This window comes from Hemitrygon akajei, chromosome 20 (assembly GCF_048418815.1).
Source record: "Hemitrygon akajei chromosome 20, sHemAka1.3, whole genome shotgun sequence".
NCBI classification, from domain to species: Eukaryota; Metazoa; Chordata; class Chondrichthyes; order Myliobatiformes; family Dasyatidae; genus Hemitrygon; species Hemitrygon akajei.
In genome coordinates this window covers 5,449,978-6,603,410 of record NC_133143.1, presented here as the reverse complement: position 1 = coordinate 6,603,410, position 1,153,433 = coordinate 5,449,978, and the positions used below count along the sequence as shown (strand labels likewise).

The 1,153,433-nt window shown below is 46.2% G+C and overlaps 1 protein-coding gene across 1 annotated transcript; it reads left to right on the top strand.

Moving 5' to 3' along the window:
• Window positions 1–405,728: 405,728 nt before the first annotated feature.
• LOC140714004 (rab effector MyRIP-like) lies at window positions 405,729–1,112,624 on the top strand. The gene is made up of 18 exons (XM_073024678.1): window positions 405,729–405,914; window positions 453,829–453,973; window positions 589,540–589,761; window positions 795,657–795,793; window positions 801,273–801,344; window positions 812,179–812,276; window positions 815,962–816,042; window positions 831,219–831,353; window positions 1,002,115–1,002,265; window positions 1,011,964–1,012,616; window positions 1,052,476–1,052,559; window positions 1,052,992–1,053,240; window positions 1,067,154–1,067,336; window positions 1,074,645–1,074,827; window positions 1,092,341–1,092,502; window positions 1,102,800–1,102,901; window positions 1,102,997–1,103,057; window positions 1,112,294–1,112,624. Exons 2-18 carry the CDS (start codon window positions 453,864–453,866, stop codon window positions 1,112,443–1,112,445), a joined length of 2,835 nt encoding a protein of 944 aa, XP_072880779.1. The 5' UTR covers window positions 405,729–405,914; window positions 453,829–453,863; the 3' UTR covers window positions 1,112,446–1,112,624.
• The last annotated feature ends 40,809 nt before the right edge of the window (window positions 1,112,625–1,153,433 follow it).

Below are 1,153,433 nucleotides of genomic sequence, written 5' to 3'. Positions count from 1 at the left end.
CTCACTGACTGTGTTCCTGTGTAAATCCTCACTGACTGTGTTCCTGTGTAAATCGTCACTGACTGTGTTCCTGTGTAAATCCTCACTGGGTGTGTTCCTGTGTAAACCCTCACTGGGTGTGTTCCTGTGTAAATCCACACTGGTTGTGTTCCTGTGTAAATCCTCACTGACTGTGTTCCTGTGTAAATCCTCACTGACTGTGTTCCTATGTAAATCCTCACTGGTTGTGTTCCTGTGTAAATCCTCACTGGGTGTGTTCCTGTGTAAATCCACACTGACTGTGTTCCTGTGTAAATCCTCACTGACTGTGTTCCTGTGTAAATCCTCACTGACTGTGTTCCTGTGTAAATCGTCACTGACTGTGTTCCTGTGTAAATCCTCACTGGGTGTGTTCCTGTGTAAATCCTCACTGACTGTGTTCCTGTGTAAATCCTCACTGGGTGTGTTCCTGTGTAAATCCTCACTGGGTGTGTTCCTGTGTAAATCCTCACTGACTGTGTCCCTGTGTAAATCCTCACTGGGTGTGTTCCTGTGTAAATCCTCACTGACTGTGTTCCTGTGTAAATCCTCACTGGGTGTGTTCCTGTGTAAATCCTCACTGACTGTGTTCCTGTGTAAATCCTCACTGACTGTGTTCCTGTGTAAATCCTCACTGGGTGTGTTCCTGTGTAAATCCTCACTGGGTGTGTTCCTGTGTAAACCCTCACTGGGTGTGTTCCTGTGTAAATCCTCACTGAGTGTGTTCCTGTGTAAATCCTCACTGACTGTGTTCCTGTGTAAATCCTCACTGAGTGTGTTCCTGTGTAAATCCTCACTGGGTGTGTTCCTGTGTAAATCCTCACTGACTGTGTTCCTGTGTAAATCCTCACTGACTGTGTCCCTGTGTAAATCCTCACTGACTGTGTTCCTGTGTAAATCCTCACTGACTGTGTTCCTGTGTAAATCCTCACTGAGTGTGTTCCTGTGTAAATCCTCACTGACTGTGTTCCTGTGTAAATCCTCACTGACTGTGTTCCTGTGTAAATCCTCACTGACTGTGTCCCTGTGTAAATCCTCACTGGGTGTATTCCTGTGTAAATCCACACTGACTGTGTTCCTGTGTAAATCCTCACTGAGTGTGTCCCTGTGTAAATCCTCACTGAGTGTGTTCCGGTGTAAATCCTCACTGAGTGTGTTCCTGTGTAAATCCTCACTGAGTGTGTCCCTGTGTAAATCCTCACTGGGTGTGTTCCTGTGTAAATCCTCACTGACTGTGTTCCTGTGTAAATCCTCACTGAGTGTGTCCCTGTGTAAATCCTCACTGAGTGTGTCCCTGTGTAAATCCTCACTGAGTGTGTTCCTGTGTAAATCCTCACTGACTGTGTTCCTGTGTAAATCCTCACTGAGTGTGTTCCTGTGTAAATCCTCACTGACTGTATTCCTGTGTAAATCCTCACTGACTGTGTCCCTGTGTAAATCCTCACTGGGTGTGTTCCTGTGTAAATCCACACTGACTGTGTTCCTGTGTAAATCCTCACTGAGTGTGTCCCTGTGTAAATCCTCACTGGGTGTGTTCCTGTGTAAATCCACACTGACTGTGTTCCTGTGTAAATCCTCACTGAGTGTGTCCCTGTGTAAATCCTCACTGAGTGTGTCCCTATATAAATCCTCACTGAGTGTGTTCCTGTGTAAATCCTCACTGACTGTGTTCCTGTGTCAATCCTCACTGAGTGTGTTCCTGTGTAAATCCTCACTGACTGTGTTCCTGTGTAAATCCTCACTGACTGTGTCCCTGTGTAAATCCTCACTGGGTGTGTTCCTGTGTAAATCCACACTGACTGTGTTCCTGTGTAAATCCTCACTGACTGTGTTCCTGTGTCAATCCTCACTGACTGTGTTCCTGTGTAAATCCTCACTGGGTGTGTTCCTATGTAAATCCTCACTGGTTGTGTTCCTGTGTAAATCCTCACTGTGTTCCTGTGTAAATCCACACTGAGTGTGTTCCTCTGTAAATCCACACTGACTGTGTTCCTGTGTAAATCCACACTGAGTGTGTTCCTGTGTAAACCCTCACTGGGTGTGTTCCTGTGTAAATCCACACTGGTTGTGTTCCTGTGTAAATCCTCACTGGGTGTGTTCCTGTGTAAATCTTCACTGGTTGTGTTCCTGTGTAAATCCTCACTGGGTGTGTTCCTGTGTAAATCCTCACTGAGTGTGTTCCTGTGTAAATCCTCACTGAGTGTGTTCCTGTGTAAATCCACACTGACTGTGTTCCTGTGTAAATCGTCACTGACTGTGTTCCTGTGTAAATCCTCACTGAGTGTGTTCCTGTGTAAATCCTCACTGAGTGTGTTCCTGTGTAAATCCACACTGACTGTGTTCCTGTGTAAATCATCACTGAGTGTGTTCCTGTGTAAATCCTCACTGACTGTGTTCCTGTGTCAATCCTCACTGAGTGTGTTCCTATGTAAATCCTCACTGGTTGTGTTCCTGTGTAAATCCTCACTGTGTTCCTGTGTAAATCCACACTGAGTGTGTTCCTGTGTAAATCCACACTGACTGTGTTCCTGTGTAAATCCACACTGAGTGTGTTCCTGTGTAAATCCTCACTGGGTGTGTTCCTGTGTAAACCCTCACTGGGTGTGTTCCTGTGTAAATCCACACTGGTTGTGTTCCTGTGTAAATCCTCACTGACTGTGTTCCTGTGTAAATCCTCACTGACTGTGTTCCTATGTAAATCCTCACTGGTTGTGTTCCTGTGTAAATCCTCACTGGGTGTGTTCCTGTGTAAATCCACACTGACTGTGTTCCTGTGTAAATCCTCACTGACTGTGTTCCTGTGTAAATCCTCACTGACTGTGTTCCTGTGTAAATCGTCACTGACTGTGTTCCTGTGTAAATCCTCACTGGGTGTGTTCCTGTGTAAACCCTCACTGGGTGTGTTCCTGTGTAAATCCACACTGGTTGTGTTCCTGTGTAAATCCTCACTGGGTGTGTTCCTGTGTAAATCTTCACTGGTTGTGTTCCTGTGTAAATCCTCACTGGGTGTGTTCCTGTGTAAATCCTCACTGAGTGTGTTCCTGTGTAAATCCTCACTGAGTGTGTTCCTGTGTAAATCCACACTGACTGTGTTCCTGTGTAAATCATCACTGAGTGTGTTCCTGTGTAAATCCTCACTGACTGTGTTCCTGTGTCAATCCTCACTGAGTGTGTTCCTATGTAAATCCTCACTGGTTGTGTTCCTGTGTAAATCCTCACTGTGTTCCTGTGTAAATCCACACTGAGTGTGTTCCTGTGTAAATCCACACTGACTGTGTTCCTGTGTAAATCCACACTGAGTGTGTTCCTGTGTAAATCCTCACTGGGTGTGTTCCTGTGTAAACCCTCACTGGGTGTGTTCCTGTGTAAATCCACACTGGTTGTGTTCCTGTGTAAATCCTCACTGACTGTGTTCCTGTGTAAATCCTCACTGACTGTGTTCCTATGTAAATCCTCACTGGTTGTGTTCCTGTGTAAATCCACACTGACTGTGTTCCTGTGTAAATCCACACTGACTGTGTTCCTGTGTAAATCCTCACTGACTGTGTTCCTGTGTAAATCCTCACTGACTGTGTTCCTGTGTAAATCGTCACTGACTGTGTTCCTGTGTAAATCCTCACTGGGTGTGTTCCTGTGTAAACCCTCACTGGGTGTGTTCCTGTGTAAATCCACACTGGTTGTGTTCCTGTGTAAATCCTCACTGACTGTGTTCCTGTGTAAATCCTCACTGGGTGTGTTCCTGTGTAAATCCTCACTGGGTGTGTTCCTGTGTAAACCCTCACTGGGTGTGTTCCTGTGTAAATCCTCACTGAGTGTGTTCCTGTGTAAATCCTCACTGACTGTGTTCCTGTGTAAATCCTCACTGAGTGTGTTCCTGTGTAAATCCTCACTGGGTGTGTTCCTGTGTAAATCCTCACTGACTGTGTTCCTGTGTAAATCCTCACTGACTGTGTCCCTGTGTAAATCCTCACTGACTGTGTTCCTGTGTAAATCCTCACTGACTGTGTTCCTGTGTAAATCCTCACTGAGTGTGTTCCTGTGTAAATCCTCACTGACTGTGTTCCTGTGTAAATCCTCACTGACTGTGTTCCTGTGTAAATCCTCACTGACTGTGTCCCTGTGTAAATCCTCACTGGGTGTATTCCTGTGTAAATCCACACTGACTGTGTTCCTGTGTAAATCCTCACTGAGTGTGTCCCTGTGTAAATCCTCACTGAGTGTGTTCCGGTGTAAATCCTCACTGAGTGTGTTCCTGTGTAAATCCTCACTGAGTGTGTCCCTGTGTAAATCCTCACTGGGTGTGTTCCTGTGTAAATCCTCACTGACTGTGTTCCTGTGTAAATCCTCACTGAGTGTGTCCCTGTGTAAATCCTCACTGAGTGTGTCCCTGTGTAAATCCTCACTGAGTGTGTTCCTGTGTAAATCCTCACTGACTGTGTTCCTGTGTAAATCCTCACTGAGTGTGTTCCTGTGTAAATCCTCACTGACTGTATTCCTGTGTAAATCCTCACTGACTGTGTCCCTGTGTAAATCCTCACTGGGTGTGTTCCTGTGTAAATCCACACTGACTGTGTTCCTGTGTAAATCCTCACTGAGTGTGTCCCTGTGTAAATCCTCACTGGGTGTGTTCCTGTGTAAATCCACACTGACTGTGTTCCTGTGTAAATCCTCACTGAGTGTGTCCCTGTGTAAATCCTCACTGAGTGTGTCCCTATATAAATCCTCACTGAGTGTGTTCCTGTGTAAATCCTCACTGACTGTGTTCCTGTGTCAATCCTCACTGAGTGTGTTCCTGTGTAAATCCTCACTGACTGTGTTCCTGTGTAAATCCTCACTGACTGTGTCCCTGTGTAAATCCTCACTGGGTGTGTTCCTGTGTAAATCCACACTGACTGTGTTCCTGTGTAAATCCTCACTGACTGTGTTCCTGTGTCAATCCTCACTGACTGTGTTCCTGTGTAAATCCTCACTGGGTGTGTTCCTATGTAAATCCTCACTGGTTGTGTTCCTGTGTAAATCCTCACTGTGTTCCTGTGTAAATCCACACTGAGTGTGTTCCTCTGTAAATCCACACTGACTGTGTTCCTGTGTAAATCCACACTGAGTGTGTTCCTGTGTAAGCCCTCACTGGGTGTGTTCCTGTGTAAATCCACACTGGTTGTGTTCCTGTGTAAATCCTCACTGGGTGTGTTCCTGTGTAAATCTTCACTGGTTGTGTTCCTGTGTAAATCCTCACTGGGTGTGTTCCTGTGTAAATCCTCACTGAGTGTGTTCCTGTGTAAATCCTCACTGAGTGTGTTCCTGTGTAAATCCACACTGACTGTGTTCCTGTGTAAATCGTCACTGACTGTGTTCCTGTGTAAATCCTCACTGAGTGTGTTCCTGTGTAAATCCTCACTGAGTGTGTTCCTGTGTAAATCCACACTGACTGTGTTCCTGTGTAAATCATCACTGAGTGTGTTCCTGTGTAAATCCTCACTGACTGTGTTCCTGTGTCAATCCTCACTGAGTGTGTTCCTATGTAAATCCTCACTGGTTGTGTTCCTGTGTAAATCCTCACTGTGTTCCTGTGTAAATCCACACTGAGTGTGTTCCTGTGTAAATCCACACTGACTGTGTTCCTGTGTAAATCCACACTGAGTGTGTTCCTGTGTAAATCCTCACTGGGTGTGTTCCTGTGTAAACCCTCACTGGGTGTGTTCCTGTGTAAATCCACACTGGTTGTGTTCCTGTGTAAATCCTCACTGACTGTGTTCCTGTGTAAATCCTCACTGACTGTGTTCCTATGTAAATCCTCACTGGTTGTGTTCCTGTGTAAATCCTCACTGGGTGTGTTCCTGTGTAAATCCACACTGACTGTGTTCCTGTGTAAATCCTCACTGACTGTGTTCCTGTGTAAATCCTCACTGACTGTGTTCCTGTGTAAATCGTCACTGACTGTGTTCCTGTGTAAATCCTCACTGGGTGTGTTCCTGTGTAAACCCTCACTGGGTGTGTTCCTGTGTAAATCCACACTGGTTGTGTTCCTGTGTAAATCCTCACTGGGTGTGTTCCTGTGTAAATCTTCACTGGTTGTGTTCCTGTGTAAATCCTCACTGGGTGTGTTCCTGTGTAAATCCTCACTGAGTGTGTTCCTGTGTAAATCCTCACTGAGTGTGTTCCTGTGTAAATCCACACTGACTGTGTTCCTGTGTAAATCATCACTGAGTGTGTTCCTGTGTAAATCCTCACTGACTGTGTTCCTGTGTCAATCCTCACTGAGTGTGTTCCTATGTAAATCCTCACTGGTTGTGTTCCTGTGTAAATCCTCACTGTGTTCCTGTGTAAATCCACACTGAGTGTGTTCCTGTGTAAATCCACACTGACTGTGTTCCTGTGTAAATCCACACTGAGTGTGTTCCTGTGTAAATCCTCACTGGGTGTGTTCCTGTGTAAACCCTCACTGGGTGTGTTCCTGTGTAAATCCACACTGGTTGTGTTCCTGTGTAAATCCTCACTGACTGTGTTCCTGTGTAAATCCTCACTGACTGTGTTCCTATGTAAATCCTCACTGGTTGTGTTCCTGTGTAAATCCACACTGACTGTGTTCCTGTGTAAATCCACACTGACTGTGTTCCTGTGTAAATCCTCACTGACTGTGTTCCTGTGTAAATCCTCACTGACTGTGTTCCTGTGTAAATCGTCACTGACTGTGTTCCTGTGTAAATCCTCACTGGGTGTGTTCCTGTGTAAACCCTCACTGGGTGTGTTCCTGTGTAAATCCACACTGGTTGTGTTCCTGTGTAAATCCTCACTGACTGTGTTCCTGTGTAAATCCTCACTGACTGTGTTCCTATGTAAATCCTCACTGGTTGTGTTCCTGTGTAAATCCTCACTGGGTGTGTTCCTGTGTAAATCCACACTGACTGTGTTCCTGTGTAAATCCTCACTGACTGTGTTCCTGTGTAAATCCTCACTGACTGTGTTCCTGTGTAAATCGTCACTGACTGTGTTCCTGTGTAAATCCTCACTGGGTGTGTTCCTGTGTAAATCCTCACTGACTGTGTTCCTGTGTAAATCCTCACTGGGTGTGTTCCTGTGTAAATCCTCACTGGGTGTGTTCCTGTGTAAATCCTCACTGACTGTGTCCCTGTGTAAATCCTCACTGGGTGTGTTCCTGTGTAAATCCTCACTGACTGTGTTCCTGTGTAAATCCTCACTGGGTGTGTTCCTGTGTAAATCCTCACTGACTGTGTTCCTGTGTAAATCCTCACTGGGTGTGTTCCTGTGTAAATCCTCACTGGGTGTGTTCCTGTGTAAACCCTCACTGGGTGTGTTCCTGTGTAAATCCTCACTGAGTGTGTTCCTGTGTAAATCCTCACTGACTGTGTTCCTGTGTAAATCCTCACTGAGTGTGTTCCTGTGTAAATCCTCACTGGGTGTGTTCCTGTGTAAATCCTCACTGACTGTGTTCCTGTGTAAATCCTCACTGACTGTGTCCCTGTGTAAATCCTCACTGACTGTGTTCCTGTGTAAATCCTCACTGACTGTGTTCCTGTGTAAATCCTCACTGAGTGTGTTCCTGTGTAAATCCTCACTGACTGTGTTCCTGTGTAAATCCTCACTGAGTGTGTCCCTGTGTAAATCCTCACTGGGTGTGTTCCTGTGTAAATCCACACTGACTGTGTTCCTGTGTAAATCCTCACTGAGTGTGTCCCTGTGGAAATCCTCACTGAGTGTGTTCCGGTGTAAATCCTCACTGAGTGTGTTCCTGTGTAAATCCTCACTGAGTGTGTCCCTGTGTAAATCCTCACTGGGTGTGTTCCTGTGTAAATCCTCACTGACTGTGTTCCTGTGTAAATCCTCACTGAGTGTGTCCCTGTGTAAATCCTCACTGAGTGTGTCCCTGTGTAAATCCTCACTGAGTGTGTTCCTGTGTAAATCCTCACTGACTGTGTTCCTGTGTAAATCCTCACTGAGTGTGTTCCTGTGTAAATCCTCACTGACTGTGTTCCTGTGTAAATCCTCACTGACTGTGTCCCTGTGTAAATCCTCACTGGGTGTGTTCCTGTGTAAATCCACACTGACTGTGTTCCTGTGTAAATCCTCACTGAGTGTGTCCCTGTGTAAATCCTCACTGGGTGTGTTCCTGTGTAAATCCACACTGACTGTGTTCCTGTGTAAATCCTCACTGAGTGTGTCCCTGTGTAAATCCTCACTGAGTGTGTCCCTGTGTAAATCCTCACTGAGTGTGTTCCTGTGTAAATCCTCACTGACTGTGTTCCTGTGTCAATCCTCACTGAGTGTGTTCCTGTGTAAATCCTCACTGACTGTGTTCCTGTGTAAATCCTCACTGACTGTGTCCCTGTGTAAATCCTCACTGGGTGTGTTCCTGTGTAAATCCACACTGACTGTGTTCCTGTGTAAATCCTCACTGAGTGTGTCCCTGTGTAAATCCTCACTGGGTGTGTTCCTGTGTAAATCCACACTGACTGTGTTCCTGTGTAAATCCTCACTGAGTGTGTCCCTGTGTAAATCCTCACTGAGTGTGTTCCTATGTAAATCCACACTGACTGTGTTCCTGTGTAAATCCTCACTGAGTGTGTCCCTGTGTAAATCCTCACTGAGTGTGTCCCTGTGTAAATCCTCACTGGGTGTGTTCCTGTGTAAATCCAAACTGACTGTGTTCCTGTGTAAATCCTCACTGAGTGTGTCCCTGTGTAAATCCTCACTGGGTGTGTTCCTGTGTAAATCCACACTGACTGTGTTCCTGTGTAAATCCTCACTGAGTGTGTCCCTGTGTAAATCCTCACTGAGTGTGTCCCTGTGTAAATCCTCACTGAGTGTGTTCCTGTGTAAATCCTCACTGACTGTGTTCCTGTGTAAATCCTCACTGAGTGTGTTCCTGTGTAAATCCTCACTGACTGTGTTCCTGTGTAAATCCTCACTGACTGTGTCCCTGTGTAAATCCTCACTGGGTGTGTTCCTGTGTAAATCCACACTGACTGTGTTCCTGTGTAAATCCTCACTGAGTGTGTCCCTGTGTAAATCCTCACTGGGTGTGTTCCTGTGTAAATCCACACTGACTGTGTTCCTGTGTAAATCCTCACTGAGTGTGTTCCTGTGTAAATCCACACTGACTGTGTTCCTGTGTAAATCCTCACTGAGTGTGTCCCTGTGTAAATCCTCACTGGGTGTGTTCCTGTGTAAATCCACACTGACTGTGTTCCTGTGTAAATCCTCACTGAATGTGTCCCTGTGTAAATCCTCACTGAGTGTGTCCCTGTGTAAATCCTCACTGAGTGTGTTCCTGTGTAAATCCTCACTGACTGTGTTCCTGTGTCAATCCTCACTGAGTGTGTTCTTGTGTAAATCCTCACTGACTGTGTTCCTGTGTAAATCCTCACTGACTCTGTCCCTGTGTAAATCCTCACTGGGTGTGTTCCTGTGTAAATCCACACTGACTGTGTTCCTGTGTAAATCCTCACTGAGTGTGTCCCTGTGTAAATCCTCACTGGGTGTGTTCCTGTGTAAATCCACACTGACTGTGTTCCTGTGTAAATCCTCACTGAGTGTGTCCCTGTGTAAATCCTCACTGAGTGTGTTCCTATGTAAATCCACACTGAGTGTGTTCCTGTGTAAATCCTCACTGAGTGTGTCCCTGTGTAAATCTTCACTGAGTGTGTCCCTGTGTAAATCCTCACTGGGTGTGTTCCTGTGTAAATCCACACTGACTGTGTTCCTGTGTAAATCCTCACTGAGTGTGTCCCTGTGTAAATCCTCACTGGGTGTGTTCCTGTGTAAATCCACACTGACTGTGTTCCTGTGTAAATCCTCACTGAGTGTGTCCCTGTGTAAATCCTCACTGAGTGTGTTCCTGTGTAAATCCTCACTGACTGTGTTCCTGTGTCAATCCTCACTGAGTGTGTTCCTGTGTAAATCCTCACTGACTGTGTTCCTGTGTAAATCCTCACTGACTCTGACCCTGTGTAAATCCTCACTGGGTGTGTTCCTGTGTAAATCCTCACTGACTGTGTTCCTGTGTCAATCCTCACTGACTGTGTTCCTGTGTAAATCCTCACTGGGTGTGTCCCTGTGTAAATCCTCACTGGGTGTGTTCCTGTGTAAATCCACACTGACTGTGTTCCTGTGTAAATCCACACTGACTGTGTTCCTGTGTAAATCCTCACTGACTGTGTTCCTGTGTAAATCCTCACTGACTGTGTTCCTGTGTAAATCGTCACTGACTGTGTTCCTGTGTAAATCCTCACTGGGTGTGTTCCTGTGTAAACCCTCACTGGGTGTGTTCCTGTGTAAATCCACACTGGTTGTGTTCCTGTGTAAATCCTCACTGGGTGTGTTCCTGTGTAAATCTTCACTGGTTGTGTTCCTGTGTAAATCCTCACTGGGTGTGTTCCTGTGTAAATCCTCACTGAGTGTGTTCCTGTGTAAATCCTCACTGAGTGTGTTCCTGTGTAAATCCACACTGACTGTGTTCCTGTGTAAATCATCACTGAGTGTGTTCCTGTGTAAATCCTCACTGACTGTGTTCCTGTGTCAATCCTCACTGAGTGTGTTCCTATGTAAATCCTCACTGGTTGTGTTCCTGTGTAAATCCTCACTGTGTTCCTGTGTAAATCCACACTGAGTGTGTTCCTGTGTAAATCCACACTGACTGTGTTCCTGTGTAAATCCACACTGAGTGTGTTCCTGTGTAAATCCTCACTGGGTGTGTTCCTGTGTAAACCCTCACTGGGTGTGTTCCTGTGTAAATCCACACTGGTTGTGTTCCTGTGTAAATCCTCACTGACTGTGTTCCTGTGTAAATCCTCACTGACTGTGTTCCTATGTAAACCCTCACTGGGTGTGTTCCTGTGTAAATCCACACTGGTTGTGTTCCTGTGTAAATCCTCACTGACTGTGTTCCTGTGTAAATCCTCACTGACTGTGTTCCTATGTAAATCCTCACTGGTTGTGTTCCTGTGTAAATCCTCACTGGGTGTGTTCCTGTGTAAATCCACATTGACTGTGTTCCTGTGTAAATCCTCACTGACTGTGTTCCTGTGTAAATCCTCACTGACTGTGTTCCTGTGTAAATCGTCACTGACTGTGTTCCTGTGTAAATCCTCACTGGGTGTGTTCCTGTGTAAACCCTCACTGGGTGTGTTCCTGTGTAAATCCACACTGGTTGTGTTCCTGTGTAAATCCTCACTGACTGTGTTCCTGTGTAAATCCTCACTGACTGTGTTCCTATGTAAATCCTCACTGGTTGTGTTCCTGTGTAAATCCTCACTGGGTGTGTTCCTGTGTAAATCCACACTGACTGTGTTCCTGTGTAAATCCTCACTGACTGTGTTCCTGTGTAAATCCTCACTGACTGTGTTCCTGTGTAAATCGTCACTGACTGTGTTCCTGTGTAAATCCTCACTGGGTGTGTTCCTGTGTAAATCCTCACTGACTGTGTTCCTGTGTAAATCCTCACTGGGTGTGTTCCTGTGTAAATCCTCACTGGGTGTGTTCCTGTGTAAATCCTCACTGACTGTGTCCCTGTGTAAATCCTCACTGGGTGTGTTCCTGTGTAAATCCTCACTGACTGTGTTCCTGTGTAAATCCTCACTGGGTGTGTTCCTGTGTAAATCCTCACTGACTGTGTTCCTGTGTAAATCCTCACTGGGTGTGTTCCTGTGTAAATCCTCACTGGGTGTGTTCCTGTGTAAACCCTCACTGGGTGTGTTCCTGTGTAAATCCTCACTGAGTGTGTTCCTGTGTAAATCCTCACTGACTGTGTTCCTGTGTAAATCCTCACTGAGTGTGTTCCTGTGTAAATCCTCACTGGGTGTGTTCCTGTGTAAATCCTCACTGACTGTGTTCCTGTGTAAATCCTCACTGACTGTGTCCCTGTGTAAATCCTCACTGACTGTGTTCCTGTGTAAATCCTCACTGACTGTGTTCCTGTGTAAATCCTCACTGAGTGTGTTCCTGTGTAAATCCTCACTGACTGTGTTCCTGTGTAAATCCTCACTGAGTGTGTCCCTGTGTAAATCCTCACTGGGTGTGTTCCTGTGTAAATCCACACTGACTGTGTTCCTGTGTAAATCCTCACTGAGTGTGTCCCTGTGGAAATCCTCACTGAGTGTGTTCCGGTGTAAATCCTCACTGAGTGTGTTCCTGTGTAAATCCTCACTGAGTGTGTCCCTGTGTAAATCCTCACTGGGTGTGTTCCTGTGTAAATCCTCACTGACTGTGTTCCTGTGTAAATCCTCACTGAGTGTGTCCCTGTGTAAATCCTCACTGAGTGTGTCCCTGTGTAAATCCTCACTGAGTGTGTTCCTGTGTAAATCCTCACTGACTGTGTTCCTGTGTAAATCCTCACTGAGTGTGTTCCTGTGTAAATCCTCACTGACTGTGTTCCTGTGTAAATCCTCACTGACTGTGTCCCTGTGTAAATCCTCACTGGGTGTGTTCCTGTGTAAATCCACACTGACTGTGTTCCTGTGTAAATCCTCACTGAGTGTGTCCCTGTGTAAATCCTCACTGGGTGTGTTCCTGTGTAAATCCACACTGACTGTGTTCCTGTGTAAATCCTCACTGAGTGTGTCCCTGTGTAAATCCTCACTGAGTGTGTCCCTGTGTAAATCCTCACTGAGTGTGTTCCTGTGTAAATCCTCACTGACTGTGTTCCTGTGTCAATCCTCACTGAGTGTGTTCCTGTGTAAATCCTCACTGACTGTGTTCCTGTGTAAATCCTCACTGACTGTGTCCCTGTGTAAATCCTCACTGGGTGTGTTCCTGTGTAAATCCACACTGACTGTGTTCCTGTGTAAATCCTCACTGAGTGTGTCCCTGTGTAAATCCTCACTGGGTGTGTTCCTGTGTAAATCCACACTGACTGTGTTCCTGTGTAAATCCTCACTGAGTGTGTCCCTGTGTAAATCCTCACTGAGTGTGTTCCTATGTAAATCCACACTGACTGTGTTCCTGTGTAAATCCTCACTGAGTGTGTCCCTGTGTAAATCCTCACTGAGTGTGTCCCTGTGTAAATCCTCACTGGGTGTGTTCCTGTGTAAATCCAAACTGACTGTGTTCCTGTATAAATCCTCACTGAGTGTGTCCCTGTGTAAATCCTCACTGGGTGTGTTCCTGTGTAAATCCACACTGACTGTGTTCCTGTGTAAATCCTCACTGAGTGTGTCCCTGTGTAAATCCTCACTGAGTGTGTCCCTGTGTAAATCCTCACTGAGTGTGTTCCTGTGTAAATCCTCACTGACTGTGTTCCTGTGTAAATCCTCACTGAGTGTGTTCCTGTGTAAATCCTCACTGACTGTGTTCCTGTGTAAATCCTCACTGACTGTGTCCCTGTGTAAATCCTCACTGGGTGTGTTCCTGTGTAAATCCACACTGACTGTGTTCCTGTGTAAATCCTCACTGAGTGTGTCCCTGTGTAAATCCTCACTGGGTGTGTTCCTGTGTAAATCCACACTGACTGTGTTCCTGTGTAAATCCTCACTGAGTGTGTTCCTGTGTAAATCCACACTGACTGTGTTCCTGTGTAAATCCTCACTGAGTGTGTCCCTGTGTAAATCCTCACTGGGTGTGTTCCTGTGTAAATCCACACTGACTGTGTTCCTGTGTAAATCCTCACTGAATGTGTCCCTGTGTAAATCCTCACTGAGTGTGTCCCTGTGTAAATCCTCACTGAGTGTGTTCCTGTGTAAATCCTCACTGACTGTGTTCCTGTGTCAATCCTCACTGAGTGTGTTCTTGTGTAAATCCTCACTGACTGTGTTCCTGTGTAAATCCTCACTGACTCTGTCCCTGTGTAAATCCTCACTGGGTGTGTTCCTGTGTAAATCCACACTGACTGTGTTCCTGTGTAAATCCTCACTGAGTGTGTCCCTGTGTAAATCCTCACTGGGTGTGTTCCTGTGTAAATCCACACTGACTGTGTTCCTGTGTAAATCCTCACTGAGTGTGTCCCTGTGTAAATCCTCACTGAGTGTGTTCCTATGTAAATCCACACTGAGTGTGTTCCTGTGTAAATCCTCACTGAGTGTGTCCCTGTGTAAATCTTCACTGAGTGTGTCCCTGTGTAAATCCTCACTGGGTGTGTTCCTGTGTAAATCCACACTGACTGTGTTCCTGTGTAAATCCTCACTGAGTGTGTCCCTGTGTAAATCCTCACTGGGTGTGTTCCTGTGTAAATCCACACTGACTGTGTTCCTGTGTAAATCCTCACTGAGTGTGTCCCTGTGTAAATCCTCACTGAGTGTGTTCCTGTGTAAATCCTCACTGACTGTGTTCCTGTGTCAATCCTCACTGAGTGTGTTCCTGTGTAAATCCTCACTGACTGTGTTCCTGTGTAAATCCTCACTGACTCTGACCCTGTGTAAATCCTCACTGGGTGTGTTCCTGTGTAAATCCACACTGACTGTGTTCCTGTGTAAATCCTCACTGAGTGTGTCCCTGTGTAAATCCTCACTGGGTGTGTTCCTGTGTAAATCCACACTGACTGTGTTCCTGTGTAAATCCTCACTGAGTGTGTCCCTGTGTAAATCCTCACTGAGTGTGTTCCTATGTAAATCCACACTGAGTGTGTTCCTGTGTAAATCCTCACTGAGTGTGTCCCTGTGTAAATCTTCACTGAGTGTGTCCCTGTGTAAATCCTCACTGGGTGTGTTCCTGTGTAAATCCACACTGACTGTGTTCCTGTGTAAATCCTCACTGAGTGTGTCCCTGTGTAAATCCTCACTGGGTGTGTTCCTGTGTAAATCCACACTGACTGTGTTCCTGTGTAAATCCTCACTGAGTGTGTCCCTGTGTAAATCCTCACTGAGTGTGTCCCTGTGTAAATCCTCACTGAGTGTGTTCCTGTGTAAATCCTCACTGACTGTGTTCCTGTGTAAATCCTCACTGAGTGTGTTCCTGTGTAAATCCTCACTGACTGTGTTCCTGTGTAAATCCTCACTGACTGTGTCCCTGTGTAAATCCTCACTGGGTGTGTTCCTGTGTAAATCCACACTGACTGTGTTCCTGTGTAAATCCTCACTGAGTGTGTCCCTGTGTAAATCCTCACTGGGTGTGTTCCTGTGTAAATCCACACTGACTGTGTTCCTGTGTAAATCCTCACTGAGTGTGTCCCTGTGTAAATCCTCACTGAGTGTGTTCCTATGTAAATCCACACTGAGTGTGTTCCTGTGTAAATCCTCACTGAGTGTGTCCCTGTGTAAATCCTCACTGAGTGTGTCCCTGTGTAAATCCTCACTGGGTGTGTTCCTGTGTAAATCCTCACTGACTGTGTTCCTGTGTAAATCCTCACTGGGTGTGTTCCTGTGTAAACCCTCACTGACAGTGTTCCTGTGTAAATCCTCACTGAGTGTGTTCCTGTGTAAATCCACACTGAGTGTGTTCCTGTGTAAATCCACACTGACTGTGTTCCTATCTAAATCCTCACTGGGTGTGTTCCTGTGTAAATCCTCACTGGGTGTGTTCCTGTGTAAATCCACACTGAGTGTGTTCCTGTGTAAATCCTTACTGAGTGTGTTCCTGTGTAAATCCTCACTGACTGTGTTCCTGTGTAAATCCTCACTGAGTGTGTTCCTGTGTAAATCCTCACTGACTGTGTTCCTGTTTAAATCCTCACTGACTGTGTTCCTGTGTAAATCCTCACTGACTGTGTCCCTGTGTAAATCCTCACTGGGTGTGTTCCTGTGTAAATCCACACTGACTGTGTTCCTGTGTAAATCCTCACTGAGTGTGTCCCTGTGTAAATCCTCACTGAGTGTGTTCCGGTGTAAATCCTCACTGAGTGTGTTCCTGTGTAAATCCTCACTGAGTGTGTCCCTGTGTAAATCCTCACTGGGTGTGTTCCTGTATAATCCTCACTGACTGTGTTCCTGTGTAAATCCTCACTGAGTGTGTCCCTGTGTAAATCCTCACTGAGTGTGTCCCTGTGTAAATCCTCACTGAGTGTGTTCCTGTGTAAATCCTCACTGACTGTGTTCCTGTGTAAATCCTCACTGAGTGTGTTCCTGTGTAAATCCTCACTGACTGTGTTCCTGTGTAAATCCTCACTGACTGTGTCCCTGTGTAAATCCTCACTGGGTGTGTTCCTGTGTAAATCCACACTGACTGTGTTCCTGTGTAAATCCTCACTGAGTGTGTCCCTGTGTAAATCCTCACTGGGTGTGTTCCTGTGTAAATCCACACTGACTGTGTTCCTGTGTAAATCCTCACTGAGTGTGTCCCTGTGTAAATCCTCACTGAGTGTGTCCCTGTGTAAATCCTCACTGAGTGTGTTCCTGTGTAAATCCTCACTGACTGTGTTCCTGTGTCAATCCTCACTGAGTGTGTTCCTGTGTAAATCCTCACTGACTGTGTTCCTGTGTAAATCCTCACTGACTGTGTCCCTGTGTTAATCCTCACTGGGTGTGTTCCTGTGTAAATCCACACTGACTGTGTTCCTGTGTAAATCCTCACTGAGTGTGTCCCTGTGTAAATCCTCACTGGGTGTGTTCCTGTGTAAATCCACACTGACTGTGTTCCTGTGTAAATCCTCACTGAGTGTGTCCCTGTGTAAATCCTCACTGAGTGTGTTCCTATGTAAATCCACACTGAGTGTGTTCCTGTGTAAATCCTCACTGAGTGTGTCCCTGTGTAAATCCTCACTGAGTGTGTCCCTGTGTAAATCCTCACTGGGTGTGTTCCTGTGTAAATCCACACTGACTGTGTTCCTGTGTAAATCCTCACTGAGTGTGTCCCTGTGTAAATCCTCACTGGGTGTGTTCCTGTGTAAATCCACACTGACTGTGTTCCTGTGTAAATCCTCACTGAGTGTGTCCCTGTATAAATCCTCACTGAGTGTGTCCCTGTGTAAATCCTCACTGAGTGTGTTCCTGTGTAAATCCTCACTGACTGTGTTCCTGTGTAAATCCACACTGAGTGTGTTCCTGTGTAAATCCTCACTGACTGTGTTCCTGTGTAAATCCTCACTGACTGTGTCCCTGTGTAAATCCTCACTGGGTGTGTTCCTGTGTAAATCCACACTGACTGTGTTCCTGTGTAAATCCTCACTGAGTGTGTCCCTGTGTAAATCCTCACTGGGTGTGTTCCTGTGTAAATCCACACTGACTGTGTTCCTGTGTAAATCCTCACTGAGTGTGTTCCTGTGTAAATCCACACTGACTGTGTTCCTGTGTAAATCCTCACTGAGTGTGTCCCTGTGTAAATCCTCACTGGGTGTGTTCCTGTGTAAATCCACACTGACTGTGTTCCTGTGTAAATCCTCACTGAGTGTGTCCCTGTGTAAATCCTCACTGAGTGTGTCCCTGTGTAAATCCTCACTGAGTGTGTTCCTCTGTAAATCCTCACTGACTGTGTTCCTGTGTCAATCCTCACTGAGTGTGTTCCTGTGTAAATCCTCACTGACTGTGTTCCTGTGTAAATCCTCACTGAGTGTGTCCCTGTGTAAATCCTCACTGAGTGTGTCCCTGTGTAAATCCTCACTGAGTGTGTTCCTGTGTAAATCCTCACTGACTGTGTTCCTGTGTCAATCCTCACTGAGTGTGTTCTTGTGTAAATCCTCACTGACTGTGTTCCTGTGTAAATCCTCACTGACTCTGTCCCTGTGTAAATCCTCACTGGGTGTGTTCCTGTGTAAATCCACACTGACTGTGTTCCTGTGTAAATCCTCACTGAGTGTGTCCCTGTGTAAATCCTCACTGGGTGTGTTCCTGTGTAAATCCACACTGACTGTGTTCCTGTGTAAATCCTCACTGAGTGTGTCCCTGTGTAAATCCTCACTGAGTGTGTTCCTATGTAAATCCACACTGAGTGTGTTCCTGTGTAAATCCTCACTGAGTGTGTCCCTGTGTAAATCTTCACTGAGTGTGTCCCTGTGTAAATCCTCACTGGGTGTGTTCCTGTGTAAATCCACACTGACTGTGTTCCTGTGTAAATCCTCACTGAGTGTGTCCCTGTGTAAATCCTCACTGGGTGTGTTCCTGTGTAAATCCACACTGACTGTGTTCCTGTGTAAATCCTCACTGAGTGTGTCCCTGTGTAAATCCTCACTGAGTGTGTTCCTGTGTAAATCCTCACTGACTGTGTTCCTGTGTCAATCCTCACTGAGTGTGTTCCTGTGTAAATCCTCACTGACTGTGTTCCTGTGTAAATCCTCACTGACTCTGACCCTGTGTAAATCCTCACTGGGTGTGTTCCTGTGTAAATCCACACTGACTGTGTTCCTGTGTAAATCCTCACTGAGTGTGTCCCTGTGTAAATCCTCACTGGGTGTGTTCCTGTGTAAATCCACACTGACTGTGTTCCTGTGTAAATCCTCACTGAGTGTGTCCCTGTGTAAATCCTCACTGAGTGTGTTCCTATGTAAATCCACACTGAGTGTGTTCCTGTGTAAATCCTCACTGAGTGTGTCCCTGTGTAAATCTTCACTGAGTGTGTCCCTGTGTAAATCCTCACTGGGTGTGTTCCTGTGTAAATCCACACTGACTGTGTTCCTGTGTAAATCCTCACTGAGTGTGTCCCTGTGTAAATCCTCACTGGGTGTGTTCCTGTGTAAATCCACACTGACTGTGTTCCTGTGTAAATCCTCACTGAGTGTGTCCCTGTGTAAATCCTCACTGAGTGTGTCCCTGTGTAAATCCTCACTGAGTGTGTTCCTGTGTAAATCCTCACTGACTGTGTTCCTGTGTAAATCCTCACTGAGTGTGTTCCTGTGTAAATCCTCACTGACTGTGTTCCTGTGTAAATCCTCACTGACTGTGTCCCTGTGTAAATACTCACTGGGTGTGTTCCTGTGTAAATCCACACTGACTGTGTTCCTGTGTAAATCCTCACTGAGTGTGTCCCTGTGTAAATCCTCACTGGGTGTGTTCCTGTGTAAATCCACACTGACTGTGTTCCTGTGTAAATCCTCACTGAGTGTGTCCCTGTGTAAATCCTCACTGAGTGTGTTCCTATGTAAATCCACACTGAGTGTGTTCCTGTGTAAATCCTCACTGAGTGTGTCCCTGTGTAAATCCTCACTGAGTGTGTCCCTGTGTAAATCCTCACTGGGTGTGTTCCTGTGTAAATCCTCACTGACTGTGTTCCTGTGTAAATCCTCACTGGGTGTGTTCCTGTGTAAACCCTCACTGACAGTGTTCCTGTGTAAATCCTCACTGAGTGTGTTCCTGTGTAAATCCACACTGAGTGTGTTCCTGTGTAAATCCACACTGACTGTGTTCCTATCTAAATCCTCACTGGGTGTGTTCCTGTGTAAATCCTCACTGGGTGTGTTCCTGTGTAAATCCACACTGAGTGTGTTCCTGTGTAAATCCTTACTGAGTGTGTTCCTGTGTAAATCCTCACTGACTGTGTTCCTGTGTAAATCCTCACTGAGTGTGTTCCTGTGTAAATCCTCACTGACTGTGTTCCTGTTTAAATCCTCACTGACTGTGTTCCTGTGTAAATCCTCACTGACTGTGTCCCTGTGTAAATCCTCACTGGGTGTGTTCCTGTGTAAATCCACACTGACTGTGTTCCTGTGTAAATCCTCACTGAGTGTGTCCCTGTGTAAATCCTCACTGAGTGTGTTCCGGTGTAAATCCTCACTGAGTGTGTTCCTGTGTAAATCCTCACTGAGTGTGTCCCTGTGTAAATCCTCACTGGGTGTGTTCCTGTATAATCCTCACTGACTGTGTTCCTGTGTAAATCCTCACTGAGTGTGTCCCTGTGTAAATCCTCACTGAGTGTGTCCCTGTGTAAATCCTCACTGAGTGTGTTCCTGTGTAAATCCTCACTGACTGTGTTCCTGTGTAAATCCTCACTGAGTGTGTTCCTGTGTAAATCCTCACTGACTGTGTTCCTGTGTAAATCCTCACTGACTGTGTCCCTGTGTAAATCCTCACTGGGTGTGTTCCTGTGTAAATCCACACTGACTGTGTTCCTGTGTAAATCCTCACTGAGTGTGTCCCTGTGTAAATCCTCACTGGGTGTGTTCCTGTGTAAATCCACACTGACTGTGTTCCTGTGTAAATCCTCACTGAGTGTGTCCCTGTGTAAATCCTCACTGAGTGTGTCCCTGTGTAAATCCTCACTGAGTGTGTTCCTGTGTAAATCCTCACTGACTGTGTTCCTGTGTCAATCCTCACTGAGTGTGTTCCTGTGTAAATCCTCACTGACTGTGTTCCTGTGTAAATCCTCACTGACTGTGTCCCTGTGTTAATCCTCACTGGGTGTGTTCCTGTGTAAATCCACACTGACTGTGTTCCTGTGTAAATCCTCACTGAGTGTGTCCCTGTGTAAATCCTCACTGGGTGTGTTCCTGTGTAAATCCACACTGACTGTGTTCCTGTGTAAATCCTCACTGAGTGTGTCCCTGTGTAAATCCTCACTGAGTGTGTTCCTATGTAAATCCACACTGAGTGTGTTCCTGTGTAAATCCTCACTGAGTGTGTCCCTGTGTAAATCCTCACTGAGTGTGTCCCTGTGTAAATCCTCACTGGGTGTGTTCCTGTGTAAATCCACACTGACTGTGTTCCTGTGTAAATCCTCACTGAGTGTGTCCCTGTGTAAATCCTCACTGGGTGTGTTCCTGTGTAAATCCACACTGACTGTGTTCCTGTGTAAATCCTCACTGAGTGTGTCCCTGTGTAAATCCTCACTGAGTGTGTCCCTGTGTAAATCCTCACTGAGTGTGTTCCTGTGTAAATCCTCACTGACTGTGTTCCTGTGTAAATCCACACTGAGTGTGTTCCTGTGTAAATCCTCACTGACTGTGTTCCTGTGTAAATCCTCACTGACTGTGTCCCTGTGTAAATCCTCACTGGGTGTGTTCCTGTGTAAATCCACACTGACTGTGTTCCTGTGTAAATCCTCACTGAGTGTGTCCCTGTGTAAATCCTCACTGGGTGTGTTCCTGTGTAAATCCACACTGACTGTGTTCCTGTGTAAATCCTCACTGAGTGTGTTCCTGTGTAAATCCACACTGACTGTGTTCCTGTGTAAATCCTCACTGAGTGTGTCCCTGTGTAAATCCTCACTGGGTGTGTTCCTGTGTAAATCCACACTGACTGTGTTCCTGTGTAAATCCTCACTGAGTGTGTCCCTGTGTAAATCCTCACTGAGTGTGTCCCTGTGTAAATCCTCACTGAGTGTGTTCCTCTGTAAATCCTCACTGACTGTGTTCCTGTGTCAATCCTCACTGAGTGTGTTCCTGTGTAAATCCTCACTGACTGTGTTCCTGTGTAAATCCTCACTGACTGTGTCCCTGTGTAAATCCACACTGGGTGTGTTCCTGTGTAAATCCACACTGACTGTGTTCCTGTGTAAATCCTCACTGAGTGTGTCCCTGTGTAAATCCTCACTGGGTGTGTTCCTGTGTAAATCCACACTGACTGTGTTCCTGTGTAAATCCTCACTGACTGTGTTCCTGTGTAAATCCTCACTGGGAGTGTTCCTGTGTCAATCCACACTGACTGTGTTCCTGTGTCAATCCTCACTGACTGTGTTCCTGTGTAAATCCTCACTGGGTGTGTTCCTGTGTCAATCCTCACTGACTGTGTTCCTGTGTAAATCCTCACTGGGTGTGTTCCTGTGTAAATCCTCACTGGGTGTGTTCCTGTGTCAATCCTCACTGACTGTGTTCCTGTGTCAATCCTCACTGACTGTGTTCCTGTGTAAATCCTCACTGGGTGTGTTCCTGTGTCAATCCTCACTGAGTGTGTTCCTGTGTCAATCCTCACTGACTGTGTTCCTGTGTAAATCCTCACTGGGTGTGTTCCTGTGTCAATCCTCACTGACTGTGTTCCTGTGTAAATCCTCACTGACTGTGTTCCTGTGTAAATCCTCACTGGTGTGTCCCTGTGTAAATCCTCACTGGGTGTGTTCCTGTGTAAATCCTCACTGACTGAGTTCCTGTGTAAATCCTCACTGACTGTGTTCCTGTGTAAATCCTCCCTGACTGTGTTCCTGTGTAAATCCTCACTGACTGTGTCCCTGTGTAAATCTTCACTGGGTGTGTTCCTGTGTAAATCCACACTGACTGTGTTCCTGTGTAAATCCTCACTGAGTGTGTCCCTGTGTAAATCCTCACTGAGTGTGTTCCTATGTAAATCCACACTGAGTGTGTTCCTGTGTAAATCCTCACTGAGTGTGTCCCTGTGTAAATCCTCACTGAGTGTGTCCCTGTGTAAATCCTCACTGGGTGTGTTCCTGTGTAAATCCTCACTGACTGTGTTCCTGTGTAAATCCTCACTGGGTGTGTTCCTGTGTAAACCCTCACTGACAGTGTTCCTGTGTAAATCCTCACTGAGTGTGTTCCTGTGTAAATCCACACTGAGTGTGTTCCTGTGTAAATCCACACTGACTGTGTTCCTATCTAAATCCTCACTGGGTGTGTTCCTGTGTAAATCCTCACTGGGTGTGTTCCTGTGTAAATCCACACTGAGTGTGTTCCTGTGTAAATCCTTACTGAGTGTGTTCCTGTGTAAATCCTCACTGACTGTGTTCCTGTGTAAATCCTCACTGAGTGTGTTCCTGTGTAAATCCACACTGACTGTGTTCCTGTGTAAACCCTCACTGAGTGTGTTCCTGTGTAAATCCTCACTGTGTGTGTCCCTGTGTAAATCCACACTGACTGTGTTCATGTGTAAACCCTCACTGAGTGTGTTCCTGTGTAAACCCTCACTGAGTGTGTTCCTGTGTAAATCTTCACTGAGTGTGTTCCATTGTAAATCCTCACCGTGTGTGTCCCTGTGTAAATCCACACTGGGTGTGTTCGTGTGCAAATCCACACTGACTGTGTTCCTGTGTAAACCCTCATTGGGTGTGTTCCTGTGTAAATCCTCACTGGGTGTGTTACTGTGTAAATCCACAGTGACTGTGATCCTGTGTAAACCCTCACTGAGTGTGTTCCTGTGTAAATCCTCACTGACTGTGTTCCTGTGTAAATCCACACTGAGTGTGTTCCTATGTAAATCCTCACTGACTGTGTTCCTATCTAAATCCTCACTGGGTGTGTACCTGTGTAAATCCTCACTGGGTGTGTTCCTGTGTAAATCCACACTGAGTGTGTTCCTGTGTAAATCCTTACTGAGTGTGTTCCTGTGTAAATCCTCACTGACTGTGTTCCTGTGTAAATCCTCACTGACTGTGTTCCTGTGTCAATCCTCACTGACTGTGTTCCTGTGTAAATCCTCACTGGGAGTGTTCCTGTGTCAATCCACACTGACTGTGTTCCTGTGTCAATCCTCACTGACTGTGTTCCTGTGTAAATCCTCACTGGGTGTGTTCCTGTGTAAATCCTCACTGGGTGTGTTCCTGTGTCAATCCTCACTGACTGTGTTCCTGTGTCAATCCTCACTGACTGTGTTCCTGTGTAAATCCTCACTGGGTGTGTTCCTGTGTCAATCCTCACTGAGTGTGTTCCTGTGTCAATCCTCACTGACTGTGTTCCTGTGTAAATCCTCACTGGGTGTGTTCCTGTGTCAATCCTCACTGACTGTGTTCCTGTGTCAATCCTCACTGACTGTGTTCCTGTGTAAATCCTCACTGGTGTGTCCCTGTGTAAATCCTCACTGGGTGTGTTCCTGTGTAAATCCTCACTGACTGAGTTCCTGTGTAAATCCTCACTGACTGTGTTCCTGTGTAAATCCTCCCTGACTGTGTTCCTGTGTAAATCCTCACTGACTGTGTCCCTGTGTAAATCTTCACTGGGTGTGTTCCTGTGTAAATCCACACTGACTGTGTTCCTGTGTAAATCCTCACTGAGTGTGTCCCTGTGTAAATCCTCACTGAGTGTATTCCTATGTAAATCCACACTGAGTGTGTTCCTGTGTAAATCCTCACTGAGTGTGTCCCTGTGTAAATCCTCACTGAGTGTGTCCCTGTGTAAATCCTCACTGGGTGTGTTCCTGTGTAAATCCTCACTGACTGTGTTCCTGTGTAAATCCTCACTGGGTGTGTTCCTGTGTAAACCCTCACTGACAGTGTTCCTGTGTAAATCCTCACTGAGTGTGTTCCTGTGTAAATCCTCACTGGGTGTGTTCCTGTGTAAATCCACACTGAGTGTGTTCCTGTGTAAATCCTTACTGAGTGTGTTCCTGTGTAAATCCTCACTGACTGTGTTCCTGTGTAAATCCTCACTGAGTGTGTTCCTGTGTAAATCCACACTGACTGTGTTCCTGTGTAAACCCTCACTGAGTGTGTTCCTGTGTAAATCCTCACTGTGTGTGTCCCTGTGTAAATCCACACTGACTGTGTTCCTGTGTAAACCCTCACTGAGTGTGTTCCTGTGTAAACCCTCACTGAGTGTGTTCCTGTGTAAATCTTCACTGAGTGTGTTCCTTTGTAAATCCTCACTGTGTGTGTCCCTGTGTAAATCCACACTCGTTGTGTTCGTGTGTAAATCCACACTGACTGTGTTCCTGTGTAAACCCTCACTGGGTGTGTTCCTGTGTAAATCCTCACTGGGTGTGTTACTGTGTAAATCCACACTGACTGTGATCCTGTGTAAACCCTCACTGAGTGTGTTCCTGTGTAAATCCTCACTGACTGTGTTCCTGTGTAAATCCACACTGAGTGTGTTCCTATGTAAATCCTCACTGACTGTGTTCCTATCTAAATCCTCACTGGGTGTGTTCCTGTGTAAATCCTCACTGGGTGTGTTCCTGTGTAAATCCACACTGAGTGTGTTCCTGTGTAAATCCTTACTGAGTGTGTTCCTGTGTAAATCCTCACTGACTGTGTTCCTGTGTAAATCCTCACTGACTGTGTTCCTGTGTCAATCCTCACTGACTGTGTTCCTGTGTAAATCCTCACTGGGAGTGTTCCTGTGTCAATCCACACTGACTGTGTTCCTGTGTCAATCCTCACTGACTGTGTTCCTGTGTAAATCCTCACTGGGTGTGTTCCTGTGTAAATCCTCACTGGGTGTGTTCCTGTGTCAATCCTCACTGACTGTGTTCCTGTGTCAATCCTCACTGACTGTGTACCTGTGTAAATCCTCACTGGGTGTGTTCCTGTGTCAATCCTCACTGAGTGTGTTCCTGTGTCAATCCTCACTGACTGTGTTCCTGTGTAAATCCTCACTGGGTGTGTTCCTGTGTCAATCCTCACTGACTGTGTTCCTGTGTCAATCCTCACTGACTGTGTTCCTGTGTAAATCCTCACTGGTGTGTCCCTGTGTAAATCCTCACTGGGTGTGTTCCTGTGTAAATCCTCACTGAGTGTGTTCCTGTGTAAATCCTCACTGACTGTGTTCCTGTGTAAATCCTCACTGACTGTGTTCCTGTGTAAATCCTCACTGGGTGTGTTCCTGTGTAAACCCTCACTGGGTGTGTTCCTGTGTAAATCCTCACTGGGTGTGTTCCTGTGTAAATCCTCACTGATTGTGTTCCTGTGTAAATCCTCACTGGGTGTGTTCCTGTGTAAATCCTCACTGACTGTGTTCCTGTGTAAATCCTCACTGGGTGTGTTCCTGTGTAAATCCTCACTGACTGTGTCCCTGTGTAAATCCTCACTGGGTGTGTTCCTGTGTAAATCCACACTGACTGTGTTCCTGTGTAAATCCACACTGACTGTGTTCCTGTGTAAATCCTCACTGACTGTGTTCCTGTGTAAATCCTCACTGACTCTGTTCCTGTGTCAATCCTCACTGGGTGTGTTCCTGTGTAAATCCTCACTGACTGTGTTCCTGTGTAAATCCTCACTGACTGTGTTCCTGTGTAAATCGTCACTGACTGTGTTCCTATGTAAATCCTCACTGGGTGTGTTCCTGTGTAAATCCTTACTGAGTGTGTTCCTGTGTAAATCCTCACTGACTGTGTTCCTGTGTAAATCCTCACTGACTGTGTCCCTGTGTAAATCCTCACTGGGTGTGTTCCTGTGTAAATCCACACTGACTGTGTTCCTGTGTAAATCCACACTGACTGTGTTCCTTTGTAAATCCTCACTGACTGTGTTCCTGTGTAAATCCTCACTGACTGTGTTCCTGTGTAAATCCTCACTGACTGTGTTCCTGTGTCAATCCTCACTGGGTGTGTTCCTGTGTAAATCCTCACTGAATGTGTTCCTGTGTCAATCCTCACTGGGTGTGTTCCTGTGTAAATCCTCACTGAGTGTGTTCCTGTGTAAATCCTCACTGATTGTGTTCCTGTGTAAATCCTCACTGACTGTGTACCTGTGTAAATCGTCACTGACTGTGTTCCTATGTAAATCCTCACTGAGTGTGTTCCTGTGTAAATCCTCACTGACTGTGTTCCTGTGTAAATCCTCACTGAGTGTGTTCCTGTGTAAATCCTCACTGACTGTGTTCCTGTGTAAATCCTCACTGAGTGTGTTCCTGTGTAAATCCTCACTGGGTGTGTTCCTGTGTAAATCCTCACTGAGTGTGTTCCTGTGTAAATCCTCACTGACTGTGTTACTGTGTAAATCGTCACTGACTGTGTTCCTATGTAAATCCTCACTGGTTGTGTTCCTGTGTAAATCCACACTGACTGTGTTCCTGTGTAATTCCTCACTGACTGTGTTCCTGTGTAAATCCTTACTGAGTGTGTTCCTGTGTAAATCCTCACTGACTGTGTTCCTGTGTAAATCGTCACTGACTGTGTTCCTGTGTAAATCCTCACTGGGTGTGTTCCTGTGTAAATCCTCACTTACTGTGTTCCTGTGTAAATCCTCACTGAGTGTGTCCCTGTGTAAATCCTCACTGAGTGTGTCCCTGTGTAAATCCTCACTGAGTGTGTTCCTGTGTAAATCCTCACTGACTGTGTTCCTGTGTAAATCCTCACTGAGTGTGTTCCTGTGTAAATCCTCACTGACTGTGTTCCTGTGTAAATCCTCACTGAGTGTGTCCCTGTGTAAATCCTCATTGAGTGTGTCCCTGTGTAAATCCTCACTGACTGTGTTCCTGTGTAAATCCTCACTGAGTGTGTTCCTGTGTAAATCCCAACTGAGTGTGTTCCTGTGTAAATCCTCACTGGGTGTGTTCCTGTGTAAATCCTCACTGAGTGTGTTCCTGTGTAAATCCTCACTGGGTGTGTTCCTGTGTAAATCCTCACTGACTGTGTTCCTGTGTAAATCCTCACTGACTGTGTTCCTGTGTAAATCGTCACTGACTGTGTTCCTATGTAAATCCTCACTGGGTGTGTTCCTGTGTAAATCCTTACTGAGTGTGTTCCTGTGTCAATCCTCACTGACTGTGTTCCTGTGTAAATCCTCACTGGGTGTGTTCCTGTGTCAATCCTCACTGAGTGTGTTCCTGTGTCAATCCTCACTGACTGTGTTCCTGTGTAAATCCTCACTGGGTGTGTTCCTGTGTCAATCCTCACTGACTGTGTTCCTGTGTCAATCCTCACTGACTGTGTTCCTGTGTAAATCCTCACTGGTGTGTCCCTGTGTAAATCCTCACTGGGTGTGTTCCTGTGTAAATCCTCACTGACTGTGTTCCTGTGTAAATCCTCACTGACTGTGTTCCTGTGTAAATCCTCACTGGGTGTGTTCCTGTGTCAATCCTCACTGAGTGTGTTCCTGTGTCAATCCTCACTGACTGTGTTCCTGTGTAAATCCTCACTGGGTGTGTTCCTGTGTCAATCCTCACTGACTGTGTTCCTGTGTCAATCCTCACTGACTGTGTTCCTGTGTAAATCCTCACTGGTGTGTCCCTGTGTAAATCCTCACTGGGTGTGTTCCTGTGTAAATCCTCACTGACTGTGTTCCTGTGTAAATCCTCACTGACTCTGTTCCTGTGTAAATCCTCCCTGACTGTGTTCCTGTGTAAATCCTCACTGACTGTGTCCCTGTGTAAATCTTCACTGGGTGTGTTCCTGTGTAAATCCACACTGACTGTGTTCCTGTGTAAATCCTCACTGAGTGTGTCCCTGTGTAAATCCTCACTGAGTGTATTCCTATGTAAATCCACACTGAGTGTGTTCCTGTGTAAATCCTCACTGAGTGTGTCCCTGTGTAAATCCTCACTGAGTGTGTCCCTGTGTAAATCCTCACTGGGTGTGTTCCTGTGTAAATCCTCACTGACTGTGTTCCTGTGTAAATCCTCACTGGGTGTGTTCCTGTGTAAACCCTCACTGACAGTGTTCCTGTGTAAATCCTCACTGAGTGTGTTCCTGTGTAAATCCTCACTGGGTGTGTTCCTGTATAAATCCACACTGAGTGTGTTCCTGTGTAAATCCTTACTGAGTGTGTTCCTGTGTAAATCCTCACTGACTGTGTTCCTGTGTAAATCCTCACTGAGTGTGTTCCTGTGTAAATCCTCACTGTGTGTGTCCCTGTGTAAATCCACACTGACTGTGTTCCTGTGTAAACCCTCACTGAGTGTGTTCCTGTGTAAACCCTCACTGAGTGTGTTCCTGTGTAAATCTTCACTGAGTGTGTTCCTTTGTAAATCCTCACTGTGTGTGTCCCTGTGTAAATCCACACTGGGTGTGTTCGTGTGTAAATCCACACTGACTGTGTTCCTGTGTAAACCCTCACTGGGTGTGTTCCTGTGTAAATCCTCACTGGGTGTGTTACTGTGTAAATCCACACTGACTGTGATCCTGTGTAAACCCTCACTGAGTGTGTTCCTGTGTAAATCCTCACTGACTGTGTTCCTGTGTAAATCCACACTGAGTGTGTTCCTATGTAAATCCTCACTGACTGTGTTCCTATCTAAATCCTCACTGGGTGTGTTCCTGTGTAAATCCTCACTGGGTGTGTTCCTGTGTAAATCCACACTGAGTGTGTTCCTGTGTAAATCCTTACTGAGTGTGTTCCTGTGTAAATCCTCACTGACTGTGTTCCTGTGTAAATCCTCACTGACTGTGTTCCTGTGTCAATCCTCACTGACTGTGTTCCTGTGTAAATCCTCACTGGGAGTGTTCCTGTGTCAATCCACACTGACTGTGTTCCTGTGTCAATCCTCACTGACTGTGTTCCTGTGTAAATCCTCACTGGGTGTGTTCCTGTGTAAATCCTCACTGGGTGTGTTCCTGTGTCAATCCTCACTGACTGTGTTCCTGTGTCAATCCTCACTGACTGTGTTCCTGTGTAAATCCTCACTGGGTGTGTTCCTGTGTCAATCCTCACTGAGTGTGTTCCTGTGTCAATCCTCACTGACTGTGTTCCTGTGTAAATCCTCACTGGGTGTGTTCCTGTGTCAATCCTCACTGACTGTGTTCCTGTGTCAATCCTCACTGACTGTGTTCCTGTGTAAATCCTCACTGGTGTGTCCCTGTGTAAATCCTCACTGGGTGTGTTCCTGTGTAAATCCTCACTGAGTGTGTTCCTGTGTAAATCTTCACTGACTGTGTTCCTGTGTAAATCCTCACTGACTGTGTTCCTGTGTAAATCCTCACTGGGTGTGTTCCTGTGTAAACCCTCACTGGGTGTGTTCCTGTGTAAATCCTCACTGGGTGTGTTCCTGTGTAAATCCTCACTGATTGTGTTCCTGTGTAAATCCTCACTGGGTGTGTTCCTGTGTAAATCCTCACTGACTGTGTTCCTGTGTAAATCCTCACTGGGTGTGTTCCTGTGTAAATCCTCACTGACTGTGTCCCTGTGTAAATCCTCACTGGGTGTGTTCCTGTGTAAATCCACACTGACTGTGTTCCTGTGTAAATCCACACTGACTGTGTTCCTGTGTAAATCCTCACTGACTGTGTTCCTGTGTAAATCCTCACTGACTCTGTTCCTGTGTCAATCCTCACTGGGTGTGTTCCTGTGTAAATCCTCACTGACTGTGTTCCTGTGTAAATCCTCACTGACTGTGTTCCTGTGTAAATCGTCACTGACTGTGTTCCTATGTAAATCCTCACTGGGTGTGTTCCTGTGTAAATCCTTACTGAGTGTGTTCCTGTGTAAATCCTCACTGACTGTGTTCCTGTGTAAATCCTCACTGACTGTGTCCCTGTGTAAATCCTCACTGGGTGTGTTCCTGTGTAAATCCACACTGACTGTGTTCCTGTGTAAATCCACAGTGACTGTGTTCCTTTGTAAATCCTCACTGACTGTGTTCCTGTGTAAATCCTCACTGACTGTGTTCCTGTGTAAATCCTCACTGACTGTGTTCCTGTGTCAATCCTCACTGGGTGTGTTCCTGTGTAAATCCTCACTGAGTGTGTTCCTGTGTCAATCCTCGCTGGGTGTGTTCCTGTGTAAATCCTCACTGAGTGTGTTCCTGTGTAAATCCTCACTGATTGTGTTCCTGTGTAAATCCTCACTGACTGTGTACCTGTGTAAATCGTCACTGACTGTGTTCCTATGTAAATCCTCACTGAGTGTGTTCCTGTGTAAATCCTCACTGACTGTGTTCCTGTGTAAATCCTCACTGAGTGTGTTCCTGTGTAAATCCTCACTGACTGTGTTCCTGTGTAAATCCTCACTGAGTGTGTTCCTGTGTAAATCCTCACTGGGTGTGTTCCTGTGTAAATCCTCACTGAGTGTGTTCCTGTGTAAATCCTCACTGACTGTGTTCCTGTGTAAATCGTCACTGACTGTGTTCCTATGTAAATCCTCACTGGTTGTGTTCCTGTGTAAATCCACACTGACTGTGTTCCTGTGTAATTCCTCACTGACTGTGTTCCTGTGTAAATCCTTACTGAGTGTGTTCCTGTGTAAATCCTCACTGACTGTGTTCCTGTGTAAATCGTCACTGACTGTGTTCCTGTGTAAATCCTCACTGGGTGTGTTCCTGTGTAAATCCTCACTTACTGTGTTCCTGTGTAAATCCTCACTGAGTGTGTCCCTGTGTAAATCCTCACTGAGTGTGTCCCTGTGTAAATCCTCACTGAGTGTGTTCCTGTGTAAATCCTCACTGACTGTGTTCCTGTGTAAATCCTCACTGAGTGTGTTCCTGTGTAAATCCTCACTGACTGTGTTCCTGTGTAAATCCTCACTGAGTGTGTCCCTGTGTAAATCCTCATTGAGTGTGTCCCTGTGTAAATCCTCACTGACTGTGTTCCTGTGTAAATCCTCACTGAGTGTGTTCCTGTGTAAATCCTCACTGAGTGTGTTCCTGTGTAAATCCTCACTGGGTGTGTTCCTGTGTAAATCCTCACTGACTGTGTTCCTGTGTAAATCCTCACTGACTGTGTTCCTGTGTAAATCGTCAATGACTGTGTTCCTATGTAAATCCTCACTGGGTGTGTTCCTGTGTAAATCCACACTGACTGTGTTCCTGTGTAAACCCTCACTGGGTGTGTTCCTGTGTAAATCCTCACTGGGTGTGTTACTGTGTAAATCCACACTGACTGTGATCCTGTGTAAACCCTCACTGAGTGTGTTCCTGTGTAAATCCTCACTGACTGTGTTCCTGTGTAAATCCACTCTGAGTGTGTTCCTATGTAAATCCTCACTGACTGTGTTCCTATCTAAATCCTCACTGGGTGTGTTCCTGTGTAAATCCTCACTGGGTGTGTTCCTGTGTAAATCCACACTGAGTGTGTTCCTGTGTAAATCCTTACTGAGTGTGTTCCTGTGTAAATCCTCACTGACTGTGTTCCTGTGTAAATCCTCACTGACTGTGTTCCTGTGTCAATCCTCACTGACTGTGTTCCTGTGTAAATCCTCACTGGGAGTGTTCCTGTGTCAATCCACACTGACTGTGTTCCTGTGTCAATCCTCACTGACTGTGTTCCTGTGTAAATCCTCACTGGGTGTGTTCCTGTGTAAATCCTCACTGGGTGTGTTCCTGTGTCAATCCTCACTGACTGTGTTCCTGTGTCAATCCTCACTGACTGTGTTCCTGTGTAAATCCTCACTGGGTGTGTTCCTGTGTCAATCCTCACTGAGTGTGTTCCTGTGTCAATCCTCTGACTGTGTTCCTGTGTAAATCCTCACTGGGTGTGTTCCTGTGTCAATCCTCACTGACTGTGTTCCTGTGTCAATCCTCACTGACTGTGTTCCTGTGTAAATCCTCACTGGTGTGTCCCTGTGTAAATCCTCACTGAGTGTGTTCCTGTGTAAATCCTCACTGACTGTGTTCCTGTGTAAATCCTCACTGGGTGTGTTCCTGTGTAAACCCTCACTGGGTGTGTTCCTGTGTAAATCCTCACTGGGTGTGTTCCTGTGTAAATCCTCACTGATTGTGTTCCTGTGTAAATCCTCACTGGGTGTGTTCCTGTGTAAATCCTCACTGACTGTGTTCCTGTGTAAATCCTCACTGGGTGTGTTCCTGTGTAAATCCTCACTGACTGTGTCCCTGTGTAAATCCTCACTGGGTGTGTTCCTGTGTAAATCCACACTGACTGTGTTCCTGTGTAAATCCACACTGACTGTGTTCCTGTGTAAATCCTCACTGACTGTGTTCCTGTGTAAATCCTCACTGACTCTGTTCCTGTGTCAATCCTCACTGGGTGTGTTCCTGTGTAAATCCTCACTGACTGTGTTCCTGTGTAAATCCTCACTGACTGTGTTCCTGTGTAAATCGTCACTGACTGTGTTCCTATGTAAATCCTCACTGGGTGTGTTCCTGTGTAAATCCTTACTGAGTGTGTTCCTGTGTAAATCCTCACTGACTGTGTTCCTGTGTAAATCCTCACTGACTGTGTCCCTGTGTAAATCCTCACTGGATGTGTTCCTGTGTAAATCCACACTGACTGTGTTCCTGTGTAAATCCACACTGACTGTGTTCCTTTGTAAATCCTCACTGACTGTGTTCCTGTGTAAATCCTCACTGACTGTGTTCCTGTGTAAATCCTCACTGACTGTGTTCCTGTGTCAATCCTCACTGGGTGTGTTCCTGTGTAAATCCTCACTGAGTGTGTTCCTGTGTCAATCCTCACTGGGTGTGTTCCTGTTTAAATCCTCACTGAGTGTGTTCCTGTGTAAATCCTCACTGATTGTGTTCCTGTGTAAATCCACACTGACTGTGTTCCTGTGTAATTCCTCACTGACTGTGTTCCTGTGTAAATCCTTACTGAGTGTGTTCCTGTGTAAATCCTCACTGACTGTGTTCCTGTGTAAATCGTCACTGACTGTGTTCCTGTGTAAATCCTCACTGGGTGTGTTCCTGTGTAAATCCTCACTTACTGTGTTCCTGTGTAAATCCTCACTGAGTGTGTCCCTGTGTAAATCCTCACTGAGTGTGTTCCTGTGTAAATCCTCACTGACTGTGTTCCTGTGTAAATCCTCACTGAGTGTGTTCCTGTGTAAATCCTCACTGACTGTGTCCCTGTGTAAATCCTCATTGAGTGTGTCCCTGTGTAAATCCTCACTGACTGTGTTCCTGTGTAAATCCTCACTGAGTGTGTTCCTGTGTAAATCCTCACTGAGTGTGTTCCTGTGTAAATCCTCACTGGGTGTGTTCCTGTGTAAATCCTCACTGACTGTGTTCCTGTGTAAATCCTCACTGACTGTGTTCCTGTGTAAATCGTCACTGACTGTGTTCCTATGTAAATCCTCACTGGGTGTGTTCCTGTGTAAATCCTTACTGAGTGTGTTCCTGTGTAAATCCTCACTGACTGTGTTCCTGTGTAAATCGTCACTGACTGTGTTCCTGTGTAAATCCTCACTGGGTGTGTTCCTGTGTATATCCTCAATGACTGTGTTCCTGTGTAAATCCTCACTGAGTGTGTCCCTGTGTAAATCCTCACTGGGTGTGTTCCTGTGTAAATCCTTACTGAGTGTGTTCCTGTGTAAATCCTCACTGACTGTGTTCCTGTGTAAATCCTCACTGACTGTGTCCCTGTGTAAATCCTCACTGGATGTGTTCCTGTGTAAATCCACACTGACTGTGTTCCTGTGTAAATCCACACTGACTGTGTTCCTTTGTAAATCCTCACTGACTGTGTTCCTGTGTAAATCCTCACTGACTGTGTTCCTGTGTAAATCCTCACTGACTGTGTTCCTGTGTCAATCCTCACTGGGTGTGTTCCTGTGTAAATCCTCACTGAGTGTGTTCCTGTGTCAATCCTCACTGGGTGTGTTCCTGTGTAAATCCTCACTGAGTGTGTTCCTGTGTAAATCCTCACTGATTGTGTTCCTGTGTAAATCCTCACTGACTGTGTACCTGTGTAAATCGTCACTGACTGTGTTCCTATGTAAATCCTCACTGAGTGTGTTCCTGTGTAAATCCTCACTGACTGTGTTCCTGTGTAAATCCTCACTGAGTGTGTTCCTGTGTAAATCCTCACTGACTGTGTTCCTGTGTAAATCCTCACTGAGTGTGTTCCTGTGTAAATCCTCACTGGGTGTGTTCCTGTGTAAATCCTCACTGAGTGTGTTCCTGTGTAAATCCTCACTGACTGTGTTCCTGTGTAAATCGTCACTGACTGTGTTCCTATGTAAATCCTCACTGGTTGTGTTCCTGTGTAAATCCACACTGACTGTGTTCCTGTGTAATTCCTCACTGACTGTGTTCCTGTGTAAATCCTTACTGAGTGTGTTCCTGTGTAAATCCTCACCGACTGTGTTCCTGTGTAAATCGTCACTGACTGTGTTCCTGTGTAAATCCTCACTGGGTGTGTTCCTGTGTAAATCCTCACTTACTGTGTTCCTGTGTAAATCCTCACTGAGTGTGTCCCTGTGTAAATCCTCACTGAGTGTGTTCCTGTGTAAATCCTCACTGACTGTGTTCCTGTGTAAATCCTCACTGAGTGTGTTCCTGTGTAAATCCTCACTGACTGTGTCCCTGTGTAAATCCTCATTGAGTGTGTCCCTGTGTAAATCCTCACTGACTGTGTTCCTGTGTAAATCCTCACTGAGTGTGTTCCTGTGTAAATCCTCACTGAGTGTGTTCCTGTGTAAATCCTCACTGGGTGTGTTCCTGTGTAAATCCTCACTGACTGTGTTCCTGTGTAAATCCTCACTGACTGTGTTCCTGTGTAAATCGTCACTGACTGTGTTCCTATGTAAATCCTCACTGGGTGTGTTCCTGTGTAAATCCTTACTGAGTGTGTTCCTGTGTAAATCCTCACTGACTGTGTTCCTGTGTAAATCGTCACTGACTGTGTTCCTGTGTAAATCCTCACTGGGTGTGTTCCTGTGTATATCCTCAATGACTGTGTTCCTGTGTAAATCCTCACTGAGTGTGTCCCTGTGTAAATCCTCACTGAGTGTGTCCCTGTGTAAATCCTCACTGAGTGTGTTCCTGTGTAAATCCTCACTGACTGAGTTCCTGTGTAAATCCTCACTGACTGTGTTCCTGTGTAAATCCTCCCTGACTGTGTTCCTGTGTAAATCCTCACTGACTGTGTCCCTGTGTAAATCTTCACTGGGTGTGTTCCTGTGTAAATCCACACTGACTGTGTTCCTGTGTAAATCCTCACTGAGTGTGTTCCTGTGTAAATCCTCACTGAGTGTGTCCCTGTGTAAATCCTCACTGAGTGTGTCCCTGTGTAAATCCTCACTGAGTGTGTTCCTGTGTAAATCCTCACTGACTGTGTCCCTGTGTAAATCTTCACTGGGTGTGTTCCTGTGTAAATCCACACTGACTGTGTTCCTGTGTAAATCCTCACTGAGTGTGTTCCTGTGTAAATCCTCACTGAGTGTCCCTGTGTAAATCCTCACTGAGTGTGTCCCTGTGTAAATCCTCACTGAGTGTGTTCCTGTGTAAATCCTCACTGACTGTGTTCCTGTGTCAATCCTCACTGAGTGTGTTCCTGTGTAAATCCTCACTGACTGTGTTCCTGTGTAAATCCTCACTGACTGTGTCCCTGTGTAAATCCTCACTGGGTGTGTTCCTGTGTAAATCCACACTGACTGTGTTCCTGTGTAAATCCTCACTGAGTGTGTCCCTGTGTAAATCCTCACTGGGTGTGTTCCTGTGTAAAGCAACACTGACTGTGTTCCTGTGTAAATCCTCACTGAGTGTGTTCCTATGTAAATCCACACTGAGTGTGTTCCTGTGTAAATCCTCACTGAGTGTGTCCTTGTGTAAATCCTCACTGAGTGTGTCCCTGTGTAAATCCTCACTGGGTGTGTTCCTGTGTAAATCCACACTGACTGTGTTCCTGTGTAAATCCTCACTGAGTGTGTCCCTGTGTAAATCCTCACTGAGTGTGTTCCTATGTAAATCCACACTGACTGTGTTCCTGTGTAAATCCTCACTGAGTGTGTCCCTGTGTAAATCCTCACTGAGTGTGTCCCTGTGTAAATCCTCACTGGGTGTGTTCCTGTGTAAATACTCACTGACTGTGTTCCTGTGTAAATCCTCACTGGGTGTGTTCCTGTGTAAACCCTCACTGACTGTGTTCCTGTGTAAATCCACACTGACTGTGTTCCTATCTAAATCCTCACTGGGTGTGTTCCTGTGTAAATCCTCACTGGGTGTGTTCCTGTGTAAATCCTTACTGAGTGTGTTCCTGTGTAAATCCTCACTGACTGTGTTCTTGTGTAAATCCTCACTGAGTGTGTTCCTGTGTAAATCCACACTGACTGTGTTCCTGTGTAAACCCTCACTGACTGTGTTCCTGTGTAAATCCTCACTGTGTGTGTCCCTGTGTAAATCCACACTGACTGTGTTCCTGTGTAAACCCTCACTGAGTGTGTTCCTGTGTAAATCTTCACTGAGTGTGTTCCTTTGTAAATCCTCACTGTGTGTGTCCCTGTGTAAATCCACACTGGGTGTGTTCCTGTGTAAATCCTCACTGAGTGTGTTCCTGTGTAAATCCTCACTGACTGAGTTCCTGTGTAAATCCTCACTGACTGTGTTCCTGTGTAAATCCTCCCTGACTGTGTTCCTGTGTAAATCCTCACTGACTGTGTCCCTGTGTAAATCTTCACTGGGTGTGTTCCTGTGTAAATCCACACTGACTGTGTTCCTGTGTAAATCCTCACTGAGTGTGTTCCTGTGTAAATCCTCACTGGGTGTGTTCCTGTGTAAATCCACACTGACTGTGTTCCTGTGTAAATCCTCACTGAGTGTGTCCCTGTGTAAATCCTCACTGAGTGTGTCCCTGTGTAAATCCTCACTGAGTGTGTTCCTGTGTAAATCCTCACTGACTGTGTTCCTGTGTCAATCCTCACTGAGTGTGTTCCTGTGTAAATCCTCACTGACTGTGTTCCTGTGTAAATCCTCACTGACTGTGTCCCTGTGTAAATCCTCACTGGGTGTGTTCCTGTGTAAATCCACACTGACTGTGTTCCTGTGTAAATCCTCACTGAGTGTGTCCCTGTGTAAATCCTCACTGGGTGTGTTCCTGTGTAAAGCAACACTGACTGTGTTCCTGTGTAAATCCTCACTGAGTGTGTCCCTGTGTAAATCCTCACTGAGTGTGTTCCTATGTAAATCCACACTGAGTGTGTTCCTGTGTAAATCCTCACTGAGTATGTCCTTGTGTAAATCCTCACTGAGTGTGTCCCTGTGTAAATCCTCACTGGGTGTGTTCCTGTGTAAATCCACACTGACTGTGTTCCTGTGTAAATCCTCACTGAGTGTGTCCCTGTGTAAATCCTCACTGAGTGTGTTCCTATGTAAATCCACACTGACTGTGTTCCTGTGTAAATCCTCACTGAGTGTGTCCCTGTGTAAATCCTCACTGAGTGTGTCCCTGTGTAAATCCTCACTGGGTGTGTTCCTGTGTAAATACTCACTGACTGTGTTCCTGTGTAAATCCTCACTGGGTGTGTTCCTGTGTAAACCCTCACTGACTGTGTTCCTGTGTAAATCCACACTGACTGTGTTCCTATCTAAATCCTCACTGGGTGTGTTCCTGTGTAAATCCTCACTGGGTGTGTTACTGTGTAAATCCACACTGAGTGTGTTCCTGTGTAAATCCTTACTGAGTGTGTTCCTGTGTAAATCCTCACTGACTGTGTTCCTGTGTAAATCCTCACTGAGTGTGTTCCTGTGTAAATCCACACTGACTGTGTTCCTGTGTAAACCCTCACTGAGTGTGTTCCTGTGTAAATCCTCACTGTGTGTGTCCCTGTGTAAATCCACACTGACGGTGTTCCTGTGTAAACCCTCACTGAGAGTGTTCCTGTGTAAATCTTCACTGAGTGTGTTCCTTTGTAAATCCTCACTGTGTGTGTCCCTGTGTAAATCCACACTGGGTGTGTTCATGTGTAAATCCACACTGACTGTGTTCCTGTGTAAACCCTCACTGGGTGTGTTCCTGTGTAAATCCTCACTGGGTGTATTCCTGTGTAAATCCACACTGACTGTGATCCTGTGTAAACCCTCACTGAGTGTGTTCCTGTGTAAATCCTCACTGACTGTGTTCCTGTGTAAATCCTCACTGAGTGTGTTCCTATGTAAATCCTCACTGACTCTGTTCCTATCTAATTCCTCACTGGGTGTGTTCCTGTGTAAATCCTCACTGGGTGTGTTCCTGTGTAATCCCTCACTGGGTGTGTTCCTGTGTAAATCCTCACTGGGTGTGTTCCTGTGTAAATCCTCACTGATTGTGTTCCTGTGTAAATCCTCACTGGGTGTGTTCCTGTGTAAATCCTCACTGACTGTGTTCCTGTGTAAATCCTCACTGGGTGTGTTCCTGTGTAAATCCTCACTGACTGTGTCCCTGTGTAAATCCTCACTGGGTGTGTTCCTGTGTAAATCCACACTGACTGTGTTCCTGTGTAAATCCACACTGACTGTGTTCCTGTGTAAATCCACACTGACTGTGTTCATGTGTAAATCCTCACTGACTCTGTTCCTGTGTCAATCCTCACTGGGTGTGTTCCTGTGTAAATCCTCACTGACTGTGTTCCTGTGTAAATCCTCACTGACTGTGTTCCTGTGTAAATCGTCACTGACTGTGTTCCTATGTAAATCCTCACTGGGTGTGTTCCTGTGTAAATCCTTACTGAGTGTGTTCCTGTGTAAATCCTCACTGACTGTGTTCCTGTGTAAATCCTCACTGACTGTGTCCCTGTGTAAATCCTCACTGGGTGTGTTCCTGTGTAAATCCACACTGACTGTGTTCCTGTGTAAATCCACACTGACTGTGTTCCTTTGTAAATCCTCACTGACTGTGTTCCTGTGTAAATCCTCACTGACTGTGTTCCTGTGTAAATCCTCACTGACTGTGTTCCTGTGTCAATCCTCACTGGGTGTGTTCCTGTGTAAATCCTCACTGAGTGTGTTCCTGTGTCAATCATCACTGGGTGTGTTGCTGTGTAAATCCTCACTGAGTGTGTTCCTGTGTAAATCCTCACTGACTGTGTTCCTGTGTAAATCCTCACTGGGTGTGTTCCTGTGTAAATCCTCACTGAGTGTGTTCCTGTGTAAATCCTCACTGACTGTGTTCCTGTGTAAATCCTTACTGAGTGTGTTCCTGTGTAAATCCTCACTGACTGTGGTCCTGTGTAAATCGTCATTGACTGTGTTCCTGTGTAAATTCTCACTGGGTGTGTTCCTGTGTAAATCCTCACTGACTGTGTTCCTGTGTAAATCCTCACTGAGTGTGTCCCTGTGTAAATCCTCACTGAGTGTGTCCCTGTGTAAATCCTCACTGAGTGTGTTCCTGTGTAAATCCTCACTGAGTGTGTTCCTGTGTAAATCCTCACTGACTGTGTTCCTGTGTAAATCCTCACTGAGTGTGTCCCTGTGTAAATCCTCACTGAGTGTGTCCCTGTGTAAATCCTCACTGAGTGTGTTCCTGTGTAAATCCTCACTGAGTGTGTTCCTGTGTAAATCCTCACTGACTGTGTTCCTGTGTAAATCCTCACTGAGTGTGTCCCTGTGTAAATCCTCACTGAGTGTGTCCCTGTGTAAATCCTCACTGACTGTGTTCCTGTGTAAATCCTCACTGGGTGTGTTCCTGTGTAAATCCTCACTGACTGTGTCCCTGTGTAAATCCTCACTGGGTGTGTTCCTGTGTAAATCCACACTGACTGTGTTCCTGTGTAAATCCACACTGACTGTGTTCCTGTGTAAATCCTCACTGACTGTGTTCCTGTGTAAATCCTCACTGACTCTGTTCCTGTGTCAATCCTCACTGGGTGTGTTCCTGTGTAAATCCTCACTGACTGTGTTCCTGTGTAAATCCTCACTGACTGTGTTCCTGTGTAAATCGTCACTGACTGTGTTCCTATGTAAATCCTCACTGGGTGTGTTCCTGTGTAAATCCTTACTGAGTGTGTTCCTGTGTAAATCCTCACTGACTGTGTTCCTGTGTAAATCCTCACTGACTGTGTCCCTGTGTAAATCCTCACTGGGTGTGTTCCTGTGTAAATCCACACTGACTGTGTTCCTGTGTAAATCCACACTGACTGTGTTCCTTTGTAAATCCTCACTGACTGTGTTCCTGTGTAAATCCTCACTGACTGTGTTCCTGTGTAAATCCTCACTGACTGTGTTCCTGTGTCAATCCTCACTGGGTGTGTTCCTGTGTAAATCCTCACTGAGTGTGTTCCTGTGTCAATCCTCACTGGGTGTGTTCCTGTGTAAATCCTCACTGAGTGTGTTCCTGTGTAAATCCTCACTGATTGTGTTCCTGTGTAAATCCTCACTGACTGTGTTCCTGTGTAAATCGTCACTGACTGTGTTCCTATGTAAATCCTCACTGAGTGTGTTCCTGTGTAAACCCTCACTGACTGTGTTCCTGTGTAAATCCTCACTGAGTGTGTTCCTGTGTAAATCCTCACTGACTGTGTTCCTGTGTAAATCCTCACTGAGTGTGTTCCTGTGTAAATCCTCACTGGGTGTGTTCCTGTGTAAATCCTCACTGAGTGTGTTCCTGTGTAAATCCTCACTGACTGTGTTCCTGTGTAAATCGTCACTGACTGTGTTCCTATGTAAATCCTCACTGGTTGTGTTCCTGTGTAAATCCACACTGACTGTGTTCCTGTGTAATTCCTCACTGACTGTGTTCCTGTGTAAATCCTTACTGAGTGTGTTCCTGTGTAAATCCTCACTGACTGTGTTCCTGTGTAAATCGTCACTGACTGTGTTCCTGTGTAAATCCTCACTGTGTGTGTTCCTGTGTAAATCCTCACTTACTGTGTTCCTGTGTAAATCCTCACCTAGTGTGTCCCTGTGTAAATCCTCACTGAGTGTGTCCCTGTGTAAATCCTCACTGAGTGTGTTCCTGTGTAAATCCTCACTGACTGTGTTCCTGTGTAAATCCTCACTGAGTGTGTTCCTGTGTAAATCCTCACTGACTGTGTTCCTGTGTAAATCCTCACTGAGTGTGTCCCTGTGTAAATCCTCATTGAGTGTGTCCCTGTGTAAATCCTCACTGACTGTGTTCCTGTGTAAATCCTCACTGAGTGTGTTCCTGTGTAAATCCTCACTGAGTGTGTTCCTGTGTAAATCCTCACTGGGTGTGTTCCTGTGTAAATCCTCACTGACTGTGTTCCTGTGTAAATCCTCACTGACTGTGTTCCTGTGTAAATCGTCACTGACTGTGTTCCTATGTAAATCCTCACTGGGTGTGTTCCTGTGTAAATCCTTACTGAGTGTGTTCCTGTGTAAATCCTCACTGACTGTGTTCCTGTGTAAATCGTCACTGACTGTGTTCCTGTGTAAATCCTCACTGGGTGTGTTCCTGTGTATATCCTCAATGACTGTGTTCCTGTGTAAATCCTCACTGAGTGTGTCCCTGTGTAAATCCTCACTGAGTGTGTCCCTGTGTAAATCCTCACTGAGTGTGTTCCTGTGTAAATCCTCACTGACTGAGTTCCTGTGTAAATCCTCACTGACTGTGTTCCTGTGTAAATCCTCCCTGACTGTGTTCCTGTGTAAATCCTCACTGACTGTGTCCCTGTGTAAATCTTCACTGGGTGTGTTCCTGTGTAAATCCACACTGACTGTGTTCCTGTGTAAATCCTCACTGAGTGTGTTCCTGTGTAAATCCTCACTGGGTGTGTTCCTGTGTAAATCCACACTGACTGTGTTCCTGTGTAAATCCTCACTGAGTGTGTCCCTGTGTAAATCCTCACTGAGTGTGTCCCTGTGTAAATCCTCACTGAGTGTGTTCCTGTGTAAATCCTCACTGACTGTGTTCCTGTGTCAATCCTCACTGAGTGTGTTCCTGTGTAAATCCTCACTGACTGTGTTCCTGTGTAAATCCTCACTGACTGTCTCCCTGTGTAAATCCTCACTGGGTGTGTTCCTGTGTAAATCCACACTGACTGTGTTCCTTTGTAAATCCTCACTGAGTGTGTCCCTGTGTAAATCCTCACTGGGTGTGTTCCTGTGTAAAGCAACACTGACTGTGTTCCTGTGTAAATCCTCACTGAGTGTGTCCCTGTGTAAATCCTCACTGAGTGTGTTCCTATGTAAATCCACACTGAGTGTGTTCCTGTGTAAATCCTCACTGAGTGTGTCCCTGTGTAAATCCTCACTGGGTGTGTTCCTGTGTAAATCCACACTGACTGTGTTCCTGTGTAAATCCTCACTGAGTGTGTCCCTGTGTAAATCCTCACTGAGTGTGTTCCTATGTAAATCCACACTGACTGTGTTCCTGTGTAAATCCTCACTGAGTGTGTCCCTGTGTAAATCCTCACTGAGTGTGTCCCTGTGTAAATCCTCACTGGGTGTGTTCCTGTGTAAATACTCACTGACTGTGTTCCTGTGTAAATCCTCACTGGGTGTGTTCCTGTGTAAACCCTCACTGACTGTGTTCCTGTGTAAATCCACACTGACTGTGTTCCTATCTAAATCCTCACTGGGTGTGTTCCTGTGTAAATCCTCACTGGGTGTGTTACTGTGTAAATCCACACTGAGTGTGTTCCTGTGTAAATCCTTACTGAGTGTGTTCCTGTGTAAATCCTCACTGACTGTGTTCCTGTGTAAATCCTCACTGAGTGTGTTCCTGTGTAAATCCACACTGACTGTGTTCCTGTGTAAACCCTCACTGAGTGTGTTCCTGTGTAAATCCTCACTGTGTGTGTCCCTGTGTAAATCCACACTGACTGTGTTCCTGTGTAAACCCTCACTGAGTGTGTTCCTGTGTAAATCTTCACTGAGTGTGTTCCTTTGTAAATCCTCACTGTGTGTGTCCCTGTGTAAATCCACACTGGGTGTGTTCATGTGTAAATCCACACTGACTGTGTTCCTGTGTAAACCCTCACTGGGTGTGTTCCTGTGTAAATCCTCAATGGGTGTATTCCTGTGTAAATCCACACTGACTGTGATCCTGTGTAAACCCTCACTGAGTGTGTTCCTGTTTAAATCCTCACTGACTGTGTTCCTGTGTAAATCCTCACTGAGTGTGTTCCTGTGTAAATCCACACTGAGTGTGTTCCTATGTAAATCCTCACTGACTCTGTTCCTATCTAATTCCTCACTGGGTGTGTTCCTGTGTAAATCCTCACTGGGTGTGTTCCTGTGTAATCCCTCACTGGGTGTGTTCCTGTGTAAATCCTCACTGGGTGTGTTCCTGTGTAAATCCTCACTGATTGTGTTCCTGTGTAAATCCTCACTGGGTGTGTTCCTGTGTAAATCCTCACTGACTGTGTTCCTGTGTAAATCCTCACTGGGTGTGTTCCTGTGTAAATCCTCACTGACTGTGTCCCTGTGTAAATCCTCACTGGGTGTGTTCCTGTGTAAATCCACACTGACTGTGTTCCTGTGTAAATCCACACTGACTGTGTTCCTGTGTAAATCCACACTGACTGTGTTCATGTGTAAATCCTCACTGACTCTGTTCCTGTGTCAATCCTCACTGGGTGTGTTCCTGTGTAAATCCTCACTGACTGTGTTCCTGTGTAAATCCTCACTGACTGTGTTCCTGTGTAAATCGTCACTGACTGTGTTCCTATGTAAATCCTCACTGGGTGTGTTCCTGTGTAAATCCTTACTGAGTGTGTTCCTGTGTAAATCCTCACTGACTGTGTTCCTGTGTAAATCCTCACTGACTGTGTCCCTGTGTAAATCCTCACTGGGTGTGTTCCTGTGTAAATCCACACTGACTGTGTTCCTGTGTAAATCCACACTGACTGTGTTCCTTTGTAAATCCTCACTGACTGTGTTCCTGTGTAAATCCTCACTGACTGTGTTCCTGTGTAAATCCTCACTGACTGTGTTCCTGTGTCAATCATCACTGGGTGTGTTCCTGTGTAAATCCTCACTGAGTGTGTTCCTGTGTCAATCATCACTGGGTGTGTTGCTGTGTAAATCCTCACTGAGTGTGTTCCTGTGTAAATCCTCACTGACTGTGTTCCTGTGTAAATCCTCACTGACTGTGTTCCTGTGTAAATCGTCACTGACTGTGTTCCTATGTAAATCCTCACTGAGTGTGTTCCTGTGTAAATCCTCACTGACTGTGTTCCTGTGTAAATCCTCACTGAGTGTGTTCCTGTGTAAATCCTCACTGACTGTGTTCCTGTGTAAATCCTCACTGAGTGTGTTCCTGTGTAAATCCTCACTGGGTGTGTTCCTGTGTAAATCCTCACTGAGTGTGTTCCTGTGTAAATCCTCACTGACTGTGTTCCTGTGTAAATCGTCACTGACTGTGTTCCTATGTAAATCCTCACTGGTTGTGTTCCTGTGTAAATCCACACTGACTGTGTTCCTGTGTAAATCCTCACTGACTGTGTTCCTGTGTAAATCCTTACTGAGTGTGTTCCTGTGTAAATCCTCACTGACTGTGTTCCTGTGTAAATCGTCATTGACTGTGTTCCTGTGTAAATTCTCACTGGGTGTGTTCCTGTGTAAATCCTCACTGACTGTGTTCCTGTGTAAATCCTCACTGAGTGTGTCCCTGTGTAAATCCTCACTGAGTGTGTTCCTCTGTAAATCCTCACTGACTGTGTTCCTGTGTCAATCCTCACTGAGTGTGTTCCTGTGTAAATCCTCACTGACTGTGTTCCTGTGTAAATCCTCACTGACTGTGTCCCTGTGTAAATCCACACTGGGTGTGTTCCTGTGTAAATCCACACTGACTGTGTTCCTGTGTAAATCCTCACTGAGTGTGTCCCTGTGTAAATCCTCACTGGGTGTGTTCCTGTGTAAATCCACACTGACTGTGTTCCTGTGTAAATCCTCACTGACTGTGTTCCTGTGTAAATCCTCACTGGGAGTGTTCCTGTGTCAATCCACACTGACTGTGTTCCTGTGTCAATCCTCACTGACTGTGTTCCTGTGTAAATCCTCACTGGGTGTGTTCCTGTGTCAATCCTCACTGACTGTGTTCCTGTGTAAATCCTCACTGGGTGTGTTCCTGTGTAAATCCTCACTGGGTGTGTTCCTGTGTCAATCCTCACTGACTGTGTTCCTGTGTCAATCCTCACTGACTGTGTTCCTGTGTAAATCCTCACTGGGTGTGTTCCTGTGTCAATCCTCACTGAGTGTGTTCCTGTGTCAATCCTCACTGACTGTGTTCCTGTGTAAATCCTCACTGGGTGTGTTCCTGTGTCAATCCTCACTGACTGTGTTCCTGTGTAAATCCTCACTGACTGTGTTCCTGTGTAAATCCTCACTGGTGTGTCCCTGTGTAAATCCTCACTGGGTGTGTTCCTGTGTAAATCCTCACTGACTGAGTTCCTGTGTAAATCCTCACTGACTGTGTTCCTGTGTAAATCCTCCCTGACTGTGTTCCTGTGTAAATCCTCACTGACTGTGTCCCTGTGTAAATCTTCACTGGGTGTGTTCCTGTGTAAATCCACACTGACTGTGTTCCTGTGTAAATCCTCACTGAGTGTGTCCCTGTGTAAATCCTCACTGAGTGTGTTCCTATGTAAATCCACACTGAGTGTGTTCCTGTGTAAATCCTCACTGAGTGTGTCCCTGTGTAAATCCTCACTGAGTGTGTCCCTGTGTAAATCCTCACTGGGTGTGTTCCTGTGTAAATCCTCACTGACTGTGTTCCTGTGTAAATCCTCACTGGGTGTGTTCCTGTGTAAACCCTCACTGACAGTGTTCCTGTGTAAATCCTCACTGAGTGTGTTCCTGTGTAAATCCACACTGAGTGTGTTCCTGTGTAAATCCACACTGACTGTGTTCCTATCTAAATCCTCACTGGGTGTGTTCCTGTGTAAATCCTCACTGGGTGTGTTCCTGTGTAAATCCACACTGAGTGTGTTCCTGTGTAAATCCTTACTGAGTGTGTTCCTGTGTAAATCCTCACTGACTGTGTTCCTGTGTAAATCCTCACTGAGTGTGTTCCTGTGTAAATCCACACTGACTGTGTTCCTGTGTAAACCCTCACTGAGTGTGTTCCTGTGTAAATCCTCACTGTGTGTGTCCCTGTGTAAATCCACACTGACTGTGTTCATGTGTAAACCCTCACTGAGTGTGTTCCTGTGTAAACCCTCACTGAGTGTGTTCCTGTGTAAATCTTCACTGAGTGTGTTCCATTGTAAATCCTCACCGTGTGTGTCCCTGTGTAAATCCACACTGGGTGTGTTCGTGTGCAAATCCACACTGACTGTGTTCCTGTGTAAACCCTCATTGGGTGTGTTCCTGTGTAAATCCTCACTGGGTGTGTTACTGTGTAAATCCACACTGACTGTGATCCTGTGTAAACCCTCACTGAGTGTGTTCCTGTGTAAATCCTCACTGACTGTGTTCCTGTGTAAATCCACACTGAGTGTGTTCCTATGTAAATCCTCACTGACTGTGTTCCTATCTAAATCCTCACTGGGTGTGTACCTGTGTAAATCCTCACTGGGTGTGTTCCTGTGTAAATCCACACTGAGTGTGTTCCTGTGTAAATCCTTACTGAGTGTGTTCCTGTGTAAATCCTCACTGACTGTGTTCCTGTGTAAATCCTCACTGACTGTGTTCCTGTGTCAATCCTCACTGACTGTGTTCCTGTGTAAATCCTCACTGGGAGTGTTCCTGTGTCAATCCACACTGACTGTGTTCCTGTGTCAATCCTCACTGACTGTGTTCCTGTGTAAATCCTCACTGGGTGTGTTCCTGTGTAAATCCTCACTGGGTGTGTTCCTGTGTCAATCCTCACTGACTGTGTTCCTGTGTCAATCCTCACTGACTGTGTTCCTGTGTAAATCCTCACTGGGTGTGTTCCTGTGTCAATCCTCACTGAGTGTGTTCCTGTGTCAATCCTCACTGACTGTGTTCCTGTGTAAATCCTCACTGGGTGTGTTCCTGTGTCAATCCTCACTGACTGTGTTCCTGTGTCAATCCTCACTGACTGTGTTCCTGTGTAAATCCTAACTGGTGTGTCCCTGTGTAAATCCTCACTGGGTGTGTTCCTGTGTAAATCCTCACTGACTGAGTTCCTGTGTAAATCCTCACTGACTGTGTTCCTGTGTAAATCCTCCCTGACTGTGTTCCTGTGTAAATCCTCACTGACTGTGTCCCTGTGTAAATCTTCACTGGGTGTGTTCCTGTGTAAATCCACACTGACTGTGTTCCTGTGTAAATCCTCACTGAGTGTGTCCCTGTGTAAATCCTCACTGAGTGTATTCCTATGTAAATCCACACTGAGTGTGTTCCTGTGTAAATCCTCACTGAGTGTGTCCCTGTGTAAATCCTCACTGAGTGTGTCCCTGTGTAAATCCTCACTGGGTGTGTTCCTGTGTAAATCCTCACTGACTGTGTTCCTGTGTAAATCCTCACTGGGTGTGTTCCTGTGTAAACCCTCACTGACAGTGTTCCTGTGTAAATCCTCACTGAGTGTGTTCCTGTGTAAATCCTCACTGGGTGTGTTCCTGTGTAAATCCACACTGAGTGTGTTCCTGTGTAAATCCTTACTGAGTGTGTTCCTGTGTAAATCCTCACTGACTGTGTTCCTGTGTAAATCCTCACTGAGTGTGTTCCTGTGTAAATCCACACTGACTGTGTTCCTGTGTAAACCCTCACTGAGTGTGTTCCTGTGTAAATCCTCACTGTGTGTGTCCCTGTGTAAATCCACACTGACTGTGTTCCTGTGTAAACCCTCACTGAGTGTGTTCCTGTGTAAACCCTCACTGAGTGTGTTCCTGTGTAAATCTTCACTGAGTGTGTTCCTTTGTAAATCCTCACTGTGTGTGTCCCTGTGTAAATCCACACTGGGTGTGTTCGTGTGTAAATCCACACTGACTGTGTTCCTGTGTAAACCCTCACTGGGTGTGTTCCTGTGTAAATCCTCACTGGGTGTGTTACTGTGTAAATCCACACTGACTGTGATCCTGTGTAAACCCTCACTGAGTGTGTTCCTGTGTAAATCCTCACTGACTGTGTTCCTGTGTAAATCCACACTGAGTGTGTTCCTATGTAAATCCTCACTGACTGTGTTCCTATCTAAATCCTCACTGGGTGTGTTCCTGTGTAAATCCTCACTGGGTGTGTTCCTGTGTAAATCCACACTGAGTGTGTTCCTGTGTAAATCCTTACTGAGTGTGTTCCTGTGTAAATCCTCACTGACTGTGTTCCTGTGTAAATCCTCACTGACTGTGTTCCTGTGTCAATCCTCACTGACTGTGTTCCTGTGTAAATCCTCACTGGGAGTGTTCCTGTGTCAATCCACACTGACTGTGTTCCTGTGTCAATCCTCACTGACTGTGTTCCTGTGTAAATCCTCACTGGGTGTGTTCCTGTGTAAATCCTCACTGGGTGTGTTCCTGTGTCAATCCTCACTGACTGTGTTCCTGTGTCAATCCTCACTGACTGTGTACCTGTGTAAATCCTCACTGGGTGTGTTCCTGTGTCAATCCTCACTGAGTGTGTTCCTGTGTCAATCCTCACTGACTGTGTTCCTGTGTAAATCCTCACTGGGTGTGTTCCTGTGTCAATCCTCACTGACTGTGTTCCTGTGTCAATCCTCACTGACTGTGTTCCTGTGTAAATCCTCACTGGTGTGTCCCTGTGTAAATCCTCACTGGGTGTGTTCCTGTGTAAATCCTCACTGAGTGTGTTCCTGTGTAAATCCTCACTGACTGTGTTCCTGTGTAAATCCTCACTGACTGTGTTCCTGTGTAAATCCTCACTGGGTGTGTTCCTGTGTAAACCCTCACTGGGTGTGTTCCTGTGTAAATCCTCACTGGGTGTGTTCCTGTGTAAATCCTCACTGATTGTGTTCCTGTGTAAATCCTCACTGGGTGTGTTCCTGTGTAAATCCTCACTGACTGTGTTCCTGTGTAAATCCTCACTGGGTGTGTTCCTGTGTAAATCCTCACTGACTGTGTCCCTGTGTAAATCCTCACTGGGTGTGTTCCTGTGTAAATCCACACTGACTGTGTTCCTGTGTAAATCCACACTGACTGTGTTCCTGTGTAAATCCTCACTGACTGTGTTCCTGTGTAAATCCTCACTGACTCTGTTCCTGTGTCAATCCTCACTGGGTGTGTTCCTGTGTAAATCCTCACTGACTGTGTTCCTGTGTAAATCCTCACTGACTGTGTTCCTGTGTAAATCGTCACTGACTGTGTTCCTATGTAAATCCTCACTGGGTGTGTTCCTGTGTAAATCCTTACTGAGTGTGTTCCTGTGTAAATCCTCACTGACTGTGTTCCTGTGTAAATCCTCACTGACTGTGTCCCTGTGTAAATCCTCACTGGGTGTGTTCCTGTGTAAATCCACACTGACTGTGTTCCTGTGTAAATCCACACTGACTGTGTTCCTTTGTAAATCCTCACTGACTGTGTTCCTGTGTAAATCCTCACTGACTGTGTTCCTGTGTAAATCCTCACTGACTGTGTTCCTGTGTCAATCCTCACTGGGTGTGTTCCTGTGTAAATCCTCACTGAATGTGTTCCTGTGTCAATCCTCACTGGGTGTGTTCCTGTGTAAATCCTCACTGAGTGTGTTCCTGTGTAAATCCTCACTGATTGTGTTCCTGTGTAAATCCTCACTGACTGTGTACCTGTGTAAATCGTCACTGACTGTGTTCCTATGTAAATCCTCACTGAGTGTGTTCCTGTGTAAATCCTCACTGACTGTGTTCCTGTGTAAATCCTCACTGAGTGTGTTCCTGTGTAAATCCTCACTGACTGTGTTCCTGTGTAAATCCTCACTGAGTGTGTTCCTGTGTAAATCCTCACTGGGTGTGTTCCTGTGTAAATCCTCACTGAGTGTGTTCCTGTGTAAATCCTCACTGACTGTGTTACTGTGTAAATCGTCACTGACTGTGTTCCTATGTAAATCCTCACTGGTTGTGTTCCTGTGTAAATCCACACTGACTGTGTTCCTGTGTAATTCCTCACTGACTGTGTTCCTGTGTAAATCCTTACTGAGTGTGTTCCTGTGTAAATCCTCACTGACTGTGTTCCTGTGTAAATCGTCACTGACTGTGTTCCTGTGTAAATCCTCACTGGGTGTGTTCCTGTGTAAATCCTCACTTACTGTGTTCCTGTGTAAATCCTCACTGAGTGTGTCCCTGTGTAAATCCTCACTGAGTGTGTCCCTGTGTAAATCCTCACTGAGTGTGTTCCTGTGTAAATCCTCACTGACTGTGTTCCTGTGTAAATCCTCACTGAGTGTGTTCCTGTGTAAATCCTCACTGACTGTGTTCCTGTGTAAATCCTCACTGAGTGTGTCCCTGTGTAAATCCTCATTGAGTGTGTCCCTGTGTAAATCCTCACTGACTGTGTTCCTGTGTAAATCCTCACTGAGTGTGTTCCTGTGTAAATCCCAACTGAGTGTGTTCCTGTGTAAATCCTCACTGGGTGTGTTCCTGTGTAAATCCTCACTGAGTGTGTTCCTGTGTAAATCCTCACTGGGTGTGTTCCTGTGTAAATCCTCACTGACTGTGTTCCCTTGTAAATCCTCACTGACTGTGTTCCTGTGTAAATCGTCACTGACTGTGTTCCTATGTAAATCCTCACTGGGTGTGTTCCTGTGTAAATCCTTACTGAGTGTGTTCCTGTGTCAATCCTCACTGACTGTGTTCCTGTGTAAATCCTCACTGGGTGTGTTCCTGTGTCAATCCTCACTGAGTGTGTTCCTGTGTCAATCCTCACTGACTGTGTTCCTGTGTAAATCCTCACTGGGTGTGTTCCTGTGTCAATCCTCACTGACTGTGTTCCTGTGTCAATCCTCACTGACTGTGTTCCTGTGTAAATCCTCACTGGTGTGTCCCTGTGTAAATCCTCACTGGGTGTGTTCCTGTGTAAATCCTCACTGACTGTGTTCCTGTGTAAATCCTCACTGACTGTGTTCCTGTGTAAATCCTCACTGGGTGTGTTCCTGTGTCAATCCTCACTGAGTGTGTTCCTGTGTCAATCCTCACTGACTGTGTTCCTGTGTAAATCCTCACTGGGTGTGTTCCTGTGTCAATCCTCACTGACTGTGTTCCTGTGTCAATCCTCACTGACTGTGTTCCTGTGTAAATCCTCACTGGTGTGTCCCTGTGTAAATCCTCACTGGGTGTGTTCCTGTGTAAATCCTCACTGACTGTGTTCCTGTGTAAATCCTCACTGACTCTGTTCCTGTGTAAATCCTCCCTGACTGTGTTCCTGTGTAAATCCTCACTGACTGTGTCCCTGTGTAAATCTTCACTGGGTGTGTTCCTGTGTAAATCCACACTGACTGTGTTCCTGTGTAAATCCTCACTGAGTGTGTCCCTGTGTAAATCCTCACTGAGTGTATTCCTATGTAAATCCACACTGAGTGTGTTCCTGTGTAAATCCTCACTGAGTGTGTCCCTGTGTAAATCCTCACTGAGTGTGTCCCTGTGTAAATCCTCACTGGGTGTGTTCCTGTGTAAATCCTCACTGACTGTGTTCCTGTGTAAATCCTCACTGGGTGTGTTCCTGTGTAAACCCTCACTGACAGTGTTCCTGTGTAAATCCTCACTGAGTGTGTTCCTGTGTAAATCCTCACTGGGTGTGTTCCTGTGTAAATCCACACTGAGTGTGTTCCTGTGTAAATCCTTACTGAGTGTGTTCCTGTGTAAATCCTCACTGACTGTGTTCCTGTGTAAATCCTCACTGAGTGTGTTCCTGTGTAAATCCTCACTGTGTGTGTCCCTGTGTAAATCCACACTGACTGTGTTCCTGTGTAAACCCTCACTGAGTGTGTTCCTGTGTAAACCCTCACTGAGTGTGTTCCTGTGTAAATCTTCACTGAGTGTGTTCCTTTGTAAATCCTCACTGTGTGTCTCCCTGTGTAAATCCACACTGGGTGTGTTCGTGTGTAAATCCACACTGACTGTGTTCCTGTGTAAACCCTCACTGGGTGTGTTCCTGTGTAAATCCTCACTGGGTGTGTTACTGTGTAAATCCACACTGACTGTGATCCTGTGTAAACCCTCACTGAGTGTGTTCCTGTGTAAATCCTCACTGACTGTGTTCCTGTGTAAATCCACACTGAGTGTGTTCCTATGTAAATCCTCACTGACTGTGTTCCTATCTAAATCCTCACTGGGTGTGTTCCTGTGTAAATCCTCACTGGGTGTGTTCCTGTGTAAATCCACACTGAGTGTGTTCCTGTGTAAATCCTTACTGAGTGTGTTCCTGTGTAAATCCTCACTGACTGTGTTCCTGTGTAAATCCTCACTGACTGTGTTCCTGTGTCAATCCTCACTGACTGTGTTCCTGTGTAAATCCTCACTGGGAGTGTTCCTGTGTCAATCCACACTGACTGTGTTCCTGTGTCAATCCTCACTGACTGTGTTCCTGTGTAAATCCTCACTGGGTGTGTTCCTGTGTAAATCCTCACTGGGTGTGTTCCTGTGTCAATCCTCACTGACTGTGTTCCTGTGTCAATCCTCACTGACTGTGTTCCTGTGTAAATCCTCACTGGGTGTGTTCCTGTGTCAATCCTCACTGAGTGTGTTCCTGTGTCAATCCTCACTGACTGTGTTCCTGTGTAAATCCTCACTGGGTGTGTTCCTGTGTCAATCCTCACTGACTGTGTTCCTGTGTCAATCCTCACTGACTGTGTTCCTGTGTAAATCCTCACTGGTGTGTCCCTGTGTAAATCCTCACTGGGTGTGTTCCTGTGTAAATCCTCACTGAGTGTGTTCCTGTGTAAATCCTCACTGACTGTGTTCCTGTGTAAATCCTCACTGACTGTGTTCCTGTGTAAATCCTCACTGGGTGTGTTCCTGTGTAAACCCTCACTGGGTGTGTTCCTGTGTAAATCCTCACTGGGTGTGTTCCTGTGTAAATCCTCACTGATTGTGTTCCTGTGTAAATCCTCACTGGGTGTGTTCCTGTGTAAATCCTCACTGACTGTGTTCCTGTGTAAATCCTCACTGGGTGTGTTCCTGTGTAAATCCTCACTGACTGTGTCCCTGTGTAAATCCTCACTGGGTGTGTTCCTGTGTAAATCCACACTGACTGTGTTCCTGTGTAAATCCACACTGACTGTGTTCCTGTGTAAATCCTCACTGACTGTGTTCCTGTGTAAATCCTCACTGACTCTGTTCCTGTGTCAATCCTCACTGGGTGTGTTCCTGTGTAAATCCTCACTGACTGTGTTCCTGTGTAAATCCTCACTGACTGTGTTCCTGTGTAAATCGTCACTGACTGTGTTCCTATGTAAATCCTCACTGGGTGTGTTCCTGTGTAAATCCTTACTGAGTGTGTTCCTGTGTAAATCCTCACTGACTGTGTTCCTGTGTAAATCCTCACTGACTGTGTCCCTGTGTAAATCCTCACTGGGTGTGTTCCTGTGTAAATCCACACTGACTGTGTTCCTGTGTAAATCCACACTGACTGTGTTCCTTTGTAAATCCTCACTGACTGTGTTCCTGTGTAAATCCTCACTGACTGTGTTCCTGTGTAAATCCTCACTGACTGTGTTCCTGTGTCAATCCTCACTGGGTGTGTTCCTGTGTAAATCCTCACTGAGTGTGTTCCTGTGTCAATCCTCGCTGGGTGTGTTCCTGTGTAAATCCTCACTGAGTGTGTTCCTGTGTAAATCCTCACTGATTGTGTTCCTGTGTAAATCCTCACTGACTGTGTACCTGTGTAAATCGTCACTGACTGTGTTCCTATGTAAATCCTCACTGAGTGTGTTCCTGTGTAAATCCTCACTGACTGTGTTCCTGTGTAAATCCTCACTGAGTGTGTTCCTGTGTAAATCCTCACTGACTGTGTTCCTGTGTAAATCCTCACTGAGTGTGTTCCTGTGTAAATCCTCACTGGGTGTGTTCCTGTGTAAATCCTCACTGAGTGTGTTCCTGTGTAAATCCTCACTGACTGTGTTCCTGTGTAAATCGTCACTGACTGTGTTCCTATGTAAATCCTCACTGGTTGTGTTCCTGTGTAAATCCACACTGACTGTGTTCCTGTGTAATTCCTCACTGACTGTGTTCCTGTGTAAATCCTTACTGAGTGTGTTCCTGTGTAAATCCTCACTGACTGTGTTCCTGTGTAAATCGTCACTGACTGTGTTCCTGTGTAAATCCTCACTGGGTGTGTTCCTGTGTAAATCCTCACTTACTGTGTTCCTGTGTAAATCCTCACTGAGTGTGTCCCTGTGTAAATCCTCACTGAGTGTGTCCCTGTGTAAATCCTCACTGAGTGTGTTCCTGTGTAAATCCTCACTGACTGTGTTCCTGTGTAAATCCTCACTGAGTGTGTTCCTGTGTAAATCCTCACTGACTGTGTTCCTGTGTAAATCCTCACTGAGTGTGTCCCTGTGTAAATCCTCATTGAGTGTGTCCCTGTGTAAATCCTCACTGACTGTGTTCCTGTGTAAATCCTCACTGAGTGTGTTCCTGTGTAAATCCTCACTGAGTGTGTTCCTGTGTAAATCCTCACTGGGTGTGTTCCTGTGTAAATCCTCACTGACTGTGTTCCTGTGTAAATCCTCACTGACTGTGTTCCTGTGTAAATCGTCAATGACTGTGTTCCTATGTAAATCCTCACTGGGTGTGTTCCTGTGTAAATCCACACTGACTGTGTTCCTGTGTAAACCCTCACTGGGTGTGTTCCTGTGTAAATCCTCACTGGGTGTGTTACTGTGTAAATCCACACTGACTGTGATCCTGTGTAAACCCTCACTGAGTGTGTTCCTGTGTAAATCCTCACTGACTGTGTTCCTGTGTAAATCCACTCTGAGTGTGTTCCTATGTAAATCCTCACTGACTGTGTTCCTATCTAAATCCTCACTGGGTGTGTTCCTGTGTAAATCCTCACTGGGTGTGTTCCTGTGTAAATCCACACTGAGTGTGTTCCTGTGTAAATCCTTACTGAGTGTGTTCCTGTGTAAATCCTCACTGACTGTGTTCCTGTGTAAATCCTCACTGACTGTGTTCCTGTGTCAATCCTCACTGACTGTGTTCCTGTGTAAATCCTCACTGGGAGTGTTCCTGTGTCAATCCACACTGACTGTGTTCCTGTGTCAATCCTCACTGACTGTGTTCCTGTGTAAATCCTCACTGGGTGTGTTCCTGTGTAAATCCTCACTGGGTGTGTTCCTGTGTCAATCCTCACTGACTGTGTTCCTGTGTCAATCCTCACTGACTGTGTTCCTGTGTAAATCCTCACTGGGTGTGTTCCTGTGTCAATCCTCACTGAGTGTGTTCCTGTGTCAATCCTCTGACTGTGTTCCTGTGTAAATCCTCACTGGGTGTGTTCCTGTGTCAATCCTCACTGACTGTGTTCCTGTGTCAATCCTCACTGACTGTGTTCCTGTGTAAATCCTCACTGGTGTGTCCCTGTGTAAATCCTCACTGAGTGTGTTCCTGTGTAAATCCTCACTGACTGTGTTCCTGTGTAAATCCTCACTGGGTGTGTTCCTGTGTAAACCCTCACTGGGTGTGTTCCTGTGTAAATCCTCACTGGGTGTGTTCCTGTGTAAATCCTCACTGATTGTGTTCCTGTGTAAATCCTCACTGGGTGTGTTCCTGTGTAAATCCTCACTGACTGTGTTCCTGTGTAAATCCTCACTGGGTGTGTTCCTGTGTAAATCCTCACTGACTGTGTCCCTGTGTAAATCCTCACTGGGTGTGTTCCTGTGTAAATCCACACTGACTGTGTTCCTGTGTAAATCCTCACTGACTGTGTTCCTGTGTAAATCCTCACTGACTCTGTTCCTGTGTCAATCCTCACTGGGTGTGTTCCTGTGTAAATCCTCACTGACTGTGTTCCTGTGTAAATCCTCACTGACTGTGTTCCTGTGTAAATCGTCACTGACTGTGTTCCTATGTAAATCCTCACTGGGTGTGTTCCTGTGTAAATCCTTACTGAGTGTGTTCCTGTGTAAATCCTCACTGACTGTGTTCCTGTGTAAATCCTCACTGACTGTGTCCCTGTGTAAATCCTCACTGGATGTGTTCCTGTGTAAATCCACACTGACTGTGTTCCTGTGTAAATCCACACTGACTGTGTTCCTTTGTAAATCCTCACTGACTGTGTTCCTGTGTAAATCCTCACTGACTGTGTTCCTGTGTAAATCCTCACTGACTGTGTTCCTGTGTCAATCCTCACTGGGTGTGTTCCTGTGTAAATCCTCACTGAGTGTGTTCCTGTGTCAATCCTCACTGGGTGTGTTCCTGTTTAAATCCTCACTGAGTGTGTTCCTGTGTAAATCCTCACTGATTGTGTTCCTGTGTAAATCCTCACTGACTGTGTACCTGTGTAAATCGTCACTGACTGTGTTCCTATGTAAATCCTCACTGAGTGTGTTCCTGTGTAAATCCTCACTGACTGTGTTCCTGTGTAAATCCTCACTGAGTGTGTTCCTGTGTAAATCCTCACTGACTGTGTTCCTGTGTAAATCCTCACTGAGTGTGTTCCTGTGTAAATCCTCACTGGGTGTGTTCCTGTGTAAATCCTCACTGACTGTGTTCCTGTGTAAATCGTCACTGACTGTGTTCCTATGTAAATCCTCACTGGTTGTGTTCCTGTGTAAATCCACACTGACTGTGTTCCTGTGTAATTCCTCACTGACTGTGTTCCTGTGTAAATCCTTACTGAGTGTGTTCCTGTGTAAATCCTCACTGACTGTGTTCCTGTGTAAATCGTCACTGACTGTGTTCCTGTGTAAATCCTCACTGGGTGTGTTCCTGTGTAAATCCTCACTTACTGTGTTCCTGTGTAAATCCTCACTGAGTGTGTCCCTGTGTAAATCCTCACTGAGTGTGTTCCTGTGTAAATCCTCACTGACTGTGTTCCTGTGTAAATCCTCACTGAGTGTGTTCCTGTGTAAATCCTCACTGACTGTGTCCCTGTGTAAATCCTCATTGAGTGTGTCCCTGTGTAAATCCTCACTGACTGTGTTCCTGTGTAAATCCTCACTGAGTGTGTTCCTGTGTAAATCCTCACTGAGTGTGTTCCTGTGTAAATCCTCACTGGGTGTGTTCCTGTGTAAATCCTCACTGACTGTGTTCCTGTGTAAATCCTCACTGACTGTGTTCCTGTGTAAATCGTCACTGACTGTGTTCCTATGTAAATCCTCACTGGGTGTGTTCCTGTGTAAATCCTTACTGAGTGTGTTCCTGTGTAAATCCTCACTGACTGTGTTCCTGTGTAAATCGTCACTGACTGTGTTCCTGTGTAAATCCTCACTGGGTGTGTTCCTGTGTATATCCTCAATGACTGTGTTCCTGTGTAAATCCTCACTGAGTGTGTCCCTGTGTAAATCCTCACTGGGTGTGTTCCTGTGTAAATCCTTACTGAGTGTGTTCCTGTGTAAATCCTCACTGACTGTGTTCCTGTGTAAATCCTCACTGACTGTGTCCCTGTGTAAATCCTCACTGGATGTGTTCCTGTGTAAATCCACACTGACTGTGTTCCTGTGTAAATCCACACTGACTGTGTTCCTTTGTAAATCCTCACTGACTGTGTTCCTGTGTAAATCCTCACTGACTGTGTTCCTGTGTAAATCCTCACTGACTGTGTTCCTGTGTCAATCCTCACTGGGTGTGTTCCTGTGTAAATCCTCACTGAGTGTGTTCCTGTGTCAATCCTCACTGGGTGTGTTCCTGTGTAAATCCTCACTGAGTGTGTTCCTGTGTAAATCCTCACTGATTGTGTTCCTGTGTAAATCCTCACTGACTGTGTACCTGTGTAAATCGTCACTGACTGTGTTCCTATGTAAATCCTCACTGAGTGTGTTCCTGTGTAAATCCTCACTGACTGTGTTCCTGTGTAAATCCTCACTGAGTGTGTTCCTGTGTAAATCCTCACTGACTGTGTTCCTGTGTAAATCCTCACTGAGTGTGTTCCTGTGTAAATCCTCACTGGGTGTGTTCCTGTGTAAATCCTCACTGAGTGTGTTCCTGTGTAAATCCTCACTGACTGTGTTCCTGTGTAAATCGTCACTGACTGTGTTCCTATGTAAATCCTCACTGGTTGTGTTCCTGTGTAAATCCACACTGACTGTGTTCCTGTGTAATTCCTCACTGACTGTGTTCCTGTGTAAATCCTTACTGAGTGTGTTCCTGTGTAAATCCTCACTGACTGTGTTCCTGTGTAAATCGTCACTGACTGTGTTCCTGTGTAAATCCTCACTGGGTGTGTTCCTGTGTAAATCCTCACTTACTGTGTTCCTGTGTAAATCCTCACTGAGTGTGTCCCTGTGTAAATCCTCACTGAGTGTGTTCCTGTGTAAATCCTCACTGACTGTGTTCCTGTGTAAATCCTCACTGAGTGTGTTCCTGTGTAAATCCTCACTGACTGTGTCCCTGTGTAAATCCTCATTGAGTGTGTCCCTGTGTAAATCCTCACTGACTGTGTTCCTGTGTAAATCCTCACTGAGTGTGTTCCTGTGTAAATCCTCACTGAGTGTGTTCCTGTGTAAATCCTCACTGGGTGTGTTCCTGTGTAAATCCTCACTGACTGTGTTCCTGTGTAAATCCTCACTGACTGTGTTCCTGTGTAAATCGTCACTGACTGTGTTCCTATGTAAATCCTCACTGGGTGTGTTCCTGTGTAAATCCTTACTGAGTGTGTTCCTGTGTAAATCCTCACTGACTGTGTTCCTGTGTAAATCGTCACTGACTGTGTTCCTGTGTAAATCCTCACTGGGTGTGTTCCTGTGTATATCCTCAATGACTGTGTTCCTGTGTAAATCCTCACTGAGTGTGTCCCTGTGTAAATCCTCACTGAGTGTGTCCCTGTGTAAATCCTCACTGAGTGTGTTCCTGTGTAAATCCTCACTGACTGAGTTCCTGTGTAAATCCTCACTGACTGTGTTCCTGTGTAAATCCTCCCTGACTGTGTTCCTGTGTAAATCCTCACTGACTGTGTCCCTGTGTAAATCTTCACTGGGTGTGTTCCTGTGTAAATCCACACTGACTGTGTTCCTGTGTAAATCCTCACTGAGTGTGTTCCTGTGTAAATCCTCACTGAGTGTGTCCCTGTGTAAATCCTCACTGAGTGTGTCCCTGTGTAAATCCTCACTGAGTGTGTTCCTGTGTAAATCCTCACTGACTGTGTCCCTGTGTAAATCTTCACTGGGTGTGTTCCTGTGTAAATCCACACTGACTGTGTTCCTGTGTAAATCCTCACTGAGTGTGTTCCTGTGTAAATCCTCACTGAGTGTCCCTGTGTAAATCCTCACTGAGTGTGTCCCTGTGTAAATCCTCACTGAGTGTGTTCCTGTGTAAATCCTCACTGACTGTGTTCCTGTGTCAATCCTCACTGAGTGTGTTCCTGTGTAAATCCTCACTGACTGTGTTCCTGTGTAAATCCTCACTGACTGTGTCCCTGTGTAAATCCTCACTGGGTGTGTTCCTGTGTAAATCCACACTGACTGTGTTCCTGTGTAAATCCTCACTGAGTGTGTCCCTGTGTAAATCCTCACTGGGTGTGTTCCTGTGTAAAGCAACACTGACTGTGTTCCTGTGTAAATCCTCACTGAGTGTGTTCCTATGTAAATCCACACTGAGTGTGTTCCTGTGTAAATCCTCACTGAGTGTGTCCTTGTGTAAATCCTCACTGAGTGTGTCCCTGTGTAAATCCTCACTGGGTGTGTTCCTGTGTAAATCCACACTGACTGTGTTCCTGTGTAAATCCTCACTGAGTGTGTCCCTGTGTAAATCCTCACTGAGTGTGTTCCTATGTAAATCCACACTGACTGTGTTCCTGTGTAAATCCTCACTGAGTGTGTCCCTGTGTAAATCCTCACTGAGTGTGTCCCTGTGTAAATCCTCACTGGGTGTGTTCCTGTGTAAATACTCACTGACTGTGTTCCTGTGTAAATCCTCACTGGGTGTGTTCCTGTGTAAACCCTCACTGACTGTGTTCCTGTGTAAATCCACACTGACTGTGTTCCTATCTAAATCCTCACTGGGTGTGTTCCTGTGTAAATCCTCACTGGGTGTGTTCCTGTGTAAATCCTTACTGAGTGTGTTCCTGTGTAAATCCTCACTGACTGTGTTCTTGTGTAAATCCTCACTGGGTGTGTTCCTGTGTAAATCCACACTGACTGTGTTCCTGTGTAAACCCTCACTGACTGTGTTCCTGTGTAAATCCTCACTGTGTGTGTCCCTGTGTAAATCCACACTGACTGTGTTCCTGTGTAAACCCTCACTGAGTGTGTTCCTGTGTAAATCTTCACTGAGTGTGTTCCTTTGTAAATCCTCACTGTGTGTGTCCCTGTGTAAATCCACACTGGGTGTGTTCCTGTGTAAATCCTCACTGAGTGTGTTCCTGTGTAAATCCTCACTGACTGAGTTCCTGTGTAAATCCTCACTGACTGTGTTCCTGTGTAAATCCTCCCTGACTGTGTTCCTGTGTAAATCCTCACTGACTGTGTCCCTGTGTAAATCTTCACTGGGTGTGTTCCTGTGTAAATCCACACTGACTGTGTTCCTGTGTAAATCCTCACTGAGTGTGTTCCTGTGTAAATCCTCACTGGGTGTGTTCCTGTGTAAATCCACACTGACTGTGTTCCTGTGTAAATCCTCACTGAGTGTGTCCCTGTGTAAATCCTCACTGAGTGTGTCCCTGTGTAAATCCTCACTGAGTGTGTTCCTGTGTAAATCCTCACTGACTGTGTTCCTGTGTCAATCCTCACTGAGTGTGTTCCTGTGTAAATCCTCACTGACTGTGTTCCTGTGTAAATCCTCACTGACTGTGTCCCTGTGTAAATCCTCACTGGGTGTGTTCCTGTGTAAATCCACACTGACTGTGTTCCTGTGTAAATCCTCACTGAGTGTGTCCCTGTGTAAATCCTCACTGGGTGTGTTCCTGTGTAAAGCAACACTGACTGTGTTCCTGTGTAAATCCTCACTGAGTGTGTCCCTGTGTAAATCCTCACTGAGTGTGTTCCTATGTAAATCCACACTGAGTGTGTTCCTGTGTAAATCCTCACTGAGTATGTCCTTGTGTAAATCCTCACTGAGTGTGTCCCTGTGTAAATCCTCACTGGGTGTGTTCCTGTGTAAATCCACACTGACTGTGTTCCTGTGTAAATCCTCACTGAGTGTGTCCCTGTGTAAATCCTCACTGAGTGTGTTCCTATGTAAATCCACACTGACTGTGTTCCTGTGTAAATCCTCACTGAGTGTGTCCCTGTGTAAATCCTCACTGAGTGTGTCCCTGTGTAAATCCTCACTGGGTGTGTTCCTGTGTAAATACTCACTGACTGTGTTCCTGTGTAAATCCTCACTGGGTGTGTTCCTGTGTAAACCCTCACTGACTGTGTTCCTGTGTAAATCCACACTGACTGTGTTCCTATCTAAATCCTCACTGGGTGTGTTCCTGTGTAAATCCTCACTGGGTGTGTTACTGTGTAAATCCACACTGAGTGTGTTCCTGTGTAAATCCTTACTGAGTGTGTTCCTGTGTAAATCCTCACTGACTGTGTTCCTGTGTAAATCCTCACTGAGTGTGTTCCTGTGTAAATCCACACTGACTGTGTTCCTGTGTAAACCCTCACTGAGTGTGTTCCTGTGTAAATCCTCACTGTGTGTGTCCCTGTGTAAATCCACACTGACGGTGTTCCTGTGTAAACCCTCACTGAGAGTGTTCCTGTGTAAATCTTCACTGAGTGTGTTCCTTTGTAAATCCTCACTGTGTGTGTCCCTGTGTAAATCCACACTGGGTGTGTTCATGTGTAAATCCACACTGACTGTGTTCCTGTGTAAACCCTCACTGGGTGTGTTCCTGTGTAAATCCTCACTGGGTGTATTCCTGTGTAAATCCACACTGACTGTGATCCTGTGTAAACCCTCACTGAGTGTGTTCCTGTGTAAATCCTCACTGACTGTGTTCCTGTGTAAATCCTCACTGAGTGTGTTCCTATGTAAATCCTCACTGACTCTGTTCCTATCTAATTCCTCACTGGGTGTGTTCCTGTGTAAATCCTCACTGGGTGTGTTCCTGTGTAATCCCTCACTGGGTGTGTTCCTGTGTAAATCCTCACTGGGTGTGTTCCTGTGTAAATCCTCACTGATTGTGTTCCTGTGTAAATCCTCACTGGGTGTGTTCCTGTGTAAATCCTCACTGACTGTGTTCCTGTGTAAATCCTCACTGGGTGTGTTCCTGTGTAAATCCTCACTGACTGTGTCCCTGTGTAAATCCTCACTGGGTGTGTTCCTGTGTAAATCCACACTGACTGTGTTCCTGTGTAAATCCACACTGACTGTGTTCCTGTGTAAATCCACACTGACTGTGTTCATGTGTAAATCCTCACTGACTCTGTTCCTGTGTCAATCCTCACTGGGTGTGTTCCTGTGTAAATCCTCACTGACTGTGTTCCTGTGTAAATCCTCACTGACTGTGTTCCTGTGTAAATCGTCACTGACTGTGTTCCTATGTAAATCCTCACTGGGTGTGTTCCTGTGTAAATCCTTACTGAGTGTGTTCCTGTGTAAATCCTCACTGACTGTGTTCCTGTGTAAATCCTCACTGACTGTGTCCCTGTGTAAATCCTCACTGGGTGTGTTCCTGTGTAAATCCACACTGACTGTGTTCCAGTGTAAATCCACACTGACTGTGTTCCTTTGTAAATCCTCACTGACTGTGTTCCTGTGTAAATCCTCACTGACTGTGTTCCTGTGTAAATCCTCACTGACTGTGTTCCTGTGTCAATCCTCACTGGGTGTGTTCCTGTGTAAATCCTCACTGAGTGTGTTCCTGTGTCAATCATCACTGGGTGTGTTGCTGTGTAAATCCTCACTGAGTGTGTTCCTGTGTAAATCCTCACTGACTGTGTTCCTGTGTAAATCCTCACTGACTGTGTTCCTGTGTAAATCGTCACTGACTGTGTTCCTATGTAAATCCTCACTGAGTGTGTTCCTGTGTAAATCCTCACTGACTGTGTTCCTGTGTAAATCCTCACTGAGTGTGTTCCTGTGTAAATCCTCACTGACTGTGTTCCTGTGTAAATCCTCACTGGGTGTGTTCCTGTGTAAATCCTCACTGAGTGTGTTCCTGTGTAAATCCTCACTGACTGTGTTCCTGTGTAAATCCTTACTGAGTGTGTTCCTGTGTAAATCCTCACTGACTGTGGTCCTGTGTAAATCGTCATTGACTGTGTTCCTGTGTAAATTCTCACTGGGTGTGTTCCTGTGTAAATCCTCACTGACTGTGTTCCTGTGTAAATCCTCACTGAGTGTGTCCCTGTGTAAATCCTCACTGAGTGTGTCCCTGTGTAAATCCTCACTGAGTGTGTTCCTGTGTAAATCCTCACTGAGTGTGTTCCTGTGTAAATCCTCACTGACTGTGTTCCTGTGTAAATCCTCACTGAGTGTGTCCCTGTGTAAATCCTCACTGAGTGTGTCCCTGTGTAAATCCTCACTGAGTGTGTTCCTGTGTAAATCCTCACTGAGTGTGTTCCTGTGTAAATCCTCACTGACTGTGTTCCTGTGTAAATCCTCACTGAGTGTGTCCCTGTGTAAATCCTCACTGAGTGTGTCCCTGTGTAAATCCTCACTGACTGTGTTCCTGTGTAAATCCTCACTGGGTGTGTTCCTGTGTAAATCCTCACTGACTGTGTCCCTGTGTAAATCCTCACTGGGTGTGTTCCTGTGTAAATCCACACTGACTGTGTTCCTGTGTAAATCCACACTGACTGTGTTCCTGTGTAAATCCTCACTGACTGTGTTCCTGTGTAAATCCTCACTGACTCTGTTCCTGTGTCAATCCTCACTGGGTGTGTTCCTGTGTAAATCCTCACTGACTGTGTTCCTGTGTAAATCCTCACTGACTGTGTTCCTGTGTAAATCGTCACTGACTGTGTTCCTATGTAAATCCTCACTGGGTGTGTTCCTGTGTAAATCCTTACTGAGTGTGTTCCTGTGTAAATCCTCACTGACTGTGTTCCTGTGTAAATCCTCACTGACTGTGTCCCTGTGTAAATCCTCACTGGGTGTGTTCCTGTGTAAATCCACACTGACTGTGTTCCTGTGTAAATCCACACTGACTGTGTTCCTTTGTAAATCCTCACTGACTGTGTTCCTGTGTAAATCCTCACTGACTGTGTTCCTGTGTAAATCCTCACTGACTGTGTTCCTGTGTCAATCCTCACTGGGTGTGTTCCTGTGTAAATCCTCACTGAGTGTGTTCCTGTGTCAATCCTCACTGGGTGTGTTCCTGTGTAAATCCTCACTGAGTGTGTTCCTGTGTAAATCCTCACTGATTGTGTTCCTGTGTAAATCCTCACTGACTGTGTTCCTGTGTAAATCGTCACTGACTGTGTTCCTATGTAAATCCTCACTGAGTGTGTTCCTGTGTAAATCCTCACTGAGTGTGTTCCTGTGTAAATCCTCACTGACTGTGTTCCTGTGTAAATCCTCACTGAGTGTGTTCCTGTGTAAATCCTCACTGACTGTGTTCCTGTGTAAATCCTCACTGAGTGTGTCCCTGTGTAAATCCTCATTGAGTGTGTCCCTGTGTAAATCCTCACTGACTGTGTTCCTGTGTAAATCCTCACTGACTGTGTTCCTGTGTAAATCCTCACTGAGTGTGTTCCTGTGTAAATCCTCACTGGGTGTGTTCCTGTGTAAATCCTCACTGAGTGTGTTCCTGTGTAAATCCTCACTGACTGTGTTCCTGTGTAAATCGTCACTGACTGTGTTCCTATGTAAATCCTCACTGGTTGTGTTCCTGTGTAAATCCACACTGACTGTGTTCCTGTGTAATTCCTCACTGACTGTGTTCCTGTGTAAATCCTTACTGAGTGTGTTCCTGTGTAAATCCTCACTGACTGTGTTCCTGTGTAAATCGTCACTGACTGTGTTCCTGTGTAAATCCTCACTGTGTGTGTTCCTGTGTAAATCCTCACTTACTGTGTTCCTGTGTAAATCCTCACTGAGTGTGTCCCTGTGTAAATCCTCACTGAGTGTGTCCCTGTGTAAATCCTCACTGAGTGTGTTCCTGTGTAAATCCTCACTGACTGTGTTCCTGTGTAAATCCTCACTGAGTGTGTTCCTGTGTAAATCCTCACTGACTGTGTTCCTGTGTAAATCCTCACTGAGTGTGTCCCTGTGTAAATCCTCATTGAGTGTGTCCCTGTGTAAATCCTCACTGACTGTGTTCCTGTGTAAATCCTCACTGAGTGTGTTCCTGTGTAAATCCTCACTGAGTGTGTTCCTGTGTAAATCCTCACTGGGTGTGTTCCTGTGTAAATCCTCACTGACTGTGTTCCTGTGTAAATCCTCACTGACTGTGTTCCTGTGTAAATCGTCACTGACTGTGTTCCTATGTAAATCCTCACTGGGTGTGTTCCTGTGTAAATCCTTACTGAGTGTGTTCCTGTGTAAATCCTCACTGACTGTGTTCCTGTGTAAATCGTCACTGACTGTGTTCCTGTGTAAATCCTCACTGGGTGTGTTCCTGTGTATATCCTCAATGACTGTGTTCCTGTGTAAATCCTCACTGAGTGTGTCCCTGTGTAAATCCTCACTGAGTGTGTCCCTGTGTAAATCCTCATCTGAGTGTGTTCCTGTGTAAATCCTCACTGACTGAGTTCCTGTGTAAATCCTCACTGACTGTGTTCCTGTGTAAATCCTCCCTGACTGTGTTCCTGTGTAAATCCTCACTGACTGTGTCCCTGTGTAAATCTTCACTGGGTGTGTTCCTGTGTAAATCCACACTGACTGTGTTCCTGTGTAAATCCTCACTGAGTGTGTTCCTGTGTAAATCCTCACTGGGTGTGTTCCTGTGTAAATCCACACTGACTGTGTTCCTGTGTAAATCCTCACTGAGTGTGTCCCTGTGTAAATCCTCACTGAGTGTGTCCCTGTGTAAATCCTCACTGAGTGTGTTCCTGTGTAAATCCTCACTGACTGTGTTCCTGTGTCAATCCTCACTGAGTGTGTTCCTGTGTAAATCCTCACTGACTGTGTTCCTGTGTAAATCCTCACTGACTGTCTCCCTGTGTAAATCCTCACTGGGTGTGTTCCTGTGTAAATCCACACTGACTGTGTTCCTTTGTAAATCCTCACTGAGTGTGTCCCTGTGTAAATCCTCACTGGGTGTGTTCCTGTGTAAAGCAACACTGACTGTGTTCCTGTGTAAATCCTCACTGAGTGTGTCCCTGTGTAAATCCTCACTGAGTGTGTTCCTATGTAAATCCACACTGAGTGTGTTCCTGTGTAAATCCTCACTGAGTGTGTCCCTGTGTAAATCCTCACTGGGTGTGTTCCTGTGTAAATCCACACTGACTGTGTTCCTGTGTAAATCCTCACTGAGTGTGTCCCTGTGTAAATCCTCACTGAGTGTGTTCCTATGTAAATCCACACTGACTGTGTTCCTGTGTAAATCCTCACTGAGTGTGTCCCTGTGTAAATCCTCACTGAGTGTGTCCCTGTGTAAATCCTCACTGGGTGTGTTCCTGTGTAAATACTCACTGACTGTGTTCCTGTGTAAATCCTCACTGGGTGTGTTCCTGTGTAAACCCTCACTGACTGTGTTCCTGTGTAAATCCACACTGACTGTGTTCCTATCTAAATCCTCACTGGGTGTGTTCCTGTGTAAATCCTCACTGGGTGTGTTACTGTGTAAATCCACACTGAGTGTGTTCCTGTGTAAATCCTTACTGAGTGTGTTCCTGTGTAAATCCTCACTGACTGTGTTCCTGTGTAAATCCTCACTGAGTGTGTTCCTGTGTAAATCCACACTGACTGTGTTCCTGTGTAAACCCTCACTGAGTGTGTTCCTGTGTAAATCCTCACTGTGTGTGTCCCTGTGTAAATCCACACTGACTGTGTTCCTGTGTAAACCCTCACTGAGTGTGTTCCTGTGTAAATCTTCACTGAGTGTGTTCCTTTGTAAATCCTCACTGTGTGTGTCCCTGTGTAAATCCACACTGGGTGTGTTCATGTGTAAATCCACACTGACTGTGTTCCTGTGTAAACCCTCACTGGGTGTGTTCCTGTGTAAATCCTCAATGGGTGTATTCCTGTGTAAATCCACACTGACTGTGATCCTGTGTAAACCCTCACTGAGTGTGTTCCTGTTTAAATCCTCACTGACTGTGTTCCTGTGTAAATCCTCACTGAGTGTGTTCCTGTGTAAATCCACACTGAGTGTGTTCCTATGTAAATCCTCACTGACTCTGTTCCTATCTAATTCCTCACTGGGTGTGTTCCTGTGTAAATCCTCACTGGGTGTGTTCCTGTGTAATCCCTCACTGGGTGTGTTCCTGTGTAAATCCTCACTGGGTGTGTTCCTGTGTAAATCCTCACTGATTGTGTTCCTGTGTAAATCCTCACTGGGTGTGTTCCTGTGTAAATCCTCACTGACTGTGTTCCTGTGTAAATCCTCACTGGGTGTGTTCCTGTGTAAATCCTCACTGACTGTGTCCCTGTGTAAATCCTCACTGGGTGTGTTCCTGTGTAAATCCACACTGACTGTGTTCCTGTGTAAATCCACACTGACTGTGTTCCTGTGTAAATCCACACTGACTGTGTTCATGTGTAAATCCTCACTGACTCTGTTCCTGTGTCAATCCTCACTGGGTGTGTTCCTGTGTAAATCCTCACTGACTGTGTTCCTGTGTAAATCCTCACTGACTGTGTTCCTGTGTAAATCGTCACTGACTGTGTTCCTATGTAAATCCTCACTGGGTGTGTTCCTGTGTAAATCCTTACTGAGTGTGTTCCTGTGTAAATCCTCACTGACTGTGTTCCTGTGTAAATCCTCACTGACTGTGTCCCTGTGTAAATCCTCACTGGGTGTGTTCCTGTGTAAATCCACACTGACTGTGTTCCTGTGTAAATCCACACTGACTGTGTTCCTTTGTAAATCCTCACTGACTGTGTTCCTGTGTAAATCCTCACTGACTGTGTTCCTGTGTAAATCCTCACTGACTGTGTTCCTGTGTCAATCATCACTGGGTGTGTTCCTGTGTAAATCCTCACTGAGTGTGTTCCTGTGTCAATCATCACTGGGTGTGTTGCTGTGTAAATCCTCACTGAGTGTGTTCCTGTGTAAATCCTCACTGACTGTGTTCCTGTGTAAATCCTCACTGACTGTGTTCCTGTGTAAATCGTCACTGACTGTGTTCCTATGTAAATCCTCACTGAGTGTGTTCCTGTGTAAATCCTCACTGACTGTGTTCCTGTGTAAATCCTCACTGAGTGTGTTCCTGTGTAAATCCTCACTGACTGTGTTCCTGTGTAAATCCTCACTGAGTGTGTTCCTGTGTAAATCCTCACTGGGTGTGTTCCTGTGTAAATCCTCACTGAGTGTGTTCCTGTGTAAATCCTCACTGACTGTGTTCCTGTGTAAATCGTCACTGACTGTGTTCCTATGTAAATCCTCACTGGTTGTGTTCCTGTGTAAATCCACACTGACTGTGTTCCTGTGTAAATCCTCACTGACTGTGTTCCTGTGTAAATCCTTACTGAGTGTGTTCCTGTGTAAATCCTCACTGACTGTGTTCCTGTGTAAATCGTCATTGACTGTGTTCCTGTGTAAATTCTCACTGGGTGTGTTCCTGTGTAAATCCTCACTGACTGTGTTCCTGTGTAAATCCTCACTGAGTGTGTCCCTGTGTAAATCCTCACTGAGTGTGTTCCTGTGTCAGTCCTCACTGGGTGTGTTCCTGTGTAAATCCTCACTGAGTGTGTTCCTGTGTAAATCCTCACTGATTGTGTTCCTGTGTAAATCCTCACTGACTGTGTTCCTGTGTAAATCGTCACTGACTGTGTTCCTATGTAAATCCTCACTGAGTGTGTTCCTGTGTAAATCCTCACTGACTGTGTTCCTGTGTAAATCCTCACTGAGTGTGTTCCTGTGTAAATCCTCACTGACTGTGTTCCTGTGTAAATCCTCACTGAGTGTGTTCCTGTGTAAATCCTCACTGGGTGTGTTCCTGTGTAAATCCTCACTGAGTGTGTTCCTGTGTAAATCTTCACTGACTGTGTTCCTGTGTAAATCGTCACTGACTGTGTTCCTATGTAAATCCTCACTGGTTGTGTTCCTGTGTAAATCCACACTGACTGTGTTCCTGTGTAATTCCTCACTGACTGTGTTCCTGTGTAAATCCTTACTGAGTGTGTTCCTGTGTAAATCCTCACTGACTGTGTTCCTGTGTAAATCGTCACTGACTGTGTTCCTGTGTAAATCCTCACTGGGTGTGTTCCTGTGTAAATCCTCACTTACTGTGTTCCTGTGTAAATCCTCACTGAGTGTGTCCCTGTGTAAATCCTCACTGAGTGTGTCCCTGTGTAAATCCTCACTGAGTGTGTTCCTGTGTAAATCCTCACTGACTGTGTTCCTGTGTAAATCCTCACTGAGTGTGTTCCTGTGTAAATCCTCACTGACTGTGTTCCTGTGTAAATCCTCACTGAGTGTGTCCCTGTGTAAATCCTCATTGAGTGTGTCCCTGTGTAAATCCTCACTGACTGTGTTCCTGTGTAAATCCTCACTGAGTGTGTTCCTGTGTAAATCCTCACTGAGTGTGTTCCTGTGTAAATCCTCACTGGGTGTGTTCCTGTGTAAATCCTCACTGACTGTGTTCCTGTGTAAATCCTCACTGACTGTGTTCCTGTGTAAATCGTCACTGACTGTGTTCCTATGTAAATCCTCACTGGGTGTGTTCCTGTGTAAATCCTTACTGAGTGTGTTCCTGTGTAAATCCTCACTGACTGTGTTCCTGTGTAAATCCTCACTGAGTGTGTTCCTGTGTAAATCCTCACTGACTGTGTTCCTGTGTAAATCCTCACTGACTGTGTTCCTGTGTAAATCGTCACTGACTGTGTTCCTATGTAAATCCTCACTGAGTGTGTTCCTGTGTAAATCCTCACTGACTGTGTTCCTGTGTAAATCCTCACTGAGTGTGTTCCTGTGTAAATCCTCACTGACTGTGTTCCTGTGTAAATCCTCACTGAGTGTGTTCCTGTGTAAATCCTCACTGGGTGTGTTCCTGTGTAAATCCTCACTGAGTGTGTTCCTGTGTAAATCCTCACTGACTGTGTTCCTGTGTAAATCGTCACTGACTGTGTTCCTATGTAAATCCTCACTGGTTGTGTTCCTGTGTAAATCCACACTGACTGTGTTCCTGTGTAAATCCTCACTGACTGTGTTCCTGTGTAAATCCTTACTGAGTGTGTTCCTGTGTAAATCCTCACTGACTGTGTTCCTGTGTAAATCGTCATTGACTGTGTTCCTGTGTAAATTCTCACTGGGTGTGTTCCTGTGTAAATCCTCACTGGCTGTGTTCCTGTGTAAATCCTCACTGAGTGTGTCCCTGTGTAAATCCTCACTGAGTGTGTTCCTGTGTCAGTCCTCACTGGGTGTGTTCCTGTGTAAATCCTCACTGAGTGTGTTCCTGTGTAAATCCTCACTGATTGTGTTCCTGTGTAAATCCTCACTGACTGTGTTCCTGTGTAAATCGTCACTGACTGTGTTCCTATGTAAATCCTCACTGAGTGTGTTCCTGTGTAAATCCTCACTGACTGTGTTCCTGTGTAAATCCTCACTGAGTGTGTTCCTGTGTAAATCCTCACTGACTGTGTTCCTGTGTAAATCCTCACTGAGTGTGTTCCTGTGTAAATCCTCACTGGGTGTGTTCCTGTGTAAATCCTCACTGAGTGTGTTCCTGTGTAAATCCTCACTGACTGTGTTCCTGTGTAAATCGTCACTGACTGTGTTCCTATGTAAATCCTCACTGGTTGTGTTCCTGTGTAAATCCACACTGACTGTGTTCCTGTGTAATTCCTCACTGACTGTGTTCCTGTGTAAATCCTTACTGAGTGTGTTCCTGTGTAAATCCTCACTGACTGTGTTCCTGTGTAAATCGTCACTGACTGTGTTCCTGTGTAAATCCTCACTGGGTGTGTTCCTGTGTAAATCCTCACTTACTGTGTTCCTGTGTAAATCCTCACTGAGTGTGTCCCTGTGTAAATCCTCACTGACTGTGTTCCTGTGTAAATCCTCACTGGGTGTGTTCCTGTGTATATCCTCAATGACTGTGTTCCTGTGTAAATCCTCACTGAGTGTGTCCCTGTGTAAATCCTCACTGAGTGTGTTCCTGTGTAAATCCTCACTGACTGTGTTCCTGTGTAAATCCTCACTGAGTGTGTTCCTGTGTAAATCCTCACTGACTGTGTTCCTGTGTAAATCCTCACTGAGTGTGTTCCTGTGTAAATCCTCACTGGGTGTGTTCCTGTGTAAATCCTCACTGAGTGTGTTCCTGTGTAAATCCTCACTGACTGTGTTCCTGTGTAAATCGTCACTGACTGTGTTCCTATGTAAATCCTCACTGGTTGTGTTCCTGTGTAAATCCACACTGACTGTGTTCCTGTGTAATTCCTCACTGACTGTGTTCCTGTGTAAATCCTTACTGAGTGTGTTCCTGTGTAAATCCTCACTGACTGTGTTCCTGTGTAAATCGTCACTGACTGTGTTCCTGTGTAAATCCTCACTGGGTGTGTTCCTGTGTAAATCCTCACTTACTGTGTTCCTGTGTAAATCCTCACTGAGTGTGTCCCTGTGTAAATCCTCACTGACTGTGTTCCTGTGTAAATCCTCACTGGGTGTGTTCCTGTGTATATCCTCAATGACTGTGTTCCTGTGTAAATCCTCACTGAGTGTGTCCCTGTGTAAATCCTCACTGAGTGTGTCCCTGTGTAAATCCTCATCTGAGTGTGTTCCTGTGTAAATCCTCACTGACTGAGTTCCTGTGTAAATCCTCACTGACTGTGTTCCTGTGTAAATCCTCCCTGACTGTGTTCCTGTGTAAATCCTCACTGACTGTGTCCCTGTGTAAATCTTCACTGGGTGTGTTCCTGTGTAAATCCACACTGACTGTGTTCCTGTGTAAATCCTCACTGAGTGTGTTCCTGTGTAAATCCTCACTGGGTGTGTTCCTGTGTAAATCCACACTGACTGTGTTCCTGTGTAAATCCTCACTGAGTGTGTCCCTGTGTAAATCCTCACTGAGTGTGTCCCTGTGTAAATCCTCACTGAGTGTGTTCCTGTGTAAATCCTCACTGACTGTGTTCCTGTGTCAATCCTCACTGAGTGTGTTCCTGTGTAAATCCTCACTGACTGTGTTCCTGTGTAAATCCTCACTGACTGTCTCCCTGTGTAAATCCTCACTGGGTGTGTTCCTGTGTAAATCCACACTGACTGTGTTCCTTTGTAAATCCTCACTGAGTGTGTCCCTGTGTAAATCCTCACTGGGTGTGTTCCTGTGTAAAGCAACACTGACTGTGTTCCTGTGTAAATCCTCACTGAGTGTGTCCCTGTGTAAATCCTCACTGAGTGTGTTCCTATGTAAATCCACACTGAGTGTGTTCCTGTGTAAATCGTCACTGACTGTGTCCCTGTGTAAATCCTCACTGGGTGTGTTCCTGTGTAAATCCACACTGACTGTGTTCCTGTGTAAATCCTCACTGAGTGTGTCCCTGTGTAAATCCTCACTGAGTGTGTTCCTATGTAAATCCACACTGACTGTGTTCCTGTGTAAATCCTCACTGAGTGTGTCCCTGTGTAAATCCTCACTGAGTGTGTCCCTGTGTAAATCCTCACTGGGTGTGTTCCTGTGTAAATACTCACTGACTGTGTTCCTGTGTAAATCCTCACTGGGTGTGTTCCTGTGTAAACCCTCACTGACTGTGTTCCTGTGTAAATCCACACTGACTGTGTTCCTATCTAAATCCTCACTGGGTGTGTTCCTGTGTAAATCCTCACTGGGTGTGTTACTGTGTAAATCCACACTGAGTGTGTTCCTGTGTAAATCCTTACTGAGTGTGTTCCTGTGTAAATCCTCACTGACTGTGTTCCTGTGTAAATCCTCACTGAGTGTGTTCCTGTGTAAATCCACACTGACTGTGTTCCTGTGTAAACCCTCACTGAGTGTGTTCCTGTGTAAATCCTCACTGTGTGTGTCCCTGTGTAAATCCACACTGACTGTGTTCCTGTGTAAACCCTCACTGAGTGTGTTCCTGTGTAAATCTTCACTGAGTGTGTTCCTTTGTAAATCCTCACTGTGTGTGTCCCTGTGTAAATCCACACTGGGTGTGTTCATGTGTAAATCCACACTGACTGTGTTCCTGTGTAAACCCTCACTGGGTGTGTTCCTGTGTAAATCCTCAATGGGTGTATTCCTGTGTAAATCCACACTGACTGTGATCCTGTGTAAACCCTCACTGAGTGTGTTCCTGTTTAAATCCTCACTGACTGTGTTCCTGTGTAAATCCTCACTGAGTGTGTTCCTGTGTAAATCCACACTGAGTGTGTTCCTATGTAAATCCTCACTGACTCTGTTCCTATCTAATTCCTCACTGGGTGTGTTCCTGTGTAAATCCTCACTGGGTGTGTTCCTGTGTAATCCCTCACTGGGTGTGTTCCTGTGTAAATCCTCACTGGGTGTGTTCCTGTGTAAATCCTCACTGATTGTGTTCCTGTGTAAATCCTCACTGGGTGTGTTCCTGTGTAAATCCTCACTGACTGTGTTCCTGTGTAAATCCTCACTGGGTGTGTTCCTGTGTAAATCCTCACTGACTGTGTCCCTGTGTAAATCCTCACTGGGTGTGTTCCTGTGTAAATCCACACTGACTGTGTTCCTGTGTAAATCCACACTGACTGTGTTCCTGTGTAAATCCACACTGACTGTGTTCATGTGTAAATCCTCACTGACTCTGTTCCTGTGTCAATCCTCACTGGGTGTGTTCCTGTGTAAATCCTCACTGACTGTGTTCCTGTGTAAATCCTCACTGACTGTGTTCCTGTGTAAATCGTCACTGACTGTGTTCCTATGTAAATCCTCACTGGGTGTGTTCCTGTGTAAATCCTTACTGAGTGTGTTCCTGTGTAAATCCTCACTGACTGTGTTCCTGTGTAAATCCTCACTGACTGTGTCCCTGTGTAAATCCTCACTGGGTGTGTTCCTGTGTAAATCCACACTGACTGTGTTCCTGTGTAAATCCACACTGACTGTGTTCCTTTGTAAATCCTCACTGACTGTGTTCCTGTGTAAATCCTCACTGACTGTGTTCCTGTGTAAATCCTCACTGGGTGTGTTCCTGTGTATATCCTCAATGACTGTGTTCCTGTGTAAATCCTCACTGAGTGTGTCCCTGTGTAAATCCTCACTGAGTGTGTTCCTGTGTAAATCCTCACTGACTGTGTTCCTGTGTAAATCCTCACTGAGTGTGTTCCTGTGTAAATCCTCACTGACTGTGTTCCTGTGTAAATCCTCACTGAGTGTGTTCCTGTGTAAATCCTCACTGGGTGTGTTCCTGTGTAAATCCTCACTGAGTGTGTTCCTGTGTAAATCCTCACTGACTGTGTTCCTGTGTAAATCGTCACTGACTGTGTTCCTATGTAAATCCTCACTGGTTGTGTTCCTGTGTAAATCCACACTGACTGTGTTCCTGTGTAATTCCTCACTGACTGTGTTCCTGTGTAAATCCTTACTGAGTGTGTTCCTGTGTAAATCCTCACTGACTGTGTTCCTGTGTAAATCGTCACTGACTGTGTTCCTGTGTAAATCCTCACTGGGTGTGTTCCTGTGTAAATCCTCACTTACTGTGTTCCTGTGTAAATCCTCACTGAGTGTGTCCCTGTGTAAATCCTCACTGACTGTGTTCCTGTGTAAATCCTCACTGGGTGTGTTCCTGTGTATATCCTCAATGACTGTGTTCCTGTGTAAATCCTCACTGAGTGTGTCCCTGTGTAAATCCTCACTGAGTGTGTCCCTGTGTAAATCCTCATCTGAGTGTGTTCCTGTGTAAATCCTCACTGACTGAGTTCCTGTGTAAATCCTCACTGACTGTGTTCCTGTGTAAATCCTCCCTGACTGTGTTCCTGTGTAAATCCTCACTGACTGTGTCCCTGTGTAAATCTTCACTGGGTGTGTTCCTGTGTAAATCCACACTGACTGTGTTCCTGTGTAAATCCTCACTGAGTGTGTTCCTGTGTAAATCCTCACTGGGTGTGTTCCTGTGTAAATCCACACTGACTGTGTTCCTGTGTAAATCCTCACTGAGTGTGTCCCTGTGTAAATCCTCACTGAGTGTGTCCCTGTGTAAATCCTCACTGAGTGTGTTCCTGTGTAAATCCTCACTGACTGTGTTCCTGTGTCAATCCTCACTGAGTGTGTTCCTGTGTAAATCCTCACTGACTGTGTTCCTGTGTAAATCCTCACTGACTGTCTCCCTGTGTAAATCCTCACTGGGTGTGTTCCTGTGTAAATCCACACTGACTGTGTTCCTTTGTAAATCCTCACTGAGTGTGTCCCTGTGTAAATCCTCACTGGGTGTGTTCCTGTGTAAAGCAACACTGACTGTGTTCCTGTGTAAATCCTCACTGAGTGTGTCCCTGTGTAAATCCTCACTGAGTGTGTTCCTATGTAAATCCACACTGAGTGTGTTCCTGTGTAAATCGTCACTGACTGTGTCCCTGTGTAAATCCTCACTGGGTGTGTTCCTGTGTAAATCCACACTGACTGTGTTCCTGTGTAAATCCTCACTGAGTGTGTCCCTGTGTAAATCCTCACTGAGTGTGTTCCTATGTAAATCCACACTGACTGTGTTCCTGTGTAAATCCTCACTGAGTGTGTCCCTGTGTAAATCCTCACTGAGTGTGTCCCTGTGTAAATCCTCACTGGGTGTGTTCCTGTGTAAATACTCACTGACTGTGTTCCTGTGTAAATCCTCACTGGGTGTGTTCCTGTGTAAACCCTCACTGACTGTGTTCCTGTGTAAATCCACACTGACTGTGTTCCTATCTAAATCCTCACTGGGTGTGTTCCTGTGTAAATCCTCACTGGGTGTGTTACTGTGTAAATCCACACTGAGTGTGTTCCTGTGTAAATCCTTACTGAGTGTGTTCCTGTGTAAATCCTCACTGACTGTGTTCCTGTGTAAATCCTCACTGAGTGTGTTCCTGTGTAAATCCACACTGAGTGTGTTCCTGTGTAAACCCTCACTGAGTGTGTTCCTGTGTAAATCCTCACTGTGTGTGTCCCTGTGTAAATCCACACTGACTGTGTTCCTGTGTAAACCCTCACTGAGTGTGTTCCTGTGTAAATCTTCACTGAGTGTGTTCCTTTGTAAATCCTCACTGTGTGTGTCCCTGTGTAAATCCACACTGGGTGTGTTCATGTGTAAATCCACACTGACTGTGTTCCTGTGTAAACCCTCACTGGGTGTGTTCCTGTGTAAATCCTCAATGGGTGTATTCCTGTGTAAATCCACACTGACTGTGATCCTGTGTAAACCCTCACTGAGTGTGTTCCTGTTTAAATCCTCACTGACTGTGTTCCTGTGTAAATCCTCACTGAGTGTGTTCCTGTGTAAATCCACACTGAGTGTGTTCCTATGTAAATCCTCACTGACTCTGTTCCTATCTAATTCCTCACTGGGTGTGTTCCTGTGTAAATCCTCACTGGGTGTGTTCCTGTGTAATCCCTCACTGGGTGTGTTCCTGTGTAAATCCTCACTGGGTGTGTTCCTGTGTAAATCCTCACTGATTGTGTTCCTGTGTAAATCCTCACTGGGTGTGTTCCTGTGTAAATCCTCACTGACTGTGTTCCTGTGTAAATCCTCACTGGGTGTGTTCCTGTGTAAATCCTCACTGACTGTGTCCCTGTGTAAATCCTCACTGGGTGTGTTCCTGTGTAAATCCACACTGACTGTGTTCCTGTGTAAATCCACACTGACTGTGTTCCTGTGTAAATCCACACTGACTGTGTTCATGTGTAAATCCTCACTGACTCTGTTCCTGTGTCAATCCTCACTGGGTGTGTTCCTGTGTAAATCCTCACTGACTGTGTTCCTGTGTAAATCCTCACTGACTGTGTTCCTGTGTAAATCGTCACTGACTGTGTTCCTATGTAAATCCTCACTGGGTGTGTTCCTGTGTAAATCCTTACTGAGTGTGTTCCTGTGTAAATCCTCACTGACTGTGTTCCTGTGTAAATCCTCACTGACTGTGTCCCTGTGTAAATCCTCACTGGGTGTGTTCCTGTGTAAATCCACACTGACTGTGTTCCTGTGTAAATCCACACTGACTGTGTTCCTTTGTAAATCCTCACTGACTGTGTTCCTGTGTAAATCCTCACTGACTGTGTTCCTGTGTAAATCCTCACTGACTGTGTTCCTGTGTCAATCATCACTGGGTGTGTTCCTGTGTAAATCCTCACTGAGTGTGTTCCTGTGTCAATCATCACTGGGTGTGTTGCTGTGTAAATCCTCACTGACTGTGTTCCTATGTAAATCCTCACTGAGTGTGTTCCTGTGTAAATCCTCACTGACTGTGTTCCTGTGTAAATCCTCACTGAGTGTGTTCCTGTGTAAATCCTCACTGACTGTGTTCCTGTGTAAATCCTCACTGAGTGTGTTCCTGTGTAAATCCTCACTGGGTGTGTTCCTGTGTAAATCCTCACTGAGTGTGTTCCTGTGTAAATCCTCACTGACTGTGTTCCTGTGTAAATCGTCACTGACTGTGTTCCTATGTAAATCCTCACTGGTTGTGTTCCTGTGTAAATCCACACTGACTGTGTTCCTGTGTAAATCCTCACTGACTGTGTTCCTGTGTAAATCCTTACTGAGTGTGTTCCTGTGTAAATCCTCACTGACTGTGTTCCTGTGTAAATCGTCATTGACTGTGTTCCTGTGTAAATTCTCACTGGGTGTGTTCCTGTGTAAATCCTCACTGACTGTGTTCCTGTGTAAATCCTCACTGAGTGTGTCCCTGTGTAAATCCTCACTGAGTGTGTTCCTGTGTCAGTCCTCACTGGGTGTGTTCCTGTGTAAATCCTCACTGAGTGTGTTCCTGTGTAAATCCTCACTGATTGTGTTCCTGTGTAAATCCTCACTGACTGTGTTCCTGTGTAAATCGTCACTGACTGTGTTCCTATGTAAATCCTCACTGAGTGTGTTCCTGTGTAAATCCTCACTGACTGTGTTCCTGTGTAAATCCTCACTGAGTGTGTTCCTGTGTAAATCCTCACTGACTGTGTTCCTGTGTAAATCCTCACTGAGTGTGTTCCTGTGTAAATCCTCACTGGGTGTGTTCCTGTGTAAATCCTCACTGAGTGTGTTCCTGTGTAAATCCTCACTGACTGTGTTCCTGTGTAAATCGTCACTGACTGTGTTCCTATGTAAATCCTCACTGGTTGTGTTCCTGTGTAAATCCACACTGACTGTGTTCCTGTGTAATTCCTCACTGACTGTGTTCCTGTGTAAATCCTTACTGAGTGTGTTCCTGTGTAAATCCTCACTGACTGTGTTCCTGTGTAAATCGTCACTGACTGTGTTCCTGTGTAAATCCTCACCGGGTGTGTTCCTGTGTAAATCCTCACTTACTGTGTTCCTGTGTAAATCCTCACTGAGTGTGTCCCTGTGTAAATCCTCACTGACTGTGTTCCTGTGTAAATCCTCACTGGGTGTGTTCCTGTGTATATCCTCAATGACTGTGTTCCTGTGTAAATCCTCACTGAGTGTGTCCCTGTGTAAATCCTCACTGAGTGTGTTCCTGTGTAAATCCTCACTGACTGTGTTCCTGTGTAAATCCTCACTGAGTGTGTTCCTGTGTAAATCCTCACTGACTGTGTTCCTGTGTAAATCCTCACTGAGTGTGTTCCTGTGTAAATCCTCACTGGGTGTGTTCCTGTGTAAATCCTCACTGAGTGTGTTCCTGTGTAAATCCTCACTGACTGTGTTCCTGTGTAAATCGTCACTGACTGTGTTCCTATGTAAATCCTCACTGGTTGTGTTCCTGTGTAAATCCACACTGACTGTGTTCCTGTGTAATTCCTCACTGACTGTGTTCCTGTGTAAATCCTTACTGAGTGTGTTCCTGTGTAAATCCTCACTGACTGTGTTCCTGTGTAAATCGTCACTGACTGTGTTCCTGTGTAAATCCTCACTGGGTGTGTTCCTGTGTAAATCCTCACTTACTGTGTTCCTGTGTAAATCCTCACTGAGTGTGTCCCTGTGTAAATCCTCACTGACTGTGTTCCTGTGTAAATCCTCACTGGGTGTGTTCCTGTGTATATCCTCAATGACTGTGTTCCTGTGTAAATCCTCACTGAGTGTGTCCCTGTGTAAATCCTCACTGAGTGTGTCCCTGTGTAAATCCTCATCTGAGTGTGTTCCTGTGTAAATCCTCACTGACTGAGTTCCTGTGTAAATCCTCACTGACTGTGTTCCTGTGTAAATCCTCCCTGACTGTGTTCCTGTGTAAATCCTCACTGACTGTGTCCCTGTGTAAATCTTCACTGGGTGTGTTCCTGTGTAAATCCACACTGACTGTGTTCCTGTGTAAATCCTCACTGAGTGTGTTCCTGTGTAAATCCTCACTGGGTGTGTTCCTGTGTAAATCCACACTGACTGTGTTCCTGTGTAAATCCTCACTGAGTGTGTCCCTGTGTAAATCCTCACTGAGTGTGTCCCTGTGTAAATCCTCACTGAGTGTGTTCCTGTGTAAATCCTCACTGACTGTGTTCCTGTGTCAATCCTCACTGAGTGTGTTCCTGTGTAAATCCTCACTGACTGTGTTCCTGTGTAAATCCTCACTGACTGTCTCCCTGTGTAAATCCTCACTGGGTGTGTTCCTGTGTAAATCCACACTGACTGTGTTCCTTTGTAAATCCTCACTGAGTGTGTCCCTGTGTAAATCCTCACTGGGTGTGTTCCTGTGTAAAGCAACACTGACTGTGTTCCTGTGTAAATCCTCACTGAGTGTGTCCCTGTGTAAATCCTCACTGAGTGTGTTCCTATGTAAATCCACACTGAGTGTGTTCCTGTGTAAATCGTCACTGACTGTGTCCCTGTGTAAATCCTCACTGGGTGTGTTCCTGTGTAAATCCACACTGACTGTGTTCCTGTGTAAATCCTCACTGAGTGTGTCCCTGTGTAAATCCTCACTGAGTGTGTTCCTATGTAAATCCACACTGACTGTGTTCCTGTGTAAATCCTCACTGAGTGTGTCCCTGTGTAAATCCTCACTGAGTGTGTCCCTGTGTAAATCCTCACTGGGTGTGTTCCTGTGTAAATACTCACTGACTGTGTTCCTGTGTAAATCCTCACTGGGTGTGTTCCTGTGTAAACCCTCACTGACTGTGTTCCTGTGTAAATCCACACTGACTGTGTTCCTATCTAAATCCTCACTGGGTGTGTTCCTGTGTAAATCCTCACTGGGTGTGTTACTGTGTAAATCCACACTGAGTGTGTTCCTGTGTAAATCCTTACTGAGTGTGTTCCTGTGTAAATCCTCACTGACTGTGTTCCTGTGTAAATCCTCACTGAGTGTGTTCCTGTGTAAATCCACACTGACTGTGTTCCTGTGTAAACCCTCACTGAGTGTGTTCCTGTGTAAATCCTCACTGTGTGTGTCCCTGTGTAAATCCACACTGACTGTGTTCCTGTGTAAACCCTCACTGAGTGTGTTCCTGTGTAAATCTTCACTGAGTGTGTTCCTTTGTAAATCCTCACTGTGTGTGTCCCTGTGTAAATCCACACTGGGTGTGTTCATGTGTAAATCCACACTGACTGTGTTCCTGTGTAAACCCTCACTGGGTGTGTTCCTGTGTAAATCCTCAATGGGTGTATTCCTGTGTAAATCCACACTGACTGTGATCCTGTGTAAACCCTCACTGAGTGTGTTCCTGTTTAAATCCTCACTGACTGTGTTCCTGTGTAAATCCTCACTGAGTGTGTTCCTGTGTAAATCCACACTGAGTGTGTTCCTATGTAAATCCTCACTGACTCTGTTCCTATCTAATTCCTCACTGGGTGTGTTCCTGTGTAAATCCTCACTGGGTGTGTTCCTGTGTAATCCCTCACTGGGTGTGTTCCTGTGTAAATCCTCACTGGGTGTGTTCCTGTGTAAATCCTCACTGATTGTGTTCCTGTGTAAATCCTCACTGGGTGTGTTCCTGTGTAAATCCTCACTGACTGTGTTCCTGTGTAAATCCTCACTGGGTGTGTTCCTGTGTAAATCCTCACTGACTGTGTCCCTGTGTAAATCCTCACTGGGTGTGTTCCTGTGTAAATCCACACTGACTGTGTTCCTGTGTAAATCCACACTGACTGTGTTCCTGTGTAAATCCACACTGACTGTGTTCATGTGTAAATCCTCACTGACTCTGTTCCTGTGTCAATCCTCACTGGGTGTGTTCCTGTGTAAATCCTCACTGACTGTGTTCCTGTGTAAATCCTCACTGACTGTGTTCCTGTGTAAATCGTCACTGACTGTGTTCCTATGTAAATCCTCACTGGGTGTGTTCCTGTGTAAATCCTTACTGAGTGTGTTCCTGTGTAAATCCTCACTGACTGTGTTCCTGTGTAAATCCTCACTGACTGTGTCCCTGTGTAAATCCTCACTGGGTGTGTTCCTGTGTAAATCCACACTGACTGTGTTCCTGTGTAAATCCACACTGACTGTGTTCCTTTGTAAATCCTCACTGACTGTGTTCCTGTGTAAATCCTCACTGACTGTGTTCCTGTGTAAATCCTCACTGACTGTGTTCCTGTGTCAATCATCACTGGGTGTGTTCCTGTGTAAATCCTCACTGAGTGTGTTCCTGTGTCAATCATCACTGGGTGTGTTGCTGTGTAAATCCTCACTGAGTGTGTTCCTGTGTAAATCCTCACTGACTGTGTTCCTGTGTAAATCCTCACTGACTGTGTTCCTGTGTAAATCGTCACTGACTGTGTTCCTATGTAAATCCTCACTGAGTGTGTTCCTGTGTAAATCCTCACTGACTGTGTTCCTGTGTAAATCCTCACTGAGTGTGTTCCTGTGTAAATCCTCACTGACTGTGTTCCTGTGTAAATCCTCACTGAGTGTGTTCCTGTGTAAATCCTCACTGGGTGTGTTCCTGTGTAAATCCTCACTGAGTGTGTTCCTGTGTAAATCCTCACTGACTGTGTTCCTGTGTAAATCGTCACTGACTGTGTTCCTATGTAAATCCTCACTGGTTGTGTTCCTGTGTAAATCCACACTGACTGTGTTCCTGTGTAAATCCTCACTGACTGTGTTCCTGTGTAAATCCTTACTGAGTGTGTTCCTGTGTAAATCCTCACTGACTGTGTTCCTGTGTAAATCGTCATTGACTGTGTTCCTGTGTAAATTCTCACTGGGTGTGTTCCTGTGTAAATCCTCACTGACTGTGTTCCTGTGTAAATCCTCACTGAGTGTGTCCCTGTGTAAATCCTCACTGAGTGTGTTCCTGTGTCAGTCCTCACTGGGTGTGTTCCTGTGTAAATCCTCACTGAGTGTGTTCCTGTGTAAATCCTCACTGATTGTGTTCCTGTGTAAATCCTCACTGACTGTGTTCCTGTGTAAATCGTCACTGACTGTGTTCCTATGTAAATCCTCACTGAGTGTGTTCCTGTGTAAATCCTCACTGACTGTGTTCCTGTGTAAATCCTCACTGAGTGTGTTCCTGTGTAAATCCTCACTGACTGTGTTCCTGTGTAAATCCTCACTGAGTGTGTTCCTGTGTAAATCCTCACTGGGTGTGTTCCTGTGTAAATCCTCACTGAGTGTGTTCCTGTGTAAATCCTCACTGACTGTGTTCCTGTGTAAATCGTCACTGACTGTGTTCCTATGTAAATCCTCACTGGTTGTGTTCCTGTGTAAATCCACACTGACTGTGTTCCTGTGTAATTCCTCACTGACTGTGTTCCTGTGTAAATCCTTACTGAGTGTGTTCCTGTGTAAATCCTCACTGACTGTGTTCCTGTGTAAATCGTCACTGACTGTGTTCCTGTGTAAATCCTCACTGGGTGTGTTCCTGTGTAAATCCTCACTTACTGTGTTCCTGTGTAAATCCTCACTGAGTGTGTCCCTGTGTAAATCCTCACTGAGTGTGTCCCTGTGTAAATCCTCACTGAGTGTGTTCCTGTGTAAATCCTCACTGACTGTGTTCCTGTGTAAATCCTCACTGAGTGTGTTCCTGTGTAAATCCTCACTGACTGTGTTCCTGTGTAAATCCTCACTGAGTGTGTCCCTGTGTAAATCCTCATTGAGTGTGTCCCTGTGTAAATCCTCACTGACTGTGTTCCTGTGTAAATCCTCACTGAGTGTGTTCCTGTGTAAATCCTCACTGAGTGTGTTCCTGTGTAAATCCTCACTGGGTGTGTTCCTGTGTAAATCCTCACTGACTGTGTTCCTGTGTAAATCCTCACTGACTGTGTTCCTGTGTAAATCGTCACTGACTGTGTTCCTATGTAAATCCTCACTGGGTGTGTTCCTGTGTAAATCCTTACTGAGTGTGTTCCTGTGTAAATCCTCACTGACTGTGTTCCTGTGTAAATCCTCACTGAGTGTGTTCCTGTGTAAATCCTCACTGACTGTGTTCCTGTGTAAATCCTCACTGACTGTGTTCCTGTGTAAATCGTCACTGACTGTGTTCCTATGTAAATCCTCACTGAGTGTGTTCCTGTGTAAATCCTCACTGACTGTGTTCCTGTGTAAATCCTCACTGAGTGTGTTCCTGTGTAAATCCTCACTGACTGTGTTCCTGTGTAAATCCTCACTGAGTGTGTTCCTGTGTAAATCCTCACTGGGTGTGTTCCTGTGTAAATCCTCACTGAGTGTGTTCCTGTGTAAATCCTCACTGACTGTGTTCCTGTGTAAATCGTCACTGACTGTGTTCCTATGTAAATCCTCACTGGTTGTGTTCCTGTGTAAATCCACACTGACTGTGTTCCTGTGTAAATCCTCACTGACTGTGTTCCTGTGTAAATCCTTACTGAGTGTGTTCCTGTGTAAATCCTCACTGACTGTGTTCCTGTGTAAATCGTCATTGACTGTGTTCCTGTGTAAATTCTCACTGGGTGTGTTCCTGTGTAAATCCTCACTGACTGTGTTCCTGTGTAAATCCTCACTGAGTGTGTCCCTGTGTAAATCCTCACTGAGTGTGTTCCTGTGTCAGTCCTCACTGGGTGTGTTCCTGTGTAAATCCTCACTGAGTGTGTTCCTGTGTAAATCCTGACTGATTGTGTTCCTGTGTAAATCCTCACTGACTGTGTTCCTGTGTAAATCGTCACTGACTGTGTTCCTATGTAAATCCTCACTGAGTGTGTTCCTGTGTAAATCCTCACTGACTGTGTTCCTGTGTAAATCCTCACTGAGTGTGTACCTGTGTAAATCCTCACTGACTGTGTTCCTGTGTAAATCCTCACTGAGTGTGTTCCTGTGTAAATCCTCACTGGGTGTGTTCCTGTGTAAATCCTCACTGAGTGTGTTCCTGTGTAAATCCTCACTGACTGTGTTCCTGTGTAAATCGTCACTGACTGTGTTCCTATGTAAATCCTCACTGGTTGTGTTCCTGTGTAAATCCACACTGACTGTGTTCCTGTGTAATTCCTCACTGACTGTGTTCCTGTGTAAATCCTTACTGAGTGTGTTCCTGTGTAAATCCTCACTGACTGTGTTCCTGTGTAAATCGTCACTGACTGTGTTCCTGTGTAAATCCTCACTGGGTGTGTTCCTGTGTAAATCCTCACTTACTGTGTTCCTGTGTAAATCCTCACTGAGTGTGTCCCTGTGTAAATCCTCACTGAGTGTGTCCCTGTGTAAATCCTCACTGAGTGTGTTCCTGTGTAAATCCTCACTGACTGTGTTCCTGTGTAAAGCCTCACTGAGTGTGTTCCTGTGTAAATCCTCACTGACTGTGTTCCTGTGTAAATCCTCACTGAGTGTGTCCCTGTGTAAATCCTCATTGAGTGTGTCCCTGTGTAAATCCTCACTGACTGTGTTCCTGTGTAAATCCTCACTGAGTGTGTTCCTGTGTAAATCCTCACTGAGTGTGTTCCTGTGTAAATCCTCACTGGGTGTGTTCCTGTGTAAATCCTCACTGACTGTGTTCCTGTGTAAATCCTCACTGACTGTGTTCCTGTGTAAATCGTCACTGACTGTGTTCCTATGTAAATCCTCACTGGGTGTGTTCCTGTGTAAATCCTTACTGAGTGTGTTCCTGTGTAAATCCTCACTGACTGTGTTCCTGTGTAAATCGTCACTGACTGTGTTCCTGTGTAAATCCTCACTGGGTGTGTTCCTGTGTATATCCTCAATGACTGTGTTCCTGTGTAAATCCTCACTGAGTGTGTCCCTGTGTAAATCCTCACTGAGTGTGTCCCTGTGTAAATCCTCACTGAGTGTGTTCCTGTGTAAATCCTCACTGACTGAGTTCCTGTGTAAATCCTCACTGACTGTGTTCCTGTGTAAATCCTCCCTGACTGTGTTCCTGTGTAAATCCTCACTGACTGTGTCCCTGTGTAAATCTTCACTGGGTGTGTTCCTGTGTAAATCCACACTGACTGTGTTCCTGTGTAAATCCTCACTGAGTGTGTTCCTGTGTAAATCCTCACTCGGTGTGTTCCTGTGTAAATCCACACTGACTGTGTTCCTGTGTAAATCCTCACTGAGTGTGTCCCTGTGTAAATCCTCACTGAGTGTGTCCCTGTGTAAATCCTCACTGAGTGTGTTCCTGTGTAAATCCTCACTGACTGTGTTCCTGTGTCAATCCTCACTGAGTGTGTTCCTGTGTAAATCCTCACTGACTGTGTTCCTGTGTAAATCCTCACTGACAGTGTCCCTGTGTAAATCCTCACTGGGTGTGTTCCTGTGTAAATCCACACTGACTGTGTTCCTTTGTAAATCCTCACTGAGTGTGTCCCTGTGTAAATCCTCACTGGGTGTGTTCCTGTGTAAAGCAACACTGACTGTGTCCCTGTGTAAATCCTCACTGAGTGTGTCCCTGTGTAAATCCTCACTGAGTGTGTTCCTGTGTAAATCCTCACTGACTGTGTTCCTGTGTAAATCCTCACTGAGTGTGTTCCTGTGTAAATCCTCACTGACTGTGTTCCTGTGTAAATCCTCACTGAGTGTGTCCCTGTGTAAATCCTCATTGAGTGTGTCCCTGTGTAAATCCTCACTGACTGTGTTCCTGTGTAAATCCTCACTGAGTGTGTTCCTGTGTAAATCCTCACTGAGTGTGTTCCTGTGTAAATCCTCACTGGGTGTGTTCCTGTGTAAATCCTCACTGACTGTGTTCCTGTGTAAATCCTCACTGACTGTGTTCCTGTGTAAATCGTCACTGACTGTGTTCCTATGTAAATCCTCACTGGGTGTGTTCCTGTGTAAATCCTTACTGAGTGTGTTCCTGTGTAAATCCTCACTGACTGTGTTCCTGTGTAAATCGTCACTGACTGTGTTCCTGTGTAAATCCTCACTGGGTGTGTTCCTGTGTATATCCTCAATGACTGTGTTCCTGTGTAAATCCTCACTGAGTGTGTCCCTGTGTAAATCCTCACTGAGTGTGTCCCTGTGTAAATCCTCACTGAGTGTGTTCCTGTGTAAATCCTCACTGACTGAGTTCCTGTGTAAATCCTCACTGACTGTGTTCCTGTGTAAATCCTCCCTGACTGTGTTCCTGTGTAAATCCTCACTGACTGTGTCCCTGTGTAAATCTTCACTGGGTGTGTTCCTGTGTAAATCCACACTGACTGTGTTCCTGTGTAAATCCTCACTGAGTGTGTTCCTGTGTAAATCCTCACTCGGTGTGTTCCTGTGTAAATCCACACTGACTGTGTTCCTGTGTAAATCCTCACTGAGTGTGTCCCTGTGTAAATCCTCACTGAGTGTGTCCCTGTGTAAATCCTCACTGAGTGTGTTCCTGTGTAAATCCTCACTGACTGTGTTCCTGTGTCAATCCTCACTGAGTGTGTTCCTGTGTAAATCCTCACTGACTGTGTTCCTGTGTAAATCCTCACTGACAGTGTCCCTGTGTAAATCCTCACTGGGTGTGTTCCTGTGTAAATCCACACTGACTGTGTTCCTTTGTAAATCCTCACTGAGTGTGTCCCTGTGTAAATCCTCACTGGGTGTGTTCCTGTGTAAAGCAACACTGACTGTGTTCCTGTGTAAATCCTCACTGAGTGTGTCCCTGTGTAAATCCTCACTGAGTGTGTTCCTATGTAAATCCACACTGAGTGTGTTCCTGTGTAAATCCTCACTGAGTGTGTCCCTGTGTAAATCCTCACTGGGTGTGTTCCTGTGTAAATCCACACTGACTGTGTTCCTGTGTAAATCCTCACTGAGTGTGTCCCTGTGTAAATCCTCACTGAGTGTGTTCCTATGTAAATCCACACTGACTGTGTTCCTGTGTAAATCCTCACTGAGTGTGTCCCTGTGTAAATCCTCACTGAGTGTGTCCCTGTGTAAATCCTCACTGGGTGTGTTCCTGTGTAAATACTCACTGACTGTGTTCCTGTGTAAATCCTCACTGGGTGTGTTCCCGTGTAAACCCTCACTGACTGTGTTCCTGTGTAAATCCACACTGACTGTGTTCCTATCTAAATCCTCACTGGGTGTGTTCCTGTGTAAATCCTCACTGGGTGTGTTACTGTGTAAATCCACACTGAGTGTGTTCCTGTGTAAATCCTTACTGAGTGTGTTCCTGTGTAAATCCTCACTGACTGTGTTCCTGTGTAAATCCTCACTGAGTGTGTTCCTGTGTAAATCCACACTGACTGTGTTCCTGTGTAAACCCTCACTGAGTGTGTTCCTGTGTAAATCCTCACTGTGTGTGTCCCTGTGTAAATCCACACTGACTGTGTTCCTGTGTAAACCCTCACTGAGTGTGTTCCTGTGTAAATCTTCACTGAGTGTGTTCCTTTGTAAATCCTCACTGTGTGTGTCCATGTGTAAATCCACACTGGGTGTGTTCATGTGTAAATCCACACTGACTGTGTTCCTGTGTAAACCCTCACTGGGTGTGTTCCTGTGTAAATCCTCAATGGGTGTATTCCTGTGTAAATCCACACTGACTGTGATCCTGTGTAAACCCTCACTGAGTGTGTTCCTGTTTAAATCCTCACTGACTGTGTTCCTGTGTAAATCCTCACTGAGTGTGTTCCTGTGTAAATCCACACTGAGTGTGTTCCTATGTAAATCCTCACTGACTCTGTTCCTATCTAATTCCTCACTGGGTGTGTTCCTGTGTAAATCCTCACTGGGTGTGTTCCTGTGTAATCCCTCACTGGGTGTGTTCCTGTGTAAATCCTCACTGGGTGTGTTCCTGTGTAAATCCTCACTGATTGTGTTCCTGTGTAAATCCTCACTGGGTGTGTTCCTGTGTAAATCCTCACTGACTGTGTTCCTGTGTAAATCCTCACTGGGTGTGTTCCTGTGTAAATCCTCACTGACTGTGTCCCTGTGTAAATCCTCACTGGGTGTGTTCCTGTGTAAATCCACACTGACTGTGTTCCTGTGTAAATCCACACTGACTGTGTTCCTGTGTAAATCCACACTGACTGTGTTCATGTGTAAATCCTCACTGACTCTGTTCCTGTGTCAATCCTCACTGGGTGTGTTCCTGTGTAAATCCTCACTGACTGTGTTCCTGTGTAAATCCTCACTGACTGTGTTCCTGTGTAAATCGTCACTGACTGTGTTCCTATGTAAATCCTCACTGGGTGTGTTCCTGTGTAAATCCTTACTGAGTGTGTTCCTGTGTAAATCCTCACTGACTGTGTTCCTGTGTAAATCCTCACTGACTGTGTCCCTGTGTAAATCCTCACTGGGTGTGTTCCTGTGTAAATCCACACTGACTGTGTTCCTGTGTAAATCCACACTGACTGTGTTCCTTTGTAAATCCTCACTGACTGTGTTCCTGTGTAAATCCTCACTGACTGTGTTCCTGTGTAAATCCTCACTGACTGTGTTCCTGTGTCAATCATCACTGGGTGTGTTCCTGTGTAAATCCTCACTGAGTGTGTTCCTGTGTCAATCATCACTGGGTGTGTTGCTGTGTAAATCCTCACTGAGTGTGTTCCTGTGTAAATCCTCACTGACTGTGTTCCTGTGTAAATCCTCACTGACTGTGTTCCTGTGTAAATCGTCACTGACTGTGTTCCTATGTAAATCCTCACTGAGTGTGTTCCTGTGTAAATCCTCACTGACTGTGTTCCTGTGTAAATCCTCAACGAGTGTGTTCCTGTGTAAATCCTCACTGACTGTGTTCCTGTGTAAATCCTCACTGAGTGTGTTCCTGTGTAAATCCTCACTGGGTGTGTTCCTGTGTAAATCCTCACTGAGTGTGTTCCTGTGTAAATCCTCACTGACTGTGTTCCTGTGTAAATCGTCACTGACTGTGTTCCTATGTAAATCCTCACAGGTTGTGTTCCTGTGTAAATCCACACTGACTGTGTTCCTGTGTAAAACCTCACTGACTGTGTTCCTGTGTAAATCCTTACTGAGTGTGTTCCTGTGTAAATCCTCACTGACTGTGTTCCTGTGTAAATCGTCATTGACTGTGTTCCTGTGTAAATTCTCACTGGGTGTGTTCCTGTGTAAATCCTCACTGACTGTGTTCCTGTGTAAATCCTCACTGAGTGTGTCCCTGTGTAAATCCTCACTGAGTGTGTCCCTGTGTAAATCCTCACTGAGTGTGTTCCTGTGTAAATCCTCACTGAGTGTGTTCCTGTGTAAATCCTCACTGACTGTGTTCCTGTGTAAATCCTCACTGAGTGTGTCCCTGTGTAAATCCTCACTGAGTGTGTCCCTGTGTAAATCCTCACTGACTGTGTTCCTGTGTAAATCCTCACTGGGTGTGTTCCTGTGTAAATCCTCACTGGGTGTGTTCCTGTGTAAATCCTCACTGACTGTGTCCCTGTGTAAATCCTCACTGGGTGTGTTCCTGTGTAAATCCACACTGACTGTGTTCCTGTGTAAATCCACACTGACTGTGTTCCTGTGTAAATCCTCACTGACTGTGTTCCTGTGTAAATCCTCACTGACTCTGTTCCTGTGTCAATCCTCACTGGGTGTGTTCCTGTGTAAATCCTCACTGACTGTGTTCCTGTGTAAATCCTCACTGACTGTGTTCCTGTGTAAATCGTCACTGACTGTGTTCCTATGTAAATCCTCACTGGGTGTGTTCCTGTGTAAATCCTTACTGAGTGTGTTCCTGTGTAAATCCTCACTGACTGTGTTCCTGTGTAAATCCTCACTGACTGTGTCCCTGTGTAAATCCTCACTGGGTGTGTTCCTGTGTAAATCCACACTGACTGTGTTCCTGTGTAAATCCACACTGACTGTGTTCCTTTGTAAATCCTCACTGACTGTGTTCCTGTGTAAATCCTCACTGACTGTGTTCCTGTGTAAATCCTCACTGACTGTGTTCCTGTGTAAATCCTCACTGAGTGTGTTCCTGTGTAAATCCTCACTGGGTGTGTTCCTGTGTAAATCCTCACTGAGTGTGTTCCTGTGTAAATCCTCACTGACTGTGTTCCTGTGTAAATCGTCACTGACTGTGTTCCTATGTAAATCCTCACTGGTTGTGTTCCTGTGTAAATCCACACTGACTGTGTTCCTGTGTAAATCCTCACTGACTGTGTTCCTGTGTAAATCCTTACTGAGTGTGTTCCTGTGTAAATCCTCACTGACTGTGTTCCTGTGTAAATCGTCATTGACTGTGTTCCTGTGTAAATTCTCACTGGGTGTGTTCCTGTGTAAATCCTCACTGACTGTGTTCCTGTGTAAATCCTCACTGAGTGTGTCCCTGTGTAAATCCTCACTGAGTGTGTCCCTGTGTAAATCCTCACTGAGTGTGTTCCTGTGTAAATCCTCACTGAGTGTGTTCCTGTGTAAATCCTCACTGACTGTGTTCCTGTGTAAATCCTCACTGAGTGTGTCCCTGTGTAAATCCTCACTGAGTGTGTCCCTGTGTAAATCCTCACTGACTGTGTTCCTGTGTAAATCCTCACTGGGTGTGTTCCTGTGTAAATCCTCACTGGGTGTGTTCCTGTGTAAATCCTCACTGACTGTGTCCCTGTGTAAATCCTCACTGGGTGTGTTCCTGTGTAAATCCACACTGACTGTGTTCCTGTGTAAATCCACACTGACTGTGTTCCTGTGTAAATCCTCACTGACTGTGTTCCTGTGTAAATCCTCACTGACTCTGTTCCTGTGTCAATCCTCACTGGGTGTGTTCCTGTGTAAATCCTCACTGACTGTGTTCCTGTGTAAATCCTCACTGACTGTGTTCCTGTGTAAATCGTCACTGACTGTGTTCCTATGTAAATCCTCACTGGGTGTGTTCCTGTGTAAATCCTTACTGAGTGTGTTCCTGTGTAAATCCTCACTGACTGTGTTCCTGTGTAAATCCTCACTGACTGTGTCCCTGTGTAAATCCTCACTGGGTGTGTTCCTGTGTAAATCCACACTGACTGTGTTCCTGTGTAAATCCACACTGACTGTGTTCCTTTGTAAATCCTCACTGACTGTGTTCCTGTGTAAATCCTCACTGACTGTGTTCCTGTGTAAATCCTCACTGACTGTGTTCCTGTGTCAATCCTCACTGGGTGTGTTCCTGTGTAAATCCTCACTGAGTGTGTTCCTGTGTCAATCCTCACTGGGTGTGTTCCTGTGTAAATCCTCACTGAGTGTGTTCCTGTGTAAATCCTCACTGATTGTGTTCCTGTGTAAATCCTCACTGACTGTGTTCCTGTGTAAATCGTCACTGACTGTGTTCCTATGTAAATCCTCACTGAGTGTGTTCCTGTGTAAATCCTCACTGACTGTGTTCCTGTGTAAATCCTCACAGAGTGTGTTCCTGTGTAAATCCTCACTGACTGTGTTCCTGTGTAAATCCTCACTGAGTGTGTTCCTGTGTAAATCCTCACTGGGTGTGTTCCTGTGTAAATCCTCACTGAGTGTGTTCCTGTGTAAATCCTCACTGACTGTGTTCCTGTGTAAATCGTCACTGACTGTGTTCCTATGTAAATCCTCACTGGTTGTGTTCCTGTGTAAATCCACACTGACTGTGTTCCTGTGTAATTCCTCACTGACTGTGTTCCTGTGTAAATCCTTACTGAGTGTGTTCCTGTGTAAATCCTCACTGACTGTGTTCCTGTGTAAATCGTCACTGACTGTGTTCCTGTGTAAATCCTCACTGGGTGTGTTCCTGTGTAAATCCTCACTTACTGTGTTCCTGTGTAAATCCTCACTGAGTGTGTCCCTGTGTAAATCCTCACTGAGTGTGTCCCTGTGTAAATCCTCACTGAGTGTGTTCCTGTGTAAATCCTCACTGACTGTGTTCCTGTGTAAATCCTCACTGAGTGTGTTCCTGTGTAAATCCTCACTGACTGTGTTCCTGTGTAAATCCTCACTGAGTGTGTCCCTGTGTAAATCCTCATTGAGTGTGTCCCTGTGTAAATCCTCACTGACTGTGTTCCTGTGTAAATCCTCACTGAGTGTGTTCCTGTGTAAATCCTCACTGACTGTGTTCCTGTGTAAATCGTCACTGACTGTGTTCCTATGTAAATCCTCACTGGGTGTGTTCCTGTGTAAATCCTTACTGAGTGTGTTCCTGTGTAAATCCTCACTGACTGTGTTCCTGTGTAAATCGTCACTGACTGTGTTCCTGTGTAAATCCTCACTGGGTGTGTTCCTGTGTATATCCTCAATGACTGTGTTCCTGTGTAAATCCTCACTGAGTGTGTCCCTGTGTAAATCCTCACTGAGTGTGTCCCTGTGTAAATCCTCACTGAGTGTGTTCCTGTGTAAATCCTCACTGACTGAGTTCCTGTGTAAATCCTCACTGACTGTGTTCCTGTGTAAATCCTCCCTGACTGTGTTCCTGTGTAAATCCTCACTGACTGTGTCCCTGTGTAAATCTTCACTGGGTGTGTTCCTGTGTAAATCCACACTGACTGTGTTCCTGTGTAAATCCTCACTGAGTGTGTTCCTGTGTAAATCCTCACTGGGTGTGTTCCTGTGTAAATCCACACTGACTGTGTTCCTGTGTAAATCCTCACTGAGTGTGTCCCTGTGTAAATCCTCACTGAGTGTGTCCCTGTGTAAATCCTCACTGAGTGTGTTCCTGTGTAAATCCTCACTGACTGTGTTCCTGTGTCAATCCTCACTGAGTGTGTTCCTGTGCAAATCCTCACTGACTGTGTTCCTGTGTAAATCCTCACTGACTGTGTCCCTGTGTAAATCCTCACTGGGTGTGTTCCTGTGTAAATCCACACTGACTGTGTTCCTGTGTAAATCCTCACTGAGTGTGTCCCTGTGTAAATCCTCACTGGGTGTGTTCCTGTGTAAAGCAACACTGACTGTGTTCCTGTGTAAATCCTCACTGAGTGTGTCCCTGTGTAAATCCTCACTGAGTGTGTTCCTATGTAAATCCACACTGAGTGTGTTCCTGTGTAAATCCTCACTGAGTGTGTCCTTGTGTAAATCCTCACTGAGTGTGTCCCTGTGTAAATCCTCACTGGGTGTGTTCCTGTGTAAATCCACACTGACTGTGTTCCTGTGTAAATCCTCACTGAGTGTGTCCCTGTGTAAATCCTCACTGAGTGTGTTCCTATGTAAATCCACACTGACTGTGTTCCTGTGTAAATCCTCACTGAGTGTGTCCCTGTGTAAATCCTCACTCAGTGTGTCCCTGTGTAAATCCTCACTGGGTGTGTTCCTGTGTAAATACTCACTGACTGTGTTCCTGTGTAAATCCTCACTGGGTGTGTTCCTGTGTAAACCCTCACTGACTGTGTTCCTGTGTAAATCCACACTGACTGTGTTCCTATCTAAATCCTCACTGGGTGTGTTCCTGTGTAAATCCTCACTGGGTGTGTTACTGTGTAAATCCACACTGAGTGTGTTCCTGTGTAAATCCTTACTGAGTGTGTTCCTGTGTAAATCCTCACTGACTGTGTTCCTGTGTAAATCCTCACTGAGTGTGTTCCTGTGTAAATCCACACTGACTGTGTTCCTGTGTAAACCCTCACTGAGTGTGTTCCTGTGTAAATCCTCACTGTGTGTGTCCCTGTGTAAATCCACACTGACTGTGTTCCTGTGTAAACCCTCACTGAGTGTGTTCCTGTGTAAATCTTCACTGAGTGTGTTCCTTTGTAAATCCTCACTGTGTGTGTCCCTGTGTAAATCCACACTGGGTGTGTTCATGTGTAAATCCACACTGACTGTGTTCCTGTGTAAACCCTCACTGGGTGTGTTCCTGTGTAAATCCTCACTGGGTGTATTCTTGTGTAAATCCACACTGACTGTGATCCTGTGTAAACCCTCACTGAGTGTGTTCCTGTGTAAATCCTCACTGACTGTGTTCCTGTGTAAATCCTCACTGAGTGTGTCCCTGTGTAAATCCTCACTGGGTGTGTTCCTGTGTAAATCCACACTGACTGTGTTCCTGTGTAAATCCACACTGACTGTGTTCCTTTGTAAATCCTCACTGACTGTGTTCCTGTGTAAATCCTCACTGAGTGTGTCCCTGTGTAAATCCTCACTGAGTGTGTCCCTGTGTAAATCCTCACTGAGTGTGTTCCTGTGTAAATCCTCACTGACTGTGTTCCTGTGTCAATCCTCACTGAGTGTGTTCCTGTGCAAATCCTCACTGACTGTGTTCCTGTGTAAATCCTCACTGACTGTGTTCCTGTGTAAATCCTCACTGGGTGTGTTCCTGTGTATATCCTCAATGACTGTGTTCCTGTGTAAATCCTCACTGAGTGTGTCCCTGTGTAAATCCTCACTGAGTGTGTCCCTGTGTAAATCCTCACTGAGTGTGTTCCTGTGTAAATCCTCACTGACTGAGTTCCTGTGTAAATCCTCACTGACTGTGTTCCTGTGTAAATCCTCCCTGACTGTGTTCCTGTGTAAATCCTCACTGACTGTGTCCCTGTGTAAATCTTCACTGGGTGTGTTCCTGTGTAAATCCACACTGACTGTGTTCCTGTGTAAATCCTCACTGAGTGTGTTCCTGTGTAAATCCTCACTGGGTGTGTTCCTGTGTAAATCCACACTGACTGTGTTCCTGTGTAAATCCTCACTGAGTGTGTCCCTGTGTAAATCCTCACTGAGTGTGTCCCTGTGTAAATCCTCACTGAGTGTGTTCCTGTGTAAATCCTCACTGACTGTGTTCCTGTGTCAATCCTCACTGAGTGTGTTCCTGTGCAAATCCTCACTGACTGTGTTCCTGTGTAAATCCTCACTGACTGTGTCCCTGTGTAAATCCTCACTGGGTGTGTTCCTGTGTAAATCCACACTGACTGTGTTCCTGTGTAAATCCTCACTGAGTGTGTCCCTGTGTAAATCCTCACTGGGTGTGTTCCTGTGTAAAGCAACACTGACTGTGTTCCTGTGTAAATCCTCACTGAGTGTGTCCCTGTGTAAATCCTCACTGAGTGTGTTCCTATGTAAATCCACACTGAGTGTGTTCCTGTGTAAATCCTCACTGAGTGTGTCCTTGTGTAAATCCTCACTGAGTGTGTCCCTGTGTAAATCCTCACTGGGTGTGTTCCTGTGTAAATCCACACTGACTGTGTTCCTGTGTAAATCCTCACTGAGTGTGTCCCTGTGTAAATCCTCACTGAGTGTGTTCCTATGTAAATCCACACTGACTGTGTTCCTGTGTAAATCCTCACTGAGTGTGTCCCTGTGTAAATCCTCACTCAGTGTGTCCCTGTGTAAATCCTCACTGGGTGTGTTCCTGTGTAAATACTCACTGACTGTGTTCCTGTGTAAATCCTCACTGGGTGTGTTCCTGTGTAAACCCTCACTGACTGTGTTCCTGTGTAAATCCACACTGACTGTGTTCCTATCTAAATCCTCACTGGGTGTGTTCCTGTGTAAATCCTCACTGGGTGTGTTACTGTGTAAATCCACACTGAGTGTGTTCCTGTGTAAATCCTTACTGAGTGTGTTCCTGTGTAAATCCTCACTGACTGTGTTCCTGTGTAAATCCTCACTGAGTGTGTTCCTGTGTAAATCCACACTGACTGTGTTCCTGTGTAAACCCTCACTGAGTGTGTTCCTGTGTAAATCCTCACTGTGTGTGTCCCTGTGTAAATCCACACTGACTGTGTTCCTGTGTAAACCCTCACTGAGTGTGTTCCTGTGTAAATCTTCACTGAGTGTGTTCCTTTGTAAATCCTCACTGTGTGTGTCCCTGTGTAAATCCACACTGGGTGTGTTCATGTGTAAATCCACACTGACTGTGTTCCTGTGTAAACCCTCACTGGGTGTGTTCCTGTGTAAATCCTCACTGGGTGTATTCTTGTGTAAATCCACACTGACTGTGATCCTGTGTAAACCCTCACTGAGTGTGTTCCTGTGTAAATCCTCACTGACTGTGTTCCTGTGTAAATCCTCACTGAGTGTGTTCCTGTGTAAATCCACACTGAGTGTGTTCCTATGTAAATCCTCACTGACTGTGTTCCTATCTAATTCCTCACTGGGTGTGTTCCTGTGTAAATCCTCACTGGGTGTGTTCCTGTGTAAACCCTCACTGGGTGTGTTCCTGTGTAAATCCTCACTGGGTGTGTTCCTGTGTAAATCCTCACTGATTGTGTTCCTGTGTAAATCCTCACTGGGTGTGTTCCTGTGTAAATCCTCACTGACTGTGTTCCTGTGTAAATCCTCACTGGGTGTGTTCCTGTGTAAATCCTCACTGACTGTGTCCCTGTGTAAATCCTCACTGGGTGTGTTCCTGTGTAAATCCACACTGACTGTGTTCCTGTGTAAATCCACACTGACTGTGTTCCTGTGTAAATCCTCACTGACTCTGTTCCTGTGTCAATCCTCACTGGGTGTGTTCCTGTGTAAATCCTCACTGACTGTGTTCCTGTGTAAATCCTCACTGACTGTGTTCCTGTGTAAATCGTCACTGACTGTGTTCCTATGTAAATCCTCACTGGGTGTGTTCCTGTGTAAATCCTTACTGAGTGTGTTCCTGTGTAAATCCTCACTGACTGTGTTCCTGTGTAAATCCTCACTGACTGTGTCCCTGTGTAAATCCTCACTGGGTGTGTTCCTGTGTAAATCCACACTGACTGTGTTCCTGTGTAAATCCACACTGACTGTGTTCCTTTGTAAATCCTCACTGACTGTGTTCCTGTGTAAATCCTCACTGACTGTGTTCCTGTGTAAATCCTCACTGACTGTGTTCCTGTGTCAATCCTCACTGGGTGTGTTCCTGTGTAAATCCTCACTGAGTGTGTTCCTGTGTCAATCCTCACTGGGTGTGTTGCTGTGAAAATCCTCACTGAGTGTGTTCCTGTGTAAATCCTCACTGACTGTGTTCCTGTGTAAATCCTCACTGACTGTGTTCCTGTGTAAATCGTCACTGACTGTGTTCCTATGTAAATCCTCACTGAGTGTGTTCCTGTGTAAATCCTCACTGACTGTGTTCCTGTGTAAATCCTCACTGAGTGTGTTCCTGTGTAAATCCTCACTGACTGTGTTCCTGTGTAAATCCTCACTGAGTGTGTTCCTGTGTAAATCCTCACTGGGTGTGTTCCTGTGTAAATCCTCACTGAGTGTGTTCCTGTGTAAATCCTCACTGACTGCGTTCCTGTGTAAATCGTCACTGACTGTGTTCCTATGTAAATCCTCACTGGTTGTGTTCCTGTGTAAATCCACACTGACTGTGTTCCTGTGTAAATCCTCACTGACTGTGTTCCTGTGTAAATCCTTACTGAGTGTGTTCCTGTGTAAATCCTCACTGACTGTGTTCCTGTGTAAATCGTCACTGACTGTGTTCCTGTGTAAATTGTCACTGGGTGTGTTCCTGTGTAAATCCTCACTGACTGTGTTCCTGTGTAAATCCTCACTGAGTGTGTCCCTGTGTAAATCCTCACTGAGTGTGTCCCTGTGTAAATCCTCACTGAGTGTGTTCCTGTGTAAATCCTCACTGACTGTGTTCCTGTGTAAATCCTCACTGAGTGTGTTCCTGTGTAAATCCTCACTGACTGTGTTCCTGTGTAAATCCTCACTGAGTGTGTCCCTGTGTAAATCCTCACTGAGTGTGTCCCTGTGTAAATCCTCACTGACTGTGTTCCTGTGTAAATCCTCACTGAGTGTGTTCCTGTGTAAATCCTCACTGACAGTGTTCCTGTGTAAATCCTCACTGAGTGTGTTCCTGTGTAAATCCTCACTGGGTGTGTTCCTGTGTAAATCCTCACTGACTGTGTTCCTGTGTAAATCCTCACTGAGTGTGTTCCTGTGTAAATCCACACTGACTGTGTTCCTGTGTAAACCCTCACAGTGTGTGTCCCTGTGTAAATCCTCACTGTGTGTGTCCCTGTGTAAATCCACACTGACTGTGTTCCTGTGTAAACCCTCACTGGGTGTGTTCCTGTGTAAATCCTCACTGGGTGTATTCCTGTGTAAATCCACACTGACTGTGATCCTGTGTAAACCCTCACTGAGTGTGTTCCTGTGTAAATCCTCACTGACTGTGTTCCTGTGTAAATCCTCACTGAGTGTGTCCCTGTGTAAATCCTCACTGAGTGTGTCCCTGTGTAAATCCTCACTGAGTGTGTTCCTGTGTAAATCCTCACTGACTGTGTTCCTGTGTAAATCCTCACTGAGTGTGTTCCTGTGTAAATCCTCACTGACTGTGTTCCTGTGTAAATCCTCACTGAGTGTGTCCCTGTGTAAATCCTCACTGAGTGTGTCCCTGTGTAAATACTCACTGACTGTGTTCCTGTGTAAATCCTCACTGAGTGTGTTCCTGTGTAAATCCTCACTGACAGTGTTCCTGTGTAAAGCCTCACTGAGTGTGTTCCTGTGTAAATCCTCACTGGGTGTGTTCCTGTGTAAATCCTCACTGACTGTGTTCCTGTGTAAATCCTCACTGAGTGTGTTCCTGTGTAAATCCACACTGACTGTGTTCCTGTGTAAACCCTCACTGTGTGTGTCCCTGTGTAAATCCACACTGGGTGTGTTCGTGTGTAAATCCACACTGACTGTGTTCCTGTGTAAACCCTCACTGGGTGTGTTCCTGTGTAAATCCTCACTGGGTGTATTCCTGTGTAAATCCACACTGACTGTGATCCTGTGTAAACCCTCACTGAGTGTGTTCCTGTGTAAATCCTCACTGACTGTGTTCCTGTGTAAATCCTCACTGAGTGTGTTCCTGTGTAAATCCACACTGAGTGTGTTCCTATGTAAATCCTCACTGACTGTGTTCCTATCTAAATCCTCACTGGGTGTGTTCCTGTGTAAATCCTCACTGGGTGTGTTCCTGTGTAAACCCTCACTGGGTGTGTTCCTGTGTAAATCCTCACTGGGTGTGTTCCTGTGTAAATCCTCACTGATTGTGTTCCTGTGTAAATCCTCACTGGGTGTGTTCCTGTGTAAATACTCACTGACTGTGTTCCTGTGTAAATCCTCACTGGGTGTGTTCCTGTGTAAATCCTCACTGACTGTGTCCATGTGTAAATCCTCACTGGGTGTGTTCCTGTGTAAATCCACACTGACTGTGTTCCTGTGTAAATCCACACTGACTGTGTTCCTGTGTAAATCCTCACTGACTCTGTTCCTGTGTCAATCCTCACTGGGTGTGTTCCTGTGTAAATCCTCACTGACTGTGTTCCTGTGTAAATCCTCACTGACTGTGTTCCTGTGTAAATCGTCACTGACTGTGTTCCTATGTAAATCCTCACTGGGTGTGTTCCTGTGTAAATCCTTACTGAGTGTGTTCCTGTGTAAATCCTCACTGACTGTGTTCCTGTGTAAATCCTCACTGACTGTGTCCCTGTGTAAATCCTCACTGGGTGTGTTCCTGTGTAAATCCACACTGACTGTGTTCCTGTGTAAATCCACAATGACTGTGTTCCTTTGTAAATCCTCACTGACAGTGTTCCTGTGTAAATCCTCACTGACTGTGTTCCTGTGTAAATCCTCTCTGACTGTGTTCCTTTGTAAATCCTCACTGACTGTGTTCCTGTGTAAATCCTCACTGACTGTGTTCCTGTGTAAATCCTCACTGACTGTGTTCCTGTGTCATTCCTCACTGGGTGTGTTCCTGTGTAAATCCTCACTGACTGTGTTCCTGTGTCAATCCTCACTAGGTGTGTTGCTGTGAAAATCCTCACTGAGTGTGTTCCTGTGTAAATCCTCACTGACTGTGTTCCTGTGTAAATCCTCACTGACTGTGTTCCTGTGTAAATCGTCACTGACTGTGTTCCTATGTAAATCCTCACTGAGTGTGTTCCTGTGTAAATCCTCACTGACTGTGTTCCTGTGTAAATCCTCACTGAGTGTGTTCCTGTGTAAATCCTCACTGACTGTGTTCCTGTGTAAATCCTCACTGAGTGTGTTCCTGTGTAAATCCTCACTGCGTGTGTTCCTGTGTAAATCCTCACTGAGTGTGTTCCTGTGTAAATCCTCACTGACTGCGTTCCTGTGTAAATCGTCACTGACTGTGTTCCTATGTAAATCCTCACTGGTTGTGTTCCTGTGTAAATCCACACTGACTGTGTTCCTGTGTAAATCCTCACTGACTGTGTTCCTGTGTAAATCCTTACTGAGTGTGTTCCTGTGTAAATCCTCACTGACTGTGTTCCTGTGTAAATCATCACTGACTGTGTTCCTGTGTAAATTCTCACTGGGTGTGTTCCTGTGTAAATCCTCACTGACTGTGTTCCTGTGTAAATCCTCACTGAGTGTGTCCCTGTGTAAATCCTCACTGAGTGTGTCCCTGTGTAAATCCTCACTGAGTGTGTTCCTGTGTAAATCCTCACTGACTGTGTTCCTGTGTAAATCCTCACTGAGTGTGTTCCTGTGTAAATCCTCACTGACTGTGTTCCTGTGTAAATCCTCACTGAGTGTGTCCCTGTGTAAATCCTCACTGAGTGTGTCCCTGTGTAAATCCTCACTGACTGTGTTCCTGTGTAAATCCTCACTGAGTGTGTTCCTGTGTAAATCCTCACTGACAGTGTTCCTGTGTAAATCCTCACTGAGTGTGTTCCTGTGTAAATCCTCACTGGGTGTGTTCCTGTGTAAATCCTCACTGACTGTGTTCCTGTGTAAATCCTCACTGAGTGTGTTCCTGTGTAAATCCACACTGACTGTGTTCCTGTGTAAACCCTCACTGTGTGTGTCCCTGTGTAAATCCTCACTGTGTGTGTCCCTGTGTAAATCCACACTGACTGTGTTCCTGTGTAAACCCTCACTGGGTGTGTTCCTGTGTAAATCCTCACTGGGTGTATTCCTGTGTAAATCCACACTGACTGTGATCCTGTGTAAACCCTCACTGAGTGTGTTCCTGTGTAAATCCTCACTGACTGTGTTCCTGTGTAAATCCTCACTGAGTGTGTCCCTGTGTAAATCCTCACTGAGTGTGTCCCTGTGTAAATCCTCACTGAGTGTGTTCCTGTGTAAATCCTCACTGACTGTGTTCCTGTGTAAATCCTCACTGAGTGTGTTCCTGTGTAAATCCTCACTGACTGTGTTCCTGTGTAAATCCTCACTGAGTGTGTCCCTGTGTAAATCCTCACTGAGTGTGTCCCTGTGTAAATACTCACTGACTGTCTTCCTGTGTAAATCCTCACTGAGTGTGTTCCTGTGTAAATCCTCACTGACAGTGTTCCTGTGTAAATCCTCACTGAGTGTGTTCCTGTGTAAATCCTCACTGACTGTGTTCCTGTGTAAATCCTCACTGGGTGTGTTCCTGTGTAAACCCTCACTGACTGTGTTCCTGTGTAAATCCACACTGACTGTGTTCCTATCTAAATCCTCACTGGGTGTGTTCCTGTGTAAATCCTCACTGGGTGTGTTACTGTGTAAATCCACACTGAGTGTGTTCCTGTGTAAATCCTTACTGAGTGTGTTCCTGTGTAAATCCTCACTGACTGTGTTCCTGTGTAAATCCTCACTGAGTGTGTTCCTGTGTAAATCCACACTGACTGTGTTCCTGTGTAAACCCCCACTGAGTGTGTTCCTGTGTAAATCCTCACTGTGTGTGTCCCTGTGTAAATCCACACTGACTGTGTTCCTGTGTAAACCCTCACTGAGTGTGTTCCTGTGTAAATCTTCACTGAGTGTGTTCCTTTGTAAATCCTCACTGTGTGTGTCCCTGTGTAAATCCACACTGGGTGTGTTCATGTGTAAATCCACACTGACTGTGTTCCTGTGTAAACCCTCACTGGGTGTGTTCCTGTGTAAATCCTCACTGGGTGTATTCCTGTGTAAATCCACACTGACTGTGATCCTGTGTAAACCCTCACTGAGTGTGTTCCTGTTTAAATCCTCACTGACTGTGTTCCTGTGTAAATCCTCACTGAGTGTGTTCCTGTGTAAATCCACACTGAGTGTGTTCCTATGTAAATCCTCACTGACTCTGTTCCTATCTAATTCCTCACTGGGTGTGTTCCTGTGTAAATCCTCACTGGGTGTGTTCCTGTGTAATCCCTCACTGGGTGTGTTCCTGTGTAAATCCTCACTGGGTGTGTTCCTGTGTAAATCCTCACTGATTGTGTTCCTGTGTAAATCCTCACTGGGTGTGTTCCTGTGTAAATCCTCACTGACTGTGTTCCTGTGTAAATCCTCACTGGGTGTGTTCCTGTGTAAATCCTCACTGACTGTGTCCCTGTGTAAATCCTCACTGGGTGTGTTCCTGTGTAAATCCACACTGACTGTGTTCCTGTGTAAATCCACACTGACTGTGTTCCTGTGTAAATCCACACTGACTGTGTTCATGTGTAAATCCTCACTGACTCTGTTCCTGTGTCAATCCTCACTGGGTGTGTTCCTGTGTAAATCCTCACTGACTGTGTTCCTGTGTAAATCCTCACTGACTGTGTTCCTGTGTAAATCGTCACTGACTGTGTTCCTATGTAAATCCTCACTGGGTGTGTTCCTGTGTAAATCCTTACTGAGTGTGTTCCTGTGTAAATCCTCACTGACTGTGTTCCTGTGTAAATCCTCACTGACTGGGTCCCTGTGTAAATCCTCACTGGGTGTGTTCCTGTGTAAATCCACACTGACTGTGTTCCTGTGTAAATCCACACTGACTGTGTTCCTTTGTAAATCCTCACTGACTGTGTTCCTGTGTAAATCCTCACTGACTGTGTTCCTGTGTAAATCCTCACTGACTGTGTTCCTGTGTCAATCCTCACTGGGTGTGTTCCTGTGTAAATCCTCACTGAGTGTGTTCCTGTGTCAATCATCACTGGGTGTGTTGCTGTGTAAATCCTCACTGAGTGTGTTCCTGTGTAAATCCTCACTGACTGTGTTCCTGTGTAAATCGTCACTGACTGTGTTCCTATGTAAATCCTCACTGAGTGTGTTCCTGTGTAAATCCTCACTGACTGTGTTCCTGTGTAAATCCTCACTGAGTGTGTTCCTGTGTAAATCCTCACTGACTGTGTTCCTGTGTAAATCCTCACTGAGTGTGTTCCTGTGTAAATCCTCACTGGGTGTGTTCCTGTGTAAATCCTCACTGAGTGTGTTCCTGTGTAAATCCTCACTGACTGTGTTCCTGTGTAAATCGTCACTGACTGTGTTCCTATGTAAATCCTCACTGGTTGTGTTCCTGTGTAAATCCACACTGACTGTGTTCCTGTGTAAATCCTCACTGACTGTGTTCCTGTGTAAATCCTTACTGAGTGTGTTCCTGTGTAAATCCTCACTGACTGTGTTCCTGTGTAAATCGTCATTGACTGTGTTCCTGTGTAAATTCTCACTGGGTGTGTTCCTGTGTAAATCCTCACTGACTGTGTTCCTGTGTAAATCCTCACTGAGTGTGTCCCTGTGTAAATCCTCACTGAGTGTGTCCCTGTGTAAATCCTCACTGAGTGTGTTCCTGTGTAAATCCTCACTGAGTGTGTTCCTGTGTAAATCCTCACTGACTGTGTTCCTGTGTAAATCCTCACTGAGTGTGTCCCTGTGTAAATCCTCACTGAGTGTGTCCCTGTGTAAATCCTCACTGACTGTGTTCCTGTGTAAATCCTCACTGGGTGTGTTCCTGTGTAAATCCTCACTGACTGTGTCCCTGTGTAAATCCTCACTGGGTGTGTTCCTGTGTAAATCCACACTGACTGTGTTCCTGTGTAAATCCACACTGACTGTGTTCCTGTGTAAATCCTCACTGACTGTGTTCCTGTGTAAATCCTCACTGACTCTGTTCCTGTGTCAATCCTCACTGGGTGTGTTCCTGTGTAAATCCTCACTCACTGTGTTCCTGTGTAAATCCTCACTGACTGTGTTCCTGTGTAAATCGTCACTGACTGTGTTCCTATGTAAATCCTCACTGGGTGTGTTCCTGTGTAAATCCTTACTGAGTGTGTTCCTGTGTAAATCCTCACTGACTGTGTTCCTGTGTAAATCCTCACTGACTGTGTCCCTGTGTAAATCCTCACTGGGTGTGTTCCTGTGTAAATCCACACTGACTGTGTTCCTGTGTAAATCCACACTGACTGTGTTCCTTTGTAAATCCTCACTGACTGTGTTCCTGTGTAAATCCTCACTGACTGTGTTCCTGTGTAAATCCTCACTGACTGTGTTCCTGTGTCAATCCTCACTGGGTGTGTTCCTGTGTAAATCCTCACTGAGTGTGTTCCTGTGTCAATCCTCACTGGGTGTGTTCCTGTGTAAATCCTCACTGAGTGTGTTCCTGTGTAAATCCTCACTGATTGTGTTCCTGTGTAAATCCTCACTGACTGTGTTCCTGTGTAAATCGTCACTGACTGTGTTCCTATGTAAATCCTCACTGAGTGTGTTCCTGTGTAAATCCTCACTGACTGTGTTCCTGTGTAAATCCTCACTGAGTGTGTTCCTGTGTAAATCCTCACTGACTGTGTTCCTGTGTAAATCCTCACTGAGTGTGTTCCTGTGTAAATCCTCACTGGGTGTGTTCCTGTGTAAATCCTCACTGAGTGTGTTCCTGTGTAAATCCTCACTGACTGTGTTCCTGTGTAAATCGTCACTGACTGTGTTCCTATGTAAATCCTCACTGGTTGTGTTCCTGTGTAAATCCACACTGACTGTGTTCCTGTGTAATTCCTCACTGACTGTGTTCCTGTGTAAATCCTTACTGAGTGTGTTCCTGTGTAAATCCTCACTGACTGTGTTCCTGTGTAAATCGTCACTGACTGTGTTCCTGTGTAAATCCTCACTGGGTGTGTTCCTGTGTAAATCCTCACTTACTGTGTTCCTGTGTAAATCCTCACTGAGTGTGTCCCTGTGTAAATCCTCACTGAGTGTGTCCCTGTGTAAATCCTCACTGAGTGTGTTCCTGTGTAAATCCTCACTGAGTGTGTTCCTGTGTAAATCCTCACTGACTGTGTTCCTGTGTAAATCCTCACTGAGTGTGTCCCTGTGTAAATCCTCATTGAGTGTGTCCCTGTGTAAATCCTCACTGACTGTGTTCCTGTGTAAATCCTCACTGAGTGTGTTCCTGTGTAAATCCTCACTGAGTGTGTTCCTGTGTAAATCCTCACTGGGTGTGTTCCTGTGTAAATCCTCACTGACTGTGTTCCTGTGTAAATCCTCACTGACTGTGTTCCTGTGTAAATCGTCACTGACTGTGTTCCTATGTAAATCCTCACTGGGTGTGTTCCTGTGTAAATCCTTACTGAGTGTGTTCCTGTGTAAATCCTCACTGACTGTGTTCCTGTGTAAATCGTCACTGACTGTGTTCCTGTGTAAATCCTCACTGGGTGTGTTCCTGTGTATATCCTCAATGACTGTGTTCCTGTGTAAATCCTCACTGAGTGTGTCCCTGTGTAAATCCTCACTGAGTGTGTCCCTGTGTAAATCCTCACTGAGTGTGTTCCTGTGTAAATCCTCACTGACTGAGTTCCTGTGTAAATCCTCACTGACTGTGTTCCTGTGTAAATCCTCCCTGACTGTGTTCCTGTGTAAATCCTCACTGACTGTGTCCCTGTGTAAATCTTCACTGGGTGTGTTCCTGTGTAAATCCACACTGACTGTGTTCCTGTGTAAATCCTCACTGAGTGTGTTCCTGTGTAAATCCTCACTGGGTGTGTTCCTGTGTAAATCCACACTGACTGTGTTCCTGTGTAAATCCTCACTGAGTGTGTCCCTGTGTAAATCCTCACTGAGTGTGTCCCTGTGTAAATCCTCACTGAGTGTGTTCCTGTGTAAATCCTCACTGACTGTGTTCCTGTGTCAATCCTCACTGAGTGTGTTCCTGTGCAAATCCTCACTGACTGTGTTCCTGTGTAAATCCTCACTGACTGTGTCCCTGTGTAAATCCTCACTGGGTGTGTTCCTGTGTAAATCCACACTGACTGTGTTCCTGTGTAAATCCTCACTGAGTGTGTCCCTGTGTAAATCCTCACTGGGTGTGTTCCTGTGTAAAGCAACACTGACTGTGTTCCTGTGTAAATCCTCACTGAGTGTGTCCCTGTGTAAATCCTCACTGAGTGTGTTCCTATGTAAATCCACACTGAGTGTGTTCCTGTGTAAATCCTCACTGAGTGTGTCCTTGTGTAAATCCTCACTGAGTGTGTCCCTGTGTAAATCCTCACTGGGTGTGTTCCTGTGTAAATCCACACTGACTGTGTTCCTGTGTAAATCCTCACTGAGTGTGTCCCTGTGTAAATCCTCACTGAGTGTGTTCCTATGTAAATCCACACTGACTGTGTTCCTGTGTAAATCCTCACTGAGTGTGTCCCTGTGTAAATCCTCACTGAGTGTGTCCCTGTGTAAATCCTCACTGGGTGTGTTCCTGTGTAAATACTCACTGACTGTGTTCCTGTGTAAATCCTCACTGGGTGTGTTCCCGTGTAAACCCTCACTGACTGTGTTCCTGTGTAAATCCACACTGACTGTGTTCCTATCTAAATCCTCACTGGGTGTGTTCCTGTGTAAATCCTCACTGGGTGTGTTACTGTGTAAATCCACACTGAGTGTGTTCCTGTGTAAATCCTTACTGAGTGTGTTCCTGTGTAAATCCTCACTGACTGTGTTCCTGTGTAAATCCTCACTGAGTGTGTTCCTGTGTAAATCCACACTGACTGTGTTCCTGTGTAAACCCTCACTGAGTGTGTTCCTGTGTAAATCCTCACTGTGTGTGTCCCTGTGTAAATCCACACTGACTGTGTTCCTGTGTAAACCCTCACTGAGTGTGTTCCTGTGTAAATCTTCACTGAGTGTGTTCCTTTGTAAATCCTCACTGTGTGTGTCCCTGTGTAAATCCACACTGGGTGTGTTCATGTGTAAATCCACACTGACTGTGTTCCTGTGTAAACCCTCACTGGGTGTGTTCCTGTGTAAATCCTCACTGGGTGTATTCCTGTGTAAATCCACACTGACTGTGATCCTGTGTAAACCCTCACTGAGTGTGTTCCTGTGTAAATCCTCACTGACTGTGTTCCTGTGTAAATCCTCACTGAGTGTGTTCCTGTGTAAATCCACACTGAGTGTGTTCCTATGTAAATCCTCACTGACTGTGTTCCTATCTAATTCCTCACTGGGTATGTTCCTCTGTAAATCCTCACTGGGTGTGTTCCTGTGTAAACCCTCACTGGGTGTGTTCCTGTGTAAATCCTCACTGGGTGTGTTCCTGTGTAAATCCTCACTGATTGTGTTCCTGTGTAAATCCTCACTGGGTGTGTTCCTGTGTAAATCCTCACTGACTGTGTTCCTGTGTAAATCCTCACTGGGTGTGTTCCTGTGTAAATCCTCACTGACTGTGTCCCTGTGTAAATCCTCACTGGGTGTGTTCCTGTGTAAATCCACACTGACTGTGTTCCTGTGTAAATCCACACTGACTGTGTTCCTGTGTAAATCCTCACTGACTCTGTTCCTGTGTCAATCCTCACTGGGTGTGTTCCTGTGTAAATCCTCACTGACTGTGTTCCTGTGTAAATCCTCACTGACTGTGTTCCTGTGTAAATCGTCACTGACTGTGTTCCTATGTAAATCCTCACTGGGTGTGTTCCTGTGTAAATCCTTACTGAGTGTGTTCCTGTGTAAATCCTCACTGACTGTGTTCCTGTGTAAATCCTCACTGACTGTGTCCCTGTGTAAATCCTCACTGGGTGTGTTCCTGTGTAAATCCACACTGACTGTGTTCCTGTGTAAATCCACACTGACAGTGTTCCTTTGTAAATCCTCACTGACTGTGTTCCTGTGTAAATCCTCACTGACTGTGTTCCTGTGTAAATCCTCACTGACTGTGTTCCTGTGTCAATCCTCACTGGGTGTGTTCCTGTGTAAATCCTCACTGAGTGTGTTCCTGTGTCAATCCTCACTGGGTGTGTTGCTGTGAAAATCCTCACTGAGTGTGTTCCTGTGTAAATCCTCACTGACTGTGTTCCTGTGTAAATCCTCACTGACTGTGTTCCTGTGTAAATCGTCACTGACTGTGTTCCTATGTAAATCCTCACTGAGTGTGTTCCTGTGTAAATCCTCACTGACTGTGTTCCTGTGTAAATCCTCACTGAGTGTGTTCCTGTGTAAATCCTCACTGACTGTGTTCCTGTGTAAATCCTCACTGAGTGTGTTCCTGTGTAAATCCTCACTGGGTGTGTTCCTGTGTAAATCCTCACTGAGTGTGTTCCTGTGTAAATCCTCACTGACTGCGTTCCTGTGTAAATCGTCACTGACTGTGTTCCTATGTAAATCCTCACTGGTTGTGTTCCTGTGTAAATCCACACTGACTGTGTTCCTGTGTAAATCCTCACTGACTGTGTTCCTGTGTAAATCCTTACTGAGTGTGTTCCTGTGTAAATCCTCACTGACTGTGTTCCTGTGTAAATCGTCACTGACTGTGTTCCTGTGTAAATTCTCACTGGGTGTGTTCCTGTGTAAATCCTCACTGACTGTGTTCCTGTGTAAATCCTCACTGAGTGTGTCCCTGTGTAAATCCTCACTGAGTGTGTCCCTGTGTAAATCCTCACTGAGTGTGTTCCTGTGTAAATCCTCACTGACTGTGTTCCTGTGTAAATCCTCACTGAGTGTGTTCCTGTGTAAATCCTCACTGACTGTGTTCCTGTGTAAATCCTCACTGAGTGTGTCCCTGTGTAAATCCTCACTGAGTGTGTCCCTGTGTAAATCCTCACTGACTGTGTTCCTGTGTAAATCCTCACTGAGTGTGTTCCTGTGTAAATCCTCACTGACAGTGTTCCTGTGTAAATCCTCACTGAGTGTGTTCCTGTGTAAATCCTCACTGGGTGTGTTCCTGTGTAAATCCTCACTGACTGTGTTCCTGTGTAAATCCTCACTGAGTGTGTTCCTGTGTAAATCCACACTGACTGTGTTCCTGTGTAAACCATCACTGTGTGTGTCCCTGTGTAAATCCTCACTGTGTGTGTCCCTGTGTAAATCCACACTGACTGTGTTCCTGTGTAAACCCTCACTGGGTGTGTTCCTGTGTAAATCCTCACTGGGTGTATTCCTGTGTAAATCCACACTGACTGTGATCCTGTGTAAACCCTCACTGAGTGTGTTCCTGTGTAAATCCTCACTGACTGTGTTCCTGTGTAAATCCTCACTGAGTGTGTCCCTGTGTAAATCCTCACTGAGTGTGTCCCTGTGTAAATCCTCACTGAGTGTGTTCCTGTGTAAATCCTCACTGACTGTGTTCCTGTGTAAATCCTCACTGAGTGTGTTCCTGTGTAAATCCTCACTGACTGTGTTCCTGTGTAAATCCTCACTGAGTGTGTCCCTGTGTAAATCCTCACTGGGTGTGTCCCTGTGTAAATACTCACTGACTGTGTTCCTGTGTAAATCCTCACTGAGTGTGTTCCTGTGTAAATCCTCACTGACAGTGTTCCTGTGTAAATCCTCACTGAGTGTGTTCCTGTGTAAATCCTCACTGGGTGTGTTCCTGTGTAAATCCTCACTGACTGTGTTCCTGTGTAAATCCTCACTGAGTGTGTTCCTGTGTAAATCCACACTGACTGTGTTCCTGTGTAAACCCTCACTGTGTGTGTCCCTGTGTAAATCCACACTGGGTGTGTTCGTGTGTAAATCCACACTGACTGTGTTCCTGTGTAAACCCTCACTGGGTGTGTTCCTGTGTAAATCCTCACTGGGTGTATTCCTGTGTAAATCCACACTGACTGTGATCCTGTGTAAACCCTCACTGAGTGTGTTCCTGTGTAAATCCTCACTGAATGTGTTCCTGTGTAAATCCTCACTGAGTGTGTTCCTGTGTAAATCCACACTGAGTGTGTTCCTATGTAAATCCTCACTGACTGTGTTCCTATCTAAATCCTCACTGGGTGTGTTCCTGTGTAAATCCTCACTGGGTGTGTTCCTGTGTAAACCCTCACTGGGTGTGTTCCTGTGTAAATCCTCACTGGGTGTGTTCCTGTGTAAATCCTCACTGATTGTGTTCCTGTGTAAATCCTCACTGGGTGTGTTCCTGTGTAAATCCTCACTGACTGTGTTCCTGTGTAAATCCTCACTGGGTGTGTTCCTGTGTAAATCCTCACTGACTGTGTCCCTGTGTAAATCCTCACTGGGTGTGTTCCTGTGTAAATCCACACTGACTGTGTTCCTGTGTAAATCCACACTGACTGTGTTCCTGTGTAAATCCTCACTGACTCTGTTCCTGTGTCAATCCTCACTGGGTGTGTTCCTGTGTAAATCCTCACTGACTGTGTTCCTGTGTAAATCCTCACTGACTGTGTTCCTGTGTAAATCGTCACTGACTGTGTTCCTATGTAAATCCTCACTGGGTGTGTTCCTGTGTAAATCCTTACTGAGTGTGTTCCTGTGTAAATCCTCACTGACTGTGTTCCTGTGTAAATCCTCACTGACTGTGTCCCTGTGTAAATCCTCACTGGGTGTGTTCCTGTGTAAATCCACACTGACTGTGTTCCTGTGTAAATCCACAATGACTGTGTTCCTTTGTAAATCCTCACTGACAGTGTTCCTGTGTAAATCCTCACTGACTGTGTTCCTGTGTAAATCCTCTCTGACTGTGTTCCTTTGTAAATCCTCACTGACTGTGTTCCTGTGTAAATCCTCACTGACTGTGTTCCTGTGTAAATCCTCACTGACTGTGTTCCTGTGTCAATCCTCACTGGGTGTGTTCCTGTGTAAATCCTCACTGACTGTGTTCCTGTGTCAATCCTCACTGGGTGTGATGCTGTGAAAATCCTCACTGAGTGTGTTCCTGTGTAAATCCTCACTGACTGTGTTCCTGTGTAAATCCTCACTGACTGTGTTCCTGTGTAAATCGTCACTGACTGTGTTCCTATGTAAATCCTCACTGAGTGTGTTCCTGTGTAAATCCTCACTGACTGTGTTCCTGTGTAAATCCTCACTGAGTGTGTTCCTGTGTAAATCCTCACTGACTGTGTTCCTGTGTAAATCCTCACTGAGTGTGTTCCTGTGTAAATCCTCACTGGGTGTGTTCCTGTGTAAATCCTCACTGAGTGTGTTCCTGTGTAAATCCTCACTGACTGCGTTCCTGTGTAAATCGTCACTGACTGTGTTCCTATGTAAATCCTCACTGGTTGTGTTCCTGTGTAAATCCACACTGACTGTGTTCCTGTGTAAATCCTCACTGACTGTGTTCCTGTGTAAATCCTTACTGAGTGTGTTCCTGTGTAAATCCTCACTGACTGTGTTCCTGTGTAAATCGTCACTGACTGTGTTCCTGTGTAAATTCTCACTGGGTGTGTTCCTGTGTAAATCCTCACTGACTGTGTTCCTGTGTAAATCCTCACTGAGTGTGTCCCTGTGTAAATCCTCACTGAGTGTGTCCCTGTGTAAATCCTCACTGAGTGTGTTCCTGTGTAAATCCTCACTGACTGTGCTCCTGTGTAAATCCTCACTGAGTGTGTTCCTGTGTAAATCCTCACTGACTGTGTTCCTGTGTAAATCCTCACTGAGTGTGTCCCTGTGTAAATCCTCACTGAGTGTGTCCCTGTGTAAATCCTCACTGACTGTGTTCCTGTGTAAATCCTCACTGAGTGTGTTCCTGTGTAAATCCTCACTGACAGTGTTCCTGTGTAAATCCTCACTGAGTGTGTTCCTGTGTAAATCCTCACTGGGTGTGTTCCTGTGTAAATCCTCACTGACTGTGTTCCTGTGTAAATCCTCACTGAGTGTGTTCCTGTGTAAATCCACACTGACTGTGTTCCTGTGTAAACCCTCACTGTGTGTGTCCCTGTGTAAATCCTCACTGTGTGTGTCCCTGTGTAAATCCACACTGACTGTGTTCCTGTGTAAACCCTCACTGGGTGTGTTCCTGTGTAAATCCTCACTGGGTGTATTCCTGTGTAAATCCACACTGACTGTGATCCTGTGTAAACCCTCACTGAGTGTGTTCCTGTGTAAATCCTCACTGACTGTGTTCCTGTGTAAATCCTCACTGAGTGTGTCCCTGTGTAAATCCTCACTGAGTGTGTCCCTGTGTAAATCCTCACTGAGTGTGTTCCTGTGTAAATCCTCACTGACTGTGTTCCTGTGTAAATCCTCACTGAGTGTGTTCCTGTGTAAATCCTCACTGACTGTGTTCCTGTGTAAATCCTCACTGAGTGTGTCCCTGTGTAAATCCTCACTGAGTGTGTCCCTGTGTAAATACTCACTGACTGTCTTCCTGTGTAAATCCTCACTGAGTGTGTTCCTGTGTAAATCCTCACTGACAGTGTTCCTGTGTAAATCCTCACTGAGTGTGTTCCTGTGTAAATCCTCACTGGGTGTGTTCCGGTGTAAATCCTCACTGACTGTGTTCCTGTGTAAATCCTCACTGAGTGTGTTCCTGTGTAAATCCACACTGACTGTGTTCCTGTGTAAACCCTCACTGTGTGTGTCCCTGTGTAAATCCACACTGGGTGTGTTCGTGTGTAAATCCACACTGACTGTGTTCCTGTGTAAACCCTCACTGGGTGTGTTCCTGTGTAAATCCTCACTGGGTTTGTTCCTGTGTAAACCCTCACTGGGTGTGTTCCTGTGTAAATCCTCACTGCGTATGTTCCTGTGTAAATCCTCACTGATTGTGTTCCTGTGTAAATCCTCACTGGGTGTGTTCCTGTGTAAATTCTCACTGACTGTGTTCCTGTGTAAATTCTCACTGGGTGTGTTCCTGTGTAAATCCTCACTGACTGTGTCCCTGTGTAAATCCTCACTGGGTGTGTTCCTGTGTAAATCCACACTGACTGTGTTCCTGTGTAAATCCACACTGACTGTGTTCCTGTGTAAATCCACACTGACTGTGTTCCTGTGTAAATCCTCACTGACTCTGTTCCTGTGTCAATCCTCACTGGGTGTGTTCCTGTGTAAATCCTCACTGACTGTGTTCCTGTGTAAATCCTCACTGACTGTGTTCCTGTGTAAATCGTCACTGACTGTGTTCCTATGTAAATCCTCACTGGGTGTGTTCCTGTGTAAATCCTTACTGAGTGTGTTCCTGTGTAAATCCTCACTGACTGTGTTCCTGTGTAAATCCTCACTGACTGTGTCCCTGTGTAAATCCTCACTGGGTGTGTTCCTGTGTAAATCCACACTGACTGTGTTCCTGTGTAAATCCACACTGACTGTGTTCCTTTGTAAATCCTCACTGACAGTGTTCCTGTGTAAATCCTCACGGACTGTGTTCCTGTGTAAATCCTCACTGACTGTGTTCCTGTGTCAATCCTCACTGGGTGTGTTCCTGTGTAAATCCTCACTGAGTGTGTTCCTGTGTCAATCCTCACTGGGTGTGTTGCTGTGTAAATCCTCACTGAATGTGTTCCTGTGTAAATCTTCACTGACTGTGTTCCTGTGTAAATCCTCACTGACTGTGTTCCTGTGTAAATCGTCACTGACTGTGTTCCTATGTAAATCCTCACTGAGTGTGTTCCTGTGTAAATCCTACTGACTGTGTTCCTGTGTAAATCCTCACTGAGTGTGTTCCTGTGTAAATCCTCACTGACTGTGTTCCTGTGTAAATCCTCACTGAGTGTGTTCCTGTGTAAATCGTCACTGGGTGTGTTCCTGTGTAAATCCTCACTGAGTGTGTTCCTGTGTAAATCCTCACTGACTGTGTTCCTGTGTAAATCGTCACTGACTGTGTTCCTATGTAAATCCTCACTGGTTGTGTTCCTGTGTAAATCCACACTGACTGTGTTCCTGTGTAAATCCTCACTGACTGTGTTCCTGTGCAAATCCTTACTGAGTGTGTTCCTGTGTAAATCCTCACTGACTGTGTTCCTGTGTAAATCGTCACTGACTGTGTTCCTGTGTAAATTCTCACTGGGTGTGTTCCTGTGTAAATCCTCACTGACTGTGTTCCTGTGTAAATCCTCACTGAGTGTGTCCCTGTGTAAATCCTCACTGAGTGTGTCCCTGTGTAAATCCTCACTGAGTGTGTTCCTGTGTAAATCCTCACTGACTGTGTTCCTGTGTAAATCCTCACTGAGTGTGTTCCTGTGTAAATCCTCACTGAGTGTGTCCCTGTGTAAATCCTCACTGAGTGTGTCCCTGTGTACATCCTCACTGACTGTGTTCCTGTGTAAATCCTCACTGAGTGTGTTCCTGTGTAAATCCTCACTGACAGTGTTCCTGTGTAAATCCTCACTGAGTGTGTTCCTGTGTAAATCCTCACTGGGTGTGTTATGTGTAAATCCTCACTGACTGTGTTCCTGTGTAAATCCTCACTGACTGTGTTCCTGTGTAAATCGTCACTGACTGTGTTCCTATGTAAATCCTCACTGGGTGTGTTCCTGTGTAAATCCTTACTGAGTGTGTTCCTGTGTAAATCCTCACTGACTGTGTTCCTGTGTAAATCGTCACTGACTGTGTTCCTGTGTAAATCCTCACTGGGTGTGTTCCTGTGTAAATCCTCACTGACTGTGTTCCTGTGTAAATCCTCCCTGAGTGTGTCCCTGTGTAAATCCTCACTGAGTGTGTCCCTGTGTAAATCCTCACTGAGTGTGTTCCTGTGTAAATCCTCACTGACTGTGTTCCTGTGTAAATCCTCACTGAGTGTGTTCCTGTGTAAATCCTCCCTGACTGTGTTCCTGTGTAAATCCTCACTGACTGTGTCCCTGTGTAAATCTTCACTGGGTGTGTTCCTGTGTAAATCCACACTGACTGTGTTCCTGTGTAAATCCTCACTGAGTGTGTCCCTGTGTAAATCCTCACTGGATGTGTTCCTGTGTAAATCCACACTGACTGTGTTCCTGTGTAAATCCTCACTGAGTGTGTCCCTGTGTAAATCCTCACTGAGTGTGTCCCTGTGTAAATCCTCACTGAGTGTGTTCCTGTGTAAATCCTCACTGACTGTGTTCCTGTGTCAATCCTCACTGAGTGTTTTCCTGTGTAAATCCTCACTGACTGTGTTCCTGTGTAAATCCTCACTGACTGTGTCCCTGTGTAAATCCTCACTGGGTGTGTTCCTGTGTAAATCCACACTGACTGTGTTCCTGTGTAAATCCTCACTGAGTGTGTCCCTGTGTAAATCCTCACTGGGTGTGTTCATGTGTAAATCCACACTGACTGTGTTCCTGTGTAAATCCTCACTGAGTGTGTCCCTGTGTAAATCCTCACTGAGTGTGTTCCTATGTAAATCCACACTGAGTGTGTTCCTGTGTAAATCCTCACTGAGTGTGTCCCTGTGTATATCCTCACTGAGTGTGTCCCTGTGTAAATCCTCACTGGGTGTATTCCTGTGTAAATCCACACTGACTGTGTTCCTGTGTAAATCCTCACTGAGTGTGTCCCTGTGTAAATCCTCACTGGGTGTGTTCCTGTGTAAATCAACACTGACTGTGTTCCTGTGTAAATCCTCACTGAGTGTGTCCCTGTGTAAATCCTCACTGAGTGTGTCCCTGTGTAAATTCTCACTGAGTGTGTTCCTGTGTAAATCCTCACTGACTGTGTTCCTGTGTAAATCCTCACTGAGTGTGTTCCTGTGTAAATCCTCACTGGGTGTGTTCCTGTGTATATCCACACTGACTGTGTTCCTGTGTAAATCCTCACTGAGTGTGTCCCTGTGTAAATCCTCACTGAGTGTGTTCCTATGTAAATCCACACTGAGTGTGTTCCTGTGTAAATCCTCACTGAGTGTGTCCCTGTGTAAATCCTCACTGAGTGTGTCCCTGTGTAAATCCTCACTGGGTGTGTTCCTGTGAAAATCCTCACTGACTGTGTTCCTGTGTAAATCCTCACTGGGTGTGTTCCTGTGTAAACCCTCACTGACTGTGTTCCTGTGTAAATCCACACTGACTGTGTTCCTATCTAAATCCTCACTGGGTGTGTTCCTGTGTAACTCCTCACTGGGTGTGTTACTGTGTAAATCCACACTGAGTGTGTTCCTGTGTAAATCCTTACTGAGTGTGTTCCTGTGTAAATCCTCACTGACTGTGTTCCTGTGTAAATCCTCACTGAGTGTGTCCCTGTGTACATCCTCACTGACTGTGTTCCTGTGTAAATCCTCACTGAGTGTGTTCCTGTGTAAATCCTCACTGACAGTGTTCCTGTGTAAATCCTCACTGAGTGTGTTCCTGTGTAAATCCTCACTGGGTGTGTTATGTGTAAATCCTCACTGACTGTGTTCCTGTGTAAATCCTCACTGACTGTGTTCCTGTGTAAATCGTCACTGACTGTGTTCCTATGTAAATCCTCACTGGGTGTGTTCCTGTGTAAATCCTTACTGAGTGTGTTCCTGTGTAAATCCTCACTGACTGTGTTCCTGTGTAAATCGTCACTGACTGTGTTCCTGTGTAAATCCTCACTGGGTGTGTTCCTGTGTAAATCCTCACTGACTGTGTTCCTGTGTAAATCCTCACTGAGTGTGTCCCTGTGTAAATCCTCACTGAGTGTGTCCCTGTGTAAATCCTCACTGAGTGTGTTCCTGTGTAAATCCTCACTGACTGTGTTCCTGTGTAAATCCTCACTGAGTGTGTTCCTGTGTAAATCCTCCCTGACTGTGTTCCTGTGTAAATCCTCACTGACTGTGTCCCTGTGTAAATCTTCACTGGGTGTGTTCCTGTGTAAATCCACACTGACTGTGTTCCTGTGTAAATCCTCACTGGGTGTGTTCCTGTGTAAACCCTCACTGACTGTGTTCCTGTGTAAATCCACACTGACTGTGTTCCTATCTAAATCCTCACTGGGTGTGTTCCTGTGTAACTCCTCACTGGGTGTGTTACTGTGTAAATCCACACTGAGTGTGTTCCTGTGTAAATCCTTACTGAGTGTGTTCCTGTGTAAATCCTCACTGACTGTGTTCCTGTGTAAATCCTCACTGAGTGTGTTCCTGTGTAAATCCACACTGACTGTGTTCCTGTGTAAACCCTCACTGAGTGTGTTCCTGTGTAAATCCTCACTGTGTGTGTCCCTGTGTAAATCCACACTGGGTGTGTTCGTGTGTAAGTCCACACTGACTGTGTTCCTGTGTAAACGATCACTGGGTGTGTTCCTGTGTAAATCCTCACTGGGTGTATTCCTGTGTAAATCCACACTGACTGTGATCCTGTGTAAACCCTCACTGAGTGTGTTCCTGTGTAAATCCTCACTGACTGTGTTCCTGTGTAAATCCTCACTGAGTGTGTTCCTGTGTTAATCCACACTGAGTGTGTTCCTATGTAAATCCTCACTGACTGTGTTCCTATCTAAATCCTCACTGGGTGTGTTCCTGCGTAAATCCTCACTGGGTGTGTTCCTGTGTAAATCCACACTGAGTGTGTTCCTGTGTAAATCCTTACTGAGTGTGTTCCTGTGTAAATCCTCACTGACTGTGTTCCTGTGTAAATCCTCACTGACTGTGTTCCTGTGTCAATCCTCACTGACTGTGTTCCTGTGTAAATCCTCACTGGGTGTGTTCCTGTGTCAATCCTCACTGACTGTGTTCCTGTGTCAATCCTCACTGACTGTGTTCCTGTGTAAATCCTCACTGGGTGTGTTCCTGTGTAAATCCTCACTGGGTGTGTTCCTGTGTCAATCCTCACTGACTGTGTTCCTGTGTCAATCCTCACTGACTGTGTTCCTGTGTAAATCCTCACTGGCTGTGTTCCTGTGTCAATCCTCACTGAGTGTGTTCCTGTGTCAATCCTCACTGACTGTGTTCCTGTGTAAATCCTCACTGGGTGTGTTCCTGTGTCAATCCTCACTGACTGTGTTCCTGTGTCAATCCTCACTGACTGTGTTCCTGTGTAAATCCTCACTGGGTGTGTCCCTGTGTAAATCCTCACTGGGTGTGTTCCTGTGTAAATCCTCACTGAGTGTGTTCCTGTGTAAATCCTCACTGACTGTGTTCCTGTGTAAATCCTCACTGACTGTGTTCCTGTGTAAATCCTCACTGGGTGTGTTCCTGTGTAAACCCTCACTGGGTGTGTTCCTGTGTAAATCCTCACTGGGTGTGTTCCTGTGTAAATCCTCCCTGACTGTGTTCCTGTGTAAATCCTCACTGGGTGTGTTCCTGTGTAAATCCTCACTGACTGTGTTCCTGTGTAAATCCTCACTGGGTGTGTTCCTGTGTAAATCCACACTGACTGTGTTCCTGTGTAAATCCACACTGACTGTGTTCCTGTGTAAATCCTCACTGACTGTGTTCCTGTGTAAATCCTCACTGACTGTGTTCCAGTGTCAATCCTCACTGAGTGTGTTCCTGTGTAAATCCTCACTGGGTGTGTTCCTGTGTAAATCCTCACTGACTGTGTTCCTGTGTAAATCCTCACTGACTGTGTTCCAGTGTCAATCCTCACTGAATGTGTTCCAGTGTCAATCCTCACTGAGTGTGTTCCTGTGTAAATCCTCACTGGGTGTGTTCCTGTGTAAATCCTCACTGACTGTGTTCCTGTGTAAATCCTCACTGACTGTGTTCCTGTGTAAATCGTCACTGACTGTGTTCCTATGTAAATCCTCACTGGGTGTGTTCCTGTGTAAATCCTTACTGAGTGTGTTCCTGTGTAAATCCTCACTGACTGTGTTCCTGTGTAAATCCTCACTGACTGTGTCCCTGTGTAAATCCTCACTGGGTGTGTTCCTGTGTAAATCCACACTGACTGTGTTCCTGTGTAAATCCACACTGACTGTGTTCCTTTGTAAATCCTCACTGACTGTGTTCCTGTGTAAATCTTCACTGACTGTGTTCCTGTGTAAATCCTCACTGACTGTGTTCCTGTGTCAATCCTCACTGGGTGTGTTCCTGTGTAAATCCTCACTGACTGTGTTCCTGTGTAAATCCTCACTGACTGTGTTCCTGTGTAAATCGTCACTGACTGTGTTCCTATGTAAATCCTCACTGGGTGTGTTCCTGTGTAAATCCTTACTGAGTGTGTTCCTGTGTAAATCCTCACTGACTGTGTTCCTGTGTAAATCGTCACTGACTGTGTTCCTGTGTAAATCCTCACTGGGTGTGTTCCTGTGTAAATCCTCACTGACTGTGTTCCTGTGTAAATCCTCACTGGGTGAGTTCCTGTGTAAATCCTCACTGACTGTGTTCCTGTGTAAATCCTCACTGACTGTGTTCCTATGTAAATACTCACTGGTTGTGTTCCTGTGTAAATCCTCACTGGGTGTGTTCCTGTGTAAATCCACACTGACTGTGTTCCTGTGTAAATCCACACTGACTGTGTTCCTGTGTAAATCCACACTGGGTGTGTTCCTGTGTAAACCCTCACTGGGTGTGTTCCTGTGTAAATCCTCACTGACTGTGTTCATGTGTAAATCCTCACTGACTGTGTTCCTGTGTAAATCCTCACTGAGTGTGTTCCTGTGTAAATCCTCACTGGGTGTGTTCCTGTGTAAATCCTCACTGAGTGTGTTCCTGTGTAAATCCTCACTGACTGTGTTCCTGTGTAAATCCTCACTGAGTGTGTTCCTGTGTAAATCGTCACTGACTGTGTTCCTATGTAAATCCTCACTGGGTGTGTTCCTGTGTAAATCCTTACTGAGTGTGTTCATGTGTAAATCCTCACTGACTGTGTTCCTGTGTAAATCCTCACTGACTGTGTTCCTGTGTAAATCCTCACTGGGTGTGTTCCTGTGTAAATCCTCACTGACTGTGTTCCTGTGTAAATCCTCACTGACTGTGTTCCTGTGTAAATCCTCACTGACTGTGTTCCTGTGTAAATCCTCACTGGGTGTGTTCCTGTGTAAATTCTCACTGAGTGTGTTCCTGTGTAAATCCTCACTGACTGTGTTCCTGTGTAAATCCACACTGACTGTGTTCCTGTGTAAATCCACACTGACTGTGTTCCTTTGTAAATCCTCACTGACTGTGTTCCTGTGTAAATCCTCACTGACTGTGTTCCTGTGTAAATCCTCACTGACTGTGTTCCTGTGTAAATCGTCACTGACTGTGTTCCTATGTAAATCCTCACTGGGTGTGTTCCTGTGTAAATCCTTACTGAGTGTGTTCCTGTGTAAATCCTCACTGACTGTGTTCCTGTGTAAATCCTCACTGACTGTGTCCCTGTGTAAATCCTCACTGGGTGTGTTCCTGTGTAAATCCACACTGACTGTGTTCCTGTGTAAACCCTCACTGGGTGTGTTCCTGTGTAAATCCTCACTGGGTGTATTCCTGTGTGAATCCACACTGACTGTGATCCTGTGTAAACCCTCACTGAGTGTGTTCCTGTGTAAATCCTCACTGACTGTGTTCCTGTGTAAATCCTCACTGAGTGTGTCCCTGTGTAAATCCTCACTGAGTGTGTCCCTGTGTAAATCCTCACTGAGTGTGTTCCTGTGTAAATCCTCACTGACTGTGTTCCTGTGCAAATCCTCACTGAGTGTGTTCCTGTGTAAATCCTCACTGACTGTGTTCCTGTGTAAATCCTCACTGAGTGTGTCCCTGTGTAAATCCTCACTGAGTGTGTCCCTGTGTAAATACTCACTGAGTGTGTTCCTGTGTAAATCCTCACTGGGTGTGTTCCTGTGTAAATCCTCACTGACAGTGTTCCTGTGTAAATCCTCACTGAGTGTGTTCCTGTGTAAATCCTCACTGGGTGTGTTCCTGTGTAAATCCTCACTGACTGTGTTCCTGTGTAAATCCTCACTGAGTGTGTTCCTGTGTAAATCCACACTGACTGTGTTCCTGTGTAAACCCTCACTGTGTGTGTCCCTGTGTAAATCCACACTGGGTGTGTTCGTGTGTAAATCCACACTGACTGTGTTCCTGTGTAAACCCTCACTGGGTGTGTTCCTGTGTAAATCCTCACTGGGTGTATTCCTGTGTAAATCCACACTGACTGTGATCCTGTGTAAACCCTCACTGAGTGTGTTCCTGTGTAAATCCTCACTGACTGTGTTCCTGTGTAAATCCTCACTGAGTGTGTTCCTGTGTAAATCCACACTGAGTGTGTTCCTATGTAAATCCTCACTGACTGTGTTCCTATCTAAATCCTCACTGGGTGTGTTCCTGTGTAAATCCTCACTGGGTGATTTCCTGTGTAAACCCTCACTGGGTGTGTTCCTGTGTAAATCCTCACTGGGTGTGTTCCTGTGTAAATCCTCACTGATTGTGTTCCTGTGTAAATCCTCACTGGGTGTGTTCCTGTGTAAATCCTCACTGACTGTGTTCCTGTGTAAATCCTCACTGACTGTGTTCCTGTGTAAATCGTCACTGACTGTGTTCCTATGTAAATCCTCACTGGGTGTGTTCCTGTGTAAATCCTTACTGAGTGTGTTCCTGTGTAAATCCTCACTGACTGTGTTCCTGTGTAAATCGTCACTGACTGTGTTCCTGTGTAAATCCTCACTGGGTGTGTTCCTGTGTAAATCCTCACTGACTGTGTTCCTGTGTAAATCCTCACTGGGTGAGTTCCTGTGTAAATCCTCACTGACTGTGTTCCTGTGTAAATCCTCACTGACTGTGTTCCTATGTAAATACTCACTGGTTGTGTTCCTGTGTAAATCCTCACTGGGTGTGTTCCTGTGTAAATCCACACTGACTGTGTTCCTGTGTAAATCCACACTGACTGTGTTCCTGTGTAAATCCACACTGGGTGTGTTCCTGTGTAAACCCTCACTGGGTGTGTTCCTGTGTAAATCCTCACTGACTGTGTTCATGTGTAAATCCTCACTGACTGTGTTCCTGTGTAAATCCTCACTGAGTGTGTTCCTGTGTAAATCCTCACTGGGTGTGTTCCTGTGTAAATCCTCACTGAGTGTGTTCCTGTGTAAATCCTCACTGACTGTGTTCCTGTGTAAATCCTCACTGAGTGTGTTCCTGTGTAAATCGTCACTGACTGTGTTCCTATGTAAATCCTCACTGGGTGTGTTCCTGTGTAAATCCTTACTGAGTGTGTTCATGTGTAAATCCTCACTGACTGTGTTCCTGTGTAAATCCTCACTGACTGTGTTCCTGTGTAAATCCTCACTGGGTGTGTTCCTGTGTAAATCCTCACTGACTGTGTTCCTGTGTAAATCCTCACTGACTGTGTTCCTGTGTAAATCCTCACTGACTGTGTTCCTGTGTAAATCCTCACTGGGTGTGTTCCTGTGTAAATTCTCACTGAGTGTGTTCCTGTGTAAATCCTCACTGACTGTGTTCCTGTGTAAATCCACACTGACTGTGTTCCTGTGTAAATCCACACTGACTGTGTTCCTTTGTAAATCCTCACTGACTGTGTTCCTGTGTAAATCCTCACTGACTGTGTTCCTGTGTAAATCCTCACTGACTGTGTTCCTGTGTAAATCGTCACTGACTGTGTTCCTATGTAAATCCTCACTGGGTGTGTTCCTGTGTAAATCCTTACTGAGTGTGTTCCTGTGTAAATCCTCACTGACTGTGTTCCTGTGTAAATCCTCACTGACTGTGTCCCTGTGTAAATCCTCACTGGGTGTGTTCCTGTGTAAATCCACACTGACTGTGTTCCTGTGTAAACCCTCACTGGGTGTGTTCCTGTGTAAATCCTCACTGGGTGTATTCCTGTGTGAATCCACACTGACTGTGATCCTGTGTAAACCCTCACTGAGTGTGTTCCTGTGTAAATCCTCACTGACTGTGTTCCTGTGTAAATCCTCACTGAGTGTGTCCCTGTGTAAATCCTCACTGAGTGTGTCCCTGTGTAAATCCTCACTGAGTGTGTTCCTGTGTAAATCCTCACTGACTGTGTTCCTGTGCAAATCCTCACTGAGTGTGTTCCTGTGTAAATCCTCACTGACTGTGTTCCTGTGTAAATCCTCACTGAGTGTGTCCCTGTGTAAATCCTCACTGAGTGTGTCCCTGTGTAAATACTCACTGAGTGTGTTCCTGTGTAAATCCTCACTGGGTGTGTTCCTGTGTAAATCCTCACTGACAGTGTTCCTGTGTAAATCCTCACTGAGTGTGTTCCTGTGTAAATCCTCACTGGGTGTGTTCCTGTGTAAATCCTCACTGACTGTGTTCCTGTGTAAATCCTCACTGAGTGTGTTCCTGTGTAAATCCACACTGACTGTGTTCCTGTGTAAACCCTCACTGTGTGTGTCCCTGTGTAAATCCACACTGGGTGTGTTCGTGTGTAAATCCACACTGACTGTGTTCCTGTGTAAACCCTCACTGGGTGTGTTCCTGTGTAAATCCTCACTGGGTGTATTCCTGTGTAAATCCACACTGACTGTGATCCTGTGTAAACCCTCACTGAGTGTGTTCCTGTGTAAATCCTCACTGACTGTGTTCCTGTGTAAATCCTCACTGAGTGTGTTCCTGTGTAAATCCACACTGAGTGTGTTCCTATGTAAATCCTCACTGACTGTGTTCCTATCTAAATCCTCACTGGGTGTGTTCCTGTGTAAATCCTCACTGGGTGTGTTCCTGTGTAAACCCTCACTGGGTGTGTTCCTGTGTAAATCCTCACTGGGTGTGTTCCTGTGTAAATCCTCACTGATTGTGTTCCTGTGTAAATCCTCACTGGGTGTGTTCCTGTGTAAATCCTCACTGACTGTGTTCCTGTGTAAATCCTCACTGGGTGTGTTCCTGTGTAAATCCTCACTGACTGTGTCCCTGTGTAAATCCTCACTGGGTGTGTTCCTGTGTAAATCCACACTGACTGTGTTCCTGTGTAAATCCACACTGACTGTGTTCCTGTGTAAATCCTCACTGACTCTGTTCCTGTGTCAATCCTCACTGGGTGTGTTCCTGTGTAAATCCTCACTGACTGTGTTCCTGTGTAAATCCTCACTGACTGTGTTCCTGTGTAAATCGTCACTGACTGTGTTCCTATGTAAATCCTCACTGGGTGTGTTCCTGTGTAAATCCTTACTGAGTGTGTTCCTGTGTAAATCCTCACTGACTGTGTTCCTGTGTAAATCCTCACTGACTGTGTCCCTGTGTAAATCCTCACTGGGTGTGTTCCTGTGTAAATACACAGACTGTGTTCCTGTGTAAATCCACACTGACTGTGTTCCTTTGTAAATCCTCACTGACTGTGTTCCTGTGTAAATCCTCACTGACTGTGTTCCTGTGTAAATCCTCACTGACTGTGTTCCTGTGTCAATCCTCACTGGGTGTGTTCCTGTGTAAATCCTCACTGAGTGTGTTCCTGTGTCAATCCTCACTGGGTGTGTTGCTGTGTAAATCCTCACTGAGTGTGTTCCTGTGTAAATCCTCACTGACTGTGTTCCTGTGTAAATCGTCACTGACTGTGTTCCTATGTAAATCCTCACTGAGTGTGTTCCTGTGTAAATCCTCACTGACTGTGTTCCTGTGTAAATCCTCACTGAGTGTGTTCCTGTGTAAATCCTCACTGACTGTGTTCCTGTGTAAATCCTCACTGAGTGTGTTCCTGTGTAAATCCTCACTGGGTGTGTTCCTGTGTAAATCCTCACTGAGTGTGTTCCTGTGTAAATCCTCACTGACTGTGTTCCTGTGTAAATCGTCACTGACTGTGTTCCTATGTAAATCCTCACTGGTTGTGTTCCTGTGTAAATCCACACTGACTGTGTTCCTGTGTAAATCCTCACTGACTGTGTTCCTGTGTAAATCCTTACTGAGTGTGTTCCTGTGTAAATCCTCACTGACTGTGTTCCTGTGTAAATCGTCACTGACTGTGTTCCTGTGTAAATTCTCACTGGGTGTGTTCCTGTGTAAATCCTCACTGACTGTGTTCCTGTGTAAATCCTCACTGAGTGTGTCCCTGTGTAAATCCTCACTGAGTGTGTCCCTGTGTAAATCCTCACTGAGTGTGTTCCTGTGTAAATCCTCACTGACTGTGTTCCTGTGTAAATCCTCACTGAGTGTGTTCCTGTGTAAATCCTCACTGACTGTGTTCCTGTGTAAATCCTCACTGAGTGTGTCCCTGTTTAAATCCTCACTGAGTGTGTCCCTGTGTAAATCCTCACTGACTGTGTTCCTGTGTAAATCCTCACTGAGTGTGTTCCTGTGTAAATCCTCACTGACAGTGTTCCTGTGTAAATCCTCACTGAGTGTGTTCCTGTGTAAATCCTCACTGGGTGTGTTCCTGTGTAAATCCTCACTGACTGTGTTCCTGTGTAAATCCTCACTGACTGTGTTCCTGTGTAAATCGTCACTGACTGTGTTCCTATGTAAATCCTCACTGGGTGTGTTCCTGTGTAAATCCTTACTGAGTGTGTTCCTGTGTAAATCCTCACTGACTGTGTTCCTGTGTAAATCGTCACTGACTGTGTTCCTGTGTAAATCCTCACTGGGTGTGTTCCTGTGTAAATCCTCACTGACTGTGTTCCTGTGTAAATCCTCACTGAGTGTGTCCCTGTGTAAATCCTCACTGAGTGTGTCCCTGTGTAAATCCTCACTGAGTGTGTTCCTGTGTAAATCCTCACTGACTGTGTTCCTGTGTAAATCCTCACTGAGTGTGTTCCTGTGTAAATCCTCCCTGACTGTGTTCCTGTGTAAATCCTCACTGACTGTGTCCCTGTGTAAATCTTCACTGGGTGTGTTCCTGTGTAAATCCACACTGACTGTGTTCCTGTGTAAATCCTCACTGAGTGTGTCCCTGTGTAAATCCTCACTGGATGTGTTCCTGTGTAAATCCACACTGACTGTGTTCCTGTGTAAATCCTCACTGAGTGGGTCCCTGTGTAAATCCTCACTGAGTGTGTCCCTGTGTAAATCCTCACTGAGTGTGTTCCTGTGTAAATCCTCACTGACTGTGTTCCTGTGTCAATCCTCACTGAGTGTTTTCCTGTGTAAATCCTCACTGACTGTGTTCCTGTGTAAATCCTCACTGACTGTGTCCCTGTGTAAATCCTCACTGGGTGTGTTCCTGTGTAAATCCACACTGACTGTGTTCCTGTGTAAATCCTCACTGAGTGTGTCCCTGTTTAAATCCTCACTGGGTGTGTTCCTGTGTAAATCCACACTGACTGTGTTCCTGTGTAAATCCTCACTGAGTGTGTCCCTGTGTAAATCCTCACTGAGTGTGTTCCTATGTAAATCCACACTGAGTGTGTTCCTGTGTAAATCCTCACTGAGTGTGTTCCTATGTAAATCCTCACTGACTGTGTTCCTATCTAAATCCTCACTGGGTGTGTTCCTGTGTAAATCCTCACTGGGTGTGTTCCTGTGTAAATCCACACTGAGTGTGTTCCTGTGTAAATCCTTACTGAGTGTGTTCCTGTGTAAATCCCCACTGACTGTGTTCCTGTGTAAATCCTCACTGACTGTGTTCCTGTGTAAATCCTCACTGACTGTGTTCCTGTGTCAATCCTCACTGACTGTGTTCCTGTGTAAATCCTCACTGGGTGTGTTCCTGTGTCAATCCTCACTGACTGTGTTCCTGTGTCAATCCTCACTGACTGTGTTCCTGTGTAAATCCTCACTGGGTGTGTTCCTGTGTAAATCCTCACTGGGTGTGTTCCTGTGTCAATCCTCACTGACTGTGTTCCTGTGTCAATCCTCACTGACTGTGTTCCTGTGTAAATCCTCACTGGCTGTGTTCCTGTGTCAATCCTCACTGAGTGTGTTCCTGTGTCAATCCTCACTGACTGTGTTCCTGTGTAAATCCTCACTGGGTGTGTTCCTGTGTCAATCCTCACTGACTGTGTTCCTGTGTCAATCCTCACTGACTGTGTTCCTGTGTAAATCCTCACTGGGTGTGTCCCTGTGTAAATCCTCACTGGGTGTGTTCCTGTGTAAATCCTCACTGAGTGTGTTCCTGTGTAAATCCTCACTGACTGTGTTCCTGTGTAAATCCTCACTGACTGTGTTCCTGTGTAAATCCTCACTGGGTGTGTTCCTGTGTAAACCCTCACTGGGTGTGTTCCTGTGTAAATCCTCACTGGGTGTGTTCCTGTGTAAATCCTCACTGACTGTGTTCCTGTGTAAATCCTCACTGGGTGTGTTCCTGTGTAAATCCTCACTGACTGTGTTCCTGTGTAAATCCACACTGACTGTGTTCCTGTGTAAATCCTCACTGACTGTGTTCCTGTGTAAATCCTCACTGACTGTGTTCCAGTGTCAATCCTCACTGAGTGTGTTCCTGTGTAAATCCTCACTGGGTGTGTTCCTGTGTAAATCCTCACTGACTGTGTTCCTGTGTAAATCCTCACTGACTGTGTTCCAGTGTCAATCCTCACTGACTGTGTTCCAGTGTCAATCCTCACTGAGTGTGTTCCTGTGTAAATCCTCATTGGGTGTGTTCCTGTGTAAATCCTCACTGACTGTGTTCCTGTGTAAATCCTCACTGACTGTGTTCCTGTGTAAATCGTCACTGACTGTGTTCCTATGTAAATCCTCACTGGGTGTGTTCCTGTGAAAATCCTTACTGAGTGTGTTCCTGTGTAAATCCTCACTGACTGTATTCCTGTGTAAATCCTCACTGACTGTGTCCCTGTGTAAATCCTCACTGGGTGTGTTCCTGTGTAAATCCACACTGACTGTGTTCCTGTGTAAATCCACACTGACTGTGTTCCTTTGTAAATCCTCACTGACTGTGTTCCTGTGTAAATCTTCACTGACTGTGTTCCTGTGTAAATCCTCACTGACTGTGTTCCTGTGTAAATCCTCACTGGGTGTGTTCCTGTGTAAATCCACACTGACTGTGTTCCTGTGTAAATCCACACTGACTGTGTTCCTGTGTAAATCCTCACTGACTGTGTTCCTGTGTAAATCCTCACTGACTGTGTTCCAGTGTCAATCCTCACTGAGTGTGTTCCTGTGTAAATCCTCACTGGGTGTGTTCCTGTGTAAATCCTCACTGACTGTGTTCCTGTGTAAATCCTCACTGACTGTGTTCCAGTGTCAATCCTCACTGACTGTGTTCCAGTGTCAATCCTCACTGAGTGTGTTCCTGTGTAAATCCTCATTGGGTGTGTTCCTGTGTAAATCCTCACTGACTGTGTTCCTGTGTAAATCCTCACTGACTGTGTTCCTGTGTAAATCGTCACTGACTGTGTTCCTATGTAAATCCTCACTGGGTGTGTTCCTGTGAAAATCCTTACTGAGTGTGTTCCTGTGTAAATCCTCACTGACTGTATTCCTGTGTAAATCCTCACTGACTGTGTCCCTGTGTAAATCCTCACTGGGTGTGTTCCTGTGTAAATCCACACTGACTGTGTTCCTGTGTAAATCCACACTGACTGTGTTCCTTTGTAAATCCTCACTGACTGTGTTCCTGTGTAAATCTTCACTGACTGTGTTCCTGTGTAAATCCTCACTGACTGTGTTCCTGTGTCAATCCTCACTGGGTGTGTTCCTGTGTAAATCCTCACTGACTGTGTTCCTGTGTAAATCCACACTGACTGTGTTCCTGTGTAAATCCACACTGGGTGTGTTCCTGTGTAAACCCTCACTGGGTGTGTTCCTTTGTAAATCCTCACTGACTGTGTTCCTGTGTAAATCCTCACTGACTGTGTTCCTGTGTAAATCCTCACTGAGTGTGTTCCTGTGTAAATCCTCACTGGGTGTGTTCCTGTGTAAATCCTCACTGAGTGTGTTCCTGTGTAAATCCTCACTGACTGTGTTCCTGTGTAAATCCTCACTGAGTGTGTTCCTGTGTAAATCGTCACTGACTGTGTTCCTATGTAAATCCTCACTGGGTGTGTTCCTGTGTAAATCCTTACTGAGTGTGTTCCTGTGTAAATCCTCACTGACTGTGTTCCTGTGTAAATCCTCACTGACTGTGTTCCTGTGTAAATCCTCACTGGGTGTGTTCCTGTGTAAATCCTCACTGACTGTGTTCCTGTGTAAATCCTCACTGACTGTGTTCCTGTGTAAATCCTCACTGGGTGTGTTCCTGTGTAAGTTCTCACTGAATGTGTTCCTGTGTAAATCCTCACTGACTGTGTTCCTGTGTAAATCCACACTGACTGTGTTCCTGTGTAAATCCACACTGACTGTGTTCCTTTGTAAATCCTCACTGACTGTGTTCCTGTGTAAATCCTCACTGACTGTGTTCCTGTGTAAATCCTCACTGACTGTGTTCCTGTGTAAATCGTCACTGACTGTGTTCCTATGTAAATCCTCACTGGGTGTGTTCCTGTGTAAATCCTTACTGAGTGTGTTCCTGTGTAAATCCTCACTGACTGTGTTCCTGTGTAAATCCTCACTGACTGTGTCCCTGTGTAAATCCTCACTGGGTGTGTTCCTGTGTAAATCCACACTGATTGTGTTCCTGTGTAAATCCACACTGACTGTGTTCCTTTGTAAATCCTCACTGACTGTGTTGCTGTGTAAATCTTCACTGACTGTGTTCCTGTGTAAATCCTCACTGACTGTGTTCCTGTGTCAATCCTCACTGGGTGTGTTCCTGTGTAAATCCTCACTGACTGTGTTCCTGTGTAAATCCTTACTGAGTGTGTTCCTGTGTAAATCCTCACTGACTGTGTTCCTGTGTAAATCCTCACTGACTGTGTTCCTGTGTAAATCCTCACTGGGTGTGTTCCTGTGTAAATCCTCACTGACTGTGTTCCTGTGTAAATCCTCACTGGGTGTGTTCCTGTGTAAATCCTCACTGACTGTGTTCCTGTGTAAATCCTCACTGACTGTGTTCCTATGTAAATACTCACTGGTTGTGTTCCTGTGTAAATCCTCACTGGGTGTGTTCCTGTGTAAATCCACACTGACTGTGTTCCTGTGTAAATCCACACTGACTGTGTTCCTGTGTAAATCCACACTGGGTGTGTTCCTGTGTAAACCCTCACTGGGTGTGTTCCTGTGTAAATCCTCACTGACTGTGTTCCTGTGTAAATCCTCACTGACTGTGTTCCTGTGTAAATCCTAACTGAGTGTGTTCCTGTGTAAATCCTCACTGGGTGTGTTGCTGTGTAAATCCTCACTGAGTGTGTTCCTGTGTAAATCCTCACTGACTGTGTTCCTGTGTAAATCCTCACTGAGTGTGTTCCTGTGTAAATCGTCACTGACTGTGTTCCTATGTAAATCCTCACTGGGTGTGTTCCTGTGTAAATCCTTACTGAGTGTGTTCCTGTGTAAATCCTCACTGACTGTGTTCCTGTGTAAATCCTCACTGACTGTGTTCCTGTGTAAATCCTCACTGGGTGTGTTCCTGTGTAAATTCTCACTGACTGTGTTCCTGTGTAAATCCTCACTGACTGTGTTCCTGTGTAAATCGTCACTGACTGTGTTCCTATGTAAATCCTCACTGGGTGTGTTCCTGTGTAAATCCTTACTGAGTGTGTTCCTGTGTAAATCCTCACTGACTGTGTTCCTGTGTAAATCCTCACTGACTGTGTCCATGTGTAAATCCTCACTGGGTGTGTTCCTGTGTAAATCCACACTGACTGTGTTCCTGTGTAAATCCACACTGACTGTGTTCCTTTGTAAATCCTCACTGACTGTGTTCCTGTGTAAATCTTCACTGACTGTGTTCCTGTGTAAATCCTCACTGACTGTGTTCCTGTGTCAATCCTCACTGGGTGTGTTCCTGTGTAAATCCTCACTGACTGTGTTCCTGTGTAAATCCTCACTGACTGTGTTCCTGTGTAAATCGTCACTGACTGTGTTCCTATGTAAATCCTCACTGGGTGTGTTCCTGTGTAAATCCTTACTGAGTGTGTTCCTGTGTAAATCCTCACTGACTGTGTTCCTGTGTAAATCGTCACTGACTGTGTTCCTGTGTAAATCCTCACTGGGTGTGTTCCTGTGTAAATCCTCACTGACTGTGTTCCTGTGTAAATCCTCACTGGGTGAGTTCCTGTGTAAATCCTCACTGACTGTGTTCCTGTGTAAATCCTCACTGACTGTGTTCCTATGTAAATACTCACTGGTTGTGTTCCTGTGTAAATCCTCACTGGGTGTGTTCCTGTGTAAATCCACACTGACTGTGTTCCTGTGTAAATCCACACTGACTGTGTTCCTGTGTAAATCCACACTGGGTGTGTTCCTGTGTAAACCCTCACTGGGTGTGTTCCTGTGTAAATCCTCACTGACTGTGTTCCTGTGTAAATCCTCACTGACTGTGTTCCTGTGTAAATCCTCACTGAGTGTGTTCCTGTGTAAATCGTCACTGACTGTGTTCCTATGTAAATCCTCACTGGGTGTGTTCCTGTGTAAATCCTTACTGAGTGTGTTCCTGTGTAAATCCTCACTGACTGTGTTCCTGTGTAAATCCTCACTGACTGTGTTCCTGTGTAAATCCTCACTGGGTGTGTTCCTGTGTAAATTCTCACTGACTGTGTTCCTGTGTAAATCCTCACTGACTGTGTTCCTGTGTAAATCCTCACTGACTGTGTTCCTGTGTAAATCCTCACTGGGTGTGTTCCTGTGTAAATTCTCACTGAGTGTGTTCCTGTGTAAATCCTCACTGACTGTGTTCCTGTGTAAATCCACACAGACTGTGTTCCTGTGTAAATCCACACTGACTGTGTTCCTTTGTAAATCCTCACTGACTGTGTTCCTGTGTAAATCCTCACTGACTGTGTTCCTGTGTAAATCCTCACTGACTGTGTTCCTGTGTAAATCGTCACTGACTGTGTTCCTATGTAAATCCTCACTGGGTGTGTTCCTGTGTAAATCCTTACTGAGTGTGTTCCTGTGTAAATCCTCACTGACTGTGTTCCTGTGTAAATCCTCACTGACTGTGTCCCTGTGTAAATCCTCACTGGGTGTGTTCCTGTGTAAATCCACACTGATTGTGTTCCTGTGTAAATCCACACTGACTGTGTTCCTTTGTAAATCCTCACTGACTGTGTTCCTGTGTAAATCTTCACTGACTGTGTTCCTGTGTAAATCCTCACTGAGTGTGTTCCTGTGTCAATCCTCACTGGGTGTGTTCCTGTGTAAATCCTCACTGACTGTGTTCCTGTGTAAATCCTCACTGACTGTGTTCCTGTGTAAATCGTCACTGACTGTGTTCCTATGTAAATCCTCACTGGGTGTGTTCCTGTGTAAATCCTCACTGACTGTGTTCCTGTGTAAATCGTCACTGACTGTGTTCCTGTGTAAATCCTCACTGGGTGTGTTCCTGTGTAAATCCTCACTGACTGTGTTCCTGTGTAAATCCTCACTGGGTGTGTTCCTGTGTAAATCCTCACTGACTGTGTTCCTGTGTAAATCCTCAATGACTGTGTTCCTATGTAAATACTCACTGGTTGTGTTCCTGTGTAAATCCTCACTGGGTGTGTTCCTGTGTAAATCCACACTGACCGTGTTCCTGTGTAAATCCACACTGACTGTGTTCCTGTGTAAATCCACACTGGGTGTGTTCCTGTGTAAACCCTCACTGGGTGTGTTCCTGTGTAAATCCTCACTGACTGTGTTCCTGTGTAAATCCTCACTGACTGTGTTCCTGTGTAAATCCTCACTGAGTGTGTTCCTGTGTAAATCCTCACTGGGTGTGTTCCTGTGTAAATCCTCACTGAGTGTGTTCCTGTGTAAATCCTCACTGACTGTGTTCCTGTGTAAATCCTCACTGAGTGTGTTCCTGTGTAAATCGTCACTGACTGTGTTCCTATGTAAATCCTCACTGGGTGTGTTCCTGTGTAAATCCTTACTGAGTGTTTTCCTGTGTAAATCCTCACTGACTGTGTTCCTGTGTAAATCCTCACTGACTGTGTTCCTGTGTAAATCCTCACTGGGTGTGTTCCTGTGTAAATTCTCACTGACTGTGTTCCTGTGTAAATCCTCACTGACTGTGTTCCTGTGTAAATCCTCACTGACTGTGTTCCTGTGTAAATCCTCACTGACTGTGTTCCTGTGTAAATCCTCACTGGGTGTGTTCCTGTGTAAATTCTCACTGAGTGTGTTCCTGTGTAAATCCTCACTGACTGTGTTCCTGTGTAAATCCACACTGACTGTGTTCCTGTGTAAATCCACACTGACTGTGTTCCTTTGTAAATCCTCACTGACTGTGTTCCTGTGTAAATCCTCACTGACTGTGTTCCTGTGTAAATCCTCACTGACTGTGTTCCTGTGTCAATCCTCACTGGGTGTGTTCCTGTGTAAATCCTCACTGAGTGTGTTCCTGTGTCAATCCTCACTCGGTGTGTTCCTGTGTAAATCCTCACTGACTGTGTTCCTGTGTAAATCCTCACTGACTGTGTTCCTGTGTAAATCGTCACTGACTGTGTTCCTATGTAAATCCTCACTGAGTGTGTTCCTGTGTAAATCCTCACTGACTGTGTTCCTGTGTAAATCCTCACTGAGTGTGTTCCTGTGTAAATCCTCACTGACTGTGTTCCTGTGTAAATCCTCACTGAGTGTGTTCCTGTGTAAATCCTCACTGGGTGTGTTCCTGTGTAAATCCTCACTGAGTGTGTTCCTGTGTAAATCCTCACTGACTGTGTTCCTGTGTAAATCGTCACTGACTGTGTTCCTATGTAAATCCTCACTGGTTGTGTTCCTGTGTAAATCCACACTGACTGTGTTCCTGTGTAAATCCTCACTGACTGTGTTCCTGTGTAAATCCTTACTGAGTGTGTTCCTGTGTAAATCCTCACTGACTGTGTTCCTGTGTAAATCGTCACTGACTGTGTTCCTGTGTAAATCCTCACTGGGTGTGTTCCTGTGTAAATCCTCACTGACTGTGTTCCTGTGTAAATCCTCACTGAGTGTGTCCCTGTGTAAATCCTCACTGAGTGTGTCCCTGTGTAAATCCTCACTGAGTGTGTTCCTGTGTAAATCCTCACTGACTGTGTTCCTGTGTAAATCCTCACTGAGTGTGTTCCTGTGTAAATCCTCACTGACTGTGTTCCTGTGTAAATCCTCACTGAGTGTGTCCCTGTGTAAATCCTCACTGAGTGTGTCCCTGTGTAAATCCTCACTGACTGTGTTCCTGTGTAAATCCTCACTGAGTGTGTTCCTGTGTAAATCCTCACTGACTGTGTTCCTGTGTAAATCCTCACTGAGTGTGTTCCTGTGTAAATCCTCACTGGGTGTGTTCCTGTGTAAATCCTCACTGACTGTGTTCCTGTGTAAATCCTCACTGACTGTGTTCCTGTGTAAATCGTCACTGACTGTGTTCCTATGTAAATCCTCACTGGGTGTGTTCCTGTGTAAATCCTTACTGAGTGTGTTCCTGTGTAAATCCTCACTGACTGTGTTCCTGTGTAAATCGTCACTGACTGTGTTCCTGTGTAAATCCTCACTGGGTGTGTTCCTGTGTAAATCCTCACTGACTGTGTTCCTGTGTAAATCCTCACTGAGTGTGTCCCTGTGTAAATCCTCACTGAGTGTGTCCCTGTGTAAATCCTCACTGAGTGTGTTCCTGTGTAAATCCTCACTGACTGTGTTCCTGTGTAAATCCTCACTGAGTGTGTTCCTGTGTAAATCCTCCCTGACTGTGTTCCTGTGTAAATCCTCACTGACTGTGTCCCTGTGTAAATCTTCACTGGGTGTGTTCCTGAGTAAATCCACACTGACTGTGTTCCTGTGTAAATCCTCACTGAGTGTGTCCCTGTGTAAATCCTCACTGGGTGTGTTCCTGTGTAAATCCACACTGACTGTGTTCCTGTGTAAATCCTCACTGAGTGTGTCCCTGTGTAAATCCTCACTGAGTGTGTCCCTGTGTAAATCCTCACTGAGTGTGTTCCTGTGTAAATCCTCACTGACTGTGTTCCTGTGTCAATCCTCACTGAGTGTGTTCATGTGTAAATCCTCACTGACTGTGTTCCTGTGTAAATCCTCACTGACTGTGTCCCTGTGTAAATCCTCACTGGGTGTGTTCCTGTGTAAATCCACACTGACTGTGTTCCTGTGTAAATCCTCACTGAGTGTGTCCCTGTGTAAATCCTCACTGGGTGTGTTCCTGTGTAAATCCACACTGACTGTGTTCCTGTGTAAATCCTCACTGAGTGTGTCCCTGTGTAAATCCTCACTGAGTGTGTTCCTATGTAAATCCACACTGAGTGTGTTCCTGTGTAAATCCTCACTGAGTGTGTCCCTGTGTAAATCCTCACTGAGTGTGTCCCTGTGTAAATCCTCACTGGGTGTGTTCCTGTGTAAATCCACACTGACTGTGTTCCTGTGTAAATCCTCACTGAGTGTGTCCCTGTGTAAATCCTCACTGGGTGTGTTCCTGTGTAAATCCACACTGACTGTGTTCCTGTGTAAATCCTCACTGAGTGTGTCCCTGTGTAAATCCTCACTGAGTGTGTCCCTGTGTAAATCCTCACTGAGTGTGTTCCTGTGTAAATCCTCACTGACTGTGTTCCTGTGTAAATCCTCACTGAGTGTGTTCCTGTGTAAATCCTCACTGGGTGTGTTCCTGTGTATATCCACACTGACTGTGTTCCTGTGTAAATCCTCACTGAGTGTGTCCCTGTGTAAATCCTCACTGAGTGTGTTCCTAAGTAAATCCACACTGAGTGTGTTCCTGTGTAAATCCTCACTGAGTGTGTCCCTGTGTAAATCCTCACTGAGTGTGTCCCTGTGTAAATCCTCTCTGGGTGTGTTCCTGTGTAAATCCTCACTGACTGTGTTCCTGTGTAAATCCTCACTGGGTGTGTTCCTGTGTAAACCCTCACTGACTGTGTTCCTGTGTAAATCCACACTGACTGTGTTCCTATCTAAATCCTCACTGGGTGTGTTCCTGTGTAAATCCTCACTGGGTGTGTTACTGTGTAAATCCACACTGAGTGTGTTCCTGTGTAAATCCTTACTGAGTGTGTTCCTGTGTAAATCCTCACTGACTGTGTTCCTGTGTAAATCCTCACTGAGTGTGTTCCTGTGTAAATCCACACTGACTGTGTTCCTGTGTAAACCCTCACTGAGTGTGTTCCTGTGTAAATCCTCACTGTGTGTGTCCCTGTGTAAATCCACACTGACTGTGTTCGTGTGTAAACCCTCACTGAGTGTGTTCCTGTGTAAATCTTCACTGAGTGTGTTCCTTTGTAAATCCTCACTGTGTGTGTCCCTGTGTAAATCCACACTGGGTGTGTTCGTGTGTAAATCCACACTGACTGTGTTCCTGTGTAAACCCTCACTGGGTGTGTTCCTGTGTAAATCCTCACTGGGTGTATTCCTGTGTAAATCCACACTGACTGTGATCCTGTGTAAACCCTCACTGAGTGTGTTCCTGTGTAAATCCTCACTGACTGTGTTCCTGTGTAAATCCTTACTGAGTGTGTTCCTGTGTAAATCCTCACTGACTGTGTTCCTGTTTAAATCGTCACTGACTGTGTTCCTGTGTAAATCCTCACTGGGTGTGTTCCTGTGTAAATCCTCTCTGACTGTGTTCCTGTGTAAATCCTCACTGAGTGTGTCCCTGTGTAAATCCTCACTGAGTGTGTCCCTGTGTAAATCCTCACTGAGTGTGTTCCTGTGTAAATCCTCACTGACTGTGTTCCTGTGTAAATCCTCACTGAGTGTGTTCCTGTGTAAATCCTCCCTGACTGTGTTCCTGTGTAAATCCTCACTGACTGTGTCCCTGTGTAAATCTTCACTGGGTGTGTTCCTGTGTAAATCCACACTGACTGTGTTCCTGTGTAAATCCTCACTGAGTGTGTCCCTGTGTAAATCCTCACTGGGTGTGTTCCTGTGTAAATCCACACTGACTGTGTTCCTGTGTAAATCCTCACTGAGTGTGTCCCTGTGTAAATCCTCACTGAGTGTGTCCCTGTGTAAATCCTCACTGAGTGTGTTCCTGTGTAAATCCTCACTGACTGTGTTCCTGTGTCAATCCTCACTGAGTGTGTTCCTGTGTAAATCCTCACTGACTGTGTTCCTGTGTAAATCCTCACTGACTGTGTCCCTGTGTAAATCCTCACTGGGTGTGTTCCTGTGTAAATCCACACTGACTGTGTTCCTGTGTAAATCCTCACTGAGTGTGTCCCTGTGTAAATCCTCACTGGGTGTGTTCCTGTGTAAATCCACACTGACTGTGTTCCTGTGTAAATCCTCACTGAGTGTGTCCCTGTGTAAATCCTCACTGAGTGTGTTCCTGTGTAAATCCTCACTGACTGTGTCCCTGTGTAAATCCTCACTGGGTGTGTTCCTGTGTAAATCCACACTGATTGTGTTCCTGTGTAAATCCACACTGACTGTGTTCCTTTGTAAATCCTCACTGACTGTGTTCCTGTGTAAATCTTCACTGACTGTGTTCCTGTGTAAATCCTCACTGACTGTGTTCCTGTGTCAATCCTCACTGGGTGTGTTCCTGTGTAAATCCTCACTGACTGTGTTCCTGTGTAAATCCTCACTGACTGTGTTCCTGTGTAAATCGTCACTGACTGTGTTCCTATGTAAATCCTCACTGGGTGTGTTCCTGTGTAAATCCTCACTGACTGTGTTCCTGTGTAAATCGTCACTGACTGTGTTCCTGTGTAAATCCTCACTGGGTGTGTTCCTGTGTAAATCCTCACTGACTGTGTTCCTGTGTAAATCCTCACTGGGTGTGTTCCTGTGTAAATCCTCACTGACTGTGTTCCTGTGTAAATCCTCACTGACTGTGTTCCTATGTAAATACTCACTGGTTGTGTTCCTGTGTAAATCCTCACTGGGTGTGTTCCTGTGTAAATCCACACTGACTGTGTTCCTGTGTAAATCCACACTGACTGTGTTCCTGTGTAAATCCACACTGGGTGTGTTCCTGTGTAAACCCTCACTGGGTGTGTTCCTGTGTAAATCCTCACTGACTGTGTTCCTGTGTAAATCCTCACTGACTGTGTTCCTGTGTAAATCCTCACTGAGTGTGTTCCTGTGTAAATCCTCACTGGGTGTGTTCCTGTGTAAATCCTCACTGAGTGTGTTCCTGTGTAAATCCTCACTGACTGTGTTCCTGTGTAAATCCTCACTGAGTGTGTTCCTGTGTAAATCGTCACTGACTGTGTTCCTATGTAAATCCTCACTGGGTGTGTTCCTGTGTAAATCCTTACTGAGTGTTTTCCTGTGTAAATCCTCACTGACTGTGTTCCTGTGTAAATCCTCACTGACTGTGTTCCTGTGTAAATCCTCACTGGGTGTGTTCCTGTGTAAATTCTCACTGACTGTGTTCCTGTGTAAATCCTCACTGACTGTGTTCCTGTGTAAATCCTCACTGACTGTGTTCCTGTGTAAATCCTCACTGACTGTGTTCCTGTGTAAATCCTCACTGGGTGTGTTCCTGTGTAAATTCTCACTGAGTGTGTTCCTGTGTAAATCCTCACTGACTGTGTTCCTGTGTAAATCCACACTGACTGTGTTCCTGTGTAAATCCACACTGACTGTGTTCCTTTGTAAATCCTCACTGACTGTGTTCCTGTGTAAATCCTCACTGACTGTGTTCCTGTGTAAATCCTCACTGACTGTGTTCCTGTGTCAATCCTCACTGGGTGTGTTCCTGTGTAAATCCTCACTGAGTGTGTTCCTGTGTCAATCCTCACTCGGTGTGTTCCTGTGTAAATCCTCACTGACTGTGTTCCTGTGTAAATCCTCACTGACTGTGTTCCTGTGTAAATCGTCACTGACTGTGTTCCTATGTAAATCCTCACTGAGTGTGTTCCTGTGTAAATCCTCACTGACTGTGTTCCTGTGTAAATCCTCACTGAGTGTGTTCCTGTGTAAATCCTCACTGACTGTGTTCCTGTGTAAATCCTCACTGAGTGTGTTCCTGTGTAAATCCTCACTGGGTGTGTTCCTGTGTAAATCCTCACTGAGTGTGTTCCTGTGTAAATCCTCACTGACTGTGTTCCTGTGTAAATCGTCACTGACTGTGTTCCTATGTAAATCCTCACTGGTTGTGTTCCTGTGTAAATCCACACTGACTGTGTTCCTGTGTAAATCCTCACTGACTGTGTTCCTGTGTAAATCCTTACTGAGTGTGTTCCTGTGTAAATCCTCACTGACTGTGTTCCTGTGTAAATCGTCACTGACTGTGTTCCTGTGTAAATCCTCACTGGGTGTGTTCCTGTGTAAATCCTCACTGACTGTGTTCCTGTGTAAATCCTCACTGACTGTGTTCCTGTGTAAATCCTCACTGAGTGTGTCCCTGTGTAAATCCTCACTGAGTGTGTCCCTGTGTAAATCCTCACTGAGTGTGTTCCTGTGTAAATCCTCACTGACTGTGTTCCTGTGTAAATCCTCACTGAGTGTGTTCCTGTGTAAATCCTCACTGACTGTGTTCCTGTGTAAATCCTCACTGAGTGTGTCCCTGTGTAAATCCTCACTGACTGTGTTCCTGTGTAAATCCTCACTGAGTGTGTTCCTGTGTAAATCCTCACTGACTGTGTTCCTGTGTAAATCCTCACTGAGTGTGTTCCTGTGTAAATCCTCACTGGGTGTGTTCCTGTGTAAATCCTCACTGACTGTGTTCCTGTGTAAATCCTCACTGACTGTGTTCCTGTGTAAATCGTCACTGACTGTGTTCCTATGTAAATCCTCACTGACTGTGTTCCTGTGTAAATCGTCACTGACTGTGTTCCTGTGTAAATCCTCACTGGGTGTGTTCCTGTGTAAATCCTCACTGACTGTGTTCCTGTGTAAATCCTCACTGAGTGTGTCCCTGTGTAAATCCTCACTGAGTGTGACCCTGTCTAAATCCTCACTGAGTGTGTTCCTGTGTAAATCCTCACTGACTGTGTTCCTGTGTAAATCCTCACTGAGTGTGTTCCTGTGTAAATCCTCCCTGACTGTGTTCCTGTGTAAATCCTCACTGACTGTGTCCCTGTGTAAATCTTCACTGGGTGTGTTCCTGAGTAAATCCACACTGACTGTGTTCCTGTGTAAATCCTCACTGAGTGTGTCCCTGTGTAAATCCTCACTGGGTGTGTTCCTGTGTAAATCCACACTGACTGTGTTCCTGTGTAAATCCTCACTGAGTGTGTCCCTGTGTAAATCCTCACTGAGTGTGTCCCTGTGTAAATCCTCACTGAGTGTGTTCCTGTGTAAATCCTCACTGACTGTGTTCCTGTGTCAATCCTCACTGAGTGTGTTCATGTGTAAATCCTCACTGACTGTGTTCCTGTGTAAATCCTCACTGACTGTGTCCCTGTGTAAATCCTCACTGGGTGTGTTCCTGTGTAAATCCACACTGACTGTGTTCCTGTGTAAATCCTCACTGAGTGTGTCCCTGTGTAAATCCTCACTGGGTGTGTTCCTGTGTAAATCCACACTGACTGTGTTCCTGTGTAAATCCTCACTGAGTGTGTCCCTGTGTAAATCCTCACTGAGTGTGTTCCTATGTAAATCCACACTGAGTGTGTTCCTGTGTAAATCCTCACTGAGTGTGTCCCTGTGTAAATCCTCACTGAGTGTGTCCCTGTGTAAATCCTCACTGGGTGTGTTCCTGTGTAAATCCACACTGACTGTGTTCCTGTGTAAATCCTCACTGAGTGTGTCCCTGTGTAAATCCTCACTGGGTGTGTTCCTGTGTAAATCCACACTGACTGTGTTCCTGTGTAAATCCTCACTGAGTGTGTCCCTGTGTAAATCCTCACTGAGTGTGTCCCTGTGTAAATCCTCACTGAGTGTGTTCCTGTGTAAATCCTCACTGACTGTGTTCCTGTGTAAATCCTCACTGAGTGTGATCCTGTGTAAATCCTCACTGGGTGTGTTCCTGTGTATATCCACACTGACTGTGTTCCTGTGTAAATCCTCACTGAGTGTGTCCCTGTGTAAATCCTCACTGAGTGTGTTCCTATGTAAATCCACACTGAGTGTGTTCCTGTGTAAATCCTCACTGAGTGTGTCCCTATGTAAATCCTCACTGAGTGTGTCCCTGTGTAAATCCTCTCTGGGTGTGTTCCTGTGTAAATCCTCACTGACTGTGTTCCTGTGTAAATCCTCACTGGGTGTGTTCCTGTGTAAACCCTCACTGACTGTGTTCCTGTGTAAATCCACACTGACTGTGTTCCTATCTAAATCCTCACTGGGTGTGTTCCTGTGTAAATCCTCACTGGGTGTGTTACTGTGTAAATCCACACTGAGTGTGTTCCTGTGTAAATCCTTACTGAGTGTGTTCCTGTGTAAATCCTCACTGACTGTGTTCCTGTGTAAATCCTCACTGAGTGTGTTCCTGTGTAAATCCACACTGACTGTGTTCCTGTGTAAACCCTCACTGAGTGTGTTCCTGTGTAAATCCTCACTGTGTGTGTCCCTGTGTAAATCCACACTGACTGTGTTCGTGTGTAAACCCTCACTGAGTGTGTTCCTGTGTAAATCTTCACTGAGTGTGTTCCTTTGTAAATCCTCACTGTGTGTGTCCCTGTGTAAATCCACACTGGGTGTGTTCGTGTGTAAATCCACACTGACTGTGTTCCTGTGTAAACCCTCACTGGGTGTGTTCCTGTGTAAATCCTCACTGGGTGTATTCCTGTGTAAATCCACACTGACTGTGATCCTGTGTAAACCCTCACTGAGTGTGTTCCTGTGTAAATCCTCACTGACTGTGTTCCTGTGTAAATCCTTACTGAGTGTGTTCCTGTGTAAATCCTCACTGACTGTGTTCCTGTTTAAATCGTCACTGACTGTGTTCCTGTGTAAATCCTCACTGGGTGTGTTCCTGTGTAAATCCTCACTGACTGTGTTCCTGTGTAAATCCTCACTGAGTGTGTCCCTGTGTAAATCCTCACTGAGTGTGTCCCTGTGTAAATCCTCACTGAGTGTGTTCCTGTGTAAATCCTCACTGACTGTGTTCCTGTGTAAATCCTCACTGAGTGTGTTCCTGTGTAAATCCTCCCTGACTGTGTTCCTGTGTAAATCCTCACTGACTGTGTCCCTGTGTAAATCTTCACTGGGTGTGTTCCTGTGTAAATCCACACTGACTGTGTTCCTGTGTAAATCCTCACTGAGTGTGTCCCTGTGTAAATCCTCACTGGGTGTGTTCCTGTGTAAATCCACACTGACTGTGTTCCTGTGTAAATCCTCACTGAGTGTGTCCCTGTGTAAATCCTCACTGAGTGTGTCCCTGTGTAAATCCTCACTGAGTGTGTTCCTGTGTAAATCCTCACTGACTGTGTTCCTGTGTCAATCCTCACTGAGTGTGTTCCTGTGTAAATCCTCACTGACTGTGTTCCTGTGTAAATCCTCACTGACTGTGTCCCTGTGTAAATCCTCACTGGGTGTGTTCCTGTGTAAATCCACACTGACTGTGTTCCTGTGTAAATCCTCACTGAGTGTGTCCCTGTGTAAATCCTCACTGGGTGTGTTCCTGTGTAAATCCACACTGACTGTGTTCCTGTGTAAATCCTCACTGAGTGTGTCCCTGTGTAAATCCTCACTGAGTGTGTTCCTATGTAAATCCACACTGAGTGTGTTCCTGTGTAAATCCTCACTGAGTGTGTCCCTGTGTAAATCCTCACTGAGTATGTCCCTGTGTAAATCCTCACTGGGTGTGTTCCTGTGTAAATCCACACTGACTGTGTTCCTGTGTAAATCCTCACTGAGTGTGTCCCTGTGTAAATCCTCACTGGGTGTGTTCCTGTGTAAATCCACACTGACTGTGTTCCTGTGTAAATCCTCACTGAGTGTGTCCCTGTGTAAATCCTCACTGAGTGTGTCCCTGTGTAAATCCTCACTGAGTGTGTTCCTGTGTAAATCCTCACTGACTGTGTTCCTGTGTAAATCCTCACTGAGTGTGTTCCTGTGTAAATCCTCACTGGGTGTGTTCCTGTGTATATCCACACTGACTGTGTTCCTGTGTAAATCCTCACTGAGTGTGTCCCTGTGTAAATCCTCACTGAGTGTGTTCCTATGTAAATCCACACTGAGTGTGTTCCTGTGTAAATCCTCACTGAGTGTGTCCCTGTGTAAATCCTCACTGGGTGTGTTCCTGTGTAAATCCTCACTGACTGTGTTCCTGTGTAAATCCTCACTGGGTGTTTTCCTGTGTAAACCCTCACTGACTGTGTTCCTGTGTAAATCCACACTGACTGTGTTCCTATCTAAATCCTCACTGGGTGTGTTCCTGTGTAAATCCTCACTGGGTGTGTTACTGTGTAAATCCACACTGAGTGTGTTCCTGTGTAAATCCTTACTGAGTGTGTTCCTGTGTAAATCCTCACTGACTGTGTTCCTGTGTAAATCCTCACTGAGTGTGTTCCTGTGTAAATCCACACTGACTGTGTTCCTGTGTAAACCCTCACTGAGTGTGTTCCTGTGTAAATCCTCACTGTGTGTGTCCCTGTGTAAATCCACACTGACTGTGTTCGTGTGTAAACCCTCACTGAGTGTGTTCCTGTGTAAATCTTCACTGAGTGTGTTCCTTTGTAAATCCTCACTGTGTGTGTCCCTGTGTAAATCCACACTGGGTGTGTTCGTGTGTAAATCCACACTGACTGTGTTCCTGTGTAAACCCTCACTGGGTGTGTTCCTGTGTAAATCCTCACTGGGTGTATTCCTGTCTAAATCCACACTGACTGTGATCCTGTGTAAACCCTCACTGAGTGTGTTCCTGTGTAAATCCTCACTGACTGTGTTCCTGTGTAAATCCTCACTGAGTGTGTTCCTGTGTAAATCCACACTGAGTGTGTTCCTATGTAAATCCTCACTGACTGTGTTCCTATCTAAATCCTCACTGGGTGTGTTCCTGTGTAAATCCTCACTGGGTGTGTTCCTGTGTAAATCCACACTGAGTGTGTTCCTGTGTAAATCCTTACTGAGTGTGTTCCTGTGTAAATCCTCACTGACTGTGTTCCTGTGTAAATCCTCACTGACTGTGTTCCTGTGTCAATCCTCACTGACTGTGTTCCTGTGTAAATCCTCACTGGGTGTGTTCCTGTGTCAATCCTCACTGACTGTGTTCCTGTGTCAATCCTCACTGACTGTGTTCCTGTGTAAATCCTCACTGGGTGTGTTCCTGTGTAAATCCTCACTGGGTGTGTTCCTGTGTCAATCCTCACTGACTGTGTTCCTGTGTCAATCCTCACTGACTGTGTTCCTGTGTAAATCCTCACTGGCTGTGTTCCTGTGTCAATCCTCACTGAGTGTGTTCCTGTGTCAATCCTCACTGACTGTGTTCCTGTGTAAATCCTCACTGGGTGTGTTCCTGTGTCAATCCTCACTGACTGTGTTCCTGTGTCAATCCTCACTGACTGTGTTCCTGTGTAAATCCTCACTGGGTGTGTCCCTGTGTAAATCCTCACTGGGTGTGTTCCTGTGTAAATCCTGACTGAGTGTGTTCCTGTGTAAATCCTCACTGACTGTGTTCCTGTGTAAATCCTCACTGACTGTGTTCCTGTGTAAATCCTCACTGGGTGTGTTCCTGTGTAAACCCTCACTGGGTGTGTTCCTGTGTAAATCCTCACTGGGTGTGTTCCTGTGTAAATCCTCACTGACTGTGTTCCTGTGTAAATCCTCACTGGGTGTGTTCCTGTGTAAATCCTCACTGACTGTGTTCCTGTGTAAATCCTCACTGGGTGTGTTCCTGTGTAAATCCACACTGACTGTGTTCCTGTGTAAATCCACACTGACTGTGTTCCTTTGTAAATCCTCACTGGGTGTGTTCCTGTGTAAATCCTCACTGACTGTGTTCCTGTGTAAATCCACACTGACTGTGTTCCTGTGTAAATCCTCACTGACTGTGTTCCTGTGTAAATCCTCACTGACTGTGTTCCAGTGTCAATCCTCACTGAGTGTGTTCCTGTGTAAATCCTCACTGGGTGTGTTCCTGTGTAAATCCTCACTGACTGTGTTCCTGTGTAAATCCTCACTGACTGTGTTCCAGTGTCAATCCTCACTGACTGTGTTCCAGTGTCAATCCTCACTGAGTGTGTTCCTGTGTAAATCCTCACTGGGTGTGTTCCTGTGTAAATCCTCACTGACTGTGTTCCTGTGTAAATCCTCACTGACTGTGTTCCTGTGTAAATCGTCACTGACTGTGTTCCTATGTAAATCCTCACTGGGTGTGTTCCTGTGTAAATCCTTACTGAGTGTGTTCCTGTGTAAATCCTCACTGACTGTGTTCCTGTGTAAATCCTCACTGACTGTGTCCCTGTGTAAATCCTCACTGGGTGTGTTCCTGTGTAAATCCACACTGACTGTGTTCCTGTGTAAATCCACACTGACTGTGTTCCTTTGTAAATCCTCACTGACTGTGTTCCTGTGTAAATCTTCACTGACTGTGTTCCTGTGTAAATCCTCACTGACTGTGTTCCTGTGTCAATCCTCACTGGGTGTGTTCCTGTGTAAATCCTCACTGACTGTGTTCCTGTGTAAATCCTCACTGACTGTGTTCCTGTGTAAATCGTCACTGACTGTGTTCCTATGTAAATCCTCACTGGGTGTGTTCCTGTGTAAATCCTTACTGAGTGTGTTCCTGTGTAAATCCTCACTGACTGTGTTCCTGTGTAAATCGTCACTGACTGTGTTCCTGTGTAAATCCTCACTGGGTGTGTTCCTGTGTAAATCCTCACTGACTGTGTTCCTGTGTAAATCCTCACTGGGTGTGTTCCTGTGTAAATCCTCACTGACTGTGTTCCTGTGTAAATCCTCACTGACTGTGTTCCTATGTAAATACTCACTGGTTGTGTTCCTGTGTAAATCCTCACTGGGTGTGATCCTGTGTAAATCCACACTGACTGTGTTCCTGTGTAAATCCACACTGACTGTGTTCCTGTGTAAATCCACACTGGGTGTGTTCCTGTGTAAACCCTCACTGGGTGTGTTCCTGTGTAAATCCTCACTGACTGTGTTCCTGTGTAAATCCTCACTGACTGTGTTCCTGTGTAAATCCTCACTGAGTGTGTTCCTGTGTAAATCCTCACTGGGTGTGTTCCTGTGTAAATCTCACTGAGTGTGTTCCTGTGTAAATCCTCACTGACTGTGTTCCTGTGTAAATCCTCACTGAGTGTGTTCCTGTGTAAATCGTCACTGACTGTGTTCCTATGTAAATCCTCACTGGGTGTGTTCCTGTGTAAATCCTTACTGAGTGTGTTCCTGTGTAAATCCTCACTGACTGTGTTCCTGTGTAAATCCTCACTGACTGTGTTCCTGTGTAAATCCTCACTGGGTGTGTTCCTGTGTAAATTCTCACTGACTGTGTTCCTGTGTAAATCCTCACTGACTGTGTTCCTGTGTAAATCCTCACTGACTGTGTTCCTGTGTAAATCCTCACTGACTGTGTTCCTGTGTAAATCCTCACTGGGTGTGTTCCTGTGTAAATTCTCACTGAGTGTGTTCCTGTGTAAATCCTCACTGACTGTGTTCCTGTGTAAATCCTCACTGACTGTGTTCCTGTGTAAATCCTCACTGACTGTGTTCCTATGTAAATCCTCACTGGTTGTGTTCCTGTGTAAATCCTCACTGGGTGTGTTCCTGTGTAAATCCACACTGACTGTGTTCCTGTGTAAATCCACACTGACTGTGTTCCTGTGTAAATCCACACTGGGTGTGTTCCTGTGTAAACCCTCACTGGGTGTGTTCCTGTGTAAATCCTCACTGAGTGTGTTCCTGTGTAAATCCTCACTGACTGTGTTCCTATGTAAATCCACACTGGGTGTGTTCCTGTGTAAACCCTCACTGGGTGTGTTCCTGTGTAAATCCTCACTGGGTGTGTTCCTGTGTAAATCCACACTGACTGTGTTCCTGTGTAAATCCTCACTGGGTGTGTTCCTGTGTAAATCGTCACTGACTGTGTTCCTGTGTAAATCCACACTGACTGTGTTCCTGTGTAAATCCTCACTGACTGTGTTCCTATGTAAATCCTCACTGGGTGTGTTCCTGTGTAAATCCACACTGACTGTGTTCCTGTGTCAATCCACACTGACTGTGTTCCTGTGTAAATCCTCACTGGGTGTGTTCCTGTGTAAATCCTCACTGACTGTGTTCCTGTGTAAATCCACACTGAATGTGTTCCTGTGTAAATCCTCACTGACTGTGTTCCTGTGTAAATCCACACTGGGTGTGTTCCTATGTAAATCCTCACTGGGTGTGTTCCTGTGTAAATCCACACTGAGTGTGCTCCTGGGTAAATCCACACTTACAGTGTTCATGTGTAGATCATCACTGTGTACCTGTGTAAATTATCACTGTATTCCTGTGTCATTCCTCACTGACTGTGTCCTTGTGTAAATCCTCACTGTGTCCCAGTGTAAATCTTCTCTGGGAGTGTTCCTGTGAAAATCCTCACTGACTGAATCCCTGTGTAGATCCTCTCTGACTGTGTCCCAGTGTAGATTCTCACTGAGTATATTCCTGTATAAATTTTCACTGAATGTGTTCCTGTGTAAATCCTCACTGGGTGTGTTCCTGTGTAAATCTGCACTGACTGTGCCCCCGTGTAGATTCTCACTGAGTATGTCCCTGTATAAATCCTCACTGAGTGTGGTTCTGTGTAAATCCACACTGAGTGTGTTCCTGTGTAAATCCTCATTGTGATTGTTCCTGTGTAAATCCGCACTGAGCATGTTCCTGCATAAATCTTCACTGACTCTATCCCTGTTTATATCCTCTCTAACTGTGTCTCGGTGTAGATTCTCACTGAGTATGTTCCTGTACAAATCCACACTGAGTGTGTCCCTGTGTAAATCCTCACTGAGTGTGTTCCTATGTAAATCCACACTGAGTGTGTTCCTGTGTAAATCCTCACTGAGTGTGTCCCTGTGTAAATCCTCACTGAGTGTGTCCCTGTGTAAATCCTCACTGGGTGTGTTCCTGTGTAAATCCTCACTGACTGTGTTCCTGTGTAAATCCTCACTGGGTGTGTTCCTGTGTAAACCCTCACTGACTGTGTTCCTGTGTAAATCCACACTGACTGTGTTCCTATCTAAATCCTCACTGGGTGTGTTCCTGTGTAAATCCTCACTGGGTGTGTTACTGTGTAAATCCACACTGAGTGTGTTCCTGTGTAAATCCTTACTGAGTGTGTTCCTGTGTAAATCCTCACTGACTGTGTTCCTGTGTAAATCCTCACTGGGTGTGTTCCTGTGTAAATCCACACTGACTGTGTTCCTGTGTAAACCCTCACTGAGTGTGTTCCTGTGTAAATCCTCACTGTGTGTGTCCCTGTGTAAATCCACACTGACTGTGTTCGTGTGTAAACCCTCACTGAGTGTGTTCCTGTGTAAATCTTCACTGAGTGTGTTCCTTTGTAAATCCTCACTGTGTGTGTCCCTGTGTAAATCCACACTGGGTGTGTTCGTGTGTAAATCCACACTGACTGTGTTCCTGTGTAAACCCTCACTGGGTGTGTTCCTGTGTAAATCCTCACTGGGTGTATTCCTGTGTAAATCCACACTGACTCTGATCCTGTGTAAACCCTCACTGAGTGTGTTCCTGTGTAAATCCTCACTGACTGTGTTCCTGTGTAAATCCTCACTGAGTGTGTTCCTGTGTAAATCCACACTGAGTGTGTTCCTATGTAAATCCTCACTGACTGTGTTCCTATCTAAATCCTCACTGGGTGTGTTCCTGTGTAAATCCTCACTGGGTGTGTTCCTGTGTAAATCCACACTGAGTGTGTTCCTGTGTAAATCCTTACTGAGTGTGTTCCTGTGTAAATCCTCACTGACTGTGTTCCTGTGTAAATCCTCACTGACTGTGTTCCTGTGTAAATCCTCACTGACTGTGTTCCTGTGTCAATCCTCACTGACTGTGTTCCTGTGTAAATCCTCACTGGGTGTGTTCCTGTGTCAATCCTCACTGACTGTGTTCCTGTGTCAATCCTCACTGACTGTGTTCCTGTGTAAATCCTCACTGGGTGTGTTCCTGTGTAAATCCTCACTGGGTGTGTTCCTGTGTCAATCCTCACTGACTGTGTTCCTGTGTCAATCCTCACTGACTGTGTTCCTGTGTAAATCCTCACTGGCTGTGTTCCTGTGTCAATCCTCACTGAGTGTGTTCCTGTGTCAATCCTCACTGACTGTGTTCCTGTGTAAATCCTCACTGGGTGTGTTCCTGTGTCAATCCTCACTGACTGTGTTCCTGTGTCAATCCTCACTGACTGTGTTCCTGTGTAAATCCTCACTGGGTGTGTCCCTGTGTAAATCCTCACTGGGTGTGTTCCTGTGTAAATCCTCACTGAGTGTGTTCCTGTGTAAATCCTCACTGACTGTGTTCCTGTGTAAATCCTCACTGACTGTGTTCCTGTGTAAATCCTCACTGGGTGTGTTCCTGTGTAAACCCTCACTGGGTGTGTTCCTGTGTAAATCCTCACTGGGTGTGTTCCTGTGTAAATCCTCACTGACTGTGTTCCTGTGTAAATCCTCACTGGGTGTGTTCCTGTGTAAATCCTCACTGACTGTGTTCCTGTGTAAATCCTCACTGGGTGTGTTCCTGTGTAAATCCACACTGACTGTGTTCCTGTGTAAATCCACACTGACTGTGTTCCTTTGTAAATCCTCACTGGGTGTGTTCCTGTGTAAATCCTCACTGACTGTGTTCCTGTGTAAATCCACACTGACTGTGTTCCTGTGTAAATCCTCACTGACTGTGTTCCTGTGTAAATCCTCACTGACTGTGTTCCAGTGTCAATCCTCACTGAGTGTGTTCCTGTGTAAATCCTCACTGGGTGTGTTCCTGTGTAAATCCTCACTGACTGTGTTCCTGTGTAAATCCTCACTGACTGTGTTCCTGTGTCAATCCTCACTGACTGTGTTCCAGTGTCAATCCTCACTGAGTGTGTTCCTGTGTAAATCCTCACTGGGTGTGTTCCTGTGTAAATCCTCACTGACTGTGTTCCTGTGTAAATCCTCACTGACTGTGTTCCTGTGTAAATCGTCACTGACTGTGTTCCTATGTAAATCCTCACTGGGTGTGTTCCTGTGTAAATCCTTACTGAGTGTGTTCCTGTGTAAATCCTCACTGACTGTGTTCCTGTGTAAATCCTCACTGACTGTGTCCCTGTGTAAATCCTCACTGGGTGTGTTCCTGTGTAAATCCACACTGACTGTGTTCCTGTGTAAATCCACACTGACTGTGTTCCTTTGTAAATCCTCACTGACTGTGTTCCTGTGTAAATCTTCACTGACTGTGTTCCTGTGTAAATCCTCACTGACTGTGTTCCTGTGTCAATCCTCACTGGGTGTGTTCCTGTGTAAATCCTCACTGACTGTGTTCCTGTGTAAATCCTCACTGACTGTGTTCCTGTGTAAATCGTCACTGACTGTGTTCCTATGTAAATCCTCACTGGGTGTGTTCCTGTGTAAATCCTTACTGAGTGTGTTCCTGTGTAAATCCTCACTGACTGTGTTACTGTGTAAATCGTCACTGACTGTGTTCCTGTGTAAATCCTCACTGGGTGTGTTCCTGTGTAAATCCTCACTGACTGTGTTCCTGTGTAAATCCTCACTGGGTGTGTTCCTGTGTAAATCCTCACTGACTGTGTTCCTGTGTAAATCCTCACTGACTGTGTTCCTATGTAAATACTCACTGGTTGTGTTCCTGTGTAAATCCTCACTGGGTGTGTTCCTGTGTAAATCCACACTGACTGTGTTCCTGTGTAAATCCACACTGACTGTGTTCCTGTGTAAATCCACACTGGGTGTGTTCCTGTGTAAACCCTCACTGGGTGTGTTCCTGTGTAAATCCTCACTGACTGTGTTCCTGTGTAAATCCTCACTGACTGTGTTCCTGTGTAAATCCTCACTGAGTGTGTTCCTGTGTAAATCCTCACTGGGTGTGTTCCTGTGTAAATCTCACTGAGTGTGTTCCTGTGTAAATCCTCACTGACTGTGTTCCTGTGTAAATCCTCACTGAGTGTGTTCCTGTGTAAATCGTCACTGACTGTGTTCCTATGTAAATCCTCACTGGGTGTGTTCCTGTGTAAATCCTTACTGAGTGTGTTCCTGTGTAAATCCTCACTGACTGTGTTCCTGTGTAAATCCTCACTGACTGTGTTCCTGTGTAAATCCTCACTGGGTGTGTTCCTGTGTAAATTCTCACTGACTGTGTTCCTGTGTAAATCCTCACTGACTGTGTTCCTGTGTAAATCCTCACTGACTGTGTTCCTGTGTAAATCCTCACTGACTGTGTTCCTGTGTAAATCCTCACTGGGTGTGTTCCTGTGTAAATTCTCACTGAGTGTGTTCCTGTGTAAATCCTCACTGACTGTGTTCCTGTGTAAATCCTCACTGACTGTGTTCCTATGTAAATCCTCACTGGTTGTGTTCCTGTGTAAATCCTCACTGGGTGTGTTCCTGTGTAAATCCACACTGACTGTGTTCCTGTGTAAATCCACACTGACTGTGTTCCTGTGTAAATCCACACTGGGTGTGTTCCTGTGTAAACCCTCACTGGGTGTGTTCCTGTGTAAATCCTCACTGAGTGTGTTCCTGTGTAAATCCTCACTGACTGTGTTCCTATGTAAATCCACACTGGGTGTGTTCCTGTGTAAACCCTCACTGGGTGTGTTCCTGTGTAAATCCTCACTGGGTGTGTTCCTGTGTAAATCCACACTGACTGTGTTCCTGTGTAAATCCTCACTGGGTGTGTTCCTGTGTAAATCGTCACTGACTGTGCTCCTGTGTAAATCCACACTGACTGTGTTCTTGTGTAAATCCTCACTGACTGTGTTCCTATGTAAATCCTCACTGGGTGTGTTCCTGTGTAAATCCACACTGACTGTGTTCCTGTGTCAATCCACACTGACTGTGTTCCTGTGTAAATCCTCACTGGGTGTGTTCCTGTGTAAATCCTCACTGACTGTGTTCCTGTGTAAATCCACACTGAATGTGTTCCTGTGTAAATCCTCACTGACTGTGTTCCTGTGTAAATCCACACTGGGTGTGTTCCTATGTAAATCCTCACTGGGTGTGTTCCTGTGTAAATCCACACTGAGTGTGTTCCTGTGTAAATTGTCACTGAGTGTGCTCCTGGGTAAATCCACACTTACAGTGTTCATGTGTAGATCATCACTGTGTACCTGTGTAAATTATCACTGTATTCCTGTGTCATTCCTCACTGACTGTGTCCTTGTGTAAATCCTCACTGTGTCCCAGTGTAAATCTTCTCTGGGAGTGTTCCTGTGAAAATCCTCACTGACTGAATCCCTGTGTAGATCCTCTCTGACTGTGTCCCAGTGTAGATTCTCACTGAGTATATTCCTGTATAAATCTTCACTGAATGTGTTCCTGTGTAAATCCTCACTGGGTGTGTTCCTGTGTAAATCTGCACTGACTGTGCCCCCGTGTAGATTCTCACTGAGTATGTCCCTGTATAAATCCTCACTGAGTGTGGTTCTGTGTAAATCCACACTGACTGTGTTCCTGTGTAAATCCTCATTGTGATTGTTCCTGTGTAAATCCGCACTGAGCATGTTCCTGCATAAATCTTCACTGACTCTATCCCTGTTTATATCCTCTCTAACTGTGTCTCGGTGTAGATTCTCACTGAGTATGTTCCTGTACAAATCCACACTGGGTGTGTTCCTGTGTAAATCATCACTGACTGTGTTCCTGTGTAAATCCTCACTGGGTGTGTTCCTGTGTAAATCCTCACTGAGTGTGTTCCTGTGTAAATCCTCACTGGGTGTGTTCCTGTGTAAATCCTCACTGACTGTGTTCCTGTGTAAATCCTCACTGGGTGTGTTCCTGTGTAAATCCACACTGGGTGTGTTCCTGTGTAAATCCTCACTGGCTGTGTTCCTGTGTAAATCCGTTCTTAGTGTGTTCATGTGTAGATCATCACTGTGTATCTGTGTAAATTATCACTGTATTCCTGTATAAATCGTCACTGGTAGTGTCCCTGTGTAAATCTCACTGGGGTGTGTCTCTATAAATCCTCACTGGATCTTGTTCTGGTCTACACCCTTTTAGACACTGTAAATTTTTGCATCTTCTCCACTTGTTCAGTCAATTCGTTCCATGTTTCTGTCACTATTTTGTGGAAAATATACACATTAAATCTTTCACACACTAGTCCTCATTGAGGGTCCCACAGTAGGATGTGAAAGCGGTTTCAAGTTCCTTGGTGTCAGAGTAGTCCATAATGAGATATAGGCTCAGAATTAGACCTTTCAGCCGATTGAATCTGTTTCTCCATTCCATTGTTACCTCTATCAACCCCATTCTCCTGCCTTTTCCCATAATCTTTGATCCCTTTCTGAGGAACTGCCAATCAAACTCTGCTTTAAATACAGATTCACCACCCTCCTTTTTCTGTTCTGCTTGCTTGTCTCTCTACTCTGAGGCTGATCTCTTGGCTTTGACTTCCCCATTATTGGGAACATCCTTGCCCCGTCCATTCTGTCCTGGCTTTTCAATATTCAACTAGTTTCAATCTGATTCCCCCCTTTTTTCTAATCTCCAGCGAGTAGAGGCCCAGAGCCATCAAACACTCCTTATACATTAACCCTTTAATTCCCAGAGTCATTCTCGTGAACCTCCTCTGGATCCTCTTCAATGCCAGCATATCTTTTTTTAGATAAGAAGCCTAAAACTGCTGTCAATATTCCGTGTGGTCAGACCAATGCCTTAGTATTACATCCTTGCCTTTATATTCCAGTCCTCTCGACATGAATGCTAATGTTGCATTTGCCTTCCTCACCACAGACTCAACCTGTAAATTAACCTTTCGGGAATCCTGCACTAGGACTCCCAAGACCCTTTGCAACTTTAATTTCTTTCCCTACACTATATCCATCTGTCACGGCCTTGCCCATTTCCCCAATCTGTATCGGTCCTTCTGCAGACCCCCAGGCCTTGTCAGCACCACTTGCCCCTTCACCTTTCTTCGCATCATGTGCAAACTTGGCCACAAACCCATCAGACAAGTTTTGAAGACCTTTGATATAATGCTGGAGTTACAAGCATGACAACATTTATATTTAGTTATGTATTTGAAGAGACGTGGTTTGTCTCCAAAGACTCAAAGCTTCGCCAGAGCTCCAGCAGGGAGCGTTGTAACTGGTTGGGTCACCATCTGGTCCGGAGGGTGAGAAAAAGCTGCAGAATGAGACAGACTCAGTCAGTCCATCAGGGGCACTAGCCCCCCAGCACTGAGGGCATTTTCAAAAGGACTTGCCACAAAAAGAGCTGTGTCCTCATTTATGGAACCTCATCACTGAGGACTGCCCTTTTCTCATCACTACCATCAGGAAGGAGGTACAGGAGCCCGAAGGAACACACTCAGTGTTTTAGGAACAGCTTCTTCCCCTCCACCATCAGGGTTATGAATGGACAATGAACCCATGAACACTATCTTTCTCTTACTTTGCACGACAGTATGTATTTAATTTCTATATATGTCAGTAAACTCCAGGTAATTGGGCCATTAGTTAATCAGGACAGTTGCTTATTTAGGGCAACCCTTAAAAAACAAAAACAAATTGAGTAAATAGCAATGAATCCATTCATTTATTGCAAAAATATGTCAGTTAATTAGGGCAGGGGACTGTTGCTGTACAGTTCCTCATTAGATTTGGTTGCATACAAATTGTTTGTTTGTTAGACACTACACCAGGCTTAGAGCAAACAGCCTTTAAGTTGCGTCAGTTGCTTGTTTTTCTGTTCAAAAAGAGTGATATTTGTCACTATAAATTGTTGAGAAATAAGCATTAAGACAATTCAGAACTGTTTTGATCACTGAGGTTTCAGCAGTCATATCCTGCAGTATTCTTCTGTCATTTCTGTCATTACATGTAACACTGCCTCGTCTCTCACAGTCATATCCTGTGGTACTGTTCTGTTCGCTCAGTCATTCCTGTGACCGTGTCCAGTCCTCCCTCTCATTCCTGTGACCGTGTCCAGTCCTCCCTCTCGTTCCTGTGACCGGGTCCAGTCCTCCCTCTCGTTCCTGTGAACGTGTCCAGTCCTCCCTCTCATTCCTGTGACCGGGTCCAGTCCTCCCTCTCATTCCTGTGACCGTGTCCAGTCCTCCCTCTCATTCCTGTGACCAGGTCCAGTCCTCCCTCTCATTCCTGTGACCGGGTCCAGTCCTCCCTGTCATTACCTGTAACACTGTCCTTTCTCTCCCTGTCACTGTCTGTAACACTGTCCCTTTTCTCCCAGTCATTGTCTATAACGCAATCCCTTCTCTCCCAGTCACTGTCTGGAACACTGTCCCTTCTCTCCCTGTCACTGTCTGTAACACTGTCAATTCTCTCCCAGTCACTGTCTATAACACAGTCCCTTCTCTCCCTGTCACTGTCTGTAACACTGTCCCTTCTCTCCCTGTCACTGTCTATAACACAGTCCCTTCTCTCCCAGTCACTGTCTGTAACACAGTCCCTTCTCTCCCAGTCACTGTCTATAACACTGTCAATTCTCTCCCAGTCACTGTATGTAACACTCTCCCTTCTCTCCCTGTCACTGTCTGATACACTGTCAATTCTCTCCCAGTCACTGTCTATAACACTGTCCCTTCTCTCCCAGTCACTGTCTACAACACTGTCAATTCTCTCCCAGTCACTGTCTATAACACAGTCCCTTCTCTCCCTGTCACTGTCTGATACACTGTCAATTCTCTCCCAGTCACTGTCTGTAACACTGCCCCTTCTCTCCCAGTCACTGTCTGGAACACTGTCCCTTCTCTCCCAGTCACTGTCTGTAACACTGTCCCTTCTCTCCCAGTCACTGTCTATAACACTGTCAATTCTCTCCCTGTCACTGTCAGAGACACTGACCCTTCTCTCCCTGTCACTGTCTGTAACACTGTCCCTTCTCTCCCAGTCACTATCTGATACACTGCCCCTTCTCTCCCAGTCACTGTCTGGAACACTGTCCCTTCTCTCCCAGTCACTGTCTATAACACAGTCCCTTCTCTCCCTGTCACTGTCTGATAACCTGTCCCTTCTCTCCCTGTCACTGTCTGTAACACTGTCCCTTCTCTCCCAGTCACTGTCTGTAACACTGTCCCTTCTCTCCCAGTCACTGTCTATAACACAGTCCCTTCTCTCCCTGTCACTGTCTGATAACCTGTCCCTTCTCTCCCAGTCACTGTCTATAACACTGTCCCTTCTCTCCCTGTCACTGTCTGATAACCTGTCCCTTCTCTCCCAGTCACTGTCTATAACACAGTCCCTTCTCTCCCTGTCACTGTCTGATAACCTGTCCCTTCTCTCCCAGTCACTGTCTATAACACTGTCCCTTCTCTCCCTGTCACTGTCTGATAACCTGCCCCTTCTCTCCCAGTCACTGTCTATAACACTGTCCCTTCTCTCCCAGTCACTGTCTGTAACACTGTCCCTTCTCTCCCAGTCACTGTCTATAACACTGTCAATTCTCTCCCTGTCACTGTCTGATACACTGTCCCTTCTCTCCCTGTTACTGTCTGTAACACTGTCCCTTCTCTCCCAGTCACTATCTGATACACTGCCCCTTCTCTCCCAGTCACTGTCTGGAACACTGTCCCTTCTCTCCCAGTCACTGTCTATAACACAGTCCCTTCTCTTCCTGTCACTGTCTGATAACCTGTCCCTTCTCTCCCTGTCACTGTCTGTAACACTGTCCCTTCTCTCCCAGTCACTGTCTATAACACAGTCCCTTCTCTCCCTGTCACTGTCTGATAACCTGTCCCTTCTCTTGCAGTCACTGTCTATAACACTGTCCCTTCTCCCCCTGTCACTGTCTGATAACCTGTCCCTTCTCTCCCAGTCACTGTCTATAACACAGTCCCTTCTCACCCTGTCACTGTCTGTAACACTGTCCCTTCTCTCCCAGTCACTGTCTATAACACTGTCCCTTCTCTCCCAGTCACTGTCTGTAACACTGTCCCTTCTCTCCCTGTCACTGTCTATAACACTGTCCCTTCTCTCCCAGTCACTGTCTGATAACCTGTCCCTTCTCTCCCTGTCACTGTCTGTAACACTGTCCCTTCTCTCCCTGTCACTGTCTGATAACCTGTCCCTTCTCTCCCTGTCACTGTCTGTAACACTGTCCCTTCTCTCCCTGTCACTGTCTGTAACACTGTCCCTTCTCTCCCAGTCACTGTCTATAACACAGTCCCTTCTCACCCTGTCACTGTCTGTAACACTGTCCCTTCTCTCCCAGTCACTGTCTATAACACTGTCCCTTCTCTCCCAGTCACTGTCTGTAACACTGTCACTTCTCTCCCTGTCACTGTCTATAACACTGTCCCTTCTCTCCCAGTCACTGTCTGTAACACTGTCCCTTCTCTCCCTGTCACTGTCTGATAACCTGTCCCTTCTCTCCCTGTCACTGTCTGTAACACTGTCCATTCTCTCCCTGTCACTGTCTGATAACCTGTCCCTTCTCTCCCTGTCACTGTCTGTAACACTGTCCCTTCTCTCCCTGTCACTGTCTGTAACACTGTCCCTTCTCTCCCAGTCACTGTCTATAACACTGTCCCTTCTCTCCCAGTCACTGTCTGTAACACTGTCCCTTCTCTCCCTGTCACTGTCTATAACACTGTCCCTTCTCTCCCAGTCACTGTCTGTAACACTGTCCCTTCTCTCCCTGTCACTGTCTGATAACCTGTCCCTTCTCTCCCTGTCACTGTCTGTAACACTGTCCCTTCTCTCCCTGTCACTGTCTGATAACCTGTCCCTTCTCTCCCTGTCACTGTCTGTAACACTGTCCCTTCTCTCCCTGTCACTGTCTGATAACCTGTCCCTTCTCTCCCTGTCACTGTCTGTAACACTGTCCCTTCTCTCCCTGTCACTGTCTGTAACACTGTCCCTTCTCTCCCAGTCACTGTCTATAACACAGTCCCTTCTCACCCTGTCACTGTCTGTAACACTGTCCCTTCTCTCCCTGTCACTGTCTGTAACACTGTCCCTTCTCTCCCAGTCACTGTCTATAACACAGTCCCTTCTCACCCTGTCACTGTCTGTAACACTGTCCCTTCTCTCCCAGTCACTGTCTATAACACTGTCCCTTCTCTCCCAGTCACTGTCTGTAACACTGTCCCTTCTCTCCCTGTCACTGTCTATAACACTGTCCCTTCTCTCCCAGTCACTGTCTGTAACACTGTCCCTTCTCTCCCTGTCACTGTCTGATAACCTGTCCCTTCTCTCCCTGACACTGTCTGTAACACTGTCCCTTCTCTCCCTGTCACTGTCTGATAACCTGTCCCTTCTCTCCCTGTCACTGTCTGTAACACTGTCCCTTCTCTCCCTGTCACTGTCTGTAACACTGTCCCTTCTCTCCCAGTCACTGTCTATAACACAGTCCCTTCTCACCCTGTCACTGTCTGTAACACTGTCCATTCTCTCCCAGTCACTGTCTATAACACTGTCCCTTCTCTCCCAGTCACTGTCTGTAACACTGTCCCTTCTCTCCCTGTCACTGTCTATAACACTGTCCCTTCTCTCCCAGTCACTGTCTGTAACACTGTCCCTTCTCTCCCTGTCACTGTCTGATAACCTGTCCCTTCTCTCCCTGTCACTGTCTGTAACACTGTCCCTTCTCTCCCTGTCACTGTCTGATAACCTGTCCCTTCTCTCCCTGTCACTGTCTGTAACACTGTCCCTTCTCTCCCTGTCACTGTCTGTAACACTGTCCCTTCTCTCCCAGTCACTGTCTATAACACAGTCCCTTCTCACCCTGTCACTGTCTGTAACACTGTCCCTTCTCTCCCTGTCACTGTCTATAACACTGTCCCTTCTCTCCCAGTCACTGTCTGTAACACTGTCCCTTCTCTCCCTGTCACTGTCTGATAACCTGTCCCTTCTCTCCCTGTCACTGTCTGTAACACTGTCCCTTCTCTCCCAGTCACTGTCTATAACACAGTCCCTTCTCACCCTGTCACTGTCTGTAACACTGTCCCTTCTCTCCCAGTCACTGTCTATAACACTGTCCCTTCTCTCCCAGGCACTGTCTGTAACACTGTCCCTTCTCTCCCTGTCACTGTCTATAACACTGTCCCTTCTCTCCCAGTCACTGTCTGTAACACTGTCCCTTCTCTCCCTGTCACTGTCTGATAACCTGTCCCTTCTCTCCCTGTCACTGTCTGTAACACTGTCCCTACTCTCCCTGTCACTGTCTGATAACCTGTCCCTTCTCTCCCTGTCACTGTCTGTAACACTGTCCCTTCTCTCCCAGTCACTGTCTGTAACACTGTCCCTTCTCTCCCAGTCACTGTCTATAACACAGTCCCTTCTCACCCTGTCACTGTCTGTAACACTGTCCCTTCTCTCCCAGTCACTGTCTGTAACACTGTCCCTTCTCTCCCAGTCACTGTCTATAACACTGTCAATTCTCTCCCTGTCACTGTCTGATACACTGTCCCTTCTCTCCCTGTCACTGTCTGTAACACTGTCCCTTCTCTCCCAGTCACTATCTGATACACTGCCCCTTCTCTCCCAGTCACTGTCTGGAACACTGTCCCTTCTCTCCCAGTCACTGTCTATAACACAGTCCCTTCTCTTCCTGTCACTGTCTGATAACCTGTCCCTTCTCTCCCTGTCACTGTCTGTAACACTGTCCCTTCTCTCCCAGTCACTGTCTATAACACAGTCCCTTCTCTCCCTGTCACTGTCTGATAACCTGTCCCTTCTCTCCCAGTCACTGTCTATAACACAGTCCCTTCTCACCCTGTCACTGTCTGTAACACTGTCCCTTCTCTCCCAGTCACTGTCTATAACACTGTCCCTTCTCTCCCAGTCACTGTCTGTAACACTGTCCCTTCTCTCCCTGTCACTGTCTATAACACTGTCCCTTCTCTCCCAGTCACTGTCTGTAACACTGTCCCTTCTCTCCCTGTCACTGTCTGATAACCTGTCCCTTCTCTCCCTGTCACTGTCTGTAACACTGTCCCTTCTCTCCCTGTCACTGTCTGATAACCTGTCCCTTCTCTCCCTGTCACTGTCTGTAACACTGTCCCTTCTCTCCCTGTCACTGTCTGTAACACTGTCCCTTCTCTCCCAGTCACTGTCTATAACACAGTCCCTTCTCACCCTGTCACTGTCTGTAACACTGTCCCTTCTCTCCAAGTCACTGTCTATAACACTGTCCCTTCTCTCCCAGTCACTGTCTGTAACACTGTCACTTCTCTCCCTGTCACTGTCTATAACACTGTCCCTTCTCTCCCAGTCACTGTCTGTAACACTGTCCCTTCTCTCCCTGTCACTGTCTGATAACCTGTCCCTTCTCTCCCTGTCACTGTCTGTAACACTGTCCCTTCTCTCCCTGTCACTGTCTGATAACCTGTCCCTTCTCTCCCTGTCACTGTCTGTAACACTGTCCCTTCTCTCCCTGTCACTGTCTGTAACACTGTCCCTTCTCTCCCAGTCACTGTCTATAACACTGTCCCTTCTCTCCCAGTCACTGTCTGTAACACTGTCCCTTCTCTCCCTGTCACTGTCTATAACACTGTCCCTTCTCTCCCAGTCACTGTATGTAACACTGTCCCTTCTCTCCCTGTCACTGTCTGATAACCTGTCCCTTCTCTCCCTGTCACTGTCTGTAACACTGTCCCTTCTCTCCCTGTCACTGTCTGTAACACTGTCCCTTCTCTCCCTGTCACTGTCTGATAACCTGTCCCTTCTCTCCCTGTCACTGTCTGTAACACTGTCCCTTCTCTCCCTGTCACTGTCTGATAACCTGTCCCTTCTCTCCCTGTCACTGTCTGTAACACTGTCCCTTCTCTCCCTGTCACTGTCTGTAACACTGTCCCTTCTCTCCCAGTCACTGTCTATAACACAGTCCCTTCTCACCCTGTCACTGTCTGTAACACTGTCCCTTCTCTCCCTGTCACTGTCTATAACACTGTCCCTTCTCTCCCAGTCACTGTCTGTAACACTGTCCCTTCTCTCCCTGTCACTGTCTGATAACCTGTCCCTTCTCTCCCTGTCACTGTCTGTAACACTGTCCCTTCTCTCCCAGTCACTGTCTATAACACAGTCCCTTCTCACCCTGTCACTGTCTGTAACACTGTCCCTTCTCTCCCAGTCACTGTCTATAACACTGTCCCTTCTCTCCCAGGCACTGTCTGTAACACTGTCCCTTCTCTCCCTGTCACTGTCTATAACACTGTCCCTTCTCTCCCAGTCACTGTCTGTAACACTGTCCCTTCTCTCCCTGTCACTGTCTGATAACCTGTCCCTTCTCTCCCTGTCACTGTCTGTAACACTGTCCCTACTCTCCCTGTCACTGTCTGATAACCTGTCCCTTCTCTCCCTGTCACTGTCTGTAACACTGTCCCTTCTCTCCCTGTCACTGTCTGTAACACTGTCCCTTCTCTCCCAGTCACTGTCTATAACACAGTCCCTTCTCACCCTGTCACTGTCTGTAACACTGTCCATTCTCTCCCAGTCACTGTCTATAACACTGTCCCTTCTCTCCCAGTCACTGTCTGTAACACTGTCCCTTCTCTCCCTGTCACTGTCTATAACACTGTCCCTTCTCTCCCAGTCACTGTCTGTAACACTGTCCCTTCTCTCCCTGTCACTGTCTGATAACCTGTCCCTTCTCTCCCTGTCACTGTCTGTAACACTGTCCCTTCTCTCCCTGTCACTGTCTGATAACCTGTCCCTTCTCTCCCTGTCACTGTCTGTAACACTGTCCCTTCTCTCCCTGTCACTGTCTGTAACACTGTCCCTTCTCTCCCAGTCACTGTCTATAACACAGTCCCTTCTCACCCTGTCACTGTCTGTAACACTGTCCCTTCTCTCCCTGTCACTGTCTATAACACTGTCCCTTCTCTCCCAGTCACTGTCTGTAACACTGTCCCTTCTCTCCCTGTCACTGTCTGATAACCTGTCCCTTCTCTCCCTGTCACTGTCTGTAACACTGTCCCTTCTCTCCCAGTCACTGTCTATAACACAGTCCCTTCTCACCCTGTCACTGTCTGTAACACTGTCCCTTCTCTCCCAGTCACTGTCTATAACACTGTCCCTTCTCTCCCAGGCACTGTCTGTAACACTGTCCCTTCTCTCCCTGTCACTGTCTATAACACTGTCCCTTCTCTCCCAGTCACTGTCTGTAACACTGTCCCTTCTCTCCCTGTCACTGTCTGATAACCTGTCCCTTCTCTCCCTGTCACTGTCTGTAACACTGTCCCTACTCTCCCTGTCACTGTCTGATAACCTGTCCCTTCTCTCCCTGTCACTGTCTGTAACACTGTCCCTTCTCTCCCAGTCACTGTCTGTAACACTGTCCCTTCTCTCCCAGTCACTGTCTATAACACAGTCCCTTCTCACCCTGTCACTGTCTGTAACACTGTCCCTTCTCTCCCAGTCACTGTCTGTAACACTGTCCCTTCTCTCCCAGTCACTGTCTATAACACTGTCAATTCTCTCCCTGTCACTGTCTGATACACTGTCCCTTCTCTCCCTGTCACTGTCTGTAACACTGTCCCTTCTCTCCCAGTCACTATCTGATACACTGCCCCTTCTCTCCCAGTCACTGTCTGGAACACTGTCCCTTCTCTCCCAGTCACTGTCTATAACACAGTCCCTTCTCTTCCTGTCACTGTCTGATAACCTGTCCCTTCTCTCCCTGTCACTGTTTGTAACACTGTCCCTTCTCTCCCAGTCACTGTCTATAACACAGTCCCTTCTCTCCCTGTCACTGTCTGATAACCTGTCCCTTCTCTCCCAGTCACTGTCTATAACACAGTCCCTTCTCACCCTGTCACTGTCTGTAACACTGTCCCTTCTCTCCCAGTCACTGTCTATAACACTGTCCCTTCTCTCCCAGTCACTGTCTGTAACACTGTCCCTTCTCTCCCTGTCACTGTCTATAACACTGTCCCTTCTCTCCCAGTCACTGTCTGTAACACTGTCCCTTCTCTCCCTGTCACTGTCTGATAACCTGTCCCTTCTCTCCCTGTCACTGTCTGTAACACTGTCCCTTCTCTCCCTGTCACTGTCTGATAACCTGTCCCTTCTCTCCCTGTCACTGTCTGTAACACTGTCCCTTCTCTCCCTGTCACTGTCTGTAACACTGTCCCTTCTCTCCCAGTCACTGTCTATAACACAGTCCCTTCTCACCCTGTCACTGTCTGTAACACTGTCCCTTCTCTCCAAGTCACTGTCTATAACACTGTCCCTTCTCTCCCAGTCACTGTCTGTAACACTGTCACTTCTCTCCCTGTCACTGTCTATAACACTGTCCCTTCTCTCCCAGTCACTGTCTGTAACACTGTCCCTTCTCTCCCTGTCACTGTCTGATAACCTGTCCCTTCTCTCCCTGTCACTGTCTGTAACACTGTCCCTTCTCTCCCTGTCACTGTCTGATAACCTGTCCCTTCTCTCCCTGTCACTGTCTGTAACACTGTCCCTTCTCTCCCTGTCACTGTCTGTAACACTGTCCCTTCTCTCCCAGTCACTGTCTATAACACTGTCCCTTCTCTCCCAGTCACTGTCTGTAACACTGTCCCTTCTCTCCCTGTCACTGTCTATAACACTGTCCCTTCTCTCCCAGTCACTGTATGTAACACTGTCCCTTCTCTCCCTGTCACTGTCTGATAACCTGTCCCTTCTCTCCCTGTCACTGTCTGTAACACTGTCCCTTCTCTCCCTGTCACTGTCTGTAACACTGTCCCTTCTCTCCCTGTCACTGTCTGATAACCTGTCCCTTCTCTCCCTGTCACTGTCTGTAACACTGTCCCTTCTCTCCCTGTCACTGTCTGATAACCTGTCCCTTCTCTCCCTGTCACTGTCTGTAACACTGTCCCTTCTCTCCCTGTCACTGTCTGTAACACTGTCCCTTCTCTCCCAGTCACTGTCTATAACACAGTCCCTTCTCACCCTGTCACTGTCTGTAACACTGTCCCTTCTCTCCCTGTCACTGTCTATAACACTGTCCCTTCTCTCCCAGTCACTGTCTGTAACACTGTCCCTTCTCTCCCTGTCACTGTCTGATAACCTGTCCCTTCTCTCCCTGTCACTGTCTGTAACACTGTCCCTTCTCTCCCAGTCACTGTCTATAACACAGTCCCTTCTCACCCTGTCACTGTCTGTAACACTGTCCCTTCTCTCCCAGTCACTGTCTATAACACTGTCCCTTCTCTCCCAGGCACTGTCTGTAACACTGTCCCTTCTCTCCCTGTCACTGTCTATAACACTGTCCCTTCTCTCCCAGTCACTGTCTGTAACACTGTCCCTTCTCTCCCTGTCACTGTCTGATAACCTGTCCCTTCTCTCCCTGTCACTGTCTGTAACACTGTCCCTACTCTCCCTGTCACTGTCTGATAACCTGTCCCTTCTCTCCCTGTCACTGTCTGTAACACTGTCCCTTCTCTCCCAGTCACTGTCTGTAACACTGTCCCTTCTCTCCCAGTCACTGTCTATAACACAGTCCCTTCTCACCCTGTCACTGTCTGTAACACTGTCCCTTCTCTCCCAGTCACTGTCTGTAACACTGTCCCTTCTCTCCCAGTCACTGTCTATAACACTGTCAATTCTCTCCCTGTCACTGTCTGATACACTGTCCCTTCTCTCCCTGTCACTGTCTGTAACACTGTCCCTTCTCTCCCAGTCACTATCTGATACACTGCCCCTTCTCTCCCAGTCACTGTCTGGAACACTGTCCCTTCTCTCCCAGTCACTGTCTATAACACAGTCCCTTCTCTTCCTGTCACTGTCTGATAACCTGTCCCTTCTCTCCCTGTCACTGTCTGTAACACTGTCCCTTCTCTCCCAGTCACTGTCTATAACACAGTCCCTTCTCTCCCTGTCACTGTCTGATAACCTGTCCCTTCTCTCCCAGTCACTGTCTATAACACAGTCCCTTCTCACCCTGTCACTGTCTGTAACACTGTCCCTTCTCTCCCAGTCACTGTCTATAACACTGTCCCTTCTCTCCCAGTCACTGTCTGTAACACTGTCCCTTCTCTCCCTGTCACTGTCTATAACACTGTCCCTTCTCTCCCAGTCACTGTCTGTAACACTGTCCCTTCTCTCCCTGTCACTGTCTGATAACCTGTCCCTTCTCTCCCTGTCACTGTCTGTAACACTGTCCCTTCTCTCCCTGTCACTGTCTGATAACCTGTCCCTTCTCTCCCTGTCACTGTCTGTAACACTGTCCCTTCTCTCCCTGTCACTGTCTGTAACACTGTCCCTTCTCTCCCAGTCACTGTCTATAACACAGTCACTTCTCACCCTGTCACTGTCTGTAACACTGTCCCTTCTCTCCAAGTCACTGTCTATAACACTGTCCCTTCTCTCCCAGTCACTGTCTGTAACACTGTCACTTCTCTCCCTGTCACTGTCTATAACACTGTCCCTTCTCTCCCAGTCACTGTCTGTAACACTGTCCCTTCTCTCCCTGTCACTGTCTGATAACCTGTCCCTTCTCTCCCTGTCACTGTCTGTAACACTGTCCCTTCTCTCCCTGTCACTGTCTGATAACCTGTCCCTTCTCTCCCTGTCACTGTCTGTAACACTGTCCCTTCTCTCCCTGTCACTGTCTGTAACACTGTCCCTTCTCTCCCAGTCACTGTCTATAACACTGTCCCTTCTCTCCCAGTCACTGTCTGTAACACTGTCCCTTCTCTCCCTGTCACTGTCTATAACACTGTCCCTTCTCTCCCAGTCACTGTATGTAACACTGTCCCTTCTCTCCCTGTCACTGTCTGATAACCTGTCCCTTCTCTCCCTGTCACTGTCTGTAACACTGTCCCTTCTCTCCCTGTCACTGTCTGATAACCTGTCCCTTCTCTCCCTGTCACTGTCTGTAACACTGTCCCTTCTCTCCCTGTCACTGTCTGATAACCTGTCCCTTCTCTCCCTGTCACTGTCTGTAACACTGTCCCTTCTCTCCCTGTCACTGTCTGTAACACTGTCCCTTCTCTCCCAGTCACTGTCTATAACACAGTCCCTTCTCACCCTGTCACTGTCTGTAACACTGTCCCTTCTCTCCCTGTCACTGTCTGTAACACTGTCCCTTCTCTCCCAGTCACTGTCTATAACACAGTCCCTTCTCACCCTGTCACTGTCTGTAACACTGTCCCTTCTCTCCCAGTCACTGTCTATAACACTGTCCCTTCTCTCCCAGTCACTGTCTGTAACACTGTCCCTTCTCTCCCTGTCACTGTCTATAACACTGTCCCTTCTCTCCCAGTCACTGTCTGTAACACTGTCCCTTCTCTCCCTGTCACTGTCTGATAACCTGTCCCTTCTCTCCCTGACACTGTCTGTAACACTGTCCCTTCTCTCCCTGTCACTGTCTGATAACCTGTCCCTTCTCTCCCTGTCACTGTCTGTAACACTGTCCCTTCTCTCCCTGTCACTGTCTGTAACACTGTCCCTTCTCTCCCAGTCACTGTCTATAACACAGTCCCTTCTCACCCTGTCACTGTCTGTAACACTGTCCATTCTCTCCCAGTCACTGTCTATAACACTGTCCCTTCTCTCCCAGTCACTGTCTGTAACACTGTCCCTTCTCTCCCTGTCACTGTCTATAACACTGTCCCTTCTCTCCCAGTCACTGTCTGTAACACTGTCCCTTCCCTCCCTGTCACTGTCTGATAACCTGTCCCTTCTCTCCCTGTCACTGTCTGTAACACTGTCCCTTCTCACCCTGTCACTGTCTGATAACCTGTCCCTTCTCTCCCTGTCACTGTCTGTAACACTGTCCCTTCTCTCCCTGTCACTGTCTGTAACACTGTCCCTTCTCTCCCAGTCACTGTCTATAACACAGTCCCTTCTCACCCTGTCACTGTCTGTAACACTGTCCCTTCTCTCCCTGTCACTGTCTATAACACTGTCCCTTCTCTCCCAGTCACTGTCTGTAACACTGTCCCTTCTCTCCCTGTCACTGTCTGATAACCTGTCCCTTCTCTCCCTGTCACTGTCTGTAACACTGTCCCTTCTCTCCCAGTCACTGTCTATAACACAGTCCCTTCTCACCCTGTCACTGTCTGTAACACTGTCCCTTCTCTCCCAGTCACTGTCTATAACACTGTCCCTTCTCTCCCAGGCACTGTCTGTAACACTGTCCCTTCTCTCCCTGTCACTGTCTATAACACTGTCCCTTCTCTCCCAGTCACTGTCTGTAACACTGTCCCTTCTCTCCCTGTCACTGTCTGATAACCTGTCCCTTCTCTCCCTGTCACTGTCTGTAACACTGTCCCTACTCTCCCTGTCACTGTCTGATAACCTGTCCCTTCTCTCCCTGTCACTGTCTGTAACACTGTCCCTTCTCTCCCAGTCACTGTCTGTAACACTGTCCCTTCTCTCCCAGTCACTGTCTATAACACAGTCCCTTCTCACCCTGTCACTGTCTGTAACACTGTCCCTTCTCTCCCTGTCACTGTCTATAACACTGTCCCTTCTCTCCCAGTCACTGTCTGTAACACTGTCCCTTCTCTCCCTGTCACTGTCTGATAACCTGTCCCTTCTCTCCCTGTCACTGTCTGTAACACTGTCCCTTCTCTCCCTGTCACTGTCTGTAACACAGACCCTTCTCTCCCTGTCACTGTCTGAAACACTGTCCCTTCTCTCCCAGTCACTGTCTGGAACACTGTCCCTTCTCTCCCTGTCACTGTCTGTAACACTGTCAATTCTCTCCCAGTCACTGTCTGTAACACTGTCCCTTCTCTCCCAGTCATTGTCTATAACACAATCCCTTCTCTCCCAGTCACTGTCTGGAACACTGTCCCTTCTCTCCCTGTCACTGTCTGTAACACTGTCCCTTCTCTCCCAGTCACTGTCTATAACACAGTCCCTTCTCACCCTGTCACTGTCTGTAACACTGTCCCTTCTCTCCCTGTCACTGTCTATAACACTGTCCCTTCTCTCCCAGTCACTGTCTGTAACACTGTCCCTTCTCTCCCTGTCACTGTCTGATAACCTGTCCCTTCTCTCCCTGTCACTGTCTGTAACACTGTCCCTTCTCTCCCAGTCACTGTCTATAACACAGTCCCTTCTCACCCTGTCACTGTCTGTAACACTGTCCCTTCTCTCCCAGTCACTGTCTATAACACTGTCCCTTCTCTCCCAGGCACTGTCTGTAACACTGTCCCTTCTCTCCCTGTCACTGTCTATAACACTGTCCCTTCTCTCCCAGTCACTGTCTGTAACACTGTCCCTTCTCTCCCTGTCACTGTCTGATAACCTGTCCCTTCTCTCCCTGTCACTGTCTGTAACACTGTCCCTACTCTCCCTGTCACTGTCTGATAACCTGTCCCTTCTCTCCCTGTCACTGTCTGTAACACTGTCCCTTCTCTCCCAGTCACTGTCTGTAACACTGTCCCTTCTCTCCCAGTCACTGTCTATAACACAGTCCCTTCTCACCCTGTCACTGTCTGTAACACTGTCCCTTCTCTCCCTGTCACTGTCTATAACACTGTCCCTTCTCTCCCAGTCACTGTCTGTAACACTGTCCCTTCTCTCCCTGTCACTGTCTGATAACCTGTCCCTTCTCTCCCTGTCACTGTCTGTAACACTGTCCCTTCTCTCCCTGTCACTGTCTGTAACACAGACCCTTCTCTCCCTGTCACTGTCTGAAACACTGTCCCTTCTCTCCCAGTCACTGTCTGGAACACTGTCCCTTCTCTCCCTGTCACTGTCTGTAACACTGTCAATTCTCTCCCAGTCACTGTCTGTAACACTGTCCCTTCTCTCCCAGTCATTGTCTATAACACAATCCCTTCTCTCCCAGTCACTGTCTGGAACACTGTCCCTTCTCTCCCTGTCACTGTCTGTAACACTGTCAATTCTCTCCCAGTCACTGTCTATAACACAGTCCCTTCTCTCCCTGTCACTGTCTGTAACACTGTCAATTCTCTCCCTGTCACTGTCTATAACACAATCCCTTCTCTCCCAGTCATTGTCTATAACACAATCCCTTCTCTCCCAGTCACTGTCTGGAACACTGTCCCTTCTCTCCCTGTCACTGTCTGTAACACTGTCAATTCTCTCCCAGTCACTGTCTGTAACACAGTCCCTTCTCTCCCTGTCACTGTCTGTAACACTGTCCCTTCTCTCCCTGTCACTGTCTATAACACAGTCCCTTCTCTCCCAGTCACTGTCTGTAACACAGTCCCTTCTCTCCCAGTCACTGTCTATAACACTGTCAATTCTCTCCCAGTCACTGTCTGTAACACTCTCCCTTCTCTCCCTGTCACTGTCTGATACACTGTCAATTCTCTCCCAGTCACTGTCTATAACACTGTCCCTTCTCTCCCAGTCACTGTCTACAACACTGTCAATTCTCTCCCAGTCACTGTCTATAACACAGTCCCTTCTCTCCCTGTCACTGTCTGATACACTGTCAATTCTCCCCCAGTCACTGTCTGTAACATTGTCCCTACTCTCCCAGTCACTGCCTATAACACTGTCCCTTCTCTCTCAGTCACTGTCTGTAACACTGTCCCAACTCTCCCAGTCACTGTCTATAACACAGTCCCTTCTCTCCCTGTCACTGTCTGTAACACTGTCCCTTCTCTCCCTGTCACTGTCTGTAACACTGTCCCTTCTCTCCCAGTCACTGTCTACAACACTGTCAATTCTCTCCCAGTCACTGTCTGTAACACTGTCCCTTCTCTCCCAGTCACTATCTGATACACTGCCCCTTCTCTCCCAGTCACTGTCTGGAACACTGTCCCTTCTCTCCCAGTCACTGTCTATAACACAGTCCCTTCTCTCCCTGTCACTGTCTGATAACCTGTCCCTTCTCTCCCTGTCACTGTCTGTAACACTGTCCCTTCTCTCCCAGTCACGGTCTGTAACACTGTCCCTTCTCTCCCAGTCACTGTCTATAACACAGTCCCTTCTCTCCCTGTCACTGTCTGATAACCTGTCCCTTCTCTCCCAGTCACTGTCTATAACACTGTCCCTTCTCTCCCTGTCACTGTCTGATAACCTGTCCCTTCTCTCCCTGTCACTGTCTGATAACCTGTCCCTTCTCTCCCTGTCACTGTCTGTAACACTGTCCCTTCTCTCCCTGTCACTGTCTGATAACCTGTCCCTTCTCTCCCTGTCACTGTCTGTAACACTGTCCCTTCTCTCCCTGTCACTGTCTGTAACACTGTCCCTTCTCTCCCAGTCAATGTCTATAAAACAGTCCCTTCTCACCCTGTCACTGTCTGTAACACTGTCCCTTCTCTCCCTGTCACTGTCTATAACACTGTCCCTTCTCTCCCAGTCACTGTCTGTAACACTGTCCCTTCTCTCCCTGTCACTGTCTGATACACTGTCCCTTCTCTCCCTGTCACTGTCTGTAACACTGTCCCTTCTCTCCCAGTCACTATCTGATACACTGCCCCTTCTCTCCCAGTCACTGTCTGGAACACTGTCCCTTCTCTCCCAGTCACTGTCTATAACACAGTCCCTTCTCTCCCAGTCACTGTCTGTAACACTGTCCCTTCTCTCCCTGTCACTGTCTATAACACTGTCCCTTCTCTCCCAGTCACTGTCTGTAACACTGTCCCTTCTCTCCCTGTCACTGTCTGATAACCTGTCCCTTCTCTCCCTGTCACTGTCTGTAACACTGTCCCTTCTCTCCCTGTCACTGTCTGATAACCTGTCCCTTCTCTCCCTGTCACTGTCTGTAACACTGTCCCTTCTCTCCCTGTCACTGTCTGTAACACTGTCCCTTCTCTCCCAGTCACTGTCTATAACACAGTCCCTTCTCACCCTGTCACTGTCTGTAACACTGTCCCTTCTCTCCAAGTCACTGTCTATAACACTGTCCCTTCTCTCCCAGTCACTGTCTGTAACACTGTCACTTCTCTCCCTGTCACTGTCTATAACACTGTCCCTTCTCTCCCAGTCACTGTCTGTAACACTGTCCCTTCTCTCCCTGTCACTGTCTGATAACCTGTCCCTTCTCTCCCTGTCACTGTCTGTAACACTGTCCCTTCTCTCCCTGTCACTGTCTGATAACCTGTCCCTTCTCTCCCTGTCACTGTCTGTAACACTGTCCCTTCTCTCCCTGTCACTGTCTGTAACACTGTCCCTTCTCTCCCAGTCACTGTCTATAACACTGTCCCTTCTCTCCCAGTCACTGTCTGTAACACTGTCCCTTCTCTCCCTGTCACTGTCTATAACACTGTCCCTTCTCTCCCAGTCACTGTCTGTAACACTGTCCCTTCTCTCCCTGTCACTGTCTGATAACCTGTCCCTTCTCTCCCTGTCACTGTCTGTAACACTGTCCCTTCTCTCCCTGTCACTGTCTGATAACCTGTCCCTTCTCTCCCTGTCACTGTCTGTAACACTGTCCCTTCTCTCCCTGTCACTGTCTGATAACCTGTCCCTTCTCTCCCTGTCACTGTCTGTAACACTGTCCCTTCTCTCCCTGTCACTGTCTGTAACACTGTCCCTTCTCTCCCAGTCACTGTCTATAACACAGTCCCTTCTCACCCTGTCACTGTCTGTAACACTGTCCCTTCTCTCCCTGTCACTGTCTGTAACACTGTCCCTTCTCTCCCAGTCACTGTCTATAACACAGTCCCTTCTCACCCTGTCACTGTCTGTAACACTGTCCCTTCTCTCCCAGTCACTGTCTATAACACTGTCCCTTCTCTCCCAGTCACTGTCTGTAACACTGTCCCTTCTCTCCCTGTCACTGTCTATAACACTGTCCCTTCTCTCCCAGTCACTGTCTGTAACACTGTCCCTTCTCTCCCTGTCACTGTCTGATAACCTGTCCCTTCTCTCCCTGACACTGTCTGTAACACTGTCCCTTCTCTCCCTGTCACTGTCTGATAACCTGTCCCTTCTCTCCCTGTCACTGTCTGTAACACTGTCCCTTCTCTCCCTGTCACTGTCTGTAACACTGTCCCTTCTCTCCCAGTCACTGTCTATAACACAGTCCCTTCTCACCCTGTCACTGTCTGTAACACTGTCCATTCTCTCCCAGTCACTGTCTATAACACTGTCCCTTCTCTCCCAGTCACTGTCTGTAACACTGTCCCTTCTCTCCCTGTCACTGTCTATAACACTGTCCCTTCTCTCCCAGTCACTGTCTGTAACACTGTCCCTTCTCTCCCGGTCACTGTCTGATAACCTGTCCCTTCTCTCCCTGTCACTGTCTGTAACACTGTCCCTTCTCTCCCTGTCACTGTCTGATAACCTGTCCCTTCTCTCCCTGTCACTGTCTGTAACACTGTCCCTTCTCTCCCTGTCACTGTCTGTAACACTGTCCCTTCTCTCCCAGTCACTGTCTATAACACAGTCCCTTCTCACCCTGTCACTGTCTGTAACACTGTCCCTTCTCTCCCTGTCACTGTCTATAACACTGTCCCTTCTCTCCCAGTCACTGTCTGTAACACTGTCCCTTCTCTCCCTGTCACTGTCTGATAACCTGTCCCTTCTCTCCCTGTCACTGTCTGTAACACTGTCCCTTCTCTCCCAGTCACTGTCTATAACACAGTCCCTTCTCACCCTGTCACTGTCTGTAACACTGTCCCTTCTCTCCCAGTCACTGTCTATAACACTGTCCCTTCTCTCCCAGGCACTGTCTGTAACACTGTCCCTTCTCTCCCTGTCACTGTCTATAACACTGTCCCTTCTCTCCCAGTCACTGTCTGTAACACTGTCCCTTCTCTCCCTGTCACTGTCTGATAACCTGTCCCTTCTCTCCCTGTCACTGTCTGTAACACTGTCCCTACTCTCCCTGTCACTGTCTGATAACCTGTCCCTTCTCTCCCTGTCACTGTCTGTAACACTGTCCCTTCTCTCCCAGTCACTGTCTGTAACACTGTCCCTTCTCTCCCAGTCACTGTCTATAGCACAGTCCCTTCTCACCCTGTCACTGTCTGTAACACTGTCCCTTCTCTCCCTGTCACTGTCTATAACACTGTCCCTTCTCTCCCAGTCACTGTCTGTAACACTGTCCCTTCTCTCCCTGTCACTGTCTGATAACCTGTCCCTTCTCTCCCTGTCACTGTCTGTAACACTGTCCCTTCTCTCCCTGTCACTGTCTGTAACACAGACCCTTCTCTCCCTGTCACTGTCTGAAACACTGTCCCTTCTCTCCCAGTCACTGTCTGGAACACTGTCCCTTCTCTCCCTGTCACTGTCTGTAACACTGTCAATTCTCTCCCAGTCACTGTCTGTAACACTGTCCCTTCTCTCCCAGTCATTGTCTATAACACAATCCCTTCTCTCCCAGTCACTGTCTGGAACACTGTCCCTTCTCTCCCTGTCACTGTCTGTAACACTGTCAATTCTCTCCCAGTCACTGTCTATAACACAGTCCCTTCTCTCCCAGTCACTGTCTGTAACACTGTCAATTCTCTCCCTGTCACTGTCTATAACACAATCCCTTCTCTCCCAGTCATTGTCTATAACACAATCCCTTCTCTCCCAGTCACTGTCTGGAACACTGTCCCTTCTCTCCCTGTCACTGTCTGTAACACTGTCAATTCTCTCCCAGTCACTGTCTGTAACACAGTCCCTTCTCTCCCTGTCACTGTCTGTAACACTGTCCCTTCTCTCCCTGTCACTGTCTATAACACAGTCCCTTCTCTCCCAGTCACTGTCTGTAACACAGTCCCTTCTCTCCCAGTCACTGTCTATAACACTGTCAATTCTCTCCCAGTCACTGTCTGTAACACTCTCCCTTCTCTCCCTGTCACTGTCTGATACACTGTCAATTCTCTCCCAGTCACTGTCTATAACACTGTCCCTTCTCTCCCAGTCACTGTCTACAACACTGTCAATTCTCTCCCAGTCACTGTCTATAACACAGTCCCTTCTCTCCCTGTCACTGTCTGATACACTGTCAATTCTCCCCCAGTCACTGTCTGTAACATTGTCCCTACTCTCCCAGTCACTGCGTATAACACTGTCCCTTCTCTCCCAGTCACTGTCTGTAACACTGTCCCAACTCTCCCAGTCACTGTCTATAACACAGTCCCTTCTCTCCCTGTCACTGTCTGTAACACTGTCCCTTCTCTCCCTGTCACTGTCTGTAACACTGTCCCTTCTCTCCCAGTCACTGTCTACAACACTGTCAATTCTCTCCCAGTCACTGTCTGTAACACTGTCCCTTCTCTCCCAGTCACTATCTGATACACTGCCCCTTCTCTCCCAGTCACTGTCTGGAACACTGTCCCTTCTCTCCCAGTCACTGTCTGTAACACTGTCCCTTCTCTCCCTGTCACTGTCTATAACACTGTCCCTTCTCTACCAGTCACTGTCTGTAACACTGTCCCTTCTCTCCCTGTCACTGTCTGATAACCTGTCCCTTCTCTCCCTGACACTGTCTGTAACACTGTCCCTTCTCTCCCTGTCACTGTCTGATAACCTGTCCCTTCTCTCCCTGTCACTGTCTGTAACACTGTCCCTTCTCTCCCTGTCACTGTCTGTAACCATGTCCCTTCTCTCCCAGTCACTGTCTATAACACAGTCCCTTCTCACCCTGTCACTGTCTGTAACACTGTCCATTCTCTCCCAGTCACTGTCTATAACAAAGTCCCTTCTCTCCCAGTCACTGTCTATAACACTGTCAATTCTCTCCCAGTCACTGTCTGTAACACTCTCCCTTCTCTCCCTGTCACTGTCTGATACACTGTCAATTCTCTCCCAGTCACTGTCTATAACACTGTCCCTTCTCTCCCAGTCACTGTCTACAACACTGTCAATTCTCTCCCAGTCACTGTCTATAACACAGTCCCTTCTCTCCCTGTCACTGTCTGATACACTGTCAATTCTCCCCCAGTCACTGTCTGTAACATTGTCCCTACTCTCCCAGTCACTGCCTATAACAGTCCCTTCTCTCCCAGTCACTGTCTGTAACACTGTCCCAACTCTCCCAGTCACTGTCTATAACACAGTCCCTTCTCTCCCTGTCACTGTCTGTAACACTGTCCCTTCTCTCCCTGTCACTGTCTGTAACACTGTCCCTTCTCTCCCAGTCACTGTCTACAACACTGTCAATTCTCTCCCAGTCACTGTCTGTAACACTGTCCCTTCTCTCCCAGTCACTATCTGATACACTGCCCCTTCTCTCCCAGTCACTGTCTGGAACACTGTCCCTTCTCTCCCAGTCACTGTCTATAACACAGTCCCTTCTCTCCCTGTCACTGTCTGATAACCTGTCCCTTCTCTCCCTGTCACTGTCTGTAACACTGTCCCTTCTCTCCCAGTCACGGTCTGTAACACTGTCCCTTCTCTCCCAGTCACTGTCTATAACACAGTCCCTTCTCTCCCTGTCACTGTCTGATAACCTGTCCCTTCTCTCCCAGTCACTGTCTATAACACTGTCCCTTCTCTCCCTGTCACTGTCTGATAACCTGTCCCTTCTCTCCCTGTCACTGTCTGATAACCTGTCCCTTCTCTCCCTGTCACTGTCTGTAACACTGTCCCTTCTCTCCCTGTCACTGTCTGATAACCTGTCCCTTCTCTCCCTGTCACTGTCTGTAACACTGTCCCTTCTCTCCCTGTCACTGTCTGTAACACTGTCCCTTCTCTCCCAGTCAATGTCTATAAAACAGTCCCTTCTCACCCTGTCACTGTCTGTAACACTGTCCCTTCTCTCCCTGTCACTGTCTATAACACTGTCCCTTCTCTCCCAGTCACTGTCTGTAACACTGTCCCTTCTCTCCCTGTCACTGTCTATAACACTGTCCCTTCTCTCCCAGTCACTGTCTGTAACACTGTCCCTTCTCTCCCTGTCACTGTCTGATAACCTGTCCCTTCTCTCCCTGTCACTGTCTGTAACACTGTCCCTTCTCTCCCTGTCACTGTCTGATAACCTGTCCCTTCTCTCCCTGTCACTGTCTGTAACACTGTCCCTTCTCTCCCAGTCACTGTCTATAACACAGTCCCTTCTCACCCTGTCACTGTCTGTAACACTGTCCCTTCTCTCCCTGTCACTGTCTGTAACCATGTCCCTTCTCTCCCAGTCACTGTCTATAACACAGTCCCTTCTCACCCTGTCACTGTCTGTAACACTGTCCATTCTCTCCCAGTCACTGTCTATAACACTGTCCCTTCTCTCCCAGTCACTGTCTGTAACACTGTCCCTTCTCTCCCTGTCACTGTCTATAACACTGTCCCTTCTCTCCCAGTCACTGTCTGTAACACTGTCCCTTCTCTCCCTGTCACTGTCTGATAACCTGTCCCTTCTCTCCCTGTCACTGTCTGTAACACTTTCCCTTCTCTCCCTGTCACTGTCTGATAACCTGTCCCTTCTCTCCCTGTCACTGTCTGTAACACTGTCCCTTCTCTCCCTGTCACTGTCTGTAACACTGTCCCTTCTCTCCCAGTCACTGTCTATAACACAGTCCCTTCTCACCCTGTCACTGTCTGTAACACTGTCCCTTCTCTCCCTGTCACTGTCTATAACACTGTCCCTTCTCTCCCAGTCACTGTCTGTAACACTGTCCCTTCTCTCCCTGTCACTGTCTGATAACCTGTCCCTTCTCTCCCTGTCACTGTCTGTAACACTGTCCCTTCTCTCCCAGTCACTGTCTATAACACAGTCCCTTCTCACCCTGTCACTGTCTGTAACACTGTCCATTCTCTCCCAGTCACTGTCTATAACACTGTCCCTTCTCTCCCAGTCACTGTCTGTAACACTGTCCCTTCTCTCCCTGTCACTGTCTATAACACTGTCCCTTCTCTCCCAGTCACTGTCTGTAACACTGTCCCTTCTCTCCCTGTCATTGTCTGATAACCTGTCCCTTCTCTCCCTGTCACTGTCTGTAACACTGTCCCTTCTCTCCCTGTCACTGTCTGCTAACCTGTCCCTTCTCTCCCTGTCACTGTCTGTAACACTGTCCCTTCTCTCCCTGTCACTGTCTGTAACACTGTCCCTTCTCTCCCAGTCACTGTCTATAACACAGTCCCTTCTCACCCTGTCACTGTCTGTAACACTGTCCCTTCTCTCCCTGTCACTGTCTATAACACTGTCCCTTCTCTCCCAGTCACTGTCTGTAACACTGTCCCTTCTCTCCCTGTCACTGTCTGATAACCTGTCCCTTCTCTCCCTGTCACTGTCTGTAAAACTGTCCCTTCTCTCCCAGTCACTGTCTATAACACAGTCCCTTCTCACCCTGTCACTGTCTGTAACACTGTCCCTTCTCTCCCAGTCACTGTCTATAACACTGTCCCTTCTCTCCCAGGCACTGTCTGTAACACTGTCCCTTCTCTCCCTGTCACTGTCTATAACACTGTCCCTTCTCTCCCAGTCACTGTCTGTAACACTGTCCCTTCTCTCCCTGTCACTGTCTGATAACCTGTCCCTTCTCTCCCTGTCACTGTCTGTAACACTGTCCCTACTCTCCCTGTCACTGTCTGATAACCTGTCCCTTCTCTCCCTGTCACTGTCTGTAACACTGTCCCTTCTCTCCCAGTCACTGTCTGTAACACTGTCCCTTCTCTCCCAGTCACTGTCTATAACACAGTCCCTTCTCACCCTGTCACTGTCTGTAACACTGTCCCTTCTCTCCCTATCACTGTCTATAACACTGTCCCTTCTCTCCCAGTCACTGTCTGTAACACTGTCCCTTCTCTCCCTGTCACTGTCTGATAACCTGTCCCTTCTCTCCCTGTCAATGTCTGTAACACTGTCCCTTCTCTCCCTGTCACTGTCTGTAACACAGACCCTTCTCTCCCTGTCACTGTCTGAAACACTGTCCCTTCTCTCCCAGTCACTGTCTGGAACACTGTCCCTTCTCTCCCTGTCACTGTCTGTAACACTGTCAATTCTCTCCCAGTCACTGTCTGTAACACTGTCCCTTCTCTCCCAGTCATTGTCTATAACACAATCCCTTCTCTCCCAGTCACTGTCTGGAACATTGTCCCTTCTCTCCCTGTCACTGTCTGTAACACTGTCAATTCTCTCCCAGTCACTGTCTATAACACAGTCCCTTCTCTCCCTGTCACTGTCTGTAACACTGTCAATTCTCTCCCTGTCACTGTCTATAACACAATCCCTTCTCTCCCAGTCATTGTCTATAACACAATCCCTTCTCTCCCAGTCACTGTCTGGAACACTGTCCCTTCTCTCCCTGTCAATGTCTGTAACACTGTCAATTCTCTCCCAGTCACTGTCTGTAACACAGTCCCTTCTCTCCCTGTCACTGTCTGTAACACTGTCCCTTCTCTCCCTGTCACTGTATATAACACAGTCCCTTCTCTCCCAGTCACTGTCTGTAACACAGTCCCTTCTCTCCCAGTCACTGTCTATAACACTGTCAATTCTCTCCCAGTCACTGTATGTAACACTCTCCCTTCTCTCCCTGTCACTGTCTGATACACTGTCAATTCTCTCCCAGTCACTGTCTGTAACACAGTCCCTTCTCTCCCTGTCACTGTCTGTAACACTGTCCCTTCTCTCCCTGTCACTGTCTATAACACAGTCCCTTCTCTCCCAGTCACTGTCTGTAACACAGTCCCTTCTCTCCCAGTCACTGTCTATAACACTGTCAATTCTCTCCCAGTCACTGTATGTAACACTCTCCCTTCTCTCCCTGTCACTGTCTGATACACTGTCAATTCTCTCCCAGTCACTGTCTATAACACTGTCCCTTCTCTCCCTGTCACTGTCTACAACACTGTCAATTCTCTCCCAGTCACTGTCTATAACACAGTCCCTTCTCTCCCTGTCACTGTCTGATACACTGTCAATTCTCCCCCAGTCACTGTCTGTAACATTGTCCCTACTCTCCCAGTCACTGCCTATAACACTGTCCCTTCTCTCCCAGTCACTGTCTGTAACACTGTCCCAACTCTCCCAGTCACTGTCTATAACACAGTCCCTTCTCTCCCTGTCACTGTCTGTAACACTGTCCCTTCTCTCCCTGTCACTGTCTGTAACACTGTCCCTTCTCTCCCAGTCACTGTCTGTAACACTGTCCCTTCTCTCCCAGTCACTGTCTATAACACAGTCCCTTCTCACCCTGTCACTGTCTGTAACACTGTCCCTTCTCTCCCAGTCACTGTCTATAACACTGTCCCTTCTCTCCCAGGCACTGTCTGTAACACTGTCCCTTCTCTCCCTGTCACTGTCTATAACACTGTCCCTTCTCTCCCAGTCACTGTCTGTAACACTGTCCCTTCTCTCCCTGTCACTGTCTGATAACCTGTCCCTTCTCTCCCTGTCACTGTCTGTAACACTGTCCCTACTCTCCCTGTCACTGTCTGATAACCTGTCCCTTCTCTCCCTGTCACTGTCTGTAACACTGTCCCTTCTCTCCCAGTCACTGTCTGTAACACTGTCCCTTCTCTCCCAGTCACTGTCTATAACACAGTCCCTTCTCACCCTGTCACTGTCTGTAACACTGTCCCTTCTCTCCCTGTCACTGTCTATAACACTGTCCCTTCTCTCCCAGTCACTGTCTGTAACACAGTCCCTTCTCTCCCAGTCACTGTCTGTAACACTCTCCCTTCTCTCCCTGTCACTGTCTGATACACTGTCAATTCTCTCCCAGTCACTGTCTATAACACTGTCAATTCTCTCCCAGTCACTGTCTGTAACACTGTCCCTTCTCTCCCAGTCACTATCTGATACACTGCCCCTTCTCTCCCAGTCACTGTCTGGAACACTGTCCCTTCTCTCCCAGTCACTGTCTATAACACAGTCCCTTCTCTCCCTGTCACTGTCTGATAACCTGTTCCTTCTCTCCCTGTCACTGTCTGTAACACTGTCCCTTCTCTCCCAGTCACGGTCTGTAACACTGTCCCTTCTCTCCCAGTCACTGTCTATAACACTGTCCCTTCTCTCCCTGTCACTGTCTGTAACACTGTCAATTCTCTCCCAGTCACTGTCTATAAGACAGTCCCTTCTCTCCCTGTCACTGTCTGTAACACTGTCCCTTCTCTCCCTGTCACTGTCTGTAACCATGTCCCTTCTCTCCCAGTCACTGTCTATAACACAGTCCCTTCTCACCCTGTCACTGTCTGTAACACTGTCCATTCTCTCCCAGTCACTGTCTATAACACTGTCCCTTCTCTCCCAGTCACTGTCTGTAACACTGTCCCTTCTCTCCCTGTCACTGTCTATAACACTGTCCCTTCTCTCCCAGTCACTGTCTGTAACACTGTCCCTTCTCTCCCTGTCACTGTCTGATAACCTGTCCCTTCTCTCCCTGTCACTGTCTGTAACACTGTCCCTTCTCTCCCTGTCACTGTCTGATAACCTGTCCCTTCTCTCCCTGTCACTGTCTGTAACACTGTCCCTTCTCTCCCTGTCACTGTCTGTAACACTGTCCCTTCTCTCCCAGTCACTGTCTATAACACAGTCCCTTCTCACCCTGTCACTGTCTGTAACACTGTCCCTTCTCTCCCTGTCACTGTCTATAACACTGTCCCTTCTCTCCCAGTCACTGTCTGTAACACTGTCCCTTCTCTCCCTGTCACTGTCTGATAACCTGTCCCTTCTCTCCCTGTCACTGTCTGTAACACTGTCCCTTCTCTCCCAGTCACTGTCTATAACACAGTCCCTTCTCACCCTGTCACTGTCTGTAACACTGTCCATTCTCTCCCAGTCACTGTCTATAACACTGTCCCTTCTCTCCCAGTCACTGTCTGTAACACTGTCCCTTCTCTCCCTGTCACTGTCTATAACACTGTCCCTTCTCTCCCAGTCACTGTCTGTAACACTGTCCCTTCTCTCCCTGTCACTGTCTGATAACCTGTCCCTTCTCTCCCTGTCACTGTCTGTAACACTGTCCCTTCTCTCCCTGTCACTGTCTGCTAACCTGTCCCTTCTCTCCCTGTCACTGTCTGTAACACTGTCCCTTCTCTCCCTGTCACTGTCTGTAACACTGTCCCTTCTCTCCCAGTCACTGTCTATAACACAGTCCCTTCTCACCCTGTCACTGTCTGTAACACTGTCCCTTCTCTCCCTGTCACTGTCTATAACACTGTCCCTTCTCTCCCAGTCACTGTCTGTAACACTGTCCCTTCTCTCCCTGTCACTGTCTGATAACCTGTCCCTTCTCTCCCTGTCACTGTCTGTAAAACTGTCCCTTCTCTCCCAGTCACTGTCTATAACACAGTCCCTTCTCACCCTGTCACTGTCTGTAACACTGTCCCTTCTCTCCCAGTCACTGTCTATAACACTGTCCCTTCTCTCCCAGGCACTGTCTGTAACACTGTCCCTTCTCTCCCTGTCACTGTCTATAACACTGTCCCTTCTCTCCCAGTCACTGTCTGTAACACTGTCCCTTCTCTCCCTGTCACTGTCTGATAACCTGTCCCTTCTCTCCCTGTCACTGTCTGTAACACTGTCCCTACTCTCCCTGTCACTGTCTGATAACCTGTCCCTTCTCTCCCTGTCACTGTCTGTAACACTGTCCCTTATCTCCCAGTCACTGTCTGTAACACTGTCCCTTCTCTCCCAGTCACTGTCTATAACACAGTCCCTTCTCACCCTGTCACTGTCTGTAACACTGTCCCTTCTCTCCCTATCACTGTCTATAACACTGTCCCTTCTCTCCCAGTCACTGTCTGTAACACTGTCCCTTCTCTCCCTGTCACTGTCTGATAACCTGTCCCTTCTCTCCCTGTCAATGTCTGTAACACTGTCCCTTCTCTCCCTGTCACTGTCTGTAACACAGACCCTTCTCTCCCTGTCACTGTCTGAAACACTGTCCCTTCTCTCCCAGTCACTGTCTGGAACACTGTCCCTTCTCTCCCTGTCACTGTCTGTAACACTGTCAATTCTCTCCCAGTCACTGTCTGTAACACTGTCCCTTCTCTCCCAGTCATTGTCTACAACACAATCCCTTCTCTCCCAGTCACTGTCTGGAACACTGTCCCTTCTCTCCCTGTCACTGTCTGTAACACTGTCAATTCTCTCCCAGTCACTGTCTATAACACAGTCCCTTCTCTCCCTGTCACTGTCTGTAACACTGTCAATTCTCTCCCTGTCACTGTCTATAACACAATCCCTTCTCTCCCAGTCATTGTCTATAACACAATCCCTTCTCTCCCAGTCACTGTCTGGAACACTGTCCCTTCTCTCCCTGTCACTGTCTGTAACACTGTCAATTCTCTCCCAGTCACTGTCTGTAACACAGTCCCTTCTCTCCCTGTCACTGTCTGTAACACTGTCCCTTCTCTCCCTGTCACTGTCTATAACACAGTCCCTTCTCTCCCAGTCACTGTCTGTAACACAGTCCCTTCTCTCCCAGTCACTGTCTATAACACTGTCAATTCTCTCCCAGTCACTGTATGTAACACTCTCCCTTCTCTCCCTGTCACTGTCTGATACACTGTCAATTCTCTCCCAGTCACTGTCTGTAACACAGTCCCTTCTCTCCCTGTCACTGTCTGTAACACTGTCCCTTCTCTCCCTGTCACTGTCTATAACACAGTCCCTTCTCTCCCAGTCACTGTCTGTAACACAGTCCCTTCTCTCCCAGTCACTGTCTATAACACTGTCAATTCTCTCCCAGTCACTGTATGTAACACTCTCCCTTCTCTCCCTGTCACTGTCTGATACACTGTCAATTCTCTCCCAGTCACTGTCTATAACACTGTCCCTTCTCTCCCTGTCACTGTCTACAACACTGTCAATTCTCTCCCAGTCACTGTCTATAACACAGTCCCTTCTCTCCCTGTCACTGTCTGATACACTGTCAATTCTCCCCCAGTCACTGTCTGTAACATTGTCCCTACTCTCCCAGTCACTGCCTATAACACTGTCCCTTCTCTCCCAGTCACTGTCTGTAACACTGTCCCAACTCTCCCAGTCACTGTCTATAACACAGTCCCTTCTCTCCCTGTCACTGTCTGTAACACTGTCCCTTCTCTCCCTGTCACTGTCTGTAACACTGTCCCTTCTCTCCCAGTCACTGTCTGTAACACTGTCCCTTCTCTCCCAGTCACTGTCTATAACACAGTCCCTTCTCACCCTGTCACTGTCTGTAACACTGTCCCTTCTCTCCCAGTCACTGTCTATAACACTGTCCCTTCTCTCCCAGGCACTGTCTGTAACACTGTCCCTTCTCTCCCTGTCACTGTCTATAACACTGTCCCTTCTCTCCCAGTCACTGTCTGTAACACTGTCCCTTCTCCCCCTGTCACTGTCTGATAACCTGTCCCTTCTCTCCCTGTCACTGTCTGTAACACTGTCCCTACTCTCCCTGTCACTGTCTGATAACCTGTCCCTTCTCTCCCTGTCACTGTCTGTAACACTGTCCCTTCTCTCCCAGTCACTGTCTGTAACACTGTCCCTTCTCTCCCAGTCACTGTCTATAACACAGTCCCTTCTCACCCTGTCACTGTCTGTAACACTGTCCCTTCTCTCCCTGTCACTGTCTATAACACTGTCCCTTCTCTCCCAGTCACTGTCTGTAACACAGTCCCTTCTCTCCCAGTCACTGTCTGTAACACTCTCCCTTCTCTCCCTGTCACTGTCTGATACACTGTCAATTCTCTCCCAGTCACTGTCTATAACACTGTCAATTCTCTCCCAGTCACTGTCTGTAACACTGTCCCTTCTCTCCCAGTCACTATCTGATACACTGCCCCTTCTCTCCCAGTCACTGTCTGGAACACTGTCCCTTCTCTCCCAGTCACTGTCTATAACACAGTCCCTTCTCTCCCTGTCACTGTCTGATAACCTGTCCCTTCTCTCCCTGTCACTGTCTATAACACTGTCCCTTCTCTCCCTGTCACTGTCTGATAACCTGTCCCTTCTCTCCCTGTCACTGTCTGATAACCTGTCCCTTCTCTCCCTGTCACTGTCTGTAACACTGTCCCTTCTCTCCCTGTCACTGTCTGATAACCTGTCCCTTCTCTCCCTGTCACTGTCTGTAACACTGTCCCTTCTCTCCCTGTCACTGTCTGTAACACTGTCCCTTCTCTCCCAGTCAATGTCTATAAAACAGTCCCTTCTCACCCTGTCACTGTCTGTAACACTGTCCCTTCTCTCCCTGTCACTGTCTATAACACTGTCCATTCTCTCCCAGTCACTGTCTGTAACACTGTCCCTTCTCTCCCTGTCACTGTCTATAACACTGTCCCTTCTCTCCCAGTCACTGTCTGTAAGACTGTCCCTTCTCTCCCTGTCACTGTCTGATAACCTGTCCCTTCTCTCCCTGTCACTGTCTGTAACACTGTCCCTTCTCTCCCTGTCACTGTCTGATAACCTGTCCCTTCTCTCCCTGTCACTGTCTGTAACACTGTCCCTTCTCTCCCTGTCACTGTCTATAACACAATCCCTTCTCTCCCAGTCATTGTCTATAACACAATCCGTTCTCTCCCAGTCACTGTCTAGAACACTGTCCCTTCTCTCCCTGTCACTGTCTGTAACACTGTCAATTCTCTCCCAGTCACTGTCTATAAGACAGTCCCTTCTCTCCCTGTCACTGTCTGTAACACTGTCTCTTCTCTCCCTGTCACTGTCTGTAACCATGTCCCTTCTCTCCCAGTCACTGTCTATAACACAGTCCCTTCTCACCCTGTCACTGTCTGTAACACTGTCCATTCTCTCCCAGTCACTGTCTATAACACTGTCCCTTCTCTCCCAGTCACTGTCTGTAACACTGTCCCTTCTCTCCCTGTCACTGTCTATAACACTGTCCCTTCTCTCCCAGTCACTGTCTGTAACACTGTCCCTTCTCTCCCTGTCACTGTCTGATAACCTGTCCCTTCTCTCCCTGTCACTGTCTGTAACACTGTCCCTTCTCTCCCTGTCACTGTCTGATAACCTGTCCCTTCTCTCCCTGTCACTGTCTGTAACACTGTCCCTTCTCTCCCTGTCACTGTCTGTAACACTGTCCCTTCTCTCCCAGTCACTGTCTATAACACAGTCCCTTCTCACCCTGTCACTGTCTGTAACACTGTCCCTTCTCTCCCTGTCACTGTCTATAACACTGTCCCTTCTCTCCCAGTCACTGTCTGTAACACTGTCCCTTCTCTCCCTGTCACTGTCTGATAACCTGTCCCTTCCCTCCCTGTCACTGTCTGTAACACTGTCCCTTCTCTCCCAGTCACTGTCTATAACACAGTCCCTTCTCACCCTGTCACTGTCTGTAACACTGTCCCTTCTCTCCCAGTCACTGTCTATAACACTGTCCCTTCTCTCCCAGGCACTGTCTGTAACACTGTCCCTTCTCTCCCTGTCACTGTCTATAACACTGTCCCTTCTCTCCCAGTCACTGTCTGTAACACTGTCCCTTCTCTCCCTGTCACTGTCTGATAACCTGTCCCTTCTCTCCCTGTCACTGTCTGTAACAACGACCCTACTCTCCCTGTCACTGTCTGATAACCTGTCCCTTCTCTCCCTGTCACTGTCTGTAACACTGTCCCTTCTCTCCCAGTCACTGTCTGTAACACTGTCCCTTCTCTCCCAGTCACTGTCTATAACACAGTCCCTTCTCACCCTGTCACTGTCTGTAACACTGTCCTTTCTCTCCCTGTCACTGTCTATAACACTGTCCCTTCTCTCCCAGTCACTGTCTGTAACACAGTCCCTTCTCTCCCAGTCACTGTCTGTAACACTCTCCCTTCTCTCCCTGTCACTGTCTGATACACTGTCAATTCTCTCCCAGTCACTGTCTATAACACTGTCCCTTCTCTCCCAGTCACTGTCTACAACACTGTCAATTCTCTCCCAGTCACTGTCTATAACACAGTCCCTTCTCTCCCTGTCAATGTCTGATACACTGTCAATTCTCCTCCAGTCACGGTCTGTAACACTGTCCCTACTCTCCCAGTCACTGCCTATAACACTGTCCCTTCTCTCCCAGTCACTGTCTGTAACACTGTCCCTACTCTCCCAGTCACTGTCTATAACACAGTCCCTTCTCTCCCTGTCTCTGTCTGTAACACTGTCCCTTCTCTCCCTGTCACTGTCTGTAACACTGTCCCTACTCTCCCAGTCACTGTCTATAACACTGTCCCTTCTCTCCCAGTCACTGTCTACAACACTGTCAATTCTCTCCCTGTCACTGTCTGTAACACTGTCCCTTCTCTCCCTGTCACTATCTGATACACGGCCCCTTCTCTCCCAGTCACTGTCTGGAACACTGTCCCTTCTCTCCCAGTCACTGTCTATAACACAGTCCCTTCTCTCCCTGTCACTGTCTGATAACCTGTCCCTTCTCTCCCTGTCACTGTCTGTAACACTGTCCCTTCTCTCCCAGTCACTGTCTGTAACACTGTCCCTTCTCTCCCAGTCACTGTCTATAACACAGTCCCTTCTCTCCCTGTCACTGTCTGATAACCTGTCCCTTCTCTCCCAGTCACTGTCTATAACACTGTCCCTTCTCTCCCTGTCACTGTCTGATAACCTGTCCCTTCTCTCCCAGTCACTGTCTATAACACAGTCCCTTCTCTCCCTGTCACTGTCTGATAACCTGTCCCTTCTCTCCCAGTCACTGTCTATAACACAGTCCCTTCTCTCCCTGTCACTGTCTGATAACCTGTCCCTTCTCTCCCAGTCACTGTCTATAACACTGTCCCTTCTCTCCCAGTCACTGTCTGTAACACTGTCCCTACTCAACCTGTCACTGTCTGTAACACTGTCCCTTCTCTCCCAGTCACTGTCTATAACACTGTCCCTTCTCTCCCAGTCACTGTCTGTAACACTGTCCCTTCTCTCCCTGTCACTGTCTATAACACTGTCCCTTCTCTCCCAGTCACTGTCTGTAACACTGTCCGTTCTCTCCCTGTCACTGTCTGATAACCTGTCCCTTCTCTCCCTGTCACTGTCTGTAACACTGTCCCTTCTCTCCCTGTCACTGTCTGATAACCTGTCCCTTCTCTCCCTGTCACTGTCTGTAACACTGTCCCTTCTCTCCCTGTCACTGTCTGTAACACTGTCCCTTCTCTCCCAGTCACTGTCTATAACACAGTCCCTTCTCACCCTGTCACTGTCTGTAACACTGTCCCTTCTCTCCCTGTCACTGTCTATAACACTGTCCCTTCTCTCCCAGTCACTGTCTGTAACACTGTCCCTTCTCTCCCTGTCACTGTCTGATAACCTGTCCCTTCTCTCCCTGTCACTGTCTGTAACACTGTCCCTTCTCTCCCAGTCACTGTCTATAACACAGTCCCTTCTCACCCTGTCACTGTCTGTAACACTGTCCCTTCTCTCCCAGTCACTGTCTGTAACACTGTCCCTTCTCTCCCTGTCACTGTCTGATAACCTGTCACTTCTCTCCCTGTCACTGTCTGTAACACTGTCCCTTCTCTCCCTGTCACTGTCTGATAACCTGTCCCTTCTCTCCCTGTCACTGTCTGTAACACTGTCCCTTCTCTCCCTGTCACTGTCTGATAACCTGTCCCTTCTCTCCCTGTCACTGTCTGTAACACTGTCCATTCTCTCCCTGTCACTGTCTGATAACCTGTCTCTTCTCTCCCAGTCACTGTCTATAACACTGTCCCTTCTCTCCCAGTCACTGTCTGTAACACTGTCCCTTCTCTCCCAGTCACTGTCTATAACACAGTCCCTTCTCTCCCTGTCACTGTCTGATAACCTGTCCCTTCTCTCCCAGTCACTGTCTATAACACTGTCCCTTCTCTCCCTGTCACTGTCTGGAACACTGTCCCTTCTCTCCCAGTCACTGTCTATAACACAGTCCCTTCTCTCCCTGTCACTGTCTCATAACCTGTCCCTTATCTCCCAGTCACTGTCTATAACACAGTCCCATCTCTCCCTGTCACTGTCTGATAACCTGTCCCTTCTCTCCCAGTCACTGTCTATAACACTGTCCCTTCTCTCCCAGTCACTGTCTGTAACACTGTCCCTTCTCACCCTGTCACTGTCTGTAACACTGTCCCTTCTCTCACAGTCACTGTCTATAACACTGTCCCTTCTCTCCCAGTCACTGTCTGTAACACTGTCCCTTCTCTCCCAGTCACTGTCTATAACACAGTCCCTTCTCACCCTGTCACTGTCTGTAACACTGTACCTTCTCTCCCAGTCACTGTCTATAACACTGTCCCTTCTCTCCCAGTCACGGTCTGTAACACTGTCCCTTCTCTCCCTGTCACTGTCTATAACACTGTCCCTTCTCTCCCAGTCACTGTCTGTAACACTGTCCCTTCTCTCCCTGTCACTGTCTGATAACCTGTCCCTTCTCTCCCTGTCACTGTCTGTAACACTGTCCCTTCTCTCCCTGTCACTGTCTGATAACCTGTCCCTTCTCTCCCTGTCACTGTCTGTAACACTGTCCCTTCTCTCCCTGTCACTGTCTGTAACACTGTCCCTTCTCTCCCAGTCACTGTCTATAACACAGTCCCTTCTCACCCTGTCACTGTCTGTAACACTGTCCCTTCTCTCCCAGTCACTGTCTATAACACAGTCCCTTCTCACCCTGTCACTGTCTGTAACACTGTCCCTTCTCTCCCAGTCACTGTCTATAACACTGTCCCTTCTCTCCCAGTCACTGTCTGTAACACTGTCCCTTCTCTCCCTGTCACTGTCTATAACACTGTCCCTTCTCTCCCAGTCACTGTCTGTAACACTGTCCCTTCTCTCCCTGTCACTGTCTGATAACCTGTCCCTTCTCTCCCGGTCACTGTCTGTAACACTGTCCCTTTTCTCCCTGTCGCTGTCTGTAACACTGTCCCTTCTCTCCCAGTCACTGTCTATAACACAGTCCCTTCTCACCCTGTCACTGTCTGTAACACTGTCCCTTCTCTCCCAGTCACTGTCTATAACACTGTCCCTTCTCTCCCAGTCACTGTCTGTAACACTGTCCCTTCTCTCTCTGTCACTGTCTGTAACACTGTCCCTTCTCTCCCTGTCACTGTCTGTAACACAGTCCCTTCTCTCCCTGTCACTGTCTGTAACACTGTCCCTTCTCTCCCAGTCACTGTCTGGAACACTGTCCCTTCTCTCCCTGTCACTGTCTGTAACACTGTCAATTCTCTCCCAGTCACTGTCTATAACACAATCCCTTCTCTCCCAGTCATTGTCTATAACACAATCCCTTCTCTCCCAGTCACTCTCTGGAACACTGTCCCTTCTCTCCCTGTCACTGTCTGTAACACTGTCAATTCTCTCCCAGTCACTGTCTATAACACAGTCCCTTCTCTCCCTGTCACTGTCTGTAACACTGTCCCTTCTCTCCCTGTCACTGTCTATAACAATGTCCCTTCTCTCCCAGTCACTGTCTGTAACACAGTCCCTTCTCTCCCTGTCACTGTCTATAACACTGTCAATTCTCTCCCAGTCACTGTCTGTAACACTCTCCCTTCTCTCCCTGTCACTGTCTGATACACTGTCAATTCTCTCCCAGTCACTGTCTATAACACTGTCCCTTCTCTCCCAGTCACTGTCTACAACACTGTCAATTCTCTCCCAGTCACTGTCTATAACACAGTCCCTTCTCTCCCTGTCACTGTCTGATACACTGTCAATTCTCTCCCAGTCACTGTTTGTAACACTGTCCCTACTCTCCCAGTCACTGCCTATAACACTGTCCCTTCTCTCCCAGTCACTGTCTGTAACACTGTCCCTTCTCTCCCAGTCACTGTCTATAACACTGTCAATTCTCTTCCTGTCACTGTCTGATACACTGTCAATTCTCTCCCTGTCACTGTCTGTAACACTGTCCCTTCTCTCCCAGTCACTATCTGATACACTGCCCCTTCTCTCCCAGTCACTGTCTGGAACACTGTCCCTTCTCTCCCAGTCACTGTGTATAACACAGTCCCTTCTCTCCCTGTCACTGTCTGATAACCTGTCCCTTCTCTCCCTGTCACTGTCTGTAACACTGTCCCATCTCTCCCAGTCACTGTCTGTAACACTGTCCCTTCTCTCCCAGTCACTGTCTATAACACAGTCCCTTCTCTCCCTGTCACTGTCTGATAACCTGTCCCTTCTCTCCCAGTCACTGTCTATAACACTGTCCCTTCTCTCCCTGTCACTGTCTGATAACCTGTCCCTTCTCTCCCAGTCACTGTCTATAACACAGTCCCTTCTCTCCCTGTCACTGTCTGATAACCTGTCCCTTCTCTCCCAGTCACTGTCTATAACACAGTCCCTTCTCTCCCAGTCACTGTCTGATAACCTGTCCCTTCTCTCCCAGTCACTGTCTATAACACTGTCCCTTCTCTCCCAGTCACTGTCTGTAACACTGTCCCTTCTCACCCTGTCACTGTCTGTAACACTGTCAGTTCTCTCCCAGTCACTGTCTATAACACTGTCCCTTCTCTCCCAGTCACTGTCTGTAACACTGTCCCTTCTCTCCCAGTCACTGTCTGTAACAATGTCCCTTCTCTCCCAGTCACTGTCTATAACACTGTCCCTTCTCTCCCTGTCACTGTCTATAACACTGTCCCTTCTCTCCCTGTCACTGTCTATAACACAGTCCCTTCTCTCCCAGTCACTGTCTGTAACACAGTCCCTTCTCTCCCAGTCACTGTCTATAACACTGTCAATTCTCTCCCAGTCACTGTCTGTAACACTCTCCCTTCTCTCCCTGTCACTGTCTGATACACCGTCAATTCTCTCCCAGTCACTGTCTATAACACTGTCCCTTCTCTCCCAGTCACTGTCTACAACACTGTCAATTCTCTCCCAGTCACTGTCTATAACACAGTCCCTTCTCTCCCTGTCACTGTCTGATACACTGTCAATTCTCTCCCAGTCACTGTCTGTAACACTGTCCCTACTCTCCCAGTCACTGCCTATAACACTGTCCCTTCTCTCCCAGTCACTGTCTGTAACACTGTCCCTTCTCTCCCAGTCACTGTCTATAACACTGTCAATTCTCTTCCTGTCACTGTCTGATACACTGTCAATTCTCTCCCTGTCACTGTCTGTAACACTGTCCCTTCACTCCCAGTCACTATCTGATACACTGCCCCTTCTCTCCCAGTCACTGTCTGGAACACTGTCCCTTCTCTCCCAGTCACTGTCTATAACACAGTCCCTTCTCTCCCTGTCACTGTCTGATAACCTGTCCCTTCTCTCCCTGTCACTGTCTGTAACACTGTCCCTTCTCTCCCAGTCACTGTCTGTAACACTGTCCCTTCTCTCCCAGTCACTGTCTATAACACAGTCCCTTCTCTCCCTGTCACTGTCTGATAACCTGTCCCTTCTCTCCCAGTCACTGTCTATAACACAGTCCCTTCTCTCCCTGTCACTGTCTGTAACACTGTCCCTTCTCTCCCTGTCACTGTCTATAACACAGTCCCTTCTCTCCCAGTCACTGTCTGTAACACAGTCCCTTCTCTCCCAGTCACTGTCTGATACACTGTCAATTCTCTCCCAGTCACTGTCTATAACACTGTCCCTTCTCTCCCAGTCACTGTCTAAAACACTGTCAATTCTCTCCCAGTCACTGTCTATAACACAGTCCCTTCTCTCCCTGTCACTGTCTGATACACTGTCAATTCTCTCCCAGTCACTGTCTGTAACACTCTCCCTTCTCTCCCAGTCACTGTCTGTAACACTGTCCCTTCTCTCCCAGTCAATGTCTATAACACTGTCAATTCTCTCCCTGTCACTGTCTGATACACTGTCAATTCTCTCCCTGTCACTGTCTGTAACACTCTCCCTTCTCTCCCAGTCACTATCTGATACACTGCCCCTTCTCTCCCAGTCACTGTCTGGAACACTGTCCCTTCTCTCCCAGTCACTGTCTATAACACAGTCCCTTCTCTCCCTGTCACTGTCTGATAACCTGTCCCTTCTCTCCCTGTCACTGTCTGTAACACTGTCCCTTCTCTCCCAGTCACTGTCTGTAACACTGTCCCTTCTCTCCCAGTCACTGTCTATAACACAGTCCCTTCTCTCCCTGTCACTGTCTGATAACCTGTCCCTTCTCTCCCAGTCACTGTCTATAACACTATCCCTCTCTCCCTGTCACTGTCTGATAACCTGTCCCATCTCTCCCAGTCACTGTCTATAACACAGTCCCTTCTCTCCCTGTCACTGTCTGATAACCTGTCCCTTCTCTCCCAGTCACTGTCTATAACACAGTCCCTTCTCTCCCGGTCACTGTCTGATAACCTGTCCCTTCTCTCCCAGTCACTGTCTATAACACTGTCCCTTCTCTCCCAGTCACTGTCTGTAACACTGTCCCTTCTCACCCTGTCACTGTCTGTAACACTGTCCCTTCTCTCCCAGTCACTGTCTATAACACTGTCCCTTCTCTCCCAGTCACTGTCTGTAACACTGTCCCTTCTCTCCATGTCACTGCCTATAACACTGTCAATTCTCTCCCTGTCACTGTCTGATACACTGTCCCTTCTCTCCCTGTCACTGTCTGTAACACTGTCCCTTCTCTCCCAGTCACTATCTGATACACTACCCCTTATCTCCCAGTCACTGTCTGGAACACTGTCCCTTCTCTCCCAGTCACTGTCTATAACACTGTCCCTTCTCTCCCAGTCACTGTCTATAACACTGTCAATACTCTCCCTGTCACTGTCTGATAACCTGTCCCTTCTCTCCCTGTCACTGTCTGTAACACTGTCCCTTCTCTCCCAGTCACTGTCTGTAACACTGTCCCTTCTCTCCCAGTCACTGTCTATAACACAGTCCCTTCTGTCCCTGTCACTGTCTGATAACCTGTCCCTTCTCTCCCAGTCACTGTCTATAACACTGTCCCTTCTCTCCCTGTCACTGTCTGATAACCTGTCCCTTCTCTCCCAGTCACTCTCTATAACACAGTCCCTTCTCACCCTGTCACTGTCTGTAACACTGTCCCTTCTCTCCCAGTCACTGTCTATAACACTGTCCCTTCTCTCCCAGTCACTGTCTGTAACACTGTCCCTTCTCTCCCTGTCACTGTCTATAACACTGTCCCTTCTCTCCCAGTTACTGTCTGTAACACTGTACCTTCTCTCCCTGTCACTGTCTGATAACCTGTCCCTTCTCTCCCTGTCACTGTCTGTAACACTGTCCCTTCTCTCCCTGTCACTGTCTGATAACCTGTCCCTTCTCTCCCTGTCACTGTCTATAACACTGTCCCTTCTCTCCCAGTCACTGTCTGTAACACTGTCCCTTCTCTCCCAGTCACTGTCTATAACACAGTCCCTTCTCTCCCTGTCACTGTCTGTAACACTGTCCCTTCTCTCCCTGTCACTGTCTGTAACACTGTCCCTTCTCTCCCTGACACTGTCTATAACACAGTCCCTTCTCACCCTGTCACTGTCTGTAACACTGTCCCTTCTCTCCCAGTCACTGTCTATAACACTGTCCCTTCTCTCCCAGTCACTGTCTGTAACACGGTCCCTTCTCTCCCAGTCACTGTCTATAACACTGTCCCTTCTCTCCCAGTCACTGTCTGTAACACTGTCCCTTCTCTCCCTGTCACTGTCTGTAACACTGTCCCTTCTCTCCCAGTCACTGTCTGTAACACTGTCCCTTCTCTCCCTGTCACTGTCTATAACACAGTCCCTTCTCTCCCAGTCACTGTCTTTAACACAGTCCCTTCTCTCCCATTCACTGTCTATAACACTGTCAATTCTCTCCCTGTCACTGTCTGATACACTGTCAATTCTCTCCCAGTCACTGTCTATAACACTGTCCCTTCTCTCCCAGTCACTGTCTGTAACACTGTCCCTTCTCTCCCAGTCACTGTCTACAACACTGTCAATTCTCTCCCAGTCACTGTCTATAGCACTGTCCCTTCTCTCCCAGTCACTGTCTGTAACACTGTCCCTACTCTCCCAGTCACTGTCTATAACACAGTCCCTTCTCTCCCTGTCACTGTCTGTAACACTGTCCCTTCTCTCCCTGTCACTGTCTGTAACACTGTCCCTACTCTCCCAGTCACTGTCTGTAACACTGTCCCTTCTCTCCCTGTCACTGTCTGGAACACTGTCCCTTCTCTCCCAGTCACTGTCTATAACACAGTCCCTTCTCTCCCTGTCACTGTCTGACAACCTGTCCCTTCTCTCCCTGTCACTGTCTGTAACACTGTCCCTTCTCTCCCAGTCACTGTCTGTAACACTGTCCCTTCTCTCCCAGTCACTGTCTATAACACAGTCCCTTCTCTCCCTGTCACTGTCTGATAACCTGTCCCTTCTCTCCCAGTCACTGTCTATAACACTGTCCCTTCTCTCCCTGTCACTGTCTGATAACCTGTCCCTTCTCTCCCAGTCACTGTCTATAACACAGTCCCTTCTCTCCCTGTCACTGTCTGATAACCTGTCCCTTCTCTCCCAGTCACTGTCTATAACACAGTCCCTTCTCTCCCTGTCACTGTCTGATAACCTGTCCCTTCTCTCCCAGTTACTGTCTATAACACTGTCCCTTCTCTCCCAGTCACTGTCTATAACACAGTCCCTTCTCACCCTGTCACTGTCTGTAACACTGTCCCTTCTCTCCCAGTCACTGTCTATAACACTGTCCCTTCTCTCCCATTCACTGTCTGTAACACTGTCCCTTCTCTCCCTGTCACTGTCTATAACACTGTCCCTTCTCTACCAGTCACTGTCTGTCACACTGTCCCTTCTCTCCCTGTCACTGTCTGATAACCTGTCCCTTCTCTCCCTGTCACTGTCTGTAACACTGTCCCTTCTCTCCCTGTCACTGTCTGTAACACAGTCCCTTCTCTCCCTGTCACTGTCTATAACACTGTCCCTTCTCTCCCAGTCACTGTCTGTAACACTGTCCCTTCTCTCCCAGTCACTGTCTATAACACTGTCCCTTCTCTCCCTGTCACTGTCTATAACACTGTCCCTTCTCTCCCTGTCACTGTCTATAACACAGTCCCTTCTCTCCCAGTCACTGTCTGTAACACAGTCCCTTCTCTCCCAGTCACTGTCTATAACACTGTCAATTCTCTCCCAGTCACTGTCTGTAACACTCTCCCTTCTCTCCCTGTCACTGTCTGATACACCGTCAATTATCTCCCAGTCACTGTCTATAACACTGTCCCTTCTCTCCCAGTCACTGTCTACAACACTGTCAATTCTCTCCCAGTCACTGTCTATAACACAGTCCCTTCTCTCCCAGTCACTCTCTGGAACACTGTCCCTTCTCTCCCTGTCACTGTCTGTAACACTGTCAATTCTCTCCCAGTCACTGTCTATAACACTGTCAATTCTCTCCCAGTCACTGTCTGTAACACTCTCCCTTCTCTCCCTGTCACTGTCTGATACACTGTCAATTCTCTCCCAGTCACTGTTTGTAACACTGTCCCTACTCTCCCAGTCACTGCCTATAACACTGTCCCTTCTCTCCCAGTCACTGTCTGTAACACTGTCCCTTCTCTCCCAGTCACTGTCTATAACACTGTCAATTCTCTTCCTGTCACTGTCTGATACACTGTCAATTCTCTCCCTGTCACTGTCTGTAACACTGTCCCTTCTCTCCCAGTCACTATCTGATACACTGCCCCTTCTCTCCCAGTCACTGTCTGGAACACTGTCCGTTCTCTCCCAGTCACTGTCTATAACACAGTCCCTTCTCTCCCTGTCACTGTCTGATAACCTGTCCCTTCTCTCCCTGTCACTGTCTGTAACACTGTCCCATCTCTCCCAGTCACTGTCTGTAACACTGTCCCTTCTCTCCCAGTCACTGTCTATAACACAGTCCCTTCTCTCCCTGTCACTGTCTGATAACCTGTCCCTTCTCTCCCAGTCACAGTCTATAACACTGTCCCTTCTCTCCCTGTCACTGTCTGATAACCTGTCCCTTCTCTCCCAGTCACTGTCTATAACACAGTCCCTTCTCTCCCTGTCACTGTCTGATAACCTGTCCCTTCTCTCCCAGTCACTGTCTATAACACAGTCCCTTCTCTCCCAGTCACTGTCTGATAACCTGTCCCTTCTCTCCCAGTCACTGTCTATAACACTGTCCCTTCTCTCCCAGTCACTGTCTGTAACACTGTCCCTTCTCACCCTGTCACTGTCTGTAACACTGTCAGTTCTCTCCAAGTCACTGTCTATAACACTGTCCCTTCTCTCCCACTCACTGTCTGTAACACTGTCCCTTCTCTCCCAGTCACTGTCTATAACACAGTCCCTTCTCACCCTGTCACTGTCTGTAACACTGTCCCTTCTCTCCCAGTCACTGTCTATAACACTGTCCCTTCTCTCCCAGTCATTGTCTGTAACACTGTCCCTTCTCCCCCTGTCACTGTCTATAACACTGTCCCTACTCTCCCAGTCACTGTCTGTAACACTGTCCCTTCTCTCCCTGTCACTGTCTGATAACCTGTCCCTTCTCTCCCTGTCATTGTCTGATAACCTGTCCCTTCTCTCCCAGTCACTGTCTGTAACACTGTCAATTCTCTCCCAGTCACTGTCTGTAACACTGTCCCTTCTCTACCAGTCATTGTCTATAACACAATCCCTTCTCTCCCAGTCACTGTCTGGAACACTGTCCCTTCTCTCCCTGTCACTGTCTGTAACACTGTCAATTCTCTCCCAGTCACTGTCTATAACACAGTCCCTTCTCTCCCTGTCACTGTCTGTAACACTGTCAATTCTCTCCCTGTCACTGTCTATAACACAATCCCTTCTCTCCCAGTCATTGTCTATAACACAATCCCTTCTCTCCCAGTCACTGTCTGGAACACTGTCCCTTCTCTCCCAGTCACTGTCTATAACACTGTCGCTTCTCTCCCAGTCACTGTCTGTAACACTGTCCCTTCTCTCCCTGTCACTGTCTATAACACTGTCCCTTCTCTCCCAGTCACTGTCTGTAACACTGTCCCTTCTCTCCCAGTCACTGTCTATAACACAGTCCCTTCTCTCCCTGTCACTGTCTGATAACCTGTCCCTTCTCTCCCAGTCACTGTCTATAACACTGTCCCTTCTCTCCCTGTCACTGTCTGATAACCTGTCCCTTCTCTCCAAGTCACTGTCTATAACACAGTCCCTTCTCTCCCTGTCACTGTCTGATAACCTGTCCCTTCTCTCCCAGTCACTGTCTATAACACAGTCCCTTCTCTCCCAGTCACTGTCTGATAACCTGTCCCTTCTCTCCCAGTTACTGTCTATAACACTGTCCCTTCTCTCCCAGTCACTGTCTATAACACAGTCCCTTCTCACCCTGTCACTGTCTGTAACACTGTCCCTTCTCTCCCAGTCACTGTCTATAACACTGTCCCTTCTCTCCCAGTCACTGTCTGTAACACTGTCCCTTCTCTCCCTTTCACTGTCTATAACACTGTCCCTTCTCTCCCAGTCACTGTCTGTCACACTGTCCCTTCTCTCCCTGTCACTGTCTGATAACCTGTCCCTTCTCTCCCTGTCACTGTCTGTAACACTGTCCCTTCTCTCCCTGTCACTGTCTGTAACACAGTCCCTTCTCTCCCTGTCACTGTCTATAACACTGTCCCTTCTCTCCCAGTCACTGTCTGTAACAATGTCCCTTCTCTCCCAGTCACTGTCTATAACACTGTCCCTTCTCTCCCTGTCACTGTCTATAACACTGTCCCTTCTCTCCCTGTCACTGTCTATAACACAGTCCCTTCTCTCCCAGTCACTGTCTGTAACACAGTCCCTTCTCTCCCAGTCACTGTCTATAACACTGTCAATTCTCTCCCAGTCACTGTCTGTAACACTCTCCCTTCTCTCCCTGTCACTGTCTGATACACCGTCAATTCTCTCCCAGTCACTGTCTATAACACTGTCCCTTCTCTCCCAGTCACTGTCTACAACACTGTCAATTCTCTCCCAGTCACTGTCTATAACACAGTCCCTTCTCTCCCTGTCACTGTCTGATACACTGTCAATTCTCTCCCAGTCACTGTCTGTAACACTGTCCCTACTCTCCCAGTCACTGCCTATAACACTGTCCCTTCTCTCCCAGTCACTGTCTGTAACACTGTCCCTTCTCTCCCAGTCACTGTCTATAACACTGTCAATTCTCTTCCTTTCACTGTCTGATACACTGTCAATTCTCTCCCTGTCACTGTCTGTAACACTGTCCCTTCTCTCCCAGTCACTATCTGATACACTGCCCCTTCTCTCCCAGTCACTGTCTGGAACACTGTCCCTTCTCTCCCAGTCACTGTCTATAACACAGTCCCTTCTCTCCCTGTCACTGTCTGATAACCTGTCCCTTCTCTCCCTGTCACTGTCTGTAACACTGTCCCTTCTCTCCCAGTCACTGTCTGTAACACTGTCCCTTCTCTCCCAGTCACTGTCTATAACACAGTCCCTTCTCTCCCTGTCACTGTCTGATAACCTGTCCCTTCTCTCCCAGTCACTGTCTATAACACAGTCCCTTCTCTCCCTGTCACTGTCTGTAACACTGTCCCTTCTCTCCCTGTCACTGTCTATAACACAGTCCCTTCTCTCCCAGTCACTGTCTGTAACACAGTCCCTTCTCTCCCAGTCACTGTCTGATACACTGTCAATTCTCTCCCAGTCACTGTCTATAACACTGTCCCTTCTCTCCCAGTCACTGTCTAAAACACTGTCAATTCTCTCCCAGTCACTGTCTATAACACAGTCCCTTCTCTCCCTGTCACTGTCTGATACACTGTCAATTCTCTCCCAGTCACTGTCTGTAACACTCTCCCTTCTCTCCCAGTCACTGTCTGTAACACTGTCCCTTCTCTCCCAGTCAATGTCTATAACACTGTCAATTCTCTCCCTGTCACTGTCTGATACACTGTCAATTCTCTCCCTGTCACTGTCTGTAACACTGTCCCTTCTCTCCCAGTCACTATCTGATACACTGCCCCTTCTCTCCCAGTCACTGTCTGGAACACTGTCCCTTCTCTCCCAGTCACTGTCTATAACACAGTCCCTTCTCTCCCTGTCACTGTCTGATAACCTGTCCCTTCTCTCCCTGTCACTGTCTGTAACACTGTCCCTTCTCTCCCAGTCACTGTCTGTAACACTGTCCCTTCTCTCCCAGTCACTGTCTATAACACAGTCCCTTCTCTCCCTGTCACTGTCTGATAACCTGTCCCTTCTCTCCCAGTCACTGTCTATAACACTATCCCTCTCTCCCTGTCACTGTCTGATAACCTGTCCCATCTCTCCCAGTCACTGTCTATAACACAGTCCCTTCTCTCCCTGTCACTGTCTGATAACCTGTCCCTTCTCTCCCAGTCACTGTCTATAACACAGACCCTTCTCTCCCGGTCACTGTCTGATAACCTGTCCCTTCTCTCCCAGTCACTGTCTATAACACTGTCCCTTCTCTCCCAGTCACTGTCTGTAACACTGTCCCTTCTCACCCTGTCACTGTCTGTAACACTGTCCCCTTCTCTCCCAGTCACTGTCTATAACACTGTCCCTTCTCTCCATGTCACTGTCTATAACACTGTCAATTCTCTCCCTGTCACTGTCTGATACACTGTCCCTTCTCTCCCTGTCACTGTCTGTAACACTGTCCCTTCTCTCCCAGTCACTATCTGATACACTGCCCCTTATCTCCCAGTCACTGTCTGGAACACTGTCCCTTCTCTCCCAGTCACTGTCTATAACACTGTCCCTTCTCTCCCAGTCACTGTCTATAACACTGTCAATACTCTCCCTGTCACTGTCTGATACACTGTCCCTTCTCTCCCTGTCACTGTCTGTAACACTGTCCCTTCTCTCCCAGTCACTATCTGATACACTGCCCCTTCTCTCCCAGTCACTGTCTGGAACACTGTTCCTTCTCTCCCAGTCACTGTCTATAACACAGTCCCTTCTCTCCCTGTCACTGTCTGATAACCTGTCCCTTCTCTCCCTGTCACTGTCTGTAACACTGTCCCTTCTCTCCCAGTCACTGTCTGTAACACTGTCCCTTCTCTCCCAGTCACTGTCTATAACACAGTCCCTTCTGTCCCTGTCACTGTCTGATAACCTGTCCCTTCTCTCCCAGTCACTGTCTATAACACTGTCCCTTCTCTCCCTGTCACTGTCTGATAACCTGTCCCTTCTCTCCCAGTTACTGTCTATAACACAGTCCCTTCTCACCCTGTCACTGTCTGTAACACTGTCCCTTCTCTCCCAGTCACTGTCTGTAACACTGTCCCTTCTCTCCCTGTCACTGTCTATAACACTGTCCCTTCTCTCCCAGTTACTGTCTGTAACACTGTACCTTCTCTCCCTGTCACTGTCTGATAACCTGTCCCTTCTCTCCCTGTCACTGTCTGTAACACTGTCCCTTCTCTCCCTGTCACTGTCTGATAACCTGTCCCTTCTCTCCCTGTCACTGTCTATAACACTGTCCCTTCTCTCCCAGTCACTGTCTGTAACACTGTCCCTTCTCTCCCAGTCACTGTCTATAACACAGTCCCTTCTCTCCCTGTCACTGTCTGTAACACTGTCCCTTCTCTCCCTGTCACTGTCTGTAACACTGTCCCTTCTCTCCCTGACACTGTCTATAACACTGTCCCTTCTCACCCTGTCACTGTCTGTAACACTGTCCCTTCTCTCCCAGTCACTGTCTATAACACTGTCCCTTCTCTCCCAGTCACTGTCTGTAACACTGTCCCTTCTCTCCCAGTCACTGTCTATAACACTGTCCCTTCTCTCCCAGTCACTGTCTGTAACACTGTCCCTTCTCTCCCTGTCACTGTCTGTAACACTGTCCCTTCTCTCCCAGTCACTGTCTGTAACACTGTCCCTTCTCTCCCTGTCACTGTCTATAACACAGTCCCTTCTCTCCCAGTCACTGTCTTTAACACAGTCCCTTCTCTCCCATTCACTGTCTATAACACTGTCAATTCTCTCCCTGTCACTGTCTGATACACTGTCAATTCTCTCCCAGTCACTGTCTATAACACTGTCCCTTCTCTCCCAGTCACTGTCTGTAACACTGTCCCTTCTCTCCCAGTCACTGTCTACAACACTGTCAATTCTCTCCCAGTCACTGTCTATAGCACTGTCCCTTCTCTCCCAGTCACTGTCTGTAACACTGTCCCTACTCTCCCAGTCACTGTCTATAACACAGTCCCTTCTCTCCCTGTCACTGTCTGTAACACTGTCCCTTCTCTCCCTGTCACTGTCTGTAACACTGTCCCTACTCTCCCAGTCACTGTCTGTAACACTGTCCCTTCTCTCCCTGTCACTGTCTGGAACACTGTCCCTTCTCTCCCAGTCACTGTCTATAACACAGTCCCTTCTCTCCCTGTCACTGTCTGACAACCTGTCCCTTCTCTCCCTGTCACTGTCTGTAACACTGTCCCTTCTCTCCCAGTCACTGTCTGTAACACTGTCCCTTCTCTCCCAGTCACTGTCTATAACACAGTCCCTTCTCTCCCTGTCACTGTCTGATAACCTGTCCCTTCTCTCCCAGTCACTGTCTATAACACTGTCCCTTCTCTCCCTGTCACTGTCTGATAACCTGTCCCTTCTCTCCCAGTCACTGTCTATAACACAGTCCCTTCTCTCCCTGTCACTGTCTGATAACCTGTCCCTTCTCTCCCAGTCACTGTCTATAACACAGTCCCTTCTCTCCCTGTCACTGTCTGATAACCTGTCCCTTCTCTCCCAGTTACTGTCTATAACACTGTCCCTTCTCTCCCAGTCACTGTCTATAACACAGTCCCTTCTCACCCTGTCACTGTCTGTAACACTGTCCCTTCTCTCCCAGTCACTGTCTATAACACTGTCCCTTCTCTCCCAGTCACTGTCTGTAACACTGTCCCTTCTCTCCCTGTCACTGTCTATAACACTGTCCCTTCTCTCCCAGTCACTGTCTGTCACACTGTCCCTTCTCTCCCTGTCACTGTCTGATAACCTGTCCCTTCTCTCCCTGTCACTGTCTGTAACACTGTCCCTTCTCTCCCTGTCACTGTCTGTAACACAGTCCCTTCTCTCCCTGTCACTGTCTATAACACTGTCCCTTCTCTCCCAGTCACTGTCTGTAACACTGTCCCTTCTCTCCCAGTCACTGTCTATAACACTGTCCCTTCTCTCCCTGTCACTGTCTATAACACTGTCCCTTCTCTCCCTGTCACTGTCTATAACACAGTCCCTTCTCTCCCAGTCACTGTCTGTAACACAGTCCCTTCTCTCCCAGTCACTGTCTATAACACTGTCAATTCTCTCCCAGTCACTGTCTGTAACACTCTCCCTTCTCTCCCTGTCACTGTCTGATACACCGTCAATTCTCTCCCAGTCACTGTCTATAACACTGTCCCTTCTCTCCCAGTCACTGTCTACAACACTGTCAATTCTCTCCCAGTCACTGTCTATAACACAGTCCCTTCTCTCCCTGTCACTGTCTGATACACTGTCAATTCTCTCCCAGTCACTGTCTGTAACACTGTCCCTACTCTCCCAGTCACTGCCTATAACACTGTCCCTTCTCTCCCAGTCACTGTCTGTAACACTGTCCCTTCTCTCCCAGTCACTGTCTATAACACTGTCAATTCTCTTCCTGTCACTGTCTGATACACTGTCAATTCTCTCCCTGTCACTGTCTGTAACACTGTCCCTTCTCTCCCAGTCACTATCTGATACACTGCCCCTTCTCTCCCAGTCACTGTCTGGAACACTGTCCCTTCTCTCCCAGTCACCGTCTATAACACAGTCCCTTCTCTCCCTGTCACTGTCTGATAACCTGTCCCTTCTCTCCCTGTCACTGTCTGTAACACTGTCCCTTCTCTCCCAGTCACTGTCTGTAACACTGTCCCTTCTCTCCCAGTCACTGTCTATAACACAGTCCCTTCTCTCCCTGTCACTGTCTGATAACCTGTCCCTTCTCTCCCAGTCACTGTCTATAACACTGTCCCTTCTCTCCCTGTCACTGTCTGATAACCTGTCCCTTCTCTCCCAGTCACTGTCTATAACACAGTCCCTTCTCTCCCTGTCACTGTCTGATAACCTGTCCCTTCTCTCCCAGTCACTGTCTATAACACAGTCCCTTCTCTCCCTGTCACTGTCTGATAACCTGTCCCTTCTCTCCCAGTCACTGTCTATAACACTGTCCCTTCTCTCCCAGTCACTGTCTGTAACACTGTCCCTTCTCACCCTGTCACTGTCTGTAACACTGTCCCTTCTCTCCCAGTCACTGTCTATAACACTGTCCCTTCTCTCCCAGTCACTGTCTGTAACACTGTCCCTTCTCTCCCAGTCACTGTCTAGAACACAGTCCCTTCTCACCCTGTCACTGTCTGTAACACTGTCCCTTCTCTCCCAGTCACTGTCTATAACACTGTCCCTTCTCTCCCTGTCACTGTCTGATAACCTGTCCCTTCTCTCCCAGTCACTGTCTATAACACTGTCCCTTCTCTCCCTGTCACTGTCTGATAACCTGTCCCTTCTCTCCCAGTCACTGTCTATAACACAGTCCCTTCTCTCCCTGTCACTGTCTGATAACCTGTCCCTTCTCTCCCAGTCACTGTCTATAACACAGTCCCTTCTCTCCCTGTCACTGTCTGATAACCTGTCCCTTCTCTCCCAGTTACTGTCTATAACACTGTCCCTTCTCTCCCAGTCACTGTCTATAACACAGTCCCTTCTCACCCTGTCACTGTCTGTAACACTGTCCCTTCTCTCCCAGTCACTGTCTATAACACTGTCCCTTCTCTCCCAGTCACTGTCTGTAACACTGTCCCTTCTCTCCCTGTCACTGTCTATAACACTGTCCCTTCTCTCCCAGTCACTGTCTGTCACACTGTCCCTTCTCTCCCTGTCACTGTCTGATAACCTGTCCCTTCTCTCCCTGTCACTGTCTGTAACACTGTCCCTTCTCTCCCTGTCACTGTCTGTAACACAGTCCCTTCTCTCCCTGTCACTGTCTATAACACTGTCCCTTCTCTCCCAGTCACTGTCTGTAACACTGTCCCTTCTCTCCCAGTCACTGTCTATAACACTGTCCCTTCTCTCCCTGTCACTGTCTATAACACAGTCCCTTCTCTCCCAGTCACTGTCTGTAACACAGTCCCTTCTCTCCCAGTCACTGTCTATAACACTGTCAATTCTCTCCCAGTCACTGTCTGTAACACTCTCCCTTCTCTCCCTGTCACTGTCTGATACACCGTCAATTCTCTCCCAGTCACTGTCTATAACACTGTCCCTTCTCTCCCAGTCACTGTCTACAACACTGTCAATTCTCTCCCAGTCACTGTCTATAACACAGTCCCTTCTCTCCCTGTCACTGTCTGATACACTGTCAATTCTCTCCCAGTCACTGTCTGTAACACTGTCCCTACTCTCCCAGTCACTGCCTATAACACTGTCCCTTCTCTCCCAGTCACTGTCTGTAACACTGTCCCTTCTCTCCCAGTCACTGTCTATAACACTGTCAATTCTCTTCCTGTCACTGTCTGATACACTGTCAATTCTCTCCCTGTCACTGTCTGTAACACTGTCCCTTCTCTCCCAGTCACTATCTGATACACTGCCCCTTCTCTCCCAGTCACTGTCTGGAACACTGTCCCTTCTCTCCCAGTCACCGTCTATAACACAGTCCCTTCTCTCCCTGTCACTGTCTGATAACCTGTCCCTTCTCTCCCTGTCACTGTCTGTAACACTGTCCCTTCTCTCCCAGTCACTGTCTGTAACACTGTCCCTTCTCTCCCAGTCACTGTCTATAACACAGTCCCTTCTCTCCCTGTCACTGTCTGATAACCTGTCCCTTCTCTCCCAGTCACTGTCTATAACACTGTCCCTTCTCTCCCTGTCACTGTCTGATAACCTGTCCCTTCTCTCCCAGTCACTGTCTATAACACAGTCCCTTCTCTCCCTGTCACTGTCTGATAACCTGTCCCTTCTCTCCCAGTCACTGTCTATAACACAGTCCCTTCTCTCCCTGTCACTGTCTGATAACCTGTCCCTTCTCTCCCAGTCACTGTCTATAACACTGTCCCTTCTCTCCCAGTCACTGTCTGTAACACTGTCCCTTCTCACCCTGTCACTGTCTGTAACACTGTCCCTTCTCTCCCAGTCACTGTCTATAACACTGTCCCTTCTCTCCCAGTCACTGTCTGTAACACTGTCCCTTCTCTCCCAGTCACTGTCTAGAACACAGTCCCTTCTCACCCTGTCACTGTCTGTAACACTGTCCCTTCTCTCCCAGTCACTGTCTATAACACTGTCCCTTCTCTCCCAGTCACTGTCTGTAACACTGTCCCTTCTCCCCCTGTCACTGTCTATAACACTGTCCCTTCTCTCCCAGTCACTGTCTGTAACACTGTCCCTTCTCTCCATGTCACTGTCTGATAACCTGTCCCTTCTCTCCCTGTCACTGTCTGTAACACTGTCCCTTCTCTCCCTGTCACTGTCTGATAACCTGTCCCTTCTCTCCCTGTCACTGTCTGTAACACTGTCCCTTCTCTCCCTGTCACTGTCTGTAACACTGTCCCTTCTCTCCCAGTCACTGTCTATAACACAGTCCCTTCTCACCCTGTCACTGTCTGTAACACTGTCCCTTCTCTCCCTGTCACTGTCTATAACACTGTCCCTTCTCTCCCAGTCACTGTCTGTAACGCTGTCCCTTCTCTCCCTGTCACTGTCTGATAACCTGTCCCTTCTCTCCCTGTCACTGTCTGTAACACTGTCCCTTCTCTCCCTGTCACTGTCTGTAACACTGTCCCTTCTCTCCCAGTCATTGTCTATAACACAATCCCTTCTCTCCCAGTCACTGTCTGGAACACTGTCCCTTCTCTCCCTGTCACTGTCTGTAACACTGTCAATTCTCTCCCAGTCACTGTCTATAACACAGTCCCTTCTCTCCCTGTCACTGTCTGTAACACTGTCCCTTCTCTCCCTGTCACTGTCTATAACACAGTCCCTTCTCTCCCAGTCACTGTCTGTAACACAGTCCCTTCTCTCCCAGTCACTGTCTGATACACTGTCAATTCTCTGCCAGTCACTGTCTATAACACTGTCAATTCTCTCCCAGTCACTGTCTGTAACACTGTCCCTACTCTCCCAGTCACTGCCTATAACACTGTCCCTTCTCTCCCAGTCACTCTCTACAACACTGTCAATTCTCTCCCTGTCACTGTCTGATACACTGTCAATTCTCTCCCTGTCACTGTCTGTAACACTGTCCCTTCTCTCCCAGTCACTGTCTATAACACTGTCCCTTCTCTCCCAGTCACTGTCTGTAACACTGTCCCTTCTCCCCCTGTCACTGTCTATAACACTGTCCCTTCTCTCCCAGTCACTGTCTGTAACACTGTCCCTTCTCTCCCTGTCACTGTCTGATAACCTGTCCCTTCTCTCCCTGTCACTGTCTGTAACACTGTCCCTTCTCTCCCTGTCACTGTCTGATAACCTGTCCCTTCTCTCCCTGTCACTGTCTGTAACACTGTCCCTTCTCTCCCTGTCACTGTCTGTAACACTGTCCCTTCTCTCCCAGTCACTGTCTATAACACAGTCCCTTCTCACCCTGTCACTGTCTGTAACACTGTCCCTTCTCTCCCTGTCACTGTCTATAACACTGTCCCTTCTCTCCCAGTCACTGTCTGTAACGCTGTCCCTTCTCTCCCTGTCACTGTCTGATAACCTGTCCCTTCTCTCCCTGTCACTGTCTGTAACACTGTCCCTTCTCTCCCTGTCACTGTCTGTAACACTGTCCCTTCTCTCCCAGTCATTGTCTATAACACAATCCCTTCTCTCCCAGTCACTGTCTGGAACACTGTCCCTTCTCTCCCTGTCACTGTCTGTAACACTGTCAATTCTCTCCCAGTCACTGTCTATAACACAGTCCCTTCTCTCCCTGTCACTGTCTGTAACACTGTCCCTTCTCTCCCTGTCACTGTCTATAACACAGTCCCTTCTCTCCCAGTCACTGTCTGTAACACAGTCCCTTCTCTCCCAGTCACTGTCTGATACACTGTCAATTCTCTCCCTGTCACTGTCTGATACACTGTCAATTCTCTCCCTGTCACTGTCTGTAACACTGTCCCTTCTCTCCCAGTCACTATCTGATACACTGCCCCTTCTCTCCCAGTCACTGTCTGGAACACTGTCCCTTCTCTCCCAGTCACTGTCTATAACACAGTCCCTTCTCTCCCTGTCACTGTCTGATAACCTGTCCCTTCTCTCCCTGTCACTGTCTGTAACACTGTCCCTTCTCTCCCAGTCACTGTCTGTAACACTGTCCCTTCTCTCCCAGTCACTGTCTATAACACAGTCCCTTCTCTCCCTGTCACTGTCTGATAACCTGTCCCTTCTCTCCCAGTCACTGTCTATAACACTGTCCCTTCTCTCCCTGTCACTGTCTGATAACCTGTCCCTTCTCTCCCAGTCACTGTCTATAACACAGTCCCTTCTCTCCCTGTCACTGTCTGATAACCTGTCCCTTCTCTCCCAGTCACTGTCTATAACACAGTCCCTTCTCTCCCTGACACTGTCTGATAACCTGTCCCTTCTCTCCCAGTCACTGTCTATAACACTGTCCCTTCTCTCCCAGTCACTGTCTGTAACACTGTCCCTTCTCACCCTGTCACTGTCTGTAACACTGTCCCTTCTCTCCCAGTCACTGGCTATAACACTGTCCCTTCTCTCCCAGTCACTGTCTGTAACACTGTCCCTTCTCTCCCTGTCACTGTCTATAACACTGTCAATTCTCTCCCTGTCACTGTCTGATACACTGTCCCTCCTCTCCCTGTCACTGTCTGTAACACTGTCCCTTCTCTCCCAGTCACTATCTGATACACTGCCCCTTCTCTCCCAGTCACTGTCTGGAACACTGTCCCTTCTCTCCCAGTCACTGTCTATAACACTGTCCCTTCTCTGCCAGTCACTGTCTATAACACTGTCAATACTCTCCCTGTCACTGTCTGATACACTGTCCCTTCTCTCCCTGTCACTGTCTGTAACACTGTCCCTTCTCTCCCTGTCACTGTCTGATAACCTGTCCCTTCTCTCCCAGTCACTGTCTATAACACAGTCCCTTCTCACCCTGTCACTGTCTGTAACACTGTCCCTTCTCTCCCAGTCACTGTCTGTAACACTGTCCCTTCTCTCCCAGTCACTGTATATAACACAGTCCCTTCTCTCCCTGTCACTGTCTGATAACCTGTCCCTTCTCTCCCAGTCACTGTCTATAACACTGTCCCTTCTCTCCCTGTCACTGTCTGATAACCTGACCCTTCTCTCCCAGTCACTGTCTATAACACAGTCCCTTCTCACCCTGTCACTGTCTGTAACACTGTCCCTTCTCTCCCAGTCACTGTCTATAACACTGTCGCTTCTCTCCCAGTCACTGTCTGTAACACTGTCCCTTCTCTCCCTGTCACTGTCTATAACACTGTCCCTTCTCTCCCAGTCACTGTCTGTAACACTGTCCCTTCTCTCCCAGTCACTGTCTATAACACAGTCCCTTCTCTCCCTGTCACTGTCGGATAACCTGTCCCTTCTCTCCCAGTCATTGTCTATAACACTGTCCCTTCTCTCCCTGTCACTGTCTGATAACCTGTCCCTTCTCTCCCAGTCACTGTCTATAACACAGTCCCTTCTCTCCCTGTCACTGTCTGATAACCTGTCCCTTCTCTCCCAGTCACTGTCTATAACACAGTCCCTTCTCTCCCTGTCACTGTCTGATAACCTGTCCCTTCTCTCCCAGTTACTGTCTATAACACTGTCCCTTCTCTCCCAGTCACTGTCTATAACACAGTCCCTTCTCACCCTGTCACTGTCTGTAACACTGTCCCTTCTCTCCCAGTCACTGTCTATAACACTGTCCCTTCTCTCCCAGTCACTGTCTGTAACACTGTCCCTTCTCTCCCTGTCACTGTCTATAACACTGTCCCTTCTCTCCCAGTCACTGTCTGTCACACTGTCCCTTCTCTCCCTGTCACTGTCTGATAACCTGTCCCTTCTCTCCCTGTCACTGTCTGTAACACTGTCCCTTCTCTCCCTGTCACTGTCTGTAACACAGTCCCTTCTCTCCCTGTCACTGTCTATAACACTGTCCCTTCTCTCCCAGTCACTGTCTGTAACACTGTCCCTTCTCTCCCAGTCACTGTCTATAACACTGTCCCTTCTCTCCCTGTCACTGTCTATAACACTGTCCCTTCTCTCCCTGTCACTGTCTATAACACAGTCCCTTCTCTCCCAGTCACTGTCTGTAACACTCTCCCTTCTCTCCCTGTCACTGTCTGATACACTGTCAATTCTCTCCCAGTCACTGTCTATAACACTGTCCCTTCTCTCCCAGTCACTGTCTACAACACTGTCAATTCTCTCCCAGTCACTGTCTATAACACAGTCCCTTCTCTCCCTGTCACTGTCTGATACACTGTCAATTCTCTCCCAGTCACTGTCTGTAACACTGTCCCTACTCTCCCAGTCTCTATCTGATACACTGCCCCTTCTCTCCCAGTCACTGTCTGGAACACTGTCCCTTCTCTCCCAGTCACTGTCTATAACACAGTCCCTTCTCTCCCTGTCACTGTCTGATAACCTGTCCCTTCTCTCCCTGTCACTGTCTGTAACACTGTCCCTTCTCTTCCAGTCACTGTCTATAACACAGTCCCTTCTCTCCCTGTCACTGTCTGATAACCTGTCCCTTCTCTCCCAGTCACTGTCTATAACACTGTCCCTTCTCTCCCTGTCACTGTCTGATAACCTGTCCCTTCTCTCCCAGTCACTGTCTATAACACAGTCCCTTCTCTCCCTGTCACTGTCTGATAACCTGTCCCTTCTCTCCCTGTCACTGTCTGTAACACTGTCCCTTCTGTTCCAGTCACTGTCTATAACACAGTCCCTTCTCTCCATGTCACTGTCTGATAACCTGTCCCTTCTCTCCCAATCACTGTCTATAACACTGTCCCTTCTCTCCCTGTCACTGTCTGATAACCTGTCCCTTCTCTCCCAGTCAATGTCTATAACACAGTCCCTTCTCTCCCTGTCACTGTCTGATAACCTGTCCCTTCTCTCCCAGTCACTGTCTATAACACAGTCCCTTCTCACCCTGTCACTGTCTGTAACACTGTCCCTTCTCTCCCAGTCACTGTCTATAACACTGTCCCTTCTCTCCCAGTCACTGTCTGTAACACTGTCCCTTCTCCCCCTGTCACTGTCTATAACACTGTCCCTTCTCTCCCAGTCACTGTCTGTAACACTGTCCCTTCTCTCCCTGTCACTGTCTGATAACCTGTCCCTTCTCTCCCTGTCACTGTCTGTAACACTGTCCCTTCTCTCCCTGTCACTGTCTGATAACCTGTCCCTTCTCTCCCTGTCACTGTCTGTAACACTGTCCCTTCTCTCCCTGTCACTGTCTGTAACACTGTCCCTTCTCTCCCAGTCACTGTCTATAACACAGTCCCTTCTCACCCTGTCACTGTCTGTAACACTGTCCCTTCTCTCCCTGTCACTGTCTATAACACTGTCCCTTCTCTCCCAGTCACTGTCTGTAACGCTGTCCCTTCTCTCCCTGTCACTGTCTGATAACCTGTCCCTTCTCTCCCTGTCACTGTCTGTAACACTGTCCCTTCTCTCCCTGTCACTGACTGTAACACTGTCCCTTCTCTCCCAGTCATTGTCTATAACACAATCCCTTCTCTCCCAGTCACTGTCTGGAACACTGTCCCTTCTCTCCCTGTCACTGTCTGTAACACTGTCAATTCTCTCCCAGTCACTGTCTATAACACAGTCCCTTCTCTCCCTGTCACTGTCTGTAACACTGTCCCTTCTCTCCCTGTCACTGTCTATAACACAGTCCCTTCTCTCCCAGTCACTGTCTGTAACACAGTCCCTTCTCTCCCAGTCACTGTCTGATACACTGTCAATTCTCTCCCAGTCACTGTCTATAACACTGTCAATTCTCTCCCAGTCACTGTCTGTAACACTGTCCCTACTCTCCCAGTCACTGCCTATAACACTGTCCCTTCTCTCCCAGTCACTGTCTATAACACTGTCCCTTCTCTCCCAGTCACTGTCTATAACACAGTCCCTTCTCACCCTGTCACTGTCTGTAACACTGTCCCTTCTCTCCCAGTCACTGTCTATAACACTGTCCCTTCTCTCCCAGTCACTGTCTGTAACACTGTCCCTTCTCTCCCTGTCACTGTCTATAACACTGTCCCTTCTCTCCCAGTCACTGTCTGTCACACTGTCCCTTCTCTCCCTGTCACTGTCTGATAACCTGTCCCTTCTCTCCCTGTCACTGTCTGTAACACTGTCCCTTCTCTCCCTGTCACTGTCTGTAACACAGTCCCTTCTCTCCCTGTCACTGTCTATAACACTGTCCCTTCTCTCCCAGTCACTGTCTGTAACACTGTCCCTTCTCTCCCAGTCACTGTCTATAACACTGTCCCTTCTCTCCCTGTCACTGTCTATAACACTGTCCCTTCTCTCCCTGTCACTGTCTATAACACAGTCCCTTCTCTCCCAGTCACTGTCTGTAACACTCTCCCTTCTCTCCCTGTCACTGTCTGATACACTGTCAATTCTCTCCCAGTCACTGTCTATAACACTGTCCCTTCTCTCCCAGTCACTGTCTACAACACTGTCAATTCTCTCCCAGTCACTGTCTATAACACAGTCCCTTCTCTCCCTGTCACTGTCTGATACACTGTCAATTCTCTCCCAGTCACTGTCTGTAACACTGTCCCTACTCTCCCAGTCACTATCTGATACACTGCCCCTTCTCTCCCAGTCACTGTCTGGAACACTGTCCCTTCTCTCCCAGTCACTGTCTATAACACAGTCCCTTCTCTCCCTGTCACTGTCTGATAACCTGTCCCTTCTCTCCCTGTCACTGTCTGTAACACTGTCCCTTCTCTTCCAGTCACTGTCTATAACACAGTCCCTTCTCTCCCTGTCACTGTCTGATAACCTGTCCCTTCTCTCCCAGTCACTGTCTATAACACTGTCCCTTCTCTCCCTGTCACTGTCTGATAACCTGTCCCTTCTCTCCCAGTCACTGTCTATAACACAGTCCCTTCTCTCCCTGTCACTGTCTGATAACCTGTCCCTTCTCTCCCTGTCACTGTCTGTAACACTGTCCCTTCTCTTCCAGTCACTGTCTATAACACAGTCCCTTCTCTCCCTGTCACTGTCTGATAACCTGTCCCTTCTCTCCCAATCACTGTCTATAACACTGTCCCTTCTCTCCCTGTCACTGTCTGATAACCTGTCCCTTCTCTCCCAGTCAATGTCTATAACACAGTCCCTTCTCTCCCTGTCACTGTCTGATAACCTGTCCCTTCTCTCCCAGTCACTGTCTATAACACAGTCCCTTCTCACCCTGTCACTGTCTGTAACACTGTCCCTTCTCTCCCAGTCACTGTCTATAACACTGTCCCTTCTCTCCCAGTCACTGTCTGTAACACTGTCCCTTCTCCCCCTGTCACTGTCTATAACACTGTCCCTTCTCTCCCAGTCACTGTCTGTAACACTGTCCCTTCTCTCCCTGTCACTGTCTGATAACCTGTCCCTTCTCTCCCTGTCACTGTCTGTAACACTGTCCCTTCTCTCCCTGTCACTGTCTGATAACCTGTCCCTTCTCTCCCTGTCACTGTCTGTAACACTGTCCCTTCTCTCCCTGTCACTGTCTGTAACACTGTCCCTTCTCTCCCAGTCACTGTCTATAACACAGTCCCTTCTCACCCTGTCACTGTCTGTAACACTGTCCCTTCTCTCCCTGTCACTGTCTATAACACTGTCCCTTCTCTCCCAGTCACTGTCTGTAACGCTGTCCCTTCTCTCCCTGTCACTGTCTGATAACCTGTCCCTTCTCTCCCTGTCACTGTCTGTAACACTGTCCCTTCTCTCCCTGTCACTGACTGTAACACTGTCCCTTCTCTCCCAGTCATTGTCTATAACACAATCCCTTCTCTCCCAGTCACTGTCTGGAACACTGTCCCTTCTCTCCCTGTCACTGTCTGTAACACTGTCAATTCTCTCCCAGTCACTGTCTATAACACAGTCCCTTCTCTCCCTGTCACTGTCTGTAACACTGTCCCTTCTCTCCCTGTCACTGTCTATAACACAGTCCCTTCTCTCCCAGTCACTGTCTGTAACACAGTCCCTTCTCTCCCAGTCACTGTCTGATACACTGTCAATTCTCTCCCAGTCACTGTCTATAACACTGTCAATTCTCTCCCAGTCACTGTCTGTAACACTGTCCCTACTCTCCCAGTCATTGCCTATAACACTGTCCCTTCTCTCCCAGTCACTGTCTGTAACACTGTCCCTTCTCTCCCAGTCACTGTCTACAACACTGTCAATTCTCTCCCTGTCACTGTCTGATACACTGTCAATTCTCTCCCTGTCACTGTCTGTAACACTGTCCCTTCTCTCCCAGTCACTATCTGATACACTGCCCCTTCTCTCCCAGTCACTGTCTGGAACACTGTCCCTTCTCTCCCAGTCACTGTCTATAACACAGTCCCTTCTCTCCCTGTCACTGTCTGATAACCTGTCCCTTCTCTCCCTGTCACTGTCTGTAACACTGTCCCTTCTCTCCCAGTCACTGTCTGTAACACTGTCCCTTCTCTCCCAGTCACTGTCTATAACACAGTCCCTTCTCTCCCTGTCACTGTCTATAACACTGTCCCTTCTCTCCCAGTCACTGTCTGTCACACTGTCCCTTCTCTCCCTGTCACTGTCTGATAACCTGTCCCTTCTCTCCCTGTCACTGTCTGTAACACTGTCCCTTCTCTCCCTGTCACTGTCTGTAACACAGTCCCTTCTCTCCCTGTCACTGTCTATAACACTGTCCCTTCTCTCCCAGTCACTGTCTGTAACACTGTCCCTTCTCTCCCAGTCACTGTCTATAACACTGTCCCTTCTCTCCCTGTCACTGTCTATAACACTGTCCCTTCTCTCCCTGTCACTGTCTATAACACAGTCCCTTCTCTCCCAGTCACTGTCTGTAACACTCTCCCTTCTCTCCCTGTCACTGTCTGATACACTGTCAATTCTCTCCCAGTCACTGTCTATAACACTGTCCCTTCTCTCCCAGTCACTGTCTACAACACTGTCAATTCTCTCCCAGTCACTGTCTATAACACAGTCCCTTCTCTCCCTGTCACTGTCTGATACACTGTCAATTCTCTCCCAGTCACTGTCTGTAACACTGTCCCTACTCTCCCAGTCACTATCTGATACACTGCCCCTTCTCTCCCAGTCACTGTCTGGAACACTGTCCCTTCTCTCCCAGTCACTGTCTATAACACAGTCCCTTCTCTCCCTGTCACTGTCTGATAACCTGTCCCTTCTCTCCCTGTCACTGTCTGTAACACTGTCCCTTCTCTTCCAGTCACTGTCTATAACACAGTCCCTTCTCTCCCTGTCACTGTCTGATAACCTGTCCCTTCTCTCCCAGTCACTGTCTATAACACTGTCCCTTCTCTCCCTGTCACTGTCTGATAACCTGTCCCTTCTCTCCCAGTCACTGTCTATAACACAGTCCCTTCTCTCCCTGTCACTGTCTGATAACCTGTCCCTTCTCTCCCTGTCACTGTCTGTAACACTGTCCCTTCTCTTCCAGTCACTGTCTATAACACAGTCCCTTCTCTCCCTGTCACTGTCTGATAACCTGTCCCTTCTCTCCCAATCACTGTCTATAACACTGTCCCTTCTCTCCCTGTCACTGTCTGATAACCTGTCCCTTCTCTCCCAGTCAATGTCTATAACACAGTCCCTTCTCTCCCTGTCACTGTCTGATAACCTGTCCCTTCTCTCCCAGTCACTGTCTATAACACAGTCCCTTCTCACCCTGTCACTGTCTGTAACACTGTCCCTTCTCTCCCAGTCACTGTCTATAACACTGTCCCTTCTCTCCCAGTCACTGTCTGTAACACTGTCCCTTCTCCCCCTGTCACTGTCTATAACACTGTCCCTTCTCTCCCAGTCACTGTCTGTAACACTGTCCCTTCTCTCCCTGTCACTGTCTGATAACCTGTCCCTTCTCTCCCTGTCACTGTCTGTAACACTGTCCCTTCTCTCCCTGTCACTGTCTGATAACCTGTCCCTTCTCTCCCTGTCACTGTCTGTAACACTGTCCCTTCTCTCCCTGTCACTGTCTGTAACACTGTCCCTTCTCTCCCAGTCACTGTCTATAACACAGTCCCTTCTCACCCTGTCACTGTCTGTAACACTGTCCCTTCTCTCCCTGTCACTGTCTATAACACTGTCCCTTCTCTCCCAGTCACTGTCTGTAACGCTGTCCCTTCTCTCCCTGTCACTGTCTGATAACCTGTCCCTTCTCTCCCTGTCACTGTCTGTAACACTGTCCCTTCTCTCCCTGTCACTGACTGTAACACTGTCCCTTCTCTCCCAGTCATTGTCTATAACACAATCCCTTCTCTCCCAGTCACTGTCTGGAACACTGTCCCTTCTCTCCCTGTCACTGTCTGTAACACTGTCAATTCTCTCCCAGTCACTGTCTATAACACAGTCCCTTCTCTCCCTGTCACTGTCTGTAACACTGTCCCTTCTCTCCCTGTCACTGTCTATAACACAGTCCCTTCTCTCCCAGTCACTGTCTGTAACACAGTCCCTTCTCTCCCAGTCACTGTCTGATACACTGTCAATTCTCTCCCAGTCACTGTCTATAACACTGTCAATTCTCTCCCAGTCACTGTCTGTAACACTGTCCCTACTCTCCCAGTCACTGCCTATAACACTGTCCCTTCTCTCCCAGTCACTGTCTGTAACACTGTCCCTTCTCTCCCAGTCACTGTCTACAACACTGTCAATTCTCTCCCTGTCACTGTCTGATACACTGTCAATTCTCTCCCTGTCACTGTCTGTAACACTGTCCCTTCTCTCCCAGTCACTATCTGATACACTGCCCCTTCTCTCCCAGTCACTGTCTGGAACACTGTCCCTTCTCTCCCAGTCACTGTCTATAACACAGTCCCTTCTCTCCCTGTCACTGTCTGATAACCTGTCCCTTCTCTCCCTGTCACTGTCTGTAACACTGTCCCTTCTCTCCCAGTCACTGTCTGTAACACTGTCCCTTCTCTCCCAGTCACTGTCTATAACACAGTCCCTTCTCTCCCTGTCACTGTCTGATAACCTGTCCCTTCTCTCCCAGTCACTGTCTATAACACTGTCCCTTCTCTCCCTGTCACTGTCTGATAACCTGTCCCTTCTCTCCCAGTCACTGTCTATAACACAGTCCCTTCTCTCCCTGTCACTGTCTGATAACCTGTCCCTTCTCTCCCAGTCACTGTCTATAACACAGTCCCTTCTGTCCCTGTCACTGTCTGATAACCTGTCCCTTCTCTCCCAGTCACTGTCTATAACACTGTCCCTTCTCTCCCAGTCACTGTCTGTAACACTGTCCCTTCTCACCCTGTCACTGTCTGATAACCTGTCCCTTCTCTCCCAGTCACTGTCTATAACACAGTCCCTTCTCTCCCTGTCACTGTCTGATAACCTGTCCCTTCTCTCCCAGTCACTGTCTATAACACAGTCCCTTCTCTCCCTGTCACTGTCTGATAACCTGTCCCTTCTCTCCCAGTTACTGTCTATAACACTGTCCCTTCTCTCCCAGTCACTGTCTATAACACAGTCCCTTCTCACCCTGTCACTGTCTGTAACACTGTCCCTTCTCTCCCAGTCACTGTCTATAACACTGTCCCTTCTCTCCCAGTCACTGTCTGTAACACTGTCCCTTCTCTCCCTGTCACTGTCTATAACACTGTCCCTTCTCTCCCAGTCACTGTCTGTCACACTGTCCCTTCTCTCCCTGTCACTGTCTGATAACCTGTCCCTTCTCTCCCTGTCACTGTCTGTAACACTGTCCCTTCTCTCCCTGTCACTGTCTGTAACACAGTCCCTTCTCTCCCTGTCACTGTCTATAACACTGTCCCTTCTCTCCCAGTCACTGTCTGTAACACTGTCCCTTCTCTCCCAGTCACTGTCTATAACACTGTCCCTTCTCTCCCTGTCACTGTCTATAACACTCTCCCTTCTCTCCCTGTCACTGTCTATAACACAGTCCCTTCTCTCCCAGTCACTGTCTGTAACACTCTCCCTTCTCTCCCTGTCACTGTCTGATACACTGTCAATTCTCTCCCAGTCACTGTCTATAACACTGTCCCTTCTCTCCCAGTCACTGTCTACAACACTGTCAATTCTCTCCCAGTCACTGTCTAAAACACAGTCCCTTCTCTCCCTGTCACTGTCTGATACACTGTCAATTCTCTCCCAGTCACTGTCTGTAACACTGTCCCTACTCTCCCAGTCACTATCTGATACACTGCCCCTTCTCTCCCAGTCACTGTCTGGAACACTGTCCCTTCTCTCCCAGTCACTGTCTATAACACAGTCCCTTCTCTCCCTGTCACTGTCTGATAACCTGTCCCTTCTCTCCCTGTCACTGTCTGTAACACTGTCCCTTCTCTTCCAGTCACTGTCTATAACACAGTCCCTTCTCTCCCTGTCACTGTCTGATAACCTGTCCCTTCTCTCCCAGTCACTGTCTATAACACTGTCCCTTCTCTCCCTGTCACTGTCTGATAACCTGTCCCTTCTCTCCCAGTCACTGTCTATAACACAGTCCCTTCTCTCCCTGTCACTGTCTGATAACCTGTCCCTTCTCTCCCTGTCACTGTCTGTAACACTGTCCCTTCTCTTCCAGTCACTGTCTATAACACAGTCCCTTCTCTCCCTGTCACTGTCTGATAACCTGTCCCTTCTCTCCCAATCACTGTCTATAACACTGTCCCTTCTCTCCCTGTCACTGTCTGATAACCTGTCCCTTCTCTCCCAGTCAATGTCTATAACACAGTCCCTTCTCTCCCTGTCACTGTCTGATAACCTGTCCCTTCTCTCCCAGTCACTGTCTATAACACAGTCCCTTCTCACCCTGTCACTGTCTGTAACACTGTCCCTTCTCTCCCAGTCACTGTCTATAACACTGTCCCTTCTCTCCCAGTCACTGTCTGTAACACTGTCCCTTCTCCCCCTGTCACTGTCTATAACACTGTCCCTTCTCTCCCAGTCACTGTCTGTAACACTGTCCCTTCTCTCCCTGTCACTGTCTGATAACCTGTCCCGTCTCTCCCTGTCACTGTCTGTAACACTGTCCCTTCTCTCCCTGTCACTGTCTGATAACCTGTCCCTTCTCTCCCTGTCACTGTCTGTAACACTGTCCCTTCTCTCCCTGTCACTGTCTGTAACACTGTCCCTTCTCTCCCAGTCACTGTCTATAACACAGTCCCTTCTCACCCTGTCACTGTCTGTAACACTGTCCCTTCTCTCCCTGTCACTGTCTATAACACTGTCCCTTCTCTCCCAGTCACTGTCTGTAACGCTGTCCCTTCTCTCCCTGTCACTGTCTGATAACCTGTCCCTTCTCTCCCTGTCACTGTCTGTAACACTGTCCCTTCTCTCCCTGTCACTGACTGTAACACTGTCCCTTCTCTCCCAGTCATTGTCTATAACACAATCCCTTCTCTCCCAGTCACTGTCTGGAACACTGTCCCTTCTCTCCCTGTCACTGTCTGTAACACTGTCAATTCTCTCCCAGTCACTGTCTATAACACAGTCCCTTCTCTCCCTGTCACTGTCTGTAACACTGTCCCTTCTCTCCCTGTCACTGTCTATAACACAGTCCCTTCTCTCCCAGTCACTGTCTGTAACACAGTCCCTTCTCTCCCAGTCACTGTCTGATACACTGTCAATTCTCTCCCAGTCACTGTCTATAACACTGTCAATTCTCTCCCAGTCACTGTCTGTAACACTGTCCCTACTCTCCCAGTCACTGCCTATAACACTGTCCCTTCTCTCCCAGTCACTGTCTGTAACACTGTCCCTTCTCTCCCAGTCACTGTCTACAACACTGTCAATTCTCTCCCTGTCACTGTCTGATACACTGTCAATTCTCTCCCTGTCACTGTCTGTAACACTGTCCCTTCTCTCCCAGTCACTATCTGATACACTGCCCCTTCTCTCCCAGTCACTGTCTGGAACACTGTCCCTTCTCTCCCAGTCACTGTCTATAACACAGTCCCTTCTCTCCCTGTCACTGTCTGATAACCTGTCCCTTCTCTCCCTGTCACTGTCTGTAACACTGTCCCTTCTCTCCCAGTCACTGTCTGTAACACTGTCCCTTCTCTCCCAGTCACTGTCTATAACACAGTCCCTTCTCTCCCTGTCACTGTCTGATAACCTGTCCCTTCTCTCCCAGTCACTGTCTATAACACTGTCCCTTCTCTCCCTGTCACTGTCTGATAACCTGTCCCTTCTCTCCCAGTCACTGTCTATAACACAGTCCCTTCTCTCCCTGTCACTGTCTGATAACCTGTCCCTTCTCTCCCAGTCACTGTCTATAACACAGTCCCTTCTGTCCCTGTCACTGTCTGATAACCTGTCCCTTCTCTCCCAGTCACTGTCTATAACACTGTCCCTTCTCTCCCAGTCACTGTCTGTAACACTGTCCCTTCTCACCCTGTCACTGTCTGTAACACTGTCCCTTCTCTCCCAGTCACTGTCTATAACACTGTCCCTTCTCTCCCAGTCACTGTCTGTAACACTGTCCCTTCTCTCCCTGTCACTGTCTATAACACTGTCAATTCTCTCCCTGTCACTGTCTGATACACTGTCCCTTCTCTCCCTGTCACTGTCTGTAACACTGTCCCTTCTCTCCCAGTCACTATCTGATACACTGCCCCTTCTCTCCCAGTCACTGTCTGGAACACTGTCCCTTCTCTCCCAGTCACTGTCTATAACACTGTCCCTTCTCTCCCAGTCACTGTCTATAACACTGTCAATACTCTCCCTGTCACTGTCTGATACACTGTCCCTTCTCTCCCTGTCACTGTCTGTAACACTGTCCCTTCTCTCCCAGTCACTATCTGATACACTGCGCCTTCTCTCCCAGTCACTGTCTGGAACACTGTCCCTTCTCTCCCAGTCACTGTCTATAACACAGTCCCTTCTCTCCCTGTCACTGTCTGATAACCTGTCCCTTCTCTCCCTGTCACTGTCTGTAACACTGTCCCTTCTCTCCCAGTCACTGTCTGTAACACTGTCCCTTCTCTCCCAGTCACTGTCTATAACACAGTCCCTTCTCTCCCTGTCACTGTCTGATAACCTGTCCCTTCTCTCCCAGTCACTGTCTATAACACTGTCCCTTCTCTCCCTGTCACTGTCTGATAACCTGTCCCTTCTCTCCCAGTCACTGTCTATAACACAGTCCCTTCTCACCCTGTCACTGTCTGTAACACTGTCCCTTCTCTCCCAGTCACTGTCTATAACACTGACCCTTCTCTCCCAGTCACTGTCTGTAACACTGTCCCTTCTCTCCCTGTCACTGTCTATAACACTGTCCCTTCTCTCACAGTCACTGTCTGTAACACTGTCCCTTCTCTCCCTGTCACTGTCTGATAACCTGTCCCTTCTCTCCCTGTCACTGTCTATAACACTGTCCCTTCTCTCCCAGTCACTGTCTGTAACACTGTCCCTTCTCTCCCAGTCACTGTCTATAACACAGTCCCTTCTCTCCCTGTCACTGTCTGTAACACTGTCCCTTCTCTCCCAGTCACTGTCTGTAACACTGTCCCTTCTCTCCCAGTCACTGTCTATAACACTGTCCCTTCTCTCCCAGTCACTGTCTGTAACACTGTCCCTTCTCTCCCTGTCACTGTCTGATAACCTGTCCCTTCTCTCCCTGTCACTGTCTATAACACTGTCCCTTCTCTCCCTGTCACTGTCTGTAACACTGTCCCTTCTCTCCCTGTCACTGTCTGATAACCTGTCCCTTCTCTCCCTGTCACTGTCTATAACACTGTCCCTTCTCTCCCAGTCACTGTCTGTAACACTGTCCCTTCTCTCCCAGTCACTGTCTATAACACAGTCCCTTCTCTCCCTGTCACTGTCTATAACACAGTCCCTTCTCACCCTGTCACTGTCTGTAACACTGTCCCTTTTCTCCCAGTCACTGTCTATAACACTGTCCCTTCTCTCCCAGTCACTGTCTGTAACACTGTCCCTTCTCTCCCAGTCACTGTCTATAACACTGTCCCTTCTCTCCCAGTCACTGTCTGTAACACTGTCCCTTCTCTCCCTGTCACTGTCTGTAACACTGTCCCTTCTCTCCTTGTCACTGTCTGTAACACTGTCCCTTCTCTCCTAGTCATTGTCTATAACACAATCCCTTCTCTCCCAGTCACTGTCTGGAACACTGTCCCTTCTCTCCCTGTCACTGTCTATAACACTGTCAATTCTCTCCCAGTCACTGTCTATAACACAGTCCCTTCTCTCCCTGTCACTGTCTGTAACACTGTCCCTTCTCTCCCTGTCACTGTCTATAACACAGTCCCTTCTCTCCCAGTCACTGTCTTTAACACAGTCCCTTCTCTCCCATTCACTGTCTATAACACTGTCAATTCTCTCCCTGTCACTGTCTGATACACTGTCAATTCTCTCCCAGTCACTGTCTATAACACAGTCCCTTCTCTCCCAGTCACTGTCTGTAACACTGTCCCTTCTCTCCCAGTCACTGTCTACAACACTGTCAATTCTCTCCCAGTCACTGTCTATAACACTGTCAATTCTCTCCCTGTCACTGTCTGATACAGTCCCTTCTCTCCCTGTCACTGTCTGTAACACTGTCCCTTCTCTCCCAGTCACTATCTGATACACTTCCCCTTCTCTCCCAGTCACTGTCTGGAACACTGTCCCTTCTCTCCCAGTCACTGTCTATAACACAGTCCCTTCTCTTCCTGTCACTGTCTGATAACCTGTCCCTTCTCTCCCTGTCACTGTCTGTAACACTGTCCCTTCTCTCCCAGTCACTGTCTGTAACACTGTCCCTTCTCTCCCAGTCACTGTCTATAACACAGTCCCTTCTCTCCCTGTCACTGTCTGATAACCTGTCCCTTCTCTCCCTGTCACTGTCTGATAACCTGTCCCTTCTCTCCCAGTCACTGTCTATAACACAGTCCCTTCTCTCCCTGTCACTGTCTGATAACCTGTCCCTTCTCTCCCAGTCACTGTCTATAACACAGTCCCTTCTCTCCCTGTCACTGTCTGATAACCTGTCCCTTCTCTCCCAGTCACTGTCTATAACACTGTCCCTTCTCTCCCAGTCACTGTCTATAACACAGTCCCTTCTCACCCTGTCACTGTCTGTAACACTGTCCCTTCTCTCCCAGTCACTGTCTATAACACTGTCCCTTCTCTCCCAGTCACTGTCTGTAACACTGTCCCTTCTCTCCCTGTCACTGTCTATAACACTGTCCCTTCTCTCCCAGTCACTGTCTGTCACACTGTCCCTTCTCTCCCTGTCACTGTCTGATAACCTTTCCCTTCTCTCCCAGTCACTGTCTATAACACTGTCCCTTCTCTCCCAGTCACTGTCTGTAACACTGTCCCTTCTCTCCCTGTCACTGTCTGATAACCTGTCCCTTCTCTCCCTGTCACTGTCTATAACACTGTCCCTTCTCTCCCTGTCACTGTCTATAACACTGTCCCTTCTCTCCCTGTCACTGTCTGATAACCTGTCCCTTCTCTCCCTGTCACTGTCTATAACACTGTCCCTTCTCTCCCAGTCACTGTCTGTAACACTGTCCCTTCTCTCCCAGTCACTGTCTATAACACAGTCCCTTCTCTCCCTGTCACTGTCTGTAACACTGTCCCTTCTCTCCCTGTCACTGTCTATAACACAGTCCCTTCTCTCCCAGTCACTGTCTTTAACACAGTCCCTTCTCTCCCATTCACTGTCTATAACACTGTCAATTCTCTCCCTGTCACTGTCTGATACACTGTCAATTCTCTCCCAGTCACTGTCTATAACACAGTCCCTTCTCTCCCAGTCACTGTCTGTAACACTGTCCCTTCTCTCCCAGTCACTGTCTACAACACTGTCAATTCTCTCCCAGTCACTGTCTATAACACTGTCAATTCTCTCCCTGTCACTGTCTGATACAGTCCCTTCTCTCCCTGTCACTGTCTGTAACACTGTCCCTTCTCTCCCAGTCACTATCTGATACACTTCCCCTTCTCTCCCAGTCACTGTCTGGAACACTGTCCCTTCTCTCCCAGTCACTGTCTATAACACAGTCCCTTCTCTCCCTGTCACTGTCTGATAACCTGTCCCTTCTCTCCCTGTCACTGTCTGTAACACTGTCCCTTCTCTCCCAGTCACTGTCTGTAACACTGTCCCTTATCTCCCAGTCACTGTCTATAACACAGTCCCTTCTCTCCCTGTCACTGTCTGATAACCTGTCCCTTCTCTCCCTGTCACTGTCTGATAACCTGTCCCTTCTCTCCCAGTCACTGTCTATAACACAGTCCCTTCTCTCCCTGTCACTGTCTGATAACCTGTCCCTTCTCTCCCAGTCACTGTCTATAACACAGTCCCTTCTCTCCCTGTCACTGTCTGATAACCTGTCCCTTCTCTCCCAGTCACTGTCTATAACACTGTCCCTTCTCTCCCTGTCACTGTCTATAACACTGTCCCTTCTCTCCCAGTCACTGTCTGTAACACTGTCCATTCTCTCCCAGTCACTGTCTGATAACCTGTCCCTTCTCTCCCTGTCACTGTCTATAACACTGTCCCTTCTCTCCCAGTCACTGTCTGTAACACTGTCCCTTCTCTCCCAGTCACTGTCTATAACACAGTCCCTTCTCTCCCTGTCACTGTCTGTAACACTGTCCCTTCTCTCCCAGTCACTGTCTGTAACACTGTCCCTTCTCTCCCAGTCACTGTCTATAACACTGTCCCTTCTCTCCCAGTCACTGTCTGTAACACTGTCCCTTCTCTCCCTGTCACTGTCTGATAACCTGTCCCTTCTCTCCCTGTCACTGTCTATAACACTGTCCCTTCTCTCCCTGTCACTGTCTGTAACACTGTCCCTTCTCTCCCTGTCACTGTCTGATAACCTGTCCCTTCTCTCCCTGTCACTGTCTATAACACTGTCCCTTCTCTCCCAGTCACTGTCTGTAACACTGTCCCTTCTCTCCCAGTCACTGTCTATAACACAGTCCCTTCTCTCCCTGTCACTGTCTATAACACAGTCCCTTCTCACCCTGTCACTGTCTGTAACACTGTCCCTTCTCTCCCAGTCACTGTCTATAACACTGTCCCTTCTCTCCCAGTCACTGTCTGTAACACTGTCCCTTCTCTCCCAGTCACTGTCTATAACACTGTCCCTTCTCTCCCAGTCACTGTCTGTAACACTGTCCCTTCTCTCCCTGTCACTGTCTGTAACACTGTCCCTTCTCTCCCTGTCACTGTCTGTAACACTGTCCCTTCTCTCCCAGTCATTGTCTATAACACAATCCCTTCTCTCCGAGTCACTGTCTGGAACACTGTCCCTTCTCTCCCTGTCACTGTCTGTAACACTGTCAATTCTCTCCCAGTCACTGTCTATAACACAGTCCCTTCTCTCCCTGTCACTGTCTGTAACACTGTCCCTTCTCTCCCTGTCACTGTCTATAACACAGTCCCTTCTCTCCCTGTCACTGTCTGTAACACTGTCCCTTCTCTCCCAGTCACTATCTGATACACTTCCCCTTCTCTCCCAGTCACTGTCTGGAACACTGTCCCTTCTCTCCCAGTCACTGTCTATAACACAGTCCCTTCTCTCCCTGTCACTGTCTGATAACCTGTCCCTTCTCTCCCTGTCACTGTCTGTAACACTGTCCCTTCTCTCCCAGTCACTGTCTGTAACACTGTCCCTTATCTCCCAGTCACTGTCTATAACACAGTCCCTTCTCTCCCTGTCACTGTCTGATAACCTGTCCCTTCTCTCCCTGTCACTGTCTGATAACCTGTCCCTTCTCTCCCAGTCACTGTCTATAACACAGTCCCTTCTCTCCCTGTCACTGTCTGATAACCTGTCCCTTCTCTCCCAGTCACTGTCTATAACACTGTCCCTTCTCTCCCTGTCACTGTCTGATAACCTGTCCCTTCTCTCCCAGTCACTGTCGATAACACTGTCCCTTCTCTCCCTGTCACTGTCTATAACACTGTCCCTTCTCTCCCAGTCACTGTCTGTAACACTGTCCATTCTCTCCCTGTCACTGTCTGATAACCTGTCCCTTCTCTCCCTGTCACTGTCTATAACACTGTCCCTTCTCTCCCAGTCACTGTCTGTAACACTGTCCCTTCTCTCCCAGTCACTGTCTATAACACAGTCCCTTCTCTCCCTGTCACTGTCTGTAACACTGTTCCTTCTCTCCCAGTCACTGTCTGTAACACTGTCCCTTCTCTCCCAGTCACTGTCTATAACACTGTCCCTTCTCTCCCAGTCACTGTCTGTAACACTGTCCCTTCTCTCCCTGTCACTGTCTGATAACCTGTCCCTTCTCTCCCTGTCACTGTCTATAACACTGTCCCTTCTCTCCCTGTCACTGTCTGTAACACTGTCCCTTCTCTCCCTGTCACTGTCTGATAACCTGTCCCTTCTCTCCCTGTCACTGTCTATAACACTGTCCCTTCTCTCCCAGTCACTGTCTGTAACACTGTCCCTTCTTTCCCAGTCACTGTCTATAACACAGTCCCTTCTCTCCCTGTCACTGTCTATAACACAGTCCCTTCTCACCCTGTCACTGTCTGTAACACTGTCCCTTCTCTCCCAGTCACTGTCTATAACACTGTCCCTTCTCTCCCAGTCACTGTCTGTAACACTGTCCCTTCTCTCCCAGTCACTGTCTATAACACTGTCCCTTCTCTCCCAGTCACTGTCTGTAACACTGTCCCTTCTCTCCCTGTCACTGTCTGTAACACTGTCCCTTCTCTCCCTGTCACTGTCTGTAACACTGTCCCTTCTCTCCCAGTCATTGTCTATAACACAATCCCTTCTCTCCCAGTCACTGTCTGGAACACTGTCCCTTCTCTCCCTGTCACTGTCTGTAACACTGTCAATTCTCTCCCAGTCACTGTCTATAACACAGTCCCTTCTCTCCCTGTCACTGTCTGTAACACTGTCCCTTCTCTCCCTGTCACTGTCTATAACACAGTCCCTTCTCTCCCAGTCACTGTCTTTAACACAGTCCCTTCTCTCCCATTCACTGTCTATAACACTGTCAATTCTCTCCCTGTCACTGTCTGATACACTGTCAATTCTCTCCCAGTCACTGTCTATAACACAGTCCCTTCTCTCCCAGTCACTGTCTGTAACACTGTCCCTTCTCTCCCAGTCACTGTCTACAACACTGTCAATTCTCTCCCAGTCACTGTCTATAACACTGTCAATTCTCTCCCTGTCACTGTCTGATACAGTCCCTTCTCTCCCTGTCACTGTCTGTAACACTGTCCCTTCTCTCCCAGTCACTATCTGATACACTTCCCCTTCTCTCCCAGTCACTGTCTGGAACACTGTCCCTTCTCTCCCAGTCACTGTCTATAACACTGTCCCTTCTCTCCCAGTCACTGTCTGTAACACTGTCCCTTCTCTCCCAGTCACTGTCTATAACACAGTCCCTTCTCTCCCTGTCACTGTCTGTAACACTGTCCCTTCTCTCCCAGTCACTGTCTGTAACACTGTCCCTTCTCTCCCAGTCACTGTCTATAACACTGTCCCTTCTCTCCCAGTCACTGTCTGTAACACTGTCCCTTCTCTCCCTGTCACTGTCTGATAACCTGTCCCTTCTCTCCCTGTCACTGTCTATAACACTGTCCCTTCTCTCCCTGTCACTGTCTGTAACACTGTCCCTTCTCTCCCTGTCACTGTCTGATAACCTGTCCCTTCTCTCCCTGTCACTGTCTATAACACTGTCCCTTCTCTCCCAGTCACTGTCTGTAACACTGTCCCTTCTCTCCCAGTCACTGTCTATAACACAGTCCCTTCTCTCCCTGTCACTGTCTATAACACAGTCCCTTCTCACCCTGTCACTGTCTGTAACACTGTCCCTTCTCTCCCAGTCACTGTCTATAACACTGTCCCTTCTCTCCCAGTCACTGTCTGTAACACTGTCCCTTCTCTCCCAGTCACTGTCTATAACACTGTCCCTTCTCTCCCAGTCACTGTCTGTAACACTGTCCCTTCTCTCCCTGTCACTGTCTGTAACACTGTCCCTTCTCTCCCTGTCACTGTCTGTAACACTGTCCCTTCTCTCCCAGTCATTGTCTATAACACAATCCCTTCTCTCCGAGTCACTGTCTGGAACACTGTCCCTTCTCTCCCTGTCACTGTCTGTAACACTGTCAATTCTCTCCCAGTCACTGTCTATAACACAGTCCCTTCTCTCCCTGTCACTGTCTGTAACACTGTCCCTTCTCTCCCTGTCACTGTCTATAACACAGTCCCTTCTCTCCCTGTCACTGTCTGTAACACTGTCCCTTCTCTCCCAGTCACTATCTGATACACTTCCCCTTCTCTCCCAGTCACTGTCTGGAACACTGTCCCTTCTCTCCCAGTCACTGTCTATAACACAGTCCCTTCTCTCCCTGTCACTGTCTGATAACCTGTCCCTTCTCTCCCTGTCACTGTCTGTAACACTGTCCCTTCTCTCCCAGTCACTGTCTGTAACACTGTCCCTTATCTCCCAGTCACTGTCTATAACACAGTCCCTTCTCTCCCTGTCACTGTCTGATAACCTGTCCCTTCTCTCCCTGTCACTGTCTGATAACCTGTCCCTTCTCTCCCAGTCACTGTCTATAACACAGTCCCTTCTCTCCCTGTCACTGTCTGATAACCTGTCCCTTCTCTCCCAGTCACTGTCTATAACACTGTCCCTTCTCTCCCTGTCACTGTCTGATAACCTGTCCCTTCTCTCCCAGTCACTGTCTATAACACTGTCCCTTCTCTCCCTGTCACTGTCTATAACACTGTCCCTTCTCTCCCAGTCACTGTCTGTAACACTGTCCATTCTCTCCCTGTCACTGTCTGATAACCTGTCCCTTCTCTCCCTGTCACTGTCTATAACACTGTCCCTTCTCTCCCAGTCACTGTCTGTAACACTGTCCCTTCTCTCTCAGTCACTGTCTATAACACAGTCCCTTCTCTCCCTGTCACTGTCTGTAACACTGTTCCTTCTCTCCCAGTCACTGTCTGTAACACTGTCCCTTCTCTCCCAGTCACTGTCTATAACACTGTCCCTTCTCTCCCAGTCACTGTCTGTAACACTGTCCCTTCTCTCCCTGTCACTGTCTGATAACCTGTCCCTTCTCTCCCTGTCACTGTCTATAACACTGTCCCTTCTCTCCCTGTCACTGTCTGTAACACTGTCCCTTCTCTCCCTGTCACTGTCTGATAACCTGTCCCTTCTCTCCCTGTCACTGTCTATAACACTGTCCCTTCTCTCCCAGTCACTGTCTGTAACACTGTCCCTTCTTTCCCAGTCACTGTCTATAACACAGTCCCTTCTCTCCCTGTCACTGTCTATAACACAGTCCCTTCTCACCCTGTCACTGTCTGTAACACTGTCCCTTCTCTCCCAGTCACTGTCTATAACACTGTCCCTTCTCTCCCAGTCACTGTCTGTAACACTGTCCCTTCTCTCCCAGTCACTGTCTATAACACTGTCCCTTCTCTCCCAGTCACTGTCTGTAACACTGTCCCTTCTCTCCCTGTCACTGTCTGTAACACTGTCCCTTCTCTCCCTGTCACTGTCTGTAACACTGTCCCTTCTCTCCCAGTCATTGTCTATAACACAATCCCTTCTCTCCCAGTCACTGTCTGGAACACTGTCCCTTCTCTCCCTGTCACTGTCTGTAACACTGTCAATTCTCTCCCAGTCACTGTCTATAACACAGTCCCTTCTCTCCCTGTCACTGTCTGTAACACTGTCCCTTCTCTCCCTGTCACTGTCTATAACACAGTCCCTTCTCTCCCAGTCACTGTCTTTAACACAGTCCCTTCTCTCCCATTCACTGTCTATAACACTGTCAATTCTCTCCCTGTCACTGTCTGATACACTGTCAATTCTCTCCCAGTCACTGTCTATAACACAGTCCCTTCTCTCCCAGTCACTGTCTGTAACACTGTCCCTTCTCTCCCAGTCACTGTCTACAACACTGTCAATTCTCTCCCAGTCACTGTCTATAACACTGTCAATTCTCTCCCTGTCACTGTCTGATACAGTCCCTTCTCTCCCTGTCACTGTCTGTAACACTGTCCCTTCTCTCCCAGTCACTATCTGATACACTTCCCCTTCTCTCCCAGTCACTGTCTGGAACACTGTCCCTTCTCTCCCAGTCACTGTCTATAACACAGTCCCTTCTCTCCCTGTCACTGTCTGTAACACTGTCCCTTCTCTCCCTGTCACTGTCTATAACACAGTCCCTTCTCTCCCTGTCACTGTCTGTAACACTGTCCCTTCTCTCCCAGTCACTATCTGATACACTTCCCCTTCTCTCCCAGTCACTGTCTGGAACACTGTCCCTTCTCTCCCAGTCACTGTCTATAACACAGTCCCTTCTCTCCCTGTCACTGTCTGATAACCTGTCCCTTCTCTCCCTGTCACTGTCTGTAACACTGTCCCTTCTCTCCCAGTCACTGTCTGTAACACTGTCCCTTATCTCCCAGTCACTGTCTATAACACAGTCCCTTCTCTCCCTGTCACTGTCTGATAACCTGTCCCTTCTCTCCCTGTCACTGTCTGTAACACTGTCCCTTCTCTCCCAGTCACTGTCTGTAACACTGTCCCTTCTCTCCCAGTCACTGTCTATAACACAGTCCCTTCTCTCCCTGTCACTGTCTGATAACCTGTCCCTTCTCTCCCTGTCACTGTCTGATAACCTGTCCCTTCTCTCCCAGTCACTGTCTATAACACAGTCCCTTCTCTCCCTGTCACTGTCTGATAACCTGTCCCTTCTCTCCAAGTCACTGTCTATAACACAGTCCCTTCTCTCCCTGTCACTGTCTGATAACCTGTCCCTTCTCTCCAAGTCACTGTCTATAACACTGTCACTTCTCTCCCTGTCACTGTCTATAACACTGTCCCTTCTCTCCCAGTCACTGTCTGTAACACTGTCCATTCTCTCCCTGTCACTGTCTGATAACCTGTCCCTTCTCTCCCTGTCACTGTCTATAACACTGTCCCTTCTCTCCCAGTCACTGTCTGTAACACTGTCCCTTCTCTCCCAGTCACTGTCTATAACACAGTCCCTTCTCTCCCTGTCACTGTCTGTAACACTGTCCCTTCTCTCCCAGTCACTGTCTGTAACACTGTCCCTTCTCTCCCAGTCACTGTCTATAACACTGTCCCTTCTCTCCCAGTCACTGTCTGTAACACTGTCCCTTCTCTCCCTGTCACTGTCTGATAACCTGTCCCTTCTCTCCCTGTCACTGTCTATAACACTGTCCCTTCTCTCCCTGTCACTGTCTGTAACACTGTCCCTTCTCTCCCTGTCACTGTCTGATAACCTGTCCCTTCTCTCCCTGTCACTGTCTATAACACTGTCCCTTCTCTCCCAGTCACTGTCTGTAACACTGTCCCTTCTCTCCCAGTCACTGTCTATAACACAGTCCCTTCTCTCCCTGTCACTGTCTATAACACAGTCCCTTCTCACCCTGTCACTGTCTGTAACACTGTCCCTTCTCTCCCAGTCACTGTCTATAACACTGTCCCTTCTCTCCCAGTCACTGTCTGTAACACTGTCCCTTCTCTCCCAGTCACTGTCTATAACACTGTCCCTTCTCTCCCAGTCACTGTCTGTAACACTGTCCCTTCTCTCCCTGTCACTGTCTGTAACACTGTCCCTTCTCTCCCTGTCACTGTCTGTAACACTGTCCCTTCTCTCCCAGTCATTGTCTATAACACAATCCCTTCTCTCCGAGTCACTGTCTGGAACACTGTCCCTTCTCTCCCTGTCACTGTCTGTAACACTGTCAATTCTCTCCCAGTCACTGTCTATAACACAGTCCCTTCTCTCCCTGTCACTGTCTGTAACACTGTCCCTTCTCTCCCTGTCACTGTCTATAACACAGTCCCTTCTCTCCCTGTCACTGTCTGTAACACTGTCCCTTCTCTCCCAGTCACTATCTGATACACTTCCCCTTCTCTCCCAGTCACTGTCTGGAACACTGTCCCTTCTCTCCCAGTCACTGTCTATAACACAGTCCCTTCTCTCCCTGTCACTGTCTGATAACCTGTCCCTTCTCTCCCTGTCACTGTCTGTAACACTGTCCCTTCTCTCCCAGTCACTGTCTGTAACACTGTCCCTTATCTCCCAGTCACTGTCTATAACACAGTCCCTTCTCTCCCTGTCACTGTCTGATAACCTGTCCCTTCTCTCCCTGTCACTGTCTGATAACCTGTCCCTTCTCTCCCAGTCACTGTCTATAACACAGTCCCTTCTCTCCCTGTCACTGTCTGATAACCTGTCCCTTCTCTCCCAGTCACTGTCTATAACACAGTCCCTTCTCTCCCTGTCACTGTCTGATAACCTGTCCCTTCTCTCCCAGTCACTGTCTATAACACTGTCCCTTCTCTCCCTGTCACTGTCTATAACACTGTCCCTTCTCTCCCAGTCACTGTCTGTAACACTGTCCATTCTCTCCCTGTCACTGTCTGATAACCTGTCCCTTCTCTCCCTGTCACTGTCTATAACACTGTCCCTTCTCTCCCAGTCACTGTCTGTAACACTGTCCCTTCTCTCCCAGTCACTGTCTATAACACAGTCCCTTCTCTCCCTGTCACTGTCTGTAACACTGTCCCTTCTCTCCCAGTCACTGTCTGTAACACTGTCCCTTCTCTCCCAGTCACTGTCTATAACACTGTCCCTTCTCTCCCAGTCACTGTCTGTAACACTGTCCCTTCTCTCCCTGTCACTGTCTGATAACCTGTCCCTTCTCTCCCTGTCACTGTCTATAACACTGTCCCTTCTCTCCCTGTCACTGTCTGTAACACTGTCCCTTCTCTCCCTGTCACTGTCTGATAACCTGTCCCTTCTCTCCCTGTCACTGTCTATAACACTGTCCCTTCTCTCCCAGTCACTGTCTGTAACACTGTCCCTTCTCTCCCAGTCACTGTCTATAACACAGTCCCTTCTCTCCCTGTCACTGTCTATAACACAGTCCCTTCTCACCCTGTCACTGTCTGTAACACTGTCCCTTCTCTCCCAGTCACTGTCTATAACACTGTCCCTTCTCTCCCAGTCACTGTCTGTAACACTGTCCCTTCTCTCCCAGTCACTGTCTATAACACTGTCCCTTCTCTCCCAGTCACTGTCTGTAACACTGTCCCTTCTCTCCCTGTCACTGTCTGTAACACTGTCCCTTCTCTCCCTGTCACTGTCTGTAACACTGTCCCTTCTCTCCCAGTCATTGTCTATAACACAATCCCTTCTCTCCCAGTCACTGTCTGGAACACTGTCCCTTCTCTCCCTGTCACTGTCTGTAACACTGTCAATTCTCTCCCAGTCACTGTCTATAACACAGTCCCTTCTCTCCCTGTCACTGTCTGTAACACTGTCCCTTCTCTCCCTGTCACTGTCTATAACACAGTCCCTTCTCTCCCAGTCACTGTCTTTAACACAGTCCCTTCTCTCCCATTCACTGTCTATAACACTGTCAATTCTCTCCCTGTCACTGTCTGATACACTGTCAATTCTCTCCCAGTCACTGTCTATAACACAGTCCCTTCTCTCCCAGTCACTGTCTGTAACACTGTCCCTTCTCTCCCAGTCACTGTCTACAACACTGTCAATTCTCTCCCAGTCACTGTCTATAACACTGTCAATTCTCTCCCTGTCACTGTCTGATACAGTCCCTTCTCTCCCTGTCACTGTCTGTAACACTGTCCCTTCTCTCCCAGTCACTATCTGATACACTTCCCCTTCTCTCCCAGTCACTGTCTGGAACACTGTCCCTTCTCTCCCAGTCACTGTCTATAACACAGTCCCTTCTCTCCCTGTCACTGTCTGATAACCTGTCCCTTCTCTCCCTGTCACTGTCTGTAACACTGTCCCTTCTCTCCCAGTCACTGTCTGTAACACTGTCCCTTCTCTCCCAGTCACTGTCTATAACACAGTCCCTTCTCTCCCTGTCACTGTCTGATAACCTGTCCCTTCTCTCCCTGTCACTGTCTGATAACCTGTCCCTTCTCTCCCAGTCACTGTCTATAACACAGTCCCTTCTCTCCCTGTCACTGTCTGATAACCTGTCCCTTCTCTCCCAGTCACTGTCTATAACACAGTCCCTTCTCTCCCTGTCACTGTCTGATAACCTGTCCCTTCTCTCCCAGTCACTGTCTATAACACTGTCCCTTCTCTCCCAGTCACTGTCTATAACACAGTCCCTTCTCACCCTGTCACTGTCTGTAACACTGTCCCTTCTCTCCCAGTCACTGTCTATAACACTGTCCCTTCTCTCCCTGTCACTGTCTATAACACTGTCCCTTCTCACCCTGTCACTGTCTGTAACACTGTCCCTTCTCTCCCTGTCACTGTCTATAACACTGTCCCTTCTCTCCCAGTCACTGTCTGTAACACTGTCCATTCTCTCCCTGTCACTGTCTGATAACCTGTCCCTTCTCTCCCTGTCACTGTCTATAACACTGTCCCTTCTCTCCCAGTCACTGTCTGTAACACTGTCCCTTCTCTCCCAGTCACTGTCTATAACACAGTCCCTTCTCTCCCTGTCACTGTCTGTAACACTGTTCCTTCTCTCCCAGTCACTGTCTGTAACACTGTCCCTTCTCTCCCAGTCACTGTCTATAACACTGTCCCTTCTCTCCCAGTCACTGTCTGTAACACTGTCCCTTCTCTCCCTGTCACTGTCTGATAACCTGTCCCTTCTCTCCCTGTCACTGTCTATAACACTGTCCCTTCTCTCCCTGTCACTGTCTGTAACACTGTCCCTTCTCTCCCTGTCACTGTCTGATAACCTGTCCCTTCTCTCCCTGTCACTGTCTATAACACTGTCCCTTCTCTCCCAGTCACTGTCTGTAACACTGTCCCTTCTTTCCCAGTCACTGTCTATAACACAGTCCCTTCTCTCCCTGTCACTGTCTATAACACAGTCCCTTCTCACCCTGTCACTGTCTGTAACACTGTCCCTTCTCTCCCAGTCACTGTCTATAACACTGTCCCTTCTCTCCCAGTCACTGTCTGTAACACTGTCCCTTCTCTCCCAGTCACTGTCTATAACACTGTCCCTTCTCTCCCAGTCACTGTCTGTAACACTGTCCCTTCTCTCCCTGTCACTGTCTGTAACACTGTCCCTTCTCTCCCTGTCACTGTCTGTAACACTGTCCCTTCTCTCCCAGTCATTGTCTATAACACAATCCCTTCTCTCCCAGTCACTGTCTGGAACACTGTCCCTTCTCTCCCTGTCACTGTCTGTAACACTGTCAATTCTCTCCCAGTCACTGTCTATAACACAGTCCCTTCTCTCCCTGTCACTGTCTGTAACACTGTCCCTTCTCTCCCTGTCACTGTCTATAACACAGTCCCTTCTCTCCCAGTCACTGTCTTTAACACAGTCCCTTCTCTCCCATTCACTGTCTATAACACTGTCAATTCTCTCCCTGTCACTGTCTGATACACTGTCAATTCTCTCCCAGTCACTGTCTATAACACAGTCCCTTCTCTCCCAGTCACTGTCTGTAACACTGTCCCTTCTCTCCCAGTCACTGTCTACAACACTGTCAATTCTCTCCCAGTCACTGTCTATAACACTGTCAATTCTCTCCCTGTCACTGTCTGATACAGTCCCTTCTCTCCCTGTCACTGTCTGTAACACTGTCCCTTCTCTCCCAGTCACTATCTGATACACTTCCCCTTCTCTCCCAGTCACTGTCTGGAACACTGTCCCTTCTCTCCCAGTCACTGTCTATAACACTGTCCCTTCTCTCCCAGTCACTGTCTGTAACACTGTCCCTTCTCTCCCAGTCACTGTCTATAACACAGTCCCTTCTCTCCCTGTCACTGTCTGTAACACTGTCCCTTCTCTCCCAGTCACTGTCTGTAACACTGTCCCTTCTCTCCCAGTCACTGTCTATAACACTGTCCCTTCTCTCCCAGTCACTGTCTGTAACACTGTCCCTTCTCTCCCTGTCACTGTCTGATAACCTGTCCCTTCTCTCCCTGTCACTGTCTATAACACTGTCCCTTCTCTCCCTGTCACTGTCTGTAACACTGTCCCTTCTCTCCCTGTCACTGTCTGATAACCTGTCCCTTCTCTCCCTGTCACTGTCTATAACACTGTCCCTTCTCTCCCAGTCACTGTCTGTAACACTGTCCCTTCTCTCCCAGTCACTGTCTATAACACAGTCCCTTCTCTCCCTGTCACTGTCTATAACACAGTCCCTTCTCACCCTGTCACTGTCTGTAACACTGTCCCTTCTCTCCCAGTCACTGTCTATAACACTGTCCCTTCTCTCCCAGTCACTGTCTGTAACACTGTCCCTTCTCTCCCAGTCACTGTCTATAACACTGTCCCTTCTCTCCCAGTCACTGTCTGTAACACTGTCCCTTCTCTCCCTGTCACTGTCTGTAACACTGTCCCTTCTCTCCCTGTCACTGTCTGTAACACTGTCCCTTCTCTCCCAGTCATTGTCTATAACACAATCCCTTCTCTCCGAGTCACTGTCTGGAACACTGTCCCTTCTCTCCCTGTCACTGTCTGTAACACTGTCAATTCTCTCCCAGTCACTGTCTATAACACAGTCCCTTCTCTCCCTGTCACTGTCTGTAACACTGTCCCTTCTCTCCCTGTCACTGTCTATAACACAGTCCCTTCTCTCCCTGTCACTGTCTGTAACACTGTCCCTTCTCTCCCAGTCACTATCTGATACACTTCCCCTTCTCTCCCAGTCACTGTCTGGAACACTGTCCCTTCTCTCCCAGTCACTGTCTATAACACAGTCCCTTCTCTCCCTGTCACTGTCTGATAACCTGTCCCTTCTCTCCCTGTCACTGTCTGTAACACTGTCCCTTCTCTCCCAGTCACTGTCTGTAACACTGTCCCTTATCTCCCAGTCACTGTCTATAACACAGTCCCTTCTCTCCCTGTCACTGTCTGATAACCTGTCCCTTCTCTCCCTGTCACTGTCTGATAACCTGTCCCTTCTCTCCCAGTCACTGTCTATAACACAGTCCCTTCTCTCCCTGTCACTGTCTGATAACCTGTCCCTTCTCTCCCAGTCACTGTCTATAACACTGTCCCTTCTCTCCCTGTCACTGTCTGATAACCTGTCCCTTCTCTCCCAGTCACTGTCTATAACACTGTCCCTTCTCTCCCTGTCACTGTCTATAACACTGTCCCTTCTCTCCCAGTCACTGTCTGTAACACTGTCCATTCTCTCCCTGTCACTGTCTGATAACCTGTCCCTTCTCTCCCTGTCACTGTCTATAACACTGTCCCTTCTCTCCCAGTCACTGTCTGTAACACTGTCCCTTCTCTCCCAGTCACTGTCTATAACACAGTCCCTTCTCTCCCTGTCACTGTCTGTAACACTGTTCCTTCTCTCCCAGTCACTGTCTGTAACACTGTCCCTTCTCTCCCAGTCACTGTCTATAACACTGTCCCTTCTCTCCCAGTCACTGTCTGTAACACTGTCCCTTCTCTCCCTGTCACTGTCTGATAACCTGTCCCTTCTCTCCCTGTCACTGTCTATAACACTGTCCCTTCTCTCCCTGTCACTGTCTGTAACACTGTCCCTTCTCTCCCTGTCACTGTCTGATAACCTGTCCCTTCTCTCCCTGTCACTGTCTATAACACTGTCCCTTCTCTCCCAGTCACTGTCTGTAACACTGTCCCTTCTTTCCCAGTCACTGTCTATAACACAGTCCCTTCTCTCCCTGTCACTGTCTATAACACAGTCCCTTCTCACCCTGTCACTGTCTGTAACACTGTCCCTTCTCTCCCAGTCACTGTCTATAACACTGTCCCTTCTCTCCCAGTCACTGTCTGTAACACTGTCCCTTCTCTCCCAGTCACTGTCTATAACACTGTCCCTTCTCTCCCAGTCACTGTCTGTAACACTGTCCCTTCTCTCCCTGTCACTGTCTGTAACACTGTCCCTTCTCTCCCTGTCACTGTCTGTAACACTGTCCCTTCTCTCCCAGTCATTGTCTATAACACAATCCCTTCTCTCCCAGTCACTGTCTGGAACACTGTCCCTTCTCTCCCTGTCACTGTCTGTAACACTGTCAATTCTCTCCCAGTCACTGTCTATAACACAGTCCCTTCTCTCCCTGTCACTGTCTGTAACACTGTCCCTTCTCTCCCTGTCACTGTCTATAACACAGTCCCTTCTCTCCCAGTCACTGTCTTTAACACAGTCCCTTCTCTCCCATTCACTGTCTATAACACTGTCAATTCTCTCCCTGTCACTGTCTGATACACTGTCAATTCTCTCCCAGTCACTGTCTATAACACAGTCCCTTCTCTCCCAGTCACTGTCTGTAACACTGTCCCTTCTCTCCCAGTCACTGTCTACAACACTGTCAATTCTCTCCCAGTCACTGTCTATAACACTGTCAATTCTCTCCCTGTCACTGTCTGATACAGTCCCTTCTCTCCCTGTCACTGTCTGTAACACTGTCCCTTCTCTCCCAGTCACTATCTGATACACTTCCCCTTCTCTCCCAGTCACTGTCTGGAACACTGTCCCTTCTCTCCCAGTCACTGTCTATAACACAGTCCCTTCTCTCCCTGTCACTGTCTGTAACACTGTCCCTTCTCTCCCTGTCACTGTCTATAACACAGTCCCTTCTCTCCCTGTCACTGTCTGTAACACTGTCCCTTCTCTCCCAGTCACTATCTGATACACTTCCCCTTCTCTCCCAGTCACTGTCTGGAACACTGTCCCTTCTCTCCCAGTCACTGTCTATAACACAGTCCCTTCTCTCCCTGTCACTGTCTGATAACCTGTCCCTTCTCTCCCTGTCACTGTCTGTAACACTGTCCCTTCTCTCCCAGTCACTGTCTGTAACACTGTCCCTTATCTCCCAGTCACTGTCTATAACACAGTCCCTTCTCTCCCTGTCACTGTCTGATAACCTGTCCCTTCTCTCCCTGTCACTGTCTGTAACACTGTCCCTTCTCTCCCAGTCACTGTCTGTAACACTGTCCCTTCTCTCCCAGTCACTGTCTATAACACAGTCCCTTCTCTCCCTGTCACTGTCTGATAACCTGTCCCTTCTCTCCCTGTCACTGTCTGATAACCTGTCCCTTCTCTCCCAGTCACTGTCTATAACACAGTCCCTTCTCTCCCTGTCACTGTCTGATAACCTGTCCCTTCTCTCCAAGTCACTGTCTATAACACAGTCCCTTCTCTCCCTGTCACTGTCTGATAACCTGTCCCTTCTCTCCAAGTCACTGTCTATAACACTGTCACTTCTCTCCCTGTCACTGTCTATAACACTGTCCCTTCTCTCCCAGTCACTGTCTGTAACACTGTCCATTCTCTCCCTGTCACTGTCTGATAACCTGTCCCTTCTCTCCCTGTCACTGTCTATAACACTGTCCCTTCTCTCCCAGTCACTGTCTGTAACACTGTCCCTTCTCTCCCAGTCACTGTCTATAACACAGTCCCTTCTCTCCCTGTCACTGTCTGTAACACTGTCCCTTCTCTCCCAGTCACTGTCTGTAACACTGTCCCTTCTCTCCCAGTCACTGTCTATAACACTGTCCCTTCTCTCCCAGTCACTGTCTGTAACACTGTCCCTTCTCTCCCTGTCACTGTCTGATAACCTGTCCCTTCTCTCCCTGTCACTGTCTATAACACTGTCCCTTCTCTCCCTGTCACTGTCTGTAACACTGTCCCTTCTCTCCCTGTCACTGTCTGATAACCTGTCCCTTCTCTCCCTGTCACTGTCTATAACACTGTCCCTTCTCTCCCAGTCACTGTCTGTAACACTGTCCCTTCTCTCCCAGTCACTGTCTATAACACAGTCCCTTCTCTCCCTGTCACTGTCTATAACACAGTCCCTTCTCACCCTGTCACTGTCTGTAACACTGTCCCTTCTCTCCCAGTCACTGTCTATAACACTGTCCCTTCTCTCCCAGTCACTGTCTGTAACACTGTCCCTTCTCTCCCAGTCACTGTCTATAACACTGTCCCTTCTCTCCCAGTCACTGTCTGTAACACTGTCCCTTCTCTCCCTGTCACTGTCTGTAACACTGTCCCTTCTCTCCCTGTCACTGTCTGTAACACTGTCCCTTCTCTCCCAGTCATTGTCTATAACACAATCCCTTCTCTCCGAGTCACTGTCTGGAACACTGTCCCTTCTCTCCCTGTCACTGTCTGTAACACTGTCAATTCTCTCCCAGTCACTGTCTATAACACAGTCCCTTCTCTCCCTGTCACTGTCTGTAACACTGTCCCTTCTCTCCCTGTCACTGTCTATAACACAGTCCCTTCTCTCCCTGTCACTGTCTGTAACACTGTCCCTTCTCTCCCAGTCACTATCTGATACACTTCCCCTTCTCTCCCAGTCACTGTCTGGAACACTGTCCCTTCTCTCCCAGTCACTGTCTATAACACAGTCCCTTCTCTCCCTGTCACTGTCTGATAACCTGTCCCTTCTCTCCCTGTCACTGTCTGTAACACTGTCCCTTCTCTCCCAGTCACTGTCTGTAACACTGTCCCTTATCTCCCAGTCACTGTCTATAACACAGTCCCTTCTCTCCCTGTCACTGTCTGATAACCTGTCCCTTCTCTCCCTGTCACTGTCTGATAACCTGTCCCTTCTCTCCCAGTCACTGTCTATAACACAGTCCCTTCTCTCCCTGTCACTGTCTGATAACCTGTCCCTTCTCTCCCAGTCACTGTCTATAACACAGTCCCTTCTCTCCCTGTCACTGTCTGATAACCTGTCCCTTCTCTCCCAGTCACTGTCTATAACACTGTCCCTTCTCTCCCTGTCACTGTCTATAACACTGTCCCTTCTCTCCCAGTCACTGTCTGTAACACTGTCCATTCTCTCCCTGTCACTGTCTGATAACCTGTCCCTTCTCTCCCTGTCACTGTCTATAACACTGTCCCTTCTCTCCCAGTCACTGTCTGTAACACTGTCCCTTCTCTCCCAGTCACTGTCTATAACACAGTCCCTTCTCTCCCTGTCACTGTCTGTAACACTGTCCCTTCTCTCCCAGTCACTGTCTGTAACACTGTCCCTTCTCTCCCAGTCACTGTCTATAACACTGTCCCTTCTCTCCCAGTCACTGTCTGTAACACTGTCCCTTCTCTCCCTGTCACTGTCTGATAACCTGTCCCTTCTCTCCCTGTCACTGTCTATAACACTGTCCCTTCTCTCCCTGTCACTGTCTGTAACACTGTCCCTTCTCTCCCTGTCACTGTCTGATAACCTGTCCCTTCTCTCCCTGTCACTGTCTATAACACTGTCCCTTCTCTCCCAGTCACTGTCTGTAACACTGTCCCTTCTCTCCCAGTCACTGTCTATAACACAGTCCCTTCTCTCCCTGTCACTGTCTATAACACAGTCCCTTCTCACCCTGTCACTGTCTGTAACACTGTCCCTTCTCTCCCAGTCACTGTCTATAACACTGTCCCTTCTCTCCCAGTCACTGTCTGTAACACTGTCCCTTCTCTCCCAGTCACTGTCTATAACACTGTCCCTTCTCTCCCAGTCACTGTCTGTAACACTGTCCCTTCTCTCCCTGTCACTGTCTGTAACACTGTCCCTTCTCTCCCTGTCACTGTCTGTAACACTGTCCCTTCTCTCCCAGTCATTGTCTATAACACAATCCCTTCTCTCCCAGTCACTGTCTGGAACACTGTCCCTTCTCTCCCTGTCACTGTCTGTAACACTGTCAATTCTCTCCCAGTCACTGTCTATAACACAGTCCCTTCTCTCCCTGTCACTGTCTGTAACACTGTCCCTTCTCTCCCTGTCACTGTCTATAACACAGTCCCTTCTCTCCCAGTCACTGTCTTTAACACAGTCCCTTCTCTCCCATTCACTGTCTATAACACTGTCAATTCTCTCCCTGTCACTGTCTGATACACTGTCAATTCTCTCCCAGTCACTGTCTATAACACAGTCCCTTCTCTCCCAGTCACTGTCTGTAACACTGTCCCTTCTCTCCCAGTCACTGTCTACAACACTGTCAATTCTCTCCCAGTCACTGTCTATAACACTGTCAATTCTCTCCCTGTCACTGTCTGATACAGTCCCTTCTCTCCCTGTCACTGTCTGTAACACTGTCCCTTCTCTCCCAGTCACTATCTGATACACTTCCCCTTCTCTCCCAGTCACTGTCTGGAACACTGTCCCTTCTCTCCCAGTCACTGTCTATAACACAGTCCCTTCTCTCCCTGTCACTGTCTGATAACCTGTCCCTTCTCTCCCTGTCACTGTCTGTAACACTGTCCCTTCTCTCCCAGTCACTGTCTGTAACACTGTCCCTTCTCTCCCAGTCACTGTCTATAACACAGTCCCTTCTCTCCCTGTCACTGTCTGATAACCTGTCCCTTCTCTCCCTGTCACTGTCTGATAACCTGTCCCTTCTCTCCCAGTCACTGTCTATAACACAGTCCCTTCTCTCCCTGTCACTGTCTGATAACCTGTCCCTTCTCTCCCAGTCACTGTCTATAACACAGTCCCTTCTCTCCCTGTCACTGTCTGATAACCTGTCCCTTCTCTCCCAGTCACTGTCTATAACACTGTCCCTTCTCTCCCAGTCACTGTCTATAACACAGTCCCTTCTCACCCTGTCACTGTCTGTAACACTGTCCCTTCTCTCCCAGTCACTGTCTATAACACTGTCCCTTCTCTCCCAGTCACTGTCTGTAACACTGTCCCTTCTCTCCCTGTCACTGTCTATAACACTGTCCCTTCTCTCCCAGTCACTGTCTGTCACACTGTCCCTTCTCTCCCTGTCACTGTCTGATAACCTTTCCCTTCTCTCCCTGTCACTGTCTGTAACACTGTCCCTTCTCTCCCTGTCACTGTCTGTAACACAGTCCCTTCTCTCCCAGTCACTGTCTGATAACCTGTCCCTTCTCTCCCAGTCACTGTCTGTAACACTGTCCCTTCTCTCCCTGTCACTGTCTGATAACCTGTCCCTTCTCTCCCTGTCACTGTCTATAACACTGTCCCTTCTCTCCCTGTCACTGTCTGTAACACTGTCCCTTCTCTCCCTGTCACTGTCTATAACACAGTCCCTTCTCTCCCAGTCACTGTCTTTAACACAGTCCCTTCTCTCCCATTCACTGTCTATAACACTGTCAATTCTCTCCCTGTCACTGTCTGATACACTGTCAATTCTCTCCCAGTCACTGTCTATAACACAGTCCCTTCTCTCCCAGTCACTGTCTGTAACACTGTCCCTTCTCTCCCAGTCACTGTCTACAACACTGTCAATTCTCTCCCAGTCACTGTCTATAACACTGTCAATTCTCTCCCTGTCACTGTCTGATACAGTCCCTTCTCTCCCTGTCACTGTCTGTAACACTGTCCCTTCTCTCCCAGTCACTATCTGATACACTTCCCCTTCTCTCCCAGTCACTGTCTGGAACACTGTCCCTTCTCTCCCAGTCACTGTCTATAACACAGTCCCTTCTCTCCCTGTCACTGTCTGTAACACTGTCCCTTCTCTCCCTGTCACTGTCTATAACACAGTCCCTTCTCTCCCTGTCACTGTCTGTAACACTGTCCCTTCTCTCCCAGTCACTATCTGATACACTTCCCCTTCTCTCCCAGTCACTGTCTGGAACACTGTCCCTTCTCTCCCAGTCACTGTCTATAACACAGTCCCTTCTCTCCCTGTCACTGTCTGATAACCTGTCCCTTCTCTCCCTGTCACTGTCTGTAACACTGTCCCTTCTCTCCCAGTCACTGTCTGTAACACTGTCCCTTATCTCCCAGTCACTGTCTATAACACAGTCCCTTCTCTCCCTGTCACTGTCTGATAACCTGTCCCTTCTCTCCCTGTCACTGTCTGATAACCTGTCCCTTCTCTCCCAGTCACTGTCTATAACACAGTCCCTTCTCTCCCTGTCACTGTCTGATAACCTGTCCCTTCTCTCCCAGTCACTGTCTATAACACAGTCCCTTCTCTCCCTGTCACTGTCTGATAACCTGTCCCTTCTCTCCAAGTCACTGTCTATAACACTGTCCCTTCTCTCCCTGTCACTGTCTATAACACTGTCCCTTCTCTCCCAGTCACTGTCTGTAACACTGTCCATTCTCTCCCTGTCACTGTCTGATAACCTGTCCCTTCTCTCCCTGTCACTGTCTATAACACTGTCCCTTCTCTCCCAGTCACTGTCTGTAACACTGTCCCTTCTCTCCCAGTCACTGTCTATAACACAGTCCCTTCTCTCCCTGTCACTGTCTGTAACACTGTCCCTTCTCTCCCAGTCACTGTCTGTAACACTGTCCCTTCTCTCCCAGTCACTGTCTATAACACTGTCCCTTCTCTCCCAGTCACTGTCTGTAACACTGTCCCTTCTCTCCCTGTCACTGTCTGATAACCTGTCCCTTCTCTCCCTGTCACTGTCTATAACACTGTCCCTTCTCTCCCTGTCACTGTCTGTAACACTGTCCCTTCTCTCCCTGTCACTGTCTGATAACCTGTCCCTTCTCTCCCTGTCACTGTCTATAACACTGTCCCTTCTCTCCCAGTCACTGTCTGTAACACTGTCCCTTCTCTCCCAGTCACTGTCTATAACACAGTCCCTTCTCACCCTGTCACTGTCTGTAACACTGTCCCTTCTCTCCCAGTCACTGTCTGTAACACTGTCCCTTCTCTCCCAGTCACTGTCTATAACACTGTCCCTTCTCTCCCAGTCACTGTCTGTAACACTGTCCCTTCTCTCCCTGTCACTGTCTGTAACACTGTCCCTTCTCTCCCTGTCACTGTCTGTAACACTGTCCCTTCTCTCCCAGTCATTGTCTATAACACAATCCCTTCTCTCCGAGTCACTGTCTGGAACACTGTCCCTTCTCTCCCTGTCACTGTCTGTAACACTGTCAATTCTCTCCCAGTCACTGTCTATAACACAGTCCCTTCTCTCCCTGTCACTGTCTGTAACACTGTCCCTTCTCTCCCTGTCACTGTCTATAACACAGTCCCTTCTCTCCCTGTCACTGTCTGTAACACTGTCCCTTCTCTCCCAGTCACTATCTGATACACTTCCCCTTCTCTCCCAGTCACTGTCTGGAACACTGTCCCTTCTCTCCCAGTCACTGTCTATAACACAGTCCCTTCTCTCCCTGTCACTGTCTGATAACCTGTCCCTTCTCTCCCTGTCACTGTCTGTAACACTGTCCCTTCTCTCCCAGTCACTGTCTGTAACACTGTCCCTTATCTCCCAGTCACTGTCTATAACACAGTCCCTTCTCTCCCTGTCACTGTCTGATAACCTGTCCCTTCTCTCCCTGTCACTGTCTGATAACCTGTCCCTTCTCTCCCAGTCACTGTCTATAACACAGTCCCTTCTCTCCCTGTCACTGTCTGATAACCTGTCCCTTCTCTCCCAGTCACTGTCTATAACACAGTCCCTTCTCTCCCTGTCACTGTCTGATAACCTGTCCCTTCTCTCCCAGTCACTGTCTATAACACTGTCCCTTCTCTCCCTGTCACTGTCTATAACACTGTCCCTTCTCTCCCAGTCACTGTCTGTAACACTGTCCATTCTCTCCCTGTCACTGTCTGATAACCTGTCCCTTCTCTCCCTGTCACTGTCTATAACACTGTCCCTTCTCTCCCAGTCACTGTCTGTAACACTGTCCCTTCTCTCCCAGTCACTGTCTATAACACAGTCCCTTCTCTCCCTGTCACTGTCTGTAACACTGTCCCTTCTCTCCCAGTCACTGTCTGTAACACTGTTCCTTCTCTCCCAGTCACTGTCTATAACACTGTCCCTTCTCTCCCAGTCACTGTCTGTAACACTGTCCCTTCTCTCCCTGTCACTGTCTGATAACCTGTCCCTTCTCTCCCTGTCACTGTCTATAACACTGTCCCTTCTCTCCCTGTCACTGTCTGTAACACTGTCCCTTCTCTCCCTGTCACTGTCTGATAACCTGTCCCTTCTCTCCCTGTCACTGTCTATAACACTGTCCCTTCTCTCCCAGTCACTGTCTGTAACACTGTCCCTTCTCTCCCAGTCACTGTCTATAACACAGTCCCTTCTCTCCCTGTCACTGTCTATAACACAGTCCCTTCTCACCCTGTCACTGTCTGTAACACTGTCCCTTCTCTCCCAGTCACTGTCTATAACACTGTCCCTTCTCTCCCAGTCACTGTCTGTAACACTGTCCCTTCTCTCCCAGTCACTGTCTATAACACTGTCCCTTCTCTCCCAGTCACTGTCTGTAACACTGTCCCTTCTCTCCCTGTCACTGTCTGTAACACTGTCCCTTCTCTCCCTGTCACTGTCTGTAACACTGTCCCTTCTCTCCCAGTCATTGTCTATAACACAATCCCTTCTCTCCCAGTCACTGTCTGGAACACTGTCCCTTCTCTCCCTGTCACTGTCTGTAACACTGTCAATTCTCTCCCAGTCACTGTCTATAACACAGTCCCTTCTCTCCCTGTCACTGTCTGTAACACTGTCCCTTCTCTCCCTGTCACTGTCTATAACACAGTCCCTTCTCTCCCAGTCACTGTCTTTAACACAGTCCCTTCTCTCCCATTCACTGTCTATAACACTGTCAATTCTCTCCCTGTCACTGTCTGATACACTGTCAATTCTCTCCCAGTCACTGTCTATAACACAGTCCCTTCTCTCCCAGTCACTGTCTGTAACACTGTCCCTTCTCTCCCAGTCACTGTCTACAACACTGTCAATTCTCTCCCTGTCACTGTCTATAACACTGTCAATTCTCTCCCTGTCACTGTCTGATACAGTCCCTTCTCTCCCTGTCACTGTCTGTAACACTGTCCCTTCTCTCCCAGTCACTATCTGATACACTTCCCCTTCTCTCCCAGTCACTGTCTGGAACACTGTCCCTTCTCTCCCAGTCACTGTCTATAACACAGTCCCTTCTCTCCCTGTCACTGTCTGATAACCTGTCCCTTCTCTCCCTGTCACTGTCTGTAACACTGTCCCTTCTCTCCCAGTCACTGTCTGTAACACTGTCCCTTCTCTCCCAGTCACTGTCTATAACACAGTCCCTTCTCTCCCTGTCACTGTCTGATAACCTGTCCCTTCTCTCCCTGTCACTGTCTGATAACCTGTCCCTTCTCTCCCAGTCACTGTCTATAACACAGTCCCTTCTCTCCCTGTCACTGTCTGATAACCTGTCCCTTCTCTCCCAGTCACTGTCTATAACACAGTCCCTTCTCTCCCTGTCACTGTCTGATAACCTGTCCCTTCTCTCCCAGTCACTGTCTATAACACTGTCCCTTCTCTCCCAGTCACTGTCTATAACACAGTCCCTTCTCACCCTGTCACTGTCTGTAACACTGTCCCTTCTCTCCCAGTCACTGTCTATAACACTGTCCCTTCTCTCCCAGTCACTGTCTGTAACACTGTCCCTTCTCTCCCTGTCACTGTCTATAACACTGTCCCTTCTCTCCCAGTCACTGTCTGTCACACTGTCCCTTCTCTCCCTGTCACTGTCTGATAACCTTTCCCTTCTCTCCCTGTCACTGTCTGTAACACTGTCCCTTCTCTCCCTGTCACTGTCTGTAACACAGTCCCTTCTCTCCCAGTCACTGTCTGATAACCTGTCCCTTCTCTCCCAGTCACTGTCTGTAACACTGTCCCTTCTCTCCCTGTCACTGTCTGATAACCTGTCCCTTCTCTCCCTGTCACTGTCTATAACACTGTCCCTTCTCTCCCTGTCACTGTCTGTAACACTGTCCCTTCTCTCCCTGTCACTGTCTGATAACCTTTCCCTTCTCTCCCTGTCACTGTCTATAACACTGTCCCTTCTCTCCCAGTCACTGTCTGTAACACTGTCCCTTCTCTCCCAGTCACTGTCTATAACACAGTCCCTTCTCTCCCTGTCACTGTCTATAACACAGTCCCTTCTCACCCTGTCACTGTCTGTAACACTGTCCCTTCTCTCCCAGTCACTGTCTATAACACTGTCCCTTCTCTCCCAGTCACTGTCTGTAACACTGTCCCTTCTCTCCCAGTCACTGTCTATAACACTGTCCCTTCTCTCCCAGTCACTGTCTGTAACACTGTCCCTTCTCTCCCTGTCACTGTCTGTAACACTGTCCCTTCTCTCCCTGTCACTGTCTGTAACACTGTCCCTTCTCTCCCAGTCATTGTCTATAACACAATCCCTTCTCTCCCAGTCACAGTCTGGAACACTGTCCCTTCTCTCCCTGTCACTGTCTGTAACACTGTCAATTCTCTCCCAGTCACTGTCTATAACACAGTCCCTTCTCTCCCTGTCACTGTCTGTAACACTGTCCCTTCTCTCCCTGTCACTGTCTGATAACCTGTCCCTTCTCTCCCAGTCACTGTCTTTAACACAGTCCCTTCTCTCCCATTCACTGTCTATAACACTGTCAATTCTCTCCCTGTCACTGTCTGATACACTGTCAATTCTCTCCCAGTCACTGTCTATAACACAGTCCCTTCTCTCCCAGTCACTGTCTGTAACACTGTCCCTTCTCTCCCAGTCACTGTCTACAACACTGTCAATTCTCTCCCAGTCACTGTCTATAACACTGTCAATTCTCTCCCTGTCACTGTCTGATACAGTCCCTTCTCTCCCTGTCACTGTCTGTAACACTGTCCCTTCTCTCCCAGTCACTATCTGATACACTTCCCCTTCTCTCCCAGTCACTGTCTGGAACACTGTCCCTTCTCTCCCAGTCACTGTCTATAACACAGTCCCTTCTCTCCCTGTCACTGTCTGATAACCTGTCCCTTCTCTCCCTGTCACTGTCTGTAACACTGTCCCTTCTCTCCCAGTCACTGTCTGTAACACTGTCCCTTCTCTCCCAGTCACTGTCTATAACACAGTCCCTTCTCTCCCTGTCACTGTCTGATAACCTGTCCCTTCTCTCCCTGTCACTGTCTGATAACCTGTCCCTTCTCTCCCAGTCACTGTCTATAACACAGTCCCTTCTCTCCCTGTCACTGTCTGATAACCTGTCCCTTCTCTCCCAGTCACTGTCTATAACACAGTCCCTTCTCTCCCAGTCACTGTCTACAACACTGTCAATTCTCTCCCAGTCACTGTCTATAACACTGTCAATTCTCTCCCTGTCACTGTCTGATACAGTCCCTTCTCTCCCTGTCACTGTCTGTAACACTGTCCCTTCTCTCCCAGTCACTATCTGATACACTTCCCCTTCTCTCCCAGTCACTGTCTATAACACAGTCCCTTCTCTCCCAGTCACTGTCTATAACACAGTCCCTTCTCTCCCTGTCACTGTCTGATAACCTGTCCCTTCTCTCCCTGTCACTGTCTGTAACACTGTCCCTTCTCTCCCAGTCACTGTCTGTAACACTGTCCCTTCTCTCCCAGTCACTGTCTATAACACAGTCCCTTCTCTCCCTGTCACTGTCTGATAACCTGTCCCTTCTCTCCCTGTCACTGTCTGATAACCTGTCCCTTCTCTCCCAGTCACTGTCTATAACACAGTCCCTTCTCTCCCTGTCACTGTCTGATAACCTGTCCCTTCTCTCCCAGTCACTGTCTATAACACAGTCCCTTCTCTCCCTGTCACTGTCTGATAACCTGTCCCTTCTCTCCCAGTCACTGTCTATAACACTGTCCCTTCTCTCCCAGTCACTGTCTATAACACAGTCCCTTCTCACCCTGTCACTGTCTGTAACACTGTCCCTTCTCTCCCAGTCACTGTCTATAACACTGTCCCTTCTCTCCCAGTCACTGTCTGTAACACTGTCCCTTCTCTCCCTGTCACTGTCTATAACACTGTCCCTTCTCTCCCAGTCACTGTCTGTCACACTGTCCCTTCTCTCCCTGTCACTGTCTGATAACCTTTCCCTTCTCTCCCTGTCACTGTCTGTAACACTGTCCCTTCTCTCCCTGTCACTGTCTGTAACACAGTCCCTTCTCTCCCAGTCACTGTCTGTAACACTGTCCCTTCTCTCCCAGTCACTGTCTATAACACTGTCCCTTCTCTCCCTGTCACTGTCTATAACACTGTCCCTTCTCTCCCTGTCACTGTCTGTAACACAGTCCCTTCTCTCCCTGTCACTGTCTGTAACACAGTCCCTTCTCTCCCAGTCACTGTCTATAACACTGTCAATTCTCTCCCAGTCACTGTCTGTAACACTGTCCCTTCTCTCCCAGTCACTGTCTATAACACTGTCCCTTCTCTCCCAGTCACTGTCTATAACACAGTCCCTTCTCACCCTGTCACTGTCTGTAACACTGTCCCTTCTCTCCCAGTCACTGTCTATAACACTGTCCCTTCTCTCCCAGTCACTGTCTGTAACACTGTCCCTTCTCTCCCTGTCACTGTCTGATACACTGTCAATTCTCTCCCAGTCACTGTCTATAACACAGTCCCTTCTCTCCCAGTCACTGTCTGTAACACTGTCCCTTCTCTCCCAGTCACTGTCTACAACACTGTCAATTCTCTCCCAGTCACTGTCTATAACACTGTCAATTCTCTCCCTGTCACTGTCTGATACAGTCCCTTCTCTCCCTGTCACTGTCTGTAACACAGTCCCTTCTCTCCCATTCACTGTCTATAACACTGTCAATTCTCTCCCTGTCACTGTCTGATACACTGTCAATTCTCTCCCAGTCACTGTCTATAACACAGTCCCTTCTCTCCCAGTCACTGTCTGTAACACTGTCCCTTCTCTCCCAGTCACTGTCTACAACACTGTCAATTCTCTCCCAGTCACTGTCTATAACACTGTCAATTCTCTCCCTGTCACTGTCTGATACAGTCCCTTCTCTCCCTGTCACTGTCTGTAACACTGTCCCTTCTCTCCCAGTCACTATCTGATACACTTCCCCTTCTCTCCCAGTCACTGTCTGGAACACTCTCCCTTCTCTCCCAGTCACTGTCTATAACACAGTCCCTTCTCTCCCTGTCACTGTCTGATAACCTGTCCCTTCTCTCCCTGTCACTGTCTGTAACACTGTCCCTTCTCTCCCAGTCACTGTCTGTAACACTGTCCCTTCTCTCCCAGTCACTGTCTATAACACAGTCCCTTCTCTCCCTGTCACTGTCTGATAACCTGTCCCTTCTCTCCCTGTCACTGTCTGATAACCTGTCCCTTCTCTCCCAGTCACTGTCTATAACACAGTCCCTTCTCTCCCTGTCACTGTCTGATAACCTGTCCCTTCTCTCCCAGTCACTGTCTATAACACAGTCCCTTCTCTCCCTGTCACTGTCTGATAACCTGTCCCTTCTCTCCCAGTCACTGTCTATAACACTGTCCCTTCTCTCCCAGTCACTGTCTATAACACAGTCCCTTCTCACCCTGTCACTGTCTGTAACACTGTCCCTTCTCTCCCAGTCACTGTCTATAACACTGTCCCTTCTCTCCCAGTCACTGTCTGTAACACTGTCCCTTCTCTCCCTGTCACTGTCTATAACACTGTCCCTTCTCTCCCAGTCACTGTCTGTCACACTGTCCCTTCTCTCCCTGTCACTGTCTGATAACCTTTCCCTTCTCTCCCTGTCACTGTCTGTAACACTGTCCCTTCTCTCCCTGTCACTGTCTGTAACACAGTCCCTTCTCTCCCAGTCACTGTCTGTAACACTGTCCCTTCTCTCCCAGTCACTGTCTATAACACTGTCCCTTCTCTCCCTGTCACTGTCTGTAACACAGTCCCTTCTCTCCCTGTCACTGTCTGTAACACAGTCCCTTCTCTCCCAGTCACTGTCTATAACACTGTCAATTCTCTCCCAGTCACTGTCTGTAACACTCTCCCTTCTCTCCCAGTCACTGTCTGTAACACAGTCCCTTCTCTCCCTGTCACTGTCTGTAACACTGTCCCTACTCACCCTCTCATTGCCTCTGACATTGCCCTTTCATCTCGGTCATTACCTTCCTGTCATTTCTGTTGCTACACTACCATGTTGTTTTATGTTGCTTGATAATTTAATTTCACAGTTCCTCTTTGCCTTACTAATTGTATTTTTGTCTTCTCTCCAAACTGCTTAGCCTTCTCTCATCATCCATCTCTCTCTGTCAGTGTTTAATCTCCTGCATTTTCTGACCCTCTGTTGTTCCTTTATTCAGTCACAGAGTCTTCCAAATGTTTTCTTTATCATCGACTCATGGAGTTATGCAACATGGAATCAAACTTGTTGCACAAACCAGTCCATGGAAACCAAACTGCCTACCTGAGCTTGTCACTTTTGCCTGCGATTGACCCATATAACTCTAAACTCCTTCTATTCACATATCCATACAAATGCCTTTTATACACTGTAATTGTATGTGGCTCAGCCGCTTGCTCTGGCAGCTCATTCCATATACCTTCAAAACACGTCCCCAGGTTTCCTTTTGCCTTAAACCTATGCCATTTAGTGTTAGAATCCTCTTCTCTGAGAAAAAGACTCCTCCCTGTGCCTGTCAGGATTTTATTTAGCATGACTATCTTGAACTGTAGTGAAGTGCTCAGAGGGGTTGGTTGTGATGAAATGCATTACCCCTGCCTGGGCAGCAGCTTGGATTTGTTCCAGTTTGCCTCCCATCATTACAGGGTAACAGCAGATACAATCTCTTTGCTTCTCCCCTCAACATCCAGACAGTGACAGTCCATAAATCCGGATGATCTTCATTGACTACAGCTCAGCATTCGACATTCACCCCCTTGAAACTAATCACTAAGCTTCAGGTCCTGGCCTCAATACTCCTTTGAGCTCATAGATCCTGAATTTCCTGACGTGCAGACCCCAGTCAGTTCGGATTGGCAACAGGATCTGCTCCACAATCTCATTCGGCACCCGCACACCACAGGGCTGTGTGCTCTACTCACTTCATACTGACGAGCGTGTATGAGGGTAAGCCTCTCCAGTGCCACACTGAAACTGGCGAATGACACCACTGTCATAGGCTGAATCAAAGGTGGTGATGACTCAGCGTATCGGAGGCAGACTGAAAATCTGGCTGAGTGGTGCCACAACAACAACCTCTCTCTTAACGTCAGCCAGACCAAGGAGCTGATTTTTGACTTCAGGAGGAGGAAACTGGGGGTCCATTAGCCTATCCTCATCAGGGGAATGAAAAGTGGAGAGGGTCAGTAGCTTTAAATTCCTTGGTGTTATCATTTCAGAAACCTGTCCTGGCTCCAGCACGTAAGTGGCATTACAAAGAAAGCACACCAGTGTCTCCCCTTTCTAACATTGGGCATGTTAGCTAAAATTTAAAAATAAACTTCTATAGATGTGTGGTGAAGAATGTATTGCTCGGATACAATGTAGCCTGGATGGAAACACCAATTCTCTTAAACAGAAAAGTCTCAGTCCATCACAGTAAAGCCCTCCCCACCAATGAGCACATCTACATGGAGCGCTGTCGCAGGAAAGCAGCATCCATCAACGGGGACCCCCACCACCCAGGTCAGGCTGTCTTCACACTGCTGCCATACAGGAGCCTCAGGGCCCATATTACCAGGTTCAGAAACATTTATGACCCCTCAACCATCAGGCTCTTAAACCAGTGGGGATAACTTCTCTCAATTTCACTTGCCCCATCACTGAACTGTCCCCACAACATATGCCCTCAATGACTCATGTTCTTAATGCTTATTTGATTATTATTCCTATTGTTACTATCTCTTTGCACAGTTTGTTGTCCTTCTGCCCTGTGGGGTGTGCTCCTTCACTGATTCTATTGTGCTTCTTGTATTCACTGTGAACGCCCACTAAAATGAATCTCATGGCTGTATATAGTGACGTATATGTACTTTGATTATAATTTAGTTTGAACTTCGAACAAGACCACTCTCAGTCTTCTGATCTAGAGAAAAGGTTTCATCATCTCCAGCTTATCTTGGTGACTCAACCCTTCCAGTCCCAGCAGTGGCCTCCTGGATGTTTTCTAAACCCTTTCCAGCTTACTGTTACTGTTCTTGCTGCTCGTCCACCAGAACTGCAGACAATAGCAGTCCCATTATCACACAAGTCTTGTTTTCATTGCCTTGACCAATGCAGGCACGTGTACCAAATACCACCTTCACCACCCTGTGTATCTGTGTTGCCACTTTCAGGGAACTTGCACCCCTAGCTGTCTCTATTCCAACACTCTCCAGGACCCTGCCATTTACACTGTAAGCCTTGCCCTGTTAAATTCCCAAAATGCAACACTTCAAACCTGTCAAATTAAATTCTATTTGCCATTCCTTGGCCAACTTTCCCAGTTGATCTCAATCCTCTTGTAATCATTGGCAACTTTCTTCACCACCCACCATACCACCAATTTTAGTGTCACTTGCAAACTGCTCTTTCCTTTGAAAGTGGAATGTGGTTTTCCTTCACTCTGTGGAATGCCACTTCAAGTTTTTCTCTTTGAAACTCCAAAGCGCACTTTGCAGCTGTTTGGGTGTAGTCACTGATGTTACGTTGTCTAAAAGGCACTGTCAGAAACTACCTTACTACTACATTGAGGTGCTCAAGTCTCCAGAGCCAGACATTGACCCCAAAACTTGAGCCATGCCTGACGAGGAATAGCTTCCTTTTGTTTCTGAAGAAACAAACATTTCCAGTTTGATAATAAAATGAAATGATTATTGAAATCATTTTGCTTCGTATTGTCTAGTTAAGCAACTTGTCTGTATTTTTATCAGTTCAATACTGTGCACATTAACAATGCAAATTGCAAAGGGAGGTTTATACAATGTTAATTTCAATCTGTCAACTTGCTCTGTTCTGAGAATACTTTCCTCATCTTTGGTGGATAAGAAGGAAACCTGCAATTATTAACACATCATGGTTTGATGCTTCACCATATTATTTGAATATACTCCACTGTTCGGTCAGAATGGTAATGTAGCAGTAGTTAGCTGCTGTCACTCTTCATAAATGCATTTGACAACTGATAAATTAATCATCTGACAGAGTGCCACTTAACTCTTTCACTGAATCAGAGCAAAACTGACAGCAATATTAGACAACCTCAGCAAGCTGCAGTTGTTAAAACCTTCTGTGGAAGGTGGTTTGGAAAGCAAATTTAAGAACTGTGACAAGAAAACTTTAATTAATTTGATTGATATATTACATAATGAACAAATTAGATTCTGTCCACATTATTAGCCTGCTTGAGCCTGACAGGTCATTGAAAGGTGGGGCATCAGTTTCTGTCACATGAACAATTCAGGCTTACTAGTTAGCCAGATTTTCTATTGCAAAAACTAATTAGACAAATACTAGAAGAGAAAATAATCATAAGTCTGTTGGAAACACTGGCCTTTATATCCAGGGGACAGAAGCCCAAGTGACCTGATCAAATGCCCAGCTCTGGGTCCCACTCATGTAACACTGGGATCAGCTCTGGGTCCCACTCTTGTAACACTGGGATCAGCTCTGGGTCTCACTCATGTAACACTGGGATCAGCTCTGGGTCCCACCCTTGTAACACTGCAATCAGCTCTGGGTCCTGTGGTGAACTAGATATACCTGTCTGACTGCCCCTGTGGCTCCTCCCACAGACCCCTGTATAAAGGCGACTGTGGCCTGCTGCTCTCCCTCATTTTCCCCAGGATGTAGTGTTGTTCTTCAGTCAATAAAAGCCGATATCTCACTTCCTAAGTCTCGGCGTGAGTTATTGATGGTGCATCAGGTCCCACCCTTGTAACACTGGGATCAGCTCTGGGTCCCACCCTTGTAACACTGCAATCAGCTCTGGGTCCCACTCTTGTAACACTGGGATCAGCTCTGGGTCCCACCCTTGTAACACTGGGATCAGCTCTGGGTCCCACTCATGTAACACTGGGTTCAGCTCTGCTCCCACTCATGTAACACTGGGATCAGCACTGGGTCCCACCTTTGTAACACTGGGTTCAGCTCTGCTCCCACTCATGTAACACTGGGACCAGATGTGAGTCCCACCCATGTAACAATGGGATCAGCTCTGGATTCTACCCATGTAACACTGGGATCAGCTGTGGGTCCCACCTTTGTAACACTGGGTTCAGCTCTGCTCCCACTCATGTAACACTGGGACCAGATGTGAGTCCCACCCATGTAACACTGGGATCAGCTCTGGATTCTACCCATGTAACACTGGGATCAGCTGTGGGTCCCACCCTTGTAACACTGGGATCAGCTCTGGGTCCCACCCTTGTAACACTGGGATCAGCTCTGGGTCCCACTCATGTAACACTGGGATCAGCTCTGGGACCCACCCTTGTAACACTGGGATCAGCTCTGGGTCTCACTCATGTAACACTGGGATCAGCTGTGGGTCCCACCCTTGTAACACTGGGATCAGCTCTGGGTCTCACTCATGTAACACTGGGATCAGCTCTGGGTCTCACTCATGTAACACTGGGATCAGCTGTGGGTCCCACCCTTGTAACACTGGGATCAGCTCTGGGTCCCACTCATGTAACACTGGGATCAGCTGTGGGTCCCACCCTTGTAACACTGGGATCAGCTCTGGGTCCCACCCTTGTAACACTGGGTTCAGCTCTGCTCCCACTCATGTAACACTGGGACCAGATGTGAGTCCCACCCATGTAACACTGGGATCAGCTCTGGATTCTACCCATGTAACACTGGGATCAGCTGTGGGTCCCACCCTTGTAACACTGGGTTCAGCTCTGAGTCCCTCTCATGTAACACTGGGATCAGCTCTGGGTCCCACCCTTGTAACACTGGGATCAGCTCTGGGTCCCACTCATGTAACACTGGGTTCAGCTCTGGGTCCCACCCTTGTAACACTGGGATCAGCTCTGGGTCCCACCCTTGTAACACTGGGATCAGCTCTGGGTCCCACTCTTGTAGCACTGGATCAGCTCTGGGTCCCACTCTTGTAGCACTGGATCAGCTCTGGGTCCCACCCTTGTAACACTGGGATCAGCTCTGGGTCCCACTCTTGTAGCACTGGATCAGCTCTGGGTCCCACCCTTGTAACACTGGGATCAGCTCTGGGACCCACTCTTGTAACACTGGGATCAGCTCTGGGTCCCACCCTTGTAACACTGGGATCAGCTCTGGGTCCCACCCTTGTAACACTGGGATCAGCTCTGGGTCCCACTCTTGTAACACTGGGATCAGCTCTGGGTCCCACCCATGTAACACTGGGATCAGCTCTGGGTCTCACTCATGTAACACTGGGATCAGCTCTGGGTCCCACTCTTGTAACACTAGGATCAGCTCTGGGTCCCACTCTTGTAGCACTGGGATCAGCTCTGGGTCCCACTCTTGTAACACTGGGATCAGCTCTGGGACCCACCCTTGTAGCACTGGATCAGCTCTGGGTCCCACCCTTGTAACACTGGGATCAGCTCTGGGTCCCACTCTTGTAACACTGGGATCAGCTCTGGGTCCCACTCTTGTAACACTGGGATCAGCTCTGGGACCCACTCTTGTAGCACTGGATCAGCTCTGGGTCCCACCCTTGTAACACTGGGATCAGCTCTGGGTCCCACTCTTGTAACACTGGGATCAGCTCTGGGTCCCACCCTTGTAGCACTGGGTCAGCTCTGGGTCCCACCCTTGTAACACTGCAATCAGCTCTGGGTCCCACCCTTGTAACACTGGGATCAGCTCTGGGTCCCACTCTTGTAGCACTGGGATCAGCTCTGGGTCTCACTCATGTAACACTGGGATCAGCTCTGGGTCCCACTCTTGTAACACTGGGATCAGCTCTGGGTCTCACTCATGTAACACTGGGATCAGCTCTGGGCCCCACTCTTGTAACACTGGGATCAGCTCTGGGTCCCACCCTTGTAACACTGGGATCAGCTCTGGGTCTCACTCATGTAACACTGGGATCAGCTCTGGGTCCCACTCTTGTAACACTAGGATCAGCTCTGGGTCCCACTCTTGTAACACTGGGATCAGCTCTGGGTCCCACCCTTGTAGCACTGGGTCAGCTCTGGGTCACACCCTTGTAACACTGGGATCAGCTCTGGGTCCCACCCTTGTAACACTGGGATCAGCTCTGGGTCCCACTCATGTAACACTGGGATCAGCTCTGGGTCCCACTCTTGTAACACTGGGATCAGCTCTGGGTCCCACTCATGTAACACTGGGATCAGCTCTGGGTCCCACCCTTGTAACACTGGGATCAGCTCTGGGTCCCACTCTTGTAACACTGGGATCAGCTCTGGGTCCCACCCTTGTAACACTGGGATCAGCTCTGGGTCTCACTCATGTAACACTGGGATCAGCTCTGGGTCCCACCCTTGTAACACTGGGATCAGCTCTGGGTCCCACCCTTGTAACACTGGGATCAGCTCTGGGTCTCACTCATGTAACACTGGGATCAGCTCTGGGTCCCACCCTTGTAACACTGGGATCAGCTCTGGGTCCCACCCTTGTAACACTGGGATCAGCTCTGGGTCCCACTCTTGTAACACTGGGATCAGCTCTGGGTCCCACCCTTGTAACACTGGGATCAGCTCTGGGTCCCACCCTTGTAACACTGGGATCAGCTCTGGGTCCCACCCTTGTAACACTGGGATCAGCTCTGGGTCCCACTCTTGTAACACTGGGATCAGCTCTGGGTCCCACTCTTGTAACACTGGGATCAGCTCTGGGTCCCACTCTTGTAACACTGGGATCAGCTCTGGGTCCCACTCTTGTAACACTGGGTCAGCTCTGGGTCTCACTCTTGTAACACTGGGATCAGCTCTGGGTCCCACCCTTGTAACACTGGGATCAGCTCTGTGTCTCACTCATGTAACACTGGGATCAGCTCTGGGTCCCACCCTTGTAACACTGGGATCAGCTCTGGGTCCCACCCTTGTAACACTGGGATCAGCTCTGGGTCCCACTCTTGTAACACTGGGATCAGCTCTGGGTCCCACCCTTGTAACACTGGGATCAGCTCTGGGTCCCACCCTTGTAACACTGGGATCAGCTCTGGGTCCCACCCTTGTAACACTGGGATCAGCTCTGGGTCCCACCCTTGTAACACTGGGATCAGCTCTGGGTCCCACTCTTGTAACACTGGGATCAGCTCTGGGTCCCACTCTTGTAACACTGGGATCAGCTCTGGGTCCCACTCTTGTAACACTGGGATCAGCTCTGGGTCCCACTCTTGTAACACTGGGTCAGCTCTGGGTCTCACTCTTGTAACACTGGGATCAGCTCTGGGTCCCACCCTTGTAACACTGGGATCAGCTCTGGGTCCCACTCTTGTAACACTGGGATCAGCTCTGGGTCCCACTCTTGTAACACTGGGTCAGCTCTGGGTCTCACTCTTGTAACACTGGGATCAGCTCTGGGTCCCACCCTTGTAACACTGGGATCAGCTCTGGGTCCCACTCTTGTAACACTGGGATCAGCTCTGGGTCTCACTCTTGTAACACTGGGATCAGCTCTGGGTCCCACCCTTGTAACACTGGGATCAGCTCTGGGTCCCACTCATGTAACACTGGGATCAGCTCTGGGTCCCACTCATGTAACACTGGGATCAGCTCTGGGTCCCACTCTTGTAACACTGGGATCAGCTCTGGGTCCCACACCTGTAACACTGGGTCAGCTCTGGGTCCCACACCTGTAACACTGGGATCAGCTCTGGGTCCCACCCTTGTAACACTGGGATCAGCTCTGGGTCCCACCCTTGTAACACTGGGATCAGCTCTGGGTCCCACCCTTGTAACACTGGGATCAGCTCTGGGTCCCACTCTTGTAACACTGGGATCAGCTCTGGGTCCCACCCTTGTAACACTGGGATCAGCTCTGGGTCCCACCCATGTAACACTGGGATCAGCTCTGGGTCACACACCTGTAGCACTGGATCAGCTCTGGGTCCCACCCTTGTAACACTGGATCAGCTCTGGGTCCCACTCTTGTAGCACTGGGATCAGCTCTGGGTCCCACTCTTGTAACACTGGATCAGCTCTGGGTCCCACTCTTGTAGCACTGGATCAGCTCTGGGTCCCACCCTTGTAACACTGGGATCAGCTCTGGGTCCCACCCTTGTAACACTGGGATCAGCTCTGGGTCTCACTCATGTAACACTGGGATCAGCTCTGGGTCCCACCCTTGTAACACTGGGATCAGCTCTGGGTCCCACCCTTGTAACACTGGGATCAGCTCTGGGTCCCACTCTTGTAGCACTGGATCAGCTCTGGGTCCCACCCTTGTAACACTGGGATCAGCTCTGGGTCCCACCCTTGTAACACTGGATCAGCTCTGGGTCCCACTCTTGTAGCACTGGGATCAGCTCTGGGTCCCACCCTTGTAACACTGGGATCAGCTCTGGGTCCCACCCTTGTAACACTGGGATCAGCTCTGGGTCCCACTCTTGTAGCACTGGATCAGCTCTGGGTCCCACCCTTGTAACACTGGGATCAGCTCTGGGTCCCACCCTTGTAACACTGGGATCAGCTCTGGGTCCCACTCTTGTAACACTGGGATCAGCTCTGGGTCCCACCCTTGTAACACTGGGATCAGCTCTGGGTCCCACTCTTGTAACACTGGGATCAGCTCTGGGTCCCACCCTTGTAACACTGGGATCAGCTCTGGGTCCCACCCTTGTAACACTGGGATCAGCTCTGGGTCTCACTCATGTAACACTGGGATCAGCTCTGGGTCCCACCCTTGTAACACTGGGATCAGCTCTGGGTCCCACTCTTGTAACACTGGGATCAGCTCTGGGTCCCACCCTTGTAACACTGGGATCAGCTCTGGGTCCCACCCTTGTAACACTGGGATCAGCTCTGGGTCCCACCCTTGTAGCACTGGGATCAGCTCTGGGTCCCACCCTTGTAACACTGGGATCAGCTCTGGGTCCCACTCTTGTAACACTGGGATCAGCTCTGGGTCCCACTCTTGTAGCACTGGGATCAGCTCTGAGTCTCACCTTTGTAACACTGGGATCAGCTCTGGGTCCCACCCTTGTAACACTGGGATCAGCTCTGGGTCCCACTCTTGTAACACTGGGATCAGCTCTGGGTCCCACTCTTGTAACACTGGGATCAGCTCTGGGTCCCACTCTTGTAGCACTGGGATCAGCTCTGAGTCTCACCTTTGTAACACTGGGATCAGCTCTGGGTCCCACCCTTGTAACACTGGGATCAGCACTGGGTCCCACCCTTGTAACACTGGGATCAGCTCTGGGTCTCACTCTTGTAACACTGGGATCAGCTCTGGGTCTCACCTTTGTAACACTGGGATCAGCACTGGGTCCCACTCTTGTAACACTGGGATCAGCTCTGGGTCCCACCCTTGTAACACTGGGATCAGCTCTGGGTCTCACCTTTGTAACACTGGGATCAGCACTGGGTCCCACTCTTGTAGCACTGGATCAGCTCTGGGTCTCACTCATGTAACACTGGGATCAGCTCTGGGTCCCACCCTTGTAACACTGGGATCAGCTCTGTGTCCCACCCTTGTAACACTGCAATCAGCTCTGGGTCTCACTCTTGTAGCACTGGGATCAGCTCTGGGTCTCACTCATGTAACACTGGGATCAGCTCTGGGTCTCACTCATGTAACACTGGGATCAGCTCTGGGTCCCACCCTTGTAACACTGGGATCAGCTCTGGGTCTCACTCATGTAACACTGGGATCAGCTCTGGGTCTCACTCTTGTAACACTGGGATCAGCTCTGGGTCCCACCCTTGTAACACTGGGATCAGCTCTGGGTCCCACTCTTGTAACACTGGGATCAGCTCTGGGTCCCACTCTTGTAACACTGGGTCAGCTCTGGGTCTCACTCTTGTAACACTGGGATCAGCTCTGGGTCCCACCCTTGTAACACTGGGATCAGCTCTGGGTCCCACTCTTGTAACACTGGGATCAGCTCTGGGTCTCACTCTTGTAACACTGGGATCAGCTCTGGGTCCCACTCATGTAACACTGGGATCAGCTCTGGGTCCCACTCATGTAACACTGGGATCAGCTCTGGGTCCCACTCTTGTAACACTGGGATCAGCTCTGGGTCCCACACCTGTAACACTGGGTCAGCTCTGGGTCCCACACCTGTAACACTGGGATCAGCTCTGGGTCCCACCCTTGTAACACTGGGATCAGCTCTGGGTCCCACCCTTGTAACACTGGGATCAGCTCTGGGTCCCACCCTTGTAACACTGGGATCAGCTCTGGGTCCCACTCTTGTAACACTGGGATCAGCTCTGGGTCCCACCCTTGTAACACTGGGATCAGCTCTGGGTCCCACCCATGTAACACTGGGATCAGCTCTGGGTCACACACCTGTAGCACTGGATCAGCTCTGGGTCCCACCCTTGTAACACTGGATCAGCTCTGGGTCCCACTCTTGTAGCACTGGGATCAGCTCTGGGTCCCACTCTTGTAACACTGGATCAGCTCTGGGTCCCACTCTTGTAGCACTGGATCAGCTCTGGGTCCCACCCTTGTAACACTGGGATCAGCTCTGGGTCCCACCCTTGTAACACTGGGATCAGCTCTGGGTCTCACTCATGTAACACTGGGATCAGCTCTGGGTCCCACCATTGTAACACTGGGATCAGCTCTGGGTCCCACCCTTGTAACACTGGGATCAGCTCTGGGTCCCACTCTTGTAGCACTGGATCAGCTCTGGGTCCCACCCTTGTAACACTGGGATCAGCTCTGGGTCCCACCCTTGTAACACTGGATCAGCTCTGGGTCCCACTCTTGTAGCACTGGGATCAGCTCTGGGTCCCACTCTTGTAACACTGGGATCAGCTCTGGGTCCCACCCTTGTAACACTGGGATCAGCTCTGGGTCCCACCCTTGTAACACTGGGATCAGCTCTGGGTCCCACCCTTGTAACACTGGGATCAGCTCTGGGTCCCACTCTTGTAGCACTGGATCAGCTCTGGGTCCCACCCTTGTAACACTGGGATCAGCTCTGGGTCCCACCCTTGTAACACTGGGATCAGCTCTGGGTCCCACTCTTGTAACACTGGGATCAGCTCTGGGTCCCACCCTTGTAACACTGGGATCAGCTCTGGGTCCCACTCTTGTAACACTGGGATCAGCTCTGGGTCCCACCCTTGTAACACTGGGATCAGCTCTGGGTCCCACCCTTGTAACACTGGGATCAGCTCTGGGTCTCACTCATGTAACACTGGGATCAGCTCTGGGTCCCACCCTTGTAACACTGGGATCAGCTCTGGGTCCCACTCTTGTAACACTGGGATCAGCTCTGGGTCCCACCCTTGTAACACTGGGATCAGCTCTGGGTCCCACCCTTGTAACACTGGGATCAGCTCTGGGTCCCACCCTTGTAGCACTGGGATCAGCTCTGGGTCCCACTCTTGTAACACTGGGATCAGCTCTGGGTCCCACTCTTGTAACACTGGGATCAGCTCTGGGTCCCACTCTTGTAGCACTGGGATCAGCTCTGAGTCTCACCTTTGTAACACTGGGATCAGCTCTGGGTCCCACCCTTGTAACACTGGGATCAGCTCTGGGTCCCACTCTTGTAACACTGGGATCAGCTCTGGGTCCCACTCTTGTAACACTGGGATCAGCTCTGGGTCCCACTCTTGTAGCACTGGGATCAGCTCTGAGTCTCACCTTTGTAACACTGGGATCAGCTCTGGGTCCCACCCTTGTAACACTGGGATCAGCACTGGGTCCCACCCTTGTAACACTGGGATCAGCTCTGGGTCTCACTCTTGTAACACTGGGATCAGCTCTGGGTCTCACCTTTGTAACACTGGGATCAGCACTGGGTCCCACTCTTGTAACACTGGGATCAGCTCTGGGTCCCACCCTTGTAACACTGGGATCAGCTCTGGGTCTCACCTTTGTAACACTGGGATCAGCTCTGTGTCCCACCCTTGTAACACTGCAATCAGCTCTGGGTCTCACTCTTGTAGCACTGGGATCAGCTCTGGGTCTCACTCATGTAACACTGGGATCAGCTCTGGGTCTCACTCATGTAACACTGGGATCAGCTCTGGGTCCCACCCTTGTAACACTGGGATCAGCTCTGGGTCTCACTCATGTAACACTGGGATCAGCTCTGGGTCTCACTCATGTAACACTGGGATCAGCTCTGGGTCTCACTCATGTAACACTGGGATCAGCTCTGGGTCCCACTCTTGTAACACTGGGATCAGCTCTGGGTCCCACCCTTGTAACACTGGGATCAGCTCTGGGTCCCACTCTTGTAGCACTGGGATCAGCTCTGGGTCCCACTCTTGTAACACTGGGATCAGCTCTGGGTCCCACCCTTGTAACACTGGGATCAGCTCTGTGTCCCACCCTTGTAACACTGGGATCAGCTCTGGGTCCCACTCTTGTAACACTGGGATCAGCTCTGGGTCCCACCCTTGTAACACTGGGATCAGCTCTGGGTCCCACCCTTGTAACACTGGGATCAGCTCTGGGTCGCACTCTTGTAACACTGGGATCAGCTCTGGGTCCCACCCTTGTAACACTGGGATCAGCTCTGGGTCCCACCCTTGTAACACTGGGTCAGCTCTGGGTCTCACTCTTGTAACACTGGGATCAGCTCTGGGTCCCACCCTTGTAACACTGGGATCAGCTCTGGGTCTCACTCATGTAACACTGGGATCAGCTCTGGGTCCCACTCTTGTAACACTGGGATCAGCTCTGGGTCCCACCCTTGTAACACTGGGATCAGCTCTGGGTCACACACCTGTAACACTGGGATCAGCTCTGGGTCCCACTCTTGTAGCACTGGGATCAGCTCTGGGTCCCACCCTTGTAACACTGGGATCAGCTCTGGGTCCCACCCTTGTAACACTGGGATCAGCTCTGGGTCCCACCCTTGTAACACTGGGATCAGCACTGGGTCCCACCCTTGTAACACTGGGATCAGCTGTGGGTCCCACCCTTGTAACACTGGGATCAGCTCTGGGTCCCACTCTTGTAACACTGGGATCAGCTCTGAGTCCCACCCTTGTAACACTGGGATCAGCTCTGGGTCCCACCCTTGTAACACTGGGATCAGCTCTGGGTCCCACCCTTGTAACACTGGGATCAGCTCTGGGTCCCACTCTTGTAACACTGGGATCAGCTCTGAGTCCCTCTCATGTAACACTGGGATCAGCACTGGGTCCCACCCTTGTAACACTGGGATCAGCTCTGGGACCCACCCTTGTAACACTGGGATCAGCTCTGGGACCCACTCTTGTAACACTGGGATCAGCTCTGGGACCCACTCTTGTAGCACTGGATCAGCTCTGGGTCACACACCTGTAGCACTGGATCAGCTCTGGGTCCCACCCTTGTAACACTGGGATCAGCTCTGGGTCCCACTCTTGTAGCACTGGATCAGCTCTGGGTCACACACCTGTAGCACTGGATCAGCTCTGGGTCCCACCCTTGTAACACTGGGATCAGCTCTGGGTCCCACTCTTGTAACACTGGGATCAGCTCTGGGTCCCACTCTTGTAGCACTGGATCAGCTCTGGGTCCCACTCTTACAGCACTGGGAACACACACAAAATGCTGGTGGAACACAGGGTCTCAGCCCGAAACATCGACAGTGCTTCTCCCTATAGATGCTGCCTGGCCTGGTGCATTCCACCAGCATTTTGTGTGTGTTGCTTCAATTTCCAACATCTGCAGATTTCCTCATGTTTGCATTCTAACACTGGGATCTACTGTCGGTGGCACCCTGGTCGCACTGGGATCAGCTCTGGGCTCCACAGTTTAGAACATAGAAACATAGAACATAGAAAACCTACAGCACAATACAGGCCCTTTGGCCCACAAAGCTGTGCCGAGCATGTCCCTACCTTAGAAATTACTAGGCTTACCTTTAGCCCTCTATTTTTCTAAGCTCCATGTGTCTATCCAAAAGTCTCTTAAAAGATCCTATCGTATCTGCCTCCACCACCATTGCTGGCGGCCCATTCTACGCAATCACCACTCTCTGAGTAAAAAACTTACCACTGACATCTCCTCTGCACCTACTCCCCAGCACCTTAAACCTGAGTCCTCTTGTGGCAACCATTTCAGCCCTGGGAAAAAGCTTCTGACTATCCACACAATCAATGCCTCTCATCATCTTATACACCTCTGTCAGGTCACCTCTCAACCTCCTTCGCTCCAAGGAGAAAAGGCCGAGTTCACTCAACCTATTCTCATCAGACATGCTCCCCAATCCAGGCAACATCCTTGTAAATCTCCTCTGCACCCTTTCTATGGCTTCCACATCCTTCCTGTAGTGAGGCGACCAGAACTGAGCACAGTACTCCAAGTGGGGTCTGACCAGGGTCCTATATAGCTGCAACATTACCTCTCGGCTCCTAAACTCAATCCCACGATTGAAAGGAAGGATGGAAGTTTTGAAGGATGCAGTAGCCTTGGGGGGAGTGAGGGTTAAATTTCAGGTAGTGATTACACAAACTAGGCAAGTAGTCCCTGAAGTTTAGAATTTGAAGTATGATTTGATTGAAATGTTCAAGGTGCACATTTCTCACAATCTCAAGACACATCATAGTGATTGACAGTAGTGAAAAGCTTCTCAAAGCACAGCCACTGATGTAGGAATAACAGCCTTCAAGTTCAAGTTAATTATCAAGGCAAATAAACACAAGGTACAAATGGCATGCAAATGAGGTTCCACAGCTGCAGCACAGTACATTACAAACCTGACAAACACCAGTTAACATAAACTATACAGAACTTACACAACAAAATAAACACAACGCCACCAGTGCACGTTCAATTAGTACATGGCAAGATCGTACACATAGCTAGGTCTCTTTCCAAAGCTGGACTTGCCCAGTGGAAAGGCTCTCTGTAGACTGGAGACAGAGTTTTACACAGTGGGAATGAGAATGCCCCATCTCCCAAAATACGCTGACAGACTTTGAGTTCTGGCTGCTTCCAAAGGTTTTTGAATCTGACACTCAATTAGATTTAAATAGCTAACAAACAATTATAAACATGAGAAATCCTACAGATGCTGGAAATCCAAAGCAACACACATTAAATGCTGGAGGAATTCAGCAGGTCAGTCAATATCTATGGAAATGAATAAACAGTCAATGTTTCAGGCAGAAATACTTCAGGACTGAAAATGAAGGGGGAAGACACTAAAACAAAGAATTATTTAGGATTTAAGGAAGTGAGGAATAGTTAGAAGTATTTAAATGATGTGAGATAACTTAAACACTAATCTGCACTTACCTTTTTTCTACTATGCCATGGCAGCATTCAGCTGGTTTCCCATCCTTTCCTGTCTGGGGTGGCGCATGTGCTGTCCCATTCTCCAGTGTGAAGCAAAGGATGAGATAGCCTGCTTTCAGACCTCTAAATATGCTCAGAGGCCAGAAAAGAAGTAAGCCACGTATGGCCAACAGCCAGTGTCAGCTCTCAGTTATCCTGATTCAGCCCAGTCATAGCTTCTGAGAGTGAGTGAAGGATAAATATTGGGCAGCGGGCTTGTGAGAGCTTTCCTGTTCTAACTAAATAGGGGAGCACTTTACATTCATCCAAAGAAGAGTCTCATTTGACCATGTAGTCTGAAGGACAGTCTCCGGCCATCACTCTCCTTTGGCACTTCATTGTAGAACCTGCCTTCAATTTAGTGCTTAAGTCTCTATAGGGAAGCTTGCTGTTAACAAAAAACCTTCTACCGGAATGCTGCCGTTTGAACCACAGCTGAAAATGAGCCCGCAGCTTACTGAATGACTTGTGCACCCCCCGCCCAGTCCCCTAATTTACTTCCTATACATTCACGATTATGTGTTCAGGCTCTGCGCCAGCTCCGACTGTGGATGATAGCACAATGATGGGCCGTATCTCAGATAACGATGAGTCAGAGTAGAGACTGAGTGGCAGCAACTGTTCCCTCGACATCAGCTGGTCCTTGGCTTCAGGAAGCAGGCAGGGCTCATGCTCCTGTTGAATCCACAGTGCTGAGGTGGAGGTAGTTGAGAGTGTCAAGCTCCTCAGTGTAAATATTACGAGTATCCAATCCTAGTCGAAGCACGTTGACGCCATGGCTAAGAAAGTGCTCCAGTCCCTCTACTTCCTCAGGAGTCTAAAGCAACTCAGCACGTGCCCATTGACCTTCGTCGCTTTGCACAGGTGCACCCTATCTGATGCAGGACAGCTCGTACAGTAACTGCTCTGCCTGAGACTGCAGTGAGTGAACTGTGGACTCAGCTCAGCACGTAATGAAAATCAGCCTCCCTCCCTTCCAAAGACTCTGTCTACACTTCTCACTGCCTTGAAACACAATTCAAAGCCTCTCTCACCCTGGACATGCCCCCCCCCATTGATCAGACAATACAAACGCTTGCCCCACCAAACTTATGGTCAGCTTCTATTCCACTGTATGAGAGTATGAAATGACAAGACGGACTCTTGCCTCATGACCTACTACAGCCTACTGTTTGTCTGCACTGGCCTTCCTCTGTGACTGTGAGGTCAAACTGCATTACGTTATTGCTTTTCTTTGTATGACCTCAGTGCATTGTTGTGATGAAGTGATCTGTGGGCATAAGGCGCAGAAAGAAGTTTTCAATGTACCATGGTACATCCGACAATAATAATAATAAACTAAAACTGGCTGTATTTGGAAATGTTTTCTTCCAATATCTTGGTTGTTTGGAGTGTGAAGAAGTATGGGGATTGTGCCAGTTCATGGGGATTGATGGAGTGATGGGACCCACTGGTCTATTCTTGCTTCTGGTTCTCATTCCATGCGCAGGATTATATTTCCACAAGTAACAAGTTACAATGAGAGCTTTTACAATTATTTCATTTTAAGATTTGACAGTTAGTTTGTAGAAACTGGTTATTTTCCTCCCTGTTAATTTATTGTGGCTGAAAACACATGCAGATTTAATTACTATATTTATTTACATTCACAACAGACAAAGCAGTATCTAAACTCAAGCAGTGTGATAATCAATACCTGTATGGTGTAATTGTTTATCAGTAAATTTGAGCCTCTGTCTTTCTGTGAATAAAATTGAGTTGTTTCTGCTAAACTGAATTTCCCAGTATAATGAATAAAATTAATAAAATTATTCCTGCCTCTCTGTTTCCAGCACAACCTTTCTTTAAGACTAACCCTGCCATGTTTAAGTGAAGGTGATTCAAACTTGTGACTATTTACCTTTCTAAAGACTGTTAATTTTTTATATCAACTTAGTAAATATAATTATGCATTTACCAAATTGGAATCCGATAGGCAAGGCAAAGCATTGATTCAACTGGCTTAATCAGGTATCTCATTCCTTGCATGCTTTATGCAATGTCTTGTTTAGTATTTGGCACTAATGGAGCAGCATAAGACAATTATTAGAGGCGGAACATTTTGAATATTCAGGTTAAATGTTCAAGATGCATCAAGGAATTGTAAACACGAGAAAATCTGCCAAATCAACACACACAAAATACTGGAGGGACTTAGCAGGACCAGACCTGATGAAGGGTCTCATCCTGGAACATCGACTGCTTACTCTTTCCCATAGATGCTGACTGGCCTGCTGAGTTCCTCCAGCATTTTGTGTGTGTTACTCAAAGAAATGTAAGGCTATGTCCACACTAGACCAGACAAGTTTGAAAACGCCGGTTTCGTGTAAAAATGATAGGCGTCCACACCAAGCGTTTTTGAAAATACCTCCGTCCATATTAAAACGGATATTTGGGCCAATCTCCTCCTACTGGGTATATGCAGGACACATCTGCAGAAAACAAGCAACATGTCTGGTGTCAAATCTCATCATGAAAGACTTGGTGCGTGTTTGTCCAGTTACAGACTAGAAAAACTTAAAGGAAATTGCCAAAAGACGGACAGCTGTTGGCTCTCACGCAGGAGGGCTTAAAACTGAAAAAAAAACAAATACTGGAGCGTATGGAGGCAACCAACAGGGAGTTCATGGGCAGTATGACCCAGCTGACGACGAACATTGAAAAACTGACCAACTCTGTTACAGAGGGATTTGCAATGATGAGGAATATGATGGCTCCCCGCCCCCCCCCCCCAAGTACTTTCAGTGCCATAATACTAGACTCACAGCCACTACAATAGCTACACATACCCGGGGTGGCCCCAGCAACATCTTCCCCACTCCCACAGAGGGGTCACCTTGGAAACATTTCCTACAGCCATAGTCTCTTCATCGATGAAAGGGACAACAGCTACAACTAAATGCAATGAGACTTGTTACTGGGCAAAAATGAAATTTGCTGTTACCTCATTGTTTGCCTTTACTTTGGCCATGGCTTTCTGTATTATTTTGCTGCATTTAATGTACAATAAAACGAGTTACTGGGCAAAAGTGATTTTATTTTTACCTGAGTAAAAGTGAAACTTACAATTTTCCTTTTTTGGCCTTAACATTTTCACATCTATGCCAAACATAAGCTGCTACTTAAAAATGACATTTTGGAAGTAGTGACAATTGCATCTATTGAATGTTTGCACAAGCAATACATTAATAAAGCACCTTGTTAAATGTATAAAACATGTCAGCATCAGTGTTATCTTGTATTTCCATCCAATGTTACATTAGGCTGTTACACATCTATTGTCGGAGAAGCACTTGCATAAATAGGTAAACCACCTTCATACGAGCAAGGACAGAAAACAGGGACACCCACCAGCCTTCTCCTTCCCATCCTCCCCCCACCTTCTTTATAGAGCCCCTGCCCCCTCCCTCTTCTGTCCTGAGGAAGGGTCTCGGCCCGAAACGTTGACTGCTCATTTTCACGGATGCTGCCTGACCTGTTGAGTTCCTCCAGCGTGTTGTACGTGTTGCAGTGAAAACTTTGTTTTGCATACCATCCATACAGTGTATTACATCAGGATGTATCTGGTACTTTAGCACTGAGATTGGTTTGGTATTGTCTCAGGTACAGTAAAAAGCTTTCATTTGCCATGTCATGTGGACACATCATTCCATACATAACAACATCAAAGTCATTAAAAGTAAACAGAATGTAGAATATACAGTTGCTGTTACAGAGGAAGTGTAGAGCAGGTGGACAGATAAAGCACAAGAACCATGATGAAGTAGGTTGAGCGATAAGAGTTTGAGAGTTCAGCTTTATCGTGTGAGAATGCCATTCAAGAACATGGTAACAGTCAGATAAACTGTCCTTGAGTCCAGTCAGGAGAAGGAGAAGAGAGAATGACTCTCAGTTGAGTTCAGCATTCAATATCATTATCCCTGAGCTTCTCCAGACTTAACATTCAGAACCCACGAGCTGGTGGATCACAAACTTCCTCCCTAACAGGAGGCGAGCACATCTCCACATCCCGCTCACTCAGTGCTGGTGTGTTCTCTCCTCTCTCCTGTTTTCTCTATACACCAATGACTGCATTTCCAGTGATCTGTCAGTTAAACTGATAAAGTTTGTGGACAACAACCACTGTCATTGGATCAGTCACCAGAAGCGACAAATCCAAGTACCTCCGGGAAGTAAACAAACTAGTGTCCTAGTACAATCACAACAACTTGAAGCTGAATATGAAGATGCATCTGGACCAGGAAAAATGTGTCTGCTGTCCACCCACTCATCATCAACAGTGTTACAGAAAGCACCATTTCAACACTCACTGGGCATCCTGGGTTCCTGGTTCCTGGGCATCATTAATTTGCAGAACCTCATTAACAACAAGGCTTGGCAGAGGATGTGTGCACTGTACTTCTTGCAGTAGCTGGTAACACTCCAGCTAGTGAAATTCTACACTGCCATCAGAGAGCGAGCTCATATCAGCCATTACTATCTGGTTTGGTGCAGGACCCCCTCACAATGTACAAGAACTCTCAGGTCAGCAGAAAAGGTAATAGTCTGCCATCACTGCAAGATGGATGTGTCCAGGGCAAAGAAGTGAGCAGTAAAAATCATCGTCGATCCATCCACCCAGCAAGCTGCCTTATAGGGCTGTTAAAACAAAAACCTTTCCCCAGGCAGTTAGTCTGATCAGCCATTATAATTTGTTCCCCCTCACCCCATCTATCTATTACCGTAGTCACTGCACTGCACAGAAAACACTTTAAACCACTGCTCATAACAGTGTTTACATCGTAACTACAAGCTGGTATTTATGCATATTTTATTCCATATCTGTACTTTTATATAATTATTTATTATTTATAATTATTGAATGTTTATGTTATTTTGTTGCATGTTGCATCAACACACCACAGCAAATTCCTAATATATGTTAAATAATATGGTTAATAAAGTTAATGATCAGCTGTGGCCCGGGTAGTTCAGTGAGAGATATCCTGCATGCAGAAATGAATGGCCAGTCTGTGTCTCACTGATCCTGCAGTGTCTTCTTCATCTTCTTTTCCTTTTTTTAATTGAAGTTCATCAAACAAACATTTCCATAAGATGTATTTCAGACATTGTACATATATATCATATAGTCATATATATCACAAATCTCCACAAAGTATTTATCTGGGGTATACACTTATAGAAAAGAGTGGAAAGAAAAAACAAGCAAAAGGAAAGAACTATGTACAAGTAGGGAGTGATCTTTTTTTTGAACAACAGATTCATTGATTTGTGAGAATAAAATCAGGCCTATGAGGTGTTATGTAGTTAAACCATTTTTCCCAGTATGTATCAAATTGTTCCAGCTTATGATTAACAGATGCTGTTATCTTCTCCATTTTCTAAATGTCCATTGTAATTTTCATCCATGCATTTAAAGTTGGGCTCTCCTGTGATAACCATTTCCTAGTAAGAGTCTTTTTACCAGCCACCAACAGCATATTCATTAAATATTTATCTCTTTTCAACCATTCTTGAGGTATAAATCCAAAATATATGGTCTTACTCTCTAAGGGTATTTCACATTTAAAGATTTCTTGTAGGGCATTGTGTATCCCCCTCCAATAGTTTTTGATAACAGGGCAGTCCCAAAAAATATGATAATGATTTGCATTTTGATTTCCACAATTTCTCCAGCAAACAGGGAGGTTACTATCATAATGGGATTTCTGAGAGGTTGTAATAAAATATCTTATCAAGTTTTTCCATTCAAACTCCCTCCATTTCTGTGAACTGGTACACTTCCATTGATACCTCCATATTGTTGTTCATTCTTCCTCAGATATAATTATCCCTCCTTCCTTCTCCCATTTTGTTTTAATGTATGAAGTCGAATGTGTTTTAAGATTTGACAACCCCTTATACATGCTTGAAATTATTCTACTACCATTATCTGAATTATATGCTTTTCTAAAGAGCTCTATCAAGCATGTACTTGCCTTGGTTACATTTTTAAGTGTCTTATTAACATATTGTCGCATCTGTAAATACCGATAAAAATCTTGTTTTTCTAATAAGTGTTTCTCTTTAAGCATTTCAAAACTGAACAGTGTTCCTTCTTTCATTATGTTGCAAAGAACTGTTATTCCTTTAGCTGTCCAGTCCTTAAATCTAGCATCCAATTTATTTGGTGTAAAATCCGAGTCATATGCACACTGTTTAAGAATTTCAATATCTCCCTCTAGATTATATTTTTTATAGTAGTTTTCCATATTTTAAGAGTCAGTTTCACCCATGGGTTATCAATAGTATTTATGTACCTTTGCCAGTTGTTATCAGCCAAAATTGCTTGTATGGGGATGGGAAGTACCCGCTCCTCAATGTTTTTCCATTGAGTGTCATATGATGGGTTACACCAACATATCACAGCTCTCAACTGTGCTGCAAAATAATAATCTCTAAGAGAAGGTAAGCCCCATCCCCCCATTTCCTTTACTAATTGCAAAGTTTTGAGATGAACTCTAGGCCTTTTACCCTGCCAAATATACTTTGATAGCATCTTGTTCCATTCATTGAATTGATTCTGATTAATCTCTATTGGTAGGGTCTGAAAGAGATATAACAGTCTGGGCAGTATATTCATTTTAATAGACTCAATCCTTGAACTGAGACTGAGAAAAGGAATCAGGTTCCATCTTGCCACATCTTCCTTAATTTTTTTATATAAAGGCTGATAATTACATTCTGATAATTTTGCCAAATCTTTTGGCATAATGATGCCCAGATATTTGAAAGACTCTATGTGCCATGCCCAGGGTTATCGACTTTCAATTTCTGTTGGTGGGCTATAGTAATATGAAAGTAATTGGGTTTTATCTATGTTGATCTTGTATCCTGATAATTGACCATATTGTTCAAAGGATTGCATCAATTTAGGTAAAGAGTATGTTGGTTGCCCTAGATAGATCAAAATGTCATCCGCATAACAAGCCAATTTATGCTCTGTCCCTTTAATAGTAATTCCACTGATATCTTCATTTTGTCTGATGTATTGAGCTAATGGTTCCAGATATAACGCGAAGAGTAGTGGTGACCATGCACAACCCTGTCTCGTGCCCCTTTCTAGGGTAAGACTATTTGATAAATATCCATTGATTTTAATCCTAGCAGTAGGATTGTCATATAGTGTCTGTATAATTTTAATAATTGTGTCTTGGAAACCAAATCTATGTAAAACTCTATAAAGAAAATTCCAATTAACTGAATCAAATGCTTTTTCAGCATCCACACTTATCATTATTGCTTCAATTTTATTTTTTTGTATGTGATCCATAATGTGAAGTGTCCTTCGTATATTGTCTTGAGTCTGGCGTTGTCGGATAAAGCCTGTCTGATCATTACATATCAGTATGGGTAGAAACTCCTCTAATCGTTTGGCCATGATGGAGGTAAATAACCTATAATCTACATTAAGAACAGATATTGGTCTAAATGACCCGCATTCCATTTTATCCTTGCCTTCTTTCGATATAGCTGAGATTATTGCTTCCTTCCAACTGGGTGGCATTTGTGCCTTTTTTAGAGCCCAGTTCAGTGTGGGGAGAGGTCAGCAGGAGACGCTCATGGAGTGAGCACTGTTTCAGATTCGCTCCATAACCTTTACTTTTTTTAACCTATGATCACCCTTATTTAACTTAGTTTTACCTACACCAAAAGATTCTTGCTACTTTTTTGGACTTATCTTTAAGAGTTTATTGTGAATTTTGAAGAAGTGAATACAGAAATGGCTTTAAGATCTAAAGGGTGAGACCCTGGGAAAGATTCTAACGGGAACGGGAAGAAGAAAAAGACCGATCCTAAGCGCACTGAATTAACTTATGAAATGTTATTGGAGGTTTTAAATGAAAAATCTGAAGAACAACGACAAATTTTCAAACAAGATATAAAGGCTTTTCAGGATTATATGGATAAGACTGATTCAGTAGTTAACCAACAGCAAGCTCTAATCGCAACTTTGCAAGAGGACGCGCGGAAGCGAGACTTGATAATCGAAAAACTGGAGCAGAAATTATCTTCGATTATTAAACAGGTGGAAACACTTAAAGCCAAGAGTGTCGACTTTGAGAATCGGTCCAGAAGACAGAACTTACGCATACTTGGTCTCCCGGAAGGTATTGAACAAGGGGACCCCTCGAAGTATTTTGCTCAACTTTTAAAGGATGCGTTCCCTTCTGTATTCCCAGACAGTCCTCCGTCACTCGATCGCGCTCACAGAATTATGCGTCAATCACCAAGTGCTTCAGCTAAACCACCAGTTGTAATTGTCCGATTTCATTATGTGCATGTTAAAGAGCAACTTATTTGTGTGGCTCGGCGTGTAGGGATGGTCAAATTCCAAGAATTCAATTTTCGATTAGTGGAGGATTTTAGTCCAGAAGTAATGAAGGCAAGGCTTCTTTTTAAACCTCTGATGTCCGAATGTTATGAGAAAAATCTAAAACCTGCGCTCTTATACCCTGCAAAGCTCAGAATCTCGCCTCCCAATGCATCTCGGCATGTCTTCTTTTCTACATCTGAAGCGAGAAGCTTTCTGAATGAGAACTTCCCTACTGCTGTGGATTCTCATCTCTAATAAATGAGTGATTTTGATCGTTGCAAGATGGTTTTTGTTTCCAAAACCAGATTTTGTTTCTGGCTATTGGTGTAGGTTTACTCTATATGTTATATTCTATTTAAAGTTTTTTTTTGATGTACTAATCTTTTTATTTTACTTACTTTAATCACTGTACTTTATCTTTGGTTATTATTATTAATCCTTCGAAGGCAATTTTTTTTTTACTAAGATGGCGGTTTCTTGTCCAAAATATTTTTGGCTTTTTTTTTATTTCGCCATTTTTTTTCTCTCATCTTCTTCCTATAATGCATTTCTTATCACAGTTTAATTTTTTTTTTTGGTTTGTTTGGATTTTAACCCGATTTATAAGTTACTAGTGATTATATTCTTTTTGGTTTTTTTTTACTAGCAATTATATTAAGAAGTTTGGTTTCAGTATAGTGATTATTATTTCTTTAGAGTTTGGGTGGATCGTTTTTATCCTTTATATACGGAGTTGCCTTCTGCTGATATGGGGATAGATTTAGTTTCATTCCTCTTTTTTCCCAGCCTTTTCCTGGCTGGGGTGGCTTTTTCTCCTCCTGGGTGGGGGGGGGGGGGTGGGGGGTGTTTTTCTAAATCTTATGCTCTTTATACCAGTTTTTTAAAGTTTTTTCATTTGGGCTGATTTTAAACCACTAAAATGTCCGCGACGTCGTCATTTCTGGGTCCGCCCCTTATTTTTATTCCTCTTCTGGGTGCATGAGTTCATAATTTGGTTAACCCTTTATATATCAAAGGGTTAATTTCAGAAATATGGCTCAGACCATTAATTTTGTCTCTTGGAATACTAATGGCTTAAACCATCCGATTAAACGGAAAAAGATTTGCAAAGTATTCCAAAGACTTAATGCTCATATTATTTTTGCACAAGAAACTCATGTGAGGAAAGAGGACAATCATTGCTTTTTTAGGTTTTGGAGGGTTCACAGTACCATTCGAATTCGAATGCTAAAGTAAAGGGAGTTTCAATTTTTATTGACTCTTCTATTGCATTTGTCCAACACGATATTTTTTCAGATCTGAATGGTAGATTTTTGTTAATTACTGGCTCACTTTTTAACAAAAAGGTTGCTATGGTTAATGTTTATGCTCCAAATGTGGATTATCCCAATTTTTTTAAGTCCTTATTTACTTCTCTACCTAATCTAAATGAATATAAGTTAATAATGGGTGGTAACTTTAATTGTTGTTTAAATCCTTTGTTGGACAGATCTATATCTACTCAGACTTTACCTAATAAGTCGGCCACTTGTATTAACTCTTTTTTGACTGATAATGGAATTTTTGATATTTGGAGATTTCGGCATTCTAAGGACAAAGAGTTTTCATTTTTCTCACATGTTTATCATTCCTACTCGAGAATTGATTATTTTTTTATTGACTCTTGTTTTATTCCATCGGTAATTGGTTGTAATTATGATATTATAGCCATCTCTGACCATGCTCCATTAAAACTTTCTATTAAATTTACGGATACAGCTTCTAGTGCTAGACAATGGCAATTTGATTCTACCTTACTGCAAGATCCGGATTTTATTAAATTTATGAAGGAACAGATCGATTTCTTCTTTTCAACTAATTCCACAGATGATATTTCTTGTGGAACACTTTGGGACACTTTTAAAGCATATATACGTGGACAGATTATCTCCTACTCTGTTGATCTGAGAAAACGCATTAAGAAGGAAACTCTTTTATTGGTTGATAAAATTAAAGAGATTGACAAGAAATATTTGACTACTCCTAGTAAGGAGCTTTACAAACAAAGGGTTGAACTTCAAATGGAACATAGTTTATTACTTACATCTTCGATTGAAAATCAATTAATGAAAACCAGATCTGATTTTTATATACATAGTGATAAATCGGGTAAACTGTTAGCTAGTCAATTGAAGAATGCTTTGGTTAAACGTCAAATTACTAAGATTTGACAGAATGGGGATCTGACAGTTGACCATGATGAGATAAACAAATCTTTTCAAGATTTTTATACCTCCCTGTATCATTCTGAATTCCCTCATGATTATAATACCATGTATGATTTTCTTGGGAAATTGAATTTTCCAAAATTATCATCAGATGATCTTTCAATGTTAGAAACTCCTATTACGGATGCAGAAATTAAAGGGGTTCTTTCCTCTATGAATTCTGGGAAAGCACCAGGTCCAGATGGATATACAGTAGAATTTTTAAAATGTTTTTCCGCTACTCTTTCTCCTTGGTTATGCCGGGTTTTTGAAGAAGCAATTAGATTGGGTAATCTGCCACAATCTTTTTATAGAGCTTCCATTTCTTTAATATTGAAGAAAGATAAAGACCAAACTGACTGTGCATCCTATAGACCAATATCTTTATTGAATGTAGATTCCAAGATCTTTTCCAAGTTACTGGCATCCAGGCTGGAGAAGGTATTACCTCAAATTATCTCGGAAGATCAAACTTGTTTTATTAAAAATCGCTATTCTTTTTTCAATGTTAGGAGATTATTGAATATTGTTTGTACTCCTTCACATAGCGCTTCAGAATGTGTTATTTCATTAGATGTGGAGAAAGCATTTGATAGAGTTGAATGGCCATACTTATTTACTGTGCTTGAGAAGTTTAATTTTAGTCCGACATTCATTTCCTGGATTAAACTGATATATCATACTCCAGTAGCCTCGGTGCTTACTAACAATCAAAGATCTCCCTTTTTTCGTTTATTTCGGGGTACTAGACAAGGCTGTCCTCTTAGTCCACTATTATTTGATATTGCTTTAGAACCCTTGGCAATTGCTATCAGAGAATCACAGAACATTTTTGGCATTAATTGTGGGACGGATATACATAAGTTATCATTATATGCAGATGATTTATTATTATTTATTTCTGATCCTGAGAAATCCATTCCTGCAGTTATATCATTGTTGGCTCAATTTAGTAATTTTTCCGGGTATAAATTAAATCTTAATAAGAGTGAATCGTTTCCTTTAAATAGACAGGTTCCAATTTATGGAAATTTACCTTTTAAATTAGTTAATGACTCTTTTATTTATTTAGGGATTAAAATCACAAAAAACTATAAGGACTTATTTAAGGTTAATTTTTTACCCCTAATCGATCAAATTAAATGTTTGTTTACTAAATGGTCACCAGTATCTTTATCTCTGATAGGTCGGATTAATGCTATTAAGATGGTTATTTTACCCAAGTTTTTATATATATTTCAAGCGGTACCAATTTTTATTCCAAAAACTTTTTTTGCTAATGTTGATTCAAAAATTTCTTCATATATATGGTGGAATAAAAATCCTAGATTAGGTAAAAGAATATTTACAGAAGGCAAAGAAGGAAGGTGGATTGGCATTGCCTAATTTTAGATTTTATTATTGGGCAGTCAATATCCGATATTTGATATGTTGGTTAAAGGATTGGGATTTATCTTTTAGCCCTCATTGGGTGAACCTGGAAATTAAATCTGTACAAGGATTTTCATTAGGTTCTATTTTAGGGTCTTCTCTTCCCTTTGCTCTTTCTAAATTGCAGAAACGAATTGACAATCCGATAGCTAAACATACTTTACGTATATGGTTTCAATTTCGGAAATTTTTTGGGTTGACTCAGTTTGTTTTAAATTTTCCTATTGTATCCAATTGCTTTTTTTATCCTTCTATTATAGACCAAGCTTATTCAGCTTGGAAGACTAAAGGATTACTACGTTTTTCCGATTTATTTTTGGATAATTGTTTGAAGTCTTTTGAACAATTATCTAATAAATATAATTTGCCTAGATTTCATTTCTTTAGATATTTACAGATTAGGAATTTCTTAAATACTGTACTTCCTACCTTTCCAAATCTTGTGTCTTCAGGTATTTTGGAGAATTTGTTTGAACTAAATTCTTCTCAGAAAGGGCTAATATCAAAACTTTACAATATAATTATGAAGATACGTTCAGAGCCCTTCTATAAGATTAAAAATGATTGGGAAAGAGAACTTAACCTTACTATCCCTATTGAGAATTGGGATAAAATTCTTCAATTAGTTAATACATCATCTATATGTGCTAAACAGTCATTAATACAGTTTAAGGTTGTGCATAGGGCTCATATGTCCAAGAATAAATTGGCTCAGTTTTATTCCTATATAAATCCTATTTGTGACAGATGTCATTCTGAGATAGCGTCTTTAACTCATATGTTCTGGTCTTGTCCGCTTTTGAAAAAATATTGGAAAGACATTTTTGATATTATTTCCACGGTATTAAACATTGATTTACAACCTCATCCTATTACTGCAATTTTTGGTTTACCAATGATGGACTCACTTCATTTATCCTCTTCTGCTTGTCGAATGATTGCATTTCTTACATTAATGGCTAGAAGATCTATTTTGTTGAATTGGAAAGAAATTAATCCTCCTACCATATTTCATTGGTTTTCTCAAACTATGTTATGTCTAAATTTAGAAAAAATTAGAAGTGTTGTATTTGATACTTGTATTAAATTTGAAAAGATATGGAGATCATTTATTCAATATTTTCATATGATGTAATGTGACCCTGTTCCAAGCCTATTTATTTTTCCAGTTTCGATTTTATATATGTTGAGAGGATCGGAGTTGACGACACTGATGATTTTGTATTTTTGTTAGATAATATAAACAGCCCTTATTTTTCATTTTTTCTTTTTCCCTTTTTTCTTCTTTCGTTTTTTTTTCTTATTAGTTATTAGATTGTTAGATTAGTTTTTTTTGCATTTTTTTTCTTTTTCTTTTTTCTGTTTTTAAAAAAATATATATTATGATATACCTAGGTTTGCCTTGTTTATTGGTTACTTGTATTGTCCATGATTTGGGAAGACTCATTTATACTGTAACTATTGCTTATGTATTCTTTCATGTTCGGTTGAAATGTGTATTTTGTAATCCCATTATCTATGTATCAATTTTATTATGTTGATATTATTATTAATAATAATAATAAAAAGATTGAAAAAGAAAAGAAAGTGTGGGGAGTAAAACAGGAATTAACTCATTTTTAAATTCTTTGTGCCACTCTGCCGTATACCCATCTGATCCTGGTGACTTGCTTAATTTAAGCCTACTAATTGCAGCTTTTAATTCAGCTTCAGTTATGTCAGCAGTCATCCTTCTATTTTGTTCTTCGCTTATCGTGGGTAATTCTAGAGAATTCAAACACTTCAAAAGCTTCTTGAATTTCACTTAGCTTATTTTATCATTTTCGTTCAAAATTGTATTTTCTGCTATCTTTTTTTTCAGTTTCCACACCAGTATTTTCATAGATTTTGATCCACTTTCATAATGTCTCTGTTTCAGAAATATTAAGTTTTTCCTGATTTCTTGCATAGCCAAATTATTTATTTCATTCCTATTTCTTTTAATTTCCCCTAATGTATCCTGTGCCAAATTTAATTTGTGTTTTTTCTCTAGTTCCTTCAGCCTATTTTGTAATTCCTCTAATGTTTTATTCCTTATTCTTTTCTTATATGAATATATCGCTATAAGTTTCCCTCTTAAGACCGCCTTCAGAGTATCCCATCACATGGGAGATGAAACCTCTCCATTATCATTAAATTCTAAGTAGAGACCAATTTCTTTTTTGATTTGTTCCTTAAGGTACGGATCATTGAGTAGACTTGAATTTAGTTTCCAAATAGTATTCTTTGGTTGTAGGTCAAAATCAACAGATAAATATATAGGTGCATGGTCACTTACATCTATTGTCCCAATTCCACAGGTGTTTATTTTGTCTTTGTCTTTTCCAAATGTTATGAAATAGTCTATTCTTGTATATACAGAATGGGAGCAGAATAATGAGTGTAATCCCTTCTGTCAGGGAAAAGGTCCCTCCATATATCAATTAAACCAACATCCTCAAAAAGTGTATTAACTTTCGTATCTAAAGATTTTGTTTCATAGGTTTTTCTATTGGAAGAGTCTAAGTTTGGTTGTAATTGTAAATTTAAGTCTCCCCCACATATCAGGAGACCTTCTGTTTCCGTTACCATAATATCAGTAATTTTCTGAAAGAAACCAATATCACTTCTCAGGGGTGCCTATATATTCAATAGAGTAACTGAATTGCCGTCTATATTCCCCCTTACCAGAATATATCTGCCTTCTTTATCTCCCATTTCAAATACTTTTTCAAAATTTAGCTTACTTGAGATAAGAATAGCAACTCCTCTTCTATGTCCTGATTCATATGAGGAGAAAAACAGATTATTGAAGCCCATTCTGTTTAGTTTTTTATGCTCATTATCACTTAAATGAGTTTCCTGTAAATATACTACATGGGCTTATTCCTTTTACATTTTGGATAACATTCTCTTACGCTTGATTGGATTTAATAGCCCATTTACATTAAAAGAAATGAATTTTACCTTGTCCTTAGCCATCTGTCAATGTATCATTGAAATTAGAATAAAACTTAATCGATCTACTCACTGAACAAATAAGAACCAAGAAAAGCAAATAATAACAAAAATGGCAACGAAGGTGTGATTCCAAGGCTGAGGTCTCTCGTAGATGACCCTGCGTTGAGCTAGAGGAAATATCTAGCTGTGGGGGATAACCCCTCCTACTTGTGAGTTGATGGCCCCCATTGCAGTATTCATAAAAGTCAGTGAACAAATCCATTACACAGAAAAGGTTTCCCTGTGTACTCCTCCTATATATGTATATATATATGCACACACAAATATATATATACACACATACACACACACACACACACACACACACACACACACACACACACACACACACACACATATATACACATGCACACACACATTACATACATACACATATATGCACACATATATATATATTCTCATTTTGGTGGGGAAAAAGGAGTAAGTGGGTGAATAAAGAATAACAACTAAGTAATATAAAATCCACATTATAATAAGTATTTCTCGAGATAGGTATATCACCGTGTACTTTTGCTTCCGTTTAGCTTCTCAACATTTTTAAAGTTAGCCAAACCTTATGACTCTTCTGAAGGGGGTGAGGACTGTCTTTGGGAAACTCCCGGTCTCTTCCGGTTATATTTCTCTCGGTCTCCTCCTGTCTCCTGCCTTCTCATTTCTCGCACTATTTCCCAAGCGGAGTGGGACGGGATAATTCCTCAGCCAGGCTTTCCTTCGTTTTGATCACGCTGACGGGCAACCCTCTGGCCTTCATGTCTGTAGTCGCCTCTTCCACTGTCTGGTACAACTGCGTCCCGTTGTCATAAAACACTCGAAGTTTAGCAGGGTACGGAGTTTGAAATCTAATCTTATTTTGCTTTAGTACTTGCTTTACTTCGGAGTATTGTTTGCATTTCTGGAGGACCGCAGGGGGGTAATCTTGGTCGAAATATATTAATTTATCCTCTAAAAACACTCTCTTCTTACCCCAGGCCCTTCGTAGAATCTCCGCCTTGGTGCTATACCGAAGGAATTTAATTATTATTGGGCGTGGCTTTCTATCCTGGGTAGGTTTTGGGACTAACGCACAGTGGGCTCTTTCGACTTTCAGTTCCATAGCCGGGGGAAGATCCAACGCATCCCGTAGTAACTTTCCGACAAACTCCGTCATAAATGAGCCCTCTGCTCCTTTGGGAACGTTGTAGATTCTGATATTTTTTGCTGTGATCTTTCCTCCAGGTCAAGCAGTTTACCTTCTTGGTGATGTAATATTTTTATTGTCTTACTCAGTATCCATTCCACATTTTGAACGTGATCTTCCACCTTCTCAATGCGAGTCTCTGCCACCGCTATTTTTTGATTAACGCTGACGAGCTCTGACTTAATATCATGGAGCTGCTGCTTTATATCTTTCTGGACCTCCATTATTTCTTTCAGGATTTCGAAGACATTTGCCACTTCGATTGAACGAGGCCCAGCGTCTGCCTCGCTAGCACGCGGTCGGGTAGGAGAGCCGCTCGCTGCATTCCTCTCGGCCGCAGGCTCTGCAGTGTCACTTTTTAAATTTCCATTCTTTTTCCCTATTCTTGCCCCTCTTTTCAGTTCAAATATTTTTTGAAAAATATTATATTTGATGGGTTAACGGGGCTTAATATGCGTTTTTCCAGAGGAGCTAGTGACTTAAGCTGCCATTCTCGACGATGACGTCACCGGAAACCCTTCATCTTCGTTTCCATGACCAAAGGAGGTCTGCACTGGTATTACAAGTCATCACCACCAGGACCCCCACATGCTGGATTTTAGTCCAATAGTACAGCAATTGAATGCTATGATATTGGCTGAATTAAAAAAGTGTTTCACTTGTCACCTTCTCAAAAACAAATTGAAAAGTTAGCTACTTTTGTTTGTGATCAGAGCAGTGCAGACTTTATATTAAACAGTAACAGACGGTAAATGCTATGTCCTGCTGTTTACCTGCTTTTATTTTCTTACGGCAGATCTATAAATCTATGACCCTGTATGGTAGCCTTGCAGGCAGCAGAATATTACATTATAATTTCAAGCTGTGCATGCATCTTAAATCATAGCTGCTGGGTTTGCAGAATCATGGTGGCCCTCTTCAGTATTAAACCAATCTCATGTTAACTGAGCATGCAAGATGTGTCCAGGGTTGCAGCTCTCATCCCCCTGAATGGGATTAGTCCATTGTGACTGTGCTCTGAACTCTCTGGGTTTAAGTTGCTCTGGACATTAGAGTTCATGCAGAAGGGACAGTAATCCGTGATATAGCATTAATGAACAGACTGGAATCTCGCTTTTGGATTACTTCCAAAATATTGAATTAGCAAGCTTTGCTGCTTGCTAATTGCTTGTTTAACATCATTTAGTATGAAGCACGCAAACTTAACTTGTTTGTTGACTCTGCTCATTCTTCCCACTTAAAGCCGGTACTGACCTAGCACTACATACTGGAGTGCAGCACGGAAGGTGTTGTTTTTCAGATATGATCTTAGTCACCTCCCATCCTTTCCAGATAGGGAAGTTAACTAAATAAATACACTATGTAAAACACTAGTTAGGCTGCATTTGGAGTACCGTGTGCAGCTCTCCTCAGTCCACTACAGGAAGGGATAAGAGGGTATGAGCTGTAAGGAGAGGGATTTTCTTTGGAGTGGCAGGGACTGAGTGGAGACTTGATAGAAGTTTGTAAGATCATGAGAGGATAGATAGGGCATGTAGTCCATCTTTTATCCCCAGAGCAGAAAGGTCAAATGCAAGCTGAGCATTTAAGATGAGAGGGAGTTAAAAGTTTAAAGGAGATGTGTGGGGCACGTTTTTGACACAGAGTGATAGGTGCCTGGAGTGGGTAGAGGTGGAAGTAGATTTGATAGTGGCGTTTAAGGGGCTTTTAGAGGTGTATGGGTCATGTGCAGGGATCAGTTTAAATTTGGCATTGTGTTCAGAACAGACATCATGGGCTTAAGGACCTGATCATCGGTGTGTATGTTCTTTGTTCCATACACACAGATAATAACACTCAGATCATTCAGAATTCTTGTGCTGCACTGGGAAATATTTACAATTCAGTTTGTGATCAATGTCATACCACTGTTTATAGGTACTGAGTCCATGGAATGTAACCCAACTTTCTCTGCTCTCTACAATGACCACACCCAACACCCTGTTCTCTACAACAATGACCTCACCCAGCTCTCTGTGCTCTCTATAATGACCATACTCAACTCTCTGTGCTCACTACAATGACCACACCCAACACCCTGTTCTCTACAACAATGACCTCACCCAGCTCTCTGTGCTCTCTACAATGACCACACCCAACACCCTGTTCTCTACAACAATGACCTCACCCAGCTCTCTGTGCTCTCTATAATGACCATACCCAAATCTCTCAGCTCTCTATGATGACCACACCAGTCCTGACGAACGGTCTCGGCCCAAAACGTTGACTGCCCATTTCGACAGATGCTACCCAACCTGCTGAGTTCATCCAGCTTGTTGTACGTGTTGAAATTACCACACCAAACTCTCTGTTGTCTACAACAATGACCACGTCCAAGTCTCTATGCTCTCTACAATGACCACACCCAATTCTCTGTACTCTCTACAATGACCATACCCAAATCTCTCAGCTCTCTATGATGACCACACCCAACTATCTGTGTTCTCTACAATGACCACACCCAGCTCTCTGTGCTCTCTACAATGACCACACCCAGCTCTCTGTGTTCTCTACAATGACCACACCCAGCTCTGTGTTCTCTACAATGACCACACCCAGCTCTCTGTTCTCTACAATGACCACACCCAGCTCTCTGTACTCTCTACAATGACCACACCCAGCTCTCTGTGTTCTCTACAATGACCACACCCAGCTCTCTGTGTTCTCTACAATAACCACACCCAGCTCTCTGTGTTCTCTACAAAGACCACACCCAGCTCTCTGTGTTCTCTACAATGACCACACCCAGCTCTCTGTGTTCTCTACAAAGACCACACCCAGCTCTCTGTGTTCTCTACAATGACCACACCCAGCTCTGTACTCTCTACAATGACCACACCCAGCTCTCTGTACTCTCTACAATGACCACACCCAGCTATCTGTGTTCTCTACAACGACCACACCCAGCTCTCTGTGTTCTCTACAATGACCACACCCAGCTCTCTGTACTCTCTACAACGACCACACCCAGCTCTCTGTACTCTCTACAATGACCACACCCAGCTCTCTGTGTTCTCTACAATGACCACACCCAGCTCTCTGTGCTCTCTACAATGACCACACCCAGCTCTCTGTGTTCTCTACAAAGACCACACCCAGCTCTCTGTGTTCTCTACAATGACCACACCCAGCTCTCTGTTCTCTACAATGACCACACCCAGCTCTCTGTGTTCTCTACAAAGACCACACCCAGCTCTCTCTGCTCTCTACAATGACCACACCCAACACCCTGTTCTCTACAACAATGACCTCACCCAGTTCTCTGTGCTCTCTATAATGACCATACTCAACTCTCTGTGCTCACTACAATGACCACACCAGTCCTGACGAACGGTCTCGGCCCAAAACGTTGACTGCCCATTTCGACAGATGCTGCCCAACCTGCTGAGTTCATCCAGCTTGTTGTACGTGTTGAAATTACCACACCAAACTCTCTGTTGTCTACAACAATGACCACGTCCAAGTCTCTATGCTCTCTACAATGACCACACCCAATTCTCTGTACTCTCTACAATGACCATACCCAAATCTCTCAGCTCTCTATGATGACCACACCCAACTATCTGTGTTCTCTACAATGACCACACCCAGCTCTCTGTGCTCTCTACAATGACCACACCCAGCTCTCTGTGTTCTCTACAATGACCACACCCAGCTCTCTGTGTTCTCTTCAATGACCACACCCAGCTCTCTGTGTTCTCTACAATGACCACACCCGGCTCTCTGTTCTCTACAATGACCACACCCAGCTCTCTGTACTCTCTACAATGACCACACCCAGCTCTCTGTGTTCTCTACAATGACCACACCCAGCTCTCTGTGTTCTGTACAATAACCACACCCAGCTCTCTGTGTTCTCTACAAAGACCACACCCAGCTCTCTGTGTTCTCTACAATGACCACACCCAGCTCTCTGTGTTCCTACAAAGACCACACCCAGCTCTCTGTGTTCTCTACAATGACCACACCCAGCTCTCTGTACTCTCTACAATGACCACACCCAGCTCTCTGTACTCTCTACAATGACCACACCCAGCTCTCTGTGTTCTCTACAACGACCACACCCAGCTCTCTGTGTTCTCTACAATGACCACACCCGGCTCTCTGTTCTCTACAATGACCACACCCAGCTCTCTGTGTTCTCTACAATAACCACACCCAGCTCTCTGTGTTCTCTACAATAACCACACCCAGCTCTCTGTACCCTCTACAATGACCACACCCAGCTCTCTGTGTTCTCTACAATGACCACACCCAGCTCTCTGTGTTCTCTACAATGACCACACCCAGCTCTCTGTACTCTCTACAACGACCACACCAAGCTCTCTGTGTTCTCTACAATGACCACACTCAGCTCTCTGTGTTCTCTACAATGACCACACCCAGCTCTCTGTGTTCTCTACAATAACCACACCCAGCTCTCTGTGTTCTCTACAATGACCACACCCAGCTCTCTGTGTTCTCTACAATGACCACACCCAGCTCTCTGTACTCTCTACAACGACCACACCAAGCTCTCTGTGTTCTCTACAATGACCACACTCAGCTCTCTGTGTTCTCTACAATGACCACACCCAGCTCTCTGTGTTCTCTACAATAACCACACCCAGCTCTCTGTGTTCTCTACAATGACCACACCCAGCTCTCTGTACTCTCTACAACGACCACACCCAGCTCTCTGTACTCTCTACAATGACCACACCCAGCTCTCTGTGTTCTCTACAATGACCACACCCAGCTCTCTGTACTCTCTACAAAGACCATACCCAAATCTCTCAGCTCTCTATGAAGACCACACCCAACTATCTGTGCTCTCCACAATAACCACTCCCAACCCTCTCTGCTCTTTACAATGACTACAACCAACTTTCTCTGCTCTCTACAATGACCACACCCAGATCACTGTGCTCTCTACAAAGACCACACCCAGCTCACTGTGCTCTCTACAGAGACACCAATTTTCATTTAGCACTGAGCTGGCTAGAAGTATGGCAGCCTCCTGCAGTATAAACTGTCCATGGTACAATGAGTGGTTGGTGTTTCAGGGGAAGAGGGATCATAGAGTAGGCTTATGAAGAAAGAGTAAGACTTGCATTTCTATAACACTCAGTGGGAGCTCAGGATTGCCCAACTACTCTACAACTCGTGACGGGGATTTGAAGTGTACTGGGTGCTTAAGCTGCAGGAACAGGATTTAGAATGTTGGATAACAGATGTGCATGACATTACCTGTTTCGAAGGGGAAATTAATTTTAAACTATTAAATAAATTGGGGGTGGGGGAGACTATGTTGTTCTAGATGTATATCGTTCGCTCTTGTGTTATAGGGAAGGAAATCCTTCAGCCCAGTCTGGGCTTATTTAACTTCTTTATGAAGAAGCTGAGCACGTGTTTTTAACATCAATTTGCTAGTTCATGATTGCCACTACAAAACTAATACTTTTTCAAGTCAAGTTTATTGTCTCTTAACTATATACATATATATTCCGTCAAATAGGCGATGTTTCTCCAGACCAGGTGTAAAACTCTGTAGAACATATAACACACAATAACTTAGGAAAGTAAGGATAAAATCTACAGCTGAATTATGCATAAATAAACAAAGTAAAATACATAAATTAACTATTGTCAGGTACAGAGCAGATTAACCAGTGACACTTCAACGGTGTTGTATCAGATGCCTAATGGCTTTGAGGGAAGAAACTGTTTCTCATCCTGACCGTCTTTGTTTTTGTACATTGTGGTCTCCTGCCTGATGGTAGAAAGTCAAAGAGCATGCAGCATGGGTGGGTGGAATCCTTCATAATACCAAGGGCCCTGCGATGGATAAATGACCCAATGGATGGTAGAGAGACCCCTATGATCCTCTCAGCTGTTCAGGTCTGATATTCCACTGCTGCCACACCAGATGGAGATGCAACTTGTCACAATGCTCCTGTAAAAGATGATGCTTGCTTGCCTCAGTCTCCTTAGGAAGCAGAGGTACTGCTGTGCCTTCTTGTTCAGGGAGGTGATATTAAGGTGAAATTTATTTCAATGATCAACCATTCTAGTTAGCCCCAACCCCCTCTATTACCTCAGTCACTATACTCCACTGTAAACACTACAAACCACTTTTAACCACTGTTTACATTGTAAATATGCATTATGCACATTTATGAACATTTTATTCCATATCCATACTTTAACCTTTAACTTGTTTATGTGTAATTCTTTACTCTTTATAATTGTTGGATGATTTTACAACAAACCACAGCAAATTCCTAATACATGTAAACTTATATGGTGAATAAATTTGAACTTTGATCCTTGATCCTTGAAAAGCCTCCCCTCCCTACTCGCCCCCAAACATTTGCTCTTCAACTCTACAGGCAAGGACTAACACCAGAGTTTTTCACTTAGAGGAATTTGGGAGGAAAAATCTGCCAGAGTTAATCAATGCAAAATACTATTTTATCTGAATGACTTTTTGGAAGCCAAGGCAGCTAACAAAAATATGTGCCCTCAGAAAGGAAATCCCTGCAGTTATTTTTAAGTAGAACCTTTCATCCTGATTTTATCTCTTTTGTTGTTTTCAATTTTCAAGTATATTTTGACAAGAGACCTAGGCGAGGTTAGTTAGGAGCCATATGAAATGAGAATTGAGACACATTATGAGATTGAAATAAGGACAGGGTTCTAAACTAGACGCTAGACAAGAACTGGTGGCTGGTGTATACCTGGTGACTGAGCATCGAACCTCAGTTCATGTGCTCTTTAAATATTGAATCCTGGTACCAAAACATGGCTGCCAATTAACAGGGCGAACCTGAGTTCTTTAAAGGAGCTATGCCAGCTATCAATATTCCGGAGAGTTGGTGTGTCTAAATCCCAGAAGCTGGCACGATCGGGTGCATATCATAACAGTATAAGCCAATGGGTTTACTTCCTGGAGAACCTTGAAGGCTCCAATGAATTTGGAGGCCAATTTCCTAAACTCCACCCAAAGAGGCAAATCCTGAGTAGACAGCCAGGCTGCAAAGCTGGTCTGTCTTCTTTTGCAGTTCCGCCTTCCAGGTAGAAGCCAACAAAATTGCTCTTGCCCACATCCATTTTTCAGAGGAGTCTCAGGAACTCCAACCTTGGCTTCCTACTCACAGAGAAGTGGTGGAGAATACCCAAATTAGCAATTGGACGGGGACATCCTGCATGAAAAATGCTGCAAAGTATCATGGGTGACCTCAGCCCACACCAAATGATTGCACCACTCATCTCACTTTTCTGAGGCAAGGTATCTCAGGATTCTTTCCATATCCTGCTTCGCCCGCTCCATTTGGCTGTTGGACTGTGGGTGAAACCCAGAGAAATTACTCATTGTTGCCCCTATCAGCATATAAAATGCCCTCCAGAAATGTGACTCGAATTGCGGACCCCAAACCTACACAATGTCCACTGGAGATCCGGAAGACCTGATGAAGACAATCTTGGCCGCTGACTGTAGCTCGTCTAATGCAATGAATCTGCAGGCTTTAAAAACATGATCTACAGTTAACATGATGACAGTCTTCCTCTTGGAAAGTGGAAGACCGATGACAAAATCCATGGGGATGTGCAGCCATGACAGGTAAAGGGTGAAGGACCGGTTGAGTTTGGGTGTGGGGCTCCTTGTTCCAGGCAGACAGACAGACAGACAGACAGACAGACAGACATACTTTATTGATCCTGAGGTAAATTGGGTTTCGTTACAGCCGCACCAACCAAGAATAGTGAAGAAATATAGCAATATAAAACCATAAATAATTAAATAATAAATTAAATCATGCCAAGTGGAAATATGTCCAGGATCAGCCTATTAGCACAGGGTATCTGACACTCCGAGGGAGGAGTTGTAAAGTTTGATGGCCACAGGTAGAAATGACTTCCTATGCCGCTCAGTGTTACATCTCGGTGGAAAGAGTCTCTGGCTGAATGTACTCCTGTGCCTAACCAGTACATTATGGAGTGGATAGGAGACATTGTCCAAGATGGCATGCAACTTGGACAGCATCCTCTTTTCAGACACCACCGTCAGAGAGTCCGGTTCCACCCCCACAACATCACTGGCCTTACCCATGAGTTTGTTGATTCTGTTGGTGTCTGCTACCCTCAGCCTGCTGCCCCAGCACACAACAGCAAACATGATAGCACTGGCCACCACAGACTCATAGAACATTCTCAGCATTGTCCGGCAGATGTTAAAGGACCTCAGTCTCCTCAGGAAATAGAGACAGCTCTGACCCTTCTTGTAGACAGCCTCAGTGTTCTCTGACCAGTCCAGTTTATTGTCCATTCATATCCCCAGGTATTTGTAATCCTCCACCATGTCCATACTGACCCCTTTGCATACTTGCAAGTATTGTCGGACTGCTTTAGCCATTCCAAGCCAGCAGTATCTTCTCTTAATGAACTCAAGGGTTCTGGAAACTTCTGGGTGAGTGGTCATTTGAGATGTGTGCCCCCGTTAGACCTGGCAGAACTTGGGGTGAGAAGATCAGCTGGAGGACCATTCCTGAGAATCTCCCCTTATTCCTGGGCCTTGTGAACAAGTGCATTGGCTCCCCAGTGAATGGGCCCATGGTGATAGGCTCCTCCTCTCTTTCAGGCTCATTGAACTGACAAGACAAGCCATCTGGCTTTTCTGATTCTTTGACCCCAGTTGATAGGTCAGAACAAAACTGAACCAGTTAGAGATAAGAGACCACCTGGCCTGCCTGGAATTGAGTATTTGGCCAGGGTTTTGTGGTCTGTCCATACAATAAAATGGTTTTTGTCCCCTTCAAGTCAGTGATGCTAATCCTCCAATGCTGACTTGACCGCGAGCAGCACTCTATTTCCGACGTCGTAGTTCACCTCTGGGATAGCCGGCTGGAAAAGAACACATACGGGTGCAGTTTATGATCCAAAGGTGTCCATTGAGACAACACTGCACCCACTCCGATGTCCAAGGCGTTTACCTCCATGATGAAGTGAAGGTCCAGGTAAGGTGAAACCAAAATGGGAGCTGTCATGAATTGCTGTTTGAGCTCTGAAATCAGCTGCTGCTTCAGAATCCAAACAGAAGTGCCCATGGATCTCTTGGTTAGTGCTGTTAGCGGAGCCGCCACTGAGCTGAACTTCCTGATGAATTTTCTGTAAAATCCCAGGAATCATTGGATTTGTTTCATATTGGATGATTGTGACCAATCTCTGACTGCCTGCGTCTCAGTAGGGTCCACTTTGAGATTGCTGTTAGAGATGATAAACCCCAAAGATGAAACAGTGAAATTCACATTTCTCCAGCTTGACATAAAGTCCATGATCTAGGAGCCTCTTTAAGATATCTCTGATGTGAGTGACGTGCTCCCTGATGGATTTTGAGAAGATTAGCATATCATCCAAGTAGATGAAGGCGTACTTATGGAGAGCATCCTGGAGCACGTTGGTTATAAAGGCCTGGAGAACTGCTGGCATGTTCACACGGCCAAAGGGCATGACCAGGTGCCCTGTCGGACTGTTGAATGACACCTTCCACTCTGATTTGGTCTCTGCAAGTCTAGCTTCGAGAATACTCTTGCCCCTTGAGGACTCTTGAAGGCCGCGTTCACGAGCGGAAGGAGGTAACGATTCTTGACCGTTACGCAATTCAGTCCTCTATAATCAACGCATGGCCACAGGCTCCCATCCTTTTTCTGTACGAAGGAGAAGCCTGCACTGGTTGGTGAGGTGGAGGACCAATTAAATCCCATGGCAAGAGCCTCCTTTATGTGCTCCTCCATAGTGCTTCACTCAGAACCTGAGAATGAGTATGATCGACCCTGTGGAGGACAAGCACTGGGCAGCAGATCCATAGCACAGACAAAGAGGCAGGGCAGTGGAAGAGTTGAGGCCTCTCCCTTACTGAGCACCTCTTCCAAATCCTTGTAGATGGAAGGCATTTTAACTGGCTTCCAACTTTCAACAGGCTTTTAACTACCCCCAAACATCCCTCCAAGGACAAGCCCTGAAGTTCATTAGGTAGTGGAGGTGGTTCAGCAGACTCAGAGTCCCTTCTATAGGTTCAGTAGAGTCTTTTGTTGAAACAGAGACCAAATCAGAGTCCAAATTCTCTTTGGCATACCCAGGCAATGGCAATGAGATGCTACAAATAGCCTTTGTGCTCCTGGGACTAGACTCCAAGGGTCTATATTTAGGAGCCTTCTCCCTAGACCAGATCTGGCAACTGGTTCCCTTAGGCTTATTCAGGAGACGGGCTGGTCATTGCCCAAGGTCGGGAAGTGGAACTGTGATGTGTTGAGTCCGGGATTGGTCTAGCCACCTTTGACCTCCTGAGATAGTTCCACTATTCATTCTGCCAGACAATTATTGAGGTGAATGGACTGATTAACCAGAACTTCTAAGTCCTCTACTGGCTCCCCCAAGGCAAGGACATCCTTGAATTCACCTGAGAGTCCATGGTGCTACAAAGTGGTCAAGGCCTCCACTCCATGGCCAAAGTCTGAGACTCAATAGTGCAGTTGGCTGCTGACTGACAACCTCAACGCATCTTCATCAGATGGTCTGAGGCTCTGTTAGCTCCGCTGGAATGATGGGACACCCTCTTCTTGCCATTCATGAATTCTTCCAAATCAGAGCAGATCTCCGACCTCCGCTCCCAATGCGCAGTGGCCCAGGCCAGGGTGACCCGGTTAGGACAGAGATCATGAAGGTCACCTTTCTGCACTCCTGATGAAACTGGGATGTCCGGAGGTCGAACACTGAGTGAGGGAGCTGCAGCAAGAACCTGGGCCACCTCGGAATCTCTCTGGGGTCGGAAGATGGACTGACTCCACAGACTGACCAAAGCTTCAGCCAAGGATTCTGGCTTCCTCCGTGCGGTAGTTAGAGCATAGTGAACCAGATGCCACTTTTCTCCAGATTCCATCTCGAAATTTTCCTGCTGTGGCTGACGGGAGGCTCTGATACCCCTCTGGGCCCCGACAAGAGTGAGGTAAATCAAGATTATCAACCTGATTACTGATCTTCTTTCACACCATCTGTCTTTCAACTACTGCACTAGTGAAGAAAAGGTCATTTCAAAGCCATCAATATTTTCTCATGCCTATCAAAGTCAAAGTTGAAATCAAATTTGAATTTATTGAACAAATACACATCTAGACAGCTAGGACACAAAATCCATAGTCAATTCAGACTGACGGAAGCCTCAGACACATATGCACAGGTGCAAGTTACATGCAGCAAATTCGCAAGCATGTAGCATCATTCACAAGAAAAAACAACATTTATTGTAGTGTAAGTGGTCCTTGTATCATGACTGAATCTTCTGTACCGTGGAATTCTGAGTTGTCAGTTCCTCCCTTCTTTCAACCTGACTAATGCTCTAAGTTCATCTGCCTTACTAGTCAAACTCTGCATTAAGTTAGATACAGTTTAGTCTTCTGGACCTTAAATGTGGCTTATTGTGCCCTTGTGTACTCTGCCTGCTCGATTGACCTAACGTCTGACTAAAATACAACCCAAACTCTACATCTGATGCAGGGTCTCAGTGTGAAATGTAAACTACCCCTCTGCCTCACCAGATGCTGCCTGATCCACAGAGTTCCTCCAGCAGTTTGCTATTTGGTTGCACACCTGCTCTAAGCCCAATCCCCTGCCAAGTTAGTTCACAGTCAGCCCAACAGTACCGACTATCCTCCCTGATTTGTGGAAGCAAAGCATAGTACCTGTGGCAAAATTATACTCTGACTGTGGTGAGCACTCATGATGTTAGAAGACATTTCACGGCTGTTTAAATGCAAACAGTTGGCAATGTAATTGAGTGGTTTACTCAGCTGAGACCTGGTCCATTGTCAATGACACTCCTTCCTCTGCTAAGCTCAAATTTTCCAGTTTTCATAAAAGATCATTAACCTAAAATGACAGTTTCTCACTCTGCACCAACAACCTCATCTGCTGAGTACCTCCTGCATTCTTTGCTTGTATCTAATTTAAGGATCATTGCGAAGGGGGATGCAACTGGATCAGGTTGCCTGGCCATGTCACTGTACTTGGGGTCAGTGGCAAACCGAATAGAAATAATATCTCAAATGTAAAAATGAATGGTGAAGCATTTCCAGTTTGAGATTAACTGCCACAGCTTGTATGATGTGATGTTCAGTTTATAATAAGTCAAAGTACCTTGAAACCTCATCCTTAATAATAGACTCCAACACTTTCCCGACCACCGAGGTTAAGCTAACTGGCCTATAGAAACATAGAAAACCTACAGCACAATACAGGCCCTTCGGCCCACAAAGTTGTGCTGAACGTGTCCTTACCTTAGAAATTACAAGGCTTACCTATAGCCCTCTATTTTACTAAGCTCCATGTACTTATCTAAAAGACTCTTAAAAGACCCTATTGTATCCGACTCCACCACCATTGCCGGCAGCCCATTCTACGCACTCACCACTCTCTGCGTAAAAAACTTACCCCTGACATCTCCTTTGTACCTACTCCCCAGCACCTTAAACCTGTGTCCTCTTGTGGCAACCATTTCAGCCCTGGGAAGAAGCCTCTGACTATCCACATGATCAATGCCTCTCATCATCTTATACACCTCTATCAGGTCACCTCTCATCCTCCTTCGCTCCAAGGAGAAAAGGCCAAGTTCACACAACCTATTCTCATAAGGCATGCTCCCCAATCCAGGCAACATCCTTGTAAATCTCCTCTGTACCCTTTCCATGGCTTCCACATTCTTCCTATAGTGAGTTGACCAGAACTGAGCACAGTACTCCAAGTGGATCCCTCTGATCCACCACACTGCCAGGAGTCTTACCATTAACACTATATTCTGCCATCATATTTGACCTACCAAAATGAACCACTTCACACTTCTCTGGGTTGAACTCCATCTGCCACTTCTCAGCCCAGTTTTGCATCCTATCAATGTCCCGCTGTAACCCCTGACAGCCCTGCATACTATCCACAATACCTCCAACCTTTGTGTCATCAGCAAACTTACTAACCCATCCCTCCACTTCCTCATCCAGGTCATTTATAAAAATCATGAAGAGTAAGGGTACCAGAACAGATCCCTGAGGCACTCCACTGGTGACTGACCTCCATGCAGATTATGACCCGTCTACAACCATTCTTTGCCTTCTGTGGGAAAGCCATTTCTGGATCCACAAAGCAATGTCCCCTTGGATCCCATGCCTCCTTACTTTCTCAATAAGCCTTGCATGAGGTACCTTATCAAATGCCTTGCTGAAATCCATATACACTATATCCACTGCTCTTCCTTCATCAATGTGTTTAGTCACATCCTCAAAAAATTCAATCAGACTCATAAGGCATGACCTGCCCTTGACAAAGCCATGCTGACTGTTCCTAATCATATTATATCTCGCCAAATGTTCATATATTCTGCCTCTCAGGATCTTCTCCATCAACTTACCAACCACTGAAGTAAGACTCACTGGTCTATAATTTCCTGGGCTATCTCTACTCCCTTTCTTGAAAAAAGAACAATATTCGCAACCCTCCAATCCTCTGGAGCCTCTCCCGTCCCTATTGATGATGCAAACATCATCACCAGAGGCTCAGGAATCTCCTCCCTTGCCTCCCATAGTAGCCTGGGGTATATCTCATCTGGTCCCAGCGTCTTATCCAACTTGATGCTTTCCAAAAGCTCCAGCACATCCTCTTTCTTAATATCTACATGCTCAAGCTTTTCAGTCCACTGCAAGTCATCCCTACAGTCACCAAGATCTTCTTCCATAGTGAATACTGAAATATTCATTAAGTACCTCTGCTATTTCCTCCGGTTCCATACACACTTTACCACTGTCACTCTTGATAGGTCCTATTCTTTCACGTCTTATCCTCTTGCTCTTCATATCCTTGTAGAATACCTTGGGGTTTTCCTTAATCCTGCCCACCAAGGCCTTCTTATAGCCCCTTCTGGCTCTCCTAATTTCCTTCTTAAGCTCCTTTCTATTAGCCTTATAATCTTATAATCTTCTTTTTCGAGGAGGTTATCAGGAAAGTGGATGAAGGAAAAGCATGTTGTCTACATGGATTTCAGTAAGGCCTTTGACAAGGTCCCACATGGGAGGTTAGTTAGGAAGATTCAGTTGCTAGGTATACATGGTGAGGTAGTAAATTGGATTAGACATTGGCTCAATGGGAGAAGCCAGAAAGTGGTAGTGGAGGATTGCTTCTCTGAGTGGAGGCCTGTGACTAGTGGTGTGCCACAGGGATCAGTGCTGGGTCCAATGTTATTTGTCATCTATATCAATGATCTGGATGATAATGTGATAAATTGGATCAGCAAATCTGCTAATGATACAAAGATTGGAGGTGTAGTTGACAGTGAGGAAGGTTTTCAAAGCTTGCAGAGGGATTTGGACCAACTGGGAAAATGGGCTGAAAAATGGCAGATGGAGTTTAATACAGACAAGTGTGAAGTATTGCACTTTGGAAGGACAAACCAAGGTAGAACATACAAGGTAAATGGTAGGACACTGAGAAGTGCAGTAGAACAAAGGGGTCTAGGAGTACAGATACAAAATTCCCTAAAAGTGGTGTCACAGGTAGATAGGGTCGTAAAGAGAGCATTTGGTACATTGGCCTTTATAAGTCAAAGTATTGAGTATAAGAGTTGGAATGTTAAGGTGAGGTTGTATAAGGCATTGGTGAGGCTGAATTTGGAGTATTGTGTGCAGCTTTGGTCACCAAGTTACAGGAAAGATACTAATAAGATTGAAAGAGTGCAGAGAAGGTTTACAAGGTTGTTGCTGGGACTTGAGAAGCTGAGTTACAAAGAAAGATTGAATAGGTTATGACTTTATTCCCTGGAGCATAGAAGAATGAGGGGAGATTTGATAGAGATATATAAAATGATGATGGGTATAGATAGAATGAATGGAAGCAGGCTTTTTCCACTGAGGCTAGGGGAGAAAAAAAACAGGTCACGGGTTAAGGGTGAAGGGGGAAAAGTTTAAAGGGAACATTGGTGGGCTTCTTCACACAGAGAGTGGTGGGAGTGTGAAATGAGCTGCCAGATGAAGTGGTGAATGCGGGCTCATTTTTAACATTTAAGAAAAACTTGGACAGGTACATGGATGAGAGGGGTATGGAGGGATATAGTCCAGGCGCAGGTCAGTGGGACTAGGCAGAAAAATGGTTCGGTACAGCCAAGAAGGGCCAAAAGGCCTGTTTCTGTGCTGTAATGTTCTACGGTTCTATGGTTCTATCTCTAACATTACCTAGCTCTTTGAACCTTTTGTGAGCTTTTCTTTTCTTATTGACTAGATTCATTACAGCCTTTGTACACCACGGTTCCTGTACCCTACCATAACTCCCCTGTCTCATTGGAACGTACCTATGCAGAACTCCACACTAATGTCCCTTGAATATTTGCCACATTTCTTCCGTACTTTTCCCTGAGAACATCTGTTTCCAATTTAAGCTTCCAATTTCTTGTCTGATAGCCTCATAATTCCCCTTACTCCAATTAAATGCTTTTCTAATTTGTCTATTCCTAACTCTCTCCAATGCTATTGTAAAGGAGGTAGAATTATGATCACTATCTCCAAAATGCTCTCCGACTGAGAGATCTGACACCTGAACAGGTTCATTTCCCAATACCAAATCAAGTACAGCCTCTCCTCTTGTAGGCTTATCTACATACTGTGTCAGGAAACCTTCCTGAAAACACCTAACAAACTCCACCCCATCTAAACCCCTTACTCTATAATTTCTTTATTTTGCTTCCCTCCCTTCTGAAAGAGTGGAGTGAAATTTGCAATCTTCCAGTCCGCTGGGACCATGCCAGAATCAAATGATTCTTTAAAAATCATGACCAATATGTCCATTATCTCTTCAGCAACCTCTCTCAGGACTCTGGGACGTTGTCCATCTGGTCCAGGTGACTTTTCCACCTTAGGACCTCTGAGTTTCCTAGCACTTTTTCCTTTGTAATAGCAATGGCCCTCTCTCCTACTCACGGACCTCTTGCACAATGCTAGTGTCTTCCACAATGAAGCCATATAAAAAGTTCATCTGCCATTTCTTTGCCCCTCATTAATATCTCACCAGCATCATTTTCCAGTGGTCCAATATCAACTCTCACCTCCCTTTTACTCTTTATATAACTGAAAAAACTTTTAGTATCCTGCTTTATATTATTGGCTAGTCTGCCCTCATATTTCATCTTACCCCTTCTTATAGCTTTTTGCAGTTGCCTTTTGGTGGATTTTAAAAGCTTCCTAATTTTCCAACTTAGTTTTGCTACCTCATATGCCCTGTCCTTTGTTTTTATGAAGTCCTTAACTTCCTTTGACAGCCACAGTTGCCTACCCCTGCCATTTGAGAACTTCTTCCTCTATGAGGTGTATCTAACCTGCGCCTTGTGAACTATTCCCAGAAACTTGAACCAACTCTGCTCTGCCATCATCCCCACCAGTATCCTCCTCCAATCCACCTGGGCAAGCTCCTCTCTCATGCCTCTGTAATTCCCTTTATTCCATTGTGATACTGATACACGTGACTTATGCTTCTCCCTCTCAAATTGCAGTATGAATTCAATCATATTATGATCCTGCCTCCTCAGGGTTCCTTTACGTTAAGCTCCCTGATAAGATCTGAGTTATTACACAACACCCAATCTAAGGTAACCTTTCCCTGAGTAGGCTCAAGCACAAGCTGCTCTGAAAAGCCAGCTCGTAGATGTTCAATGAATTCCCTCTCTTGCGATCCAACACCAACCTGATTTTCCCAATCCCCTTGCAAATTGAAATCCCCCATTAAAATTGTGTCATTACCCTTATTACATGCCTTATCTAGCTCCCTTTGCAATCTCAACCCCACATCTTGGCTACTATTTGGAGACCTATATACGATTCCCATAATATTTTTTTACCCTTGCATCTCCTTAACTCCATCCACAAAGATTCGACATTCTCTGATCCTATGTCACCTGTTTCTTAGGATGTAATTCCAACTCTTACCAACAGACCCACACCACTGCCTTTGCCTTCCTGCTGTCCTTTTGATACAAACTATATCCTTTGATGTTAAGCTCCCAACTGTGACCTTCTTTCAGTCACGACTCTGTGATGCCCACAACGTCACACCGACCAATCTCTAATTGTGCCACAAGTTCATCCACCTTATTCCAAATGCTACACATATTTGAATACAGCACCTTCAGTCCTGCAATCTTTGCCCTTTTGAATTTTGCCTCTGTGGTACAATTTAACTCTTTGATCTGTCTGCATTTGTACCCAATCATTGGCCTGTCCTTCCTTACATTCATGTTACATCCATCATCTACTTGTAAACCTGCTGGCTCATTCTCAGCTCTCTCATCCTGGTTTCCATCCCACTGTTTTATTAGTTTAAACCACTCCCGACAGCTCTAGTAAATCTGCCCACAAGAATATTTGACCCCTCAAATTCGTGCAACCTGTCTCTCTTTTCAGGTCCCACCTGCCCCAGAAGAGGTTCCAATTATTCAGAAATCTGAATCCCTGTCCCCTGTTCCAATTCTTCAGGCACACATTTATCTGCCACCTCATTCTTTTCCTATCCTCACTGTCGCGTGGCACAGGCAGCAATCCCGAGATTACTGCTCTTGAGGTCCTGCTTCTCAACTTCCTTCCTAACTCCCTGTATTCTTTGTTCAGGACCTCTTCCCTTTTTCTTCTTGTGTCGTTGTTAGCAATGTGTACCATGACTTCTGGCTGCTCACCCTCCCTTTTCAGAATATCCTGGACGCATCCAGAACATCTCAGACCCTGGCACCTGGGAGGTAAACTACCATCTTTGTTTCCTTTCTGCATCCACAGAATCGCCTGTCCGTCCCCCTGACTATAGAGTCCCCTATCACTGCTGTATCCCCTTCAGTTCCCTGCCCTTCTGAGCCGGAGGTATGGCTGCTCTTGCTTTCCCCAGCACTACTCACAATGGAGCACTTATTGTTGAGGGGGACACCCTCAGGGGTGATCTCCACTATCGGAATTTCTCCTTTCCCCTCCTGACAGTCACCCATTTATCTGTCTCCTGGAGCCTTGGGGTGACTATCACTGCCTCACTTTCCCTAACAAGCCAAAGTTCATTGAGCTGCTGTTCCAGTTCCCTAACATGGTTTCTCAATGCACCTCATACAGATGTGGCCATCAGGGAGGCTGGACACAGAACAGAATACTGGTTCTTGTCTTGTTTTGTCCATACTGGACCCACTGCCGCCACCACTGGGCTATAAACGTGCAGGAGCAGTGCGTGGTTAAGTGCCTTGCACAAGGGTACACACGCTGCCTTGGCTGAGGCTCGAACTAACAACCTTCAGATTGTCAGCCCAAAGCCTTAACCACTTGGCCACTGGCTCTGTAGACATACCCCCTATTCTCTCAAGAGATAAATAAGTAATAAGGAATTAACTTACTTAGCCTCTGCCCATTCTCACCAAAGCCTTACTACTCTGACTCAAGACTACTCTGATGACAACTGCTCCCGCGATAACCACTCAACTAGGCAGTACCTCTCTTTTATGGAGACTGGGTTTTTAAAAGCTCTTTGTCGGACATGTTACATCTGCACAGTACTCCAATCAACTTTCAATGGTAGTAACAAAAAGAGAGTATGTCCCAGACAGAGAAGGTCCTTACACTACCTTTTAAAGATATCCATGTGGTACAGAAGGTAGTGCCTGCGGTGGAACTGGCTGAGTCGACATCTGTAACCTTTTGCTATTCTGTGCATTGGAAGCTCCATAATAAACTGTGATGCAATCAGTCAGAATATTCTCCACCTTAATATCTGTAGAAATTTGTAAGTCTTTGAAAAACCGGAAAAAGTCCTGAAGAACCAGAAGGGCCTGTTCTGAGCTGTATGTCAATAAATTTAAAATAGCAAATGGTGATTGCATTGAAACACACAATATTCTGGCAGGGTAGATGCTGAGATAATGTTTCCCCAGCTGGAGTATCTCAAGCTAGTGGTAGTGGTTTCAAAGTAAAGAGCCAGCCATTCAATGCTGAGGTGAGAAGAAAAGTCTTCACCCAGAGGGAAATAAATGGTTGGAATTTTCCACCCAAGAAAGTTTGAAAACAAGTTTATTTTCACAGGTACACACGCACATGGTATAAATGCATTGAAAGTTAGCTTTTTGCATCAGCAGCACTGTACATTACAAGATGATGTCAGATATAAGTTAACATAAACATAAGCTATTTTAAATTAAGTTTTAAGAGGGGTGTGGAGTCTTGGTCACTGAGTATAGCAACAAGCAGATGTAGATATATTTGGATATTAAGGGAATTGAGAATTTGGAGTTCATGAAAGAAAATAAAATGTCAGCCATCACTTTATTGAATGCTGAAGTAAGCACAAAGGGAAGAATTGTCCGTTCCTTCGACTCCAGATGTAGTTCAAGTTTCTGCCTCATTTATGTAACCACTAGACTATTAGACATAGGAAAAGAATTAGATCATTCAGCCCATTAAGTCTGCTCTACGATTCCATAATGGCTGATTTATTTTTCCTCTCTACCTCATTCCCCTGCCATCTCTCATAACCTTTGATGTCCCTGCTAACCAAGAACATATCAAACTCCACTTTACATATACCCAATGCCTCGGCCTCCACAGCTGTCTGGGGCAATGAATGCCACAGATTCACCACCATCTGTCTAAAGAAATTCCTCCTTATCTCTGATCTGAAGAGAGGTCCTTCTATTCTGAGGCTGTGCCCTCTGATCATAAACTCCCCTATTATAGGAAACATCCAATCCACATCCACTCCATTGAGGCTTTTCAATATTCAATAGATTTCAATGAGTACTCCCTCATTCTCCTAAACTGCTGTGAGTACAGGCCCAGAGCCATCAAACACTCCTCCTACATTAACCATTTCATTCCCAGGATCATTCTCATGAACCTCCTCAGGACTCTCTTCAATGGCAGCACATCTTTTCTTAGATAAGGGGCCTAAAGTTTTCACAATACTCCAAGTGCAGTCTGATCAATGTCTTAAAAAATCCTCAGCACTAGATCCTTACTTTTGTACTCTAGTTCTCGTGAAATGAATACTAACATTGCATTTGCCTGCCTTACTACCGACTCAACATGTAAATTAACCTTTAGGGAATCTTGCACAAGGACTCCCAAATCCCTTTATGCCTTTGATTTTTGAATTTTCTCCTCATTTAGAAAATAGTCTGTATCTTTATTCCTTCTACTGAAGTGTATGACCATACACTTTCCTGTACTACTTTCTGTCTGTCACTTCTTCACCCATTTTCCTAACTTGTCTAAGACCTGCCGCAGACTCCCTGCTTTTCACACTGCCTACCCCTCCACCTAACTTGTTTAAGACCTTCCGCAGACTCCCTGCTTTTCACACTGCCTACCCCTCCACCTAACTTGTCTAAGACCTTCCGCAGACTCCCTGCTTTTCACACTGCCTACCCCTCCACCTATCTTTGTATTATCTGAAAACTTGGCCACAAAGCCATCAATTTCATCATTCAAACATTGACATAAATCTTGAAAAGAAGCGGTCTCGACACTGGCTCCAGCAGAACAGCAAGTCACTGGCAGCCAACCAAATAGGCCTCATTTATTCCCACTCTTTGTCTTCTGCCAGTCAGTCAATCTTCTATCCATGCTAGTATCTTTCCTGTAATGCCACGGCCTCTTAGTCTGTTTACAGCTCAAGTGCAGGACTTTGCCAAAGGCCTTCTAAAAATCTAAGTAAACAGCATCCACTGACTCTCTTTGTCTGTCCTGCCTGTTATTTCCTTTAAAAATTCCAACAGATTTGTCAGGCAAGATTTTCCCTTGAGAAAACCATGCTGGCTTTAGCTTATTTTATCATGTGTCTCCATGACCTGGATCAACATGCTGACATCGTGTGGAGGTCTGCGTGCTTCAAGAACTCCATCAGGTGATGCCAGCTCAGGGCCACCCATGTTGGAACGGCTGTGGACGAGATGCCGGACAAAGATCAACCCTAACGGACAGATTCATGTCTGCCCTCCTGGACCACGCCATACGAAACACAAGTACCCTGAAACCTCAGTCTTAAGAATGGACTCCATCATCTTCCCAACCACTGAAGTCAAGCTTACTGGCCTATAATTTCCTGTCTTTTGCCTCCCTACCTTCTTAAAGAGTGCAGTGACCTTTGAAATTTTCTAGTCCACATGAACCATTCCAGAACCTAGTGTTTCTTGAAAAATGAGTCCACAATCTCTTCAGCTACCTCTTTCAGAATACTGGAGTGTAGCTCATCTGGTCCAGAAGACATCCGTGTTCAGAACTTCATCTGGAATTTAGAGTATGTTTGGAGTTCTTTTACATTCTCAAACCATTAGAGAATGCTTATGAAACTACTAGTGAAATAGTTTCATAAGCAATTTTAATTCACGATTTAGTTAATTAACTGCAATTAGAAGTTCACAATTGCCATGGTGGAATGTGAATTCCAGTCTCCAGATGATGGGATGACATCAGTGGATTACTAATCTAGCAGAATGTTTAACAGCACTCCAAATCAGAGCAAGAGTAGAACAATGAGAAGTCATGGGATAGAAAATATTATGTTGTAAATTACTTTATGATTGTTATGTATACAATGCAATATCTTTGCTTTACATGCCATCCTCTCAAATTATTTCACTATAACAGTACAGGGAAAAACAATGGCAGAGTTACAGAGAAAATGCAGTGCAGGACAATAAGGTGAAACATCATAACGAGGTTCATTGTGAGATCAAGAATATATTTTATGGTACGAGGGAACAGTTCAATAGTCTTGTAACAGCAGAAAAGAAGCTGTCCTTTAGCTTGGTGGTATGTCCTCTCAGGTTTTTGTATCTTCTGTCTGATCAGAGAAGGGGAGAAGGGAGTATTTTATTTAGAAATTCACCATGGTACTGATACGTCACGGGCCCAATGAGCCTCTGCTGCCCGATTATACCAATGTGATCGATCAACCTGCTAAACTGCACGTCATTGGAATGTGGGAGGAAACCAGAGTGCCTGGAGGGAACCCTCATGGTCACAGAGAGAATTACTAACTCCTTACAGATAGCAGGTGGCTGGTGCTGTAATGCCATTATGCTAACCACTACACAACTGTGATGGAGTGTGATGCCCATCATCCATTATTTCTGTGTTTGGTAACCTCTTTACAACTGACTAAGCATTTTAAAATGCTTTCATTATGCTTTGCTGAGGCAGCAAGAAGCACAGGTGAGGGGAGGTTTGGTTCTGTAATGTGTTGAGTTGTGCCCACAGCTCTGCAGTTTCTTGCAGCTTTGGGAGGAACTTTGGTTGTGATGCATCGGGATTGATTAAAATTAGTAGGGGTCAAAGGGGACATGCCGAATTTCTTTTGCCTCTGGAGTAAGTTGAGACACTGATGAGCTTTCTTGACTGTGGCTTCAATGCAGTTGGACCAGGACAGGGTCCTGCTGTAGACATCTATTAGTCTCTCCTTGTACACCAGCTGGCCGTAGGGTGCTGGAGACCATTTTGTGGAGTAGGCCAAATACAGCTTGGACTGGGTGAATGTTCTGAAATATCTTGAGGGGAGCTGTGGAAAGAAACTTCAAGGAACAATCCAATGAATTTGGAGCAATAGTTACCCACCAATCAGCAAATTTCATAACGCCAGCAACCAGGGAGAAGGGTTCCTGCTTGTGGATTTGCTGCCATCATGTATCAATATGTCCTTAAGATTGTCATAGCCAGAGGGAGTAGTGGGGATAAGCTCCCAATAGCTTGTAATGCTCCCAATGGTGTACGTCAATTAGCCTCTGACAGCCAAGTCCAGCTCCTGGCCTTCACAAGTGACTTAGTTATTAAGCCTGACAACCAGTTCTACTGACAGGAGAAAGGGCAAAGGTGAGTTACAAACATCTTAAAACCGGTCGTTTTGGGCATATGCAGCTCACTCAGCCATGTTTGGCAGCTCATCTAGAAAAAGAAAACTCTGATTTCGAACGTTTGCTACCTTGCAGCTGTATCCACTCATGGGCAAAGCTTCAGGAGTAAACTCTAAGGAAAAATCTGGAGATGGAGTTCCTCAGGCAGTCTTACTGAGTTCAATGCCTAACTGGCAACTCCTACAACACTGCTGGTGTCATTCATTTGGATTCACCTGCTGGGTGGTGAGGGCGAGCCTGCTGCATGGGCAATGGCTTTCTCTCCACATTGTACTGCCCTGGTTTGTGTAGACAGCAAGGACACAACATCCATGGTCAACCCAAACCAACGGAGGGTCTATTATATACCAATACAAAAAGGTTATACAAACACCTACATTAAAATGGAGCACAATGGATTTGCCACATTCGGTAATTCCTTCACAATCCTTCCAAGCCTTCCTTATCCAATAAAAATGCAATTACATCCTGAACCATGCAATGCAGGCAGACATCCATCGCCCGTCATCTCTGTACTTGGTAACCTCCTTGCCACTGATTAAGCAGTGCCTCAATTTTAAAATGCTCACTTGTTTTCATCTCTCTCTTTCAATAGTCTTACACATACCTCTAGCTTTTTATGATCTCTTCCAGCTTCATAAGACCAAAAGACTGTAAGTGATAGGAGCAGAATTAGGCCATATGGCCCATGAAATCTGCTCTGCTATTTCATCATGGCTGATCCATTTCTCTCAACTCCATTCTCCTGCCTTCTCCTCGTAACCTATCAACCCCCGCCTTAAATACATTAAATACAGCCGCCTGTGGAAATGAAGTTCACAGATTTACCGCTCTCTGGCTAAAGAAATTCCTCCTCATCTCCATTCTAAATGGACTTACCTCTATTCTGAGACAGTGCACTCTGGTCTTGGACTCCACCACTACAGGAAACATCCTCTCTACATCCACTCTATTGAGACCTATCAACTTTCATTAGGTTTCAGTGAAATCCCCCCTCATTCTTCTGAATTCCGGTGAGTACTGACCCAGATCCATCAAACACTCCTCATATGATAACCTGTTCATTTCTGGAGTCATTTTTGTGAACCTCCTCTGAAACCTCCCCAATGTCTGCACATTCTTTCTTTGACGAGGGGCCCATAACTGCTCACAGTACTCAAAGTGAGGCCTCACTAATGTCTTATATAACCTCAGCATTATATCCTTGTTTGCATATCCTAGCCCTCTCATAACCCAGTACGGACACTTGACCAGTTTGGGCATATATCATTTCAGTTATTAGTCACTCTCCCACTGTGTGGACCCCAAGCTCTGGACTTTGCTTCCTAATGATCCCCACCTCTCTCTCCTACTGTAAGATGCTCCTTAAAGCACACGACATTTCCCAAGCTTTTCACCATCTGCCCTGATATCACTCCTATTGTCAGTATTTTGTTTGACAAAGCTTCTTCAAATGCATTGCTATGTTATTTTTAACCCAGCTAACAAGAGAAAGCTCTTGAGTGTACAATTATGTAAATTAAATGAAGATATTCACCCCAGTGATATTTTATATGTAACATATGATTATTAATAGCAGTTAACTCTGGGAATAATAAAAATACTTCTTTCAAGACTCATTTACTTTGGTAAGCGTAATGAATTTCTTTACCTTCAATGAATAGTGGCCAGCTGGCTTATTGTCAGAATCAAATTGTACAATATACTTGAGTGCTGAAACTTCATGAGTTCCAGTAGAAATGAACAATTTATTGTGTGCCCGAGCTCTTCAACCACATTTACTGCAGGACATTAACTAAATGGAGGATTAACATCAGCTTTGAGGAATGCAACACATAGTGTGAATTTATTTGGTTCAAAGTTAAACGTGATATATTAGGGTAATGTGCTTCTGAATCTTAAATTTTGCAAATATTTTGTACTGTATTTTATTCATCCCAAGATGAAACTATGTAGAGATGGGCTCAAAAGGGACAGATTAGTTTTGCTGATATTCTAGTTAATTAACATATGAAAAATAATTTATTTTGGAGGCAGAGTACAACATCTGTGGGTGAATTTCTAGACAATTGTGTTTAACCCTTACCTACTGTTCATATTCTATACCTTCACAGTATGGTCCTGATCAGTTTTGACCCAATCCAAGAATCCCCTCATAAAAGGTGTCTATACCAAATTTTGAACCACAGATCTATTTAGAATGTATAAATAGCCTATCTGACATTAATAAATGGGTGATTAATCCTTAATTAATGTTTCAGAGATCTAAAATCCATTTCAATAGATACGGGTCAAAATTGACCCAGAACAGCCTCAATATACAAACATTTGTAGCACCTGTACAAAAGTAAAAATCTTTTAAAATATTTTCATTTTTGCACATTTTGGGTCACTTTAGGAAAAATCATCAAATTTCGGCTAAAAAATGGCATTTAGGGTGTTTTTACTACTGTTAAATGTCAAAACGGGTCAAATTTGACCCGAATAGTATGTAAGGGTTAAATAGAACCTTTTCAATTTAGAGGAGATTTTGAATGCCTTCTCAACCAATTCATTCGTTACGAAGGGTGACCACTCTTCTGGAGACTCCAACTTGAGTCCAGACCACACACCCTTGTCATCCTTTTCAGTTTCTGTATTGTTGTGGGTTGTGTTCAGCATCCCTGCCTCTGCTGAAACCCTCAGCCATGTCTTTCTAACCTCTAGGCAACTGACCCTCATGAAATTGACATAATTTAAACCTGTGCTGTTTGTGTCATGACACAACCATTGTTGGTAGAATCTCAGATGGAGACGAGAGTGTGTGCAGGACTGAGATATGCCAACTAGTGGAGTGGTGTCACAGCAACAACCTGGCACTCAACGTCATTAAGACAAAAGAGCTGATTGTGGATTTCAGGAAGGGTAAGATGAAGGAACACATACCAATCCTCATAGAGGGATCAGAAGTGGAGAAGGTGAGCAGTTTCAAGTTCCTGGGTGTCAAGATCTCTGAGGATCTAAACTGGTCCCAACATATCGATGCAGTTATAAAAAAGGCAAGACAGCGACTGTACTTCATTTGGAGTTTGAAGAGATTTGCATGTCAACAAACATGCAGATTACATCAGATTACATTGCATTGTACATTACATTGTACACTATTATAGATTACATTGCAGATTATGTCAGATTACTGTCATACATAATTGGGCAATAGGAGATGTGGATCCTGGACAGAAAACTAATGGACTGCAGAAGATGCATAGAAACATAGAAAATAGGTGCAGGAGTAGGCCATTCGGCCCTTGTCATATGTCAGTTCTAGTTCAATGGGCATTTCTCTTGCCCATGAAGTGAGAATTTGAAGCTTCATTCTCCACTACAGATCTGTATAAAAACATGTAGTGCAGTGCTACTATTCAGTTCTGAGTTCGATTGGGGATGCTCCTTTTGGCTGAAGTGTTGAACACATGCCCCTGTTGGGCTCTCTCCCCTCCCTCCAAATTCTGCTTATTTTTCCCCTCTATTTTTATCTGCCTCCTTTTATCATACAGTGACCACTGTCTCTCCTCTTTATACTGGACATCTCCCCTTCTTATTCTCAGTCCTGAGGTGCAGTCTCAACCTGAAAAATCAAAACTCATTTCTTCCCCACAGATGCTGCTTGACCTACCGACTTTTTCCTGCAGGTTGTTACAGATTCCTGCCTCTACATTCTCTTGTATCTTCTTTTATCATCCTTATTATCATTTTGATAGCCTTCTGAGGTGGCTGTTAAAAGGTTTCCCAAGGCTGTGAAAAGCTTTAATGTGCTCCAGAGAACATTGTTATTGTATGGATGAGTCACCAGCATTGTAAATTTAATATTGAAGAAAATAATTGAGTAATCTTGTATATATATATTGTTTGATTAAGCAGTCTTCTTCATTTAAATAATTAATTACAGTTTATGTGTTAATTGCATACTTTGCCACACTACCATGTGATATGTGCATGCCTTGCTTAAAGTAAACTTGAAGTTACACCCATATTTTTGGATTCCTGTGTCTTTTTTTGAATAAATTTAATGCTTTTAAGTTATAAAACATAATAACCAGCCTTTTGTAGTGGCCCATTCTTTCCTCACTGAACTGAGATTTCTTGTGGGGCTGAGTTTGTCTCACATGTTCAGCAGTGAAAAAGCAGTCCACAGACAAACTTAACCCAGCAGCGGTGGGCAGTTCCTTAGTTGGTGGCTGATGAAATCAAATGCATTAAGTGTTAACCTTGCCGACAATGCCCATAACCCTGGAGGAAAGAAAACACAATTGCTGCACAATAGGAACAATTTAACACTCTAGTCTAAGTTGGAGGTGGCAAATTCCATTCCTGGAGTTTGAGACTGAAAATATAAGCTGATGCTAAAGTAAAACAGCACTGCCAGAGATGCTCCTCTCAGATGAGACGTAAAACTGAGTAGGGCATTGGGAAGTTTTTAAAAACTTGCAGGGAGCAACTAAAAAATCATTAGAAGAGAAAAGATGAAATATGAAAGCAAGCTAGCAAATAATATCAAAGCAGATAATAAATGTTTTCTCAAGTATGTTAAAAATAAAAGAGAATTGAGAGTGGATAGAGGGCCACTAGAAAATGAGATCAGAGAAATAATAATGGGGCACAAGGAGATGGCTGCTGAATTAAGTATTTTGCATCAGTCTTCACTGGGGAAGACACCAGCAGTGTGCCTGATGTTGTAGTGTGTCAAGGAAAAGAAGTGGGTGCAGTTGCTATTACAAGTGAGAAGGTGCTCAAAAAGTTGAAAGACCTGAAGGTACATAAGTCACCTGGGCCAGATGAACTTCACCCTAGGGTTCTGGAAGAGGTAGTGTTAGAGATTGTAGTGGCATTAGAAATGATCTTTCAAAAAAGATCATTGGACTCTGGCATGGTGCCAGAGGACTGGAAAATTGCAAATGTTACTCCACTCTTTAATAAAGGAGGAAGGCAGCATAAAGGAAGTTAGCCTGACCTCAGTGGCTGGGAAGATGTTAGAGTTAATTGTTAAGGGTGGGTGATAGAGTACTTGGTGACACAGCTCAAGATAGTACAAAGTCAACACGGTTTCCTTTAGGGAAAATACTGCCTGACAAACCTGTTGGAATTCTTTGAAGAGATTACAAGTAAGATAAAGAGGATGTGGTGTATGTTGTATATTTGGACTTTCAGAGGGCCTTAACAAGGTGCCGCACATGAGGCTGCTTATCAAGTTAAGAGCCCATGGTATTACAGGAAAGTTACTAACATGGTTAGAGCATTGGCTGATTGGTACAAGGCAGTGAGTGGGAATAAAAGGATCCTTTTCTGGTTAGCTGATTTAGATGATGGAATAGATGGCTTTGTTGCCAAGTTTACAAATGATATGAAGACTGGTGGAGGGGCAGATAGTGTTGAGGAAACAGAAGGATTTAGACAGATTAGGATGCAGAAGGATTTAGACAGATTAGGAGAATAGGCAAGAAAGTGGCAAATGAAATAAAATGTTGGAAAATACATGGTCATGCACTTTGGTAGAAGAAATAAATGAGCAGACTATTTTCTAAACATGAAGAAAATCCGGGAATCTGAGATGCAGAGGGACTTGGGAATCCTTGTGCAGAACACCCTGAAGGTTGACTTGCTGCTTGAGTCAGTGGTGCGGAAGGCAAATGCCATGTTAGCATTCATTTCAGGAGGTCTGGAATACAAGAGCAGGGATGTGATGCTGAGGCTTTATAAGGCCCTGGTGAAGCCTCACCATGAGTATTGTGAACAGTTTTGGGCCCCTTATCTTAGAAAAGATGTGCTAGCATTGGAGAGGGTCCACAGGAGGTTCACAAAGGTGATTCCAGGAATGAAAGGGTTATCATACGAGGAATGTTTGATGGCTCTGGGTCTGTACTCCTTGGAATTCAGAAGGATGAGGGGGGACCTCATTGAAACCTTTCAAATGTTGTAAGGCCTAGACAGAGTAGATGTGGAAAGGATGTTTCCCATGGTGGGAGAGTCTAGAACAAGAGGGCACAGCCTCAGGATAGAGGGGCATCCTTTCAAAACAGAGATGTGGAGAAATTTCCTTAGCCTAAGAGTGGTGAATTTGTGGTATTTGTTGCCACATGCAGCTGTGGAGGCCAGGTTGTTGGGTATATTTAAGGCAGAGATTAATAGGTTCTTGATTGGACTTGGCATCAAAGGTTACGAGGAGAAGACCAGGAACTGGGGTTGAGGAGGAGATAAAAAAAATGGATCAGCCATGATTGAATGGCGGAGCAGACTCGATGGGCCAGATGGCCTAATTCTGCTCCTATGTCTTATGAGTCATTTTAGACACTATTTCAACGAAGAGAAAGAAAGCTTTCAGGATTTGAGGCTGCACATTTAACATGGAAAAATATCAACATAAAAGGAAAGATCATTACTAGACAACTACTTTTTCACTAAATGACAGTAGACAATGGTTTAACTATTTTTTGGTGGTTATCACCTTCTGAAAAAAAAAACAGACTCAGTTATGAAATTGCTTTGTGAATACTCACTGGAGAAGGAAACCCCTCTGGAATCTCAGATTCTCTCAAGCAATTTCCAGAGAAATCTAGGTTAATGCTCTGCATCCTTGCCTAAATTTAGTTATTCCAGAGAAGAAGGTTAAGCTGAATGAATGCATGGGAGATTGTTTCAGGTGCCATGTGACAGATAACTGGAATGCATAAGCACAGAGATTTTAGATGGCTGTGCTTGTGCATTGGCAGATCCAGTACAGCAGGAGATAGTCTGTGCGGTCTTTCCTCATGAATAGAATCATAGAGCACAATAGTCTCTCATGGGGTTACTAGCAGGAATTCAATGGCAAACTTAGGGGTTGAATAATAGAAATGTACAATATAAGAAATGACCCTTGACTTCACAATCTACCTCATTACACATTGCACCTTATTACCTGCCTGAACTGGACTTTCTCTGTAACTGACGGCTTTCCTCTGCATTCGGTTATTGCTTGTCCAGTGTACTACCTCAGAGTGCTGATGCAATTAAATGATCTGTATGGATAGCATGAAAACAAAGAGTTTCATTGTACCTCGGTGACAGCCAGTACCCAGAAATTACAGTGGGCTTCAGGACAAGAAAGGGAAGCCATCACTTAAACAAGGCAGTGAGTGAGGTTCAGCTTTATTTTTGTGCTTCCTAATTTATCAGCCCAACCTCCATGCATTGGTTGATCCAAGACTACTAATCATAGCTTTCTCTGCCCTACAACTTGCAGTTTCAGCAGCTGATAGCTAAGGTATGGAATACTTTTCTGAAACTTTTCTCATTATAATCATCAGGGAGGAGAGACAGGAACCTGAAGACCCACACTTAATGATTCAGAAATGGTTTCTTCCCCTCTGCCATCAGAATTTTGAATGATCCCTGAACCCATGAACTACCTTGTTATTCTTTTTTGTACAATTTATTTATTTTGTGTAGTATTGTTATCTCTTTGTACTGTACTGCCACAGCAAAGCAATGAATTTCACATCACCCAAGTTATTTATAATAATTCTGATTCTGATTCAAACCCTTTCAATCTTTGCTGCCTCCTTTTAAAGGCTCTTTAACAGTTACCTGTCTGATGAAGTTTTTGGTCAAGTAATTATCTGAAAAATATCAGCATGATAGGTTAGCAGTTAGCAGACTTTACAGCACCAGCAATCAATATTTGGGGTTCAATGCCCACTGCTGCCCATAAGGAGTTTGTATGTTCTCCCCATGACCACATAGTTGTGGGCAGACTAGGTTGGCACCGGAAGCATGGTGGCACTTGCAAGCTGCCTCTGGCACATTTGTGACACAAATGATGCATTTCACTTTATGGTTTGATGCTCATCTGGCGAATGAAGCTAATCTGTAAGCTTTAACTCCCTTGTCCTTCTTTAAAGCAAGAGCCATGGTACTATTTATATCCATCTCACTTGGAGACCAGGTGAAACACCCTCTTGCACTGCACCGCAATACCAGTAGCGCAAACACAAGAAAATTTGCAGATGCTGGAAATCCAAAGTAATACACACAAAATGCTGGCGGAACTCAGCAGACCAGGCAACATCTATGGAAAAGAGTACAGTCGAAAACTTAGAGTTCTTTAACCTGCTCTTTACTTCACCCCTCTCCCTCTCCCTCTCCCCCTTTCACTTATCTTCCTCCCCTCCCCTCAACTTCTTGTTCTGACTTCTCCCCTTCTGTCCAGTCCTGATGAAGAGTCTCAGCCCAAAACGTGGACTCTACTCTTTTGAGAGCCACATCTGCATGTCAGTTTCTCTGTAATATTATATCACTGTCTAGATGTGTCATCTTTAGTTCGAATACCTTCCTTAAGTTGATGAAAGACTCACAAATTTTCAGTTACTTGTACCAAATGCTTTTACTGAATGTTAATGCACAGCATTTAATGTCAATTTACTTGAATAAAAATGAATTCACTTTGTTAATTTGAGTAGATAATTTTGTAAGACATATACTGTAGTTCAAGTGAGTAAGCCTAACAATGCTTCTCGTCGAGTTGCTGTGCATCTTCACACAGTGTTTCTCCAGATGAGTTGCACAATTTAGGCTGTTCTACATGTGACTCATGAAATGGAGGAAATAATGTGTCAGGCAGAAAATGTTTGGTGAATTTGATTCATGGAGGACATTGAAAAAGAGCTAACCTCCCACATGAACCATCACAACTTTACGTCCAAGGGATAAATCATGTCAAATGGATTTAGCTGTCCATTATATACCTCTTTATGTCCCACCTTGGTAAACTGCAGCTCAATCAAAACCCAGTTACCCCCTGCCCTAACTTACATCAAACATGTTCATCCATCATCCCTAACCCACAATGGATCTCAGTCAAGCAACATCATGATTTAAAAATTCTCTTTGTTTTCAAACCCTTTCATGGTCATGCTCCTTGACACCTCTGTGATCTTCAACAGTCATACAGCTGCCTGGCCTCAACTCACTATTATCCTCCGGTTCTAAGCATAGAAACATAGAAACCCTACAGCACAATACAAGCTCTTCGGCCCACGATGCTGTGCCGAACATGTACGTACTTTAGAGATTACCTACGCTTACCCATAGTCCTCTTTTTTTCTCAGCTCCATGTACCTGTCCAGGAGTCTCTTAAAAGACCCTATCGTATCCATCTCCCTCCAGCACTGTCGCCGGCAGCCCTTTGCATTCCTTTGATGGCTGTGAGGCAAACTTCAAATGCAACAATCATCCCTTCTGTTGATGGAGTATCAGTAACAAAAGGAAATCCTCAGAAGGTTTGTCAGGGCCAACTGTAACTATCAAGGTGCCATTATAAATACATTAGGGTAGTTGACCTAAAGCTCATTTGGAAAGAACCTTTTAAAAGAGAAGAGAGAGGACATTCAAGAGTTTTTTTTTGCACTGCTAACAGTAGAGCAAATAAATCCTAGAAAAGTACATTTGGCTTCAGTTTTGTGTCTTCCAGAAGACAGCATCCTTAACAAGTTGGCTGTCCTTCAAAAATTCCCTGGAGTGAACTGATCTCTGGAGAGGGATTTGAACCCAGAATCTTCCAAATGATGAAGAGTGTGTTATCAGTTGTGTAACAATTGACACACAAGTGCAATGGTAGAGTCATAGAGCTTTTAACTACCCATTGTAGAGCCCTTTGTCTGTTGTACTGTAGTTTCCATAAGACACAGTTGTGTATAGTGTTAGGATGCTCTCAACTGTGCATCCGTAGAAGATCATGAGTATTGATATGCATAGTCCAGCTCTCTTCAGCCTCCTCAGAAAATAGAGGCATTGCTGACCTTGACCGTGGAGAATGTGTCTGGGTCCGTGCAAGGTTGTGTGAGATGTGCACTTTCCACTGCTGTGTCATTGATGTGACAGGAGATGTAAGTGGTGTGAGATTTTCTGAAGCTGATAACCATCTCCTTTGACTTGCTGACATGGACAAAGAGGTTATTTGCCTGGCATAAGGCCTCAAGCTCTTCCATCACTGTCTTTGAGGTGCGCTGATGTTAATTGTTGACAAGGAGGGGATGTTATTACTGGTCCACTCTTGAAGACCAGTCTCTTGGTCTCTTGAAGAGAAGCTGAAGATCTTGTTGCAGATGGAGACACAGAGAAGCAGGTTTTGAAGTTTGCTGATTAGAATTGAGTGGATAATGATGGTGTAATCAGTAAACAGCAGATAACATCCACATCAAGTTACAAGTGTCTCAGCAGGTAAAAATCCTTACTTTGGCTGTAGATTCAGGAGCCAGGTGGGAGAACTGAGCTGAGAAATTATGTGTGGCACTCAAGTGCAGCGCTGCGGGAGCCCCCTTCTTGGGTGCAAGTAACAGTTTCCATGGTAATATTTTAAAATACACAGCAGAAGCTGGAAATCTGAAATAAAAATAGAAAATGCTGGAAGCACTCAGCAGGGCAGACAGTATCTGTGGAGAGAGAAAATGAGCTAATTTTTCAGATCCAACATTAACTCTGTTTCTTTGGCCACACCTGCTGCCTGACCTGCTGAGTCTTTCCAGCATTCTATTTTATACAAGGATTTCTTTCTGGGAACATACTGTTCTGCATCTTAATATCACTAAACACCCACTTAGCTGGTTGTTACAGTGCTGCTGCTTTTGAACGCTTGCTGTGACTCAATTCACTGCCACACACACCTAAACAAACACTTCCTTGGATCTAAGCTTTGGTACATTCTCAGGTCAGGAAACAATCCTGAGGGCTTCAATTAATCTCTGCAGAGGATCTCATGACACCAATCAAAGATAGTTAGGCTAATATTCATCCTTGAACCAACGCCAGCCTAATGAAATTAACCAGTTACAAATCTCCCTGCTGTTCTTTGTGAGTCTTTTGTTGACAAAACATTTTCTGTGTTTTGAGACATGATTGAGGGATGTCACAAGACAAAAGTGTACATCTGTCCTTTCGCTTGCTGCTGTGAGAAAGCCTTCAAAGTGACTAAATGGCCGATGAAGAACACCACATCGCCATGTGCGTGAATTTCATGTCTATTCCAGGCTGGGTAACAATGGCACATCTCCATCCCTAGAGGCTATTAATGAAACCATGGGTTTTTATAACAATCAGTGACCACTGTGATTCATATCACCTCTCACTAATTTAGACAATCAGTCCCACAATAGGTTTCTTACCCTCTCTTAGCCAGTCAGATGTATAAAACTGTAATACTGAAATATGGAAAAACAATGCCATCAGATCATCCTGCCACAATTGTCACCCAGTTCAGTCAATCTTACCAATTACTTCTTACAAACATCTGGGATCCAATGTATAAACTGGGAGAATTGTCCTTCAAAGCAGTTCAGCCACAGCTTGAAAAAATCGTACCATGTAGACAATGTGCCAAACTCCTCCCAACCAGGACAGATAGAACTAAAATGGTAACACAGAGATGAACAGGCAGGAAGGAGTGATTCATGGTGTCCTCAATATTTTCCAAGCCTCACGAAGGCTCTTGGCATTGGATGAAACATGAGAAAACCAAGTCTCCTTTTGATCATGTTTTCTCCTTCTTGGGCCTTGAGCCATTGATGATCTCCCGTCTTCATTGTCCAATGTGGACGGTACGGCTGGAGTTCATCACTGCTTCTGTAATCCGCTGTATCCACTGTACAGGGGATTCAACGATATAGGTAAAAAGCGGGATGAGGTCCTACAAGGTGAATTTAGGGAGTTAGGAGATAAACTAAAAAGTAGGACCACAAAGGTAATAATCTCTGGATTACTACCAGTGCCACGTGCTAGTCAGAGTAGAAATAGGAGGATATTTCAGATGAATACGTGGCTTGAAAAATGGTGCAAGGGGGAGGAATTCAAATTTCTAGGGCATTGGAACCAGTTCTGGGGGAGGTGGGACCGGTATAAACAGGACGGTCTGCACCTGGGCCGGACTGGAACCAATGTCCTAGGGGGAGCGTTTGCTACTGCTGTTCAGGAGGCTTTAAACTAATGTGGCAGGGGGATGGGAACAAGTGCAGAGAGACAGAGGGGTGTAAAATGAGGGTAGAAGCAAAAAGTAGTAAGGTGAAAAGTAAAAGTGGCAGGCAGGCAAATCAAGGGCAAAAAGCAAAAAGAGCCACTTTTCAACATAATTGTATAAGGGCAAAGAGTGTTGTAAAAACAAGCCTGAAGGCTTTATGTGTCAATGTGAGGAGCATTTGTAACAAGGTAGATGAATTGAATGTTATTAATGAATATGATATAGTTGGGATCACAGAGACATGGCTCCAGGGTGACCAAGGATGGGAGCTCAACATCCAGGGATATTCAATATTCAGGAGGGATAGACAGGAAAGAAAAGGAGGTGGGGTAGCATTGCTGGTTAGAGAGGAGATTAACGCAATAGAAAGGAAGGACATTAGCCTAGAGGATGTGGAATCGATATGGGTAGAGCTGCATAACACTAAGGGGCAGAAAACGCTGGTGGGAGTTGTGTACAGGCCACCTAACAGTAGTAGTGAGGTTGGGGATGGCATTAAACAGGAAATTAGAAATGCCTGCAAAAAAAGGAACAGTAGTTATAATGGGTGACTTCAATCCACATATAGATTGGGTGAATCAAATTGGTAAGGGTGCTGAGGAAGAGGATTTCTTGGAATGTATGCGGGATGGTTTTCTGAACCAACATGTCGAGGAACCAACTAGAGAGCAGGCCATTCTAGATTGGGTATTGAGCAATGAGGAAGGGTTAGTTAGCAATCTTGTCGTGCGAGACCCCTTGGGTAAGAGTGACCATAATATGGTGGAATTCTTCATTAAGATGGAGAGTGACATAGTTAATTCAGAAACAAAGGTTCTGAACTTAAAGAAGGGTAACTTTGAAGGTATGATGCATGAATTAGCTAAGATAGACTGGCAAATGATACTTAAAGGGTTGACGGTGGATATGCAATGGCAAGCATTTAAAGATCGCATGGATGAACTACAACAATTGTTCATCCCAGTTTGGCAAAAGAATAAACCAGGGAAGGTAGTGCACCCGTGGCTGACAAGGGAAATTAGGGATAGTATCAAGTCCAAAGAAGAAACATATAAATTAGCAAAAAAAAGTGGCACACCTGAGGACTGGGAGAAATTCAGAGACCAGCAGAGGAGGACAAAGGGCTTAATTAGGAAAGGGAAAAAAGATTATGAGAGAAAGCTGGCAGGGAACATAAAAACTGACTGTAAAAGCTTTTATAGATACATGAAAAGAAAAAGATTGGTCAAGACAAATGTAGGTCCTTTACAGTCAGAAACAGGTGAATTGATCATAGGGAACAAAGACATGGCAGACCAATTGAATAACTACTTTGGTTCTGTCTTCACTAAGGAGGACATAAATAATCTTCCGGAAATAGTAAGGGACCGAGGGTCTAGTGAGATGGAGGAACTGAGGGAAATACATGCTAGTAGGAAAGTGGTGTCAGGTAAATTGAAGGGATTAAAGGCAGATAAATCCCCAGGGCCAGATGATCTGCATCCCAGAGTGCTTAAGGAAGTAGCCCAAGAAATAGTGGATGCATTAGTGATAATTTTTCAAAACTCCTTAGATTCTGGATTAGTTCCTGAGGATTGGAGGGTGGCTAATGTAACCCCACTTTTTAAAAAAGGAGGGAGAGAGAAACCAGGGAATTATAGACCAGTTAGTCTGACATCGGTGGTGGGGAAAATGCTAGAGTTGGTTATCAAAGATGTGATAACAGCACATTTGGAAAGAGGTGAAATCATTGGACAAAGTCAGCATGGATTTGTGAAAGGAAAATCATGTCTGACGAATCTTATAGAATTTTTTGAAGATGTAACTAGTAGAGTGGATAGGGGAGAGCCAGTGGATGTGGTATATTTAGATTTTCAAAAGGATTTTGACAAGGTCCCACACAGGAGATTAGTGTGCAAACTTAAAGCACACGGTATTGGGGGTATGGTATTGATGTGGATAGAGAATTGGTTGGCAGACAGGAAGCAAAGAGTGGGAGTAAACGGGACCTATTCAGAATGGCAGGCATTGACTAGTGGGGTACCGCAAGGCTCAGTGCTGGGACCCCAGTTGTTTACAATATATATTAATGATTTAGACGAGGGAATTAAATGCAGCATCTCCAAGTTTGTGGATGACATGAAGCTGGGCAGCGGTGTTAGCTGTGAGGAGGATGCTAAGAGGATGCAGGGTGACTTGGATAGGTTAGGTGAGTGGGCAAATTCATGGCAGATGCAATTTAATGTGGATAAACGTGAGGTTATCCACTTTGGTTGCAAGAACAGGAAAACAGATTATTATCTGAACGATGGCCGATTAGGAAAAGGGGAGATGCAACGAGACCTGGGTGTCATTGTACACCAGTCATTGAAGGTGGGCATGCAGGTACAGCAGGCAGTGAAAAAGGCAAATGGTATGTTGGCATTCATAGCAAAAGGATTTGAGTACAGGAGCAGGGAGGTTCTACTGCAGTTGTACAAGGCCTTGGTGAGACCGCACCTAGAATATTGTGTGCAGTTTTGGTCCCCTAATCTGAGGAAAGACATTCTTGCCATAGAGGGAGTACAGAGAAGGTTCACCAGATTGATTCCTGGGATGGCAGGACTTTCATATGAAGAAAGATTGGATTGACTAGGCTTATACTCACTGGAATTTAGAAGATTGAGGGGGGATCTTATTGAAATGTATAAAATTCTAAAGGGATTGGACAAGCTAGATGCAGGAAGATTGTTTCCGATGTTGGGGAAGTCCAGAACGAGGGGTCACAGTTTAAGGATAAAAGGGAAGCCTTTTAGGAAAACTTCTTCAGACAGAGAGTGGTGAATCTGTGGAATTCTCTCCCACAGGAAACAGTTGAGGCCAGTTCATTGGCTATATTTAAGAGGGAGTTAGATATGGCCCCTGTGGCTAAAGGGATCAGGGGGTATGGAGAGAAAGCAGGTACAGGGTTCTGAGTTGGATGATCAGCCATGATCATATTGAATGGCGGTGCAGGCTCGAAGGGCCGAATGGCCTACTCCTGCACCTATTTTCTATGTTTCTATGTTTCACCAGAGCCCTGATGGCTGGTCACACCTGTTTCCCTCTCATGAAGGGGATATAGGGTTGGACTTTCAGAGGCTATTTTGATCCCTACATATCATCATTTCCTGGCTGATAAATCATTTTTCCACTGTGTTGAACAATGGTTGGAAGAAGAACTGGAAACAAAAAGGCCCAGAACACAGTCTGGCTGGGGGATTCAATATTCACCACTTGTGTAGCTTGTTACCACCACCATCGATCAATACAAGTAAACACTAAAGTCTGTCTAAATACTTTATTCTATATGACAGTAAATAGAAAAGTCAGGGGTCACCAGACCTGAGGACCGAGAGAAACATCTTTATAAATTTGGAAAAGAAGTAAGTAAAGCAAAGCTCTTTGATTGATAATAAATTCCCCTTCAAATATAAATATCAAATACTCTCCTCATATCATTGATGTTCAAATAGGCAATCATTGGTGCCTGGACTGTTTTACTCCAAACATCTAATCTAATTAATTATTCTTTAATTATTATCAGGCCCACCTCACAATCTTTCAGCAGGTTCATCATCCAGGACATGCCTTCTTGTTGCTTCAGGGAGGAGGTACAGAAGCCTGAAGTCACACACTCAACAATTCAGGAAAAGTGTCTTCCCCTCCACCATTCTAAATGGACATTGAACCCATGAACACTATCCCACTACTTTTTTTGCTCTACCTTTGAAAAATAATTGACATACAGCTGCAAGTAAACCTCTAACCTCCCTGAGGAAAAGCCAGTCACCATCACAGCAGGAGATGTCCAGCAACCGGTAGCAAGTATGGAGAACTGGACATTACCAGGGCCTGACATGATCCATAACTACTGGCTGAAGAAACTAACAGCATTACATACAGGGATGGCAGCTGAAATGAACCAGCTACTTGAAGCAGGTTCCTACCCTGACTGGCTAACTCAAGAAAGGACAGTACTCATGATGAAGAATCCTCACAAAGGAACAACACCATGAAGCTACCGACCTGTAACCAGCTTGTCAACAACATGGAAGTTCCTATCAGGCATCAGAGCCACCAAGCTGAAGGAACATGTGTGTAAATTCCTGAGCCTTTCTAACATGGGGATTGGCAAAGCAGTCAGAGGCTTCAAGCACCAACTACTGGTAGACAAAGCAAGAATGTGCGACTCCAAGATCAATCATGGGCTGATCCAATTCCTTCAGTTATCCCCACTCCCCTGCCTTCTCCCCATACCCTTTGATGCCCTGACTAATCAAGAACCTATCTGTCTCTGCCTTAAATGCACCCAGTGATGTGGCCACCACAGCTGCTCGTGGCAACAAATTCCACAGATTTACCACCCTCTGACTAAAGTGATTTCTCTGCATCTCTGACTAAATGGATGTCCTTCAATCCTGAATTCATGCCTTCTTGCCCTAGACTCCCCTACCATGGAAAATAACTTTGCCATATCTAATCTGTTCAGGCCTTTTAACATTCAGAATGTTTCGATGAGAGCCCCCCTCATTCTCCTGAACTCCAGGGAATACAGCCCAAGAGCTGCCAGATGTTCCTCATTCAGTAACCCTTTCATTCCTGGAATAATTCTTGTGAATCTTCTCTGAACCCTCTCCAATGTCAGTATATCCTTTCTAAAACAAGGAGCCCAAAACAGCACACAATACCCCAAGTGTGGTCTCATGAGTGTCTTATAGAGCCTCAACATCACAGTCCTGCTCCTATATTCTATACCTCTAGAAATGAATGCCAACATTGCATTCGCCTTCTTCACCACAAACTCAACCTGGAGGTTAACCTTTAGGGTATCCTGCACAAGACTCCCAAGTCCCTTTGCATCTCTGTATTTTGAAATCTCTCCCCATCTAAATAATAGTCTGCCATTTATTTCTTCCACTGAAGTGCATGACCATACACTTTCCAACAGTGTATTTCATTTGCCACTTCTTTGCCCATTCCCCTAAACTATCTAAGTCTCTCTGCAGGCTCTCTGTTTCCTCAACACTACCCACTCCTCCACCTATCTTTGTATCATCGGCAAAGTTAGCCACAAATCCATTAATCCCATATTCCAAATCACTGACATACATCGTAAAAAGCAGTGGTCCCAACACTGACCCCTGTGGAACTCCACTGGTAACCGGCAGCCAGTCAGAATAGGATCCCTTTATTCACACTCTCTGTTTTCTGCCAACCAGCCAATGTTCCACCCATGCTAGTAACTTCCCTGTAATTCCATGGGCTCTTATATTGCTAAGCAGCCTCATGAGCCCACCTTGTCAAAGGCCTTCTGAAAATCCAAGTACACTACATCCACTGCATCTCCTTTGTCTACCCTGCTTGTAATTTCCTCAAAGAATTGCAGTAGGTTTGTCAGGCGGGATTTTCCTTTCAGGAAACCATGCTGGCTTTGGCCTATCTTGTCATACGCCTCCAGGTACTCCGTAATCTCATCCCTAACAATTGAATCCAACAACTTCCCAACCACTGATGTCAGGCTAACAGGTCTATAGTTTCCTTTCTGCTGCCTCCCACCCTCCTTAAATTGCAGCGTAACATTTGCAATTTTCCAGTCATCCGGTACAATGCCAGAATCTATTGATTCTTGAAAGATCGTCATTAATGCCTCCACAGTCTCTCCAGCTACTTCCTTCAGAACCCAAGGGTGCATTCCATCAGGTCCAGGACATTTATCCACCCTCAGACCATTAAGCTTCCTGAGCACCTTCTCAGTTATAATTTTCACTGCACAAACTTCACTTCCCTGACACTCTTGAATGTCTGGTATACTGCAGATGTCTTCCACTGTGAAGACTGATGGAAAATACACATTCAGTTCCTCTGCCATCTCTGTGTCTCTCATTACAATATCTCCTGCATCATTTTCTATTGGTCTTATATCTACCCTCATCTCTCTTTTCCCCTTTATATACTTAAAAAAACTTTAAGAATCTTGTTTGATATTAGTTGCCAGCCTCCTTTCACAATTCATCTTTTCCTTCCTAATGACCTTTTCCTTCTGCAAGTTTTTTTAGAAGCTCCCCAATCCTCTGTCTTCCCACTGGCTTTGGCTTCCTTGTATGCCCTCTCTTTTGCTTTTACTTTGGCTCCGACTTCACTTGTCAGCCGCAGTAGTGTCCTTCTTCCATTGAAAAATTTCTTCTTATTTGGATTGTATCTGTCTTGCACTTCACTCATTTTTCGCAGAAACTCCGGCCATTACTGCTCTGCTGTCCTTCCTGCAAATATCCCTCTCCAGTCAACTTCAGCCAGTTCCTCTCTCATGCCAATGTAATTTCCTTCATTCCACTGACATACTGGCACAATGGAATTTAGTTCCTCTTTCTCAAATTTCAAAGCGAACTCGATCATATTGTGATCACTGTTCCCTAAGGGCTCCTTAACCTTAATCTCTCTTATCATCTCCAGATCATTACACAACACCCAATCCAGCACAGCCGATCCCCCAATGGACTCAACAACAAGCTGTCCTAAAAAGCCATCCCTTAGACATTCTACAAATTCTCTGTCTTGAGGTCCAGTACTGACCTGGTTTTCTCAATCCACTTTCATGTTAAAATCCCTAACGATTATTATGATATTGCCCTTCTGACACGCCTTTCATATCTCCTACTGTAATTTGTAATCCTATGCCATCCTTTTCTAATGATTTAGTATTATTCCTTATACACAGGGCCACACCACCCCCTCTGCCTACAAACCTATCCTTCCGATACACCGTATATCCTTGGATATACCGTAGCTCCCAATGGCAGCCATCCTCTAGCCGAGTTTCAGAGATGGCCACAACGTCATACTTGCCAACGTGAATTTCAAGATCGTCCATTTTATTTCTTATGCTGCGTGTATTCAAATAAAAAACTTTCCATCCAGTATTTGTTGCTTTCTGTTTTAACTGCACTTTCTATTGCCCTGTATCTCATCCCACTGCCTATGATTATGCCTCATCTCCTGCCTGTCCTTTCTATCATCTCTGTTGCACACTATCTTTGATTTATTTCTGTTTTCCCCTTCCTCAGCCCTATCACTCCAGTTCCCATCCCCTGTCAAATTAGTTTAAACCCTCCCGAACAGCTCTATTAAACTTGCCCGCTAGGATATTGGACCCCTTTGAGTTCAGGTGTAACCCATCCTTATTGTACCTTCCCCAGAAGAGGCCCCAATGATCCAGAACCCGGCCCCCTACACCAGTCTCTCAGCCATGCATTAATATGCCTGATCATGCTATTCTTGCACTCGTTTGCGTGTGGTACAGGCTGCAATCCTGAGATTACTACCCTGGAGGTCCTGCTTTTCAGCTTCCTACCCAATTCCCTGAATTCTCTCTTCAGGACCTCCTCCCTTTCTCTACCTATGTCATTGGAACCAACGAGTACCAAGACTTCTGGCTGTTCACCCTCTCCCTTCAGAATACTCTGCACCTGAAAGACATCCCGTACCCTGGCACCTGGGAGGCAACACTCCATGGGGGTATCTCTATCAGGCTGACAGAACCTCCTCTCTGGTCCCCTCACTATGGAATCCCCTATGACTACCGCATTCCTCATCTTCTTGCTTAGGCAAACAAACCTAAGCACAGCCAGACAACATACGACTCAGTGCCCCATGCATGGATCCTGGTAAGCCTGTCTCTGTACAAGGTCAATAAGACCCTAAGGATCTTCAGCAAGGATTCAATGGGCTATTGGAGAACAATGCTAGGTTCACTCAAAGCCAATAGCACAAGTGGCCATCAGATGTGGAATATACTAGGCGATGCACTGTGCCCACTGCCGTGCTGCAGAGGCCTGAATTCCCTCAGCCAGATCATCTCAGAGAGTGGATGTGGGTACAGGCTCAGGAGGAGTGACCATCATCCACCTGGATGACACTAAGCTGTATGCCAGAAATGAAAGTGATATTGACTCAAGAGTATACAGCATAGACATCAGGATGTCATTTGGACTGGTCAAGTGCAGGCCAGCTGGTAGTGAATAGGGGCCAACTCACCAAGACTGAAGGAGGGGAGTTACCTGAAGGACACATACCAGGTGTACTGGACAACTTCAAATCCAAGGAAGCCACAAGGAGGGCTGCAACATGCAAGTACCTCCACAGAATGAATCCGGGGATAAAAGGCCTGTTGAATGGGAAGAACAAGATCAGAGCTATCAACATGTTTGCCTTACCAGTCATCAGATACCCAGCCACAAAAGTGTGCTGGCCAAGGAATGAACTGGAAACTACTAACAACATACAGAGGATTCCACCCAAAGTCCAACATCAAGTGACTGCAGACCCGCCAGGAGGACAAGACTTGGAAGTGTGAAGGCTAGAGTCCTAAAAGGAAAGTGAAATGTCCATGAGTATGTCAGTGAGACCTGCTAGGAGAATACCTCAGACAGCAGGCAGGGCACATGGAAATGGAAATGGGTGAAGCAGAGCCAGAAGACCAGAGACCATGGCTGGACAAGCCACTGCATGCGTGACATTGCATGCATTGTGATATGGTGCAACTCAAACTACCTGCGTCTCAATATCACCAAGACCAAGGAGATGGTGGTGGACTTTAGGAGATCTAGGCCTCATATGGAGCCAGTGATCATTAATGGAGAATGTGTGGAGCAGGTTAAGACCTACAAGTATCTGGGAGTACAGTTAGACGAGAAGCTAGACTGGACTGCCAACACAGATGCCTTGTGCAGGAAGGCACAGAGTCGAATGTACTTCCTAAGAAGGTTGGCGTCATTCAATGTCTGTAGTGAGATGCTGAAGATGTTCTATAGGTCAGTTGTGGAGAGTGCCCTCTTCTTTGTGGTGGCGTGTTGGGGAGGAAGCATTAAGAAGAGGGACGCCTCACGTCTTAGTAAGCTGGTAAGGAAGGCGGGCTCTGTCGTGGGCAAAGTACTGGAGAGTTTAACATCGGTAGCTGAGCGAAGGGCGCTGAGTAGGCTACGGTCAATTATGGATAACTCTGAACATCCTCTACATAGCACCATCCAGAGACAGAGAAGCAGTTTCAGCGACAGGTTACTATCGATGCAATGCTCCTCAGACAGGATGAAGAGGTCAATACTCCCCAATGCCATTAGGCTTTACAATTCTACCGCCAGGACTTAAGAACTTTTTAAAGCTATTATTAATGCTTTTTGAGATGGTGATTTAGATGCATATCATATTTTTTTTACTGAGTTAAGTATTGTATGTAATTAGTTTTGCTACAACGAGTGTATGGGACATTGGAAAAAAGTTGAATTTCCCCATGGGGATGAATAAAGTATCTATCTATCTATCTATGCGGTGTACCATCATGAGATAGCAGAGGTGGCTGACATAAGAAAGTTCTACCAATGGCTGGAAGTGGCAGGGCTGAGGGCCAGCATGAGGGTGCTACTCATGGCTACACAAGAACAGGCGTTGAGCACAAAAGCAATAGAATCAGGGGTCTGTCACAGCAGACCAGACCAAGACGCAGACTGTGCAAGGAATCCGCTGAAACCATCCAGCACAGAGTAACAAGGTGCAAGATGCAGGCAGGGACAGCACACACTGAACGACACAGCCAAGTCGCAGGAATTGTGTACAATTGCGTATGGATTGGACATTCCCAGGTCTAAATGGGGAACACCCGAGAAGGTAGTGGAGAATGACAGAGCTAAGATCCTGTGGGACTTCCAAATACAGACTGATAAGCAGGTACTGGCCAGCCAAACAGACTCAGAAATACTGGACAAGGAACAGAAGAAAGTAACAGTAATAGATGTGACAATCCCGAATGACAGTAACACCAGGAAGAAAGCTAGAGAAGTACCAGGGCTTGAAGAGCAGATAGAAAGGAATGGGAAGGTTAAAGCCAGAGTAAAGCCGGGGCGACAGTGAAAGGTGATATAAGATCTGGCCAGAGATTAGGGATAGTAAAGGGAAAAAAAAATCATTGGTGGGAGTTGTCTATCGGCTACCGAATAATAACATTACACGGGCACAGAAAATAAACAGAGAAATATCTGAGGCATGTAAGAATGGAACAGCAGTTGTCATGTGGGACTTTAACTTGCACATAGATTGGGTGAATCAAGTTGGTCAAGGCAGTCTTGAGGAGGACTTCACAGAATGCATCTGTGGTGGCTTTCTTGAACAGCATGTTACTGAACCTACAGGGGAACGTGTTATCTTAGATCTGGTCCTGTGCAAGGAGACAGGTAAAATTAGTGATCTTGTAGTTGGGGATCCTCTTGGAAAGAGTTATCACAGTATGACTGAGTTTCTTATACAAATGGAGGGTGCAATAGTTCGATCTAAAACCAGTGTATTATGCCTAAACAATGGGATGAGGGAGGATTTGACTAGTGTAGACTGGGAACACAGGCTAGATGATGAGACGGTCAAGGAACAGTGGAAGACTTTCATACAGATTTTTCACAGTGCTCAATAAAAGTATATTCCAGTTAAAGGCAAGGACAGTAAGGGTGGGGAGAACCAGCCTTGGATAACTAAGGAAATAAAAGAAGGCATCAAACTAAAAGCTCGTGCATACAAAGTTGCCAAGAGTAGTGGGGAACTGGAAGATTGGGAAAACTTCAAAAGGAACAGTGAACCACTAAGTGAGCACTAAAGAAAGGGAAGATAGATTACGAAAATAAACTAGCATGAAATATAAAAACGGATAGTAAAAGCTTTTATAATCATAAAAAGCAGAAAAGGGTGGCTAAAGTGAACATAGGTCCCTTGGAGGACGAGAAGGGGGAATTGATATTGGGCAATGAGGAAATGGCAGAGGCTTTGAATGACTATTTTGTGTTGGTCTTCACGGTGGACGACATGTCTAACATGCCAAAGAGAGACATTATGGATGCAATGGGAGGTGAGGACCTCGATACAATAGCTATCACTAAAGAGGTAGTGCTGAGCAAACTTGTGGGCCTGAAGACAGACAAGTCCCCTGGTCCTGTTGGAATGCACCTCGGGATATTGAAACAAATGGCAGAAGTTATAGTAGATGCTTTGGTGATAATTTTCCAAAATTCTTTGGACTCTGGGCCTGTCCCAGTGGATTAGAAGATGGTGAGTGTCACACCACTGTTCAAAAAAGGATGTAGGCAAAAGGTGGGTAACTATAGGCCAGTTAGTTTCACGTCTGTAGTTGGAAAAATGCTTGAAACTATCATTAAAAAAGAAATAGTGAGGCATCTGGAAAGAAATGGATCCATCAGTCAGACACAGCATGGATTCAGCAAAGGCAGATCCTGTTTGACAAACATACTGGAATTCTTTGAGGATATAACTAGCGCAGTGGATAGAGATGAACAGATGGAAGTTATGTACTTGGATTTCCAGAAGGCATTCGATAAGGCGCTGTATAAAAGACTTACCCATAAGATAAAGATGCACAGAGTTGGTGTGACGTATTAGTATGGATAGAGGATTGGTTAACTAATAGAAAGCAGATAGTTGGGATACATGGGTGTTTCTCTGGTTGGCAATCAGTGGTGAGTGGTGTGCTACAGGGGTCAGTGCTGGGCCCACATCTGTTCACGATATACATGAACGATCTGGAAGAGAGGACCGGGTGTAGTTTATCTAAGTTTGCTGTTGACACTAAATTAAGTGGAAAAGCAAATTGTGTAGAAGATACAGAGAGTCTGCAGAGAGATATAAATAGGTTAAGTCAGTGGGCAAGGGTCTAGCAGATGGAGTACAATATTGGTAAACGTGGGGTCATCCACTTTGGAAGGAAAAATGGAAGAGAAGATTATTATTGAAATGGTAAATAATTGCAGCATGCTGCTGTGCAGAGGGACTTGGGGGTGCTTGTGCATGAATCACAAAAGGCTGATTTGCAGGTGTAGCAGGCTATCAAAAAGGCAAATGGAATGTTGGCCTTCATTTCTAGAGGGATTGAGTTTAAGAGCAAGGAAGTTATGCTGCAACTATATAGGGTCGTGGTTAGGCCGCACCCGGAGTACTGTGTGCAGTTCTAGTCTCCTTACTTGAGGGAGGAGATACTGACTTTGGAAGCTCACCAGGTTGAATCCCCACATGAGGGGGTTATAGGAGAGACTGAGTCGCCTGAGGCTGTATTCTCTGGAATTCAGAAGAAGGAGAGGAGATCTTATAGAAACATAGAAAATTATGAAAGGGATAGATAAGACAGAGGCAGGTAAGTTGTTTCCACTGGTAGATGAGACTAGAATTAGGGGACACAGTCTCAAGATTTGGAGAAGTAAAGTCCAGATGAAACTGAGGAGGAAATTCTTTTCCCGGAGACTGGTGGATCTGTGGAATTCTTTGCACAATGAAGTAGCAGAAAATATATTTAAGACAAGGTTGGATAGATTTCTGCATAGTAGGGAATTAAGGGTTATGGGGAAAAGGCAGGTGGGTGGAGATGAGTCCATGGCCAGATCAGCCATGATCTTATTGAAAGTGGAGCAGGCTCGATGGGCCAGATGGCCGACTCCTGCTCCTGTTTCTTATGTTCTGATGTTCTTCTGTAGTCCTGCTGGTGATAGGAGCACTTTATGGTGTGACTGCTGGGCTGGGAGAGTGGCCCCAAAATTCCCAGGAAGAGCATCTGGGATCTCATTCTAGAAGAGGGCACTAGGAACAGCAAGGATACTGTATCGAACCCTCAATCTCCCAGGCCTCTGGAACAAGAAATGAGCGAAAAATACACACAAGCACCACCCAGAAGGGGTGAGAAGATTTTTTATATGTATATATAGATTTATATATTTATAACTGACTGCAATTCACAGTTTTTATTATGTACTGCGGCAGCATAACAAAGATTTCATAATACCATTGATATTAAACCTGATTCTGATTCTACAAAAACAACTCACCTTAAGCACAGCAGAACCCTGATTTTCATACTCCCTTTAAACACACAGGGTTTCAATCTCCCATTCCACTGGGCTCCTGTTTCCCTCACTCCCATTAAACATCCCAGATTCCTCTTTAAATCACTGGGGTTCCAGTTCCCACACTCCCTCTAAGCAAACCGGGTCCCATTCTTTCATAGCAGTTATGGACAAAGGCTCTCTTCAAAGTCAGCAGATTCACTGTCAAATCTACAAATTTGTAACATCCAAAAAAAGTGAGCTAAATGTGAGTTGTAGCATTAGTTAGAATAACATTGAATAGTCTGGGCAATCCGTCTGTCCTCAGAATCAGAATCATCGGCATGTGTCGTGAAATTTGTTAATTTAGCAGCAGCAGTTCAATGTAATACATGATATAGAAGGAAAAATATATAAGTAAATCAATTACAGTATTTGTATATTGACTAGATTAAAATTGTGCAAAAACACAGATATAATATATATTAAAATAAGTGAGGTAGTGTCCATGGGTTCAATGTCCATTTAGGAATCGGATGGCAGAGGGGAAGAAGCCGTTCCTGAATCGCTGAGCATGTGTCTTCAGGCTTCTGTACCTCCTACCTGATGGTAACAGTGAGAAAAGGGCATGCCCTGGGTGCTGGAGGTCAACTAAATTTACAACCTTCTGCAGCTTCTTTCAGTCCTGTGTAGCCCCTCCATACCAGACAGTGATGCAGTCTGTCAGAATGCTCTCCACGGTACATCTATAGAAGTTTTTGAAAGTATTTGTTGACATGCAAATCTCTTCAATTTCCGAATGAAGTATAGTTGCTGTCTTGCTGTCTTTATAACTGCATCAATATGTTGAGACTAGGTTAGATCCTCAGAGATCTTGACACCCAGGAACTTGAAGCTGCTCACTCTCTCCACTTCTGATCCCTCTATGAGGATTGGGATGTGTTCCTTCGTCTTGCCCTTCCTGAAGTCCACAATCAGCTTTTTTGTCTTACTGACGTTGAGTGCCAGGTTGTTGCTGTGACACCACTCCACTAGTTGGCATATCTCACTCCTGTACGCCTTGCGTCACCACCTGAGATTCTACCAACAATGGTTGTATCGTCAGCAAATTTATAGCTGGTATTTGAGCTATGCCTAGCCACACAGTCGTGTGTATATAGAGAGTAGAGCAGTGAGTTAAGCACACACTCCTGAGGTGTGCCAGTGTTGATCGTCAGTGAGGAGGAGATATTATCACCAATCCGCACAGATTGTGGTCTTCCGATTAGCACGTCGAGGATCCAATTGCAGAAGGAGGCACAGACTCCCAGGTTCTGCAACTTCTCAATCAGGATTGTGGGAATGATGGTGTTAAATGCTGAGCTATAATCGATGAACAGCATCCTGACGTAGGTGTTTGTGTTGTCCAGGTGGTCTAAAGCTGTGTGGAGAGCCATTGAGATTGCATCTGCCATTGACCTATTGTGGCAATAGGCAAATTGCCATGGGTCCAGGTCCTTGCTGAGGCAGGAGTTCAGTCTAGTCATGACCAACCTCTCAAAGCGTTTAGTCACTCTCGATGTGAGTGCTACCAGGCAATAGTGCTACACTGACTGAAACGAACTCAAGTGCAAGACAGAGGTACAGAGATTGAGTTTGAATGTTTTACACGGGCATAAATGCTGAACAGCAAGCAGGAGGGACCTTGACAAGGAGCCTTGACTCAGAGAAACAGAGTCTCATAGGTAAACCTTGAAACTGGAGCTAAACTTAGAACAAATGGTTCTATGCGGTCGAGAAACGTAGTTATCTCACAGGAAAAAGACCAACGAACTGGCGACTAGTGGTTGTGACGTAAAGGTTCCTATACTGAGTCTTTGATAGAAATCAGGTGTGCCATCATTAAAGAGAATTGGAAGCAATTTGGGAAATTAACAATTGGGACCATGGCATAATCGAAGAAAATTAGGAACAAGATAGGGAATTAACGATCAGGACCATGACAGGACCCTCCCCTCAATGGGAGTCTCCAGGTGAACCACCAGGCTTGGCCGAATGGAAATCACAGATGAGGGGAGGGTCCAGGATGAAGGAGTGGGGAATCCAGGAGCGTTCCTCTGGGCTGTATTCCTCCCAATCGACCAGGTACTGGAGGCCTCTGCCTCAGCGGTGCACATCCAGTGATCGCCGGACGGTGTATGCTGGGTGGTCATCAATGCGCTGGGTGGGTGGAGGGGGTTTGGCAGGAGGGCACAAAGGGCTGATAGATACCGGCTTCAATTGGGAAACGTGGACTGTAGGATTGATTTGGGTAGTTTGAGTCGGACCGCCGAGGGGTTGATAATGCTCTCAATCTTGAATGGTCCCAGGAAACGGGGGGGGGGGGGGGGGGCAAGTTTCATGGGATCATTCTTGTGGGGGATGTCTTTAGAAGAGAGCCAAACCTTCTGCCCAGGCCAATAATCTGGTGCAGGAATCCAATGGCGATTGGCAATCCGCCGGTTGCGGTCGGCTGAATGGAGCAGGGCCGTGCGTGTGTCTTTCCAGGTCTTGCGGTACTGGGAGAGATGGGCCTGAACAGAAGGCACAGCAATATCATCTTCATGAGTGGAGAACAGAGGGGGTTGGTAACCGAGGGAGCATTCAAAGGGAGACCTTTCAGTGGCGATGCTGACCAGGGAGTTGTGGGCGTACTCTACCTAAGCGAGATGGGTGCTCCAGGCAGACGGGTTGTTAGTGGTTACGCAGCGCAGTGCTGCTCCATATCCTGGTTAGCTCGCTCTGTTTGACCATTTGTCTGCAGATGAAAGCCGGACAACAGACTTACTGAGGCTCCAAGGGCTTGACAAAAAGATCTCCAAACTTGAGAGATGAACTGGGGGACCTGGTCATAAATAATGTCTGAGGGAATCCCATGAAGGTGGAAGTTGTGATAGATGAGAAGGTCAGTCGTCTCACAAGCTATAAGGAGTTTGGGAAGGGCTACGAAGTGCACGGCTTTGGAGAAGCAGTCCACCAAGCAGTGTTCCCATGTGATGGGGTAGTCCCATAACGAAATCCAGTGCAATGTGAGACCAAGGGCAGCTAGGAACAGGTAGGGGTCGAAGCAACCCAGCAGGTGGGAGGCTTTTCCATGGGCACAAACAGAACAGACAGAGATGAAGGAACGGGTGTCAGCGTCCATGGAGGGCCACCAGAAATGGCTCTTCAGGAGGGACAGAGTCTGATCGATCCCGGGATGACAGGCGAAACGAGACAAGTGCCCCCACTGGAGAACCTGAGATCGAACAGAATCGGGCACAAAGAGGCCATTGGAGGGTCCATTGCCTGGGTCTGGTTGAGTCCATTGGGCCTCTTTGACTATGGCCTCGATCTCCCAGGTGAGGGCAGGGAAAGGGCCCGTTGTTTGCTGAATACTTCTCCCAGATCGTGGAACCTTGGATAGGTCGGGGGTCTCAGCGGCAGACGAGGTCCTGGTGACTTTCACAGGGGAAAGGGCCGATTGATGACAAGTAGAGTGACAGAATGGGCTCCAGCTGGTTATCTTCCCAGTAGACCGGTCAATATGAGGATTATGGTGGACCAACCAGGGATACCCAAGAACTGTAGGAGCTTGAGGAGAGGAAATTGTTAAATTGTACCTGCTCCCAATGATTCCCAAACAGAATTGGAGACAGGGGTAGTGTGCAGTGTGTGACCCGGGCCAGGAGTCTGCTGTCCAGTGCCCAGGCCTCTAGAGGGGCACTCAATGGCTCCCAAGGAATTCTGGCCCGGGAAGCTATGTCGTCATCCAGGAGATTGCCTTCAGCACCAGAGTCCACTAGAGCTGACAGAGGCAGGGAATGTTTGTTGTAACATAGTTGCCGGGATCTGTATCCTGGTTCTGGGAACAGAAGGGAATGTTGTCTGGCTCACCAGGGTCCCTCTTTCTACCGGTGAGCCTTCCTTCCTTGGCCGAAGGGGACAGGTAGCTCGGAAGTGGCCAGACCGGCAGCAATAGAGACACTCACCTGCTCTCAGTCTCCGGAGTCGCTCAGCGGGAGAGAGGCGGTTCCGTCCCAGCTGCATGAGTTCCTCTCCCGGGGCAGTGGAAATGGCCGGGCTGGGAACTACTCTTGGAGCAGGAGGAGGAGAGGAGAGGGACTTGTTCTGGTGGGAAGCGGGAACGAGTGCCGTGGAGTGGCCAATGGTGGTGGATGACCAGATCTTTCCCTATAGCATTCTCGAAGACGGTTGTCCAGCCTGGTAGCTGGGGAGATCAATGTATCCAGGTTGTCAGTGTCATCTCTTGCCGCCAACTCATCCTTCACCATGTTGCTGAGGCCATTCCGGAAAACCCCTTGGAGCACCTTATCGTTTCACCCTGAGTCAGCCGCTAATGTCCGGATCTCCACGGAATACTCGGCAACACTACGGGAGCCCTGACAGAGTGCGAGTAGACGCTTAGCAGCATCTTTACCACAGACGGGGTGGTCAAAGATCTTTCTCATCTCTGTGATAAAGGTGGGGAATGAAGAGCAGATATCCGGCTGATTATCCCAGAATACCCTACCCCACGCTAAGGCACTTCCCCGCAACAACCCCATGATGTAAGCTACCTTTGATTTGTCCGTGGCATACCTGGATGCCTGCTGATCGAACACCAAAGAGCATTGCAGAAGGAAGGCCCGGCACTTGCCCCGATCCCCAGTGTAGTGCTCAGGTTCAGGTATGTGAGGCTCTCTTGGTGGGGGTGTTGCTGATCCATAGGGGGTTGACACTACAGGCTGTCTGGACTGGTTTGACAGAGTTCCAGGACAGGATGGAGTAAGATTAGTGGATACACAGTCCACCTGGTCACCGATCTTCATTATGCTAGCGGACAGGAAACAAAGGTTGTCCATGACATCCCGGAGGAGTTGATGGTGCAGACCCAGTAGGGAGCCCTGGCTGGTGAGGACTTGTTGCAGGGCCTTCATGTCTGCTGGGTCCATTGTGGTCAGTTCGTTCTGTTGCAATGAGCGACTGAAGCGAACCCAAGTGCAGGACACAGGCACGGAGATTGAGTTTGGATGTTTTACACAGGTGTAAATGCCAAACTGCAAGCAGGAGGGATCTTGATGTGAAGCCCTGATGTGGAAACTTGACACGGAGCTTTGACTCAAAGAAATGGAGTCTCATAGGTAACCCTTGAAACTGGAGCTAAACTTAGAAGAAACGGTTCTAAGTGGTCAGGAAACATAGCTTACTCACAGGAAAAAAGACCAATGAACTGGCGACTGGTGGTTGTGATGTAGAGGTTCTTATACTGAGTCTTTGATAGAAACCAGGTGTGCCATCATTAAAGAGAATAGGAAGCAATTTGGGAAATTAACGATTGGGACCATGGCATGATCAAAGAAAATTAGGAGCAAGATAGGGAATTAACGATCAGGACCATGACAAATAGTCATTAAGGCAGTTCACATTATTCTTCTTAGGCACTGTGTCTGGACAATCGGTCTGTCCTATACCATTACACCCTGTGTCTGGACAATCGGACTGTCCTATACCATTACACCCTGTGTCTGGACAATCGGTCTGTCCTATACCATTACACCCTGTGTCTGGACAATCGGTCTGTCCTATACCATTACACCCTGTGTCTGGACAATCGGTCTGTCCTATACCATTACACCCTGTGTCTGGACAATCGGTCTGTCCTATACCATTACACCCTGTGTCTGGACAATCGGTCTGTCCTATACCATTACACCCTGTGTCTGGACAATGGGTCTGTGCCGTCTATAGGAATTCTACTAGACATTGGAAGGGAACGGAGAGGGGTCAAAGAATAGAAGAGAAGGCGTGAAGCCTGGTGGAGACAGGAGAAACTAAACAGTGAGGTGAGAAAACAGCAAATAATGTTTCTAGGGTGTTCTGGAGGAGGTGTAAGAGGGTGAGATTGAATTGTTATCAGCCATTAACAAAGGAAAATGTTGTGAATGCTGAAAATAGAATTTAAAACATACAGCACAACAGCACAGTGCTGTATGGGCCGTTCAGCCACAATATTGTATCAACCTCTCAAAGTCGGAAAGCTGAGGTAAAGGCAGACAACACTGGGCTACTGATGATCTGGTTTGATGAAATATTTGATGAGGCCAGTCAGATTGTCACGACCAGCTTGGTGACCCTTCACCACAATGAAGATAGATCATTGACCAGAAATACTGTTTGTTTCTTAATCCACTGGTTAACCTGATGAGGATTTCAAAGTTCAAAGTGCATTTATTATTAAAGCATGTCTAAATTATACAACCTTGAGATTTGTCTGCCTACAGGCAGGACAAAGCAAGAAACCCAAAAGAATCCAGTAAAACACAAAACCAACACCCAATGTGCACAGAGAGAACAAAAAGCACAAATCATGCAAACAATAAAAGGAAGCAACAGCATTCAGAATGAAGGGGAGTCCATAGACTTGTTCCCAGAGCAGCCTTAGGCTCAATTCATGACACAATGGGACAAATCATCGTGAAGCTCGCAGGCACAAGCCAGGAGCAGCCGGAGGACACAGTGTCTGCATCAGTACATCACACCGTAGGAGAAATTGTTGTGTTAAACCCAGAACAGCCGGAGGACACAGTGTCTGCATCAGTACATCACACCGTAGAGAAAATTGTCTTGTTAAACCCAGAGCAGGCGGAGGATACAGCGTCTGCATCAGTACATCACACCGTAGGGAAAATTGTCGTGTTAAACCCAGAGCAGGCGGAGGACACAGCGTCTGCATCAGTACATCACACCGTAGGGAAAATTGTCGTGTTAAACCCAGAGCAGGCGGAGGACACAGCGTCTGCATCAGTACATCACACCGTAGGGAAAATTGTCGTGTTAAACCCAGAGCAGGCGGAGGATACAGCGTCTGCATCAGTACATCACACCGTAGGGGAAATTGTCGTGTTAAACCCAGAGCAGGCGGAGGATACAGCGTCTGCATCAGTACATCACACCGTAGGGGAAATTGTCGTGTTAAACCCAGAGCAGGCGGAGGATACAGCGTCTGCATCAGTACATCACACCGTAGGGAAAATTGTCGTGTTAAACCCAGAGCAGGCGGAGGATACAGCGTCTGCATCAGTACATCACACCGTAGGGAAAATTGTCGTGTTAAACCCAGAGCAGGCGGAGGACACAGCATCTGCATCAGTACATCACACCGTAGGGAAAATTGTCGTGTTAAACCCAGAGCACGCGGAGGACACAGACTCAGCCTCAGTGCCGTGAGAGTGGAGTAAACCTCACAGAACAGTGAGCAGAAATGGCCCGACCCTCACCGCCAACCCCAGCACCCTGCCCTTTCACTCCGTCTGGCCTGGCGTTTGAGTTGTCCAGACACTGGGCCATTCCTCTGCACTAGAACCCAGGCTCTGTTGCAGCAATACGCTGTGGGTCTGGACGTCTGGCTGTAACCAACCTTTCCAAATCAGCCCAGTGGTTAGATTGATCCAATCTCACTCTTGGTTTCGGTGGACGGGCTCCAAAACTCCTCTGCTGTGACTCCTCTCCACCCTGTTCACTCCAACATCGTTTCTCACCCCAACTCTGTCTCAAACATACCTCGACCTTGTTCCAGCCTCGCATCACATCCACAAGCCTCACCTTCACTCGCCTTTTCATTGTTTGCGGTTATAGTTTACCACAGAAAGCCTAGCATTAGTAAAGGAGTTGGTTGCATTTCTTGCTTTATGAGCTGTCACCCATCTTTGCTTTTTTTCATTTGCACTGTTGTTTTTAAGCCTAATTCAAGGATGTTCAAAGGTTTTGGTTGTAAGTATTTACAAAGGGGTAGGAGATGAGGCTGGACACTCAGTCAGATTTTCAATCTTCCTCCGACATACACCACCTTTGATTGGAATTAAATTTGAATTTGGTTGTATTTCAATAAACCAGCTACCATCCCCAAAAGCATTGGATGAGTAGGATGAGCTATGTGATCAAGTGGACTAATGCAACAGATAATGGCCAGAAGTCCCCAAAGACGAATTAACAGAACCATTACTTAATGACCAGATGGTGGTAATCACAGGAACTCGATAAGACAAATGCACACCAGCTTTGCTGGCAAATTGTACACAGCCTGAAAACCAAGATAGTCTATAATCCCTTCTCTTTAGCAAGGTGGGAAGGCTGTTTCTAGGGACTGTGGAATAAAATATTGTCTGTCAGTTTGCTGCAAATAAAATGTAGACCTGAGCATTCTTCCACAAGAGTCAGCGAGAAGGAGATGGTTGATATGACTAAGGAGAGGATCTCAGCATTTCATGGTACAGTCTCCTGACTCATCATACCCTTTAGTCTCCGGCGCCTGGCAAACGAGGATGTTGCAAATGAATAGCTGACCATATGCTTCAGCTGAGAGAGAAAAGAAATTTTGAGAAGCAAAATTAATGTAGACTGAAGATCCTGCTAGTTTCTGGAATCTGAAAGAAACCTGAGTTTGAACTCAGCGGGGGACCAGAGAATCATACAGATAAAAAGTAATTTCTTTTTTTTGGATTAACTGAGAATCAAATTCCAAAATCTATCAGGAGACACAGGAAATTACGGATGCTGAGATCTGGAGTACATTAAAGAACGACCGGAGAAACGCACAAAATACTGGAAAAGACAGCAGGTCGTGTATTCCTATGGAAATAAACAAACAGTTGATGTTTCAGGCTCAGCCCCTTCATCGGTGTTTATCTGTGAAGAGGTCTTGATGAAGGGTCTCAGCTCAAAGCGGCGACCATTTATTCCCTTCTGTAGATGCTGCCTGACCTGCTGAGTTCCTCCAGCTCTGGACTTCCGGCATCTGCAGAATTTCTTGTGTGTTTTACAGACAGAATGAGAATCACGTTTATTATTACTGACATATGTCATGGCCGCAGTACAGTACGAGGCATAAAAACTACTATAAGTTACAATAATAAACACACAAATGATTAAGTAGTGAGGTAGTGTTCACAGTTTTATTGGCTATTCAGAAATCTAATGGTGGAGTGGAAGAAGCTGTTCCTAAACCATTGAGTGTGGGTCCATAAGATATAGGAGCAGAAGTAGGCCATTTGGCCCATCCAGTCTGTCACACCATTCAATCATGGGCTGCTCCAATTCTTCCAGTCATCCCCACTCCCTTGCCTTCTCCCCATTCCCTTTGATGCCCTGGCTAATCAAGAACCTATCTATCTCTGCCTTAAGTGCACCCAATTCCACAGATTTACCATTCTCTGACAAAAGTAATTTCTCCATGTCTCTGTTCTTAATGCATGTCCTCCAATCCGGAAATTGTGCCCTCTTGTCCTGTACTCCCCTACCATGGGAAATAACTTTGTCATATCTAATTCATTCAGGAACATTTGGAATGTTTCTATGAGATCCCCCTCATTCTCCTGAACTCCAGGGAATACAGCCCAAGAGCTGCCAGATGTTCCTCATACGGTAACCCTTTCATTCCTGGAATCATTTTCGTGAATCTTCCGTGAACCCTCTCCAATGTCAGTACATCCTTTCTAAAATAAGGAGCCCAAAACTGCACACAATTCTCCAAGTGTGGTCTCACGAGTGCCTTATAGAGCTTCAACATCACATCCCTGCTCTCATATTCTATACCTCTAGAAAAGAATATCAACATTGCATTCGCATTCTTCACAACCAACTCAACCTGGACATTAACCTTTAGGGTATCTTACACAAGGGCTCCCAAGTCCCTTTGCATCTCTGCATTTTGAATTCTCTCCCCATCTAAATAATAGTCTGCCTGTTTATTTCTTCCACCAAAGTGCATGACCATACACTTTCCAACATTGTATTTCATTTGCCACTTCTTTGTCCATTCCTCTAAACTATCTAAGTCTCTCTGCAGGCTCTCTGTTTCCTCAACACTACACACTCCTCCACCTATCTTTGTATCATCAGCAAATGTAGCCACAAATCCATTAATACTGTAGTCCAAATCACTGACATACATCGTAAAAATCAGCGGACCCAACACTGACCCCTGTGGAACTCCATTGGTAACCAGCAGACAACCAGAATAGGATCCCTTTATTCCCACTCTCTGCTTTCTGCCGATCAGACAATGCTCCACCCATGCTGGTAACTCCCCTGTAATTCCATAGGCTCTTATCTTGCTAAGCAGCCTCATGTGCGGCACCTTGTCAAAGGCCTTCTGAAAATCCAAGTACACTACATCTACTGCATCTCCTTTGTCTACCCTGCTTGTAATTTTCTCAAAAAATTGCAGTGGGTTAGTCAGGTAGGATTTTCCTTTCAGGAAACCATGCTGGATTTAGCCTATCTTGGCCTATCAGGTATTCCATAATTTCATCCCTAACAATTGATTCCAACAACTTCTCAACCACTGATATCAGGCTAACAGGTCTATAGTTTCCTTTCTGCTGCCTCCCACCCTTCTTCAATAGGGGAGTAACATTTGCAATTTTCCAGGCATCCTGTACAATGCCAGAATCTATCAATTCTTGAAAGATTATTATTAATGCCTTCGTTATCTCTCCAGCTACCTCATTCAGAACCCGAGGGTGCATTCCATCAGGTCCAGGAGATTTATCCACCCTCAGACCATTAAGCTTCCTGAGCACCTTCTCTGTCATAATTTTCACTGCACAAACTTCACTTCCCTGACACTCTTGAATGTCTGGTATACAGCAGACGTCTTCCACTGTGAAGACTGATGCAAAATACACATTCAGTTCCTCTGCCATCTCTGTGTCTCTCATTACAATATCTTCAGTGCCATTTTCTATTGGTCCTGTTATCTTTCTTATCAGGATTGTTGACCCTTATCTCTCTTATATCCTTTATATACTTAAAAAAGCTTTTAGTATCTTCTTTGATATTAGTCGCCAGCTTCCTCTCATAATTCATCTTCTCCTTCTGAGTGACCTTCTTTGTTTCTTTCTCAAGTCAAGTCAAGTCAAGTCACTTTTTATCATTATTTTGACCATAATTGCTGGTACAGTACATAGTAAAAATGAGACAACATTTTTCAGGACCATGGTGTTACATGACACAGTACAAAAACTAGACTGAACTACATAAAAATCAACACAGGAAAAAACTACACTAGACTACACACCTACCCAGGACTGCATAAAGTGCACAAAACAGTGCAGGCATTACAATAAATAATAAACAAGACAATTTTTAAAACAAGTTAAAACAAGTTTTTTAAAAACTTCCCAATCCTCTATCTTCCCACTTGCTTTGGCTTCCTTGTATGCCCTCTCCTTTGCTTTTACTTTGGCTCTGACTTCACTTGTCAGCCGCAGTAGTGTCCTTCTTCCATTGAAAAATTTCTTCTTATTTGGATTGTATCTGTCTTGCACTTCACTCATTTTTCGCAGAAACTCCGGCCATTACTGCTCTGCTGTCCTTCCTGCTGTTCTTTCCAGTCAACCTTGGCCAGTTCCCCTCTTATGTCATTGTTATTTCCTTTATTCCACTGAAGTACCAAAACATTGGAATTCAGTTTCTCCCTCTCAAATTTTAAAGTTATCTCAATCATATTGCGATCACTGTTCCCTTAGGGTTCCTTAACCTTAATCTCTCTTATCACCTCCGGATCATTACACAACTCCCAATCCAGCACAGCCAATCCCCTAGTGGGCTCAACAACAAGCTGTTCTAAAAAGCCATCCCTTAGACATCCGACAACTTCTCTCTCTTAAGGTCTAGTACTGGCCTGGCTTTCCCACTTTCATGTTAAAATCGCCAATGATTATCATGACATTGCCTTTCTGACACACCTTTTCTATCTCCTGCTGTAATTTGTAATCCACACCCCGGCTGCTGTTTGGAGGCCTGTATACAACTGCCATTAGGGTCCTGGAGGTGAGTTCAGATATTATGTCTTCCAGTAACTTGTCCCTCAGATCGAAAGCAAACTGTGTGAGAACTACTGGGGCTGTGTAACATACAGAGAACCAGAGCTTGTTCCCCAATTGTACATTCTTTTGGTCCAAGGGATCTGCACTCAAAAATTATAGACACAATACTTCAAAAAACAGGTTTGAGGAACATCAGAATCAAATGCACTGAAACCTACCTAGGAAAAAAACACTGGAACAAACTTAAAGAAAACAGACACAGGGACAAACAGACAGAAAACAGACACTGGGACAAACAGAAGAGTTTCAGAGATGGCCACAACGTCATACTTGCCAACGTGAATTTCAAGATCGTCCATTTTATTTCTTATGCTGCGTGTATTCAAATATAACACTTTCAATCCAGTATTTGTTGCTTTCTGTTTTAACTTCATCATGTCTCTATTGCTCTGTAACATATGCCACTGGCTGTGATTATGCCTCATCTCCTGCCTGTTCTTTCTATCATCTCTGTTGCACGCTATCTTTGATTTATTTCTGTTTTCCCCTTCCTCAGTCCTATCACTCCAGTCCCAATCCCCTGCCAAATTACTTTAAATCCTCCCTAACAGCTCTATTAAACCTGCCTGCTAGGAGATTGGACACCTTTGGGCTCAGGTGTAACTTGTCTTTTTTGTACAGGTCATACCTCCCCCAAAAGATGTCCCAATTTTCCAGGAACCCGAAATCCTGCCCCCTACACCAGTCTCTCAGCCATGTATTAATATGTCTGATCTTGCTATTCTTGTGCTCATTAGCATGTGACACAGGCAGCAATCCTGAGATTACTACCCTGGAGGTCCTGCTTTTCAGCTTCCTACCTAACTCCCTGAATTCTCTCTTCAGGACCTTCTCCCTTTTTCTACCCATGTCATTGGAACCAACATGCACCAAGATTTCTGGCTGTTCACCCTCTCCCTTCAGAATACTCTGCACCTGATCCAAAACATCCCGTACCCCGGCACCTGGGAGGCAACAACCCTGGGGGTATCTCTATCAGGCTGACAGAAACTCCTCTCTGTTCCCCTCACTATGGAATCCCCTATGACTACCACATTCCTGATCTTCTTTTCTCCCTTCTGCACCACGGAACCAGGCTCAGTGCCAGAGACCCGATCGCCATGGTCATCCTCTGTCAGGTCACTGCCCTCAACAGCATCCAAAACAAGATAACGATTACCGAGGGGGTTGGCCACAGGGGTGCTCTCTACTGTCTGAGCTCTTCCCATCCCTTCCCTGACAGTCACCCACTTACCTAACTCCTGCAGCCTCAGGGTGACTAACTCCCTTGCAGCTCCTATCTATCTCCTGCTCACTCTCACTAAAAAGCTGTGGGTCATCGAGCCTCAGCTCTGGATCCCTAACACGGTCTCTCAGAAGCTGCATCTCGTGCACCTGGTGCAGATGTGGCCATCTGGGAGACTGAAAGATTCCCAGGGTTCCCACATCCAACACCTTACAGATATGCTCAGTGTTCCTCCAAAAAAAATGCAAGAAAGGAAAAATGAACTTCACTTACCTTGTCGAAGCCCAAATGAGCCAAAGCCCTATCACCCTGCCCCAGACCACTCCGCGAGGCAGTGTCTCCCTTTTATGCCTGCTCTCTAACCACGATTGATGCTCCAGTTATAGCCGCGTTCCCTCAAAGCTTTTCTCTTTTAAACTTCGCTCCCGGACTTGTGTGCCACCTCCTCTCCCGGAGCTCTCCAACTCACGATTAGTACACCAGGTATAGCCAAGTTCCCACAAAGCTTTCCCCTTTTAAACTCTCCCTGCACCCTGTACCTCCTCCCCAATGGCAGTAATGAGGAGGACATGTCATGTGAAGTTAAGACTCTAGACTAATATTGATCCAGAAAGATGAAGCGTGTCTGGTGCTTCACAACTGATGCCTGTGTGGAGTTTGTTCTATTTCCGTCCCACATCCCAAAGGCACGTAGGTTGATAGGTTATTTGCCGTTCTCAACAAGTTGGCCAATGGTCGAGTGGCATCAGTGTCAGTCTTCGAGGCAAATGGTCTCGAGTTCGAATCTGGGCAGCTCCCTGCACACAACTGATGTGATGCCTCGCCTATTTAAGGCTCTGAATGGAGATGGAGAGGGGATGTAGGGGCAAGTGACCCACCTGACTGTCTGTAGACACTGTGGGACCGAACTGAGTGACGTGGGGAAGAATGGAAGTGTGGCAGGCGTACTAGAAGTGTCATCCATCCCTGGTTGGGATTGGCCCCTCCGGTTGGTGCGTCTCTCCTATGTTCGGTCCCGGGAAGAGAAGCCGGATTGCCTGTGGCTGACCCAGTGCAAGACAAAGCTGTTTTGCCTTTATCTGCTGAACCAGCATGAGATGAAGAACTGCTACATACTTGTTCTTGCAGAAACTTGGCTCCAGGAGAACATCTCTTGCACCATCAATCTTCAGGTCATGCCATGCAAGGACTTGTGCTAATATTATTTTTCTCTGGCTGTATGTGCTATGTGTGACTGAATACACTGTGTTTTGCAACTTGGAGCTAAAGGAACGCTGTTTTGTTTAACTGTATAAATGTATATGGTTGAATGACATTTAAACTAGAACTTGAACTAGGACATTGATTTGAAGTAATTGGAAGTGAGATCAGAAGGAGACAAATCTTACACTAAGAGTCACAACCACGGATTCGGCAGTGAGGTATATGGCAATTGTGCTTGTGAATTTGTACGTGTCAGCTAATTATTTAATCGTGATAGCATTTAACTCCATACTTGTTGTCATAGTGCTTGCCGAGACTTACACAGAGCAGAGCAACGCTTCGCTTTCAGCCTTCCCAGAGAAATTGGACTTTTGAGTCAACTGACTTCATTTAATGTGTAGATTTTCTTTCTATCTGCGGTTTCCCATTTGCGAATTTTAGTTAACGACCCTGTCTGGCCTTGCGTTTATTGTTTATTTTCCCTTTAACACTGTTCGTATTAAAGTCTGTGATATGCCGACCTGCTTCAGTGTCTCTCACTTTGTACTTGGGCCATATCTGAACCTGCTAACAGCAAGTCTCAAACACACAAAGCTGGAGCCAGCAGAGAGAGAAAGCAGCTGACCTTGGCCGTGAGGTTCATTGGGCAGGTAGGAGACAAGCGACAGCCAATGGAAGCTGTTCTCAGTGAAGTTAAGGAGGCAATGAGGCAGATAATTTTGTGCCACCAAGCCCAGTCTCACTTCGAGGAACAGGTATCGTCTCTACCACCACAGCTCACCACAGACAATCAGACTCAGGTGTCTGTGATTTCCGCACTCACGGCCACCGTCCACAAACTTTCTGTCAACAGCTGACAGCCATTAACGTTCTCGCCAGCTCAATTCAGCAGCTTCAGACCGCCTCACCACCCAGCACCCAGCCCACGGAGGAGCTTATGCAAGTGGGGTGCCTGTCTTGGGAGGAACGAGAGCGGCGCCGGAGAACAGGTTCCTGTCTCTATTGTGGTGATCCAGGACACTCCCGGCCAGCATGTTCCAAGCGTCCAGTGAAAGAGAATACCCGTCAGCAGGGAGGGTCGGTACACTCTTCAGTCAGCTTCCCCTCATTCCACAATGCTCGCAGATTCCTTGTCATGGAGGTCTCAGGCCCATGAACTTAAAGCGTTTATCGACTCTGGTGCAGCCGGGAATCTCATGGACATCTCTTTCGCTCAAAGATGGGGAGTTCCAACTCAGGAATTAAGAGAAGAGATCAACATCAAGGCGCTGGATGATCGACCTCTGGGAACCGGCCAGATCCACCTTTCCACCCAACCCCTCCAACTGGTGCTCGAAGGCAACCATCATGAAGAAATATCTTTCTATCTGGTCAATTCACCTGAAGTGCCACTGGTACTTGGTCTCCCCTGGTTATCCTGACATAACCCACGGATCAATTGGTCTCTGAAGGTACTCCATGAGTGGGGACCGGCATGCCTGTCTACCTGTCTGGGTCCAGGTCATGCTCAGTTTCATGAATCCCCTCCTGTGTCAGCCAAGCATGTGGACCTCACTGGGATTCCGTTAAATATGCCGATCTCCTTGAAGTTTTCAGTAAGAGAAATGCTACCACCCTGCCCCCCCCCCACACACCAGACATACGACCGTGCCGTAGACCTCCTACCTCGCACTAGTCCTCCCCGAGGCCTGCTCTTTTCCCTCTCTCGTCCTGAAGCAGCGGCCATGGAGGAATAGGGTAAGGAGGCATTGAGCATAGGGTTTACCTGTCCTTCAACCTCGCCGGCAGGAGCGGGCTTCTTGTTTGTGAGCAAGAAAGATGGCAAGCTCTGACCCTGCATCGATTATCGGCCCCTGAATAACATCACTGTGAAGAACCGCTACCCTCTTCCCTTGCTGGCGTCTGCGTTTGAACATCTCCAGGGAGCAACAATATTTTCCTAAATTGATCTGCGCAATGCTTACAATCTCATTCGCATAAGAGGATGGATGAGTGGAAAACAGCTTTCAGCACCTCTAGTGGCCACTATGAATACCTGGTAATGCCTTTTGGTCTGGCCAACTGTATACCACGCCTTGGCTGACGATGTATTGTGGTGTACAGTGCATTGGCCTTCATCAATCGTGGAGCTGAATTTAGGAGCCAAAAGATAATATTGCAGCTCTATAGGACCCTGGTCAGACCCCACTTGGAGTACTGCGCTCAGTTCTGGTCGCCTCACTACAGGAAGGATGTGGAAACCATAGAAAGGGTGTAGAGGAGATTTACAAGGATGTTGCCTGGATTGGGGAGCATGCCTTATGAGAATAGGTTGAGTGAACTCAGCCTTTTCTCCTTGGAGTGATGGAGGATGAGAGGTGACCTGATAGAGGTGTATAAGATAATGAGAGGCATTGTTCGTGTGGTTAGTCAGAGGCTTTTCCCAGGGCTGAAATGGTTGTCACAAGAGGGCACAGGTTTAAGGTGCTGGGGAGTAGGTACAGCGGAGATGTCAGGGTAAGTTTTTTACACAGAGAGTGGTGAGTGCGTGGAATGGGCTGCCGGCAACGGTGGTGGAGGCAGATACAATAGGGTCTTTTAAGAGGCTTTTATATAGGCACATGGAGCTTAGTAAAATAGCGGGCTATGGGTGAGCCAAGTAATTTCTAAGGTAGGGACATGTTCAGCACAACTTTGTGGGCCGAAGGGCCTGTATTGTGCTGTACATTTTCTATGTGCTCAGGGACATGTTGAACCAGTTTGTGTTTGTGTATTTCGATGACATCCTTGTCTATTCCCGCTCTCATCAGGAGCACGTCCAGCATGTCCGGAGAGTACGCAGACGCCTTCTTGAAATTAACCTGTACACCAAGCCTGAAAAATGTGAATTCCATAAAGACCAGGTGTTGTTTTTGGGCTATATGCTTACCCCATCCAGGGTTCAAATGGGCCTGGTAAAGTTCAGGCAGTTGCAGAGTGGCCCAAACTGTCTACAGTCAAACAGGTACGGCGCTTCATGGGGTTTGCGAACTTTTATCGCTGTTTCATCCGGAATTTCAGCTCTAGCACGGCTCCAGTTCATGCACTCACCAAGAAGACCTCGGCAGGATTCCTTTGGACAGACGATGCAGACCAAGCATTTTCCGAGCTGAAGCAGCGTTTCATTGTCGAGATGTGGGCATTGGAGCTGTCCTCTTGTCTGCGGAGAGCCGGCTGCACCTTGTGCCTTTCTGTCCTGTCCCTTGACTCCGGCCGAGAGGCACTACAACGTTGGGAACCGGGAGCTCCTGGCAGTCACGGAGGCCCTGGAGGAATGGTACACTGGCTGGAGGGGGCAGAGCATCCATTCTTGGTCTGGACAGACACAGGAATCTCTCCGATATTCAGGATGCTCAGAGACTCATGAAGCCCGGTTACTTGTCCCTGCTGCGGTGTGTTCCAAAGTGTTGGAATGGGGTCACTCCTCCCGTCTGGCTGGACATCCAGCAATTCAACAGACTCAGGAGTTTATAAAGAGACAATTTTGGTGGCCATTCATGTCCCAGGATGTCCATGACTTTGTATCTGCCTGTTGTTGTGTACCCCTAGCGTTCATATTTTCTGTGGACTATCACTTTAAAATGTTGGGAGAATGAGACTGGTTTTTGGACACTGTTTGAGTTGTTATTAAGAGAGAGAGGGAGGCATCCAATGCAATATGAGATGAGAGAGAGCGAGAGATGTTATGGATTCTCTACAAGCTTGTTTACCTTTCCACAAGGACACTTGCCTGCTTGTAAAACTCTTACAGAGAGAGGAGGATGGAGCAGGTTGATGGACAGCTGGTGTCCAACATGTGGAGATAAAAACCAGGTCTGCTGATACACAGACAGACACACGGTTTTGGACACTGGACGAGCTTTGTTGTACCCACAGGAAGGTGGGGTTTTTGGAGGATCAATTCGGGGAGATCGATCAGTGGCTCTCGCAGTGTGAAAAGCTGCGACCGGTGGGGAATTATTTGTGTGTCCACCCTCGCCTGGGTGATAATTCCATCACTGAAGAACGGTTGTACGTGTTACGGTCACAGTCGGTGACTTCAGCAGGATTTCGGAGGATAACAGGGATTTCAGAAGACAACGGGAAGATCAACGGCATCAGCTCACCTCTCACCTCTCTCTCTCTCCAATGTTACTCAACTAACTACCTGGAACTGAACTGAACTCTTCTTCATCATCATAAGACTATATCCATCCACCCCGGGCTTGAAAGAGCCTAGTTTTGTTCCTATTTCCACACATGTCGTGAATAGCACATTCAGTGAGTTGGCCACACCGCAGGTAAAGGCTTCACAGGCAGAAAGGGAAGGGGTGGCCACTAGACAGCATAGCGGTAGGCAGGTAATGCAGGAGTCCCCTGAGGTCATCTCCCTCCTAAACAGATATACTGTTTTGGATACTGTTGGGGGAGATGTCTCATCAGGGGAAGGCAGCAGCAGCCGAGTTCATTGCACCATGGGTGGCTCTGCAGCACAGGAGGGAAGGAAAAGGAGTGGGAGAGCTATAGTGATAGGGGATTCGATTGTAAGGGGAATAGATAGGCATTTCTGCGGCTGCAAACGAGACTCCAGGATGGTATGTTGCCTCCCTGGTGCAAGGGTCAAGGATGTCTCTGAGCGGCTGCAGGACATTCTGGAATGGGAAGGTGAACAGCCAGTGGTCGTGGTGCACATAGGTACCAACGATATAGGTAAAAAATGGGATGAGGTCCTACAAGGTGAATTTAGGGAGTTAGGAGATAAACTAAAAAGTAGGACCACAAAGGTAACAATCTCTGGATTACTACCAGTGCCACGTGCTAGTCAGAGTAGAAATAGGATATTTCAGATGAATACGTGGCTTGAAAAATGGTGCAAGGGGGAGGGATTCAAATTTCTGGGGCATTGGAACTAGTTCTGGGGGAGGTGGGACCGGTATAAACAGGACGGTCTGCACCTGGGCTGGACTGGAACCAATGTCCTAGGGGGAGCGTTTGCTACTGCTGTTCAGGAGGCTTTAAACTAATGTGGCAGGGGGATGGGAACAAGTGCAGAGAGACAGAGGGGTGTAAAATGAGGGTAGAAGCAAAAAGTAGTAAGGTGAAAAGTAAAAGTGGCAGGCAGGCAAATCCAGGGCAAAAAGCAAAAAGAGCCACTTTTCAACATAATTGTATAAGGGCTAAGAGTGTTGTAAAAACAAGCCTGAAGGCTTTGTGTGTCAATGCGAGGAGCATTGGTAACAAGGTGGATGAAGTGAATGTGCAGATAGTTATTAATGAATATGATATAGTTGGGATCACAGAGACATGGCTCCAGGGTGACCAAGGATGGGAGCTCAACATCCAGGGATATTCAATATTCAGGAGGGATAGACAGGAAAGAAAAGGAGGTGGGGTAGCATTGCTGGTTAGAGAGGAGATTAACGCAATAGAAAGGAAGGACATTAGCCTAGAGGATGTGAAATCGATATGGGTAGAGCTGCATAACACTAAGGGGCAGAAAATGCTGGTGGGAGTTGTGTACAGGCCACCTAACAGTAGTAGTGAGGTTGGGGATGGCATTAAACAGAAAATTAGAAATGCGTACAATAAAGGAACAGTAGTTATAATGGGTGACTTCAATCTACATATAGATTGGGTGAATCAAATTGGTAAGGGTATTGAGGAAGAGGATTTCTTGGAATGTATGTGGGATGGTTTTCTGAACCAACATGTCGAGGAACCAACTAGAGAGCAGGCCATTCTAGATTGGGTATTGAGCAATGAGGAAGGGTTAGTTAGCAATCTTGTCGTGTGAGGCCCCTTGGGTAAGAGTGACCATAATATGGTGGAATTCTTCATTTAGATGGAGAGTGACATAGTTAATTCAGAAACAAAGGTTCTGAACTTAAAGAAGGGTAACTTTGAAGGTATGAGACATGAATTAGCTAAGATAGGCTGGCAAATGATACTTAAAGGGTTGACGGTGTATATGCAATGGCAAGCATTTAAAGATCGCATGGATGAACTACAACAATTGTTCATCCCAGTTTGGCAAAAGAATAAACCAGGGAAGGTAGTGCACCCGTGGCTAACAAGGGAAATTATGGATAGTATCAAGTCCAAAGAAGAAACATATAAATTAGCAAAAAAAAGTGGCACACCTGAGGACTGGGAGAAATTCAGAGACCAGCAGAGGAGGACAAAGGGCTTAATTAGGAATGGGAAAAAAGATTATGAGAGAAAGCTGGCAGGGAACATAAAAACTGACTGTAAAAGCTTTTATAGATACATGAAAAGAAAAAGATTAGTCAAGACAAATGTAGGTCCTTTACAGTCAGAAACAGGTGAATTGATCATAGGGAACAAAGACATGGCAGACCAATTGAATAACTACTTTGGTTCTGTCTTCATTAAGGAGGACATAAATAATCTTCCAGAAATAGTAAGGGACCGAGCGTCTAGTGAGGGAGGAACTGAGGGAAATACATGTTAGTAGGGAAGTGGTGTTAGGTAAATTGAAGGGATTAAAGGCAGATAAATCCCCAGGGCCAGATGATCTGCATCCCAGAGTGCTTAAGGAAGTAGCCCAAGAAATAGTGGATGCATTAGTGATAATTTTTCAAAACTCCTTAGATTCTGGATTAGTTCCTGAGGATTGGAGGGTGGCTAATGTAACCCCACTTTTTAAAAAAGGAGGGAGAGAGAAACCGGGGAATTATAGACCAGTTAGTCTGACATCGGTGGTGGGGAGAATGCTAGAGACGGTTATCAAAGATGTGATAACAACACATTTGGAAAGAGGTGAAATCATCGGACAAAGTCAGCATGGATTTGTGAAAGGAAAATCATCTCTGATGAATCTTATAGAATTTTTTGAAGATGTAACTAGTAGAGTGGATAGGGGAGAGCCAGTGGATGTGGTATATTTAGATTTTCAAAAGGCTTTTGACAAGGTCCCACACAGGAGATTAGTGTGCAAACTTAAAGCACACGGTATTGGGGGTATGTGTTTGATGTGGATAGGGAATTGGTTGGCAGACAGGAAGCAAAGAGTGGGAATAAACGGGACCTTTTCAGAATGGCAGGCAGTGACTAGTGGGGTACCGCAAGGCTCAGTGCTGGGACCCTAGTTGTTTACAATATATATTAATGATTTAGACGAGGGAATTAAATGCAGCATCTCCAAGTTTGCGGATGACATGAAGCTGGGCGGCGGTGTTAGCTGTGAGGAGGATGCTAAGAGGATGCAGGGTGACTTGGATAGGTTAGGTGAGTGGGCAAATTCATGGCAGATGCAATTTAATGTGGATAAATGTGAGGTTATCCACTTTGGTTGCAAGAACAGGAAAACAGATTATTATCTGAATGGTGGCCGATTAGGAAAAGGGGAGATGCAACAAGACCTGGGTGTCATTGTACACCAGTCATTGAAGGTGGGCATGCAGGTACAGCAGGCGGTGAAAAAGGCAAATGGTATGTTGGCATTCAGAGCAAAAGGATTTGAGTACAGGAGCAGGGAGGTTCTACTGCAGTTGTACAAGGCCCTGGTGAGACCACACCTAGAGTATTGTGTGCAGTTTTGGTCCCCTAATCTGAGGAAAGACATTCTTGCCATAGAGAGAGTACAGAGAAGGTTCACCAGATTGATTCCTGGGATGGCAGGACTTTCATATGAAGAAAGACTGGATCGACTAGGCTTATACTCACTGGAATTTAGAAGATTGAGGGGGGATCTTATTGAAACATATAAAATTCTAAAGGGATTGGACAGGCTAGATACAGGAAGATTGTTTCTGATGTTGGGGAAGTCCAGAACGAGGGGTCACAGTTTAAGGATAAAGGGGAAGCCTTTTAGGACCGAGATGAGGAAAAACTTCTTCACACAGAGAGTGGTGAATCTGTGGAATTCTCTGCCACAGGAAACAGTTGAGGCCGGTTCATTGGCTATATTTAAGAGGAAGTTAGATATGGCCCTTGTGGCTAAAGGGATCAGGGGGTATGGAGAGAAAGCAGGTACAGGGTTCTGAGTTGGATGATCAGCCATGATCATACTGAATGGCGGTGCAGGCTCGAAGGGCCGAATGGCCTACTCCTGCACCTATTTTCTATGTTTCTATGTTTCCATGTATATATATATATATATATCATTGCTAACCTTTTTGATATGTCTGCATTTATAGTACTCTATTGTGTAGTTACTAATAAACACTGTTAGTTGTTAGCAATACCAGACTCCAATGTGGTTTCCATTTCTGCTGGTTCTTTAACCCATCACGGGGTACGTGACACAGTCCCACCTGCGCTCGGAACAAGACATCACGCCAGCGTCCTGTGGGTCTGTTATGTCCACTGCCTGTGCCCCACTGCCCCTGGTCCCACCTCTCAGTAAATTTCATCACTGGTCTGTCCCAGTGTAATGGGAACACCACCATTTTGGTCGTTGTGGATTGATTTTCCAAAGCTGCCCACTTCATTGCCCTCCCCAAGCTCCCATCGGCTCGTGAGACTGCCACCCTCATGGTTCAACATGTGTTCAGGCTCCATGGCTTTCCTCAGACATAGTGTCTGATCGTGGGCCACAGTTCACCTCCTGCTTTTGGAAGACTTTCTGCTCTCCTGTAGGAGCCACAGACAGCCTCTCGTCTGGCTTCCACCCTCAATCTAATGGCCAGACTGAGAGAGTGAACCGGGAGTTGGAGACAACCCTGCGCTGTCTTGCCTCTTCCAACCCCACGTCCTGGAGCTCCCAATTGGTTTGGACAGAGATCGCCCACAATAACCTCCAGTCGTCCTCCACCGGTCTGTCTCCCTTTGAATGCCAGAAGGGATTCCAGCCCCCGCTCTTCCCTGATCCGGAGATCAACGTAGGAGTTCCTGCTGCCGAACAGCTGATCCAGCGCTACAAACGCACCTGGAGACGAGCCAGGGCTACTCTGCTGCACGCCCAGAAACAGCATTCCCAGCAGGCTGATCACCAGCCACATCCATGGATTCGGCAGCGCAGTAGATATGGCAACTGTGCTTGTGAATTTGCACGTGTCCGCTAATTATTTAATCATGATAGTATTTAACTTCGTACTTGTCATTGTAATGCTTGTCCAGACTTGGACAGAGGATAGCAACACCTGTTTACTTTCAGCCTTCCCTGAGAAATTGGACTGTCCAGTTAACTGACTTCGAAGACTATCGGTATTCGTTTAACGTTTGCATTTTCTTTTCAACCGCAGTGTCGGCTTTGTTTCCCATTTGAGAGCTTCAGTTAATGGCCCTATTTGGCCTAGTGTTTATTGTTTATTTTCCCTTTAACACTGTTCGCAATAAAGTTTGTGAACTATCGACCTGCTTCAGTGTCTCTCACTTGGGCCATATCCAAACCTGGTTGTGCAACTGGTACATAAATTTACTATAGTAAATAGGTTTTTAAAGAATCCAGTAGTTGGCAGCTGCTACTAATGAGACCATTTATAAAATTATTATTACAGATTTACATGGAGCACAGAGCAGTACAGCACTAGCACAGACCCGTATCTGCACTAAACACAATGCCAGGTTCAACGGAATCCCCCCGCACATAATCGATATCCTTCCATTCCCTACATACACGACAACCTCTTAACACCATTGTCATGTCTGCTTCACCACTACCTCTGGTACCTACCACTCTCAGTCATGAGCCCTTTGGACCAGTGAGGGGTGCCAGGTGGTGTCCATCTGCCTGAACGTCATGTATTTGTGTCTGCCTGAGTCAGAGAGCTTTTAGTTTGATTACTCTGTCTTATTCTCCAAACCTTTATTTTTAATTTCTATTAACAATATAGAGTCCTGAGTTTACTCTGCAACTGGGTCTGCTCATCTGAAGGTCGTCACACTCTCAGACTTGCCCTGAACATCCCCTTTAAACTTCGCTCCTCACACCTTCAATGTGTTTGTTATTTCTACTTTGGGAAAAAGACTGGCTGCATGATATGTCTATCCTCTCATAATCCTATTAAGTTCCATTGCATTTCCCTTCAGCTTTTGCTGCTGCAGAAAAAAAACAACCCAAATTTGTCTCAAGCCACACACACAAAATGCTGGTGGAACGCAGCAGGCCAGACAGCATCGAGAGGGAGAAGCACTGTCGACGTTTCGGGCCGAGACCCTTCGTCAGGACACAGATTTGCCTTGTCTTTATAGCTCATGCCCTCTAATCGAGGCATCTTCTACACTCTCTCAACATCATTCCAGTACCAGAAGGCCAGAATTGCAAACCAAATTCCATACGCAGCTGATGCTCCATCAATAACTCACTCTGAGACGTAGGAAGCGAGGTATCGGCTTTCATTGACTGAAAGAATGAACAACACTACATCCTGGAGAATGAGGCTGGGCAACAGGCCTCAGTCGCCTTTATACAGGGGTCTGTGGGAGGAGTCACAGGAGCAGTCATCAGGGGGTCTGTGGGAGGAGCCACAGGAGGAGTCAGCAGGGGGTCTGTGGGAGGAGTCACAGGAGCAGTCAGCAGGGGGTCAGTGGGAGGAGTCACAGGAGCAGTCAGCAGGGGGTCTGTGGGAGGAGCCACAGGAGCAGTCAGCAGGGATCTGTGGGAGGAGTCAGCAGGGGTCTGTGGGAGGAGCCACAGGAGCAGTCAGCAGGGGTCTGTGGGAGGAGCCACAGGAGGAGTCAGCAGGGTCTGTGGGAGGAGTCAGCAGGGTCTGTGGGAGGAGCCACAGGAGCAGTCAGCAGGGGGTCTGTGGGAGGAGTCAGCAGGGTCTGTGGGAGGAGCCACAGGAGCAGTCAGCAGGGGTCTGTGGGAGGAGCCACAGGAGGAGTCAGCAGGGGGGGGGTCTGTGGGAGGAGCCACAGGAGCAGTCAGCAGGGGTCTGTGGGAGGAGTCAGCAGGGGGTCTGTGGGAGGAGCCACAGGATCAGTCAGCAGGGGTCTGTGGGAGGAGTCAGCAGGGGTCTGTGGGAGGAGTCAGCAGGAGCAGTCAGCAGGGGGGGGGTCTGTGGGAGGAGCCACAGGAGCAGTCAGCAGGGGTCTGTGGGAGGAGCCACAGGAGGAGTCAGCAGGGGGGGGGTCTGTGGGAGGAGCCACAGGAGCAGTCAGCAGGGGTCTGTGGGAGGAGTCAGCAGGGGGTCTGTGGGAGGAGCCACAGGATCAGTCAGCAGGGGTCTGTGGGAGGGGCCACAGGAGCAGTCAGCAGGGGTCTGTGGGAGGAGTCAGCAGTGGGTCTGTGGGAGGAGCCACAGGAACAGTCAGCAGGGGTCTGTGGGAGGAGCCACAGGAGCAGTCCAGACAGGTATATGTAGTTCACCACAGCAGCCTAACTAAAGTTGATATAGTACATTTATTTAGTTAGGTGACACAGATTCTCCTTCCTGAAAAATAGAAGAAGCAGATACTCTCATCATGGATGTGCTTGAAGAGCAGGGCAAAAGCCATAGTGCTGGAAGGTAGTGATGGGCTAAAGGCCGCCTTTTATAGTATGCTATCGATGATTGTAACACACTAAGACTATAAGACATAGGAGCAGGAAAAGGTCATTGAGTCTGCTCCACCATTCCATCGTCCCACTCAATCCCATTGGTTCCTTAAGGTTGTCATAGCCAGGGGTGGTAATGGGAACAAGCTCCTGCTACCTATTAGATGCTCCCAATGTTGTGTGCCTCAAATAGCCTTTGACAATCAAGCCCAGCTCCTGGCCTTCAAGTGTGGCTTGGCTACTAAGCCTGGTAGAACCATTTCTACCGACAGGAGAAGGGACAAAGATGGGTTACCGGTGCCTTAAAACCAGTCACTTCGGACAGATGGGGCTCGTCAGCTGCAGTTAGTAGCTTATCTAGGAGAAGGAAAACTCGAATCTCAAACCTCCACTACCTTGCAGCTACACCCACATATGGGGGAAGGCTTTGGGAGTACCCACTGAGGGAAAAAGCTGGAGCTGGAGCCCCTAAGGCAGTCCTACGTTGAGTTCAATGCTGACAGGTAACTCCTGTGACGCTGCTGGTACCTAGCTATATTGGTCTCTGCCATTCCTTTGGGTTCATCAGCTACGTGGAGAGGGAAAGCTTGCTGTGCTGTGCTGTGCTGTGCTGCCCAGTCTTGTGCATTTAGACAGCTAGTACACAACATCCATGATCAACCCTGACAGAGGCCTCACCTATTCAAACCCCATTCTCCTGCCTTCTCCCCATTATCTCTCACGCCTTACTTATCAATAAATATACCCAGTAATGGCCCCCACAGCAGTCTATGGTGAATGAAATTCCTCCTCACTCCGTTCTAAAGGGACATCCTTCTATACCGAGGCTGTGCAACATCCTCTCCATGTCCACTCTACCTTGGCCTTTCAACGAGCTATCCCCTCATTCTCCTGAACTCCAGCGAGTATGGACCCAGGGATAATAAACCCACTCATACATTAACCCTTCCATTCCCAGGATCATTCTTGTGACTCTCCTCTGTACCACCTCCAATTCCAGTAAATCCTTTCTGAGATAAGGAAACTGCTCACAATACTCCAGTTCAATCTGACCAATGCCCTACCAAGCCTCAACATTACATCCTTGCTTTTATATTCTAGTCTTCTCGAAATGAATGCTAACTTTGCATTTGTCTTCCTCACCACAGACTCCACCTGCTAGTAAACCTTTAGGGAATGCTGCCCTGATTTCTGATCAATTTATTGGTGAATGGTGGGGAAGCTGTGTGGTGTCGGCTGTGGTGAGAACTTGGCCTTAGGCCGCGGTGTCACCTGTTTGCAGCCACTGAGGGGGAGGCGTAGGAGCTGGGTGCTCCACTGGAGAGTTGGAGGTGTAAATATTCACACTGGAGTCGGTGTTGCCCTCGAGTGTTTGCTCAGCAGAAAACAAGTTGCATTGTGTCCAACAGCAACGTTTACAGAATCAGGGACAGACGATTTTTTTGTATGATTGTATTTTACTGTTATCTTATATGTGCTATATGTGCCTTGTGCCGTATATGACTGCTGGTACTGTGTTCTTTACCTTGACCCCTATTTCATTTGGCTGTATTCATGGGTATTCAAGCATGGTTGAATGACAATTAAGTTTGAACTTGAATTTGAATTTACTCCCCATTTGGGAAATAGTCTACACCTTTATTCCTTTTACCGAAGTTCATGACCTTACACTTCCTTACACTATACTCCATCCTGTCATTCCTTTGCCCATTCTCCTAATCTGGCATCTTTCTGCTGGTGTAATTTTTGCCGCAGTCCCTGCATTGGATTTTTAGAGCACATTGGTCTTGTATTTTGTTGTTCTGGGTTGCACAGTACTCTCCTCAGCTTTGCTGTTGGCTTGTGCACGACTGAAATGTTATGTTCTGCTCCCTCGTCTCTACCAAGGAAGATCAAGAGAGGCACAGATTCAACTGGGCATCAGTGAAAGTCATTATGCAAGTGAACATATGGCAATGCAAGAGAATTCATAGAAGTTTGGTTTTCACAAGCAATTCTATAAACAAACACTTAGACCTTGATCCTATTTATGAGTCAATGAGGGCAAAATTGCATACCACAGCTCACCATACAGTGAAAGGATTTCCTCCACACATCACAATTGAGTTTCTGAAATGGTGTCCAATCAGCTGATTGAGAAGTGTATAAAGGACACATCGCGATCAGCAATGCACTAACGATGAAGAAACAGTTACAAGTAAATTAACAAGATCGGAGAACAACTCAACCCATCTTCAAATCATTCACTCCCATGTCTAATTTTAGCTTTTCCCTCTCAAACTGCAGGGTGGATTCTATCATTATCATTACTGTTACCTAAGGTTTCTTTAGCTTAAACTCCCTAATCAAATCTACATCATTATGCAACACCACATCCAGAATTGCCTTTCCCTCAGTGGGCTCAACCTCATGCTGTTCTAAAAAGCAATCTTGTAGGCATTCTACAAATTTCTCTTAGGAGCAAGCACCAATCTGAATTTCTCAATCTACGTGCATATTGAAATCCCCCATGATTGTTGTAACATTGTCCTTTTTACATGCCTTTTCTATCTCCCGTTGTAACTTGTATCCCACATCCTGGCTACTGTACGGAGGCTTGTATATAACTCTCATCAGGATTTTTTCACTCTTGCAGTTTCTTAACTCCACCCACAAGGATTCTAAATCTTCCAGTCTTATGTCATCTCTTTCTAATGATTTGATTTCATTTTTTACCAACAGAGCAACACCACCCTCTCTGTGTGTCCTTTTGATACAAGTGGCTCCCAACTATGACCTTCTTTCATCCATTGACTTAGTGATGCACACATCATACCAGCCAATCTTAAACATGCTACAAAATCACCTTCCTTATGTTGTACACTGTGTGCATTCGAGTGTAACACCTTTAGTTCTGTAGTCATCACCCTTTTCAATTTTGATGGATTGCACCTGAAACATTGACTCTGTTTCTCCATCAGCAGATGGTACTTGAACTTCTGAGTGTTTCTGGCATTCTCTATTTTTTGTTCTGGTTTCCAGATTATTTTACATTTTCAACACAACACCCAAATTGTCTACAGTGAGTTCTCTCCTATAAACAGCTACAATAACCAGATTACATTTTTTTGTGGTATCGGTTAAGGGACAAATACCAGCAAGGATGGGTCTTTAGCTCACCATATCCATACCAACCCATCTGCACGAACCCCATTTGACTCCATTAGGACCATAAGCTATTTATGTTTCTGCTCCTCCCACCCCCACCGCCTCTAGCAATGAGTTCCATATACCAATCACTCTCTGTTTAAAAGATCTTTCCCTTTAGGCCCACTTTATTTCTGCTACCTCTCAACTTAAACCTCTGCTTTTTATTTTGAATACCTCTGCTTGGAGAGATGGGTTTTGATTTTCTCCCCTAGTTATTCCTGTCATAATCCCATGTACTTTAATCAGGTTAGCAGTCAGTCTTGTTCACTCTAGGAATAACAGAGCCAGGTTATTCAATCTCTCCCCATTACTGAAGACTTTCAATTGAGGCAACACGCTGAAGAATCTCCTCTGCACTCGGTCCAGTTCAACGTCTTGGCTGTGAGTTTCTGTGTATCACAAAGATGTGGCTGAACACCTCTCAACAAATCCTTTGACAGCCACCAGCAGCCATGCACAGGACTCTGCACAGATTTTGTTTGGATCACTGCCCTGACAACACACAAATTAGACCATAAGACCATTAGGAGTGGAACTAGGCCACCCTGTCCATCAAGTCTGTAGTACCTCTGGTGTAAACCCTCTTACGGTGCTGCTGGGGACAGAGCTCCAGCATTAAAATCAACGGATGATTAAGAAACAGTGATATCTTTCCAAGTCATGATAGGGAGCATTCAGGTGGTGGTAGGACCCTGCACCTGCTGCCCTTGTCATTTTTGGTGGCAAATGTCAAGGTTTTGGGGGTGGCGTGTATGTAGAATAGGTGAGAAGTGTATTCTGCAGCCACTGTAGTGGTGGTGGAGGCTCTGCATGTTTACAATGGTAGACGGGGTGTGAGTTAATAACCTGGTGTGCTCTGGACATTGTCATGCTTTCGAGAGTTGTTACACCTCGGTTCATTCAGGCAAGTGGAGCTTCTAACTTGGAACATGGAACATAGAACAGTACGGCACAGGAACAGGCCCTTCAAGTGCAAATTTGTGCTGAACTAGTTCAGTGAATGACACCAAATCCCTTCCGGTGCACGTGGTCCGTATCCCTCCATCCTCTGGAGGCAGTATCTTGTGCCGTCTAGATGACATCTGGGTGTCAGTGGGGTGAGCCTTCCACTTCAGGATACTCAGCCTCCGAGCCACAGTATTTATGTGGCCTCTCCTGCTCTGGCCATGGCCGTTAAAGCACACCAGTGCCTCCACTTCCTCAGGAGTCATAGAGTACTACAGCACAGAGACAGAAAATCTAGTCTGTGCCAAACTATTATTCTGCCTAGTCCCATAACCCTCCATACCCTTCCCATCCATGTACCTAACTAAAGCTGTCTTAAATGCTGAAATCAAACCCACACCCACAACTTCCGCTGGTAGCTCATTCCACACTCCCACCACCCTCCGACTGAAGAGACATTTTGCCTAGCAGGCTAATGAAGTCGACGGTCTTTTTTGACCCTCCTGAATGCACCACAGAAAACATTGTATCTGGATGCTTCACAGCTTGCTACAGCAACAGCCTGAGATGACAAGAAACTGCAGAGAGATGTTGCCACAGCTCAGCCCTTTGCGGAAACCAGCCTCCCTTCCAAGGGCTCTGTCTATACTCTGCCAACATACTCAAAGAGCCAAATCACCACAGACCGACTCCCTTCTCTGCTCCCTCCCAGTGGGCAGATATGAAAGCCTGAAAGCACATACCACCAGGCTCAAGGAAACCTTCTATCCCGCTGTGTAAAACTATTGCATATTTGCAATATGTAGCCTGTATTTTCCCTTTACATAATGTACTTTTGAACTGTCTGATCGAACTAGCAATTTTATGATCTCCTGAAGGACTTGGACTTGACCCTGTATGCAGGTATTGCACCTTTGTGGCAATATCTTCTCCTCTGTCATATCATTCCTAAATGGGCATTCAACCGTGAACACTACCTCACTCTTTTAATATGTTATTTCCATTTTGGAACCTTTTTTCAATCTATTTAATATACATATACATACTTAATGTAATTAATTGATCTGTTTGTCTGTTTGTTTATTTATTTATTTTTCTTTCTAAATTATCATGTATTGCATTGTAATGCTGCTGCTAAGTTATATTTCATGACACATTCCCGTGATTATAAACCTGATTCTGATTGGTTCAGAAGTGGATGATGATCAATTGCCATGGCTGGAAGTGAGGTGGGGGTGGAGGACTCTAAGCCAGAGTAACTCATCTGAGTGTAAAACTTCCTTTATCCAGCATCTTGTTAGTAAATGTACAATCAGTGAAGAACAAGATAGATGACCTATGAGCAAGACTCTCTGCATTGGAGGGAAATGAAGGATTGCTGCGTTCTCTGTTACACGGGGACATGGCTCATTTGGACACACTGGATACAATGCTCCAGACAGAGGGTTTATCAATCCATCAGATAGATCAAACTGCCGGTTCAGAGAAGGCAAGAGGTGGGGTCTATGTTTCATGATAAGCTCTTTATGGTGCTCAGATGTAGTAGTCTTGTCACAACCTTGTTCTCATGATCTGGAACAACTAACGATTAAGTGCTTTTCATTCTACTTACTGAGAGGGTTCTCCTGCCTTTGTGAAGATGGAGCCAGTGAACAATGATTCCTTGGGCAACATTTTCCAGATAGTCAATCATTTCAGTTTTTCTACGTCTTCTACTTATTAATTTTATCTTAATTTTGTTTTTGAACTATACTGTCCATAGTTTGGTCGAGTGAGTTAGCGCTCTGATGTTCGGAAGAAAACTCCAGAAGAGAAATGAGAGGACAGGCTACCACAAAGAGGACCTCAGAGACGAGATGAGGGATCATGATCGACTACACCTTCGCTGATTAAAGTGTCAAGGAAGATTGAAACATCGAGGCAAAATGTGGAGGAGAGTGAGTGATTCTAGGAGAGGTCGCTAGGTTCGAGTCGCTGCTCTCAGAGGTGCCGTGGTTTGACTTGCTGCCTTTGGAAGGTCCGATGGATCCGGATGCTCTCGGAAATGTTATTGAAATTCTGAGATTAATGGATTGGCCTCTTTCCATTCTATGCTTTATTTGTGTCCTGTTTTCAATTGACGGGCTGGAGGATTGGGGCTTCATGTTCTCGCTGTTATTTCTTCATGAGGGTGATCTGTTATTTTTTGTTCAAGGGAGGGGTTGGAGTACGTGAGTTTTTCTTTTCTTTTCATGCAGTGAAGGAGTACAACTAGAGGGCGAGAGGGGAGTGATGTCTTTCTTTCAACTGCTTCTATGGTTTTCTGTATTTTATGGCTATCTGGAGAAGATAAATCTCAGAGTTGGTTTCTGCATACATACTTTGATACTAAGATGAACCTTTGAACCTTTTTCCCATCCCTTCAGGGGTTCTCAATCTTTTTTATGCCATGGGCCAATACCATTAAGCAAGGGGACCATGGACCCCAGGTTGGGAACCCCTGATTTACATCAACTGTGATGAAGAGCTTTGAGAGGTTGGTTATGAAACATATCAGCTCCTGCCTGAGGGGTGACTTGGATCTGCTCCAATTTGCCTACCATCAGATGCCATCTCATTGGCTCTTCACTCAACCCTGGAACATCTGGACTGCAAAGATGTATACATCTGGATGCTCTTTATCAACTACAGCTCTGCATTCAACACTATCATTCCCTCAAAACTAGTCAATAAACTCCAAGGTTTTGGCCTCAATATCTCATTGTGCAAATGCATCCTCAATGTCCTCACTTGCAGATCCCAGTTGGCTTGGATTGCCAACAACATCTCCTCCACAATCTCCATCAGCACAGGAGAACCACATGGCTGTGTGCTCAGCCCCTGCTCTACTCACCTTACACTTCTGACTGTGAGGCTAAGTACAGCTCCAATGCTATATTTAAGTTTGCTGATGACACAACTTTTGTTGGCTGAATCAAAGGTGGAGACGAATCAACATATAGGACAGAGATTGAAAATCTGACTGAATGCTGTCACAACAACATCAGCAAAACCAGAGAGCTGTTTATTGAGTACAGGAGGAGGAAACCAGAGTCCTTATTAGTGGATCAGAGGTGCAGAGGGTAAGTAATTGAACTTCCTTGGCATTATCATTTCAGAGGATCTGTCCTGGGTGCCATTACAGAGAAAGGCATGGCAGAGCCTCTCCTTTCTTAGAAGCTTGTGAAGATTTGGCACGTCTGGTTGCACCATAGCCTGGAATGAAAACAGCAATGCCCTTGAATGAAAAAGCCTACAAAATATAGTGAATATGGCCCAGTTCATCACTGATAAAGCCTTCCTGCAATCTACAAGAAGCATTGTCACAGGAAAGCAGCAACCATCATCGAAGACCCCCACAATCCAAGCCACCCTCTCTTCTCATTACTGCCATCACAGGAGCCTTTAGTCCCACACCATCAGGTAGAGGAACAATTATTACCCCTCACCCATCAGAGCGGATAAGTTCAGCACTGAACTGATTCCACAACCTATGGACTCTACAGTTCATGTTTACAATATATATTTTGCACAATTTGTTGTCTTTTCCACCTTGGTTGTTGGTTCATCTTTCCTGTGCATAGTTTTTCATAGATTTTATTGTGATTGCCTGCAGGAAAATGAAATTCAGGGTGGTATATGGTGACATATATGTACTTAGATGAGGGATTTACTTTGAACTTTGTAATGAAATGATCTTTATGGATGGATGCAAATCAAAGATTTTCACTGTATCTAGATCAGATGGAGCCTCTGTGATCAGTAATTGAAACATACTCCGAACAAGCTACGAAGACAAAACCTAGCTACCATGATCCGAGAGTAATAGCAAAATAAAATCATAAGACCATTCATCCCATCAAGCCTATTCTATGATTTAATCAACTCCTAGCTGAATGAGAAAAATCTGCTTATTTTATGACATCTGTTAATAACAAGTGACAAAAGTCAGGTCTAAAATTAAATTAAAAATTAAAATAATCATTTGCTGCAGTGGAGAATATTTCCAAACCATCACTTCTCTTTGTGTGGAATTTTCTTGTAATTTCACTTCTGAAAAGCTTGGCTTCATTGTTCTGATCCTGTCCCCCGGAGGTGGAAAACTTAAAGGGGATTACAGAGATTGGTGGTTGCCTAGGGACACGCTGTTCAGGAGGTGGTGGAAGTAGATAAAACAGCAACTTTTAAGAGGTAGTTAGACAGACACATGAACAAGCAAGGAGTGAAGGGATACAGACCATGTGCAGTCAGGTGGCATTAGTTTAAGTTGCATTATGGTCAGTACAGACGTGATGGGTTGAAGGACCTGTTGCTGTGATGTACTGTTCCAACTGCGCCACCCCAAACCATTCACACTAACAGCATCCCTTAATATCTCAAAACATCAGTCAAATTAATCTTCTCAATTATTTTCATAAAATCACATTCACACACAAATGGGTCTTCTGACCTGCTTTGGCCATGCCTATTATTAAGTACCCAACTATACTTATTCTTAACAGTTGTCAAAGTTTCTGTCTCCACCACTAGCAGAGCATTCTAGATTACAATTAACACCCAAGTGAGAAAGTTCTGGATCCTTCTAGATCTTTTGAACTCTGGTTTCATAAACCACCGCTAAAGGGAAAAGTTTATTGACAACTCTGCTTTCTATGTCCTTCATACTTCTACAGCTCAATTAAGTGCTCACTCTCCCTCCTTAACTCCAAGGAAAACAAATCCAGCCTCTCTGTCACTGACATGTTTCATCCCAGGCACACCCTGGTCAGTCTGCTCTGCAGCCTCGCCATGGGAGTAGTACCAGCACAGATAGTAGATTGACTGACTGGCAGACGTCAGAGAATGGTGATAAAGGGGTCCTTTTCAGGACGGCTGCTGGTGACTAGTGCATTTTATTTTATTCATTTTAGTGGCCTGGCACAGAGTAGACCTTCAGGTCCTTCGAGCCAGCGACCCCTATTAATCCTAACCTAATCACAGGATAATTACCCCTGTATATCCTTGAACTGTGGCAGGAAACCGGAGTAGCTGGGAAAGCCACACATTCCACGGGGAAGACCTACTGAGACTCCTTACAGAACAGAGCTGGAATTCAACTCGGAATGCTGGAACGCCCCGAGCTGTAACATCGTCATGATAATTGCAATGGTATCAGGGCAGCCAGGGGCTGCAGAGGGCAGGTTGGGATGACAACTTTCACTTTATACATTAATGATCCAGATGAAGGGACTGATGGCCAAGTTTACAGATGTTGCAGAGTCAGGAAGTCTGCAGAAGGACTTGGACCGGTTGAGAGAGTAGCCAGTGAAGTGGCAGATCGAATACAATATAGGAAAGTGTGGGGTTATGAAATTTGGTAGAAAGAATAAAGTTGTAGATTATTTTCTAAAAGGCAATTGAATTGAAGATGCAAAGGGATTTAGAAAGCCTAGATCCGGAGTCCTTCCAGATTAATTGGAGACTGAGTCAGTAGTAATGAAGACAAATGCAATATTAAACCATAAGACATAGGAGCAGGATTAGATCAATCATTCCGTCGATCAGGTCTGCCCTGTCATTCATCATGGCTTATTTATTATCACTCCCAACCCCATTTTCCTGCGTTCTCTCTGTATCCTTTATGAGAGGACTGGAATATGAAGACAAGGCTGTACTGCTGAGCCTTGATAAGGCAGCAGATAGACCACATTTGGAAGACCGTGAGCAATTTTGAGCTCTGTACCTAACAAAGTGTGCTGTTCTTGGAGGAAATTCAAAGAATAATTCCAGAACTAAGGAATGTTTGATAGTTCTGGGCCCATACTTGATGGGTTCTGGAAAGGATGAAGAGTTTCACATTGAAACGTACTGAAGAGCCTGGAGACATGGAGAGGATGTTTCTGTTAGTAAGAGAGTCTTGGATCCAAGACAGACAATAGATTCAGAATAAAGGGACGTCCCTTTTGAACTGAGATGAGGAGGAATTTTTTCAGCCAGATGGTGAAGTTATAGAATTCATTGCCACAGACGGCTGTGGAGCCCAAGACAATGGGTACAATTAAAGTAGAAATTGAAAGGTTCTTGTTTGATAAGGGATTTAAGGGTTATGGGAAGAAAGAAGAAGAATGGGTTCAAAAAATATTAGCCATGATTGAATAGCAGAGCAGAATTGATGGGTTGAATGGCCTAATTATGCTCCAATATCTTATGGTTTCTCCAGTGCAATCACGTCCTTGATGTAGTGTTATAGTATAGTATAGAGCCACACAAAATACTCCAGCTATGTCTAAACCAAAGTTGCACCATAACATCCCTGCACTCATATGACTTGCCCCAGCTAATGAAGGCCAGTATCCTGAATCGTTCCTTTATCACCTTACCTACTCGTTTTGCCACCTTGAAGGATCATTGTACTTAGACTCCAAGCTCCCTCTGTCCCTGAATACTTCCTAATGTCCGACCCCGACAGAGCCTTAGAGTCTCACAGCACGAAACAGGCTTCTGGCCCAAATCATCCACATCCACTTTGGTGTCCACTGAGTTCATCCCATTTGCCTGTACTTGGTCCATATTCCTTTAAGCCTTTCCCATCCATGGACTAGTGTAAACATATTTTTAAGTATGCTTACAGTCCTCCCCTGGCAGGTCACTTGTGAAGAGGTTGCCCCTCAGGCCCCTTTTAAATCTTTCACCTCTCACCTCGTTACTTCTCCTTATTTTTATCAGGTTTATATTCCATCTGCCATTGCTGGTTGATTTTACCGATCAGCATCATCCTGTGACTATCCTCCTCACTGCCAACACCTTCACTGGTAAGTTTACTAATCATACCACCTGTATTCTTATTCAAACCTTTAACAAATAGTAATGATCCCAGCACCAGTTCTGTGGATTACTATATGTTACAGGCTCCCAATCACACAAACAATCTTCCTCCATCGCCTTCTGCTTCCCATCACAAATAACATTTTGAACCCAATTGACTAATTTGCCCTGGATTTCATGGGCAGTAACCTTTTGGATCAGTCACCCATTTGACACTTGTCAAACGCCTTACTGAAGTCCAGGTAGACCACATTAACTGTATAACTTTCATCTGTACTTGGCCGTCTCTTTGGAAAATTCAGGCAGATTGATCAGACTGGATCTCTAGCCTCTGCTGCCTACCCAAACTATCCTTGACCAAGTGTAGATTGCCCTGCACCTCCGCATTTTTCCATAACTTCCCTAGAAGTTACAGTCTTTCTGAAATTTAATATTTAAAAGAAACTGGAATCACCCTGTAACTCTACACTAATACACCCAAGGCCTGCGCATCTTTCCCAAGATGAGGGCCCCAGAACTGCTCCCAGTGTTCCAGGGGTGGGATCCAGAGCTGCTCCCAGTGTTCCAGGGGTGGGATCCAGAGCTGCTCCCAGTGTTCCAGGGGTGGGATCCACAGCTGCTCCCAGTGTTCCAGGGGTGGGATTCAGAGATGAACCTGACCCAGTGGGCCTTCCAGTGTTATGTATCTCTGGAGCTTGACATCAGTTACCATTGGACTCCATGACCCTGGATATCATCCATTGATTACTTTCTGTACTTATGGACCTTAAGTTATATCCATGAATATCAATTACCTCTTCCTGCTGTTACTGCCTTATTGTCATATTATAATAAGATATCGCTTTGATCAAAAATAACAAATTATCATGCAGAAATCCAATATTTCAATTCTATCGTTCACCTTGTTCATCAGTTCTGTGCTAGAAGTTGTCAGAAGAGATATTATTCAATGAAGCTGATGATCTTTGAAAAGAACAGTCCAAGCATATTTTATAAGACTCCATGCTGAGACAGAGGGGGAAGACAGCATTAAGCTCAGAATCTGGTAGGAGAAAACATACAGCTAAATTGCAAAAGCAACATTAGAAATAATTGGAATTCTGCTACAGATTTAGATGCATGGAATTAAATAGCCTTTCACATCAGTACATTTTCATGGAGTGACAGAATTGGATGTTCTTCAGTTATAAAACCATTACTTACTTTGTTAATGTTATAACCCTTCTGGTAATTTTTCTACTTATGATCAAAATGGAAACTCGCAAATGGTTACTACCTGGTATATTTCATCTTCCCATGCTCTGTTTGTGTCCTCAAGATAATCATCCATCATCCATCAACTATGCTCGGTGAACTGTCCTGTTCTGCTGACTTGTCTGCAAGGATGAACTGTTTTACAGAGAATATATAAACTTATATGTGTGTGTATACATGCCCATCTCATTTGCTTCAAAAAACTTCAGTAATTGCATACATTTTCTTCAGTTTTGGTGGTTCCTGACCAGCATCTCTTAGAAACCTTAGTAAACTCCAAGTGATCTGAAGATTTGCTGTTTCACCCTTCTCTGTCTCTGCCATCTGTTCTGGCCACACAAGCCTCTGAGGTAGTACCAGTCCTGCGAGTCTGCCCTCAGACACATATCTAAATTTAATTTCTGCACATTGGCAGCTGTGTCTTCAGCTGCCAAGATCCCAAAACTCTGGAATTCTCTCCCAGAACTTTTCTCCCTCTTAGCTTCTTCCCATTCTAAAGCACTCCATAAGAGCTGTCTCTCTGACTCTGTTTTTGATCATCTGCCTAAACAGCTGTTGAGCTGGTTCAGTGTCAGATTAGGATGCTATGCATCCTCAGGCCTTCTGCACTGGGGAAGCACTTGCCCTACCAGGGAAGGTCAATTGTAAAGGATAGTGGGAGGATGGGATGAAGACCAGCATGCCTTGCAAAGGACATAGCCATCAGCTGTGACTCAGTGGGAGCATCATACTGTTGTGGTAGAGCACAAAGCCTTTGCCTCACTGAAACACAGTCTGACATTTTAGCCACTAACTGCTTGAAACAAGTTCATGTCTACTTTCTTCTTGAAAAAAGGGTTGTGTGACACTATTTTCTGGAAAAACAAAGAAGTTCTCCCTGGTATCTTCAGCAACATTTATTTACAGAGTCTTAGAGAGATATGGAACATAAATAGGCCCATCAGCCCATCGAGTCCACACCTACCATCAACCACCTCTTTACACTAATCCTACAATAGTTTCCAAGTTTATTCCCCCACATTGCAGTAACATGATTTGCTGTTCATCACATGCTGTTAAAAAAGGCTATTAAGTTTTGACTTTTTTCAGTTGTTTTTACTTTGTATTTCCTGTCCCTTATCATACCTTGTAACTTCCTCCCAATGTCACTGCTCTCCCTGATCTGTTAAACATCCTGTTCTTGCAGCACACTCTCTCCTCTTCAGTTTAAAGCTCTGTCCACAATGTTATTTATGTGCAACACACACACACACACACACACACACAGCAGGCCTGGCAGCATCTATGGAAGAAAGTACAGTTGACATTTTGGGTCAAGACCCTTTGGCAGGACTATACTCTTCTCCACAGATGCTGCTCGACCTGCTGAATCCCTCCAGCATTTTGTGTGCATTGATTGGATTTCCAGCATCTGCAGATTTTTTCTGGTTTATGATACTTATCTGTGATTTTCCAGGACACTGGCCCCAGCATGAAGCATGTGACACCCATCCCAATGGAACATCTCTCTTTCTTAGTACTGGTGAGTGTCTAATAGGTTAGAACACACTTATTGCACAGCAAGCTCTGAGTCACACACTTACTTCTACAACCCTTTTAACTCTTCGCAATTTGCAAGTAGCTCACATTACTGTCCAGAGATCATCTGAGTTGGGAATTTTCCAATACCTGGCATAAATATGTAGGCATTGGCTACACAGTAAAATCAGATATGTTGGTGCAACTATGATTAGATTTCATAATTATAAATAAATAATTTGACATTGTAGTGACCATTTTGAGCATTAATCTTTGCTTTTCAATTTTGCTTCAGTTTCAACATAATCCCTCAAAAGAACCTGCTTCCTAGTCTTCCCTATGTTGATAGTGCCAAAGTAAACCACATATCACCGAGAAATGCTGGTAGTCCAGAGGAGGTATGCCAAGTTATGAAAGATTGGGGAATTGAGAGGCACTTGGACTGCCACAGAAGGGATATGAGGCCTGGAGTAGATCAGTATTGATTGCATAGATCAGGAGAGAAGGATCAGAGTGGCCGACTCTTGTTCCTGTTTGGAGACACAGATGTCACTACGTTCGGATATGGCCCAAGTGCGGAGGGAGAGAGATTCTGAAGTGGGTCAATAGTTCATAGACTTTAATTCAAATAGTGTTTTAAAGGAAATGAAAAAAATAAACACTGGGTCAAACAGGACCGTTAACTAAAACTCTCAAAATGGAAAACTAGAAGCCAACACTGTGGCTGAAAGGAGTATGTAAACACAAAATGAAAACTGCTAGTCTGCATCGTCAGTTTCTCAGTCAAGTGTGAATGGAAGTAGGCAGCATAACATCGCAGTGATCTGCTCGTCTCGACAAGCGCTACAATGAAAAGAAGGGAGTTAAATACCACCATAATGAAATAATTAGCTGACGAGTGCCATTGCCGAATCTGCCAAGTCCGTGGTTGTGACACTGGAATCGGCAGCGACAAACAAGCTGCAAGAACTCAGGGGGTTGTGTGGGAGGAAGGGAATTGTCAGTGTTTCAGGTTGGAACTCTATATCAGGACTGACAGTGGAGTGGTGATATTCCCTCTGTTCCTCCTGTCAGATTGTTTGTTGCTCTTGCTCCTGTTTGCTTGCTTGTCTTGTGTTTGCTGCTATTGTTTTTCATGAGATCTTTGTGTCATAGCAGATGTTCATGTCATATGCTTGAAGATGCTCACAGATCCCAATAGTTATTCTTAAAATGGTTAAAATAATTATTTATAACTGTGCAATCTAATCAAGGAACAGGCTGATTGCTTCATTAATAGATCTAGTTTAACAGTGCAAGTGTAGCTTCCGCATGTACAGCAGGTATTGGAAAATTCCCAACTCAATCAATACGGCAAGATTCAGCAGTATATGAGAACATTAATTATTCTGAAGCATTAGCCAATCTTGTTAACAAAGAAACCAATAATGATTGGTGTTCTACATTCAGTGGCCACTTTATTAGGTACACCTGCTCATAATGTAACTAAATATTGCAAAAAGCCTCTGACAACCAAGTCCAGCTCTTGGCCTTCATGAATGGCTCAGCTACTAAGCCCAGTGGAACCGTTTTGACTGACAGGAGAAGAGGCAAAGGCGGTTTACTGGCGCCTTAAAACCAGTTGCTTTGAGCAGCTGAGGCTAGTCAGATGTGGTCGGCAGCTCACCTAGGAAAAGGAAAACTCTGATCTCAGGCTTCCTCGGCCTTGTGACTATACTCAACATGGGGAAGGCTTTGGAAGTACATCCCAAGGGAAAAATCTGGAGTTGGAGTCCCGAAGGCAGTCCCACTTTGAGTTCAATGTTGACTGGCAACTCTGCTGATACCAAATTGGATCAGTCTCTGCTGTTTCTTTGGATTTACCAGATGCGTGGGGAGGGGGAGCTTGCTCTCCATTTCGTACTGTCCAGGCTAGGCCACAATATCTATGGTCAACTCTGAACGAGGGAGACCTCAGCAGCAGCAATGAACTATCTAATCAGCAACTCAATACAGAAAAACATGCAGACGTAGTCAAGAGGTTCAGTTGTTGTTGAGACCAAAACATCAGAATGGGGTCGAGATTCAAGGGGAGATTTGGCGTAGTAGTAATTACCGCTGGATCAGTAATCTAGAGACGCAGTCATTTGCCGGGTACGTGAGTTCGAATCCCACCACGGCAGATGGAGACTTTGAATTCAATAAAAATATTTGATGAACATGAAACCATGTTAACAGTGGTAAAAACCCATTTGGGTCTTTGTCCTTCAGGGGAGGAATGCTGCCGTCCTTACCTGGTCTGGCCTACACGTGACTCCAGACCCGCAGCAATGTGGTTGACTCTTAAATGCCCTCTGAAATGGCCCAGCAAGCCTTTCAGATGTATCCACCCGCTAAAAAGGAAATAATAAGGAATGAACCCGAACGGACAACCCAGCATCGACCCAGGCAGTGGAAACGACAAAGGCAAAACCAGCCCTGTTGACCCTGCAAAGTCCTCCTGACTAACATCTGGGGACTTGATCCAAAGTTGGGAGAGCTGACTCACAGACTAGTCAAACAACAGCCTGACAGAGTTGTACTGACAGAATCAGACCTTAGTTATTATTCCGGACTCCGCCATCACCATTCCTGGGTACGTACTGTCTCACCGGCAGGATAGACCTAGCAGAGGTGGTGACACAGTGGTATACAGTAGAGAGGGAGATGCCCTGGCAACCCTCAACATCGACTCTGGACCCCATGAAGTCTCATGGCACCATGTTAAACATGGGCAAGGAAAGCTCCTGCTGATTACCATGTCCCGTCCTCTCTCAGCTGATGAATCAGTACTTCTCCACGTTGAGCAGCACTTGGAGGAGGCATTGAGGGTGGCAAGGGCACAGGATGTACTCTGGGTGGGGATTTCAATGTCCATCACCAAGACTGGGTCTGTAGTACCACCACAGACCGAGCTGGTCGGGTCCGACTGGACAGAGCTACTAGACTGGGACTACAGCAGGCGGTCAGGGAACCAACAAGAGGGAAAAACACACTTGACCTCCTTCTCACCAACCTGCCGGCCGCAGAAGCATCTGTCCATGACGGCATTGGTAGAAGTGACCACTGAACAGGATTTGTGGAGACTAAACCCCGTCTCCACATTGAAGAAACCCTCCACCGCACTGTGTGGCACTACCACCGTGCTAAATGGGATCGACTTCGAACAGATCCAGCAGCCCAAGTCTGGGCATCTATGAGGTGCTGTGGGTCATCAGAGGCAGCAGAATTGTACTCACCTACAATCTGTAACCCCATGGCCCAGCATATCCCCCACTCAACATCACCAGCAGGCCGGGGATCAACCCTGGTTCAATGAAGAGTGCAGGAGGGCATATTGTGATATGCCTGGTGTTGCAGTGTCTCCCTGGTGAGGCCTCAATACAGGACTACTCGCATGCCAACAGACAGAGCTGAGTGGTCCCACATCCCACGGATCAGATCCAAGCTCAGTAGTCCTGCCACATCCAATCAAACAACTCACAGGCCAAGCAGCAAGAAACAGACAGAGCTGAGTGGTCCCACAACCCACGGATCAGATCCAAGCTCAGTAGTCCTGCCACATCCAATCAAACAACTCACTGGAGGAGGAGGCTCCACAAATACCCAAATACCCCATCCTCAATGATAGAGGGGCCAGCACACCTGTGCAAAAGATAAGGCTGAGGCATTTACAACAATCTTCAGTCAGAGGAGCCAAGCAGATGATCCAGCTCGGCCTCCTCCGGAAGTCCCCAGCATCCCAGCTGTCAGTATGCAGCCAATCCGATTCACTCCATGTGATATTAAAAACGGCTGAAAGCGCTGGATACCGTGAAGGCTATGGGCCCTGACAAAATCCCGGCAATAGTCCTGAAGACTTGTGCTTGAGAACTTGCCATGCCAATAGCCAAGCTGTTCCAGCACAGCTACAACACCGGCATCTACCCTGCAATGTGAAAAATTGCCCAGTAATGTTCCATCCACAAGAAACAGGACAAGTCCAACCCAGCCAATTACCACCCTATCAGCCTACTCTCAATCATCAGCAAAGTAATGGAAAGGGTCATCAACAGAGCTGTCATGCAGCACCTACTCAGCAATAACCTGCTTACGGAGGCTCCATATGGGTTCCGTCAAGGCCACTCTGTTCCTGACCTCATCACTCCTTAGTCCAAACATGGTCCAAAGAGCTAAATACCAGAGGTGAGGTGAGAGTGATAGCCCTCGACATCAAGACAGCATTTGACTGAGTATGGCGTCAAGGTGCCCCAGATAAAATGGAGTCAACGGGAATTAGGGGGAAAACCCTCCGCTGGTTGGAATCACACCTGACACAAAGGAAGATGATTGTGGTTGTTGGAGGTCAATCATCTCATCTTCAGGACGTCGCTGCAGGAGTTCCTCAGGGAAGTGTCCTAGGACCAACCATCTTCAGCTGCTTCATCAATGACCTTCCTTCGGTCATAAGGTCAGAAGTGGGGATGTTCACAGATGACTGCACAGTGTTCTGCACCATTTGTGACTCCTCAGATAGTGAGGCAGCTCAGACCCAAATGCAGCAGGACCTGGACAATATCCAGACTTGGCCTGACAAGTGACAAGTAACATTCGAGCCACACAAGTGCCAGGCAATGACCATCTCCAACAAGAGAGGCTCTAACCATCGTCCCTCGACATTCAGTGGCATCACCGTCACTGAATCCCCTACTATCAACATCCTGGGGGTTACCACTGACAGGAAACTGAACTGCTCTAGCCATATAAACACCATGACTACCAGAGCAGGTCAAAGGCTAGGAATCCTGCAGTGTGTAACTCACCTCCTGACTCCCCAAAGCCCATCGACCATCTACAAGGCTCAGGTCAGGAGTGTAATGGAATACTCGCCACTCGCCTGGATGAGTGCAGCTCCATCAACACTCCAGAAGCTCGACACCATCCAATACAAGGCAGCCCACTTGATTGGTACCCCTTCCACAAGCATCCAACCCCTCCACCATCGACGGACAGTTGCAGCAGTGTGTACTATCTACAAGATGCACTGCAACAACACACCAAAACAGCACCTTCCAGACCCACAACCACCACGAGAACAGCAGATACCTGGGAACACCACCACTTGGAAATCCCCCTCCAAGTCCCTCACCATCCCGACTTGGAAACATATCACCGTTCCTTCATTGTCGCTGGGTCAAAATCATGGAATTCCCTCCCTAACAGCACTGTGGGTGTACCTACACCTCAAGGATTGCAGCGATTCAAGAAGGCAGCTCATCACCACCTTCTCAAGGGCAACTGTGGATGGGCAATAAATGTTGGCTTAGCTGGCGATGCCCACATCCCGTAAATGAAAAAATAAAAAACATGTGATCTAAGTGACTTGGATCGTGGAATAAGTGTTGGTGCCAGAGGATGGTTTGAGTATTTCAGAATGCAGATCTCCCGGGATTTTCACACACAATAGACTCTAGAACTTACAGAGAATGGTGTGAGAAACAGTGAGTGGCAGTGCTGTGGATAAAAATGCCTTGCTAAGGATGGCCAGACTAGCTCAACCTGACAGGAAAGTAACAGTAATTCACATAACTGCACGTTACAATGGTGGTGTGCAGAAGAGCATCTTCGAATGCACAACCCCGTGTACCTTGAAGTGGATGGGTACAGGAGCAGAGGGCCACAAATACACATGAAACATCTAATAAAGTGGCCACTGAGTGTACATAATGGTGTATGTTCAGTTAAAAATAAAACACAGAATTAAATTATGTTCATCTGATGATATCTAATAGCAACTGCTTGAAATTCGGTTTAAATAATTTCAAATGACAAGATTATAAAAGACAGTGCTTTCATTAATAAAATATTTCAAGATTTCTTGCTTCAAAAATCTTAATTATACAAATTAGATCAAAATATAGTCCTATGGACAAAAGCATCTGACTAATCTGGTCAGCTCTTGCTTGCTCTTTAGACCATAGAGAATTCACCATCCTGTTTCCTCAAAGAAGTATGTGTTATAAGCTGATTACTGTTCCATCATTTTTATATGTCGCTTCTACATCAGAATCAGAATCAAATTTAATATTATCGATGTATCTTGTAAAAATTGTTGTTCTGCAGCAGCAGAACATTGCAATACATAGTAACAAGAACTGTAAATTTCAGTAAGTGTGTATATATATTAAACACAGTAATATATAAATTAAATACAGTAATATATATAAAAATTAAATACAGCAAGTAGTGCACTAAGAGAGGGAAGAACTAGTGAGGAGGTGGTCATGGGTTCCTTGTCCATTCATAAATCTGATGGCGGAGGGAAGAAGCTGTTCCTGGGCTGTTAGCTGTGAGAAAGCTGTTGTAACACCATCAAATATTCATTGCTTACTTCCAACTGTAAAGCTCTGAGAACAAATAAACACCTATTCCACATTTAAGTGTAATTTAAAAACTCATCTATGGGGTGAGGATGTTACATGTATTGCCTCGAGAAGCTGGTGTCAAGCAATGTTTTGAATGGCTGCAGTTAATATGCATAAGAAGTTCCCATAGTGGAACTTCTCCAGGATTTATTGATTGCATTTACTCACCTGTGACTCACAATGTGGTAAAAAATTCAGAGAGACCCAGAATTCAGGACATGTTACAGCCAATGATGTACTTCTGAAATGTAGTCACTGCTGGTAGGTAGGGAAAATGGCAGCTAAGCTCACACACAAAGCAACAAAATAAGGTCCCACAGAACAGTACTCAGGACATTGTATATTCACCGAATAAGTTGGATACAACCTCACTTTAAACATCTTATCCAGCCAAGCCTCCTTCACCCCGGCACTGTAGTGTCGGTCTAGATCTTTATGCTGAAGTTGAAATAACAGACTTCACAACGTTGCTGTCTTTTGAATCTTGACATATGCTGGGCATTACATTACATGTCATACCCTGGGAATTCCACTACATGGCATACAATGGGAATTACACTATATGGCATACACTGGGCATTATATTACATGGCATACGCTGGGCATTACATTAAATGGCATTCACTGAGCACTATATTACATGACACACACTGGAGATCACACTACATGGCATAAACTGGGAATTACACTACATGGCATACACAGGGCATTACACTTTGTGCCATACACTGGGAATTCCATTACATGGCAATACCTGGGCATTACATTACATGGCATAGACTGGGCATTACACTACATGTCATACACTGAGCATTATATTACATGGCATACACTGGGGATTACACTATGTGGCATAAACTGGACATTGCACTACATGGCATAAACTGAGAATTACATTTCATGGCATATACTGGGCTTTACACTACATGGCATAAGCTGAGCATTACACTACATGGCATACACTGGGCAGTAGACTAAATGGCATTCAGTGGACATTCCATTACATGGCATATGCTGGGAATTGTACTACATGGCATATGCTGTCTTAGTCAGCTCTTATATCCCTTCCCAGATTTCAACGTCTCATGTGAAACCCATCTCCCTGTAGCCTATTCCATCTCACCTGCTCGTCAATATCCCTGATTTACGGAGAATTAACTTAACAACCCACACTCGTTTGTGATGGGGAGGAGGAGGGCGAGCTGCCGCAGAGGAAGTAAGCAAACTCCCGACAGACCGTCCGAGAGGGTGGGATGAAACCCAGATCCCTGGCGTCGTGTGGTATCAGCATTACCTGCTGCATGATTGTCATTCCTCTTCTAGATCTACTTTGCAGAGCTGCTATGAGTCTAATGTAGAAATTGTCAGTAGAAACATCGAAATTACCATTGTGTTGTGAATTAATCTGATACTGACTGACTTCGTCAAACCTGGGATGTAATTGAAGATTCCCCTCAAGTTGGAGGAGAAATACCTCATATTCTGTTTGGGTAGCCTTCAACCTGATGCCACAAACATCAATTTCTCTAACTTACGTAATTTCTACCCCTCCCCTTTTCTCTTTTGCTCGTCCCCATTCTGGCTCCCCTGTTACCCTTTATCTTCTCCTTATCTACCCATCACCTCTCTCTGGTGCCCCTTCTCCATGGTCCACTCTCCTCTCCTATCAGATTCCTTCTTCTTCAGCCCTTTATCTTTTCCACCTATCACCTCCCAACTTTTCACTCATCCCTACCTACCCACTCCCCCCTTCTACTTTGAGCTATCACCTACCAGCTTGTACTCCTTCCTTTCTGCACTTTCTTATTCTGGCTTCTTCTGCCTTCCTCTCTAGATTTAATTAAGGGACTCGGCCCAAAACATTGACTGTTTATTCCCCTCCACTGAGGAGGTCTGACCTGCCGAGGTCCTATAGCATTTGGTGTGTGTCACTCTGGATTTACAACATCTGCAGTCTCTCTGATCTTGACTCAAATTCACTTCAGACCAGGGCTCACAGTGTCTCCTCTTGCAGTCAAGATCAGTGTCTGGTGTTGATTTGTGTCATGCACCATTGCCTTGAGGTCCAGAAGTTTTGTCAGAAGATATTAATCTGGACTGGCATTCCAGTACCATCCTAAAGAAATGATTATCTGTCAGAGATGAGGCAATATGAGATATTCTTTGTTTCTATGCAAGGGAAAAACAGAGGCACTTTCTCTAATAATCGTTTCTCTGAGCATCAGTTCAGGATGCTGACTGTGGAATCTTGCTTTGTACTAATTGACTGCTGAGCCTGTCACAACATGCAAGTGACTGTATGCCAGAAACATTTCCCTGGATATTCTGAAAGAGAAGACATTATGTAAATGACTGCCTTTGTTCAGAATTGCCCACATTCTTATTGATTTCACAGACAGATCACAACCACTTGGCTTTTCTGTACTTCACTCTGGTATTTCTGTGACTTCCATAAGTTATTGCCAAAGCTTTTCTGAATCTGTTGCTGTGGTGAACTCTCTGGATGCTCCAATGCACAATCTATCGGAGGAACACAGGGAGTCGAGCAGCACCTGTGTGACAGAGGAATTGTTGATGCTTTGGGTCGAAACATTGCATCAGGTTTCGAGCTGATATATCAACAATTTCCTACCCTGCAGCCCACCCCCCAGATGCTGATTGTCTGGGGCTCTAGGTTTAAGCTTCCTGCAGCCTCTGATAGTTTGCCCTCAGCTGCACACATTGACTTTTCCCAGCTCATAAGCTGCAAAGGTTTGGGTGGTGGAATACTTTCTGCTGAAGGAACGAAGGCATTTCTAATAAAAACACAGAAAGATGAAGAGTTTTAATTTCCATTCCCTGTCCTTGTCACTGGGTATAATGTGTCCAGTCGATTACCAGTAATCCTGGACAGATGTGCCTTTACTAAACTGCTGTTTGAACATCATGAAGTGTTGAACCCTGACTTGCATCTGATGACAGCATTGAGGCACCTGCAAAATTTCATTTTTATCTTTTTGTAACTCCTGCCTCTGTTCACACCTACATTGAACAACCGCCCCTTCACCCACACACTGCAGCTGCTGTGGCAGACCTATTAACCTGTTGCTGACACACTGCTGCTGTGATCTAATGCCACGAAGCTGCTATTATCAACACTATTTTGCACTTGGTAATATCACCACTGCAGGAAGCGGCTGATCTCTGTCAGCTGAAAGCTACTGGGATTTCAAACACTGCTGTTGCTGGTTCAGAATTACACACACCTCACTGTGTACTTCAGCACAATCATTCATGCCAGTGCAGAAGAAGTCTTCAATTAAGGTGTTCTGTTCTCTTCTTTCAGTTACACAAAAATTACCAATCACAGCTTTGACAGACAGTTTGAACAGCAGCACACATTCCTCATGAACACAGTTGCAGAAACTGATGATCTCATCACATTCTCTCAAACATATTTTCGTTTTATGATTGAATTAAGGATTTCAATCAGTTGTTATTGGAAAGAAAGTAAAGATTGTATTCTACAATATTTTATGTACATCTCAAAGCCATCGATTACATCTTACAGCCAATGAATCATAGTTGAAAGCTGAGCTAGTCAACAAGCAATTTGTGTGTAGCAAACTTCCACAGACAGCTCTGTGACAGTGAGCATGGAGTCACCAAGTCATACAGCAAAGAAAGGAGTTCTTCAGCCCAATCAGCATTCCCATCTAAACTAGTCCCACTTGCCTGTGTTTGGCCCACATCCTTCTAAACTTTGCTATTCATGTACCTGACTAAGTACCTTTTAAATGGCAGCTCATTCCATATACTGACCACTGTCTTGGTGAAAATGTGCCCCATCAAGTTCCATTTAAGTCTCTCTCCTCTCATCTTAAACCTATGCCCTTTAGCTCTTTATTCTTGAACCCTGGAGAGAAGACTGTGAGCATTCAACCTATCCATGCCCCTCAGCAGATTGTCCATTTTCAGAAATATTGCCTGGGAGGTCAGCAGAAGAAAATCCCTTGCATTAATTTAAAGCATTGTCACAGTTGATATTCAGAGACCAGAAAGGATGGTACTTTGTGATATGGTGCAACTCAAACTACCTGCGTCTCAATATCACCAAGACCAAGGAGATGGTGGTGGACTTTAGGAGATCTAGGCCTCATATGGAGCCAGTGATCATTAATGGAGAATGTGTGGAGCAGGTTAAGACCTACAAGTATCTGGGAGTACAGTTAGACGAGAAGCTAGACTGGACTGCCAACGTCATTCAATGTCTGTAGTAAGATGCTGAAGATGTTCTATAGGTCAGTTGTGGAGAGCGCCCTCTTCTTTGTGGTGGCGTGTTGGGGAGGAAGCATTAAGAAGAGGGACGCCTCACGTCTTAATAAGCTGGTAAGGAAGGCGGGCTCTGTCGTGGGCAAAGTACTGGAGAGTTTAACATCGGTAGCTGAGCGAAGGGTGCTGAGTAGGCTACGGTCAATTATGGATAACTCTGAACATCCTCTACATAGCACCATCCAGAGACAGAGAAGCAGTTTCAGCGACAGGTTACCATCGATGCAATGCTCCTCAGACAGGATGAAGAGGTCAATACTCCCCAATGCCATTAGGCTTTACAATTCTACCGCCAGGACTTAAGAACTTTTTAAAAGCTATTATTAATGCTTTTTGAGATAGTGATTTAGATGCATATCATATTTTTTACTGAGTTAAATATTGTATGTAATTAGTTTTGCTACAACAAGTGTATGGGACATTGGAAAAAAGTTGAATTTCCCCATGGGGATGAATAAAGTATCTATCTATCTATCTATCTATCTTAAATTCATGGAGTTGTACAGCACAGAAACTGACCCCTCAGGCCTCACATTCATACTGACCATTTTAGAAGACCATAAGATATAGGAGCAGAATCAGGCCATTTGGCCCATCGAGTCTGCTCTACCATTTCATCATGGCTGACCCAATTTTCCTCTCAGCCACAGTCTCCTGCCTTCTCCCCATATCACGTCGTGTCCTGACTGATTAAGAATCCAGCAACCTCTGCCTTAAACATGCATACAGACTCGGCCTCCACAGCAGCCTGTGGCAAAGATTCCACAGGCTCACCATTCTCTGGCTAAAGAAATTCCTCCTCACCTCCATTCTAAAAGTCTGCCCTTTGAGGTCTTATTAGAAATGAATTTCCATGTTTAGATTTAGTTCCCATCCCTAGGTATCTCATTATGTACATGCAAATATTCTAAAAAATCTGAAATCCAAACACTAATGGCCACAAACATTTTGGATAAGGGGAGCTCAACCAACATAACGTGGTTGGTCTGGACAAGAACTTGGGGGCAAAGAAAGCAGTATTGGAACCTTTCTCCATTGCAGTATAGGATCTCCCTGCTCCTCTGAATCCACCCCAGCAATAGTTTTAGGGAAATGTTCCTTGATTCTTGAATTATGCTACTGTCTTTTGCTATGTGCTATTCATCCCCGACTTTAAAAGGGTAGATATCTGCTTCACATTTTCAAGCATGCCCACATTATTTACCAATCAGAATTAATCTTGTATACTAAAAGTCATGTTTCACCAATCAGGACTAATCTTGCATACTAAAAGTCATGTTTCACCAATCAGGACTAATCTTGCATACTGAAAGTCATGTTTCACTAATCAGGACTAACCTTGCATACTGAAAGTCATGTTTCACCAATCAGGACTAATTTTGCATACTGAAAGTCATGTTTCACCAATCAGGACTAATCTTGCATACTGAAAGTCATGTTTCAAGCAGGCAAATCTACTTAGACTAGCACATTTAATGGTTTTCACTAGAATCACATGCTCCATTATTTACACAGCAAGTACTTACTGAGGACAAGAGCGGTTTCAGAAAGGGAGGCAGAACACATTCATTCCATTACTGGGAGACGTACTCGGGGAAAATCAAGCATTCTCCCAAACCCATGAAATAAATTAATGATAAACATGTTTATGCACAACGCATCTGCTCATTCATTTATATTAGCTAGGTGAAGTTAGTAAGGAGTTTATTTCACTGGTAACTAAAAAAGAGAAAAAAGACCTGCATTTCTACAGGAAACTCCTCTGTGACTGTAGAAAATGCAGCCCCCGGTTATGAAGTGCAAAAGCCAATGAACTGTCAGGAGATAATAACCTGGCAATCTGCTACAAAGTAAAACCAAGGCACTGATGTGACAATAAGGTTTTCTTCCATATGAGCTCAGTGCATTTTATGCTTGCTTTGACCAACAAAACATAGGGGTACCTTCATCATCTCCCATAGCCCCGATGCCCTGTGAATTCAGTCCCGGAGGCCAATGTGAGAGCATCCTGCAGGAGTTGGGCCCACGGAAAGCATCTGGCCCGGATGGTGGACCAGGCTGAGTACTGAAGACCATGCTAATCAACTGACTGGAGTGTTAATTGAGATCTTTAACCCTTATTTCAGCAGCCTGTGGTATCCACTTGCTTTAAGCAGGCTTCAATTATACCTGTGCCCAAGAAAAATGTGGAAATAAACCTGAACGACTATCGTCCAGTAGTATGTAGACTGTGATGAAGTGCTCTGAGAGGTTGGTGATGAGCCATTCATTGGCTCCCCTCTCAGCTCTAGGATATCTGGACAGTGAAGATACACACCTCAGCATGCTTTTCATTGACTACAGCTCTGCATCCAACACTACCATCCCTTCAAAACTGATCAATAAGTTCTAAGACCTGGGCCTCGATACCTCCTTGTGTAAATGGATCCTCAATTTCCTCGCTTGCAGAGCCCAGTCAGTATGGATTAGCAACAACATCTCCTCCACAATCACCACCAGCACTAGTACCCCACGAGGCTGTGTGCTTAGAACCTTCTCACTTTATACTTATGACTGTGAGGCTAAACACAGACTACCCACTCACCACACACACACAGCTACAGTTGTACACTGACTACCAACTCACCACACACACACACAGCTACAGTTATACTCAGACTACACACACACACACAACCACAGTTATACTCTGACTACCCACTCACCACACACACACAGCTACAGTTGTACGCTGACTACCAACTCACCACACACACACACAGCTACAGTTATACTCAGACTACACACACACACACACACACACACACAACCACAGTTATACTCTGACTACCCACTCACCACACACACACAGCTACAGTTGTACGCTGACTACCAACTCACCACACACACACACAGAGCTACAGTTATACTCAGACTACACACACACACACACAACCACAGTTATACTCTGACTACCCACTCACCACACACACACAGCTACAGTTGTACTCTGACTACCCACTCACCACAAACACACAGCTACAGTTGTACGCTGACTACCCACTCACCACACACACACAGCTACAGTTGTACTCTGACTACCCACTCACCACACACACACAGCTACAGTTGTACTCTGACTACCCACTCACCACACACACACAGCTACAGTTATACTCTGGCTACACACACACACAACTACAGTTATACTCAGACTACCCACTCACCATACATACAGCTACAGTTGTAGGCTGACTACCCACTCACCACACACACACAGCTACAGTTATACTCTGACTACACACACACACAATTACAGTTATACTCAGACTACCCACTCACCATACATACAGCTACAGTTGTACACTGACTACCAACTCACCACACACACACACAGCTACAGTTATACTCTGACTACACACACACACACACACACACACACAACCACAGTTATACTCAGACTACCCACTCACCACACACACACACAACTACAGTTGTACTCTGACTACCCACTCACCACACACACACACAGCTACAGTTGTACTCTGACTATACACTCACCATACACACACCACACACACACACACCGAACTACAGTTGTACTCTGACTATACACTCACCATACACACACCACACACACACACCGAACTACAGTTGTACTCTGACTATACACTCACCATGCACACACCACACACACACACCCAACTACAGTTGTACTCTGACTATACATTCACCATACACACACACACACCCAACTACAGTTGTACTCTGACTATACACTCACCATGCACACACCACACACACACACCCAACTACAGTTGTACTCTGACTATACACTCACCATTCACACACACACACACACACCCAACTACAGTTGTACTCTGACTATACATTCACCATACACACACACACACCCAACTACAGTTGTACTCTGACTATACACTCACCATACACACACCACACACACACCCAACTACAGTTGTACACTGACTATACACTCACCATACACACACACACACTCAACTACAGTTGTACTCTGACTATACACTCACCATACACACACACGCACACACACACACACACACACACACACACACACACACACACACACACACACACACACACACTCAACTACAGTTGTACTCTGACTATACACTCACCATACACACACCACACACACACACCCAACTACAGTTGTACTCTGACTATACACTCACCATTCACACACACACGCACGGACACACACACCACACATGTGCGCGCGCGCACACACACACACGTGCACACACACACACACACACGCACACACACACGTGCACACACACACACACACACGCACACAAACAGAGCTACAGTTGTACTCAGACTACCCACTCACCATACATAAAACTACAGTTGTATTCTGACTACACACACACACACTCACACACACACATCTACAGCAGTATTCTGACTACACACACACACACACACACATACCCATGCACTGATTATTTCTTTCATCTCCATGCATTCAGTCATCCTGATCCCCTACTACAGACATCTGTCCCTAACTGCTTCCCTCAGTCTCCTCATTCCTCTGGACCTGCCCTCACAGTCCTTTCCCATTTGTTACAAGCTCCTGCACTTCCTGGGTCACTGCCACACTCCCTCCAAAGAGTAGGTTCTGGGTTCGAACTACATTTGAATGACTCCAAAAAGCTAGACTGAGATTTTGATGCTGAGGAAGGGTTATAATGTCAGAAGAGCTGGTGGTATCAGATATAATCACTATGTTTAAGAGATGTTTCTGACAGGTACTTAAATAGGCTAGGACTCTAACTGCCATCTTTGGATGAATAATATTAATGCAGACAAATGGGATTATTGTAAATGTTTCAGTATTACGGTGCAGTAAAGGGAATTACATGTATCAGTATTACAGTGGAGTAAAAGGAATTAGTTGTATCAGTATTACAGGGGATTAAAGGGAATTACAGAGGCGTGAGAGAGGAGTTGGCCAGAATTGATTGGAAAAGAACACTGGCAGGGATGACGGCAGAGCAGAAATGACTGGAATTTCTGGAAGCAATTTGGAAGGCACAGGATACTCTATATACATCTAATCAAGGAAGAAGTATCCTAAAGGAAAGATGACACAGTTAAGTGAAGTTGAAGCCAACGTAAAAGCCAATGAGAAGGCATATATTAGAGTCAAGATTAGTTGGAGGACTGGGAAGCTTTTAAAAACCAGCAGAAGGCAACTAAGAAAGTCTTTAAGAAGGTAAAGATGGAACTGAAAGTAAACTAGCCAATGGTATTAAAGAGGATACCAAAAGTTTCTTCAGATACATAAAGTGTAAAAGAGAAGTGAGAGTGGATATCAGACAGCTGGAAAATGATGCTGGAGAGGTATTAACGGAGGAGAAGGAAATGGCAGATGAACTTAACAAGTATTTTGCATCAGTCTTCACTGTGAAGTGTGTGAAGTTACCATTATGAGGGAGAATGTTCTTGGAAATTGAAAGGTCTGAAGGTAGATAAGTCACCAGGACCTGCCCTCTCAGAGTACTGATTAGGTGGCTGAAGAGATTGTGGAGACATTAGTACTGATCTTTCAAGAAACACTGGGTTCTGGAATGGTTCCAGAAGACTGGAAAATTGCAAATGTCACTCCACTCTTCAAGAAGGGAGAGAGGCAGAAGAAAGAAAACTATAGGCCAGTTAGTCTGATTCCAGTGGTTGGGAAGATGTTGGAGTTGATTGTTATGCATGCGGTTTTGGGGTTCTTGGAGGCACATGGTAAAATAGGTTGTAGTTAGTATGGTTTACTTAAAGGAAACTCTTGCCTGACAAATCTGTTGGAATTCTTTAAACAAATAACAAGCAGAATAGACAAAGAAGAATTGGTGGATGCTGTGTACCTGAATTTTCAGAAGGCCTTTGACAAGGTGTCACACATGAGGATGTTTAACAAGCTATGAGCTTGTGGTATTACAGGAAAGATTCTAGCATGGATAACACAGTGGGCAGGAGGCAAAGAGTGGCAATAAAGTGAACCTTTTCTGACTGGCTGCCGGTGACTAGTGCTGTCCCACAGGGGTCTATATTGGGACCAATTTTTTTTACATTATGTGCCAATATTTTGGATGATGGAACTGATAGCTTTTTTGCAAAGTTTACAGACAATATGAAGATAGGTGAAGGGGCAGGTAGTTTTGAGGAAGTAGAGAGGCTACAGAAGGACTTAGATTAGGAGAATGGGCAAAGAAATTGCAGATGGAATACAGTGTCGGGGAGTGTATGGTCATGCACTTTGGTCAAAGAAATGAAAGGGCTGACTATTTTCTAAGTGGAGAGAAAACACAAAACGGAGGTGCAAAGGGATTTGGGAGTCCTTGTGCAGGATTCCCGAAAGGTTAATTTACAGGTTGAGTCTGTGGTGAGGAAGGCAAATGCAATGTTTGCATTCATTTCATAAGGACTAGAATACAAGAGCAAGGGTGTAATGTTGGGGCTTTATAAAGCACTGGTGAGGCCTCACTTGGAGTGTTGTGAGCAGTTTTATGCCCATTATCTTAGAAAGGATGTGCTGACACTGGAGATGGTTCAAAGGAGGTTCACAAAAATGATTCCAGGATTGAATGATTTCTCATACAAAGAGCGTCTGATAGCTCTGGGCCTGTATTCACTAGAATTCAGAATGATGAGGGTGACCTCATTGAAACCTATGGAATAGTGAGAGGCCTTGATAGAGTGGATGTTTCCATGGTGGGAGAGTCGAAGACCAAAGGACACAGCCTCAGATCTAATAAGATCTCAGATTGTACGCTCTTGTGCTTGTTTCTGGAAATTATACTCGCTTACAGCTTCCTCTAACCTACCCTTTCATCTCACGCTTGCACCATGGACTTGATTCAGTGCCTAAATTATCTGAAGTGAATTGCACCATTTCTCTTCCCCATTAAACTCTCAGTAAATCCCCTTTCTGTTCCAAGATCAAATCCTATTAGTTGTAAAGTACTGCTTGTGACTTTGGTATGAGTTAAATTAGATGTGGGACAAACAGATAAGCTTATACTTGCCTTGAATTATAGTTTGTGAATGAGCACTAAATCTTCATAATTATTTCATGACAATCATCCATCTATCAGTGGACCAAAGAACCCCTGCTATAAATATACAAAGCATTTACTATTATGCCTAAACTGAGAAATGAATTATTAACACTTTTAATTAAAAAAAACAATTAAATGGATCTGTGAAATGTGCAGCAGGTGAGGTGAATTTTTCAGTGCTATGGTTGCCCCACTGATGCACCTGCCCTGGACGGGTACAAATTGAAGAAGATCATGGGCCTTGAATTTGAAATGGGAATAATGATGAAACTATTAGCATTTGAAGAAACTGTAAGAATAGTTTAATGTAGAATTCTCAAAGCTGCCATCAAGGATTCTGCACTCAGCAGCCTACTTCCTGCATTATAGCCAGAGGCAAGAGTTCAAGGGCAAAACTGAAGGTAGTCAAACAGAGTTACAGCACAGGCCCTTCAGCCCATCGTTCACACCAAAAATCAACCAAGCACCAATTCCAAAATACCCCACCTTTCTCTCCCCCCACAGCCTCATGTACTCCCTGCATATTCTACCATTCATTTAGACAACTGAGGCAATTTATGAGGCCAATTGACTTACCATTATACATTGCTGTGTATGTGTTGAATTGCTGATACAAGTTAACTTACTGTCTACTGTACATGTAGCTTTGTGGAGAAAGTGACGTGATACGTGGTGATGCTGATGTATACTAGCGCTGTTGCTGCGGCACAGTGTCACAGCTGGCCTCAGAGCTTCAGTGACCCAGGTACAATCCTGACATTGGTGCTCTCTCTGTGGAGTGCTTGTGTAGGATTCCTCTCACATCCTAATTCATGTGTGTTGGTACATTAATTGACTGTGTAAATTTCTCCAGGATGATTGTGAGTGGAAGAATCTGGGGGAAGTGATGGGAATGTGGGGAAAATGTGTTTAGTGTAAATAGGTGGTTGATGTTCAGTTTAAATGCAATTGATCAATAAGCTCTATGTATCATAGTCTATGACTGTCTGCATTTACAGTACTGTGTTCACAGTGTCATTACTGTGACATTGATATATTCAGTGTCATTACCGTATACACAGTGACATTACAGTTACACATTGACAGTGTAGTTACACAGTGACATTCATATGTTCGGTAACATTAGAACACATACAGTTACATTACAATATACATTGACTGCTGTACTCCTGGTGAAGTTGCTATAATCTTGTTGTATACTGATCACTTTGCTGTATTCATGTGACCTTTGCTGTAAACCCCGTCTAATATTGTACCTGTCATAACACTATTGTACAGTATGTGATACTGTGGTGCTCATGGTGATATCTCTCTACATATGCTGACAGTGCTGTACACATGACAACACTGTTGTTCTTGTGGTGATATTGCTGTGTTCTGAACAGTCAGACAGTGAAAATCCACTGTGAAACTATTCCGAGGTCCCAGTGGTTCTGCTTCGGTCCACATGCTAGCTTATTTGAATCTGTGTAGACAATGGTGCACTGGGTGGTATATAAACGTCACTGTACTTCTCTGTGCACGGTGAGGTGATGGTACACAGTGGGACAGTGTATAAACGTCACTGTACTTCTCTGTGCACAGTGAGGTGATGGTACACAGTGGGACAGTGTATAAACGTCACTGTACTTCTCTGTGCACAGTGAGGTGATGGTATACAGTGGGACAGTGTATAAACGTCACTGTACTTCTCTGTGCACAGTGAGGTGATGGTATACAGTGGGACAGTGTATAAACGTCACTGTACTTCTCTGTGCACAGTGAGGTGATGGTATACAGTGGGACAGTGTGTAAATGTCACTGTACTTCTCTGCTCACGGTGAGGTGATGGTACACAGTGGGACAGTGTAGAAACGTCACTGTACTTCTCTGTGCACAGTGAGGTGATGGTACACAGTGGGACAGTGTGTAAATGTCACTGTACTTCGCTATGCACAGTGAGGTGATGGTACACAGTAGGACGGAGTATAAACGTCACTGTACTTCTCTGCTCACGGTGAGGTGATGGTATACAGTGGGACAGTGTGTAAACATCACTGTACTTCTCTGTGCACAGTGAGGTGATGGTACACAGTGGGGCAGTGTATAAACGACACTGTACTTCTCTGTGCACAGTGAGGTGATGGTATACAGTGGGGCAGTGTAGAAACGACACTGTACTTCTCTGTGCATGGTCAGGTGATGGTATACAGTGGGACAGTCTGTAAATGTCACTGTACTTCTCTGCTCACGGTGAGGTGATGGTATACAGTGGGACAGTGTATAAACGTCACTGTACTTCTCTGTGCACAGTGAGGTGATGGTATACAGTAGGAGAGTGTGTAAACGTAACTGTACTTCTCTGCTCATGGTGAGGTGATGGTATACAGTGGGACAGTGTGTAAACATCACTGTACTTCTCTGCACACGGTGAGGTGATGGTATACAGTGGGACAGAGTATAAATGTCACTGTACTTCTCTGTGCACAGTGAGGTGATGGTACACAGTGGGACAGTGTGTAAATGTCACTGTACTTCTCTGTGCACAGTGAGGTGATGGTACACAGTGGGACAGTGTGTAAACATCACTGTACTTCTCTGCACACGGTGAGGTGATGGTATACAGTGGGACAGTGTATAAACGTCACTGTACTTCTCTGTGCACAGTGAGGTGATGGTACACAGTGGGACAGTGTGTAAATGTCACTGTACTTCTCTGTGCACAGTGAGGTGATGGTACACAGTGGGACAGTGTGTAAACATCACTGTACTTCTCTGCACACGGTGAGGTGATGGTATACAGTGGGACAGTGTGTAAATGTCACTGTACTTCTCTGCACACGGTGAGGTGATGGTATACAGTAGGACAGGGTATAAACGTCTGTACTTCTCTGTGCACAGTGATGTGATGGTACACAGTGGGACAGTGTGTAAACGTCACTGTACTTCTCTGTGCACAGTGAGGTGATGGTACACAGTAGGACAGAGTATAAACATCACTGTACTTCTCTGCACACGGTGAGGTGATGGTACACAGTAGGAAAGTGTGTAAATGTCACTGTACTTCTCTGTGCACAGTGATGTGATGGTATACAGTGGGACAGTGTATAAATGTCAATGTCCTTCGCTATGCACAGTGAGGTGATGGTTTACAGTAGGACGGAGTATAAATGTCACTGTACTTCTCAGTGCACAGTGAGGTGATGGTACACAGTAGGACGGAGTATAAACGTCACTGTACTTCTCTGTGCACAGTGAGGTGATGGTACACAGTAGGACGGAGTATAAACGTCACTGTACTTCTCTGTGCACAGTGAGGTGATGGTACACAGTAGGACGGAGTATAAACGTCACTGTACTTCTCTGTGCACAGTGAGGTGATGGTACACAGTAGGACGGAGTATAAATGTCACTGTACTTCTCTGTGCACGGTGAGGTGATGGTACACAGCAGGACAGAGTATAAATGTCACTGTACTTCTCTGTGCACAGTGAGGTGATGGAATACAGTAGGACGGAGTATAAACGTCACTGTACTTCTCTGTGCACAGTGAGGTGATGGTACACAGTAGGACGGAGTATAAATGTCACTGTACTTCTCTGCTCATGGTGAGGTGATGGTATACAGTGGGACAGTGTGTAAACATCACTGTACTTCTCTGTGCACAGTGAGGTGATGGTACACAGTAGGACGGAGTATAAATGTCACTGTACTTCTCTGTGCACAGTGAGGTGATGGTACACAGTAGGACGGAGTATAAATGTCACTGTACTTCTCTGTGCACAGTGAGGTGATGGTACACAGCAGGACAGAGTATAAATGTCACTGTACTTCTCTGTGCACAGTGAGGTGATGGTACACAGTAGGACGGAGTATAAATGTCACTGTACTTCTCTGTGCACAGTGAGGTGATGGTACACAGTAGGACGGAGTATAAACGTCACTGTACTTCTCTGTGCACAGTGAGGTGATGGTACACAGTAGGACGGAGTATAAACGTCACTGTACTTCTCTGCACACGGTGAGGTGATGGTATACAGTGGGACAGTGTGTAAACGTCACTGTACTTCTCTGCACACAGTGAGGTGATGGTACACAGTGGGACAGTGTGTAAACGTCACTGTACTTCTCTGTGCACAGTGAGGTGATGGTACACAGTAGGACAGAGTATAAATGTCACTGTACTTCTCTGTGCACAGTGAGGTGATGGTACACAGCAGGACAGAGTATAAATGTCACTGTACTTCTCTGTGCACAGTGAGGTGATGGTACACAGTGGGACAGTGTGTAAACGTCACTGTACTTCTCTGTGCACAGTGAGGTGATGGTACACAGTAGGACAGAGTATAAATGTCACTGTACTTCTCTGTGCACGGTGAGGTGATGGTACACAGCAGGACAGAGTATAAATGTCACTGTACTTCTCTGTGCACAGTGAGGTGATGGTACACAGTAGGACGGAGTATAAACGTCACTGTACTTCTCAGTGCACAGTGAGGTGATGGTACACAGTGGGACAGTGTATAAACGTCACTGTACTTCTCTGCTCACGGTGAGGTGATGGCATACAGTAGGAGAGTGTGTAAACGTCACTGTACTTCTCTGCTCACGGTGAGGTGATGGTACACAGTGGGACAGTGTGTAAACGTCACTGTACTTCTCTGTGCACAGTGAGGTGATGGTACACAGTAGGACGGAGTATAAACGTCACTGTACTTCTCTGCACACGGTGAGGTGATGGTATACAGTGGGACAGTGTGTAAACGTCACTGTACTTCTGTGTGCACAGTGATGTGATGGTATACAGTGGGGCAGTGTAGAAATGTCAATGTCCTTCGCTATGCACAGTGATGTGATGGTTTACAGTGGGACAGTGTGTAAATGTCACTGTACTTCTCTGTGCACAGTGATGTGATGGTATACAGTGGGGCAGTGTAGAAATGTCAATGTCCTTCGCTATGCACAGTGATGTGATGGTTTACAGTGGGACAGTGTGTAAATGTCACTGTACTTCTCTGTGCACAGTGAGGTGATGGTACACAGTAGGACGGAGTATAAACGTCACTGTACTTCTCTGTGCATGGTGAGGTGATGGTATACAGTGGGACAGTGTATAAACATCACTGTACTTCTCTGCTCATGGTGAGGTGATGGTATACAGTGGGACAGTGTGTAAATGTCACTGTACTTCTCTGTGCACAGTGATGTGATGGTACACAGTGGGACAGTGTGTAAATGTCACTGTACTTCTCTGTGCACAGTGAGGTGATGGAATACAGTGGGACAGTGTATAAACGTCACTATACTTCTCTGCTCATGGTGAGGTGATGGTATACAGTAGGAAAGTGTGTAAATGTCACTGTACTTCTCTGCGTACGGTGAGGTGATGGTATACAGTGGGACAGTGTATAAACGTCACTGTACTTCTCTGTGCACAGTGAGGTGATGGTATACAGTAGGAGAGTGTGTAAACGTAACTGTACTTCTCTGCTCATGGTGAGGTGATGGTATACAGTGGGACAGTGTGTAAACATCACTGTACTTCTCTGCACACGGTGAGGTGATGGTATACAGTGGGACAGTGTATAAACGTCACTGTACTTCTCTGTGCACAGTGAGGTGATGGTACACAGTGGGACAGTGTGTAAATGTCACTGTACTTCTCTGTGCACAGTGAGGTGATGGTACACAGTAGGACGGAGTATAAATGTCACTGTACTTCTCTGTGCACAGTGATGTGATGGTACACAGTGGGACAGTGTGTAAACATCACTGTACTTCTCTGTGCACAGTGAGGTGATGGTATACAGTGGGACAGAGTATAAATGTCACTGTACTTCTCTGTGCACAGTGATGTGATGGTACACAGTGGGACAGTGTGTAAACATCACTGTACTTCTCTGTGCACAGTGAGGTGATGGTATACAGTGGGACAGAGTATAAATGTCACTGTACTTCTCTGCACACGGTGAGGTGATGGAATACAGTGGGACAGTGTATAAACGTCACTATACTTCTCTGCTCATGGTGAGGTGATGGTATACAGTAGGAAAGTGTGTAAATGTCACTGTACTTCTCTGCGTACGGTGAGGTGATGGTATACAGTGGGACAGTGTATAAACGTCACTGTACTTCTCTGTGCACAGTGAGGTGATGGTATACAGTAGGAGAGTGTGTAAACGTAACTGTACTTCTCTGCTCATGGTGAGGTGATGGTATACAGTGGGACAGTGTGTAAATGTCACTGTACTTCTCTGCTCATGGTGAGGTGATGGTATACAGTGGGACAGTGTGTAAACATCACTGTACTTCTCTGCACACGGTGAGGTGATGGTATACAGTGGGACAGTGTATAAACGTCACTGTACTTCTCTGTGCACAGTGAGGTGATGGTACACAGTGGGACAGTGTGTAAATGTCACTGTACTTCTCTGTGCACAGTGAGGTGATGGTACACAGTAGGACGGAGTATAAATGTCACTGTACTTCTCTGTGCACAGTGATGTGATGGTACACAGTGGGACAGTGTGTAAACATCACTGTACTTCTCTGTGCACAGTGATGTGATGGTACACAGTGGGACAGAGTATAAATGTCACTGTACTTCTCTGCACACGGTGAGGTGATGGTATACAGTGGGACAGTGTGTAAATGTCACTGTACTTCTCTGCACACGGTGAGGTGATGGTATACAGTAGGACAGGGTATAAACGTCTGTACTTCTCTGTGCACAGTGATGTGATGGTACACAGTGGGACAGTGTGTAAACGTCACTGTACTTCTCTGTGCACAGTGAGGTGATGGTATACAGTAGGACGGAGTATAAACGTCACTGTACTTCTCTGTGCACAGTGAGGTGATGGTACACAGTAGGACAGAGTATAAACATCACTGTACTTCTCTGCACACGGTGAGGTGATGGTACACAGTAGGAAAGTGTGTAAATGTCACTGTACTTCTCTGTGCACAGTGATGTGATGGTATACAGTGGGACAGTGTAGAAATGTCAATGTCCTTCGCTATGCACAGTGAGGTGATGGTATACAGTAGGACGGAGTATAAACGTCACTGTACTTCTCTGTGCACAGTGAGGTGATGGTACACAGTAGGACGGAGTATAAACGTCACTGTACTTCTCTGTGCACAGTGAGGTGATGGTACACAGTAGGACGGAGTATAAACGTCACTGTACTTCTCTGTGCACAGTGAGGTGATGGTATACAGTGGGACAGTGTATAAACGTCACTGTACTTCTCTGTGCACGGTGAGGTGATGGTACACAGCAGGACAGAGTATAAATGTCACTGTACTTCTCTGTGCACAGTGAGGTGATGGAATACAGTAGGACGGAGTATAAACGTCACTGTACTTCTCTGTGCACAGTGAGGTGATGGTACACAGTAGGACGGAGTATAAATGTCACTGTACTTCTCTGTGCACAGTGAGGTGATGGTATACAGTGGGACAGTGTGTAAACATCACTGTACTTCTCTGTGCACAGTGAGGTGATGGTACACAGTAGGACGGAGTATAAATGTCACTGTACTTCTCTGTGCACAGTGAGGTGATGGTACACAGTAGGACGGAGTATAAATGTCACTGTACTTCTCTGTGCACAGTGAGGTGATGGTACACAGCAGGACAGAGTATAAATGTCACTGTACTTCTCTGTGCACAGTGAGGTGATGGTACACAGTAGGACGGAGTATAAATGTCACTGTACTTCTCTGTGCACAGTGAGGTGATGGTACACAGTAGGACGGAGTATAAACGTCACTGTACTTCTCTGTGCACAGTGAGGTGATGGTACACAGTAGGACGGAGTATAAACGTCACTGTACTTCTCTGTGCACAGTGAGGTGATGGTACACAGTAGGACGGAGTATAAACGTCACTGTACTTCTCTGCACACGGTGAGGTGATGGTATACAGTGGGACAGTGTGTAAACGTCACTGTACTTCTCTGTGCACAGTGAGGTGATGGTACACAGTAGGACGGAGTATAAACGTCACTGTACTTCTCAGTGCACAGTGAGGTGATGGTACACAGTAGGACGGAGTATAAACGTCACTGTACTTCTCTGTGCACAGTGAGGTGATGGTACACAGTAGGACGGAGTATAAACGTCACTGTACTTCTCAGTGCACAGTGAGGTGATGGTACACAGTAGGACGGAGTATAAACGTCACTGTACTTCTCTGTGCACAGTGAGGTGATGGTACACAGTGGGACAGTGTATAAACGTCACTGTACTTCTCTGCTCACGGTGAGGTGATGGTATACAGTAGGAGAGTGTGTAAACGTCACTGTACTTCTCTGCTCACGGTGAGGTGATGGTACACAGTGGGACAGTGTGTAAACGTCACTGTACTTCTCTGTGCACAGTGAGGTGATGGTACACAGTAGGACGGAGTATAAACGTCACTGTACTTCTCTGCACACGGTGAGGTGATGGTATACAGTGGGACAGTGTGTAAACGTCACTGTACTTCTGTGTGCACAGTGATGTGATGGTATACAGTGGGGCAGTGTAGAAATGTCAATGTCCTTCGCTATGCACAGTGATGTGATGGTTTACAGTGGGACAGTGTGTAAATGTCACTGTACTTCTCTGTGCACAGTGAGGTGATGGTACACAGTAGGACGGAGTATAAACGTCACTGTACTTCTCTGCTCATGGTGAGGTGATGGTATACAGTGGGACAGTGTGTAAATGTCACTGTACTTCTCTGTGCACAGTGATGTGATGGTACACAGTGGGACAGTGTGTAAATGTCACTGTACTTCTCTGTGCACAGTGAGGTGATGGAATACAGTGGGACAGTGTATAAACATCACTGTACTTCTCTGCTCATGGTGAGGTGATGGTATACAGTAGGAAAGTGCGTAAACGTCACTGTACTTCTCTGCACACGGTGAGGTGATGGTATACAGTGGGACAGTGTGTAAATGTCACTGTACTTCTCTGTGCACAGTGAGGTGATGGAATACAGTGGGACAGTGTATAAACGTCACTATACTTCTCTGCTCATGGTGAGGTGATGGTATACAGTAGGAAAGTGTGTAAACGTCACTATACTTCTCTGCTCATGGTGAGGTGATGGTATACAGTGGGACAGTGTGTAAACATCACTGTACTTCTCTGCTCATGGTGAGGTGATGGAATACAGTGGGACAGTGTGTAAACATCACTGTACTTCTCTGTGCACAGTGAGGTGATGGTACACAGTAGGAGAGTGTGTAAACATCACTGTACTTCTCTGCTCACGGTGAGGTGATGGTATACAGTGGGACAGTGTATAAACATCACTGTACTTCTCTGTGCACAGTGAGGTGATGGTATACAGTAGGAAAGTGTGTAAACATCATTGTACTTCTCTGTGCACAGTGAGGTGATGGAATACAGTGGGACAGTGTGCAAACATCACTGTACTTCTCTGTGCACAGTGAGGTGATGGTATACAGTGGGACAGTGTATAAACATCACTGTACTTCTCTGCTCACGGTGAGGTGATGGTACACAGTAGGAGAGTGTGTAAACGTCACTGTACTTCTCTGTGCACAGTGAGGTGATGGTCTTCAGTGGGATACTGCTGTATATGTCACCCTCTGTATTGGTCAACTGGAAAGTTGAGCAGAGCTCTGATATATGAACTTTCATCCTGATAAGCTGAGATGATGCATTTTGGGAGGTCAGAGAGAGTTAGGGCATATACGGTAAATCATAAGTCACGAAGGAATGGGGGGTTGGAGCAAGCTGGGTTATCCTGCCCCCATTTACCTTCCACCTCACCTGGTCTCACCTATCACCAGCTAGCTTGTACAACACCTCCTCCCCACAGTTTCTAATTCTGACTTCTGCCCCTTCCTCTCCCATCCCTATGAAGGGTTCTGGCTTGAAACATCTGCTGTTTATTCCCCTCCAGATACTGTCAGAACCAATGAGTTCTTCCAGCATTTTGTATGTGTTGCATTGAAGATCATGGTCCTCATGCAGGGAAAGGGGATTAGAACAGCTGGGCAAAACTTCAGAAGGCCCATTTCTGTGCTCGATGACTCGGACTCCATGGCTACAGCCTTGATAACATTGTTGTTCACACTGTGAGTTGTACCAATGGTGAAATGATTCTATGCAGAATGATGATCCCTTCCTCAGTAAAGCTGCAAGTGTTACTCTCTTAAATTCAAAAGCTGCTGTAACGGATTGGGTATATTACTGGAGATATTTTTAACAAATAATATGTGCCTCATTACTTTGTTTATGATGTAACATACTGCCCAGCACATACCTTGATCCTGTTACCTTGTTGATCCTCAGAATTTTTCACGCCTACTGAGATTTTTAATAAAGGAATTCTTTTCTATGAAAGGCCGAAGCACATGGACAAAGCAGTTGTCTATGGTGACACAGTGAGCTGCACTGTGGCACTGACTGTGAAGTTACAGGGAGAGCATGCAAACTCCACACAGACAGCACCCAAAGTTGAGATTGAACTTGGGTGTTTGGAAGTGTGCTGCAGTTCTACCTGATAGTATATTGGTAACTATGGTATTATACCATCCTGCCTGGATATTGCTGAGGGAGTAGATTGTATCTCAGCATTTTCAAGGGGAAATCCCCTGCCTACGAGCACTGGCCATGGCCATCTGCACTTTGAGGAAGCTTGCTGTGTTGGCAAATCCTAATACACACATTGACACTTGCTCCTCAATGACATTCCACTGTCTACAGAGCTTGGGTGTCCTCTCTAAAGTAGACATGAGCAGCAAACTGTGCTGCCTGGAATGATACTGTGTCTTGGAATGTGACAACTTTCAGCTTCTGAGTGCTTAGAGCTTGTCTGCAGAATATTACTTATGTCAGTTGTTACGTACCTGTGGGTATCTTGTACTTGTCACGTGACAGTGGTGTTGAAGCTATACTGGACTTAAGGTAATGGTCTTGTGATGGTGGAGTGACATCATTTTCCTGCCAGTAGAGGTCATGTGACAGGTTTTTTTTACAGGGTATAAAAGGAGGACCCCTCCCTGGGAGGAGGGGCAGTTCGTGGCTGGATTTGCCATTTCGACTCCATGCCACTGCGTGGTCCAATATTATGACGCAGTTTGGTTGAAAGGTGGAGTTTTATTTAATGCCTAAAGTTTAAAAGGTCATTGCTGGCAGTTTCTTTATAATACTGCCAGTTAAAAATCAGTGGAGAGAGAAGATCGGAGTTCGGGAGCTAAGAGATCGAGGAAAGTCGATTTCGACGGTGAAACAGGTTCGACCTTGTTTGATCCTCATTCGGAAGGAATTCATTGGCTGTCCCCATGTTAATCCCTGTGAAATATAGCAGAAAGGATTGGGTACAGTTTTGTAAAGGAAAGGTCAGTGCCTTTAAGCCATTTCATTTCCATCTTCGTAAATTCTCCGGGAAAAGTATAGTTCGACTGGGAACCGCAACGACACGACGTGAAAGAGAATTTAAATCATCTAAAAAGTCTCTCCTTTAATGGACTGTAAGCATTTTGAACTTTTGCAGTACTACTTTGAAGAACTGTTTTTGCAACATCGCTTTGAGAACTGTTTAAGCTGCCGCACAGCAGCTGATTTCCGGTTACGTTAGTTGTTTGTTTACTTTTGGGGGTTGTTTTTCAGTGTTTAATAAACGTTTTGTTTGTTATTAAAACCCTGCCTCACTCATATATTTATTGTTGCTGAATCCGTAACACAGTGAAAGTCAGTGCCTGCAAAACACAGGCAATGTCAGGTTGGACCTTGTGTCGCTGAGAGGAGTTGGTATTCCACTGTTTCTCCTCTGCAGTCCCTGACTCTCCCTGATGCCCCAGTGAGAAAATGAGACCACGGAGACATTCATTTAACTCTTGCCCCAGGAATTACTTCAGCTTGAGCACTTTAGGAAGTGAGTGAGCAGCCTTGGATGATCTCTGGTGCCGCATTCTGAAGGCTCGAGTTGACAGCACTGTAGCCCTTATAAATGGTGATAAAGTAGCCTAGGTGGCAAATTGTGTAACTTGCTCCTTCATGACAACCACCAGATTATTGATCTCTGGTGCTGTAGTGGACAGGGAAGAACATGCTGAGCATTACTAGAAGATCTAGGTCAACTACAATAGTTGCAGAAGGAAGGGAAGATGGACTTTAACTCAAACACGTGCAAAGTAATGCATTTTGAGCAAATAATCTGGGTGTGGACAGCAGCGACCAGGGGAGTGTTACTGAATAGGGAGACCATGGGCTACAAGTATATAGTTCCCTGGAAGCGGCAATACAGGTAGAAAGAATAGTGAAGTATGCTTGTCTTCATCATCTGAGGCACTGAACACAAGAATTGGCACGTACAAATCATTGTCTAGGCCACTCGCTCCACTGCAGGAAGGATGTTGCAAACTAGAGAGAGAACAGAAAAGATCAGAGAAGATTCACAGGAATGTTTCCTGAACTGCAGGTCTTGAGTTGTAAGGACAGATTGGATAGGTTGGCATTGTTTTCCCGGAAGCAAAGGAGGCCGAGGGAACATTGCAAGATATAAAATCATGAGGACTTTGATTGTCTTTTTTTCTCAGTCTGGTGGAGTCTCAAAGTAGAGAATGTTGAAATACAGAAAGGTTTTGGGGGAAATGTATTCCACACAACAGACTGCTAGAGGAAGTGGTAGAGACAGGTACAATTATAAAGATCAAATGTCATTTGCAGAGGTACATGGATAAGAATTGTTAAGAGAGATATGGATGAAACACAGGTATTTGGGAATGGCATAGAAAGCCATCATGGTCAGCATGGGTAGGATGGGCGGAAGGGCCTGTTTCTGAGATAGTTAGCATTATGACTATAGATTAATGGTTATCCTCAGCATTGGCAGTTTAGATTATTTGTCTACAGAACCTGCCCGATGAGTTTTAAGCACAGCAGATAAAAGGCAGATCACATTCTCTGCTGGATAATTGCCAAGGTAAATGTCCTTTATTTATTCTTGAAGGAGAGGGAGTGAAGTGGAGAGTACAGGAATCAATGCCAGTGCTGGAAGTTCCTATGGTTGAACAGGAATTTTATTCTAGATCTGCATTTTATGGAGATGTTAAAGGTCCACCTAGTAACTGACACCTCTTCATGTTCTAACCACTGTCCAGGCTCTTCTTGAGGTTGAAACAACCAGGGAGACATGCTGTTAGGAATGATGGAATGGTAGGAAGGAGAAGGGAGAAGAGAAGGTGGTGGTAGAGAGAATGGACAGTCCAAGGACCCTCAGCAGGCATTGACCACTCCCTACTGCATGGCCGACACTCACAACAGAACAAAATGAGGGAGTGAGAATAAGGAGGGGAACAGAAGCAAGTTTGGTAAAGGAGACCAACCCTGTTACTGGTGTGCCTTAACCTTACAGCAATGCTGGATTAGCATCATTAGCAACTGTTTCAGCCTGTCCTGCATCTCACCACACGCGTTTGCCATTTAACCTGCGTTCATGAATCATTTGTTTTATATTTTATTATTATGACAAGTTTTGAGCTGGATTATATTATCTAAATTAGTCAAAAAGCATTTATTACTTCCATTTAAATCTGCATGATTATACTGCAGATGTCAGTTTCTCATATCCACCAGAACTGGAACAGCCACATAAGCATCATGGCTGCAAGCACAGTCACGGGTGACTCACCTTTTGACAGCTTGAAGCCTTTGCACCATCAACAAGGCACAAATTGCCTGATTGACAACCCACCTTTCACGCAGAGAGTGCAGAGTATCATCGCACTCCGGTCACTCCAGCCTGTCATACCATGACCCTTACTAGTAGTCATCGTGAATTGCTGACAGCTTTACCTATGCCTCTCATAACCTTATAAACTTCTATTAAATCTCCCTTCACTCAGCTTTTACTGCCCAGAGAAAACAAGTTAAATTTATCCGAATTTCCTTTTAACACTTGCCCTCCATTCCAGGCAGCGTCCTGGTAAACCTCTCCTGCACTCTTTCCAAATCCTCAATATCCTTCCTATAATGAAAAGAATTGATTGTAAAACTTCAGATGCGGCTGAACAAGACTTTTATAAAGCTGCAACATAACTTTCTGAATCTAGAACTCACTGTCACACGCTTTCTAACCTGTACAACCACTTGCAGAGACTTATTGATTTTCACCCCAAGGTTCCACTGTACTATCTCACAGTTTAGGGTCCTGCCATTAATTCTGTATAGTCCCTTTATATTTGATCTCCCACATCATGCCTAACAATTGCCCTAGGTTAGAATAGAGAATCAGAATTTGGACCCAGTCATGGTATTAATGTTATAGACAATGCCAAGTAACCTCACAAACTAAAGGTCAGATTGAAGCTCTCCAGTCCCACTCGATAGGAAATAGTGGTTGACAATTAAAATGCAACATATCTCTACCCCATGATTGAGCACATTTTCAAGAGGCAGTGCTTCAGGAAGATGACATCCATCAATACAGTCCCTTACTGTTTGAGGATTGGCCTCTTCTTGTTACCACTATGAATGGGGAAGTACTAGAGCCTGAAGACTCACACTCAGTGATTCAGAAGCAGCTCCATCCCTCTGCCATCAGATTTCTGATTGACCGCATTATTCTTTTTCTCTGTACTATTTATATTTATGTTTGCAATTGATAGCAATTTTATATCTTTGCACTGTCCCCCACTGCAGCAAAACAACACAATTCATGATATAATAAATCTGATACTGATTCTTCTGAATGGTGTCAGAGCCTAGCATGAGAGTCCACTGCCAAGAAGGCCCACCAGCACCTTTACTTCCTGAGAAAGCTGAAGAAATTTGGCCTGTCCCCTAAAACCCTCACTAATTTTTATAGATGCACCGTAGAAAGCATTCTTCTAGGGTGCATCACAACCTGGTATGGAAGTTGTCCTGTCCAAGACTGGAAGAAGCTGCAGAAGATCGTGAACACAGCCCAGCACATCACACAAACCAATCTTCCATCCTTGGACTCACTTTACACCGCACGCTGTCGGAGCAGTGCTGCCAGGATAATCAAGGACACGACCCACCCAGCCAACACATTTTTTGTCCCTCTTCCCTCTGGGAGAAGCTTCAGGAGCTTGAAGATTCGTTTGGCCAGATTTGGGAATAGCTTTTTCCAACTGTGATAAGACTGCTGAATGGATCCTTTCTTTTTCAATCTTTTTATTAGTATTAAAAATATTATGAACAAAATACAGTTAATATATTAATAAAGGGATTACAAACTTACAAATTCCCATTACACATGAAGGAATACATAAGCAATGAATACAGTATAAATAAGTTTTCCCAAAACATGAACCATATAGTATATATATGAACAAGGTAAATCTAGATATTTCATAATATATAATATATAAAAAAAGAAAAAGAAAAAAAAATATATGCAAAATTACTAACCTATTAATCTAATATCTAAGGGAAAAAAAAGAAAACAAAAAAGAGAAAAAAACTAAAGAAAAAGAGAGAAAAAAAAGGGCTGTTTATAGTATCTCACAAGAATACATAAACATCAATGTCGTCAACTCCGATCCTCTCAACATACATACAATTAAAGCTGAAAAAACCAATAAGCTTGGAACAGGGCCATATTACATCATATGAAAATATTGAATAAATGGTCTCCATATCTTTTCAAATTTAATAGAAGTATCAAATACAGCACTTCTAATTTTTTCTAAATTTAGACATATCATAGTTTGAGAAAGCCAATGAAATACCGTGGGAGGATTAATTTCCTTCCAATTCAACAAAATAGATCTTCTAGCCATCAAAGTAAGAAAAGCAATCATTCGACAGGCGGAAGGAGATAAATGGAGTGAGTCCATCATCGGTAAACCAAAAATTGCGGTAATAGGATGGGGTTGTAAATCGATGTTCAATGCTGAACGGATCCTGACCCGGTTCTGGGCCGTACCTTCCAAATATCTGGACCTGGCTTGCACTACCTCACTTTTCCTTTTCTATTTTCTAATTATGATTTATAATTTAAAATTTTATTATATTTACTTTGATTTGTACTTCAGGGAGCGCGAAGCGCAGAATCAAAAATCGCTGTGATGACTGTACGCTCTAGTAACAATTGTTTGGTGACAATAAAGTAAAGTAAAGTTAAAGGTTGAAGCAGTCACAGCCACATTCAGCCAGACGTGCCCCATAAATGATCCATCTGTTTCTTGCTGAGTTTCCCCAACCAACTAGATACATTCTGTTTGATATCCAGCATTGGGTATAGTGAAAACAACATCCCGACTGTAGCATTATAGAGTTGTTCTCCATAACTATTTGTAACTCCAAGCAAATTGTGACAGCTGCTCAGCCATGTGATAAATCTATCAGCTATTTCTTCTTCACAAAAAGCATTACGTATTCACCTTCAATTAACTAACAAGCACTCAATTGTCCTTATGTCCATCAGCAGTACCAGGATGGTAAGAGCTACTGGGCGCCACTTATTCTCTCACGTAGCACTTGCACAATGGACGATAAGCAGTTTTTGGCTTCAGCAGGACGATCTAGATCCAGATTTCATCATAGTCTTGGTATAAACATTGATCAAAGAGCTGAGAGTGACTGTCATCAGCATCAAGGAGTTTGGCATTGCGACCCCGTGATGACCTGATATAAATAGACATTAAAAAAACAGGAGTCCTACGTTGAGTTCAACGCTGACTGGCAACTCCTGCGACGCTGCTGGTACCAAACTGTATCGGTCTCTGCTATTTCTTTGTGTTCATCTGTTGTGTGGAGAGGGGGAGCTTGCTACACGGGCAACAGCTCGCTCTCCATATCGTACTGCCCTGGCTTGCGTATCTAGACAGCTAGGACACAACATGCATGGACAACTCTGGCCCTCACCTCACCTCACAAAAAAACACCTTCATAGATGGGGTCATGCTCACACAGACAATGGTAGGCTGAGGCCATCAGAATTCAATAATCCCTGCCCGAGGATACCTAGACACACCACGCTGGCTTTCCTTTCACCAGAAAGGCAGAAGCGGCAATGCTCACTTTGATTCCCAACTCCTCAGGAAATGAAGTGGCCTATAACTGCATGGGCTAACTTTATTGTATTGCTGCCACAAGAATTAATTTTCACATAAGTCAGTGATGATAAATCTGATTCTGGTTCTGATCATATGGCATGGGAATAGGCCCTTTGGCCAACCATCAACAACCTATACAAATCCCAATTATCAGCACTTGACTCATAGCCTACTGCACCTTAATGATTCAAGGGCTCCTCCAGGTGTTTTGTCAATGTTGTTAGAGCCTTGCCCATGTTTTCAGGTAGAGATCTACCATTAACTCAAAACTCAAATAAGCCTGCCTCACTGTGGCTGTGTCAGCCTCTCAGAGGGTGGGGATCCTGTGGTGAGAGACTCACATCCCGACATCCGAAACTCACAAGTTGCAAGTCAGGAATTATAGAGCTCAGTGAAGTTGACTTGATGGGCTGAATGGCCTAATTTGGCTCCAGTGCCTTTCGGCTACAGAGGGTGAAGGTTCAGCCAAGGTGCTTCCACGTGAAGTGTTAATTCTTCTTTTCTTTTCACATTTACAGCCCGAGTTGCTGGATATTTCCAGCATTTTCCCTTTTTCACAATCATGGAAAATCTGCCGATGGTGGAAATCCAAAGCAACCTGCACGGAAGTGCCAGGTTGTGGTTGCAACAACCTTAACTTTTGAGTAAATTCCTGTCCTACTGCACAGGACTGACCAAAAGAAGCTGTAGAGGGTTGTCAATTCAGTCAGCTCCATCTTGGGTACTAGCCTACAAATTACCCAGGACATCTTCATCTTAAGGTCCTCCAGCACCCAGGGCATCCGACTCCTAAATGGACATTGAACCCATGAACACTACCTCACTTTTTTAATATGTATTATTTCTGCTTTTTGTATGATTTAATATCTATTCAATATATGTATACTGTAATTTATTTATTATCATTCTATATTATGTATTGCATTGAACTGCTGCTGCTAATTTAACAAATTTCATGACACATTCTGGTGATAATAACCCTGATTCTGAAAATACTGGAGGAACTCAGGTTTCCTGTTTTTATTTCAGATTTTCAGCATGTTTTTTTTTCATGGACGCCGCCAGAAGTTTGTCCAGGCTGTTGAGTCTGGAACCATGGGCACAGGCTCAAAATTAACGGTGTGCTGTGTGGGATTGTGATGTGAATAAACCTCTTCATGCAGGGTGCGTGAACCTTTGGAATTGTCTACCCTCGAAGCTCTATAAAGACTCCTTGGTTGAGTTCATTCAAAACTGGCATTGAAGCATTTTTCATTACTAAAAGGGTGAAGAGATTTTAGGATATGCCAGACACGTGGCACTATGCCAGGATATCAGCAATAATCCAGGTGAGTTTGTACCAGTTACTAATTTAGGTAATCTCCCAACATTTCTCAGCGAGGGACACGGACAGCAGACAAATGGGAACAACACAGAATGCATGGTGTTGTTCAAGACGCACACCATGCTGATTTAGAAATGTTTTGCAGGTCCTTCTGTGTCTAAATCCTGAAACTCCCATTTGTGGGAGCACGTTCACTAGGACCGCAGGGGGTCGGCGCAATGGCTTATCAGCACCTTCTCACGAGTAATTCAACTGCATGCTGGTCTCAAACTGTATAAAGGAACGGAACCAAAGTATTTTGGATCCCCAGTCATCGTAACAATATTTCACCCTTTTCCCTCGTCAAGCCAGAGGTTCTTAAATCAACCAACCACGTACGTGCTTGCTTTTATCTCGACCAATAGCCGACAGGCTATTCCAGCAACGACCAATTGTTCGATCGCCCATTTTGATTGGTTGGAACAGGCGCAGCTGCGACCTGTGGTCCAGCATTGATTGGTCGTGTCGCCGCGCCGCTGAAGCAGGTGCTCAGTCACATCTGGAACTGGCAAACGGGATCTGAGCCCGGAGGAAAGTGCAGGCAACTTCAGTCCACATCTGCATGTGAAGACAGGCGAGCATACAAATCCATCTTCGTCACGTGCCCTGTGCTCGTTCCCGGGCAGTGAGGCTTTCATTCAGCCCGCTCTGGGCGAGTGGATCATCTGAGGAACTGTCAGCCTTTGGAGAGGTAGGATGAGGTTGTTTTGTTGCATACGGTTTGGGTAGAGTCACCTGTACGTGCACCGAGAAATCCAACTGCATTTCTGATAGCGCTCGCATATGTTAATGACCTTAATTCCCTTACTGTAAGATTTAGAGCAGAAGCCGACACACAAGCTGATGGTTGGCGTGTCCTCCCGATGCAAGGATTCACGCCGGACGGTGCGTAGCGCAGTGCAGAACGGGGAATGAGAAGCGGCCGGTGCGGCGGCTGATGGGGAGAGAGACGTGCTGGATTGGGGCAGGCAGTCCCAGCTGGAACCGTGGCGGTTCAGGTGAGGGCGGCGACAGCGCTGGGCTACCGCATCAGCTTTGCCAGAGGTCACTTCCAGCCCCGGGCTGCTGGTCAATACACAGTTGACCTGATGCTGAATGACAGACTCTCCGGAGATTCCAGCCGGTACCCCTGCCTCGCCCACCCCACCCTCTTGTCAAGAAAGCTCGCCGGTGATTCAGTATCCTGCAGTTGCACATTTGCCCGCATCTTCCTGAAAGGGGCACGGCTGACACTTGCACCCCCCCCCCCCCTCAATATTCTGTGGCCGGCTGCAGAGTGGGACCATCGGAGAATGACCTGAAGCTGTGGAAGCGTGCGCTGAATGTGTTCCCTTCCTTATTTGTGAATGAGACACAGGCGTTCATCCTTGTGCTGGCTGCATGTTCCTCTCGCCTGCCGTGAATATCAACTAATATTTTACAAGCGTGCGTTTTCAGTAATGTACTAACTTGGGCTGAACCAATCCTCATTCAGTCCTCCTCGGATTATTTTATGATCAGTGTAGATGATAACTTCCAAGCAAATGAACTGAAGGACAAAAATGTTTTATCTTTATGACATTGTCAACACTATTCCTCAAAATCGTACCTGTTTGTCATGTGCATATTGGATCCGGCGGCATAGTGACTCACGTTGATGGGGGCCTGTTGGAATGCTTGTGCACTGGTGTTCATCTCTGCTTCCCTGGCTCCAGTGGACCCACAAAATCTATCAGACTGAGTTGCACTGTGCGCCAGAGACTAATATAAAACAGCTGTTGTGCCGGTACAGCAGGCAACGTTTTCTACTGAGGAAGGGACTGGGCTGGAAATGTTGACTGTTTATTCATTTCCACAGATGCTGCCTGGCCTGTTGAGCATTTTGTGTGTGATGCTTTACATTTGCACTGGTGCATTAAGGAGGATCCTTCATGTGGTTTGAGTTGTGGTAGCTTTGCTATAAACAATTGTTTAGATTAGAATGTTTGATATTGATGGTCAGAAACAGAAAGTGTTAACCCACTCTTTTATCTAGAAAAAAGTCCTCTTTCAAACTTTGATTAGAATCATGGTTAAGAGGCAATTTATATTTAGGAGTATTTGCTGCTGTTCTTTGATCTTTGCTACAATTTGGATGAATTGATGCCATAACAAACTGAGTCCAACCCATGGGCACTAATTCCATTATTTAATGCTCCTTATGTTCTCCTGTGTCACCCACAACCATTGACACCAGCCAATTACCCACTGCTACTCACCTCTTTGGGATGGGGGGAAATGTGTCTGGTCACTGGGAGAATAGACAAACTGTTTGCAGATGGCAGACCAGCTGCAGGAATATGGATATCCATTTATCACAACTACATTCAGTTAGTAGCATTCACCCACTTCACATCTCAGTTTGTTCTTCTGAGAAGGCATTTATTGAAACAAATTAAAATTGATTAAAGCAACAAATCCATCAAAGGAATATCTGATTATAGAGTATACACAAATCTTAAAAAAGAGTAAGTTGTTTGCCCTCTTCTTTGAACTGTAATTAAATGCCACATGAGGAGATTAGTCTTGAAAGTGTTTATGAAATCTCTTTTATTCCCTCTGTTATCTGAGGAAGCAGTGAAGTACATGTTTATTGTTTCCTGGAACTCGTGACTGTTTACATGCCTGAATTTTAGTAGGTCACTGTGTACGTCAGCTGTAGTTCACTTGGCATCTGCAGCTCCGCTCTACATTTCCCTCCACAGCTACTGCCAGACTTGTTTAGTTCTTCCTGCATCTTGTTTGTTGCAGCAGCATCTCCACCTCTAAGACATAATGTTTGAAGGTTGCCCTTATGGGATTTTGGCAACAAAATCTAAGCTGATGTGGGAAAGTTCTTCATTGACATATTATTCTTCAGATGAGATATGAAAGGTTAAAGCTGTTTGCTCTCTCAGGTAGAAGTGAAAATAAAGTTCACTTGCTGCTATTTTTAAAGAGGAGCACAGTAGTTCTGGTTAAAAAGGATCAATTAACGTTGCCAAACATGTGTCATTTTCATGAGAGCTTGCTGTGCACTAATTATCCACCTCATTTCCTACATTAACTTTGAGCATTGACTTTTGGACTTGGTAAATTGGCAAAGGTTTTTGTTGTCATTTTAGGCCAGGTGTCACCACTCAAGCCCAACCTAGTTTATGCACTGCTAAAAAGAGATTCTGAGACTACAGCTAGCTATGGGAGCCACTAATAGGTTTTACTTCCCAGGTGGTTATCAGTAGTTGTAAAACCTTATTGCCAAACTGGAAAAGCTTAGCATTTTAGTGAGTTACTGAAACTGAAGCTGAAGTGCATCGTGTTTCCACATTGAGTGTTGAAAACCCCAGTGTACAGAATTCTCACAATCAGCTGTGTAATGAGATGAATGAATTGTCAAGAATCAGAATCAGGTTTAATATCACCAGCATATCTTGTGAAATTTGTTAACCTAGCGGCTGCAGTTCAATACAACACATGATAAATATAGAAAATAACTGTCAATTACAGTAAGTGTATACATATGTGTGTTAAATAGTAAATTAAGTAAGTAGTGCAAAAACAGAAATAAACAACAGTAGTGAGGTTCAATGTCCATTCAGAAATCAGACGTCAGAGGGGAAGAAGCTGTCACACACAAAATGCTGGGGGATCTCAGCAGGCCAGGCAGCACCTGTGGTAAAGAGAACAGTCAATGTTTTGGGCCAAAACCCTTTAGCAGGACTGGAGAAAAAATGCTGAGGAGTAGATTTAAAAGGTGGGGAGGGAGAGAGAAACACAAGGTGACAGGTGAAACTGAGAGGGGAGGGATGAAGTAAGAAGCTGGGAAGTTGATTGGTAAAAGAGATACAGGGCTGGAGAAGGGGGAGTTTGATAGAAGAGGACAAAAGGCCATGGAAGAAAGAAGAGGGGGAGGAGCACCAGAGGGAAGCAATGGGGTGGGGCAAGGAGATAAAATGAGAGAGGGAAAAGGGATGGGTAATAGTGAAGGGGGAGGTGGCATTACTGGAAGTTCAAGAAATGGATTCTCATGCCAGCAGGTTGGGGGCTCTCCAGATGGAGTATAAGGTGTTATTTCTCCAAACTAAGTGTGGCCTCATCACGACAGTGGAGGAGGCCATGGGTAGAAGCTGTTTGTGAATGTGCCTTCAGCCTCCCATACCTCCTTCCTGATGGTAGCAATGAGAAGGCATGTCCTGTGTGGTGGGAGACCTTAATGATGGATGCCTCCTTTTTGAGGCTCCACTTGTTGAAGATAGCTTGGATGCCATGGAGGCTAGTACCCATGATGGAGCTGCAGCTTACTTTGATCCTGTAGAGTAGCCTCTACACTCCCCCCCCCCCCCCCCCATACCAGACGGTGAGGCAACTAGTCAGATGCTCTCTATGGTACATCTGTAGAAATGTTCTAGTATTTCAGGTGACACACCACATCTCCTCCAACTCCTAATGAAATATAGCTGCCGTCGTGCTTTCTTTAAGGCTGCATCGATATGTTGGTTAGATTCCCAGAGATATTGCCACCCAGGAACCTGAAATTGCTTGCTCTCTTCACCTTCGATCCCTCCGTGAGGATTGGTGTGTTTCCCCTTGACTTACTCTTGCTGAAGTCCACAGTCAGCTCTGATGAATAGTATTTGGGAAAGAAAGAAAAACCTGCTCTATAATCACTTCTTTTACAACCTTGAGCACGGAGGCCAAGACTGACTGAGGTAAGAAGATGCAAGTTCAGGATAAAGGATCAAGATTGTTTAATGTCATTTCTAGTACAGTACACAAGTGTAAAGAAGAACAAAATAATTGTTACTCTGGGTCTGATGCAGCACGAAAAAAACAATAAGATTAAAAAAAGCTAAAAAGATGTAATTGTGCGGATGTTCAGATTTCGGGTGGTACTGGTTAAGAATGTATTCCATGAGAGCCTTAGGAATAGATTTTGAACTTGTGTGATTGAATAGAATGGGCTTCTAATTTTTAAAAATCTATCTTGATCTTTCAATTGATCAGGAAATGAGAAAGAGCTAGTTCACTCTCATCACGGAATCGAAACTATTCTCAGATGTCGGTATGGAATAGGAATTTGGTTATTACTATATCATCTACTGAGGTGCTGTGAAAAACTTGCCTACTGGATACTGATCAAGTGATTACACAGTGCGTCAAGGCAGAGCAGGGTAAAGCACTAAAGTAATACAGAATAAAGAGTAACAGCTGCAGAAAAACGTAGTGCAGGTAAACTAAGGTGCAAGGACAGAATGAGATAGACTGTAAGTCAAGAGGACATCTTGTAGAATGAGGAAACCATTTAATAGCAGCAGGGCTGAAACTCACTGAGCATGGTGGTGCTTGCTCCCGACCTTTCTGCTCACCGTACACTCTCGACCCCTCTACTCCCCGTACCCTCCCGACCGCTCTGTACCCTCCCGACCCCTCTGTACCCTCCCGACCACTCTACTCCCCTGCAAACACAGTTGCAGGCTGTTGTTTCTTCTGCCTGATGGGAGAGGAGAGAACAGACAGCGTTTAGGGTGGGTAGGGTCTTTGGTTATGTTGACTGCTTTATTGTGTCCTTGGGGGGGGGGGGGGGGGGGGGAGGATGACTTCCATAATGTACTGAACTCTCTGTAGGTTCCTGTGGCAGTGTGCAGGGTATTGGCCATGCATCCCGATAGGGTTCTGTCTATGGTGCTTCGAAAATAATTGGTAAGGGCCAATGGGAATATGCCAGATTTCTTTAGGTGAGGCGTGGTGAGCTTTCATGGTCATGACGTCTGCCTGGTTGGACCAGGGCCAGCTATTGTTGATGTTCAGTCCTAGCAACTTGATGCTCTCAACCTCAGCACCATTGATGTAGACAGGACCATGTGCACTGTCTCTCCCCCACGCCCCCGCACAACACTTCCTGAAGTCAATGACCAGCTATTTTGTTTTGTGATTTTGAGGGGAAAGGTTGTTATCATGACACCATGTCATAAGCTTTTTGTCTCCTTCCTGAAATCAGACCCACCATTATTTGTGATATGGCCCACTACAGTGGATTATTCTGCAAGCTTGTAGATAGAGTCAGAGCAGAATCTGGCCTCACAGTCAGGAGCGTTCAGGGAGCAGTGGGGTTGGGAATGTACAGGGAGCAGTGGGGTTGGGAATGTACAGGGAGCAGTGGGGTTGGGAATGCACAGGGAGTAGAGGGGTTGGGAATGTACAGGGAGTAGAGGGGTTGGGAATGTACAGGGAGCAGTGGGGTTGGGAATGTAGAGGGAGCAGTGGGGTTGGGAATGTACAGGGAGTAGAGGGGTTGGGAATGTACAGGGAGTAGAGGGGTTGGGAATGTACAGGGAGTAGAGGGGTTGGGAATGTACAGGGAGTAGAGGGGTTGGGAATGTACAGGGAGTAGAGGGGTTGGGAATGTACAGGGAGTAGAGGGGTTGGGAATGTACAGGGAGTAGAGGGGTTGGGAATGTACAGGGAGTAGAGGGGTTGGGAATGTACAGGGAGTAGAGGGGTTGGGAATGTACAGGGAGTAGAGGGGTTGGGAATGTAAAGGGAGTAGAGGGGTTGGGAATGTACAGGGAGTAGAGGGGTTGGGAATGTACAGGGAGTAGAGGGGTTGGGAATGTACAGGGAGTAGAGGGGTTGGGAATGTACAGGGAGTAGAGGGGTTGGGAATGTACAGGGAGTAGAGGGGTTGGGAATGTACAGGGAGTAGAGGGGTTGGGAATGTACAGGGAGTAGAGGGGTTGGGAATGTACAGGGAGTAGAGGGGTTGGGAATGTACAGGGAGCAGTGGGGTTGGGAATGTACAGGGAGCAGAGGGGTTAGGAGGGTACGGGACACAGAGGGGTCGGGAGCGTACGGGGAGTAGAGCGGTTGGGAGGGTACAGAGGGGTCGGGAGGGTACGGGGAATAGAGGGGTCGGGAGGGTACAGAGGGGTCGGGAGGGTACGGGGAGTAGAGCAGTCGGGAGGGTACAGAGTGGTCAGGAGGGTACGGGGAGTAGAGGGGTCGGGAGGGTACGGGAGTAGAGCGGTCGGGAGGGTACAGAGTGGTCGGGAGGGTACAGAGGGGTCAGGAGGGTATGGGGAGTAGAGGGGTCAGGAGGGTACAGAGGGGTCGGGAGGGTACAGAGTGGTCGGGAGGGTACGAGGAGCAGAGTGGTCGGGAGGGTACAGAGGGGTCGGGAGGGTACAGAGCGGTCGGGAGGGTACAGAGGGGTCGGGAGGGTACAGAGTGGTCGGGAGGGTACGGGGAGTAGAGCGGTCAGGAGGGTACAGAGGGGTCGGGAGGGTACGGGGAGTAGAGGGGTCGGGAGGGTACGAGCAGAGTGGTCGGGAGGGTACAGAGTGGTCGGGAGGGTACAGAGGGGTCGGGAGGGTACAGAGGGGTCAGGAGGGTACAGAGTGGTCGGGAGGGTACGAGGAGCAGAGTGGTCGGGAGGGTACAGAGGGGTCGGGAGGGTACAGAGGGGTCGGGAGGGTACAGGGGGGTCAGGAGGTTACAGAGTGGTCGGGAGGGTATGAGGAGCAGAGTGGTCGGGAGGGTACAGAGTGGTCAGGAGGGTACAGAGGGGTCGGGAGGGTACGAGGAGCAGAGTGGTCGGGAGGGTATAGAGGGGTTGGGAGGGTACGAGGAGCAGAGTGGTCGGGAGGGTACAGAGGGGTCGGGAGGGTATGGGGAGTAGAGCGGTCAGGAGGGTACAGAGGGGTCGGGAGGGTACGGGGAGTAGAGTGGTCGGGAGGGTACAGAGTGGTCGGGAGGGTACAGAGGGGTCGGGAGGGTACGGGGAGTAGAGCGGTCAGGAGGGTACAGAGGGGTCAGGAGGGTACAGAGGGGTCGGGAGGGTACAGAGTGGTCGGGAGGGTACAGAGGGGTCAGGAGCGTACGGGGAGTAGAGCGGTTGGGAGGGTACAGAGTGGTCAGGAGGGTACGGGGAGTAGAGCGGTCAGGAGGGTACAGAGGGGTCGGGAGGGTACGAGGAGCAGAGGGGTCGGGAGGGTACAGAGTGGTCGGGAGGGTACAGAGGGGTCGGGAGGGTACGGGGAGTAGAGTGGTCGGGAGGGTACAGAGTGGTCGGGAGGGTACAGAGGGGTCGGGAGGGTACGGGGAGTAGAGCGGTCAGGAGGGTACAGAGGGGTCAGGAGGGTACAGAGGGGTCGGGAGGGTACAGAGTGGTCGGGAGGGTACAGAGGGGTCAGGAGCGTACGGGGAGTAGAGCGGTCGGGAGGGTACAGAGTGGTCAGGAGGGTACGGGGAGTAGAGCGGTCAGGAGGGTACAGAGGGGTCGGGAGGGTACGAGGAGCAGAGGGGTCGGGAGGGTACAGAGTGGTCGGGAGGGTACAGAGGGGTCGGGAGGGTACAGAGGGGTCGAGAGGGTACAGAGTGGTCGGGAGGGTACAAGGAGCAGAGTGGTCGGGAGGGTACAGAGGGGTCGGGAGGGTACAGAGTGGTCGGGAGGGTACAGAGTGGTCGGGAGGGTGTGAGGAGCAGAGGGGTCGGGAGGGTACAGAGTGGTCGGGAGGGTACGAGGAGCAGAGGGGTCGGGAGGGTACAGAGGGGTCGGGAGGGTACAGAGTGGTCGGGAGGGTACGAGGAGCAGAGTGGTCAGGAGGGTACGAGGAGCAGAGGGGTCGGGAGGGTACAGAGGGGTCGGGAGGGTTCAGAGGGGTTGGGAGGGTATGGGGAGTAGAGCGGTCAGGAGGGTACAGAGGGGTTGGGAGGGTACGGGGAGTAGAGCGGTCGGGAGGGTACGAGGAGCAGAGTGCTCGGGAGGGTACAGAGGGGTCGGGAGGGTACAGAGGGGTCGGGAGGGTACAGAGTGCTCGGGAGGGTACAGAGGGGTTGGGAGGGTACAGAGGGGTCGGGAGGGTATGGGGAGTAGAGTGGTCGGGAGGGTACGAGGAGCAGAGTGCTCGGGAGGGTACAGAGGGGTCGGGAGGGTACAGAGGGGTCAGGAGGGTACAGAGGGGTCGGGAGGGTACAGAGGGGTCGGGAGTGTACGGGGAGTAGAGTGGTCGGGAGGGTACGGGGAGTAGAGTGGTTGGGAGGGTACGGGAGCAGAGTGGTCGGGAGGGCACAGAGGGGTCGGGAGGGTACGGGGAGTTGAGCGGTCAGGAGGGTACGGGGAGTAGAGGGGTCGGGAGGGTACAGGGAGTTGAGCGGTCGGGAGGGTACGGGGAGTAGAGCGGTCGGGAGGGTACAGAGGGGTCGGGAGGGTACAGAGGGGTCGGGAGGGTACAGAGGGGTCGGGAGTGTCTATCTAGGCTTTTCATTACTCAGTAAATTTGAATGAGATCCCCCCTCCCCCTTCATTCTTCTAAGCTTCAGTGAATACTGTCTGAGCAACATCAAAGGCTCACATGCTAACTCTTCCATCCCCGTGATTATCCTTATAAACTCGTTTGGACCCTCTCCAATGCCAGGTCATCCTTTCTTAAATATGGAGCCCAAAACAGCTCACAGTACTCCAAATGTTGTCTGAGCAATGCCTTGGGTTAGCATTAAATTCCCGTAATCAGCATTGCTTCCCTGCTTTAATATTCTGGTCCTTTTGAAATGGCTGCTAATATTGTTGCATTTGTCATCCTTACTACCAGCTCATTCTTTAGGGTATCTTGCATGAGGGCCTCCTTTGCACCTCTGATTTCTGAATTTGCTCCCAGTTTAGAAAATAGTCAATGCTTTTATTCCTGAAGTGCATGACCAAAACCTTGCCTACGTAGTATTCAATCTGTTACTCCATTGTCCAAGTTCTTTTGCAGACTCCCTGCTACCTCAGTATTGCCTTCCCCTGCACCTACCTTTGTCTCATCTGCAAACCTGGCCATAAAGCCATTAATTCCAGCTTCCAGATCATTAACGTATAATGTGAAAAATAGCAGACCCAAACCAACCCCAATGCAACAATCTAATTACCAGCAGCCAACCAGATAGATAAGACCCCCTTATTACCACTCTTTGCCCTCTACTACTCCGCCAATCTTCTGTCTATGCTTGTATCTTTTCTGCAATACCATGGCTTGTTTAACAGCCTCATGTGCATCTCCATTTTGAAAGCCATTTTGTTGGATAAGTCACCAGGACTGGACGAGATGTACCCCAGGCTACTGTGGGAGGTGAGGGAGGAGATTGCTGAGCCTCTGGCGATGACCTTTGCATCATCAATGGGGACGGGAGAGGTTCCGGAGGATTGGAGGGTTGTGAATGTTGTTCCTTTATTCAAGAAAGGGAGTAGAGATAGCCCAGGAAATTATAGACCAGTGAGTCATACCTCAGTGTTTGGTAAGCTGATGGAGAAGATCCTGAGAGGCAGGATTTCTGAACATTTGGAGAGGCGTAATATGATTAGGAATAGTCAGCATGGCTTTGTCAAATGCAGGCCGTGCCATAGAGACTTTTTGAATTTTTTTGGGGATGTGACTAAACACATTGATGAAGGAAGAGCAGTAGATGTAGTGTATATGGATTTCAGCAAGGCATTTGATAAGGTACCCCATGCAAGGCTTATTGAGAAAGTAAGGAGGTATGGGATCCAAGGGGATATTGCTTTGTGGATCCAGAACTGGCTTGCCCACAGAAGGCAAAGAGTGGTTGTAGACGGGTCATATTCTGCATGGAGATCGGTCACCAGTGGGGTGCCTCAGGGATCTGTTCTGGGACCCTTACTCTTCATAATTTTTATAAATGACTTGAATGAGGAAGTGGAGGGATGGGTTAGTAAGTCTGCTGATGACACAAAGGTTGGAGGTGTTATGGATAGTGTGGAGAGCTGTCAGAGGTTACTGCAAGACATTGATAGGATGCAAAACTGGGCTGAGAAGTGGCAGATGGAGTTCAACACAGGTAAGTGTGAAGTGGTTCATTTTTGTAGGTCAAATATGTGTACAGTTCTGGTCACCGAATTATAGGAAAGATATCAATAAATTAGAGAGAGTGCAGAGACGATTTACTAGGATGTTACCTGGGTTTCAGCACTTAAGTTACAGAGAAAGGTTGAACAAGTTAGGTCTCTATTCATTGGAGCGTAGAAGGTTGAGGGGGGATTTGATCGAGGTATTTAAAATGTTGAGAGGGATAGATAGAGTTGACGTGAATAGGCTGTTTCCATTGAGAGTAGGGGAGATTCAAACGAGAGGACATGATTTGAGAGTTAGGGGGCAAAAGTTTAAGGGAAACACGAGGGGGTATTTCTTTACTCAGAGAGTGATAGCTGTGTGGAATGAGCTTCCTGTAGAAGTAGTAGAGGCCAGTTCAGTTGTGTCATTTAAGGTAAAATTGGATAGGTATATGGATAGGAAAGGAGTGGAGGGTTATGGGCTGAGTGCGGGTAGGTGGGACTAGGTGAGATTAAGAGTTCGGCACGGACTAGGAGGGCCGGAATGGCCTGTTTCCGTGCTGTGATTGTTATATGGTTATATGGTAAATATGATGGCAGAATATAGTATTAATGGTAAGACTCTTGGCAGTGTGGAGGATCAGAGGGATCTTGGGGTCCAAGTCCATAGGACACTCAAGGCTGCTGCGCAGGTTGAATCTGGTTAAGAAAGCAGAGTCTTCATCAATCGTGGGATTGAGTTTAGGAGCCGAGAGGTTCCTATATAGGACCCTGGTCAGACACCACTTGGAGTACTGTGCTCAGCTCTGGTCGCCTCACTACAGGAAGGATGTGGAAACCATAGAAAGGGTGCAGAGGAGATTTACAAGGATGTTGCCTGGATTGGGGAAAACATGCCTTATGAGAATAGGTTGAGTTAATTTGGCCTTTTCTCCTTGGAGCGACGGAGGATGAGAGATGACCTGATAGAGGTGTATAAGATGATGAGAGGCATTGATCATGTGGATAGTCAGAGGCTTTTTCCCAGGGCCGAAATGGCTAGCAGAGAGAGGACACAGCTTTAACGTGCTTGGAAGTAGGTACAGAGGAGATGTCAGGGGTAAGTTTTTAGGTGATTGTGTGGAATGGGCTGCTGGCAACGGTGGTGGAGGCGGATATGATAGGGTCTTTTATGAGACTCCTGGTCAGGTATATGAAACTCAGAGAGTTATGGGTAATTTCTCAGCTAAGGACATTGTTCGACACAGCTTTGTGGCCAAAGGGCCTGTATTGTGCTGGAGGTTTTCTGTGTTTCTAACCTTCTGAAAATCCAAGTAAATAACATCCATTTACTCTCCTTATCTTTCCTGCCTAATATTTTCTCAAAGAATTCCAACAGATTTGTCAGGTGAGATTTCCCCTGAAGGAAACAATGCTGACTTTAGCCTATTTTATCATGTGCTCTTAGTAACTCAAAAGCTCATCCTTAATAATGGATTCTAACATGATACCAACCACTGAAGTTTGGCTAACTTGACTACAATTTCCTGCCATTTGCCTCTCTCTCCTCTTACAGCATTGAATGATATTAGTAATTTTCCAGCCTTCCAGAATCAAGTGTTCTTGAAAGTTAACTACGGTACTAATGCCTCCTCAATCTCTTCAGCTATCTCTTTCAGAACCCTGGGGTGTACTCCATCTGGTCCAGGTGATTTATCTACATTAAGGCATTTCTGCTTCCTAATAGCCTTCTCTTTAGTAATGGTGACTACAGTTACTTCTCACCACTGACACTCTTGAATGTCTAGTGTGCTGCTAATGTATTCAACAGTGAAGACTAATGCAAAGTAGTTATTGCTTTTTAGTTGGTTCTGTTGGTTTTTAAAAGCTTCCCAATCCCCTAACTTTCCAGTCACTTTTTTGCTATATTATATGCCCTGTCTTTTGCTTTTATACTCTATTTCAGCCACAATTGCTTCGTCCTCCCGTTAGAATTCTGCTTCTTTGGGATGAGGCAATCCTGCATCTTTTGAATTAGTCCTAGAAACTCCAGCCATTGCTGATGTGCTGTCATCCCTGCTACTGTCCCTTTCAATCAGCTTTCTCTCATGCCTCTAGTTACCTCTACTCCACTGTAATATTAATCCTATCACATCATGATTCCTGCCTCCTTAAGGGATCCTTTTCCTTAAGCATCCCAATTAAATCTGCTTCATTGCACAACAGCTATGCAATCCAGAATTGCCCTTATGGGCTCAACCACATGCTTCTCTAAAAAAACCATCTCATAGCCATTCTACAAATTCCCTCTCTTGGGATCCAGGACCAACCTGATTTTCTCAATTTACCTGCATATTGAAATCCCCATGACGGTCGTAACATTGCCATTTTGACATGCCTTTTCTATCTCCCTTTGTAGTTCGTAACCCACATCCTGGCTGTTCGTCAGAGGCCTGTATATCAGGGCTTTTTGACCTTGCAGTTTATTAACTCTGCCTATAAGTATTCTACATCTGCTGATCCTACAGCACTGTGCAAAAGTCCTAAGCACCTAACTTTTGCACAGTTCTATATGCCCCTTCTTTCTAATCATCTGATTTCTTTATTGTCATCAAAGCCCACACACCACCTCTGTCCACCTGCCTGATCTTTTGACACAATGCATATACTTTGATGTTAAGCTTCCAGCTGTGATGTGCGTTCAACTATGACTCTGCGATGCCCACAACATCATACCTGTCAAATACATGTATTTAACACTCACTTTGGTTTGGTCTGTTTATGTTGTGAGAGGAGTGCATATTGCCCATCCTTGCTGCTTCTGAGGCTGTGTCCTTCAAGTGCCGTGTTCAAGTAAATCATGTGCCATTGGGATGGAGGACAGGTAAGATATTTCCAAGTGATGTGATATGTGAGCTGGACGGTAATCTGCAGGTAATGGTGTTCTCATAGAAACATAAAACATAGAAAACCTACAGCACAATACAGGCCCTTTGGCCCACAATGCTGTGCCAAACATGTACTTGCTTTAGAAATTTCCTAGGGTTACCTGTAGCCCTCTATTTTTCTAAGCTCCATGTACCTGTCCAGGAGTCTCTTAAAAGACTCTATTGTATCTGCCTCCACTACCATCGCCAGCAGCCCATTCCACACACTCACCACTCTCTGCATAAAAAAAACTTGCCCCTGGCATCTCCTCTGTACCTACATCCAAGCACCTTAAAATTGTGCCCTCTCGTGTTAGCCATTGCTTGATGTCAAGATTGGATATGCATTGTTTCCTACTGTGAGTAGAAAACATCCCATCTTCTTTCAAGTTACCACCTGTCTTATCTTTTACAATATGAGAATTCAGACAAATTCAGCTTAGTACCAAGACACATCATGTCATATTTCAGCACACCAAGAAAGAGCCACATACTAATGATTCTGCTCTTCTTTCCTGTTTGGGAGCTGCTGTCAGAGTAGCCTGGGCAAATAATGGCTGAGAGTTTGCACAGAAGCCTCTAGTTGCCAGTTGATGGGTGCTGATCACTCAGCCAGAACTTATTATGCCCCTCTGTGTGTCATAGTTAGAGGTGGGTGCTGAGTTTTGAGTGTTAGAGATGGGTGCTGTGGGAAGGGTTTTGGGTGTTAGAGATGGGTGCTGAGTTTTGGGTGTTGGAGATGGGTGCTGTGGGAAGGGTTTTGGGTGTTGGAGATGGGTGCTGTGGGAAGGGTTTTGGGTGTTAGAGATGGGTGCTGAGTTTTGGGTGTAGGAGATGGGTGCTGTGGGAAGGGTTTTGGGTGTTGGAGATGGGTGCTGTGGGAAGGGTTTTGGGTGTTAGAGATGGGTGCTGTGGGAAGGGTTTTGGGTGTTAGAGATGGGTGCTGAGTTTTGGGTGTTAGAGATGGGTGCTGTGGGAAGGGTTTTGGGTGTTGGAGATGGGTGCTGTGGGAAGGGTTTTGGGTGTTGGAGATGGGTGCTGTGGGAAGGGTTTTGGGTGTTGGAGATGGGTGCTGTGGGAAGGGTTTTGGGTGTTAGAGATGGGTGCTGTGGGAAGGCTCAGGTGTTAGTACAAAAATTTTTGTACTTTTTGAATGGTGGGGGAATACTTCAGGAAGCTGATCCTGATCTTTCCGATTGGTAGAGCCGGATCAATGGGCTCATTATCATGGAGATGAGTCAGTCATGTAGCATGGAAATGTATCTTCCTATACAACGAGTCTAAGGAGATATGATGATCCGTTTTCCACCATCTTCTATTCTGATTCCATTCATCTGCTGTACCCGCCCCCCCCCCCACCCCCACATTCCCACTGACTGCACAGATTCTACCATGCACCTACACAGGGACAGCGGTTCATTAACCTCCCATCCAGCATGCTGGAGAAAGCCAGAGCCACAGGGGAGCCCCACACAGTCACAAGGAGAATATGCAGACATCCAAAGTCAGGATTGAAGTGCTAGAGATGTGCAGTGGCAGCTCTGTTACTCTGTCGTTTCACACCTGGAGTTCCACCAGAGAGACTGTTGTTTCCACTGACCATCGTTAGGATAAAGAAAGTATTTGCAGAACAGGTTTTGCTGAATTTGTGATTACACTTTCTGGTTTGGAAATGGAGAGAAAACCAAAATTTCTTGTTGAAATACTAGGAAACAAAGGGCACTGATTCCTGCCTTTGAACAGTTACCTGGAGATTGTTGTTTCCAATTTCAGACCATCTTCCCCCGAGCTGTTTTTTCAGAAGCTGGTTTATATTACTGTGACCTAAAACATGCTGCAAATTTGTTTGCAGGAAGTATTTCTTACTGCCCCCAAATGGTTTACCATCTTGTCTTTACTGAACTTGGTGGGTACCTCTTGCTTGATCTCAGCTACGGTTTAGTCAATCAGTCACAGTCACACACAGGCAATACTTGTAATCCAGCACTCCAAATCAGATTTGAAAGCACTGTCTGAAAATGGAACATCAACATCTGAGTAAATAATTCTTCATATTTATATAATTCTTCATAATGCTAACTTAAATTAGTTAAAATGAATAACTTTTCACTGTACCATGTTGTACAGCCAACTGTGTTTGTTCTATATCCAATCTTTTTAAGTTCGGAATTATTACTAAATGTCATGATTTAATGAAGTTGCATGCAAAGTAGAAATTTTGCATTAATTAACAGAAAATATTCATGGCTGAGGAAAGAGGAGAGTGGGATTACTGAAAGGCCCTTTTAAAAGCTAACACAGACACAGGGTCCAAATGGCTGCCTTTTGTGTTGTGTTATTTTATTAATTGAGCTGGTATTACTCTAATTGAGAAAGGTTAACAGTGTGAGTAATCATGCCAAGCGTGGTGGGTCAGGTCCAAGTATTCTATCAGTCTTCAGCAATATGGCAAGTCTACTGTGATGCTGAATAAAACCTGTACATCAAAATCCTACATCCCGCTATCTCAGTATATAAGATATGGAATTGCTGAACCAAATTACAATTATAAAGCAAGATTCACACTGTTTCTTAGCAGCTGGCAAAGGAGAGAAGTGTAGAAGCATCTGGAAAGGTACTCTAAATTGGTTGCTAAGAGCCTTGACTGGATAGATTCTTGAGTCACTAAGTTAAATCCTCTATTAGGATTGAAAAAGACAATAAAATCATTATTGAATAAATTAGAACCTATTTTCATATGAACAATTTAGAGTTTTTCATACTAAACGATTAACTTACAAATGTATTACCTTCAGGAACATCGAAAAATGTATCATTTCTTAGACACATTTCTTGTTAATTTATAGGTTTAGAATTGTGGAAAATAAATTGAAGTTTCCTACTTGTCCTTCAAGTTAAATCCATTCATTAGAGCAAACAAAAACATTGCTTTTAATGCCTTGACTTTAGAGGGGAGTGGAGGGATGGGTGTCCTCCTATCATCATGTGCTGAGGGTAGAGAGCTTCAAGTTGTCAGGAGTTCTCATCAGCAATAGCCTCTCCTAATTCACCAATGTAGACATCATGGCCACAAATGCAGACCAACTTCCTCAGGAGGATAAAAAAAATTGGCATTTCCTCATCACCCCTTACTGATTTTTATCAAAGCAACACAGAATACGTCCCATCTGGATGTTTGACAACGTGGTATAGCAGCTGCTGAGCCCGTGACTGTAAGAAACCGCAGAGCGTTCTGGACTCCTCTCAGTGCATGTTAGAATTCAACCATTCTTCCTGAGAGTTTTCACTGCACCAGTGAAGTCAGCATAATCATAGACTCCACCCGCCCAGACAGTCTCTCATCTGTCCCACTGTATAATCATAGTCTCCACCCGTCCCAGACAGTCTCCCATCTGTCCCACTGCATAATCATAGACTCCACCCGTCCCAGACAGTCTCCCATCTGTCCCACTGCATAATCATAGACTCCAATTGTCCCAGACAGTCTCCCATCTGTCCCACTGCATAATCATAGACTCCACCCATCCCAGACAGTCTCTCATCTGTCCCACTGTATAATCATAGACTCCACCCGCCCAGACAGTCTCTCATCTGTCCCACTGTATAATCATAGACTCCACCCGTCCCAGACAGTCTCCCATCTGTCCCACTGCATAATCATAGACTCCACCCATCCCAGACAGTCTCCCATCTGTCCCACTGCATAATCATAGACTCCACCCATCCCAGACAGTCTCTCATCTGTCCCACTGTATAATCATAGACTCCACCCGCCCAGACAGTCTCTCATCTGTCCCACTGTATAATCATAGTCTCCACCCGTCCCAGACAGTCTCCCATCTGTCCCACTGTATAATCATAGACTCCACCCGTCCCAGACAGTCTCCCATCTGTCCCACTGCATAATCATAGACTCCACCCATCCCAGACAGTCTCCCTTCTGTCCCACTGCATAATCATAGACTCCAATTGTCCCAGACAGTCTCCCATCTGTCCCACTGCATAATCATAGACTCCACCCGTCCCAGACAGTCTCCCATCTGTCCCACTGTATAATCATAGACTCCACCCGTCCCAGACAGTCTCCCATCTGTCCCACTGCATAATCATAGACTCCAATTGTCCCAGACAGTCTCCCATCTGTCCCACTGTATAATCATAGACTCCACCCGCCCAGACAGTCTCTCATCTGTCCCACTGCATAATCATAGACTCCACCCGCCCAGACAGTCTCTCATCTGTCCCACTGTATAATCATAGACTCCACCCATCCCAGACAGTCTCCCATCTGTCCCACTGCATAATCATAGACTTCACCCATCCCAGACAGTCTCCCATCTGTCCCACTGCATAATCATAGACTCCACCCGTCACAGACAGTCTCACTTTAAAGTCAGCATAATCATAGACTCCACCCATCCCAGACAGTCTCCCATCTGTCCCACTGTATAATCATAGACTCCACCCGCCCAGACAGTCTCCCATCTGTCCCACTGTATAATCATAGACTCCACCCGTCCCAGACAGTCTCCCATCTGTCCCACTGTATAATCATAGACTCCACCCATCCCAGACAGTCTCCCATCTGTCCCACTGCATAATCATAGACTCCACCCATCCCAGACAGTCTCCCATCTGTCCCACTGTATAATCATAGACTCCACCCATCCCAGACAGTCTCCCATCTGTCCCACTGTATAATCATAGACTCCACCCATCCCAGACAGTCTCCCATCTGTCCCACTGCATAATCATAGACTCCACCCATCCCAGACAGTCTCACTTTAAAGTCAACATAATCATAGACTCCACCCATCCCAGACAGTCTCCCATCTGTCCCACTGTATAATCATAGACTCCACCCGTCCCAGACAGTCTCCCATCTGTCCCACTGCATAATCATAGACTCCACCTATCCCAGACAGTCTCCCATCTGTCCCACTGCATAATCATAGACTCCACCTATCCCAGACAGTCTCCCATCTGTCCCACTGTATAATCATAGACTCCACCCATCCCAGACAGTCTCCCATCTGTCCCACTGTATAAACATAGGCTCCACCCGTCCCAGACAGTCTCCCATCTGTCCCACTGCATAATCATAGACTCCACCCGTCCCAGACAGTCTCCCATCTGTCCCACTGCATAATCATAGACTCCACCCATCCCAGACAGTCTCTCTTTAAAGTCAGCATAATCATAGACTCCACCCATCCCAGACAGTCTCTCTTTAAAGTCAGCATAATCATAGACTCCACCCATCCCAGACAGTCTCTCTTTAAAGTCAGCATAATCATAGACTGCACCCATCCCAGACAGTCTCCCATCTGTCCCACTGCATAATCATAGACTCCACCCATCCCAGACAGTCTCCCATCTGTCCCACTGTATAATCATAGACTCCACCCATCCCAGACAGTCTCCCATCTGTCCCACTGTATAATCATAGACTCCACCCGTCCCAGACAGTCTCCCATCTGTCCCACTGTATAATGTATTGAATTGTACAATACGATGGACTGTTAACCTCATAAGCTGCCTTGTTACTTTCTCACACTTCATTGTCAGTCTGAACTGCTCTTTCTGTGGCTGTTACACATCTCGTCATTCTATGCACTGTGTTTGATCTGCATGAACAACATGTGAGATAAGCTTTTCACTGTACGTCAGTGCATGTGATGATGATAAACCAATTCCAATTACTGTATCTTAGAAAGATGGTGCCTCTGACTTTCAAAGAATGGCACCGTAACATGTTGTAATGTCAGCGTAGGGTTTGCTCTCTGGTCTGCAGAGTAGGACGTAATCTTGCAGTCTTCCATACTTCACTTCTCTGCCCCAGATCATATTGGCACTGGAGCAAGGAAGTGGAGACAAATACACTGTCAGGGGTTGGAATATTATCACTTGCCTTCCCCATGCACATGTTGAAATTGTCCCTTCGTATGTGATTTTTACTTTTAATTTTCCCTCTGTTCCAAAAACAACAGCTGAATTCTGTTGCCAGTAGCTACCTTGATAATGTGGAATAGGCAAGGCTAATTACTGGAAATTATATCTCTTATTATCTGATTGGAGGAAGACAAAAAAGCGAGACAGATGGAAAGAACGAAATACCATCTGTATTTGATCATATCAAACAACAGACCAGTAGCCTACTCCTGATAATTTCTTGCTTTCCTGTAAAGTGTCAGTGAATGGTATCTGAATGGACTTACTGAAAAATTTAATGAACAGAAAAGAACGTGTAGGATTGGAGGTGAACTGGCTACATGTTTCCTTAATAGTCTGGTCAGTCGGAGATGAGACACAGTCATGAAAGGTCCATTCTTAGATTGGAACTGATGCTGTGCAAGGCTCTGTAATAATATCTCAGTTTTCTACTGAGGGTAAGCTTGACCACCGAGGGTTATCATTGTGTACCACAGATTTGATGTTTTTGCAAATCCCTTGCAGCCCTGCAATGCCTTTGCAAAATCATCTAACATTTAATTCAGCAAAAGCATTTCCCTGGAACTTGTTCAATAACTGGCCAGTGAAGCAGTGAATGCAGAAAGCTGTACAATGAAGCTGTAGGTCGTTTAGGCCGAATTTAATTCAGTGCACAATGTCCTTGGGTTTAAAGCCAATGTACAGAGATTCTCAAGAGTTTCAATAAATTTCAGTAGGTCCATTTAATACGAGAGAAATGTATACAATATACATCCTGAAATTCTTGACCTTTACAAATATCCGCAAAAACAGAGGAGCATCCCAAAGAATGAATGTCAGTTAAATGTTAGACCCCGAAGAGTTGAGCTTCTCTCAATTAATTTATTTAACAAAAGCTTTCAATGATGAGCTTTTGAAGTTTAACTGTTTAGCAAGCTCCTGAGAGGAGGGAATGGCGTACGGGAGCTGTCAACGTATCTAGCCGAAAGGAGATGCAGATTCATTTGCTGCTGCTGTCAGGTAGAAGGCGCAAGAGCCTCAGGACTTGAACAGTTACTATCCCTCAACCATCAGGCTCTTGAACTAAAGGGGATAACTAAACATCTAAGGAATCTTTTAACTTTTAGCTTGTTATTTATTTATATCTGCATTTGTACGGTTTGTCGTTCACTGATCCTGTTTACAGTTAGTGTTCTATAGATTTGCTAAGTATGCCCACAGAAAAAGAAATCTCAGGGTTGTATGAGGTGTATGTAGTCTGATAATAAATTTTATTTTGAGCTTTGAAGGTGAATTGTTGTCCGTCTATTTCCAGCCTGTGCCATCTTTAGCCATTGGTGTAACATGCTTGGTGTGAGGACAGCAGTTGTCCTGGGCATGTGTCTGGTGAGGGAAGAACTGGGAAAGGTCATCCCATCCCATCTTGATAGAATTACAGCCAAAAGAGAAATGTTTGAGAGAGGATCACCCCAGCAGGAGGTGGGGCAGAATTGGGATCCTGGAGAGGGCTTCCTGACAGATGAAAAGCAGATCCAGTCCAGATCTCCTTCAGCATTTGTAGGCTTGTGCAATAATGTGAGCGGTATTGCATCAGCTGAAGTGTTTGCAGTAATAACTCACCAAAGTCTTCTGGCTGAACTGGCTGGTGAGTGGGGAAAAAAGCCCTCCCAGCGTAAGGACGGAGCATCCACGCTCCAAGTGGTTCTCCGGGATCAGTTCCTTTCCCCGGGCATGGACAGGAAGTGCTGCTTTGAATTCGGAAGGAAAGAAGAGGTAGAACTGTACAACGTGCAACCCGCCAATGGCTGACACCTTGATTCATAATCTAAAGGCAGCAATTGAAACCTCACCACCTCAGCACGGTTGTTTAAATATATCTGGAATATAAAAACCTTATCTGTTAGTGGCCATGGGATATGAGTGCTCTCTCTCCACCGTTAGATTTCTGAATGGACAATGAATGCATGTACCCTACCTCACTATTTATTCTTTTTTGCTCTCTTTTCACCCTAGCTTAATTTTATATATATCATTGTAATTTTTTTTAAATTATTACTGTGTATCACAACATATGCCAGTAATATTAAATCTCATTCGGATTCTGATTCTATCCGATTCCCATTGTCTTCTATTTGGAAGAATCCTTCCCTGCTGTTCTGCTAAATCAAATGGTATTAAAATGGTTGATTCGGTAATAGCTGAGCTAGTCCTTGGTTTGAGGACAATGGGCAATAACTGCAAACTTTGTGACTGATGCAACACCCCATGAATGAGCAAAGTTAGCTGGTGGTCTATGCATTATGTGATAGTGGATAGAATCTGAGGCTAACAGCCAAAGAGCAACGAGAGAGCGAGTCCATCAGCAACCAAACTGGACAGTTCTGTGGAGCTACAGGAGATAGGCGGAGTCCTCAATGAACAATTCTGTTTTTACATAAAAACTCAGGAACCTTAGATAGTTAATGAGAAAAAGAGATACTGGATATCTTAATGCTTATGAAGATAGATAAATCTCCAGGGTCTGATCCAGGTGACAACACAGTGGGAAGTTAGAGAAAAGAAATTGTGGTAGCCCTGGCTGAGGTATATGCATCAGACCATTTTTTATGGATGCTCCATAGAAAACATCCTATGTAGATACATACCAGCTTTGTATGGCAACTGCTCTGCTTGTGAGCACAAGAAACTCCAGAGATCTGGACAGCTCTGCACATCACAGAAACCAGCACCCCTCTGTGAACTTCTCACTGCCTCTGTAAAGCATAATCAAAGGTCCCACCTACCCTAGCCATTTTCCCTTCTCCTTCTGGGCAGCAGGTACAAAAGCTGGAAAGCATGTACCACCAGGCTCCAAAACAGCTTCTACCCCACTGTAATCAAACTCTTGAATGGACCACTTATGCGATAAGATAGACTCTTGACCTTGTGTTTTTGCATCATATTGTTTCTCTGCATTGCACTTTATCTGTAGCTATTGCCTTTATTCTGCCTTATTATTATATTTTACCTTGTTCTACCTTAATGCACCGTGTAATGATTTGACCTGTATGAACAGTGTGCAAGACACGCTTTTCACTCTATCTCAGTACGTGTGACAATAATATATCAGTACCAATCAGCAGACCTTTGTTTCCACCACTAACTCTGTTCCTGTTTCCACGCCATCTTCTACTTGGCTTCATCTGCCCAACAACCCCTCCTTACCTGAATCCACCTATTGCTAGCTTTGACCTTGCCTCTCCTGTTCACAGATTAGTACTGGCCACCTCCCCTCTCCACTCTCAGCCCTGCCCTGCTGTAAGGACCTGAAACCTCGACTGTCCCTCTGCCTCCACAGCTGCTGCCTGACTTCTTGAGCTACTCCGGTTGTTGTTTTTGTCTTTTACCTTCTTTTTAAGATATTTATAATCGTGATGATGATTTCATATTTTCTGTCAGAATAACTAATCAGATGCTCCTGATGTGACATGAATTCTGGAATATCCCTAGAATTGCACACCAGTTGTCATAGCAATGAACTCCCTTTGCCAGACACAAGGAGTTTCTTTTTGAAATTGCAACGTAAGTGTATGTGGGTGCTCATTGTACTGTTAGTGCAATGATCCATCACTGTTTTAAATTGCTTTTATTATATAAAACCTGCACTGGGTATCATTTAATTTAGCATGAAGGAATTCTGCCCTTGATATTTTGTTGCAGAAACTGATGTTGGTGGCAAATGACTGTGCAATCAGTAATTTTCTTCATTGGTGTGTTGAAGCGTAGGATGAGGAGGGAGATTGTGTGGCTGTGTGTAACAGCATGCTGAACACTTCGGTAAATGTCACTGCCGTGTCCTCTTTCAGTGTGGTTGTGAGGGAGCACTTTCCAAACTGGTGCCTAGTGTGTGAGACCACTTCAGCCAGTGTGCTCTGAGTAAAAGGTGCCTCCCAGGAGCTGGCTTGCAATCTCTTTCTTTGACAGCACTATTCCTTGTCACCCACTTTCCCCTCCCTCCCCGTCAGCGGCTGAGCACTGCCCCCCTTCCCACTAAAACCTCACTCTGCTCAACTTCTACCACTCTCCCTTTACTGATCTGTCAATTGCACCGTAACCACATTAACTATACCATCTTATTCCTCCTTGCATTATTTATTTCTGAACTTCACAGTAATTTCATATCTTTGCACTGTACTGCTGCTGCAAAACTTCAAATTTCATGTAGTTTAAGCCAGTGATAATACTTCTGATTCTTACTCTGCACTGAGGATGTGTAAGTTTAAATACGTTCAGCACCGTCTCCCACGTGTCCCATTGCTCAGAGCTACAGACTGTGTCTGTAGTAGGACCTTTGCTATGCTACACGCTTGGACATTGTCTGCTATGCATTGCACTTTTAAGGAGCTTTTAAATTGTTGCATTTCTAGTCCAGATGTAACTAAAAAAGCTGTGACATAACTTCCTGACTCGTGAACTCATACGCTGCCTAATCCACTCTGTCAACCTGAGCCCTTACTTCCAGGAAGCTGTGGACTTAAACCAGAAGGTCCCTCAGTGCATGAATATGTACTTTCTTTCTCCAGTTGTAAGGATATATTACCCCATTTTTCTGAGTTTGGTAAAGGGTTTACTATTCATTTGGAGCATCTTGGCTTTGTTTTAGCTACAGATTCCACAGCATCAGGAAGAACAGAGAGGGTGGGAGATGAGCAACGAGGAAGTAGAATATTGCAGAGGGTGTCCTGGCTCATGTACAGCTCATGCAAGAAGTGTGATAAGTGTTCCTCCAATTCTTGTGTCAGTACCATCCAAGATAATTCAGTTACAAGTTAAGTCACATAATTTCTGCCAGAGCAGGCAGATGGGGCTGGGGAGTGGAGTAGGGGGGGGGGGGGGTTACACTGTTGTCTGAGGTACCTAACACCATATTGTTATGAAATCTGAAGATTCCACCATGGGAGGCCATTTTCCATTCCGCCAGTAGTTTTAAACAAGTGCAGTGAGACAGCTGTATTAGCTCTGGAACCACCATGCTGGCTGACTTTATTACTAAATGCTGCTGCCATCCCCATCTCCAAAACAAACCCTGCTATTGAGGAGGCAGTGGGAGTTGCAGTTTTGCTGCAAGTGACCTCGAAACGTAAAGGCTTTTCTGTCGAGTGCAGAGGTCAGGTCTCTCTGTGGAGGTCAAAGGACAGGACGGCTGAATCAGGACCTAGTTCTGGAAGCATTATGGATTGTTGGTGAGAACTGAGTGGATTACATGTCTGTGAAAGTCAGGAGGTTCTATTACAGGTGATGGAGGCCAGGCGTTTTTGCTTGACCTTTTAAACGAACTGGTTTACACTAATATGGCAGGGCGATAGGAACCAGTAAGATTCAGCTGAGGATGAGCCTGCAAGTTTACAAGTAGATGATGGCTGTGACATGAATGTAAGGAAGGACAAACCAATGATTGGGTACAAATGCATACAGAGCAAAGAGTTAAATTGTACCACAGAGGCAAAATTCAAAAGGGCAAAGAAGGCAGGACTGAAGGTGTGGTATTTAAATGTGTGTAGCATTTGGAATAAGGTGGACAAACTCGTGGAGCAATTAGAGATTGGCCGGTATGACGTTGCAGGCATCACGGAGTTGTGGCTGAAAGAGGGCCTTTGTTGGGAGCTTAACATCAAAGGCTATACTTTGTATCAAAAGGACAGGCGGAAAGGCATAGGCGCTACTGTGGCTCTGTTGGTAAGAGGTGGAGCTTTAGGTTATTTTCAGGGGCTCCAATCAGCATAGGCCAATAGAAAGAAGGGAGGTGTAAGCTGAGCAGCCGTTGTCAGAGTGGGCCTGTGTTGGAGTGATCAGTTGGGCAAGAAGGTGGAGATTCTAAGTAAGTGAGTAAGCTTCTAATAGGTTTTTTTCCCTGTTAATACTTAGCTAGTGTGCTGAGAATGGAAGTGGTATGTTCCTTGTGTGAGATGTGGGGAACTCTGGCACCAAGCTGAAGCTCCGTGATGAGGAACAGGATCTGCAGCTGAATGGCCTTCCGCTCATACACAAAATGAGGTGATACATAGGAGCTACAGTCACCCCTAGATTTCAGGAGGAAGGTAACTGGGTGACTACCTGGAGAGGGAAAGAGAATAGTGCAGAGTACCCTTGTGGCCGCTTTGGATACTGCTTGGGGGAAAATAAAATGATTTGGCAGATGAACGAGTGGCTGAGGGAGTGGTGCAGGTGTCAGGGGTTCAGATTTCTGGATCATTGTGATTTCTCCTGGGGAAGATATGTCTGTACAAAAAGGACTGGTTACACCTGAACCCAATGGGGATAAATATCCTTGCTGGCAGGTTTGCTAGAACTGTGGAGAAGGGCTTAAACTAATTTGGCAGGGGGATGGGAACTGGAGTGGTAGGGCTGAGGGATTAGTTGGTATATGACTAGATGCAGTATGTAATAAGACTGTGAGGAAGGACAGGCAGATGATGAAGCAAAATTGAAGTCAATGGGATGACTTAAAGTATAACAGGAGGCCAACATCAAAAAGGGTGATGAATGCAGGTCTACAGGTGTTTCATCTGAATGCAAGCAGTATATGGAATAAGGTAGATGATCTTGCAGTGCACTTAAAGACTGGCAGTTATGATGTTGTGGGCATCTCTGAGTCATGACTGAAAGAAGATCATAGTTCAGCGTTTAACGTCTAAGGATACAGAATAGGATAGGATGCAGAAGTGGGCTGAGAAGTGGCAGATGGGGTTCAACCCAGAGAAGTGTGAGGTGGTACACTTTGGAAGGACAAACTCCAAGGCAGAGTACAAAGTAAATGGCAGGATACTTGGTAGTGTGGAGGAGCAGAGAGATCTGGGGGTACATGTCCACAGATCCCTGAAAGTTGCCTCACACGTAGATAGGGTAGTTAAGAAAGCTTATGGAGTGTTAGCTTTCATATATCAAGGGATAGAGTTTAAGAGTCGCGGGGTAATGATGCAGCTCTATAAAACTCTGGTTAGGCCACACTTGGAGTACTGTGTCCAGTTCTGGTCGCCTCACTATAGGAAGGATGTGGAAGCATTGGAAAGGGTACAGAGGAGGTTTACCAGGATGCTGCCTGGCTAGAGAGTATGGATTATGATCAGAGATTAAGGGAGCTAGGGCTTTACTCTTTGGAGAGAAGGAGGATGAGAGGAGACATGATAGAAGTATACAAGATATTAAGAGGAATAGATAGAGTGGACAGCCAGCGCCTCTTCCCCAGGGCACCACTGCTCAGTACAAGAGGACATGGCTTTAAGGTAAGGGGAGGGAAGTTCAAGGGGGATATTAGAGGAAGGTTTTTCACTCAGAGAGTGGTTGGTGTGTGGAATGCACTGCCTGAGTCAGTGGTGGAGACAGATACACTAGTGAAATTTAAGAGACTACTAGACAGGTATATGGAGGAATTTAAGGTGGAGGGTTATATGGGAGGCAGGGTTTAAGGGTCGGCACAACATTGTGGGCTGAAGGGCCTGTACTGTGCTTTATTGTTCTATGTTCTATACACATTGCATCAAAAGATTGGCAGATAGGCAGAGGAGGTGAGGTGGCTCTGTTGGTTAAAAAGTAAAATCTAATCCTTAAAAAGAGGTGACATAAGATTGGAAGATGTAGAATCGTTGTGGGTAGAGTTAAGAAACTGCGAGGGTAAAAAGACCCTGGTGGGAGTTATTTACAAGCCTCTGAACAGTAACCAGGCAATGGACTACAGATTACAACAGGAGATCGAAGAGTCATGTAAAAAGGACAATGTTGTGATAATCATGGGGGATTTCAATATGCAGAACGATTGGGAAAATCCAGTTTGGGAATTTGTAGAATGCCTATAAGATGGTTTTTAAGAGAAGCTTGTGCTTGAGCCCACTCGGGGAACAGTAATCCTGGATTGGGTGTTATGTAATGACCCACATTTGATTAGGGAGCTTAAGGTACAGGAACCCTTAGAAGGCTAATCATAATGTGATAGAATTCACCCTGCAATTTGAGAGGGAGAGCACAAAGTCAGATGTATCAGTGGAGTAAAGGGAAATAAAGAAGCATTGGAGAGGAACTGGCCAAAGGTGATTGGAAGGGGATGCCAGCAAGATTGACAGCAGAACAGTAATGGCTGGTGCTTCTGGGGGAAATTTAGAAGGCGCAGGAAAGATGCATCTCAGAGATGAAGAAATATTCTAAGGGGGAGGATGAGGCAACCATGCCTGACAAGGGAAGTCAAAAACAGCATAAAAGCACAAAAGAGGGCATTATAATGTAGCAAATATTAGTGGGAAGGTAGAGAATTGGGTAGCTTTTAAAACCAACAGAAAGGAACTCAAAAGCCATAACGAGAGGAAAGGTGAAATATGAAGGTAAGCTTGCCAATAATTTAAACGAGAATACAAAAACTTTTTCATATACAGTACTGTGCAAAACTCTTAGGCACATAGGTAGCTAGGATGCCAAAGACTTTTGCACAGCAAGGTAGTTATTTTATGTATTGCACTGTACTGCTGCAGAATAAAAAACAAATTTCATGACATATGTAAGTGATGATAAACCTGATTCTGGTATGGGCCTGTGTTGTGGACTGAGAGTAGGACGGGGGTAGGGAGAGGAGAATCGTGGTTTGGAAAAGAGGAGGGAGAGGGGAAGGAGCGGGAAGCACCAGAGAGACATTCTGTAATGATTAATAAACCAATTGTTTGGAATCAGATGACCTTGCTTGGTGTCTCAGGACTGTGTGTGCCCACCCCTCACCCCTGACACTCCTTCTCTGCCACCTGTCCCACACCCCTCCCGTGGCTCTCCCCCCTTGCCATTCCCAACATCCTTTGCTCCTGTCAGATTCACAAGCTCACTCCACATTGACAAATAATGTGTGAAGAAGTCTGAAGCACTCAAGCTCTATGTCTGTGTTGAAGATTTTTGCACAGTACCGTGTAACGAGTAAAAGAGAGATGAGAGAGCATATTGGACCTCTGGAAAATGATACTGTATGGGTGGTAATAGGGGACAAAGAAATGGCAGAGGTACTTAAAATGTAATTGGTGTCAGCCTTCACTGTGGAAGACACAAACAGAATGCCAGGAATGCGAGAGTGTCAGGGAGCAGTGTGAGTGCTGTTGCTATTACTAAGGAGAAAATTAAAATTTAATTTTAAGGCACAATTAGGGTTTAGGGCAATGGATAACAGAGCAACTATCTACCATCATCAGATACTGCTACAATACAGAGATCGCCCAAAAACAACCCTTCATGAAAATCTGCTGGTTAGATTGTGCGACCTCGGCTTGCTGAGGGAATCGGGCCTGCAGTCCTCGGAGTCGCCTGATGCCGGTAGCTGGAGGTGGGGACGTCGTAAAAGGTGTGCGAGGAAACGGAAGTGAGGTGAGCGGGGAGGAGTCTGTGCCAGGAAAAAAGTAAGCCCTAGCCGGCCGGCTCTCCCGTCCATTCTGCTCTCCGATGGACATTAAATTGGACAACATCTGTGGCAACGAAATACTCGGCGGGAGTACAGAAACGGACAGAATCCTGGGCACCACCATTCAGCTGATTATTTATGTAACAGATTTTCCCCCAGGCCATCGGACTATCAACCTACCGACAGCTGCTGTGCCTATTGTCTTGTTTATTATTTATTGTAATGCTTGCACTGTTCTGTGTATTTTATGCAGTCCTGGGTAGGTCTGTAGTCTAGTGTAGTTTTTGGGTTGGTTTACATAGTTCAGTGTAGTTTTTGTATTGTTTCATGTAGCACCATGGTCCTGAAAAACGTTGTCTCGTTTTTACTGTGTATTGTACCAGCAGTTATGGTCGAAATGACAATAAAAAGCGACGAGACTTGACTTGACTTGAGAAGGTGCTTGAGAAGCTGAAAGGTTTGAAGGTAGTTAAGTCACCTTTGCCAGGTGGACTATACACTTCAGGGTGGTGAAGGCATTAGTAATGATCTTTCAAGAATAACTAGATTCTGGATTGGATCTGGAGGACTGGAAGATTCCAAAAGCCGCTCTAGCTGTGAAGAACTTTGGGGATTTAATTTGACAAGTTGATTTTACCCAGCTGCCCAAGAATAACTGAAGATGTGTTACTGTTTTGTCTCTCAAGATTAATCAGTATTGTGAGAATTTGGAATCAAACTTCAAAATAAATTATCGAGTTATGTCTATGTTACCTTGAGATTAAAAATAGAAATATTACAGATCCTAGGCCCAAAACATTGAATGATCATTTATTCATTTTCATCGAGGCTGCCTGACCTGTTGATTTCCTCCAACATTTTTTGTGTGTTGCTTTGGATTTCCAACATCTGTAGTATCTCTTGTGTTTATGATTCACTGCAGATTATAGAGTCAGTTCAGAGTTGAGGTGAATGAAATCATCTATACTGGTTCAGGAGCCTGATGGCTGTAGGGTAATAACTGTTGCTGAACCTGGTGGTGTGGGGCCTGAAGTTCGGTGGTAGCAGCAGAAAGAGGGCACGACCGAGATCGTGGGAGTCTTTGATGATGGGTGCTGAATGCTCCACGTAGCTGTGCTCAGTGCTGGGAGAGCTTTGCCTGGCATGTATCCACCATTTTCTGCAGCTTTTTCCAGTATCAGTCCGTGTTGCAACCAGTCAGAATATGCTCTGCTGTGCATTTATAGAGGTTTCTTAATACGTTTGGTGACTTACTGAATCTAGGTCCAAAGTAAATCCTTGCTTTCTATGGTTCAACTTTCAGATACACTCAGTGGCCACTTTATTAGGTACACTTGTACATTTGTCATTAACGTAAGCCAATCATATGGCAGTAACTCAATACATGAAAGCATGCAGACATGGTCAATAATGTCAGTCCAGTCATCAGAATTTGAAAGAGAGAAGATCTAAGTGACTTTGACTGATGAATGATTGTTGATGCTAGATGGGGGGGTTGAGGATCTCCAGAAAACGCTGACTCCCTAGGATTTTCATGGAAAACAGTCTCTTGAGTTTACAGAGAATGGTGGGATAAACACAAAGAAACATCCAGTTCTGTGGGTAAAAACACCTTGCTAATGTCCAGACAGGTTTGAGCTGACAGGAAAGCGACAGTTTCTCAAATATTCACATGTTGTAACAGTGATGTGCAGAAGAGCATCTCTGAAGGACAAACATGTCAAACCATGAAGTGAATGGGCCTCAGCAAGAGAAGACCGCGAACATACAATCAACGGCTGATTTATTAGCTACAGGAGGTATACCTTCGAGCCTGTGTCTTCACTGCTAGTTGGGTTTGTGGGGGTGAGGGGAGAAATACAAACTGCTGCATCGGACACTTCCAAAAGCCGTTCTGCTTCTGATCTGAGGTGAATGTCACGGTGACCGTAGACATGGTTCATGTACCATGCAGTGCTTCAACTCCAAGACCCAAGCAGACAAACTTGTGTGAGAAAACTTACAATGTTTTTTACTTCCAGTGAATTAATGCAGAGCTTTTTACTGCCTGTTTGTTGGAGAATTTCAGAAATGCACTAATGCTCTGAATTCACGTGGTAAATTGTGCTTAAAAATAGTTGTTCAACAAATTATTAGGTATAGCTTAGTATAATCTCTTTGATTTCTCCATTTTACCTTTTGTTTTCTGTATTTCTTTGAAATTATTGCTAGAATTTGGTTAATTGTATTTTAGGTTAGGCCCTGGTGAGGGATGAGTTTTTGAGATTTTATGTAATAGTTTGTCATGGGAACTTATTACAAGTTGAATGTCTTTTGGACAAAAAAAAGGAATGAATTGTTGAATTTTTTCTTTGCATATTGTATTACACATGTACACATGTGAAGGATCAGAACAAATGTTGCCTAAATGAACTGCAAGCATCTGTCTGGCTCTTGTATGGCCATAAACACAAAGAAAAAACAATCTGAGTCTGATTTTATGGCTGAGGTTTGTTACCGCTCCGCACATTGGTGTGAACACCTTGTTTGTGGGACAGAAAGGAACAATCTGTCTGCAAATCAGATTAAGCATAACTGTTTTTCTCAGACTGTGTTGGTGGGCTGCACGCTGCTCAGGCTGTCTTTGTGCCAGCTTTCAGCTACCTCAGCTGGGTAGCAAGACAGGTCCTGTCAGTAATGGTTCGCTGTGGAGCCTAGCACTATCAGCAAGAGGGGAGAGATTTCGTGTCCCAGTCCTCACCAGTTTTTAGAGATGCACCATAGAGTGCATCATGGCTCGATACAGCAACCGTTCTGCCCAGAAACTGTAGAGTCAGTCCATCACAGAAACCCTATTCCCCCGGCCCCCCCCCCCCACCCCGTGGATTGTCTGCACTTCTGATTACTTCAGAAAAGCCACTGGCATAATCAAATACCCCTCACATCCACACATTCTTTCTTATTCCACCACCCAACTCCCCCACCCAATCAAACAGAAGATACAAAAGCTTGTGAACAGACACCAACAGGCTCAAGAACAGCTTCTACCCTGCTGTTTAAAAAACATAGAACGATAGAAAACCTAGAGCACATTACAGGCCCTTGGGCTCACAAAGTTGTGCTGAACATGTCCCTACCTCATAAATTACTAGGCTTACCTATAGCCCTCTATTTTACTAAGCTCCATGTACCTGTCTAAAAGTCTCTTAAAAGACCCTATCATATCCACCTTCACCACCAGTGCCGGCAGTCCATTCCACGCAAAAAACTTATTCCTGACATCTCCTCTGTACCTACTCCCCAGCACCTTAAGCCTGTCTCCTCTTGTGGCAACCATTACAGCCCTGGGAAAAAGCCTCTGACTATCCACATGATCAATGCCTCTCATCATCTTATACACCTCTATCAGGTCACCTCTCATCCTCCGTCGCTCCGAGAAAGGCCAAGTTCACTCAACCTATTCTCATAAGGCATGCTCCCCAATCCAGACGACATCCTTGTAAATCTCCTCTGCACCCTTTCTATGGCTTCCTCACCCTTCCTGTAGTGAGGAAACCGGAACTGAGCACAGTACTCCAAGTGGTGTCTGACCAGGGTCCTATATAGCTGCAACATTATCTCTCAGCTCCTAAATTCAATTCTACAATTGATGAAGGCCAATACACTATACGCCTTCTTAACCACAGAGTCAACCTGTGTAGCTGCTTTGAGCTTCCTATGGACTTGGACCCCAAGGTCCCTCTGATCCTCCACATTGCCAAGAGTCTGACCATTAATACTATATTCTGCCATCATATTTGACTTACCAAAATGAACCACTTCACATTTATCTGGGTTGAACTCCATTTGCCACTTCTCAGCCCACTTTTGTGTCCTATCAATGTCCCACTGTAACATCTGACAGCCCTCCACACTATCCACAACACCCCCAACCTTTGTGTCATCAGCAAACTTACTAACCCATCCCTCCACTTCCTCATCCAGATCATTTATAAAAATCATGAAGAGTAAGGGTCTAAGAACAGATCCCTGAGGCACTCCACTGGTGACTGATCTCCATGCAGATTATGACCCGTCTACAACCACTCTTTGCCTTCTGTGGGCAAGCCAGTTCTGGATCCACAAAGCAATGTCCCCTTGGATCCCATGCCTCCTTACTTTTTCAATAAGCCTTGCATGGGGTACCTTATCAAATGCCTTGCTGAAATCCATATACATACATCTACTGTTCTTCCTTCATCAATGTGTCACATCCTCAAAAATTTAAATCAGGCTTGTAAGTTACGACCTGCCCTTGACAAAGCCATGCTGACTATTCCTACTCATATTATACCTCTCCAATGTTCATAAATCCTGCCTCTCAGGATCTTCTCCATCAGCTTACCAAACACTGAGGTAAGATACACTGGTCTATAATTTCCTGGGCTATCTCTATTCCCTTTCTTGAATAGGGGAACAACATCTGCAACCCTCTAATCCTCCGGAACCTCTCCTGTCCCCATTGATGATGCAAAGATCATAGCCAGAGGCTCAGCAATCTCCTCCCTTGCCTCCCACTATAGCCTGGGGTACATTTTGTCTGGTCACAGTGACTTATCCAACTTGATGCTTTCCAAAAGCTCCAGCACATCCTCTTTCTTAATATCTACATGCTCAAGCTTTTCAGTCTGCTGCAAATTATCACCACAATCACTAAGATCCTTTTCCATAGTGAATACTGAAGTAAAGTATTCATTAAGTACCTCTGCTATTTCTCCGGTTGCATACACACTTTCCCACTGTCACACTTGATAGGTCCTATTCTTTCATGTCTTATCCTCTTGCTCTTCACATACTTGTAGAATGCCTTGGGGTTTTCCATAATTCTGTCCACCAAGGCCTTCTCGTAGCCCCTTCTGGCTCTCCTAATTTCCTTCTTAAGCTCCTTCATAGTAGCCTTATAATCTTCTAGATCTCTAACATTACCTCACTCTCTGAACCTTTTGTAAGCTTTTCTTTTCTTCTTGACTAAATTTATGACAGCCTTTGTACACCACTGTTCCTGTACCTACCACAACTTCCCTGTCTCATTGGAATGTACCTATGCAGAACTCTACACAAATATCCCCTGAATATTTGCCACATTTCTTCTGTACTTTTCCCTGAGAACATCTGTTTCCAATTTAAGCCTCCAGTTTCCTGCCTGATAGCCTCATAATTCCCCTTACTCCAATTAAATGCTTTTCTAACTTTTCTATTCCTATCTCTCTCCAATACTATTATAAAGAAGATAGAATTATGATCACTATCTCCAAAATGCTCTCCCACTGAGAGATCTGACACCTGTCCAGGTTCATTTCCCGATACCAAATCAAGAACAGTCTCTCCTCTTGTAGGCTTATCTACATATTGTGTCAAGAAACCTTCCTGAACACACCTAACAAACTCCACCCCATCTAAATCCTTTGCTCTAGGGAGATGCCAATCGATATTTAGGAAATTAAAATCTCCCACCACGACAACTCTGTTATTATTACACCTTTCCAGGATCTGTTTCCCAATCTGCTCCTCGATATCCCTGTTACTATTGGGCGACCTATAAAAAACACCCAGTAAAGTTATTGACCCCTTCCTGTTCCTAATCTCCACCCACAGAGACTCTACAGACAATCCCTCCATGGCGTCCACCTTTTCTGCAGCTGTGACACTATCTCTGATCAACAGTGCTATGCCCCCACCTCTTTTGCCTCCCTCCCTGTCCTTTCTGAAACATCTAAAACCTGGCATTTGAGGCAACCAATCCTGTCTCTGAGCCATCCAAGTCTCTGTAATGGCCACCACATCACATCTTCAAGTACTGATCCACGCTCTAAGCTCATCCGCTTTGTTCACAACACTCCTTGCATTAAAATAGACACATCTCAAGCCTTCAGTCTGAGCGCATCGCTTCTCTATCACCTGCCTATTCTCCCTCTCGCACTGTCTACAAGCTTTCTCTATTTGTGAGTCAACTTCCTCTTCCCCAGTCTCTTCAGTTCGGTTCCCAACCCCCAACAATTCTAGTTTTAACTCCAGTAGCCTTAGCAAACCTCCCTGCCAAGATATTGGTTCCCCTGGGTTTCAAGTGCAACCCGTCCTTTTTGAACAGGTCACAGCTGCCCCAAAAGAGGTCCCAATGATCCAGATATCCGAATCCCTGCCCCTTGCTGTAATCCCTCAGCCATGCATTTATCCTCCACCTCATTCTATTCTCATTGTCGCATGGCACAGGCAGTAATCGCGAGATTACTACTTTTGCAGTCCTGCTTCTCAACTTCATTCCTAATTCCTTGTAGTCTTTTTTCAGGACCTCTTCCCTTTTCCTACCTATGTACCACGACCTCTGGCTGTTCTCCCTCTCACAGCAGGATATTTTGGATGCGATCTGAAGCATCCGGGACCCTGCACCTGTTTGTTATCAGACTCTTGTAAACACACAGCAAGAGCTGAGGAGCAGCTTCCACCCCGCTGTGTTTTATCAGACAATTGGATGGATCTCTTCTATGCTGAAGATGAACTCTTGTCCCTTGTACTTTATTTTCTACTTGCATTTTCTCTGTAACTGGAACGCTATATCTTTTATTCTCATTTAACATCTCCTTTTGGAATGATCTGTATGATGGTTTGCAAAATAGTTTTTCACTGTAGAGCAGAACATATGAGAAACCAATCCCACTATCATACTGGTTAGCACGGCTCTTTCAATTATTTTAGGATTGCTTTTTGAATTATTTTCCGTTTTGGGCTGAGTGGTAACCTCTCACTCAATGTTAGCAATGCTAAATCCAAGGAGCTGATTATTGACTTCAGGAGGAGGAAGCTGTAAGTCCATGAGCCGGTCCTCATCGGGGGGAGGGGAGGGGTTGGGGGAATCAGAGGTGGACATGGAGAGGGTCAGCAACTTTAAATTCCTTGGTCTTATCATTTCAGGGCATCCGTCCTGAGCCCAGCACATATGCTCAATTGTGAAGAAAGCATGGTAGTGCCTCTACTTCCTTAGAAGTTTGCAAAGTTTTGGCATGACATCTAAAACTTTGGCAAGTTTCTAAAGATGTGTGGTGGATAGTATTTAGACTGGTTGCATCACTGCCTGAAGTGGAAAGACCAATTCCCTTGATTAGAAAAATGTCCACGAAGTATTGGATGCAGTCCAATCAATCACAGGTAAAGCCCTCCCCATCATCGAACACATATATAAGGAGCACTGTTGCAGAAAGCAGCATCTATCACAAAGGGCCTCTATCACCCAGGTCATGCTCTCATCTCGCTGTTGCCATCGGGAAGAAGGTACAGGAGCCTCAGAACCCATGTCACCAGGTTCAAGAACAGTTATTACCCCTCAACCATCAGGCTCTTGAACCAGAGGGGATAACTCTATTCAACTTTAGTTGCCCCATCATGAGTTGTTCCCACAACCCACAGACTTACTTTCAAGGACTCATCATCACATGTTCTTGGTATTTATTGCCTATTTATTTATTATTTCTTTTTTCCTTTTGTATTCGCCCAGTTTGTTGTCTGTTGCATATTGGTTGTGTGACATGTGGCCTTTCACTGATTCTATAATGTTTGTTGAATTTACTGAGTATGCCCACAAGAAAACAAATCTCAGCGTTGTATATGGTGACATATGTGAACTTTGATAATCAATTTACCTTGAACTTTGACTTGTAGATCCTCTTTTTTTTCTCCAGAAGGTTTTTATTCAATGAGCTGATGGTCTGCCTTGGGACTTAAGACCTCAGGATGTGACTTCTAACCCCTTCTTTACATATCCTTTCCATCCTCTGCATTTTCATGTGCCTATCACCCCAGCAGTGCATTAAAAATACCCACCACACTCTGTGACAGACTTACTCCATATTGAATGGAATTGACTTTATTGCTTACACCCTTCATATACACGAGGAGTAAAAATCTTTACATTGCGTCTCTGTCTAAATGTGCAATTTATAGTCATTTATAATAAATAGTATGTATAACAGGATAGTCAATATAACATAGAAATACAGCTGTGTCAGCACAAGTTAATCAGCCTGATGGCCTGGTGGAAGAAGCTGTCCTGGAGCCTGTTGGTCCTGGCTTTTATGCTGTGGTACCATTTCCCGGATGATAGCAGCTGGAACAGTTTGTGGTTGGGGTGACTCAGGTCCCCCAATGATCCTTCAGGCCCTTTTTACACACCTGTCCTTGTAAATGTCCTGAATCATGGGAAGTTCACAACTACAGATGCGCTGGGCTGTCCGTACCACTCTCTGCAGGGTCCTGTGTTTGAGGGTAGTACAGTTCCCATACCAGGCAGTGATGCAGCCAGTCAGGATGCTCTCAATTGTGCCCCTGTAGAAAGTACTGAGAATTTGGGGGCCCACACCAAACTTCTTCACCCATTTGAGGTGGAAGAGGAGCTGTTGTGCCTTTTTCATCACACAGTCGGTGTGTACAGACCACGTGAGATCCTCGGTGATGTGGATGCTGAGGAACTTAAAGCTGTTCACCCTCTCAACCCCAGATCCACTGATGTCAATAGGAGTTGGTCTGTCTCCATTCCTCCTGTATTCCACAACCAACTCCTTTGTTTTTGCGACGTTGAGGGAGAGGTTGTTTGCTTGACACCACTGTGTCAGGGTGATGACTTCTTCTCTGTAGGCTGCCTCGTTATTGTTTGAGACTAGGCCAATCAATGTAGTGTTGTCGGCAAATTTAATGAGCAGATTGGAGCTGTGGGTGGCGACACAGTCATGGGTATACAGAGGGTAAAGGAGGGGCTTAGTACATAGCTCCGAGGGGCACCTGTGTTGAGGGGCAGAGGTGAGGGAACCCACTCTTACCACCTGCTGGCGATCAGACAGGAAGTCCAGGATCCAGCTACACAAGGCAGGGTGAAGGCTGAGGTCTCTGAGCTTCTTTTCGAGCCTGGGGGGAATTATGGTGTTGAATGCTGAACTATAGTCCAAGAACAGCATTCTGACTTAAGCATGCTTCTTCTCCAGATCTGTAAGGACAGTGTGTAGAGCTGTGACAATTGTGTCATATGTCGATCGGTTGTGTCAGTAGGCGAATTGTAGGGGGTCCAGTGTGGGTGGTAGCAAGCTGCAGATGTAGTCCTTGACCAGCCTCTCAAAGCATTTGATTATTATTGAGGTGAGTGTGACAGGACACTAGTTAATCAGACATTTTACCTTGGTCTTTTTAGGTACAGGGACAATGGTGAATGTTTTGAAGCAGGAGGGTACTCTACACTGGGAGAGGGAGAGATTAAAAATGTCTGTAAGCACACCTGCCAGTTGTGCCGCGCACATCCTGAGTACTCGCCCCGGGATGCTGTCCGGTCCCACAGCCTTGCGACTGTCCACCCATTGGAAACGCCTGCGTACTTTGGCCTCAGAGATGACCAAGCTGCCGGTCGCATCATCTGTAGACTTCTTCAGGGGCTCAGTGTCAGTAACATTGAATCGAGTGTAAAAAATTTAGCTCGTCTGGGAGAGAGGCAGCAATGTTAGAAACTCCATTGCATTTAGATTTAAAGTCTGCGATGGTATGCTGACCTTGCCATAAGTTGCGTGTGTTATTGGTGGATAGTTGTGTCTGGGCCGTGTCCCTCTGTTGTTGTATATTTCCTTACATTTGGAAATATATTTCCATATTTCCATATAGTAGATAGAAATGTATTTCCATATACTGTATTTCTTTTGAACTTTTTTCCTCTCACCTTAAAAGCTTGTCCTCTAATATTTTGACCCTGTCTGTGTTATCTAGGCCTCCTGCAATTTTATAAATTTCTGTCATATCTCTCATCAGACTCCGCTGCTCCCGGTTGTGCAGCCTCTCCCTTGGGTACGTGCCGTTTAGTCCAGACAGCATCCTCTTTTGTACAGAGAAACCTCCTGTATCCTTCTGTACCCTTTCCAAAACTTCCAACTTGGAGGACCAAGGAGCAAACTAAATTAGAATTTGTCAGTGGTCGTTGAATAGTATTAGCATGAGACATCCATTATTTGCTTTTCCTGCCATCGCAAACATCTTTTCCCTGGTGGACAGCCATACGTTTATTTCTCTGGTTCTTTTTGCTCCTTTGCCTAACCGGTGTGTTCTGTAGATGAACCAGACTGGTTGGTGGTGTCTGTGAGCATTGAGAGAAAATGCAGCGTTCTTGAAGCAAGAGGAAGGAAGTGTGAATTTTGTTTGGTTGACATTTATTGGCAGAGTTAATACTGGAGGGAGAAAACCAATTTTCCACATGGCCCTTTTGGGATTTTATTTTCTCTTTTTTATTGGTTAAAAGCAACAACAGTTGTAAAACGTTGCTGATGCAAGTCCTAGTACTGTTCAGTTTTCCAACGTGGCACTTGAGTGGTATAAAGATTTAATACCAGAGTTAACATTTTAAGAATTTTGTGGCCGCGATATTAAAACAAGCTGGTGGCGTGTATTGATGCTTGAAGCACTGGTTGGTGATAAAAAGAGATTTAGCAGGTTGTTGGGGGCTACTTCACTCCCCTGCAGGGTTTCTGGTTTAGCTGACCTGCTTTTCTTGAGGTCTGTGTTTTGTAATGACATTGTATGTAATAATTGGTCACTGCCAACTAGGAAAGACAATAAATATACATTTTACAAATGGACTTGTCAATGTCCTTTGCAAATCTTGGTGTTTGGCAGTGTCTCACAGCGATTTCTCCCCTTTGAATTGGGTGGAGGCGGTATGGGCTCAAATCCTACTCCAGATATGCAAGCAGTAGATTAGATCTTGTGTTCTGCTGCGTTGCTGAGGGAGCGAGGAATTGATGAGGCTTGATAATGCTCTTTTTGTCTCTTTGACAAAACTTCTCCAGCTGATTACACATGCAGCACCTTGCACCAAAGTAAGCAAAATTAGGCTGAAGCTTATGGAATAAATTTTCAAAGTAAATGGAATTATTGTCAAAAATATGTAAATGTCAAAAATCTGAAAATGGTTGAAGACCTTTTGTGTAATAACACTTGAGGAGGTGGATGGGAAAGTTGTAGAGGATATGAGCCAAATGCAGACAGATGGGATTAGCTTGGCCACTGGCAAGTTGGGCTGAAGGTTGTATGACTGAGAAGCAAGGAGGGTGAGGAAAGAATTGGTAGGACTAAGCAGATATTAATGAGAGGGTGAGGTCAGGTCTGCTTTGAGGAGAAGGCGTTAAAGTTCCAAACAGCTAGAGGAGCTCAGTGGTTCGAGCAGTGTCTGTGGAAGAAGGGAAGTGTCAAAACCATTATCTTCCCATTAATGCTGCTCGACACACTGAGTTCCTCCGGCATATCATTCATTATTGCAGGTTCCAGCATTTGTACTGTCTTCTGTCTCTGAAGCTGCTGAAGTTCCTAGTTCTCCAGTAACTAGGAAAGTTAAAGGGAGAGAACTTGCACAGTGGAACTGTAAACTGTCAAATACAGAGTTGTCCAAAATGCCCATGAGATCATGCTCTAGTCGTGGTGTTGTTGGCTGAAGGACAGCTACATACACATGATAAACAATTTGCAGGAAGTTACAGAATTTTGCAATGGCAGACACTATCTCAATGGCTCTCCACATGGCTATAGACCACCTGGCCAACACAAACACCTACGTCAGGATGCTGTTCATTGACTATGGCTCAGCATTTAATACCATCGTAACCACAATCCTAATTGAGAAGTTGCAGAACCTGGGTCTCTGTACCTCTCTCTGTAATTGGATCCTCAACTTCCTAACCAGAAGACCACATTCTGTGCAGATTGGTGATAACGTCTTCTCCTCACTGACGATCAACACTGGCGCACCTCAGGGGTGTGTGCTTAGCTCACTGCTCTACTCTCTATATACTCATGACTGTGTGGCTAGGCAGAGCTCAAATACCATCTATAAATTTGCTGATGATACAACCATTGTTGGTAGAATCTCAGGTGGTGATGAGAGTGCGTACAGGAGTGAGATGTGCCAACTAGTGGAGTGGTGTCATAGCAACAACCTGGCACTCAATGTCAGTAAGACAAAAGAGCTGATTGTGGACTTCAGGAAGGGTAAGACAAAGGAACACATACCAATCCTCATAGAGGGATCAGAAGTGGAGAAGGTGAGCAGTTTCAAGTTCCTGGGTGTCAAGATCTCTGAGGATCTAAACTGGTCCCAACATATCGATGCAGTTATAAAGAAGGCAAAACAACAGCTATACTTCATTAGGAGCTTGAAGAGATTTGGTATGTCGACAAATATGCTCAAAAACTTCTATAGTTGTACTGTAGAGAGCATTCTGACGGGCTGCATCACTGTCTGGTATGGGGGGGGGGGGGGCTGCTGCACAGGACTGAAAGAAGCTGCAGAAGGTTGTAAATCTAGTCAGCTCCATCTTGGGTATTAGCCGACAAAGTACCCAGGACATCTCCAGGGAGCGGTGTCTCAGAAAGGCAGCGTCCCCATTATTAAGGACCCCCAGCACCCAGGACATGCCCTTTTCTCACTGTTACCATCAGGTAGGAGGTACAGAAGCCTGAAGAGACACACTTAGCGATTCAGGAACAGCTTCTTCCCCTCTGCCTTCCGATTCCTAAATGGACATTGAACCCTCGGGCACTACCTCACTTCTTTTAATATGCAGTATTTCTGTTTTTGCATGTTTTAAATCTATTCAATATATGTATACTGTAATTGATTTACTTATTATTATTATTTTTATCTATATTATGTATTGCATTGAACTGCTGCTGCTACGTTAACAAATTTCATGTCACCGGTGATAATAAACCTGGTTCTGATTCTAATTCTGAATTTTTATACTTGGTCCACAAAACTCAGTGTGATTGAGCAGAAGATGGGATGCACTTCCTTCAGCTGACATTGGGCTTTACTGCAACTACGTAGGAGGCCAAGTGTATGGTTTAGAGTGGCAAGAAGGCATGAGATGCTGGACAACAGGGATGTTGGTTACCCCTGCAGATTGAGCACAAGCTCTCTGCAAAGGGGTCACAGTTATCTACGTGAGCCCCACATCTGCAATCCTTCCCTATCGTGTATCTGATCAAATGTCAATGTACCTACCCCAATTACTTCCTCTGGCAGCTCATTCCACATGGCATAGATAAAGTGGATTGTAGCAGTCTTTTTCCTAAGAGGGAGAGCCCAAAACTAAGGGCGAAGGTTCAGAGTGAGAGTAAAAATATTTGGAAGGGACCTGAGGGGCAACGTTTTCACACAGAGGGTGGTGAGTGTATGGAGTGAGCTGTCAGAGGAAGTGGTCGATGCAGGCACAATAGTATCATTTAAGAAGCACTTGAGTAGGTCGAAGGAGGGGCAATAGCAGGAGGGATATAGGGTAAATTGAAGAAATTGGGACTAGCTGTGTGGACAATGTGGTTGGCATGGACTGGTGAAGGCCTGTGTCTGTCCTGTATTGCTCTATGAATCAATATACCCACCACTCATCATGTGGAAAATGTTGCTCCTCAATTAAACATTACCCCTCATCTTAAAACTATGCCCTCTAGTTTGTGATTCTCTTTCCCTGGGAAATGACTGCATGTTTGCCCCTCACGATCTATAGGGTCAGCCTTCAGTCACCTATACTCCAATGAATAAAGTCCTAATTTTATTCTGTCTACAATTCAGACTGTCAGGTCCTGGCAGCAGTGTTGTTGGCTATCGGTGTATGAGTCAGTGTGGGCTCTGAGTGCAGTAAAAATTACCATCTGGTGGAAAGAAAGGAGGTGAAGCACAAGGTGCTCGGTACCTGTGTTTGCATGGAAAGTGCTGGAAGGAGGAGAGATAAATGAGCTGAGCAAAGGAGCAATCACTTCCCAATGCTGAGGGTGGAGGAGGGGAAGATGAGTCTGGCGGTGAAATCTCAAAGCTGGCAGAAAACGCTGTCTGAACGCAGAGCTTATGGGGTGGGAAGTAGAGAGAGGAGAACTCTTCCTTGCATTTAGATAGAACTTAGAAGACTATGGCACATGCACAGGCCCTTTAGATCATGATATTGCACTGGGCTAATTAAATAGCTCACTAGACTAATCCTCTCTGCCTACACAACCCCTTCCTTCTCTGCAAATCCCTGTGTCTTTCAAATACCTGTATCAAACTTATCTCCACTACTGCCCCAGCAGTGTACCCATCACTCCCCGTATCATTAAAAATATATATTGCCACGTGGTTATCTCTGAACTTGCTCTCTCTCACCTTGAGTGAATTCGCCCTAGTATTGGAAAGAGATCCAGTTCTGTACTCTATCTCTGCCTCTTGCTCTTATAAACCACCATCAGATCTTACCCCAGTTTCACTATTACAGAGAAGATAACAGGTCTGTCTAACCTGTTCTTATTTCACATGTCCTGTAAGTAAGGCAGCCTCCTGCTGAACCTCGTTTGCAGCTTCTTCAAAGCTTCTGCATCCTCACTGTAAGTGGATGACCAGACATAGCCTCAGCGGAGATTTACCACTCCTTTCAAACCCCGCTGCTCCTCAACTGATCAAGAACATAGAGAAGCAGAAGTCATCATTCAGGAAGGAAATCCTTTCAAATATACCCATGGATGGGACTTGGAGATGGAATGGAATTATTATAGCACCCAGTGGGTGGTTCTCACGAACCTACCCTTGTGAAGAGACAGATTCAGGAAGGAAGGGAAGAGTCAGAGGTGGACCATGGGAAGGAGAGAGCAGGATGGTAATTGTCAACAAGAAAACAAAGTTTGAGTTCTGTATGAGTGTAGGAGGTGGCACCCAATGCCCATTGATCTGTCTGATAAAGGAGGAGTCCTGAGTAGACTACATCGAACTGTTCAGTATGACCCACAGAAAGCTGAAGGGTATAGTGTGGGCCCATGGCAGTTTCTATTACTTCACTTTCTGAACCAGGGAAAGCAAGGTGCAGGCGGTTTTTGAAGTTGAGAACTCTCTTACCAAGTTTGCCTTCAGGTAACTTCCATTTTGCTTCAGAACCAGCTAGTTCTACTGTAGGTTACTCATCTACTTCTGGCTTTCCCTTTACTTCTCTGATATGACCCTGCATCTTGCTGCATTCTTTCTCCAATTACCCATTTTAACTATCAGAGATGTTCGTCCCCTCCTGCACCTTCTCAACAACATGTGCTTGTTTTCTCTTTTCCAATTTTGAGGAATAGTCTTTGAACTGAAAGGTTAACTTGCCACAGGTACTGGCTGACCTGTTGAGTGACTCCAGCATTTCCTGATTGAAGCGGGCAGTGAAGGAAGGAAGAGCAACATAGAACTTGGGAATTCCCTTCGTCCCACTGTGTCTGTACCAATTGCAATGCCAGTTTTACTCATCCATCTCCTGTGTATATTCCATTATACCAGAAGGGCAGAATTTGTTCTGCAAACATTGAGTTTGACAAATCATTACATAAAATTACATCCAAAGCGTCTCAGTGCTGTTTCATGCAGAACATTGGTCACTGACTTCCTATCAGAAAAATATCCTCTACTGCTATCTTGTGTCTTCCATGACAAATAATATTTTGGTTCCAAATTACCAGCTCACTGTTGATCCCATGTACCTTAATCTTCTGGATTAACCTACCATGAGAAACCTTACATGGACTTGCACAAGTCCATGTAGAGAACATCCATGCCCTACCCTCAATCATATTTGTCACTTCCTCAAACAAAATTCAATCGCATTTGAGAATCAGGACCTCCCCTCACAGAACCATGTGTTCTATTCCTAATAGGTCCATGCTTTTCCAAATGCAATTAGATCTTACCCCTAAGATTCTTCAGTAATTTCTCTACTACAGATGCTAGGTTTGTTGGCCTTTAAAGTCCTGATTTGTCCATGTTGTCCTTCTTAAAGAAAGGAACAATTTTGGCTATTTTCCAGTTTTCAGGTACTTTGACAGTAGGTAGAGAGGATGCAGAGATCTGTCATGGCCCCAGCAATTGCCTTCCCCGTGATAGGCTCTGAGGACTTATCTACTTTTGATCTACAAGAAACGCAACATGATCACCTTGATAACAATATGCTATAGAATATCTACATAACCCTTCCTAGTAGTACCATTGTCTGTGTCCTTTTATTGGTGAATACATGAAGCAGCCATTGAGGGCTTTGCTCATTTCCCTTCATTTTTTTAATCCTTGATTGGACCTACTCTTCCCCTAGCTCTTGCTCTTGCTCCTAAAACATGTAAAATGCCTGGGGATTCTCCTTAAACCTACTTGCTAAGGACAATTCCTGCCCTCTTTTGTTCTCCAAATTTCTTGTTTAAGTTCCTTCCTGCTTCCTTAATGTTCCTTACACAAGGGTCTGCAGATTCTGGAATCTGGAGCAAAGAAAATGATTGCTGCAGGAACTCAGTGGGTCAGGGAGAATCTGTGAAGGCAGACGGGTTTCTAACATTTTGAGTCATCAGGACCGCGTGTGTAGAGGAGAGATGGTCAGTATAAGAGGTGAAAGGGAGGGGTTAAGTAGAAATGTTCAGGGGATAGGTGAAGCTAGGTGTGGAGGGGCATGATGGGCAGAGGGAACCAGCTTGTGCCAGAGCTGGGTAGTGCAAGGGCTGCGGAGCGATTTGCAGGGGGTTGAAAGGACCTGGGTGGACCAGAAGGGGAGAGAGAAAGGAACACAGGAGGTGCAGAATATCTAATAAACTTCTTTTTATCTGAATTTACAATCTTCTGTCATCCAGGGTTTTCAAACCTTGTGAAAATCTTCATTTTCACAGGAAAGTGTTGATCCTAGACTCTAGGTATATAACCTTTAAAAGATACCCTTATGTCGGATGTGGTCTTTCCCTCAAAAATTGCTCCCAACCTGCTGTCTTTAGATCCTGCCTGATACTGTTGTAATTGGCCTCCAAATTAACATTTTAAGCAGAGAACCAGTCATACTCTATCCATAACTATCTGAAAACTTTGGGAATAAAGTTGAGAATTAGATCATCACTGACATGTGTTGTGCAATTTGTGCAAGACGTAAAAATTACTATCTGTTACTATACAAAATAAAATAATGCAGAAGATTAATAGTGAAATAGTGTTCATGGGCTTAGGGACTGTTCAGAAATCAGGTGCCTGAGAGGAAGAAGCTGTGCCGAAAACTTTGAGTGTGGGTCTTGAGGCTCCTGTCCTCATCTGGGACATGTCCCAGGTGGTAAGGGTCCTTAATAATGGATGCTGTCACCTTTTAAAGATGTCCTCAAAGGTGGGCAGGCTTGTGCCTGTCATGGAGCTGGCTGAGTCTGTGCCCCTCCTCAGCCTCCACCCAGGTGGTGATGCGACCAGCTAGAATGCTGTCTATGGTACATCTTTAGAAAGTTGGTGATGTACCTAATCTCTTCAAACACCTAATGAAGTATGGCTGCTGGCATGCCTTGAGATTGCATCAATATGTTGGGCCCAGGATAGATCCTCTGAGATGTTCACACCTGCAAACTTGTAGCTGACCCCTCAATGAGAATCTCTCATCGACTGTGATCAGCGAATGGAGAAAACTCACTCCCCTGGTCAGGCTTCTTTCCAATACAAGATCCAGTATGGCTCCTTTCCTGGTTAGATTATGTACAATTGTTTCAAAAGCAGTCCTGGATGCAAATTCAAAATCCAGACCCATCTAAGCTATTGGAACTAAGGGTAACAGTCAACACTGTGGTAGGTGTGAAAGGAAGGGGCTTCACATCGAGGCTGTGCAAGACTCTGTGCATGTCAGTGAAGAAACTGGGTTCAGAGGAGTATAACCAGGAACGGTACACTCCTTGCCAGCATCTGCTGCCTTACACGATGGAGTCTTGCTTATCATCTGAAGTTGCTAAACTCAGACAGCTGCAGGGAGCAACCAAGGCTTTAACTGAGAGATAGTGATTCGCTTCAATGTGTCATTCTTGGATATGGAAGGATCAAGATTCTGTCCTGCTTAGTGTATGAAGTGTGTTTGATGGCTTCTGTTCTGAGTTCAGAATTATGGATGAGGAAATAACATTGAAAATTACTGAATACTGAAAAGTCTGGATAGTGGATGTGGAGCAATGTTTCCTTTAGTTAGTAATGACCAGTGTGCACAAAAATCTTGTGCTGTGCAGTTTTTTTTGCCCAGTGACACCAACGTGAGCACTGAATTTTATATTCAGAGGTATTCATCTTAACAGCTAGCAAAACACTGTCAATAAGACCTTTGATCTCCTCTGGGTTTGAAGGATTTTGCTCTTGTTCATCTGCACTCTCACAAGACATATGTAGCAGGCCTATAGCGGGTAATGAAGGATTTTCTAGCCGGAGCTTCTGCACACTGCCCATGTGTAATTTGCTTGTTAAATGACGATTTAAAAAGTCAAGTTTCCAAATATCACTCCACTTCTTCCCACTTGCAATTTCTCCAGCAACTTTTGCATCATGACAATACACGCAGGTAACACCACTTTCTGTGTTGTACTTTAATATTTCTCGTAGCTGCACATTCCTGACCTCATGAGCTTTCGGTGTAGCAGTTTCTGCTGTTTCATTAAGCCGTTCCTCTTTAAATGAACCCGCGGTTCTTTTGCGCTTCAGCACTTTGCTTCTTTGGAATTTGACACGGTGAATCAATCGTTTCTTCAAAACAGTATAAGTAAGCCAGTTCTAAAATCTGCAGGCAGATCATTGCAAACTCCACGTTGTCAACACCGTCTGCATCAGAAACCAAGAAAGGAAATGTGATTGTGCACAATTGTGAAATGTAGTTAACATGCCAATGAGGTGGAGGGTGACCTATTGTGTGCAGTTTAAATTCCTTTGAGCACTAGTAGCAAAAGATGTGAGCGTGTGCACATGTGCACACCTTAGAGGGAACATTGATGTGGAGAGGATGTAGGGAAGTCTAGGATCTGATGGCACAGCAGAGGTGTGGAGAAATTTCTTCAACTGGAGTTCAAAGTTCAAGGTAAATTTATTCTCAAAGTATGTATACTATATAAAACTTTGATTTTTTCTGCAGGCACCTAGAAAAAAATAAATACAACAGAATCCATGAAAATGATACATAATAAAGGTAGAAAGTGAGCCTACAGACTGTGTAGTCAGTTAACTGTTGACGCAAGTGAAACTACCTATGCCATCCAGGAGCCTGAAGGTTTTAGGACAATAGCTGTCATTAACCTGATGGCGTGGAACCCAAGGCTCCTGTAACTCTTGCTCGATGGTCATAACAAGAAGAGAGGCAGATAGATCAAACGCAGGCAGATGGGATAGGCTCAGGTGAGGTGATCTTGGCTGGCACAAAGTAGAGGGGCTGAACATTTGTGTTCCGCTCTTGGGCCTCAATGCTCTAATCTAGCTTGAAGTCTGCCCCAGTGATGGCTGACCTTTGTCCACTTCAAGGAGAAGTTTCTTGCCCTGGAGGCAAAGTCACTGGATGAATTTAAGGCAGAGATTGATGGCTCTTGATTGGTAACTAGGTTGAAAGTTATAGAGGGAAACTAAGAGAATGGGATTGAAAGACAAAAAAAAATGTCATGCATGAGTCGATGGTGGAGCAGACTAGATAGGCTGATTGGCCCAATTCAGCTCCCGTATCTTTGGTCTTGTAGACTAACGTTGTTGTGAAAACTCTGTTCTCAGGTTGAGACAGCCTGCTGAGTGCAGATACAGAGAGGATGGGGAAGAAGCTGGACCTGACTACTTTAACAGAGGACGAAGCAGAGCATGTGCTGCAAGTGGTCCAGCGGGATTTTCACCTTCGGAAGAAGGAGCAGGAGCGACTTAGGTAGGAATTACATTTTGGGATAATTTCAGCCTTTCAAGAGCACCAGTAGCAGATATTGAGATAAAATGTGGACACAACTGAGTGGCCAGAGCTTAGGTCTGAACACAATTGTTGACATTTTTTTGCGTGGTAAACTCCAGCCTGCTTAAAAAAAACTGCTTCTTGGCAGTCAGAACCTAGAACAGTGTAATTGACAGTTGCTTGGTATCACAATTATATTTTTATTGAAAAATTGATTAGAATCTGTATCCCTGTTTGCAAGTAACCATACAGTGTGAAAGCTGTGTTTTGTTTTAAATAAAGATACTTGTTTCTCAGTAAAAGGACTACTCAGTCAGGCAGCATCTGTACAGAGAGAAAAATGGTTAACCCTTCAGGTTGGTATCCTTGCTTTTAGTGTAAATTTCTCGGCATCTTCCACCACATTTGTGGAATACTTGGATATTCTCAGAACATCAGAAAATAGGAAGCGGGGTAGGCCACTGTCCCATTGAACCTACCCTGCCATTCAGTATGATCCTAGTTGATCTGTACTGGCCTTAACTTCTCATCTGTGCCAGCTCCCCAGAGCCCCAGTTCCCCAGTCTGGAACTTGGCATCGGATGGCACAGAAACAGGTCCTTCTGCCCACAATGTTGTACCAAACTAATTAAGCTAATCAATTTTAAATACTTATCTGTCTCAAATTTATTTAATGACCTGACCTCCAACAGAGGAGTGCCCCAAAGAATGAAGGACAGTTAAATGTTAGAACCCCAAAGTCCCCCCGCAGCTCCCCTCCCTCCTGCGAGTTAGCGGCAGCAAGCACAATCCCCTCTTCCCCCCACCGGCAAAAAAAAAGCATTGTCTCCTGTCACAGCGCACTCAAGCGTGCAGCAAAAGCAACAGTAAAGACACAGACTTGCAGTACTCCAAAGACTACATTGTTCACCCGGCATTCAACATACCACAGGCTCTCTCTCTCCCTAATGAGACGTCTCTGCTTCACAGCGAGAGGGCAGGCAGACATAACAAACAACTCGCTGGTTTACAATGTTAAAAGTCCGTTCCATTACTTTTCTCGAGCTCTGTGCCCAAAGATCTCAGGTCTCTGGGCACACAGCCAAAGATGTTCCAGCTCCCACGACACACCGGTCTGGGACACTGACCTTCAATCCACCCTTCTCCAGAGCCCCGAGATCCTAGGCCTCCAAAGCGGAGCCGAACTCTTAGTCTGAGTCCTTGGCGTGCTGAACAACGGCCAGTTGTGAAAACCCGAGAGTGGGTCCCATTCCCGCAAAGAGCCGTAGTCAGCGTTTAACTCCAGGTCAGGGTCTTCAAAAAGAACCCTGAACGGGAAAAATAGAGATATTAAAGATGGAAATAGAGCTGTTTCCGAAGATGCAAGCAAAGAAGTCGTCATTTAGCGCTATCATCCATTCGCTCTGCCTCCCGGTTGTGATCGCAGGATTGCTATTAGTGTCACGTGCTAGTGAGGCCAGAACTGGGAAGATTATCCAGTTTAATACATGGCTAAGAAGGTGGTGATTTTAGAAGAGTTTTGGATCATTAGTCTATCTTCCAGGGAAGGTGGGACCTGTACAGAAGAAATGGTTTGGACCTGAACTGGAGGGGACTAATATCTCAGCAGGAAGACTTATTAATGCTGCACGGTGGGGTTTAAACTAGAGTTTCAGGGGGATGGAACCAGAATTCCAGAACAGTCAATGGAGAGGTTCTGGAGGCATGTATCAGTAAGACCTCAGACAAACTTAGGTTGAACGCAGTGTGACTAGTGTCCTGATCTGCGTATATTCCAATGCAATGAAAGGCGCTGAAGATGGGTAGCTGGTTTACAAACAGAGGTAATGTGTAGTGAGGATATGCTGTTGACAGGAGAAAATTGCAGTCAACAGGTTGAGTTGCAACATAAAAGGCAGACACAGTTGAAAAGAGTGAATACAGGACTGAAGGTGTTATGTTTGAATGTGCACAGTATATGAACTAGTAGCACAATTACTGGTTGGCAGGTATGATGTTGTAGGCATCGCTGAATCATGGCTGAAAGAAGATTATAGCTGGGAGCTTTATGTCCAAGGATACACATTGTATCAAAAGAATAGTCTGGAAGGCAGAGGGGGGCAGTGTTTCCCTGTTAGTAAAAAATGAAATCAAATCATTAGAAAGCGGTGACATGGGGTTGGAAGGTGTTGAATCGTTGTAGATAGAGCTAAGGAACTGCAAGGGTAAAAAGACCCTGATGGGAGTTGTATTTACACCCCAAACAGAACTATGGATGTGGTCTACTAATTACAACAGGAGATAGAAAACGTATGCCAAAAGGGCAGTTTTACAATAGTCACGGGGGATTTCAATATGCAGATAGATTGGGATAATCAGGATTCCAGGAGAGAGGATTTCTAGAGTGCCTATGAGATGGCTTTTTAGAGCAGCTCGTGGTTGAGCCCACTAGGGGACCATCTATTCTCAACTGAATGTTGTGGAATGAACTGGAATTGATCAAAATGCTTACAGTAGAAGAACCCTGAGGGGCAAGTGATCATAAAATAATTGATTTCACCCTGAAATTTGAGAAGGAGAAGCAAAAGTCCGAAGTATCAGTATTCCAGTGGAGTAAAGGGAATAACAGTGACATGAGAGAGGAGTTGGCCAGAACTGATTGGAAAAGAACACTGGCAGGGATGATGGCTGAGCAGCAATGGCTGGGATTTCTGGAGACAATTCAGAAAGCATCCCAAATAGGAATAAGTATTCTAAAGGAAAGATGACACAACTGTGGCTAACAAGAGAAGCCCTATGTTGAGTTCAACAATGGCATCTCCTGTAATGAGCTGGTGCCAAACTAATATCAGTCTCTGCCATTCCTTTGGTTTCAACACCCGCATGGAGAGGGGGAGCCTGCTACAGGGGCAACAGCTTGCTCTCCGTATCATACTGCCCAGGCTTGTGCATCAAGTAGACAGCTGGGATGCAACGTCCATGGTCGTCCCTGGCCTCCAGATAAGCTTGGACCTTGTGGAGGATACTAAATTGGGTGAAGACAAATTATGATGTTATTAGACAGGAGCTATGGGGAATTAACTCTTATTAGGCTCGTAGTGGTAGTGTGATCACTCAAGTTGAGTATGACCTCCTAAGGGGTTGTCAAGTACACATATGAAGTGGGAGTTGTCTGAAGACCATTACGTCAGAGCTCAGGACTGCATGTTCCAGTAAGGATGAAGGATGTGGATGGCAGGTTAAGGTAATGGAAGGTTATGAATTTAGTCAAATAGAAAAAGAAAGCATATGTAACATTTATGAAGTTAAGATCAGTCAGGGATATAAAAATAGTAGGAAAGAGTTCAAGCAAAGGGCCAGGAATACCAAAAGGGGCCATGAAATATCCTTGGCAAGTAGGATTAAAGAGTTCCAATGTGTTACTTTAAAAGCAAGAAGATAACTAGGGAGAGGGTAGGAAAAGAGAATTGTGCCTTGGTAATATCTGTATTGTCATAGTTAGTATGTTTTATAGTTTATAATATACTTTATAAAAGGGTATCTCATAGAAACATTCCGATTGTTGAAAGGCCTGAGCAGATTAGATATGGCAAATTATTTCCCATGGTAGGGGAGTCTAGGACAAGAGGGCATGTCTTCAGGATTGAAGGACATCCATCTAGAACAGAGATGTGGAGAAATTACTTTAGTCAGAAGGTGGTAAATCTGTGGAATTTGTTGCCACGAACAGCTGTGGAGGTTAAGTCATTGGGTGCATTTAAGGCAGAGATAGATGGGTTCTTGATCAGCCAGGGCATCAGAGGGTATGGGAAGAAGGCAGGGTATGGGGAGATTACTGGAGGAATTGGATCAGCCCATGATTGAGTGGTGGAGTAGACTCGATGGGCTGAATGGCCTACTTCCCCTATATCTTATGATCTTGTAAGTCAAAACCAGCATAAAGCCAAAGAGAGGGCATATAATAGAGCAAAATTAGTGGAAAGTTAGAGGCTTGTGAGCCTTTGAAGAACTAACACAAGGCAACTAAGAAGGTCATTAAGAAGGTAAAGATGGAATATGAATGTAAGCTAGCTAATAGTAGTAAAGAGGTTATCAAAAGATTCTTCAGATACATAAAGTGTAAAAGAGTGGCTGGAGTGGATATCGGACCCCCCCCCCCCCCCCGCTGGAAAAGGGTGCTGAAGAGGTAGTAATGGGGGCAAGGAAATGGTGGATGAACTTAATGAGTACTTTGCAACATTCTTCATTATGGAAGACACCAGCAGTGTGGTGGAAGCTCCAGGTGTCAGAAGTTATGAAGTGTGTGAAATTACCATTACTAGAGAGATGATCCTTGGGAAACTGAAAGGTCTGAAGGTAGATAAGTCACCTGGACCAGATGGTGTACACCCCAGGGTTCCGAAATAGGTGGCTGAAGAGATCGTGGAAACATTAGTAACGATCTTTCAAAAATCACTAGAATCTGGAATGGTTCTGGAAGACTGGAAAATTTAAAATGTCACTCCACTCTTCAAGAAGGGAGAGAGGCATAGGAAAGGAAATTGTAGGCCAGTCAGTCTGACCTCAGTAGGTGGGAAAATGTTGGAGTTGATTATCAAAGATAAAGTGTCCGGGTACTCGGAGGCACAGGATAAAATAGACTGTAGTCAGCATGGTTTTCTCAAAGGAAAATCTTGCCCTGATAAATCTGCTGGAATTCTTAGAAGAAACAATAAGCAGGGTAGACAATGGAGAATCAGTTGAAATTATACACTTGGATGTTCAGAAGGCCTTTGACAACGTGCCACACCTGAGGACGCTACACAAGTTAGGAGCCCATGGTATTACAGGAGAAATTCTAGCATGGGTAAATCAGTGGCTGATTGGCTGATTGGCAGAAGGCAAAGAATGGCAGTAAAGGGAGCCTTTTCTGGTTGGCTGCTGGTGACAAGTGGAGTTTCACAGGACAGATTCTTTTTACGTTATATGTCAATGATTTGGGTGATGGAATTGATGGCTTTATTGCACAGTTTGCAGATGATATGTAGACAGGTAGAGACACAAGTAGTTTTGAGGAAGTAGAGAGGCTACCAAAGGCCTTGGATCAGGAGAATGGCCAAAGAAATGGCAGATGGAATACAGTCTATGGTCATGCAATTTAGTAGAAGAACTGAAAGGGTTGATTATTTTCTAAATGGAGAGAAAATACAAAAAAAGAGGTGCAAAGAGACTTGGGAGACCTTATGCAGGGTTCCCTAAAGGTTAATTTGCGGGATGGGTCTGTGTTGCAGAAGGCAAATGCAATGTTAGCATTCATTTCGATAGGACTAGAATGTAAAAGCAAAGATGCCATGTTGAGAATTTATAAAGTGCTGGTGAGCTCTCACTTGGGAGTATTGTGAGCAGTTTGGACCCCTTATCTTAGAAAGGATATGCTGAAACTGGAGAGGGTTGAATGGACGTTTGTAAAAATTATTCCAGGATTGAATGGCTTGTCATATGAAGAATATTTGATGGCTCTGAGCCTATATTCACTAGCAATCAGCAGAAATGTCTTTGAAACCTATCATATGGTGAAAGATCTTGATAGAGTGGATATTTCCTATGGTGGGAGAGTTTAAGACCAGAGGACATAGTCTCAAAAGAGAGGGGCTTCCTTTTAGAACTGAGATGCGGAGGAGTTTTTTTAACTGAAGAGTGTTGAATCCGGATTTCTTTTCCACAGGCAACTGTGGAGGTCAAGTGTAAGGAGTTTGTATGTTCTCCCCATGACTGTGTGGGTTTCCTGTGAGTGCTCCAGTTTCCTCCCACAATCCAAAGAAGTACCTGTGGGTAGGTTAATTGGCCATTGTAAATTGTCACATGATTAGGCTAGGATTAAATAGGGTGTTACTTGGCAGCATGGCTTGAAGGGCCAGATGGGCCTACTCCATGCTCTGTTTCAATAAGTATGTAAATAAAGTCTTTATGTATGTTTAAGGCAGAGGTTGATAGACTCCTGATTGGACAGGGCATGAGGGATAGGGGAAGAAGGCAGGAGATTGGGGCTGAGAAGAAACATGGATCTGCCATGATAAAATGGCAGACCAGACTTGATGGGCCAAGTGGCCTAATTCTGCTCCTAGCATGGTTTTATGGTCTTCTGGAATTAAAGGGAACAGAAGCGAGCATAAGAAGGGGAAGGTTTGGAGTGACAGGAGAACAAGCTGACAGGTGATAGTGAGACCAGCTGAGGTAGAAGGTGGGTCGATGGGATGGGCAGATGTTTAAGAATCTGGGAGGTGATTGGTGGAAGAGGTAAAGGCTTGAGGGTGAAGGAATCTAATAGGAGAGGACATCAGACCAAGGAATAAAGAGAAGTAGGAGGGAAACCAGAGGGAGCTGATGGGCAGGTCATCAGGGTTGGAGGGGAGAAGAGAAGGAGTGAGGGGGTAATGATAAAAAAGGGAAAAGGAAAGTAGTAATTACAGAAAGTTTCAGAAATCGATGTTTATGCCATCAGTTTGGAGGTATCTGGATAGAATGCATCATGTAGTGTAAAGATCAAGAATTGGGGAGGGTCAAAGGGGAAGTGCTAAAACCTGCCGAGGAACTAGAAGCCCTGTCATTTTCCTGATTGGTGTCAACATAATTGGACCAGATTCAGATTCAGATCAATTTATTTATCACATACATTAAAGTGAAATGTGTTGCTTGCATTATCAACACAAACTAAGGATGCCCTGGGGGCAAGTATCAGCACACATTACATGCCCACAATGTTCATCAGACAACACAAGCAACAACATTAACACAGAACAGCAAAACGAGCTCCTTTTCTCCCACACGCAGGCAGGTCTCCAAGCCCAGGAAAAGACATCTCCAGGCCACCAACCTCTGTGTGAGCCCGACTCACAGACATCAGGCCCCACACTTCCAGACATGCTGACTCAAGGAGCCTTTACTATCAAGTTTCAACTTTCAGAGCCGCTGGCTTCGGGCTTTGAGCTCGGCAATCATGACATTTTGAACTCCGGGCCTCACACAGTGGTTGGGTGTGTGGCCTTTTTCTTGGCAGGGTCCTCAGCTCTGCTGGTTTCATATTAGGGAAACACTCAGTAGTCATTACAGCAGGATAGAAGCTGTCCTTGAACCAGGGCAAGCTATTAATTATATTCACTATTAGGAACTTAAAGCTCTAAATGCTCTTGACCTTCGCACTTTTATTTATTTATTGAGATAGAGTGCAGAATCAGCCCTTCTGGCACTTAGAGCCAGGCCACTCAGCAGTCCCCTGATTTAACCCTAGCCTGGTTACAGGACAATGTACAATGACCAATTAATCTACCAACCAGTTAATTTTTTAAAACATTTGTAACTAGGAGCATGTGCACAATCCTCTCCTCCTTTGCAGAAGTCTGCGTCCAGTTTTTGTTTTGCTGACTTTTGAGGAAAAGGTTGTTGCCGTATACTCAGGCCTGTTATTTGATATATGGCCCAATACAATGATGTAATCTGTAAACTTGTAGATGGAGGGAGAACAGAATCTGGCCTCGTAGTCATGAGTGTACGCGGAGTAGAGTATGGGCAGAGGACACAATTTTGAGAATAATCATGGCAGAGGTGTTGCTGCCTGTTCTTACTGATTGTGGTCGGTTGGTCAGGAAGTCAAGGGTCCATTTGTAGAGGGAGACATTGACTTCCAGTGTCCAGAATTTGGTGATGAGTTGGCTTGGAAATAGAGTATTGAAGGTGGAGCTGTAGTCAATAAACAAACTAACCTAGGTGTCCACTGTTCAGATCCTCCGGAGATGAGTGTAGAGTCATGGAGATAACATCTACAGTAGAACTGCTTCAGCAGTAGATGAATTGCAGTAATCGAGGTAGTCTAGGAGGCTGGAATTAATGTATGCCATGTAGCAGACTCTCAGCGCACTTCATGATGGTGGGTAGCTGAGCACTGGACAGTAGTTATTAGGGAATGTTGCCTTGTTTCTCTTGGTACAAGGACGATAGTCGTCTTCTTAAAGCAAATAGGAACCTCGGATTGAAGCAGGAAGATGTTAAAAATGTTGGCAAATATTCCCAGCAGCTGATCTAAGGACATGGCCAGGGACATCATCAGCATCAGATTCACTCTCTGGAAGACTGACATTGTGTCTTTATCGGTGACCATGGGGTCAGATGCATTGGTGGTTATTGAGGTGGGTGGTAACAGTCAAATCTTCTTCTTTTCAAAGTGTGTATAGAATCCACTAAGCTTATCCGTGATGCTGCTGTGTCACATAAGCCCTGGCACAACTGAGGACTGATACTGTCTCTTGGCATTCCTGATAACTTTAGCTTTGGTCAAGGTCAACGCTGCACTCATGGATTTAAGTATGGAGTGGCTCGTCAGGTTTGTTCATGGTTTCTGGTTTGGTGCACCTGGAATTTTCTCTTTTCTGCACGGTGTTCAGCACCCTTGCTGACGAAGTCCATGATGGAGGTGACATTCTCATCTAGGTTGGCTGTTGAGTCTGAATGTAGACCATTCTATTGACTCAAAGCAGTTGCATAGAAGCTCATCTGCTTCCTCAGACCAGTACTGAATGATCTGTATTGGATCCTCATGTTTTAGCTTTTGTTTGTATGCAGGGATAAGTAACATAACTTGGTGATTTGATTGACCTGATGTGGGTGGTGGGTGGTGCAGTAGGTGTCTGTATTGGTGGTTGGGCCCCTCATGGGACAGGAGAACCAGAAGGGATAACTTCACTCAACTTCACTCACCCCAACATTGAACTGCTCCCACAGCCCATGGACTCACTTTTAAGGACTCTTCATCTCAATATTTATTGTTTATTTATTATTATTTTGTTTTGTGTTTTTTTTTTGTATTGAGAGTTTGTTGTCTTTGCACATTGGTTGTTTGTCTTGTGTGCAGTTTTCAATGATTCTATTGTATTTACTGTGCATACTCACAAGAAAATGGATCTCAAGTTAGTATATAGTGACATTTGTACTTTGATAATGCACTTTTTTTGAAGACTCTGACTTTGAAGTTATTCCAAGATGGGTGAGCAAGAATTTGGCAGGACTGTCATATCCAAGCTTCATGAGGGGCTGATTAAGAAGCAGGCTCTCTGCCTCCACATTTGTCCAAGGACTCCATCTGGTGAATTGAGAATTGTGGCTCACTTGGTGCGGTCAGGTGCAACAGGTGTAACCACATTTCTGTGTTGCACATCGTGTTTCCGTGATCTAGAGCACAGTGGTCCCTCAGTTCTCTTTGGTAGGCTCGTCTTGCTCTTTGTTTATCAACTAGATGTTAGCTAGTAGGATTCTGAGGAGGGTGGGGGCTTCTTTAACCACACTGTTTGTTTCACCTGCTACCCATTCCTCTTAGCAAACTTTTAAGTGGAAGTGGCTATGTCTGGGTGAGCACTGGGAATCCTGTAGTAGGTTCATCTGGACTCAAAGGGAACTGATTTCTTCTGGGCACACCTGGAAGACCACCTGGCCTGAAAGGCAAGTTGTTGTTCTCGCCACGTCTGTAAGTCCTGCCATGGGGTAGGGTTCCCCCAGAGATGGGGGGTAGAGCCGGTATTGGGGCTTTTGGCCTCAAGTGACGCAACTGTCTCCACAAGGACTTCAGAAGTTTCTTTTCTAGCCCATAAAGTCTGAGGATATGTTCTGTCAAATCCTGGGGATTTATAAGACCAGATGACATAGGAGCAGAATTAGACCGTTCAGCCCAACACCACTATTGGGGGTGGTTTAAGCTAATACAGCAGCCGGATGGGACCCAGTATGATAGATCTGAGGGTGAGCCAGCAGGTTTACAGATGGGTGTAATATGTATTTAAGGAAGGACAAGCCAATGATTGGGTAGAAATGCAGACAGTGCACAGAATTAAATTGTACTACAAAGAGACAAAATTTCAAAAGGTTGAAGAATGCAGGACTGAAGCGCTGTATTTAAATGCATGTAATATTCAGAAATGAAAGAATTGACTATTTGCAGGTATTAGTAATTAATCAGAGGCAGTTAAAGTTGTGCTGTTACGGCACTGGCACTCCAGGTTCAACTCCCACCACTGTCGGTAAGCAATTTGCTTGTACTCCCCATTCCGAGTTGATTCCTCTGGGTCCTCTGCTTTCCTTCCAGATTCCGAAGATGTGCTGGTTGGTAGGTTGGTTGGTCTCTTGGGCAGTTCAGGCTCGTTGGCCCAGAATGGCCTGTTATTGGCTGATTCATAAATAGAAAATAAATGAAAATTGCTCATGGAGGGGAGTCCTGTAATGTTTGTCAGAGTTGGCAGATATTTATATAGAACGGAGAACGTACAGTACAGGAACAGTCCCACAATGGCCCACAGTATTGTGCTGAACTAATGAAGCAAATGATGCCCAATTTATTATTCATTTCTGGTTGCTTTTGTGCGTCCATTGTTTATATCATGCTAAGAACTTCTTAAATACCTGTCTCATTTCTGCTGCCACCACTCACCCTGGCAATACATTCTAGCACACTCTTCTGTTTTAAAAAAAAATCTTGTCCCTCACACCTTTAAATGCATTCCCTCTTGTGTTAGATATTTCAATGCCGGGACAAAGATGCTGACTGTCTACTCTACCTATCAAGTCAAGTTCATTGTCATTTACCTATATACTGTCAAATAAAACCAACATTTTTCTGAACCAAGGTGTAAAATGGTAGTACCCATAACACACATATGCTTCTCATCATTTTATAAACTTCTATCAAATTTCTCCTCAGCCTCTGACAGTCCAGAGAAAACAATCCTACTTTGTCCAATGTGCCCTCTAATCTTGATATACCAATTCTGCACCCTGGCAAGCCTTATCTACACCCTCTCCGTAATCTTCACATTCTTCCTATAATAGGGTGACTATAATTGAATGCAGTACTGCAAATGTATCTAAACAAGAATTTTATAAAGCCATGACGCAATTTCCTAACTCTCAAACTCAGTGCCTCAAACAGTAAAGGCAGTTGTGTTATACATCCTCTTTAACACCCGATCAACTGTATGGCCACTCTCAGAGTTCAGCAGATTTTAATAATGATCTCAACAGAGATTAGGTGATTTACGACACAGGGTACTGAAAGAAATGGCAGAAGTTACAGTAGAGGCTTTGGTGATAATTTACCAAAATTCTCTGGACTCTGGGCATGTCCCAGTGGATTGGAAGATGGTGAATACCACACCACTGTTCAAAAAATGATGTAGGCAAAAGGCAGGAAACTATAGGCCAGTTAGTTTAACATAGTCAGGAAAATGCTTGACGCTATCAGTAAAGAAGAAATAGCGAGGCATTTGGAAAGAAATGGATCCATCAGGCAGACCAGCATGGATTCAGCAAAGGCAGATCCTGTTTGCCAAACTTACTGGAATTCTTTGAGGATATAAGGAGCATAGTGGATAGAGATGAACAGATGCACATTATTTACTTGGATTTCCAGAGGATGCTCGATAAGGCGCTGCATAAGGGACTAATCCATAACATAAGGATGTATAGAGTTGGGTGTGATGTATTAGCATGGACAGAGGATTGGTTAACTAATAGAAAGCAGAGAGTTGGGATACATGGGTGTTTCTCTGGTTGGCAATCAGTGGTGATCAGTGTGCCACAGGGGTCAGTGCTGGGCCCGCAACTGTTCACGATGTACGTTAACGATCTTGAAGAGGGGACCGAGTGTAGTGTATCTAAGTTTGCTGATGACACTAAATTGAGTGGAAAAGCAAATTGTGCAGAAGATACGGAGAGATGTAGATAGGTTAAGTGAGTGAGTAAGAGACTGGCAGATGGAGTACAATGTTGGTAAATGCGGAGTCATCCACTTTGGAAGGAAAAATGAAAGAGCAGATTATTATTTGAATGGTAAAAAAAATTACAGCATGCTGCTGTGCAGAGGGATTTGGGAGTGCTTGTGCATGAATCGCAAAAGGTTGGTTTGCAGGTGCAGCAGGTTATCAAGAAGGCAAATGGAATGTTGGCCTTCATTGCCAGAGGAATTGAGTTTAAGAGCAGGGAAGAGGTTATGCTGTAACTGTACAGGGTACTGGTGAGGCCACACCTGGAGTACTGTGTGCAGTTCCAGTCTCCTTACTTGAGGAAGGATATACTGGCTTTGGAGGTGGTGCAGAGGAGCTTCACCAGGTTGATTCCCGAGATGAGGGGATTAGACTATGAGGGGAGATTGAGTCACCTGCTCTGTACTCGCTGGAATTCAGAAGAGTGAGAGGAGATCTTACAGAAACATATACTGTTATGAAAAGGGATAGATAAGATAGAGGCAGGAAAGTTGTTTCCACTGGTAGGTGAGACTAGAAAAAGGGGACATAGCCTCAAGATTCGGAGGAGTAGATCTAGGATGGAGATGAGGAGGAACTGCTTTTCCCAGAGAGTGATGAACTTGCAGAATTCTCTGTCCAATGAAGCAGTGGAGGCTACCTCAGTAAATATATTTAAGATAAGATTGAATAGATTTTTGCATAGTAGGGGAATTAAGGATCATGGGGAAAAGGGAGGTAGGTGGAGACGAGTCCATGGCCAGGCCAGCCATGATCTCATTGAATGACGGAGAGGGTTGACAGGCCGGATGGCCGACTGCTCCTATTTCTTGTGTTCTTATGTAAAAGCAACTGCAGTTTCCAAACCATTTAATCACAACTGGTGACTTTCGACAATCGGAATGAGCCATGCCCCCCCCACAGGACACTCCACCCCTCAAAAGTCCTGAACATTATGATTCAAGCCTCAGAGTGGTATGACTTCCGTGAACTCCCTAAGTCACATATAAAGCACAAGAGTACAATACCCAATACTGTAAACCCAGATGTCACCCTGTATACTACAGCAGTCCACCAGTCTCCCTGTGCCGCAGAAGGCCAGCAGCCCCACCCTGGAGTGCATTAGCTAGTGAGCTGATCCTCTACTTGATCTTATACATGGACCAACCAGGTGAGTGATGTTTTCCAAACAGTCAGGAATGTAGGAGCAGAATTCTTCACCAAGAACGGTACAAGTGCCACTTTCCTTTGTGAGCATTTTATCAAAATCGGTTCTGGGGTCAGTCTGGTCATACCATTCAAAACCTTTCTTCCTTTGTAACGCCCTCTTACTGACCAGCATGGACAAGGTGCTCACCCAAGACACGGGTTGCCAGAGGAATGGCATATCCAATGGGTCAGCATCTTCACAACACCATCCCAGAATACTGCTGCTCTTCACACTTACCATCCATCTGGTACCTGTGCTCAACAAACCAGCTATGCCAACACTCCGTGATGTAGTAAGGAGTCCTGATACAAATGCAGCAATCTGACCCGTTAGTCCGGTGTGCAAGTTCAAACTCCAGCCCCAGGAATGTAAACAGCATCCATCACATTGCCATTCTGTAATACAGAGAGATACAAATGCACTTGCTTCTGATTAGTCACTGAATATTTAGAAAAACTCAAAAACAAAAACTTCTAGAATTGCTCTCCAAATGTTCAATTCCCTCTGAAATGTGGGCATCTGGTATCCGGAATAAAGTTGCCCAAATTTCTACCCCATCAACTCAAATTTCATATGGCCAGTATGAAATGAGTCATCTCTAAAATCAATTGCACGGGGAAACAAGTAACACATTAAGAAAACAAGAAACAAAGTAAATGATGGAACAAATGTAAGTAACAGAGTAACAGATTACAACACCAAACACAGTACCCAGCCTGAACCCCCTTCTTTAAAACTTTGCATGTAACTGCAAAAACTCAAAGTAGACAGTTAATTTCTCACAGAGATATTGCACTCCTATTAAAAAAACAACTGAGAAGGGAAAAGCAACTTGGCAGGACCCATTACTCACACTCTATTTACAGGGAGCACTAACCCCCCCCCCCCCCCCCGCTAACCACCAGACAGATAACTAATGGGAAAAGCAGCTGCAGTTACTAAACTAACCCATCACAGTGGAAGTGACTTTGAACAATCAGAATAAGCCACACTCCCCCACAGGACAGCGAGACCATAAAACGACTTGTAAATGTAAATATTGAGAGGTAACTTAGCTAGGAGTTTAGAGTCCTACAGTCGGGTTCTGGTGACGTCATTGTCGAGAATGGCAGCTTAAGTCAATAGCTCCTCCGAAAAAATGCATATTTTGCCCCGTTAACCCATCAAATACAGGAATTTTCGAGTATTTGAACTGATAAGAGAGGCAAGAATGGGGAAAAAGAATGGAAATAAAAAAACAACACTGTGGAGCCTGCGGCCGAGAGGAGTGCAGCGAGCGGCTCTCCTACCCGACCGTGTGCTAGCGAGGCGGACTCTGGGCCTCATTCAGGCGAAGCGGCAAATATGATAAAAATTTTGAAAGAGATACGGGAGTTCCAGAAAGATATAAAACAGCAGCTACATGATATTAAGTTAGAGCTCACCAACGTCAATCAAAAAATAGCAGTGGCAGAGACTTGAATTGAGAAGGTGGAAGATTGCGTGCAAAACGTGGAACAGATGCTAAGTAAGACAATAAAAATATTAAATCAACAAGAAGGTAAACTGCTTGACCTGGAGTGAAGATCACGGCGGAAAAATATCAGGATATACAACATTCCCGAAGGAGCGGAGGGTTTGTCTATGATGGAGTTTGTCGGAAAGTTGCTGCGGGACGCGCTGGAGCTTCCCTCGACTATGGAGCTGAAAATTGAGAGAGCGCATCGTGCGATTGTCCCAAGGCCTACCCGAGACAGAGAAGATAAGCCACTCTCAATAGTAATTAAATTCCTTTGATACAGTACCAAGGCAGAGATTCTATGAAGAGCCTGGGGTAAGAAGAGGGTGTTTTTAGACGATAAATTAATATATTTCGATCAAGATTACCCCCCCCCCCCCCGCAGTCCTGCAGAAATGTAAAGAATACTCTGAAGTAAAGTGAATACTAAAGCAAGAAAGGATTAGATTTCAAACTCCGTACCCTGCTAAACTTCGAGTGTTTTATGAAGATGGGATCCAACTGTATCAGACAGTGGAAGAGGCGATTACAGACATGAAGGCCAGAGGGTTGCCCCGTCAGCGAGATCAAACTGAGGGAAAGCCTGGCAGAGGAATTATCCTGCTCCGCTTGGGAAATAGTGTGAGAATCGAGAAGGCAGGAGACGGGAGGAGGCCAAGAGAAATATATCAGGAAGAAACCGGGAGTTTTCCAAAGACAGCCCTCACACCCTTCAGAAGAGCCATAAGGTTTGGCTAACATTAAAAATGTGGAGAGGCTAAATGAAAGCAAAAGTAGACGGTGATGTACCTATCTCGAGAAATACTTATTATAATGTGGATTTTATATTACTTAGTTATTCTTCTTTATTTGCTCACTTACTCCTTTTTCCCCACCAAAATGAGAATATATATATGAGTGTGAGTGTGAGTGTGTGTGTGTGTGTGTATGTGTGTGTGTATGTGTGTATATATATATAGGAGGAGTACACAGGGAAATCTTATCTGTGTAATGGATTTGTTCACTGACTTTTATGAATACTGCAATGGGGGCCATCAACTCACAGGTAGGAGGGGTTATCCCCCACAGCTAGACATTTCCTGTCGCTCAACGCAGGGTCATCTACTAGAGACCTCAGCCTTGGAATCACACATTCACTGCCATTTTTGTTCTTATTTGCATTTCTTGGTTCTTATTTGTTCAGTGAGTAGATCGATTAAGTTTTATTCTGCTAATTTCAATGATACATTGACAGATAAATACAGAGGTTAAGGACAAAGTAAAATTCATTTCTTTTAATGCCAATGGGCTATTAAATCCAATCAAATATAATAGAATTTTATCCAAAATGAAAAAAGAACAAGCCCATGTAGTATATTTACAGGAAACTCACTTAAGTGATAATGAGCATAGAAAACTAAAGAGAGTGGGCTTCACTAATTTGTTTTTCTCCTCATATAAATCAGGACATAGGAGAGGAGTTGCTATTCTTATCTTAAGTAAACTAAATTTTGAAAAAGGTATTCAAAATGGGAGATAAGGAGGGCAGATATATTCTGGTAAGGGGGAATATAGATGGAAATTCAGTTACTCTATTGAATATATATGCACCCCTGGGAAGTGATATTGGTTTCTTTCAGAAAATTACTGATATTATGGTAGCGGAAACAGAAGGTCTCCTGATATGTGCGGGAGACTTAAATTTACAATTACAAACAAAGTTAGACTCTTCCAATAGAAAAACCTATGAAACAAAATCCTTACATAAGAAAGTTAATACACTTTTTGAGGATGTTGGTTTAATTGATATATGAAGGGACCTTTTCCCTGACAGAAGGGATTACACTCATTATTCTGCTCCACATTCTGTAGATACAGGAATAGACTATTTCATAACATTTGGAAAAGACAAAGACAAAATAAACACCTGTGGAATTGGGACAATAGATGTAAGTGATCATGCACCTATATATTTATCTGTTGATTTTGACCTACAACCAAAGAATACTATTTGGAAACTAAATTCAAGTCTACTCAATGATCTGTACTTTAAGGAACAAATTAAAAAAGAAATTGGTCTTTACTTAGAATTTAATGATAATGGAGAGGTTTCACCTCCCATTTTATGGGATACTCTGAAGGCTGTCTTAAGAGGGAAAATTATAGTGATATCTTCATATAAGAAAAAAATAAGGAATAAAGCATTAAAGGAATTACAAAATAGGCTGAAGGAACTAGCGAAACAGCACAAATTGAATTTGGCACAGGATACATTAGAGGAAATTTTAAAAATTAGGAATGAAATTAATAGTTTGGCTATGGAAGAAATCAATAAAAATTTAATGTTTCTGAAACAGAGACATTATGAAAGTGGATCTAAGTCTATGAAAATATTGGCATGGAAACTGAAAAAAAAAGATTGCAGAAAATACAATTCATTGAATTAGGGACCCAAGAACGAAAATTATAAAAAATAAGCTAAGTGAAATTCAAGAAGCTTTTGAAGTGTTTTACAAAACTCTATATTCCAAAGTTCCAGGGGGAAGCATAACCCAAATTGACACCTTCCTGAATTCTCTAGATTTACCCACTTTAAGTGAAGAACAAAATAGAACAGATGGGTATATGGCAGAGTGGTACAAAGAATTTAAAAATGAGTTAATTCCTGTTTTACTCCCCACACTGAACTGGGCTCTAAAAAAGGCACAAATGCCACCCAGTTGGAAGGAAGTGATAATCTCAGCTATACCGAAAGAAGCCAAGGATAAAATGGAATGTGGGTCATTTAGACCAATATCCATTCTTAAAGTAGATTATAGATTATTTACCTCCATCATGGGCAAACAATTAGAGGAGTTTCTACCCATACTGATACGTAACAATCAGACAGGTTTTATACGACAACGCCAGACACAAGACAATATACGAAGGACACTTCACATTATGGATCACATACAAAAAAATAAAATTGAAGCAATAGTGATAAGTGTGGACACTGAAAAAGCATTTAATTCAGTTAATTGGAATTTTCTTTACAGAGTTTTACATAGATTTGGTTTCCAAGACACAATTATTAAAACTATACAGACACTATATGACAATCCTACTGCTAAGATTAAAATCAATGGATATTTATCAAATAGTCTTACCCTAGAAAGGGGCACGAGACAGGGTTGTGCATGGTCACCGCTACTCTTCACGTTATATCTGGAACCATTAGCTCAATACATCAGACAAAATGAAGATATCGGGGAATTACTATTAAAGGGACAGAGCATAAATTGGCTTGTTATGCGGATGACATTTTGATCTATCTAGGGCAACCAACATACTCTTTACCTAAATTGATGCAATCCTTTGAACAATATGGTCAATTATCAGGATACAAGGTCAACATAGATCAAACCCAATTACTTTCATATAACTATAGCCCACCAAGAGAAATTGAAAGTAGATATCCCTTGGCATGGCAAACAGAGTCTTTCAAATATTTGGGCATCATTATGCCAAAAGATTTGGCAAAATTATCAGAATGTAATTATCAGCCTTTATATAAAAAAATTAAGGAAGATATGACAAGATGGAACCTGATTCCGTTTTTCAGTCTCAGTTCAAGGATTGAGTCTATTAAAATGAATATACTGCCCAGACTGTTATATCTCTTTCAGACAATAGAGATTAATCAAAATCAATTCAATGAATGGAACAAAATGTTATCAAGATATATTTGGCAAGGTAAAAGGCCTAGAGTTCATCTCACAACTTCGCAATTAGCAAAGGAAAAAGGGGGATGGGGCCTACCTTAGAGATTATTATTTTGCAGCACAGTTGAGAGCTGTGATATGTTGGTGCAACCCATCATATGACGCTCAATGGAAAAACATTGAGGAGCGGGTACTTCCCATCCCCATGCAAGCAATTTTGGCTGATAACAACCGGCAAAGGTACATAAATACTATTGATAACCCATGGGTGAAATTGACTCTTAAAATATGGAAAACTACTATAAACTAATATAATCTAGAGGGAGATATTGCAATTCTTAAATGGTGTGCATATGACTCGGATTTTACACCGAATAAACTGGATGCTAGATTTAAGGACTGGACAGCTAAAGGAATAACAGTTCTTTGCAACATAATGAAAGAAGGAACGCTGTTCAGTTTTGAAATGCTTAAAGAGAAACATTTATTAGAAAAACAAGATTTTTATCGGTATTTACAGATGCGACAATATGTTAATAGGACGCTTAAAAATGTAACCAAGGCAAGTACATGCTTGATAGAGCTATTTAGAAAAGCATATAATTCAGATAACGGTAGTAGAATCATTTCAAGCATGTATAAGGGGTTGTCAAATCTTAAAACACATTCGACTTCATACAGTAAAACAAAATGGGAGAAGGAAGGAGGGATAATTATATCTGAGGAAGAATGGACAACAATATGGAGATATCAATGGAAGTGTACCAATTCACAAAAATGGAGGGAATTTGGATGGAAAAACTTGATATTTTATTACACCCTCTCAGAAATCCCATTATGATAGTAACCTCCCTGTTTGCTGGAGAAATTGTGGAAATCAAAATGCAAATCATTATCATATTTTTTGGGACTGCCCTGTTATCAAAGACTATTGAAGGGGGATACACGATGCCCTACAAGACATCTTTAAATGTGAAATACCTTTAGAGAGTAAGACCGTATATTTTGGGTATATACCTCAAGAATGGTTGAAAAGAGATAAATACTTAATGAATATACTGTCGGTGGATGGTAAAAAGACTCTTACTAGGAAATGGTTATCACAGGAGAGCCCAACTTTAAATGTATGAATGGAAATTACAATGGACATTTACAACATGGAGAAGATAACAGCATCTGTTAATCATAAACTGGAACAATTTGATTCATACTGGGGAAAAATGGTTTAACTACATAATGCCTCATAGGCCTGATTTTATTCTCACAAATCAATGAATATGTTGTAAAAAAAAAGATCACTCCCTACTTGTACATAGTTTTTTCCTTTTGCTAGTTTTTTCTTTCCACTCTTTTCTATAAGTGTATACCTCAGATAAATACTTTGTGGAGATTTGTGATACAGACAATAGACAGTAGGTGCAGGAGTAGGCCAGTTGGCCCTTCTAGCCAGCACCGCCATTCACTGTGATCATGGCTGATCATACACAATCAGTACCCCGTTCCTGCCCTCTCCCCATATCTCTTGACCCCGCTATCTATAAGAGCTCTATCTAACTCTCTCTTGAATGCATCCAGAGACTTGGCCTCCACTGCCTTCTGGGGCAGAGCATTCCACATATCCACCACTCTCTGGGTGAAAATGTTTTTCCGCATCTCTGTTCTAAATGGCCTACCCCTTATTCTTAAACTGTGGCCTCTAGTTCTGGACTCACCCATCAGCGGGATCATGCTTCCTGCCTCCAGTGTGTCCAATCCCTTAATAATCTTATATATTTCAATCAGATCCCCTCTCATCCTTCTAAATTCCAGTGTATACAAGCCCAATCGCTCCAATCTTTCAACGTATGACTGTCCCGCCATTCTGGGAATTAACCTTGTGAACCTACGCTGCACTCACTCAATAGCAAGAATGTCCTTCCTCAAATTTGGAGACCAAAACTGCACACAATACTCCAGGTGGGGTCTCACCAGGGCCCTGTACAGCTGCAGAAGGACCTCTTTACTCCTATACTCAATTCCTCTTGTTATAAAAGCCAGTATGCCATTAGCTTTCTTCACTGCCTGCTGTACCTGCATGCTTGCTTTCATTGACTGATGTACAAGAACACCTAGATCTCGTTGTACTTCCCCTTTTCCTAACTTGACTCCATTTAGATAGTAATCTGCCTTCCTGTTCTTGCCACCAAAGTGGATAACCTCACATTTATCCACATTAAACTGCATCTGCCATACATTTGCCCACCCACCCAACCTGTCCAAGTCACCCTGCATTCTCATAACATCCTCCTGACATTTCACACTGCCACCCAGCTTTGTGTCATCAGCAAATTTGCTAATGTTACTTTTAATCCCTTCATCTAAATCATTAATGTATATTGTAAACAGCTGCGGTCCCAGCACCGAACCTTGCGGTACCCCACTGGTCACAGCCTGCCATTCCGAAAGGGACCCATTAATCGCTACCCTTTGTTTTCTGTCCCCAGCCAATTTTCAATCCATGTCAGTACTCTGCCCCCAATACCATGTGCCCTAATTTTGCCCACTAATCTCCTATGTGGGACTTTATCAAAAGCTTTCTGGAAGTCCAGGTACACTACATCCACTGGCTCTCCCTTGTCCATTTTCATAGTTACATCCTCAAAAAACTCCAGAAGATTAGTCAAGCATGATTTTCCCTTCATAAATCCATGCTGACTCGGGCTGATCCTTCTACTGCTATCCAAATGTGTCGTAATTTCCTCTTTTATAATTGACTCTAGCATCTTTCCCACCACTGACGTCAGGCTAACCGGTCTATAATTCCCTGTTTTCTCTCTCCCTCCTTACTTGAAAAGTGGGACAACATTAGCCACCCTCCAATCAGCAGGAACTGTTCCTGAATCTATAGAACATTGGAAAATGATTACCAATGCGTCCACGATTTCTAGAGCCACCTCTTTAAGTACCCTGGGATGCAGACCATCAGGTCCCGGGGACTTATCAGCCTTCAGACTCAACAGTCTATCCAACACCGTTTCTTGCCTAATATAAATTTCCTTCAGTTCATCCTTTACCCTGGTTCCTTTGGCCACTATTACATCTGGGAGATCGTTTGTGTCTTCCCTAGTGAAGACAGATCCAAAGTACCTGTTCAACTCATCTGCCATTTCCTTGTTCCCCATAATAAATTCACCCGTTTCTGTCTTCAATGGCCCAATTTTGGTCTTAACTATTTTTTTGCTATTCACATACCTAAAGAAGCTTTTACTATCCTCCTTTATATTCTTGGCTAGTTTACCTTCATACCTAATTTTTTCTTGGCGTATTGCCTTTTTTGTTATCTTCTGTTGCTCTTTAAAAGCTTCCCAGTCCTCCGGTTTCCCACTCATCTTTGTTATGTTATACTTCTCTTTTATTTTTATACTGCCCTTTACTTCCCTTGTTAGCCATGGCCACCCCTTACTCCCCTTAGGATCTTTCTTCCTCTTTGGAATGAACCGATCCTGCACCTTCTGCATTATTCCCAGAAATACCTGCCATTTTTGTTCCACTGTCTTCCCTGCTAGGGTATTGTTCCATTGAACTTTGGCCAGCTCCTCCCTCATAGCTCCATAGTTCCCTTTGTTCAACTGTAATACTGACGCTGATATATATGATTATATGATATATATGTACAATGTCTGAAATACATCTTATGGAAATGTTTGTTTGATGATGAACTTCAATATAAAAAAGTTACAAAAAAAAAAGTCCTAAAGTCATTGTTGTGTCGTATGGAAACAGGCCCTTTGTCCTTGCTGTCCAGATTGCCTGCCAAAGCTACCCTGTTTTCCTGTGTCTTTGCTACCAGCCCTGAGAGAGGCATGGGTAGTTCCAGGGTAAAGCATACTTCAGTCCAGGCTAATTCCACTGAATTTAAGTGTGGGATAAGAGATGAGGGCATTAGTTAAATGTGATTTAAAAGTCTCATTGATGCTTTGTGAGAGCAGAACATGACCTGGTGCTGGAGCGGAGAGCAGGTTAACGTGAAGTGGATTGAATATGTAGTTCAGCTGCCAACTATGACCTGCATTGGTTCCCTGTCCAGTGACTGGTAGTTGGTTTATTATACAGTGATACAGTGGAAAAACTTTGCTCCGTTTTAAGATTCTCGCCACTCCTCAAATCACACCTCGCTTTCAGCAGTCGTCCATTCATAATCTCCAACTCAATAATCCTCTGCAATTCTCCATTTCTGGTGCTTCAGAATCAGAATCAGGTTTATTATCACTGGCACGTGACGTGAAATTTGTCAACAGCAGTTCAATGCAATACATAATTTAGAAGAAAAATAAATAAATACTTATTTATAATAATAAATAATAATAATAAATAAGTACTTTTTGTCATCCTTAAATTTGACTGCTCCACCATTCCTTGCCATGCGTCCAGCTGCCTGGCTATAATCTTTGAACTTTGAACTTATTTCTGGAACTCCCCTTAAAACTTCTCCACTCATCTTTCTCCCTTTTAAGCTGTTCCATAAATTCTCTCTTTGACTAACTCTGCCTCACCAGCGCTAAAATTCCCTTGTGTGGATTGGTTCCAAAGGTTGATTCTGTAGAGGGCGTTGGATGCTTTTATTAGGTTGAGAAACTATATAAATACAAGTAATTGCTGTTGAAGGCATGAAGCTTTAAAGGATAGGAGGTAAATATTAGCCAAAAGATCAGGACTGGCATTAATATTGAGAATAAATTCTCTGGTGTTGATCTAAGTTGTCAATGAAATGAAACTCTCTAAACTGTTATTGAGTACAATGATGCAAAAGTCTAATTATAGACATTTGTCTAATGGACTAAGTAAGCTTTGTTGACCCAGAGCCTTTTATCACTGTCCAAAGTGAGCTAATCCTGCAAATTCAGCAGTCACATTTCACTTATCATGCCACAATTGCATGTGGCCTTGCACTTGCTGAGAAGGCAATGGCTGGGTGAGGAAAAGGGAAGAATGCCGATAGAATGAGAGGCTCTGCTTAGGTCATAAAAATGCAGATTATGCTAAAGAGCTTTTCTGAGCGAAAGAACAATTACCACAAAGCCAATCAGAATAGTTGAACTTGGCCTGAAGAAGGGTCTTGGCCCGAAATGTTAACTGTTTGCTCTTTTGCATAGATGCTGCCTGGCCTGCTGAGTTCCTCCAGCATTCCGTGTGTGTTGCTTGGACTTGCAGCATCTGCAGATTTTCTGGTGTATGGGAAGTGGTTTCCCTAACTGCATCAAAGGCAACTTTACCTTGGGGAGAATGTGGGAAAGTGCTTGAAATGCCCATCTACTATTCAGGCAGGAACCCAGCTCCTTCCCAGTCTTTGCAGTGTGTGCATTTAGATTATTTGATAGTAGAATTTTTGTTTGTTAGATGAAAGAATCTTTCACTTGGGGAACTTCAGTGAAGTTAATAGATCTTCTGGACCGTTCTATGAAGCTGAACTTACTGTTCCCAGGGCCAAACAAAATTATTTCAAAACATCTTGGCACTTCCCCCAGAGATACAAGGGAGAAGCTGGCATAAACAGAAACGGGAGCACCTTTGTAAGAATGTAAGACCTGTGGATGATCAAGAGCTATATGGGTGATGAATGGATGTTGTCTGAAATGGTTCAGTTCTAATCAGAAACTCTGGGTTCAAGTCACACTTGATCTGTGTGTAACACATCATATTGATAACATTATGCAGTAGGATGTGAGGGCTGTAATACTGGATGGCAAAAAAGTGGCAGATAGAATCCAGTGTTGGGAAATGTATGATAATGCATTTCGTAAAAGGATCAATAGTGTGGGCTATTGTCTGAATAATTTACAGTTTGAGTCTGTGGTAAAGAAGGCAAATGCAATGTTGGCATTTATCTCAAGGGGAATAGAATATAAAAGCAAGGAGATAATGCTGAGCCTTTCTAAGACTAGTCAGGCCACACTTGGAATATTGTTAACAGGTTTGAGCCCATTAGCTCAGAAAAGATGTGTTGTCATTGGAGAGAGTTCAGATAGGTTCATAAGGGTGATTCCAGGAATGAAGGGGTTAACACAAGGAGTGTTTGGCAGCTTTGGGCTTATACTTACTGGAATTTAGAAGAATGCGGGGGATCTCGTTGATACCTACCAAAGGACTAGATAGGGTGGATGTGGAGAGGAAGTTTCCTCTGGTGGGGGTATCCAGAACTAGAGGGCACAGCCTCAGAATTGATGGGTGACCTTTTAGAACAGAGGTAAGGAAGAAGTTTTTTAGCCAGAGAGTGGTGAATCTGTGGAATGCTGTGCCACAGACTGCGGTGGAGGCCAATTGGAGGCCAAATCAGCGGAAGCTGATTGTTTCCTGATCAGTCAGGGCATCAGTGGATATGGTGTGAAGGCAGGTGTATGGGGTTGGGTGGGATCTGGGATCAGTGTCGATGGAATGGCGGAGCAGACTCAATGGGCTGAATGGCCTAATTCTGCTCCTATGTCTTATTGTTTAAACAGAAGATCTGAACATCATACATTGGCAGCCAGGTTGCTTGCAATGCACTTGTGATTACAATTTATTGACCACCTGAATGTCTTTGTAGCGACTGGAGAAAATATGCAAGTGCAAATTATAGATGCAAGAGATTCTGGAGAGACTGGAAATTTTGAGCTGGGGGAGCTTAGCAGGTCAGCAGCATCTATGGAAGGGAGGAGACAGTTCCTGATTGATGAAATCCTGATGAAGGGTCTTCAGTAACATATTCTTCCCCTTTGGCATCAGAACTCAGAATGATCCATGAACACAACCTCATTGTTCCTTTTTTGGATTCTTTATTTATTTTCTACTGTATAGATTTCTTTGCAGTATTCTGCTGAAAACCCCCCCAGCAAATTTCACGTCATATGTCAGTGATAATAAATCAGAACATTTTACATTTCTGATTGTGTTGTAACAGTGCTGGTGCATTTTGACTCCGTTTATTTGCTTCTGCCCTGGGAATGATAATTCCGTGCTTCTGGTTTAAGATGGTGTTGGTGAAGCCCATTGATTATTTACTAACGGCAAACAAAACAAGGAATACAACAAAATGTTTTAGTAAAAACATTTTTCCTGGTAAAATTTATGGTAAATGATCACAGCAAACAATGGGAGGCAAGCAAAGATGAGACTGAGCCGAGGGTGGAAGCGTGTGGGTGTGAAGCGAGGTCGAGGTGAGGTCAAGGCATGTTTGAGGCAAAGTCAGGGCAAGGCTGAGGCATATTTGAAGCCAAGTTGGGGCGAACGGTGTGGGGCAAAGTCAGAGGAGAGGAGAGGCAGTTGTAAGGCCTGTCCATCTAAACTGAGAGTGAGGTTTGATCAATCTAAACTCCTCGCCAATTTGGAAAGGTCAGATACAGGCCAAAACATGGCAGCGGATTCCGGGCTTAGAGTATATCGACAGGTCCTAGTGTAAGGAGTGACATAACATTTTGATGATTTAAATACTGGGCCTAAGGAATTGAAAAGGCGGCGTGTCAGTTCAACAGGCAAAGGTCAAGCTAATTCTGCTCACTGCTCTGTGCTGTTTACTCAGCTCTGTGCTGAACCTCAGGCTGTGGCCTACTCCCGACTGCTCCATCCTCCATGTCTGAGGGTTCCACAGTGTTTACTGTCCTGTGTGCTGAACTGAACCTCAGGCTGTGGCCTACTCCCGACTGCTCCATCCTCCATGTCTGAGGGTTCCACAGTGTTTACTGTCCTGTGTGCTGAACTGAACCTCAGGCTGTGGCCTACTCCATCTGCTCCATCCTCCATGTCTGAGGGTTCCACAGTATTTACTGTCCTGTGTGCTGAACTGAACCTCAGGCTGTGGCCTACTCCATCTGCTCCATCCTCCATGTCTGAGGGTTCCACAGTGTTTACTGTCCTGTGTGCTGAACTGAACCTCAGGCTGTGGCCTACTCCATCTGCCCCATCCTCCGTGTCTGAGGGTTCCACAGTGTTTACTGTCCTGTGTGCTGAACTGAACCTCAGGCTGTGGCCTACTCCATCTGCCCCGGGCTTCGTGTCTGAGGGTTCCACAGTGTTTACTGTCCTGTGTGCTGAACCGAACCTCAGGCTGTGGCCTACTCCATTTGCCTGGGCTTCGTGTCTATGGACTCACTTTTGTTCTAAATGCTATTTGCTTACTTTTATTGTTTGCACAATTTGGTTTTTTTTCTGTCTGCACATTGTGTGTTTGTTGGTCTTTTTTATGTCTTCTTTTGGGTTTCTTTGTTTCGTGGCTGCCTGTTAGGAGACGAATCTCAAGGTTGTGTAATGTATACATACTTTGAAAATAAATGTACTTTGGATCATTGAGTGAGTGATCACCTGCAATATTTCTTTATTTTGACCCTTAGCACTGAGTGGTAGAATGTTTTACCCTGGAAGGTAACAGACCAACCTAGTTCCACTTGACATCAGTGCTCACAATGCCCAAACACTGAGAAAAATGAACGTACCCACACCCAAAGATGCACACAAAGGCAGATAAGGCATGTGTGCATGCATCCTTGGCAAATTCTTGCACTCAAGAAGTCAATGTTGTTCAGTCATACAAAGTAAATAACATGTAAGGTGGTTTGTTACTGAAGAACACTGAGTGATAAAGACAATTCACTCAGCCACCAGAGAGACAGACATCAGACTTACCTCAGTATCCCCTCTTTCCCAGGCAGCTTGCAGTCTCCTTTTTCCCAGACCAGAAATGTCATCTAGTAGAGGGCATGTATTTCAGGTGTGAGAGGTGCAAATATTTTTACAGAGTTGCAGGTGGGAGGGGTAGGTTGTAGGGGTGGTAGGTTGTAGGTGGTGGGTATTAAGTGGTAGGTGTTTTGAGTGGGCTGCTAGCATGTTTAATAGGCTGATAAATAGAGAGAGGATGAACGGATCATGTGCAGGCAGAAGGGATTTAGTTTAATTTGGCACAGAGCTGGTGGTCTGAAAGGCCTGTTCCTGTGATGTACTATTTTATGTTGTAGTCAAAGCAGTTTTATGGCTGAGTATGGAGACAGAAATGGGTGTTGTAACCTCTTGTATAGTGAGAAGAGATGACACTGACTTAGAAGCTCATCTCCAAACTTGTACACACAGTGTTGGCTGCATACTAAGGCTCAACAATGAAGGTTTGGGGATTTGGTTCCAGAGTTTAATGTTCTAGTTTCAAAAGGTTCCCATTTAGTTCTGAAGATCAGTTCCACTCTGACAGGAAGCTTGTTGGATTGGAGTATAATAATGTGATCATAAGGATGAGAAAAATGTCGTTGAGCACAGACCTTGTTCTCAACATGAGGGCCCTCAGCCACAACGCCCCCTGCATCCACTGGTTCCGGGCAGTAAACATTCACGGTGAAGCTGCAGCAGGTTACACCTGTATCTCGGGAGCCGTTTCTCAAAGAAGGTAGATGCTGATAATGAAATTTACCAAAGAATTCAAAGGACAAGCACAGCCTTTAGTTATTGAAGGAAAAGATTACGTTGAAGACCCCAAACCTGGCACAAGCTCATAGTCTTCTGGGCATCAGTGATCCTGGTGACTTCAATCAGGCATTTTAGGGCACTTGATAGCACTGAGGGTATCTTCCATTGCCATTCTCTAGAAAGGCAATTGAACTAACTGTCCCATCCAATGCCACCCACAGCTTCAAGCCTTGGTTACTCTCAGCTGGGCACAGCATGGCATTGGCATTCGTGACACCAGACTCTCAAAACAAATGCTGTATGCCTGTTACGAACCCGCAGGTTCCGTTTACTGTGGACTGTCACTTTAAAAGAGCGCTTCAGTGAGGTAGGACTATGATGTTGTTCACTGACTGACTCACAGCTTGTTTACCTTTCAAACAAGAACACGGACAGTCACAGTCAGAACGAGAGAGAGAGAGAGAGAGAGAGGGAGAGGAGCGAACCTGGGAGCTGGCAGCTCCAGCTTGTCGAGGCTGGGAATCTGGAACTCTGCCACACCCACAAGGGTGGGTCGATCCAATGTGTGGCTGTCACTCCGTATAATCCATCGGAGTGGATTTAGGAATGTCCTGTGGGACCACTCAAAGTTAACCCTTGCCTGGTTATGTGGTGACCCCTTGAAGACAATATCCCTGTGACAGATCACTCTGGTGGTAATTCGTACGTGGATTTGGAACAGCTCGACGGAGGATCTTTAACAACTGATATTTACTAATTACCATCGTGGAACCTGTGGAATTCAATGTAATTGCCTTGGATTACAAATATCTCTCTCCCATCATTTATTCCGTGGATGAACTGATCTTTCATACTTTACCATCTCAAGACTCTAAGCCTTGTTCCCCCCAGGCTCAATAGTTTGGGAGTTGTATTTACACACACATACACATAACACTGTTAACTTTAGTTTATCTTGGTTAAGTTGCTATATTATAAGTAGATACTAATAAAGAGAGTGGTTTCAACATCAGAACCAGACTCCAGGTGTGAACTTTATTGCTGCTGGTTTGTTTCTAAATTGTTACAATTGGTAACAATGCCAAGCTCAGTCCCCGGATGTGTAAAGCCTGCTTATAGAAATGCAGCATCCCCACTGACTGCGGAGATCCCCAGCCCACGTCCGCTCTGTGGAGAACGGGTATTGTCAGGACTTTGTGCACTGGAAGGACTCAGTCTCTGCCTGAGCATGGGAAAGAATGCACCACCACTTCATCTGTAGTTCATCAGTCTTCTCAGAATCCGAGAAGTCCGAGTGGATCCTTGATCCTCGTTGTGCAGATATTGAGTGGTATTGTATTGCACCAACCACTTTCATATCACCCTGACACCCAGCTCTCTGTGGCTTCCTGTTTCTGAATTTTAATGACCATGTAAAGAGTTAAGAGCGGTTTAGATAGGGTAAATGCCAGCAGGCTTTTTCCACTGAGGTTGGGTGGGACTACATCCAGAGGTCAATGGTTAAGGGTTAAAGATGAAATTTTTAAGGGGAACATCAGCTGTAAATGTTTAAGGGGATCATAAATGTGCTGTATTTAAATGGGCATAGCATTCGGAATAAGGTGAACGAACTGGTGCCGGAATTAGAGATTGTTGGTATGACGATGTGGGCAACACTGAGTCGTTACTGAAGGAAGGCCATAGTTGGGAGCTTAACATCAAAGAATATATTTTGTTTCAAAAGGGCAGACAGGAAGGCATAGGCAATAGTGTGGTCTATTGGTAAGAGATGGAACTGTATCTTCAGAAAGGGGTGACATAGGGTCAGAGAATGTTGAATCTTTGTCGGTGGAATTAAGAATCTGCAAGGGTAAAAATACCTTTATGGAACACATATATAGGCCTCCAAATAGTAGCCAAGATGTGGGGTTGAGATTGCAAAGGGAGCTGGAAAAGGCATGTAATAAAGGTAATGACACAATTGTAATGGGGGACGTCAATATGCAAGGGGTTTGGGAAAATCAGGTTGGTGTTGGATCATAAGAGAGGGAATTTGTTGAATACCAACGAGATGGCTTTTTTAGAGCAGCTTGTACTCGAGCCTACTTTGGGAAAGGCTGTCATAGATAGGGTGTTGTGTAATAACCCAGATCGTATTAGGGAGCTTAATGTAAGTAAAGGAACCCTTAGCAGAAAGTAGTTAGAATATGATTGAATTCGAGAGGGAGAAGCATAACTCACATGCATCAGTATCGCAATGGAATAAAAGAAATTATAGAAACATGAGAGAGGAGCTTGCCCAGGTGGATTGGAGGGGGACACTGGTGGGGATGACAGCAGAGCAGAGATGGCTGAAGTTTCTGGGAATAGTTCACAAGGCACAGGGTAGATATGTCCCACAGAGGAAGAAGTTCTCAAATGGCAGGGGTAGGCAACCATGTCTGAGAAAGGAAGCTAAGGACTGCGTGGAAGCCAAGGAAAGGGCATACTGGGTAGAAAAAGTGAGTGAGAAGTGACTGGAAAGTTTTTAAAATCCAATAAAGGCAACTAAAAAAGCTATAAGAAGGGATAAGATGATATATGAGAGCAAACTAGCCAATAATGTAAAGCAGGATACCAGAAGTATTTTCAGTTATATAAATAATGAAAGGGAGGTGAGAGTTGATATTGGACCGCAGGAAAATGATGCTGGTGAAGTAGTAATGGGGGAGAAAGAAATAGCAGATGAACTTAATGGGGACTTTGCATCTGGCTTCACTGTGGTAGACACTAGCAGTGTGCCAGAGGTCTGTGAGTGTCAGGGAGCAGGAGAGAGGGCCATTGCTATTACAAAGGAAAAAGTGCCGGCAAACCCAAAGGTCCTAAGGTGGAAAAGTAACCTGGGCTGGATGGATTACATGCCAGAGTCCTGAGAGAGGTTGCTGAAAAGATCATGGATGCATTGGTCTTTCAAGAATCACTTGATTCTGGCATGGTCCTGGAGGACTGGAAGATTGCAGATGTCATAGTTACAGTATAGTCATTTAAAACTGAAGTGTGTAGGAATGCAAAGGTTGGTGACTCAGACATTTTGTATCATGGAGAGTTCTATGGGTTGGATCAGTTTGAATTTAAATTCTAGGTTGATTCCATAGTGCTGAGTGACTATTGCATGCTACCGTTACACCTGCCCATCTACTTCCTCCCTCACCTCCATTCAGGGCCCCAAACAGTCCTTCCAGGTGAGATAACACTTCACCTGTGAATCTGCTGGGGTCGTCTATTGTGTCCTGTGCTCCTGGTGCAGCCTCTTCTATATTGGTGAGACCTGTTGTAAATTGGGGGACTGTTTCATCAAGTTCCTCCACTCCATCCACCTAAAGCGGAACTTTCTCGGTGACCAATTTGAATTCTGATTCCCACTCTCCTTCCGACATGTTGGTCCCTGGCCTCCTCTTGTGTCATGATGAGGTGGCCCTCCGGGTGCAGAAGCAACACCTTATATCTGTCCGGTAGCTTCAAACCTGATGGCATGAATATTGATTTCTCCTTCTGGTAAAAAAAAAATTCCTTCCCCCTCCCTGCTTCTATTCCCCACTCTTACCTGTCCTCACCTGCCTATCACCTCCCTTGGGTCCCCTCTTCCTTCCTTCCCTTTCTCCCACGGTCCACTCTCCTCTCCTATCAGATTCCTTCCTCTCCTGCCCTTTGCCTTTCCTACCCATCTGTCTTCACCTATCACCTTCCAGCTATCCTCCTTCCCCTCCCCCAACCTTTTTATTGTGACATCTTCCCCTTTTTTTCAGTCCTGAAGAATGTTCTTGTTCCGAAACATTGAATATATTTATTCATTTCCATGGATACTGCCTGACCTGCTGAGATCCTCCAACAATGTATACGTGTTGCTTTCGGTTTCCAGCATCTACAGAATTTCTTGTCTCTGTCTTTAGCTTTGTTTTTTACACCCACCAGACAGGCCAACAGGATTTCAATTATGTACCATGTTCTGGCTAATATTTATCCCTGATCAATCTTGCAGAAGCATTGGAATAGGCCATTCAATCATTTATTTGCTTAGACCACAGTTAATCTGTGATTTACCTGTATGGCTCTACAAACCTTAGTCACAGATTTAAATTCACAGTGATAAATGAGTGGGCTGGTTAGGGATGGTGTATTGATGAATGATAAAATGAATGCAGGAAGATGTTGTTCAGGCTGCAACGTAAATTGCAGATGACTTTCGAAGGAGTACACTTGATGTGCTGATCATGTACTGCCCTAAAGGATTTGTGACAGTGGATCAGCAACTCACTGCAGTTTTTTCTATAAACACTTGAGAAAATCCAAATGGAGGTTTAAATTCTCTTTTGCTGTGGTGTTGGTGATCTGAGATTCTAATATTTTGTTTGTTGCTGGTTTGAGATTGGAAGTAGTTTTTTATATACTGTGCATACAATATGTGAGGGAACAAAAGGGAGCACAACTTAACAAGAGATTTTTGGAGGTGTATTGAACCCCGTATTCACAGTGCTTTAGATTTCGTCTTTTGGATTATATAATGAGATAGCTTGGGATCACTGTAATTCCTGATTCTGAATTTACGTGCTACCAGTAAGTGGTCTTTGTTTTACACCTGTTCATCACACACGTCTGTTGATGCATGTTAGATTTTCAACAGTGACGATCTTGGCAAACTCAGCAATGAGTTTCCCTGCCTCTTCGTGATCAGCTTTATCACCACAAATTTTTTAAAATTTAATGCTGTGCCTTTTCTTAAATTTCTGTAACCAGCCTGCTGAATATTCACAATTACCTTTACTTTTTGGTTTGTCATGATAGATCTTTACTTGTTTCATGATCAGCATATCGTTAAGCAGCATATATTCACTCTGACGCTGTCGAATCCACTCTTTACACGTTTGAGATCTTCATTTTTCACTATGCAGAGCTTTTCTATTTCTCATTAATTTCTGTTCAATCCCAGAATCATTCCAGAATCATTCTCATGAATCTTCTCTGAACCCTCTCCAATGTCAGTATATCCTTTCTAAAATAAGGATCCCAAAACTGCACACAATACTCCCAACTGTGGTCTCACGAGTGCCTTATAGAGCCTCAACATCACATCCCTGCTCTTATATTCTATACCTCTAGAAATGAATGCCAACGCTGCATTCACCTTCTTCACACGGACTCAACCTGGAGGTTAACCTTTAGGGTATCTTGCACAAGGACTCTCAAGTCCCTTTGCACCTCTGCATTTTGAATTCTCTCCTCATCTAAATAATAGTCTGCCTGTTTATTTCTTCCATCAAAGTGCATGACGATACATTGTACAACATTGTATTTCTTTGCCCATTCCCCTAAATTATCTAAGTCTCTCTGCAGGCTCTATGTTTCCTCAACACTACCCGCTCCTCCACCTATCTTTGTATCAGCAGCAAATTTATCCACAAATCTATTAATCCCATAGCTCAAATCGTTGACATACATTGTAAAAAGCAGCGGTCCCAACATTGACCCTGTGGAACTCCACTGGTAACCGACAGCCAGCCAGAATAGGATCCCTTTATTCCCCCACAGTGACAGTGAAGGGTCAGCGATATACAGTATTTCCAAGTCAAAACTGCATGTATCTTGGATGGCAACTTTTAGCGGTATTGATCCTGCTCTATCTGGTAACAGTTGGCAGTTTGGAAGGTGCGGACTTGGTGAGAGACTGAGGTGCACCGTGTAGACAGACTGATCTGATCTGTGTGTTGGGGGTGGAGTGAGTGAAAGGCTGCGATGTCCTCTGTGAAGTTGTCCTCCATTCATCCAGGATATGGTGGAGAGTATTCCATGACCAGGCAGGCTTCCCATTGCAGGTTTCTATCCTCTCACCTGTTCTTGTAGCCATGTTGTGTATGTTGCTACTCAAGTTCAGACTCTGGTCAAATTATGGAGGTTACTCTTTTTCTGCACGTGCTTAATCCCAGTCTCCTTATTTTAAAACAACCATTAAATATCTGGATTGATGTGCCTTGGCCAACAAATCTGACGTAACTATGCCAGTAGACAATAATCCGGAGGTTTGGATGATTGAATGTATGATACAGATCTAGAAATCATACAGGGCATTTGAATTCAGTAAATGACATAAATCTGGAATAAAATTATTAATCATATATATATATATATTCCAGATATTCCAAATAATTATTAATCATTTAAAAATTAATAATGACCATAAAGCCACAGTATGAAATGTCATTTACTTCAGTTATGGAAAAGCAAGATGATGTAGATGCTTTTCTTTTTCAATCTTTTTATTATTATTATTAATATCAACAAAATAAAATTGATACATAGATAATGGGATTACAAACATACACATTTCAACTGAACATGAAAGAATACATAAGCAATGATTACAGTATAAATGAGTCTTCCCAAATCATGGACGATACAATATACAAATAAACAAGGCAAACCTAGGTATATCATAATATATATTAAAAAAAACAGAAAAAAGAAAAAGAAAAAAAAATTATGCAAAAAAACTAATCTAATAATCTAATAACTAATAAGGAAAAAAACAAAAAAAAGAAAAAAGAGAAAAAGAAAAAATGGAAAAAAAAGGGCTGTTTATAATATCTCACAAAAATACAAAATCATCAGTGTCGTCAACTCCGATCCTCTCAACATATATAAAATTGAAACTGGAAAAACAAATAGGCTTGGAACAGGGTCATATTACATCATATGAAAATATTGAATAAATGGTCTCTATATCTTTTCAAATTTAATACAAGTATCAAATACAACACTTCTATTTTTTTCTAAATTTAGACATAACATAGTTTGAGAAAACCAATGAAATACGGTAGGAGGATTAATTTCTTTCCAATTCAACAAAATAGATCTTCTAGCCATTAATGTAAGAAATGCAATCATTCGACAAGCGGAAGAGGATAAATGGAGTGAGTCCATCATTGGTAAACCAAAAATTGCAGTAATAGGATGAGGTTGTAAATCAATGTTCAATACCACAGAAATAATATCAAAAATGTTTTTCCAATATTTTTTCAAAAGCGGACACGACCAGAACATATGAGTTAAAGACGCTATCTCAGAATGACATCTGTCACAAATAGGATTTATATAGGAGTAAAAATGAGCCAATTTATCCTTGGACATATGAGCCCTATGCACAACCTTAAACTGCATTAATGACTGTTTAGCACATATAGATGATGTATTAACTAATTGAAGAATTTTATCCCAATTCTCAATAGGGATAGTAAGGTTAAGTTCTCTTTCCCAATCATTTTTAGTCTTATAGAAGGGCTCTGAACATATCTTCATAATTATATTGTAAAGTTTTGATATTAGCCCTTTCTGAGAAGGATTTAGTTCAAACAAATTCTCCAAACTACCTGAAGACACAAAATTTGGAAAAGTAGGAAGTACAGTATTTTAGAAATTCCTAATCTGTAAATATCTAAAAAAATGAAATCTAGGCAAATTATATTTATTAGATAATTGCTCAGAAGACATAAAACAATTATCCAAAAATAAATCGGAAAAACGTAGTAATCCTTTAGTCTTCCAAGCTGAATAAGCTTGGTCTATAATAGAAGGATAAAAAAAGCAATTGGATACAATAGGAATATTTAAAACAATCTGAGTCAACCCAAAAAATTTCCGAAATTGAAACCATATACGTAAAGTATGTTTAACTATCGGGTTGTCAATTCGTTTCTGCAATTTAGAAAGAGCAAAGGGAAGAGAAGTCCCTAAAATAGAACCCAATGCAAATCCTTGTACAGATTTAATTTCCAGGTTCACCCAATGAGGGCTAAAAGATATATCCCAATCCTTTAACCAACTTATCAAATATCGGATATTAACTGCCCAATAATAGAATCTAAAATTAGGCAATGCCAATCCACCTTCCTTCTTTGCCTTCTGTAAATATATTTTACCTAACCTAGGATTTTTATTCTGCCATATATATGAGGAAATTTTTGAATCAACATTAAGAAGAAAAGATTTCGGAATAAAAATTGGTACCGCTTGAAATGTATATAAAAACTTGATTAAAATAACCATCTTAATAGCATTAATCCGACCTATCAGAGATAAAGATAGTGGTGACCACTTAGTAAACAAACATTTAATCTGATCGATTAAGGGTAAGAAATTAACCTTAAATAAGACTTCATAGTTTTTTGTGATTTTAATCCCTAAATAAATAAAAGAGTCATTAACTAATTTAAAAGGTAAATTTCCATAAATTGGAACCTGTCTATTTAAAGGAAACAATTCACTCTTATTAAGATTTAATTTATACCCGGAAAAATCACTAAATTGAGCCAACAATGATAAAACTGCAGGAATGGATTTCTCAGGATCAGAAATAAATAATAATAAATCATCTGCATATAATGATAACTTATGTATATCTGTCCCACGATTAATGCCAAAAATGTTCTGTGATTCTCTGATAGCAATTGCCAAGGGTTCTAAAGCAATATCAAATAATAATGGACTAAGAGGACAGATAAAAGGGAGATCTTTGATTGTTAGTAAGCACCGAGGCTACTGGAGTATGATATATCAGTTTAATCCAGGAAATGAATGTCGGACTAAAATTAAACTACTCAAGCACAGTAAATAAGTATGGCCATTCAACTCTATCAAATGCTTTCTCCGCATCTAATGAAATGACACATTCTGAAGTGCTATGTGAAGGAGTATAAATAATATTCAATAATCTCCTAACATTGAAAAAAGAATAGCGATTTTTAATAAAACCAGTTTGATCTTCCGAAATAATTTGGGGTAATACCTTCTCCAGCCTGGATGCCAGTAACTTGGAAAAGATCTTAGAATCTACATTCAATAAAGATATTGGTCTATAGGATGCACAGTCAGTAGGGTCGTTATCTTTCTTCAATATTAAAGAAATGGAAGCTCTATAAAAAGATTGTGGCAGATTGCCCAATCTAATTGCTTCTTCAAAAACCCTGCATAACCAAGGAGAAAGAGTAGCGGAAAAACATTTAAAAAACTCTACTGTATACCCATCTGGACCTGGTGCTTTCCCAGAATTCATAGAGGAAATAACCCCTTTAATTTCTGCATCCGTAATAGGAGTTTCTAATATTGAAAGATCATCTGATGATAATTTTGGAAAATTCAATTTCCCAAGAAAATCACACATGGTATTACGATCATGAGGGAATTCGGAATGATACAGGGAGGTATAAAAATCTTGAAATGATTTATTTATCTCATCATGGTTAACTGTCAGATCCCCATTCTGCTGACGGATCTTAGTAATTTGACGTTTAACCAAAGCATTCTTCAATTGACTAGCTAACAGTTTACCCGATTTATCACTATGTATATAAAAATCAGATCTGGTTTTCATTAATTGATTTTCAATCGAAGATGTAAGTAATAAACTATGTTCCGTTTGAAGTTCAACCCTTTGTTTGTAAAGCTCCTTACTAGGAGTAATCGAATATTTCTTGTCAATCTCTTTAATTTTATCAACCAATAAAAGAGTTTCCTTCTTAATGCGTTTTCTCAGACCAACAGAGTAGGAGATAATCTGTCCACGTATATATGCTTTAAAAGTGTCCCAAAGTGTTCTGCAAGAAATATCATCCGTGGAATTAGTTGAAAAGAAGAAATCGATCTGTTCCTTCATAAATTTAATAAAATCCGGATCTTGCAGTAAGGTAGAATCAAATTGCCATTGTCTAGCACTAGAAGCTGTATCCGTAAATTTAATAGAAAGTTTTAATGGAGCATGGTCAGAGATGGCTATAATATCATAATTACAACCAATTACCGATGGAATAAAACAAGAGTCAATAAAAAAATAATCAATTCTCGAGTAGGAATGATAAACATGTGAGAAAAATGAAAACTCTTTGTCCTTAGAATGCCGAAATCTCCAAATATCAAAAATTCCATTATCAGTCAAAAAAGAGTTAATACAAGTGGCCGACTTATTAGGTAAAGTCTGAGTAGATATAGATTTGTCCATCAAAGGATTTAAACAACAATTAAAGTCACCACGCATTATTAACTTATATTCATTTAGATTAGGTAGAGAAGTAAATAAGGACTTAAAAAAATCGGGACAATCCACATTTGGAGCATAAACATTAACCATAGCAACCTTTTTGTTAAAAAGTAAGCCAGTAATTAACAAAAATCTACCGTTGGAATCCGAAAAGATATCATGTTGGACAAATGGAATAGAGGAGTCAATAAAAATTGAAACTCCCTTTACTTTGGCATTCGAATTCAAATGATACTGTTTACCCCTCCAAAACCTAAAAAAGTGATATTTGTCCTCTTTCCTCACATGAGTTTCTTGTACAAAAATAATATGAGCATTAAGTCTTTGGAATACTTTGAAAATCTTTTTCCGTTTAATCGGATGGTTTAAACCATTAGTATTCCAAGAGACAAAATTAATGGTCTAAGCCATATTTCTGAAATCAACCCTTTGGTATATAAAGGGTTAACCAAATTATAAACTCATGCACCCGGAAGAGGAACAAAAATAAGGGGCGGACCCGGAAATGACGACATCGCGGACATTTTAGTAGTTTAAAATCAGCCCAAATGAAAAAACTAAAAAAAACTAATGTAAGAAACATAAGATTTAGAAAAAGACCTCCCACCCCCCACCCAAGAGGGAAAAAAAAGACCACCCCAGCCAGGGATAGGCTGGGAAAAAGGAAAGATGAAACTAAATCTATCCCCATATCAGCAGAAGACAACTCCGTATATAAAGGATAAAAAAAAAAGATCCACCCAAACTCTAAAGAAATAATAATCACTATACTAAAACCAAACTTCTTAATATAATTGGTAGTAAAAAAAACCCAAAAAGAATATAATCACTAGTAACTTATAAATCGGGTTAAAACCCAAACAAACCAAAAAAAAAATTTAAACTGTGATAAGAAATGCATTATAGGAAGAAGACGAGAGAAAAAAAGGCAAAATTAAAAAAAAGCCAAAAATATTTTAGAGAAGAAACCGCCATCTTAGTAAAAAAAATTCACCTTCGAAGGATTAATAATAATGACCAAAGATAAAGTACAGTGATTGAAGTAAGTAAAATAAAAAGATAAGTATGTCGACAAAAAAACTTTAACTAGAGTATAAAATATAGAGTAAACCTACACCAATAGCCAGAAACAAAATCTGGTTTTGGAAACAAAAACCATCTTGCATGATCAAAATCACTGATTTATTAGAGATGAGAATCCACAGCAGTGGGGAAGTTCTCATTCAGAAATCTTCTTGCTTCAGATGTAGAAAGGAAAACACGCCGAGATGCATTGGGAGACGAGATTCTGAGCTTCGCAGGGTATAAGAGCACAGGTTTTAGATTTTTCTCATAACATTCGGACATCAGAGGTTTAAAAAGAGGCCTTGCCTTCGTTACTTCTGGACTAAAATCTTCTACTAATCGAAAATTATGATCTAGTTATTTGACCATCCCTACACGCTGAGCCACACAAATAAGTTGCTCTTTAACATGCACATAGTGAAATCGGACAATTACAACCGGTGGTTTAGCTGAAACACTTGGTGATCGACGCATAATTCTGTGAGCGCGATCGAGTAACGGAGGACTGTCTGGGAATACAGAAGGGAACGCATCCTTTAAAAGTTGAGCAAAGTACTTCGAGGGGTCCCCTTGTTCAATACCTTCCGGGAGACCAAGTATGCGTAGGTTCTGTCTTCTGGACCGATTCTCAAAGTCGACACTCTTGGCTTTAAGTATTTCCACCTGTTTAATCGTCGAAAGTAAGTTCTGCTGCAGTTTTTCAATGATCAAGTCTCGCTTCCGAGCGTCTTCTTGCAGAGTTGCGATTAGAACTTGCTGCTGGTTAACTACTGAATCCGTCTTATCCATATAATCTTGAAAAGCCTTTATATCTTGTTTAAAAATTTGTCATTGTTCTTCAAATTTTTGATTTAAAACCTCCAATAACATTTCATAAGTCAATTCAGTGCGCTTAGGATCAGTCTTTTTCTTCTTCCCGTTCCCGTTAGAATCTTTCCCAGGTTCTTGTCCTTTAGATCTAAGAGCCATTTCTGTATTCATTTCTTCAAAATTCACAATAAACTCTTAAAGATAAGTCCAAAAAAGTAGCAAGAATCTTTTGGTGTAGGTAAAAATAAGTTAAATAAGGGTGATCATAGGTTAAAAAAGTAAAGGTTATGGAGCGAATCTGAAACAGTGCTCACTCCATGAGCGTCTCCTGCTGACATGATGATGTAGATGCTAATAATCCAAAATAAATTGAAAATTGTGGAATGAATAGTCGAGTGGTGTTTGAATATGAACCGTAGTGAATTGATTGCAAGATTTTGGCAGATGAGTCTGTGTGAGCCTGGCTACTGATCACGTGGTAAATCAATTAAGCCTTTGATGCGCAGGAGGTCCTCTCTTCTTGCGCGGGAGATCCTCTCTTTTTGCGCAGACTTCCGAGTGACCTGTTCTCATCTGGGTGGGACCGGTTCATTGCCCCAGCACTGTAAATTGCCCAGTGTGTACCATGGCTAACATGGCTCAGTAGAAACTTGTAATCCAATTGCCGTGGCTATTCCCTGTTCTTGCTCTGTGCATATATAACTGAATGGATAGCTTCTCAGAATTAGGTATGGGCACAGTGAGCTGAGTAGTCTTCCTTGGGGCTTTGTGACAATCAGTAAGATGATGTGTTTGTTAAAACTAATATTTACACAAACAATAAATAAAATAATGGTGACAACACACACAAAATGCTGGTGGAACACAGCAGGCCAGGCAGCATCTATAGGAGAAGCACTGTCGACGTTTTGGGCCGAGACCCTTCGTCAGGACTAACCGAAAGGAAAGATAGTAAGAGATTTGAAAGTAGAGGGGGAAGGGGGAAATGCGAAATGATAGGAGTAGACCGGAGGGGGTGGGATGAAGCTAAGAGCTGGAAAGGTGATTGGCGAAAGTGATACAGAGCTGGAGAAGGGAAAGGATCATGGGACGGGAGGCCTCGGGAGAAAGAAAAAGGGGGGGGGGAGCACCAGAGGGAGATGGAGAACAGGCAGAGTGATGGGCAGAGAGAGAGAAAAAAAACAAACAACTAAATATGTCAGGGATGGGGTAAGAAGGGGAGGACGGGCAAACGGTGTCTGTTTTTCCTTATCAAAAGTATTTCCTCCACCATGTTTCAGTGGTATTTTTATTCCTTCTGTTTTAAATTGGGAAAGATTATGAAGCCAAACCTCTGGTTCCAATCATGCCTACTCCCAGTGCCTTGCACCGTTGAGAATAGAGATGGGAACAAATGAGTATGCCGCCGGGGGGAAGTGCAGGAGGGATGGCTTCAGTCTTCTGGGGCATTGGGATAGATTCAGTAGAAGATGAGATCTTTACAGGTTGGAAGAGATGCTCCTTAACAGAGATGGGTCCAGACCAATGTGCTCTTGGACAGGCTTGCTATGGCTCTTGGGAAAAGGTTAAAAAAATTGGAGGTGGGATAGTTGAGAAAGATTCAAAATCAACGAATGAACCATTGAAAATGAATGCAACAAATTAATCAGTATTTGGACAGCAGTGGACTTTACACGTACTGGTAGACATCTAAATGCAAGGAATAGTGTGAACCAGGCAGTTTACCTGAAGGTGTAATGTGAAGAGTTAATTTACTTGCTGGTCGAAATCACTCCCACCGTGCCAGCTATTGATCGGCCTATTCAAGGGATGCAGCAGCTCTTTCCCATTGGCTGTTTTGAGTGGATTGTGGGATTTGGGAGTTCTGGTTCTGGGTGTAAGAATAGCACTCGTGGGAGACTCCGGCGCTTTCCTTTCTCTCCAAAAACCACTGGGAACATATGCTGCAGATATAGGAGGGCCTACACTCAAGCTTCGCTAAGTAGCTGTTTGTGAATGCTTAGTTTGTAGTTGTGTAACTTGGAGAGACTAACGAAGTACTTGTTAAGTTTGAAGTGCTGCTGAATGTTTAGTGTTGTAGTTTTTGTGACTTAAGTTGGCTTAGATGAGTACTAGTTTGATTTAGATGTTTGGTTGAATGTTTTACTGTTTGTAAAATAAAAAGGTTAATGTACTTATTCGTAATCAGTGTTTTCTGTCTCAGCAAGCTTGTGAACAGTTGGTGTCACGAGCAGTGCCTGGCGATTGAATGGAAGGTGAACAAGGCTCTGTAAGAGAGAGAGCCCCCTGCGTAAGCGGTCCCGTCCCGAGGTGGATTGACGTTATAGTGGGATTTGGGAGTCTTGCCAACATACTCGCAGACTATTGGATGCCCATTGATTGGGCAGACATTGGACTCTTGCGGGTGGAAATTGGACACAGTATTGTGTTCGTATTTAAGAAGGCAGGGTCCCCCATGGGAAGTCGGAGATATGCATCAGGCTGGTACCAGCCATTGTAAGGCACTGGTATGAGATGGTCACGTTGAGAAAACCGAGTTAAGAATGAGGTGGAGGTGCTGTACCATCATGGGGGAAGTCAGCTGGTCGGCACAGACCCGGGCCACAAAGCCACAGATAGTCTAATGAAGGTGGAGGTGGCCGGACGGGCTAATTGACAACTGTATTCCATTGAGGTCCAAGCCTTGATGTGGTGGGGTGATGATCCCAATGTGTGGATGTGGATGTCTGACTGGATGGTGAGAATGGGGAAGAGAGAGTAGAGTGAAGACATGATTCTTCCTCGCAATGATCGACCTCTCCCCTACACAACTGAGACAGTACAGGCCATGCAGTCCCATACCCCCATGAGGGGCATCGGCCCTGTGGCCTCTTCCTCACTGGAGGAAGAGTAGGAAGAGGAGCAGGATCTTGTGGGGAGTGGTGCAATAGGCCCCTTCGTGACAACAGAGATCTGGGAATCCTCTGCTAAGGGGTTGCTGAGATTAAGAGACAGGTACAGACAGAAGCCAGGAGAGCCTCTGGCCATGTGGTGAGGAGAGTACTGCAGTGAACTTATCTAATAGAGATCAATTGTCACATGATCAATAACTCCCTGAGGACACTGCTTGCTTCCTATGATCGGGTGGCAGCAGTGGCCAGGCCAGTTACCCTTTCCTCCTTGAGAGGGATTTCAAGCTCCCGGTGAATGGAGTACTGTAGAGGAAGGGACCAGAGTCCTTTACCAGCGGGCTCTAATTACAGGTTTATATGCCGACAGTCGGCCAGAGGGTTTGAAACTAACCCCTGCCCTGCCATGATGAGATATTTGAAAGGAATGGTGCAGTCTTAATGGGATCAGCTTTCGGGTGTATCATCAATGCAGCATTCAGTTGCTAGAAGGGTTGGAATATGTTGTGGAAGAACGTGTGCATAGCCAGGTACAAGTTAGATAAACAGACAGTCCTGATGACCCATAGGGAAATCTGTTTGCAGTTGCTCAGAGCTAGGGTCATGAAGCACTAGGTAAATGGGCCTCCTACTCCCACCCTTGATGCAGTGTGGAGGGAGTACCGCCAGGGAAGAGAGATCAGAAGGCCATCAAGGGGGAAGAGTCATTCTTCAAGCCCTTTGCCAATAAGGGCTCCTTCTGGATTCCCTGCATTCCATGGATCCTTTGTTGGAGGCTCTGCAAAAGGCATTGGCAGACCTTTAGTGGTAGCAGGGGTTAGAGGGTGGGTGGTCTCTTCCTGCCTCACCCCATAGGGAAAGGGGTCATTCAACCTGCTGCCCCTTGAATAGTTTGAGTTTGAAAAATGTTTCATGAGGTGTGACCACAAGTGAGTTTACTTCAGTGTTTGTAAGTGCAAAGCCTGTCTTATGTTTGTTAAATCTGTATCAGAAGGGTGTTTGAATTAATCCTGTGTTTCAGTGGAAAAGGTGACCAATTTGAAATATTTTACTACTTGGTGAAGTGAATTTTCTGGAGCTTTTATCTTTTAAGAGGGCTGTGCCTTTAAGCACTGTGTGTATGTATTAATGAGTCGGGTCTATAAGACCATAAGATATAGGAGCAGAAGTAGGCCATTTGGCCCATCGAGTCTACTCTGCCATTCAATCATGGGCTGATCCAATTTTTCCAGTCATCCCCACTCCCCTGCCTTCACCCCATTCCCTTGGATGCCCTGGCTAATCAAGAACCTATCTATCTCTGCCTTAAATACACCCAATGACTTGGCCTCCACAGCCACTCATGGCAACAAATTCCACAGATGTCTTCCAGAAGTGTCTTAATTCCCTTTGTTCTTTTAAAATGTGTTGGTTTTTCACTGAGGGAATTAACTGTTTGTCTAAGTTTTGCAGCTACTTATGAAGGTTCTGAATGAAAAGAAGTACAAGCCAGGATTTTTGTTTGTCCTGTCTATGTTTTCAGTCCATTACTTTATCTGTTTTCCATGGAATTGGCTTTAGAGAAATACCCAGATTCTGCATTGGCCATGTGGAATCCAGGCTAAAGTGATAGAACTCTGTGCATCTTTATTCCAGATATGAGGTGCCCACATTTCAGAGAGAAATGGGCATTTGGGGAAATTGCTCATTGGTGGATAATTAAGTTGGGAATTTGGAATTTACATTTTGGAAGATTGAGAGATTTGGGGAGCAATCCTGAAACTCATAGTTTTTGCTAACACAGACTGCGTTATGTCTAAATACCCAGTGACTAATCAGACGTGAGTGAGTCTCCCTACACTACAGAATGGCAACATGGTAGATGCTGACAGTGTGGTGATGACACTGACTTGTGGTGTGCATTCCTACAGCTGGTGTACGAATATGCAGACAGAACCAGCATGTCGGGTTGCCGGATTTGTATGAGGTCTCCTAACCACATGCACAGAAGAGATGCCTTTAATGCTGATCCCTTTTGATATCAAGGAGAAAGACTTAGGTGAGATTGTCTACGTTCTTGGATTTTGGCATCGTTTTGGTGGAAGCTGGGAGCAAGTGGTCTATGGTAGCAGCCTTAGGGAGCTTGAGCCTCAGTAACCCCCAGTAGAGTAAGTGCTCTAAGGGCTGGTATTTCCCTATGTATGATTTGCTTAACTCAAAGGCCCTGACTCTGTGAGTGATTTGCAGCTGAGGAAAGGGAAAGGAATGTTTGTGTAGACACAGGTCTGACCGGTCAGTGTCACACAGTGAGAGTGAGCAGCAACAGAGTCCAGTGATGACTGCGTCTACGTTGGCTGTTGCTGTGAAGGTGGGCACTAACTGGACACTAAATGTCATATTACTGGATACTACTGGGCCTTATTGGATATGCCCAAAGTGGTAAGGCTGCTGATGACTGAGGTATGTACAGTATACATACACCACCTGGGTGAGCTCCCTGCCTATGTTGGTTGGTGTAGTAGGAGGGCTGTCGCAGAGGCAGAGAGGTTTTGGATGATAGCCTTTCCCAGTATGGTACTGTTCCGGGAACATTACCTGTTTACAAGGAAAGGTGGCTCTTGTGCTGCATCTCCAGTGCAGACTAGTTGGGGAACGTCACTCTGTTCACGTCTGACAGTTGGTGGATAAGATTAAATGGAGGGGCAGTCCCATAGCTATTCCACTCTGGGGAGAGGCTGGTGGCTTTTTGGGGTGATAAGAAGCTGGTGGGCTACTGCAGTACATGTTGGGGGGTGACTGTTGGTCTTGGGTGTTCTACTTTTGTGTTCAGTATGCAGTTTCGTGGAGTGTTCGCGGGGACCATACTAGTCTGAGGGCCAGAGTTGCTTCTTTCGAGGCTGGATGTAATGTGAAGGGTTAGTTTACTTGCCAATCGAAATCTGCTTCTGCCATGCCAGTCATTGATTGGCCCATTGGAAGGATGTAGTAGTTCTTTCCCATTGGTTGCCTGGTGTGCCACGCCACCAGTTTTCTGTTCCGGACACCTCAGGGGTATAGGAATAGCACGTGTGACAGACCTAGTGGCTTTTCTTTGTCTCTTCTTCACTCTGAGGTTGTACTGGATATAGGAGGGCCCACTTAGCCAAGTGTCTGATAGTTGAATGTTTCGTTTGTAGTTGTGTAACTTGGGGAGACAAAACAAAGTTCCTGTTGAGTTTGAAGTGTTACTGAAGGTTTAATAGTTTGTGTAATTTGGGTTGGCTTAAATGAGTACTTACTTGGCTGAGATATTTGGTCAAATGTTTAACTGTTTGTCTGTAAACAAATGGGTAATGTGCTTATTTTTAATCAGAGTTCTTTGTCTCACGTACCAAACCAGTGAAGCACGAAGGTACTCAGGTGCATGCTCCATTACAGACATGCTTAAAGAGAGCTGAGAGCGTTTCTGGTCATAGTTGTTAGATGAGATAGAGTTACAGGAATGGAAGGCTGGATGGAAATATTCACAGACGATCATGCTGTGAGAAAGGATCCTCAAATTCTTTAAAATACTTAGGATCTTGGCCAGCTCAGCATTTATTGGCCAGCTCTAACTGTATTTGAGGTGGTGGGCACGAGCTGCTACCTTGAAGCAAAGCTGTCCTTCTGGCGGAGCTCTCCCATGGCGCTGCTGCACAGAGTCTTCGTGATGGACTGGTGATGTCAGGGATTGTCTGAACAAGTGACTGAAATATGTTTAGTGGATGGCTTACGCTGTAACCATTATGACCTGTGGTGGTGGGGAAATGAGTGTTTAGGGTGATGGATGGGGTGCCAGTCAAGTTCTCCAGCTTTATCCTAGGCGGTGCTTTGTCTTGTGTTGCTGGAGCTCAGCTTGTGTCTATAGATGGCAGAAAAGCGTTGAGCTGTCAGGAGGTGAGTCACTTGCGCAGGATATCCAGCCTCGGCCAGGTTGTGGATAGAGCTGGACCATGTTAATGCGTTAGAATGTTAAATGCTGTCCTTTATGAGAGAGTTTTTGTTTAGGATGAGTGTCGTGTATCACCATCAGCCCACATCTGAAAGATGTTTGCATTTTGTATGCAATGAGCTGGCTTATTTGCTGAGTAGGTATGAGTAAAAGTGTAGATTATGTAACCTCCACTTTTGACTGTGATGTTTCTGAGGATTGAACGGAGAAAAAGCACACACTCACCTCACACTTACTGTAGTCCAAGGAACAGAGATGAGAAAATAATTGCAAGTAAAAAAACACATGGGGGCTGTAGTGGTGGGTGCTGCAATTACATTAATATTAACCTGGCTCAGGGTGTGCTAGACAGGATTCCTCAACACATTCCCAGGTGTATTTTCCGGCTACTGAACAAGCATTACGGAAGGGGAAGAGCTGGGGTCGGTTCTGGATTTGGCTTTCAGGACTGAAGCTAGACAGTTGTATAGACATTACAGCGCCAGATTCAATTGTGGGAGTGATCAATATTAAGTTCTATCAGGCAGTAATGAAGGAAGGCAAAGATAAAATAGGATAAAAGTTCCAATTTCGGAAAAGGCCTGTGTTGGTAAGCTGAGGAGTGATTTAACAGGAGTGGACTGGAAGCACATTGATCAAAGTACATCGATCTTGGAGGAAGAGTTTCAACAGATTCATTATGGCAGCATGCCAGATACAGTGGTAAAACCAGAAGGCTTGATTTTTCTGTATGGACCGAACTGCTGATTTGGAAAAGGCAAAAGCTAGAGGTATGTACATCATGATAAACTCTCTATGGTGCTCCAATTTGGCAGTTTTGTCAAATTTGTGTTCCCTGAGCTTGAACACCTTAATGACCAAATGCCATCCATTCTATTTACCTAGGGTGTTCCTATCTGTGATCCTCACTGAACTGCACGTACCACCAGCGGCCAACTATAATCAAGTACTTGAGACATGCCAGATGCCATTTCCGAATAAGCCTCTAAACTAGGCTTGTTTGAAGAAATCCCTGCCCAGTTACCATATAACCTGTAGCAACAGAGGTCCCAACATGCCAAACCACTGTTATACTGAGGAGAATTTTGGCCAATGTGTCGGGTGAATACCTTTGTGAGACTGTAGAATTGTGTGTCTGTGTTGTTTAACGCCTGGATCAGCAGAGAATCGTGGTGCTGACCTCTACCTACTGATGTACACACGAGGTTACATGACTTAATTGTGGAAGAAAATTCTGAATAATTGGTGCAAATATCTGAGTTGTTAACACCTTGCACTTTCCTTTAATTAGCAAAATGCCTCGTGCTGATCTTAGTGGATAATACAGCAGATGGAGACAAGATGGAGACAGTGAAGGTCATGAATTGTAGGTTGAACCCTGTGGGCTGTCAAGTTTCTGACAAACAGTGTGTATGGTTTTCTTTCACCTGTCTGGTACTAACATTTTAAACAAATTATACTTGTGTACTTTGATGACTTACTGGGTCTGAGGATTTAATGATTCTGATATCTATAACAAAGACTGACCATTTAGCCTGGGTTGTCAGCATGCTTGCAATAATCTATTTTAGTTTCATTGATGTTCTGACAACCTGTCTCTGTGTGTTGTGGGCAGAAAACAGACTGGATCTGGCATTTCCATGACAATTGATAAGACACACAGGATTAACTTTTTAAATTTTGACTGATGTATAAAAAAGGCTGTGACTATTCTTTGTCTTTGGAAGACTAGAGAGACACTCTTCCCTTATTCATGAATAATGCGATTCTCTAGTCACTTTGACGTCCATGTTCAATTTATTAGTGGCCAATTTTAATTGAAATCCCTTAGCGAATTATTTATCTAACGTGTACTAAGGTAAGGAATGTCTCTAGTTCCATGTCCGGCCCATGTTTCGGTGAATCGGATCATTTGGCTGTCCTTTTCCTACTGTAAAGAGCGAAGTTCCAGAGATTAGGACAACAAGGAGGTAATAGCATGAGGCAGAGGCGGCTATGGGATTGCTCCAGTCGGTGGACTGGGCCGTGTGCAAGGACTCCTCTATGGATCCGAATAAGTACACCACGGTGGTAACAGACTTTATTAAAACCGCTGTAGATGAGTGAAATCATAAAATCATTTGTCTTCCCCAGATAAACCGCAAGATCTATAATCTGCTGAGAGCCAGATCATTCATGTCTGGTGACCAAGAAAGTTATAAGAGGTCCAGGTAAGATCTCAGGAAAGCAATTTCCTAGTCCCAGAGCATAATGCCTTCTATGCTCACTTAACTGTCAGAACATGGGGGAACCATCACAAACTTTCATATGCCCCAATGATCCTATGACTTCAGTCTATGAGGCCAACTTGCGATCAATCTTCAGGAGGCCAAAGTAGCTGCCATCTCATTGGCTCTTTACTCAACCCTGGAACATCTGGACAGCAAGGATGCATACACTGCGATGCTCTTTATCGACTACAACTCAGCATACTATCATCCCCGCAAAATTAATCAATAATCTCCAAGTCCTTGGCCTCAATACCTCCTCATACAATTGGATCCTTGAATTCTTCACTTGCAGACTCCAATCAGCTTGGATTGGCAACAACATCTCCTCCATGTTCTCTATCAGTGCAGGGACACCACAAGGCTTAGCTCCCTGCTCTACTCACCTTACACTTATGACTGTGTGGCTAAGCACAGCTCCAGTGCCATTTTCAAGTTTGCTGTTGACACCAGTGTCATGGGCCAATTCGAAGGTGGTGATGAATCAGTGTATAGGGGAGAGATTGAAAATATGGGTGAATGGTGCCATAACACCAACCTTTTACTAAATGTCAGCAAGACCATGGAGCTGATTACTGATTTCAGGAGAAGGGCCAGTGCTCATCTGAGGATCAGAGGGTCAGCAATTTTAAATGCATGGAGCTCAGGAACAGGCCATTCAGCCCACAATGTTGTGCCTAACCAGCTAAAAGGCAAGTAAAAAACACCTAAACAATAATACCGCCTACCTACACCGTCCATATCTCCTCATCTTCCTTACATCCATGTGCCTATCCAACTATTTCTTAAAAGTCTCTAATGTATTTGCTACCATACCAGGCATCCACAACTTTCAGAATAAAATAACTTACCCCTCATATCCCCCTTGAACCTACCCCTTCTCACCTTCAATGTATGCTGTCTGGTATTGGAAATTTCAACCCAGGGAAACAAATACTCTGTGTTCACTCTATCTATGGCTCTCATAATCTTGTAAACCTCTATCAGATCTCCCCTCAGCCTCCGGTGCTCCAAAGAAAACATCCCAAGTTTATCCAGCCGCTCATGTTAGCACATGTTCTCTAAATCATGTAACACCTCTTCTGCACCCTCGTCAAAGCTTCAACATCCTTCCTGTAGGGGTTGGGGTGACCAGAACTGTACGCAATACTCCAGATGAAGTCTAACTGGAGCTTTATAAAGTTGCAACATAACCTCCTGATTTTTGAATTCAATGCCTTGACTAGGAAAAGCAATCAATCTATAAGCCTTCTTAACCATCATAACGACCTGTGTAGCCACTTTTAAGGAGCTATGAACTTGGATCCTAAGATCTCTCTACTCAGCTACACTAATAAGGACATTGTCCTTAACAGTGACTGTCTTATTGCATTTACCCAACCAAGGTATCTGGGTTTATCTGGGTTAAATTTATCATTAAATGGGTCACATTTATCTGGGTTAAACTCCCATCTACTATTTCTCAGTCCATATCTGCAACTGATCTATAACCTGCTGTATATTTTGCCAGTCTTCTGCACTATCCACACCTCCACCAATTTTGGTATCGTCTACAAATTTACTAACCCACCCATCTGCATTTTCATCCAGGTCATTTATATACATCACGAGCAGCAGAGGTCCCAGCACAGATCCCTGTGGAACTCCGCTAATTACAGACCTCCAGCTCGAATCAGTCCCTTCAACCACTACCCTCTGTCTTCTCTGTGCAAGCCCATTCTGAATCCAAACAGCCAGTTTGCCATTGATCCCATGCATCTTAATCTTCTGGATTAGCCTCCCATGAGGGACTTTATCAAGCGCCTTCCTAAAATCCATGTAGACAACATCCACTGCCCCACCCTCATCAATCTCTCTCATCACCTTGTCAACAAACTCAGTCAAGTAGGTAAGGCATGACCTGTCACACACAAAGCCATGCTGGCTTTCCCTAATAGGACCATGGGTTTTCAAATGCTCATATATCCTATCCCTAATAATTTTCTCCAGTAATTTCCTTACAACTGACATGAGACTTGCCGGTCTATAGTCCCCAGGACTTTCAATTGTTCCCTTCTTACATAGAGGTACAACATTGGCCACAGTCCAGTCCTCCAGGAGCTCGCCTGTGGCTTGAGAGGACTCAAAGATACCAGTCAAGGGCCCAGCAATCTTGCCTCTTGGCTCCTTCAAAAACTTGGGGTAAATACCATTAGGCCCTGGGGACTTAACCACCCCAGTTCTCATTAGGAGGCCCAACACTTCCTCTTTGACCTCTAAATGCACTCATATTTTTACACACTTGGCACTGATCTCAGATCGGAGTTCTGAGAGGCGGGACTGCGCAGGCGCGTGAAGGAGGCCTGGGAAAGAGGGAAGATATAAAAAGAACGCAGCCTTAAGCAGCGGGCAGCTTCGTTTGCGGGCAGCGGAGTGAGCCGGGAGCAGAGTGTAGGGCTTGGGCTCAGAGGGCTTAGGCGGAAAAGGGCACAGTAGGCTTATCTTTTAGTTCTTGTTATTTTCAGTTATTCGGGAAGTATGAGTGTGAGGGCAGCTTGTTGTTCTCGGTGTCGGATGTAGGAGGTCCTGGAGTCTCTGAGCCTCCCGGACGTCCACATCTGCGCCAGGTGCGCCGAACTGCAGCTCCTGAGGGACCGAGTTAGGGAACTGGAGCTGCAGCTCGATGACCTTTGCCTGGTCAGGGAGAGTGAGGAGGTGATAGAGAGGAGTTACAGGCAGGTGGTCACTCCGGGGCCACGGGAGGCAGACAGGTGGGTCACGGTCAGGAAGGGGAAGGGGCAGGTACTAGAGAGTACCCCAGTGGCTGTACCCCTTGACAATAAGTACTCATGTTTGAGTACTGTTGGGGGGGACAGCCTACCTGGAGGAAGTGACAGTGGCCGGGCCTCCGGCACAGAGGACGGCCCTGTAGCTCAGAAGGGTAGGGATAGAAGAAAGAGGACCATAGTAATAGGGGACTCGATAGTCAGGGGTTCAGACAGGCGGTTCTGTGGAGGTGATCGGGAGTCCCGGATGGTAGTTTGCCTCCCTGGTGCCAGGGTCCGGGATGTTTCTGATCGCGTCCAAGATATCCTGAAGTGGGAGGGTGAGGAGCCAGAGGTTGTGGTACATGTAGGTACCAATGACATAGGTAGGAAAGGGGAAGAGGTCCTGAAACGAGAGTATAGGGAGTTAGGAAGGCAGTTAAGAAGAAGGACCGCAAAGGTAGTAATCTCGGGATTACTGCCTGTGCCACGCGACAGTGAGAGTAGGAATGGAATTAGGTGGAGGATGAATGCGTGGTTGAGGGATTGGAGCAGGGGGCAGGGATTCAAGTTTCTGGATCATTGGGACCTCTTCTGGGGCAGGCGTGACCTGTTCAAGAAGGACGGGTTACACTTGAATCCTGGGGGGACCAATATCCTAGCGGGGAGGTTTGCTAGGGCTACAGGGCAGACTTTAAACTAGTAAGATGGGGGGGCGGAAATCAATTTGAGGAAACTATGAGAGAGGAGGTTAGTTCACCAGTAGAGCAAGTAAGTAGACAGTGTGTGAGGGAGGAAAGGCAGGTGATGGAGAAGGGATGCACTCAGCCCGAAGTTGTAGGGGAGAAGAAAGAAAAGGATAATAAATTTGAATGCATTGCTAGGGATGAAAAGAGAGGAGGAGGTGGAGAGTATCTTACATGTATCTATTTTAATGCTAGGAGCATTGTAAGAAAGGTGGATGAGCTTAAAGTGTGGATTGATACCTGGAATTATGATGTTGTAGCTATTAGTGAAACATGGTTGCAGGAAGGGTGTGATTGGCAACTAAATATTCCTGGATTTAGTTGCTTCAGGTGTGATAGAGTAGGAGGGGCCAGAGGAGGAGGTGTTGCATTGCTTGTCCGAGAAAATCTTATGGCGGTGCTTTGGAAGGATAGATTACAGAGCTCCTCTAGGGAGGCTATTTGGGTGGAATTGAGGCATGGGAAAGGTGTAGTAACACTGATAGGAGTGTATTATAGGCCACCTAATGGGGAGCGTGAGTTGGAAGAGCAAATGTGTAAGGAGATAGCAGATATTTGTAGTAAACACAAGGTGGTGATTGTGGGAGATTTTAATTTTCCACACATAGATTGGGAAGCTCATTCTGTAAAAGGGCTGGATGGTTTAGAGTTTGTGAAATGTGTGCAGAATAGTTTTTTGCAACAATACATAGAAGTACCGACTAGAGATGGGGCAGTGTTGGATCTCCTGTTAGGGAATGCGATAGGTCAGCTGACAGATGTATGTGTTGGGGAGCACTTCGGGTCCAGTGATCACAATAGCATTAGCTTCAATATAATTATGGAGAAGGACAGGACTGGACCTAGAGTTGAGATTTTTGATTGGAGAAAGGCTAACTTTGAGGAGATGTGCAGGGATTTAGAGAGAGTGGATTGGGTCAAGTTGTTTTATGGGAAGGATGTAATAGAGAAATGGAGGTCATTTAAGGGTGAAATTATGAGGGTACAGAATCATTATGTTCCTGTTCGGTTGAAAGGAAAGGTTAAAGGTTTGAAAGCGCCATGGTTTTCAAGGGATATTAGAAACTTGGTTCGAAAAAAGAGGGATGTCTACAATAGATATAGGCAGCATGGAGTAAAGGAATTGCTCGAGGAATATAAAGAATGTAAAAGGAAACTTAAGAAAGAGATTAGAAAAGCTAAAAGAAGTTACGAGTTTGGTTTGGCAAATAAGGTGGAAGTAAATCCGAAAGGCTTCTACAGTTATATTAAAAGCAAGAGGATAGTGAGGGATAAAATTGGTCCCTTAGAGAATCAGGGTGGTCAGCTATGTGTGGAGCCGAGGGAGATGGGAGAGATTTTGAACGATTTCTTCTCTTCGGTATTCACTAAGGAGAAGGATATTGAATGGTGTAAGGTGTGGGAAACAAGTAAGGAAGTTATGGAACCTATGACAATTAAAGAGGTGGAAGTACTGGCGCTTTTAAGAAATTTAAAAGTGGATAAATCTCCGGGTCCTGACCGGATATTCCCCAGGACCTTGAGGGAAGTTTGTGTAGAGATAGCAGGAGCTCTGACGGAGATCTTTCAGATGTCATTAGAAACGGGGATTGTGCCGGAGGATTGGCGTATTGCTCATGTGGTTCCATTGTTTAAAAAGGGTTCTACAAGTAAGCCTGGCAATTATAGACCTGTCAGTTTGACATCAGTGGTGGGTAAATTAATGGAAAGTATTCTTAGAGATAGTATTTATAATTATCTGGATAGACAGGATCTGATTAGGAGTAGCCAGCATCGATTTGTGCGTGGAAGGTCATGTTTGACAAACCTTATTGAATTTTTTGAAGTAGTTACGAGGAATGTTGATGAGGGTAAGGCAGTGGATGTAGTCTATATGGACTTCAGCAAGGCCTTTGACAAAGTTCCACATGGAAGGTTAGTTAAGAAGGTTCAGTCGTTAGGTATTAATGCTGGAGTAATAAAATGGATTCAACAGTGGCTAGATGGGAGATGCCAGAGAGTAGTGGTGGATAATTGTTTATCAGGATGGAGGCCGGTGACTAGCGGGGTGCCTCAGGGATCTGTTTTGGGCCCAATGTTGTTTGTAATATACATGGGATCTGTTTTGGGCCCAATGTTGTTTGTAATATACATAAATGATCTGGATGATGGGGTGGTAAATTGGATTAGTAAGTATGCTGATGATACTAAGGTAGGAGGTGTTGTGGATAATGAGGTGGGTTTTCAAAGCTTGCAGGGAGATTTATGCCGGTTAGAAGAATGGGCTGAACGTTGGCAGATGGAGTTTAATGCTGAGAAGTGTGAGGTTCTACATTTTGGCAGGAATAATCCAAATAGAACATACAGGGTAAATGGTAGGGCATTGAGGAATGCAGTGGAACAGAGAGATCTAGGAATAACAGTGCATAGTTCCCTGAAGGTGGAGTCTCATGTAGATAGGGTGGTGAAGAAGGCTTTTGGAACGCTGGCCTTTATAAATCAGAGCATTGAGTACAGAAGTTGGGATGTAATGTTAAAATTGTACAAGGCATTGGTAAGGCCAAATTTGGAATATTGTGTACAGTTCTGGTCACCGAATTATAGGAAAGATATCAATAAATTAGAGAGAGTGCAGAGACGATTTACTAGGATGTTACCTGGGTTTCAGCACTTAAGTTACAGAGAAAGGTTGAACAAGTTAGGTCTCTATTCATTGGAGCGTAGAAGGTTGAGGGGGGGATTTGATCGAGGTATTTAAAATTTTGAGAGGGATAGATAGAGTTGACGTGAATAGGCTGTTTCCATTGAGAGTAAGGGAGATTCAAACGAGAGGACATGATTTGAGAGTTAGGGGGCAAAAGTTTAAGGGAAACACGAGGGGGTACTTCTTTACTCAGAGAGTGATAGCTGTGTGGAATGAGCTTCCTGTAGAAGTGGTAGAGGCCAGTTCAGTTGTGTCATTTAAGGTAAAATTGGATAGGTATATGGACAGGAAAGGAGTGGAGGGTTATGGGCTGAGTGCGGGTAGGTGGGACTAGGTGAGATTAAGAGTTCGGCACGGACTAGGAGGGCCGGAATGGCCTGTTTCCGTGCTGTGATTGTTATATGGTTATATGATCTCCTGGTCCTCCATATCCTTTTCCTTGGCAAATACTGAAGCAAAGTATTCATTATGTCCCTCATTCTGATCCTCTGGATCCAAGCAAATGTTCCCCTCTTCATCTGTGAGTAGTCCCACCCTCTCCCTAGTTATCCTCTTGCTCCTGATATGTGTACAGAATGCCTTGGGATTCAACTTAATCCTACCTGCCAAGGACTTTTCATGCCCCTCCTGGCTTTCCTAATGCCCTTCTTGAGTTCTGTTCTGGCTTTTTCATACTCCCCACGTGCTTTGTTTGATCCTGAATTCCAAAGCTTTACATACTTTTCTTTTTTCTTTTTGACTAAATTCATCACCTCTCTGGACATCCAAGGTCTGTTAATCTTTCCATCCCGTCCTTCCTACTAACAGGAACATACCTTTCCTGTACTCCGTGCAAATAATCTTTAAACACCCTCCACATATCTGATGTGGACTTGTCAGAGAAAGGGTGTTCCCATTTAATGCTTCTTAGTTCCTGCCGAGTGCCGTCGTAGTTTGCCCTACTCCAATTTAAAACTCTCCCATAGGACCATGCCTATCCTTATTGAGAGCTATCTAAATGTTCAGGAGTTGTGGTCAGTGTTCCCTGTCTGTTCACCCACTGAAAGGTCAGTCACCTGGCCAGGCCCATTACCCACCACCAGGTCCAGTACAGACTTCCCCCCACTCTCATTGAACCGTCCACATATTGCTTTAAGAAACCTTCCTGGATACACTTAACAAATTCTAAACTATCTCTAAGAAGGTCCCAGTTTATATTAGAGAAGTTGAAATCCCACATGACAACAACCCTATTTACACATTTCCTTAATCTGTTCCTCAATATCCTGGTGTCTATGGGGGGGGGGGGGGTGGGTCTCTATAGTATCCCCATTGGTGTGATCGCACCCTTCCTGTTCCTGAGTTCCACCCAAATGGACACGGCATCTGACCCCTCTCCCCTGAGTGCTGCTGTGATATTGTCCCTGATTAGTAGTACAACTTAACCCCTCTTTTAACTCCCTCATCTTTTCTAAAGCTTAGAAAACCTGGTATATTAATCAGCCATTCTTGCCCCTCAACCAAGTTCAGAAATGACTACTACAATATCATAGTTCCATGTACTGATCCATGCTTTAAGTTCATCACCCTTGCTCATTATACTCAGCACTAAAATATACACTCTTCAAACTATTCCTCTGTGTTGTTATTTCAGAGGACCTGTCCTGTGCACAGCAAGTAAGCCCATTTAAGAAAAAAGCACAGAAGTGCCTCTACTTTCTTTTGAATTTCAGGAAATTTGGGTTGACATTTAAATTTTTGACAAGCTTCTATAGATGAGTAGTGGGGTGTATATTCAGTACCTGGTATGGAAACATCAATGTTTGTCCATCTTGTTTCAGCAGTTTTCATTGGCTCTATTGTGTTTCTTTGTATTTACTGTGAATACCGAATAGAAAATGGATCTCAGGTTTATATATGGTGTCATGAATGTACTTTGATAATACATTTTCTTGATCTTTGAGCTTTGAGCGTAGAAGAAGGCAACATCATCCTTTCTCAATCTTTTTGCTCTGGAGGAACACTTGATGTAATTTTCAGATCTCAGGGAACCCCTGAATACAAATTACTATATCTACAGCTCACAGTATGTTAGCATGACCAGTAAGTTGTAGATATAATAATCCAAAAATAATTGTCAATGCTTTTCTGAGTGGAGAATGAACTTTTAGCCAATGTTTCTTGAAAAAAAGCATGTGGTTAAGCTTAGCTTACTTTTCCTAAAATTAATCTCTTATTTTCCCTTTCATAAATTTTAAAAACTCATAAGGCAAATATAACATAATAAATTTATGTTAAATAATTTTTCTAAAGGTAGGCTTGGTAGATTTAATTTAAATAAAGGTTGTAAATTGATTTTAAATAATGTTATTTACACCATGAAAATTTATTGCTGATGTTGAATAGTGAAGTTACTAAAAAACATAAGCCAAAGCAATATGACTAAAAATATAGACTAAGACACAATTTCATGCACAACATATTCTTGCTAAGTAACCTGATCAGGCTCAGACTCGGTCTAGCATTGAAACCTGTGCTTGCTTTTTGTGCACAGATATTAATTTATGGGTTGAACTTGAGACAAGCACACACTGATTTCACCTTCAACTAAAATAAGATGATTTCTATCCCTTTTTTGAAGCTTGTTAAACAAGAAAAAGCTTGCTCATACATGTAAGAAGTTGAAAACTGCAGCAAAATGTTCATTGCTTTCCAGTGAATGTCAGGATGCTCTTCTTTCACAGAAATCCGGAACTTGTCTGGGGGCAGGTCAGTAAATCTCATCTTGAGTGCACAAATAGACCGCGGCTCACAAAGTTCTTCCTCTTCTCTCTAAGTCATTCTCAGGCTGAGCAGAAGATTCAGAGAAAGGGTCCGTCGCTCAATCATACACTTGTGTTGAAACGGAGGAAGAATACTGCTCAGTTTTGTTCTGCAGTCTTCCAGGTGGTTTTCAATAAGACTCGAGACTTTCTGATATCCTTCCTCACTCTCAAGCCCAAACAGCAGTGGAAACATTTCAAGATTTCCTTTTACAACATGATTTACTTCTAATATACACAATCCAACTTTTACAATGTTTACAAAAACAGCCAAGTGGCAGTCCAACAGCTGAGTTGTGACGCGTTAAAATTCCTTCTTTAGAATGAAAATTTCCCTGCAATCTCTGTAACACTGGTAGAGCTTGTTCGCTCAGTGGCGCATCAGGGGAAATTGGGGGAAGAATTCAGAAGGGAGAGGCTGACGTCACAGCCCAAGCTGGGTGAGACCGTTCAATGCTCCTCATCAGCCTACCATCCTCCCCTACATGCAATACAGCATTCATCAATTATCAGCAACCTCTCCTATCTTGCGTCAGAAACTGGGAATGGATGCAACCAAATAAACATGGCCCTACTGCGCACTGCCATATTGGGCTGAGCGACCTCTAACGAGATTGCTGACAGGGTTGCTCGGTCACTGCAAGTGCTAGCAATCATGCATTGCAGAAACTTCAAGAAACGATCTACAGTTGAAGTCAGAAGTTGACATACACCTTAGCCAAATACATTTAAACTTCACAATTCCTGACATTTAATCCTAGAAAACATTCCCTGTCTTAGGTCAGTTAGGATCACTACTTTATCTTAAGAATGTGAAATGTCAGAATAGTAGTAGAGAGAATGATTTATTTCAGCTTTTATTTCTTTCATCACGTTCCCAGTGGGTCAGAAGTTTACATACACCTTGTTAGTATTTGATAGCATTGCCTTTAAATTGTTTAGCTTAGGTCAAACGTTTTGGGCAGCCTTCCACAAGCTTCTCATAGTAAGTTGCTGGAATTTTGTTCCATTCCTCCAGACAGAACTGGTGTAACTGAGTCAGGTTTGTAGGCCTCCCTGCTCGCACATGCTTTTTCAGTTCTGCTGACAAATTTTCAGTCGGATTGAGGTCAGGGCTTTGTGATGGCCACTCCAATACCTTGACTTTGTTGTCCTTAAGCAATTTTGCCACAACTTTGGAGGTATGCTTGGGGTCACTGTCCATTTGGAAGACCCATTTGCAACCAAGCTTTAACTTCCTGGCTGATGTCTTGAGATGTTGCTTCAATATATCCACATAATTTTCCTTCCTCATGATGCCATCAATTTTGTGAAGTGCACCAGTCCCTCCTGCAGCAAAGCACCCTCACAACATGATGCTGCCACCCCCATGCTTCACGGTTGGGATGGTGTTCTTCAGCTTGCAAGCCTCACCCTTTTTCCTCCAAACATAACGATGGTCATTATGGCCAAACAGTTCAATTTTTGTTTCATCAAACCAGAGGACACTTCTCCAGAAAGTAAGATCTTTGTCCCCATGTGCACTTGCAAACTGTAGTCTGGCTTTTTTATGGCGGTTTTGGAGCAGTGGCTTCTTCCTTGCTGAGCAGCCTTTCAGGTTATGTCGATATAGGACTCGTTTTACTGTGGAGATAGATACTTGTCTACCTGTTTCCTCCAGCATCTTCACAAGGTCCTTTGCTGTTGTTCTGGGATTGATTTGCACTTTTCACACCAAAGTACGTTCATCTCTAGGAGACAGAATGCGTCTCCTTCCTGAGCGGTATGACGGCTGCGTGGTCCCACGGTGTTTATGCTTGCATACTATTGTTTGTACAGATGAACGTGGTACCTTCAGGTGTTTTGAAATTGCTCCCAAGGATGAACCAGATTTGTGGAGGTCCACAATTTTTTTTCCGAGGTCTTGACTGATTTCTTTTCATTTTCTTTGTAAACTTCTGACCCACTGGAATTGTGATATAGTCAATTAAAAGTGAAATAATCTGTCTGTAAACAATTGTTGGAAAAATTACTCGTGTCATGCACAATGTAGATGTCCTCAACGTCTTGCCAAAACTATAGTTTGCTAATATGAAATCTGTGGAGTGGTTAAACAATGAGTTTTAATGACTTCAGCCTAAGTGTATGTAAACTTCTGACTTCAACTGTATTTATTTTTTAATCACCATCATTAGCTGAAACACTAGCGGCCTCTCATGGAACCATAAGATTTGTCTGAATCCGGGTTGAAAAACCCTGGTCTAGGTTCTGAACGTGGACAGTTACCTGCCATTTTCTTCTGGTATTTCATTGGGTTTACATGTCTATATTCCTGAAAAAAGATTGACAAGTTATACCAAAGAAATAGTACAACTGTCTTTTGTACATAAGAAGTAGGAGCAGTTAGGATCCAAAGGGTAGCAAAGGAAAGAAACAGCTTTCTTAAAGGGAAATACTGCAGAACACCAACCGGTCCAGGAAAACTCACACCGGTCCAGGAAAACTCACACTGGTCCAGGGGAACTCACACCGGTCCAGGGGAACTCACACTGGTCCAGGGGAACTCACACCGGTCCAGGAAAACTCACACCGGTCCAGGAAAACTCACATCGGTCCAGGGGAACTCACACCGGTCCAGGGGAACTCACACCGGTCCAGGAAAACTCACACCGGTCCTGGGGAACTCACATCGGTCCAGTGGAACTCACACCGGTCCAGTGGAACTCACACCGGTCCAGGGGAACTCACATCGGTCCAGTGGAACTCACACCGGTCCAGGGGAACTCACACCGGTCTAGGAAAACTCACACCGGTCCAGGGGAGCTCACACCGGTCCAGGGAAACTCACACCGGTCCAGGGGAACTCACACCGGTCCAGGAAAACTCACACTGGTCCAGGAAAACTCACACCGGTCCAGGGGAACTCACACCGGTCCAGGGGAACTCACACCGATCCAGGAAAACTCACACCGGTCCTGGGGAACTCACATTGGTCCAGGGGAACTCACACCGGTCCATTGGAACTCACACCGGTCCAGGGGAACTCACATCGGTCCAGTGGAACTCACACCGGTCCAGGGGAACTCACACCGGTCCAGGGGAACTCACACCGATCCAGGAAAACTCACACCAGTCCTGGGGAACTCACATCGGTCCAGGGGAACTCACACCGGTCCAGTGGAACTCACACCGGTCCAGGGGAACTCACATCGGTCCAGTGGAACTCACACCGGTCCAGGGGAACTCACACCGGTCCAGGAAAACTCACACCGGTCCAGGAAAACTCACACCGGTCCAGGGGAGCTCACACCGGTCCAGGGGAACACACACCGGTCCAGGGGAACTCACACCGGTCCAGGAAAACTCACACCGGTCCAGGAAAACTCACACTGGTCCAGGGGAACTCACACTGGTCCAGGGGAACTCACATCGGTCCAGGGGAACTCACATCGGTCCAGGGGAACTCACACCGGTCCAGGGGAACTCAGTCCGGTTCAGGGGAACTCAGTCCGGTCCAGGGGAACTTACACTGGTCCAGGGGAACTCAGTCCGGTCCAGGGGAGCTCACACCTGTCCAGGGGAACTCACACCGGTCCAGGGGAACTCACACCGGTCCAGGGGAACTCAGTCCGGTCCAGGGGAACTCACACCGGTCCAGTGGAACTCACACCGGTCCAGGGGAACTCACACCGGTCCAGGAAAACTCACACCGGTCCTGGGGAACTCACATCAGTCCTGGGGAACTCACACCGGTCCAGTGGAACTCACACCGGTCCAGGGGAACTCACACCGGTCCAGGGGAACTCACACCGGTCCAGTGGAACTCACACCGGTCCAGGGGAGATCACACCGGTCCAGGGGAACTCACACCGGTCCAGTGGAACTCACACTGGTCCAGGGGAACTCACACCAGTCCAGGGGAACTCACATCGGTCCAGGGGAACTCACATCAGTCTAGGAAAACTCACACCGGTCCAGGGGAACTCAGTCCGGTCCAGGGGAACTCACACTGGTCCAGGGGAGCTCACACCTGTCCAGGGGAACTCACACCAGTCCAGTGGAACTCACACCGGTCCAGGGGAACTCACACCGGTCCAGGAAAACTCACACCGGTCCTGGGGAACTCACATCAGTCCTGGGGAACTCACACCGGTCCAGTGGAACTCACACCGGTCCAGGGGAACTCACACCGGTCCAGGGGAACTCACATCAGTCTAGGAAAACTCACACCGGTCCAGGGGAACTCAGTCCGGTCCAGGGGAACTCAAACTGGTCCAGGGGAGCTCACACCTGTCCAGGGGAACTCACACCGGTCCAGGGGAACTCACATGTCCAGTGGAACTCATACCGGTCCAGGGGAACTCACACTGGTCCAGTGGAACTCACACCAGTCCAAGGGAACTCACACCGGTCCAGGGGAACTCACATGTCCAGTGGAACTCACACCGGTCCAGGAAAACTCACACAAGGAGAACACACAGCAGTCCAGGAGAATGTACACCAGTCCATAATAAGGAGCAACTGTGGAAAGGATGAGCAGCTTCAGGCTCCTGGGTGTCAACGTTACAGATGGTCACGAAGAGGACCTGCCAGTGGTTCTGCTTAATTACCTTTGATTCATTCCCTTTGACCGTGGATACTTTGGCACGTGTGATTGAAATCCATCAGTTAATGGAACTCAGCAGGCCAGCCAGCATCGATGGAAAAGAGACATTTTGGGCCGAGACCTCTCTCGTTGACCCGAAACATTGACTGTACTCTTTTCCACCGATGCTGCCTGGTCTGCTGAGTTCCTCAGTTCATCCAGCGGTTTGTGTGTGCTATCTGGATTTCCAGCTTCTGAGGATTTTCTATTTAAGTTAATAGAAATGACAGATTAATAGAAGTGAGGGATGAAATTGCCAAAGGTCTAACTTGTTTGAGTTAGCTGTGACTGCAGATGTGTGGTCTGACAATGAGTAGTGGTAAGCCTCAAATATTTCTAATCTATATTGAAGGGGATGTATATATTGCAGCCAGATCTCCTGCTGTATAGATATTTGGCTTTGCAAGTTGTGAGTGGGGTATGGAGCCAGCTCAGGATATTAGTGGGTTTAGTCATTCGCCAACAAGTTGGCAGAGTGGTTATAATGTGGGTGAATAAGAGGTTATTTAATTGGGAAGGAAGAACGACAACACAAATTATTAATAGTTCTGAGTGAAATAGAGACACTAGTGTACATATTGCAAAGGGTTAGTGTGCCAGGACAACAAGTCGGGAAGGCTAGTGGGACATTGGCTTGTACGCAGTGGGATGCGGAGCAGAAGTGTGGGGTATCCAGGATGCAAATGTGCAGAGCATTGGTGAGATGATTGCTGCAGCATTAGAGCACTTCCGGTCTGAATTTAAGGAAGGATACATTACATTGGAGAAAGTTGAAAGAGATGACATATGAATAAATTTTGAGAGGTTCGACCTCTACTCTACTCTACTGAAGGTTTTAGATGAATGAAAGGTGATCTTCCTGAAGGATACAATATTGGCAAGGCAGTCCCAAGGGGATGTTTTCACAACATGTTATGTGAAAGTTTAAAATGAGTCATTCATTTAAGACAATGAAATTTCTTCTCTTGGGGTTGTGTCTCTTTGCAATCCTCTACCCTAGGGAGTTCTGGGACTAAGAAGTTGGTTATTTAATACAGTCAGGAGATGATGGACAGATATTTTAATTACAATGGGCTCAATGAGTGGTTGAACGTGTTGTTCAAAGCCAAGGTTGTATCAGCCACAATATTGGATGGAGGAGCATATTCAGTGGAGAAATTGGGAACAAAGCCCCTCTGTCCCCCCACTATAATTTTCCCTTGTCCCTGTGGCCTCTTTCTCTTTCTCTTTCCCATCTCATGCCCTCACAAACTGGCCATCACCTTCACCTTCCTCTCTCTGGCTCTCCACCTCCTTCTCTTTATTCCATGGTCTACTGTTCTCTCCAATCAGACTCCTTTTCCTTTAGCCCTTTGCCTCTTCCACCGGTCACTTTGTAGGTTCTCACATCATTTTCCTTCCCCATCTCCTCTGCCTTCCCCCACCCTCACTTGCATTCACCTAACACCTGTCAGGCAGTTCAGTAGACTTTAAAAGGCCTTTAGTTAGATGCATGAATACGAAGGGAATGGTGAGATATGGATCATATACTTCGGTATAAATGCATTTTAGTGTGAATAGGTACCAGAGTCGGTATAAAATTCAGTGCCAAATGATCCATCTATTGCTGTACTATTATGTTAGAGAGAAATGTCTGATGAGGGAAAGTTGTGTCTGATCAAACTGATTAAATTTTTTGAGATTCATTTTTGAGATTTTGAGATTGCAAGGCATCAAAGACAAGCCTGAGATTCATTTTCTTGTGGGCATACTCAATAAATCCATAATAGAATAATAATCATAATAGAATCTATGACTGTAGCAACTTGGGTTCATAACCAGTGTGTAAAAGACAACAAACTGTGTAAATGCAAAAAGAAAGGAAATGCAAAAAATAAGCAATAAATAGTGAGAATGTGAGATGAAAAGTACCTGAAAGTGAGTCCATTTGATTATGGGGCGAGTGAAGGTATCTCTTTGGTTCAAGAGTTTCATTCAATGGTTGAGGGGTAATAATTGTTCCTGAACCTGTTGTGGTGAGTCCTAAGGCTACTGTATCACCTCTTCCGATGGCATCAGTGAGAAGACAGCATGCCCTGGGTGGTGGGGTTCTCCGATGACAGTGCTTCATGTAGATGTGCTCAGTGGTGGGGAGGGCTTTACATGTGACGGACTGGGCTGTATTCACCACTTTTGTAGGATTTTCCATTCAAAGGCATTGATGTTTCCATACCAGGCTGTGATGCAGCCAGTCGAAATACTCATTGCTACACACCTGTAGAAGTTTGTCAAAGTTTTAGATGTCGTGCTGAACATTTGTGAACTCTTAAGGAAGTAAAGGCATTGCTGTGCTTTCTTCGTAACTGCACTTTGAAATAATAACACCAAGGAATTTAATGTTGCTGACCCTCTCTCTACTGATCCCCTGATGAGGGCTGGCTCATAGACCTCTGCTTCCCTCCTCCTGAAGTCAGTAATCTGCTCCTTGGTCTTACTGACATGAAGAGGTTGTTGGTTTGACACCACTCAGTAAGATTTTCAGTCTTCCTCCTATATGCTGTTTCATCACCGCATTTGATTCAACCAACAACAGTGGTGTTGCCTGCAAACTTATATATGGAATTGGAGCTGTGCTTAGCCACACAGACATAAGTATAAAGTGAGCAGAGCAGGCGGCTAGGCACACAGCCTTGTGGTGCACCTGTGCTGATGGAGATCATTGAGGAGATGTTGTTGCCAATCTGAACTGACTGGCATCTGCGAGGATCCAATTGGTATTGAAACAAGGTCTTAGAGCTTATTGATAACTTTTGAGGAGATGATGGTACTAAATGCTGAGCCGTAGTTGATAAAGTGCATCCTGATGTATGCATTTTTCTGTCCAGATGTTCCAGGGTTGAGTGAAGAACCAATGAGATGGCATCTGCAGTGGACCCATTGCTCTAGGAGGCAAATTGGAGTGGATCCAAGTTGCTTCTCAGGCAGGAGTTGATATGTTTCATTACCAACCTTTCAAAGCACTTCATCACAGTGGAATCACAAACAGGAGAAAATCTGCAGACGCCAGAAATCAAAGCAATGCACACAAGATGCTGGAGGAACGCGGCAGGCCAGGCAGCATCCATGGAAAAGAGTAAACAGTTGACGTTTTGGGCCGAGACACTTCATCAGGACTGATGAAGGGTCTTGGCCCAAATGTCAACTGTGTACTCTTTTGCATGGATGCTGCCCGTGCCATCGCAGTGGATGTAAGTGCTACTGGACGATGGCCGTTGATGCAGATTGAGGCACCGGTATAAGTGGGGACCTCAGACTGCTGAAGCAAGAGGTTAAAGGTCTGAGTGAGCATTCCAGCCAGTTGATCAGCACAGGTCTTTAGACCAGGTATCCAACTGGGCCAGATGCCTTTCGTGGGTTCACCCTCCTGAAGGCTGCTCACACATTGGCTTCAGAAACTGAAATCCGAAGATCAATGAGGGCTGTGGGAGTTGTGATGGTCCCTCCGTATTTTGAGGGTCAATGCAAGCGTGGATGGCATTGAGCTCATCTGGAAGCAAAGCCTATTGTTGCTTATGTCACTTGATTTAACTTTATAGCAGATAATAGTATTCAAGCCCTGATGCAGCTGTCAAGCATCCTTCACTGATTCAAGTTTAATCTGGAATCGTCACTTTGCCTGTGAGATGGCTTTCTGGAGATCGTGCTTGGGCCTCTTGTGACCTTCTTGGTCGCCAGACTTGAATGCCTCTGACCTGGCTCTCAGCAGATTGTGCACCTCGTGGTTCATCCAGGGCTTCTGGTTGGGGAAGACTTGTCTACCGCTGCTTTAATAAAGTCCATGACAACCATGGTGTATTCATTCAGATCCACAGATGAGTCCTTGAACACAGCCCAGTCCACTGACTTGAAGCAACCCCATAGCCACTCCTCTGCCTTCCATGACTACCTCTTCGATAACTGCAGAGATCTTGGGCAGGGGGCACATAGTTGATAATTAGCCCCACTCACCCATTATCAGTGTAAATATACCCTTGCAATAATGTTCAGATTTTAATGCTTCCTATCTAATTCTTCTTTGGTATGGTCCTTTCCTAACTCTGTTCTATACTCTTGAAATATCGTGAATTTAATTGCCCCACCACTGGCAGATTTGCCTTCAGCTGCAGAGACACCGAGCTCTGGGATTTGCTCTTTAACACTCTGTTGTTTGGTGGTGTTCCTTCAAACTTCTGACACAATTTCTTTATGACTCGCCTGATGTTAAACTTTGTTTTCTTATACAACTGTGAATGTCTTGATGTTTTTGCTATATTACAGCTGTTGTATGAATTCAGTGTGTTGTCTATGTTATAGAGCATTCAGTGTGCCTGTTTTGTGTGTAATGTATTTGCAGTTATATATCTGATGAATAGACTTCATAATCTATTCTACCAGCTGACAGAGTTGGGGGAAGGTTTGTGAGGGCTTGGTGACATGGTTTCTAGAGTTGGAGAAGCCCAAACACTCTTTCTGATTCATGATGATTTATTAAAATTATTGTGCTAATTTTAGTGGTAATCCACTGGCATATGGGTTGGTTGCTGTAGCAAACCTATGACTGTGATAGCTGATTCCTCTGACCCTTCCTTTGTGGTATCAAGTAGGCCATTGCCTCTCTGGGAATATCTATCTCATTGCATTTCTCAAAAGTGGAATGGGTGCAGTGTAGGTACACATATTGGGAGCAGTGCAATGTTGTGACATATTGTTAAACACTTTCATCCGTAAACTTCATTCCCTTTGGTAATGCAGCATTAAACTTTTGCATTCTCTGTTTTCTGTCCGTATGTCCCAGTGTCTGTTTTCTGTCTGTATGTCCCAGTGTCTGTTTTCTGTCCGTATGTCCCAGTGTCTGTTTTCTGACTGTCCGTCCCAGTGTCTGTTTTCTGTCCGTATGTCCCAGTGTCTGTTTTCTGTCCGTATGTCCCAGTATCTTTTTTCTGTCCGTATGTCCCAGTGTCTGTTTTCTGTCCGTGTGTCCCAGTGTCTGTTTTCTGTCTGTGTGTCCCAGTATCTGTTTTCTGTCTGTGTGTCCCAGTGTCTGTTTTCTGTCTGTGTGTCCCAGTGTCTGTTTTCTGTCCGTGCGTCCCAGTGTCTATTTTCTGTCAGTTTGTCCCTGTGTCTGTTTTCTTTAAGTTTGTTCCAGTGTTTTTTTCCTAGGTAGGTTTCAGTGCATTTGATTTCGATGTTCCTCAAACCTGTTTTTTGAAGTATTGTGTCTATAATTTTTGAGTGCAGATCCCTTGGACCAAAAGAATGTACAATTGGGGAACAAGCTCTGGTTCTCTGTATGTTACACAGCCCCAGTAGTTCTCACACAGTTTGCTTCTGATCTGAGGGACAAGTTACTGCAAGACATAATATCTGAACTCGCCTCCAGGACCCTAATGGCAGTTGGATACAGGCCTCCAAACAGCAGTCGGGGTGTGGATTACAAATTACAGCAGGAGATAGAAAAGGCATGTCAGAAGGGCAATGTCATGACAATCATTGGGGATTTTAACATGAAAGTGGATTGGGAAAACCGGGTCAGTACTGGACCTCACGAGAGAGTATTTGTAGAATGTCTAAGGGATGGCTTTTCAGAACAGCTTGTTGTTGAGCCCACTAGGAGATGGGCTGTGACGGATTGGGAGTTGTGCAATGATCTGGAGGTGAACAGAGAGCTTAAGGTTAAGGAACCCTTAGGGAACAGTGATCACAATATGATTGAGTTCACATGGAAATTTGAGAGGGAAAAAATAAAATCCAATGTGTTGGTATTTCAGTGGAATAAAGGAAATTACAATGGCATGAGAGGGGAATAGGTTGAAGTCGACTGGAAAGGAACATTTGCAGGAAGGACAGCAGAGCAGCAATGGCTGGAGTTTCTGTGAAAAATGAGGGAAGTGCAAGACAGATATATTCCAAATAAGAAAAAAATTTTGAATGGAAGAAGGACACTATCATGGCTGACAAGTGGACTCAGAGTCAAAGTAAAAGCAAAAGAGAGGGCATACAAGGAAGCCAGAGCTAGTGGGAAGATCGAGGATTGGAGAGCTTTTAGAAACTTGCAGAAGGAAACTAAGAAGGTCATTCAGAAGGAAAAGATGAATTATGAGAGGAAGCTGGCGAATAATATCAAAGAAGATACTAAAAGATTGTAGGTATATAAAAGGTAGAAGAGAGTCGAGGGTAGATATAGGACCGATACAAAATGACACTGGAGATATTGTAATGAGAGACACAGAGATGGCAGAGGAACTGAATGCATATTTTTCATCAGTCTTCACAGTGGAAGACGTCTGCAGAATATCAGATGTACAAGAGAGTCAGGGAAGTGAAGTTTGTGCAGTGAAAATTACGACTAAGAAGGTGCTCAGGAAGCTTAATGGTCTGAGGGTGGATAAATCTCCTGGACCTGATGGAATGCACCCTCGGGTTCTGAAGGAAGTAACTGGAGAGATTGTAAAGGCATTAACATTGATCTTTCAAGAATTGATAGATTCTGGCATTGTACCGAATGACTGAAAAATTGCAAATGTTACTCCTCTGTTTAAGAAGGGTGGGAGACAGCAGAAAGGAAACTATAGACCTGTTAGTCTGCCATCAGTGGTTGGGAAGTTGTTGGAATTGATTGTTAGGGATGAGATTACAGAATACCTGGAGGCATATGACAAGATAGGCCAAAGCCAGCATGGTTTCCGGAAAGTAAAATAGTGCCTGACAAACCTTCTGCAATTCCTTGAAGAAATTACAAGCAGGGTAGACAAAGGAGATGCAGTAGATGTGGTGTACTTGAATTTTCAGAAGGCCTTTGATAAGATCCTGTACATGAGGCTGCTTAGCAATATAAGAGCCCATGGAATTATAGGGGAATTACTAGCATGGGTGGAGCATTGGCTGGTTGGCAGAAAACAGAGAGTGGGAATAAAGGGATCCTATTCTGGCTGGCTACCAGTTACCAGTGGAGTTCCACAGGGGTCGGTGTTGGGACCACTGCTTTTTACAATGTATGTCAATGATTTGGACTACAGTATTAATGGCTTTGTGATTAAGTTTGCCGATGATACAAAGATAGGTGGAGGAGTGGGTAGTGTTGAGGAAACAGAGAGACTGAGATGGTTTAGGGGAATGGGCAAAGAAGTGGCAAATGAAATACAATATTGGAAAGTGTATGGTCATGCACTTTGGTGGAAGAAATAAACAGGCAGACTATTATTTAGATGGGGAGAGAATTCAAAATGCAGAGATGCAAAGGGACTTGGGAGTCCTTGTGCAAGATACCCAAAAGGTTAACCTCCAGGTTGAGTCGGTTGTGAAGAAGGCGAATACAATGTTGGCATTCGTTTCTAGAGGTATAGAATATAAGAGCAGAGATGTGATGTTGAGGCTCTATAAGGCACTTGTGAGACCACACTTGGAGTATTGTGTGCAGTTTTGGGCTCCTTATTTTAGAAAGGATATACTGACATTGGAGAGGGTTCAGAGAAGATTCACGAGAATTATTCCAGGAATGAGAGGGTTACCGTAGGAGGAACGTCTGGCAGCTCTTGGGCTGTATTCCCTGGAGTTCAGGAGAATGAGGGGAGATCTCATAGAAACATTCTGAATGTTAAAAGGCCTGAACAGATTAGATATGGCCAAGTTATTTCCCATGGTAGGAGAGTCTAGTACAAGAGGACACGACTTCAGAATTGAAGGACATCCTTTTAGACCTGAAATGTGGACAAGTTACTTTAGTCAGAGGGTGGTAAATCTATGGAATTTGTTGCCTCCAGTGGCTGTGGAGGCCAAGTCATTGGGAGTATTTAAGGGAAAGATAGGTTCTTGATTAGCCAGGGCTTTAAAGGGTAGGGGGTGAAAGCAGGGAAATGGGGATGACTGGAAGAATTGGATCAGCCCATGATTGAATGGTGGAGCAGACTCGATGGGCTCCTATGTCTTATGGTCTTATGTATGTACTCAATCCAAAACCTCAAGTTTACCGTTGTCTTTACGGATGCTGCTTGAACCTCTGAGTTCCTTCGGCAGTTAGTTTGTTGCTCCAGTCCAACATCTGCTGTGCCTCTTGTGTCTCCAGCTGAATGCTATCTGGCCTCAAGTCAGTTTCTTATTCACTTTTCCAAATCCTGAAATTTCACATTAAACATCATCAGCACCTTGATGAGATAAATGTTACCCCACTGATGCACCATCAATAACTCACTCTGAGACGTGAGCAGTCCAGACAGGTATATGTAGTTCACCACACCCGCCTATGAGCCAGGTCTGTTCTAATTCACTCGTACAAGCCTAGTTTTCTTTTGTTCCTTTCCCTGGTTGAATAACAGCTTTTAAATTGTGCTCTATTCACTTTTCCAGATGTGAATGTTCTGCTTGAGTTAGCCACCACACAGATTCTTTGCCTTTCAGGACACATCTCATGAGGCTTGCTCTGTGAGTGTTGTATGTTGTGAAATGATTATATTGGGTTAAGCCTAATTGCACCATCTCTGTGCAAGGCTCGTTCCAAAGTGTTTCCATTCATTGTCAAATTAAGCAGTGGTGTTTAGTGATGAATTGGAGTTTCAGGATTGTGCATATTTTATCAATGCAGTAAGTCATGAATGAAACATGTTTGGAACAAAGTGTGGAAAGATCTGCCCGATGAATGAGTCATGCTTTTCAAGTGAAAGCAAATTGGAAGGGGGAATGCTTGTTCACAAAACCAATATCCACAAAAGTTTGTGCATTAGTGAGAGCCTTGGCTGCAGGTTAAGTAATGGCTTGTTTACTTAGATTTCTGTATCTTGTGTTCAGGATCTCCTTTGGTGCCGGTGTGATCTCCTTCCCTTGTCACCCTGGTTCCACCCCTTTATCAAGGTCCCTGAGCTGCTTGAATTCCTGATCTGTTCAACGTCAACATGCCACCAGTTCACTGGCTCTCAAACCTGGCAATCTCTAACCTTTGGAGATGTTCCTTATAACCAATGGCTGACCAAGTTATTCGTCTTATGCACTAAGGCTGCATTATTTAATTGGTTTTGACTACGGCATTCCTAGTGTGACTTGCTATCTTACTGGTTGTTTGTAAGTGATAGTGGGTGGCACTATTCGAGTAGGAGCCCATCGTCCCTCCCTCCCTTCCTTCATTGCCCCCGAATTGTTGGCAAGTTCAAATTCCTTCAGGATGCTCTTGGAGATTTGAAGCTTCTGCTTCAAATAATCTTGGATTTTGTTCCAAAGATTTATTGATCAGAGGAAGGGGAATTAAAAAGAGTGGAGCTAGTTTATTTTTGCAAGTTATTTTTGAATTCCCCTGTCAGCACTGGATCAGCATAACCAGCAGCTTAATGTAAAATCAGTGATAGTTTTAAATTTCATAGAAGACATAAGAGGCTGCAGATGCTGGAATCTGGAGCAAAAGACATCTGCTGGAAGAACTCTGAGGGCCATGCACCATTTGTGGGGTTGGGGAGGGGTCAGTTGGTGGGGAAGGACTTGTTGCTGTTTCAAATCAAAGCCTTGCATCAATTAAATTTCACAGAAATCAGGAGCTCAATAGCTAGCTCATACACTTCTATAAGTTATTTATCATCTGGTTCAAAGAAGACAGCGTGATTACTTGCAGAAGGAAGCGTTCAGAAATGGATTTTCTTAAAAGAAATGTTCACTTCGGATGTGTCAGGGAACGTGGACATCATTAGAAAGGTCGGCAATTATTGCTACACCTAATTTCCCTTGTGAAGATAGTTGACGATGGGACATGGCTTTGAACTAGTGTGGTCCTTCTGGTGAACGGACTGTTAGGGAGCAAGTTGCAGGGTTTAGATCTAATGCTTTTGAAGGAACCAACAAAATATTTCCAGGCTGGGATTTAATATGCCTTGTAGGGCAACCCTCATGTTGTGTTCCCCTTCACTGACTGTCTCAACCCTGCCGGTGTGCAGGTCATTGGTTTTGGGAGGTACTGTTTGTAGCTGCATCTCCTAAACAATTTGACTTAATAGAAACATAGAAACATAGAAAATAGGTGCAGGAGTAGGCCATTCGGCCCTTCGAGCCTGCACTGCCATTCAGTATGATCATGGCTGATCATCCAACTCAGAACCCTGTACCTGCCTTCTCTCCATACCCCCTGATCCCTTTAGCCACAAGGGCCATATCTAACTCCCTCTTAAATATAGCCAATGAACCGGCCTCAACTGTTTCCTGTGGCAGAGAATTCCACAGATTCACCACTCTCTGTGTGAAGAAGTTTTCCTAAAAGGATTCCCTTTTATCCTTAAACTGTGACCCCTCGTTCTGAGTTGATCTCTCTGGAATAGTGGAGACTGAGGGGAGACCTGATAGAGGTTTTTAAGGTTATGGGTGGGGGGGCAGAGGCAGGGTATTCGGTGAGAATCATTCTCCCAGGATGTCAAGTACTAGAGGGCCTGGGGTCAGCAGTCGGGGTGAGAGGTCAGACTGGAGGATCTGCCTGGGTTCAATGGTCAAATTTGAGTTAGTGTCCATTAACTATTTTTTATTCCTCCTTGAGTATTGCCTGAAATGTTACCTATTGTATGATAGATGTTCCAAATCACTGACAAAATCAAATGCAGATTCCTTCAAAGAGACGACACAAGAGATTACAGATTCACAAAAAGCTGGAGAAACTCAGCAATCCAGGCAGCATCTATGGAGGGAAAACAGAACAGCCAACAACGAGGTTTTGGATTGCTGGTGCAGATGCTGAGCATTTCTTTGGCGGACGCAGAAGTGTAATCAATAGGAATTTAAACCTAGCTCAGAAACTTCTTGCTGGTTTAAGAATTTATAAAACCAAAGGCAGCTTTTTCTCATGTTCAATAACATTGCATGTTCTTTTCTTGATGCCTTTGGTTTTATAAATTCTTAGACCAGCACAAAGTTTCTGGGCTATGTTTCTGTCTGTTTTGAACAGAACTTGCTGATCACATGGATGTAGTTCAGAGCTCCATTAAGAGGCTTGTGGAGCAAATTATGGTTACGCAGTAAGAACAAGAATAGAGATGAATGGATAAAGTCTTGGTGAAAGGACTTGGAATAAATGAACATGTAGATTAGAGTTCTCAAAAAGACTTAGCAAGTGAAAGTAAGACATCTGTGGAAACAAATAGCAGTCCAAAAGGGATCATTAAGCCACACAGAGATGGATTGAGAGAGGCCGAGTGAATGGGGCAATGTGTTTGCTCATTACAATTGAAGTTAATGTAAATATCTTTGTTGGAAAACATTATTGTCTTTTGCAAGTTTATGAGGACATAATATTGTTTTGTTTTCTTTAAAGGTGGTAGGGTGGTTGTGTTATTATATGTATACATAATAAAGACCCCTTCAGTTCCCAGTGTGGGCGGTTCATCTGGACTAGAAGAGATGGTGAATGACACATTCATGCAGGCTGAAAGTCCCAAGCAAAATGTGGTTGAGCTGAACCTAGTCCATAAATCTATAAATAAAATAGTCCTTGCATTTGAAAACCCACATAAAGTTTGTCTTTGTTAAAGAACAAACATAAAATTGTAGAGACAGAAGAGATTAGTTTAGTTGGCCATTTAATGACTAACTGGTTCAGCACACCATTGTGGGCCAAAGAGCCGGTTCCTGGGCTATACTGCTCGATGTTCTGTGTAATCTTTCAATTTTAATTTTTAGATTGTATTTTCTGGTGATTTGTGTTACTTGGGACTAACAGGATAAATTTATGTTCAGGCTAACTATTCAAATAATTGGTTCACTGACTGGCTTTAGTACACTGACATTTGCTGTTCAAATCAAGTGGAGTTTCATATTGGTACTGACATTTCTCAGGGATCATTTTGTTATGGATATTCAATGCATTTTACTTCCTTCTTGTTGGCACATTATAATTGTCAGCTGAACATTTCCCATCTGCTCGGAAGTGAAGGTTGCTGATGTCTGAAGCTAGAATCCACACTGAACTTGTATGTAACATGATGCATGGGTTTTGAATCATCACTATGACAACCCTGCCAGTGCCCTCTCGGAAATTCCCTTTGTCTGTTCACCCTTCTTGTAACTTCTCCAGCTTGTTCTCCTTCCCAGTTTTGGAGATCTTAGGACTGAAAATTTACCTCTGTGTCTCTTTCAAAAGGTGCTGCTTGACTTGCCGAGTGTTTCCAGCATTCGGTTTTCTCTTCAGCCTCCCTGAGGTGTTGTAGTCCAGCAGCTTGCTTCTGAAATTCATGAAGCTGTTTGTTATTCACCATGTAGAAAGGTTACAGAAGGTGATCTAGCCTTGTGGGTAAACGATGAGAATATGAATGACGTGCATGCTAATGAAAACAAAGCTTCTGCTTCACCCGTGGATTAGAACACAAAACATAGAGCAGTACAGCGCAGTACAGTACAGCACAGTACAGTACAGCTCAGTGCAACGCAGTACAGTACAGCGCAGCTCAGTGCATTGCAGTACAGTACAGCGCAGTACAGTGCAGTACAGCACAGTACAATTTTATGCTGACCTTACATCCTATTCACCCTATTCTACTTGAGTTAGCTTAGGGCAGCATTTTCACATTGTGAAATGTCCTGTGCTTGTCTTTCATAGCTTGTGTTTGTTCACACATTAGTCTATATACACTTTAGCAGCCCAACTATCCAATAGTGAAGCTCTCTCCCAAAGCAACCAAGCAGCTATTGCAGGGAAGTTTGTCAGCCTAACTTCCATGGAAAATTTGAGTGGCAGTTGCCCAAGGTCAGCACCAGGCACTGACAAAGTTTGGGGCTTCTGCGTTTGCCCAGAACTCCCAACTAGTTGTATGGGTAACATCTGGAAAGGTTGGGAGTTAAAGGGAACATCAGGGATTATAATACAGGTTGTGCAACCCTTAACAGAAATTATAACATCTGAAAACCTCTGAAATCTATTTGTTTTGAGCACTGACACGACATCACAAGTGGAAAGTTCCACAAGGCTCTGAGAAGGTTCCCAGGTCCCTGAGCACCACAGAGAAGTGGCCTCACGTATATAATGAACGGAAGTTAATGAAAAATAGAAAAACAATGCATAAAGTGAAAAATGAAGATCTTGACTGTGTATTGAAGGAGTGGATTTGTCAGCATGGGAGTGAACTTAGCAGCATGCTGAACTCAAAGCAAGCAAAAATCTATCACCATAAACTGAAAGTTGTGAATATTCAGAACATTGGTTGCAGAAATTTAAGCAAAAGCATGGCATTACATTTTTAAAGATTTGTGGTGATAAAGCATCTACTGATCACGGAGCAGGAGGGAAATTTATCAATAAGATCATTGCTGATGAAAACCTAACACGCTGAACAGCTGCAGCAGTACATTTGTGTGAAGAACAAATGTAATACAAAGACTGCCTCCTGGCAAAATATAAATTCAGAGTTAGGGATGATGGTGATGCCAAACAACCACTGACTGTCCACCTGGGCAGCAAAGGCAGCGATATACATCAGGGTATATGTATGAGTTGTATTGAAATGTCAAAGGCAGTGATATACATCAGGGTATATGTATTGAAATGTCAAAGGCAGTGATATACATCAGGGTATATGTATGAGTTGTATTGAAATGTCAAAGGCAGCGATATACATCAGGGTATATGTATGAGTTGTATTGAAATGTCAAAGGCAGCGATATACATCAGGGTATATGTATGAGTTGTATTGAAATGTCAAAGGCAGCGATATACATCAGGGTATATGTATTGAAATGTCAAAGGCAGCGATATACATCAGGGTATATGTATGAGTTGTATTGAAATGTCAAAGGCAGTGATATACATCAGGGTATATGTATTGAAATGTCAAAGGCAGCGATATACATCAGGGTATATGTATGAGTTGTATTGAAATGTCAAAGGCAGCGATATACATCAGGGTATATGTATTGAAATGTCAAAGGCAGTGATATACATCAGGGTATATGTATGAGTTGTATTGAAATGTCAAAGGCAGCGATATACATCAGGGTATATGTATTGAAATGTCAAAGGCAGTGATATACATCAGGGTATATGTATGAGTTGTATTGAAATGTCAAAGCGAGCGATATACATCAGGGTATATGTATGAGTTGTATTGAAATGTCAAAGCGAGCGATATACATCAGGGTATATGTATTGAAATGTCAAAGCGAGCGATATACATCAGGGTATATGTATTGAAATGTCAAAGGCAGCGATATACATCAGGGTATATGTATTGAAATGTCAAAGGCAGTGATATACATCAGGGTATATGTATGAGTTGTATTGAAATGTCAAAGGCAGCGATATACATCAGGGTATATGTATTGAAATGTCAAAGCGAGCGATATACATCAGGGTATATGTATTGAAATGTCAAAGGCAGCGATATACATCAGGGTATATGTATGAGTTGTATTGAAATGTCAAAGCGAGCGATATACATCAGGGTATATGTATTGAAATGTCAAAGGCAGTGATATACATCAGGGTATATGTATTGAAATGTCAAAGGCAGCGATATACATCAGGGTATATGTATGAGTTGTATTGAAATGTCAAAGCGAGCGATATACATCAGGGTATATGTATGAGTTGTATTGAAATGTCAAAGCGAGCGATATACATCAGGGTATATGTATGAGTTGTATTGAAATGTCAAAGCGAGCGATATACATCAGGGTATATGTATTGAAATGTCAAAGGCAGTGATATACATCAGGGTATATGTATGAGTTGTATTGAAATGTCAAAGGCAGCGATATACATCAGGGTATATGTATTGAAATGTCAAAGCGAGCGATATACATCAGGGTATATGTATTGAAATGTCAAAGGCAGCGATATACATCAGGGTATATGTATGAGTTGTATTGAAATGTCAAAGCGAGCGATATACATCAGGGTATATGTATTGAAATGTCAAAGGCAGTGATATACATCAGGGTATATGTATTGAAATGTCAAAGGCAGCGATATACATCAGGGTATATGTATGAGTTGTATTGAAATGTCAAAGCGAGCGATATACATCAGGGTATATGTATGAGTTGTATTGAAATGTCAAAGCGAGCGATATACATCAGGGTATATGTATGAGTTGTATTGAAATGTCAAAGCGAGCGATATACATCAGGGTATATGTATTGAAATGTCAAAGGCAGTGATATACATCAGGGTATATGTATGAGTTGTATTGAAATGTCAAAGCGAGCGATATACATCAGGGTATATGTATGAGTTGTATTGAAATGTCAAAGCGAGCGATATACATCAGGGTATATGTATTGAAATGTCAAAGGCAGCGATATACATCAGGGTATATGTATGAGTTGTATTGAAATGTCAAAGCGAGCGATATACATCAGGGTATATGTATGAGTTGTATTGAAATGTCAAAGGCAGTGATATACATCAGGGTATATGTATTGAAATGTCAAAGGCAGCGATATACATCAGGGTATATGTATGAGTTGTATTGAAATGTCAAAGGCAGCGATATACATCAGGGTATATGTATTGAAATGTCAAAGGCAGTGATATACATCAGGGTATATGTATTGAAATGTCAAAGGCAGCGATATACATCAGGGTATATGTATGAGTTGTATTGAAATGTCAAAGGCAGCGATATACATCAGGGTATATGTATGAGTTGTATTGAAATGTCAAAGGCAGCGATATACATCAGGGTATATGTATGAGTTGTATTGAAATGTCAAAGGCAGCGATATACATCAGGGTATATGTATGAGTTGTATTGAAATGTCAAAGGCAGCGATATACATCAGGGTATATGTATGAGTTGTATTGAAATGTCAAAGGCAGCGATATACATCAGGGTATATGTATGAGTTGTATTGAAATGTCAAAGGCAGCGATATACATCAGGGTATATGTATGAGTTGTATTGAAATGTCAAAGGCAGCGATATACATCAGGGTATATGTATGAGTTGTATTGAAATGTCAAAGGCAGCGATATACATCAGGGTATATGTATGAGTTGTATTGAAATGTCAAAGGCAGCGATATACATCAGGGTATATGTATGAGTTGTATTGAAATGTCAAAGGCAGCGATATACATCAGGGTATATGTATGAGTTGTATTGAAATGTCAAAGGCAGCGATATACATCAGGGTATATGTATGAGTTGTATTGAAATGTCAAAGGCAGCGATATACATCAGGGTATATGTATTGAAATGTCAAAGGCAGTGATATACATCAGGGTATATGTATGAGTTGTATTGAAATGTCAAAGGCAGTGATATACATCAGGGTATATGTATGAGTTGTATTGAAATGTCAAAGGCAGTGATATACATCAGGGTATATGTATGAGTTGTATTGAAATGTCAAAGGCAGTGATATACATCAGGGTATATGTATGAGTTGTATTGAAATGTCAAAGGCAGTGATATACATCAGGGTATATGTATGAGTTGTATTGAAATGTCAAAGGCAGCGATATACATCAGGGTATATGTATGAGTTGTATTGAAATGTCAAAGGCAGCGATATACATCAGGGTATATGTATTGAAATGTCAAAGGCAGCGATATACATCAGGGTATATGTATTGAAATGTCAAAGGCAGTGATATACATCAGGGTATATGTATGAGTTGTATTGAAATGTCAAAGGCAGTGATATACATCAGGGTATATGTATGAGTTGTATTGAAATGTCAAAGGCAGTGATATACATCAGGGTATATGTATTGAAATGTCAAAGCGAGCGATATACATCAGGGTATATGTATTGAAATGTCAAAGGCAGCGATATACATCAGGGTATATGTATGAGTTGTATTGAAATGTCAAAGGCAGTGATATACATCAGGGTATATGTATGAGTTGTATTGAAATGTCAAAGGCAGCGATATACATCAGGGTATATGTATGAGTTGTATTGAAATGTCAAAGGCAGTGATATACATCAGGGTATATGTATGAGTTGTATTGAAATGTCAAAGGCAGCGATATACATCAGGGTATATGTATTGAAATGTCAAAGGCAGCGATATACATCAGGGTATATGTATTGAAATGTCAAAGGCAGTGATATACATCAGGGTATATGTATGAGTTGTATTGAAATGTCAAAGGCAGCGATATACATCAGGGTATATGTATGAGTTGTATTGAAATGTCAAAGGCAGTGATATACATCAGGGTATATGTATGAGTTGTATTGAAATGTCAAAGGCAGCGATATACATCAGGGTATATGTATTGAAATGTCAAAGGCAGTGATATACATCAGGGTATATGTATGAGTTGTATTGAAATGTCAAAGGCAGCGATATACATCAGGGTATATGTATGAGTTGTATTGAAATGTCAAAGGCAGTGATATACATCAGGGTATATGTATGAGTTGTATTGAAATGTCAAAGGCAGCGATATACATCAGGGTATATGTATTGAAATGTCAAAGGCAGTGATATACATCAGGGTATATGTATTGAAATGTCAAAGGCAGTGATATACATCAGGGTATATGTATGAGTTGTATTGAAATGTCAAAGGCAGCGATATACATCAGGGTATATGTATGAGTTGTATTGAAATGTCAAAGGCAGCGATATACATCAGGGTATATGTATGAGTTGTATTGAAATGTCAAAGGCAGCGATATACATCAGGGTATATGTATGAGTTGTATTGAAATGTCAAAGGCAGTGATATACATCAGGGTATATGTATGAGTTGTATTGAAATGTCAAAGGCAGCGATATACATCAGGGTATATGTATTGAAATGTCAAAGGCAGCGATATACATCAGGGTATATGTATTGAAATGTCAAAGGCAGCGATATACATCAGGGTATATGTATGAGTTGTATTGAAATGTCAAAGGCAGCGATATACATCAGGGTATATGTATTGAAATGTCAAAGGCAGTGATATACATCAGGGTATATGTATGAGTTGTATTGAAATGTCAAAGGCAGCGATATACATCAGGGTATATGTATTGAAATGTCAAAGGCAGTGATATACATCAGGGTATATGTATGAGTTGTATTGAAATGTCAAAGGCAGCGATATACATCAGGGTATATGTATGAGTTGTATTGAAATGTCAAAGGCAGTGATATACATCAGGGTATATGTATTGAAATGTCAAAGGCAGCGATATACATCAGGGTATATGTATTGAAATGTCAAAGGCAGCGATATACATCAGGGTATATGTATGAGTTGTATTGAAATGTCAAAGGCAGTGATATACATCAGGGTATATGTATGAGTTGTATTGAAATGTCAAAGGCAGCGATATACATCAGGGTATATGTATTGAAATGTCAAAGGCAGCGATATACATCAGGGTATATGTATTGAAATGTCAAAGGCAGTGATATACATCAGGGTATATGTATGAGTTGTATTGAAATGTCAAAGGCAGCGATATACATCAGGGTATATGTATGAGTTGTATTGAAATGTCAAAGGCAGCGATATACATCAGGGTATATGTATGAGTTGTATTGAAATGTCAAAGGCAGCGATATACATCAGGGTATATGTATTGAAATGTCAAAGGCAGCGATATACATCAGGGTATATGTATGAGTTGTATTGAAATGTCAAAGGCAGCGATATACATCAGGGTATATGTATGAGTTGTATTGAAATGTCAAAGGCAGCGATATACATCAGGGTATATGTATGAGTTGTATTGAAATGTCAAAGGCAGCGATATACATCAGGGTATATGTATTGAAATGTCAAAGGCAGCGATATACATCAGGGTATATGTATGAGTTGTATTGAAATGTCAAAGGCAGTGATATACATCAGGGTATATGTATTGAAATGTCAAAGGCAGCGATATACATCAGGGTATATGTATTGAAATGTCAAAGGCAGCGATATACATCAGGGTATATGTATTGAAATGTCAAAGGCAGCGATATACATCAGGGTATATGTATTGAAATGTCAAAGGCAGCGATATACATCAGGGTATATGTATTGAAATGTCAAAGGCAGCGATATACATCAGGGTATATGTATTGAAATGTCAAAGGCAGCGATATACATCAGGGTATATGTATTGAAATGTCAAAGGCAGCGATATACATCAGGGTATATGTATTGAAATGTCAAAGGCAGCGATATACATCAGGGTATATGTATGAGTTGTATTGAAATGTCAAAGGCAGTGATATACATCAGGGTATATGTATGAGTTGTATTGAAATGTCAAAGGCAGCGATATACATCAGGGTATATGTATTGAAATGTCAAAGGCAGCGATATACATCAGGGTATATGTATGAGTTGTATTGAAATGTCAAAGGCAGCGATATACATCAGGGTATATGTATGAGTTGTATTGAAATGTCAAAGGCAGCGATATACATCAGGGTATATGTATGAGTTGTATTGAAATGTCAAAGGCAGCGATATACATCAGGGTATATGTATTGAAATGTCAAAGGCAGCGATATACATCAGGGTATATGTATGAGTTGTATTGAAATGTCAAAGCGAGCGATATACATCAGGGTATATGTATGAGTTGTATTGAAATGTCAAAGGCAGTGATATACATCAGGGTATATGTATGAGTTGTATTGAAATGTCAAAGGCAGCGATATACATCAGGGTATATGTATGAGTTGTATTGAAATGTCAAAGGCAGCGATATACATCAGGGTATATGTATGAGTTGTATTGAAATGTCAAAGGCAGCGATATACATCAGGGTATATGTATTGAAATGTCAAAGGCAGTGATATACATCAGGGTATATGTATTGAAATGTCAAAGGCAGCGATATACATCAGGGTATATGTATTGAAATGTCAAAGGCAGCGATATACATCAGGGTATATGTATTGAAATGTCAAAGGCAGTGATATACATCAGGGTATATGTATGAGTTGTATTGAAATGTCAAAGGCAGCGATATACATCAGGGTATATGTATGAGTTGTATTGAAATGTCAAAGGCAGTGATATACATCAGGGTATATGTATGAGTTGTATTGAAATGTCAAAGGCAGCGATATACATCAGGGTATATGTATGAGTTGTATTGAAATGTCAAAGGCAGCGATATACATCAGGGTATATGTATGAGTTGTATTGAAATGTCAAAGGCAGCGATATACATCAGGGTATATGTATTGAAATGTCAAAGGCAGCGATATACATCAGGGTATATGTATGAGTTGTATTGAAATGTCAAAGCGAGCGATATACATCAGGGTATATGTATGAGTTGTATTGAAATGTCAAAGGCAGTGATATACATCAGGGTATATGTATGAGTTGTATTGAAATGTCAAAGGCAGCGATATACATCAGGGTATATGTATGAGTTGTATTGAAATGTCAAAGGCAGCGATATACATCAGGGTATATGTATGAGTTGTATTGAAATGTCAAAGGCAGCGATATACATCAGGGTATATGTATTGAAATGTCAAAGGCAGTGATATACATCAGGGTATATGTATTGAAATGTCAAAGGCAGCGATATACATCAGGGTATATGTATTGAAATGTCAAAGGCAGCGATATACATCAGGGTATATGTATGAGTTGTATTGAAATGTCAAAGGCAGTGATATACATCAGGGTATATGTATTGAAATGTCAAAGGCAGTGATATACATCAGGGTATATGTATTGAAATGTCAAAGGCAGCGATATACATCAGGGTATATGTATTGAAATGTCAAAGGCAGTGATATACATCAGGGTATATGTATGAGTTGTATTGAAATGTCAAAGCGAGCGATATACATCAGGGTATATGTATTGAAATGTCAAAGGCAGCGATATACATCAGGGTATATGTATTGAAATGTCAAAGGCAGCGATATACATCAGGGTATATGTATGAGTTGTATTGAAATGTCAAAGGCAGTGATATACATCAGGGTATATGTATGAGTTGTATTGAAATGTCAAAGGCAGCGATATACATCAGGGTATATGTATTGAAATGTCAAAGGCAGCGATATACATCAGGGTATATGTATTGAAATGTCAAAGGCAGCGATATACATCAGGGTATATGTATGAGTTGTATTGAAATGTCAAAGGCAGCGATATACATCAGGGTATATGTATGAGTTGTATTGAAATGTCAAAGGCAGCGATATACATCAGGGTATATGTATTGAAATGTCAAAGGCAGCGATATACATCAGGGTATATGTATTGAAATGTCAAAGGCAGCGATATACATCAGGGTATATGTATGAGTTGTATTGAAATGTCAAAGGCAGCGATATACATCAGGGTATATGTATTGAAATGTCAAAGGCAGCGATATACATCAGGGTATATGTATGAGTTGTATTGAAATGTCAAAGGCAGCGATATACATCAGGGTATATGTATTGAAATGTCAAAGGCAGCGATATACATCAGGGTATATGTATTGAAATGTCAAAGGCAGCGATATACATCAGGGTATATGTATTGAAATGTCAAAGGCAGCGATATACATCAGGGTATATGTATGAGTTGTATTGAAATGTCAAAGGCAGCGATATACATCAGGGTATATGTATTGAAATGTCAAAGGCAGCGATATACATCAGGGTATATGTATGAGTTGTATTGAAATGTCAAAGGCAGCGATATACATCAGGGTATATGTATTGAAATGTCAAAGGCAGCGATATACATCAGGGTATATGTATGAGTTGTATTGAAATGTCAAAGGCAGCGATATACATCAGGGTATATGTATTGAAATGTCAAAGGCAGCGATATACATCAGGGTATATGTATGAGTTGTATTGAAATGTCAAAGGCAGCGATATACATCAGGGTATATGTATTGAAATGTCAAAGGCAGCGATATACATCAGGGTATATGTATTGAAATGTCAAAGGCAGCGATATACATCAGGGTATATGTATGAGTTGTATTGAAATGTCAAAGGCAGCGATATACATCAGGGTATATGTATGAGTTGTATTGAAATGTCAAAGGCAGCGATATACATCAGGGTATATGTATTGAAATGTCAAAGGCAGTGATATACATCAGGGTATATGTATTGAAATGTCAAAGGCAGCGATATACATCAGGGTATATGTATGAGTTGTATTGAAATGTCAAAGGCAGTGATATACATCAGGGTATATGTATGAGTTGTATTGAAATGTCAAAGGCAGCGATATACATCAGGGTATATGTATTGAAATGTCAAAGGCAGTGATATACATCAGGGTATATGTATGAGTTGTATTGAAATGTCAAAGCGAGCGATATACATCAGGGTATATGTATTGAAATGTCAAAGGCAGCGATATACATCAGGGTATATGTATTGAAATGTCAAAGGCAGTGATATACATCAGGGTATATGTATGAGTTGTATTGAAATGTCAAAGGCAGCGATATACATCAGGGTATATGTATGAGTTGTATTGAAATGTCAAAGGCAGCGATATACATCAGGGTATATGTATTGAAATGTCAAAGGCAGCGATATACATCAGGGTATATGTATGAGTTGTATTGAAATGTCAATGGATTTCTGTTTAACCTTCCCCAAGGTATCTCATTATAAGACATAGGAACAGAATTAGGCCATTCAGCCCATCGAGTCTGCTCCACCATTTCATCCTTTATTATTTATTATCCTTCTTAGCCCCATTCTCCTGCCCTCTCCCCATAACCTTTGATTCCCTAATTAGTCAAACTTATCAACCTCTGCCTTAACAATACCCATTGACATAGCCTACACAGCTGTCTGTGGCAAAGAATTCCGCAGATCCACCATCATTTGGCTAAAGAAATTTTTCCTCATCTCTGTTCTAAATGGGCATCCCTCCATTCTGAGGCTGTGTCCTCTGGTCCTAAACTCCTTCACTATTGGAAACATCCTCTCCACATCCACTCTATCTGTGTCGTCTGGACCTAGACTCCCCCACTATAGGAAACATCCTCTCCACATCCACTCTATCTGTGCCCTCTGGTCCCAGACTCCCCCACTGTAGGAAACATCCTCTCCTCATCCACTCTATCTGTGTCCTCTGGTCCCAGACTCCCCCACTGTAGGAAACATCCTCTCCTCATCCACTCTATCTGTGTCCTCTGGTCCCAGACTCCCCCACTATAGGAAACATCCTCTCCACATCCACTCTATCTGTGTCCTCTGGTCCCAGACTCCCCCACTATAGGAAACATCCTCTCCACATCCACTCTCTCTGTGCCCTCTGGTCCCAGACTCCCCCACTATAGGAAGCATCCTCTCCACATTCACTCTATCTGTGTCCTCTGGTCCTAGACTCCTCCACTATAGGAAACACCCTCTCCACATCCACTCTATCTGTGTCCTCTGGTCCCAGACTCCCCCACTATAGGAAACATCCTCTCCACATCCACTCTATCTGTGTCCTCTGCTCCCAGACTCCCCCACTATAGGAAACATCCTCTCCACATCCACTCTATCTGTGTCCTCTGGTCCCAGACTCCCCCACTATAGGAAACATCCTCTCCACATCCACTCTATCTGTGTCCTCTGGTCCCAGACTCCCCCACTATAGGAAACATCCTCTCCACATCCACTCAATCTGTGTCCTCTGGTCCCAGACTCTCCCACTATAGGAAACATCCTCTCCACATCCACTCTCTCTGTGCCCTCTGGTCCCAGACTCCCCCACTATAGGAAGCATCCTCTCCACATTCACTCTATCTGTGTCCTCTGGTCCTAGACTCCCCCACTATAGGAAACATCCTCTCCACATCCACTCTATCTGTGCCCTCTGGTCCCAGACTCCCCCACTATAGGAAACATCCTCTCCACATCCACTCTATCTGTGCCCTCTGGTCCCAGACTCCCCCACTATAGGAAGCATCCTCACCACAACCACTCTATCTGTGTCCTCTGGTCCCAGACTCCCCCACTATAGGAAACATCCTCTCCACATCCACTCTATCTGTGTCCTCTGGTCCTAGACTCCCCCACTATAGGAAACATCCTCTCCACATCCACTCTATCTGTGTCCTCTGGTCCCAGACTCCCCCACTATAGGAAACATCCTCTCCACATCCACTCTATCTGTGCCCTCTGGTCCCAGACTCCCCCACTATGGGAAACATCCTCTCCACATCCACTCTATCTGTGCCCTCTGGTCCGAGACTCCCCCACTATAGGAAACATCCTCTCCACATCCACTCTATCTGTGTCTGGTCCTAGACTCTCCCACTATAGGAATCATCCTCTCCACATCCACTCTATCTGTGTCCTCTGGTCCTAGACTCTCCCACTATTGGAAAATTCCTCTCCACATCCACTCTATCTGTGTCCTTTGGTCCTAAACTCCTTCACTATTGGAAACATCCTCTCCACATCCACTCTATCTGTGTCCTCTGGTCCTAAACTCCTTCACTATTGGAAACATCTTCTCCACATCCACTCTATCTGTGTCCTCTGGTCCTAAACTCCTTCACTATTGGAAACATCCTCTCCACATCCACTCTATCTGTGTCCTCTGGTCCTAAACTCCTTCACTATTGGAAACATCCTCTCCACATCCACTCTATCTGTGTCCTCTGGTCCTAAACTCCTTCACTATTGGAAACATCCTCTCCACATCCACTCTATCTGTGTCCTCTGGTCCTAAACTCCTTCACTATTGGAAACATCCTCTCCACATCCACTCTCTCCAGACCTTTCAGTGTTTGATCGGTTTCAAGTGAGATCCCTAATTCTTCTAAACTCCAGCAATAACAGGCCCTGAGCCATCAAATGCTCCTCACCCTTTCATCCTGGTATCATTCTCCTGAACATATATAGATGCAAATATTCAAAATGCAAAGAAAAATTCCAAAATCTGAATCATTTCTAGCCCCAAGCATTTCAGAAATGGGACGCTCAGCCTGTATTTACAATTGCACAAATACTAAATGGATAAATTATTCTTCAATGGATAGATTTGGAAATATATCAAACAATGATAGAATTACAATATACAGCTTACAGATTATAGTTGAAATATACATGGTGGATTTTTTATTAGCTCCATTTGGACTAAAGTCAAAATTGTGTGAGACGCGCAATGACAAAAGACCTTCATGGAGCAAAGGTTGGAAACATTCAACAGTTTCTCAAGCAGTATATTGTAATTCTGTTGTTTGATAGAATTACGAAATACAAGCAGCATCTATCGAGAGAGGCAGTATTCCTTTTCCACAATCTCAGAGGAAGCGAGGGTGTACAATGGGGTGATGTGTGTTTAAGGAAACAGGGTTTTAAACTCCCTATACCGACTATCTTGATGGCGAACGTGGAGTCTCTGGTGAATAAAATCGATGATCTCAGAGCCAGGGTGCTGAATCAGAGGGGCATTAGCACCGTGTGTGTCCTTTGTTTCACGCAATCCTGGTTAACCCCTTCCATACAGGATGCAGCAATTCATATTGACGGGTTTACTATACACCATCAGGATAGATCTATAGAGTCTCTCAAAAGCAGAGGTGAAGGATGAACTCATGATCAACTCTTCTTGGTGCACAAATATATCAGTGCTGTCCCAGCTTTGCTCACCAGACATGGAATATCCAGCAGTAAAGTGTTGTCCTTTTTACCTGCCACAGGAGTTCTCTGGGTTCATTTTGGTAGCAGTTTACATTCCACCTCAGGCCAATGTCAGTCAGGCTTTAGCTGGTCTGAGCAATGGGATCAACATGCACGAAACAGCCCATCCTAACACCTTCACCATTGTTTTGGGAGATTCTAACCAGGCCAGTCTGAAAAAATCACTAAGCAATTACTATCCACAGATCATTGGCAATACCAGAGGGAACAACACACTGGACTGTTGCCACACCACCATCAAGAATGCTTACCGTGGTATTCCACACCCTCACTTCAGGAAGTCTGATCACCTTCTACTCCCGGAGTACAGGCAGAGACTGAGGACTGCAGCACCAGTAGTGAGGACCAAGAAGGTTTGGACAAGGGAAGCACAGGAACACCTACAGGACTGCTTTGAATCGGTGAACTGGACTGTATTCAGGATTCATCTTTGAACCTGGATGAGTATGCTGCAGTTGTTACCGACTTCATTAAAACCTGTGTGGAGGAGTGTTTGCCCACAAAGACTTACTGTACATTCCCAAACCAAAAGCCACGGATGAATCAGGAGGTACGTCATCTGCTGAAGGCTAGATCTGTGGTATTCAAGTCTGGTGACCCAGGTCTTTACCAGAAAACCAGGTATGATTTGCGTAGGGCTATTTCAAGGGCGAAGAGATAATTTCAAATGAGGTTGGAGGTAACATCATGTGCACGGCAACTCTGGCAGGGTCTGCAAGACAGTACTTCATGCAAAGCGAAACCCAATAGCATGAATGCTTCACTACCAGATGAACTCAACACCTTCTGTGCCCACTTTGAAAGGGAGAATATAACTACAGCTGTGAGGATCCCTACTGCACCTGATGACCCTGTGATCTCTGTCTCAGAGGCCGATGTTAGGCTGTCTTTAAAGAGAGTGAACCCTCACAAGGCAGAAGGTCCTGATGGAGTACCTGGTAAGGCTCTGAAAACCTGTGCCAACCAACTAGCGGGAGTACTCAAGGACACTTTCAACCTCTCACTGCTACAGGCAGAAGTTCCCACTTGTTTCAAAAAAGCAACAATTATATCAGGGCCAAAGAAGAATAATGTGAGCTGCATTAATAACTATCACCTGGTAGCACTCACATCGAGAGTGATGAAATGCTTTGAGAGGTTGGTCATGACTAGACTGATCTCCTGCCTCAGCAAGGACCTGGACCCATGGCAATTTGCCTATTGCCACAATAGGTCAACGGCAGATGCAATCTCAATGGCTCTTCACACGGCTTTAGACCACCTGGACAACACAAACACCTACGTCAGAATGCTGTTCATCGATTATAGCTCAGCATTTAACACCATCATTCCCACAATCCTGATTGAGAAGTTGCAGAACCTGGGAGTCTGTGCCTCCTTCTGCAATTGGATCCTCGACGTGCTAATCGGAAGACCACAATCTGTGCGGATTGGTGATAACATCTCCTCCTCACTGACGATCAACACTGGCGCACCTCAGGTGTGTGTGCTTAGTCCACTGCTCTACTCTCCATATACACATGACTGTGTGGCTAGGCATAGCTCAAATACCATCTATAAATTTGCTGATGATACAACCATTGTTGGTAGAATCTCAGGTGGTGATGAGAGTGCGTACAGGAGTGAGATGTGCCAACTAGTGAAATGGTGCCACAGCAACAACCTGGCACTCAATGTCAGTAAGACAAAAGAGCTGTTTGTGGACTTCAGGAAGGGCAAGACGAAGGAACACATACCAATCCTCATAGAGGGATCAGAAGTGGAGAGAGTGAGCAGCTTCAAGTTCCTGGGTGTCAAGATCTCTGAGGATCTAGCCTGGTCCCAAAATATCAATGTAGTTATGAAGAAGGCAAGACAGTAGCTATATAGGCAGTCACCGAGTTACGAATGTCCGACTCACGGACAACTCATACTTATGAACCGAGGAAGGAGAACACCATCCGCCATTTTAAGTCGTTGCCGTTGACACTGTGTTGAGTGTTTAACTTTGTATTTGGCTTAAAATTTTCTTAGTAAGGTTCACCCTGACCCCGCCCTCCCATTCCAGTCGGCTGGTGGCGCAGTGAGATCAGCGCCGGGCTGGAGAACGGATCCAGTGACAGACTGGTCCCGTGCCGGGTTGATGTCGATCCAGTGACTCCCGTACCATCCGTGCCAGGTTGATATCGAGCTCATAACTCGACCTCGTTTAAAAAAAACACTGCCAGCTCCAGTTTAAATTGCCACGCCGAATATTGTGAAGGATCAAATACCCAAACCCAGCACAGCCCCCTCTTGTCCCATTCAGCCTGAGTCCTTAGGACCCAGTGGACCTCGAGAGCCGGCGGAGGTCGGGACCCGACGCCCACAGTGTTTCTGTTCCGTTGACGGTGTGCGGTGGTCCTTAGGACCCAGTGGACCTCGAGAGCCGGCGGAGTTTGGGACCCGACGCCCGCAGTGTTTCTGTTCCGTTGACGGTGCACGGTGGTCCTTAGGACACAGCGGAGGTCGGGACCCGACGCCCGCCGTGTTTCTGCCCCGTTGACGGTGCGCGGTGGTCCTTAGGACCCAGCGGAGGTCGGGACCCGACGCCCGCCGTGTTTCTGCCCCGTTGACGGTGCGCGGTGGTCCTTAGGACCCAGCGGAGGTCGGGACCCAACGCCCGCCGTGTTTCTGCCCCGTTGACGGTGCGCGGTGGTCCTTAGGACCCAGCGGAGGTCGGGACCCGACGCCCGCAGTGTTTCTGTTCCGTTGACGGGAAGCGATCACGATTGAAAATAAAGTGGAAATAATAAAGCGTTTGGAAAGAGGTGAAATGCCATCGGTCATTGGAAAAGTGTTAGGCTACAGTCGGTCAACGATCGGAACAATTTTAAAGGATAACGGATAAAGTGAGAATAATGGAGCATGTGAAAAGCCCTGCCCCAATGAAAGCTACAATTATTACTAAGCAATGCAGTGGCTTTATTATTGGAATACATACGTTTCTTAAGTGTTTTATATGTATAGAAAGGTAAAATATATACTATATACTAAGACAAACATTTGACTAACTGACACTAAATAATACTGGATGTACTTGTTTCGATGTACGTACAAATCCGACTTAAAGACGGACTCAGGAATGGAACTCGTACGTAACCCGGGGACTGCCTGTACTTTATTAGGAGTTTGACGAGATTTGGCATGTCAATAATTACACTCAAAAGCTTCTATAGATGTACCATGGAGAGCATTCTGACAGACTACATCACTGTCTGGTATGGAGGGGCTACTGCACAGGACTGAAAGAAGCTGCAGAAGGTTGTAAATCTAGTCAGCTCTATCTTGGGTACTCGCCTACAAAGTACCCAGGGACATCTTTAGGGAGCGGTGCCTCAGAAAGGCAGCGTCCATTATTAAAGACCTCCAGCACCCAGGGCATGCCCTTTTCTCACTGTTACCATCAGGTAGGAGGTACAGAAGCCTGAAGGCACACATTCAGTGATTCAGGAACAGCTTCTTCCCCTCTGCCATCCGATTCCTAAATGGACATTGAACCCTTGGGCACTACCTCGCTTCTTTAATATACAGTATTTCTGTTTTTGCATGTTTTTAAAATCTATTCAATATATGTAATTGATTTACTTGTTTAATTATTATTATAATTATTATTTTTTTATTATTATTATTATTGTTGTTATATTTTTCTCTGCTAGATTACGTATTCCATTGAACTGCTGCTGCCGCTAAGTTAACAAATTTCACGCCACATGCCGGTGATAATAAACCTGATTCTGATTCTCATTCTGATGTAAAGTTTCACCTCAATCACTCGTTTCTCAAATGCTGCCCTATTTCATCCCTGTTCAGGGCAATGTTAAGTGTTTTAGGGCAGTTAAGTCTGGGGAAGAGAGGAGTAAATTGTGACAGTGGTGACCAGTACTATCATGTGCCGGCCAGAGTCAAATCTAGATCCTGCCGCGTGGAAGATAGTGAACTGGTAATTTTTATTTCAGAAGTTGAGCTGATTGGATACTCATAAACATCAGGGTACATCACTGCTGCAATGTACTCTCTCCAGGTCTTGCCCCTGACCTTCTCCCACCCTGATCTCTTGCCCCGTCTTTCTCCTATCCCCAGCACTTGCCCCTGACTTTCTCCCAGCTCCAACTCTTGCTTCTCTCTTTCTGCCACCCCACCCCCAGGTCATGTGGGGATAAAGACTTCAGGTACAGGAATGTGGAGCAAAACAAACTGCTCGAGCAGCATCTGTGTAGTAGAATGGACAGTCAAGGTTTTGGGTTGAGATCTTGACTGAATGGTAGAGGGAAATAGACAGTATAAAGATATGGAGGGAGGGGATAGAGCAAGAGTTGGCAGGCGGATGCAGGTGACTGGGGGGCGGAAATAGTGACTAGAGATGGGTGGTGGTGTGCGCAGGTTATAAAGAGGTGAAGATGATGGACTCTGACTGGACAGGAAGGTGGGACATGGAATCAAGGGAAGGAGGTTGGGAGGACCATTGTGAACAGTGGGAGGAGTGTCTGGCTGTTGGGCAGATGGAGAGGCCGAAGCAGTGAGATTGGGGCAGGGGTGAGGGTTGGGGAAATTGGCTAGATCAGGATGTTACTTAAGATTGGAGAATTCATTATCATCATTACTGTGCACCAACCGACTACCAGGTTTTAGATTAATAGAAAGTACAGCACAGAAACAGGCCCTTCGGCCTATTTCATCCATGCTGAACCACTTAAATCTCCTACTCCCACCAACCTGAGCCCGGACCATATCCCTCTCTATCCATGTACCTATCCAAACTTCTCTTAAACATTGAAATCAAGTTCGAAAATCATATTCTCATGACCCACTGAGTGAAGAATTTTCCCCTTAAACATTTCACCTTTTACCCTTAACCCAAATAACAAAGGACCCAGCGCTGATCCCTGCAGCACTCCACGAGTCACTGGCCTCCAGTCGGAGAAGCAAGGATCTACTCCCACTCCCTGGCTTCTCTCACAAAGCCAATGTCTAATCTAGTTTACTACCTCAGCTTGAATGCTGACTGACTGAACCTTCATCTGGGAAGTAGTCAAATCCCCTGCTAAAGTCCGTGTAGGTAAGATCCACTGCCTTGCCTTCATCAACTTTCCTAGTAACTTCCACGAAAAACACTTTAAAATTGGTTAGACACAACTTACCACACAAAAGCCATGCTGACTATCACTGATCAGTCCATATCTATCCAAATACTCATATATCCACTCCCTTAAAATACCTTCCAATAAGTCTCCCGCTACTGACATCAGGCTCACTGGCCCAATATTTCCTGGCTTCTTTGTTAGAGCCTTTCTCAAACAGCAGAACAAAATTAGCTACCCTTCAATTCTCTGGTACCTCACTTGTCACTAAGGATGACTTAATTATCTCTACTAAGGCCCCAATAATTTTGCAACTTGCTTTCCACAGACTCTGGGGTTTATCCCCATCATTTGTCTCAAGAGGGCAAGCACACTCTCTTCTATAGGCTGTATAGGGGCAAAACCTTGCTGCTGCTCTGCTTCTCCTCTGCTGACTCTGTGTCTGTCTCCCGCGTACATACAGATGCAAAGCATCCATTGAGAGCCTGCACTACCTCTTTTACAAAGCATCCATTGAGGACCTGCACTACCTCTTTTACAAAGCATCCATTGAGGACCTGCACTACCTCTTTTACAAAGCATCCATTGAGAGCCTGCACTACCTCTTTTACAAAGCATCCATTGAGGGCCTGCACTACCTCTTTTACAAAGCATCCATTGAGAGCCTGCACTACCTCTTTTACAAAGCATCCATTGAGCGCCTGCACTACCTCTTTTACAAAGCATCCATTGAGAGCCTGCACTACCTCTTTTACAAAGCATCCATTGAGGACCTGCACTATCTCTTTTACAAAGCATCCATTGAGAGCCTGCACTACCTCTTTTACAAAGCATCCATTGAGCGCCTGCACTACCTCTTTTACAAAGCATCCATTGAGGATCTGTACTACCTCTTTTACAAAGCATCCATTGAGGGCCTGCACTACCTCTTTTACAAAGCATCCATTGAGAGCCTGCACTACCTCTTTTACAAAGCATCCATTGAGCGCCTGCACTACCTCTTTTACAAAGCATCCATTGAGGACCTGCACTATCTCTTTTACAAAGCATCCATTGAGAGCCTGCACTACCTCTTTTACAAAGCATCCATTGAGAGCCTGCACTACCTCTTTTACAAAGCATCCATTGAGAGCCTGCACTACCTCTTTTACAAAGCATCCATTGAGAGCCTGCACTACCTCTTTTACAAAGCATCCATTGAGGACCTGCACTACCTCTTTTACAAAGCATCCATTGAGGACCTGCACTATCTCTTTTACAAAGCATCCATTGAGAGCCTGCACTACCTCTTTTACAAAGCATCCATTGAGAGCCTGCACTACCTCTTTTACAAAGCATCCATTGAGGGCCTGCACTACCTCTTTTACAAAGCATCCATTGAGCGCCTGCACTACCTCTTTTACAAAGCATCCATTGAGAGCCTGCACTACCTCTTTTACAAAGCATCCATTGAGCGCCTGCACTACCTCTTTTACAAAGCATCCATTGAGGACCTGCACTACCTCTTTTACAAAGCATCCATTGAGGACCTGCACTACCTCTTTTACAAAGCATCCATTGAGGACCTGCACTACCTCTTTTACAGAGCAACCATTGAGGGCCTGCACTACCTCTTTTACAAAGCATCCATTGAGGACCTGCACTACCTCTTTTACAAAGCATCCATTGAGAGCCTGCACTACCTCTTTTACAAAGCATCCATTGAGAGCCTGCACTACCTCTTTTACAAAGCATCCATTGAGGACCTGCACTACCTCTTTTACAAAGCATCCATTGAGGACCTGTACTACCTCTTTTACAAAGCATCCATTGAGAGCCTGCACTACCTCTTTTACAAAGCATCCATTGAGGACCTGCACTACCTCTTTTACAAAGCATCCATTGAGAACCTGCACTACCTCTTTTACAAAGCATCCATTGAGAGCCTGCACTACCTCTTTTACAAAGCATCCATTGAGGACCTGTACTATCTCTTTTACAAAGCATCCATTGAGGACCTGCACTATCTCTTTTACAAAGCATCCATTGAGAGCCTGCACTACCTCTTTTACAAAGCATCCATTGAGAGCCTGCACTACCTCTTTTACAAAGCATCCATTGAGGACCTGTACTATCTCTTTTACAAAGCATCCATTGAGGACCTGCACTATCTCTTTTACAAAGCATCCATTGAGAGCCTGCACTACCTCTTTTACAAAGCATCCATTGAGAGCCTGCACTACCTCTTTTACAAAGCATCCATTGAGGACCTGTACTATCTCTTTTACAAAGCATCCATTGAGGACCTGCACTATCTCTTTTACAAAGCATCCATTGAGAGCCTGCACTACCTCTTTTACAAAGCATCCATTGAGAGCCTGCACTACCTCTTTTACAAAGCATTCATTGAGGACCTGCACTACCTCTTTTACAAAGCATCCATTGAGAGCCTGCACTACCTCTTTTACAAAGCATCCATTGAGGGCCTGCACTACCTCTTTTACAAAGCATCCATTGAGGACCTGCACTACCTCTTTTACAAAGCATCCATTGAGGACCTGTACTACCTCTTTTACAAAGCATCCATTGAGAGCCTGCACTACCTCTTTTACAAAGCATCCATTGAGCGCCTGCACTACCTCTTTTACAAAGCATCCATTGAGGACCTGTACTACCTCTTTTACAAAGCATCCATTGAGGACCTGCACTACCTCTTTTACAAAGCATCCATTGAGCGCCTGCACTACCTCTTTTACAAAGCATCCATTGAGGACCTGCACTACCTCTTTTACAAAGCATCCATTGAGGACCTGCACTACCTCTTTTACAAAGCATCCATTGAGCGCCTGCACTACCTCTTTTACAAAGCATCCATTGAGCGCCTGCACTACCTCTTTTACAAAGCATCCATTGAGGACCTGTACTACCTCTTTTACAAAACATCCATTGAGGACCTGCACTACCTCTTTTACAAAGCATCCATTGAGCGCCTGCACTACCTCTTTTACAAAGCATCCATTGAGGGCCTGCACTACCTCTTTTACAAAGCATCCATTGAGCGCCTGCACTACCTCTTTTACAAAGCATCCATTGAGCGCCTGCACTACCTCTTTTACAAAGCATCCATTGAGCGCCTGCACTACCTCTTTTACAAAGCATCCATTGAGCGCCTGCACTACCTCTTTTACAAAGCATCCATTGAGCGCCTGCACTACCTCTTTTACAAAGCATCCATTGAGGGCCTGCACTACCTCTTTTACAAAGCATCCATTGAGGACCTGCACTACCTCTTTTACAAAGCATCCATTGAGAGCCTGCACTACCTCTTTTACAAAGCATCCATTGAGGGCCTGCACTACCTCTTTTACAAAGCATCCATTGAGCGCCTGCACTACCTCTTTTACAAAGCATCCATTGAGGGCCTGCACTACCTCTTTTACAAAGCATCCATTGAGCGCCTGCACTACCTCTTTTACAAAGCATCAATTGAGAGCCTGCACTACCTCTTTTACAAAGCATCCATTGAGCGCCTGCACTACCTCTTTTACAAAGCATCCATTGAGCGCCTGCACTACCTCTTTTACAAAGCATCCATTGAGGGCCTGCACTACCTCTTTTACAAAGCATCCATTGAGAGCCTGCACTACCTCTTTTACAAAGCATCCATTGAGAGCCTGCACTACCTCTTTTACAAAGCATCCATTGAGGACCTGCACTACCTCTTTTACAAAGCATCCATTGAGAGCCTGCACTACCTCTTTTATAAAGCATCCATTGAGGACCTGCACTACCTCTTTTACAAAGCATCCATTGAGAGCCTGCACTACCTCTTTTACAAAGCATCCATTGAGGACCTGCACTACCTCTTTTACAAAGCATCCATTGAGCGCCTGCACTACCTCTTTTACAAAGCATCCATTCAGAGCCTGCACTACCTCTTTTACAAAGCATCCATTGAGAGCCTGCACTACCTCTTTTACAAAGCATCCATTGAGGACCTGCACTACCTCTTTTACAAAGCATCCATTGAGGTCCTGCACTACCTCTTTTACAAAGCATCCATTGAGGACCTGCACTACCTCTTTTACAAAGCATCCATTGAGGATCTGCACTATCTCTTTCACAAAGCATCCATTGAGGGCCTGCACTACCTCTTTTACAAAGCATCCATTGAGGACCTGCACTACCTCTTTTACAAAGCATCCATTGAGGATCTGTACTACCTCTTTTACAGAGCATCCATTGAGGACCTGCACTACCTCTTTTACAAAGCATCCATTGAGCGCCTGCACTACCTCTTTTACAAAGCATCCATTGAGAGCCTGCACTACCTCTTTTACAAAGCATCCATTGAGGACCTGCACTACCTCTTTTACAAAGCATCCATTGAGCGCCTGCACTACCTCTTTTACAAAGCATCCATTGAGAGCCTGCACTACCTCTTTTACAAAGCATCCATTGAGGACCTGTACTACCTCTTTTACAAAGCATCCATTGAGAGCCTGCACTACCTCTTTTACAAAGCATCCATTGAGGACCTGTACTACCTCTTTTACAAAGCATCCATTGAGAGCCTGCACTACCTCTTTTACAAAGCATCCATTGAGAGCCTGCACTACCTCTTTTACAAAGCATCCATTGAGGACCTGCACTACCTCTTTTACAAAGCATCCATTGAGCGCCTGCACTACCTCTTTTACAAAGCATCCATTGAGCGCCTGCACTACCTCTTTTACAAAGCATCCATTGAGGACCTGCACTACCTCTTTTACAAAGCATCCATTGAGCGCCTGCACTACCTCTTTTACAAAGCATCCATTGAGCGCCTGCACTACCTCTTTTACAAAGCATCCATTGAGCGCCTGCACTACCTCTTTTACAAAGCATCCATTGAGAGCCTGCACTACCTCTTTTACAAAGCATCCATTGAGCGCCTGCACTACCTCTTTTACAAAGCATCCATTGAGGACCTGCACTACCTCTTTTACAAAGCATCCATTGAGAGCCTGCACTACCTCTTTTACAAAGCATCCATTGAGAGCCTGCACTACCTCTTTTACAAAGCATCCATTGAGGACCTGCACTACCTCTTTTACAAAGCATCCATTGAGGACCTGCACTACCTCTTTTACAAAGCATCCATTGAGAGCCTGCACTACCTCTTTTACAAAGCATCCATTGAGGATCTGTACTACCTCTTTTACAAAGCATCCATTGAGGACCTGCACTACCTCTTTTACAAAGCATCCATTGAGAGCCTGCACTACCTCTTTTACAAAGCATCCATTGAGGACCTGCACTACCTCTTTTACAAAGCATCCATTGAGGACCTGCACTACCTCTTTTACAAAGCATCCATTGAGAGCCTGCACTACCTCTTTTACAAAGCATCCATTGAGGACCTGCACTACCTCTTTTACAAAGCATCCATTGAGGACCTGCACTACCTCTTTTACAAAGCATCCATTGAGGACCTGCACTAACTCTTTTACAGAGCATCCATTGAGCGCCTGCACTACCTCTTTTACAAAGCATCCATTGAGGACCTGCACTATCTCTTTTGGCTCCACACATGGATTACCATTCTGATCTTCCACAAGACGAAATTTGTTGCTTGCAAACCGTTTGCTCTTAACAATCTGTAGAGACTCTTAGCATTCCCCTTCACTTTGACTGCTAGGACAACCTCGTGCCTTATTTTAGCCTTCCTGATTTCTACGTGTTGTGTTTAATTTCTTATATTCCATAATCACCTCATTTGTTTCTGCCTGCCTTTACCTGATTTGCAACTTCTTTTAAGCAGGCTGTCACTATCTCTTGAGAACCAAAGTTCCTTAAACCTGTTATCTTTACCTTTTATTCTGACAGTTACATTTTACATTAAATAATGTTAACTTTTCAGCCAGGACTGGTATGTGTGGGATAAGGTGTAAAATTCCACTGAAATGAATTTCTCTACACTGTCAACAATCCTTTCTCTAAATTTGCACTGAAGGACAAAATCCATGGTTGGTTATCCAGCTTCCTTGTACAATGTAACGTGCACCACACAGTAAATTACAATCCCTAGAATAGAGAAAACAATGAATCTGCTTTACCTATTCAGAAATGATTTCTTTATTTGCTGAGGTATGTTCTTGTCGCATCAATACAAGAGAACGGGAAGTGAAATATGTCAAGGAGATATTTTAAATTTAATTGTAATTTAGAGGTACAGCATGGTAACAGGCTCTTCTGGCCAACAAAACTCAAATACATCCCGTGTGACCAACCAACCTGCCGCTGCACATCTCTGGAATGTGGGAGCAAACTCGCAGGGTTACAGGGAGAAGATACAGAGCGTGGCGGCAGCTTAACCCCAGCCGCTGGTACTGTAATGCAATGCGTTAACTGCTAAACTACCATGCCACTCTCATTGATTTTAATCACTGACACGCAGGTTCGGTACGTACTGAATGGATTAATATACACTACTGGAATATTTAGGTTGCAATTATATTTTGAGTAAGAGATGATCGGGGTAATGACAGGATATATTGTTTCTTTTTCTGAATTAACAAAGGAAGATCTGGCAGGGTTAGCTGCAGAGAATGAATTTAGTAAAAATGCAGCAACCGTAGATGAACTAGGCAGTTAGCAATAGCAGATAGATGGGCAAAGATAACAAACTACTGGAGGAATTCAGTGGGACAGGCATCTGTAAATAAAGAAATGGCTGATGTCTTTGGTCAAGCCCCCACATCAGGACTCTGCTGTAGGTGTAGCTCAAGATAATACTTGCACTATCAAAGCAGCACTGATGTTTTCAATGAAGGGCTGTGATCCCCCTCGGATGAAAATAGGGTTGAAAACGGAGGATTGCTTTCTAGAAATTACTACAAATGCCCCACTGAAGGAGATTCTACAAAGTGTAATGGGCAAAAATCTGTACTTTGATTGGGACTTCACAATTCACACAATGACAATATGTTGTGTTCTAAATCCAAATTTAAGGGTACAGATGGTTTCTTAACACTCCACAGCAGTACTGCAAATTATTCACACAAACGTGATGATGCATAACACTGGCACTGGAAAGCAGAAACCGGCCTCCTCCTTGCTTTAACTGGCAGGGTTAGTGTGGAGATGCTGGAATCTGGAGCAACACGCAGACCTCAGCAGGTCAAGTAGCATCAGCTGGGAAAGGAGTTTTCAATATTCTGCTCCAAAACCCCACATCAGATGCTGCTCAACCCTCTAGATTTCTCTAGCAAATTGCACATCACCCTAATCAACAAACCGTGTTATTTTAATGGTATGGTGCAATTTCCAGCCAGGTGTCTTACAGAATATTCTAAACTCTCATCTACTTTCTCAGATTAGCAGGTTAGTAGCAGGTCCAAGCTCTTTGCCCCTCAATCCTATCCACCATTTTACTCAATTGTAGCCAATCTAATGAAAATGGGAAGCTCTTGGAAACTTTGATCCAGGACAGGATTGTGGTCACCGATCAGTTTGAAGTAAATTTTTTATCTAAGTACATATGTGTTACCATATAGTATTTTGAGATTCATTTACTTGCAAGAATTTACAAGAGAGAAAAGAAATATGATAGAATTGATGAAAAACAATACATAAACAAAGATCGGCAAACAACTGATGTACAAAATACAGTGATTAATTAAGACAAGCCTGTTTGGATTTGTTTGGGCAAATCATGATAACCAATTTGACAATTTTTTTGAGTTAATGATGGATCTGATGCTAACGTAGTTAAAGTGGTGTACAGAGCCTTCTAAAAGGCCCTTGATAAGGTCTCTGAGAATGGACAAACAGCAAGGCAAGTTAGAGGTAGATCAGTGATTCCCAGCTGGGATGGTACTGCAACTTTGTGTCATACAAAGTTTCCTGGTCTTTGAAGAAGACCCAAACTGCTTCATCCGCCTACCCAGTTGAAAGAGGCTTGAGTACAGTGAACCATTTACTCACAAAAAGCAAAACTGCTTGGATATTGTTACACGTGGGGACATAGAAGATTTTGCTGTCACAACTTGAATCAGATATTTCAACTCTTGCTCAAAACCATACTGTACAACACACAGGTTTAAAGACAAATAATCATTTAAAGCAGAATCATTTTTCTCATGTTAGCATATGCTAGATATGCTTGTACTCTTTAGAAATTCTGCCTTGATCTCAAAATTCGTAGCCTTGTTTAAATCATTTGCACGTACCTGTTGCTTCTTTAGCCTCATAGTCCTCTGATCTCGTGAGCTCCTTCAGTCACCTCTGATCACCCCAGAAATGAATCATCCTAACTCTTCCAGCCATGACTGCAGTCATGAACTCTGGAATGGAAACAAAATGCTAGAGAAACTCAGAGAAACAAGAGCCTGTAGGTGTTTGAATCTGGAGCAACAAAGAATCTGCTGAAGATTGTCAGCCGTTTAAGAAGCACCTGCAGAGAAAAAGAGTTTAAAGCCAATCACCCGTTGGCAGACTTCCTTCAGTTTTATAAGGGACCTTTCAGTCATAGAGTCACACCTCAAAGGGCCTACACACTGCCCTCTCCCATTAACCTAGGACAACCAAGTGGCACTGATAATCAGAAAGAAACACATCCATCTTTTGGGACTGTTAGCCACCTCAATGGGTTTAGCAGCCAAGTGCAGCAACCAAGGTATTCTCAGCATGGTGATGATGACCAGCTAATCTGTTGGTTCAGACTGGCCAGAACACCAGGTGTCTCAGAGGGAGGTGAGCCTTTGCACCTCTCTGCATCTAAGTGCAGTGAAGGAGAGTAGTTTTTAAACAGCAGGGGATGGATTTTTGGTAAACAAGGGAGTGGAAGTTAACTCCCTTTTAAATAGAAACGTAGAAAACCTACAGCACAATACAAGCTCTTCGGCCCACGATGCTGTGCCGAAGATGTACGTACTTTAGAGATTACCTACGCTTACCCATTGCCCTCTATTTTTCTAAGCTCTATGTACCTATCCAAGAGTTTCTTAAAAAGACCCTATTGTATCCGCCTCCACCACCGTCGCCGGCAGCCCATTCCAAGCACTCACTACTCTCTGCATAAAAACTAACCCCTGACATTTCCTCTGTACCTACTTCAAATCAACTTAAAACTGTGCCCTCTCGTGTTAGCCATTTCAGCCCTGGGAAAAAGCCTCTGACTATCCACACGATCAATGCCTCTCATCACCTTATAAATCTCTATTGTCACCTCTCATCCTCCGTCACTCCAAGGAGAAAAGGCCAAGTTCACTCAACCTATTCTCATAGGGCATGCTCCCCAATTCAGGCAACATCCTTGTAAATCTCCTCTGCACCCTTTCTATGGTTTCCACATCCTTCCTGTAGTGAGGTGGCCAGAACTGAGCACAGTACTCCAAGTGGGGTCTGACCAGGGTCCTATAGAGCTGCAACAATACCTCTTGGCTCCTAAACTCAATCCTATGATTGATGAAGACCAATGCACCATATGCCTTCTTAACCACAGAGTCAACCTGCACAGCAGTTTTGAGTGTCCTATGGACTCGGACCCCAAGATCCCTCTGATCCTCCACACTGACAAGAGTCTTACCATTAATACTATGTTCTGCCATCATATTTGACCTACCAAAAAGAACCACTTCACACTTATCTGGGTTGAATTCCATCTCCATAAATAATATATCAGATTTTTCTTCTCCCAAGTCCTTGGCAAGGTATTTGTTCATTCTTTGTTAATTTGCTGTCACCTTCATTCTGTCCTTGAATAAGGAAATAGGTGAAACTGAGGGAAATTTCTGGTTATGTGATCTCAACCAAGTGGTTCTATTTGGAATGCTGCAGTGTGTCTTTACTCTTTAGCTATCAAGTAATTTGTCAGCAGTTAATGGGTGTTGGTTATTTGAAAGGAAAAGTTCATAGCTAGCTTTTCTGTCACCAGTGACAACAGTTGAATGTTATTGCTAATTGAGCAGAACGTCTTTCCTTTTTCAATGAATGTACTCAGAGTTTTGAGATGGACAGATATTAGATCAGCCATGCAGACAAGCCCTGAGAATGGCTGACTAAATATTGAATTGTGTCTCCCAGACTGACAAATTGTTCCATTGTGAAAGCAAAAATAGGAAAATAAATAACCAAACACGAGGAAATCTGCAGATGCTGGAAATTCAAGCAACACACACAAAATGCTGGTGGAACTCAACAAGCCAGGCAGCATCTACAGGAAGAAGCACAGCTGACGTTTGGGGCCAAGACTCTTCGTTAGTCCTGATGAAGGGTCTCGGCCCGAAACATCGTCAGTGCTTCTTCCTATAGATGCTGCCTGGCCTGCTGCGTTCCACCAGCATTTTGTGTGTGTTAAATAAATAACCAATTCTTTTTCAAAACCTGTGTCCTCTTGTGGAAACCATTTCAGCCCTGGGAAAAAGCCTCTGACTATCTACACGATCAATGCCTCTCATCATCTTGTACACCTCTATCAGGTCACCTCTCATCCTCCATCGCTCCAAGGAGAAAAGGTCGAGTTCACTCAATCTATTCTCATAAGGCATGCTCCCCAATCCAGGCAACATCCTTGTAAGTCTCCTCTACACCCTTTCAATGGCTTCCACATCCTTCCTGTAGTGAGGCGATCAGAACTGAGCACAGTAATCCAATTGGAGTCTGACCAGGGTCCAATATAGCTGCAACATTACCTCTTGGCTCCTAAATTCAATTCCACGATTGATGAAGGCCAATACACATTATGCCTTCTTAACCACAGAGTCAACCTGCGCAGCTGCTTTGAGCGACCTATGGACTCCGACCCCAAAATCCCTCTGATCCTCCACACTGCCAGGAATCTTACCATTAATACTATATTCTGCCATCATATTTGACCTACCAACATGAACCACCTCACACTTATCTGGGTTGAACTGCATCTGCCACTTCTTAGCCCAGTTTTGCATCCTATCAATGTCCTGCTGTAACCTCTGACAGCTCTCCATACTATCCACAACATCTCCAAACTTGGTGTCATCAGCAAACTTACTAACCCATCCCTCCACTTCCTCATCCAGGTCATTTATAAAAATCACAAAGAGTAAGGGTCCTAGAACAGATCCCTGAGGCACTCCACTGGTGACCGACCTCCATACAGAATATGACCCGTCTACAATCACTCTTTGCCTTCTGTGGGCAAGCCAGTTCTGGATCCACAAAGCAATGTCCCCTTGGATCCCATACCTCTTTACTTTCTCAATAAGCCTTGTATGGGGCACCTTATCAAATGCCTTGCTGAAATCTATATGCCCTACGTCTACTGCTCTTCCTTCATCAATGTGTTTAGTCACATCCTCAAAAAACTCAATCAGGCTCGTAAGGCATGACCAGTGACCACAGATTATTAAGCTTTAAGCAAAGTATGATCCTTGCTGGAGAGTATTAAATTGGAGTAAGCCAAATAATGAGAGCATTAGGCAGAATCTAGGGGAAACTAGAGAGAGATGGGGAGACTAGGGGAAACTCGGGAGAAATAATTGGTCACCAGTTGTTTTTGGGCAAGTCCACATATGATATGCGGACGGTGTTTAAAGAGTACAGGACAAATATGCTTAAACAGAATCCAAGTACAGAAACACTGAGAACAAGAGGATGATGAGGGAGGGTGTAGAATGGTTCAAGGATAAAGGAGAAATACTTGTGTAGCCTCCGTGCCCCTGGTTTACCCCTGTTCGCCTAGGGTGAACCGCCATTGCCCCGCTAACAGTGCAATACTTCGGTGTAAATATGGTGTAATGCCTCCCCAGTACACGCTCACAATACAAATACCAGACAATACACCAAAGGCGAGTAAATAATTGCAACTTTATAGTTCTCTCTTAGTGATGGGTTAGTAGAAACAGATAATCTAAAGGTGCCAAATAAATAGGTTTATCAGTTTGTGCACATAATACTTTAATACGTTGGAGCTCATGCCTCTGGTTCCATCCATAATGACCCTCCGAGCCTTCGGCCACCGTCCGAACTGCCGACGTCCAGTATCCACCGCCCTGGAACCGCTGTCCGCTCCTCACACGTCTGTCCTCCTCGCTCGCCTCCCGAAAAAGATTGCAAACTCCCGCTCAGCTTACACATACAACTTAGCAAAACAATTCTCCATTGGTTAGTTCCGCCCTTATCTGCAGCCATAATCCAAACATTCCAGACACAGAAACCCATTACAGCATTAAGTTACTTTACAGAGAAGCCATTTTGTTAGCCTGAACAGTTAACACCACTGTTACTGGGACTGAAAGTCCTACATCCTCCCCACACCAAATTTAGTCATGCCCTCATGACACTCAGATAATTTGCCAACCCTTCCTGAAAAGCACAAAGCCCAAACCAAGTGCAGAAAGCAGTGACGTAACTCCCCAAAGCAGTGGAGATCACACCCTGTTCCCCGGGTGCTACATAGGCCAACCTATCTGAGGGACGCCTACTTCTCTGAGACCTGCGCACTCCCTCTTCTAACTCCTCCATCTCAGACACTACAGAAGACTCATGGAAACCACGAGGCGAACACTCCTGCGAGTGGTCACCCAAACCCCTCTGCACCTCAGAATCCTCTATCTCTTGCTCAGGACCCACATCCTCCCCGTCTGCAGGATCCAGTTGCTGGACCTTACTCGAAATGGGGTGTCTTCAGTCACCTGGAGGTGTGGTGAGTGCTCCTGGAACAGCCCATGTCAAACTCGTCTAGGGAAAAACATCTTCCAGCCTCAACGTCTTCTCCACCATCCTCTGCTTCCAACTCTCCAGCACAGGCGAGGTCCCAAAGTTAAATGCCCGTTATCAACTTATCCCTGTTTTCCAATGGTTTACCCCCCGCGAGCCTCACAGGGGCACTATGCACCACCGTCACCGGGAACAAATGCGCCAGGGGCATCCCTCGTTTAAAAGTGATCTCCTGTTGCATGGTGTTCCTGATGTTTACCACCACCCGGCGTGCCTGTACCACCGAGAGCTTCTGCAGCTCAGGCCTCACCACCACCCCAGCTGGGAATCTCGATTCCCCTCGAGATCTTCCGGGGTGTCCACTAAAGAGGCTTCACCCTCCGGCACTCCGAAGTATCTGGGGATTCCCATCACTCTCGCTACTTCACCGGGTCGTACCACCCTGGGCTTCGACTGGGCACACCATACAGTTCCTCTTTCCAATGCCGTGTCCCGCCCCGTGCGAGCACACACCTCCTTAAAGGCAGCTTGAAACACTGGGTGCACCGTCAGGGTCTCCAAAACGTCCTCACCCGCCTTCTCCTTGCAGGCCCCCAGGAGTCCCCGCACAATAGGGGTGTTGGTTCCTACCAGAATTGACACACCTCAAGTCGCAACAGGGTCTGGGCAATCCAGCACCAAGGCCTCATGAGCCTCAGACACTCCCACCTTGGCCTCGAGGAACTGCAGCCTCACGGACAAATACCCATCGTATGGGTAATCACCAGCACTGATACCCCAAATTTCCAGGGCACTGAAGGGCATCAAAGGTAAATGCGACGAATACTGATCGTAGAGCGACGGGTACAATAGCGTGACCTGCGACCCCGTGTTGAGTATGGCTTTTGCATCTATTCCCTCCATCTGGATTGACACACTGGATCGGGGCCCCACCAATCCTTCTGGGTAGGGTCTTTTCCTCTCAGGGGTCCCGTGGCACATTGCTGGGAGACTCCAGAGACTCCAGGCTGTTCCCTCACTGGGTCTCCTCTAAGTTTCCCGACCCCCCTTCCTGCTTGGATGCCCGTGGAGTCACCCCCCCGAGGGGCTCTTGGCTGATCACATTCCTGCCTGAAGTGCCCCTCTTCCCCACAGTTATGACACACACCTCATCTCGTGGGACCTCGGCCTCCCCCGGGCATCTGTGCAGTCTGTCCCTCTCTGCCAGTCCCCTCACTATCTCCCAGTTGGAGCTTGCCCCAGTCCCTTCATTACAAGGCGCTACCATGGAGGACTGCACTGTACTAACGGAGCTCTTTCCCAAATCCAATGCGGCCTCCTCCTCCCTCACCGCTCTGAGCAACGGAACAAAGGATGGGGGGGGGCCCGCGATCTACGGGACTGCCGGAGACTCATAGCAATCACATCGTGCCTCTGGGCGCCCCGGTCTACCCGGTCTATCCTGATCTGATTCACCTCTGTCTCCGAAATGACCCCCCATCAACTATTTAGCCTTCGCTCTACCCGGAGAAGTTACTCAGAAAGCTTTTCCCCTTTCTCCTGATGTAGACTCTGAAGCCCCCCTAAAAGCTCCACTGTGCCCCTCGTCAGACCAAAAGCCTCCTCCAATGCTTCTAGATACTCCCTCCAGGTAGCCAAGGAGTTGCTGCCCTTCACGCCTTTTACTACCTCCGCTGTCACCCCTCGCAAACTGTCAACCAATCTCTGCCGCTTCTCTTCCTCAGAACACTGCCACTCACCCAGCAGCCGAGAGAAACGCTCTACCCAGGACTCATAATCCTCCTCCCCTTCCGGGGCAGGATTCCCCGCTGAGAAAATTCATAACTTCTGACGAGGACCCGCCGTCTTGTTTTCCAAGGAGTTAATGGCTGACGCCAACTCCGAACCCTCCCCCTTCCGTGGGAGAGTGGGACTAATTAGATTTTCCAAATCTGACCACTCCCTTCCTTCAACCTTCAAAAATGATAGGACCTGCTCTCGAAAATCTCCGCCCCCAGCGGCTGGCAACTCCTCTGGTGTCCCATCAAACCTTTCCGCTGTGACCATGTGCACGCCCCATGGCCCCGCGTCACTGAGGTCACCGAGAGACGGTGGCAGTCCCACTGCCGAGACGTCAGCACCAACCTGCGCTAACACAAAGCCTAAATGCCCCACTTTGCCAATCTTTCTGCCTATGATTTCGACCTTACCGATAGCTCTAACTGTACTCAAACATCAAATTAACACTTCGTCCAAGGTATGCATGTCCACCCACTTAATACGCAGGCATGAGTAACGGGTACATCCTCGATCTATCTCACACCAGAGTTCATTCTTATCCGAATCCATCTCCCCTCATTTAAACTGGGGCGAATTACCCCATATGTGACAAATTCAAATCCTGGCCGAGAAACCCCACAAATGTAGCCTCTGTGCCCCCAGTTTACCCCATTCGCCTAGGGTGAACTGCCATCGCCCCGCCAATAGTGCAATACTTCGGTGTAAATATGGTGTAATGCCTCCCCAGTACACGCTCGCAACACAAATACCAGACAATACACCAAAGGCAAGTAAATAATTGCAACTTTATAGTTAGTTCTTAGTGATGGGTTAGTAGAAATAGATGATCTAAAGGCACCAAATAAATAAGTTTATCAGTTTGTGCACATAATATTTTAATACATTGGAGCTCATGCCTCCGGTTCCATCCATAATGACCCTCCGAGCCTTCAGGCACCATTTGAACCGCCGACATCCAGTATCCACCGCCCTGGAACCGCTGTCCGCTCCTCACACGTCTGTCCTCCTCACTCGCCTCCCGAAAAAGACTGCTAACTCCCACTCAGCTTACACATACAAGATAGCATAACAATTCTCCATTGGTTAGTTCCGCCCTTATCTGCAGTTATAACCCAAACATTCCAGACACAGAAACCCATTACAGCATTAAGTAACATTACAGAGAAGCCATTTTGTTAACCTGAACAGTTAACACCACTGTTACTGGGACTGAGAGCCCTACACTTGCCTGGATGCAGGGCGTGTGGATGAGGTCCTTGTTGGGTATTTTATATCAATATTTACTAAGCAGCAAGACATGAAGGATAGGGAGATCAGTGCTGAGCATTGTGATGTGCTGGGGTATTTTGAGGTAAAAGAAAAGGTAGTGTTGGTTCTCAAAGAGCATTAAAATAGATAACCCCCAGGGCCTGATGGGATATAACCTATTGAAAGGCAAGAAAAGAAATTGCTGGGGCCTTGACCAATATCATTGTGCCCTGTCCAGCCACAAGTGTGGATCAAGAGGACTGGCGAGCAGATAATTCTGTTCCGTTATTCAAAAAGGGAACAAGGGTTAATCCTGGAAACTATAGATCGGTGAGTCTCATGACAGTGGTAGAGAAGTTACTAGCGAGAATTCTTAGGAACAGGATTTCTACAGGGGTCAGTGTTGGGACCGCTTTTTTCATGTTATAAGTTAATAAATTGGATGAGAGAATTGATGGTTTTGTGGCCAAGTTTGTGGATGGCACGAAGATATATGGAAGGGGCAGGTAGTGCTGATGAAGCGGGGAGTCTGCAGGACTCAGACAGATTGGGAGAATGGGCTGAGAAGCGGCGGACAGAATAATGTGCAGGGAAGTATACGGTCATGCACTGTGGTAGGAGGAATAAAGACGTAGACTGTTTTCTAAATGGGGAAGAGTCAGTAAACAGAGATGCAAAGGGACTTGGGAGTCATCATGCAAGATTCCCTGAAAGTTAGTTTGCAGGTTGAGTTGGTGGTAAGGAAGGCAAATGACATGTTAGTGTTAATTTCAAGAGGTCTAGAATATAAAAGCAAGGATGTAATGTTGAGACTTTATAAGGAATAGGTTCTTGACTAGTCAGGCTGTCAAAGGTTACAGAGAGAAGATAGTAGAATGTGTTTGGGAGGGATAATAAATCAGCCATGATGGAATGGTGGAGCAGACTCGATGGGTTGAATGGCCTCATTCTGTTCCTGTGTCTATGGTCTTGTGGTCACAGCAGCAGGACAAAGCTGGAACACTGTGGCACTGAGACAGAAGGAAGAATGCAAGAAGTTGTTATGTTGCTAACGGGCCAAGCCTATCAAATTCAGCAAATTCACACTAATGTAAAGAACAGAACACTTAACACTGAATGCCATCATGAGATGATCAAAGGTTTGTCAATGAGAGGTTTCAAGGAGCCTTGTTCCTTTGGAAAAAGAAGTGAAGTAGAGAGAAGAGATTCTTCAGCGGCTGGAAATCTTGAACAGCACACTCAGGAACAGGAGTCAGCACCTTTGGAGGCAAATAAACAGTTTGGTCTGAAACATCAACTGTTTTCCCCTCCATAGATATTGTCTGAACTGCTGAGTTCCTCCTACATTTTGTGTGTGTTGCTTAAGAGAGGTAGAACAATCTTCAGAGAAAGAAAGCTGGATGTTTGGGAAGTGAGCGTTAGTGGAGGCAGATATCACGAAGGCAGAGATGGACAGACAGAAAGTGAAAGCACGGAGTAGTTTAAAAACAAGCATGAGAATTTTAAAATTGAGGCATTAGCTGTGACTCTGAAAAACTTACAAAGCATAAGTTAATTGATGAGCAGGATTTTGTAATTTGTAGGACACAAGCAGATCTTTGGTGATGAGATATGCTTTCCAGGAGTAGTCAAGTCCAAAAGTAACAATACAGATGGGGCTTCAACAGAAGGGAGTAGGATTTCAGGGGTGTTAGGAGTGGTATGGGTGTGAGGTCTGAGGTTTTTCAGGGGCCAGGGATCAAGATTATGAACTTCTGGCTAATGAATGGAACTTGTTATGTTTACCAGCACTAGTCTTCTCTTTCTTTAACTGAAATGAATTTCCAGTCATCCAGCACTGGATGTCGGGCCAACAGTTGATTTGCTCTGCCACACTCACACTCTGGGGTATAAGGCTCCTGTAACTTCTTCCTGATAGCAGCAGTGAGAAGAGAGCATGGCTGGCTTTGGCCTACTTGTCATGTACCTCCAGGTATCCTGTGATCTCATCCCTAACAATTGATTTCAACAACTTCCCAGCCACTGATGACAGGCTGGCAGGTCTATAGTTTCCTTGTCTATAGTACAAGTTTAGGAATGGATTACTTAAAGTAAACTATGGTGCTGAGGGTAGTGAAGACTGAAACTGTTATCAAAGTGCCAGACTGACCAAAAACAAAAGCCTACCTTTAACAAAATATCTTCATGTTCACCCCTGCAATGTCCACCATTTCACTTCCATGTTAGTTGGATGAAAAAATTGGTAAGACCCATACATTTAGAACAGTATTATCTAAACAACTATGCTGTTCAAAGCAAAAATCTGCAGATGCTGGAAATCCAAGCAACACACACAAAACGCTGGAGGAACTCAACAGGCCAGGCAATACAGTTGATATTCCGGGCTGAAGCCCTTCAGTCCTGCTGAAGGGTTTCGGCCCGAAACATCAACTGTAATATTTTCAATAGGTGCTGCCTGGCCTGCTGAGTTCCTTCAGCATTTTGTGTGTGAACCATTTTTTGTATTAAGCAGTATTCTTAAAACTGAAGTTTCCAGTGTAGTTTTAAGCAGAAATTAATCAAAATTTGATTAGTGCCAATTTGGTTAAATATAACGTAAAGCTGTAAGTTAAAATAATATTTAAATTAAATGGAATAGCTATCGTAATACCTTTAAAGCAATGTACAATATTGCTCAGAGCAACTGGAAAGTTTTGGCCCCATTCCCCTTAAAAGCTTTAATCCCTTGATGTTGTGATTGCTTTGGGCAATATGGAAAACACTCACAATTTCACTTAACTCTCCTCATCTCACACAAGTAACAGTATACATGTTCTTTTAGCCTAGGTTCTAATGTATTTACAATAACATTTATTAGCAGGGGCATCCTAGTTTCTGGAGATAATCCAGAAAGGCTTTGAAAACATTGGCGCACACAATCTACATATTCATAAACATAATTCTCTTCTGTCCAATACTGTCACTCACAGAGTGTGAGGGAAACATTTTCTTAGAGCTCCTACTAGACCAGTTCCAGGTACAGTCAAATCAACATATCACTCATTTCCTTTCACCCCTCCACTTTGAGACACCCATATTGTTATTAGGAACTACTGCCTGTGGCAGAGCATTGGTTGATGCCATCCTCAACCAGGACCACAATTAATTTCTGCAGGACCCAACCTGGACCACAACAACTTTGTGCAGGACACAACCTGGACCACAACAACTTTGTGCAGGACACAACCTGGACCACAGTAACTTTGTGCGGGACACAACCTGGACCACAACAACTTTGTGCAGGACACAACCTGGACCACAGTAACTTTGTGCAGGACGCAACCTGGACCACAACAACTTTGTGCAGGACACAAACTGGACCACAGTAACTTTGTGTGGGACACAACCTGGACCACAGTAACTTTGTGCAGGACGCAAACTGGACCACAACAACTTTGTGCAGGACACAAACTGGACCACAGTAACTTTGTGCGGGACACAACTTGGACCACAGTAACTTTGTGCGGGATACAACCTGGACCACAGTAACTTTGTGCGGGACACAACCTGGACCACAGTAACTTTGTGCGGGACACAACCTGAACCACAGTAACTTTGTGCAGGACCCAACCTGGACCACAGTAACTTTGTGCGGGACACAACCTGGACCACAGTAACTTTGTGCGGGACCCAACCTGGACCACAGTAACTTTGTGCATGACACAACCTGGACCACAGTAACTTTGTGCGGGACACAACCTGGACCACAGTAACTTTGTGCGGGACGCAACCTGGACCACAGTAACTTTGTGCAGGACACAACCTGGACCACAGTAACTTTGTGCGTGACACAACCTGGACCACAGTAACTTTGTGCAGGACATAACCTGGACCACAGTAACTTTGTGCGGGACCCAACCTGGATCACAGTAACTTTGTGCTGGACACAACCTGGAACACAACAACTTTGTGCGGGACACAACCTGGACCACAGTAACTTTGTGCGTGACACAACCTGGACCACAGTAACTTTGTGCGGGACACAACCTGGACCACAGTAACTTTGTGCAGGACACAACCTGGACCACAGTAACTTTGTGCAGGGCACAACCTGGACCACAGTAACTTTGTGCGGGACACAACCTGGACCACAGTAACTTTGTGCGGGACACAACCTGGACCACAGTAACTTTGTGCAGGGCACAACCTGGACCACAACAACTTTGTGCGGGACACAACCTGGACCACAGTAACTTTGTGCCGGGCACAACCTGGATCACAGTAACTTTGTGCGGGACACAACCTGGATCACAGTAACTTTGTGCGGGACACAACCTGGACCACAGTAACTTTGTGCAGGGCACAACCTGGACCACAACAACTTTGTGCGGGACACAACCTGGACCACAGTAACTTTGTGCAGGACCCAACCTGGATCACAGTAACTTTGTGCGGGACACAACCTGGACCACAGTAACTTTGTGCAGGACCCAACCTGGATCACAGTAACTTTGTGCAGGACACAACCTGGACCACAGTAACTTTGTGCGGGACACAACCTGGATCACAGTAACTTTGTGCAGGACACAACCTGGACCACAACAACTTTGTGCGGGACACAACCTGGATCACAGTAACTTTGTGCAGGACACAACCTGGACCACAACAACTTTGTGCGTGACACAACCTGGACCACAGTAACTTTGTGCGGGACACAACCTGGACCACAGTAACTTTGTGCGTGACACAACCTGGACCACAGTAACTTTGTGCAGGACACAACCTGGACCACAGTAACTTTGTGCGGGACACAACCTGGACCACAGTAACTTTGTGCAGGACCCAACCTGGACCACAGTAACTTTGTGCGGGACGCAACCTGGACCACAACAACTTTGTGCGGGACACAACCTGGACCACAGTAACTTTGTGCGGGACACAACCTGGACCACAACAACTTTGTGCGGGACGCAACCTGGACCACAACAACTTTGTGCAGGACACAACCTGGATCACAGTAACTTTGTGCGGGACACAACCTGGACCACAGTAACTTTGTGCGGGACGCAACCTGGACCACAACAACTTTGTGCAGGACAGAACCTGGACCACAGTAACTTTGTGCGGGACACAACCTGGACCACAGTAACTTTGTGCGGGACACAACCTGGACCACAGTAACTTTGTGCGGGACACAACCTTGATCACAGTAACTTTGTGCAGGACACAACCTGGACCACAGTAACTTTGTGCGGGACACAACCTTGATCACAGTAACTTTGCATGGGACACAACCTGGACCACAGTAACTTTGTGCGGGGCACAACCTTGATCACAGCAACTTTCTGCGGGACACAACCTGGACCACAGTAACTTTGTGCGGGACCCAACCTGGACCACAGTAACTTTGTGCGGGACCCAACCTGGACCACAGTAACTTTGTGCGGGACGCAACCTGGACCACAGTAACTTTGTGCGGGACACAACCTTGATCACAGTAACTTTGCATGGGACACAACCTGGACCACAGTAACTTTGTGCGGGACACAACCTTGATCACAGTAACTTTGCATGGGACCCAACCTGGACCACAGTAACTTTGTGCGGGACCTAACCTGGACCACAGTAACTTTGTGCGGGACACAACCTGGACCACAGTAACTTTGTGCGGGGCACAACCTTGATCACAGCAACTTTCTGCGGGACACAACCTGGACCACAGTAACTTTGTGCGGGACACAACCTGGACCACAGTAACTTTGTGCGGGACCCAACCTGGACCACAGTAACTTTGTGCAGGACACAACCTGGACCACAGTAACTTTGTGCAGGACGCAACCTGGACCACAGTAACTTTGTGCGGGACCCAACCTGGACCACAGTAACTTTGTGCAGGACACAACCTGGACCACAGTAACTTTGTGCGGGACCCAACCTGGACCACAGTAACTTTGTGCAGGACACAACCTGGACCACAGTAACTTTGTGCGGGATGCAACCTGGACCACAGTAACTTTGTGCGGGACACAACCTGGACCACAGTAACTTTGTGCAGGGCACAACCTGGATCACAGTAACTTTGTGTGGGACACAACCTGGACCACAACAACTTTGTGCGAGACCCAACCTGGACCACAGCAGACTCACGTGGGACACACCCGGACCTCAATAATCCTTTTTAAAGCTACAGCTTTCCTGTGTCAGTGATTAAGGTGCTGGTGTACCTTGACTACTCCACACAGCAGGAGACTTGCATTCTGGTAGTAGACACTGTCCCTTGTTCAAATATTAGCTGCCTGGGACTTAGAAGTAATCAGCTGAATTCCCAAATAATGAAGTTAAGGGTGAGTGATCTTGGTGGAACCTCCCAAGTAACTGTTTTCACCGATGAATGGAGTCTGACATCTCGGCTCATTCCACAATCATATGTTAGTTTACTTGTGGGCAAAGAGAACAGCTTGGCTCTTGTCACCACACTGTTCCAAACACAGAACAGAGAAATGCCATTTTCATACAGAATTGACCATTTGGTAAACTGTATGTGTGAATTCCTTACTTGCAAGACCAGTCACCGTTCACAATACAGTTGCTAAAAGTCAATAGAAACTACAGACTGTCAAGCAATGATACTTTGAAGTTAGTAAAGCAATTGTCCGTTAGTTGTTGTGTGCCTCGGATTGCCTGTCTTCCTGTTGCACAAGGGAAAGCTCTGCCCGTTTTTGTCCAGGTTGTCTGCACTCCATCAGCAGTCTGTCCTTGCCTGGGCCTTACGTTAACCACTGCCTTACCACGTCTCACGCACAAACACGGGTTCCCAATAGTGGTACTCCTGCTGTGATGTACGGAGAGCTATGGGCAGGTTTAGCAAGTGGGAAAAAGGTGGTAGATGGATCTTAATGTGTCACTCACCTCAATGGGAAGAATAATGACAAAGTACATCTGAATGACAAAAATAGAGATATTAGTGGAAGAGACCTCATGAATCAGATGGTGTGCTGTTTGTCTCACCCTTGTTCAGGTTTACTGCCCACCCATCTTCTCTCTCCTTACCCACAAATAGCTGTATATATTTTTTCTCTAGTAAATTACAATCATTAACAAAACAATGACCTTCACTTTTTCATTGAAGTTGGTGCAAGTGGACTAGAATATAAAAGCTAGGATGGACTGTAGTACTGAGAATTTATGAGACTTTGCTCAAACTGTATTTGGAATGTTGTTAGCAATTTCAGGTCCTGTATATAAGGAAAGGTCTTCTTGCCTGGAAGGGTCACAAGAGTGATCCTAGAAATTCATGTGAGGAGCATGTGATGACTCTGGGACTGTCTCATTAGTGTTGAATGATGAGGGGTAATCTCAATGAAATGTACTGATTATTGAAAGGACTGGATAGGGGAGATGTTTCCATCAGTAGGTTAGTCCAGAATTTGATGGCACAGCCTCAGAATAAAAGAACATCCTTTTGGAACTAAGATGAGGAAGGAATTTATGCATCCAAAGTGTGGTGAATCTATAGCCATAGATGATATGGAGGGCAAGAGATTCAGTGTATATAAGGCAGAAATTAATAGGTCCTTGATAGTAAGGGTGTTAAGGCAGGGGAATGGGGTTGAAAAGCAAAAGCAGCCTGATTGAATGATGGAGCAGACTCGATGGACTGAATGGCCTAATTCTGCTCCTATATCTCATAGTTTGAGGAGCATCGGCAGTGGCCATGGAACAGCCTGAGAGCTACCTGGTTCTTTCACCTTGCAAGGGTCAAACACAATCTCCTGTGAGGAACAACACGCCAGCTGTTCTTTTACAATCTGCTGGCAAAAGGTGAATAAAGTTTAGGGCAATGTAAAAGTGTAGCAAATAAATTAAAAAGAGAGGTGGAATGTAAAATGCAGGAGGTTTTGCTGAGATTGTTCAGAGAATTAGTGAGTTCACTCTGAGAATACTGTCTACAGTTTTTGTGACATGATGAGTTTGGTTTGCACCAGGGTGCAGGGTCTGAGATACAGTATCAAACTGGATCTGAACACAAAACAAATGCATGATATCACTAGTAGGCTTACGAGTGAGCACTGAAATGTAGTTCAGGTGCTCCTTAAATACTCAATTCTTTGTGCCACAAACATTATTATCAATTAGCAGGACCATCATGAACCCTTAAAGGGGCCGCGCCAGCTGTTCGTACTCCGAGGAGTCAGAGCATCTGAATCCTGGAAGCTGGCGCAGTTGGAAGCGTCTGGTAACAGGGCACCCTCCCGTACAGCTGACTCCTGATGGCCTGGCTGTTCTGAGAGGCGGTGATGATAATCGTGGATGAGAGCCAGATCCAAGATGTCTCTTTCAGGTACTCAGAATCCTTACCAATCCATGAGGTAACGCTGAACACCCTGAACAGTAAACGAGTCCAAAAATCAACACACCTTGGAGACCTATTTCCCCCCATAAACTGGCGTGGTGGAGGGGCTGGTGCAGACCGGTTGTAATTTAGAGATGTGGAAGGTGGTATTGATCTTTAGGGTCTTTGGGAGCTGCAAGGTGTAAGACATTGGTTTACTTTCCTCAGGACTTTGAAGGGCCCAATGAACTTGGGCACCAGCTTTCTAGATTCCACCTGGAGAGGCACGTCATGAGTGGACAGCCAGACTTGTTGCCCAGGCTATAAAGCAGGTCCCCGTCTTCTCTTTTGGTTTGCCTTGTTTGCCATATGTCGGGTAGAGTCCAGCGAAATCTCTCTTTCGCCGATCCATTTTTGCTTGTGCAGCATTGGATGAGATCTTGGGCCACATGGACCCCAGCCTTGGCCTCTTGTTCCAGAAAGAGAGGCTAGGGATAATCAAGCTGGAACTCACAATGAATGCTGTTGGGGGGGGTGGGGGGTGACCTCTGCCCACATCAAATAGTCACACCACTCATTAGGTCTTTCTGATCTTTGGGTCTGCTCCATCCAGCCATTGGACCATGGGTGAAACCCAGAGGAAGGGCTTGCTGTTGCTCCTATCAGTCTACAGAACTCTTTACAGAAATGTGATGACATTTGTCGACCACGATCTGAGACAACTTCCACCAGGAATCCATGGATCCTGAAGACCTGGCTCAGGACAATCTCAGCCATCTCCATCACAGATGGTAGGTTCTCCAAGGCAATGAACTCGCAGGCTTTCAAAAATTGATTGGCAACCATGGTGACTGACATCCCCGGGATGGCGGGAAACCCATGACAAAATCCAGGGGATGTGTGCCCAAGATCTTTCTGGAACAGGTAGGGCGTGGAGGAGCCTTTGAGATCGTTTATGGGTCTCCTTGTTCCGGGCACACGGCTTGCATGCCTGCGTGTACTGCCGAACTTCTCTCATCATTCCGGGCCACCAATACCTTCTCCTGATCAACTCGAGGGTCCTGGAGATCCCTGGGTGTGCGATCATTCCTGATGAATGTCCGTCCCATTGCAGTACCTGGGACCGAACGGAACAGCTGACCCAGAGAATTGTTCTTAGGAATCTCACCTTGCGTGCGAATAAGAGTGTCGATTTCCCAACAAACTGCTGGCTTGGGACAAAGTGGTGGTAGGCTGCTCCTCTCATTCCTGTTTGTCAAACTGATGGGACAGGGCATCTGACTTCTGTGTTCTTTTACCCCAGCTGATAGGTCAGGATGAAATTAAAGCCATTAAAGAACAAAGAGCACATGGCCTGCCTGTAATTTGGCCACTTGGCTACCTGATATAAAGAGATTCTTGTGGTCAGTCCTAATGATGAAAGGGTTCTTGGGCCCCTCCAGCCAGTGGCGCCATTCTTCCAAGGCTAACAACCGCAAGGAGCTCCCGAATCCTGATGTCATAGCTCCTCTCTGCTGGACATAGCCACCTGGAGAAGAATGCACACGGGTGCAGTTTACCTTCCGAAGGTGGTCATTGGACAAGAAGGCACTCACTCCTATATCCGGGGCAACCACCTTCACAATGAAGGGAAGGTCCGGGTTAGGAGAAACCAAGATGGGAGCTGTTGTGAACCTCTGTTCGAGCTCTGAAAAGGAGCCTCCACTTCAGTTGTCTAGACAAAAAGACCTGTGGATGTCTTAGTTAATACCACAGACGGAGCTGACAGCAAGCTGAAGTTCCTAAAGAACTTCCGGTAAAAGTCTGCAAACCCCAGGAACCGCTGGACTTGTTGGTGGTGGCCAGTCTCTGACTGCCTGGGTCTTGATAGGGTCCAACCTGAGAATGCCACTGGAGATGATGAAACTCATAATGAAATGGTTAGAGCTTTGAGCCAGTTTTCCCTGAGGTGGACAATCCACACCAGGGCTGTGTGAAAAGAGCTACTTTTTAATCAGGGTGGTGATCAAGATTTCAAAAGCAGTGTTTTGCAGCAGTTTTTCTGATTTGAGGAGCAACCAATCAACAAGAGGGATTCATTAGAAAGGGTCTGTAAGAGTAATTCAAGTTCAAGCACATCGACCATTCTTGGAGTGACCGTTCATTTGGAAGTATGCCAGTCTTTAGAGTGGCTTTGACTCATCAGGTTGAAGTGAGATCAGGCTTGGGTGAGGTAGATTGTGTTGTAAATTACTCTCTTCCTGTTCTTATTTGTTCAATGCTCATCTGTCAGTGCATAGTGTAGTGAGAATGGCTCCAGGAACTGTGTTTTGTACTGTGTGTGAGATGTCAGAGGTCTGGGAGATCTCCAGTCTCCCAAACTGCACCAGTTATACTGAGCTACAGGTTCTGAGAGAACATATTAAGGAACTGGAGCTGCAGCTTGATGACCTTTAACTCACACGGGAGAATGAGGAGGTGGTAGACAGGTGCTACAGGGAGGAAGCCATCTCTCGGCTTCAGGAGACAAGTAACTGTGACTGTCAGGACAAGCAGGGGAAATGGACAGCCAGTGCAGAGAACCCCTGTGACTGTTCCCCTCAATAGTAAGAATATAACTTCGGATACTATTGAGGAGGACAACAGTGACCGGCTCTCTGGTACTGAGCCTGGTGCTGTGACTCAGAAGAGCAGAGAGGTGAAGAAGACTGCAATGTTGCTAGGCGATTCCTTTGTCGGAGAAACAAAGACAAGGTTCTGTGGGCATAATAAAGACACCCGGATGTTATGCTGCCTCCCTGGTGCCAGGATCAGGGATGTTTCGGATTGCGTCCTTGGCATTCTCAAGGGTGAGAGTGAGCAGCCAGGAGTCTTGGTACGTTTTGGCACTAATGACATAGGTAGACAACATGAGGAGATCCTGAAGAGAGATTTCAGGGAGGTAGGTAACAAGCTGGGAAACAGGAACTCTAGGGCAGTAATCTCTGGATTGCTGCCTGTGCCAGGCATCAGTGAGGGTAAGAATAGGATGATCTGGCAGGTGAATATGTGGGTGAGGAATGTGCAGAGGGCAAGGGTTCAGATTTTATTGATCATTGGGATCTCTTCTGGGAAAGCTATGACATATACAAAAAGGACAGGTTACACATTAACCCGAGGGGGTCCAATATCCTTGTGGATTGGCTAGAGTTGTTCGGGAGGGTTTAAACTCATTTGGCAGGGGAGTGATAGTGCTGAAGATGAGATAGTTGAGTTACAAACAGAGGCAATGTGTAGTGAGACTGGTAGCAAGGAGAGGTTGCTGACAGTGCAACATTACAGTCAACAGGATGAGTTGCAATGTAAATCATGGAGAAAATCGAAAAGGGTGAATACAGGACTGAAGGTGTTGAATCTGAATACACTTAGTATACAGAATAAGGTCGATAAATCTGTGGTACAGTTACAGATTGGCAAGTATGATCTTGTAGGCATCACTGACTCATGGCTGCAAGAAGATTATAGCTGGGAGCTCAATCCAAGGAAGGATGGACATGAAGGCAGAGGGAGGAGGGGGTACATGGCTCTGCTGGTGAAAAACAGATTTTAAAGCATTAGAAAGAGCTGACATAGGGTGTTGAATTGTCATGGGTAGAGCTAAGGAACTGAAGGGAGTTGTATATGGACCCACAAATAGTAGTATCAATGTGGTCTACAATTTATAACAGAAGATAGAAGATGCACGTCAAAAGGGCAACATTACAATAGTCATGGGGGATTTCAATATGCAGGTAGATTGGGAAAATCAGGTTGGTGCGGGATTCTGCGAGGGGGATTCTAGAGTACCTACAAGATGGTTTTTTAGAGCAGCTAGTAGTTGAGCCAACTAGGGGATCAGCTATTCTGGACTGGCTGTTGTGCAATAAACCAGAATTGATTAGAGAGCTTAGGGTAAAAGAACCCTTTGGGGGAAGGGATCATAATGTGATTGATTTCACTCTGAAATTTGAGGAGAAGATGCTCAAGTCAGATGTATCAGTATTACAGAGGAGTAAAAGGAATTTCAAAGGCCTGAGAGAGGAGCTGGCCAGAATTGATTGGAAAGGAACACTGGCAGGGATGATGGCAGAGCAGCAATGGCTGGATTTCTGGAGGCAATTTGGAAGGTCCAGTATATGTACATCCTAAAGAGGAAGATGTATTCTAAAGGCAAGTTGATACAACCATGGCTAACAAGGGAAGTCAAAGCCAAATTAAAACCAAAGAGAACAAAAATTAGTGGGAAGTTAAAGGATTGGGAAGCTCTTAAATACCAACAGAAGGCAACTAAAAAAAATTAAGTAAGAAGGTAAATATGGAACATGAAAGTAAGCTAGCCAATAATGTTAAGGACGATACCAAAAGTTTCTACAAATGTATAAAGTGAGAGGTGAGAGTGGATGTCAAACCATTTGAAGATGCTGGAGAGATAGTAATGGGAGACAACAAAATGGCAGATGAACTGAACAAGTATTTTGCATCAGTCGTCACTAGCAGTACGGTGAAAATTCCAGGTGTCGGGGCATGAAGTGTGTGAAGTTACCATTAATAGAGAGAAGGTATTTGGGAAACTGAAAGATCTGAAGGTAGATAAGTCACCTGGATCAGACGGTGTACACCCCAGGGTTCCGAAATAGGAGGCTGAAGAGATTGTGGAGGCATAGTAATGATCTTTCAAGAATCACTAGATTCTGGCATGGTTCCAAAGGACTAGAAATTTCAAAGGTCGCTCCACTCTTCAAGAAAGGAGAGAGGCAGAAGAAAGGAAATTATAGGCCAGTTAGTCTGACCTCAGTGGTTGGAATATGCGGAGTCAATCGCTAAAGATGATGTTCTGGGGTGCTTGGAGTTACATGATAAAATAGGCTAAAGTGAACATGGTTTCTTCAAGGTGAAATCTTACCTGATGAATCTGTTGGAATTCTTTGAAGAAATAACAAGCAGGATAGACAAAGGAGAATCGATAGAGGTTGTGTACTTGGATTTTCAGAAGGCCTTTGACAAGGCACCACACATGAGGCTGCTTAACAAGCTATGAACCCTTGGTAATGCAGGAAAGATTATAGCATGGATAAAGCAGTGGCAGATTGGCAGGAGGCAACGAGTGGGAATAAAGAGAGTCTTTCAGGTTGGCAGCCTTTTCCGACTGGTGACTAGTGGTGTTTCACAGGGCTCTGTGTTGGGACTGATTCTTTTTGCGTTATATTCCAATGATTTGGATGATGGAATTAATGGCTTCATTGCAAAGGTGGCAGATGATAAGATAGGTGGAGGGACAGGTAGTTTTGAGGAAGTAGAGAAGCTATAGAAGAACTTAGACAGATTAGGAGAATGAGCAAAGAAGTGGCAGATGGAATACAGTGCTGGGAAGTGTATGGTCATGCACTTTGGTAGAGGAAATGAAAGAGTTGAATTTTTTCTAAATGGAGAGAAAATGAGGTGGAAAGGGATTTGGTAGTTCTTGTGTAGTATTACCTGAAGGTTGATTAGTAGATTGAGCCTGTGGTGAGGAAGGCAAATGCAATGATAGTGTTCATTTCAAGAGGACTGGAATATAAAAGCAAGGATGTAATGTTGAGACTTTATAAAGTACTGATGAGGCTTCACTTGGAGTACTGAGAGCAGTTTTGGGCTCATTATCTTCGAAAGGATGTGCTGAAACTGGAAAGGGTTCAAAGGAGGTTCATGGAATTGAATTCAGAATGAAACGACTTGTCTAATGAAGACCATTTGAAGACTCTGGGTTTGTATTCACTGGAATTCAGAAGACTGAGGGGTGACCTAATTGAAAGGCCTTGATGTTATGGATGTGGAGCGGATGTTTCCTATGGTGGGAGTGTCTAAGGCCAGAGGACACAGCCTCAGAATCATGAAGCTTCCTTTTAGAACGGAGATGATGAGGATTTTATTCAGCCAGAGAGTGGTGAATCTGTGGAATCTTTGCCACAGGCAGCTGTGGAGGCCGAGTCTTTATGTACATTTAAGGCAGAGGTTGATAGATTCTTGAGTAGTCAGGTCATGAAGGAATATGGGACAAAGCCAGGAGATTGGGACTGAGCGGAAAAGTGTCTCAGCCATGATGAAGTTGTGGAACAGTTTCAATGGCCAAGTAGTCTCATTCTTACGGTCTTACGGTTACACGAAACACAGACTTCTCCTACTTGACATTAAGTCCTTTATCTAGAAACCTCATTAAGTTATCCCTGACATGTAGGCTGTGCTCCTCCTACGGACTGAGAATATTTTTATATCATCCAAGTAGATGAAGGCATACTTACAGAGCATGTCGTTTATAAAGGCCCGGAAAATAGCTAGAGTATTTGTAAGGCCAAAGGGTATAACAGGTACTCATAGTGCCCTGTCGATGTATTGCATGCACTCTTCCACTCATTGTCTTCCCTAAATTGGGCCAAATTGTATGTACTCTCTGGGTCTAATGTTGTGAATACCCTTGCCTCTTGGCGCATCTCGAAAGCCGTATTCATGAGGGGAAGGAAATCGTGATTCTTGGCCATTTTGCAGTTTAATCCCTTATAATCAAAGTATGGCCTCAGGATCCCATCTTCCTTTTGTACGAAGATGAATCCTGCACCAGCGGGAGAGGTGGAGGGCCGAGTGAAGTCCATGGCAAGAACCTCCTGTATATACACCTCCATTGTGCTTGTCTCTGTGCCTGAGGGTGCATACAGTCGACCCTGCGGAGGACAAGTACCAGGCAGCAGGTTTATGGCACAGTTGTGGGGTCTGTGAGGGTAAAAAGTCCAGGCCTTCCCCTTGCTGAAGAGTTCTTCCAAGTCCTTGTAGGCAGAAGACATTTCAACTGGTTTGGGATTTGATATCTCCTCCGGTCCCTTCAAGAACGACTCCTGAGGCCTCTTGTGTGGTAGGGGAGTTCTGACAAACCTCAGAGTGCTCTCTCTACACTCACAAAGTTCATTCATAGAAATAGTTGCCAAATCAGAGTCCAAATCCTTGTTGGTATCCTCAGGTAATGGCAGTGAGGCATTACAGAGGGTTCTTGCCCCCTCACCCCCCAGGAATAGTCTTCAAGGCTCAGTGTACAGGAGTCACTCCCTTCCTTAAGACCTGGCGGTTGGATTCCTTAAGGTTAGCGGCAAGTTTCCCAGACTGCTTGGGCATCTCCTTGGGCCGCTCCTGAACTTGAGATTCTCTCACTGTAGTTCCTGTGGGATCCCGACGAGACAGTGTCAGGACTCACACAGTTCCATTGGCCAGAACCGGCCTTCAGTGTCAGGACTCGCACAGTTCCATTGGCCAGAACTGGCCTTCAGTGTCAGGACTCGCACAGTTCCATTGGCCAGAACTGGCCTTCAGTGTCAGGACTCGCACAGTTCCATTGGCCAGAACCGGCCTTCAGTGTCAGGACTCGCACAGTTCCATTGGCCAGAACTGGCCTTCAGTGTCAGGACTCGCACAGTTCCATTGGCCAGAACTGGCCTTCAGTGTCAGGACTCGCACAGTTCCAATGACCAGAACAGGCCTTCAGTGTCAGGACTCGCACAGTTCCATTGGCCAGAACCGGCCTTCAGTGTCAGGACTCGCACAGTTCCATTGGCCAGAACCGGCCTTCAGTGTCAGGACTCGCACAGTTCCATTGGCCAGAACCGGCCTTCAGTGTCAGGACTCGCACAGTTCCATTGGCCAGAACTGGCCTTCAGTGTCAGGACTCGCACAGTTCCATTGGCCAGAACTGGCCTTCAGTGTCAGGACTCGCACAGTTCCATTGGCCAGAACCGGCCTTCAGTGTCAGGACTCGCACAGTTCCATTGGCCAGAACTGGCCTTCAGTGTCAGGACTCGCACAGTTCCATTGGCCAGAACTGGCCTTCAGTGTCAGGACTCGCACAGTTCCAATGACCAGAACAGGCCTTCAGTGTCAGGACTCGCACAGTTCCATTGGCCAGAACCGGCCTTCAGTGTCAGGACTCGCACAGTTCCATTGGCCAGAACCGGCCTTCAGTGTCAGGACTCGCACAGTTCCATTGGCCAGAACCGGCCTTCAGTGTCAGGACTCGCACAGTTCCATTGGCCAGAACCGGCCTTCAGTGTCAGGACTCGCACAGTTCCTTTGGCCAGAACTGGCCTTCAGTGTCAGGACTCGCACAGTTCCATTGGCCAGAACCGGCCTTCAGTGTCAGGACTCGCACAGTTCCATTGGCCAGAACTGGCCTTCAGTGTCAGGACTCGCACAGTTCCATTGGCCAGAACCGGCCTTCAGTGTCAGGACTCGTACAGTTCCATTGGCCAGAACCGGCCTTCAGTGTCAGGACTCGCACAGTTCCATTGGCCAGAACCGGCCTTCTGCAGGGCTAGGTCTCTGCTTCCCTTCCACTGAAGGCTGCGGGACAGTCTGTGTGTCAGAATACCATGCTGCAAACAGACCCTTTTACAATGACCGCACAAAGCAATGATTTCTCCCTCCATGGATGAGTTATGCTGGGACAACCAAGGAAGCCCAAGGATGAGGAGTATGAGTGGAGGGTCAGTAATGTAGAAACTGATGTCTTCCTATCATCATCTGCAAAGCCACAATCTGTTCCTGGATCTGCCCGGAACCTACTAGGTATCCGCCGAGGCAGCTCTGTCATGGTTTGGCTCAACTTTTGCAGTGGTATGTCAAACCAATGAGCAGTTCCTAACTCCAGAAAATTACTTGCTGCAGCACAGTCCACAAAAGCCTTCACCTGCCTCAAGTTCTTACCTCTGAACTCCACCTTCAGCACAAAACCAAAACCCACGGGATTGGGTGTAGTGGCTGCGACAGTCACAGTCCTCCCGACACTGGACGGTCCCCAGGTGGCTGCAGCTTTGGATAGTCAGCCCCAGGTAACCTGCTTCCCCACAGTAAAATCAGCAACCTGGACTCCAACACCAGAACCTCTTATCCGTGGTGATTCCACTGCCAATGACTTGCACCGGATCTTGAGCAGAGGATGGCTGGTCCTGCTTCAAAGTTGGGGAGTGGAACTGCGGTGCATAGAGACCAGGGATGGGCTAGCCCTCTTCAACCTCTTGAAGTAGGCACACAATATTGAGATGGATGGACTGGTTGATCAAAACCTGGCTCTCCCAAGGTGTTCACCTCAGAGTCCTTGGCAGTATACCATGGCTAAGGCCACCCCGCTCCAACCACTCTCCTGGGCTAAGGTCTGAAATTCAATCACATAGTTGGTCGCTGATCATCCTCCAGTTGAATCTTCATCAGGCAGTCCGAGGTTCGGCTGGCTCTGGCAGGGTGATAAAATACCCTCCTTGTCGCGGCCACAAATTCCTCCAAATCTGAGCACTCTCTGACCTGTGTGCGGTGGCCCAGGCCAGGGCACTTCCAGTCAGAAGGGGGCTAATGAAGGCCACCTTTCTACACTCTGAAGGGAACGAGGACAGCATGTGTTCAAATAGTAATGAGCATTGGACAAGGAAGCCGTGGTAAGAACCCGGGTCACTGTCAGATCTCTCTGGGGGTGGAAGATGGACTGGCTCTGCAGAGCGACCAAAAGCCTCACTGAATGACTTCGGCCTCCACCCTGCAGGAGTTGACAAATGGCAAGCTGGAAGTTGTGTACCTCCAGGCTCTGGCTTGAAGATTTCTCACTGTGGCTGGCCAGAGCTGATGAAAGGCTCCAATACGCTGCTAGTTCCACGTTGCCTCATTTGTACCGTGACGTGAGTCTTTGACGAGGATGGTTTGAACCCAGATTCTGGGGTGTCTGGAGCAAGGTTCGAGACGTGGTACTAAAACTGGATCTGAGCACAAAACACACGCTGAACAATATCACTAGTAGGCTTACGATTGAGCACTGAACCACTGTTCAGGTGTTTCGTAAGTACTCAATTCTTGGCACTCAAAACTTGATTACCAAATAACGGGACCATCCTGAACCTTTAAAGGGGCCGTGCCAGCTATCCGTACTCCAGGGAGTTAGAGCGTTGAAATCCTGGAAGCTGGCATGGTCGGGAGTGTCTCTGACAGTTTCAGTCTCTGTACCTAAAGAAAGACATATGGAAAGATGTGTGGATAGAAAGAGTTTAGAGGGAAATGGGCCAAAAGTGACGAAATAGGTCAAGCCTGGATGGACATCATGGTCGACAGTGACAATGGGTTAAAGGGCCTGTATCTGGGTGTACTACTCTGTGAATACGTGACAAATCCAGGGATGTTCTGGCCCTGTAGGTAGTACAGCATAGGTTCACTGGCTTATTTCATGGGAACGGGAGATTGAAGTGAGATTAAATGATGTTGGCCTACAAGTTCATGTGTAGAAAGCTGAAATGGTAATACTACTGAGGATTATGAGGGATTCTTCTTAGACTGGGGAATGTGGAGTTGTGGCTAAGATAAGGGGCCAGATATTTACATTGTAATGAGTTAAAAATTATTAAAACTTTGGAATTTTCTACTTTCAAAGAGCTCTGGGTGCTCAAGATTTAGATATATCCACTCAGTAGCCATTTTATTAGGTACACCTGTACACCTGTTTGTTAATGCAAATAACTAATCAGCCAATCATGTGGCAATGTTCAATGTATAAAAGCATGCAGACATTGTCAAGAGGTTCCGTTGTTCAGACCAGACATCAGAATGGTGAAGAAATGTGCTCTAGATGACTTTGACTGTGGAATGATTGTTGGTGCCAGATGGGGTGATTTGAGTATCTCAGAAAATGCTGATCTCCTAGGATTTTTATGCACAACAATCTCTAGTGTTTACAGAGAATGGTGCAAAAAGAAAAAAAATCCAGTGAGTGGCAGTTCTGTGGGTGAAAATGCCTTATTAATGAGAGAGGTCAGAGGAGAATGGCCAGACTGGTTCCAGCTGACAGGACGACAACAGTAACTCAAATAACCATCTGTTACAACAGTGCTGTGCAGAAGATTTCAATCCTTGGTTACAGCAGGTACCTAATAACGAGGCTGCTGGGTGCCTGCTTGGTTTATTACTATCCTATTCACAGAGACATGGAGAGAATGCTTCCTGTTTTACCTGCCATGCAGACAGATCATTCCATACGTAAGTGCATCGAGGTAGTACTAAAAGAAAAACATTACAGCTACAGGGAAAGTGCAAGGACCTTGATGTAGATTGGGAGATCAGGACCTCATCTTTATCGTACAAGAGGGCCATTCAAGAGTCTTATAACAGCAGGATCAAAGCTGTCCTTGTGGCTGGTGGTATGGGTTTTCGAATGTTGTATCTTCTGCCCAACAGAAGAGGGAGAAGGGAGAAGAGGTGGGAGAGTTCTTGATTATGTTGGCAGGTTTCCCGAGGCAGCCGAAAAGATGAACACAAGAAATTCTGCCAGTGGTACATGCTGTCCATTTCCACTTGGTGTGTGAAGGTGGTGGTGATTCTAGACCCTGTTCCTCCCTCTACAGATGCCACCTGAACTGAGGAGTGTTTCCAATACTGATAGTTCAGATTTCCAATATCTGCTGAGTTTTAGTTGGAAAACGATGATGGAAGCTGATTCAGCTGTGGAAGGCTGGAGCAGCCTTAACCCTATGTTGGGACCATTGATAGGACTTACATCAAAGGTTTGCTAGAAATAAGAGCATAGCTGGTTTTACAGTCCTTAGACCTGCTTCACTATTTAGCTGGATCATGACTGACCCACATGTTGGGAAGCCCAAACAATTCCTACGTTCTGTGATTTCCATAATTTCTGAAAGTCTGTTGCTGTCATACGACATGGGAGCAGAATTAAGCCATTTGTTGCATTGAGTCTGCACTGCCTTTCAATCATGGCTGATGTATTTTCCCTCTCAACCCCATTCTCCTGTTTTCTCTCATAACCTTTAACACAATTAGCTGATCAAGAACCTATCAACATCTGCTTTAAATATACCAAATGTTTTGGCTTCTAAAGCCATCTGTAGCAATGAATTCTACAGATTTACCATCTGCTAGTTATAAAAATTCCTCCTCATCTCTGTTTTAAAGAGACGTTCTCCTACTCTGAGGCTGTGCTGTCTGGTCCTAGACTCTCCCACAACGGAGAGCATCCTCTCCATGTCTATTCTGTCTAGGCCTTTCAATGTTCAATATGTTTCATTGAGATTCCCCTCAGTCGTCTAAACTCCAGTGAGTACAACCCAGAGCTGTCAAACATTCCTCATGCTTTCAATCTGGAATCATTCATGTAAAACTCCTCTGACCCCTCCAACGCCAGTACATTCCTCCTTAGATATATGTATCCAACATTAGATATATTAGATCCAACATCTTCCCAACCACTGAAGTCAGCTAGTGTCCTCCACAGTGAAGACTGATGAAAAATACATAATAAGTTTATCTGCTATTTCTTTGTCCCACATTACAACCTCTCCAGCATCATTTTCCAGTAGTTCAATACCCATTCTCACCTCTCTTTTATTCTTTATACTGTATCAGAAGCATTTGGTATTCCCTTTGTTGCCCCTCTCTGTGCCAACGCTGGGATAACTAGTTTCACGTCCTTTGTCCCCTTGCCGCAGCACCATCACTGCCATAAAACCCGGACCACTTCCCATGGCTGGCGTCAATGTACTCGGTCGCTCGAAGCTCTGTTGCTAATGTGCAATGTTGGTTACTGACTTGATTAGCTCCATGCTAAGCAATGCACTCTTTAAATTCTCAACTTCTTCTGAGGTTCTGTGTAAAATAATTGTAATATACCTTTTTGTACTGGATACCTGCTACAATGAGGATGTGATAGCAGTATATTACTACTGTATTGGACTTAGTTTTTCTTTCAGATCTGGATATTGTTGGTAAGACCAATATTTATTGTCCTTCCCATTTGGGAGGTGTAGTGGAGAGATCTGGACAAGTGACTAAACCTCAAAATCATTTTTTCATCAAGAAACATAGATGTTAACATAGAGAGGGGACAATACACATCCACCTGTCTACATCAACTGAGAGTGTCAGGTTCCTAGGAATGAACACCACCACTAGACTGTACTGGCACAAGCATGCTGTTGCCACTGTTGAAAGTTCAAAGTTCAGAATAAATTTATTATTGAGGTACATATACGTCACCAGATTCATTTTCTTGCAGGCATTCACAGTAGAACAAAGAAATACAATTTAAGACAATGAAAAACTGCATACAAACTAAAACAGACACAGAATCAATTTGCTAAAGAAGGCAAACTGTGCAACAACAAAAAAACCTAATAACAAAAATAAAGAAGTAATAAATAATATTGTGGACATGAGTTATGGAGTCCTTGTAAGTGAGTCCAAATGTTGCGGAATCAGTTCAGTGTTGAGGTGAGTGAAATTATCCATGATGGTTAATGAGCCTGATTGGTGAAGGTAATAATTGTTCCTGATGACAGCAGCAAGAAGAGAGCATGGCCTGGATGCTGGTAGACCTTGATGGTAGATGCTGCTTGCTTGTGGCATTACTCCTTACAAATGTGCTCAGTGGTAGGCAGGGTTTCTCCAGTGATGGACTGGGCTGTATCTGCTACATTTTGTAGGCTTTGGTGTTTCCGGCCAGGCCATGATGCAGCCGGTCAAGATACAGTGCATCTATAGAAGTTTCTCTAAATTTTAGATGACATGCTGACCACTGCACTTCTGATCCCCTGATGAGGACTAGCTCATGGACCTCCAGTTTCCTGCTGCTGTAGTCTGATCTCCTCTGATACACCAATTCATCACCACCTTTGATTTGGTAATTCACCTTTTGGTTTGTAACTACAATTTGCTTGTAAGTTGTACAACTGTGCTGCCAATGAAGGGAACGGATGTTTCAGGCTGGTAATCAGGTGAGATGTCTGGTGCTGAGTTTGGGAGCTGTTGGAGCTTCACTCATCCAGACTTGTGCAGAGTGTTCCATTGCATTGCTGTCTTGTTCTTTCCCAAACTTGCAATCTCTTCCACCTGGAAAGACATGGGAACACCACCACTTGCAAGTTCCCTCCAAGTTAATTAGTATCTGGACTTGGAAATACATTGCTAGTCTTTCATCATCACTAGATCTGCATCCTGGAATCCCTTCCCTTCAGAAGGGCTGTAGTGGTTCAGGTTGCTCACATCCACCTTCTCATGGACGACTAGGGAAGGGTAAAACACGCTGGCCTTGTCAGTGATGCCTAGATCCTGAAGATGATTTGAAGTACAGCCTACAGGATATCATAAATGACTCACTCACTCAACACAGGGTACCTAGCCTCTAAGCTGCTCTTGTCACCAGTTTCCTGATCAATGGTAAGTTCCCAGATGTTGATGGTGAGGGGACTTTGTGATAGTAACATTGCAGAAAGTCAAGGGTTAATGGTTTGACACTCTATTGGCACAAATGTTACCATGTTATCAGCTCATGCATGAATATTATTCAAGTCTTGCTGCATGCAAGCACTACCTGTATTACTGTGAATGGAACTGAGCAATCTTCCATGAACAGCTCCATCTCTGACCTTAGTAGACAAAGTAACTACAATGAAGCAACTTGACTGGTGGTGCTGCTGTTTCTGGAGGGCAGGTCTTCAGTACTGCAGCCAGGATGTTGTCTGCTCCAACAGCCTTTGCTGCATCTAGTCTTCCTTGATATCAAGTAGAGTGAATTAAATTGGCTTTAGACTGGATTCTGTAATGGTGGGCATCTCAGGAGCATCATCTACTTGGCACATCCTGTTGACGGTGATTATGAATGCTTTAGCCTAATCTCTAGCAGGGACTTGAGGGTGCTGATAATGGGGATGTTCTTGCAGCCTCCTCTTTACATGTGCATCACCATTCATGATGGCTGAGGATCCAGTTGCTGGCAGATCATCTCTCTCTATCGACTGCATGCTAGTTATGCTGTTGGGCACACACATAGTCCTGTGTTGTGGCTTCTGTGTTAAGGTAGACCTGGTGCTGCGTCCCAGCATTCCGTGTGGCACTCTTTATTGAAGCCGGCTTGACGATGATGGCAGCATGAGGGATGTTCTGGTCTACTAATTGTGGAGATGCCCAGATATGAACTTGCATCACCATCGATGCTTCCCTCACCCAAATCCCTTTGTTTTCCAAAGTCCTGCCTCACCCCTCCCTTCCCATTGTAACAGCAATAGGGTTGTCCTTGTAATTACGAGATTCCATATCCAGCATGTTATTCTGCTATCTCTAACAGGATCCTACCACTAAGCACAGATTTCCCTTCACACCACCTGCTTCTCATAGGGATTGCTCTGCATGTGACTCCCTTGTCCACTTGTCCATCCCCACGGATCCCTTACCTTGTACTTATCCCTGTGAGCGTGACAAGTGCTACACCTCCTCCATCAGCACTATTAGGGCCCCAGACTTCTTCCAGGTGAAGCTACACTTCACCTGTGAGTCTTCCAGGCTCACCTCCTGTATCCAGTGCTCCTGGTGTGATCTCCTCTATATCAGGGCAACGCTTTGTCGAGTTCACCCACCGCGACAGTCAGTATCTCCCATTTCAATTCGACTTTCCGTTCCCATATCATCCACAGACTCCTCTAGTGCCACAATGAGTCCAAACTCAGGTTGGAGAAGCAACACCTCATATTCCATCTGGGCAGAATATTGATTTCTCAAACTTCCAGTGATCATTCCCCTCTATTCCCCTTCTCCCCACTCAGCTCTTCTCTCTTTCTCCATTTCCATTCTGTTAACTTTTCACCTCTCTTTCCTTCCCTTGCCCTCATGGCTTGCCTATCCTTTCCCTCTGCTTTTGTACTTCCCTTTATTCCATGAAACACTGTCCTTTCCTGTTAGATTCCTTCTTCTTCAGCCCTTTCACCTCCCAGCTTCTTATTTCTCCCGTCCCCCACCCATCCACCTTCCCTCTCACCTAGTCTTCCTATCACCTGCAATTTTGTAATCTTTACCATCCCTATCTTCTTATTCTGACTGCTGCCACCTTTCTTTCCAGTCTTGATGAAGGGTCTCAGCTGAAAAGATCTAGAGTCCGTTCCTTTCCATAGATGCTGTCTGACCTGCTGAGTTCCTCCAGCATTGTGTGTGAGCTGCCAGGTCTGTCCACTTTCACAACGATGAATGAAAGGGACTGTAGGATGTGTGATTATCAAACTCCACCCAAGTCTATAACCTTCAGAAAAGCTATTGTCGCATCACCAATTTATCCAAGTGGCCAGGAAATAAAACAGCAAACTGTAAAGTACTTCCCTGCTGTAGATACTGCCTGATAGATAGGTTCTTCAAAAATTACTCTATGGTAATTATCACTCTACAATAATGCTGTCAAGCTATTTAAAAATGAAAAATAATTCTTAAGTTAATCATTAAAAATAATAAGCACTCTACAAAAATGCTCTGGAGCTTGTGATATTGAGTGTATACATTCCAGCTGACCTTAAGTCTTATAGTTCAAAGTTCAAATTAAATTTAATTATCAACGTATACATATATTAGAACTCTGAGATTCATTTTCTTGCAGGCATACTTAATAAATCTATAGAATGATAATCATAACAGAATCAGTGTGTTCAATCAGCGTGCAGAAGGTAACAAACTGCAAATACAAAAAGAAGAAATAATAATAATAATAAATAAATAAGCAAGCCTGATGGTTGAGAAGTAATAACTGTTCCTGAACCCGATGGTGTGAATCCTGAGGCTCCAGTATGGCAGCAGTGAGAAGAGAGTGTGACCTGGGTGGTGGGAATTCCTGGTGATGGACGCTGCTTTCCTGCAACTGCGTTTCATGTAGATGTGCTCAGTGGGTGGAAGGGCGTTACCTGTGATGATCTGGGCTGTATCCACTACTTTTCCACAGAGACTGGGCAATATCCAATATATTTTGTAGCACCACTACTTTTTGAAGCTGTCTCTCTGTGCCCTCACTTTGGGGAGATTATATTGTATCAACCTGTAATGCAAAGACTAACTTAATTAATTATTTTAGTTGCTTTTCTGAACTGGTATAATAATCACTATTTCAAGTGATGGATCACCTCTCCCAACTAAAGGAGAGATGCTTCCAGCGATTGAAACAGATTAAACAAAGTTATTGTAGTTTAAATGGAACACATTTATACTGAGGAGTAAATTCGAACATTATAATCCTACAAAGGATTCATAACCATAAGAACAATTCTTACAAACTAGAAAACCATATTAGTGAGTTGCAGATGAACCAGCTGTCCATTGTAGAAGGGTACTGTACTCTGGAAAGGGACCTTCTTGGAATGAGGTTGCAGAGTGGACTCTGTCCATCTCCATAACTCCTTTCCACTTCTGGCAAAAAACTATAAATATTCATGATGATCTTACCTGCGTGTGTTGTTTTCACAGTGGCATTCAGGAGCCTCATATTAACACAGACAATATCAGTTAAGTCAATGAGCCAGGGCCGCATTGTTTCTCAAGAGGGCCAAGGAGGTGGGTAAACAGTACTAGTTAAAGATTAATAATGAACATTTTACACGTTAGACAGTTTATACAGCTGTGCTAAAAAGCTGAGTTTAGCAAAAAGCCTCCTGATCCAGATAATGAATATCCATTACAAGCTTCTTAAATGTACAGCTGCTTCTCTTTGATGTTATTGTTGCAGATATTTTGAGTTTGTTTAGAGAGGGATTTGAGTCATTCAGCATGGTGACAGGCTTTTTAGCCCAACTGGTCTATGCCAACCCAGATTCCCATCTAATCTACTCCAATTTTCCTGTGTCTGGCCCATTTCCCTCTAAACCTTTCCTGTAGATGTACTGCACATGTCCAAGGACTGTTTAAATGTAATCAACGTGTCTGCCTCAACCACATCTTCTGGCAATTCCTTTCATGTACTGACCACCCCTGGGTGAAAAATTTCTACTAAATTTTTACTTACTACTAAATTTCTACCCCTCACCTTATTCTAGTGCCCCCTAATTCTTGATTCCCCAACCCTTGGAAAAAAACCTGTGTGCATTGATCAATTCCCCCTGTGGTTTTACACACCTGTATAAAATTATCCTTCATTCTTCTGAAACAACCTGGTTTCCTTGGCTCTGTAAGTCTAGGGAAGACACTCCCAAGTCCCACCAAACTCATGGGAGTGAGACGGCTGGTCTCACCACAGACCCTGGTTTGTGTGGATGCTGTGTAATTTGATACCCTGTTACAAATTAGTGCCATGAAATAACAGGAAGTACACTGCGTACGATTAAAGGAATTATATTTATGAATCTTAACTAAAGGATCAGTAAAGGATAACAAAAAGAAAAGGGCCCATTCTAATTAAACAGTCCAATGTGCACAAACTGGAGCTCATCTTGAACTTCTCTGTCACTCACAGTCAGCGTGAACACCCACACCACCTTCCGAACGTCACTCGCGATCCATCTTCCATCGAACACAAGCCCAAGACCAACCTTACTGTCCCTCATCAAGAAAACCTACAGCTAATTGGATGGCACACATTCCTCATCATCCCTCATCTTCAACAATAACCCAAAGAGGTTGAAAGCAGAACAGACGGCTCTTACAGAGCTGTGAAATGAAATACCGACAGCATACCAGTAAAGATGTGACCCAGGGCGTTACACTTCTATTCACCAATGAAAACTGTCTCAACTTGCTCAACCTCGCTCCATTGTTCAGTCCTTGTAAATCTACTCTGCACTGCTTCCAGCTTAATGGCATCTTTCCTTTATCAGGGTGAATGAAATATTCCTAATCCAACCTCACCGATGTCTTATGCAAGTGTGACTTTGGGAAGAGTCTTCAGTGAAACACTGGGCAGAGTGTTTGCAGAATTAACTTTACCTTTGACTGGCTGTGCCTTTGTTTTTCAGTGAGCTGAAGCAGAAACTAAATGAAGAGGGCAACAAGTGCACGATCCTCTCCAAGCAGGAAAAGTTCAACAAGAACTGCTGCATTCGCTGCTGCAGTGCCTTTACATTCCTAATCAACAGCAAGCACTCGTGCTCGGACTGCAAGTTCAACATCTGCAAGAACTGCGGTGCCTACAGCAAGAAGGAGAAGGCCTGGATCTGCACCGTGTGTCATCAGGCCAGGTACATGCTCTTCATTTCCCAACTTCCTCTTCACCCATTCTGCCCATTGTCTCGCCTCTGCCTCTCTCTATAATCTTCTCCATACCTTATACTCTCTGCACCGTGTGTCATCAGGCCAGGTACATGCTCTTCATTTCCCAACTTCCTCTTCACCCATTCTGCCCAGTGTCTCGCCTCTGCCTCTCTCTATAATCTTCTCCATACCTTATACTCTCTGCACCGTGTGTCATCAGGCCAGGTACATGCTCTTCATTTCCCAACTTCCTCTTCACCCATTCTGCCCATTGTCTCGCCTCTGCCTCTCTCTATAATCTTCTCCATACCTTATACTCTCTCTAGCTCTCCCTTTGTGAATGTCCCCAATTATTCCATCATTGTTGTCCTTGGGGCTTATCAGTTCACTGCTAAAACTTAAAACATTCTTTTCAAAAGTGCATTGGATGGAGTTTCTTTGCTCAGGAAAGTATGCTGGCTAATTCAGTTATCACTGCTAATACTGTGAAATAAAAATTGTAACTCTCAGGAATATTGTCCTGATAATGGCTGTAGATGCCATAATATTTGTATAAATCTGTTGTGATTATTGTGATTAAAACACTTTCTTGTACACTTCTGAGTCCTATTATCAAAATTACCCAATTACAAGCTACAGTCCCATGTTCCAGATGTAACTTCCTGCCCGTTAAGTTGGCCAACTCTACCCTTTTTTATACCACAGATCGTAGCAATAGAGCATACAAAGCGGCCATTCAGTACACCAAATTCATGCTTGTGTCCACCTTTGAAAATGCTTGAAATCACTAAGCTCTACTTCACCTGGTTTCCTTGATCTGAAATGGTTTTTGGTTAAACAGCATTGGATTTAATTTTTTTCTTTTTGTTTCCAAATGGTTCAATGGCCTTGAGTTTTCCTTCATCTTCTCCAGTTAAATTTAGCTAACTCTCAGTCTCTGTCACATAGCAATATTTAGTCGCTTCATGATTAGCAGCAGTGTCTTCCAAAGCCTACATGCTGAGGAATTTGGCATTCTTTTCTGAAGCTTCATTGCCCAAGTTTTTGACAGTATTACCCCTGTGTGGCTCAGTGTGCCTCTTGTTTGATCGTTGACCCTGTGGAGTGCAATGGGATGTTTTGGAGCAGAAAGGGTGCTAAAAAACTACATCTCGCTTCTGATGCAAATGAGCTGTTGAATTGATCTTGATCTGTCTTTTCCCTCTTCATGCAACAAGTTAGATTCAATGTTCAGACTGGGAATTACTTCATTATTGGCCAGGTGTCCATGTTTGTAAGATTATCTGGCCACCCAACAGTAATATTTTACAGACTCTGTTGATAAGAGTAGTGAATCCAAGATATTGCTAATAGATAATAAAACATCTGAATTTCATGCCATTGGAAGTCACAATGATACACATCTCCAATCTAATTGGATTTGGACCTCAATGGCTTCTGTTGTCAAATTTCATCACCAACTATAGTCACAAAACTGTCATATATATGAATGTGTGAGCATTGAATTCTGGCACTTGGTTGAATAGAGCAATGTACTATTAAATCTGCCGCCTTGCCACCTTGTCAAGCTTTCAAATGCTACAACAAAATTTGCCTGGGCAAGTGTTCCAGCAGCTTCTGTAAGTTGTAATAATATGTTGATAATGTGAAGTCTTTGGAAGCTGGAAGAAACTGTAAATAAGTTCAGGCAGATCCTGCTCCAAAGCTTTCTCTTTCTTTACAGCAGCTTCTGGATGTGACAAAGGACCATTGTCTATGAGGTTCCTTCCGAAGAGTTGACACCTTATGTCAACTGATGACTTGAAGGCTTTTTAGACATTTTGTTTCATTGCTATACTGTCTTGAGTAAAACAAATACAGATCTTTAACAGATATTTTATCCTTTATTTATTGAACTATATTTATTGAGATATGTAATTCCCTTGGCATTGCTTATAGGAGATCTAGCTTTTGGAATAAATAATAGGCCTAGGAATAGGACAAATTGACTTGGGCTATGTTTAGTGAGTTGAATTTAGATTGCAACATTGCAAAACAGGATTTAATTATGTACCATCTGTAGTAACCTGTTCTCCAAATTCCCTGGGCTTCTTGTAGTTCTCTTAAATCAAGTTTCCCTGAGAGATTATGTCTCAGCATAAACACAATGTGATTTCTATCAGTTCCAGCAGTTCCCTCTTAATTTGTAACAATAGCAACATGATTGGAAGCAAAACAATACAAGATGAGAGAGTGAACGATCTAGGTGTTCAGAAAGACTGGAGAGTCCTTGGACACCAATCACCAAATATTCTAATGTACGTAGGGAAACCAATTAAGACGGCAAATGGAAATTTGGCTATTATTGCACAGGAATTTGAGGGGATTTGAGTATCAGAATGAAGATGTTTTACTGCACTTACACAGGGCCCTGGTAGATCTGCACCTGGACAATCAAGTCACTTGCTCAGGTCTCCATACCTAAGGAAGGATATACTTGATTGACGGGGAGTGGGGGGGGGCGGTTTATCTTGCAGGGACAGATCAAGCGCACTGAGTCTATACTCTACAGTTTGAAAGGAACAGAGGTTATGGAGTCATATTGGTATGGCAACAGTTCACCAAGACAATGCCAATTAGTGCAGGATTAGTTTCATGCTCCCTTCATTCCTCTCGATTACCCCCAGACTGTCACCACGGTTCGGATATGGCCCAAGTGCAGAGTGAGAGACATTGAACATAAGAACATAAAAACATAAGAAATATGAGCAGGAGTCGGCCATCCGGCCCATCGAGCCTGCCCCGGCATTCAATAAGATCATGGCTGATCTGTCTGTAAACTCAGCTCCATCTACCTGCCTTTTCCCCATAACCCTTAATTCCCTTACTATGTAAAAACCTATCTAACTGTTTCTTAAATATATTTAGTAAAGAAGCCTTAACTGCTTCCGTGGGCAGAGAATTCCACAGATTCATCACTCTCTGGGAAAAACAGTTTCTCCTCATCTCCGTCCTAAATCTTCTCCCCTGAATCTTGAGGCAATGTCCCCTAGTTCTAGTCTCACCTACCAATAGAAACAACTTTCCTACTTCTATATTATCTAACCCTTTCAAAATTTTGTATGTTTCTATAAGATCCCCTCTCATTCTTCTGAATTCCAGAGAGTATAGTCCCAGGCGATTCAATCTTTCCTCATAGGTTAACCCCTTCATCCCTGGAATCAACCTGGTGAACCTCCTCTGCACTGCCTCCAAAGCCAGTATATCCTTTCTCGAGTATGGAGACCAGAACTGCACACAGTATTCCAGGTGCAGCCTCACCAGTACCCTGTATAGTTCAGCATGACCTCCCTGCTCTTGAATTCAATCCCTCTAGCAATGAAGGCCAGTGTTCCGTTTGCCTTCTTAATAACCTGTTGTACCTGCAAGCCAACTTTTTGCAATTCATGAACAAACACTCCCAAGTCCCTCTGCACAACAGCATGCTGCAATCTTTCACCATTTAAATAATAATCTGCTCTTCTATTATTCCTTCCATGAAGTGGATGATCTCACATTTACCAACGTTGTATTCCATCTGCCAGACCTTGGCCCACTCACTTAACCTATCTATATCCCTCTGCAGGCTCTCCACATCCTCTGTACAATTTGCTTTTCCACTCAGCTTAGTGTCATCAGCAAATTTTGCTATGCTACACTCAGTCCCCTCTTCCAAATCATCAATGTAAATGGTAAACAGCTGCGGGCCCAGCACCGACCCCTGCGGCACCCCACTCACCACTGACTGCCAACCGGAGCAACACCCATTTATACCAACTCTCTGCCTTCTATTGGTTAACCTATCCACTATCCAAGCCAATACACTTCCCTTAACTCCATGCATCCATATCTTATTTATAAGTCTTTTGTGCGGCACCTTATCGAACGCCTTCTGGAAATCTAAGTATACGACATCCACCTGTTCCCCTCAATCCAGGGTCAATAGTTCACAAAACTTTAAAGCGAACAGTGTTCAAGGGAAAATAAAACAATAAACGCTAGGCCAAACAGGGCTGTTTACTAAAACTCTCAAAGAGCAAAGGGGGCCTACAGTGCGGCTGAAGGGAACATCAAATTATTAAACGAGACCCCCAGTCCTCAGCGTCAGTTGACCCCACTGTCCAATTTCTCAGGCAAGGCCGATGCAAAACAAAAGCGAAGCATTGCTGTGCTCTGTCCAAGTCTCAACAAGCACTGCGACAAGTATGGAGTTAAATACTATCACGATTAAATAATAATTAAATGACACGTGCAAATTCACAAGCACAATTGCCGTATCTACTGTGCTGCCGAATCCGTGGTTGTGACACTGATTTACCGACATAAGGGGGGTCCGTTTACAGCGGCTGATTAACTAATCAGCCTGTACGCTCTTTTGAGACGTGGGAGAAACCTGGTCCTCCCAGAGGAAAACCAAGCATGCACAGGGAAACTGCACACAGACTGTACCCGCAGCCAGGATTGAACCGGCGTGAGTCAGCTGTGCCAGTGTGAGGTGTCCTCATTGAGACAGAAAAAACATGGGGCTCAAGGGGCTGGATACAAGGTAAGTTTCCCAGATGGGGTTTCAAGAACAAAACACAGGACTAGCCATTCCGAACTGAGGCGCCTTCACCCAGAGAGTGGAGGCTTAGTTACTCTGTATTCAAGACAAAGGCCAGTAGATTTTGACTGGTGCAGGAAAGTGGTGCTGATGTTACAGATCTTACTGAATGCTGGAGTAGGTGGAAAGGCTGAAGAACATATACAGCTTCTGTTTCTCAGTTTCTTCCTGATAGAGAAATTATTCCAGTGAAGAGAATTTGAAATATTATTTTGCTTTGATTTATCTCGGATAAATTTGCATGCCCTCCCTGGGTAATGAAGAACATCAGGTGGGATGAGATTTACTGCCTGTTGCAAGTTCAGCCAGTGGGACCAGGGCACTTCCACGTGCCCTCCCTCCCCAGCTATGACCTATAACAAGTGGCTTGAGCAAGGCTGGGAGTGCTGAACACTTACTGAGTTAGTGAGGCCAGCTAACAGCCATTCTTCCTGTATGTGGTCACTGTCCCACCACATATTTTTCCATGACCCTCTTCCACACACTATGTTGTTACAGATTCAGCAACAATAAATATATGAGTGAGGCAGGGTTTTTTATAACAAATAGAACATTTATTAAACACTGAAAAAACAAACCCCCAAAAGTAAACAAACCACTAACGTAACCAGAAATCAGCTGCTGTGCGGCAGCTTAAACAGTTCTTAAAGCAATAAAGCGAAAACAGTTCTCAAAGCGATGTTGCAAAGACAGTTCTTCAAAGTAGTACTGCAAAAGTTCAAAATGCTTACAGTCCATTAAAGGAGAGACTTTTTAGACGATTTAAATTCTCTTTCACGTCGTGTTGCTGGGGTTCCCAGTCGAACTATACTTTTCACCAAAGAATTTACGAAGATGGAAATGAAATGGCTTAAAGGCACTGACCTTTCCTTGACAAAACTGTACCCAAACCCTTCCTGCTACCATTTGCAGGGGTTACCATAGGGACAGCCAACGAATTCCTTCCGAATGAGGATCAAACAAGGTCGAACCTGTTTCACCGTCAAAATCGACTTTCCTCGATCTTTTAGCTCCCGAACTCCGATCTTCTCTCTCCACTGATTTTTAACTGGCAGTATTATAAAGAAACTGCCGGCAATGACCTTTTAAACTTTAGGCATTAAATAAAACTCCACCTTTCAACCAAACTGCGTCATAATATTGGACCACGCAGTGGCATGGAGTCGAAATGGCAAATCCAGCCACAAACTGCCCCTCCTCACAGGGAGGGGTCCTCCTTTTATACCCTGTAAAAAAAAACTGTCACATGACCTCTACTGGCGGCAAAATGATGTCACTCCACCATCACAAGACCACTACCTTAAGTCCAGTATAGCTTCAAAACTACTGTCACGTGACAAGTACACCACTGTCACGGGTACGTAACAATGTGCATTCGTTTCTGACTTGCAGACTGAGTTTGCAGGGATAAGCCTGTCGTAACCTGGGGACTGCCTGTAAGTAAGACTTATAAGGTTGTAAAAGGAAGAACACCTCTTTCTCAGGAATACAGTTGCCATCACTGTTTTCTACTGTCCTACGCAGAGTCTGTAGATCCAATCAAAATGCAGCTTAGCTTTCTTTGATTCTTTCTGTGGCGTCAGATTGAACCTGCTTTTGATGTTAAATGATTGATCACAATGGATTAAAGGCTTGGATATGCTTTGTGGATGCATTGAAAGTGACTGATAAAGGATGAAATGACAATAGGATGGATTAATTGAAGGGATATCACATAGAAACATTCAATGCACTTGACATGACCGTTTAATTCTTGGTTTCATGGATTGATGCTACAGGTCAATATATTTGATCAAGTGATTGATTGCATATGATTTGAAAAATCCAGTCCTTAGGAATCTGTGATTCAACATGGGGGTGATGTGACATTTGATGCAATAAATCAACATATTTTGATGTGATGTAACAACTTAATAATTTTGATGCAAAGTAACACGGTGCTTGGAGTGATCATTTTTTGCTTTTGATTTGGCAATTCAATGTTTATCCACATCATGTCCACTTGCCAGGTCTATTCCCACTCATTTATTCCTATGCTGTCTGTCTTTGATTTGATGACGTGTGCTTGATGCCTGCATTTGGTGCATTCGATACCACATTTGAATTCCATTTGATACAAAGGTTAAACACTTCTGATGTGATGAATCAGTGCTCTTGATTCAATTATATTATAATTCAATGATTTACCGAGTCCAAAATGACAGATGGATCTGTTTCATACAATAATTGAAGGTTTGAGTAAAATCTGCCCAGTTTACTGATCCCTGAATTATTCATTGATGTTCATTATTCATTAAAATATGCATAGATATTATCTATAGGGAGAAATGAACAGTTGGCGTTTCTGGTTAAGACCCTTGAGTGTAGAATCAGTTGAATCATTGTAGGTGCGGTCAGATAGACTAGTCACAGGGACTGAGTAAGGATTACAATGCCACTGCAAGGATCTGCATGTACAATCGAAGATAATGTTCCAGAGCGATACTGTGGGAGTGCTATGCTGTTAGAGATTTCATCTTTCAGAAGAGATCTCATTTGATCTCAGAGGGCATAAAGGTATCCCAAGACATCATGTCAGAGCCTATCAGAAGAATTCTCCTCACGTTCTAGATAGTATGTATCTGCAATGTCACTTTGATTGAAAGTCACGTGTGTTACCGTCTGCATGAGTACATGTATGCCCAGGTACACTGAGAAACATCCTTGCCACAGCATCACAGGCACATAGCATCAGTGACACAACATTCACAAGGAAAAGATAAACTCTCCACAGTTTTGACAAGGAATACCACAATTAGAGCAAAGAACAAAATCCATTGTAGTTGTCATAGTCTTGCTATACTGAAGTAGTGTTTAGAGTTCAAGAACCAAAATGTCAAAGAGAAGTAAACCTGATGGTGTGGGACTTCAGGTTTCCATACCTGCTGCCCAATGGTAGCGGCAAGAAGATGGCATGGACCAGATGGTGAAGATCTTTGATAATAGATGTTGACTTCTTGAGGTAGCAGCTCGTGGAGATACGACCAGTGGTGGGAAGGGGTGTGTCCATGTTGTATTGGTCAGAGTCCATGACCCTCTGCAGTTTCTTATGTTCCTGCACATTCCAATTGCCGTACTCAACTATGATGCAACCATTCAGGGTAAATTCAATGATGTATAGTAGTGTTCCGCTATATGCCAGACCTCATAACCTTCTGAAAAGTAAAGACATTGGTGCACCTCCCTGCTGATTTCATTACACTCAGTGGCCACTTTATTGGGTACAGGACGAGATCCTTGTGCGGCTTTCTGTTGCTGTAGCCCATTCAAGATTCGATGTGCTGTGTGTTTAGAAATGCTCACCACTATTGCTAAAACTTAGCTAGTCTGTTGGCTACCTAGAAAATTTTGCAATGTGTTGCTGTTAATTGGTTGTTCAGACTGTGCTCGAGTGGGTAGAAGTCTGATGACACATATGTAATCACAACGCAAATCAACATATGGGTTATGCAGACTCACGACTGTGACTGGTAAGGTCGAGTGTCTTGGTTAAGGAAAATGTAAAAATAATGGTAGTAAATTACTATGTGCCAAAATTTATTAATCCTAACATGTTGAAATGTTGTGAGGTTATTCCTTTTGGAGTGGAGTAGGGTAAAAATGCTGGGTATTCAAGCAAGTTCAAAGATTACTCTGAGATTTTCAGAGATTCACAAATGCCTTTCATGAAATGGAGCTTCCACTCTGGACCAAAGTAGCACCAAACGTGCACATAAGGGAAAATTCAGAAAATGGACTCTGCTCTTTAACTTACTTTCTTTGCATTAGCTAAAAGATTTGAAATGCTTGCTTCAGCAGTATAGTGATGAATTAAATTAATTTAAGTCTAAATGCTCTTAATTATTACAGCAGTTGGTAATAGCAGATCAGATTAATTTATTGTCAAATACACAAGGGTGCAATAAAGTTCTTTGCTGATGTGAAACTTACAGAGTAAACAGTGTGCAGGGTAGAGATAATTATGACAACAGATATACTGACAAGTACTGGAAATGGAATGGTACAAAGACTGTAGTGACAAGTAAAGGAAGTGGAATGGTACAAAGACTGTAGTGACAAGTACAGGAAGTGGAATGGTACAAAGACTGTATTGACAAATACTGGAAGTGGAATGGTACAAAGACTGTAGTGACAAGTACAGGAAGTGGAATGGTACAAAGACTGTAGTGACAAGTACAGGAAGTGGAATGGTATAAAGACTGTAGTGACAAGTAAAGGAAGTGGAATGGTACAAAGACTGTAGTGACAAGTACAGGAAGTGGAATGGTACAAAGACTGTAGTGACAAGTACAGTTAGTGGAATGGTACAAAGACGGTAGTGACAAGTACAGGAAGTGGAATGGTACAAAGACTGTAGTGACAAGTAAAGGAAGTGGAATGGTACAAAGACTGTAGTGACAAGTACAGGAACTGGAATGGTACAAAGACTGTATTGACAAATACTAGAAGTGGAATGGTACAAAGACTGTAGTGACAAGTAAAGGAAATGGAATGGTACAAAGACTGTAGTGACAAGTACAGGAAGTGGAATGGTCCAAAGACTGTAGTGACAAGTAAAGGAAGTGGAATGGTACAAAGACTGTATTGACAAATACAGGAAATGGAATGGTCCAAAGACTGTAGTGACAAGTACAGGAAATGGAATGGTACGAAGACTAGTGACAAGTACAGGAAATGGAATGGTACAAAGACTGTAGTGACACGTACAGGAAATGTAATGGTACAAAGACTGTAGTGACAAATACAGGAAGTAGAATGGTACAACGACTGTAGTGACAAGTACAGGAAGTAGAATGGTACAAAGATTGTAGTGACAAGTACAGGAAATGGAATGGTACAAAGACTGTAGTGACAAGTACAGGAAATGTAATGGTACAAAGACTATAGTGACAAGTACAGGAAGTGGAATGGTACAAAGACTGTAGTGACAAGTAAAGGAAGTGGAATGGTACAAAGACTGTAGTGACAAGTACAGGAAGTGGAATGGTATAAAGACTGTAGTGACAAGTAAAGGAAGTGGAATGGTACAAAGACTGTAGTGACAAGTACAGGAAGTGGAATGGTATAAAGACTGTAGTGACAAGTAAAGGAAGTGGAATGGTACAAAGACTGTAGTGACAAGTACAGGAAGTGGAATGGTACAAAGACTGTAGTGACAAGTACAGGAACTGGAATGGTACAAAGACTGTACTGACAAGTACAGGAACTGGAATGGTACAAAGACTGTAGTGACAAGTACAGGAACTGGAATGGTACAAAGACTGTATTGACAACTACAGGAAGTAGAATGGTACAAAGGCTGTAGTGACAAGTACAGGAAGTGGAATGGTACAAAGACTGTAGTGACAAGTACAGGAACTGGAATGGTACAAAGTTTGTAGTGACAAGTACAGGAACTGGAATGGTACAAAGACTGTAGTGACAAGTACAGGAACTGGAATGGTACAAAGACTGTAGTGACAAGTACAGGAACTGGAATGGTACAAAGACTGTAGTGACAAGTACAGGAAATGGAATGGTACAAAGACTGTAGTGACAAGTAAAGGAAGTGGAATAGTACAAAGACTGTAGTGACAAGTACAGGAAATGGAATGGTACAAAGACTGTAGTGACAAGTACAGGAAGTGGAATGGTACAAAGACTGCAGTGACAAATACAGGAAATGGAATGGTACAAAGACTGTAGTGACAAGTAAAGGAAGTGGAATGGTACAAAGACTGTAGTGACAAGTACAGGAACTGGAATGGTACAAAGACTGTAGTGACAAGTACAGGAACTGGAATGGTACAAAGACTGTAGTGACAAGTACAGGAAGTGGAATGCTACAAAGACTGTAGTGACAAGTACAGGAAGTGGAATGGTACAAAGACTGTATTGACAAATACAGGAAGTAGAATGGTACAAAGGCTGTAGTGACAAATACAGGAAGTAGAATGGTACAACGACTGTAGTGACAAGTACAGGAAGTAGAATGGTACAAAGACTGTAGTGACAAGTACAGGAACTGGAATGGTACAAAGATTGTAGTGACAAATACAGGAAATGGAATGGTACAAAGACTGTAGTGACAAGTAAAGGAAATGGAATGGTACAAAGACTGTAGTGACAAGTACAGGAAATGTAATGGTACAAAGACTATAGTGACAAGTACAGGAAGTGGAATGGTACAAAAAATGTAGTGACAAGTACAGGAAGTGGAATGGTACCAAGACTGTAGTGAAAAGTACAGCAAGTGGAATGGTACCAAGACTGTAGTGAAAAGTACAGCAAGTGGAATGGTACAAAGACTGTATTGACAACTACAGGAAGTAGAATGGTACAAAGGCTGTAGTGACAAGTACAGGAAGTGGAATGGTACAAAGACTGTAGTGACAAGTAAAGGAAGTGGAATGGTACAAAGACTGTAGTGACAACTACAGGAAGTAGAATGGTACAAAGGCTGTAGTGACAAATACAGGAAGGGGAATTGTACAAAGACTGTAGTGACAAGTACAGGAAATGTAATGGTACAAAGACTGTAGTGACAAGTACAGGAACTGGAATGGTACAAAGACTGTAGTGACAAGTACAGGAAATGTAATGGTACAAAGACTGTAGTGACAAGTACAGGAACTGGAATGGTACAAAGACTGTATTGACAAATACTAGAAGTGGAATGGTACAAAGACTGTAGTGACAAGTACAGGAAATGGAATGGTACAAAGACTGTATTGACAAATACAGGAAGTGGAATGGTACAAAGACTGTAGTGACAAGTACAGGAAGTGGAATGGTACAAAGACTGTAGTGACAAGTACAGGAACTGGAATGGTACAAAGACTGTACTGACAAGTACAGGAACTGGAATGGTACAAAGACTGTAGTGACAAGTACAGGAACTGGAATGGTACAAAGACTGTATTGACAACTACAGGAAGTAGAATGGTACAAAGGCTGTAGTGACAAGTACAGGAAGTGGAATGGTACAAAGACTGTAGTGACAAGTACAGGAACTGGAATGGTACAAAGTTTGTAGTGACAAGTACAGGAACTGGAATGGTACAAAGACTGTAGTGACAAGTACAGGAACTGGAATGGTACAAAGACTGTAGTGACAAGTACAGGAACTGGAATGGTACAAAGACTGTAGTGACAAGTACAGGAAATGGAATGGTACAAAGACTGTAGTGACAAGTAAAGGAAGTGGAATAGTACAAAGACTGTAGTGACAAGTACAGGAAATGGAATGGTACAAAGAATGTAGTGACAAGTACAGGAAGTGGAATGGTACAAAGACTGCAGTGACAAATACAGGAAATGGAATGGTACAAAGACTGTAGTGACAAGTAAAGGAAGTGGAATGGTACAAAGACTGTAGTGACAAATACTAGAAGTGGAATGGTACAAAGACTGTAGTGACAAGTACAGGAAATGGAATGGTACAAAGACTGTATTGACAAATACAGGAAGTGGAATGGTACAAAGACTGTAGTGACAAGTACAGGAAGTGGAATGGTACAAAGACTGTAGTGACAAGTACAGGAACTGGAATGGTACAAAGACTGTACTGACAAGTACAGGAAGTGGAATGGTACAAAGACTGTAGTGACAAGTACAGGAACTGGAATGGTACAAAGACTGTATTGACAACTACAGGAAGTAGAATGGTACAAAGGCTGTAGTGACAAGTACAGGAAGTGGAATGGTACAAAGACTGTAGTGACAAGTACAGGAACTGGAATGGTACAAAGTTTGTAGTGACAAGTACAGGAACTGGAATGGTACAAAGACTGTAGTGACAAGTACAGGAACTGGAATGGTACAAAGACTGTAGTGACAAGTACAGGAACTGGAATGGTACAAAGACTGTAGTGACAAGTACAGGAAATGGAATGGTACAAAGACTGTAGTGACAAGTAAAGGAAGTGGAATAGTACAAAGACTGTAGTGACAAGTACAGGAAATGGAATGGTACAAAGACTGTAGTGACAAGTACAGGAAGTGGAATGGTACAAAGACTGCAGTGACAAATACAGGAAATGGAATGGTACAAAGACTGTAGTGACAAGTAAAGGAAGTGGAATGGTACAAAGACTGTAGTGACAAGTACAGGAACTGGAATGGTACAAAGACTGTAGTGACAAGTACAGGAACTGGAATGGTACAAAGACTGTAGTGACAAGTACAGGAAGTGGAATGGTACAAAGACTGTAGTGACAAGTACAGGAAGTGGAATGGTACAAAGACTGTATTGACAAATACAGGAAGTAGAATGGTACAAAGGCTGTAGTGACAAATACAGGAAGTAGAATGGTACAACGACTGTAGTGACAAGTACAGGAAGTAGAATGGTACAAAGACTGTAGTGACAAGTACAGGAACTGGAATGGTACAAAGATCGTAGTGACAAATACAGGAAATGGAATGGTACAAAGACTGTAGTGACAAGTAAAGGAAATGGAATGGTACAAAGACTGTAGTGACAAGTACAGGAAATGTAATGGTACAAAGACTATAGTGACAAGTACAGGAAGTGGAATGGTACAAAAAATGTAGTGACAAGTACAGGAAGTGGAATGGTACCAAGACTGTAGTGAAAAGTACAGCAAGTGGAATGGTACCAAGACTGTAGTGAAAAGTACAGCAAGTGGAATGGTACAAAGACTGTATTGACAACTACAGGAAGTAGAATGGTACAAAGGCTGTAGTGACAAGTACAGGAAGTGGAATGGTACAAAGACTGTAGTGACAAGTAAAGGAAGTGGAATGGTACAAAGACTGTAGTGACAACTACAGGAAGTAGAATGGTACAAAGGCTGTAGTGACAAATACAGGAAGGGGAATTGTACAAAGACTGTAGTGACAAGTACAGGAAATGTAATGGTACAAAGACTGTAGTGACAAGTACAGGAACTGGAATGGTACAAAGACTGTAGTGACAAGTACAGGAAATGTAATGGTACAAAGACTGTAGTGACAAGTACAGGAACTGGAATGGTACAAAGACTGTATTGACAAATACTAGAAGTGGAATGGTACAAAGACTGTAGTGACAAGTACAGGAAATGGAATGGTACAAAGACTGTATTGACAAATACAGGAAGTAGAATGGTACAAAGGCTGTAGTGACAAATACAGGAAGTAGAATGGTACAACGACTGTAGTGACAAGTACAGGAAGTAGAATGGTACAAAGACTGTAGTGACAAGTACAGGAAGTGGAATGGTACAAAGATTGTAGTGACAAATACAGGAAATGGAATGGTACAAAGACTGTAGTGACAAGTAAAGGAAATGGAATGGTACAAAGACTGTAGTGACAAGTACAGGAAATGTAATGGTACAAAGACTGTAGTGACAAGTACAGGAAGTAGAATGGTACAAAAAATGTAGTGACAAGTACAGGAAGTGGAATGGTACCAAGACTGTAGTGAAAAGTACAGCAAGTGGAATGGTACAAAGACTGTATTGACAACTACAGGAAGTAGAATGGTACAAAGGCTGTAGTGACAAGTACAGGAAGTAGAATGGTACAAAGACTGTAGTGACAAGTACAGGAACTGGAATGGTACAAAGATTGTAGTGTCAAATACAGGAAATGGAATGGTACAAAGACTGTAGTGACAAGTAAAGGAAATGGAATGGTACAAAGACTGTAGTGACAAGTACAGGAAATGTAATGGTACAAAGACTGTAGTGACAAGTACAGGAAGTAGAATGGTACAAAAAATGTAGTGACAAGTACAGGAAGTGGAATGGTACCAAGACTGTAGTGAAAAGTACAGCAAGTGGAATGGTACAAAGACTGTATTGACAACTACAGGAAGTAGAATGGTACAAAGGCTGTAGTGACAAGTACAGGAAGTGGAATGGTACAAAGGCTGTAGTGACAAATACAGGAAGGGGAATTGTACAAAGACTGTAGTGACAAGTACAGGAAATGTAATGGTACAAAGACTGTAGTGACAAGTACAGGAACTGGAATGGTACAAAGACTGTATTGACAAATACTAGAAGTGGAATGGTACAAAGACTGTAGTGACAAGTACAGGAAGTGGAATGGTACAAAGACTGTAGTGACAAGTACAGGAAATGGAATGGTACAAAGACTGTATTGACAAATACTAGAAGTGGAATGGTACAAAGACTGTAGTGACAAGTACAGGAAGTGGAATGGTACAAAGACTGTAGTGACAAGTACAGGTAATGGAATGGTACAAAGACTGTATTGACAAATACTAGAAGTGGAATGGTACAACGACTGTAGTGACAAGTACAGGAAGTAGAATGGTACAAAGACTGTAGTGACAAGTACAGGAACTGGAATGGTACAAAGATTGTAGTGACAAATACAGGAAATGGAATGGTACAAAGACTGTAGTGACAAGTAAAGGAAATGGAATGGTACAAAGACTGTAGTGACAAGTACAGGAAATGTAATGGTACAAAGACTGTAGTGACAAGTACAGGAAGTAGAATGGTACAAAAAATGTAGTGACAAGTACAGGAAGTGGAATGGTACCAAGACTGTAGTGAAAAGTACAGCAAGTGGAATGGTACAAAGACTGTATTGACAACTACAGGAAGTAGAATGGTACAAAGGCTGTAGTGACAAGTACAGGAAGTGGAATGGTACAAAGGCTGTAGTGACAAATACAGGAAGGGGAATTGTACAAAGACTGTAGTGACAAGTACAGGAAATGTAATGGTACAAAGACTGTAGTGACAAGTACAGGAACTGGAATGGTACAAAGACTGTATTGACAAATACTAGAAGTGGAATGGTACAAAGACTGTAGTGACAAGTACAGGAAGTGGAATGGTACAAAGACTGTAGTGACAAGTACAGGAAATGGAATGGTACAAAGACTGTATTGACAAATACTAGAAGTGGAATGGTACAAAGACTGTAGTGACAAGTACAGGAAGTGGAATGGTACAAAGACTGTAGTGACAAGTACAGGAAATGGAATGGTACAAAGACTGTAGTGACAAGTACAGGAAGTGGAATGGTACAAAGACTGTAGTGACAAATACTAGAAGTGGAATGGTACAAAGACTGTAGTGACAAGTACAGGAAATGGAATGGTACAAAGACTGTATTGACAAATACAGGAAATGGAATGGTACAAAGACTGTAGTGACAAGTACAGGAAGTGGAATGGTACAAAGACTGTAGTGACAAGTAAAGGAAATGGAATGGTACAAAGACTGTAGTGACAAGTAAAGGAAATGGAATGGTACAAAGACTGTAGTGACAAGTACAGGAAATGGAATGGTACAAAGACTGTATTGACAAATACAGGAAATGGAATGGTACAAAGACTGTAGTGACAAGTAAAGGAAGTGGAATGGTACAAAGACTGTAGTGACAAGTAAAGGAAATGGAATGGTACAAAGACTGTAGTGACAAGTACAGGAAATGGAATGGTACAAAGACTGTAGTGACAAGTACAGGAAGTGGAATGGTACAAAGACTGTATTGACAAGTACAGGAACTGGAATGGTACAAAGACTGTAGTGACAAGTACAGGAAATGGAATGGTACAAAGACTGTATTGACAAATACAGGAAGTGGAATGGTACAAAGACTGTAGTGACAAGTACAGGAAGTGGAATGGTACAAAGACTGTATTGACAAGTACAGGAACTGGAATGCTACAAAGACTGTAGTGACAAGTACAGGAAGTGGAATGGTACAAAGACTGCAGTGACAAATACAGGAAATGGAATGGTACAAAGACTGTATTGACAAATACTAGAAGTGGAATGGTACAAAGACTGTAGTGACAAGTACAGGAAATGGAATGGTACAAAGACTGTATTGACAAGTACAGGAACTGGAATGGTACAAAGACTGTAGTGACAAGTACATGAAGTGGAATGGTACAAAGACTGTAGTGACAAGTACAGGAACTGGAATGGTACAAAGACTGTAGTGACAAGTACAGGAACTGGAATGGTACAAAGACTGTAGTGACAAGTACAGGAACTGGAATGGTACAAAGACTGTAGTGACAAGTACAGGAACTGGAATGGTACAAAGACTGCAGTGACAAGTACAGGAACTGGAATGGTACAAAGACTGTAGTGACAAGTACAGGAAGTGGAATGGTACAAAGACTGCAGTGACAAATACAGGAAATGGAATGGTACAAAGACTGTAGTGACAAGTAAAGGAAGTGGAATGGTACAAAGACTGTAGTGACAAGTACAGGAACTGGAATGGTACAAAGACTGTAGTGACAAGTACAGGAACTGGAATGGTACAAAGACTGTAGTGACAAGTACAGGAAGTGGAATGGTACAAAGACTGTAGTGACAAGTACAGGAAGTGGAATGGTACAAAGACTGTATTGACAAATACAGGAAGTAGAATGTTACAAAGGCTGTAGTGACAAATACAGGAAGTAGAATGGTACAACGACTGTAGTGACAAGTACAGGAAGTAGAATGGTACAAAGACTGTAGTGACAAGTACAGGAACTGGAATGGTACAAAGATTGTAGTGACAAATACAGGAAATGGAATGGTACAAAGACTGTAGTGACAAGTAAAGGAAATGGAATGGTACAAAGACTGTAGTGACAAGTACAGGAAATGTAATGGTACAAAGACTATAGTGACAAGTACAGGAAGTGGAATGGTACAAAAAATGTAGTGACAAGTACAGGAAGTGGAATGGTACCAAGACTGTAGTGAAAAGTACAGCAAGTGGAATGGTACCAAGACTGTAGTGAAAAGTACAGCAAGTGGAATGGTACAAAGACTGTATTGACAACTACAGGAAGTAGAATGGTACAAAGGCTGTAGTGACAAGTACAGGAAGTGGAATGGTACAAAGGCTGTAGTGACAAATACAGGAAGGGGAATTGTACAAAGACTGTAGTGACAAGTACAGGAAATGTAATGGTACAAAGACTGTAGTGACAAGTACAGGAACTGGAATGGTACAAAGACTGTATTGACAAATACTAGAAGTGGAATGGTACAAAGACTGTAGTGACAAGTACAGGAAGTGGAATGGTACAAAGACTGTAGTGACAAGTACAGGAAATGGAATGGTACAAAGACTGTATTGACAAATACTAGAAGTGGAATGGTACAAAGACTGTAGTGACAAGTACAGGAAGTGGAATGGTACAAAGACTGTAGTGACAAGTACAGGTAATGGAATGGTACAAAGACTGTATTGACAAATACTAGAAGTGGAATGGTACAACGACTGTAGTGACAAGTACAGGAAGTAGAATGGTACAAAGACTGTAGTGACAAGTACAGGAACTGGAATGGTACAAAGATTGTAGTGACAAATACAGGAAATGGAATGGTACAAAGACTGTAGTGACAAGTAAAGGAAATGGAATGGTACAAAGACTGTAGTGACAAGTACAGGAAATGTAATGGTACAAAGACTGTAGTGACAAGTACAGGAAGTAGAATGGTACAAAAAATGTAGTGACAAGTACAGGAAGTGGAATGGTACCAAGACTGTAGTGAAAAGTACAGCAAGTGGAATGGTACAAAGACTGTATTGACAACTACAGGAAGTAGAATGGTACAAAGGCTGTAGTGACAAGTACAGGAAGTGGAATGGTACAAAGGCTGTAGTGACAAATACAGGAAGGGGAATTGTACAAAGACTGTAGTGACAAGTACAGGAAATGTAATGGTACAAAGACTGTAGTGACAAGTACAGGAACTGGAATGGTACAAAGACTGTATTGACAAATACTAGAAGTGGAATGGTACAAAGACTGTAGTGACAAGTACAGGAAGTGGAATGGTACAAAGACTGTAGTGACAAGTACAGGAAATGGAATGGTACAAAGACTGTATTGACAAATACTAGAAGTGGAATGGTACAAAGACTGTAGTGACAAGTACAGGAAGTGGAATGGTACAAAGACTGTAGTGACAAGTACAGGAAATGGAATGGTACAAAGACTGTAGTGACAAGTACAGGAAGTGGAATGGTACAAAGACTGTAGTGACAAATACTAGAAGTGGAATGGTACAAAGACTGTAGTGACAAGTACAGGAAATGGAATGGTACAAAGACTGTATTGACAAATACAGGAAATGGAATGGTACAAAGACTGTAGTGACAAGTACAGGAAGTGGAATGGTACAAAGACTGTAGTGACAAGTAAAGGAAATGGAATGGTACAAAGACTGTAGTGACAAGTAAAGGAAATGGAATGGTACAAAGACTGTAGTGACAAGTACAGGAAATGGAATGGTACAAAGACTGTATTGACAAATACAGGAAATGGAATGGTACAAAGACTGTAGTGACAAGTACAGGAAGTGGAATGGTACAAAGACTGTATTGACAAGTACAGGAACTGGAATGGTACAAAGACTGTAGTGACAAGTACAGGAAATGGAATGGTACAAAGACTGTATTGACAAATACAGGAAGTGGAATGGTACAAAGACTGTAGTGACAAGTACAGGAAGTGGAATGGTACAAAGACTGTATTGACAAGTACAGGAACTGGAATGGTACAAAGACTGTAGTGACAAGTACAGGAAGTGGAATGGTACAAAGACTGCAGTGACAAATACAGGAAATGGAATGGTACAAAGACTGTATTGACAAATACTAGAAGTGGAATGGTACAAAGACTGTAGTGACAAGTACAGGAAATGGAATGGTACAAAGACTGTATTGACAAGTACAGGAACTGGAATGGTACAAAGACTGTAGTGACAAGTACATGAAGTGGAATGGTACAAAGACTGTAGTGACAAGTACAGGAACTGGAATGGTACAAAGACTGTAGTGACAAGTACAGGAACTGGAATGGTACAAAGACTGTAGTGACAAGTACAGGAACTGGAATGGTACAAAGACTGTAGTGACAAGTACAGGAACTGGAATGGTACAAAGACTGCAGTGACAAGTACAGGAACTGGAATGGTACAAAGACTGTAGTGACAAGTACAGGAACTGGAATGGTACAAAGGCTGTAGTGACAAGTACAGGAAGTGGAATGGTACAAAGACTGTAGTGACAAGTACAGGAAGTGGAATGGTACAAAGACTGTAGTGACAAGTACAGGAAGTGGAATGGTACAAAGACTGTATTGACAAATACAGGAACTGGAATGGTACAAAGACTGTATTGACAAATACAGTAAGTGGAATGGTACAAAGACTGTAGTGACAAGTACAGGAAGTGGAATGGTACAAAGACTGTAGTGACAAGTACAGGAAGTGGAATGGTACAAAGACTGTAGTGACAAGTACAGGAACTGGAATGGTACAAAGACTGTAGTGACAAGTACAGGAAGTGGAATGGTACAAAGACTGTAGTGACAAGTACAGGAAGTGGAATAGTACAAAGACTGTAGTGACAAGTAAAGGAAATGGAATGGTACAAAGACTGTATTGACAAATACAGTAAGTGGAATGGTACAAAGACTGTAGTGACAAGTACAGGAACTGGAATGGTACAAGGACTGTAGTGACAAGTACAGGAACTGGAATGGTACAAAGACTGTAGTGACAAGTACAGGAACTGGAATGGTACAAAGACTGTAGTGACAAGTACAGGAAGTGGAATGGTACAAAGACTGTAGTGACAAGTACAGGAAGTGGAATGGTACAAAGACTGTAGTGACAAGTACAGGAAATGGAATGGTACAAAGACTGTATTGACAAGTACAGGAACTGGAATGGTACAAAGACTGTAGTGACAAGTACATGAAGTGGAATGGTACAAAGACTGTAGTGACAAGTACAGGAACTGGAATGGTACAAAGACTGTAGTGACAAGTACAGGAACTGGAATGGTACAAAGACTGTAGTGACAAGTACAGGAACTGGAATGGTACAAAGACTGTAGTGACAAGTACAGGAACTGGAATGGTACAAAGACTGCAGTGACAAGTACAGGAACTGGAATGGTACAAAGACTGTAGTGACAAGTACAGGAACTGGAATGGTACAAAGGCTGTAGTGACAAGTACAGGAAGTGGAATGGTACAAAGACTGTAGTGACAAGTACAGGAAGTGGAATGGTACAAAGACTGTAGTGACAAGTACAGGAAGTGGAATGGTACAAAGACTGTATTGACAAATACAGGAACTGGAATGGTACAAAGACTGTATTGACAAATACAGTAAGTGGAATGGTACAAAGACTGTAGTGACAAGTACAGGAAGTGGAATGGTACAAAGACTGTAGTGACAAGTACAGGAAGTGGAATGGTACAAAGACTGTAGTGACAAGTACAGGAACTGGAATGGTACAAAGACTGTAGTGACAAGTACAGGAAGTGGAATGGTACAAAGACTGTAGTGACAAGTACAGGAAGTGGAATAGTACAAAGACTGTAGTGACAAGTAAAGGAAATGGAATGGTACAAAGACTGTATTGACAAATACAGTAAGTGGAATGGTACAAAGACTGTAGTGACAAGTACAGGAACTGGAATGGTACAAGGACTGTAGTGACAAGTACAGGAACTGGAATGGTACAAAGACTGTAGTGACAAGTACAGGAACTGGAATGGTACAAAGACTGTAGTGACAAGTACAGGAAGTGGAATGGTACAAAGACTGTAGTGACAAGTACAGGAAGTGGAATGGTACAAAGACTGTAGTGACAAGTACAGGAAGTGGAATGGTACAAAGACTGTAGTGACAAGTACAGGAAGTGGAATGGTACAAAGACTGTAGTGACAAGTACAGGAAGTGGATTGGTACAAATAAAGCATTGTGAAATAGCAGAAAGTGGAATACTGAAGTGACAAACTGAGAACCGTTCGAATTAGAGTGAAGCAGCAGCACCAGCTATACAAAGTGAAAACTGAGATTTTTACAAACACTCAGTAGATGAACCTCTATATTCAATGTTTTAAAACAGCTTTTGCACTATGCATTTGTTTTTGTAACTTTTAGGAATTATTATGTAATGCACTGTAGTGCTGCTGCAAAACAACCCATTTCACAAAACGCATCAGTGAGAACAAAGTTTATTCTGATTCAAAGCTAACCTTCCAGACAGTCTTGGACTTAAACTGTTAAACCTCGCTCGTTAGACACTGCCTAAACTGCTGAGTATTCCAGTGTTTATGGGTCTCATCTCAGATGTTTGGCTGCTACTGTTTTGATTTTCATTCTTTGGTAAACCTTTGCCCTTTTGTATTTCCATAGTGTGACCAGAACAAGCTGCCTCTGTATTTTCCTGTAGTCTAGTGGGTTTTTCTTTTACTTTTGTTCTTGAGATTATCCAGCAATGTTGACAGGTAACTAATATTGAGCAACTGGTGTTTGTATTTTTCTTCAGTGGTTCTTACTTAGTTTTCTTCTTTTTATCGTTTTTCACTTCTTGCAAATCTTCCCATTATTTTTTTAACTTTGCCAGTCCCCATTTGCTACCAAAACTTCTTGTCCTCTTTGTTTTTACCCCATTAAACAGTTCTTCCCTGTTAATCTCCTTTTTCCAAAATACATAAATAATTCTGACAATCATTAATACAAAGCAAGATAAGTTTATTGGTATAGAACTTTTCAAATGCAAGGCAGTTCAAATTGCTTTACTTAGAACAAGATATCAAAATCAAGCATCAAATTTCAGACCATATAAAAGAGAATGAAATCACATAAAAATGGATATGATAAATAGATTAAAATGGGCATCAAAGTTACAGTGCAGGAGATTCTAATTAAAAGCTACAGTGAAAAGACAAGTTTTAAGCCTCAATTTAAAAGAGCTTAAATTTGGGGCAAACTTCAGATAGTCTGGAAGGTTATTCCAGATATGTGGAGCCTAGTAACTGAAAACTGCTTCACCATGTATAGTTTTGGCCCTGGGGACAGTTATCAGACCCGCCTCAGATGACCTGAGAGAGAGCTCAGGAAGGTTCAAAATGCAACAAAAGATCAAAGATGTATTTTGGCCCTCGATCATTTAGTGCTCTTTTATAAACCAGCAGTAATATATTAAAGTAAATCCTCTGAAGAGCAAAGTGGGAAGTATCAAAGGTGGAGTTACCTTCCACTTTACATCCTAAGTGCTTGTCTGGTCCATCACATTAAGATCAGTGGACATATTGGATTGTGTAGTAGTGTGACCCAGCTTCCCAGCCAGATTGGGACCCCAATAATGGACTGTGTGTGTAGGCCAGCTAGGAGTGATCAGACATATTGAGCTTTTGGTCCCTCATTAACTCCCAGAATGCTGTGTTTCACAATATGTGCATCTCATTTTTGACTGTATATCTCTGTCAATTCTCCTCTCATTCTCCTATGCTCCAGGAAATAAAGTCATAAGACCATAAGATATAGGAACAAAAGTAGGTCATTCGGCCCATTCAATCATAGGCTGATCCAATTCTTCCAGTTATCCCTACTCCCCTTCACCCCATACCCTTTGATGCCCTGGCTAATCAAGAACTTATCTATCTCTGCCTTAAATACACCCAATGACTTGGCCTCCACAGCTGCTTGTGGCAACAAATTCCACAGATTTACCACCCTCTGACTAAAGAAATTTCTCTACATCTCAGTTCTAAATGGATGTCCTTCAATCCTGAGGTTGTGTCCTCTTATCATACCATGGGAAGTAACTTTGCCATATCTAATCTGTTCAGAATGTTAACATTCAGAATGTTTCTATGAGATCCCTCTTCGTTGTCTTGAACTCCAGGGAATACAGCCCAAGAGCTGCCAGACATTCCTCATACGGTAACTCTTTCATTCTTGGAATCATTCTTGTGAATCTCCTCTGAACCCTCTCCAATGTCAGTATATCCTTTCTGAAATAAGGAGCCCAAAGCTGTACAAAATACTCCGTGTGGTCTCATGAGTGTCTTATAGAGCCTCAACATCACATCCCTGCTCTTATATTCTATTCCTCTAGAAATGAATGCCAACATTGCATTCACCTTCTTCATCACCGACTCAACCTGGAGGTTAACCTTTAGGGTATCTTGCACAAGGACTCCCAAGTCCCTTTGCATCTCTGCATTTTGAATTCTCTCCCCATCTAAATAATAGTCTGCCCATTTATTTCTTCCACCAAAGTGCTTGACCATACACTTTCCAACAGTGTATTTCATTTGCCACTTCTTTGCCCATTTCCCTAAACTATCTAAGTCTCACTGCAGGCTCTCTGTTTCCTCATTACTACCCGCTCCTCCATCTATCTTTGTGTCATCGACAAATTTAGCCAATAATCCATTAATACCGTAGTCCAAATCATTGACATACATCGTAAAAGGCAGCGGTCCCAACACCGACCCCTGTGGTAACCGACAGCCAGTCAGAATAGGATCCCTTTATTCCCACTTTCTGTTTTCTGCCAACCAGCCAATGTTCCACCCACACTAGTAACTTCCCTGTAATTCCATGGGCTCTTATCTTGCTAAGCAGCCTCATGTGTGGCACCTTGTCAAAGGCCTTCTGAAAATCCAATTCACCACGTCTACTGCATCTGCTTTGTCTACCCTGTTTGTAATTTCCTCAAGGAATTGCAGTAGGTTTGTCGGGCAGGATTTTCCCTTCAGGAAACCATGCTGGCTTTGGCCTATCTTGTCATGTGCCTCCAGGTACTCCGTAATCTCATCCCTTACAATCGATTCCAACAACTTCCCAACCACTGATGTCAGGCTAACAGGTCTATAGTTTCCTTTCTGCTGCCTCCACCCTTCTTAAACAGTGGAGTAACATTTGCAATTTTCCAGTCATCCGGTATAATGCCAGAATCTATCAATTCTTGAAAGATTATTGTTAATGCCTCCGCAATCTCTCCAGCTACTTCCTTCAGAACCCGAGGGTGCATTCCATCAGGTCCAGGAGATTTATCCACCGACAGACCATTAAGATTCCTGAGCACCTTCTCAGTTGTAATTTTCACCGCACAAACTTCACTTCCCTGACACTCTTGAATGTCCGGTATACTGCAGACGTCTTCCACTGTGAAGACTGATGGAAAATATGCATTCAGTTCCTCTGCCATCTCTGTGTCTCTCATTACAATATCTCCTGCGTCATTTTCTATTGGTCCTATATCTACCCTCAACTTTCTTTTACCTTCTATATACTTTAAAAAGCTTTTAGTATCTTCTTTGATATTAGTCTCCAGCTTCCTTTTATAATACATCTTTTTCTTCCTAATGACCTTCTTAGTTTCCTTCTGCAGGTTTTTAAAAGATTCCCAATCCTCGATCTTCCCACTAGCTTTGGCTTCTTTGTATGTCCTCTCTTTTGCTTTTACTTTTGCTCAGACTTCACTTGTCAGCCACGGTAGTGTCTTTCTTCTCTTTGAAAATTTCTTCTTATTTGGAATATATCTGTCTTGCACTTCCCTCATTTTGCACAGAAACTCCAGCCATTGCTGCTCTGCTGTCCTTCCTACAAATGTCCCTTTCCAGTCAACTTCGGCCAGTTCCCCTCTCATGCCTTTGTAATTTCCTTTATTCCACTGAAATACCGACACATTGGATTTTATTTTTTCCCTCTCAAATTTCAATGTGAACTCGATCATATTGTGTCCTAACCTATTGAACCTCTTCCTATACCTCAGGTCCTGAGGTCCCGGCAATGTCTTTGTAAATTTTCTCTACACTCTTTCTGTCTTTTTTCAGTCAAATTTTTCTGTAGGTAGGTGACCAGAATTACAAACAATACTCCAAATTATGCCTCACCGATGTCATATGAAACTTTATTATAACTTCTCAACTGTTGTCAGTACTTTGATTTACAAAGGCCAATGTGCCAAAATCTCTCTCTATGATCCTATCTACCATGCACCACTTTCAAGGAATTATGGATCTGTATGCTCAGAACCCTCAGTTCTACCGCATTCCTCAGTGTCTTACCCTGTGAAAGACCTACCTTTGTGTCCCCTCCCGAAGCTCAACACCTCGTACCTGTCTCTTTCAAATTCCTTCTGCCATTTCCAGCTGGTGCAGATCCTGCTGCAAGATTTGATAGCCTCCCTCTCTGTCCACCATGCCCCCAATCTTGGTGTCATCTGCAAATTTGCAGTTCTAGTTAACCACATTATCATCCAGATCATTGATATTATCAGATATCACCCAGAACCTTATGAAGCTCCAGTGATAAGAATAAGTGTGGTGGAGATGTTGTTGCCTATCTTTACCATAGTGTTGCTCAGAAAGTCAAGGTTCCAGTTGGAGAGAGAGAGAGAGAGATATATTAACTCCCTGGGTCTGGAGTTTGGTGATGAGTTATATAAAATTCCAATAAAAATTAGTTGCAATTGATTTAAATTAATATTGTAGTTTCATTAAACAATAATTAATTTATTTCAAGGATTCTTCATGAATAGTTTACAAAAGGTTATGAAGTGCCATAATTTGGGTTACTGGGTAAAATATTGAACAACACACGCAAAATGCTGGAAGAACTCAGCGCTCGATTTCCAACACCTGCAGATTTTCTCTTGTTTGTGGAAATATTGAGCAAAGATATTTCAAAGTAAGATCAGATTTGAAGAAGTAGCCCCTTGTAGTTTGTTTGTTCTGGTGCTGACACAGGTTTCATCTCTCATTATTCCAGTGCTGCTTACACAGAGGCAAGCATATTAGATACACCTTATTAAAATCCTGTAATAAATGTCTGCATAGTTTGTGGGGTTTATTGTTTCCCAAATATATGTGATTCATGGATGGAATGAAATTGACACTGGTAACTTATCAGATTTGCTGCTTATTACTCTGGGACTGAGTTAATAGGTTTTCTTTTCTTTTTAATGGATCTTTCAATTCGCTGAGCCTCTTGGTCATTTTTGATGCATAAAACATGAAATGCAAAGAGAATATCCATCGCTTCCGTTAAATGAAGATTCCATTTTCATTCGTCAGGTTGAAACCAAGACATCCAATCATGTTATCCTGGAGTAATCTGACCAACTGAGCTGATAAAGGATCATGCCAGGGAAGATGATTGTTCAGAACTCCACTCTCAACACTTAATGCTTTTTTGATGATTGAGATACATTGTGTTTTCTGGATGAGATCTGCTTCGACAAATGTAAAGTTGAAGAGGGGGTGCTGCGTGCTGTCCTGACCAGTGTTTATTTTTCACTCGATATCACTAAGCAAGGATCACGCAGCAGACCATGAGAACTTGCTCTGCACTATTTACCCACAACAGTGATTCCACCTCAAAGCAGCTTCCTTGGCAGTACACGCGGAAATCTGCAGTTGCTGGAAATTCAAGCAACAACAGACACAAAATGCTGGTGGAACACAGCAGGCCAGGCAGCATCTATAGGGAGAAGTACTGTCGACGTTTTGGGCCAAGACCCTTCGTCAGGACTAACTGAAAGGAAAGATAGTAAGAGATTTGAAAGCAGTGGGGGGGAGGGGGAAATGCGAAATGATAGGAGAAGACCAGAGGGGGTGGGGTGAAGCTAAGAGCCAGAAAGGTGATTGGCAAAAGGGATACAAAGCTGGAGAAGGGGGAGTATCATGGGACGGGAGGCCTAGGAAGAAAGAAAGGAGGAGGGGAGCACCAGAGGGAGATGGAGAACAGGCAGAGTGATGGGCAGAGAGAGAGAAAAAAAAAGGAGGGGGGAGAAAAGCTAAATATATCAGGGGTGGGGTAAGAAGGGGAGGAGGGGCATTAACGGAAGTTAGAGAAGTCAATATTCATGCCATCAGGTTGGAGGCTACCCAGCCGGTATATAAGGTGTTGTTCCTCCAACCTGAGTTTGGATTCATTTTGACAGTAGAGGAGGCCATGGATAGACATATCAGAATGGGAATGGGACGTGGAATTAAAATGTGTGGCCACTGGGAGATCCTGCTTTCTCTGGCGGACTGAGTGTAGGTGTTCAGCGAAATGGTCTCCCAGTCTGCGTCGGGTCTCACCAATATATAAAAGGCCACACCGGGAGCACTGGACACAGTATACCACACCAGCCGACTCACAGGTGAAGTGTCGCCTCACCTGGAAGGACTGTCTGGGGCCCTGAATGGTGGTGAGGGAGGAAGTGTAAGGGCAGGTGTAGCACTTGTTCTGTTTACAAGGATAAGTGCCAGGAGGGAGATCGGTGGGAAGGGATGGGGGGGGATGAATGGACAAGGGAGTCATGTAGGGAGTGATCCCTGCGGAAAGCAGAAAAAGGGGGGAGGGAAAGATGTGCTTGGTAATGGGATCCCATTGGAGGTGGCAGAAGTTATGGAGAATTATACGTTGGACCCGGAGGCTGGTGGGGTGGGAGGTGTGGTGAACTACATATACCTGTCTGGACACGCCCCCTGATGACTGCTCCTGTGGCTCCTCCCACTGACCCCTGTATAAAGGTGATGGAGGTCTGAGCCCGGCCTCTCAGTCTCCAGGATGTAGTATGGTGGTCACTCACTGCTTGTTCCTTCTTCCAGTCAATAAAAGCCGATACCTCGCGTTTACGTCTCAGAGTGAGTTATTGATGGTGCATCAATAGGTGGGGATAAGGGGAACCCTATCCTGAGTGGGGTGGTGGGTGGATGGGATGATGGCAGATGTGCAGGAAATAGGAGAGATACGTTTGAGAGCAGAGTTGATGGTGGACGAAGGGAAGCCCCTTTGTTTAAAAATGGAAGACATCTCCTTCATCCTGGAATGAAAAGCCTCATCCTGAGAGCAGATGCGGCGGAGATGGAGGAATTGTGAGAAGGGGATAGCATTTTTGCAAGAGACCGGGTGGGAAGAGGAATAGTCCAGGTAGCTGTGAGAGTCTGTAGGCTTATGGTAGATATCAGTAGATAAGCCATCTCTGGAGATGGAGACAGAAAGATCAAGAAAGGGGAGGGAGGTGTCAGAAATGGACCAGGTAAATTTGAGGGCAGGGTGAAAGTTAAAGGCAAAGTTAATGAGGTCAACGAGCTCAGCATGCAAGCTTTGAACCATGAGGTAGGACAAGGGGATAGAATTGCATCAGTTTCTTTAAGTGGTTTGCAAACATGAATTAGTTGCAAAAGTAGCCCATTCTGTCCTTCATGCGTAATAGACAATACCACATTCCTGCCTCCTCCTTGCAATTTATCCACAAGTCTTTTAATCCCAGCCTTAAAGACATTCTTAGACTTTGAGAAAAAGAGCTCCAGGACTTGGGACATGGAGAGAAATTATTTTGCCTCATCTGTGTCATAAAAGAGTGGTCCCTATTTGTACGTACATAATATGCCCTCATTTACAACAGTAGATGCCTTTTCCAAATCCACCTAGTGGGATCCACTGGGAATTTGTAAGTTTTAAGTGTTCCCACACACTCTGCTACGTTCAAAGTTCAAAGTAAATTTACTATCAATGTATATGTTACCATAACAACCTCGAGCTTGATTTTGTTGCAGGTATTCACAGTAACAAAAAGAAATACAGTAGAGTCAATAAAAATCCACACACAAAGACTGGCAAGCAACCAAAGTGCAAAAGAAGGAAAACTGCAAATACCAAAAAAATATTATGTTACAAAACGGACAAGCAAGCAAACAAATATTACCAAGAACATGAGCTGCAGAGTCCCTGAAAATGAGTCTGTAGTTTGCCTTCGTTGTTGAGGTGACAATGGTTCAGGAACCTGACGGTCGAAGGGTAATAAGTGTTCCTGAACCTGGTGGTACGGGACCTAAGGCTCTTCACCTGCTATCCTCCTGCTGGCAGCAGCAAGATGAGAGCATGGCCTGGATGGTGGGGTCCATTACAACTGTACCTGCGTTCTTGTAGCTGTGATCCTCGACGGTGTGGGGGAGAGGTGCCTTTCCGATGGTGGAATGGGCTGTATCACCACTTTTTGGAGGTGTTTCCATTCCTGGGCATTGGTGTTTCTGTATCAGGCCATGATGCAGCCAGTTAGGAGACTGTCCAATTTTTAGATGAGATGCTGAATGTGCAGACTTCTAAGAAATTCGAGGCACTGCCTTCTTTAAAATGACACTTATGTGATGGTAGCAGGACAGAACTTCTGAGATGATAACGCCCAGGAATTTAGAGTTCCTGATCCCCTAATGAAGACTGGCTCATGGAGCCACACTTTCTTCCTCATGTAGTTAATAGTCAGCGCTTTGGTCTTGCTGACAATGAGTGAGAGGTTGTTGTTGTGGCACCACTCAGCCAGATTTTCAATCTCCCTCCTATAGGCCAATAGCAGTATTGTTGTCGGCAAACTGAAATATATAGCGTTGGAGCTGTACACCAGCCAGTTTATTAGGACAGGTCTTCAGTATTCAGCCAGGTGCTTTCTGTGGGTTCACCTCCTTTACGATAGTCTCATGTTGACATCAGAGACAGGGTCCTTGGAGGCTTTGAAAGTTTGCTAAGGTGTCCCCATATTTTGTCGGTTAAAGCAAACATAAAGTCATTGAACTCATCTGGGAGTGAAACATCGTTGTCATATTCTGTATGTCACTTGGTTTACTTTGGAGGAGCTGATAATGTTCACGATCTGCCACAGCTGTCAAGCATCCTTCTGTCTTTCAGGTTTGTTCCAGAATTGCCACTTCACATGTTAGATGGCTTTCTGGAAGTCATACCTGGACCTATTGTACTTCCTTGGGCCACCAGGCGAGCCCACAGCAGATTGCGGGTCTTTTGGTTCTTCCGGGGTTTCTAGTTGGGGAAGACTGAATGAGTTTGTGGGTACACACTCATCCATGACAGCTTGGGAAAGTCCAAGACATTCATTCATTCAGGTGAACACAGCCCTATCCACTAACTCAAAGCAGTCCTGTAGCAGTTGTTTTGTCTCCTCTGACCACTACTTCATTGTCCTTACATTTGGTGCTTACCTCGTTACCTCTGCCTGTCTGTGCAGGTAGGAAGAGGACGGCCAGATGATCAGATTAACCGAGATGAAGTCTGGCGATGGAACAGTAAGCATTCTTGATGGAGGTGTAGCAGTGATCAAGTGTGTTGGGACCTCTGGTGCTGCAGGTGATGTGGTGATGGTAACAGGGCAGTGATTTCTTTAAGAAAGCCTGACTGAAATCCCTGGCAAAGCTGAGGAAGGTGACAGGATAGGCTTTTTCTTTTATACCAACTATGGCACTCGATTCACATCTGCCTTTGGCGGTATGTAAACAGTGGGCAGGATTGTGGCTGCAAACTCTCTTGGAAAGTAGAAAGATCAGCAGTTAATCATTAGATGTTCCATGTCAAGAAGAGAACAAGAGTGCGACAGAACCAGTACTTCCGAGCACCACGATAAATTCTTTATGAATTGCTCCCGCTTCTTGCTACCCACAAATATCCTGCAGCTGAATCCATCAGAGAATCCCTCAGTCTGGAGTGTCAGGAGTGAGCCATGTCCCAGTGGAACGGAATGCAACAATCCCTTGTTTCCCTCCAACGCAGCAATCTTGTACTTGGGTCCTCTATCTTGCTCTCCAGTAGCTGCACGCTAGGCAGGAGAATGCTTGGAAGAGGTAATCTTCCATCCTGATGCTTCTGTCTGCCTTGGCACCCTGTGATGGCCAACCTTCACCTGCCTCAAGGTGCTCCACCTGCATTCCTACAGGTAAATTCTGCCAAATCCTTCAGCAGAGCCTAAAACTGCTGGTTTGTTTAGCTGGTTCAAAAGTATGTTTCTTTAAGAGAAATTACAGGCTGCAGATCGTACCGTTAGCAGTTCAGCGGGAGTATATTTCATAGAATATCTAGCAGATTTGTGAGCTGCCTGCAAAACATCAACGTATAATGCCAGCACCATCTTCATCAGACATTCCAACAGAAACTAGTGTTTGAAAAATATTGTGAATATATTGTTTGATTAAGCATTCCTTGCTTGTTTAAATCATTAATTATGTAAGAAGTCTGTAAATATGTCATTACGACACTACGGCCTATGTGAACATGCTTCACTAAAGAAAAAAATGTTAAAAATGAAGTGGGTGGTTTCCTGGCTCCCACGGAGTTACAAAACATAACAGATACAAACCCAAACTGTCTCACTTTTCCTTCTGAGACAACCCAGTCAATCCAGAAATCAAATCATTCAACTGTTTACATTGAAAAAATATTCCTAGAATGTGGACCAGAGAACAATACAGCACAGTAACAGCCCTTTCAGCCCACAATGTTGTGCTGAACTAATTAAACTAGTAATTAAATGCCCAGTTAGATTAATTCCTTCCACCTAACCAATGTCCATGTCCTTTCAATTCCTGCACATTCACATGCCCATGTACTGTAAGAGCCTCTTGAATGCCTATTGTATTTGTCTCCACCACCCTGTCAGTCAGCAATTTCGAGACACCCATCACTCCCTCTGTCAAAAAAATCTTGCCCCACGGATTTCATTTGAACTTACTACTCTCACCTTGAGTGCCCTCTGCTATTAGGGAAAAAAGAGAGAGGCTATGAACTGTGTTGTTACAAGGATTACCCTTCAATAATAATGGTCAGAGAGAGATCAGTACTTATTGGCTCAGTTCACAGCACTGAGTACCCGTTTGTCACAACCACGGATTCAGCAGCGCAGTAGATATGGCAATTGTGCCTGTGAATTTGGATGTGTCAGCTAATTATCATTTAGTTGTGATGATATTTAACTCCATACTTGTCGTCGTAGTGCTTGTCGAGACTTGGACAGAGCACAGCAACGTTTCGCTGCCTGTTTGCATTCGGCCTTCCCTGAGAAATTGGACAGTCGAGTCAACTGACTCTGAAGAGTAGCGGTATTTGTTTAATGTTTAGTTGTTCTTTTCAGCCGCAGTATTGGCTTCGTTTTCCATTTAGAGTTTTAGTTAACGGTCCTGTTTGGTTTAGTGTTTATTGTTTTCTTTTTCCCAGTAACACTGTTCGTATTAAAGTCTGTGAACTATCGACCCGCGTCACTGTCTCTCACTCCGCTCTTCTGCCATGTCTGCACCTGGTGACATGGTTGGTCTCTGGAGAGTTGTCGCTGTTTGTGCTCCCAGAATCCACGACCTTATCAGATCTTATCAATCTTATCAATCAGACCTTATCAGATCAATCAATGATGTTTCCATTTCATTGGCTCGATTATCTGACTGACCTGTGTCAGATCTCATTGGATGTTGCTCAGGTCTACAAACAGTATTGATTTATGGCTTTTTCCTTCAGCTTTGTGCCTGAGGCGATTTCTCTTGTTCTATCCAACTCAGACTGGTTCAAACTAGTCTTACCAGGTCACCCGAATTGACTGGGCCCAGCTGACCAGATCATATGCTGTTTCTTTTGCAAACCTGCCATTTTACCTATTACAAACACGAGAAAATCTGCAGATGCTGGAAATCCAAGCAGCACCCACAAAATGCTGGAGGAACTCAGCAGGCCAGGCAGCATCTATTGAAAGGAATACAGTCAATGTTTTGGGCTGAGACCCTTATTTTATCTAATAAACAGCTTCTTGTCTGAGAGTGGTTTCAGGTTTAACAGATCATTAGCAGAAACTCCTTGTGTCCACATTTAATTGCTCTGATTAAGTTTTCCTGGAACAAGAATCAATTCACCAAACATTTCACAAAATGGCAGCTGCAAGGCCAGTCTCACAAAGTGGCAACCTCCGTTTCTGCCAACAAATGGCAAGAACAAAGACTGTTCCTTGGTCTGTTTCCACCAGCCTTGCTTCATTCCTTCCTTGCCTGTTCACTGATATGTCAGTTGCAGTTTTTTCTGACCAACAGAGTCTATGCCTCTCATATCTTATAAACCTCTGTCAGAATTTCCCTCAGCTTCCAATGTCCCAGAGAAAATCACCCAAGTTTGTCCAACCTCTCCTCTTAGCAAATACCCTCTAATCCAGTCAGCATCCTGGTAAAACTCCTCTGCACTGTCTCCAAAGCTTCAACATTCTTCCTGTAACAAGGCGATCTGAACTGATGGCAATATTCTAGGTGTGGCCTAACTAGAGTTTTATAAAGCTGCAACATAACTTCCTGATTCTTGAACTCAGTAACTCAACTAATAATGACAAGCATGCCGCGTGCCTTCTTTACTACCAGATCAACCTATGCAGCCACTTTCAAGGAGTTATAGTCTTGGACCCTAACATCCTCTGCACATCAGCACTGTTGGGTCTTGCCACTGTCCCTTTACATTTGATTTCTCATACCACAACTCTTCACATTTCACAGGGGCTCCTTCTGCCATTCCTCTGCTGAGATCTGAAACGGATCAAAATCCCACTGTATTCTATGCCTGACATATTGTCTGCAAACTTACTAACCCATCCATCATAAACTGAAGAGATTCTGCAGATGCTGGAAAACCAGTGTAACACGTACAAGATGCTGGGTGAACATGGCAGCTCAGGCACCATCTATGCAAAAGAACAGAGTCAACAGTTCAGGTTGAGACCCTTCATCAGGACTTAATATGTGTGTAACTCACCCATCTATGTTTTCATCCAGGTCATATAGGAGCAGATGTAGGCCATTCGGCCCATCGAGTCTGCTCTGCCATTCAATCATCGGCTGATCTGATTCTTCCAGTCATCCCCACTCCCCCGCCTTCTCCCCATTCCCTTTGATGCCCTGGCTAATCAAGAACCTGTCTATCTCTGCCTTAAATACACCCAATGACTTGGCCTCCACAACCACCCATGGCAACAAATTCCACAGATTTACCACCCTCTGACTAAAGTAATTTCTCCGTGTCTCAGTTCTAAAAGGACGTCCTTCAATCCTGAAGTTGTGCCCTCTTGTCCTGGACACCCCTACCATGGGAAATAACTTTGCCATATCTATCATAACAGCAGGTCTCTCAGTATGGATCCCAGCAGAACACCATTAGCCACAGTCACTGATCACCAACCAGAGTAAGTCCCATTGACATCTATGGGAAAGCCAACACTGAATCCATAATGGCTAATTCACCATGGATCCCATGTATCTTAATCTTCTGGATGAGCCTTGCATGAGGGACCTTGTCAAATACCTTACTAAAATCCATGTAGATAACATCCACAGCTCTACCTTCATCAACTCCTCAAAAAGCCTCAATCAAACCTATAAAACATGACTTAACCTTTGCTGACTGTCCCTAATTAGGCCATAGTTTACCAATTGTTCTGAAATCCCATCCCTAGGAATTCTTTAGTTCTTGATTCCTACCTATATCTCTCGTGACTTTATACACCTCTGTAATGTTACCCTTTAATCTCCTATGCTCTAAGCATCTCCTGCTCAACCTCTCACCATGGATCAGGCCATCAAGTACCAAGAACAGTAAATTTGGCACTAATACCTTTAGAACTTTCATTCAAGTCATTTATACAAATTGAAAAAAGTTTAAATTGACACAGATCACTGTGGTGCACCACTTGTTAAATCTTGCCAATAGAAATGTCTTACTATTTCCTTTCAGCCAGTTTTCTATCTACACCTTTGTGTTACTTTCTACACCACAAATTGATTTCCTTCAAATCCTTTGATGCAGCATTATCATATCCCTTCTGGCAAACTAACTATAATATATGCACTGGTTCCCCTCTATCCACAGCACTCTGTTATTCGTGGGACAATAAATGGTCAATCATGATTTCCCTTTCACATTTCTGATTAGCTCAAAGTTTTCTCAATGCCACTTTTCATATTAGCTTCAAACGTTATCCCAAAGAAGATATTAAGCTAACTGGCTTCATTTCCTGTTTTCTGTCTCCCCCCGCCCCCTTTCTGTCACCTCCTTTTATTTGAACAAAGGAGTTACATTCATAATTTTCCAATTTGATTATCAGAATCTGGGAAGTTTTGGAGAGTTAAACCAGCAAGTCTTGTGAATCTAGGTATCACATCCTGCTGTGATTTATAGCTAAGCATCTTTGTATTAACAGAGACTCCTAAAGACACCTTGGGCACTAGCAAAATGCCACCAAACATCTTTGCAAAATCTTCCATCTGGCAGGTTCAGTAAAACAACATCAGAGTCCTCTCCAGGATAACTCCCAACACTAAGACTATAATCACACTCAGTTATTCAGATGCCAGGCATTACACTCCCTAAATTCTGTATTCTATGGGAAGAGATTGCCACGTGGACAGAAGGAAAGATTCAAGGACGTGCTAAAAATGTTCATGAAAAATTCAATGTCCTCATTGACTCCTGAGAATTTTTGGCCCTGACTGCACAAAGTGGAGTAGGAACATTTGGGGTGCTGTTTGGAATTTGGAGCCCACATGTAGATTACAGCGAGATGGGTGGTGGGATGGGGGGGAGTAATATGCAATGGGATGGATGAATGTCACTTGAGGACCTGCATGGACTTGATGGGTCACATAGATGTGTTGGGACGAAGTCTAGGAGAACTCAAAAAAACAGCATGAAGGGCAGAATGTAGGCACCTACTCACAAGCTACCATGTGTTTATTTGTCACTTTCTATCCCATGGTTCCAACATGGCTCTCATCAGCTAGAGAACCAGAACTGAAACAAGCCACCTCCAATCCCAATGATTGCCTATGCAGAAGATCAATTGTGTTTGCACTAAACTTGCATTTCAGTTGCAATTCACTTGCCTAATTCCAGTGAGGAATAATGGATATCATAAAAATTAGATTGAACTCTCTCAATGTATCTCTACATTGTAATTTGGGATCCAGTGACATGAAAAATGGTTCATGACGTATTTATGGGGAAAATCAATAAACTAGATTATTATGTATAATGAAAATCTTGTTGCTTGTAAGATTGATTTATTATAATGGTGCATTGAGATAGTACAAGGTAAAACAGTAACAGAGTGCAGAATGAGGTGTAATAATCACAGAGGAAGTGCAGTGCAGGGAGACATTAAAGTGCTCGGTCCATCAAGGCACGTTGTGAGATCGAGAATCCATCTTATCATACTGGGAAACCATGCAATAGTATTATAACAATGGGATAGAAGTTGTCTTTGAGCCTGGTGGAATATGCTTTCAGACTTTCATACCTTTTGCCAAATGAAAGGGGGTAGGGGAGAAAGAGAGTATGTGATGTTCTTGCTTTTGGATGAAAGTTTAGAAGTCAACCATTGTCTCAACTGTAGTGCATTTTTTCTGATTTTTCATTTACCCAAGGTGAGAATTAAAGGAATTACAAGACTGAAAAAGGGCACCTCACCTTAAATTGCTAAGAACTTCCAATACATGGGCCACATGATCTGATCTTTATTAATACTTCATTCCTGGTGTGCTTCCAATTTCTCACAAACTATCTAAAGCTCTTTGTTTAGAGAATATAAATTATTGAATATGAAGTTAATGGCACAGAAGAAGGTCACTTTGTCCACTTATTTGTGGTGAAATGAAGGAGCTGTAAGGGGGATCTGAAGGGTCATTTTTTGTACACGCAATAGTTGATATCTTTCAGAGGAGGTGCTGGAATATGATTCAATCCCTATTGTTCAACACAGGCACTTGAATAGACAAGGATTACAAAGATGCATTCCTAGTCTGGGCAAATGAGATTAGTGTTGTTGGATGTAAAGGTTTCATGGGACACAGTGAGCTGAAGGCCTTTTTCTGTGCTGTGTGATGGTGTAACTCTAATGAAAAGAGCTGTCTTGATGAATTTAATCTTCTGTCTCTCATTCTGTGGCTTCAGAAGTGACTTTAGAATGGGTGCAATTTGTCCAGTGTACAGGAGGTTGTGCTGGTACATTCATGTTGACTTCCTCTTCAAAAATTTGATTCCATGGAAATCAGTTGGGTCTAAGTTCAGAAGTGCAGTAGCTTCAGTTATGTTTATCACACCTAGCCCAAGACTAATTCCTACTGAATCATTTTGAGTCTTCCCTTTAATTCTTTGCAATTATTTAAAATTTCTCTCTTCTGTCTTTTGCCTTACCAGAATAAACGGTCTGTCCCTAATTGTAGCAGTCTGATTTTCAATGGTTTTTCAAACCTCTAATCAGTCATGATGACAATGTCAATATGACAGAGCTAAGGTGAGTGGGAGGACAGATGATTGGGAAGTTTTTAAGGAACAACAGAACTTAACTAAAAAGACAAAACGGGGAGAAAAAAATGAGGTACGAATGCAAGCTAGCCAGGAATATAAAGGAAGATAGCAAAAGCTTTTTTAGGTATGTGAAGAGAAAGAAGATAGTTAAGAACAATGTTGGGCCCTTGAAGAATGAATTGGGTGAAATTGTTATGGGAAACAGAGAAATGGCAGAAGAATTTAATGAGTACTTTAGATCTGTTTTCACTAAGGAAGACACAAGCAATCTCCCAGATGTATGGATGGGCCAAGGACATAGGGTAACAGAGGAAATGAAACAGATTGACATTTGGAAGGAAACTGTGATGAGAAGACTGATGGGACTGAAGGCTGACAAATCCCCAGGTCCAGATGGTCTGCACCCTAGGGTACTAAAGGAGGTGGCTCTGGAAATTGCGGATGCATTGGTAATCATTTTCCAATGTTCCTTAGATTCAGGATCAGTTCCTGAGGATTGGAGAATGGCTAATGTTATCCCACTTTTTAAGAAAGGAGGGAGGGAGAAAACGGAGAACTATCGACCTGTCAGCCTGACATCGGTGGTGGGAAAGATGCTAGAGTCCATTATTAAGGATGAAATAGTGGCATATCTAGATAGCAGTGATAGGATTGGGCCGAGCCAGCATGGATTTACCAAGGGTAAATCATGCTTGACTAATCTGTTGGAGTTTTTCGAGGATGTAGCCAGGAAGTTAGACGGGGGAGATCCAGTGGATGTAGTGTACCTCGATTTTCAGAAGGCATTTGATAAGGTCCCACATAGAAGATTGGTGGGTAAAATCAAAGCTCAGGGCATCGGGGGGAAGGCATTGACATGGATAGAAAACTGGTTGGCAGATAGAATGCAAAGGGTAGCGGTGAATGGGTGTTTCTCGGAATGGCAGGTGGTGACTAGTGGGGTGCCACAGGGCTCAGTATTGGGACCACAGCTGTTTACCATTAACGTTAACGATTTGGATGAAGGCATAGAAAATAACATCAGCAAATTTGCTGATGATACTAAGCTGGGTGGCGGTGTGACGTGATGAGGATGTTAGGAGAATTCAGGGTGACTTGGATAGGCTGGGTGAATGGGCAGATACTTGGCAGATGGCGTTTAATGCGAATAAGTGTGAGGTTATCCACTTTGGGAGTAAGAACAGGAAGGCAGATTATTATCTGAACGGTATAGAGTTGGGTAAGGGAGTAATACAAAGAGATCTCGGAGTCCTTGTTCATCAGTCACTGAAGGTGAATGAGCAAGTGCAGCAGGCAGTGAAGAAGGCTAATGGAATGTTGGCCTTCATTACAAAGGGAATTGAGTACAAGAGCAAGGAAATCCTCTTGCATTTGTACAGAGCCCTGGTGAGACCACACCTGGAGTATTGTGTACAGTTTTGGTCTCCAGGTTTAAGGAAGGACATCCTGGCTATAGAGGAAGTGCAGCGTAGATTCACGAGGTTAATTCCTGGGATGTCTGGACTGTCTTACGCAGAGAGGTTAGAGAGACTGGGCTTGCACACGCTGGAATTAAGGAGATTGAGAGGGGATCTGATTGAAACATATAAGATTATTAAGGGATTGGACAAGATAGAGACAGGAAATATGTTCCAGATGCTGGGAGAGTCCAGTACCAGAGGGCATGGTTTGAGAATAAGGGGTAGGTCATTTAGGACAGAGTTAAGGAAAAACTTCTTCTCCCAGAGAGTTGTGGGGGTTTGGAATGCACTGCCTCGGAAGGTAGTGGAGGCCAATTCTCTGGATGCTTTCAAGAAGGATCTAGATAGGTATCTTATGGATAGGGGAATCAAGGGATATGGGGACAAGGCAGGAACCGGGTATTGATAGTAGATGATCAGCCATGATCTCAAAATGGTGGTGTAGGCTCGAAGGGCCGAATGGTCTACTTCTGCACCTATTGTCTATTGTCTATTGTCTATGTTTGCCAGATTTAGTTTTTCTCTTCCTAATTGTAATCCCTTCGCCCTCATCATATTCTTGTGGATCTTGACTGTTGCAGCTGTCGTGTTTTACTGCTCATTTAATGCCTGACCTAACTTCACTAATACCTGCTGTGGAATGTCTGATGAGAGATTGCTTTATCCTTGTTTCAGCTTGCTATGGTGTACTGGAGGGAATGAGTAATCATGCATATGATTAACTCCTAGCCTCATTTCACAGCAGAAGTTGACAGAGAGCCCTCTCGTTCACATTAACTTACCTGAGTCTTTGATACTAGTTTCTGATTACGTATTGTGAACATTGGATTGTCCTGGTTCTTCTCAGGATCCTCTTGTTGCAAACCTGAGCAACTGAGGTTTTGCTTTCTTTGGAGGACAAACGAGGTGTTTTTTTATTTTAATGCCAATGTCATTTGACTTCCAGGATGGTGTGGCAGATTTTTGTGCCTCAAAGTTCCTAGATGAAGCACTCATGACAAGATAGTTGAGTTAAAGGTAGAAACAGGTAAATGTTATGGTTTGACAAATGACCAGAGCTGACTGTAACGGGATCTGACCAGCTGTATGGGTCCTGAATACTTGAGGGTGCTTGACTTTTGGGCAGGATAGATGGAAAGGAAAAGGAGCATAGTGGTGAGAAATTACTTTGGCTCAGACGGCTGGGAAGTAGAATGCTCAGAATCAGGTTTATTATCAACAGCATGTGACATGAAATTTGTTAACTTAGCCGCTGCAGTTCAATGCAATACATAATACAAAAGAGAAAAAATAAAAATAATAATAATAATAAAAAAGTAAGAAAATCAATTACAGTGTATGTATATTGAATAGATTAAAAACGTACAAAAAAACAGAAACACGGTATATTAAAAAAAAGGTGAGGTAGTGTCCAAGGGTTCAATGTCCATTTATGAATCAGATGACAGAGGGGAAGAAGCTGTTCCTGAATCGCTGAGTGTGTGCCTTCAGGCTTCTGCACCTCCTACCTGATGGTAACAGTGAGAAAAGGGCATGCCTTGGGTGCTGGAGGACCTTAATAATGGACGCTGCCTTTCTGAGACACCACTCCCTAAAGATGTCCTGGGTACTTTGTAGGCTAGTACCCAAGATGGAGCTGACTAGATTTACAACCTTCTGCAGCTTCTTTCGGTCCTGTGCAGTAGCCCCCCACCCCAGCATACCAGACAGTGATGCAGCCTGTCAGAATGCTCTCCACGGTACACCTATAGAAGCTTTTCAGTGTTTTTGTTGACATGCCAAATCTCTTCTAACTCCTAATGAAGTATATCTGCTGTCATGCCTTCTTTATAACTGCATCAATATGTTGGGATCAGGTTAAATCCTCAGAGATCTTGACACCCAGAAACTTGAAGCTGCTCACTCTCTCCACTTCTGATCCCTCTATGAGGATTGGTATGTGTTCCTTTGTCTTACCCTTCCTGAAGTCCACAATCAGCTCTTTTGTCTTACTGACGTTGAGTGCCAGGTTGTTGCTATGACACTACTCCACTAGTTGGCACATCTCACTCCTGTACGCACTCTCATCACCACCTGAGATTCTACCAACAATGGTTGTATCATCAGCAATTTTATAGATGGTATTTGAGCTATGCCTAGCCACACAGTCGTGTGTATATGGAGAGTAGAGCAGTGAGCTAAGCACACACACCTGAGGTGCGCCACTGTTGATCGTCAGTGAGGAGGAGATGTTATCACCAATCCGCCCAAATTGTGGTCTTCCGATTAGCACGTCGAGGATCCAATTGCAGAGGGAGGTACAGAGGTCCAGGTTCTGCAACTTCTCAATCAGGATTGTGGGAATGATGGTATTAAATGCTGAGCTATAATAGATGAACAGCATCCTGACGTAGGTGTTTGTGTTGTCCAGGTGGTCTAAAGCCATGTGAAGAGCCATTGAGATTGCATCTGCCATTGACCTATTGTGGCAATAGGCAAATTGCCATGGGTCCAGGTCCTTGCTGAGGCAGGAGTTCAGTCTAGTCATGACCAATCTCTCAAAGCATTTAGTCACTCTTGATGTGAGTGCTACCAGGCGATAGTTATTAAGGCAGCCCACATTATTCTTCTTTGGCCCTGATATAATTGTTGCCTTTTTGAAGCAAGTGGGAATTTCCGCCTGTAGCAGTGAGAGATTGAAAGTGTCCTTGAATACTCCCGCTAGTTGGTTGGCACAGGTTTTCAGAGCCTTACCAGGTACTCCATCGGGACCTTTTGCCTTGCGAGGGTTCACTCTCTTTAAAGACAGCCTAACATCAGCCTCTGACACAGAGATCACAGGGTCATCAGGTGCAGCAGAGATCCTCACAGCTGTAGTTTTGTACTCCCTTTCAAAGTGGGCATAGAAGACATTGAGTACATCTGGTAGTGAAGCATCACTGCCATTCATACTACTGGGTTTCCCTTTGTAGGAAGTTATGTCTTGCAAACCCAGCCAGAGCGCTGTACATCAGATGTCACCTCCAACCTCATTTGAAATTGTCTCTCATCTTGATAAAGATAACAAAAACAAAGGAAAGAAACACAATAACCTGTGTCTCAACGGAAACACGACTAAAGAGATGATTGTGGTTGAAGATGACTTCTCCTTACTGCTCATCAATATATGCTCCATGGAGACAGTTTGTTGGAGTGCACATCATGGATGATCTCACCTGGTGCTTCAATGATTCTTGACTAAAGTGGTTCTTCACTTTAGTCAAGAAGGCAGAACAGTGCTTCCATTTCCTGAGGAGACAGAGGCAAGCGAAGCTGCCCACCCCCATTCTACTCAGCACCTCGTGAGGCTCCCCACCCCCATTCTACTCAGCACCATCAAGTGAGGCTCCCCTCCCCCATTCTACTCAGCACCATCGAGTGAGGCTCCCCACCCCCATTCTACTCAGCACCAACAAGTGAGGTTCCCCACCCCCATTCTACTCAGCACCATCAAGTGAGGCTCCCCACTCCCATTCTACTCAGCACCTCGTGAGGCTCCCCACCCCCATTCTACTCAGCACCTCGTGAGGCTCCCCACCCCCATTCTACTCAGCACCTCGTGAGGCTCCCCACCCCCATTCTACTCAGCACCATCAAGTGAGGCTCCCCACCCCCATTCTACTCAGCACCATCAAGTGAGGCTCCCCACCCCCATTCTACTCAGCACCATCTAGTGAGGCTCCCCAACCCCATTCTACTCAGCACCATCGAGTGAGGCTCCCCACCCCCATTCTACTCAGCACCATCAAGTGAGGCTCCCCACCCCCATTCTACTCAGCACCATCAAGTGAGGCTCCCCACCCCCATTCTACTCAGCACCATCTAGTGAGGCTCCCCAACCCCATTCTACTCAGCACCATCGAGTGAGGCTCCCCACCCCCATTCTACTCAGCACCATCAAGTGAGGCTCCTCACCCCTATTCTACTGAGCACCATCGAGTGAGGCTCCCCACCCCCATTCTACTCAGCACCATCGAGTGAGGCTCCCCACCCCCATTCTACTCAGCACCATCGAGTGAGGCTCCCCACCCCCATTCTACTCAGCACCATCGAGTGAGGCTCCCCACCCCCATTCTATTCAGCATCATCAAGTGAGGCTCCGCACCCCCATTCTACTCAGCACCATCGAGTGAGACTCCCCACCCCCATTCTACTCAGCACCATCGAGTGAGGCTCCCCACCCCCATTCTACTCAGCACCATCGACTGAGACTCCCCACCCCCATTCTACTCAGCACCATCAAGTGAGGCTCCCCACCCCCATTCTACTCAGCACCTCGTGAGGCTCCCCACCCCCATTCTACTCAGCACCATCAAGTGAGGCTCCCCACCCCCATTCTACTCAGCACCATCAAGTGAGGCTCCCCACCCCCATTCTACTCAGCACCATCAAGTGAGGCTCCCCACCCCCATTCTACTCAGCACCATCGAGTGAGGCTCCCCACCCCCATTCTACTCAGCACCAACGAGTGAGGCTCCCCACCCCCATTCTACTCAGCACCAACAAGTGAGGCTCCCCACCCCCATTCTACTCAGCACCATCGAGTGAGGCTCCCCACCCCCATTCTACTCAGCACCATCGAGTGAGGCTCCCCACCCCCATTCTTCTCAGCACCATCGAGTGAGGCTCCTCACCCCCATTCTACTCAGCACCATCGAGTGAGGCTCCCCACCCCCATTCTACTCAGCAGCTCGTGAGGCTCCCCACCCCCATTCTACTCAGCACCATCGAGTGAGGCTCCCCACCCCCATTCTACTCAGCACCATCGAGTGAGGCTCCCCACCCCCATTCTACTCAGCACCTCGTGAGGCTCCCCACCCCCATTCTACTCAGCACCATCAAGTGAGGCTCCCCACCCCCATTCTAGTCAGCACCTCGTGAGGTTCCCCACCCCCATTCTACTCAGCACCTCGTGAGGTTCCCCACCCCCATTCTACGCAGCACCATCAAGTGAGGCTCCCCACCCCCATTCTACTCAGCACCATCAAGTGAGGCTCCCCACCCCCATTCTACTCAGCACCTCGTGAGGTTCCCCACCCCCATTCTACTCAGCACCTCGTGAGGTTCCCCACCCCCATTCTACGCAGCACCATCAAGTGAGGCTCCCCACCCCCATTCTACTCAGCACCATCAAGTGAGGCTCCCCACCCCCATTCTACTCAGCACCATCGAGTGAGGCTCCCCACCCCCATTCTACTCAGCACCATCGAGTGAGGCTCCTCACCCCCATTCTACTCAGCACCATCAAGTCAGGCTCCCCACCCCCATTCTACTCAGCTCCATCAAGTGAGGCTCCCCACCCCATTTCAACTCAGCACCTCGTGAGGCTCCCCACCCCCATTCTACTCAGCACCATCAAGTGAGGCTCCCCACCCTCATTCTACTCAGCACCATCAAGTGAGGCTCCCCACCCCCATTCAACTCAGCACCTCGTGAGGCTCCACAACCCCATTCTACTCAGCACCATCGAGTGAGGTTCCCCACCCCATTCTACACAGCACCTCGTGAGGCTCCCCACCCCCATTCTACTCAGCACCATCGAGTGAGGTTCCCCACCCCCATTCTACTCAGCACCATCAAGTGAGGTTCCCCACCCCCATTCTACTCAGCACCTCGTGAGGCTCCCCACCCCCATTCTACTCAGCACCTCGTGAGGCTCCCCACCCCCATTCTACTCAGCACCATCGAGTGAGGATCCCCACCCCCATTCTACTCAGCACCTCGTGAGGCTCCCCACCCCCATTCTACTCAGCACCATCGAGTGAGGCTCCCCACCCCCATTCTACTCAGCACCATCGAGTGAGGCTCCCCACCCCCATTCTACTCAGCACCATCGAGTGAGGTTCCCCACCCCCATTCTACTCAGCACCATCGAGTGAGGCTCCCCACCCCCATTCTACTCAGCACCATCGAGTGAGGTTCCCCACCCCCATTCTACTCAGCACCATCAAGTGAGGTTCCCCACCCCCATTCTACTCAGCACCTCGTGAGGCTCCCCACCCCCATTCTACTCAGCACCATCGAGTGAGGCTCCCCACCCCCATTCTACTCAGCACCATCGAGTGAGGCTCCCCACCCCCATTCTACTCAGCACCATCGAGTGAGGTTCCCCACCCCCATTCTACTCAGCACCATCGAGTGAGGTTCCCCACCCCCATTCTACTCAGCACCATCAAGTGAGGTTCCCCACCCCCATTCTACTCAGCACCTCGTGAGGCTCCCCACCCCAATTCTACTCAGCACCATCGAGTGAGGTTCCCCACCCCATTCTACACAGCACCTCGTGAGGCTCCCCACCCCCATTCTACTCAGCACCATCGAGTGAGGTTCCCCACCCCCATTCTACTCAGCACCATCAAGTGAGGTTCCCCACCCCCATTCTACTCAGCACCTCGTGAGGCTCCCCACCCCCATTCTACTCAGCACCTCGTGAGGCTCCCCACCCCCATTCTACTCAGCACCATCGAGTGAGGATCCCCACCCCCATTCTACTCAGCACCTCGTGAGGCTCCCCACCCCCATTCTACTCAGCACCATCGAGTGAGGCTCCCCACCCCCATTCTACTCAGCACCATCGAGTGAGGCTCCCCACCCCCATTCTACTCAGCACCATCGAGTGAGGCTCCCCACCCCCATTCTACTCAGCACCATCGAGTGAGGTTCCCCACCCCCATTCTACTCAGCACCATCGAGTGAGGTTCCCCACCCCCATTCTACTCAGCACCATCAAGTGAGGTTCCCCACCCCCATTCTACTCAGCACCTCGTGAGGCTCCCCACCCCAATTCTACTCAGCACCATCGAGTGAGGCTCCCCACCCCCATTCTACTCAGCACCATCGAGTGAGGCTCCCCACCCCCATTCTACTCAGCACCATCGAGTGAGGCTCCCCACCCCCATTCTACTCAGCACCATCGAGTGAGGTTCCCCACCCCCATTCTACTCAGCACCTCGTGAGGGTCCCCACCCCCATTCTACTCAGCACCATCGAGTGAGGTTCCCCACCCCCATTCTACTCAGCACCTCGTGAGGCTCCCCACCCCCATTCTACTCAGCACCATCGAGTGAGGCTCCCCACCCCCATTCTACTCAGCACCTCGTGAGGTTCCCCACCCCCATTCTACTCAGCACCATCGAGTGAGGTTCCCCACCCCCATTCTACTCAGCACCATCAAGTGAGGCTCCCCACCCCCATTCTACTCAGCACCTCGTGAGGCTCCCCACCCCCATTCTACTCAGCACCATCGAGTGAGGCTCCCCACCCCCATTCTACTCAGCAACTCGTGAGGCTCCCCACCCCCATTCTACTCAGCACCAACAAGTGAGGCTCCCCACCCCCATTCTACTCAGCACCATCAAGTGAGGCTCCCCACCCCCATTCTACTCAGCACCTCGTGAGGCTCCCCACCCCCATTCTACTCAGCACCATCAAGTGAGGCTCCCCACCCCCATTCTACTCAGCACCATCGAATGAGGCTCCCCACCCCCATTCTACTCAGCACCATCGAGTGAGGCTCCCCACCCCCATTCTACTCAGCACCTCGTGAGGCTCCCCACCCCCATTCTAATCAGCACCATCGAGTGAGGCTCCCCACCCCCATTCTACTCAGCACCATCGAGTGAGGCTCCCCACCCCCATTCTACTCAGAACCACCAAGTGAGGCTCCTCACCCCCATTCTACTCAGCACCATCGAGTGAGGCTCCCCACCCCCATTCTACTCAGCAACTCGTGAGGGTCCCCACCCCCATTCTACTCAGCACCATCAAGTGAGGCTCCCCACCCCCATTCTACTCAGCACCATCAAGTGAGGCTCCCCACCCCCATTCTACTCAGCACCATCGAGTGAGGCTCCCCACCCCCATTCTACTCAGCACCATCGAGTGAGGCTCCCCACCCCCATTCTACTCAGCACCATCAAGTGAGGCTCCCCACCCCCATTCTACTCAGCACCATCGAGTGAGGCTCCCCACCCCCATTCTACTCAGCACCTCGTGAGGCTCCCCACCCCCATTCTACTCAGCACCATCGAGTGAGGTTCCCCACCCCCATTCTACTCAGCACCTCGTGAGGGTCCCCACCCCCATTCTACTCAGCACCATCGAGTGAGGTTCCCCACCCCCATTCTACTCAGCACCATCAAGTGAGGTTCCCCACCCCCATTCTACTCAGCACCTCGTGAGGCTCCCCACCCCAATTCTACTCAGCACCATCGAGTGAGGCTCCCCACCCCCATTCTACTCAGCACCTCGTGAGGCTCCCCACCCCCATTCTACTCAGCACCATCGAGTGAGGTTCCCCAACCCCATTCTACTCAGCACCTCGTGAGGCTCCCCACCCCCATTCTACTCAGCACCATCGAGTGAGGCTCCCCACCCCCATTCTACTCAGCACCTCGTGAGGCTCCCCACCCCAATTCTACTCAGCACCATCGAGTGAGGTTCCCCACCCCCATTCTACTCAGCACCTCGTGAGGCTCCCCACCCCCATTCTACTCAGCACCATCGAGTGAGGTTCCCCACCCCCATTCTACTCAGCACCTCGTGAGGCTCCCCACCCCAATTCTACTCAGCACCATCGAATGAGGCTCCCCACCCCCATTCTACTCAGCACCATCGAGTGAGGTTCCCCACCCCCATTCTACTCAGCACCTCGTGAGGCTCCCCACCCCATTCTACTCAGCACCATCAAGTGAGGCTCCCCACCCCCATTCTACTCAGCACCATCGAGTGAGGTTCCCCACCCCCATTCTACTCAGCACCTCGTGAGGCTCCCCACCCCCATTCTACTCAGCACCATCGAGTGAGGTTCCCCACCCCCATTCTACTCAGCACCTCGTGAGGCTCCCCACCCCAATTCTACTCAGCACCATCGAATGAGGCTCCCCACCCCCATTCTACTCAGCACCATCGAGTGAGGTTCCCCACCCCCATTCTACTCAGCACCTCGTGAGGCTCCCCACCCCATTCTACTCAGCACCATCAAGTGAGGCTCCCCACCCCCATTCTACTCAGCACCATCGAGTGAGGCTCCCCACCCCATTCTACTCAGCACCATCAAGTGAGGCTCCCCACCCCCATTCTACTCAGCACCATCGAGTGAGGCTCCCCACCCCCATTCTACTCAGCACCATCGAGTGAGGCTCCCCACCCCCATTCTACTCAGCACCATCGAGTGAGGTTCCCCACCCCCATTCTACTCAGCACCTCGTGAGGCTCCACACCCCAATTCTACTCAGCACCATCGAATGAGGCTCCCCACCCCCATTCTACTCAGCACCATCGAGTGAGGCTCCCCACCCCCATTCTACTCAGCACCATCGAGTGAGGCTCCCCACCCCCATTCTACTCAGCACCATCAAGTGAGGCTCCCCACCCCCATTCTACTCAGCACCATCAAGTGAGGTTCCCCACCCCCATTCTACTCAGCACCTCGTGAGGCTCACCACCCCCATTCTACTCAGCACCATCGAGTGAGGCTCCCCACCCCCATTCTACTCAGCACCATCGAGTGAGGCTCCCCACCCCCATTCTACTCAGCATCATCAAGTGAGGCTCCCCACCCCCATTCTACTCAGCAACTCGTGAGGCTCCCCACCCCCATTCTACTCAGCACCATCGAGTGAGGCTCCCCACCCCCATTCTACTCAGCACCATCGAGTGAGGTTCCCCACCCCCATTCTACTCAGCACCATCAAGTGAGGCTCCCCACCCCCATTCTACTCAGCACCATCGAGTGAGGTTCCCCACCCCCATTCTACTGAGCACCTCGTGAGGCTCCCCACCCCCATTCTACTCAGCACCATCGAGTGAGGCTCCCCACCCCCATTCTACTCAGCACCATCGAATGAGGCTCCCCACCCCCATTCTACTCAGCACCATCGAGTGAGGCTCCCCACCCCCATTCTACTCAGCACCATCGAGTGAGGTTCCCCACCCCCATTCTACTCAGCACCATCAAGTGAGGCTCCCCACCCCCATTCTACTCAGCACCATCGAATGAGGCTCCCCACCCCCATTCTACTCAGCACCATCGAGTGAGGCTCCCCACCCCCATTCTACTCAGCACCATCGAGTGAGGCTCCCCACCCCCATTCTACTCAGCACCTCGTGAGGCTCCCCACCCCCATTCTACTCAGCACCTCGTGAGGTTCCCCACCCCCATTCTACTCAGCACCATCAAGTGAGGCTCCCCACCCCCATTCTACTCAGCACCTCGTGAGGCTCCCCACCCCCATTCTACTCAGCACCATCAAGTGAGGCTCCCCACCCCCATTCTACTCAGCACCATCGAGTGAGGCTCCCCACCCCCATTCTACTCAGCACCTCGTGAGGCTCCCCACCCCCATTCTACTCAGCACCAACAAGTGAGGCTCCCCACCCCCATTCTACTCAGCACCTCGTGAGGCTCCCCACCCCCATTCTACTCAGCACCATCGAGTGAGGCTCCCCACCCCCATTCTACTCAGCACCTCGTGAGGCTCCCCACCCCCATTCTACTCAGCACCATCAAGTGAGGCTCCCCACCCCCATTCTACTCAGCACCATCGAGTGAGGCTCCCCACCCCCATTCTACTCAGCACCTCGTGAGGCTCCCCACCCCCATTCTACTCAGCACCATCAAGTGAGGCTCCCCACCCCCATTCTACTCAGCACCATCGAGTGAGGCTCCCCACCCCCATTCTACTCAGCACCTCGTGAGGCTCCCCACCCCCATTCTACTCAGCACCATCGAGTGAGGCTCCCCACCCCCATTCTACTCAGCACCTCGTGAGGCTCCCCACCCCCATTCTACTCAGCACCATCAAGTGAGGCTCCCCACCCCCATTCTACTCAGCACCATCGAGTGAGGCTCCCCACCCCCATTCTACTCAGCACCTCGTGAGGATCCCCACCCCCATTCTACTCAGCACCATCGAGTGAGGCTCCCCACCCCCATTCTACTCAGCACCATCGAGTGAGGCTCCCCACCCCCATTCTACACAGCACCTCGTGAGGCTCCCCACCCCCATTCTACTCAGCACCATCAAGTGAGGCTCCCCACCCCCATTCTACTCAGCACCATCGAGTGAGGCTCCCCACCCCCATTCTACTCAGCACCATCGAGTGAGGCTCCCCACCCCCATTCTACTCAGCACCTCGTGAGGCTCCCCACCCACATTCTACTCAGCACCATCGTGTGAGGCTCCCCACCCCCATTCTACTCAGCACCATCAAGTGAGGCTCCCCACCCCCATTCTACTCAGCACCATCAAGTGCGGCTCCCCACCCCCATTCTACTCAGCACCATCGAGTGAGGCTCCCCACCCCCATTCTACTCAGCACCTCGTGAGGCTCCCCACCCCCATTCTACTCAGCACCAACAAGTGAGGTTCCCCACCCCCATTCTACTCAGCACCATCAAGTGAGGCTCCCCACCCCCATTCTACTCAGCACCATCGAGTGAGGCTCCCCACCCCCATTCTACTCAGCACCTCGTGAGGCTCCCCACCCCCATTCTACTCAGCACCATCGAGTGAGGCTCCCCACCCCCATTCTACTCAGCACCATCGACTGAGACTCCCCACCCCCATTCTACTCAGCACCATCGACTGAGACTCCCCACCCCCATTCTACTCAGCACCTCGTGAGGCTCCCCACCCCCATTCTACTCAGCACCTCGTGAGGCTCCCCACCCCCATTCTACTCAGCACCATCGAGTGAGGCTCCCCACCCCCATTCTACTCAGCACCATCGACTGAGACTCCCCACCCCCATTCTACTCAGCACCTCGTGAGGCTCCCCACCCCCATTCTACTCAGCACCATCAAGTGAGGCTCCCCACCCCCATTCTACTCAGCACCATCGAGTGAGGCTCCCCACCCCCATTCTACTCAGCACCATTGACTGAGACTCCCCAACCCCATTCAAATCAGCACCTCGTGAGGCTCCCCACCCCCATTCTACTCAGCACCATCGAGTGAGGCTCCCCACCCCCAATCTACTCAGCACCATCGAGTGAGGCTCCCCACCCCCAATCTACTCAGCACCATCGAGTGAGGCTCCCCACCCCCATTCTACTCAGCACCAACAAGTGAGGCTCCCCACCCCCATTCTACTCAGCACCAACAAGTGAGGTTCCCCACCCCCATTCTACTCAGCACCATCAAGTGAGGCTCCCCACCCCCATTCTACTCAGCACCATCGAGTGAGGCTCCCCACCCCCATTCTACTCAGCATCATCAAGTGAGGCTCCCCACCCCCATTCTACTCAGCAACTCGTGAGGCTCCCCACCCCCATTCTACTCAGCACCAACAAGTGAGGCTCCCCACCCCCATTCTACTCAGCACCATCAAGTGAGGCTCCCCACCCCCATTCTACTCAGCACCTCGTGAGGCTCCCCACCCCCATTCTACTCAGCACCATCAAGTGAGGCTCCCCACCCCCATTCTACTCAGCACCTCGTGAGGCTCCCCACCCCCATTCTACTCAGTACCATCAAGTGAGGCTCCCCACCCCCATTCTACTCAGCACCATCGAGTGAGGCTCCCCACCCCCATTCTACTCAGCACCATCGAGTGAGGCTCCCCATCCCCATTCTACTCAGCACCATCGAGTGAGGCTCCCCACCCCCATTCTACTCAGCACCATCGAGTGAGGCTCCCCACCCCCATTCTACTCAGCACCTCGTGAGGCTCCCCACCCCCATTCTACTCAGCACCTCGTGAGGTTCCCCACCCCCATTCTACTCAGCACCATCAAGTGAGGCTCCCCACCCCCATTCTACTCAGCACCTCGTGAGGCTCCCCACCCCCATTCTACTCAGCACCATCAAGTGAGGCTCCCCACCCCCATTCTACTCAGCACCATCGAGTGAGGCTCCCCACCCCCATTCTACTCAGCACCTCGTGAGGCTCCCCACCCCCATTCTACTCAGCACCAACAAGTGAGGCTCCCCACCCCCATTCTACTCAGCACCTCGTGAGGCTCCCCACCCCCATTCTACTCAGCACCTCGTGAGGCTCCCCACCCCCATTCTACTCAGCACCTCGTGAGGCTCCCCACCCCCATTCTACTCAGCACCATCAAGTGAGGCTCCCCACCCCCATTCTACTCAGCACCATCGAGTGAGGCTCCCCACCCCCATTCTACACAGCACCTCGTGAGGCTCCCCACCCCCATTCTACTCAGCACCATCAAGTGAGGCTCCCCACCCCCATTCTACTCAGCACCTCGTGAGGCTCCCCACCCACATTCTACTCAGCACCATCGTGTGAGGCTCCCCACCCCCATTCTACTCAGCACCATCAAGTGAGGCTCCCCACCCCCATTCTACTCAGCACCATCGAGTGAGGCTCCCCACCCCCATTCTACTCAGCACCTCGTGAGGCTCCCCACCCCCATTCTACTCAGCACCATCAAGTGAGGCTCCCCACCCCCATTCTACTCAGCACCAACAAGTGAGGCTCCCCACCCCCATTCTACTCAGCACCTCGTGAGGCTCCCCACCCCCATTCTACTCAGCACCATCGAGTGAGGCTCCCCACCCCCATTCTACTCAGCACCATCGAGTGAGGCTCCCCACCCCCATTCTACTCAGCACCAACAAGTGAGGCTCCCCACCCCCGTTCCACACAGCACCATCGAGTGAGTCTCCCCACCCCCATTCTACTCAGCACCATCAAGTGAGTCTCCCCACCCCATTCTACTCAGCACCATCAAGTGAGGCTCCCCACACCCATTCTACTCAGCACCATCAAGTGAGGCTCCCCACCCCCATTCTACTCAGCACCAACAAGTGAGGCTCCCCACCCCCATTCTACTCAGCACCTCGTGAGGCTCCCCACCCCAATTCTACTCAGCACCATCGAATGAGGCTCCCCACCCCCATTCTACTCAGCACCATCGAGTGAGGTTCCCCACCCCCATTCTACTCAGCACCTCGTGAGGCTCCCCACCCCAATTCTACTCAGCACCATCGAGTGAGGTTCCCCACCCCCATTCTACTCAGCACCTCGTGAGGCTCCACACCCCAATTCTACTCAGCACCATCGAATGAGGCTCCCCACCCCCATTCTACTCAGCACCTCGTGAGGCTCACCACCCCCATTCTACTCAGCACCATCGAGTGAGGCTCCCCACCCCCATTCTACTCAGCACCATCAAGTGAGGCTCCCCACCCCCATTCTACTCAGCACCATCAAGTGAGGTTCCCCACCCCCATTCTACTCAGCACCTCGTGAGGCTCACCACCCCCATTCTACTCAGCACCATCGAGTGAGGCTCCCCACCCCCATTCTACTCAGCACCATCGAGTGAGGCTCCCCACCCCCATTCTACTCAGCATCATCAAGTGAGGCTCCCCACCCCCATTCTACTCAGCAACTCGTGAGGCTCCCCACCCCCATTCTACTCAGCACCATCAAGTGAGGCTCCCCACCCCCATTCTACTCAGCACCATCGAGTGAGGTTCCCCACCCCCATTCTACTCAGCACCATCAAGTGAGGCTCCCCACCCCCATTCTACTCAGCACCATCGAGTGAGGTTCCCCACCCCCATTCTACTGAGCACCTCGTGAGGCTCCCCACCCCCATTCTACTCAGCACCATCGAGTGAGGCTCCCCACCCCCATTCTACTCAGCACCATCGAATGAGGCTCCCCACCCCCATTCTACTCAGCACCATCGAGTGAGGCTCCCCACCCCCATTCTACTCAGCACCATCGAGTGAGGTTCCCCACCCCCATTCTACTCAGCACCATCAAGTGAGGCTCCCCACCCCCATTCTACTCAGCACCATCGAATGAGGCTCCCCACCCCCATTCTACTCAGCACCATCGAGTGAGGCTCCCCACCCCCATTCTACTCAGCACCATCGAGTGAGGCTCCCCACCCCCATTCTACTCAGCACCTCGTGAGGCTCCCCACCCCCATTCTACTCAGCACCTCGTGAGGTTCCCCACCCCCATTCTACTCAGCACCATCAAGTGAGGCTCCCCACCCCCATTCTACTCAGCACCTCGTGAGGCTCCCCACCCCCATTCTACTCAGCACCATCAAGTGAGGCTCCCCACCCCCATTCTACTCAGCACCATCGAGTGAGGCTCCCCACCCCCATTCTACTCAGCACCTCGTGAGGCTCCCCACCCCCATTCTACTCAGCACCAACAAGTGAGGCTCCCCACCCCCATTCTACTCAGCACCTCGTGAGGCTCCCCACCCCCATTCTACTCAGCACCTCGTGAGGCTCCCCACCCCCATTCTACTCAGCACCATCAAGTGAGGCTCCCCACCCCCATTCTACTCAGCACCATCGAGTGAGGCTCCCCACCCCCATTCTACTCAGCACCTCGTGAGGCTCCCCACCCCCATTCTACTCAGCACCATCGAGTGAGGCTCCCCACCCCCATTCTACTCAGCACCTCGTGAGGCTCCCCACCCCCATTCTACTCAGCACCATCAAGTGAGGCTCCCCACCCCCATTCTACTCAGCACCATCGAGTGAGGCTCCCCACCCCCATTCTACTCAGCACCTCGTGAGGCTCCCCACCCCCATTCTACTCAGCACCATCGAGTGAGGCTCCCCACCCCCATTCTACTCAGCACCATCGAGTGAGGCTCCCCACCCCCATTCTACACAGCACCTCGTGAGGCTCCCCACCCCCATTCTACTCAGCACCATCAAGTGAGGCTCCCCACCCCCATTCTACTCAGCACCATCGAGTGAGGCTCCCCACCCCCATTCTACTCAGCACCATCGAGTGAGGCTCCCCACCCCCATTCTACTCAGCACCTCGTGAGGCTCCCCACCCACATTCTACTCAGCACCATCGTGTGAGGCTCCCCACCCCCATTCTACTCAGCACCAACAAGTGAGGCTCCCCACCCCCATTCTACTCAGCACCATCAAGTGCGGCTCCCCACCCCCATTCTACTCAGCACCATCGAGTGAGGCTCCCCACCCCCATTCTACTCAGCACCTCGTGAGGCTCCCCACCCCCATTCTACTCAGCACCAACAAGTGAGGTTCCCCACCCCCATTCTACTCAGCACCATCAAGTGAGGCTCCCCACCCCCATTCTACTCAGCACCATCGAGTGAGGCTCCCCACCCCCATTCTACTCAGCACCTCGTGAGGCTCCCCACCCCCATTCTACTCAGCACCATCAAGTGAGGCTCCCCACCCCCATTCTACTCAGCACCATCGAGTGAGGCTCCCCACCCCCATTCTACTCAGCACCATCGACTGAGACTCCCCACCCCCATTCTACTCAGCACCTCGTGAGGCTCCCCACCCCCATTCTACTCAGCACCATCAAGTGAGGCTCCCCACCCCCATTCTACTCAGCACCATCGAGTGAGGCTCCCCACCCCCATTCTACTCAGCACCATTGACTGAGACTCCCCAACCCCATTCAAATCAGCACCTCGTGAGGCTCCCCACCCCCATTCTACTCAGCACCATCGAGTGAGGCTCCCCACCCCCAATCTACTCAGCACCATCGAGTGAGGCTCCCCACCCCCAATCTACTCAGCACCATCGAGTGAGGCTCCCCACCCCCATTCTACTCAGCACCAACAAGTGAGGCTCCCCACCCCCATTCTACTCAGCACCAACAAGTGAGGTTCCCCACCCCCATTCTACTCAGCACCATCAAGTGAGGCTCCCCACCCCCATTCTACTCAGCACCATCGAGTGAGGCTCCCCACCCCCATTCTACTCAGCATCATCAAGTGAGGCTCCCCACCCCCATTCTACTCAGCAACTCGTGAGGCTCCCCACCCCCATTCTACTCAGCACCAACAAGTGAGGCTCCCCACCCCCATTCTACTCAGCACCATCAAGTGAGGCTCCCCACCCCCATTCTACTCAGCACCTCGTGAGGCTCCCCACCCCCATTCTACTCAGCACCATCAAGTGAGGCTCCCCACCCCCATTCTACTCAGCACCTCGTGAGGCTCCCCACCCCCATTCTACTCAGTACCATCAAGTGAGGCTCCCCACCCCCATTCTACTCAGCACCATCGAGTGAGGCTCCCCACCCCCATTCTACTCAGCACCATCGAGTGAGGCTCCCCATCCCCATTCTACTCAGCACCATCGAGTGAGGCTCCCCACCCCCATTCTACTCAGCACCATCGAGTGAGGCTCCCCACCCCCATTCTACTCAGCACCTCGTGAGGCTCCCCACCCCCATTCTACTCAGCACCTCGTGAGGTTCCCCACCCCCATTCTACTCAGCACCATCAAGTGAGGCTCCCCACCCCCATTCTACTCAGCACCTCGTGAGGCTCCCCACCCCCATTCTACTCAGCACCATCAAGTGAGGCTCCCCACCCCCATTCTACTCAGCACCATCGAGTGAGGCTCCCCACCCCCATTCTACTCAGCACCTCGTGAGGCTCCCCACCCCCATTCTACTCAGCACCAACAAGTGAGGCTCCCCACCCCCATTCTACTCAGCACCTCGTGAGGCTCCCCACCCCCATTCTACTCAGCACCTCGTGAGGCTCCCCACCCCCATTCTACTCAGCACCTCGTGAGGCTCCCCACCCCCATTCTACTCAGCACCATCAAGTGAGGCTCCCCACCCCCATTCTACTCAGCACCATCAAGTGAGGCTCCCCACCCCCATTCTACTCAGCACCTCGTGAGGCTCCCCACCCACATTCTACTCAGCACCATCGTGTGAGGCTCCCCACCCCCATTCTACTCAGCACCATCAAGTGAGGCTCCCCACCCCCATTCTACTCAGCACCATCGAGTGAGGCTCCCCACCCCCATTCTACTCAGCACCTCGTGAGGCTCCCCACCCCCATTCTACTCAGCACCATCAAGTGAGGCTCCCCACCCCCATTCTACTCAGCACCAACAAGTGAGGCTCCCCACCCCCATTCTACTCAGCACCTCGTGAGGCTCCCCACCCCCATTCTACTCAGCACCATCGAGTGAGGCTCCCCACCCCCATTCTACTCAGCACCATCGAGTGAGGCTCCCCACCCCCATTCTACTCAGCACCAACAAGTGAGGCTCCCCACCCCCGTTCCACACAGCACCATCGAGTGAGTCTCCCCACCCCCATTCTACTCAGCACCATCAAGTGAGTCTCCCCACCCCATTCTACTCAGCACCATCAAGTGAGGCTCCCCACACCCATTCTACTCAGCACCATCAAGTGAGGCTCCCCACCCCCATTCTACTCAGCACCTCGTGAGGCTCCCCACCCCCATTCTACTCAGCACCATCGAGTGAGGCTCCCCACCCCCATTCTACTCAGCACCAACAAGTGAGGCTCCCCACCCCCATTCTACTCAGCACCATCAAGTGAGGCTCCCCACTCCCAATCTACACAGCACCTCGTGAGGCTCCCCACCCCCATTCTACTCAGCACCATCAAGTGAGGCTCCCCACCCCCATTCTACTCAGCACCAACAAGTGAGGCTCCCCACCCCCATTCTACTCAGCACCAACAAGTGAGGCTCCCCACCCCCATTCTACTCAGCACCATCGAGTGAGTCTCCCCACCCCCATTCTACTCAGCACCATCGAGTGAGGCTCCCCACCCCCATTCTACTCAGCACCATCAAGTGAGGCTCCCCACCCCCATTCTACTCAGCACCAACAAGTGAGGCTCCCCACCCCCATTCTACTCAGCATCATCAAGTGAGGCTCCCCACCCCCATTCTACTCAGCATCATCGAGTGAGGCTCCCCACCCCCATTCTACTCAGCACCATCAAGTGAGGCTCCCCACCCCCATTCTACTCAGCACCATCAAGTGAGGCTCCCCACCCCCATTCTACTCAGCATCATCAAGTGAGGCTCCCCACCCCCATTCTACTCAGCATCATCAAGTGAGGCTCCCCACCCCCATTCTACTCAGCATCATCAAGTGAGGCTCCCCACCCCCATTCTACTCAGCACCTCGTGAGGCTCCCCACCCCCATTCTACTCAGCACCATCAAGTGAGGCTCCCCACCCCCATTCTACTCAGCACCATCGAGTGAGGCTCCCCACCCCCATTCTACTCAGCACCAACAAGTGAGGCTCCCCACCCCCATTCTACTCAGCACCAACAAGTGAGGCTCCCCACCCCCATTCTACTCAGCACCATCGAGTGAGGCTCCCCACCCCCATTCTACTCAGCACCATCAAGTGAGGCTCCCCACCCCCATTCTACTCAGCACCTCGTGAGGCTCCCGTCCCCCATTCTACTCAGCACCAACAAGTGAGGCTCCCCACCCCCATTCTACTCAGCATCATCAAGTGAGGCTCCCCACCCCCATTCTACTCAGCACCTCGTGAGGCTCCCCACCCCCATTCTACTCAGCACCATCAAGTGAGGCTCCCCACCCCCATTCTACTCAGCACCAACAAGTGAGGCTCCCCACCCCCATTCTACTCAGCATCATCAAGTGAGGCTCCCCACCCCCATTCTACTCAGCACCATCAAGTGAGGCTCCCCACCCCCATTCTACTCAGCACCAACAAGTGAGGCTCCCCACCCCCATTCTACTCAGCACCAACAAGTGAGGCTCCCCACCCCCATTCTACTCAGCACCAACAAGTGAGGCTCCCCACCCCCATTCTACTCAGAACCAACAAGTGAGGCTCCCCACCCCCATTCTACTCAGCACCATCAAGTGAGGCTCCCCACCCCCATTCTACTCAGCACCATCAAGTGAGGCTCCCCACCCCCATTCTACTCAGCACCTCGTGAGGCTCCCCACCCCCATTCTACTCAGCACCAACAAGTGAGGCTCCCCACCCCCCATTCTACTCAGCACCATCGAGTGAGGCTCCCCACCCCCATTCTACTCAGCACCATCGAGTGAGGCTCCCCACCCCCATTCTACTCAGCACCAACAAGTGAGGCTCCCCACCCCCATTCTACTCAGCACCATCGAGTGAGGCTCCCCACCCCCATTCTACTCAGCACCATCGAGTGAGGCTCCCCACCCCCATTCTACTCAGCACCTCGTGAGGCTCCCCACCCCCATTCTACTCAGCACCATCAAGTGAGGCTCCCCACCCCCATTCTACTCAGCACCATCAAGTGAGGCTCCCCACCCCCATTCTACTCAGCACCATCGAGTGAGGCTCCCCACCCCCATTCTACTCAGCACCATCGAGTGAGGCTCCCCACCCCCATTCTACTCAGCACCCTCGTGAGGCTCCCCACCCCCATTCTACTCAGCACCATCAAGTGAGGCTCCCCACCCCCATTCTACTCAGCACCAACAAGTGAGGCTCCCCACCCCCATTCTACTCAGCACCATCAAGTGAGGCTCCCCACTCCCAATCTACACAGCACCATCGAATGAGGCTCCCCACCCCCATTCTACTCAGCACCTCGTGAGGCTCCCCACCCCCATTCTACTCAGCACCATCGAGTGAGGCTCCCCACCCCCATTCTACTCAGCACCATCGAGTGAGGCTCCCCACCCCCATTCTACTCAGCACCATCGAGTGAGGCTCCCCACCCCCATTCTACTCAGCACCATCAAGTGAGGCTCCCCACCCCCATTCTACTCAGCACCAACAAGTGAGGCTCCCCACCCCCATTCTACTCAGCACCTCGTGAGGCTCCCCACCCCCATTCTACTCAGCACCATCGAGTGAGGCTCCCCACCCCCATTCTACTCAGCACCAACAAGTGAGGCTCCCCACCCCCATTCTACTCAGCACCTCGTGAGGCTCCCCACCCCCATTCTACTCAGCATCATCGAGTGAGGCTCCCCACCCCCATTCTACTCAGCACCATCCAGTGAGGCTCCCCACCCCCATTCTACTCAGCACCATCAAGTGAGCCTCCCCACCCCCATTCTACTCAGCACCATCAAGTGAGGCTCCCCACCCCCATTCTACTCAGCACCATCAAGTGAGGCTCCCCACCCCCATTCTACTCAGCACCAACAAGTGAGGCTCCCCACCCCCATTCTACTCAGCACCATCAAGTGAGGCTCCCCACCCCCATTCTACTCAGCACCATCAAGTGAGGCTCCCCACCCCCCATTCTACTCAGCACCAACAAGTGAGGCTCCCCACCCCCATTCTACTCAGCACCATCAAGTGAGGCTCCCCACTCCCAATCTACACAGCACCTCGTGAGGCTCCCCACCCCCATTCTACTCAGCACCATCAAGTGAGGCTCCCCACCCCCATTCTACTCAGCACCAACAAGTGAGGCTCCCCACCCCCATTCTACTCAGCACCAACAAGTGAGGCTCCCCACCCCCCATTCTACTCAGCACCATCGAGTGAGTCTCCCCACCCCCATTCTACTCAGCACCATCGAGTGAGGCTCCCCACCCCCATTCTACTCAGCACCATCAAGTGAGGCTCCCCACCCCCATTCTACTCAGCACCAACAAGTGAGGCTCCCCACCCCCATTCTACTCAGCATCATCAAGTGAGGCTCCCCACCCCCATTCTACTCAGCATCATCGAGTGAGGCTCCCCACCCCCATTCTACTCAGCACCATCAAGTGAGGCTCCCCACCCCCATTCTACTCAGCACCATCAAGTGAGGCTCCCCACCCCCATTCTACTCAGCATCATCAAGTGAGGCTCCCCACCCCCATTCTACTCAGCATCATCAAGTGAGGCTCCCCACCCCCATTCTACTCAGCATCATCAAGTGAGGCTCCCCACCCCCATTCTACTCAGCACCTCGTGAGGCTCCCCACCCCCATTCTACTCAGCACCATCAAGTGAGGCTCCCCACCCCCATTCTACTCAGCACCATCGAGTGAGGCTCCCCACCCCCATTCTACTCAGCACCAACAAGTGAGGCTCCCCACCCCCATTCTACTCAGCACCAACAAGTGAGGCTCCCCACCCCCATTCTACTCAGCACCATCGAGTGAGGCTCCCCACCCCCATTCTACTCAGCACCATCAAGTGAGGCTCCCCACCCCCATTCTACTCAGCACCTCGTGAGGCTCCCGTCCCCCATTCTACTCAGCACCAACAAGTGAGGCTCCCCACCCCCATTCTACTCAGCATCATCAAGTGAGGCTCCCCACCCCCATTCTACTCAGCACCTCGTGAGGCTCCCCACCCCCATTCTACTCAGCACCATCAAGTGAGGCTCCCCACCCCCATTCTACTCAGCACCAACAAGTGAGGCTCCCCACCCCCATTCTACTCAGCATCATCAAGTGAGGCTCCCCACCCCCATTCTACTCAGCACCATCAAGTGAGGCTCCCCACCCCCATTCTACTCAGCACCAACAAGTGAGGCTCCCCCACCCCCATTCTACTCAGCACCAACAAGTGAGGCTCCCCACCCCCATTCTACTCAGCACCAACAAGTGAGGCTCCCCACTCCCATTCTACTCAGCACCAACAAGTGAGGCTCCCCACCCCCATTCTACTCAGCACCATCAAGTGAGGCTCCCCACCCCCATTCTACTCAGCACCAACAAGTGAGGCTCCCCACCCCCATTCTACTCAGCACCAACAAGTGAGGCTCCCCACTCCCATTCTACTCAGCACCAACAAGTGAGGCTCCCCACCCCCATTCTACTCAGAACCAACAAGTGAGGCTCCCCACCCCCATTCTACTCAGCACCATCAAGTGAGGCTCCCCACCCCCATTCTACTCAGCACCATCAAGTGAGGCTCCCCACCCCCATTCTACTCAGCACCTCGTGAGGCTCCCCACCCCCATTCTACTCAGCACCAACAAGTGAGGCTCCCCACCCCCATTCTACTCAGCACCATCGAGTGAGGCTCCCCACCCCCATTCTACTCAGCACCATCGAGTGAGGCTCCCCACCCCCATTCTACTCAGCACCAACAAGTGAGGCTCCCCACCCCCATTCTACTCAGCACCATCGAGTGAGGCTCCCCACCCCCATTCTACTCAGCACCATCGAGTGAGGCTCCCCACCCCCATTCTACTCAGCACCTCGTGAGGCTCCCCACCCCCATTCTACTCAGCACCATCAAGTGAGGCTCCCCACCCCCATTCTACTCAGCACCATCAAGTGAGGCTCCCCACCCCCATTCTACTCAGCACCATCGAGTGAGGCTCCCCACCCCCATTCTACTCAGCACCATCGAGTGAGGCTCCCCACCCCCATTCTACTCAGCACCTCGTGAGGCTCCCCACCCCCATTCTACTCAGCACCATCAAGTGAGGCTCCCCACCCCCATTCTACTCAGCACCAACAAGTGAGGCTCCCCACCCCCATTCTACTCAGCACCATCAAGTGAGGCTCCCCACTCCCAATCTACACAGCACCATCGAATGAGGCTCCCCACCCCCATTCTACTCAGCACCTCGTGAGGCTCCCCACCCCCATTCTACTCAGCACCATCGAGTGAGGCTCCCCACCCCCATTCTACTCAGCACCATCGAGTGAGGCTCCCCACCCCCATTCTACTCAGCACCATCGAGTGAGGCTCCCCACCCCCATTCTACTCAGCACCATCAAGTGAGGCTCCCCACCCCCATTCTACTCAGCACCAACAAGTGAGGCTCCCCACCCCCATTCTACTCAGCACCTCGTGAGGCTCCCCACCCCCATTCTACTCAGCACCATCGAGTGAGGCTCCCCACCCCCATTCTACTCAGCACCAACAAGTGAGGCTCCCCACCCCCATTCTACTCAGCACCTCGTGAGGCTCCCCACCCCCATTCTACTCAGCATCATCGAGTGAGGCTCCCCACCCCCATTCTACTCAGCACCATCCAGTGAGGCTCCCCACCCCCATTCTACTCAGCACCATCAAGTGAGCCTCCCCACCCCCATTCTACTCAGCACCATCAAGTGAGGCTCCCCACCCCCATTCTACTCAGCACCATCAAGTGAGGCTCCCCACCCCCATTCTACTCAGCACCAACAAGTGAGGCTCCCCACCCCCATTCTACTCAGCACCATCAAGTGAGGCTCCCCACCCCCATTCTACTCAGCACCATCAAGTGAGGCTCCCCACCCCCATTCTACTCAGCACCATCGAGTGAGGCTCCCCACCCCCATTCTACTCAGCACCAACAAGTGAGGCTCCCCACCCCCATTCTACTCAGCACCAACAAGTGAGGCTCCCCACCCCCATTCTACTCAGCACCTCGTGAGGCTCCCCACCCCCATTCTACTCAGCACCATCGAGTGAGGCTCCCCACCCCCATTCTACTCAGCACCATCAAGTGAGGCTCCCCACCCCCATTCTACTCAGCACCATCGAGTGAGGCTCCCCACCCCCATTCTACTCAGCACCATCGAGTGAGGCTCCCCACCCCCATTCTACTCAGCACCATCGAGTGAGGCTCCCCACCCCCATTCTACTCAGCACCAACAAGTGAGGCTCCCCACCCCCATTCTACTCAGCACCATCGAGTGAGGCTCCCCACCCCCATTCTACTCAGCACCATCGAGTGAGGCTCCCCACCCCCATTCTACTCAGCACCTCGTGAGGCTCCCCACCCCCATTCTGCTCAGCACCAACAAGTGAGGCTCCCCACCCCCATTCTACTCAGCACCATCGAGTGAGGCTCCCCACCCCCATTCTACTCAGACCCATCAAGTGAGGCTCCCCACCCCCATTCTACTCAGACCCATCAAGTGAGGCTCCCCACCCCCATTCTACTCAGACCCATCAAGTGAAGCTCCCCACCCCCATTCTACTCAGACCCATCAAGTGAGGCTCCCCACCCCCATTCTACTCAGACCCATCAAGTGAGGTTCCCCACCCCCATTCTACTCAGCAACTCGTGAGGCTCCCCACCCCCATTCTACTCAGCACCATCGAGTGAGGCTCCCCACCCCCATTCTACTCAGCACGATTAAGAGAGGTTCCCCACCCCCATTCTACTCAGCACCATCAAGTGAGGCTCCCCACCCCCATTCTACTCAGCACCATCAAGTGAGGCTCCCCACCCCCATTCTACTCAGCACCTCGTGAGGTTCCCCACCCCCATTCTACGCAGCACCATCAAGTGAGGCTCCCCACCCCCATTCTACTCAGCACCTCGTGAGGCTCCCCACCCCCATTCTACTCAGCACCTCGTGAGGCTCCCCACCCCCATTCTACTCAGCACCATCGAGTGAGGTTCCCCAACCCCATTCTACTCAGCACCTCGTGAGGCTCCCCACCCCCATTCTACTCAGCACCATCGAGTGACGCTCCCCACCCCCATTCTACTCAGCACCTCGTGAGGCTCCCCACCCCAATTCTACTCAGCACCATCGAGTGAGGTTCCCCACCCCCATTCTACTCAGCACCTCGTGAGGCTCCCCACCCCCATTCTACTCAGCACCATCGAGTGAGGTTCCCCACCCCCATTCTACTCAGCACCATCGAGTGACGCTCCCCACCCCCATTCTACTCAGCACCTCGTGAGGCTCCCCACCCCAATTCTACTCAGCACCATCGAGTGAGGTTCCCCACCCCCATTCTACTCAGCACCTCGTGAGGCTCCCCACCCCCATTCTACTCAGCACCATCGAGTGAGGCTCCCCACCCCCATTCTACTCAGCACCTCGTGAGGCTCCCCACCCCCATTCTACTCAGCACCATCGAGTGAGGCTCCCCACCCCCATTCTACTCAGCACCATCAAGTGAGGCTCCCCACCCCCATTCTACTCAGCATCATCAAGTGAGGCTCCACACCCCCATTCTACTCAGCAACTCGTGAGGCTCCCCACCCCCATTCTACTCAGCACCAACAAGTGAGGCTCCCCACCCCCATTCTACTCAGCACCATCAAGTGAGGCTCCCCACCCCCATTCTACTCAGCACCTCGTGAGGCTCCCCACCCCCATTCTACTCAGCACCATCGAGTGAGGCTCCCCACCCCCATTCTACTCAGCACCAACAAGTGAGGCTCCCCACCCCCATTCTACTCAGCACCAACAAGTGAGGCTCCCCACCCCCATTCTACTCAGCACCTCGTGAGGCTCCCCACCCCCATTCTACTCAGCACCATCGAGTGAGGCTCCCCACCCCCATTCTACTCAGCACCATCAAGTGAGCCTCCCCACCCCCATTCTACTCAGCACCATCGAGTGAGCCTCCCCACCCCCATTCTACTCAGCACCATCAAGTGAGGCTCCCCACCCCCATTCTACTCAGCACCATCGAGTGAGGCTCCCCACCCCCATTCTACTCAGCACCTCGTGAGGCTCCCCACCCCCATTCTACTCAGCACCAACAAGTGAGGCTCCCCACCCCCATTCTACTCAGCACCTCGTGAGGCTCCCCACCCCCATTCTACTCAGCACCTCGTGAGGCTCCCCACCCCCATTCTACTCAGCACCTCGTGAGGCTCCCCACCCCCATTCTACTCAGCACCATCAAGTGAGGCTCCCCACCCCCATTCTACTCAGCACCATCGAGTGAGGCTCCCCACCCCCATTCTACTCAGCACCATCAAGTGAGGCTCCCCACCCCCATTCTACTCAGCACCATCGAGTGAGGCTCCCCACCCCCATTCTACTCAGCACCTCGTGAGGCTCCCCACCCCCATTCTACTCAGCACCATCAAGTGAGGCTCCCCACCCCCATTCTACTCAGCACCAACAAGTGAGGCTCCCCACCCCCATTCTACTCAGCACCTCGTGAGGCTCCCCACCCCCATTCTACTCAGCACCATCGAGTGAGGCTCCCCACCCCCATTCTACTCAGCACCATCGAGTGAGGCTCCCCACCCCCATTCTACTCAGCACCAACAAGTGAGGCTCCCCACCCCCGTTCCACACAGCACCATCGAGTGAGTCTCCCCACCCCCATTCTACTCAGCACCATCAAGTGAGTCTCCCCACCCCATTCTACTCAGCACCATCAAGTGAGGCTCCCCACACCCATTCTACTCAGCACCATCAAGTGAGGCTCCCCACCCCCATTCTACTCAGCACCTCGTGAGGCTCCCCACCCCCATTCTACTCAGCACCATCGAGTGAGGCTCCCCACCCCCATTCTACTCAGCACCAACAAGTGAGGCTCCCCACCCCCATTCTACTCAGCACCATCAAGTGAGGCTCCCCACTCCCAATCTACACAGCACCTCGTGAGGCTCCCCACCCCCATTCTACTCAGCACCATCAAGTGAGGCTCCCCACCCCCATTCTACTCAGCACCAACAAGTGAGGCTCCCCACCCCCATTCTACTCAGCACCAACAAGTGAGGCTCCCCACCCCCATTCTACTCAGCACCATCGAGTGAGTCTCCCCACCCCCATTCTACTCAGCACCATCGAGTGAGGCTCCCCACCCCCATTCTACTCAGCACCATCAAGTGAGGCTCCCCACCCCCATTCTACTCAGCACCAACAAGTGAGGCTCCCCACCCCCATTCTACTCAGCATCATCAAGTGAGGCTCCCCACCCCCATTCTACTCAGCATCATCGAGTGAGGCTCCCCACCCCCATTCTACTCAGCACCATCAAGTGAGGCTCCCCACCCCCATTCTACTCAGCACCATCAAGTGAGGCTCCCCACCCCCATTCTACTCAGCATCATCAAGTGAGGCTCCCCACCCCCATTCTACTCAGCATCATCAAGTGAGGCTCCCCACCCCCATTCTACTCAGCATCATCAAGTGAGGCTCCCCACCCCCATTCTACTCAGCACCTCGTGAGGCTCCCCACCCCCATTCTACTCAGCACCATCAAGTGAGGCTCCCCACCCCCATTCTACTCAGCACCATCGAGTGAGGCTCCCCACCCCCCATTCTACTCAGCACCAACAAGTGAGGCTCCCCACCCCCATTCTACTCAGCACCAACAAGTGAGGCTCCCCACCCCCATTCTACTCAGCACCATCGAGTGAGGCTCCCCACCCCCATTCTACTCAGCACCATCAAGTGAGGCTCCCCACCCCCCATTCTACTCAGCACCTCGTGAGGCTCCCGTCCCCCATTCTACTCAGCACCAACAAGTGAGGCTCCCCACCCCCATTCTACTCAGCATCATCAAGTGAGGCTCCCCACCCCCATTCTACTCAGCACCTCGTGAGGCTCCCCACCCCCATTCTACTCAGCACCATCAAGTGAGGCTCCCCACCCCCATTCTACTCAGCACCAACAAGTGAGGCTCCCCACCCCCATTCTACTCAGCACCATCAAGTGAGGCTCCCCACCCCCCATTCTACTCAGCACCAACAAGTGAGGCTCCCCACCCCCATTCTACTCAGCACCATCGAGTGAGGCTCCCCACCCCCATTCTACTCAGCACCATCGAGTGAGGCTCCCCACCCCCATTCTACTCAGCACCTCGTGAGGCTCCCCACCCCCATTCTACTCAGCACCAACAAGTGAGGCTCCCCACCCCCATTCTACTCAGCACCAACAAGTGAGGCTCCCCACCCCCATTCTACTCAGAACCAACAAGTGAGGCTCCCCACCCCCATTCTACTCAGCACCATCAAGTGAGGCTCCCCACCCCCATTCTACTCTGCACCATCAAGTGAGGCTCCCCACCCCCATTCTACTCAGCACCTCGTGAGGCTCCCCACCCCCATTCTACTCAGCACCAACAAGTGAGGCTCCCCACCCCCATTCTACTCAGCACCATCGAGTGAGGCTCCCCACCCCCATTCTACTCAGCACCATCGAGTGAGGCTCCCCACCCCCATTCTACTCAGCACCAACAAGTGAGGCTCCCCACCCCCATTCTACTCAGCACCATCGAGTGAGGCTCCCCACCCCCATTCTACTCAGCACCATCGAGTGAGGCTCCCCACCCCCATTCTACTCAGCACCTCGTGAGGCTCCCCACCCCCATTCTACTCAGCACCATCAAGTGAGGCTCCCCACCCCCATTCTACTCAGCACCAACAAGTGAGGCTCCCCACCCCCATTCTACTCAGCACCATCAAGTGAGGCTCCCCACCCCCATTCTACTCAGCACCATCGAGTGAGGCTCCCCACCCCCATTCTACTCAGCACCATCGAGTGAGGCTCCCCACCCCCATTCTACTCAGCACCTCGTGAGGCTCCCCACCCCCATTCTACTCAGCACCATCAAGTGAGGCTCCCCACCCCCATTCTACTCAGCACCAACAAGTGAGGCTCCCCACCCCCATTCTACTCAGCACCATCGAGTGAGGCTCCCCACCCCCCATTCTACTCAGCACCATCGAGTGAGGCTCCCCACCCCCATTCTACTCAGCACCATCAAGTGAGGCTCCCCACTCCCAATCTACACAGCACCATCGAATGAGGCTCCCCACCCCCATTCTACTCAGCACCTCGTGAGGCTCCCCACCCCCATTCTACTCAGCACCATCGAGTGAGGCTCCCCACCCCCATTCTACTCAGCACCATCGAGTGAGGCTCCCCACCCCCATTCTACTCAGCACCATCGAGTGAGGCTCCCCACCCCCATTCTACTCAGCACCATCAAGTGAGGCTCCCCACCCCCATTCTACTCAGCACCAACAAGTGAGGCTCCCCACCCCCATTCTACTCAGCACCATCAAGTGAGGCTCCCCACCCCCATTCTACTCAGCACCATCGAGTGAGGCTCCCCACCCCCATTCTACTCAGCACCATCGAGTGAGGCTCCCCACCCCCATTCTACTCAGCACCATCGAGTGAGGCTCCCCACCCCCATTCTACTCAGCACCATCGAGTGAGGCTCCCCACCCCCATTCTACTCAGCACCTCGTGAGGCTCCCCACCCCCATTCTACTCAGCACCATCGAGTGAGGCTCCCCACCCCCATTCTACTCAGCACCTCGTGAGGCTCCCCACCCCCATTCTACTCAGCACCATCGAGTGAGGCTCCCCACCCCCATTCTACTCAGCACCAACAAGTGAGGCTCCCCACCCCCATTCTACTCAGCACCTCGTGAGGCTCCCCACCCCCATTCTACTCAGCACCATCAAGTGAGCCTCCCCACCCCCATTCTACTCAGCACCATCAAGTGAGGCTCCCCACCCCCATTCTACTCAGCACCTCGTGAGGCTCCCCACCCCCATTCTACTCAGCACCATCGAGTGAGCCTCCCCACCCCCATTCTACTCAGCACCATCAAGTGAGGCTCCCCACCCCCATTCTACTCAGCACCATCAAGTGAGGCTCCCCACCCCCATTCTACTCAGCACCATCGAGTGAGGCTCCCCACCCCCATTCTACTCAGCACCAACAAGTGAGGCTCCCCACCCCCATTCTACTCAGCACCAACAAGTGAGGCTCCCCACCCCCATTCTACTCAGCACCATCAAGTGAGGCTCCCCACCCCCATTCCAACTCAGCACCTCGTGAGGCTCCCCACCCCCATTCTACTCAGCACCATCGAGTGAGGCTCCCCACCCCCATTCTACTCAGCACCATCAAGTGAGGCTCCCCACCCCCATTCTACTCAGCACCATCGAGTGAGGCTCCCCACCCCCATTCTACTCAGCACCATCGAGTGAGGCTCCCCACCCCCATTCTACTCAGCACCATCGAGTGAGGCTCCCCACCCCCATTCTACTCAGCACCAACAAGTGAGGCTCCCCACCCCCATTCTACTCAGCACCATCGAGTGAGGCTCCCCACCCCCATTCTACTCAGCACCTCGTGAGGCTCCCCACCCCCATTCTGCTCAGCACCAACAAGTGAGGCTCCCCACCCCCATTCTACTCAGCACCATCGAGTGAGGCTCCCCACCCCCATTCTACTCAGACCCATCAAGTGAGGCTCCCCACCCCCATTCTACTCAGACCCATCAAGTGAGGCTCCCCACCCCCATTCTACTCAGACCCATCAAGTGAAGCTCCCCACCCCCATTCTACTCAGACCCATCAAGTGAGGCTCCCCACCCCCATTCTACTCAGACCCATCAAGTGAGGTTCCCCACCCCCATTCTACTCAGCAACTCGTGAGGCTCCCCACCCCCATTCTACTCAGCACCATCGAGTGAGGCTCCCCACCCCCATTCTACTCAGCACGATTAAGAGAGGTTCCCCACCCCCATTCTACTCAGCACCATCAAGTGAGGCTCCCCACCCCCATTCTACTCAGCACCATCAAGTGAGGCTCCCCACCCCCATTCTACTCAGCACCTCGTGAGGTTCCCCACCCCCATTCTACGCAGCACCATCAAGTGAGGCTCCCCACCCCCATTCTACTCAGCACCTCGTGAGGCTCCCCACCCCCATTCTACTCAGCACCTCGTGAGGCTCCCCACCCCCATTCTACTCAGCACCATCGAGTGAGGTTCCCCAACCCCATTCTACTCAGCACCTCGTGAGGCTCCCCACCCACATTCTACTCAGCACCATCGAGTGACGCTCCCCACCCCCATTCTACTCAGCACCTCGTGAGGCTCCCCACCCCAATTCTACTCAGCACCATCGAGTGAGGTTCCCCACCCCCATTCTACTCAGCACCTCGTGAGGCTCCCCACCCCCATTCTACTCAGCACCATCGAGTGAGGTTCCCCACCCCCATTCTACTCAGCACCATCGAGTGACGCTCCCCACCCCCATTCTACTCAGCACCTCGTGAGGCTCCCCACCCCAATTCTACTCAGCACCATCGAGTGAGGTTCCCCACCCCCATTCTACTCAGCACCTCGTGAGGCTCCCCACCCCCATTCTACTCAGCACCATCGAGTGAGGCTCCCCACCCCCATTCTACTCAGCACCTCGTGAGGCTCCCCACCCCCATTCTACTCAGCACCATCGAGTGAGGCTCCCCACCCCCATTCTACTCAGCACCATCAAGTGAGGCTCCCCACCCCCATTCTACTCAGCATCATCAAGTGAGGCTCCACACCCCCATTCTACTCAGCAACTCGTGAGGCTCCCCACCCCCATTCTACTCAGCACCAACAAGTGAGGCTCCCCACCCCCATTCTACTCAGCACCATCAAGTGAGGCTCCCCACCCCCATTCTACTCAGCACCTCGTGAGGCTCCCCACCCCCATTCTACTCAGCACCATCGAGTGAGGCTCCCCACCCCCATTCTACTCAGCACCAACAAGTGAGGCTCCCCACCCCCATTCTACTCAGCACCAACAAGTGAGGCTCCCCACCCCCATTCTACTCAGCACCTCGTGAGGCTCCCCACCCCCATTCTACTCAGCACCATCGAGTGAGGCTCCCCACCCCCATTCTACTCAGCACCATCAAGTGAGCCTCCCCACCCCCATTCTACTCAGCACCATCGAGTGAGCCTCCCCACCCCCATTCTACTCAGCACCAACAAGTGAGGCTCCCCACCCCCATTCTACTCAGCACCATCAAGTGAGGCTCCCCACCCCCATTCTACTCAGCACCTCGTGAGGCTCCCCACCCCCATTCTACTCAGCACCATCAAGTGAGGCTCCCCACCCCCATTCTACTCAGCACCATCGAGTGAGGCTCCCCACCCCCATTCTACTCAGCACCAACAAGTGAGGCTCCCCACCCCCATTCTACTCAGCACCATCGAGTGAGGCTCCCCACCCCCATTCTACTCAGCACCATCGAGTGAGGCTCCCCACCCCCATTCTACTCAGCACCAACAAGTGAGGCTCCCCACCCCCATTCTACTCAGCACCATCGAGTGAGGCTCCCCACCCCCATTCTACTCAGCACCATCGAGTGAGGCTCCCCACCCCCATTCTACTCAGCACCTCGTGAGGCTCCCCACCCCCATTCTGCTCAGCACCAACAAGTGAGGCTCCCCACCCCCATTCTACTCAGCACCATCGAGTGAGGCTCCCCACCCCCATTCTACTCAGACCCATCAAGTGAGGCTCCCCACCCCCATTCTACTCAGACCCATCAAGTGAAGCTCCCCACCCCCATTCTACTCAGACCCATCAAGTGAGGCTCCCCACCCCCATTCTACTCAGACCCATCAAGTGAGGCTCCCCACCCCCATTCTACTCAGCACCAACAAGTGAGGCTCCCCACCCCCATTCTACTCAGCACCTCCTGAGGCTCCCCACCCCCATTCTACTCAGCACCAACAAGTGAGGCTCCCCACCCCCATTCTACTCAGCACCAACAAGTGAGGCTCCCCACCCCCATTCTACTCAGCACCATCGAGTGAGGCTCCCCACCCCCATTCTACTCAGCACCATCGAGTGAGGCTCCCCACCCCCATTCTACTCAGCACCAACAAGTGAGGCTCCCCACCCCCATTCTACTCAGCACCATCGAGTGAGGCTCCCCACCCCCATTCTACTCAGCACCATCGAGTGAGGCTCCCCACCCCCATTCTACTCAGCACCTCGTGAGGCTCCCCACCCCCATTCTGCTCAGCACCAACAAGTGAGGCTCCCCACCCCCATTCTACTCAGCACCATCGAGTGAGGCTCCCCACCCCCATTCTACTCAGCACCATCAAGTGAGGCTCCCCACCCCCATTCTACTCAGCACCATCAAGTGAGGCTCCCCACCCCCATTCTACTCAGCACCTCGTGAGGCTCCCCACCCCCATTCTGCTCAGCACCAACAAGTGAGGCTCCCCACCCCCATTCTACTCAGCACCATCAAGTGAGGCTCCCCACCCCCATTCTACTCAGCACCATCGAGTGAGGCTCCCCACCCCCATTCTACTCAGCACCAACAAGTGAGGCTCCCCACCCCCATTCTACTCAGCACCATCGAGTGAGGCTCCCCACCCCCATTCTACTCAGCACCATCGAGTGAGGCTCCCCACCCCCATTCTACTCAGCACCTCGTGAGGCTCCCCACCCCCATTCTGCTCAGCACCAACAAGTGAGGCTCCCCACCCCCATTCTACTCAGCACCATCGAGTGAGGCTCCCCACCCCCATTCTACTCAGACCCATCAAGTGAGGCTCCCCACCCCCATTCTACTCAGACCCATCAAGTGAAGCTCCCCACCCCCATTCTACTCAGCACCATCGAGTGAGGCTCCCCACCCCCATTCTACTCAGCACCTCGTGAGGCTCCCCACCCCCATTCTACTCAGCACCATCAAGTGAGGCTCCCCACCCCCATTCTACTCAGCACCATCGAGTGAGGCTCCCCACCCCCATTCTACTCAGCACCAACAAGTGAGGCTCCCCACCCCCATTCTACTCAGCACCAACAAGTGAGGCTCCCCACCCCCATTCTACTCAGCACCATCGAGTGAGGCTCCCCACCCCCATTCTACTCAGCACCATCGAGTGAGGCTCCCCACCCCCATTCTACTCAGCACCAACAAGTGAGGCTCCCCACCCCCATTCTACTCAGCACCATCGAGTGAGGCTCCCCACCCCCATTCTACTCAGCACCATCGAGTGAGGCTCCCCACCCCCATTCTACTCAGCACCTCGTGAGGCTCCCCACCCCCATTCTGCTCAGCACCAACAAGTGAGGCTCCCCACCCCCATTCTACTCAGCACCATCGAGTGAGGCTCCCCACCCGCATTCTACTCAGACCCATCAAGTGAGGCTCCCCACCCCCATTCTACTCAGACCCATCAAGTGAAGCTCCCCACCCCCATTCTACTCAGACCCATCAAGTGAGGCTCCCCACCCCCATTCTACTCAGACCCATCAAGTGAGGCTCCCCACCCCCATTCTACTCAGCACCAACAAGTGAGGCTCCCCACCCCCATTCTACTCAGACCCATCAAGTGAGGCTCCCCAACCCCATTCTACTCAGACCCATCAAGTGAGGCTCCCCACCCCCATTCTACTCAGACCCATCAAGTGAGGCTCCCCACCCCCATTCTACTCAGCACCAACAAGTGAGGCTCCCCACCCCCCATTCTACTCAGCACCAACAAGTGAGGCTCCCCACCCCCATTCTACTCAGCACCATCGAGTGAGGCTCCCCACCCCCATTCTACTCAGCACCTCGTGAGGCTCCCCACCCCCATTCTACTCAGCATCATCAAGTGAGGCTCCCCACCCCCATTCTACTCAGCACCAACAAGTGAGGCACCCCACCCCCATTCTACTCAGCACCTCGTGAGGCTCCCCACCCCCATTCTACTCAGCACCATCGAGTGAGGTTCCCCACCCCCATTCTACTCAGCACCTCGTGAGGCTCCCCACCCCCATTCTACTCAGCACCATCGAGTGAGGTTCCCCACCCCCATTCTACTCAGCACCATCAAGTGAGGCTCCCCACCCCCATTCTACGCAGCACCATCGAGTGAGGCTCCCCCACCCCCATTCTACTCAGCACCATCGAGTGAGGCTCCCCACCCCCATTCTACTCAGCACCTCGTGAGGCTCCCCACCCCCATTCTACTCAGCACCATCAAGTGAGGCTCCCCACCCCCATTCTACTCAGCACCATCGAGTGAGGTTCCCCACCCCCATTCTACTCAGCACCATCAAGTGCGGCTCCCCACCCCCATTCTACTCAGCACCATCGAGTGAGGTTCCCCACCCCCATTCTACTCAGCACCATCAAGTGAGGCTCCCCACCCCCATTCTACTCAGCACCATCGAGTGAGGCTCCCCACCCCCATTCTACTCAGCACCAACAAGTGAGGCTCCCCACCCCCATTCTACTCAGCACCATCGAGTGAGGCTCCCCACCCCCATTCTACTCAGCACCTCGTGAGGCTCCCCACCCCCATTCTACTCAGCACCTCGTGAGGCTCCCCACCCCCATTCTACTCAGCACCAACAAGTGAGGCTCCCCACCCCCATTCTACTCAGCACCTCGTGAGGCTCCCCTCCCCCATTCTACTCAGCACCATCAAGTGAGGCTCCCCACCCACATTCTACTCAGCACCATCAAGTGCGGCTCCCCACCCCCATTCTACTCAGCACCTCGTGAGGCTCCCCACCCCCATTCTACTCAGCACCATCGAGTGAGGCTCCCCACCCCCATTCTACTCAGCACCATCAAGTGAGGCTCCCCACCCCCATTCTACTCAGCACCTCGTGAGGCTCCCCACCCCCATTCTACTCAGCACCATCAAGTGAGGCTCCCCACCCCCATTCTACTCAGCACCAACAAGTGAGGCTCCCCACCCCCATTCTACTCAGCACCATCGAGTGAGGCTCCCCACCCCCATTCTACTCAGCACCATCAAGTGCGGCTCCCCACCCCCATTCTACTCAGCACCATCAAGTGAGGCTCCCCACCCCCATTCTACTCAGCACCATCGAGTGAGGCTCCCCACCCCCATTCTACTCAGCACCATCAAGTGCGGCTCCCCACCCCCATTCTACTCAGCACCAACAAGTGAGGCTCCCCACCCCCATTCTACTCAGCACCATCGAGTGAGGCTCCCCACCCCCATTCTACTCAGCACCATCGAATGAGGCTCCCCACCCCCATTCTACTCAGCACCTCGTGAGGCTCCCCACCCCCATTCTACTCAGCACCATCGAGTGAGGCTCCCCACCCCCATTCTACTCAGCACCATCGAGTGAGGCTCCCCACCCCCATTCTACTCAGCACCATCGAGTGAGGCTCCCCACCCCCATTCTACTCAGCACCAACAAGTGAGGCTCCCCACCCCCATTCTACTCAGCACCTCGTGAGGCTCCCCTCCCCCATTCTACTCAGCACCATCAAGTGAGGCTCCCCACCCCCATTCTACTCAGCACCATCGAGTGAGGCTCCCCACCCCCATTCTACTCAGCACCATCAAGTGCGGCTCCCCACCCCCATTCTACTCAGCACCATCGAGTGAGGCTCCCCACCCCCATTCTACTCAGCACCAACAAGTGAGGCTCCCCACCCCCATTCTACTCAGCACCATCGAGTGAGGCTCCCCACCCCCATTCTACTCAGCACCTCGTGAGGCTCCCCACCCCCATTCTACTCAGCACCATCGAGTGAGGCTCCCCACCCCCATTCTACTCAGCACCTCGTGAGGCTCCCCACCCCCATTGTACTCAGCACCAACAAGTGAGGCTCCCCACCCCCATTCTACTCAGCACCATCGACTGAGACTCCCCAACCCCATTCTACTCAGCACCTCGTGAGGCTCCCCACCCCCATTCTACTCAGCACCATCAAGTGAGGCTCCCCACCCCCATTCTACTCAGCACCATCGAGTGAGGCTCCCCACCCCCATTCTACTCAGCACCTCGTGAGGCTCCCCACCCCCATTCTACTCAGCACCTCGTGAGGCTCCCCACCCCCATTCTACTGAGCACCATCGAGTGAGGCTCCCCACCCCCATTCTACTCAGCACCTCGTGAGGCTCCCCACCCCCATTCTACTCAGCACCTCGTGAGGCTCCCCACCCCCATTCTACTCAGCACCACCAAGTGAGGCTCCCCACCCCCATTCTACTCAGCACCATCGAGTGAGGCTCCCCACCCCCATTCTACTCAGCACCATCAAGTGAGGCTCCCCACCCCCATTCTACTCAGCACCTCGTGATGCTCCCCACCCCCATTCTACTCAGCACCATCGAGTGAGGCTCCCCACCCCCATTCTACTCAGCACCATCAAGTGAGGCTCCCCACCCCCATTCTACTCAGCACCATCAAGTGAGGCTCCCCACCCCCATTCTACTCAGCACCATCAAGTGAGGCTCCCCACCCCCATTCTACTCAGCACCTCGTGAGGTTCCCCACCCCCATTCTACTCAGCACCTCGTGAGGTTCCCCACCCCCATTCTACTCAGCACCATCGAGTGAGGCTCCCCACCCCCATTCTACTCAGCACCATCGAGTGAGGCTCCCCACCCCCATTCTACTCAGCACCATCGAGTGAGGCTCCCCACCCCCATTCTACTCAGCACCATCGAGTGAGGCTCCCCACCCCCATTCTACTCAGCACCATCGAGTGAGGCTCCCCACCCCCATTCTACTCAGCACCATCGAGTGAGGCTCCCCACCCCCATTCTACTCAGCACCATCGAGTGAGGCTCCCCACCCCCATTCTACTCAGCACCATCGAGTGAGGCTCCCCACCCCCATTCTACTCAGCACCATCGAGTGAGGCTCCCCACCCCCATTCTACTCAGCACCATCGAGTGAGTCTCCCCACCCCCATTCTACTCAGCACCATCGAGTGAGGCTCCCCACCCCCATTCTACTCAGCACCATCAAGTGAGGCTCCCCACCCCCATTCTATTCAGCACCATCAAGTGAGGCTCCCCACCCCCATTCTACTCAGCACCTCGTGAGGCTCCCCACCCCCATTCTACTCAGCACCATCAAGTGAGGCTCCCCACCCCCATTCTACTCAGCACCATCAAGTGAGGCTCCCCACCCCCATTCTACTCAGCACCATCAAGTGAGGCTCCCCACCCCCATTCTACTCAGCACCATCGAGTGAGGCTCCCCACCCCCATTCTACTCAGCACCATCGAGTGAGGCTCCCCACCCCCATTCTACTCAGCACCATCGAGTGAGGCTCCCCACCCCCATTCTACTCAGCACCTCGTGAGGCTCCCCACCCCCATTCTACTCAGCACCTCGTGAGGCTCCCCACCCCCATTCTACTGAGCACCATCGAGTGAGGCTCCCCACCCCCATTCTACTCAGCACCATCGAGTGAGGCTCCCCACCCCCATTCTACTCAGCACCATCCAGTGAGGCTCCCCACCCCCATTCTACTCAGCACCATCAAGTGAGGCTCCCCACCCCCATTCTACTCAGCACCATCAAGTGAGGCTCCCCACCCCCATTCTACTCAGCACCATCGAGTGAGGTTCCCCACCCCCATTCTACTCAGCACTATCGAGTGAGGCTCCCCACCCCCAATCTACTCAGCACCATCGAGTGAGGCTCCCCACCCCCAATCTACTCAGCACCATCGAGTGAGGCTCCCCACCCTCATTCTACTCAGCACCTTCGAGTGAGGCTCCCCACCCCCATTCTACTCAGCACCTCGTGAGGCTCCCCACCCCCATTCTACTCAGCACCATCAAGTGAGTCTCCCCAACCCCATTCTACTCAGCACCATCGAGTGAGGCTCCCCACCCCCATTCTACTCAGCACCTCGTGAGGCTCCCCACCCCCATTCTACTGAGCACCATCGAGTGAGGCTCCCCACCGCCATTCTACTCAGCACCTCGTGAGGCTCCCCACCCCCATTCTACTCAGCACCTCGTGAGGCTCCCCACCCCCATTCTACTCAGCACCATCGAGTGAGGCTCCCCACCCCCATTCTACTCAGCACCATCAAGTGAGGCTCCCCACCCCCATTCTACTCAGCACCATCGAGTGAGGCTCCCCACCCCCATTCTACTCAGCACCATCAAGTGAGGCTCCCCACCCCCATTCTACTCAGCACCTCGTGAGGCTCCACACCCACATTCTACTCAGCACCTCGTGAGGCTCCCCACCCCCATTCTACTCAGCACCATCGAGTGAGGCTCCCCACCCCCATTCTACTCAGCACCATCGAGTGAGGCTCCCCACCCCCATTCTACTCAGCAGCTCGTGAGGCTCCCCACCCCCATTCTACTCAGCACCATCGAGTGAGGTTCCCCACCCCCATTCTACTCAGCACCTCGTGAGGTTCCCCACCCCCATTCTACTCAGCACCATCAAGTGAGGCTCCCCACCCCCATTCTACTCAGCACCTCGTGAGGTTCCCCACCCCCATTCTACTCAGCACCATCGAGTGAGGCTCCCCACCCCCATTCTACTCAGCACCATCAAGTGAGGCTCCCCACCCCCATTCTACTCAGCACCCCGTGAGGCTCCCCACCCCCATTCTACTCAGCACCATCGAGTGAGGCTCCCCACCCCCATTCTACTCAGCACCATCGAGTGAGGCTCCCAACCCCCATTCTACTCAGCACCATCGAGTGAGGCTCCCCACCCCCATTCTACTCAGCACCATCAAGTGAGGCTCCCCACCCCCATTCTACTCAGCACCTCGTGAGGCTCCCCACCCCCATTCTACTCAGCACCTCGTGAGGCTCCCCACCCCCATTCTACTCAGCACCATCAAGTGAGGCTCCCCACCCCCATTCTACTCAGCACCTCGTGAGGCTCCCCACCCCCATTCTACTCAGCACCATCAAGTGAGGCTCCCCACCCCCATTCTACTCAGCACCATCAAGTGAGGCTCCCCACCCCCATTCTACTCAGCACCTCGTGAGGCTCCCCACCCCCATTCTACTCAGCACCATCAAGTGAGGCTCCCCACCCCCATTCTACTCAGCACCATCGAGTGAGGCTCCCCATCCCCATTCTACTCAGCACCATTAAGAGAGGCTCCCCACCCCCATTCTACTCAGCACCATCGAGTGAGTCTCCCCACCCCCATTCTACTCAGCACCATCGAGTGAGGCTCCCCACCCCCATTCTACTCAGCACCATCGAGTGAGTCTCCCCACCCCCATTCTACTCAGCACCATCGAGTGAGTCTCCCCACCCCCATTCTACTCAGCACCTCGTGAGGCTCCCCACCCCCATTCTACTCAGCACCATCGAGTGAGGTTCCCCACCCCCATTCTACTCAGCACCATCGAGTGAGGCTCCCCACCCCCATTCTACTCAGCACCTCGTGAGGCTCCCCACCCCCATTCTACTCAGCACCATCGAGTGAGGCTCCCCACCCCCATTCTACTCAGCACCATCGAGTGAGTCTCCCCACCCCCATTCTACTCAGCACCATCGAGTGAGTCTCCCCACCCCCATTCTACTCAGCACCTCGTGAGGCTCCCCACCCCCATTCTACTCAGCACCATCGAGTGAGGTTCCCCACCCCCATTCTACTCAGCACCATCGAGTGAGGCTCCCCACCCCCATTCTACTCAGCACCTCGTGAGGCTCCCCACCCCCATTCTACTCAGCACCATCGAGTGAGGCTCCCCACCCCCATTCTACTCAGCACCATCAAGTGAGGCTCCCCACCCCCATTCTACTCAGCACCATCAAGTGAGGCTCCCCACCCCCATTCTACTCAGCATCATCGAGTGAGGCTCCCCACCCCCATTCTACTCAGCACCATCGAGTGAGGCTCCCCACCCCCATTCTACTCAGCACCATCAAGTGAGGCTCCCCACCCCCATTCTACTCAGCATCATCGAGTGAGGCTCCCCACCCCCCATTCTACTCAGCATCATCGAGTGAGGCTCCCCACCCCCATTCTACTCAGCACCATCGAGTGAGGCTCCTCACCCCCATTCTTCTCAGCACCATCAAGTGAGGCTCCCCACCCCCATTCAACTCAGCACCTCGTGAGGCTCCCCACCCCCATTCTACTCAGCACCATCAAGTGAGGCTCCCCACCCTCATTCTACTCAGCAACATCAAGTGAGGCTCCCAACCCCCATTCAACTCAGCACCTCGTGAGGCTCCCCACCCCCATTCTACTCAGCACCATCGAGTGAGGTTCCCCACCCCCATTCTACACAGCACCTCGTGAGGCTCCCCACCCCCATTCTACTCAGCACCATCGAGTGAGGTTCCCCACCCCCATTCTACTCAGCACCATCAAGTGAGGTTCCCCACCCCCATTCTACTCAGCACCTCGTGAGGCTCCCCACCCCCATTCTACTCAGCACCTCGTGAGGCTCCCCACCCCCATTCTACTCAGCACCATCGAGTGAGGATCCCCACCCCCATTCTACTCAGCACCTCGTGAGGCTCCCCACCCCCATTCTACTCAGCACCATCGAGTGAGGCTCCCGACCCCCATTCTACTCAGCACCATCGAGTGAGGCTCCCCACCCCCATTCTACTCAGCACCATCGAGTGAGGCTCCCCACCCCCATTCTACTCAGCACCATCGAGTGAGGTTCCCCACCCCCATTCTACTCAGCACCTCGTGAGGCTCCCCACCCCCATTCTACTCAGCACCATCGAGTGAGGTTCCCCACCCCCATTCTACTCAGCACCATCAAGTGAGGTTCCCCACCCCCATTCTACTCAGCACCTCGTGAGGCTCCCCACCCCCATTCTACTCAGCACCATCAAGTGAGGCTCCCCACCCCCATTCTACTCAGCACCATCGAGTGAGGCTCCCCACCCCCATTCTACTCAGCACCTCGTGAGGCTCCCCACCCCCATTCTACTCAGCACCATCGAGTGAGGTTCCCCACCCCCATTCTACTCAGCACCTCGTGAGGCTCCCCACCCCCATTCTACTCAGCACCATCGAGTGAGGCTCCCCACCCCCATTCTACTCAGCACCTCGTGAGGCTCCCCACCCCCATTCTACTCAGCACCATCGAGTGAGGTTCCCCACCCCCATTCTACTCAGCACCTCGTGAGGCTCCCCACCCCCATTCTACTCAGCACCATCGAGTGAGGCTCCCCACCCCCATTCTACTCAGCACCATCAAGTGAGGCTCCCCAACCCCATTCTACTCAGCACCATCAAGTGAGGCTCCCCACCCCCATTCTACTCAGCACCAACAAGTGAGGCTCCCCACCCCCATTCTACTCAGCACCTCGTGAGGTTCCCCACCCCCATTCTACTCAGCACCATCAAGTGAGGCTCTCCACCCCCATTCTACTCAGCACCATCAAGTGAGGCTCCCCACCCCCATTCTACTCAGCACCATCGAGTGAGGCTCCCCACCCCCATTCTACTCAGCACCATCAAGTGAGGCTCCCCACCCCCATTCTACTCAGCACCTCGTGAGGCTCCCCACCCCCATTCTACTCAGCATCATCAAGTGAGGCTCCCCACCCCCATTCTACTCAGCACCAACAAGTGAGGCTCCCCACCCCCATTCTACTCAGCACCTCGTGAGGCTCCCCACCCCCATTCTACTCAGCACCATCGAGTGAGGTTCCCCACCCCCATTCTACTCAGCACCTCGTGAGGCTCCCCACCCCCATTCTACTCAGCACCATCGAGTGAGGTTCCCAACCGCCATTCTACTCAGCACCTCGTGAGGCTCCCCAACCCCATTCTACTCAGCACCATCAAGTGAGGCTCCCCACCCCCATTCTACTCAGCACCTCGTGAGGCTCCCCACCCCCATTCTACTCAGCATCATCAAGTGAGGCTCCCCACCCCCATTCTACTCAGCACCATCAAGTGAGGCTCCCCACCCCCATTCTACTCAGCATCATCGAGTGAGGCTCCCCACCCCCATTCTACTCAGCACCATCAAGTGAGGCTCCCCACCCCCATTCTACTCAGCACCTCGTGAGGCTCCCCACCCCCATTCTACTCAGCATCATCAAGTGAGGCTCCCCACCCCCATTCTACTCAGCACCATCAAGTGAGGCTCCCCACCCCCATTCTACTCAGCATCATCGAGTGAGGCTCCCCACCCCCATTCTACTCAGCATCATCAAGTGAGGCTCCCCACCCCCATTCTACTCAGCACCATCAAGTGAGGCTCCCCACCCCCATTCTACTCAGCACCTCGTGAGGCTCCCCACCCCCATTCTACTCAGCACCATCGAGTGAGGCTCCCCACCCCCATTCTACTCAGCACCATCAAGTGAGGCTCCCCACCCCCATTCTACTCAGCACCATCAAGTGAGGCTCCCCACCCCCATTCTACTCAGCACCATCAAGTGAGGCTCCCCACCCCCATTCTACTCAGCACCTCGTGAGGCTCCCCACCCCCATTCTACTCAGCACCATCAAGTGAGGCTCCCCACCCCCATTCTACTCAGCACCTCGTGAGGCTCCCCACCCCCATTCTACTCAGCATCATCAAGTGAGGCTCCCCACCCCCATTCTACTCAGCACCATCAAGTGAGGCTCCCCACCCCCATTCTACTCAGCACCTCGTGAGGCTCCCCACCCCCATTCTACTCAGCACCATCGAGTGAGGCTCCCCACCCCCATTCTACTCAGCACCATCAAGTGAGGCTCCCCACCCCCATTCTACTCAGCACCTCGTGAGGCTCCCCACCCCCATTCTACTCAGCATCATCAAGTGAGGCTCCCCACCCCCATTCTACTCAGCACCATCAAGTGAGTCTCCCCACCCCCATTCTACTCAGCACCTCGTGAGGCTCCCCACCCCCATTCTACTCAGCATCATCAAGTGAGGCTCCCCACCCCCATTCTACTCAGCACCATCGAGTGAGGCTCCCCACCCCCATTCTACTCAGCACCAACAAGTGAGGCTCCCCACCCCCATTCTACTCAGCACCATCAAGTGAGGCTCCCCACCCCCATTCTACTCAGCACCTCGTGAGGCTCCCCACCCCCATTCTACTCAGCATCATCAAGTGAGGCTCCCCACCCCCATTCTACTCAGCACCAACAAGTGAGGCTCCCCACCCCCATTCTACTCAGCACCTCGTGAGTCTCCCCACCCCCATTCTACTCAGCACCATCGAGTGAGGTTCCCCACCCCCATTCTACTCAGCACCTCGTGAGGCTCCCCACCCCCATTCTACTCAGCACCATCGAGTGAGGTTCCCAACCGCCATTCTACTCAGCACCATCAAGTGAGGCTCCCCACCCCCATTCTACTCAGCACCTCGTGAGGCTCCCCACCCCCATTCTACTCAGCACCTCGTGAGGCTCCCCACCCCCATTCTACTCAGCACCATCAAGTGAGGCTCCCCACCCCCATTCTACTCAGCACCATCAAGTGAGGCTCCCCACCCCCATTCTACTCAGCACCTCGTGAGGCTCCCCACCCCCATTCTACTCAGCACCATCAAGTGAGGCTCCCCACCCCCATTCTACTCAGCACCTCGTGAGGCTCCCCACCCCCATTCTACTCAGCATCATCAAGTGAGGCTCCCCACCCCCATTCTACTCAGCACCATCAAGTGAGGCTCCCCACCCCCATTCTACTCAGCACCTCGTGAGGCTCCCCACCCCCATTCTACTCAGCACCATCGAGTGAGGCTCCCCACCCCCATTCTACTCAGCACCATCAAGTGAGGCTCCCCACCCCCATTCTACTCAGCACCTCGTGAGGCTCCCCACCCCCATTCTACTCAGCATCATCAAGTGAGGCTCCCCACCCCCATTCTACTCAGCACCATCAAGTGAGTCTCCCCACCCCCATTCTACTCAGCACCTCGTGAGGCTCCCCACCCCCATTCTACTCAGCATCATCAAGTGAGGCTCCCCACCCCCATTCTACTCAGCACCAACAAGTGAGGCTCCCCACCCCCATTCTACTCAGCACCTCGTGAGGCTCCCCACCCCCATTCTACTCAGCACCATCGAGTGAGGTTCCCCACCCCCATTCTACTCAGCACCTCGTGAGGCTCCCCACCCCCATTCTACACAGCACCATCGAGTGAGGTTCCCCACCCCCATTCTACTCAGCACCATCAAGTGAGGCTCCCCACCCCCATTCTACTCAGCACCTCGTGAGGCTCCCCACCCCCATTCTACTCAGCACCTCGTGAGGCTCCCCACCCCCATTCTACTCAGCACCATCAAGTGAGGCTCCCCACCCCCATTCTACTCAGCACCATCAAGTGAGGCTCCCCACCCCCATTCTACTCAGCACCTCGTGAGGCTCCCCACCCCCATTCTACTCAGCACCATCAAGTGAGGCTCCCCACCCCCATTCTACTCAGCACCTCGTGAGGCTCCCCACCCCCATTCTACTCAGCATCATCAAGTGAGGCTCCCCACCCCCATTCTACTCAGCACCATCAAGTGAGGCTCCCCACCCCCATTCTACTCAGCACCTCGTGAGGCTCCCCACCCCCATTCTACTCAGCATCATCAAGTGAGGCTCCCCACCCCCATTCTACTCAGCACCAACAAGTGAGGCACCCCACCCCCATTCTACTCAGCACCTCGTGAGGCTCCCCACCCCCATTCTACTCAGCACCATCGAGTGAGGTTCCCCACCCCCATTCTACTCAGCACCTCGTGAGGCTCCCCACCCCCATTCTACTCAGCACCATCGAGTGAGGTTCCCCACCCCCATTCTACTCAGCACCATCAAGTGAGGCTCCCCACCCCCATTCTACGCAGCACCATCGAGTGAGGCTCCCCACCCCCATTCTACTCAGCACCTCGTGAGGCTCCCCACCCCCATTCTACTCAGCATCATCAAGTGAGGCTCCCCACCCCCATTCTACTCAGCACCAACAAGTGAGGCACCCCACCCCCATTCTACTCAGCACCTCGTGAGGCTCCCCACCCCCATTCTACTCAGCACCATCGAGTGAGGTTCCCCACCCCCATTCTACTCAGCACCTCGTGAGGCTCCCCACCCCCATTCTACTCAGCACCATCGAGTGAGGTTCCCCACCCCCATTCTACTCAGCACCATCAAGTGAGGCTCCCCACCCCCATTCTACGCAGCACCATCGAGTGAGGCTCCCCCACCCCCATTCTACTCAGCACCATCGAGTGAGGCTCCCCACCCCCATTCTACTCAGCACCTCGTGAGGCTCCCCACCCCCATTCTACTCAGCACCATCAAGTGAGGCTCCCCACCCCCATTCTACTCAGCACCATCGAGTGAGGTTCCCCACCCCCATTCTACTCAGCACCATCAAGTGCGGCTCCCCACCCCCATTCTACTCAGCACCATCGAGTGAGGTTCCCCACCCCCATTCTACTCAGCACCATCAAGTGAGGCTCCCCACCCCCATTCTACTCAGCACCATCGAGTGAGGCTCCCCACCCCCATTCTACTCAGCACCAACAAGTGAGGCTCCCCACCCCCATTCTACTCAGCACCATCGAGTGAGGCTCCCCACCCCCATTCTACTCAGCACCTCGTGAGGCTCCCCACCCCCATTCTACTCAGCACCTCGTGAGGCTCCCCACCCCCATTCTACTCAGCACCAACAAGTGAGGCTCCCCACCCCCATTCTACTCAGCACCTCGTGAGGCTCCCCTCCCCCATTCTACTCAGCACCATCAAGTGAGGCTCCCCACCCACATTCTACTCAGCACCATCAAGTGCGGCTCCCCACCCCCATTCTACTCAGCACCTCGTGAGGCTCCCCACCCCCATTCTACTCAGCACCATCGAGTGAGGCTCCCCACCCCCATTCTACTCAGCACCATCAAGTGAGGCTCCCCACCCCCATTCTACTCAGCACCTCGTGAGGCTCCCCACCCCCATTCTACTCAGCACCATCGAGTGAGGCTCCCCACCCCCATTCTACTCAGCACCATCGAGTGAGGCTCACCACCCCCATTCTACTCAGCACCATCGAGTGAGGCTCCCCACCCCCATTCTACTCAGCACCATCAAGTGCGGCTCCCCACCCCCATTCTACTCAGCACCATCAAGTGAGGCTCCCCACCCCCATTCTACTCAGCACCATCGAGTGAGGCTCCCCACCCCCATTCTACTCAGCACCATCAAGTGCGGCTCCCCACCCCCATTCTACTCAGCACCAACAAGTGAGGCTCCCCACCCCCATTCTACTCAGCACCATCGAGTGAGGCTCCCCACCCCCATTCTACTCAGCACCATCGAATGAGGCTCCCCACCCCCATTCTACTCAGCACCTCGTGAGGCTCCCCACCCCCATTCTACTCAGCACCATCGAGTGAGGCTCCCCACCCCCATTCTACTCAGCACCATCGAGTGAGGCTCCCCACCCCCATTCTACTCAGCACCATCGAGTGAGGCTCCCCACCCCCATTCTACTCAGCACCAACAAGTGAGGCTCCCCACCCCCATTCTACTCAGCACCTCGTGAGGCTCCCCTCCCCCATTCTACTCAGCACCATCAAGTGAGGCTCCCCACCCCCATTCTACTCAGCACCATCGAGTGAGGCTCCCCACCCCCATTCTACTCAGCACCATCGAGTGAGGCTCCCCACCCCCATTCTACTCAGCACCATCGAGTGAGGCTCCCCACCCCCATTCTACTCAGCACCAACAAGTGAGGCTCCCCACCCCCATTCTACTCAGCACCTCGTGAGGCTCCCCTCCCCCATTCTACTCAGCACCATCAAGTGAGGCTCCCCACCCCCATTCTACTCAGCACCATCGAGTGAGGCTCCCCACCCCCATTCTACTCAGCACCTCGTGAGGCTCCCCACCCCCATTCTACTCAGCACCATCGAGTGAGGCTCCCCACCCCCATTCTACTCAGCACCTCGTGAGGCTCCCCACCCCCATTGTACTCAGCACCAACAAGTGAGGCTCCCCACCCCCATTCTACTCAGCACCATCGACTGAGACTCCCCAACCCCATTCTACTCAGCACCTCGTGAGGCTCCCCACCCCCATTCTACTCAGCACCATCAAGTGAGGCTCCCCACCCCCATTCTACTCAGCACCATCGAGTGAGGCTCCCCACCCCCATTCTACTCAGCACCTCGTGAGGCTCCCCACCCCCATTCTACTCAGCACCTCGTGAGGCTCCCCACCCCCATTCTACTGAGCACCATCGAGTGAGGCTCCCCACCCCCATTCTACTCAGCACCTCGTGAGGCTCCCCACCCCCATTCTACTCAGCACCTCGTGAGGCTCCCCACCCCCATTCTACTCAGCACCACCGAGTGAGGCTCCCCACCCCCATTCTACTCAGCACCATCGAGTGAGGCTCCCCACCCCCATTCTACTCAGCACCATCAAGTGAGGCTCCCCACCCCCATTCTACTCAGCACCTCGTGAGGCTCCCCACCCCCATTCTACTCAGCACCATCGAGTGAGGCTCCCCACCCCCATTCTACTCAGCACCATCAAGTGAGGCTCCCCACCCCCATTCTACTCAGCACCATCAAGTGAGGCTCCCCACCCCCATTCTACTCAGCACCTCGTGAGGTTCCCCACCCCCATTCTACTCAGCACCTCGTGAGGTTCCCCACCCCCATTCTACTCAGCACCATCGAGTGAGGCTCCCCACCCCCATTCTACTCAGCACCATCGAGTGAGGCTCCCCACCCCCATTCTACTCAGCACCATCGAGTGAGGCTCCCCACCCCCATTCTACTCAGCACCATCGAGTGAGGCTCCCCACCCCCATTCTACTCAGCACCATCGAGTGAGGCTCCCCACCCCCATTCTACTCAGCACCATCGAGTGAGGCTCCCCACCCCCATTCTACTCAGCACCATCGAGTGAGGCTCCCCACCCCCATTCTACTCAGCACCATCGAGTGAGGCTCCCCACCCCCATTCTACTCAGCACCATCGAGTGAGGCTCCCCACCCCCATTCTACTCAGCACCATCGAGTGAGTCTCCCCACCCCCATTCTACTCAGCACCATCGAGTGAGGCTCCCCACCCCCATTCTACTCAGCACCATCAAGTGAGGCTCCCCACCCCCATTCTACTCAGCACCATCAAGTGAGGCTCCCCACCCCCATTCTACTCAGCACCTCGTGAGGCTCCCCACCCCCATTCTACTCAGCACCATCAAGTGAGGCTCCCCACCCCCATTCTACTCAGCACCATCAAGTGAGGCTCCCCACCCCCATTCTACTCAGCACCATCAAGTGAGGCTCCCCACCCCCATTCTACTCAGCACCATCGAGTGAGGCTCCCCACCCCCATTCTACTCAGCACCATCGAGTGAGGCTCCCCACCCCCATTCTACTCAGCACCATCGAGTGAGGCTCCCCACCCCCATTCTACTCAGCACCTCGTGAGGCTCCCCACCCCCATTCTACTCAGCACCTCGTGAGGCTCCCCACCCCCATTCTACTGAGCACCATCGAGTGAGGCTCCCCACCCCCATTCTACTCAGCACCTCGTGAGGCTCCCCACCCCCATTCTACTCAGCACCACCAAGTGAGGCTCCCCACCCCCATTCTACTCAGCACCATCGAGTGAGGCTCCCCACCCCCATTCTACTCAGCACCATCAAGTGAGGCTCCCCACCCCCATTCTACTCAGCACCTCGTGAGGCTCCCCACCCCCATTCTACTCAGCACCATCGAGTGAGGCTCCCCACCCCCATTCTACTCAGCACCATCAAGTGAGGCTCCCCACCCCCATTCTACTCAGCACCATCAAGTGAGGCTCCCCACCCCCATTCTACTCAGCACCTCGTGAGGTTCCCCACCCCCATTCTACTCAGCACCTCGTGAGGTTCCCCACCCCCATTCTACTCAGCACCATCGAGTGAGGCTCCCCACCCCCATTCTACTCAGCACCATCGAGTGAGGCTCCCCACCCCCATTCTACTCAGCACCATCGAGTGAGGCTCCCCACCCCCATTCTACTCAGCACCATCGAGTGAGGCTCCCCACCCCCATTCTACTCAGCACCATCGAGTGAGGCTCCCCACCCCCATTCTACTCAGCACCATCGAGTGAGGCTCCCCACCCCCATTCTACTCAGCACCATCGAGTGAGTCTCCCCACCCCCATTCTACTCAGCACCATCGAGTGAGGCTCCCCACCCCCATTCTACTCAGCACCATCAAGTGAGGCTCCCCACCCCCATTCTACTCAGCACCATCAAGTGAGGCTCCCCACCCCCATTCTACTCAGCACCATCAAGTGAGGCTCCCCACCCCCATTCTACTCAGCACCATCAAGTGAGGCTCCCCACCCCCATTCTACTCAGCACCATCAAGTGAGGCTCCCCACCCCCATTCTACTCAGCACCATCGAGTGAGGCTCCCCACCCCCATTCTACTCAGCACCATCAAGTGAGGCTCCCCACCCCCATTCTACTCAGCACCATCAAGTGAGGCTCCCCACCCCCATTCTATTCAGCACCTCGTGAGGCTCCCCACCCCCATTCTACTCAGCACCATCGAGTGAGGCTCCCCACCCCCATTCTACTCAGAACCAACAAGTGAGGCTCCCCACCCCCATTCTACTCAGCACCATCGAGTGAGGCTCCCCACCCCCATTCTACTCAGAACCAACAAGTGAGGCTCCCCACCCCCATTCTACTCAGCACCATCGACTGAGACTCCCCAACCCCATTCTACTCAGCACCTCGTGAGGCTCCCCACCCCCTCCATGAAGAGTAGCCTCACCAGCTGTACCACTGTCTGCTATGGGAATTGCAAGGCCCCGAAACAGATTGCAAGGATTGCTGAGAGAATCATGTCCTTGCATTAGGACGGACAGAAACAAGAGAGAAGTGTTCTTGCCAAGTAGTGGAGATACCCGAGTCAAAACCCCCCTGTACATGGATACCACTGTCCTCTGCTTGGATCCCTCTGCAACCATTTTCAGTTTGCATCCGGAACCAGTATTAACTGCATAAAAGCGAGGCCATTTTCTTTGCCAACAGGTCTGACTTATTTAATGTCCTCTTCACCTGACTGTCCAAATCTGGTACCAAGGGGCTGGGGCATGTACCAAGAACTGGCTAAAGCTAACTGAAAAGGTCAAACAATGGACCTGTCACTAACAGAAGAACCCTTGGCTCGAATAGTGTTACCATGACACTAATACAGTTTGGGGCACTGGAGTTCAGAGTTCAGGTTAGTGGGCTAATTGGTCATTGTAAATTGTCCCATGATTAGGCTTGGCTAAATCAGAGTTTTTGGGGCGACACCGCTTGAGGGTCCTATTCTGCACGGATTCCCTCGATAGGTAACAACGAAAATCAGATGTTTTCAAGTCGGCTGGACTTGGCGCAGGTGCATCAAGCTGACACTGAGCTTTAACGTCCATTGATATTGTGGCTCAGACCTCTTTGTTTTTTGAGGTCCGTAGGGATGGTTTTGGCACAAAGGGAGGGGTTAGGGTTTAGACCACGTGATGAGGAGGATCAGGAGTAGCAAATGAAGAGTCTGGGCAGGAGCTCTCCACTGTCGAACGGCAGCGATTCAGGCACTGATGAGACCAGTGATCCCCAGGTCAGATATTGGTCCCGGGTTGGAAGTCCATTTCAACGGCAAGTCCCGTCAGTCCTGGGTTCGGCATGAGTTATGAGGGCACCATATTCAGAGGCTTGTGTGTGTCTTGAAGTAGAGTCCTGAAGGTCAAAACTAGCAAAATCTAGAGGGTAAAGCTGAAGGTTAAAGATCAAAGGTAGAGGCCTGAAGGAATCACAAAGGTCCAAAGGAATCGTGAGGACCTGGGTCACTGGGGTCAGAGTTCCAGGTCAGTCCCATGATCGGCCAGTCCTTGGGTGAAGTCTAAAGATGGAGACCTGATGTCTGCGTCTGAGTATCCAGGGGCAAGGACTGGAGGCCCAGAGGCAGCCTCTGAGTGTGTGAATGGTTGGGAGGGTAGGCAGGATGCTGTTGTCTTGTTTGTTATTGCTGTTGCTGTTTGTATTGCTCAGTGGAGCATTGTGAGCATACTGTGTTGGCACTAGAATCTGTGGCATACTTGCGGGCTGCTGCCAGCACATCCTTGGGTGTGCTGTTCATTGATGCAAACAACACATTTCACAGTATGTTTCAATATACTCGTGATAAATAATTCTGAATCCGAACCTGAGTCTCAGGAGTGGCCTGCTCACTGCTTCTCCACCTCGATGATCACCAGGATGTTTATCTGAATGAAGTATCACAATGCAAAAGGATGGGGACAAAAGTTCACCCAGAGTGGCTGTATCCCGATGACCACACCCCAGTAAGTCTGCATCAGCCCGTGCGTGTAACCAAAGAACCTGAGCACTCCGTGCTGAGTTCATACAGTGCCTGTGCCAGGCATTGCAGATGATCAATGGCCTGCTCAACTGGATGTTGCCATTTGTTTGGTGGAAGAGTTCTTCCAATCATACACCTTTGACCACACGTCCATTAGGTAGTGGACAGTGCAAAATGCCCTGCTTTTACTGCGGGACAATGACACTAATGGTTCTATGGGGTGTTTCCCTGAGCAAACTGTCTGAATCATCTGGCAGAATGCCCAGTCACCAGGACTCACCAACACGCACCTAGACATTGCTTGGCTGGTGGTGAGAGAGTCTGAGCTTTCCTGTACAGATCATATATCACTCCAAAGTGTGCTATCCTCAGAATGAGTTGTGGGGAAGAGACGGCCAGCCACCTCTTTGCAGACTGTAGGTTTGCTGAGAGATGGTGGAGATGAATGCAAGAGCCTTTGGCGCAGCTCATTTCAAGCTGACGTACCAGCTGATCCCAGGAGCACACACAAGACAGAGAACAAGCATCAACTCGGTGAAAGATACTCTTTAGTCTGTCCGCAGTGTTAGCCCTCCAGCACAACAAGCTTTCCGTAAGGGAAGGCTGCTGCTGGCGCATTGCAGGCTTCGGCCATACGTACCTGGTGATGCAGTGAAGACTGTTGCAGCTCATACAAAGGTTCTGTGGGGAAAGGATTGTGGTCTAGGCTACTGCGCATGGCGGGAATGCTCCTCAAATACTGAAATAGTGCATCACCCCAGAGGGCTATGTAAATGCCAATGGTGCCTCAGTTTAAAAAAGATAACATTTCTGAATGTATTGACTACAAATATAAATGTTTTGCATTGTTTCTTTAAATTTTCAAACTTTGATATATTGTATTATGAATAAAGTGTATTTTTAAAATATAAATAAGAAGTATGGTCAGAAAGGAGGTCTCTTAGGCAGTGCAAATATTCTTCAGGTTCAAGATTTTAGGAGAATTGAATCCAGAGGCAAGGTCTTTACCACCTCTTACCTCCCCAAAGACTGTCCACCATCTACAGGGCTCAAATCAGGAGTGTTTTGGAACAGTGTCTGCTTGCCTGGTCGAATGCAGCTTGAACAATTTCATCCACAACCATCTTCTCCAACACTGATGCACAGTAGTAGCAGGATACACTGCAGTAATCTCCGTGAATCCCTAGACGATGCCTTCCAAACAACTCACCATATCTACTGTCTAGAAGAACGGGGCAACAAAGGCATGGAAATTCCACCACCTGGAATTCCAAATGACACACCATCCTAACTCAGTATTTCTTCATCATTACTCGGTCAAAGTCTTGGAGCTCCCTCTCTATCAGAACCGTGAATATACCTACACCTGCAGTGGCTCAAGAAGGCAGCTCACCACCATCTTCTTAAGGGCAGTTCAGGTTGGGCAATGAAAAGCCTGCGAAGCCCACATCCCTTAAATGAATATTAAAATAAACTGACAAATGCTGTGGGAACTCAGGGAGCATCTGTGGAGCAAAACAGACAGTGAACATTGTGGGTCAAGACACTTCACCTGCTTATAATACCGTACGTTTTTGTCTTTTGTTCCTGCGGTCTCTTGTAGCTCCACTAACAGAAACGGATCCTCGATAGCTTATGGAATTCTCTGTCAGGGACAGGGAGAAGCCATCATGTCTAATCTCACCTTGCGATCTCCAGATGAGTCTGGATACTGTGACTGAGGACTCTGTTGTATCGGAAGTGCTTCAGCTATCATAGGGGCAGAAGCTAATTCCAGCATGCAGATAGGCATTCTTATCCATGGGGTTTTAACCATTAGCTTCATAACGAAAATCATCTCAGGTGGGTTGTCACAAATAGAGATGAATTTTTTTCTACATCATTTCAAGTTGCATTCTCGTACTGTGAACAACAGGAACTCCTACGAGTTATTAATGGAAGCAAGCTGCTTGGGAGAGGGGGAAGCAGAGCTCAGCTGGCACTTAGCTTTCTGGCTTTATTTGTAATTGTCTGCTGAGAACGTTTGCATTCATTCAGAATTAAACCATGAAATGCCTGAAAATATCCACAGAAACGTGGTGCAGTGAATTGTAGTTAGAAAATGATGACTCACAAACAACTATCTTTTAGCCTCTTCTTTCTTCCGTGGGGTAGGCAGATCAATGAACTAGCCATCTGGAGACCTGATGAGGGGTGAATCTACTCCGGCAAAGTGGCTGATCAAATTGAATTCAATTCATTACACAGATCTGTATAAACCCCAATATCAGTGGCAGTGGCCAGAACACCGCCAGATTGCATTACAAATCCATTCAGTTTATTGCTGCCCTTTGTGTACTGAAAATGTTCTACCACAGGTTCATAGTTACAGAGCACAGAGGCAGCTCTTTGGCCAAAACCCTCCATGCACGCCAAGTTGCTACTTGCATGCGTTTGACCAGATTGATCCAAACCTCTACTGTGTATTGAACTGCCTTCTCGATATTGTAATTGGACCTGCCTCTACAGGTTCCTCTGGCAGCTCATTCCATACACTTCTATACTCACCACCCTCTGTGTAAAAATATGACCTTCAGATTTAAAGGGAATTGAATTACTTTAAATCAGTCCCCTCAAATCTTAACCCTGTGCCCTCTGATTTTCAGACTCTCTTATGCCGGATAAAAACTGTGACCGGTCACCTTATCTGTGCCCCTCATGATTTTAGAGATCACAACTCTGCATCCTCCGCGCCAGGACAAACAAGCCTGTCTGCTGTCTCCTTGTAACTCAAACCCCAGTAACATCCTCCTGAATCTTTTCTGCACCCTTCCTTGCTTAATGACATCCTTTCCAGCTTAGCGACCAGAAATGTACACAATTCTCCGTGTCTGGTCTCACCAGCGACTTGGACAGCTGTAACATGACGTTCCAACTCACGTACTCAATGCCCTAAACAATGAAAGCAAGCGTGCCATATACCATCCTGTGTCACCACTTTCTGGGAGCTTATCTCTACATGTGAGTCGTGCTAATTTTCCTAATTTTTGATGCCCTCTGAAATGGACCAACAGAAAACATCTTGCATTTTGGGTGAATAATAAATGCTGGTGTTACAATTTTTTAAAAAAATTCTATGGGTCAGGGAACGTGCGTGTCAAAAAAATTTAGTACGGGGATGCTTCATGAGCAGTGGTAAAGGCAAAATAAGCAGTTTAAACTGAATTTCAATCTGCCTTACTACTGAAAGCTTGTGTCACAAACGTCAGTGCCTCCATTTTCTGATTGTTACGGTATTGCAAATTAACTTTTCATAATCTGTATATATTGTTCTGATTACCAGTTTCTCAAAGCAAAAAAAAAAACACCATAGATACTGGAAATCTAAAAAAAATAGAAACAACCTGAAACACTCAGTGTCAGATAAACAGAGCTTATGTTTCAGGGGGGTGAATTGTCTATTCAAAAATCATTTATCTGAAATGCTGACCCTGCTTCTTTCTCCACTGCTCCCTGATTGACTCAGTGGGTCTAAATCTTTACTTACTAGTATTTCATCTTCTAAGATTATCTTGTATTCCCTTTCTGGGCATCAAAGCATGTCTGTCTGCCACCTTCTTTCCCTCTTGTTCACTTACCCTCCCTACAACCTTGAAGTTCATTTTCACACCAGCTTCTTTACTTGGTTTACTTGGTTTACTTGGATATGACCCACGTCTTTGTGAATTTCATCTCCACTGCACCTGTAAAGAATTCATGAAGAAGCCAAGGAATAGAAGGACAAGGAAAAGACATTTGGAAAAGACGTTTGACACAATAGTGCTACTGAAACTGATCACAGCCTTGGTTCCTTAAACTTTAACAAAAATTGATCAAGAGGGAAATGCAAGAGACTGCAGATGTGGGAATCTGGAGCAATCAGCAAACAGCTGGAAGAACTCAGCAGATCAGGGAGGATTTGTGGAGGGAAATGGACAGATGGCATTTCATCTCAAATTGAAACATTGGCTGTCCATTTCCCTGCACAAAAATTGATTGACCTGTTTCAGAGATTTCAGTAGAGACAGAAGATTTGTGAGGATGTTGACAGGAGTCTAGGATATCATTCTTTAGACGTAGAGACGGGGATGATCATATAAGGATATATAAAATCATTCGGGGCGTGGATAGGGTAAATGCATATAGTTACAGGATCGAAGAATCAAGAACCAGTGGGCGTATAGGTTTGAGGTGAGAGGGGAAAGATTAAATAGAAACTTGAGGGACAAGTATTTCTTGTAGGATAAAGGGTCATTGGCTAAAGGACCTGTATTGTGCTGTACTATGTTAACAGTGAATGTGTGCAACTTCCACATCACTATTGGGAAGGTACCTCATTTTTTTAAATTATTGTTAGTAGAGGCTTGAAAGTTAACAGTGTTGCATGGCAGTAATTTAATGTAACAACATCTGATCTTAAGCAGGTTTGTAACAGCCTTTTTGTACTTCTGACTAGTCAGGCTACTCGAGTCATCCAATATCCTTTCCACCTTGCAGCCACATTTGGAACAACCTCGTCTGCTACTTCAGTGTTTTTGCAGGTTGCTGCTGTTAGCTATTAGGGTAAGAGGCGGCTGCATGTATTGACAGTCCTCCCGTGGAAGAGCCACTGTTTGACAGGCTTCTGCTGTGACTTCATCAGTTCGAAACACACCTGATATGGAAACATAACACCAGGATGTTATCATTTATGTTATTGCATGAAAATTGTGGTGAAGGAGAACGCCTGTCTTGCATAGTACAGTACATATCCAAATAACACACCCTTATCTTTCATAACTGTTTCCTGCACATATTTCTCAAGGGAATACTGGCAGCTTATATATTGTAAAGTGTTACATTGGGTTTCAAGCACAAAATATCATCTGTATTGCAAGGAAAGTAAATGATTAAATTTGCTTATTATTGTCATGGGTACCAAGGTACCTTGGCTTGCGTGCTGTCTATATGGCCATTTCACTACATCAAAGGGAAAAGCAACAACAGGATGTGGAATCGAGCGACAGAGAAGGGGTGGTGCAGGCAGGCAAGTCCATGATGAGGAAGGTAGTGCGATCACAAGTCCACCTTATTGTTTGAGAGGCCCATTCAGTAGTCTGACAACAAGAGCTGTCCTTGATCCCGGTGGTACGTGCTTTCAGCTGTTTGTATTTTCGTCCCAGTGGAATGGGGGAAACGGAGATTACCTGGAGATGGTGGGGTCTTTGATTATGTTGGCTGAGCAAAGTCCATGCATGAGAGGCTGGTTTCTGTGATTTGCTGAGCCGTGAACAACTGAGAACTGGATGGTGTCAGTCTCAGCAGTCATCGTCCGTCCCCTGCACAATGAGTGTGGATCCTGCACTGAAAGTGTTAAGTACTTTCCCTAACAAGTAGAGTTGCTTTGATTTAATGAAACTTTATTTACATAATAACATAATCCATAGCAGTGACCTCTATGTTGGATTCAAGCAGCATTGTTGATAAGAGCAGGTGTCTCTTCAGTCTCATTATCACAAGGAGTGAGTGTTACCATCTGCCTACCACAGGGTTTAACGTACAAAGGCACACTTACAGATATGGTGCAAGATATCACAGGCATTTTTGGAAGTGTCTGCTCATGGACCCAGTGTTGCTCAGAAGCCTGTTGGCCCACAGCCAGTTGGACAAGCATGTCATCCATGCATTGTCATGTCGGATTGCCCTCTTACTCTAGTCAAAGAAAAAGGAGACCCAGCACCAGTTCTGACAGCAACTGCATCTTAAGAATATTTTGCCAGTGTGTCTCTTTAGTTGGAGATCCTGTCAAGAGAATTGAAAGGAAACAGAATGAAGTCTTACTATTTTTGTGGAACTGTTCTTTAATAGGTGTAGCACCAAGAATTAAGGGACAAGTCAGTCTTTGGCTTCCAACAAGAAATGTGCGCATCATCATCTACTGACAGTGCTTTGTTCCTGAGCTCACTGTTTGCACGTGACTGTATATACACACACACACACACACACACACACACACACACTCACTCACACACACACTGACACACACAGACGCTCACACATGCACACTGTTGCCCACAGATACACACACACATGCAAACACACAGACACACACATACACACATATACATACACAGAGACACACACATACAAACACGTACACACACATGCATACACACACACACACACACAAACACACAGATACAGACACACACTACACACAGACAGACACACACACATACACACACACACACATAAACACACACAGACGACACAAACACACATGCACACTGTTGCACACAGATACATGTACAGGCACGCACACACACACACGCATACATGCACACCCACACACACATTAACACAGACCCACAGACATACACACACACAAACACGCACACACACCACACACAGACAGCCAAACATACATACACACACACACAAACACACACACATAAACATACACAAATATGCACACTGACACACACACAAACACATACATAGACAGGCAGACACACACATACAAACTCTTAAACACACATATACACACATACACATACACACATAAACACAGTCCCACACACACACATACGCAGACACACACTGATAAACACACACAAACACAAATGCACACAGATACATGCACAAGCACATGCGCACACACACAAACACAGACATGCACACAGATACACACACAGACACAAACACACATATACACACACAGAAACACACACACACACACACACACACACCAACACACAGGCACAGACACAGACACACACCACACACCACACACACAGAGAGACAGACAAACATACATACACATACACACACACATACCATACAGACATACACACACAGACACACACGCATATGCATGCACACATACAGACACACATACACATAGAGACATAAACACACATGCACATAGACACACACACTATCCACCTGTGACACCACTTTCAATTGTTACGAACCCCATAACTGGGTCACTTACCAGCAAAGATAGAGAGGTCCACTGAAGTCTGATGGTACCATTTTTAAACGTTTTTATTTATAAAGGGGCACCAAAGTAAGGTTAATACAAACATTCAGATAACATACGTCGTCAATACTCAATCTAAAGCGCGGGTATAGTAATAATCAACAATAAGAAGTAGCTCTATCGTTTGTCTAGGGGTAAAAATATTGTCCGATGGAAATATCAAAGTCTCTGGAGTTCATGCAGGTGTTTAGCCGTTTGGGGACCGCTGGGTTTCACTTGTTGGAGAGAGAGAGAGATTTTCGGTGAGAAAATAAACTTGCCAGCCTTTTGGACTCAAATCGTTGAATCGGGAACGTGGGTTCCCCGTTGTCAGTTCAAAGTCCTTTTCGGTGTTATCAGCCACTCGTTCCCCGGGTTAGGGGAAACGAACCACACGTGGCTTCCGAATAGCTTCCCGTTATCACGGGAGCGATGAGCGATGGTGTCTCCTTCTGGTGCGTCGCTGGGGTACTGCCTCCTGCAGTCCCCTTTTTATCTTGACTTGCAGAGTTGTCGATGTCAATCAAGGTGGGGTGATACAATCCCCACCCCACATTGCCCGAGGGTGTCCATGTAGCCATGATAGCAGGCACGTAGCATAGAGTCGCAATCCACAAAGGTGTCTCCAAGTAACAATGGTCAAAATCCGGTGCATTGTCTCTCTGAGGATTCTCTCTCATTTCCTGGGTCCAAGACCCGAATTAATAGCGATCTTGCGATTCTCAGGAAGGGGGGGGGGGGCTGGGATCATAACGCAATAAATTATGGACCTGCATTTCCAGATACCTTTGTTGCTCCACACTCCTTGGTGCCCGAACATTCACTGTGAAAGTCCGACCCTGGTTGGTCGTTACTGAAATGCAACACCTCACACTTGTCTGCATTAAATTCCATCTGCCACATTCCAGTTTATTTTTCCAGCTGGTCCAGGTCCTGCTGCAAGTCATGATAGCCTTCCTCATTGTCCACTACACCTCCAGTCTTGGTGACATCTGCAAATCTGATGATCCAGTTAATCACATTAACATCTGGATCTTTGATAGAGATGACAAACAATAATGGAGCCAGCACCAGTTCTTGCGGCACACCATTGGTCACAGGCCTCCATCTACTATCACTTCCTGGCTTCTCCCACAAAGTCAACATCTATTCCAATCTGCTACCTCACCTTGAATGCCAAGTGACTGAACCTTCTTGACCAGCCTTCCATGTAGGAGTTTGTCAGATGCCTTGCTAAAGCCCATGTGGGCAACATCCACTGCCTTACCTTTATCCACTTTTTTGGTAACTTCCTCGAAAAACTTTCTAAGATTGGTTGGACATAACCTATCGCACATGAAACCACACTGACTATCCTTAATCAGTCCATGTCTATCCAAACACCTGGATATCCAGTCCCTTAGAATACCTTCCAATAACTTTCCCACTACTGACGTCAGGTGAACTGGTCGATAATTTCCTTGTTTACTTTCAGGGCCATCCTTAAACAATGGAACAACATTGGCCACCATCCAATCCTCTGGCACTTCACCTGCCACTAAGAATGTTTTAATAGTTCTGCTAGGGCCCCAGCAATTTCTGCACACCTCCTGCAGGGTCTGAGGGAATGCCTTGTCTGGCCTTGGGGATTTATCCACCCTGATTTGCCTCAGGACAGCAAACACCTCCTCCTCTAATCTGTGTAGGGTCCATGAAGTTGATGCCATTTTTCCTCACTTCTATAGACTCTGTGTCCATTTCCTGAGTAAATGCAGATGCAAAAAAATCTTTTCAGATCTCTCCCATCTCTCTTGACTCCACAGATGAATTACTATTCTGATCTTCCAGGGGACCAATTCTGTTCTTTACAAGTCTTTTGCTCTTACCATATCTGTAGAATCCCTGAGGACTCTCCTTCACCTTGTCTGCTAGTGCACCTCATGCCTTCTTTCTGATTTCCTTCTTAAGTGTTCTCTTGTGTTTTTGTACTCCACTAACACCTCATTTGTTCCTACCTGCACTGTACCTCCTTTTACTCTTAACCAGGGCCCCAATATCACCTGAAAACCAAGGTTCCCTACACCTGTTATCTTTACTTTTCACTCAGACAGGCACATACAAACTTTGTACTCACAAAACTTCACTTTTGAAGGCCTCCACTTACCAATACATCTTTGCCAAAAAACAGCCTGTCCCAAACTACACTTGTCAGATCCTTTCTAATACCACCAAAATTGGCCATTCTCCATTTTAGAATCTCAACCCACAGACCAAACCTATCTTTCTGCATATGTACTGTTAAGCTAATGGCATTGTGATCACTAGACGCAAATTGTTACCCTGCACCTACCCAATCTAATACCCTAATAGCAGATCAATATCAAACACTCTCTCATTGGGACATCAACCTCCAAATTCCTCCTCCCACACAAAGGATGAACAAAAATGGAACAGGCACATCAAACCCTCCCCCCATTTTCCACACATAGACTGGGAAGCCCATACTGCAAAAGGGATGGATGGTGTGGAGTTTGTAAAATGTGTGCAGGATAGTTTTTTGCAGCAATACATAGAGGTACCGACTAGAGAAGGGGCAGTGTTGGATCTTCTGTTAGGGAATGAAATAGGTCAGGTGATAGAGGTATGTGTTGGGGAGCACTTCGGGTCCAGTGATCACAATACCATTAGTTTCAATATAATTATGGATAAGGATAGGATTGGACCCAGGGTTGAGATTTTTGATTGGAGAAAGGCTAACTTCGAGGAGATGCGAAAGGATTTAGGAGGAGTGGATTGGGACAATTTGTTTTATGGGAAGGATGTAATAGAGAAATGGAGGTCATTTAAAGGTGAAATTTTGAGGGTACAGAATCTTTATGTTCCTGTTAGGTTGAAAGAAAAGGTTAAATGTTTGAGAGAGCCATGGTTTTCAAGGGATATTGGAAACTTGGTTAGGAAAAACAGAGATATCTACAATAAATATAGGCAGCATGGAGTGAATGAGGTGCTCGAGGAATATAAAGAATGTAAGAAGAATCTTAAGAAAGAAATTAGAAAAACTAAAAGATATGAGGTTGTTTTGGCAAGTAAGGTGAAAATAAATCCATAGGGTTTCTACAGTTATATTAATAGCAAAAGGATAGTGAGGGATAAAATTGGTCCCTTAGAGAATCAGAGTGGACAGCTATGTGTGGAGCTGAAAGAGATGGGGGAGATTTTGAACAATTTCTTTTCTTTGGTATTCAATAAGGAGAAGGATATTGAATTGTGTAAGGTAAGGGAAACAAGTAGGGGAGTTATGGAAACTATGACAATTAAAGAGGAGGAAGTACTGGTGCTTTTAAGGAATATAAAAGTGGATAAATCTCCAGGTCCTGATAGGATATGCCCTAGGACCTTGAGTGAAGTTAGTGTAGAAATAGCAGGGGCTCTGACAGAAATATTTCAAATGTCATTAGAAACGGGGATGGTGCCAGAGGATTGGTGTATTGTTCATGTGGTTCCATTGTTTAAAAAGGGTTCTAAGAGTAAAACTAGCAATTATAGGCCTGTCAGTTTGACGTCAGTGGAGGGTAAATTAATGGAAAGTATTCTTAGAGATGGTATATATAATTATCTGGATAGACAGGGTCTGATTAGGAAAAGTCAACATGGATTTGTGCGTGGAAGGTCATGTTTGACAAATCTTATTGAATTTTTTGAAGAGGTTACTAGGAAAGTTGATGAGGGTAAAGCAGTGGATGTTGTCTATATGGACTTCAGTAAGGCCTTTGACAAGGTTCTGCATGGAAGGTTAGTTAGGAAGGTTCAATCGTTAGGTATTAATATTGAAGTTGTAAAATGGATTCAACAGTGGCTGGATGGGAGATGCCAGAGAGTAGTGGTGGATAACTGTTTGTCAGGTTGGAGGCCGGCAACTAGTGGTGTGCCTCAGGGATCTGTACTGGGTCCAATGTTGTTTGTCATATACATTAATGATCTGGATGATGGGGTGGTAAATTGCATTAGTAAGTATGCAGATGATACTAAGGTAGGTGGTGTTGTGGATAATGAAGTAGGTTTTCAAAGTTTGCAGAGAGACTTAGGCCAGTTAGAAGAGTGGGCTGAACGATGGCAGATGGAGTTTAATGCTGATAAGTGTGAGGTGCTACATTTTGGTAGGAATAATCCAAATAGGACATACATGGCCAAATGGTAGGGCATTGAAGAATGCAGTAGAACAGAGTGATCTAGGAATAATGGTGCATAGTTCCCTGAAGGTGGAATCTCACGTGGATAGGTTTTGGTATATTGGCCTTTATAAATCAGAGCTTTGAGTATAGGAGTTGGGATGTAATGTTAAAATTGTACAAGGCATTGGTAAGGCCGAATTTGGAGTATTGTGTACAGTTCTGGTCACCAAATTATAGGAAATATGTCAACAAAATAGAGAGAGTGCAGAGATTTACTAGAATGTTACCTGGGTTTCAGCACCTAAATTACAGGGAAAGGTTGAACAAGTTAGGTCTTTATTCTTTGGAGCATAGAAGGTTGAGGGGGGACTTTATAGAGGTATTTAAAATTATGAGGGGGATAGATAGAGTTGATGTGGATAGGTTTTTTCCATTGAGAGTAGAGGAGATTCAAACAAGAGGACATGAGTTGAGAGTTAGGGGGCAAAAGTTTAAGGGTAACACGAGGGGGAATTTCTTTACTCAGAGAGTGGTAGCTGTGTGGAACAAGCTTCCAGTAGAAGTGGTAAAGGCAGGTTCAGTATTGTCATGTAAAGTAAAATTGGATAGGCATATGGACAGGAAAGGAATGGAGGGTTATGGGCTGAATGCGGGTCAGTGGGACTAGGTGAGAGTAAGCGTTCAGCATGGACTAGAAGGGCTGAGATGGCCTGTTTCCGTGCTGTAATTGTTATATGGTTATATTTCTCCTCCCCGCACAAAAAACAAGAACGATCAGATGAAAAACACAGAATATTAAAAACTTATAAAAGACTGAAAAAGAACATTTATATTCGAAGTCCACATGCAAACTGTGGAAAACCTGGGTAACACCTACCCAGTGGCAGATCTCTCCCTCTCTGTAGCAGAGTGATCAAAAGAAGGCATACACCCTCCACACTTGCCTTGATCTCCCTCGTTGCTTTAATTGGCAAACAATGAAAGCTTTGATTAGTGACATAGAGTCAAAGAACGGTTTGTGCCCCTATCCCACAGACTTCTCACTATGAAGTTCATGCTCGCTGCCTGTCTCCCAGAATCCTCTTGAAGACTGCTGAGTGCTGAAGCACTAAACCATCTCCAAGCTTCCACGTTCACTTTGATGTATCAGCTTTCCTCGTCGCTTTAATCGGTGAAATGGAGTCGAACTCCCTGCCATGAGTGTCCTGCAAGTTCCTCTGCACCCTGGAATCCTCTCAGAGACTGCAGAGTGCTGGTACACCCAAACAATCTCCAAACAGCAAATCACAGGCTGCAACCCACAATGAAAAACAAATGTAAAAGACATAGTAAGTGAAATGTATGTTCTCATGATCTATCCAGAAGACATTGATGGAAGAAGCATTGTACACAGGCGCCATCTTGACCCAAAGTCAAGCAACAAATTGCACAGCCAGTCCTGGCTACAATGTCATAATTCCAGGTGTTGATCCATGCCTGGAGCTCATCCATCTTTACTACTTATTGCATTGAAATATACACAGCTCAGGGCACTAGTCACACCATTCTCAACATTTTGATTCCTGACTTTGTCTGAGGTCTAAACAACATCTGTCTCCACTAACTGTTCTGGCACTCTGGTTCCCATTCCCCTAGCGTGGTGGGGTCTATAATTAATTGATGTGTAAATAATGACTGGCATTCCTCTCTACTTAAAAGCAGAATTTCACATCTTCCCTTCAAGTACTTTTAACATTTAGATTATGAGGCACCATTTGTAATTTTATTATCTGTGGTAAAGTTGGGTTTTTCAGGTTTGACATGGAGTGACAGTTACCAGGTGCTAGGTACCATGAATTAGTTTCAGAGCAGATAGTGATATAGAAAGTGGAAAGGCTCACACTCCAAAAATGAAGATTGGACTGCTGGTATTAACTTGATTCCTACCCTAAGCCTTAAGGATTTGATGCAGCCCAATGGGGTGATGATATTATTTTAAGAAGGAGTGTTTTAATTGAAGTACCTAACTCCACACAAAAGGCTATTCATTAGTTGTGAGGAAGTGATATGGAGATAATTAATTAAAATCCATGCTCTGAACAACTGCTCAAGTGTTTGATGCCTATTCAAATGTTAGACAACACTCAAACCTCACGGTGTAACAGTGGGACCATTGGAATCCCCTTTCATGCTTTATGGAATCTTGGTGTTGCTGCTTTTCCCAGTTCAATTCTGGCCTTCATGCCTTTGAGTTTACCAATCCCCTTCTCATTAGAATTAAGCAGCGTTGACAGTCTCTGTACTACCATTTGGGCTACAGTTGCCTGTTGATGACACATTAAGATTGTGCCCCAGTCTAGTTGGATTTTCCCTCCACTTTTCAATACATGAAGACCAAGCTGCTGTGTTTTGCCTGCGTATGTCATATTCACTTGCAGTTTGCCTTGGGAGACACTTATTCACCTTTGTAGTTCCTTAGCGTCACTGAGATCTTTTCTAAAGGTAGTTTAGAAAACAGTATGTTGCAGTCAGCCTCTGAAGTTATAGACAAGCTAACCCTGTATCAGGCTCCATTTTCAGTTTTACATCAGACACATTTATTGTGATACATATGATTTTCAGATCTGCTTCAGTAATGCTTTGCAGTTCCAGGCATGACAGCTCACCTTTGACAGACTCTGTCTTGTCTGATTCAGTTTCACATTCAGTCACTTTATGCATTTGTTTGGTTTTGTGTTTGAAACTTATCTCTCTGTGGTTTTTCTCTTTCGTTGCGCTTTTTGTCTGACTTGCACACTCTTTATGTAGTCTTGTCTGTAACTTTCTGTGAACTTTTATTTTGACCCAACAGTCGTTTGCATCATGGGAGGGTTTGCCACATCAATAACGTTTTTGGCATTTTGCACCATTGAGGGATATTCTGTGTGTTTCATATGCTAAACTCTTTTTCTGTAGCTCTGCTGCATCCATTGCTGCAGTCTCTAATCATATTGCTATGATCAATGCCTATTCTAAAGTTAGGTCTCTTTCTGACAGTGGCCTCTTCTGAGTGCTTTGACTATGCATGCTACACACAAGCCTGTCCCTTAATGCATCAGAAGGTCCATCTCTAAAGTCACAGTATTGGGAAAGTTTGCGCTGTTCATTAATGTATTTAGAAATGCTTTCATCCTTTGACTGGTTCCTTCTGTGAAATCTAAATGTCTCAGCCGTTACCAGTGGTTTTAGGCTAAAGTGTTTTTGCAAAAATTGCAACAATTACATCAAACATCTTTCTTACTGGCTTTTCAGGAGTTACTCAGTTGTGTAAGAGACTGTACGTTTAGCACCCATTAGGCTAAGAAGTATCTGTCTGTGGAAACTTTCTTTACCTCATCCACATGATTTGCGTTACAATGCAGTTCAAATGTCTGGATATACGATTCCCAGTCCTCACTAGCACTATCAAATTTGTCAATTAAAGAAACTGTCACATTATTTTTACTAGTTGTGCATCTCTCACTGTACTGTGCAGTTACTCACATACCCCTTTCAAGCATCCGTGACTGCTTTCTCTGTATTGGTTCAGTTCACTCCTTCCTCACACTGTCTCTCTCCTTTCTTCCGAATTCTGTCATCTCTTAACTGTTGGTAATAATCACTGACATTCAGGTTCATACTCATAGCCAATTAGTTGTGTCCATACAATGACATATCAAATAAATAAAGGTACACACTCGGAGGACAAGTTAACTAGTAGGTTCGCTTTGCAGAGAGAACAACGCATCAATACGTATGTGTAAGATATCAGTCAATGACCAGTGCTAAGGGGACTCATTGTGCTAAAAGAAATAGATCCATACATTACAGAGTATATTTCACCATTATTGTCACTTAACAAACACTCCAACCCCAAATTTACATGGCAGTTTGATGTTTATCTTTAGAAGCTTTTTGTATGACGCTTGGCTCCGTGGTTGAACACCTAATGGGTCCTTTTTTTCTCACTTTTTTCTTGCTTTAGTAGGGTTTTTCTCTTTTCTTTTTTTGTCACCATATTTTTCAATCCTTAATATTGTTTTTTCCCCTTTTGAGATATTGTAAGTGTCATTTACTTCGATGTACTCTTGTTATTTTGGATAATGATAATAATAAGATTTGTAAAGAAAGAAAATAGTCAACCCTTTCATTTCCTCTACACACTTCCAGACACTATTCCATCTGCCACTACTTTTCCCATTCTCTTAATCTGTCTCATTCCTTCTATAGCCTCTCTACTTGCTCAAAACTACTTGCCTCTCCACCTATCTTTACAAACTTTGCAACAAAGCCATCAATTCCGTCATCCAAGTCATTAACATATAACGTTAAAACCTGGAAATGAGTAGTTAATGTATAATGAATAGCTCTAGGCCTGTACTCATTGGAGTTAGGAGAATGAAGGGGGTCTCACTGAAACCTATTGAAAGGCCTAAGTAGAGTAGACATGGAGATAATGTTTCCAATACTGGGAGTGTCCAGGACTAGAGGGCACAGCCTCAGAATAGAAGGAAATCCCTTTAAACAGAATTGAGGAATTTCTTTAGCCAGAGGTTGAAGATCTGTGGAATTCATTGCCACAGGCAGCTGTGGAAGCCAAGTCATTGGGTGTATTTAAAGCAGAGGTTGAATGGTTCTTGATTAGTATCAATGTCAAGGGCTATAGGAAAAAGGCAGTAGAATGGGATTGAGAGGGATAATAGATCAATCATAATTGAATGGCAGATTAGAGTCAATGGCCGCTTGGAACTTGGTAATATTGATCCAGAGGTTCTTTGGAAGTCAAGAATGAGGCATACACGTGTTGATTATGGCTATTTTAATACTGTAAGTGTTGCAAGGACAAATAATAGAAGACAAAGAAAAAGTTGTGATCATCTCATACTCAGACCAGAGATAACAAGATAGCAGTGATTGCAGTTAACCTATAAAATAGCCAGATTCAAATGGTATGACGCCTGCTGCAGAAAATCTGAGAAGCTTCCAGAAAATACTACATTTGAAAATTTGCTGAACAGTTATACATACATAAGTGATTATATAATTATAAGCAAGCAAAGGACAGTTAAACTACAAGGAAAATATTAGGAAAAGAATAATTCTACACCCTAATCCAACAGACCAAATTGTCTAGTTCTCCTTCTATGTTTATGGTCCTGTGGTCGAGTCTATTTCAATGCTTGAGGGGTTCCCCATCTGACTCAGCCCCTTCACACGTGGTACTGAATGACCCTAATCTGTGGTTCTTTCTCCCAGAGGCTGCACCAAACAGCAGTGCTTCCATCAGCACATACTCCTGCACCCAAATGTGCCATTTGGAGCATTCCCTTATGGACACAGGCTGGAAGATCAACAGGTTGTGGGCAAACCTGGGGCATCCTTCACTGAGTTAATGCTCTTCCAGCAGCATTTGATATCTGCCTTGGTGTGTGACCCTGGGAATAGATCAGAGATTCTCCATTATGCAGTGCTTGGGATGAACCAAGACAAGGACCTTTGAATCCTTCTCTACATCCTCTTCAGAAATCTGTTGTTTGCAAGATTCCCCTCTGCCAAATGTGCCACGTGCTTTTGTACAGATACAGCTCAGAGCCTTGACCTGAAACACTGACATTTTCTTTCCTTGCACATTCCTGGACAGGTACATGGAGCTCAGAAATATAGAGGGCTGTGGGTAACCCTGGGTAATCTCTAAGTACATGTTCAGCACAGCATTGTGGGCCGAAGGGCCGGTATTGCACTGTAGGTCTTTTATGTTTCTATTTGCTGCTTGACCCACTGAACTTCTATCAGGTTGTTATTCGCTCCAGATTCCAGCATCTGGAGTCTCTTGTGTCTCCTTTAAGTGTCTATTATTACAGTGGCTTGATCACTTATTTTAAATAGTCAATTAAAAATTGAAAAGATCATAATTTGCATCTTTAAAACATTACAGTTTAATGTTTAATAAAGAATAGATATCCATTTGAAGGATTAGTAACTATTGCAGGAATGGGGGGGCTGGTGGCTAATTAGATAATGTATTTGATAATTGTGCCACTTGAACATAGGGAAGCTGAGTATAGGTAGAAGATGAAAGAACTAAACCCTTTCATCTTTACAAATTTCAAACACACACTATTAATGATAGCTCTTAAAGGTCACAGATGTGCACTTATGTGCATTTATGGAAAGAATACAGTTATTCATATTTGAATTCCCTGCCTTTTCAGTGGAAGATCAACTATTTTATATAGAAAGGCTTATATGCAAGTTTATTATGTTACATTAATTATAAATATGGTTGAAATTTAAAAACTGAAGCATTACCATCCTTTTCCAGAGAGTCAGTAGACATCACCTGCTTCTTCTCTAGGGACACCTGACACAGACGTACTCGTGGTAGATGGCTAGGCATTCAGCTTGGGTGAGATTTTTGATGGCCTGCTGCCTGGATCTGTGAATGACCACCTCAGCCAGTCCCAGGAGCATAGAACGTTGAATGTTACGGCACTCTACAGGCCCTTCAGCCCATGACCTTGTGCCAAATGTTTAGCCTACTCCAAGATCAATTTTCCTCCTACATAGCCCTCCAGTTTTCCAGACTGACGAGATCCCTCAGTCTGAGGAGATCCTGATCCCCCCACCCCTGCTCACATATGGTGTACAAAGCTCCAGCGTGCCTGGGGCTTGTGTAGCCAGATGTGAGGAACAAGATGTAAATGGAAAATGGATTCCTCCAGGCCACAGAAATGGCAAATGGCCTGGAACTCCAATCTAACTTTAAAAAAAAGAGATTATATTTGCTTTGAACCAATACTCCCACTCACCTGTCATTTACTCTACATCTTCAAGTTTCTTAACTCTAACACACAATTGTTTGACTTTGAGAAGAAAGGGCCAAAAAGTGAGTCACAGCTGACACAGGACTGGCAGACTGAATTCTGGCAGTGCGTCACTCCAGAAACCACACATTGAACCAATATATTAGTATGATGCGAATAAAACTACAAGGACCATTACATGCATTCTGTCCCTTTTTTAGTGTAACTTAGTTAGCTTCATTCCCTAGAGCTGAAATTGTTTCCCCTGGAATGCCACTCTAATCCCCTGCCATTTGAGGAAGCAGACCAGTGCTCACCACACAGGAAGAATGCTCTTCATAGCCCTTGAGTTGTCAGCTAGTTTTCAATTTCTTCAAAACATCTACAAACAGGTGCAGTTTCTCACTGGAATTCGGTGAGACAGGCAACACTGTTTTTCAGGTTGAGACGCTTGTTCTGATAGGTCCCAACCTGCAATGTCCACATCAAAGGTCTCTATCTAAAAGGTCAATTGCCTATTTTGCTCTCTAGATGTTGCCTCATATGCTAAGTTCCTCCAGTATCTTGTGTGTTGCTCCAGATTCCAACACCAGCTGTCTCCTGGGTCTTCAGCTCCCATCCATTTCCCTTCTGTAAGCCCACAAATCTTTCCCAAACTTCCATCGGGTAGAAGTTACAAAGGTTTGATAACAGTCCTCTGTTATAATACTCTTGAATTATATGCTAAAAAAGAACTTAATCTCTCAATCAACCTTGTCACCACCCATGCACTTCATCTGTCTACCCGCATTGTAACACAAAATTCAAGATTCTGTTTTCTGTCTCATTTGTACCAACTTGATGTACTTTAGTACGGAACAGTCTGTGCGGATGATATCCAAAGCAAAGCTTTTCACTATATCATGGTGGATGTGATAATACTTGACCAATTACCATGGAGGAAAGGGAAATGGTTAGCCTGACATTTATCTTGCCAGAGGCAGCCACTTCCTTACCTTTCCTGCAGCTCAACAAGCTTCTTTAGTCTCCTTCCCAGTTCTGATGAAGGGTCTTTGACCAGAAATGTTAACTCCATTTATCTTCTAACGGACACTGCCGGTATTTACATTTTCTGTTTTCAGTTCAAATTTCCGGAGCCTGTAGTTTATTTGATTTCCATTAGCCTGACAATGAATCAAGGGAAAATGGTGAAATTTATTAATCAGGAAGTGGTAGAAAAACTCAATGACATAATCTACTGATGCTAGAAATATTGAGCAACGTACACAAAATGCTGGAGGAACTCAGCGAATGGTCTCAGCCTAAGACTTTGATTGTTCATTTCCCTCCATAGATGCTGCCTGACCTGCTGAGTTCCTCCAGCACTTTCTATGTGTTGCACTACAACACAATAATTGCTTTGGCAGAGTCCACCCTGTACTCTGATGAATCGGTTAAGAGTACTTTTGAGGCTGTGGTAGGTAAGGATGAACCAGTGGTGTATTTGTACTTCCAGAGGCTTTCAACGAGACATTAGTGTGGACTGAAGAATGTCCATGGACAGAAGATAGTGATGAGGAGTGGGTGGATCATTTACATGCTGCAGAGATCAGTGAAGGGGAGACAGCTATTCACAGCCTAGGTCAATAATCTGGATGTCAGTAACACACAGCAAGCTGGCAGTGTGAGCTGTGAGAAAAATGCAGAGGAACGTCAGGGGGCAAGAGTGTATAGGCAGCAGATAGAATGTTGTGTCAAACAGTATGAAGTGAAGGTCATTCACTTCAGTAGAAAATCGAGGTACTTCTTTAAATGGTGGGATATTGACAGGAAACCAAGTGTCCTTGTCCACAGATACTGAAAGCAATTATGAAGGCAGTGGACATGTTAACCTCTGCTAGAAGAGAATTATGTGCATGATTAGAGGCTTTTTGCTTTAAATAGTCTCCCTGCCAAAGGGAAGATGTACGTGTAGTCGATGAAATGCAGGAAACATTCACCAGATGTACTTATGGAATGAAGACACAAGAAACGGCAGATGCTTGAACCTGGAGCACAAAATACAAATGGATGAATGCTGCGGGTTGAGCAGCATCTCCAATGGAAAAGGGATAGTCAACTTTTGGGTCAATACCCAAATTAATCTGCCCAGCCCAGCAACCTTCACCTGGAAGATTGTCCTTCATACCCCTCCCTGAAACATTGATATTGAACCAACACCTACCACTTCCGTTGGCAGCTCATTCCACTCTCACCACCCTCTGAATGAAGAACTTTTCCCTCAAGTTCCCCTTAAACATTTCACCTTTCACGCTTAACCCATGACCTCTACTTTAGTCTCACCCAACCTCTGGAAAAAGCCTGCATGCATTTACTGTATTTATACCCAGCATAACTTAGTATGCTCTATCAAGTCTCACATCAATCTTACATGTTCTAGGGAAGAAAGTTGTAACCTATTCAACCTTTCACTATAACCCAGGTCTTCAAGCCCTGGCAACATCCCTTGCAAATTTCCTCTGTACTCTTTCAATCATATTGACATCTTTCCTGTAGGTAGGTGATCAAAACTGGACACAGTACTCCAAATGATCACTCTGATGTCTTACACAATTTCAGCACAACATTCCAACTCTTGTACTCAGTACATTGATTTATGAAGACCAGTGTGTCAGAAGTTTTCTTTACAACCTGTGATGCTACTTTCAAGGATTTATAGGTCTGTATTCCCAGATCCCTCTGTTCTACTACACTCCTCAGTGCCCTTCCACTCACCATATAACACCTACCCTGGTTGGTCCTCCCAAAGTGTAACTCCTTGCACTTATCTGCCTTAAATTCCATCTGCCATTTTCCAGCCCATTTTTCCAGCTGGTGCAGATCCTGCTGCAATTTTGATAGGCTTCCTCACTCTCCACTACACTTCCAATCTTGGTGCCATCTTTAAATTTGCAGATACATTTTACCATATTATCACACAGATCATTGATATAAATGACAAACAACCAGGGATGCCATTAGTCAAAGACCTCCAGTCAGAGAGGCAACTCTCTACAACCTTTCTCTGGCCTTTCTCAAAAAGCCAATGTCTAATCTAATTTACTACCTCATCCTGAATGCCAAGTGACCAGCCTACCACATGGAACCTTGTCAAGGCCTTGCTAATGTCCGTGTAGACAACATTCATTGTCTTACTTTCATCAACATTCTTGATAACTTCCTTTAAAAACTCTAAAAGATTGGTTAGATATGACCTACCATGCAAAAAGCCATATTGACTGTCTCTAATCGGTCCCCATCCATCCAAATACTCATATCCATTCCCTTAGAATACCTTCCAATAGCTTTCTCACTATAGATGTCAGACTCACCAGCCTATAGTTTCTTGGTTTATTCTTAGAATCTTTCTTAAACACTGAGCAACGTTAGCTATCCTTGAAACCTCTGGCACCTCACTTGTCGCTAAAGATGTTTTAAATATATCTGTTAGGCCCTTAAAGTTTCTGCACTAACCTCCCACATGGTCAAGGGAACATTTCCCAGGCCCTGGGGATTTGTCCACCCTAATTTGCTTCAAGTCAGCAACCACCTCCTCCTCCGTAATCTGCATAGGGTCCAAGACCACGCTGCTGCATTGCCTTACATTATGTCTGAAAATCGATTTAAGATCTCTCCCATCTCTTTTGGCTCCATGCATCAATTGCCACTCTCATCTTCCAGAGGACCAGTTTTATCCCTTGTTATCCTTTTGTGCTTAATATACAGCATCTGTAGAAATCCTTAGGATTCTCCTTCACCTTGCCTGCTAGAGTAACCTCAGGCCTTCGTTTAGCCCTCCTGATTTCTTCAAGTGTTTTTTTTGTAATTCTTATACTCCTCAAATATCTCATTTGCTCTTACCTGTATATACCTGCTGTGCAACTCTTTCTTATTCCTTCAAAATCTCTCGAAAACCAAGGTTCCCTAAACCTATCTTTGCCTTTTATTCTGAAAACATAGAAGCTCTGCACTCTCAAAATGTCACTTTCAAGGTCCCCCAGTTACCAACTGCACCTTTGCCCGAAAACAACTGGTCCCAATCCCCACTTGCCAGACCCTTTCTGATGCCATCAAAATTGGCCTTTCTCCAATTGAGAATTCCAGCCAGAGGACCAGACCTATCCTTTTCAGTAATTACCTTGGAACTAATAGCGTTATGATCACAAGATGCAAAGTTCTTGTCATACAAACTTCTGTCACCTGCCCTGCATTGCTCACTAGCAGATCTAGTATCACACGCTCTCTAGTTGGGACCACTATGTACTGGTAAAGGAAGCATTCCTGAACACATTTGACAGCCCTTTTACAGTATGTGGGTCCCAGACAATAAGCTCTCCAGTCTGTCCTGACTAAGCACTGCTGAGACATTTTTCCTAACTAGTAATAACACTTTTCCCCATTAATCCCTCCCCCTCTGTCATGTTGAAAGCCCAGAGCACTGAGCTACCAGTCCTGCACCTCCTGCAACCAAGCCTCACTAGTGTCATAGTTCCTTGTTCTTGATCTATGCATTTCCAACAATACTCCTTGAACTGAAATATACACAGCTGAGAACATTAATCCCACCATGTTCAGCCTCTCGATTCCTGACTTTATACGTAGCCTTAATAACATCTTTCCCCACAATCACTCCACTATCTGCTCTGGCTGTCTGGTTCCTATCCCCTTGCAACTCTAGCTTAACCAGCCTCCCCACTCCCCACGCAGCACTAGCTAACCCTTCTGCAAGAATATTTCTCTCCTCCAGTTCAGGTGTACGGGTGGCAGGGTGGAGGTAGCTCTCTACCAGAGGAGGTGTGAGGTGCTCCTTCCCACTGTAGCCTGCAGGTCACCCTTTGACAAGTCTCCCCACCCCTGATCAGGGTCACATGAAGCCATGGGAGTAGGTGGTGGATGGTCATGAAGCAGCCGGTGCATATCACAAGTCCTGACACCAGGCAAACAATCTCTGAAGTGTATTGATAATGGCTGGTTTCACCTGTCTTGTAAAGACACTATCCAGAAGAAGGCAATGGCAAACCACTTATACAGAAGCATCTGGTCAAAAGACTTTCACCCACGTCATATGACATAGTACGTAATGATGATGAGTTCACATGCAAACCGCCCCATCTCTACTGGTCGAACCTTTCCAGGAAGAGATCCTAATGATCCAAAAATCTGAAGCTCTCCCTCCTGCACCAGCTCCTTAGCTACATGTTTGATCTTCCTATTTCTGACCTCACTATCCTGTGGCATGGGGAGCAATCCCAAGATCACAACCTTGTCCTTTATCTTAGTATCTAACTCCCTGAACTGATCTTACAGGCCTGTCACTCCTCCTACACATGTCATTGGTAGATGTGGCTGCTCATCTTCCCACTTGGCACCTAGGAGGTAACATACTATCCAGTAATCTTGTTCTTATCCACAGAACCTCATTTCCGTTCTCCTAACCAACGAATCCCCAATCACTACAACTCGCCTCTTCTCCCCCATTTGAGGTGGAGGTACAGAAGCCTGAAGACACACACTCAGCGATTCAGCAACAGCTTCTTCCCCTCTGCCATCTGATTTCTGAATGGACATTGAACCCATGAATGCTACTTCACTACTTTTTTATTTCTGTTTTTTGCACTAATTTTAACTATTGAATAGACATATATTCTTAGTGTAACTAAGTGTATATTTATATTTCATTGCACTGCTGCCATAAAGTTAACAAATTTCATGACATATGCCAATGATATTAAACTTGATTCTGATTCCAATATCCATCATCCAAACCACTGACATGTAAAGTAAACTGAAGTTGTTCCAACACAGACCCCTGTGGAACACCACTAATCAACAGCAACCAGAAAAGGTTCTCTTTATTCCCATTCTTTGCCTCCTGCCAATTAGCCAATGCTCTATACATGCTACAATCTTTCATTTAATATCACAGGCTCTTAACTTGTCAATAAGAATTTCAGCTATAAGATATAGGAGCAGATTTAGCCATTTGACCAGTCAAGTCTACGCCACCATTTCATCTGGCTGATCCAATTTTCCCCTCAGCACCATTCTCCTGTACCCCTTCTTGCCCTGAAGAGTCAAGGATCTATCAACCTCTGCCTTAAATGTACAGAAAGACTTCACAGATGCCTGTCACAAAGAATTCCACATATTCACCTCTCTGGCTAAAGAGATTCCTCCTGATCACTGTTCTAAAAGGAGGCTTCTCTATTCTGAGGTTGCGTCCTCTGGTTTTAGATTCTCCCACCAGAGGAAACATCCTCTCCACATCTACTCTATCAAAGCTTTTCACTATTCAATAGGTTTCAATGAGGTCACCCCTCATTCTTCTGAATTCTTGTGAATACAGGCCCAGAACTATCAAATGCTATTTATATGACAAACCTTTCAATCCTGGAATCATTTTCATGAACCTCCTTTGAACACTATCCAGTTTCAGCACATCCTTTCCAAGATAAGGGTTCCAAACCTGCTCACAATACTCCAAGTGAAACCTCAGTGTTATAAAGTCTCAAATCGCATCCATGATTTTATCTTCTCATTCTCTTGAAGTGAATGCCAATATTTGTCTTCCTCACCACAGACTCAACCTGCAAAGAAACCTTCAGGTAATCCTGCACAAGGACTCCCAAGTCACTTTGCATCTCAGTTTTTTGTATATTCTCTTCATTTAGAAAATAGTCTATCCTTTCATTTCTTCTACTACACTTCTCGACACTGTATTCCATTTGCTATTTCTTTGCCCATTCTCCTAATTTGTCCAAGTTGTTCTGTAGCCTCTACTTCCTCAAAACTACCTGCCCCTCCACCTACCTTCATATCATCTGCAAACTTTGCAACAAAGCCATCAGTTCCATCGTCTAGTTCATTGACATATAATGGAAAAAGAACTTGTCCCAACACAGACCCCTGTGGAACACCACCAGTCACCAGCAGGCAGTTGGAAAAGGCTCCTTTTATTCCCACTCTTTGCCTACTGCGAATAAGCCACTGCTTTATCCTTGAGAATCCCAGGGCAGAAATGCTCTCCCACTCTCCATCGCTGTCCAGCCCTTCATGCACACATCAGGACAAAGCATCAGCATCAGTCTTCCAACTTCCCAGCTGTACTTCAGGCTGAAATCATAGGCAGGCAACACCACCAACCACCGATAGATAGCCTGTGGCATCCAATTTTGCAAAGGTCAGGATATAAGTTAAGGGGTTGCTGTACACCCTCACCTCGAACTTGGAACCATACAGATGGTCACATAGCTTATCCACCACAGACCATTTCAATGCCAGGAGCTCCAACTTGTGTGTGGGGTATTTTTGATCATAGGGTATCAGATTCCAGCTGATAAATGCAACAGGTCCAACCGCCTAAGCCCAGGGCGAAACAGGGCGAACTGGATAGAACCACAGGACCAGCACATACAAGACAAACCAGATAACAGGACAACCCCCCAACTAGTCAGTCAGTCACTCTCCCCGTCCCCCCCCCCTTCCCCGTCTTGTTTTACGGCGGTTGGCACCCAGCTTAATGGTGCATTACCACCACCTGCCTTCTGCTCTGGAGTGCGATAGACTCACATTCTAAATCCCTTCACCCAATCTCACACACACACACACACACATACCCTAACCTACACTTTATCCTCCCATCTTTGGCCATCCTAGTACCCTATTCCTGTTTATCCATCATATCCTATAAAAAACCCTGTAACCCTTAAGCTAAAAATACCCTAACCTGTGCTCTCACCCATGCCCAGCAACCCTTTTAATGTGAATTCCTGCACCCCCAATTCCCTTAGATTAATGCTCACCATCTCTCTCTGAAGCTTCCATGGAGCTACAACCGGGTAAACTACCGAAGGACTTATCCTTAGATCAGACACTCCACATGATCTAGCAATATCATTCCCTACCTGACTAAAATTTTCCCTCTGAAACCTCCCATTTTCCCTGGACTCCTGCAACACTCCTTTAGCAGGGTGAGAATCATTGTGCCCCTGCAAATTAGCCCAGTAGTTTGCCATCAATTGCATCCTTCTTAATTCCAAAGGCATTACTCCCATTTCTACCTGCAGGGCTGATACTGGTGATGTTTTAAAAGCCCCACTGCACACTCTGAAAACCTGAGCCTGAATCACATCCAGTTTCCTTATAAGAGACCTAGCTGCTGATCCATATGCTACACTTCCATAATCCAACACAGATCTTACTAAAGCCACATACATTCTCTTCAATGCTGAACAACTTGCTCCCCATTCCCTACCAGTCAAACATCTCATCACATTTATTACTTTTTTTTACATTTCTCCTCAACTTTCCTGATATGGTCTGCCCATGTTAATCGTGAATCAAATATAACTCCCAGAAATTTAAGTGATCCAACCCTTTCTAATTCTATCCCATACATCCTTAACTTCTTCCCTACCTCAATTCTTTTCCTAGTGAAAAATACAGTTTGAGTTTTTTTCTACTGAAAATCTACATCCCCAATCATAACCCCACTCTACCACTTCATCAATTGCTCCTTGTAGTTTCCTGATTATATGCTCCATGTTCCTGCCTCTTTTCCACAAGGCCCCATCATCAGCAAACAGTGACCTACCTATATCCACTGGTACCTTTGTGAAGACATCATTGATCAAAATGATGAAAAGTAACGGGCTAATCACACTACCCTGAGGTGTGCCATTTCCCACTATGTACTGTTTTGATAATTCTGATCCAATCCGAACTTGAATTTTTCTACCAAACAAAAAATCTTTAATCCAATTAAAAACTCTCCCAACCCCCATCTTGTGCAGTTTAATTAATAATCCTTCCTTCCACATCATATCATAGGCTTTTTCAGTGTCAAAAAACACTGCAACTACTGATTCTTTATTTGCCTGGGCCTTTCTTATTTCAGTCTCTAACCTTATCACTGAGTCCTTGGAATTCCTTCCCTTCCTAAAACCACTCTGATAACTTGCCAGCATTCCTCTCTTCTCAAGATCATACAATAACCTTTCTGTTATCATCTTTTCCATTACCTTACATATATTTGATGTTAGTGCTATTGGCCTGTAGCTAGTGGGTTTTGACGGATCCTTGCCAGGTTTCCTTATTGGAATTACTACTGCTTCTTTCCATGCACTTGGTAATCTTCCCTCCTCCCACACTGTTGTAAAAATGCAGTAACTTCAAGAGCGCTCCTTCTCCTAGATTTTTTAACATAACATAGCATATTAGATCTTTCCCTGGGGAGGTTGGTCTCGATCTCTTTCTTTATTGCACTCACCATTTCTGCCAAAGTAAATGGATCATCAATTATATCACCTGTTTCTTCCCTCCTGTTTAACACACCTGGGTATTGACTCATTGTCCTTTCCCTTCTCCTTCTCCCTTCTTCAGACAAATTTTCTGAACTATGTATCTTTACAAATGACTTGGCCATGATCTCAGCCTTATCCCTGCTGGAGACTGCTGTTTCCTCCTCAGATATCATTACTGGATATCCCAATCCCTTCTATCTCCCCCCATCCTCTTAATCATTCCCCATACCTCTCCCACAGGCATTGTTCTTCCCATTTTGTTGCAAAAACTCCTCCAACTTGCCCTTTTAGCTTGATGTATAGTTCTTCTCACCACTGCCCGTGCCTTCTTATATTGAATCAAATGCTGCATATTATGGGTTCTTTTAACTAGCCTGAATGCTCTATTTCTGTTTTTTACAGCCTGACAACATTCCTCTGTCCACTATGGCACTATTTTTCTATTCATCCTATTTTTTACTCCTGGGTATAGATCCTTCTGCTGCCATAATAATTGCTGAAGTCACCTGACTGTTTAATTCATCTATATCTCCAGAAATGTCAATCCTTGTCAATGCTTCTTCACTTAACTTCTGGAACTTACCCCAATCTGCTTTTCCAAACACCCACTTTGGGACTCCCCCACATGGTCTTATTTCAACTCTTTCACCCACTGAACATAAAACTGGGTAGTGATCACTGCCTGCTGTTGAAACAGTCCAAACTCCCCAGTTACTAATGCCAGCCAAGACATGAGACACTAACGTAATATCTAATACCGACTCAGTTCCTGTTGTTATGTTTATCCTTGTTCCTCTACCATCATTCATACACACCAAATCCCTTTCTTCCATCAAATCTTCAATTACCTTTCCATTTGAATCTGTAATCGGATCCCCCCATATTGTGCTGTGAGCATTGAAATCTGCACACCACACTACTTTATGTCTATTTTGTCCTTGTATGCTTAGTAGGCTGTCCAAATCCAACCTCTTACATGGATTGTAGTAGTTAATTATAACCACTCCCTCCACTCTCTCCCATATTTCCACCACTATGTATTCCTGATCGTCTCCTTTCTCCAGTACTCTATACGGTATACCTTGCTTGATTAACATAGCACAACCCCCTCCTCCCCCTAGATTTCTATCTTTCCTTATCATTGTATACCCATATACCACAAAGTCTAAAGCTGGTTTCAACCAAGTTTCCTGGATACACACTACATCCGGTTTTACAACCATTTGCTTAATAAAGTGCTTGAATTCCTGGCCATTGGACAGTAAGCTCCTTGCATTCTATTGCAAAAGAATCACCATAATGAGTATTAACCAACCCACGACACTTCCTGGCTTGACTGATTAGTGAGGTTCTCCCTCACTTCTTCCCATGTCAGTCCTACTAACCCCAAATAGTTTACTGCTGCTTTGACCACCAGCTGAATTGTGTCACTTTTTGACTTTACCTCAGCTGTACTATTAATCACTCCTGCAATGAATGTTACTAGAGCTTTTTTTTTCTACATAAATCCTGTCATTTGTTCTTTGCTGCATCTCTCACATCCCTATTGCTCCCTGTTCATTAGGAGCATTATTCTGTTCTCTTGACGTTCTTACAGTGTCTGCATAAATGATCTTTCTTTTCACTATTATTTCTTGAATTTTATTCTCCCGTCTCATAACCTCACACCCACTATATGCCACATTATGAGCTCCTCCACAATTACAGCATTTTGGTTGCACACTGCTTCACACTTTCCATATTCATGATCATCCCCACATCTAGCACATCTCCTCTGCCTTTTACAGTTTTTAGCTATGTGTCCAAACCTTTGACAATTATAGAACCTCAATGGCTTTGGCACCTGTACCCTTACTGGGTAACTCATAAAACCCAGGAACACTTTCCTTGGCACTCTTTCTTCTTCAGATTCAATCAATACTGATTCACCGTCCTTTTTCATTCCCTCCTTTGTTTTCAGTCTTAGAACATTAATTACTTCCCCCCTTTGATATTCCTCTTTAACTCCTCCATGTTTATACTCATTGGTACACCCGTGATCACTCCTTTACAACCACCATTTCGTGCTCCCACCCTCCCTGTATATTCCACCTTGCATTTTCCTGTCTCTTTTAGCTTGAGTGCTTTCTCAAGTTGTTCCTTATTCACACATCTTACCAATAGATTGCCATCATTAAGGACTTTTGCAAATACTATTTCCCCTATCTTATTTGCCAGAGTTGTTGTTAGCAGAAACAGGTTAATTTTCTTCATGTGTCCTTGCACCTTCTCATTAAACCTAATTATGTCAACACTTCCTCTCTGAACTTGTTCATCTTCCTCACTTTCAGAACACTCTCCACTGTCATTTCTTACTCTTTTATTCCCTTTGTCTGTTTTCATTCATCCATCCCCTCACTATCTCCTCATTCCCTTTATTTCTTCCTTCACAATCATCCATTTCTCCCCAGCTGCCTACCTCTGATCCCAAATCCCTATCCCACTCCTTTTCCACTCTCTTTCCCTCAACCCCCTCTCACCTTGTCCACCATCACCAGACAACCCCCTCCCAGCCATTCCCACTCTCTTTCCCTCAACAAATTCCAAACCACATGCACCAACACCCCAACTAGACTCTGTCCCAGAGCCCCTTATATACACCTGCCAGCCGATAGGCATCAGGTGCGCCTCCTTAAGCCAAGATGATCCTATTTGGGCTTAAGGGTGAAAGGGGGAATGGCTACAAGACCCAGAGTTCGGAATCTGCGGATCGGATCAAGACCCGGAATGCAGGCTCCGGACCGGACCATAACAAAGGGTTCTTTTACCTTAAGCACTCTAATAAATTATGGTTCATTGCACTGAACCCAATTTAGAATAGTTGAGCCTCTGGTAGGCTCAACCATGAGCTGCTTTAAATAACCAGCTCCTAGGCACTCTAGAAAATCCTCCTCCTAGAATCCAGCACCAGCCTGATTTTCCCAATCTACCTGCATATTAAAATCCCTCATGACTATTGTAACATTGCCCTTTTGACGTGCATTTTCTGTATGCTATTGTAATTTGCAGGCCACATCCCTGGTACTGTTAGGGGTCTGTATACAACCCTCATCAGGGTCTTTTTACCCTTGCAGTTCCTTAGCTGTCCACAATAATTCAACACCTGACCTTACGTTACCTCTTTCTAATAATTTGATTTAATTTTTTACCAACAGAGCAACACCAACCCCTTTGCCTTCCTGCCTGTCCTTTCAATACAACGTGTATCTTTGGGCATTAAGCTCCCAGCTATAATTTTTCAGCCATGATTCAGTGATGCCTACAGCATCGTATCTGCCAATCTGCAATTGTGCTACAAGTTTATCTACCTTATTTTGTATACTGTGCGCATTCAAATACAACACCTTCAGTCCTGTCTTCACCCTTTCCAATGTTATCTGTCTTTTACATTGCAAAACATCCTGTTGACTACAATTTTTATCAATAGCCTCTCCTCACTACCCATTCTTCCTGTACGTAAACCAGCCACTTCACCTTCAGCACTATTATCCACCGTTCCTACGATACTTCTTGCATTGAAATACAGGCAGCTCAGAACCATGCTCAACCTTTTGATTCCTAACTTGGTCTGAGGTCTTACCAACATCTGCCTCCACAAACTGGCACTGTCGTTTCTAACCCCCTGCAACTCTAGTTGTTAAGCAGCCTCATGTGTGGCAACTTGTCAAAGTCCTTCTGAAAATTCAAGTACACGACAACCATCGATTCCTCTTTGTCTATCCTGCTTGTTATTTGTTCAAAGACTTTCAACAGATTTGTCAGGCAAGATTTTCCCATAAGGAAACCATTCTGACTATGGCCTATTTTGTCATGTGCCTCCAAATACCCCGAAACCACATCCTTAAGATCAACTCCCAACCAGACCAACCGGCCTGTAATTTGACTTCTACCGCCTCTCCCCCTTCTTGATGAGTGAAGAGACATTTGTAATTTTCCATTCCTTCCAGAACCATTCGGAATCAATTGATTCTTGAAAGATTGCTGCTAATGCCTCCACAGTCTCTTCAGCCCCTCTTTCACAAACGTGAGGTGTAATCCATCTGGTCCAGGTGACTTATCTGCCTTCAACCGTTTTAGTTTTCCAAGAAGTTTCTCTCTAGTGACAGCAACATCTACCCCCGACACACTTGCATTGCTAGCCTTCTGCGAGCATCTTCCACAGTGAAGACTGATGCAATATACTTATTCAGTTCTCCACTATTTTCTTGTCTGCCCTATTACTACCCCTCAGGTAACATCTTCCAGTGGTCCAATATCTACTCTCACCTGTCTTTTACAATTTATGTACCTGGAGAACTTTTGGCATCCTCCTTGACATCATTGGCTAGCTTCAAATATTAGCGTATTCAAATATCACAACTTCAGTCCTAAATTCACCCTTTCCATTTTTGTCCACCTTTTATGCTGCAACTCATCCTGTTGACTACAATTTTGCCCTGTCATCAGTCTCCTTGTTAGCAGTCTCACTACACACTGCCTCTGTTTGTAAAGCAACTACCTCATCATCAGCACTAACCATCTGGCTCCATCCCCTGGCAAATTAGTTTATACACTTGTCAGCAGCTCTAGCAAACGTCACTCAAGGATATTGCTTCCCCTTGGGTTCAGCAGTAACCTGCTCCTTTTATGCTGGTCATACCTTCCTTAGAAAAAACCAATGATACATAAATCTGAACCCCTGCACCCTGCCCCCTGCCCCCCTGCACTAATTCCTCAGTCACACATTCGCCGGCCAAATCATCCTATTCTTGTGTGGCATGGGCAATAATCCAGAGAGAATTACCCTGGAGATCCTGATTTCAGCTTTCTATGTAGCTCCCTAAAATCTCTCTTCAGGACCTCTTCACCTTTCCTACCTATGTCATTGGTGCCAATATGTACCAATACTTCTGGCTGCTCACCTTCCCCCTTCAGAATACCATGGAGACAATCCAAGACATCCCTGACCATGGCACCTGGGAGGCAACATACCATTGAGGTGTCTCTATCACGCCCACAGAAGTTCATCTCTGTTCCTCTGTCTATGGAACCTCCTGTCAACACTGCAGTGCTCTTCACCTCTCTCCTCTTCTGACTCAGTGCTAGACAGCACCAGAGACCCAGTCACTGAGGCTTCCCCCCTCCCATAGGTCATCTTCCTCGACCGTATCCTAAGCGTTATACATATTTTTGAGGAGTACAGTCATAGGGGTGTTCTGCACTGGTTGGCTGCACATTTTCCTTTCTTCTCCTGATGGTCACCTAGTTACCCTCTTGCAGCCTGGAGGTGACTACCTCCCTGTAGCTCCTATCTATCACCTCCTCAATCTCCTGTTTGGGCCAAAGGTGCAGCTTCAGTTCCTTAATGTGTTCTCTGAGGAGCTGTAGCTCGGTGCAGACCTGGTTATCCCAACATTCCCACATCTCAGACAAAGAACAAAACACTGCCCCTGGAACCATTCTCACTCCACTACTATGCCTGAGTAGATGAGGAATGAAGAATTAAGAAGAAAAAGAGAAACTTAGTAGATACTTACCTCGCTCAAGTCTGATCTCGCTGAAGCCACTCCAAACACTGCAATGCTCAGACAACAGCCGCCCCACTTGCATGTGTTATCATTATTCACCTTTTCTAATGAATCCCGCTCAGCGACTGGTTTCAGTTCAACTCTGAGAAACTGCCACATATTTCTGCCTTTTTCATCTTGAGATGGACCTGATTGAAAAGGCAACTCCCTTCAGGTACTCCCACTCAGCAACTGGTCACAGTCCAACTATGATGTTCTGATTACCTTACTCAGCTGCAGATCAAACATTAACTGAAAAGAATATATCTAGCAAAAAACTCCTTTGCATTCTTATTCCGCCAAGATTGATGCAGCAATAGTTGAAATGTTTGCTAAGGAATATCATCCACTCATACTGTACACATTCAAAAAGCAATTTTTTGAGGTCCTTTACTAAAAGTAGTATTCGCACTCATGATATATTGGGAGTTACCAGAATAGAACGTGTTAAATGCACATCAGTTAGCATATCAGTTTACAGTGCCACTGATCACCGGTCTAGGGTCAATAAGCAGTTTGTACAGTCTTCCTGTGACCAGGCAGCTTTCCTCTGGCTGCTCCAGTTTCCTCCTATAACAATAGACTCTGGCATGGTGCCAGAGGACTGGAAAATTGTAAATGTCACTCCACTTTTTAAGAAAGGAGGAAGGCAACAAGAAAGGAATTCTAGACCAGTTAGCCTGACCTCAGTGGTTGGGAAGATGTTTGAGTCAACTGTTAAGGATGAAGTTATGGTGTACTTGGTAACACAGGACACGATTGGAGAAAATCAGCATGGTTTCCTCAAAGGAATATCTTGCCTAACGAATGTGCTGGAATTCTTTGAGGATATTACAAGTAGGATAGATAAAGGGGATGTAGTGTGTGTTGTATATTTGGACTTTCAGAAGGCCTTTGACAAGGTGCCACACATGAAGCTGCTTGCCAAGTTAAGAGCCCATGGTATTACAGGAAAGTTACTAGCATGACTAGAGCATTGGCTGATTGGTAGGAGGCAGCGAGTGGGAATACAGTAAAAGGATCTTTTTCTGGTTGGCTGCCAGTGACTAGTGGTATTCTGCAAGGGTCAGAGTTGAGACTGCTTCTTTTTATAATGTAATTCAATGATTTAGATGAGGGAATAGATTGCTTTGTTGTCAGGTTTACAGATGATACAAAGATTGGTGGAGGGGCAGGTGGTGTTGAGGAAACGGGTAGGATGCAGAAGGACTTAGATAGATTAGCAGAATGGGCAAGAAGGTGGCAAACGAGATACAATTTGGAAAAGGCATTGTCATGCACTTTGGTAGAAGAAATAAATGTGCAGACTTTATGGCCTACTTTTGCTCCTATATCTCATGGTTAAGGTTAGAGTTAAGGTTAGAGTAGGTGAGTTATGGGTGTGCTGTGTTGGCGTTAGAAGTGTGGCAATACTTGTGGGCTGCCTCATCACTATCCTCAGATTGTGAAGGCTGGTGACACAAAATGATAGATTTCAATATATGTTTGATGTTTAATCTTTATATATAATAGCAAGGAGTATATGTTTCATGTATATGTTTTATGTGAAAATAGATACCATTGGCAATTCTCAGTTTGATGATGTTGGAAATCTGACCTGAAACGTTTCTGTCTCCACAGATGCTGCCTGGCCTGCCTTGTGTCTCCAGCATTTTCTGTATATTTCAGATTTCCAACACCTTCAGTTTTTCTTTATATTTTTATTGATGGTGTTGTATTTATAGCTGATGGTGCTGTGTACAAGGTTTTGACTTCAATTTTGCACAAAAAGCATCAAAGAAATATGACAAGGAAGTGCAGTAAGTTTATTAGTGTGTTGCCTGGGCTGAAGTTTGAAAGAGAAGTTTATTTTTTTCTATATAGTGTACAGATAGTTTGGGACTGTGAAGTATTTTGTTCAGGCATGTTGCTTCCTCTCTCAAACTGGTAATAAATGTGCACAAATTCCGGAGAAAATTTCAAGGAGTTGAAAACTGAATTAGAAAAGAAATAAAGCAGAACGGGTTGGTTACAATGTTGAGTTGCTAATCAACATGTCACGGGAACACAAGGCCACACCATTAGAAGAGGTGTTGATAACTCTTAAAGAGTGTTGTGTGTAGGGTTAAATTGGATGAAGAATGATTTGCAATAATGTGCTGAGATTCTGATGGTGAAGGTTATTAATTACACTGCTTAGCCCCTTCTTGATTTTCAAATTCTAAAATCTGTCCTTAGTGGCACCTTTCCCTGACCCTGTAACCTCCTACAGTTCTACAATCCTCTGAGACTCTACCCTAGTTTTGTTATCCAGTCACAAACAAGGGAAAATCTGCAGATGCTGGAAATCCAAACAGCACCCACAAAATGCTGGAGGACCTCAGCAGGTTAGGCAGCATCAATGGAAAGCAAATCAAATTGCTTCTTTAAAACTCTTTGAGATCATTGGCAAGTGTCAGAGTACTGTGAAAGTAAAATGGAAATAGAGAATTCTCAAAGCAGGTAGCAGTTAAGGGGTTAATGTTCCTGGCCAACATGCTTTAAAGAAATACAGCTATGTAACGTTCTCGCTCAGGTGTAACGAAACCCGAGTTAAACGTCGAGGTAAACCGTAGTCAATGAAAACAAGGTCGCAGTAAGATTAACCATTTACTGTTCACTTTTCACATTAACGTATAGTGAAAACTGTTGATAAAACAATACAAGATTGGTACAATATTTGTTTCCTTCTAGATATCACATTTACATCATAAATACTTGCAAGGGTAAACTACAATAACTACATTACATTAAAGTGCAGCATACAGTCAGAATCTACCTACGCCATTGACTGCTTTAAATACACTTCAACACAAACTATCCCGACTCTTTAACTAACGAAAACATAAACCTTATCGACCGTTGTTACTTTTAACAGAATCAGCGTTAACATTTTAATTCAACATATCGATTATCTCATGACTTACAGTGTTGCTTTCACTGTGTTTCTGGTGCATAGAAAGAAAACTCTGCTTGCGCTGAACTGGCACATGTCAGGCCCCCACCCTTGCGTTTATCCCAAACTGGTATTTTCCCACAAGACGTGGCGAAACCGGATGTGACGTCCTCGCCGTGATATATTACAGACAACAAATTTTACTTAAACAATCCTAACTTTAACTAAAAAATGCTAACACACGAATTACTAAGCGAAAATATTATAAACTAAATAACCGCCATAAAGGCAGCACACTCCCCGCTTGACTTTCGTAAGGTCACAATGAACATACTACAAAACTTCAGTCTCTAAATCAGTCATTAGGTAGAAGTAGAATGACTTCTGTAACTGGCCTTTGGTAAATTTTCACATCGCCTTGGTCGGTAGTTTTCAACTCGACTTTCCTGACATGTCCATCCCTACTAGGGAATGTGGGAGTGATTCTGGCCATTGGCCAGCAGTTGCCGACGATTTGCTTGTCCCTGAGCAGGACTAAATCTCCAACTTGAAGGTTCCTTCTCCATTGCTTTGTGTACAGGTCCTTATCGGAGAAGTCCCCTGGTGGAGGGGCAGCTCCTGCCTTCTGCGTAAGGAGCATTGATGGCGAGAGTATGAAGGGGTTTCCCGGGTCAGAAGACACGGGTAGGAGTGGTTGTGCATTTATAATGGCTGTGACCTCTGCCATTAGTGTGCGCGGTACCTCGTGGGTCAATCGGGTGCGTTGCTGCATCTCAGGTTTCCTTTTCAGGGTTTTTTGCAAGGACGTGAACCGCTTGACTGCCTGCTCTTTGTTGTTTGGCAAGCACTGGCATGGTTCTCTGAAAGGTAGTGGGGCGACCCCACTATTTGCTTTGTCTCTGAAGACCTTGGTGTCCTCTGTTTTTAAGAAGATGGCGTCTTGAGCCGATGGAGCAAGTTTATTATCATGCTCTGTTTGAGCGAAGACTGACTGACCCAGCATCTCGTCAGTTACTTTGCGCTTGTAAAAGCCTTGTTGTGCTTCCTGGACACACATGGAACTTGTGCGGGGTTGAAGAATCGAATGGCGGCTACTCTCTAGCACATTGGTCTTGAGTGTGTTAACCGTCGATTTGTGTATGTTGCCAGGGCACCCCTCTCCTATCACCACCCAGCCCAGATCCAGGCATTGCGCAAAGGGGGCGCCGTGTGGTTCATTGACCTGCTGCCTAACCTTGTGTACCCGGAGAACATCTCTTCCTAATAGCAGGAGTGTTTCTGCTTTTGGATCCAGCTCTGGGATGTGTTTGGCGATGTGGTGGAGATGTGGTTGGTGTAGCACCGCACCTGGCGTCGGGATCTCAGTGCGGTTATTCACAATTTCATCACACTCTAAGAGTGGAGGGAGACAGATGACGACTTTACCATCCAGGGACTCGATCTGGAAGCCTACAGCCTTCCTTCCGTAAGTTTCCATGTTGCCTGAGCAAGTTCTAAGGCAGTATGGGAACTGCTCACTCTCAATGTTGAACAAGTTAAAGAACTCTGGACTGACTAGCGAGCGATTGCTCCGATTGTCCAGAATTACATAGGCTTTGATGGCCTTGTCTTTGGCTCCCTTAGGGTACACCTTAGTGAGACAGATCTTTGAACAAGAACGGCTTGACTGAGCTTGACCGCAAACTTCTGTACAGCTCGAGCTGACAACAGTTGTCCTGGAGTGAGCTTCTCTCTCCCCACCGTCCTGTTGTGGGGGTGAAGGAGCGTTGTCGGTTCGCTGTAACGGGCCTCTCTGAGACTCCTCGTGAAGTGGGACATTATCAAATGAGTGTGGAGTGGAAGAACGAATCTTCCAGTCTATTTGAGATTGGACATAATCGCTTGTGCGTTCCAACCTGATCTTTTCTGAGGTAGATTTTCTGTCAACCGGATCATGCATTTCTTCAGCCTCTTCTATGAACTCTGCTTCCACCCTGGCAGCTTCTGCTTCTCGTTCTAGCTTCAGCACTTCTAACTCTGCCGCTAACTATCCTTGTTCTTTCCAACTGGTTTTCGGCTTCTCTGGCAGCCGCTTCCTTTTTCAATTTTGCTTCTTGTTCGGCGTACAACGCTCGCACCTTGGCGGCTTCTGCCTTAGCTCTTGCATGGGCAGCCTTACTTGTTGATGCCCTACTGCCCCTGTCGCTGGATGGCAACGACTTGATGCTGGATCGAGTTGTCATTGCTGCACTTGAAACACCTGATAATGCCGCTTTTTCACTTTTACATTCTCGCTCGGGTGTGACGGAACCCGAATTAAACGTCGAGGTAAACCGTAGTCAATGAAAACAAGGTCGCAGTAAGATTAACCATTTACTGTTCACTCTTCACATTAACGTATGGTGAAAACTGTTGATAAAACAATACAAGATTGGTAAAATATTTGTTTCCTTCTAGATATCACATTTACATCATGAATACTTGCAAGGGTAAACTACAATAACTACATTACATTAAAGTGCAGCATACAGTCAGAATCTACCTACGCCATTGACTGCTTTAAATACATCAACACAAACTATCCCGACTCTTTAACTAACAAAAACATAAACCTTATCGACCGTTGTTACTTTTAACAGAATCAGCGTTAACATTTTAATTCAACATATCGATTATCTCATGACTTACAGTGTTGCTTTCACTGTGTTTCTGGTGCGTAGAAAGAAAACTCTGCTTGCTCTGAACTGGCACATGTCAGGCCCCCACCCTTGCATTTATCCCAAACCGGTATTTTCCCACAAGACGCGGCGAAACCGGATGTGACGTCCTCGCCGTGATATATTACAGACAACAAATTTTACTTAAACAATCCTAACTTTAACTAAAAAATGCTAACACACGAATTACTAAGCAAAAATATTATAAACTAAATAACTGCCATAAAGGCAGCACAAGCTGCTCTCTACATGTTTTTCTCTTTGCTTTGCATGGTAATTTGATTTTACTGTAGGATTGCAACTGTCTGTTTGTACTTGATGAAGATCAGTTCCTGAGATGCTGTAGTGATACAGAGACCTGGATAATGACGATTCCATTTAACAGGGTGGATCAGGACTGGTATTACAGGAAGGTACTTGCCTTGCTTCTTGCTCAGGATTTAACATTAATCGTGATGCATTATAATCCACCATGGTCTCTATTAAGCCAACCTGGTTTTATGCTCATATTTACAATGTGAAAGCTTTCATGTTGGTTGGATTAGCTATTATCAGTCTGAGTCCTGTGGTTCTTGACAGACGCATGTGGCTGATTTGAGTTCCTTTGCCAGAACTTCAAAAGAAGCACCAAATTGTTTTCAATTAAGGTTTGTAATGGAAGCATTCAGAGGATCTGTGGAATTGTGGTTGTAATTGGAAAGCAAAGACATGAAGGTGATGGAAATCTGAGAACAGAGTCAATATTTCAGGTCAATCACCTTTTTGCAAAAGTATCTTTGTGTTTATGTATAATGCTGGTTGAGACTCCCAAACCTGAACCGGACTAAGCATGAGTTCAAGCCCAACCATGGAATTTAATTGCTGTTATTTAATATCTTATAAATATTGAAAGAAAACAATATTGATGATGGTAATCACTCAACAGTCATGCACGTTTGATCGTTTAAATCTGCTGTGCTTATTTGTTCTGGTTTATACCTGATACTGGAGTTACAACAAGAGCCGTGGTGAAATGTTGCATTTGTTTCTTTCTATACAGCAACACTTGACCTGACAAGTATCTCCAGCCATTTTTTTACTAGATTGGCAAGGGAACAAGAAGCTGAACATAGATGCAAATGTGGAAAAACAGTACTGCACATGGAAGGCAGGAAATTATTGAAAGAGTTTGTGAGACAGATTAGCTTATTAACATATACACCAGTGTGTAATGAATGTCCTTGCTTGCATGAAGCATGCAGAGTACAAAGAAAACTACAGAGAACGGCTTGCAATGTGTTGACATGCCTTGGTGCCATCTTGCATTAGGGTAATAATAAGTAAAAAAAATCAGCAGAAAGGGACAAAGATTGTAATTGGGAGTGGGTTACCCGAAACTGGAAAAGCCAATGTTCATACCATTTGGCTGTAGACTACACAGAGGAGTATGAGAGAATTCAGCCTCAGCCAGGTGGTGGAGAAGGCAGGGGGTGGACGGATTGGAATGGGAGTGGGGAGAGGAATTGAAGTGGCTCACAAATGGGAACTGCAAGTGCTCTGCATCTGGTCTCACTGATGTGGAGGAGGTCGCATCAGGAGCACCGGATATAATCAACCAAGCTGTGTGTGAATCTCTGCCTCGCCTGGAGGGTGAGGGAGGAGGTAAACTGCCAGAGCTACACCTCCTACAGTTACAGGGCAAGTTCCAGGAGTTGGGAAAGGTAAGGTGGGGAGGGATGAGTGGAATAGGGAGTCATGAAGGGAGTGGTTTCTGCTAAAAACAGAAAAGAGTGAGGAGAAGAGGTGGTTGGATTCAATAACACCCTATTCATCAAATCTTATAGTTCAATAATCTATCAATCTCATCCTCTTTGCCTTCCAAAGGCTGAACTTTAAATATAAACCATCCTTGAAAAAGGAAATATTGTAGTCCTAAGCAAGCTGCTCCATATTCTGAGGCAGACTCCGAGTTGTGTCTGAAAGTAGATGCTGCCTCACCTTCTGAGTATGTCCAACACTTCCTGTTTTCTCCTTTCAGAACATACATGATTCAGTCAATTTAATACATTCTTCTAGACTATGAGGAGTTAATTCTTCCTTGTGCATTAAAGAATTTTTGAGTTTGAATCATTTATTAATCAATAGATTTTCATTCGTTAATTCTTCCAATCAATTAAGCACTTGGGCTACTGAAGTTGTATTGGAAAATACTGCATGTGGCAGTACTCTCAAGGTAATAAGCTTAAAATGAGAGAGGAGAAATTTAAAGGGGCTTTGAAGCAAATATTCATACAGAGGCTGCCAAAGACAGTGGTAGAGCTGGATACAATGACTTGGATAAGTACATGGACATGAAAGGCTTGGAAATGCAGTGAAAATGGAGCCAGCTTAGGGAGACATCTTGTTCAGCATAGATGCGTGGGCTGGAGGGTCTGCCTACTCTGCTGTGTAACTTCTACCTTCTCAAACTTCGATTTGGTGAAGCTCAGCACCTTATTTTGCTGGTGGCAAATAAAACAGAAAACAACTAAATACTTTAGACTTTTTCTGGTAAAGGATCACTGTCAACAATAGCCTGCAACTTCCCTCTAAAAGTCAAGTGTATCAGTGGAGTAAAGGGAATTACAGAGGAGCTGGCCAGAGTCGTTTGGAAGGGGACTTAGCAGTGATGACATCAGGTCAGCAAAGGCTGGAGTTTCTGGGAAGGCCCAGGATAGATACATCGCGAAGAAGACAAAGCATTCTAAAGGGCAGGATAATGCAACCATGGAGAAAAGATTAAATATGAAAGTAAGTTAGCCAATAATATCAAAGAGGAGACCAACAGTTTCTCCAGGTAAATGAAAAATAAAAAAGGGTGAAAGTAAAAATTGGACCACTGGATAATAACACTGTAATGGAGTTGTAATGGGGCCAAGGAAATTACAGATGAATTGAATAAGTGTTTTGCATCAGTCTTCACTGTGGAAGTTGCTAGCGGTGTGCCAGATGTTTGAAAATGTCAGGGTCCTTTGTGATGGATGCTGCCACTTGAAGATGTCCTCAATGTCTGCGACGGAACTGGCTGAGTCTACAACCCTGTGCATTGTAGGTTCCCTACCGGGCTATCATGCAAATAGTTCGAAGGCTTTCCACCAGACACTAAAGAAGTCTTTGGTGACTTACTGAACCTCTTCAAGCTCCTAACAAAGAGGAGTTGTTGGGTGCCCTCTTCATGATTACATCAGTGTGTTGGGAACAAGATAGATCCTTCAAGATGTTATATCTAGGATCTTAAAGCTGCCCACCCTTCCCACTGCTGACCCCTCAGTGAGAACTAGGATGTGTTCTCCTGCTTGAAGTCCACAGTTCATTCCCTGACTCTCAGTGAAAAAGAACTGATGTCTCGATTGTTCTTTGAAACTCCTTATCTCCTTGTCGGCTTTTTTCAAGGATATAAATATTTGAACTTAGTGTCAATAATGCTGACTTGGAATGTACTGCATGCATAATTGGTGATGAGTTATGTTTCTGTAGCACCTGTGGAGAGAAATCCCTGAGACAGGTTACAGTTGACCTGGAGAAGGAGATTGGAGTGATTTGTGTGAATTGGCCATTCTGACACTAAACAAAGGTGCCAGCTAGAATATTTTTTCCTTTAGTGTCCTACATGATATTCATTTCTCGGGGTACATTGTTGGAAGAGGCAGGACTCCAGAGGTTGTTTGTAATGAAGGCAGACACCGTTTTGTGCTAATATTACATTTTGCAAATTCAAATGTGTTTGATGTTATTGACTGGGAGTTCAACTCAGAAACTGAAGAAAAGTTGACCTATCTTACCAAGAGCCTAGATCGGGGTAAAGAGTGCCTGAGTGGACACGTGGTATCAGCTTCTGTTGCTGCTTCGGTTGTTCCCTCCATCCTCACCAGGGTCACTAACGATGTAGCTGTGGATCAAAGTGCAGTTTCATTGCCACTTATCCATGTCGTGGGGCCAACGTTGAAGAGGGTAGCAATGCCCCAGGAAAATAGTACACGAGAGGTTGTTGGCGGGGATGGAAAAGAGTAGAGATTGGTCCAGACATTGAGAACAATGTTACAACAGTGTCATTACTGAGACCAACTGTGCCTATGGGCAGTGAAGTTGCCAACATCCCAACAGCTTTCTCCTAGCTGTTCTGGTGATGGTCACAAACTGAATTCAGCCACTGTTAGGTGTGTGAAAAGCTCGGTTGTTGGACATCTTCGAGTTTACTGAGAGCCTGTGCCACTCCTACTCCAGTGAATCCACACCAAGTCAGAGCCAGTGCGGAACTGGCTGCGGGAACCTGTGTTCAGCTTTAATTTATTAACTATTTTATAAAGCATTTCAAACCATTTCAATGCTTTTGAGTGTGGTGAAGTGTTTTAAGTCATTTCACAAAAATAGCAGTTGGATTGATATTAATGCTTTATGTTGAATCAGAGACAATTCACAACATAAAGAGATTCATCAGCCCATCACAACTGTGCCAGTCAAAAGAGGTGCCATTTGTCCTCATCCCACCTTCCAGCTCACAGTCTGTTGTTGATGTTTTTGAATATCAGAAGTATTCAGAAGCATTTATATTATTTGTCAACTCTGACATACGACCAAGGTAGGAGATCCCGTCCCATCAACTCATTTCAGCATTTTCCTTGAATATAAAAGCATCTTGCAGCCAAGAACATGGAACATAGAACGGAGAACAGTACAGTTCAGGACCATGTCTATTGTGTTTAATTATAGCTACTCTATGCACATGGTCCATATCCTTGTATTCTCTACATATTTATGTGTATATCTAAGAGTCCCTCAAACTCCACTATCTTAGCTGTCGCCACCACCAGCCTGACAGTACATTCCAGGCAGCCACTGCTCTCTGCAAAAAGGAAGCATGCCTCACAGGTCTCCTTTGAACTCTTCCCTCTTCAGTACTAGACATCGCCATCCTGGGAAATGGTATTGGCTGTCTGTCTAGCTCATAATCTTATAAACTTTTGTCAGGTCTCCACTCAGCCTCCATTGCTCCAGAGAAATTAACCCTAGATTGTCCAACCTCTCCATATAAGCACATGCCCCCTAATGCAAGCAACATCCAATTGTTACAGACCAGCAGCAATGAATCACAAATTGAGTCAGGTTTAATGTTAAAACCACTATCTTTATTAGTACCTACTCAATATATAGAAGATTAAACAAAATAAACGGAAGTCAACACGTGTGTGGCTCTGAAATGATCAAGCTTAGGAACGGTTAGCCTCTGTGGATCAAAGTAGTGAGCTTAGGAGCTGAGATGTTACGTTGAACTTGTGAGGCCTAATTTGGAGCGTTGTGTGCAGTTTTGGTCACCTACCTCCAGGAAAGATTTAAATAAGATTGAAAGAGTACAGAGAAAATTTACAAGTACATTGCCAGGACTTGAGTGCCTGACTTATAGGGAAAGGTTGACTAGGTTAGGATTATATTCCCTAGAGCAGAGGAGAATGAAGGTAAATTTGACAGAGGTGAACAAAATTATGAGGGTATTAGTGAGGGTAAATGCCAGCAGGCTTTCTCGACTGGGGTTGGATAAGGCTAGAACTAGAGGTCATGGGTTAAGGATAGAAGGTGAAATGTTTAAGGGGAACATTTGAGCAAACTCAGAGAGTGGTGAGCCAGTGCAAGTGATGATTGCGTGTTTTTTCCCAAATGCTCATAAATCCTTTCCCTATGAATCCTCTCCAGAAACTTCCCTCACACTAAAGTGTCCTTATTTGAGGCATTAGCTCAGGGCCAATCAGAAGTGTCCCCTTCATGTTCTGGACTGACATGCCACTTTAATCGTATGTTATTAAAGAATTTGCCATTCCGTATGTATATAGGTTAGAGGTTCATTTTATTATCAGAGTGTGCATGTACAATACAACTCTGATATTTGTCTTCTCCAGATAGTCGTGAAATACAGAAACTCCATGGGAGCTGGTGAAAGAAAAGACATCAATCCCCACAAACTAAGAAGTAAAACTTGCTAACCGCAAATCCCCAACCTCTACCTCGCACAAAAAACTAATTGATCACCGACATGGAAAATGGTAGCTAACACATCAAAAACCGAATCCCCAACCCCCTAGCTCCCACAAAAATCTAATAGATCACCGACACAGAAAATGGCAGCTAACACATCAAAACCCAATCAAAAACCATATCGAAAAGATCAATATAAGCTACACTCCAATAATCGCATAAATCTTAGCATTTCGAGAAAATCCTCCCATTCAGCGTTGAGGAGAGCTACCGCTCAAAGTCAAGTTCTTCCATGGAGAGTGACCGGTGATCTCACAGCTTCATCGGCCGTTAATCCCATGACCTCGCCAACTCCTCCCATTCAGCATCCAGGGAGCGTGACTAGCGATCCCATGGTTCCCCCCACTGGCCGGTACCGGGCCTTCATGGAGAGTGACCGGTGATCTCACAGCTTCATCGACCGTTAATCCCATGACCTCACCAACTCCTCCCATTCAGCATCCACGGAGAGTGACTAGCGATCCCATGGTTCCCCCCACTGGCTGGTGGCCTTCATGGAGAGCGACCGCTGATCTCCTTTGCCTTCGCGTTAGTACTTCAATCTTTGTCGATGCTTCGAAATGGAGTTGATCTTGGCCCTGCACCCCATTTTCGGTGTTCTCCACGAGGTAGCTTGTGTTTACAGTTCTCCCCTGGAATCTTCTCGAGGAAAGCAGAGTGCTAGATCATTCAATCGAACTCCAGGCCATACGTCATAGGCTCCAACAATTTCTGAAACGCAAACAAGTCAAAAAGAACAAGCAGAAGATGTAGAAAAAGAGAAAATAATTGAAATGAATGGCTATCTGGAAGACGCTGCTCAAAGAGACATTGTTCACTGGCACTATCTTGACTGGAAAATCATCACTAACCACAAAACTTTGGCCTAATTAAGAACGGTTAATAAGAATGGTTCAGAATGATTAACTTCAAATTTCATAGATATAATGAATATTGGTAAAGTTAATTGCTATGTTCCATTTACTATTTATTTTTGTTACTGCAGAATAATCGGAGATTGTTGCCTACAAGGCAAAGAAATTCCTGATTCAGTGGCTTTGACCTAAGGTGGGCTTGTATTTCATTAAACCACACATGTCTTATACGAAGACTATTGGATTCAGTGGTATTGACAAGGAAGATTAAACCCCACTGTGTGAAAATGTTTGTGATTTGATTTAGAATTGCATCCTACATTGCAATTGTAAAAACTTATACAGTATATATATAGATACACACACACACACACACACACACACACACACACACACACACACACACACACACACACACACACACACACACACACACACACACACACACACACACACACACACAACACACACACACTATTATAGGGAGATGCTCCCCTGTGGACATTAACAAAGTTGTAAAGTTTGTGTGATTATTAAACCTGGTTGATTTTGTGTCAAAATGTATTGTCAGGCAGCAGATAAGACACCTACAAACATAAGAATGGAATTTTCTATTGGCATTACCTCAAAGCCAATCAGAGATGTCCTGTTCACGTTTTGGAAAATACTATCGTGGTTTCTAGTTGTTTAGGACACTTTGGAACCAGTATGTACTCTAATGGCTCAATTAAACAGCTGTCCCAGTTAGCCGGTTTCATGGAAATGCTTAAAAAGGTATATAAAATGCAAACTATCATTTAACTGGGAATCAATTTATGTATTTAAATAAAGTGAAAAAAACAAATTAGAATACGACCAATACCTCTACAGTAGTGTAAAACTGGGTGCTTATTCTCATTAGTTTCGTTGGAGGCTTTATCCAGTGTATTTTGTTTGACTGTAACTGAGCAAAATCAGTGTGGATACCTAGTGCAGATGATGGACTGCCTTTATACAACCCTTTTGACAATTCCATCCTCCAAATCTTCATTTTCATTGTAATATTCAAGATGATTGTCAATACCTTTGAATTCTTCATAGGTCTGAACTTGCTGAAGTAGTGAAATCATTTCCTTTTTGCTCCTGGCCATCTCTGGCATCTCCAAGCCTGAATGCTTGAAACCATGGTGAGCAATGCAGTTCTGAATTGTCTTACTGCTTATTTCTCACTAACTAGCAGTGACAAATTCACTGTTTTTGAACACAAAACTGACACTATTTAAAAATTGTTTGCTGTAATGCCTAACAGCCACACAATGGGCACCTGACAGATGCTAGTTAGACACTGTTCGGCAACAGTCACCTGTCTCAGTACATAGTGTATTAAGGAAACCCATCTATTTTCTGGATTAGTTTTTCTTCATGAAGAGTTGTCCCAAATAAGCAGCTGCTCAATTTACTGATGGCCCACTAACCAGAATCCACTGTTCTGTTAAATGTAGAGACAACGAGATTCTGCATTGCTGGAAATCTTGAACAACACACAGAAAATGCTGGAGGAATTCAGCAGGTCAGGTAGCATCTATGGAGAGAAATGAACAGTTGGCATTTCTGGTTAAGATCCTTCATCATGAAATGTAGACTCTGTTGAAACGTTGTGGGTGCGGTCAGATAGACTAGTCACAGGGACTGAGTAAGGATTACAATGCCACTGCAAGGATCTGCATGTACAATCGAAGATAATGTTCCAGAGCGATACTGTGGGAGTGCTATGCTGTTAGAGATTTCATCTTTCAGAAGAGATCTCATTTGATCTCAGAGGGCATAAAAGTATCCCAAGACATCATGTCAGAGCCTATCAGAGGAATTCTCCTCACGTTCTAGATGGTATGTATCTGCAATGTCACTTTGATTGAAAGTCACGTGTGTTACCGTCTGCATGAGTACATGTATGCCCAGGTACACTGAGAAACATCCTTGCCACAGCATCACAGGCACATAGCATCAGTGACACAACATTCACAAGGAAAAGATAAACTCTCCACAGTTTTGACAAGGAATACCACAATTAGAGCAAAGAACAAAATCCTTTGTAGTTGTCATAGTCTTGCTATACTGAAGTAGTGTTTAGAGTTCAAGAACCAAAATGTCAAAGAGAAGTAAACCTGATGGTGTGGGACTTCAGGTTTCCATACCTGCTGCCCAATGGTAGCGGCAAGAAGATGGCATGGACCAGATGGTGAAGATCTTTGATAATAGAAACACAGAAAACCTACAGCACAATAGAGGCCCTTCAACCCACAGAGTTGTGCCGAACATGTCCCTACCTTAGAAATTACTAAGCTTACCCATAGCCCTCCATTTTCTAAGCTCCATGTGCCTGTCCAAAAGTCTCTTAAAAGACCCTCTCATATCCACCTCCACCACTGTTGCCATCAGCCCATTCCACACACTCACCACTCTCTGAGTAAAAAACTTATCCCTGACATCTCCTTTGTACCTACTCCCAGCACCTTAAACCTGTGTCCTCTTTTTCTTGGGAATAAGCCTCTGACTATCCACACGATCAATGCCTCTCATCATCTTATACACCTCTATCAGGTCACCTCTCATCCTCCATCACTCCAAGGAGAAAAGGCCAAGTTCACTCAATCTGTTTTCATAGGGCATGCTCCCCAATCCAGGCAACATCCTTGTAAATCTCCTCTGCACCCTCTCTATGGCTTCCATATCCTTCCTGTAGTGAGGCGACCAGAACTGAGCACAGTACTCCAAGTGGGGTCTGACCAGGGTCCTATATAGCTGCAACATTACCTCTCGGCTCCTAAATTCAATTCCATGATTGATAAAGGCCAATACACCTTACGCCTTCTTAACCACAGAGTCAACCTGACAGCTGCTGTGAGCGTCCTATGGACTTGGACCCCAAGGTCCCTCTGATCTTCCACACTTCCAAGAGTCTTACCATTAATACTATATTCTGCCATTATATTTGACCCACCAAAATGAACCGCCTCACACTTATCTGGGTTGAACTCCATCTGCCACTTCTCAGCCCAGTTTTGCATCCTATCAATGTCCCGCTGTAACCTCTGACAGCCCTCCACACTATCCACAACACCTCCAACCTTTGTGTCATTAGCAAACTTACTAACCCATCCCTCCACTTCCTCATCCAGGTTATTTATAAAAATCATGAAGAGTAAGGGTCCCAGAACAGATCCCTGAGGCACTCCACTGGTGACCGACCTCCATGCAGATTATGACCCGTCTACAAGCACTCTGCCTTCTGTGGGCAAGCCAGTTCTGGATCCACAAAGCAATGTCCCCTTGGATCCCATGCCTCTTTACTTTCTCAATAAGCCTTGCATGGGGTACCTTATCAAATGCCTTGCTGAAATCCATATACACAATAGATGCTGACTTCTTGAGGTAGCAGCTCGTGGAGATACGACCAGTGGTGGGAAGGGGTGTGTCCATGTTGTATTGGTCAGAGTCCATGACCCTCTGCAGTTTCTTATGTTCCTGCACATTCTAATTGCCGTACTCAACTATGATGCAACCATTCAGGGTAAATTCAATGATGTATAGTAGTGTTCCGCTATATGCCAGACCTCATAACCTTCTGAAAAGTAAAGATATTGGTGCACATGCCTGGTGATTGTATCTATGTGCTGAACCCAGTATGTTAATGCCCAGGAGTGTAAGGCTGCTGACTCTCTCCACTGCTGGTTCATCAATGTAGACTGGTGCATTTTCACACTCCTTGCACTTCCTGAAGTGAACAGCCAGCTCTTAATTTCACTGATATTGAACAAAATGTTGTTGTTGGAGGATTACTCAACTAGATGTTCTGCCATACTCCTGTACGCTGACTCGTTGCACCTGCAAATTGTCCAGCAATGGTGGTGTCACCATCACATACTGCATATGTTAGTCAAAATTATGCTCATCCTTTTAAATCTTGCATTGACTTATTTCTCATATTAATTGGCCCTCTCTCTTTGTGCTTTCTGCTGGCAGGAGGTCATTGAATCCCTGTGGATTCTTAAACATTTTCAGCAGGGATGTTTGGCCTTGCAAACTTGGCAGGTTGCCATGTATTAATGTTGACCCTGGCTTTAATGGGCTAATCGAATCAAATAATGGACTTGATGAGAATCGAGAATAGATTTCAGAATTACAGGAGACATGTACATCTAACTCCCTGGGTCTGATTAGGCCATTACTGGTAAAAGCTTTGCTGTGTGTTTGCAGCCTTGATAGAAGTAGTGAATGCAGAATGGAAGAGCTTTAATTGTTTTCTAGTGATTTCCCCAGATGTTCCCTCCACTGTAAGTATCTTATAATGTGCAGGTGCGTGGTGGGAGAATAAGTGGCAGTTAGTCATAGAGTTATACGGCATGGAAACAAATAAGATTAGCACAACTTGTGCATGCCAGTCAGGTGCCCAACTCATTTAGTCCCTTTGCCTGTGATTGGCCCATTCCCTTCTAAACATTTCTTATCCATGTACATGTCCAAATGTTTTTTTTAAATGAAGTTAATGTATCTGCCTCAACCACTTCCCCTGGAAGTTTATTCCATATTCATACCACCATCTGCGTGAAGGAGTTGCCTCTTAGGTCCCTTTGAAAGCTTTTTCCACTCACCTTAAACTTGGGCAGTCTAGTTTATAATTTCCTTTCCCTGGGAGAAAGTCAGTGTGAGCTGGCCCTCTCTGTGCCTCTCATGATCTTCAACGTGGCTGCCTTTCAGCGCCCTACACTCGATAGAATAAATCTTAGTCTGCCCAACCTCTCCCTTTCACTCAAACCCCCTGGTCGATGTTCACCGATATAGTTTACCAGGAGTTGGTGGGGGAACGAGATTAATGGGACTGCTTGAGATCTAGCGGTGTGAATGCCCTCCAATGTCACAGATAAATTATTAATAATAAAATTATATCATTATATTACATTAATAATAAGAAATCCTTAAATGGGAAACTTGAAATTTAATATATAGCTCTGACACAGAGATTGGAAGAATATTTTATGCAGCATTGTAAAGTAAAATGTTCCACTGAACCAGTTAAGGGAGTGCAGTGTATTAGAGTGAGCCAGATCTAGACTATCAGGATTTCTGTAGAATGGGATAGTGAGATACCAGGGTTTTACTGTTTTTCTAAACTAGGTTCGATACCAATCCTACATTTATTTGATGTGTTTTTAAATATCAAAACCATCCTATGACATTTGAAAAGATTAATGGAATTGATGTGAAAACCTGATTGCAGTTTTGCGATGAGATGTAGCTTTTTGTCTGTGTTTAGCCTCACCTTTACCACTCGCTACAATACCTGCCCCCTTGCCCTCCCCGTCCCCGTCCCCCGAACCTCTCTGGGCAAACTCTGAAACTCAAGCACCAAGCGGAGGTGGGACATGCAGTGTGATGAACCTTGTACAACTAGAACCACTGGCCAGATCTCATTAAAACCTGCAGACTTCCCAGCGAACAGCATGATATTGATGGAGCAATGCACACACGTAGTTTTCAGATACTTATTAAGGATGACGTGCCTGTGGGGCCCCACCATTCATTACTGCACACTGCACTGCGGCTTGGTGCTCTCTTTACAACATGTGCTGGATCTGAGCTAAGCCACTCCAGTCACTGGCAGCCTATGACTAATGCTAACCTTACTAATTAGTGGCTAACAGAGTAGAAGAAGGAAGGGATGAATCTCCGACATACCTGAGTGCACAGAATAATTTCAGAGTGAACACCCTGTGAGAATATCTCTGGCTTTGATGCATCTATAACTGGTGTCTGACAATCTGCTTTAAAACTCCGCAACTCTGGGGCTTGACTCGAAGAAACATTTTAAGGTGAGCTGATTTATCTTGCTTCTTCTGTCAAAACAGTGCACAAAGCCTGGAATCTTGCCATCAGGGAGCTGGCTTCTTGCTGATCAATATATTTTCAGTCAGCAGTCATTTCCATATTAGTTGTTACATAGATTTTTTATATCAAGTTGTGAACCGTAGAGAAGATCAAAGTGTGGAGAATTTCATTACAACCTGACATTACCTACTTATGTTTCCTTAAAATGCCAGTATTTTTAAAATGACTGTAAAGAGAATTGGGGCAGAATCTATTTTCGTGCCATTGTGGAGACTGATAGTTTATTGTGTTCTCCTGAGTCAGAGTTTAGATAGATTAGGGACAGGGAGTTTTCACTTTACAGTTGCTTTTGTAAATCCATCAAAGGATTAACTTCAGACAAAGTATCACAGGTTTTAATTATTTTAGTTTTAATTAATTTTGTTTGAGTGCATGCATCAGCAGTTTTTTATCTTTTTTAAATCTGTGTTTACATCATCACATTATTACAATACTGTAATGAGTCACAATTCATTCTATTTACAATCAATAGCTTCAAATTACTACTCCGTTATCTCTGTGCAAAACACTCATGAACTTCTGCATACCCACTGACTTGCAAGAGCCCGAGTGTAGTTGTGGGTACACTTGCCTCTCTTCTGGGACATACAGGCTCATATGTAAACATGGAGGATGGGGCATACCACTTGTCTGCCTGTACCAATGAATGGTGATCTTGGCCAGGCCTTGGAGCAAACCAAGGCTTCACAAAGGTCCACGACTGAAGATTATAAGAGGAATGCTTTGGCAGTTTTTGAAGTTTTAACCATGGCTAATCAGTGAATGTGGATTTATTAGCAAGGGGGAATAAAAATAAGGCAGGGGAAGTGGAGCACCCATTGTTACAGAGGCCATTGTGTGAGTGGCCAGTGTTAGGGTGGGGATGCTTTGGCTTTGGTTCATCAGGCTTGGGCGAGGCAAGCATCAGGTAAGTCTCTTCTCTTCGGGGCAGTGATATGTTTTTTCAGTAAGATGTGGGAATTCTTGGAGACCTATAGCCTCTTAGATAACCACATCTGCACCAGGTCCACCAAGCTGTAGCTCCTTGGAGAATGTGTTACGGCTGGTTGACATTCAGCTCACACGGGCAACAGAGGAAATAATAGAAAGAAGCTACAGGGAGGCAGTCACCCCTAGTTTCAGTAAGCTGGGTGACTGTCAAGAAGGGGAATGGACTGCCAGTACAGAGGCCACTGATTGGCTTTATCTCAAACAATAACCAGGTGACCTACAGGGAAGAAGTCATCTCTCTGACACAGTGGTGTTAAGAAAACAACCTCTCCCTCAATATCGCAAAAACAAAGGATCTGGTTGTGGACTACAGGAGGAATGGAGACGTTGACATCAATGGATCTGGGGTTGAGAGGATAAACAGCTTTAAGTTCCTCAGCATCCACATCACCGAGGATCTCACGTGGTTTTTCCACACCAGCTGTGTGGTGAAAAAGGCACAGCAGCACCACTTTCACCTCAGGCAGTTAAGGAAATTTAATATGGGCCCCCAAATCCTAAAAACTTTCTACAGAGGGACAATTGAGAGCATCCTCACTGGCTGCATCACAGCCTGGTGTGGGAACTGTACCTCCCTTAATCACAGGACTCTGCAGAGAGTGGTGCGGACAGCCCAGTGCATCTGTAGTTGTGAACTTCCCACAATTCAGGACGTTCATAAAGACAGATGTGTTAAAAGGGCCTGAAGGATCATTGGGGACCCGAGTCACCCCAACCACAATCTATTCCAGCTGCTATCATCTGGGAAATGGTACCGCAGCTAAAAGCCAGGACCAGCAGACTCCAGGACAGCTTCTTCCACCAGGCATCAGACTGATTTGAGTGTATTTCTGTGTTACACTGACTGTTCTATTTATTATAAATTACTATGATTGCACATATAGATGGAGACGTAACATGAAGATATTTACTCCTCATGTATGTGAAATAAAGTCAATTCAATTCAATAATAAATACAGTAGGCCCTCCTTCTCCACGGGGGATTGGTTCCAAGACCTCCCGCAGATACCAAAAAACACGGATGCTCAAGTCCCTTATTTAACCTGGTTCAGTGCGGTGGTCTTTAGGACCTAGCAGAACCCTGGACCTTATTTAACATGTTCTATGCGGTGGACATTAGGACCTGGCGGCACAGCTCTGAATCCGCAGTGTTTCTGTTCACGAAAATAATCACGGTCACAATTGAAAATAAGGTGGAAGTGATAACGCGATCGGAAAGAGGTGAAACGCCATCAGTCATTGGAAAAGCGTTAGGCTACAGTCGGTCAACGATCGGAACAATTTTAATGGAGCATGTGAAAGGCCCTGTCCTGATGAAAGCTACAATTATTACTAATCAACTCAGTGATTTAATTATTGAAATACGTATGTTTCTTAAGTGTTTTATGCATAGAAAGGTAAAATATGTACTATATACTAAGAAAAACATTTGACTAACTGACGCTAAATCATACCGGATGTACCTGTTCCGACTTCAAATCCCACTTAAAGATGGACTCAGGAATGGAACTCATTCATAACCCGGGGACTGCCTGTACTTTTAAGTCATTTCTAGATTACTTGTAATACTTAATACAATGTAAATTCTATGTAAATAGTTGTTATACTACAGTGTTTAGGGAACAATGACAAGAAAAAATAGTCTGTACATGCTCAAACAACGAGTGCTGGAGAGAGAACTTCCGGGTTTTCCTGATCTGTGGTTGGTTGAATCCACGGATAAGGAGGGCCGACTGTATACCATTTTGGACTACTGGGGGTCTCTGGCACTGAGTCTGGTGCCATGGCTCAGAGGTGAAGAGGACTGCAGTAGTGATAGGAGATTCCATCGTTAGGGAATAGAAACCAGTTTCTGTGGACGCAATAGAGACACCCATGTTACCCCCCAGTTGCCAGGATGAGGGATCTTGAATGGGGTCCACAGCTTTCTATAGACGGAGGGTTAGGAGCCAGAAGTCTGGGTACATATTGGCACCAATGTTGTAGGTATGAAAGGCGAGGAGATTTTAGGGAGCTCAGTAGAAAGCTGGAAATCAGGACCTCCAGAGCAGTAATCTCCTTGCCCCAGTGAGGGTAAGAATAGACGCACTTGGCAGATAATTGCGTGGCTGAGGAACTGGTGCAGGGGCAGTGGTTCAGATTGCTGGATTGCTGGGGAAGGCATGACCTGTACAAAAGGGGTGGGTCGCACCTGAACCCAAGGGGGACCAATATCTACAGCTGGTTGGAAGGGTTTAAGTTAAGTTGACAGGGTGATGGGAACTGGAGTGGTAGGGCTGAAGGTGGGCCAGTTGGTTTGTAAGGGATACAGCACTCCAAACTCTAGCAAAGATGTGGGCTACAATGGAAGGTAGAAAAGGCAGGTCAAAGGGTAATGTTACGATCATCCTGGAGGATTTCAGTATGCAGGTAGATTAAGAAAATCAGTTTGGTGCTGGATCCCAAGGTGGGGGGGGGGGGGGTTTGTAGAATACCTGTACTTACAAGATTGCTTTTTAGGATAACTTATAGTTGAGCCGACTAGTGGATCAGCTATGCTGGAATTGGGTGTTGTGCATGTTGCGAAACTGTAATGTTTTAGAAATGAACCAGCAGCAAGAGATTTCACACTGAGTCCGGTTTTAATGTTAAAACCACTATCTTTATTAGTATCTACTTATAATATAGTAACTTAACAAAATAAACGAAAGTTAACAGTTATGCATGTATATGTGTAACCATCAAGCTTTAGGAATAGTTACTAAAGAATTAAAATGGTAAAGTAGAAAAGTTCAGTAATCCACAAAATAATTGAGTGAGGGGAGAGATTTGTAATCTAGGATACAATGTAGAGAGAAGGCGATTACGAAGAGTCACAGGTTCCCAGCTGGGTAAACGAAATAACAGTCGTCGAAGATCTTGTCCATTGAGTCGTCCCAAATCTACATGCGATTTATCACCAATAGCGACCTGTCACAGGAATATCGTCTTCGACTGGTTACCACACAACATACCCAGGCAGGGGTTACACAAGTGGTCCCACAGGATCTCCCAACATCCACTCCTATGGGTTATACGAAGTGACAGTCACTTATCAGTTGTGCTCCGTGTGCCGATGATCAACCCACCCTTGTGGGCATAGGAGAACGCCAAGCCCCAGCCGCGACGAGCTGGAGCTACCGCTTCCTCAGCGCGTGTCTCTGTCTCTGTCTCTGTCTCTTTCTCTCTCCCTCCCTCTCCCTCTCTGTCTCTCTCTCTCTCTCTCTCTCTCTCCCTCCCTCCCTCTCCCTCTCTCACTCATCCACAGCAAGCTGCTGAAGCCTGTGACTGACGTCATAGTCCCACCTCACTCAGGCACTCTTAAAGTCACACTCACAGTAAACAACCGCAGGTTCATAACATGCAATAACCCAGAATTAATTAGAGGACTTACGGATATAGGAACCCTGAGGGGATATGATCATAATCTGATAAGATACATCTGACTTTAGCTTCTCCCTGAAATTTGAGGAGAAGCTAAGGTCAACTGTGTCAGTATTACAGTGGAGTAAAGTGAATTACAGAGGCACGAGAGAGGAGGGGCACTAGCAGGGATGACGGCAGAGCAGCAGTGGCTGCAGTTGGTAGCCATTCGGAAGTTGCAGGACAGATACATCCCAAAGAAGTATTCTAAGGGCAGAATGATGCAACCATGGCTGAGAAGGGAAGTCAAAGACAACATAAGAGCCAAAGAAGAGGCATTTATTAGAACAAAAATTAGTAGGAAGTTAGAGAATTGAAATTTTTTTACAAACCAACAAAAGGCAACTAAAAATGTCATAGAGATATAATACAAAGGTAATGTAGCCAAAAATATCAAAGACTCCAAAAGTTTCTTTCAATATATAGAGTAAAAGAGAGGTGAGAGTAGATATTGGACTGCTGAGAGATGATAGCACAAAGAAATGCTGGATGAACTGAATAAGCATTTTTTCGTCCGTCTTCACTGTGGAAGACCCTAGCAGTATGCTGGAAGTTCAGGAAAGTCAGGTGACAGAAGTGAGTGAAATTGCTATTACTAGGAAGAAGGTACTTGGGAAAACTGAATGTTCTGAAGGTAGATAAATCCCCTGGACCAGAAAGTCTACACCCCAGGGTTCTGAAAGAGGTGCCTAAAGAAACTGTGGAGGCATTAGTAATGAAAAGTCAAGCATCAATAAATTCTGGCATGATTCCATAGGACTGGAAAACTGCAACTTGACTTTTATCCATTTCTCTTCCCTGTGCAGTCCATTTATTTTTGCCTGCCCGACATGCATTTTGTAAGTGTCCGACTTTGTTGCATTTTCTGCAGGTCAACCTGCGTTGGTCTGATGTCAGCCCCTGATTTGTTTGGCCAGGCAGGTTTCTTGTAAGAGTCCACAAACTAAGATCCCTCAGTGCGTCATTAATCCATCACTGAACTGACAATGCTCAGACTATTCCTTCAATTCAGCCACACAAGCTGAAATAAATTCTCCTACCTTTTGATTTTGCTTATGAAACCTAAAGCATTTTTCAGTCAACAATGTTTTCGGTTGTAAATGTTTTCCTGCATTTCATTTGCAATTTCAGCAAAGTTCATTTTTTCCTGGTTTGCTTGGAGCAGTTAAACTTCTGAGCAAACCGTAGGCACTTCCATCAGTTGCACTCAGCAAAACAGACACTCGTTTCTCATTGGCTGTTCATTTACTTTAAAATACTGCTCAATTCATTCAGTATACATCAGCTAGTTAACTGCTGTGCAATTGAACATACCTAACTTCCTCATGTAGCCAGCCATTTCTTCCTTTTTTAAATTTATGATTATGATTACTCAGTATTCATTGTTCATGAACCCGTGAATTTTGCCTGTTTTCTGCTGTTTTCTTTAAACTGAACCATATTTCTCTCCCACTTCTGATGAAAAAAAACTTTGCTCAGCTTTTTTTAAACGCTTTAGTCTCGCTGCAGATCAAATGTTAGGTAGTTCATTTTTAACTTGCTTGTCACTACTGTGATGTTTTGTAACTCCAGAAATTAATCAAAGGATAAACACAGGAGCCTGGGAGAATGTATGTGCTTAGTTTTACTTTTAGTGAGGCACACGAATATGACATGGTGGTTTAATGACGTATGCCATTCACATACTGTTGCACATAGCCTGTAAACACAGAATGTTTAATCAAACGATATATTTACAATATGACTGAAATATTAAATGACACTAGAACAACAATGGCCGGAGGTTGCGGAAGTAATTCGGAAGATGCAGCAACGGTTCCTCCCAAAGGGACCGCGGCTGACAAGGGAAGTCAAAGACAGCATAAAGTACAATATAACAAAAATTAATAGCTACCTACAGGATTGGAAAGCTTTTAAAAACCCACAGCTAAAACAGAGAGAAAAAAAATAGAAAAGTGAGCTGGTCAATAATATAAAAGAGGGTACAGAAGTTTTTCTTTTCAGATATATAAAAAGTAAAAGTGAAGAAAAAGTGAACATCAGATCATTGAGAAATGACTCTGGAGAGGTAGTAATGGGGAATAAAGATATGACAGAAGTACTGAATAAGTATTTTGTATCAGTCCTCACTGTGGAAGGCAGCACATGCTAGATATTCGAGAGAATATCGAGGTGTAGTCGCTGTTACTAAGGAGAAGGTGCTTGGGAAGCTGAAAGGTCTGAAGGGAGTTAAGTTACACGGGCCAGATGGACTGCACCCCTGGGTTCTGAAAAAGGTAGCTGAAGAGACTGGAGGCTTTGGTAATGAAACGTAATGGTTCTCTCAAGAACCATTATATTCTCTAAGAGTTCTGAGGACTAGAAAATCACAAATGTCACTCCTCCCTTTAATCAGAGAACAGGAAATTATAAACCAGTTAGGATGATAAGATTTTGGAGTCTATTATTACGATAAGGTTTCGGGATACTTGGAGGCACACAATAAAATAGGCCAAAGTCAGAATGGTCTCGTTAAGCGGAAATCTTACTTGACATACCGGTTGGAATACTTTGAGGAAATAAGGAGAGTCAGTGGGTGTTGTTTATTTGGATTTTCAGAAAGCCTTTGACAAGGTGCCACACATGAGGCTGCTTAACAATAATGGAGCCCATCGTGTTGCAGGATAGGTACTAACAGGGATAAAAGATTTGCTGAATGGAAATAAAAGGAGACTTTTCTGGTTTGCTGCTGGTGACAACTGGTTTTCCAGTTTTGGGTCTGCTACTTTTTACATTATATGTTAACAATCTGGATAGTGAAATTGATTGCTTTGTGATCAGGTTGGTGGATGATACAAAGATAGCTGCAGGGACAGGTAGTGTTGAAGATCCAGGTGGTCTGCAGAATACCTGGACAGATTAAGAGAATGAGCAAAGGACTGGCATTTGTAATACCGTGGAGGAAATTGTAAGGTCATGTCCTTTGGTAAAAGGAATAAAGGCACAGACTACTTTCTAAATAGGGAATGAATTCAGAATCAGAGGTGCAAAGGGACTTGGCAATCTCAGTGCAGGTTTATCTGAAGGTTAACTTGCAGGTTGATTTGGTGGTAAAGAAGACAAATGGAATGTTAGCGTTCATTTTGAGTGGACTAGAGTATAGAAGTAAAAATGTAATGCTCAGGCTTTATTAAGTATTGGTCAGAGTATTGTTAGCAGTTTTCGGTCCTATATTTAAGGATCCCTTTAGAAGAGGGGAATGAATGCTGCTCAGAATAAGCCTAATTTCTTTAGGACGTCCCTTTAGATGTGAGGGAAGTTCTTTAGCCAAAGGGTGGTGGATCATTGCCACAGACACCAGAGGCTGTCACTGGGTATATTTAAAGCGGAGTTCTTGACTAGTAAGGGTGTCAAAGATTACAGGGAGAAGGCTGGAGAATGGGGTTGAGAGGGGATAATAAATCAGCCCTGTTCAAGTGGCGAAGCAAATCCGACGAGCAGAACAGCTTAATTCTGTTCCACTGTCTTTAGCCCTATAGTCTAACATTCATCTCCCTGGGAACTAAGCCTTGCAGGAGAGAGGCTGGGTCATGTCTAGCAGAATTTTAGGATACTGATTAACACAGTAGTATTGTATAGTGGAACAAGATGGGAGTACTCCCCTGTGCTATTTTGAACTGTTAAACTTAAATGTATTAGTGACTGCTAAGATGCTTGTGCAAATTGTTGTTCATTTGGTAAAACGACCACTAGATCATGTAGCAACATACATGATTATCTGTGAGTTTTAAGTATTGTATTCTCAAAGATGGCTGAAATGTGCATTTGCTTTATTTCACACATTCAGTGGCCTGAAAGTGGGCAATATTAATTTCACTGAATTAGCGTGGTTATTGATGCAGAGTATTGCCAAGCACTTGTGGCAGAGTGCTATGTCTTTCCAAGGTTATTTCCTCTGCCATCTCCTGAAAGGTTTCATTCTCTCAGTATAAAATCAATAAAAAGCCAGACCACTACAGACTAGCTCTTCTCCTTTGGTCATGGTCGCTTCCTTGCTGGGCAGCATTTAGCAATGGCTATTATAAACTGCACAAATGAATGAGATTGTCAGTACCTCCAGTTGAACTCTGTCTTTGTGTGTGTTTCCCCTAGCTGTCAGTTTGTGGATTTATATTGCCATGTGCTCCTATCCCTGCTCCTGTCTACTCCAGCTCCTGTATTACTGACTACTCCTCCTCTCACCTGTTTCTCATTATTACCTGTTTTGCTGCCACCCGTGTCTCATTGTGCTCCACCTATCATCTGCCTCTCTGTTTATTGCTCAGTGTATTTCAGTCCTGTGTTTTCACCCGTTTGTTGCCAGATTGTGCCAGTGAGTTTTCCAGCATTTGTTTCTGAATCTGGCTATCCGAATATCGACTCTGCCTGTTTCCTGATTCTGGTTTTTGGATTTCTATGGAATTTTTGATCTCTGCCTGAACTTTGATGCTGACTTTGTCGCCCCTCTGGATTTGCTACTCAGTAAATATCACAGTTCACACAGTACTTGGTCTGCGATTGGGTCCCTGCGTCAGTGCCCTGACAGAGATATCTGATTGCCTATTACATTTCTTTGTCAGTCTGCCTTCCAAGCAGCCTAAGCTGGGGGAATCTCTCTTCAATTGTGCTGTGTGTCAGTTAATTTTGTAATGAACGGATGGGAATTGCTGACTTACGGGATAAGTGGAGAATATACAACTACACCAATTGGGGAGTGTCATTACTGTTGAGTAGCGAAGCATCCATGTTGAAGACCCAGGTTTCCATAGCTGCCAATGCTCCAAGTCAAACCATTGTAGAGGAATCAGGGCAACAATTGTGAATGAATGCTGCTGAGAATGAGCCTGATTTCTTGTAGAAACTAGCAACTAAAAGTTCCAATGGCAAAATTAAAATTGATTTGGTTAAACCCTAGGCCTGTGACAAATCCTCTGAGGGGGACCAATATCCTGGTGGGGAGGCTTGCAAAGGCGATTGGGGAGAGTTGAAACTCGAATTGCTGGGGAGCTGGTGGGAACCGAACTGAAGTGATGGAGGAGAGGGAGTCAATAGTCTCTATTGACTTACAAAGAGAGAAAGCTTGGAGACAGTGTGAAAGGGAGGATAGGCAGGTGATAGAGAAGGGATGCACTCAGACCAATGGTTTGAGATGTGTCTATTTTAATGCGAGGAGTATTACGAATAAAGAGGATGAGCCTAGAGCGTGGATCAGCACTTGGAGCTATGATGTTGTGGCCATTACAGAGACTTGGATGGTGCAGGGGCAGGAATGGCTACTTCAAGTGCCAGGCTTTAGCTGTTTCAGAAAGGACAGGGAGGGAGGCAAAAGACGTGGGGGTGTGGCACTGTTGATCAGACTCTGTAGGTGAAAGTTAGGAATAAGAAAGGGTCAATAAGTCTACTGGGTGTTTTAGATAGACCACCCAATAGTAACAGGGACATTGGGGAGCAGATAGGGAGACAGATTCTGGAAAGCTGTAATAATAACAGGGTTGTTGTGGGAGATTTTAATTTCCCAAATATTGATTGGCATCTCCCTAGAGTGAGGGGTTTAGATGGGGTGGAGTTTGTTAGGTGTGTTCAGCAAAGTTTCTTGACACAATATGTAGATAAGCCTACAAGAGGAGAGGCTGTACTTGATCTGGTATTGGGAAATGAACCTGGTCAGGTGTCAGGTCTCTCAGAGGGAGAACATTTTGGTGATAGTGATCACAATTCTATCTCCTTTACCATAGCATTGGAGAGGGATAGGAGCAGACAAGTTCGGAAATGTTTAATTGTAGTAAGGGGGAATATGAGGCCATCAGGCAGGAACTTGGAAGCATGAATTGGAAACAGATGTTCTCAGGGAAATGTATGGAAGAAATGTGACAAATGGTCAGGGGATATTTGCGTGGGGTTCTGCATAGGTAGATTCCAATGAGACAGAGAAAGGATGATAGGGTACAGGAACCGTGGTGTACAAAGTATGTTGTAAATCTAGTCAAGAAGGAAAGAATAGCTTACGAAAGTTTCACAAAACTAGGAAATGATGGAGATCTTGATTATAAGGCTAGCAGGAAGGAGTTTAAGAATGAAATTAGGAGAGCTAGAAGGGACCATGAGAAGGCCTTGGCGGACAGGATTAAGAAAAACCCCAAGGCATTCTACAAGTATGTTAAGAGCGAGCGGATAAGACGTGAGAGAATAGGACCAATCAAGTGTGACAGTGGAAAAGTGTGTATGGAACCGGAGGAGATAGCTGAGGTATTTTGAATACTTTGCTTCAGTATTCACTATGGAAAAGGATCTTGGCGATTGTAGGCATGACTTGCAGTGGACTGAAAAACTTGAGCATGCAGGTATTAAGGAAGAGGATTGCTGGATATTTTGGAAAGCATCAAGTTGGATAAGTCACCAAAACCTTCTCTTAATGAACCCGAGATCCCTGGCAACCCCTGGGTGAGCGGTGCATGTCTCCATTGAAGAACCTGAGACTGAACAGTACTAGGAACAAACAGCTGAACCGGACAGCCATTCTGAGGAATCTCCCCTTGTGCCTGGGCCTTGCAAACAGTGTGCTGATTCCCCAGTGAATTGGTGCTATCACCTTGGCTTGGGACAAAATGGCAGTAGGCTATTCCTGTTGTTTGGGTTTATCAAACTGCTGGGACAAGGCACCTGGTTTCTGGTTCTTTGAGCCCCATGGATAGGTCAGGATGAAATTAAAGTAGTTAAAGAAAAAAGACTACCTGGCTGGCTTGGAACTCAGTCTCTTGGCCTCCTGAATATTAGCCAGGTTTTTGTGGTCTGTCCACACAAAACAAGGATTCTTGGCCCCCTCAAGCCAATGACACTATTCCTGCAATGCCAACTTGACCACCAGCTGCACTCTATTTCCAATGTTATAGTTCCTCTGCCAGGGATAGCTGCCTGGAGAAGAACACATACAGGCACGGTTTATTGTCCAAAGGTGTCCACTGAGACAACACTGCACCACTCCGATGTCTGAGGTGTCCACCTCCATGATAAAGTGAAGTTTACAAAGTTTTAGATGACATGCTAAGTCGACACACACTTCTAAGAATGTAGAGACACTGCTGTGCCACTTTTGAGCTGACACAGCTGACACTGTGGCTCCCACAGTGCACAGTATCGCCAAGGAATTTAAAGCTATTGAACCTCTCCACCTCCGTTCCCCGAATGAGGATTGGCTGATGGACCCCAGCTTCGATCTCTCTTTGGTTTTGCTGATGTTGTATGAGTGGCTGTACATGCTCGAGCAACAAGGGCTGGAAGAGCACTTCCAGTTTTCTCAATTCGCGGTTGGTTGAATTTGCGCATGCGGAACTCGCAGATAAGGAGGGCCGACTGTACTTAATGTGCTGTATATATTTGTATGCCAAAATGTAGTTGTGGAGTTGTGTATGAAGATGTCATAATGATTTCATCAAACATATAAGCAAATATACTAGTTGCTGTTGTGGAATATGCACGTTCGTTTTGCCACTCCTGCTGTCTTTCAGGAAGTTGTTAGTAAGCCAGTTTTACAAGTCTAGTCACAGCCCACAAAGGCCCGTATTCAGTCAGACTTGCCCCTGACTTTCAGTGAAGGTGGAACAGGAACAGTTCAGAATAAATTTTATTACAATAACATGGCAAACTGCTTTAAACATCAAATGCATCAGATTCACAGAGACAGGTTGAACATTGCCCTCTACTAGAACTGTGGCAAGTCAGAGACAAGTCAACGAAATGCAGAGTTAAAACAAAAGAGAAGTGGGGACAAAAATTAAGGTGCATAATGGCAAAACACTAAATGCTGGAAGAACTCAGCAGGTAAGGCAGCATCTCAAGTGAAGTCAAGTCAACTTTTATTGTCATTTCGACCATAACTGCAGGTAAAAATGAGACGACATTTTTCAGGACCATGGTGTTACATGACACAGTACAAAAACTAGACTGAGCTACGTAAAAAAAACAACACAGAGAAAGCTACACTAGACTACAGACCTACACTGGACTGCATAAAGTGCACAAAAACAGTGCAGGCATTACAATAAATAATAAACAGGACAGTAGGGCAAGGTGTCAGTCCAGGCTTCAGGTATTGAGTTGTCTGATAGCTTGGGGGAAGAAACTGTTACATAGTCTGGTCGTGAGAACCCGAATGCTTCGGAGCCTTTTCCCAGACGGCAAGAGGGAGAAGAGATTGTATGAGGGGTGCATGGGGTCCTTCATAATGCTGTTTCCTTTGCGGATGCAGCGTGTAGTGTAAATGTCCGTGATGGTAGGAAGAGAGACCCCTATGATCTTCTCAGCTGACCTCACTATTCGCTGCAGGGTCTTGCGATCCGAGATGGTGCAATTTCTGAACCAGACAGTGATGCAGCTGCTCAGGATGCTCTCAATACAACCTCTGTAGAATGTGATGAGGCTGTGGGGTGGGAGATGGGCTTTCCTCAGCCTTCTATGGTAATGATGCCATTTTGGGCTGAGACCTTTCTTCAGGACTGGAAAGGAAAGGGAAGATGAGGAAGTCAGCTGGAAGGTGATAGGTGAAGCCAGGTAGGTAGGACAGATAAAGGGCAGGAGAGGAAGGAATCTGATAGGAGAGGAGAACAGACTGTTGGAGAAAGGGAAGGATGAGGGGATTGGGGGAGATGATAGGCAGATGAGAAGAAATAAGAGCCCAGAGTGGGAAACAGAAGAACAGGAGAGAGGTAGGGGAAATTGTTTTTATTGGAAGGAGAAAGCAATATTCTGCCATCAGTTCGAGGCTACCCAGATGGAACATAAGGTGTTGGTCTTCCACCCTGAAGGTGGCCTTATCGTTGCACAAGTGGATTCCATGGACTGGCGTGTCAGAATGGGAATGGGAATTAAAATATTGGGCTTTTGGCAAATGGAACAGATGAAAGAGTCCCCTAAATTATGATGGGTTTCACCAATGTCGAGGAGCACCGGCCATAATAGATGACCACCACAGATTGACAGGTGAAGTGTTGCCTCACTTGGGACCCTGAATGGAGGTGAGGGAGGATGTGAATGGGCAAGTGGGGCACTTTGGCTGCATGAGGGATAAGTGCCAGGAAGGAGATTAGCGGGGAGAGACTAATGGACAAGGGAAACATGGAGAGAGAAATCCCTGCAGAAAGGGGGGTGAAGCAAAGATACCTTGCTTGGTTTGGTGGTAGGATCCCTTTGAAGATAGAGGAAGCTACCAAGAATGATATGTTGGACATGGAGGCTCGTGGGGTGGGAGGTACTCTATCACTGTTAGGGCGGCAGGAAGATGGGTGAGTGTGGATGTTTGGGAAATGGAGGAGATGCGAGTGAGGATGGGAAACATTGTTCTTTGAAGAAGGAGGACATCTTTGATGTGTTGAAAAGGAAAGCTGCATTCTGGGAACAGAAGCAGTGTAGATAAAGGCAATGAGAAAAGGGAATTGCATTTTTACAGAAGACAGAGTAGGAAGAGGTATCATTAAGCTAACTGCGGGAAGTGGGAGTTTTAGAGAATATGTGGGTCGACAGTTTGTCTCTAGTGATAGAGACAGAGAGATTGAGAAAGGGGCAAAAGGTGTCCAAGCTGGCCCAGGGTGAAACTGGGGGCAAAGTTTGTGAAATAGATGAGTTTAGCATGGGTGCATGAAGCAGCACCAATGCAGTCGTCAGGAAGAGTTCTGGAGTACTACCAGGGAAGGCTTGGGACATGGCCTGTTCTACAAAGCCAATGAAAAGGGAGGCGTAGCTGGGGCCTGTGTGGGTGCCTGTCTAGTCTGGAGAAAGTGGGAGGAATGGAGGGAAAAATTGTTGAGGGTGAGGGCCAGTTCAGCCAGACAAAGGAGGGAAGTGAAGGGGAACTGGTTGGTTCTTTTATTGAGAAAGTAGTGGAGAGGATTAAGGGCTTCTAGATGGAGGATAGAAGTGTATAGGGACTGAACAACCATGGTGACAATTTGTTTATTCATGTATTGCAATACAACGTGGAACAGACCCTTCTGGCCCTTTGAGCCGTGCTGCCCAGCGACCCTTAATTTAACCCTAGCCTAATCACGGGACAGTTTCCAATGACCTGTTCAACTACCAACTGGTACATCTTTGGACTGTGGGAGGGAACCGGAGCACCCGGAGGAAACCCACACGGTCACGGGGAGAGCGTACAAACTCCTCACAGGCAGCGGCTGGAATTGAACCCAGGTCTCTGGCACTGTAAAGCGTTGTACTGAGCACTACACTACTGTGCTGCCTTGAGGCGTTAGTGCAGGGATCGAGAGCATGTGGGTATAATTGGGAGGAAGGCAGGAGTGATTATACTTTGGAAGGGAGGATGCTGCTTGTGGGTGGTAATAGAACACGAAGGATTATATGATGGAGCTGGAAGCACAACTGTGATGCGGTGGAGTACAGTAAATACTTGCAAGATTCAAAATGATTATACTTATCAACATCATTGTAATTCAGAATTTGCAGCAAGATATGGAGAGAATTGGAGCCGTTACTGTGTAATGAGTAAGTAAAGAAGTGGCTCGAGCTATTGCTAACCACTACAGTGATTGTTACACTGTGACCAAATAGTCAGGTCTCCATTGCCAATCGTACCTACTGCAATTCCCAATCTAAAGTACAACACCTAGGAAAGCATTCACAACCAGTGTTTCTATACACAGTGTGTGCCAGAGTTTCCTGTCCAAAGTCCTGGATCCTCTGCATCACCACCTGACCTATTTTTCATTCTCCTTGGAGAGTAGAGACTTCATTTAATATACAGAAAAGATTCTCAGTAACAGCCTACATCTACCTAATTGAGTGGGAAGGTGGAAACGCAGCAAATTTGAATTGAAAAAGACAAACAGCTAGGAAGTTCACGATGACGCCTTCAATACTAGATGCTTGGAGAAGGGGAGGCTTCTGGTTGTACTTGCCTCTGTGTATTTGTTTCCAGTGCGATCAATGTCAGCACACAAATGGAATACTCTTGCATGCATTTACAGTAGCACTAGCAACCAAAGAACTCCCCCCACCCGCCATAATTTAATGTATCATGTATTTAAACCGGAATCAGATGTATTATCACTGGTTTGTATAAAGTGAAATTTGTGGCAGTGTAAAGACATAACATTGCTATAAATCACAGCAATCAGTAAGTAGCGCACAGTAACGAGGCAGTATATTGGTTTATTATTGTCAGACGTACTGGTGCATTGAGCGCGAATAAAATAATAACAATGTAGAAAAATGCATATAAGCTGCTAATAAAGGACAGTGCAGCTACCTCATAACCAGGTAGATTGAGAGGCCAGGATCCATCTTATCATACAAGTCGTCCATTCAGGAGTCTGATAACAGAAACTATTCTTGAGCTTTGTAGTATGTGCTTTCAGGCTTTTGCATCTTCTGTCCAATGGGAGAGGGCAGAAAATAGAATTCCCTTGGTGGATGGAGTCTTTGATAATGGTCGCTGCTTTACTGAGGCAGCGAGATGTATAGACAAAGTACATAGAGGGGAAACTCATCCCATGGGGATGAATAAAGTATCTATCTATCTAGTTTCTCTGACGTGCTCGGCTATGTCCACAGCTCTGTAGTTTCTTACAGCCAAGCGCAGAGCATACCATACCAACCTGTTATGCATTCAGACAGAATGCCAATCATGAAGAGTGATACAATTGATAAGATTGATACCAACCTGTTATGCATTCAGACAGAATGCCAACCATGGTTCATCGGTAGCAATGGATAAGAGTGGTCAAGGGCACACCCGACTTCTTCAGCTTCCCTGGGAAGAAGAGGCATTGTGTGCTCACAGATGGTTCACAGTCTAATGGCAGAGAGGAAGAATCTAATTTGGAATTGGTGTTTGTGCATCTGCAGGTTACCTCATCCCCTAAAGTCCACAATCAATTCTGTGGTTTTTCTGATGTTGAGTGCAAGGTTGTCATGTGAGGCCACTCAACCAGCCAATCTATTTCACTCCCATACACCTTCTTGACACCTTCTGGGATTTTAAAAACAACAGTGATACCATCTGCAAACTTCTAGATGGTATTTGAGTTGTGCTTGGCCACAGTCATGAATGTAGTGAGAGTAGAATAGTTGCATTCTTAAGGTCAGTGCAGAGGAGCTATTACTACTGATCTGCACTGATTGTGGTCTCCCAGTGAGCAAGCTGAGGATCCAGTTGCAGAAGGAAGTATCACCGTAATTTGCAAAGCCTATGAAGCCATTTAGCCCGCCAATTCATGGCTAGTAAATAAAAGTTATTTGATCCTACCATTACCTATAGGTCACAGTTTTTCAAGTGTTCATCTCCATGCTGTTTAAATATAGTAAGAGCTTTGGTCTTTACCTCCCTGCATGGGGTGAGCTTCAGATTCCAAACTACTCCTGGGCAAATTTTAATTTTCCACTAAGGTTGGGTGGGGCTATAACCAGAAGTCATGGATTAAGGAGAAAGGTGAAAAATTTAAGGGGAACATGAGCAGAAACTTCTTCACTCAGAGGGTTGTGAGAGTGTGGAGCGAGCTGCCAGCACAAGTGGTCAATGCGAGCTCATTTTCAATGTTTAAGCCGGTAGGGATATGGAGGTCTATGGGCCTGGTGCAGGTGAATGGGAGTCGGTAGTTGAAATGGTTTGGCGTGGACTAGGTTGATGAAGGGCCTGTTTCTGTGCTGTACTTTTCTATGATTCTATGGCTCTGTGACCCTTCCCTCTAGCCCCTGCACCATCCTCTAAATCTTTGTGTTAGGATTAGGGAGTGGACACAGCCCAAAATGAAGTATTGCTTCAGGATCAGGCCAGTGAAGAGAGAGCAGACACATGAGGAGTGAGAGAAACCAGAAGAAGGTGATCTGATTCTGCTCAGTTTGTGCTCCTGGATCGCTTCATCCGATGCAGTGGAAGATCATCCTCCAGGAGGAATCAGGTGTGACGTACACTTATAAAAACATGAGAGGCACACAGAGGGTGAAGATGCTGTCCTTTTTCCCAGGGTTGGGGAATCAAGAACTTGACACAAAACTAAGGTGAGAGAAGCAAGATTTAATAGGAGCCTGAGGGCAAATGTTTACTCACAAGGTGGCCAGTGTACTGCCAAAATGTACTGGGGTTTCAGCCTGAAACGTTGATCATACTTTTTTCACTCAAAGTCAGTAAGATGAAAGAGCTGATTGTGGATTTCAGGAAGGGTGAGATGAAGGAACACATACCAATCCTCATAGAGGGATCAGAAGTGGAGAGAATGAGCAGTTTCAAGTTCCTGGGTGTCGAGATCTCTGAGGACCTAACCTGGTCCCAACATATTGATGCAGCCATAAAGAAGTCATGACAGCAATTATTTCATTAGGAGTTTGAAGAGATCGGGTATGTTGACAGAAACACTCAAAAACTTCTATAGATGTACTGTAGAGAGCATTCTGACAGGCTGCATCACTGTCAGGTATGGGGTGGGGGGCTACTGCACAGGACTGAAAGAAGCTGCAGAGGGTTGTAAATCTAGTCAGCTCCATCTTGGATACTAGCCTACAAGTACGCAGGACTTCTTCAAGGAGCAGAAAGTCAGCGTCCATTATTAAGGACCTCCAGCACCCAGGGCATGTCCTTTTCTCACTGTTACCATCAGGTAGGAGGTGCAGAAGCCTGAAGGCACACACTCAGCGATTCAGGAACAGCTTCTTCCCCTCTGCCATCCGATTCCTAAATGGACATTGAACCCTCGGACACTACCTCACTTCCTCACTACAGTACTTCTTTTGTTTTTGCTCGATTCTTAATCTGTTCAATACGTATACTGTAATTGAGTTGATTTACTTAATTATTTATTTTTGCTTTTTTATTTTCGGTATTATGTATTCCATTGAACTGCTGCTGTAAAGTTATCAAGGTTGATGACACATGCCAGTGATAATAAACCTGATCATGATCTTTTGCATGGATGCTGCCTGGCCTGCTGAGTTCCTCCAGCGTTTAGTGCATTGCTCTTATTTCCAGAATCTGCAGATTTCCTCTTGTTTGTGGTTGGGGCAGTTGCATTAACAACATTTAAAAGGTACATGGATAGGAAACGTTCAGAGGGATGTTAGTCAACAGCAGGTAAATGGGACTAGGTTAGATGGAAATCTTGCTTGCCATTGATTGGTTCTGTGCAGTGAACTCTCTGACATTGCATCGAATATTCTTAGCATGCAGTTTCATCTGAGGAGTACTCTGCCCGTACACAACCATGGGTTTTAAACTGCAGCACAAACTCAGTAAGCTCATGGCTGGTGTTGTGGCATCTGCACCGGACTTCAAGGCCCCGGAGTGCTAAAGAAACGGCAGGTGTTGTTGCCGGATGCACCACAAGGTGCGGAAAGGAACAACAATAAACTCAATAGTTACTCTACCACACTTTTTGAAATACCTTCGTTTATTCACAATCTGTTTTGTGACTAACTACATTCTCTTTGTGAGGAATACAGAAGCCAATTTGAGCAAAGCAGTTTCCAGAAACAGCTTAATAATCTTTTTTTTAATAGCATTAGCTGAAGGTTAAGTGTAGGCTCTGGGAAACCTGCTTGCACTTCCTTATCGCTGTTGGGAGTTTCCTCCTGAGAAAGTGAACAGAATTCTTCCACACATGATTCGAATTGGACTGGTGTGCGATGTCTTTATGGATCCTGTGCATTTCTGTCAGATACAGTGCAATTTAAAAAAAAACAATAATTGTGCCAATCCTTCACCTCTCTCTCATCATCAGCTCTCCTGCTCATTTCACTGGAAGTGCACGAGGAGCAGTCAAAGATACCCAGATTAGCCAGTGAGAAAGGACTTGGAGAGGGCAGGCTGGGGTCAGAAATACTTACACTTGAAGAGAACACAAAGTGTAATGGCATTTCCTGTTTATACAGTTTCTGTGAGCTTACATTTAAGGCAAGTTATGGATCAGTAACATTACGCAGTCCCTCTGTAGAGCAAGGGAAGCAGTCAGCAACAGTACGATGTAGCTGCATTCTAGTCCAAGCTCTTCAAGTATGTAAAATCTTGTTGGGTAACCAGATGTGGGGTACAAATTACAAAAGAAATAGAAAAGGCATGCAAAAAGGGCAATGTTAAAATAGTCATAGGAGATATGCATTTAATATGCAGCTAGGTTGGGAAAATCAGGCTGGTGCTGGAACCCAAGAGAAGGAATCTGTAGAATACCTTTTTCGAGCAGCTTGTGGTTGAACCCTCTATGGAAAAGGCAACTCTGGGTTGGGTGATGTATAATGGACTAGATTTGATTAAGGAGCTTTTTTTATTCTGGCGGCCCAGTCAAATAACAATCGATTAGCAAGGGCAAATAAAAATAAGGCAGACAGGGACATGCGGAGTGACCATTTTTGGAGAAGCCACTATGTCAGAGGACATAGTGGCATCTATGTAAGATGCTGCTACCAAATGCATACCACAGCTCACTGGCAGTGAAAAAGGCAGGAAATTTAACCGAAAGCATCACTAAAAACACCTTTTCTGAGGGAAATTGTGTTGTTATTGCCACAAACAGTGAGGGGGTAAATGATGGGAGGCATGTTCGGGTGTTGAGCCGAGATGGTGTGTTGCAAAATTGATGCAGATTGAGTGAGCCTGTGAGACAGGAGAAGTCGGGGCCTGTGCAGAGGAGTTCTGATGCCCGTACAACTCGCCCCTGGGTGTGAGGCTGGATTTGCTCTGAGTGCTGAGAGGAGTCGAGGCCTGTGCAGAGGAGTTCTGATGCCTGTACAACAGGTCCAGGTGTGAGTTTGGATTGCTTTGGGTGCCAAGAGGAGGAGTCGGGGCCTGTGCAGAGGAGTTCCAGTGCCGGTACAACTCTCCCCTGGGTGTGAGGCTGGATCACTCCTGCAATAGGTGGTGTGAACTGCAGCTCCTCAGAAAATGGGTTCAGAAACTGGAGCTGTACTTTGATGGCCTTTGGTACAAATGGGAAATTGTGGAGGTGATCAGCAGGAGCTACATGGAGGTTGGCATCGAAGATGCAGGCGACAGGTACATGGGTGACTGTCAGGAGGGGGAAAGGAACTGGACAGCCAGTACAGAGCACCCCTGTGGCCATTCCCTCAGTAATAAGCACGTAGCTTTGAATATCGGGGGGAAGCTGCAGTGATTGGATCTCTAGCATTGAGTCTGGTGCTATGGCTCCAAACGGAAGCGGGGAGAAGAGGCCTGCAGTGGTGATATAGGGGATTCCATAGTTGGAGGAGTAAACATGAGATACTGGGAACGTGAAGAGACAACTGAATGCTATGTTGTATCCCAGGTGCCAGGGTCAGGACATCTCGGACCAGGTCCACGGCATTCTAAAGGGGGAGGGTGAGCAGCCAGAAGTCTTGGTACATATTGGCACCAATGACATAGGTTGGAAAAGAGAGGAGGTCCTGAAGTGCAATTTTAGGGAGCTGGGTAGAAAGCTGAAAATCAGACCTCCAGGATAGTATTCCCTGTGCCGTGTGTCAGTGAGGGTAGGATTAGGATGACTTGGCAGATGAATGTCTGGCTGAAGACCTGGTGTAGGGGGCAGGGATCTCTTCTGGAGCAGGTATGACCTGTACAAAAGGGACGTGTTCCAGCTGAACCCGAAGGGGGACCAATATCCTTACAGGCAGGTTTACTAGAGCTGTAGGGGAGGCTTTAAACTGGTTTGGCAGTGGGATAAGAAACTGTGTGATAGGGTAGTTGGCATACAATCAGAAGCAGTGTGTAGTGAGACTCTCCGGAAGGACGGGCAGATGAGATGGAAAAATTGCAGACAATAGGATAAGTTGCAGTTTAATGAGGACAAAATCTAAAAGGGTGATGAATACAGGACTGAAGATGTCATACTTGAATGCATGCAGCATACAGATTAAGGTGAATGATCTTGTAGACCAGTTAGAGATTGGCACGTATGACGTTGTGGACATCACTGAGCCGTGGCCGAAAGAAGATTATAATGGGATGCACATTGTATCAAAAGGGCAGGCAGATAGGTAGGGGGGTTGGCTCTGCTGGTAAAATGTGAAATCAAATCCTTAGAAAGAAGTGACATAGGAATGGAAGAGGAAGAATCATTGTGGGTGGAGTTAAGGAACTGCAAGTGTAAAAAGACCTGCGGTTGGGTGTTATATACAGGCCTCCGAACTGTAGCCAGGATGTTTGGCAACAATTTACAATAGGTTATAGACAATGCACGTTAAAAGGACAAGGTTGCAATAGTCATGAGGGATTTCAGTATGTAGGTAGATTGAGAAAATCAGGTTGGTGCTGATTTTAAATCCCACAGCGAGATGTCTTTTCAAAGCAGCTTGTGGTTGAGCCCACAAGGGGGATCAGCTGTTCTGGAATGGATGTTGTGTAATGAACCAGATTCGATTAAGGAGGTTAAGGTACAGGAACCCTTAGCAGACAGTGATCATAATTTGATAGAATTCACCCTGCAATTTCAGAGGGAGAAGCAAAAGTCAAAGGTATCACTATTTGTGTAGAGGAAAGGGAATTACAAAAGCATGAGAGAGGAGCTGGAAAGGGACATTAATGCCATCAGAGCAGCAATGGCTGGAGTTTCTGGGAGCAACTTGGAAGGCATGGGATAGATACACTCGAGAGGAAACAAAATATTCTAAAGACAGGATGGTGCAACCATGGTTGGCAAGAGAGATCTAGCCAACATAAGAGTGAAAAAAGGGCATATAATAGAGCAAAAGTTAGCGGGAACATAGAGGATTGAGAAGCTTTTAAAAACCAACAGAAGGCAACTAAAAAGCCAGAAGGAAGGAAAAAGTGAAATATGAAAGTAAGTTAGTCACTAATATCATAGAGAGTACCAAAAAAAATCAGATATATAAACAGAAAAAGAGAGCTGAAAGTAGACATCTGGCTGCTGGAAAATGACGTTGAGAGGTAGTAATGGGGTAAAGAAATGGCAGAAGAACTGAATAAGTATTTTGAATCAGTCTTCATTGTGGAAGACACTAACAGTATGCTAGAAGTTTGAGAGTTTCACGGAGGAAAAGTGAATAGAAAGGATTACTAAGGAGAAGCTGCTTGGGAAGCTGAAATGTCTGAAGGTAGATAAGTCACTGGACCATATGAACTGCACCCTAGTGTTCTGAAAGGTAGCTGAAGAGATTGTGGAGGCATTATGATCTCTAAAGAGTTATTAAAGTCTGGCATGATTCCAGAGGACTGGAAAATTGCAAATGTTACTCTATTCTTCAAGACGGGAGAGAAGCAGAAGAAAGGAAACTATAGGCTAATTAGCCTGACCTCAGTGGTTGGGAAGATACCAGAGTCGATTGATAAGGTTGACCTGTCGGGATATTTGGAGATACATGGTAAATTAGGCAAAAGTCAGCGTGGCTTCCTTAAGAAAAAAGTCTCGCCTGACAAATCTGTTTGAAATTTTGAGGAAATAACAAGCAGGATGGACAAACAAGAATTGATGGATATTGTGTACTTGGATTTTCAAAAGGTCTTTGATAAGGTGCCACACATGAGGCTACTTAACAATATAAGAGCAATAGTTTACAGGGAAAATATTAGCATGGATAGAACATTGACTGATTAGCTGGTGGTAAAGAGTTGGAATGGGCACCGGTTTTGATTGCCTGCCCGGGACTCGTGCTGTTCTGCAGGGGTCAGTGTGGTGCCCACTTGGTGTGTCAACGGCTTGGATGACAGAACTGATGACTTTGTAGATGGTACAAAGATAGGTGGAGTGCTGAAGAAGCGGGAAGATGATTACTCAGATTAGGAGAACGGGCAAAGTAGTAGCAGATCGAATATGGCGCCAGGAAGTGTATGGCCATGCACTTCGCTAAAAAGAATAAAAGGATAGGCTATTTTCTAGACAGGGAAAAAATTCAACAATCCGAGGTTCAAAGGGACTTAGGAGTCCTCGTGTAGGATTCTCTAAAGTTTAACTTGCTAGTAAGATGGTGGTGAGGAAGGCAAATGCAATGTTAGCATTCACTTCGAGAGGACTGGAATATAAAAGCAAGGATGTAATATTGAGTATAAGGCTGTGGAGGCATTACTTGGAGTATTGTGAGCAGTTTTGTATCCATCATCTAAGAAAGGATGTGCTGACATTAGACAGGGTTCAAAGGAGTTTTGCAAAAATTATTCCTGGAATAAAAAAGGGGCATTTAATGGCCTGTACTTGCTGGAATTTCGAAGAGTGAAAGGGGATCTCATTGAAACCTGTCGAATGTTGAAGTCCTAGATGAGTGGGTGTAGAGAGGATATTTCATATAACGGGCGGGTCTAGGACCAGAGGGCACAACCTAGAATAGAGGGGCATCTGTTTAGAACAGAGATGAGAAGGAATTTTGTTAGCTAGAGAGTCTATGGAATTCCTTCCCACAGGGGGCCGTGGAGGTCAGATCATCGGATGTATTTAAGGCAAGGTCGATAGATTCTAGATAAGTCAATGTGTGAAAGAGGGAAAAAAGATCAGCCATGTTGGAATGGTGGAGCAGACTCAATAGGCCAAATGGCCTAATTCTGCTCCTGTGTGAGGTAAAGAACACTTAGGAGAGAGTGATCACGATATGATAGAATTCACCCTGCAGTTTGAGAGGAAAATGCTAAAAATCAGGCATATCGGTATTCCAGTGGAGTAAGGGGAATTACAGAGGCATGAGAGAGGATCTCACCAAAGTTCATTGGAAAGTGACACTAGTGGGGATAACAGCAGAACAGCAATGGCCGGAGATTCTGTGAGCAGTTCAGGAGGGTCAGGATAAAATCATTCTAAGGAAGAAGTTTCTAAAGGGAGGATGAGGCAAGCATGGCTGACAAGGAAAGTCAAAGCAGCATAAAGCAAGTGTGGTCATACAATATACTAATAGTGGGAAGCTGGAGGATTGGGAATTTTATAAACCAACAGAAGACAACTAAAAAAGCAATAGGAGAGACAGAAAAGGTAAGCTAGCCAATAATATTATAGAGGATACCAAAAGTTTTTCCAGATGGTGTGCACCCCAGGGTCTGAAAGAGTAGCTAAAGAGCTTGTGGATGCATTAGTGATAATCTCTCAAGAATCGTTAGATTCTGGAATGGTTCCAGAGGACTAGAAAATTGCAAATGTCACTCCACTCTTTAAGATAGGAGGGAGGTAAAAGACAGGAACTTATAGACCAGTTAGCCTGTTTTCAGTGGTTGGGAAGATGTTGACGTTGATTATTAAGATTTTGGTTTCAGGGTACTTGGAAGCACATGATAAAATGGGCTGAAATCAGTTTCCTTAAGGGGAATCTTGCTTGACAAATCTATTTGAAATCTTTGAGGAAATAACAGACAGTGATGTAGCTGGTCAGGACATTCTTGATGGTGCACCTATAAAAACTGGTTAGAATGGGGGGAGGGAGGTTCAGTGGCAGAGATGCTGCTGTGCTTTCTTGACCAAAGAGGGGGTGTTGAGGTACCAAGTGACATTGTCCATTATGTGCATTCCCAGACACTTGGTGCTCCTGAAGCTCTCCACAGGGGAGCTATGTACGTGCAGAGTGAGGTGGTCAGCCTGAACCTTCCTAAAGGACAAAATTGTCTCTTTGGTGTGGTGCACATTGAGTCTCAAGTTGTTCTACTCTCACCATTCTACCAGCCATGCTACATCCCCTCTGTACGTTGTCTCGTCGATGAGGCTGATGTATCATCAGCGAACTTGGTTCAGTTTGAACTGGATAAGGCATTGGTCAGACTGCATTTGGAGTATTGTGAGAATTTTGGACCCCTTATCTAAGAAAGGATCTGCTGGCATTGGAGAGGGTCCAGGGGAGGTTCCCAAAAATGATCCTGGGAATGAAAGGTTTTCGAATACGAAGAGCATTAGGTGGCTCTGGACCTGTACTCACTAGAGTTCAGAAGATTGTGGGAAGATCAAATATTGAAAGGATGAGATAGAGAGGTTGCTTCCTAAAGTGGGGGAGACTAGAACCAGAACATATAGCCTCAGAATATGAGGACATCAATTGGACCAGAGATTAGGAGGAATTTCTTTAGTCTGAGTGTGGTGAACGAGTGGAATTCATTCCCATGGGTGGCTGTGGAGGCCATGTCTTTGGGTATATTTAAAGCAGGGTTGAAAGGTTCTTGATTAGCTAGGTTGTCAAATGATACAGGGTTGAGAGGGACATTTTCAATTCTCCGGTCTTCCAGAACCATTCCAGAATTTAGTGACTCATGAAAGATCATTATTCTTACCTCTTCAATCTCTTCAGCTACCTCTTTCAGAACCCTGGGGTGTAGACCATCTGGTCCAGGTGACCTTTAGACCTTCCAGCTTTCCAGGCACTTTGTCCTTAGTAACAGTGACTGCACTCACTTCTGCCCCGATATTGCTGGTGTCTTCCACAGTAATGACCGATACAAAATACTTATTGGGTTTGTCTGCCATTTCTTTATCCACCATTACTAATGGTCCAGCATTATTTTCCAGTGGTCTGATGTCCACTCTCACCTCTCTTTTACTCTTTATATATCTGAAAAATCCTTAGTATCCTCTTTTATATTATTGGCTACCTTCCCTTTATCTTTTGTCACCTCCAGCCGTTGCTGTTCTGCTGTCATCCCTGCTAATGTCCCCTTCCAATCAGCTTTGGCCAGCACTTCTCTCTTGCCTCTGTTGCTCTCTTTGTGAGGCCCTCTGTTGCTTGGCATTGGCCATGGGTGTTACGTCCTAGCTGCCCACATGATAGTGCAGAGCGATATGAAGCAAGCTGTTGCCCATGCAGCTGACGAATCCAAAGGAACTGCAAACACCGATACCATTCAGCACCAGTGGCTTGCAGGAGTTGTCCATCAGTGTTGCACTCAACTTTAGACTGCCTTAGGGACTCCAGCTCAGGATCTTTCCTCAGGGTTTACTCCTGAAGCCTTCCCCGTGAGTGGCTATAGCCATAAAGCAGCAGAGGTTTGAGATCAGAGTTTCCCTTCTAATGAGCCCTATCTGCCCAAAAGTTCTCTTCACTCCACTGTAATACTCTGTTTATTCAGAGTACAGTATATGATTTATTTATGGAAGTTTGCACTGCAGAAGCACACAGCTGTTGCTTCTGATAACAGAATAATGATTACACTTCAAAAAAACAATCTGAAGCCTTTTGGGCACATTCTTGGTTCACCAACTTATCAATAAAATGGCACTAGAGTTTAGTCTGTTGTCAGGGCTATGAGTGGCATGTGTAGATGAAGAATCCTCACTTGGCTGTCAGAGATCATTCACCAATAAAAATTGGATCATTGTCAGCTGTGTAAATCAGTTCATTATTTGAGAACAGACCCAGTGTTGCTTGTAGAGTGTTTCAGCTTTAGCTGTGTCAGATTTTCTAGAGTCTTCCATTGCTCCATTTGGAAGACAGAACAATATACCTGTAGTTGCATTCTTCAAGGCAGCTTAAATCATATTTACATTTTTGGTGGCTCCCTGCATGGATATTTCAGCTGGTAGCATACTGCACTCTATGGAAAATGCCATTAAATCATCATTTCTCCAAATTGACGAATGGTGGACTGTGAATTGAATCGAATTGACTTTATTACTTACATCCTTCATGTACATGACGAGTAAAAATCTTTACGTTACATCTCCGTCTAAATGCGCAAAGTGCATCTGTGAGTCTGGTTTTAGCGAAGGTATAAGAATACACTGCTACCTGTGTTTAAGTGACCCTACACTAGGAAAGTTCCGTATTTAACATCAGCTGACAAATCCCAATGTTTTGGTTCAGAGTTATAAGGAAATAACCCACACACAGACCACTGGTTGTAGCCTCAAGCTTTGAAGTACCTTCCCCACGAGAGGAAACACTTTACACTGACAGTTTCTCCAGCCACATTCATGGCATTATGCACCCTCAGTTCAATCATAGATAATGCATTTCCTGGGCATCAGACTGTATTCTGTTGTTAGCCTTGTCAACAAGTTTAACATGATCCATTACATAATTATACCAAAAGCCTCTTTGGAACTTCGGCAGGTTTATATTTAAATATATGGCACAACTATTAAAATGTGGATTGGAGGAGAATATCAATTTTCCAGGAGAAGCATTTAAAGAAAAATGGCTGAACATGCAGGATTGAGGGACACTGAAGATGGGAAAACTTGTACTAAACTAGCAAGCATGAACAAGTATATGTAAAGCAAAACAAAAAGTCCTTTACAGAGGGAGAATGGTGATAAGGTTTGTTTGAATGAATGAGGTATCGCAGAGGCACTTCAAATGAATCAGAGGTTCCCAACCTGGGGTCCACTGACCCCTTGCTTAATTGTACTGGTCCATGACATGTAAAAGGTTGGAAACCCCTAAAGGGAAAGGAGACATTAGAATTAATCATTTTTGGATCTAAAATCTATTCCCTTAATGAAATGAAGATTGGCTAACTGACAAATGCAGTATTAACATTCATTTGAAAAGGACTCGAATATAAAAGCTAAGCCTTTATGCAGCTTTGGTCAGACTATACCTGCAATATTATGAGCAGTTTTAAGTCCCTTATCTATGAAAGGATGTGCTGACATTGGAGAGGGTCCAGACAGGGTTCAGGAGAATGATCCTGGGAATGAAAGGGTTAATATAGGAGAAGCATTTGGTGGCTTTGATGCCGTTGGTTGTAGGAAAGTGGCCATTCTTGAACATGGTATTATGGGACTTCCTGTCCAACATTAGCAGTAAGAAGAAGGCATGATCCAGGGGCTTGTACAGATCATTTGCACCATTCTGTGCAAAGTAACCTCTCCTATTTTTTCAATGAGGCATCGAGTCCCACTGTAGAAATTTATTAGACCAGAATTTCATTTTGGGATGCAACTGTACTCACCACAATATAGTTTTTATTACATCACAGTTCAGGTGTTAAACCCAATATCTGCAAAAAGAATATAATTTTATTACCTTTGTTGGATTGTGATAACTAGTGTTGATGTAAATCAGTGCTGAATCAGAATCAAATTTAATATCACTGGCATCAAGTATGCTGTGAAATTAGTTAATGTTGCAGCAGCAGTACAAAGCAATACATAATAAATATAGGAAAAAACAGAATTAATCTAAGTATATTTATGTCTATTAGTTAAATTAAGGTAAATCGTGCAAAAACAGAATTTTTTTTAAAAAGGTAGTGAGGTTGTGTTCATGGGTTCAATGTCCATTTAGGAATGAGATGGCAGAGGGGAAGAAGCTGTTCCTGAATCATTGAGTGTGTGCCTTCAGGCTTCTGTACCTCCTTCCTGATGGTAACGATGAGACGAGGGCATGTCCTGGGTGTTGAGGGTCCTTATTGAATTTGCACTGCCTTTCTGAGACACCACTCCTTGAAGATGTCCTGGATACTACGGATGCTAGTACCCGTGATGGAGCTGACTAATTTTGCCACTCTCTGCAGCTTTCTTCAATCCTGTGCAGTAACCCCCTCCCATACCAGACAGTGATGCAGACAGTCCACACTGCATCTGTAGAAATTTTCAAGTGTTTTAGGTGACAAACCAGATCTCCTCAAACTCTTGATGAACTATAGCCGCTGTCTTTATAGCTGCATTGATATGTTGGGACCAGGTTAGGTCCTCAGAGATATTGACACCCAGCAACTTGAAATTAGTCACTTTCTCCACTTCTGATCCCTCTATGAGGACTGGTGTGTGTTCCCTCATCCTCCCTTTCTTAAGTCCACAGTCAGTTCTTGCTCTTACTGACATTGAGCGCCAGGTTGTTATTGTGGCACTTCTTAACCAGTTGGTCTAGCTGATGGAAGTAGATTAAGATAAATTAACTAATCTCATTGTCTATCAGAAAACTGCTGTAAGACCTAAATCAACATAGAACATAAATACCTGAATTCATATAAAATTCCTCAGAATGTCTTGGAACATTGTGCAGTCGATAATGTACAGTTGCAGTACATTGTAAGATGTGCTGCTGTCAAATTGTGCACAGCAAACTCCCTCAGACTGAAGAGGGAACGTTTAGGTCACATAGTCGGTGCGATTTCCTGCACGCCTGTTTTCTCGTGCCTTTCTCCTTTTGAGGTTGGCATGGGCAATGTGAATCTCCTGTGGTGTCTGCACTGTGTACTTCCTCTCAGCTAAACTATAAGAAATAAAACACATAGCAGTAGTTCTAAAGCCTGGCAGAAATACACTTGCTGACATGAGTTAGGTGTGGTACCATAGAGATGAGATTCCAAATTCATGTTCTCGGACCAGAACCACTCTTCATAAGAGCAGTCAAAGTCAATCGAGCTTACTGCCACATGCATGAGTACGGTGGAAAAATTCTTGGCAGAAGTACCACAGGTGAGAAAGAGAACACTCACAAAAGAAACATAAGTTATACAAGAGCACAATTAGAACAAATTAAAACCAAGCCCTTTCTAGTACAAAGTGGTCATAGTGTTGCTGTTCAGACGTAGTGGTTAGGATTGTGCAGATTGGTTCAGGAGCCAAATGGTTGAAGGGAAGTAACTGTTCTTGGACTTCTCCTAATGGTAGCGATAAGAAGATAGCAGGACCTGGATAATGGAGATCTTTAATGATAGATTGTGGCCTCTTGCGGAAGCACCCCTTGTAGATACTACTGATAATGAAAGCGGAACACACTACTCTTTGCAGCTTCCTACGTTCCTACACATTTAAATTGCCATGCCAGACCATGATGCAGTAAGTCAGGATGCTTTCAGCAGTACATCTGTCCAAGTTTGTCAGAGTGGTGGGTGACATTCCAAACCTCCTTCACCTTATACAAAGGTAAAGATGCTGGCTGTGCTGGGCTCAGGACAAATCATATAATATATAATATTTTAGCACCCAGGAATTTGAAGCTGCTGGTCCTCTCCACCACCAATGCTTGCACTCCTTCCTTCTGAAGTTATTAATCAGCGTGGGGTTGGTTTGAATGCATGGATTTATCAGTCTTGCAACTAAAATCCACCCAACCCGTCATGCTCTTCCCACTGACATACAGTAGATTCAAGGTCAAACTTGGGAAACGTTCAGAGAAGCAATGGAGAAGTAACAACACTCAGGAATAAATTCCAATAAATTGGTTTAAACAATCTGACATTCGGCTGTTAGGTTGGCATGAGATTAAAGATTAATTATCAAGGATTGAAGATTATTTTTGTCACATGTTCATTATAACATACAGTGAAATGTGGCATTTGCATCAATGACCAACACAATGTACTGGGGCAGCCCATGTTCCCAGCGCCAGCATAGCAGACCCACAATCCACTGGCCCATCTGTCTTTGACTGTGGGAGGAAACTGGAGCACACGGAGGAAATGGATGCAGTCACAGGGGGAACGTACAAAGTGGCAGGAAACGAATGCCAGAGGGAATGCATTGAAGGTGACAGGGGGCAGGTTCAAGGGGACGTGAAGGGTAAGTTTTTATTCAGAGAGTGGTGGATGCCTGGTATGGTGGTAGAGGCAAATTAGAGGCTTTTAAGAGATGTTTGGATAGGCACATGGATGTAAGGAAGATGGAGAAATATGGACTTGGAAGCAACACACAGAAAATGAAGGAGGAATTCAGAAGGCCAGGCAGCATCTATGGTAAAGAGTAAACAGTCAATGTTTCAGGCCAAGACCCTTTAGCAGGACTGGTGAAAAAGAAGCCTTTCTTCCCTAGTCCTGCTGAAGTACCTGAACCCAAATCGTCGACTGTACTTTTTTCTATAGATGCTGCCTGGCCTGCTGAGTTCCTCCAGTACTTTGTGTGTGTGCGTTACTTAGATTACCAGCATATGCAGATTTTCGTTTGGAATATGGACATGGTGTAGGTAGAGGGATTAGTGTTTAAGTGTTTTTGAATTGCTTTTTAGCTGGTTTGGCACAATATTGTCAGCTTATTAACCTCTCAGATGCTTATTATTCAACAGTAGCTGTTAACTTCTTAAGGCTGATTTATACTTGTGCATCACATCTACGCCATAGGTGTCATGTACCCTACGCAGTAGGGTGACGTGCACCTCCCCAGAAAAGTTACTCACACGTCGCGGCGATGCAGACCGCAACAACTGTGATTGGTCCTCTTGGTAGCATCGCATTTCCTCCTACGCATTTCCGGTTGCTTCTTCTCCGTCATGTCTGTCGGCTGTGCGTACACTGATACGAAATAGATGAACCAAATTGTCAAATCTACCTGCCGACATGCGAAAATGTTTGAAATGCATTTCCTCGTCCATGTCTGTCACGAAGAAACACAACACAGTGGCACAGAAACCCCACCGCCAACTAGCATTTGGGCACACACCAACGCAGACTCGCTACGGCATAGAGCGACGCAGAAGTGAAAGTCAGGGCTACAGCATAGGCTGCAGCATAGCCCATATGCACAAGTATAAATCAACCTTTAGAAGATTGTATTCCCGACTTTATTCTCTACAAATGAAATACAGTGTTGGAAAGTGTATGGTCATGCACTTTGGTGGAAGAAATAAATGGGCAGATTATTATTTAGATGGGGAGAGAATTCAATACGCAGAGATGCAAAGGGACTTGGGAGTCCTTGTGCAGAATAACCTAAAGGTTAACCTCCAGGTTGAGTCAGTGGTGAAGAAGACAAATGCATTGTTGGCATTCATTTCTAGAGGAATAGAATATGAGAGCAGGGATGTGATGTTGAGGCTCTATAAGGTACTCATGAGACCACACTTGGAGTATTGTGTGCAGTTTTGGGCTCCTTATTTTAGAAGGGATGTACAGACATTGGAGAGGGTTCAGAGAAGATTCACGAGAATGATTCCAGAAATGAAAGGATTATCATATGAAGGAAGTCTGACAGCTCTTGGACTGTATTCCCTGGAGTTCAGGAGAATGAGAGGGGATCTCATAGAAACATTCTGAATGTTAAAAGACCTGAGCAGATTTGATATGGCAAAGTTATTTCTCATAGTAGGGGATTGTAGGACAAGAGGGCATGACTTCAGGATTGAAGGGGGTCCATTTAGAACTGAGATGCAGAAAAATTACTTCAGTCAGAAGGTGGTAAATCTGTGAAATTTGTTGCCACGAGTGGCTGTGGAGGCCAAGTCATTTAAGGCAGAGATAGATAGGTTCTTGATTAGCCAGGGCATCAAAGGGTGTGGGGTGAAAGCAGGGGAGTGGGAATATCTGGAAGAAATGGATCAGCCCAAGATTGAATGGTGGAGCAGCCTTGATGGGCTGAATGGCCTACATATGCTCCTATATTTTATGGTCTTATGGTCTAAGTGTTGACACACTATCAGGTACTTAACTATTTTTCCCTTGAATAATAAATAAGATGTAACCTTCAAAAGATCTGAAACCTTCATTGATTCAAAAAGATTAGCTTCAGATAGAAGGTTCCACATAGCAGCTTAAAATGAATTATAAATTGGTTTATTATTCACTTGTACTGAGGCACAGTGAAAATCTTTGTTTTGCATTTCATCCATATGCAGATCATTTCCTCACGTCGGTGCATTGAATTTGTACATGAGAAAGCTAAACTAAAAGCAGAATAAAGTGCTACAGAGACTATAATAAGATAGCTTGTGATGTCACATTTTTATTCATCACATGTACATTGAAACATACAGTGAAATGTGTCATTTACTGAACAACAAACACACCGAAGGATGTGCTGGGGGCAGCCCACAAGTGTCACCACACATTCCAGTACCAGTGTAGAATTTCCCACAATGTCCAACACAACTTCAAAACAGTTAACACACAACATAGATCAACACAAGCGGCAACAACAACAACAGAACGAAACAAGACAGCAACAGCAAAACAACCCCTTTTCCTACTCTCCTACCCTTCACACACATGGGCTTTCAAACCCAGGACAAGCCACCTCCAGGCCTTCAGTCTTTGGTCTTGGATTAAACTCGCAAACATCAGGCCTCTGGCCTGCATTTGCCCTCTACCTCTGATGGTGGTCTTCGACCATTTGGGTTTTCTATCTTGGGGCTCGCTGAGCTCCTGATTTTGACCTTCGGCTTTGTGCTCCAGTCTTCGCCGACCCAAGGGCTTGCTGATCACAGGTTTTAGCTTTGGACTTTGACCCTAGGACTCACAATGAGAGGTTTGACCTTTGGGCCTCGACTGACTCAACCTCATGAATTATTGACCCTCAACTTCTGGACTCACACAGACTTCCGACCCCTGTGGCCTGGAGTAGGGGAGGGGGTTCATCGGCCCTTGTGACTCCCACCCTCTAACTCAGGATTTGGCAACCCCGCTATCACTGGTCAACCTGACCCAAACTTCAAACCACAGAGCGTCCCAACCTGGACTCTGAACACAGGCTTCTGGCCCTGACTCTTCCCTCTCTCTAAACCCCTAATTCCCCGTGCTGTATCCCAAACCACCCCTATGACCCTAAAAATGACTGAGCCACAACATTAATGGACGTTATAGCTTGACGCCAACTTGACTCAAAACTGGTTCCTGCTCATGAATCTTCATTTACGACCACGAACTTTGAACTCTCCTTCATCCCTGTTGCCAAAGCCTACACTGACCCTCACCCCCCCCATGGGTTCTACTAAACCATTGCTGTAAATCTGAGCCACACCATCGACCAACGTCACAGACTGCTGCCATCTTGACTAGAAGAGTCCATCTGATCATACTAGGGGGCAGTTCAATAGTCTTGCTTGAGGTTTCCTGAAGCATTGCCAGACTGGGTAACAGCTTCTACCCTCAGGCCGTGAGACTAATGAGAATCCTGCCACCACCAAGGCCTCGTCACTAGGATAGCGAGTTGGTTACTGTTTCCCTATGCTACCCATTATATGCACTTTATATTTCATTAATGTATTTGTGGTAATAATTTGGTTTATGTGCTGTGTGATGTATGATTTTTGTGTGCACCATGACCTGGAGGAAAATCGGTCCGTTTGGTTGTGCTCATGTACAGTCAGCTGACAATAAACTTGAACTTCAGTTTGCACTTTGAACATAACTGCAGAATAGAAGTGGTTTCAGGCTCTTGTCTCTCCTGCCCAATGGGAAGGAAGGGTGGATGCGCTCTTTGATGATGCTGGCTGCTTCATCGAGGCGATAACAAGTGTAGTCCATGGGGAAGAGGCTGGTTACCACAGCTCTGCCGTATCTCACAGTCTCGTGCAGAGCCGTTTGCATACCAAGCCAGGATACGTCCTGAGTAGAAGCTTTCTGTGGTGTAGCAATAAAAATTGGTGATGCTTAATTATTTGCTGGAGGTATAATTGACCCATGTTGCTTCTGGTCTCCATTCTGATTGTTTTCAAAAGAGCTGTGTATCTTATCCCATCATTGTAACGGGATCATCTTGGAAGCAGTCAAGTCAACTCTCATAGTAGGACAAACAAAACCTAGCAAGCTGTTTTGTTGCTTCCCTTCCAGAAGTCAACTTATTGACAAAACAACATGTTCTGCAGATTGTAACTAGTGCATAAGCAATTAGAATAAAGCAATTATTCTCTGTTTCATCCATTGCCAGATCTTCCACACTTCCCCACCCCTCCACAACTAATTCCAGCCAGTACTGTAGAGCATCTAGAATCAAAGAACATTTACAACATTGAAAGAGGTTGTGTCAGTTGTAAAAGACTTACTTACCTAATCTCAGCTTCCCATACTGTAACCAGGGTCCTGCAGAGCTTCCTACACAACAAGGTCGGGCTTTAATGCATTCACATTCAAGTTTATTGTTGTCATGGGTATACGTTCTCAGGAGATACGGTAAATGCCATGATAAATAGTTGCTTACAGCAGTAGCTTAGTATAATACAAGATGAGGACAAACATAAGTTAACATAAACTTAGATAAACATAACAACATAACTTAAATGTGTGCAAAATAAATAACAAAAGCAATCTAATGACTCCAATGCAAGATGATAGATAGATAGATAGATAGATAGATAGATAGATAGATAGATAGATAGATACTTTATTCATCCCCATGGGGAAATTCAACTTTTTTCCAATGTCCCATACACTTGTTGTAGCAAAACTAATTACATACAATACTTAACTCAGTAAAAAATATGATATGCATCTAAATCACTATCTCAAAAAGCATTAATAATAGCTTTTTAAAAGTTCTTAAGTCCTGGCGGTTGAATTGTAAAGCCTAATGGCATTGGGGAGTATTGACCTCTTCATCCTGTCTGAGGAGCATTGCATCGACAGTAACCTGTCGCTGAAACTGCTTCTCTGTCTCTGGATGGTGCTATGTAGAGATGGAGCGAGAACAAGATATCCAAAGTAGTGTTCAGGTTTTTCATGCCAGTTCAAGGATCTGATAGCAGTTGGGAAGAAGCTGTTGTTGAAGGTGTGGGTCTTTTGGCTTATATATCTGGAGCCTGATGGCAGCATTGATTGGAGGGATTCTGGTTCTCTCAGCCTCTCAGAAGTTCCAAACCCCAGTGCTTCCTAGAGACACAAGAGAGTGCAGGTACTGGGCTCTAGAGTGACACATAATCTGCTGGAGGAACACTAAGTCAGTCAGCATCTGTGGAAAGAAAGAAAGCATGTTAACCTGGGGTTCGGGCACACGAGTGGGAGGGAGGAGCATTCTGAGTATCGAGGTCTGTTTGTTAGGAAGTTCAGCATTCAGTTGCAGAGCAGAGTATTTAGACTGAGGAGGACGAATTTGTTTACCAAAGTCTGTGGGAGAATAGTGTTGAATCTGGAACTGATATCCAGAAACGGCATTCTGACGTAAGTTCCTCTGTTTTCTAGGTGTGTCAGGGCCACCTGTCAAAGAACTGCTCTGTTGGTAAGCTTACTGATGAGTGTCCAATGTGACAGGAATGTGCCATTATCAGCCATTCAAAGCTTTTCATGCTGATGGTGTCAGTATCACCGGGCCATAGTCGTTTGGTTCTGAAGGTGTAAAGTTCTATGGTACAAGGATGCTACTGGCTAATTTGAAGCATGTGAGGGCAGTAGCCTGGATGATTGAAGTGTTGAAGACGTCAGTGAGCCACTGTGTACTCAGCCTGGAATGTTTTCTGGCCAGGCCGCCTAACGAGGGTTAACTCTGCAGAGTCCTTCTCACACCTGCTGCTGATACGGACAGCAGCAGCTCACTTGGGTAGTTTTCATGGCTGCCACTGTGTTGCATGGCTCAAAGCGTTTAGAGCATCAGGCACGGAGGCATCACTCCCTGACGTACAGTTGACACTGCTTTTCCTTGTAATGCCTGGGGATCATGATCAGAAGGCCATCTTTGTCCTCGATGCCGAAGATGAGGGTTCTTCTGGCTGCTTTGAAAGCTGTTCTGTTGCTGGACTTGAAGGCAGTGTCCAGGGTTTTTAGTTGGGTATGTTCAGCTAGACCATGGCTGGGCTGTGAGATGACCGATTTTGAGGTACCAACATCATCTACACACTTTTTTTTAAATTGTGAGGACACTCAGTCCTCGTTTATTGTCATTTAGTAATGCATGCATTAAGAAATGATACAATGCTCCTCCGGTATGATATAACAGAACACAAGATAGACCAAGACTAACAGACAAAAACCACATAATTATAACATATAGTTACAACAGTGCAAAGCAATGCTGTAATTTGATACGGACAGACCATGGACACGGTAAAAAGTCTCAAAGTCCCCGATAGCCCATCATCTCACACAGACGGTAGAAGGAAGAAAAACTCTTCCTGCCATGAACCTCCAGCGCCGCAGCTTCCCGATGCAGCCTCTGGAAGCTCCCGACCACAACCAACTCTGAGTCTGTCCGAAAAACTTTGAGCCTCCGACCAGCCCTCCGACACCGAGCATCATCTCTGCCGAGCGTTTCGACACCGGCCCCGGCCACCAAGCAACAGGCAAAGCCGAGGATTCGGGGCCTTCCTCTCCAGAGATTTTTCGATCGCACAGTAGCAGTGGCAATGAAACAGGCACTTCAGAAGTTTCACCGGATGTTCCTCTGTGTTTCTCACATTCGTCCCCATCAAAGCAGGATTGTGCACGGCTCCTACTTACAGATAACAGATATTCATTCCTGGAGTGGCCGCGCGCGCTGCCATTGCACCGCCATTTTCTCGCAAATGGCGAGATGTAGTCCTGATGTAGTCGATGACAAATGGGGCCTAGTCCTCAAGCTGTGCATCTACTCTGTTTTTGGAGGCCTCCTTGAACATCTGCCAGTTGGTCCATTCAAAACAGACCTGAAGCAGAGAGATGGCCGTACAGTGATAGTCCTCCTGACTGGTTTCTCCATTTTCAGCAGCGGTCAGATTTACATTAAGGAGATGTGGTCAGAGAGAGCGTGGGATGGCTTTGTAAGTACTGTATCTGTTTGTATAAACATGGTTCAGTTCCCCTAATGACTGTGACAACATGTTGGTGGATTTTGAGTACAAAGTCCTGCTGGTTAACACAATTGAAGTCTCCTGCAATTATGACAAGACCATCCAGATCTTGTTTTGTAGAGAGTGGCCTGTCATCTTACACTCTTCCTCAGTCCACCCATCAGCCTTTCCTGCCACCCGGCTTCCCCTCCAGGTTCTGGCACCTTGTCTCTCCTGATACTGGAACCCTGAGCCCCTCAGCTACCTCAGTATTCTTTTCATTTCCCCTCTAATCCTTCTACCAATAAATACTGTATGTGCTCCCAGCTTCGCTTCATCTGCTACAGGAAGCAAATCCTTTCTTTTTCCTCTGTTATTGACCCCTCATTATTTTATACATCTCAATTAAGCCCCCCTTCTGTTCCCAAAAAAGTAACCCTTACTTTTTCTAATCTTTCTTAATTGCTACAATTCTACATCCTCCTAAAATTACTCTGCACCCTCTCCAGTGCAAATATATCGTTCTTGTAATATAGTGCAGGGGTCACCAACCTTTTTTGCACCACGGACTGGCCGGGGGGCGGGGGGGAGTTGGTGGGGGTGTTAATCACGGCTGGAATGTAGGTGATAAGTCAACTATAAGTCACTTATAAATGGCTAATACACTCAATTTCGTTTCTAAAAGGGTTTATCTAACAAATTTAATATTAAACACAAAGCACATATTTACCTCGTGATAAGTCAATTATAACTCACTTAAAAATCAATAGCATCATAACATTTTAAGGAACGTTTGGATATTAAATACACAGCACATATTTTCCTCGTATGAACATAGAAAATTATTGCCACACACCAGTGAGAGGACAAGTTAAGGGGTCAAGGTCCCCGTACCGGGGCTGTGGCAGTCGCAGTCTAGAAAAAGCAACCGACTGAGCGAAGAGTGCGACAGGGCGCGTGTAGGCAGGTAGGATCAATCGGCCAACAAAAGTTTGGCTTGAGGGATGACTTTCAGTAGATCGCAGCGAGGTAGCTGCTCTGCTACATAACAAACCCTGAGCCCAAATTAGGTTGTCTGCGAATATTTTAGCACCGGGTTCCCCACGAACATTCAGTGTGCTAAACAGGTTTAGAGGCGGCGCCCATCTGTCCGCGCTCCAGGTCTGTAGTGACAGCACTTCTTGCCGGCCGCGCGAGGCCAACCAGTGATCCTTGACGCTAGGGTATCACTGCATTTAGGCAACTGATGACCTCACGTGGGTAATGACCTCTTGTACATTCAAGTTCAACAATGGGTGTGACGGAATGGAGAAAGGTGCAGCTGACTCATAACGTTTCATATCGCCAAATCATATCGTTTCCTCGTGGCCTGGTAGCACATGCTTTGCGGCCCAGTGGTTGGGGACCACTGATATAGTGAATAGAACTGCAGGCAATGTTCAAGCTGTGGTCTAGTGTCCACTTCTCCAACAGAACTCTGTTTTGTATGCCATGGCTAACTGATTTATTGATATTCTTTAGGAAAAAATCTGCCATCCTAACAAGTTCTGATCCAATCGCAACTCCGGACATGGGCAGAACAGTTGATTCTTATCAATGCTGTGATTAGGACCTCTCAAGCCAAAGGTGACCTGTAAATGTTGCCCTGAGTACTGACCTCTGGAGCCACACAGGAATGGAAAGCTACCTTTTTGCTCTTCTGATTTTTAGCCATCTCTTTAACTCTTCATTGACACATTAGTTTTTGCTCTGTGGAAGTTTCGAGATGCTTTTGGATGTTAAAGAATGCTTCAATTATAACAGCCTCATCCTTTCTCCAATGGATGTAACTTATCTCTTCAACCTTCCATGGCATCTCAATCCATGGCATAATACAAAACGGTGGTATGAAGTGGTCATTTGGTGACCAGGAGGAGGTGCCTGGCTAGTAAAGGAAAGCAAACCTTGTGCCTTTTTTATAAATCACCTTATTAACCTGTTTTGCTGCCTTAAGGATCTAAAGACTTCTACTCCAAGATTCTCCAAACCATTCAATATCCCTCCCTATCCATTTATTGTACTATCTTCACTTCCCCAGAGACATTACCTTGCACTTCCCTGCCCTCAATTTCATTTGCCAACTTTCTGCAAACCTGGTTGAACCAGTCTGAAGTTTTCCTCTTCTTCATCAGACAAATGACCAATTTGTATTGCTTTCTTTTAATCATACAGCTGGGAGGGTGTATAGTTTCCTTGGAGTAGAGATGCTTGTAGGGGGCCTAATAGAGGCACGCAAAGTAATGTGGCTCATGACATAGATGACAGAAAACCTCTCCCCACACCAGAGCTGTCAAATGTTTGAGGACATAGGTTTCAGGTAAGGGTGAAGCGGTTTAGAGAGAAGGTGAGGAAGAATTTTTTCACCCCCAGTGTGTCTGGAATCTTGAATTCACTGCCTGAGCTGGTGCCGGAAATGGGTAAAGTTACAACATTTAAGTATCTGGCCAAGCACTTGAATGGCCATGGCTAGAAGGCTAAGGACAGGGTGCTGATAAATGCAGTTAATATGGATGGATGCAGGATGGTCAGTATAGAGATGGTGGGCTGAAGGATCTTCTTCTCTGCTGTAGATTCTGACTTTGACCTCTTTGATACATACAAAATATTTAGCTGACTCAATAGAGTAGAAATAGGGACCATGTTCTCCCTGGCTGAAGAGTGCAGGATTAGGGGTCACAGCTTTAAAACAAGAGTAATTCATTTCTGTTCAGGAGGGAGGAGAAACTTCTTCACTCAGAAGGTGGTGAATCTGAGACTTCTCTGTCCGAAAGGGCTCTGGAGGATAACTCATATTCAAACATTACTGGATAGATTTTGAGATTCAGAGGAATCACCAGCAATAGAGACAGTGTGAAAATGGTTTTGAGGTAGATGGTCATCCATGATCTTGTAAAATGTTGGACCATGTATGAGGAGCTGAAAGGCCTATTTCCTTCTACTTCTTACATCTTTAACTATCTAAAAAACATAAATCAAATCTTGATTTCACATCAGTACAGCAACACTGCCCAGTACTCAAATGCATACATAATTCAATATACTTCGTTAAAGACACTTTTTTATTTACAGTGAATTCCAGTTAATTGGGCCGTTGGTTAATCAGGACAACCACTTATTTCGGACAACTCTGAAAGAACAAACACTAATTGAGAAAATCGCTGGGATTCTCTTTGTTTATTTGGGGCGAGAGACTGTTTTCAAACAGTTTCTATCTTGTGTTAGTCACGCGCACTTGTGTGGCTATTAGACGCTACGCTGTCTTTAGAGTGGCCAGTTTTTAATTAGTGTCAGTTGTGTGTGATTGTATTCAGAAAACAGTGATTTTTGTCACGTGGTGATAAATAAGCAGTAAGACAATTCGGAACTGTTCTGCTCACTGTGGCTTCAAGCATTCAGGCTTGGAGATGCCAGAAATGGCTGGGGATGAAAATGAAAACATTTCTCTACTTCAACAAGTTGGAAACTACAAAGAATTTGGAAGTATTGTCAACTATTTTGAATGTTGCATTGAAAATGAAGATTTGGAGAGTGCAATCATTGATAGCATTGCATGTAGACAGTCCATTAACTGCTCTAGGTGCCTACACCAATTTTGTTTATTGCGTAGACTGTACGAATTCCTCCATTGATAACTGTTTGGAAATAATACATGGTTTTATAGTACTGTAGTACTATTGGTAGTGATCTAATTTGTTTTGTATTTCATTTAAATATGTTATTTGTTGATCAGTTAGTCTTTTTTATACCTTTTTAAGTATTTCTATGAAACTGTGGCTAATTGGGGCAGGCGTATTATTGGATCAAAATACACTTGTGCCAGTGTGTCCCAATTAACAGGAATTGACTGTATATATATCTGAGGTAGTAAGGAGAAGAGGACGTACTCACTGGTTTAGTGGAGTTGGGATTGTCAGAGCTGCTGCAACACACACAAAATGCTGGAGGAACTCAGCAGGCCAGGCAGCATCTATGGAAAAGAGTAAATGGTCGAGATTTTGGGCCAAAACTTGTCGACTTTTTACTCTTTTCCATAGATGCTGCCTGATCTGTTGAGTTCCTCCAACATTTTGCGTGTATTGCTTCGAATTTCCAGCATCTGCAATTTTCTTGTGGTTGAGAGAGCTGGTTTTGTATTTGGAGAGAAAGCTGTGGTGTTGGGTTTGTAGAGACCCTCAAGAGAGTTAGGTGAGAAACTGACAGAGGTTCAGAATCAGGATCAGGTTTAATAACTCTGGCATATGTCATGTCAACAATACAATGCACTACCTTCAAAGTCTGTCCATTTGTTGTTCTGATGGACAACAGAATAGTCTTTATCATCAGCCTATTTTTGTGAAATTAGGGAAAATTTGTTGAAGAATAAATCAAACCAGCATCAATATAGAGACAGAAGGTTTAATATACCATAAGAATGGAGAGAGAAGAGACTGCAGATGCTGGGATCTCGCTGTTGGAAGAACTCAGCAGGTTGAGCTGAGTTTTTTGGGGGGATGGTGGAGTGGGGGCAGTGAAGGGAGGAATTATCCAAGTTCTGGGTCAGAATCCTGTATCAGGAGTGATGTTGACCCTGACGCAGGGTCTCAACCTGAAATAGTGACCATTCCTTTCCTCCCACTAATCTATCCGACCTGCTCAGTTCCTCCAGTACATTGGTTTCATTGTTAATGAGCTGTAAAATTGTTTGGGGCAACTGCTCTGCATTTCTCTAATTATCATTACCTTGGAATGTATTTTGAGTTTAGATTGAGTGTTGAAGAGCACTGATCTAACCTTAAGTAGTGAATGCTTCCAACTGTTTCACCAAAAGCAGAGTATTTAACTTCACTAAATTAACCAACTGTTGGATAAAGATGAACAATATAGTTGTTTAAGTTTAGATGGTTTGGAGGCTCAAACTCTGATCTTACCAAGGTAAATGAAGAAATTACATTCAGTTAATTAAATTAATCAGGAATAAAATCAGTAATGATGATTACAGTCACTGAAAATGTACAAACCAGTCCACGTCCTATAGGCAAGTATATCTGAAGGTCTGGGTGAAGAAAAACCCATCCACCACAATCAGTCAGTTGAAGGATAAGTAATTAAAGATGATATCTTTCTTATGTTAGAGACTACTATCAAATCTAGAATACTGATATAATCCAATGAAAAAATACCTTGATACCTGAATGGAGGAGCAAGAGATGATTGAGTTAGGGATTCCCCTGTAGTCCAAGCTCACTGGCTGCCCAATTGGCCACAGAGATGCCAACTCCTTACACCAGCTTGTGTCAAAATAGATCATCTCAGTAACTGGGTGGAGATGTTTTATGAAGTAAACCAAGAGTCATTTAAAGGAGAGATCCTTAAGTCGCTGAGCTTCATGCCTTTAGAGACTGCTGTTTTAAATGTTCATATTGGGTCAATAAATTATTAACGATTACTCTCTGCAGTAACAGTTTTTGTACTTGCTTCAGATGTTCTGAAAGGTTCAGTAGCCTAGAAATTCAATTCAATTATTCTCCAATAGAACATATATGATATATATCTTTCGAAACTAAGGGCAATATATTTCTCTCTCTCCATCTCTCTCTCTCTCTCACTCTCACTCGCTCTCTACCTCCCCCCTCTCTCTCTCACTCTCTCCCTTCTTCTCTCTCTTTCCCCCTCTCCTTCCCTCTCCCCCTCCCTCCCCCTCTCCTTCCCTCTCCCCTCCCTCTCTCCCTCCCCCCCCCTCTATTTCATTAACCTGTTTCACTTTCCACAGAAACTGCCTGTCCTGTTATATCTTCACCTTGCAAGATTTATTTCACCAGTTTAGCATTTGGGATTGTATCGAAAGAATGCAAACATCCATCAAATATACTTCCTTCCTCAACCATCCTGGTTATTTCTTCAAAAAATTAAATCATGATTTCATCACATTCCCACAATAAATCCACAATGATGCTGCTGAAGTAAACTGTGCCTTTCTAAGCAAAGGTTTATACTGTCCTCAAATCTGTTTAACCATTGGTGCATCATTCTAAGGCTGTAAGTGAGTGGAATAGTTGCAGTCACACCTTCTGCATTTTCTCTTCCTGCTTGCTTTGGCAGTCTGCCATGCGTCTTTTCCGCAGAGAGCCATTCATCAGAAGTGTAGTGGGAGGCAGGGTGGGGCTGGGGGTGAAGTCACTACTCTTAGACCATGAGACATAGGAGCAGATTTAGGCCATTCAGCCCATCGAGTCTGTTCCATCATTCAATCATGGATGATTTATTATCCCTTCAACCATATTCTTTTCCCTTCTCCCTGAAGCTTTTGACACTCTGACTGATCAAGAACCTATCAACTTCCACTTTAAATATACACAATGATTTGGCCTCCACAGCCAGCTATGGCAATGAATTCAACACATTCACTGCCATCTGGCTAAAGAAATTCCTCCTCATCTCTGTTCTAAATGGACCTTCCTCAATTCTGAGGGTATGCCCTCTGCTCCTACATTCCCCCAATCTAGGAAATATCTTTTCCACTTCCATTCAATCTAAGCCTTTCGATCAGCTTCTATGAGACTCCAGTGAGTACAGGCCTAAAGCCACCAAATGTTCCTCATACCCTTTCATTCTCGAAATCATTCTTGTGAACCTCTTCTGGACTCTCTCCAATGCCACTGCATCTTTTTCTTAGATAACGGTTCCAAAACTGCTCCAAGTGTGGTCAGACCAATGCCTTATAAAGCCTAAGTATTACATCCTTGCTTTTTATTCTAGTCCTCTTGAAATGAATGCTAACATTGCATTTGCCTTCCTCACCACTGACTCAACTTGCAAGTTTGCACAAGTCCTGCACAAGGACTCCCAAATCCCTTTGCGCCTCAGATTTTTGAATTTTCTCCTTGGTTAGAAAATAGACTTGCCTTTTTACCTTCCACCAAAGTGCATGACCATACACTTCACTCTGTTATATTTCATCTGCCTCTTCTTTGCCCATTCTCCTAATCTGACGACATCCTTTTTCAGACTCCCTGTTTCCTCAACATTATTTGTCCGTCCACAAATCATTGTATTGTTCACAATATTGGCCACAAAGACATCATCCAAATCACTGGCATATAATGTGAAATGAATTGGTCCCAACACCTGGTTCTTGAACCCTGGTAGTGTGAGACTTCAATCTCCGTACCTCCTCAATGATGGTAGCTGAGTGGAAGTAACATGGCCTGGATGATGAAGATTGTGATGAGAGTCCTTGACAAGAATGGCTTGGACCCAAATGCTGGAATATCCACTGCAAGACTGAGACACGGTTTCAAACTGGATCAAGAATCTGAGCACAAAACAAACGCTAGACAAAATCACGGGTAGATTTACGATTGAGCAGCGAAACTCTGTTCAGGTGCTCCTTAAATGCTCAATCCTTGGTGCCCAAAACATGATTGCAAATTAGCGGGACTGTCCTGAATTTTTAAAAGGGCCACACCAGCTATCCATACTCCCTGGGGTTAGAGCGTCTAAACTCGAAGCCTGCACAAATGGACATGTCGTAACAGGGCACCCCTCCCCAGTGGCAAACTGGATAACAGCCAGATCCAAGATGTCTCTCTTAAGCACCCATCGCCTTTCCTCCAGTCCGAATCCTCCCCAGTCCACCAGATATTGCTGAACACCTCAAACAGTACGCAATTCCAAAATTCTGCTCACGGTGAAAACCTACTCTCCATCAACAAACTTGGGTGGCGGTGGGGTTGATGGGCTGGTTTTCACAAGTTTTAACTTGAAAACATGGAAAGTGTGATTGATCTTGCAGGTCTGGGGAGCTGCAAGGTGTAGGCCACCGGGTTTACTTTCCTGAGAACCCTGAAGAGTCCAATGAACTTGGCACCAATTTCCTCGACTCCACTTGGAGAGGCAAATCATGAGTGAGCAGCCAGGCCTGTTGCTCAGGCTGTAAAGCAGGTCCTGGACTTCTCTTTTGGTCCGTCCTGATCTCCACTTTCTGGATAGAGTCCTGCAAAATCTCTCTCACCCTAATCCATTTTTGCTTGCAACATTGGATGAGATCTTCGGCCACAGGGGCCCCAACCATTTAGGGGCCCCATTAATTGGCAATCATGTTTTGGGCATTTAAGGTCCACCTAAACTGAACTTCAGGGCTTAATTGCAAGCCTTACTTGTGATTTCATCTAGAGTTTGTTTTGTGCTCAGTTCTTGATCCGGTTTGATACCGTGTCTCAATCCTTACTTCAGATGCTCCAGCATTGGGGTTCAAGCCATCCTCGTAAAGGACTCTCGTCACATTCTCGAAACTACCTGCCTCTCCCCCATCTTCATATCGTCCGCAAACTTTGCAGTAAAACCATTAATTCCATCATGATATACAGTGTCTATTCATCCTCCTTGGTAGTTTTCATATTTTGCTGTTTTACAACATTGAATCGTGGTGGATCACAGTGACACTGATCAACAGGAAAAGACTCATGTCAACCTGAAAGCACATCTCTACAAAGTGATCTAAAGTAATTACAAATAAAAACACAAAATAATTGATTGCATAAGTATTCAAACCCCTCCATTTAATATCACGCACCAAATTATCACTGGTACAGCCAATTGAATTTAGAAGTCACATAATTACTGAAATGGAGATCTGATTTTGGAGAGCTGTGTGCGGTCAAGATGTTTCAATTGATTCTAGTAAAAATACACCTGTATCTGGAACGTCCAACTGCTGGTAGGTCAGTATCCTGGCAAAAACTACACCATGAAGACAAAAGAACACTCCAAGCAACTTTGTGAAAAGATTAGTGAAAAGCACAAGTCAGGAGATGGATAAAAGAAAATTTCCAAGTCACTGAATATCCCTTGGAGTACAGTTAAGTCAATCATCAAGAAATGGAAGGAATATGGCTCAGCTGAACCAGGCTGTCCTCAAAAACAGAGTGACCATGTGAGAAGGGGACTAGAAAGGGAGGTCACCAAGAGAGCTTTGACAACTCTGGAGGGTTACAAGTTTCAGTGGCTGAGATGGGAGAGACTGCGCTTACAACAACTGTTGCCCGGGTGCTTCACCAGTCGCAGCTTTATGGGAGAGTGGCAAAGAGAAAGCCACTGTTACAAAAAACTCACATGGAATCTCAGCTAGAGTTTGCCAGAAGGCATGTGGGAGACTCTGAAGTCAGCTTGAAGAAGATTTTATGGTTTGATGAAACCAAAATTGAGCTTTTTGGCCATTAAACTAAACGCTATGTTTAGTGTAAGCCAAACACTGAACATCATCATAAACACATCATACCTACCGTGAAACATGGTGGTGACTGCTTCATACTGTGGGGATGCTTCACTGCAGCAGGCCTTGGAAGGCTTGTGAAGGTAAAGGTAAAATACATGCAGCAAAATACAGGGAAATCCTGGAGGGAAAACAGATGCAGTCTGCAAGAGAACTGCAATTTGGGAGAAGATTTGTTTTCCAGCAAGAAAATGACTCCAAGGATAAAGCCAAAGTCACACAGGAAAGACTTAAAAACACCAAAGTTATTGTCCTGGAGTGGCCAGTCAGAGTCCAGACCTCATTCCAATTGAGAATTTGTGGCTGGACTTGAAAATGGCCGTTCACTCATAATCCCCTTGCAGTCTGACAGAGCTTGAGCAGTTTTGTAAAGAAGAATTGGGAAAAATTGCAGTGTCCAGATGTGTAAAGCTGATAGAGACCTATCCACACAGACTCAAGGCTGTAATTGCTGCCAAAGGTTCATTTACTAAATGCTGACGTGAAGGAGGTGAATACTTAGCAATCAATGATTTGGTGTTTGATATTTATAATGAATTTAGATCACTTTGTAGAGATCTATTTTCACTTTAACACAGAAAAGTCTTTTTCTGTAGATCAGTGTCAATCAAGCCAAATTAAATCTATTCATTGTTGTAAAATAATAAAACATGAAAACTTCTGGGGGGGTGAATAATTTTTACAGGTACTGTATAACGTAAAAAGAATGGGTCCCAACACAGACTCCTGTGGAACACCATGAGCGAGAAAAGGCTCCCTCTGTACCCAGTCTTTGCCTCCTGCCAATCAGCCACTGCTTTATCTATGCTAGAATCTTTCCTGCAATACCTTGGACTCATAGCTTGTTAAGCAGCTCCATATGTGGCACTTTGTCAAAGGCCTTCTGAAAATCGAAGTACACAACATCAACCAATCCTCCTTTGTCTATCCTGCTTGCTATTTCTTCAAAGAATTCCAATGGATTTGTCAGGCAAGATTTTCCGTTGAGGAAACCATGCTGACTACAGCCAATTTTATCATGTGCCTCCAAGTACCCTGAGACCTCATGATTAATATTTGACTCTTGACATCTTTCCTCCCACTGAGGGCAGACTAACTGGCCTATAGTTTTCTTTCTTCTGCCTCTCTCCCTTCTTGAAGAGTGGAGAGACATTTGCAATTTTCCAATCTTCCGGAACCATTCCAGCATGTAGGGATTCTTGAACAATCTTTACCATCTCTGCAGCCACCTCTTTCAGAACCCTGGGGTGTATACTACCAGGTGACTTATCTACCTTCAGTCCTTTCAGTTTCCCAAGGAGCTTCTCCCTAGTAATGGTGACTTCACACACTTCATGACCCCTGACACCTGGAACTTCCACTATACCCCTCATGTTTTCCACAGTAAAAGCTAATGCAAACCGCTTAATCAGTTCATATGGCGGTTCCACGTACACTATAACCTTCTTAATGACTTTCTTTAGTTACCATCTATTGGTTTTTAAAGGCTTCCAAATCCTCTAACTTCTTACTAATTTTTGCTCTATTATATGCTTTCGTTAGCTTTTATGTAGACTTTGAGTTCTCTTGGTCGCCACGGTTGTGTCATCTTGCCTTTAGAATACATCTTCCTCTTTGGAATGCTTTCCAAATTGCTTCTAGAAATTTCAGCCTGTGCTGCTCTGCTGTCATCCCTAACGTTCCTTTCCAATCAATTCTGGCCAACTCCTCTCTCATACCCCTCTTTACTCCATTCATAATACTGATACATCTGACTTTAGTTTCTCCCTCTCAAATTTCAGAGTGAATTTGGAGAAGTTATGATCACTTACCCCTAAGGATTATTTTACCTTAATGTCTCTGATCAATTCTGGTTTAATGCGAGACACCCAATCCAGGATAGCTGATCCTCTAGTGGGCTCAACCACGGGCTGCTTTAAAAACTCATTTCATAGGCTCTCTAGACTCTGCAGTGGATAGTGAGGTCAGCTGAAAAGATCATCGGGGTCGCTCTTCCCGCCATTACAGACATTTATACCACATGCTGCATCCACAAAGCTAACAGCATTGTGAAGGACCCCACGCACCCCTCATACAAACTCTTCTCACTCCTGCCATCTGGCAAAAGGTATTGAAGCATTCAGGCTCATGACCAGACTGTGCAACAGTTTCTTCCCCCAAGCCATCAGACTCCTCAATACTCAGAGTATAGACTGACATCTACATCATTTATTATTATATTGAAATTTGTCCTCTACTGTGCCTATTGTCTTGTTTATTAACTATTGTACTGCCCTGCACTGTTTTGTGCACTTTATGTAGTCCTGTGTAGGTATTTAATCTAGTGTAGTTTTTGTGTTGTTTTACATAGTCTAGTGTAGCCTTGAGTTGTCTCACATAGTCTATTGTAGTTTTGTGTTGTTTCATGTAGCACCATGGTCCAGGAGGAATGTTGTTTCATTTTTATTGTATACTGTATCAGCAGTTTATGGTCAAAATGACAATAAAAAGTGACTTGACTTGACTTGATCATTTATATTATATTCTTTCTTCAGATTGGACCTACCAAAATGAACCACTTATCTGGGTTGAAGTCCATCTGTCACTTTTCAGCCCAGTTTTGCATCCTATCGATATCCTGCTGTAACCTCTGATAGCCCTCCACACTATACACAACACCCTCAACCTTTGTGTCATCAGAAAATTTACTAACCCATCCCTCCAATTCCTCATCCAGGTCATTTATAAAAATCATAAAGAGGAAGGGTCCTAGAACAGATCCCTGAAGATAATCATTGGTCACCAACCTCCATGGAGATAAAGTGACGTTGTTGTACTTTGATAATAAATTTACTTATACTTTTGATAAGGTGTTGGTCAGACTGCATTTGGAATATTATGAGTAATTTTGTAGCCTGTATCTGATGAAAGATATGCTGGCCCAGAGGAAGTTCAAAAAATAAAATGCTTAACTTATGGAAAGAGTTTGATGGCCTGAAGGAGCACAGAAGAATAAGGGAGGGATCTTATTGAAACCTGCCATGTGCTGAAAGGCCTGGAGAGAATGAACAAGCAGAGGATATTTTCAATAGAAGAGCCCAGGACACAGACTCAGAATAAAGGGATGGCCATTTGGAACTCAGATGAGATGGTGAACCTCTGGAATTCATAGTCACAAAGGGCCATGTGTGTTTTTAAGGCAGAGATGGCTTTTTGATTGGTAAGGGTGTTAAGGATGATGAGGAGAAGGGGGAGAATGGGATTGAATATCAGAGCTGATGGCCTAATTCTGCTCCTATATCTTCTCAATTTTTGCCATATTTCTTCTTCACCCTACCTACTTTTGTTGTCACCTACAGGACTTGAACAGGAAGGTTGCTCTGTTGCTCAGCTCTTTCTACAACCTCTCTGGCAGTGTGTTTGTGGACACCAGCCACTCTCTGTGTAAAAAAATAACTTGAGTCATAAATCTCCTTTAAATTTGCCACCTCTCACAAACCTCTGGGAAAAAGACCCTGATTATCTACCCTAGCTATTTGATATACTTCCAGCAGGTCAGCCCTCAGCCTCTGACACTACAGAGGAAACAATCCAAGTTCATTGAACCTCTCATAGCCAATACCCTCCAAACCAGGAAGTGTCCCGATAAAGCTCTTCTACACACTCTCCAAAACCTCCTCATGCTCCCACTACTGCAGAGTTCAGAACTGCTTGTGATACTCCAAATATGATCTAGCCAAAGTTTTATACAGCCACAACTTTTTTATTCAGTGCCCAACTAAGAAGGCATGTATTGTTGCTTTTGTGGAGTGATGGGCTTATACCCCAAGATCCCTCTCTACAGCAATGTTTCTAAGGGTCCAGTCATTAACTGTATACTTGTATTAAACCTTCCAAAGTGCCACACTGGTCTGGGTTAAACTCTGTCTGGCATTTCTCTGCCTGACATTGCTCCTGATCTATATCTGACTGTATCCTTTGGCAACCTTCCTCACTACCACCGTCCACCTTCTGTGTTGCCTGTAAACCTACTAAGTGAGCCACTTTTATTTTCATTCAGATTATTTATACGCTCTATACCACAAACAACATAGGTTCCAAGATCAATCCAAGATGCTGCCAGGTGAACACTTTTCCTTTGACATAAATTATTCTATTGGAATTTTATTCATTGCTATAATCTTGGGATCTTGGCATTGATGGCAAAGCCAGCATTTACTGCCCATCTCTAACTGACCTTGAGAAACTGGGGGTGAGTAGCCTTCCAGGTAAAGTTCCTTTCATTATTGTTCTGACAAGTAATATGAGTGTTGAACCACTTTTCTCATTCCACAGGTAGCCACTTGTGCCACGCTCAATCCGGGACATCTTGTAAGGGATCCTTGCATGGTTGTCCGTTCCGCTCCAGTGACTGTTATTCTCCTCACATAGAGAGTTCAGTAAAAAAAGTAATTTCCCATTAGATGGTAGTGGGTTTCCTTCAGCTAAAAAGTACAGAAATCGGAATCCCTTTCTTGAAAGCTTATAATGGAAGTTATGGAGTTACTGAAACTATGATTGATGACTTTCATTTAGGAAGAAAACAAAAGTATTAAAATATCTGACAAACATCTGTTCAACAGGAGAAACGGGAAAAACAGTTCAACGGTGGTAGACTAATGAATCAGGTTATCACTAATTTTCATTTGGCCCATTTCTGAACTAGATTAGGGAAACAGATGACCAAATGATGAGATGTGGCATTTAAAGTTTATGCTGCCAAAAAAAAACAGGCTCTTGGAATGAAACTCAGTTAATTCAAAATAAAATTTGTGTCCATAGCCTTGACAAAATCATTAACACTATGAATCAGAAGCTCATGGTCATGGCCGTTTGCAACAGTCGGAAAGCTTTGTGCAAAGGAGCTTTGGTAAACTTATGGAAACATTACAGCTGATATGAGCAATGGATCAGGTTGTAAATTATATCATGCTTACATACTGTATGTTTATGAGTGTGGAGGAAGGAAGGTGCGATCATGGGCAGATTCCATCTACAAGTTTGCTGTGGTACCACATAGTGGGCTGTACCTCAAATAGTGATGAGTGGGAGGGAGGTGGAGAGCTTATCAACATGACAGCCAGTAAAAATGATATCAGAGAATGGTGACTTTTTGTGTTGGGCTCCCAAATACTCTCATCTAGAACTACTGCAGCTGAGATCAGTCGTCAGAAACACAGCAGTAAGTCACATTGTTTCCAGTCATTTAAGGAAAATAGTGATCTTCAGAACTGGTATACTGTAGACTCCAGACCAGCTCCGGAGTGAGCACAGCTGCTGGAAGCTCAGAGAACATCTCAGGAAACACAGCTCTGAGTAAAACTGAGCACCCAGTGTCCTAAGCTCCCATTCCCCCCCCCCCCCCCCATCATCCTCCCAGCTAATGTACAGTTGCTAGAAAATAAATTGAAAGCCTTGGAGCAAGGCTGCGGTACCAGAGACACCTGAAGACTGTTGTCCACTCTGCTTCACAGAGACATGGCTCACCCCAGCACTCTAGAAACTGCTTCAGAAGGTTGGTATGGTCCCTCAAATTCTAAGAACTTTCTACAGGGGCACAATTGACAGCATCCCAACTGGCTGCATCACTGCCTGGTACGGGAACTGTACTTCCCTCAATCGCAGGTCTCTGCAGAGAGTGGTGCAGACAGCCCAGCGCATCTGTAGATCCAAACTTCTCACTATTCAGGACATTTGCAAAGACAGATGCATAAAAATAGCCCAAAAGATCATTGGAGACCTGAGTCACCCCAATCACAAACTGTTCCAGCTGCTACCATCCGGGAAACGGTACCGCAGCATAAAAGCCAGGACCAACAGGCTCCGGGGACAGCTTCTTCCACCAGGCCATCAGGCTGATTAATTCATGCTGACTATCCTGTTGTGCATAATATTTATTATAAATTACTATAATTGCACATTGCACATTTAGACAGAGATATAACGTAAAGACTTTTACTCCTCGTGTTATAGGAAGGATGTTAAGAAATAAAGTTAATTGAATTCAGTCCAAGCGCTTCACCTTTCACCATATAGACAGGATAGCAGCATCAGATAAAGGCGGAGAGAACGACAGTTGCTTCATTGCATTGCACAGCTGTGGCAGTTCTGTCTCAGACCTGCTCCCCCAGCCTGGAATGTCTGGTGGTCAGGTGTTCTGCCGAGGAGGTTCCCTGTGATGTACGTTCCACCCTTGCTGGCACCATGACCAGCAGTCTCAAGGCAGAACATTCTGGCAACTTCAACTTGGCCAGCCTAACATCTCTGATAAACTACCAGCATGTCACCTGTGGAACCAGGAGGCAGCACACTTGACCACTGTTTCACCACCATCAAGAATGCTTACCCTTGCCTTGCCCTTTGGAAAGTCTGATCACTTGGCCGTACTTCAAAATTTGAAGAAAATTTATTACCGACGTACATACTGTATATGTCACCATGTCACTATTTTCTCATGGGCATACTCAATGGATCTATCAAATAGTAAGTATAACAGGACCAATGGAAGACTGTGTAACCAGGGAGTTCAACCACAGTGCAGAATACAACAAACTGTGCAAATGCAAATACAATCGGCCCTCCTTATCCGCGGGGGATTGGTTCCGGGACTCCCCGCGGACACCAAAATTCACGGATGCTCAAGTCCCTTATTTAACGTGTCTTGGTGCGGTGGTCTTTAGGACCCAGCGGAACCCCGGACTTTATTTAACATTCTCAGTGCGGTGGACATTAGGACCCAGCGGTGAAGCTCTGAATCCGCAGTGTTTCTGTTCAAGAAAATAATCACGATCACGATTGAAAATAAGGTGGAAGTAATAAAGCAATCAAAAGGAGGTGAAACACCATCGGTCATTGGAAAAGTGTTAGGCTACAGTCGGTCAACAATCGGAACAATTTTAATGGAGCATGTGAAAGGCCCTGCCCCGATGAAAGCTACAATTATTACTAAACAACGCAGTGGTTAAATTATTGAAATACTTACGTTTCTTAAGTGTTTTATATGCATAGAAATGTAAAATATGTACTATATACTAAGAAAAACGTTTGACTGACACTAAATAATACCGGATGTACCTGTTCTGACTTCAAATCCGACTTAAAGACGGACTCAGGAATGGAACTCATTCATAACCCGGGGACTGCCTGTACTTTTAAGTCATTTCTAGATTACTTATAATACCTAATACAATGTAAATGCTATGTAAATAGTTGTTATACTGTATTGTTTAGGGAATAATGACAAGAAAAAATAGTCTGTACATGCTCAAACAACGAGTGATGGAGAGAGAACTTCCGGGTTTTCCCGATCCGCGCAAAACTTAACGTCACAGATAGCTATGATATTTCACTCCCTGGTGAACCAAACACCTTTTAAGTATGTTTTGACAGAGATATTAAAAGTATGGTTGCATGAATCCTAACAACATCCGGTGATCCTCTGATCTCAGTCTTGGTCAGAAGTCAGAACATCCTTCAAGATGGTGAACCCTCACAAGGCGTCAGGCGCCAGACATACCTAGCTGGGTACAGAAACCTGTGCCAAGCAGCTAGCTGAAGTGAATTGAACTGAATTGACTTTATTTCGTACATTCTTCATATACATGAGGAGTAAAAATCTTTACGTTATGTCTCCGTTTAAATGTACAATTGCAATTTATAGTCATTTATAATAAATAGTATGTACAACAGGACAGTCAATATTAATATAGAAGTACAATTATATCAGCATGAATTAATCAGTCTGATGGCCTGGTGGAAGAAGCTGTCCTGGAGCCTGTTGGTCCTGGCTTTTATGCTGCGGTACCGCTTCCCGGATGGTAGCAGATGGAACAGTTTGTGGTTGGGGTGAATCAGGTCCCCGATGATCCTTTGGGCCCTTTTTACACACCTGTTGCTATAAATATCCTGAGTAGTGGTAAGTTCACATCTGCAGGTGTGCTGGGCTGTCCGCACCACTCTCTGCAGAGTCCTGCGATTGAAGGAGGTACAGTTCCCGTACCAGGCGGTGATGCAGCTCCCTGGAGTGTTCAAGCACATCTTCAACTTCTCACTGGTGCAGTCAGAATCAGGTTTAATATCACTGGCATATGTTGTGAAATTTGTTGCTTTGCAGTAGCAATACATACTAATAAAAAAACTATAAATTATAGTAAGTATAGTGACACACGGTATACATGGTACAGTGACACAGATCATTTACCGTGTACAGTGACGCAGAGCATTTACTGCGTACAGTGATGCACACACAGGATTGATGTTAATTGATATAGATAATCACAAAATCGGCTAATATTGTGATGTCTCCTGCTGGATAAGACATCTCTCACCTGTAAGGTTTCAGTTGAAAACCAGCTTGATATTATTCCAGCGTTTTTCTGGTCCACTCTGATCAGCGCATCCCTGAAACCCCAGACTTGAGTGTTGGTCTGGATTCAGTGCTTTCAACTGGAGATTCTACTGCGCTAGGTTGCAGTTCTAACCCTCTTGTTCACCAGCTCGTTCTGGAACAAGGGATTCACTTGGCCATCTGCTGATGTGGTCTAGATGTCGGAGACATCCTCAAGTGCTGAAGTATCTTGTCGGCCCTCTTTCAGCTCAACTTCCCCTTTCATCCAGCTTCAGCTCTCGTCGTTCGCACAAACATCTCCCAACTCAAAGTTCCAATGTTCCATATTTGAATTGTACCACACTTTCATTGTCTTTTGTCTGTCTCTTACTCAATCTTCCAGACGGGCGCAATAAATCTGATCGGGAATGTAACCTGCGGCCATCTGAAGCTCAGACCGAGAGAAACCTGTGGCAGTTTGTGGGGTTATTGGGTACCAGAACAAAAGCCCCTTGATCCTGCTGTGAATATCCCCATTCAACATTTAGATCCCCTGCTTGACAGTCTGAACAGCTCTTCCAGCCATGCTGTTTGATGATAGGTGATAAGGGGCCATAAATTGCAATCAAACTCATTGCCTTGTAAAATAGTTTGAATTCCTCACTTGTGAACACAGGGACATTATCACAGACCACAGTATTGGGGTTTCCATGCGTACAAAATACTGTGTGTACAATGTTTATCATCGTCTCGTTGGCCTTGATCCATTAAAAATGCACATCGACAATTAGCAATAGCACATGACCATCCAATGGACCTGCGTGTAAATGTCTCCAGTGTTTGCTGGGAACATAGGTACGGCAGTATTAAAGCTTGCGATTGCTGGCATGGGGTTGCATGCACAAACAATTTGCTCAAAGTCTTCATCAATGTTTGGCCACCAAATGCAATTCCGGTCTAGTGCCATCATGCGTAATATTCCTGGATGTACACAATGTAACTCTCCCAGGATGGGAACCATAATTGTATAGGAATTACACTTCATGTTCCCCACAGTAGACAACCATCATAGATGCGAAGCTCATTTTAATGTAGCAAAATTTCAGACACACAAGCTGGCTATCCATCTTCCATGTACCCTTTTACTTGTGCCAATGTTACATTTTGATCAATTTTTTTCTTTTGGATCATAAGGTCCTAAGATATAGGAGCAGAAGTAGGCCATTCGGCCCATCAAGTCTGTTCTGCCATTCAATCACGGGCTGATTCAATTCTTTCAGTCATCACCACTCCCTTGCCTTCTCCCCATTCCCTTTGATGCCCTGGCTAATCAAGAACCTATCTCTGCCTTTAATGTACCCAATGACTTGGCCTCCACAGCCGCCTGTGGCAACAAATTCCACAGATTTACCACCCTCTAAAGTAAGTAATTTCTCCTCATTTCTATTCTAAATGGACATCCTTCAATCCTGAAGTTGTGCCCTCTAGTCCTAGACTCCCCTACCATGGGAAATAACTTTACAAATATCTGGCAAACACGAGGAAATCTGCAGGCTGGAAATTCAAGCAACACACACAAAATGCTGGTGGAACACAGCAGGCCAGGCAGCATCTATAGGGAGAAGCACAGTCGATGTTTCAGGCCGAGACCCTTCGTCAGGACTAACTGAAAGGAAAGATAGTAAGAGGTTTGAAAGTAGGAGGGGGTTGGGTGAAGCTGAGAGCCGGAAAGGTGATTGGCAAAAGGGATACAGAGCTGGAGAAGGGAAAGGATTATGTGACGGGAGGCCTCAGGAGAAAGAAAGGGGGAGGGGAGTACCAGAGGGAGATGGAGAACAGGCAGACTGATGGGCAGAGAGAGAGAAAAAAAAACAAACAACTAAATATGTCAGGGATGGGGTAAGAAGGGGAGGAAGGGCATTAACGGAAGTTAGAGAAGTCAATGTTCATGCCATCAGGTTGGAGACTACCCAGCCGGTATATAAGGTGTTGTTCCTCCAACCTGAGTGTGGCTTCGTCTTGACAATAGAGGAGGCCATGGATAGACATATCAGAATGGGAACGGGACGTGGAATTAGAATGTGTGACCACTGGGAGATCCTGCTTTCTCTGGCGGACAGAGCGTAGGTGTTCAGCAAAACGGTCTCCCAGTCTGCGTCGGGTCTCACCAATATATAAAAGGCCACACCGGGAGCACCGGACACAGTATACCACACCAGCCGACTCACAGGTGAAGTGTCGCCTCACCTGGAAGCACTGTCTGGGGCCCTGAATGGTGGTGAGGGAGGAAGTGTAAGGGCAGGTGTAGCACTTGTTCCGTTTACAAGGATAAGTGCCAGGAGGGAGATCGGTGGGAAAGGATGGGGGGGACAAGTGGACAAGGGAGTCGCGTAGGGAGTGATCCCTGCGGAAAGCAGAAAGGGGAGGGGGAGGGAAAGATGTGCTTGGTGGTGGGATCCAGTTGGAGGTGGCAGAAGTTACGGAGAATTATACATTGGACCTGGAGGCTGGTGGGGTGGTAGGTGAGGACAAGGGGAACCCTATCCTGAGTGGGGTGGTGGGCAGATGGGGTGAGGGCTGATGTGTGGGAAATGGGAGAGATGCGTTTGAGAGCAGAATTGATGGTGGAAGAAGAGAAGCCCTGATGCAGACTGGGAGACCGTTTCGCTGAACACCTACGCTCTGTCTGCCAGAGAAAGCAGGATCTCCCAGTGGCCACACATTTTAATTCCATGTCCCATTCCCATTCTGATATGTCTATCCATGGCCTCCTCTACTGTCAAGATGAAGCCACACTCAGGTTGGAGGAACAACACCTTATATACCGGCTGGGTAGCCTCCAACCTGATGGCATGAACATTGACTTCTTTAACTTCCGTTAATGCCCCTCCTCCCCTTCTTACCCCATCCCTGACATATTTAGTTTTTCCCCCTCCCTTTTTTTCTCTCTTTCTACCCATCACTCTACCTGTTCTCCCTCCCCCTTTCTTTCTCCCGAGGCCTCCCGTCCCATGATCCTTTTCCTTCTCTAGCTCTGTATCCCATTTGCCAATCACCTTTCCAGCTCTCAGCTTCATCCCACCCCCTCCGGTCTTCTCCTATCATTTTGCATTTTCCCCTCCCCTCCTGCTTTCAACTCTCTTACTATCTTTCCTTTCAGTTAGTCCTGACGAAGGGTCTCGGCCTGAAACGTCGACAGTGCTTCTCTCTATAGATGCTGCCTGGCCTGCTGTGTTCCATCAGCATTTTGTGTGTGTTGTTAACAAATATCTAATAAGTTCAGACCTTTTAACATTCAGAATGTTTCTATGAGATCCCCCTCATTCTCCTGAACTCCAGGGAATACAGCCCAAGAGCTGCCAGACATTCCGCATACAGTAACCCTTTCATTCCTGGAATCATTCTTGTGAATCTTCACTGAACCCTCTCCAATGTCAGTATATCCTTTCTAAAATAAGGAGCCCAAAACTGCACACAATGCTCCAAGTGTGGTCTCATGAGTGCCTTATAGAGCCTCAACATCACATCCCTGCTCTTATATTCTATACCTCTAGAAATGAATGCCAACATTGCATTCGCCTTCTTCACACGGACTCAACCTGGAGGTTAACCTTTAGGGTATCTTGCACAAGGGCTCCCAAGTCCCTTTGCATCTCTGCATTTTGAATTCTCTCCCCATCTAAATAATAGTCTGCCTGTTTATTTCTTCCACCAAAGTGCATGACCATACACTTTCCAACAGTGTATTTCATTTGCCACTTCTTTGCCCATTCCCCTAAACTATCTAAGTCTCTCTGCAGGCTCTCTGTTTCCTCAACACTACCCACTCCTCCACCTATCTTTGTATCATCGGCAAACTTAGCCACAAATCTATTAATACTGTACTCCAAATCACTGACATACATCGTAAAAATCAGTGGTCCCAACACTGACCCCTGTGGAACTCCACTGGTAACCAGCAGCCAGCCAGAATAGGATCCCTTTATTCCCACTCTCTGTTTTCTGCCGAACAGCCAATGCCCCACCCATGCTAGTAGCTCCCCTGTAATTCCATGGGCTCTTATCTTGCTAAGCAGCCTCATGTGCGGCACCTTGTCAAAGGCCTTCTGAAAATCCAAGTACACCACATCTACTGCATCTCCTTTGTCTACCCTGCTTGTAATTTCCTCAAAGAATTGCAGTAGGTTAGTCAGGCAGGATTTTCCCTTCAGGAAACCATGCTGGATTTGGCCTATCTTGTCATGTGCCTACAGGTACTCCGTAATCTCATCCCTAACAATCGATTCCAACAACTTCCCAACCGCTGATGTCAGGCTAACAAGTCTATAGTTTCCTTTCTGTTGCCTCCCACCCTTCTTAAACAGTGGAGTAACATTTGCAATTTTCTAGCCATCCGGTACAATGCCAGAATCTATCGATTCTTGAAAGATCATCGTTAATGCCTCCGCGATCTCTCTAGCTACTTCCTTCAGAACCCAAGGGTGCATTCCATCAGGTCCAGGAGATTTATCCACCCTCAGAACATTAAGCTTCCTGAGCACCTACTCAGTCATAATTTTCACTGCACAAACTTCATTCTCCTGACACGCTTGAATGTCCGGTATACTGCAGACGTCTTCCACTGTGAAGACTGATGGAAAATATGCATTCAGTTCCTCTGCCATCTCTGCATCTCTCATTACAATATCTCCAGTGTCATTTTGTATTGGCCCTATATCTAACCTCAATTCTCTTTTACCCTCTATATACTTTAAAAAGCTTTTAGTATTTTCTTTGATATTAGTCGCCAGCTTCCTTTCATAATTCATCTTTTCCTTCCTAATAATCTTCTTAGTTTCCTTCTGCAAGTTTTTAAAAGCTTCCCAATCCTCTATCTTCCCACTAGCTTTGGCTTCCTTGTATGCCCTCTCTTTTGCTTTTACTTTGGCTCTGACTTCACTTGTCAGCCATGGTAGTGTCCTTCTTCCTTTGGAAAATTTCTTCTTATTTGGATTGTATCTGTCTTGCACTTCCCTCAGTTTTCACAGAAACTCCAGCCATTGCTGCTCTGCTGTCCTTCCTGTTAGTGTCCCTTTCCAGTCAACTTTGGCCATTTGCCCTCAACTGCCATTGTAATTTCCTTTATTCCACTGAAATACCGACACATTGGATTTTAGTTTCTCCTTCTCAAATTTCAAAGTGAGCTCGCTGATATTGTGATCACTACCCGAGATGTGATGATTGAAGATGTACGGACCTACTCCATCAGTCGTTGGTGGTTCTGACTCTTGAGGATATTCTCGTGTTGGAAGATGGTGTAAGCCATGTGTGGTGTAGTTGTTTCTGTCAGGAACATAAGATGTTGTGTACTGATGAGCAGACAGGCACACAGCCCACCGCTGCGTCCTTGGTGCTGCCATTGGTGGCACAACCCTGCTCTCACCAAGCAATCCCACCGATGGTCTGCATCAGCCTCGAAACGTAGGCCGTACCGGTAATGGTGAAAACACACGACCCCATAAACAACTGACAGTGCTTCCTTGTCCAACTGTACTTAGCTTCACTCGGGTGGGTTGATGGTGCATGATGCAAAAGCGACAGGCTTTTCATCACCATCTGTATTCTTCTGGGTTAGCACCAAACCAACACCATGAGGGGAGGTATCAGAGTGCAAAACTATCAGTGTCCCTGGTCTGACGTGCATTAGTGTTTGGGATTGAGTCAGCATTTGTTTCTCTCTCTGAAAAGCAGATTCCTCTGCTCGTATCCAATGCCACCTCGTACCTTTCTACAAGAGAGTGTAAAGTGGAGCGAGAAACATGATGTAGCATGACAGACCGTCACACGGTGGATAGAACAGCCGGGAAGCTGAAAGGTCTGAGAGTAGATAAGTCACCCGGACCAGATGGACTACACCTGAGGGCTCAGAAAAGCTTATTGAAAGGATTGTGAAGGCATTCATAGAGATCTTTCAAAAATCACTAGATGCTGCAATGGTTCCAGAGAAAATTCCAAATGTCACTATACTCTTAGAGTCTATTAGTAAAAAAGAGGTTTCAGAGTACTTGGAGAAACATGATAAGAATGATCAAATGGTGGAGCAACAACACTCACAAAATGCTGGTGGAACACAGCAGGCCAGGCAGCATCTATAGGGAGAAGTGCTGTTGACGTTTCGGACCAAGACCCTTCATCAGGACTAGATGGCCTGACTGACCTGTTTTTACTCAAGTAAGCAGCACCTACTGCCACTCCTTTGTCTATTCTGTCTGGTATTTCTTCAAAGAATCCAAACAAACTGATCAGGCAAGATTTCTGTGGTAAGATTTGGATCATCTGGAGATGAGGAAGGATAGTGTCCTTCTCCTTAACACTGTGATGATCGTTAAATCATCCATATGCACAAGCACCTATTTATCATCTTTTCCCCACAAGAGGAGTCACTTCTGAAATTATCATTTAATTTCCCCTTTGTTAGTCCTTTCACTTTATTCAGCTTTCGCACACTTTACAATCAGTTTGTCTGGGTGAAGCTGCAAACTCAAGGAGCAGCCGTTGTGTGTCGTACCAGTTTCATACCTGTTCTGTATAGGTCTGTGCGAAACTGTTTGCTGCTATATTTGTGGTAGTGATTGTTGTGATTAATGAACCAGTGCTAGTTCAATGAACATTCATCGTGCTGCACCTCTAGCCTCCTGCATGTTAGGTATGTTCTGCACAGACATCATCATAAAACGACCCATATCGTGTGCTAATTGCATTTTACACAAGGTGCAGAGAGTATTACTAGCCTCAAGTTATGTGATATCAAGGTTTTGTCTGTTTTTACAAGATAAAAACATAGAAACATCGAAAACCTGCAACACAATACAGGACCTTCGACCCACAATGCCATGCCGAGCATGTACTTACTTTAGAAATTACCTAGGGTTACCCATAGCCCTCTATTTTTCTAAGCTCCATGTACCTATACAGGAGTCTCTTAAAAGACCCTATCGTATCCACCACCACCATCACTGGCAGCCCATTCCAGCACTCACCACTCTCTGTGTAAAAACCTTACCCCCGACATCTCCTCTGTACCTACTTCCAAGCACCTTAAAACTGTGCCCTCTCATGTTAGCCATTTCAACCCTGGGAAAAAGCCTCTGACTATCCACACGATCAATACCTCACGTCATCTTGTACACCTCTATCAGGTCACCTCTCATCCTCCGTCGTTCCAAGGCAAAAAGGCCAAGTTCACTCAACCTATTCTCATAGGGTATGCTCCCCAATCCAGGCAACATCCTTGTAAATCTCCTCTGCAGATAAATTGGTAAGTTGATTTATTATTGTCACATGTACCCCGATGCAATGAAAAGCTTTCTTTTTCATGCCATCCATACAAAATTTTAATACAAAAGTAGTTTGAGGCAGTAAAGTAAAAACACTGTCAGAATGCAGAATAAAGTTTTACAGTTATGGAGAAGTGCAGTGTTGTGAAACAATAAGATGCAGTACAAGACAGGTCACCGGTCCATCTCATCATTCTATGATAGCAGGATGTATGCAGCAGTAAGTTAAAAGTGTCATGATAGGCATTTGCCCTTTGAATCTGTTCCTCCATTCAATGTACATCAACTCCAATTCCCTAGCCAATCCTCATTTCCATTTGCCACTGGAGTGACAAGGAATTAATCTGAGTGATGTGTTGATATGAATACATTATTTCATCGTGATTCAACCCTATCTGAGCTCTTTGAGAGGTCCCATTTTGCCTCCATCTCATGACACAACCTGTCCCATCTCTGCAGCAATGCTCGACTCCCCCACGCTCAACTTCCTCACATGCTTCAGTCACACCCTTGTGGATTGTTAACTCACTCTCCCTGTTGATGTGGCTGGCTGAGATGCTATCTCACCAGCATTGATCAGTGTTGGTTGAAATGGCACTTGGGTCACATAATCATCACAAAAATGAACATTGAATGCACCTACTTGGATTGAGTAAGTAGTTCCTTTCATTTTGTAAGCTTTGATTTAACCTGTTTGTGTTTTATTGTATTGAACACAATGATGTGTAAGTAATGTTTTGTGACGACATTTTGTTTAGCTGGCTGAATCTGTCCTTGTTTCTCTAGGCTCCTGAGGACCCAGTCTTTGGAATGGTATTACAATAATGTCAAGTGCAGGTTCAAACACTTCGGCAGTGCCAAGGTGGTTCACACATTATACAAGCGACGCCTTGCAGGCAGAGGAAGCCAACCTGGTACACTAGGTATTTATAAGAGTTTTACTCACTCCTTGTAATATAAATATTACAATGCTCAAAATGCTCAACAGACTGGACATCATCAATGGGGTTGGAAACAGAACCAATGTGGTAAGTTTCCAACATCTGCAGATTTTTCCTTCTTTGATTAGTCACTGTTGGTGAGGCAGATTATTATCCCTTCTCTCTTCCCTGGATATCCACATATAATCACAGGGAAACGTGACTAGCTTAGGTAGGCAACTTGGTTGACAAGACAAGTTGGGCCAAAAAGCTTGTTCCTGTGTTGTGTAACAAATTTAAGTTTATTGTCATTGGCAAAGATACACAGGATAGAAATGCTACAAAAATCTGCTCTTTTCAGCAAAGTATATTACAAACATAACAAACATAAGTTAACATAAACTTAAATTATAGATTTACACACCAAAACAGAAAAAGTAAGTGCAATTATGTTACTAATAGTTGAGAGAAAGAAACAAAGAAATGTAATCTGAGATAGTTTTGAGGTTTGTTCAAGAACCTGATGACAGTGAGGATGGAGCTCTTGTTGAACCTTGAGGTGGGGTCTTCAGGACCCTGATGGCGGAACTGGAAAAAGGGCTTGGCCCAGATAGTGAAAGTCCTCGATGATGGGTGCTGCCTTCCTGAGATATTGCCTCTTGTAGATGTCCTTGATGATGGAACTGACCAAGTTCACCGTTCTGTGTAGCATTCCTGTGGGGTTTTCTGTGATGCAACCAGTCAGAATGCTTTTCAGTCTTTAGAAGTTTCTCTGAGTCTTTGTTGACATGCTGAATATCCCAAAACTTTTTTAAAAAGTGGAAGTGTTTCTGCACCTTGTTTGTCGTTACATCTGGGCCCAGGCTTGACCCTCCGAAATGTTGACAACCAAGAACTCAAAGCTGCTCACCATTTCTGTTGTAGACCCTCCATTGAGGTTCGGTGCATGTCTGATATCTTTCACAGTTGCAAATTCAGCACTGCTGGATCTATTAAGCACAGTGTCCTCAGCAGAATTGCACTCAGCATGGAATGAAAAGTGCTATGAAAATTTACCGTTCTAATAGTTCCGTCATCGCACCTCAGGTAGGCACAGCTCACTTCTGTCTTCTATTGGCTCACTGAAGCTCCCAATCACTCCAAAGAACACAGGTGGGATGAGGATGTTGTTTCATCTTCTAAACCTAAATACAACAATATGTACCTGGCATGTGTCAAACCTCCTGAACAGCGACCTAGGCCTCTGCTGTCCTAGCATGCACAGTCACATTCACCCAGAACTCTGAGCCTGCTGACTCACTCCAGCTGTAAATTAAGCAAATGCCTTAATTTGAAATCTCTGATGCTTCATCATTTTCTCCATCCCGCTACGCACTGATGTCTCTGCGCCCAGGCCTGGGCCCTGCCATGTTAGAGGGCTGACGATAAGTATTAATGACATCACAGATTAATGTGCACTTCCAAAAGCAGTCCAATTTAAATTCCTAGAGCAAACATGAGGAAATCTGCAGATGCTGGAAATTCAAACAACACACACAAAATGCTGGTGGAACGCAGCAGGCCAGGCAGCATCTATAGGGAGAAGCACTGTCGACGTTTCGGGCCGAGATCCTTCATCAGGACTAACTGAAAGGAGAGATACTAAGAGATTTGAAAGTAGTGGGGGAAGGGGAAATGTGAAATGATAGGAGAAGACCGGAGGGGATGGGATGAAGCTAAGAGCTAGAAAGGTGATTGGTGAAAGTGATACAGAGCTGGAGAAAGAAAGGGGGAGGGGGGAGCACCAGAGGGAGATGGAGAACAGGCAGAGTGATGGGCAGAGAGAGAGAAAAAAACAAACAACTAAATATGTCAGGGATGGGGTAAGAAGGGGAGGAGGGGCATTAACGGAAGTTAGAGAAGTCAATGTTCATGCCATCAGATTGGAGGCTACTCAGCCGGTATATAAGGTGTTGTTCCTCCAACCTGAGTGTGGCTTCATCTTGACAGTAGAGGAGGCTATGGATAAACATATCAGAATGGGAATGGGACGTGGAATTAAAATGTGTGGTCACTGGGAGATCCTGCTTTCTCTGGCGGACCGAGCGTAGGTGTTCAACGAAATGGTCTCCCAGTTTTATCATTCTTACTTTGACTACATGTTTAGTAGAGAAACAAAATAAAAGAAAAAAAAGGGCCCAATCTTATTAAACAGTCTATTGTACAAAGTTGGAGCTCACAGAGAAGTCGATCGTTCACCATCAAACTCCTCCAATCGTCACGGCACTTCAGACCCTCGCTCCGACACCACACCGTCCGGCGGTCTACCAAATCTCTCCATTTGTGTGTTTATCTTCATCTCTCCTCGGCAAAAGAACCCAAAAAACTCCTTACAGATTCATTAGATAGGGCAACAAAATCCTGATTGACTAACATGCATCCAAAGTCCTGTTATCTCCAGCCATAACCCAAACATTACTGCTACAGAGAAACCGTTACCTCAGCAAAGAACATTACAGAGCAGCCATTTCATTGTGTCAGCTTCCCTCACTCACTGTCTGAATATTCTGTTCTCTGCAGCAGACAAAGAGCCCTCACTCGGTGCCTTAATATCCTGTCCCATCACTCGGTGTCTGAATATCCTGTTCCCTCCCTCGGGTGTCCGAATATCATGTTCCCTCCCTCGGGTGTCCGAATATCATGTTCCCTCCCTCGGTGTCTGAATATCCTGTCCCCACACTCGGTGTCTGAATATCCTGTCCCCTCACTCGGTGTCAATATGCTGTCCCCTCACTCGGTGTTCGAATATCCTGTTCCCTCCCTCGGTGTCTGAATATCCTGTCCCCACACTCGGTGTCAATATGCTGTCCCCTCACTCGGTGTCTGAATATCCTGTTCCCTCCCTCGGGTGTCCGAATATCCTGTCCCCTCACTCGGTGTCTGGATATCCTGTCCCCACACTCGGTGTCTGAATGTCCTGTCCCCTCACTCGGTGTCTGAATATCCTGTCCCCTCACTCAGTGTCTGAATGTCCTGTCCCCTCACTCGGTGTCTGAATATCCTGTCCCCACACTCGGTGTCTGAATGTCCTGTCCCCTCACTCGGTGTCTGAATATCCTGTCCCCTCACTCAGTGTCTGGATATCCTGTCCCCACACTCGGTGTCTGAATGTCCTGTCCCCTCACTCTGTGCCTGAATATCCTGTTCCCTCACTCGGTGTCTGGATATCCTGTCCCCTCCCTCGGTGTCTGGATAGCCTGTCCCCTCACTCTGTGCCTGGATATCCTGTTCCCTCACTCGGAGTCTGGATATCCTGTTCCCTCACTCTGTGTCTAGATATCCTGTTCCCTCTCTCGGTGTCTGGATATCCTGTCCCCTCACTCGGTGTCTGGATATCCTGTCCCCTCACTCTGTGCCTGGATATCATTTTCCCTCACTCTGTGCCTGGATATCCTTTTACCTCACTCGGTGTCTGAATATTCTGTCCCCTCACTCGGTGTCTGGATATCCTGTCCCCTCACTCGGTGTCTGGATATCCAGTCCCCTCACTCAGTGTCTGAATATCCTGTTCCCTCACTCGGTGTCTGAATATCCTGTTCCGACACTCGGTGCCTGAATATTCTGTTCCCTCACTCGGTGCCTGAATATCCTGTTCCCTCACTTGGTGCCTGAATATTCTGTTCCCTCACTCGGTGTCTGCATATCCTTTCAACTCACTCGGTATCTGCATTTCCTTTCAACTCACTCGGTGTCTGGATATCCTGTCCCCTCACTCTGTGCCTGGATATCCTTTTCCCTCACTCTGTGTCTAGATATCCTGTCCCCTCACTAGGGGTCAGGATATCCTTTTCCCTCACTCGTGTCTGGATATCCTGTTCCCTCACTCGGTGCCTGAATATCCTGTCCCCTCACTCGGTGTCAATATTCTGTTCCCTCACTCGATGTCAATATTCTGTTCCCTCACTCGGTGTCTGGATATCCTGTCCCCTCACTCGGAGTCTAGATATCCTGTTCCCTCACTCGGTGTCTGGATATCCTGTTCCCTCACTCTGTGTCTAGATATCCTGTTCCCTCACTCGGTGTCTGGATATCCTGTTCCCTCACTCGGTGTCTGAATATCCCATTCCCTCACTCGGTGTCTGGATATCCTGTCCACTCACTCGGTGTCTGGATACTCTTTTCCCTCACTCGGAGTCTGAATATCCTTTTACCTCACTCGGTGCCTGAATACTCTGTTCCCTCACTCAGTGTCTGCATATCCTTTCAACTCACTCGGTATCTGCATATCCTGTCCCCTCACTCGGAGTCTAGATATCCTGTTCCCTCACTCGGTGTCTAGATATCCTGTTCCCTCACTCGGTGTCTAGATATCCTGTTCCCTCACTCGGTGTCTGGATATCCTGTTCCCTCACTCGGTGTCTGAATATCCCATTCCCTCACTCGGTGTCTGGATATCCTGTCCACTCACTCGGTGTCTGGATACTCTGTTCCCTCACTCAGAGTCTGAATATCCTTTTACCTCACTCGGTGCCTGAATACTCTGCCCCCTCACTCGGTGCCTGTATTACCTGTCCCCTCATTCGATGCCTGAATATCCTGTTCTCTCACTTGGTGTCTGAATATCCTGTTCCCTCTCTCGGTGTCTGAATATTCAGTTCCCTCACTCGGTGTCTGGATATCCTGTCCCCTCACTCAGTGTCTGGATATCCTGTCCCCTCACTCTGTGTCTGGATATCCTGTTCCCACACTCGGTGTCAATATGCTGTCCCCTCACTCGGTGTCTGAATATCCTGTTCCGACACTCGGTGCCTGAATATCCTGTCCCCTCACTCGGTGTCTGCATATCCTTTCGCCTCACTCAGTGTCTGCATATCCTGTCCCCTCACTCGGTCTCTGCATATCCTGTCCCCTCACTCGGTGTCGGGATATTCTGTCCCCTCACTCGGTGTCTGAATATCCTGTCCCTTCACTCGGTGTCTGGATATCATGTCCCCTCACTCGGTGTCTGGATATCCTGTCCCCTCTCTCGGTGTCTGAATATCCTGTCCCCTCTCTCAGTGTCTGAATATCCTGTCCCCTCACTCGGTGTCTGAATATCCTGTCCCTTCACTCGGTGTCTGAATATCCTTTTCCCTCACTCAGTATCTGGATATCCTGTCTCCTCACTCAGTGTCTGGATATCCTGTCTCCTCACTCAGTGTCTGGATATCCTGTTCCCTCACTCAGTGTCTGGATATCCTGTTCCCTCACTCAGTGTCTGGATATCCTGTCCCCTCACTCAGTGTCTGGATATCCTGTTCCCTCACTCAGTGTCTGATTATCCTGTTCCCTCACTCAGTGTCTGGATATCCTGTCCCCTCACTCAGTGTCTGGATATCCTGTCCCCTCACTCAGTGTCTGGATATCCTGTTCCCTCACTCAGTGTCTGGATATCCTGTTCCCTCACTCAGTGTCTGGATATCCTGTTCTCTCACTCGGTGTCTGATTATCCTGTTCTGTGCAGGAGACAATGTTCTTGATGGCAGCCAAGAGAATGAAGAGCAGATCTGTGGCACTGTGTGCAGACAGACAGACGGTGAGTTTTAATCGTTAGTGATAAGTTGTAAGTGGATTGAAAATCCTGATTTATTTTTTCAAGTTGGGTTCTTCAAGTGAGGTTATGATGAATTTGGAGCCTTCTTTCCTCAACACAGGGTTGGCACTATAATGCGGCCCAGAGGGAGAGACGTATTAATGGAAGAGTAGGTAAAACTCAGTCTCCATAGCCATGATCTACTGTTGCTCAGTCTTAGAGACTGTGACTGTAGGCACTGGATCAATTCAAACAATACCCATAGAGGGGAGGCTGAGTTGATAGTTTTGAGTAGAGACAGTGTGGTATTATCAGAGTAATTTACATCTTCCTGCCCAGCATTCTGCTGGCCTGGTGTCACTCCCTCTGTCAGGTGGTGGGATCATAGAGCTGTGCGGGTGATTTGTGGAATCCATTGAGAGCTGAGGTGAATGGAAATAGAATTAGACAGTAAGACATCGGAGCAGAATGAGACCATTCAGCCCATCAAATCTCATCACCATTCCATCATGGCTGATTTATTACCCATCTGAAACCCAGTATCCTACCTTCTCCCTGTAACTCTTGATGCCCTTATTAATCAAGAAGCTCTTAACCTCTGCTTTAAATGTGTCAATGTCTTGGACTCCACAGCCACTCATGGCAACAAACTCCACAGATTCCGTATTCCTCCTCACCTTTGTTCTGAGGCTGGGCCTTCAGATCCCACACTCATACACTGTAGGAAACATCTTCTCCACATTGGCTCTATCTAAGCTTTTCAATATTCAATAGGTTTCAGTGAGATTTGCCTTCATTCTTCTAAATTTACCAAATGCTCTTCATATGTTAACTCTTTCGTTCCTGAAATCATTCTTGTGAACCTCCTTTGGACCCTATCAATGCCAGCACATTTTTTCTTAGAAAATTGGTCAAAAACTGCTCCGTGCGGTCTGACCAATGCATTATAAAGCTTGATATTATACTCTGCATTTCCCTTCCTCACCACCAACTCAGCCTACAAATTAACCATTAGGGAATCTGCACAAGGACTTGCAAGTCTCTTTGCACTGCTGATTTTTGAATTTTCTCCCTATTTAAAAAATTGTCTTTGCCTTTATTCCTTCTGTGGAAGTACATGACCATCCACTTCCCTCCATTTTCCATCTGCCACTTCTTTGCCCATTCTCCCAATCTGTCTATCCTCCTGCAGACTCTCTGCTCCTCAGCATCACCTGCCCCTCCACCTATCATTGCATCATCTGCAAACTTAGCCACTTAGTCAATTGCATCATCTAAATCATTGACATATAATGTGAAAAGAAACAGTCCCGATAGCAGCCCTTGCAGAACACCAGTAACCAATCAGATTAGCCCCCCTTTATTCTCACTCTTTGCCTCCTGCCAGTTAGCCAATCTTCTATCCATGCTAGTAACTTTCCTGTAATACCATGGGCTCTTAAATTCATAAGCAGCCTCATGTGAGGCACCTAGTCCTGTAGTCCTTTATTCTTAATAACATCTTACCAAACACAGAGATCAGGCTAATGGACCTATAACTTTCTTTTTTCAGCTTCTCTCCCTTCTTAAAGAGTAGAGTAACATTTACAATTTTCCACTTCTCCAAACCATTCCAGAATCTCGTGATTCCTGTAAGGTCATTACTAATGTCTCCACGATCTCTTCAGCCACCTCTTTCAGAACTCTGGGGTGTAGTCCATCTGGTGCAGGTGACTTATCTACCTTCAGACCTTTCAACTTCTTGGTAATAGTAACTATACTCACTTCTGCCCCCTGACACTTGAATTTCTGGCATACTGCTGGTGTCTTCCACAATGAAGACAGACACAAAATACTTGTTAAGTTCATCAGCTATTTCTTTGTCTCCACTACTATGCCTGCAGCATCATTTCCAGTGGTCCAATATCTACACTCACATCTCCTTTACTCTGTTACATCTGAAAAACTTCCTGTATGATCTTTTATATTATGAGCTAGCTTAGTTTAGTATTTCATCTTTTCTCTCCTTATGGTTTTTTAGTTGCTTTCTGTTGTTTATTAAAATCTGAATCCTCTAACTGCCTACTGTTTTTTTGCTATATTATATGCACTGTCATTTGCTTTTATGCTGTCTTTGATTTCCCTTGTCAGTCACAGTTGCCTCATCCTCCCTTTAGAATACTTACTCTTCTTTGGGATATATCTATACAGCGCTTTATAAACCATATATAACAATCACAGCACGGAAACAGGCCATTCTGGCCCTCCTAGTCCGTGCCGAACTCTTAATCTCACCTAGTCCCACCTACCCGCACTCAGCCCATAACCCTCCACTCCTTTCCTGTCCATATACCTATCCAATTTTACCTGAAATGACACAACTGAACTGGCCTCTACCACTTCTACAGGAAGCTCATTCCACACAGCTATCACTCTCTGAGTAAAGAAATACCCCCTCGTGTTTCCCTTAAACTTTTGCCCCCTAACTCTCAAATCATGTCCTCTCGTTTGAATCTCCCCTACTCTCAATGGAAACAGCCTATTCACGTCAACTCTATCTATCCCTCTCAAAATTTTAAATACCTCAATCAAATCCCCCCTCAACCTTCTACGCTCCAATGAATAGAGACCTAACTTGTTCAACCTTTCTCTGTAACTTAACTGCTGAAACCCAGGTAACATCCTAGTAAATCGTCTCTACACTCTCTCTAATTTATTGATATCTTTCCTATAATTCGGTGACCAGAACTGTACACAATATTCCAAATTTGGCCTTACCAATGCCTTGTACAATTTTAACATTACATCCCAACTTCTGTACTCAATGCTCTGATTTATAAAGGCCAGCGTTCCAAAAGCCTTCTTCACCACCCTATCTACATGAGACTCCACCTTCAGGGAACTATGCACTGTTATTCCTAGATCTCTCTGTTCCACTGCATTCCTCAATGCCCTACCATTTACCCTGTATGTTCTATTTGGATTATTCCTGCCAAAATGTAGACCCTCACACTTCTCAGCATTAAACTCCATCAGCCAACGTTCAGCCCATTCTTCTAACCGGCATAAATCTCCCTGCAAGCTTTGAAAACCCACCTCATTATCCACAACACCTCCTACCTTAGTATCATCGGCATACTTACAAATCCAATTTACCACCCCATCATCCAGATCATTTATGTATATTACAAACAACATTGGGCCCAAAACAGATCCCTGAGGCACCCCGCTAGTCACCGGCCTCCATCCCAATAAACAATTATCCACAACTACTCTCTGGCATCTCCCATCTAGCCACTGTTGAATCCATTTTATTACTCCAGCATTAATACCTAACGACTGAACCTTCTTAACTAACCTTCCATGTGGAACTTTGTCAAAGGCCTTGCTGAAGTCCATATAGACTACATCCACTGCCTTACCCTCGTTAACATTCCTCGTAACTACTTCAAAAAATTCAATAAGGTTTGTCAAAAATGACCTTCCACACACAAATCCATGCTGGCTACTCCTAATCAGAACCTGTCTATCCAGATAATTATAAATACTATCTCTAAGAATACTTTCCATTAATTTACCCACCACTGATGTCAAACTGACAGGTCTACAATTGCCAGGCTTACTTCTAGAACCCTTTTTAAACAATGGAACCACATGAGCAATATGCCAATCCTCCGGCACAATCCCCGTTTCTAATGACATCTGAAAGATCTCCGTCAGAGCTCCTGCTATCTCTATACAAACTTCCCTCAAGGTCCTGGGGAATATCCTGTCAGGACCCGGAGATTTATCCACTTTTAAATTTCTTAAAAGCGCCAGTACTTCCACCTCTTTAATTCTCATAGGTTCTATAACTTCCTTACTTGTTTCCCACACCTTACACCATTCAATATCCTTCTCCTTAGTGAATACCGAAGAGAAGAAATCGTTCAAAATCTCTCCCATCTCCCTCGGCTCCACACATAGCTGACCACCCTGATTCTCTAAGGGACCAATTTTATCCCTCACTATCCTCTTGCTTTTAATATAACTGTAGAAGCCTTTCGGATTTACTTCCACCTTATTTGCCAAACCAAACTCGTAACTTCCTTTAGCTTTTCTAATCTCTTTCTTAAGATTCCTTTTACATTCTTTATATTCCTCGAACAATTCCTTTAATCCATGCTGCCTATATCTATTGTAGACATCCCTCTTTTTTCGAACCAAGTTTCTAATATCCCTTGAAAACCATGGCGCTTTCAAACATTTAACCTTTCCTTTCAACCTAACAGGAACATAAAGATTCTGTACCCTCATAATTTCACCCTTAAATGACCTCCATTTCTCTATTACATCCTTCCCATAAAACAACTTGACCCAATCCACTCTCTCTAAATCCCTGCGCATTTCCTCAAAGTTAGCCTTTCTCCAATCAAAAATCTCACCTCTAGGTCCAGTCCTGTCCTTCTCCATAATTATATTGAAGCTAATGCTATTGTGATCACTGGACCCGAAGTGCTCCCCAACACATACATCTGTCAGCTGACCTATCGCATTCCCTAACAGGAGATCCAACACTGCCCCATCTCTAGTTGGTACTTCTATGTATTGTTGCAAAAAACTATCCTGCACACATTTCACAAACTCTAAACCATCCAGCCCTTTTACAGAATGAGCTTCCCAATCTATGTGTGGAAAATTAAAATCTCCCACAATCACCACCTTGTGTTTACTACAAATATCTCCTATCTCCTTACACATTTATCTCCTTACGCTTTCCAAGTATCTTCCAGAAATTCCAGCCATTGCTGGTCTGCCATCATCTCTGCTAGTTTCACTTCCCAATCAACTCTGTCCTGCTCCTCTCTCATGCCTCTGTAATTCTCTTTACTCTACTGTAATACTTATACATCTGACTTTACCTTCTCCCAATAGCATCCAGATCAAAAATGAGTCCATTGACATGAGGCCACAGCCTCAGCCTTAGTTTAGAGCAGAGCTGAATAGACCTCACAGAGCCCTCAGACACACGGCCTGGAGCAGCTGGAACAGGCCTCAGCCTCAGTTCAATGCAGAGTGTAAACCTCGCCTAACCCTCAGACACACGGCCTGGAGCAGCTGGAACAGGCCTCAGCCTCAGTTCAATGCAGAGTGTAAACCTCGCCTAACCCTCAGACACACGGCCTGGAGTAGCTGGAACAGGCCACAGCCTCAGTTCAATGCAGAGTGTAAACCTCGCCTAACCCTCAGACACACGGCCTGGAGTAGCTGGAACAGGCCACAGCCTCAGTTCAATGCAGAGTGTAAACCTCGCCTAACCCTCAGACACACGGCCTGGAGCAGCTGGAACAGGCCACAGCCTCAGTTCAATGCAGAGTGTAAACCTGGCCTAACCCTCAGACACACGGCCTGGAGCAGCTGGAACAGGCCACAGCCTCAGTTCAATGCAGAGTGTAAACCTCGCCTTACCCTCAGACACACGGCCTGGAGCAGCTGGAACAGGCCACAGCCTCAGTTCAATGCAGAGTGTAAACCTCGCCTAACCCTCAGACACACGGCCTGGAGCAGCTGGAACAGGCCACAGCCTCAGTTCAATGCAGAGTGTAAACCTCGCCTTACCCTCAGACACACGGCCTGGAGCAGCTGGAACAGGCCTCAGCCTCAGTTCAATGCAGAGTGTAAACCTCGCCTAACCCTCAGACACACGGCCTGGAGTAGCTGGAACAGGCCACAGCCTCAGTTCAATGCAGAGTGTAAACCTCGCCTAACCCTCAGACACACGGCCTGGAGCAGCTGGAACAGGCCACAGCCTCAGTTCAATGCAGAGTGTAAACCTCGCCTAACCCTCAGACACACGGCCTGGAGCAGCTGGAACAGGCCACAGCCTCAGTTCAATGCAGAGTGTAAACCTCGCCTTACCCTCAGACACACGGCCTGGAGCAGCTGGAACAGGCCACAGCCTCAGTTCAATGCAGAGTGTAAACCTCGCCTAACCCTCAGACACACGGCCTGGAGCAGCTGGAACAGGCCACAGCCTCAGTTCAATGCAGAGTGTAAACCTCGCCTTACCCTCAGACACACGGCCTGGAGCAGCTGGAACAGGCCACAGCCTCAGTTCAATGCAGAGTGTAAACCTCGCCTTACCCTCAGACCCACGGCCTGGAGCAGCTGGAACAGGCCACAGCCTCAGTTCAATGCAGAGTGTAAACCTCGCCTTACCCTCAGACACACGGCCTGGAGCAGCTGGAACAGGCCACAGCCTCAGTTCAATGCAGAGTGTAAACCTCGCCTTACCCTCAGACACACGGCCTGGAGCAGCTGGAACAGGCCACAGCCTCAGTTCAATGCAGAGTGTAAACCTCACCTAACCCTCAGACACACGGCCTGGAGTAGCTGGAACAGGCCACAGCCTCAGTTCAATGCAGAGTGTAAACCTCGCCTTACCCTCAGACACACGGCCTGGAGCAGCTGGAACAGGCCACAGCCTCAGTTCAATGCAGAGTGTAAACCTCGCCTTACCCTCAGACACACGGCCTGGAGCAGCTGGAACAGGCCACAGCCTCAGTTCAATGCAGAGTGTAAACCTCGCCTTACCCTCAGACACACGGCCTGGAGCAGCTGGAACAGGCCACAGCCTCAGTTCAATGCAGAGTGTAAACCTCGCCTAACCCTCAGACACACAGCCTGGAGCAGCTGGAACAGGCCACAGCCTCAGTTCAATGCAGAGTGTAAACCTCGCCTAACCCTCAGACACACGGCTTGGAGCAGCTGGAACAGGCCACAGCCTCAGTTCAATGCAGAGTGTAAACCTTGCCTTACCCTCAGACACACGGCCTGGAGCAGCTGGAACAGGCCACAGCCTCAGTTCAATGCAGAGTGTAAACCTTGCCTTACCCTCAGACACACGGCCTGGAGCAGCTGGAACAGGCCACAGCCTCAGCCTCCGTTCAATGCAGAGCGACTAAAGCTCACAGAGCCCTCAGACATGGAGACCAGTACTATATTCATCACCCTTTTTGATTTTGCCCCGATGTTACACTTCAACTCATCCCACTGACTGCAATATTACCCTATCATCTGCCTGTCTTTCCTCGCAGTCTCACTACACACTGCATCAACTTGTATACCAACAGCTCCAGAAAACCTGATCACAAGGATATTTGTTCCCCTCAGGTCTAGGTGTAACCTGCCTTTTTTGTATAGGTCATGCCATCCCAAGAAAGTGATAACAATGATCCATAAATCTGAACTCCAACCCCTGCACCACTTCCTCAGGCAGTCATTCATCTGTACTGTCATGTGGCTCTAGGAGTTATCCACAAATTACTACCTTGGAGGTCCTATTTTTCAGCCTCATCAGACCCAAAACTCACGGCAGGGGGCCTTTTCTTCCTTTCTACGTGTGTCATTGTGAACGCGACCTCTGGCTGCTCACTCTCTCTCGAGTACCTTCTACACTGCTTGAAGATATCTTGGACCTTAGCATCCAGGGAGACCACACACTATCCTGGTGTCTGGGGACATCACAATATCCTGGTGACTGGGAGACATCACACTGTCCTGGTGTCTGGGAGACCTCACACTATCCTAGTGTCTGGGAGACATCACACTATCCTGGTGTCTGGGAACAGGAGCGACTGGGAGACATCACACTATCCTAATGTCTGGGAGACATCACACTGTCCTGGTGTCTGGGAGACATCACTCTATCCTGGTGTCTGGGAGACATCACACTATCCTGGTGACTGGGAGACATCACACTTTCCTGGTGTCTGGGAGACATCACACTATCCTGGTGTCTGGGAGACCTCACACTATCCTAGTGTCTGGGAGACATCACACTATCCTGGTGACTGGGAGACATCACACTGTCCTGGTGTCTGGGAACAGGAGCGACTGGGAGACATCACACTATCCTGGTGTCTGGGAGACCTCACACTATCCTAGTGTCTGGGAGACATCACACTATCCTGGTGACTGGGAGACATCACACTATCCTGGTGTCTGGGAGACATCACACTGTCCTGGTATCTGGGAACAGGAGCGACTGGGAGACATCACACTATCCTGGTGACTGGGAGACATCACACTGTCCTGGTGTCTGGGAACAGGAGCGACTGGGAGACATCACACTGTCCTGGTGTCTGGGAGACATCACACTTTCCTGGTGACTGGGAGACATCACATGGTGTCTGGGAGCAGGAGCGACTGGGAGACATCACACTATCCTGGTGTCTGGGAGACATCACACTGTCCTGGTATCTGGGAACAGGAGCGACTGGGAGACATCACACTATCCTGGTGACTGGGAGACATCACACTGTCCTGGTGTCTGGGAACAGGAGCGACTGGGAGACATCACACTGTCCTGGTGTCTGGGAGACATCACACTTTCCTGGTGACTGGGAGACATCACATGGTGTCTGGGAGCAGGAGCGACTGGGAGACATCACACTATCCTGGTGACTGGGAGACATCACACTCTCCTGGTGACTGGGAGACATCACACTGTCCTGGTGTCTGGGAGACATCACACTATCCTGGTGTCTGCGAGACATCACACTATCCTAGTGTCTGTGAGACCTCACACTATCCTAGTGTCTGGGAGACATCACACTATCCTGGTGACTGGGAGACATCACACTATCCTGGTGTCTGCAAGACATCACACTATCCTAGTGTCTGTGAGACCTCACACTATCCTAGTGTCTGGGAGACATCACACTATCCTGGTGACTGGGAGACATCACACTGTCCAGGTGTCTGGGAGACATCACACTTTCCTGGTGTCTGGGAACAGGAGCGACTGGGAGACATCACACTATCCTGGTGTCTGGGAGACATCACACTGTCCTGGTGTCTGGGAGACCTCACACTATCCTGGTGTCTGGGAGACATCACACTATCCTGGTGTCTGGGAACAGGAGCGACTGGGAGACATCACACTATCCTAGTGTCTGGGAGACATCACACTGTCCTGGTGTCTGGGAGACATCACTCTATCCTGGTGTCTGGGAGACATCACACTGTCCTGGTGTCTGGGAGACATCACACTGTCCTGGTGACTGGGAGACATCACACTATCCTGGTGACTGGGAGACATCACACTGTCCTGGTGTCTGGGAGCAGGAGCGACTGGGAGACATCACTCTATCCTGGTGTCTAGGAGACATCACACTGTCCTGGTGTCTGGGAGACATCACACTGTCCTGGTGACTGGGTGACATCACACTATCCTGGTGACTGGGAGACATCACACTGTCCTGGTGTCTGGGAACAGGAGCGACTGGGAGACATCACACTATCCTGGTGTCTGGGAGACCTCACACTATCCTAGTGTCTGTGAGACCTCACACTATCCTAGTGTCTGTGAGACCTCACACTATCCTAGTGTCTGGGAGACATCACACTATCCTAGTGTCTGGGAGACATCACACTGTCCTGGTGTCTGGGAGACATCACTCTATCCTGGTGTCTGGGAGACATCACACTGTCCTGGTGACTGGGAGACATCACACTTTCCTGGTATCTGGGAACAGGAGCGACTGGGAGACATCACACTTTCCTGGTGTCTGGGAGACATCACACTTTCCTGGTGACTGGGAGACATCACATGGTGTCTGGGAGCAGGAGCGACTGGGAGACATCACACTATCCTGGTGACTGGGAGACATCACACTGTCCTGGTGACTGGGAGACATCACACTATCCTGGTGACTGGGAGACATCACACTGTCCTGGTGTCTGGGAACAGGAGCAACTGGGAGACATCACACTATCCTGGTGACTGGGAGACATCACACTATCCTGGTGTCTGGGAACCGGAGAGACTGGGAGACATCACACTGTCCTGGTGTCTGGGAGACATCACACTATGCTGGTGTCTGGGAACAGGAGCGACTGGGAGACATCACACTATCCTGGTGACTGGGAGACATCACACTATCCTGGTGTCTGGGAGACATCACACTATCCTGGTGTCTGGGAACAGGAGCGACTGGGAGACATCACACTGTCCTGGTGTCTGGGAGACATCACACTATCCTGGTGTCTGGGAGACATCACACTATCCTGGTGTCTGGGAACAGGAGCGACTGGGAGACATCACTCTATCCTGGTGTCTGGGAGACATCACACTGTCCTGGTGTCTGGGAGACATCACACTGTCCTGGTGACTGGGAGACATCACACTGTCCTGGTGTCTGGCATCAGGAGCGACTGGGAGACATCACACTGTCCTGGTATCTGGGAACAGGAGCGACTGGGAGACATCACACTGTCCTGGTGTCTGGGAGACATCACACTATCCTGGTGTCTCTGTTGCAGCCGCAGAATTTCCTGTCTCCCTAACTATTGAGTCTCACATCACATCACAGCCTCCCTGCTCCTGTTTTCACCTCAGCCTGCTGAACCAAAGCCCATCCACTCTAACAATGACCTTGCCGGGTGCCTAAGTGACCTTCTCAGGCCTTGTGCTGCATCACCAACATACGGCGGCAGTCTGCTGGAACGTTCTGAATGGCCAAGCTCAATTTAAACCGCACTCTACCTCACCAATGAACCACTTCTCACAATGATTGCAGCCCAGCAAAACGAGATTTATTTTGGAATTGAATTGGTGGGTGATGGTTGGTGGACCAGAGTCCCTGTTTCTGTGATGCATGGCTATGACCCTCACTCTCCCTTCTCCTTTCGTTTAAGAAGGCCCTGACGACCGTTCTTTGACCAAGCGTGAAGTAATTTTCCCCAGTTTTTTTTGTGTCGTGATGTCATATCTCTACTGGGAATCATTTTAGGATGTTTTTCTGATATTAAAGTCCCTGTGTAAATGGAATTTGTGTGAATAATGTGAAAAGTAATTCTCCTTCCTGTGTTAAAGGTCACACTCTCAATGAAACTCTAGCCGTGGCTCTTCGAGTGGCTGAGGAAGCAATTGAAGAGGCAATCACCAAGGCAGACTCCTACAGTGATAGTTTGGTGAGTTCTTGTGGCAGATACAATGAGGTTTGAGCTAAAATTTCCCCAAGATATTGGCTTAATTATTCCTGCACACTGACACTCTGCACCCTCTCCCACTGAGGAGAAGAGGAAGCAAAGGATATTTACCAAGATATTGTCCAGTTTAAAACATAAGGAGAAAGTGTATTGATTGGTTTTGTTTTCCCTGAAGGAAGCTAGGTAACTTGACTGTGGTATATGACATTACAAGGGAAACAGATAGAGTGGGAAGTAAAAATCTTTTTCTATGATGGGCTTGCAAAAACACGAGGCATGGGTTTAAGGTGAGATTGGGAGTTTAGAGAAGATCTGATGGCAATTGGGGTCTGGAAGACACTGTTTGAAGAGGTGGTGGAGGCAGAAACTCAAAACATTCAAAGAACATCCGGATAATTCTGTGGATTGCCAGTGCAAAGCAGGTTATTGGCCTAATGTGATTAAGTAGAACTACTGTAGATACTTCAATTGTAAGGGGAGGGGCAGGGGGGAAGGAAGGGCCTGTTTCTGGGATATATAGCTCCTTGACTCCAATTTGTTAACTGTTGTTAGATTACTTGCATAATTTTATGGGTAAAAATTCTATTAGTAAAGTAATTGAGATTAATAATTAAAGATTACCATGAAAATACCATTGATTTTAAAAACTGACTGATAAATTTCTATGGTGAATTGAAGCTACTGTCTGTGTGCTGTACCTATAATTACAGACAATGGGGCTATTAGTGAATGTTATTGTAAAAGGAGTTAAGTAGAAGAGTGAAGATGTCTTGCTACAGACACACAGATGCTTGGTTCAGGAGAACAATATACAATTTTGGATTTGTACTTTAAAGAATAGATTTACAGCAAAGATTGATTGATGTTTCCTAGGGTGACAAAGGCTGAGTAGAATAGGCTATTCTCCAAAATTTAGAAGAATGGGAGCTTGACATTGAACGTGGTATGTGAGAAATTGCCCAGGTAGTTTGCATTTACAAAAAGCAGGACATACCCAATCCAGCAAATCAATCATCAAGCTGGTACAAGGTTGGCAGTGCTGTCAAGGAGCATTGTCACACCAATAACCAGTTTCACGATGCCCGGTTTAGACTTGATCACGAGCATTTGCCTCATCAGAGATAAATATAAAAGGGCTGAATTCCAGAGGCCCCTGCTCCTAGATCCATTGAAGACTTGTGAAGAGAGAGAGAGAGAGAGAGAGAGAGAGAGAGAGAGAGAGAGAGGGAGGGAGAGAGAGAGTGAGAGGGAGAGACAGAGAGAGAGAGAGAGAGGGGGGAGAGAGAGAGAGAGAGAGAGAGAGAGAGAGAGAGAGAGAGAGAGTGATGGTACAAGTCTATTTTTGTGAATGGAAGCCTGTGGCTGATGTGTTCTGTGGGGATGGGTGTTGGGTCCCGGCTCCCTTGCTCTTTCTAAAGTGCGTGAGTGACTAGAATATGACTGCAGGAGGCATGATCAGTAAGTTAACAGATGTCACAAAGATTGAAAGAGGTGTTGACAATATGGAGAGTAGTTTTGACTGCAGAATGATATTGATGATTTGGTGAAATAGACTGAGAAAATGTGGATGGATTTTAATTCTGATAAAAGTAAGTTGATACATTTTGAGACTACTAATGAGGCTAGAAGACACAACATGATTGGTATAGTCCTATGAAATATTGAAGAATCCGTGTACATGTTCAAAGATCCTTCAAAGTGGCAGCACAGATGGATAAATCGGTTGAAAAAGCACTTGTGATATTGGTCATTAGTTGGGCATTGAATGCAAGATCAGGAATGTTACACTGCAGCTTTGTCGATCAGGCCTCAGCTGGAGCACTGCAGGCTCTCCTGGTCACCGCACAACAGGAAAAGTATGACTGTTGCACAGGGGGCAAAGAAGATTCACCAGGATGTTGTTTGGGAGTGAGAGTTCCAGTTATGAGAAGAGATTGGTGAGATGAGTCAGGTATCTTTTCCTGGAGTAGAAGAATTTAAAAGTTGATGTGATTGAGATATATTTTAAAAATGTGAAAGCTGTAGATAAGACAGACTGCAAGAAACTTTTCCCCTTATCAAATGTAGATAACATAGGTAAGATAGATTGCAGTAAGGGGGAAGAAATTTAGAGGGTACATTTCTTAGTCAGTGAGGAATAAGCTGGAGCACACTACCAGAGAAAGTTGTGAAAGCAGAGTCAGTGCCAGCATTTAAGAGATGTCGGGACAGGCGTCTGAATTGCCACGCATTGTGCACTATGGGCCAAGTACTGGAGAATGGGATTACTATAGGTGGGAGCCCACTGGTCAACACGGACGTGATCTGCTGAATGACGCATTCCCTGACTTATGACCCTGTGACCCTGTGACCCTGGCACACACGGCTGCCGTGTATTCTGCTGACAAAATCCATTACATTTCCTCTCTCAGATTATTCTGATGGTACCTCCAGGAAATGCAACCTCCACAGCCAAGACGATCAAGTGCAGGAGGTGCATAGGACATAACCACCTCACACATCAAGCTGGCTTGAAAATATACTGTTGGTCCTTCATAGTCACTGGGTCTAAGTCTCGAACTCCCTCCCCAACAGTAATGTGAGGACACGTCCACTACAAGGACTGCAGACATCACCACCAGGACCACAGTCATCTCAGAAGCTTTCTTGTAACTATCCATCTGCTCAACAAAACTGACCTAACTGTCCCTGCACATCATCCCGATGAAGGGTCTCGGCCTGAAATGTCGACAGTGCTTCTCCCTATAGATGCTGCCTGGCCTGCTGTGTTCCACCAGCATTTTGTGTGTGTTCCTTCCTGCTTCCTTGTTCCCTAACCGTCCCTGCACATCATCCCAAATGTTCCTTCCTGCTTCCTTGTTCTATTGGTAATTGTTGAGTCTGTTCACATGCTCACATTCATTTGTTTGATTACTGATGTTTGTGCAAGTGACCGTTCTGCTGTTTGTTGATTTCTCATGGCTGTTTGCACTATTGTCTGGAAAACTGTTGGTTGCTATTGTGTTGTCTGTTATGGTATTGTCCTGTGTTTTCTGCTTGGCACCGAAGCACAATCAATTCTGGTCTGTTTCACATACTGTACTGGCAATAAAGTGATTCTGATTCTGAGTCAGTTAGTCCTGTCTTGCCCTGATGTGTGAATCCTGAAAATGAACTGTACAGTATTCTTAAAGGACATGACAGGGTGAAAACAGGGAAGCTGATCCCCCTGGCTAAAGACTTCTGAATAGAGGGCTTCGCAGATGTAGAGCTGAGATTGGAAATGTCTTCACTCAGTGGGTGGTAGATCTGTGGGAGTCCTCCAAAAGGAGTCTGTGGAGACACTGCTGTTATTTTTTCAAAACAGAGATCAATAGATCAGGGGAATCAAGGGTCGTGGGGTTCTGCAGGAAATTGACACTATTCAGCCATGACTTTGTTGATATATATAAAGCTGAGTTCATTCGTATATCCCATGTGAAAGAGCTCATGGGCGATACATGGACTTCATTCTCTTTGCTTTGAAGCAGGTCACTCCTCGTTCGGTGGGGTCAGTGCTAGATCAGACCAATCCTGTCCTGTTACTGCAACCCCCCACTCACTCCCAACTCTAGAATGTAATCACAGCCTTGCATGGGATTGACACTTGTGTGTGTTCTGCAGGTAATTATCCCTCTCTTTATTGTAGGAAAAACAGAGCGAGAGCCAATATTTGCAAGAGCACAAAGAGGAGTTGGTAGAGGAGCTCGCCACTACTATAATGCAGAAGGTCTGTGAGCTCCACTGCAAAACCTGAATCTTATCAGTGTGTGGGTGATGTCGCAAAGGGCCTTAATAACTAAAGCACAATCAACACTAAGATGTGATTCCTTACCGGATTCAACAGTAGCAGACGTCTAATACTGATAATACTTTTCTGGCTTATTATCTTTTAAAATGATTCATAACAAATTGTTTGGTGAAGTTATTTCTGATTATTCTCCATGCTGTAGGCGGCACAAACCCCAGTCTCCCATCACCCCAGTGCTGGCTGAGCAAAACTGACTTCCATTTAAACAGTCTTTCATTTTATTTGCACAACTGCCCTGGCCTTGCACTCTGCACCTCTACAACACAACAGCCTCACATTCCTTTCATTCTGCCTTCTCCAATATCCCTGGGAAAAATCACAACATAGCAATTGCACCTTTGGCTGCCTAATTCCTAAACTCTGGAATTCTTTTGTCTGAACCGAGAGCCATAGTTTGGAAAGACTGATTCCTGTGTGATCTAATCACTTACCTACATTTGACCCATTTCCCTCTGAACCCTGTGTGTACCCGCCCAAGCGAGTTCCGCTTCTGCTGAACGTGCTCCTTTAAACCAGCTGCTCTGTGGAGGATTTCTGATCATTTCCCCAAGTATTAACCTACCACAGCTGTGCTTGTTCACAAAGTGATCTCATTTAACTTATCACTCAGCCACAGCCCGGGGTTAATTAACCCACCAACCCTCATATCTTTGAGCAATGGAAAGAACCTAGGCAGTCTCTTGGAGTGTGTGCACTCAGTAGCAGCCAAGGTGAGGATTGTACTTGGAATACTGGGCTGTGAGGCAGAATTTCTACCAGCTATGCCACTGTTTTGCTCTCATAGGGGTTAGCATTGGACTTTCATTAAGGTCCAAGGGTTGTACTTCTTTAAGGAAACAATGTAAGAATCTACTGTTGTTCGTTAGACCTCTGATGTTTTCCCAATATACTTCCCCTCCTTCCATTTGAACATGTTGTTTCAGAAAGGGGAAATGGACAATTTCCTCTCAGGCATCAGTGGCAAGTTTGCAAGTGTGTGGAAGCTGTCTCTGGTGGCTGATACGTGCAGTAAAGTCAGATCAAGGGTAGGTATGCTTCCCTTCTAGTTTCCTCCCTGATTGACTTCAACAATTCCCATCCAGACCAGTAAAAGGAAAATATATTTTTGAGGGATTTTCTTTTCAATTCACTTCCAGATATTGCTGGAAGGTCAGCAATGACTGTCAGGAAGGTGGCTGTAAGCCGCATTCTCCTAGGGCTGCAGCCATTCGGTGTTGATGGGGAGCGTTTCCAGTGACCATGAAGGATGCAGAGGGAGATTGTTGAGTAGACACAAGCCTCCGGGCTCTGCACAAATACAACCTGAGATGTTGTGTATATTGCCTTTTCCTGACTGTACACTAATACAGGAATGAGGTACACTAATACCTCATTCTGGGGTTTATCACGCAATCAGCCAAAATCACTAATATATGAACACCTCCAGGATAGCAATATCAAGGTTCAAGTGTCTCGAAAAATGGTCTTGTCCCAAAATATCAAGGTCAAGCTTATTGTCATTTGACTGTTCACATGTATGTCACCAAACAAACCAGTGTTCCAGCGAATCTTGGTGCACAAACCAGAACATGTAACTGAAACACCTATCTGTAGAGGGTAAGTTGTGTTCCTTCAGCAGCTTGCTTGCTTGTTTATCCAGATTCCAGTGTCTGCTCTCCTGGTCACTGGGAGAGGTGCAAAAGGAAAAGTTTGAAAAGGGATGAGGTCATGAAGAGAGAATATAGAGTGATAAGCAGGACCTCAGGGGTAGTAACCTCTTGGATTGCTGCCCGTGCCATGTGCCAATGAAGATAAGAATATGATGATTTGGAAGATAAATGTGTGGCTGAAGAATTGGTGCAGGAGGCAGGGTTACAGATTTGTGGAGCATTGACTCTCTCCTGTGAAGGTATGACCTGTATGAAAAGGACCTGAACTTGCGGGCAACAAATATCCCTGCGGGCAGGTTTTCTGGAGCCGTTGTGGAGGGTTTAAACTTGTTTGGCAGGGGGATAAGAACCATAGTGATAGGTCAGAGGGTGGGACAGCTGTTTTAAAGGTAGCCGCAGTGTGTAGAGAGACTGTGAGGAAGGATAGGCAGTGGAAGGGCATAATTACAATTAGTTGGATGGGTTGATGTGTATCTATTTTATTGCAAGAACTGCATCCACATCAGACACTTGTCTCCACAATCCCTCAGCAACCCCCGCCACTTTACACTTACACTCCACGTCTGCTACCTACACTGACACAGTCACTGTCCGACTGTATTCATGTGCCTGCGGCCAACTAGAAGAGTCCCTTTGTCACTTTATCCTTAGCTGTCAGAGTCACCTATGTTCAGATACTCCTGCACCAAGCATCACTTGTGTACACAAGATCAGTCTATAGATATAATCTTACGTCTGCAGTTACTTGTACATTATGTTTTATAGTATTACTTTTGTACTTATTGTGTATTTTTAATGCTGCGTCATCTTTTGAACAAATTTGAACCTTGAACTCTGTATCAGGTTCGCGAGTGATGAACTTAGAACATGGGTCAGTACAGGCAACTCCAAAATTGCGATCATTAAAGAGATGACTGCTTCTTGTCTGGGGTTTAGATGTTTCTAAAGGGACAGGGGGGATGTAAAAGAGGAGAAGGAGTGGATTGCTAATCATGCATAGTACCACAGCTACAGAAAGGGGGGATGTTCTAGAGGAATCGTCTGCTGAGTCAGAGTGTGTGGTTCTCAGTAATATGAAGGGAGCAATCTCTCTTTTGGATGATGGTGAGCATTTCGGAGACAGTGGCCACAATTGCTGACCTTTACCATAGTCTTGGACAGGCACAGGAGCAGATGGTATGGGAAAGTATTTAATTGGTTGTGGGGGGGAAATTATGATGCTGTTAGGCAGGAGCTTGGGAACATAAATTGGGAAGAGATATACCCAGGGAAATCACACTGGGAATGCTGAGGATGTCTAGGGAGCACTTGCATGGACTTTCTGCATAGGTCTGTCTCACTGAGGCAGGAAAAGGATGGTGTGGTGAAGGAGCCACCTTTGATAAGAGATGTGGAAATTCTAACCACAGGGATCAGACAAGCCTCTAGAATATTACAAGGTAGCCAGGAAGGGGGCTTAAGAATAGACCCAGGAGAACTAGAAGGACATATGAGAAGGCCTTGGTGAATATGATTAAGAAAAATCCTAAAGGGTATGTGAGGGGCAGGAGGATGACTAGAGTGCAGGTAGGACTGATCAGGAGTAGAAGAGGAAACATGTCTGGATTTGGAGAAAGTAGGGGAGGTTCTTAATGAATACTTTGCTTCAGTGCTCACCAGTAAGAATGTCTTAGAAATGCGACCACAGTATAAGACAGATGGATATGTTGGAACATGTTGTTATTAAGAAAGTGGATGTGTTGGAACTTTGGAAAAACATTAAGATAGCTTAGTCCTTGGGCTATACTGGATATATTCCAGGATACTATGGAGGAAGAGACTACAGTACCATTGCCAATAATCTTTGTGCCCTCACTAGAGTAGTACCAGAGGATTAGAGGGTGGCAAATGTAATTCCTTTGTTAAAGATAGGGAATAGGGATAACCTTGAAAATCATAGACCAGTAAGTCTTACGTCAGTACTAGGCAAATTATTGGAGAGGATTTGCAAGATGGTTAGGCATAGTCAGCATGGGTTTATGAGGGGTAGGTAATACCTCATGAGCCTGAGTGCAAAACAAGTTGTTGAAGGTGGTGCAGTGGATGGGGAATGTATGGACTTTAGGAAGACTTTTCACATGTTTCTCATGGTCGGTTCATTCACCAAGTCAGGAGTCATGGGGAATCAAATATGAAGGCAGAATCCAGGAGTTCTTACAAGGCAAGATTCTTAGCAGTGTGGAGCAACAGAGGGATCTTGGGCTCCACTTCCATAGATCCTTCAAAGTTGCCACACAAGTGGTTAAAAACACATGTTGTGTTAGCCTTCATTATTCAGGGGATTGAATTCAAGAGCCGTGAGCTAATGTTGCAGCTCTATAAAATTCTGGTTAAACCAGACTTGGAATATTGTGTTCAGTTCTGATCATCTCATTTAAAAATCATTAGAAGGGTATGGAGAAGATTTACAAGGATGCTGCCTGTATTAGAGAGCATGCCTCGTGAGTAAAGGCTGAGCAAGGTAGGACTTCTCTCCATGGAGTGAAGGAGGATGAGAGATGACTTACTAGAAGCATACAAGCAGATAAGATGTGCAGATTGAGTGGGCAGTCAGAGATGTTTTCACAGGGATGAAAAGGATATATGAAGAGGCATGATCTTAAGGTAATTGGAGGAAGTGTAGAGGGGTTTTTACACAGAGAGCAGTGGATGGTGGCAGAGGCAGGTACATGAGGTACTTTGAAGAGACTCTTCCATCGGCACGTGGATGAATGAAAAATGGATGCTTTGTAGGAGGGAGGAGTTAGATTAGTTTTGAGTAGTTTCAAAGATTGGTGCAACATGATGGGTTGAAGAGCCTGTATGGTGTTCTATGTTCTAGAAAGAAGAGAAGTGGATACACAGTCATCATTACTTGATGGCAAAACCTGCTCACAGAATATTACAATGGCAAAGTTTTTCATCTCTTAGTAAATTTGATGCCACCACCTATTCCCCCGAGAAAACCTATTGAACGGTTTTTGGTAGAGCTAAGGAACTGCAAGGGTGAAAAGACCCTGATGGGAGTTGTATACAGATCACCCCCATACAGGAGTAAAGATGTGGTCTACAAATTACCATGGGAGACAGAAAACACATGCCAAAAGGGTAGTGTTACAGTAGTTATGGGGGATTTCAATGTGCAAGCAGATTGGGAAGATCAGTTTAGTGCTGGATCCCAAAAGGGAGAATTTTTCAAATATGAACAAAATGGCATTTTAGAGCAGCTCATAGAACCATATAACAATCACAGCATGGAAACAGGCCATCTCGGCCCTCCTAGTCCGTGCCGAACTCTTAATCTCACCTAGTCCCACCTACCCGCACTCAGCCCATAACCCTCCACTCCTTTCCTGTCCATATACCTATCCAATTTTACCTGAAATGACACAACTGAACTGGCCTCTACTACTTCTACAGGAAGCTCATTCCACACAGCTATCACTCTCTGAGTAAAGAAATACCCCCTCGTGTTTCCCTTAAACTTTTGCCCCCTAACTCTCAAATCATGTCCTCTCGTTTGAATCTCCCCTACTCTCAATGGAAACAGCCTATTCACGTCAACTCTATCTATCCCTCTCAAAATTTTAAATACCTCGATCAAATCCCCCCTCAACCTTCTACGCTCCAATGAATAGAGACCTAACTTGTTCAACCTTTCTCTGTAACTTAAGTGCTGAAACCCAGGTAACATCCTAGTAAATCGTCTCTGCACTCTCTCTAATTTATTGATATCTTTCCTATAATTCGGTGACCAGAACTGTACACAATATTCCAAATTTGGCCTTACCAATGCCTTGTACAATTTTAACATTACATCCCAACTTCTGTACTCAATGCTCTGATTTATAAAGGCCAGCGTTCCAAAAGCCTTCTTCACCACCCTATCTACATGAGACTCCACCTTCAGGGAACTATGCACTGTTATTCCTAGATCTCTCTGTTCCACTGCATTCCTCAATGCCCTACCATTTACCCTGTATGTTCTATTTGGATTATTCCTGCCAAAATGTAGACCCTCACACTTCTCAGCATTAAACTCCATCTGCCAACGTTCAGCCCATTCTTCTAACCGGCATAAATCTCCCTGCAAGCTTTGAAAACCCACCTCATTATCCACAACACCTCCTACCTTAGTATCATCGGCATACTTACTAATCCAATTTACCACCCCATCATCCAGATCATTTATGTATATTACAAACAACATTGGGCCCAAAACAGATCCCTGAGGCACCCCGCTAGTCACCGGCCTCCATCCCAATAAACAATTATCCACCACTACTCTCTGGCATCTCCCATCTAGCCACTGTTGAATCCATTTTATTACTCCAGCATTAATACCTAACGACTGAACCTTCTTAACTAACCTTCCATGTGGAACTTTGTCAAAGGCCTTGCTGAAGTCCATATAGACTACATCCACTGCCTTACCCTCGTCAACATTCCTCGTAACTTCTTCAAAAAATTCAATAAGGTTTGTCAAACATGACCTTCCACGCACAAATCCATGCTGGCTACTCCTAATCAGATCCTGTCTATCCAGATAATTATAAATACTATCTCTAAGAATACTTTCCATTAATTTACCCACCACTGATGTCAAACTGACAGGTCTATAATTGCTAGGCTTACTTCTAGAACCCTTTTTAAACAATGGAACCACATGAGCAATACTCCAATCCTCTGGCACAATCCCCATTTCTAATGACATAGTTGAGCCCACAAACAGATCAGTAATTCTGGATTTGATGTTGCACAGTGAACTGGAATTTGAGAAGAAGAAGCTAAAGTCAGATATATCATTATTACAGTAGAGTAAAGGGAATTACAGATGCATGAGAAATGGCCAAATTTTATTGGAAAAGAACACCAGCAGGAATGATGGCAGAGTAGCAATGACTGGGCTTTTTTGAAGCATTCGGAAAGGCACGGGCAAAGAGGAAGAAGTATTTCAAAGGCAAGATGACACAACTGTGGCTGGTGAGAGAACTCAAAGCCAACATAAAAGCCAAAGAGAGGTCATATAACAGAGCAAAAGTTAGTGAGAAGTTCGAGGATTGGAACCAACAGAAGGCAACAAAAAAGTCAATAAGAAGGAAAAGATATAATGTGAGGGAAAGCTAGCCAATGATATTAAAGAGGATGCCAAAAGTTTCTTCAGAGACATAAAGTGTAAAGGAGAAGCAAGAGTAGATATCAGACCATTGGAAATTGATGCTGGAGAGGTAGTATTAGGGGACAAGGAACTGGTAGATGAGCTGAAGAAGTATTTTGCATCAATCTCCACTGTTGAAGACAAGAGTAGTATGCTGGAAATTTAAGAGTGTCAAAGAACAGAAATGTGTGAAGTTGCCATTATTAGGGAGAAGGATCTTGGGAAACTGAAAGGTCTGAAAGTAGGCAAGTCATCTGGAACAAATGGTATGCAACCCAGGATTCTGAAATAGGTGGCTGAAGAGATTGGGGAGGCAATAGACAATAGACAGTAGGTGCAGGAGTAGGCCATTCGGCCCTTCTAGCCAGCACCGCCATTCACTGTGATCATGGCTGATCATACACAATCAGTACCCCGTTCCTGCCCTCTCCCCATATCCCTTGACCCCGCTATCTATAAGAGCTCTATCTAACTCTCTCTTGAATGCATCCAGAGACTTGGCCTCCACTGCCTTCTGGGGCACAGCATTCCACATATCCACCACTCTCTGGGTGAAAAAGTTTTTCCGCATCTCTGTTCTAAATGGCCTACCCCTTATTCTTAAACTGTGGCCTCTAGTTCTGGACTCACCCATCAGCGGGAACATGCTTCCTGCCTCCAGCGTGTCCAATCCCTTAATAATCTTATATGTTTCAATCAGATCCCCTCTCATCCTTCTAAATTCCAGTGTATACAAGCCCAGTCGCTCCAATCTTTCAACATATGACAGTCCCGCCATTCCGGGAATTAACCTTGTGAACCTATGCTGCACTCCCTCAATAGCAAGAATGTCCTTCCTCAAATTTGGAGACCAAAACTGCACACAATACTCCAGGTGGGGTCTCACCAGGGCCCTGTACAGCTGCAGAAGGACCTCTTTACTCCTATACTCAATTCCTCTTGTTATAAAAGCCAGCATGCCATTAGCTTTCTTCACTGCCTGCTGTACCTGCATGTTTGCTTTCATTGACTGATGTACAAGAACACCTAGATCTCGTTGTACTTCCCCTTTTCCTAACTTGACTCCATTTAGATAGTAATCTGCCTTCCTGTTCTTGCCACCAAAGTGGATAACCTCACATTTATCCACATTAAGCTACATCTGCCATACATTTGTCCACTCACCCAACCTGTCCAAGTCACCCTGCATTCTCATAACATCCTCCTGACATTTCACACTGCCACCCAGCTTTAGATTTAATCCATTCATCTAAATCATTAATGTATATTGTAAACAGCTGCGGTCCCAGCACCGAACCTTGCGGTACCCCACTGGTCACAGCCTGCCATTCCATAAGGGACCCGTTAATCACTACTCTTTGTTTCCTGTCAGCCAGCCAATTTTCAATCTATGTCAGTACTCTGCCCCCAATACCATGTGCCCTAATTTTGCCCACTAATCTCCTATGTGGGACTTTATCAAAAGCTTTCTGGAAGTCCAGGTACACTACATCCACTGGCTCTCCCTTGTCCATTTTCATAGTTACATCCTCAAAAAACTCCAGAAGATTAGTCAAGCATGATTTTCCCTTCATAAACCCATGCTGACTCTGACTGATCCTTCTACTACTATCCAAATGTGTCGTAATTTCCTCTTTTATAATTGACTCCAGCATCTTTCCCACCACTGACGTCAGGCTAACCGGTCTGTAATTCCCTGTTTTCTCTCTCCCTCCTTTCTTGAAAAGTGGGACAACATTAGCCACCCTCCAATCAGCAGGAACTGTTCCTGAATTTATAGAACATTGGAAAATGATTACCAATATGTCCACGATTTCTAGAGCCACCTCTTTAAGTACCCTGGGATGCAGACCATCAGGTCCCAGGGACTTATCAGCCTTCAGACTCAACAGTCTATCCAACACTGTTTCTTGCCTAATATAAATTTCCTTCAGTTCATCCTTTACCCTAGTTCCTTTGGCCACTATTACATCTGGGAGATTGTTTGAAAGTAGCTGTTCAACTCATCTGCCATTTCCTTGCTCCCCGTAATAAATTCACCTGTTTCTGTCTTCAATGGCCCAATTTTGGTCTTAACTATTTTTTTGCTATTCACATACCTAAAGAAGCTTTTACTATCCTCCTTTATATTCTTGGCTAGTTTACCTTCATACCTCATTTTTTTGGCATATTGCCTTTTTTGTTATCTTCTGTTGCTCTTTAAAAGCTTCCCAGTCCTTCGGTTTCCCGCTCATCTTTGCTATGTTATACTTCTTCTCTTTTATTTTTATACTGCCCTTTACTTCCCTTGGAGCCATGGCCGCCCCTTACTCCCCTTAGGATCTTTCTTCCTCTTTGGAATGAACCGATCCTGCACCTTCTGCATTATTCCCAGAAATACCTGCCATTTTTGTTCCACTGTCTTCCCTGCTAGGGTATTGTTCCATTGAACTTTGGCCAGCTCCTCCCTCATAGCTCCATAGTTCCCTTTGTTCAACTGTAATACTGACACATCCGATTTTCCCTTCTCCTTCTCAAATTGTAGGTTAAAACATATCATATTATGGTCACTACCTCCTAATGGTTCCTTTATCTCGAGGTCCCTGATCAAATCCGGTTCATTGCACAACACTAAATCTAGAATTGCCTTCTCCCTGGTAGGCTCCAGTACAAGCTGTTCTAAGAATCCATCTCGGAGGCACTCCACAAACTCCCTTTCTTGGGGTCCAGTACCATTCTGATTCTCCCAGTCTACCTGCATGTTGAAATCCCCCATGACAACTGTATCATTACCTTTGCGACATGCCAGTTTTAACTCTTCATTCAACTTACACCCTACATCCAGACTGCTGTTTGGGGGCCTGTAGATAACCCCCATAAATTCTACCCTTAGAATTTCTCAGTTCTATCCATACTGACTCTACATCCCCAGATTCTATGTCCCCCCTCACAAGGGACTGAATATCATTCCTCACCAACAGAGCCACCCCCTCTACCAGTCAGTCTGTCCCTTCGATAAGATGTATATCCTTGAATATTCATTTCCCAGGTCCTGTCCGCTTGAAGCCATGTCTCTGTTATTCCCACAACATCGTACTTGCCAATTTCCAACTGAGCCTCAAGCTCATCTACTTTATTCCTTATACTTTGTGCATTCATATATAATACTTTAAATTCATTACTCCCCTCTCCTTTCATATCAATTCCTATTTCACTTGGCCATACTGTATGATCTCTTCTTGAGCTTTCTACTCCATTGATTCTGTTGTCCTTTTTAACTTTTCTTATTTTCACTTTCCCTTTAACTCCATCCTTATATTTCCAGTTCACAGAGCAGCAGCTTTGAGTGTCCTATGGACTCAGACCCCAAGATCTCTCTGATCCTCCACACTGCCAAGAGTCTTACCATTAATACTATATTCTGTCATCATATTTGACCTACCAAAATGAACCACCTCACATTTATCTGGGTTGAACTCCATCTGCCACTTCTCAGCCCAGTTTTGCATCCTATCAATGTCCCGCTGTAACCTCTGACAGCCCTCCACACTATCCACAACACCTCCAACCTTTGTGTCATCAGCAAATTTACTAACCCATCACAAAGAGTAGGGTCCCAGAACAGATCCCTGAGGAACACCACTGGTCACCAACCTCCATGCAGAACATGACCCGTCTACAACCACTCTTTGCCTTCTGTGAGCAAGCCAGTTCTGGATCCACAAAGCAATGCCCCCTTGGATCCCATGCTTCTTTACTTTCTCAATAAGCCTTGCATGGGGCACCTTATCAAATGCCTTGCTGAAATCCATATACATTACATCTACTGCTCTACCTTCGTCAATGTGTTTAGTCACATCCTCAAACATTCAGTCAGGCTCATAATGCATGACTCGCCTTTCACAAAGCCATGCTGACTATTCCTAATCATATTATGCCTCGCCAAATGTTCATAAATCCTGCCTCTCAGGATCTTCTCCATCAACTTATGATCCACTGGAGTAAGACTCAATGGTCTATAATTTCCAGAGCTATCTCTACTCCCTTTCTTGAATAATGGAACAACATCCACAACCCTCCAAACCTCTGGAACCTCTCCCATCCCATTGATGATGCAAAGATCATTGCCAGAGGCTCAGCAATCTCCTCCCTCACCTCCCACAGTAGCCTGTGATACATCTCATCTGGTCCCAGTGACTTATCCAACTTGATGCTTTCCAAAAGCTCCAGCACATCCTCTTTCTTAATATCTACATGTTCAAGCTTTGCAGTCCGCTGTAAGTCATCCCTATAATCACCACGATCCTTTTCTGTAGTGAATACTGAAGCAAAGTACTCATTAAGTATCTCTGTTATTTCCTCCGGTTCCATGCACACTTTTCCGCTGTCACACTTGATTGGTCCTATTCTCTCACGTCTTATCCTCTTGTTTTTCACATACCTGTAGAATGCCTTGGGGGTTTTCTTTTGTCCTGTCCACCAAGGCCTTCTCATGGCCCCTACTGGCTCTCCTAATTTCCTTCTTAATCTCCATCCTGCTAGCCTTATGATCTGCTAGATCTCTATCATTACCTAGTTTTTTGAACCTTTCGTAATAAAGGAAGCCTTTTCTGGTTGGCTGCTGATGACTAGCAGTGTTCCACAAACATCTGTGTTGGAACCACTTCTTTTTACGTTATATGTCAATGACCTAGATGACAGAATTGATGGCTTTGTGGCAAAGTTTGTGGACAATTCAAATATAGGTGAGGGGCATGCAGTTTTGATGAAGTAGAGGGGCTACAGAAGGAGTTAGACAGATTGAGAGAATGGGCAAAGAAGTTGCAGATGAAATACAGTGTCAGAAGTGTATTGCCATGCACTTTGGTCGAAGAAATGAAAGGGTTGACTATTTTCTAATTGGAGAGAAAATACAAAAAACTGAGATGTAATGGGACTTGGAATTCCTTGTGGTTAATTTGCAGGTTGAGTCCGTGGTGAGGAAGTCAAATGCAATGTTAGCATTCATTTCAAAAGGTGTAGAATCTAAAAGCCGGGATGTAATGTTAAGGCTTTATAAAACACTGGTGAAGCCTCACCTGAAGTATCATGTGCAATTTTCAGCCCTTTATTTAAGAAAGGATGTGGTGACATTGAAAATGGTTCAAAGGAACTTTACAAAAATGATTCCAGGATTGAAAGGCTTGTCATATGAAGAGCGTTTGATGGTTCTGGGCCTGTATTCACTGGGATCTCGAAGAATAAGGGGTGACCTCATTGAAACCTATTGAATGTTGAAAGGCCTCAATAGAGTGGATGTGGAGAGGATGTTTCCTGTAGTGGGGGAGTCAGGGACCAGAGGGCACAGATAGAGTGGATGTGGAGAGGATGTTCCCTATAGTGGGGGAGTCTAGGACCAGAGGTCACAGAGAGAGTGGATGTGGAGAGGATGTTTCCTATAGTGGGGGAGTCTGGGACCAGACGACACAGATAGAGTGGATGTGGAGAGGATGTTTCCTATAGTGTGGGAGTCTGGGACCAGACGACACAGATAGAGTGGATGTGGAGAGGATGTTTCCTATAGTGGGGGAGTCTAGGACCAGAGGACACAGATAGAGTGGATGTGGAGAGGATGTTTCCTATAGTGGGGGGAGTCTAGGACCAGAGGACACAGATAGAGTGGATGTGGAGAGGATGTTCCCTATAGTGGGGGAGTCTAGGACCAGAGGTCACAGATAGAGTGGATGTGGAGAGGATGTTTCCTATAGTGGGGGAGTCTGGGACCAGACGACACAGATAGAGTGGATGTGGAGAGGATGTTTCCTATAGTGGGGGAGTCTAGGACCAGAGGACACAGATAGAGTGGATGTGGAGAGGATGTTTCCTATAGTGGGGGGAGTCTAGGACCAGAGGACACAGATAGAGTGGATGTGGAGAGGATGTTTCCTATAGTGGGGGAGTCTGGGACCGGAGGGCACAGATAGAGTGGATGTGGAGAGGATGTTCCCTATAGTGGGGGAGTCTAGGACCAGAGGTCACAGATAGAGTGGATGTGGAGAGGATGTTTCCTATAGTGGGGGAGTCTGGGACCAGACGACACAGATAGAGTGGATGTGGAGAGGATGTTTCCTATAGTGGGGGAGTCTAGGACCAGAGGACACAGATAGAGTGGATGTGGAGAGGATGTTTCCTATAGTGGGGGAGTCTAGGACCAGAGGACACAGATAGAGTGGATGTGGAGAGGATGTTTCCTATAGTGGGGGGAGTCTAGGACCAGAGGACACAGATAGAGTGGATGTGGAGAGGATGTTTCCTATAGTGGGGGAGTCTGGGACCAGAGGGCACAGATAGAGTGGATGTGGAGAGGATGTTTCCTATAGTGGGGGAGTCTGGGACCAGACGACACAGATAGAGTGGATGTGGAGAGGATGTTTCCTATAGTGGGGGAGTCTAGGACCAGAGGACACAGATAGAGTGGATGTGGAGAGGATGTTTCCTATAGTGGGGGAGTCTAGGACCAGAGGACACAGATAGAGTGGATGTGGAGAGGATGTTTCCTATAGTGGGGGAGTCTAGGACCAGAGGACACAGATAGAGTGGATGTGGAGAGGATGTTTCCTATAGTGCGGGGAGTCTAGGACCAGAGGACACAGATAGAGTGGATGTGGAGAGGATGTTTCCTATAGTGGGGGAGTCTGGGACCAGAGGGCACAGATAGAGTGGATGTGGAGAGGATGTTTCCTATTGTGGGGGAGTCTGGGACCAGAGGGCACAGATAGAGTGGATGTGGAGAGGATGTTTCCTATAGTGGGGGAGTCTGGGACCAGACGACACAGATAGAGTGGATGTGGAGAGGATGTTTCCTATAGTGGGGGAGTCTAGGACCAGAGGACACAGATAGAGTGGATGTGGAGAGGATGTTTCCTATAGTGGGGGAGTCTAGTACCAGAGGACACAGATAGAGTGGATGTGGAGAGGATGTTTCCTATAGTGGGGGAGTCTGGGACCAGAGGGCACAGATAGAGTGGATGTGGAGAGGATGTTCCCTATAGTGGGGGAGTCTAGGACCAGAGGTCACAGATAGAGTGGATGTGGAGAGGATGTTTCCTATAGTGGGGGAGTCTGGGACCAGACGACACAGATAGAGTGGATGTGGAGAGGATGTTTCCTATAGTGGGAAAGTCTAGGACCAGACGGCACAGATAGAGTGGATGTGAAGAGGATGTTTCCTATAGTGGGGGAGTCTGGGACCAGAGGACACAGAAAGAGTGGATGTGGAGAGGATGTTTCCTATGGTGGGAGAGTGTAAGACCAGAGGACACAGAGTGGATGTGGAGAGGATGTTTCCTATGGTGGGAGAGTGTAAGACCAGAGGACACAGATAGAGTGGATGTGGAGAGGATGTTTCCTATGGTGGGAGAGTGTAAGACCAGAGGACACAGAGTGGATGTGGAGAGGATGTTTCCTATGGTGGGAGAGTGTAAGACCAGAGGACACAGAGTGGATGTGGAGAGGATGTTTCCTATGGTGGGAGAGTGTAAGACCAGAGGACACAGAGTGGATGTAGAGAGGATGTTTCCTATGGTGGGAGAGTGTAAGACCAGAGGACACAAATAGAGTGGATGTGGAGAGGATGTTTCCTATGGTGGGAGAGTGTAAGACCAGAGGACACAGAAAGAGTGGATGTGGAGAGGATGTTTCCTATGGTGGGAGAGTGTAAGACCAGAGGACACAGATAGAGTGGATGTGGAGAGGATGTTTCCTATGGTGGGAGAGTGTAAGACCAGAGGACACAGAGTGGATGTGGAGAGGATGTTTCCTATGGTGGGAGAGTGTAAGACCAGAGGACACAGAGTGGATGTGGAGAGGATGTTTCCTATGGTGGGAGAGTGTAAGACCAGAGGACACAGAGTGGATGTGGAGAGGATGTTTCCTATGGTGGGAGAGTGTAAGACCAGAGGACAAAGCCTATGAATATAGGGGCATCCTTTAGAACAAGATAAGGATGAGCTCCTTTTGCCAGAGAGTGGTGAAACTGTGGAATTCATTGCCACAGATGGCTGTGGAGGCCAAGTCATTGGGTATTTTTAAGGCTGACGTTGATAGATTATTGATTAATTAGGGTATAAAGGGATTTGGTGAGAAGGCAGGAAGTTGGGACTGAGGGACAAAATGGAACAGCTATGATGAAATGGTGGAGCAGACTCGTAGAGCCAAGTGCCCTAATTCCACTTCTATATCTTATAGTTTTATGGTTATCATTGCAGTGTATATATTGAGAGGTACAATGCATTTCCTTCCATTTGTTGCAGGTGATAAAGAGGAGGAAATCTGGGAGCGGCTTCACTGACTCTGAGTCAGAACTGGCACACTCCCAGAGCAAGACTTCCACCAAGGATTTCGCTCGACCTTTTCTTGGAAGCCACCAGGAGATGTCAAATCTATGGGTGAGTTATAAAATTATCTCACCCTCACATGAAAGTCAGAGAGCATCAGTCTTCTACCTTTAGAAAACAAAAGCTTTGCAAACTGATTTTGAAAAAAGAACAAAACTGGAATTGTTCAGATATAAGACCCAAAGAATGTTTTCTCTGTACCCCTATTAACAGCATTTTTCATTCTGATTTTAGGCTTCCAACTGTCAGTGTGTTTCACCAAAGGATTGTCTGTGTGTTGCTGATTGAAATTACTTCATAGTCATGGGTAATTGTTCTTACAATGAGCACGGATGACAATGTGCCAGAGTTGCAGTGTGGTTAGTGTAGTGTCCGTGAACCTCAGGAAGGTCTTTGACATTGGCCCATATGCTAATATACCTTTGAGATACAGGACAAATTGGGAACTTTAATCCGAGTTGCTTGTTAATAGGGGGCAGAGGAGGATGATGGGGATTTTTTTGTGATTGTCATTCCTGCGTGGAGTCAGGCATTTGAGCACATCTGGTTCATGCTGTCCATCAAGTACCTCTGCACAGATCCTGTTATTCACCCCACTTTCCCACCAACTTCCACCACATTCTACCATGCACCCACACATGAGGGGCAATTTAGGGCGTATTTTAGAATGTGAGAAGGAACTGGAGGTCTCAGAAAAAATACACATGGTCAAATGGACAGTACTGGTGGTCAGGATCGACCCTGTGTCTCTGGAACTGTGAGAGGCAGCACCCTGTGTCTCTGGAACTGTGAGAGGCAGCACCCTGTGCCTCTGGAACTGTGAGAGGGCAGCACCCTGTGTCTCTGGAACTGTGAGAGGCAGCACCCTGTGTCTCTGGAACTGTGAGAGGGCAGCACCCTGTGCCTCTGGAACTGAGAGAGGGCAGCACCCTGTGTCTCTGGAACTGTGAGAGGCAGCACCCTGTGTCTCTGGAACTGTGAGAGGGCAGCACCCTGTGCCTCTGGAACTGTGAGAGGGCAGCACCCTGTGCCTCTGGAACTGAGAGAGGGCAGCACCCTGTGTCTCTGGAACTATGAGAGGGCAGCACCCTGTGTCTCTGGAACTGTGAGAGGGCAGCACCCTGTGCCTCTGGAACTGTGAGAGGCAGCACCCTGTGCCTCTGGAACTGAGAGAGGGCAGCACCCTGTGCCTCTAGAACTGTGAGAGGGCAGCACCCTGTGCCTCTGGAACTGAGAGAGGGCAGCACCCTGTGGCTCTGGAACTGTGAGAGGCAGCACCCTGTGTCTCTGGAACTGTGAGAGGGCAGCACCCTGTGTCTCTGGAACTGAGAGAGGGCAGCACCCTGTGCCTCTGGAACTGTGAGAGGGCAGCACCCTGTGCCTCTGGAACTGTGAGAGGCAGCACCCTGTGTCTCTGGAACTGTGAGAGGGCAGCACCCTGTGTCTCTGGAACTGTGAGAGGGCAGCACCCTGTGCCTCTGGAACTGTGAGAGGCAGCACCTGTGCCTCTGGAACTGTGAGAGGGCAGCACCCTGTGTCTCTGGAACTGTGAGAGGGCAGCACCCTGTGTCTCTGGAACTGTGAGAGGGCAGCACCCTGTGCCTCTGGAACTGAGAGAGGGCAGCACCCTGTGTCTCTGGAACTGTGAGAGGGCAGCACCCTGTGCCTCTGGAACTGAGAGAGGGCAGCACCCTGTGTCTCTGGAACTGTGAGAGGGCAGCACCCTGTGTCTCTGGAACTGTGAGAGGCAGCACCCTGTGTCTCTGGAACTGTGAGAGGGAGCACACTGTGCCTCTGGAACTGTGAGAGGGCAGCACCCTGTGCCTCTGGAACTGTGAGAGGGCAGCACCCTGTGTCTCTGGAACTATGAGAGGGCAGCACCCTGTGTCTCTGGAACTGTGAGAGGCAGCACCCTGTGTCTCTGGAACTGTGAGAGGGCAGCACCCTGTGCCTCTGGAACTGTGAGAGGGCAGCACCCTGTGTCTCTGGAACTATGAGAGGGCAGCACCCTGTGTCTCTGGAACTGTGAGAGGGCAGCACCCTGTGTCTCTGGAACTGTGAGAGGGCAGCACCCCATCCCCCACACCACTATGTCATCCATTCTGAGATCCATACTATCTGTTATATAAAGTAACCATTTGGATTTGAATGGAAGAGGTGTGTTTACCAAATTCACTGTAACAAGAATACTGATGAAAATGTAAGATTGTATTTGGTTATATTGATGAATTAGTGGTACAGATGGAGCAATGACAAATGAAATGTAATGTGGTATATTTTGGCACAGCCAATAAGACGAGAGCACACACCGTGAATGGTATGGACCTATAGAGTGGTAAGGAATGGAGGGACAAGTCCAGGCATCCATAAAGATGGCAGTTCAGGTAAATAGGGTAGCGAAGAAGATATGAAATACTCATCTTTATTAGCTGAAGCACAGTAAGGCAATTGATGGTTCAACAATGTGTGATAGTGCTCAGCTGGGGTACTATGTTAACAGAGTCGCAGGGCATGGAGAGCCCTCTGGACAAGCAGTGGAGATGGCATCAGCTGCATGGGTTGAACTGTGTTCACTTTAATGCAAGCTGTATAAAAACAAGGATGATGAACTTGGAGCATGGATCAGTGCAAGAAATCACTATGTTGTGGCCATTGCAGACTTGGCTGCTTCCTCTTCCTGGCTTTAAATCTTTCAAAAGGAACAGGGAGGAGGATAAAACAGGAGGTATTGCTGATCAGGGATAATATGGCAGTGGCAGAAAGGGAGGACGACATGGAGGGATTGTCCACAGATCCAGACATAACAAGAAGGGATAATCACACTGTCTATCGGCTTTGGTGACTTCATGTCCCCTGATATTGATTGGCACCTCCTTAGTGTAAAAGAGGCAGAATTTAAATGGGCCAGGAACAATTGCTGACACAGCTTATGTTTGAGCCTATTAGGGAAAAGGCAATTCTTGATTGGGTGTTGTGTAATGGTTCCTTAATGTTATTATAGCTGGGGGCAGTCATGAGGATAAGCTCCCACTACCTATTAAATTCTCCAAATGCTGTGCATCTCCAATATCCTCTGACAACCAAGTCCAGCTCCTGGGTTACCCCAGGAGGGGGCAAGGCTGGGTTGCTGGCACCATAAAAACCCTAATTTTTGGCAGATTGGGCTCATCAATCACGGTTGGCAGTTCATCTAGGAGAAGGAAAACTCTGATTTCAAACATCTACTGCCTTGCAGCTTTGGGGGTAAACGCAGAGGAAAAATCTGGGTTTTTAAGTAGAGTCAGTTGCATGTGCTTGTGTACAAAGGGCAGTAATTTTTGTTACTGATAATTAGTGAGAAATTAGCAGTAAGACAATTTGGAACTGTTTTGCTCACTGCGTTTCAAACATTCACATTTGCAAATGCCAGAAACAGCCAGAAATGAAAATGCTATGAGTTCACTGCTTCACCAAGTTAGGAACTATGAAGAATTTGAAAGTATCTACAATAACCTTGAATGTTACAATGAAAATGAAGATTTGGAGGATATACTTGTCGAAAGTATTGTATGAAGGCAGTCCATTTTCTTCACTAGGGGTCTGTGCTGACTGTATTCATTTACAGTCAATCAAAAAAACAAGCCCCTATATATTGGGCATTTGTGGTGTCCAGGGAGGGGTAGCACCTCTGGTGAAGTGGCTTGTCATGTCCATTTAAGAGTATCTGTCCCTACCGGACACTCAGCTCTCACCAGCGGCTCCAAGTAGCATGTGCAGTGGCCAGTCTAAGTCAGCTGAAGGCAGCTGCAGGCCTCGTCCCTCGGTGAGATAGGGACATGTCTGTCCTAGCACACAAAGTCAGCTCCAACAGACTGGGCAGAGGAGATCCAACAGCCAGGAAGATGGCTTTGCAACACTCTGTGAAGGGCATAACAAGACACAGAAGAGATCATGATCATCCACTGCAGGCAAGGAAGACCCCAGATGTGACACTAGTTTGTACCGCTGGGCTCAGACCTCCGCAATCGAGAGTGGAGCTGCCCCAGTGCAACGGCTTTTCCACTTTAAAAGCTCTCCCGCACAGCTTTCCTGCCATCGTCAGACACGATGAGCAATCACCACGTGGATAACTATTAGGAACTAGTTTTATAGTGCTGTAGTAATTCAACGGGCTAAACATTGTCATTTAAAAAAGCATAAAGGGTAATAGGCATAAACAAGATCAAACATCCCGATAACAGCTCTGGGGCAAGAGCTAAGACAAGAGAATCAGAACAAAAGAATGCCCTGAGTAACAAAGAATAACTGAAGGTTCAATGTATGGTGTTGGCACGAGAGAGCCCTCCCCTCCCCCCCCCCCCAAGTCACAGAACGAGAAAGCTACCAAAAAGCAGCAGCAAGCTCTTCAGAGAAAAAAACACCCAAAAACCAGCTTCCAGTTTTGTAACATCATCGTAAGCTCATAACTAACAATTCAAAAACCAGAGAACTTATGCACTACGAATTAAAATTATACATAAAGAAAAGAGAAACAGTTCCAACAAAAAGTATTAAACTAAATTCAAAATAATAATCCAGAGTAGCTTACCTGCGAGGAACTATGAAAAAAACAGTAATTTAAAAAGAAAACAAAAAAAAAGAGAAAAAAAAATTTTAAGAAGTACTTATCAGCCATTTTAAATAATCGGACCGAGTCTGATGGAGTTGAAATGGCAGGAAGACTTTCTATAAATTTCTGAGCTTCTGTAATTGAGTTAAACCATTTGTTTAATCCAATACTAAGAGTTATTCGGAGATGGGCTGGATAACGCAGAGAAGGCCTGAATCCACGATTGTAAAACTCCTTCATAACTTCTTCATTCTCAGTGCACAGCTTTAGAACTTAAGGAGCATAATCCTCAACAATATGGATAAAATGACCCTTGAAATCCAATTTTCCTCTCCGATGTGCTTCCATGATCAAAAGGTTTCTCACCTGATATCGATGAAAACACAGGATAACCGGGTGTGGCCTAGAGCCCTACTCAGGCTTGACCAGAAATGTACGGTGAGCTCTGTCTAACTCGGGTGGGGTCGAAAGAATTTCCTTCCCAAAATTCTCACAGAGTAAAGAAAAACTGTTCAACAGGAGATCCACTCTCGATAGCCTCCGGCAGACCGAGGACTCATAGATTATGACGTCTGCTCCGACCTTCGAGATCAGTTACTTTGGATGTTAACTTGGTGTTATGCTCACTCAGATTGGAACAGACGGCTTCCAGCTGCTGAACACGACATTTTAATTCTTCGGTAGTTGACTCGCGATGAGAGAGACGTTTGGCATGATCCTCCACTCTGGCGTTAATTTGATCTGATTTTGACTCCAACGAACTGAACGAAGACTTATATTCAGACTTAAGTCCAGATACAATCTCTTGTCGGTGCTGTTCCAAAATGGAGATAATCTCGGCAGAGGAACCGGAGACAGTCACAGTCGTAGAGACTTCTTTTTTCCCAGATTTGGGGAACTTTGTCACCATTGTCGGACAGGCGTATTCACAGGCAGGTAGGAGCGCAAAAAATTTAACAGACTGGAGTGAAAAAAAGGAGGTAAAGAGTGCGGAGGTAAGAAATGAAATGGAGCAATAGTGTTAAGCGACTGAACTATCGCCATCTTACCGAAAGTCCCTGTCCAGGTGATCTAAGGCTGTGTGAAGAGCCATTGAGATAGTGTCTGCCATTGACCTATTGTGACGATAGGCAAATTGCAGTGGGTCCAGGTTCCTGTGGAGGCAGGAGTTGTTTCAGGCCATGACCAACCTCTCAAAGCACTTCATCACCATAGATGTGGGTGCTGCTGGATGGTGGTCACCCTGCTGTTCTTGGGCACTGGTATGATTCTTGCCCTTTTGAAGCACAGAAGGTTCGGCAGCCTCGATGGAAATGAATAGATAGTTGATATTTCAGGTTCTGACTCTTTCTGGAATGAGAAGAAAGGGCGAAGATGCCAGAAAACTAAATGTTGGGGGAGGGGACCGAGACTATCTGGAAAATGATAGGTGAAGCTAAGTAGGTGCAGAAGGTCAAAGGCTGGCAAAAAACTAATCTGATAGCAGGGGAGAGGGGACCATAGGAGAAAGGGAAGGAAGAGGGCAGTGTAGGGAATAGAGGAGGAGGGGGGACATTTGTTTACCAGAAGGAGGAATTGATATTCATGCCATCAGGTTGGAGGATACCCAGATGGAATATAAGACGTTGCCTCTCCAACTTGAAGGTAGCCACACCATGGCACAAGAGGCAATGGACTGACATGTCAGAATGGGAAAGAATCGGGCTGTAACCTCCACTGGACGTGACCATCGGGCTGTAACCTCCACCGGACGTGAGTATCGGGCTGTAACCTCCACTGGACGTGACCATCGGGCTGTAACCTCCACTGAACGCGAGCATCGGGCTGTAATCTCTACCGGACGCGAGCATCGGGCTGTACCCTCCACCGAACGTGACCATCGGGCTGTACCCTCCACCGAACGTGACCATCGGGCTGTAACCTCTACCGAACACGAGCATCGGGCTGTAACCTCTACCGAACACGAGCATCGGGCTGTAATCTCTACCGGACGCGAGCATCGGGCTGTAACCTCTACCGGACGCGACCATCGGGCTGTAACCTCCACCGGACGCGACCATCGGGCTGTACCCTCCACCGGACGTGACCATCGGGCTGTAACCTCTACCGGACGTGACCATCGGGCTGTACCCTCCACCGGACGCGAGCATCGGGCTGTAACCTCCACCGGACGCGAGCATCGGGCTGTACCCTCCACCGCACGCGAGCATCGGGCTGTAACCTCCACCGGACGCGAGCATCGGGCTGTACCCTCCACCGCACGTGAGCATCGGGCTGTAATCTCTACCGGACGCGAGCATCGGGCTGTAACCTCTACCGGACGCGACCATCGGGCTGTAACCTCCACCGGACGCGACCATCGGGCTGTACCCTCCACCGGACGTGACCATCGGGCTGAACCCTCCACCGGACGCGACCATCGGGCTGTAACCTCCACCGGACGCGACCATCGGGCTGTAATCTCTACCGGACGCGACCATCGGGCTGTAACCTCCACCGGACGCGACCATCGGGCTGTAACCTCTACTGGACATGAGCATTGGGCTGTAACCTCTACCAGTCCCATGTTGAGGCCAAACCAGAGTGAAGTTGATCCTGAACAATTCTGGTGTAAATTGTAAGGGACCACAGCATAAAACTGAGCGACCAACCTGAGGTTTATTCGAGATGTACTTCCTTTGCATCACATGCTAGTTGCACAACCCCTGCTTTCACACTAAAACTCCATTCATCAGCAGCACAGATGCAGCTTTGTCGTTATTTCCTGCCAACTGTGGTCAACAACTAGTGGCAATGCATTTCAAGTCATTTCACTGTGATCTGTCATAAAGTCATGGAGTTATAGGACTAATAAGAGAAGGGTAGCTGAGCCTGTAAACCTAACCCCAGTATCACGGCTGAACTAAAGATAAAGATTAAAGATTAGCTTTATTTGTCACGTACGTTGAATCATCGAAACATACAGAGAAATATCAATGACCAGCAGAGTCCGAGGATATCACAGGGCAGCCCAAAATTGTTGCCATGCATTCTGGTGCCATCATAGCACGCCCACAACTTACTAACCCTAACACGTACATCTTTGGTGGCAGGAGGAAACCAAAGCACCTGGAGGAAATCCATGTGGTTGGAGGGAAAACTTAAAACAGAGAGTGGTAGGAATTGAATGCTAATCGCTGGCACTGTAAATCATTGCATGAACCACAATGCCCCAGGGCTCATTTTCTCTTTTGTACCAGTTCCAAAGAGTCCTCAATTCCCTGATCGTTCATACATTTATCTACCTTTATTATAAATACTGCCAGAGATCCAGCCTCTCTTTAAACAACAGGATGGAAACAGTGCTCTGGGCTTCATGTATGGCCTCACCAAAACCCTATAGAATTGTAAGACCACTTTCCTATTTCTTGACTCCTACCTTCATGACATAAAGACCAACGTTTGCTTTCCTAACCACTTGATGCACCTGTCTGCTAATCACTTTGTAATCCATGCATAAGAGAACCTAGAACATTACAGCGCAGTACAGGCCCTTCAGCCTTGGTGTTGTGCCAACAATTAAACCTACTCTAAGATCAATCTCACACTTCCCTCCTACATAACCCTCCATTTTTCTATCATCCATGTGCCTATCTAAGAGTTTCTCAAAAGTCCGTAACGTATCTACATCTATCATCACAATAACAAATTGTTTGCCAACTTTGAGCGGTCTATGGACATGGACCCCAAGATCCTTCTGTTCCTCCACACTAGCAAGAATCTCACCATTTTAACCCTGTATTCGTCTTCAAATTCGACATTTCAAAATGAATTTCTTTACACTTTTCTATTTGAACCTCACCTGTCACTTCTTAGCCGAGCTCTGCATCCTGTCAATGATCAGTTGCAACCTGCAAAGACCATCCAGACTATTCTCAGCTCCACCAAACATCGAGTCATCTGAAAACTCATTAACCTATCCTACCACTTCCTCATTCAAGACATTTATAAAAATCACAAAGAGCAAGAGTCCCAGATCATCCCAGGTCATCGACCTCCAGACATCTACTACCAGCTGATTCCATCTGTTCGCTCTTATGATTATCAGAGTATATCAATTTCAGATCATGCCCCAGTTACCCTGTCTATAAATTTTCCTGGTTTCCCTCAAATGAATAAACATTGGCATTTTAATCCAACTTTGTTGTCGGATAATGATTTTGTAAAATTTATGAAGGACCAGATAACATTTTTTTGAATGCTAACATGTCATCCAAAATCTCATCCCAGGTTGTCTGGGATATTATAAAAGTGTCTTTGAGGGGTCAAATAATTTCATCTACTGCGAATCTGAAAAGAAAGACCCATTCAGAGTGATCAGATTTGATCAGTCAGATTAAAGCAACAGACCAACTATATGCCCAGACCAAAATTCCCCAACTGTACAAGAAGTCAGTAGAACTTCAGACTAAGTTTGACGTTATTTCTACTCAAACAGTTGAACGTCAACTTCTTGAAAGCAAGAGCTGATTTTACATTCAATGTGATAAATCCAGCAAGATTTTAGTCAACCAACTAAGATGTTCTAAAGCTAAACAATAAATTACAAAAATTCGATTGGGAGGTGGGAACATTACTTCAAATCATTCTGAAATTAATGATACATTTAAGAATTATTATTCTTGGCTTTATACCTCTGAATCTTTAAATGATAATATTTCTGTTGAGCATTTTTAAACAGTTTAAATATTCCTTCACTTTCTTCTGATTTTAAAGCAAATTTCAATGAGCCATTATTACTAGAGGAAATATCCTCTGCCACTTCTGCACTGCAGTCGGGTAAATCTCCTGGACCTGATGGGTTTTCTGCAGAATTTTATAAATCATTTTCCTCACTGCTTTCGTCTCAATTATTCTTAGTTCTGATTCCTTTAAACATGGTACATTGCCAACATCATTTAACGAGGCATGTATCGTTCTTTTAGCCAAAACAGGTAAAGATCCAATAGAGTGTTCTTCATATAGGCCGATTTCTTTGTTAAATGTTGATGTTAAAATTCTGACTAAAGTTTTGGCTCGTAGATTGGAGAATCTTGTACCTTCTATTATTTCTGAAGATCAAACTTGTTTTATTAAAAATCACTTCCCCATTTTTAATATACGGCATCTATTTAATATCTTATATTCACCCTCAATTGGGACTCCTGAATGTGTCATTTCTCTTGATGCGGAGAAAGCGTTCAATCATGTGGAGTGGAATTACTTCTTTGTGGTTTTAGAAAAATTTGATTTTGGACAAAGTTTTCATGGATTAAATTGTTATATTCATGTCCCACTGCTTCTGTTTTGACCAACTCTCAGCAATCCCAGTCTTTTAGCCTTAAACATGGCACCCAACAAGGATGCCCTTTTTGCCCTTACTTTTTGATTTGGCCATAGATCCACTGGCAATTGTGTTTTGAAGTTGTCCTGAATTGACGGGGATTTGGAGGGGAGGTGTTGAGCACAAAGTTTCTCTTTATGCCGATGATCTTTTACTTTTTATATCAAATCCATTTACTTCCTTATCACCAATGTTTTTACTTCCTAATCAATTCAACCAGCTTTCTGGTTACAAACTTAATTTACAAAAGAACGAACTCTTCCCAATCAACAGAGAAGCACAAGCATTAGTATTTCATGACCTTCCTTTTAAAGTAGTTAATCATACAGTAACAAGGAATTTCAAGAATCTTTTTCGAGAAAATTTTACTAATCTTTTAAATTCTACAAAATAGAGTTTGACGCAGTGGTCAACCTTGTCCATGTTTCTGGTAGGTCGAATTAGTGTTATTAAAATGTATATCCTTCCTAAATTTTCATACTTATTTCAGTCTTTACCAATTTTTAATTCTAAAACTTTTATTTGATTTGTTAGATTCTATTATTTCGTCCTATCTATGGAAGGGCAAACGTTCTAGACTTAATAAAGCTCACCTTCAAAAATCTAAAAAGGAAGGCGGTATGGCTTTACCTAACTTCTGTTTAGATAATTGGGCAGCTAATATTCGTTGTCTTACTTTTTGATTCTTTTTTTATAATCAGTCTGACTGCCCAAAATGGGTGGCAATGGAGTTGAACTCTAGTCAGGATCTCTCCAATTCTGCACTTCTTGGATCCGCACTTCCTTGTCATTTGCCTAGACTATTTGTTAATCCTCTTATTGGACATACTCTGAGAATATAGTTCAGAAAACTTAATGGCCTTCTTGGTTTCTCTCTTTCTAGTCATATTTTACACAATCATCTTTTCCTACCTTCTGTGCAAGGCTTAACGTTTCATGACTGGTACAGAAAGGGCATTAGGTGCTTTGAAGATCTTTTCATGGATAATGGTTTTACAACTTTTCAACAACTATCTGTAAAGTTTAACCTACCTTATACTCATTTCTTTAGATATCTTCAAATTAGACGTTTCATTAACCCTTTAATATCAAATGTGTTGGCGCATGGTCAAGTGGTTAAGGTGTTCGTTTAGTTATCTGAATGTTGATAGTTCGAGCCTTGGCTGAGGCTTGCGTGTGTGTCCTTGAGCAAGGCACTTAACCACACATTGCTCTGCAACGACACTGGTGCCAAGCTGTATGGGTCCTAATGCCCTTCCCTTGGAGAGGGGAGACTTGCAGCTTGGGCAGCTGCCGGTCTTCCATAAAAAAAAACCTTGCCCAGACTTGCGCCCTGGAAACTTTCCAAGGTGCAAATCCATGGTCTATCAAGACTAATGGAGGCCTACACACACAATATCAAATTTTCCTGACATGCCCTAGAAAAATGTTGTGGACCTGTTTCTTTGTATTAATTCACTGGGTAAAGGCTTAATATCTTCTATTCGTGATAAGTTAGTGACCTTGAGGCGTGCCCCCTTTGATAAAATTAGAACTGCTTGGGAGCATGATTTAAATATTTCTTTGTCTGATACGGTTTGGGATTCAATTCTTAAGTCAGTTAACTCAACCTCTTTATGTGTTCACCACTGCCTTTTACAGTTTAAGGTTGTACATAGGGCTCATATGTCTAAAACTAAATTATTGCGGTTTTATCCTGACATTAGTCCCATTTGTGACAAGTGTAAAGGGGCCAAGGCTTCTCTTATTCATATGTACTGAGCTTGTCCTAGTCTGGAGAAATTGTGGAGAGAAATTTTTTTATCTTTATCCCATATTCTTAATTTCCACTTAGAACCTAATCTTCTGATTGCCCTTTTTGGCACATTGGGTGAGGCAGACATGCATTTCAGTCCGACTAAACGTCGAACACTATCTTTTGCCTCTCTTTTGGCTAGACACTTAGTTATCCTCAGGTGGAGAGATGTTGCCCCACCCACTCATGCTCAATGGCTTAATGATATTATGTCCTGTTCAGACCTTGAAAAGATTCATTACTCACTTCTCAATTTGGACATAAAGTTTCATAAGGTGTGGGACCTTTTCTTGAATACTTTCATAACTCCTCTTTAGATAACGTTTATTCCTTTTTTTGTACTATAATCCCTTACTTTCAGCTTTTTTTCCTGTAAGTTTAACGTTTTTTTATGTGAATTACATAATAGTTTTGGTAGTAGGAATTATATTTTCTTTTATATATATATACATATATATATATATATTTACAGCTCTGTGGGGGCGAATGCTCCAATTAATTTTCCTTTTATGCATTGTAATGGCTGGCCTGGAGTTTTGTAGTGGAGGGTGGGGAGGATACTAACTTTATATGATTTTATTTTGGGTGTTTTTTCCTTATTGTTATGAATTATAAATTAGACACGTCTGTTTTGCACTATATAAATCTCCATTTTGTTGATTTTTTTGTAGTTGTATCGTAGAAACTTTTTAAAAATTAATTAAAAAAAGATCATCTGGACAATACAAACACTTCTGTATGTTAGGATTCTGTTCATTGACTATAGCTCAGCATTTAACACCATTATTCCCATAGTCCTGATCGATAAGCTACAGAACCTGGGCCTGTGACCTCCCTCTACAATTGGATTTTCAACTTCCTAACTGGAAGACCACAATCTATGTGGATTGATACTAATATCTCCTCCTTACTGACGATTAACACTGGCACACCTCAGGAGTGTGTGCTTAGCCCATTGCTGTACTCTCTCTATACCTGTGAATGTGTGGCTAGGCGTAGCTCAAATGCATCTATAAATTTGCTGTCACGTTACTCGCTGTTTTTAAATATCTGCTTGCTATTTTTGAATGTTTTGTACCTTTGCCCCAGAAGAACGCTGTCCGTTCAGCTGGTTGAGTGGTGTTGCAGCAATAACCTCACATGCGATGTCAGTCAGATGAAAGAGCTGATAGTGGACTTCAGAAAGGGAGGATGAAGGAACATGAACCAATCCTCATAGAAGGATCAGAAGTAGAGAGAGTGAGCAATTTCTAGTTCCTGGGTATCAAGATCTCTGAGGATCTTAACTGGTTCTAACATATCAATGCAGCTATAAAGAAGGCAAGACAGTGGCTGTACCTCATTGGGACTATGAAGAGATTTCTTTTGTCACCTGCAGTAAAATACTCAAAAACGTCTACACATGTACTGTGAAGAGCATTCTGACAGGCTGGGATGGGGGAGGGAGGGGGCTACTGCACAGGACTGAAAGAAGCTGCAGAAAGTTGTAAAATTAGTCAGCTCCATCATGGGTAACAGCCTCCGTAGTATCCAAGACATCTTTAAGTGGCGGTGTCTCCGAAAGGTGACATCCATTATTGAGGACCCACATCACCTAGGACATGCCCTCTGCTCATCAATACAGTCGGGGAGGAGGTGCAGAAGCCTAAAACCACACACTCAGCAATTCAGGAACAGCTTCTTCCCCTCTACCATCCAATTCCTAAATGAACATTAAACCCATGAACACTACCTCACTTTTTGCCCTATTTTTCATTTAACTATTCAATGTGCATCTATATATTTTCTGTAATTGATTTACGTATTTACCTGTTTTTGGTATTATCATGTATTAAATTGTGCTGCTGCCATGAAGTTAACAAATTTCACGACATATGCCAGTGATATTAAACCTGAGTTCCTCCAGCATTTTGTGTGTGTTCCTATGGGTTTGTTAATGAGAGGTGTGTTGCTGTACTCCTGATGTCTTTGACTTTCTAGTTTTCTGTTCTCCTACATTGCAGTACAAAACCAGCGTCTGTGGGGTTTCTTGTGGAAGTGGTGAAAGGACCACCAGTAAAAGTCATCATCAGCTGTAGAAGTGTGAAGGAAGTCGTTGTTTGGCAGCACTAAATGCACAGAGGTGTTTTGGCTGCCCTCTGTCCATTGGCATTCAAGGTGCAACCAGTATACAGAGGAGCTGGAAGAGCTACAGTAATTTGTGCTGCAGTGCTCCTGCAAAACAACAAATTTCACATCATCAAAGTTACTTATAATAAATCTAATTCTTATATTGATAGTACCATTAGATTTGTACATATAATATAGTAACTGTGAAATAGCTGGATTCTCTAAACCCCAACTGGTTTGGGGAAGAAAATCTACAGTCAACAGCCTGTATGTGACATTTTAACTGCCCTCTGAAGGAGTAGTTAATGATTAGCATTAAATACTAGCCTTGCCAGATGTAATACCTTGTGAGAAACATTGAGAAGGCAGAACAGTTGCTGTAATAATGGAAGCTGTCAAACTTCGGACACTGCATCTCTCTAAAACTGCTAACTTTGTACCTGCTAATGAAGCAATCAAACAGGTGTTACAAGGGGGCACTGGGAGCAGACCCAAATGCAAGACACAGACATTGAAGTAGTGTAAACAAGACTATGTTGATTAAGCATACTAAGGAAACCAAGGAGTGAGGACCAGATGACAACATGGACGTAGACGTAGGATACAACCCGGGCTAAGACTTGGGACTTGGACTTGACTGAGAAATCAGGTCTTGGCAGGGACTCGGTACCTGGGTCTTGACTTGGCTTGACCGGAACTCAGGCCTGGCTTGACCAGAACTCAGGCTTGGCTTGACCAGAACTCAGGCTTGGCTTGACCAGGAACTCAGACTCAAGCTCAGATTCAGACGTGACTAGACTTGGACTCTCCTTGGACACAGAGCCAGTACTCAACCTTGGACACAGAGCCGGGACCCTTCTTGGACACAGGACACAGAACTTACTGGTCGAGTTGTATTCGGCTCTGTGGAACCGGATGGGCCCTGACCTGCTGGAAGTGTACAACGTTACGCTCCTGGCAGGCAACATGTCAGAATCCATTCAGAAGGGCATCATCTACAAGTAGAAGGGGGAGAGGGAAGACATTAGAAATTGGAGACCCATCTCACTCCTGAATGTGGACTACAAGATCCTGTCCAAGGCTATCGCCAACAGGGTCAAGTCTGCACTGGAGCAGGTGATCCACCCGGACCAAACCTGTGCTGTACCGGGCAGGAAGATCTCAGACAGCCTCGCGCTGCTGAGGGACACCATCGCCTACGTGCAGGACAGGGGGGTGTACGCCTGCCTGATCAGCTTGGACCAGGAGAAAGCCTTCGACAGGATATCGCACACGTACATGGCGGATGTACTCTCCAAAATGGGATTTGGGGAGGGAATCTGGAATTGGATCAAACTGCTCTGCACGGACATCTGTAGCGCAGTCCAGGTCAATGGGTGGGAAACAGACAGCTTCCTCATCAGGTCTGGAGTCAGGCAGGGCTGCCCTCTCTCCCCTGTCTTGTTCGTGTGCTGCCTAGAACCCTTTGCCGAAGCCATCAGGAGGGATGAGGGCATAAGAGGGGTGACGCTGCCAGGCAGCGGAGGGACCCAAGTCAAAACCTCCCTGTACATGGACAACGTTACCGTCTTCTGCTCCGATCCGAGGTCAGTTCGCAGGCTGATCAGCATCTGCGAACAGTTCGAGCAGGCGTCGGGGGTCAGGATCAACCGCACGAAGAGCGAAGCCATGCTCTTCGGCAACTGGCCCGACCGATTCAGCGTCCCCTTCACCATCAGGTCTGATCACGTGAAGGTGTTGGGGGTCTGGTTCGGAGGGGCCAAGGCGTGCAACAAGAACTGGCAGGGGCGGACTGCCAAGGTGAAACAGAAACTGAGGCTGTGGGGAGGGCGCTCCCTATCGATAGCGGGCAATCACCTGGTCATCAGGTGTGAGGTGCTCTCAGGGCTGCTGTACTTGGTGCAGGTGTGGCCAGTCCCCCGCTCTTTCAGCTCGGAAATCACCCGAGCTGTCTTCAGATTCATCTGGGGATCCAAGATGGAACGAGTCAGATGGACCACCATGCACAAGTCCCTGGACAACTGGGGCAAAAACATCCCCAATATTGCCCTCACCCTGATGGCCAGCTTCGTGTGTGGCTGCATCAGGTTGTGTGTGAGACTGTTTGGGTTCACTCTCTGGGTCACGGTGCCCGGTCTGTTTTGTGTCTAACACAATAAAACAGTTGCTGAGTTAAAGAGCTTCCTCATCTGTCAGTAGGACCAAGTGCTCGCCACAGTATTGAATCCCAGTTGGATACAATAGCATTGAACCTCATATCAAAAATGTCAGTTTATGTGATTAATTTTCTATAATGCAACAGAACAGTTCAAAAATATTTAATTGGCTTCAGAGTTCTTTCACAGGTCATGAAAGGTAAGTCTTCCTTCAACTGTATGCTTGTCAATGGACATTTAGCTCTATAGCACAAGAACAGGTTCTTCGTCTCATCAAGTCTGTATCACCTTTCAAAATGATAAGAGCTGTTGCCAGAGACCTTTTGCTAGAGTGCACACGGCAAATATTAGGATCTATAATTTTAAGGTGAATTGCAGGGAAGTTTAAAGGAGATGTCAGGGATAAGTTTTTTTTTTACTCAGAGAGTGGTGGGTCTATGGATCCCCGGGGTGGTGATAGGGGCAGGTACATTAGGGAGACTTAACACACGCACATGGATGAAAGAAAAATGGAGACCTTTGTAGAAATGAATTGGATTGAGCTTAGAGTAGGTTTAAGTATCAGCACAATATTGTGGGGCAGAGGGCCTGTACTGTGTCATGGTATTCTATGTTTTATGTTGAAGTACCCATTCCTATCAACTCTCCCAGGATTGTCCTACTCAGCTGCACACTGGGGACAATGAGCTAACCACCAATCTGCTGTCTCTGTGATGTGCGAGGAAATCAAAGCACCCGAAGCAAACCCATGCAAATGCAGAAAGAACACACAGATAGGCCAGGATTCTGCTATGTGCTTTCCGTCTCATATCAACTCCCAAAGTCAAGCTGTGGCAATGTTATATTCTGAGTTTTAGACAACTGAAGAATTGGGCAGTTCTTTGCACTGAAGAAGTACAGCCAAACCATGGGCTAACTTGAAGAGGGTGGACTTCCTTCCAATCTATTATCCTGCATTCTGTGTTCACAAAGTGGCTTCCTCTGCACTGGAGAAACCAAACACACATTTTGGGTACATATGGAGACACAAGAATCTGCATATGTTGGAACCTGGACCAAAAAAGAAACAGAGTGGTGAAGGAACTCAGAAGATCAAGTAGCATCTGTGGCCAAGACCCTCCAAGAGTAATTGTTTTATGAAATACCTGCGCTAACTGCACAGTGGTGTCTCGGAACTCATTTTAAATCTCCAATCCCACTGCTTCTCAAGTTCAAGTTTATTGTCATGGGCACACACAGAGGGTACAAATACCAGGAAAATTAGCCTTTTGTAGCAGTAGCAGCAGTGTGTATAAGTTAACGTAAAATTGGATTAACCTAAATTATACTTAACCTACATGGCAAAATATACATTCTAAATGATACTAGTCAAGGCAGTGTTAGAATTTTTCAGGTTAGTTCAAGAACCTGTTGGCAGTGAGGAAGAAGTTGCTGTTGAATCTGGAAGCATGGTACTTCAGGCTGCTGTACTTCCTGCCTGGTGGCAGCATTGAGAAGAATATATAACATGGATGAGGGGATCCCTAATGAAGTATGCCTCTTTCCTAAAACAGTGCCTCTTGTAGATGTTCTCAGTGATGGGGAAAGCTGTCCATCACTCTCAGAGTCAGGAACAGATTATTATCAACAGTATTCTGCATGACCTGAAAATTGTTGTTTTGCAGTAGCAGTTCATTGTAATACATAAAAATAACAACTATAATTACGATAAGAAGTGTATATTCAAGAAAGAAAATTAAATTTATTAAGTAGTGCAAAAGAGAGGGAACCATAATGAGGTAGTGTTCAAGGGTTTATTGCCATTCAGAGGGGAAGAAGCTGTTCCTGAAACACTACAACACACAAACTCGGTGGGTCAGGCAGCATCTATGGAAATTATTAAACAATCCAGACCTTTCCTCAGGGCTGGAACAGAAGGGGGAAGATGCCAGAATAAAAAAATTGGGGGAGAGGAAAGACAATAACTAGAAGGTGGTAGGTGAAGCCAGGTGGGTGGGAAAGGTCAAGGGGTGGAGAGGAAGGAATCTGATAGGAGAGGGGAGCGGACTATCGGAGAAAGAGAAGGAGGGGGCCAGGGGGAGATGATTGGCAGGTGAGAAAAAGTAAAGGGCCAGAGTGGGCAATAGAAGAAGAGGGGAGGGGAGGGTATTTTTTACCTGAAGGAGAAATCGATATTCATGCCTTCAGGTTGGAGGCTACCCAGTCAGACTATAACGTGTTGCTCCTGCATCCTGAAGGCAGCCTCATTTTGGCTATGGATTGACCTGTCACAATGGAAATGGGAATTGGAATTTAAGTGTTTGGCCACCAGTAGGTTCTGCTTTTGGCAGATGGAGCGGAGGTTCACAACAAAGCGGTCTCCCAACATACAACGAGTCTCACCCATATAGAAGAGGCCACATCAAGAGGACCAGACACAATAGATGACCCCAGAAGAAGGTGAAGTGTTGTCTCACCTGGAAGGACTGTTTGGGGCTGTGAATGGAGGTGAATAGGCAGGTGTAGCACTTTGGCCACTTGCAGGAGTAAGCGCATGGAGGGAAATTAGTAGGGAGGGAGACAAATGGACAGGAGAAGAGAATGATCCCTGTGGAAAGAGGAGAGAGGGAGTTTGGTAAAGATATGTTTAGTGGTAGGATCCCTTTGGAGATGGAAGAAGTTGTGAAGTTGGATGCAGAGGCTCATGGGGTGGTAGGTAAGGACAAGATGTTCCCACTTTCACTGTTAAGGTAGTGGGAAGGTGGGATGAACACAGATGTTAGGGAAACATTGAGAGTGTGTCCAGTCTTCTGTACCTCCTTGATGGTAGCATTGAGAAGAGGGCATGTCCTGGGTGATGAGGGTCCTTAAGGATGGATACCACTCTTTTGAGGCATTGCCTTTTAAAGGTGTTCTGGATGCATTGTCATGCCTTCTTTGTAACGGTATCAATATGTTGGGCCCAGTATAGATGATAGATCTTCAGAGATGTTGACACCCAGGAATATGAAACTTGTTGCACTTTCCGCTTCTGATCCCTCTATGAGGACTGGTGTGTTTTCCCTTATCTTCCTCTAACTGAAGGCCAGGATCAGTTCCTTGGCCACAAGACATTGAACTTGTGACAAGGTTGTTGCTGTGACATCACTGACCTATCTCCCTCCTGTACACCTCCTCATCACCATCTGAAATTCAGCCAACAATACTTGTGTCATCATCAGATTTATAGATGGTGTTCATTGTAGGTGTAGAGCGAGTTGAGTAGTGGGCTACACTCACATCCTTGACGTTCGCCATTGTTGATTGTCAGTGAGGAGGAAATGTTATTTCTGACCCCACAGACTGTGGTCTCCTGGTGAGGAAGTCCAGGATGCAGTAGTTTCTAACCATCTGTCTGTGGCCTCCTGAGGCAGCTCATCATCCACCTGAGTTCAGTGTAGCCACATCAGAACTTGTTTTGATTCTCTCCAGCTTTAGGCGTATTGCTCTTTTTCTCTTGGCTTCAGAACTGGTCATGTTTTGTGACATTAGCTCAAACTTTCTCTCTCCTTGAGTACCACCTGATCTGTTAAGTATCTCATACAGCCTTGCATTTTGCTTCTTTTTCATTGCCTCCATTTTCACTCTCAAATACTCCTCCTGGTATTTCATTTTCTCTCCCTGTCTCTGTATCTCATAAGAAAAATTCCCTTTGTCAATTCCATCTCATGAATTCAAAATGAAAGGCTTTTCCACAGTATCTCTGTTCCTACCTCAATCGACACTACCTGACCTGCTGAGTGCTTCCAGCAGTTTCTGTTTTTATTTAATGCAAACTCAAACAGGTTTCTCTGAACACCTGTGCTATGGTCATCAATCACTTTCCAGCTTCTTGTTTGTGGGGCCATTTGACCATCTCTAGTGCTGCCTCTTTTGATATCTTGGGATACGGATCAGCTCCTTGGGATTTATAAGACCATAAGGTATAGGAGCAGAATTGGGCCATTTGGCCCATCAAGTCTGCTCCACCATTTCAGCATGGCTGTCCAATTTTTCTCTCAGCCCCAATCTCTTGCCTTCGTCCCGTATCCCTTCATGCCCTGACCAGTCAAGAATCTATTGATCACCAGCTTAAATATACATAAAGACTTGGCCTCCTCAGCTCCCTGTGGCAAAGAAATCTCTGGCTAAAAAATTCCTCCTCATCTGTGTTCTAAATGGACACCCTTCTATTCTGAGGCTGTGTCCTCTCGACTTAGTCTTTCCCACCATAGGAAACATCTTCTCCACGTCCACTTTCACCATTCGATAGGTTTCAGTGAGCTTGCCCCTCCATTCTTCTGAATTCTAGTGAGTACAGTCCCAGAGCCAAGAGACACTCTTCAAGCCATTCAATCCTGGAATCATTTCTGTGAGCCTCCTTTGAACCCTCTCCAGTTTCAGCACATCCTTTCTAAGGTAAGGGGCCCAAACCTGCTCACAATCCTCCAAGTGAGGCCTCACCTGTGCTTTATAAAGCCTCATCTTTGAAATATAGAAATAGGCCATAGGCCTTGGCCCTGTAATGTCATTGCTGACCAACGTGTTGTTCTATACTAATCCAGTGTACTAACTCTATATGCCAGCTTTCTATACTATTATATAGTACAATTCTATACTCATAATCTTTCTTCCATGGCCTTCTGTCCTCTCCTGTTAGATTCCCCCTTCTCCAGCCCTGTATCTCTTTCACCAATTAACTTCCCAGATCTTTACTTCAAGCCTTCCTCTCCCATTTTCACCTACCTTGTGTTTCTCCCTCCCCTCCCCTCACCTTTTAACTCTGATACCTTATCTTTTTTCTCCAATCCTGGTGAAGGGTCTTGGCTCATAATGTCGACCATACTCTTTTCTATAGATACTGCCTGGCTTGAAGAATTCCTCCTGCATTTTGTGTGTGTCCCCTGATTCATCCATGGATTTTGGTTTGGGAATGTACAGTAAGTCTTTGTAGACACACACTCATCCACACAGGTTTTAATGAAGTCGGTGACAACTGCAGCATACTCACCCAGTCACAAAGATGAATCCCTGAATACGGTCCAGTCCACTGATTCAAGGCTGCCCTGTAAGTGTTCCTATGCTTCCCTTGTCCATACCTTCTTGGTCCTCACCGCAGGTGCGATAGTCTTCAGTCTCTGCCTGTACTCCGGGAGTGGAAGTGCAGCCAGGTGAGCAGACTTCCTGAAGTGTGGGTAGGCATTCTTGGTGGTGGTGCAGTCTGGCGTTTCTTCTGATACTACAAATGATTTCTTGATGGCAATTATTTAGTGACTTTTTCCAAGCTGGCCTCTTTAAAATTCCATAAGACCAGAAGATATAGTATATCTTATATCTATATAAGTAGGCCATTCGGCCCATTGGGTCTGCTCCACCATTCAAGCGTGGGCTGATCCAATTCTTCCATTCCTCCTTTGATGCCCCAGCTAATCAAGAGCCTATCTATCTCTGCCTTAAATACTCCAATGACTTGGCCTCCACAGTCGCTTGTGGCAACAAATTCCACAGATTTACCACCCTCTGACTAAGGTAATTTCTTTGCATCTCAGTCCTAAAAGGATGTCCTTCAATCCTGAAATCATGCCCTCTTGTCCTAGACTCCCCTACCATGGGAAATAACTTTGCCATATCTAATCTGTTCAGGCCTTTTAACATTCAGAATGTTTCTATGAGAGCCCCCCTCATTCTCCTGAACTCCAGGGAATACAGCCCAAGAGCTGCCAGATGTTCCTCATACGGTAACCCTTTCATTCCTGGAATCATTCTCGTGAATCTTCTCTGAACCATCTCCAATGTCAGTATATCCTTTCTAAAATAAGGAAACCAAAACTGCACACAAGTGCCTTATAGATCCTTAACATCACATCCCTGCTCTTATACTCTATATCCCTAGAAATGAACGCCAACATTGCATTTGCCCTCTTCATCACCGACTCAACCTGGAGGTTAACCTTTAGGGTATCTTGCACAAGGACTCCCAAGTCCCTTTGCAACTCTGCATTTTGAATTCTCTCCCCCATCTAAATAACAGTCTGCCTGTTTATTTCTTCCATCAAAATGCATGACCATACAGTTTCCAGCATTGTATTTCATTTGCCACTTCTTTGCCCATTCCCCTAAACTATCTAAGTCTCTCTGCAGGCTCTCTCTTTCCTCAACACTACCCACTCCTCCACCTATCTTTGTATCATTGGCAAATTTAGCCACAAATCCATTAATACTGTAGTCCAAATCATTGACCAAAATGCTGGGGAAGGCAGCAGGATAGGCGGTTCCATGCCTGTTGATCACATCACTCAGTTCATCTGGAGCCTGTGTGACACGGGCCTGAGGTGGAATGTATACTGCTATCAAAAAGATTGCTGAAATCTCCCGCAGCAAGGGAAAAGACTGACTCTTCATTGTGAGATATTAACAGCTAGTCTTATAACAATTGTCCTTGAACCTAGTAGTACGTGTTTTCATATTTTGTATCTATTTCCTGATGGAAAAGGGGAGAGGAGAGAACGTCTGGAATGGGTGGCATCTGTGGTCATACAGTATTTCCAGCATCTGCAGATTTTCTCGTGTTTGGTCTTACTGGCTGCTTTACTGAGGCAGCGAAAAGTATAGACAGAATCCTTGGAGGGGAGGGTAGGGGAGGCTGGTTTGATGATGTGCTGAACTGTGTCCACAACTATGCAGCTTCTTGTGTCATGTGCTGAATGTTAGTCATATCCAGCCATTAGGCATCAGAATATGACATCTTCTATGGTGCACTGGTAAAAATTGATGGGTCAACTGAGACGTGCCAAATTTCTTTAGCCTCCTGAGGAAGTAGATGCATTGGTGAGCTTTCTTGGATTAATATCTTTGGACAACAAGTCTCTGATCAGCAACAATGCTGATGTGATTAGTCGTGGTTGCCACGGTAATATAGCATTTAGCATGGTGCTATTACAGCTTGAGGCATCAGAGTTAAGAGTTCAATCCTGGCATCCTCTGTAAGGAGTCTGTGTATCTTCCTATGGAATGTATTTGATTTCCCCAGGTCTTCCAGTCTCTCCCACAGTCCAAAGGCATACCGGGTAGGTTAATTGGTCATCGTAAATGGTCCAGTGATTAGGTTAGCGTTAAATCAGCACTGTCAAGGTTTCTGGGTGGTGTGGCTTCAATGGCCGGAAGGTATCTCTGAATGGAGAACTTCCCTAAGGCTGCTGTGAGCAGCCATCATGATATTAGAAAGTCTCAGGAGCACTGTGAATGATTCCCAGTGTGTGGCCATTGAGAATGACCTGTTTAAGCGTATCACTGCAATACAAAACTCATTGCTTTTATCGTTATTCATTATGCTAATCAAACTAGACATGTTTGCCCTGGGTATTTTGATATGTCTATTTGCATCAATGTAATGGCTCTGTTCACCAAATTTTAAATGCAAACTGAAGTTGAACATACTTCACTGAATTAATCAGTCATGCAGTATTGTTTACCTTTGATGTAAACGAGCTGTACTTGATAATTCTGTTCAAATCTATCCCAATTAAGTTACCGGTTAATAGTAAATTGGCAATCTACATATTAATGAGCACATAAACACTGACGGCCTTCTTCTTAGGAATGTAGGGAAAGTTCGGGTTAGTTTTACATCAGGTGTGTCCAGCTAGTCCTTTTAGTGCATCACTGATTAATTGTGGGGTTTATCTAAATGAACCTACTGCATCATTTCAGATAAATGTAGCAGCCAGTCATTAAGACAGTGATTCTCATGCTCAGAATTTCTCTAGGTGCATTTGTCCTGACTGGCTTTGTACACGATTCATCAAAGCTCCTGCCTCCTCTTCCACTGGCTCACACCCCATTGTGTTTAACTTTGGCCAAAGGTCCCTTATGACCACAGGTCAATGTAGGTCAGCTCCTGTATGAACAAAAACAACATTTCAAACATTTTACTCTCAGGGAAATAGTTGTAAGCACATCAGGGATATCTAGCCACTGTACAGTTCTGCTGGAGTATGCTTGGCAATTTTTTAATGTAATAATTTTAGACATTTCTGGAAGAAATAAAGCTTTTTCACCTTAAATGAAGCATTACAATTGTTTGGAAACATTGTGAGATGTCAAAATGAATTTACAGCTACTTTGTTATATGAGAAAGAGACTGTGTATGTCACCATCTTTTGTCCTTATCTGCGTTGTGGTTATTACCAGACCAGTCCCAGAAGTCTGGGCTTTGATTTCAAATCCTACAACAAATTTGAATTTCAATCAGCTAATTAATTCTGAGGTTAAAATCTGATCAGCTATACCATGATTGTAATGAAATAAAATGTTGCGCTGGATTTGGAGGCTCTTGAGATAGTAAGTAAGCATACGGGGAAGCCCATCGTTTAAAGCACCTCTTTGTGAAACTACTTTATGAAACATACTCCAGCCCTTACTGCAGATCTTCACATGAAACACTTGCACCTCTGACTACAGTTTGCGCCCCTGCAAACACTCATGCCAGGAGGGTGCATAACTTTTCCCAGAAATATTGAATCTTTCAAATTTAACTCCATTTGGGCCCCTTCATTGACCCTGGATTGAAAAAATCAATTCACACATTTCATAGCTGGGGAAGCATTGAACTAGATCTCGGCCCGAGATATTTGGAGCAAGAAGGCTGCGAGTGAACTGCTGATTTTTTGGAGTGAAGGGAGCTTTTTACTACTCGGGTTAAAGAGAGGCGAGACTGCACAGGCGCGTGACGTCAGCCAGTAGACCGCGAAAGGTTTAAAAAGAAGACCACCGTATCCAGTGGGCAGCGGAGTGAGAGGCAGCTGAGTGGTAGGGCTTTGGCTCAACAGGCTTAGGCAGGAACAGGACAGGGCGAGGTAGGAAGTATGTGTGTGAGGCCAGTTTTCTGTGCTGTGTCAGGTGTGGGGGGTCCTGGAGTCTCCCAGCCTCCCGGACGGCCATATCTGCACCCGGTGTGTCGAGCTGCAGCTCCTGAGGGACCGAGTTAGGGAACTGGAGATGCAGCTCGGTGACATTCGCCTGGTCAGGGAGAGTGAGGAGGTGATAGAGAGGAGTTACAGGCAGGTGGTCACACCGGGACCACGGGAGACGGACAAGTGGGTCACAGTCAGGAGGGGGAAGTGGAAGAGTCAGGTACTAGAGAGTACCCCTGTGGCTGTACCCTTTGACAATAAGTACTCCTGTTTGAGTACTGTTGGGGGGACAGCCTACCCGGGTGAAGTGACAGTGGCTGTGCCTCTGGCACAGAGTCTGGCCCTGTGGCTCAGAAGGGTAGGGAAAGGAAGAGGAAGGCAGTAGTGATAGGGGACTCTATAGTTAGGGGGTCAGACAGGTGATTCTGTGGACACAGGAAAATGGCAGTTCGCTTCCCAGGTGCCAGGGTCCAGGATGTTTCAGATCGCGTCCAAGATATCCTGCAGGAGAACAGCCAGAGGCCATGGTACATATTGGTACCAATGACCATTGGTAGGAAAAGGGAAGAGGTCCTGAAAACAGACTACAGGGAGTTAGGAATGAAGTTGAGAAACAGGACTGCAAAGGTAGTAATCTCGGGATTACCGCCTGTGCCCCGCGACAGTGAGAATAGGAATAGGATGAGGTGGAGGATAATTGCGTGGCTGAGGGACTGGAGCAGGGGTCAGGGATTTAGATTTCTGGATCATTGAGACCTCTTCTGGGGCAGTGTAACCTGTACAAAAAGGACGGGTTGCACTTGAATCCTGGGGGACCAATAACTTGTTGGGAGGTTTGCCAAGGCTACTGGGGAGAGTTTAAACTAGAATTGTTGGAGGGATGGGAACCAAACTGAAGAAACTGGGGTAGAGGAGATTGGCTCACAAATAGAGAAAGCTTGTAGACAGCGTGTGAGGGAGGATAGGCAGGTGACAGAGAAGGGACACGCTCAGACCGAAGGTTTGAGATGTGTCTATTTTAATGCAAGGAGTATTGTGAACAAAGTGGATGAGCTTAGAACGTGGATCCGTACCTGGAGATATGATGTTGTGGCCATTACAGAGACTTGGATGGCTCAGGGGCAGGATTGGTTACTTCATGTGCCAGGTTTTGTTTCAGAAAGGACAGGGAAGGAGGCAAAAGAGGTGGGGGTGTGGCACTGTTGATCAGAGATAGTGTCACAGCTGCAGAAAAGCTGGACGCCATGGAGGGATTCTCTACGGAGTCTCTGTGGGTGAAGGTTAGGAACAAGAAGGGGTCAATAACTTTACTGGGTATTTTTTATAGGCCGCCCAATAGTAACAGGGATATCAAGGAGCAGATAGGGAAACAGGTCCTGCAAAGGTATAATAATAACAGAGTTGTCATGGTGGGAGATTTTAATTTCCCAAATATAGATTGGCATAGAATGAGGGGTTTAGATGGGGTGGAGTTTGTTAGGTGTGTTCAGGAAGGTTTCTTGACACAATATGTAGATAAGCCTACAACAGGAGAGGCTGTACTTGATTTGGTATTGGGAAATGGACCTGGTCAGGTGTCAGGTCTCTCAGTGGGAGAGCAGGAGTAGAGTGAAAGGCGGGAACGAGGAGTGCTCTCAGGTAATTTCTGCTACTGTCACTGACATTCTCTTTTCCTGGGCCGAATTTACAGGAATTGTTTTCAAATTTGTTGAAGTGCAGTTTTACTGAACACGGTCCCTGGCCTGTGGACATTGGCCAATAGGTAACGAGCCAGATGGTTTTGAGAAGGCAAGTGGAGTTGAAGAAGGAAAGGCCCCGTGTGCTGTTCCCTTGTCCGTCTGACCTAGCATTGGTGTGGTTCCACAAGGTGAAGTTGAGATGCTTGTCAGCAAGTTCATTGGACCGTTAAGCAAAGTAAACAAAGCTTTTACTGGTACTCCTTCCCCCCACCCCCCGAAACACACACACACCTTAACGCTATACCCTCTCAGAAATGACATTTCAGCTCCCGGAAAAATATCCTTACAGCCCTCATCTACGTCTTCCGTAACTTTATATACGTGTCACCCCTTAGCCTCCGACGCCCTCGAGGAAACAGCGAGTTTTTACATCTCCTTATAAGTAATATTCTCTAATCCAGGTAACATCCTGATAAATCTCTTGAATTTCTGTGGTTCTGAAGAAATTCAGAAAACCTCGTCGGATTTCCATAAGACCCAGTAGCAGAATTACTAATTAGGCCCTTCGGCCCATCGAATCTCCTCCATCATTCCAGCACAGCTGATTTTTTACCTTCAACCCCATTTTCTTGTCTTCTCCCCAAAACTTTTGACACCCTTACTTGCCAAGAACCTATCAACACCCACTTTAAATATACCCAATGACCTAGCCTGCAAGGCAGTCTGTGGTAAAGAATTCCACAGATTCTCTGCCCTCTGGCTAAAGAAATTCTTCCTCATCTCTGGTGGAAAGGGGCATTCTTCTATTCTGAGCTGTGTGCTCTAGTCCTAGACTCTCCCAAAAAAAAGAGCTCCTTTTCCCGTAGATGCTGCTCGTCAACCCGCTGTAGATTGCTTGTTGCTTCATACGGAAAGGATGGGTTACTTCAGTTCAGCAAAGAAATAGGCCCTTTGTGCCACAATGTCTTTGCTGACCATGATGTCAAATTAAACTCATCCCATGTGCTTTCATAGATCTGGAGTTCTGAGCATCTCCATTCCATGTCTGTTCACTTTGCCTCTTAAATGTTGTATTTAAATGCTTGTAGCACACCCCCTGGTACTGAGTGTGTGGAGGAGCAGAAGGGTGGGCAGGGAAGGGGAAACTTGCCTGAAAAATCATTAAACCTTCACCTATCATTATAAAGCTATGCTCTTTAGTATTTGACATTTCTACCCTGAGGAAACATCTAAGCACTCTGCACCTTTCCTAATCGTATATACTTATAATTGTATAAACTTTTATCAAATTGCAAAATTGGTTTACTTTCATCAAGTGTAGAAAAATACAGTGAAAAGTGTCTTAAATACTGTACATACAGATCAATTCATTGCGCAGTGCATTAGGTAGTGCAATGTAAAACAATATATACTGTACATACAGATCAATTCATTGCGCAGGGCATTAAGGTAGTGCACTGTAAAACAATATATACTGTACATACGGATCAATTCATTGCGCAGTGCATTAGGTAGTGCAATGTAAAACAATATATACTGTACATACAGATCAATTAATTGCGCAGGGCATTAAGGTAGTGCACTGTAAAACAATATATACTGTACATACAGATCAATTCATTGCGCAGTGCATTAGGTAGTGCAATGTAAAACAATATATACTGTACATACAGATCTATTCATTGCGCAGTGCATTAGGTAGTGCAATGTAAAACAATATATACTGTACATACAGATCTATTCATTGCGCAGTGCATTAGGTAGTGCACTGTAAAACAATATATACTGTACATACAGATCTATTCATTGCGCAGGGCATTAAGGTAGTGCACTGTAAAACAATATATACTGTACATACAGATCTATTCATTGCGCAGGGCATTAAGGTAGTGCAGTGTAAAACAATATATACTGTACATACAGATCTATTCATTGCGCAGGGCATTAAGGTAGTGCAGTGTAAAACAATATATACTGTACTGTACATAAAGGGGGAAGAAGGAGTGTGAAAATAGAAAGTAGGATGGAGCGCACGTTCTCTGCGACTTCTCCATTTGGCTGCCAACCGGAAGTCGGCCATTGTTTTTCTAATGTTTGTGGAGTCTTGTTTAGCGTTTCATAACTTACAACAGTTCAGCGTTCCTGTAGAGTGCTTTAAGCTGTGCTGTAGGGTGTGAAAGGTGCCAGAAAACAAGATTGTTCCTTTTTGGTGGCTTGTATTTGCGTATATTTTATTCTTTTTGTCTTGTTTAAGGGTTAGCTAGATTTAAGATGCAGGGGAACGGGGAGAGGTGAAGGGAATATAGGGGAAGGCCAGTGAAAGATAAGGAACATAGGATGCTGAAGGAGAGCAAGGCGAAACCAGCTTGTAATGGGACCGATGAAGAAGTAAGTGTTCAGTCAATACCTGAAGTTATCAAAGGCAAATACAGTCAAGTGTGCCGATCTGAAATAGGAATAGGAACTGCAGGAAATACCTGAAATTGCTGAGCTGAACATTAAATCCTGGCTGCTATAGGTTGCCAAGTCAGTAGATGAGATGTTGTTCCTCAAAGCTAGGACTAAAAACACAGAGGGCAGATTGGGATGGAAAATGAAAGTGACGAGTGGAAGCTTGCACTCTTTCCTCACCCCTGAATGGGGACAATCTACACAGCCATGGTTGGTGATGCTGTTTCATCTCCATTCCCAGTTACAGTGGTTTGTTGAGCATTTTCTGAGGGCATTTAAGAATCAATCACATTTCTGTGACTCTGAAGTCACAACGAGAGCAGAGCAGGTGAAGGTAGCTCTTTTCCAGCAATAGGAGTGAACCATATTGCAAGCAGGAGCTGCCAGGTCAATTTTCACTTTCACTTCGATATATTCCCATCTGGCTGAAAAATATCCCTCAGTTTCCCTCTCAACCTTGAACCATGGGAAATGGATTCTAACTATCTTTACCTTCATAATTTTATAAAATTCAGTCAGGTCACCCCTCTCAGGAAAACAAACGCAGCCTGTACCTGGAATGCACCAATCCAGGCAACGTCCTGTGCACTTCTCCAATGCAATCACATTCTTTCTCCAGTGCGGTACCCAGATGCACCCAAAGCTTTAGGTGTGCCCTAAACAATGTTTTATAAAATTGTAACATGTCATCCCAGCTCTTATAGGCAATGCCTTGGTCAATGAAGGCACACATCACATGTGCTTCCTTCAACTCCTTAATCATGTGTGCTACCACATTCAGGGATCTATGAACTTATATCCTAAGGTCTCTCTGTTCAGCAGAACTCCCTGGAACCTATAATTTGTCTGTGTCCATCCTTGATGCCTTCCCCAAATGTACCACCTTAATTTCATCAACCTTCCAGATGATCTATGTCATGTTGGATGAAGCGTTCCTCATGGATGGAAGAATGATAGAAGAATGCAGACAGGTGCAAGCCCTTCGGTTCAGCAATTCTTTATCAGCTATGTTGTCCACCGACCTAGTCCCAATTCCAGACATCCCACCCTGCAAAAACTCATTCCACAGAGGTAGCACCATCAACTTGCAGGAGACTCCCGGAACTTCCGGGAGAAGTGGGATGTCTACAATAGAGTAGCTCCTTAGCAGCTAGCCAGCTAGTTTAAATAATGTCAGCTATGATAATGAGCAAATGACACCTGTTAAACTCACCTCAACAGTGATTTAACCCACCACGGGCAATAAAAAAAGTCACTGTTGCAAACAGTGCAGCGAGCAACACTGTCATTATTTTTGACCCCTATTAGACAGGGGTACATTTTAGTGAAGTCTGGGGTGAAGCACGTTTTATATTTTCTTTTTTTGGAGCACTCTGCCATGGCGTTCGTGTTCTCTCTCTCTCTCTCTCTCTCTCTCTCTCTCTCTCTCTCTCTCTCTCTCTCTCTCTCTCTCTCTCTCTCTCTCTCTCTCTCTCTCTCTCTCTCTCTCTCTCTCTCTCTCTCTCTCTCTCTCTCTCTCTCTCTCTCTCTCTCTCTCTCTCTCTATATATAGATATATATATATATATATATATATATATATATATAAAATTTGCAGGTGTCAGGGAGCCGCTATCAATATACAGGAGACACCCAGAACTTCCAGGAGAGGTGGGATGTCTGCAATTCCTGTGTTTGGCTATAGCATTCCTGGCTCTCCCCTCGATGTACCTATCCAAGTACTTCTTAAATGATGTGATTGTACCTGCCTCAACCACTTCCTCTTGCAACTCATTCCACGTAAGCACCATCCTCGGTGTAAGACATTTTTCCCCCAGGTGCCTTTCAAATATTTTCTCTCTCACTCTAAATCTATACCTGCTTGTGTTGGGCACCTCTGTCTTGGGGAAAGGACTGTTACCATCTGCCTTATCTATGCCATCCTTACTTTTAAGTGCTTTTGTAAGGTTGCCTGTCACTCTCCTGCATTCCAAGGAATAAAGACCTAAACTGGTCAACTTCTCCATATAATTTGGGCCCTCTAGATCTGTAACATCCCTGCACTTTTTTCAGCATCCTTTCCAGTTTTACTATATCTTTCCAATAACAGAGTGATAAAAACTGTACACGTAATCTGTGTGGTCTCACCAGCAACTTGTATCACTCCAATGTGAAGTCCCAACTCCTGTACTTAGTACTTTGACTAATGAAGGCCAGCATGCTAAACATGTTCTTTCACCACTTTATCTACCTTGCTGCTGCTTTCACTGTACGATATCCTTGTACCCCTGGGTCCCTCCATGCCATTGCACTCCCAGTCATTGTATAAGTTCTGCTCTTGTTTGACTTTACAGAATAAATTATCTTACACTTATCTGAATTGAAATCAATTTGTTACCACTTGGTCCACTTCTCTAAGTGACCAAGACCTCACTGTAATGTACAATAATCTTCTTCCTTATCAACAAAACTTCCTAATTTTATTTCACCTACAAATTTGCAGATCATACTTTGTGCATTTACATGAAAATCCTTTAAATAACTTCTACCACACTGCTATAATATTATCAGATAGTTTCCTAGTATTTTAAATTGGACTCTTAACCTCACACCTACCTTGTTCTGACCTTACTCCTTGTGTGCCACCTGCCTGTACGTTCTCTGTAGCTGCTGTTGCATTCTGTTATTGTTTGACTTGGTTCTACCTCAGTGCACTGTGTAATGTTCTGATCTGTAAGAACAACAGGCAAGATAAACTTTTTTTACTGTATATCAGTAAATGAGACAGTCATAACCCAATTCCTGGTCCAATTCTAAGTAACTGAGTCCCAACACCATCCGTTATGGCACACTAAAAGCCACCGGTCTCCACTTTGAGAAACAACTGCCCTCTTCTTCCTGCATTTGAGCTGATTTTCAATCCACCTAACTCGCTCTTACCTGGAGTGCCACCAGTTATCGTGCCATTCAGAAACCACCTACATTCACTTGCCAATTGTTAATTATTATATTAAACATTGTTGAAGACTACCTTCTATTTCTCTGGAAACAATCAAAAACCAAAGTTAGCATGTACTTTCTGAAAATAATCAAAATAAAGACAGAATCAAACTATTGGCTTTTTTGTTGAAGAGGGGATGAAGTAAAAAAGTAGTGAAAGGATCAGGGAGAGTGAGATCTCACCCTGGACCACGATGTACAGTTTGGTCTCTATTTACGGAAGGATATCTGCACAGCTAGCATTTAGTTAATTCCTGGGAAGGGCTGGATTTATAAGAAAGTGGTAAGCAGGCCTACACTCATTGGGATTTAGAAAGTTAAGTCTAATTTCAAAGAAACAATATACTGAGGTGACTTCAGTGGATAGATGCCTAAAGGATATTCCCCTTTTAGGAAATCTAAAACTGTGGGAAGGACATGGTGTCAAGATTTAAGGGTTATGAGGTAAGATGGAAATGAGCAGGAATTTCTGTTATGAAGATTGTGAGTCTTTGCAGGTCTCTGCCTCTGGCTGTGAAGACAAAACCACTGGCTGTATTCAACACTGAGAGGGACATTTTTAATATTCAGAGGAGTAAAGGAATATGAGATAGAAAAGTAGAGCTGAGGCCAACTTCTGATTAAGATTAATAAGATTAAGCTTATTGTCTTAGGTATATATATATACACAGAATACTAATGACATGAAAATTAACTTTTTGCATTAGCAGCACAAATGTAAGTTAGCATGTATTTAAATTAACATAAACATCTACACATGATTGTACAGAACTTACAGCAATGTAAACATAACAACCTAACAACACTCGTGCAAGTTGAGAGAGAGAGAGAGAGAGAGAAAAGGGAAATGTAATATGAGGTGGAGTTAGGATTCTTCGTGGCAGTTCAACAGCCCGATGACAGTGAGGAAGAAGGTGTTGTGGAGTGGATCCTGTAGCTCCTGCATTATGGCAGCATTGAGAAGAGGTCATGCCCCAGGTGCTGGGAGTCTCTGACAGTGGGTGCCACTTTTCTGAGGCATCGCCTCGTGCAGATGTCCTCGAAGCTGGTGAGAGCCGTATCCATTGTCTGCACTCTCTTGCATTCCTGAGTATTCAAGCTGTGGTGCAACAAGTCAGGATACTTTGCAGTGTGTGTCTTATTGAAATAGCAGAGCAGGCTGCAGTGGGAATTTAAGGTCACCACTTTGCTGTGGATCTGAAATTGCATACATGTCATTGTGGATGTCAACAGGAAAATTCATTTCCTGAATGAGTTTTTGATGGCTCCACAACTGATTCCAACATGTTATTCCAGATTTAATTACTTGCATTTAATTTCCCCAACTTCATATGGGATTTAGACGTGTGCCTCCCAATTACTAATAAGATTGGGTGACCTGTGCTGTATATTGACGTCAGCAAATTTGATGCGGCACCTTGAACAACAATTCAGCCCCCACGACTATTTTCACATGTTACTGTCTCATTTTCTAGATTTGAAATATAGGATCTTTTGAACTATGCTACCAAACATTGTGCTTCCTGTCAAATCGAAAGAAAAGTTACCATGCTGACTTTCCCCGGGTGTGATACTGTATGGTACCTTACCAACTCACCTAATCTGTTGATGTATAAAATTGGAGGATTGCCTGAGTAAATACCCCCTCTCTCTGTAAGGTCCAACAGTAAGGTAGACATTCAATAGACCAAACCAAAATGAAGACAAAAGAGCATTCAATGCAAGTCAAGGAAATGATAATAGAGAGGCACAAATCTGGGAAGGGTGAAAGGCCATCTCAAAGGCACTGAACGTACCTTAAACACAAAGTGCACTGCAGATGCTGTGGTCAGTTCAAGACGTACAAGCAAGTTGGATGAACTCAGCAAGTCGGGCAGCATCCGTTGAAAGAAACAGTCAACGTTTCGGGTCGAGACCCTTCATCAGGACTCACCAGTCCTGATGAGGAGTCTCAACCCGAACTGCTCATTTCAACGGATGCTGCCCGACCTGCTGAGTTCATCCAGCTTGTTTGTACGTCTTGAACTGAACGTACTGTTACGTACCCCGTAACTGGGTGTCTTACCAGCAAGGATAGAAGTGTCTGTTGGAGTCTGGTGGTACTATTTTCAACAGTGTTTATTAGTAAAAATATACAAAACAATATCAATGCAAATATACAGATAATATACGTTAGCAATACTAAACCTAAAAGTGTGGGTATAATAATAATCAATAATAAGCAAGCTCTATCGTTGTCTAGGGGATAATGAATTGTCACATGGAAATATAAAGTTCAGTTCAGTTCATGCAGGCTGAGGTAGTTGTTGGTCGATGTGTTGTAATTGTTGGAGAGAGAGAGAGAGAGAGAGCGAACAGTAACAGCTATTGACTTGCCAACCTTCCTTTACAATCTTGATCTGTCGATGCGTTGTTGTGGCCATTCAAGTCTGACCCCTCAGTCCTTTAGCTAGACCGTTCTTCTGTGGTGGACTCGTCACCCAGGCAAGGGTGGACACACACACAAGCCCCCACCGGCCTCGCTATAAACACTGTGAGTTAAAATTTACCGATCCTTCGTTTGGTCTCTGATGCCCCACACTTTCTCGTGGGTGTCTGATGCTCACTAGTGTGTCTCCTGGTGCGTCTGAGGGGTGTCACCCCAGACCTCACTTTTATCCCCACTCACGGGGTCTCAGGTGTCAATCAGTTTTGAATGGCTTAGCCCATCAAACCAGCCCACTCCAGCTGTCCACCGAGGAATTTCAATGAACAGAATAGTACCAAGTAAACAATCCTTCTCCAAAAGACAATAACAGCAAATCAATGGCTCCTCTCCTCTCTTATCAGTAGCAGATGTTCCAACTTGTTTACCTCTTATCTGTGTCTCTCTCATTCTCTCTCATGAGCTGTTATCAGTAACAGCTGTCCTGGCATGTTTTCTTTTATCTCTCTTACTCTCCTGTTAGCAGCATCGAAATAGTAACGGTTTGCGATTCTCCAAAAGGGGGGCATGGGCAACTCTGCACCCTTCTGCCCATCAGAGTTGTTCATCCTTCATAACAGTACCTTGTAGCTCAGTGCAGTCCATTGTGAAAAAGTGGAAAAAATATGAAACCACAACTAACCTTCTAAATAAAATTGCTGGAGAAGAATGGCACATGTAAGAGAGGCTACTGTAACACCAACAGTCACTCTGATTGAGCTGCAGAAGTCAGTGGTTGGAACTGGAGATGAAGTTCATGGCTTCACAATGCCTAAGGCCTTGCACTAAAAGGATATTTATGGAAGAGTGACAGGGAAAATGCCCTGGGTAAGAAAAAGGTCCATCCTTGCCCATAAAGACTTTGCAAAATGTCACTTAGAAGATACTGTACAGACATGGAAGAAGTTCTTGTGGTGTGATTAGACTAAAATAGAACTTTTTGGCCTCGACTCTAAGCGATACACGTGGAGTAAATCTAATACTGTACATCAGCCAGGTAACCCCGTCCCTACTGAGGTAGCATCATGCTATGGGGATGCTTTTCAGCAGCAGAGACTGAAAATCTGGTCAGGATTGATGGGAAGATGAATGCTGAATACAGAGAGATCTTGGATAAAAACCTGCTGGATCTGCCAGAGAGGATAAACTGGTGAGGAAGTTCATCGTTCAGCAGGACAACAATCCAAAGCACACTGCCAGAGCAACAATGGAGTGGCTTCAAAGAAAGAAAATTGATATCTTTGGTCCAGTCAGAGTGCTGACCTTAACCTGATCAAACATATCTGGTAAGACCTCAAGATTGCTGTCCATTGTCGCTCCCCAACTAACCTGGTACAGGTTGAGCAATTTTGCAAGGAGGAATGAGCAAATGTCCAGTTATAATGAAGGGCCTTGGCCCGAAACATCAGTTGTTCATTCCCATTCATAGATGCTGCCTGACCTGCTGAGCTCCTCCAGCACTCCGTGTGTATTGCTCTGGATTTCCAGCGTCTGCAGTACCTCTTGTGTCTGGGCAAATCTTTCTCCACTTCATTCAGCAAAGCTGATAAGAGACTTATCCAAAGAGAGTACTGGCTGTTATAACTGTGAGAGGATACTGAGCAAGGGGAGATGGATACTTTCAAACTGCTCACATTTCAGTTTTTGCATTTTTAATTTTACATGCTTTATAATTTTCTCTTTTCTGGGGGGTGCACTGCTGTGAAAAAGATCATGTGATTCAGAAATAAAAATTCTCTGTTAAGTGGATCAAAATCCCTGGTTGTAATATTCATTAATGTGAAGAAGGGTTAGGGACTGAGTACTTTCACAAGGCACTGTAAACTGAATAGCATTTTTGTGTGAGATGGATTGGATGTAATTCATCAGTAAATCCCACAATTCAAATCAAAACTATCTACTGGATCCTGCAGAAAATACAACTGAACTTTGTGGCTGTTTTTCTAAAATGTTTCTACTCATTTCTGCAAGTACATCAATGTGCATGGAATCAGAGTGCAAAATAACATTAGTCATTGATAATTTCTTTGCAATGAATCATTAGTGTTTGTCAGCTGATAAATTGTCACTCAACTGTAATGTTAGATTTGCTGGTTTCCTCCTCTAGTAGCTGTCTGCATCACAGTTCTGTATATAATTTCAGTGGTGCCTGAATACTGAATACGGTGGTCCCAGTTTCCAGTCCATTACCCTGTGTGTGGTTCTTCTGTTTGAAGAGGTGTATCATTGACGTAACAGCTAACTATATGAGACTCAGACAGCAGTAATCCAATCTCTCTGCTGCCAATGACAAATGGCAATGTTCTGCAGACAACTCACAAAGCTATTCGATACTCTAGTAGACAAAGCTCCCTCCTGAACTATGATTACTGTACTCTGCAGCATGTAATTTCCTTTTAAGGATGTTCAATTGAACCAACTGAACAAGCTAATACTTTTACAATTTCCTGGGGACTTCTGACTGTGCACTTGCTGCCAGGGCAGACATCTCTAGGGATAGATGCTGTGTTGACCTCCATCAACACTCACCTCAGCACTGAACTGTCTGTGACTGTGACCTCCATCGACACTCACCTCAGCACTGAACTGTCCGTGACTGTGACCTCCATCGACACTCACCTCAGCACTGAACTGTCTGTGACTGAGACCTCCATCGACACTCACCTCAGCACTGAACTGTCTGTGACTGTGACCTCCATCGACACTCACCTCAGCACTGAACTGTCTGTGACTGTGGCCTCCATCGACACTCACCTCAGCACTGAACTGTCCGTGACTGTGACCTCCATCGACACTCACCTCAGCACTGAACTGTCACTGTGACTGTGACCTCCATCGACACTCACCTCAGCACTGAACTGTCCGTGACTGTGACCTCCATCGACACACACCTCAGCTCTGAACTGTCTGTGACTGTGACCTCCATCGACACTCACCTCAGCACTGAACTGTCTGTGACTGTGGCCTCCATCGACACTCACCTCAGCACTGAACTGTCCGTGACTGTGACCTCCATCGACACTCACCTCAGCACTGAACTGTCTGTGACTGTGACCTCCATCGACACTCACCTCAGCACTGAACTGTCTGTGACTGTGACCTCCATCGACACTCACCTCAGCACTGAACTGTCTGTGATCGTGGCCTCCATCGACACTCACCTCAGCACTGAACTGTCTCTGTGACTGTGACCTCCATCGACACTCACCTCAGCACTGAACTGTCTGTGTGACTGTGACCTCCATCGACACTCACCTCAGCACTGAACTGTCCGTGACTGTGACCTCCATCGACACTCACCTCAGCACTGAACTGTCTGTGACTGTGGCCTCCATCGACACTCACCTCAGCACTGAACTGTCCGTGACTGTGACCTCCATCGACACTCACCTCAGCACTGAACTGTCACTGTGACTGTGACCTCCATCGACACTCACCTCAGCACTGAACTGTCTCTGTGACTGTGACCTCCATCGACACTCACCTCAGCACTGAACTGTCTGTGACTGTGACCTCCATCGACACTCACCTCAGCACTGAACTGTCTCTGTGACTGTGACCTCCATCGACACTCACCTCAGCACTGAACTGTCTCTGTGACTGTGACCTCCATCGACACTCACCTCAGCACTGAACTGTCTCTGTCACTGTGGCCTCCATCGACACTCACCTCAGCACTGAACTGTCCGTGACTGTGACCTCCATCGACACTCACCTCAGCACTGAACTGTCTCTGTCACTGTGGCCTCCATCGACACTCACCTCAGCACTGAACTGTCTGTCACTGTGACCTCCATCAACACTCACCTCAGCACTGAACTGTCTGTGACTGTGACCTCCATCGACACTCACCTCAGCACTGAACTGTCTGTGACTGTGACCTCCATCGACACTCACCTCAGCACTGAACTGTCTGTGACTGTGACCTCCATCGACACTCACCTCAGCACTGAACTGTCCGTGAACGTGACCTCCATCGACACTCACCTCAGCACTGAACTGTCTCTGTGACTGTGGCCTCCATCGACACTCACCTCAGCACTGAACTGTCTGTGACTGTGACCTCCATCAACACTCACCTCAGCACTGAACTGTCTCTGTGACTGTGACCTCCATCGACACTCACCTCAGCACTGAACTGTCTGTGACTGTGACTTCCATCGACACTCACCTCAACACTGAACTGTCTGTGACTGTGACCTCCATCGACACTCACCTCAGCACTGAACTGTCTGTGACTGTGACCTCCATCGACACTCACCTCAGCACTGAACTGTCTGTGTGACTGTGACCTCCATCGACACTCACCTCAGCACTGAACTGTCTGTGACTGTGACCTCCATCGACACTCACCTCAGCACTGAACTGTCTGTGACTGTGACCTCCATCGACACTCACCTCAGCACTGAACTGTCTCTGTGACTGTGACCTCCATCGACACTCACCTCAGCACTGAACTGTCTGTGACTGTGACCTCCATCGACACTCACCTCAGCACTGAACTGTCTGTCACTGTGACCTCCATCGACACTCACCTCAGCACTGAACTGTCTGTGACTGTGACCTCCATCGACACTCACCTCAGCACTGAACTGTCTGTGACTGTGACCTCCATCGACACTCACCTCAGCACTGAACTGTCTCTGTGACTGTGACCTCCATCGACACTCACCTCAGCACTGAACTGTCTCTGTGACTGTGACCTCCATCGACACTCACCTCAGCACTGAACTGTCTGTGACTGTGACCTCCATCGACACTCACCTCAGCACTGAACTGTCTGTGACTGTGACCTCCATCGACACTCACCTCAGCACTGAACTGTCCGTGACTGTGACCTCCATCGACACTCACCTCAGCACTGAACTGTCTGTCACTGTGACCTCCATCGACACTCACCTCAGCACTGAACTGTCTCTGTGACTGTGACCTCCATCGACACTCACCTCAGCACTGAACTGTCTCTGTGACTGTGACCTCCATCGACACTCACCTCAGCACTGAACTGTCTGTGACTGTGACCTCCATCGACACTCACCTCAGCACTGAACTGTCCGTGAACGTGACCTCCATCGACACTCACCTCAGCACTGAACTGTCTGTGACTGTGACCTCCATCGACACTCAGCTCAGCACTGAACTGTCTGTGTGACTGTGACCTCCATCGACACTCACCTCAGCACTGAACTGTCCGTGACTGTGACCTCCATCGACACTCACCTCAGCACTGAACTGTCTCTGTGACTGTGACCTCCATCGACACTCACATCAGCACTGAACTGTCCGTGACTGTGACCTCCATCGACACTCACCTCAGCACTGAACTGTCTCTGTGACTGTGACCTCCATCGACACTCACCTCAGCACTGAACTGTCCGTGACTGTGACCTCCATCGACACTCACCTCAGCACTGAACTGTCTGTGACTGTGACCTCCATCGACACTCACCTCAGCACTGAACTGTCCGTGAACGTGACCTCCATCGACACTCACCTCAGCACTGAACTGTCCGTGAACGTGACCTCCATCGACACTCACCTCAGCACTGAACTGTCTGTGACTGTGACCTCCATCGACACTCAGCTCAGCACTGAACTGTCTGTGTGACTGTGACCTCCATCGACACTCACCTCAGCACTGAACTGTCTGTGACTGTGACCTCCATCGACACTCACCTCAACACTGAACTGTCTGTGACTGTGACCTCCATTGACACTCACCTCAGCACTGAACTGTCTGTGACTGTGACCTCCATCGACACTCACCTCAGCACTGAACTGTTTGTGACTGTGACCTCCATCGACACTCACCTCAGCACTGAACTGTCTCTGTGACTGTGACCTCCATCGACACTCACCTCAGCACTGAACTGTCTCTGTGACTGTGACCTCCATCGACACTCACCTCAGCACTGAACTGTCTCTGTGACTGTGACCTCCATCGACACTCACCTCAGCACTGAACTGTCTGTGACTGTGACCTCCATCGACACTCACCTCAGCACTGAACTGTCCGTGACTGTGACCTCCATCGACACTCACCTCAGCACTGAACTGTCTGTGTGACTGTGACCTCCATCGACACTCACCTCAGCACTGAACTGTCTGTGTGACTGTGACCTCCATCGACACTCACCTCAGCACTGAACTGTCTGTGACTGTGACCTCCATCGACACTCACCTCAGCACTGAACTGTCTGTCACTGTGACCTCCATCGACACTCACCTCAGCACTGAACTGTCTGTCACTGTGACCTCCATCGACACTCACCTCAGCACTGAACTGTCTGTCACTGTGACCTCCATCGACACTCACCTCAGCACTGAACTGTCTGTGACTGTGACCTCCATCGACACTCACCTCAGCACTGAACTGTCTGTGACTGTGACCTCCATCGACACTCACCTCAGCACTGAACTGTCTGTGACTGTGACCACCATCGACACTCACCTCAGCACTGAACTGTCTGTGACTGTGACCTCCATCGACACTCACCTCAGCACTGAACTGTCTGTGACTGTGACCTCCATCGACACTCACCTCAGCACTGAACTGTCTCTGTGACTGTGGCCTCCATCGACACTCACCTCAGCACTGAACTGTCTGTGACTGTGACCTCCATCAACACTCACCTCAGCACTGAACTGTCTCTGTGACTGTGACCTCCATCGACACTCACCTCAGCACTGAACTGTCTGTGACTGTGACCTCCATCGACACTCACCTCAGCACTGAACTGTCCGTGACTGTGACCTCCATCGACACTCACCACAGCACTGAACTGTCTGTGACTGTGGCCTCCATCGACACTCACCTCAGCACTGAACTGTCCGTGACTGTGACCTCCATCGACACTCACCTCAGCACTGAACTGTCTCTGTGACTGTGACCTCCATCGACACTCACCTCAACACTGAACTGTCTGTGACTGTGACCTCCATCGACACTCACCTCAGCACTGAACTGTCTCTGTGACTGTGACCTCCATCGACACTCACCTCAGGACTGAACTGTCTGTGACTGTGACCTCCATCGACACTCACCTCAGCACTGAACTGTCTGTGACTGTGACCTCCATCGACACTCACCTCAGCACTGAACTGTCTGTGACTGTGACCTCCATCGACACTCACCTCAGCACTGAACTGTCTGTGTGACTGTGACCTCCATCGACACTCACCTCAACACTGAACTGTCTGTGACTGTGACCTCCATCGACACTCACCTCAGCACTGAACTGTCTCTGTGACTGTGACCTCCATCGACACTCACCTCAGGACTGAACTGTCTGTGACTGTGACCTCCATCGACACTCACCTCAGCACTGAACTGTCTGTGACTGTGACCTCCATCGACACTCACCTCAGCACTGAACTGTCTCTGTGACTGTGACCTCCATCGACACTCACCTCAGCACTGAACTCCCTGTCACTGTGACCTCCATCGACACTCACCTCAGCACTGAACTGTCTGTCACTGTGACCTCCATCGACACTCACCTCAGCACTGAACTGTCTGTCTGACTGTGACCTCCATCGACACACAACTCAGCACTGAACTGTCTGTGACTGTGACCTCCATCGACACTCATCTCAGCACTGAACTGTCTGTGACTGTGACCTCCATCGACACTCACCTCAGCACTGAACTGTCTCTGTGACTGTCACCTCCATCGACACTCACCTCAGCACTGAACTGTCTCTGTGACTGTCACCTCCATCGACACTCACCTCAGCACTGAACTGTCTGTGACTGTGACCTCCATCGACACTCACCTCAGCACTGAACTGTCTGTGACTGTGACCTCCATCGACACTCACCTCAGCACTGAACTGTCTCTGTCACTGTGACCTCCATCGACACACAACTCAGCACTGAACTGTCTGTGACTGTGACCTCCATCGACACTCACCTCAGCACTGAACTGTCTGTGACTGTGACCTCCATCGACACTCACCTCAGCACTGAACTGTCTGTGACTGTGACCTCCATCGACACTCACCTCAACACTGAACTGTCTGTGACTGTGACCTCCATCGACACTCACCTCAGCACTGAACTGTCTGTGACTGTGACCTCCATCGACACTCACCTCAGCACTGAACTGTTGTGACTGTGACCTCCATCGACACTCACCTCAGCACTGAACTGTCTCTGTGACTGTGACCTCCATCGACACTCACCTCAGCACTGAACTGTCTGTGACTGTGACCTCCATCGACACTCACCTCAGCACTGAACTGTCTGTGACTGTGACCTCCATTGACACTCACCTCAGCACTGAACTGTCTGTGTGACTGTGACCTCCATTGACACTCACCTCAGCACTGAACTGTCTCTGTGACTGAGACCTCCATCGACACTCACCTCAGCACTGAACTGTCTCTGTGACTGTGACCTCCATCGACACTCACCTCAGCACTGAACTGTCTGTGACTGTGACCTCCATCGACACTCACCTCAGCACTGAACTGTCTGTGACTGTGACCTCCATCGACACTCACCTCAGCACTGAACTGTCTGTGACTGTGACCTCCATTGACACTCATCTCAGCACTGAAATGTCTCTGTGACTGTGACCTCCATCGACACTCACCTCAGCACTGAACTGTCTGTGACTGTGACCTCCATCGACACTCACCTCAGCACTGAACTGTCTGTGACTGTGGCCTCCATCGACACTCACCTCAGGACTGAACTGTCCGTGACTGTGACCTCCATCGACACTCACCTCAGCACTGAACTGTCTGTGACTGTGACCTCCATCGACACTCACCTCAGCACTGAACTGTCTGTGACTGTGACCTCCATCGACACTCACCTCAGCACTGAACTGTCCGTGACTGTGACCTCCATCGACACTCACCTCAGCACTGAACTGTCTGTGACTGTGACCTCCATCGACACTCACCTCAGCACTGAACTGTCTGTGACTGTGACCTCCATCGACACTCACCTCAGCACTGAACTGTCCGTGACTGTGACCTCCATCGACACTCACCTCAGCACTGAACTGTCTGTGACTGTGACCTCCATCGACACTCACCTCAGCACTGAACTGTCTGTCACTGTGACCTCCATCGACACTCACCTCAGCACTGAACTGTCTGTGACTGTGACCTTCATCGACACTCACCTCAGCACTGAACTGTCTGTGACTGTGGCCTCCATCGACACTCATCTCAGCACTGAACTGTCTGTGACTGTGACCTCCATCGACACTCACCTCAGCACTGAACTGTCTGTGACTGTGACCTCCATTGACACTCATCTCAGCACTGAACTGTCTGTGACTGTGACCTCCATCGACACTCATCTCAGCACTGAAATGTCTCTGTGACTGTGACCTCCATCGACACTCACCTCAGCACTGAACTGTCTGTGACTGTGACCTCCATCGACACTCATCTCAGCACTGAAATGTCTCTGTGACTGTGACCTCCATCGACACTCACCTCAGCACTGAACTGTCTGTGACTGTGACCTCCATCGACACTCACCTCAGCACTGAACTGTCTGTGACTGTGACCTCCATCGACACTCACCTCAGCACTGAACTGTCTGTGACTGTGGCCTCCATCGACACTCACCTCAGCACTGAACTGTCTGTGACTGTGACCTCCATCGACACTCACCTCAGCACTGAACTGTCTGTGACTGTGACCTCCATCGACACTCACCTCAGCACTGAACTGTCTGTGACTGTGACCTCCATCGACACTCACCTCAGCACTGAACTGTCTGTGACTGTGACCTCCATCGACACTCACCTCAGCACTGAACTGTCCGTGACTGTGGCCTCCATCGACACTCACCTCAGCACTGAACTGTCTCTGTGACTGTGGCCTCCATCGACACTCACCTCAGGACTGAACTGTCCGTGACTGTGACCTCCATCGACACTCACCTCAGCACTGAACTGTCTCTGTGACTGTGACCTCCATCGACACTCACCTCAGCACTGAACTGTCTGTGTGACTGTGACCTCCATCGACACTCACCTCAGCACTGAACTGTCTGTGTGACTGTGACCTTCATCGACACTCACCTCAGCACTGAACTGTCTGTGTGACTGTGACCTCCATCGACACTCACCTCAGCACTGAATTGTCTGTGACTGTGACCTCCATCGACACTCACCTCAGCACTGAACTGTCTGTGTGACTGTGACCTCCATCGACACTCACCTCAGCACTGAACTGTCTGTGTGACTGTGACCTCCATCGACACTCACCTCAGCACTGAACTGTCCGTGACTGAGACCTCCATCGACACTCACCTCAGCACTGAACTGTCTGTGACTGTGACCTCCATCGACACTCACCTCAGCACTGAACTGTCTGTGACTGTGACCTCCATTGACACTCACCTCAGCACTGAACTGTCTCTGTGACTGTGACCTCCATCGACACTCACCTCAGCACTGAACTGTCTGTGACTGTGACCTCCATCGACACTCACCTCAGCACTGAACTGTCTGTGTGACTGTGACCTCCATCGACACTCACCTCAGCACTGAACTGTCTGTGACTGTGACCTCCATCGACACTCACCTCAGCACTGAACTGTCTGTGACTGTGACCTCCATCGACACTCACCTCAACACTGAACTGTCTCTGTGACTGTGACCTCCATCGACACTCACCTCAGCACTGAACTGTCTCTGTGACTGTGACCTCCATCGACACTCACCTCAGCACTGAACTGTCTGTGACTGTGACCTCCATCGACACTCACCTCAGCACTGAACTGTCTGTGACTGTGACCTCCATCGACACTCACCTCAGCACTGAACTGTCTGTGACTGTGACCTCCATCGACACTCACCTCAACACTGAACTGTCTGTGACTGTGACCTCCATCGACACTCACCTCAGCACTGAACTGTCTGTGTGACTGTGACCTCCATCGACACTCACCTCAGCACTGAACTGTCTCTGTGACTGTGACCTCCATCGACACTCACCTCAGCACTGAACTGTCCGTGACTGTGACCTCCATCGACACTCACCTCAACACTGAACTGTCTGTGACTGTGACCTCCATCGACACTCACCTCAGCACTGAACTGTCTGTGTGACTGTGACCTCCATCGACACTCACCTCAGCACTGAACTGTCTGTGACTGTGACCTCCATCGACACTCACCTCAGCACTGAACTGTCCGTGACTGTGACCTCCATCGACACTCACCTCAGCACTGAACTGTCCGTGACTGTGACCTCCATCGACACTCACCTCAGCACTGAACTGTCTGTGACTGTGACCTCCATCGACACTCACCTCAGCACTGAACTGTCCGTGACTGTGACCTCCATCGACACTCACCTCAACACTGAACTGTCTGTGACTGTGACCTCCATCGACACTCACCTCAGCACTGAACTGTCTCCGTGACTGTGACCTCCATCGACACTCACCTCAGCACTGAACTGTCTGTGTGACTGTGACATTCATCGACACTCACCTCAGCACTGAACTGTCTGTGACTGTGACCTCCATCGACACTCACCTCAGCACTGAACTGTCTGTGTGACTGTGACCTCCATCGACACTCACCTCAGCACTGAACTGTCTCTGTGACTGTGACCTCCATCGACACTCACCTCAACACTGAACTGTCTGTGACTGTGACCTCCATCGACACTCACCTCAGCTCTGAACTGTCTGTGACTGTGACCTCCATCGACACTCACCTCAGCACTGAACTGTCTCTGTGACTGTGACCTCCATCGACACTCACCTCAGCACTGAACTGTCTGTGACTGTGACCTCCATCGACACTCACCTCAGCACTGAACTGTCTGTGACTGTGACCTCCATCGACACTCACCTCAGCACTGAACTGTCTCTGTGACTGTGACCTCCATCGACACTCACCTCAGCACTGAACTGTCTGTGACTGTGACCTCCATCGACACTCACCTCAGCACTGAACTGTCTGTCACTGTGACCTCCATCGACACTCACCTCAGCACTGAACTGTCTGTGACTGTGACCTCCATCGACACTCACCTCAGCACTGAACTGTCTGTGACTGTGACCTCCATCGACACTCACCTCAGCACTGAACTGTCTGTGACTGTGACCTCCATCGACACTCACCTCAGCACTGAACTGTCTGTGACTGTGACCTCCATCGACACTCACCTCAGCACTGAACTGTCTGTGTGACTGTGACCTCCATCGACACTCACCTCAGCACTGAACTGTCTGTGACTGTGACCTCCATCGACACTCACCTCAGCACTGAACTGTCTGTGTGACTGTGACCTCCATCGACACTCACCTCAGCACTGAACTGTCTGTGACTGTGACCTCCATCGACACTCACCTCAGCACTGAACTGTCTGTGTGACTGTGACCTCCATCGACACTCACCTCAGCACTGAACTGTCCGTGACTGTGACCTCCATCGACACTCACCTCAGCACTGAACTGTCCGTGACTGTGACCTCCATCGACACTCACCTCAGCACTGAACTGTCTCTGTGACTGTGACCTCCATCGACACTCACCTCAGCACTGAACTGTCTGTGACTGTGACCTCCATCGACACTCACCTCAGCACTGAACTGTCTCTGTGACTGTGACCTCCATCGACACTCACCTCAGCACTGAACTGTCTGTGACTGTGACCTCCATCGACACTCACCTCAGCACTGAACTGTCCGTGACTGTGACCTCCATCGACACTCACCTCAGCACTGAACTGTCTGTGACTGTGACCTCCATCGACACTCACCTCAGCACTGAACTGTCCGTGACTGTGACCTCCATCGACACTCACCTCAGCACTGAACTGTCTCTGTGACTGTGACCTCCATCGACACTCACCTCAGCACTGAACTGTCTGTGACTGTGACCTCCATCGACACTCACCTCAGCACTGAACTGTCTCTGTGACTGTGACCTCCATCGACACTCACCTCAGCACTGAACTGTCTGTGACTGTGACCTCCATCGACACTCACCTCAGCACTGAACTGTCTGTCACTGTGGCCTCCATCGACACTCACCTCAGCACTGAACTGTCCGTGACTGTGACCTCCATCGACACTCACCTCAGCACTGAACTGTCTCTGTGACTGTGACCTCCATCGACACTCACCTCAGCACTGAACTGTCTGTGACTGTGACCTCCATCGACACTCACCTCAGCACTGAACTGTCTGTGTGACTGTGACCTCCATCGACACTCACCTCAGCACTGAACTGTCTCTGTGACTGTGACCTCCATCGACACTCACCTCAGCACTGAACTGTCTCTGTGACTGTGACCTCCATCGACACTCACCTCAACACTGAACTGTCTGTGACTGTGACCTCCATCGACACTCACCTCAGCACTGAACTGTCTGTCTGACTGTGACCTCCATCGACACTCACCTCAGCACTGAACTGTCTGTGACTGTGACCTCCATCGACACACAACTCAGCACTGAACTGTCTGTGACTGTGACCTCCATCGACACTCACCTCAGCATTGAACTGTCTGTGACTGTGACCTCCATCGACACTCACCTCAGCACTGAACTGTCTGTGACTGTGACCTCCATCGACACTCACCTCAGCACTGAACTGTCTCTGTGACTGTGACCTCCATCGACACTCACCTCAGCACTGAACTGTCTGTGACTGTGGCCTCCATCGACACTCACCTCAGCACTGAACTGTCTCTGTGACTGTGACCTCCATCGACACTCACCTCAGCACTGAACTGTCTGTGACTGTGACCTCCATCGACACTCACCTCAGCACTGAACTGTCTCTGTGACTGTGACCTCCATCGACACTCACCTCAGCACTGAACTGTCTGTGACTGTGGCCTCCATCGACACTCACCTCAGCACTGAACTGTCTCTGTGACTGTGACCTCCATCGACACTCACCTCAGCACTGAACTGTCTGTGACTGTGACCTCCATCGACACTCACCTCAGCACTGAACTGTCTCTGTGACTGTGACCTCCATCGACACTCACCTCAGCACTGAACTGTCTGTGACTGTGACCTCCATCGACACTCACCTCAGCACTGAACTGTCCGTGACTGTGACCTCCATCGACACTCACCTCAGCTCTGAACTGTCTGTGTGACTGTGACCTCCATCGACACTCACCTCAGCACTGAACTGTCTGTGACTGTGACCTCCATCGACACTCACCTCAGCACTGAACTGTCTGTGACTGTGACCTCCATCGACACTCACCTCAGCACTGAACTGTCTGTGACTGTGACCTCCATCGACACTCACCTCAGCACTGAACTGTCTGTGACTGTGACCTCCATCGACACTCACCTCAGCACTGAACTGTCTGTGACTGTGACCTCCATCGACACACACCTCAGCACTGAACTGTCTGTGACTGTGGCCTCCAACGACACTCACCTCAGCACTGAACTGTCCGTGACTGTGACCTCCATCGACACTCACCTCAGCACTGAACTGTCTCTGTGACTGTGACCTCCATCGACACTCACCTCAGCACTGAACTGTCTGTGACTGTGACCTCCATCGACACTCACCTCAACACTGAACTGTCCGTGACTGTGACCTCCATCGACACTCACCTCAGCACTGAACTGTCTGTGACTGTGACCTCCATCGACACTCACCTCAGCACTGAACTGTCTGTGACTGTGACCTCCATCGACACTCACCTCAGCACTGAACTGTCTGTGACTGTGACCTCCATCGACACTCACCTCAACACTGAACTGTCTGTGACTGTGACCTCCATCGACACTCACCTCAGCACTGAACTGTCTGTGACTGTGACCTCCATCGACACTCACCTCAGCACTGAACTGTCTATGTGACTGTGACCTCCATCGACACTCACCTCAGCACTGAACTGTCTGTGACTGTGGCCTCCATCGACACTCACCTCAGCACTGAACTGTCTCTGTGACTGTGGCCTCCATCGACACTCACCTCAGCACTGAACTGTCTGTGACTGTGACCTCCATCGACACTCACCTCAACACTGAACTGTCCGTGACTGTGACCTCCATCGACACTCACCTCAGCACTGAACTGTCTGTGACTGTGACCTTCATCGACACTCACCTCAGCACTGAACTGTCTCTGTGACTGTGACCTCCATCGACACTCACCTCAGCACTGAACTGTCTCTGTGACTGTGACCTCCATCGACACTCACCTCAGCACTGAACTGTCTCTGTGACTGTGACTTCCATCGACACTCACCTCAGCACTGAACTGTCTCTGTGACTGTGACCTCCATCGACACTCACCTCAGCACTGAACTCCCTGTCACTGTGACCTCCATCGACACTCACCTCAGCACTGAACTGTCTGTCACTGTGACCTCCATCGACACTCACCTCAGCACTGAACTGTCTGTCTGACTGTGACCTCCATCGACACACAACTCAGCACTGAACTGTCTGTGACTGTGACCTCCATCGACACTCACCTCAGCACTGAACTGTCTGTGTGACTGTGACCTCCATCGACACTCACCTCAGCACTGAACTGTCTGTGACTGTGGCCTCCATCGACACTCATCTCAGCACTGAACTGTCTGTGACTGTGACCTCCATCGACACTCACCTCAGCACTGAACTGTCTGTCTGACTGTGACCTCCATCGACACACAACTCAGCACTGAACTGTCTGTGACTGTGACCTCCATCGACACTCACCTCAGCACTGAACTGTCTGTGTGACTGTGACCTCCATCGACACTCACCTCAGCACTGAACTGTCTGTGTGACTGTGACCTCCATCGACACTCACCTCAGCACTGAACTGTCTGTGTGACTGTGACCTCCATCGACACTCACCTCAGCACTGAACTGTCTGTGACTGTGACCTCCATCGACACTCATCTCAGCACTGAACTGTCTGTGACTGTGACCTCCATCGACACTCACCTCAGCACTGAACTGTCTGTGACTGTGACCTCCATCGACACTCACCTCAGCACTGAACTGTCTGTCACTGTGACCTCCATCGACACTCACCTCAGCACTGAACTGTCTGTCACTGTGACCTCCATCGACACTCACCTCAGCACTGAACTGTCCGTGACTGTGACCTCCATCGACACTCACCTCAGCACTGAACTGTCTGTCACTGTGACCTCCATCGACACTCACCTCAGCACTGAACTGTCTGTGACTGTGACCTCCATCGACACTCACCTCAGCACTGAACTGTCTGTGACTGTGACCTCCATCGACACTCACCTCAGCACTGAACTGTCTGTGACTGTGACCTCCATCGACACTCACCTCAGCACTGAACTGTCTGTCACTGTGACCTCCATCGACACTCACCTCAGCACTGAACTGTCTGTGACTGTGGCCTCCATCGACACTCACCTCAGCACTGAACTGTCTGTGTGACTGTGACCTCCATCGACACTCACCTCAGCACTGAACTGTCTCCGTGACTGTGACCTCCATCGACACTCACCTCAGCACTGAACTGTCCGTGACTGTGACCTCCATCGACACTCACCTCAGCACTGAACTGTCTGTGACTGTGACCTCCATCGACACTCACCTCAGCACTGAACTGTCTCTGTGACTGTGACCTCCATCGACACTCACCTCAGCACTGAACTGTCTCTGTGACTGTGACCTCCATTGACACTCACCTCAGCACTGAACTGTCTCTGTGACTGTGACCTCCATCGACACTCACCTCAGCACTGAACTGTCTCTGTGACTGTGACCTCCATTGACACTCACCTCAGCACTGAACTGTCCGTGACTGTGACCTCCATCGACACTCACCTCAGCACTGAACTGTCTCTGTCACTGTGACCTCCATCGACACTCACCTCAGCACTGAACTGTCTCTGTGACTGTGACCTCCATCGACACTCACCTCAGCACTGAACTGTCTGTGACTGTGACCTCCATCGACACTCACCTCAGCACTGAACTGTCCGTGACTGTGACCTCCATCGACACTCACCTCAGCACTGAACTGTCTGTGACTGTGACCTCCATCGACACTCACCTCAGCACTGAACTGTCTGTCACTGTGACCTCCATCGACACTCACCTCAGCACTGAACTGTCTGTCACTGTGACCTCCATCGACACTCACCTCAGCACTGAACTGTCTGTGACTGTGACCTCCATCAACACTCACCTCAGCACTGAACTGTCCGTGACTGTGACCTCCATCGACACTCACCTCAGCACTGAACTGTCTGTGACTGTGACCTCCATCGACACTCACCTCAGCACTGAACTGTCTGTGACTGTGACCTCCATCGACACTCACCTCAGCACTGAACTGTCTCTGTGACTGTGACCTCCATCGACACTCACCTCAGCACTGAACTGTCTGTGTGACTGTGACCTCCATCGACACTCACCTCAGCACTGAACTGTCTGTGACTGTGACCTCCATCGACACTCACCTCAGCACTGAACTGTCTGTGACTGTGACCTCCATCGACACTCACCTCAGCACTGAACTGTCTGTGACTGTGACCTCCATCGACACTCACCTCAGCACTGAACTGTCTCTGTGACTGTGACCTCCATCGACACTCACCTCAGCACTGAACTGTCTGTGTGACTGTGACCTCCATCGACACTCACCTCAGCACTGAACTGTCTGTGTGACTGTGACCTCCATCGACACTCACCTCAGCACTGAACTGTCTGTGACTGTGACCTCCATCGACACTCACCTCAGCACTGAACTGTCCGTGACTGTGACCTCCATCGACACTCACCTCAGCACTGAACTGTCTGTGACTGTGGCCTCCATCGACACTCACCTCAGCACTGAACTGTCTGTGACTGTGACCTCCATCGACACTCACCTCAGCACTGAACTGTCTGTGACTGTGACCTCCATCAACACTCACCTCAGCACTGAACTGTCTGTGACTGTGACCTCCATCGACACTCACCTCAGCACTGAACTGTCTGTCACTGTGACCTCCATCGACACTCACCTCAGCACTGAACTGTCTGTGACTGTGACCTCCATCGACACTCACCTCAGCACTGAACTGTCTGTGACTGTGACCTCCATCGACACTCACCTCAGCACTGAACTGTCTGTGACTGTGACCTCCATCGACACTCACCTCAGCACTGAACTGTCTGTGACTGTGACCTCCATCGACACTCACCTCAGCACTGAACTGTCTGTGACTGTGGCCTTCATCGACACTCACCTCAGCACTGAACTGTCTGTCACTGTGGCCTCCATCGACACTCACCTCAGCACTGAACTGTCTGTGACTGTGGCCTCCATCGACACTCACCTCAGCACTGAACTGTCTGTGACTGTGACCTCCATCGACACTCACCTCAGCACTGAACTGTCTGTGTGACTGTGGCCTCCATCGACACTCACCTCAGCACTGAACTGTCTGTGACTGTGACCTCCATCGACACTCACCTCAGCACTGAACTGTCTCCGTGACTGTGACCTCCATCGACACTCACCTCAGCACTGAACTGTCTCTGTGACTGTGACCTCCATTGACACTCACCTCAGCACTGAACTGTCTCTGTGACTGTGACCTCCATCGACACTCACCTCAGCACTGAACTGTCTCTGTGACTGTGACCTCCATCGACACTCACCTCAGCACTGAACTGTCTGTGACTGTGGCCTCCATCGACACTCACCTCAGCACTGAACTGTCTCTGTGACTGTGGCCTCCATCGACACTCACCTCAGCACTGAACTGTCTGTGACTGTGACCTCCATCGACACTCACCTCAACACTGAACTGTCCGTGACTGTGACCTCCATCGACACTCACCTCAGCACTGAACTGTCTGTGACTGTGACCTTCATCGACACTCACCTCAGCACTGAACTGTCTCTGTGACTGTGACCTCCATCGACACTCACCTCAGCACTGAACTGTCTCTGTGACTGTGACCTCCATCGACACTCACCTCAGCACTGAACTGTCTCTGTGACTGTGACTTCCATCGACACTCACCTCAGCACTGAACTGTCTCTGTGACTGTGACCTCCATCGACACTCACCTCAGCACTGAACTCCCTGTCACTGTGACCTCCATCGACACTCACCTCAGCACTGAACTGTCTGTCACTGTGACCTCCATCGACACTCACCTCAGCACTGAACTGTCTGTCTGACTGTGACCTCCATCGACACACAACTCAGCACTGAACTGTCTGTGACTGTGACCTCCATCGACACTCACCTCAGCACTGAACTGTCTGTGTGACTGTGACCTCCATCGACACTCACCTCAGCACTGAACTGTCTGTGACTGTGGCCTCCATCGACACTCATCTCAGCACTGAACTGTCTGTGACTGTGACCTCCATCGACACTCACCTCAGCACTGAACTGTCTGTCTGACTGTGACCTCCATCGACACACAACTCAGCACTGAACTGTCTGTGACTGTGACCTCCATCGACACTCACCTCAGCACTGAACTGTCTGTGTGACTGTGACCTCCATCGACACTCACCTCAGCACTGAACTGTCTGTGTGACTGTGACCTCCATCGACACTCACCTCAGCACTGAACTGTCTGTGTGACTGTGACCTCCATCGACACTCACCTCAGCACTGAACTGTCTGTGACTGTGACCTCCATCGACACTCATCTCAGCACTGAACTGTCTGTGACTGTGACCTCCATCGACACTCACCTCAGCACTGAACTGTCTGTGACTGTGACCTCCATCGACACTCACCTCAGCACTGAACTGTCTGTCACTGTGACCTCCATCGACACTCACCTCAGCACTGAACTGTCTGTCACTGTGACCTCCATCGACACTCACCTCAGCACTGAACTGTCCGTGACTGTGACCTCCATCGACACTCACCTCAGCACTGAACTGTCTGTCACTGTGACCTCCATCGACACTCACCTCAGCACTGAACTGTCTGTGACTGTGACCTCCATCGACACTCACCTCAGCACTGAACTGTCTGTGACTGTGACCTCCATCGACACTCACCTCAGCACTGAACTGTCTGTCACTGTGACCTCCATCGACACTCACCTCAGCACTGAACTGTCTGTGTGACTGTGACCTCCATCGACACTCACCTCAGCACTGAACTGTCTGTGACTGTGACCTCCATCGACACTCACCTCAGCACTGAACTGTCCGTGACTGTGACCTCCATCGACACTCACCTCAGCACTGAACTGTCTGTGACTGTGGCCTCCATCGACACTCACCTCAGCACTGAACTGTCTGTGACTGTGACCTCCATCGACACTCACCTCAGCACTGAACTGTCTGTGACTGTGACCTCCATCAACACTCACCTCAGCACTGAACTGTCTGTGACTGTGACCTCCATCGACACTCACCTCAGCACTGAACTGTCTGTCACTGTGACCTCCATCGACACTCACCTCAGCACTGAACTGTCTGTGACTGTGACCTCCATCGACACTCACCTCAGCACTGAACTGTCTGTGACTGTGACCTCCATCGACACTCACCTCAGCACTGAACTGTCTGTGACTGTGACCTCCATCGACACTCACCTCAGCACTGAACTGTCTGTGACTGTGACCTCCATCGACACTCACCTCAGCACTGAACTGTCTGTGACTGTGGCCTTCATCGACACTCACCTCAGCACTGAACTGTCTGTCACTGTGGCCTCCATCGACACTCACCTCAGCACTGAACTGTCTGTGACTGTGGCCTCCATCGACACTCACCTCAGCACTGAACTGTCTGTGACTGTGACCTCCATCGACACTCACCTCAGCACTGAACTGTCTGTGTGACTGTGGCCTCCATCGACACTCACCTCAGCACTGAACTGTCTGTGACTGTGACCTCCATCGACACTCACCTCAGCACTGAACTGTCTCTGTGACTGTGACCTCCATCGACACTCACCTCAGCACTGAACTGTCTCTGTGACTGTGACCTCCATCGACACTCACCTCAGCACTGAACTGTCTGTGACTGTGACCTCCATCGACACTCACCTCAGCACTGAACTGTCTGTGACTGTGACCTCCATCGACACTCACCTCAGCACTGAACTGTCTGTGACTGTGACCTCCATCGACACTCACCTCAGCACTGAACTGTCTGTGACTGTGACCTCCATCGACACTCACCTCAGCACTGAACTGTCCGTGACTGTGGCCTCCATCGACACTCACCTCAGCACTGAACTGTCTCTGTGACTGTGGCCTCCATCGACACTCACCTCAGGACTGAACTGTCCGTGACTGTGACCTCCATCGACACTCACCTCAGCACTGAACTGTCTCTGTGACTGTGACCTCCATCGACACTCACCTCAGCACTGAACTGTCTGTGTGACTGTGACCTCCATCGACACTCACCTCAGCACTGAACTGTCTGTGTGACTGTGACCTTCATCGACACTCACCTCAGCACTGAACTGTCTGTGTGACTGTGACCTCCATCGACACTCACCTCAGCACTGAACTGTCTGTGACTGTGACCTCCATCGACACTCACCTCAGCACTGAACTGTCTGTGACTGTGACCTCCATCGACACTCACCTCAGCACTGAACTGTCTGTCACTGTGACCTCCATCGACACTCACCTCAGCACTGAACTGTCTGTGTGACTGTGACCTCCATCGACACTCACCTCAGCACTGAACTGTCTGTGACTGTGACCTCCATCGACACTCACCTCAGCACTGAACTGTCCGTGACTGTGACCTCCATCGACACTCACCTCAGCACTGAACTGTCTGTGACTGTGGCCTCCATCGACACTCACCTCAGCACTGAACTGTCTGTGACTGTGACCTCCATCGACACTCACCTCAGCACTGAACTGTCTGTGACTGTGACCTCCATCAACACTCACCTCAGCACTGAACTGTCTGTGACTGTGACCTCCATCGACACTCACCTCAGCACTGAACTGTCTGTCACTGTGACCTCCATCGACACTCACCTCAGCACTGAACTGTCTGTGACTGTGACCTCCATCGACACTCACCTCAGCACTGAACTGTCTGTGACTGTGACCTCCATCGACACTCACCTCAGCACTGAACTGTCTGTGACTGTGACCTCCATCGACACTCACCTCAGCACTGAACTGTCTGTGACTGTGACCTCCATCGACACTCACCTCAGCACTGAACTGTCTGTGACTGTGGCCTTCATCGACACTCACCTCAGCACTGAACTGTCTGTCACTGTGGCCTCCATCGACACTCACCTCAGCACTGAACTGTCTGTGACTGTGGCCTCCATCGACACTCACCTCAGCACTGAACTGTCTGTGACTGTGACCTCCATCGACACTCACCTCAGCACTGAACTGTCTGTGTGACTGTGGCCTCCATCGACACTCACCTCAGCACTGAACTGTCTGTGACTGTGACCTCCATCGACACTCACCTCAGCACTGAACTGTCTCTGTGACTGTGACCTCCATCGACACTCACCTCAGCACTGAACTGTCTCTGTGACTGTGACCTCCATCGACACTCACCTCAGCACTGAACTGTCTGTGACTGTGACCTCCATCGACACTCACCTCAGCACTGAACTGTCTGTGACTGTGACCTCCATCGACACTCACCTCAGCACTGAACTGTCTGTGACTGTGACCTCCATCGACACTCACCTCAGCACTGAACTGTCTGTGACTGTGACCTCCATCGACACTCACCTCAGCACTGAACTGTCCGTGACTGTGGCCTCCATCGACACTCACCTCAGCACTGAACTGTCTCTGTGACTGTGGCCTCCATCGACACTCACCTCAGGACTGAACTGTCCGTGACTGTGACCTCCATCGACACTCACCTCAGCACTGAACTGTCTCTGTGACTGTGACCTCCATCGACACTCACCTCAGCACTGAACTGTCTGTGTGACTGTGACCTCCATCGACACTCACCTCAGCACTGAACTGTCTGTGTGACTGTGACCTTCATCGACACTCACCTCAGCACTGAACTGTCTGTGTGACTGTGACCTCCATCGACACTCACCTCAGCACTGAACTGTCTGTGACTGTGACCTCCATCGACACTCACCTCAGCACTGAACTGTCTGTGTGACTGTGACCTCCATCGACACTCACCTCAGCACTGAACTGTCTGTGTGACTGTGACCTCCATCGACACTCACCTCAGCACTGAACTGTCCGTGACTGAGACCTCCATCGACACTCACCTCAGCACTGAACTGTCTGTGACTGTGACCTCCATCGACACTCACCTCAGCACTGAACTGTCTGTGACTGTGACCTCCATTGACACTCACCTCAGCACTGAACTGTCTCTGTGACTGTGACCTCCATCGACACTCACCTCAGCACTGAACTGTCTGTGACTGTGACCTCCATCGACACTCACCTCAGCACTGAACTGTCTGTGTGACTGTGACCTCCATCGACACTCACCTCAGCACTGAACTGTCTGTGACTGTGACCTCCATCGACACTCACCTCAGCACTGAACTGTCTGTGACTGTGACCTCCATCGACACTCACCTCAACACTGAACTGTCTCTGTGACTGTGACCTCCATCGACACTCACCTCAGCACTGAACTGTCTCTGTGACTGTGACCTCCATCGACACTCACCTCAGCACTGAACTGTCTGTGACTGTGACCTCCATCGACACTCACCTCAGCACTGAACTGTCTGTGACTGTGACCTCCATCGACACTCACCTCAGCACTGAACTGTCTGTGACTGTGACCTCCATCGACACTCACCTCAACACTGAACTGTCTGTGACTGTGACCTCCATCGACACTCACCTCAGCACTGAACTGTCTGTGTGACTGTGACCTCCATCGACACTCACCTCAGCACTGAACTGTCTCTGTGACTGTGACCTCCATCGACACTCACCTCAGCACTGAACTGTCCGTGACTGTGACCTCCATCGACACTCACCTCAACACTGAACTGTCTGTGACTGTGACCTCCATCGACACTCACCTCAGCACTGAACTGTCTGTGTGACTGTGACCTCCATCGACACTCACCTCAGCACTGAACTGTCTGTGACTGTGACCTCCATCGACACTCACCTCAGCACTGAACTGTCCGTGACTGTGACCTCCATCGACACTCACCTCAGCACTGAACTGTCCGTGACTGTGACCTCCATCGACACTCACCTCAGCACTGAACTGTCTGTGACTGTGACCTCCATCGACACTCACCTCAGCACTGAACTGTCCGTGACTGTGACCTCCATCGACACTCACCTCAACACTGAACTGTCTGTGACTGTGACCTCCATCGACACTCACCTCAGCACTGAACTGTCTGTGTGACTGTGACCTCCATCGACACTCACCTCAGCACTGAACTGTCTCTGTGACTGTGACCTCCATCGACACTCACCTCAACACTGAACTGTCTGTGACTGTGACCTCCATCGACACTCACCTCAGCACTGAACTGTCTGTGACTGTGACCTCCATCGACACTCACCTCAGCACTGAACTGTCTCTGTGACTGTGACCTCCATCGACACTCACCTCAGCACTGAACTGTCTGTGACTGTGACCTCCATCGACACTCACCTCAGCACTGAACTGTCTGTGACTGTGACCTCCATCGACACTCACCTCAGCACTGAACTGTCTCTGTGACTGTGACCTCCATCGACACTCACCTCAGCACTGAACTGTCTGTGACTGTGACCTCCATCGACACTCACCTCAGCACTGAACTGTCTGTCACTGTGACCTCCATCGACACTCACCTCAGCACTGAACTGTCTGTGACTGTGACCTCCATCGACACTCACCTCAGCACTGAACTGTCTGTGACTGTGACCTCCATCGACACTCACCTCAGCACTGAACTGTCTGTGACTGTGACCTCCATCGACACTCACCTCAGCACTGAACTGTCTGTGACTGTGACCTCCATCGACACTCACCTCAGCACTGAACTGTCTGTGTGACTGTGACCTCCATCGACACTCACCTCAGCACTGAACTGTCTGTGACTGTGACCTCCATCGACACTCACCTCAGCACTGAACTGTCTGTGTGACTGTGACCTCCATCGACACTCACCTCAGCACTGAACTGTCTGTGACTGTGACCTCCATCGACACTCACCTCAGCACTGAACTGTCTGTGTGACTGTGACCTCCATCGACACTCACCTCAGCACTGAACTGTCCGTGACTGTGACCTCCATCGACACTCACCTCAGCACTGAACTGTCCGTGACTGTGACCTCCATCGACACTCACCTCAGCACTGAACTGTCTCTGTGACTGTGACCTCCATCGACACTCACCTCAGCACTGAACTGTCTGTGACTGTGACCTCCATCGACACTCACCTCAGCACTGAACTGTCTCTGTGACTGTGACCTCCATCGACACTCACCTCAGCACTGAACTGTCTGTGACTGTGACCTCCATCGACACTCACCTCAGCACTGAACTGTCCGTGACTGTGACCTCCATCGACACTCACCTCAGCACTGAACTGTCTGTGACTGTGACCTCCATCGACACTCACCTCAGCACTGAACTGTCCGTGACTGTGACCTCCATCGACACTCACCTCAGCACTGAACTGTCTCTGTGACTGTGACCTCCATCGACACTCACCTCAGCACTGAACTGTCTGTGACTGTGACCTCCATCGACACTCACCTCAGCACTGAACTGTCTCTGTGACTGTGACCTCCATCGACACTCACCTCAGCACTGAACTGTCTGTGACTGTGACCTCCATCGACACTCACCTCAGCACTGAACTGTCTGTCACTGTGGCCTCCATCGACACTCACCTCAGCACTGAACTGTCCGTGACTGTGACCTCCATCGACACTCACCTCAGCACTGAACTGTCTCTGTGACTGTGACCTCCATCGACACTCACCTCAGCACTGAACTGTCTGTGACTGTGACCTCCATCGACACTCACCTCAGCACTGAACTGTCTGTGTGACTGTGACCTCCATCGACACTCACCTCAGCACTGAACTGTCTCTGTGACTGTGACCTCCATCGACACTCACCTCAGCACTGAACTGTCTCTGTGACTGTGACCTCCATCGACACTCACCTCAACACTGAACTGTCTGTGACTGTGACCTCCATCGACACTCACCTCAGCACTGAACTGTCTGTCTGACTGTGACCTCCATCGACACTCACCTCAGCACTGAACTGTCTGTGACTGTGACCTCCATCGACACACAACTCAGCACTGAACTGTCTGTGACTGTGACCTCCATCGACACTCACCTCAGCATTGAACTGTCTGTGACTGTGACCTCCATCGACACTCACCTCAGCACTGAACTGTCTGTGACTGTGACCTCCATCGACACTCACCTCAGCACTGAACTGTCTCTGTGACTGTGACCTCCATCGACACTCACCTCAGCACTGAACTGTCTGTGACTGTGGCCTCCATCGACACTCACCTCAGCACTGAACTGTCTCTGTGACTGTGACCTCCATCGACACTCACCTCAGCACTGAACTGTCTGTGACTGTGACCTCCATCGACACTCACCTCAGCACTGAACTGTCTCTGTGACTGTGACCTCCATCGACACTCACCTCAGCACTGAACTGTCTGTGACTGTGGCCTCCATCGACACTCACCTCAGCACTGAACTGTCTCTGTGACTGTGACCTCCATCGACACTCACCTCAGCACTGAACTGTCTGTGACTGTGACCTCCATCGACACTCACCTCAGCACTGAACTGTCTCTGTGACTGTGACCTCCATCGACACTCACCTCAGCACTGAACTGTCTGTGACTGTGACCTCCATCGACACTCACCTCAGCACTGAACTGTCCGTGACTGTGACCTCCATCGACACTCACCTCAGCTCTGAACTGTCTGTGTGACTGTGACCTCCATCGACACTCACCTCAGCACTGAACTGTCTGTGACTGTGACCTCCATCGACACTCACCTCAGCACTGAACTGTCTGTGACTGTGACCTCCATCGACACTCACCTCAGCACTGAACTGTCTGTGACTGTGACCTCCATCGACACTCACCTCAGCACTGAACTGTCTGTGACTGTGACCTCCATCGACACTCACCTCAGCACTGAACTGTCTGTGACTGTGACCTCCATCAACACTCACCTCAGCACTGAACTGTCTCTGTGACTGTGACCTCCATCGACACTCACCTCAGCACTGAACTGTCTCTGTGACTGTGACCTCCATTGACACTCACCTCAGCACTGAACTGTCTCTGTGACTGTGACCTCCATCGACACTCACCTCAGCACTGAACTGTCTGTGACTGTGACCTCCATCGACACTCACCTCAGCACTGAACTGTCTGTGACTGTGACCTCCATCGACACACACCTCAGCACTGAACTGTCTGTGACTGTGGCCTCCATCGACACTCACCTCAGCACTGAACTGTCCGTGACTGTGACCTCCATCGACACTCACCTCAGCACTGAACTGTCTCTGTGACTGTGACCTCCATCGACACTCACCTCAGCACTGAACTGTCTGTGACTGTGACCTCCATCGACACTCACCTCAACACTGAACTGTCCGTGACTGTGACCTCCATCGACACTCACCTCAGCACTGAACTGTCTGTGACTGTGACCTCCATCGACACTCACCTCAGCACTGAACTGTCTGTGACTGTGACCTCCATCGACACTCACCTCAGCACTGAACTGTCTGTGACTGTGACCTCCATCGACACTCACCTCAACACTGAACTGTCTGTGACTGTGACCTCCATCGACACTCACCTCAGCACTGAACTGTCTGTGACTGTGACCTCCATCGACACTCACCTCAGCACTGAACTGTCTCTGTGACTGTGACCTCCATCGACACTCACCTCAGCACTGAACTGTCTGTGACTGTGGCCTCCATCGACACTCACCTCAGCACTGAACTGTCTCTGTGACTGTGGCCTCCATCGACACTCACCTCAGCACTGAACTGTCTGTGACTGTGACCTCCATCGACACTCACCTCAACACTGAACTGTCCGTGACTGTGACCTCCATCGACACTCACCTCAGCACTGAACTGTCTGTGACTGTGACCTTCATCGACACTCACCTCAGCACTGAACTGTCTCTGTGACTGTGACCTCCATCGACACTCACCTCAGCACTGAACTGTCTCTGTGACTGTGACCTCCATCGACACTCACCTCAGCACTGAACTGTCTCTGTGACTGTGACTTCCATCGACACTCACCTCAGCACTGAACTGTCTCTGTGACTGTGACCTCCATCGACACTCACCTCAGCACTGAACTCCCTGTCACTGTGACCTCCATCGACACTCACCTCAGCACTGAACTGTCTGTCTGACTGTGACCTCCATCGACACACAACTCAGCACTGAACTGTCTGTGACTGTGACCTCCATCGACACTCACCTCAGCACTGAACTGTCTGTGTGACTGTGACCTCCATCGACACTCACCTCAGCACTGAACTGTCTGTGACTGTGGCCTCCATCGACACTCATCTCAGCACTGAACTGTCTGTGACTGTGACCTCCATCGACACTCACCTCAGCACTGAACTGTCTGTCTGACTGTGACCTCCATCGACACACAACTCAGCACTGAACTGTCTGTGACTGTGACCTCCATCGACACTCACCTCAGCACTGAACTGTCTGTGTGACTGTGACCTCCATCGACACTCACCTCAGCACTGAACTGTCTGTGTGACTGTGACCTCCATCGACACTCACCTCAGCACTGAACTGTCTGTGTGACTGTGACCTCCATCGACACTCACCTCAGCACTGAACTGTCTGTGACTGTGACCTCCATCGACACTCATCTCAGCACTGAACTGTCTGTGACTGTGACCTCCATCGACACTCACCTCAGCACTGAACTGTCTGTGACTGTGACCTCCATCGACACTCACCTCAGCACTGAACTGTCTGTCACTGTGACCTCCATCGACACTCACCTCAGCACTGAACTGTCTGTCACTGTGACCTCCATCGACACTCACCTCAGCACTGAACTGTCCGTGACTGTGACCTCCATCGACACTCACCTCAGCACTGAACTGTCTGTCACTGTGACCTCCATCGACACTCACCTCAGCACTGAACTGTCTGTGACTGTGACCTCCATCGACACTCACCTCAGCACTGAACTGTCTGTGACTGTGACCTCCATCGACACTCACCTCAGCACTGAACTGTCTGTGACTGTGACCTCCATCGACACTCACCTCAGCACTGAACTGTCTGTCACTGTGACCTCCATCGACACTCACCTCAGCACTGAACTGTCTGTGACTGTGGCCTCCATCGACACTCACCTCAGCACTGAACTGTCTGTGTGACTGTGACCTCCATCGACACTCACCTCAGCACTGAACTGTCTCCGTGACTGTGACCTCCATCGACACTCACCTCAGCACTGAACTGTCCGTGACTGTGACCTCCATCGACACTCACCTCAGCACTGAACTGTCTGTGACTGTGACCTCCATCGACACTCACCTCAGCACTGAACTGTCTCTGTGACTGTGACCTCCATCGACACTCACCTCAGCACTGAACTGTCTCTGTGACTGTGACCTCCATTGACACTCACCTCAGCACTGAACTGTCTCTGTGACTGTGACCTCCATCGACACTCACCTCAGCACTGAACTGTCTCTGTGACTGTGACCTCCATTGACACTCACCTCAGCACTGAACTGTCCGTGACTGTGACCTCCATCGACACTCACCTCAGCACTGAACTGTCTCTGTCACTGTGACCTCCATCGACACTCACCTCAGCACTGAACTGTCTCTGTGACTGTGACCTCCATCGACACTCACCTCAGCACTGAACTGTCTGTGACTGTGACCTCCATCGACACTCACCTCAGCACTGAACTGTCCGTGACTGTGACCTCCATCGACACTCACCTCAGCACTGAACTGTCTGTGACTGTGACCTCCATCGACACTCACCTCAGCACTGAACTGTCTGTCACTGTGACCTCCATCGACACTCACCTCAGCACTGAACTGTCTGTCACTGTGACCTCCATCGACACTCACCTCAGCACTGAACTGTCTGTGACTGTGACCTCCATCAACACTCACCTCAGCACTGAACTGTCCGTGACTGTGACCTCCATCGACACTCACCTCAGCACTGAACTGTCTGTGACTGTGACCTCCATCGACACTCACCTCAGCACTGAACTGTCTGTGACTGTGACCTCCATCGACACTCACCTCAGCACTGAACTGTCTCTGTGACTGTGACCTCCATCGACACTCACCTCAGCACTGAACTGTCTGTGTGACTGTGACCTCCATCGACACTCACCTCAGCACTGAACTGTCTGTGACTGTGACCTCCATCGACACTCACCTCAGCACTGAACTGTCTGTGACTGTGACCTCCATCGACACTCACCTCAGCACTGAACTGTCTGTGACTGTGACCTCCATCGACACTCACCTCAGCACTGAACTGTCTCTGTGACTGTGACCTCCATCGACACTCACCTCAGCACTGAACTGTCTGTGTGACTGTGACCTCCATCGACACTCACCTCAGCACTGAACTGTCTGTGTGACTGTGACCTCCATCGACACTCACCTCAGCACTGAACTGTCTGTGACTGTGACCTCCATCGACACTCACCTCAGCACTGAACTGTCCGTGACTGTGACCTCCATCGACACTCACCTCAGCACTGAACTGTCTGTGACTGTGGCCTCCATCGACACTCACCTCAGCACTGAACTGTCTGTGACTGTGACCTCCATCGACACTCACCTCAGCACTGAACTGTCTGTGACTGTGACCTCCATCAACACTCACCTCAGCACTGAACTGTCTGTGACTGTGACCTCCATCGACACTCACCTCAGCACTGAACTGTCTGTCACTGTGACCTCCATCAACACTCACCTCAGCACTGAACTGTCTGTGACTGTGACCTCCATCGACACTCACCTCAGCACTGAACTGTCTGTGACTGTGACCTCCATCGACACTCACCTCAGCACTGAACTGTCTGTGACTGTGACCTCCATCGACACTCACCTCAGCACTGAACTGTCTGTGACTGTGACCTCCATCGACACTCACCTCAGCACTGAACTGTCTGTGACTGTGGCCTTCATCGACACTCACCTCAGCACTGAACTGTCTGTCACTGTGGCCTCCATCGACACTCACCTCAGCACTGAACTGTCTGTGACTGTGGCCTCCATCGACACTCACCTCAGCACTGAACTGTCTGTGACTGTGACCTCCATCGACACTCACCTCAGCACTGAACTGTCTGTGTGACTGTGGCCTCCATCGACACTCACCTCAGCACTGAACTGTCTGTGACTGTGACCTCCATCGACACTCACCTCAGCACTGAACTGTCTCTGTGACTGTGACCTCCATCGACACTCACCTCAGCACTGAACTGTCTCTGTGACTGTGACCTCCATTGACACTCACCTCAGCACTGAACTGTCTCTGTGACTGTGACCTCCATCGACACTCACCTCAGCACTGAACTGTCTCTGTGACTGTGACCTCCATCGACACTCACCTCAGCACTGAACTGTCTGTGACTGTGGCCTCCATCGACACTCACCTCAGCACTGAACTGTCTCTGTGACTGTGGCCTCCATCGACACTCACCTCAGCACTGAACTGTCTGTGACTGTGACCTCCATCGACACTCACCTCAACACTGAACTGTCCGTGACTGTGACCTCCATCGACACTCACCTCAGCACTGAACTGTCTCTGTGACTGTGACCTCCATCGACACTCACCTCAGCACTGAACTGTCTCTGTGACTGTGACTTCCATCGACACTCACCTCAGCACTGAACTGTCTCTGTGACTGTGACCTCCATCGACACTCACCTCAGCACTGAACTCCCTGTCACTGTGACCTCCATCGACACTCACCTCAGCACTGAACTGTCTGTCACTGTGACCTCCATCGACACTCACCTCAGCACTGAACTGTCTGTCTGACTGTGACCTCCATCGACACACAACTCAGCACTGAACTGTCTGTGACTGTGACCTCCATCGACACTCACCTCAGCACTGAACTGTCTGTGTGACTGTGACCTCCATCGACACTCACCTCAGCACTGAACTGTCTGTGACTGTGGCCTCCATCGACACTCATCTCAGCACTGAACTGTCTGTGACTGTGACCTCCATCGACACTCACCTCAGCACTGAACTGTCTGTCTGACTGTGACCTCCATCGACACACAACTCAGCACTGAACTGTCTGTGACTGTGACCTCCATCGACACTCACCTCAGCACTGAACTGTCTGTGTGACTGTGACCTCCATCGACACTCACCTCAGCACTGAACTGTCTGTGTGACTGTGACCTCCATCGACACTCACCTCAGCACTGAACTGTCTGTGTGACTGTGACCTCCATCGACACTCACCTCAGCACTGAACTGTCTGTGACTGTGACCTCCATCGACACTCATCTCAGCACTGAACTGTCTGTGACTGTGACCTCCATCGACACTCACCTCAGCACTGAACTGTCTGTGACTGTGACCTCCATCGACACTCACCTCAGCACTGAACTGTCTGTCACTGTGACCTCCATCGACACTCACCTCAGCACTGAACTGTCTGTCACTGTGACCTCCATCGACACTCACCTCAGCACTGAACTGTCCGTGACTGTGACCTCCATCGACACTCACCTCAGCACTGAACTGTCTGTGACTGTGACCTCCATCGACACTCACCTCAGCACTGAACTGTCTGTGACTGTGACCTCCATCGACACTCACCTCAGCACTGAACTGTCTGTGACTGTGACCTCCATCGACACTCACCTCAGCACTGAACTGTCTGTCACTGTGACCTCCATCGACACTCACCTCAGCACTGAACTGTCTGTGACTGTGGCCTCCATCGACACTCACCTCAGCACTGAACTGTCTGTGTGACTGTGACCTCCATCGACACTCACCTCAGCACTGAACTGTCTCCGTGACTGTGACCTCCATCGACACTCACCTCAGCACTGAACTGTCCGTGACTGTGACCTCCATCGACACTCACCTCAGCACTGAACTGTCTGTGACTGTGACCTCCATCGACACTCACCTCAGCACTGAACTGTCTCTGTGACTGTGACCTCCATCGACACTCACCTCAGCACTGAACTGTCTCTGTGACTGTGACCTCCATTGACACTCACCTCAGCACTGAACTGTCTCTGTGACTGTGACCTCCATCGACACTCACCTCAGCACTGAACTGTCTCTGTGACTGTGACCTCCATTGACACTCACCTCAGCACTGAACTGTCCGTGACTGTGACCTCCATCGACACTCACCTCAGCACTGAACTGTCTCTGTCACTGTGACCTCCATCGACACTCACCTCAGCACTGAACTGTCTCTGTGACTGTGACCTCCATCGACACTCACCTCAGCACTGAACTGTCTGTGACTGTGACCTCCATCGACACTCACCTCAGCACTGAACTGTCCGTGACTGTGACCTCCATCGACACTCACCTCAGCACTGAACTGTCTGTGACTGTGACCTCCATCGACACTCACCTCAGCACTGAACTGTCTGTCACTGTGACCTCCATCGACACTCACCTCAGCACTGAACTGTCTGTCACTGTGACCTCCATCGACACTCACCTCAGCACTGAACTGTCTGTGACTGTGACCTCCATCAACACTCACCTCAGCACTGAACTGTCCGTGACTGTGACCTCCATCGACACTCACCTCAGCACTGAACTGTCTGTGACTGTGACCTCCATCGACACTCACCTCAGCACTGAACTGTCTGTGACTGTGACCTCCATCGACACTCACCTCAGCACTGAACTGTCTCTGTGACTGTGACCTCCATCGACACTCACCTCAGCACTGAACTGTCTGTGTGACTGTGACCTCCATCGACACTCACCTCAGCACTGAACTGTCTGTGACTGTGACCTCCATCGACACTCACCTCAGCACTGAACTGTCTGTGACTGTGACCTCCATCGACACTCACCTCAGCACTGAACTGTCTGTGACTGTGACCTCCATCGACACTCACCTCAGCACTGAACTGTCTCTGTGACTGTGACCTCCATCGACACTCACCTCAGCACTGAACTGTCTGTGTGACTGTGACCTCCATCGACACTCACCTCAGCACTGAACTGTCTGTGTGACTGTGACCTCCATCGACACTCACCTCAGCACTGAACTGTCTGTGACTGTGACCTCCATCGACACTCACCTCAGCACTGAACTGTCCGTGACTGTGACCTCCATCGACACTCACCTCAGCACTGAACTGTCTGTGACTGTGGCCTCCATCGACACTCACCTCAGCACTGAACTGTCTGTGACTGTGACCTCCATCGACACTCACCTCAGCACTGAACTGTCTGTGACTGTGACCTCCATCAACACTCACCTCAGCACTGAACTGTCTGTGACTGTGACCTCCATCGACACTCACCTCAGCACTGAACTGTCTGTCACTGTGACCTCCATCGACACTCACCTCAGCACTGAACTGTCTGTGACTGTGACCTCCATCGACACTCACCTCAGCACTGAACTGTCTGTGACTGTGACCTCCATCGACACTCACCTCAGCACTGAACTGTCTGTGACTGTGACCTCCATCGACACTCACCTCAGCACTGAACTGTCTGTGACTGTGACCTCCATCGACACTCACCTCAGCACTGAACTGTCTGTGACTGTGGCCTTCATCGACACTCACCTCAGCACTGAACTGTCTGTCACTGTGGCCTCCATCGACACTCACCTCAGCACTGAACTGTCTGTGACTGTGACCTCCATCGACACTCACCTCAGCACTGAACTGTCTGTGTGACTGTGGCCTCCATCGACACTCACCTCAGCACTGAACTGTCTGTGACTGTGACCTCCATCAACACTCACCTCAGCACTGAACTGTCTGTGACTGTGACCTCCATCGACACTCACCTCAGTACTGAACTGTCTGTGTGACTGTGACCTCCATCGACACTCACCTCAGCACTGAACTGTCTGTGACTGTGACCTCCATCGACACTCACCTCAGCACTGAACTGTCTGTGACTGTGACCTCCATCGACACTCACCTCAGCACTGAACTGTCTGTGACTGTGGCCTCCATCGACACTCACCTCAGCACTGAACTGTCTGTGACTGTGACCTCCATCGACACTCACCTCAGCACTGAACTGTCTGTGACTGTGACCTCCATCGACACTCACCTCAGCACTGAACTGTCTGTGTGACTGTGGCCTCCATCGACACTCACCTCAGCACTGAACTGTCTGTGACTGTGAACTCCATCGACACTCACCTCAGCACTGAACTGTCTGTGACTGTGACCTCCATCGACACTCACCTCAGCACTGAACTGTCTGTGACTGTGACCTCCATCGACACTCACCTCAGCACTGAACTGTCTCTGTGACTGTGACCTCCATCTACACTCACCTCAGCACTGAACTGTCTGTGACTGTGACCTCCATCGACACTCACCTCAGCACTGAACTGTCTGTGTGACTGTGACCTCCATCGACACTCACCTCAGCACTGAACTGTCTGTGACTGTGACCTCCATCGACACTCACCTCAGCACTGAACTGTCTGTGACTGTGACCTCCATCGACACTCACCTCAGCACTGAACTGTCTGTCACTGTGACCTCCATCGACACTCACCTCAGCACTGAACTGTCTGTCACTGTGACCTCCATCGACACTCACCTCAGCACTGAACTGTCTGTGACTGTGACCTCCATCGACACTCACCTCAGCACTGAACTGTCTGTGTGACTGTGACCTCCATCGACACTCACCTCAGCACTGAACTGTCTGTGACTGTGACCTCCATCGACACTCACCTCAGCACTGAACTGTCTGTCACTGTGACCTCCATCGACACTCACCTCAGCACTGAACTGTCTGTGACTGTGACCTCCATCGACACTCACCTCAGCACTGAACTGTCTGTGTGACTGTGACCTCCATCGACACTCACCTCAGCACTGAACTGTCTGTGACTGTGACCTCCATCGACACTCACCTCAGCACTGAACTGTCTGTGACTGTGACCTCCATCGACACTCACCTCAGCACTGAACTGTCTCTGTGACTGTGACCGCCATCGACACTCACCTCAGCACTGAACTGTCCGTGACTGTGACCTCCATCGACACTCACCTCAGCACTGAACTGTCTGTGACTGTAGCCTCCATCGACACTCACCTCAGCACTGAACTGTCTGTCACTGTGACCTCCATCGACACTCACCTCAGCACTGAACTGTCTCTGTGACTGTGACCTCCATCGACACTCACCTCAGCACTGAACTGTCTGTGACTGTGACCTCCATCGACACTCACCTCAGCACTGAACTGTCTCTGTGACTGTGACCGCCATCGACACTCACCTCAGCACTGAACTGTCCGTGACTGTGACCTCCATCGACACTCACCTCAGCACTGAACTGTCTGTGACTGTAGCCTCCATCGACACTCACCTCAGCACTGAACTGTCTGTGACTGTGGCCTCCATCGACACTCACCTCAGCACTGAACTGTCTCTGTGACTGTGACCTCCATCGACACTCACCTCAGCACTGAACTGTCTGTGACTGTAGCCTCCATCGACACTCACCTCAGCACTGAACTGTCTGTGTGACTGTGACCTCCATCGACACTCACCTCAACACTGAACTGTCCGTGACTGTGACCTCCATCGACACTCACCTCAACACTGAACTGTCTCTGTGACTGTGACCTCCATCGACACTCACCTCAGCACTGAACTGTCTGTGACTGTGACCTCCATCGACACTCACCTCAGCTCTGAACTGTCTGTCACTGTGGCCTCCATCGACACTCACCTCAGCACTGAACTGTCTGTTACTGTGACCTCCATCGACACTCACCTCAGCACTGAACTGTCTGTGACTGTGACCTCCATCGACACTCACCTCAGCACTGAACTGTCTCTGTGACTGTGGCCTCCATCGACACTCACCTCAGCACTGAACTGTCTGTGACTGTGACCTCCATCGACACTCACCTCAGCACTGAACTGTCTGTGACTGTGACCTCCATCGACACTCACCTCAGCACTGAACTGTCTGTGTGACTGTGACCTCCATCGACACTCACCTCAGCACTGAACTGTCTGTGACTGTGACCTCCATCGACACTCACCTCAACACTGAACTGTCCGTGACTGTGACCTCCATCGACACTCACCTCAGCACTGAACTGTCTGTGACTGTGACCTCCATCGACACTCACCTCAGCACTGAACTGTCTGTGACTGTGACCTCCATCGACACTCACCTCAGCACTGAACTGTCTGTGTGACTGTGACCTCCATCGTCACTCACCTCAGCACTGAACTGTCTGTGTGACTGTGACCTCCATCGTCACTCACCTCAGCACTGAACTGTCTGTGACTGTGACCTCCATCGACACTCACCTCAGCACTGAACTGTCTGTGACTGTGACCTCCATCGACACTCACCTCAGCACTGAACTGTCTGTGACTGTGACCTCCATCGACACTCACCTCAGCACTGAACTGTCTGTGTGACTGTGACCTCCATCGTCACTCACCTCAGCACTGAACTGTCTGTGTGACTGTGACCTCCATCGTCACTCACCTCAGCACTGAACTGTCTGTGACTGTGACCTCCATCGACACTCACCTCAGCACTGAACTGTCTGTGACTGTGACCTCCATCGACACTCACCTCAGCACTGAACTGTCTGTGTGACTGTGACCTCCATCGACACTCACCTCAGCACTGAACTGTCTGTGACTGTGACCTCCATCGACACTCACCTCAGCACTGAACTGTCTGTGACTGTGACCTCCATCGACACTCACCTCAGCACTGAACTGTCTGTGACTGTGACCTCCATCGACACTCACCTCAGCACTGAACTGTCTGTGACTGTGACCTCCATCGACACTCACCTCAGCACTGAACTGTCTGTGACTGTGACCTCCATCGACACTCACCTCAGCACTGAACTGTCTGTGACTGTGACCTCCATCGACACTCACCTCAGCACTGAACTGTCTGTCACTGTGACCTCCATCGACACTCACCTCAGCACTGAACTGTCTGTGACTGTGACCTCCATCGACACTCACCTCAGCACTGAACTGTCTGTGACTGTGACCTCCATCGACACTCACCTCAGCACTGAACTGTCTGTGACTGTGACCTCCATCGACACTCACCTCAGCACTGAACTGTCTGTGACTGTGACCTCCATCGACACTCACCTCAGCACTGAACTGTCTGTGACTGTGACCTCCATCGACACTCACCTCAGCACTGAACTGTCTGTGACTGTGACCTCCATCGACACTCACCTCAGCACTGAACTGTCTGTCACTGTGACCTCCATCGACACTCACCTCAGCACTGAACTGTCTGTGACTGTGACCTCCATCGACACTCACCTCAGCACTGAACTGTCTGTGACTGTGACCTCCATCGACACTCACCTCAGCACTGAACTGTCTGTGACTGTGACCTCCATCGACACTCACCTCAGCACTGAACTGTCTGTGACTGTGACCTCCATCGACACTCACCTCAGCACTGAACTGTCTGTGACTGTGACCTCCATCGACACTCACCTCAGCACTGAACTGTCTGTGACTGTGACCTCCATCGACACTCACCTCAGCACTGAACTGTCTGTGTGACTGTGACCTCCATCGACACTCACCTCAGCACTGAACTGTCCGTGACTGTGACCTCCATCGACACTCACCTCAGCACTGAACTGTCTGTGACTGTGGCCTCCATCGACACTCACCTCAGCACTGAACTGTCTCTGTGACTGTGACCTCCATCGACACTCACCTCAGCACTGAACTGTCTCTGACTGTGACCTCCATCGACACTCACCTCAGCACTGAACTGTCTGTGACTGTGGCCTCCATCGACACTCACCTCAGCACTGAACTGTCTCTGTGACTGTGACCTCCATCGACACTCACCTCAGCACTGAACTGTCCGTGACTGTGACCTCCATCGACACTCACCTCAGCACTGAACTGTCTGTGACTGTGACCTCCATCGACACTCACCTCAGCACTGAACTGTCTGTGACTGTGACCTCCATCGACACTCACCTCAGCACTGAACTGTCTCTGTGACTGTGACCTCCATCGACACTCACCTCAGCACTGAACTGTCTGTGACTGTGACCTCCATCGACACTCACCTCAGCACTGAACTGTCTGTGACTGTGACCTCCATCGACACTCACCTCAGCACTGAACTGTCTGTGACTGTGACCTCCATCGACACTCACCTCAGCACTGAACTGTCTCTGTGACTGTGACCTCCATCGACACTCATCTCAGCACTGAACTGTCTGTGACTGTGACCTCCATCGACACTCACCTCAGCACTGAACTGTCTGTGTGACTGTGACCTCCATCGACACACACCTCAACACTGAACTGTCTGTGTCTGTGACCTCCATCGACACTCACCTCAGCACTGAACTGTCTCTGTGACTGTGACCTCCATCGACACTCACCTCAGCACTGAACTGTGTCTGTGTGACTGTGACCTCCATCGACACTCACCTCAGCACTGAACTGTCCGTGACTGTGACCTCCATCGACACTCACCTCAGCATTGAACTGTCTGTGACTGTGACCTCCATCGACACTCACCTCAGCACTGAACTGTCCGTGACTGTGACCTCCATCGACACTCACCTCAGCATTGAACTGTCTGTGACTGTGACCTCCATCGACACTCACCTCAGCACTGAACTGTCCGTGACTGTGACCTCCATCGACACTCACCTCAGCATTGAACTGTCTGTGACTGTGACCTCCATCGACACTCACCTCAGCACTGAACTGTCTCTGTGACTGTGACCTCCATCGACACTCACCTCAGCACTGAACTGTCCGTGACTGTGACCTCCATCGACACTCACCTCAGCATTGAACTGTCTGTGACTGTGACCTCCATCGACACTCACCTCAGCACTGAACTGTCTGTGTGACTGTGACCTCCATCGACACTCACCTCAGCACTGAACTGTCCGTGACTGTGACCTCCATCGACACTCACCTCAGCACTGAACTGTCCGTGACTGTGACCTCCATCGACACTCACCTCAGCACTGAACTGTCTCTCTGACTGTGACCTCCATCGACACTCACCTCAGCACTGAACTGTCTGTGACTGTGACCTCCATCGACACTCACCTCAGCACTGAACTGTCTGTGACTGTGACCTCCATCGACACTCACCTCAGCACTGAACTGTCTGTGACTGTGACCTCCATCGACACTCACCTCAGCACTGAACTGTCTGTGACTGTGACCTCCATCGACACTCACCTCAGCACTGAACTGTCTGTGACTGTGACCTCCATCGACACTCACCTCAGCACTGAACTGTCTGTGACTGTGGCCTCCATCGACACTCACCTCAGCACTGAACTGTCTCCGTGACTGTGACCTCCATCGACACTCACCTCAGCACTGAACTGTCTGTGTCTGTGGCCTCCATCGACACTCACCTCAGCACTGAACTGTCTGTGACTGTGACCTCCATCGACACTCACCTCAGCACTGAACTGTCTGTGACTGTGACCTCCATCGACACTCACCTCAGCACTGAACTGTCTGTGACTGTGACCTCCATTGACACTCACCTCAGCACTGAACTGTCCGTGACTGTGACCTCCATCGACACTCACCTCAGCACTGAACTGTCTGTGACTGTGGCCTCCATCGACACTCACCTCAGCACTGAACTGTCCGTGACTGTGACCTCCATCGACACTCACCTCAGCACTGAACTGTCTGTGACTGTGACCTCCATCGACACTCACCTCAGCACTGAACTGTCCGTGACTGTGACCTCCATCGACACTCACCTCAGCACTGAACTGTCTGTGACTGTGACCTCCATCAACACTCACCTCAGCACTGAACTGTCTGTGACTGTGACCTCCATCGACACTCACCTCAGCACTGAACTGTCTGTGACTGTGACCTTCATCGACACTCACCTCAGCACTGAACTGTCCGTGACTGTGACCTCCATTGACACTCACCTCAGCACTGAACTGTCTCTGTGACTGTGGCCTCCATCGACACTCACCTCAGCACTGAACTGTCTATGTGACTGTGACCTCCATCGACACTCACCTCAGCACTGAACTGTCTGTGACTGTGACCTCCATCGACACTCACCTCAGCACTGAACTATCTCTGTGACTGTGACCTCCATCGACACTCACCTCAGCATTGAACTGTCTGTGACTGTGACCTCCATCGACACTCACCTCAGCACTGAACTGTCCGTGACTGTGACCTCCATCGACACTCACCTCAGCACTGAACTGTCTGTGACTGTGACCTCCATCGACACTCACCTCAGCACTGAACTGTCTATGTGACTGTGACCTCCATCGACACTCACCTCAGCATTGAACTGTCTGTGACTGTGACCTCCATCGACACTCACCTCAGCACTGAACTGTCTATGTGACTGTGACCTCCATCGACACTCACCTCAGCATTGAACTGTCTGTGACTGTGACCTCCATCGACACTCACCTCAGCATTGAACTGTCTGTGACTGTGACCTCCATCGACACTCACCTCAGCACTGAACTGTCTGTGACTGTGACCTCCATCGACACTCACCTCAGCACTGAACTGTCTCTGTGACTGTGACCTCCATCGACACTCACCTCAGCACTGAACTGTCTGTGTGACTGTGACCTCCATCGACACTCACCTCAGCACTGAACTGTCTGTGACTGTGACCTCCATCGACACTCACCTCAGCATTGAACTGTCTGTGACTGTGACCTCCATCGACACTCACCTCAGCATTGAACTGTCTGTGACTGTGACCTCCATCGACACTCACCTCAGCACTGAACTGTCTGTGACTGTGACCTCCATCGACACTCACCTCAGCATTGAACTGTCTGTGACTGTGACCTCCATCGACACTCACCTCAGCACTGAACTGTCTGTGACTGTGACCTCCATCGACACTCACCTCAGCACTGAACTGTCTATGTGACTGTGACCTCCATCGACACTCACCTCAGCACTGAACTGTCCGTGACTGTGACCTCCATCGACACTCACCTCAGCACTGAACTGTCTGTGACTGTGACCTCCATCGACACTCACCTCAGCACTGAACTGTCTGTGACTGTGACCTCCATCAATACTCACCTCAGCACTGAACTGTCCGTGACTGTGACCTCCATCGACACTCACCTCAGCACTGAACTGTCTGTGACTGTGACCTCCATCGACACTCACCTCAGCACTGAACAGTCTGTGTGACTGTGACCTCCATCGACACTCACCTCAGCACTGAACTGTCTGTGACTGTGACCTCCATCAATACTCACCTCAGCACTGAACTGTCTGTGACTGTGACCTCCATCGACACTCACCTCAACACTGAACTGTCTGTGACTGTGACCTCCATCGACACTCACCTCAGCACTGAACAGTCTGTGTGACTGTGACCTCCATCGACACTCACCTCAGCACTGAACTGTCTGTGACTGTGACCTCCATCGACACTCACCTCAGCACTGAACTGTCTGTGTGACTGTGACCTCCATCGACACTCACCTCAGCACTGAACTGTCTGTGACTGTGACCACCATCGACACTCACCTCAGCACTGAACTGTCTGTGACTGTGACCTCCATCGACACTCACCTCAGCACTGAACTGTCTCTGTGACTGTGACCTCCATCGACACTCACCTCAGCACTGAACTGTCCGTGACTGTGACCACCATCGACACTCACCTCAGCACTGAACTGTCTGTGACTGTGACCTCCATCGACACTCACCTCAGCACTGAACTGTCCGTGACTGTGACCTCCATCGACACTCACCTCAGCACTGAACTGTCTGTGACTGTGACCTCCATCGACACTCACCTCAACACTGAACTGTCTCTGTGACTGTGACCTCCATCAATACTCACCTCAGCACTGAACTGTCCGTGACTGTGACCTCCATCGACACTCACCTCAGCACTGAACTGTCTGTGACTGTGACCTCCATCGACACTCACCTCAGCACTGAACTGTCTGTGACTGTGACCTTCATCGACACTCACCTCAGCACTGAACTGTCTGTGACTGTGACCTCCATCGACACTCACCTCAGCACTGAACTGTCCGTGACTGTGACCTCCATCGACACTCACCTCAGCACTGAACTGTCTGTGACTGTGACCTCCATCGACACTCACCTCAGCACTGAACTGTCTGTGACTGTGACCTCCATCGACACTCACCTCAGCACTGAACTGTCTCTGTGACTGTGACCTCCATCGACACTCACCTCAGCACTGAACAGTCTGTGTGACTGTGACCTCCATCGACACTCACCTCAGCACTGAACTGTCTGTGACTGTGACCTCCATCGACACTCACCTCAGCACTGAACTGTCTGTGACTGTGACCTCCATCGACACTCACCTCAGCACTGAACTGTCTGTGACTGTGACCTCCATCGACACTCACCTCAGCACTGAACTGTCTGTGACTGTGACCTCCATCAATACTCACCTCAGCACTGAACTGTCCGTGACTGTGACCTCCATCGACACTCACCTCAGCACTGAACTGTCTGTGACTGTGACCTCCATCGACACTCACCTCAGCACTGAACTGTCTGTGACTGTGACCTCCATCGACACTCACCTCAGCACTGAACTGTCTGTGACTGTGACCTCCATCCATACTCACCTCAGCACTGAACTGTCCGTGACTGTGACCTCCATCGACACTCACCTCAGCACTGAACTGTCTCTGTGACTGTGACCTCCATCGACACTCACCTCAGCACTGAACTGTCTCTGTGACTGTGACCTCCATCGACACTCACCTCAGCACTGAACTGTCTGTGACTGTGACCTCCATCGACACTCACCTCAGCACTGAACTGTCTCTGTGACTGTGACCTCCATCGACACTCATCTCAACACTGAACTGTCTGTGACTGTGACCTCCATCGACACTCACCTCAGCACTGAACTGTCTGTGACTGTGACCTCCATCGACACTCACCTCAGCACTGAACTGTCTGTGTGACTGTGACCTCCATCGACACTCACCTCAGCACTGAACTGTCCGTGACTGTGACCTCCATCGACACTCACCTCAGCACTGAACTGTCTGTGACTGTGACCTCCATCGACACTCACCTCAGCACTGAACTGTCTGTGTGACTGTGACCTCCATCGACACTCACCTCAGCACTGAACTGTCCGTGACTGTGACCTCCATCGACACTCACCTCAGCACTGAACTGTCTGTGACTGTGACCTCCATCGACACTCACCTCAGCACTGAACTGTCTCTGTGACTGTGACCTCCATCGACACTCACCTCAGCACTGAACTGTCTGTGACTGTGACCTCCATCAACACTCACCTCAGCACTGAACTGTCTGTGACTGTGACCTCCATCGACACTCACCTCAGCACTGAACTCTCTGTGACTGTGACCTCCATCGACACTCACCTCAGCACTGAACTGTCTGTCACTGTGACCTCCATCGACACTCGCCTCAGCACTGAACTGTCCGTGACTGTGACCTCCATCGACACTCACCTCAGCACTGAACTGTCCGTGACTGTGACCTCCATCGACACTCACCTCAGCACTGAACTGTCCGTGACTGTGACCTCCATCGACACTCACCTCAGCACTGAACTGTCTGTGACTGTGACCTCCATCGACACTCACCTCAGCACTGAACTGTCTGTGACTGTGACCTCCATCGACACTCACCTCAGCACTGAACTGTCTGTGACTGTGACCTCCATCGACACTCACCTCAGCACTGAACTGTCTGTGACTGTGACCTCCATCGACACTCACCTCAGCTCTGAACTGTCTGTGTGACTGTGACCTCCATCGACACTCACCTCAGCACTGAACTGTCTGTGACTGTGACCTCCATCGACACTCACCTCAGCACTGAACTGTCTGTGACTGTGACCTCCATCGACACTCACCTCAGCACTGAACTGTCTGTGTGACTGTGACCTCCATCGACACTCACCTCAGCACTGAACTGTCCGTGACTGTGACCTCCATCGACACTCACCTCAGCACTGAACTGTCTCTGTGACTGTGACCTCCATCGACACTCACCTCAGCACTGAACTGTCTGTGACTGTGACCTCCATCGACACTCACCTCAGCACTGAACTGTCTGTGACTGTGACCTCCATCGACACTCACCTCAGCACTGAACTGTCTGTGACTGTGACCTCCATCGACACTCACCTCAGCTCTGAACTGTCTGTGTGACTGTGACCTCCATCGACACTCACCTCAGCACTGAACTGTCTGTGACTGTGACCTCCATCGACACTCACCTCAGCACTGAACTGTCTGTGACTGTGACCTCCATCGACACTCACCTCAGCACTGAACTGTCTGTGTGACTGTGACCTCCATCGACACTCACCTCAGCACTGAACTGTCTCTGTGTCTGTGACCTCCATCGACACTCACCTCAGCACTGAACTGTCTGTGACTGTGACCTCCATCGACACTCACCTCAGCACTGAACTGTCTGTGTGACTGTGACCTCCATCGACACTCACCTCAGCACTGAACTGACTCTGTGTGACTGTGACCTCCATCGACACTCACCTCAGCACTGAACTGTCCGTGACTGTGACCTCCATCGACACTCACCTCAGCACTGAACTGTCCGTGACTGTGACCTCCATCGACACTCACCTCAGCACTGAACTGTCTGTCACTGTGACCTCCATCGACACTCACCTCAGCACTGAACTGTCTGTGACTGTGACCTCCATCGACACTCACCTCAGCACTGAACTGTCTGTGACTGTGACCTCCATCGACACTCACCTCAGCACTGAACTGTCTGTGACTGTGACCTCCATCGACACTCACCTCAGCACTGAACTGTCTGTGACTGTGACCTCCATCGACACTCACCTCAGCACTGAACTGTCTGTGACTGTGACCTCCATCGACACTCACCTCAGCACTGAACTGTCTCTGTGACTGTGACCTTCATCGACACTCACCTCAGCACTGAACTGTCTGTGACTGTGACCTCCATCGACACTCACCTCAGCACTGAACTGTCTGTGACTGTGACCTCCATCAACACTCACCTCAGCACTGAACTGTCTGTGTGACTGTGACCTCCATCGACACTCACCTCAGCACTGAACTGTCTGTGTGACTGTGACCTCCATCGACACTCACCTCAGCACTGAACTGTCTCTGTGACTGTGACCTCCATCGACACTCACCTCAGGACTGAACTGTCCGTGACTGTGACCTCCATCGACACTCACCTCAGCACTGAACTGTCTCTGTGACTGTGACCTCCATCGACACTCACCTCAGCACTGAACTGTCTGTGACTGTGACCTCCATCGACACTCACCTCAACACTGAACTGTCCGTGACTGTGACCTCCATCGACACTCACCTCAGCACTGAACTGTCTGTGTGACTGTGACCTCCATCGACACTCACCTCAGCACTGAACTGTCTCTGTGACTGTGACCTCCATCGACACTCACCTCAGCACTGAACTGTCTGTGACTGTGACCTCCATCGACACTCACCTCAGCACTGAACTGTCCGTGACTGTGACCTCCATCGACACTCACCTCAGCACTGAACTGTCTGTGTGACTGTGACCTCCATCGACACTCACCTCAGCACTGAACTGTCTCTGTGACTGTGACCTCCATCGACACTCATCTCAGCACTGAACTGTCTGTCACTGTGACCTCCATCGACACTCACCTCAGCACTGAACTGTCTGTGACTGTGACCTCCATCGACACTCACCTCAGCACTGAACTGTCTGTGACTGTGACCTCCATCGACACTCACCTCAGCACTGAACTGTCTGTGTGACTGTGACCTCCATCGACACTCACCTCAGCACTGAACTGTCCGTGACTGTGACCTCCATCGACACTCACCTCAGCACTGAACTGTCTGTGACTGTGACCTCCATCGACACTCACCTCAGCACTGAACTGTCTGTGTGACTGTGACCTCCATCGACACTCACCTCAGCACTGAACTGTCCGTGACTGTGACCTCCATCGACACTCACCTCAGCACTGAACTGTCTGTGACTGTGACCTCCATCGACACTCACCTCAGCACTGAACTGTCTCTGTGACTGTGACCTCCATCGACACTCACCTCAGCACTGAACTGTCTGTGACTGTGACCTCCATCGACACTCACCTCAGCACTGAACTGTCTGTGACTGTGACCTCCATCGACACTCACCTCAGCACTGAACTCTCTGTGACTGTGACCTCCATCGACACTCACCTCAGCACTGAACTGTCTGTCACTGTGACCTCCATCGACACTCGCCTCAGCACTGAACTGTCCGTGACTGTGACCTCCATCGACACTCACCTCAGCACTGAACTGTCCGTGACTGTGACCTCCATCGACACTCACCTCAGCACTGAACTGTCCGTGACTGTGACCTCCATCGACACTCACCTCAGCACTGAACTGTCTGTGACTGTGACCTCCATCGACACTCACCTCAGCACTGAACTGTCTGTGACTGTGACCTCCATCGACACTCACCTCAGCACTGAACTGTCTGTGACTGTGACCTCCATCGACACTCACCTCAGCACTCAACTGTCTGTGACTGTGACCTCCATCGACACTCACCTCAGCACTGAACTGTCTGTGACTGTGACCTCCATCGACACTCACCTCAGCACTGAACTGTCTGTGACTGTGACCTCCATCGACACTCACCTCAGCACTGAACTGTCTGTGACTGTGACCTCCATCGACACTCACCTCAGCACTGAACTGTCTGTGACTGTGACCTCCATCGACACTCACCTCAGCACTGAACTGTCTGTGACTGTGACCTCCATCAACACTCACCTCAGCACTGAACTGTCTGTGTGACTGTGACCTCCATCGACACTCACCTCAGCACTGAACTGTCTGTGTGACTGTGACCTCCATCGACACTCACCTCAGCACTGAACTGTCTCTGTGACTGTGACCTCCATCGACACTCACCTCAGGACTGAACTGTCCGTGACTGTGACCTCCATCGACACTCACCTCAGCACTGAACTGTCTCTGTGACTGTGACCTCCATCGACACTCACCTCAGCACTGAACTGTCTGTGACTGTGACCTCCATCGACACTCACCTCAACACTGAACTGTCCGTGACTGTGACCTCCATCGACACTCACCTCAGCACTGAACTGTCTGTGTGACTGTGACCTCCATCGACACTCACCTCAGCACTGAACTGTCTCTGTGACTGTGACCTCCATCGACACTCACCTCAGCACTGAACTGTCTGTGACTGTGACCTCCATCGACACTCACCTCAGCACTGAACTGTCCGTGACTGTGACCTCCATCGACACTCACCTCAGCACTGAACTGTCTGTGTGACTGTGACCTCCATCGACACTCACCTCAGCACTGAACTGTCTGTGACTGTGACCTCCATCGACACTCACCTCAGCACTGAACTGTCTGTGACTGTGACCTCCATCGACACTCACCTCAGCACTGAACTGTCTGTGACTGTGACCTCCATCGACACTCACCTCAGCACTGAACTGTCTCCGTGACTGTGACCTCCATCGACACTCACCTCAGCACTGAACTGTCTGTGACTGTGACCTCCATCGACACTCACCTCAGCACTGAACTGTCTGTGACTGTGGCCTCCATCGACACTCACCTCAGCACTGAACTGTCTGTGACTGTGACCTCCATCGACACTCACCTCAGCACTGAACTGTCTCCGTGACTGTGACCTCCATCGACACTCACCTCAGCACTGAACTGTCTGTGACTGTGACCTCCATCGACACTCACCTCAGCACTGAACTGTCTGTGACTGTGACCTCCATCGACACTCACCTCAGCACTGAACTGTCTGTGACTGTGACCTCCATCGACACTCACCTCAGCACTGAACTGTCTGTGACTGTGACCTCCATCGACACTCACCTCAGCACTGAACTGTCTGTGACTGTGACCTCCATCGACACTCACCTCAACACTGAACTGTCTGTGACTGTGACCTCCATCGACACTCACCTCAGCACTGAACTGTCTCTGTGACTGTGACCTCCATCGACACTCACCTCAGCACTGAACTGTCTGTGACTGTGACCTCCATCGACACTCACCTCAGCACTGAACTGTCTCTGTGACTGTGACCTCCATCGACACTCACCTCAGCACTGAACTGTCCGTGACTGTGACCTCCATTGACACTCATCTCAGCACTGAACTGTCTGTGTGACTGTGACCTCCATCGACACTCACCTCAGCACTGAACTGTCTGTGACTGTGACCTCCATCGACACTCACCTCAGCACTGAACTGTCCGTGACTGTGACCTCCATTGACACTCACCTCAGCACTGAACTGTCTGTGACTGTGACCTCCATCGACACTCACCTCAGCATTGAACTGTCTCTGTGACTGTGACCTCCATCGACACTCACCTCAGCACTGAACTGTCTGTGACTGTGACCTCCATCGACACTCACCTCAGCACTGAACTGTCTGTGACTGTGACCTCCATCGACACTCACCTCAACACTGAACTGTCTGTGACTGTGACCTCCATCGACACTCACCTCAGCACTGAACTGTCTGTGACTGTGACCTCCATCGACACTCACCTCAACACTGAACTGTCTGTGACTGTGACCTCCATCGACACTCACCTCAGCACTGAACTGTCTGTGACTGTGACCTCCATCGACACTCACCTCAACACTGAACTGTCTGTGACTGTGACCTCCATCGACACTCACCTCAGCACTGAACTGTCTGTGACTGTGACCTTCATCGACACTCACCTCAGCACTGAACTGTCTGTGACTGTGACCTTCATCGACACTCACCTCAGCACTGAACTGTCTCTGTGACTGTGACCTCCATCGACACTCACCTCAACACTGAACTGTCTGTGACTGTGACCTCCATCGACACTCACCTCAGCACTGAACTGTCTGTGACTGTGACCTCCATCGACACTCACCTCAGCACTGAACTGTCTGTGTGACTGTGACCTCCATCGACACTCACCTCAGCACTGAACTGTCTGTGACTGTGACCTCCATCGACACTCACCTCAGCACTGAACTGTCTGTGACTGTGACCTCCATCGACACTCACCTCAGCACTGAACTGTCTGTGACTGTGACCTCCATCGACACTCACCTCAGCACTGAACTGTCCGTGACTGTGACCTCCATCGACACTCACCTCAGCACTGAACTGTCTGTGACTGTGACCTCCATCGACACTCACCTCAGCACTGAACTGTCTGTGACTGTGACCTCCATCGACACTCACCTCAGCACTGAACTGTCTGTGACTGTGACCTCCATCGACACTCACCTCAGCACTGAACTGTCTGTGACTGTGACCTCCATCGACACTCACCTCAGCACTGAACTGTCTCTGTGACTGTGACCTCCATCGACACTCACCTCAGCACTGAACTGTCTGTGACTGTGACCTCCATCGACACTCACCTCAGCACTGAACTGTCTGTGACTGTGACCTCCATCGACACTCACCTCAGCACTGAACTGTCTGTGACTGTGACCTCCATCGACACTCACCTCAGCACTGAACTGTCTGTGACTGTGACCTCCATCGACACTCACCTCAGCACTGAACTGTCTGTGACTGTGACCTCCATCGACACTCACCTCAGCACTGAACTGTCTGTGACTGTGGCCTCCATCGACACTCACCTCAGCACTGAACTGTCTGTGACTGTGACCTCCATCGACACTCACCTCAGCACTGAACTGTCTGTGACTGTGACCTCCATTGACACTCATCTCAGCACTGAACTGTCTGTGTGACTGTGACCTCCATCGACACTCACCTCAGCACTGAACTGTCTGTGACTGTGACCTCCATCGACACTCACCTCAGCACTGAACTGTCTGTGACTGTGACCTCCATCGACACTCACCTCAGCACTGAACTGTCTGTGTGACTGTGACCTCCATCGACACTCACCTCAGCACTGAACTGTCTCTGTGACTGTGACCTCCATCGACACTCGCCTCAGCACTAAACTGTCTGTGTGACTGTGACCTCCATCGACACTCACCTCAGCACTGAACTGTCTGTGACTGTGACCTCCATCGACACTCACCTCAGCACTGAACTGTCTGTGACTGTGACCTCCATCGACACTCACCTCAGCACTGAACTGTCTGTGACTGTGACCTCCATCGACACTCACCTCAGCACTGAACTGTCTGTGACTGTGACCTCCATCGACACTCACCTCAACACTGAACTGTCTGTGACTGTGGCCTCCATCGACACTCACCTCAGCACTGAACTGTCTGTCACTGTGGCCTCCATCGACACTCACCTCAGCACTGAACTGTCTGTCACTGTGACCTCCATCGACACTCACCTCAGCACTAAACTGTCTGTGACTGTGACCTCCATCGACACTCACCTCAGCACTGAACTGTCTGTCACTGTGACCTCCATCGACACTCACCTCAGCACTGAACTGTCTCTGTGACTGTGACCTCCATCGACACTCACCTCAGCACTGAACTGTCTGTGACTGTGACCTCCATCGACACTCACCTCAGCACTGAACTGTCTGTGACTGTGGCCTCCATCGACACTCACCTCAGCACTGAACTGTCTGTCACTGTGACCTCCATCGACACTCACCTCAGCACTAAACTGTCTGTGTGACTGTGACCTCCATCGACACTCACCTCAACACTGAACTGTCTGTGACTGTGGCCTCCATCGACACTCACCTCAGCACTGAACTGTCTGTGTGACTGTGACCTCCATCGACACTCACCTCAGCACTGAACTGTCTGTGACTGTGACCTCCATCGACACTCACCTCAGCACTGAACTGTCTGTGACTGTGACCTCCATCGACACTCACCTCAGCACTGAACTGTCTGTGACTGTGACCTCCATCGACACTCGCCTCAGCACTGAACTGTCTGTCACTGTGACCTCCATCGACACTCACCTCAGCACTGAACTGTCTCTGTGACTGTGACCTCCATCGACACTCACCTCAGCACTGAACTGTCTGTGACTGTGACCTCCATCGACACTCACCTCAGGACTGAACTGTCTGTGACTGTGACCTCCATCGACACTCACCTCAGCACTGAACTGTCTCTGTGACTGTGACCTCCATCGACACTCACCTCAGCACTGAACTGTCTCTGTGACTGTGACCTCCATCGACACTCACCTCAGCACTGAACTGTCTGTGTCTGTGACCTCCATCGACACTCGCCTCAGCACTGAACTGTCTGTGACTGTGACCTCCATCGACACTCACCTCAGCACTGAACTGTCTGTGACTGTGACCTCCATCGACACTCGCCTCAGCACTGAACTGTCTGTCACTGTGACCTCCATCGACACTCACCTCAGCACTGAACTGTCTGTGACTGTGACCTCCATCGACACTCACCTCAGCACTGAACTGTCTGTGACTGTGACCTCCATCGACACTCGCCTCAGCACAGAACTGTCTGTGACTGTGACCTCCATCGACACTCGCCTCAGCACTGAACTGTCTGTCACTGTGACCTCCATCGACACTCACCTCAGCACTGAACTGTCTGTGACTGTGACCTCCATCGACACTCGCCTCAGCACTGAACTGTCTGTGACTGTGACCTCCATCGACACTCACCTCAGCACTGAACTGTCTCTGTGACTGTGACCTCCATCGACACTCACCTCAGCACTGAACTGTCTGTCACTGTGACCTCCATCGACACTCACCTCAGCACTAAACTGTCTGTGTGACTGTGACCTCCATCGACACTCACCTCAGCACTGAACTGTCTGTGACTGTGACCTCCATCGACACTCACCTCAGCACTGAACTGTCTGTGACTGTGACCTCCATCGACACTCACCTCAGCACTGAACTGTCCGTGACTGTGACCTCCATCGACACTCACCTCAGCACTGAACTGTCTCTGTCACTGTGACCTCCATCGACACTCACCTCAGCACTGAACTGTCTGTGACTGTGGCCTCCATCGACACTCACCTCAGCACTGAACTGTCTCTGTGACTGTGGCCTCCATCGACACTCACCTCAGCACTGAACTGTCTGTGACTGTGACCTCCATCGACACTCACCTCAGCACTGAACTGTCTGTGACTGTGACCTCCATCGACACTCACCTCAGCACTGAACTGTCTCTGTGACTGTGACCTCCATCGACACTCACCTCAGCACTCAACTGTCTGTGTGACTGTGACCTCCATCGACACTCACCTCAGCACTGAACTGTCTCTGTGACTGTGACCTCCATCGACACTCACCTCAGCACTGAACTGTCTCTGTGACTGTGACCTCCATCGACACTCACCTCAGCACTGAACTGTCTGTGTGACTGTGACCTCCATCGACACTCACCTCAGCACTGAACTGTCTCTGTGACTGTGACCTCCATCGACACTCACCTCAGCACTGAACTGTCTGTGACTGTGACCTCCATCGACACTCACCTCAGCACTGAACTGTCTGTGACTGTGACCTCCATCGACACTCACCTCAGCACTGAACTGTCTCTGTGACTGTGACCTCCATCGACACTCACCTCAGCACTGAACTGTCTCTGTGACTGTGACCTCCATCGACACTCACCTCAGCACTGAACTGTCCGTGACTGTGACCTCCATCGACACTCACCTCAGCACTGAACTGTCTGTGACTGTGACCTCCATCGACACTCACCTCAGCACTGAACTGTCTGTGACTGTGACCTCCATCGACACTCACCTCAGCACTGAACTGTCTCTGTGACTGTGACCTCCATCAACACTCACCTCAGCACTGAACTGTCTGTGACTGTGACCTCCATCGACACTCACCTCAGCACTGAACTGTCTCTGTGACTGTGGCCTCCATCGACACTCACCTCAGCACTGAACTGTCTGTGTGACTGTGACCTCCATCGACACTCACCTCAGCACTGAACTGTCTCTGTGACTGTGACCTCCATCGACACTCACCTCAGCACTGAACTGTCTGTGACTGTGACCTCCATCGACACTCACCTCAGCACTGAACTGTCTGTCACTGTGACCTCCATCGACACTCACCTCAGCACTGAACTGTCTCTGTGACTGTGACCTCCATCGACACTCACCTCAGCACTGAACTGTCTCTGTGACTGTGACCTCCATCGACACTCACCTCAGCACTGAACTGTCCGTGACTGTGACCTCCATCGACACTCACCTCAGCACTGAACTGTCTGTGACTGTGGCCTCCATCGACACTCACCTCAGCACTGAACTGTCTCTGTGACTGTGACCTCCATCGACACTCACCTCAGCACTGAACTGTCTGTGACTGTGACCTCCATCGACACTCACCTCAGCACTGAACTGTCTGTGTGACTGTGGCCTCCATCGACACTCACCTCAGCATTGAACTGTCTGTGACTGTGACCTCCATTGACACTCACCTCAGCACTGAACTGTCTCTGTGACTGTGGCCTCCATCGACACTCACCTCAGCACTGAACTGTCTCTGTGACTGTGACCTCCATCGACACCCACCTCAGCACTGAACTGTCTGTGACTGTGACCTCCATTGACACTCACCTCAGCACTGAACTGTCTGTGACTGTGGCCTCCATCGACACTCACCTCAGCACTGAACTGTCTCTGTGACTGTGACCTCCATTGACACTCACCTCAGCACTGAACTGTCTCTGTGACTGTGACCTCCATCGACACCCACCTCAGCACTGAACTGTCTCTGTGACTGTGACCTCCATCGACACTCACCTCAGCACTGAACTGTCTCTGTGACTGTGACCTCCATCGACACCCACCTCAGCACTGAACTGTCCGTGACTGTGACCTCCATCGACACTCACCTCAGCACTGAACTGTCTCTGTGACTGTGACCTCCATCGACACTCACCTCAGCACTGAACTGTCTGTGACTGTGACCTCCATCGACACTCACCTCAGCACTGAACTGTCTCTGTGACTGTGACCTCCATCGACACTCACCTCAGCACTGAACTGTCTGTGACTGTGACCTCCATCGACACTCACCTCAGCACTGAACTGTCCGTGACTGTGACCTCCATCGACACTCACCTCAACACTGAACTGTCTCTGTGACTGTGACCTCCATCGACACTCACCTCAACTCTGAACTGTCTCTGTGACTGTGACCTCCATCGACACTCACCTCAGCTCTGAACTGTCTGTGACTGTGACCTCCATCGACACTCACCTCAGCACTGAACTGTCTGTGACTGTGACCTCCATCGACACTCACCTCAACACTGAACTTTCTGTGACTGTGATCTCCATCGACACTCACCTCAACACTGAACTTTCTGTGACTGTGATCTCCATCGACACTCACCTCAGCACTGAACTGTCTGTGACTGTGACCTCCATCGACACTCACCTCAGCACTGAACTGTCTGTGACTGTGACCTCCATCGACACTCACCTCAGCACTGAACTGTCTGTGACTGTGACCTCCATCGACACTCACCTCAACACTGAACTGTCCGTGACTGTGACCTCCATCGACACTCACCTCAACACTGTACTGTCCGTGACTGTGACCTCCATCGACACTCACCTCAACACTGAACTGTCTCTGTGACTGTGACCTCCATCGACACTCACCTCAACACTGAACTGTCCGTGACTGTGACCTCCATCGACACTCACCTCAACACTGAACTGTCTCTGTGACTGTGACCTCCATCGACACTCACCTCAGCACTGAACTGTCTGTGACTGTGACCTCCATCGACACTCACCTCAGCTCTGAACTGTCCGTGACTGTGACCTCCATCGACACTCACCTCAGCACTGAACTGTCTGTGACTGTGACCTCCATCGACACTCACCTCAGCACTGAACTGTCTCTGTGACTGTGACCTCCATCGACACTCACCTCAGCACTGAACTGTCTGTGACTGTGACCTCCATCGACACTCACCTCAGCACTGAACTGTCTCTGTGACTGTGACCTCCATCGACACTCACCTCAGCACTGAACTGTCTGTGACTGTGACTTCCATCGACACTCACCTCAGCACTGAACTGTCTCTGTGACTGTGACCTCCATCGACACTCACCTCAACACTGAACTGTCTGTGACTGTGACTTCCATCGACACTCACCTCAGCTCTGAACTGTCCGTGACTGTGACCTCCATCGACACTCACCTCAGCACTGAACTGTCTGTGACTGTGGCCTCCATCGACACTCACCTCAGCACTGAACTGTCTGTGACTGTGACCTCCATCGACACTCACCTCAGCACTGAACTGTCTGTGACTGTGACCTCCATCGACACTCACCTCAGCACTGAACTGTCTGTGACTGTGACCTCCATCGACACTCACCTCAGCACTGAACTGTCTGTGTGACTGTGGCCTCCATCGACACTCACCTCAGCACTGAACTGTCTGTGACTGTGACCTCCATCGACACTCACCTCAGCACTGAACTGTCTCTGTGACTGTGGCCTCCATCGACACTCACCTCAGCACTGAACTGTCTGTGACTGTGACCTCCATCGACACTCACCTCAACACTGAACTGTCCGTGACTGTGACCTCCATCGACACTCACCTCAGCACTGAACTGTCTGTCACTGTGACCTCCATTGACACTCACCTCAGCACTGAACTGTCCGTGACTGTGATCTCCATCGACACTCACCTCAGCACTGAACTGTCTCTGTGACTGTGACCTCCATCGACACTCACCTCAGCACTGAACTGTCTGTGTGACTGTGACTTCCATCGACACTCACCTCAGCTCTGAACTGTCCGTGACTGTGACCTCCATCGACACTCACCTCAGCACTGAACTGTCTCTGTCACTGTGGCCTCCATCGACACTCACCTCAGCACTGAACTGTCTGTGACTGTGGCCTCCATCGACACTCACCTCAGCACTGAACTGTCAGTGTGACTGTGGCCTCCATCGACACTCACCTCAGCACTGAACTGTCTCTGTGACTGTGACCTCCATCGACACTCACCTCAGCACTGAACTGTCTGTGACTGTGACCTCCATCGACACTCACCTCAGCACTGAACTGTCTGTGTGACTGTGACCTCCATCGACACTCACCTCAGCACTGAACTGTCCGTGACTGTGAGCTCCATCGACACTCACCTCAGCACTGAACTGTCTGTGACTGTGACCTCCATCGACACTCACCTCAGCACTGAACTGTCAGTGTGACTGTGGCCTCCATCGACACTCACCTCAGCACTGAACTGTCTGTGACTGTGACCTCCATCGACACTCACCTCAGCACTGAACTGTCTGTGTGACTGTGGCCTCCATCGACACTCACCTCAGCACTGAACTGTCTGTGACTGTGACCTCCATCGACACTCACCTCAGCACTGAACTGTCTCTGTGACTGTGGCCTCCATCGACACTCACCTCAGCACTGAACTGTCTGTGACTGTGACCTCCATCGACACTCACCTCAACACTGAACTGTCCGTGACTGTGACCTCCATCGACACTCACCTCAGCACTGAACTGTCTGTCACTGTGACCTCCATTGACACTCACCTCAGCACTGAACTGTCCGTGACTGTGATCTCCATCGACACTCACCTCAGCACTGAACTGTCTCTGTGACTGTGACCTCCATCGACACTCACCTCAGCACTGAACTGTCTCTGTGACTGTGACCTCCATCGACACTCACCTCAGCACTGAACTGTCTGTCACTGTGACCTCCATCGACACTCACCTCAGCACTGAACTGTCTGTGACTGTGACCTCCATCGACACTCACCTCAACACTGAACTGTCCGTGACTGTGACCTCCATCGACACTCACCTCAGCACTGAACTGTCTCTGTGACTGTGGCCTCCATCGACACTCACCTCAGCACTGAACTGTCTCTGTGACTGTGACCTCCATCGACACTCACCTCAGCACTGAACTGTCTGTGACTGTGACCTCCATCGACACTCACCTCAGCACTGAACTGTCTGTCACTGTGACCTCCATCGACACTCACCTCAGCACTGAACTGTCTGTGACTGTGACCTCCATCGACACTCACCTCAGCACTGAACTGTCTCTGTCACTGTGACCTCCATCGACACTCACCTCAGCATTGAACTGTCTGTGACTGTGACCTCCATCGACACTCACCTCAGCACTGAACTGTCTGTGACTGTGACCTCCATCGACACTCACCTCAGCACTGAACTGTCTCTGTCACTGTGACCTCCATCGACACTCACCTCAGCATTGAACTGTCTGTGACTGTGACCTCCATCGACACTCACCTCAGCATTGAACTGTCTGTGTGACTGTGACCTACATCGACACTCACCTCAACACTGAACTGTCCGTGACTGTGACCTCCATCGACACTCACCTCAGCACTGAACTGTCTGTGTGACTGTGACCTACATCGACACTCACCTCAACACTGAACTGTCCGTGACTGTGACCTCCATCGACACTCACCTCAGCACTGAACTGTCTGTGTGACTGTGGCCTCCATCGACACTCGCCTCAGCACTGAACTGTCCGTGACTGTGACTTCCATTGACACTCACCTCAGCTCTGAACTGTCTGTCACTGTGGCCTCCATCGACACTCACCTCAGCACTGAACTGTCTGTGACTGTGACCTCCATCGACACTCACCTCAGCACTGAACTGTCTCTGTGACTGTGACCTCCATCGACACTCACCTCAGCACTGAACTGTCTGTGTGACTGTGACCTCCATCGACACTCACCTCAGCACTGAACTGTCTGTGACTGTGACCTCCATCGACACTCACCTCAGCACTGAACTGTCTGTGACTGTGACCTCCATCGACACTCACCTCAGCACTGAACTGTCTGTGACTGTGACCTCCATCGACACTCACCTCAGCACTGAACTGTCTGTGACTGTGACCTCCATCGACACTCACCTCAGCACTGAACTGTCTGTGACTGTGACCTCCATCGACACTCACCTCAGCACTGAACTGTCTGTGACTGTGACCTCCATCGACACTCACCTCAGCACTGAACTGTCTGTGACTGTGACCTCCATCAACACTCACCTCAGCACTGAACTGTCTGTGACTGTGACCTCCATCGACACTCACCTCAGCACTGAACTGTCTCTGTGACTGTGACCTCCATCGACACTCACCTCAGCACTGAACTGTCTCTGTGACTGTGACCTCCATCGACACTCACCTCAGCACTGAACTGTCTCTGTGACTGTGACCTCCATCGACACTCACCTCAGCACTGAACTGTCTCTGTGACTGTGACCTCCATCGACACTCACCTCAGCACTGAACTGTCTGTGACTGTGACCTCCATCGACACTCACCTCAGCACTGAACTGTCTGTGACTGTGACCTCCATCGACACTCACCTCAGCACTGAACTGTCTGTGACTGTGACCTCCATCGACACTCACCTCAGCACTGAACTGTCTCTGTGACTGTGACCTCCATCGACACTCACCTCAGCACTGAACTGTCTGTCACTGTGACCTCCATCGACACTCACCTCAGCACTGAACTGTCTCTGTGACTGTGACCTCCATCGACACTCACCTCAGCACTGAACTGTCTCTGTGACTGTGACCTCCATCGACACTCACCTCAGCACTGAACTGTCCGTGACTGTGACCTCCATCGACACTCACCTCAGCACTGAACTGTCTGTGACTGTGGCCTCCATCGACACTCACCTCAGCAGTGAACTGTCTGTCACTGTGACCTCCATCGACACTCACCTCAGCACTGAACTGTCTCTGTGACTGTGACCTCCATCGACACTCACCTCAGCACTGAACTGTCTGTGACTGTGACCTCCATCGACACTCACCTCAGCACTGAACTGTCTGTGTGACTGTGGCCTCCATCGACACTCACCTCAGCATTGAACTGTCTGTGACTGTGACCTCCATTGACACTCACCTCAGCACTGAACTGTCTCTGTGACTGTGGCCTCCATCGACACTCACCTCAGCACTGAACTGTCTCTGTGACTGTGACCTCCATCGACACCCACCTCAGCACTGAACTGTCTGTGACTGTGACCTCCATTGACACTCACCTCAGCACTGAACTGTCTGTGACTGTGGCCTCCATCGACACTCACCTCAGCACTGAACTGTCTCTGTGACTGTGACCTCCATTGACACTCACCTCAGCACTGAACTGTCTCTGTGACTGTGACCTCCATCGACACCCACCTCAGCACTGAACTGTCTCTGTGACTGTGACCTCCATCGACACTCACCTCAGCACTGAACTGTCTCTGTGACTGTGACCTCCATCGACACCCACCTCAGCACTGAACTGTCCGTGACTGTGACCTCCATCGACACTCACCTCAGCACTGAACTGTCTCTGTGACTGTGACCTCCATCGTCACTCACCTCAGCACTGAACTATCTCTGTCACTGTGGCCTCCATCGACACTCACCTCAGCACTGAACTGTCTGTGACTGTGACCTCCATCGACACTCACCTCAGCACTGAACTGTCTGTGTGACTGTGACCTCCATCGACACTCACCTCAACACTGAACTGTCTCTGTGACTGTGACCTCCATCGACACTCACCTCAGCACTGAACTGTCTCTGTGACTGTGACCTCCATCGTCACTCACCTCAGCACTGAACTATCTCTGTCACTGTGGCCTCCATCGACACTCACCTCAGCACTGAACTGTCTGTCACTGTGACCTCCATCGACACTCACCTCAGCACTGAACTGTCTCTGTGACTGTGACCTCCATCGACACTCACCTCAGCACTGAACTGTCTCTGTGACTGTGACCTCCATCGACACTCACCTCAGCACTGAACTGTCTGTGACTGTGACCTCCATCGACACTCACCTCAGCACTGAACTGTCTGTGTGACTGTGGCCTCCATCGACACTCACCTCAGCATTGAACTGTCTGTGACTGTGACCTCCATTGACACTCACCTCAGCACTGAACTGTCTCTGTGACTGTGGCCTCCATCGACACTCACCTCAGCACTGAACTGTCTCTGTGACTGTGACCTCCATCGACACCCACCTCAGCACTGAACTGTCTGTGACTGTGACCTCCATTGACACTCACCTCAGCACTGAACTGTCTGTGACTGTGGCCTCCATCGACACTCACCTCAGCACTGAACTGTCTCTGTGACTGTGACCTCCATTGACACTCACCTCAGCACTGAACTGTCTCTGTGACTGTGACCTCCATCGACACCCACCTCAGCACTGAACTGTCTCTGTGACTGTGACCTCCATCGACACTCACCTCAGCACTGAACTGTCTCTGTGACTGTGACCTCCATCGACACCCACCTCAGCACTGAACTGTCCGTGACTGTGACCTCCATCGACACTCACCTCAGCACTGAACTGTCTCTGTGACTGTGACCTCCATCGTCACTCACCTCAGCACTGAACTATCTCTGTCACTGTGGCCTCCATCGACACTCACCTCAGCACTGAACTGTCTGTGACTGTGACTTCCATCGACACTCACCTCAACACTGAACTGTCCGTGACTGTGACCTCCATCGACACTCACCTCAACACTGAACTGTCTCTGTGACTGTGACCTCCATCGACACTCACCTCAACACTGAACTGTCTCTGTGACTGTGACCTCCATCGACACTCACCTCAACACTGAACTGTCCGTGACTGTGACCTCCATCGACACTCACCTCAACACTGTACTGTCCGTGACTGTGACCTCCATCGACACTCACCTCAACACTGAACTGTCTCTGTGACTGTGACCTCCATCGACACTCACCTCAACACTGAACTGTCCGTGACTGTGACCTCCATCGACACTCACCTCAACACTGAACTGTCTCTGTGACTGTGACCTCCATCGACACTCACCTCAGCACTGAACTGTCTGTGACTGTGACTTCCATCGACACTCACCTCAGCTCTGAACTGTCCGTGACTGTGACCTCCATCGACACTCACCTCAGCACTGAACTGTCTGTGACTGTGGCCTCCATCGACACTCACCTCAGCACTGAACTGTCTGTGACTGTGGCCTCCATCGACACTCACCTCAGCACTGAACTGTCAGTGTGACTGTGGCCTCCATCGACACTCACCTCAGCACTGAACTGTCTGTGACTGTGACCTCCATCGACACTCACCTCAGCACTGAACTGTCTGTGACTGTGATCTCCATCGACACTCACCTCAGCACTGAACTGTCTGTGACTGTGGCCTCCATCGACACTCACCTCAGCACTGAACTGTCAGTGTGACTGTGGCCTCCATCGACACTCACCTCAGCACTGAACTGTCTGTGACTGTGACCTCCATCGACACTCACCTCAGCACTGAACTGTCTGTGTCTGTGACCTCCATCGACACTCACCTCAGCACTGAACTGTCTGTGACTGTGACCTCCATCGACACTCACCTCAGCACTGAACTGTCAGTGTGACTGTGGCCTCCATCGACACTCACCTCAGCACTGAACTGTCTGTGACTGTGACCTCCATCGACACTCACCTCAGCACTGAACTGTCTGTGTGACTGTGGCCTCCATCGACACTCACCTCAGCACTGAACTGTCTGTGACTGTGACCTCCATCGACACTCACCTCAGCACTGAACTGTCTCTGTGACTGTGGCCTCCATCGACACTCACCTCAGCACTGAACTGTCTGTGACTGTGACCTCCATCGACACTCACCTCAACACTGAACTGTCCGTGACTGTGACCTCCATCGACACTCACCTCAGCACTGAACTGTCTGTCACTGTGACCTCCATTGACACTCACCTCAGCACTGAACTGTCCGTGACTGTGATCTCCATCGACACTCACCTCAGCACTGAACTGTCTCTGTGACTGTGACCTCCATCGACACTCACCTCAGCACTGAACTGTCTCTGTGACTGTGGCCTCCATCGACACTCACCTCAGCACTGAACTGTCTGTGACTGTGACCTCCATCGACACTCACCTCAACACTGAACTGTCCGTGACTGTGACCTCCATCGACACTCACCTCAGCACTGAACTGTCTGTGACTGTGACCTCCATCGACACTCACCTCAGCACTGAACTGTCTGTGACTGTGACCTCCATCGACACTCACCTCAGCACTGAACTGTCTGTGACTGTGACCTCCATCGACACTCACCTCAGCACTGAACTGTCTGTGTGACTGTGACCTCCATCGACACTCACCTCAGCACTGAACTGTCCGTGACTGTGACCTCCATCGACACTCACCTCAGCACTGAACTGTCTGTGACTGTGACCTCCATCGACACTCACCTCAGCACTGAACTGTCTGTGACTGTGACCTCCATCGACACTCACCTCAGCACTGAACTGTCTGTGACTGTGACCTCCATCGACACTCACCTCAGCACTGAACTCTCTCCGTGACTGTGACCTCCATCGACACTCACCTCAGCACTGAACTGTCTGTGACTGTGACCTCCATCGACACTCACCTCAGCACTGAACTGTCTGTGACTGTGACCTCCATCGACACTCACCTCAGCACTGAACTGTCTGTGACTGTGACCTCCATCGACACTCACCTCAGCACTGAACTGTCTGTGTGACTGTGGCCTCCATCGACACTCGCCTCAGCACTGAACTGTCCGTGACTGTGACTTCCATTGACACTCACCTCAGCTCTGAACTGTCTGTGTGACTGTGGCCTCCATCGACACTCACCTCAGCACTGAACTGTCTGTGACTGTGACCTCCATCGACACTCACCTCAGCACTGAACTGTCTGTGACTGTGACCTCCATCGACACTCACCTCAGCACTGAACTGTCTGTGACTGTGACCTCCATCGACACTCACCTCAGCACTGAACTGTCTGTGACTGTGACCTTCATCGACACTCACCTCAGCACTGAACTGTCTCTGTGACTGTGACCTCCATCGACACTCACCTCAGCACTGAACTGTCTGTGACTGTGACCTCCATCGACACTCACCTCAGCACTGAACTGTCTCTGTGACTGTGACCTCCATCGACACTCACCTCAGCACTGAACTGTCTGTGTGACTGTGACCTCCATCGACACTCACCTCAGCACTGAACTGTCCGTGACTGTGACCTCCATCGACACTCACCTCAGCACTGAACTGTCTGTGACTGTGACCTCCATCGACATTCACCTCAGCACTGAACTGTCTGTGTGACTGTGACCTCCATCGACACTCACCTCAGCACTGAACTCTCTGTGACTGTGACCTCCATCGACACTCACCTCAGCACTGAACTGTCTGTGTGACTGTGACCTCCATCGACACTCACCTCAGCACTGAACTGTCTGTGACTGTGACCTCCATCGACACTCACCTCAGCACTGAACTGTCTGTGACTGTGACCTCCATCGACACTCACCTCAGCACTGAACTGTCTGTGACTGTGACCTCCATCGACACTCACCTCAGCACTGAACTGTCTGTGACTGTGACCTCCATCGACACTCACCTCAGCACTGAACTGTCTGTGACTGTGACCTCCATCGACACTCACCTCAGCACTGAACTGTCTGTCTGACTGTGACCTCCATCGACACACAACTCAGCACTGAACTGTCTCTGTGACTGTGACCTCCATCGACACTCACCTCAGCACTGAACTGTCTGTGACTGTGACCTCCATCGACACTCACCTCAGCACTGAACTGTCTGTGTGACTGTGACCTCCATCGACACTCACCTCAGCACTGAACTGTCTCTGTGACTGTGACCTCCATCGACACTCACCTCAGCACTGAACTGTCTGTGACTGTGACCTCCATCGACACTCACCTCAGCACTGAACTGTCTGTGACTGTGACCTCCATCGACACTCACCTCAGCACTGAACTGTCTGTGACTGTGACCTCCATCGACACTCACCTCAGCACTGAACTGTCTGTGTGACTGTGACCTCCATCGACACTCACCTCAGCACTGAACTGTCTCTGTGACTGTGACCTCCATCGACACTCACCTCAGCACTGAACTGTCCGTGACTGTGACCTCCATCGACACTCACCTCAGCACTGAACTGTCTGTGACTGTGACCTCCATCGACACTCACCTCAGCACTGAACTGTCTGTGACTGTGACCTCCATCGACACTCACCTCAGCACTGAACTGTCTCTGTGACTGTGACCTCCATCGACACTCACCTCAGCACTGAACTGTCTGTGTGACTGTGACCTCCATCGACACGCACCTCAGCACTGAACTGTCTGTGACTGTGGCCTCCATCGACACTCACCTCAGCACTGAACTGTCTGTGACTGTGACCTCCATCGACACTCACCTCAACACTGAACTGTCTGTGACTGTGACCTCCATCGACACTCACCTCAACACTGAACTGTCCGTGACTGTGACCTCCATCGACACTCACCTCAACACTGAACTGTCTGTGACTGTGACCTCCATCGACACTCACCTCAGCACTGAACTGTCCGTGACTGTGACCTCCATCGACACTCACCTCAGCACTGAACTGTCTCTGTGACTGTGACCTCCATCGACACTCACCTCAGCACTGAACTGTCTGTGACTGTGACCTCCATCGACACTCACCTCAGCACTGAACTGTCTCTGTGACTGTGACCTCCATCGACACTCACCTCAGCACTGAACTGTCTGTGTGACTGTGACCTCCATCGACACTCACCTCAGCACTGAACTGTCCGTGACTGTGACCTCCATCGACACTCACCTCAGCACTGAACTGTCTGTCACTGTGACCTCCATCGACACTCACCTCAGCACTGAACTGTCTGTGACTGTGACCTCCATCGACACTCACCTCAACACTGAACTGTCTGTGACTGTGACCTCCATCGACACTCACCTCAACACTGAACTGTCTGTGACTGTGACCTCCATCGACACTCACCTCAGCACTGAACTGTCTCTGTGACTGTGACCTCCATCGACACTCACCTCAGCACTGAACTGTCTGTGACTGTGACCTCCATCGACACTCACCTCAGCACTGAACTGTCTCTGTGACTGTGACCTCCATCGACACTCACCTCAGCACTGAACTGTCTGTGTGACTGTGACCTCCATCGACACTCACCTCAGCACTGAACTGTCCGTGACTGTGACCTCCATCGACACTCACCTCAGCACTGAACTGTCTGTGACTGTGACCTCCATCGACATTCACCTCAGCACTGAACTGTCTGTGTGACTGTGACCTCCATCGACACTCACCTCAGCACTGAACTCTCTGTGACTGTGACCTCCATCGACACTCACCTCAGCACTGAACTGTCTGTGTGACTGTGACCTCCATCGACACTCACCTCAGCACTGAACTGTCTGTGACTGTGACCTCCATCGACACTCACCTCAGCACTGAACTGTCTGTGACTGTGACCTCCATCGACACTCACCTCAGCACTGAACTGTCTGTGTGACTGTGACCTCCATCGACACTCACCTCAGCACTGAACTGTCTGTGACTGTGACCTCCATCGACACTCACCTCAGCACTGAACTGTCTGTGACTGTGACCTCCATCGACACTCACCTCAGCACTGAACTGTCTGTGACTGTGACCTCCATCGACACTCACCTCAGCACTGAACTGTCTGTGTGACTGTGACCTCCATCGACACTCACCTCAGGACTGAACTGTCTGTGACTGTGACCTCCATCGACACTCACCTCAGCACTGAACTGTCTGTGACTGTGACCTCCATCGACACTCACCTCAGCACTGAACTCTCTGTGACTGTGACCTCCATCGACACTCACCTCAGCACTGAACTGTCTGTGACTGTGACCTCCATCGACACTCACCTCAGCACTGAACTGTCTGTGACTGTGACCTCCATCGACACTCACCTCAGCACTGAACTGTCCGTGAACGTGACCTCCATCGACACTCACCTCAGCACTGAACTGTCTCTGTGACTGTGACCTCCATCGACACTCACCTCAGCACTGAACTGTCTGTGACTGTGACCTCCATCGACACTCACCTCAACACTGAACTGTCCGTGACTGTGACCTCCATCGACACTCACCTCAGCACTGAACTGGCTGTGTAACTGTGACCTCCATCGACACTCACCTCAGCACTGAACTGTCTGTGTGACTGTGACCTCCATCGACACTCACCTCAACACTGAACTGTCTGTGACTGTAGCCTCCATCGACACTCACCTCAGCACTGAACTGTCTGTGTGACTGTGACCTCCATCGACACTCACCTCAGCACTGAACTGTCTGTCACTGTGACCTCCATCGACACTCACCTCAGCACTGAACTGTCTCTGTGACTGTGACCTCCATCGACACTCACCTCAGCACTGAACTGTCTCTGTGACTGTGACCTCCATCGACACTCACCTCAGCACTGAACTGTCTCTGTGACTGTGACCTCCATCGACACTCACCTCAACACTGAACTGTCTGTGTGACTGTGACCTCCATCGACACTCACCTCAGCACTGAACTGTCTGTGACTGTGACCTCCATCGACACTCACCTCAGCACTGAACTGTTTGTGACTGTGACCTCCATCAACACTCACCTCAGCACTGAACTGTCTCTGTGACTGTGACCTCCATCGACACTCACCTCAGCACTGAACTGTCTGTGACTGTGACCTCCATCAACACTCACCTGAGCACTGAACTGTCTGTGACTGTGACTTCCATCGACACTCACCTCAGCACTGAACTGTCCGTGAACGTGACCTCCATCGACACTCACCTCAGCACTGAACTGTCCGTGAACGTGACCTCCATTGACACTCACCTCAGCACTGAACTGTCTCTGTGACTGTGACCTCCATCGACACTCACCTCAGCACTGAACTGTCTGTGACTGTGGCCTCCATCGACACTCACCTCAGCACTGATCTGTCTGTGACTGTGACCTCCATCGACACTCACCTCAGCACTGAACTGTCCGTGACTGTGACCTCCATCGACACTCACCTCAACACTGAACTGTCTGTGACTGTGACCTCCATCGACACTCACCTCAGCACTGAACTGTCCGTGAACGTGACCTCCATCGACACTCACCTCAGCACTGAACTGTCCGTGAACGTGACCTCCATTGACACTCACCTCAGCACTGAACTGTCTGTGACTGTGACCTCCATCGACACTCACCTCAGCACTTAACTGTCTGTGACTGTGACCTCCATCGACACTCACCTCAGCACTGAACTGTCTCTGTGACTGTGGCCTCCATCGACACTCACCTCAACACTGAACTGTCTGTGACTGTGACCACCATCGACACTCACCTCAGCACTGAACTGTCTGTGACTGTGACCTCCATCAACACTCACCTCAGCACTGAACTGTCTGTGACTGTGACCTCCATCGACACTCACCTCAGCACTGTACTGTTTGTGACTGTGACCTCCATCGACACTCACCTCAGCACTGAACTGTCTGTCTGACTGTGACCTCCATCGACACTCACCTCAGCACTGAACTGTCTCTGTGACTGTGACCTCCATCGACACTCACCTCAGCACTGAACTGTCTGTCACTGTGACCTCCATCGACACTCACCTCAGCACTGAACTGTCTCTGTGACTGTGACCTCCATCGACACTCACCTCAGCACTGAACTGTCTCTGTGACTGTGACCTCCATCGACACTCACCTCAACACTGAACTGTCTGTGACTGTGACCTCCATCGACACTCACCTCAGCACTGAACTGTCTGTGTGACTGTGACCTCCATCGACACTCACCTCAGCACTGAAGTGTCTGTGACTGTGACCTCCATCGACACTCACCTCAGCACTGAACTGTCTGTGACTGTGACCTCCATCGACACTCACCTCAGCACTGAACTGTCTGTGACTGTGACCTCCATCGACACTCACCTCAGCACTGAACTGTCTGTGACTGTGACCTCCATCGACACTCACCTCAGCACTGAACTGTCTGTGACTGTGACCTCCATCGACACTCACCTCAGCACTGAACTGTCTGTGACTGTGACCTCCATCGACACTCACCTCAGCACTGAACTGTCTGTGACTGTGACCTCCATCGACACTCACCTCAGCACTGAACTGTCTGTGACTGTGACCTCCATCGACACTCACCTCAGCACTGAACTGTCTGTGACTGTGACCTCCATCGACACTCACCTCAGCACTGAACTGTCTGTGACTGTGACCTCCATCGACACTCACCTCAGCATTGAACTGTCTGTGACTGTGACCTCCATCGACACTCACCTCAGCACTGAACTGTCTGTGACTGTGACCTCCATCGACACTCACCTCAGCACTGAACTGTCTCTGTCACTGTGACCTCCATCGACACTCACCTCAGCACTGAACTGTCTGTGACTGTGACCTCCATCGACACTCACCTCAGCACTGAACTGTCTGTGTGACTGTGACCTCCATCGACACTCACCTCAGCACTGAACTGTCTGTGTGACTGTGACCTCCATCGACACTCACCTCAGCACTGAACTGTCTGTCACTGTGGCCTCCATCGACACTCACCTCAGCACTGAACTGTCTGTGACTGTGACCTCCATCGACACTCACCTCAGCACTGAACTGTCTGTGACTGTGGCCTCCATCGACACTCACCTCAGCACTGAACTGTCTCTGTGACTGTGACCTCCATCGACACTCACCTCAGCACTGAACTGTCTGTGACTGTGGCCTCCATCGACACTCACCTCAGCACTGAACTGTCCGTGTGACTGTGACCTCCATCGACACTCACCTCAGCACTGAACTGTCTGTGACTGTGACCTCCATCGACACTCACCTCAGCACTGAACTGTCTGTGACTGTGACCTCCATCGACACTCACCTCAGCATTGAACTGTCTGTGACTGTGACCTCCATCGACACTCACCTCAGCACTGAACTGTCTGTGACTGTGACCTCCATCGACACTCACCTCAGCACTGAACTGTCTGTGACTGTGACCTCCATCGACACTCACCTCAGCACTGAACTGTCTGTGACTGTGACCTCCATCGACACTCACCTCAGCACTGAACTGTCCGTGACTGTGACCTCCATCGACACTCACCTCAGCACTGAACTGTCTCTGTGACTGTGGCCTCCATCGACACTCACCTCAGCACTGAACTGTCTGTGACTGTGGCCTCCATCGACACTCACCTCAGCACTGAACTGTCTGTGACTGTGACCTCCATCGACACTCACCTCAGCACTGAACTGTCTGTGACTGTGGCCTCCATCGACACTCACCTCAGCACTGAACTGTCTCTGTGACTGTGACCTCCATCGACACTCACCTCAGCACTGAACTGTCTGTGACTGTGACCTCCATCGACACTCACCTCAGCACTGAACTGTATGTGTGACTGTGACCTCCATCGACACTCACCTCAGCACTGAACTGTCTGTGTGACTGTGGCATCCATCGACACTCACCTCAGCACTGAACTGTCTGTGTGACTGTGACCTCCATCAACACTCACCTCAGCACTGAACTGTCTGTGACTGTGGCCTCCATCGACACTCACCTCAGCACTGAACTGTCTGTGACTGTAGCCTCCATCGACACTCACCTCAGCACTGAACTGTCTGTGTGACTGTGACCTCCATCGACACTCACCTCAGCACTGAACTGTCTGTGACTGTGACCTCCATCGACACTCACCTCAGCACTGAACTGTCTGTGTGACTGTGACCTCCATCGACACTCACCTCAGCACTGAACTGTCTGTGACTGTGACCTCCATCGACACTCACCTCAGCACTGAACTGTCTGTGTGACTGTGACCTCCATCGACACTCACCTCAGCACTGAACTGTCTGTGACTGTGACCTCCATCGACACTCACCACAGCACTGAACTGTCTGTGACTGTGACCTCCATCGAAACTCACCTCAACACTGAACTGTCTGTCACTGTGACCTCCATCGACACTCACCTCAGCACTGAACTGTCTCTGTGACTGTGACCTCCATCGACACTCACCTCAGCACTGAACTGTCTGTGACTGTGACCTCCATCGACACTCACCTCAGCACTGAACTGTCTGTGACTGTGACCTCCATCGACACTCACCTCAGCACTGAACTGTCTGTGACTGTGACCTCCATCGACACTCACCTCAGCACTGAACTGTCTGTCTGACTGTGACCTCCATCGACACACAACTCAGCACTGAACTGTCTCTGTGACTGTGACCTCCATCGACACTCACCTCAGCACTGAACTGTCTGTGACTGTGACCTCCATCGACACTCACCTCAGCACTGAACTGTCTGTGACTGTGACCTCCATCGACACTCACCTCAGCACTGAACTGTCTGTGACTGTGACCTCCATCGACACTCACCTCAGCACTGAACTGTCTCTGTGACTGTGACCTCCATCGACACTCACCTCAACACTGAACTGTCTGTCACTGTGACCTCCATCGACACTCACCTCAGCACTGAACTGTCTCTGTGACTGTGACCTCCATCGACACTCACCTCAGCACTGAACTGTCTGTGACTGTGACCTCCATCGACACTCACCTCAGCACTGAACTGTCTGTGACTGTGACCTCCATCGACACTCACCTCAGCACTGAACTGTCTGTGACTGTGACCTCCATCGACACTCACCTCAGCACTGAACTGTCTGTCTGACTGTGACCTCCATCGACACACAACTCAGCACTGAACTGTCTCTGTGACTGTGACCTCCATCGACACTCACCTCAGCACTGAACTGTCTGTGACTGTGACCTCCATCGACACTCACCTCAGCACTGAACTGTCTGTGACTGTGACCTCCATCGACACTCACCTCAGCACTGAACTGTCTGTGACTGTGACCTCCATCGACACTCACCTCAGCACTGAACTGTCTCTGTGACTGTGACCTCCATCGACACTCACCTCAGCACTGAACTGTCCGTGACTGTGACCTCCATCGACACTCACCTCAGCACTGAACTGTCTGTGACTGTGACCTCCATCGACACTCACCTCAGCACTGAACTGTCTGTGTGACTGTGACCTCCATCGACACTCACCTCAGCACTGAACTGTCTGTGACTGTGACCTCCATCGACACTCACCTCAGCACTGACCTGTCTCTGTGACTGTGACCTCCATCGACACTCACCTCAGCACTGAACTGTCCGTGACTGTGACCTCCATCGACACTCACCTCAGCACTGAACTGTCTCTGTGACTGTGACCTCCATCGACACTCACCTCAGCACTGAACTGTCTGTGACTGTGACCTCCATCGACACTCACCTCAGCACTGAACTGTCCGTGACTGTGGCCTCCATCGACACTCACCTCAGCACTGAACTGTCTGTGACTGTGGCCTCCATCGACACTCACCTCAGCACTGAACTGTCTCTGTGACTGTGACCTCCATCGACACTCACCTCAGCACTGAACTGTCCGTGACTGTGGCCTCCATCGACACTCACCTCAGCACTGAACTGTCCGTGACTGTGGCCTCCATCGACACTCACCTCAGCACTGAACTGTCCGTGACTGTGGCCTCCATCGACACTCACCTCAGCACTGAACTGTCTCTGTGACTGTGACCTCCATCGACACTCACCTCAGCACTGAACTGTCCGTGACTGTGGCCTCCATCGACACTCACCTCAGCACTGAACTGTCCGTGACTGTGACCTCCATCGACACTCACCTCAGCACTGAACTGTCTCTGTGACTGTGACCTCCATCGACACTCACCTCAGCACTGAACTGTCTGTGACTGTGACCTCCATCGACACTCACCTCAGCACTGAACTGTCTCTGTGACTGTGACCTCCATCGACACTCACCTCAGCACTGAACTGTCCGTGACTGTGGCCTCCATCGACACTCACCTCAGCACTGAACTGTCTCTGTGACTGTGACCTCCATCGACACTCACCTCAGCACTGAACTGTCTGTGACTGTGACCTCCATCGACACTCACCTCAGCATTGAACTGTCTGTGACTGTGACCTCCATCGACACTCACCTCAGCACTGAACTGTCTGTGACTGTGACCTCCATCGACACTCACCTCAACACTGAACTGTCCGTGACTGTGACCTCCATCGACACTCACCTCAGCACTGAACTGTCTGTGACTGTGACCTCCATCGACACTCACCTCAGCATTGAACTGTCTCTGTGACTGTGACCTCCATCAACACTCACCTCAGCACTGAACTGTCTGTGACTGTGACCTCCATCGACACTCACCTCAGCACTGAACTGTCTGTGACTGTGACCTCCATCGACACTCACCTCAGCACTGAACTGTCTGTGACTGTGACCTCCATCGACACTCACCTCAGCACTGAACTGTCTGTGACTGTGGCCTCCATCGACACTCACCTCAGCACTGAACTGTCTCTGTGACTGTGACCTCCATCGACACTCACCACAGCACTGAACTGTCTGTGACTGTGGCCTCCATCGACACTCACCTCAGCACTGAACTGTCTGTGACTGTGGCCTCCATCGACACTCACCTCAGCACTGAACTGTCTCTGTGACTGTGACCTCCATCGACACTCACCACAGCACTGAACTGTCTGTGACTGTGACCTCCATCGACACTCACCTCAGCACTGAACTGTCTGTGACTGTGACCTCCATCGACACTCACCTCAACACTGAACTGTCCGTGACTGTGACCTCCATCGACACTAACCTCAGCACTGAACTGTCTCTGTGACTGTGACCTCCATCGACACTCACCTCAGCACTGAACTGTCTGTGACTGTGACCTCCATCGACACTCACCTCAGCACTGAACTGTCTGTGACTGTGATCTCCATCGACACTCACCTCAGCACTGAACTGTCTGTGACTGTGACCTCCATCGACACTCACCTCAGCACTGAACTGTCCGTGACTGTGACCTCCATCGACACTCACCTCAGCACTGAACTGTCTGTGACTGTGACCTCCATCGACACTCACCTCAGCACTGAACTGTCTGTGACTGTAGCCTCCATCGACACTCACCTCAGCACTGAACTGTCTGTGACTGTGACCTCCATCGACACTCACCTCAGCACTGAACTGTCTGTGACTGTAGCCTCCATCGACACTCACCTCAGCACTGAACTGTCTGTGACTGTGGCCTCCATCGACACTCACCTCAGCACTGAACTGTCTGTGTGACTGTGACCTCCATCGACACTCACCTCAGCACTGAACTGTCTGTGACTGTGACCTCCATCGACACTCACCTCAGCACTGAACTGTCTGTGACTGTGACCTCCATCGACACTCACCTCAGCACTGAACTGTCTGTGACTGTGACCTCCATCGACACTAACCTCAGCACTGAACTGTCTGTGACTGTGACCTCCATCGACACTCACCTCAGCACTGAACTGTCTGTGACTGTGGCCTCCATCGACACTCACCTCAGCAGTGAACTGTCTGTGACTGTGACCTCCATCGACACTAACCTCAGCACTGAACTGTCTGTGACTGTGACCTCCATCGACACTCACCTCAGCACTGAACTGTCTGTGACTGTGACCTCCATTGACACTCACCTCAGCACTGAACTGTCTGTCACTGTGACCTCCATCGACACTCACCTCAGCACTGAACTGTCTGTGACTGTGACCTCCATCGACACTCACCTCAGCACTGAACTGTCTGTCACTGTGACCTCCATCGACACTCACCTCAGCACTGAACTGTCTGTGACTGTGACCTCCATCGACACTCACCTCAGCACTGAACTGTCTGTGACTGTGACCTCCATCGACACTCACCTCAGCACTGAACTGTCTCTGTGACTGTGACCACCATCGACACTCACCTCAGCACTGAACTGTCCCTGTGACTGTGACCTCCATCGACACTCACCTCAGCACTGAACTGTCTGTGTGACTGTGACCTTCATCGACACTCACCTCAGCACTGAACTGTCTGTGTGACTGTGACCTCCATCGACACTCACCTCAGCACTGAACTGTCTGTGTGACTGTGACCTCCATCGACACTCACCTCAGCACTGAACTGTCTGTGACTGTGACCTCCATCGACACTCACCTCAGCACTGAACTGTCTGTGTGACTGTGACCTCCATCGACACTCACCTCAGCACTGAACTGTCTGTGTGACTGTGACCTCCATCGACACTCACCTCAGCACTGAACTGTCTGTGTGACTGTGACCTCCATCGACACTCACCTCAGCACTGAACTGTCTGTGTGACTGTGACCTCCATCGACACTCACCTCAGCACTGAACTGTCTGTGACTGTGACCTCCATCGACACTCATCTCAACACTGAACTGTCTGTCACTGTGACCTCCATCGACACTCACCTCAACACTGAACTGTCTCTGTGACTGTGACCTCCATCGACACTCACCTCAGCACTGAACTGTCTGTGACTGTGACCTCCATCGACACTCACCTCAGCACTGAACTGTCTGTGACTGTGACCTCCATCGACACTCACCTCAGCACTGAACTGTCTGTGACTGTGACCTCCATCGACACTCACCTCAGCACTGAACTGTCTCTGTGACTGTGACCTCCATCGACACTCACCTCAGCACTGAACTGTCTGTGTGACTGTGACCTCCATCGACACTCACCTCAGCACTGAACTGTCTGTGTGACTGTGACCTCCATCGACACTCACCTCAGCACTGAACTGTCTGTGTGACTGTGACCTCCATCGACACTCACCTCAGCACTGAACTGTCTGTGTGACTGTGACCTCCATCGACACTCACCTCAGCACTGAACTGTCTGTGACTGTGACCTCCATCGACACTCATCTCAACACTGAACTGTCTGTGACTGTGACCTCCATCAACACTCACCTCAGCACTGAACTGTCTGTGACTGTGACCTCCATCGACACTCACCTCAGCACTGAACTGTCTGTGACTGTGACCTCCATCGACACTCACCTCAGCACTGAACTGTCTGTGACTGTGACCTCCATCGACACTCACCTCAGCACTGAACTGTCTGTGACTGTGACCTCCATCGACACTCACCTCAGCACTGAACTGTCTGTGACTGTGGCCTCCATCGACACTCACCTCAGCACTGAACTGTCTGTGACTGTGGCCTCCATCGACACTCACCTCAGCACTGAACTGTCTGTGACTGTGGCCTCCATCGACACTCACCTCAGCACTGAACTGTCCGTGACTGTGACCTCCATCGACACTCACCTCAGCACTGAACTGTCCGTGACTGTGACCTCCATCGACACTCACCTCAGCACTGAACTGTCTGTGACTGTGACCTCCATCGACACTCACCTCAGCACTGAACTGTCCGTGACTGTGACCTCCATCGACACTCACCTCAGCACTGAACTGTCCGTGACTGTGACCTCCATCGACACTCACCTCAGCACTGAACTGTCTGTGACTGTGACCTCCATCGACACTCACCTCAGCACTGAACTGTCTCTGTGACTGTGACCTCCATCGACACTCACCTCAGCACTGAACTGTCTGTGACTGTGACCTCCATCGACACTCACCTCAGCACTGAACTGTCTGTGACTGTGACCTTCATCGACACTCACCTCAGCACTGAACTGTCTGTGACTGTGACCTCCATCGACACTCACCTCAGCACTGAACTGTCCGTGACTGTGACCTCCATCGACACTCACCTCAGCACTGAACTGTCTGTGACTGTGACCTCCATCGACACTCACCTCAGCACTGAACTGTCTGTGACTGTGACCTCCATCGACACTCACCTCAGCACTGAACTGTCTCTGTGACTGTGACCTCCATCGACATTCACCTCAGCACTGAACTGTCTGTGTGACTGTGACCTCCATCGACACTCAACTCAGCACTGAACTGTCTGTGACTGTGACCTCCATCGACACTCACCTCAGCACTGAACTGTCTGTGACTGTGACCTCCATCGACACTCACCTCAGCACTAAACTGTCTGTGTGACTGTGACCTCCATCGACACTCACCTCAGCACTGAACTGTCTGTGTGACTGTGACCTCCATCGACACTCACCTCAGCACTGAACTGTCTGTGACTGTGACCTCCATCGACACTCACCTCAGCACTGAACTGTCTGTGACTGTGACCTCCATCGACACTCACCTCAGCACTGAACTGTCTGTGACTGTGACCTCCATCGACACTCACCTCAGCACTGAACTGTCTGTGACTGTGACCTCCATCGACACTCACCTCAGCACTGAACTGTCTGTGACTGTGACCTCCATCGACACTCACCTCAGCACTGAACTGTCTGTGACTGTGGCCTCCATCGACACTCACCTCAGCACTGAACTGTCTCTGTGACTGTGACCTCCATCGACACTCACCTCAGCACTGAACTGTCTGTGACTGTGACCTCCATCGACACTCACCTCAGCACTGAACTGTCTGTGACTGTGACCTCCATCGACACTCACCTCAGCACTGAACTGTCTGTGACTGTGACCTCCATCGACACTCACCTCAGCACTGAACTGTCTCTGTGACTGTGACCTCCATCGACACTCACCTCAGCACTGAACTGTCTGTGACTGTGACCTCCATCGACACTCACCTCAGCACTGAACTGTCTGTGACTGTGACCTCCATCGACACTCACCTCAGCACTGAACTGTCTGTGACTGTGACCTCCATCGACACTCACCTCAGCACTGAACTGTCTGTCACTGTGACCTCCATCAACACTCACCTCAGCACTGAACTGTCCGTGACTGTGACCTCCATCGACACTCACCTCAGCACTGAACTGTCTCTGTGACTGTGGCCTCCATCGACACTCACCTCAGCACTGAACTGTCTGTGACTGTGGCCTCCATCGACACTCACCTCAGCACTGAACAGTCTGTCACTGTGGCCTCCATCGACACTCACCTCAGCACTGAACTGTCTGTGACTGTGACCTCCATCGACACTCACCTCAGCACTGAACTGTCTCTGTGACTGTGACCTCCATCGACACTCACCTCAGCACTGAACTGTCTCTGTGACTGTGACCTCCATCGACACTCACCTCAGCACTGAACTGTCCGTGACTGTGACCTCCATCGACACTCACCTCAGCACTGAACTGTCTGTGACTGTGGCCTCCATCGACACTCACCTCAGCACTGAACTGTCTGTGACTGTGACCTCCATCGACACTCACCTCAGCACTGAACTGTCTCTGTGACTGTGACCTCCATCGACACTCACCTCAGCACTGAACTGTCTCTGTGACTGTGACCTCCATCGACACTCACCTCAGCACTGAACTGTCCGTGACTGTGACCTCCATCGACACTCACCTCAGCACTGAACTGTCTGTGACTGTGGCCTCCATCGACACTCACCTCAGCACTGAACTGTCTGTCACTGTGACCTCCATCGACACTCACCTCAGCACTGAACTGTCTGTGACTGTGACCTCCATCGACACTCACCTCAGCACTGAACTGTCTCTGTGACTGTGGCCTCCATCGACACTCACCTCAGCACTGAACTGTCTGTCACTGTGACCTCCATCGACACTCACCTCAGCACTGAACTGTCTGTGACTGTGACCTCCATCGACACTCACCTCAGCACTGAACTGTCTCTGTGACTGTGGCCTCCATCGACACTCACCTCAGCACTGAACTGTCTGTGACTGTGGCCTCCATCGACACTCACCTCAGCACTGAACTGTCTGTGACTGTGACCTCCATCGACACTCACCTCAGCACTGAACTGTCTCTGTGACTGTGACCTCCATCGACACTCACCTCAGCACTGAACTGTCTGTGACTGTGACCTCCATCGACACTCACCTCAGCACTGAACTGTCTGTGTGACTGTGACCTCCATCGACACTCACCTCAGCACTGAACTGTCTGTGACTGTGACCTCCATCGACACTCACCTCAGCACTGAACTGTCTCTGTGACTGTGACCTCCATCGACACTCACCTCAGCACTGAACTGTCTGTGACTGTGACCTCCATCGACACTCACCTCAGCACTGAACTGTCTGTGACTGTGACCTCCATCGACAGTCACCTCAGCACTGAACTGTCTGTGACTGTGACCTCCATCGACACTCACCTCAGCACTGAACTGTCTGTGACTGTGGCCTCCATCGACACTCACCTCAGCACTGAACTGTCTCTGTGACTGTGACCTCCATCGACACTCACCTCAGCACTGAACTGTCTGTGACTGTGACCTCCATCGACACTCACCTCAGCACTGAACTGTCTGTGACTGTGACCTCCATCGACACTCACCTCAGCACTGAACTGTCCGTGACTGTGACCTCCATCGACACTCACCTCAGCACTGAACTGTCTGTGACTGTGACCTCCATCGACACTCACCTCAGCACTGAACTGTCTGTGACTGTAGCCTCCATCGACACTCACCTCAGCACTGAACTGTCTGTGACTGTGACCTCCATCGACACTCACCTCAGCACTGAACTGTCTGTGACTGTAGCCTCCATCGACACTCACCTCAGCACTGAACTGTCTGTGACTGTGGCCTCCATCGACACTCACCTCAGCACTGAACTGTCTGTGTGACTGTGACCTCCATCGACACTCACCTCAGCACTGAACTGTCTGTGACTGTGACCTCCATCGACACTCACCTCAGCACTGAACTGTCTGTGACTGTGACCTCCATCGACACTCACCTCAGCACTGAACTGTCTGTGACTGTGACCTCCATCGACACTCACCTCAGCACTGAACTGTCTGTGACTGTGACCTCCATCGACACTAACCTCAGCACTGAACTGTCTGTGACTGTGACCTCCATCGACACTCACCTCAGCACTGAACTGTCTGTGACTGTGACCTCCATCGACACTCACCTCAGCACTGAACTGTCTGTGACTGTGACCTCCATCGACACTCACCTCAGCAGTGAACTGTCTGTGACTGTGACCTCCATCGACACTAACCTCAGCACTGAACTGTCTGTGACTGTGACCTCCATCGACACTCACCTCAGCACTGAACTGTCTGTGACTGTGACCTCCATTGACACTCACCTCAGCACTGAACTGTCTGTCACTGTGACCTCCATCGACACTCACCTCAGCACTGAACTGTCTGTGACTGTGACCTCCATCGACACTCACCTCAGCACTGAACTGTCTGTCACTGTGACCTCCATCGACACTCACCTCAGCACTGAACTGTCTGTGACTGTGACCTCCATCGACACTCACCTCAGCACTGAACTGTCTGTGACTGTGACCTCCATCGACACTCACCTCAGCACTGAACTGTCCGTGACTGTGACCTCCATCGACACTCACCTCAGCACTGAACTGTCTCTGTGACTGTGACCACCATCGACACTCACCTCAGCACTGAACTGTCCCCTGTGACTGTGGACCTCCATCGACACTCACCTCAGCACTGAACTGTCTGTGTGACTGTGACCTTCCATCGACACTCACCTCAGCACTGAACTGTCTGTGTGACTGTGACCTCCATCGACACTCACCTCAGCACTGAACTGTCTGTGTTGACTGTGACCTCCATCGACACTCACCTCAGCACTGAACTGTCTGTGACTGTGACCTCCATCGACACTCACCTCAGCACTGAACTGTCTGTGTGACTGTGACCTCCATCGACACTCACCTCAGCACTGAACTGTCTGTGTGACTGTGACCTCCATCGACACCTCACCTCAGCACTGAACTGTCTGTGTGACTGTGACCTCCATCGACACTCACCTCAGCACTGAACTGTCTGTGTGACTGTGACCTCCATCGACACTCACCTCAGCACTGAACTGTCTGTGACTGTGACCTCCATCGACACTCATCTCAACACTGAACTGTCTGTCACTGTGACCTCCATCGACACTCACCTCAACACTGAACTGTCTCTGTGACTGTGACCTCCATCGACACTCACCTCAGCACTGAACTGTCTGTGACTGTGACCTCCATCGACACTCACCTCAGCAATGAACTGTCTGTGCCTGTGACCTCCATCGACACTCACCTCAGCACTGAACTGTCCTGTGACTGTGACCTCCATCGACACTCACCTCAGCACTGAACTGTCTCTGTGACTGTGACCTCCATCGACACTCACCTCAGCACTGAACTGTCTGTGTGACTGTGACCTCCATCGACACTCACCTCAGCACTGAACTGTCTGTGTGACTGTGACCTCCATCGACACTCACCTCAGCACTGAACTGTCCTGTGTGACTGTGACCTCCATCGACACTCACCTCAGCACTGAACTGTCTGTGTGACTGTGACCCTCCATCGACACTCACCTCAGCACTGAACTGTCTGTGACTGTGACCTCCATCGACACTCATCTCAACACTGAACTGTCTGTGACTGTGACCTCCATCAACACTCACCTCAGCACTGAACTGTCTGTGACTGTGACCTCCATCGACACTCACCTCAGCACTGAACTGTCTGTGACTGTGACCTCCATCGACACTCACCTCAGCACTGAACTGTCTGTGACTGTGACCTCCATCGACACTCCCCTCAAGCACTGAACTGTCTGTGACTGTGACCTCCATCGACACTCACCTCAGCACTGAACTGTCCTGTGACTGTGGCCTCCATCGACACTCACCTCAGCACTGAACTGTCTGTGACTGTGACCATCCATCGACACTCACCTCAGCACTGAACTGTCCGTGACTGTGACCTCCATCGACACTCACCTCAGCACTGACTGTCCGTAGACAGTGACCTCCATCGACACTCACCTCAGCACTGAACTGTCTGTGACTGTGACCTCCATCGACACTCACCTCAGCACTGAACTGTCCGTGACTGTGACCTCCATCGACACTCACCTCAGCACTGAACTGTCCGTGACTGTGACCTCCATCGACACTCACCTCAGCACTGGAACTGTCTGTGACTGTGACCTCCATCGACACTCACCTCAGCACTGAACTGTCTCTGTGACTGTGACCCTCCATCGACACTCACCTCAGCACTGAACTGTCTGTGACTGTGACCTCCATCGACACTCACCTCAGCACTGAACTGTCTGTGACTGTGACCTTCATCGACACTCACCTCAGCACTGAACTGTCTGTGACTGTGACCTCCATCGACCACTCACCTCAGCACTGAACTGTCCGTGACTGTGACCTCCATCGACACTCACCTCAGCACTGAACTGTCTGTGACTGTGACCTCCATCGACACTCACCTCAGCACTGAACTGTCTGTGACTGTGACCTCCATCGACACTCACCTCAGCACTGAAACTGTCTCTGTGACTGTGACCTCCATCGACATTCACCTCAGCACTGAACTGTCTGTGTGACTGTGACCTCCATCGACACTCAACTCAGCACTGAACTGTCTGTGACTGTGACCTCCATCGACACTCACCTCAGCACTGAACTGTCTGTGACTGTGACCTCCATCGACACTCAACCTCAGCACTAAACTGTCTGTGTGACTGTGACCTCCATCGACACTCACCTCAGCACTGAACTGTCTGTGTGACTGTGACCTCCATCGACACTCACCTCAGCACTGAACTGTCTGTGACTGTGACCTCCATCGACACTCACCTCAGCACTGAACTGTCTGTGACTGTGACCTCCATCGACACTCACCTCAGCACTGAACTGTCTGTGACTGTGACCTCCATCGACACTCACCTCAGCACTGAACTGTCTGTGACTGTGACCTCCATCGACACTCACCTCAGCACTGAACTGTCTGTGACTGTGACCTCCATCGACACTCACCTCAGCACTGAACTGTCTGTGACTGTGACCTCCATCGACACTCACCCTCAGCACTGAACTGTCTGTGACTGTGGCCTCCATCGACACTCACCTCAGCACTGAACTGTCTCTGTGACTGTGACCTCCATCGACACTCACCTCAGCACTGAACTGTCTGTGACTGTGACCTCCATCGACACTCACCTCAGCACTGAACTGTCTGTGACTGTGACCTCCATCGACACTCACCTCAGCACTGAACTGTCTGTGACTGTGACCTCCATCGACACTCACCTCAGCACTGAACTGTCTCTGTGACTGTGACCTCCATCGACACTCACCTCAGCACTGAACTGTCTGTGACTGTGACCTCCATCGACACTCACCTCAGCACTGAACTGTCTGTGACTGTGACCTCCATCGACACTCACCTCAGCACTGAACTGTCTGTGACTGTGACCTCCATCGACACTCACCTCAGCACTGAACTGTCTGTCACTGTGACCTCCATCAACACTCACCTCAGCACTGAACTGTCCGTGACTGTGACCTCCATCGACACTCACCTCAGCACTGAACTGTCTCTGTGACTGTGGCCTCCATCGACACTCACCTCAGCACTGAACTGTCTGTGACTGTGGCCTCCATCGACACTCACCTCAGCACTGAACTGTCTGTGACTGTGCCTCCATCGACACTCCACCTCAGCACTGAACTGTCTCTGTGACTGTGACCTCCATCGACACTCACCTCAGCAACTGAACTGTCTCTGTGACTGTGACCTCCATCGACACTCACCTCAGCACTGAACTGTCCGTGACTGTGACCTCCATCGACACTCACCTCAGCACTGAACTGTCTGTGACTGTGGCCTCCATCGACACTCACCTCAGCACTGAACTGTCTGTCACTGTGACCTCCATCGACCACACACCTCAGCACTGAACTGTCTGTGACTGTGACCTCCATCGACACTCACCTCAAGCACTGAACTGTCTCTGTGACTGTGGCCTCCATCGACACTCACCTCAGCACTGAAACTGTCTGTCACTGTGACCTCCATCGACACTCACCTCAGCACTGAACTGTCTGTGACTGTGACCTCCATCGACACTCACCTCAGCACTGAACTGTCTCTGTGACTGTGGCCTCCATCGACACTCACCTCAGCACTGAACTGTCTGTGACTGTGGCCTCCATCGACACTCACCTCAGCACTGAACTGTCTGTGACTGTGACCTCCATCGACACTCACCTCAGCACTGAACTGTCTCTGTGACTGTGACCTCCATCGACACTCACCTCAGCACTGAACTGTCTGTGACAGTGACCTCCATCGACACTCACCTCAGCACTGAACTGTCTGTGTGACTGTGACCTCCATCGACACTCACCTCAGCACTGAACTGTCTGTGACTGTGACCTCCATCGACACTCACCTCAGCACTGAACTGTCCTCTGTGACTGTGACCTCCATCGACACTCACCCTCAGCACTGAACTGTCTGTGACTGTGACCTCCATCGACACTCTCACCTCAGCACTGAACTGTCTGTGACTGTGACCTCCATCGACAGTCACCTCAGCACTGAACTGTCTGTGACTGTGACCTCCATCGACACTCACCTCAGCACTGAACTGTCTGTGACTGTGGCCTCCATCGACACTCACCTCAGCACTGAACTGTCTCTGTGACTGTGACCCTCCATCGACACTCACCTCAGCACTGAACTGGTCTGTGACTGTGACCCTCCATCGACACTCACCTCAGCACTGAACTGTCTGTGACTGTGACCTCCATCGACACTCACCTCAAGCAACTGAACTGTCTGTGACTGTGGCCCTCCATCGACACTCACCTCAGCACTGAACTGTCTGTGACTGTGACCTCCCATCGACACTCACCTCAGCACTGAACTGTCTGTCACTGTGACCTCCATCGACACTCACCTCAGCACTGAACTGTCCGTGACTGTGACCTCCATCGACACTCACCTCAGCACTGAACTGTCTCTGTGACTGTGGCCTCCATCGACACTCACCTCAGCACTGAACTGTCTGTGACTGTGGCCTCCATCGACACTCACCTCAGCACTGAACTGTCTGTGACTGTGACCCTCCATCGACACTCACCTGTGACCTCCATCGACACTCACCTCAGCACTGAACTGTCTGTGACTGTGACCTCCATCGACACTCACCTCAGCACTGAACTGTCCGTGACTGTGACCTCCATCGACACTCACCTCAGCACTGAACTGTCCGTGACTGTGACCTCCATCGACACTCACCTCAGCACTGAACTGTCTGTGACTGTGACCTCCATCAACACTCACCTCAGCACTGAACTGTCTGTGACTGTGACCTCCATCAACACTCACCTCAGCACTGAACTGTCTGTGACTGTGGCCTCCATCGACACTCACCTCAGCACTGAACTGTCTGTGACTGTGACCTCCATCGACACTCACCTCAGCACTGAACTGTCCGTGACTGTGACCTCCATCGACACTCACCTCAGCACTGAACTGTCCGTGACTGTGACCTCCATCGACACTCACCTCAGCACTGAACTGTCTGTGACTGTGACCTCCATCGACACTCACCTCAGCACTGAACTGTCTGTGACTGTGACCTCCATCGACACTCACCTCAGCACTGAACTGTCTGTGACTGTGACCTCCATCGACACTCACCTCAGCACTGAACTGTCTGTGACTGTGACCTCCATCGACACTCACCTCAGCACTGAACTGTCTGTGACTGTGACCTCCATCGACACTCACCTCAGCACTGAACTGTCTCTGTGACTGTGACCTCCATCGACACCCACCTCAGCACTGAACTGTCTCTGTGACTGTGACCTCCATCGACACTCACCTCAGCACTGAACTGTCTGTGACTGTGACCTCCATCGACACTCACCTCAGCACTGAACTGTCTGTGACTGTGACCTCCATCGACACTCACCTCAGCACTGAACTGTCTGTGACTGTGACCTCCATCGACACTCACCTCAGCACTGAACTGTCTGTGACTGTGACCTCCATCGACACTCATCTCAACACTGAACTGTCTGTGACTGTGAACTCCATCGACACTCACCTCAGCACTGAACTGTCTGTGACTGTGACCTCCATCGACACTCACCTCAGCACTGAACTGTCTGTGACTGTGACCTCCATCGACACTCACCTCAGCACTGAACTGTCTGTGACTGTGACCTCCATCGACACTCACCTCAGCACTGAACTGTCTGTGTGACTGTGACCTCCATCGACACTCACCTCAGCACTGAACTGTCTGTGACTGTGACCTCCATCGACACTCACCTCAGCACTGAACTGTCTGTGACTGTGACCTCCATCGACACTCACCTCAGCACTGAACTGTCTGTGACTGTGACCTCCATCGACACTCACCTCAGCACTGAACTGTCCGTGACTGTGACCTCCATCGACACTCACCTCAGCACTGAACTGTCTGTGACTGTGACCTCCATCGAAACTCACCTCAGCACTGAACTGTCTCTGTGACTGTGACCTCCATCGACACTCACCTCAGCACTGAACTGTCTCTGTGACTGTGACCTCCATCGACACTCACCTCAGCACTGAACTGTCTCTGTGACTGTGACCTCCATCGACACTCACCTCAGCACTGAACTGTCTGTGACTGTGACCTCCATCGACACTCACCTCAGCACTGAACTGTCTGTGACTGTGACCTCCATCGACACTCACCTCAGCACTGAACTGTCTCTGTGACTGTGACCTCCATCGACACTCACCTCAGCACTGAACTGTCCGTGACTGTGACCTCCATCGACACTCACCTCAGCACTGAACTGTCTCTGTGACTGTGACCTCCATCGACACTCACCTCAGCACTGAACTGTCCGTGACTGTGACCTCCATCGACACTCACCTCAGCTCTGAACTGTCTGTGTGACTGTGACCTCCATCGACACTCACCTCAGCACTGAACTGTCTGTGTCACTGTGACCTCCATCGACACTCACCTCAGCACTGAACTGTCTCTGTGACTGTGGCCTCCATCGACACTCACCTCAGCACTGAACTGTCCGTGACTGTGACCTCCATCGACACTCACCTCAGCACTGAACTGTCTGTGACTGTGACCTCCATCGACACTCACCTCAGCACTGAACTGTCTGTCACTGTGACCTCCATCGACACTCACCTCAGCACTGAACTGTCTGTGACTGTGACCTCCATCGACACTCACCTCAGCACTGAACTGTCTCTGTGACTGTGGCCTCCATTGACACTCACCTCAGCATTGAACTGTCTCTGTGACTGTGGCCTCCATCGACACTCACCTCAGCACTGAACTGTCCGTGACTGTGACCTCCATCGACACTCACCTCAGCACTGAACTGTCTGTGACTGTGACCTCCATCGACACTCACCTCAGCATTGAACTGTCTGTGACTGTGACCTCCATCGACACTCACCTCAGCATTGAACTGTCTGTGACTGTGACCTCCATCGACACTCACCTCAGCACTGAACTGTCTGTGACTGTGACCTCCATCGACACTCACCTCAGCACTGAACTGTCTCTGTGACTGTGACCTCCATCGACACTCACCTCAGCACTGAACTGTCTCTGTGTCTGTGACCTCCATCGACACTCACCTCAGCACTGAACTGTCTGTGACTGTGACCTCCATCGACACTCACCTCAGCACTGAACTGTCTGTGACTGTGACCTCCATCGACACTCACCTCAGCACTGAACTGTCTGTGACTGTGACCTCCATCGACACTCACCTCAGCACTGAACTGTCTGTGACTGTGACCTCCATCGACACTCACCTCAGCACTGAACTGTCTGTGACTGTGACCTCCATCGACACTCACCTCAGCACTGAACTGTCTGTGACTGTGACCTCCATCGACACTCACCTCAGCACTGAACTGACTCTGTGTCTGTGACCTCCATCGACACTCACCTCAGCACTGAACTGTCTCTGTGACTGTGACCTACATCGACACTCACCTCAGCACTGAACTGTCTGTGACTGTGGCCTCCATCGACACTCACCTCAGCACTGAACTGTCTGTGACTGTGACCTCCATCGACACTCACCTCAGCTCTGAACTGTCTGTGTGACTGTGACCTCCATCGACACTCACCTCAGCACTGAACTGTCTGTGTCACTGTGACCTCCATCGACACTCACCTCAGCACTGAACTGTCTCTGTGACTGTGGCCTCCATCGACACTCACCTCAGCACTGAACTGTCTCTGTGACTGTGGCCTCCATCGACACTCACCTCAGCACTGAACTGTCCGTGACTGTGACCTCCATCGACACTCACCTCAGCACTGAACTGTCTGTGACTGTGACCTCCATCGACACTCACCTCAGCACTGAACTGTCTGTGACTGTGACCTCCATCGACACTCACCTCAGCACTGAACTGTCTCTGTGACTGTGACCTCCATCGACACTCACCTCAGCACTGAACTGTCTGTGACTGTGACCTCCATCGACACTCACCTCAGCACTGAACTGTCTGTGACTGTGACCTCCATCGACACTCACCTCAGCACTGAACTGTCCGTGACTGTGACCTCCATCGACACTCACCTCAGCACTGAACTGTCTCTGTGACTGTGACCTCCATTGACACTCACCTCAGCACTGAACTGTCTGTGACTGTGACCTCCATCGAGACTCACCTCAGCACTGAACTGTCTGTGACTGTGACCTCCATCGACACTCACCTCAGCACTGAACTGTCTGTGACTGTGACCTCCATCGACACTCACCTCAGCATTGAACTGTCTGTGACTGTGGCCTCCATCGACACTCACCTCAGCATTGAACTGTCTGTGACTGTGACCTCCATCGACACTCACCTCAGCACTGAACTGTCTCTGTGACTGTGACCTCCATCGACACTCACCTCAGCACTGAACTGTCTCTGTGACTGTGACCTCCATCGACACTCACCTCAGCACTGAACTGTCTCTGTGACTGTGACCTCCATCGACACTCACCTCAGCACTGAACTGTCCGTGACTGTGACCTCCATCGACACTCACCTCAGCACTGAACTGTCTGTGACTGTGACCTCCATCGACACTCACCTCAGCACTGAACTGTCTCTGTGACTGTGACCTCCATCGACACTCACCTCAGCACTGAACTGTCTGTGACTGTGACCTCCATCGACACTCACCTCAGCACTGAACTGTCCGTGACTGTGACCTCCATCGACACTCACCTCAGCACTGAACTGTCTGTGACTGTGACCTCCATCGACACTCACCTCAGCACTGAACTGTCCGTGACTGTGACCTCCATCGACACTCACCTCAGCACTGAACTGTCTGTGACTGTGACCTCCATCGACACTCACCTCAACACTGAACTGTCTGTGACTGTGACCTCCATCGACACTCACCTCAGCACTGAACTGTCTGTGACTGTGACCTCCATCGACACTCACCTCAGCACTGAACTGTCTGTGACTGTGGCCTCCATCGACACTCACCTCAGCACTGAACTGTCTCTGTGACTGTGACCTCCATCGACACTCACCTCAGCACTGAACTGTCCGTGACTGTGACCTCCATCGACACTCACCTCAGCACTGAACTGTCTGTGACTGTGACCTCCATCGACACTCACCTCAGCACTGAACTGTCTGTGACTGTGACCTCCATCGACACTCACCTCAGCACTGAACTGTCTGTGACTGTGACCTCCATCGACACTCACCTCAGCACTGAACTGTCTGTCACTGTGACCTCCATCGACACTCACCTCAGCACTGACCTGTCTGTCACTGTGACCTCCATCGACACTCACCTCAGCACTGAACTGTCTGTGACTGTGACCTCCATCGACACTCACCTCAGCACTGAACTGTCCGTGACTGTGACCTCCATCGACACTCACCTCAGCACTGAACTGTCCGTGACTGTGACCTCCATCGACACTCACCTCAGCACTGAACTGTCTGTCACTGTGACCTCCATCGACACTCACCTCAGCACTGAACTGTCCGTGACTGTGACCTCCATCGACACTCACCTCAGCACTGAACTGTCCGTGACTGTGACCTCCATCGACACTCACCTCAGCACTGAACTGTCTGTGACTGTGACCTCCATCGACACTCACCTCAGCACTGAACTGTCTGTGACTGTGACCTCCATCGACACTCACCTCAGCACTGAACTGTCTCTGTGACTGTGACCTCCATCGACACTCACCTCAGCACTGAACTGTCTCTGTGACTGTGACCTCCATCGACACTCACCTCAGCACTGAACTGTCTCTGTGACTGTGGCCTCCATCGACACTCACCTCAGCACTGAACTGTCCGTGACTGTGACCTCCATCGACACTCACCTCAGCACTGAACTGTCCGTGACTGTGACCTCCATCGACACTCACCTCAGCACTGAACTGTCCGTGACTGTGACCTCCATCGACACTCACCTCAGCACTGAACTGTCTGTGACTGTGACCTCCATCGACACTCACCTCAGCACTGAACTGTCTGTGACTGTGACCTCCATCGACACTCACCTCAGCACTGAACTGTCCGTGACTGTGACCTCCATCGACACTCACCTCAACACTGAACTGTCTGTGACTGTGACCTCCATCGACACTCACCTCAGCACTGAACTGTCTGTGACTGTGACCTCCATCGACACTCACCTCAGCACTGAACTGTCTGTGACTGTGACCTCCATCGACACTCACCTCAGCACTGAACTGTCTGTGACTGTGACCTCCATCGACACTCACCTCAGCACTGAACTGTCTGTGACTGTGACCTCCATCGACACTCACCTCAGCACTGAACTGTCTCTGTGACTGTGACCTCCATCGACACTCACCTCAGCACTGAACTGTCTGTGACTGTGACCTTCATCGACACTCACCTCAGCACTGAACTGTCTCTGTGACTGTGACCTCCATCGACACTCACCTCAGCACTGAACTGTCTGTGACTGTGACCTCCATCGACACTCACCTCAGCACTGAACTGTCTGTGACTGTGACCTCCATCGATACTCACCTCAGCACTGAACTGTCCGTGACTGTGACCTCCATCGACACTCACCTCAGCACTGAACTGTCTGTGACTGTGACCTCCATCGATACTCACCTCAGCACTGAACTGTCCGTGACTGTGACCTCCATCGACACTCACCTCAGCACTGAACTGTCTGTGACTGTGACCTCCATCGACACTCACCTCAGCACTGAACTGTCTCTGTGACTGTGACCTCCATCGACACTCACCTCAGCACTGAACTGTCTGTGACTGTGACCTCCATCGACACTCACCTCAGCACTGAACTGTCTCTGTGACTGTGACCTCCATCGACACTCACCTCAGCACTGAACTGTCTGTGACTGTGACCTTCATCGACACTCACCTCAGCACTGAACTGTCTCTGTGACTGTGACCTCCATCGACACTCACCTCAGCATTGAACTGTCTCTGTGACTGTGACCTCCATCGACACTCACCTCAGCACTGAACTGTCTGTGTGACTGTGACCTCCATCGACACTCACCTCAGCACTGAACTGTCTGTGACTGTGACCTCCATCGACACTCACCTCAGCACTGAACTGTCTGTGTGACTGTGACCTCCATCGACACTCACCTCAGCACTGAACTGTCTGTGTGACTGTGACCTCCATCGACACTCACCTCAGCACTGAACTGTCTGTGACTGTGACCTCCATCGACACTCACCTCAGCACTGAACTGTCTGTGTGACTGTGACCTCCATCGACACTCACCTCAGCACTGAACTGTCTGTGTGACTGTGACCTCCATCGACACTCACCTCAGCACTGAACTGTCTGTGTGACTGTGACCTCCATCGACACTCACCTCAGCACTGAACTGTCTGTGACTGTGGCCTCCATCGACACTCACCTCAGCACTGAACTGTCTCTGTGACTGTGACCTCCATCGACACTCACCTCAGCACTGAACTGTCTGTGACTGTGACCTCCATTGACACTCACCTCAGCACTGAACTGTCTGTGAATGTGACCTCCATCGACACTCACCTCAGCACTGAACTGTCTCTGTGACTGTGACCTCCATCGACACTCACCTCAGCACTGAACTGTCTCTGTGACTGTGGCCTCCATCGACACTCACCTCAGCACTGAACTGTCCGTGACTGTGACCTCCATCGACACTCACCTCAGCACTGAACTGTCTGTGACTGTGACCTCCATCGACACTCACCTCAGCACTGAACTGTCTGTGACTGTGACCTCCATCGACACTCACCTCAGCACTGAACTGTCTGTGACTGTGACCTCCATCGACACTCACCTCAGCACTGAACTGTCTCTGTGACTGTGACCTCCATCGACACTCACCTCAGCACTGAACTGTCTGTGACTGTGACCTTCATCGACACTCACCTCAGCACTGAACTGTCTCTGTGACTGTGACCTCCATCGACACTCACCTCAGCACTGAACTGTCTGTGACTGTGACCTCCATCGACACTCACCTCAGCACTGAACTGTCCGTGACTGTGACCTCCATCGACACTCACCTCAGCACTGAACTGTCTGTGACTGTGACCTCCATCGATACTCACCTCAGCACTGAACTGTCCGTGACTGTGACCTCCATCGACACTCACCTCAGCACTGAACTGTCTGTGACTGTGACCTCCATCGACACTCACCTCAGCACTGAACTGTCTCTGTGACTGTGACCTCCATCGACACTCACCTCAGCACTGAACTGTCTGTGACTGTGACCTCCATCGACACTCACCTCAGCACTGAACTGTCTCTGTGACTGTGACCTCCATCGACACTCACCTCAGCACTGAACTGTCTGTGACTGTGACCTTCATCGACACTCACCTCAGCACTGAACTGTCTCTGTGACTGTGACCTCCATCGACACTCACCTCAGCATTGAACTGTCTCTGTGACTGTGACCTCCATCGACACTCACCTCAGCACTGAACTGTCTGTGTGACTGTGACCTCCATCGACACTCACCTCAGCACTGAACTGTCTGTGACTGTGACCTCCATCGACACTCACCTCAGCACTGAACTGTCTGTGTGACTGTGACCTCCATCGACACTCACCTCAGCACTGAACTGTCTGTCACTGTGACCTCCATCGACACTCACCTCAGCACTGAACTGTCTGTGACTGTGGCCTCCATCGGCACTCACCTCAGCACTGAACTGTCTGTGACTGTGGCCTCCATCGGCACTCACCTCAGCACTGAACTGTCTGTGACTGTGACCTCCATCGACACTCACCTCAGCACTGAACTGTCTCTGTGACTGTGACCTCCATCGACACTCACCTCAGCACTGAACTGTCTGTCACTGTGACCTCCATCGACACTCACCTCAGCACTGAACTGTCTGTGACTGTGGCCTCCATCGACACTCACCTCAGCACTGAACTGTCCGTGACTGTGACCTCCATCGACACTCACCTCAGCATTGAACTGTCTCTGTGACTGTGACCTCCATCGACACTCACCTCAGCACTGAACTGTCTGTGTGACTGTGACCTCCATCGACACTCACCTCAGCACTGAACTGTCTGTCACTGTGACCTCCATCGACACTCACCTCAGCACTGAACTGTCTGTGACTGTGACCTCCATCGACACTCACCTCAGCACTGAACTGTCTGTGACTGTGACCTCCATCGACACTCACCTCAGCACTGAACTGTCTGTGACTGTGACCTCCATCGACACTCACCTCAGCACTGAACTGTCTGTGACTGTGACCTCCATCGACACTCACCTCAGCACTGAACTGTCTGTGACTGTGACCTCCATCGACACTCACCTCAGCACTGAACTGTCTGTGTGACTGTGACCTCCATCGACACTCACCTCAGCACTGAACTGTCTGTGACTGTGACCTCCATCGACACTCACCTCAACACTGAACTGTCTGTCACTGTGACCTCCATCGACACTCACCTCAGCACTGAACTGTCTGTGACTGTGACCTCCATCGACACTCACCTCAACACTGAACTGTCCGTGACTGTGACCTCCATCGACACTCACCTCAGCACTGAACTGTCCCTGTGACTGTGACCTCCATCGACACTCACCTCAGCACTGAACTGTCTGTGACTGTGACCTCCATCGACACTCACCTCAGCACTGAACTGTCTGTCACTGTGACCTCCATCGACACTCACCTCAGCACTGAACTGTCCGTGACTGTGACCTCCATCGACACTCACCTCAGCACTGAACTGTCTGTGACTGTGACCTCCATCGACACTCACCTCAGCACTGAACTGTCCGTGACTGTGACCTCCATCGACACTCACCTCAGCACTGAACTGTCTGTGACTGTGACCTCCATCGACACGCACCTCAGCACTGAACTGTCCGTGACTGTGACCTCCATCGACACTCACCTCAGCACTGAACTGTCTGTGACTGTGACCTCCATCGACACTCACCTCAGCACTGAACTGTCTGTGACTGTGACCTCCATCGACACTCACCTCAGCACTGAACTGTCCGTGACTGTGACCTCCATCGACACTCACCTCAGCACTGAACTGTCTGTCACTGTGACCTCCATCGACACTCACCTCAGCACTGAACTGTCTGTGACTGTGACCTCCATCGACACTCACCTCAGCTCTGAACTGTCTGTGACTGTGACCTCCATCGACACTCACCTCAGCACTGAACTGTCTGTGACTGTGACCTCCATCGACACTCACCTCAGCTCTGAACTGTCTGTGACTGTGACCTCCATCGACACTCACCTCAGCACTGAACTGTCTGTGACTGTGACCTCCATCGACACTCACCTCAGCACTGAACTGTCTGTGACTGTGACCTCCATCGACACTCACCTCAGCACTGAACTGTCTGTGACTGTGACCTCCATCGACACTCACCTCAGCACTGAACTGTCTGTGACTGTGACCTCCATCGACACTCACCTCAGCACTGAACTGTCTGTGACTGTGACCTCCATCGACACTCACCTCAGCACTGAACTGTCTGTGACTGTGACCTCCATCGACACTCACCTCAGCACTGAACTGTCTGTGACTGTGACCTCCATCGACACTCACCTCAGCACTGAACTGTCTGTGACTGTGACCTCCATCGACACTCACCTCAGCACTGAACTGTCCGTGACTGTGACCTCCATCGACACTCACCTCAGCACTGAACTGTCTGTCACTGTGACCTCCATCGACACTCACCTCAGCACTGAACTGTCTGTGACTGTGACCTCCATCGACACTCACCTCAGCACTGAACTGTCTGTGACTGTGACCTCCATCGACACTCACCTCAGCACTGAACTGTCTGTGACTGTGACCTCCATCGACACTCACCTCAGCACTGAACTGTCTCTGTGACTGTGACCTCCATCAACACTCACCTCAGCTCTGAACTGTCTGTGACTGTGACCTCCATCGACACTCACCTCAGCTCTGAACTGTCTGTGACTGTGACCTCCATCGACACTCACCTCAGCTCTGAACTGTCTGTGACTGTGACCTCCATCGACACTCACCTCAGCACTGAACTGTCTGTGTGACTGTGACCTCCATCGACACTCACCTCAGCACTGAACTGTCTCTGTGACTGTGACCTCCATCGACACTCACCTCAGCACTGAACTGTCTGTGACTGTGACCTCCATCGACACTCACCTCAGCACTGAACTGTCTGTGACTGTGACCTCCATCGACACTCACCTCAGCACTGAACTGTCTGTGACTGTGACCTCCATCGACACTCACCTCAGCTCTGAACTGTCTGTGACTGTGACCTCCATCGACACTCACCTCAGCACTGAACTGTCTGTGACTGTGACCTCCATCGACACTCACCTCAGCACTGAACTGTCTCTGTGACTGTGACCTCCATCGACACTCACCTCAGCTCTGAACTGTCTGTGACTGTGACCTCCATCGACACTCACCTCAGCACTGAACTGTCTCTGTCACTGTGACCTCCATCGACACTCACCTCAGCACTGAACTGTCCGTGACTGTGACCTCCATCGACACTCACCTCAGCACTGAACTGTCCGTGACTGTGACCTCCATCGACACTCACCTCAGCACTGAACTGTCTGTCACTGTGACCTCCATCGACACTCACCTCAGCACTGAACTGTCTGTGACTGTGACCTCCATCGACACACACCTCAGCTCTGAACTGTCTGTGACTGTGACCTCCATCGACACTCACCTCAGCACTGAACTGTCTGTGACTGTGACCTCCATCGACACTCACCTCAGCACTGAACTGTCTGTGACTGTGACCTCCATCGACACTCACCTCAGCATTGAACTGTCTGTGACTGTGGCCTCCATCGACACTCACCTCAGCATTGAACTGTCTGTGACTGTGACCTCCATCGACACTCACCTCAGCACTGAACTGTCTCTGTGACTGTGACCTCCATCGACACTCACCTCAGCACTGAACTGTCTCTGTGACTGTGACCTCCATCGACACTCACCTCAGCACTGAACTGTCTGTGACTGTGACCTCCATCGACACTCACCTCAGCACTGAACTGTCCGTGACTGTGGCCTCCATCGACACTCACCTCAGCACTGAACTGTCCGTGACTGTGACCTCCATCGACACTCACCTCAGCACTGAACTGTCTGTGACTGTGACCTCCATCGACACTCACCTCAACACTGAACTGTCTGTGACTGTGACCTCCATCGACACTCACCTCAGCACTGAACTGTCTGTGACTGTGACCTCCATCGACACTCACCTCAGCACTGAACTGTCTGTGACTGTGGCCTCCATCGACACTCACCTCAGCACTGAACTGTCTCTGTGACTGTGACCTCCATCGACACTCACCTCAGCACTGAACTGTCCGTGACTGTGACCTCCATCGACACTCACCTCAGCACTGAACTGTCTCTGTGACTGTGACCTCCATCGACACTCACCTCAGCATTGAACTGTCTCTGTGACTGTGACCTCCATCGACACTCACCTCAGCACTGAACTGTCTGTGTGACTGTGACCTCCATCGACACTCACCTCAGCACTGAACTGTCTGTGACTGTGACCTTCATCGACACTCACCTCAGCATTGAACTGTCTCTGTGACTGTGACCTCCATCGACACTCACCTCAGCACTGAACTGTCTCTGTGACTGTGACCTCCATCGACACTCACCTCAGCACTGAACTGTCTGTGACTGTGACCTTCATCGACACTCACCTCAGCACTGAACTGTCTCTGTCACTGTGACCTCCATCGACACTCACCTCAGCACTGAACTGTCCGTGACTGTGACCTCCATCGACACTCACCTCAGCACTGAACTGTCCGTGACTGTGACCTCCATCGACACTCACCTCAGCACTGAACTGTCTGTCACTGTGACCTCCATCGACACTCACCTCAGCACTGAACTGTCTGTGACTGTGACCTCCATCGACACACACCTCAGCTCTGAACTGTCTGTGACTGTGACCTCCATCGACACTCACCTCAGCACTGAACTGTCTGTGACTGTGACCTCCATCGACACTCACCTCAGCACTGAACTGTCTGTGACTGTGACCTCCATCGACACTCACCTCAGCATTGAACTGTCTGTGACTGTGGCCTCCATCGACACTCACCTCAGCATTGAACTGTCTGTGACTGTGACCTCCATCGACACTCACCTCAGCACTGAACTGTCTCTGTGACTGTGACCTCCATCGACACTCACCTCAGCACTGAACTGTCTCTGTGACTGTGACCTCCATCGACACTCACCTCAGCACTGAACTGTCTGTGACTGTGACCTCCATCGACACTCACCTCAGCACTGAACTGTCCGTGACTGTGGCCTCCATCGACACTCACCTCAGCACTGAACTGTCCGTGACTGTGACCTCCATCGACACTCACCTCAGCACTGAACTGTCTGTGACTGTGACCTCCATCGACACTCACCTCAACACTGAACTGTCTGTGACTGTGACCTCCATCGACACTCACCTCAGCACTGAACTGTCTGTGACTGTGACCTCCATCGACACTCACCTCAGCACTGAACTGTCTGTGACTGTGGCCTCCATCGACACTCACCTCAGCACTGAACTGTCTCTGTGACTGTGACCTCCATCGACACTCACCTCAGCACTGAACTGTCCGTGACTGTGACCTCCATCGACACTCACCTCAGCACTGAACTGTCTCTGTGACTGTGACCTCCATCGACACTCACCTCAGCATTGAACTGTCTCTGTGACTGTGACCTCCATCGACACTCACCTCAGCACTGAACTGTCTGTGTGACTGTGACCTCCATCGACACTCACCTCAGCACTGAACTGTCTGTGACTGTGACCTCCATCGACACTCACCTCAGCACTGAACTGTCTGTGTGACTGTGACCTCCATCGACACTCACCTCAGCACTGAACTGTCTGTCACTGTGACCTCCATCGACACTCACCTCAGCACTGAACTGTCTGTGACTGTGGCCTCCATCGACACTCACCTCAGCACTGAACTGTCTCTGTGACTGTGACCTCCATCGACACTCACCTCAGCACTGAACTGTCTGTGACTGTGACCTCCATTGACACTCACCTCAGCACTGAACTGTCTGTGAATGTGACCTCCATCGACACTCACCTCAGCACTGAACTGTCTCTGTGACTGTGACCTCCATCGACACTCACCTCAGCACTGAACTGTCTCTGTGACTGTGGCCTCCATCGACACTCACCTCAGCACTGAACTGTCCGTGACTGTGACCTCCATCGACACTCACCTCAGCACTGAACTGTCCGTGACTGTGACCTCCATCGACACTCACCTCAGCACTGAACTGTCTGTGACTGTGACCTCCATCGACACTCACCTCAGCACTGAACTGTCTCTGTGACTGTGACCTCCATCGACACTCACCTCAGCACTGAACTGTCTGTGACTGTGACCTTCATCGACACTCACCTCAGCACTGAACTGTCTCTGTGACTGTGACCTCCATCGACACTCACCTCAGCACTGAACTGTCTGTGACTGTGACCTCCATCGACACTCACCTCAGCACTGAACTGTCCGTGACTGTGACCTCCATCGACACTCACCTCAGCACTGAACTGTCTGTGACTGTGACCTCCATCGACACTCACCTCAGCACTGAACTGTCTCTGTGACTGTGACCTCCATCGACACTCACCTCAGCACTGAACTGTCTGTGACTGTGACCTCCATCGACACTCACCTCAGCACTGAACTGTCTCTGTGACTGTGACCTCCATCGACACTCACCTCAGCACTGAACTGTCTGTGACTGTGACCTCCATCGACACTCACCTCAGCACTGAACTGTCTCTGTGACTGTGACCTCCATCGACACTCACCTCAGCACTGAACTGTCTGTGACTGTGGCCTCCATCGACACTCACCTCAGCACTGAACTGTCCGTGACTGTGACCTCCATCGACACTCACCTCAGCACTGAACTGTCTGTGACTGTGACCTCCATCGACACTCACCTCAGCACTGAACTGTCTCTGTGACTGTGACCTCCATCGACACTCACCTCAGCACTGAACTGTCTGTGACTGTGACCTTCATCGACACTCACCTCAGCACTGAACTGTCTCTGTGACTGTGACCTCCATCGACACTCACCTCAGCATTGAACTGTCTCTGTGACTGTGACCTCCATCGACACTCACCTCAGCACTGAACTGTCTGTGTGACTGTGACCTCCATCGACACTCACCTCAGCACTGAACTGTCTGTGACTGTGACCTCCATCGACACTCACCTCAGCACTGAACTGTCTGTGTGACTGTGACCTCCATCGACACTCACCTCAGCACTGAACTGTCTGTCACTGTGACCTCCATCGACACTCACCTCAGCACTGAACTGTCTGTGACTGTGGCCTCCATCGACACTCACCTCAGCACTGAACTGTCCGTGACTGTGACCTCCATCGACACTCACCTCAGCATTGAACTGTCTCTGTGACTGTGACCTCCATCGACACTCACCTCAGCACTGAACTGTCTGTGACTGTGGCCTCCATCGGCACTCACCTCAGCACTGAACTGTCTGTGACTGTGACCTCCATCGACACTCACCTCAGCACTGAACTGTCTCTGTGACTGTGACCTCCATCGACACTCACCTCAGCACTGAACTGTCTGTCACTGTGACCTCCATCGACACTCACCTCAGCACTGAACTGTCTGTGACTGTGGCCTCCATCGACACTCACCTCAGCACTGAACTGTCCGTGACTGTGACCTCCATCGACACTCACCTCAGCATTGAACTGTCTCTGTGACTGTGACCTCCATCGACACTCACCTCAGCACTGAACTGTCTGTGTGACTGTGACCTCCATCGACACTCACCTCAGCACTGAACTGTCTGTCACTGTGACCTCCATCGACACTCACCTCAGCACTGAACTGTCTGTGACTGTGACCTCCATCGACACTCACCTCAGCACTGAACTGTCTGTGACTGTGACCTCCATCGACACTCACCTCAGCACTGAACTGTCTGTGACTGTGACCTCCATCGACACTCACCTCAGCACTGAACTGTCTGTGACTGTGACCTCCATCGACACTCACCTCAGCACTGAACTGTCTGTGACTGTGACCTCCATCGACACTCACCTCAGCACTGAACTGTCTGTGTGACTGTGACCTCCATCGACACTCACCTCAGCACTGAACTGTCTGTGACTGTGACCTCCATCGACACTCACCTCAACACTGAACTGTCTGTCACTGTGACCTCCATCGACACTCACCTCAGCACTGAACTGTCTGTGACTGTGACCTCCATCGACACTCACCTCAACACTGAACTGTCCGTGACTGTGACCTCCATCGACACTCACCTCAGCACTGAACTGTCCTGTGACTGTGACCTCCATCGACACTCACCTCAGCACTGAACTGTCTGTGACTGTGACCTCCATCGACACTCACCTCAGCACTGAACTGTCTGTCACTGTGACCTCCATCGACACTCACCTCAGCACTGAACTGTCCGTGACTGTGACCTCCATCGACACTCACCTCAGCACTGAACTGTCTGTGACTGTGACCTCCATCGACACTCACCTCAGCACTGAACTGTCCGTGACTGTGACCTCCATCAACACTCACCTCAGCACTGAACTGTCTGTGACTGTGACCTCCATCGACACGCACCTCAGCACTGAACTGTCCGTGACTGTGACCTCCATCGACACTCACCTCAGCACTGAACTGTCTGTGACTGTGACCTCCATCGACACTCACCTCAGCACTGAACTGTCTGTGACTGTGACCTCCATCGACACTCACCTCAGCACTGAACTGTCCGTGACTGTGACCTCCATCGACACTCACCTCAGCACTGAACTGTCCGTGACTGTGACCTCCATCGACACTCACCTCAGCACTGAACTGTCTGTCACTGTGACCTCCATCGACACTCACCTCAGCACTGAACTGTCTGTGACTGTGACCTCCATCGACACTCACCTCAGCTCTGAACTGTCTGTGACTGTGACCTCCATCGACACTCACCTCAGCACTGAACTGTCTGTGACTGTGACCTCCATCGACACTCACCTCAGCACTGAACTGTCTGTGACTGTGACCTCCATCGACACTCACCTCAGCACTGAACTGTCTCTGTGACTGTGACCTCCATCGACACTCACCTCAGCTCTGAACTGTCTGTGACTGTGACCTCCATCGACACTCACCTCAGCACTGAACTGTCTCTGTGACTGTGACCTCCATCGACACTCACCTCAGCACTGAACTGTCTGTGACTGTGACCTCCATCGACACTCACCTCAGCTCTGAACTGTCTGTGACTGTGACCTCCATCGACACTCACCTCAGCACTGAACTGTCTGTGACTGTGACCTCCATCGACACTCACCTCAGCACTGAACTGTCTGTGACTGTGACCTCCATCGACACTCACCTCAGCACTGAACTGTCTCTGTGACTGTGACCTCCATCGACACTCACCTCAGCTCTGAACTGTCTGTGACTGTGACCTCCATCGACACTCACCTCAGCACTGAACTGTCTCTGTCACTGTGACCTCCATCGACACTCACCTCAGCACTGAACTGTCCGTGACTGTGACCTCCATCGACACTCACCTCAGCACTGAACTGTCCGTGACTGTGACCTCCATCGACACTCACCTCAGCACTGAACTGTCTGTCACTGTGACCTCCATCGACACTCACCTCAGCACTGAACTGTCTGTGACTGTGACCTCCATCGACACTCAGCTCAGCACTGAACTGTCTGTGTGACTGTGACCTCCATCGACACTCACCTCAGCACTGAACTGTCTGTCACTGTGACCTCCATCGACACTCACCTCAGCACTGAACTGTCTGTGACTGTGACCTCCATCGACACTCACCTCAGCACTGAACTGTCTCTGTCACTGTGACCTCCATCGACACTCACCTCAGCACTGAACTGTCTCTGTGACTGTGACCTCCATCGACACTCACCTCAGCACTGAACTGTCCGTGACTGTGACCTCCATCGACACTCACCTCAGCACTGAACTGTCCGTGACTGTGACCTCCATCGACACTCACCTCAGCACTGAACTGTCCTTGGACTGTGACCTCCATCGACACTCACCTCAGCACTGAACTGTCTGTGTGACTGTGACCTCCATCGACACTCACCTCAGCACTGAACTGTCTCTGTGACTGTGACCTCCATCGGCACTCACCTCAGCACTGAACTGTCTCTGTGACTGTGACCTCCATCGACACTCACCTCAGCACTGAACTGTCCGTGACTGTGACCTCCATCGACACTCACCTCAGCACTGAACTGTCCGTGACTGTGACCTCCATCGACACTCACCTCAGCACTGAACTGTCTGTGACTGTGACCTCCATCGACACTCACCTCAGCACTGAACTGTCTGTCACTGTGACCTCCATCGACACTCACCTCAGCACTGAACTGTCTGTGTGACTGTGACCTCCATCGACACTCACCTCAGCACTGAACTGTCTGTGACTGTGACCTCCATCGACACTCACCTCAGCACTGAACTGTCTCTGTGACTGTGACCTGCATCGACACTCACCTCAGCACTGAACTGTCTCTGTGACTGTGACCTCCATCGACACTCACCTCAGCACTGAACTGTCTCCGTGACTGTGACCTCCATCGACACTCACCTCAGCACTGAACTGTCTGTGACTGTGACCTCCATCGACACTCACCTCAGCATTGAACTGTCTGTGACTGTGACCTCCATCGACACTCACCTCAGCACTGAACTGTCTGTGACTGTGACCTCCATCGACACTCACCTCAGCACTGAACTGTCTCCGTGACTGTGACCTCCATCGACACTCACCTCAGCACTGAACTGTCTGTCATTGTGACCTCCATCGACACTCACCTCAGCACTGAACTGTCTGTGACTGTGACCTCCATCGACACTCACCTCAGCACTGAACTGTCTGTGACTGTGACCTCCATCGACACTCACCTCAGCACTGAACTGTCTCTGTGACTGTGACCTCCATCGACACTCACCTCAGCACTGAACTGTCTGTGACTGTGACCTCCATCGACACTCACCTCAGCACTGAACTGTCTGTGACTGTGACCTCCATCGACACTCACCTCAGCACTGAACTGTCTGTGACTGTGACCTCCATCGACACTCATCTCAGCACTGAACTGTCTGTGACTGTGACCTCCATCGACACTCACCTCAGCACTGAACTGTCTGTGACTGTGACCTCCATCGACACTCACCTCAGCACTGAACTGTCTGTGTGACTGTGACCTCCATCGACACTCACCTCAGCACTGAACTGTCTGTGACTGTGACCTCCATCGACACTCACCTCAGCACTGAACTGTCCGTGACTGTGACCTCCATCGACACTCACCTCAGCACTGAACTGTCTGTGACTGTGACCTCCATCGACACTCATCTCAGCACTGAACTGTCTGTGACTGTGACCTCCATCGACACTCACCTCAGCACTGAACTGTCTGTGACTGTGACCTTCATCGACACTCACCTCAGCACTGAACTGTCTCTGTGACTGTGACCTCCATCGACACTCACCTCAGCACTGAACTGTCTGTGACTGTGACCTCCATCGACACTCACCTCAGCACTGAACTGTCTGTGTGACTGTGACATTCATCGACACTCACCTCAGCACTGAACTGTCTGTGACTGTGGCCTCCATCGACACTCACCTCAGCACTGAACTGTCCGTGACTGTGACCTCCATCGACACTCACCTCAGCACTGAACTGTCTGTGACTGTGACCTCCATCGACACTCACCTCAGCACTGAACTGTCTGTGACTGTGACCTCCATCGACACTCACCTCAGCACTGAACTGTCTGTGTCACTGTGACCTCCATCGACACTCACCTCAGCACTGAACTGTCTGTGACTGTGATCTCCATCGACACTCACCTCAGCACTGAACTGTCTGTGACTGTGACCTCCATCGACACTCACCTCAGCACTGAACTGTCTGTGACTGTGACCTCCATCGACACTCACCTCAGCACTGAACTGTCTGTGTGACTGTGACCTCCATCGACACTCACCTCAGCACTGAACTGTCTGTGACTGTGACCTCCATCGACACTCACCTCAGCACTGAACTGTCTGTGTCTGTGACCTCCATCGACACTCACCTCAGCACTGAACTGTCTCCGTGACTGTGACCTCCATCGACACTCACCTCAGCACTGAACTGTCTGTGTGACTGTGACATTCATCGACACTCACCTCAGCACTGAACTGTCTGTGACTGTGACCTCCATCGACACTCACCTCAGCACTGAACTGTCTGTGTGACTGTGACCTCCATCGACACTCACCTCAGCACTGAACTGTCCGTGACTGTGGCCTCCATCGACACTCACCTCAGCACTGAACTGTCTGTGACTGTGACCTCCATCGACACTCACCTCAGCACTGAACTGTCTGTCACTGTGACCTCCATCGACACTCACCTCAGCACTGAACTGTCTGTCACTGTGACCTCCATCGACACTCACCTCAGCACTGAACTGTCTGTGTGACTGTGACCTCCATCGACACTCACCTCAGCACTGAACTGTCTGTGACTGTGACATTCATCGACACTCACCTCAGCACTGAACTGTCTGTGTGACTGTGACCTCCATCGACACTCACCTCAGCACTGAACTGTCTGTGACTGTGACATTCATCGACACTCACCTCAGCACTGAACTGTCTGTGACTGTGACCTCCATCGACACTCACCTCAGCACTGAACTGTCTGTGACTGTGACCTCCATCGACACTCACCTCAGCACTGAACTGTCTGTGACTGTGACCTCCATCGACACTCACCTCAGCATTGAACTGTCTGTGACTGTGACCTCCATCGACACTCACCTCAGCACTGAACTGTCTGTGACTGTGACCTCCATCGACACTCACCTCAGCATTGAACTGTCTGTGACTGTGACCTCCATCGACACTCACCTCAGCACTGAACTGTCTGTGACTGTGACCTCCATCGACACTCACCTCAGCACTGAACTGTCTGTGACTGTGACCTCCATCGACACTCACCTCAGCACTGAACTGTCTGTGACTGTGACCTCCATCGACACTCACCTCAGCACTGAACTGTCCGTGACTGTGACCTCCATCGACACTCACCTCAGCACTGAACTGTCTGTGACTGTGACCTCCATCGACACTCACCTCAGCACTGAACTGTCTGTGACTGTGACCTCCATCGACACTCACCTCAGCACTGAACTGTCTGTGACTGTGACCTCCATCGACACTCACCTCAGCACTGAACTGTCTCTGTGACTGTGGCCTCCATCGACACTCACCTCAGCACTGAACTGTCTGTGACTGTGACCTCCATCGACACTCACCTCAGCACTGAACTGTCTCTGTGACTGTGACCTCCATCGACACTCACCTCAGCACTGAACTGTCTGTGACTGTGACCTCCATCGACACTCACCTCAGCACTGAACTGTCTCTGTGACTGTGACCTCCATCGACACTCACCTCAGCACTGAACTGTCTGTGACTGTGACCTCCATCGACACTCACCTCAGCACTGAACTGTCTGTGACTGTGACCTCCATCGACACTCACCTCAGCACTGAACTGTCTGTCACTGTGATCTCCATCGACACTCACCTCAGCACTGAACTGTCTGTCACTGTGACCTCCATCGACACTCACCTCAGCACTGAACTGTCTGTCACTGTGACCTCCATCGACACTCACCTCAGCACTGAACTGTCTCTGTGACTGTGACCTCCATCGACACTCACCTCAGCACTGAACTGTCTGTGTGACTGTGGCCTCCATCGACACTCACCTCAGCACTGAACTGTCTGTGTGACTGTGGCCTCCATCGACACTCACCTCAGCACTGAACTGTCTGTGTGACTGTGACCTCCATCGACACTCACCTCAGCACTGAACTGTCTGTGACTGTGACCTCCATCGACACTCACCTCAGCACTGAACTGTCTCTGTGAATGTGACCTCCATCGACACTCACCTCAGCACTGAACTGTCTGTGACTGTGACCTCCATCGACACTCACCTCAGCACTGAACTGTCTGTGACTGTGACCTCCATCGACACTCACCTCAGCACTGAACTGTCTGTGACTGTGACCTCCATCGACACTCACCTCAGCATTGAACTGTCTGTGACTGTGACCTCCATCGACACTCACCTCAGCACTGAACTGTCTGTGACTGTGACCTCCATCGACACTCACCTCACCACTGAACTGTCTGTGTGACTGTGACCTCCATCGACACTCACCTCAGCACTGAACTGTCTCTGTGACTGTGACCTCCATCGACACTCACCTCAGCACTGAACTGTCTGTGACTGTGACCTCCATCGACACTCACCTCAGCACTGAACTGTCTGTGACTGTGACCTCCATCGACACTCACCTCAGCACTGAACTGTCTGTGACTGTGACCTCCATCGACACTCACCTCACCACTGAACTGTCTGTGTGACTGTGACCTCCATCGACACTCACCTCAGCACTGAACTGTCTCTGTGACTGTGACCTCCATCGACACTCACCTCAGCACTGAACTGTCTCTGTGACTGTGACCTCCATCGACACTCACCTCAGCACTGAACTGTCTCTGTGACTGTGACCTCCATCGACACTCACCTCAGCACTGAACTGTCTGTCACTGTGACCTCCATCGACACTCACCTCAGCACTGAACTGTCTGTCACTGTGACCTCCATCGACACTCACCTCAGCACTGAACTGTCTGTCACTGTGACCTCCATCGACACTCACCTCAGCACTGAACTGTCTGTGTGACTGTGACCTCCATCGACACTCACCTCAGCATTGAACTGTCTGTGACTGTGACCTCCATCGACACTCACCTCAGCACTGAACTGTCTGTGACTGTGACCTCCATCGACACTCACCTCAGCACTGAACTGTGTGTCACTGTGACCTCCATCGACACTCACCTCAGCATTGAACTGTCTGTGACTGTGACCTCCATCGACACTCACCTCAGCACTGAACTGTCTGTGACTGTGACCTCCATCGACACTCACCTCAGCACTGAACTGTCTGTGACTGTGACCTCCATCGACACTCACCTCAGCACTGAACTGTCTGTGACTCTGACCTCCATCGACACTCACCTCAGCACTGAACTGTCTCTGTGACTGTGACCTCCATCGACACTCACCTCAGCACTGAACTGTCTCTGTGACTGTGACCTCCATCGACACTCACCTCAGCACTGAACTGTCTCTGTGACTGTGACCTCCATCGACACTCACCTCAGCACTGAACTGTCTCTGTGACTGTGACCTCCATCGACACTCACCTCAGCACTGAACTGTCTCTGTGACTGTGACCTCCATCGACACTCACCTCAGCACTGAACTGTCTCTGTGACTGTGGCCTCCATCGACACTCACCTCAGCACTGAACTGTCTGTGACTGTGACCTCCATCGACACTCACCTCAGCACTGAACTGTCTGTGACTGTGACCTCCATCGACACTCACCTCAGCACTGAACTGTCTCTGTGACTGTGACCTCCATCGACACTCACCTCAGCTCTGAACTGTCTGTGTGACTGTGACCTCCATCGACACTCACCTCAGCACTGAACTGTCTGTCACTGTGACCTCCATCGACACTCACCTCAGCAATGAACTGTCTCTCTGACTGTGACCTCCATCGACACTCACCTCAGCACTGAACTGTCTGTGACTGTGACCTCCATCGACACTCACCTCAGCACTGAACTGTCTGTCACTGTGACCTCCATCGACACTCACCTCAGCACTGAACTGTCTGTGTGACTGTGACCTCCATCAACACTCACCTCAGCACTGAACTGTCTGTGACTGTGACCTCCATCGACACTCACCTCAGCACTGAACTGTCTGTGTGACTGTGACCTCCATCGACACTCACCTCAGCACTGAACTGTCTGTGACTGTGACCTCCATCGACACTCACCTCAGCACTGAACTGTCTGTGACTGTGACCTCCATCGACACTCACCTCAGCACTGAACTGTCTGTGACTGTGACCTCCATCGACACTCACCTCAGCACTGAACTGTCTGTGACTGTGACCTCCATCGACACTCACCTCAGCACTGAACTGTCTGTGACTGTGACCTCCATCGACACTCACCTCAGCACTGAACTGTCTGTGACTGTCACCTCCATCGACACTCACCTCAGCACTGAACTGTCTGTGTGACTGTGACCTCCATCGACACTCACCTCAGCACTGAACTGTCTGTGACTGTGACCTCCATCGACACTCACCTCAGCACTGAACTGTCTGTGTGACTGTGACCTCCATCGACACTCACCTCAGCACTGAACTGTCTGTGTGACTGTGACCTCCATCGACACTCACCTCAGCATTGAACTGTCTGTGTGACTGTGACCTCCATCGACACTCACCTCAGCACTGAACTGTCTCTGTGACTGTGACCTCCATCAACACTCACCTCAGCACTGAACTGTCTGTGACTGTGACCTCCATCGACACTCACCTCAGCACTGAACTGTCTCTGTGACTGTGACCTCCATCGACACTCACCTCAGCACTGAACTGTCTGTCACTGTGACCTCCATCGACACTCACCTCAGCACTGAACTGTCTGTGACTCTGACCTCCATCGACACTCACCTCAGCACTGAACTGTCTCTGTGTCTGTGACCTCCATCGACACTCACCTCAGCACTGAACTGTCTGTGACTGTGACCTCCATCGACACTCACCTCAGCACTGAACTGTCTCTGTGACTGTGACCTCCATCGACACTCACCTCAACACTGAACTGTCTGTGACTGTGACCTCCATCGACACTCACCTCAGCACTGAACTGTCTGTGACTCTGACCTCCATCGACACTCACCTCAGCACTGAACTGTCTCTGTGTCTGTGACCTCCATCGACACTCACCTCAGCACTGAACTGTCCGTGACTGTGACCTCCATCGACACTCACCTCAGCACTGAACTGTCTGTGACTGTGACCTCCATCGACACTCACCTCAGCACTGAACTGTCTGTGACTGTAGCCTCCATCGACACTCACCTCAGCACTGAACTGTCTCTGTGACTGTGACCTCCATCGACACTCACCTCAGCACTGAACTGTCTCCGTGACTGTGACCTCCATCGACACTCACCTCAGCACTGAACTGTCTGTGACTGTGGCCTCCATCGACACTCACCTCAGCACTGAACTGTCTCTGTCACTGTGACCTCCATCGACACTCACCTCAGCACTGAACTGTCTGTGACTGTGACCTCCATCGACACTCACCTCAGCACTGAACTGTCTCTGTGACTGTGACCTCCATCGACACTCACCTCAGCACTGAACTGTCTGTGACTGTGGCCTCCATCGACACTCACCTCAGCACTGAACTGTCTCTGTCACTGTGACCTCCATCGACACTCACCTCAGCACTGAACTGTCTGTGACTGTGACCTCCATCGACACTCACCTCAGCACTGAACTGTCTGTGTGACTGTGACCTCCATCGACACTCACCTCAGCACTGAACTGTCTCTGTGACTGTGACCTCCATCGACACTCACCTCAGCACTGAACTGTCTCTGTGACTGTGACCTCCATCGACACTCACCTCAGCACTGAACTGTCTCTGTGACTGTGACCTCCATCGACACTCACCTCAGCACTGAACTGTCTGTGACTGTGGCCTCCATCGACACTCACCTCAGCACTGAACTGTCTCTGTGACTGTGACCTCCATCGACACTCACCTCAGCACTGAACTGTCTGTGACTGTGACCTCCATCGACACTCACCTCAGCACTGAACTGTCTCTGTGACTGTGACCTCCATCGACACTCACCTCAGCACTGAACTGTCTCTGTGACTGTGACCTCCATCGACACTCACCTCAGCACTGAACTGTCTGTGACTGTGACCTCCATCGACACTCACCTCAGCACTGAACTGTCTCTGTGACTGTGACCTCCATCGACACTCACCTCAGCACTGAACTGTCTCTGTGACTGTGACCTCCATCGACACTCACCTCAGCACTGAACTGTCCGTGACTGTGACCTCCATCGACACTCACCTCAGCACTGAACTGTCTGTGACTGTGACCTCCATCGACACTCACCTCAGCACTGAACTGTCTGTGACTGTGACCTCCATCGACACTCACCTCAGCACTGAACTGTCTGTGACTGTGACCTCCATCGACACTCACCTCAGCACTGAACTGTCTGTCACTGTGACCTCCATCGACACTCACCTCAGCACTGAACTGTCTGTGACTGTGACCTCCATCGACACTCACCTCAGCACTGAACTGTCTCTGTGACTGTGACCTCCATCGACACTCACCTCAGCACTGAACTGTCTCTGTGACTGTGACCTCCATTGACACTCACCTCAGCACTGAACTGTCCGTGACTGTGACCTCCATCGACACTCACCTCAGCACTGAACTGTCTCTGTGACTGTGACCTCCATCGACACTCACCTCAGCACTGAACTGTCTGTCACTGTGACCTCCATCGACACTCACCTCAGCATTGAACTGTCTCTGTGACTGTGACCTCCATCGACACTCACCTCAGCACTGAACTGTCTGTGACTGTGACCTCCATCGACACTCACCTCAGCACTGAACTGTCTGTGTCTGTGACCTCCATCGACACTCACCTCAGCACTGAACTGTCTGTGACTGTGACCTCCATCGACACTCACCTCAGCACTGAACTGTCTGTGACTGTGACCTCCATCGACACTCACCTCAGCACTGAACTGTCTGTGACTGTGACCTCCATCGACACTCACCTCAGCACTGAACTGTCTGTGACTGTGACCTCCATCGACACTCACCTCAGCACTGAACTGTCTGTGACTGTGACCTCCATCGACACTCACCTCAGCACTGAACTGTCTGTGACTGTGACCTCCATCGACACTCACCTCAGCACTGAACTGTCTGTGACTGTGACCTCCATCGACACTCACCTCAGCACTGAACTGTCTGTGACTGTGACCTCCATCGACACTCACCTCAGCACTGAACTGTCTGTGACTGTGACCTCCATCGACACTCACCTCAGCACTGAACTGTCTGTGACTGTGACCTCCATCGACACTCACCTCAGCACTGAACTGTCTGTGACTGTGACCTCCATCGACACTCACCTCAGCACTGAACTGTCTGTGACTGTGACCTCCATCGACACTCACCTCAGCACTGAACTGTCTCTGTGACTGTGACCTCCATCGACACTCACCTCAGCACTGAACTGTCTGTGACTGTGACCTCCATCGACACTCACCTCAGCACTGAACTGTCTGTGTCTGTGACCTCCATCGACACTCACCTCAGCACTGAACTGTCTCCGTGACTGTGACCTCCATCGACACTCACCTCAGCATTGAACTGTCTCTGTGACTGTGACCTCCATCGACACTCACCTCAGCACTGAACTGTCTGTGACTGTGACCTCCATCGACACTCACCTCAGCACTGAACTGTCTGTGACTGTGACCTCCATCGACACTCACCTCAGCATTGAACTGTCTCTGTGACTGTGACCTCCATCGACACTCACCTCAGCACTGAACTGTCTGTGACTGTGACCTCCATCGACACTCACCTCAGCACTGAACTGTCTGTGACTGTGACCTCCATCGACACTCACCTCAGCACTGAACTGTCTGTGTCTGTGACCTCCATCGACACTCACCTCAGCACTGAACTGTCTCCGTGACTGTGACCTCCATCGACACTCACCTCAGCATTGAACTGTCTCCGTGACTGTGACCTCCATCGACACTCACCTCAGCATTGAACTGTCTCCGTGACTGTGACCTCCATCGACACTCACCTCAGCATTGAACTGTCTCCGTGACTGTGACCTCCATCGACACTCACCTCAGCATTGAACTGTCTCCGTGACTGTGACCTCCATCGACACTCACCTCAGCACTGAACTGTCTGTGACTGTGACCTCCATCGACACTCACCTCAGCACTGAACTGTCTGTGACTGTGACCTCCATCGACACTCACCTCAGCACTGAACTGTCTGTGACTGTGACCTCCATCGACACTCACCTCAGCACTGAACTGTCTGTGACTGTGACCTCCATCGACACTCACCTCAGCACTGAACTGTCTGTGACTGTGACCTCCATCGACACTCACCTCAGCACTGAACTGTCTCTGTGACTGTGGCCTCCATCGACACTCACCTCAGCACTGAACTGTCTGTGACTGTGACCTTCATCGACACTCACCTCAGCACTGAACTGTCTGTGACTGTGACCTCCATCGACACTCACCTCAGCACTGAACTGTCTGTGACTGTGACCTCCATCGACACTCACCTCAGCACTGAACTGTCTGTGACTGTGACCTCCATCGACACTCACCTCAGCACTGAACTGTCTGTGACTGTGACCTCCATCGACACTCACCTCAGCACTGAACTGTCTGTGACTGTGACCTCCATCGACACTCACCTCAGCACTGAACTGTCCGTGACTGTGACCTCCATCGACACTCACCTCAGCACTGAACTGTCTGTGACTGTGACCTCCATCGACACTCACCTCAGCACTGAACTGTCTGTGACTGTGACCTCCATCGACACTCACCTCAGCACTGAACTGTCTGTGACTGTGACCTCCATCGACACTCACCTCAGCACTGAACTGTCTGTGACTGTGACCACCATCGACACTCACCTCAGCACTGAACTGTCTGTGACTGTGACCTCCATCGACACTCACCTCAGCACTGAACTGTCTCTGTGACTGTGACCTCCATCGACACTCACCTCAGCACTGAACTGTCTCTGTGACTGTGACCTCCATCGACACTCACCTCAGCACTGAACTGTCTCTGTGACTGTGACCTCCATCGACACTCACCTCAGCACTGAACTGTCTGTGACTGTGACCTCCATCGACACTCACCTCAGCACTGAACTGTCTGTGTGACTGTGACCTCCATCGACACTCACCTCAGCACTGAACTGTCTGTGACTGTGACCTCCATCGACACTCACCTCAGCATTGAACTGTCTGTGACTGTGACCTCCATCGACACTCACCTCAGCACTGAACTGTCTGTGACTGTGACCTCCATCGACACTCACCTCAGCACTGAACTGTCTCTGTGACTGTGACCTCCATCGACACTCACCTCAGCACTGAACTGTCTCTGTGACTGTGACCTCCATCGACACTCACCTCAGCACTGAACTGTCTCTGTGACTGTGACCTCCATCGACACTCACCTCAGCACTGAACTGTCTCTGTGACTGTGACCTCCATCGACACTCACCTCAGCACTGAACTGTCTGTGACTGTGACCTCCATCGACACTCACCTCAGCACTGAACTGTCTGTGACTGTGACCTCCATCGACACTCACCTCAGCACTGAACTGTCTGTGACTGTGACCTCCATCGACACTCACCTCAGCACTGAACTGTCTGTGACTGTGGCCTCCATCGACACTCACATCAACACTGAACTGTCTGTGTGACTGTGGCCTCCATCGACACTCACCTCAGCACTGAACTGTCTGTGACTGTGGCCTCCATCGACACTCACCTCAGCACTGAACTGTCTGTGACTGTGACCTTCATCGACACTCACCTCAGCACTGAACTGTCTGTGACTGTGACCTCCATCGACACTCACCTCAGCACTGAACTGTCTGTCTGACTGTGACCTCCATCGACACTCACCTCAGCACTGAACTGTCTGTGACTGTGACCTCCATCGACACTCACCTCAGCACTGAACTGTCTGTGACTGTGACCTCCATCGACACTCACCTCAGCACTGAACTGTCTGTGACTGTGACCTCCATCGACACTCACCTCAGCACTGAACTGTCTGTGACTGTGACCTCCATCGACACTCACCTCAGCACTGAACTGTCTGTGACTGTGACCTCCATCAACACTCACCTCAGCACTGAACTGTCTGTGACTGTGACGTCCATCGACACTCACCTCAGCACTGAACTGTCTGTGTGACTGTGGCCTCCATCGACACTCACCTCAGCACTGAACTGTCTGTGACTGTGACCTCCATCGACACTCACCTCAGCACTGAACTGTCTGTGACTGTGACCTCCATCGACACTCACCTCAGCACTGAACTGTCTGTGACTGTGACCTCCATCGACACTCACCTCAGCACTGAACTGTCTGTGACTGTGACCTCCATCGACACTCACCTCAGCACTGAACTGTCTGTGACTGTGACCTCCATCGACACTCACCTCAGCACTGAACTGTCTGTGACTGTGACCTCCATCAACACTCACCTCAGCACTGAACTGTCTGTGACTGTGACGTCCATCGACACTCACCTCAGCACTGAACTGTCTGTGTGACTGTGGCCTCCATCGACACTCACCTCAGCACTGAACTGTCTGTGACTGTGGCCTCCATTGACACTCACCTCAGCACTGAACTGTCTGTGTGACTGTGACCTCCATCGACACTCACCTCAGCACTGAACTGTCTGTGACTGTGACCTCCATCGACACTCACCTCAGCACTGAACTGTCTGTGACTGTGACCTCCATCGACACTCACCTCAGCACTGAACTGTCTGTGACTGTGACCTCCATCGACACTCACCTCAGCACTGAACTGTCTGTGACTGTGGCCTCCATTGACACTCACCTCAGCACTGAACTGTCTGTGACTGTGACCTCCATCGACACTCACCTCAGCACTGAACTGTCTGTGACTGTGGCCTCCATTGACACTCACCTCAGCACTGAACTGTCTGTGTGACTGTGGCCTCCATCGACACTCACCTCAGCACTGAACTGTCTGTGACTGTGGCCTCCATTGACACTCACCTCAGCACTGAACTGTCTGTGACTGTGACCTCCATCGACACTCACCTCAGCACTGAACTGTCTCTGTGACTGTGACCTTCATCGACACTCACCTCAGCACTGAACTGTCTGTGACTGTGACCTCCATCGATACTCACCTCAGCACTGAACTGTCTGTCACTGTGACCTCCATCGACACTCACCTCAGCACTGAACTGTCTGTGAATGTGACCTCCATCGACACTCACCTCAGCACTGAACTGTCTGTGACTGTGACCTCCATCGACACTCACCTCAGCACTGAACTGTCTCTGTGACTGTGACCTCCATCGACACTCACCTCAGCACTGAACTGTCTCTGTGACTGTGACCTCCATCGACACTCACCTCAGCACTGAACTGTCTCTGTGACTGTGACCTCCATCGACACTCACCTCAGCACTGAACTGTCTCTGTGACTGTGACCTCCATCGACACTCACCTCAGCACTGAACTGTCTGTCACTGTGACCTCCATCGACACTCACCTCAGCACTGAACTGTCTGTGACTGTGGCCTCCATCGACACTCACCTCAGCACTGAACTGTCTGTCACTGTGACCTCCATCGACACTCACCTCAGCACTGAACTGTCTGTGACTGTGACCTCCATCGACACTCACCTCAGCACTGAACTGTCTGTGACTGTGACCTCCATCGACACTCACCTCTGCACTGAACAGTCTGTCACTGTGGCCTCCATCGACACTCACCTCAGCACTGAACTGTCTGTGACTGTGACCTCCATCGACACTCACCTCAGCACTGAACTGTCTGTGACTGTGACCTCCATCGACACTCACCTCAGCATTGAACTGTCTGTGACTGTGACCTCCATCGACACTCACCTCAGCACTGAACTGTCTGTGACTGTGACCTCCATCGACACTCACCTCTGCACTGAACAGTCTGTCACTGTGGCCTCCATCGACACTCACCTCAGCACTGAACTGTCTGTGACTGTGACCTCCATCGACACTCACCTCAGCATTGAACTGTCTGTGACTGTGACCTCCATCGACACTCACCTCAGCACTGAACTGTCTGTGACTGTGACCTCCATCGACACTCACCTCAGCATTGAACTGTCTGTGACTGTGACCTCCATCAACACTCACCTCAGCATTGAACTGTCTGTGACTGTGACCTCCATCGACACTCACCTCAGCACTGAACTGTCTCTGTGACTGTGACCTCCATCGACACTCACCTCAGCACTGAACTGTCCGTGACTGTGACCTCCATCGACACTCACCTCAGCATTGAACTGTCTCTGTGACTGTGACCTCCATCGACACTCACCTCAGCACTGAACTGTCTGTGTGACTGTGACCTTCATCGACACTCACCTCAGCACTGAACTGTCTGTGACTGTGACCTCCATCGACACTCACCTCAGCACTGAACTGTCTGTCACTGTGACCTCCATCGACACTCACCTCAGCACTGAACTGTCTGTGACTGTGACCTCCATCGACACTCACCTCAGCACTGAACTGTCTCTGTGACTGTGACCTTCATCGACACTCACCTCAGCACTGAACTGTCTGTGACTGTGACCTCCATCGACACTCACCTCAGCACTGAACTGTCCGTGACTGTGACCTCCATCGACACTCACCTCAGCACTGAACTGTCTCTGTCACTGTGACCTCCATCGACACTCACCTCAACACTGAACTGTCTGTGACTGTGACCTTCATCGACACTCACCTCAGCACTGAACTGTCCGTGACTGTGACCTCCATCGACACTCACCTCAGCACTGAACTGTCTGTGTGACTGTGGCCTCCATCGACACTCACCTCAGCACTGAACTGTCCGTGACTGTGGCCTGCATCGACAATCACCTCAGTATTGAACTCTCTATGTGACTGTGACCTCCATCGACACTCACCTCAGCACTGAACTGTCTGTGACTGTGACCTCCATCGACACTCACCTCAGCACTGAACTGTCTCTGTGACTGTGACCTCCATCGACACTCACCTCAGCACTGAACTGTCTGTGTGACTGTGACCTCCATCGACACTCACCTCAGCACTGAACTGTCTCTGTGACTGTGACCTCCATCGACACTCACCTCAGCACTGAACTGTCTGTGACTGTGACCTCCATCGACACTCACCTCAGCACTGAACTGTCTGTGACTGTGACCTCCATCGACACTCACCTCAGCACTGAACTGACTCTGTGTCTGTGACCTCCATCGACACTCACCTCAGCACTGAACTGTCTGTGACTGTGACCTCCATCGACACTCACCTCAGCACTGAACTGTCTGTGACTGTGACCTCCATCGACACTCACCTCAGCACTGAACTGACTCTGTGTCTGTGACCTCCATCGACACTCACCTCAGCACTGAACTGTCTGTGACTGTGACCTCCATCGACACTCACCTCAGCACTGAACTGTCTGTGACTGTGACGTCCATCGACACTCACCTCAGCACTGAACTGTCTGTGTGACTGTGGCCTCCATCGACACTCACCTCAGCACTGAACTGTCTGTGACTGTGGCCTCCATTGACACTCACCTCAGCACTGAACTGTCTGTGTGACTGTGACCTCCATCGACACTCACCTCAGCACTGAACTGTCTGTGACTGTGACCTCCATCGACACTCACCTCAGCACTGAACTGTCTGTGACTGTGACCTCCATCGACACTCACCTCAGCACTGAACTGTCTGTGACTGTGACCTCCATCGACACTCACCTCAGCACTGAACTGTCTGTGACTGTGGCCTCCATTGACACTCACCTCAGCACTGAACTGTCTGTGACTGTGACCTCCATCGACACTCACCTCAGCACTGAACTGTCTGTGACTGTGGCCTCCATTGACACTCACCTCAGCACTGAACTGTCTGTGTGACTGTGGCCTCCATCGACACTCACCTCAGCACTGAACTGTCTGTGACTGTGGCCTCCATTGACACTCACCTCAGCACTGAACTGTCTGTGACTGTGACCTCCATCGACACTCACCTCAGCACTGAACTGTCTCTGTGACTGTGACCTTCATCGACACTCACCTCAGCACTGAACTGTCTGTGACTGTGACCTCCATCGATACTCACCTCAGCACTGAACTGTCTGTCACTGTGACCTCCATCGACACTCACCTCAGCACTGAACTGTCTGTGAATGTGACCTCCATCGACACTCACCTCAGCACTGAACTGTCTGTGACTGTGACCTCCATCGACACTCACCTCAGCACTGAACTGTCTCTGTGACTGTGACCTCCATCGACACTCACCTCAGCACTGAACTGTCTCTGTGACTGTGACCTCCATCGACACTCACCTCAGCACTGAACTGTCTCTGTGACTGTGACCTCCATCGACACTCACCTCAGCACTGAACTGTCTCTGTGACTGTGACCTCCATCGACACTCACCTCAGCACTGAACTGTCTGTCACTGTGACCTCCATCGACACTCACCTCAGCACTGAACTGTCTGTGACTGTGGCCTCCATCGACACTCACCTCAGCACTGAACTGTCTGTCACTGTGACCTCCATCGACACTCACCTCAGCACTGAACTGTCTGTGACTGTGACCTCCATCGACACTCACCTCAGCACTGAACTGTCTGTGACTGTGACCTCCATCGACACTCACCTCTGCACTGAACAGTCTGTCACTGTGGCCTCCATCGACACTCACCTCAGCACTGAACTGTCTGTGACTGTGACCTCCATCGACACTCACCTCAGCACTGAACTGTCTGTGACTGTGACCTCCATCGACACTCACCTCAGCATTGAACTGTCTGTGACTGTGACCTCCATCGACACTCACCTCAGCACTGAACTGTCTGTGACTGTGACCTCCATCGACACTCACCTCTGCACTGAACAGTCTGTCACTGTGGCCTCCATCGACACTCACCTCAGCACTGAACTGTCTGTGACTGTGACCTCCATCGACACTCACCTCAGCATTGAACTGTCTGTGACTGTGACCTCCATCGACACTCACCTCAGCACTGAACTGTCTGTGACTGTGACCTCCATCGACACTCACCTCAGCATTGAACTGTCTGTGACTGTGACCTCCATCAACACTCACCTCAGCATTGAACTGTCTGTGACTGTGACCTCCATCGACACTCACCTCAGCACTGAACTGTCTCTGTGACTGTGACCTCCATCGACACTCACCTCAGCACTGAACTGTCCGTGACTGTGACCTCCATCGACACTCACCTCAGCATTGAACTGTCTCTGTGACTGTGACCTCCATCGACACTCACCTCAGCACTGAACTGTCTGTGTGACTGTGACCTTCATCGACACTCACCTCAGCACTGAACTGTCTGTGACTGTGACCTCCATCGACACTCACCTCAGCACTGAACTGTCTGTCACTGTGACCTCCATCGACACTCACCTCAGCACTGAACTGTCTGTGACTGTGACCTCCATCGACACTCACCTCAGCACTGAACTGTCTCTGTGACTGTGACCTTCATCGACACTCACCTCAGCACTGAACTGTCTGTGACTGTGACCTCCATCGACACTCACCTCAGCACTGAACTGTCCGTGACTGTGACCTCCATCGACACTCACCTCAGCACTGAACTGTCTCTGTCACTGTGACCTCCATCGACACTCACCTCAACACTGAACTGTCTGTGACTGTGACCTTCATCGACACTCACCTCAGCACTGAACTGTCCGTGACTGTGACCTCCATCGACACTCACCTCAGCACTGAACTGTCTGTGTGACTGTGGCCTCCATCGACACTCACCTCAGCACTGAACTGTCCGTGACTGTGGCCTGCATCGACAATCACCTCAGTATTGAACTCTCTATGTGACTGTGACCTCCATCGACACTCACCTCAGCACTGAACTGTCTGTGACTGTGACCTCCATCGACACTCACCTCAGCACTGAACTGTCTCTGTGACTGTGACCTCCATCGACACTCACCTCAGCACTGAACTGTCTGTGTGACTGTGACCTCCATCGACACTCACCTCAGCACTGAACTGTCTCTGTGACTGTGACCTCCATCGACACTCACCTCAGCACTGAACTGTCTGTGACTGTGACCTCCATCGACACTCACCTCAGCACTGAACTGTCTGTGACTGTGACCTCCATCGACACTCACCTCAGCACTGAACTGACTCTGTGTCTGTGACCTCCATCGACACTCACCTCAGCACTGAACTGTCTGTGACTGTGACCTCCATCGACACTCACCTCAGCACTGAACTGTCTGTGACTGTGACCTCCATCGACACTCACCTCAGCACTGAACTGACTCTGTGTCTGTGACCTCCATCGACACTCACCTCAGCACTGAACTGTCTGTGACTGTGACCTCCATCGACACTCACCTCAGCACTGAACTGTCTGTGACTGTGACCTCCATCGACACTCACCTCAGCACTGAACTGTCTGTGACTGTGGCCTCCATCGACACTCACCTCAGCACTGAACTGTCTGTGACTGTGGCCTCCATCGACACTCACCTCAGCACTGAACTGTCTGTGACTGTGACCTCCATCGACACTCACCTCAGCACTGAACTGTCTGTGACTGTGACCTCCATCGACACTCACCTCAGCACTGAACTGTCTGTGACTGTGACCTCCATCGAAACTCACCTCAGGACTGAACTGACTCTGTGTCTGTGACCTCCATCGACACTCACCTCAGCACTGAACTGTCTCTGTGACTGTGGCCTCCATCGACACTCACCTCAGCACTGAACTGTCTGTGACTGTGACCTCCATCGACACTCACCTCAGCACTGAACTGTCTGTGTGACCGTGACCTCCATCGACACTCACCTCAGCATTGAACTGTCTGTGTGACTGTGACCTCCATCGACACTCACCTCAGCACTGAACTGTCTGTGACTGTGACCTCCATCGACACTCACCTCAGCACTGAACTGTCTGTGACTGTGACCTCCATCGACACTCATCTCAGCACTGAACTGTCTGTCACTGTGACCTCCATCGACACTCACCTCAGCACTGAACTGTCTGTGACTGTGACCTCCATCGACACTCACCTCAGCACTGAACTGTCTGTGTGACTGTGACCTCCATCGACACTCACCTCAGCACTGAACTGTCTGTGACTGTGGCCTCCATCGACACTCACCTCAGCACTGAACTGTCTCTGTGACTGTGACCTCCATCGACACTCACCTCAGCACTGAACTGTCTGTGACTGTGGCCTCCATCGACACTCACCTCAGCACTGAACTGTCTGTGACTGTGACCTCCATCGACACTCACCTCAGCACTGAACTGTCTGTGACTGTGACCTCCATCGACACTCATCTCAGCACTGAACTGTCTCCGTGACTGTGACCTCCATCGACACTCACCTCAGCACTGAACTGTCTCTGTGACTGTGACCTCCATCGACACTCACCTCAGCACTGAACTGTCTGTGACTGTGACCTCCATCGACACTCACCTCAGCACTGAACTGTCTGTGACTGTGACCTCCATCGACACTCACCTCAGCACTGAACTGTCTCTGTGACTGTGACCTCCATCGACACTCACCTCAGCACTGAACTGTCTGTGACTGTGACCTCCATCGACACTCACCTCAGCACTGAACTGTCTGTGACTGTGACCTCCATCGACACTCACCTCAGCACTGGTCTGTGACTGTGACCTCCATCGACACTCACCTCAGCACTGAACTGTCTGTGACTGTGACCTCCATCGACACTCACCTCAGCACTGAACTGTCTGTGACTGTGACCTCCATCGACACTCACCTCAGCACTGAACTGTCTGTGTGACTGTGACCTCCATCGACACTCACCTCAGCACTGAACTGTCTGTGACTGTGACCTTCATCGACACTCACCTCAGCACTGAACTGTCTGTGACTGTGACCTCCATCGACACTCACCTCAGCACTGAACTGTCTCTGTGACTGAGACCTCCATCGACACTCACCTCAGCACTGAACTGTCTCTGTGACTGTGACCTCCATCGACACTCACCTCACCACTGAACTGTCTGTGACTGTGACCTCCATCGACACTCACCTCAGCACTGAACTGTCTCCGTGACTGTGACCTCCATCGACACTCACCTCAGCACTGAACTGTCTCTGTGACTGTGACCTCCATCGACACTCACCTCAGCACTGAACTGTCTGTGACTGTGGCCTCCATCGACACTCACCTCAGCACTGAACTGTCTGTGACTGTGGCCTCCATCGACACTCACCTCAGCACTGATCTGTCTCTGTGACTGTGAACTTCATCGACACTCACCTCAGCACTGAACTGTCTCTGTGACTGTGACCTTCATCGACACTCACCTCAGCACTGAACTGTCCGTGACTGTGACCTCCATCGACACTCACCTCAGCACTGAACTGTCTGTGACTGTGACCTCCATCGACACTCACCTCAGCACTGAACTGTCTGTGTGACTGTGACCTCCATCGACACTCACCTCAGCACTGAACTGTCTGTGTGACTGTGACCTCCATCGACACTCACCTCAGCACTGAACTGTCTGTGTGACTGTGACCTCCATCGACACTCACCTCAGCACTGAACTGTCTGTGTGACTGTGACCTCCATCGACACTCACCTCAGCACTGAACTGTCTCTGTGACTGTGACCTCCATCGACACTCACCTCAGCACTGAACTGTCTGTGACTGTGACCTCCATCGACACTCACCTCAGCACTGAACTGTCTGTGTGACTGTGACCTCCATCGACACTCACCTCAGCACTGAACTGTCTCTGTGACTGTGACCTCCATCGACACTCACCTCAGCACTGAACTGTCTGTGACTGTGACCTCCATCGACACTCACCTCAGCACTGAACTGTCTGTGACTGTGACCTCCATCGACACTCACCTCAGCACTGAACTGTCTGTGACTGTGACCTCCATCGACACTCACCTCAGCACTGAACTGTCTCTGTGACTGTGACCTCCATCGACACTCACCTCAGCACTGAACTGTCCGTGACTGTGACCTCCATCGACACTCACCTCAACACTGAACTGTCTGTGACTGTGACCTCCATCGACACTCACCTCAGCACTCAACTGGCTCCATGACAATTGATGCAGCCATCGGGCTCCTGGACTAGCTTCACTCTCCTGAACTTTTTTTTGATTTTTATGTTTTTCGCTCATTCGGTGTTTGATGGTCTTTGTTGTGTGTGTTTTTTTTAATGGGTTCTATTGTGTTTCTTCATTTTGTTGCTGCCTGCAAGGAGACAATCTCAAGTCTGGATACAGTTCACAGAATTTGATAATAAATGTACTTTGAACTTTGAACATTTACTTTTGAAATAATCTTGCAAATAGTGTGCACCTTTGAAATACCACAGTCATCCTCTCTGACGCAGACTGCCACCTCTTCCATTTAAAAACAGACATTATGCTTTTGTCCTACAATGAAGTCAGCTCTCTGCCAGCCATAGGACTGTTCCTTTCAACACACTTGTATATAATTTTCCTCAAGAGACATTTGCATCTATGCTGAGCACCATTAATGCAAATTATATTTTCATCAAGTTGAATTCATGTGTGATTGTGACTTCTAATGTGTGAAATGGGGACAGATTGCATCAACTTCTTTCTGCTATTTCACATCAGCTCCATTTCTGGGTTTACACCCTGCCATTCTTGCTATTTGGTAGTTGGAAGTATTAAGTACTTGTGTCTGCTGAATGTACAGGGCCCAAGTCTGTTTTACTGATTAAGAAGTATAGACTGAATATTATTTACAGCTCAGGGATTAGCCAAACCAAGTATTTGGACCAAACCCACTTTCTAGCTCTTGAACCTAATCCTTGGATTAAAGATAATCAGTGTACATCCCTGTATTGAGAGAAGCAGTGAGCGACTGTGCCTCTATCTCCTCCTCTGTGAATTTGAGATCCCTAATGCTCTTTCTACAGAAAATGATCCCTGCACTATCCCATCTAAATTTCTTCCCTGTTAAAATGTGTGCTCCATGGTTACAGTTCACCTTAGTGAGGGATGTAAATCCTGCCAGATTGTTTCATTTAAATGTTTCATTTAAAAGTTAAATGGATGGATATCCTAGCAGAAAAGACAGTGGAACAGCAATGGCAGGTATTCTTGGGAATAATGCACAAGGTGCAAAATCAGTTCATCCCCCAGAGAAGGAAGGATTCAAAGGGGGGAAAGGGGCCACAGTGGTTGACAAAGGAAGTCAGAGATTGCATAGCATTAAAAAAAAAGAAGTATGACAGAGCTAAGATGAGTGGAAAGACAGATGATTGGGAAATTTTTAAGGAACAACAGAAGTTAACTAAAAAGGCAATACGGGGAGAAAAAATGAGGTACAAACGCAAGCTAGCCAGGAATATAAAGGAGGATAGCAAAAGCTTTTTTAGGTATGTGAAGAGAAAGAAGATAGTTAAGAACAATGTTGGGCCCTTGAAGAATGAATTGGGTGAAATTGTTATGGGAAACAGAGAATTGGCAGAAGAATTTAATAAGTACTTTAGATCTGTCTTCACTAGGGAAGACACAAGCAATCTCCCAGATGTATGGATGGGCCAAGGACATAGGGTAACAGAGGAAATGAAACAGATTGACATTAGGAAGGAAACGGTGATGAGTAGACTGATGGGACTGAAGGCTAACAAATCCCCAGGTCCAGATGGTCTGCATCCTAGGGTACTAAAGGAGGTGGCTCTGGAAATTGCGGATGCATTGGTAATCATTTTCCAATGTTCCTTAGATTCAGGATCAGTTCCTGAGGATTGGAGAATGGCTGATGTTATCCCACTTTTTAAGAAAGGAGGGAGGGAGAAAACAGAGAATTATCGACCTGTCAGCCTGACATCGGTGGTGGGAAAGATGCTAGAGTCCATTATTAAGGATGAAATAGTGGCATATCTAGATAGCAGTGATAGGATTGGGCCAAGCCAGCATGGATTTACCAAGGGCAAATCATGCTTGACTAATCTATTGGAGTTTTTCGAGGATGTAACCAGGAAGTTAGACAAGGGAAATCCAGTGGATGTAGTGTACCTTGATTTTCAGAAGGCATTTGATAAGGTCCCATATAGGAGATTGGTGGGTAAAATCAGAGCTCATGGCATTGGGGGGAAGATATTGACATGGATAGAAAACTGGTTGGCAGATAGAAAGCAAAGGGTAGCAGTGAATGGGTGTTTCTCGGAATGGCAGGTGGTGACTAGTGGGGTGCCACAGGGCTCCGTATTGGGACCACAGCTGTTTACGATTTACATCAACGATTTAGATGAAGGCATTGAGAATAACATCAGCAGGTTTGCTGATGATACTAAGCTGGGTGGCAGTGTGACATGTGATGAGAATGTTAGGAGGATTCAGGGTGACTTGGATAGGCTGGGTGAGTGGGCAGATACTTGGCAGATGGCGTTTAATGCGAATAAGTGTGAGGTTATCCACTTTGGGAGTAAGAACAGGAAGGCAGATTATTATCTGAATGGTGTAGAGTTAGGTAAGGGAGAAATACAAAGAGATCTAGGAGTCCTTGTTCATCAGTCACTGAAGGTGAATGAGCAAGTGCAGCAGGCAGTGAAGAAGGCTAATGGAATGTTGGCCTTTATTACAAAGGGAATTGAGTACAAGAGCAAGGAAATCCTTTTGCATTTGTACAGGGCCCCGGTGAGACCACACCTGGAGTATTGTGTACAGTTTTGGTCTCCAGGGTTAAGGAAGGACATCCTGGCTGTAGAGGAAGTGCAGCGTAGATTCACAAGGTTAATTCCTGGGATGTCCGGACTGTCTTACGCAGAGAAGTTAGAGAGACTGGGCTTGTACACGCTGGAATTAAGGAGATTGAGAGGGGATCTGATTGAAACATATAAGATTATTAAGGGATTGGACAAGATAGAGGCAGGAAATATGTTCCATATGCTGGGAGAGTCCAGTACCAGAGGGCGTGGTTTGAGAATAAGGGGTAGGTCGTTTAGGACAGAGTTAAGGAAAAACTTCTTCTCCCAGAGAGTTGTGGGGGTCTGGAATGCACTGCCTCGGAAGGTAGTGGAGGCCAATACTCTGGATGCTTTCAAGAAGGAGCTAGATAGGTATCTTATGGATAGGGGAATCAAGGGATATGGGACAAGGCAGGAACCGGTATTGATAGTAGATTATCAGCCATGATCTCAGAATGGCGGTGCAGGCTCGAAGGGCCAAATGGTCTACTTCTGCACCTATTGTCTATTGTCTATCAATAATATATTAAATATCAGAATCAGGTTTATTATCACTGTCTTAGATTATGTTAAATTTGTATCTTTGAGACAGCACAGACATAAAATTGCTATAAATTATAAAATAAATACTGAGTCAGTGTTTGTGCAACACACACAAAATGCTGGAGGAACTCAACAGGCCAGGCAGCATCTATGAATAAAGGTACAGTCAACATTTTGTGCTGAAACCCTTTGGCAGGACTGGAGAAAAAAAAGCTGAGGAGTAGATTTGCAAGGTGGGGGCAGGGGAGGGAGAAATACAAGGTGATAGGTGAAACTTGGAGGGGGAGGGATGAAGTAACAAGCTGGGAGGTTGATTGGTGAAAGAGACAGAAGGCCATGGAAGAAAGAAGAAAGGGAGATGGGGGGAGGAGCACCAGAGGGAGGCGATGGGTGGGCGAGGAGATGGAAAATGGTTGAGGGGGGGAGGCATTATTGAAAGTTTGAGAAATCAATGTTCATGCAATTAGGTTGGAGATGATCCAAACAGAATATAAGGTGTTGTTCCTCTAACCTAAGTGTGGCCTTTTCCCAACAAAGAAGGAGGACACGGGTGGACATATCGGATTGAGAATGGGAAGTGGAATTAAAATGGGTGGCCACTGGGAGATCCTGCTAGTTCTGGCGGACAGAGCATGGATGCTCGGCAAAGTGGTCTGTCAATCTACATCGGGTCTCACCAAATTCCAGGAGGCCACACCAGGAGCACCGGACACAGTATGTGATCCCAACAGACTCACAGGTGAAGATTCACCTCACCTGGAAGGACTGTTTAGGGCCCTGAATGGTAGTGAGGGAGGAGATGGAGAGACAGGTGTAGCACTTGTTCTGCTTGCAAGAATAAGTGCCAGGAGGGAGTTCAGTGGGGAGGGACAAATGGACAAGGAGGTCGCGTAGGGAGTGAAAGATGTGCTTGGTGGTGAGATCCATTTGGAAGTGGCAGAAGTTTTGGAGAATTATGTGCTGGACATGGAGACTGGTGCGGTGGTAGGTGAGGACAAGAGGAACCCTATCCCTGGTAGAGTGGCGGGAGGATGGGGTAAGAGCAGACATGTGTGAAATGGAAGAGATGCAGTTAAGGACAGCGTTGATGGTGGAGGAAGGGAAGCCCTTTTCATTTAAAAACGGAGGACATCTCCTTCATGAAAAGGCTCATCCTGAGAGCAGAGCCGGAGGAATTGAGAGGGCTTGGTGTTTTGTGTTTGTGGGCTGTTCTGATGTCTGATGGTAGAGAGTAAGAATGTGATTCTGAATCACTGAGTGTGAGTCTTTCATCTGCAAAGCCACCTGCTGAGACGAGAGCTCACCTGAATAGTGAGGACCCTCTATGATGGACGCTACACAGTCTATTGAAGACGTCCTTGACATTGGGATGGTTGTGCCTATGATGGAGCTGGCTGAGCCGACAAGCCTGTACAACCTCTTGCGATCCTGTGCGTTGGAATATCCATACCAAGCTGTGATGCAGCCAGTCAGGATGCTCTATGTTTGGTAACATGCCAAATCTCTTCCAACCCTGAATGAAGTAGGACCACTGGCGTGACTTCTTCCTGATTGCATCAATGTGTTGGGCCCCGAACAGATCCTCCAGGATGTTGACTCACAGGAACTCGAAGCTGCTCACTCGTCAGGGCTGCGTAAAAAGAGCTAGCTTTGAATTGGAGCGGTGATCGAGATTTTAAAGGCAGTTTTTGCGGCAGTTTCTCTGAGTTCAGGAACAACCAATCTGCAAGAGGGAATCATTAAAAAGGGCCAGTAAAAAGAATTCAGGTGAAAGCAGAGTGAGCATTGTTTAGAGTGGCTTTGGCTCATCAGGCTTAGGCAAGATCAGGATTGGACAAGGTAAAGTATTTGGTAAGGTACACTCTCTCTGTTCTTATTTGTTCATTCCTCATCTGTTAGGGCATAGTAGCTTAGAGAAAATGGCTGCAGGGGCAGTGTTTTGTACTGTGTGTGGGATGTGGGAAGTCTACACCTCCTGAAAGAACATACTAAGGAACTGGAGCTGCAGCTTGAAGACCTCCAACTCATACAGGAGAACAAGGAGGTGATAGACAGGAGCTAGAAGGAGATGGTCACCCAGAGACTGCAGGAGACAGGTAACTGTGTGACTGTCAGGAGGGGAAATGCACAGCCAGTGCAGAGTATACCTGTGGCCATTCCCTCAATAGTAAGTATATAACTTTAGATACTATTGAGGTGGAATACCTACCAGGGAGTCGCAGTGATGGGACTCTGGGTCTGGTACTGTAGCTCAGAAGAGCAGAAAGGTGAAGAGCACTACAGTGTTAATAGGAGATTCCATAGCCAGAGGAACTGAGACCAAGTTCTGTGGGCACACAGAGCACCGGGATGGTATGGTATGCTGCCTCCCTGGTGCCAGGTTCAGGGATGTCTCGAATCAGGTCCATGGCATTCTCAAGGGCAAGGGTGAGCAGCCAGAAGTCTTGGTACATATTGGCACCAATGGCATAGGTAGACAAGGTGAGGAGATCATGAAGAGAGATGTCAGGGAGCTAGGTAGAAAGCTGAGAAACAGGATCTCCATCTCTGGATTGCTGCCTGTGCTACATGCCAGTGAGGATAAGAATGGGATGATTAGGCTGGTGAATGCGTGGCTGAGGAACTGGTGCAGAGGTTCAGATTTGTGGATCATTGAGATCTCTTCCGGGGAAAGTATGAACTGTGCAAGAGGACCAGGTTACATCTGAACCAAAGGGGAATTGCAAAATCCTTGCAGATAGGTTGACTGGGGTTCCTCAGGAGGGCCTAAACTAGTTTGGCAGGGGGATGGGAACCGGAGAGATGAGGTATTTGGTTTACAACCAGAGACTCCTAGCAATGAGAAGCTGTTAAGTCAACAGGATGAGTTACAATGTAAAAGGTGGACAAAATCAAAAAGGCTGAATTACAGAACTGAAGGTGTGAAATTTGAATGCGCACAGTATATGGAATAAGGTAGATGAACTTGTAGCACAGATACAGATTGGCAGGTATGATGTTGTAGACATCACTGAATCACAGCTGAAAGAAGATTATCGCTGGGAGTTTAATGTCCAAGGATCGGAAGGTGCTGAACCATTGTGGATAGAGCTAAGTAACTACAAAGGTAAAAAGACCCTGATGAGGGTTGTATACAAACCCCCAAACAGTGGTAAGAATGTGGTCTTCAAATTACAACGGGAGATAGAAGATACACGCCAAAAGGGCAATGTTACAATAGTCATGAGATATTTCAATATGCAGGGAGATTGGGAAAACCAGGCTGGTGCTGGATCCCAAGGGGGGAATTTATAGAGTGCCTATGAGATGGCTTTTTAGAGCAGCTGTGGATTGAGTGTTGTGCAATGAACCAGAATTTGATTAGAGAGCTTAAGGTAAAGGAACCCTTCGGGATAAATGATCATAATATGATTGAATTCAACCTGAAATTTGAGAAGCAGCTGAAGTCAAATATATCAATTTTACAGTGGAGTAAAGGAAATTACAGCGGTGTGAAGGAGAAGCTGGCCAGAATGTATTGGAAAAGAACACTGGCAGGAATGGTTGGATTTTTTGGAAGCAATTAGAAAGGCCCAGCATATATACAGTACACCCAAAGAGGAAGAGCTGTTCTAAAGGCAAGATGACACAACTGTGGCGACCAAGAGAAGTCAAAGCCAACATAAAAGCCAAAAGGAGGGCATATCATTGAACAAAGATTAGTAGGAAGTTAGAGGATTGGGAAGCTTTTAAAAACTAACAGGTGGCAACCTAAAAAGTCATTAGAGGAAGGTAAAGATGGAATACGAAAGTAAGCTAGCTCACTATATTAAAAAAGATATCAAAAGTTTCTTCAGATACATAAAGTGTAAAAGAGGGGCGAGAGTGGATATTGGACTGTTGGAAAATGATGCTGGAGAGGTAGTAATGGGGAAAAGGAAATGGCAGACAAACCGAATAAGTATTTTGCATCAGTCGTCACTGGAAGACACCAGCAGTATGGTGGAGGTTCCAGGTGTCAGGGGTCATGAAGTGTGTGAAGTCACCATTACTAGGGAGAAGCTCCTTGGGAAGCTGAAGTGTCTGAAGTTAGATAAGTTGCCTGGATCAGATGGTGTACATTCCGCCATTTTGAAAGGGTGGCTGAAGAGATTGTGGAGGCACTAGTTATGATCTTTCTAGAATCACTAGATTCTGGAAAGGTTCCGGAAAACTGGAAAGTTGCAAACGTCACTCCACTCTTCAAGAAGGGGGAGAGGCAGACAAAAGGAAATTACAGGCCAGTTAGTCTGACCTCAGTGGGTGGGAAGATGTTGAAGTTGGTTATTAAGGATGAGGTCTTAGGGTACTTGGAAGCACATGATAAAATAGGCCGTAGTCAGCATGGTTCCCTCAAGGGAAAATATTGCCTAACAAATCTTTTGGAACTCTTTGAATAAATAACAAGCAGGACACAAAAAGGAGAATCAGTTGATGTTGTGTAGTTGGATTTTCAGAAGGTCTTTGACAAGGTGCCACATGAGGTTGGTTAACATGCTACGAGTCCATGGTTTTATAGGATAGGTTCTAGCATAGATAAAGCAGTGGCTGATTGGCAGGAAGCAAAGAGCGATAATTAAGGCAGCCTTTCCTGGTTGGCTGTCGGTGACTAGTAGTCTGTGTTGGGACCACTTCTTTTAACATTATGTGTCAATGATTGGGTGATGGAATTGATGACTTTGTTGCAAAGTTTGCAGGTGATATGAAGATAGATGGAGGGGCAGGTACATTCAAGGAAGTAGAGAGATAACAGAAGGAGACAACCAGATTATGAGAATGGGCAAAGTGGCAGATGGAATACATTGTCAAGAAGTGTATGATCATGCACTTTGCCAGAAGAAATGAAAGGGTTGGCTATTTTCTAAGTGGAGAGAAAATTTTAAAAATTGAGGTGCAAAGAGTCTTGGGAGTTCTTATGCAGGATTCCCTAAAGGTTAATTTGCAGGTTGAATCTGTGGTGAGGAAGGCAAATGTGAAGTTAGCATTCATTTCAAGAGGACTAGAATATAAAAGCAAGGATATAATATTGAGACTTTATAAAGCACTGGTGAGCCCTCACTTGGAATATTGAGAGCAGTTTTAGGCTCCTTGTCTTTGAAAGGATGTGCTGAAACTGGAGAGGGTTCAAAGGAGGTTCACAAAAATGATTCCAGGATTGAATGATTTCTCATACAAAGAGCGTCTGATAGCTCTGGGCCTGTATTCACTAGAATTCAGAATGATGAGGGGTAACCTCATTGAAACCTATTAAATGGTGAAAGGCCTTGACAGAGTGGATGTGGAGAAAATGTTTCCTATGGTGGAGAGTCTTAGATCAAAGGACACAGCCTCAGAATAGAAGGATGTCTTTTTAAAATGGAGATGAAGAAGAATTTCTTTAGCCAGAGAGTGGTGAATCTGTGGAATTTGTTGCCACAGGCAGCTGTGGAGGCCAAGTCATTGTGCATATTTAAGGCAGACATTGATAGATTCTTAATTGGTCAGAGCATGTAGAGGTATGGAGACTGGTGCTGAGAGGAAACATGGACCAGCCAAGATAAAATGGCAGAGTCATATGGCCTAATTCTGCTCCTATTTCTAATGGTCACATTCTTGGATGCCAGGATCTGGGACGCCTTGGATCGAGTCTGCAGCATTTTTAAGCAGGAGGGTGAGCAGCCAGTGGTTATGGTCTATGTAGGTACTAATGACATAGGTAAAAAGAGTGACTAAGTTTTGCAAAATAAATTCAGGGAGTTAGATGCTAAGTTAAAGGACAGGACCTCCAGGGTCATGGTCTCAGGATTGTTACCCATGCCATGTGCTAGTGAGGCTAGATATGGGAAGATTATACACTTTAACAGATAGCTAAGGAGTTGGTACAGCACCAGGTTTTTGGATCATTGAGCTCTCTTCCAGGAAAGGTGGGACCTGTACAGGAAAGATGGTTTGCACCTGAACCGGAGGGGGACTGATATCTTCGCAGGAAGGTTTGCTGATGCTGTATGGTGGGGAGCAGGGTTAAACTAGAGTTGCAGAGGGTTGGGAAACAGAGTTCCTGAATGGGCAATGCGGAAGTTCTGGAGACAGATGGTCTTAAGACCTCAGACGAAGTCGGGAATCAAAAAGTGATCATGGTGGGACTAATGTGTTGAGCTGCATATATTTCAATGCAAGAAGTATTGCGAGAAACATGAGGTTGTTATGGTAGGTGATTTTAACTTTTCACACATTGACTGGACTCCCAGACTGTAAAAGAACTAGATGGAATAGAATTTGTCAAATGTGTTCAGGAATGTTTCCTTGTAACACACAAAAGTACAGTCAGTCTTTCAGACCGAAATACTTCGGCAGGATAGAAACATCAACTGTACCTTTTTCCATAAATGCTGCCTGGCCTCTCGGTTCCTTCAGCATTTTGTGTGTGTGTTGCTCAGATTTCCAGCATCTGCAGATTCTCTCTTGTTTGAGGAATGTTTCCTTAATCAGTACATATATATCCCAATGAGAAAGTGCAATATTTGATCTCCTATTAGGGAGTGAGACAGGGCAGATAACAGAAGTTTGTGTAGTGGAACACTTTGCATCTGATGATCATAATACCATTAGTTCCAAAGAAAACATGGAAACTGATAGGTCTGATCCTTGGGTTGGGATTCTAAATTGGAGAAAGGCCAATCTTAATGGTATCAGAAATGATCTGGCATGTGTAGATTGGGACGAGCTGTTTTCTAGCAAAGTGTACTTGGTAAGTGGGAGGCCTTCAAATGTGAAATTCTGAGAACAAAAGCTTGTCAGGATAACAGGTGAAGAAAACAGGTTTAGGGAACCTTGTTTTTTGAGAGAGATATTGACGCCCTGGTGAAGGGAAAGGAGTTGCAGAGCAGCTGTAGGCAGGTTGGTACAAATGAGGTGCTTATGGAGTATAAGAAATGCGAGAAAGAGATCAGGAGGGATAAAAGAAGGGGTGACAAGGCCCTAGCAGACATGGTGAAGGTGAATCATAAGGGAATCAACAGATAGAGCAAAAGGATTGAAAGGGACAAAATTTGTCTTGTGGAAGTTTAGAATGATAATCTATATGTGAAGCCAGAAGAGATGGGGGAGATGGTAAATGGATTGTTTGCATCTGTATTTGCTCAGGAAATAGATGCAGAGTCTATCAGAGTGAGGCAAAGCAGAAGCAAGATCATGGACATGATAGAGATTATAGATGAAGAGGTGTTTGCTGTCTTGAGGCAAATAATGATGGATATATCCCTAGGACCTGACAAGGCATTCCCTTGGACTTTCCTCTGCAGGAGAAAAGTGCAGAAATTGCAGAGGCCCTAACAAAGATACTTAAATCATCCATAGTGACAGGTGAGGTACCAGAGGATTGGAGGATAGCTAATGTTGTTCTGCTGTTTAAGAAAGGCTCTAAAAATAAACCAGGAAATTATAGGTCTGACATCAGTAGTGGGAAAATTATTGGAAGGTATTCAAAGAGCCCGGATATATAAGTATTTGAATGGACATGGACTGATTAAGGATGATCAACAAGGCTTTGTGTGTGGTAGGTTATGACTAACCAATTTTATAGAGTTTTTCAAGGAAGTTACCAGGAAAGGTGATGAAGGAAAGACAGTGGATGTTGTCAACATGGACTTCAGCAAGGCATTTGACAAGGTCCCAGATGGGAGATTGGTCAAGAAGGTTCAGTTGCTCGGCATTCAAGATGAGGTAGTAAATTGGAGTAGACCTTGACTTTGTAGGGGAAGCCAGGGAATGATAGTAGATGGTTACCTCTTTGACTAGAGGCCTGTGACTAGTGGAGTGTCACAGGGATTTGTGCTGGGTCCATTATTGTTTTTCATCTATATCAGCGATCTTGATAATAATGTGGTTAATTGGATCGGCCAATTTGCAATGACACCAAGATTGGAGGTGTAGTGGACAGCGAGGAAGACTATCGGAGCCTTGGAAAAATCTAGGTCTGGAGCAGCTGGAAAAATGTGCTGAAAAATGGCAGATGGAATTTGATGCAGACAACTGCAAGGTGTTACACTTCGGCAGGAGCAACCAGGATAGGTCTTGCATTGTGAGGGGTAGGGCACTGAGTAGTGCGGTAGAACAAAGGGATCCGAGAAGACGGGTTCATAATTCATTGAAAATGGTAGCACAGGTAGATAGGGTACAAGATACAAGATAGTAAAGAAAACTTTTGGCACATTGACCTTCAAAAATCAAAGTATTGAGCACAGCAGTTGGAATGTTATGTTGGAATTGTACAAGACGTTGGTATTGTGTGCTGTTATGGTCACCTACCTACAGGAAAGATGTAAATAAGGTTGAAAGCATGCAGAGAAAATTTATGAGGATGTTGCTGGGACTGGAGCACCGAAGTTATAATGAAGGATTGAATAGGTTAGGAATTTATTCCTTGAAACCTAGAAGACTGAGAGGAGATTTGATAAAGATATTCAAAATTATGAGGGATATAGATAGGGTAGATGCAAGCGGTCTTTTTCCACTGTTATGGGTTAAAGGGGAAATGCTTAAGTGGAACATAAAGGGAAACTTCTTCATTCAGAGGGTCATGAGGGTGTGGAATGAGCTGCCAGCACAAGTGATGCATGCAAGCTCGATTTCAACATGTAAGAAAAGTTTGGATAGGTATACGGATGGCAGGGGAATGGTTGACTATGGTCCAGGTGTAGGTCGATGGGACTTGGCAGATCAAGTGGTTTCAGCATGGACTGCATGGGCTGAAGATTCTGTTTCTGTACTGTATGTCTCTATGACTTTGACTCTATGATAACAGTGAGCCACCTTTTTGAACCACTGCACTGCTTGTGATGGAGTTGCCCCTCACCCCCCAGAGCTGATGGGAGTTCCAGAATTTGGGCTCAGTAAAAAAACCTGTCCTTATACATCTTAAAGGTCCAACGTGTCAGTTCATGTCACAACCATAACATGAAAATCAAAAAGACAATGCAGATGCCAGTAATCTAAAATCACATTTGAGTCCATTGTCACCTGCACAAGTACTTGCAGGTCCAGGTGCAATGAGTACTCGCAGCACACCCACCTACATGTAGCATCACATCGACAGCATTCACAAGAAAGCATAAATTGTGCACAATTTCTACAAGAAAGAGTACAATTAGAACAAAGAATCACGTAGTCTATTTTAATGCAGAGTGATTAAAGTGGAGAAAGTCTTGCAGAAATGTAGTGATTTGGATTGTGCATGTTGCTTCAGGAATGGAGTGCTTGAACTGATGGTGTGGGACTTCTGGCTTCTACGACACTTGCTTGATGGTAGCTGTGAGAAAACAGCATGGCTTAGATGGTAGGGATCATTGATGACAAGTGTAGCCTTCCTGAGGCAGTATTTCATGTAGAAACTACTCATGGTGGGAAGGGATGTGCCATGGACATTTTTGGCACGGACTAGAAGGGTCAAGATGGCCTGTTTCCATGCTGTAAATGTTATATGATCTATTGGGCTGAATCGACTACTCTTACATAAAAACAGAAAACACTAGAAGCAGTCAGTAATTGAAGCTACATCCTAGATGGGAAAAGCAGACTCAGTGTTTGAGAGCCATCATTAGAATTGGGAAAGTGGCAACTTGAAGTTGCAGAGAAGATGGTGATCCCTCTGGCTGGGGTGATGAGTCCCATGTTCTCAATTGACTAAATCAATCATAGGGTTAAGAAAGAACAATTGAAGAGTATATTTTCACACTATAAACTGCTGTATGTTTTTCCTTTCCAGAGGTCTCACTCCGACTCCTTACTGACTAATGCAGATACTCCACCCAAGGAGAGAGCTGAAGCTGCAGAGGCCATGTGGAGCCAGGGATACTCTCGAAGGATGGATATCTCACTGCCAACATGGAAAAGCATGGAACTACTGGATAACGCAGGTACCTGGCCAATGGCAGACTGTTGCAAGTTGCCAGTTCCAAAATGTTGATTGCGGAATGTCATCTCCATCGGATGGGGCTTCAGTAGTCGCAGAGAAAGATAAACGAAACCCCCTGGTTTCCTTGGCTGTGTAAGTCTAGGAAGTCACTCTCCGGTCCTGCCTAACTCGTGAGATTGAGCCGGCTCGTCCCATCCCAAACCCCGGTTTGTGTGGATGCTGTGTAATTTGCTACCCTGTTACAAATTACGGCCTCGAAATAACAGACAGTATACTGCATATGATTAAAGGAATTATATTTATAAATTTTAACTAAAGGATTAGTAAAGAATAACAAAAAGAAAAGGGCCCATTCTAATTAAACAGTCCAATGTGCACAAGTTGGGGCTCATCTTAAACTTCTCTGTCACTCACGCGCTGGATCCACGGTCAGCGTGAAAGCACACGCCACCTTCCAAACGTCACTCGCGATGCATCTCGAATAAACGGGTCTCCCACCGGGTCGTATCCCACGACCGGTTCTCCCCAGCATCCCTTTCTTCATCTCCCCCCCCCAAACAAAACCCTCAAGCCCAACCTTATGCCACTCAGCAGAGAAACCTGCCCTCAGTACCGCCATCCCTCATCTTCAACAATAACCCAGACAGGCTGACAGCAGAGCAGACTGATCCTACAGAACTGCTGAATGAAATGCCGACAGCATAGCAGTAAAAAATTGAACCGGGGCATTACCTATATAACAGTTTCAATGTTAACAGTACCAGACACGGAACAAAAACAAAGGCATACAGGAACCTTCTAGAACAGTGGTTCCCAACCTTTTCTATGCCCCACACCCCTAGGAAATGTTTGATTAATGTTCGCACCCCCTACAAAAGAAATATCACATTTAAAGATGAAGAAGTCTAATTTCTAATTTTTGAACCACAAATTGAACCGTGTACAATACTGCCGGTGAACAAATTGAACCTAAAAAAATAAGCTTTTAACTCAGTGCATAAAATGCAAATATAAATTGAGCAATTAGATTCTAATTTATTCAGAAAAAATTGTAAACAGTAAAATCAATCCCAATTGTGAACATAAAATTCAATGACTTCTTTGCTCCTGCTTCTCATTCATGATTTTGTCAAAACGTGGAACTTTCTTGCTGACTCCGAGCCGCAGGTCTGCCTGTGGATTCAGGCGATTCCTAGATTTTATTCTTGATTAACAAAAGAGAACTGAATCCGGATTCACACAAGTATGTTGTTGCAAATGGAATGAGGACACAGAATGCTTTTCCACCAAGTCTTCGGAACATATCCAGTGCTGCACACCAAAACTCCTCCAAAGTCTTGCTTTCAAATTGCATTTCAACAGCTCAATTTTTCCGCAAATCAGTAAGATCTTCCTTCAGCTCTTCATCATCTGACATTTTCTCCAAATTGTAGGAATATGGATTCATGATCCATTCTTCTGAAATCTTCAGGTCTCCAGCCACAATTTCTTCATGCACAGTAGGAGTTATGGATCCAGTGTCTCTTCTACTGAAGGAAAATTTGAGAGACTGCCTCTTTCCATCCTTCGACACCAAAGACATAACTTTTCTTTGAAGGCATTCAACTTTTCACAAGCCTTCAATATGTTTATCCTTTTTCCTTGAAGAGAAACACTCAGGTCATTCATACAAGTGAAAATGTCAGCTAAGTAAGCCAGCATTTGGGCGAATTCCTGTGATTCCATTGCCCCAACCAGATCACATTCAACCTCCTCCAGAAAAACTTTGATTTCTTCCCGCAGTTCAAAGAAACGGGTTAAAGCTTGTCCTCGTGACAACCAACAGACTTCTGTGTGGAAAAGCAAAACTGAATGCTCACTTCCCAGATCCTCACAAAATGATTTGAAGATACGATGGTTCAAAGCACACCTCCGATCCAGTTGATGATCTACACACAAGTATCAAGGACTTTCTTCAAATTTGGCGGCAATATTTTTGATGCCAAAGCATGCCGATGAAGAAAACAATGGGTAACTTGCAAGTCTGGAATCTCCTTTTTCATCAATGCAGAAAAGCTAGATTTATTTCCAAGCATTGCAGGTGCCCCATCAGTGCACACAGAACCAATGATTTAGATATCTAAATCATGTTTGGCAAAGAAGTCTTTCACCAGCTGCATCACATCCTTTGCAGTTGTGTTTGTTTTCAGATCCTTACAAAACAGGAAATCTTCCTTCACAGCACCATCATTGACATACCTCACTAATGTGATGAGTTGACTACAACTGGAGACATCAGTTGACTCATCCAACTGAATAGAGATTTTAAGAGGACTAGCACTGATATCTGAGATGACTTGGTCCAAAATATCTTCACTCAAATCACTGATTCAGTTGTGAATGACATTATTTGATAGGGGCACCTGTTCAAATTTTTTTCTTGTTTCTTTGCCCAGGATAATTGTTGTCATTTCCAGTGCACATGGCTTGATGAGATCTTCCACAATTGTATGGGGCTTCTTGGATTTGGCCATTTTATATGCCACTCGGTATGAAGCAAGAAGTAGTGGTTTTTCAACAGAAATGAAACCTAATTTTGGAAGAGTTCCTTGTGAATCAAAACGAGCTCTTTTGATTTTCAATGACCCAACATCATGTCCTTCAACATCAGCTCCGCCATGCTAGTTCTTGAAGTGCTCTTGAAGCTCGGATGGCTTCAGATTTGAGTTGGAAAACACAACGCTACAAAGAATGCACTGGGGTTTTTGCAAACCATCATTTCCTGTTGTGCAAGTGAAACCGAAGCACACATAGTCATCATTCTATTTCCTTCCTTTTGACATGATGAAGGGTTAAGGGTAAAGAGAAAAATATGGGCTAATATGAGAAAAACTATCTAAGTCAGGGATGACCACTTTACTCAACCAGACACGCCTATAGCAAAGAATCACGAGAAATATGCTTTCGAATATTATACTACGATATCATCTGTGGTTACGCCAAGATCTGTGGTTAGCCCTCAGTGCTAACCATGATACCTCCTCAACTAACACAATTCAAAATTATCAACGATTCAAGAAAAAATCCTTTTAAGAGAAAAAAACTTTTGAAATTCAAAAACTTCTTTAATGCATTGAGACAAATACGGATGAATAACTTCAGCTGCTTTTTATCAAAATGCAGCTTTTTAAAATTTTATAATTGAATAATTTACCTACTGTCTGCGGGTTTGGTTTTAACGCGAAGTCGTTACTCGATGGTTGATTCGGGATGTATAAAGATTTTGGCATTATGAGATGATTTTTAACTCTGAGATGTAACCTTCTAGCTAACATTGATGAGACATCTACACCTCAGACTTCAACTACAACACAAAGTCTTGCCATCTTCAGAAGTTTTCTGATGACTCTGCCATAGTTGGATGCATCAGCAAGGGAGATGAGGCTGAGTACAGGGCTACGGTGGGAAACTTTGTCACATGGTGTGAGCAGAATCATCTGCAGCTTAATGTGAAAAAGACTAAGGAGCTGGTGGTGGACCTGAGGAGGGCTAAGGCACCGGTGACCCCTGTTTCCATCCAAGGGGTCGGTGTGGACATGGTGAGGGATTACAAATACCTGGGGATACGAATGGACAATAAACTGGACTGGTCAAAGAACACTGAGGCTGTCTACAAGAAGGGTCAGAGCCGTCTCTACTTCCTGAGGAGACTGAGGTCCTTTAACATCTGCCGGATGATGCTGAGGATGTTCTACGAGTCTGTGCTGGCCAGTGCTATCATGTTTGCTGTTGTGTGCTGGGGCAGCAGGCTGAGGGTAGCAGACACCAACAGAATCAACAAACTCATTCGTAAGGCCAGTGATGTTGTGGGGGTGGAACTAGACTCTCTGACAGTGGTGTCTGAAAAGAGGATACTGTCCAAGTTGCATGCCATCTTGGACAATGTCTCCCAACCACTCCATAATGTACTGGTTAGGCACAGGAGTACATTCAGCCAGAGACTCATTCCACCGAGATGTAACACTGAGCGTCATAGGAAGTCATTCCTGCCTGTGGCCATCAAACTTTACAACTCCTCCCTCGGAGTGTCAGACACCCTGAGCCAATAGCCTATTGTCCTGGACTTATTTCCACTTGGCATGATTAACTTATTATTATTTCATTATTTATATTGCTTTAATTTGCTATATTTCTTCACTATTCTTGGTGCGGCTGTAATGAAACCCAATTTTCCTCGGGATCAGTAAAGTATGTCTGTCAGTCTGTCTGACTCCTCAACTCTTGAGGTGTAACTCCCAGGTAACACTGATGAGAATCCTCAACGCTGACTTGGGCAGCAGGAGACCGGAGTGAGTTTACGTCTCTCTCGACTCGGGAAGCGGGAGACCGGAGTGAGTTTACATCTCTCTCGACTCGGGAAGCGGGAGACTGGAGTGAGTTTACATCTCTCTCGACTCGGGAAGCGGGAGACTGGAGTGAGTTTACATCTCTCTCGACTCGGGAAGCGGGAGACTGGAGTGAGTTTACATCTCTCTCGACTCGGGAAGCGGGAGACTGGAGTGAGTTTACATCTCTCTCGACTCGGGCAGCGGGAGACTGGAGTGAGTTTACATCTCTCTCGACTCGGGCAGCAGGAGACTGGAGTGAGTTTACATCTCTCTTGACTCGGGCAGTGGGAGACTGGAGTGAGTTTACGTCTCTCTCGACTCGGGCACCGGGAGACTGGAGTGAGTTTACATCTCTCTCGACTCGGGCAGCGGGAGACTGGAGTGAGTTTACGTCTCTCTCGACTCGGGAAGCGGGAGACTGGAGTGAGTTTACGTCTCTCTCGACTCGGGAAGCGGGAGACTGGAGTGAGTTTACATCTCTCTCGACTCGGGCAGCGGGAGACTGGAGTGAGTTTACGTCTCTCTCAACTCGGGCAGCGGGAGACTGGAGTGAGTTTACGTCTCTCTCAACTCGGGCAGCGGGAGACTGGAGTGAGTGTACGTCTCTTGACTCGGGAAGCGGGAGACTGGAGTGAGTTTACATCTCTCTCGACTCGGGCAGCAGGAGACTGGAGTGAGTTTACGTCTCTCTCAACTCGGGCAGCGGGAGACTGGAGTGAGTTTACATCTCTCTCGACTCGGGCAGCGGGAGACTGGTGTGTGTTTACGTCTCTTGACTCGGGAAGCGGGAGACTGGAGTGAGTTTACATCTCTCTCGACGGGCAGCGGGAGACTGGAGTGAGTTTACATCTCTCTCGACTTGGGCAGCGGGAGACTGGAGTGAGTTTACGTCTCTTGACTCAGGAAGCGGGAGACTGGAGTGAGTTTACATCTCTCTCGACTTGGGCAGCGGGAGACTGGAGTGAGTTTACGTCTCTTGACTCGGGAAGCGGGAGACTGGAGTGAGTTTACATCTCTCTCGACTTGGGCAGCGGGAGACTGGAGTGTGTTTGAGACAAACGTTACTTCCACTTCTCAAGGCACACTGGCAGCTGGCTGAGTGATGACTCGTGACTCGTCACTCAAGCACACAAGCCACTCTTCGTTGCACCCCCTGAAATTCCATCTCACACCCCCCGGGGGTGCGGGCACCCCAGGTTGGGAACCCCTGTTCTAGAAAATATTATTAGTAATCCCACCTGATACCTTGTGACAAGATTAAATGGAGAAGTTCTGCTGGTCCAACAATGGGGTGACATTTCCTGAGATGTCTCTCAAATAGCCTAAGGAAAATGCTGGTGTAAATTCTGTGTAAGTAGCATCATACAGTGCCTCTGTATGTTCATTTAGTGCTTCCACCAAAGATATGACTGGGAAAGTCAAAATTACATAAACGTCCAAAGTCATGGAACTTCTACAGCTTTAATTTTCAACAGCTTGGGTTGCTTTCTCCTGGGTAAGGGAAGCTGGCATGGAAGTCAGTGTTAGAATCAAAGGTGGACTTTCATCAAGAGGTGAATTATTAATGCCTGATCAGACTTTTAAAATTCAATGTGTGGACCAGTAATCTGGGCAGAATTTACAATCACCTGGAATGATCAGACGAAGACACTTCTTACACTTATATTGGTATTTTTTGATGAAGTAGCTTAGAACATTAATAGGAGAATCATGCTTGAGGTGATATATGTGAACTTCCAATAAGTAGTTGATGTCACATTGTGTATTTGTCATGAAAATTGAAAACTGAAGAAACACAGGGAGTGTAGTATCTTTCACAGGAACCTGGCTAAGTACCAGGAAGCAGAGGGCAGTAGTAGGAATGTGATTTTAGACCAGAGAAAAGAGTACTGTGGATTTCCCAAAAGCCATCGTTCTTCTTGGCCTATGTTAATGAAAGATTACACATACAAAGCATGATTCCAAAATTCATTGATAGCATAAACATTGTGAACTTTTAGAAGGGTAGAAATTGACTTCAAGGAGATTATAGACAGACTGGTGAAATATGCAAATAGATGGCATTTGAAGTTTAATGCTGAGAAGTGTGAAGTGATGCAAAGGGTGAGAAAGGGCAACTGAAACTGGAGGGCCTAATGCTAAAGAGGAGTATAGAGAGGTCAGGAATGTTCGGAAACATATGTTTAAAACCACACAACGTTTAAGGGTGTAAAAAGCAGTAATGAAATTTGATACCAGGTCAGTCACAGTATTACATCCAGTTGTGAGTGCTGCACTTAAGGAAAGATGTCAAAAAGATTACAGAGGCTTTAGTTCTGTTGAAGGAATGGAGAATTTGGGACTGTTCTGCTTGGAACAGAGGAAATTGTGAGGGCTTATGTTAGATTTATGGTCATGGAGAGCGTAGACAAAGAGGAACTGTTCCCATTGTTTTGGAGAAAGGCTGAGCATGTTGGGACTAATTCACTGGAGCATAAGGAACTGAAGGGTGACCAAGTAGAACCACAAGCAGCATAAATAGGAAGAATGCACTCAGTCTTTTTCACAAAGTAAAGAAATCCGGAGAGTCGAGAGCTCTAGTACATAGGCTTTAGGTAAGAGTAACTTTTTCCACACAAAGGGTAGTTGGTATATGAAATAAGCTGCCAGTGGGAAGTGACAAGGCAGGTATATTAATAATATTCAGAAGGTGCTTGGACTGGAACATGATTGTGAAAGGTTTAGAGGGTTATGGCCAAATGGAATTATCTTAGGTGAGAACCTTGGTCATGTGCCTGTTTCTGTGCTGTACAACTCCATGACTCTACAAGGTCAAGAGTTAGTGGCTATAGAATGAAGGTGGCTGCCAAGGAAACCATAGGTAACAGCAAGTGTTTGGAGTACACTACTGGGTGTGGGTGAATGGGGAGTAATGGATGAAGGTTTACTTTTAGCATTGGAATACGTATCTGACAGGCAGAATTTGGGGAGGACATCGGGGAGTGGCACAGCACGAACACTGGTACATCAGTGGGCCAAGTGATCCCCCTTTATGCTTTAGCCATTCTCTGATTTATCCAAAGCCATGGGAAGAACATGTTTCACCCAACAGAGAGGTTAATAACTAAGGGTATTAATGTAAGGTAGTTGACGGGAAGAGGTATGGTGGAAATAGCTTTGCCCCAGAAAGTGAAAAGATAGCTTCCCACATTGACAAATGGAGGAAAGGTTAATGATGAGCCGTGGACTGGTTTGAGGTAGAGTGGTAAGTGGTGTGGATTGCTGATGCTGAGTGAGAGAGGTTTAGTGTATGAGCTGAGAAGATAAGACTGAGAGTCAGGGAGGAAATAACATTATCCTTTCAGTCTCAAAATGCCCAGTCCGAATCCAAAACCACCGAATCAACGATCCAGCCTTTCTGAAAAACTTGCTTCGGCCTTAAATTAGGGCATAGATGAATTAGGCTGAAAGACCCATGATTCTGTGACTAACTTCCATCTTTGGAAATTTGAAGCTGATTTGAACATTTCAAACAAATGTTTTTTTAAATCTAGCTCCTTGCTTTTTGAGCTGGGCTGTGTGGCAGCCAAAAGTAGGCTGGAGAGCGAACTGGGAGTGGAAGCTACATCATCCCAGCTCTAGCTGCAGGGATGCAATGTTACGAAAGAGGCTGAGCCTGCGGAGTGGTAACTGGTTATTACTGTCACATTTCCTGAGGCACTGTGAAAGACTTTGTTTTACAAATCATTCGAAGCTGTGGTCGCCCCACTGAAGGAAGTCTTTGAAGAGGATGCAGGACAGGCTCACCAGGGTGCTGTGACAAGCAACGGCTCAGCACACTTACTATGTTTTCTCTGGGGCATCAGAGATTGAAAGGAGCCCTGAAAGAAGTTAATAAAATTTTGAGAGATATAGAGCTTTCTGCAGGATAGAAATGAAAAAAATTGGTGAATATTAATTTAAAACAAAAGGGGGAAAGATTAAAGCAGATATGCAGAACAAGTTTTTTCCACAGAGAGTGCGGTGCCTGGAACAGGCTGTGACGGATGCTGGTGGAAGCAGATATGTTAGTGTTGTTTCACATAAGGATATGGATCACGATTAAAAGTGTTCATAAATCTGATTCAATTCTGACCAAGAGTAATTCTGCAAACACTCCACAGTAAACACTAATACCCAGAGAAGAATCATAGTTCGGTTTGACATCATGGCTGGCAGAATCACATTGGATGAACGAGTCTGTACGTGTGCTGTCCTGTTCGATGTATAGTGGAGGAAAGAGTCTGTACGTGTGCTGTCCTGTTCCATGTATAGTGGAGGAAGGAGTCTGTACGTGTGCTGTCCTGTTCCATGTATAGTGGAGGAAGGAGTCTGTACGTGTGCTGTCCTGTTCCATGTATAGTGGAGGAAGGAGTCTGTACGTGTGCTGTCCTGTTCCATGTATAGTGGAGGAAGGAGTCTGTACGTGTGCTGTCCTGTTCCATGTATAGTGGAGGAAAGAGTCTGTACGTGTGCTGTCCTGTTCGATGTACAGTGGAGGAAAGAGTCTGTACGTGTGCTGTCCTGTTCGATGTATAGTGGAGGAAAGAGTCTGTACGTGTGCTGTCCTGTTCGATGTATAGTGGAGGAAAGAGTCTGTACGTGTGCTGTCCTGTTCGATGTATAGTGGAGGAAGGAGTCTGTACGTGTGCTGTCCTGTTCCATGTATAGTGGAGGAAGGAGTCTGTACGTGTGCTGTCCTGTTCGATGTATAGTGGAGGAAAGAGTCTGTACGTGTGCTGTCCTGTTCCATGTATAGTGGAGGAAAGAGTCTGTACGTGTGCTGTCCTGTTCGATGTACAGTGGAGGAAAGAGTCTGTACGTGTGCTGTCCTGTTCGATGTATAGACGAAAGAGTCTGTACGTGTGCTGTCCTGTTCCATGTATAGTGGAGGAAAGAGTCTGTACATGTGCTGTCCTGTTCCATGTATAGTGGAGGAAAGAGTCTGTACGTGTGCTGTCCTGTTCGATGTATAGTGGAGGAAAGAGTCTGTACGTGTGCTGTCCTGTTCGATGTATAGTGGAGGAAAGAGTCTGTACGTGTGCTGTCCTGTTCGATGTATAGTGGAGGAAAGAGTCTGTACATGTGCTGTCCTGTTCGATGTATAGTGGAGGAAAGAGTCTGTACGTGTGCTGTCCTGTTCGATGTATAGTGGAGGAAAGAGTCTGTACGTGTGCTGTCCTGTTTGACATTCTATATGTGTATTGAGGGATATCAAACAATGAAAGATGGGATCTAGTAGATGCCCCAGAACTGAATGGCCTCTGCTCCTGTGCATTTCGGTATGTACTGATGTTCTTGCTTTGTGCTGCAGGCTCTTCGGCCGTGCTCCACAGTCCTGACGGCAACTGGATGGTGATGCAGTGTCGGACCCCCGGACCCCCTCAGCTGCTGACTAAGCCAAAGAGCCGAGTGTTTGTAGCCCTGGAGCAGGAGGCAGATGTGGTGTCTGCATACGATCAGATGGGAACAGATGGAGATAATGATGATGACACTGGCTGGAGCTCGGCCCTCACTGAGTTCAGGCCACACTCTGGGAAGTTATCTGATGAGACCTACTTCATGGATTCCCAGCAGGACAATGAGTTGATGTGCACCGAAGTGAAGTCCGTCACATGGCCGTTATCCGGCCGTTACACTGAGACCATGCGCTCAGGCTCCGAACCGTCCCCCATACGGATATGTGTGAGGGGCCCCGATGGCCAAGTGGCGGTTGATGAAAGAGAACTGCAGATGGGGGAGCACACCGCACCCAGCCCCCACTATTTGGGGCAGCTGGACTTAAACTGCAACAGACAGACTCGGGACTTAGGGACCCTTGACAGCAGCGATGATGAAGATCTTCCTGATACGTCTGGGAGGAAGTACCGACGTCGAAAAAGAAGCAAAAGCTCATCCCGTGAGAAACTGTTTGAAACGGAAGGGCTATTCAGAAGCCAGCAGTCAACACCCAAAGACACATGCCAGGTAATGTCAGAACTGCTTAGCCATCAAATCTGTGTTCCTAAACCTAGTACTCAGTTCCTCTTTCCATTTCCTCTGGTTCAATATGAAATCGGAGCCTCCTGCAGCGGCTGGAGCTGTGTGCTGCAGAAGGGGTCACTCTGCTGAGGTGAGAAGAGTGCAGAGCATCTGCTAGAATGTCAGTTACCTGCAACGTTCCCTGTTCCTCTCGCCACAAACACTGCCCAACTCACTGAGCACATCCAATCTTCTCTTCTCTTACTTCAATATTTCCATTCTTAGATTTTCAAAGCGGAGAAAACATTTGTTAGAGGCATTTAAAATCACAAAAAATACCCCACAAAGAGGAATTGTTGTACAGATGGAAGGTCTATTTACCCAGAGGGTAGCAACAGTGCTTTTCTCCCTTCCAATGCTGGATTACTGAGTATGTGCAAGGTTTGAGTTCCAGAAGGGAAGGTTTATGCACAGATGAAGTTTCACAGGTGAGGGTCAGACGAGGAGGTTTATGGACACAGATGGGGTTTGCAAGGTGAGGGTCAGATGAGGAGGTTTATGGACACAGATGGGGTTTGAAAGGTGAGGGTCAGGTGAGGAGGTTTATGGACACAGATGGGGTTTGAGAGGTGAGGGTCAGATGAGGAGGTTTATGGACACTGATGGGGTTTGAGAGGCGAGGGTCAGTTGAGGAGGTTTATGGACACAGATGGGGTTTGAGAGGTGAGGATCAGGTGAGGAGGTTTATGGACACAGATGGGGTTTGAGAGGTGAGGGCAGGTGAGGAGGTTTATGGACACACATGGGGTTTGAGAGGTGAGGGTCAGATGAGGAGGTTTATAGATGCAGTTGGGGTTTGAGAGGTGAGGGTCAGGTGAGGAGGTTTATGGACACAGATGGGGATTGAGAGGTGAGGGTCAGTTGAGGAGGTTTATGGACACAGATGGGGTTTGAGAGGTGAGGGTCAGGTGAGGAGGTTTATGGACACAGATGGGGTTTGAGAGGTGAGGGTCAGGTGAGGAGGTTGATGGACAGATGGGGTTTGAGAGGTGAGGGTCAGGTGAGGAGGTTTATGGACACAGATGGGGTTTGAGAGGTGAGGGTATGGTGAGGAGGTTTATGGACACAGATGGGGTTTGAGTGGTGAGGGTCAGATGAGGAGGTTTATGGACACAGATGGGGTTTGAGAGGTGAGGGTCAGGTGAGGAGGTTTATGGACACAGATGGGGTTTGAGAGGTGAGGGTATGGTGAGGAGGTTTATGGACACAGATGGGGTTTGAGTGGTGAGGGTCAGATGAGGAGGTTTATGGACACAGATGGGGTTTGAGAGGTGAGGGTCAGGTGAGGAGGTTTATGGACACAGATGGGGTTTGAGAGGTGAGGGTCAGATGAGGAGGTTTATGGACACTGATGGGGTTTGAGAGGTGAGGGTCAGATGAGGAGGTTTATGGACACTGATGGGGTTTGAAAGGTGAGGGTCAGGTGAGGAGGTTTATGGACACATATGGGGTTTGAGAGGTGAGGGTCAGGTGAGGAGGTTTATGGACACAGATGGGGTTTGAGAGGTGAGGGTCAGATGAGGAGGTTTATGGACACTGATGGGGTTTGAGAGGTGAGGGTCAGGTGAGGAGGTTTATGGACACAGATGGGGTTTGAGAGGTGAGGGTCAGATGAGGAGGTTTATGGACACAGATGGGGTTTGAGAGGCGAGGGTCAGGTGAGGAGGTTTATGGACACAGATGGGGTTTGAGAGGCGAGGGTCAGGTGAGGAGGTTATGGACACACATGGGGTTTGAGAGGTGAGGGTCAGATGAGGTGGTTTATGGACACAGATGGGGTTTGAGAGGTGAGGGTCAGGTGAGGAGGTTTATGGACACAGATGGGGTTTGAGAGGTGAGGGTCAGGTGAGGAGGTTTATGGACACAGATGGGGTTTGAGAGGTGAGGGTCAGGTGAGGAGGTTTATGGACACAGATGGGGTTTGAGAGGTGAGCGTCAGACGAGGAGGTTTATGGACACAGATGGGGTTTGAGAGGTGAGGGTCAGATGAGGAGGTTTATGGACACTGATGGGGTTTGAGAGGTGAGGGAAGGTGAGGAGGTTTATGGACACAGATGGGGTTTGAGAGGTGACGGTCAGACGAGGAGGTTTATGGACACAGATGGGGTTTGAGAGGTGAGGGTCAGGTGAGGAGGTTTATGGACACAGATGGGGTTTGAGAGGTGAGGGTCAGACGAGGAGGTTTATGGACACAAATGGGGTTTGAGAGGTGAGGGTCAGGTGAGGAGGTTTATGGACAGATGGTGTTTGAGAGGTGAGGGTATGGTGAGGAGTTTTATGGACACAGATGGGGTTTGAGAGGTGAGGGTCAGGTGAGGAGGTTTATGGACACAGATGGGGTTTGAGAGGTGAGGGTCAGGTGAGTAGGTTTATGGACACAGATGGGGTTTGAGAGGTGAGGGTCAGATGAGGAAGTTTATGGACACTGATGGGGATTGAAAGGTGAGGGTCAGGTGAGGAGGTTTATGGACACAGATGGGGTTTGAAAGGTGAGGGTCAGGTGAGGAAGTTTATGGACACAGATGGGGTTTGAGAGGTGAGGGTCAGGTGAGGAGGTTTATGGACACAGATGGGGTTTGAAAGGTGAGGGTCAGGTGAGGAGGTTTATGGACACAGATGGGGTTTGAGAGGTGAGGGTCAGATGAGGAGGTTTATGGACACTGATGGGGTTTGAGAGGCGAGGGTCAGTTGAGGAGGTTTATGGACACAGATGGGGTTTGAGAGGTGAGGATCAGGTGAGGAGGTTTATGGACACAGATGGGGTTTGAGAGGTGAGGGCAGGTGAGGAGTTTTATGGACACACATGGGGTTTGAGAGGTGAGGGTCAGATGAGGTGGTTTATGGACACAGATGGGGTTTGAGAGGTGAGGGTCACGTGAGGAGGTTTATGGACACAGATGGGGTTTGAGAGGTGAGGGTCAGGTGAGGAGGTTTATGGACACAGATGGGGTTTGAGAGGTGAGGGTCAGGTGAGGAGGTTTATGGACAGATGGGGTTTGAGAGGTGAGGGTCAGACGAGGAGGTTTATGGACACAGATGGGGTTTGAGAGGTGAGGGTCAGGTGAGTAGGTTTATGGACACAGATGGGGTTTGAGAGGTGAGGGTCAGATGAGGAAGTTTATGGACACAGATGGGGTTTGAGAGGTGAGGGTCAGGTGAGGAGGTTTATGCACACAGATGGGGTTTGCAAGGTGAGGGTCAGGTGAGGAGGTTTATGGACACAGATGGGGTTTGAGAGGTGAGGGTCAGATGAGGAGGTTTATGGACACAGATGGGGTTTGAGAGGTGAGGGCAGGTGAGGAGGTTTATGGACACAGATGGGGTTTGAGAGGTGAGGGTCAGATGAGGAGGTTTATGGACACAGATGGGGTTTGAGAGGTGAGGGCAGGTGAGGAGGTTTATGGACACAGATGGGGTTTGTGAGGTGAGGGTCAGGTGAGGAGGTTTATGAACACAGATGTGGTTTGAGAGGTGAGGGTCAGATGAGGAGGTTTATGGACACAGATGGGGTTTGAGAGGTGAGGGCAGGTGAGGAGGTTTAGGGACACAGATGGGGTTTGTGAGGTGAGGGTCAGATGAGGTGGTTTATGGACACAGATGGGGTTTGAGAGGTGAGGGTCAGCTGAGTAGGTTTATGGACACAGATGGGGTTTGAGAGGTGAGGGTCAGATGAGGAGGTTTATGGACACAGATGGGGTTTGAGAGGTGAGGGCAGGTGAGGAGGTTTAGGGACACAGATGGGGTTTGTGAGGTGAGGGTCAGATGAGGTGGTTTATGGACACAGATGGGGTTTGAGAGGTGAGGGTCAGCTGAGTAGGTTTATGGACACAGATGGGGTTTGAGAGGTGAGGGTCAGGTGAGGAGGTTTATGGACACAGATGGGGTTTGAGAGGTGAGGGTCAGCTGAGTAGGTTTATGGACACAGATGGGGTTTGAGAGGTGAGGGTCAGGTGAGGAGGTTTATGGACACAGATGGGGTTTGAGAGGTGAGGGTCAGCTGAGTAGGTTTATGGACACAAATGGGGTTTGAGAGGTGAGGGCAGGTGAGGAGGTTTATGGACACAGATGGGGTTTGAGAGGTGAGGGTCAGGTGAGGAGGTTTATGGACACAGATGGGGTTTGAGAGGCGAGGGTCAGGTGAGGAGGTTCATGGACACAAATGGGGTTTGAGAGGTGAGGGCAGGTGAGGAGGTTTATGGACACAGATGGGGTTTGAGAGGTGAGGATCAGGTGAGGAGGTTTATGGACACAGATGGGGTTTGAGAGGTGAGGGTCAGATGAGGAAGTTTATGGACAGATGGGGTTTGAGAGGTGAGGGCAGGTGAGGAGGTTTATGGACACAGATGGGGTTTGAGAGGTGAGGGTCAGGTGAGGAGGTTTATGGACACAGATGGGGTTTGAGAGGTGAGGATCAGGTGAGGAGGTTTATGGACACAGATGGGGTTTGAGAGGTGAGGGAAGGTGAGGAGGTTTATGGGCACAGATGGGGTTTGAAAGGTGAGGGTCAGGTGAGGAGGTTTGTGGACACAGATGGGGTTTGAGAGGTGAGGGTCAGGTGAGGAGGTTTATGGACACAGATGGGGTTTGCGAGTTGAGGGTCAGGTGAGGAGGTTTATGGACACAGATGGGGTTTGAGAGGTGAGGGTCAGATGAGGAGGTTTATGGACACAGATGGGGTTTGAGAGGTGAGGGTCAGGTGAGGAGGTTTATGGACACAGATGGGGTTTGAGAGGTGAGGGTCGTGAGGAGGTTTATGGACACAGATGGGGTTTGAGAGGTGAGGGTCAGGTGAGGAGGTTTATGGACACAGATGGGGTTTGAGAGGTGAGGGCAGGTGAGGAGGTTTAGGGACACAGATGGGGTTTGAGAGGTGAGGGTCAGGTGAGGAGGTTATGGACACACATGGGGTTTGAGAGGTGAGGGTCAGATGAGGTGGTTTATGGACACAGATGGGGTTTGAGAGGTGAGGGTCAGGTGAGTAGGTTTATGGACACAGATGGGGTTTGAGAGGTGAGGGTCAGGTGAGGAGGTTTATGGACAGATGCGGTTTGAGAGGTGAGGGTCAGATGAGGAGGTTTATGGACACAGATGGGGTTTGAGAGGTGAGGGTTAGGTGAGGAGGTTTATGGACACAGATGGGGTTTGAGAGGTGAGCGTCAGACGAGGAGGTTTATGGACACAGATGGGGTTTGAGAGGTGAGGGTCAGGTGAGGAGGTTTGTGGACACTGATGGGGTTTGCGAGGTGGGTTCAGATGAGGAGGTTTATGGACACTGATGGGGTTTGCGAGGTGAGGGTCAGATGAGGAGGTTTATGGACACTGATGGGGTTTGAGAGGTGAGGGTCAGGTGAGGAGGTTTATGGACACAGATGGGGTTTGAGAGGTGAGGGTCAGATGAGGAGGTTTATGGACACAGATGGGGTTTGAGAGGCGAGGGTCAGGTGAGGAGGTTTATGGACACAGATGGGGTTTGAGAGGCGAGGGTCAGGTGAGGAGGTTATGGACACACATGGGGTTTGAGAGGTGAGGGTCAGATGAGGTGGTTTATGGACACAGATGGGGTTTGAGAGGTGAGGGTCAGGTGAGGAGGTTTATGGACACAGATGGGGTTTGAGAGGTGAGGGTCAGGTGAGGAGGTTTATGGACACAGATGGGGTTAGAGAGGTGAGGGTCAGGTGAGGAGGTTTATGGACACAGATGGGGTTTGAGAGGTGAGCGTCAGACGAGGAGGTTTATGGACACAGATGGGGTTTGAGAGGTGAGGGTCAGATGAGGAGGTTTATGGACACTGATGGGGTTTGAGAGGTGAGGGAAGGTGAGGAGGTTTATGGACACAGATGGGGTTTGAGAGGTGACGGTCAGACGAGGAGGTTTATGGACACAGATGGGGTTTGAGAGGTGAGGGTCAGGTGAGGAGGTTTATGGACACAGATGGGGTTTGAGAGGTGAGGGTCAGACGAGGAGGTTTATGGACACAAATGGGGTTTGAGAGGTGAGGGTCAGGTGAGGAGGTTTATGGACAGATGGTGTTTGAGAGGTGAGGGTATGGTGAGGAGTTTTATGGACACAGATGGGGTTTGAGAGGTGAGGGTCAGGTGAGGAGGTTTATGGACACAGATGGGGTTTGAGAGGTGAGGGTCAGGTGAGTAGGTTTATGGACACAGATGGGGTTTGAGAGGTGAGGGTCAGATGAGGAAGTTTATGGACACTGATGGGGATTGAAAGGTGAGGGTCAGGTGAGGAGGTTTATGGACACAGATGGGGTTTGAAAGGTGAGGGTCAGGTGAGGAAGTTTATGGACACAGATGGGGTTTGAGAGGTGAGGGTCAGGTGAGGAGGTTTATGGACACAGATGGGGTTTGAAAGGTGAGGGTCAGGTGAGGAGGTTTATGGACACAGATGGGGTTTGAGAGGTGAGGGTCAGATGAGGAGGTTTATGGACACTGATGGGGTTTGAGAGGCGAGGGTCAGTTGAGGAGGTTTATGGACACAGATGGGGTTTGAGAGGTGAGGATCAGGTGAGGAGGTTTATGGACACAGATGGGGTTTGAGAGGTGAGGGCAGGTGAGGAGTTTTATGGACACACATGGGGTTTGAGAGGTGAGGGTCAGATGAGGTGGTTTATGGACACAGATGGGGTTTGAGAGGTGAGGGTCACGTGAGGAGGTTTATGGACACAGATGGGGTTTGAGAGGTGAGGGTCAGGTGAGGAGGTTTATGGACACAGATGGGGTTTGAGAGGTGAGGGTCAGGTGAGGAGGTTTATGGACAGATGGGGTTTGAGAGGTGAGGGTCAGACGAGGAGGTTTATGGACACAGATGGGGTTTGAGAGGTGAGGGTCAGGTGAGTAGGTTTATGGACACAGATGGGGTTTGAGAGGTGAGGGTCAGATGAGGAAGTTTATGGACACAGATGGGGTTTGAGAGGTGAGGGTCAGGTGAGGAGGTTTATGCACACAGATGGGGTTTGCAAGGTGAGGGTCAGGTGAGGAGGTTTATGGACACAGATGGGGTTTAAGAGGTGAGGGTCAGATGAGGAGGTTTATGGACACAGATGGGGTTTGAGAGGTGAGGGCAGGTGAGGAGGTTTATGGACACAGATGGGGTTTGAGAGGTGAGGGTCAGATGAGGAGGTTTATGGACACAGATGGGGTTTGAGAGGTGAGGGCAGGTGAGGAGGTTTATGGACACAGATGGGGTTTGTGAGGTGAGGGTCAGGTGAGGAGGTTTATGAACACAGATGTGGTTTGAGAGGTGAGGGTCAGATGAGGAGGTTTATGGACACAGATGGGGTTTGAGAGGTGAGGGCAGGTGAGGAGGTTTAGGGACACAGATGGGGTTTGTGAGGTGAGGGTCAGATGAGGTGGTTTATGGACACAGATGGGGTTTGAGAGGTGAGGGTCAGCTGAGTAGGTTTATGGACACAGATGGGGTTTGAGAGGTGAGGGTCAGATGAGGAGGTTTATGGACACAGATGGGGTTTGAGAGGTGAGGGCAGGTGAGGAGGCTTAGGGACACAGATGGGGTTTGTGAGGTGAGGGTCAGATGAGGTGGTTTATGGACACAGATGGGGTTTGAGAGGTGAGGGTCAGCTGAGTAGGTTTATGGACACAGATGGGGTTTGAGAGGTGAGGGTCAGGTGAGGAGGTTTATGGACACAGATGGGGTTTGAGAGGTGAGGGTCAGCTGAGTAGGTTTATGGACACAGATGGGGTTTGAGAGGTGAGGGTCAGGTGAGGAGGTTTATGGACACAGATGGGGTTTGAGAGGTGAGGGTCAGCTGAGTAGGTTTATGGACACAAATGGGGTTTGAGAGGTGAGGGCAGGTGAGGAGGTTTATGGACACAGATGGGGTTTGAGAGGTGAGGGTCAGGTGAGGAGGTTTATGGACACAGATGGGGTTTGAGAGGCGAGGGTCAGGTGAGGAGGTTCATGGACACAAATGGGGTTTGAGAGGTGAGGGCAGGTGAGGAGGTTTATGGACACAGATGGGGTTTGAGAGGTGAGGATCAGGTGAGGAGGTTTATGGACACAGATGGGGTTTGAGAGGTGAGGGTCAGATGAGGAAGTTTATGGACAGATGGGGTTTGAGAGGTGAGGGCAGGTGAGGAGGTTTATGGACACAGATGGGGTTTGAGAGGTGAGGGTCAGGTGAGGAGGTTTATGGACACAGATGGGGTTTGAGAGGTGAGGATCAGGTGAGGAGGTTTATGGACACAGATGGGGTTTGAGAGGTGAGGGAAGGTGAGGAGGTTTATGGGCACAGATGGGGTTTGAAAGGTGAGGGTCAGGTGAGGAGGTTTGTGGACACAGATGGGGTTTGAGAGGTGAGGGTCAGGTGAGGAGGTTTATGGACACAGATGGGGTTTGCGAGTTGAGGGTCAGGTGAGGAGGTTTATGGACACAGATGGGGTTTGAGAGGTGAGGGTCAGATGAGGAGGTTTATGGACACAGATGGGGTTTGAGAGGTGAGGGTCAGGTGAGGAGGTTTATGGACACAGATGGGGTTTGAGAGGTGAGGGTCAGGTGAGGAGGTTTATGGACACAGATGGGGTTTGAGAGGTGAGGGTCAGGTGAGGAGGTTTATGGACACAGATGGGGTTTGAGAGGTGAGGGCAGGTGAGGAGGTTTAGGGACACAGATGGGGTTTGAGAGGTGAGGGTCAGGTGAGGAGGTTATGGACACACATGGGGTTTGAGAGGTGAGGGTCAGATGAGGTGGTTTATGGACACAGATGGGGTTTGAGAGGTGAGGGTCAGGTGAGTAGGTTTATGGACACAGATGGGGTTTGAGAGGTGAGGGTCAGGTGAGGAGGTTTATGGACAGATGTGGTTTGAGAGGTGAGGGTCAGATGAGGAGGTTTATGGACACAGATGGGGTTTGAGAGGTGAGGGTTAGGTGAGGAGGTTTATGGACACAGATGGGGTTTGAGAGGTGAGCGTCAGACGAGGAGGTTTATGGACACAGATGGGGTTTGAGAGGTGAGCGTCAGGTGAGGAGGTTTGTGGACACTGATGGGGTTTGCGAGGTGGGTTCAGATGAGGAGGTTTATGGACACTGATGGGGTTTGCGAGGTGAGGGTCAGATGAGGAGGTGTTGGCAGATCTTCCTTGAGCAGGGTGTTCTTCTAGGACTGAGGTTGATACTTAAATGCCCCTCATGTATCTGCCTCTACCACCACACCTGGCAGGGTGATCCACCCACCTATCACTCTCTGTAGATATAACTTACAAACACTTTTGACTTTTTCTCTATACTTTCATCCAATCACTTCAAAATTATGCCTTCTGTCCATCTTCGCGAAATGTCTCTGGTTAGCCACTTGATCTAATCCTCTTATCACCTCTATCAAGTCAACTCTCATCCACCTTCATGTAAAGAGTAAAACCCTCGCACACTCAGACTTTCTTCATAAGACTGTTTCTGTAATCTATCCAGGTAAACCTCTAAAGCTTCACCCTGCTTCCCATAATGAGGCAAATGGAACTGAGAACGAGTACAATAGATCGCAATGAGAAAGCATTTCTACTTCACATCGGATGGCCTTGCCTTTGTCCAGAACGCAGCGAAAGCATGTGATGAATGGTATTGTTATAGTCTCACAGTTTAGGAGTGTGGGGCCAGTCAGTCCATTGAACTTCCCACTCTTCCTTAGATTCCGGCTAACTTGTAACCCCGAAAATCAACATAACTGCAGATGCTGGAAATCTGAAATCAAAACAGGCAATACTGGAAAAACTCTCTGCAGGTCTGACAGTATCTGCGGAAAAAGAAATGTTAACATTTTGCATCAAAGGACATGTTCTCTCTCCACAGATGCCATCGAAACTGTTGAGTTTCTTGTATTATTCTGTTTATGCTGTGTTACTAATGACGCACAGAGCCTGTGGGCATGCTTAGCCATGAGGAGGGTTCTAATAATGCCAGAGGCTGGAGGAATGGCAGCCACTGATGTCTAATGCTGAAACTTGTGACGCGTTACATTACAGTGGGAAAAATCTCATGAGGCCAGTTTAGCTGCACAGTTCTTATGGATACAAGACCCGTGAGATTTGGTCATATATGCTCGTTGTTCACTGATCGTGACAAGGGAATGCTGAGAATGTAATTTAAAAAAATCATAGAGATCCTGGGTTTTAAAAACTGAGTCAAAAATGACAAGAGCAAGGAAACGATGACGATCCTGTATAAATCACTAATTCACCACTGCTGGATTATTACGCCCATTTCTCTGCCCACACTTCAGGAAGAATATTAACACTTCACAGAGAGTGCAGAGGAGATTTATTAAAGTGATTTCCAGTTAAGTGGAGACTGTAGGCTTACTCTCTTGGGAACAGAGGGGATCACAAGGCAATCTGATAGACATTTAAATTCATCTGAGGCATAGACTGAGTTGAAACTGCACCATTGGCAGTGAGGTCAGTAACCGGGAGACAGGCAACGAAGGGATTCCCAAGAGTGACAGAAAGAACTTTATTTTACACAGCCAGTGGTAGCAGTGTGGAGTCCAGTGCCATTGGTGCTAATGGATATAAACTTAATAGTAGTGTTCAAAGGAGAATTAGGTAAGAAGGGATCTCTGAGAGAGTGACTGTGGCCAGCTGAATTGTTGTTGCATAAAATCAGTCTGATGTCACTGGGCAAAATGGATGCTTCTATGCTGCAGCTGGTCTGTGAAACTGAAAGAAAGAAAGAATTGTTCTTCTTCAGAATTTTCCATGAGTTTAAAATGTCCCTGCTCACAGCCTATGAAAGATATTTATACAACACTTAGCCACCACTGCTAAGTTCAAACTCAGCTTTGAACATCTGAGTTCAACATATTGCAAAAGCAGACATTCCCAGCACCAGATGGGTGCTTCCGGATTTCTATCTTAGCTTGAAGGTGGTTTTCCTTCGAATAGATTTGTGAGTAGTTTAGAATATAGAACAGTACAGCACAGGAACAGGCGTTCTGGCTGAACAAATTAAACTAGAAATTAAGTGCCTGTTGGATCTCGGTTTATTTTCTCATCCTCAGGGTACTTCCAGAATCAAGAATCTCAAGCAGTCTTAATCCTTAATGATCATTTATTTTAAAGTACAGACAAACATACAAATACTACACAAACCAAACAAAGAGCTGACGATCAAAACTAAGCTGAATGAACAGCAAAGGAGGTGAAGATAAAAAAGTGAGTAAGGGAATAAGATGGCGTCTCTGAAAAATCCATCACTTTTATACTTGAACTAAGAGAAATTCCTTACATAAACCAATTCAGTCAGTGGTTGCGCAATTACATCACATGGATAATGTGCTAATACTTAGTCAATGAAAAATGGGAAAGGTGATAAACTGTTAATTTAGCTGCTATACCATTCTCTGCCAGTGCATGGTGATGAACCATCACATACTTTGAAAAATACATCTGTTCAAAGTACAAATGATTAAAATACAACTTTAACCTTACATTAATTCATTTTATGAAAGTATAAAAACAGTGGCTTCCAACAGTTCCCCCTTTGATTCTATAAGGGACCATAATGCCGTAAGACATTGGTGCAGAGGTAGGCCTCCTACCAACCAGCCAATGCTCGAACTAAGCCAGTAACCTTCCTGTAATACCCTGGGCTCTTGGTAAGCAGCCTCATGTGTGGCACCTTGTCAAAGGCCTTTTGAAAGTCCAAATGTGCAACATCCACTGCATCCCCTTTATCCATCCTACTTGTAATTTCCTCAAAGAATTCCAACAGCTTCATCAGGCAAAATTTTCCCTTAATCGACTCCAACGTCTTCCCAACCACCGAGGTTGCGCTAACTCGTTTATAATTTCCTTTCTGCTGCCTTCCTCCTTTCTTAAAGAGTGGAGTGACATCTGTAATTTTTCAGTCCTTTGGCACCATGCCAGAATCCAACGATTTTTGTAAGATTGTTTCTAATGCTTCCACAGTCTCTACCACTACCCCTTTCAGAACCCCAGTGTGCAGTTCACCTGAATCAGGTGACTTATGTACCTTTAGGTCTTTCAGCTTCTTGAGCACCTTCTCCTTGGAATGGTAACTGCACCCACTTCTCTTCCCTCACACCCTTCAACACCTGGCATACTGCTAGTGTCTTCCACAGTGAAGACTGATGCAAAATTCTCATTTAGTTCATCTGCCATCTCCTTGTTCCCTGTTATTATTTCTCTGGCCTCATTTCTGAGTGGTCCTATATCCACTCTCATCTCTCTTTTATCTTTTACATACTTGTAAAAGCTTTTCTCTATCCACTTTGATATTGTTTGCCGGCTTGCTTTCGTATTTCATCTTTTCCCTCCTGATGATTCTTTTAGTTGTTCTCTGTAGATCGTTAAAAGCTTCCCAACACACTATATTCCTGCTAATTTTTGTTTTGTCGTATGCCCTCTCTTTTGCTTTTACATTAGCTTTGACTTCCCTTGTCAGCCATGGTTGTGCTATTTTGTCATTTGAGCATTTCTTCATTTTTTGGAATACATGGGTCCTGCATCTTCCTCATTTTTCCCAGAAACTCACGCCATTGCTGCTCTGCTGACATCCCTGCCAGCAGCTCCTTCCAATTTACTTTGGCCAACTCCTCTCTCATACCACTGTAATTTCCCTTACTCCACTGAAATACTGCTACGTCAGACTTCACTATCTCCCTATCAAATTTCAAGTTGAACTCAATCATATTGTGATCACTGTCTCCAAAGGGTTATTTTACCTGAAGCTCCCTAATCGCCTCCCATTCATTACATAACACACACTCCAGTAGAGCTGATCCCCCTTTTAGACTCAACCTACAAGGATTCAACATTTTCTGATCCTATGTCACATCTTTCTACTGATTTGATGCCAACCTTTACCAGCAGAGCCACTCCACCCTCTCTGCCTACCTTCCTGTCCCTCTGATACAATGCGTAACCTTGGACAATCAGCTCCCAACTACAACCATCCTTCAGTCACGATTCAGTGATGACCACAACATCATACCTTGCAATCTGTAATGGTGGAACAAGATCATCCACCTTATTCCTTATACACTGTACATTGAGATATAACACTTTGAATACTGTATTTGTTACCCTTTTTGATTCTGCATCCATAATGCACTGATACTCACCCTGCTGACTGCAATTACGTCCTATCATCTGCCTGCCCTTCCTGATAGTCTGACTGCACCCTGTCTTTGTATTTTTAACCATCTGTCCTATCCTGAGTCCCTTCACTCCAGTTCCCATCCCCCTGCCAAATTAGTTTAAACCCCCCCCTCCCCCCAGCAGCTCTAACAAACCTGTCTGCAAGAATATTGGTCACCCTTGGGTTCAGGTGCAACTCATCACTTTTGTACAGGTCTACCTCCCCCAGAGAGATCCCAATGATCCAAGAACCTGAAGCCCTGCCCCCTGCACCAGCTTCTCAGCCACGCATTCATCTGCCAAATCATCCTGTTTCTACTTCCACTAGCACGCGACACAGGCAGCAAATCCAGCAACTACTGACCTGGAGGTCCTGCTTCTCAGCTTTCTTCATAGTCCTCTAAATTCTCTTTTCAGGACCTCTTTGCTTTTCCCTTCCTATGTCATTGGAACCAATATGGAGCCTGACAGAATCATTTCTAAAAATTCAGAGGTGGAAAATCTTAAATTATCTACATTACAGTGTAATCAAAAACTGCTTCTCAAAAGCACTTCTAGTACTGCATCATGACTGGATACATTTGGAATACTTGTACAAGTTTGAGCTAATCTGGTAATAATCACATTTAAACAAACACAAAAATTGTAGATTATGATAATAATATCCAAATCTTCTACTTGTGCTTAAAATCTTCACACAGTACTTGTCCTAATCTGGAGTCACTTTAGCAGCAGTTGGCGTGTATCCACTGACAGTCTCCTCCTTCTGATGGGCCACTTCAACAAGCACTAACCTGTTGGGAAACGGACTGAACAACTTGGGTTAGTTTCACACGATAATCAATGAAGCTGTCACCCGTAGTGTATATATCAGCCTCTCTGAGATTAAGAGCTTCCAGTAGTGTCATAGGTCACCGTATCAGCACTTCAGATGGACTCAGTTTTGTTTTCTTATTTGGAATTGCCCTGATGCTGCATAAAACCAAAGTGTGCTCCGTAGGCCCTGTGATACCGCTGTCTAATGATGCCATTCGTACCTTCAGCTTCTCCTGATCATTCAGGATGAAGTGGGCAATGAAAAGACCATTTAATGTTCATCAGCTGACATAATTCTTGACAAGCATTTCCAGTGGAATGTGCTTCTTGGTTAGAGTCACTGTGGTGTTGCCATCCCCATCTCGGAATATATTCCTTAATCAGAGTTCTGGCTGTGTGTGGCAGTAACCTTTCTTGCTGGGATATCTTCCACCCATCTTGAAAATTTGTCCACTATTACCAGGACATCTGAATATCTTTGGCACTTCAGTAAAGTAATGTAGTCTAGTTCTAGATGTAAAAACAGACGAGGTGGGGGAGGTGTACTTAGTTCCTTCATTGATCCAGGGTTTGTTTTCTCGCATGTCAAACATCTCTCAATTGTTTGTCGAGGTTGCAACCTGAACTCTGAATTCCACCGACTTTGACAGAATCTGCCGACCATCTCCCATGTGGCCTGAAGAGTGCATCCATAGTGGCTGCCATCTATGACTATTTCTCCATACTCCACCGATGCTTAATAACTCACCATTTTCCATCCATGATCGTCTGTGACATAACATTTAACTTGGCTTCCATGGTTTCAGTTATCAGGTTTTCTTCCCCTTCCTTGATTTTCTTTATTCCTTCTTCCACTTCCCCTTTCGCCCTTTTGATCTGCAGATGTATTTCCATTGTGGTCATTTTGGAGTGACCCTTACATTTTAATACTACAACTTCTGATGGTAGTTGCATGACTTCCAGAAATTCTCATGCTAGTTGACCATTCTTGATTGGTGTTCCCAGGCTGTACGAAATCCTCTTTGTCTCCCTAAGTTTCCAAAGGCATGGACAACTCCAAAAGCATACTGAGAGCCTGTGTAGATGCCAGCTGATCTTCTTCCTGCAAGCGTACAGGCTTTCAGTTCTACCTGTTGTGCAGAGGTAGCAGGGTCCAGCTTTGCTGAGGCCATCACTTCATTCTCTGCGGCGACAACAAGTTCCTCCCTCAATGGTTGAGGAGCCTTCAGTGTATAGAGTTCAACAAAGGCAAATTTATGGTAATTTGCAACTTCTTGGCATGTTATAGTTCTTACATAGTCCTTCCATAGGACATCATAGTCTTCCATGTCCACCGGCAACAGTGTAGCTGGACTTGCTTGTTGAATGATGATACTAGCTGCCCGTGGGCCACTAAGCTGATGTTACTCCAGAGATCCTGTTGATAGTCAGTAAAGTATGCACTGAGTGCAGACATTGAACGTCTGAAGTTTGATCCAGCAGGATGTTAGAAATGGTCATGATTGCTTGCACTGCTTGTGGACATGAATGCCATCCTAATGCTGCATTGTCCAACTTGGCAGGGTAATGACAAACAGACATACTTTATTGATCCCGAAGGAAATTGGGTTTCATTACAGCCGCACCAACCAAGAATAGTGAAGAAATATAGCAATATAAAACCATAAATAATTAAATAATAATAAGTTAATCATGCCAAGTGGAAAAAAATAAGTCCAGGACCAGCCTATTGGCTCAGGGTGTCTGACATTCCGAGGGAGGAGTTGTAAAGTGTGATGGCCACAGGCAGGAATGACTTCCTATGACGTTCAGTGTTGCATCTCAGTGGAATGAGTCTCTGACTGAATGTACTCCTGTGCCTAACCAGTACATTATGGAGTGGATGGGAGACATTGTCCAAGATGGCATGCAACTTGGACAGCATCCTCTTTTCAGACACCACCGTCAGAGAGTCCAGTTCCACCCCCACAACATCACTGGCCTTACGAATGAGTTTGTTGATTCTGTTGGTGTCTGCTACCCTCAGCCTGCTGCCCCAGCACACAACAGCAAACATGATAGCACTGGCCACCACAGCCTCGTAGAACATCCTCAGCATCGTCTGGCAGATGTTAAAGGACCTCGGTCTCCTCAGGAAGTAGAGACGGCTGTACCCTTCTTGTAGACAGCCTCAGTGTTCTTTGACCAGTCCAGTTTATTGTCAATTCGTATCCCCAGGTATTTGTAATCCTCCACCATGTCCACACTGACCCCTTGGATGGAAACAGGGGTCACCGGTGCCTTAGCCCTCCTCAGGTCCACCACCAGCTCCTTAGTCTTTTTCACATTAAGCTGCAGATGATTCTGCTCACACCATGTGACAAAGTTTCCCACCGTACTTAACGGTCTGCCAGTCAGGTAATCAATAATCCATGACACCAGGGAAGCATCCACCTGCATCACTGTCAGCTTCTCACCCAGCAGTGCAGGGCGGATGGTGTTGAATGCACTGGAGAAGTCAAAAATCACAGTGCTCGCCGGCTTGTCCAGGTGGGCGTAGACACGGTTCAGCAGGTAGACGATGGCATCCTCAACTCCTAGTCGGGGCTGGTAGGCGAACTGGAGGGGGTCTAAGTGTGGCCTAACCATAGGCCGGAGCTGCTCTAGAACAAGTCTCTCCAGGGTCTTCATGATGTGGGACACTTGGTCATAACCAACAGGACACTGTTGGTCTCCATGCTCTTGAGTTAAAACTGCTGTCATGTAGCCACGTTTCTCATTGATATACAGGGTAAATGGTCTCCCCATATCAGGGATTCGCAGTGCAGGTGAGTACTTAGTATCTATTCTTTAAAGTTTAAAAAGCTTCCATGTGTTTTTCATTAAGTGTCACAGGGTCATCAGAGTGAGGGGTTGAGCAATTTCAGTACATGTATCGACCCATGCTCTGTCGTAGTTACACAATGATCGAAGTTGCTAGACTGTTGTAGGTGGTTTTGCTAATTTAACAGCCTTTGCATGATATTAAGTGATGATCTTAAGTGATTTCCAGTTTGCCTTGGGAAATTTTCTGTCCCAAGTAAATCACTTCCTCTTGTTGCAATTGTGCTAGATCATCAAACAAAGAAAATACCGCAACTAGTAAATTAACATATTGCTGTGAATTCTGTTGGTTAGCAGAATGCAGACAGCACTTCATTCGGACTTCTGTATCTTGTTTGCACCTGGTCACTGTAGGATACAGCAGTTCCGCTCCAATTTTGGCAATATCTGGTTTCAAACCATCCATGAAGATCAACTTGAGAGAGCCATATGGGGATTCCTCTGTAAAGTCTTCAGTTACTTTTTGACACCTGAGTAGCTGAGCCAAACTGTCGTGTTATCATATGTCATCATATTCAGAAACATCATCTGAAGCTTATTGTTTGCAATTGTCCCGTGTCAGGGATTGTCTTTCCAACTATTTCTTAGTTGCTTCCCAACCATCTGGTAAATTCTATTTGTCATTCCCTATTCTATTCTCAACTGGTTTATTTGCTGAGTTGTTAGCATGGTAGCTAAAATTTGAATGCCATCATATGGATGTAATTTGTATAAGTTCTTAATTCATTGAAGTTCAGCTCAAGTCTTTAAGCTTTTTTTGGATATAGAACATCCCTGAACAACTGATCCAATTTGTCAATTTTTTTGGTTATGGCAATTGACGATAAACTTTCTGTCTCTTTATATAATCTCTGTCATCAATCTTGCATGTTCTCACTCTCTTAGTTTTTACTGGGTCAAGTCCTGTTGTGGCTGCCAAATCAGTTACTTCATTACTGTCATCCTCACCTGAGCCACTAGGGGTCAGTATCCCTTTGCAGTTCTTTGGAGTTCCCAAGATGCTGCTATTTCTGGGTACCAATCAGGTATTGGCTGCCTTTCAGTATAAATGATACCGTTATACAGATTCCACTCACTGTTAAACTCCCTTTAAATGATGTGCTGAAGATATTTATTCTCGGACAATTAAGGTAAGAAGGAAGCTGTCTTACCTCCCAACTACACACTTAAAACTTACTTCCTTTGTCCATTTTTTTCTTCGAGTAATCATCCCACATTCCAATTATTGGGCAATGTTTATTTTCTGATCATTAGGGTTCTTCCGAGAGTCAAGAATGGTGATCAATTTTAATTCTTAACAATTGTTTATTTTAAAGTACAGACAAACATACAAATACTAAACAAACAAAATAAAGAGATGAGAAACAAAGCTAAGATAAATAAACAGCAAGGGAGGTGGAGGAAGAAGTGAGTAAAGGAATAAGATGGTGCCTCTGAAAATTCCATCATTTCTATACTCAAAACTCCTCTCATTCAGTCAGTGGTTGCACAATTACATCACGTGGGTAATGTGCTAACACTTAGCCACTGAACAATGAGAAAGGTGATAAACCGTTAGATTAGCTGCTATACTGTTTTCTGCCAGCACCACCACGTACTGTGAAAAATACACGTTTGTTAAAAAGTACAAATGATTAAAATACAACTTTAGTAAAACTACAAATAATTAAACTACAACTTCAGTCTTACAATAATTCATCTTTCAAAAGTATTTAAAAATTGGTTTCCAACATGCTTATCTGATCTAATCTTTATAAACACGATGTCCATATACTTCCATTCTCTGCATATTCACTTTCATATACATGAACCTCTTAAATGCTATTATCATATGTGCCTACAACACCACCACAGGCGGCACCTCCCAGGCAATCTCCACTCTGTGTTTAAAAAAAAACTTAGCCTACACACCACCTTTAAACATAACTGCTCTGACCTTAAATGTGTTTCCTCTAGTATTAGACATTTTGACCCTGAGTCTAACCTCAATCTTTTAAACTTGTGACAGTCTGTCCTATGTCTTCACCACTTCAGAGAAAACAGCCCAATTTAGTCCATCCTCTCCTCATAGCACATGCTCGCTAGTCCAGTCAGCATCCGGGTGAACCTCTCGTGCACCCTCTCCAAAGCCTCCACATTCATCTCATAGTGGGGCAACCAGATTTGAATACTATGGTTCAGAAGTGGCCTAACCAGAGTTCTATAAAGCTGAGATATAACAATCAGACTTCTGAACCCATGACCTCAGTGCCTCAACTGATAAAAACAAATAGCCTCTAGGCCTTCTCTACCTGTGGACATGGATACCACGATCCCTCTAGGCCTTCTCTACCACCCTATCAACCTGTGCAGCCACTGACAGGGAGCTGTGAACATGGATACCACGATCCCTCTAGGCCTTCTCTACCTGTGGACATGGATACCAAGATCCCTCTAGGCCTTCTCTACCTGTGGACATGGATACAACGATCCCTCTAGGCCTTCTCTACCACCCTATCAACCTGTGCAGCCACTGACAGGGAGCTGTGAACATGGATACCACGATCCCTCTAGGCCTTCTCTACCTGTGGACATGGATACCAAGATCCCTCTAGGCCTTCTCTACCACCCTATCAACCTGTGCAGCCACTGACAGGGAGCTGTGGACATGGATACCACGATCCCTCTAGGCCTTCTCTACCACCCTATCAACCTGTGCAGCCAATGACAGGGAGCTGTGGACATGGATACCACGATCCCTCTAGGCCTTCTCTACCTGTGGACATGGATACCATGATCCCTCTAGGCCTTCTCTACCTGTGCACATGGATACCACAATCCCTCTAGGCCTTCTCTACCACCCTATCAACCTGTGCAGCCACTGACAGGGAGCTGTGGACATGGATACCACGATCCCTCTAGGCCTTCTCTACCACCCTATCAACCTGTGCAGCCAATGACAGGGAGCTGTGGACATGGATACCACGATCCCTCTAGGCCTTCTCTACCTGTGGACATGGATACCATGATCCCTCTAGGCCTTCTCTACCTGTGCACATGGATACCACAATCCCTCTAGGCCTTCTCTACCACCCTATCAACCTGTGCAGCCACTGACAGGGAGCTGTGGACATGGATACCACAATCCCACTAGGCCTTCTCTACCACCCTATCAACCTGTGCAGCCACTGACAGGGAGCTGTGGACATGGATACCACGATCCCTCTAGGCCTTCTCTACCTGTGGACATGGATACCACAATCCCTCTAGGCCTTCTCTACCACCCTATCAACCTGTGCAGCCACTAACAGGGAGCTGTGGACATGGATACCACGATCCCTCTAGGCCTTCTCTACCTGTGCACATGGATACCACGATCCCTCTAGGCCTTCTCTACCACCCTATCAACCTGTGCAGCCACTGACAGGGAGCTGTGGACATGGATACCACGATCCCTCTAGGTCTTCTCTACCTGTGCACATGGATACCACGATCCCTCTAGGCCTTCTCTACCTGTGGACATGGATATCACGATCCCTCTAGGCCTTCTCTACCTGTGGACATGGATACCACGATCCCTCTAGGCCTTCTCTACCTGTGCACATGGATACCACGATCCCTCTAGGCCTTCTCTACCTGTGCACATGGATACCACGATCCCTCTAGGCCTTCCCTACCACCCTATCAACCTGTGCAGCCACTGACAGGGAGCTGTGGACATGGATACCACGATCCCTCTAGGCCTTCTCTACCTGTGGACATGGATTACACGATCCCTCTAGGCCTTCTTTACCACCCTATCAACCTGTGCAGCCACTGACAGGGAGCTGTGGACATGGATACCACGATCACTGTAGGCCTTCTCTACCACCCTATCAACCTGTGCAGCCACTGACAGGGAGCTGTGGACATGGATACCACGATCCCTCTAGGCCTTCTCTACCTGTGGACATGGATACCACGATCCCTCTAGGCCTTCTCTACCTGTGCACATGGATACCACAATCCCTCTAGGCCTTCTCTACCACCCTATCAACCTGTGCAGCCACTGACAGGGAGCTGTGGACATGGATACCACGATCCCTCTAGGCCTTCTCTACCTGTGGACATGGATACCACGATCCCTCTAGGCCTTCTCTACCTGTGGACATGGATACCACGATCCCTCTAGGCCTTCTTTACCACTCTATCAACCTGTGCAGCCACTGACAGGGAGCTGTGGACATGGATACTGTTGGGCTTGAAATTCTGCCCTGTGTTCGTTTAGGAAGAGAAACAACCAACACCGGAATATTACAAAACTTGGGTTTATTGCAGAATTCGTAACTGGCACAGCGAATCGACGGAGTCGCTGGAGAAGGCGCGTTCCGTCTTCCCCTTACAATCTGCTCTTATTTATACCCCTTTTCCCCCCCAGCACAACCCCCCGCTACATATTAGGTAATATCGGGCACTTGTGTCCATCTTATTGGCCCGACGCCATACACTCACGAGTTACCTGTTTCTTTTGTTTACTGAATCGCGTGACACTAGTAGTTTCGGTGTAGCGGAATCCCCAGTTTCGCTTCCCCCCTCCTTCGCATTCCGGTCTCCTAATATTACGTGAGCCACTCCTGACCTATAATGGCAGTCTCGAATTAACCCTAACATTAACCCTAACAATACCACGATCCCTCTAGGCCTTCTCTACCTGTGGACATGGATACCACGATCCCTCTAGGCCTTCTCTACCTGTGCACATGGATACCACGATCCCTCTAGGCCTTCTCTACCTGTGGACATGGATACCATGATCCCTCTAGGCCTTCTCTACCACCCTATCAACCTGTGCAGCCACTGACAGGGAGCTGTGGACATGGATACCACGATCCCTCTGTTCATCAACACTTCAAGGATCAGAGGCAGAATCAGGTTTATTAGTGCTGGTGTAGAAGACCATAAGGTATTGGAGCAGAATTAGGCCATTTGGCCCATCGAGTCTGCTCTGCCAGTTCATCACGGCTGATCCAATTTTCCTCTCAGTCCCAACCTCCTGCCTTCTCCCGTATCCCTTCATGCCCTGACCAATCGAGAATCAATCAACCTCTGCTGTAAATATACATGCAGGCTTGGCCTCCACAGGTGCCTGTGGCAATGAATTCCACAGATTCACCACCCTCTAGCTAAAGAAATTCCTCCTCATCTCTATTCTAAATGGACACCTCTCTATTTTGAGGCTCTCTCATCATAGGAAACATCCTCTCCACATCCACTCTATCAAGGCCTTTCACCATTCAATAGGTTTTAAGGAGGTCACCCCTCATTCTTCTGAATTCTAGTGAATACAGACCCAGAGCCATCAAATGCTCTTCATATGAGAAGCCATTCAATCCTGGAATCGTTTCTGTGAACCTCCTTTAAAGCCTCTTCAGTTTCAGAACATCCTTTCTAAGGTAAGGGACCCAAACGCAGAGAGTGGTGAGTGTGTGGAATGGGCTGCTGGCGATGGTGGTGGAGGCGGATACAATAGGGTCTTTTAAGAGACTCCTGGATAGGTACATGGAGCTTAGAAAAATAGAGGGCTATGGGTAACCCTAGTAATTTCTAAGGTAAGGACATGTTTGACACAGCTTTGTGGGCCAAAGGGCCTGTATTGCACTGTAGGTTTTCTATCTTTCTATATTTCTAAACCTGCTCAGAATACTCCCAAGTGCATTCTCACCAGCACTTTATAAAGTCTCAACATTACATCCTTACATCCTTGCTTTTATATTCTAGGCCTCTCGAAATGAATCGCACTTGCCTTCCTCAACACAAACCTGCAAGCCAACCTTTAAGGAATCCCGCATAAAGACGCTCAAGTCCCTTTGTACCTCAATTTTTTTGAATATCCTCTCCCTTTAGAAAATAGTCAACCCTTTCATTTCTTCTGTCAAAGTGCATGATCTTACACTTCCTGACACTGCAGTATTCCATTTGCCATTTCTTTCCTAATTCTCCCAATCTATTCAAGTCCTTCTGTAGCATCTCTACTTCCTCAAAGCTACTTGACCCTCCACCTATCTTTGTATTGTCTGCAAACTTTGTAACAAAGTCATCAATTCCATCATTCAAATCATTAACTTATTACGTAAAAAGATTCGGTCCCAACCACAGTCCCCTGTGGAAAACAATTAATCACTGGCAGCCAACCAGAAAGGGCTCCCTTTACTCCCACTCTGTGCCACTGCTTTAGGTATGCTAGAATCTTTCCTGTAACACCATGGGTTCACAGCATCACGTGTGTCACCTTGTCAAAGGGTTTCTGAAAATCCAAGTACACCACATCAACCAATTTGCCTTTTTCTTTCCTGCTTGTTATTTCTTCAAATAATTTCAACAGATTTGTCAGGGCAAGATTTTCCTTTGAGAAAACCATGCTGACTACAGTCTATTTTATCCTGTGCCTCTGAGTACCCTGACACCATTTCCTTAACAATCACTCCAACATCTTCCCAACCACTAAGGTCAGACTAACTGGCCTATAATTTCCTTTCTTCTGCCTCTGTCCCTTCTTGAAGAGTGGAGTGACATCTACAGTGTTCAGTCTTCAGGGACCATTTAGAATCCAGTGATTCTTGAAAGGTCATTACTAATGCCTCCACAATCTCTTCAGCCACCTCTTTCAGAACCCTGGGGTGCACACCATCTGATTCAGGTGACTTATCTACCTTCAGACCTTTCAGTTTCCCAAGAATGTTCTCCCTAGTAGTGGTAACTTTACACACTTCATGACCCCTGACACCTGGAACCTCCACCATACTGCTGGTGTCTTCCACAGTGAAGACTGATGCAAAATACTGATTCAGTTCGTCGGCCATTTCCTTGTCCCCCATGACTACCTCTCCAGCATCGTTTTTCAGCAGTCCGATATCCACTCTTGCCTCTCTTTTACACTCAACATGAAATTTGTGGTTTTGTGGCAGCAAAACATAACAATAAAAAAACTAAATGAATTGCAATTAAAAGTAGAGATTAAAACAATAAATTAAGTAGTACAAAAAGTGAGCGCAAGAATAGTGAGGTAGTGTTCCTGGGTTCATTGTCCATTCAGAAATCTGATGGTAGAGTTCATGGTTCCTGAAATGTTGAGTGTGTATCTTCTGTGTACCTCTTCCTGACGGTAGCAATGAGAAGGGGGCATGTCCTGGGTGATGGGGGTCCTTAGTGATGGATGCTGACTTTTTGTAGCATCGCCTTTTGAAGGTGTCCTTGATGCAGAGAGATTAGTGACCGTGATGGAGCTGTCTGAATTTACAACTTTCTGCAGTTTTTTCCTCTCCATACCAGACAGTGATGCAACCAGTTTGAATGGTCTCCGTGGTACATCTATAGACTCACCCTGCTCTTCTTGGGCACTGGTATAATTGCCACCTTTCAGAGCAGGTGGCAACCACCTAATGCAGCATTTTCCTCAAACAGAGAAACACTGTAGTCTCTATGGCTTCCTTCTCTACACTCTCTACTCTTTTATTACACTGCTGTAAAGACTATGTTTAAATGTTTCCTTCTGTGCTTTCGTTTCCTCTGGCTCGATAAGTTTGTACAAGGGAGCAGGCAGAACGCAGCTCCCTTCTCATTGAAGAAGGATTGTAGAGGATTTCTACCACAAGATGGCACTCAACACTAGCTTGTTAACAGTGCCACATTTTGGGAGGGTAAAAGAAAATCCCCAGCAAACCAATCAAGCATGCAAAATTAAGAGCACGCAGAATTATAAGAGGGAGATAATACGAAATCTTTTCCTTTGGTGGAGGTGTCTTAAACAAAAGGATAATCGGATATTAGTTTTGGGTGGTCGTAGTCTGGAGCAAGGTGCACAGGGAGGCAGAGACTTCCACAAATTTACAAAGCATTTAGACAAGTATTTCGATCGACACACCAGGGCTCTGGGCCTAATGCAGGTAAATACTGGTGTACAGGACAGTGAGTTTATTCCATGAGTACACCTGCTGGTGAGATCCTTCAGATAGTTTGGTGGTAGGAGACAGAGAGTGATGGTAGAGGATTGCTGCTCGAATTGGAGAACAGTGACTAGTGCTGTGGTGCAGAGATTGGTACTTCATCATCTGTTTTGAAAATTTAGATGAAAATGTTATTAACGGGGTTGCTAAGTTTACAGATGATGTAGGTGGAGCAGTAGAAAGTGAAAAAGGCTGTCTGAAGTTACAACAGGAGCCAAATCAACTCAAAAACTGGGCAACGAAATGGCGGGATAATTTAATGCAATGTACTACATTTTGATAAGTTAAACCATGGAGGACTTTGACAGTAAATGGCAGAGCCCTGGAGAATGCAGTAGAACAAAGAGATGAGGGGTTTAGGTACTCATTTCGCTGAAATTGTTGACACAGATAGACAGGGGAGTGAAGAAGGCATTTGGCACCCTTGCCTTCATCAGACAAGAGTAGGGATGTCATATTACAGCTGTACAAGTCATTGGTGAGACTATACTTGCAGTGGTGTGTGCTGTACTGGTCTTACAGTTACGGGAAGATTATCAGTAATCTGGAAAGGGTGTAGAAAGGTTTACAAGAGAGCAGTCCTGAGCTGCAGAACCGAGGAGCGTCATGCAGATGGGACAGGGACAAAGACTAAGAGATTTTAACACAAAGGTGAAAATGTTTAAACTGGGGCAATGGATTATGGTGCACGTTTGTGGTCACACACTGAGACTCTGGGCCAGCATTTGGATGAGCTATGATTATGGCAAGCTGACAACAGGTAAATGCATTAATGACAAAATGAAGTGCAGTAGGGATGGAGGCAGATAATGACAAAGACAAAGGTTATTTCTAGTGTATCTGATAAGATCTTCGAACTATCCATCAAAACCCAGTCAATTCAGCTGACAATCGCTCAGTGACACTTACATCCACAATGATGAAGATAGCACCAGAGGTCAGGATTGAATCCAAATCACCAAGAGCTGAGAGGCTGTAAACATCACGGTGAAGGATAGTGTGGTGGGAACTCTCCCAGATACATCACGGAGAAGGGCAGTGAGGTGGTAACTCTCCCAGATACATCACGGAGAAGGGCAGTGAGGTGGTAACTCTCCCAGATACATCACGGAGAAGGGTAGTGTGGTGGTAACTCTCCCAGATACATCACGGAGAAGGATAGTGTGGAGGTAACTCCACCAGATACATTGCGGTGAAGGGTAGTCTGGTGTGAACTCTACCAGATACATCATGGTGAAGGGTAGTGTGGAGTGTGGTGGTCGTGGTGTGGAGTGTGGTGGTAACTCTCCCAGATACATCACGGTGAAGGATAGTGTGGTGGTAATTCTACCAGATACATCACGGGAAGGGCCGTGTGGTGGTAACTCCAGCAGATACATCATGGTGAAGGGTCGTGTGGTGGTAACTCCAGCAGATACATCATGGTGAAGGGTCGTGTGATGGTAACTCTACCGGATACATCATGGTGAAGGGTCGTGTGGTGGTAACTCCAGCAGATACATCACAGTGAAGGGTTGTGTGGTGGTAACTCCACCAGTTACATCACGGTGAAGGACAGTGTGGTGGTAACTCTACCAGATACATCACGGAGAAGGGCAGTGAGGTGGTAACTCTACCAGATACATCACAGTGAAGGACAGTGTGGTGGTAACTCCAGCAGATACATTACAGTGAAGGGTCGTGTGGTGGTAACTCTCCCAGATACATCACGGTGAAGGGTTGTGTGGTGGTAACTCTACCAGATACATCACAGTGAAGGGTAGTGTGGTGGTAACTCCAGCAGATACATTACAGTGAAGGGTCGTGTGGTGGTAACTCCAGCAGATACATCATGGTGAAGGGTCGTGTGATGGTAACTCTACCGGATACATCATGGTGAAGGGTCGTGTGGTGGTAACTCCAGCAGATACATCACAGTGAAGGGTTGTGTGGTGGTAACTCCACCAGTTACATCACGGTGAAGGACAGTGTGGTGGTAACTCTACCAGATACATCACGGAGAAGGGCAGTGAGGTGGTAACTCTACCAGATACATCACAGTGAAGGACAGTGTGGTGGTAACTCCAGCAGATACATCACGGTGAAGGGTTGTGTGGTGGTAACTCTCCCAGATACATCACGGTGAAGGGTCGTGTGGTGGTAACTCTCCCAGATACATCACGGTGAAGGGTTGTGTGGTGGTAACTCTCCCAGATACATCACGGTGAAGGGTCGTGTGGTGGTAACTCTCCCAGATACATCACAGTGAAGGGTCGTGTGGTGGTAACTCTCCCAGATACATCACGGTGAAGGGTCGTGTGGTGGTAACTCTACCAGATACATCACAGTGAAGGGTAGTGTGGTGGTAACTCCAGCAGATACATTACAGTGAAGGGTCGTGTAGTGGTAACTCCAGCAGATACATCATGGTGAAGGGTCGTGTGGTGGTAACTCCAGCAGATACATCATGGTGAAGGGTCGTGTGATGGTAACTCTACCGGATACATCATGGTGAAGGGTCGTGTGGTGGTAACTCCAGCAGATACATCACAGTGAAGGGTTGTGTGGTGGTAACTCCACCAGTTACATCACGGTGAAGGACAGTGTGGTGGTAACTCTACCAGATACATCACGGAGAAGGGCAGTGAGGTGGTAACTCTACCAGATACATCACAGTGAAGGACAGTGTGGTGGTAACTCCAGCAGATACATTACAGTGAAGGGTCGTGTGGTGGTAACTCTACCAGATACATCACAGTGAAGGGTCGTGTGGTGGTAACTCTCCCAGATACATTACAGTGAAGGGTCGTGTGGTGGTAACTCTCCCAGATACATCACGGTGAAGGGTTGTGTGGTGGTAACTCTACCAGATACATCACGGTGAAGGGTCGTGTGGTGGTAACTCTACCAGATACATCACGGTGAAGGGTCGTGTGGTGGTAACTCCACCAGATACATCATGGTGAAGGGTCGTGTGGAGGTAACTCTCCCAGATACATCACGGTGAAGGGTCGTGTGGTGGTAACTCTCCCAGATACATCACGGTGAAGGACAGTGTGGTGGTAACTCTACCAGATACATCACGGTGAAGGGTCGTGTGGTGGTAACTCTACCAGATACATCACGGTGAAGGGTCGTGTGGTGGTAACTCCAGCAGATACATTACGGTGAAGGATAGTGTGGTGGTAACTCTCCCAGATACATCACGGTGAAGGACAGTGTGGAGTGTGGTGGTCGTGGTGTGGAGTGTGGTGGTAACTCTCCCAGATACATCACAGTGAAGGGTAGTGTGGTGGTAACTCTACCAGATACATTACGGTGAAGGGTCGTGTAGTGGTAACTCCACCAGATACATCACGGTGAAGGACAGTGTGGTGGTAACTCTACCAGATACATTACGGTGAAGGGTCGTGTAGTGGTAACTCCACCAGATACATCACAGTGAAGGGTTGTGTGGTGGTAACTCTACCAGATACATCACGGTGAAGGACAGTGTGGTGGTAACTCTACCAGATACATCACAGTGAAGGGTTGTGTGGTGGTAACTCTCCCAGATACATCACGGTGAAGGGTCGTGTGGTGGTAACTCTCCCAGATACATCACAGTGAAGGGTCGTGTGGTGGTAACTCTCCCAGATACATCACGGTGAAGGGTCGTGTGGTGGTAACTCCACCAGATACATCATGGTGAAGGACAGTGTGGTGGTAACTCTACCAGATACATCACGGTGAAGGGTCGTGTAGTGGTAACTCCAGCAGATACATTACGGTGAAGGATAGTGTGGTGGTAACTCCACCAGATACATCACGGTGAAGGACAGTGTGGTGGTAACTCTACCAGATACATTACGGTGAAGGGTCGTGTAGTGGTAACTCTCCCAGATACATCACGGTGAAGGGTCGTGTGGAGGTAACTCTCCCAGATACATCACGGTGAAGGGTCGTGTGGAGGTAACTCCACCAGATACATCACGGTGAAGGGTAGTCTGGTGTGAACTCTACCAGATACATCACTGTAAGGGTAGTGCGGACATTAGAGAGGTATCCGTCGTCATCGTGGCTATCCCTTGAGGTTGAGGATGATCGTCTTCATTCTGAAGAAGTGGCCCACAGAGCGAAGACGCCTGTGCGTGTATTTGTTTAACGTGTACTTGATGTTGCACTCTAAGAAGCACACGATACTTCACAAATCAACCAACTGATTCCAATGGCATGGAAACCACGACGATTGGAGCTGATGGATTTGTTGCAGCCTTCATCCACCTTCACAGCCGTTGAGTTTGAAGTAACTTTGTCCGCCTGTTCCACCATTGAGGTCTTGGTTGGATTGTTCTGTGTCAGGGACCTCACCCTCGGCCTTACCATCATGGGTGCCTGTTGTGATGGAAAATAACTGGTTCTTTGAGTCTCAATAGTAGAGGCCTGGACACACACAGTTATAATAATAAGGAATTTATTTACAAGGGAAAGTCGGGTCAACACAAGCAACTATAATATTCTAACAAAGAACGCTTAGGGTTAACACATGTGGTGAAGGTCGAGTCGGCTGTACAATACACAGAAAGCGGTGTGGGGACAGGGTACAGTTACACATACAAAGAACAAGGGAAAAGCACTATGACAGCTATCCCCCTTGACCTTGGATAGCTGCGGCTCCCTTACCAGGACAAACGATAAACCTTCCCAAACATAAATCAATGCACTTACCTTCAATGAGGTGGTCTGTAAGACAGAGCAAGCCAGGCACATGTCTCACCTTTTATATCATGGGGCTGGGCGAGATAATCCAATTAAGGGGACCAATAATTTAGGTGTGCATTGATTAGTTGGGAGGGACCAAATGTTGATTGGCATGTGGTGTGTCCTCCGACCAGCCAGGTGGCAGTGCATCTGTCACGTGGCCGGTATCTCTGGATACAGTGACCCTACCAGGAGCATAGCTCCAGATGGCATCGCTCTCGGGATCTCAGGACCACACAAGCTTCTCCACCACGACAAGGTGACAATCCACGGAGAAGAGAGAGGTATACTGAAAGATGCTACTGCTTCATTCAATGTCAGGAGTGTATAACTACTGCCAAGCTCCAAAAATGGGCATATGTTTAGCAGACAGTCTAATGTGTACGGGACAGTGGATGACAGAGATGAGGTGAAGCAGATGGACGAAGATGATCGTCAAAGGGTCCGTTGGTTGGAGAAATGGTGGATTGGGTGGTTAGCGAAAAACACAAAGTTAAAATCAGGACCCATAGAAGTGATCATCACACACTTGCCTCCATTGGTCAGGGCATATCACACACTTGCCCCCATTGGTCAGGGCATATCACACACTTGCCTCCATTGGTCAGGGCATATCACACACTTGCCCCCATTGGTCAGGGTATATCACACACTTGTCTCCATTGGTCAGGGCATATCACACACTTGCCTCCATTGGTCAGGGCATATCACACACTTGCCCCCATTTTTCAGGGCATATCACACACTTGTCTCCATTGGTCAGGGTATATCACACACTTGCCTCCATTGGTCAGGGCATATCACACACTTGTCTCCATTGGTCGGGGCATATCACACACTTGTCTCCATTGGTCAGGGCATATCACACACTTGCCCCCATTGGTCAGGGCATATCACACACTTGTCTCCATTGGTCAGGGCATATCACACACTTGCCCCCATTGGTCAGGGCATATCACACACTTGTCTCCATTGGTCTTTTGGAATGTTGCCAAGAGTCCAGGAAGCGGGATAGGATAAATCTGGAGGAGCTATGAGATTATAGGAGAGGAAATTAAAGAGGGCTGGAGTAGGCTGGGAAGTTTGGGCTGTTTGACAAAGAGGAAGCAGAAGCTGATGGACAGATTGGTCTCAGTATCTCTTAGATCTGAGCAAACGTATCCTCAATTGAAACTGTGCTTGGAACAGATGCATTGTGGGATCATACAGTTTTGTAACAGTTGAGTTCTGACCTTTTTACTTGTCTTTTCTTCCAAACGTGGTAATCGTGGATCTCTAAGTAGAACCATCAATACCAGTGTGGGTGGCTGGGTGCAGGTCGGTGGGCCAATGGGTCTTTGTCATGCAGGCTGACTCTAGGTGTTCAGGGTCGTCATCCCTTGTTGCACTATGGAGACCAACAAGTGGCACTGTGCTTTTGGTACTGTCAGAATAGCAATCACCTTGGCCGTTGAATAATCGGAAGAAGAGTCTTGCATTCATCAGAGACATTTATTTATCTCTGTAAATGAGCTGGCAACTTGTGCGATAGACTCAGGCAGGAGATGCAAGATTCACCTATTTAACCTGTATCAAATAGGTGTAATTTTACTGCCACTTCATTTACAAAGGATGTTGTTTGCAATGACCTTCTGGTTCAGCTCACCTTGACAAACTTGGCTACAGTGTGCTGACTTTAGCCGGTGTTTCCACAAACACAGCAAGATTGTCACCTCATCCTCAACTTTCCTGCACAAGGTCGTGTGGAGAGCAGGAACGAGCTGCCTTCATGTAACTGCTGTCCCATCAAGGTCTGGGTACTCACCCTCATTCCCAGCTCTGGTCAATATGACATTGCAAGTGAGTCAGACTCCGAATCTAAAGATTAGTGCAAAGAAGTCACTTCCTTTTTAAAAAGATAGCTTAATCTTATTTGTTTAATTTCAGTTAATCATGTTTGTAAGTAAATTTATTATATACAGATTTTTATTAATATCCCTTGAAATTAGTTACAAACATCAGGCACTTTTAAAATTAGCCTTTGGCAATATTTTTTTAATGTATTCATTAAAAAGATGAGGGCTTCACACGCTGAGCCAGCATTTATTTGCCCATTCCAAGCTGCCCTTGAGGAGGTACTGATAAGCTGACTGTAGTGCTTGAGGTGTTGAGGTGCTTGTAGAGCCAGAATGCTGTTAGGGAGGGACTTTCAGACAGTGAAGAAATGGTAATATATTTCCAGCTCAGAATAGTGTGTGGTCCAGAGAGCAACTTCCATTTGTGTTCTTCCCATACTTCTCCTCTCCCAGCTGGTAGAGTTTCGAAGATGCTGTCTGAGGAGTCTTGGTGAGATGCAGCAGTGCATCTTACAGAGGGTACCACAAACAACAGAAAATATTCAGGTGCTGGAAATCGGAGCGACACACCCAAAATGCTAGAGAAACTCAGCAACTCTGGGAAAAAAGTATAGTCAATGTTTCAGGCTGAAAGTCCTGCCAAAGGGTTTTATGTCTTTTACGTTTGATTTTCATCTTGTATGTGATTGTGGAACAGTTGGAGGTTGTTATTTGCTGTTTGGAGACTGAAGTGACAGGGGAGGTTGAAATATTACAGTGAATGCAGACGGTGAGCCAGCAGCTGCCTGCCTTTTGTTCACTGAAGATCGCTCTGCTACTTTACTGGAGAGGGGAGAGCCTGCCATTGTGCACAGGGAAGGCTTGCAGTACAGTCCCAAAACAAAAGCCATGGATGAATCAGGAGGTACATCGTCTGCTGAAGGCTAGATCTGTGGCATTCAAGTCTGGTGACCCAGGTATGTACCAGAAAACCAGGTATGACTTGCGGAGGGCTATTTCAAGGGTGAAGAGGCAACTTCAAATGAGGTTGGAGGTGACATCGGATGTACAGCGCTCTGGCTGGGTTTGCAAGACATAACTTCCTACAAAGGGAAACCCAATAGTATGAATGGCAGTGATGCTTCACTACCAGATGAACTCAATGTCTTCTATACCTGCTTTAAAAGGGAGAATATTACTACAGCTGTGAGGATCCCTGCTGCACCTGATGACCCTGTGATCTCTGTCTCAGAGGCCGATGTTAGACTGTCTTTAAAGAGACTGAACCCTCACAAGGCAGAAGGTCCTGACAGAGTACCTGGTAAGGCTCTGAAAACCTGTGCCAACCAACTGGTGGGAGCATTCAAGGACACTTTCAACCTCTCACTGCTAAGGGTAGAAGTTCCCACTTGCTTCAAAAAGGCAACAATTATACCAGTGCCTAAGAAGAATGACGTGAGCTGCCTTAATGACTATCACCCGGTAGCACTCACATCGAGAGTGACTAAACGCTTTGAGAGGTTAGTCATGACTAGACTGAACTCCTGCCTCAGCAAGGATCAGGACCCATTGCAATTTGCCTATCATCACAAAAGTTCAACAGCAGATGCAATCTCAATGGCTCTTCACACGACCTTAGACCACCTGAACAATACAAGCACTTATGTTAGGATGCTGTTCATCGAGTATAGCTCAGCAGTTTACACCATCATTCCATAATCCTGATTGAGAAGTTGCAGAACCTGGGCCTCTGTTCACCCCTCTGCAATTGGATCCTCAACTTCCTAATCGGAAGACCACAATCTGTGCGGATTGGTGATAACATACCCTCCTCGCTGACGATCAACACTGGCACACCTCAGGGGTGTGTGCTTAGCCCACTGCTCTACACTCTCTGTACCCATGACTGTGTGACTAGGCATAGCTTATCTACTGTATAAATTTGCTGATGATACAACCATTATTGGTAGAATATCAGATGGAGACAAGAGGGCGTACAGGAGCTTGATAAGCCAACTAATGGAGTGGTGTCACAGCAACAACCTGGCACTCAATGTCAGTAAGACAAAAGAGCTGATTGTGGACTTCAGGAAGGGTAAAACGAAGGAACACATACCAATCCTCATAGAGGGATCAGAAGTGGAGAGAGTGAGTAGTTTCGAGTTCCTGGGTGTCAAGATCTCTGAGGATCTGACCTGGTCCCAACATAGCAATGTAATTATAAAGAAGGCAAGACAGCGACTATACTTCATTAGGAGTTTGAAGAGATTTGGCATGTCAACAAAAACACTTAAGAACTTCTGTAGATGTACCGTGGAGAGCATTCTGACAGGTTGCATCACTGTCTGGTATGCTGGGGTGGGGAGGGGCTACTGCACAGGACCGAAAGAAGCTGCAGAGGATTTTAAATTTAGTCAGCTCCATCTTGGGTACTAGCCTACAAAGTACCCAGGACATCTTCAGGGAGCGGTGTCTCAGAAAGGCAGCATCCATTATTAAGGACCCCCAACACCCAGGGCATGTCCTTTTCTCACTGTGACCATTAGGTAGGAGGTACAGAAGCCTGAAGGCACACACTCAGCGATTCAGGAACGGCTTCTTCCCCTCTGCCATCCGATTCCTAAATGGACATTCGACCGTTGGACACTACTGGATTTTTTAAATATATATTTCTGGTTTTGCAGCACGATTTTTAATGTATTCATTATACATATACTGTAATTGATTGATTGATTGATTAATTTTTCCTCTTCTAGATTATGTATTGCATTGAACTGCTGCTGCTAAGTTGACAAACTTCACGACATGCCGGTGATAATAAACCTGATCCTGATTTTGATTCTGATCCTGAATGTTGCCCAGATTTTCTGCATTTTGGATTAACTTGGACTATCAACTTTTTTTTCAGTCTTACAGATTTTTTAGTATTCTGTGATTCTCACCTGATCTTTGTGGCTGTGTGTGTGTGTGTGTGTGTGTGTGTGTGTGTGTGTGTGTGTGTGTGTGTGTGTGTGTGTGTGTGTGTGTGTGTGTGTGTGTGTGTGTGTGTGTGTGTGTGTGTGTGTGTGTGTGTGTGTGTGTGTGTGTGTGGGAGGGGGCACGATTTAGGAGTCCATGCACCCATTTGCTGGGGAATCGATGAGACAAGGCATGTGGTTTTTCATTCTTTGACCCTCGTCGATAGGTCAGAACAACATTGAACTGGTTAAAAGGAAGAGACCACCTGGCCTGCCTGGAATTCAGTGTTTTTGGCCTACTAAGTGTAAGCCAGGTTGTTGTGATCTGTCCGTACAATAAAAGGTTTCTTCACCCCTTCAAGTCGTGGCACTATTCCTCCAAAGCCAGCTTGACTGTGAGCAGCTCTCTATCTCTGATGTCATTGTTCACCTCTGGTGTAAGTAGACACCTGGAGGAGAGCACACGTGAGGGAGTTTGTTGTCCAACGGTGTCTGTTGAGACAAAACTGCACCCACTCCGATGTCTGAGGCACCTATCTTCATGATGAAGTGAAGGTCCGGGTTAGGCGAGACCAAAATGGGAGCTGTTGTGAACTGCAGCTTGAGTTCTGCAAAGGCAGCCTCCACTTCAAACAAAAGGGCCCGTGGATCTCTTAGCTAGTACCATTAGCAGGGCCGCCACTGAACTGAAGTTCCTGATGAACTTTCTGTAAAAGCTGACAAATCCCAGGAATTGCTGGACTTGTTTCACACTGGATGGTTATGGCCAATCTCTGACTGCCTGCGTCTCAGTAGGGTTCATCTTGAAATTGCCGTTAGAGATGATAAAACTCAAAAATAAAACGGTGCTCACTTGAAATTCACATTTCTCCAGCTTGACATAAAGTCCATGATCTAGAAACCTCTTCAAGGTATCTCTGATGTGAGCGAAGTGCTCCTCAGTGGATTATGAGAAAGTTAGGATGTCATCTAATTGGACGAAGGTGTACTTATGGGGAGCATCCTAGAGTATGTTGTTTATAAAGACCTGGAAAACTGCTGGCATGTTAGCAGGGCCGAAGGGCATGACCGGGTGCTGAGAGTGCTCTGCTGGTTACTATCCTTTATGAGGACCGATTGGGGAACCCCAAAGGCAGGGTTTGTGAGTGGAAGGGGGCAATGGTTATGCAATTCAGCTCTTCATAATCAGTGCAGGGCCACAGGCTCCCATCCTTTTACTGTACTAAAAAGAAGCCTGTGCCCACTGATGAGGTGGAGGACCGAATGAATCCTATTGCAGGAGACTCTTCTATGTCCTCCTCAATAGAGTTTCTCTCCGAGCCTGAAAGCACGTGTAATCGACCCTGTGTAGGGAAAGTGTGTTAAGCCGATGGGCTGCCCCCAAGTCCAGGAAATTACCAGTTGCCCCCAAGTCCACAGAGGCACCTTCTCGCAGGATCCTTCCCTCGGAGATCTCCACTTCAGCATGTCACCAAAATCAGAAGGGCTGGGAGTAATGGCTGTTACAATTAGATTATGATCATGCTATATGATAACTAAATGGACATTGAACCCATGAACATTACCTCACTTTTTAAAAATATATATTATTCTGTTTTTGCACAATGTTTAATCTATTCAATATACATACAGTATATATTGCTGTCCGTTCTGGACCTTTTCTGGCCATTAACCATCTAGACTTTAACACTCCTCTCACCTATTCCAACCTCACTCCTTCCAAGCACTTGGCTCTGCACTCCCTCCGTACTAATCCTGGCCCCACCATCAAACCACAGATAAACGGGGTGCAGTAGTAGTCTAGTGAGCTGACCTCTACCTTGCTGAGGCCCAGCACCAACTCTCAGACACCTCCTCTTTCTTATCTCTCAAACAGGACCCCACTAAGGAACACCAGGCCATTGTCTCACACACCATCACCAATCTTACTGACTCTGGGGATCTCCCATTCACTGCCACCAACCTCATAGTTCCTGCACCCCGCACCACCCATTTCTACCTCCTACCCGAAGTCCACAAACCTGCTTGTCCTGGTAGAGTCATTGTTTCAGCATCTTCCTGCCCCACTGAACTCGTATCTGCATACCTCGACTCTGTCTTATCCCCCCAATTCAGACCCTTCCTTCCTACCCACATCTGTGACACCACACATGCTCGTGATCTTCTCAGTGATTTCAGGTTCCTGGCCCCTATCATCTTATTTTCACTATGGATGTCCAGTCCCTATACACCTCCATCCCCCACCAGGAAGGACTCAAAGCTCTCCATTTCTTTCTGGACACCAGATCCAACCAGTTCCCCTCCACCACCACTCTCCTCCGTTTAGCGGAAATTGTCCTCACTCTCAATAATTTCTCCTGGCTCCTCCCACTTCCTCCAAACAAAAGGTGTAGCCATGGGCACTCGCTTGGGTCCCAGCTATGCCTGCCTGTTTGTTGGCTATGTGGGACAGTCCATGTTCCAATCCCACACTGATGACCGTCCCACACTTTTCCTGCGCTCCATTGATGACTGCATTGGTGCTGCTTCCTGCACCCGTGCCGAACTCATCGATTTCATCCACTTTGCCTCCAACTTCCACCCTGCCCTCAACTTCACCTGGCCCATTTCTGACCCTTCCCTTCCCCTTCTCTATCGCTGAAAACAGCTTATCCACTGATGTCTGTTATTAACCAATGGACTCTCACAGCTACCTGGACAATATGTTTTCCCACGCTGCTATTTGTAAAAACGCCATCCCCTTCTGTCAATTCCTCCATCTTCACCATATTTGCTCTCAGGATGAGGCTTTTCATTCCAGAACAAAAGAGATGTGCTCTTTTTCCAAAGAAAAGAGCTCCCCTTCCTTTTCCATCAACTCTGCCCTCAACCGCATCTCTTCCATTTCACGCACGTCTGTTCTTACCCCATCCTTCTGCCACCCTACCAGGGATGGGGTTCCTCTTGTCCTCACCTACCACCCTACTGGCCTCTTTGTCCAGCACATAATTCTCCAATGCTTCCACCGCCTCCCTTTCCCTCCCTCCTTCCCACTTCCTGCTTTCCACAGGGACTCCCTTGTCCATTTGTCCCTCCCCACTGATCTCCCTCCTGGCACTTATCCTTGCAAGTGGAACAAGTGCTTTACCTGTCCCTACACCTCCTCCCTCACTACCATTCAAGGCCCTAAACAGTCCTTCCAGGTGAGGTGACACTTCACCTGTGGGTCTTTTGGGTCATATACTGTGTTCGGTGCTCCTGGTGTGGCCTCCTGTATATCGGTGAGACCTGACGTAGATTGGGAGACCACTTCACCGAGCATCTACACTCCGTCCACCAGAACAAGAGGGATCTCCCAGTGGCCACCCATTTTAATTCCACTTCCCATTCCCATTCCAATATGTCCATCCATGGCCTCCCCCACTGTTGGGATAAGGCCATACTTAGGATGGAGGAACAACACCTTATATTCCGTTTGGGTAGCCTCCAATCTGATGGCATGAACATTAATTTTTCAAACTTCCAGTAATGCCTCCACCCCTCCCCCCTTTCACCATTTCCTGTCCCCTTGTCTCGCTGTCATGTTATCTCCTTGCCCACCCATCGCCTCTCTCTGGTGCTCCTACCCCCACCCCCCTTTCTTCTTTCTTCCATGGCCTTCTGTCTCTTTCACGAATCAACTTCCCAGCTCGTTACTTCATCCCTCCCCCTCCAAGTTTCACCTGTCACCTTGTGTTTCTCTCTCCCCTCCCCCCACCTTGCAAATCTACTCCTCAGCATTTTTTCTCCAGTCCTGCCGAAGGATCTCGTGCAGGAGATGGGTTGGTCAATGTCCAAGGTCAGAAAGTACAACTGTGATGCATTGAGGCCAAGCTTGGGCTAGCCCTCTTCGAGCTGCTGAGATAGTCCAATTTACACTCGGCCAGATGGTCGAATCAATCAGAGCTTCTGAGTTCCCTTGCAGCTCTCCCAAGGCTGTCCTTTAGTTTGTCTTAGAGTCCATGTCCACAGAGTGGCCAAGGCCTCCCAATTGCAGCAATGCTCCTCAGCCAAAGTCTGAAACTCAATAGCTGCTGGCTGACCTTCATCAGATGGTCTGAGCCTCTGGTAGCTCCAGTGGGATGATGGAACACCCTCTTCGTGGTGTCATGAATTCTTCAGAATCTGAGCAGATCTCCGACCTCTGGCCCGATGCGCGATGGTGCAGGTCAGAGCTCTCCTGGTCTGGAGAGAGATCACGAAGTCCACCTTTCCACGCTCAATCAGACAGCTGGAGTTCAAACACCAATGGACACTGAGTGAAGAAGCCATGGCAAGAACCCGGGCCACCACTGGATCTCTTTGGGGTTGGAAGATGCGCTGACTCCACAGCGTAATCGACAGCCTCACCCAAGTGACTCTGGTTTCCTCCTTGTGACAGGAGGTCGTGTATCTAAAACCTTCAAACGTTCATTTATTACCTTGTATCAACGTATACAACTCTGAAATTCTTCTTCTCCGAGTAGCGACGAAGCCAAGGAAGAAAAGAAAGGCCCCAAATCCCCATACCTCGCACTAAAAAAGCGATAAAAAGGGAACCCACAACCTCTAAACCAGGAGATACAAGGGAATGCTGATGCTGGAACAAATAATCTGCTGGAGGAGCATTACTACATGTTCCACCTGGGTAGTTCACAACCCAGTGGCACAAACTCTGAGCTTTCCAATTTAATATCCCCCTCCCAGCCATGCATTGTTCACCTTTGACCCCCCCCCCCCCCCAAACCACCTCCTGTCCTCCCATTTTTGGCCCCTTTCCCACACATGCCTCCCATCATTCCCCCTTCCCCTCCTGGTTCCATCTACCCAGTGCACATATAGTCCACTCACAAGTTCCTGCCTGTTCCCAACCCCATCTGGTCCTGGTTCCATATGCCATTCATCTCTTCTCTAATGTTTCCCACTCTGATCCAGCACTGGTGTTCCCTCCAGCTTCACCCTCCCCTCATGCAACCTCGGTACATCTGTTAAGGAAAAACTTCTTCTCCCAGAGAGTTGTGGGGGTCTGGAATGCAGTGCCTTGGAAGGCAGTGGAGGCCAATTCTCTGGATGCTTTCAAGAAGGAGCTAGATAGGTATCTTATGGATAGGGGAATCAAGGGATATGGGGACAAGGCAGGAACCGGGTATTGTCTATCTGCCTCTCCTTTTCTCATTCTCTGTCATTGTATTGCTCTATCTATCACCCTCCTGCCACAGTCCCCCAACTTTACGCCGCTCACCTCCACTACCAGCCTATCCAATCACCTCAGGCTCCTGTCTCACAGTCCCCTCGTCCTCTTCATGTTCCCTCGCCATTCTCAGTCACGTCGCAGGGCTTACACCCGAAATGTTAACAGTTTTTCACCCTACAATGGATGCTGCTTGATGGCACCGGGTTCCTCCAGCAAGTAGTTGTGGCACCGCAAAACCCAACCTGTTCACTTTGTGGGGTGCTGGCTGGTTTGGGAGGAGTGTTCACCGAGTAATGGGCAGATGTCTGGAGCTGTCTGCCTTTCACTGTCACTTACCCTACCTCTTTTTGTTCACCTTAAGGAGCTGAGCAGGTGCATGTTGGCGATGGAGCAGAATGTTGCCCGGCTAGAGAGGAGAATCTCCCTGGGAACCTGGAGCAGAGAGGTGATCTTTGTGTTTGTCTGCATGCATGTGCTTCCCAAACAAAATACATTCTGCCTTTAAATGTAATTGGTCATCTTTCTGGAAATCACTATGTATTTTTGTCCAGACCCTTCTATGGTCCAAATCCACCATATTCTTCCTTGTCTCGTCATTTATAACTGATGCTAGAGCCATTCATCACCCAATAACTGACCAGTCTGTCATTGCTCAATTTCCCTCAGGAACTACCTCTATCGATCTCAGTTTAGTAACATGGCCACAGTTTCATATTGTTCACATTCACTTGAGGTGCTCATCTGGTTAGTTTTTCTGATGTGTCATTTTCAGTAGTCAGTCATCCCAAGCATCGTGTACAGAGAGGCAGGTGACTGTGCAAACTAAATAAAGGTAGTGCATTTTTAAGCATAGTTTAATTCTGGAGCTGTTTTAAAGAAATCACCAGTTCCTGTGGACAAGATCCAAACCCCTGAGGGTAAATACGATGTGGATGCATACAGTGGCACCTCTCAGGCAGCTGTGCTGGAAAAGGAACTGAAGTCAAAGATGTTTCGGCTAATTATGAAGCTAAGTGACAAGGAGTCATCGTCCGGGGATGAGCTAGATCTAGAGTCAACCGAGGGAGCTCAGGAGACCTCCTCTTGTGAAGAAGACCATAAGCACATTCAGGATGAACTTGTGAGGGTAAGTCTATAGTTTGTATTTAGTACAATAGACTGCAATAGCAGAAAGTAATTGCAACTGTTTGTGTGTGTGTATGCATTGACTATGTTTACTCCCATGCAACTCTAAGGCACCATGGATTAGCAATTCCTCTACCTGCTGAGTCTTGGGCCATGATCTGATGACAGTTTCCAGGTTAGGATTCTGCCTCTGCACTCTCCTGAAAGTTACCAACAAGAATCTCTGAAATTAACTCTGCCCAAAAACACTGGGAATTATCAGAACCCAGCAATGATTATAAGGCAGTGGGATCAAAATTCAAATTTGTTTGTTTGCAGTAACTTACAGATACAGACGGTTCTGAAATTATGGTGCAGATAGTACAGATGCTAAGTATATTCTGGCTTTAAATAGAATTAGCATCTGTACTCCCCTTACCAGGGCTCTATTGACCTTAGTGAAATCAAATGTAGAGGAGAGACTACAGCAGATGGCTAATACCCTTGCCCATATTTAACATTAGTTACCAAAGATGAATTCCTTCCCTCATTGACTGAATTTACTGTATACCTGCCTGATGTCACACGGCAGGAAAAGGCAACTCAGGCAGGTTGCTGACCCTCACTTGTAGTTATCCCGTTAGCATTTGTATCGGACTATCTGTGGGAGTAATTTCACTTTTCTGTGAATACACCCTTTGTTGGCCCACGGGTTATCCATTACCTCATCCTCGTTCTTGTTCTCAAAACCTTTCAAGACCCAACACTCTGACTTCCTGTAATAATTACAGTTACTGATGGTTTAGTGGAGACCCAAGAAACTGCACTTGGGGAATGTGGAGAAATTTAGCAGGTCAAGCAGAATGGACCCAAAGCCAGCCAGGGTAATGTGGTATTGGAAAGGGCAGAAGAACCTCAGGATGAATATTCTTTACTGTCTTTTACACAAACTTGGTAAAAGTAACCTAGTGCAGGAGATTGAACCTGATGGTTTCTTTATTTCTTTTTTTTTGTAATTTATTTTTTTATTGAAGTTTATCAAACAAACATTTCCATAAGATGTATTTCAGACATTGTACATATATATAATATAATCATATATATCACAAAATCTCCACAAAGTATTTATCTGGGGTATACACTTATAGAAAAGAGTGGAAAGTAAAAACAAGCAAAAGGAAAGAACTATGTACAAGTAGGGAGTGATCTTTTTTTTACAATATATTCATTGATTTGTGAGAATAAAATCAGGCCTATGAGGCATTATGTAGTTAAACCATTTTTCTCAGTATGAATCAAATTGTTCCAGCTTATGATTAACAGATGCTGTTATCTTCTCCATTTTGTAAATGTCCATTGTTATGTCCATCCATGTATTCAAAGTTGGGCTCTCCTGTGATAACCATTTCCTAGTAAGAGTCTTTTTACCAGCCACCAGCAGTATATTCATTAAATATTTATCTCTTTTCAGCCATTCTTGAGGTATATATCCAAAATATATGGTCTTACTCTCCAAGGGTGTTTCACGTTTAAAGATATCTTGTAGGGCATTGTGTATCCCCCTCCAATAGTCTTTGATAACAGGGCAATCCCAAAAAATATGATAATGATTTGCATTTTGATTTCCACAATTTCTGCAGCAAACAGGGAGGTTACTATCATAATGGGATTTCTGAGAGGGTGTAATAAAATATCGTATCAAGTTTTTCCATCCAAACTCCCTTCATTTCTGTGAACTGGTACACTTCCATTGATATCTCCATATTTTTGTCCATTCTTCCTCAGATATAATTATCCCTCCTTCCTTCTCCCATTTTGTTTTAATGTATGAAGTCGAATGTGTTTTAAGATTTGACAACCCCTTATACATGCTTAAAATTATTCTACTACCATTATCTGAATTATATGCTTTTCTAAATAGCTCTATCAAGCATGTATTTGCCTTGGTTACATTTTTAAGCATCTTATTAAGATATTGTCGCATCTGTAAATACCAATAAAAATCTTGTTTTTCTATTAAGTGTTTCTCTTTAAGCATTTCAAAACTGAACAGTGTTCCTTCTTTCATTATGTTGCAAAGAACTGTTATTCCTTTAGCTGTCCAGTCCTTAAATCTAGCATCCAATTTATTTGGTGTAAAATCTGAGTCATATGCATACCATTTAAGAATTGCAATATCTCCCTCTAGATTATATTCTTTTATAGTAGTTTTCCATATTTTAAGAGTCAATTTCACCCATGGGTTATCAATAGTATGACCTTTGCAGGTCGGTATCAGCCAAAATTGCTTGTATGGGGATGGGAAGTACCCACTCCTCAATGTTTTTCCATTGAGTGTCATATGATGGGTTGCACCAACATATCACAGCTCTCAACTGTGCTGCCAAATAATAATCTCTAAGAGAAGGCAAGCCCCATCCTCTCTTTTCCTTTGGGTTTCTTTATTTCTTTGCATGGCTGATCAATGAATCAAATTGTTGCAGGTGGTAAAGAAGTAGGATGCTGCCCGACCTGCTGATTTCATCCAGCCTTTGTGTACGTCTCTGCCTGTGCTGAGAACTGCCGAGAAAGCATTCTCTTATCCAGTGTCCCATCCAGAATCTCATGCTGTAACTTTGTTCTTGCAACTCGTGGAGTGAAAATTCTAATCAGCTGTGCGAACACTTAGTAGGTTAATGTGATTGTAAAGTACCACAGACTCATTAAGCATCAGTGCAGATAATGATCAAGATCCTACCACTGGATTTTAGTTTGTACTTTATCCATCAATCTCTTCAGCTAGCACAAAATACATAACTCATTGGATGCCACTGAAAGTTAAAGATATTTTTGACAAGCATGTTATTAATTTAACAGGGAATTAATCACACAGCATGAGTAAGAGTGGAAAGTCAGATACGGCACAGTAAGTAATTCAGGGGATGAATCATAACGTCCGTGACACTTGTTCTCACATTATCTTTAAAGCTACATGTGAAAATGAACAAAAGATAAACTACCTTCAAGTACCTCTCTTTAGTCAATCATTAATTATGTGTTCGGAAAGGTATTGTTGATTAACATTGATTTCGTTGAAGTCCTCAGCTCCTGCTCTGAACTTCAGGTTGACATGGATTTTTCTAGTGACTATTGAAAGAGACTTGTCCATAACTCTTTGTCTGTGAAGTGTTTTCTTTTCAGACTCAAGAGTCCATTTCCCTATTATCTGTGACTTGTCTGTCATTTCCATCTCAGGTCCAATTTTCTGCTGTTTTTCTTTGAGAGAACATTGCTCACTTCTTGTACCAGAATCCTGATGCAGCAGCACATGTATTCTGTGTAGTGGAGCAGAATGCTCATCTGTGGATAGGTTCTTGTAAGATCTTATAAATCTTCACCAATTATTCCAGGCAATTCCCAAGTGGAAAGGAGCCTCGATTTAATTCTTATCTGAAGCCTAGCCCTCAACTGAGATTAAAGAAGGATTGTTCCTATCAGTGGCCTCTAGCTGGTTCTCCAAACAGGCAGTCTGTTACATTAGCATCCTGTCAGAGTCACTCCTGTACCTAGCGTCACCTCGTGTACATATACTCAATCTGCGTATGTATGTACTGCAAGCTATCTTATGTATTTATATTTATTGTGTTCTTTATCTTATTGTGTATTTTTGTGCTGTGTCAGATCTGCAGTAACAACTATTTTATTCTCCTTTACATTATGTACTGGAAATGACATTAAATACTCTCGGTAGCCTGCCCAGTAAAAATGCAAGTCACTGCAGTTTGAAGCTCTCTGGTCCACCATGTGTTAAACTTGACTGGTGCCAGACAACATCAAATCCAGACAATGGGAATTGCCCCAATTATCTTCCTCTGGGCAGGCAAGCTGTTCTTTTTAAGTATAGACACTGCCCAGGTCACATAAGGGTTCAAGAACTATCTGCAACCCAAAGTCAGAAATGCTGTCCACTGAGATTGCAAATGTTGCACTAATAATTTAGTTAGTGAAGTCAAGTCAAGTTTATTGTCATAAACACATTCAGCATCACTGGCATAAGGGTACAGACAACACACAAGATAAAATTTCTACAGATTCAGAAGTTGCCAGAGCACGGAATGACAGACTAGAAAGTATCAATCCGTAATTACTTCAGTAGATGATTTGGCAGTGTTGTGTGTTTGCACACCACTGGACTATCTCTACCTCCCCCAAGATATCTCGGCCCATTTGTACACAGAGAGGTCATTATTTTTCGCAGGGTGTTGACACTTACTTTACTTTATTGTCACCAAATAATTGATACTAGAGCATACAATCATCACAGCGATATTTGATTCTGCGCTTCACACTCCCTGAAGTACAAATCAAAGTAAATATAATAAAAATTTAAATTGGAAATCATAATTAGAAATTAGAAAAGGGAAAGTAAGGCAGTGCAAGTCAGGTCCGGATATTTGGAAGTTACGGCCCATATCCGGGTCAGGATCCGTTCAGCAGTCTTATCACAGTTGAAAAGAAGCTGCTCCCAAATCTGGCCGTATGAATCTTCAAGCTCCTGAAGCTTCTCCCGGAGGGAAGAGGGACAAAAAAGTGTGTTGGCTGGGTGGGTCGTGTCCTTGATTATCCTGGCAGCACTGCTCCGACAGCGTGCGGTGTAAAGTGAGTCCAAGGATGGAAGATTGGTTTGTGTGATGTGCTGGGCTGTGTTCACGATCTTCTGCAGCTTCTTCCGGTCTTGGACAGGACAACTTCCATACTAGGTTGTGATGCACCCTAGAAGAATGCTTTCTATGGTGCACCTATAAAAATTAGTGAGGGTTTTAGGGGACAGGCCAAATTTCTTTAGCTTTCTTGGCAGTGGACTGTGCTTGGTTAGACCAAATCAGGTCATTTGTGATATTCACCCCGAGGAACTTAAAGCTTTTGACCTGTTCCACCTGCGCACCACCAACGTAGAAGGGGTTGTGCGGTCCGTTACTCCTTCTGAAGTCAACAACCAATTCCTTCGTCTTGCTGACATTGAGGGATAGGTTATTGTCTTCGCACCATGCCACCAGGTTCTTAATTTCCTCTCTGTACTCAGACTCATCATTACCCAAGATACGGCCTACAATTGTGGTGTCGTCAGCAAACTTATATATTGAGTTCGATGGAAACTTGTCTACACAATCATTGGTGTACAGTGAGTACAGCAGGGGCTGATTACACAGCCTTGTGGGGCACCGGTGCTCAGAGTGATTGTAGAGGAGAGCTTGTCCCCTATCTTTACAGCCTGGGTCCTGTCTGTGAGGAAGTTGAAAATCCAGCTGCAGATCTGAGTGCTAAGACCCAGGTTCCAGAGCTTAGGAATCAGTTTATTTGGAATGATGGTATTAAAGGCAGAGCTGTAGTCAATGAAAAGGAGCCTTACATATGCATCTTTATTCTCCAGGTGTTCTAAGGAGGAATGTAGTGCCAGAGAGATGGCATCTGCCGTTGACCTGTTGCTCCGGTAGGCAAATTGCAAAGCGTCGAGGTTGACTGGTAGGTTATGGTTGATGTGTGCCATAACCAATCGCTCAAAGCACTTCATAGCAATTGATGTCAGAGCCACAGGTCGGTAGTCACTCAGGCATGCCACCTTGCTTTTCTTCGGCACCGGGATTATCGTTGCCTTCTTAAAACACGAGGGGATCTTAGACTGAAGCAGGGAGCAGTTGAAGATGTCAGCAAACACTCCAGCTAGCTCGCTTGCACAAGCCCGGAGAACCCATCCCGGGACGCCATCTGGGCCCGTCACCTTCCTTGGATTTATCTTCAGGAAGACTCTTCTAACGTCCTCCTCGGTGACGATGAATCTTGATGCCACCAGGTCTGGTTCATTTGGAGGGGGCAGGACGCTCCTCTTCTGTTTGAATCTTGCATAGAATATGTTAAGTTCATCATGAAGAGAAGCGCTACTGTTATTGATATTCCCAACCTTTTCTTTGTGCCCAGTGATCTCATTTAGACCCTGCCATAGTCTACTGGCATCCCTCTGGTTAGCCCGGGCTTCCAACTTGGCTCGATATTGCCTCTTGGCACCCTGAATAGCTTTCCGGAGTTCACGCCTGGATTCCGTGTAGCGACTGGTATTCCCGGACCTAAAAGCCGCAGCTCTAGCCTTCAAAAGGGACTGGAACTCATAATTCATCCAAGGTTTCCGGTTAGGGAATACCCGGATCGTCTTGCGAGACACACAGTCCTCTGTGCATTTCCAGATAAAGTCCGTGACAGCTGAGGCATACTCCATCCAGAGACAGAGAAGCAGTTTCAGCGACAGGTTACTATCGATGCAATGCTCCTCAGACAGGATGAAGAGGTCAATACTCCCCAATGCCATTAGGCTTTACAATTCTACCGCCAGGACTTAAGAACTTTTTAAAAGTTATTATTAATGCTTTTTGAGATAGTGATTTAGATGCTTATCATATTTTTTACTGAGTTAAGTATTGTATGTAATTAGTTTTGCTACAACAAGTGTATGGGACATTGGAAAAAAAGTTGAATTTCCCCATGGGGATGAATAAAGTATCTGTCTATCTATCTATCTATCTATCATCGAGGTTAGCTGCCGAGTCCTTGAATACTAACCAGTCCACTGATTCAAAGCAGTCACAGAGGACCTCATCCGTTTCCTGTGTCCAACGCGACACCACTTCTGACACTGTGACCTCCCGCTTCAGTTTCTGTTTGTAAGCCGGGAGGAGGAGTATGGCCTGATGGTCTGATTTTCCGAAGTGAGGTCGTTGGACGGAACGGTAGACATCCTTGACTGCTGCGTAGCAGTGGTCCAGTATACTCGGGCCTCTAGTGGAGAAGGAGACATGTTGGTATAACTTTGGCAGTGCTTTTCCGAGGTTGGCCTGGTTAAGGTCCCCGGCTGTAACGAGCAAAGCCTCCGGATACCTGATCTCAAGTCCACTGATGTTGGCATACAGTGTATTCACAGCACACTCCACGTCCGCCTGGGGGGGAATGTAGACCGCTGTCAGTATTACCGAGGTGAATTCCCGTGGCAGATAATAGGGATGACACTTCACCGACAGATGTTCCAGGTCTGGACTGCAGGAGCTTGTCAGTGCCACTGTGTCCGAGCACCACGCAGTGTTGATCAGTAGGCAGACACCACCTCCCTTCGTCTTGCCCGAAGAAGCCATGCGGTCCATCCGATGGATCAAAAATCCCTCTGGTCGGATGGCACAGTCAGGGGTGGCTTCTAGCAAGATAGCAATGAAGGGAGATATGGAGCCTGCAGGAGAGCAAAGCGTGGTCTTTGATGGACTTCCTTTCCTCTCTAGACTTAGAAACATAGACATAGAAAACCTACAGCACAATACATTGGCACACAATGCTGTGCCAAACATGAACTTACTTTAGAAATTACCTAGGGTTACCCATGCCCTCTATTTTTCTAAGCTCCATGTAATCTCTTTATCCAGGAATCTCTTAAAAGACTTGGACACAAAGGGGGAAAAGAATCCCCATTCTATTTACTCAGTGGAACTCCAGCTGCACACCTCTGAATCATAACAGTTTATCCCACCCTAGAGATCTGAGCACAACATCTGGCCAGGACGACACCACTGGGTGACTGCTGTGTCGTTAGAGGTCAACTGTTAAACTGAGACCTTGTCTCCTCTCTCGGTGCGTAAATGAACTAGGTGATATGTCCTTCATGTTTACCTGATCTGGTCACTATCACACTGTTGGATGGAAAGGAGTTGGCCATTCATTGCTTCAGGCCTGCTCTCCCATTCAATGCCATCATAACTGATCTAATTTCTCAACCCCATATTCCTGTTCTTTCCCCGTCCAGCTTGATGACTTTTTATCTAGAAATCTAAGTGCTTCTTAAATATATACAGAAACTTTGACCTCCTCAGATTCCCATGTAAGAAAATTCCATATCTTTACCTCCTAACTATCTTGCAGTGTACCCTGAGACTGTGGTCCTTGGTCTAGTCCACCCCAGTCATTCTCTCTTCTATCTCCCCCCTTTCATCTGGCAGAACGGTCAGATCTGGTCTGAACGTGGCTGTGGTAGTGAGTCAGTCCAATTTAAGGGTTTCTTCCTCCATCAACTTGCTCAGTTCCTCTAGCATATTGTGTGTGTTGTTCCAGAGTCTGGCATTTGCTGTCTTTTATGAAGTTACAGAATGAAGTAATAGCAGTCCATTGCCAAGTCAGAATGGTGGGCAGGCTGGAGGGGATCTGTAGGTGCTGGTGTTGCTCTGCACCTTGTTGTTAGGTAAAGGTTGAGGGTTTGGGTGGTGCCTGGTGAGTAACTACAGTTCAGCTTGTAGATAGTTTGCACTATAGTCACAGTGGCGCGTGGCCAAGTGGTTAAGGCATTGGACTAGCGATCTGAAGGTCGTGAGTTCGAGCCCCAGCCCAGGCAGCGTGTTGTGTCCTTGAGCAAGGCACTTAACCACACACTGCTCCAGTCCACCCAGCTGAAAATGGGTACCGACAAACTGCTAGGGGTTAACCTCGCGATAGACTGGCGTCCTACCCGGGAGGGAGTCTCATACTCTCAGTTGCTTCACATCACGGAAACCAGCATAAGCAACGGCCTGATGAACCTATAAGGCTCAGGACAGACTTTAACTTTAACTATAGTCACAGTGGAGGGAACAAATGCTTTGGGTGTTGATGAAATGCCATGTAGTGTTGGTCATAACACTGTGTGTACCAGCCTCCGCCCTAGGCATTGGTTCCAGATTCTACCCACACCCTGAGTGAAACAGATCCCCAGTAAACTTCTCGCCACTTACCGTCAGCCTGTGCCATTTGATTTTAGACGCCTCTTCTTTGGGGAAAAGTTTCCTACTATCTGACTTACCTGTATTCCTAAAATCTTATGTCTCCATCAAGTCCCCCTCAACCTCCTGTGCTGCAAGGACAATCTATCCGCTTTGCTTCATAACTGAAATGTTCCATCCCAGACACTTACTGAATCTCCTCTGCACCATCTTGGATGCAGTTTCATTCTTGCTGGTCTAGCAACCAGAACTATACATATTCCATTTGAAGCCAAACCAATATTTTATAACAAGCTTTAATAGTTTTGTTGGTGTTGCACTCATCCAGGCAATTTGATAATTTTCCATTACTTCCCTGACCTGAACCTCAAGGGTATTGTGCTGTCAGGAGGGAAGTCCCTCACCAAAGGATACCAGCTACTGGTGTTGCCACGTAATTTGTGTAGCTGGTCCTATTGAGTTTCTGGTCAATGCTCACCTCCTGGATACAAATGGTGGGAACTCTGCAATAGTGAAGCCATTGAATGTCAGAAGTAGATTGTTCGACTCTGTTATTGGAGATGGAAAATTGCCTGGCAGATTTGTGGCATAATTGTTAATAGTCATATATCAACCCCTGATTGAATGTTGTCCAGACCTTGCTCCATACAGGCCTGGACTGTTTTACCTGTGAGTGAAATTGAATATTGTGCAATCATTGAACATCCTACTTCCAACTTTATGTTAGAAGGAAGGTGATTCTTGAGTCAGTTGATGATGCCCTGAGGGACTCCTGCAGCAATGTCTTGGGACTGGAGAGATTCACTTCTGACAACCACGACCATCAACTTTTGATGTTTGACTTCACCTCTGACCACTGATGACCATTACCTCTTTGATGCCACACTCACTCAATTGCTATCTTTCTCTTTCACTTTGTCTCTGGAATTTGGCCCTTTGGTCCAAGGCAGAGATGAGAAGTGATTCAAGCAATACAAAGAAAGAGTGTTGATGAGTCTGGACAATACCTTCCATCCCTTTACCGATAGTTTGGGCAGTAATTACTGTGTAGGATCTGTCCACCTTTATACCTGGGAGATTTTCTACTACACCATCGAACAGAAGCAGCCTGGTTAAAGTTGCAGCCAGTTCTGGAGCTCAGAGCTTTAGTACAACAGCTGGAATGTCGTCTCAACCCAAAGCCATCACTGTATCAAACTCTCACCTGCTTCTCAGTATCACATGGAATAAATCAAATTGGCTCAAGATAGGCTTCAGTGATGATGGGGAATCTCAGAACAAAGCCAAGATGGATTATCCACTCAGCACTTTTGACCGCAGATCGTTGTGAATACTCAGGATATATATATATATATATCTGCTCTGTCAGTTATTAAGATTACAATCTCGGTACCACATTCCTGCATGAACCCCATATACACTTGTATCTTGTTTTCTCTCCCCTTCCTTTCTTAAGTAGTGGAATTACATTCGCTGTCTTCTAGGCTATATAAACAATTCTAGAATTCATGAAATGTTGGAAAATGACAACCTTCACTGCCTCCCCAGTCACCTCATCTTCTTCAAACCCTTGGGTGAAGCTGTCACTTTCGGGAAATAGCTATTTTCAGTCCCATTATTTTCCTCAATAGCTTTGCTTTTAGTAATGCCAATTCCTTCATTCATTCTATACCATTGTTTCTCAGGCAGATCCAGAAGTGTATATTTTCATCTTTTGTAATGCTAGATGCAACATACAGTGAATGATTAATTATGCATGTTTTCCAAATTGCCTGGTGTATTTTGTCCTAACTCAATATTTATTGATCTATTTGGTGATCCAGCATGGTGTAGGCTCTTGCCCTTTGAGACACACCGCCCCAGCAACACTGATTTAACCCTTGCCAAATCAGGGGATAATTTACAATGACCAAGTAATCTACCTGTTATGTCTTTGGACTGTGGGAGGAAACCAGAGCATGTGGAGAAAACCTACACTCTCGATGGGGAGGACATACAGAGACACATAACAGACACCGGCAGATTACTCTCTAAATTCCAACTCATAGAGCTGTAATACTGTCATGCTATCGTGGCACTCAGATATAAGCCCACAAGACTCTAAGATATAGGAGCAGAATTAGGCCATCTGGCCCATCGAGTCTGCTCTGGCATTTCAACATGGCTGATCCAATTTTTCTCTCAGCCCCAATCTCCTGCCTTCTCCCCGTATCCCTTCATGCCCTGACCAATCAACAATCTATCAACCTCAGCCTTAAGTATATATAAAGACTTGGCCTCCATTGCTGCTGTGACAAAGAATTCCACAGATTCACCACTCTCTGGCTAAAGAAATTCCTCTTCATCTCCATTCTAAAAGGATGCCCCTCTAGTTTGAGGCTGTGTCCTCTAGTCTTAGACTCTCCCTCCACAGGAAACATTCTCCCCACATCCACTCTGTCAAGTCCTTTCACCATTCAATAGGTTTTAAGGAGGTCACCCCTCATTCTTCTGAATTCTAGTGAATACAAATGCTCTTCATATGACAAGCCATTCAATCCTAGAATCATTTTTGTGAACCTTTTTTAAACCCTCTCCAGTTTCAGCACAGCCTTTCTAAGGTAAGGGGCCTAAACCTGCTCACAATTCTCCAAGTGAGGTCTCACTGGTGCTTTATAAAGTCTCAACATTACATCCTTGCCTTTATATTCTTGTCCTCTTGAATTGAAAGCTGACATTGCATTTGCCTTCCTTACCACAGACTCAACCTGCAAATTAAACTTTAGGGAATCCTGCACAAGAACTCCCAAGTCCCTTTGCATCTCAGTTTGTTTGTATTTTTTCTCCATTTAGAAAATACTCGAACCTTTCATTTATTTGCACCAAAGTGCATGGCCAGACCCTTCCTAACACTGTATTCCATCTGCCCATTCTTAATTTGTCTAAGTCCTTCTCTAGCCTCTCTATTTCTTGAAAACCACCTGCCCTCCACCTACTTTCATATTGTCTGTAAACTTTGCAACAAGATCATTAATTCCGTCATCCAAATCATTCACATGTAATGTAAAAAGAATTGGTCTCAACACTGACCCCTGTAGAACACCACTAGTCATCGGCAGCCAACCAGAAAAGGCTCCCTTTATTCCCACTCTTTGACTCCTGCCAATCAGCAGCCTCTTTATCCATGCTAGATCCTTTCCTTTAATATCATAGGATGGGAAATTCTAGGCAATTTCTAGAGTAGGTTACATGGTTGGCACAACATTGTGGGCCAAAGGGCCTGTAATGTGCTCTAGGTGTCCATCTATGTTCTATGTTCTCTGTTCTCTCATGGGCTCATAGTTTGTTAAGCAGCCTCACATGTGGCATCTTGTCAAAGGCCTTCTGAAAATCCAAGCATACAACATCAACTAGGTCACTGGGGAAATTTAAAACAAAAACTAGTAGATTTTTGGATATTAAGGGAATTAAAGGGTACAGAGGTAATGGCATGAAGGTAGATCAAACATGATCTAAATGCAACAGATTCTGCAGATGCTGGAAATCCAGAGTAACACACACAAAATAGTGGAGGAACTCAGCAGTCAATGTTTCAGGCTGGGACCCTTCAGCTCAGAACACATCATATTCCTTATTCTCCAGCCCTATACTTTCTCTACCTATCACCTCCCAGCTTCTTACTTCAACCTCCCTCCCCCACCACCTGGCTCACATATCACCTGATACCTTGTCCTCTCCATAGATACTGACTGACCTGCTGAGTTCTTCCAACTTTTTCTGTGTGTTGTTCAGCCATGATCTCAAAGACAGGCACAGCAGGCAAGAGGAGATGAATAGCCTATTACATATTTTATTCCCTGAGCTCACCAGACTTAAGGGATAGAAACGTGTTTCACTGATAGCTGCATTATTTCAACTCCAGAATTTTGTCCAGGACCATTTCTGGATCAGCTACAGTGTGGAAATTCTAAATCTCTGGGAACGTAGAAGTTTTTGGAGAGGGTGTAAGAGATTCACCTGGATGCTACCTAGACTAGAGATTTTGGCTTTATGAGAGGCTGGACAATCTTGGGTTGCTTTCTTTGGAGTGTTGGATGCTGAGGGGCAACCTAATAGAAGTTATGTTAACAATCTCTAGGACATCCCTGCCCCACCACCATCAGGCAGGAGGCACCATAGCATTAGGACAAGGGCTGTTAGGATGGAAAAGAGCTTCTTCTCTCTGGCCAAAGGGACTGGGCTCCCTGCCACCACCCACGTATGAAGCACCTGTAACGTCATGCTCTTTGCTTTTTAACTTGGTGTAAGTGCACCTTATTATTTGTTAGTTTATTTGTGGTAACATTATTCCGTGTGTTGTGTGTGAAAGTTGTATGTACTGCATTGTGCAGAACCTTGTTTCATTTGGTGGTATACACGTGTGTGTGGAATTACAGCTGAACTCGAATCTGAACCTGTGGGACATGGGTAGAGTAGGTAGTCGGTCTGTTCCCCAGGGTGGATATCAGTTTAAGGTAAGAGAACATTTTAAAAAGTTCATGGGACATGTCTATTGCTTACATAAAGAGTGGTGGTTGTGTGGAGTGTGTTTTCAGGGCAGGTGCTGGAAGCAATGGAGATATTTAGACAGGCGCAGGTAATGGAGAGATGTTCAAGAAGATGGAATTAGTTAGATTGGTATTGTGGTTGCCACATGCATGATAGGCTGAATGACCTATTTCTATGCCGACTGTTCTATGTTGTGGAACAGATTAACAGCTGAGACCCATGTTATCCACAGCACAATTACAGTAGAATCCTCCTCAGCCATTTTCACACCCACAGATTTCTTAAGGGTTAGTCTTCAGTGTTGGAAAGAATTGAATATCTTTATCCAATTGTAGCATCTGAATTTGGTTACTTGTTGTTTGCTGAATTTGATACAGCAGACGTTATTGAGGAAGGACATCAGAATACATCGTTCCAGTTGGATGTATTACAATAACCCACACACTATGCCATGGGAGAAATATTGATTCATTAATAAGCACGCGTGCTTTCAGATACTAATTAGATCCAGCCAGTTCATGATACTGCCTCGGAGCATTCCTATTTCTCTGATTGGATGACAGCAGATGCAATAATTTATTATTTGCAGATTCATTGATTTAGTGCTACGATCAATCTGTGTACCATCTCTATTCTTACCTTGCAGAAGTACTCGGCCATCTCGCTGTGCAGCATTACGACAGAGGCACTGAAAGTCCTTGGTGCCACTGAGGACCTGATTGAGGCTACACAGGAAGATCGTTCACTGCCTGATTCTTGTGAGGGTAGGATACCTTCAGAGAAAGAAGCAGCCAAACTTCAGGCACATCTCTCCAAACTTGAGGAGAATGTAAGAACCATCAGTAACATTGATGTAGATATAGTTTGGTATATTTTTCTGCTGGTTTAATCCTAGAGATTTCATCTTAACTTTAAAATGAGGAAATACTTAAATGCATTTAGGAAGGCAAGTGGTATGTTATAGAGCCACAGAGTCATACAGCTCACAACAGACCATTCTGTCTTTGGCATCCATGTTTTATTCCCTGTTTACATAATGCTCATCAGTACTAATCCTAATGCCCGCATTAGAATTGTAATCATATTTATTGTCACTGATTTATATGTCATGAAGTTTGTTGTTTTGCAGCACCAGTGCAGTATAAAGACATAAAATTGCCATAGAGTTTATTACAAAATTAAATACAAACTCCAACAAGGTTGTGTTCGTGGATTTATGGGCTGTTTGGAAACCTGATGATGGAAGGGTTGAGGGTGTTTCTGACATGTTGAGTGTGTGTATTCAGGCTCCTGTACCTCCTCCCTAATGTGAAGAGGACAGATAGGTTGAGGGTCCTTGGTAATGAACATCTTCTTGAGGCACCACCACTTGAAAGTGGCCTCGATGGCAGGGAGGAGTGCACCCATGAGGGAGCTGGCTGAGTTTACAGCCCTGTGCATTCAGAGCATCATACTTACAATGAAGTAAGGCTCACTGGCCTGAATTACCTGACTTATTCCGACTGCCCTTCCTAAATAAGCGAACAGCATTAACTATCCTTTAGTTTTCTGACTCCCCACCTGTAGTAACTAAGGTGCCACAGTTAACTCCTCCCTTCTTTCATATAGAAGCCTAGGATAGATCTCATCCAGCCCAAAAGAGCTATACAGCCTTATGTATCCCTTGACATCTAATACCTTCCCCTTCTTGAGATTATCCATGAACTTTACCCCTGTACTTCCACCAACTTAACCGGGATCCTACCACCAAGCACATCTTTTGCTCCTAACGTACCTCTATAATTTCGATAGGGATTACTCTCTATATGACTTTGTTGTCCACTCTCACTGATTTCCCTTATGGCACTTAGACAGTAAGACCATTAGATATAAGAGCAGAATTGGACGAGTTGGCCCATCAACTCTGCTCCTCCATTTCATCATGGCTGATCCAAATTTCCTCTCAGCCCCAATCTCCTGCCTTCTCCTGTATCCCTTCCTGCCCTGACCAATCAAGAATCTATCAACCTCTACCTTAAACGTACATAAAGCCTTGGCCTCCACTTGTGGCAAAGAATTCCACAGATTCACCACCCTCTGGCTAAAGAGATTCCTCCTCACCTCCGTTCTAAAAGGATGCACTATAGAAAGGGTGCATAGGAGATTTACAAGGATGTTGCCGAGATTGGGGAGCATGCCTTATAGGTTGAGTAAACTTGGCCGTTTTTCCTTGAAGTGACAGAGCATGAGAGGTGACCTGATAGAGGTGTATAAGATGATGAGAGGCATTGATCATGTGGATAGTCAGAGGCTTTTTTCCCAGGGCTGAAATGGCTAGCAAGAGAGGGCACAGTTTAAGGTGCTTGGAAGTAGGTACGGAGGAGATGTCAGGGGTAAGTTTTCTACACAGAGAGTGGTGTGTACGTGGAATGGGCTACCAGCGGCATTCGTGGAGATAGATACCATAGGGTCTTTTAAGGGACTCCTGGATAGGTACATGGAGCTTAGAAAAATAGAGGACTATGGGTAACCCTGGGTAATTTCTAAGGTAGGGACATGTTCAGCACAGCTTTGTGAGCCAAAGGGCCTTTATTGTGCTGTAGGTTTTCTGTGTTTCTATTATTCTGAGGTTGTGTCCTCTAGTCTTAGGCTCTCTCACCATAGGAAACATCCTCTCCACATCCACTCTATCTGTGTCCTCTGGTCCCAGACTACCCCACTATAGGAAACATCCTCTCCACATCCACTCTATCTGTGTCCTCTGGTCCTAGACTCCCCCACTATAGGAAACATCCTCTCCACATCCACTCTATCTGTGCCCTCTGGTCCCAGACTCCCCCACTACAGGAAACATCCTCTCCACATCCACTCTATCTGTGTCCTCTGGTCCTAGACTCTCCCACTATAGGAAACATCCTCTCCACATCCACTCTATCTGTTTCCTCTGGTCCCAGACTCCCCCACTATAGGAAACATCCTCTCCACATCCACTCTATCTGTGCCCTCTGGTCCCAGACTCCCCCACTATAGGAAACATCCTCTCCACATCCACTCTATCTGTGCCTTCTGGCCCTAGACTCCCTCACTATAGGAAACATCCTCTCCACATCCACTCTATCTGTGCCCTCTGGTCCCAGACTCCCCCACTATAGGAAACATCCTCTCCACATCCACTCTATCTGTGCCCTCTGGTCCCAGACTCCCCCACTATAGGAAACATCCCCTCCACATCCACCCTATCTGTGCCCTCTGGTCCTAGACTCCCCCACTATAGGAAACATCCTCTCCACATCCACTCTATCTGTTTCCTCTGGTCCCAGACTCCCCCACTATAGGAAACATCCCCTCCACATCCACCCTATCTGTGCCCTCTGGTCCTAGACTCCCCCACTATAGGAAACATCCTCTCCACATCCACTCTATCTGTGTCCTCTGGTCCTAGACTCCCCCACTATAGGAAACATCCTCTCCACATCCACTCTATCTGTGCCCTCTGGTCCCAGACTCCCCCACTACAGGAAACATCCTCTCCACATCCACTCTATCTGTGTCCTCTGGTCCTAGACTTTCCCACTATAGGAAACATCCTCTCCACATCCACTCTATCTGTGCCCTCTGGTCCCAGACTCCCCCACTATAGGAAACATCCTCTCCACATCCACTCTATCTGTGCCTTCTGGCCCTAGACTCCCTCACTATAGGAAACATCCTCTCCACATCCACTCTATCTGTGCCCTCTGGTCCCAGACTCCCCCACTATAGGAAACATCCTCTCCACATCCACTCTATCTGTGCCCTCTGGTCCCAGACTCCCCCACTATAGGAAACATCCCCTCCACATCCACTCTATCTGTGTCCTCTGGTCCTAGACTCCCCCACTATAGGAAACATCCTCTCCACATCCACTCTATCTGTGTCCTCTGGTCCTAGACTCCCCCACTATAGGAAACATCCTCTCCACATCCACTCTATCTGTGCCCTCTGGTCCCAGACTCCCCCACTACAAGAAACATCCTCTCCACATCCACTCTATCTGTGTCCTCTGGTCCTAGACTCTCCCACTATAGGAAACATCCTCTCCACATCCACTCTATCTGTGCCCTCTGGTCCCAGACTCCCCCACTATAGGAAACATCCTCTCCACATCCACTCTATCTGTGCCTTCTGGCCCTAGACTCCCTCACTATAGGAAACATCCTCTCCACATCCACTCTATCTGTGCCCTCTGGTCCCAGACTCCCCCACTATAGGAAACATCCTCTCCACATCCACTCTATCTGTGCCCTCTGGTCCCAGACTCCCCCACTATAGGAAACATCCCCTCCACATCCACCCTATCTGTGCCCTCTGGTCCTAGATTCCCCCACTATAGGAAACATCCTCTTTACATCCACTCTGTCTGTGTCCTCTGGTCCTAGACTCCCCCACTATAGGAAACATCCTCTCCACATCCACTCTATCTGTTTCCTCTGGTCCCAGACTCCCCCACTATAGGAAACATCCACCCTATCTGTGCCCTCTGGTCCTAGACTCCCCCACTATAGGAAACATCCTCTCCACATCCACTCTATCTGTGTCCTCTGGTCCTAGACTCCCCCACTATAGGAAACATCCTCTCCACATCCACTCTATCTGTTTCCTCTGGTCCCAGACTCCCCCACTATAGGAAACATCCTCACCACATCCACTCTATCTGTGTCCTCTGGTCCCAGACTCCCCCACTACAGGAAACATCCTCTCCACATCCACTCTATCTGTGTCCTCTCATCCCAGACTTCCCCACTATAGGAAACTTCCTCTCCACATCCACTCTATCTGTGTCCTCTGGTCCCAGACTCCCCCACTATAGGAAACATCCTCTCCACATCCACTCTATCTGTGTCCTCTGGTCCCAGACTCCCCCACTATAGGAAACATCCTCACCACATCCACTCTATCTGTGTCATCTGGTCCCAGACTACCCCACTATAGGAAACATCCTCTCCACATCCACTCTATCTGTGTCTTCTGGTCCCAGACTCCCCCACTATAGGAAACATCCTCTCCACATCCACTCTATCTGTGCCCTCTGGTCCCAGACTCCCCCACTATAGGAAACATCCTCTCCACATCCACTCTATCTGTGCCTTCTGGCCCTAGACTCCCCCACTATAGGAAACATCCTCTCCACATCCACTCTATCTGTGCCCTCTGGTCCCAGACTCCCCCACTATAGGAAACATCCTCTCCACATCCACTCTATCTGTGCCTTCTGGCCCTAGACTCCCCCACTATAGGAAACATCCTCTCCACATCCACTCTATCTGTGCCCTCTGGTCCCAGACTCCCCCACTATAGGAAACATCCTCTCCACATCCACTCTATCTGTGCCTTCTGGCCCTAGACTCCCCCACTATAGGAAACATCCTCTCCACATCCACTCTGTCAAGTCCTTTCACCATTCAATAGGTTTTAAGGAGGTCACCCCTCATTCTTCTGAATTCTAGTGAATACAAATGCTCTTCATATGACAAGCCATTCAATCCTAGAATCATTTTTGTGAACCTTTTTTAAACCCTCTCCAGTTTCAGCACAGCCTTTCTAAGGTAAGGGGCCTAAACCTGCTCACAATTCTCCAAGTGAGGTCTCACTGGTGCTTTATAAAGTCTCAACATTACATCCTTGCCTTTATATTCTTGTCCTCTTGAATTGAAAGCTGACATTGCATTTGCCTTCCTTACCACAGACTCAACCTGCAAATTAAACTTTAGGGAATCCTGCACAAGAACTCCCAAGTCCCTTTGCATCTCAGTTTGTTTGTATTTTTTCTCCATTTAGAAAATACTCGAACCTTTCATTTATTTGCACCAAAGTGCATGGCCAGACCCTTCCTAACACTGTATTCCATCTGCCCATTCTTAATTTGTCTAAGTCCTTCTCTAGCCTCTCTATTTCTTGAAAACCACCTGCCCTCCACCTACTTTCATATTGTCTGTAAACTTTGCAACAAGATCATTAATTCCGTCATCCAAATCATTCACATGTAATGTAAAAAGAATTGGTCTCAACACTGACCCCTGTAGAACACCACTAGTCATCGGCAGCCAACCAGAAAAGGCTCCCTTTATTCCCACTCTTTGACTCCTGCCAATCAGCAGCCTCTTTATCCATGCTAGATCCTTTCCTTTAATATCATAGGATGGGAAATTCTAGGCAATTTCTAGAGTAGGTTACATGGTTGGCACAACATTGTGGGCCAAAGGGCCTGTAATGTGCTCTAGGTGTCCATCTATGTTCTATGTTCTCTGTTCTCTCATGGGCTCATAGTTTGTTAAGCAGCCTCACATGTGGCATCTTGTCAAAGGCCTTCTGAAAATCCAAGCATACAACATCAACTAGGTCACTGGGGAAATTTAAAACAAAAACTAGTAGATTTTTGGATATTAAGGGAATTAAAGGGTACAGAGGTAATGGCATGAAGGTAGATCAAACATGATCTAAATGCAACAGATTCTGCAGATGCTGGAAATCCAGAGTAACACACACAAAATAGTGGAGGAACTCAGCAGTCAATGTTTCAGGCTGGGACCCTTCAGCTCAGAACACATCATATTCCTTATTCTCCAGCCCTATACTTTCTCTACCTATCACCTCCCAGCTTCTTACTTCAACCTCCCTCCCCCACCACCTGGCTCACATATCACCTGATACCTTGTCCTCTCCATAGATACTGACTGACCTGCTGAGTTCTTCCAACTTTTTCTGTGTGTTGTTCAGCCATGATCTCAAAGACAGGCACAGCAGGCAAGAGGAGATGAATAGCCTATTACATATTTTATTCCCTGAGCTCACCAGACTTAAGGGATAGAAACGTGTTTCACTGATAGCTGCATTATTTCAACTCCAGAATTTTGTCCAGGACCATTTCTGGATCAGCTACAGTGTGGAAATTCTAAATCTCTGGGAACGTAGAAGTTTTTGGAGAGGGTGTAAGAGATTCACCTGGATGCTACCTAGACTAGAGATTTTGGCTTTATGAGAGGCTGGACAATCTTGGGTTGCTTTCTTTGGAGTGTTGGATGCTGAGGGGCAACCTAATAGAAGTTATGTTAACAATCTCTAGGACATCCCTGCCCCACCACCATCAGGCAGGAGGCACCATAGCATTAGGACAAGGGCTGTTAGGATGGAAAAGAGCTTCTTCTCTCTGGCCAAAGGGACTGGGCTCCCTGCCACCACCCACGTATGAAGCACCTGTAACGTCATGCTCTTTGCTTTTTAACTTGGTGTAAGTGCACCTTATTATTTGTTAGTTTATTTGTGGTAACATTATTCCGTGTGTTGTGTGTGAAAGTTGTATGTACTGCATTGTGCAGAACCTTGTTTCATTTGGTGGTATACACGTGTGTGTGGAATTACAGCTGAACTCGAATCTGAACCTGTGGGACATGGGTAGAGTAGGTAGTCGGTCTGTTCCCCAGGGTGGATATCAGTTTAAGGTAAGAGAACATTTTAAAAAGTTCATGGGACATGTCTATTGCTTACATAAAGAGTGGTGGTTGTGTGGAGTGTGTTTTCAGGGCAGGTGCTGGAAGCAATGGAGATATTTAGACAGGCGCAGGTAATGGAGAGATGTTCAAGAAGATGGAATTAGTTAGATTGGTATTGTGGTTGCCACATGCATGATAGGCTGAATGACCTATTTCTATGCCGACTGTTCTATGTTGTGGAACAGATTAACAGCTGAGACCCATGTTATCCACAGCACAATTACAGTAGAATCCTCCTCAGCCATTTTCACACCCACAGATTTCTTAAGGGTTAGTCTTCAGTGTTGGAAAGAATTGAATATCTTTATCCAATTGTAGCATCTGAATTTGGTTACTTGTTGTTTGCTGAATTTGATACAGCAGACGTTATTGAGGAAGGACATCAGAATACATCGTTCCAGTTGGATGTATTACAATAACCCACACACTATGCCATGGGAGAAATATTGATTCATTAATAAGCACGCGTGCTTTCAGATACTAATTAGATCCAGCCAGTTCATGATACTGCCTCGGAGCATTCCTATTTCTCTGATTGGATGACAGCAGATGCAATAATTTATTATTTGCAGATTCATTGATTTAGTGCTACGATCAATCTGTGTACCATCTCTATTCTTACCTTGCAGAAGTACTCGGCCATCTCGCTGTGCAGCATTACGACAGAGGCACTGAAAGTCCTTGGTGCCACTGAGGACCTGATTGAGGCTACACAGGAAGATCGTTCACTGCCTGATTCTTGTGAGGGTAGGATACCTTCAGAGAAAGAAGCAGCCAAACTTCAGGCACATCTCTCCAAACTTGAGGAGAATGTAAGAACCATCAGTAACATTGATGTAGATATAGTTTGGTATATTTTTCTGCTGGTTTAATCCTAGAGATTTCATCTTAACTTTAAAATGAGGAAATACTTAAATGCATTTAGGAAGGCAAGTGGTATGTTATAGAGCCACAGAGTCATACAGCTCACAACAGACCATTCTGTCTTTGGCATCCATGTTTTATTCCCTGTTTACATAATGCTCATCAGTACTAATCCTAATGCCCGCATTAGAATTGTAATCATATTTATTGTCACTGATTTATATGTCATGAAGTTTGTTGTTTTGCAGCACCAGTGCAGTATAAAGACATAAAATTGCCATAGAGTTTATTACAAAATTAAATACAAACTCCAACAAGGTTGTGTTCGTGGATTTATGGGCTGTTTGGAAACCTGATGATGGAAGGGTTGAGGGTGTTTCTGACATGTTGAGTGTGTGTATTCAGGCTCCTGTACCTCCTCCCTAATGTGAAGAGGACAGATAGGTTGAGGGTCCTTGGTAATGAACATCTTCTTGAGGCACCACCACTTGAAAGTGGCCTCGATGGCAGGGAGGAGTGCACCCATGAGGGAGCTGGCTGAGTTTACAGCCCTGTGCATTCAGAGCATCATACTTACAATGAAGTAAGGCTCACTGGCCTGAATTACCTGACTTATTCCGACTGCCCTTCCTAAATAAGCGAACAGCATTAACTATCCTTTAGTTTTCTGACTCCCCACCTGTAGTAACTAAGGTGCCACAGTTAACTCCTCCCTTCTTTCATATAGAAGCCTAGGATAGATCTCATCCAGCCCAAAAGAGCTATACAGCCTTATGTATCCCTTGACATCTAATACCTTCCCCTTCTTGAGATTATCCATGAACTTTACCCCTGTACTTCCACCAACTTAACCGGGATCCTACCACCAAGCACATCTTTTGCTCCTAACGTACCTCTATAATTTCGATAGGGATTACTCTCTATATGACTTTGTTGTCCACTCTCACTGATTTCCCTTATGGCACTTAGACAGTAAGACCATTAGATATAAGAGCAGAATTGGACGAGTTGGCCCATCAACTCTGCTCCTCCATTTCATCATGGCTGATCCAAATTTCCTCTCAGCCCCAATCTCCTGCCTTCTCCTGTATCCCTTCCTGCCCTGACCAATCAAGAATCTATCAACCTCTACCTTAAACGTACATAAAGCCTTGGCCTCCACTTGTGGCAAAGAATTCCACAGATTCACCACCCTCTGGCTAAAGAGATTCCTCCTCACCTCCGTTCTAAAAGGATGCACTATAGAAAGGGTGCATAGGAGATTTACAAGGATGTTGCCGAGATTGGGGAGCATGCCTTATAGGTTGAGTAAACTTGGCCGTTTTTCCTTGAAGTGACAGAGCATGAGAGGTGACCTGATAGAGGTGTATAAGATGATGAGAGGCATTGATCATGTGGATAGTCAGAGGCTTTTTTCCCAGGGCTGAAATGGCTAGCAAGAGAGGGCACAGTTTAAGGTGCTTGGAAGTAGGTACGGAGGAGATGTCAGGGGTAAGTTTTCTACACAGAGAGTGGTGTGTACGTGGAATGGGCTACCAGCGGCATTCGTGGAGATAGATACCATAGGGTCTTTTAAGGGACTCCTGGATAGGTACATGGAGCTTAGAAAAATAGAGGACTATGGGTAACCCTGGGTAATTTCTAAGGTAGGGACATGTTCAGCACAGCTTTGTGAGCCAAAGGGCCTTTATTGTGCTGTAGGTTTTCTGTGTTTCTATTATTCTGAGGTTGTGTCCTCTAGTCTTAGGCTCTCTCACCATAGGAAACATCCTCTCCACATCCACTCTATCTGTGTCCTCTGGTCCCAGACTACCCCACTATAGGAAACATCCTCTCCACATCCACTCTATCTGTGTCCTCTGGTCCTAGACTCCCCCACTATAGGAAACATCCTCTCCACATCCACTCTATCTGTGCCCTCTGGTCCCAGACTCCCCCACTACAGGAAACATCCTCTCCACATCCACTCTATCTGTGTCCTCTGGTCCTAGACTCTCCCACTATAGGAAACATCCTCTCCACATCCACTCTATCTGTTTCCTCTGGTCCCAGACTCCCCCACTATAGGAAACATCCTCTCCACATCCACTCTATCTGTGCCCTCTGGTCCCAGACTCCCCCACTATAGGAAACATCCTCTCCACATCCACTCTATCTGTGCCTTCTGGCCCTAGACTCCCTCACTATAGGAAACATCCTCTCCACATCCACTCTATCTGTGCCCTCTGGTCCCAGACTCCCCCACTATAGGAAACATCCTCTCCACATCCACTCTATCTGTGCCCTCTGGTCCCAGACTCCCCCACTATAGGAAACATCCCCTCCACATCCACCCTATCTGTGCCCTCTGGTCCTAGACTCCCCCACTATAGGAAACATCCTCTCCACATCCACTCTATCTGTTTCCTCTGGTCCCAGACTCCCCCACTATAGGAAACATCCCCTCCACATCCACCCTATCTGTGCCCTCTGGTCCTAGACTCCCCCACTATAGGAAACATCCTCTCCACATCCACTCTATCTGTGTCCTCTGGTCCTAGACTCCCCCACTATAGGAAACATCCTCTCCACATCCACTCTATCTGTGCCCTCTGGTCCCAGACTCCCCCACTACAGGAAACATCCTCTCCACATCCACTCTATCTGTGTCCTCTGGTCCTAGACTTTCCCACTATAGGAAACATCCTCTCCACATCCACTCTATCTGTGCCCTCTGGTCCCAGACTCCCCCACTATAGGAAACATCCTCTCCACATCCACTCTATCTGTGCCTTCTGGCCCTAGACTCCCTCACTATAGGAAACATCCTCTCCACATCCACTCTATCTGTGCCCTCTGGTCCCAGACTCCCCCACTATAGGAAACATCCTCTCCACATCCACTCTATCTGTGCCCTCTGGTCCCAGACTCCCCCACTATAGGAAACATCCCCTCCACATCCACTCTATCTGTGTCCTCTGGTCCTAGACTCCCCCACTATAGGAAACATCCTCTCCACATCCACTCTATCTGTGTCCTCTGGTCCTAGACTCCCCCACTATAGGAAACATCCTCTCCACATCCACTCTATCTGTGCCCTCTGGTCCCAGACTCCCCCACTACAAGAAACATCCTCTCCACATCCACTCTATCTGTGTCCTCTGGTCCTAGACTCTCCCACTATAGGAAACATCCTCTCCACATCCACTCTATCTGTGCCCTCTGGTCCCAGACTCCCCCACTATAGGAAACATCCTCTCCACATCCACTCTATCTGTGCCTTCTGGCCCTAGACTCCCTCACTATAGGAAACATCCTCTCCACATCCACTCTATCTGTGCCCTCTGGTCCCAGACTCCCCCACTATAGGAAACATCCTCTCCACATCCACTCTATCTGTGCCCTCTGGTCCCAGACTCCCCCACTATAGGAAACATCCCCTCCACATCCACCCTATCTGTGCCCTCTGGTCCTAGATTCCCCCACTATAGGAAACATCCTCTTTACATCCACTCTGTCTGTGTCCTCTGGTCCTAGACTCCCCCACTATAGGAAACATCCTCTCCACATCCACTCTATCTGTTTCCTCTGGTCCCAGACTCCCCCACTATAGGAAACATCCACCCTATCTGTGCCCTCTGGTCCTAGACTCCCCCACTATAGGAAACATCCTCTCCACATCCACTCTATCTGTGTCCTCTGGTCCTAGACTCCCCCACTATAGGAAACATCCTCTCCACATCCACTCTATCTGTTTCCTCTGGTCCCAGACTCCCCCACTATAGGAAACATCCTCACCACATCCACTCTATCTGTGTCCTCTGGTCCCAGACTCCCCCACTACAGGAAACATCCTCTCCACATCCACTCTATCTGTGTCCTCTCATCCCAGACTTCCCCACTATAGGAAACTTCCTCTCCACATCCACTCTATCTGTGTCCTCTGGTCCCAGACTCCCCCACTATAGGAAACATCCTCTCCACATCCACTCTATCTGTGTCCTCTGGTCCCAGACTCCCCCACTATAGGAAACATCCTCACCACATCCACTCTATCTGTGTCATCTGGTCCCAGACTACCCCACTATAGGAAACATCCTCTCCACATCCACTCTATCTGTGTCTTCTGGTCCCAGACTCCCCCACTATAGGAAACATCCTCTCCACATCCACTCTATCTGTGCCCTCTGGTCCCAGACTCCCCCACTATAGGAAACATCCTCTCCACATCCACTCTATCTGTGCCTTCTGGCCCTAGACTCCCCCACTATAGGAAACATCCTCTCCACATCCACTCTATCTGTGCCCTCTGGTCCCAGACTCCCCCACTATAGGAAACATCCTCTCCACATCCACTCTATCTGTGCCTTCTGGCCCTAGACTCCCCCACTATAGGAAACATCCTCTCCACATCCACTCTATCTGTGCCCTCTGGTCCCAGACTCCCCCACTATAGGAAACATCCTCTCCACATCCACTCTATCTGTGCCTTCTGGCCCTAGACTCCCCCACTATAGGAAACATCCTCTCCACATCCACTCTATCTGTGCCCTCTGGTCCCAGACTCCCCCACTATAGGAAACATCCTCTCCACATCCACTCTATCTGTGCCCTCTGGTCCCAGACTCCCCCACTATAGGAAACATCCCCTCCACATCCACCCTATCTGTGCCCTCTGGTCCTAGATTCCCCCACTATAGGAAACATCCTCTCCACATCCACTCTATCTGTGTCCTCTGGTCCTAGATTCCCCCACTATAGGAAACATCCTCTTTACATCCACTCTGTCTGTGTCCTCTGGTCCTAGACTCCCCCACTATAGGAAACATCCACCCTATCTGTGCCCTCTGGTCCTAGACTCCCCCACTATAGGAAACATCCTCTCCACATCCACTCTATCTGTGTCCTCTGGTCCTAGACTCCCCCACTATAGGAAACATCCTCTCCACATCCACTCTATCTGTTTCCTCTGGTCCCAGACTCCCCCACTATAGGAAACATCCTCACCACATCCACTCTATCTGTGTCCTCTGGTCCCAGACTCCCCCACTATAGGAAACATCCTCTCCACATCCACTCTATCTGTGTCCTCTGGTCCCAGACTCCCCCACTATAGGAAACATCCTCACCACATCCACTCTATCTGTGCCCTCTGGTCCCAGACTCCCCCACTATAGGAAACATCCTCTCCATATCCACTCTATCTGTGCCCTCTGGTCCCAGACTCCCCCACTATAGGAAACATCCTCACCACATCCACTCTATATGTGTCCTCTGGTCCGAGACTCCCCCACTATAGGAAACATCCTCTCCACATCCACTCTATCTGTGTCCTCTGGTCCTAGACTCCCCCACTATAGGAAACATCCTCTCCACATCCACTCTATCTGTTTCCTCTGGTCCCAGACTCCCCCACTATAGGAAACATCCTCACCACATCCACTCTATCTGTGTCCTCTGGTCCCAGACTCCCCCACTATAGGAAACATCCTCTCCACATCCACTCTATCTGTGTCCTCTGGTCCCAGACTCCCCCACTATAGGAAACATCCTCACCACATCCACTCTATCTGTGCCCTCTGGTCCCAGACTCCCCCACTATAGGAAACATCCTCTCCATATCCACTCTATCTGTGCCCTCTGGTCCCAGACTCCCCCACTATAGGAAACATCCTCACCACATCCACTCTATATGTGTCCTCTGGTCCGAGACTCACCCACTATAGGAAACATCCTCTCCACATCCACTCAATCAAGGCCTTTCAATATTCAATAGGATTCAATGAGGTCATCCCTCATTCGTCTGAACTCTAGTGAATACAGACCCAGAGCCATCAAACACTCTTCATACGACAAGCCATTCAATCTTAGAATCATGCTCATGAACGTCCTTTAAACTCTCTCCAACTTCAACACATCCTTTCTAAAATATGGGGCCCAAACCTGCTCACAACACTCCAAGTGAGGCCTCACCAGTCCTTTATAAAGTCTCAACATTACATTTTTGCTTTTATATTCCTGTCCTCTGGAAATGAATGCTGACATCGCATCTGCCTTCAGTATTCACTATGGAAAAGGATCTTGGTGATTGTAGGGATGACTTGCAGTGGACTGAAAAGCTTGAGCATGTAGATATTAAGGAAGAGGATGTGCAGGAGCTTTTGGAAAGAATCAATTTGGATAAGTCACCAGGACCGGACGAGATGTACCCCAGGCTACATCCAGATGTACCCCAGGAGGCGAGGGAGGAGATTGCTGAGCCTCTGGTAATGATCTTTGTGTAACCCCCTGAGTCGCCTCAGGCTCGCTCAGCTCGTTCTCGTCTGGGGGGAGCAGCCTTCGGCCCCACCCAACTGGGTAATCAGCTGGTGTGGATGCTGTGTGATGTCCCCACCTCGCCAAATTACAGACAGCACACTATATGCGATTAAATGATTACAATTTATAAAGATTACTATAACTAAGTAATTAATAACGATACAGTATACATGAAGGAAAATAAAATAAAGAAAAGGCACCAAATTTATCAAAGTCCAAACCACTTCATGCACAACCGTTGGAGCTCAATTACTGATGTCTTCTGGCCACCATTCAATCCCCTCCGAACTCCTCGACTCGCAGCTCAGGACCACCCGAAGTGGTCAACCAAGCACATCTATCTACGTCTCCTCTCCTCGGGGTACCTCCTGGCCTCGGACCCCCACTTGGGGTCCGTTCCTCGCCCAGTTTACAGTATCGCGTCCTCTCTCTCCCACCCCCTCGCGCCGATCTCCCCAAAAGCCCACCAACAATAGCTTACAGACTCAGAAGAAAGTACAACATTAATCCCAATTGGTTTACACAGGAATACAATTCTCGTTATCGGTAAATTTTAACCCAAACAAGCTTCCAGCACTCTCTCGCAACAAAGAAGCATTCCTACTTTTAACAAAACAAAGAAGCCATTTTGATTAACATACGCAGTAACAAAGAAAAAGAAGAAACCCCTCTTTTCATTTGCGTCATCAATGGGGACAGGAAAAGTTCCAGGGAATTAGAGGTTTGCGGATGTCGTTCCTTTATTCAAGAAAGGGAGTAGAGATAGCCCAGGAAATTACAGACCAGTGAGTCTTACCTCAGTGGTTTTTAAGTTGATGGAGAAGATCCTGAGAGGCAGGATTTATGAACATTTGAAGAGGTATAATATGATTAGGAATAGTCAGCATGGCTTTGTCAGAGGCAGGTTGTGCCTTATGAGCCTGATAGATTTTTTTTGAGGATGTGACTAAACACATTGATTAAGGAAGAACAGTGGATGTAGTGTATATGGATTTCAGCAAGGCATTTGATAAGGTTCCCCATGAAAGGCTTATTGAGAAAGTAAGCAGGCATGGGATCCAAGGAGACTTGCTTTGTAGATCCAGAACTGGTTTGCATGGAGGTCGGTGACCAGTGGAGTGCCTCAGGGATCTGTTCTGAGACCCGTACTCTTCGTCATTTTTATAAATGATCTGGATGAGGAAGTGGAGGGATGGGTTAGAAAATTTGCTGATGACACAAAGGTTGGGGGTGTTGTGGATAGTGTAGAGGGCTGTCAGAGGTTACAGTGGGACATCGATAGTATGCAAAACTGGGCTGAGAAGTGGCAGATGGAGTTTAACCCAGGAAAGTGTGGGGTGGTTCATTTTGGTAGGTCAAATATGATGGCAGAATATAGTATTAATGGTAAGACTCTTGGCAGTGTGGAGGATCAGAGGGATACTGGGGTCTGAGTCCATAGGACACTCAAAGCTGCTGCGCAGGTTGACTCTGTGGTTAAGAAGGCATACGGTGCATTGGCCTTCATCAATCGTGGGATTGAGTTTAAGATCTGAGAGGTAATGTTGCAGCTATATAGGACCCTGGTCAGACCCCACTTGGTGTACTGTTCTCAGTTCTGGTCACCTCACTACAAGAAGGATGTGAAACAATAGAAAGGGTACAGAGGAGATTTACAAGGATGTTGCCTGGATTGGGTAGCATGCCTTATGAGAATAGGTTGAGTGAACTCGGCCTTTTCTCATTAGAGCAACAGAGGATGAGAGTTGATCTGATAGAGGTGTATAAGATGATGAGAGACATTTTCCCAGGGCTGAGATTGCTAGCATGAGAGGGCAGAGTTTTAAGATGCTTGGAAGTAGGTATGGAGGAGATGTTTTCTATGCAGAGAGTGGTGAGTGCGTGGAAGGGGCTGCCAGCGGCGGTGGTGAAGACGGATACGATTAGGTCTTTTAAGAGACTCCTGGATAGGTACATGGAGCTTAGAAAAATAGAGGGCTATGGGTAACCCTAGTAATTTCTAAGGTAAGAACATGTTCGGCACAGCTTTGTGGGCTGAAGGGCCTGTATTGTGATGTAGTTTTTCTATGTGTGGCAACTTGTCAAAGGCCTTCAGAAAATCCCAAGTAGACAACATCAAATGACTTTCCTTTGTCTTTTTCACAGGTGTCTGGGGGTTTGTGTTGGGACAGATACTTTTTACATTTTTGTCAATGATAGAATTGATAGTTTTGTTGCAAATTTTGCAGACAATCCTGCTTCATGCTTCTTCAAATAATTCCGACAGATTTATCAGGCAAGATCTGTCGTTAAGGAAGCCATGCTGACTTTGTCCTATGTTGTCCTGCGTCACCAGGTACTCCATAACGTCAGCCTTAACAATTGACTCCAACATCTTCCCAACCATTGAGGTCAAATTAACTGACCTATAGTTTATTTTCTTCTACCTCTCTCCCTTATTGAAGAGTGGAATGACAGTTGCAATGTTTCAGTCTTAGGAAGAATATCCAGAGTCTAATGATTCTTGAAAGATCATCACAAATGCCTCCACAATTTTTTCAGCCATCACTATCAGAACCCTGTGATGTACACCATCTGGTCCGGGTGACTTATCTACCTTCAGACCTTTCAGTTTCCCAAGGGCCTTCACTCTAGTAAAGGTAACTTAACAGACTTCATGATCCCTGACACCTGGTTCTTCCATCACACTGCTGTTATATTCCACAGTAAAGACTGATGAAAAATACTTAGCCAGTTCATCCGCTGTTCCCTTGTCTCCCATTACTACCTCTCCAGCATTGTTTTCCAGCGGTCCGATATCCAGTCTCATCTTTCTTTCACATTTTATGTATCTGAAGAATCTTTTGGTATCCTCTTTAATATTACTGGCTAGCTTACTTCCATATTCCATCTTTACCTTCATATTGATTTTTTTATTGCTTTTTTAAGCTACATGTACCTATCCAGGAGTCCCTTAAAAAACACTATGGTATCACTATTGCTCAACCTCGTCACTTGTCCTACCCATGTGATTTGTACCATCATGGACCATGACTTCTGGCTGTTCACCCTCCCACTTTGAGATAGAGGACTCAATCCCAGATATCTGGGACCCTAGCACCCAGGTGGCAACATACCATCCAGGAATCCACGTTCTTGCCCCCTGAAACTCCTGTCTGTTCCCCTAAGTAACAAATCCCTCATCACCATGGCTTGTCTCTTCTCCCCCCCCCCCTTCCCTTGTGAGTCACAGAGCCAGACAGTTCCAGAGACTTGATCACTGTGACTTTCCTCTGTGAGGTCAACCAATCCCCCCACCCCAACAGTATCCGAAGTGATATACATTTTTTTAGAGGGGGGTGGCCACAAGGGTACTCTGCAATGACTCCTTTCTCCTTCCTGACTGTCACCCAGTTTCCCGTGTCCTGCACCTTGGGTGTAATTACCTCTCTAAATTCAGCCTCCTGAATGATCCGGAGTTCATCCAGTTCCAGCTCCAACTCCTTAACCAGTTTGCTAGAAACTGCAGCTGGATGCACTTCTCAGAGTTGTAGTGGTCAGGGACACTGGACAACTCCCTGCCTTCCCACATCCCGCAAGAGGAGCATTCAACTATCCTGCCTGGCGTCCCCACTGTCCGAGCTGAGCAGATAGACAGAGGAAAGGGGAAAAGAACCTGGGGCTTTCCTTTTGCTTTCTCTGACTGAAGCCTGTCCTCACGGAAGCTTCGAAGAGCTAAAGCCCCACAATGACCACTCTGACTCTGTCCACTCAGATGATGGCCGCTGCACTTGCCACTGCCTTCCTTTAATTTGATAATCAATCCCAAGCATCACTGGTCAAAGCTCTTTTTTGTATGTTGCCTCAAAACCCTGCCTTTAAAATCTCAATCGCAGTCCTGTTTAAAAAGTGGCTGTCTAACACACTCCCTGCTGTGGATTGTCCAACAAGGACACTTACCCCTCCAAGAGTGACAGGTGCTACACCTGCTCCTATACCTGCTCTCTCACCACCATTCACAGGTCCTGCAAGTCTAGCAAAGTTATTTATTGTATCTCAGTACAGCGTCCTCTGCATCAGTGAGACCCAGCGCAGATTGGGGCACCAATTCATCCAACACCTTCGCTCTGTCCACTACAAAAGACAAGATTTCCCAGTGGCTACCCATTTCATTTTGGCTTCCCATTCCCATTCTAACATCTCTGTCCATGGCCTCTTAGTGGACTTAGTGAGACCAACCTCCGGCTGGAGGACCAACATCTCATATCCTTTCTGGGAGGTCTCTGGATGGCATGAACATCAATTTCTTTAACTTCCAGTAATTCCTCCCCCTTCCTCCTCCTCTTTTTTATTCATCTTTCTAATTACCCTCTGTCCCCTTCTCTCCCACACCTGCCCATCACCTCTCTCTGCCCCTCCTCCTTCCCGTTTTTCCATGGTCCGCTGTCTTTTCCCATTAGATCCTTTCTTCTTCAGCTCTTTATCTCTTAGACATCACTTCCCAGCTTCTAACTTCATCTCCCCTCCTCACTCATCACTTTCTCCCCTCGCCTGATCTCACCTATTACCTCCCAGCTTCTAACTTCATCTCCCCTCCTCACTCATCACTTTCTCCCCTCGCCTGATCTCACCTATTACCTCCCAGCTTCTAACTTCATCTCCCCTCCTCACTCATCACTTCCTCCTCTCGCTTGGTCTCACCTATCACCTCCCAGCTTGCACCCATTCCCTCCCTCCCATCTTCTAATTCTGGCTTCTGCAGACTTCTTTTCAATAGGGTTTCAATAGGTCAATGGGCACATTTAATGTCAGAGAAATGTATACAATGTACGTCCTGAAATTCTTCCGCGGCAACATCCACCAAAACAGAGGAGTGCCCCAAAGAATGAATGTCAGTTAAATGTTAGAATCCCAAATTACCCCCCCAGCTCCCCCCTCCCACACAATCAGCAGTAAAGCAACGACCCCCTCCCTCGCCAGCAAAATGCATTGACACCCCCACCGAGCACTCAAGCGAGCAGCAAAGCATCAATTAAGACACGGACTTGCAGTGCCCCAAAGACTACTCATTCACCCGGTATTCGACACACCACAGGCTCTCTCTCCCTAATAAGGGATAAAGAGGTGTCCCCATTTCACAGCGAGAGGGAAGACATAACAAACCACTCGCTGATTTACGATTTTAAAAGTCTGTTGCGTCACTTTTTCCGAGCTCTGTGCCCAAAGATCTCGGGTCCCTGGGCACACGGCCAGCAGCTGGCTCACTGCTCTCGATCTTCCATCTAGCACAATGTTCAGGCGGAGGCAGCACTGGCCCTGAATCCGCCCGTCTCCAGAGCCACGAAAATCCGGAACCCTGAAGGTGTGCTGGTCTTCCGTGCCGCATCATCCTTGGCAGATCGAAAAGCGGCTGGTCGTGAGGCCCCGAGAGCAGGTCCCATTTCTGCAAAGAACCAAAGTTGCCATGTAACTCCAGGTCAGGGTCTTCAAAAGAACCTTGAAAAGGGGAAAATGAGATTTCAAAGACTGAAATAGAGCTGTTTTCGAAGCTGCAAGCAAAGGAGTTGCCATTAGGTGCCATCGTCCTCCTAAACTTGCCTGTCCTGATGAAGGGTCTTGGCCCAAATCATCAACTATTTATCCCCTTCCATAAATGCTGCCTGACCTGCTGAGTTTCTCCAGCATTTTGTGTGTTCTGTTGTGATGGTCAGTGTCAAGTTTCCAGACAGCAGACACCACCCCTTCATCTCAAGGGAATCTATGTGTTTCGAGAAGGGTGGATCCTGAAGAACGCCTTCCCCTCTGCTTTTGTGGTTCGTCATAGCAGCTAAGACTGATACAGGCACTGCACAAGAAAGAGAAACATCTATTGCTTATTTATTTATCATTATTATTTCTTTTTTCCTTCTGTATTTGACCAATTTGTTGTCTTCTGCACACAGGTTGCCCATCCTGCTGAATGCAGTCTTCCATTGATTCTGTTATGGTTACTGATTTACTGTGTATGCCCGCAAGAAGTGAATCTCAGGGCTGTAAACGGTGACACATATGTACTTTGATAATAGATTTATTTATAACTTTGAGCCTTTTTGAATTCCTTACAAAAAGTGGTGGTGGGGGGAGGGGGGCTGGAAAACAGACAGCTTCCCTCAAATTTCATAAACTCTCCTGGGAGTCTCCTTTCGATAAGAGGAGCAGACCAAGATAGTGAGAGGAATCTCACAACTAGTAATCACATTCACAGCGGACGGTGTATGCAGTCATTGTCAGAACATCATGACAGCCATGGCATGTCTAATAATTTCACAGTTGTGTGCACTGCTGTAATGAGGCAATCATTCTGAATGGGTGGGCAGCATCACTCACTCTACAGCAGACGAGGTATAAATCTTGTTGCAACTCAGGGAACTGGCAAAATGCTGAAGAAGTTACAGCCTTGAAGCTAAGGTTAATGCTCGCAGCAACATTACAAAGCTGTGAAAGAGTTATACATCAGCGGTGCAGCAGTAAGAGGCATAATACTCAGGAACTATATATACCGGCAGATGTGTTACACAGCTATTATGAAAAGTGAACTGTGTATGGTGCATCAGGCATGGGACATCGACCACAGTGAGCAATGAACTTGAACTGCAGTAGGTATTGGTTTATTACTGTCACATGTACTGAGATAGAGTGAAAAGCTGGTCTTGTCTACTGTTCATACAGATCAATTCATCACACAGTGCATTGAGGTAGAACACGGTAAGACAATTACAGACTGCAGTGCAACAGCTACAGAGAAAGTGCAGGGCAGGAGGACAGTAAGGTGCAAGGTCACGGTACTGTATTGGTTAGCACAATGCTTTACAATACAGGCGTCGTGGGTTCAGTTCCCATCACTGCCTGTAAGGAGTTTGTCCGTTTTCCCAGTGTCAGTGTGGATCTTGTCTGAGTGTTCCCATTCCCTCCCACAGTCCAAAGACATACAGGTTGATAGATGAACTGGTCGTTGTAGATTGTCCTGTGATTAGGCTCAGGGTGAATCAGGGGATTTCTGGATGCTGCAGCTCCAAGGGTTGCATGGGTCTGTTCCACATTGCATCACAATAACTGAATCGCGAGGTTTGAAGTCCAGCTTATTGTACGAGGGAGCCGTTCAATCGTCTGATAACAGTGGGATAGAAGCTGTCCTTAGGCCTGCTTGAAGACACTTTAGACTTCCGTATCTCTTACCTGAAGGGAGAGGGAACAATGTCCAGGGTGGGTAGCATCTCCGATTGTGCTTGGCCGCTTTACCGGGGCAGGGAGAAATGCAGACAGAGTCTATGGAAAGGAAGTTGTTTTCCATGATGGACTGGCTGGCAACTGAGAAAGCTCTGATTTTGTGAGTTCTGAGATGGCAGCTGAGACTCTGTAGGAACTGAGGGCTCTTACACTGATGGGCAAGAGGTGTTTAGCAGGGTGAGTGGATGTTTCATCCATCCTCCGCTTGCACAGTATGTTCACGATACATGATCTTGATTTTTCAATATCATCCCAAGTGCCCCTACGCCTTTCTGAGTGCTGATGGTCCAGAAGCTGGAGTCACTGGAGATGTTGCATTCCTTCGTCTATCTGTCCTGTAATCTCCTCCCCTGACAGAATAGTGTCTCTTCCAGCAGATGTAACAGACACCCCAGTCCTGGGATGTTGATTTGGAAGAGCACAGTGTCTTTTATTCCCCCACCCAGACATCACAGAACAGTACAGCACAGAAAAAGGCTTTTTGCCCCATGAAGTTGTGCCAAACTAATTAAAGTAGTAATTGAATTCCTGGCTAAACTAATTCCTACTGCCTACACAATGTCCATATCCTTTCATTCTCTGCGTATTCATGGCCCTATCTAAGACCACCTTAAACAGTACTATTACACTTGCCTCTGCTACTTCCCCTGACAGTGCATTCTAGGCATCCACCTACTGTGTAAAAAATACTTGCCCCACCCATCACTTTCCAATCGCTCCCCCACCTTAGTTGCATGTCCTCTAGGTCAGCATTTCAGATCGAAAACTTTAACTATTATTTTCCCACTACACACGCTGCTAATCCTGCTGAGTTCCTGCAGTGGGTTGTTTGTCATTATGGCATCTCTGGTCTTTTGTGACTCCATCAGATCATTAAACTGCACCTCTCTCCATGGATGCAGCCTGCCCGGTGGAGGGTTTGATTTCCATCACTCGTATGTTTAACTACTATTTAAGTACAGCCGTGATATTTTACAGTAATAAGCAAATCAAACAGAGCCCTTGAGGAATATAAAGCAGCCAGAAAAGAACGACAGAAGGGAATTAGGAAAGCCAGGAGGGGCCATGAAAATTCTATGGCAAGTAGGATTAAAGAGAATCCTTAGGCATTCTATACGTACATCAAGAGCAACAGGATATCTAGGGAGAGGGTGGGACCACTCAAGGATAAAGAGGAACAATTGCTTGGATATGGGTGAAGTCTCCAATGAGTACTTTACAATCAGTATTTACCAAGCATAAGGATGTGGAGGATAGGGTGGTCAGTGCCAAGCGTATTAATGTGCATTGGCATTGTGAGGTAAAGCAGGAGGTACTGTTGGATCTCCTAAAGAGCCTTAAAGTGGATAAGTCCCAGGGCCTGGGACCTATACCCCAGGTTATTGAGAGAGACAAGAGAATAAATTGTTGGGGCCTTGACCAATATCTTTGTGTCCCCTCTAGCCACAAGGACTGTCAGGTAGCTAATGTTGTTCCATTATTTAAAAAGGAAACCAGGTACAATCCTGGAAATTATAGACTGGTCAGTCTCGGTCACTGGTAGGGAAATTACTGGAGAGAATTCTTAGGAATAGGATTTATGGGTATTTGGAAAACTATGGCCTTATTAGGGAAAACAGGCATAGCTTTGTGCAGAGCAAGTCGTGTCTTACTAACTAGACTGAGTGTTTTTATGAGGTGCCAAGGGTGAATGATGAAGGCAGAGCTGTGGATATTGTTTACGTGGATTTTAGTAAAGTGCTTGACAAGGTTCCTCATGGGGGCTCATCCAGAAGATTAAGATGTGTGGTGAATTACCGGTTTGGACTTGGAACTGCTTGCCCATGGAAGACTAAGGTAGTGGTGAAAGAGTGGAGGTCAGTCAGTAGTGGTGTTCCGCAGAGATCTAAACCGGGACCCCTGCGGCCTGTGATGTACATAAATGACCTGGATGAAAATGTAGATAGGTGGGTTAGTAAGTTTGCAGATGATATGAAGATTGGTAGTCTTGTGGATGCCATAGAAGACTGGCAGAGAACACAGTGGGATACAGATCAGTTGCAGATATGGGTAGAGAAATGGCAGATGGAATTTAACCCATTGCACTTTGCTAGGTCAAACGTAAAGAGGCAAGATCCTTAACAGTGTTGATGAGCAAAGGGATCTTGAGATCCAGGTACATAACTCGTTGAAAGTGGCTATACAGGTTAATAGGGTGGTTAAGAAGCCATATGGCCTGATTGTGTTTATTAGACGGAGCATAGGGTTCAAAAGTGAGCAAGTTATGTTGTGGCTTTATAAAACACTAGTTAAGCTGCATCGGGAGTATTGCATACAGTTTTGGTCACCCCATTACAAGTAAGGATGTTGAGGCTTTTGAGAGGGTGCAGAAGAGATGTAGGATGTTACCTGGATTAGAAGGCATGACCTTAACAATCGGTTAAACAAACTTGGGTTCTTTCCTCAGGAGCGGCAGAGGCTGAGGGGAGATCTGATAGAGGCCTTTAAGGTTATAAGAGGTATCGATAGAGTAGTGTCTTTTCCCAAGAGTTGAGAAGTCGAATACCAGAGGTCATGCATTTAAGGTGAGAGAAGGGAATTTCAAATGATATGTGTGGAGCACATTTTTTACAAAGAGTGGATTGTGCTGTGTGGTGTGGTTGTAGAGGCAGAAATAGAACATAGAAATCTACAGCACGTTACAGGCCCCATGGCCCACAATGTTGTGCCGACCATATTACCTACTCTAGAAACTGCCCAGAACTACCTTACTGCATAGCCCTCTATTTTTCGAAGCTCCATGTACCTATCCAGGAGTCTCTTAGCAGACCCTGTGGTATCTGCCTCCACCACCACTGACAGACCCTGTGGTATCTGCCTCCACCACCGCTGACAGACCCTGTGGTATCTGCCTCCACCAGCGCTGACAGACCCTGTGGTATCTGCCTCCACCAGCGCTGACAGACCCTGTGGTATCTGCCTCCACCACCACTGACAGACCCTGTGGTATCTGCCTCCACCAGCGCTGACAGACCCTGTGGTATCTGCCTCCACCAGCGCTGACAGACCCTGTTGTATCTGCCTCCACCAGCGCTGACAGACCCTGTGGTATCTGCCTCCACCAGCGCTGACAGACCCTGTTGTATCTGCCTCCACCAGCGCCGCCCGCAGTGCATTCCACACACCCACCACTCTCTGTGTGAAAAACTTACCCTGACGTGTATCTACTTCCAAGCACCTTAAAACCATGCCCCCTCAGAGACTTTTTATTGGATATTAGAGACTTTTAAGGGATGTTTTTGTAGCACATGAATGTGAGGAAAATAGAAGGATATGGTCATTGTGTAGGCAGAAGAGATTAGTTTGATTGGCGATTTGATTACTGATTTAACTGGTTCAGCACACCATTGTGGGCTGAAGGGCCTGTTCCTGTGCTGTACTGCTCTGTGTTTTATAAACCAAGATACATGAGCTATCTCGAGGGGCTAGAACAGACGGGGGGGGGGGGTGATACACCATACAGAAGCAACCAAAATAATGAAAAGGGTGAATGTAAAAAAGTACGTCATAATTTCCCCTCTCACATTCTTGCATACTCTCAAACTTTGCCTTCAACTTGCATGGGATGTGTGTATTTGTCATCGCGGCCTCCTGCCTATTACTGTGTGCTTAATTGTAGTCATAGTGGAGAAACCCATTTACGTTCACTGGAGCTCAGGGTTGGCCTCCCATACTTGCCTCCATTCACATGCATGGGATTGGAGTGATGTTTGGTAAGTAGTGTAGCCTGAGGCAGCTGTTTCTGAGCTCTCTGGCTCTACACTGTTGCGAGAATTGATTTCTTCTCATGCACCCAATAATGGTTATACCCAAAATGTTTACAAACATTTTCTGAAATTGTCTTCATCATTATAAAAGTTTTAACTGTCTCTGTTAACAGGTTTACATAACAGCCGGCACTGTGTACAGTCTTGAGGGTCAGCTGAATGATCTGGAGGACTGTGCTCGTAGTATTCACAGTATAACCACTGAAACCAAGCTGGCAGATCTGGAAGATCAGGTGGCAACAGCAGCTGCTCAAGTTCACCAAGCCGAACTCCAGGTAAGTGGCAAGATCAGGCCACAGAGGTCATGATATACCCAGCAATCGGTTTAAGATGGCACTGGTTAAGCAGAGCGACGACTTGCTTGCAGCAAAGAACAACTATTAGCTACTTTTATTTATCACACTTCTAACTGAAAATGATCACAAGGGAGCCTGTAACTTCCCTTTTGGAGTCGAGCTTTGGAACCGTCTGTATGACCTAGTATTTTTGGGCCTCGAAGGTGCAGGATGGTTGCGGTGTGGTGCGTATGGGCTGAATCGAGGCAGCGGAGCCCGGACCCAAGAGCAGGGAGCAAGCCAATGTTTGGCTACTGGAGGTGACAGAACGCAGCAGAGTGGACCCAGCAGGGCCCAGGCCTAAGCGCGTGGAATAAGACATGGTTTACCTGATTTAAGCACCAGGCCAAATTGGAAAGGTCAGGCATGGACTGAATCGAAGCAACAGGTTCTGTGTGAGTTTGAGAACGTAGCGAAGTGGTATGAGAACACGGAAGAGCCCACAGTTTGACTGATTTAAGCACTGGGCTGGTTTGAAACGGTCAGGGTGTCGGGGTCTGAGGTGAGAGGAGGGCTGGGATTCAGCTTGCTGCTCTGTGATAGGTTACTTATCCCTGCGTTGAACTGAGGCTGTGGCCTGCAACTAGCAGCCTCCTAGATTGACTGTGGCTGTGGACTCACTATCATCAACTTCAGTTCTGAATGATATTTGCTTACTTTTATTGTTTGGAAATGGTGAAGTGTCATCAGAACCCATTTGACTGGAAATGTTAACTGCGTTTCTCCATGGAGAGTCCCTGAGCTCTGCTGATTTGTGTCACCTGCAGTATTTTGTTTCTGTAGGAGTTTCTCTGTCCTTGAGCTCTTATCTCCACATCTCCATTTCCACCTCTAGTCCTCGTGTCCTCCTCTACTCTCCTTCCGTTCTGGCCTCTTGGTGATCTCTGAATGTAATCGCTGACAGTCATGATGCTAAAGCTCTAAACACGGGAACTCCCAGCCAAGCCTCTGCGTCTCATTCACCTCTCGTTTTGTCTCTGCCACCTCCTTGTCATCTGTCTCATGTCCAAGTATGTATTTGGCCACACTCCTGTAAAGTGTTTTGGTCGACTTTACCAAGGGTACTAAATTAACAGAAGTTTTTGTGCCCCCCTCATTGACAACCCTTCCTTACAGAAGGACAATATTTGCATTACGTTTACAGCATTAACATCAAGGCCAAGACTTGTTGCGGAACAACTTAAAATGTGAGGTTTTCTATTAATCTATGATCACAATCAGAGTTTAAATGTGTTAGGGAAATCCAGGTGGTTTAAAAAAAGTGGTTAAATTCAGGAATACCTTCATAGCTTCATAAGAGTGAGCCAGTTCAAGCAGTCATACACACAGCAAGATCCCCAAACTGCGGAGTGTAAAGGGCAGATACACTGGTCTAGTGTGTCTTTCTTAGAAGTTTGCATCTCATCTGAAACTTTGACAAACTTCTATAGATTCACAGTGGAGAGTATACCACCTGGTTGCATCATAGCCTGGCATGAACTCGAGTGGGGGCAGGATTGGGTAGGGTTTAAACTAATTTGTCAAGGAGATGGGAACCAGAGTGAAGGGGCTCAGGACAGGATGAATGGTAAACAAGCAAAGATAGCTTACAGTCAGACTGTCAGGAAGGGCGGGCAGATGATAGGACATAATTCAGTCAGCAGGGTGAGTATCAGTGCAGAATCAAAAAGGGCAGCAAATGCAGTACTCTAAAAGTGTTATATCAAATAGTTCATATCCAATCTCAAAGTCAATATCAAATATTGATTGGCATCTCCCTAGAGTGAGGGGTTTAGATGGGGTGGAGTTTGTTAGGTGTGTTCAGGAAGGTTTCTTGACACACTATGTAGATAAGCCTACAAGAGGAGAGGCTGTACTTGATCTGGTATTGGGAAATGAAGCTGGTCAGGTGTCAGGTCTCTCAGGAGGAGAGCATTTTGGAGATAGTGATCACAATTCTATCTCCTTTACCATAGCATTGGAGAGGGATAGGAACAGACAAGTTAGGAAAGTGTTTAATTGGAGTAAAGGGAAATATGAAGCTATCAGGCAGGAACCTGGAAGCATAAATTGGAAACAGATCTTCTCAGGGAAACGTACGGAAGAAACTGGCAAATGTTCAGGGGCTATTTGCCTGGGGCTCTGCTTAGGTACATTCCGATGAGACAAGGAAAGGATGGTAGGGTACAGGAACCATGGTGTACAAAGGTTTTTGTAAATCTAGTCAAGAAGAAAAGAAGAGCTTATGAAAGGTTCTAAAAACTAGGTAATGATAGAGATCCAGAAGATTATAAGGCTAGCAGGAAGGAGCTGAAGAAAGAAATTAGGAGAGCCAGAAGGGGCCATGAGAAGGCCTTGGCAGACAGGATTAAGGAAAACCCCAAGGCATTCTACAAGTATATGAAGAGCAAGAGGATAAGACATGAATAGGACCAATCAAGTGTGACAGTGGAAAAGTGTGTATGGAACCGGAGGAGATGGCAGAGGTACTTAATGAATACAGTCGGCCCTCCTTATCCGCGGGGGATTGATTCCGGGACGTCTCGTGGATACCAAAATTCGCAGATACACAAGTCCCTTATACAACCTGTCCCAATCCGGTGGACCTTAGGACCCAGTGGAACCCCAGACCTTATTTAACCTGTCTTAGTGCGCTGGACATTAGGACCCGGTGCCAGAGCTCTGAATGCACAATGTTTCTGTTCACGAAAATAATCACGATCACGATTGAAAATAAAGTGGAAATAATAAAGCGATTGGAAAGAGGTGAAACGCCATCGGTCACTGGAAAAGCATTAGGCTACAGTCGGTCAACTATCGGAACAATTTTAAAGGATAAAGTGAGAAAGGCCCTGCCCCGATGAAAGCTACAATTATTACTAAGCAACGCAGTGGTTTAATTATTGGGTTTTGGGGTTTTGATCCTCACATCAACCCGGCATGGTGGAGAGCGCCCTTGGGAGCGATCTGTCCCGAGTCCCGAGAACTTCCGTTCCCGAGCCCGGCGCTGAAACATACGTTCTTAAGTGTTTTATATGCATAGAAAGGTAAAATATATACTATATACTAAGACAAAAGTTTGACTAACTGATGCTAAATAATACCGGATGGGTAATCCGTAGATAAGGAGGGCCGACTGTACTTTGCTTCAGTATTCACTACGGAAAAGGATCTTGGAGATTGTAGGGAAGATTTGCAGTGGACTGAAAAGCTTGAGCATGTAGATTTTAAGGAAGAGGATGTATTGGAGCAAGTCACAGAGACCAAGCGGGATGTACCCCAGCCTACTTTGGGAAGCGAGGGAGGAGATTGCTGAACCTCTGGCACAATCTTTGCAACATCAATGAGGATGGGAGAGGTTCCAGAGGATTGGAGGGTTGCGGATGTTGTTCCCTTATTCAAGAAAGGGAGTAGAGATAGCCCAGAAAATTATAGACCAGTGAGTCATACCTCAGTGTTTGGTAAGCTGATGGAGAAGATCCTGAGAGGCAGGATTTATGAACATTTGGAGAGGCATAATATGATTAGGAATAGTCAGCATGGCTTTGTCAAAGGCAGGTCATGCCTTAAAGCTTGATTGAAATTTTTGAGGATGTGACTAAACACATTGATGAAGGAAGAGCAGTAGATGTAGTGTATATGGATTTCAGCAAGGCATTTGATAAGGTACCCCAAGGCTTATTGAGAAAGTAAGGAGGCATGGGATCCAAGGAGACATTGCTTTGTGGATCCAGAATTGGCTCTCCCACAGAAGGCAAAGAGTGGTTGTAGACGGGTCATATTCTGCATGGAGATCAGTCACCAGTGGAGTGCCTCAGGGATCTGTTCTGGGACCCCTGCTCTTAGTAAGTTTTATAAATGACCTGGATGAGGAAGTGGAGGGATGGGTTAGTAAGTTTGCTAATGACACAAAGGTTGGGGGTGTTGTGGATAGTGTGGAGGGCTGTCAGAGGTTACAGTGGGACATTGATAGGATGCAAAACTGGGCTGAGAAGTGTCAGATGGAGTTCAACCCAGATAAGTGTGAAGTGGTTTATTTTGGTAGGTCAAATATAATGGCAGAATATAGTATTAATGGTAAGACTCTTGGCAGTGTGGAGGATCAGCGGGATCTTGGGGACCAAGTCCATAGGACACTCAAAGCAGCTGCGCAGGTTGACTCTGTAATTAGGAAGGCATACAGTGCATTGGCCTTCATCAATCATGGGATTGAGTTTAAGAGGTGAGAGATAATGTTGCAGCTATATAGGACCCTGGTCAGACCCCACTTGGAGTACTGTGCTCAGTTCTGGTCACCTCACTACAGGAAGGATGTGGAAACCATAGAAAGGGTGCAGAGGAGATTTACAAGGACGTTGCCTGGATTGGGGAGCATGTCTGATGAGAATAGGTGGAGTGTACTTGGCCTTTTCTCCTTGGAGTGATGGAGGATGAGAGGTGACCTGATAGAGGTGTACAAGATGATGAGAGGCATTGATCGTGTGGATAGTCAGAGGCTTTTTCCCAGGGCTGAAATTCCTAGCATGAGAGGGCATAGTTTTAAGGTGTTTGGAAGCAGGTACAGAGGAGATATCAGGGGTAATTTTTTTACACAGAGAGTGGTGAGTGCGTGGAATGGGCTGCCGGCAGCGATGGTGGAGGCGGAAACGAAAGGATCTTTTAAGAAACTCCTGGATGGATTCATGGAACTTAGTAAAATAGAGGACTAGGTCATTTTAAGGTACGGACATGTTCAACACAGCTTTGTGGGCCGAAGGGCCTGTATTTTGCTGTAGTTTTTCTATGTTCTATCTCAATGCACAGAGGGCTTATCTTGTTGCACTTCTACAGATTGTTAGATATGATGTTGTGGCTATCACTGAATCATAGCTGAAGGATGGTTGTAGTTGGGGGTTTTGTATTGGAGGGTTGGTGGGGAGACAGAGAAGGTAGCATGGTTCTGCTGGTAAAGAATGATTAGAAAGGTGAAACATAGCATCAGAAGATGTTGAATCCTTGTGGGTTCAGTTAAGGAACTGCAAGGGTAAAAGGATCCTAATGCCAATTATGTACAATCCTCCAAACAGTAGCTGGGACGTGGACTACAGAATACACAGGAAATAGAAAAGGCATGTCAAAGGGCAATGTTATGCTAGTGATGGGAGATTTTACCATGTAGGTAAATTGGGAAAACCAGGTTGGCAATAAATCTCAAGAGAGTGAATTTGTTGAATGTCTACGAGATGGCTTTTTAGAGCAGCAGCTATACTGGATTGGGTGTTATGTAATGAGCCAGAAATGATTAGGGAGCTTAAAGTAAAGGAAACATTAGGAGGCAGTGATCACAATATGATTGAGTTCAACTTGAAATTTGATAGAGAAAGTAAAGTCCAACGTAGCAAAGTTTCAGTGGAGTAAAGGAGATTACAGTGGTGTGAGAGAGGAGCTAGCCTAAGTAAGGTGGAAGGAGATGCTGGCTGGGCTTCAGTTTCTGGGGAAAATGAAGAAGATGCAGGATAGGTGTATTTTAAAGACAAATAAATAGTACAACTGTGGCTGACAAGGGAAGTCAAAGCTGATGTAAAAGCAAAAGGAAGGGCATACAACAAAGCAAAAATTAGCGGGAAGATAGCGGATTGGGAAGCTTTTAAAAACCTACATAAAGCAACCAAAAATTATTAGGAGGGAAAAGATGAAATATGAGAACAAGCTACCAAACAAGGTGGATAGAAAAAGCTTTTTCAAGTATATGAAAATAAATGACAGATGTGAGTGGATATAGGACTGCTACAGAATAAGGCTGGAGAAATAATAACGGGTGGGCAAGGAGATGGCAGATGAACTAGATGAATATTTTGCATCAGTCTTCACTATGGAATGCAGTAGCAGTGTGCTGGGTGTTAGGGAAGATAAATCAGTGCAGTTACTATTACAAGGAGAAGAACTAAGGGTACATAGATCATCTGGATCAGATGACCTGCACCCCAGGGTTCTGAGAGAGGTAGCAGTAGAGATTGTGGAGGCATTAGCAGTGATCTTTCAAGAATCATTGAACTCTGGCATGATTTCAGAGGACTGGAAAATTGCAAATATCACTCCACTCTTTAAGAAAGGAGGGTGGGAGGCAGCAGGAAGGAAACTATAGACCTGCTAGCCTGACCTCAGTGGTTGGGAGTCAATTAAGGGTGAGGCTGTGGAGGACTTGGCAACACAGGACAAGATAGGATAAATTCAGCATGGATTCCTTAAGGGAAAATCTTGCCTGATGAACCTGTTGAGATTCTTTGAGGAGATTGTGTGTGACATCCGTTAGTCTCGTGAGACCATGGACCTGCGCCTGGAAAGTCTTGGAGTGTCTTGTACAGGGTGCAGGCCTGGGCAAGGCTGTATGGGAAACCAGCAGTTGCCCATGCTGCTAGTCTCCCCTCTCCACGCCACCAATGTTGTCTAAGGGAAGGACAAGGGCACCAGCTTGGCACCAGGGACATCGTAGGAATTGCCAGAGCGAGGTTGAAGGCAACGTCGGACTGCCTTAGGGACTCCAGCTCCGGATTTGTCCTCAGGGTTTACTCCCGAAGCCTTTCCCATGAGTAGGTATGGCCGCAAGGCAGTGAAGATTTGAAATCAGAGTTTCCGTCTCTTTAACGGACTGCCTTCCCAGGCTGACGAGCTCCATCTACCCGAAGCACTTGTTTTAAGGCACCAGGAACCGCCTTCGCCCCTTCTCCTGTCAGTAGAAACAGTTCCGTCGAGCTTACAGGCTAAGCCACATGAGAAGGCCAGGAGTTGGACTTGGTTGTCAGAGGCTATTTGAGGTGCATGCCGTGAGGAGCACTTTTAGGTAGTGGGAGCTTGTCCCCACTACCACTCCTCGGCTTGACAACCTTGGAACCTTGGAGGTTATAGGATAGAAAAAGGGGATGCAGTGGATATTGTATATTTGGATTTTCTGAATGACAGATTAGAGAATGGGCAAGAAAGTGGCAAATGAAATGCAATGTTGGAAAATGCATGATCATGCACTTTAGTAGTAACAAAAATATTTTCTAACCAGGGAGAATATCCAAAAAATCTGAGATGCAAAGGGACTTGGGAGTCCTCATGCAGAACACTCTGAAGATTAACTTGCAGGTTAAGTCAGTGGAGAGGAAGACAAATGCAATGTTAGCATTCATTCCAAGAGGTCTAGCATACAAGAGCAAGGATGTGATGCTGAGGCTTTATAAGGCACTGGTGAGGCCTCACCTTGAGTATCGTGAACAGTTCGGGGCTCCTTATCTAAGATAAGATGTGCTAACATTGGAGAGGGTCCAGAGGAGGTTCATAAAGATGATTCTGGGGATTAAAGTGTTATCATATGAGGAACGAGTGATGGCTCTGGGCCTGTATCTGCCGGAATTTAGAAGAATGAGGGGGGAATCTCATTGAAACCTTTCGAATGCTGAAAGGCCCAGACAGAGTTGATCACATTTAAGAAGAGTGATGCAACAAGAAAGTAGCAACCATCATGAAAGACACACCATTTCTTTTCACTACTACCATTGGGCAGGAAGTACAGAAGCCTTGGGGTCTGCACCACCAGCTTCAGGAGCAGCTATAACTCTACAACCATCAGGCTCTTGAACTGGCATGGATAACTTCACTCACCTCAACTCTGCACAGATTCCACAAGCTAAAACGTTGATGAATATAGCCATAGTGTTCTGGTGTCATAGTCATAGTGCTCTCTGATTCTTTTATTCTATCCTACAAACTCACTTTCAAGGACTTTACAACTCACGTTTTCAGTATTATTTATATTTTATTTGCACAATTTGTCTTCTTTGGCACAGTGGCTGTTTTGTCAGTCATTACTTTTGTATAGATTTTCACAAATATTATTGCATCTGTTTATTTTCCTGTAAACGGTAGTATATGGTGACATAGTGAACATGTACTTTGATTCTAACTTTACTCTGATGTGGGTTTGGGGATGAACATTGGCCGTGGGATACTGTGAAGTGCCGCCCTGCTTTGTGTCAAGCATAGCCATGGATCATTCAGTCCCACCTGAGGAAGCATCAGGGACAGCTCTTACACTTTGCAAATGAAAGGCAGTGGCTCCAACAACAGCACAACGTGCTGCAGCATCTCAACAGGGTATGTGTGACCAAGCAGAGTCAGCCTCTGTGCACTCGCACCAATGCAGACAACTGTGGCTTTGCATCTGTGAGGACATTTGGGAGAAAAATCACAGGGAGCCTGTTTGCTGTTCTAACTTGTGCTTTGATGGGAAAGTTGCAATTAATCTCTCGAAGGACACAGACTGGAAAGAAGCATGTATAGTAGTTATATAAAATGGATTGGGAAATGGAAAAGGAACTTGGAGAATTATGTATATTATTGGAGAATGGTAGGGCTCCGATTAATCCAACAAAAAGAAATTAAGAAATCTTTACCAGAATTCTTTCTCTTGTTTTGAGTAATTGATGTGTTGTCCAGCCACTTAGCTCCCCTCAGGGTTAAACAAAGTGTTAAGGCTACACACTATCAAATTGACCAAGAGAAGCCCTTAATAAAAGGCTATGTGGCAAAAAGACTAATTGCAGGAGGAATTCAGAGAAGTCCCATCTGCTGCATAGTTCTGACAGGAAACCCAAAATAAAGTACAATGGATTCTGATTAATAGGGCCATGGGTTAATTAGGTCAGCCACTTATTTGGGACAATTCTTTTAAAAAATCTAATTGAGAAAATGCTGGGATTCCCTTCATTTATTTGGGACACTGCGCCACGTAACTGGGACAGGAGATAATTGACAAACAGTTTCTAACTAGCACCAGTCGCGTGCACGTGCATGGTTGTTAGACACTACAACACTACACTGTATTTCGAGTGAACAGTTTTTAAAAGACAGCCTGATAGGGTTATTATTCAAAAAGCAATGATTTTTTGTCACTGTTAGTTGGCGAGTAATAAGTAGTAAGACAAGTCACAACTGTTTTGCTCACTGCAGCTCCAAGCAGTCAGGCTGGAAACAATTTCATTACTTCCACAAGTCCAAAGTCCAATGTAAATTTATTATCAAAGGTCACATATGTCAGTATATACAGCCCTGAAATTCACTTTCTTGTGAGCATACTCAATAAATCCAAAAACCATAATAGAATCAATGAAAGACCACACCAACAGGGTGGACAACCAGTGTGCAAAAGACAACAAACTGTGCAAATACAAAAAGAAAGGGCAAACAGAATAATTCATAAATAAACAAGAAACAAATGACCAAACAAACAAGCAATAAATATTGAGAATATGAGATGAAAAGTCTTGAAAGCGAGTCCATAGGCTGTGGGAACGGTTCAGTGATGGGGTTCAGTTCAGTAAGGAACTATGAAGAATTTGAAGGTATCGACAATCATTTTGAATGTTACAATGAACATGAAGACTTGGACAATACAGACATCAACAGCATTGTATGAATGTAGTCCATTATCTTCACTAGTTGTCTGCACTGATTTTGTTCATTTACCATCAAAAGAATGCGACCTGGATGAATTCCTCTATCGATATTAGAACTAATACACAGTTTTATAGTACTGCAGTAGCATTGTTAGTGTTCTAATCTAACTTGTGTTTGATTTATATAAATAATTTGTTACTCAATTAAATCGTGGTTTGTCTTTTTTATACATTTTTAAGTACGTATTTCCATGAAACTTTGAATAATTGGGCAGCCACTTAATTGGGCCAAAATGTACTGGTTCCGATGTGTCTCAATTAACTGGAATCCGCTGAACCCAATTTCTTCCATCTGAAGGAGATGTAACAGAAATGTGCTGCTTGTGTTCTTTCATGAATTAGAAAACAGCACACCACAGAGGGAGGTCTCCATGCTCTTCTTCAATGAACAATTTGGTGGGGCCCACTAATTTGTACCAAATATCTGAAACTTTGTCACTTTCAGGTAAGTATCCATGTCCTTTTAAGCTGCTGTTGAATCTATTGAAGTAGATTCTATCTTTAACCACAAATGTTTGTGTTGTTTTTAGTCAGCCTGGGTTTTTCTACACATTTTAATTCTTATTGCAGTCACAAATGAATAGAAAACCTTATTTTGCAGTGCTGGCCTGTAAGTTAGTGTTGTATATCTAAAGCAGGTTCTGTTTTTCCAGTAAAGCTTCCCACAGGACTTCATAGGAGAGACAGACTGCAAGGTCTTTGTCAGCCATCAGCAGTGACTCTGTTTGATTTGTTTTCAACAGTGAGCTTCATATTATGTTTAATCATCCATTTAACAGGTTTCGGACATTGAGCGCAGAATTTCAGCCCTGAACGTAGCAGGTCTGAATGTGGTCCCCTGTGAGCGACTGCTGAAGAAACGTAATCTGCCCGAGGCAAAGGTGGGAAAGAGTTTGTGTTGGAACTGCTGTCAGATAACATTTCCTGCTAAAGTGGCGGCTTGATGGTGGATTGTACCTCTTGTGTTTTATTCCAGGCTGAGACGATTGATTCTTCAAGGCAACAGAGGAGAAAGCTTCCTGCACCACCAAAACAAGGTATCCAGAAAAAGTACCTTACATAGTAACCTGAGTTATGAGAATTGCGGTGCCATTATGAGTCAGATCCATCTAATTACCATTGTTCAGTCTAAACCAGTGCACGGACTTCATCAATTAGAGGATGACATTCTGTGGAAAATGAAGCCTTAAAAATAGAACTTAAGCAAGTGTATAAGGAAGTTGCTAATAGATGTAAGAATAAAAAGGTGGTAATAGTGAGAAATTCCAATTTCACCAGTATTGATTGGACCAGCAAAAAATGTTTCTTGAGTTAATAGGTAGAGGGTCTTACTCGGGAGGGTGCAGTACTGGACCTGCTCTTTGGGAAGGAGACTGAGTAATCTGGCAGTCAGGGAGCACCTGGGTTCTAGTGACCATCAATCTGATTGTTTTATGGTGATGATACAAAGGAATAGGACAGAATCAGATTTATTATCACTGGCTTACTGTGTACGACGTGAACTTTGTTGTTTAGTGGTGACAGTAAATTACAATAAATTCCTGAAGATGTCCTCAATGCTGGGAAGGGTTTTGCCCGTGAAGTTAGACCATAAGACATAGGAGCAGAGTTAGGCCACTCAGCCCATCAAGTCTGTTCCACCATTTCATCATGACCGATCCATTTCCCTCTAAACTCCACTCTCCTGCCTTTTCCTCATAACCTTTCATGTCATGACTAATCAAGAACCTATCTCTCTGACCTAAATACACCCAATGACCTGGCCTTCTCAGTTACTGGTGGCATTGAATACCACAGATTCCCCAACTTTTGGCTCAAGAAATTCTTCCTCATCTCCATTCTAAATGGACGTTCCTTTATTCTGAGACTGTGTCCTCTAGACTCCCCCAGTGTAGGAAACATCCTCTCCACGTCCACTCTATCTAGGCCTGGCAACATTCAATAGGTTTCAACTGAGATCCCCCCTCATTCTTCTAAATTCTAACGAGTACAGGCTCTCAGCCATGAAACATTCTCATATAATAAACCTTCCATTCCTGGATTCATCTTCGTGAACTTCCTTTGAACACACTCTGCACGTCCTTTCTTAGGCGTGGGGCCCAAATCTGCTCTCAGTATCCAAGTGAGGCCTCACCCATGCTTTATAAAGCCTCAGCATTGCATCCTGGTTTTCATTTTCTAGCTGGCTGAGTCCACAAGCCTCTGCATTGTCTTGTGATCATGTGCATTGGAGCCTCCCTATCAGGCTGTCTTTTAAACCATCAGAATGCTCTCCTCTGTACATCTATAGAAATTTTTAAGCGTATTTGCTGACATACCAATTGTCTTCAGACTCCTAGCACAGTATGGCTGTTGGTGTGCTGTCTGAGATTGCATCAGTATTTTGGATCTAGGAAAGATCCTCCAAGATGTTGATCTCCAGGAACTTGAAACTGCTTACCCTTATCAACGCTGAGCCTTCAATGAGAACTGGTGTGTGATCTCTCATCTTCTCCTTCCTAAAGTCCACAGTTAGTCCCTGGACTTGCTGACATTGAGTGCAAAGTTGTTGTTGCAACACCACTCAAACAGCTGATTTCTAACTCCTGTAGGTCCTCATTGTCGTCAGAGATTTTACCAACAATGGTGTTGTCATGTGTGAATGTATAGATGACATTTGAGCTATGCTGAGCCAGACGTACACTAGTGTAGAGAGTGAAGAACAGTGGGCTAAGCACACATCTTGGAGTTCTACGTGTGTTGATATTTAGCAAAGAGATGTCATTACTGATCTACACTGGATGTGGTCTCCTGATGAGGAAACATTTGCAGATGGAGGTACAGAGGCCCAGGTTTTGAACCTTGGTGATTAATACTGAGGGGGTGATGGTGTTGATTACTGAGCTATAATCGATAAACAAGAGCATGGAGTGTGTTTTGCTGTTGTTTATATGCTCCAGAGTAGAGAGACGGTGACATACTGGTATAGACATACTGAGGTGCAAGTACATTGCAGCAGGTCCAGGCCCCTGCAGAGGCAGGAATTAATTATGGCCATAACTAGCTTCTTGAAACAATTTATTATGGTAGATGTGAGTTCTATTGGGCTATAGTTGTTGAGGCAGCTCTGCCTGCTGTTTGTGGGTACCAGCATCATTGCTGCTCTTTTGAAGTGGCGGGGAGGAATTTGGACTTTGTGGAACGGTAGAAAGGAAGGATCTGTGAATGTATTTGCTTCATAGTTAACCACTGGTGAATATCCTGAAGACTGGAAGATGGATAATACAATGTTTAAGAAAGTTAGACAGGTCAGCCTGATATCAGTAATGGAGGACTTACTGGAGGGAATTCTGAGGGCAGAACCTATCCAGAATCTGATTAGACAGAGTCAGAGGTTGAAATGGAGGCGGTTGATTCATGGTGTGCTGCAGAGTTTAGTGTTGGGTCTGTTGTTGTTTGTTTCTTATACAAATCCACAAGCTAGATCAGTAAATGTGTGAATGACATGAAATTAGGAGGTATTTTGCTGGTAAAGAATGTTATTTTGGATTACTGGGGGGGGGGGGGGTTCTTACTCAGCTAGGGAGGTGTTCCAAGGGCTGGCAAATGGATTTCAATACAGATAAGTGTGAGATAGTGCATTTTGGAAAGTCAAACCAGTGTAGGACTTACAGTACTGTGCAAAAGTCTTAGGCGCATATATTGTATATAGCTAGAGTGCCAAGGACTCTTGCACAGCACTGTAGTAATTTGATGTATTGCACTGTACTGCTGCCACAAGAAAACACATTTCATGAACCTGATTCTGATCTGGGTCTCTATTGTGGACCGAGAGAGGGCAGGAGACGGGGAGGAGAAGGCAATTAAGAAGAAAAAAAAGTAATTAAGAAGGAAAAGATGGAACACAAAAATAAGCTAGCCAATAATATTAAAGAGGATACTAAAAGTTTCTTCAGATACATAAAGTGTAAAAGAGAGGCGAGAGTGGATAACAGACCACTGGAAAACAATGCTGGAGAGGTAGCAATGGGGGACAACAAAATGGCAGATGAACTGAATAAGGATTTTGCATCAGTCTTCACTGGAAGACACTAACAGTATGGTGGAAGTTCCAGATGTCAGGGGGCATGAAGTGTGTGAAGTTACCATAACCAGAGAGAAGGTTCTTGGGAAACTGAAAGGTCTGAAGGTAGATAAGTCACCTGGACCAGATGGTGTACACCCCAGGGTTCTGAAAGAAGTGGCTGAAGAGATTGTAGAGGCAATTGTAATGATCTTTCAAGAATCACTAGTTCCTGGAATGGTTCCAGAAGACTAAAAAATTGCAAATGTCACTCCACTCTTCAAGAAGGGAGAGAGGCAGAAGAAAGGAAATTATAGGCCAGTTAGTCTGACCTTAGTAGCTGGCAAGATGTTGGAATCGATTATTAATAATGAGGTGTCAGGTTATTTGGAGACACGTGATAAAATAGGCCGTAGTCTGCATGGTTTCCTCAAGGGAAAAGCTTGTTTAACGAATCTGTTGGCATTCTTTGAAGAAATAACAAACAGGATAGACAAAGTAGAATCAGTTGATGTTGTGTACTTGGATTTTCAGAAGGCCTTTGACAAGGTGCCACACATGAAGCTGCTTAACAAGCTACGAGCCCATGGTATTACAGGAATGTTTCTAACATGGATAAAGCAGTGGCTGATTGGCAGGAGCCAAAGAGTGGGAATAACGGAAACATTTTGGTTGGCTACAAGTGACCAGTGGTTTTCCACAGTGGTCTGTGTTGGGACCGATTCTTTTTGCGTTATATGTCAATGATTTGGATGATGGAAATGATAGCTTTGTTGCAAAGTTTGCAGATCATATGAAGATAGGTGGAGGGGCAGGTAGTTTTGAGGAAGAAGGGAAGCTGCAGAAGGACGGGCAGGTTAGGAAACTGGTCAAAAAGTGGCAGATGCAATACAGTGTTGGGAAGTGTATGGTCATGCATTTTGGTAGAACAAATGAAAGGGTTGACTGTTTCCTAAATGGAGGAAAAATACAAAAAACTGAGGCGCAAAGGGACTTGGGAGTTCTTGTGCAGGATTCCCTGAAGGCGGATTTACAGGTTGAGTCTGTAGTGAGGAAGTCAAATGCAATGTTAGTATTCATTGCAAGAGGACTACAATATAAAAGGAAGGATGTAATGTTGAGAATTTATAAAGCACAGGTGAGGCCTCACTTGGAGTATAGTGAGCAGTTTTGGGCCCCTTATGTTAGAAATGATATGCTGAAACTGGAGAGGGTTCAAAGGAGGTTCAAAGGCTTGTCATATGAAGAGCATTTGATGGCTCTGGGCCTGTATTCACTGGAATTCAGGAGAATGAGGGGTGACCTATCGAATGGATAGAGTGAATGTGGAGTGGATGTTTCCTTTGGTGGGGAGTCTGAGAACAGAGGACACAGTCTCAGAATATAGGTGCATCATTTTAGAACAGAGATGAGGAGGAATTTCTTTAGCCAGAGAGTAGTGAAACTATAGAATTCTTTGCCACAGCGCTGTGGAGGTCAAGTCTTTATGTATATTTAGGTCTGAGGTTGATAGATTCTTGATTAATAAGGCATGAAGAAATACAGGGAGAAGGCAGGAGATTGGGGTTGAGAGGAAAACTGGATCATTGATGATGTAATGGTGGAGCAGACTTGATGGGCCAAATGGTCTAAATCTGCTTCTATATCTAATGGTCTTATGGTCTCAGGGCTGAATGTGCCTGCACCTGCACCATCCACCACTCCTGGCACTCCTTCTCTGCCACCTGTCCCACACCCCTTCTGCGACGATCCACCCTCACCATTCCCAACATCCTTTGTTCCGGCCAGATTTACAAATTCACTCTCCACTCCAAATATAGGACTGTTTAAAAGTCTTAGTCACACGAGATATATACATATGTGCCTTGGAGTATTGCAGAGTACTGTGCACTCTGAGTATTGAAGGGCGAGTGTAATGGGAGAGTGGGACAGCATCACAGGTAGACAGGGTGGTGATCATGTTGTCCTTCATCAGTGATGGCACTGAGTACAGGAATTGGGACATTAAGTTGCAGTTGTATAAGCTATTGGTGAGGCTGCAATTGGAGTACTGTGTACAGATTTGGTCACGCTGTTATAGGAAAGATGTAGTTAAACTGGAAATAGTGTTAAATATGTATAAAGACTCGGGACTAGAGGGCGTGAGCTTTAGGGAGAGATTAACCAAGCTAGGTTTTATCCCTTGGAATGCAGCAGAATGAGGAGCAACTATATGGAATTGTTTAAAAGTATGAGAAGCATAGATAAGGTCTTTTCCCTAGAGCAGGAAAACTGGGGAGCACAGGTTCAGGGTGAAAGGAAAGAATGAAATGGGATCTGAAGAGCAACGTTCCCTCTCAGAAACTGGTGAACATATGGAATGAGCTGCCAGAGGAAGTGGTTGAGACAGGGACGATTGTACTTAAGAGCAGCAATGGCCTCTCACTTCTGCGTCTCATTCAGAAAACATCACCTCCTAACAGTGCAGCAGTCTCTTTAAAGGGTCAACCCAACTTCTGTGCTCCTGTCCAGAGTGGGAGGTGAAGCCAGTAATTTGGGTCCCTGGATGAGTCACAGCTGATATTGGGAAGGAAATGGAAGAACAGTTGTATACAGCTCAATATTTGGCAAATAAAATTCTAGGCACAGGTGACGTTCTCAATTTGACCCGTTTCCAGTGGCACCATTTGTGATGGTGGGATCAGAACCCATGCTGACAGAGGGGTTAATCCAGGGAAGAGAGGGCCTGACCTGTCATTAGATAACAGGGAGAAAGTACTGGCTAAGATTACAGATCTGTAACACTTTCAGATGAGATTACAAACCATTTTCCCAGTGCTGTACATTAGATTTAAATCTTATTTGCATGTTTCACATCTGTAAACTAGTGCCTCAGAGCTTTCAATATTATCATTCATTTGTTTAATAAATCATGAGCGAGGTGTTATAGGAGCCTATATTTCTTCCCATTGAGACTATGCTGGTTTCGAACAGAGGAACTTTACTGCAACGCTTCTTGGTGTTGAAACAGAGCAAAACAGGGATTTCCTAACATATGGGTTTCTCTGTTGATGATAGATGCACATCAGCTCGACTACTAATCAATGAACTTCTTTAGCCAACCTACATGATGTGATGATTAATGAGATATTGTTCAGTGATGTAGAAGACTAAGAAGGAAAAGTTGTACACCCATTAACATAAAATCTCATTTCATCCAAGTTGAAATTCTAACATTAATCTAAGATTGTTTGCTTAGAGTCATTGAAGCATAAAGAAGTACATCAGGAAAACAAGACCATCAGTCCACCGGCCACCTACCATCCATTTACACTAATCCTCCATTAATCCCACTTCTTTTATTCTCATGAACTACCCCAGCTTCTACCACATGCTAGGGATAATTTACCGAACAACCCTCACATCGTTGGGATGTGGGAGAAAACCAGAGCACCTGGAGGAAGCTCACATGGTCACAGGAGAACATGCAGCTCTGGAGTCTGTATTGTACCTTGTGCACTGCCACTATGAGGCAACAACTTCATCTGATGCACTACTCTGCCACCCTTTCTGAATTACAGTAAATTTTATCAAATAATGAAGACCAGCCAAGGAGAAGTACAATCCTGGACTCATCAAACTGCACAATAGCAGGATAATTAATCGCACCTGCCCCATCCTTGCCAACCCATCTGTACCAGTCCCATTAACTAGCAATTGATTCATAGCCTTAAGTGCTTTGGCCATTCCAGTGGTCATTCAGTTAGTTCAAACTTCAAAGAAAATTTATTATCAAAACACATATATTACCATATATAACCCTTAGATTTATTTTCTTACAGACATTCACAGTAAATACAAGAAACACAATAGAAAAAATGAAAGAACACCTCCCAATAATCAGCATGCAAAAGAAAACAAACTGTGCAAATGCAAAAAGAAAATCATAATAATAATACATAAATATCAAGAACATGAGCTGAAGAGTCCTTGAAAGTGAGTCCATAGGTTGTGGGAACAGCTTAGTGATGGGACAAATGAAATTGAGAATAGTTATTCCCCTCTTGTTTAAGAGCCTGTGGTTGAGGGGTAATAGCTATTCCTAAAACTGTTGATCTGAGTCCTGAGGCTCCTACATCTTCTTCCAGATGGCAGCAATGAGAAGAGAGCATGGCCTGGATGGTAGAGGTGCTTGATTATGGATGCTGCTTGCCTGAGACAGCGCTTCATGTAGATATCTCAATGGTGTAGAGGGTGTTACTGGTGATGGACTGGACCATATCCACTACCTTTTCTAGGCTTTCTCATTCAAGGGCATTGATGTTTCCATGCCAGGCCATGTAGAAACCAATCAACATACTCGCCACCACACATCTTAGTAGTTTCTCAGTTTTAGGTAACATGCCAATTCTTTTCAGACTTCTAAAAAAGTAGAGGTGCTGCCATGCTTTCATCGTAATCAAACTGTACATATGACAAATAGAGCTGATCTATTCTGTGAGTTAAAACAATCTGTATGAGTACTTGAATCACCTAAGTTTCGAAGACTACAGACACGTGCTGCTAAGTAGGACTATCATAGTTAGGTACTTGACATTTGGCATGGATGGGGTAGGATAACTTGTCCTGTTAGCAGTGGGGTAAAATTCTTTGACCCTACGTGCTTCCATATCATTGTCTGTATGGATGAGCAGTACTACTTATGGTTCTGCTATGAAAGATTAAATTGCTTGATATTGTCACATAACAATGAGAGTTTTTGATATAAAAATGAAATTGATGCACTTCCTGGATTTAATTAGTAGCAGTATTTCTCACTATGAATTTTAGTAAACATTATCAAGCTCCTGTAAATATTGTTATCTTCCAATGTATTCATTGTGGCAGCTATCACTTCCTGTTAATTGGATGTGTAATTACAGTGCTTATTGAGACTCCATGTGAATCTCTGCATTAAGCAAGACATTAGGTTAAAATTAAGAGGATTTCAACAGCTTCCTGTGAAGGTTCTGCTCCTCACTTATATCAGCCTCCAGCTGCCACACAGGCTAAAGACTTGGATCCTGTCTGACCTTAGTAAGAGCCCCACTTCTCATCCAAAGCCCCATTTCTCACCCAAAGCACCACTTCTCACCCAAAGCCCCACCTCCCATCCAAGCCCCACCTCCCATCCAAGCCCCACCTCCCATCCAAGCCCCACTTCTCACCCAAAGCCTCACCTCCCATCCAAGCCCCACTTCTCACCCAAAGCCCCACCTCCCATCCAAGCCCCACTTCTCACCCAAAGCCCCACCTCCCATCCAAGCCCCACTTCTCACCCAAAGCCCCACCTCCCATCCAAGCCCCACCTCCCATCCAAGCCCCACTTCTCACCCAAAGCCCCACCTCCCATCCAAGCCCCACCTCCCATCCAAGCCCCACTTCTCACCCAAAGCCCCACCTCCCATCCAAGCCCCACTTCTCACCCAAAGCCCCACCTCCCATCCAAGCCCCACTTCTCACCCAAAGCCCCACCTCCCATCCAAGCCCCACTTCTCACCCAAAGCCCCACCTCCCATCCAAGCCCCACTTCTCACCCAAAGCCCCACCTCCCATCCAAGCCCCACCTCCCATCCAAGCCCCACTTCTCACCCAAAGCCTCACCTCCCATCCAAGCCCCACTTCTCACCCAAAGCCCCACCTCCCATCCAAGCCCCACTTCTCACCCAAAGCCCCACCTCCCATCCAAGCCCCACTTCTCACCCAAAGCACCACTTCTCACCCAAAGCCCCACCTCCCATCCAAGCCCCACTTCTCACCCAATGCCCCACCTCCCATCCAAGCCCCACTTCTCACCCAAAGCCCCACCTCCCATCCAAGCCCCACTTCTCTTTCATTGCTGTACTTCAGAATTAGAATAAGATTTAATATCACTGACATACCTTTTGTCATGAAATTTGTTATGTGGCAGCAGTACTGTGCAATACATAGAATATACAGTGGATTCCAGTTCATTGGAATCAGATAATCGGGGCAGCTGTTTATTTGGGACAACATTTAAAGAGCAAAATCAATTGAGAAAATAGCCAGGACTCCCTTTGTTTATTCGGGACAGTATGCTACTTAATTGCAAAAGGAGACTTACTGAACTTTTTTTACAGTTTTAAATAGTGTCACTTGCATATGTTTTTGTTCAAGCAGCAATAAGTTTTATCATTGATAGTTGGTGATTAATAAGCAGTAAGACAATTTGGAACTGTTTTGCTCCCTGAGGTTTCAAGCATTCAGGCTTGGAGATGCCAGAAACATCCAGGAGTGAAAATGAAACGATTTCACTGCTTTATCAATTAGGAACTATGAAGAACATAAAGGTATTGACTATCATCTTGAATGTTACAGTGATAATGAAGATATGGAGGATGTAAGGCAGTCCATTATTTGTACTACGTGTCTGCACTGATTTTGCTCAGTTACAGTCTGTGACGGACAGCACTCAGTAAACACACTTCTTCCACATGCACATTTGCACACACATACACATTGCCTTGTCATTCTGCTGCTGAGTGTGCACACATCCATGTCCTTCCTGGTATATTCTCATCGTGGGTCAAGCTGAGCTGATGCACTTGGATTGCCTTCCCCATCACACACTGGAATATTCCATTTCTTCCGTCAGTAATGGGGATAGACAAATGTGTAAATGTTGTTTGTATACTGTATTTAATGTAGGTATTTCTGTTTCCTTTATAATATGATTGTAAGTACATTGTGAAGTGCATCATATTCTCATTCATGTGTAATCTTAAGTTAACTTTGTTGGTAGTTAAAGATGGTATGTCCCGGTGTAAAAAGGAGGTTTTCATCCTCAGTGAGAGGAAGGGATTGGGGTGGCAGGAATTCACATTGGGCAAGTATATGTACAGAACTTTTACTGTCTTCTGGAAGTTATCTTTTTGTAAATACTGGCAATTTTCTTTTCATTATTTCCACTAATTTTTGTAAGCTAGATTTTAGACACACTGAATAAATACCCTGGCACTAAAGTGCTAAGCAATTCCAGCCATTTTTTCCTTTGTTAATAACCCATGTATCTAATGCAGTCACTCAAAGGAACATGTCAGCATATACTACATGAATTCCTCTATCGATAAATGTTAGGAACTGATACAAAGTTTTATGGTACTGTAGTGGCTTTGGTAGTGTTCTGATTTGTTCTGTATTTCATTTAAATACATAGTTTGTTACTCAGTTAAACAGGTTGAACAGGTCTTTTTGATACCTTTTTAACTATGTATTTCTATGAATCTTCGGCTAATTGGGGCAGCCATTTAATTGGACCAAAATGTACTGATACCGATGTGTCCCAATTAACTGGAATACATTTGTGCTATAAAGAAATACATATTTAAAATTAAATAAGTCATGTAAAAAAAGAACAAAAATAGTGAGGTAGTGTTCATGGGTTCATCGACCTTTCAGAAGTCTATTGGCGGAGGGAAGAAGCTCTACCTGAAACATTGAGTGTGTGTTCTCAGGCCCCTGTACCTCTTCCTTGATGGTGTAATGAGAAGAAGTCATGCTTTAGATTGCAGGGATCCTTAATGATGAATGCCACCTTTTTGACATGCCCCCTTTTGAAGGGGTCTCCAGTGGTGGGGAGGCTAGTGCGGATGATGGAGTTATCTGAGCTTACAAGCCTCTGCAGCTTTTTCCAATCCTGTGCAGTGGCCATTCCATACTGGAATCTGATCGGAATACTCTCTCTATGCAATACCCGCTGCAGTCAAATGTTCCTACTTTAGATCTGGCCCCAAAGTTAAATGCCTTCATCTGGAGCACCTCCCTGATTTTCCTGAACATCGTTGTCTACATCCATGCCCACTAGCTTCCAAACAATCCAAACCATGATCTTTGTTTGATGTTGACACCACATGTTGTCCCTTTCCACCTTAGCACAATTTCCAATCCATGGTTCACCGTTTCCCCCCAGTATAAAGCAGAATCAATCCACGTGGAATGATTTTAGCAGCAATTCTTTTCAGGTACTCTGATTGGAAATGCTTGCACCAAAGGGAATTGGAATATGCAGAATAGCCCTAAGAGCATCCATTGAATAAACTGTTTGGGCCTGATGTCAGGACCGTACATTTTAAACTACTGATAGTTTCGAAGTTTGTCATATTTCCTGTAGCATCATTGGCAAAGGTGTGATCTCTGCCCAACCTGAGGCTAGGGGAGAGGTAGGAGAGGTAACCTGTTGTCAGTCTGTGGGTATCGCTGGCTTGGTTAATGTATTATAGATCTTTAACAGTCTCACATGAAATTACAAACAACTTTCCTAATACTGTTTGTGATGTAATTTAAACCTGTTTGAATATTTCACAGTTTATCAAACTTACATAATCTACCTTCAATCTAATTCCACAAGACTTCCAACATTATCAGACATTTATTCAATAAATTATGAGGGAAGTTTCATAGAAGCTTTGTTTTTTCCTATGAAGATTCTGTTATTTTAAAACAGAGGAACTTTACTGTATTGCCACATGAGTCTGAAACAGCGCAGGGCAGGGATCTCCTAATTTGAGAGATTTTCTCTTACATTTCTGGTGACATGCATATCAACTCCTCTACTAGTAACTGAGCTTCTTTATCCATCCTTCATGAAGTAATCATTAACAGGATATCATTCATTAATGCAGGTGACAAAGTAGACAAAGTTATACACCTAATAACATAAAATCTCATTTTAGTCATATTGAAATTCTACAGGGAACCTACAAAATGTTTGTTTTCTTAATTACAGTAAATCATTTAGGTAATGAAGATGAACCATAAAGAGTCATAGATACATGGTGCCTCTGTATCCCAGCACCAGTTATGGTCCTGCTATGAACGTTTGAATTGGTTGATATAATTGTATAATGATGTAAGTCTTTGATATAAAAATGAAATTGATGCACTTCCTGGATTTAATTAGTAGCAGTATTTCTCACTATGAATGTTAGTAAACCTTATCAAACTTTAGTAAATATTGTTATCTTCCAATGTATTCTTTGTGGCAGTTATCTCTTCCTGTTAATTGGATGTGTAATTACAACACTTGTTGAGAATCCATGTGAATCTGTGCATTAAGTGAGCTATTAGATTAAAGTTAGGAGGCTTCTGTCAGCTCTCAATAAAGGCTCTGCTCCTTGCTTGTATCAGCCTCTTGCTGTCACATAGGCTGAAGTCTCAGTTCCCATCTGACTTTGAGCTGAACCCCGCTTCACTTCCAAAGTCCCATCTCTTTCACTGATCTACTTTCCAATTCCCCACCCAATGCCTGCTACATTCAACTCTTCCTACTTTAGTTCCAAACCCAACTTAAAATATCTTCATGCCGAACACTTGCCCAACTGGTCTGAACGTCACTGTCTGCACCCGTGCCCACCAGTTTGCAATTGTACAGATCCATGTGTCCTGGTTTGTTAACTTTGCAGCAACAGTGCAAAAGTGCAAAAAAGTAGGAAATGAAAAAAGTAGTGAGGTGTTGTTCAATGTCTATTCATAAATCAGATGGCGGAGGGGAAGAAGCTGTTCCTGAATCGTTGAGTGTGCCTTCAGGCTTCTGTCCCTCCTTGCTGATGGTACCAATGAGAAGAGGGCATGTCCTGAGTGGCGGGGACCTTATGATGGACACCACCGCTCCTTGAAGATGTCCCGGATACTAGGGAGGCTGGTGCCCATGATGGAGCTGACTAATTTTACAACTCTCTGCAGCATACTTCAGTCCTGTATGGTAGTCCCCCCACCCCATAACAGACAGTGTTGCAGCCAGTTAAAATGCTCTTGATGGTATATCTGTAAACATTTGAGTGTTTGGTGACATACCAAATCTCCTCAAATTCCTAATGAAATATATCCATTGTTTTGCCTTCTTTATAGCTGCATTGATACCTTGGGTCCAGGTTATGTCCTCTGAGGTATTGACTCCCAGGAACCTGAAACTGCTCACTTTCTCCACCCCTTATCCCTCTATGAGGACTGGTGTGTGCCCCCTCGTCTTACCCTTTCTGAAGTCCACAGTCAGTTCTCTGGTCTTACTGATATTGAGGACAAGGTTGTAGCTGCGACACCACTCAGCTAGCTGGTACATCTCACTCCTGTACGCCCTCTCGTCTCCATCTGAGATTCTTCCAACAATGGTTGTATCGTCAGTAAATTTACAGAAGACATTTGAGCTACACCTAGCCACAGAGTCATGGGAGTAGAGAGAGTAGAGCAGTGAGGTGTGCCAGTGTTAATTGTCAGTGAGGTGGAGATGCTATTTTTGATCCACACAGATTGTAGTCTTCTTGTTAGAAATTCCAGGATGCAGTTGCAGAGGGAGGTAGAGAGACCAGGTTTGTTAGCTTTTTGATCAGGCCTGTAAGAATGATTGTGTGAAACAATGAGCTGTATTCAATAGACCGCATCCTGACATAGGGACTTGTATTGTCCAGCTGGTTGCGTGGACAACCGGTAAGATGGCATCGGCCATGGACCTATTGTGGTGGCAAATTGCAGTGGGTCCAAGTCCTTGCTGAGACAGGAGTTTATTCTAGCCACAACCAACATCTCAAAACACTTCATCACCATGGATGTGAGTGCTACTGGATATAGTTGTAAGGCAGCTCTTGGCCACTGGTATAATTATTGCCCTTTTGAAGCAGGTGAGAACTTCTGACTATAGCAAAGAGAGATAGAAAATATCTTTGAACACCTCCCACCAGTTGGTTGGCACAGGATTTCAGAGCTTTACCAGGTATCTGTTGGCACCTGTCACCCTCCAGATGGACAGCCTGATGTCAGCCTCTGACACAGAGATCACAGGCTCACTGGATGCTGCCAGGATCCTCAGAGGCATGGTCTTATTCCCTCTTTCAAAGCGAGCATTGAGCTCATCTAGGAGTGAGGCATCACTGCTATTCATGATGTTGGGTTTCACTTCGTAGGAAGTAATAACCTGCAAACCCTCCCAGCATTGATATGTGTCCAATGTTACCTCCAACCTCACTTGGAATTGTTCCTTAGCTCTTAAATAGCCCACTACAAGTCATACCTCATTTTCGTGTACAGACCTGGGTCACCAAACCTGAATGCCACAGATCTACCCCTCAGCAGACTCAAACCTGGTTCACCCAGGGCTTTTGATTTGGGTATGTACAATAAGTTTTTATTGACACATACTCATCCCCACAGGTCTTAATGAAGTCGGTGACAACTGTGGTGTACTCACTCAGGCTCAAAGATGATTCCTTGAATATAGTCCAGTCCACCGATTCAAAGCAGTCCAGTAAGCACTCCTGCACTGCCCTTGTCCTGACGAAGGGTCTCGGCCCGAAACGTCGACAGTGCTTCTCCCTATAGATGCTGCCTGGCCTGCTGTGTTCCACCAGCATTTTGTGTGTGTTGTTTGAATTTCCAGCATCTGCAGATTTCTTCATGTTTACACAGAATCAATCCATATTTTCAGATTTCTGAATGGAAATATTTGCACCAAGGGAAGTGCAAGTATAGGGATTAGCCCTGGGATTGTCTTACTGAATAAAGATTGTTAGATCAAATGGACTGGTTCTGCTTCTACTTCTAATGTTTTCATGATTTTTAATGATTAATAATACTTATGCAGCCCTTTAATTGTGAATTGTAATTAAAGAAATATACTTCTATAGTGTCTACTGTAATGATCTCTGACATGTGTGCCATAATAAGGATTAGGTCGTGTGTTGCAGAACTTTGCAAACTGAACAACCAGAAGGGTATTTGTTAGCACCTCTGCTGTGTCAAGTGTAAAAGATTACATTCCTTCTCTGCAGCTTTTCTTGTATCCTCATCAGACATATTACTGACCGTGAGCTACTGAAATGCATTCACATCAACAGTAAACATTGCAGTGATTTGTATGCAGCAGCCTCCACAGACACTGGCTGCTTTATTGATCCAGAATGAGAGATGAATGTTATTGTTATAGATTCTTCCGTGCTGCTGTTTGTTAAGGTAATAGCAAGGATCGAGATTGCAGCCAAACATCTTCTACTGATGGTGAACAATGCCCAACTACAAAGGTGGCTGATACCAAAGACACACCACATGATACACCTAGTTCCTAAAGGCATATGAGCACAGACTACTGAGAAGAATTCCTCTTCTCTTCCTTGTCTTTGCATCTTTTGTATCTTCATGAGAACAAATAGGGTTCATCCAGAGAATGCACCTGCATTCCAGCGCTGCGCTGTGGTAGCAGCATGACCAGCTTTCTCTTATTATATGTTGTTGGATAATGTGTAGTTTTGATTGAGCTATTGGTAATCCAAGTTTTAGCTCCCTGTGTTGGACATTGCTGTCATCAAAAGCAGGAGGATTAACAATACAGAGCATGATGGTGATGATCCTGGCTCTTGTGCAAATAGAGCCAACATTAGGTGTACAGGTGGGAGGTTCATGCAACAACTCGAGAGTTGGTCCCTGCATTTTTTTTTAAAAACCCTAGATTAAAGCCCACGCAGAAATTAAATATTTCTGAAGTTTCTGTGAATCCCATTTTTATTATTAATCCAAGGCATCTTGAAACTTGGTAATATTATTAGGAATTCTGTCAACTGGTTTTGTACACTCCCTGTGTTGTATTACAGATCATATGTTTTTATATTGAAGGCACATAATAGGGTTCTTCAGGTAGCTAAACTAGAATGGGTGCACTGCTACCTCAGGACTATACTCGAGTATCAGCCTTGACAGTTGTGTTTAACTTAACAGGAGTGAAATTTAAACCCACTATCTTCTAACAGACCAGGAAATGTACAATTTCTATGTAAGAAAGATGAAGTCTCCTTCCAGAAACCAGTCTTTGATCATCACAGCAAGCTCTAGACTTTGAAAGTTCAGCAGATATTTAAAAATGCAACTTGCAACTTTCAGTTAACGAGACTGATATCCACTTCACTAGTCCTTTGACATTTGATTATTGATGATTCTAAATGATTTTTTTGGTAAATGGAACTTACAAACTTACAATGATTAATTAGACATTCCTGAGAATCTGAAGAGCGCCCTTACTGTTAACAATTAATTAAGATGCTTTTTGCTAGTGTTGAGTGTGGATTTTGAATCATTGCTTAAAATAGGCCACCTTTTATAACAAGCCATTTCATCAAAATTAATAATCTCTGAAGAAGATCTGTCATTTCAGAATGATGCAGCTTTTGTCAAACTCCCTCCCCATGTAATGATACATTGATGGTGCATTTGCCATTCAGATGGCTAAGAGCTCAGCAGGTTCAGCTAGATCTAGCTTTATTAATTCCTAGCATATAGCCCATGTCTTTACTGATCTTGTTTTGTCTGGTGATGGTAGACTGGAACAAAAGACTAAAATAAAAGGTTACATGTTCTCTGCCTTCTTGCTGCCTCCCAACTCCATTTTAGATGCCTCCTTTTCATTTTTTCTCAATGCCTTTTGATATCAACTCTCATCAGGCTTTCTGGCCATGTCATCTGATGCCTGCAAAAGTGACCAAGGATCTCAACAAAGCCAATATTGGGAAATTGGAGAATTACCATACAAGGGTAGGAGATTCACACCACTAAGGTTCAGGTACATATGCAGCCCCTATGTCCTATTGCTGATACTCCATTTAGCATTTCTACTGCTCAACTCCTCCAGTACCTTTTATATTATTTTATGATTCTGCTTTAACGCAGACATTCAGAAATATCAGATGGAAATGTGGACTTTACAAAGCCTTAGTTATCCCTGTGCCATAAGGTTGTGGCATTTCATGCAATGCACTGTTATGTGACTCTTGAGCGGACTTCTCATACACCAAAAGATAAACTTTAGATTTCCCAATCTACCTCATCACGATCCTTCCTCTTTATACTGCACTTGTACTGCACTTTCTCTGTAACTGCAACACAATATTCTGCAGTCCTTTCTTCCTTTTCCTAGTTTAGTGTACTTGTGTAGGACATGATTTTTCTGTATCTTGGTACCCATGACGATAAATCATTAAAATGTAAGCCGTCTGGAAGCATCTGTGGTGGGAGATGGACAATTTATGTTCTGGATTGAGACCCTTCCTCTGGGCCCTTCATCTCAGCTGTCCATTTCCCTCCATAGATACTGCCTGACCTCCAGCAATTTATGCATTGCTTCAGATTACAGCAGCTTTAGTCACTTATGTCTCCAACTGTTAGACAGTCATCAGCCACACTCATACTAAACCCCTTTTAACATGTCAGCAACAAGCACAGGTCAGTTGGATTTGGATGATGGGAACTCATTTCTGATCTCATTTGGTGACTCAGTGGCATTGACACCTATTCTGCTGAAAGATATATGCCGCTTATTTGAGGTGGGCTCTGACCTAGCTAGAAACAGAATAGCTTTCTCAAAGAAGGACCAGAGTGATTTTCTGTGCTTGTTTAAATGGTACACTTGCTCTTGCTCCTGCTCCTGCCTAAGAATCAGACTAAAACAATAAATTAATTAAGCAGGGTCGAGTCCTTGTTTAATCTAAACATTGAATCAAGCAATTCCTCTAAAACCTTCAAGTGAAATGTTTTAAAATTGCTATTGCATCTTCTGGCCCACCTCTCTACCTTTCCGGAATCCTAAAATCTCCATAAATTGTGAAACAATGAATTCTAATTGCTTTCAGAGCAAGGTCATGCATATGAGCAGAGATATGGTAAAGAAAGGGGCCACTAAGCCAATTATAAAACGATTCTTGGTAAAGGAATCCCATCAACATCATTCCTCACAGTCTTGTAAATTATTTTGTCTTACATGCCCATCCAGTTTCACAATGGAAGCTCTGATTGACTGACTGTTTCATCTTTACCTTCTTAATGACTTTTTTAGTTGCCTTTTGTTGGTTTTTAAAAGTTTCCCAATCCTCTAACTTCTCACTAATTTTTGTTCTTTTATATGCCCTCTCTTTGGCTTTTTTGTTGGCTGTGACTTCTCTTATTAGCCATGGTTACATCATCATGCCATCCTGTACCTTCTGAATTGCTCCCAGAAATCCCAGCCATGCTTCTCTGCCATCATCCTTGCCAGCGTTCCTTTCCACTCATTTCTGGTCAACTGCTCTCTCATGCTTCTGTAAATGCCTTTACTCCAATGAAATACTGATACAGCTCCGCCCTCTCAAATTACGGGGTGAATTCAAGCACATTATGATCACTTTCCCCGAATGGCTCTTTTACCTTAAGCTCTCTAATCAATTCCAGTTCATTGCACAACATCCAGTCCAGAACAGATGATCCCCTAGAGGACTCAACCATGAGCTGCTCTAAAAAGTCATCTTGTAGACTCTAGAAATTCCCCTTCATGGAATCCAGCAACAACCTGATTTTCCCAATCTACCTGCATATTGAAATCCCCCATGACTATAGTAACATTGCCCTTTTGACGTGCGTTTTCTATCTCCCATTGTAATTTGTAGGCCACATCCTTACTAGGGTTTGGGGGTGTATATACAACTCCCATCAGGGTCTTTTTACCCTTGCAGTTCCTTAGCTCTGTCCACAATGATTCAATACCTTCCAACCCCATGTCACCACTTTCTGATTATTTGATTTCATTTTTACCAACAAATCAACGCCACCCCGTCTGCTTTCCAGACTATTCTTTCAATACAACGTGTATTCTTGGACATAAAGCTCCCAGCTGTAATCTTCTTTCAGCTGTGATTCAGCAATGCCTACAACATCATACCTGCCAATCTGCAACTGTGCTGCAAGTTCATCTACCTTATTCTGTATACTGCACACATTCAAATATAACACTTTCAGTCCTGTATTCACCCTTTTAGATTTTGTCTGCCTTTTACGTTACAACTCATCCTGTTGACTACCATTTTGCCCTATCAACAACCTCTCCTCACTACGCATTGCCTCTGTTTGTAAACCAGCCACCCATCTTCAGCACTATCATCCGCCTTTCTTACGATGCTTCTTGCATTGAAACACATGCAGCTCAGGGCTCTAGTTTCCCCCATGCTCAACCTTTTGATTCCAAACTTTGTCTAATGTTTTACCAACATTTGCCTCTACAACCTCTCCACTAACTGTTTGGCACTCTGGTTCCCAACCCCTGCAGGCTACATATTAAACTGTATAATCTTCCTAGTTCTGGCTTCACTTAGCATGTGTAATGGTAGCAATCCTGGTGTCCTGCCCTTTACCTTAGCACCTAACTCTCTGAACTCCCTCGCTATTCACCCTCAGACTTCTGGCTGTTCACCCTCCCACTTAAGAAATGGTCTGAGTTATCCCGGACCCGGGAGGCAAAATACCATCTGGGAATTTTGTTCTTGCCCACAGAACCTCCTGTCCATTCCCTAACTAATGAAACGCATGTCACCGCAGACTGCCTGTTCTATCCCCTTCACTTCTGAGTCACAGAGGTAAGCTCAGTGCCAGAGATCTGACCCTGTTAGGTCATCTCCCCCAACAGTATCCAAAGTGATATTATTTAGATGGGGACAGACTATTACAGGCAGTCCCCGGGTTACGGACCAGTTCCGTTCCTGAGTCCATCTTTAAGTCGGATTTGTACGTAAGTCGGAACAAGTACATCCGCTATTATTTAGCGTCAGTTAGTCAAACGTTTGTCTTAGTATATAGTATATATTTTACCTTTCTGTGCATATAAAACACTTAAGAAACATATGTATTCCAATAATTAAACCATTGTGTTGCTTAGTAATAATTGTAGATTTCATTGGGGCAGGGCTCCATTATTCTCACTTTATCCTTTAAAATTGTTCCAATCATTGACCGACTGTAGCCTAATGCTTTTCCAATGACCGATGGCGTTTCACCTCTTTCCAAACGCTTTATTATTTCCACTTTATTTTCAATTGTGATCGTTTCCCATCAAAAGAACAGAAACACTGCGGGCGGCGGGTCCCGTCCTCCGCCGGCTCCCGAGGTCTGCTGGGTCCTAAGGACCACCGCACTGAATTCCCTGGATCCAAAAATCCACCGCATTGAGACAGGTTAAATGGGACAAGTGGGGGCTGTGCTGGGTTTGGGTATTTGATCCTTCACAATATTCCACGTGGGAATTTAAACTGGAGGTGGCAGTGGTTTTTTTGTGAGGTCGAGTTGCGAGCTCGATATCAACCCGGCATGGATGGTACGGGAGTCACTGGATCGACATCAACCTGGCACGGGAGCAGTCTGTCACTGGATCGAACTCGGGAACCTCCGTTCTCAAACCCGGCGCTGATCTCACTGCGCCATCAGCTGACCGGAATGGGGGGGCGGGGTCAGGGTAAATCTTACTAAGAAAAATTTAAGCCAAATACAAAGTTAAACACTCAACACAGTGTCAATTGCAATGACTTAAAATGGCGGACGATGTCGCAATCCAAATTAAAATGGCAGATGGCGTCGCGATCTGACTTAAAATGGCGGACAGCGTTCTCCTTCCTCGTTGCCAGTCAAAGCTCTTTTTGACTGCACTGCCCCGCTGCTTCCTTTCGTACTGGGGCAGTGGACATGATTGAAGTTCCCTCCTCTCAAAACTTCTGATGTCCGGATCTGCAACTTGTCAAAGCTCTTTTTTAATGTCTCCCCTGTTCTTCTCCTGCTGGTGTGTGGTATTGGCAGAAATACAAATGTTTCAACTTGCAATTCCCTGTTTTTCAGCTTGCTCTCTGGTTCCCAAATGTCTGACGGTAGGATCCTCAGTCCACATCTCCTAACTGTGTACCCATGGATTTCATTTACCCTTTCTCTCCCATCCAAGCCAATAAGTTATTACCCTTGAACCTAGGAAGCATTACCACTGCTGCTCATTGCCTCCTGAGCTGGATATTGATGTCACGAAGGGGACAGTGCATGCGTTCATATTTGCGTCAACAATGCTGAGGTCAGAAGGGTTGAGAGTGTCAAGTTCCTAGAAGTTAACACCAATAGTTAATGTTCAGTGGTTATGTAGCAGATGTGTAAAACTTTGATTAGGCTACATTTGGAGGTTTACATCCAGTTCTGTCGTAGGAAGCAGGTAGCTTTGGAGAGGGTGCCTGAATAAAATGTTATGTGCTATTAGGAGAGGTTGCTAATACTAACAGTAGTGGAGGCTAATTGGAGAAGTGTATCAGATAATGAGAGGCACTGACAGATGTGTGTCACTGTTTCCCAGCATTAATACCAGAGGTCATGCACGTAGAGTGAGAGGAGGTACGTTCAAAGGGTGCGTGGAGTGCGCTGCTGAAGCAAGCAAAGTGTCTGCTTCCACCCAACATGTGATAGCTTTTTCAATTTTACTGGCTAGGAGAGCTATTCTGCTACACTGGAAAGAATCTAACCCGCCCACTGTTTTCTATTATGTCATGTCTAAGCTTGGAGAAAATTAGAAGCCGGACATTTGATACATCCTTTAATTTTGAACAAGTCTGGTGACCTTTTTCAATATTTTCACACAATGTAATTTATTTTTATTTATTTATTTTTCTTTATTCTATTTGGGGAAAATCCTTATCCACGAAGGTTTGGAGATGACTGGAAGGATATGTTTTTTTTTCTCTCTTTTTTTCTAATTTTATCCTCAATTGGACTGCCCAATCTTTCTTTTTCTTTCCTTTTTTTCTTTCTCTTTTTTTTGTTTCAGTTTAGTTAGTAGGTTTTTTTTTCTTTATCAATAAAATTTCCAATCTTTTTTTATGATTGCTATGAGGAGATGTAGTTTTTTTTTACCATTGACAGCATAATATTTTATCTATTTGATTTTGACATTATATACTTTCTGTTTTTATTATTGTTGTTTATATGTCTTTTATATTATCTACTTGCTAAACTCCTCTTCCGATTTGTATATTCTTTATTTGAAAATCAATAAAAAAGATTGAAAAATGAAATGACTGCATTGCCAGGGGTGCTAGTAGAGTCTAATATAATAAAGGTGTTTAAGAGGCTCTTAGGTAGGCACATGAAAATACAGAGAATGCAGGGATATTGGATTTTGTAGGCAGAAAGGATTAGATTAGTTAGGCATTTAATTACTAGTTTAATTAGCAGTGCAACATTGTGGGCAGAATGGACTGTTCCTGTGCTGTACTGTAGAACGTTCTACATTCCTACTGCACTGTCTATTCTGGGTGGGGCTTGCATACATTATTCTGTGTTCTGTTATGGCTTTTACTTGGACTAACTTAATACAATAAAGTAATAAGGTGATCTGTGTGGGTGGCACGTAAAATAATGTCTTACACGGTAGCTCAGTACTTGTGACAATAATGAACCAATTTACCTTTAACGACAGCAAGACTCACAGTCATGGTCACCATGAATTCTATGCTTTACTGTCAAACGTACTGTCACTACACTTGGTTGCCATTAGTTCTGAAATTTCACTCCTGCAAAAGCTTTGGAGATGCAATGTAATGTGTGGTGAAGCACTGGGACAAGAGCACCTCTGTTTTATATCGGTCTGACCTTGGGCTGTATTATTGTGCTTTGTATGCTCAAGTGAAGTAGATATAGAGCGGATGCAGGTATCCATGGCCAGCTGCACTAGGGCAGTGTGTTCCACTGTCTCTTCCAATTGAATGGACTTAAAGCTTTGGTGAGGTCAAAAAGAGCAGGTGGAACAGTTAGTGGTGCACCCAGCATTCTTCATAAGATTATTGCAGTGAAAACCTTGACAGTGTGCCTGTGGCTGGGCGGAATCGACACTGGGAGCAGCTCTTCCATCTCAGTGAAGGACTTCGGCATTGACTCTTTCTGTGGCCAGCAACAGCGAGACCCCTCTGTACTTAACATCATTGACCTTATTTCCCTCTGTGGTCACTAAAGCTTCAGAAATTCAAGTGGGATGTTGACTAAATACAGCTGTAGGATTGGTTCCAAGATACTCACAACAAGGAGTCTCACAGTATGTGTCAACCATATCTCTAGAGAAGGCTTGACCCAACAATGTCCTGACCTGCATATGAAGGTATTACACTTGAACTATAGCTAACACTGTTCTGACTTTCTCTTGTCTCTTTATTTGTCAATTTTATAGGAGAGAGATTCGACAACATCGGGACAATCAGCAGGAGTGGTTTGTTTCAAGATAACACAAAAACACAGAGCCAAAAGGAACCCGCAATAACTATCGAAAGTCCTGCAGTAAGTTTATTTCCTCTTTCAGTTTACACCTTGTTAATAAATTAAACAGTAATGCCAAATGCTGGGTAATTACACATAGATTCCTTTTACATTGTGTAGGACAAATACACAAACATTTACACCAGTGTTGTGACTAATATTTAAGGCAGACTTCTTTTTTCAAAAGAAGTTTTTTGTTCCATGGTGTTTCCACAAGCTTGAGACATCTCAGAGTGCTTTGCAGCCAGCTGTGGTGACATAACTGAATACAATGACAATTGTTACAACTAGGAATACCTGCAGTCTTTTATCCATGCTGTTAAGCCTTTACTGTGTCTTTTCACAACATGAACATGGCCGAAAAAAGCTGCCAAAATATTGTAAGTATGAATGTATGCAACATTGGGCATTCAATTATCAACTAATCCATACGTAGATGTTTTATCAGTGATCTTTCATGTCACAATGCACCATATTAATAGATAAAATTGAAAAGATCAATAACCAGGCATTATACACATGTTTTAGTAATGGAGAGTGCAGTTAGAATGGGAGATTCTTCTTAGACCAATTTATAATGGAATGACCTCCTCGACTGTAAGTGCCCAAATTTTCCAATCTATTCATCATTACTTTTGGGATAATGGTGTTACCCACATCCTTGCACACTTTTCTAATGTAGAGATTTCAGTGAAATTTTGAAAAAATGCATTGTCATATCAGTTATCACATTACGAGAAAAGATCATGTGCCCAATAAAAAATATCTCAGTATAGATGTCACAAAATTAGAGAAAGTGCAAAAAACGTTTTACGAGGATGTTCTCAGCACTGGAGGGCTTGGGTTAAAAGGCAAGCTTAGATCCACTTGGACTTTATTCCTGGAGAATCAGGAGCTGGGGAGTGAACTTACAGAGGTGTCTAAAATCATTGAGGGGCATAGAAAAGATGAATAGCCAAACTCTTTTCCACAGGGTAAGGGAGTCCTAAAGACCAGAATACCATTAGATATAGGAGCAGATTTAAGGCATTGGGCCCATCAAGTCTGCTCCACCATTTTATCATGAATGATCCAAATTTTCCTCTCTACCCCAATCTCATGCCTTCTCCCCATATCCCTTAATACCCTGACCAATCAAGAATCTATCAACCTTGATCTTGAATGTACATAAAGACTTGGCCTCCACAGCAGCCTGTGGCAAAGAAAGAAATTCCTCCTGATATCTGTTCTAAAAGGACACACCTCTATTCTGAGGTTGTGTCCTCTGGCCTTAGACTCCCCCCACTACAGAAAACATTCTCTCCACATCCATTCTATCAAGGCCTTTCACCATTCAATAGGTTTTAAGGAGGTCACCCCTCATTCTTCTGAATTCCAGTGAATTCAGGCCCAGAGCCATCAAATGCTCTTCATATGATAAGCCTTTCAATTCTGGAATCATTTTCATGAACCTCCTTTGAACCCTCTGCAGTTTTTCCACATCCTTTCTAAGATAAGGGGCTCAAAACTGCTCACAATACTCTGTGAGGTCTCACCAGAGCTTTATAAATTATCAACATTACATCCTTGCTTTTATATTGTAGTCCTTTTGAAATGATTGCTAACATTACATTTACCATCCTCAGCCTGCACAAGGACTCCTATGTCCCTTTGCACCTCAGTTTTTTGTATTTTCCCTCCATTTAGAAAATTATCAACCCTTTCATTTATTCTAGCAAAGTGCATGGCCATAAATATCTCAACACTGCATTCCATCTGCCATTTCTTTTCCCATTCTCCCAATCTCTCTGTCCTCTGTAGCCTATTACCTGCCCTTCCACCTATCTGCATATCGTCTGCAAACTTTGCAGTAAAGCCATCATTTCCATTATCCTAATCATTGATGTATAATATGAAAATATCAGTCCCAACACAGACCCCTGCGGAAAATCACTAGTCACTAGTAGCCTATCAAAATACTTCCTTTATTCCCACTCTTTGCCTCCTACCAAACAGCCACTGCTTTATCCATGCTAAAATCTTTCCTGTTAATACCGTGGGCTCGTAGCTTGTTAAGCAGCGTAATGCGTGGTTCCTTGTCAAAGACCTTCTGAAAATCCAAGTGTGCAACATCAACCGATCCTCCTTTGTCTATCCTGCTTGTTATTTCTTCAAACAATTCCAACAGACTTGTCAGGCAAGACTTTCCCTTGAGGAAACCATGCTGACTATGGCCTATTTAATCATGTGCCTCAACCTTAATAATCAACACCAACCCAACCACTGGGGTCAGTCTAACTGTTTCCTTCCTTCTGCCTTACTCCCTTCTTGAATAGTGGAGAGACATTTGCAGTTTTCCAGTCTTCCAGGATCATTCCAGAATCTTGTGATTATTGAAATATCAATACAATGCTTCCACAATCTCTTCATCCACCTCTTTTAGAACCCTTGAGTGTATCTACCTTCAGACCTTTCAGTTTCTCAATAACCTTCTCTCTAGTTATGGTGACTTCACACACTTCATTCCCCTGACACCTGGAACCTCCACCGTACTGCTAGTGTCTTCCACAATGAAGACTGATGCAAAATAGTTTGTCCGCTATTTCCTTGTCCCCCATTACTACCTTTCCTGCATCATTTTCCAGTGTCCAATATCCACTCTCACCTCTCTTTTACACTTTATGTATCTGAAGAAATGTTTGGTATCCTCTTGAATATTATCGACTAGCTTACATTCGTATTCCATCTTTAACTTCTTAATGATTTTATTAGTTGCCTTCTCTTGGTTTTTAAAAGTTTCCCAATCCTCTAACTTCCCACTAATGCTCACTCTGTTATATGACCTCCCTTTGGCTTTTATTTTAAGTAGAGAGCCTAGGTTTAAAATGAGAGGAGGAAGATTTAAAAGGGACCTGCGAGGCAACTTTTCACACAGGGTATGTAGATGGAATGAGACGTCAGAGGCAGTGATACATCCAGAAGTCATTTGGACAGGTCCACAGCTAGGAAAGGTCTAGAGGGATATGGGCCAAATGAAGGTATTTGGGAGTAGCTCAAGAAGGTACCTTGGCCAGTGTGGATGAGTTGGGCCAAAGGGCCTATTTCTGTGCCGTACATCCCGATAAGTCTGTGAAAGATGGTGATCAATCCTGTAAACATGATTATAAAAGGCTTAAAGTTTCTCCTACTAAATCTTAACTTGTGAACAAGTTGTTTTTCTGTTCTCTGCTACAGAAGTCTGTACCGTACTGAGAAGTGGACAGCAGGCTGACCCACTCACTGTCTATGGTTGTCCATAGTGCCTTGGTTCATGGAAAGCTTTGCCCAGATCATGGATTTACCACCACTCAGTTCCCTAGAAGCAGACTCTAACTGGATACCTTCCTGGGTTCATTCTGTAATAACTTCTGGATTGTACCTTTCCTTTGGTAAATCAAATGTTTTGCCTTAATTTCGAAAGAGACTTTTTCTGAATGGCAACTAGTCTCTCTAACATTGGTCTACATTAATTGAAAAGCACTTTGGCGTATTTGATGTACAGAATTTGTGGTGTTCATGTATGTGATTTGTCTTTATATGATAGCACAAGCTCAATGTATTTGGAGGCAGGTTTACTTGTAAGTGATGTGTCCACTGTATAATCTTACTCAAATGAGAAATGGTTGCCCAAGTAGCCAAAAATATCCTGGGGTATTCTGTACTTCTGCCAATCCTGGGTTACTGGCTGTTCTTCTTCAATTCCCTGGTATGACAGCATTGTTGAACCATTTTATAATCATTATTTTGAAGTGCATATTTGTTTTCAGATAAATAATTGATTTTATTTTTATATAAAAGCACATCAAACTTTCAACCAGATTGAATGGATGGCAGAGCAGGGTCATTGAGTGATATATTTTTGTTGGTTTTTTGTGAAAGGCAGCACCTCTCTCAGTTACTGGGGCCAAGATAATAACCAGCAGAGGCAAGCAAAGATCAAAACATTTTTGGAGAAGTATAGTTAGCTTCAGAAAATTAACAACAGCAAATGGTAAAGATTCATATTCTAGATACATTTGGAATGTTGTAACAACTTAGTGTGAATTGAATGCTTCATTGTGTTTAGTGCTGGGACATGGGACTTTGGATGGTATATGCACCTTCTGTTTCCACAGCACGTGCTGGACCAAGAATGGGTTTCAGTCTCTGCAGTGAGATCTGTGATACCTTCAAAGGAGCCTGGACAGGGAAACTGAACTAGACAAATGTAAGAAAAACAGATGTACAGGTCTTCACCAGGTTATGAACACCTGACCTGACTTAGGTACAGACATAAGAAAGTACCAACGAGTGGTATGGATCTGCTAGCTGTTCTGGAGAACACTGTTCATGGTACTACCTGAATAGTTGGGTTAAACACCCTAGTTCAATTATATTACCCTCACTTGGCCTATGTTTATATATATATATATATCATCGGTGGCTGCATTTCCAATTTGTGAACTGCTCACATTATGAGCCTTTCTCAGGAATGGAGCCCTGTCATAACCTGGGCGAACAGATACCTGCAACTTTGCTCTGACCCCCTTTCAGAAATACTTGTCAGAACACCTTACATTTATAGTGTACCCTTCACATAAAGCAATCCCTGCAGGGACTGAAGGTGTTGTGGGGTGATGTGATTTTTGGAAGTAAAGGTCAAATAACAAATAGATCAAATGCCCTGCTAATGCTGCATCGAAGCAAGTCTCTCGGATTTGATGACTGCCGATTGCACAGGATGTTCAGTGGAGGAGTGCTGCATCAGACTTCATTGCCCATCCCTGCTTTGCCTTGAACACTCCTTTTCCAGGATCTTTCAGAGGGTAGTTACAAATCAACCACTTTAGCCAGGAATGTTGTTTCATGGGCCTCAGACTAGGTAAGCACCACAAATTTCCCTTCCCTAGAGCATATTATTGTACCAGATGGACTTTTATGTCACTGAGTCCAGCTTTTCAATTCCAGCTGAAATGACAAATAAAGAGTAGAAGAGAAGCGAGAGTGGATATCGGATCGCTGGAAAATGATGCTGGAGAGCTAGTAATAGAGGACGATGAATAACTATCTATATCAGTCTTCACTATGGAAGACACTTGCAGTATGCTGGAAGTTTGAGAGCATCTGGGGGCAAAATTGTGAGAAGTTGCCATTACTGAGGAAAAGGTTCTTGGGAAACTGAAAGGTCTGAAGTTAGGTAAGTCACCCAGACCAGATGGTGTAAACCCCAGGGTTCTGAAGGAAGTGGTTGAAGAGATTGTGGAGGAATTAGTAACGATCTTTCAAAAATCTATTAATTATAGCATGTTTCTGAAGGACTAGCAAATTGCAAATGTCACTCCACTCTTCAAGAAGGGAGAGAAGCAGAAGTAAGTCCAGTTAGTCTGACCTCGGTGGTTAGGAAGATGGTGGAGTCGATTGTTAAGGAAGTGGTTTGGGGGTACTTGGAGGCACATGATAAAACAAGCTGTAGTCAGCATGGTTTCCTTAAGGGAAAATCTTGCCTGACAAATCTGTTGAAATTCTTTGAAGAAACAAGCAGGATAGACAAAGGAGAATTGAAAGATGTTGTGTACTTGGATTTTCAGAAGATCTTTGACAAAATGACACACATGAGACTAATTAATAAGTTAATAGCAGGTGAGTTGATACAATTTCAACAGTTACAATGACATCATTTACTTCAATACTCTGAGACTGAAAATGCTTTCATTGAATTACATACCTATAGTGAGAGAAACCTTTGAATGTACAAATACTGTACCATTGCTGGGTCAAAGTAATTCACACAGCTGTTGGGGACAGAAATCCCAGGCACCCAACATTAATGCCATGATGGCTAACTCTTGGAGTACACAAATATCCCAACTACTGATTGATTAAATATCCCTGTGATCAAGTTTGATGTGTTAACTGGCAATGTCAGTCTGTTCTGCAAGTTTCCTTGAACAGCCACAATAAACCAGGAAATGATAGGCCAGTGTGCTGACATCAGTCATTGGAAAGTTACTGGAAAGTATTCTAAAAGATCAGATTTATCGGTATTTATATAGACGGGGACTGATTAAGGATAGTCAGCATGGCTTTGTGCTTGGCATATCATGTCTAATCAATCTTATAGAGCTTTTTGTGGAGGTTACCAGGAAAGTTGATGAAGCAAGGTGGTGGATGTTGTCTACATGGAGTTCAGCAAGGCATTTGACGAGGTGGTGCATGGGAGGTTGGTATTCAAGATGAGGTGGTAAATTGTATTAGACATTGGGTTTGAGGGAAAAGCCTGAGAGGTAGTAGATGGTGGCTTCTCTGACTGGAAGCCTGTGACTAGTGGAGTACCGTAGTGATAGATGGTTGTCATCTATATCAACCATCTGGATGATAATGTGGTTAACTGGGTCAGCAAATTTGCGGATGACACAAAAAATAGGGGATGTAGTGGACATTGAGGAAGACTATCAGAGCTTTCAGCGGGATCTGGACCTGCTGGGAAAATGGGCAGAGAAGTGGCAATTGGAACTTAATGTAAATAAGTGAGGTAATGCACTTTGGGAGGACCGACCACACAGTGAACAGCAGGGCACTGAGGACTGCAGTAGAACAAAGGCATCTGAGAACACAGGTCCACAGTTCATTGAAAGTGGTGTCACAGGTGGATAGGGTGGTAAAGAAAGCTTTTGGCAATTGGCCTTCATTGATCAATGTATCGAGTACAGGAGTTGGAATGCTACGTTGAAGTTGTATAAGACATTGATGAGGTCTAATTTGGAGTATTGTATGCAGTTTTGGTCACCTCTCTACAGGAAGTACGTAATTAAGATTGAAAGAGTACAAAGAAATTTTACAAGGATGCTGCCAAGTCTGAAGGTCCTGAGTTATAAGGAAAGATTGAATAGGTTTATTCCCTAGAAAGCAGAACCCTGTGGGGAGATTTGATAGAATTATACAAAATTATGAGGGGTATAGATAGGGTAAAAGAAAGCAGGCTTTTTCCACTAAAGTTGGGTGAAACTACAACTAGAGGTCATGAGTTAAGGGTGAAATTTGAAATATTTGCCGGGAACATGAGGGGAAATTTATTCACTCAGAGGATGTTGAGAGTTTGAAATGAGCTTCCAGTGCAAGTGGTGGATGAGATTTCAACCTCAAAGTTTAAGAGAAGTTAGGATAGGTACACGGATGGGAGGGGTATGAAAGGTTTTGGTCCAGGTGCAGATCTATAGGATTAGGCAGTTTAAATGGTTCAACATGGATTAGATGGGCTGAAGGGCTTATTTCTGTGCTGTAATTTCCTATGACTCTATGGATGTAATGGTGCAGACTAACTTAGACCATAATTTTGCCTGGTTTGATGCAGGCCAATTAACGTAACACCATTGTCTTACAATTTGCTGATGCGTAGGAGAACTGCTCATGGTCCCTTCACTTTACAAACCATACCTTTTAGCAGCCAGCACCCTGCTATGGGCCAGCAGCCTGTAGACACTGCTGTTCATTTGCAAAGCTGACCTTTTAACTTCAGACTGATTACTGCTTGAAATTTATATTAAGAACTGAAGAATGGTTCCAGTTTTTATTACTATCTGCTACATTTACATAAGACAATAAGATATAGGAACAGAATTAGGCCATCGGCCCATCAGTCTGCTCCACCATTTCGTCATGGCTGATTTAGTATCCTTCTCAACCCCATTCTCCTGCCTTCTCCCTGTACCCTTTGATGCCCTGATTCATCAAGAATCTATCAACCTCAACCTTAAATATACCCAACAATGGGCTGCACAGCTGCCTGTGTCAATGAATTCCGCAGATTCATAACCTATGTCTAAAGAAATGTTTCCTCATCTCTGTTCTAATGAATGTTCCTCTATTCTGACACTACACTCTGATTCTAGGCTCTCCCACTGTAGGAAGCACATCCTCTCCACATCAACTCTATCTAGGCCTTTCAATATTCGGTAGGTTTCAATGAGATTTCCACCCCTCTTTCTTCTAAACTCCAGCAAGTACAGGCCCAGAGCCATCAATTACTCCTCATACATTAACCTTTTCATTCCTGGAATCATTCTTATGAACCTCCTCTCGACTGTCTCCAATCCCAGAACATTGTTTCATAGGTAAGGGTCCCAAAACAGCTCTGAATACTCAAGTACAGTCTGACCATTACCTTATAAATTCTTGACAGTACATCTTTATCTTTGTATCCTCGTCCTTTCGAGATTAATGTTAAAATTGCATTTGCCTTCCTTACCACTGACTCAATTCCATAATCCTTGAATCTCCAACAAGGGATAATCACATTGATGTGTCTTGAGTCACATTAAACCAGAAAGGCAGCAGGTTTCATTGCTGAAGGGTTTCACAGCAGTCAGTAGTCTCATTATTGATGTTACTGGGTCCATTTTTTAAAATCCAGATCTATTCAATGACTTGAATTATACATTTTCTAGCAGCAATGATGGTATTCAAGCCTGAAATTTCTGACTGATGGTCCAGAGTTCTGGTGGATTAATCCAGTCTCTACTGAGCCTCTCTCCTTCATGATGGAATGTCTGCCATCTCAGGCATTAGCTCTGATTCTCTCTCCACACTTGCCAGTATTATTTCACATCTGTGCTATTTTGCTTTTAAGACTCTGGGACATCACAGTGAATTTTAAAACCTTCTCAAGTTTTTCTCTATAACTGAAGACTGCTTTGGTATGGTATATGTATGATGTCAGGGGTAATGTTTCTTCCAGGGAAATTAATAAAAATAGAACGATGGTATTCATCTCCTGTAATAAAGCAACCCTGTGGAAAATGAATAGATGGCATTATATTCTTTTTAATAAAAAACTGTTTTAATAATGTGCCATATCTTTCTAATCAAAATATGCATCAAGTATTGTCACATGTTTTAAAATATCTATAAGTTTGAAAAATAAAGTGGATGTATAAGAGACTGTCAGCAGCGTGTGGTTTATTGTGCTTTATTTGCAATGGATCCATATCACTTTTGCTGTGGGTTCAGTTAATGTGATTCAGTGTATGATGGTGAGGCAGAGCTTATCCCCAGACACATTGATGTCAATGAGTAAGGATGGAGAAAGGTCATTCATGGTGTGGTGACTACCCTCTGCAATTCCCGCCCAGTTCTCCAAAGGACAGGATTTCCACCAGAAATGAGAGTTGGATCCTATCTACAAAAGTGATTAGATGTGGGATTCACACAGACAAGTGCTATGTGATTGAGTTTTAAGGAAAATAATCTGTGGAATACACCTTTGTGTTATTTTGTCTACTTTCCCATCGAATCTTCTCTGGATTTAATCGTGGATGATTCATTTATTCTCTTAATCTCAGTTTCCTGCTTCTCCCTGTAACCTTTTATGCCCTGACTAATTGAGAACCTATTAACCTCCACCTTAAATACTCCCAATGACCTGGCCTCCACAGCCACCTGTGGCAATGAATTGCACAGATTCGCCACCTACAGAAATCCTTCCCATCTCCATTCTAAATGGATGTCCTTTTATCCTGGACTCCCCCACTAGAACAAACATCCTCACCAGATTCACTCTATCTAGGCCTTTCAACATTCAATAGCTTTCACTGAGATTACTCCTCATTCTTCTCAATCCAAGTGAATACAGGCCCAGAACCTTCAATCGCTGCTCAATTGATAACCCTTTCATTCCCAGAATCATTGTTGTGAACACCCCTTGAACCTTCTCCAATGTCAGCAAATCCTTTCATAGATATGGGGCCCAAAACTGCTCCCAATATTCCAAGAGGCCTCACAAGTGCCTTACACAGCCTCAACATTACATACTTCTTTTATGTTTTAGGCCTCTCGAAATAAATGCTAACATCGCATTTGCCTTCCTCACCTCTGACTCACCCTGCAATTTAACCTTCAAGGAATCCTGGATAAGGACTCCTAAATCCCTTTGTAGCTCAGATTATTGATTTTTTTCTCCATTTAGAAAATAGTCTACTGTTTTCTTAAATTCTACCTAAGTGCATGATCAAACAGTACCGGACACTGTATTCCATCGGCTACTTCTTTGCCCATTGTCCTAATCTGTCTACGCCTTTCTGCAGCTTCTCTGCTCAACACTACCTGCCCCTCCACCTATCTCCATATCATCTGTAAACTTGGCCACAAAGACATCAATTCATCATCCAAATCATTGACCCCCATCACCTAAGGCCTGCCCTCTTCTCATTGTTACTGTCAGGAAGGACGTACAGAAGCCTGAAGGCACACACTCAGTGACTCAGGAATACTTTCTTCCCTTCTGCCATCCGATTCCTAAATGGGCATTGAACCAACCTCACTTTTTTATATTATTTCTGTTTTTGCACTAGGTTTAATTGAAGTATTGAGTATACATATACTGTACATACTTACTGTAATTGAATTACTTAAAACCATAGAACGATAGAACATTACAGCACAGAAACAGGCCTTTTAGCCCTTCTTGGCTGTGCTGAACCATTTTTTTGCCTAGTCCCACTGACCTGCACCTGGGCCATATCCCTCCATACACCTCTCATCCATGTAACTGTCCAAATTTTTCTTAAATGTTAAAAGTGAGCCTGCATTCACCACTTCGTCTGGCAGCTCATTCCACACTCCCACCACTCACTGTGTGAAGAAGCTCCCCGTAATGTTCCCTTTTCACCCTTAACCCATGTCCTCTGGTTTTTTTCTCCCCTAGCCTCCGTGGAAAAAGCCTGCTTGCATACACTGTATCTATACCCAACATAATTTTATACACCTCTATCAAATCTCCCCTCATTCTTCTACGCTCCAGGGAATAAAGTCCTAACCTATTCAACCTTTCTCTGTAACTCAGTTTCTCAAGTCCCGGCAACATCCTTGTAAACCTTCTTTACACTCTTCCAACCTTATTAATATCCTTCCTGTAATTAGGTGACCAAAACTGCACACAATATTCCAAATTCGGCCTCACCAATGTTTTATACAGCCTCACCATAACATTCCAACTCTTATACTCAATACTTTGATTTATAAAGTATTGTACCAAATGTACCAAATGTACCAATGTACCAAAAGCTCTCTTTACAACCCTATCTACCTGAAATGGCACTTTTAGGGAATTATGTATCTGTATTCCCAGATTCCCAAAACTCCATCTGCCATTTGTCAGCCCATTTTTCCAGTTGGTCCAAATCCCTCTGCAAGTTTTGAAAACCTTTCTCACTGTCCACTACACCTCCAATCTTTGTATCATCAGCAAATTTGCTCATCCAATTTACCACATTATCATCCAGATCATTGATATAGATGACAAATAACAATGGACCCAGCACTGATCCCTGTGGCACACCACTAGTCACAGGCCTCCACTCAGAGAAGCAATCCTCCACTACCACTCTCTGGCTTCTCCCATTGAGCCAATGTCTAATCCAATTTACTACCTCACCATGTATACCTAGCGACTGAATCTTCCTAACTAACCTCCCATGCAGGACCTTGTCAAAGGCCTTACTGAAGTCCATGTAGACAACATCCACTGCCTTCCCTTCATCCACTTTCCTTGTAACCTCCTTGAAAAACTCTAATAGACTTGTTAAACATGACCTACTACGCACAAAACCATGTTGACTCTCCCTAATAAGTCCCTGTCTATCCAAATACTTGTAGGTCCTATCTCTTAGTACTCCTTCCAATAATTTACCTACTACTGACGTCAAACTTACCGGCCTATAATTTCCCGGATTACTTTTAGAGCCTTTTTCAAACAACGGAACAACACGAGCTATCCTCCAATCCTCCGGCATCTCACCCGTAGATACCGACATTTTAAATATATCTGCCAGGGCCCCTGCAATTTCAACACTAGTCTCCATCAAGGTCCGAGGGAATTTTCTGTCAGGTCCTGGGGATTTATCTACTCTGATTTGCCTCAAGACAGCAAGCACCTCCTCCTCTTTAATCTGTATAGGTTCCATGACCTCACTATTTGTTTGCCTTATTTCCATAGACTCCTTGCCAGTTTCCTTAGTAAATACAGACACAAAAAACCCACTTGAGATCTCCCCCATTTCTTTTGGTTCCATACATAGCCGACCACTCTGATTTTCAAGAGGACCAAGTTTATCCCTCACTATCCTTTTGCTCTTAATATACCTGTAGAAGCTCTTGGGATTATCCTTCACCTTGACTGCCAAAGCAACTTCATGTCTTCTATTATCCCTCCTGATTTCTTTCTGAAGCATTTTCTTGCACTTTTTATACTCCTCAAGCACCTTATTTGCTCCTTGTTGCCTATACCTGTCATACATTTCTCTCTTCTTCTTTATCAGATTTCCAATATCCCTCAAAAACCAAGGTTCCTTATCCTTATTCACTTTGCCTTTAATCCTGACAGGAACATACAAACTCTGAACTCTCAAATTTTCTCCTTTGAAGGCCTCCCACTTACCAATCACACCCTTGCCAGAGAACAACCTGTCCCAATCCATGCTTTTTAGATCCTTTATCATTTCTTCAAATTTGGCCTTTTTCCAGTTTAGTACCTCAACCCGAGGACCTTTATCCATGATCAAGTTGAAACTAATGGCATTATGTTCACTAGATCCAAAATATTCCCCTACACACACTCCCGTCACTTGTCCAAACTCGTTTCCTAATAGGAGATCTAATATTGCATCCTCTCTAGTTGGTACCTCTATATATTGATTTAGAAAACTTTCCTGAACACATTTTACAAACTCCAGACCTTTAACAGTATGAGAGTCCCAATCAATATATGGAAAATTAATATCCCCTACTATCACAACTTTATGTTTCCTGCAGTTGTCTGCTATCTCTCTGCAGATTTGCTCCTCCAATTCTCGCTGACTATTGGGTGGTCTATAATACAACACCATTATTTTATTTTATTTTTTCGACCTTTTCTCCTTGGAGCAACGGAGGATGAGGGGTGACCTGATAGAGGTGTATAAGATGATGAGAGGCATTGATCATGTGGATAGTCAGAGGCTTTTTCCCAGGGCTGAAATGGTTGCCACAAGAGGACACAGGTTTAAGGTGCTGGGGAGTGGGTACAGAGGAGATGTCAGTGGTAAGTTTTTTACTCAGAGAGTGGTGAGTGTGTGGAATGGGCTGCCAGCAACGGTGGTGGAGATGGATATGATAGGGTCTTTTAAGAGACTTTTGGATAGGTACATGGAGCTTAGAAAATGGAGGGCTATAGGTAAGCCTAGGTAGATGTAAGGCAGGGACATGTTCGGCACAACTTTGTGTGCTGTAGGTTTTCTATGCCTCAATGTTTCTATGTATATTTATTATGTATTGCCTTGTACTGCTGCTGCTAAGTTAACAAATTTCACAACAGATGCCTGTAATATTAAACATGATTCTGATTCTGATTCTGATATAACGTAAAAAGAAGCAGTCTCCCTCACAACCCTATGGAAAATGACTGGTCACCTGGCAGACAACCAGAAAAGACTTCCTTTATTCCCACTCTTTGCTTCCGGCCAATCAGCCAATCTTCTATACTTGTCGGTATCTTTTCTGTAATACCATGATTTCTTATCCTGTTAAGCAGCCTCATGTATGACACCTTGTCAAAGACCTTCTGAAAATCAATGTACACAACATTGAACAATTCTCCTTTGTCTATCTTGCTACTCATTTCTTCAAAATTTTCCAACAGATTCATCAGACAAGATTTTCCCTTAAGGAAACCATGCTGACTTCAGCTTATTTTATCATTTGTCTCCAATTGCCCCGAAACCCCGTCATTAATAATGGACTCCAACATCTTTCCACCCACTGAAGTCAGGCCAATTGGCCTGTAATTTCCCTTCTTCAGCCTCCCTCCCTTCTTAATGAGTGGAGTGATATTTGCAATTTTCCAGTCCTCTGGAGCAAGAATCTAAAGTTTCTTGAAAGATCGTTACCTTCTCAATTTCCCCAGACATCTCTTTCAAAGTCCTTAAGTGTAGTCCATCTGGTCCTGGTGACTTATCTACCTTCAGATCTTTTAACTTATCAAGCACCTTCTTCCTAGTAAAACCAATTGCATCACTTCTGCCCCCTGACATCATTTTTCAGCAATCCAATTTCAACTCTCACCTCTATTTCACTCTTTATATATCTGTAAAAAAGCTTTTCATATCCTCTTTGATATTATAGGCTAGCTTATCTTCTATTTCATTTTTCCCTTCTTGTGGCTTTTTTAGTTGCCTTGTATTGGTTCCAAAAGCTTTCAAATCCTCTAACATCCCACTAACATCACACTAATATGCCCCTTTAAAGATCAAAGTTAAAAGTACATTTATTATCAAAGTATGTAAACTATATACAATCTTGAGATTTGTCTCCCCTTTTCTGCTTTTATGTTGTTTTTAACATTCTTTGTCAACCATGGTTGCATCATTTTGCCTTTAGAATACTTACTCTTCTTTGCGATGTATCTATCCTGCACCCTTCCAAGTTGCTCCCAGAATCTCCAGCCATTATTGTTCTGCCATCATCCCTGCTAGTGTCCCGTTCCAATCAACTTCCTCCAGCTCCACTCTCGTGCCTCTAGAATTCTCTTTACTCAAAGTAATACTGATACATCTGGCATTAGCTTTGCCCTCTCAAACTGCAGAGCCTATCATAATGTCACCATACTGTCTCCTAACTGCACCTTCACCTTAAGTTCACTAATTAAACCCAGTTCATTAGAGAACACCCAGTCCAGAAGAGGCTTTCCCCTGGTGTGCTCAACCACAAGCTACTCTTAAAAAGCCATCTCATAGGAGATCTACAAATTCTTTCTTGGAATCCAGCACCATCCTGATTTTCCCTATCTACATGCATATTAAAATCCACCATGACTATCATAACATTGCCCTTTTGACATGTATTTTCTATCTCCTTTTGTAATTTGTAGCCTAAATTCGGCCTACAGTTCAGAAGCCTGTGTGTAACACCCATAAGGATCTTTTTACCCTTGCAGTTTCTTAACTCTACACACAAGGACTCTACATCTTCCAATCCTATGTCACATTGTTCTAAGGATTTGATTTCATTTTTTACCAGCAGCGTACACCCCATCCACTCTGTCTACCTGCCTGTCCTTTCGATACAATGTGTGTCCTTCAACGTTAAGTTCCCAACAATGATTTTCTTTCAGCCACGACTCAGTGATGTCCACATCATCATTCCTACTGATCTCGAACTGCGCCACAAGATCATCTACCTTATTCTGTATACTGTGTGTATTCAAATATAACCTTGAGTCCTGTATTTGTCACCCTTTTGGATTTTGTCACCATGATACACTACAATTCATGCCATTCACTGCAATTTTTCCCTATCACCTGCTTGTCCTTCCTGTCAGTCTCATTGTACACTGCATCTAACTGTATGCCAACTACCCCATCCTCAGCCCTATCACTCCGATAGTGATAGTGATAGTGGCTCCAATCCCACTACCAATTTAGTTTAAACCTTCTCCAACAGCCCTAGCAAATCTGCCAGGAAGAATGTTGGTCCCCTCAAGTTCAGGTGTATTCATCCCTTTTCTACAAGTTGTACCTTCCCCAGAAGAGATCCCAATGATCCAAAAATCTGAAGCCTTACCCCCTGCACCAGTTCTGCAGCCACATATTCATCTGCCAAATCATCCTATTTTTACCCTCGCTGGTGAGTGGCACAGGCAGCAATCCAGAAATCCAGAGGCCCCACTTTTCAGCTTTCTACCTAGCTCCCTAAATTGTCGCTTCAGGACCTCCTCCCTTTTCCTACCTATGTCAGTGGTGCCAATATGTGCTAATTCTAGCTGTTCAGCCTCCCCGTTTCGAATGTAGACCTGATCCTAGATGTCCCTGACCCTAGCACCTGGGATACAGCATACCACCCAGGTGTTTCCTTAATATTCACAGAATCCCATGTCTACTCTTCCAACAATGGAATCTGCTTTCACTACTGCACTCCTCTTCTTCTCCATTCCCTTCTGAACCACAACACCACACTCAGAGATCCATTCACTGCAACTTCCCCCGGTAAGTCATCACCCTCAACAGTACCAAAGTGGTATGCTTATTATTGAGGAGAATGGCCACAGGGGTTCTCTGCACTAGCTGCCCATTTCCTTTCCTTCTCCTGGCAGTCAACCAGGTACTGGTTCTCCTGCATCTCAGAGGTGACTACCCTGTAACTCTTATCTCTCAGCTCCTTAGTCTCCCCGATGAGCAGAGGGTCATCCAGCTGCAGCTCCAGTTCCTTAATACATTCTCCAAGGAGCTGCAGCTCAGTGCACTTGGTACAGATGTGATTATCCTGGAGGCTGAAGGTCTCCCAGACTTCCCACATCTCACACAAAGAACACAACACGGCTGCTGGAGCCACTCTCACTGCGCTGACTGACAAAGAGTGCAGAAAAAACTTTCCGGAAAATTACCTCGCCCAAGCCTGCTGAGCCAAAGCCTCAACATTCTAGCACGAGCCCACTCTCAAAATGGCCACTCGGCTTGTCCTCACCTTATTTTAATTTGTCCTTGCTAAAGAATTGTGATTCGATTGGACCACTGACAAAGGCCGAAAGCCGATGAACTCTCCTTTTGAAATCTCTATCCCCAAACTGTGTGCAGCCTCCTCTCTCAATTCAATTTGGCCGCCTGAAAAAAAGCCTTTATCCTTGCACTTCTGAGGAATGTAATAGAATCATACATTTCTGTAATTTTATGCCGGGGATTTGAATCACAATGTTGGCTCACTCAGTGGTAAGAGTGGGAAGCACTATCTCGAAGCCAGGCAGGGCAGAAACAAGCCCTTTATTCTCTGTATCCACACCAGCAACCATCTGCCTTTCTATACTTATTGCATTCCTGCCACTTGGCCATTAATTTTCCATTATTCCATGGTATTTCTCAAGCACTCATTTAAACGTTGTGGGAGTCTCTGCCTCCACCAATGTTTCAGTCAGTGTGTTCTGGATTCCAACCACACTCTGGGCAAAATCATGTTCCCCCTTAAATCTCAATCTCCAAGATTTTTCTCCAATTGTATGGTAATTCCGAATAGCAATTAACATTAACAGTGTAAACTACTCCACACTTCTTTGCAAAGAATTCTAGACATTATACTGTCTATGTGAGTACCTTCCTCCTTCCTGCAATGTAGGCCTGACAGAAACCCATGAGGACGGACAGATGGTCGGACTGCAGCATGTTAAAATAAGGTATATACATGATAATGCTGAGGTGGAAATTCATTTTTATTTAATGCAGTTCATTTTATCTTTCAAGATTTCCATTGTTACAAATGCTTTTAAAACTGTAAGCAGTTATTTAAAGTAACAGAAATGTTTCTTGGAACAAAATAACACAATATGAAAATACAGGGGTGCATTGAATGAGCGACAGTAGTGGTTACAAGCCTCACAGAGTTGGTGAAGGTAATTTCAAAGTTTCATAGAGCAAGGTAGGGAATGAGCCACTGTTGTTTATCCAGCTGTGACCCATCCACAGACATTGTCAGTACATAAGCTCCCCATCTCGCTCTCTGCTGGATTCAATTGCATTCTGTTCTCTCAGCATATTTAGGATCAGCTCCAGGTTGTTAGCAGATCTTGTGTTGCTGCTGCTTATCATTTGCCTCTTCCCAAAACGGCCAATTGGTCGCACCCCTCGACCCACGTACCAGAATGGGTCAATGTTGGAATCTGTGAGAGAATACATCTTAGATTGAAGAGTGTGATGGTTATGAAATAAAGCACCCAGTAATCCCCAATACAGAAACTTGGTCTCTTCCCCACGTTTTTACCAAGTGACCTGAATGTACAAAGTCTAACTGGCATGGCTGAGGATTAAACACATAATGGCAGTAGTGTGGTTATAGAGAACGTGAAACTTGCACTCATAACCTGGAGATATCTTGAAATCTCTGTGACATCTAGAAAACATATTTGGTTAATTAACTCATCTCACTGAAAAACAACCACTTGTTTTGTGAGGAGAGTTATACAGTACAGAAAAAAGGCTCTTCAGTCTACCATAATCATGGCAACAATCTATACTAATTCTATTTTCCAGCAATTGATCCATAATCGTCTATAGCTTGGCATTTTAGATACTTAAATGTTGTGAGACTAAGGCAGGATGTTCCAGATCCCAACTTCTGTCTGGGTGAAAGAGTTCTCCCTCAAATCCCCACAATTATCTTATCTCTTACCCTAAGCTCTGTTCCGAAAATCTAGCTTAGTTTAAAGAAATGTATTTCTTCTTCCCACAATGAATGTTTATGCTCTGTGTGTTACCGTGCATTGCAAAGCTCATAATAAATCCAAACTAGATCCATGCTACTGCAAGAAAAATAATCTACACTGACGTAAATGCCATTATTGGGAGAGTAAATACTCAGTGCCCACTTTATTAGGTACTTCCTGGACCTGATAAAATGATCACTGAGTGTATGTTTGTGATCTTTTGCTGCTGTAGCCCATCCACTTCAAGGTTCAATGTGCTGTGCGTTCAGAGATGCTCTTCCCCACACCACTGTTGCAACGCAACTTCATTTGACTTACTGTCGCATTCCTGTAACCTTGAAACATTCTGGCCATTCTCCTCTGAACTCTCTCACTGGATGTTTTTTTTTGTGTTTCACATCATTCTCTGTAAAATCTACAAACTGTTGCTCATGAAATTCCCAGGAGATCAGCAGGTTCTGAGATACTCAAACCACCTCATCTGGAGCCAACATTCATTCAACAGTCAAAGTCACTTAGGTCGCATTCTGATATTTGGACAGAAAAACAACTGAACCTCTTGACCATGTCTGCATGCATTTACATTGAGATGCTGCCACATGATTGGCTGATTAGATGTTTGCATTTACAAGCAGGCCACAGAGTGTATACTAAGGAAGATTGCCATGAATTATGTGGAATTATGTGGAATTATGTTTGAATCTGAAATACTCAGAAGACCTTTTCCCTTCGTTGAATGGCACCACAGAAAGTGAGTTGCATTTTCTCAGGTAATCCTCAGGAAAAATCCTGCAAGCATTGCCCTAGTAGATAAGCAACATCAAGGGACAAAAAAAAAAAGCAAAATTATGTAGTTTCTGGAAATCTAAAGTAGAAACTTCTGTAGATATTGAGAAGGTCAAGCATTAGCTGGGTCAAAGAGCAATCCAACACAAATTTAAACCTTTTGGTCTAACCAGTCCACAATGACCACATTGTCTACCCAGCTGGTGCCAATTTGCTGCATTTGGCCATATCCCTTCAATGAAGGGCAAAGCTGAGTCAAGATTTGCATGCATGGTGGTGAAAATATACTGGCTTTAGAGGCAATGCAGAGGAGGATCACCAGATTGATTCCAGAGATGGAGGGGTTAACCTATGAGGAGAAATTTAGTTGCCTGGGACTATACTCTGTGGAATTCTGAAGAATGAAAGGGATCTTATAGAAACATACAAAATTTTGAAAGGGATAGATAAGATAGAAGTCGGAGAGTTGTTTCCATTGGTAGGTGAGACTAGAACTAGGGGACATAGCCTCAAGATTCAGGGGAGAAGATTTAGGATGGAGATGAGGAGAAACTGTTTTTCCCAAAGAGTGGTGAATCTGTGGGATTCTCTGTCCAGGGAAGCAGTTGAGGCTTCTTCACTAAATATATTTAAGATACAGATGGATAGGTTTTTACATAGTAAGGGAATTAAGGGTTATGGGGAAAAGGCAGGTAGATGGAGCTGAGTTTACGGACAGATCAGCCATGATCTTATTGAAAGTGGAGCAGGCTCGATGGGCCAGATAGCCGACTCCTGCTCCTATTTCTTATGTTCTTATGTAAAATATTCAACAGCTTTGGAGAGAGTAATGGAAAGGATTTGAAGCTGTTTGAATGTACTGTATTAATTCGAGAAACAGCTCAAGACTGACACTAGTTGAATGTGTAGTCATGTGGATAAAAAAGCATGCTATCAATCAATTATTCACTCAATGACTTCCTGGTAGACATAGCTGACTGAGCAGTGTTATGAGGTATTTGACCAAACCCCCAAATGTTTCAAACAAGACATGATTCAGGAACAGCAAATGACGCAAACTAAATATCAACAGGCCTTTGGAAGAGCGGGGATGTCCAAAGTATCAGAAAGCGATAGAAAAGAAAATTACATTGAGAGACAATGTCTTATAGACATGACACCTGTGAGGGTGCTAGGGCAAGAAACAAGATCACCACCTCATCCCAACACACCCCACCATCCCAGCATCACACATTCAGTATGACTAAGATCATTTGAAAGCTGGTGTACATACTTCTGTTGTCAATGTGGTGGGTTAGCCCTCTGCTCTGGGCAGTGGAGGCACTCAGGGGCACAACCAGTAACAGAATGCAGATAGTTATCAGCTGAACCTTCTTCTGCACTCCTTGCTGCTGATTCATGAAAGATGAAGGACCACAAAAGGCTCCAGTCTGCATTATTGGAATCTGTGGACAGGCTGTGCAAAAAAGAACATTTCAGACATTACTCCCTGTTAATCTAGCCAGTCATTTAAAACTTCAGAGTGTTCAAGTTTCTTGTTGGAAAGTTGAGCCCAGTCCCTGGAATGCTGGATCATTACAATAGGTAGATAGATATTTGAACGATCAGATGATCGAGAGTGCTGGGGATTTGTCTAGAGATAAAACATGGAATAGGCCCTTCTGCCCCTTCGAGCCATGCCTCCCAGTAAACCCTAACAACCCCAATCTTACCACAGGACAACTTACAATATCCAATTAACATACTAACCAGTATGTCTTTGGATTGTGGGAGGAAACCGGAACACCTAGAAAAAACTCATAGCTTCACGGAGAGGATGAATAGATTCTTCCCAGGGTCAGCAGGTTTGAATCCTGAACTCCAGCGGCCTGAGCTGTAATAGTGTCACACTGACCGACATGCTGTCATGGCATCCCAAGTCAAGAGGCCCCTGTGACATTTTTCCTCAGATCCCTAAATACTTGTGGTTAATAAAAATCTATTAATTTCGGAGGTAAATTATCAATTACTGTGCATTAATTGTTCTTTAAAGAAAGTTCTGAACCGCTGGCACTCTGCGGGTATGTTTTGTAATTTCACTGAAAGGCATGTACCAGTCTTTACATAATACTAGACCTCTGGGTTCCCAATCCGGCACACATGATCCACTGCCTTAGCACCCCTCAAAACCCTGGGATTCCAGGTAGCATAATATTCCATCCCATAGCTAAATCGTCAAAGACCATGTATCATTCTGGTGGTGAGACCCAATTAATTCAATTAGCATGGCAAATCTTCAGTTGCTGGCAAATAACCAGATAATGTTCAAGTCGCTCTTTGTAGCAAAATAGAATCCTTGAAATATGAAGGCGTCTTTTGAAAATGACTACTCACTTCCAAGCTACTAGGAAGTTGAGGTTTGGACAGATTGTGCAGTGAAATATGAAATAAATTCAACACAAAATCTTGGTAGCTACTTACTGACATACTCCATTCCTTTAAAAAATTGTCCTTACATGTTAAGTCAACACCGAAGAGACCAATTAAACGGAAATTCAGACCGCCAGGTTGAAAATTGTCTTTAAGTCAATTTTTAATTTCTAATTTTTTTCTTACGATTCCCTTCTTCTTTATCTTCACACAGATGTTCCAAGTTTATGTGCAATAAATTCAACTTTAAATGCATTTGGTTAAACGGGCTGACGTTTAGCCCCATTACGGTTGACCGATGCCGCGTTACTATGGCTCACTCCGAATGCCGGCAATCTGCCGCAGAACTACTTCCAACTGCTGAATGAGGAGGAAGTAATCCAACATAATTATCGCACTCCAGAATCGCTGTCCCGGTACATTACTGATCGGCCTTAAGCAAAGATTTACATGTCTCCATAGAGTCTGTGATTGGACATGTTTAATTCGATATGTATGCGTAAGCACAGCCGCCTATGCTTATACAGATTTTGCCACCTAAGTAAAATGTTGTCAGAATTTTAGTCCATTGAAGCAATTCCTGTAGCGTCAAACTACACACAGAACTGCATCGTATTGTACTTAATTTTCTGTTGATAGACTTCCTACACTGCCTACTCATTTCCCATAAAACCTCCTTTTACCCCTTCCCATCCTACTCTGCAAGGACCGAAACATTCCTTCCAGGACAGCCGCGATTCACTTGCACTATAGCATTCAATGCCCACGATGCGGTCTCTTCCACAGAGAGGAGCTAAATGCGCCATCAGGTGATCACTTTGCAGAGCTAACAAGGGTAACTGAACTTTCACTTCAATTCTCCATCCCACTTTCACTTGGCCTTCTTCAGGAACATTTCCATTACAGCAAACAGATGCTGCATATGGACCAGCGAACCCAACAATAAGTTCAACAGTTGTCCTTTTCTGGTCATTAGAGAAAAATCAAATCAGCAACACCCTCCCAACATCCTAACAATCTACAGTCTCGACAGACATCCGATAGCATGTGTTATTCAGCAGAATTACAGAGCTCTTTAGACCAAAGGCCCGTGATGTCTTAAACCTTACACGTTTGCTCTGTAAAGATAAATAGTGATAGCTTAGAATGGATCATTTCACCAATCCACTGCTGAGATGTTCCATGTTTCCGAAACATTTGTCAAAGATCTGTGAGGGGCGAAGCAAACTACTCCACAATGGACGCGATACAAGGCTAACTTTTCAGGTCAGAACTGAAAAAGAGAAATAATGTTAATCTTAAATTCCTCTCGATTTAAACCAGCAGTTTTCTCTCCTTTGCCACTTCCTGAGTTCTGGATCTGAGACATTAATCGCTTCGTTTTCGAGTCGAAATTGCGAATTAGGTCGGTGATGTTGAAACGGAGTTCCGACAGAAACATCGACAATTTATTTGCTCCCGCCGATGCTGTTAGTCCCACTGAGTTTCCCAGCAGATTGTTTGTAGCTTCAGCGGAAATTAAGTCTACCTTTTCGGACACTGTGAGTGTAGGAAATCTCCGGATCATAAAGCGCCTACCTTTCTATGTGTCTTCTTTTGGAGTTGGGCGTCAATGCGCGGTGCGTTCTGCAAAACTCCAGCTGGAGTTCTGAGCGAGAATCAGCATCTAGAGCTAGGAGTCCACTGACTTTCCAAACCCCAGCCGTCGGGAAGGTTAGAGAATGGAAACTGATCTGTTAGCTCACGCCGTTTTCCCGATTATAACTATACTTTATAATACTCAAGAATACCCAGCCAGGAAAGTACGCTTAACTTTGTTACTTTTTTTAACATATGTTGGTCTTATTTTCAAACAATAAAGTTCTGTAACACTTACCATAGGCGTGAGCGAAGAGAGAACCCTATTCTCCAATGCAGCGTGATCATAATACATATCCTCAGTTATTGCTACCAATTGGTTTTCAGATTCGTTACCATCGACCAGACATTCCTGTCTCCCCGCGAGGATAATCCCTGTATTTACTGCTTAGATTCCAAATAAAGTGGGCCTAGTGTTTGTTCTTCGTCTCAAAATGTTTGAAAACAATTTTAAACTGATCCAAAAATACCAGTGAGTCGTTAAGAAGATGGCAAGACTCTACCTGTAGCCCTTTGCTAATTTGCGGTAATTCCAGTCGGCGCCCCTCCCCTTTACCATCTCCACAGTGTGGAACTATCATGAAACAAGCAGACCTTCACCACCGTGTTATAGGAATCCTAAAGTACCAGGTCTCCACAGGTAACGTTAACAAGAACTAAATTCATTAACATGCAATTCCTAGCTGCCTCCAATGTTTTAGGACAAGCTGACAGAAAAGGGACCGCTGAACAGCGGACTCTGAGGCAAAATTCACACAAACACTTCCTACAGAATCACTGTAAGGGTTTGAAATGCGAATACCGGCGCTGCTGGAGAGATCGGCTTATATTCAGGTCTCAGCTGTAAGGGACAGGCGCAAAGACGCAAATAAAATTCGGTTAGAACAACTTCAGTCTTACTCTCGTTACAATTGATCGCTTTGATTCAATAGGTTAAAATCCCTAACTCCTTGGAATGCGAAAATGCTCCAGCCTGCAGCTAAAACAGAAGTGGTTGGCAAAGGGGTGATTAGAAAAAGTGGATGAGAACGCAGCCTTACCAGACCCACCTCAGCTCCCCCCGTTCCCAAGAGAGGCGCGTTATGCCTCTCGAACTCACCTTTTTCCAGACAGGTTAGGTGGGGATGTCGGAGCTGGAGGTCCTCGTCGATCTGTACCGGGGCATTTTATAGGCGAAGCCGCCTGCTAGGAGGTGGGCCTCGTACGTCAGCTCGATGGTTAAAGTTTCCACTGCGCCCAATTACGGGAGACTTAATGAGGCTGGAACTTCGTGTTTGTGACACGTAACACGGCGCTTTATCAGGGCCGGGGTGACAGGTGAACAAGCAGAGGAATAGCATTTAGAAAACAAAACAGATTCAGAGAGAGAGAGAGAAAAAAAACAAGACATTAGTTAATAGGCTATAAATAACTGAAGGGGATCATAGAAACATAGAAAACATTGTAACATAGAAAACCTACAGCACAATACAGGCCCTTCGGCCCACCAAGTTGTGCCGAACATGTCCCTACCTTAGAAGTTACCCAGGGTTACCCATAGCCCTCTATTTTACTAAGCTCCATGTACCTATCCAAAGGTCTTTTAAAAGACCCTATCGTATCCGCCTCCACCACCATTGCCGGCAGCACATTCCACACACTAATCATGCGCCACAATTATTTCAGGCAATGGATTCTGATCATAAAACTTCTCATTGATCTGAGCACTGTTTGATTTATATTTTCTTCTACTGAGGATCAATCGGATCTCTGTGAGCGCGGTCGCCCTATTTTGATCCTCTTTTGACATTCTGATTTTTAGAGTCAGGGTTTTAACCTATTGAATCACATTACCTGTTGCCCCAGTTCCACGGGAAATGCATTCCTTGACCTTGCTTAGTTTGTTTGTGATCACCCTGAAACATTACTTCTTTCTGCATTTGCTGGTCCAGCTGATGGATGTTACCAGGATTTTCTGTTTCAGTTCAGAAGTTCGGCAGTTATGAGAAGGTTGCCAGGACGCCAGAGCCTGAGGGGAACAATACAGCACCAGAGACGCTCTTTGGCTCATGTCGCTGTGCCTGCTCCAGGATCAATCTAACCTTTCTCTCCTGCATAGCCCTCTCATTTTCTGTCATCCTTGTGCCTACCTCAGAGTTTCTGAAATGGTCCTAATATATTTGCCTCTGCCACCATCCCTTACTGTACATTCCACTCACTCTCCACTCTCTGCAGAAAAAAACTACTTCTGACATACTTTCCTCCAATCATTCTAAAATGATACCCCCTAGTATTAGCCATTTCTGACCCGGCAAAAAGGCTCTAGCTGTCCACACTATCATTACTTCTTATCACCATATACACCCCGGGCTCACACAACCCTTCCTCATTAGTCACGATCTTTAAATCAGCATCCTAATAACTCTCCTCTGGACTCTCTCTAAAGCATTAACATCTTTCCTAAAATGAGGCCACTAGAATTGAACACCATACTTCAGATGTGGTCTAAACAGCTGCAACATTAACTCACGGCTCTTGAACTTGAACCCACGACTAATGAAGTCCAACACACTGCTTGCCTTCTTAGCCACCCTATCAATCTCTGCAGCAACTTCGAGGGACTGAAGAATGTGGCCCCCAATTCCCTCTACACCTTTCAGACTGCTAAGAAATCTGCCATTAACCCTGTATTCTGTCTTCAAGTTCGACCTAACAATGTGTATTACATCACACTTTTCCAGTTTCAACTCTATCTGACGTTTTAAAGCCCAACTCCACATCTTATCAATGTCCCATTGTAAACAAAGCATTTGGGTAGGCTAGAATTTAATTCGTTGGAGTGTAGGAAGATTGTTGTCATACACCCATGCATTGGTGTAATGAAACACTTACTTATAGCAGCGTCATATAGCATTAGGGACACAACAATCACAAGAAAAGCATACATTGCACATAAATATCACCTTATTGAGCTGAAATTACAGAGCTGCATAAAATCATGAGGGCCATAGAAAGGGGAATGCACATGACCTTTTCCTTGGGAATGGGAATCAAAAACTGGAGAACACAGAGAACTGGCTTATGATATACTTGCCTTTATTAATCACACAGATCAAAGGGTATTGGTGGAGAAATTATGCAGCAGATGTGTAAAGCTATGATTAGACCACATTTAGAGTATTGCATTCAGTTTTGGTTGCCCTGTCATTGGAAATATGTGGAGGCTTTGGAAAAGGTGCAGAAGAGCTTTACCGCCATTCTGCCTGAATAAGGTGGTATGTGCTATTAAAAGAAATTGCTTATACTAACAGTAGTGGAGGCTGATTGGACACCAGAGAGAAGTTTATGAGATAATGAGAGACATTGACAGATGTATGACATCTTTTTCCCAGGATTGAAATATCGAATATCTAGAGGTCATGTACTTAGAGTGAGAGGAGGTACATTCAAAGGAGATGTTTGGAGTGAACTGCCAGGGCAGCTGGTAGAGTCAAATCTGTCTAAGTCCTTCTGTAGCCTCTCTATTTCCTCTAAGTTACCTGTCCCTCCACCTATCTACATATCATCTCCCAACTTTGCAAAAAAGCCATTAATTCCATCCTCCAAATCATAGACATAAAACATAATAATATTCAGTCCCAACACAGACTCCTTTGGAACACCACTAGTTGCTGGCAGCCAACCAGGAAGCACTCCCTTTATTCCCACTCACTGCTTCATCCATGCTAGAATCTTTCCTATAATACCATGGGCTCATAGCTTGTTAAGCAGCCTCACGTGTGGCATCTTATCAAAGACCTTCTGAAAATCCAAGTACACAACATCAACTGGTTCTCCTTTGTCTATCCTGTTTGTTATTTCTTCAAAGAATTCCAACAGACAAGATTTTCCCTTGAGGAAACCATGCTGACTACGACCTATATTATCACATGCCTCCAAATACCTCATCCTTAATAATCGACTCCAACATCTTCCCAACCACTGAAGTCAGACTAACTTTCCTATAGTTTCCTTTCTTCTGCCGTGTTCCATCTTTGAAGAGTGGAGTGACATTTGGAATTTTCCATTCTTCCAGAATTATTCCAGAATTATTCTTGAAAGATCATTACTAATGCCTCCACAATCTCTTCAGCCCCCTCTTTCAGAACCCTAACGTGTACATTATCTGGTCCAGGGGACTTAACTACCTTCAGACCTTTCAGTTTCCTGAGAACCTTCTCATTATTAATGGTAACTTCACACACTTCATGATCCCTGACA

Coding starts and splice junctions, on each gene's coding strand:
- LOC140714004 (XM_073024678.1), top strand. CDS start 453,864: ATGGGGAAGAAGCTGGACCTGACTACTTTAACAGAGGACGAAGCAGAG. Junction 1,067,337..1,074,644: donor TCTCCAAACTTGAGGAGAAT/GTAAGAACCATC, acceptor CTTACCTTGCAG/AAGTACTCGGCCATCTCGCT. Junction 1,102,902..1,102,996: donor GTAATCTGCCCGAGGCAAAG/GTGGGAAAGAGT, acceptor GTTTTATTCCAG/GCTGAGACGATTGATTCTTC.